The following is a 1,153,433-nucleotide window of genomic DNA, read 5'->3' as shown; positions in this document are numbered from 1 at the left end:
ATGAATTACTGTAGAAGAGCAGAAGATAATTCATGAGTGACATGTAATCTATTCTAATTTAATTGCACAAAAGCTTACTGTGGGTAGTTTCAGTGTCTGTAGTGTATTGTGTGATACGAGTATCACACTTTTAAAAAAAGGATTTTCTGTGGACCTGCAATGAGTTTATTTGTTATAGATGCATAATATATTGTTCTCCATTAGAAATGTTGTTAGAGAAGCCCCACGGAGATAAATGTCATTGTGTCATCTTTATATTTTGTACAGGGAGACAAAGGGTCCTGCTGACCTGTGGGCATAAATCGTAATTTATTATGAAGAGTGCTCTTTTACCACAGATAAATCTGTTGGCTTTTGATGGTTTAAGAGGCTATGTCACAGACAGAGAGAAAAAAATTGTTTATATTTTAATTCCTTTTCACTGAACTACCTTACAGCAAGCCAGATCTTGAAAAAATAAAATGGCAACAGTGTTAGATGGACATGCAGAATGGACAGAATGAATGTCTAGACAGATCTTTTACCTTGTTATAAGCCAAAGTGTGGTTTGGTTTGTGTATGTCTGCTCAGTTAAGTGGGACATAAGGTACTACTTATTGTTGACATGCCAGTTGCTTGACCTAGATAGCAAGTAAGAGCAGGAAAAGAACATTTGTGTCATATGCTTCTTTATTTTTGCCTTCATTCTTGGAAATGGGTAAGCAGTCTTTGACTTTTTCTATTATCTCTGACTCACAGTACCTTAAAAAAGTCAGCGTGTGTTGTGTTGTAGAGGAAAGGAAATAAAATGCAGTGAGCACAGGCACAGTAAGGCTCTGCTCTCTTTTATGTTGCCCCTTGTTCAGCATAAAAATACTTTTTTTTTCCATCTTTGTTCAATCTGCCCCTTTTTGTATTATGGTTAGACATACATTAATCCTGAATGACAAGGAATCTATAATTAATGTCTCAGGTGAATGTCATCACTGAGGTCTCAGTCATTTTCTCCTTTATGAATGAATCCTCATAAACCACTTAAGATGTCTGCCTTAATATCCTTTAAAATGTTATTCAGAATTGTCTTACATCTTCTCCAAATTGTTACATCTAGATGATGTGTTTGTCTCTCTGGATTAGGAGTATGTTTAGCTATGACCGTAACTGCAGACAAAAAATACTGACCTAAATACATGCACAGAAATGAAATGGTTTCCCTCACCTTGCACAAGATCTTGGTGAGATTTCCTTTGATAGAGTTCCTTATATAATTATTTAATGTCACCATTTCCCCTCCTACTGAATATGCTCTCTAAGGTGTGAGGTCATGAATATCTCAGGCAACTCAGAAAATATAAAAGATATAAAGGGAATAAACCCCAAAAATTTTCATTTTATTTTCAATGCAAGTGGAAATTACAAATAGAAATGCTCTCCTTACACTTCATTTGTGAACCGTACAACTAAATCAATAAAGAACAATATTTTTTAAAATCCTATTTTAAAACAGACTGTTCTACAGTGAGAAGACCTCATCCCATAAAAGCTGTTTGGAAACCTGCTGATTTCATCTCTAAATATAATTTGACTTTAACATATAGAAAAATAGCCATGGTCATCCATGCAAAGTTGTTATTTGCAAATTCTATGTGATTTTTTTTTTTTTTTGGATTGAAGGCAGAAATCTGGAAAATAATAATAATACATTTATTATATATAATTAATAATCTATATTAATATATTATATGTATATACAATATACATATAATAATAATACATTTTTCATCATAAGAGGTTGTTAACACTAATATGAATGTTTTAAATACATTTCCCTGAAAGGAACATTGCCTTTGTACTCACACATTCATATGAGTGGATAGACATTGGCTGTATTTCTGTATGTTCTGGTTTATGTTTGTGTTCCACAGGAAAAAAAAAAAATTAAAAAAAAAGGAAAATTATATGCATCAAAAGGGAACTAAAATCTCTTAAATGAAAATGGGATATATACTATAAAATACTTCCTTTTATCAGTTGACCTTTTGGTTCACTGAGCTCTATGAAAGTAAATATGTGCACTAGGACTTTTGGAACAGACTTTTATTATTTAACTGTATGTACATTAGCAGATGCATGATTAGCGAGGAAGTCCACATCATTGATTAGATTGGGCAGCCTGTGATTCAGCTATAATCCAGGTTCAGATTTTTGCTGCGTGATGGGTTTTAAAAGCAATAGCTTCCTAAAAATACAGATAGAAGATGAATGGGAGTTTTGAAAGCACCACAGCATTTAAGTGCCATTGAAATCAATAAATAGTAGTAGTAAGATCCAAAAATGCACTTAGGCATCTGAAGTACAAGATAGTCATCTGAGACCCAGAGGGTGGTTTAAAAGCGTTTAGGTACTAAGAGTCAGAAAGTATTTTAAGTTTACAGCTGTCTCACTGCAGTGAAGGCCCAGGATATAGTGCTGAGTGCCCTCATTCCCCGGGATAAGACTAGACTGAGTCTTACGGGGTGAGACAGGAGGACATGTGACTATGAAATTTAATAATTTGAAAAATTTTGGAAGAAGGGCCAAAGCTCGGCTTCTCATTTTGAAATTATTTCTGCTTTTATCCAATGTTCTACATAAAGTCTGGATAGTGTCCAGGTCACAATGCTGCCTGGCACTCACTGGCACAGTAGTCCAGTAGCTCAAGTATGCTCCTACGGAGTGACAAGGCTGACTTCGAAAGAAGTAAGGCCAGAGTTATTGTGACCATAGAAGAAGTGCATATAAGTGCTCTCCTCTTCTGCTGCCTGTCGTCTTAAAACAAACCAACCAAATCAAACCAGACAGCTATTCAGTTATCTCTAACCAAATAGGTACTTCAAGCTTATGTTGAAGTTGTGCTGGTATATGTGATATATGTGCTGAAATATGTGATGTACGTGCTGGTATGTGTGGTATATGGAAAATTTCCCTGCACTGGATAGGGAAACTGTATTCCTGAGTCACTGCCAGCTTTCAAAATCTTGCCACACATGACCTTTTGCTCTTGTAAACCCATTTGTCCTATTTTACATTTCTGTGTACCTAAACATTTTCAAGAGGTTCACTTTTTCTGCATCTGATCTTTTCTATTTGTTTGATAAAATAGTATTTCCCAGCCTCTCTTAGGTATTTTGAGGATGGAAGCATTAATGATTGCGGGGTGATTACATTTTTTTTCTGTAACAAGAACAATATAAATACCACATATAGACTTCCCAGTATTACATTTCAAGAAAAGACAAACTCATTCCAGATAATTGCAGCGCAGATAATCTGGGTCACCACAAGTAATACTGCTGAAGTGAGCAGTATTTTATCATTTTGTCATGAAACTTTCTGAACCACGTCCACACTTGGGCTTACTATGTCCTTTCCTGAATTATGGGGCAGATGCACAGTTGTTGGACTAGAGACGGTACTTTTCAAAGTGCAGTCAAGGTCAAAATGAGCAAATTGAAACAGAAGTATGTTTCTAACAAATACCTTCTTCCAGAATAAATAAAAAAAGCTTACTCCTTCAGCATGGAATAGCAAACTGGCAAAACTTCAGCCTTTAAAAGGGAAAAAAAAGTTTTTGTGACATGAAAATTGTTTTCCATGGCTATAAGAAAAGACTATTCCAAACCGAAAGATGAATTATTTGAATTGGAGAAATATATCCTACATTAATGCTAAAATTCTGGAAGGAATTCCAGTTTGCTCATATCTTTAGCATTATTTAGAGTCCTAGTCACTACATCTCTATAAATATATAGTAGATATTTTAAAAAAATCCAGGTAGAGGTGACGATGATGAAATTTACAGAATATCTTCCAGTCAAGGATGTAGATTAAAATGGTTTGATATGGAGGAGAGAGACATGAGGAGGAATGGTGTGGGGAAGTTCAATATACAGTTCAACATTGTTCATTATGCAAAAGCTAGTGGTAGCCTAAATTAGCAAGGTTAAAATTAATAAAAGTGAGTAACTTGACACATTGAGATCAAAACAGAAAAAGAAGTACTGTGTTTTCATAGACAGAACTCATAGGCTTTCTGTAAACTCTTTCCACTGTTTTCCTTTTCTTATCTTCCCTTTTCTCTCAGTTCAGTAGCATTGTTAGCTCCATACCTGCATGAATGACAAGAGGGAACTTTAATCCCTGTCTCCCCATTAAAAGCTCCCCTGTACATTTGCCTCTGCAGGCAAAGGGTATCTGCAAGTTATTAACGAGATTAGTTTTCTTCGAAAATAGTGAAATTCTCAACATATTGATTATAGTTCTGTATTTTAGGGTTAAATAAAAAAATAAACAAGAAAATAAACAAACAAAACCCCTTTGATATGTTTTATCTGAGGTAAAAAAAAAAAAAAGAAGGTAGGATAATCTATGTAACAGAAGTCTTATTATGTGAAATGTGTCTAAAAGAACTGTATTTGTTGAGAAACATCTACATTTCCTGGCAAATACTGAATTCTCAAGAAGAAATGTGGGGTTACCCTGACAAGATCACATGAATAAGCAAATCTGCATAACCAATATCACAAATATTTGTTTAGAAACTCTGAAGAAAGACATAACAGCTCACATTTGCTTAGCAAAAGGTCATCATTCTGCATTATGCATAGAGGTGGTCACTTTGAAAAGGAATGAAGAACTGATCTAAAAGCCAACTGTACTATTGATTGTTCAGTGACAAAACCATGTTTCTCTTCCCAGCAAATTTTCTCTTGATGCGGGTTGTGCTAATGATACACAAAACCCAAGCACGTCATGGGCAAGCTAAAGATTCGCTGATTTCTCATAAGCTCACTTAGATTGTAAGCCATAAATTTGAGACAAGAGCTCAAGTCAATAGTATATAGAAAAAATATCGTGGGCATTTGAAACATATCTCTTCCTATTGTATATATGGTATATCCATTAAGAGCGGATTCAGAGGCAGCACATTTCAGCTTCCTCCTTACAGTACAAGCATCCAGCTCACTGGTTCCCAGTTTAAGTTTTAAGCTGAAGAATATTTTCCTCCAGCGTTAATTGACCCAAAAGGTGGTTGTTGTTGTTATACAGTGACTACTAGGTTGGTTGGACCTTTACTACATATTTCTTATGGTTAAACATCACTTATAAGCTTCACTTTATATGCATTTTATTTATAGTCTGGTTGTATATACAGACAAGAAATGTGATACACTGAGTTTGAAGTAAGCAATTTTCACTTCAAAGCCAGCAGTTCTGGTGCAAGTAAAAAACACCATAAAAACTACTAAAGCATTCTCCGAAGAGGAAGGACGACTGACGAGAGATTTTGCAGAGAATGAAATTTCCTTCCTGTAGAATTCTTTCTTTCAGGAACTAGACTTCATAGTATCTAATTTCAGTGCTATTATTGAGCCATTTCAGCTTTGAATTTGCAGTTGTCACTTCCATTTTGTCTGTCAAGGGATGGTGAACAGCAGAAGACTATGGCTTATGAATACTACACACACTTTATCTTTTAGCATCACTTTCTATTTCTTCCTGAATTATAGCACTATTTGCATAAAAGAAATAAAATTCAGCACTGTAATAGAATCAAACTGACTCTACCTCACAGAGCAGATGTATGTTTTCCATGTTTTTGCAAAGTTTTATGACCACAGATTAATAAGATATTGCTTTATCGAGCTACGGTAGTATTCAGTATAGCATTTCTCTGCTGATATATAAGTAAAAGTTAATTTCCCTCCAAATACAAATCTTTTATTCTTATTAGTATATTCGTGGGTTTGTGTTCATGATGCTAAGTTTTCCAGTCCCAGGATGCAACCAGACATGATGCAGCTGACTGATTTCATCACAGAAAAACAAGATGAAGGACAGGGAAGGAAATCAGGAAAATGCAAATGCTTGAGATTTTATTTTTAGTGAGCTTTACTCAAATAACATCATTATAAAGTCTTGAGTAACTTAGGGAAATTTGTGGCTAATATTGAAAAAATCTTCTAGGTAACATAAACAAGGAATTAATTATGCACTGATAGACTCCTTTGGGTAGTGCTCAGCATAGAACTCTGACAGAACATCAGTGGTTGTCGGGGATTACACTAGTTTATCACAGAGGTTTCCGTTACCCTTTCTAGGTGGTTGTTGCCAGAGGTACAAAATATATTTATTTACACCTTCCAGATCCCCTATGAAGTAGCTTCCAATCAAACAATACAGAAAAAAATACTGTGCCTGGGCTTTTTTAACAAAACTTTGTAGATTTTCTTATATGAGCCCAATCGGATTTTCAGAAAGCAAGAAACATCTGTGATGCAACTCTTACTGAACTTCTAGGAGATTGATTTATTTTGCTGTTTTTTCCAAAAGAAAGTACTCTGATGTTATAAATCTCCTGTGTCAAGACAGATGTCTATTCTTGTGAAGATCCTGTCCCTTTCTATGAATTCTGATTGTCCGTAATCATGGGGCTAAAGTGTCGTGGGTTTGGTTTTGTTTTGTTTTGTTTTTTTTTTCCTTTTTTTTAGGAGACCAGATCCTACCACTCAGTAAATCACAGAAATAAGATGATGCTTTGTGACATAGTCAGTACTACAATTTTGTCATTGCTAATAAAAGGCCACAGGCTTTATACTGACCTCACGTTACAGGGTTTCTGGACCAGTTGGGGCTACACTTGGCTCAAGATGATTTTGGCTGGTTTAACTGGGCAGGTGGCCTAGTGACCGGTGCCTCACCTGTTTTGGAAGAAGCTCCGTGACTACCTACTCCCACCAAAGACTTGAGATGCTGATAACTTGCTGTGACCTCCCTGTTTGAGGAAGACCGGTGCTATCAACTTGGGACCCAGAAGGCCAGTGGAGGGGTGAGTACAGTGCCAGAGGAAAAGGGCGAATATTAGCAGGTCTTTTTGTACAGTAGTTTTAAAGATACTGAGGCTTTTCTGTATGAATTTAGACTGTGAGTGTTGATACAGTTTGCTTTATTTTCATGAGACATTCAAGATTTTAATCGGGTTAACAACAGATTTTTTGCTCCATGTCGTTGGTGTATTTCCAAAATGACCTATTTTCTGTAAACACCTTATGTGATTAACAAAGAAAGGAAGCTTTCGCCTCTGCTAAAAGGGTTAAATAGACTCCTGGATACCTGCAGGTGGATTTTCTGGGTGGTCGCTTAACCTAAGGTTGTCTTTCCCTGAGGTGCCCCAGCTGCTGGTGTCCTGTGCAGTCCATGGCTGTTATCCAGCAGCCCTCCTTGCTCATGGTGCATGTCCCTATAACCTAATTTACATAGGTTTTGATTGATTTCCTTTTTTTTTGCTTTGTCCTGATAGTGCTTCCTATCTAGGTTAACCACAATGACTGTGTAGGGAGAATTTAGGAAGACTAAGCCTCTAATTTAGGCAACTAATGAAAATAGCGGCTGTGAATAGCCTCTCTCTCTTCCTATTACGTGCACAGTCATATTAAAGGAAAAACTTGAAAATCTTGGTTTATATATAACAGTTTTCAACTTGCCCTCTAACATGGTTAACATGCTGAATACTAGAACACAAAATTAGATTGAGAAAAATTAGGAACAAGATTACTCTGTCAATGGAAAGTTGTCCAAGGGAAAGGAGAAAATCCTGATATTAGACAGCACTGTTGTTTAACAGAACTCCTGAACCAGCAAAATGATGGAATGAACGTATTCCATTTAGTCTGATAGCAGAATGTGAATGATAAATCACACCATATTAGTCACTTGTTGCTTGATAACCCAATTATATGAGAATAGCATTTACAGCTCACCAGTGTTGCAAAGGTTGAAAATGGTTTTATTCTCTTCAGTGACCATAAAATGGTCAGCATTTATTTACAGCTGATTCAAGGAAGAAGTAAATAGGAGTCTGTCTATTCTAAATGAATGTTGGGGGGTTTTTTTGTTTGTTTTCTGTTTTGGGTTTTTTTTGTAATTTTTTTTTTTTAACTCAACTCAAAATGTGTGTTTTTTCTTTATGCAAAAAATGCATAAATTTTTTGGAGGTATAATTTTCTATTTTTTTCATTAGGGATTTGAATTTCAAAGGACTACTCAAATGGGGGAAACCAGAGTTACAGTCATATATGTTCTTCTGTCTGTTTTCAGATATGAATTGAACTTTCAAAAGGAGATTTATATATCATTACAGATTTGATCCTTTATCTATACACCAAGTATACTGTTTATGTTGTTGCTGGCATCCTAAATGCTGTGATATCATACTGGGGCAGTGAGAAATTTAAAATTACTTAATACAATGATCTAAAATAATTTAATACTATATGGCCATAACAATCCAAGGTAGTTTTTGGTTTTGTTCTTTTTTTTGATGCGGATGAAGCCCCTCAGAACGGCTTTAAAAATATTTTATTTTACCTTGGTCTCTCATATTTGCTCCGGCAAAAGAAGACATTAGTTATTGTCTCCAAAATATAACTACTCATTTATTTTTGATTTCTTTATAAACCTGAGAAAATAATTCAGAAAATACAAGGAAGACAAGTGTGATTAATATTATATCATTTGGAACTGCAAACATAATTTTGGTATTCATGAGGCCAAAACAACAGACTTTCCATGAATCTGTGTTCTTGTGTTGAAAGATACATTTGTTCCTTATAAATATTTCAGTAAAAGCAGTGAGAAAGAAAGATGGAGAAATTAAAAATTAAAAAAAAAAAAAAAAAAAAAAGGTTCTGGAGCTTGTTGTAGGTTTTTATTTTAATTGATCCCTTATTAATTTACAGAAAACAAAACTACTGCTTTGTGATATATTGGCCTTTGGAATGAGTCCTCATACAAATCACTGAAGTATAAAGATAACTCATATTTCTTTCCCCAGTTTTCCGTTGTTTCAAATGTGTATATAATTACAGCTGTTGCAAACAATATAAGTAGCTATGGAGAAGAGGAAACAATAAAAGGAAGAAAGCGCAACTGTAAAACTTGAATTGAAGAAATGAGGCTTCTGCAAATTAGCATTTTCCATGACACAATTCAGTTTACTTACAAGAAAAAATGTAGTGGACATAGAAATTTAGTGGAAATATAGAAGAAATTGGATTAAAAAAATTCATAATAATTTCCTTTTAATCAGGTCTACAGAATATGAAAATTGCTTGGCTTCCTGGACTATTGCTCTGGAAAATCTTTAGTTTGGACTTGTCTTTTTCCTTTGGGCTGGTAGAGAATCACTCTCAGATGCAGATTTTTCCTATGATCAATGTACTATTCTAAAAGGATGAACAAACCGTGAAGTCTAATGAAGCCACTGAGCAGGGATCACATTGCAAATTTACAACATAGATTTTTAACATCCGGAGTTACTTTTTTTTTCCCCTCCCAAAGCCTGTTTTGGAGAAAAAGAAACCAACCACAATTTTTTCATTGATTCTGACTTAGTAGAAAGAATTTTTGAAGAGTTAAAGCCATTCACATGGAGGAAATCCTGTGTTAAGTTTACAACAGTCAATGAGTCTTATAGTTAGTTTAAGTTTGGTTTGCTACACAGGATTCTGTGCAAACAGTTTTTTCTTGTTAGGTCTTTTAGGAATTACAGGTCTATCATATGTGAATTTCCACTTGACTAAAGGGACTCAGAGAATTGATATGGTAGTGTAAACAAACATTTATTTTTTAACATGATTAAGAAGTTTGTAAAATTTATTTTTCAAGTGTATTGCTCAGCCCCATGAATAGAAAGGGTTCTGCGTTAATCAATACTGCACGCAACTGAATGGTAATAAAGACTTACAGCAGGACTATTGGAGTCTTCATTATGTGGAATTGTAGTTAAATGCCTACATTTTTAGGAAGAAAAAAAGATTTTAACAGAACAGTTTTAGCTAAACTACCTCCTGGTAAACAGTTTCTGAAATCCAGAATAAAGAATTACCTGACTGAGCACAGGAAGAGAATATATAAGATGTCATACTCATATTAAGGCCAGTGATGCCTTTCCATCGAGGTGGCAGTTCTTGCATTTTAGTCAATACCTAATTTCCTCTAGACTAATCAGATTGATTTTGGGGACAAAATTATTGCAGAAGAAGGAATGCCACTTTTGTAGATTCACAGAGGGAAAGGGGTATTCATGCAGCTTTGGAAATATGTGGGAATAATTTCATTGAATGTTTTCATCAGTCTTCTTTACACAAAAAAATAAGGGATGCACTAAGAAAATCTGCTAGTGACAGAAAGCTGGGAGGTTTCATACAGAAGGAAATAAAAATGTCATACAAGAAAAATAATATTCTCTTGAAGACTTGAATAATAGAAACAGAATAAAGTATATTAGTACAAAGTGCACTGCTAAGTACTTATGGAGTAATCATAAGCATTAACATTCCCAAATAGTCAGAAACTATGAATCATGCCTTTGAAAAAGTCTTATGGAACTGACTTAAAAAATTTAAATGATACATTTAAGATTAATTTTCCTTGCTATTTATTGAGTCTTTGAGCCTTGATTCTTATCTTGAAGTGTAGTTCTACAATCATAATGTGTGAGAAAATATTCTAAAAGGAAAGAAAAAAGTAAGATTGTCACTATATGGCAGGTTATAGGGTCCCTAGGAAAAAAAAATAATCCCAAAGCAACAAACCCTACAACAAAAAACAAACCAAGAAACCCCCAAATGGCAGTATTAATATGTAACTTGTAGATGAAAAATCATGTCAAGGCAGGAGGTTGTAGAACTTAGATCAGAGTTTCAGATTCCCATTTAATTTTTTATTTGAAAACACAAACTGTTTTTTTCTTGCTTTTTTTGGAATGTATTCTAGTTGTTTCGATAGGAGAAAGGATATTTTCCCCTCCTATTGTTTTGTGGGCAATAGAAGTTTTAAACACTTTCTTTCTCCTTGATCATGATGATTTCAACAGTCATATCTTTTTGGAATCTGGACAAAGACAAATGATAAATCCCAAGTTTGAGGGTTTTTTTTGGGGAAGGTTGGGGATTTTGTGGGGGGAAGGATGGGGGTTCTTTTGTTATTTTGATCCCTTTGATTTTTGGCTTGTTTTCCCTGCAGTATATTTAGGGAAAGTGCCACTTAAATCCTGAGGAACACTAAAAGAGCAAAACTCGAGGGACCCAAATTTACTGAAGAAGTGTTAAAAACTCTAGTAAAAGACTGCTGTGTATGAATTCATAGCACTATATCCCACTCAAATTCCCAGAACCCACAAAAAAAAAAAAAAAAAAAATCATCAGGAACTTTTTTGGTCCAGTCTTTAATTTATCCTGTGTTGATGTTCCATCTGCCCATCTAACTGTGTGCAGATAACGCTTTCTTGTGCTTCCGGATTCACTTATTGCACAGCAGCGTTAGATTCTAGTTTGCTGTGCTTTCCACCCAGCTCACTACCTAAGGGTTTTTTGGTGGAATCATGAGACGCAGAAGAGATTAATGTGGCTTTCCTGACCTTGGTCGGTTAGGTTTTTCTATTGCTGTCAGGACAGAGTCATCTAAATGGAGAGTTAGGGAGTGTTTACAATCCTTTCTATGCGTGTAACCAACGTATATGCACTTACGTCAGCCTCCAAATCCTCCACGTTTTCTGCAGACCTGACTTTTCCAGGAGGGAAATTCAGGAGGAGGATTGTTTCACATTTGACACCTGCAGCTTTTTGCAGTGTGGACACAAAGGACTTGAGACAATGAAATCTCAATTCGAAGGCAGTACTTCTGTAGTGTTTATTCAGCTCCTATAGTAGAGGGGGTATTCCTGCAAACTCCAGTTGTTTACTTATTTATTCTTTAATTTCGGACTCAAGAGTTTTTCTAAGGTAAACCAAATAAACATATTTATTTTGTATTGATGCAGCTTGTAGAATAAGTGATTTGTCCTCATGTAAACAAGGATTCATAGTTATGCCATATGTTTGGGTAAGGCTGTGTTGCCATGACTTCTATACTTATTGGACCATGTTACATCTCTGTCTGCAAATAGAGGAATTTACATTTGCTTGTGATCCTAATTACTTCGGGCTCTCAGAAAATAATATAAAAAAATCAGTCTTTTTATTAACTGGTCAAATTTCAGTCTATAGCAGTGGTGAGCAGTCAGTAGCAAGTTGTAAGAAAAGGTATTAAGTTTTTATTATAATAATATATTTACAAAATTTAATATTTCTGCTCTTCAAAATATTTCTATCAGAGATTTCTCAGACATCTCTAGTTCTTTCCTATTGACCAGTAAATAAAACTGTAAACCAGTGAAGTGATATGGAAGCCCGTTGACAAGAGTTACTATAGCATTACATATGTGGCCTTTCAAAGCTTTTATTACCTTTCATTGGATGATCGTCTCTACATAAATTACATCTGGGCCTCTAGTTGGTTTAATTTCAAAATAACAAAAGCCGCTTCTTTGAGCTTGGATAGTAAAATTATAGAAGAAATATTTTAATTTTATTTATTAGTTCAATAATTCTGAAGATATTTTATAGACAGGAAGATCTTTTTGTTTTTTTTTTTTTTGCATACGCATCTTTAGTCTCATACACTGATATCTTAATATAATTATACCAAACAGATTTTTGCAATAATTATCTTCTTAAGAACATTCCTGACACAAGTCATTTTTTGAAATAATTTTCTAAAATTGAAACAAAAAGACAGTTATAATGGTCTAGTTCACAAATTGCTGTGTTAAGAGTTCCCATTTAAGTAAATTGTCTAAGTGCATATAATTTTATATGTAATTGTCACTGTTATAACACTGAATTGCTTTGGCTCCAACTATATATAAGCTCAACATACCCACCTACTTCATAGCTTTGTTTGCTCTATTTAGTAATTTGCCTGTGTGAAGGCTGGGAGTTGTGAACTGTGGTGAAGCACCGTGACAGAAATAGCAACTCAGTGTTTTATTACTGTGAGTTTCCCAAGAAAAGGAGAGATAAGCAGGTAAACTCAAGTAAAAGTTACTATTGTAGCCATGATTCACAGGTTGAACACTGATACAGAATAAATGATCGGAGTCATGGAATCATAGAATGGTTTGGGTTGGAAGGGACTTTAAAAATCATCGCGTTCCAACCCCCTGCCATGGGCAGGGACACCTCCCACCAGACCAGGTTGCTCAAAGCCCCATCCAGCCTGGCCTTGACCACCTCCAGGGATGGGGCAGCCACAGCTTCTCTGGGCAACCTGTTCCAGTGCCTCACCACCCTCACAGGAAAGAATTTCTTCCTAAGATCTCATCTAAATCTTCCCTCTTTCAGTTTAAAGGCATTACCCCTCATCCTATCACTCCACCTTGTCCATGCAAGCTCACTTGATTGAATGATGAGGTCTACAGTTATTTGGCAATGAATTACCACAAAGCGTCACCCATAAAAGTATTAATTGTTTAAATATGGCAGCTCAAGATCATTTTAAGACTGGCTGATTTTATTTTTTTTTGGTCTGGTTTTGTACATCATTTGAGTTACTAAATCGTTAGTAACTAAATTTAGTTACTAAAAGGCTATTGAGAAGAGATCAAAAGCATTTGTGAATTTTGTCATTTTCCAATTTCCATTTCATCTGAGATGAAACTGAGGAAAAAAATAAAGGTTTCCAAGTGTTGAAATAAAATATTATTTTCATGCACTTAAAAGGGCATTATAAAACCACCTAAACATTAAATTTTTACTATGAATTGTGAAGATGAATTTAGTTTTTCATCCCACCGTCATAAAAAGTGTGAAATTAGGTGGTCCAACCCAAAGGTAATACCAGGTGAGCGATATTCACAGGCCAGAACACCTGTTGACTGAGTAGCACCAGGAGGAATGAGGAACATACAGCTGAAATTCAGGCTGGTCTAAGAAGCCCACAAGGAACCCACAGGAGGTGAAACTACTGCAGCCAATGCCAGAAACTGGAGAGAAAACACAACAGATTCAAGCCCTTTTCACCAGGTTAGTTCAGGTTAAAATTCCTTATTTTAGGAATTTTTTTTTTTTCTTTTTTTTGGTGGTTTATCCGATAGCCAAGTGGTTAGGCTCCTCTGATAGTATCAAATTTTTCTTCCCCAAAGGATTTGCAGCCATATGTTTTACTTCTGACGATTATAATATTAGATATCTTGTGAGTTTCTCATTTTGTACTGTTCATACTATTATCTTATGCATGGCATATTTGAATATGCGTTTAGCATGGAACTGGCATCCAGGGACTTTCCCCCAACACACACTCATGAAAATACTTCAATTACCAAGAGATAGAATTGATTTTTTTTTTTTTTTTTTTTTTTTTTTTCATATCCTGGTTTAATGAAATGGGTTTTTGGATAAAAGCACTTCTAAATTAAATTCTTTCTTTTCCAGACATACTATGTAGTTCTTCATTTCCTTTGGTTCTGTTAATGGACTTGAAAAAGGAATTTTCCATTTGTGTTGAAAAAATAATGTTTTACTTCATCAAAAGTGAATAGTTTTTCTTTTCCAAAAATGTTATTAGAGAAATAAAAGAAATGACTAGGTTATTTTCCTTTCAGAATTTCTGTTCATCAGTTTAATCACAGTAACATTTACTGAGACAATCTTTTGGATGATGTTTGACTCTTTCAAGACTAATATACACAGTCATTGGGGTATATGAAATATGACAGCTCTTGGAGCAAGAAATTATATGTTTTAGCAATGTTTTGTTTAGAGGAATTTGGAAATATTCTATTGATGGAAAAACTAAAAGAATTTTATCTACCAATACCTTAACCTACTCTTAGGAAATTATATTTCCCAAGAAATATTACCAGAATGTAGGAGAAAGTTTAAAAACTCTGCTGCAAGCTCATTATTGTTTTTTTCTTTACTTATTGGAATAATTTATTTTTTAAGCCTTGCTATTTAGAAACATAGCAAAAATTAATATCTATGCTATATTTTATTGAAAGAAGTGTGACTTGCTAGAGGTCTGATGTGTGCACCGGACAGTTTATGGACCCTTTCACTTTTACTGTGACTATGTTCAGGCAAAAGGAACACTGATAAATTCTGATTCTGTTCTGATTCTGACTGATATTGTTCATAGGGTCTCACCCCATGCACTTAGTGATGTGCAGATGAATAGCTGGACTCTTTTGTAAACCTTTTCACTGCTTCTCTGTGTGCTGGTGATGTTTTTTGCGTTCAAAATCTGTCAGCCTTGTGGACAAGCTAAATAATGTTAAGATCATAGGCTTTCCAAGTTAGGAAGTTCATTGCAAGTATATTATTGTTGTATGGAATATTGTATTCTACTACATATTTTCAGGGGTGAGACATAATGCATATACGAGGATCATTGACATTACCAGAGAGACAAGAAAGTGGTTGAGGCACCATCCCTGGAGGTATTTAAAAAGTGGATTGACATAGAGCTTAGAGACATGGTTTAGCGATGGTTTTTTGTCAGGGTTAGGTTGATGGTTGGACTAGATGATCTTAAAGGTCCCTTCCAACCTAGACAATTCTATGATTCTATGTTCTCCTGTGAGAGTATTGCTATTACCAATGTCCATAGTACCAACAGTCTCAGCAGTGTCATATGAAGAAGATGGTAAACAGGGACAAAGACTTTAACTTACATTTGGAGTGAAGTGGGCTGGGAGCTGGTGTGAATAAGGGGTTAAGGGCAGTTCCAAACATAAGAATTAAGTCCCTTGTCCAAACCCAGCTGGTTAAGCTCGCTGTGCTGCAATCCCAGACTTGCTTTGTTTCTAATGATACATGTGGAGAGTGTTTGGCATTTTGGATGCTTTACTGCAGTGCTAAAAAAATAAATAAAAATTAGGATACTGTGTCGGTGTTTTAAGGGACTTGTGAAAACAGCTTATATCCATTACTCACTGGAACTCTGGTTTAATTCAGACTTGGAAATAGCATGATTTAGTTACTAACTATACTCAGTAGAAACATAGATGAATGTAAAATTTGGAATGACATTTATTTAGGTTGCCTCTTTTTTGCAGTTCATTTTAAGAGCACATATTTACTATTTTTATTAAGCTATTGCTGCTAAAGGCATTTATTGCTGCTTTTCAACTTTTGTGAATAAATGGTATCTTAGAGATTGCTGTGGTGGGACTGTCTAGACAGTGATAAGTGTTAAGGCCAGTTTTAAAATTTAAAACTAAACTTCACTGAATTCCTTGTTAGCAGTATGCCTCATGGTCTTTCCAACTTTCCCCTTCATGCTTGATTTTTTTTTTTTTTTTTTCTGTTTCTTCTCCTTTCAAAAGGAGGACCTTAAAATTGGCTTCTGATGCTCTTTCTCTTGGCTTTGTTTTTGCCAGTGTTCCTTCTGATTTATTAGTCGGGACTTCTCTTTGCAGTCCCTTGCATTTCTCTTGTTCTTTGTTTTCCAGCTTTCTGTTCCTTGGATGCCTCCCATGTACAACACCTTTGCCCTTTTCATGGTCAAGTTGCTCACATGCATCTGTAAAATGCTAATTTATGTGTGTCACAGAGCTTTGCTTCTTCTACAAAATAATGAGCTGATAACATATGTGGATATAATTAAATCTTTCATATAAAAGTATCTATCATTTTATGAGTTCAGAAACATTGATGTTCCTGTTTTATTAATGTTTTGCTTTGTTTTGTTTTTTTTCTGCATCTTTGGTTATAAATTGTACTCAAACAGGAGATATTTGTGTGTTAGAAATACCATCACAATAGCTAGGTTATTTATATTTACCAAGTACTAGTTACTGGACAGAGGGCGTGATGGCCAATATTTGGTGGGTCACTGAGTAAACAGAAATAAACAATGATCTTTTTCCGCAATTAAAAAGTATCACTACTTGCTGTAGTGGTAATTCGGCGTCTGACAGCATGGAGAGGGCTGTGTGTAAATATTGTTGTATTGTTTTTCTAAATATTTTATAAAACATATATCCTTGAAGTGTTTTTATCCCCTCATCTTTCATTTGCATTCACAATTTTTTATACAAATATGTTTGAGCAGATTTGTTTATATTTATTTGATGAGGTCCTAACCACTTGAAAAGATTTAGACTCAGAAGAAAGGACGTTTCAGTAAAATATTAAAAACTACTTGTTCATCTTTTCGATGGTTATTATGAAGCCACTAGAACTTCCCTAGTTTGTAGCTCTAAAGGGTGCATTTGCACTCCCTCACTCATGTAATGCATAATGAAAATGGATAAATAAATTAGTGATAAATTCTCCAGCAATATCATACAGTAGCAAGTCAGAAAGAATCTCTATTGTTAGCTTGCGATTAAGACCACCAGTAATTTGAAAAAACAAATCAAACAATATCTGTGTTCTGTTTACTTTGTAGCCATATTGAAAAGGCTGAGAACACACTGGGAAGCTTAATTAATGCCCTGTGTCATGAAGTATGACAAACAAACATTTACAGTAGGTAGAACCTATATGACCTTGAGAGTCTTCACTATAATTAGATATCTTACGCAGTATTTTTTAAAAGTCCTATTGAAAACACAATGAATGCACCTCAGTGGGGTTCACTGGTATTGTCTTAATTCATTGCTAAATAAGATTTCAGAGTAATAGAATATTCTGAACACTTTCCAGATGATGGGGGGTGTGTGTATTCCTCTGTGTGTGTATTTATGAATGTTTAGGTAAAAGTGAATTATTCGGTAAATCTGACTCTGAAAAGTATGGTGTCTCCTTGCATCCCTGATTTGAGTGAGATTGTTTTGATAATGCTCTGAATCGTAATAAAAAAAATGCACACTAGCATAGTAACACAAAATCCTTGCTAAAATATAATGCAAATTACATTTGATTCTTGTAAAACAGTTACTGAACATAGAGAAAATTACTAGGAGGAGAAGCCTAAAAATATAAAAGGAATAGTTATTATTCTCCTACTATTCCAGGTATTAATTTACAGTACTGCTCTACTTGAAGACAATGCTTTTTCTTTCTGTATAGCTTTGTTGTCCCCAGCTGCATTCAAAAGATTCCTTGAGCCTTTGTTGCCTCCCATGATGCTCAATTCTGAGAATCCTTTTTCTTATGAACGGCTTTTTTGATACATAAATATAATTTTTATTTCAAAATTTAGAAAAATATATCTGCATTTATGCACATGCCTGCGTGCACGAACACAAATATAAATGACAGGTGACTATAACTCTTTTGTAACTGTTATCCTCTAAAAGGTAAGCGTTATGTCTGAGCTATCTGTCTGAATTTTTTATTTAACCAATGGAGCAACAAGAGTTCTTCATTCTCAGACCAATATCTGAAAAAACTGGGAAAAACTTCTCTAGAGCCTTCTCTTTCTGACCATTTATTGTTGAGACCTAATCCTGCCATTTAGTAAATGCCTAACATTAGATGATAGCCTAGATTTAGATCAGTTGACCATGCTTTGAATCTACACCTTGAGCTGGAACTAGCAGGCAAAGAGAGGAGATAAATCTTGATTGAAAGGTGCAAGGAGTAATTTTTGTTGTGAAAGTCATAGAATCATAGAATCGTCCAGGTTGGAAAAGACCCTTGGGATCATCAAGTCCAACCATCTACCCTACTCTACAAAGTTCTCCCCTACACCATATCCCCCAACACCACATCTAAGCAACTCTTAAGTCGTTTGCAATGTCATTTGTTCCAAAGGACAAGGTGAATCAAATGGATCTTTCCGTGCAGATCTGACAGCCAAACTGAGAACTGTATAAAATATACTATAATCCCACAGTTTGATTTTGCTGATACATTATAAAAATCAGATCCAAAAGGAAAAAATTGATTCTGAGAGGAAAATGTAATAGAATGTCCTCAGAGGAAGAAATATATTTATTAAGAATTTGAAAATTTCCCACAAATTTGGGCAAAATGTGGACAGACACATATACAAAAATTTACAGGTGTTGTACTGTAATAATTTGACATTTTGGGATACAGGTTTTTTTTAGTGTCACTAGATATCTTTCCTCTTTTTTTACTCTCAGGCATTTTATTTCAGTTCTGCCATTTTGATTTTTCTTTCTAGCACATTTTTTGTACTTTTTCATCCTTCTCTTACTTCCTACTTCCTTTGCCAGTATTACACTTCCTCCTCTAGTTCTGCTGAAGTCTTCTTTCTTCCCTAGCCTTTTTCTTCAATCCAATACTTCCCACTTTCTCATGTATGACTGTCTCTTTCCCATTTAATTTCTTCTTTGAGATAATGACAACTAAAAGACTAGAATTTAACGACAGACTATTAAACCTTCTTTTAATGCAAGACTCTTGAAGCATGAACTCTCAACTGAACTGAATCTCTAAGACTATAGTTTTGCATTCAGTGGAATTATGGCTTCAGCTGTTTTGAACATCACTTATCCTTATTTTCCATTTCAGCTACTTTTTCAATCCCTTATCGTGCTCTGCCATGTCATATTAAATATTAGATCGGCAAATTGTTTGAAAACTAACTCAGGAAAGAAAGGAAAAAATGTTAATTTGTCAGGTGGATCAGTTTACCAATTGACTTTCTTGCTCAGCCATACAGATACATCTCCTTTTGGAACAACAAAAAGAAAAGAGAATAAAGAAACTTTGAAAAATTGCCATTTTCTCCTAATCTAAATTAATACATGCTTAGCTTTTGTTAAGTTTTAAATTTTCACACTGCTTTAACTTTTTGGAAAATTCTTTGAGATGGAAAGAATGAGCAAAGTATTTTCACACTTAAGTGACTTCTCTTGATAATATCAAGACTATCTAATCTACTATTTGACAGTCAGTGTATGATATTTAGTGGAATTCTTTCTTTATTCCTGCTTGACTGAAATTTTTTGATAAATTAGTACTATACCCAAATAAGCTGTCATCAAATCTTTATTGCAATTTACCTCTTAAATCATGCACTGTCACAAACTTCAAAAAGTTCAAGTTTTATAATTAAAAAAATCATATCATAAAAAAATCCTGAATATTTGGAAAGAAAAAAAGAAGTTTCATAATAAAATGTCATTCTGTCATATTAATTTCTGAGATGTGTTTAAAAACCCACAACTTTAAAATAGTCCTATGATGTGTAAAAGAAAATTTTTTAATATCTAAAGGACATTTCAGGTGCCTTAAAAAAATCAGGTTTTAAAGACAAACTTTTTTATTGGAGCTTTCCTCAACAGATCCAAGCATGAAGAGTTGACAACAAAGAAATATCCTTGGCAATTCTCAATCTTTCTGCAGATAAGGAAAATTAATTGAAACTTTTAGTTAGTATTCAGTATCAGATAATGCCATGACTAATCTAATTTACTGCATTTTACAGCATCTCAGATACTGTTTATAGCAAACACTCTCATTCCAGTATTTTGCACACTGGTATGTCCCACAGAATCAAAAAGTGGTTGAGGTTGGAAGTGACCTCTGGAGGTCGCTCAGGAGACAGCATTGAAACATCTTCCTGAAGTCCAGGTAGACAATATCCACTGCTCTCTCCTTGTTTACCAAGCCAGTCATTTTATCATCAAAGTTTATCAGGTTGGTCAAGCAAGACTTCCCCTTCATAAGTGCATGCCTGTTACTTCTGATCACCTTCTTGTCCTTCATGTGCCGGAAATGGTTTCCAAGATGGAAAATCGTTCCATGGCTGCTCCACCACCTTCCCAGGGACTGAGCTGAGGCTGACCGGCCTGTAGTTCCCTGAGTCCTCTTTCTTGCCCTTCTTCAAGACAGGAGTGACTTTGGCTTTCCTTCAGTCCTCAGGCAAATCTCTCAATTGCCATGATCAGTCAAGGACTATGGAGAGTGACTTCACAATGATATCAGCCAGCTTCCCTCAGCTCTCGTGGTTGCATCCCATCAAGGATATCTCTGGGACATAAGATTCCTGAAAAGTGTTCTTACTAGTAAAGACTGAGGCAAAGAAGGGCCCCTGCCCCAGTCAGCAGCGGGCTTACAATTTCCCCATCTACCTTTTACTACTTAGGTGCTTCTAGAAGCCCTTCTTTTTGCCCATCTTGCTGTCCCACTTTAACATTTTCATCATCTGTTGCAAATTTGTGTTCCATGAGAAAAAAATCAGACCGTATGACTATAGTAAAGTTTTTGAACTTTTTAGTGTTTCTGTCAAGAGTATCTTTAAACTAACAAAAAAAAAAAATTACTTTTGCCTTTTACTTGCTGCATAACAACTGATGATCCTAAATAGTTTATCACAATGGTGTGAAGCCACAGAGAAACGGGATTTCATTTCAGAATCCTTCTTCTATTTTTCAGCTGAAAGGACAGGTAAGATAGCTCTAGCAGTCTACTAATGTTTATCGTACCCAAATGGATCAGTTTAGTTTTCAGTCAGTCCTGGAAAACGGTATCTAAGTAATCTGTGAATGACTAGAAGTAATTGTGTCATACACTTTTTATTGGTTCTGGTGCAAGTATTTTGTATCTCTATTTTCAAATTTCCTCACATCAAAGCCTGAAGAGGTTAGTTTTGAGAGGGATAAGCTAATATTCTGAAATATTCTGAGTTCTGAAAAATGGGCATAACATTTATTTTCATGCAACTGGGAAAGTCTATCATGACCTGTCAAAGGTGACAGACAGTAGCCTACTAATTAAATTGATCAGATCCCTTGGTACCCTTAGTATCCAGTCCCATGGACCTGTGCCGATCCCGTTTGCTTAAGTTATCCCTGAATTCATCTTCCTATATCACAAATAGCACTGTAATCCTTCAGACTCTGCCAGTAGGCAACATGAACCTGAAACACTTGAGATCAAACGTTGCCACTAAAGACAGAAGCAAAGAAGGTGCTGATTTCCTCACCCTTTTCTGGGTCCATTGTCATGAGTTCTCCCACCTCTTTTTGCATGAGAATATAATATTCCTTAGGCTTATTTTTGCTTCAGCTGTAAATGTAGAAGCCACCTTTTGGCCCGTTGCATCAGTTCTTCATTTCCAAGTCCAGCTGAGCTTTGGTTTTATTACATTTCTGAATGTCTGGGTAATGTTTCTGTATTCTTCCTGTGCTCATTGAACATTTTCTGTAAATGTACTGATGCCTGCTTTTCCTGTTCACTTAATCATTAATTAACATTGCCAGATCTTTTCTTCGTTGAATGCCATTTCCTTACTTGGGTCCCAAATACAAATGCGGACATTATGCTAATGTGCAAAGTGTCTTAAGCCTATGCAGTATTTGCAGTTCTAAACAATGCAAAAGAACTATCCTTTTCTGTTTCCTATTTTGTGGGGGTTTTTTTTCTGGCCCAAAGGTTGTCTTCCTAAAGGCTTGATATTGTACTGAAATTTAGTCAACAGCAAAACTGTTTAATGTTCCTCTGTGAAAGCTTGTTTGGTTGATTTTTACCTTCTTATTCACTTGACAAGCAAATGAAATAAGGAATATTCCTTAAAATAAGGGATGGGCAATAATTTTCAGGAATGACTCAAAGAAAGTGAGAATTGATGGCTTATAATAAAGAAAAAGGATGCTCCCTGCCACCTAAACTTATTCTAAATTCTTCTAGATAATTTTGTCCATCTTCCTCTAGCTCCACAGGTAGCTGTTTCTCCGAGGCACAGCTGTTCTCTTTCTCACATCCATTAGTTTTGGCTGTTGTCTGTCTGTTCCTTAACTCCTACCATTCTTCTCTTTATTTCAGTTGCAGGTGCAATTCTACAGCCCGAGACATATCTGTAGTATTGTTCCCTATCTCACACCAGATGAATAGACTCTGTAAAAGATGAAGAATCTCCCTTAAACAGAAAGAATCACTGTTGTCTATCATAAAGACAGGAGAGAAGCGAAGAGTTTGGATCAGAAATTGCCACTTGCATCATCTTTCCTTCTCTCGTTGCAGTGACAATAGGAGTAAGAGTATTCAGAAAAATCTATTTTCCCAGGGTGGCAATCAAAGCATTTGACATCACAGAGAGAATGCAGTGATGCTTAGAAAAGTGAAATCATGTTGGTTTCCTATTTGAGAATATCTAGTGTTTGCTATGCCATGATAATTATTTATTTTAAAGTCAGCAATTTAGACAATAGAATCATAGACTGTTTAGAGTTGGAAGGGACCTTAAAGATCACCGAGTTCCAACCCCCCTGCCATGGGCAGGGACACCTCCCATTACACCAGGTTGCTCAAAGCCCCATCCAGCCTGGCCTTGAACACCTCCAGGGATGGGGCATCCACAGCTTCTCTGGGCAACAGGGTCTCACCACCCTCACAGGAAAGAATTTCTTCCTAATATCTCATCTAAATCTCCCCTCTTTCAGTTTGAAACCATTCCCCCTTGTCCTATGGCTCCACTCCCTGATCAAGAGTCCCTCCCCATCTCTTCTGGAGTACCCGTTAAGTACCGGAAGGGCCTCTAAGGTCTCCCTGGAGCCTTCTCTTCTCCAGGCTGAAGAACTGCAACTCTCTCAGGCTGTCCTCACAGCAGAGGTGCTCCAGCCCTCTGATCGTTTTTGTGGCCCTCCTCTGGACCCATTCCAACAAGTCCATGTCGTTCTTACGTTTCGGGCTCCAGAGCTGGACACAGTACTCCAGGTGGGATGTCATGAGAATGGAGTAGAGGGGCAGAATCATTTCCTGCACCCTGCTGGCCACACTTCTTTTGATGCAGCCCAGGATGCAGTTTGCTTTCTTGGCTGCGAGCAGATATTGCCGGCTCGTGTCCAGCTTCTCATCCACCAACACCCCCAAGTCCTTCTCCTCAGGGCTTCTCTCAACCCATTCTCCACCCAACCTGTATTTATGCTTGGGATTGCCATGGCCCAGGTGCAGGATCCTGCATTTGGTTTGGTTGAACTTCACGAGGTTTGCATGGGCATGCCTCTCAAGCCTGTCCAGGTCCCTCTGGATGGCATCCCTTCTCTCCAGTGTGTCGACTGCACCACACAGCTTGGTGTCATCGGCAAATTTGCTGAGGGTACACTCAATCCCACTGTCCGTGTTGCCAACAAAGATGTTAAACAGCACTGGTCCCAGCCGGACCCCTGAGTCACTGGTCACCACTTGGACAATAGGTTTAGAGGACTTTGACTTCCTTTAAAATTGTAATTAAGTTTTATGGGGAGGCACTTAAGTAGATTCCCTCTAAGACAATTTGGAGAAAACACAGCCTTCAGAGATTCTAGAGCATCAAAGAGACAGAGCTGCTTTTTGAAATAATGTTGAAAGAGCTGGTTAGACTAGCACAAATAAAGTGTAATATTCTTGCAATTAAATATGTGCAAGCACAGTTCTAAAGGTCAGCTTCCTTTCATATATGGAATTGAGTTCTAATGCATTTATGTATTCATTTTAAAGCAAACATATTGACCTCAAACCTCAGCCATGTATTTACCTTCGGGATGAAGTGTTTCATAAAATAAACATTATTTATGTGCTTTATATATCAGATATTAATTTAGATGTGTCCTGTGCATCAATTTGCAAGTGTAATCAGTAGTCATTTCAACTCAACTGCTCAGCTCTAGTTATAATAATTTCTCCTCCTAACTGTGGGCACTGATCTTACGCTCATGTCCACACTGAAACTCTTAAGAAATTATAACTGTAATAAAAAGTGTGGCTGATAAAACTCTTTTTTTCAAAAGCAACCTTTGATTAAGAGATATATTTTGACAGTACTATCTATCATCTGCTTCAGGTCGCTCTAAATCACTCATCTGGATTGAACATATTTTTTACCGAAGCACATCAGACTGCAAGTCTACTTTTTAACACTTAAGATTCTTCAAGACAATTTTTTCTATTTAGTCAATTTAAAAATGCATCTGCCTAAATTCAGGTTATTCCTTTGCCCTCTTGATATTTCTTTTCTCCTCCACATAAAAACAATCATAATAGATTAAGGCAAGATCTACTGGTTCAAGATCTACTGGTTCAAGGATTCAGTCTTATATGGAAAGGTAATCCTGAAGCTTTTGTGTAAAAAGAAAAGGGAAATTGAAGTTTCCCCTCTGATATGTAACTAAAATGCATGGGGATGGTAAAGATGCTTTACAGGAGACCAGGAATCTGAGAGGACCTTTAAGCAGCTGCTCTCCATCTTGTCCTTCAAAGCCATTTGGCTAGAGCTTCACTATTAGATATCACAATTGTCTAGAAAGAGGGAAGAGCTGGTTTTCCACTCTTAGACAGTATTTTCCTGTCACCACAATTGGCCATTGACATCAGCGGCAATGAGCCTGTGTGTAATGCTCGCTTTGAAGTGTTTTTAGTTTTTATCCTATTTTTTTTTTCCCTATCAACTGAGCAATCTGAGTCAAAAATATATGTATTAGCTAGTTGATAAAAAGGAATCAGTATATATTTGCTGTCATCTTCATTTGTTTAGTACATACTTGGACAAATGTTGAAAATCATCAGAAAAATAAAAGATCATGAGATTTTTTTTTTTTATGTAGTAGGTATAATGCACATGTGTGTATGTGTGCATGTACATGTGAAGTTTAACATGTATGCCTTTGATTTAGTATGAAGAAATGCTTAGTTAGTCAAATTAGTCACATATAGTGTAAATTAAACTTCATAAATATAAAATTACTTACAAGTAATACCTGGTTGTAAACATTAGAAGCCTGATTTTGATTCCCTAAATCTCAAACCCCCAGAAGTTTTCTTCATTAAGAAAATCAGTCAGAGCTTAAGAACATTAAATCAGCCCCATTCAGGAAGGCCATATCTAAATGTTGTATGAAACTAAACGTTTCTTAAGGCAAATATATAAGAATGATATCTTCCTTTTTTAAAACCATTATTATACATTATGCAAAATAAAGGAGTCATGAAGTGAAAGGTTACTTTTCCATTATCTTTTCTAAAAGTTAAAACTACATTTTTCTCGACAATTTATTTTTTATTTTTTGCTACACAGAATTGATGTTTCTTTGAAAGATTTTGGGTTTGTTTTTGTTTTTTGAAACACACAAGAAATATATATTACGTGATTTTTTTTATTTCAGAAAGATTGAAAATACTGTTGCTATATTTTCATATAAACCTTCATCTGAAAAAAAAAAAACAACCCAAACACAACAGAAACCAACACCACAGAAAACATTATTTTACAAAAAGAACTTCTGAAACTGGAAATTTTACTTAAGAAAGATTTCTTAATTCTTCCCAACATACCAAGGAACAGTTTTCAAAAATCATGGCTGTCTCTACGCAGCTTTGTGGTAAAATTCTCTAGTGTAGCTGAGAGTTAACATACAGATTATAACTATAGGGAAATAATTTCAATCATTTTACCAACTTTGTTGAGGATTTTTAATAAAAGATTTAGGGATGTAAAAAGATCCCTAGCTCAGTAAAATAATTGTACTACCAAGGTTGTAGGAGTCCTGACTAAACAGTTAGCTTATTTAACAAAAATAAGTTAAATAGTAAGAAAATGCATTATGCTTTTATGTACTTTAGGAATTCCAAGATGCTTGATGTCCTTTTCAGAGCTTCGAGGCCTGAATTTTTGTAACGGTAAATGATATTGCCAATAATGAGTCTGCAGGGATCTTTATTAGAAATATCCTGATTCTTTCATTTGCTCTATTTCCAGTGCATGCTGGGATTCCCAACTGTGTGAAATCATATCATAGACATATCTGTTTACTGCCACATTGTCCCAGAAGAAATGAACTTGGAAACAAATAGGTTGGGCACTTCTACTAACTTCTGAACAAAACACGTTTCTATGTAAACCAAGAAATAACAATAAAAATTTTAAATTTGAAAACTTTCCACCAAAAAAATTGTAATGTTTCCCGCTTGTGAAGACCCAATTTAATTGGCAGGGGAGAAGAGATAGTGTGCAAAACAAAACAAAACAAAGCCCCAACATATTTAGGTACAAGATTATGAAATAAATATCTGGTTTGGGTACTTTCATTTAATCTCAAGTTAGTTGTTTTCATACTTCTTTTCATCAGCAGCCATTTTATTCCCTATTTATTAAAGCAAGAACTTCCAGTGAGCTCAAGAAAATGTGTTTGAAGGAGGAGCACAGGACTGGAACTCAAGTGTCTGGACTCCTGTTTTAAAATATAACCATGATATGCCTTTTGGGGACCAACCACATCTAGGAAGTGCACATGTAGAATCAGAAAAAAAAGACCTCAGTGATTTTGTTTAGCCTTCAAACAGTCTCCACGGGAACATGCTGACTTGTTAAATGAGAAGCCATTCTATTGCATATTTTCCTAATCTTTCCATGCCCCTATTGATAGTAAATTGGAAGAGAACTGATCATTATTTTAAGTCTTCACCACCGTACCATTTACTGCTGGTTTTAATGTAAAAATGTGTCCTTTCATTGTATTCTAATGCACAGGGAGTACAGGAGCCAGTAAAGAGATTTATGCCGTATCTGTGATGACATAAGAAATAAGTGTCTATAGATTTATTTCAATGTTGATTAAGAAATTATCCTAAGTATCTTAATATAATTAATTATTAAAAATCCAAGAGAATAAACAGGGAAGGGTATTTTTCTAATTTCATCATGATGAACACGAAATACTTGGTGGTTAAGAGCAGCATTCCTTGTTTAGATATTTCTTCCACCCTTCTGCCACCTAAGTTTCCTTCCACCGGGTACAGTTGAATTTAGGGCTGTAAAATGTGTTTGTATCCAGCCTGTGCTGTTAGGCTGTAAACTTCTTTGCATATGGATGTGTTAATTGCGTGTGTGTTTGTAGAATACTATTCCTGTAGTACACAGGGCTAATCTGAAAAACCAATTTGGTTTAAAATTTAAAAGCATACTTACAGAATGTATTCCACTCACAAACACAAATTAATTCAGATGCCGTTTATGCTATAATCCACGCTGTCATTCAGGATTATAGGGGCCAATACACCAACTATGTCCTGAGGGTGTGAACTGGGACAGATCAATCAATTTACAGAGCTTTGGCAAAGGTTGAACAGCTGGTGCTGAAATTCTTTGTCGGAGAAATGACCAACCCACCAGAGATTATAGATTTAAGACAAGATTGATGGTTAAACCTTGCAAATAAAATCCTCTTCAAATGTGTTCTGACTGATTATAAAGCTAATTTAAAGGCATCACTCCACAGCACTTTCTTAGAACAAGATAGTCATTAAACTTCTAGTGCTAAACAAATTCTCTCTGAGGCCTGTTGTGAGTAGCAAATACATTAGTGTTTTCATTTGCAGATTATTTTTAAAAGGTCTCTGTTGACTGGTTTCTTTTTATTTAAACATTCACTAGGGTGAACTTAGATTATCAACAATTACTTTCACATACAGAGGGTGAGATTTTTTTGCCCTGTGGGCACTCTGCAGAAGCTTTCTGCAACCTCAGCAAGTTTCTGAAGGGTTCAGGAGAAAGGTTTGATTATGTAATAAAGAAAGTTCTTTTATAGAAGAGGATGTGATTTTCAGTTCAGTTGAGCTTGATTTACAGCTGAAACGGGATTCGAAAAGAAATAGAAATATCAGGAGAGCAGGCCTGAGAGAGTGGAGGCAGTAAATGAGCATGGGACAAAAAAACTTCACTGAAATAGAGAAATAAGGGTATCTGAAACAATGGGGTATTGCACAAAACAGGAGTTTTTTTAGGGAATAAAGAAAGGAGACCATTTTGGATTCAAAAGTAGCAAGTAGAGATAAGAATAACAGGAGAAAAAGAGGGATTTCTAAAAAGGAAGATAAATAACGCTGTATGGCAAGCCAGGAAAAGCCAGGAATAGTCCTCCAAAATATGCAGAATTTTAAGAAAATTAAAGAAGGACCCTTTATCCTTCTGGACCAGGAGTTTTGTGAGGTACTAGACGTGCAAGTACCTATACATAGAAGAAAGCACAGGCTCCTACAGTTGGTGCATATGGTTATGTGTTTGTAAGCAAAATTATCTCATAAATTCCATCAATAATAGAGTATTGCATCATCTCCTTGACATAAGCAGGAAGATGCATCTATCAGCTTGTTTATCATCGCTTTCTCTTTTTTTTTCTATTATTTTTTCTTAGTCTGTGAATATAAGTGTGGAAGGAGTACTTGCTCATTTATAGATAGTTGGGTTGGGTGGACATATTCTTCCTCACAGTCAAAAGAAATTTGAGGGAATTAAAAAAGAAACCTAGAAAGAAGATTGAAGATTAGACATGATTGGAAATTTCCCAGTGGAATTGGTAGCTATTTGAAATTGTAAAATCTTAAAACATTGTAAAGCAGGGTTGATGGCAGCAATAGTTTGTTCTGGGTAAAACTTACGAAAGAAATTAAACATTTTTTTCCATGTATTTTCCACAGAATATTTTAAAATTAAATATTTCCATTTCACTCAAATTGAAACTCTGTCAACAACAGATTTTTCTGAAAAAAAACCCCAAAACACAAAGAAGTCTGAGTTGTAATTAAGCCTACAGAAGACTGTGGAAGGTAAGATATGGAACCTAAATGTTTAGATTCCATGACCTTAAGTGAGAGAGTAAGAAAGATAAGTAAGCTAAGTAAGAATAAAACCTACAACCGATCTGAAAGGTGGCAGCCCAGGGAAGGTGAAAAGAGATCCTTGAAATTTTGTGTTTAAGGGATATGGCATCTTTGTGAACAGACCAATAATTCTACTTTATTTTAAGCTTTTGCTTTGTGGTTTTCACATAAATCTCTGGCCTATTGTTTAATCTCAATAATTTTTAAAGTATCTAGATAGGTTTCCTTAATTCATAATTCTCAGTTCTTGTAGCCTGTGTCATATATTGTAGCCTTTCATCATATATTCCTTTATTGATATGAGTGGCTTCTATGAGTCCGTTTCAGAACCTGAAGACCTGAAAAGATTTTTTCCTGCAGTTCTTGTTGAAGTTATTCTCCCTAAACAGAATTAAACCAGTTCCCTTATTCTTGCTTCAGAGTATGTTCCCAGCTTTCAGCATATTTTGCACTCTCCATTCTATATTCTTTAAAGTAGTTATATCTGATAAATGATAATTTGATGGTTATGAACTCTACCCTTAAAAAATAAGCTATTTTTCTAGTCAGTAAAGAAAATTTTGACTTCAAACTCACATTGACTACATTGACATTGAGAATTCCTTCTCTTGGATGGCATCCACTTCACTGCTGTGAGACCAATCTACAGACAAATGGTAATTGTTACCAAAAGTATAACTAAGATCACAGAACCATTTTTCACCAGCAAATTGCTTGCTGCAATCATTAGCTACAAACTTTCACACAAATAGCTTGAGACTTGTCTGGCAAGACAAGAGAGTTGCTCTTGAGCATTAAAGCAGCCTTATTAAGAAACAGTTTTGTTCCTTTTTCTCCAAAAATAATTAGTAGGGATCCATTTATACACTTACTCCTCCTTTGAGATAAATTTCCTGTGGAATCAGATCATATCAAAATGAAAAAATAGAGCACTTCATCTGAGTTACCACCACAAAAAATGTACCTTATGAATGAACCATCGAAACCCATCAATGTTATATGAGATTATCCTCAATCCGACATACTGCATTCAACACACAAAAGGGATTTATAGAAACGAGCTGGGTGAAACCAAGCAGCTAAGCACCTGAACAAATTCTTACAGAGAAAAAGTTTATCCATTTTATTTCAAACTAGGTATGTAATATGTAGTTGTTCTCTGTTTTCTGTGTGATTTCAACAATAAAAATTCAAATTTATCACATCAATAATTTTAGTTTCTTTATATGCATAGTTCTCTTTCCTTTCCTACTCTACGCAGAATAAGAGCTCAAACATAGAGGCCTTTAGAGTTCTGATGCTCAGCATTCTCCAGAGACCAATTTGTGTGAGCATTAGGCAGTGATGAAGGATACTGTAACGATGAGACTATGTTTAGGCATATACTTAAGACAACTCTTCAGTTTGGTGGATAAACTGCAACACCAGACACAACCTTTAAATCTAATCCTTTGTACTGTCCAAGAAAGCCATAGTCCTTATAGCCCCTTCCAGTACCTAAAGGGGCCCTACAGGACAGATGGGGAGGGACTATTTATCAAGGAGTGTAGCGATAGGAGGAGGGGGAACGGTTTTAAAATGAAAGAGGGGAGATTTAGATGAGATATTAGGAAGAAATTCTTTCCTGTGAGGGTGGTGAGACACTGGCACAGGTTGCTCAGAGAAGCTGTGGATGCCCAATCCCTGGAGGTGTTCAAGGCCAGGCTGGATGGCTTTGATTGACCTGGTCTGGTGGGAGGTGTCCCTGCCCATGGCAGGGGGGTTGGAACTTGATGATCTTCAAGGTCCCTTCCAACCCAAGCCATTCTATGATTCTATGATAGTTGCACCTATCACAGCAAGGCAAGTCAGATGTATGGAAAGAGGATGGCTCTGCTTGCCAGTGACCCTCTACGTTTCTGGAATGGGCTTTCCTGAGAATGCTCTAAAACACAAGTCATATTCCCAACTCATTTTCCTTGGGCATAGGAGCCGCTCCACTCTAAACACCAACTTTGGGATTCTTCTGTGAAGCAACAGTGTATGGTCTACAAATATGGAGTCAAACTGAGCTTTTAGACTTTACTTAAAATGCAGAGATAGGCTTAAAATAGCATTTTATGTAGCTACAATAGACTTGGATATATTTACTTTCTCTGAATCCCTTTCATGTCATATACAGTCTAATTAAACATTTTTCATGTAAGCTGTTTATAAATGATTTACAGTTTGACCTGGCAAGCTGTGTTGTGACTTATCTGTAATGTTGAATTACTTTTCAGTCCTCTTGTTGTTAATAAAGTGATGATGATAATAATAATAATAGCAATGTCAAAAATAACATTCAGGAGTATATAGAATTTTTATCTGTACATCTCTGCATTTTGCATGTGTGATAAGAAGCTAATAATTGTGTTGTACCTCAATATCCCCTTTGTAAAGTGGAAAGTATTTAACGTTCATCCTTCACATTCTCTCTGCAGCTTATTATTTCTACTCTGTGGGGTTTTATAGTATGCTAAATTGTGTTGATATAATGAGACACACTCACACTGTGCTCATGATTATATCAATAGGGCACAGTAGCCCTCTATGTGGCAAGAGTCAATCATGCCATTACTTAAGTGCCTTATTTAGTTTCCTATGCCTTGTTATTCTAAACATGATTCACATACAACACTTAATTATCTTTCATATACTAGGACCATAAGTATAACTTGGGTGTTAAAATATAGTAATTTATTCAAGTTACCTGGAAATTCCTTTTATTCATTCATATAAAATCCTGTTTTTAAAAATTCCACTTGTTCTCACTTCAACTACACTCTGTGGGGGTCACAATACAAGGATTAATACAGGATTATATACATTTTTGTCAGAGTGAAAGCTTACATGTAAGAAAAAAACAGTAGTATGTGAATCACCTTTAACTGTTATGGTGTGAAAGAAATTGAAATAAAACATACAACTTCAGACTCCGATATACATTTTAGTAAGCAGATGTGTTTGTGCAATATTTTGCAAAATAACTCTAATTATGACTTTTGGACACTCAAGCTTAACACTCAGTAATACATATTTGTGTATGTGTAAGTGGTTATATATATGTATGTACATGTATATCTTATGTACACATGCATATGTATATGTAGTTGTATTCACTACTTTGTTCATTCTATGACCTATGCGTGTTTCAGTTTCAAATACAAGAAAATGCTTATTCACGTTTAGCTCTACTGCAAGTTAAGACAATGCTTAAATATATTAGCTTTCAAGGAGTTATGGACTTAGTGACTTCAAACACATCTTTTTCTCAATTTATAAAGAAAGATGAAAAAATCTGATGCTCCTCAGAATGAAACTGTTAATTTCATTTGAGGGACAGCACAAAGGTAACCAATTAACCTTACTTTTTTTTTCCTGTGAAAAAAATTGTTCTATTTGTGAATTGTTCCTGTGAAAAAAATACTTGTTCTATTCATAAAAGCATATAACAAGACCTTATTATGCCCTATAGTTATAGCTAGAAAAAATCCCAGGTAGAACTTTTTTCACCCTTCAACCTTAATCCAGATATCTAGTATATGCTATTCCTAGATGCTGAGTGTTATATATTTCTGTATGTATGATGAATTATTGCTACCAGAGTATTTTCTAGATGTCTTATAAATTTCCTTGGAAAGCACTGTACGCAGGCCAAAACCACTCAGTTGATAGGAAAACCTAAATGATTTAAAAATGCTGGCTATAAAAGGGAAATATACTAATATTAGACAAAAGACGGATGGCAGTATTGATATAACAGTATTTATTTGCTTCCTTTACAGACGGGGGAAAAACTTTTAACTGTACTGAACATAAAATATGCTAGATATATAAAATATAAAAATAATTACACGTAGAAAAAGAAATGCTGTATATACTAATACTGACTGCAAATGCAGTGCCAATAGTCATTTCTTTCTCCTTGCAATTCAATGAATGTTGTGTGTACAAAGACAAAAGAATACAAACAGCAGAGCATTTCTTGTGAGCAGTCCTTGGTGAGTCAGAAACTTGTTTTATGACTCCGTTCCCCTTGACATACGGTTTGCAAATCCTCAGGCAATGCTGTGCTTCCAGCTTTTTTGTGTAGGTGCATACAACGGGAGAGAGGATGCTTTTCTAGAAAAGTAAATTACAAAGTTTATCTCAACATTTCATATATAATCACATGCAATACACAGTCCAATGGAAGTCTGCTCATGTTACCAAATAAATACAGGTAAGTATAATAAATAACTAATATACTTGAAATAGTTTCAGTGAAAATACTCATATGCTAAAAATTCTAGGACTTGCAAATCTGCTCATGTTACCAAATAAAGACAAGTAAGTATAGTAAACAATTAATATATTTGAAATAATTTCAGTGAAACTGCTCATATGCTAAATGCTGAAAACTCTAGGAGTTACAAATCTGGGGCGGATACCCTGTCACAGATGCACCAACCCTGTCACGCCTGGTTTGACTCCAGTTACTGGCCCTGAATTCACGCTCTTGGTCTCTCCAGCTGCAAAACCCTCCCTAGTAAGTTTTGCCTCTCAGATAACCATAATGCTTGTGACCATTTTGTTTCCCCCTTCTTGTTAGTTGCAAATTCCAGGCTGGCCCTCTCCAAAGGTGTGCCTGGAGTTTCTTAAGAGCCCATCAATTAGTTGCTGAAGATTATTGGGCTTTGTTATTGTTCTTTTTTCTCACTGTTCTATCAAGTGTGTGTCTTGTGTGTGTTTTGTTTATGATTTTCTCACAGCTCCCTTTGAAGTGAAAAGGTCCTTGATCTGATCACAGAATCACAGAATGATATGGGGTTGGAAGGGACCTCTGGAGATCATCTAGTCCAACCTTAATGAAGCAAGTGTTCTCACAGTCCACTTTCCCTCACAGTTTCCATAGCTGAAAATGAATCCTGGGCACACGTGAGGGGACAAAAGAGTGCAAGGGAGACCGGTACCAAAAGCATTTTTCCTTTACTGATTGAATGTGTTATCACGGTGCAAGACTTACCTGAAAAGAAGGCTGTTCTGAAAAGGTATGTGCTCCATGTTTATGTTTTAACTTTCCCTACAGCAGCTGCTTAAGGGAAGAGTCTAAGAAGTAGGAAAATATAGTGATCTGTCTTTTCTTACTTATTTCCAGATTCCAGCAACCAGAGCCACAGTCAGATTATCATTTTTAGCAGCCTTTTTTTTCATAACATACAAGCTGCAACTTGGGCTTGCCAGTATTTTGTGGACAGTGTATTTGCTAGTCACATCCTTTCCCAAGAAGCTGCTTATGGATTTCTCAGCAGCTTAATAATGAATACCTGCTGATTAATTGTACACTTACCTGCCCATGCAGGGTACCTGAATATTGAATTTTTCCTTTTTGTTCACTTTTATCTATTTTCAGAACAATGTATGCTGTAGCTGCCACAAGAATTTACCAAACTCTAAACCATCGTTTACTCTTTAAATCTTGTTTTAATGCCAGTATCCTCTTTTTCCATTCTACACTTTCATCTACTGATTTACCATGAATAAATCTCAGTTTAACGTGTGTTTATTTACATTCTACTTTCATAAACTTCTTCAATAATTCACTGCATATATTCATCGCTCTTAGTGTGATGTATCTCGATTTCTGATTTTAATGTTAGATCTCCTGGTTTTAGAAACTCTTACCGCATTTCTGTTTAGTAAGTACTGTATTTTGATGACTGATCGAATCAGAAATATATTCCATTACACTTACTCACTTGCATTGCTTTCAGTAGAGCTTCACTGGCATGGTACTGAAGTAACAAATAGAAATGAGAATCATGCCCTGGATTTTTAAAGGAACTTTATTCAATGAACCTTATTCCAGATGTTTTGACAAAGTTGTCAGTTTATTTATTGTATATTTTCTAGTACTTTGGCTCAGTTAAATAATCTTCCTGCACAGCAATCAGAATTATATTTTTTCATACAAAACGAAACTAGCATTATTTAATTTCCTAACAAACTTTTCAAAACTGAAATCTTTGAAATGTTTAATGTAACTGTGAGCTCTCAGCTCACAAATTCCACCTTCAGTGGTTTCCTAGGATACCAACACACAAGCACAACCAGAAAGCAGCAGAGAAAAACAAGGTAGAAAGCCTGCAGCACGTCCACTTTTCTGAATCCTTTCAAACTCTTTGCATTCTCACAAATGTATCAATGTTTATAGCATGATAAACCTTAAACAAAACAGCTGATGATGGACTTAATTATAAATCATATCCGTGTCATTTGTAAAGGTTGACCAAGTTCTTTTGAGAATTCTGAAGAGAACAATTGAAACAAAGAATAAGAGCTTTTACACACATGGCATCATGACTTGGAAAAAACGAAGCAGGAACGGCTTAACAAAATTATTTTCAGGGCACTGATTTAATAACAATTGAAATAAGTGGGGAGATATTAACCTACTCCAGCTGATAAAGAGGTAACCAAGAAGTAAAAGGCAATTGAGAATGCATGATGGATGCTTGATGAGGGACAAAATAAAATGCATTTTCAGCCAAAAGCAAAGTTAACATTAGTTTCTCACCCCACAAGTGTCCCAAGGCATACATGCATGTATACACAAGTGCACACAAATTTAGGTAATAGCTACATAATTTTGAAAGAAGTAGAACTTCAAAAAAATTTATTAAGGAGTAAGAGTGGACAACTCACAATTATAAAGCTGGAGTGCAATAACAGATTGAGAATAAAAGCTTTCAACAAATAAACCTGGCATACTTAGATAAAGATAATGGTGATACCAATGCTGGAATGTTTTCTTCAATTTTGTTATCCTCTTTTGAAAGGAAGATAGATATCCTTCTTTTAAAAGAAGATAGAAGCCTAGAAAGAAACGTAGAAAAGAGATCCTAAAATAATGTAAGAGCGAGAAAAAAATCTGCACACCAAGAAATGAAATGTACTTAGTCTTTGTAGTTAATCCAAAGGAAACCAAGTGAAGAACAAAAGGTGAAGTGACCTGATTACAGTGTATAAAAGCCACCATGGGAAGAAAATACTGTATACTTAAACAGGAAGGTTTAGTAATAACAAAAAGCAGAAAACTGAAGTTTGGCTAATTAAAGTAAGAAATAAGGCAAAAGTTGTTATTAACAGAAAGCGCCATTAATGATTGAAACATGATTATAAAGAAAGTGACGGCTCTTAGCCTCACTACTGCTCAGATCAAGATTTGTGGGATATCATTCTGGTTCATAGTTATCTCTCTGTTTGACCGTAACAGAAGTGAAATTCAGGAACAGTGACATGTAAGATCATTAGATGAGATAAGTCTTTTGTTCTTCCAGAGCTGAATGCTACAAATCTCTGACTTAATGGAGATCTGACTGCACTTAGACTCATGCTACAACATTAGTAATTTTGATGGTAGTTCAATTTAAGAAACTTGAACCATGCTTGTTAAATATGTTTGCAACTACTCTCAGTGTTTCAGTTTTATTTCAAAGCTAGTTATTTGTTACCAGGTTACTGGAGCTTTCATAACACAGGAAATAACTTTGATAAAAGGTAGTGTGGCTTTCCAAAGGTGGGAACTATGAATGAAATGGTGGCATAGGGAAGATAATGGATATTGTAATGTTAATTTAATTAGACCAGCATTTCACCCATCTTTTGGAACTAATTTGGAAAAGTCTGTGTGAGAGAAGAGAATAAAAACTTGCTTAAGAAAGCCTAGGATTTAAACGAGAACAGCATATAAACCAGCAGAAATTGACACAGTGGATTTTTTTTATGAAAAATGATCACAGAATCATAGAATCGTCTAGGTTGGAAGGGACCTTTAAGATCATCTAGTCCAACCATCAACCTAACTCTGATAGGGGAAAAAAAAAAACAAACCACCACACAACAAAACATACAAAACCATACAAAAGAACCCTCCCCATAGAGTGTTTTGAGTTAGAAGGGACCTTTAAAGATCAGCTAGACCAACCCCCCACCACAGGCAAAATCATGTTCTGCTAGATTGCTCAAAGTCCCATCCAACCTGCCCTTGAACACTTCCAGGGATGGCTCCCATCAATCACATCTCTGGGCAACCTGTTCCAGTGTTTCACCACCCGCATCATAGAATTTCTTTCCTTATATCCAACCTAAATCTTTTTTAGTTTAAAAGTTTTAGTTTAACCTTTTTTTAGTTTAAAAGCATTACCCCTTTTCCTGTCACTACAGGCCCTGGTAAAAAGTTTGTCCCCATCTTTCTTATAAGCTAAGTACTGAAAGGCTACAATAAGGTATCCCTAAGATTTTTCTTCTCCAGGCAGAACAACCCCAATTCCCTCAGCCTTTCTTCATGGGTGACATGTTCCAGCCCTCTGATAATTTTCATGGCTCTCCTCTGGACCCAATCTAACAGGTCCATGTCTTTCTTGTGCTGAGGGCTCCAGAGCTGGACATAGTACTTCAGGTGGAGTCTCACCAGAGTGGAGAAGAGGGGCAGAATCACCTCCCTTGACCCGGTGGCCATGCTTCTTTTGATGGAGTCCAGGATACAAGTGGCTTTTTTGGCTACAAGCGCACATTGCTGGTTTATATCCAATATTTTATCTACCACTATCCCCAAGTCCTTCTCCACAAGGCTGCCCTCAGTCTATTCATCCCCCAGTCCATATGGATACTGGGGATTGCAGTCCCAAGTGCAGGACCTTGCACTTGGCCTTGTTGAACTTAGGTTCACATTGGCCCATCTCTCAAACTTGTCAAGATCCCTCCGGATGGCAACCATTCCCTCTAGAGTATCAACAGCACCCCTCATTTTGGTGTCATCTGCAAATTTGCTGAGGGTGTACTCAATCATTAATAAAGCTATTGAAAAGTACTGCCCCCAGTAGAGAGCCCCAAGGGACACCACTTGTTACAGAGCTCCATTTGACATTGAGATATTGACTGTAACATTTTGGATGTGGCCATCGAGACAGTTCCGTATCCATTGAAGAGTTCAGCTGTCAAACCCTCATCTGTCCTATATAGTGACAAGGATGTTGAGTGGGACCGCGTCAAAGGCTTTACAGAAGTCCAGATCGATGACATCAGTTGTTTTTCCCTTAGCCACCAACACAAACACTCTGTCATAGAAGGCCAGCAGATTAGTCAGGCATGATTTGCCTTTTGTGAAGCTATGTTGGTTGTTTTTAATCACCTCCCTGTCCTGCATGTGCCTTAGCATAGCTTCCATAATCTTACCAGGCATAGATGTGAAGTTGAATGGTTAGTAATTTTCCAGTAAAAACTGTCCTTTTTATCCCTTTTAAAAATGAGTGATTTTTCCCTTTTCTCCAGCCACTGGAGACTTTGTCTGACTCCCATGACTTTTCAAATATGATGGAAAGTGGCCTAACAACTACATCTCCCAGTACCCTCAGGACCCTGGAATGCATCTTATCTGAACTTGCATATGTTCAGGTTCCTCATGTGGTTTCAAAGTTGATCTTTTCCTACAATAAGTAGGAACTTTGTCCGCCAGCCTTGAGATTCAGCAACTCAAGAGATGCAGGGAGAGCAATTTCCAGTGAAAACTGAGGCAAGAAATTGTTGAGTATCTCAGCCTTCTGCATGTCAGTTGTCACCAGATCTCCTGTCTCAGTTATCGGCAGGGGTATATTTACTTTATTCTTCCTTTCCCGACTAATGCACCTGTAGAAGTCATTATTCTTCACATCCCTTGCCAAACTGAGCTCCAGCTGTGATTTAGCTTTCCTGATCCCATCCCTACACTCCCAGGCAGTATCTCTATTTTCTTTCCAAGATGTCTGTCCTTGCCTACACTGCCTATGCATTTTTGTCTTGTGTTTGATAAGACAGTAATAGAATAGACTATTTCAGTTGGAAGGGTCCTACAATGATCATCTAGTCCAACTGCTTGACCATTTCAGTGCTGACCAAGTTAAAGCATGTTTCAGTTTGACCAGGAGGTCCTTACTCAGCCACTTACTCAAACTCTTTCTGTGTAGCCCAACCCTTCTCAAAAGCTACCAGTTATTTGGGGAATAAGTGAGAGGTGGGTAGTTTTGAAAACTTGACCTATGAATGGCCATTGGGCACCTCTGATAAGCTGAAAGTAAACATTATTTTCAGAATTATTATAGTATCAGAGAAAACTTCTTATTCCTGAAAGAGATAAGGAGTGAGAATTCTGAACGCTCCTTGCTATGAATAATAAGAATTGGCAACACATGGAGAAAAAATAGCTTATCTTTCCCAAGTCCTATCAACCAATCAGCTGGAAACAACAAGTTTTTGTAAACGAAACAAAAGACTGCACAACCATCTTTAGGGTTCGTAAGTGCCAGTCAAAAGTAGAGTGTCTTGTACCATGGTGGAAAGCTGTCAGCTGTTTTGAAACACAAAAGTGTATCTTTGAAATTACAGTGACAGCATAAGTGTTCATATAAGTCAAGCTTCCAGGCCATTTAACTTGATTCTTACCCATCTGGGTCCAGCCTGCAGTAAGTTTCCTGTTGAAATTCCAGCTGCTACCAAAAGGTATAGATGCCATGCATTTAAAAACCAGTTCAAATAATAAATGATACTGAGATGGCAGCACAATAACAATCAGAAAGGGGACTCTAATTTTTGACTATCTTAATATTATTCAATGATAACACAACGAGCTTTTGTTTTTTGAGTGATATCCAGTTTTGTTTTGCTTTTTTTCCCCCAGTGTCTCTTATTTGTCCAGATTTCTTTAGATTAAAGAGATTCCCCAAAATATTGTATGTAGGAAATCAAATTTTACCCTAATTGAAAATGTCTTACATGTTTGAAATCTGTGTGATTGCAATACATAAAAGTGTGCATGTATATATGTCACTCACTACACTTTTGTATTTAGGATGTCAGCTAGGCTTCAGCTATATAGATATTTCTAGATATTTTCCAATATTGAACTGATGAGCTAGATTTTACCATCTCTAATACAGAGCTACTATTTAGAATACACAAAAAGAATACAGTTGTTGATTACAGTACTATCTAATTACATTTCTGATTTCTGGACTTATGGTATAACACTAGGTAGTGGCTAATGACAAAAAGAAAATTTCCCATTTATATTCATTTCTTCTATTCCTGGATGTTGGAAACAATATTACAATGTCTATATAATATATAGACATCAACAATGATATTGTTGATGTGAATATTTGCCAAAAATATTAGCTCTAGACAGAGAAAAAATAGTCATATAATACTGTAGGTAGTTTTGAACATGTGAGTCTTGGCTTCTGTCTCTTGAGAATTGTATAAAGCAGATAAGTTTTCTATGCATTAGGAAATAGCAAAAACTTTCATAGTATTTATGTTAACTTTTTTTTATTTGTCATGGTTTATATGTCTTGATTTTTATTTCCAGGGAAATTTGGCAGGCTTTTACAATTATTTGTAAATTGAATAAAAATATATGGATTACACTGTGTTGAGAATTATCATGACTACAGTTTTAATAGTAAAAAAAAAAAGAAAGAAAGAAAGAAGATTATAGTTGGTCAGTCTTATCTCTATTGCTGTCCCTTTCTTTTCTGATGCATTATTGTGCAAACGGAATCAGAAGGAAACAACATATTCTGCACACATGAAATTCATAGTATCTGTCCCTGACAAGAGTCAGCAGTAACTTAACTCAGAAGGTATATGGATAAACACATCACATGTGAAGGGAGCTAAGGTAATTCCTGGAAATGATGAAAAAAATCATCTTGGGTGGTTCATATTAAAATCTTGGGGTTTATAATAGTTTTCAATGTTGTTGTATCATACCTTGATTACAGTATGTAAGCCATACATACACCACAACCATAGCAGAATACATCAGAAACTTTGTTGTAAACTGGTGTGTATACATAAGGAATAAGCATAATATAATAAGTAAAAAATATTAATAAGGTATTCTAAATTACAGCTAAGTGTAATAACAAGTTTAAAGTTAATCCTATACTTTAATATTTTGCTAGGACGGAGGTGTAAAAATGAAAGCTTTTTGTAAGCAGAATGTTTTCCATGAGAACTTGTTTCATTTGGCACAATTTTCGCCTTTGGGAGGGAATGATGAAGGGGATTACAGGAAAAGGACACAGAGCCTTGAGGGCTAAAGCATTTGAAATCTGCCTTCTGTTTTTATGTGATGCCAAGGAATGTTTTAACCAAACATTTCATAGTTGGCCACTAATTGCATATTTTTCTGAATTTTGGGCACCCAATTAAATACCTTGGAGCTGGCAGTGAAGGAAAGTAAATTGAATGTTAGGACTGATTACAAAAGCAAAAGAGGCAAATCAGAGAGTGAGAACAGCATTTTATTTGCTAAACCAGTCTAATGTGGATATTCAATTAGAATACTCTTTGCCCCCGTTCATCTCACCCTACTACAAAAGATGTAATAGCACTGGAAGAGATTCAAAGAATGGTAACAATGATGACCAAAGTTATGGAAAAGCTTCTGAGCAGAAACTCTTTGAAGGTTAAAGAAGAGACCCCTTAGAAGGAATATAATGCTGTCTGTCAAATCGTGAAAAAAATAAATAACAAGTAATCATTCATTGCTTTAGAAACAAATAAATAACAAAACTAGCTGAAATCAAGCTGTGGTATTGTACAACCAAACTACCTTGTACAAAATACAGTTTCTACAGAAAATTAAATTGGATTCAAAATGGCTACATACTCAGAATATTTCATCAAAGGGAACTAATGAAAAAGGGTATCACATCCAACTCAAAACATTCCTGAGCCCCAGATCAGGAAGCTGGGTGATATTTCAGGTATGTTTGCACACTTCTTACACACTAACAGAGACACTCAGTGTTGTTCAGAGTCTATGTTTTTGTCTCCTGAATTGATGCTGCAGGTACCTTGTCTCCAGTGCTCTGTCCTAGATGGACCCCTTTGTTGCCTTATTTGATTTTCACCTATGAAGCCTGTCCACTTTTGGCCTCTACATTCACTTACAATGACTTAGTAACTACAGTTCTTAATGCATTTGTTTAAAACCTGAACCTAGATCTCTGTTTTGATTATACTTTCAAGGTTTACACTTTCAATCCAGGCTGAAACTAGTAAGTGAGAAGTCAAAAAAAAAAAAAAAAAAAAAGAAATTGAAAATGAAAAGCCAGTTATGAATTTATAAATCTGAACTCTTAAACACCTTTCTGACAGTTGTTTGTATGAGATCTGGTCTGAGCTGTTGGCGATCTTTCAACAGCAGATCATCAACTATTGAGACTTCAGAAAACATGACTCTATTTTTCAGTTGGTTTTGTTCTTGTTTCAGTTAGTGTCTAAACAAAAGTCAGAGCTAAAAGTGTTAAAAACATCTTTCTTCTATTTATGCTTTGAGAACTAGCCTGTTAAAAACCAGACCATGTAACTGCATTCCAGATGACTTCATAACTGTCCATACAGAAACAGATGGATGCATGAACCTGTCTGTAATTTTAGTCAGCTTCATCAGAAAATTTGATTTTATTCATTTGTTCTTTTGCAAAACCCTTCAGTTAGTTGTCCTAACTTTGTCTGAATTATAAAGAAAAACTCCTCCGATTCTGGTAACAACAACAACAAAAAAAAACAGCATTCATATTTTAAATAATAATAGGGAAAATGGTCATAGGGTTCAGATCTGGGAGACAAAAGTGGTAAACATGGAATAATGATGTTTAAAAATAAATCATTATAGACTGATATTTAAAAAAAACACCACAAGAGATACGTAAAGGTTACATAATGCCAAAATAAAAGTACCTATATTGATCCCCTGCATCTTCTTTAATCATAATTACCGTTATCTATTGTCCTATTCCAGTTTCCTTTTCTCCCATCTTAAAAGCCTTTTATAGATGAACCAAAAAAAAGCTAAACACGGTTTCCTCAAAAGAATTTTATATGGTACTTGTAATTTGCTTGTAATTATGCATCATTTAACGTGTCAGAACAATGCTGAAAGGTGAAATAAAACTCATACTCTCTCTGGTTGACAACAGTTCTATGGAATGACTTTCTGGCTATCGCTTTGCGATTTGGAAAGTTGCCCGTAATTACAATAACAATTTCTGTTCTCATCAGCCTTCAAGGACAGTCTGTATACCTTCCACAGTCATACACCTACAGGAGTCTGTCAAGTGTTCTAAGAATGAGTTCTGTATATTTTTTCACTTACTGTTCAGAGTATATTCCTAGGCTCTTAACGCAAACTTCTTGCTACCAGTTTAGTGCCTTATTTTCTCCTGTCTTTTAACATAACAATATATGAATTATGTCACCAACAGTTTAAGGTATGCAGGTCTGGAAAGAATATTTGTAATTTACTTCCTTTGCTAGGTCTATATTTGAAAGTTAATTAACATTTTATTAATGAACTTAAGACAGGTTCCCTCTAAATATTGACTATGTTTTGGAAATTATTTGCTAACTAATGACAATAGAATTTTACAACGAAAAAGCTTACAGTTAAGAATGCACTTATCTTTTAATAAAATAAAACCCAAGAACAAATATATAGAAATTTAGGTGAGTATTCTCCATTTATTTAAGGTGCAACACTATGAAGCTTTTTCATGTTATAAGTCTTAAGACGTAAGTGTAGTGTTGTCCGCAAATTATTTAATTATACAGGTCTGTATCTTTCAAAGTACTAGCACGAGGTTTCATGCAAAATTCCTCCGAATACAGCAAATGATTTGTTCTGTACCTTTCCATTTGTAGAACCTACTGAAGAATCTGGTTGCTTTACTACTGAATGAAATGGAAATTTTGTCATTTGATTTTCCTGCAAGTTGAAGACTTAAATTTTTTAGTTTGTGAGTGTGATTTTCAGACTTTCAGAGTTCCATATTTAAGTGAATAAGTTTGCTTCTTTGTTTACTAAAGCCTGATTTAATGCTGCTGAATTTTGGGCATCCTTACATTCTGATAAACTTAGGAAACTAATAAAAATCACCATCTGTGTTGCGCCACAAAACCCCTCAGGTCCATCCTGAAGAATTCACAATATAATTTTAAATAAGTTGGAGCGTGCAGGTGAAACAGAAACTTTAAAGGAGAGTAGATGGGAGGAATGACAACAAATTATAATCAGTATGAATAATTTAATTCACCACTGTGGATATTTACAATTAAGTCTTCCATTCTGTATCTGCTCTTCAGCTTAATTTTCAATGGCCAACTGATTTCTTTTATTTATAACAGGAGATGTACATACATATTAAAAAGTGTCAAATCTAAAGGCAGCAACAATGAAAAGAGGGAATTAAATTAATGGTTGTAGTCACAGAATCATAGAATTGCCAAGGCTGGAAGGGACCTTTCAGATCATTGAGTCCAATCATCAACCTAACACTGACAAAAACCATCACTAAGCCATGTCTCTAAGCACTATGTCAACCCATCTTTTGAATACCTCCAGGGATGGTGACTCAACCACTTCCCTGGGCAGCCCATTCCAATGCTTAATAACCCTTTCAGTGTAAAATATTTTCCTAATATCCAATCTAAACCTCCTCTGGTGCACCTTGAGGTCATTTCCTCTTGTCCTATCACTTGCTACTTGGGAGAAAAGACTGACCCCCACCTCTCTACAACCTCCTCTCAGGTAGTTGTAGAAAGCAGTAAGGTCTCTAAAACTTAGGAGTGGTAAGTCAAAAGCTGCATAACATAGTATTTCAAAATCAACCTGAACAATAAGTTCTGTAGGGTGACATACCTTTGTTTATTTTAACACGTAGCTAAAAATTGAGCAAATTTGGCACAAGAGAAAAAGCACAGCCACAACATTATCAACAGATCCACAGCAGGTCTGTTTAAAGTGAGCATTGTTCATTTGTACCATATAACCCTGTAACTATTTAGTAGTTCTTGGAAGGTAACTTCAGGTAATGACACAAATTACAAGTGACACAAATGTTTTGAACTTACTAGACTTGAGATCAGCTGTCTTGCAGGGGTTTAGATGCAATGATATATCATTTTTCAAGACAGAAAAATAGCATGTAATATACCCTATCATTACATAATATTTACCATTTTAAAAGATCTTTGTCATTTCAGGGCTCCCCATTGCAATTCAGAGGTATCACTTTCCCTTCTTGTCAGGTCTGGAATCAGACAATACTTATTTTTTTTGCATTTAAGGTAATCTGATCTTATTGTTCAAATAACTGTAGTAATTAGCACAGTTGTTGCAATCAGATACTGACTGATCTGCTAGTCTAAAGATAGGAACGTGATGCCAAGATTGCAGCCCTTCGACATGCTTACTGCTCCTGGTGAAAAGGAGGTGCTCTGCAGTGTGGCTGCGCTTTCCCTTTTCTTTTCTTTTTTTTTTTTTTTTGGTTTGCCGTTTTTGTTTGGTTTGGTTTTTTTGGTTATAAACCATCTTCCATAGTCTGCCATCTTAACTGCTCCCGGCAGAAGTGTGGTGCTTAATTACAAAGTGTCATAAATTCATATGCCATTTGTAACTTTAATAGTAAATCATCAGCGAGATTTGTTCTGCCAGCACTGGGGCTGCGGAACATTGAAAGCAAAATTTTACAAGTTAATGGCCTGCCCTTTTCTGACAGCACACCAAGCTTTCACACTATTAACTAACACTTTGCTTCACTCAACCACTGAACTGTTGACAAGAGCACTTTAGCAAGTCTGAACAGCAGAAAGAAAAAAAAAAAAAAATCAAGTAAATCAAAAGCCAGTTTGGAATGAGGCAGAAAAATAGAGAAAAAAAGATGAATCAAAGGAAAAAAATTACCAAGTAAAACAAAGCAACTCGATATGCTTTGATAAACCTTATCAGTAATACATCAATACAATGAATAATTCCTTATATTTTTTCAATTTTTGAATAGTTTTTCTTCTCAATACTGAGAAAACAATCCTCAAATAGCCCCATTTCAAATTACTAGATTCTATTACTCCATGATTTTTGGCAGATTCTTGTAGTCAAAATGATTTAACATTTGTCTATAATTGCGGTTCACGATACTTGCTTTGCCATTGCAACAAACAGAACATTCTACTGTCTGAAAACATGATGAAATACTGCACCTGGTTTCAGCGAGACGCCCGTGTTACACCGAGGAAAAACTTAGCTTTTTACCTGTCCTGGTTCGGGGTGGAGCAGAGCCAACTCCCTGTTCGGTGAGTGAGGCTCTTAGTTATCCTTGTTGCTGTGGCAACCGGGGTCAGCTGACTTGGGTGTTTACCCTATGGAGGGGTTACACCTGTGGGGAGGAGTGGACAGGTCAGGTGACCCAAACCGACCAATAGGGTATTCCATCCCATCTGCCGTGCTCGGTTTAAAAGCTGAAGGATCAAAGGGCTGTCTCTTCAATGGCTTGGGTTCTTCAATGGTTCTTTTTCAGTAGTGACTAATTGCCTGAGGAGTACCCCGTCTGTTCATCTGCCTTTGATCCTGATCCATGCTTTCCTGAAGCCAGATCCAGAATCCAGTTCCCATCTATTGCAGAGTCCAGCTTGGGACTTCCCCAGTGCCTGCCGGTGACAACTTCCTGGGAATCTGATACAGTTTTATATATAAATATCATATCTATTTCATTATTTACTTTTTATTTTATTAGTAATATTTCATTACAGTACTTTAGTTCCTTCTAAACTCATAAATGTGTTTATCTCTCTTCTTTCCCTCTGTGGAGTGAGAGGTGGGGAGACCATCTGTTGTCTCATCGTTGGCCAATACCGCCCAAACCGTGACACTGACAAAATAGTTTGTGGTCCTGCTTTCTTTGCTAGCCATTGTAAGTTGCTGTGAATGGAGACCAAAGCACATGTGTTGATGGATTTCATACAGCTCATTCATAGCTTTGTTTGAAGAATTAAAAAGCATTTGAGAGTAAGGAAAATAGTAGCAGCTTTTTCATATATATGATTTTAGAATTTCAGCTTGGCTAAATTTTGACATCTATATAGATGTCTTAGGATCCTTATATATAGTAATGAAGTGGAACAATATAATTTGTGAATTAATTAAAAAATATGATGATTATGACAAAGTATTAACCACTTAATTGCCGAGGAAAGCCAAGGGGTCACAGCTGCTTTTCACAACTGCAGATCTAAGGCCCCATTGTTAATAAAGCTTCAACAACTGCTAATGCTAAAGACCTCATATGCAGTTTGAATACTCAGTATGTATTTTTAAAGTCAAGTCACAGCAAGGCAGATGCCAGAGAAACAGGAAAATGAAATGGGACGTAGGTGGGTAATAAGAGAGAGAAGTGACAGAACAGCCCAAGGATAAAAAAAAAAAAGAAGGCAGTTTAGCTGTCACTCAGTATTTCCTGTGAGATATGAACAAACTTGGAGATGATTGCTTTCTAGTAGTTTGCTCTTTGTCCCATTTGCCTCAATTAAGTGGCTCTGGAAAGAATGTACCCCATTAAAGTTGGTATTTAGCGATAAGAAAAATTCTACTTCTTAAGATCCAATTTGGTTGTCCAGTCATGGACACAAAATATTTCTGCTTTGCTATCCTCTGACCACTTTTTTACTTTTCAGGCAGAATTCTTCATTTATTTCTAAAAATCTTGATGCAAAATCATTAGACAAGAAATGAGAAGATAATTGATGACAGCAAGCAATTTAAAACACTGTTAGATTTAGCTCTTGAGAAAGCGAGTCTTGAGACAAACTTGAGACAATTTTACTGTCATAAAATCAGACAGCAAAGAAAATAAAGGTTGAAATAAAGATAGTAAAGTTAACAAATATCTAGACATTTAACACGAACACATAGGTAACTGCAGAGAAATTAAAGATATTTTCTTAACCAGTTTGATATTGAATGTGGCTAGACCTCAAACAGAACAAAATCCCTTAGCTCTGTTTAAAAACAGTAAGACTTGGAAAGAGCCATTTTGCATAGAGAAATTTATTCATTCTTTAAATAGTGTTGTCTATTTTTAAAGATTTAATCATGTAAAGAGAGAAAAATATTTGAAACACTAAGGGAAGGATTGCATGATACAGGACTGAAAAATTATTTCCTTATTAGAAATTCCCTTGCATTATGTGGAGGCGATGTTCTCAAATTTAATGTTCTTAAATTTATATTCTTTCATGTTCAGTGCATCAAATCAGAGTTAGTAGAGAAGAGTACCTTTGTAACACACTACGGGTTAGAATTAGTGTAAGATAGTAACATTTGCAGCCTCTGATCTGACTAAAATGTGACATTCCCTTGGAAATTCAGCTGTGCTTGAATAACAGTGTAGAGATGAGTGAAGTTGTAAAATTTTCTACTCGCATATGAGTGACTTCAAGCAATTTTTTAAGTGAGTTTGAATATTTTTGATACATTATTGGTTACTCTTAAATATAACAATAGTGCTTGATGTAATGTCATACGTTATTGCACTTTTTTTCGTCCTTTGAAGCAGTGAGGCTATTTTCTTTTCTTCTCATACAAAATGATCCTCCTGCACTCACAATACAAAGGTACTATTTACTTTTCACAGAACAGTTCGACTGTTTCATTACATTCTCTGATTCTCTGTAAAGAGGTTGATCCAAGAACTGTTGGTTCCATGACAGAAAAAGAGAATTCTAACTTCTCCATTTGTATTTGAAATTTTTTGGCTTCCTTGTATGCAATCATGTAGCAAACAAATGAACTTCCATGGCCCGATATTCAATGGCAAGAGTAAAAGACACTTACTGTACAATTTATTTAATTTTTTTTGCAGAAAATTCATTTTGTGATCTACTAATCCAAAATGAAAGTTTAATAAATTCACTGCATCTCCAGAAAACCATTTCTCCAGAGGTCAAATAACCAGTAGGTCATAAGGTCAAGTAGTATGAAAGTTATATTCAATGTTTTAGAAAAAATCAAATATGCAAGAATTTTTTTCTTAGTTTTTGGGAGCTGCCTATGAAACATTTATGCACAACTGAAAAGAACACATTTCTATAATTACGCTGGTTAATGATGTTTGCATTTGCATAATCACCACAATGCTTCCTTTCATTTTTGCATGTTTCACATTTTTCTTTCCATTTAACAATTTCGCACATTGTTTGTGGGGCAGTGTGGTGAATTAATCCTAGAATATTTGCATTTTTCTATAAATAGCTTTATGCATTGCTAAATAAATAAAGGAGATGTTTGGGGCTTTTCTTTTGCCTGTTTTACTAATCATTTGATTATATGCTTTTCTGCTACACTTGTTTTGTTTGTTTGAAGAAATAGCTCCTAGGCCAGAAGCTTTATGAATCCTGTCAGAAACATATATAAGGAGACTTCATTGAAATAATATTTCTCTGTACGACACTTTTTTTTTCTTCAATAACTTAGAAAAGTCATTCCACTTTTCACAATACTTGGACAAACTGATAAAAGAAAGCCTAGAAAAAAAGTAGGAAGAAAAAAGTGTTTACAGCACTCATTTGCATAAACAACTGAATTATAAGAAAATACTAGCGACGTATCTATAAAAAATATCTCAGAAAGAATGGGCAGGAGAAAATCCTTCCTTAAATTTAAGAGGCCTGTGGTGAGGTGTGTGTCACATATTGTATATACCTTGAAAGTGCTGCTAGAACAGAACAATCAGTAGTAGTAGAAATACTGTATACTGCAACACAGGTTACACATTAATGCAAAATTAATATAAAACCCATAATCACCCTAATTCTACAAAGTATCAGATATGGTTGACAGATTTTTTTTTCCCAACAATCTGCAAGAAAAATAAATGACTATGCATATGCTATACATAATATGAGTTTATACAGAATATGTACTTATGACAATAGCAGAGAAGAAAATGATAGCAAAAATAGAAAAATTATCCAAAAAAGTAAATTGAAAAAAAAAAGGCAGAGAGGGGAGAGGAGAGAAGACTGAATGAAGGATACCGCTTGTTTAAAAATATTACTACTTCTACCTGGAGCAATTTCTTATGTGCTTGAAAAAAGAGGTAACCTTATATCTCAAAATTTTTCTTTTTTTTCATCAAAATCATGATCGGTTTAGATATCTAGATAGAGAGTTGTTACCTTTGTTTTGTATATACAGAGAGAATTCATGACATATTTATTGCTCCCTTTTTCCATTTGTGAGCAGGAACTGAGTGGGGAGCAATAGGGAATTGCCATTGTGTGGTTTTTTTAGCAGTGACCAAGTTGTGTTCCCTTGAAACTGAAAGCTCTCGTTCCTGTATTCCTACTGAAGTATTACATGAACTTATCTCCTTTAAATGATATATTGAAACACCATCAGAGAGATTTTTAGGCTTGATAGCTTAATTGAACAGAGGCACCTGCCTTCATCCCAAGACCCATATCTGAGCCCTTGCAGAGAGACAGAAGTTCAAAAGTATCTCATGTTCAGTATTTTGCAGTAGTTATTGTAAATGTTCTATTATTACTTTGTAGGAATTCTGAAAACTTTCAAAAAGACCAAATTCTGCCATATACTGTGCTTAATTTAAGGTTTGGATTCCATTTTCAGGCTAAGCATAATCAGTCACTGAAATGGCCGGCTTATAAATGCTAATTTTCCTGTTTGGATCTATCATCAGTGAATATAGCTTACTTGCACATTCTTCTTTGGCTTTCTTTGGTTTTGTCATTCTTCCAGCTATTTAGACTGCAAGCTCTATACAGGGTGTTCTTACTTGAAGGATCGTAACAGTAGAAAATATTGCTGCTGTTTAACAAAACTACAATTCATTTTTGGTATTTTTCTTCTGCTTTCCATGTGGAAAATTTTCCACTCAGTTTCGCTCTCTGGTTAAACAGGTGATGCCTAAAGCACACCTATCACTTATTAGCATTTTACATGGATGCTACTAAACTACTGGCACCTTATGATTATTTTTTTTTTTCTTTTTCTTATATTGTAGCTATTCACTGCTCTCTCTTAGAGGCACACAGTACCAGGCTCCTGCTTTTTAAACCTTTGCTAGGTACTTGTGCTCAAAGGTAGTGGGAAGAAAAGAGAACTTGTATGTTCTCTAGAGAAAAGCATAAGTATTTTTCTTTGACTGCACTGTAGAAATTTCCAGAGAGCTGAAGTGGGGAACCTTGTGTGTTATGTCAACTTTAGAAAGTAAGGAAATACAATAGAAATGGACTTGTAAATCAAAGCAGTTGTCAATAACTTGACATCCACCATTAGCATGTTTCATGTAGGCTTACTTCAGATTATCTTCAGTCTGTTTTCATGGACCAAATGGCATTAGTGACTGGAGTTCACTGGATGTGCTTTTGGTGTGCATCTTCAGATTAGTTTCTCTTGAAATGAACCTGGTTGTGCCCTGAGACTGTGCTACAAAGAGAATCAGAGCACAGTATATGGGGATGGCTTGATCCAGGCTGAAACATAGACACACCCTCAGCCGCCCTGTCAAACTAAAGGCAATTTCAAAAGACTGTAGAGATCTCAAGGTGCTGTGAACTTCATTAGATATTGAAACTGAAATAAAGAAAGAAGAAATTTTTCCTGTTGCATGGACTGATGTCGAGGCTTTTTTGATGACTTTTATGTTATGGCTGTTAAGAAGCAATCTATGGACCAAGAATGGTAGATGTTCTCATAAAGACTTTGATGTAAAAAACAATTTATTACTACTAAAAAATCTCTCTTTTAAAGCAGATAATGTATTCATTGGTGTTTTTTTGTACCGTGTGTTAAGTAATTTCCATTTTCAATATGACTTCGTAACAGAATTTCATCCGTTGCTCTGATTACAAAGGTGAACTTTTAAGTTCATTTTCTCTGAAAAATAATTACAGTCTTCTCTTATGTTCAGTATTAGATCTATAATGTTTAAAGCCTGGAAGCTAGGAATGTGTTTTGTCTTAGAGCCTTAGTCGACAACATTTAAAACCTGTTCTATCAATAATTAAGGATTTTTATTTTCCAAACCTCTTTCATCTTTTTTAAAAGAAGTTGGATATCTAATTCCTTATAAAGTATACTTCTGAATGATTGTAAATATAGTATTCACATCCTTATGTTTATGTGGTTTTCATTTGGGGTTCAATTCCACAATATAGGGTTTTAATCTTTTGTTTATTTGTTTCATCAAACATGCCTGCAGCTATTTGTTCATTAAGGGGGAAAAAGTCTTTACATATTCATAGTTAATGTTTATATTTTTAATGTAGAGGATGAGGTTTTTTGATAAATATCTGGCATCTTAGTGTAGATTTTATTATTTATATGTCATGGCATTGCATTGCTAGGTGTAAATGCAACTGATTTTATTTGATAATTAGACACCTTTATAACTGTAGGTAAAAAATATAAAGTATTTGTAACTTTTCCCAGTATTTATGTTTATTTGATCTCAGTTTAACTTTTGTAAGGATGACAGTTAGACAATTGGCCAGGTTTCTTGCAAAGCTTTGAATCTTCCATGTAAAAGCACTGCCCTTTTTTCTCCCTAAAGGCAGGCGTGTATAGAGGGATCCAACGTAAGATAAAAACAAAGCGGCAGTTTCTAGTTCTCTGGCAGGTCAGTGCAATGAGAGGAAATCACATCCCAGCCTGCAGAAGCTCTCCCCAGCTGTGCATTTGTGAGTTTTGTCAATGAGGACTCCTGAAAAAGTGTTTCTTAGGATATTCTGCTCCTTCTTCAAATAACAGGCAAGAACATATTGCAGTATTTTCTGGCCAAGCATGAGACCCATTACCTTCTTAAAGCTTGAACTAAGACTTTCTACACATATATGTGTATATGCATATGTATATATACGTGTAGCTTCCCTTGTTTCATATATTCATTGGATTTATAGGGTAGAGTCAGAACTAGGTTTACACTATTTCAGTTCAAGAATGTAGTGCAATTTGTAGTAAAAGAATGAGTCCACTTACATAGGTATCTTCAATTCATATACCTCAGTACCAAAAATTAGACTTTGCATCTGCCTTTAGCGATGAAGCATCCATAAACCTAGTGAAATTAAATAGGTAACTTCAATGTTTAATTCAAAACCTGAATGTATTAAGCAATGAATGATGTACATCATGAAAATGATGTGTCTGAGGATTCTGTCTTTGATTCTTAGCTATCTATGCTTTCCAAGTCTTTCCCGTTTTGGATCTACATTGAAGATTTCTGTCTTGGCATGCAAATTGCTAACTGACTGCATCTTACTGATTTTAAAACTAATGGCATGGTGGGGGTAGTCTCATATCTGCTTTATGAAATAGTGTAATAGCCAAGGAAATGGGATAACTTGCTGTATGTCCTCGGTCCTGTATCTCCAAAGCTTGAGGTAACTGCACAGATCACCTCAATATAGTTGGGTAAAGGGACACCTGCATTTTCCCCCTTCTTTTTCTTTTGATAGTTTAATTTTCCTTTTGAAGCCACATTGCTGTGTCATGTGACTAAAAAGAAAAAAATCACAATTTGTAAACTACAGTACTAAGCTTGGAAATGAGGATAGCTTTGGTTTTATCAAACTATTTAGGGCAAAGTACACGCAAAATTCTAATTTAGGCAGCCAGGTAAATATAGTAGATCTTGCTTATTATTCTATTCTTGACATTCCCAGAGCTGGCATTTCCTAGCAAATACAAATGCAAAGACAGTGATAATTTTTAAATGTAGAAAACTCAAATTCATAAGAATAGTATTTCTAATGATAAATGAGAGTAACTTTAATGTCACATCATTTTTGTACAGAAATTTATTAATTTTTCTATAGAATTTTTTTTTAATTCCTGGTGGAAAATCCTTTTTCTCATGTTGCCATTTGCCTAGACAATTTTGTATAGAAAATAAATAAACAGAAAGCTTAGTAACACTACCTTTTCAGAGAACAGTTGTAATGATGGTATTTTGGGCCTGAAATATTGAATGAAACTTTATGAAGTTGGACATTTTTGACAATTCTCCTTGGAAATCTTGTGAATTCTTTTGTGTTCGTCAAGCTAAAACAATAAAATCAGCACAAATGATATGCACGTGTGTACCTTGTTCAGACATGTGAGAGAGCCATATTTTCATATGTGCGTTGAGAAGGAAAATCAGCCATCTTCCAGTCTGTCTTTGCTCTTTTCATACGACGGAAAGCCACATGTTCTTTTAAGGAAGTGTATAGGATGATAATTACACTTCAAAATATAAAGCACATACTTAAGCAACAGAGCAGCTACCTGACTTCTTATACACCCATCAACTTCCGTATAAGGGCAAACTTTGGTTTCAGAAAACTCCTGGAAAATTTCTTTTTCTCATCCAGAAAACCTTGCATGAAATTATTATACTAAAATTATTTCCTCCAAAATAACGCTGTAAATTTGAATGTGGTTTTCAGAAGCTGGATAAATGCACTATGTGTATTTTATCTTCAACGCAGAAGGAAACTTGCTCTGGAAGGGAAAAGTCTGGATAAGGTAGGGAGTGGTAATGTTTTCATGATAAGTTAGAGAAATGGAGATTTTGACAAAGCTTTTCAATTAAAAATGTTACACTATGGAAACTGAAATGCTTTACCCTACCCTCTCTTTTTTGACAAAAGATAATATGAAAATAGCCTGATGATCATAACAATCACATGTAAATGTGGGATGATGACGTAAAGTGCTTATTCTGGGTCAAGGTAGGAAGGAAATTCAACTTGAATTTCCCAAATAGGCTGCCTTTTGGTTAGTTGAGGTTCCTGCTTTTTCTTATATTTGGGATGGAGAAGGTTAGGTTTCATCTTGAAAGTAATTCAAACAATGTTCTTATCTTTCTTAAATTTTACAATGCAGAAATATTATTTTCTGAGTATCCCTACAACAGGATCTATGTATCATGTTACTTATATCAGTAATTTTGATTGATGGTTGAGTAATTTGCATTAATAGGTAATAGATGTTGAAGGAGTTATTGCAGTCAGCTTGCCAAAACTTGTTCTGCAACGCTGATATGCCTCTAACAAGTGGTGGTACATTTTATGGTATAAATGGAAGATGAAGCTTTGCTAGGAACATTTGGAAGATCAAAATGCAAAATCTAGCAAAGGGGATGTTTTTGCTGAACATTTTTTAAAAATCAGTTGCAGTTTGAATGTGCTCAAATGCCATTTTTTACCATTTTGCGTGAATGTCCCTTATCTCACTAATCTAAAGGAGTTTAATTTAGTTTCTTATACCAGAGCACTAGATTTTAAAATAATTTTTGTTTTAATAATAACGAATATTACAGGAATTTAAGCCTCTGAAATTTCCATACTGTTCATGTTCATGTAATGAAGTCTGTATAGGAAAGGTATATTAAAATTACACACAGAAATTCAAGCATCTCTAAACTTGTCAGTTTCCATGGCAGCAAACAATTTGTATATTACCTGGTATTTTAGGCACTGGGATTTCTTTTTCATGATTTCAAACTATTCAGAGACAATTTAAATCTGTTATATTTTTTAAAAATAACTCTGATCCATCTTCTTTTGTTATATTAGAAGATTTTTAAAAGGTGATTAATCATTTAATCTTTCTTTTCTGATTTTGGACATTTTTGTTGTTTTTACTATTATGAGGAAATGGCATTAACATATTCACAGCCTGCAAATGCAGTATGAAATAAGAGTTATAGAAATACTTAATGATGTAGGAGAAACAGTGCATATATTTATTTTTTCCTTAAATATTTTTGTATACTGCATTATCTCATCATAAAAATATCATAAAACTCCACAATAATTGGAATTGAAGTGGATCCTTCATTTACAAAAGAGTAGAATTTCTACATTGTTGCATTCCTAGTAAATGGCCCTAATATTGCTCAGAGATGATGATAAGCAATTAGTCCAGCTTCATGGGTGAAGCTACTCTGTTCAGAGAGAAAAATAAGTTTATATAATAACTATTATTTTGCCCTTTCCATTGAAGAATGATAAAAAATGTAAACACAGAGGAAAAGACATGGGTTGTCTCCCCCCCCCAACCCCCCCCCAAATACTTTCATGAAAATAAAACTTGCAAAGTGTTCTGGAGACAACAGTCTCGAAATACTACCAGGAGATTCCACCAGAATTTAGACAGATTTATTAGCTATAGTCTGATACCTCTCTGAGATCCTATATTTATGAAAAATCACTCTTAAAATTTATACTGTAAAGTGTTCTATTATGCAGTGTATCATCTTATGAATGGCACCCATAGTTGGATTTTTTGGCCCTGAAGTCCAGCAAGAATAGCATTAGTCACCATAAATGACACGTGTGAGAGCTCTGTTTTGTCATATCATTTCTAAAGTGTCATTAACGTTCAGCTGCAAAGAAGATAGAAAGAACAGTTTTTCTTCTTCAGGCTAAACTGATTAAGAAGTGCTTTGAATGAAAGGAATATTTTGAAGCTGTCTGATTCATGTGAAGAATTTTGTGATCTGTATTATCTATTACTATGATATCTAATATGGAGATTCACTGCATATAGGTTGAAAGTAAAAGAAAATGTATATAAAAACCTAAAAATATTATATATAGTATATAGGTTTAACTTTTCAAAAAAGAATTAATTTACCTATTCCTTTTTTCTTTTTCCTTTATCACACTGTGCTATTAAAAGACGTGCAATCTAATGGAATCCAAATCTACATGAGTCATAGCAACAATATCCATATTGTTATGTTTCTAATAAATGAACAGAGCAGAAGGAAACAGATATGTAGTATTTCTCTGTTGTATTTTCATAGTTTGGTTCTTTCCAAGAAATATAAGATTAAAGAAATGCAGATGACATTTAACAACAGTGGAAAAGTAGTGGGAAAAGAAGTAATCAGAATAAGAAAAACAAAGAGCTCTACTAAAGTAAATCATGTTCCCAAGATTTTTTGGATGTTAGCAGAGGAAAACTGCTTAAGAGAAAAATTAATTATAAAAAAATTAGAAGCTGTTTTTAAGAAATAACCTATTCTTGTATAAAAGTTGCCACTAGAGCTTGGAATTTTGAATATCTGATGTTTGAAATCAACATTAAAAAAAAAAAAAACCCACACAAAAAAATCCCACTGCTATTTGGTAGACACCATATCGTGATTTACTCAATTACTAAATTTGATAGGGATATGTAATTAAATTTGCAAGAAATATTGAAAATAAAACAAGTAAAACAGGTTAGCAATCTTATTTCAGTTGCTTGGTTTTTGGAATTTTCAGTTGAAAATGAAGTCTTCATATATAAATAAAGTTATAAATCTTAAATACTAGCTTTTCTATGGAAAAGATTTTTCACATAATTAATGTTTACTTTTTTCTTGTATTCTGCTTTGATTGTCTCATAATATGGCATCTTGTTCTTCTGTGAAACTATTGTCCTTCACAGGCATGAAGCACTATTCCTGGGGTCACCTGTGAAATGTATGTACTCTGTAATACTATATTCAGTGCATATATTTTCTTCTTTTTTTAGGCACAGAGACTCTTCAGTTTATGAAAGCACCCATCTAATAAATGCACAGTTGCAAAAATGACTAACACTTAGGTCCTGCTCAATTCAACTGCGTTAAGTGCATCAATATTCAAGCATATGGCTGATTTTGCAGAATCGCTGTCTGTAGTCAGACAATGATCACGTTGTGGTGGAATGCCTGGCTTATATCAGCATAATATTAGAAAACATTAAAGTTCCTTATGTAGCCATAGTGGAAAATTTCTGTTGAAAATAATAAGTACGTTATCTGACCGATTTTATGAAGATAACAGATTTCTTCAGTTTCCTTTATGTTTCACAGAATCATAGAATGGTTCCGGTTGGAAGGGACCTTAAAGACCATCGAGTTTCATCAAGTTTTGCCCGAATGGTAAGTGCTCCAGATTTCTCAGAAGAAATCTAGATACTCTCCATTATTTACATGATGCTGCCAATATCCATAGCATGTTATATGTTCTTGTCCGCAGAACAATTGCAGTTGTGTCCCACAGAGAACATTTATTTGTTCTGTCTAAATCTTAATGATCAAACAGGATGGTATATTACTACGCTGAAGGCTCATTGAGGAATAGCATTTATGAGGTCTGTTTCTAGAGAACTTTGGTATTGAATTGTCCCATTTTCAACACATAGTGGAACTAAGGTTGTGTCACACAGGATATGACATTAAACTTCATTGTTCTCACAACAGGCGATGACAATAGCATTGAGTTAGATAATTAATTTAAAGATCATGTCAAACCTTTTGATTCCCTATTTAATTAACACATTTTATAGATCAATTATTTTCATTAATTAGAAAAAATCATTTAGAATGCAGGAGACTTTAGCAGAGGCTATAGACTATAAACTCTCTAGAGCAGAGGTTAGAGGGTAAATCACTATATGAGTATTTTACCGTCTAGCCAATGATTATTCCCTTTCTTTGTCTCTACTACAAAGTGAATTTGTATTAGCAAACCAAAGAGATCTAGATATCTAAGACAAAATTCTGGAAATTGGATGCCTCAGCCAATTTATGTTGTTTGGATTCCTTCACTGTTGTAGAGCTTACCAGAAGATATTTTTTTAGCCTATATAACAAGTCATTATCAGAACAGAAATTTAAATTGATGACAAATCAAAATATTGGGAAGTGATTTGCATATTGTTTGACAAATCATAAGAAATATGAAGGATCTGAAATTTTGAAGCACTATGAAGGTTTCTGACAGGCATGCTATTGCTGTCTTTTTGAGGCTACGATAAGGCAGAGGATCATCAACTTTTGCACTTAAACTGATCAAAATTAGATAGGTGGTCAAGATCCCTGTAGTCTGACTGTCTCATTTTACACATAATCTGATCTGAAAATTAAAATAAAAGATCAAGTTCACACTTATCCCAGCAGATTAAAGCAAACACTCTCTAATAGCTTTCACCTTTTAGTACAACTGAAACTACATGACTTAAGACAGGAAGCTTGAGGGGAAAAGATAATAGCAGATCAATAAGGAGAGCCTTTTCATTAATAGCTACATCTCTTCATCCATCCTAAGCAAATAGCGCTTTTACTGTATAGTGATTATAGTGGCATATACACAGCTGCAGGTTTATGATATTTGAGTTTAGATTTTTTTTTTTACATGCTAAAAAATACTAAGTAATTCGTTTGTTTATGGGTTGGGTTGGTTTGTTTGGTTTTTTTTTTCAGAGAGAATAATCTTAGTAACTAGAAGCTTCTTTGTATCACAGCAGTGAACTCAACAGTCAGGGTTATCACTCACAACTTCAGAACTTCAAGAGTTGACTACACTGCAATTCATTAAAATATCTCGGGGTGCATTAAATGATTAACAGGAAAGTCACTTAACTCTTGTTAGCTAAGACTACAGTGAAAGTTACTTTAGAGATTTAAAACAAAAAAAAAGTGGAATTTGGATAAAAATTGGGAGTTAAGTCTGAAAAAAACCCCAAATCAACCCCAAAACAAAAAAAACAAACCCCTAAAGCAAATAATAATAATAATTAAAGAAATTCTACCCCAAATCCCCAAATATTTTGAGATACTAAAATACAAATTGCTAAGATTATCAGCTCTGGTGCAGGCCCTCTTTGAAGGAGGGGCATTCTCCTGGCTGAGTGGGATACTTGAAGTACACATAAACCAGCAGCCGGGTACCATTCTGTGACCATCTGCACAGGTCAAGGGCACTCATACCACCTCACCCTCAAGGCAGAATGGTGGGAACTCATCTGAAAGCAAAGGCTGCAGCTCTGTCTGGGAGCAGCTGGTGGGGAATGTAAAGCTCAAGGGCATCCTTGGCTGCAGTGACCATGAAATGGTGGATTTCAAGATCCTTAGGGCAGCAAGAAGGGCTCACAGCAAGCTCGCTACCCTGGACTTCACGAGAGCAGGCTTTGGCCTCTTCAGGGATCTGCTTAGTAGAGTACCATGGGATAAAGCCCTGGAGGGAACAGGGGCCCTAGAAAACCAGTTAATATTCAGGGATGACCTCTTCCAAACTCATCCGAACTAAGAGAAAGTCAGGCAAAAAAGCCAGGAGGCCTGCATAGATGAACAAGGAAATCTTGGACAAACTCAAACACAGAAAGGAAGCCTAAAGAGGGTGGAAGAAAGGACAGGTGGCCTGGGAGGGATACAGAGAAATTGTCTGAGCAGCCAGGGATCACGTTAGGAAAGCTAAAGCCCTGATAGAATTAAATTTGGCCAGGGACATCAAGGGCAACAAGAAAAGCTTCTACAGGTACACAAGTGATAAAAGGAAGACTAGGGAAAATGTGGACATAGGCACGTACTTTTTTTCTTCCAAAACTTTATTTCATGCTTTCCTGGTCTTTAGTGTTGTGTGTTATATTATAAACAAGACAGAGAACAAGTTGTCTAGCACTGTAATGGTTTGTGCCTGGAGAATGACATATTCCATGAGACTATATGCCTGGAATATCTCTTTGGCCAGTTGGGGTCCGCTGTCCTATCTCTGTCTTTCCCAAATGCTTGTGCAATCCCAGGCTACTTGCTGGTGGAGCAACACAAGAAACAGAAAAAACCTTGACACCGGTATTTTATCAACACTGCTTTAGTCACAGGACACCTTAGCACCATGTGTGCTGCTATGAGGAAAATTAACTCCATACCAGCCAGAACCAGTACAACGTTATATTAAATAACACAGCTTTCACATCACTAATTTTTTTGGTAATTCACATTGACACATTTGTCATTTGAATCGGGGTCATAAATTTACAGCTAGATTTCCAGAGGAGTTTTTTATGAACACCTAAACAGAAGCTGACCTCCCATTTGTCAGCAAATATCTCCCTAAGTGTTAAAGTTGATTATGAGTATTCATTTCTTCCACTACCTATTTTTGCCCACACTGCCTATAAATTGAATGGGGAATAAGCTATGATATTTATAAGTTATATTTAGAGAAAAATAAGCATATTTAAAAAATACTGTTCTATAAAATTATTGTCTGCATTTTAATTTTATTCACTTTTTTTTTAAAATACTCTTAGTTGCAAATGTAACATTGCAACAGCAAAGTTTGTTTTTTTGCAGCATCAAAGAAGCAGTTTTATTATAGAACAACTTGATTTTTAAACTAATTCTGTTCTTCTTCATTATCTTGATTACATTGTCTTATACAATGACCCAAGAAATTGTTTTCTTTTTTACTGTGTTCACTGAACAAAGTGAACTTCAGGAAACATCTGCTATGTCTAATAATTCCAGTCAAACAAGCAATTCGTTCTAAAACAATTACACTTTTTTTGTGTGTGGAAGGAATAGGAGTTTGTAAAAAGTTTGAGCTTACTTCCCAAACTTATAAGAATTCACACTGTAACCTATGAAATTTGAGTCCTATTTAGTGAATTTTCAGTTCATTTTTTTCTGATCGTGAAATGCTGCTTCAGACATAAAAGTGTGGTCTTTCTGTTTCCATATACCCTTTTTTTTCTTATTTTGAAACCTCCCCACAGTTTTGTGGATGGAATTAAAAAGTTACTTGTTGTTGTATTTCTCTCCCACATCAACCCGTTCACACTTGTTAGTTGTTTTTTTGTTTTTTTCAATTTCTCCCATTTTCTCCACCAGCTTCTCCCTGCTTCTTTTCTCGTTGTTATAACTTGCCAATTCTTTACAAAATTGTTTAGATTTTCTTTGTGATACCTCTGGGATTGGAAAAAAAAAATAATGCTTTCAGCACAGCCGATGGAACAGAAGATGGAACTGATACAGAAGGACTAGCAAAAGCATTTTTAAAAATGAAATTAACGGACTTCTCTTAGCACTCGTAGCACTTTGTTCTATAATTACTGATAGGAGATCCATCTTTGAGGCTCAGAATCACTTCATGGCTCCCAGGCTGGTAGATTCTGCAGCAGCTGCACAAGCAGCATTTTTAGCTTTTGGAGGGAGCAAGAAAGTCTCTTGTACTTTTCAGTCTTTTTGTAGTTTCCAGTTTTTGTAGTTTTTTTTTCTTCCCAGTCAAAACTCTTGATTAACAGAGTCTGAAGGAACAGGTCTTGTACTCCTAGCTGGGATCATAGCTTCAGAAAGAACGAACAATGTGGAACTGTCTGACTCCTGCATGACTCTATGGAGTGAGATTTCCCGATTTGGTTATAACTGGCCACTGTCATCCCCATTCAAATTGGCCTGTGTACCTTCTAAAGCAGTATAACCTCTACCTTTTGAATATTCTCAAGTAATATTAAAAACATTTCTAATTTTTCATACAATGCTACATGAATTATTCTCACTACACACTGAAATCAGGGAATGAAAAGCGAGTTGCAGCTGAATATGGCATGTGTACATGTGTCTGGGAATCTGAGGCTGCTCAGTGTTTAGAAGACTGACAAATAAAGCCAACTTCAAACTTTAAAACATAACTTTGCTCAGTTCATTCACTGCTCATGCTAATGGCTAGTTCTTATACGTTACTAAATACACAAAGCAGTCAGTTCTCAACAGCGGTCACCCGAACAATCATCTGTTCTTTGAGTATACAATACCAGGAGCTGACATTGTATGGTTAGTGCTTATGGCTGTGGTCCTTGATGATCTCAGGCCTGGAAGTGGAGATGATGAGCTCAAGAGCTCTTTGGCAAGAGAAGATGGAAATTATTTTTTGTGTGTGTGGGCCCCTCACATTGTCAGAGATTCTGTCTTTCTGCATACCCTCCGGATCATTTTACATTAATTAGAAAGAATTCTTTCCTAGTGACTGATGGTAGTTATGACAGCAAATTTCTTCCTTGGATTTACTGTAAGAGTTCCATTGATTTTTTACCCCAATTTTATGAAGTTACTTGAGACAGCAAAGTTAACCTCACAAATTGTCACTATTGGGAGAAGGAGGACTCGCCTTCCCTGCCACTGTCCCAGCCTTCCCAATCATTCACCTTCATTCCCATCCATCTGATTCCAGTTCATCTTTTGCCCCGACTTCAATCCTGTAGCAATGTGGTTTTATTCCCTGTTTTCTGTAGAACTGTGGAAAACGTGGGGTTTTTTTAAATTTCATATAAAACCACAAATTTTTTTAGGAGCCACTCACTGTTGTCTTGTGTTTCTTTAGGACTGCAGGGTTAATTTTTTCCAGTTCAGTTCTTTCTTACCTCAATAATGTAGTCCAGCTAATGGGAATATATGATCAGAAACTGCTAGCATATGGGCAGAGCTAACTCAGTTGATGAGAATGTAGAAGGCCAGCGACCAGCCCTTAACTTCTAATGATTACCAACTAGAGGAAGGAGTAAATATAATATATAAATGGTGCAAGCACAGCCCAAAGCAAAAAGCTGAGGTGTCGTGACTATGGACTAAATAGATGGATGCCCTCTACATTGAGATTGGAAAGAAATGCTGCACGCTTATATATGCATGTAAAACTAACTTTCACATTACAAAGATCTTACATACTATGCTCCAGCTGAAATCAGTCATTTTAATAAGTTTTGAAAAGGCATTTTTACATTACTGCAGGATTTCTGTCTGTTGAAATGAGTGGTGAAGGCTAAAGGCATGCAGGGCTATATTACAAAGAGCCAGTGGACTTTAAAAAGTGATTATTCCCCTTTACTTGGTAGTCGTTAGATTGCATGTGGAATACAACATCCAGTGTTTGGCCTTGCAATGCAAGAAAAACATTGACAGACTGCAGGAAGTTCAGCAAAGCGCCAGAAGAATGGTCAGGGGTCAAAGCACTTGCCCTGTGAGGAGAAGCTGAGGAAGTTCAGCCTGTTCAGCCTGGAGAAGAGACACCTTCAGGTGGGCTGAACAGCGGCCCCCTCAATGCCTAAATGAAAGATAGATAAGGGAGCCAGGCTCTTTACAGATGTGGACAGCAGGGAAAAGAGATACTGGTTATAAATTGACAGATAATGGCTGATAAGATACAAAGAGAAAATTCTTCAATCCAAGTACAATTAAGCATTGGAGCAGGTCATCCAGACAGACTTCACAGTGTCCATGCTTGAAGGTTTTCAAACCTCGGTTGGACTAATCCCATCATGTCAGTGTTGACTTGGTTTTGAGCAGGATGCTGGGCTAGATGACCTAGTGAATGACTCTTACAATTCTGTGACTTTTTTATGCTGCATTACATATCTTTGACTAACTGTATTTGATTGTTTTCAGAAAGCAAGTCAGTGTGTATCCAAGAATTTTCTAGATGAGAAATTTGTCTAGATATCAGTTAAAAACATCTACTTGCCTTTAAAATTTCCATGGGCTTTTTAATGAGCATAATATCAAGACTTTAACACACTATTTCCAGCTGCAGAATGACCCCTTGAACCATGATAGAATTCAAGTTCACAGCTTACTGGAGGGGAAAAAATCAGCTGCTGAACTACCAGCGTAAGTACCTGAAGCCGTTTGACTCTTCATCTTTTGTTTTCCTGTACAGATTCAGATTTTGCCTGACACACTACTTTGCCTGCGAGATCTGAAGTCACCACAGCAAGAGGCCACATGAATATATTTTTTCTGTTTCTTGCTGGATCTGCAGTTCCCATTAGCAGAACATCAGTTCTTGTGCACTCAGCAAGTGAAAAATAGGCACTTTTTTTTTCGTGTTCAATCAATAATATTATGGATTGACTTCTCTGTTGAAATATTTATGGAGAAAATCCAGCCGCCTACCTATTAATGAGAGCCATTTTCATTATTTGTATTTGCAGCTTCTGATTAATGTCAGACAAATTGAATTACTGTGGGAAAATGGTTTTGATTAAAGCAAAATTAAAAATCTAAACAGTTTACAACAGTGGATTTTTATTTCATTTCCTAATGTGAATCTTACCTAGATACTACAGCAGACTACTCATTTGATAAAATTTTTCTTTCATCTCTGTGACTACCAATTATGCTGCCTGCCTGGTTTCCTGCAATGCACTTTATGCTTGGTAAAAATTGATATGACTGGAAGTTATATGGAATCACCACTAAGAGAACTAAAAGAAAAAAAAAAAATATTTAACATATCTTCCAGCATCCTGGAAAATTGAAGAGAATTTTAATGTGAAATATTGCAGTGCAACACTTGGCAAAGCATACACTGCCAATGAAAGGTGGATTAAGCATTGGTGAATTTGGGCACAGTTAGACAGATTTGCATCAGACCTGTTTAAAAAGTTTCCCATCTAGTTGTTTCACTTTAGCTCCATACTTTGTTAATTGAGAATTATAGTGTGATATGAAATATGGCAGGGACACCTCCCACTAGACCAGGTTGCTCAAAGGCCCATCCAGATAAATACTTTGTGGTATCTCATTCTTCCCTCTTTACTGTATACACAGAAAGTATTATTCAAAAGAAGGGAAAGTAGTTTTATAAGGATTAACCATGGAAAACATTCATATATGTTGCTACATAAATTTAACAAAACTTTTACAATGTATACAACGGTCAGTCATAAATACAATGAGTAAACAACACAATAGCAAATGCAAAAAGCATGGCATTTTCTAGGAAATCTAAGTACAAAATCTAAATATAATTTTAATAAAATTAAATGCAATCCTTTGAATTATGCATTGTTAGGATGTGTCAGACTGCATCTTGAACAGGCCCTGAAACAACATTTCCAAATTAAAGTCCACAGCAACAAACATAACATGATGCATTCTAAAACTGCAAAACGTCTGGAACAGAAAATTACTTTCTTGGATAGCAAGATTAACATTATCATTTGATTAGCAAATGCCCAATACTATTTTGGATGAGATTAGTTTCCTTTTAATTACCCATGTGTTCACAATTTGAGGTACTTCATTGCTTGCACATTTCCAACCACATCCATCTCTCCCATTATACCTTTTCAGTTACAATGAAAGTGGTATAAAATTACATTATTATATTTAAATTTTAACTTGTAGTATAACTATTAATCTTTTCCTAAGCCTTTAACCAGCTGGATGGATATTATGACATTTTTCTCCACTAAACACTCTTTTTCTCCTGACTAGCAACTTTTTGTTCTTTTTTTGGGATGTGGGTCAAAGACAGTTTAGATTCCATCACACCTGTCCTGAGTGTACACATTGTACACATATACATTTGGATGTTTATAATCAAGGTAAAGGTGTGGTTTTTATTTAACAATTTTCAGTGGATTTTGAATGTCAAGTTGAATTCCTTTTTTTTCTCGTTTTAAATCAGAACTCAGTAAGCATTTCAAATGTGATACATAAAAATTAATGTAATCATTTGGAAAATACAGAGCCAAGGCATTGATTAGTTATCATATTCTATTTAAAAAATGATGGCATAGTTAATTTCAGTAATGGCAAAACATTACGAGTACCATAAAAGTGATGAGCAACCCAGGCCACATTCAGCTCATTGAATTATGTCTGGTCCATAACTTCTCTTTATATCACATTCCTTCCAATAGACATTGTGAAAATTTGACTTGACTTTTGAATAAGACTTTCTATCACCTTCATTTCATGGAAAATTTCTTAAAATCAGTGGGTAACTTTAAAGCCCTTTATTTCAGTGAAACTGAATTTGTGAAACACTTCTTTGTCAAAACAGATTCACCAAGAAAATTAGATGGTCGGTTGCTACTGTAATGAGATCCTAATGCTTAAACTGTTCAGCGGTTTTGATATCCACAAGCAGGTCAAACACAGAAAAATATCTTAGCACCTTTAAAACATGTGAACTTAAATGACAGTTTATGTACCTCAATAGAAATTAGCTGGCTAAATAACCTTCACCTAGCCACAGACGTCCAAACCCTGATCAGTTAATGTCTTACATCTGTGATAATTTTCACAACGTATTTTGGCCACAACTTCTGGGCATGTAGGCAGTCTCACTAGAGCTGATATCAGACAATAAGTAATGGAGCCTTTATCTGTGGTTGGAGGTAATTCTGTTGCACATACTTCAGCGGCACTGAAAATTAACGCTAAGCAATACTGGATTTCATTAACTGCCTTTGCCAGTAATGTTTCTATTCATCTTCTAAATATATAAATAATACTTACTGATTAGAGGATTCCCCCTCTAATGTCATCTAAATAATATGATTTCATCAGTATGAGGGGACAACCTCAGAAAATTTCTGGCTTTCTTTTTCAGAGCAGTTCCACATTATCTAAACAGCAACATATTTACTGAGACCGTGATTGTCTGTACAGCCCACGTGGCATTTATAGCCCTTGAAATCTCAGACCTACATTCCTTGTCCAGTGAATATTTGGGAAAGAGAGCACCAGAAAGGCAAACAGAAAATAAATTGTCTTAGAATAAACAATGGCTTGTGAATAAGTCTGAATATAAAGCTGAACAAGATCTGAGCAAAAACATTAATCTCACCTCTTCATGAATGTTCCACCTACAGGTTAATTGGTTTCAATTCTGTTACAGAACAGTATTTTTTTTTAGATCTTGAGTACTTGTCTGGAATGGGGGAAAAAAACAAAACACAAAAACCCCTCAATAAATGCAAAAACTAGTCAGCCAAACCTGATTTTTTTTTTTTTTTAATCTTGGCTTCTAAAGTCAAGTAGGAAACTAAATGTTTATAAAGTAATAAAAAGATTCTCATGAACAAGAAACAGAAAAATGAGATAGATGTGTATCCAATTCAGCAGTTTTCTAGATTACACTACGCCCAGCCAAAAAGGCTTTCCATTTGTTTGTTTGCTTCACAGCCAGATTAGAAAATAAAATATGAGATGTAGTTATTCTGAGTTAGGAAAGTGAAAATATGCTGGTAATTTTGCTTATTATTAATAGCTCATGCAAAATTCTCTCTCACATGCCTTAACTTACAGAAAAGAAAATCTGTGCTTTAGTTCAGGACCACTAGATATTATTCTGTATAAACCTTGACATTATCTAATTCAGTATTTCATACATACTGTTTCCAGTACAGTCTGGAGGAAAATCAGGTAGCAGAATCAGATCAGAGGTTATTTGTGTTTTTTTCTTTTTTAAGAACTGAAGTGTGCAGAATCATTCTACATATCCAAAAGACACGAAATTATTTGGAAGGTTATAATATCATAGAACAACCACTGGAAGAGTGAGTTAGGGTCGTTATTTCATCACAACAGACTAATATACAAGTAGAAGAGGACATCATAGTGTTACTGGCAGCTTGGATGGAAACTCTTTTTTACAGCTTATCCTTTCACAGATGTGATATGCAGGCAGTGGCTGTGTCATGAACTTGGAGACCATGAATCGTGGCTGCAAAAGAAGGAGAAATATGTCACAGCAGTACTTCTAAAAGTAAGTAGTCAAATATTACAGAACCACAGAATCACACAGTGATATGAGGTTGGAAGGGACCTCTGGAGATCAGCTAGTCCAACCCCCTGCCAGAGCAGGTCCACCTAGGGCAGGTTGCACAGGAATGTGTCCAGGCAGGTTTGGAATGTCTCCAGAGAAGGAGACTCCACCACCTCTCTGGGCAGCCTGTTCCAGGGCTCTGCCACCCTCCAAGTAAAGAAGTTCCTCCCCATGTTTAGCTGGAACTTCCCATGTTCAATATTCTCTCTCCTCCCCTGCACTCTGAAGACTTTGGTTGTCACAGGAAGAGAATAATCAATTATTTTGCATTCAATGCCTTAGACATACCTACAATGCGTTCAGCAGTAACATTATTTGCTTCATATCTTCAAATTACTAATATGATTTACTAATGGAGTTAATCTGGGAAAAAAAATACATATATAATTCTTTTTCACACTTTATGAATTAAATAACACAATAAAATCAGTTCCATCCCCTGATAATCTCTGAGATAGTTTTTGATGCTTGTTTTGGATATCCTCTGTTCCTTTAACATGCCTTTACCTTTTCATTTGAGCAAAAAAAAAATAATTTTATCTCTGCTATTAGACTGAATATAATTTGTGAAACGGATCCAATACATTGCTTAGTTACACTGTTCCTGTTGTCTCCTTGTAGATTAACTATGGGTCTGGTAGATTAATTGTTCTTGACGGAAAGTAAGAACAAACCCATTTTCTATGCCATTCTTCTATAAGGTTAAGCCTCAGTGCTTCTATTTTCCTTTTATTCTGTCACTTTTCTTGTTTTTCTGTCTCACTGTATAACGGAGTTTCTTGCTGTATAAAAGGATTGAAGACTTTGAAGTATGATGGCCAAATTTGGGTCAATAAAATAAAGCTCTCCACTGTGTAGACAGCTAGAATATAAGGATGTGTGTGTGAGATGCCCACTAGGGATCACTGGAAGCAGGACTTTTACTTTTAATGGTGTAGTATTTTCGTTGTTACGGAGCAGACTTAAAAACCTGTTTGCCTACCCCAAAAATCTCCAGCGTAGGTAAGTATAATGCCTGATCATATGTACTTCCAAATACATGTAGATGATTCTTCAGTGATAACATAATAATATCCTGTGAAAACACTTGATGTATCAGAAATTCCACCTTCTTATTGTCATTTCAAGCAAATTATACATCTTAACTTGAAGTTCTGTCAGGAGGTCAAAGTAGTGCAAAAAAGTGAAGTAAAGTAATAATAAGAAGCGAAACTAAATAAAACTAAATAAAAGAAGTCTCAATAGCAAAGTCAGTAAAACTCACTACCAGTAGTGGTATCCCTGTACCTAACCTAAGACTTGTTATTTAGTGATTCTTATTTACATCAAAAGAGCTTCACAAATACTATTTGTCGAAGCATTCAGGATACTCTCTTTTTTGCATGTTGAAGTTCCTGTAGTGTATTTCTATTAAAAAGTTTTTCTTTCACTGATTTATTTTTAAAATCTCAAAAGAAAAAAATAAAGAAGTCATAAGAACTAAGTGCATAAAGTATGCTAAGAATCTACCAGCCTCATCTGGTAAAGCGGATTTAATCTTAGCCAGTTTTCGCTAACTTTATGTACTCTCAGACATTCAAATAACATAATTTTCCTCACAAGAAAAGAAAAAGAGAAAAAAGAAGGTAAAACTCCACAAGCTTTCCAAAACTCAACATCTCTTAGATAAATTTAAATGAGTAATTCCTTTTTAGCTGGACAATTTCTCCCTTAAATGAAGTTGCACTGTTGCTATCTAAACTTTGTAGTATTGACACAATCAGAATTTAAAAAAAAATAATAAATTCAATCAGCTTAAAATCAAAAAAAATAAAGTCTTTCATTATGACATTCAGTTGCAGGTATTTAATTCTGTCTAAAATCTCTTTGATCTTTAGCTGAAAAATTAGCATTTTGAATTCATGCTTCTGAATGAAGGAGACCATTTTGCCTAAAAGAGTTTAGTGACAACTCTGCAATTTGTGCAGTTTTAAATAGTAAGATGAATTTAGGCAAGATGGATTTTTTTTTTACTTTGTTAAAAATATGTAAGAGTATGCAAAAGATTGAAACAGATAAAGATTAAGTCATATTTAGATAAATCAGAAGGACAGATGTTACCAGTTCAGAGAAGATATGTTTATTTCTCCAAATAAAAATAATCTGATTTCATCTACTGCGTATCAAACTACTAATTTAAAATTAATCTTTATTATCGTCTAAGAAATTGAGTTTATTTTATTTGAACTCTTGTTTTGCAGATACCTATGTGAACATAAGACACCTCCGGAGACCAATGGGTTTTCTTTGTAAGGGCATGAGTGTCGTCTTTTTAATCAGTATATCCGACTCGAATCAAACCATAAGAATTCATTTGGAAATGCTTGAAAAGCTACATACAGGTAAATATTAAATACTTGCTGAAAGTTCATTGGAATTGAGATATTAAGTTAATTTTGTCGCCTTTGAAAATGCCAGGCCTAATATTTTTTAGTTACAGCACAGCCACTGACAGAATCTCAGAGAGCCTTTCCTCATTTTCATTAGGTGTTGTATTAGTCCTACAGGCCTCCGTACCAATTGAAAGTCTTATTAATAAATAAATAAATATTCCATAATGGAATCCAATCAACCTCGGCCCTCAGAAACCCAACTAGGACAATATCCAGCAAATGGAGCCAGTGCAAAGTTTTCCAACAATGGATAAAGAACACTCATATCACTCGGGTGAAGCAGACAGAATTTTCTCGGGAGCAAAATCACTCCAACAGGCAACTGGTGTTAAGTGTAGCTTAATAGTATCCTTTTCCAGTTGTACATTCTTGTATTAATTTTATGCAACTTCTCTTCTTGCCACTCAGCTAATGAAATCATTAAATTCATTAAAAAAATAAAACAAGCAACTTTTTCTTAGTATGCACCTTCCAATTCTAGCAATTAAAAAATATTTTTTTATTAGCGGTGATGTATTCTTATGAGAATCTGATAAACAGGAAAGTTGTCTACTGGGCACAGTTCTGTTTTATGCAGGACACATTTATACAAATTTCTCGCTTTTCTTTGTTGTTTAGTTAATTTGATTATAATTTTAATAGCAGAGTTTGCGTTCTTAACTGTTAACCTGGAAGTGGGTGGGAATATTTCAGCATATTTTTCAATAGAAAGAACAGGGTTTTTTTCAAAATAAAAGTTTAGTACAGTCACATGTCCATTTTGATTAGGCATTTTAAACAGCTATAAAAAGGAACTTAAAATATGAAATTGGAACCAATACTATGGGGAAAAAATCACTTTCCAGTTTGAGATTACTTCTACTTTTCCATCAATAGCAGAAAATAAAGCAAATAAAAGTAAAACCAAGGAAGATGATACGCAATAGGAACATTTTTGAAATTTGGTGCATAAAATACACCAACCTACATTATATTTCTTAAGATTTTCTGTTAGAAGTTTTAAAGTTATATTTAGTTTCTGTTTGGGACAGAGCTCATCCTCAGCCACATTTATTTGAGTACTTATGCAAAGCATTGATACTTTAAAAATATTTACCACACATATACAATCTTTCAGAAATTCTGTCAAGTTTTGCTAAAAAACTACCCCCTATGTAGCCTAGCTCCTCTACTGATTTTTCTCATGCATGAGAAAAATATTCTAAATATAATTATCTCCTCTGGAATTCCCTTTAATTTTTCGGTTAATACTATCAGCTGATACAGCACAAATATGTCTGAAACAGTAGCTTTCCTTTATTTTGATCTTTCTCCTCCTGTGACATACCCACTTTTTGGCTGCAGCAAAATGTAGATGTAGCATTTTTCCACCTATTGCCAAGTTTTACTTCTGTGCTCTCTGCTCATAAGGACAGATGAATTTTGGCATATTGCTATGCAAATACAGACACGTAACCTCAATAGCAGAGCTACGTGTGCCTTTGGCCAGTTGGCTCTCCGCTCGTGTGTAGTCATGCCCGCAGGCACCTGGGTGCCTGTGTGGGTCTGAGCTTTCATCTTCAAATGATCTAACTCTTCAGTGGGATTGTCTCTTATTTTAATGTTCCCTTGGAGTCTATATACATTTATGGAATAAAAAATGTAAGTCTATATGTATTACAAAATGCATTGCAAACAGTCTTAACCAGCTCTGTCACTGGATAAATTTATTATGTGTGCTCCTGACTTCGTCTTTTGGAAAGTCCTTTTAGGACCTGCAAATGGGTTATAGACAAGCAATCAAGTTGCCAAGTCTCACAAGTTAATTCATTTCAGCTCTTTTGCCTGCATGCCTAGTCTAAGCCTAAGAAAAATTCAAACTCGGTGAAAGGTAATAGGCTATCTAAAATTTATCATAAAGTAACATGGCCAATTAGCACAGAACAGCTCATGTACGGTAATTTCATGCTCTAGCATGTCCTACAGTAATTTGTATGTCCATCCAGATGCAAAAATATTCTAATGATTGCAAAGCATGTAAGTTTTTGAATATTTTTAAGAATTAAAATATCCAGATCAGCCATGTCCATTATGGTGACTGAGAAGATCAAGTTTATTCCCATGACTCTCCAAAGGTTACAGAATCATAAAACCACAGAATAGCTGAGGTTGGAAGGAACCTCTGGGTGTCACCTGGTCCAACAGACTTGTTCGAGCAGGACCTTCTGGAGCAGGTTCAGAACCATGTTCAGGCGTCTTTTGAATACTCCCAAGGAAGGAAGTTCCGCAACTTCTCTGGGCAACCTGTGCCAGTGCTCAGTCACCCTCACAGGAAAAAAGTGTTTCCTTACATTTAGACAGAACCTCCTGTGTTTCAGTTTGTGCCCACTGCCTCTGGCCCTGTCACTGTCACTGCCGCTGGACTGTTAAACACAGGTGGTGTGGATCCATTTGTAGCTGAAGAAGGTTAAGTCATGTCCTTTAGGATACAATTGGAAGTGTCAAAGTTGTGTCACTTCCTGGTTTTCCTTCCAAACATATATTATAGGGTTCTTTCAAGCCATATTTAAAATGTACGGGAGCTAAGAAGTGATATACATTTCTCTCTTCTATTTCATATGACAAAGACATAAGCTATGGAACTTCAGTCAGAGGGGGAAGTAGGAAAAACTGCATCTTTTTTCTTCTCCTTTCATTTAAACTTCTCCTATTCATTTAAACTTCTTCTCCTATTCATTTAAACTCAAGCTTAGTTCTGCTTGAGAGTTAAAAACAAAATGATGCCTGTTTTCGAAAATGTTCTGTGACACCTGGAAAACTAAGACCACTCTTTCAGTGATCTGCTTTTCCAGTCTCTCTTACAGTCTTCTACTTTTTTTGTCCATTAGCGCTTGTCTGTTTTCTCCCTTGTCAATGAATAGAATCAAATGAAATCATTAGGATGCAAACCAGAATGTAATTGATGATATGTTAATTTCCTGCACTGCAAAAAATGGGTAAAGCATTATGATCGTGCTGTGGTTGTTGCAGTCTCTAAAACTAAGAATACTTGCATGGCGTAAATAAATTTTGCTATTTTGCACTTTTATACTGTGGATTTGGAAGATCTGGATATGCCATAGGTTAATAGGCAGATGCCTATATGTTAAGCAATGTATTTAAAGACAACCCTCCTTCTCACATTTTTTAATTACAGTTGTTTAATTGCACAACGAATGGGCACTTTGAATTCAGGAGACAAGCGAGTGTCAGAAGGTACCTGAGCAAGTTCAGTATAATGTAGTCTGCATGTTATGTTTAAAATATTCAGTCCTAGAGTAAATTAATCACCTCTCACGAAACATAAGTTTTTAAAAATACACTTCAGTCTATGTTAACATTATTTGATACCTTTAATAATCTTTGCTGTTTATATTCTTTGCTATCCTATGTCCACAGATATTTCTTCACTGAGACTATGCAGGACTCTGTTTTAATCCTTATGTGCAAGAATATTTTTTTTTTTTCAAACATATTTTATTAAAAGTCTGCTACCTGCCTCCCCATACTCTCTGTTGATTGTCCTGATCAATCAGTTTTATAATTACCTGAAAAGACACTAGGTAATTTAAATACTGACATAATTATTACTTCTATACTAAATGTTCATAAAAAAGAAATGTAAATAAAGAATACCAAAGGTCACAGTTGTCCATATGAAGTAGGACCAGAGAAGTAATAAAAGCTGGGAAAAATGAAGGCACCCCTGTGACTTCTTTGGAGAATAATTACAGGGTCATCTTATAGCAGTCTTAAGTGATTAAATTTACATAGTTTGATGAGTGTAATTGGATTAATGTATTGCTATAAATAAGGTAATTACTTTGAGCACAATATACATAAGAAGTCTACAAGCAGATACCATTTTTTCTATTTTTTTTTTTTTTTTAATTTATTTTGAATGTCAGTAGAGGGATTACTTGAGAGCTTTTTGCAGCGAGCATGCCATAGTCACAGATTGAAATGTGAGCTCTGTAAGCTTGGTAAGTAGCTGATGATGTTTTCTGTTAACAGAGCAAGCTTTCTGGGAAGTCTTATCCTCTCAAGAAGAGGGAGCCAGCAATGGAAAAAAGCCAAAGTTTATAAAGAAGGTAACTACGATAGGACTGTAGAGACCTGAAAAGGAAAAGACATCATTCTACTTCTACATATGCATTCTAAAATAGCATGCTGCCGGGCTGTTACTGTTGCTTGATTATTGTTTGATTGTGCTTTTATTATTCAGTGCCAGTAAACAGGAGTACAGACAGTTCTCCTTAATGCTAAGTTCCTTTTTACTTATATTTTCATAAGTGTGGAAGCGCCATTAGGATTCCACAATCATTCTAACCCTGCTTGCTACATAAATTCTGCTACCAGACTGGGAATGAAAAGCTAACTGTGCACACTATATTGTACTGCAGGAATTATCTGGATTGTCAAGTATTAGTATTTTGAATTTACCTTGCAGTGGGGGAAGGAAGTAGATATCCCATTGAAGTATCTTATTCTGAATTCTATTATTCTATACTATAATGGCCCCTGGAAGCAGAACAGAAAGGGAACACTCCTGAAACTGTCCTTATTTACTCAGGAAGATTTAGATTCACCACTTAAAGTCTGTGAGCAAGAAGGACAAAAGGAACTGACAGCCAGCTTTCCTGACTTGTTTAGAGAATTAAGTGCCAGGAAGGAAAAACTAATTAGTTGGGTAGAATGTTTATATAGTGAGAATATCATCTTATCTTCCTATAAGAAGGGGGAACACAGCTTTGGTACTCAGACTTTTTGTAATGCTAAGGATGCAGTAAATTTTATATCTGTAAATAAAACCAACCAAAACCAAAACAAAATCCAAACTATAACTCATTTAAAAATATAATTAATTTTTAATGTAAATTCTGATGAATAACATAGTAAATATTTGCATGAAAGCATTTTACATATGGATTCAAAATGGCATCGAATGTCAGCATTATGTCACAGTTCAAATTGATTCTACTGTAGCTTTTAATTATAAAAAACAATAATCAAAATTCTGTAAACAATCATGGTATTTTCCAGTTGATACTTATGCCATCCTTCTCTTCAGGAGAGTAAATAATGATTGTAACATTTTGGCTAACATGAAAACAATGGACACTATATTCAGTAGTTTCAAAATGATTCAGTGAGGGAGTGAACTCATCATTTTGTAAAATCTTCCTTGATTGGTCTGGGATTTTACTGTTTGACACTATGCCTGTTCCTAGCACAACAGGAATCTCATCAGGTTCATCAAAGGACACAAACTTGAACATAGGAAGTTCTATCTAAACATGAGGAGGTACTTCTTTACTTTGAGGGTGGGAGAGCCCTGGAAGAGGCTGCCCAGAGAGGTGGTGGAGTCTCCTTCTCTGGAGACATTCCAAACCTGCCTGGACACATTCCTGTGCAACCTGCCCTAGGTGGACCTGCTCTGGCAGGGGGTTGGACTAGCTGATCTCCAGAGGTCCCTTCCAACCTCATATCACTGTGTGATTCTGTGGTTCTGATGTGAAGTCCTGCACCTGGGTTTTGATAACATCAAGCTCCAGGAGAGGCTGGTGACCAACCAGTTGAAAAGCAGCTTTTCAGAAAAAGACCTGGGACTTCTGATGGACAACAAGCTAAACATGAGCCAGTGATGCATCCTTGCGGCAAAAAAAAAAAAAAAAAGCCACCAGCCTACAGCTGCATCAGGAAAATGGTTGTCCAACAGGTGGAGGGAAATGGTCCTTCTCTAATCAGCACTGGTAAAATATATCTGGAGTGCTGAGTCCAGTACTGGGCTGCTCAATACAAGAGACACATGGATGTACTGGAAGAGGTACGGCAAGGGGCCATAGGCCATGAAGATTGTTAGGAGGCTAAAGCATCTGTCCTATGAAGAGATGCTGAGAGAGCTGGAACTGTTCAGCCTGGAGAAGAGAACTCAGAGACATCTTACAAAAATGTGTAAATATTTGATGGAAAAGAGTAAGGAGGATGTAGCCTTTTCTCAGTGTGGTCCAGTGACAATGAAAGAAACAATGGACACAATTTTTTTTTCAGTTTCTATTGAAATACATGAATTACTATTTAAACATTTATAAAAAAAAACAAACAAACAAACAACAAAAAAACCAAAACAAAACTAAAAACCCCACTCAGACAAAACAAAACAAATCTTTTTTTACTGTGTAGGTCATCAAACATGGAACCAGACTGCCCAGAGAGACTGTTGATGCTCCATCCTTGGGGATACTCAAAACCTGACTGGATATGGTCCTGAGGAACCTGCTCTAGGTTTCCATCTTTAAGCAGGATGGTTGGGCTGGATGATCTCCACAGGTGTCTTCCTACCTCAGCCATTCTGTAATTCTGTAGTACAAGTCTCTCTGAGAACATACAGCCCAAGTTTTATATCAACTAATATTGTTGTGGTCAACAACATTGCGCTGTTGACGCTTGAGTCAGCACGCCTACTGTAACTTGTGATAGTTAACATATATATTAGCTAGTCTTGGCAGATTTTATGACAAGACATATGAATATTTCTATAGATTGAGCTATTCTTTTGTAGTTTAACTATATCTTCGTGCCTTTGTTTCCTTTTCTTGAAGGTGTTGTCTTTTCAGTCCCCAACTTTATATCCTAGGGACTATTTTATTATGTCTGAAAACCAAACATTACAGGCATTCTTCAATTTAGAAACTAAAATTAAGATACTTCAAATCAATAGTCATACAGCACATGTGCAAATGATCTGAGTCTGTAGAACTCATCGTTCATTATATCAAATGTCTATCAGCTCATAAACTCAATGTCAGTGTGAAAAAATAACTATTTCCCACTGAATGTACAGTTTTCAAAATACATTTGACCTTGACATCCCCTTAGTTTAGATGTTCTCCCCACTTTTGTCGATACAATTACAACTTGGCTACATTTAGTGAACTATTCACTACAAATAGTTTGTCCTGCATAGTAATTTTGTAAACAGTTATTGAGATAAATTAGTCTTCTACTAGAGACAATTATGTAGCAAATAGGTTTCACCACCTATGAACAATGAACACGCTGTGCTATCCATATGGTGGAGCTTCTTAACTCTATAAGCTGTAGAATCACTATGCGTCTTGTTCTTTCTGCCAGAACGAAAGGGAAAATAACACATCAACCTTCATAAGAAGTGTCTGACTGAACAAGTTTGTTAATGGAGACCTTGGAAAGGCATGAATCATGTTCTTGATGGGACATTGTTTTTGACAGAATACATATGATAAAACTCGTTGAGAAAAATGTCTTTCCACACCTTGCTGTGGTAAAAGAGCGACATCCAAAGACGTAAACTTAATGTTGGCAACATACAATCATACATATGTTCAGTCATCAAAAAGATCAGAAATTTTGCTGACTTTGATAACTACCCTATCTTCTCACACACCTTCCTCCAGTTCTGAATGTTTCTAGAGAGAAATGGACAAAATCAGACTACTAAACTAAACCAAAAAAAAAAAGAAAATTCTTGCTAGAGACACAGTTCAAGCCCTAAAGCAAATACTTTTGCCTGAAAAAAAATATTTTGATGAAAAGTGCAAATATCTGAGATTACATTGAGAGCTTGCGCTGAAGTCATTACTACCTTCAGCCATCTTTCAGTCCTTCCTGAATCTTAGCTTTTTAGATACCAAATCTTTTGCTATATTCTTAGGATATGTAAATGCATTTTTGCTACGTTTCTGCATTACATTTTCTGAACAGAGCTTGGAACTGCTCTCTGGTAAGCCTTGCTGCTTGACTTTTTGTTTGCTTTTCATCTCAAAGGGAGAATTGGCAGAAAATGGTCAATGTTGCATAAGTTTATATCTTCATCAAGATTAGAGCTTTTTGGTTCAAAGTTCTTTTAGTGTTTTTTGTCCTTAGTTCTGGCATATTACATTTTTGTAAGTTTTCTTCTTTAAAAGAGGTTTTTTAAAATATCAAACTTGATTGGAATGCTATTGTTCGTCTCATTTTACAATACGACTTGCAGAAATGTGCTCACCAATAGAGCTGATAAGTTCCATGTTCTGAAAAATTTTACCACTGTGTTTTTTCCAGGAAAGAACGTTCCCACTCCTTTAAAACATAAAAACATTGTTCTGCTTTTACACAAAGGGTATTATACAGAACAGAGTACACCAAGCTAAGTTCTGTTACTATTTTGCAGCTAGTAAGCATATATTGACTTTTTTAGGTCAGTATTAAGATTATTGACTGGAGGATTTAATATTTACAGTATTTTGCCAGAATCAATATGATGACCTTCAGGGGGGAAAGAAAATGTCTTTGAGTCAACTAAATAACAATGTTTTCTGTTTGTGCCAGAAGCCTGCTGGTATTTAAATATATCTATGGTGAAAAATTTGGAATGTAGTTACAATTACCAGCTCATCATTCTTTGTCTCCTGGAACTCCAATTTTTTCAACACAAAAAAATACTATTTTTGAAAAAATCTGTGTCACTTGCTAACACTATCTGGTGTTCCAAGTCCTTTTTTTTAAAGAGATAACTGTTGTCACATGTGAGTCCACAGACTTTAATTTCAGAGAAATTCTATTTTATTTTATTTTTTTAACATGCAAAGCATTCCTTTCACTTTTTACTAGCCCTTGGTGCAAATTAGAATCACCTCAAAGTAGATGGAATTTATTCATATTAATTTAGTCATAATGGCTTTAAAATGTTTTGGAGCTTCTATCCAGTTGAGATTTTTTCTAATGGGGAGGATTGGAAATGTCATGAGAATCTCATTAATTCTTTGTGTGTGAAATCCCCATTACTTTATTAAATATGATATGATATGATAAATCGAACACAATGTAATATAAAAATTAAAACACTGTACTATATATCATATCATATCATATCACATCAGTTGATGGTTGACTGTTATTTGCCAACTTCTGTCATATTGGCTTCAATGTTCTGCTTTAGGGAATATGATTACTTTTACTCATTTTATTATGAAAAATAATAATAAAATAAGAAGAACCAAATATTTTAAATTTTGCCAAACAGCATATCTTGCACTGAATTAGCAGTGTTCATTGCACATCAAGCTCCAGCCTAAAACAATGTGCCAAGGAGTGTTTTTTTTTAAAAAAAGACACATAGAAAAGTAGCAAAGTGATGATGCCGTACTTTTTAATAATTGTATGCTTATGCAGCAATGTATAAATACTAAGTAATTATTTATTTTATGGTTATTAGTGTATGATATATTTTCTTAACTAAGAAAGTCTATTGATATTTTCAGGCTTTGTTTTTACTGTGTTTGCATTATTCACTTCTTTCATCTTCTCTTTTAGAGATTCGAAACACTAAAAATATCAGTCAGTCAGTCAAAGTCTGTCAAAGAGCCCAAACTGAAGGAACTAAAGTGATTTAATTTTTCTTTTAAAATTTACTTCATAGATCTTTAAGTATTAGAATTGGTAATAGATCAGTTTATTCTGTTTTTTATACTAAGACTTCAACACATTTTTGAGGTGTTGCAGAAAATCTGGAAACAGAAAGAGAGAAAAAGGAGCAATAAATGTCTAAGGCAGTGTATGAATCCTCCCTGCCCCACAAATGGATTTTGAAAAATAAACTTCTAAAGGGAAAAACTATCATTGCTCAGGTGAAAGATAAAGTTTTATTCATTTGGTTTTAGAGATGCCAATATCTAAATATTTTTATAAAAGCACCTGGCTACTTTGCTGTTTGCTATTCAGCTCTTCACAACTTGATATATTCCTGAAGACATTCATAAAGATACAACAACATAATTTGTAAAATAATTGAGGAATCAGTTTGAATGGTTATTTTTAATGGATGTAAATGATTTAGCTGTGGTATCCTCACTGTTGTAAAATAACTGACTTGTTGATGTACTGGATAGAGCATCTTTAGGGAACAAGAGACAAAAAAATATATTTTGTTCAAGTTGAACATACCAATTTTTCTATTAAGGACCTCAAAATCTCTTGGGATGAACATGGAAATAAAAGAGCTACAGAGATGTCAAATGGAGCACTCTATGATGTCCTAAAAGTTTATTTACTCTAAGAGAAAAAAATAAGGGGAGAAGAGAGAAAGCGATTGTAACAATCCACAGTACATGTGCTGTTGCTGAGATACGGTGTATTTTGTAAGGAAAAAACTTTGTCAGTATGTAATACCAACTCTTGCCCTGTCTTACAAGGCAAAAATAGCATTTATAAAAAGAGGAAAAACCACTGGTCTCTTTTAAAACTTCATGTTATTTTGTTTTTATTTTCTCATCTGGATGCAAGTGTACTTGTCCTTGTATTTTAATCTAAATGACAGTAAAAGTAATTGAAGAATATGTTTGATGATCAGAGCGTTGGAGCACCTCTCCTATGAGGCCAGGCTGAGAGAGCTGGGGTTATTCAGCCTTGAGAAGTGAAGGCTCCAGGGAGACCTTGCAGCCCCTTCCAGTACCTAAAGGGGCTACAGAGATGGGGAGGGACTCTTGATCAGGGAGTGGAGTGATAGGATGAGGGGTAATGGTTTTAAACTGCAAGAAGGAAGATTTAGATTAGATATTAGGAACAAATTCTTTACTGTGAGGGTGGTGAGACACTGGAACAGGTTGCTCAGGGAAGTTGTGGATACCACCCCCCCCGGAGGTGTTCGGGACCAGGCTGGATGGGGCTTTGAGAGACCTGGTCTGGTGGAGGTGTCCCTGCCCATGGCAGGGGGGGTTGGAACTCGATGATCTTTAAGGTCCCTTCCAACTCTAACCATTCTATGATTATGATTCTATGGTTTCATCACAGCATGGAATAAAGAGTTAACACAGCATCAGAATTTGTGCCTTATTCTCTGAGGGCATGAGTGTACCAACTTAGCACTTTTCTCTTCTTGCCTTATCACCTTCTTTGCTTGTCTTGAAGCTAAATCCTCTGTTTAAGTACAGGCTCTTATTTTTACTCACCTTTTCAAAAAACATAGCATGAATAATGAGGAAAGTAAAAATAGAAGAAGAGTTGAACAATGTTGGGTGAAAGGTTAATCTAGTGAAAGATTCATTTATGCTGACTCTAGCAATTGCCAATAGCAAAGAGTAACAGAGTGGAACAGCCAGGCAATACTTCCTAATCTCCAACTATTTGGGGTGCAAATGCTTCTTGAGCCAGAGGTATTTTCTTTGTATTTGAAACTCTGGATGGATTTCCACTCTCCCTCCCGTGTTTGTCCAACCTATTTTTTGATCCCATGTAATGGAAATTACTACGCAGCAGATTGTGATTCATATTACTCTCAGGCAAATTCTGTTTCAGATTTTTTGCATCTACAAGATTCTCAACATAATAAACCAAACACTTATTAAGATAAGACATCTTTTTTATTATTATTTTCATTATTAATGTTGCACAGGTGACATTGCACTTGCTGTTCCATGATTGCTATAAAAGAAGTTCCCAAAATAGCATTCTTATACTGCCTTGTCTTAGGCAGTTTCCCTGATATCTTAAACTGTCCTGTTTCCCTTCTAATAGGGAATAAACATTTTCTTTTTTACTGATCTTGTCCCCTGGAAAACTGCAATATACTTGTCAAATGGAAGTATATTCATTTTCACACTTGAAATATTTTCCAGGAAATTTAAAATATTTTCAAACAAATACTAATACTTGGCAACAGAGAAGATCACAATCTATTGTAGAGAAAAATTATACTTTTCAAAGAAAGAAAATTTGCTTCTTGAGCTCTACTTTGGATGTTTTTCACCTATTGCATCTATCTTCTTTTAAGCTAAGTCTTTAAAAAATCATATTAAATGCAAAACATAACCATGTGTTGAATTACAGTGTCTTTGTGGAGAGATTTGTGCAATTACATTAAGACTGACAGCTTCTGTAAATAATAGTCAAGTTCCTTAGCAAATGGACCTTAAATTCAGTTTTAAAACTATACTCTCATGTCATAGATTGTTTTCTGAAACTACATGCAGGAAGGTATAGAAAAAAATATATGTGTATAATTGAAAGGTATATAAGATCCTGGCATAGATTAAAGAAATAGTTCCCGGTTGTCATAAACAGGTATATGAGTCTCTCTTTGCTTGATTTATAGAAGAAAATAGAAAAAAAATCACTCTTTTTGGATATGATTTAAAAATTAGTTCTAAAAAAACCCTAAAGTTTATATTTTAAAGGAAACAAATTAAGTAAGGAAGGTGACTTGTACCTCTGAGCCCAGTCACTCTGACAAATGTTTCTAAGATTCTCTTGGTCAATCAAATCCATATAAAGCAGTATTCTCTACTAGTGGAATTGCACATCATCTATCATGTTGATGCTTTGTAACCAAAGCAAATCTGAAAAGATGTTTTCACTGAATACTGTGATACAACAACATGTTGTATTTACACCAGTAGCCCTGCCTTGTGGTGCAGTATAATCCAAGTATGCATTGAAAAATTATCTTTCAAAATATTTGTTTCGTATTTGGATTTGTTGCATATGCTTGTTTTCTGAAATTTAAAAGCCTTACTGTGCAAATCTAAGCATGACTGATTTAATGAAATCTTTCAAACTCTAAAATTAACATGGATTTGACACAAACAAAAGAGTAGAAAGTATGTTAACATATCTTAAGTCTATGTAGGGGAGGGGGTGGTTTGTTTTTTTTGTTTTTTTCATTTTTGATTGTATTTAGTTTAGGGCAAGATTTGGTGAAAAACAAGATGTGGATATTTATGTACATTATATTCTAGCCTGTGTGATGCTACTTAATGCAAACTATCTACTGTTCCTGATAGAAGTTAAGAGCCACTGAAAGATACTTAGCACCTCTTCTGAACAGTTTGAATTTGACAGAAGCAATACAATTGCTTCTCTGCCTGCGGACAGTTTATTTAAGACTATTACCCAATATGTAGCCATAGGCAGAAGTTTGGTTCAGAACTGATTAATGAGTGCCTGATTTGAAAGAGTGTAAAATATGGTACAGGCACTTGTCCAAGCTATCTGCATTAGACCACTGTTCATCCTTCCCAAATCCCTAATTTTAGCAGTCTGAGTTTTCTTATTTATTTTAGTGATTTTAAAACACGTAAATATCACGTAAAAAGGACTGATTAAGATGAAAAAAAACCCCAACAAACAAACAAAAACCCCTGTGGAAATAGTGGAAGAAGAAAATCAAACCACACAGCCATCACAAACTAAGCAGCTCCATAAGGGGCAGAATGAAGGCAAATATGCAAACAAGATCTGAAAAAAATTCATGAATGGACTTCCAGTATATTTTTTCCATTATATGATGCAGAAAATCACTAAAACTTAACTCAATAAAAATGTTTATTTTGGAAAATAGTAATTTCTAGCCAGAGTTCAGCAAAGAAGTAACAAAAACATGCTAAATATTTATTTCCCTCCAATTACTCTGTATCTTTAAATTAAAAGAAGAACAGCCTTGTCATGTAAACAATGTTTACTAATGATATGTAGGACAACTATAAAAAAAGCAAACTGATGCAGTTAGAAAAACAAAAAGAAGTCTTTTTAATGCAGCATTCAATGCACATTAAAGCTGAACCTTCATTAAAGCAATAAGAACTGCTGCAAAATAACATCTATATAACTTGATTAAGGGAACAGTTGCAGGTGCTTTGTGAATTTCAAATTGCTTTTAGAAGCTATATTTTAACTGGATTATTTAAGATAACTTTTCTAGTTTCTCGGCCTTAAGGCCTGACCTTTATGATATTTTAACTGGGAATATCACTCACCTCTGATCTGAACACTGAGCTACTGGAGATAATGAGATGTTGAGGTTATAGTTGATATTCAGAAAATAACTTAATGCACTGAGTAGGAAGGTATTTACAGAAATAACAAATGAATGAATAAATGAATGGATGGAAGGGAATTAGAATGCGCTGCGATTATTATTTTTTTTTCAGAAGAATACATATATTATGCTGGGTTACGGACATCTTCTGTTCAAGTAAAGCAATAGGCAAACTTCCACTTTTTTGTGATGCTGAAACAATGGCTGGAAAGATGAATTTTACTGTTTCTCAGATGATGGGAGAAATTTACAGATTCTTCTCATGCAAATTACACAGCATTCATGCAATATTTGAAAATCTAGATTAAATAGCAGCTTAATGAAATGATAAATAATTTTTCATACCTCATTCCCAGATGTTCTCAAGAATAATTTCTTTTATTTTATTGTTGTATGCAGAGAGCTGCAGCTGGCTAAACAAAAGGAAAGTGTGTCTGTCTGTTACAAGCACTTCCTTTTGTGTCTATAAAGTCTCTATCAAAAAATTTGATGGAGGCTTGTGCCATTCTGTGAACTCTGTGGAAGTGGCATTGCCCCGTTTATTTTTACCTTTTAGTCCTGCATATTGCAAGACTGCACTCAGCATTATGTCGTATTCATTCTGCAACCTAAGAGACCCTTCATGCTCTTTGAGATTCTATCAAAAAGGTATTGAGCCGCACACTTGCAATTTGCCTGCTCAAGCACAATTTGGTTCATTGGCCTAATGGCACAATGCAAGAAAACAGAAGAAAAAGAGCGTAGGATGGTCATAAAAGCATAGTTTGAAATATAAAGCCAAAAGGGACAGACTACCTCTCCAAAACAGAATTAAATTAGTGTTTCTGCTCATGCAGGTTCATTAAAAGCTGAAGAAAAATACTTCTTTTTTTTTCCCTCTCAGCCTCCTCACCCCACTTCACAAAATACTTTTTTTTTTTTTTTTTTTTCTCCCAGGGTAATGAGCCAAAACAATAGGAAATCAAAACTGGTTCCTAAAATAGATGTCTGCATGGCCAGATTTCATAGACAATTAACGACACTGAAAGATGTATGAGTGGGTGCCAACAAGACAGTAGTGAAAAGGTAATGTCCAGATAGAATATGATTTTGAAAAGCTTTTCATTTTTGGACTGCTAAAACTTCAAATATTCAAAGATTAGTTAGGATATGAATGCCATACTGAACTGCACATACAGAACTATTCCACAAATTCAATTTATTCTATTGTTTTACACTAGCCACATTCTTAAAACTCTAATGAACTTAAAGAACTAAATACAGTAGTTCATTTCAAATCTGACTGAGTCAAGTAGTTTTATTCTGTATTCTCCTGGTAATTGACTATTTGCAGTAGATGTAAATCAAGTAGTCAAGAGAGTGCAGATGATTTCTTTTAACTGGCCGTTCTTTAAAATACTTTCAATAGTCTGATGTTCATTTGGGGCAGGGCCTCTGCATTCTCAAATGCATCAGAAGAAAAGAGAAGAGACCTCCAAACTACAGTTTCCTTGTCTACTTGCTAGAACATGTATCTGCTTCTGAGAATTCTATTTCCAGCATGAGACCTAAAGCCATGAGACGTGGGTATGGTGGAAAAGAAAGCTGTTGCTGTCCTTAAAGTCGCCTGTGTCCGTCCACCCCTGTAACATACCAAGAGCTTTGTGTGAAATCAGTTGAGTACTAAAATTGAAATTTTCTGAGCATTTTTTAATGCTTTTAGAATTTTAAGTAAAAAGCAGAAACACTTTTAATCACAACAGTTGCTGTGCGTCATAATTCCGTCTTGTTAGTACATTTGGGAACGCTGTACATTTTTTTTATTTTTTTCTTAATCTTTCTGTTTTACAGGATAGAAAATTAGAACATTGTACAGGATACTACAAATAAGCCCTGAGATCTTCAGAATACCAAAAGTGTCACAATCTTTTCTGATTAATAGGTGTTTCCACGTTACTTTTTGTACATATTCTTTTACATAATGTAGGTGACGGTCTTGTCTGGAAAAGTTAAAAAATAGTGATATAGCTTATATATTAAAAATTTTTATAAAATCTAAAACATTCATAATCAGTAATCCTGATATTTTTTTTATTAATGCACATTAGACCTCATAAAAAATTTTATAAAAACCATGTTGTTCCTTAAAGAAAAGGAAATCCATTCATTTTTTCTTCCTCTGTATTCAGTTTTCTTATTCTTCATGGGAGTGTAGTAATGTCCTATTTCCTATGTCATGGGGAAAATACATTGAAAAAAATACAGTGAAATATACTGAAGATAGGAAATTCTTCATTGTTGAGTTATATAATAGAAAATAGAATGTATTCTTCCTGACTGCAAAACCTTTAACTGACATTTTTCCAGTGATTCAATACTACACAGTGGCTTCAAATGTGTCATTTTCTTTCCTTCTTTTTTTTTTTTTTTTTTTTTTTTCTGGCACAATCTATTTACATTGGGAATACGTCTAAGTCGTATTTGTACTTAGATTGCATGTCTGGAAAAAGTTACTGTGAAATGTATAAGCAAGGACTTGGTTGCAAATTATTGATGGCCGTTGTCTAGCAACTGTTCTATTTGGGAAATGACCAATGACCAAGGGGCCATTTCAGTTGTGTTTTAACTATTGATAGCTTAACAAGTAATGTCAAAGACAGGTAATCTGTGTCCAAAATATTGTTTAAATTGAAGACGCTGTGCCCTTTCATCATTTAAAGTGTTTGGATGCTTATTACTGCAAACAATACTTTGTGTAGGAGTTGGGCAGATATAACTACTTCCTCTAAAAATATTTACTGACATTTCAGTGAATTAGGTAATCTTCATCCTGGCATGTTTTATGTTTTCTTCACATTAAAAATTTATATAGTCTTTGAAAATAGTAGATTCTAAACAAATATTAAAGAATATGAGCAGAAAATGAGCTTTGAATTTAAAAATGCAAATGTAAATTCAGTTATTAAAACATTTCTCTCATCTTATCAGAGAGCAGAAATGTGCCTTACAGCTTACTTCTCAACACAAGCTACTCGACAAGCTTTGGATTTTGAATTTTAGATTCTTGCAGGAAACCCAGTTTGAAAGCAAATTACAGGCCCATACTTACTGGTAAATATACAAGAAATAAATCTAGCAATGAATATATTTTATTAAAAGAATCTGTTTGTATGAGCAGAAGAAGGAGGTATTAGATAGGTAGAATACATTATTTGTTCAAAACGTATATTTATTAACATCTTTGTATTCTTGATATCATAAATTATTGTAATTTTTCTAGGTTTGGCTAATGTCTTGCAACTTAAGGAAATAGATAACAAAACTATTCCAGAGCTCTAAACTGTTTTAGCAGACTGTTTAGGGCCATGTTACTCTACAGCTGGTTGGGTGAAAGACTCATCGCTCAATTTGTCCATGAATAAACTCAACATGAATGTCTGTAGTGCAGCGTAACTACCCAGAACACACTAGAAGTTATATTTGAACCCTGAAAGTGTACTGCCTGAGACAATAACTACATACAATTTGGCTATTAATGCAAAATAAATCATGGGAACATTGTCAATGATAAATTAATACAGGGAAGCTTTATACTTTTCTGGATCATACCACCGTTTCGAAACTGAAATAATGAAGTACATCTAAATTACCAATAAATACATGAACTCTAAACTTTCTTCTAGCCTCTTTGATCACATCTGGCCATGTCTCCTCCTTGCATTTACAAAGTTGTGATCTTAAATTTCATAATCACAATTACCACAAAAGAAGTTTGCTTGGTTTTGAACACTATAATATTTTCGCTGTTCCACATATTTTTAACTGTATTTTTTTTTTAATGAGAGGAGGAAATATATGTTACTAATTTGAACTGTGTATTGAAGCTAAAAACTAGCTCCCAGTTTCATGGCTTCCTAACATATTTATTAGTTGTTATGTTGAAGATAGGAAATATTCTGACTGAAAGTAAGAGAAAAAGATCATCCAATAACATTTAAAGAAAGGAATTATCCATGGTTAAGACATCCACCAAAGTATGTAAATATGTACCAAGCATACTTGGAAGTAATGAACAAAGTCTCATAAACACCATAATTTTCACTAATTTAAGCCTTTTCTGTAATTTTGCTATATATTTATATTCAGGACTATATGTTAATATAACTACTATAGAGCACAGATCTTAATTTTACTTTTTAAAAATAATCTGTGGGAAGTCCATAGGTCTCCTTGTCTTCTCTTTCAGATATTACCAGATTATAACAGATCAGAAAATACATAATGTAGCTAGGCCATGCGTATTTAAAATTAGCTTTTATGGTTATTTCAAAATATGGTTGTGTCCCTGACAGTCCCTTATCTTCTTCATGCTTTATAAAGAGAAAGAATACAACTACTATCCCATTTTAGAAAAGAGAAAGAAATTCTCAGTGATTTCTTCAAACTCATAATTATTAGAAGCAACCAAAATTAAAAAATATAAAAGCTGTAGCTCTGGCTTATTTCCACAAGAGAAAGTTGCAATTATGTTGTACTGATGAATGAAACAAAACAAAACAAAGTAACAAAAACGTTTAAGATATGTATGTATCTCTGACCCTTGTGTCTGCGTTAGATCAAAGGAGATAATGATCCTCATTCATAAAAAAAAAAGCTGAAAAAGCCATAATGAAAATGTAGAAATACAATAATCAAGATAAATATGATGTGTTTAAATTAAAGTGTAAAATAAGCAATTAGAATAGTAACCGTTGTTACTCTAGTAACATGCTTTTAGTCTGAAAGCATTTATCCAATCTGCTTTTTATTACAGAGTTAATGAAATCTATTGGAAATAAGAATAAACTGAATTATTTTTCGATCAGTAGTTTGTGCTATTTCAGGTAAATACCTAAATGGGAAACTCAAACAAAAAGGGCATTCCACACGAAGATGATCAGGGGGATGGAGCACCTCCCCTATGAAGACAGGCTGAGAGAGCTGGGGCTGTTCAGCCTGGAGAAGAGAAGGCTCCGGGGAGACCTTATAACAGCCTTCCAATATCTGAAGGGAGCCTACAGGAGAGCTGAAGAGGGGCTCTTTGTCAGGAAATGTAGTGACAGGACAAGGGGTAATGGTTTTAAATTGGAAGAGAAGAGATTTAGATTAGATATTAGGAGGAAATTCTTTCCTGTGAGGGTGGTGAGGCACTGGAACAGGTTGCCCAGGGACGTTGTGGCTGCCCCATCCCTGGAGGTGTTCAAGGCCAGGCTGGATGGGGCTTTGAGCAACCTGCTCTAGTGGAGGTGTCCCTGCCCATGGCAGGGGGGGTCGGAACTCGATGATCTTTAAGGTCCCTTCCAACTCTAACCATTCTATGATTCTATGATTCTATGATTTGCTAGAATTATACCATAAATGTCATCCCACAAATCGATTCAGGTAAAGACAATTTTCAGCTCTGTATTTTATCATACCTTCATCTTTCCAAAACTTGCAGGTGAATTCCCAGATCTCTGCAACAAAGCATTAGAACAGAAAATAAATATTGCAAGTCTGGCAAAGGGGTTTTGTTATTTGTAAGAGAAAACAGGGACAAGACATTAGATCTTCACTTGTAACACCCTACTTGTTTCCAGCCGTTGCATTGACTCAGTATATGTGAAATTTAGGCTGGGAATCAGGTGTATAATATGATGGCTAATAAACCCCACTGAATAGAAAATGCAGGTTTATTTGTGTGATGATATAGATGCAGGAAATCTGGGGGTGATCTGAAAGTGGCTCAAGGCTGTTACAGAAATTGGTGAACCTTCTCTAAAAAGAGCCATATTGTATAAAAATGTGCAGAGGTAAATAAACTGATTTTGTTATCTGTATAGGCTTCGTTCTTGTGAATTTGTGCTTGAGAATAGATTGATGTGTGAATTTAGAAAGTAACTGAAATGATGCATGACCCCTTCCCTACATAAATCTAAGGTAATTACTCTTACATCTACCTAGTCCTTGAGAACTTCAGGATTAAGTGCACAGTATTTATTAAAAATTTTACTTTGATTATGATTGGAGTGTCTCTAGTGATAAGAAAGCACAGTAAAGATTTCACAAAAAAAATTTGCATAAAAGTTCAAAACCACAAGAGCATTATTTAGCTTAAAGAAGAGGAGACTGAGAAGGCTCATGACTACAGCCCTTAAGTATGCAGAGGAGTTTTCTAAAAAGAAAAGTAATAATTTTGTCTTATTTGTGTGGGGCAGATAAGGCAAAAGCTGATGGGTTTGTATTTTGGGGTAGAAGAGTCAGGTTAGATACAAGAATAATCTTTTTTATGATAAAATTATTTAAAATGAAATAAATAAAACAGAGGGATACATTCATTGGAAGAGGGTTGATGTGTTCCTCATCTTTAGTCCTGGAACTAAATAAACCAGTCCTTTCCTAATACAAGATGAATGCTCAAGATCTAGCATTCTTTCCCTTTTATTCTCCTTTTAGACAATTCATTTGAAAAAGGAGGAAAAAAAGGGTTCCTGACGCTGTTTAAAATTGTTAATTGGTAGCTTAGCTTTGGCAACAAACAAACAAACAAACAAAAGCAGAAGCACTAGAAAAAAATATAAATATTTTTATTTTTATTTTTTATAGAAAAATTAAATTTTTCAGGGAAGTGATGACTGCACCAAAAAAGTTCTTTGGTTTTTCATTTCATGGTGAAATTGGTGTTGTTTCCAAAGCTGGTTGGGTTTTATTTACACTTTTTTTTTTTCAGAAAAGCAAAATAACCAGTATCATTTGAAGTGCTCTATACTTCTCTGCCTTTAAGATGTCATTGATGTGTGTAGGCATTGAACATGACAAGCCTTTGTATTCTACCACTTTCTGTACCTCATGTGAGTGACTACATGTATTTTACTTAAAGTACAGTTTGGTCTTGATCAAAATCACATTGAATTTAAAGGACAGACTGTTACTGATTTCTACCCTGCTTTGGATCAGACTCTTTGTGATGTATCATATTTCCTTCAGAAAGTTGCATGTATAATAAATATACATAATATATTATAGCACCATTGTTGACTGACTTCAGCGCTGTATGAATGTCATACAGATATAACATATATAAACATCATGCCCCTTGGATATAAAAAATTTCCAAACCTCAAAAATATTAGCTACCTAGGATGGTATAAGAAGTTCTCATTTAGAAGGTTACTCTGTTCTCAGAAAACTCTAGTAGTTAATTTTAATATTTAATAATTCTTATTAATATAATTAGTGCTTGGGGGCAGAAGGACTCTATAGAATAATTGAGCTATTGGCAGAAGATAAAGTTGTCTAGAGCATGTTTTAACGTGTGAATAATTCCTTAGTTGAAATATGCTGTTTGTCACAACAAAAGGATTACAATTAAGAGATGATATGCTTTAAAAAATGCATGCATAAATCATGTCCAAATTTAAGACACTGGAAAGACATATTTTTACCTTAAAGCCTATGACTGATATGCTGTATTATGATTTACAAATTGAAATCTATCCTCTATTCTGCATGTGTGTAGTACTGAATTATTCAGCTCAATAAAGGACATAATAATAATCAAAACAGTCATAATGAGAATACCTTGGGTTTGCCTGAGGCATGAAGTTATAACACTATTTACTATGCAATATTATTATGTTCTTGCTAAAGGTAGGGATTTAAGGACCGAGTTTTCGAGGTACAAAAGCCCTAGTGCAAACCACTTTGTTCTTGCACACTATTGGTCACTTCAAACTCTGTTCCCGATGCCCCCTACAAATGTTTATGCTCACCTACATGTCAAAATTTTACACCAGCAGATGATATTGACAACTGTTAAATGAACAGCAGTTTATGTTTAGTGCTTTCCAACAAGATTGCTTACCCGAGTTTCTAGATTTAGGTGAATTTGACACCTAAATGTGGTCACTTGTTTATTTACTTTTGATCCTCACAAAGTTCAACCACCAGCTCTGCTTCAGGGTAAACAGAGAACAGAGATCAGCAGTTGTTTCTGTAAGATCTGTATTTTCTACTGTCGTTGTTGTTAATAGGTTTAATTTGTAGATTACCAATGGGTTAATATTTTTTAAACAAGTAAAGCTTTTTAAAACTGGTGTTAATCTGTCTCTGGAGACACAAAATTTGTAGAGGCGGTTAAGGCCATGGTGGTCAAAGGCTGAAAGAAGAAAAGGAGTGATCAATTTCTGCTACTTCTATTTAAGGCATGTTACTGGAGAGGCAAAAAGTCAAGATCATTGATTCCAAAGACAAAGCAAAAATATGGATATGTAGTTTACTTGCCAATACTCTCACTGACACTAACTGAAAGACAATTCTTGCATTGGTCCTTGATTTTGGAGTTGTTTCTCTACTTTAGTCCATGATGTTTAATATAAAATGCATACAACCTCTGAAGCAACAGAAGCAGCAATATCTCACCCTCTCAGATGTTTGCCTGATACAACATTCATACTTTCTGTTGTTTTCTGAGTGGTTTTAAATCTGTTCTACAGTGACACAGCTTCCCGAGGGGGTCTTGGGGCTGCCCTTCCCACCAGAGCCAATGCTTTCCTGACTTCCCTCATAGGATAAATCTATGTGCCCCGAACACTCATCCGCTCGGTTTGGCTGCTTGGACTCAGAGCCAAATCTGTTATTGCAAAGGGCTGCTCAGCTGCCAAAGAGCTGCAAGAGCCCCTGGATGGGCTCACTCACCCTTTTCCCTTTTATCTGGATGTGCTTTTCAGCTGGACTCTTGGTTTTGGTCCATCTCTGAGCTACGTTGCAGCTACACCAGTGCAGAGCCACATCCTTTGTTGATCCACATCCTGAATCTCACCCACAAATGTGACTACCTGGTTTGACCTCAGACTAGCCCCATCTTTATGGACCTGCTGATGGTCACAGGACTGTAGCTAACCCTGGTTGCCGCAACCAGGCCTGAGAGTCTCTCTTGTGGAATTCCTGACCTGGCTTCACATCGTAACCTTCACCATCACTATGGACTTGTCTGGTTGTCTCGGTTGTTGGCTGACCTGAGGTGCCACCCCTGGGCCTGTCCTGCTCCATTTGCTGGGGTGCCCACTCCTCCTATTCCCTGATAAAATAATTCTCTTGAGAATCATTAAAACGTCTATAAGTAACAAAGAATATTAATGTTAATTGCTGGGTAAGTTGGAGATAGCATCATTGGACAACTCATCTGTTTTCTGGGTAAGTTGTCCAATGATGCTATCACAAGAAAGGAAAACACCCTCTTCTAAAGGAAAATGCAGCATCTACTGCTAGAACAATAATAATTTTATTTGGGATAGTGCCCACTGCTGCTAGAGTTTTTTACACTTTGTAAAAAACCTAATAGAAGACTTTGTGTGGAATAATACCAGCTTTTTGGATCCCCATTACATCCGTAATGATATAATTTAAATTTATAAAACTGAAACAGCTATTGAAAATGTGCTTCAGTCCCCTATTGACACTTTAAGGCTACAAATTGCCACGAGTCTGAAGCTGAAACAGCAGGTGAGTTTTAGGCTGGGTACCTAAATGCTGTGTGAATTCTACGTTAAAAGACAAAGGTCATGTTTACAATGTACCGTGGAGTATGATATAGAAATCCCACCTCTGGAAACATAGCAGTGTATTTGTGTAATTTTTGGAATATGTCTATTTTAATTAAGCATGTTGAGAGAAAGAGCTGATTAGTCCAGGCACGGTGTCATCCTCCAATGACTGTCCTGCTTTTGGGACCTGAGCTCACAGTCCCTTATGGCGTGTCACAGAACGATGCAAATGTACTGGCTCAGATGCTAGCTAGGGGGTGTCTCATGAAATTATCCTTCAGTTCTGCATTATATAAATCGTGAAATCTATGTAGTTTGACTTGACAAAGATCAAATCTGGAATAAAAAGGATAAGAGTCAAAACATTTTAAACATAGCTGTGATTCTTGTTGTACCTAGGAAATAAATTTTTAGCTCACTCAGTATTATAGTGCTTAACAAACAGGGTAAACAAAAATAGAATATTTTAAATTTCTGACAAGAACCTGAAGAAACAGGAGAGAGTCTGTAGATTGTTCATAGCTCCTTTATTTGAACTATCACCTTTCAGTGCACTAAAAATTATCAATTTGGTTTTGTCTTGGAAGATTCTCTGATTTGTCCATACTTTCCATTCCACTTTTACACAAATCCATTAAAAATGCTTGACAGATGCATTATTATCTAAGGAGAAAAGTGTGAAGGGTCTCTAATGTGAATATTCAGAATTTACACAGACGTTTACCTATAAGCATTAGGTAGATTTGCAAACTGAATAATTTATATGTCACCTACATATTCAATTCCTGTATGGCAAGATGAATGCTCTCTAAAAATCAAATCAAAATATTTTTGTAATCTTTGTTAAGGTTTTCAGCATTTTATTCTTCGAAAACAATCTGCTTTTTAATGCAAACATATTTTTATATATATATATATTTTTTTTTCCTTTTGATACACACACACTGTTATACTTTTATTGTGGTTGTGGAGGCTTTCCTTTCTGAATGACTGGATATCCACAGTGAGAGCATGATTTATTACAAAGCCATTTTTATCATTTTCTCTGAGACTGCACAAACAAAAAAGTGTTTCTAAGGTGTCTAAATGGATCAATCATCAGACTGTACTTTAAGAGCTGAGTTGGAACAACCTTTCACCTCCTTAGATGCAACGAATATACATGAAAGGGAAGAAGAAATGTTTTTCTATGTTACAGAGAAGTATTAGGTCAAGGATGATCATTAAACCTCCTGAGGAAAGCAATTGCTGCTGTGTAGTTTTGGTCTTAAGAGACATTTACAACAGTAGTCAAAAACACAAATAAAATTAAAGAATACAATATAAAATATTTGTTTCATGAGTTTCTTTGGACTTATTCCACAAAACAGATGGCAACAGAACTAATTCTTTCTTATGGCCTGATTGGTTTTGTTTTCATACAGAAAGGTGTAACAGAAAAATTGCCTTGCATGTGTCAAATGCACTTGAGGACATTTTGTCAGGTCCATAATAACACATAAATTTGATTGACTTATTTGAATATATATAGAATTTTTTAAAAATTATAATCAGTCTGAAAGTTGAACTTTTGTAAGTTCAAAAAAGCCCAAAATTTTTACTTCTTGCCAACAGCCTCAAGAGTTCAAAATATTGAATTGTCAAAGGTTTACTGAAGGAATGTCAGTAGAACGACAGCAAACAGAGACATTTTTCAGATGTCCAGTGAGATTTCCTGTCTTCTGGTATGTGTTATGTTATCTTCCGATATAGTTTTACCATACACGGACCGGATCTTAAACTTTGTTTTGTCAAAATAATCTTATTCAGGTCACAAAAGAAATAAATCTCTCTTAAACAAACTCTTACTTGATTTACAAGTAAAAATTCTCAATAAATTTTCTAATTGCAACCCTCCTTTCCTCCAGGTTACTTCATGTTTCTGTTGCGAAGCTTGTACCTATTTTTTCTGTATTATGCACCCAAAGTAAGAACACTTTGATGTCAGCTGTGAAATATGTGCATCCCCATCTGTGGCTCAAGGACAAAAAGTTTGTTTATGTAGCAGCTGGCATAAATACTTCACTGTGGAATCATCACACTCTAACAATGGAAAATCCTTCCACTTAAGCACCTGAGGTGTAATGTTACCCACAATGATATGAGAAACAATTTTCTTTTAATTTGAAAAGGATTGTTCTCTTAAAAAGAGTACCAAAAAAGGGAATTTGGACCAGAATTTATTGAATAAATAAATAGGATGAAAGATTTCATGGTTTTGTGTGCATGGGCCTAGATGTGAAATTATTTTATTCATTTTCTTTCAAAATTAATGTTACCAAAAGAAAATATTTCAACATTAAGTTTACATGTAAGTGCTCTCTGTTCAATCTCTAAGGACATAAAGTCTACCCATAAATTTCTTGAGGTATCTTTTTTTCCAGAAGGTGGCACTTGACAAAACGGGTCCTGATACTGAATTGCCTTATATCCCAACTCACACCAGCAGGCTGATGGAACCATTTTGTAATCACAAAACTCTCCACTGACTTAGCTCCAGTCTTCTGGACTACACCAGCTGGAGATATGAAGAGCCTCACTTTGAGGGAATGGCTTTCTGTCTTAAAATATTCTTAATTTAATCAAAATAAATAGCAATATTGAAATTTTGTCTGAAAAGTTTGAAGCTTCATGTTGTTCAGCTTCCAGACAAGTTATTAGCAATTCTCAAAATCCTAGCATTTAACATTTATTTATTTAACATTTTTTTAACAGCAAAACAATCTGCTATCCTGTTGCAGGGACTGCCCTAAATTCTGTTGGAACAATTGTTGATTTGTTATATGTTGGAACTGCTCAGACAAAAGCTCAGCAGATCATCTTCCTGTCAGACTGTCAATTATGTGCATTTCCAATGGTTTTAGGTATAAGCTAATTTCCTATACCAAATTAAACCAGTTGGATAGCTTTTTGTGGATGACAGTTTTGGAATACGACAGCCAAATCCCATCTAAATTGTCTTTTCCATCAGTAAACTGCATTCAGAATCTGATTAATCCTGTATCTAACCCTTGGAACATAATACAACAAACTAGTCAAACACATTTTAGCAGTGTGTTTTAGCAAAACATCTTTAGCAGTGGAACTGGCTGTTTCCGGACACCCAGCCTCATGAGCTAGGAGACAGGGAGGGGAAGCAGAATGAGAGCATCACGATTAAAGAGGAAGAGATCAGTGACCTGCTATGCCACTTGGATGCACACAAGTCTATGGGACCGGATGCGCTACACCCAAGAGTGCTGAAAGAGTTGGCAGACGTGCTCGCCAAACCGCTTTCCATCATTTACAGGAAGTCATGGCTAACTGGGGAGGTCCCAATGGACTGGAGGGTGGCAAATGTAACACCCATCTACAAGAAAGGCAAAAAGGAGAATCCAGGAAACTATAGACCTGTCAGTCTAACCTCGATACCAGGGAAGGTCATGGAGCAGGCCATCCTGAGTGCCATCAAAACCCACATAATGGGCAACCAGGGGATCAGGCCTAGTCAGCATGGGCTTATAGAAGGCAGGTCCTGCCAGACAAACCTGATCTCCTTCTATGACAAGATAACCAGATTATTGGATGAGGGAAAGGCTGTTGATATTGTATACCTGGACTTTCGAAAAGCATTCGATACTGTCCCCCATACAATTCTTGTGGAAAAACTGGCTTCACACGGCCTGGATGAGCATACGATCCGCTGGGTCAAGCAATGGCTGTCTGGAAGGTCCCAAAGAGTGGTGCTCAATGGATTTAAATCCAGCTGGTGGCCAGTCACAAGTGGTGTGCCTCAGGGCTCAGTGTTAGGACCATTTCTGTTTAACGTCTTTATTGATGATCTCAACAAGGACGTAGGGTGTATCATCAGCAAGTTTGCAGATGACACCAAGTTAAGCAGGAGTGTTGATTCCCAGGAGGATAGGGAAGCTCTACAGAGAGACCTAGATAGATTGGATCATTGGGCCAACATCAGTGGTATGAGTTTCAACAAGGGCAAGTGCCAGGTTCTGCACTTGGGCCACAATAACCCCAAGCAGCGCTACAGGCTTGGGGAAATGTGGCTGGAAAGCTGCCTGGAAGAAAGAGACCTGGGGGTTCTAATTGACAAGCGGCTGAATATGAGCCGGCAGTGTGCCCAGGTGGCCAAGAAAGCCAACGGCATCCTGGCTTGTATTAGAAATAGCGTGACCAGCAGAAGTAGGGAAGTGATTGTGCCCCTGTACTCAGCACTGGTGAGGCCACACCTGGAGTATTGTGTCCAGTTTTGGGCACCTCAATACAAGAGAGATATCAAGGTGCTGGAGCGAGTGCAGAGGAGGGCAAAGAAGCTGGTGAAGGGCCTGGAGAATAAATCATATGAAGAGCGGTTGAAGGAGCTGGGACTGTTTAGTATGAGGAAGAGGAGGCTGAGGGGAGACCTCATCACTCTCTACAACTACTTGGAAGGACACTGTAGAGAGGTTGGTGCTGGTCTCTTTGCACAGGTAATTAATGACAGACCGAGAGGGAATGGCTTCAAGCTCCAACAGGGTAGGTTTAGACTGAACATTAGGAAAGAATTTTCACAGAAAGAGTGGTTGGACATTGGAATAGGCTGCCCAGGGAGGTGGTTGAGTCATCATCCCTGGATGTGTTTAAGAGTCGTTTAGATGTGGTGTTGGGGGATATGGTATAGGGGAGAACTTTGTAGAGTAGGGTAGATGGTTGGACTTGATGATCCCAAGGGTCTCTTCCAGCCTGGACGATTCTATGATTCTACATGTTTAACCAAAGAGCATGCTATGTTGTAAAACCACTTGCACATGTGTAAGGTTAAGTACTTGTTTGTGTGATGGAGAGGTCTCAGCTGCTAACGCACTGATAAGCTATCTGCTACAGTGGTCAGGGCCTCGTAGCAGTCATTCTTCTGAATATTCTGGCTAAGTTTTGTAGACCATTGTTCTAACTTCCCAGAATGAGCATCTTTGTGTGAGAAAATACACTGAATCATCTGTTTTTTTCATATTTCCTTTTTGAGTTAATTGCCGTGTTACAAAGATGAACTTTCTGTCTCCTAGTGCATCAGCATCCAAATTACAACCAAGCCTCAAGGATGAGCGAGTCGATGAAATATCCAGTGCAGTTTCTGAGGGCTAAATTAACACATCTCATGAATGTACATAAAATGTGAAGGGAGGCTGTAAAGAAGATGGATCCAGGCTTTTTTCAGTAGTGCTCAGTGACAGGACAAGAGGCAAGAGACACAAACTGAAACACAGGAGGTTCCATCTGAACATAAGGAAACATTTCATTTACTGTGACGGTGACTGAATGCTGGCACAGATTGCTCAGATGGGTTGTGGAGTTTCCATCTTTGGAGACATTCAAAAGCCATCTGAATATGGTCCTGGAGAACTGGCTCTTGATGATCCTGCTTGAGGAGGGGGGAAAGTGGACTAGACCACCTGGAGAGGTACCTTCTAACCTCAACCATTCTATGGTTCTGTGATCTTTCATGTGGAAACAAGAACTTACTATTAGTCAGTCCAAATAAAGTATTGGTAACCTAATAAAGACTAATAAAATTATGAATCCAGTTAAAATTATACCAACAGTGTAAATCCAAAGCACTGAATTACTGAAAAGAAATAATTCCATTTGAAAATGTGGAAATTAAATGACTTCATTTCAGAATAATCTTTCTGGTTTTCTACCAAAGAAATTCCACTGAAATTAGCAATTTTAAATTGCTTTGTGTGAGCACTTTGTGGCCCTGGTAGTCCCAGATAAGCCAAGAAGCTCTGAAAATGGAAACCAAAGCAGAACTCTGGCAATTGTAAAATGAGACATTTGAGACAAAGTTCTGCAAATCTGCACAGCTGGGGACCCAGCCTACCTAGAATTGTATTCTAAATGTTTGCAGATTTCCTCTCTGTGGGAGTGGAAATCCTGAGATCTCTAATGTAGTCTTCATCATCAGAACAATGGCCCTGAGCTGGGTATTTGGAAACTCATCAAACCAAAAAATTCCTAAAAGCCATTTCTGTTTCAACAAGCAGTATTTTCCATAAGAAATCTGTCACTGTAGAATTCTTGTAAGTTTGAAGGATGCGGGAAGAATGAGGAGTAGCACTTTTACTCTTTTCTTGCTCTATGTTTATGGTCTCATCAACAATAAAAAAGAGGAAAAGTGTTATAAATGCACAGGGAAAGACCCAGTGCTAACTCTTTTTCCTTATCTAGCAAGTCAGCAAACTTACCAAGAAAAAGTTTGCTTTTGTCTGGTAAAAGTTAGCTCTTATCTGTATTTTATAACCTTTTCCATTTACTTCCATGCCTGAACTTCATCTTTTCTTCTTTTTGGTTTTTTTTTTTTTTCTAAAAGTTCTTATACATAGAAGTCAGAAGAATGAACCTCTGTTTGCCTGTATTCTTTCTCCATCTTTTTCTTAAATGCAGATAGTACATTCATCAGTCTCCAGTCACACAATGCAACTTCTGTTTCAGTATAAAATCCTTCCAGGTAGATCATTGATTGCAAATTTATATTGCAAACTATTCAGTTCCTCCAAGTTCAGCACATCACAATAAAGAAATGTTAACATGCACTTAAAACTAGAATAGGGCATGTTCACTGATGACGTGGTGGTTGATCTCCCCTTTTCAATTGATTTTTAAACTGATTTTCTTCGGGCAAATACAGTGTCATCACAAGCACATGGTTTGCTTAGCAGAAATACAATCAGTGAGGACATTCCTCTTGGACTGATTTCAGCTGATATGCCTGAAGCATGAGATATTTTACAGCTTCATAGTAGCCAAAAAGACAGCACCAAAAAAATGGTAATTCTGAACACTTAAAGTTGCTTATCAAAGGTTAAAAAGACATATACACACCAGAAAAAATGTCAGTCCCTAAAATAATGCAGCTTTTACAGTTTGTTCTTCTTCTCTTGAGAATTATTACAATTTCCTCAGACAGTTAAGATAAGGGCAGTTGAAAAAAGAAGACTGAAACACCTGATGCCAACAAAAAGTAGTCTACATTATATTTAGTTAGATACAAATTTCATTCCTTTTGATAGCTGTAATAGTAAAAAAAAACCGCAACATTCCTACTGTTGTAAGGACAAACAAAGAGATATTTTCAATCTTCTAAACAAAACTGAGCAAATTGTGACATTTGAACTAGAATGTCATCTGCTGGAATGGTGGGGAGCGTGAGTTCTTTACCATTGTGTTTTACCCTGCTTGATGCTGGAACGGACTAGCACTAAAGCCGAACTCCAGTATTTCCATTTCTGAAATGGGACAAGCTAACCGATCTAGGAAAACAAACCACTTTATTCAAGAATGTTTTACTACATCCATCTGAGGAAATAAGAAGAAAGGAGAAGAGGGAAAAAAACCCCAACCAATCAACAAGTAATGCCTTTCTTTGGACACGTAAAGAAGATTGGTTCTTTGTGAAATAATGGTGAACCTAATGGAGGATTTAAAACTCATGAAAGCAAACAAATATTTATATTATTAAAATGTGAAGTTTTGTTTTATATCTCTGGAAACTACTGTAATCACTGGTGCTATCTCTTTAAAAAGTTTATCCAACTTCGAGCCACTGTAGCTTTTTTGTGTTCATCATGAAATGTTTGTATTGCAGCTCAGTTTTAGAAAACCATGGCTTAGAAAAAGGACACTATTTGTTCAGTCACTAACTCAAATTAATCTTTCTTTTTTTTTTAGAATTGCACTCCATTTTTAAATTTCAAGTCATTCATATAGTGTAATATGCGATCATTAATGTATTTTTACTTAAAAAATACTTGGGGATTTACAATCTAGGTTAGATTACTACTTTGTTAAAGTCAATTATTATTGTTAATGCATCCAGACGTAGCCTTAAAGGAATGTAAATTTTAATTCCAGAATAAAGAATTAAATAATATAGTTTGATATTCTGTATAGTACAGACAGTTGTGGTTTTTTCCTTGGTTGAACCTAGCAACTTATATTCATCTGAACTCATCTTCTGCAATGGATCTGATATGAAAAGTCTAAGATGGACAGAATTTATTAATCTTTGGCAATAATTCCAGCAATTAACTACCTCACTGCTAAAAATGTGCTTATTTCTGCTTTAAATTTGTCTAATTTAGGTAAAAGGCACTGATCCTTTGTTTATTTTTCTATGCCTGATTGAATCACTTTTTATTACATAGTATTTTCTTCCTTCGAAGACGCTTTAATTCTGTGATAAAATTTGTAAGCAATGAAGAATTCATTAAAAAGCAAAGCTAATTGACTAACAATTAATGTATAGGTATTTAGAAAATGTGTTCAGTCTTCTCCTATGCTGTTTAAAGAATGTCAGACCTTTCCCCTCAGCTTTGAATGCATTTAGCGTTAGCTTAATGTTTTTAATAACCCTACCTGATAGACGTCTTAGATACAGAAAAATTGTCATGATATGCCTGACGTTTACCTATGTTTTTGAAGAAGAAATGCTGTCTATTTTAATCTTTACTCTTCTCTGCCCGTTTTCATTTAGAGATTCTGAAAAACAATACTTTTGTTTATGTGAACCTAACTGTGGTACATTCACTATAGCATAACTTTGTTAATCATCCTTAGAATGGTTGAATTGTTTGGATATTGCTATTCCAAATTTGCATATGTAGGATTTATTCATACTAACAGTTTGGTTTTTTTTATGACCGCTTTTTATTTTATGCATCCAAGTGAGGAACTGGCTTCTATAAATCATTCTTCTTTCATTCTCCCATGAACAGTTACTAAAAACCTTTCAGATTTTTGTATGTGGAGTATAGGCAACAAAGATAACAAAAGCAAAGAAACGGTACTGATAGAAAAAAAAAAAAAGAGGGAAAAAAAAAAAGAAGAAACATTTGTGCTTGTCTTTATTCTGCAAGTTTTATAAAAGATGATTTCACAGATTGCAGTCAGAAGCAGTGATTATTGAACAAAGTCTTCCCCAAAGCACTCTGATTTTCCTTTACATTGACACTTCTATCCGGAGCTGAGCACTCTCATATCTGGAATGTACACTGAACTGTGACAATAGGCATCCTGATATTCAGCTGATGAGAACTATAGAAAATCCTAATACTAATATGGCTTTCCATGGGGATTATTCAAGGGTATAAAAAAAAAGGAAAAAGAAAGAAAAATAATATTCAGAATTATTTTGTCTATATCTAAAGTCTGTGCTTTTAGGGTAACACAAGAATTGAATGGCTGTAGTTCAGAGACTGACTGCCCAGAGGACTATAAGGCAAACAAAATCCAGACATTATCTCTTTGCATGTTCAGCCTGTGTTTTCATTACTTCAGTAGGACTAGGACTACAGGGCACAGAGAGACTCAGTGGATTAGACTTTGTACATGATGCTGTAGATTTGAATCTCTTGTTCGGAATCAATTGTTATTGCTTTTCAAAGTTTTAGATATTTTTATAAAGTTGGGGTTTTTTTTTTTAATTCCATTAGCTTTTGCTATCCTGTTTTCCAGTCAAAAATTTTAAGTTGTTTTACCACTAGAAAACTTTGATTAGTTCATATAAGATTGCTCTGACCCTCTGTTTTTGTTTTTTGGTTGTTTGTTTGTGGTTTTGTGTTGTTTTTTTTTCTGAGAACCAAATGATACAGAGTTAAGGTGTACAGGTTTGCTTATGCAGATGGCTTAGCTAAGAATAACTGTCACAAGTCATGGTCTGAAATATCCCCCTGGAGCCTGCTTGACTGATAATGACCCTTTTGTCCCCCACAGTGATGAACTTTCCTCTAAACCAGTAACCATTTTCCTGAAAGACCATAAAATCTTCAGTTTGAAGCAAATATAAAATTCCTCATGTTATGAATGATTCCCACAATTCTCAGTGAGATCATGTAAGACTCACCACATTACCAACTGCCCTGGGCATTTCCTCTGGCTCATGTTGCAGTAAGGCCATAGAGGCCAAGGGCAAAAAGAGAGTCTGAAAATGCAGGATGTACAGTAATGCAGAATCAGAACTTTCACTAACCTCACTAACAGTTCAAGGTGAAAGTGCTGGTATCTTTGCCCATTGTGACTCTACTGCAGGTGACTCTTCATGCTGTTGAAAACAGCTTTCTCCATTACTACTCTTTCCAGCAGCCTAGGGCCCCAAGAATCATAGAATCATAGAATGGCTTGGGTTGGGAGGGACCTTAAAGATCATCAAGTTCCAACCCCCCCTGCCATGGGCAGGGACACCTCCCACCAGACCAGGTCGCTCAAAACCCCATCCAGCCTGGCCTTGAACCCCTCCAGGGATGGGGCATCCATAAATGCTCTGGGCAACTTGTCTCAGTGTCTCATCACCCTCACAGGAAAGAATTTCTTTCAAATATCTAATCTAAATCTTCCCTTCTTGCAGTTTAAAACCATTACCTCTCGTCCTATCGCTCTACTCCCTGATCAAGGGTCCTTCCCCATCTCTCCTGTAGCCCCTTTAGGGACTGGAAGGCTGCTATAAAGTCTCTCCGGAGCCTTTCCTGTCCTCATAGGAGAGGTGCTCCAGCCCTCTGATCATCTTCGTGGCCCTCCTCTGGATTCATTCCAACACATCCATGTCCTTCCTGTGCTGAGGACTCCAGAACTGGATGCAGGACTAAGAGACACCTGTATTGTATTCCTTTTGACTCAAGGTATGCACTTGGATTTAACCTCTGCCCAATAGTGTTAGTCTTTCAAATGTCAAAAGAGGATAACAAATAGTAAAATAATAAAAATGCATTGAAGAATAACTGAGCCTGTGTCACGACAGAGGATTGTCATGAACTTCTTCCCTGAAAGTTATAAAGTGATGTGTCAGAACAGATTATCAGTCCATATTGGCGAATGAAGGCTCCTATAAAACAAAGGTGGTAGTGGGAAGAAAGATCTTATATTAGACCAAATGATTTATGGCAGTAGTTACATATAGTGTGTATATATATATAGGATAGCAGTACTCTTTTAATTACTATGTCATAAGGAGATAAAGAAGGAAAATAGGTCGTCTACTAAAAAATGTTATTTCATAAACTGGAAGTGAGAATGTTTAAACTCTGGGCATGGAAAGAATCATTATTTTGTTATTTGGTTGTTTGTTTTTAATAATGGAGCTTATTTAGAGAATAATAAGAGAAGTTTACAATGGATGATGCAAAGGTTTGGAGGCGGGATGATAAGGACTTTTATAGCCTCTGAGACAATTTAACACTTGTATTAGTGTTCTTCAGGTTTTGTGAAGTACATTTGTAAATGCTCAAAAAATATTTTTAATATATAGATGTTTTAAGGATACCTGATGTTTATTATTTATTTTTGTCTGCTTTCATCTCAAAGGTAAGGTTTTTAAGCTTTGTGATTTTCTGTTTACATGTATTTACAAAAAAAAAAAAAAAAAAAAAAAAAAAGGATTGTCATTGTATAAGATTATGGCTGCTTCATTTGGTAAAATATTCTTATAACTACTTTTTATCTCCAAACACTTTTCCAAAGGCATATAATTTATAAAACAATCAATAAATGCTAGACCAAGACATACACAGATTTGTTATACAGCTTAATAATTGAATAGGCACTGTATAAACAAATTGTAACTATTAAGAAAAATAGAAAATATGTAAAAAAGATATTTTAGAAAAAACAAACAAATTTTATTAAAATAAACCCACTATAAATGATTTATCTATAAGAAAACACCCAATCTTAAATTAAGGAATAAGTTCAATTTTAAGGAAAAAGTTCAATTACTATATATATATATATACATATACACACACATTCATAAACACAAAGACTTTTAACGCTCCATGTAGGAGTAATAAAAAAAATAAAAAACCCAACCAAATATTTTAAGAGTTCACTGAATAAGAGTTTGTATAAGTGGAACATGTTTGTGTGCTTTTTTTCTGAAACATAACAGTATTTACATATAATGTAATTTTTAGCTATCCAGATAGTCTTCCAAGACATTTTTTTAAATCATGTATAATGTCACAGAACTGTAAATATGTAAGATGTATATGTAAAAAAATGCTAGGAAATTTTAGCATTCCTTTGACTCTTGCATCTTATTATCCAAGTCCTGTTTCTTCTGTGGTATTTAATGTAAACACCTTTTCATGTCAGTATGTCAGGCTGTATCATGTCAGTGTACCAAGATATCTAATTTTCTTGATATCATTAATATTTTTCTCTGAAATTTTTCTAGAAGAGTCAAATCAGGTATTGGTATCAGACATAAATGCACAGCTTACAGTAGGAGGAAAAAGCCAATTAATAATGTATATACTAAAACCCCAGTACTCCAATGAAAAATATATCTTTCTCAATGTAGAGAAACACATTACTATTATATGGTCCCTCTATGTGTTTGCTAGTTTAAAAACAAAATTAAAAAAGAGTGAAGAGCAGAATGTGGAAATACTCAGAGATCCATTAGATCCTGTAGGTTGTTGAGGACAGACACATTTTTCAGCCATAAAACCATGCTGGGAGGAGGGATCAGTATTGTTCCTGTGTGAAGGGGAATTTTTCACAAAGTTGTATAACTTCAGGAAAATAAAAGCAAAATGGAAATGAAATTGAAAATAAATCATCAAGGATGGGTATATTATAAATGTCAGTCTCTAGAGAACTGAAAAAAAGTGAAATACTACACACAATCATGCAAGACACGCTTTTAACAACTACAGTTATCAATGGAAAGAATCTTGCACACATTAGTGGGAGTTATGTTGGGGATTTTTACATCAAATACAGAACAACTTATTAAATATATCAGTGTTCAGCTGGTTCTATTTGTCTTCAAAATATATATGCTTGCGAAACCCCATAGGATTCATTTTCAAAGCCAAATAGACAACTTCTTTAGAATGTCTGTGAAGAAAACATTTGAATGAGAAGGCAAGACAAATCTGAAATTGTATTTGGAAATGAAGAGTAACATCTGCCATTTTAGTCACAGTAATCAGACATGTCTTCTAAGACACTCTAAATAGCATGTACCTGTTAAACTTTCAAAGTAATCCATCTGCCTTGTTATATAAATAGTTCTATAAATATTGCATTCAAAAAAAAAAAATATTTTATTAATGGAGCCAAAACATATTTTTTTGCAAACTTTTACACTTTAATAGACATTTATGGTAATTGAATCCTTAGAATAATTACTCTAAATATTTAATGTTCATTCAGTATTAAAATTATTATTATTACATGAAAATATTTTTTCAATATTAATTAAACTATATCAGAAAAATGCAATATGGTTTTACAAAATTATATCACATTTACAAAAGTGCTGAAATAAACCAAATGGTTTTAGTCAGTGGGATTTTGAGGACTCAGTATCTTAAGAGTGTCATAATGATCCAATTCCTCTCCCGCATCCTATTTCGGGCTTTAAAAGTCTGACACTATTCAAGCACTGTCAGTTTTCACCGTGAATGTCTGAAAACAATGTGATGGGTATTTAAGTCAGCACCACCTCATGCATTTGTTTTATTGAAGTCTCTTCTTTATTTGGAAGATCCTGCTGACTGTATCATAGGAATCTGTGGTAACCTAGGGGTCCTAGACTTACATAAGAAATATTCTGATTGATACAAAGTGTTAGCTTTGCAGTGCTAAATGCTGACAATGTCTAACTTCAGTGCTTTCCTCATAGAAATTAAACCCCTGATAATTATTGTGTAAGTAAATCAGTACAGTAAAATATTTGTGAATCCATAGATTGAGGAAATTGTTGCCCACATTCCTGATGCCCCTCTAAATTGGTGTTTTGATTTGTCTTTTTTTTTGGGGGGTGGAAGCTTTAGGGGATAAGATATAGCTTACCTGGTAGCAAATGCCTTTACTGCGCAGATGGTTCACAGCTTTCTAAAGAAGAGATATCTCATAAACTTTTCCTTTACCAACTCTGGGGTCTTCTATGAAGAACCATGCTGATCTTTTATCTGTCTCAAAGAGGGGGTAACAAATTAATGTCCCCATCTCATCTGAATCTGAGCCTTGTTACTGTTCCTCCTTGTGTTTTTCTGAACTGTTTTCTGATACCTAATGACCAACCCACCTCCCAGCTATGAGTTTGGACAATATGCAATGTGACATAGTGGGAGGATGTTAAAATCATTGCAACAGCAATGATGGAAGGACATTTTAAATTAACTGATGAGAGTGCCCCTTCAGGTTCTTCTCCTTAAGGAAACAGGTATTTGAACAAATCTAAGTTGCTGCTATTGCTCCACATTTGGTTTAAGAGACAGTAGGAAATATCTTCATACCCTCTCACAAATCACTTCACTTATGATGAGCCATCCCTTTTGGATATGTATGGTTACTATGATTGTTCTCTATATACAGTTTTTGCCCTTTTATGTGCATTGACAGGAAACTTTGGCTGATATCTCTTCAGTCCCCAAGAAATACTCTTATTTCTTGAGAGATGGCTGCCCACTGCACAGGCCTTGACTACAGTGGGTTTGGCCAGGAAAATGTTACAGTCAGTGGCTGTAGGTGCAGCTACAGGAGAAGCTTGGCAAAGGCATTGAGAGAAAAAGGTGAAGTTCCACATAAGAAAAACTTTAAAGGAATTAGGGATGTGAGGAACATATGTAGCTCATTAGGCTGTGGTGTCTAGAACACAATCCAAGAAGGATGATCTCTCCTCCTCCCACTATGACTGAGACAAGAGCTTTTATCCTTTTTAGTTCTATGGAATTTTTTATCCTTTGTGCTGTTCATCCTTTATCTTTTTCAGTTCTCTGGAGGCATCACCCATCACTCCTGTTCCTAAGCTTTGGTTGCTCCTTGGCTTTGGCTGAAGCACTCAATTCAAAGAATAAACATAATAGCTCATCAATACCCCATGGGTGATGATCTTGACTCAGAGCTTGACTTTTTCGTTCCCGGGAGCTACCCCCATTCTGCTGCAAGCAAAGCACAGTGGAAAACCTGTTCTCTCTGTCTCTATACTCCTTGCAAAGAGTTATTTAAAGGCACTTTTTGCCTTTTGATGAATTGCCAATACACCTCCCTTCTGCCTTTTCCCTCCTGTTACATCCAAGAACATATATGCAAGAAAGCGCGTAGCTTTAAGTGAGAGTAAAGTATGGGGTGAACTGTAGCTGAACAGAGAACTGTCAGAAAATATTTTCAAACAGTAAAAGACTGATTTCCTAAGAAGTCAATATGACCCATTACTTGGATGTGTGATTTGGCTGTGGATGTCTGAGGAGGAAGAACTAGGAAATCCTTTTTGATCAAAGCAACAGTCAAAATCGATGTTTCTACTCCAAACAAATTGGGTTTGATGAATCAACATTTTGTAAAGAAAAAAAATTGCTAGCATATTCCTGACCAGCCCAATAGCAAGCCCAGTATATATTTTCTACTACCATATCTGGAATAGATCAGTAGTAAGGGGACATCAGTTAAAAATTCCAAAAGTGCAATTCACATACCTACAATAATTTGTATGAATTTAACCAGTTTCTAGAGTTATGTTAGAACTGCATTTTTGTGTAACACTTTAGATAAAATTAATAACAAAGTGGTTCTTAAACCATTAAGCCCATATATACATTTTCTATTTTGATATAAACTAAAAAGTGAGAGTGTTTGCAGAATTCTGAGACAACTTTTTGTTTGTCATTATTATTACTCAGATGGTCTACAAGAGTCTATCCTTTTTTGTAAATTTTATAAGATTGATATATATTAAGCTGATTACATGAAATCTATTGCAAAGTTCATATTTCTAAAAAAGCATAATCCTTGATTTCCTCTTGGAATCCTTACTTAAGCCAAACCTCAACAACAGCTTTTACTAATTGGTATTATTTAATAAAATAGAGCTAATAGACACACCAAAAGCGTGTCTGATCATAACCCTTGTCATTGCCCTTCATGATTATTTATGAAACCTGTGCCTTTTTGATATAATAGCTATACATCACTTGGTGCTATGATGGCCCAGTTATTTTCACTTCATTGCATCTTATGTAGTCAGTTTTTAAATAATTACTACAGTAATCAAATCATTCTGATCTCTCTTTCAAGTGTTTCTGAGCAGTTAATACAATCCACTGCTTAAGTATGATATTAATGCCTTAATTTTCAAATTATATATTTATATTTTACTAATCAACATTCATAGCTTCATATTTCACACGTCTTTTCACATAGTGTGCTGAATAGAAAAAGCTATCAAAAATTTGTGAGCATATTAACTGTACTAGTGAATATTTGTTGATTGTCACATAAACTCTTTCTATAATTCCCACACATGGCCACTGGCTGAACTGATTCTTGTAGATCTGTGCCTGCAATTTTATATCTTAATAACGTAATCCTGATGAAGGAATTGGAAACCATTTTCATCTGCTTGACATATTGCTGTGGGTTGCATACTAATAGCAGGACAATCATTGACCATTTGTCCTCATGTGGTTTTGCGAGAGGATAAGTCGTATGCGCTTGGCATACGTATTCCTTCAAATGATGCCCAGTAAATTATATACTCTTCAATGGATGCAATAGTGTTTTAGTGCAGTATAAGCACTAGACAATATGAAGTTCTGGATAATGAACATTTGTCTGCCTGCACCTTTCCCCTCCATTCCTTCCTTCCTTCCTTCCTTCCTTCCTTCCTTCCTTCCTTCCTTCCTTCCTTCCTTCCTTCCTTCCTTCCTTCCTTCCTTCCTTCCTTCCTTCCTTCCTTCCCTCCTTTCCACAAAGCCTAAATTTGCAAGCTGTTCTTGTTTGTTTCTACTCATGTTTTCAGACAGGAAAATTAATTTAACATCATGATTAACTCCTGTACCTCATTTAATGCCCACATTCATAGGGCAGGACAAGGAGTATACATTTTAATTTGTGAAATATAGACACCCTGAAAACACTTCTGCTGGAACATTCTATGATCATCCCTTTCTAATATTAAGACCAGGGACGGTTGCAATACCTACTTTCCCTTCTTTTTTCTTTTTCTTTTTTTTTTTTTTTTTTTCCCTTTTTTCTTTTTAAATTGTATTCTTGCTCCTCAAGCAGGGCATGTAATGCAGGGGGAATAAGAGACTGCAGGAGCTCAAGTACATGCCCTCTCACATTTGGTTATGTAGAACAAGCTCAACGGCAATTCACAGCAACATCATTTACTGGATGGTGCCAAAAGCAGAAAATAGCTCATATTTTCTTGTTCTAGGATTCAAGTTAGAGCAGAGAAATAGCCCTTTACACTTTCTGACAGTGAAGTGGATTGTTTTTTTGTTGTGTGTTTGTTTTGTTTTTTTTTTTTTTGTAATAAAATACTTTCTGTGGCAACAATTCATCATTTATTCACTATGTGAAATACATAACAATGATGACAATGTAAAAGAGCTAATAAATTGCTAGTCCTTCTACAGCAATAAAGTAACATAAAAATAGTGATGGAACATTTATAGTTCTTGACATGATACAGCATGTGGAGAATATTACCATCAAAGATTAATTTTATTTGGAAGAAGTTACCAAGGGCAAGTACATCATTAAAAACAATTGCATTTTAAGCTAGATATTAAAAAAAAAAAAAAAAGGCAGGCAATTCATTTGTCTTGAATGAATTGACCGTATAACCTTGAATGAAAAAAAAAATAAATTACTATACATCCAAAAGATTAAGGCAGACACTGACAAATTGATGGAAGCCTGTCAATGGATCACACTAAATTATTTTATATGTCATTGAAGAATTCTGGATTGTTTAATAGAATACAGCATTCTAGCACTGTAATTGTTTAGCAGTTTTTACAGATGTAAAATGGAATAGTTTGCATATTTGTGCTATCGGCTCAGCTGGTCTTATAACTTTTTGTCTCTGGGTCACTATACAGACACCTTTGCCAGGTTGCAAAGAGACTTTGCATGAAGGTTATGCATAATTTAAGAACGCAAGTCAATTTTTTTTTTTTTTTTCTGTAAATATATTCAATAGATGGCCAAGATTATTAATCTCCCAGATTAACATTTAATATGCTTGCTATTTGAGATGAGGCATTTAATGTGTCTGCTGGTAGACAGTCACTTGTCAGAGGGGGAAGGATGGCCTCTCTTGATGCTGCTAAATAATCATCTTTCCAAGTTTTTTTTCCTTGGGATTTTATACATTTCTGCATCAGTACTTTTCATGTTTAATACCCGAGTTGCTGACTGTCTAATCTCAATTATCCTACCTCTTCCTGCATTTTAACCCTTGTTATCTTTTATGGTTCTTTCCTATGCACTTTCACACAGCTGTTTGTCACCATTATAAATTTTCTCAAAATTTTGAGCCAAGTTTACACACAGCTGGATTCTATCAAAACTAGACCTTCGATCACAGACAGTGGAAGCACTTGGGAAAGATTTACAGCCTTATTCTATTTCCATATTTACATAGATTTAGCTTCCTCCATAAGCACAAAGTTCAGTATAACTGTGGTCTATATAGAAGGAAGAAACATATCAGAGGAAAATGATAAAATGCATTGTTTTAAGGCACCCTGGAAATCTGAATTGAACTAAAGAAACTATAGTCCAGACCTAAAGGTTAGCACTCATTGCAAATGCATTTATTTGATCCGAGGCCTTTTATTCCAGAAAATCAAAGGCTAGGTATGCCTGTTTACTTTTACTTGTCTGTTATTATCAATTCATGCAGAGCACTTCTGACACTAGAAGGTGATATTTCTCATTTTCCACAAGAGGAAATATAAACATTAATAACATTGTCCCATTTAATAATACTGTTAAAATAATAATTTTCACTTTTCTGGGATTTTTTTTTTCTATTTTTTTTTTTTTTTTTTTTTTTTTTTTAATTGGGGATGTACTATATGTTTCCACACTCTCTTTCCAATTTCCCTTTAAAATTCTGTGCTGGGTTTTTCCCTAATGAAAGATATCTATTAAACTCCTAGACTAAAGATGGAGATACTTTCAAGCTTAATAAAGGTCTTTTTTTCAATCATGCTAATAGGACTCCATCATGATTTTAATCTGATTCTCTAGAAAGTTTTCTGCTCAAGAAACTTCTACCACTTCTAAAAACAAAGGAAAGAATGTAGGTTTTTTCTTTTACCTTGGTCTTTTTGTCAGATAGTAAATTCAGTACTATGCATTGCCTACCCAGAGGAATTAGGGGTTTAATGCATTTCTACATTATACTATACTTTCTCCATGAAAAGCCAGCTGGAAGCTACTGAACACCTGTTCTTTAAATTGACAGAAAAGAGAGAGAAAATATGTAATAGGAAATGAAGAGTGATTCTCTAAATGAACGACCTCCTTACAACCCATCTAAAAACAAGCTTTAAAAACAACTGAATTTGTAAGGGGGAAAATAGCTACTATTTTCTTCTTCTGTTAAAAAATAAATATATTCATTGCCAAAGTTGATTTTTAGGACTTGGTTTGTATTTAGAATTGCCACAGGGTAGCTGTGTGACACATAGGAGATGAATTCTAGCACTTAATTGAAGCTTGATGCTGCTCTGAGGTAGCCAACTGTCAGATACCCTCTCTGAACCCGTACCAGTAGCCTTCCGTGAGGTCTCAAAAGAACCAGTCCTTGCTGTCCTTAACATCCATCTTTAATACATTACTGCCTGTCTTTTGTCATCCCAATTTTATGTGAATAAAGCCAAGAAGCAACAGAGCAGTGTTCCTTTGTATCAAAAAAAAAAAAAAAAAAAAAAAAAGACGATTTTTCAACTCTTTTAATATTTTATTAAAAAAACCCTTTGATTAGTTGAAGGAGTTTAAAAGTTAAAACTTATTTTATAGGAAAGGGACATTTAACTTTTGACTTTTATAAGTTCTGAGGCTTAAAGCAAGAGCAACAAAATATTACAGAGTGAAGGAGACTGAGTTTTTTTAACAAAAGGGTAAGAATTTCTGACTGCAAACTCTAGATCTGGCTGAGTAATCATGATAGGTGGAAGTTTTAGAAGAGTGGCAAGCTTGCTTTCTGTAAATATTTGCAGGGTATGAACATCATGACTGAGATCTTGACACATATCAACTCAAAGGCAAAACCCCAATTGATTTCAGTAAGACTGGAGTTTCAGCTGTAGCAAGAGAGAGGAATTAGATAGTCGAGAAAAGGCATAAAGAAGACATTAAGATGAAAGAGAAAAATTGAGTATAACAACCCTGCCTCTTCAAAAAATGCATATTTATATACTAAAACAAATATATGCAAACATACATATACACATTCATATACTAGTTAAAATACAGGTCTATGGATTCGGAAATTCACAAGGAGCCAATGGAAGCTCATCTTGTTTCTGAGATCCAACAGGCTTCTTTTAGAGTAGGAGACATCAGGCTGTGCTGTGACACAGAGCTGTGTAACCTATTTGTTTTTCATATTATGTTATCATCAATACTGAGCTCTAGGATGTGCTTATTTTTAAGATATGGTATAGATAGATTTCTAACATTATGAAAAGTAGACTTGGTAGAAAACAGAGACTTCATTTTCTTCTTTAAGGCAAATACTTAAAAGTAAAATTTGGCCAAGGTGTTGGAAATGAGACTGCAATAAGTAGCCTAAGATTTTTGGAAAGAGGTTTAGTAACTGGAGTTCCTTGGGAATTCATCATATAGTGCTTTATGTCTGCTATTTGTCAAAGCCTCTGAACAAAGCCTTTTGCTGAAATGTGTAGTTTCATTTAGCAAGATTGTGCCTCTACAGGAAAGAGTTCTGAACTGCTAAAATAGAATATGAAGAAAATAGATTCTGGTTAATCAATGCATTATCCATCTTGAAATACATTATAACTGTAATTAAAATTCACATAAATATTTTCTTGCATCCAGAAAACAACTATTACTTTTACCATAATCAGCCACATCCTTACGTATTTATACTCTTGTCATCTCTCCTATGTGTAATTTTCCTGTGAGTACTCTGAAAAACAAGGAATAATTCTGACCAAGAATATTTATTATGCTTGATTTGCATTTCAGTCATTCTGCAGACAGGAAAAAAATTCTCAGCTGTTTCTATTTGTGAAAATGTGTCTTCTGATTGTTATGTACAAAGGAAGTAACTCTAAGTGTATGTACTCTGCTCCATTGATTTTTTTTTTTGTCTGCTGGGGAACCAATGACAGGCCTCAGAGATCTCACAATGCTTAGAACAGAGGTAATGGTGGTATCATTATCAGGACACTACTGTCAGAAAAAAGGGCAACACTTCCGAACTTAGTGTTAACAGCAAACTCTGTAAAAACCTTTGTAAATCATTAAATAGTAAAGTTAAGCTTTGATACCTTAATACAACATTCTTATATAATTAGGCTAACAGAACATTTTTCTCAGTAGTAATTAAAATCGAAGCAATAATTAACAATACAAAAAAAAAACAAAAACCAACAATTGGGAAATTAGTTTAACAGGACATATTTTAACTTGTTGACAATAGTTTCAATGAAGGCATTTCTTCCTCCTGCAGGAGATAGAGTGTCAGCAAAAAAAATAATCAATAAGACTTCCAGACAATAAATAAACCCTGATTACCTTTTACTGCATGTGGTATCTCATATAAAGATATTAACTCCTTGTATTCCCAAGAAAAGTGTTTTTATTTCTTCGTAAAGATCCAGAGCAGAGTATCTGAGTCAGCCCTGCTAAATATCTTCAAAAAGGGAAAAAGGGAGTACCCAAGCTGGTCAGCCTCACCTCAATGCCTGGAAAGGTGATAGAGCGACTAATCCTGGAAACTCTTTCCAGATACAAGAAGGTGATTAGGAGTAGTCAGCATGAATTCACAACGTGACCTCATAAAAAGTCAACAAAGGGAAGTGCAGTCCTGCACTGAAGAAGGAGTAATCCCATGCACCGTTATGTGCTGGGGGCTGGCCAGCTAGAAAACAGATTTGCAGAAAAGGACATAGGAGTGCCCTTGCAGCAAAGAAGGCTGAAGGTATCCTGGGCTGTCTTAGGCAAAGTATGACCAGCAGGTCAATGGAGGTGATCCTTCCCCTTTACAAAGCACTGTTGAGGCCCCATCTGGAGAACCATGTCACAGTATCATATAATCACAGAATGGTTGAGGTTGGAAGGACCTCTGGAGGTCATCCTGACCAGCTCCCCCTCCTCATCCAGTGTCACCTACAGCAGGTTGCCCAGGACTGTGTCTAGATATTTTTTGAATATCTCTAAGGAAGGGAGGCTCCAGAGCCACTCTGGACAATCTGTGCTGGTGCTCAGTCATCCTCACAGTGTAACAGTGTCTCCTTCCATCCAGACCAAACCTCCAGACCACTTTTTGTCCATTGCCTATGATCCTGTCAACTGGGCACCACTGTAAAGAGCTTGGCTTCATGTTCTTTGCACCTTCCCTTAAGGTATTTATACACATTGATGAGATCCCACCTGAGTCTTCCCTTCTGTAGGCTAAACGGTCCCAGCTATCTCAGTTTTTCCTCATAGGAGAGATGATCCAATCCCTTGATCATCTTTGTGGCCCTTCACTGCACTCTCTCCAGTATGTCTTTGTCTCTCTTGTACTGGGAAGACAGAACTGAACACAGTACTCCGGGTGTGGCCTCAGCAGTGCTCAATAAAGGGGAAGGATCACCTCCCTCGGACCTGGAGAAGAGAAGGTGCAGGGGGATCTTATCAATGTGTATAAAAATCTGAAGAGAGGGTGCAAAGTCGACGGATCCAGGCTTTTCTTAGCGATGTCCACTGACAGGATGAGAGGTAATGGGCACAAAATAAAACACAGAACATTCCATATGAACATAAGAAAACACTTTATTGTGGTCAGGGTGACTGAGCACTGGAGCAGCTTGCCCAGGGACGCTGAGGAATCTCCATCCTTGGAGACATTCAAAGGCTGTCTGGGCATGGTCCTGGGCAACCTGCTCTGGAGTTGGACCAGATGACCTCTGGGGTTGCCTTCCACCCTCAGCCAGTCTGTGATTCTGTGGAAGACCTGCTTAATTTTTCACCTGTCTTTTCATCTGCCAGGGTTTGATGTTCTACAGATGCATATGTCAAAGATACCAGCAGACCACATTGTTACCTGTTAAGAAAATTTTTTTAGAATATAATTGGGAGAGATGCCCAAGTATTTTCTGAAAAGTCTTCTAAAGTGAAATACCATTCCCTATTAATTTTTTTTTTTGCATTTGTAAGTTTACTGTATCTCCAAGTATATATCTCATATAAATGAGTTATGCAGTAGAATAACCAATAGTATCATGTGAGAAATACCACATTGGAAATAAAAATCAACTTTTTAATAGGGTACACAATTCAGAGCAATCACACATCCGGATTGTTACTGTCTAAATTAATCATGGTTAGTTGATAAATCTAGTTTTACAGAACTGTTTTGGAAGTTAAACATCTTTGAACAATTTGAAGCATATTTTGTTTCAGCCAATGTAAAGCCCAGCTACCTGTACAAAGGCTATTGATGTCTAGTTCACAATTTTTGAAGTTTGGGAAGTAAGCGAGTAGACTATGCAGCTCATTAGAGCACCGTATCGGTATAATCGGGATTTATTTCCCCTGCCTGTCAGCACACTGCCTATTATTGTTTGTCAAGTCAGACTTCTGTGAATCGTGGTCTACAATATAATATTTGAAAGCCAGAGCTTTGTAGATGTGGCCCACCATTAATGGTTAGGAAAAGCAGCTTTTTCATCCGCTTAATATATGGGAATATAAGGTTTTCTAAGATTCTGGGGTGTCAAAAATTAGACAAGTCTTCAGTACCAGATAAGTTCCAGTGAACTGCTGTGAGGAAACAAAACAGAAAAGCCATCTTTACAGAGGCAGCACAATGAATACAGAATGAATTCCCTCAGTGAAGTGTTTTAAACTTTCCAATGAGGAATAAAAATCATACAGCAGCAACTCAGGTTCACTATGGTATCTTCTTGGGAAAAGGTAATAATTCCTAGAATAGTGGATAAATAAGTGGGATACAGCTTAACATGTGTAGTATTTAATTTGGCGCTGTGATTTATTTTATTGGACATCAGTAAGTGTTATAATATTTAAATTAACATTTTTATTATTATTTTAAGAGATGACACAGCAAACAGCAAGAAATCTGGCTCTCTGCTTCAGTGTCCCTAAATAATGACAATAACTACAGCAAAATCTAAGCTCCCTTCACCATCTACAGAGGAAGACAGACACATCTAATATCTGCCTATCTTGGGTACCCACTTGTAGAGCAAGATAAATAGCCTTCCAGAGGTTCCTTTAAGATCCCCAAACACCTTTTATTAAATCAAGCCCTCTTGTTGCTTACAGTGAGCATAAAGAACACAGCCTGAGAAGCTATCAGTAATTTAAATGTCAATTAAACATGTCCTAGTTCAATTACTTTAATAGTGTTGCAGAGCATTAATGAGAAGACTTGATTTGCTGCAGATTTATTTTTAAAGTAGAAACAAACCTCCAGCCACCACTGTAACTGCAGTGGGTTGTGTATCATATTTGAGGAAAAAATATTTTTGTCATAAGCTTCGTAAGTAGTTCATAAACCATCCATCTTTACTTTGAATAGGAATGTGTAGTAAAGTGTTTCCTATTATAAAAGTCATCACATGGATTCCAAATATTGTGAGATGGTATAGTGCTGCTATGTGAAGCAAATTCTTAGGCATATTCACTGATTTATTGTGAGTAGTGTGTCAAACTTTTTAAGGGAAAATAACATACTCTTTACAGCTGCTTTCTGCTTCCTACTTTTCTCCTCACTCAATAGCTATAATACTATATAAATTTACCATATAAGTTCTTGAAGAATTTTCATTCTAATTCCAATTTGACAATTGTGAGGATTGTAAAATGTGAAAATTGATTTGTTCTTCTCTGAATATTCAATCATATAATTTTTAAAAATAGTTGTCTCAGCCACCTATGTACTGTACACATAAAACAGAAACTGCACACCCAATTTTCACTTTAGCAATAAAAATAAAGATACAAAACCCTTATGAATACTTAGACAACAATAAATTAATATAAAACATAAAATTTGGATTGTACACATCTTGCTCTGGTATTGGCTCTGGTATGTCTGTATCTTTCTTCCACTGAATAGCCCAGAGCCAATACCAGAGCAACCTGCTCTAGTGGAACATTTCCTTCCCCTCTACAGGGGTGATCAAACTAGATGATCTTTAAAAGTCCCTTCCGACCCAAACTATTCCATGATTTTATGATTTTCTCAAAATAAAATTAGAATAAATATTAGAAAACTTTAAAATCATTTCACCCACCTGTTATTACATATGAAAAATGCAATATAATAATTTAATTTTATGCTTTTGTGGTTTAAATTTAATTTGGGTTAATGAGTAGGCAAACAGGTCACATATGCTCATATTTTCTATTCCATTTCCGTGCATCCCAATTGAGAATAATTCCAATGAAAATGAATTTGTATTTCTAACTAATTGGCCAGTTAATGGCAGCCACTTTGATTGCAAAATGCGGTTTTGCAGACAAAATGTAAGGAGTTGACATCTCAAATAGTTAAGATTTCAGTGGGGGATGATGGCATATATGACCTCTCAAAATTACTTTGAGATGGCTGAAATAATAGGTTATAAAAATTCCCTGGGCTTTGGCCCTTCCTGAGTGAAATACATGCTCTCTGTAATATGTAGAACAGGACTAAAAATTGGATTTTGCAAGTTTGAACTTTTCTCTGTTGTTGTCACCCTGTGCTGTGGCCTTGCCTGAGAACTTAAAAATTAAAGCGTTTCCTAAAATTCCTAAAAATTAGCAATGATACACCCATAACTAGAGCAAGGAACTCTTGTAGGAAAGTTTTTGCAACAATAAAGCAGACATTCAGAGAAATGTCACTATAGAAAACAGGATATATATCCTTTCTGCTCATAGTCTGTCAAATGGCTTATGTTCAGGGCTATCTTTATTGAAGGTGAGCTATCAAGCTCATCTCTACTGGTGTCCCTTGCACATCAGTTATGGACCATTGCCTTACCTTGACCTCTGCTTGATCTAACACTTATTAGCCAAAGGGAGCCAAGGGGATATAAGGAGAATAAGCAAACGGACACGCAAGCAGACAATTTAAAAGTAGAGAAGGAAAGCGAAACTCAAAGAAGTAGAATTACACTTTCCATAGTATTTTTATACCAGTGCTAAAATCAACGATTCAGTGTCTACCATTTGCTAAGGCTGTTTACATTGTATGAAAGAGGTATAATTTAGGTATATGACAGTAACGTAACTATTTTCTTGATGTGTCAGCATGTTGCTTACACTGAAGTTCTTATTGCTGAGACTGATCTAAATAAATGCAGGTATGTTTTCTGAGCTAAGCTCCATTGACAGTGAGGGGAAATAAGTAGGCCCATACCGGAAGACACTCAAACTAGTGAAGGGTCTAGAGACAGGGTCTTATGAGGAGCAACTGGGGGAACTGGGCTTGTTTAGTCTCGAGAAAATGAGGCTCGGGGGAGACGTTATTGCTTTCTACAACTACCTGAAAGGAGGTTGTAGTGAGGTGGGTGTCGGTCTCTTCTCCTATGTAACAAGCGATAGGACAAGAGGAAACTGCCTCAAGTTGTGCCAGGGGAGGTTTTGATTGGATACTAGGAAAAATTTCTTCACAGAAAGGGTTATCAAGCATTGGAACAGACTGCCCAGGGAAGTTGTGGACTGACCGTCCCTGGAGGTATTTAAAAGATGTGTAGATGTGGCTCTTAGGGGCATAGTTTAGTGGTGGATTTGGCAGTGGTAGGTTTATAGTTGGACTCAATGCTCTTAAAGTTCTTTCCCAACCTAAATGACTCTATGAACTGAGTTCCTTTTCCTCTCCATTAACTTCAAAGGAATTTAAGATGACTAGCTCTCTGTTAAAAGTCAATGACAGAGATATAATATTATGTGAGATGAACTCAAATATAGGATTTTACCATTAACTCCGGAGTAATCAGATACTTGATTTTTATTTAGATTTTTTATCTCAGGATTGCTTGTGATAATGTTTGTTCCACATGTTCTCATGTTGAAAACTTGAAAAACAGAAATTTGGTCATAGATGATTATGAAGAGTCTTCTGGGGGTTTTTGCTTTTCTTTTTTTCTGCTCTTTAATAAGACAAAGAATATGGGGGAAAAAAAAAAAAAAAAAGCTTTTTTTAGTCAGCCATCATAGTAAGTATAAGTGCAATGCTACTATGTCCTGTCAACCATTCTTTCTCTGCAATAATGTTGTGTTATCTACAGAAAGAATACAGTTCTGATCCCACTCAAAACAACAATAACTGCTTAACGTAATCAGTATTATAAGTTCAAGATTTATGCTTTTATCTCTGTCTTCAAACAAAAATTCATAGAGACCCAAATCCCATAGTTTCAATGAGAATTTCCTGAGAAATGGAGCCAAGTAGAGAATCAGATTGGATTCCAACAACAAGGGTCCATTCCATTCCAAGGGTCATAATTAACTAATTAATTTCATTTAAGTAATAATAGATTTCTTACACTATTCATTTTTTTCAAATACTCCAGGCTATATTAATAGTGTATTGTTGGGGGCTACTTTTTTCCCATCTAGGAGGTAATATGAACAGAACACAATTTCAAAGGACAGCACTGGTAAAGCTTGTTATTTACACTGTGGACATGAAGGTAAATCTTCAAAGAATTCTTATGTGTACACAATGCATTTTATTGCCACGATCATGACTCTACTAACAGACAGAAAAATTAGAAATTCAGCTTCTGTATAGATCCTGAACATACTTTTTGTATACTTTCTACTGCTATGATTATACAGCATTCTGCATTTCGATGCTATTGTGTTCTGCTGTGCTGGCAAGTTCCTCTGAAAAACAGTCAGTGACAGCGATGAACAAGCGTTGCGCTAAGCAACCGACATCACTAACATGGCAAGAAAAAACTCATTTGTCCATGCTGAAACAGTTCTTGCAACAAAAAGAGTTGCAATCCCAGTAAAAGTCCCTCACCCTTTGTCAAACTGAGAACCCAAACATATTCACCATCCTTGCTACACCTTGCTAAATCAGACTTTTCCTGTCCTTTTTTTCATACGAGATCAAAGATTAGTAGCTTCCAAATTCAGCTGAATTTCGACTTCCTTCTGGACATGTTTATCAAATATATTAAATAATGCCAAGTTTCTTAAATAAATAAACTGATGGTGTTTTCTTATGACTGTAGTCCTTTCTTTTACTAGTATTAAGAACGTAGTGCCTCGATATTCACATGAATGTTGCTTTCAAAAGAGTGAATTAAAGACAGAATGAGGACTCACGTTTGCCATGCCAAGCATGAAGCTCTGCTGTTAGATTTATACAAAAAGTCTGAATAGAAATTGGATATGCCTTGAAAACATCCAGTTCACTGAAAAATACTATTTCTTTTTGTCTGCTTCTAATGAATCCCCTCTTTCTCCAGCAAAACTACAAGTTCATGTGTTTGTCTTTACTACTGGTTTTGTGCACCCAAATGCTGAAGGGATCTTTCCCGCTTCATATAGTTTTGTACTATTTATGAAAAAGACTAATGTCTTTCTATCGTCATATTCATTATTCAAACTATTAGTTAATTACATAAAGACTCATTCCCTTCTCCCACAAGAAGTCAAGCAAAATTTACAGCATAAATCTGTGGCTGTGAAGAATTAGACGGCTCTAGTCTTCATTTACAGTCTCTGCACAGACAAGACAGGGTATGACTGCTTAACTGTGCATAGCTAATAGATATAATAAAAATCCTATACAAAGCTGCATGGTTCTTAGACAATTTAAATAGTTTTAAAGCTATGTATACCATTTTAATATGTTAAGCTATTTCAAAGCCACATTTCTGCCACTATCTTCTGCTCTAATTTCTATTGACATAATTTGGAAGCATGTGATCGTTAAATTGGTTGCCATATGTTCCTAGGTAATCCTTGCATGTTATCTCTTCTTTTTTCTCACATAAACAGGTAGTGGTGGAGTTTATTCTGCTGATGGCCTCAAAGTTCAGGCTTGATTTCAGCAAATCTAACTGAAAAAAATAATTTCTGATTAGTAACTAGCATAAATTAACCAGAGGCCTTTGTCATATTCTTAAAAGAGCTTGTAATCAAAGTACAAAGCCCACATTATTCCCTGTTACACTTCTGGAAGAGAGGACTTAGTAAATTCATAAGTTTGGTTTCATTACCCTGAGTAGCAACTTTGAGCTGTAAGTTATTACTAATACTTTTGACGACTCTTTTTGCCAAAAATTGTATTGGATTTGTTGTAGCTGTAAAAGTTTCTATAATATTTCCTTACCAACTGATCAAAGAAACTCAGTTCTTGGTTTAAACATCTAAATTACATGGAAAGTAAAAGCTACAATGTATGCCAGGGTCCTGATGTCTTAGAATACAAGACTTTTTATTTTATGCACTAAAATTTCTACTTAGAAAACAGAGGAAGACAGAAAGGGGAGTCTAAGGCCAGGTGAGTTTCTCTGGGCTTCCTCACAACAGGGAGCTACTTTCTCTGATATAAGGTGACCTGTGTTAATTTTGTGAACCTTTTTCTAAGTGCTTGATTATGCAGAAGACTGTTTTTTGAGGAATTTCTGTTACTGCCAATGGGAAAATGTCAAATATAGTTTAGATAAAGCATCTTACCGCTGAACATATTTTACACACTCATAATTTTACCACTTCAAATTTTATAAACAATTTGCATATTTCTACTTTTGAGATTTCATAAATCTAATGTTTGACTACTATTATCTGGCTAAAGTCTACTTCAATACAAAATTGCAAACTAAACTGTAAACATATTTTAAACAATATAAATCAGTCGTTCATAAACTAGCTGCACTTGCCCTGTGAGGCACATTCTTAAAAATGGAAAGATAACTCACATGGGAATACTTAAGAGATAATACATTCATATTTTATCTGAAAACATTTGTTACTGGAAAACCGTCAGGATCATGCTGATGTCATTTAGGATAAGACATTATGCACTACATCTTATTTTTGTTTTGGTTTTCTCTTGAGGCATTTTCTAGTAAATTCATTGTGTAAAGGCCCTTTAAGAGTCATTTTAAAAATATTTTTTAAATGCTCTGCTTTTTCAGTCATACTATTTTTAAGATTGATGGTTATACCCAAGATAATTTCACTAGTTAGTGGACCAAGATATTTGCAACTTCATGAACATGACAAATACGACAAATATATCATTTGCACTATTCATTTTCTTCATTTCACATCATCTACCATTTCTCTTTCTCATTCTTTTCTCTCTCTGAACCATCTGATGTCCGTTGTTCCAGTGTTGCTTTAGATCCGACTGTAGAAAAATATCTAACTAATCAGAGGCTGTGATAAAATGATAATTTATTTCTGAAAAATTGATATCTCTAATTATAGTGGGTAATTACATCTGGTAATTCATGACTGTGCTAGCACTACAGATTGAATTTTTTGTTCTGCTCAAAGGGATTAAGCAATAGTAAGCAATTAAATGAGCCTAGTCCTCTGTTATGTGTTTCTGTCCAATATTTTTGCTGTGACTTTTACTTATGGTTATTGTAGAGTAAAAAAAAAAAAGCCAAATAAAATAATTTTCCTGCACTTCATGAGGATCTATATATCCTTCTTTATTGAAAAAAAATGACACCCCCCCAATAGACCAGGTTGCTCAAAGCCCCGTCCAGCCTGGCCTTGAACACCTCCAGGGATGGGGCATCCACAGCTTCTCTGGGCAACCTGTTCCAGTGTCTCACCACCCTCACAGGAAAGAATTTCTTCCAAATATCTAATCTAAATCTCCTCTCTTTCAGGTGAAAAATGTTACCCCTCGTCCCATCACTACACCACTATACTCCCTGATAAAGAGTCCCTCCCCATCTCCCCTGTAGGCCCCCTTTATGTAATGGAAGTCTCCCTGGAGCCTTCTCTTCTCCAGGCTGAACAACCCCAACTGTCTCAGCTTGTCCTCATAGGAGATGTACTCCACACCTCTGAGCATCTTCCTTTCTTGTAATATCACAGTAGTTCTTTTTCTTTTTTTTTTTTTTTCCTTATTGCTAACTTGCTAACTCAGCAAAAAGAAAGAAAAAAATCAAACCAAATATCCACTATGGCTGGCCAGAAACTCAATTAAATTAATACTCAATTAAAAATTAATACAAATACTACACTTGTTTAGTTAAGCATTTTCTTCAATAATGTGAGGCAAAAAGATATATGCAATGCATAGGTAAGCAGTATTAATTAGCAACAGAAAATCCTTTACTGTTAATGCGCTGACAGGTTTGTGCATGTGCAACAAAGAAGAGTAGCAGAACCACTAAAAAGGAGAGTTTTGAATATTCTATCTATAAATAATATGTGAATAAATGTAAGAATAATGTTTAAATGAAGCCAGATAAATCTTTTATATATATATATATATATTATTATTTTTTATATCAGTATAATTCAGATGTGGCTATTGCACGTTCCAAAGGAGTTCTGTTAATGAAAAGTTCATTAAATGATTTCTTTCTAAAAGCAAAGAATTTATTTATCTTGTACTAAACCTGTTATCATTGTCATGGTACAGCTACTTGCTCACTCCCCCACCTCCCCTCTCCCTAGGAGGATGGGGGGAAGAGAACTATAAAGATAGAAGTGCAAAAACTCATGGGTTGACATGACAACAGTTAAATAATTTAAATTAAATAAAAAATAATAAAAATCTAAAAATAATAGAAATAATAATTAAAAAGAAAATAGCAAAGACTGAGAAATAAGCCCCAAAAAAGACAAGTGATGCAAATGAAAACAGTTGCTCACCTCCAACTGACCGATGCCAAGCCAGTCCCTGAGCAGCAGCCCCCAGCCAACATAGCCCCTAGTTTATGGCTGAGCATGGCGACATACGGTATAGAATATCCCTTTGGTCATCTGGGGTCAGGTGTCCCAGCTGTGTCTCCTCCCAACTTTTTGTGCATTCCCAGCCCACTCCCTGGTGAGGGGCTTTTATGATACTGGACTTTCTGAGAATGTTTATAAAATGACATTTATTCCATTTCGTCCAGGAGTCTGTCTAAAGTTGGAGTCTCCCTAATATTCTGCAAAATTAAATATGCAAAAGGATGTAATATATTACAATGTTTTCCTTATGATTGTGTCTTAAGATGAATGTGGATAAAGCAAACACTGCTGACATCTCTATTTCCTCTGTTTAAGTTAAGTATGCATGTTGAAGCTTTAAAAAGGATTTTCCCTTACCGATGTAATTAATGCAGACTCTGTGTAACCTCACTAATCTGGTCTCTTTGCTACAAAACCAAAATAAACCAAAATCCCAATATCCAAACAAAACAACCACTGGAAAAGGTGACATGATAATCTTAAATATCTGTTCCTGCTACTTTTTTGTGCCTTCTGTCTGTTCTTATGCTGCAGCCAGTAATAAAGTTTCTGATATTTTCCTTCTGCCTGACCTAAATCTCATATTATTGATAAGTCTTCTGATCTAATGTTAAACTGGCAAAGTGATCACATTACTTTTTATGCTGTTCTCTGACATGCCACAGAAACATCAAAGAAATATATATCTTTAAATTTGAACTAAAGAAACCTCTTTGATACTTTTTGAAGAACACTTTGTGTAATATTTTTATCTAGTAGTTTTTTTGTTACTACTAAAACTTTGCAGTACAGTATACCTAAAGGTCTTTGATCTGGTATTTCACCTTCCTCTTACCCTTTCACTCCCAAGTCCTTTTCCATTTTCTGAAACTTGCTGCTGATTGTAGCTGGTTGATACTTTTATACTGAATAGGATTAGGCTTTCTTTTGTTGTGTTACTGCCCCTGGACAACTAACAGTTCTAACTGGATATTCATTACAGGAAAGTGAAGACTCCCTGAGCTTTTAAATATAATGCATGTTGTCTAACCATCTGAATTTTGGATAGCCAGCAAAGGATAGTAGTTTAGACTGCTTTTAACTGAACTGATAAATGTCTCTTTTGATAGGATTCATTGTTTCCTAAACTTGAATATAAGATGAGTGAGATGAATCATGATTTGGGAGGTTCTACTCTCTCCTTAGATTACTGATGTAGGTTAATCAACTATTTCTGAAACAACAGTTTTTACTGCACTTGTCTTTTCTGCCTAACTATACAATATTTTTTTCCAGCTAAACTTATCCAGTGTTTTTTCTGTTCCCTCCATACCACAAGAAAAGAATCTTAGAGATACCAAATGCAAACCCCAGCATTCAGGATTAACTGTATCTGAACGTAATGCTTAATATTGGGAATGCAACTCCCTCAGCATATGATGTTTTTTCTTTTTTCTTTTGTCAAATGCAAATATTTTTATTGTATTATTTACAGTAACTATACAAGACTATTCTCCTCTTCATTAGATGAGCTGTATTCATGACTCCTGGAAAGCACTCTGCTTCCTTCTGTCATTACCCTTGGTTTCTGTTCTAGAGCAAGATAAAGACAGAGAGTTATGAGGAACATAACTGGTTTTGTCATAGACTTTGTTTATGGTCTTCTAGGGACCAACATCAGTCTACAGAATTCTGCACTAGATGGGCAATGCCATTCTACAGTCACAGTACTCCAGGTACTATGCAATCTACCCTCCCAGTAAGTGAGGATTAGTATCTTGTCCAGAAAAGGTGTGTGGGCTTTTTGTTTTGGTTTGGTTTTGTCCTTAAGATAGGATTTGTTTTGTTTTCTGTAGCTTTAATTTTGTTTCCCTTTTTAACATATTGCAATAGTTATGGGGTTTTTGTGTTCAGAAATTCTCTCTTACTTCCCCTTTTGCTTCTTTTCAAAATGAAAAAGAATGATTCTTTTCACTTCCATCATGCACAAGTTTTTTTAACTTGTATAAAGTGTGACTTTTTTTTTTCCTAGGATCTTACAGCATAGATCAGCAAACTCAAAAATCACTGTAAATTGCCACATGTTATTGTTGAAAGCTTTGAAAGGTATCTAAAATGGAATCTTACATTATAAGGTTGACAGATATCATCCAAGCCATCTCTTCCTCTGTTTTAGCACATCTAGCAGAATAATGCTGTAGAAGAAATACATAACAAGCCAGTAAGCAATGATGCTCAGAAAGTTTTGGATGGGTTAAGCATTAGTGAGAAAACCATTAAGGAATAGAGAAGCTACCAAGACAGAGATAAAGAATAGAACCCTGTTTCTACCAAAATAAGCTAAAGAGCAGGAGACATATGGATTAATGTTACTGTGCATATGCTAATTAAAATGGGGTATTTTGCCAATTAAAAAGATTCATGACCAAGACTGAGAGTGCCAATTTTGCTGATGATTCACAAGAACAAAATAATTTATCCCTTTCAAGTCTACAGCTTGTTCAAATCTGCAGGACAAACAAGTATTCACATGTTTCTGTCAGAATAAGAAAATCCAAGATGTCAAAGAAGGGAGAATGGTGATTTTCTGTACAAATATACTCTTTAATTTACATAATTAATGAGTATATAACATGGAAATGTTGAATCAATCTGCTTTCTACCATTCTATCTGAAATGAAACAAAGAGAACTGAAAAGTCCCCAGTGAATATTATGGTAAATAGAATTAAAGTCAACTTGGTTTAGAAAAGAATAGATTCACATTCCTTCCTATTGAGAGCCATTGCTCTTCCTATTAATAAATCAAAGGGAATAATAGAGAGTTTATCCCTTAAAACACCAGATAGGTGGTCAAATAAATTAAATCCTGGCATGATTTGAACCCAGTTAAAGAGTTCAGCAGATACTGAAAAATTATTATAAAACAATTTTCCCTGGATTTATGATAGTCCAGGAAACAGTGGAAAGCAGAAAATGAAATCATAACAAGTTATATATTAGCATCAATATTTACAAAACTCTGAAAACGTTAGCTGAATCTCCAAAAGGGGATAGTAAAAATCCAAAGCTATCATGGATAAGGGAGGTCTTGACAGTGCTAAATGTGTAATTAATGCATAGCTATCAAGATTGTGAGAGACTATGATACTTCTTATTGCATTACTCTAATTAAACGGATCACAAAGAGTTCAAACTAACAGAGACAAGATTCCTGTAGCTATTTTAACAACAAAAACAACAACAAAACCAGAAGGGGATGGAAATGATCCAGGAAGCTGCACAGAAAAAAACCAGACTTTGCTGATGAACTAAATAAATTTTTGGTAGGTGAGGGAGTTGATTGAGACCTAATTCACACTTAATTTCTTTATTACTCTCTAGTGTCATAATTCCTCTAGATAATATAAGTAACTAGAACAGAGAATTATCAAGAAGGAACATAATACCATATTATATGATAACACCACAATCTATATACACCTGAAGCTTGAAGTTCTTGGTGTTTAGACAATATCTTTTAGCATAAACTGTGCCAAAAGTACCATGCTTCCATTTTTATTATTCTTGAGAACTGCAGTTACACAAAATATTAGGGAGAAATTGAATCATTGTGATTTCTTCTGTGCTATATTCATGGTTCCCACAAACATCTATTTGGAGAATACTAACATGTCAGAATTTAATGTGCTTGGCAGAGATCTAGTAATGGGATAGTTATATCACTAATTAGTATCTGATAGAAGCCACAAATGTTATTAAAGGAAGTACGTTTTTGTTGACTAAATCAAATGAAGCAGAAATGGTGTCCATTTCTCAGTTATTTTTCTACTTTAAAAATTGAGTGTGATAATTAACTCTGGAGGGGTTAAAGGTTGTATAGACTTGGGAAAAGAGACAACATAGGTATCAAGGTGACAACTACTTGCTCTCCTGCATCTTCATGATCACGAGAGGTACTGCTTCTAGTAATTTAAGTGGTATATTATCCAAAGTGGTACTTAAGAAGATTTGCCTGATATTTAACTCTGGTGGTATCACTCAATGAAAAAAAGATTCCTTGGCAAAAAAAGATAGACTTCTGGATCTCTGTATTCTGCAATAGGGTATTAACAATGCCAAATGTTATGAAATTTTACATAACTCTGTGAGGTTGTTATTGAGCACGTATGGTATTATTGAAATACAGTGTTTCACCATAAAATGTGATTGTCTGGCACAAAAATGAAAGCATATATAGCTATAATTATTTCAAGCTGCTATATACAAGGCAGTCTGGTTGGATTCAGGGTAAAAAATCAAACCAATTTGAACTGAGACAGTTTGAGAGTGACAATATTATCACAAATTACCATTGATTTTTGAAAATTTTTGGACAACACAGCATCTTATTTCTTTATAATATGTATTTCCTGCATTAAATCTTTGGATATTAGAGACACTTGACCTATACAAAAGGATTTGTCTCTATATACCTGATCCTACTTTCATAAAGGTGCAAAAGTATTTCTTTTTTCTCTTGCATAGAAGTTAAATACTTTCTAATAAATATCTGAAAATATCAAGCTTACTATTTTTACATTATGTTCTTTAAAAATGTAATTAAAAGGAAAGCACAATAAGACATATAATTGCATTTGAATTAACATACTAAAAATTTCTATAGACCTGAACAGCGTGTTGACTAAGCAGTTCAGGAATTTCAGAAAGGAATGAAAAAATTTCAAAAAAATTCTATAATCTGTTGGTCAGTGTGTTAGCAGCACTTTGTGAGAATCATTTTATTTCCCTGAGCTGCACGTGTGAGACTTGTAGGTTGTGAATTTCAGCTTGTTACAAAGAAAGCAACCCAAAACCTAACTTTTACTTCCTCAAAGCTGCTGAACAATTAGCAGTCCAAACATTAGTGCTGATACCATATAGATTTTTTGTCAAACATGCATGACACCTTAAATGTCTAAGGGAGGTGGAATAAGGACATATTTTTCACTTAGAAAAAAAAAAAAAAACAACAAAACAAACCCCCAAACAACCCAATACCAACAACAACAACAAAAACCCCAACCCACAAAACCAAAACCTAAAAATTCTTTAAAAATAGTAGTTTGCTTCCATGCAGTACAAGCAAATAGTTACATTGTTTAATGATTTATCAAAATATAGTACCACCTTTTATGCCTTCAGACAGTTGTTTCTTTTATGTAATTACATATAATGCTCTAAATATAATATTTTTGCTGTCTTCTGATAAACAAAGGAAAGGACACCCTCCTTACCTTATGCCTTCACTTCTAAGTAATTTTTTAAAAATAAACCAGCTTTTTTCTCCCCATGAGAAACATTCACTTTTCAGAGACAATACAATTTTGTCAACAAATCCTTTCTGTAATGAAAAATCACTACTAAACTTGGGCTTAAGATTTATGACACAGACATTGTGTCCTTGTGGTAAGTTTAATGAGAAACAGCTGATACTTAAAATCACAAGGTGGATTCTTACATCTTTGTGGGATTCTTTAGATTTCAGTAAGCTTTTTATCAGACACTATAGTCATACACTGCAAGGCTGTAGTCGTACATTGCTGCAAGGCAACAGCATATGTCTTCTTTTTTGCTAGAATTGAATCCAGTAGCAGGTGAACTGGAGGTAACTGCTTTAAGCCTGCATCTGTCATTAAAATAGTATTTTTCCTTTAGCTGTCTGTGTGACCATCCTTCAACATCCCTTCTCCAGAGGTTTATTTTGTCAGTACTTAATACTTGTGTTCAGAGAGATAACTCATTGTTTATACCTTGCAACACTTTTTTTTTTTGCTTTACCTTTGTATTTAAATGTTCCTGCTTATATTTTAACACATTGAAATATTTTCATCTATTTTAAAATAAACATATTGAGACTACATTAAAAAAAAAAAAATAATGCTTTTATCATTCTTGTTGTTTGATAGAAAAAATCAGCATTAACACCTCTAAGGAGCAGACATGAATGGCACTGGCTATTCCCATTTCCCCATATTGGCTTCTACTGAACTTGTGCCTAGGGCTATATTACTTCCATGTATGCAGAGAGGCATTTCTTTGTGTCCTTTATATAAACTAGTGCTCCTTGTAACCATGTAGCCCTGTAGTGTAGGGCTACTGTTATTGCTGGTAACGGGCCATAATTTTGCAGTGGATTTGCAAGTCCTCCGAACTGAGGTTTGTCAGACATGCTCTGGCTCAACTTGACCTGTTCAAGCTTTGAATAAGTTGAGCTTTGTCTCAACTTCATTTGGTAGCAGTTTCTCTAATTGACCAGGTGATTAGGACTAATTTGTTTCACTTTTATCTTTCTGTAGAACAGAGTTTCATATAGTGAGCAGTAGCAAGCACTATGTCAAATGAGATATTTACAACCCTAACACAATGTTGTAGAGAAATGCAGGTCTGGCATGACAGCAGAGGCCCTGAGAAGCAGAGATGTAGGAAGTGATGTATTGTGCAGGCATGGGGTGAGAAGGGATGGGTCACAGGCCTGGAACTGGAGACTCCATGGCTATGAGCAGCAGCACCCATGGTCAGTTAAAGAAATGGAAATAATTAGGTTGATGGTTGAACTCAATGATCTTAAAGGTCCCTTCCAACCTAGACGTTCCTTGATTCTGTCTGGAGCTGGGCAGAACTTGTTTCATGGCTAACAAAGAGAGACAAAGAAATAATATGGTGAGGAGACTACAACGTCTCTCTTATGAGGAAAGGTTGAGGGACTTGGGTCTTTTTAGCCTGCAGAAGAGAAGGCTGAGGGGGGATCTAATCGATGCCTATAAATACTTAAATGGTGGGTGTCAGGAGGATGGGGCCAGTCTTTTCTCAGTGGTGCCCAGTGACAGGACAAGAGGTAATGGGCACAAACTTGAACATAGGAAGTGCCATCTAAACATGAGGAAGAACTTCTTTACCTTGAGGGTGGCAGAGCCCTGGAACAGGCTGCCCAGGGAGGTGGCGGAGTCTCCATCTCTGGAGACATTCAAAACCCGCCTGGACACGTTCCTGTGCAACCTGCTCTGGGTGGACCTGCTCTGGCAGGGAGTTGGACAAGATGATCTCCAGAGGTCCCTTCCAACTCCTATCATTCTGTGATTCTGTAATATCTAGCATATGTAAATGTGACAATATATAATAAATATGGATGTAACCCGGAGCTGTAGGCCAAGCAAGAAAAAGAAAGGTGTAAAAGTATGTTAGCAAACACATAAAAATAACCCCAAGTCAATCCTAGAGGGCTGAGAAAGAAACCATCAACATGAACATCATATTCCTTCTGGTGAAGGACTCCAGATTCTGACAATTCATAACAGTCCCTCCTCCTTGGTGTGAAATCATGGGTCATGTGCCCAGAGGAGCAGGGGAAGGGTAAGCACAACACCAGGAAAAGCGGTAGAAACTAAGAAGTGTGTGTAGAATAATTTTAGTTGCATCATTATTATTTCTGGTTTTTCTTCTAACAGTTAGATCTGGACTAATAACGGTTAGACTCTCAAGATAAATTCTTGATTTTATTTATATATAACATGTGCTTCCTCTTTGCTCATAAACAAGATTTTGAGCGTAACATCCTTCAGGACCTAATTGACTGCATTCAATCTGTTCTAATTAGTACTGTTGACCTAGTGGAAACAAGGTAAGTAGAGCACTGCTAATTAGTATAATATTAACACAAGAAAAATCTTACTTGTGTGGAAGACTTTTTGTTTCAATCTTACAACTCTCTCAGATAAAAGATATAATTTTCTTTCCATGGAAAAGCGACCCAGTTATAAAATCTATGTGCAGATTTCTTTCACAGCTTCTGCTGTCAAGAATAAATCCTATTTGCTAATTTCATAAGCCAAAAAAAGAGTGAAAAATTATATTTGTGTGGTGCAACTGTACTTTTACATGGACAGCTGTAACAAGCAGCTCTTCTATGTACAATACGATATTTTACTCCAGCACAGATTGCACATATTGCAGAGAAATTCAGAGCTGGTGTGATAGTAGAGGCCTTGAGAAGCGGAGGCACAAGCTGCAGCCTGTGGATAACATTCCACAATTTGTTGAAAGCTTCAGCTTCATGCTCTGTGGTCTTCTGGTAGGACAACTGTCACTGGTATTGAACCATGATGTGCTACAATCATCTGCTTTGATGGAGAAATGAAAGGCAATACTGTTCTTGAATTAATGTGAAGAATTACAAGTATCTCAGTATGATCATAGCACAGAACAAGGTATTTAGATGTCTGTGTAATACATTTTTTAATAAACATAATGTTCATAAACATGAAGTTAATAAATACGAATTTCATAAAACACTGGGTGAAAAAAAAAAAAAAATCTCATGTAACGCCTCCATAACTGACAGGGAAATCCCCACAGAATTTACCTTGAGATCTAAGTTATGAAAAGTTCTAAAGTGGAAAGGGAAGCCTGGAAATTTTTCAGCAGCTTTTGTCTGTTTTCTGAATCAGAAAGGAAAGACATGGTAAGGATCTAGTGGCTAATCAAAACCATCTGCTCTGCAGTTTATAATGACCCATATATTCTAAAGAATAAGGTATAAGAGAAGGGCAGATATCAGACAGATGAACAGAATAATCAAAATAATAGTATCAAAAGTAAAAACATGAAATAATAATAAAAAGAAGGCAAATTACATTAGACAGAAAGAAAAAGAAAAAAGGTTGGGATAGGAAAATTCTAATGGGCAATACTGAACTTTATTCTTACTACAACAGACTTTCAAACATTCCAAAATCCCAGGAAGAGCAACAGAGGATCCTTTTAGTCTGAGCTTAAAAAAAAAAAATTTAAAAAATTAAAATTTTCCAAGACTAGGCATACCAGTTACACCTTAATATTTCTTTGGTAAAAGTATGTCTTGGACATTATTTCTATTCTTTCTAGCATGATGGCCATTTGACCAATAGAAGAGAAAATGACCTGGGGAAACTGGTAAAAAAACTCAGTCCTGAGTTCAGAAAAGTCCGTTGTTTCTTGGAGTGAAGCAGCAAATGTACACTAGACTGAGCCTATAAACACAATGATGTCCCAAGGTAAAGCATTTTTTGTTCACTTGCAAAGGAGTATTAACAGAGAGAGATACAAAGAGCTGCTCTACAGAAGCTGCTACCACAATCCTTTTCCGGTTGGCAAATCTTTAGTTTTTCTGTCCTTCAGCTCCGTATCCTTTACAACGTACAATAGTACTTTCCAGTCCCTTGGGTTTATATTAAAGACAAGCTTATGAAAAGGCTGTTAGGTGTTTTGGGCTTTTATTAGTGCAGGCTATATACATATTTTAGGTGTGTGAGCGCATGAAATTTACAAAGCACGTACTAAATATAGCTTTGATAACTGATGCACAAGTTGATAAAGAAAAATTACCCACAAAATACAGAATAGCAGCCAAACATGTTGTTTTTTGCCATAATGAACACTGCATTTTTCTAGTATATGTCTACATGAGATCGTGATTTATGGTGTAAATCTGTGGCTATTCCTGCCAACTATTATCTTATCTCTTTACATCTTTAAATCACTGTTATGCAGCAAAGTAGTTCATTAGATTTTGATCTGTCTCTATCCAAGACCAAGACTGAGTAGGTTCCAAGTTCCAGCAACACTTTCCTTATTGACGTATCTGTTCAGGTTGTATGGGAGGGGGAAAAGGTGGGCAGCGTCTTCTTCATTTGCTAATATTGGTATGAAAAGATATTTGCGATGTGATTTTAAAACAGCACTAGAGTATCCAAATTCTTAATAACTTGGGGAGTGAAACAGCTCAAGCATAAGAGGTTTCCTCAGCTACTACTGGGAATTTTTTCCACTCATTGAAGCATGTTACCAGGCCACTGTTTAAATAACAAAAAACAGAATATCAAGACACGTTAACTTTTTCACAATAATGTTCACATCCTTATACTCACTGTGCTTTCTCCTTGGTAATGACTCACTGCTGAGATGATTGTACTGTACAATGCAATCTCTATTTCCTTTTCTGTGAGAGTATTATTACTTTTCACTTTTTGGTATTTAACATTTTCTCTGTGTAACTGTATAGAGATTTAAATATGTGTGTGTGTGTTCTCCTTAAAAGGCAAATGTTCCTCTGCCCTTTGCAGAAAACTATAATTGAATGCTGCACTGAAAAGTATCATATCATTTAAGTAGTATTGATATGCTTGGTGTTTTAAATGTATTTTAAGATGATAGTAAACTTTGTATCTTTTCAATAAGAGCACGTATAAATGTAAGTTTAAGTATATGTATGTGCGTGTGTGTATGCATATATACACACAGTATATTTCTGATGTCAAATGGACACACTAAAATATAACTTTAGGCCTTAAATTGATTCCCAAATCCTGTAATAAATTTGGTAACATTCTTATTCCCTTTTTCTTTCACCCTCTAACACTTTCTTTTTAGTCTATACTATTCTGAAAAACTCAAATTTGAAAATGAAATAGTCATTAAGATAAAGAGAGAATATCTTTGGATAAAGTGCTATTAAATACTAATTGAAAAATAATTACAGTAAAGTACCAACCTGAAAATGAACTTGCTTCTCCTTGTCTCTTAAAATTACAGTAACCATACAAGTTACTGGTATTTTATTTAATAATATAATTATTATGAGAAAGAAGTATGAGAATTAGAATTATTTATTTCTAACTCACAACCTATTCATAAATGTATTTACCAGATTCTAAGCATTTAGTTTATTCTCCTACTTTGACTTAACCTTGCTTTTCTCCACGTATGATAATACGTCGAGTTACATGTGCAGACACATTGCTTTTTGCATGTAGGACTACCACTTGAATACCCGCTGAGATCTCAATTAATTTTATATAGTCGTCTCAGGTAATTTCCTATGACAAATCTTTCTGGTATAATTTGCAAGAACTGTAGGTTTGTGAGATGTTGAAGAACAGAGACACAATGGAAATCCAGGTAAACTTCATCCTCTCAGTAAGTGTTCATATCACTCTATAAAGGTATACTTTAATTCATTAGAAAACGAAAGAGAGAGAATGATGATAAGTGTTAGCTGTTAAAGCATTAAGCTCTGGTTTGCAGAGGTGCTCACTAATCATGTAAGATTATTGCTTATCAAAGATTCCGCCAAAGCCATGTAAAATATTATTGTTTGAACAGAAGACCTTATAGAATCATAGAATCATAGAATCGTCCAGGTTGGAAGACACCCTTGGGATCATCGAGTCCAACCATCTATCCTACTCTACAAAGTTCTCCCCTATACCATATCCCCCAACACAACATCTAAACGGCTTTTAAACACATCCAGGGATGATGACTCAACCACCTCCCTGGGCAGCCTATTCCAATGTCCAACCACTCTTTCTGTGAAAATTCTTTCCTAATGTTCAGTCTAAACCTACCCTGTTGGAGCTTGAAGCCATTCCCTCTCGTTCTGTCATTAATTATCTGTGCGAAGAGACCAGCACCAACCTCTCTACAGTGTCCTTCCAAGTAGTTGTAGAGAGTGATGAGGTCTCCCCTCAGCCTCCTCTTCCTCATACTAAACAGTCCCAGCTCCTTCAACCGCTCTTCATAAGATTTATTCTCCAGGTCCTTCACCAGCTTCGTTGCCCTCCTCTGCACTCGCTCCAGCACCTCGATATCTCTCTTGTATTGAGGTGCCCAAAACTGGACACAATACTCCAGGTGTGGCCTCACCAGTGCTGAGTACAGGGGCACAATCACCTCCCTACTTCTGCTGGTCACGCTATTTCTAATACAAGCCAGGATGCCGTTGGCTTTCTTGGCCACCTGGGCACACTGCCGGCTCATATTCAGCCGCTTGTCAATTAGAACCCCCGGGTCTCTTTCTTCCAGGCAGCTTTCCAGCCACATTTCCCCAAGCCTGTAGCGCTGCTTGGGGTTATTGTGGCCCAAGTGCAGAACCTGGCACTTGCCCTTGTTGAAACTCATACCACTGATGTTGGCCCAATGATCCAATCTATCTAGGTCTCTCTGTAGAGCTTCCCTATCCTCCTGGGAATCAACACTCCTGCTTAGCTTGGTGTCATCTGCGAACTTGCTGATGATACACCCTATGTCCTTGTCCTTATGTCTCAGACTTCTTGTTGATATATATATATAATGTTGTAATATATGTTACATTTTTCACCACCCAACAATTTAAATTAATATCTGGGTAAGATGTTTGGCCAAACTTTGGTAAATCTAATGAGAGAGATATATGTCAAGAGATATAGTGGTTGTGGTTTTGAATCTTTTCCAGAAGCGCAACAAATTAAAGCTGACCACTCACTCACTAGCTCAAGAAAGTTCTAACTGACAAACTATAGCATAAAATCAGATAAGTGGAATCTCTTGTAGTTATTACTTTCTGGTAAAAGTAATATATGCTATCTATCATCAAGAGAGCTCAAATTTTGACTATTTACTTCTGTACTAGAGATTTGAGTGAAATATGTAATATTTTATTGAATTTACATTGAAAGCGCCTGTTGCTCTCATTGATTTTATTTAAAACTGCTACTAGAAACTTGGAATGAGTCTCATAATATTTAAGACCAATTCTTCTAAGTTAAGTTACAGAGAGCTTTGTTATTCATTTATATGTTAAATCCTGATTCTCTTACTACATTCAATAGTATGTTATGCCACTACTATGGTCACAGAAGCCAAAGGTTTAATGTTTATTTTTGCAAACTAAGAAGCAATTTACCTTCTCAGTTTGGCAACAAAAATATATTTCATTAAAGGACAATGACTGAGCTTTTAGTGTTGTTTGCCCATGTATGCCCATTTGGTGGAACGCTGTTTTCATTATCCCCACTACTAATACTAATACTAATACTAATACTAATGTCCATTTGATAACATATTATTTATTATTAATATTCTCATACTAAACATCAAAGGAAAGCTACTTTGTGCAAAGAACACAGGTAGGAGTTTGATCAATTTGCTGAAATGTGTTATTCAGACCACTCAAGTGCCGAAACACTTGCCTTTCCTTATTCCTTTTTTTTTTTTTTTACTTCTTCCTTGATATGCTGATTTAATGTAATCATTTTGCCAACTCTTAATCTAGTAACTAGAGAGATCATGTAAGAAACAGATTTCATGCATAAGTTATATGACAGGCTTTTCTAGAAAAAGTGTCTTTCTCATTGACTTTCCACTTTTTATAGACACATAGAATGGTTTGGATTGGAAGGGACCTTGAAGATCACCTAGTTCCAACCCCCCTGCCATGGACAGCAACAGATTTACTAGATCAGCTTAAAGCCCTATCCAACCTGGCCTTGACCACTTCCAAGGAGGGAACATCTACAACTTCTCTGGGCAACCTGTTCCAGTGTTTCCCCATACTCATAATAATAAATGAATTCCTTGCATCAAATTTAAATATACCCTCTCTGAGTTTAAAAAAGTTACCCCTTGTTCCATCACTCAAGCCTTGGTAAAAAGTCTCTCTCCATCTTTCTTAAAAGCCCGGTTTAAGAAATGAAAGGCTGCAATAAGGTATCCCCACAGCCTTCCCTTATCCAGACTGAACAACCCCAATTCATTCAGCCTGTCTTCATAGGAGAGGTGCTCCAGCTCTTTGATCATTTTCATGGCCCTGCTCTTGATCCACTCAAACAGGTCCATGTCCCTCTTATGTTAGGAACTCCAAAGCTGGATGCAGGAATCCAGGTGGGATCTCATGAGAGTGGAGATTTTTTCTTTGATTTTTTTTCTGCTCTTGGAGGTGATAAATCACACAAGTTTTGCTTCAGGTTCACCTACAGTGCTCACCTACTTTATTTCTTCTGTTTATCATCCATGAGTACCCTAATGAAACAAAATACGTGTCTTGTTACAGTGTAATCACAAGTTGTTTCCAAATAGAGAACTGTATCCTATGAGAAAGTATTTGTGTAACTGATTTATCCTTCATAAAAATGAAAATCTATAGCTGTGTTTATGTGAATTAATGGTCCAATACTGTTAATGTTGTATTATTCTATGTAGCATATTCTCCTATTCCCTGTTATGATTTACATATGGATTCTCCATTCCTTTGTGGGGTTATGATTTTTTTTGACAATAATATTAAAGCATTCAGCACAATTGTTATTTCCATGGAAAAGTCCAAGTCTGCAAATTTTTCTGTGGGAGCAATTTTGTATCTGATTCTCTGCTTATGCTTCTTTAAGACTAGTGCATCTCTACTCATAGCCATAAAGTGATCATGTTTCAGTTTGTGGAAACTGAGATCAGAAAGTGTCCTTTACTCATACAGTATTTAGCGCAAGTTCCTGACAGGTACTTTGCAGTGTGGCACAATGCACTCTGAACATCCACTTTCTTTTAAAATGCTTTGAAAAATTCTAGAACAAAAATAAGATTACATTTTTTTTTTTTAGCCTGTCATATCAGTATATATCTGTTCTGGAAACACCGTTGATCAATTTAATCATTGTGTCTTAAAGTAAACACCTGAAAACTTACTCGGGATGCACTTACTCACTTAATGCAGTGAGTTGTCAATACAAGCTTTTATATTTTAAAGCTTTCTGTTTATAATTTATATGCAAAAATAAATAATAAAGTGTTTAAATGGTGCTGTTTGGGGGCTGACCAGCATTATTTGCATGAAAATAGTCACAGGACAAAATTAAACTTGTGGTAATCTTTGCAAGATCAGAATCCAAATTGTACCAACTTTTTACAACATACTGTTCTTGAAAAAGGAAGTGAAAAGGAGATGGCAAATTGTATCTCATTCTGTCAGTGAATATGTTATATATCATCAGGTTGCATATAACGTGCATGTTTTAAACAATTAGTACAAGCAGACGTTTTGTCAATGTCAAGCCATTTTCAGCTAATTGGTACTAACAAACTTCGCTGCTGCTGTTGCTTTTATGATTAAAAGGTAGCTAAAGAATATGGTTAAGGTTTACAGCAATATGTGCCAATTCCAGTGAAAATGAAAAAGATTTTTCAAACCCATACAACTACATAGCAGAAGCTAAAATGGTTCTGTTAATAAGAAATTTATCTCAAATATCCATTATGCTGACCAGGCTAATAATGTAAGAAAGAATGTGTAATCCAAACCCCCAAGTTTTATTTAGATGCCATTCAGTTTAATTTAATTATATGGATTTCTTTTTCTTACTAGTTCTTACTGAACAGAATTAATGCTGTAATGTTAAGAACATCAAACACGTAGTATTATTAATCTTAAAAATCTTAAATAATCAGTGTTTGTTTTCCAAGCCATTTTCATTTGATGTGTATTGATATATTTTGTAAATTCTCTATATCATGTGAATGATCTGCACTCATTTTGGACAGCTATGAATTCTGTGTTCTCTCATTAGCCATTCTGTGTTCATCTCTTTCAGGATCACCTTTCATAAGAAAATGATAAGGAATGGGCTATTATGTGCTACATTTGGCTGAATAATTTGGTAGACTTTTCTCTCTCATTAGGAGAAAGATCATTGTACAACTTTAATACTAGATCACCATGGTTTTATAACTGCAAACAACTTGGACAGCTTTATGTTAAAAGCAAAATCTATAGGAAAAACCACCCTTTATTTGAAGCAAATTCTTGTATTGATCACAATGAACGCACTACTGTTATATGTTTAATATCGGAATTAACTTCATCCATGACAGACTAATGCTGTGATAATATACCTGAAGATATTTTAAAATAAGATTGACTATGAAAAGGTGATAAGAAGCTGTTGTAGGGACCAGTTATACCTCTTTTTGGATCTTCACATCACAGGGTTTGCACAGGTATTTTGTTATAAACCTGTGATTTATTGTTTCTCACTCTGTTCTCTTTTACAGTATTAATCCATCATCGTCCCATGATTTTCTAGAAGACTGAATTCAAATGTGTAGAAATTGATTTGATAAATTCATCTAAAAATGTCTTCGGGTGATTATTAAACAGAAAGATGAAGAAGTGATTGGAGTTGGAAATTCTGGTTGGAGACTGCAGAAAGCTGGAAGCATATGGCTGTGTGCTCTTCTTGTTACTCTATGCATCTGTTACTGCCTATATCAGACACAGGTATGAACCAGTGATCATTCTTATTTTCTTTAGGGTATTAAGTAGACTAGATAGAAATGCATGTATTAATTCAATTAAGCTTGACTGCAGTTGCTATCTCAGGATGGGATGAAACTCTCTTTAGGAAGACTTCATTTGCAATTATACAGCCATATTAGGCATGCTAGAACAACATCTCATATGCCCAAGGTCTAAATTATCCTGCAGGTGAGTCCCCTAATTGAGCTTCTGCTAAAAAGCATGGGCAGAATACAGCTGTTATCTTTGTTATGCTAGAGGCAAAAAGCATACATCCTAATACATTTGGTATGAGATTTCTTTCCTGACTATTTTGACCACTTCCTTCACTAGAAGTCCCAATCTTATATCTATACATGAATGTATTTAATGAATATAAAATAAAGTATGCTATTCATATAAAAAACATTTTTTTTCCCCAGTTAATTTATTATTTGCTGAAAAGTGCAGTTCTTCAGTAGCTGAAAATATTTGCAAACTGAGGATAAGGCAGGACTAGTTTTGATTTTAGGGTACTAATACACACCACCCCCCCACACACACCCCCATCACCAACAAGCCAAAACTCTATTTTCAAAATAAAGAAAAAGAAAATGACACTTGCCCTGTGATTAAAGTCACAAATATCTTTCTTATTGAGTTAGCAGTAAACATGAAATTATTTGAGGCATTTCATGAATAGAATCACTCTGAGACATACTTTTGAAAACATCCTTTACATAGCTTTAAGAAAAGGATCATTCCAGAAATCATTCTGAGTCCAGCATCCTCTAATAAATACTTGAGACGACGATTTAATATCATGAAAAGTGTGAATACAATCATGTTGTATTGGCATTTTGAATTGCCATTAATTATGCTTCTGAATTATTATGACATTAAAAATTATGATTTACCACAAGCTTGATCATATTTATGCATGGAAATAAATTTATTGATAAGTGTTACCCAAGTGCCATCAGATGATAAAAAAGAAAAAAAATATTTCTGTAAGAATTTATCTCTTGGGATAAAGCAATGTTTCTATTTCACACAGCTCTCTTGCAAAATCTCAGTCAGACTTATGTTCAGGAGTGTGTATGATAATGCCAATCAATGGTTGGACAGAGAAAAAGAAATGGTTCTGTTTACCTGTTTCTTGTTCTGATTATCATCTTTGGTTGTATTAAAAAAAAAAAAAAAAAATTTGCTAAAAGTCCAGAATGCTTCACACTCAAGAGGAAAAAGACGTTAAATAAACTGGATGAACAGCTGTATTTTTCATCACTTAACTAAATATAGCTGAACTTCTCAGGTTTTAAACTTGCCCATCATTTATGGAAATAAGAAACCTGGCACCTTGATATGATAATATATGGGTGGATGAGTGTCTATAAATCTTACCATATCAGTACAGAGAATATGTTTTTGTTTAAATATATATCTGCAGATTCTGCAGATATGCCAGCAAAGAAGGCAAGAAGATTATTGCCATGTCCTTTTCACCTTTATATGGTGATTTTAACATACTCAGAAAAAATTGTGCTTCAACATCAAGCTGGAGATGAGACCACAGTTAATGATACTTTCTATTGTGACATTTCTCTTTTAATTTTTTTAGTTCAATTCAGTTAAAGGACAACCATTGAGATTGAAATGTTGCATGATAGTATCTTTCAGACAGGTCTTTGAAATTTCTGTTCAGTTAGTTCAAACACCTCTGAGAAAGGAATAACATTCAGCACACACTAATCTTTTAAAATAAGGAAATAAGGCTCCTGAGAATCTATTGCATGACTACTCTGTAACCAAAGTGTAAAATTTGCAAAGAGGTCACTTGTGCATGCTGCAAGGAGTTTTCATCCTCATTTCTCTCAGTTCTGTGTGCTTTCTCAGTCCCACCAAAATTATTTTCAGTAAACAACACCAAAATTGAGTTGATTGTTAGACTTCTAAATATTTTCTGTTTATTTTAGAGATAGGTAGCTAACTTTTCAGAAGACCTCCTTGGCAAAAAATGTGCACCAGCTGTGAGTGTACACGTTTCTCTAATGACGTGCACTTGTTTTCTCTTAAGACACATTGCACACATCATAGTATGACTGCTATGACTGCAAGGGCTAAGCACTGATTCCCCTTTAAGTGCTGCTCTGAAGTAGCAGAAAATGCTATAGCAAGATCACAAGAATTGAGAGCAGAGCAACAGTCTTCCCTATACTTTTTAAAAAGGGAAGAAAAGAGGACTGTGGGAACCACTGACCTGTCAGCCTCACCTCTGTGCCTGGGAAGATCATGGAACAGATCCTCCTAGAAGTTATGTTGAGGCACATGGAGGACAGGGAGGCGATTCGAGACAACCAGCCTCGCTTCACCAAGGGCCGGTCCTGTCTGACCAACCTCGTGGCCTTCTGTGATGGAATGACTACATCAGTGCAGAAAGGAAGAGCTACAATCTATCTGCACTTCCATAAGGCCTTTAACACAGTCTTCTACAACATCCTTCTCTCTAAATTGGAGAGATATGGATTTGATGGATGGACAGTTTGGTAGATGAGGAACTAGTTGGATGATCACATCCAGAGGGTAGTGGTCAACAGCTCAATGTTCAGGTAGAGATCAGTGACAAGTGGTGTCCCTCAAGGGTCTGTACTCAGACCAGTACTGTTTAATATTATCATCAATTACAGAGACAGTGGAATCACAGAATGGTTGAGCTTGGAAGGGATCTCTGGATGTCAACTTGTTCAAACCCCTGCTCAAGGAGGGTCATCTACAGCAGCTTGCTAAGAACCATGTTCAGACTGTTTTTGAGTATCTTCAAGGATGGAGACTCCACAACCTCCCTGGGCAACTTGTGCAAGTGCTCAGTCACCCTCACAGTGAAAAAGTATTTCCTGACAGTCAGAGGGAACCTCCTGTGTTCCAGTTTGTGCATATTGCCTCTGGCCCTGTCACCAGGCTCTGTCCTCTTTTCACCTTCCATTGAAGTATTTATATACATTAATGAGATGCCCCCTGAACCTTCTCTTCTCCAGACCAAACAGTCCCAGCTCTCTCACCTTCTCCTGATATGAGCGATGTTTCAGTCCATTAATCATCTTTATGGCCTTTCAATGGACTCTTTCCAGTATGTCCATGTCTTCCTTGTAATGAGGAGCCCAGAACTGGACACAGTGCTCCAGGTGTGGTCTTAGCAGTGTTGACTACAGAGGAGAGACCATCTCCCTCGACCTGCTGGCAACACTCCTCGTAATGCAGCCCAGGATAATGTTGCTCCTCCCTATTTGGTGTTGTCTGAAAATTTGCTGAGAGTACACTCTACCTTGCCGTACAGATCACTAATGAAGATGTTGAACAGGATTGGACTCAGTATCGATCCCTGGGGTACACCAGTAGTCACTGGTCTTCAGATTTTGTGCCGTTGATCACCGCCCTCTGGGCCTAGCCATTTGGCCAGTGATGACTATGCACAAGACAAGAAGTTTATAATTAAATACTGTATCAGAACATGTGTGCACAAAAGGACTAAAATAGATCACACAGGAAACTTTGGTCTCTATCTTGTAATCATTATGTTCTTTCAGCATAGTTATCTATTTTATGGAACACTGTAATATTGTACATGAAAATAGGAAAATTGCACTCTTGTAAACTAATAATGGGGAATTGAGGTGGACAGAGAGATAAGAATCCACTTATGACATAGAATGACTGAGTGCTGCAGGCATGAAAATAGACAAATTACTCAGCAACTGCTATATTGTGCTCCTAAGGAAGCACTCAGAGAACAAAAAATAAACCAAACAACTTGAAGAGGAGAAATCACCAACATGTTTGTTGAAGTCAGAACTAATAAATTGATCTTGGACTCTATTTGTGTGCTTGTTTAAAGAAACAGAGCAAATGTTTGAAAGGGCATAAGTGTATTTCATCCATGACATCCACAACAACTGGATTAAGTTGTGCTTTGTGTGACATAAAATTCATTTAATTATAATTTACAGGACTTGAAAGGTGATGGAGCTCTTCTCGAAATGTCCACATAGAAAAAAAAATGCTCCTTTCTCAGAAAGGATTTTTTTTTTTTTTTGACTACTTGGTATTGTATCAAGTCATAACATGAAAAGATGTCCAAGATGACACCCAAAGCTTTAGACCTGAGTTCATAAATATGAAGAGAAAGAAAACGCTACTTATAGTAATATTGAGATTGGACAAGCAGACAGTTTTTGTATATTTTTCTATTTTTCTAATAATTCAGAGCTTGATTGCAAAAGTATTGGTGCAGAAAATCTTCACAAGGAGTTTCAATATTTTTCCCTAATTTTTGAAACTAATGAATTAATACTTTTTTTGCCCCTTCTTTTGATGGATACTTCATTCAAAATTACTTAACCAGTGTCCAGTTTTCTATTTGTTACTTTGTTACAATACTCATTTGTCTTTTAAGGTTTTCCTTGAACTTAAAAATTAAAGAAAGAAGGACCCTTACTTCTGGCTGTCTTTCTTGTCTGGATTTTGCAGACATTTATATCTACAATAGAATAAAATATTTCAAACACCTAAGGCAAGCAACATGAAATAAATTTAAGCATTGATTTTTTGACTGGGGTTGATAAAACATTATGAAATGCAGACTAATTCACAAAATTCTGAAACATTTAACAATCTTCCGTATTTTTTTCTGCATGGTTGCAGAGTATACATTCCTCTGGCTGGATGATTGACTGATTCAGGACTATGCCTTGAAAGACATCTAAACACAAGACTATTTTATGGCTAGTAGCTAGAGTTGCTAGTGACCTTTCAAAGCTGTGAACTTTCCCCCTCGCTCTTCAGAAGCATCTGGAATCCACTGAAACATTGTAAAAACATAGTATGTTTCATAGTGTTTGTTTCCCACAGTTTAATAATTTGCCATTTGTATAATATTTTATCAAAGAACATACCGAGTCATGTAACTTAACAGCTTCTGTGATAAACAACAATCTTAAATAAACTTAAGGTCTCAGTGGTTATAAACCACATAGTAATTTTGTGTGATGTCCAGTGATTGTAGTCTTGTTAAATGTTAATGAGTTATCAGCAATACCACCTTGATTTCTCTTCAGGAGCAGAACAGAAGAATTCCCAGTGATTTAAGAGTGAAAATTATGAAATGCATTTTTATATGCCTGCAGATGAGAAACCAGTGCAAACGGGTTTTGTGTGGCAAGAGACAGTTATAGAGGATAAAAATTTCCAACCTATGAATGCTTCCAAGTTCCATAATCCTGCCATTGATATGAGCTGAAAACCTTCTCCCCCTCATTTTTCATATGAAAAGTGCATGATCCAGAACAACCAATCTTTTCCTGGTTTATTCAGTATGATAACATACATATCTCTTCTTCTACTTGAGTCAGATCAAAACAGGAATCGCACTCTTCCACATTTCAAGTGAGAGCTAAGACCAGTGAAATGTCTTCTACTGTACATGACTACAAATGAGTGTTTAACAGTAACAAGTTCAGTATGAGGAATCGAAATCTGATGGATCGGAGACCTTATCCTTAGTCTTTCATTTTCAGCCTGTGTAGGATTAGCAGATGACAGTCAGACAGTTACTGATTCTTCAAAGGATTCATGTTGCTCCTCAGCTTTGACTGGAAACTGCTGTATATGAAGATCATATACCAATGCAAGTAGTCTAAATTTCCCTGGAAAGTCTACTAGAAAAACTTATAACGTCAAGTGGAAGAGATTTCATTCAGGTGTAAAAAATAAGACAAAACCATCCTTCTCCCACCATATACTTCACACTTGTCTCTGGAGACCACTAGCTGTCTTCTTCAGCTGTCTGTGAAATTGTTGTTCATCACTGTTGCTGTGCAAGTAGTTGTATTTTTAAATTCAGTAGCCTTACCGATGACAGCTTGTCATCAGTCAGATGTGCATTTTATTAAAACTTTGTTAAAAAGTGTAAATTTGTCAAAATATTCAACAAAGCAAATCAGACCACTGATAACTCATTTTGAAGCACAGTTAAACTCAGATTTTAAACCTGAGAGGTTCTTTTACCGTAAGAGTTGCCATTATTCAAGCAGACTGCTACATTAAATCCTCAACTATATTTTTTCCATTGAAAATGATAAATGCTTATCCTAAATTCAAACTAGAGCATCCAGAAGCATTCTCCATCAGTAAATGAGCCTATTGGCAGACTTTTACCACTCAATAGACTGAGTATTGTGATACTTTCCTCCTAGTTTCTTATTAAAAGTTTAAAATGTATTTCTGTGACTGAATAATAGACTTAATATCTACCTAACTGTTACACATTTGACATCATGTGATGAATTTATGACTGGCCATCTTCTAGTCCTTGACAGAACTGTTATTTTAATATAATGTCAAGACCCATAAAATAGTGTAACTCAGCATTCAGCAGCATTTGCTTATCACTTGCTTTCTTTTTTCCAGCCTGGAGAAAAGCACATTGAGGGGAGACCTTATTGCTCTCTACAACTCCCTGAAAGAGAAGTGGGGGTCAATCTCTTCTCCCAAGTCACAGGCAATAGAACAAGAGGAAGTGGCCTCAAGTTGCTCCAGTGGAGGTTCAGACTGGATATTGGGAAAAATTTTTACACTGAAAGGGTTATTAAGCATTGGAATGGGCTGCCCAGGGAAGTGGTTGGGGCACCAGCCATGAAGGTATTTAAAAGACGGGTTGACATAGAGCTTGGTGATGTGGTTTAGTGATGGTTTTTATCAGAGTTAGGTTGATGGTTTGACTAGATGATCTGAAAGGTCCCTTCCAACCTAGACAATTCTATGATTCTATAATTCTGGGAGGTGTATACAACAGTAAAATGTCATTCTTATTAAAATACTTAGAAATTTATTTTAAAATATTTAGAAAACATTGTTGTACTCAGTATGGGGGTCAAGATTTCAACGCTAAGGATGCTGCAGTTCACTCACCAACTAACCATTATATTTGTTTGGATTTTACAAACAGCAATGCCATTTGAGATCTGTTTTTGAAAATGTGTTCTACCAGATCTTGCAAAGAATATGACTTTCTTTATAGACAAGTTGTGTTCATTATCTGCTGATTTTGTTAAAAAAAAAAAGTCCCAGTTTTTGCACACCTGTTTCAGAATCTTTTCTGAGGAAACACCTGAGCTTTGGACACTGCAGAGAAAGACTCCTTTTACAATTGAATCTCATAAATAAATGTGTGATGATGCTCTTAGGAGGAAGTCTGCAAGGAGAAAGTATTTAAAATTTGGCCCAATCACCAAAATTACACTTTGCCATTTGTTTTCTTTTACTGAATTATGTTAACGTTCACCTTTCTTTGACAGTTAAGAGCTTGGAGAACATATGTTTTTCTGGCATGTTGTTTTCTGGAAACGGTATTTGGCATTTACACCAGATTTTGGTATGAGGTTCACAGTTTATAATTTTTTTTAAATTAAATTACCATGACTAAGCAGCTTTTGTGTAAGTGATTCCCTTGTTATTAATTCAGTAACACCAATTGTTTTTTACTACTACACATTTAGATAGCATTATTAGCTGTATCCCAGATTGGTCAGGGTTAAAATGTGTGAAGGTATATGCAAAAGTATAGTGAAAAGAAATCCCCATAAGAAAAGACATAATTGGGGAAAAGACAAGCAAGAGCATGAAAACAGAGAAAGGTGACAATTCAGAAAAAAAAAAAAAAGAGAGAGAGAGAAAGAAAAGAATTCAGGAATTGTATAGCTCAGGAGTCAGTGAGAGGTAATAATACACTAACACACGGCATAGGGCCAGGTCATATTCATATGTCAGGTTTTAAGACATATGCTGTAAAACAGTCAGCTATTGCAATGCATTATGTATATATAAGAATGTGTGTTTGTGCCTCTTGAATATTCCAGTTATCCTGGTGATATGAATAGCAAACAATTCAATAGCACCATCATTTAGCTTTCAGATATAATGAAGTGGTAATAGACCTTCCTAGCTATGAGAACATTTGAGTTTCTATGTCTAATTACAATTTTTTGAACTGTAGTCATGAAAAACTAATCATTGTGACAATAATCTTCTGGAAATTATACCGCAGAAGCACAAAATGCAGGCAATTTAATGTTTGCTATGGTTCATCAAATTCAGACTCCTCATGCATAACTTGGTCACATTTATTTGTGCTCCACAGGGGTGTAACTCCAAAAGGAAAAGCCAGACCTGGAATGTGCCTCACAAAAATATGTCGTTGCCTTGGCAACTAATACATTACTAAATGTTCCGACAGGTAGAATATCACACAACATTGAAACACATCGTTCTTGTTGCAGAAAATGTATGCATCCCGAACTCCCATACTAAAAGTGAATGTAGTAGATGTTCCTTCATATTGCAACCCAAAATGCTTGTCTCACCCACAGAAAGTTGCTTCCCATTTATATGTCCCTCTGCCATTTAGTAGATATTTTCCCTATACGTTCTTTATCTCAAGTATCAGTTTCTTCTCTTCCTCCAGCTATTTCTTCCTGTCCCTTAATTTTGTGTTTCCACAGTTCTTATTCCCTCTATTTCTCACTTTTTTCATCCACATGCATCTCAATTTCTCTCTCTTTTCATCTGAGCTGAGGGAATTCTTCGGAAAAATCTTTCCCTTTAAATTTCAATTCTCTTCCATTGCCCTACCAATAATCTTTAATTTAGCTTGAAGAGGAATTTTCAGTGCCAGTGTATGATCTGGGTTCACAGGGTCCAGCTGGGCCTCATTTGTTGTGCCCAGAATCCTACCCTACAATGTTTGCTGACCATTCCGAGCTCAGAACTTGATCGCGGTCAGACACCCTGGCTCAAAGTGATTATTGGAAAACATATGACATAAGAAATATAGTAGATTAAGAAAATTCTGTGGATGAAAAAATGGACAGTCTTAACAGTGGTGAAACCCCTTGGAAATATGAAGGGGGACTGGAGAAGATATATACTTTAGGAGACCTGTATTTTGTATCTACAGTGAGAAAGTGCAAGCAAGACTAAGTAGAGAGACACTAGGTCTCCAATATTAAGTTTTCAGTTTCCTGAGTTATAAAGACCTAAGTCTGACTATATATTTCATGCATTTCACATAGTTTTGTACAAAGGAAGTTGCACTTAAAATACCAGTTTTGTATAATGGGACTATCTATTAGCCATTAAAATACAGATTTTTATACTTTAAAGATTTTTTTGGTTGATTAATTTGCCATCATCAGCATGTTTGTATTTTTTTTCCAGTATTTGTAGGATATGTTTTCTTGTTTGGTTGTAGTTTTTTTTTTTTCTTCCTTCAACCATTTATTTTCCACCTCTTCTTATTTTTCAAAGTATAGGTTCAAAAATGTTGCAGGTTTCATTTTTTTTACATTCAGCATTTTGATTCATCAAACTTTGATAGTTAAGGAAGGATTTTAGATGCAAATTTAGTTTAAATTTTGGTCAGAGTTTGAGATTTTTGTAAAAACATACACACACAAAAGTATCCAAACAGCTTCTTATATTGATTCATTTTAACTTTTGTCTTTGATTTAGGTTGGAGATATTTTTTGAAATACTTAATGCAGAATAACTTTCTGATTCAAAACCCAAGCCAAGGGCAAGATCCTCTTTATCTTTTATAATATTTGGCTTTAGCTCCAACTTAAATATTCTTAAGTACAGATACGATTACATAATTAAGTAAAGATAATGGAAACATTTTGGATAATAAGCAATCAGTGTCACATTTTAGTTTTTTTACAGCTCAGTAAAATTTAGTTAACTTTGTCTATATGCTTAGTCACATACTTAGATTCTATTTCATTACCCCAAACTAGAAGTTAGAGAATTAAAATGTTGTGCAAAACAGAATTTTTATATTTCTAAGTTCATCAGTGTCCTGATATTTCAGTAATCTCACCACTGACTGACTGACTGACTGAATTAATGGAATTTCCAGTCAAAATTAACTATTCCTCCTTGAAAAGCAAATCTACAAAACAGTCCTTTGCAACTTTTTGCACAACAGAAAACAATGGATAGCAGTTTGGAATGTGAAAAAAAAAATAAAAATAAAAAAAAAAAAAAGGAGTTCCTCTCTTTACTCTTTAATTATTTGTTGGAAAGGTAATTTTCTGTTGGAAAATGTGCAGCATTTTTCTTTCACAAGGTATATCTGACACAATTTTCCCAAATTTCCCAAAAGCAAAAGGCTATTATGTTCTTTGTCAAGCTACTTTCATTTTCAAACAAATACAAGCCTCTAAAGGAGGAACAAAAAGAAACTCAAAGCTTGAAGATTTGGGATTATGAAGCAAAAGATCTGCAGCAGAAATTTATGATTTTCAGGAATAGTTTCCCTATAATATGTAAGTAAGTACTAATACACTTTGAGTAACTTTGAGTAACTGAAGCTTGAGAGCACATCACATTAAAAGTCTCATTATTTTAAATTTTTAAGCTTTTTAGAAGATCTGTGCTTTGGTACACAATCCCTAGAGAAGAATAAAGTAAATGAAGGTTGCAATTGACAGTGTCTTAGAACTCATAAGCTTAGTAATATTAAATAAAATCTTTTAATTGGATTTCTTAACCTAGGAATTTTTGTCAATTGGTGTCTCTTTTTAAGTCTGTTTTCATCTCCTCTCAGGACATAGAGACATCCCAGGAGCCTGAAAGACAGAACCGGGAATTTTGCTTTTTGCAAAAGCGATGTATATATGGACATGAAAGTTGCTCAAGTGCCTAAACAATGTAGCAGGTATCCAAAGGAGTTTTTAAAAGCACCTAGAGAGCTAACATTTATTTAAATCTGCTCTTTGAAATACTTAGGTGATGATGGCTAAGCACCGTAATGCCCTTTATAAAGGGCTATGAGTCAAATCATAGCGTAAATCTAAATTTAAGCTCGATACCAAAATATGCAATGAAGTGAAATCATATATATATTTAATGAGATTTAATAATATCTACTGTATGAACTATTAGTTATCTAGAAGGTATTCTGATCTATAGCTTTTAATCTGATATGCGTTTTTAAAAACAAGAACAAAAGGAAGCAGGGAGGAAAGAAGACAGAGCGAGACTTTTCAGTGGTATCCAATAACAGGATAAGAGGCAATGGCCACAAACCAAAATGCAAGGAATTCCACTTAAACAGAAGAAAACACTGTTTTACTGAGAGGTTGGTCAAACACTGGGACGGGTGGAGTTTCAGCCTTAGAGATATTCAAAAGCCATCTGGAAATATCTTGGACAACCTGCTCTAGGAGGCCCTGATTCAGCAGAGGGGATGGAGCAGATGATCTCCCAAAGTCCCTTCCAACCTGAGCAACTCTGTCATTCTGTGAATTAGGGAAAAAATGTTAAATTCTACAAAAGTTTAAAAATTTTTAGGGCTAACGGTAAAATCACAGGTAGTTAAAACAGCACACTAGAAGCTGGGTTTGTCATTTGTTTCCTTTATTTTTTTTTTAATTTTAATTTTTTTAAAGAAAGAAATTAAAAAGACAGTTACCAGTAGCATAAGCAGGTGTTGCTTTCATGGAAGCCTCAGAGTGAAAGTTCATTCAGACTGAAGGTTTTAAGTAAAGTGTCAGAGCTTGTAGGTTTACAAAGCACCATATTAATGCATTATGTTTTAAAGATATAACTGCAATTCCTTTGGAAATGTGTCTACTGGTCATGAAAGCTATAAAGACAGCTGAATCATATTCACTGATACTAACTGACAACTGACATGGTGAATGAAGCAATTTCTATTCTGATTAAATTGAGGGTTTGGAAAATCTTTAAAGAATTCAGAAAGGTCAGAAGCCAGCAGCATAATAAGTTAAGGGACTTCAATTCATATTTGTAACTCTATTCATTGACACCATTATCCTTTGTAAACTAAAACTGGGTGAAATAGCTAAAATATTCATTATTTTTTTTCTGCTCACCTGTGACTAAAAGTAAACTATGGATGCTGTTTTATTTTTTAAATAAAGGATTAAATAGAAACTTATATTCCTTTCATATACAGCAACTGTCATGTGTAGTTGTTACCTTTACAGATGCATGGTTTTTAGCCCTCAGGTATACGTTTATGACAAAATGTAATGCACTGCTGAAGTAAAATATGGGTGAACTGTCTTGTACATCTACTTTAACATGCATTGACACTTCCAAAATGAAGTAGAAGGGCTTTAATATAGTTAATAATAAATCACAGTAGATGCTATATTATAGACGTTTACTGTTAAGTGCCAAGATCTTTAAGAATTCAAATAAAAGCTGACTGATTTTCAGTACTGCTTGGCACCACTTCTTCCAATTATCTTGTGAAATATCTAGGATTCTGTGAGGCTTATAATCCATGAGAATGATGCACTGCCTAAGGACTTTATTGAAGGTTATCCATTTACCTTAAACTCCAGCTCTTCTAGGAAATTAATCTTATAAGTAGTTTTAAGTGTCTGGTCCTGATTGTTTTGCTGAATTGTAAATACACAATTTTATTTTTTACACACCTAACACAAAAAAATAAAGGAACAGTTGAAAACTAGATGGATATTAGTGGTAAGATATGTAAAGAAAGCTGCAGTCTTCCTATTTTGGAGAATATTTATTAATAAATCCCATAAAAAAAAAAAAAAGAGAAAAAATGTCCTGTTGTGAACAATATATTGATAATTTTTTTCATGATTACTGAGTAAGACTAACTTTTTTTCTTTTTGATGCAAATAGAAACAGCTTCTTTGTGTGTGTCTGTGTGTGTTCATGTACATTTAAGGAAAAAAAAAGGTAAAATCAGAAAGGGTGAAATTTATTCCACTGTTTCACTGTTTGTTCCACTGTTATGTTCATACAACTTCTTATAGAAGTCTCAGCATTCAGCATGTTTGAAACTCCAGTTTCTAAAACATGAAAAATATTTCAATCTATGTCTGTTTTCTTTGATTCTTTTTTGTATGTATACTTTACACATTTCAACTGATTTAACTGTGGACCTCAGAATCAAAGATTGTCTTCCAGGTGCCTAAAGTATTTTGAAAGTTGCAGAGTTATGGATTAAAAAAAAAAATAAAAATATGCAGTTAAATATTCCTCCTTGTCAATGTTGTCACAGATATAGTTGGTCGGAACCTCTGGAATATTCTCAAAAGTAACACATTATTAATAAAGTGGGTTGGGATTTACAAATAAAATAATTTTTGTCTTCAGAATGTGTGTTAGAAAGTGAATCAGCTGATATTTTTTTATTTAAAATACCAATTTCAAAGGATTCCATTAAAACACAATGTTCCAGGAGGCTCATTTGTATACTTCTTACTGATTTGAGAAATGTTTATGACTTTGATTTTGATTCCGGTTCACGGTAGATTTTTTATTATAAAGGAGTGTTCATAAGCTGAAGATGGGGGAGTGGGGAAATCTATTCTTCCTGATTGTTAATGTTATACTTATAACTTAACTAATGCTCACAATCAACAAATTTTGAAATTATTTATACCTACACAGAAAATTCTCTGGTTTGCTTAAAATTGGAGGGCAAGGCTCAGCTTCTACTTACCAGAAGCTTTGGATCACAGCTTGAGTCATGACCCTCCCGCTGTGTGGACACAAAAGGAGCCAGTACTCAAGTCCTAGAAGAGGTTGTTGATAACAAATGAATGAAGGTTAGTAAGGAAAGCTGCACTTACATGAAGAAGCTGATCTAGCAATTCCACTCAGAAGGCCCAAGCTGTCATAGAATCATAGAATTGTCTGGGTTTGAAAGGACCTCTAACATCATCAAGTCCAACCATTAACCTAACACTGACAAAACCACCACTAAACCACGTCCCTCAGCACTACCTCTGCCTGTCTCTTAAATACCTCCAGGGATGGTATTTAAAAGACAGGGCTTCCCTGGTCAGCCTGCTTCAATGCTTGACAACACTTTTGGGGAAGAATTTTTTTCCTAATATCCAGAGAGTCCAAACAGTGGACTTGAATGAAATTTTGTATTTCTGTACTTGAGAAAAAAGATTGACTGTGTATTAAACTGAAAAATTAGCATGAACATTTTAAGTTGGATGACCTTGAACTTCATAAAAATGAAGAAAAGAGAAAATGCAAACTTTTGTTTTGCATTTTTTTCACTTTACAACAACTGGGCTTCTTAGTCATCGTTATGCGGAAACATTTTGATAAAACTAACAAAGAAAGGAAAAAATCCATGAAGAAATGACAGAACTATTTTGAAATTGCAAGGTTCATGTACTCATGAATGCCAAAATTAAAAAAGCTATGTGATTAAGTTACATGTATCTAAAGCCATTTAGGCGACTTAATATGCCAATGTAAGTGTAAAGAATGTAATTTCTAGATTAGTTGCCTAAGAAAGTATTTTTTGCCACAAACATTGGAAGAGGTGTTCATAAATGATTTTGTTATGCAATTTACTTAAAGGTTTCCAGCTTTTAACAGCTTGCAGTGTAGCAAATATAGATTCATACTATATCAAAGGTACTTTTAAGTCGACAGATGTAGACTGCACTTGGTACCACACTTGTTTTCATTCTAAGCATATAAAATAGTAAGCCGAAATGACCAAAGCAGTTTTCAGCAGACTGGAACACATTGATTGAGAATACGTTAATTTGGAAAGTCTGTGATGTCTTTTCAGACTAATGAATTAATGCAATAAAAATCATATTAGTAATACCTGCATGTGGGAGAGCATGTTGTATAAAGTCAATGGAGAGGAAAAGATGTGAATGCTAAACTGTAAATTTTGTGAATGGAAATTAGTTTGTCTGAAATGTGAAATCTTTTGATTATAAACATTTTTTATCGATGCTTATATTTGCTGTTGTATTTTTAATTTCTTCATTTTTACATTCTGTTTGATTGCCAACTTATTAAAAACCTTCATGCAAATAGAAGGTTTTTAAAAGCATGCTTTTGCTTATTAATTAGTGTGGGCTAATTAATCAAAGCCCAAAGTATTGAATGGAATTAATTTTTTAATTTACACATCCAAACTGAGATCCTTAGCTTTTTGTTTCTTTGTTTTCTTCCTCTAATTAACAAAGTCATTGCATTCGGACTATAAGGACATTGTTTTATTATTCTGATTTATGAATCTGATGTTATTTGTCTTGATAAGTGCAACTGCCATTTTATTCAGTGTTCCTCAGAAAAGCTCAGCTACTTATTCCCACTACTATTGGCACATCACACTTCTGATTTTCCAGCAATGTCCTTCAGCTTGAATGCCACATTCCCTTTCTGTTATCTTTTTATTATTTCTATTTATTTCTGTTATCTTGCTTATATTTATTTTTCTTTTTTTTTCTGTTTTCTTTTTTTTTTTTTTTTTTTTTTTGACACCATAACTCATGTATGTTGAAAGCTTTAATGTTTAAAGCTTTAATACTCATGGGAGGACTAAAGTTCCTGTAAATTACCCACCACCATTCCAAAAAATGGTTTGCATGCAGTGCTTGGTGAACTCTATAATATTGCCTTTACTCTGGTACCTGTCTTGAAAAAGGATACTTACACTTTCTCCAGTATTTTTTTTTTAAGAGGACGATGTGAGACATTGAGTTAACATTTTAGGAAATGTGCCCAAACTTAGGAAACAGCCACAACAGAAGTCCCTAGTACACAAAGACAAAACCAGTAAAGCAAACCACAACAGTAAGGCAAACCCATAGATCCAAGAGATGGTCCCATATATATCAAAGTCTTACTGAATATTGCTACAAGCTGGTAGATCATCACAGAGATGTGTTTTAAGTAGTACGTTACCAAAATTGCTTAATTTTAAATTACTATGAGGGAAAAATTGACAAATAATCTCTTTATGTTTACCTTTATGGATAGGAAGCTTGTAATTGTTTAACAGGGTGGATGTAAAGATATGAAGAAGAGTGTGTGCAGCGGTTTATTAAAAAGTCCTAAATATATTACAAATATCAGCTAGATGGCATTACTGATTAGAGTGAACAGATTATTTGTCACCAGTACAACCAGTTTTGATCGATACAGTCAGTTCCTATTAACCTCTTTACATTGTTAGAGAAGTTTAGCAACCTGGTCTAGTGGGAGGTGTCACTGCCCAGGGCAGGGGGGTTAGAACTCGGTGATCTTTAAGGTCCCTTCCAACTCTGACCATTCTATGATTCTATGATTCTAAGTTTAGGGGCCATTGTCATGGAAGCATGGCTTGTCATCAGTCACATACTGCTGTATTGCATCAGCTGCTTAACAAGACATAGCAAATTACTGCAATTAGTTTAAGACACACACTCGCATGTGATATAACATTGAGTTAAAGGAAAAAGGTATTTTCTTCTTGTATTCTAAAGCATAGTTGATAACCACAAAACTTTCCAAACCACTGCACTGGAAATATCTGGAATTTTTCATGGTACAAGACACTTTATAAGTTCTGACTAACATTTGTCAATTAGGAAAAAAAAAAAAAAAAGAAGTTAAGGCCTTTGTTAGCATACCTGAAGTATGATTTCTTCTGTTATTCTGAGAGATTCAAATGCACCCTACCTCCCTGCTTATTAATTTACTGAACGTTCAGCTTCAAGAAAGAACCACACAGATAAAGAATAATGGTTGATTACGAGGCACATGCCTGTGCCTACTCTGCAGTCAGCTCTACCTCAAGTGCTCTCTGTTGTCTTTTTTTAGTGCAATACCTAAGACAAAAAGAGATAAAAGCCTCAGAGATGGGTAGAAGAAAAAATTGTAGAAATATTGGCATGCTTTGAAAATAACAGATTTTTTTTTTTAATGCAAAAACCAGCAAAATATTTGAGATTTACAAATATTATGATTCTATTATCAGAATAAGAGGTTGAACCATTGCAATAAAATATTATTTATTATATAAAGTTTTCATTTGTCTGTGAGTAAATATTCAATGAAATAGAAGTCTAGTTCTCATTATTTACACAATAATTTTATGTAAGGTCATTTTATTATACTGAAAGTGGCTATGATTTTGTTGAACTATTGGTTCCTTCTCAATAATAACCTTTTTCAAACACAAAGTTAAACAAATATTAAAACATTGATTTAGCAGAACAGAGCACAGCAGGAGACTTTAAGACTTAATGTCCATGATTAGACAATCGAAAACTGACGAGAAAGCTGTACAAATACTAATAATACAATGTACTAAATATGTAAATATATGTAAATAAATATAATACACTAAAGTGTTGTATTTATCATGTTTTATTTGGAAGGGTGGTGAGCTGGACTGTAAGAAACGAGATTGACTGTCATAGACAGTTTTTATATCTTATGAAATGGAAGAAGAAGAAAAGAGGGAGTGATTCAAAAACATACTGCTGCTGTAAATACTAACAGTTCTTCCTAAGCTTGACCACTCTTTTGGTGAGACTTTCATGCCAGGAAAGATGTTCTTACTGAAGTCCTCTAGCAGGACTGCTTCTGTATCCACTGCAACAACTGTTTTTGTGTACGCCACATCTTTCTCCAGGATAGCTCTTTTTGGAAAAAATCTATCCATCACTCTTAGAAAGAGACCTTCCCCTCTTTCTCTTTTTCCTTTATATGGGGCTGAAACCTGAAGTCTCATTTAATTTCTTCAACTATGACTAGAAATTTGTCAAGAATAGTGAAGCTAAGAGCATTCCAGCTTAGGTAGAGCATGGCTTACCTAGTACAGGAGCTAGGAGTGTTGGAAATCAAATCAGTAGTTTTCATACATTATGGGTGTCCATGGCAACAATGACAAAATGCTGCTTTTTCCTAATGTTTAGAATGCTATTCCCATAAATCTCTTCCCATTACTGGGAAGGCTTAAAGATAGCTGATAGTTTCTACCTTATTTCTCTTTTGTAGAAAAATGCTATCTAAATCCTGTGTTTTTTTAACAGGCTGTAGGCCTGAGAATAAAAATGAAGCATCAGGAGATAAGGAATATATAAGTGCCTGTGTGCATCCATGGGCTCTAATACTTTTGAGAACATCATATTAACACTGAAATCAAGAATTTGAAAAAGGTCATCTTAAACAAGACAAAAGACTTTAAATTCAGTTGTGCTGTTTTGAACAGGCAATAAGGAGTCCTGGGTAAGACTCCATAGGCACGCAGATGTGTCTACTGAACACTCTGTTAATTGTACATGACCCAGGTGACAATTAACTGATATGTTTGGAAGCTGATAAAGCAAAGTGTCACACATGTAGCCACAGAATGAGTACCAGCGTAGTGAAATACTTGAGCTGATCAATATTATTTCTTGGGTAGGTTAATTAGGTTGGGTGTGGAAGTGGGTTTGACAGAGGTATGGGGCTGTGATGCTGGAGTCAGTTCATTTTCTGTCTCCTGCTTCCTGCCATATGCTCTGCTGAATGATATAATCATGCTCTGCTACTTCTTTGGGAAAAGATCCCTCCCTGGTATCCTCTATTTAGTTATACATTAGGTCTGTCCTTTCTGTGAAGAAGTAGCTTTCTAGAGAAATTTCTCTTGGTGCTTACATCTGGTGTTCTTTGAAGATCTTTATTAATGAGGAGTTTTAATCCTTAAGTGGATTCTTTCCCCACTCTGCAATTCTGGAAGAATTTATAAACATTTCTCTACAATTGAGTATGGAAGCTGTTTTGACATTTACTTTGACATCTGTTTAAAAATCTTGCATATTAAAGGCTGTAGGTGAGGCAGGACTAGGCTGTCCTATCTAAAACAAATTAATTCAATTATATGTCAAGATAGATACACAGATTCTACTAAGCTGTGAAGGCTGTATGATCTATCACTAAGGCAAAGAGTCTAGGAACTACCATTTTAACAAGAAAGGAGCTTTTAACTAAATTGGTATGAGCCTAGAATAAAAAAAACAAAAACAAAAACAAAAACAAACAAACAAACAAACAAACAAACAAAGAGACCCGGATAAACAGCTTGATATAGGTACGAAGTGACGTGGCTTGAAATAAAAAAAAAGAGGTTTGCTACATTTGGACAAGTGAATAGGTGTGTCCACAGTGTATGTGGTAAGACAGACCCTTAAGCAACTACAACCTGAGCTGAATACATTGGACACATCAAAGTGTGGGACTGTACATCTACCAAATGGAGTCTGAAAGTATCTCAACAGGGGGGTTTATCTTCAAAAAATCATAAAATAAGACAGGTTTGATGGGATATAGAATAATATAGTTTGGAGTGGAGAACTCTCACTCAGGGCAGGACCAGCTTCAAAGCTGGATCTAACTTTGAAGTTACATCAAGTTCTTCAGAGCTTTGGATGAATTTTACGTAGAGTGGTGTCAACCTCAAGACTTAATCCCTGCAATGGGGATATACGTTCAGTCTCATTGTCTCTGAGCTAGGCATATTAGCAGGCTGTCTTGTTCTCTGCCTCTTTTATAATTGTCTGTTGTCTTTCTTCCCAGACTTTACTCTATCTAGGTGAGAGAGAGGACAGCCCAGCTCCTGTTCCTGTGATTTGGTAAACAATATGGGGGATTTTGTTTGATATATGTGTATTTTCTTATTTTTCTCTCTCATACAACAACTTGCACTAGAAAACTACTTTCTTTACTTTTTATGTCTTCTTCATCCACAAAGTTTCACTGAGAAATTCTGGGTACAGGAGAATTTAAAGCTCTCTTCTGGCCTTAAAGGGCCTCTAAATTATGGTATTCACAGCATAATGTACTTTTGGAGTAAAGTGACTATATTCTTTGATGTATGTTAACAAGGGAAGCTACATAAGTTTAAAAAACTACCATAGCTCTCTGAACTTTCTACCCTTATGGTAGATAGCCAAAAGACAAAACCAGGCTCCTCAGGCCACACTGATGAGTGGGTGGGCAGCTGAGGACCAATTGTGAAGACTGACTCCACAATATACCATTTTCTGAACAATGCAAGGAACCTAACTATGCCAGAAAAAAACAGAGTGACATAACTTCATCTCCTTGGAAATGCAGCTGAACTGTAATGAATCCTTTGTCTGCAAGAAAAAAAAAAAAAAAAAAAAAGAAAGAGAGAAAGAGAAAGATAGAGAAAGAGAAAGAGAAAGAAAAAAAGAAAAACAAGAAAAAGAAAAAGAAAAAGAAAAAGAAAAAGAAAAAGAAAAAGAAAAAGAAAAAGAAAAAGAAAAAGAAAAAGAAAAAGAAAAAGAAAAAAGAAAAAGAGAAAGAGAAAAGGAAAAATTTCAATTAAAATAAAAATAAATGTTTAGCTTTAAACATGAACTATATTTCCTTTTTGTCCATAATAAAATTTTGAGTGTGACATACTCAATAATGGATGTTACACTGGATAGTATACTAAGCTGAAGAAGATGAGAGATGTGTGGCAGGGTAGAGTAAGGAGAGAGACTTTTACAGTGCAGACATCAGTATGGATCTTTAAGAAATAGGGCCCTTACGAAGATGAACTGAAATAAAATAACACTTCCATCATTTTCACCAGTTTTAAATAGATATCTCTCCTTTAAGTGCTAATGCAAGATACCTTTTGGCTCCTATTTGAATTGTTGGCGGAGAAGGTGGTGTCATGTTTTTCCTCCCTACATGTCAGTCTGGTCCTAGCGAAAAAGAACAGAAGGGTCTTTTGGAAAAGGTTCTTAAATAAGCATATTGAAACGTATATGTTTGCCAAGAATGAGAAGTGGTTAGAAGAAATAAATGAGACAAAGGAAGAACTTACTAACTCATTTATAATAGTTGCACTTTACACTTATGTGCTGATTACACAGCAAAGGAACATATTTAGAGACAAATATGGATGTGCTGTTGTGTCTGTGATGATGGAAGCTGTGGGGGTTATACTCCTCTTATAAATGACAACTGAAACAAGCAGATGAGAGAAGGTCAGCCGCTTACATTTTTAAGGGATTTGTCATACTTTCTGTGGCACACTTTGAACAGGGGAAGAAGGATAGATCTTTTTCTTCCCTCTTCAGCCATGGTTTTTCTCTGGGGAGGAAAGGTGTTTTTTTTTCTCTTCCCCCACTATATTTCTGCACAGCAAAGGCATTGCTAGGATTTAATCTCTTTCTCTGGTTAATTAATCCTAGGATCCTGACCGTAGTAAGAAAAAATCGATTAATGGCTACTATGGACTGTTCAGTGCCTCTGAGTTGTTGGCTCTTTCCAAAGAATTTTTTCTTTATTTTCCCACCAGTTTGGGAGGAGGTAGGGACAAATACGGGACATATGTATCTCTTTTTAGTTGAGCTCAATGACATATTTCTTCCAGGCAAGAACTCAACATCCAATTTATGATCTTTAAAGCTGTCCCTAAGTTTATTGACATCTTGTACTTGCAGGAGCTGGAGGAGTTCAAAGTTGCCTACGTGAAGTTCAAAGTGGGTCAGAATCTGATGATCCAGTGTACAGGCAGGTTGTCTTTTTTGTTGTTGTTGTTGTGTTGGTTTGGATTTCTCCATTCTGTGTGGAGGTGGGAAAGTGAAAGCGGCTCTTTGGAGATCAGAAATTTTGTCATTTTCCTTTGTTGCCCACACACAAAATGTACTACAATGGAGTAGAAAAGCAGAAGAAACAAAGCAGCAGATAAACAACAAAAGAGTGGGAAGAAGAGGAAAAATATGGGGAGTAATGTAATGGGGAGCGGGGGAGAGAATTCAGAAGGAGAAAATTATGTGTGGCGGGGCATTTTCATAGCTCAAATAGCCTTTTAGATAAAGTAGTGAGTGAAGCGGTATTTAAAGTAATGAGAAATTGCGTGGAACAAAGGATGAAAGAAGGAGCGCAAAGTTCTGTATATCTGATAGTTTAGCCAGGAATGCTGGGGAAAAGGGAAATGAAAAAGGTAGGAAATATGACTTTGTTTATCAAAGAGTAGCTGTGGATCCTGAAACCCACACTACTGCATAATGAAACCAAATAACTTGCTCCCTCCTTTGCTGTCACACACAGGTGTTGATTTTCCTTTCACTGTGAAAGTTTTTCTGTGACCTGCAACCGCACTTCCATGTGTGCTGGGAACTTGGGCACAGCCTAAGAGTTGCGTTGCTCCTGGTTAAGTTCTCCTGGAGCTCAGGAAAAGGCAGAACAGTACCTCTCCCCTAAAAGACATGTTCTACAGATACAATCAGTGTAGGCTGACCACAGGGTGTCGAGATCAGTTCTCAAACAATATGAAGTTTGAGAATGAAACAATATGAATATGAAGTTCAATCTTAAAACCGTGGTGGTGGGTACATCATCACAGAATAAAAAATGAAAGAATTGAATTTGGAGAATCTGCCTGGAGTCCGAAGTCCGTATCTTTCCTATCTTGCCAGAGCCTGAGGCTACATTTACATTATCAAGTAGTGCAGTAGAATTAAACAGATGGTGTTGATGATGTGCATTCAGGAAATCCATGTTTAGGAGTGGTGCTCTGTGTTATGGTAGCAAGGACTGAATGTGAGCCAGCACCTGGAGTGTGTTAGGTGGGCTCCAGGAGCCTATCTTTAGTTTTATCTAAAAGGAGTCAACTTTTATCTAAAAGGAATTCTGTTTGTGCCCGCTGAGACAATGCGAACCAGGGTGCAGTAGGTAAAAAACCTCACCTTTTCTTCAAAAATGCAAGATCAAAACTAAAAGTCTGATGTAGATACAACTTTATTCTCCAGGCTGCATGTTTCTATTCACCTCCGATGAAAAGAAGTCATGCATCTCATACATACTGGTAAAATAGTGAAAAATAAGAAATGTCTCCCAATTCTGATGGTAAGTGTTTGCAGTAGACAACAATATAACTTCCAGGTATGTTTTCAGTATTTTATTGTATGGAACAGCACAATCATTCCATTGAGCATGGTCATATACACTGAAACAAACATAAAAACTCTCACCAATTTCAGTGTGCCTACTTTCAGAACTGATGTTACTGAATGCTGCTATTTCTACATTGAAAAAAAAATGCCTAGAGATTAAGACTTTGTTCTGGTAAGGGCTTTGTACCTAAGACCCTACAGTCTAAATAGGCAAGACAAAAAGAATAGAAGGCACAGAGAGTTAAGAAAGCTTTGTAAAATAACGTAGCAAGTTAATGGTAAAGCGAGAAATAGAAAACATGGGTTCTGAATCTTAAAGCGTTTATCCTATTCAGTAGAGAAATGACATCAGTGAATAGCTTGCTGCAACAAATGGAGGAGGATGAACAAAGCAGTGTAGATTAAGAGATGACTTCCTAGAGCTGAAGAATGTTCCCTTGAATAGTCTGATTTAATGAAGCACTAGTACCAATGAATTTATGAAATCTGTGATTAGATTAAGATGCTTTGGATTAAGACTATAAACTATGTGGAATAGAGTGACAATCTAAAAGCCATGACAATCCTAACAGTCGTGCTGCAGTATGCCAGTCACATTACTTAGAAAGAGGTGATGGGGAAAAAAAGATGCTTAAGGGAAAAGAATGAATCTCACACAAATTATGATCTTAAAGACTGCTGAAAACACATCCCCCTCCAACACCAAAACCACAGAACATTGGGGCTTGCCACTGAATCACTGTATGCGAAAAGTTATGCTTCAGTTCGGATACTTTGTACAGCTACTTAATCACATTAATCATTCACTGACTTTCAAAGAGATGCAGCTGCCAACCTGTAAAGCATCTCTGACCCCAGACACTCAGATACTCCTATGCAAATACTCCTAACCCTGGAGACATGCAATAAAAATGCAATGTCTTCTCTAATTACAACAGAAAGGTCAAACTCACATCTGTTTACTTTCACACTTTGCCAGACCTGATAAGCAGAATTTGATCTATCAGTTTCTCCACTGAATTGTTTTTCTCGACAATGCTGGCAGCCGAGAGGCGCTGCCTTTGTCTGGTTTTAACTATATTTAGCCAACACAAACTTCCTTCATGCTTCATCTCCTTATTTTCTTAGCATTGGACTTAAACTTCTGACTTGATATCTCTTTGCTTAGCTCTTGCACACGTGTAAGACTGTGGCTTAGTGATTAGCACAGTTAGTCTGTCATGGTTTAACTCCAGTCGGCGACTCAGCGCCGCTCAGCCACTCACTTCACTCCTCCACAGGATGGATGGGGGAGGGGTTCAAAAGAGTAGAAGTGAGAAAACTCGTGGATTGAGATAAAAACAGTTTAATAGGTAAAGCAAAGCAAAAATAAGGAATTAATTCACCCCTTTCCATTGGCAGGTGTTCAGCCATCTCCAGGAAAGCAGGGCTCCATCACGCGAAAGGGTTACTTGGGATTATTATGACATTATTCCAAATGCCCCCCTTCCTCTTTCTTCTTCCCCAAGCTTTATATGTTGAGCATGATGTCATACGGTATGGAAAATCCCTAGCTACTATGAAGAAAATTAACTCTATCCCAGACCAAACCAGCACAGCCATGCCAGTTGCAGCATAGTTTTGAAAGACCTGACAACACAACCGGCAGAAGAAAAACACCCCAAGGATCTAATAACAAGCCACGGGAGGGATGTCTCTACTACATTTCTATTATTGTTCTGGATATTTTTTACCTTGGACACTATCTAAGAAGGAGGGACAGACAGATACATGGATAGGAAACTGTGTTCTGTTTGGGAAAAGAAAAAAGCTCCCTTCCACCCTCCAGATCTTACCATATTTTGTTCACAAAATCTAAATGCTTTGCCATATAAAATTTTATAAACATTTGGAAAAAAATAACTTTCAATGGCTTAATTTCTTTCTAAAAGTAGATTAATGAGACACAGTCTTAAAATATTCTGACGGTTTGTTTATTTGTATTTTCTATGTTTTTCCAGGCGTACCCATAAAGACCACTAGAGTGATCCCTCCTTTCAGTAATTCTAATGGAACTACTGGCATACTGGGAACTTATCTGAGTAGAAAATTGAGTCACCTGCAGATTTGTGACCGTCCCCCAAATAATGAAAATTGAAAATCAGCTTCAAAAGGTCTATTTTTCTGTTTTCCTATAAACCACACTGTGTTTGCATAGTAAAATATAGAAACTATAGGGCATGTTAGAATGCTAATTTGAGGTTGCTGCCAAGCAGTTAAGAAATTACTTGGCCTGGACTGGCACTTTCAGTCAAAATTCCTTGTTTCCATCTCAGGATATTATCTGTTTTGGCTATGCCTCATTTTGGGGTGATGATTTAGAAACAGAAAAACAGAACTATGGAATCCCCACCTGCAGCTGTAGAAAAATTGTCTTGTATGTGAGAATAATGTTGTATCTAACCAAGAACTAAGTGACAGTGATGCTATCAACAGAACTACAAGCCTAAACATTTTAAAATATTCATGGGCACATATTATTTGATTTATCAATCATTTTAATTAAATAAAAAAAATAATTCAAAATGCATTGTGGATCAGAAAAATAGAATATTCAAGATTCGTAATATTTGCTTATAGTCACAGGTCTATGGAGGATGTCTAGGTGTTTTTATAAGTGACTATCTGAAAACATTTTTAGAGAACACTTGATAGTATTTGTGACTAGTTAATCGAGGTCTTCAAAAAGTCATAATGTTGTCATTTTTTGTCATAATTTTCTAAATTAGGTATAATAAACTTGAAAACTGAGTAAGTGGTCACCTGAGCTTCAAAAAGCTCAATTTTGAGCTTTCGCAAAAAGCAAAAATTTAAGAACATATAACATGTTCTACATGCACTGTTTACTTTATTATAGCAAATCAATAAAGTAGTATTACAGAATAAAGCTATCATGAAATATGTTTTATTTTCAGGTAAGGAAGACAGCTGATAGGAGTGAACTCATGTATCACAGTCTTAAGACACTTCACACAGAAAAAACATGTAAATGAACTCAGGAATCATGACAATCCCCTTTTCTCTTTTTTTTTTCCCCACACACACTCTTACAATGGCCTTAGTGAAAGAAAAATAAATTGGAGTGGGCTCAGAGGAGGGCTACAAAGATGCTCAGAGGGCTGGAGCACCTCTCCTATGAGGACAGGCTGAGAGAGTAGGTGTTGTTCAGCCTGGAGAAGAGAAGGCTCTGGAGACACCTCATCGAGGCCATTCAGTACTTAAAGGAGGCCTACAGCAGAGACGGGGACAGACTTTTTAGCAGGGCCTATTGTGATAGAACAAGGGGTAATGGCTTTAAACTAAAAAAGACAGTTTTAGATAAGATATAAGGAAGAAATCTTTTACAATAAGGGTGGTGAAACATTGACACAGATTTGGCAACAGTCTTACTCCTAAAGCTCTGCTTAGTTCTTGCTTTTGTACCTGTTCTTGTTTTGTTCTTTTGTTCTTTTGTTACCAAAGAAACATTTTAATACTGTGAAGAAAGACTACTGGAGTTCAGAAATCATGGGCTACTTGTGAGGGCTAAAGAATCAAAAAAAGAGAAAGTCAGGCTAAATGAACTCGAAATTTCAAAAAGGGACATGATGTAAATCAGAACAACAAATCTTATCGTTCTTCATCCCATCAATTTAAGTGCAATAAGTGCACTATAACACAAAAGGACAGTGTATGTTGGACAGTGTCACAAGCAGCAGAGCAGTAGAATTGCTCACAGTTACCTTGTAGAGCAACTTGAAAGAGCATAGAGCAAAACTTGATATACCCCAAATTTTGGCTAGGTAGACACCTGTTGATTTTCCACATCAAGTATTTAAATATTCATTAGCTTAGTCTGAGAAGTTCTTTCAAACCTCAGATTAGTACCCTAATGACAAATAAAAAAGGAATTATACGTAGACTGTCATCCACTTTATGCTTATTTTCATTGGAATCACTTCAACAAAAAAGACTAAGGGAGAGAGACTCCAAAACACAACAAAAGCTACCTATCAAAGCACTCTTCTGAGAGGTTGTAGTAGAGACAACACAGTTCAGATGAGCAAAATTAAATTTTACACATTTAGAGTGGACAAGTGATTTAACTACTTGGTGATGTCAAAGCAAGACGCTGTTTAGGAAGTAACACCTATGGACTCATGGAGTTCCATGTGCAACTAGGAATGAAGAATAACCACAAAGTCTCCCTGAAGTTCCACAATAGCAGCAACAACAAAATAATTATTTTTCATTGGATTGTACACTTCAGGAGAATTCTAGGTATTGCCAAGCAGTCTGGACAGCAGAATAAATAAGGGTGATAAGGACTGGAAGTAAACATCTTCTCTACAAGCAGACAGTCTGCTTCCCTGATTTGGATACTGACTAGCTAAATTTTTGTTCTGCTTTTTAAAACGATTCAGCAGAGGATCTGGTAGATAACACCAGGTTTTGCATGATGTTTTTTTCTCTGGTCCACACCTCTCGTAAAGTTTTGGGGGATGCATGATTTATGGATATCTGTTGTATCTCACTAGAGAATATTGACAACTACACAGCTGCATTTCGACAGCAAAGAATGCAGAAGCTGTGCTAAAATTAGACCTTTCAGCACAATCGACAAATTGCTTACATTTCAGATTTTAAGGCAGATGAAATAACAATAAATATTTAACAAATGCAGCTAATCTATTTCCAATGCATTTTAATAGATCAAAATAATAATTAAGAGAAAAAAATCAATGCAAGCTTGTTCTCTGTTGTGAACTCTGTTGACTACAATAGGAAAAGTCTGAATATCAGTTGGACATAGAGCAGCTTCTTTCAATGCGATCATTAAAAGCAACCTCTTTGGGTAATCTCTTACCCGTCCTTACTGCACCACTGCTCTGTTCTCTCCTTTTGCCTTAATTTTTGTTTGCTTGATGTCATGAGGTGTATGAACACTGCAGAGTTGGGCTTAACTTCCCATTGCATTTTGTGGCTATTTTATTGTTCTGTGCCTTTTTTCCTTTTTTTTCCCCTAAAAAACAGGATATGTTTCTTAAATAGTGTTAAGAAATAAAATGGAAAAAAAAAATAAAATGACTGCACAACTGGATGAGTGCCTGAAAGAATCATACTTATCACTTAGAAATTTTCCTCAGGCTTCATAGGTGCATCTGCACTAATAACTTAAACAGGGCCAGGGCAAGATTCAAGCTATGGCATATGTTAATTCATACTATTTAACTGTTGGCATAGTCTCAGGCTTGTTTTGCTCTCTGCCTACTAATACCCTCCCCTTAATTGTTGCTCAGGTATAGTTCACAGGATGGAGTGGAGCAGAATCTGTTCCCAGCCAGTAAACTAGATATGGTCGGTCTGCCCTTTTTTGGTTTGTTCATCTGGATTTAGGAGAGGGAGTGAGTTTACCATTGAAATAAGAGTTCTGTTGCAGGACTTTCTCTCAAAGCCAGAAATAAAGAAAAGTCCTAGTGTTTATTTGGCAAAACACAGACCATCAGACCTTGCGTATGCTCTTTCCAGCATGTCAGTTCCACCAGTAAGTAGTAGGAAATGGTGAAACAATATATATTCTTGACGATATTCAAAATCATTCTTTAGATATTACAGTTTTAGATGAAGGCAGGAAGCAGTAGAGACACTGGTCACTAATGAGCTGCCGCAGACTGCCGGTGGTTTGCGTCAGGGCTGCATTCAGCATCTGCCAAGCCTGATGGTGTGGGAACCAGACTGAAAATGTTGAGCGATGTATGTGGGCTAAGAAAGAAACATCTGTCATGTGGAGCCAAGAGTTTACTGAAAAAGGGGTGAAACAGGGTCCTGGTCCCTGGGTAGGGTTGGGGGAGACCCGAGGCAGGGACACTCAGGGCTGGCAGTGCCCTCAGAGCCCTGAGGTTGCCTCAGGAAAAAGGGGTCCAGAGGATGGTGACAGATGACCTTTATCCCTGATTCCAGATCTTCAGAGGCTATGTTGTTGAAGGGAGGTGTTTAATTCTCTTTACCCTTAGGTTTGCTGAGTCTATTTTTGTACGTTTTCTAACACAGTCAATTCGCTTGCTCTTTATTCATTAAATTAGCAACATAGTGATTGAATCTGCCACATCTAAGTTTTACTGTGTATGTAAAATTTTATCAACGTTGAATTGGTTCTTTTTTCTCTTTGTTCACCGTATGATCAGTTTTAGTCACCCACCAGTTTTTGTATCGCTTCAATGACCGGCTACTGACCACTGGTAATTGTTATTGACAGCCCCGGAGCCTCCTGCAGGTACATTTTAAAACCTTGCTCTCATTTTGCGCTTGCACTTGTTAGCAATTATTAAGGTGTTAACAGGTCTCTTTTTCTTCAGCAGCCTTTGAACTGTGGTTTCCTTCGAACCATTACTAACTTTTTATCAGCACAATGTAGTGACACACATATCCTTGTCTTAATGCCATTGATTTGTTCACTCTACAAAAATAATAGTCCATTACAAAATGTGTGTAGATTTAATGTCTTGATAACTACTTTTTATTAACATCTATTAGTTTTAGCAATATCACTGGTGTGTTAATCGGTGCTGTGTTACAAGAGGAGAATAATGATGATTTTCATTTTTTAAAAATCTAAATTAAAATTTCATGTCTGAATTGGAATAAAAGAGCAAAGTTCACTATGAACATTGCTGACAACAATTAATTTGACTAGATCTATGGATGACTTTAACCCGCCCAAGTGATATTCTCTAGAACACCTGAGAAAACATCTGCCATAGAAGAAAAAGTGGTCTTATTTCTAGTATATCCCTCCTTGCCAGGATTTCTCCTATGTACTTCCCAGATATATAATACTTCCCAAACTGATAAAAGCAAACTATCTTAGGGAAAAAAATAGCCATATTCATCAAGGGTCTTCTACAAAATCCACTGATGTCACAAGAAAGACTATTCTCATCCCACTGGGCACTGGATCAGTCACAGACCTCAATATGTATATGCTATAAATATTGACAGAAAGAAAATGAGCCACAATGAATAGATAATGAAAATGCCAAGAATAAGTACAGGTGCATGTATACAACCAGGGTTCAAATTGATATTCTAGCTTACTCTGTTTGGCTCAATAAACTTTTTATTCAAATTGAAACAACTCCAGCAGAAGAGAGTGAGACATAAAAAAACGTTCCCCTGGAGTGCAGTGGTTAGTGCACATAAGTGACTGGAAGATGTGAAAATTTGTCAGCCTGAATATATTTCCTTGCAACCAGACGATGAAAACTACCCTTGTAGTTGCAGAATGAATAGGATCTTACAGCATGTAAGGAAGAATATTATGTGAAGTAACATTATTTTTTAAAAAGTCTCTCTGCTAAAATTATGAACAAAAACGAATGCTAAATTGTGCTGGAATCCCCATGCAATTCCATGCATATCACATAAAAATCAAATAATTCATCATGAATAATGTTAGTGCTGAACAAGGAGCAACAAAATAATTTTAAATAATAATTAGCCTGATGCTGTAGCAAGCTCCTTTAGTGTTTTGTTAAATTGAGTAGTAAGTTTATACTCCATTTGGCAAACGCACATTACAAACTAAGAATATTACTGTGTTTCAGAATCCTGATATTAATGTAGCCTGATTTAGCCTGCACATAGCACAGCGCATATAGTACTAGGCTGTGCCTCTCCTGTTATTACCTTATTTCTTTTGCAACTTTTATGTAAAGGGAAAAGTAAGTTACCTTGCTTATTACCATCATCTGTGCAGGTAAGGAGGAAGAGTTACGTTAGACTAATATAATACAGTCCAAAAATTGAAAGCGGGCATTTCAATGACAGCAGGGCGTCTAACTTCAAAGGTCCTAGTTTGAATGAGTTCATTCCTTCATTGACATATAGATTAATCCAATGTGCCTGCTTACACTGGGCAAAGCCTATTTTGTTGTAGAAGGCATGCACTTTCTGTTGAGAACAGCAGAAATGTCCTCTAAACTAGCTTGTTATTTTTTCTTCCACCTCTCCCCCTGGAAATTCTTCCCTTCTTTTTCTTGTGTGACTGTTCTCTGTTTCTAAGCATTTATTTTTATGATCCAGAACTACCGTGAGTGGATAGTCTTTTATTCTTTATAAAATGCATATTTTGGGGGCTGCACATCTCTGAGGGACACCATGGTTGTTGTAAAATTTACACGTAATAGCTTTGAGGTTTGAAGGCAATAAGAGAGCTAGAGAGTTTCAGGTCAGAGCTCAGAGTAAATTCATTAATTCCTTTTTCAACAGAAAGCACATAAAAAATTAATGAATTGGACCTGCTGAGCTTATTTTGCTATATATTGCAGTGAATTTATTTATTTATTTATTTTTGTCAAGGATTACTTGCAGCTTTACATTTTTAATCTGCAGACAAAGATGTGGAGAGAGGGAGCAAGAAGAATAACATTAAGGGAATAACTTATCCCACATATATTGTGTTGTGTGTTGCAGTTACTGCTGTCCTAGAAAAAAAATCATCTTAATGTCCTAAAACTTCAGTCAGTACAAATGCAGCAATTAACAGATATATATGCAGATATACATGTAGCTAAGGGGATATAGAGGATGTTCATACTCAAATCTACATAAGTGCAGTGGTTTGGTGTAAATTAATGCTGGAATACAGACCATAGAATCATAGAATTGCCAATGTTGGAAGGGACCTTTCAGATCATCAAGTCCAACCATCAACCCAACACTGACAAAAGCCACCACTAACCCATGTCCCTCAGCACCACATCTACACGTCTTTTAAATACCTCCAGGACTGGTGACTCCACCACTTCCCTGGGCAGTCTGTTCCAATGCTTGAGTACCCTTTCAGTGTAAAAATTTCTCCTAATATCCAACCTAAGCCTCCCCTGGTGCAACGTGAGGCCATTTTCTCTTGTTCTATCACCTGTGACTTAGGAGAAGAGACTGGCACCCACCTCTTTACAACCTCCTTTCAGGGAGTTGTAGAGAGCGAGAAGGTCTTCCCTCACCATCCTTTCCTCCAGGCTGAACAACCCCAGCTTCCTCAGCAGCTCCTCACAAGACTTGTTCTCCAGACCCCTCACCAGCTGTGTTGCCCTTCTCTGGACACGGTCCAGCACCTCAATGTCTTTTTTGTAGAGAGAGGCCCAAAACTGGACACAACACTCGAAGTGGGGCCTCACCAGTGCAGAGTACAAGCGGATGATCACTTCCCTAGTCCCGCTGGCCACACTGTACACAGAAAGCATCCCACATTGGCATTTTGGGGTTAGGATGGTACAATGTATTCAGTCTATTACCCATCCTTTCATGTCCCCAAGGCAATGGCATACACAGATATTAGTATCAGCCACCATGGAAAGCACAGCAGCATCTTATTATGAGGTTACACCTGTACTGGGTCTACTGCTGCTTGCAGAATATAGAGCAAAGATACCCAATTTATTTGATAAGCAATCAAGCCATATTCATGAGGTGCTGCAGCCAAGCCTTATTAACTCCAGGGTGGCATTTCGCCATGTTGATTAACCTGCTTAGGTTTGTGCCAGTTTAGTGATTTTTATGCCTCAGTCATCCAAAGAATGTAGACATACCTTTAAGACAGATGGAAAAATATGATAATAGTGATTTTATGTGATAGTGATATGATAATGAAACAAAATGAAAATGATTATTTAAACAATTAATTGGAGATTCTCAAATGCTATATTAGTGTGTTTTAAACCTACAGCTTCTTTTGGTTCTTCAACAATTATGAATACTTTTAGAGTGAATATAAACAGTACTTTGTTATGTGCTTAAGGGTACTATGCAGCGGAAAATTTACTGAAATTAAAAGTTGGCTTCAGACCATTTGACTTACAATGAAAGGAAAAACCTTAGCAGTGCAGATAAAAAGTCCGCAAATTTCAGAAGGCTGTAACATTTCTTAAAAATATATGTATCGTAAAAGTGATCTGAAACATCTAGAACAAAAGACCTGAAAACACAAATAACTTATTAAAATTAGTGGGAGAAATATTTTATGGATGTTATAATAGATTTTCAGATTCTATTTTTCTGTGTGATTGTTTTTACATGAACATACCCTCAAATATAAGGAAATTGCACATGAGTAAAAAAATCTGAAATAAGCTAAAGTTGTTGTGAAAAAATCAAGGAAACAAAACAGACAAAAATGAAAATTGCTAATTAAGTTTAAAGTCAAGGAAGAAGACAAAATATTCAAAATTCCCATTGGAAGAAATATAAACCTACTAAGGTAATTAATATTTTAAAAATGTATGGCAGGTAAATGGTGAGCATTTGATTAACTGTTTAATTAGTGCTTTTAAACATGCTTGCATTATTTTCATCTCTAGTCTTTCAGAACTAGTAGCAAGTGATCTTCCATGACAGGGACCATTACAGACGGCAAGAAGTCCTCCTGGAAAGACATAGCTAATCTTATAAGAGAAAGCTCAAGGTCATAGCTATTTCTGAGGATTGAGCGTGAGCCCAAGGCCATAGTTGGTCCAAACCCATGTAACAGCCATATTACCTGGGAAGAAAAAATCAGATTTTGGAGTGGGCTGAGAGAGCTACAACACAGCCCTGCCTGTTCAGTAGACGACTGAGTCTGGTCTTCCTTAAAAATAAATATTACACTTTTGGGCCCAAAAAAGCAATAATCACTCCGGACAGCTGGCAAATGTAAGGTCACTCATTAATAGCAATAATTGGGATAACCACTGTCTTCTATTAGTGTCTGGATTTGGAAAATGAGGAGACAAAAAAATTCATTCTGAAAGAAATATGTGCATGAGAGCAAAGAAATATGGGAATTTAATCTTGTTTCCTGCAAAAGTGAACAGATTAAATTTATGCACAGTGTTCCAGTTTGTTTAGGATGATCTGGTTTTGTCATTTATTCCCTAAGCCGATCTGAGGAATGTATATCTGACACAAACTTAGTACCAGCTATAGTATCTTTTGGCTTTTAAATATCATCCTAATTTTTGGAGTGTATATTAATAACTTTCATAGAATTCAATTAGGCTGCAGATGTTCAGAATGTCTGAAAATCAGCAAGCGTCTTAATGTGTTTAAACATGGATTTCAGTGCTTTGTATTACCTACTGGTTTCTGAAAACAGTCTTCAGTAAATTAATCCACAGAATCACAGAAACACATGGGGTTGGAAGGGACCTCTGGAGATCAGCTAGTCCAACCCCTCTGCCAGAGCAGGTACACCCAGAGCAGGTAGGAACTTGTCCAGGTGGGTTTTGAATGTCTCCAGAGAAGGAGACTCCACCACCTCTCTGGGCAGCCTCTTCCAGGGCCCTGCCACTCTCAAAGTAAAGAAGTTCCTCCTCATATTTAGGTGGAACTTCTTCTATTCAAGTTTGTGCCCATTTCCTCTTGTCCTATCCCTGGGCACCACTGAAAAAAGACAGGCCCCCTCCTCTTGACTCCCACCCTTTAAGTATTTATAGGCGTTGATCAGATCCCCCCTCAGCGTTCTCTTCTCTAGACTAAAAAGACCCAAGTCCCTCAGACTCTCCTCGTAAGGGACATGTTCCAGGCCCCTAATCATCTTTGTAGCCCTTCTAATCATCTTTGTGGCCTTAAGTCAGAATGGTATAACTTAATGGTATAACTTAATCCTTCTCTGTAGTGTGCATTTTCATGTTCCATTTACACATTACTGCTTAAAAAAATGCTTATAAACTAATGTGATTTTACGTATACTAGAACCAAAGAGAGCACTAAAACACAAAAAGGGAATGTACGGACAAGCCATTCAAGAGCTGAACTCATTCAAGAAATTAAAAAGATGTATTTCTCACATTCTTTTTTTAAAATACATATTCTATAACAATTGCAGCCTTTGTCAGTCAATAATCACAATCAGAAATAATAAACAGAAAATTAACTCCATCCCAGGAAAAACCAGTACACATCTAAATGATAAAGAGTGTCTTCTGTACTCTGGAGAGTTGGAGAGAGGAGGAAGGTGGAATTACATGTCAGAAGCAGAGTTTGCCTGGAAAGTTACGAAAGAGCAGCACGTGCAAGGGGCAGGGCTTTGAGATCTAGGAGAAACCTTTGACTCCTAGATTTCCGTATTCCTAAATTTTAACCATCGGTCTTAATGGATTAAATGAGTTTCCCACTAGGATATGAATAATTTTAAACTTTGATACATAGAAATTTCTGTCTTAAATACCTGATGATGCTGTTTCATTTAACTCGTATGCAGTATGGCATTATCATATTATTTCCTTAATTCATTTAATGGTGATTATTTTAAATTTTAATATTAATAACAACTAGAGATTCCCTCTCATGGTTAATAATTAATGATGAAAGAAACTGTCTAAATGCAAATTGATAATCAGAACTTGAAACAATTAATCTCCTTACCAGCCAAGTAAGAAGAAAAATAATAATGATTAAAAATCTTGATAATTTTCGTCTTCTTTCTTTGTCAGTTTACTTTCAAATGTTGTTTCGTTTGTTCTTACATTGCACTTGGACTTTGTCAGAATGAAACAAGTTTATTCCTCAGCTTAAGAAATGAAGTATATGAAAAATTAAAAATCAATGTCTTGCCATTTCCATTATTGCTAAGATGGACTTTTGAAAATGTCATGCTTATTTCAAAATTCAGCCATTCTATTCCTGTTCATTCTTGATTCTCACTCTAGTTAGCTAATGACTTTCTCCTATTTCTACTGCCAGAAAAGGAAAAATCACTGACTTCCAGTGAAGCAAAATCAGGCCCAGTATCCAATAAAAATATTCAGTGGATGGTAGAAAACAAATCTCTTTAATTCATTTTAATTGGTTTTGTGTCTTTGAAAGATACCAAATAATTCCACTGTGGATTTTCTATATATTGTTCTTTTGCATCTGCAAAGCCAAGATGACATTAGCAGAAATTTTTGCATTAAAAAATTTGGGACGCCACAGACATACAGAATGGAATTTTCAAAAGGATCCTGTAGTGCTAACTCTGATCTTATTGAAGTCAAAGGAACTTCAATATTGATCTCAGTAGGAAAGTACTAAAGACTTTAGAAACTCTTAGGATACCTGTGCAATGATAACATAGACACAACAATACAACCTAGGAAACATTATTAGTTCAGCTTAACTTATCTTAAGCCTCTAGTCTATTTAAAAGCATATTAAGGTTTTCTAAACAAAATTATTTTTATTTTTCTCTACACAGCTCAGAGAATGAATAATTCCCCATGAGCTGTTTTTTGCTATTGAAAAAAATCAACAAGATCTTTTCATAATTAGGAACCTCATCCTGTCAGATTTTCATAACTTCAGCATCTGAAAACACCTATGACAACTAAGAGTTTTAAGTGTCTTGCAAAACTGATTCCCAAAGCATCAGTCAACTTAAACATGAAAAAGTTTCTCAAATAAATTAAGAGGCTCAAAAATGCCCCAAGCAAATTCAGAAATCCTCTCTCATTTTTCCTTGCACTATTCTGCATGCATACCTCTACCTCACCTAATTTTCAGTAGACAGAATTGAACTATAACAATTGCTTAACGTTTTATACAGCCTTTCAATCTTATTATTATTGATTAAGCAACATTGTAAATTATTTTTGTTGTGTTCATTTGCTTAATCTTCCTAAAGCATGTCACCTCATATTCAAATACATACAGCAGCAACAGTTTTTGATAGAAATTCAATTCAATTTTTTTTGAACGTCACTGCAACATAAAACATTCCTAAAAAGCTGAAGTTTATCCAAAGTTTACTAACTGTGTGTGAAGCTGCCTTGGAGGAGTAGGTGGCTGTTAATGGCAGATCTCTATTAATATAGGACAAAAAAATTTCAGTTAAATAATTTATAAGTCTATGTCTTGAAGAACTAATAAAGACAGATGAGAGAGACGGGAAACATGTAATACAAAATTGCTTACAACAGTTGTCTAAGTCTTAAATATCTCCTGGACTCTAGCTGCTTCATCAATGCATTCTGTGATTTTTCATGTTTTTTAAGTCCTATGCTTTGAAAATAGTTCATTGAATGAATATGTATTATTATCAGTGTTTTATCATAGTAATGGTTAGATGTTCCAGCTGAGACTAAAGCCCTGTTGTACTATAGGTCCTATTGTGCCAATACTTAAAAGACCTGCTGCACAGCTTGTACAATGTAAACGGAGGACAAAGGAAAAATAGAAGCTATTTTGTCCCTATTTTAAATGAAGAAGAAAAATAAATTACTTGCTAAAAGTCATATCAGATTTTTGCAAAAATGCAAGTAGATCATACCCTTCTGAGGAGAGCTGATCAGAATACAAGGTTTCCAAATTTCAGCTGTTAAGTACACATTTATGCAGTTTTAGATACGAATATACATTTTAGTATGTGATATTACTTCTATACATACAGTTTTTCTTAGAAGTTCTCCTATATTTCAAATAAAATATTTTTATATATAAAAATATTGTCACAGCTGTCTACCCATCATGGAACTGACAAAAATATCAATTTCACTGAACATCAATTCAGGACCTGTAGTTATAAAATCTTCTCAGGGACATTAATCTTTAAAAAGCCATCTCAAGGCTGCCCATTTTTGTCAGTGCACTTCACAGCAGGGAGGAGCCACGTGGCAGAACCCCAACTATCCCTGGCTGGCTAGGAAGGCTGAATTTTGGGTTCTAAAGCTTACTTCAGTTTACCCAATGGTTTCTCAGAAGATCTGACTGTCTCAGAACTATGGACCCTAGAATTCTGGCAAGTCTCAACTAACATAAAAGTGAGATTGCTCAAATGATTATATTTTTTTTACACTCTAATGGCAAGAAAACATTTCCTTTTTTAAATATAATCTCCCTCACTATGTTTGACAATGCAAAAGACTATTTGGGAATTAAAATAAAAGCTTATGACAATTTTTAACCTTTCTATAGAATGTGTTACTAGCATACAATGAAGATTAGCCTCCAATTACATTTTATGTTAAGTTGCTGAAAAAGTTACAGTCCTGGCTTGTTCAAAATATTAATCAATCAGTTTGTCAAGAGTGAAATATATCAATGCAAGAAAGGGTAGTAAAATGAATTATGTGCTTTAATTTTCTTCTCTTAGCATGTCTCTGTAGAGAGATGAGATCCTTTGAGCATTCTAAGTTAGCTGGATCCACACTAGTTGAAGTCTGAGAGACATATATCTGGGTTATTGTGGTGCTGTGCTCAGCTAATATACATTTAGAAGCAGGACATAAACAGTTCACACAGTATTAAGAGAATCAGCATATTAGCTTGGCTTTACTAGAGCAGCTATGTAATATCCTACCAAAAATGTATTTATATCAAGCAGACTCAGAATATGGGTAGAAAAGAATAAATCTGTTTAAACCCTACCTTGTAATTATGCATTTGTATGTTCTGTCACCCTGCAGAACGTATTTTCTACAGCTTCACAGACAAGATTTATTTTCTTCTTCATAAGGGGGCTACAAGAACGCTACAGAGGGAATTTTTACAAGGACATGTAGTGATAGGACAAGGGGTGATGGTTTCAAACTGGAAGAGGGTAGATTTAGATTAGATCTCCAGAAGAAATTTTTCACTATGAGGGTGGTGAGACACTGGAACAGGTTGCCCAGAGAAGCTGGGGATGCCCCATCCCTGGAGGTGTTCAAGGCCAGGCTGGATGGGGCTTTGAGAGACCTGGTCTAGTGGGAAGTGTCCCTGCCCATGGCAGTGGGGTTGGAACTTGATGATCTTTAAGGTCCCTTCCAAAACAGCCCATTCTATGATTCTATGGTAATATTGTTAGTGAGAAGGTTCTTTTTTCTCCTCCTTGCATGTATTAAAGGTTTGTCCAGTTTCAAGATGCGGGACAACAGAAAGTAATCTCATGCATTTTTTTGCTTCTTGTCTTTCTTGAATGACCCAACCACTAGGGGAGAAAAGAACTTAGATGTCCTGTGCTTCATGTTCAGAACAGTAAAGCTGCAGAAATGATCTAGGAAGGATAGTGGACAGACAAGAAACAGATTTAAATGGAATTTTGGAAAACTGTGCCTCCATCCAAAATATTGATCTTTAAAACTTCCCTCCCCAGGGGCACCTCAGTATCCTTCATGCTCTTAGATACTGTAGAAAGTTGAACTTTCTGTATCAAATTTTCATAGCACCTTAAGCTCCTGTTTTGAATTTGCCTAGAAGTGCTTCAGTCCTGCCCTAGGCTATTCAGCTTGGCATGTAGTAAATACCCAAACCTGATTAGATTCCAGGAATTTCCCAGTGGGATTTGAATAAGGGAAGATGATGTGAGGCTGCTCAACCCTCTAGCTATGGCCATTCCACGTGATGCGAGAGCATAAACTGTAGGAATCCTTTTGAGCGCAATAATCTACCTTGCCTAGGAAAAACGCCTCTTCCTCTTCTCATGCCCCTTATTGGACAGAACTTGCCATAAATAAAGCAGTAGTGCCCTAGGCTCACTTTTAAAAAATAGGCTGAGATAAAAGTCCTGTTGCCTCCTGTTTCCTCCCTACTCAAAGGCCTATTTTTACTTTTATTTATGTGAAATGACCCAGCTGAAACTGTTGCTACTATGAGTAAAAGGCTTTAATTCCAGACGCAATGGGATTACAGTGTATGTCTAACTCAGGGAATTGAGAATTTAACCCCAGCTCATCATGACTGGTTGGATATTTTTGTTTTTGATTTTTTTTCTGTAATGGTACTCTCCTTGTACTTTGTATAAGCCCATTACACGAAGCATGAGAGAAACAAAATAGGCTGTTTCAAAACAGCCACGGAGACCAGCTTCAGGGCAGGTAAGACTGCGCTGGGGAAGGGTTCTGTAGCGGAAAAGGCCGACGAGAAGCTCTTTTTAGGGCTTTTTTTGAAGCCGGGACAAGGCCCCTGCTTGTCCTGGGGGCTGTCAGCTGGGGGGGCGGTGCTGCTGAGCGAGCCTGGGCGGAGCCGCCACCACCCCCGGTTTATCCCACCTCCAGGGGATAAAAGGTGTCAGGGAGGGCAGGGACTAGTCCCTGCCCACAGAGCACGGAGGGAGCAACCGGAGCTGGTGTGTGTGTACCGGCCGGGCCCAGTGCTTCTACTGGTGTACACGGTAAGGTCAGTCGCTCCTGGGGACTCAGCTATGGTTGCTACCAGATCGAAGGCTATGTTTAGGAAAGCTGTGGGTACCCAGAGCGAGGCCCCACGCAAACATATGGGTGTGCAGGCCTCTGGGTGCAGAGAGTGCCGGAGCCTGGCGCTGGCAATGGAGGGTAGCGGAGACAACACCTGTATAAGATGTGAACAGGTGAATGATCTGCTCTACCTGGTGGCCCAGCTGAAGGATGAAGTGGAGAGGCTGAGGAGCATCAGGGAGTGTGAAAGAGAAATTGACTGGTGGGTGCACTCCCTGAGAGTAGGGGAACAGGTTGAGGCCCCGTGTAAATCGGAGGACCCTCTCCCCTCTTCTCATCAAGCGACAGGAGAGGATCTCAGAGAAAAGGAGGAATGGAAACAGGTCACTGCTCGGGGAAACAGGCGAGTCCCCTCCCAACCTCTCCCAGCTTCCCAGTTACCCCTGCAGAACAGGTATGGAGTCCTGCAGGAGGAACTGGCCGATGGAGAGGAGGATGGCACACCAAGACTAGAGAAGACAGAAAGTACACGTCACAGCGGACCCAACTTCACCACTAGCTCCAAAAGGAAAAGGAGAAAGGTCATAGTTGTGGGTGACTCTCTGTTGAGGGGGGCAGAGGGACCAATATGCCGCCCTGACCCGCTACACAGGGAAGTCTGTTGCCTCCCTGGGGCTCGGGTCAGGGATGTGACAAACAAACTCCCAGACCTAGTAAACCCCTCTGATTATTACCCCCTGTTAGTATTTCAGGTGGGTAGTGATGAAATGGGTAGGAGGAGGCTGAAATCAATTAAAAGAGATTTTAGAGCCTTAGGGCAGCAGCTCAAGGGGTCAGGAACACAAGTAGTCTTCTCTTCTATCCCACCAGTGGCAACTGTGAATAAAGAAATTGATAGGAAGAGGCAACAGATCAACTTGTGGCTCCGGGACTGGTGTTACAGGCAGGGCTTTGGGTTTTTCGAACATAGGTGGCTATATGAGACACCTGGCATGCCATTGTCAGGTGAGACACAGCTGTCCCAGAGGGGGAAAAGAATTTTGGGGCAGGAGTTAGCAGGGCTCATTGACCGGTCTTTAAACTAGATATGAGGGGGGAAGGGGAGATAACTGGGCCTGTCAAGATTAAGCCTGAGGAAAGCATGCCACGGTTTGAGGGAGGCCACATTAGTGAGGACTCACACTCTGACATTTCATCAGAGAAAGGTGATAGACGTTTAGAAATTATTGCTAGAGAACAATGGGAAAACCCTTTCCTAGAAGGGGAAAAGGGTACTAGGCTAAGAGTTAACAAAGCTCACGGACAGAGCTTTAAGCCGAAAGTTAAGGGGGATGGGGATAAAACCAGGCCTGCTGGTAATGAACCTGAGTGTCAAGGGCCAAAGATGGAGGTGAAATCAGTAGCCCAGGTCAAGTGCATCTACGCTAATGCACGTAGCATGGGCAACAAACAGGATGAGCTGGAAGCCATGGTGCGGCAGGACAACTATGACATAGTTGCCATCACGGAAACGTGGTGGGACGATGGTCATGACTGGAATGCTGCAATAAGTGGCTATAAGCTCTTCAGAAGGAATAGGCAAGGAAGGGGGGGGGGGTGTGTGGCTCTGTACATTAGGGAGTTGTTTGACTCTATAGAGATAGACTCCAGTGATGAAGAAGTGGAGTGTTTATGGGTAAGGGTGAAAGGGAAGGCTAACAAAGGTGATTTTGTGCTGGGAGTCTGCTATAGACCACCCAACCAGGATGAGCAGGCTGATGAGGTATTCTATAAGCGGCTGGCTGCAGTCTCGCAAACGCCAGCCCTTGTTCTAGTTGGGGACTTCAACTTACCAGACATCTGCTGGAAATATAACACAGCAGAGAGCAGGCAGGCTAGGAGGTTCCTCGAGTGTATGGAGGATAACTTCCTGACACAAATGGTAGGTAAGCCTACCAGGGGAGGTGCCTTGCTAGACCTACTGTTCACAAATAAAGAAGGGCTAGTTGGGGACGTGGAGGTCGGAGACAGTCTTGGGCTTAGTGATCATGAAATGGTTAAGTTTTCCATTCATAGTGAGGTAAGGAAGGGGATTAACAAAACCTCCATCTTGGACTTCCGGTGGGCAGACTTTAACCTGTTCAGAACCCTGGTTGGGAGAGTCCCGTGGGAGGTAGTCCTGAGAGACAAAGGAGCCCAGGAAGGCTGGACGCTCTTCAAGAGGGAAATCCTAAAGGCCCAGGAGCAGGCTGTCCCCATGAAGCGCAAAATTAAAGGGCGGGGAAAATGGCCGGCCTGGATGAACAAAGAGCTCTTGATGGGACTTAAGGAAAAAAGGAAGGTTTACCACCTTTGGAAGAGGGGACAGGCAACTCGGGAGGAGTACAGAGATTGTGTTAGGTCATACAGAGAAAAAATCAGGAAGGCAAAAGCCCAGCTAGAACTCAACCTGGCCATTAATATAAGGGACAACAAAAAAAGTTTCTATAAATACATCAACAAAAAGAGAGTGACAGAGAATGTCCATCCCTTACTGGATGCGGGGGGAAACCTTGCAACCAAGGATGAGGAGAAGGCTGAGATACTTAATGCCTTCTTTACCTCTGTCTTTAATAGTCAGACCAGCTACCCCCAGGGAGTTCAGCTTCTTGGGCTGGAAGATAAGAATGGAGAACAGAACAACTCCCCTGTAATCCAAGAGGAAGTAGTTAATGATTTGCTTATGCACCTGGACACGCATAAGTCTATGGGGCCGGATGGCATTCACCCAAAGGTTCTCAGGGAGCTGGCAAGAGAGCTTACCAAGCCTCTCTCCATTATTTATCAACAATCCTGGTCAACAGGAGAGGTGCCAGATGACTGGAGGGTGGCCAATGTGACGCCCATCTACAAGAAGGGCCGGAAGGAGGATCCTGGAAACTACAGGCCTGTCAGTCTGACCTCGGTACCGGGAAAGATCATGGAGAGGATCATCCTGAGTGAGCTCTCAAGGCATGTGCAGGGCAGCCAAGGGATTAGGGCCAGCCAGCATGGGTTTATGAGAGGGAGGTCCTGCCTGACCAACTTGATCTCTTTCTATGACCATGTGACCCGCTTTCTCGATGAGGGGAAGGCTGTGGACGTTGTCTACCTGGACTTTGGTAAGGCCTTTGACACCGTCCCTCACGGCATTCTCCTGGAGAAACTGGAGAATCATGGCATAGACAAGTGTACCCTCCGCTGGATAAAAAACTGGCTGGATGGCCGTGCTCAGCGAGTTGTGATTAATGGAGCAAAATCTGGTTGGCGGCCGGTCATCAGTGGTGTCCCTCAGGGCTCAGTTTTGGGGCCAGTCTTGTTCAATATCTTCATTGATGATCTAGATAAGGGGATTGAGTGCACCCTCAGTAAGTTTGCGGATGACACCAAACTAGGTGGGAGTGTTGATCTGCTTGAGGGTCGGCAGGCTCTACAGAGGGACCTGGACAGGTTGGACCAATGGGCCAAGGCCAATGGGATGAGGTTTAATAAGGCCAAGTGCCGGGTTCTGCATTTCGGCCACAACAACCCCAAGCAACGCTACAGGCTTGGGGAAGAGTGGCTGGAAAGCTGCCTGGCAGAAAAGGACCTGGGAGTGTTAGTGGACAGCCGGCTTAACATGAGCCAGCAGTGTGCCCAGGTGGCCAAGAAGGCCAACGGCATCCTGGCCTGTATCAGGCATAGCGTGGCCAGCAGGAGCAGGGAAGTCATCGTGCCTCTGTACTCGGCACTGGTGAGGCCTCACCTCGAGTACTGTGTTCAGTTTTGGGCCCCTCACTACAGGAAAGACATTGAAGTGCTGGAGCGTGTCCAGAGGAGAGCCACCAAGCTGGTGAGGGGTCTGGAGAACAAGTCCTATGAGGAGAGGCTGAGGGAACTGGGCATGTTTAGTTTGGAGAAGAGGAGGCTGAGGGGAGACCTCATTGCCCTCTACAACTACCTGAAAGGAAACTGTAGAGAGGCGGGGGTTGGCCTCTTCTCCCAAGGGAATAACGACAGGACCAGAGGAAATGGTCTGAAGTTGCGGCAGGGGAGGTTTAGATTAGATATTAGGAAGAATTACTTTACTGAGAGAGTGGTCAAGCACTGGAACAGCCTGCCCAGGGAGGTGGTGGAGTCACCATCCCTGGAGGTATTTAAGAAACGTGTAGACGTGGCTCTTCAGGGCATGCTCTAGTGCCCGGGATTGTTGGTTTGTGGTGGGGTGTTGTGTGTGGGGTTTAGTTGATGGATGCTGCTTGCTTTTTTTTTTTTTTTTTGGAGGGGGGGTGTTGTTGTTTGTTTGGTTTTGTGTTGTGTTTTTTTGTTTGTTTGTGTGTTTTTGTGTGTTTTTTTTTTTTTTTTTTAATGTGGTTGGACTCGATGATCTCAAAGGTCCCTTCCAACCACTAAGATTCTGTGATTCTGTGATTCTGTGAAAACTGACCTCATACACATTTGGTAAATTTCAATCTCAGGAAGGCTTTTACAAAGCTCTTAGAAAATTAAAGATGCTTAAAATGTTTAAAGCACTTAAGCAGTAAAAGGTGTGAAATCAAGATTAAAAATATTTTCTCCTCATGAGAATGCATGTTTTAATGATGAAGAAGTGATTAGATAATACTGCAATGAGTTCATAAAGCATTTCAGAAAAGCACAAACTGTAATATAAGAAATTTTTGAATTCAATAATGTGATGCAAATATGAATATGTCTATGCTTATACTTATTTTAAGCCCCTGAGGACATTAAATGCAAATTCAAGGTTTCCAGGATAATGTGAAAGGCGCTGAGAGTGAGCAGCGCTTAGGCAGTTCACAGAAGTGCTGACCCTTCTTTCTTAGCTCCTGAGTGCTCACTAAGTGCTAGAACTAAAGATGCATTCCTACTTAATACACATGTATTTTAGATTTTAATTATGTATTATATTTTATGTTGTTCATAATGAAAATCGTAGAAGAAGTTTTCTGCAGTTAAGCAACTTCTACCCATCCACTGGAGTTTAGCTAATGGCAGGTATCTATATCTATATAGCAAAGTAGACGTTAAATTTAATAACTGGTTCCTTCTTTTCAATTTTATAGCTCCTCCCCTACTGTTAGCAGAGGCCTCTGAAATAATGCCACTAGAGAATAATGGGAGCTGCTATAAAAAAAGCATAAAGCTATTAAAAATGCAACAATCCTAAAATAAAGATATTCCTGAGTGCACAAAAGCAGCTGCTGTATTGATGCCTGCAATCAATTACTATAGTATAAGGCATTTGCTCCTCTAGAGGAACCTATTATTTTGAAACATAATGCAAAGTCACAGCAGGTGTCATAGTACTGGGCCATGCATTCTGCATCTCAGCCAGATACTGAGATCCTTAAACAGGCCAGGTTCTGTTTGTATTCTATATAAAAAAAATAAATTAACAATCCCTATATCACTGCTCTCAACTGTTTTACCAGATTTGTTTTTGGAATCATGACATTCATTAATGAGAATAAATCCTTCATTTTGCATGTTTTTGAAATGTTTAAACAATACACCAGCCTAAAGAAAAAGCGGAATTAACTTTCGATGGCTAGCTCCTCAGTTTCAAGGAATTTATATATTCACATGCCTGAATGCGTATAATATGTAAGAAAATTTCACTATTCAGAATTTTGCAAGTCTGTCCTCTTTGTAATACAAAATTTCTCCCAATTTCTCTGAGAAATAATAGCTTCAGTGGATAAAATTAAACTAATTGGCAAAATATACTGTAAATAAATTTTGAAACATTTAAATAAGGTTGTATAAATATTTATGCCCTCACTAAATAAGATTCTACAAGATATTAAATATTTACATAGATTTCAATATTTGAAATTGTAATCGTTCTTATCAGGTCTCATGAATTCCAGTGAACTATTTGTGTGTGCGTGTGTATGTATATATACCATATATATATATGTAAATAAATATTATTGTGTATTTATTAAAATATACTACGGTCATCTAATTGCACAAGTATGGCAAAGGGCATGCAATGATCCCTTTTTAGAGCTAATAACTATGCAAGAAATAAGCTCCACAACTTTTTCCCATGGCATGAAGTACAGCTATTGGAACCTTTGAAGGTTCCCTGGTTGTTACTCCTAAAACTGCAACAATACTAGGAACAGAAATGTTACTACTGATGATTGCAAAGATTCCAAAAAATAACAGTATTATTTTTATTTTCCATTGGTTCTTGTAGGGTTAAACTGTGCTAGCCAGGTCTTAGAAGTAGAGAGGTGAAAGATAAGGTTTTTGAAATTATTGTAATCACACCTGACAGGGTGTTTTGGTTCTTACTTGGTAACTTACTGGTTTGCATTCTGGATGAACTATAACAATTTCTTACCATTTTTTTACTTGCAAGTACTGTACCTTTTTTTTTTTTTTTTTTTTTTTCCGAAGAACTGACAGATTATTTGAACACATGCACCTCTGCTTTACTACATCCCCCTTAGCAATCTTGATCCCAGACAACCTTCAGGGTGAGCTTTTCCACATGTAGAAGGCCTTTCACAAGAAATTCGTGATGCCTATTACAACAAATATGCTAAACGTGACATCAGAAACACATAGCTCTTTGCTTTGTTTTACCATCAATAAGGGCTGCTCACTTCAGCCTTGAATCTTGGAATTAATTCTGTATCTAGGTATAATTAGTGAGAATAAAAAAAGAGGGAAAAATTGTCTTTATTGACGATACAGGAAAGTAGGCATGAATTGCTACTAAAGCATAACCAAATAGGAATATACCTATATTATGCTGAAATCAAGTCATTTGGAGAGCAACAAAAGAATTTGAACTTGCCAACAAAAGAAGGAGACATGATCTGTGAAGCAGAAAATTCCAACATGGAAAACAAGGAGATCAATTAAATGAGAATCAGGAGCCTACAGGATGCAGTTTCAAATAACTGACCTCTTTTTTTGTAACTGCTATCTGATATGCCGAGTACAGGTTCTTACTGTAAATGGTGTATAAAGTAGGTAATTTGCTTGTTTAAAATATTATCTTGAAATAATCTTTTCGTTTATATGAATGCAATAAAGAGTATAAAGGTCTTTCAAATAAATCTCTGTAAACACAATATCCTTAAAAATGTGAACCATGGTGTGTCTTTACTGTAATTTATTTAATAGATACCTACTCATTTTCTAATAGCATCTAAGCGTGTGGTGTGTTTGCAAAAAATCCCTCTCTCCCTTGTGCCCATGCATGTCATGCATGCTTAGACAAATTAACTGTAAGCATTCTATTATAAGCTCATTTTCAGAGTCTAAGGAGGTCAACCCTGCTGAAGAGAGGTAGAACACCATCACCTAAATGCTTAGGAAATTAAATAGGACAGCTTTGTGTACCTTAAAGAAAAGTCATTCTGCAAAAGTGGTGTTTGCGTCCTTGTCAGATCTTTTTTTGGTGGTGTTTCAAGCAACTGTTTTGAAAATTCTTCAGGTTTTCAGCAGCTCTTTTTCTCCAGAGACGTTCCCAGGTGTTTTAAAAGGTCTTTCATGTGCCCCTTCTTGTCTTACACTTTTCAGTTTGGTGAATACATCTAATTTGAAGTTAATATTTTATGTATCTGTCTTTTAGCAGTTATGACATTGGAGAGGCTTTATTTTACAGACATAAAGGAATAATGTAATTATATTTAATTTGACAATTTTTTAGTTTCAGTCACAGTATGCTCTAGAAAGCCATGTATTATTGATTTACTCCTATGATTAAAATATTTTTTCTTAATAAGAATTTTAGGCAGAGTTTCAGTTTACTTAGTTAACTTTGTTTCTAGAGATTTATAACTACGACATACAATTTCCCCTTTTGCTAGTCCTAACCAGATCTCATAGATTAGAATCGTGACTCTGAGTTATTGTAATAAGAAAGTTAATGCAGGCAAAGCTCTGTAAAAACTCTATTTTGTCTTCTCAGGAAACTATTCAGTTCAAAGTCCAGTCTCTCCTTGTTGCTACCCTTTGTCACCTTTCTGTAAAGACAGAGGATTCTGACTTTTTAATGCTGACTTTCCAAGTTATTGCTGCAATACAAAGTCATTCTTTTTATGTTCTTTGTAATTTTGCAAATATTATTTAAAGAATATTCACACACGATACGCTTACTGGTAAAACTTTACTTACACTGTTGCACAAAATCAATTCAGGTGTAGAAACTTATTGGTTAAAACTCATTTTTGTTTCTGTAGTTATCCACATCAGCAAACAAGTGAAACCACCTCATTTCATTCCGATTGAAAGAGATTATTCTCAGAAAAAAAGCATTACTTCACCAAGAGGTTTCACAACATTGACCCTAATTTGTATGTTTAATATGCATATTAACATGGTCATGTGATGGCACATATAATTTAATGTAATATAAAATAGTATAATATAATATAGCAAAATGTAATATAACTTAATATAATGTAACTTCCTAGTAAAGAGAACTGTGAATTTTAAAAATAGAGATACAGAGATTAACTGCTTCACTACAGTGACAGTAAGATGCTGTAGAATATGAATATTCTTTGCTGTTCTGAAGATCGGATCAGGTACTGAGCCCTAGACTATACCACCTAAACTAGTATCTTGGGTTTTATGGTGACAGATACAGATATTTAGGAAATGACTGAAAGAAGGAGGGAATATGTACACATGTACAATAATACAAAGAAAAGATATGACAGTGGTGCTTAGATCCAAAAGGCTATGTGATAAATTGTAAATAAAATAAAAGTCATTATATTTCCCTCTCTGCAAAAATCAAATTTGGAAAATCACTTCCTTTCTAAAAAGAAAAGCCATTAATCATGCTTAATAACAACCTCCTGACTTTCCGGGTCCTGAGGACATCACCAGACCTGACTGTCCCTGCCCATGGGCCCAGGACCCCATTATAGTTGATCCCAATGACACCATAAAAGTGTCTGTGCTCAATCCTGTCTCTAATCCTGCTCCCTGGATGGATCTCAGGTCTCCATAGTAGCCTTGTTTCCAGCCCTGCTTCCTGCTGCTCCTGACTATCCAAGTCTCCTGGATTCACCCTAGGCCTGGTTTCTCACTTTGTCTTGTCCTGGATCTGTTGAGGAACCCTGTTACCATCACCTGGCTCTGCCTACCCTGGTTGGACCCCATGGGGCAGTGCCTCATTGGTAAGGGCACAGCCTCTGCTCTGGGGTCACCCTTGATTCCAGCTATCCTTCCCTTAGGGAGCAACCTTGCCTCTGCTGCTCCTTGGAAATGACTGGGTGATCGTCTAAAGAGGTATTATCACACTACCTTTGCAGTGCCGACTCTATTTAAAAACATAGAAATAAAAATCACAGTGTTATTTATGGTAAAAGTACATGTAGAGTGAAAGGCTGAAGAGGATCTCAAGAGACCTGCTAATTCATCTTTTCACTGAGGCAAGGTCATGATATTTCGGAGTCATATTCTTGAAAACTTCTAATCAGAGATTTGGTATCTTGGACAGAAACTTTATTTCAGCTTTCCACTCTTCTCACAGCTAAAATTGTCCTCCATATTTCATTTCTTGTCGTTTTACATGTTGAAATCAGATGCCTACAACATCTACTAAGATTATTGAAAGAATGCAAGAAATGATTCAGATTATAGAGCAAATCTAGGTCTGCTATGTCAAAAACATCAAATTTAAATGATGTTATCTTAGTCAATGTTACACAGAAAATCAGTACATGAATGCTGTAACAGCCAGGCTCTTCTTTGTGGCTGGAAACTATTGCTGCTATCTTGACTGTTATTGATTCTGTGCATTAAATTTGGGAAACTGGTCTAGATTGCTAAAAAAGATAAACAGCAAAATATAACTGGGATAGTAAAACCTTTTTCAATAGAGTTTGGTAACATTGTAAGATGTTAATGTTCTTTCTTGGGACCTATCTTTAAGGACTGTAAGGCTGGTTAATTAAAAAATCCCCAGTAATTTATCTAATAAGCCATTCATAGATTAATTCTTCTCCCTATTTTGTTTAGGTGCTCCATTATTGGCTAATAGTGCCCAAATAATGAATTAAATAAAAAGGGAAAGAAAATAATAACCAAAAAATCATCACTAGCTGTCAGAGAAAAAGTCAGATCAGGGATCTGAGTGTTGCTGGTTGGGAATACAAGGCTAGCTAGATCAAAACTTTACTTCCAAAATTCACTACTGCTGTAGTCTTTTTCTCTTTCTTTGTGTTTGAGAAGTTTGGAGCTAGAACATACATATGCCAATATTTCTCACAGCTTTGTCTTTCACACTGTGTGTTTGTGATTGTGGAAGAAGGAGGTGAGTGTTTTGATGTGTGTGTAAGAGACAGACTTACAAGTCTATCTTGTAAGCCAAGTATGGGACTTGATTCGACGGATGATAATGCTCAGGGTTGCTAAAAGTAGCAAGAATCCTGATTTTTTAACATTACGTGGATGTATGCAAATATTTCCATTCATAAAATATTCAAGAGGAATTACAGCCCTGCACAAATAAATGCTGACAAGCAAGAACAGAACTTTCTCATTTCCAGCGGAACTCAAATATAAGGGAAAACATGAGTGGTTGTGGATTATATACATAAATTGATTTGGTTTAGCAAGACTTTTTTTTTTTTTTTTTTTTTAATTAGTGAGGTTTGTCTTCTATCTGTTCTGATTTCATATATGTGCATTTCAAACTTTGAGAGAGGCATTTTTTGTTTCCTATGCATTGAGAAAAAAAACCTTTTCTCCACAGGGAACAGTGAAACTGACGTATTCTAACAAATGTTTCCTTAGAAATTGGGAATGAAGCATGTAGTAGAATCACAACTTGAACAGTTTATGTATGTTTGACCATATACAATTATGTACTGAGTTCATGTAATACTGATCTGCTGTTAAAAACTGGGTACTCATCACTTTTTTTTTTCAGCTGGAATAATTCAGTAAAGTACAACTGACCACATAATTCAAAATGGAATGGTGATAGATCTGGGACCTTACTATCTTATTCATGATATCTGAAAACTATACATAGGCCAAAATAGTCAAAGGAAGCGTTTCCTGTTAGGGCTTAAATAGCAACAAAAATCCATAAATTCATTAAAAATCAGAGAAGTACTTAATGCCATATATTTTGATGGTGCTTAGCTTTTGCTTATTATTATTGTAGAGTGCTGTTCTTTTTTTTCCAGGGTCAGAATAAAAAGGATTTTGACAGTAAGTTCGAGTAAAATCTCCTCTTTGCAATTGTCTTATTAACCTTTTGATTATGTGAACAAGATATAAATCAGACTTTATAACACTAGATCTTTGTTTTCCCCAGACCAATTAAAAAATGAATCTATTAGGTTTTGGAACCAATACCTTATATCTCTAAGAACTTGGTGATTTTAAAATTATTTTATTTTAAATTTACTTTATTTATTGATTATCTTTAATTAAAGATACCCACTTAGTTTTGTAGCCAAGGGTTACAGTGTTTCAAGTATACACATACTCTGATAGTCCCTTCCTGGCAACTTTTTCTGCTTGACTTCAGGCACTTTCTAGCCTGAATGTTTTCTTTCAACTGTTCCATCTGGAAACCTGTAGCTTCTCTGTCCTTGCCCTTGTCATAGCTGAATTGTGAATTTGCCCCCCAAATAAGGTAAGGTTCTCTCATTTTCAAGAGCTTGAATATTATGACTTAAATCCACTTAGGCAAGTAATTTAGAAGACACGAAAATGTGTCATTTTGGTACACTGAATGGGATCTTTTAAGCTTATCTTTTAATGCAATTAGCAAATCCCATTAAAAACCAGGTTTAGGTAAAAAACAGATAGATTTGGGTACTTTTTTTTTTTTTTTTTTTTTGTGAATGAAGAAGGTCTTATAAAAACCCACACAGTCAATATACACACTCAAGAAGCTGAGTTGCCGGTGCAGTCTAACCCAATTCAGTCTTACTGGCAGCATCATCATTACATCATTTACCTTAAAAATAACAATGCACTTCACTCAGCTGCAGTTACTGCAGTTACTACCCTCTCTTGGAGCCCAGATTGAAGAGAAAAATTAGTTATGGTAGATGTTATGAAGCTTTGCAATCTGGAAAAGGTTTCTTCTCTTAAGGTTTGTGTTTTCTTTCAGTTTAAAACTCATTTCTGTGAAGAAAATGAAACCTATAGTCAGTATCACAAAAACCATTAGCTATTAAGACTCCAGAACAATATTATTTGCTGAAGAACAAATCTTGCAGAACTCCTCTAATGTCAAATTTTTGATTGAAAGATCTACCTGAGCACATAAAACTGGCCACACAAAAATATATATTTTTTTTTCATTTCAAATTTGGAAATACATATATAATACCAGCTACAAAAGATTTAGGAAAAAAAGCATGATGAAATGGTATTATTTTCTCAGTTCTTCCTGATAAAGAAGCACCTAAACCTTTTAAGAGTTTCTTTTAATGTAGCACACAAGAGAAATAGTTTGATTGTTTCAGAATGTAGGATACATCTGCCTGAAGCAATCTAGGAGGTTGCTCAGAACTACATATCATAACTATCTGAAACTGTCATAAATAGATATAGCCAATATTAGTACAACTGAAGTATGAAATTATTTCAGTTTAAAGGAGGATGAAATGTACTACTTACTTTCATCTAGTTTCATGTGTGGCACAGGGACAGAAAGTATGGACACTCAAGTATTTTGCCTTTTACTAAGTTGCAAATGTCCCCTAACTTGGCACAAGTTGACAGTTGGCAGTGTTCAGTTATTACATATGAATAAATACTCTATGTTATGGAAGTTTGTCTTTTATTTATTATTTTTAAATGAAATTCTTATTTCCTTTAATAACTGCTAGCTAAGCAACAAACAAGTAGCACATCATTTACAGCAAACTAATTTCTGCTCAACCAAGATCACTGGGAAATAAAATAAATGAAACTGAAACCATCAAAAGCACGTGAGATAAATAACAGAAAAGGTAAAAAGATCATAAGATCAATGAATTGTACATCATCAACAGGTTAGTAAAACAGTAGCCATGAATAGCCCTTAATGAAATCAGGCAGATTGTGATTTGATATTTTCTCAGTTTTACACAAATAATAATACACATTTACTCTTAATTTCACAACCAAAGTTACTGAAAAAATATGTTTATACAAAAAAACTTTCTTGCTTATACAAAAAAAAAAAAAAAACAAATTAATGGGGATTTTAAAGGCTTTTACTTCTTTTTTAAATCTTATCTTTTAAAAATTGTCTTGAAAAATGGAACAAAATAAACAATTTTTTAAAGAAATAATCTAATAAATTACCATGCCAACAAATATCCTCTACTTCAAAAGGACGAGGTGTTCGGAGATAAATTGTCCTGATCACTCTATTTTAGTCTTTTATAAAGATGGTTATGGTAGAATGCTTCTTTCTCTCCTTTTTTTTTACTGATTCTTGTAGTTAGAACTGCAAGATAAAGATTGAAAACTTGTAAAGAAACCAAAGAGTGTATACAAACAGATGTAATGATACAGAAAATGATCTACGTAAACCCTCCTAAACCAAATCCTGCAATACTTTTTTGTTACAAAAAGAAGATGACTCAGCCCCTCTTTCAAATCCAGGGTATATTTTGGGGTTTATTTTCAGATGCTAGGAGGGATTTCCCAGATTTCCATCTTATTCTCATTTCCAATAACCTTTTTTTCCCTGTTGACATCTAAGGATTTTTCTAGCTTTTTTTTTTCTTTTTTTTTTTTTTTTTTTAACCTGGCTTCCAGAATGTTGTGATACAAAACAAACAAATATCTCAAAATAGCAGCCCTGCTTTCTATTCTAACCTGGTAGCTATTACCCATAGAAAGTATGGAAAGAAAGTATGTACCAGTAGTTCAAAAAAACTCTCAGAAAGATAATTTCACCAGTTCTAGGACAAGAGAACAGAACATACCTACATCACCAAAGGAATAGAATGAAGCCAAAATTAAACTTTTGATAGACACTTCCAAAATATTTTTACTTCAATAAAATGATTCTCTCAATTTCCAGTCATCAAAATCAATTATATGTCCATTGTTTCAATGCTGCAACCCCTCAAAGGCAAGTGAGAGCTACTGAGAGCTTCCAAGCTGTATTTGTTATCCAACCTACCAAACCAATATTTTGCTTTATCATGCTAAAAAAAAAGGGGGTTTCACTGAAGATGAGTCATTGGTAAGAAAGTCAGTACTTTTCTACCCCCTGAAGCCTGAAGGGCCTACAAGTTGTTTCACGTTCTTTAGAAGACAGCTTTCCAAACACTTGTCTTGCTGTAGCACCATCGTCCGTTCATTTAAATCATTATGTTTTGAGTGTGATAAGAACTGTCTTGGAAAAGATTTTCTTCTCCTTGGGAAAAAATAAGGTAGAGAAAAGGAAAACAAAGTGTGTATCTTGAGGGTTTTTTAAGTATAAAGCAAACCAAACACAAACTTAGATCCAGTCTAGATGAATTTTCCTTGACTGTAAGAGATAAAGGCTATGAAACATTTCAACTTGAAAAATGTATTTATTTACTTACACAATTCAAAGTGATTTCTTTTGAAAACTTTAGAACTTCTCTGATAATTTTGAGAGAAGAAATAAAATCAAACCTTCCTGAAAATTATTTTGCTTTTATTGAACTAACATTTTCTTAAGGAAAAGAAGTAACATCAAAAACTTCCTAACATGCTCCAACCCTGAACTCCCTTACATTATATTTTAATTAGGCTAATAATTTTGAAAAAAAATACTTATTCTCAATGATATGAATGAAGAAACAGAACCATAGCATAGGATTCTAATGTATAGATTTTTGTCTCAAAAAAATGTATGCTATGAAAAGCGTGTTCCTAATGTGCATTTCATCTGTGTGAAGTTCATTCTCACAATTTTTGTTATCTCATGAGATAGTGCATTTATTCCTGTCCATTTCATAATTCACCCAAAGATACAATAGACAATACATTTTGGGATGATAACATAATGCCGTGGGTAAAATTATATGGCAGAATACTGAAGAAAAAGTGACTGTGACTTCTCAAAAAACTTGCGTAATGACATTAAAAAGTGCTGCCTGGAAAGTCTTATTAAAATCATTATAAAAATAATGAAAAGAGCCTTGTACATTTACTTAGTATTATTGGTTTTGCTGTGACATGCCCGACAGTGAATTATAAAGTTGCTATTGTGTCCCCTGTGGAAGTTTAGAACAATTTCATATTTAGTAACATTTTTTTCTTGTTTATGCTTTAGTGCAGGTGTGACAAGCGGCTCCCCTGAAGCAGTCTCTCTATTGTTAGGGACTTTTCTCCAGTTCTTCGTAATAAATTCACATGTGGTTAACAATTCATGCCCTTCCTTGTGTTATATTAACTACACACAAAAAATTACTCTAGAAAGCTTAATATCGAGCTTAATACCTGGTAGAGCTTGATACTATTGGATTTCCAGTCAATTTTGTGAGCTCTCTTTTTTTTGGTGCTGCTTGCTCTGCAGCTTTGGGGTACAAAGCTTGAAGAAGACTTCTCCAGGCTTACATCTAGAACACAGGTAATAAATCTGTAATAACATAAGCCTTCCTTTGACAGAGATCTACTTATCTCTTCATAATTCATTATTAAAAATGAAACAAACCAACATGCACCCTCTCAAAAATGGATGCTTCTCTTCTTCCATTTAGAAGAGATTAAAAAGGTTCCTACAAAAATAACAGTCATAAATAGTGATAGCCATCTGTGAAAAGCTGCATCTTAGCACACTTACTAAGCTTATGGAAGGCTGATAAGGTTAAAAACTCAGGTAAACATTTTTCTTCTTCCACCTTAATTGTGTGTGATATGTTCATGAAATTGTTTTACTAAACTGTCCTCATGCCTTTGGGAAGGAGGAAGCCCAGATGTTTTCTTCACTTTTACTTCTCTTTCAGTCTTCTGGTAAATTTTTGGAGATTTATTTTATTTGCAGCTGTGATTTGTGAGAATGAAAATTGAACATTGTAAAGGCTGATATGGAACGGAAATATATACATCTTTATATATATATATTGATTTGTCACAACATAAAGATGTGTAGGTAACAAATAGAATCACTCTTCCTCTGACACTTTTCTTTCTAACAACAGCAAAGATAAGCAGTGGAGAAATAGCAGGGCATAGTTATTTCCTTTCACATGTTGGTAAGTAGCAATTATTGGCTGCATCCAGTGGTATAGAGATGCAGAACCCAGAACTTCTACTATGCAGCCTGGAGTAAGAATGCGTAGTTTACTCAGAGGAACGAAGGTGCAGACTCAAGCAATGGGAGAGGAATCTGAGGTGAAGAAGTGTCTAGAGAGTGGCAGATATTCACAGAAGACAGAAGATCACATATGGCTACTCATTCACTGGATAAAGAAAACTCCGTAATGGGACCTAAAATTGACATGTATGAGAATTTTTTAATTTTGTTTCCTAAGAAGACAAAGATTAGTTGATTTGGTTGTCTACTTCCCTCCTTACTTCTGATAATTTTGAGGTTTTCTGGCCAATTTCAACCAAGTTAATCAATGAGGAATGCATCACTAACATACTAAACTCCTATACTTTCTGTGAAAATGTAGCTGCCTTGGGTAAGAACACCATTAATATGTTCCATGAGGGAAAGAATATTTTATAAAATTCAAATTTGAACAAGACCTAAGCATTAGAAGTTCTATACTCAAAGAATGAGAAAAGTATCATATTTCTGTATATTTATGTGTCTATAAGGGTTCACATATTTCAAGTAGATGTTGTGGTTCCTTTATCTAAATCAGTCAGACACGCCGATATAATACTGTATATGCAAAAAAAGGTGAGAATATTCTTTTTTATTTTGAAATGTAACATGAATATGGTATTCACAATTTTAATTTTCTTATTACTATAAGTGCAAGATAGCTATAAGCCATGCTGGTGCCCTTTATCACAGTTCTACAGAACAGTGTTGTACATCTTGTTCAGTTTTTCTATGGTTTATTTTGTATTTTATCTACCTACAACCTATCCTTGTTTAAATGAGGCAACACAAAATGTTCTGAACAAGAGGATATAAACAACTCTATTTTAAATACATTTATTAGCTCAGATAGATCAGGGGTGGGGAAGAAAATCTACCATATTTGTGGGAAAAATTCAATGAAGTTGTTTCCACATTCGGTCAGATATATCTGGACGCTCTTTTCATGGAATACATACATAGTTTAAGGGATATAAACAATGTTAATATATAACCATACAAAAAAATCTATAAGGCAAGGGCAGACTTTTGAAAACAGCATCTCAGCTTTGTGCAAACTGTTCTGCAAGTGAAAACTCATCTGCTTCTTATTCCTTTAGCAAACCATTTAAACAAGTGGGCAAGAAGTTTTTTAATGACACCTTAAAAATCTTAACTTACCACTTACCATAGATTCTTATGACAACATCCTTCTGTTGAGGCAAAAGGGCCGTCTTTTTAATTCCAATACTGTAACCAAGATTTAGGCATGTTCTGAACCTTGAGATTATAAAATTATTGTCCCCAAAATATTTGATTTGAAAATAATATTAATTTTTAAATTTTTCTTTTCTGCAAATTTACCCACAGCTTCATTTATTAAATGGCTGGGCTGGATTATTAATTTTAATCTAGTTGTTGACTTGTACAAGTTCAGAATAAATACTCCTTTTGTGAAGTGAAAGAAAATGAGAGTGACTGTCACAAAGACAGGTAAAATATGCATAAAATACTTTTTGAAGTGCATAACATACCAAATCTTTGGGCTTTGAATGACAGTTTGCTGACTAAATTAATCTTTTTAGTAAATTATTTGAAAAAGTGGTTTAGGTTTGTAATGAAAACTGCGGTACTCACCAGCTGAGTGGTCAAGGGCAGCCTTTCAACTGTGGGCCTTTTGAGCTGGCGAGAAAAGTGATGTAAAAAAAAAACCCAACCAACCAAAACGACTACTTTGGAAGAGGTTGTAATGATAATAATTAAAAATACACAAACACATGGAAAGACAGCACAGTTATTCAGTGGCACATGAGTACATGCATACACATACACAGCCTTTCTTTATAGTCATAAAGAAAAATATTATTTTTTTTTTTACAGAATATTAATAAGAATCTTACATCATTTCAGACTGTATTTTCTTTCCTGCACTGCTTCAGGAATATTTTATTTCTGGAGAAGATGCAACATCACTGACATGTGGCTGGTTATTAAAAGTTCAGCTTTTGGTTCATAGCAGTGAAAATCTACCTGGTATTATGTGTGGAAATGGGTAGAATTTTTGTGAATAAACATAGTCTTCTGTTGAGTTGCTGTCACTTGGAGAGAAAGGTGGTGCATTTCTACATTACCATCTAAAATAAATGCTGGTTCTGTCTCATGATTTTGGCTGCTGCATATCAATATTACTGCAGACATCCTTAGCATCACAAGAAAGCAAGAGGTTAAGGAGATGAATTCCATGGAAATAGGAAGTTGTTCCTTCCTGTCACAAGTTATTTGTTCACTTCCATCTTTGGCATATCTGGGAATGTAATAAATGATCAAAGGCTTTCTTTCAGATACTGCAAACTTATTCTCTCCCTATAAACACTTTCCCTTTTTTTCAAGTTGTCCAGGTGTTATATATATCCTTCTCTTCTCCTTAGCATACATAAACTCCTGCTGGTCTTCATTAACACAATGATCCTGATGAAGACTCAGCCAGTTGTTGTCTTAAGGGTTCAGGAAAAGTTCCAAGATTTCTTTCTTATTCCCTCCCTCTTTGTAGCTGCATAGTGGTGTCCATAGTGATCCTGTACAGAGCAGACAGATCAATTTCTCTACTTCCACTTGTTTTTTTAAAACAGAGTACAGATGGCATTGCCAAGATAATACAGTCTTGTATTACCATCTAGATTACTATTCCCTAAAATTTCCCTCAGAACTTTACAGATATAACTGGCTTTCTCAGTTCTCATATACCTTTGTACTGAATTTTTTTTTTTTTTTTTAATTCAATCAATTTAGCTAAGATATTAAGAGTGTGGTAGCAGTATCCTGCCCTCTTATTTATTTACTTCCCCCCAGTCTGTCATCAGCAATTTTTACTATCAAAGATATTTAGATCATCAATCTTGATCATTGGTAAAAGAGCATTAGTGTCATACCTAATATCAATTCTTGAGCTACCCCATTAGATTATGTAATGCACATTGATATCTCATCATTAACAATGACAATTTAAGATGCCATACACATGATATCAGACATGAAATCAGAACTCTAACCAGTGGGAGATAAAGCAGCTGTAAAATGTATCATTTTAGAGAAAAGGAGAGGCTGCTAAATGTTGTAGACTGAGCTATGTTAAGTTACTCTATTAATAGTTTGTACGTGGGTATAGATAAAAAATCAAGTTCCTTGACTGCTGATTTACGTTTGTAGGTTTTATTTACCCCTTCCTGTGTCTGAAACCAAAATAGCCCACTTCTATCTCCAGACTAGAAACTATACTGTACTCTGACCTATGTACAGATAGTTCTAGGCTCTGAATCTCCAAACAAAAGACAGTATCATAATCTTAAAATACACAGAAGCAGAGCATATACAACTCAATAAAATCCCACCCTCAATGACAAGAAGCTGAGTAAGAACATTAAGATAAATGCAAGTCTGTCTGGCAAAAATTCAGAGGGGAAGAAGAAGGAAGACAGCTGTAGCTAATGTATCTGGAGTTTCCTCTCCAGTTCTTTTATTACCTTAATTTAAAATGAGTTTAGTGCTAATAAAGTTTCTAAGCAAAACAAAGTTTCAGATTAGAGACGAGTTTGATTGTCTGGGGAAAAAGGCTGATGACTGCACAGGATCCAGCCCTCTGTTCAAGCACAGAATTAGATTAGTTAGAGAATGTTAGCTTTTTCTGCTGCAGAGAGTAGTAAACAAACATCATTCTTGGCTTCACCTACTCACCTTTGTTATATGCATAGGGAGCTCAGTAATTATATCTGCTGTGTAAGGGAAATAGCAACATCCTCCACTCTGCGGCTTTATCTTTTCAATATGTGGCTGGCTAGGAAATAAATACGTATGCTCAGTGGAATTAAGAGAAAAGCCTGATGTTGACACTAGTGTGTTCAAGAGATTGCAGTTTTGGCCAAATTTAAACAGGTAATTGTGTTAACTTGTAAAGAGACAAGATTCCCAAACTTGATCTTTTTCAAATCAAATTATTATTGTTAATAATTGTAATAATTTTGTCTTTCTGCTAACATGTTTTTGCATGAGGGCATCCCATTTGACCTTTCCCAAATGTCAGCAATAATATTTAATATGAATATGCTTCACAGACACTTTAAACACTCATATAATATTTAATAATAAAGGATAATAATCTTGGTATTTGTACTCAAAATGTCACTGAATATTGCATGAACAGTGATCATGCTGGCTTAATAGCAAGGTGTATATCCAAACCCTGATACTATCAGACAACTTAAGAAATTAGTATAGAAGATAATTGTTGTTGCTTTCATGCTCTTTGTTGTTTAATTACTGAATCTTTATAGAACACTTCCTTTGTAAGGAATTTGGTCATAGGGATCTGTATTGAAGAATTACCTGTAGATATGCAAAACGGAAAAGGAAATCTTAGTTCCTTCTATTAATGAAGATGATGTTAATGCTCTTAGATTCTAAAAATTCCTACGAATGAGTACATTGGAGACTATACCCAGTGAAAGACCGAATTTCAGGGACCTAGTTCCCAAATGAACTAGGTATTAAGGCATTCCAAACAGGCAGAAACCTCAGATGGCTGATTAAAAAAAAACAAAACCAAAAAACAACACCACCACAATTTAATTGACAAGATACTTACAATGAACCGGTGTCACTTACATGCTGTGTGTTAAAAGAAAAAGAGTTCTGAAGTCAAATCCTCTAAAAAGCTCTCCATCCACTTTACTTAAATCCTAGAGTTGTCTTCCAATGGAAGGTTCTTACAATCGCTGGTTTTGGTAGAATTAAGTAAGACTCATTGAGTCTGTCTAAAACTTGAATTCTGAACTAAAAGCCTTCTCTTTTACTTTTCAAAAGAAATGGGAGACCTATCTTTAAAGTTTTCTTCAGATTTAGGACCTTTAGATTCACATATCCAGAGGAATCTTCTATCTGCTGGCTTAAAGGGAAAGAAAAAACCCACAAACTTGTGTGACCAAGAGGAAAAGACATAGGAAATGGGATGAAACATGAGACTACCAATAGCATATTTTCTAAGGAGTGTGGATGTAAAACCCGAGTTTGCAAGGCTTTGCACTTTAATATTGGGATTAGAGGAGGGAAAATAATATTTGGATTAAACAAACAACAACAACAACAAAAAAAACAAAACAACAAAAAAAACACAAAAGAAAAATAGTGCTTAGAGCAAGAATGAGGCTCCACATCGCTCTTCATGAGTGCTCTTGCTGCTACATAATAGTATTATACACTTGTCCATATTGAATTCCATTATTCTGCAAAGAATAACTTAATTCCCGTTGAACTGAGCAACTGCCTGTCCTGTCCTAGAAGTTTCTGTGTATTGTGCATGTGTCATAGGGTGAGCTGAGCAGGTGCAACAAGTTTGAAGGAATGATGACACCTCAGATGTTGTACGTGACAGATCTTCTGCTAAAATACATGCAGAATATTTTAATTATGCTTATGCTAACACAAAATTTGGAATCCCTGAATATCCATCAACCTCAATAAAATTTAGGTGGAAAAAGGACTTTCTATAGGACTCTTTGAGGAAAAAAAATGTTTAAAGGAAGAAGGATCTATGGATCATATAAACAGCCATCACATGGCACTCAGAATATTTATATCATCATAATATACGAGTTAACCTTCATAGACAGCTGCTCGCTCACTCCCCCTCAGTGGGATGGCGAAATGAATTAGAAGTGTAAAGGTAAGGAAATTTGTGAGTTGAAAACAAGGCAGTTTAATAGTTAAAGCATAACCTACACATGCAATCAAAGTGAAATAGGGAATTAATTCACTGCTTCCCATTGGCAGGCAAGTGTTCAGCCATCTCCAGGAGAGCAGGGCTTCATCTCACGTAATGATTATTTGGGAAGACAAACAGCATAATGCTGAACATCCTCCTTACTCCTTCTTCCTCCAGATCTTTTTCTGAGTGTGATGTCATATGCTACGGGATATCCCTTTGGTCAGCTGGCGTCAACTGTCCCAGCTGTGTGCCCTCTAACCTTCTTGTGTGCCCTCACCCTACTGGCTAGCAGGGCAGCATGAGAAGCAGAAAAGACCTTGATACTGTGATAACAGTTCTGGTCACTAATCCAAAACACAGCACTGTACAAGATACTGTGTAGAAATGTCAATCTTGATACAAAATTAATTGAAGGTAATAAATGGAAGCATTCTGTTAGATGTTTTTTTCTGGAGGTAAGTAGAGACTGGTCTATCCCAGAATTCAAGAAGATTGTTGGTTCTGAGGCCCAGGTATTCATAGCCGAACCTGGTTCCAATTATATTTCACTACTTTATGTATCTGGACGTTTTCTGGGAGTTTCCTCAGTTGTCTTACAGATTTCTTAAATAAAGTCTACAACCTACTTGTCTGCTATCAAGAAAGTAATTCTTTACCAGAAAGCAAAGCACATACCTCATTAGCATTTAATTAAGACATCGCATATGAAAAACAAAGCAACAAACAAATAAAATCTCTTGCCCCAGGCAATAATTACACCACCTGGAAAGCAGGAATAGATAACTTCTTAGAGTTGCTGGAAAACTCTTCAAACTTCCCTTCAAAGGAGGTTCTAGTTTTGTGATACATATTTTCCCACACGTCTTAATGTTTTCCATTATTAATTATTCTATTCTAAATTCACAGAGACTGAATTATAATACGGCTGGGTAGATATTTACCAATCATATAAAAGTGATTTATGACATGCTATGATATTTTTATAAAATAAATGGGTTGTTAAACTGTGATATGTATGTTTCGATGTGGGCAAAGGAGACAAAATTGTTGTTAAGTACATTACACTTGTTATCTATTGCGAATATTTGTTGTAACGACCTTCTTACACACCATTTTTTGTAGCTGGAGGAAGGAGCATGGGTGCTTTGCTGTCAATAGACAAAATAGATTTTATTATGTTAAGATCTCTCGTTAGTTTATTACCCTCTCTTGAGCTGCTTCCCTTCAACTTGTGTTGTTGAAATAGCTTTTATGCAGAAGGTGCTCTTTTTCTCCATATTTTGTCTTCTCTTTCTGATGGACAAGAGCTTTTTCAAGATAACATGAGATGGGAGATCCATGTTATTTCTCCTTCTGACTGGGTATTCGCTGTTTAGAAAGGTAACGGACTGTGGTTTACTCTCACAAGAAGCTACTTGTGTTAGTAATTCGCTAAAGCCAGGAATTAGAAGTTGAATATGGTTTGTGACTTAGTGGGGTTTTATTATTATTTTTTTCTCCTAATAAGAGGAGAAGAGACAGGAAAAAAACTTAATTTCACCTCTAAATTAATTTTTCTTTGCTGTGCAGAAAAAAACATTGGAGAATTAGATGTACAAAAAAGCATCTGGAAGTGTTTTGGACCTGAAAAGTCATGTAAGAAAAAGGAGGGATGAGTAAGAAAGAAGAAATACTTGTTTACATGAGAATCTCATTATTTTTTTTTAATTAGAAAATTCTCTTTTGTTTAACCTTTTTCGAGATGCAGAAGAAAAAAATATCTTTTCATAGCCTTTTTTTGGAATTGTAATGTACAAAGGAAATATATATATATATCTCATGTGCATGTGTGTCTGTGTGGATGGGTGAGTGTGGATGAGTACACACATGTGACATTCAGACTTCTGTCACATGGCTGTCATTTGGAGCATCGTATAATAATCACTACTTTTGGGGGGGTGTCCTTATGAAATGAAGCCACACAATTCATATTTTACTAATTAAATCTAAGAATAACATAGATTGGGTTGGTTAGCTGTAGTATCAAATAGAGACTTAGTTCAGTAAGTATAAGACAGGTAATTAACAAAGAAACAGGGAAGACTGGATATTTAGCTGTCTTTGCAGAATTTCTTGAATTTAGCAGCAGAAAGGTTAGAAAAATCTTACAAGTAATGTTAATATTAAGTTAAAACTGCATGAAGAGAAAGAGAACACATCAGAATATATTCTGACAAGCGCTTTCATTCAAATTCATTTGAAGTTAATTTGTTTATGTAACAAACTCCAAAATGAATAAAGGAGTCCGGTATATGGTGTGCAAAAAAAAAAAAAAAAAAAAAAAAAGAATACCATACAAATCAGAATTAAAAAAAAAAAAAACCTTACTCATTTCTGCAAAATAGTTAGTCTTGAAATCTGCTTTTGCTAATTGAGAAATCAAGTTTACAAGAAAGAAAATAAAATAAATTAAGAAAGGGACAAATAAAACCTTATAAGAAGCTCTGAACATTGATCAAGACTCCAGAAGCAGTTATCTCCCAAGAGATGCTAATGGGAATGGGAACAGAAATTAGAGAAGCCAACAGAATACCCTTATTTGAGAAAAAGCCTAGGGACACAGCAGGAAATTAAAGACCAAATAGTTTAACTTCAATTTGCAGGAAAGTATTAGGAACTATTTTAAATCACCAGATCAGAAAATGCTTAGAGAAGCACAACTTGATTAAGTGAATGTTGGAATAGGAAGGTTATGCCTTACTAAGTTGTTAGTTCTATGAGACTATCATTGCCAAAGCAGACAAAGGAATTGCAGTGTAGACATCATACTTAACGGCTGCTCAGGAAGGTTTTTAATACCAGAGGTTGTGTAAGGTGCGGAGTCATTGAACAGGAGAGAGTTTGCCATATTAATTCAAAAGGAAATGGTAGAAGAACTAAAGGACAGAGAACAAGCCACTATAAAGCTGGAACAATATCATTTGGGGAAAGAAAAAAAAAAGACAAAAAAGAAATGTGATCCCATAGAAATAGCTTCTGGTCTAGTGCCTGGAAATTTAATACGCTGGGTTCAGGATGAGATAATACAAAAGCCTTGCACTGTATATAAAATTCTATAAATAAAAGAAAGGTCAAAATTTAATAAACTATCTCAAAATATTTTATAAAACTTTTTTGTATCACGGGCTTTTGCCTCCAACTTCTAACAGCAAAGCAAAACTGTGATGGAAGTACAGTCCATCTTTCTTTGTGATACTCACCTTATCTACAGTATGATATAGAAGTGCTAACAGATGTGCTTTAGGTTTTGGTAAGGGTTATAAATGTCAGTGTAGATCAGGAAAAAATAAAATTCGCTGTTCAAAAGCAAGTTGTATTCTTCTGTCTGTTTCTATCCAGAATGTATTTAAGACTTTGAAGTGGGAAAAAAGACCATCTCATCTTAGAAGAAAGGTAAAACCAAAACAAAACAAGAAAAAAAACCCACCCCAAAACCACTCATGTTAAATGGAAGTGAAAAGACCACTTACATCTTGCTCTTCATCTCTTTGGAAGACTGATGTGGTTTTTACCTGCCAGAAGTTTCTAGTGAAGATGTCAATATCTCACTCATCTCACTCCTGAAAATCGCTGAGATCTGCTTTTTTTCTTTTTCTCTTTGTCTTTAGCCTGATGACAGTTACTTACCATCACAAAACAGAAATTGAAAGAAAAAATTCCTTCTGGGTTTGTGGCCACTGGACTGTCAAAAGATTTGGAAAACTGAATTATATCACAGCATTTTTAGTCCTAGAATAATATTTCACATACATTAAAAAAATCTAAGCAAAATTCCTGCATAGTTTCCAATTTGAAATTTGTTTTTTTAATATATGTATAATATTTTGAGACAGGGAAATTATGATTATTTTACCAGAGTGATATATGCTTTTAAAAGAAAAAAAATAGATTCTTATCTGTCTTTAACACACCGACCTTCTCTCCTCTCCGTGGGCTGCATTGTGGATATCTGGTCTGACTTGGTCTCCTCTACAGACTGGAGGAGTCTCCTATAGTCCTTAAAGAGAAAGCCCATTGCAGCCCAGTACATTTTTTCCATCACTCCTAAAAGATCACTGTTATTTTATTTACTTGGCAGTGCAAAGATCCCAGGACTAGTCTGGGCTTGCCTTGTCCTGAGCTTATTTTTGCTTGTTTCAGTTGTAATTGCAATTGCCTCATGGCTAAATAACCACTACATTATGTTGAGCTTTCACTTATAGGAATGACATAATAGTAGAAACAATTCTGTACAGACCGAATTGTCTACAGCTCTAGAAGAAAAAGTGGTATAGAAGAGTGCAGACACAGGATGATACAGGAGGTCCCAGGAAGGCAACCTTGTGAATCAGGTGAAACTGGTTTAGAGATAAAAAAGAAAGCAGAAAATTGAATGACTGTGAACTGATGAAAAGAAAGGACACAATAACCCCAAATGGACTCCAAGAATGAAGTTTTACCGCTAATATCTTAGGAAAGTTATTTTGACAACTCAGTTTGGAGGCCTCATTTCTCTTGATTTGGAGGCTTGGTTTCGCCAAAGTTCCTCTCAAGTTCTTTTGGAACTTGATTTCTCTCTTGGTTAGGGAGGAAATTATGCTGTGCAATTCTTTTCACTGGGTTAATGGAGAAGTGTAGAAAGTGGCAGCTTCTCCGGCCAATTATCCAACCCCTCCAGACAATTTATTCTTCTTGTGTTGCTTCTGCTCTCTTTAGCCCAGCTGTATATAAGCAGTAGCATCTCTCCTTGTATCAAGAATTTCTGATGGTCAAGTTTATTATATTGACTTGGAAAGTTACTGTGTGAAGGAGTTTAACTTGGATAGTGAGCGTGAAGATTTCATTGACTTAAGCTGTGATGCTAAGGAAAAGATGGGCAATCCTGAGGCTCATCTGGGCATTGGATAACTCAAAATCTGGTGACTCCTGTAAAGACATCATTATATTGATATCAAAGACTGTTATTTGAAACATTTGTCCTAAGTCAAAGACACACTTTTCCTGTGTCCAGAAAAATATTATTAGTGAATTTCTATGAATATAGACTTATGTGTCACCAGTAACATTAAACTGTATGGAGGTGTTGATCTCTTTTTATTACAGAAGTTTAAATGAAATGGCATGAAATCTTGAATTATATTGCCTCTGCATGCTATAGGTTTAGTATCTACTAAAGACTAAACAGGTCATTCTGCCTGATCTTCAATACAGTTAAAATAGTATCACGTTGTGGTTTATGTACTCTGTATGAAACACTGCCATGTTTCAAACACTCCTTAAAGTTGTTTTTTTTTTCCTTCTGTGTAACCCACTTGTCTGGGTTAGGAAAGCACTACTGGAACAAAGTGTAATTAACATCCAATTATTCAGTGTTCCTGGGATAGGATGAAAACAAATTTCTTTTCAAGGGAAAGCTAGTTCTCTTGGAGATTTTCGCAAGAGCGAATGAAGGTTTTCTGAAATAATACATTACCATTACCATTACCAGTACTGGAATGTAGGTTCCTGTATCATATACTCAAAAGACACCCCTCAGCTGACCTGGAAAGTAACTTTTCAACTAGAACTCTTTTCTAAGCAGGACATAGAAAGAAATGGAAGCTATCTTGTTGCACACAAAAGTCCTCTGCCAGTAAGTTATCTTAGTCTAAGCAGAGACCTGTGACACCTGTAAATCATAAATATCCTAACTAGGATATCATTAATATTAGCTTGACTTGCTCATGAGTGTAGCATACTGAAATAGTCCAATTAAAAACAGCATAAAAGCACTTTGTAACGCTGTGATTGTATAGCCAGACATAATTTTACTGTGTGAATAGTGAGCAATGTGACCACCAAAATGTCAAAGAAAGAGGGCTGTAATTGCATACAAAAGGCATCAAAGTAAACAAAAATTTCCAGACAAAGAACACGATAAACACAAGGAACTGCAAATAGGCAGAACGTCCTCATGAATATGCAAGAATAATGACTACTGAGAGAAAAGGAAAACAAGACAAGCAATATTGGGAGCAGATGAGACACCACCTCCCACTCCCCCTTTGGGGATGGAGAGCAATAGCATAAAAGCATCAGGTATAAAGAAGGAAAATTAAAGAAGAAAGAAGACAAGCCCACTTTGGCTTTGATGTCTCTTATCAAACAGCTTTCAAGACCAATCGCCCAGACCTCAATGACTGAGAATCACCAAGGACTGCAGCCATCAGTGCTAACTATAAGATATGAGCTTCGTGGTATTGTATACTGACAGTTACATTGGAAAATTTTTCCTAAAATTTACAACCATAAGTTTTCATGGCACCACAAGATAAAAATGGCAATGTCACATCTTTGGTCTCTTTCCTATCTGTAGTGGAAAAGATTTTGACCCTTTCCCCTCTCCCAGCAGCCAAGAAGATGCAAGACAGTGATTAGAAAAAAATTGTAAAGGAGAAAGGGAGAGGGCTTATTAAATAGAGGTAAAAACACGCAGGGAGGAAAGAAAGCTGAAAGTTTGTTCATACATTGAGGAAAAAGAAGAGGGGAGTTCAAGTCAAGCCATGTGAGTACCAGAGCCCTGGGCTGGGCACGCAGAGAGAGAAGTACCTGCAGTCCTTCTCAATCTTCTGAAAACTTACTGTTTTTCATATCTTGCCTCTTACTATCTGTGGACAGCCCGTCTCCTGGAACCAACAGATCCATAACCACAAAATAAATGTTTGTTCCTTTTATATATTATATAAATAATATGTGCGTGTGTGTGTTACTTGTATATATTGGATTTCCAGAACATTGAGAATGATGGTTAATTTCTTTTGGTTAACTTTTTTTTGTTGTTTTTAAAATGGTAAGGAGAAATTTGGATTAGCCTTAGTCTTAGAAAGTTTAGACTTTAAAAATGGGCCTTTGCAAACAAAAGACTGCTCATATATCAAGTGGATATGACTACCTCATACGCAAGGCCTAGTGTAGCAATCACATCTGGGAATTCCTACTAAAACAAAGAAAAGTGATGGAATGCCCAATTTAACCATCCCCTTATGTTTCAGCAGAATCAAGCAGTTCGTTGTGATCAAAATCTTATCTGCTATGCTCTTGTTTGCCAGTGGGAAGTTATATATGTATAGAAGAATCCTACCCTTAGAAAAAAAAAGCAGTTTCTCTCTAATTTTGTAGGTAACTGATCTTTTTTAAAAATCTGTTCACCACACTTAAGAGTTGAATTGCTGTATTTTTGTGGACACAGTCACCTTTTAAGATCTCACTACATCCTAAGTGGCTTGTCTATGGTCACATTTCAAATTTGGTAGGACTATAAATATGGTCAGGCTTTCCTAACCTCTTATCTTTTACTTTGTCACATACTCATTACCTCATTCTTGACTAGTTCCAGCAAAGTGCAGCTCCATATATCTCCAATATTAATTCTGAGCCCATATGTCACATTGCTGAATTACAAACATAAGAGGATGCAGCTTCTCTGAACACTTCATGAGTTACTTCCTTTTATTTGATCTACTCTGCCTTCTACAGAATTATTCATTGTGGTTCATTCTTTACTAGCTGGACTGAAAGTTATTTTCGGATCTGGACAAATCTTGTTCACTGCTTGGTTGAACTGTCATAGCTATAAATGTCTGGGGTGGGGGGGGGAGGGAGGGAAGAAAAGAAAAAAAGCCTGTGGCAGCTGACATCCCCCAAAAAGGGTGTATTTAAAAGACAGATATTTACCCTAGGGGAGAGGAATGCATATCTGGCTAAGAGGCAACTATTGTATGGTAAGCCTTAGTGATTCATTAAGTCTAGGAATATGCAAGAGGAAAAAATGTCCCAAATGGTTCAAAGGCATATAGATTCCTGGAGGGGTTCTTGGAGATACCTAGCTATGGCACTCTCTTGTTTTGTATAGATGTTTGTGTGATAGTAAGCATAAAAGCTGTAGCTTGATTTAAAGAATTCATATTTTTTTTAACTCTGAATTTATACACGTTATGGCCCTCACCCTGTAAGAACATATGGATTGTGTGATTGCCTAAGAATCAAAGTATTCTGTTGTTTGTATTATAACTACATCTCCTAATGATTTTACTGAAGCAAATATTGTAATCCAAATGAGTGAAAACTGCACACTCTTCTTTGGGTTGAAAGATCCCTTTCAATACTTGCATGTTGAGTACTTTCTGTTTCCTGGCATTGTATGAATTGCTAATTCTGTCTTCCATGACCTGACCATTGTTGGGAGTATTTTCCATTCATACCCTCTTCAGTGCTTCATGGGATTTTTTTCTAAGACCAATGCTTAAAATTTATAAAATAAATGCAAAATATAAACTCATTTTATATATTATGTAACAGATTCTGATTTTCACTGTCTCCCCAAAGTCCTACCTCATTCTTTTGTTGCACTTTTCAGTGGACTTTTTGGTTGCTTCTTCATCTTAATTCTTATAAAAACGATATACAACCTGACAAGTCTCACACACTCTTTGTGAAATTTGCTTATATGATCCCCTCTTCCTGTTCTTTCACCACAGTTCTGGCATCGTGAACTTTTGCAAGATGCTAGGTTTTTCCACAGGTCATGAAACAAGAGGTCCTCTAACTAGTGTTCAAGTATATGGTCCCAGAAGCTGCAGAGACACTGTGAAGTTCTCTTCCTCAACAAAGCAGTCACGTGGAAGATGATTCATTCTGAACTGGAGCCTAAAACCTTATGACTCAAATTGGAGTGTATCCCATGGGCAGCCCAATAAATTGTTCATATAAGAAACATGCAAAAAAGTTTACTCCATTACAGGGGATATCTCATCATCTAGTGCATGTATAAATTTACATAAAACGCATATATGACCTTCTCCATAAGACTGAGTAGCTGATATTAGTTGCAGTAAGCAAAAAGAATTTCCCATAAGGGTAACATATACTTCCATGAGAGGGGAAGAATGTCATTTCAGCAGTTTTAAAATATGTTCTATGTCTTAACTTATAATTTGAACTGATAATCTTGGATTGTGTTAGTTTACTGAATCAAATCAGTAACGGCTCATCCTACATTTAAGCTTCCATCAGAATTATAATTGATAGAGTGCAGTAAAAAGATTACAGATCTAAGTGATTCTCAAGATATAATAATCTTTTTTTTTTTTTTTCCAGTCACAGTTACAGGGAAGCTGTCTCCTACATAAATTAATAAGAATAAAAACAGTAAAAAAAAAATATGGAATACTGGATGGCAGAAGGCACAGAAAAGGGCCAAACAGCAAAATAATAAGCAAGCTAACAAAAGAAGGTTGAAAAATCATAATATTAGGAGATAAGACATGTTGTTAGTTGATCTTCAGTCTCTCTCTAGCTTTTTCTCCAGTAAATTTAAAAAGTATTACTTTAAAAAACTCATTTTAAAAATATTAAAAATTTTGAAAAATAAGGAAGACTATAAAGAAAGAAACACATAGGTTAGCTTGAGGAAAGAACACCAAAGCCAGCATGTCTATAGTGTTTCATTATTTACTATTCACCACCATTATAATGGGGAGAGAAACCAGGAATGATAAAAGGACAGTTTACGCTTCATAAATTGTGATATACCAGCATATTTATCACTAATATTCAGAGACGGTATAAGATGTTATCTTGCTCAAGAAAATATCAACATGATTACAATGTAGAGAGATATTTCTCCTAATAATTCTGATGTATTATAGCACATGAATTCACAAAAGAAGTCAGATTGACTAATTAAAACTTTATTCTATGTAAAACTTGAAAAATGAAATTGCTGCTCAGCTTTTCATGTTGTTTTCTGACAGTCAGCAGACAACTTCAGAGACTAGCTTGAACTGTCAAAATAATTTATACATATTAAATGTCAATGCAACTCAGGAAGAAGATAAAAATTTGCTTTCAATATGACATTTATATGCCAGTGCTTGATTTAGATATGCAGAGGTAGTAAGACATGTTAGCTAAAAGTAGCTATGCAGCATATTTCTAAACATGATGTCCCATTTATGTTCAAAATGATGTGGACTGAATCAATTAGGAGAAACAAGTGAGTTCCAAGAAGTATTTTAAAAAAGCTGCAGAGTTGCTTAGTAACCTGATGTTATACTTCATTTCCCCACAGAACTATAAAGCTGTCAGACCAGTAATGGGGAGCTCCCCAAGATAAATGGCACCTCATGTGCTTTGCCAAAACCATGACTATATTAAATATGTTATACCTAACTGTCGGGGGTTATGCATATGCATATACTAATACATGCAATAGGACAGTTATCAAAGAATATGACTTTTACTTGCACTTTGTCATAAAAATCCCATACTTTCCCTCCTTAAATGCATTATCTTGTCAAACAGGAGAAGGCACTGAATCCAGAATGCCTACGGGGAAAATTTTAATCCGGCTCTTTCTTAGTGCTATATTTACCTGACATCAGCTTTGTTCTTCCCTGACAGTAATCTAGCATAATCTACTGTATGCATCTTAGCCTTGGAAATTTAGCTTTTTCTGACTGAAACTTCTTTGAGAACCCTAAAGAAGTCATCGTGTAGGTACAGTCTTGTATCATAGGAGTCTGCTTTCACATAATGGCAAAATAGACGTGTCTTAAATTTCAGTGAAAATTCAAGCTGCCAGAGTCTGATGTGAATGTCATTTAGTTATCCAAAATACTTTATAAAGAGGGAAGAACATAAAATATCTAATATAGTAGGATCCGCTCATCTGTTGAGGTGACATGGACTGTTGAAGTCAGTCCAGCTATGTTGATTAAATTTACTCCAGAGTTCAGCCAATTTGATTTTTTTTTTTCCAAAAAATATAATAATGACATATTTACAAAGAAAAATAACTAAATGGAACAGAAGGTTCTTGTCCTTTTAAAAAAGTACTTTCTTGAATTCAATCCAAGTAGCTTTCACACCCTCTTCTGTTCTTAAGCAACTTAAGTGCTCCCGAAAATCTCCTTTAAGACCACAGTTTGTTGTTCACTTTTCTAAATGGCAGAACTAGGACAAGACAGTTCACAGTGCTGAAAATGAAAGCAGCCCTAAAATATACATGGAGAAAGATTTAAATTGAATTAATTTAAAAAATAAAAAAAAAGTAGGGATAGGTAGAAATGTCAGATTAAATGACTGCAGCATGGTCAAGGTGCCAGGTATTTTTGGGTTGTTTGAAACTTGCATTTGAATTATAATTAAGCAAAAGTGAGAGGATAGAACACCAGAAGTTAATGCAGGCTACAATAAAAAAGACGATATCTGTTCTGCCTATTGCTTTACTGACTTCAACTATGATTTCTAACATAGCCCTTAAAACAATAATCTTTATGTTGCTTAATTTTTAACCAGCAGAAATGAAAGAATAATTATTTGACTACTTCCATTAAACACAACATTCATAAAAAAATTTTCTTGTTTTCTAATGTTGGGAAAAGGATGGCTGTAAGTGCATGATTTCTCAGCATAATGTTGGTGCCTCAGGAAATTCTTTTTTTTGCATTGCCTTTCCTTGCCTTGTTCTGCTTCACTTAAATGGTGGCTTCTCCTTTTCCAGCAAATATTCTAGAAATTATTAAAGGACTCAATGAAATTTTAACATGAAATATTGTGAGTGTTCAGATCTATATTCTTTCTGAACTAATTTCTTAATTTTGGATTTGAGTCTTAGCTTCATAGATTAAAATTTACAGAGCATTTGCCAATTTACTCTTATCTTGAGATATTAGCAGTAAATTGTAAATTTCAAAATGTATTATTTTGGCTTTTAGTGAGTCAAGTAGTTGATGTCTGTAAGTTTTAATTCTATAGGTAAATTCCTTCCTATATTGTAATAGAATTTTCTCACTTTTTTTTTTTTTTTTTTTTTTTTATCACAGAAAATGCCACAAAGACATTACACCAATGGTTGGACAAAAAAACTTAAGAGCTTCTATTCTGTCATTTTCTACACATGTATGTATCAATGCAGTTGCTTATGACTGGAAACCTAGGACTTAGGCTTTTGCCTTTCGACTTAACACACAAAAATGTTGATGTATTTCTTCCTCCTCCTTGCCTCTGACCTTTCATTTTTGGAATAAAGGTAATAGAAAGTATATTCCAAATGTTAACATTCCAAAAAATACACCCAAGTGTCCTTAGATTTCATATCACCAATCTATGAGACTCCATTATAGGCCGTCAGAGTAACAAAGGTCTTTGTAATGTCACAAATGGAATTTTATATTGTTTATTTGGTAGATTTTTTGCAAAAGTATTTTGGATGATTTCCCTTATTATTTATGATGACTTATTTATCAGACTTTTTCACAAACTGGGAAAAAGAATTTATATTTTACAACTAAGATACAGTCAAGAAGTCATACAATATACTAGAGTAAGTTATTTTTCCACATTTTCTCCCTGTACTGTAAACTTATTTTGTATGTAATTCCAGTATTTTTAGCACACACATGTATGTTAACACACACATATGCACACACATGTGTATTCTTATATGTATACTGTTAAAATCTGTATATAGTGAGAAATTTTTGTAGTTGGAATCACTGTAACTCATGTAACATTTATTGATGGGCACTTCTACAAATCCTACTTTCAAAATCTTAAATGAACAATATTTAATAAGAAATTAAGTAAATTAATTAAAATAATCTTAGAATACAGCTACAGGCACCATTGAACACTGGATTTGGTTTTTTTTGTTTGTTTGTGTCCCGGTTTGAAGTAAAACCAAACCAATTTTGTTCTGTAATTTTACATCCTAGCTAGGCCTCCTCTAACTCTCTGAAATTAACCGCATATTGTGGAGAAAACTGCTCGTTCTCAGAATGATAAGACCAATGTTTGTGCTCCATGCCAAGGATCGGTATGCACACAGGCTCTTGCTTATCCTTATTGCTGTAACAACCAAGGTCAGACCATTTCGTTACTTGCCCCCTTAGAGGGTTGGAAACGGAAAAAACGTAGAGGGGTCACATCAGTGGGAAGGAGTGGACAGGAGAGGTGACCCAAACCTGACCAACTGGGGTATTCCATCCCATCTGCCCCATGCTCAGTATAAAAGCTGAGGGATCAAAGGGTCAGCCCCTTCCTGCGATGGCTGACGTCCAGAGAGGACTCTGTCTGTTCATCTGCCTTTGATCCCGATCCGTGTGTTCCTGACTCCAGAGCTGGAATCCAGTTCCCATCCGTCGCTGAGTCCAGTCTGGGACTTCCCCAGTGCCTGCCAGTGATGTGACTGTCACCCTGGGAGCTTGATAGGGTTTTGTATATATTGTATCTATTTCATTATTTTCTTCTTTATTTTTATTTTAATATTAATTCTTCTTTAAGGTAGTTTAGTTCATTCTAAACTTCTGAATCTCCTTATCTCTTTCTACTCCTCTCTCTCTTTTGGGGGGGGGGGTGGGAAGGGCCATCTGTCGGTCTGGTTTTGGTAAATTAGGCCGAAACCACGACAGTTTGTCTGTTTCAGTATTGTCTTCTGACATAAAAATGTAGACAGACTTAAAAAATAAATAAATGTTTTGCAGAAAGAAGTCCTGGTTTTGGATGTCCTTTCTGAGGAATTGGCAAAGTCTCTAGCACTTCTGTTTGGATTCTTCCCCCAGTTCTAGACAATACAACAGATTTCAAAATTCTCCATGAGATTTATAATTTAAATTAACTCAGCTGAGCTTATAAACTTCTTTGTAAGTTTTTACATTCATGGCATGTCAATAGCAGTTTAGAGATCCTGTAATCTGTAATTTCTATAAATTTATGAGTTTCTCCCATAACAAATATGTCTTAGAATATTCAGGCATTTTCAGTTGTATGCATTTTTAACTTCAATCCCTGTGAATACAGCATATTTAAATTCCTTCCAACATTAAGACATGGAAAGGAAAAGAGTCACATTATTCCAAAAATACTTTTTCTTTCATTTGTCTAAGAATTTTTAGGCATAGGGTCCACTGAAATTGTCCCAGAACAATAATGGCAGCAAATATTAATGGAAAGAAACGAAACACAGCGAAAGCAATTCCTCTCCCTCAAGCAGGAAATTCTTACGATAGATGAGGATTCTCAGTCTGAAGTCACTTTGAACAGGTAGATATCTGTGACATAAACTGAATATTCAAATGTTGCAGCATGGAAAGAAAAGGGGAGCACATAAATAGCAGATCTGGGGATGGAAAGAATCAATTATTATGAAATACCTTATTTACATTCTTAGCTATAGAGTCCTTTCAGTGCCTTCAAGTTGAAATGCACATTCTTTTCCATCAGCTCTTCCATCAAAAAGGTATAAGACATTTTTGTGGGTTTGCTGGAAACTGACCAGGTACAGCAAAAAGGTAATGGAAAGGCGACCTCACAGACATCAGCAAGATGTTTAATGTTGACTTCAAGGAACAAAGGGAATAAGGGTCTGTTCATGCAACTGTCTTTGGATTCAGTTGTTAACAAGGCAGTAATATTATTGAATGTAACGACTATCTGTATAACAATTCCTCAGCTGCATAAACATTTTCCCTCATCCACAGCAAGATAATGACTTTGTCTCCTCTGTTACAATGAGATAGAATCATGGAATCATAGAATTGCCAAGGTTAGAAGGGACCTTTAAGATCATCTAGTCTAACCGTCAACCTAACACTGACAAAAACCACCACTAACCCGTGTCTCTCAGCACTACGTCTACCCGTCTTTTAAATACCTCCGGGGATGGTGACTCCACCATTTCCCTGGGCAGCCTGTTCCAGTGCTTAATAAGCCTTTCAGTGAAGGGATTTTTCCTAATATCCAATCTAAACCTCCCCATGTGCATCTTGAGGCCGTTTCCTCTTGTCCGAGTTTAACCTGCAGCCAAGGACTATGTGCAGCACAACACAGGCTGACGACCATGGTGGATGAGCAACACAGCACAGGACTGGGACTGTCAGGTTAACTGCTGTGTGGTTCACTAACTCCTAAACGTGCAGTGGTCTTATGGTCAGGGTCAATGCATTCCACCCCTTGATCCACATACATTTTATCTTTCCTAAAGACATGTTATGAATTATGGATCATATTAATAACATACAGGCTTCCCAAGCCCTAAGTTCTCAGTTATTGGAAGAGAGGCTCAGAAAGGTTGTGGAGTCTCCATCCTTGGTGATATTTAGACCTTAACTGGGAAAGGCACTGACCATTCTTGTTTAATTGTCCCTGCTCTGAGAAGGGGTTTGGACTAAATGATCTTGACAACTCCTTTCCAACCCAAATTACTCTGTGATTCCAAGATCAGGTATCACTGCTGAGTTTTTTAGCAGAATGCAATTAAAAAACTTAAGCACAAAAATTATTCTTAAACTATTTGTTTCATTTTCAGAGACTACCATGTATTTTTAATTGAATACTATGTGTAAACAGAGAGAGTCAGGTTTTGATAGGAGAAAGCACAATGTTCCTACTTATGTATATTTTTTCAATGGGAACCAAGCTAAATTATGCATGCCAGCAAATGCTTTGCACAGATAACTCAATGTAAGAATTCATTTTGTCTACTGAAGCTGATGGCAGATTTGTATTTATGAAATATTTGAATTAAGTGAAGGAAATGGTGCTTAAAGTGTGGCAACTGTTTAATCAGTGAGTAATTTACTCTTAATGTGTGAAGTATTTTTTATGGGCTCATTTATGATAATAGGCATTCAAGGCTCAATCAATGTAAGCAATAGATTTATGGTATATTTAGTCATAACATAATCCAACATAAGTACTCTTATTTATTATTATTCACAGTTTAATTCTTTTTTTCTTTATACGATTTACAGCATGTAACTAAACTTATATAAAGCACTTCTCAGAATTTGTCAAACAGCACTTATTCACATCTGTCTTAGCATATTTTTGCATTCAGATGTTGGATTTCAAAACACATGACCATTTTCCAATTAGCATAATTACATGAATAGAAGGTTGTCCATCTTTTTCGCACTTTAAAGAAACAATTAGAGAAATCATTAACCAGGAAATTGATCCATTCCTCTGACAGTTCTTCTTTCTTTTTGTCAAAATATTGGGGTCTATTTTTTAGTTTATATATTTCTGATTTCCCCTCATAGGATGTTAATTTCCCTTCTGTTTCTTAAATACCGTGCCAAAGAATTAACACTGGAAATTATGATCCTCTGGCTACTAACAGAGGCAAATAAACTGTAGCTGCTTGGATACATCATAAATATTATTCTAATTTTACATACTCCAGAAGCCCTCCATAATTATAACGTGTAGTCGACAAGAGTGTGTTTTATAGATGCAGAAGGTAAGCTAAGAGAGAAGCGGTTTTCACCTAAAGGGATATACACCCTATGGTTAATTATCCTTAATCGTTACTATGCTTCTTTTAACTGGGATTCTTCCCAGTTAGACAAAAAGCTGATGTGATTTTCATACATCATTCACTTGAATTTTCTGAATTAGCAAGGAAAAGTTATTGATGCAAGAAGTAAGTGCAATTTCTAGAGCAAGACATTTGATAAGATGTCCAAGATACTTTACTGTAATATATAAAGGCTAAAACCTTCTGCTTCTCTAGCACAGACCACCAGTTAGCCAAATATTTTCTGGATGTAAAAGTATTACCTGAGATTCTAGACTGCCAATTAATCCTAGCATCTAGGGGGGGCTCTAAAAGAATGAACATCCTGAAATTTCTCTCAAGTCCTGAAGAGCCCAACTGGACACATTGTGATTATGTTATAAAGATTAGGAAAATATCTGTGGTAGATGATCAGATGTTTTGTGGCTATATGTGTGTGCAGAATTAAAAGGATTAACATTTTAATGAAATTCTTCATTGAGGTAATTAACAAAAGACTAAATGTATAGAACTTCCTAACAACTTGGATCTGAAAGTTAGGAAAATATTTCCAAATCTCTTTTGTGATGTTTTCTGTATGGTACTTAAATGACCATTTAGTAGGAAATTGTAAGGTGTTTTCTATTTGAGACTGCGTAGGAAATGCTTTCTTTCAGATCTACATGAATGGCCAAAAAAAAATATGAATGGTGATAGAGCAGAAACAGTTTTCCCTTCCCCCAAAAATTGCAAAGAAGCTTTCTAAGTGTTTTCATTGCTAGGTAAGTTTTGTTGGGTTTGGCTTTTAAAGTGGAGAAACTGCAATATAGTCAACAGCAGAGGCCAAAGTCCAATCCTTTGCTTTATTTAAGCTAGATAGACATATGCTTCATAACAAATTACCAGTAATTTACTGGAACATCTTCCTGTTTCTTTTGCCCTATTGCATGTTATTGTGGTTGATTTCATTCAAAAAAGCTTCCCCCAGCTAGATCTCCAGCTACATTTCTTTGTCTTTTCTGACCATTTTAGCTTCTGCCTATAGGTCTCTGTTATGTCGAATTTCTCTCTGCTTTCTTAAGTTAAAAAAATACTCCTGTTTATCTTCCTCAAAACCCATAATTTGGGATGGCGTTAGATTAAGCATAACTTGGGCTGTACCCAACTTCTAAACCATGTGGCAATCAATCATGTCAGTTTAGTTGTGAATGTGCCAGTTTCTTCATATTTTAAACTACACAAATAAGATTAGTTTGCTACTGACTGTTCCATTATACACTGTGAAAATGCCACTCTGACGATGTAACTAAATTCAAATTCCTGAAGGTCAATAGGACCAGAACTTTCCTTTTGATTTAAAATACTTTATTCTTTCTCTCTTTAACTCTCTGCTCAAGTCTGCTGTTACTTGAACACATATAGGTTTCAGCAAAAATGGGAGACTCCTAGTTTTCATTAATTTTTATTCTGGAAATGTCTTGAAGAGAGTTATGAAACCACGAACAGCATCTTGAATAAGAGCATTAGTTTTGTATGCAGTAAGACAGTTGAGAAGTGAGTTCCTGCCAGCCAGAAAAATATATGTGAGTGCCTGTCTGAAACTGGAATTCTGTTATACAAATTAGGGCCAAAAATTCCAGAACCAAAGAAAGTTGAGTTTATTTCAGTTTTTGAATAGTTAAAGATATCGTATGAAACTTTATCCTCCTAGGTTAGTGCCAGCAGACATCCTCTAACCAGTGTTTCCTGCTTCCTCTGGAGTTATCATTAATTGTTTCATATATAGATTTAAACTCATTATTACTATCCAGTAACCCATTTTTGGGGGTGGGTGGGGTGCGTAAATGAGTTAGCTGGTGATTCTAGTGAAAGAGATTCCATAATCTTTCAGAACAGTTTCATGAATTCAAGTAGCGTTAGCCTGTATGTATTAAATAGATATCAGAAAACATCCAAAAGAACATTATTGTTAGTGAACATATTTAGAACAACTGAAAAAAAAAATTTAATTTAAGTTAATGATGACAGTGTCTTTATATTTGGATTCCCAGGTAAAGTGGTTACATCAAATGAACTTGTATACTTGCCTACACCAATGAACAATTTTAATGGTCAGGTGAGCTACTTTCACAATAATTTAAATAAAACCTGTGTTTAAAAATATCTCTCTTGCTTACAAGTCATCCAAGATTCTGGGTTCAAACAAATCTCATCAAGTTAGCAAATGTATCAGACCTAACATCAGTAACGACCATGGATTAAGAAAAAAAAGAGTGGAACTATCAGATAACAAAAAACCCCAAAGCTTTAATATGATTAACTGCAGAGTTTTTGCCATTTTCCTTTCCTTATGTTGTACACCAGATTATTTATAGTGTGTACAAAATACTGCTTGTAGATAACAAAGGTATTTGATTGATATAAATAAATGTTCAAAAATATCGAAATATTAATTTAGGCTTTTGAGAGATAATGAACTAGAAGAAAAAATAAAGTCTGAAATATATATATTTTAGAAGCTTTAGATTATGGAATGTAAAGCATGCTAATGTGACTTCCATGAGAATTTAACACCATAAAACTAGACAAAATTTGTGTGTACCGGATTTACTTTTAAGCTTTAATTTGAGAATAATGGCTAGTTGGTCCAGGTTTTTCTCCCTTTTCTTGCTTTTTTTTTTCTTAACATCTGTTCCAGCTGCTTTTCTCCTTCCCTTGTACCCCTTGTTTGTGGGTTGTGATGGTGGTTTGTTTTTAATCGACAATGTATTTGATTTCTTTCTTTAATATTAAAGGATATTATCCTTATTAAAGGATAGATGTTATTTTTGTAACTATTAGTATGTTGTGCTTAAAATGGCTACAGTATTATAAAATTTCTTTTTATTTTTGGATAGGGGAAAAACTAAAAATATTATTGTCATTAGTAAGGCCTTTATTAAAATAGATGGGGAACTGATCTCCATTCATGAAAAAATAAATATTATTGCTTTTCCTTTTAAAATGCAGAAACAAAAGTAAATATATACACACATGTAAATGCCTACATGTACGTATATATGTTTGTGGATCCATCTAGATGTTATTACAGGTGTAACCAGCAATTAAAAAAAATCAAAATCAACTGACCTTGATTTAGCTTTTATTGCTGATGGTGCTTTCCTACAGGATTTGTTATTTTTCTGCAATTTTTAATTAGCTTTCTGTCTTGTATTATCATATTATCACGTAATGGAGCAAATAAAAACAATTTCTTAAAGGAATTTCATATAGGAAGCTTTTACTAGGAAATAAAAAAATTCAAGTATAATAAGAGATAATTACTGAAATTTGAAACTGTTAATCCACTGATTATGTTGTATATCTAACAGAGGTGTTTCTAATTTTCCTATATTTAATCTGTGCTTTATGTTAAAGCAAGAAATGGTGATTACTGTGTTGGGTGACAATCATAATACTGTAATCTTCACTATGAAGTTAGGGATTTACAACTACCACCTCCTGTCAGTCCCCAGAATCTCTTCGTTTTTAAGGAAAACAATATCTGTGACTGATTTTCAAATATCTATGACAGAAGTTGTTATTTGGAATGTATTTCACATTATTGTTGCTTATGTTAATATTTACCATTAGTATACTATTTATTACCCTCATTTTGCTGTAGAAATACAATAAGCAAAGGGTAAAGGAGAGTTCAATCAATAATAAGACATTTTAGTTATTATAAATATAAATTGTTGCAAAACATGTTTTAAAATCCTACACAAAATATATGAAATTAGCAATTTCTTTACTTTGACACACCCCACCCGTGAAATTCTTTTCAGAGCAGAATGAAAAATTTATTTTTACTTAGGGTTGCAGCTGAAGTTGTATCGACAGAGGCAAATGGGAACATTTTTTGGTTTAGGTTTACATATTTGGACTTTATATATACCTTGTGTTGAAGTTCTGATTTTTATTTTTTTAAAAAAGTGGAACTTGTTGATCAGAGTGTGTAGTTCGCACTCTAAAAATATTAAATAATACAAACCATAAGCAATTACTGCTAATTACAGAGAGATTATTTAGGAGAAAAATTAAAATAGAAAAGATTAATTGTATATGCTCTTAGGGGGTTGTGTTAGCTGGGTCGTATATAGGGAAATATAATGAGTATTCACTGTCAACATTGTAAGTCATTATGGAAATTATTATAAATGAAGATATTTATTCAGTCTATGCCAGACCGAGGAAAGAGATCTCCAGAAGGTAGGCCAGATGGTTAAGTGGGTTTTGCTGCAGATCTATGCTGACCCATCCCCAGTGCTCTGAAAGTCGCCGTCACGTCTGTGAGACGCCGCGAAATCAATAGTAACGTCAGCTGAAGTTCGGTGCACTGAAGGATTGTCAGAGTTTGAGAACACACATTTTTTGCTCCTATTTCTCGGGATTCTTTACACATGTGAGGAATTTCCTCAGCTCTCTTGGGAATTCGATGAACTGAGGACAATTAGAAACTGACCGTTTCGTAAAGTTTTTGAATAGCGCAATTATGCATCTTTTAAAGTACTCTGTATCTAGCAGATTTACGCAGCACCCAAGGTCACTTGTTTTGATTGTCTTTTTTGAAGGAGCAACTTTTTTTTGATAGCCTTCAGCTGTGGTATCAGCCAAATGTCTTGTCTTTTTTAAAACATTATAAACTATCCAGAATAATTTCACTTAAAAGGTAAGCGATACCAAATTTCCCAGAAATAATGGATCAGTGTAACATGGTAGAAGTGTAATGTCAGGCTAACCCAATGCCCACCATAACCCCTATCACTTTCTTGAAAACTTTTCATTATGACTGTTACTTTCCCCAGTACAGAACTGTTCTCTTATAAAAAGCTATGCCAGAGTGTCTTTCTAATATTGCACTTAAATATTGCCTTTAAGAGTAAGATATCTGTAACCCCCACTCCAAAAACTTTATCATTGAGCACTTTTTTAGTATCTCTTGTTGATGTTAGTTTATCATAATTCTCTTTACGGGTTGTTTTTTTTTTTTCATCTTGTTCAGAAGGCATTGACCGCTGCTCTCAAAAGTATTAAATAGAAAAAGACTGAGGCAAGAGGCAAGTGAACTAGTCACTTTACTTATGCAGCCAGTTCCCAATAGAAAGGTTACTTTGGAAGGAGACTGACTGGGATTACTCAATTTCCTGCTTCATCGAGGATCATACCATCTTAGTCGGTTCCCTTGGCTCTGTGTATAAGGAGCTTAATGAAGAGGGAAATCAATTCTCAGTGGCAACCACGTGTAGCTACTAACTTATTCACTCATGCTGTCAGTCCTCCCCGGCCCCCCCATCTGACTGTGAGAGCATTTGTCACTCATCTAAATCCCATCTTCTGAGCACTCCAGGATGATACTTGGGTTTCTGTTGTGTGAACGGTGTCTGGTATAGAGAGGCTACAAATATTTATGTAATCTTTTGCATTAGGAATAGAGAATAGTTATTTCACGGCAGTCCCTCTGGCCAGCAAGTCTAGGCACTTTCCGGGCTGTCTGCTTCTGCATGGGACGGCTTTACTCCAGCTATTGCTGGTACTTGGACTCTAGCAGAACTTGAACTAAATAAGATACTGCAGTCCAAAGAGAAGTTCTCAACTGGGAGATGCTTAAACTTAAGCAGAACTTGACTGACTGATTTTAAAACGGTGTAATTGTGTCCAAACATGGACCCACTGCTGGCCAAGGCCACACCAATTGGCAATCGTGGTAGCGCCCGCGGGATAACATATTTAAGAAAGGGTAAAAAAAATACTGTGCAACAACAGCTGGAGAGACAAGTGAGAATATGTGAGAGAATCAGCTCTGCAGACTCCAAGGTCAGTGAAAAAGGAGGGGGAGGAGGTGCTCCATGTGCCAAAACAGTGATTCCCCTGTAGCCTGTGGTGCAGACCATGGTGAAGCGGGCTGTCTGCCTGCAGCCTGTGGAGCTCCACGGTGGAGCAGATATCCACCTGCATCCCACGGAGGACCCCACGTTGGAGCAGGTGGATGCCTGAAAGAGTCTGTGACCGTGGGGGAAGCCCATGTCGCGGCAGGCTCCTGGCAGGACCTGTGGACCCATGGAGGGAGGAGTTCATGCTGGAGCAGATTTGATGGCAGGATTTATGACCCTGTGGAGGACCCACGCTGAAGCAGTCTGCTCCTGAAGGACTGCACCCCATTGAAAGGACCCATGCTGGAGCAGTTCCTGGAGGACTGTCTCTTGTGGGTGGGACCCCCATGCTGGTGCAGGGGAAGAGAGCAAAGACTGGCAGAGACAATGCATGACGAACTGACCGCAACCCCCAGTCCCTTTCCCCCGCACCACTGTTGGGGAAAGTGAAGTTGAGCCCAGGAGAATGGAGGGGTGGGGAAGTGTTTTAAGATTTGGTTTTTATTTTTCATTACCCTACTCTGATTGGTAATAATTAAATTAATTTCCCCAAGCCAAATCTGTTTTACCCGTGACAGTAATTGCTGAATGATCTTTTCCTGTCCTTATCTTGACCCATGAGCCTTTCGTTGTATTTTTTCTCCCGTCCAGCTGAGGAGGGGAGTGACAGAGTGGCTTTGGTGGGCACCTGGCGTCCAGCCAGGGTCAACCCATCACATAGTCACACACAGCTAAAGGCTACATATTAAACATTAGCTGTATCCAGAGAATTAGGTCTCTAGGCACTTTGAAGCAGAACCCAAAATGTACATATGGCTAGTTAATAAGGTAGCTGAGAACACGTTGCTTGAAATAAGAATTTGCATGCTTTTCTCAAAGTAACAGAATCACTAGTATATAGTCTGAAGACAGATGTCTGCAGTCATTGCTGGCCATCATATCTCCCAATTATAGACAACTTAGGTTCCTTTTTGTGACATTAAGAGATGAAAATTCACTTCCCTTTCTAGTCTTAGGGAATTTATCTTATTTGATACATAAGTTTCCAAAGTACAAGAAGGGTCTTTTGGATGAAAACCTTTCTCACTTCCATGTTCAAAATGCTGCCTGGAATATAATTCTGATAACAATGACTAAACTCCAGACTTTTCCCCGTTAACAAACACCTTAATCTACTGTTTTCTACATTTCCCTTTGGGTGTGACTAGTCAAATAGACCACGAATTTATGGAAAGTATGCTGTAGACTAGATAACTAGACACCTAGACCAGTGTTTTAGGAGATAAATTATGAGTTCAATATTTTCAAACACAGAGAAAATAAACCTGTATCTTCTGGCAGTGTACTAACTAATGAAGATTTGGATAAAACAAAGAGCAAAGATTTTTCCATTATGATATATTTCTTTTTTTCTTAATGGAGAAGAGCTTTCATGCTGACCAAGTAGGGTTGTCTTAGCTATGGAATTTCAAATGAATTATGGCATTTTTTGATAGTGCTTTACTAAGTAAGCACATAAAGAAGAGAGTTAGTAAAAACCCACACTCTATTTTCCTGAAGGAGAACATAGACACTACCTTCCTTCAATAAGGAAGGCAGATGATTTTAGCTTAACTATGGACAAATTAGTGCAGCTCTCTCTTTTCTGGAGCAAGGTGTTTTAAGAATTGGTTAAGATTTACAATTAAGATTCTCCTGGTCACCTACCTCAGAGTATCAGGTAAAAGGAGTTTCCTGCATTCATTGATGAATTCACTGAATTTATCTTTCAGTGTTCCTTTAGACACAGAAGGAGAACAAGAACACAAAGACTTCTATTCAGTGGTTGAAATGTCCCCCTGGCTTCAAATGTGTTGCTTCTTGAGGACTTGATTTTTGAGGAAGTGAGCAGATAAGCCCAAAACATCTAATTTTACAGGAAAATTATAACCATGTTAAGGAACACGCATACTTCTTGTGGAAAAGGTGCTCCCTACAGCATCTGTAATCTGCCTTTGAAAGACAGTCAAAAGTGTTAGGTAGCATCTGATGCCGAAACATGTTTTAAGGAGACCAAAACTATCATTTTTGTAAATGTATACAAATGTAAACATGTGCTTATATGCATATTTCAGGCTTTCAAGGTCAATTCAACTCTTCCCTACTGTTTGTAAGTATTTTGTTGGAAAAATATTCCTTCATCTAAGATTTGCATTGTAACCTTGTAAAGATAATTGTATAGAAGAAGATCCTATGGTTGTCAGCTTGCTTTTATACGGAATGTTAAAAATCTCAAAAGCCAAATTAATCTTGTGTTACATTTTGGTTTAGTTTATCCCCATGCTTACTAACAAGCACTGTGATAATACAGTTCTTCTTAGTTGTTATGACAGAGTTAAAAGAAACAATGATCCATCTTACTATTTCCAGAAGCTTCACTGCAAATATCAAGTATTTTTTATAATCTATTTAAAAAAAAAAACAAACACCAAAAACCAAACACTTCTATCTTCAGTATCAATGTCACTACACATTTCAGAATCAACACCTACCTATTTATATATAGCATTAAGTAAGAACAAACATGACATATCTATAGTTTCATGCAAAGAAAACCAGAAAAAATGGAAATGTATGCAGAAACTACCACAGCTTGCAAGACAGTAAAAGAGATTTGATTTTTTTTTAAACATTTTTATGTTATTATTTAAGCTATTCTTTTACAAAGCTTGCAGAAGATTTTTGAGCACAATATTCTTAAAGCAATTCCTCTGTCATCCATTTCCTGTCCAGTTTTTGCAACTCTGTAAATAGCTGATGGACGTCAGAACAGGAAAAAATCCATATATAACAGAGTAATGGTCCTGTCAATGACATTGTTTCAGCTATGGTCAGGATATCCTAATAGGTTCATAAGCAATCACTAAGACAATGAACTATTGTTCATAGTCTGAGAGCTGCTTGGCTCTTGCTGCTTGCTGCTTGCTGGATGTGCACTGGCAAATGAAAGACTGTAATGTATTAAACTAGTCATAGTGCAAGAAGTGACAACTATGCACATACATTTATGACTTAAATTTTGCTTTGTATTTAAAATCTGTATTTTATTGGGACAGATTAATCTTTAACAAGCTTTTAAGAAACATAATTTTTTCTTTTTTTTTTTTTTTAAAATAAAATATCCGTTTTAGTACTGAACTATGTTAATAAATACAGAGTTAGTATTAGAAGAATTATAAAGTGGTGTTTATAAATCCATATTAAAACTTTCAAAAACTATTCTTGTTAATTCAGATTGGAATTAGTTATTTTACTCAATGAAGTGAAGAGGGAGGGAAAATTCCAAGACAGAAGGGTTGGCTCCTGCACTGTAGAGATGGTGACTGAACAGACCAAGTTTATGTGCAGGCACTTCATTATGCTAAATAGAGGAGATTTTCTGGGTATAAATTCTATAGCTGATCTATAATGGATGCATTAGGTCTGATAGATCTCACATACAAAGGCACATGTACAACAAAGTGCTGCTGATCTGAAATGTATAAACTGACCCATTGCTTGGGTTCCTTCTTGGGTACCAGCCAGTCCAAGCCAAACTTTTCACAGTTTTAACAGAAATACTGAGTTAGCAGTAGCAGCTGGATCCTCTTCTTCACTATTTGGAAAACGCTTATAGCTAGAAAAGGAGAACATACCTACAAATGTGTAGTAGAACTCAGATCAGGGTTAAACACAAAAGTTTGACACTATTTTAAACTGAAAACATACAGACCCTAACAGAATAGGAGAAAAAAGTGAAATGCTTTCTTTACAATTACCATGATATCTCCCAATTTGTTAATGTACTTAACAAATAAAATGTTGTCCTAATAATAGACCTGTATTTTCAATAGAATATAAATAATAAACCTAATCTGCTGTCTTAAACTACTAACTCCAAGTCTAAGGAAAGGTGAATGGACAGGGTTTTTTTCATTTTCTATCTGCTTTTGAGGTGCTGTAATTAACTTTTTAACAGGAACAATTTTTTTGCACATGGTTTTTAACAGTGAATGGATGGTGCCAAAGAATGTTCTGTGTAGTAAAATAGAGAATGTGAAGTGATTGAGAAAAACAGATTGTAAAGTATATTCTTCCACACTGTGAAATCCTAATGATGACAGATTGCTGTCATCATTAGAGACTGAGCTCTATTATTTGCCAAAATGATTACACAGTCCTGACAAATAAGCTGGAAATATTTCAGCACAGAATATTTGAGGCAGCAATATACTTCACAACAAAAATATTTGTGTGAATATTAGAATACGTAAAGCATCTCAGGCTGCGTAGCTCCACGTACGTTCTCAGTTATGCCGATCTGCCAGTTTTCTTCAGCTGCACAAGAAATTGTTAAAATCTACCTTCAGCAAACTTCACTTTTTCCCACCGATACCCCTTTTACCAAGAATTGTGCATCCCAGTCTTGCTCAGCATCAGCTCTTCCTTTTCTATTTTCTCACCACCCACTTCCTTTCTGATTTGCAGATATCCCTCTGCTAACTTTCCTACTCTGTATGGATGGCTAGATCATATGGAGAAGTGAGTTATTTTTAACCCGTTGTCTACACAATAGTGCCCTGCTTTCTTGTGGATTTGTGATGGTTTAAAAAAGGCAGTCACCTTTATAAAACAGAAAAGAAAAGAACACATGAGGACCACTGAATGTGTTTCTTATGTTTTTTCAACCTTACCAATCTTTTCATTTTTCTTCCGATTTCCTCCTCTCCTCACACCATCTGTTTCCAATTTTTAAGTAATTTTTCACATATCTTAATTAGCTAGAATTTTATTTATTTTATTTAAGTGTTTCTATCAACCATTGCTTTAATTACCTCAGTAATTCTGGTTCTCATATGACAGAAATATTTTTAATTATTCTTTATTATGAAGAATTACTATGACTACTTCACGGCTATGACTGTTTCCCAGATTACAACAGATCATGAAATAGATTTTACTATTTCCAGAATGTTCCAAATGTCCTATGTTAATAACAATTTTATTTGATATATTGAATTTCATAATCTTACTCATCTATCCTTTATTTTCTCAGCAGCAAAACCAGATGTGTAGTTTTTATTTTCTTTTGCACTCAACCGCCAACACAATGATTGCTGTCAATCCATGAACTTTAACTTTTCAATCTAAAGAGGAATTCTTTGATTTATCATCAGCTAAAAGGATATGGCTTCTATTTCTAGTTATAGTTATTGAAGCTTGTACCTATCTATACGTCTTTATTTAGCTTCCATAGTTTTTAACTTCATCTATCTTCTTTGACTATTAATTATTTTACCGTGAGTCATTTACAGTACCCGTTACAATTAGAACTGCTCTCTCTGTGCTTATCTGCAGTAATACTGAAAGTACAGAAAGGGATCCCCCCGTGTTCTTGGCTCCCATCCCATGCTATAGTAGCTACCAAATACTACTGTATAGTATAAAGTAACACAGCAACGTGGAGCAAGGAAGATTAGGAAACCACTACAAAAATTTCAGATTTTAAAAATGACTGAAAAACAGTATGAGTGTAGATTGATTGCAAAGATCAAATATAAATTTGCTTTTAAAGTAGATATTAAAGAAATATTTGGTATATGTCAAGTAAGAAAATTCAACCATTATTTACAATGAAATTTGATATGAAAATAATTTGTGGAACTTTCCTCACAAAAAGGAAGTTGGATCAGAATATTTCACATTTATTATGACAGTAAATACTCAGAAGTCAAAGGGGATACACAAACTGTCCAGAAGCTTGTAATTAGGAATTGTTGTATTATCAACAGGACAGCTGTAAATATTGACGGCAAAGGACATGTTTGGCTATGAATATGTAATGAATGTTGAAAAAATGATTATCTAGAATTTGAGATTTGCAAGATCTACAATGTTCATATATTACATTTTGGGGAAAAGGGAAAAAAAAGTTAACCTGTTACTTATTTTAAGGACAGAAGAGACACAGAACTGAAACAAAACCAGACTTTTATCACACTCTGACAAGCATTGTACTTGGAGGGGTTGCCCTGAGCATTTTAATTGCATTGAAATTCTAATCCTGGTAAATAAGACCTATGACAGCTGTTCTCATATATGAGGAAAAGAGACACTGAGTTGTTATAAACTCACTGAACAACCATGGTAATACCTAGGTTTCATCAGGACTTTGGCAAAGGTCCATTGCATGGCTTAGAAGGAAATAAAAGGAAAACCTCTTAATCCTAGAAAACAATGAGGAGGCAGCTATGATGTATTGTAATTCTAAAGAGTGATAAAGTCTGTAATACACATGAAATCTGGTAGTATATTCAAGCTTTTCATTTAAAGCTGCTAACATATAAAATTTATTTTCAAAGGAGGGTATTCGTTTTATCTTTATTTTTCAGTGAGAGCTGCTCAGTGTCATTTATGAGAAGAAATGATACAGAAAAAGCATTTAAACAAATGAAATGTAAGCAAATGAATTGTCTTACATAGGGTTAAAGAAGCAGGATAACTATGTGGTGACATTAGTCACATAAGTAGTAACCAGCTGCAAGGAACATAGTCTGAGATGTGCTCCCCAGCAGTAACTTTTTTTATTCTTTATGTGGTCATGAGCTACTTAAAAAAATCTTGAAAAATTCAAGCAAGAGGATGAGCAAGGAGGAAAGCCAACATTGGATCAGAAAAATAATGAAAAAGTAAAAAAAAAAGTACACATTTAATAATTAATTATTATTTATGAACTATTAATTATTAACGGAATTATTTTCATTTTTATGAAGAAGATGCCTACAAGAAATTATCTATTTCTTAATTCTAGTTGGTGGAGTCATTTCTCATCTATAGTGATTCATTGTGAGATCAGCTACCAAGATGATATGAAGTTTTCCATTTTAAAACATTTTTCAAAAATCACTAAGTTCCAAACATAATTATTTGATCTAAAACCAAACAAATACATACATTTATAAGTAGTATTCCTGGTAAAGGAATTCAACCTGTGTCCCGGTTCGAAGTAAAACTGAACCAATTTTGTTCTGTGATTTTACATGTTAGCTAGGCCTCCTCTAACTCTCTGAGCATATTGTGGAGAAAACTGCTCGTTCTCAGAATGATAAGACCAATGTTTGTGCTCCATGCCAAGGAACGGTGTGCAGAGAGGCTCTTGCTTATACTTATTGCTATAACAACCAAGGTCAGACCATTTCATTTCTTGTCCCCTTAGAGGGTTGGAAACAGAAAAAACGTAGAAGGGTCACATCAGTGGGAAGGAGTGGACAGGAGAGGTGACCCAAACCTGACCAACTGGGGTATTCCATCCCATCTGCCCCATGCTCAGTATAAAAGCTGAGGGATCAAAGGGTCAGCCCTTCTTCCTGCGATGGCCGACGTCTGGAGAGGACTTGGTCTGTTCATCTGCCTTTGATCCCGATCCGTGTGTTCCTGACTCCAGAGCTGGAATCCAGTTCCCATCCGTCGCTGAGTCCAGTCTGGGACTTCCCCAGTGCCTGCCGGTGATGTGACTGTCACCCTGGGAGCTTGATAGGGTTTTGTATATATTGTATCTATTTCATTATTTTCTTCCATTAAAGTAGTTTAGTTCATTCTAAACTTCTGAATCTCCTTATCTCTTTCTCCTACTCTCTCTCTCTTTTGGGGGGGTGGGGGGGGGGGGGAAGAAGGTCCATCTGTCGGTCTGGTTTTGGTAAATTTGGCCGAAACCACGAAAACCTGTAAGAAAATCTGCTCTGTTTTGGGTATTTTAGAGGTGCATGAGGTCTTTAATTCCACTAAGGCAATGTTGACATAAGAAAAATGTAAGAAAGGGACAGAGCCAGCAAGACTGGCAAGAATTACTACCCAATGCTATCACAATCATGAGAATATAGTGAGGATTCTACTTTAATGGTAATTAAACACAAACTTACTCAATGATAAGCATTAATATTCTGATAGCCTTGTTTACAAGGCTCAGTGAGTGATCGCCTCTGAAGTTAATGCAATACCTCAAGGAGGAAAGCACTACTCCACATAGTTAAATTGGTCAGAATATGATGGATGAATATTATTTGATGGAATTTTAAGAAATAGGAGTGTTTAGATGAAAGAGAAAGCAATTAGGACTTTGTTTATTTCTATTATTTTGTGGTACGCTTCAGTCACACCTTTTGTAAGATTTTTATCTTTAAGATTCTATATATTTATGCAAAATATATAACAATTTAATAATTATTAATAAAGGCAAAAACGTGATGTTGCAATTATTGATGAATTAATACAGTAACATTTTTTCTGAGAAAATAAAGATGGAGATGATAAACTAGTCAAAATCTATTATCCTACTTTTTTAATATGAGAAGTGTTGCCATGGTGATTTTAACCTTGCTGTAAATCTACAAAAAGCTACATAAAATTTTGTCTTCGCTCTTCAGTTCTGAATCATAAAACTATTCCATCAACTTAATGATAATTTTATTTGTGTTTTTAACTTGAACAAGGTTTACTCTAAGTCATGTTTTCTGTTGGTTAAAATATCCTTATTGCTTATAGTTTGTCAATAATTGTGATTAGACCTATCTTCATAGCTTGTGTTGATTAACAACAATAGTTCAATTTTTCTTTCTTTCTTTCCTCATTTAACACCATTTTTTTCCCTTAACAGTCATCTACTGAGAGGATTTTAAAATTTTTATTTCAGTGCATGCTACTGAGGCCACTGGAAGTGGTATTATCTCGTCTAAATTCAGATGAGGAAAACTTAAATGGATTAACTTCAACCGTTCTCTGCATCACTCGTGGGGAGAAATAGACATTTCTCAAAGAAAAGTCAACCTACTTAATGTTTTTTCCTTGGGTTGAATGGAAAGGTTACATTGAGATCTAATGAACTAGACCTCAGATTGGTGCCTCAGATAGATGAAATTAATTCAAAATTAAATTATTTAGGCAAAAAGTGTAGTTGCAACAAGGATAATAAAAAAACCGAACCACAGTCAGGCATCACAAAGTTTAAAAGAATTCAGAAATTAGATATTAGAATTTCTTTTTGCTGCTGAAATGGTTGTGCCTTTGGTTAGGATTCTTTTGACACTATGAGGTTTAGACACTCAGCAGCACAACTAATAACAACAAAACCAGGAACTTCTGAGGAAATATGGAAAAAGAAGGTATGGGATGTGATATAGGTATGGACTACTGTACAAGTTGGTTGCTCGTGTCAGACTTTGGAATGACCAAAGGCTGAAGCACCAAGAATGGCCGTTCTCAACTGTGGTCTGCAGAGACCTGGCAAGTTGCCTTGTGCTGGTTGCTGCTTCTTTTTCCCTGTAGAAAGAGAAAACCTGCACAAACAACTGAAGAATAAGAAGAGGAATCTGGCCAAAGATCCCAAATCTCTGAAATAAGAAAAAATAAGGCTTCAGGAGTGCAGTTTTCATCTTAAAGCCAAACAGTGTTATATTTCATAATATATTTATCTCAGTATGTTTCTCTGTTATCATGACTCCCACTAGATTCTGGTATGGTAAGTAATTAGACATAGAGGAAAGGACAGTTTAATTTATCTGTCATTCCAAGTACTAATGAAAATGTTTCTATGTCATGCATAGCAGTACATAATGTAACATAACTAAAATCCCCAGTTATGCCAGTGGCTTGAGCAAATATCTAATCTGAAAAAAAAAAAAGAAAAAAGCTGATTGGTTTTCTGCCAAAATCATTCATTCACAGAGGATATCACAAACGCTAAGATGATGAGAAAACACAGTCTCTGAGGAACAATCAGGTTTATTTAGGTGAGAAAAGACTGGGAGAAATGCAATGATAGCTTTGCAATATATCCAATGTCTTCATAAAGACAACAGTGAACACCAGCTCCTCCTGTCTGCTGTGTTTTCTTCATTGAAGTGGTTTCAATTTGAGGGACATTATTTCTCTCTGTTTTCAGAAGTCTGAATCTGGTGAATTATGTAACATTACTAGGCAAACAAAACTGTTTGTTAATTGGAGGCCTAACAAGATTTTAACTCTTTCACTATGCCTGTGTCTATTATTTAGCACAAGAAATGGTGGAAAATGACCATGAGATAAAATAACACCAGTAAAAGTTTATTTTACTGACAATCACCGAAATACACCCCATTCAGCTTTAATCCCTTTCAGAGTAACTAGGATGACCACCAAACATAAGAATTGTAAACAATTCGGAAAGAAATAAATAGGCCAGGTTCCTCTGAGAGATAAACAGTAGAAAACTACTACGTTTGGACATTGGGTAATAAAATTGTTAGCTTATGTATAAATTTGTACTTGCAACACATATATATGTATATAGATGCCTTACACTTATTAAGGTAATCTAATTTTAGTAGTATCAGTCATTTTGTATTTGTGATGAAATAATGTAAAAAAAAAAAAATTAAAATGGGTTGTAGTAAAGAACTTGTGTTCATCTTAGGGTTTCCATAATTTTTGATTTAAATACTGTTTCTCAGCTTAAGTTAGGTAAGGGCAATTTTATTCCTAACTGACTGACTACTTAGTAGTATCCTTTGAAGTAAAATATTAATTCAGACATAGGAGGTTTTTTTCTTCCCTTATTTTCCCCATAATTTTAAATTCCATATTAGCATAACATGATCACCTTCTTTATTAATTTCATTCTCATACTCTTCGCTATTTTATTGGGTGATAACAATTTTAAGTAAAATTTTGTATCTTAAAATTGTGACTGAAATGTATTATTTTGAGATCTAAGTTTCTCTGGATGCTCCTGTTTCCCAGCTGATACCTGAGGAGGAGGGCTGAGAAGCTCATATAATGAAGGGGTTTATCCCTGTGCTATTTTCTCATTACCATTGCTGTTGACATTTCTAGGTAAAAAAAAAATCAAGTTTTTTTTCTCTATTACTATTAATGAAAAACAAAGTCTCATAAAATAAGTTTATCTATTTTCAAAGTTTATGTTTAGTTTTTCAAAGTGAAAATTTGGGAGAAAAAGAACAGAGAACAGAGAAGGGCAGTGTTATAGAAAATGTCAGTTTGAATTGAATAATATGTAGGGTTTGTATGTAAGTTGAAAAGTGGAGAATGAGGAAGCTGACATTGCTCCATTTTGAGTTAACCTCTTTCTTAGCACTTCAGGTATATCTGTAGGGAATGTGTGTAAGCATAATACTGAAAGCGTACAATCTGAAAATGGCTTTGTTTCACTGTGGTAGTTAACTTTTAGGCAGACACACAGTTTGTGAGTTTGTGCTGGGGAGGGAATGTAATTTGCACGCATTTTGGCAATCAATTTTTCTGCCTGAGACTCAGTCAATAGCTACTTTAAATTCACTGATATTTATGATGTCAAATAATAAGATGAGTAGGGTGATTGTCCTTACACAATTACTTTGGAACTTGCACAAGTAACAGCTATATTTTTATTATGAGCTGTGGTTTCATTAGCTATTATTAAGCAATTAAACTAGTAGATTTGAACATATAAGGGCACACGGCATTTACCTTGTTTTGGGCAGTGGTGGCTTCAAGAACAGAACTGAAATGTAACACTTTCATAGAAGGATCAACATTAATAACATTTCTTCCTTACCCCAAGACAGATTAAACAGAGTTCTGTTTATTGGTTGCATGTTCAGTTTCTGAGATAGCTAAGGTATTAAGAAAAAGAAATGAAAGGGGAGAATTATTAAGTTTTCTGAGTTAAAACCACTTCACTTTACAAAATGCCTTCCAACGTTTCTTTCCCCTACCCTTCACCACTATCTGGGTGCCTTTCTCCTATGCCCCTTCATTCATAGATTCCCTTTCTTTGCCTTCCTGGCAAGTGTGTTCTGTATGTCCCTTCCAACTTCCTTTTCTTCCTTTTCTTCTTTATACAAGCAATGTATTAGAAAGAAGGGCGTAGAAGAGAATCATAATGACAAAATAAAAATCCTAAAATCATATTATTATGTCACAATAAAACACCATAATGATGCTATCTCTCTGCAAATAATATTATAACGTCAAATTATGTTAAAGTATTAAGCCCAAAGAATAACTAATAAAACAAGTTCTGAACCTATTTATTGAAGTAAAAGTATAGCCAAGTCCATGAAAATTAACATAAATTTTCTTTATGCTGTCTGCTGGCACCAAAAATGCACAATGTTTGAGAAGGTTTTTTTTTTTTTTTTTTAAACAGGTAGCCGAAGGAAGCATTGAAAAGCATCTATTTCAGTATAAGACACTGGCAAACTATACCAGAAAATAAAAAATATTACAGAAACAGATGGAAAAAAATAAGGTAGCTGAACTAGAGGGAATGGATAAGGTAATAGAAACAGACAGAGAAAAGAAATTTAAATTTAGAGGTCAAATACACCATTAAATCAATATACACCTGGGCAATTGCAAAACAAACTCTCTCACACACACATACAGAAAAATTGTGACTATCCATCATTTAAGTGAAAGAAATTAAAAATAAAATAATTTTAATGGAAGAGGTAGTTCATTCTTGACTGCAACTTGATTCAGAGGAGCTAAAAGAACCCTAGCAGATTACTCCTGAATTAAGGTTTAAAGAATGAATAAAGGACATAGCAAAATATAAAGGTGGCGGAGTAGCATTGCACATATAGGGACCTAATAATGTCAGATATCAGAAACAAAAAGGAAGGCTGGACTGAAACTGATCTGACATATTTTGGTACTTTTTGTAATCTTTTGATAGATGATATTGATAAAATTGAAAGCAATATTTGATAAATTCTTTGTTGTAACAGTATTAGTCTTTCTGAAAAAAAAGACATTTGTGTTCTTCCACTTTGCCCTGGAGGGATGCTGTAACACATTACTAGCATTTTTGCTTAATAGTTTTGATATCACATACATTTATTTAATGATAAAAACCAGGTCTATGTAAGGATCAGGACAATTAGTTTCTAGAATTTATCTGCTATGGCTCAACTATGGGTATAGAAAAGTCTACTCAACTAACTCTTTTCCAGGTCACTGTTGTTATACCTGAATAGAAGAAGAAACCTCTACAATATTCGCAGCATCTAAGCAATTGATTTCTTCTCCTCGGGAAACTGCCCTGTAATGCTCAGAAAGCCGCTATTAAGGAGAAAGGCTTCGTCGTCTAAGGGAGGAACAATGCTTTGAAAATGTCTTCACTGAGTTCACTCCAACCCCTTCTCTCAATTTGTTAGTAAAATATGCAGGACCTCAGAGCAGTTTAATCCATGTGGCTTAACCTTACCATGGGTTTTTAAAAATTCTGATCTTTGTAGTCAATCTGCAGTAAAACCTATCCAACCTACATAACCTTTAGCTCCCCTCCAAAAAAAAAAAAAAAAGAAAAAAAATTATAAACCTCAACCAAATATTTTGATGAGATAATATATGTCCAGGGTGCATCATAGGTTTTTTATGATGTCAGACTTATGCTCAATTAAAAAAAAAACAACACAAAAAAACCCAAAAAAACATAGATACATAATATGAAGAAGGTTTTGTAATATTAACAGTAATGAGTTTCTGTTGAGGCAGCTGTAGCTTTTTCCCCCTATCAAGCAATTTCCAAAGTGTAAGTTCTACTTAAATGAAAACTATAGCAAACTTTCCTGGTTAATGAGATTCCATGTTAATCCCCCATGCTGCAAATCAATTATTTAAAGCCTTTCACAGCTAATGGATCATATAGTACTTTCTGATTAATGCCAACAAGCTAGTTTTAAGGCAGTGAAGCAATCCACACTCTTAACCACTCTGCTTTAGTAATGCTGTTCCGTAGTTAAAGAAGAAATACCACAAAATATTTTAAAACAAAATATTTGTACATGAGGAAAACACAGAACTCAAACTGCAGCAGAGAAAATGTAGTTATGCTTACTAGTAATAGACAAAGAGCCATTATATATCAGTTGCAAATTCCGAATCTCCTATTAAATAGTCAAATATCAATGATAAGCAATTTTTCAGGAGAGCCTTTTCCACTGAAACATGTATTGCATCAGCTATTTCTCAGCAGATGATGATGAAATGAAGTTACTAGTAATATAATATAAATATTGTGTTCTGTATATTCTGCTAATACAAATTTGTGTAAATTTGTATGTTTCTTCTCGAGTCATCTGTGGTGCAATGTGGTGGATGTTCTGCAACAGTGCTGAATGAGATTTCCTCTATGAATGTATGTAAGAATGATATATTATTGAGGAAGAAAGCTTTGGATAATAGGGAAAGAAAAGACACCATGGTAAATCACTGGTCTCCAGGCAACAAAAAATTACATGGTAAAATATGACGTGTATCGAAAGGAAAAATAGTGGTTGGCTACTGTCTTGGTTTCGGCTGGGATAGAGTCAAATTTCTTCACAGTAGCTTGTAGGGGACTATTTTTTGGATTTGAGACCAAAAGAGAGTTGGTAACACACTGGTGTTTTAACTCTTGCTGAACAGTGTTTGCACAGTGTCAAAACCTTCTCTGCTTCTCACACTCACCCACCAGTGAGTAGCCTGGGGGTGCAGAAGACATTGGGAGGGGACAAAACCAGGACAGCTGACCCCAACCGACCAAATGGATATTCCACAGCATGTGATGTCATGCTGCAAAATAAAAACCTGGAGGAAGAAAAAGGAAGGGGGGGACATTCAGAGGCATGGCATTTCTCTTCCCAAGCAACAAATATGCATGATGGAGCCCTGCTTTCCTGGAATGACTAAACACCTGCCTGTTGATAGGAAATAGTGAATTACTTCCTTGTTTTGCTTTGCTTGCAAATGCAGCTTTTGCTTTAACTGTTAAATCGTTTTTATCTCAACTCACAAGATTTCTCACTTTTACCATTTCAATTCTCTTTCTCCATCCCACTGGGGATGCCTGAGCGAGCAGCTGTGTGGTGCTGAGCTGCCCAGCAGGGGTTGAACTTTTTTCAGTGCGCAATGTGGGGCACCAAAAAAAGTCGGAGTATTTATGACTCAATTCTTGTAACTGCAAACCGGAAGTCCCTTAATTAGGGTCAGAAATAAGATCAGTCCTTCTGCTCTCTCTGGAGAACTGTCAAATAGAACCTGGAGCCATAATTTTCCTGGATAGACCACTTTTGGCCACTGAGTGCAGACCACTTGGTGTGGTACCCAGTACACCTAGAATCGACTGTACAAGGGGTGGAAACACAGCCCTACCATTTGCCATGGACTGATACAGACTGCACTGGAACAGGGTGAGGTTCCTTAACACCTGCAATATATTGATGACATCATTGTGCTGGACAACGCAGCAAAGGAAATGTTTGAGAAAGGGAAAAGAATAATCCAGATTCTTCTGAAAGCTGGTTTTGCCATAAAACAACTTAAAGTCAAATGACCTGTACAGGAGATCCAGTTTTTAAAAATAAAATGGCAAGATGGGCATTGTCATAACCCAATGGTTGTGATCAATAAAATAACAACTGTGTCTCCACCAACTAACAAAAAGGAAACACAAGCTTTCTTAGGCTTTATGGATTTTTGGGTACCTTGCCTCAAACCCTCTGCTTGATTTACAGAGCACGTGTTTTAAGTAATACATGTTAGCATAGCATGAGAAATGTGTAGCTCAGTGAAAAATTAGTCTGTGCTATGAAATAGTTGACCAGAAACTAATGCATGCACAGGTTTAGGCAGAGTTGTTTTTAGCAAATTAGAAACAATGTAAGATGGTGAATTTTATACAGGAAACTTTAGTATGAACCGGACAGAACTAAGTTCAGAAAAGTTCACAAAATATAATTGAGTGCCGAATAGTTTTGATTTACGTTCCCTTTTTTATTTCAATTTTAAGTGTTACCTGTTTTTTTTCAGGGAATGAGTACTGTAAACAAAGAAACAATATAATAAACTGAAGCAGTTCTGAAAGTCATGTGGAAAAGAATCTTCATGTACCCCTTCACATCACTGAAAGGTGATATTGCACATAATAGTCTAAGAAAGTAAATAAAATAATTGGAAAAAGAACTCCAAACACCACCAACCAACCAACCGAACAAAATCTCCCACATAATAAAAGGGACACAGAACAAAAATGAAGACTAGAGCTTTATGGAGCATTGGACACTTGGAGTTGCAAGCTGGTGAATTTTGTCCCTCACTTGATTTGGGAGAAACAAAAACCAAATCAAGGTATGAGACATACAGAGATCACAGTATTGCCATCAATAAAGAGGGTGTTTCAGTGATGGACACTGAAACAAGATAAAATAGGAAGACACAAAGTATTAATTATAGGGCATTTTTATTTTTACACAAAATATTTTTGTCTTTTGACACAAACACTTAGACATATGTACAGCAATAGAATATCTTTTAGTGATAAAGACTTCAAATGTGAATAAATGGTCTTGTAATTAATTTAAAAATATTTAAGAGATTTTGGTTGAATTTTGTGCAATCTAATCTGCAGTGAGAGAAGGGGTTAGGAAGGAAGTCTAATAATGACAACTAATTTTCAATGACGACAACTCCTAAAATATGTCTTAAGCAGATGGCTAACAAATAGTTGATGTATTTGCTTAGAAAGGATCCTGCTCCAAGATCTTTAAGCTCAGTCCTAGGTGGATACTGATTCAGGAGTAAGGCAAAAAAATTCTCATATGAGGTCTTTACCCCTTTAGCAAATTTGCAGTCATGCTGTGCATGCGAGTGCATGGGTCTCACTAGCAGTAGTTGAACCTTATTGCTTTTTTTTCCTTAGGAAAGCAAGCCAAATAAAACTAGTAGCAATTCTGTTCTGGTTTTGCAGAATGGCTAATGCTTAGACAAATACCAAAGAAGATCTGGGTACACTTTCCCACCACAGTACAAAGGAATTAGTCTCCCACGTCACTTCTGAAGTTAATGTCCATAGGACTTTCAGGTTGAGGGCACTTCCATCTCTGTAACCAGCAACTCTAGACTGGTGGGATGAGAAGGATGATAAGCAAGGTGGAGGAGCATCAGTCTGGTGTCTAGTACTATTCACATATGGAAGTGAACAGCTTGGCTGCAATCTCTGCACCAAAGGATTATTTTTGTCTTTCAACAAATTTTTCTTGAGGTAAAAAAGAGAAACAGAACAGAAAAATGCAAGAAAGACAGACTGTTAAGGGGTCTAGATCCTGGCTATGTCACTTATTCTTGAGGAAAAAAAAAACAGTGCAACAGATAGCCCAAAGACTGCAACACACAAAGAAAAACCCCAGAAAAAAAATTAATTTGAATAGCATCAAGCATTTCAATTAAAATATGGAAATATTATGCTTTTTTTCCTTACTTAATTTTAGTAGAAGTTTAATAGTTTTCCCTCTGCATTATAAAAGCATTTGAACAATAACTATACCTAATTATTTGTTTTGAAAGATATCTTTCCCTTTTTCATGCACTCACAGAAAAATATTATCATCATACTAATAATAACAACTAGTTTTGTGGATGTTATTCACATAGGGACTTAACATGAACTGAGATATTAAATATGCTAAAATTTTTGTGTTAGTGTAGAAAGGAATTCTTTCCATCATTTTTAAATCACTTATTCTACAGTTAATGTTATGAACAAATTTACTATTATAGAACCATCATTAAAGTGTGAGGATGATGGTTACTATATATATTTTTTTCTCAAAGCAGTTAAAGTAGCCCAGCAAGATATCAAATAATTAAAACTTAAGGAGCGTATAAGATGCAATCAGCTCGATTCATTCTGTAAGCACACAGAAAACAAGGTGTTTTCTGCTCTGCAGCAGTCTGTATTGATATGTAAAACAGTACCACAGATGCATCTTCTTTCGATATGTGATAACTGTTAGAGAAGGTTGCCTTTTTTGCCTTTACAAATCTTTTTTTTTTTTTTTTTTTTTTTTTTTTAATAGCTGCAAAGAACAGATTTTATTTGAAACAAGTTATTGCTATGAAAAGGAATGTTTTAAAGTAGATCGAGATGGTGATGGAGTGGGAGGCTTGACATTTAAGTTTCTACTGACCAGGCAGTAATTTTCACATAACTTGCTAACAGGATTTAAACTGCTAGACTGAAGAACTAAGAAGGAACCTACCAAAGACATTACTGAAATATGAGTTGAAATGGAGTGAACAAAGGAAGTCTTTAAGAGCTGCTTTCCTCTAGGATTTAATATTGACTTGCCATATGGTGTAAAAAATGTGATAGGTCTGCACTTAGAAGGAACAGCTCTCGCGGGGTGACTTCACTAGAACTGTCAAGATCTGTGTTTTGATGAATATAACTGGGACAGCTCCTAAACACCACGTGGTACTATACTACGATTCACGGATGTTTGCTTTACTTACTCCATTTCTTTTATTAAATTTACACGCCTGGTGGTAGAGACAGATTATGGAGCAAGCCAACAAATGATAACAAAGCCATGTTTTGACTACTTGGTGTGAATGATAAATGATTTCCACACAATTCAAAAGCTTTTGCTGCTGTTTCGCTCAACACTCACTTATTATGAGTCTTCAAATGAAGGAGTGAAATAATCTAGGACTGTTTCCCTTATTTATATGGAATCACGTGAGCGTGTGTGAGCCATGAAGGGGCAGGGGGATGTAAACAGTATAATTGTTTACGCACTCTCATGATGTTTTTTAGTAATTAAGTGCTGCACACATACTAACAGATATGCTTATAAAAATTGTCATTAACTCTAGAAGGTATTGTTATCCTTTTTAGAAATATGCAAGTGAAGCCAGTTAGCCTATTTTCACTCTAAAAAGTGTTGAAATGTCAAGTGGAATTTATGGAGGAGTGCCCTGAAATATAAATATTACCTAGCAACTTGTAAGAAAATTGGGGTTTGGTGAAAGTTGCCCAGCAATCAGTTATTACAGATTTAGCTTTGCCCCTGAGGCCTGGGTCTGGCTTTTTTTCATCCCAACAGCAGAGTAGATATTTGTAAGAGAAGCACAGTGTGGTCTCATCGTATATATGTTTTTTTTAGGTGATTTTGGAACTTTCTGTTCGCTTGAAAATTGATCAAATTCTGTAGAAGTGGTGAATCCATTTTGATTTTATTCTGTGAAACTCAAGCTCAAATTAAAAGAGGCAACTGCAATGTGACTAAGCTCAGCATGTCATGCAGCTAAAAGTGGAGTCAGGCAGTATCCATTCACAAAAGTAAAGTACCTTACAGGGTATATGCACAGGTGACTGAGAGATGGGAACACTGCAGACTAACAGAGATGTCTTGAGTTTTGTAGTCAATAAATAAGGCCATAAATAAAGCTCCTGAAGAAATATTTGCTATTAATAAAAGCTAATGTCAATAGCACTGAGGTAGTAGTTAAGAGGGTGTGTTATGCGGCTAATTCTATCCCCGTGTCACTTACCCTGCAATCAAGAGAGCTATTGAACTATAAAATGTATGGTTATAGATTTCTTTTAAGGACACCATTAGTCATTATAGAGCCAGGTAAAGCTACTGTGAATCCATGTACACCTTACTAAAAACAAACAAACAAAAAAGCAATCTTTTAAAATTCACTTCCTCAAAAGGATGCTATTAAAAGTTCAGGATAATTTTGGCACATCTGCACAAGTTTTCATTTGTAAACTCATCTGAAAAAGGTACATTGAACTCTGCACATTGTATTAGGGTAGCAGATTCAGACATCCTGCATCCTCACATAGAAAGGACAAAACTGGTTTCACCAGTTCATTCTAAGATTAGATTGTACAATTTAAAATACCTGCCATCTATATCTAGGAGAAACTTTAGAGGAAACCAAGAAGGAAGCCAGGCTTTGCTATTATAATCAGTGCAGAAATCAAGATCCACTGCATCACATTAGGTGGAATTACTTGCTCGTATGTTAATATAAAGTTTTATCTCTGAAAATTAATTGGATGAAACTATTCAAGTCAGAGTACATCTGACTTGATCAAAACTCCGTTCTCACTAAAATTAGTTGTAGCCTACCTGCTTGTAAAAGAAGCCTTGAATATCTAAACTAATATTAGATCAGATAAATGACTCAATAGGCGTGAAAACCTGTCAGACAAAACATGAAGAATATTTTATATTTCCAACAAGTTGGCTGCTTGCAACAGCTCTGGCTGAGCAAGACACCTCTCGATTACAAAAGGAACAGCCAAATAGAATCACAGAATCAATTAGGTTGGAAAAGACCTTTAAGAACATGGTAGATTTAAGGACAATGAGTATATTGCGAATATTAAGGACTGTGAGAAGAAAAAAGATGCAATAGAGCAAGTTGGTGCCTAATTACTTTACCTCAATAGTTTGTAGGGTGGTAAAAATTTAAGTGTGCATTTTGGTATGATCTAAATTTAATTTTCTTTGGGTGGTAGTAGAGGGGAAAAACATCTAATGTACCTTAATAAAGATGTGATTGTTAACTAAAGCTCAAACCATACATGCCTTAAGCACTCAGATTACATATTATTATTTTTATATTATCTCTTTATTAAAGAACTCTACAGAGCAGTAGAAAAGCTGAAAATTATATCCATGAGACCTTTTAAGTAAATCTGCGAGTAATTTGTTTTGATAATCTGGATGAGGAATTGGATGGAGAGCATGGCTGTAAAGTTCACATGCACGCCAAATTTGTGCTGCTACTTAGATGCATGTTCTTCAAAGACCAAACCCACTTTTTCCAGAGCATCATAAGTACTACTATATATACATTAACACATGTATATTACATACACATAAACACATGTATACTGATGCATTTATTATGAACAGGATTTTTAAAGAAAAGTAGTATAATTTATTGGCTAAAGGCATCTAAAGGCCCATTACTAGCTATGATACTACAAACTTACTAAGGAGTTATATTCTGATAGTCCGCTTCTCTGAGTCCCCCAGAAAAAAAAAAAAAAAAAAAAAAAAAGAAAACAAAAAAGTTTTTTTTTTCATTAAAAAAAATATAAAATAACTTGTGTGTTTACATAAAAGTTTGTTCTGTACTCAAACAAATTAAAAATTAAAGTGTATTTAAATATATATATGTACAGGATATAACCAAAAGCTTTGAGACCAAATTTTTAACAGTGGATTAAATTGTGTATGAAACTCTTGAGGTTTTTTAATAAATTATATATTGTTTAATAAACTGGCAGTTGCATACAGGAAAATGCTCATTATATACAGTAAAACCCAATGTGAATTTCTAAGTGTATATATATATATAGAAAGAGAGAGAGAGAGAGAGAGAGATACGGGTTTCACAAAGATTTCCCAATGTGCAATTTTTTTTTCGCTATAGGTATTTCCAGGCAACAGTAAAATATCATTTCTTATTTTTTTTCTTTAGTGTGCCCTGAGTTTTATCTTTGAAAATCTTGAGTCTGGAGAGTCTCATGTATAATGTCTTAGTTAGATTTGCAGTGTAACTAACCTGTGCCAAATTTGTACACAACAAGAGAATTCTGTGGAAGTCTATAATATAAATGGAAATAGAATTTTAAATCTCCAGGTGAATCTTTATAATTGGTATTGCAGTTAAGACAAAAACATTAGAAAATAATTTACTCTTTTGGGTGAGAAGTGTAACTGTATTTGATTGACTTAGAGAAAATAAACAACAGAAAAAAATCATTAGTTGGGTTTTGCAGGAAAAGTGATTGCAATTTTGTGAAACACATCCTAAGAATTTCCTAGGTGTTATAACTAATATCCTGATCTAATACAAATGAGACTAGCTTAGTGATTTTATTAAAATTATTTAAATTTTCATTAATTTTGAAGCAATCTTTGTCTTTATTGTATTTTATTCCTTATAAAAGGTAAACTGAAATACATTTTTTATGGTTTAGCTGTTTGTATTTTCTTAAAGTAATCATATTCTTACAAATGAAGGAACGTCTGAAAACTAGATTTGTCGTCAATCACTCAAAATCTTGATTATTACCTTGTGATTAATCTTTAGCTCTCTAAAACTAGATTGTTTTGACAAAAAAAAAATACACAAGGGAGGGAGAAAAGTTGGCTGTGTGATAGGAACACTCTCAGTCTGGTCATATTTGTGATTTTATCTTTGCAAAGTTGAATCTGGTGAAACACAAACTTCCATTACTCAGGCTGCTTGACAGATGAACTGTTAAGATCATATAAACCCTCCCTTTGCTAAGACTTTATGTTGGTCTATGCTGGTTGCACAGGTAACCCCAGCATGTCCTCTGGAACACTCTAGACTTGTATTAGGAAGCTTTTCACACTTCTTGTTGCTTAACTACCTACCTCGAACAAAAGAATAATGTGTTAGGGAAATGTCAAATTCTCAGGTAAGTTCTCTATTCTAAATCCTTAGCAAGACCTTTCCATTATCCTTAGTGAGATCTCTCTGAGTAATACGGGCACCGTACTGTCTATGAGGATCTCTCAGATGTGTAGATGGCAAATCATTCAAAACCTACACTAGCAGCAAGATATGGCAATCTAAGGCAAGACCTTATGATTTCTCTGAGGTGTCAGTGAAAGGAGTTTTCATTTACATTTCACATTCCATAGTTCTTACGATTTTATAAGTGCTGTCAACTGACCGTCTCTGCTAACAGGTATTTGTTATGGCTCAGATTTAAGATAGCAGCAAATAAGAACATTAAATTATTTAAGTAGTTAACAGTTCTTGTTTTATTTTGCTTAACTATGGTATTCTTTAGAAAAAAATGTTTTCATATAAATTAACTTCAGCACTTCCCCTTTTTTCACTGTGTTACAAAAATGAAATTTGCTACAGAACCTGTCTAAACCAAATTATGATCTTCATCCTGTAGTTAGGGACGAATGAAGCTCAAAGCTTTGAGTTTTGGATAATCTTCCCAAAGTTAAGATGCTTAGCGCAAGTTTTTATGAATCTATCTAACTGAGATGATGTTTTTGCAAGTAACATTTAGCTTCTATCATTTTTCAGATACTTCATGTACATTGAGTAGTTACTCCTTAGTAATGAAAGCATTCGCTAAAGTAAGCAATTATGAATAGGTACATGAGGGGATATTCAAAAATCCAGAACAGTTCAGAAAGAAATTCAGCAAGCTAATATTTCCAATGTGCTCCTACAATTTCCTTACTCACTATTTGATTTTCTTTTTTCTCCATCTTAAGACTGGAAAAAGAAAAGTACTTCCACTGCCCTTTTGCACAAGGTGAACTTTATTCTTTGCACTTAGATGACAGTTCTCTTTTTCTCTTTAATTGATCTTCAAGAAATTGTAAAGATATGACGATAAGTGGATGTGTATGTTTCATGGTATATACAGACTTGCATCATCACTTAATTTATCCAATCATTTTAATCCTTACAAATCAGACATATTACTGTGTATATGACTTTGAAGCTGTTGCTATTAACTTTAGATGTCATAAGACAGGACTCAGCATTTGCAATTTCATCTCATCTAGAACTCCTTTTGACAGAAGAAAATAACTGAGGCACTTAACAGTCCTTGTAACATACTATATCTATAATTCATCCTACTTCAAAACAAGACTTTGTAACTTAATCTCTTGAGTGTTTTTTTCTTGCTTTTTTTTCTATTTATTTAAAAGTTTATTTCAACTTCTCATGAATTTACATACAATATAAATTTAAAAAAGAATAGTGTCTCTTTGTCCACAGTGTAAAAATATCTAGTTATAATAAAATTCAATCACTTTGAATATATCTGATTTATAGACATAAGTGCTGTAGCATGGGAGCTACATTTATTAGGTACATTTAGGCATCATGGGTATTTCTTGTCTAATAATAGTTCATCAGCTTGTACTGTGGCATGCTGACATTTGAAATTCTTTCCTCAGTCTTAGCAGGAGATTCAGTGTTTTAGATTTTCATTTGCCAGACAGTTACGGAGTAGCAGTGTGAACATATATTTTCTCTCATTTTTGTTTCTAGCAGAAATACTTTTATCAGGACTGTTCACTCTTGATTAAAGAAAAACTAAGTGGGCTTTCTCAAAGCTGAATGAGTGTGATTGTGAAAGTGTGGTGGGTTTTTTTTTTTTTTGGGGGGGGAGGAAGTACGTCAAATAAAAGTTTTGATTTTTTTTTTTTCTTGAAAAATTCTAAGTGGTTTTCTTTCTGACCATGGGTTTAAAGGATAAAAATTAAGACAATGAAAAAGCTTAAAAGTCAGATATTATGGACAGCATTTGTGTGTGTGTTATGGCTTTCTTTTAATATGCTTGGTAGAAGGAAATGTACACAGAAAAATTTGTGTATAATCTCAACTACACATAATTTAAGCTTGTCTCGGATAGCATCCTGTACATAATGTTTTAAAAAAAATCTTCAATTCCACTAAACATTATTTTGTATCAAGTTATGGGATGAAAAGAAACATCTTCCTGCTTCCTGTACAATTTGTCTACCATTCTAAATCACAACCTTCCAGTAGGGTTACAATATTTTTCTACCATGTATGTACAAATATTATTTTTGCCCTGTTATCTTGTAAAGATACTGAATACCTTTAACTTATTGTGTGACTTTATACTTTCATATCGTAAAGTACTTCACAACTGCTGCACTCCTATGTTATGTCCTAGAAATCTTTACAATTCCTCCTGTGCCCAATGTCACTAAAATATCTACTCAGGGTAATAAAACAAAGGAAACAAAAAACCCACAAAATCACTTTCTTTCCTCCTTTGTCCCTTAAAATAAATTCTCAACAGAAAGCTTTACTGATCTTTTATTTGTTTATGAATAGAAATTCATGGAAGTCACTTCTGATCCTAAAGCTACTGGTTGCAACAGCTTATTGGGCAGGATTTTTTTTATTTCTCTGAAGGTCTCTGTGGAGTGGATTGACTTAAGTAAGGAAGCAGTGAATTTTGATTTAAATAATAAATTCTGATGTTTTGCATTGTAATTTAGGAATTTCCCAAAGAAATGCTGTTTCTCACAAGCTGATGTGACCAACTTAATGCTTCATGGTTGTTTTTTTAAGCAATTATGTAACTTAATATGCATTTATGTAAATGCTTCTGAACTTCTATTTTGTTCGCAAGTAAGAAATGAAGATCTCAATTATACATAAAAATTGCTTCACTTCTACTCATTATTTTTGGCATTTTCTCTAAAAAGGAAATTGGAATTCAACTCTAAATAGGTAAAACAGCAGTTTGATAAATAAAATACAATCTTTCAGACATATTAGGAAAAGAAAAGATATATCTAAACTCATTTTTCAGTGAAAACTACCTATTTTATAATAAAGGAAGCACATGTAGGTCAGTAAATTTATTAAAGAATGTAACATTCCTCTGGCTTTTTGGATTTCTTCTTATGACACCTTCTTTCTATTCATATACTGGAAAGAGGTTTCCTGATTTTCAGTGGTCCTTTGTGACCACTGCCTGCTATTAACTGAAAAAAATTGAGATGAAAGAAATGTTTTCTCTCTAAAGACAAAAACTTGTTTAGAACTTCAAGGCCTTTTTACCTGTTTTATTATAACCCTGAATGAGTCCTCTGGAATGTTGCAGGTCTTTAAAAAAATCTAAATAAACAAATAAAAAGTTACATGGAAACACAAAATGTAAGAAGACAAACAGTTTAATATCTCATAGGTAGAACATGCATTAACAGAGTCACATGCAGTTTAAAAATACCAACATAACTAGTAGCCAACCTACAGATACCTCACACTAGATAGGGAATATAAAGTCTTTGATGCTAACAGGTCAAAGAAGGGTAATCTATTTTCCTTACTGAGAATACAAAATGGTGCAAGGGACAGAAGTGAGACAATGTCTGTGACCATGCTCACATGCAATCAGAATGAAAAACAGCCTATCAAATTCTTGAAGTCAGGAGAGACCAGAAAATGAATACCGAATGCAGCAAACCAATCAATCTTTTTTTAATTATACCCATCATAAACAATACTCATAATAATCATCATAGTAAAAATAAAACAGATATAAATGAAAAAAAAATAAAACATTGACAAGATTAATATGATTAAATAGTTAACTTCTCCTATAGAACTTCTTAAGGTAGAGGTCTTCATTTCTTCCAGGTATTTGTATCAATTTGTGATTTCCCATAGAATGTTCCATATTTTCACTCAAGAAAAACATATTTATGAATTGAACTACACCAAAGAATAAAATCCTATAAAGCAGCTGTAGAAAAAATTTAACCAGTGAAAACTTAAACTTTGTAGCACCTTGATGTGAACAAGTCTGACGTAGATCCTCAAAGATGATTTAGCGTTATGACTGAAGATTTTGGGTTTTGAGGAAAAACAAATATGTCATTCAGGTTTATAATTTCCCTCCCTCACTGGATGTTGTGGTGTGTCCATTTGATTATTGCATGTTTTGTCTTCCAGTTCATATTTTTTTAATTTAGGGACAGACAGTATAAAGTGAGTGGAATTGCAGAAGTGGGGTGAAAGATCAAGATAAGAAGGGTAATCTCTTACCTTAAGTACCTACTTAGAAGGTATCTAAGATAAGGAGGATGTGGACGCTAATGTGACTCACAGTTTTGATTTATGTAATAGCTAAACTATATCTATGTAACAGCTAAAATAAAACATTAAAATATTCTGTAATTATTTTTCCTACTTATCTTCACCCTCATTAATTCGTTTAGTATAATGTAATCTGGCCTTGTCTGTATTAAAAATGTTTTCAACCTTCAAATTACACCTTTGTTTTAGAATATTGCCCCCCCTCCCCCCAATTTTTTTGGATCAATGGCACAGCCAGCCAGAGGTGAACATCACCGTATTTAAGAGAGAGGTGAGTAGGAGAAGATCACAGGTCAGCGCATTTTAAGCTGCATTATATGACACAGGATTCAGCATCTGAGCAGTACAGATATAAACAGATAGTCTATGAAGACTCAGTTCTCTATACTTTTCAATATGTAAAAATAATGAATGCATATTATTTATACTCATATTCCTTATAGAAACCTGAACTATTAATCAGCTGCTTTCCCAAGATTCACTTTTACGTCTAAAAATTTCCTTGACGTATCTCAAATAGTAGACATTTGAAAGCCATCATTTAAAAATGCATTATTCATTAATAGCAAAGCATATCTAGCTCATCCATATCTTCTGCTACAGATTAACACCTGTTTTGTAACACGTTACTTTTGTTTGTCTATCAATAAGATAGGTTTATTGTATGTGAAAAACTCAGCAGTCAGACGCTGTCTGGAATTTAAGTAATACCAGGAAATCCTTAAAAGCTGTACCTAATCTTTCATACATATTTAAATACTGGAATATGGTTATGTCTAGGGCTTTAACTTGCATTCACTGCAGTAGATTACATAGCGTCTGGCCATATAAAAGCCTGAAATCTGTTTTAATGTAAAATAAATAATTTTCATTTCAATTAGTAGCTGTAATTCAATTAATTAGTATTAGCAAACAATGTAAAATTATTCTAATTTGTGCATAGATATGTGTAAGCATAAAATATAACTCTCTTACTGATTTCTAACCACCAATTTATTTATTTTTTTTTTCCTCAGCCGACCAATTTTTTTCTTCAACACTTTCTATAGAAAACCCCTTGAGAGACATTAGATGTTTCAGTAGGATATTAGCTGACAACCAACCTGAAAAGTAGAAGACATGATTCCCAATCAGCAAAAAGCCCAATGATTTATTGCTTTTGATTAGTCTGAGATTCTCATTTGTCTTCAAGGACCTGGAAAGCCAGGCAAAGACTTCTGGGAAGTGATAGACTTTTAAAAACTTCAGTAGCTGCTAATCAAGAGCTTACCAATTGATCACTAAACCACAGGTTGATGAGATCATATGAGATATTTTAACTGCTTTACAACTGAAATACTTTGGATTACTACAGTAAAATTATATTTTATAACTGTTAAGGAGTACATAATGTAGTGGGCTCATTGTGAAAGTACAAAATGTTGCCCATTTTTCAGATCACCAGAATACATGTAAATGTAAGGGAGAAGATGGTGGAACAATGACAAGTGGCAAATTCTGTGACAGCAAATGCTTCTTTCTCCCAAGTCAAAGTGTTTGACTGGAAGATTTGGAATTGTTTTGTTTATTTTTGTTTTAAGTAAGGAAAAAAAAAATATAATTGTTTCAGATTTGTCAGTCAAAAGACACTGAGGTGGTCTCATGGTTGGGTCATAGGAAGACCTGAATGAATTTCTAATTCTGCATTTTCAGCTGCTTTTGGTATAGCTGCAGTTTTCCTTTCTAGTAATCCAGAAAACAGATTTATTACCTTTCGTGTTTTAATTGAAAACTATACATGATTATGTATTTAAACACAGACTGAAACATATCAGTGCAACTCTACTTCTTCATCATAAATTTTCCCAGAGAAGAATAAAAAGAGTGTAATACTTGTTCAGGTTAAAATGAATCTAAACTCTCTGCATTCATTCATGGTTTTACAAACGATTTTCCATCCATTCATGATTTTTCCTTTCAGCTAACTTTTCCTCAATCTACTTTGTCTCTCCTCACACAGAAAGTGCTTCATGAAACCCACCATTCTCGTCATCTGGAGTTAGCATCTTCGGAACAAATCTGAAAAATTGAGCAGAAAAAATAAACAGTAACAGCTACTAGGAAAGGATTTAGTCATTCCTCATTATAAATAACCTAGGCCTTAGACCATGGGACCACATTTTTCAACCCAGACCTATGGACTATTTACTCATTTTACTTCACAGTTGTTAATTAAGATGCCCATATAGTCGGAGACATTAAATTGGATATGAAATTTAGCCTAATCTGTAATAAGAAGACATCCCAAATACCCAAAATACTTGGGTCATTTTCAAATAGTACCTTCTGTGTCATAACCCAAAACACTGTGGCAGATGAGTAATAGAATATCCAGATACTGGTTCAGTGGAATATGCAAAATAGTGTCTTCTGATTCAATTGTGAGAGTGTTTCAAGTCAGTTTTGGATACCAGGTTGTATAGGATTATTTTAATGTGCAACTGTAAATGAAAACTCACTAAATGAGAATGTCGTCAGGTCTTTTTCTTTATTAAAGAGGACACAGTGAGTTAAAGGTGACATTTGAGCTTTCAACTTGAGGCTGAAGTGACAAGGATGGTTGAGCCAGTCTCCTATCAAAGAAGAATCTTGATCCTCCCTCTTGCCCTTGTTCTGACACTACATTTTCCTTCTCTTCTTTATACCCTTACTAGGTAACTCTGACTCAGAAGAATGCTATTCATTCTGGGGGTACAGAGAGGAGAAAGCTATTAGTTTAAACTAGTTCATGGAAGAAATCTGTTGTGCTCCTGCTTTATTACAAGATAAATGGCAGTTATAAAGGAACAGGAAAAGTAGAGGGACACAATGAAGAAAAAGGCTCTTTGTTCAGTGATAATATGACATTAGATCAGCATAGCCTACCACATAACCAGTTTTTTTGACCATACTATAATGAAACCATCACTTTTAGTTTGAAATACTCACCGTATGTATATATCACATGGTGTGTTTGCACAATATTGAATGCAGTATACTATGGAAGACCAAGACATACCCTTAGCTGGTCCCAAAATGGCATAACTACATTGAATTCAATCTATATTGGCATAGTTCTGATGGAATGTAATATGATAAATCAGCTTGTTAAATAACTTTTCTCCTAATGGACAGAGGACGTTTCAAGAATACTCTATTGTCATATGTGTATTTTAAAACAGATGGCCACATTAGAGGAGAAAATGTTTATTAAGCTACTTTTATACTGCAGAATAACCCAGAGCAGGGGGATGAGCTTGATCACGGGATCCCTCCACAGGGGAAAACTGTGAATGGACTCACTATTTAGTAGATTTCAAAGGACCAGAGTAAGAGATCAGTTCTGAGGTATCAATCTTGAAGAAGAGAGGTTTCATTACTTCAATTTCTCAATAATCTACTAAGAATTATTGTAATATTATCATTTAATATGTCATTTCATGTCTTGAATTTCTCTCCAAGGTTTGCCAGTTGCACATAATGACAACATGAGAGAACAGGCACAAGCATGAGGGAAATCTCAAATTGCTTTGGAGTCTCAGAAAGAAATTCTAAAACGTTAGATTTTTTTGTTTGTTTTTTATGGCTGTATGTGGACTTTATTCACCCTTGAGTATTAATCAGTAATACCTGTAATCTGTGAAAGTACATGCAGAAAATAAATGGAAATTAGTAAACTACAGCTAAACGGAATGCATTTCTTTCCCCCATGAGAAAGAGAGCATATTTTGTAACAAACTATTCAGATTGCTGTTACATGGTCTCCTACTGATGTCAAATCTCCATAAGTAAGAAAGGACTCTGAGAAAGCATATAGTTTGTCACCAGATGAAAAAGCAGACCATATAAACTGAGGCTTTGGAGAAATATATTACTGGAGACTAGATGCAAGAGAAATACATAAACACTATAAACATAAAAGCTATTTCCTTCTTCCTGTGGTGATACATTTTACAAAGTGCTTTCATTATTTTACTGCATTCCTGTATGACATTTGCTTCTGGAATGTTTTCTACTGTTCTACTGTTGTTAGCAAGAATTAGAATACTGACATAATTCTGAGAGGAAAGAATGATTCCTTTCTTTCAAATTATGGTCAAAGGCAGTAGTGGAACTAAATGTCTCTTTTGATAATACGCAGTCTTTTGCTAGACAGATTCATGTTATATGTTCATTTTTTGGATGTACTGCATGGTGATCCAACTAAACAGCTTCTTCCATAAGAAACAGGATAGTCATTTTTCTTATCAAAACAGATTTGGTGACTTTAGATTGTGGTTGGAACACATGATATAACTTTGTATGTAAACAGATCCTGTGAATAACGTGATTTCATATAATACTCCATTTATCAAAGATGTATTAAAGCACAACTAGTCAATACATTTCCTGCTCATATTTCATGGAAATAATAAAAACACACCCATGCAATAAGATATTAAGCAGGTTATATTGTTCAGTTTATTCCAAAACAGATTATAAATTTGAGCTAATATATATGCAATATGAACAGTTAAGGCATTGGGTCCATGATTTCAAACAGGAGTATACCAGCGTAACAGTTTGCACTCTTCATGGATCGGGCCATTAAATAGACTAATCTGACTATTGTTTAAACACTCGTGTGTTTATTGTGTCCCTTATTGAGGGACAGAGACTTCATGTTAACTGTACCTTTCGTGCAAGGCCCTAGTCGAGGCCTATTACGCTTGTTATCAACTAGTCACGAGAACTTGCTGTGTGAACCAGAGCTTGATGTCTGCTGCCTCTTCTTATGATGTACAATTTTATCATGGGATAACAACAAAGGCCTTGAAAATATGAGCATAAGCAGAGGCCCCAGAATGATAAACAATTCACTCATGGTCCATTACCTTTTAGAAAAGGAGCAACAGCTGAGCAAAGTCAAAAAAGAGCAGAGCAGCAGGAGAAGGCACATGCCGTGGCCTGGGAAAATAATCCTGCCGCAGCGTTGCAGCGTGCATAGTCCAGAAGGAGGGGAGGCTAAGGGCTCGCAATTCTCTAGAAACTCAAAGAAACTCAATTGTCTTACAAAAGGAAGAGATACCAAATTTGAGAAGCCAGAGGGATAGGAAAAAACCCCAGCAACTACTGCATTTCCAGCTCGTTTTATCAAGCTCTGAAGGCTGAAGACCTTGATAGCTAAGATTTATAAAGGGCTGTAACCATTAGCTGTACACACTGTGGCATTCTCACAGCTAATATAGGATGTGATTACTATGAATTGACTCTTTGGAATAAGTACTGATAATGATAAAGAAATTGTCAGAGCTATAAGCATGTAGTGTGTCATCAATTAATGCCAGTCTAGTTAAGTTTTATTTTAAAGATTAAAACTGGTTTAGCAGTCTTCTAAAGACTCCCATCCCAACAAACTCTGATTTCCTACATGATACAGATAATCAGTTGCAACACTCAATGCATGAGGTTCACAGGCCCATCAAAGGCAACAGAATCTTTCTACAGATGAAAAAAAAATACATTTCATAGCTCTGCCTTGAAGTTCCTGAAGAACAGTGGCTACAGTGTCAGTTGGAGAAGTTATCATCTCCTTTTTGTTCAGGCTCCCACATTTTGGTTATCACTGGGCCAGCTCTTAGCCTTATCATTAGTGATCTCTCCTTTAGCTGCACAAAATTATTATTTCATGTTATGCTGCTTCTGTCCCCTTCCTGAAGTACTTTTCTCGAAAGGTACTATTGATTCTAATCAATCAGGTACTTCAAATCACGGTCATTATTTCTGAATTTTAGTTGCTTAATATCTTAATGCATGGGTGTAGTATCATATATGAACTTTGACTACCCTTCACTAAAATTTTATTCCTAAATACAACGATCCTCATAACATTTACCTATCTTTGTATGTGTCACTACAGCAAGGAACTGGTTTTGTTATCAGTGATTAATGAAAACAATGTCAAAACTATTAACCGTTATCTGTGTCCAAACCCTGTACCTGTTATGTCTGTATTATCTGTACAATCTGCACATTGTTTTTTTCTCTAGCAATCATTCCATTCTATGGTAAACTATTGTTATTGACATTTATTTAAGTTCTTTTTTTTTTTTTTTTAACACACCATGTAGTAAGCCTCCACAGAATCTATCATGCAGAATGAAATGCAAAGCAAAGAACACTTTCACAGACATTTCTTTATATAGCACTATCTAGGATGAAGTCACAAGGAAAAATTCTACTGCATGAATTTGCCACCAATTCATAGTTAACATTAAGAAAAATATGTTTATGCTATCTTGCCAACTTCTATTACCATGTATGCTTTATAATGCACTGAAGGAAAGTATAGTCCAGCTAAATGAGCATATATTAAAAGGAATAAGCCTATTAAAGAAGCAAGCCTCCTCTGCATCAATGGTAAGATGCAATAAAAGCTTCTTTTCAAGTACTTTCTTTGTTAAAAAGGATACATTATCCATGTGCCAAAGCTGAATTTATTTACACAGTTCCTGAGTCTTTTTAAATAAATGTCTTTTAAAAGAATTCACTTGGCAAAAATAAACAAATAAATGAAACATCTGGGAAAGAGTACATTGCCAGCTTGTAATGTACTGAAAAACTGTATTAGTTACTGTATGTTAATTAGCTAGCTTTTTAGAAAACTGAAAAACAAAAATTAATTCCTCCCTTTCCTCTACCTAGAAATACTAAAGCATCATACTCAGAAAGCTTTTATCTTTTTTTTTTTTTTTCTGTATTTCCTATTTTCTAAAGTTAACTGCTGTTATTAGTAGGAACTTCATTTTGCGTCATTTGTTAAGTTGAAATATAAGCAGTTAAATTAGTTAAATTGTGTTTCTTTTCAATGTAAGAGTCACCTTAAGAAAGTTATCTAAGTTATTCTGGAAATATATTCTACATTAAGCTCAAAGTTAGTAGTATAAATATACTATTATATAATACACTACATAATATACTTTTCACCAGCCAGGTAGGATATGAGTCAGATTTACATGCCTTATGTTAGACTCCTAGGGAATATACTGAGTGTGGGCAGGTTCCTTGCTGGAGATACAGAAGAGAGAGATATACATCAGGGTGGTGAGGGTGAGGCTGGAGTCCTTGTTCTGTATAGTTTTTTCCAGCATAGGATTATCGGCTCTTTTAAAAAAAACACTTCTGATACAGTTCTGGAATAAGAATGAAAGCTAGACAGAGGTCCTGGTGAACTGATGCTGTTGAACAGAATCAGGAAAAAAGAATCTTTGAGCCTTTGAGCCTTCTTTGAGTCCAAACAAAGCTTCAAGTAGACTCTTCTCTGAGTCTATATATTGTAGACCCAGCTTATGCTGAGGGAAGGTACCTAGTTTGGGCTGTTCATTTCAGTCTTAATCTTATTTTGCTATCTTTTCTCTTTATGTGATACACAAGTATTGACAATGCAAAGAGATTTCTATGGGTGATAGAAACCAAGCGTTTGGAAATCAGTGAGTCAAAATCAATAGAATTGACATGTCCTTGGGCTATCTGACTTGTCTTTTTCCGTGAGCAATTTCATCAGAACAAGGAGTTAGCAAGGACAATCTTTATTCATAACTTATTGTGATAATTCACATAAAATAGGATCAGGCCATCTTTTGTTCATTTATCACAAGATCTACCCACAAAAAAGCTTTCTCAGGTCAGTGATCACATGGTTATACAGACATCTACTAATGCATGTTAGGGAGAGAAAAGCTGAGATTGAAGGGATATGGAAGACATAATGATCAGTGGGCGTGATTCAGGATGCTGTGATTCACTGTCTCCTAATCAGTGCTGTGTAGAGTGTCACATGTTCCACCTCATTTCAGAGGGGAGAAGCAGCACTGTGTCATTTCACACACCTCCCTTCTTCAATATGGCTAGACCCAGTCCTGGGGAAATGATAAATATGATAGTCCTGAGAGATAAAAATAACCAAAATGACTGTATAAGTTAGGGCAGATCAAAAAAGAATGAATATATGGGATATGCTTGTCTAATAGGGTACCTAAATTACTCAGTTCTATAACAGCAATCCTTCCAAAGCACCAGAATAGCAGAGATGAAGAAGGCAGACTACTACTTGCAGGAGCTTTGACAGAATAGAGAACATTAAGTGAAATTATTTAAAAAAAAAGAAAAAACAAAACCAAAAAAACACCCAAAACTGTTCTAAGCTGTTATCTGTGCACTTCTCAAGTGAAAACGCAACTCTAATTACTCTGTTACTTTTCTTGGCAATCTTACCACTCCTGTCTTGATTGTGTGCAATATCATCGTACTTAGTCATAGTAGCCAGCATGATAACAGCTGTACCGAGCAAAGAAAAAGTAATCTGTAATCAATTACTTTCAAGTAATCAGCATTATATACCGGTAACATTACTTTCCAGATCCAGCAATCAGCAACTGGTAATAGATTGGTTTCTCAGGGGAACTTTGACAACCCTGTACACCAGCTTTTGAGCCACTATTAAGCCAGTGTGAAGTGTCTTTCTACAATATTTATTGGATTGTACAATTCATAAAATCAAGGCACATGAGAACCAGATTTATTGTTTGTGTATGCTCAATTATACTACTGCTGTTAATGAATTTTCAAACTCATAACACTATTATATTTAAATATGTAATGATGATTGTAAAATACCTTGAAAACTACTAGGAACAAATTGTCATAACCATTGGGTATAAATATTTCTGATGAACTATTTTTTCTCTCAGAAATTCAGTTTCATCTCAACCAAAATATTTAATGAGAATTTCATCTGTCAAAAGAAAATGTGAAAAATGATGTAAAGTTTAGAATCAGAACAGAATCCATTAAAAATGTAGCAGACCGTCTTATATCAACTCATTTATTTTGTTCACTTTGATACAATTTCATTTCAAATCACTTTATGTATAGGCTTGTCCAGCCATGTTGTCTAAATTTTCTTCATTTAGTGAGTTTGATTATGAGGCTACTTTGGCTGCTTTGATTGTGAGGTCATTGATGTGACAGAAGTGAGTGGTATCTCTTTGCATGACTTATCCGAGTCAGAAGAGTTGAAACTAGGGCTGGGATTGCCCAGCTGTGAACCCACATTATTAACAAAATGGAACAAAAGAACAATGGAAGAAAATTGAGTCACTCTATCCCCTTCTAGCTCTGCTGAATCTGCTCTTTAAACTATGTAAAGTCTGAAGCTGAAGACATTAAAGTAGACCTCAGCAGCTATCTATAATTTCTTTTGTAGTATTCACATAAAATCAACATTGCATCACTGCTCTCACTGCTCCCCCCCTGAAAATAATCCATCTTCCCCTTGTATGATGAAGCGTTGAGCTGTGCATGTGTTCTCTGCAAACATCTGCCCATGATTCTCTAAGACAAGAACAGTAACATCCTCAGCTCTATAAGGCTACTATAGCAGATAATATACGAAAGTTAAATATGTACTAAATGTATTAATGTACTAAGGCAGGTAATGTGCTTATCGGTGTAAGTAAAGGGAAAGGGTGCAATGGGTCCTCAGTGGTTTTTACCTCACCTTCTTTCCTCCTCTCCCATAGGTGAAAAGGGGAGAAGGTGGCAGTGAGTTCATAGAATCATAGAATCAGAATGGTTAGAGTTGGAAGGGACCTTAAAGATCATTGAGTTACATACTACGATACAATTAATCCATACCCTTTTAACACTGGGATGTGTCCACACTCTGGTCTCTTAAGCACTGAAGCATTGCACAAACCTGTGCCGTAATAAGACTGACATGAAGACATGAAGACATTAAGAACTAAAGTATATGTCCACAGAAAGATGTTCATCCAGATGAATGCCTTAATAAAAAAAAAAGAACACAAAAGCTTGCTGGGCAGTAGTAAAATTGCATTTGTTCCATGATATTTGAGCAAACATAGGTATTTCTGGGTTTTTTTTTTGGTTTTGTTTTCTTTGGTTGTTTTTGTTTTTTGTTTTTTACTTAATAAAATAATTCAAGTTCTTTGGTTGTGTTTGCGGCAATGTGGATTATGCCGAACCCTTGCCAATACGTTCATAATAACTGGCTGCTGTGATTCAGAATGGACCTAAGTTGTTCTTGTAACTCTGTCCCCAAAGATCACCCATTTTAATATCTCTCCTTCATCCAGCTTCCTTTTGTCACATTACATGCAGAAACTTCCTTTACTTAAGACCTCTACCCTCTTATATGGTTGAAATTGATTGAAAAAAAACAATGGGAGCTTTTCATAGAAACACTGGGAATGACCATTGTCTCATTTTCCTAGGAAATGTAATTAAAAATAAATATTCTTTTATGATCCCACCTGTGAGTAATAAAAAAAAAAAAACACAACAAACCCAAAACAAACAACTCTGCCCTTAGTGCATGTGTCCACCTGTTTCAAAGTCATGTAACCAAGTCTGGATTCCTTCATAAATACTGGGATATTTCTTCCACTCCTTGCATTGTCTTTCTTTTATCATTTTTTTCTTTTTTCTCTTCCTAGCCTTGTTTTTTGCTCCTCCCATTCCTCTCTTATCCAGCAACAAAGCCCAGCTTTATTGACAGTTTTTCTTGTGCATTCTTTATCCTTTTCCACCTTTAGTGGCCAACATGCCAAAAGCTGAATTCAAAAGTCCTAGTACCTTTATTTGTACATCAATGGGAAATAATATTGAATGATTTACTTTTAGAAATGGCAAAACCTGTCTCCTTTTTGAGATTATTATTTTCTGAATCAAAACTTTCTCATTATTTGGATCGAAAAAGAAGAGTGAAATTTCATTTCCAATGCAAGGGAAGATTTTGCTTTCCAAACGTCTTAAGTTTCAACATCTTTCTTGTAGTCAGTTATGTGCTGAACAACTATTTGGAAGCATAGGAAACACTGAACAACAGGATGATTTTTCTTCAAATATTGTATACACATTTTTATGGGGTAGACCCTGCCATAAATCCACTCTTTTCAGTGCAACATGGAAATTTACAGATTTTGCATTTATTATTTACAAAATAACATGAACTCTACAGTCATTTAATATCCATATTTTATATGGTTCTTCTGTTTTCATTTACATTTTTGTTTATATCCAAATAATTATCTACTGTTTTCCCATTCTAGTACATTTTTTGAAGTGTAGGGGATTTAAAAAATGAAATTTCTTCACATGGTATGTGTTATAAGGTAATTTATATTTTCAAATTAACCAACATAGTACGTGTCTTGGATTACTTGGTTGCAAAGAATGGTATGTTAATATTGCCTGGTGGTTTACAGACCATATACCACTGATTTTAAAAATAGAAGATTTAAAAGAAACCCCATGAAACTGTCACCCTCAATTCTCTTTGCAATATCAGCTTCATTATCTTTAAGACTGCATTTGGTCTGCTACTTTCTCACACATATAATAATTGGTAAATCTCCCACAAATACCTTCAGTTACAGATTTTCAACATTTTGTGCCTTTGGTTGAAAAAGCATGACCGTTAAGCAAACCCAATTGGCAAAAGTAGTCAGCTAGTCTGTGGTGTAAGAACAGGTCCAGGAACAGCAGTAATAACAGTCACTAATAGCACTATTCATATAGAATCCCTGGCATTTCTACTGCTGCTATTTTAAGGGAAATTTGTATGTGCAAACCTAGAAATAGCAGAATCTCCTTGAAAAAAAGGTGAAGCTGAAATAATCATAATGAAACAATTTTCTAATCATCAAATGGACTGGATTTTTTGATTTTTTGATTTTGATTGTAACAGTTATAGAACACTTAAAATGCAACATTTAAATACTGTTTCTTTACACATTTAAATAAAACAATACTTGAAATTTCACAGACACAAAGATAAGTACTTAGAACTACAGTACAAATTTCATTAACAAACAATTTTTAATAGATATGCAAAAAGGTTGCAGTCCTAAATTGATTAGATTCCCTCCTAAACTGATACCAAAAACCCTAAATGCAAGGAAAGCGATGACTAATATTATATGTACAGCTACTCGCTGTATTTCTGGTAGCAGTCTATCAGAAACACTATTACCAGTATTATAAAGATGCAGTGTATGTAATTAGAATCTCAGTCAGTCCTTAGTGATACGATATGCAATGTCCACAATTCCTAGGTCAGTGCTCATAGAAGTATTTCTGCAACAACTATATGCTCTGATGGAGGTCATAATTGTTTTGGAATCCTTGTCCCACTTCATTTCACTAGCAATCTTCTGCTGGGCTTTGTTTAATCCTAAGGATACTCGAGGTATGCTGAATTTATGACTTCTCTGACATAAAAAAACAGCCATTTGTCAGTCTGTAACATTCTTCATCCATCTCCGATTCATTAAAGTTAATTGAGAAAGAAAATTTCTATAGTTAAGTTCTACCTCAATTTTGATGAAATTCTGCAACAGGGAGGATTGCAAAGGAGACTCAGAGCTAAAGGTGTATCAGGTGGTTGCATGCCCTACATGGTAAAGACATCATCTGATTAGCATTGGTCTACTGTGTGGCTTCCAACTGGAGAAGAGATAAAGTGGCACAATTAGAAGAAATGAGTGCCTGAATAATCCTTTAAAACTTTGTAGGGACTTTCTCCTCTGAAGTCACTGGGAAATTCTTATCCGCTAGGAAAAGTGGATGTTTCCAACCTGCACAGGCTGTACCTCTTAACTACATAAAATTCACCCAAATCAGCTGAATGGGCTCTCCTTAGAGTCTGTGGAGATTCTGTGGAGGAAAATTTTATAGATTTGACTGCTAACTGCACAACTGTCCTTGAAGGTCCACATACTCTCCTGGAGCATCTGTATAATGCAGAACGTGATTAGACACAATTTTACATTACTGTTGTCATTTGATGTGTTGTATTTCAGTATCTCATTATTCCTTATCCTCTTCCCTGAATGCATTCCATTTCATCTTTTGGTGAGACATCTGTGCTTAGTTAATTATCTGCAGACCTAATAAAAACAATCTGTAGACAATTTAATATTTTTGTGTTCAATAGATTCAATGTCCACTAAAATAATTTGCTTTGGACAAAGCAAGACTCTCATTGCTTGGACTCTAATTATATATATATTTCAGCATTTTATGTTCTGTTGCGTAATGTTAATGTATACTGAAAATTGGAAGAAATTCAAATAGCAATATTTGGTAGTGAAGATTAATAATAATTGGGTTTCAAGGTTTTTTGTTGATTGGGGTTTTTTTGTGTTTTTTTTCCCCTCTGGTCTGTCAGAGACAGTAGTCTTTTTGATTCATTTGCAATTTATAGCAATGTTAACCTGTTAAATCAGGTTTTATGAAATGGTGTTTCATTAACACTGGTGCACATTTCAGTGATATTCCAAAGAAAATTATAAACAATTTTATTGTTAAATATTTCGTAACAATTTCAGAAGGAACAATGGTTGCCTCCCTTTATCTTACCCAAATTTAAAATGCCAATAAATGGTAGTTTTGTACTTAAATTTTCCTTTTTTATTTTTATATGTCTTTTACCTGTGTCATCCCAAGGTCAGTTTTGCGGTCCTAATAAAAGAGACTTCTCTAGCATCCATGCAGCCAACAACACAACAAAAAAACCCAAACAAACAAAAAAACAAAAACAAAACAAAACAACCAAAAAAAAAGCAAGAAAAACTGCATTATGCTTAGATTATCTGAGCAGCATTCAAGAAGTGAAGTTCTGATTTTCAACTGGTTTTGCTATAGGGCTTGTGTTTGGCCTTAGATTTAAGGACAAGGCAAAAGAGAAAATGAAAACCCAAAAGACAGTGCAAGTATTTTGGGGATCTAATACATATATTAAGCATGGTAATTGGCATCAAATGCCTATGTTAATAAGCCAACTTGGATGTTCTGAGACGACATAAATGGCCTCCAATTGAGAAATCTCACAGTTCCTATGTCATAGCTTTTCTAGATGCCTCAGATAAAAAGGACTTCTTAAATGTCACTAGACACTTACGATTAAGCAACTAAACTTCAGCCCAAATGTTAATCCCAAGACTGTGATCCTAAAAAACTTTGCTGTCATAGAGAATCTGCTTCTGGCTTAAAATTCTTAATATATTAAACACCTTTTTGTTTGTCTCGAGATATATTGTTCTGTACAAAAATACAACGGTTACCCTGACTCTTGTGTAAAATACAGAGGAGGACATGGCACCTTTCATCCATGCTATGCAAGAAAAGGTTAGATTCATTCCTTGGCATTCAACTCTCTTACTAGAACTATTTATATACTTTCTCGATTAGCAGGAATTAAAGCACAGGACTCCGTCCTCCTCTTTAAGTGTCTCTATTATGAGCTAGCTGTTCTTTCTCTCAAAAACAGCCATGTACACACACAGATACTCCTTTCTTTGAGAACTGCCTTATATGTAATATTTTCTTACATACTGGTAACAGATTCTGTGGCTGTGTTTAAAAATAAAAGACTGTTCCTTTTCAGTTTTTGAGTGAAATGAAGTAGTCGCTTGTCGTCAAGGCAAGTTTCCCAGGTGCAGATCCTAAGCAGAGTGAGGAAGCTTCTTTCAAGGCTTACCAAAGTACTTTAATAAAGATCTAGAGCATAGATCACCTTATTTCCCCTTTTCTGCCTATAAAACTTGGAACAAAAAGGCTTTTAAAAATTAATCTCGGTTACTTTGTCTTGCCTGTTTGCTTTTTAAGCTCTTTGGATACAGTCTGCTTCTTGCTGTTTATCCAGAAAGTGCAAAATACAGAAAATTTGTACTCACTTTGGACTGCTATGCACCTCTCTAATATAAATGCAAATAATAATATTGGAACTACGAATCCCAAGGAGTTGTTATGTAATTCAATGCTTTAAAGTCAAGTTGTGCTACTCAAAGTCTTTCCTGAGCAGAATGCTATTTCATTTTAGTTGTGTGACTTGCCTTTATCTAATTTTAAGTTTCATACTAGAATTCTTTGTAGAAAATAAGAAACCTTAGAATGTACAAGACGAGAATTAACAGCTTCCCAAAGGAAAAAAAAAACAAAACCAAAAACAAACAAAAAACACAAACCACAACAAACAAACCCACAAGAACCACCCCAAAAACATAAGCCAAAAAACATGATAAACATTTTGAAAAATATATTATCCTTTGTAAAGGCAAGTATTTTGGAGCTAGCTCAATAAAGCAATTTTATGAAGAGAACAGTTCAGCAAAAGAAACAGCTGGATGCTTAGGTACCCACTCATACAGTGAGAGAAATCCTGTCCTCACCATAGGCCACGGGAACCCAGGAGAACTACTCTTTCAGTACTTGCAAGAAGAGAAAAAACTGTCTAAACTAGCCAGTAGGAAATGATGCAGAGACATTTTTCAACACTGGCAAACATTAATCACCTTTTATTTCTTCAGACAAGTCATCTCTTTGTAAGAAAGATTCAGAGAGCTGGAATCTCTTACCTTAGTGCTTCAGAGGTTTGACCTCTTAATCTGAGAACCTCGACTCACCTCAGCTCAGCAGAGGATCCAAGGACATAAGGGAAGAAAACTGAGAATTGTATCCAGTGTTGGAATAGACTTCTGAGGGTTACATGCATTAGAATTGGCTAGCTATGAAACCTGCTTTCAAAAATGAAGACACTTAAAGAGTTTATACAATGGGCACAAATTAAAAATGTTTTGTTTGTAAACACTCCACCTCCAAAAACCACTGGCATTAACAATACTAGGCTTAGGACCCTATTTATCTTCACCTGTGATGGTTTTAGTATTTGAAATTGCTTAAGGTAAAGGTACAGCAAAATTACAGCAAATATCATAATACAAATACTATCTCATAAAAGAATATTTTCCCTGTTAATCTGTTGATGAAACTCCCATTAATATTCATAACAGTCTCAAGCTAATAATATTCCTAAATGATTTTAACTGGAATTTTTAAAAAAATTCAAAAGTTGATAACCTTGGATATAATTTCAGGACATGACTAATATAACAGGTGAATTACTTAGAAATGTGGTGTTTACAATGGTTATTGCAACAGTTAGCTAAAGTTAGGCTTAAAATTTGTCATTAGAAATACTGTCCTGTATTGTTTAAAACTTGATTAATGGTTCTGCTTTAAATGCTAGGACCTTGTGACATCACAAAACCAGGATTTTTTTTTCTATTTTAAAATGTCTTAAAGGCACTAATGAATTAGCTTTCAGTGTTCCTGTGAGACAGAGATGATAAGGGCTCATTTTAAAGATGAATTTCAGCAAAGTAGTTTCTTCAGGACCACTAAAAAACATATAGGAGAATTAGGAATGAAAATCAGACATTCCTGAATTTTTCCTCTACAGGTCATCTGCACAAAACTTTTTCTTTCTCACATGTTTTAGGGCAACTTAGAATAACAAGGAGACAACACAGTGTGCATAAAGCCCCTAAAAGTAACACTTCAAAAGTGAGAAAAGCAATAATACATACAGTTTTACGATTCAACCATTCAAAGAGTCAGTAAAGAAAGCACACTGATAATAAATAACCCTATTGTGACAATTAGTAGAAATAAAATAGCATAAAAATAAAGAGAGAGCTGTTCTTACTAAACTTACCAACAACAACTCTAACTCATTATTAATGATAATTATACTCTATAGAATTAGTGAAGTTAGTGCTTATGCTGTGTATCTATATAGGTATGTAAAGCAACCATCTACAGTTGATAACAAGGGCTGCACATAACCATGGTGCCTTATATTCCTATGAACTTTTCTATTTGGTCATTTAACCTTCCTGCATAAGAACTCAGTCCTTTAGTACCCTCAGATAAGGTTCTTAACAAGGAAATGGTGATTACTAAAAATAGTTGCAAGATCCTGTCCTCCAGCCAGAGGTTTCTATAGCCTCAGGAAGAATGTAGTCATGGAACCAGAGAATCAGTCTTTCCACACAGCTTAAGTTCCTTGGAAGGGGCATGAAACCCGTGCAAAAGTTTCTGTTTCTAAGCTGTGGATTAAATTTAGGGCTTCTCCACTGCCTCTTCCAGATGTACTCCTTTAGGAGGGTTCTATACTGTCAACTCTAACCATTCTATGATTCCATGATTCTATGGTCTACTGGATGTCAGATCTGTTGGGTTTGTGGCAACTGTGAGGTGGAGAAACTGACAACAGAGTGAACAAACAATTGGCATTGTGGATTTGAATCAGGATTTCTTACAATAACAAGTAAATGTAATCTGTTCCTTTAATATAAAATTAAATATTTTAGCACCCTTTGCTTTTTTTTCTCTTTATTTCTTTCAAATTATTGTTTTATCCTTCCATTTCCTTGTGTAACTGAGTCTGAATAAATAAAATGGATAATTTTTAATACCTTTCTGATAAGAAACATGCCTTAAGTGTTCCTTAACTAAATAGCATGTTTTGACCCAATAAAATCTATCCATATGTAATCCACAAATGCTTCTATGCAGGAATAAATTGTCCTGAATCAGAAAACAATTTGAATAAAAGTGAGAATGCTGATAGATCTTTCATAGTCTGTGTCCAGCATTTATAAACTGTGTATTTTGAAAAACCAGCCTCCGAGGAAATTAATTTGGTTTCCCTACAGCACCCCATTGCATATGCATATGACTAAGAATTTCTGCATATGCTGTTTCCAAGAACATTTTTCAAACTATGTTACTATATTTCAACCAGTAAAGACTGGAAATGACCTGGAAATGTCAAAAATATTTTTATGCCTGGAATAAGTATCAGTTTTCAAGCTGATCAGAAGTCAGGGATAGCAGAAGAACTCAGTTTTACCTCTGTTTCCCCGTTCTCCCCTTACAAGACTGGTTGCGCTAACCTGTAAGACAACGGGATTTAAAATCTTTCTGTCTCGTATGTGGAACCATCAAAACGGAACTGAGTCAAAGGTCAAACACAATATCTATTACATTCAATTTTTAAAGCATAATAGGAGGCATGATATTTAAGGTCAAATAAGAACATCAGAAATCAAAACAGACTGGTAATAATGTTCAAAAACAGACTGGGAATAGAGTTCTACTAAACAGCCTTGCAGACGTTATGACAGACTGAGAATGCATACATGGGCAGTTATTGCCCCTGAACTGATGTGCTGCAACTTGATGGTATTTCTAAATGCTCTGAGACAGTAAATTTTGATAATTTCACATTTAAAAGCCTTATGCCAAAAAGTATTTTCAGTGAAGAGAGTGGGGAGCAAACAGGTTCAATTTTTAAAAGCATTCATGTTCTGAATTTGTACTTATGTGTTGATCACCACCTGATGATTTAATGAAAAGCTGTACTTCACACTCCATGATGTTACATTCCAAAGCAGAATGTAATCTCATTGATTTTATGCTTTTAAATATTGACTGCAGTCAGATTTTTGTTAAGAAAAGGGGTTTTTGTCAAATATTCCTGAAACTAATAAATAATACATAAATAAAATAAATTTTAAAAAATCCCCAAAAACTGAAGAGATTTTATTCAAAACTTGTCTACAAGCAAGCAAAGAATACATCAGCCTGAAAGATGAATATTTAGGGTAGTTATGAGAAAGTAAAAAAAAGTTTATAATAAATATTTTTCAGTATATAGTATACTTCTCAAAACAGCTGCAAGAACATAAATGATATGTAAAAAGACTTAGTTTCCTTAGTTTAAAAGAAGTTTTCCTCCCATAAGGATTATAAATATAGAAGTTAAATTATATAATAAAGTTTTATAGTTCTATAATTCTGGACATGTATGCTCTATAGAGAATTTGTTATTGCATTCCCCAATCAAAATATTTTATTATTGATGCCAAAAAGAGAAAGTCTAATAATGAAAGAGGGTTGGTGCAAAATGAACATCATAATTTTAATTTGCTTCATTCGTGTGGGAGGTGTTCAAATAGTAGGATGGAGAGATCTGCATAACCATCTTAGTACATCAAAATACATGGTATGTTAAAGAACTAGGACAATGATGCAGATTTCAAGACAGGAAAACAAAGATTTATTTTTACCAGATCATTTTCATTTTAAAAAGAACTTGTTATAGCATGTTCTGTATGTTTACTAAATTAAGATGTTTAACGTAAATGAGTTTGAATTCTCGATACTCTTGAGGAACAGAGAGCACAACAAATTCAACAACGATATTAATATCATTATTCTTTCTATTCTTCTGATTTTTTGTTAATTTAGAAGATCAAATGCTTATAAAAGCACATCAATATCTCTCAGATGCAAAGCACACTAATGTCTTATCTTCCTTAATCACTAGGAGATAGGCCATTTCATGCCTCACCAATTTATGACAGCAGTAGACACAACTGGTGAATTAATACACAGGTAACAAAAAATGGCTTGAATATCACATCACACCAAAACCCCTCTTTCTTCTTAATCAGTCTCAAACTTACTGGCATTTTTAAAGATTAACTGGTTAGGTCTAACTGTCTTAGACCTTGACTTTCATCTCATTCCACAGTGCAACATCTATGAGTATTAGGACAAAATGAGTGATAGTACCTATTTCTGAAAAGGACTCCTTCCTCTAAAATATACTGAAATTAATGCTAATATATATTACACTGAAAATTTTAAGGAACAGTGGACCTATTCCGGTCCTGCAGGACTAATGGTCAAATCGGCAAATGGTCCCAGGAAAATAATCAGATTTCTTTCCATCTCAGAACCTTTATTTTCATCAAAATAGAAAGAAGGAAAGGCTTTTACATGTATTCTTCAGGTCATAAATATTCTTCAGATTGCCTGTAAATGATCCATATGAGCTGTGCTATCAAAGGATGGTTCAGCCCGCAGCGTTCTTAATGCATGATTCATATGAAGACTAAATGTTTTAGGGATACACAATTCCTTTAGCATGTTTCACTGCAGCATCACAGTCAGCTTCAGTAAGAAGTGTTACTGAACTCATTGGCTTATGTAGTCTTTTGAATAACCAAAAATTTTTATGACAATTTACTCTAGGTACTACACATCTCACTCATACCTTGAAATGAAATGTTTGAATTTCATCTTGACACCGCAACAGGTAATTTCTTTTCTGACTTCACTTGCAATATGTTCTTCTTGCTCTTACCTTAAAGCTTTTTTAATTAGAAAAGAATATAGAATGGTAGCCATTTAAATAAAACCCGAGGATGTCAAAAATGAACTTCTTGCAGTGTTTGTTAGGTATGTGATTTAAGAGCAAGTGTAAGGACCATTTAAACAAATCTGAACTGAAAGAAAGATCGGCAAGTTATGCAGAATTATGTATACTTATTTTCTAGGACAAAATTAGTCTGTCCTAAAGCAGTCACTAATAAATTCTGCTTCACTAGCAATTTTGAATGCACATTTCTGCTATGGTTTTTACAAAATTAATAAAACTACATCTTGAATTAGTACTGAAGTGAGTTCATTAAATTACAGTGATATTTACGGATCTCTACTAAGATCAGGACTGCATTGTGTTAGGTTTGTACAAATGCATTTTTAAAAGAATTAGCTAGTGCTGAACGGCAAGAGGGTTGAAAAATGCAAAAAGGTTCAATAATTTGTCTAAAAGCACACATATAAAGATTATCATACCTATAGAGCTAATACTGGACCATATAGTTAGATTCTCTAAACTGTTGAGTGCCATAGGCAGAGAAGATGTACTATAGAGGGCATATTCTATACTTGCTCTCTTTCATAACCTTTTTGCAAGCACTTAATACCCTTACTGTTAGAAACAGAGTACCTTAGCTAAGTGGGCCTTTGTTCTGGCCCATTATAGCCATTTTATGATTATTGGTTTATAGTTGCTTTTCTTCAAAAAGTAGACTATGAGTCTGAGCAAGTCCCTGCAGTTTGCTCCAAAATCTGTTCTATTTCTACCCATTTTTTAATCTCCAAACTTGATCTGTGGTGGGTAGGGAAATTCCTTTCCCTACAGACTGCTAAACTCTCTATACAGTATCAGCACTGATTGATTTGATTTAAAGTGTTATACATTTTTACTTGACATCAACACCAACAGCTATGTGTACAAATAATATTTTTATTTGCCTCTCTCACAGTCATAACTGCATAATAATATGAAGAAATAAGTATAAGAAATATATACTGGATGTTTTATCACGCACATAAACATAGCCAGCAGCAAATATTGCCATAAAGTTATTCTAGCAATATTATAACCCGCTAATACAGTTTGGGAGGTATCAAAAACACTGCTTGCTCATATGTTTCATCTGATCTGAAACCTATGGTGCAGAAGGTTTCAAGTTCTAACCTGGACTACAGTACTCCCTAGATAATCATGGGATCAAAACCAACCCCACAGAGCTTAAATATCCAGCGTGGATGGTTGAGAGAGCCTTAGAAATGTCAGTTGAAGCTAGAGCCTGGCCAAGATTTTCTTCCTTACTTCAGAGAGGTATTCACCAATAGTCATATCTGCAAGTTAAATCTAGCAACTGCACTCTCACAGACTGAACAAGGAAGATCATCCAAGTGGTCAGGCTCTCCTCTGACTTGGGAAGTGGTGCACGTAACTACGCTGCTTGTTCCTCCATCAAACCAGCTCTGTGATTGTCTCTCTGTTGTTTTGTTACATACCAGAAGTACCATCTTTTTCACTAGGAGGGTGGTGAGACACTGGAACAGGTTGCCCAGAGAAGCTGTGGATGCCCCATCCCCGGAGGTGTTCAAGGCCAGGCTGGATGGGGCTTTGAGCAACCTGGTCTAGTGGGAGGTGTCCCTGCCTATGGCAGGGAGGTTGGAACTCAATGATATTTAAGGTCCCTTCCAACTCTAACCATTCAATGATTCTTTTCTACCATAGCTTAACCAACTGGTGAAGGATGGGTTCACACAGGAAAGTTTCAGTCTTATTTAAGAGTTTCTGGCACCTTTAAACTTTGCCTCCAAGATGAGACTGGTGCTTACATGAGTGCCCTCTCTACGAGCTCTTTATTTTAAGCTGGTGACAGGCAGTAGAACGGGGTTGTTGGCAACAGCTGTCTCTCAAATGTTGTTCTGACAGTGCAACAGCTTCCTTTAAATTGTCTGTAGATCAAGGCAGAAGAGATCTTACTTCATGCAAGAGAAAAAAACAGACTGATATGAAAAACTAGTTGCTAATATTTTCTGCTTTTCAGTGTCTGAATTCTGCCAGGCTTGACTCTGACACAGCAGTCACAAAGTCAGTAAATTCAAACGTGGGTCAATTATGCAATGGTTTCCCTGCTTCCAATCTCATGGAGAATTAAGTTGCCTAATATAGAGAAGAAATCATTTTCATATTATCTTGCACACTTTAACTTAACGCCTCTTTGGTGTAGAGATATGAATGTGTATCACCTCTTATTTAAAGCTATGAGCAAACTCTACCATCTGTCCCAGATAAAGGAAGATAGCAGTCACTCTCCAAATTCCTTCAGATTATTTAAATGCTAGTATAAAAAACAAGACAGAAAATGTTTTGCAATATTATAATGTTTCCTACAATGAGCACAGGAATGTAAAAGCTCTATCTATCTAAGATTAGATCAGCATTCCTGTGACTTTATGTTAACTGTTTCCTCAACACTAAGAGGCCAATAAACACAATCTTTTTAAATACATGTACAGTTCAGTAGATGTTGGGCTTCTAAACAGTGGGAAGATCAAATACCACTTACTAATATATATAATTGCATATTACATCTTTTGGTGATAGTTCACCAGGCCCTCAGTAGACCTGAGGCATAGTCCTACAAAGCATTTGACAGACACAATGAGAACTTTTGAAGACTGGAAACAGCATCTTTTAGCAAAATACTGAGCTCAGTTATCAGAAGAACACTCCTTTGTGGAAAGAGTTGCCTCAATGGATACACAACAGATGAGACTGCAGAGGGAAAATGTTGCTAAATTGTGTTCAGTTGTCTTTGTGCTCTGACCTTTTATTCAAACAACTGGAGCAAGTGTGCAAAGTTTGGTTAAAATGCCTTATGACTGAATCAATAAGGATCTGGTTTAACCCGAGAATATAGCAAATTTTATTTATAACATTGCAACAACAAAAGTATACGAGTTCTAGCAGATTCCCCAGAACTAAAGTTTCCCTGTATTTCTGAATGATGCTCTATGAGGATATGAAATAGAGTTTTTTATCACATATACATTTTTCAGTCCATCTTTTCTGAAATCCAAAGTGTTATTAGTTTCTGATATTTTTGACAACAGCTTTCATTCTTTCACTCAGTCTACAGTCAATGGCTCAATGTCCAAGTGGCGGCCAGTGGCGAGTGGTGTTCTTCAGAGGTGGGTACTGGGACCAGTGCTGTTCAACATCTTTGTCAGAGACATGGACAGTGGGATAGAGTGCACCCTCAGCAAGTTTGCCGACAACACCAAGCTCAGTGGTGCAGTCGACATGCTGGAGGGAAGGGATGCCATCCAGGGGGACCTGGACAGGCTTGAGAGATGGGCTTGTGCAAATCACATAAAGTTCAACCAAGCCAAGTGCAGGGTCCTACACCTGGGACGTGGCAATCCCAGGCACAAATACAGGTTGGGCAGAGAATGGCTGGAAAGCAGCTGTGAGGAGAAGGACTTGGCAGTGCTCATGGACGAGAAGCTCAACATGAGCTGGCAATGTGCACTGGCAGCCCAGAAAGCCAACCACATCCTGGGCTGCATCAAAAGAAGCGTGACCAGCAGGTCATGGGAGGAGATTCTGCCCCTCTACTCTGTGCTTGTGAGACCCCACCTGAAGTACTGTGTCCAGCCTATGGGTCCTCCTATGTCCAGCCTATGAGTCCTCAACATAGAAAGGACATGGACCTGTTGGAACAAGTCCAGCGGAGGGCCACGAAGATGATCAGAGGGATCGAGCACCTCCCCTATGAAGACAGGCTGAGAGAGCTGGGGTTGTTCAGCCTGGAGAAGAGAAGGCTCCGGGGAGACCTTATAGCAGCCTTCCAATGTCTGAAGGGAGCCTATGGGAGAGCTGGCGAGGGACTCCTTGTCAGGAAGTGTAGTGACAGGACAAGGGGTAATGGTTTTAAACTGGAAGAGGGGAGATTTAGATTGGATATTAGGAAGAAATTCTTTACTGTGGGGGTAGTGAGACACTGGAACAGGTTGCCCAGAGAAGCTGTGGATGCCCCATCCCTGGAAGTGTTTAAGGACAGGCTTTGAGCAACCTGGTCTAGTGGGAGGTGTCCCTGCCCATGGCAGGGGGGTTGGAACTCCATGATCTTTAAGGTCCTTTCCAACTCTACCCATTCTATGTTTCTTTGAGTCTGTAATTCTTCCTGAACACTTATTAATTTCTCTTGCATTACTCTGGTATATGCAGAGCATCCATTTCAGTCATTAACAAAAATTATATCTACCAGGAAAAATTTAGGAGTGTCAGGTCTTTTTAATAGTGTTCCATCATTATTTGTGTTGAGCTGAATATGTAATTTAAAATATCAGAAAAAAGGATACTTCAAATGGGTTCCACAGGTGGAATGACTCTCAGCTATCTCACTTTCACCTAATAACTTCCTATCAGGTGAAGAAAAATCATCTGTCTTTCCTGTAGGTGCAGTTTCACAATTAGTGGTAAATCAATCCTTTCAAAGTGGGGGCCCAGCTTTTTGCATATCCTCTTCTGTGTATAAACTCATAATTACTGAGCCATGTGGTAATCATGGAGTTTGACAATTCTGATAAAAATAACTGGGGTAAGAGGAGAAGCTTTCAGTAAGATTATTAGACTGAACTCATCCCCTGCACATCTTCATGATCACTAATGCTAACATAGAGGAGACATAATTTCCTGGGTTGGAAGGGAACAGAAGGTCAGTATTACCCTTTCTGGTATCGAGGAATCACATTCTGAAAGTTTCCTTGTTGTCACTCCCTGTTTCTGTTGCAGTTCGTGGTTTCTGCTTTTCCATTCTGTGATTTGACTCTCCTGGCTTTAAAACCAAGCAAACAATCAACCTTCCTTCCTCTCTTGAGCTTTTGACCTTTTAGGTACAACATGAACTGAGGATGTCTAAGTGTAAATTTTGAAGTAGTAGTCCCTGGTGCTCAGGAAAATTCAGATAACTACTAGCATAAAGTAGCTTTTAATAAAATACTTGTGCCTGTAGAATCTGTCACATGTGGAAGAGCTTTGAAAAAAGGCTTTATAACAGCACCTATGCTATCATCTTTTGGTTGCTATTATAGAAACAACTGCTGGAGAAAATAATGTGGAACTAGGTGCACATTGGACCTCACTTACACAGTATTGGTTTTTGCCTGAAGGTGAATGCTGCTGTCTGCATAACAAATGTTTTAAACATTACTTTGTATTTTTAAGAAGCTATAGACAGTATGAGAGAGTATAAATTATAATACCCTACCTTGGTGTTTCTATTTGTAATACTTTGCACAACAACAGAATAGATTGTTTGGTTTTTAGATTATTATTCTCATTTATGTAGCAGTTATATTGGTTTGCATTACAACTGTGCAGCTTTAATTTTGATCTTCAATTTTATAATTAAACAATAAAATTCTACAAAAGAACATTTACAATATCCCCTCACACAGCTTCTGCTCCAATCCTTACTGCTGCTGTAACTATGACTTCTATGAGAATTTGCACTGCAGTATTCGCACTGAAGGAGGATCTGGTTACCGTCTGAATCTTTATTGCAGTGTGTATGTACCTGTGCAACCATAACACAATCCTTGTTTCAAAATATTCCCTCTAAGCCACATCAATTATGTGATTTTTCTACATTTGAGACCAGTGCAGTATTCTCTTTTTGACAAATCTGCTTATTTTGTACTTTTTTGAATATATGGGAAAATGACTTGCATTAATAAAAATGTCTACTACACCTAAGTACATGCATTATATATGTGTGCAAATATTTTCATTTGAAAGTGCATTCTGGACTTTCCTGAAGTTTGTCCAAATCACATACAAATTATGTTCTTATTTTAATGAATTTGGATCCGTTGTAAATAATTTAGGGTTTTTTATTCACAGGTTCAAAGAAACAAAGAAGTTACAGGAGATAAAAAGATTAAATATATCTTGTCCAAAACTCCTTTTTCTCCTTTAGATTAAAACACATGGCTTATTCATTTTTTATGTGAGTGCCTTGCTTACTCTTCTAGAAAATATCAACCGTTCTATGCAGCTGCTTGTCTTTTCAGAATTTCATAACAATGTGGGATATCTTGCATCATGATGAGTTTGTGGAAAATCAACCTTTTAATAAAGAAATATTTCTGGTCACACTAATCTGACCATCAGTGAAGCAGAGTACATAACCACTGAAACGAAGGAAGAAAAATAAAACTGTATAATGATTTGTTGTTCCCTCCTACAGAAAGATCAGAGTTAACTCTGTTTCATATTAGCAAACTTTTTATCTTGCCACAATACATCAGATCTTATTAAGGATCTTATTATCATACTAAAGAAGTGTACAAATGCATGAAACAAAAATTCAACAATTAAAAGAATAGCTTTTATTCAATCCAGAATAATTCTTTGTTTGTAAGAACAGCATTTTGACACGCTTGAGTTAGCATGACCAACCTTTCTTCATCAACAGTCCTTACCTTTTGATAATTGGGCTGGTAAACAGTTAAACTGCAAACCCTCGGCTCTGAAAAACAGAACTTATTGAACTATTGGGAGCTCATTCTTCATGAAGGTGAGGATCAGACACTTCTCTTTGATCTCTTTGTTTTCATTTAATTGCGTAATGAAAGTTTCTTTTATTGTCTCCAGGAAATGGAAGGAGATTAATGCAGAAGCACAATTTTTTTCTGAACCATTGTGAAAAAAAGAAAAAAAGTACAAAGGAAAGACTTGATTCAAGTTCTTGAAATCAATCATATACTTACTTGTTATTCTTGGTATTTCAAATGGGGCAATACATAGAGGAATGCAAATCCACATTTAATAATAATAAAACAGTTGTTAAATAATAAATACAAATGTGAGGATATAGTCAAGCTTATCTTTGAATAAACTATTCAACTGACAAAAGAATCAATGAACTTACTCTGCACAGCCTCCATATTATGCTTGTGCTTTTACAGTAATTTTAACGCACTTTAGATCAATAGTGAATAAGATATGTAACTTTATTTTAACTTTCCAAGGTGCAGAATTCTGCAATTAGCAGCCACAAAAAGTATTTTTCAACTTGCCTCAACTTAATTATTCCTTAGCCATAGCCAAAAAATGATTTATTTACAGCCCCATTTTTTTTTTTCCCCAGTGTATGCTGTTTTCTGCTTTGCCAATGTAACACTTCCTTACTGTTTCAAAAGTAATATGGAGTAATTTGGTTGTTGTCATGGTTTAACCTTGGCTGGCAGCACCACACAGCCGCTCGCTGACTGCTCCATGCTTTCACTTAGGGAGAACGGTATCTCATACGGATCTTCCCAGGGCTGTGCGTAACTCTTCTTTTTGCTCCTCTCCTCAAGATACTCCTGGCTAACAAACGTGTTACAGTTTGGTCAGAGCAGGACATCTGCTTGTGTGACTTATATGGTGTTGGAGACACTTCTACATGGCAGGAAATATATATAAGCTCCCTGATCATATAAAGAGCACTAACTTTCTTTCCAGTCACGCGGATTTGTACCAGGTTTCTGCAGCCTCTGCCATTGGCATTAAGAAAGTGATTCTGACATCACTTCCTATTGTTTCTTTATTTCTACCCATAAAAGGCCTTTGAAACCGCTCTTTGTATTTTTTACCATAATTTGGATGTTCTTTAACTTTTTTATGTTTGTGCCCTTCATTTCCACCCACTATTTCCTGGAGGCGATAGAAAAAAATCTTTTCTTGTACCATGAAAGAAAAACAACTCAGAGACTAATCTGCTACTAGTCCTTATGAGCAGTAAGAACTTCACATCTCCTGTCAGTCTGGAAGCTGTTTTACCATTTTATATGTTGGGTTATCAATTTATGATGGGTAGTGAATCTTCCTTTTTTTAATATCCATGTTGTTTCTTGGTGCTAGCTAGGATTAAAAGTTCATTAGAATAATAATGGTGATTCATACACTGAAAAACCTCAATATCTGTTTTAATACACTTTACTAGCAAGATAGATAGTAAAAATGTATTTTCATACATGACTGTTCATGATGTCAGACAGTAGCTGAACTCAGTCATTTTCCATAGTATGCATTGTGCTATTTGTGCCTGGGAAACAGAATGTAATACTTGTCTCTTGATTCTTTGTCATTATCCTTGGTTCACAAAATCAGTATCATCTCAAAAAGCAATTCACATTCACGTACAGGTTTTTAAATCAATATTTTAACCATGAGTAACAGAATTTTCCTTTCTCACGATAAAGGTGTTTTATAGTCTCTAGACTAAATTCAGAGCTGTTTTGTCTTGTACTAAGAGAGAGAGGTCAAAAAGCAAAAAAAATTCCTCTTTCAGTACAAGTTTCATCTGGAAAAGAAGTTATTCTGTTCTTTATGAAAAAAAATTGACTGATTTCATAGGCAAAGACATTTCCTAGTGCACATGGGCTATAGAGTGATATGAACTTTCAAAAGTTTCTGTAAGATAAATGGGCCAACACAGTTTCTATCAGCAGAACAAAAGCTTATTTAGAGTTGTTGTCATTGATTCATATCTAATGCAACAACAAGTGAAGACCTTCAAAAGAGAGCCCTATCATTATCATTGAAGTGTCATAGGGATGGCTTCAGTTTTCTCCTCTGATAGCACCATGCAGATAAATCATACTTTTTTCTCACATGCTCCCAGACCACTTTTAAGCAGCGTATTTAAAAGTTCTTCTGACCTGCATATATTTCTGCTACTCCTAAGTGAAAGGACCAGTATATAGCACTTGTTCCACAGCTTAATTTCAAATAGGGTGTTTCAAATTCTGTTCCAAACAAGATTTGTCTCGGAGTCAGCCGCGCCTAGAAAATGAGATGTAATTTTTTGTTTCTCAGTGGTGTTAATTTGTAGATCAATGTATCCTAGTTCTGTTGTAGAAAGGTATTTCCTGCTTGTTACTGATCCTGGTATGTAACTATTTCACATGTAGTATCAGGTTAATTGTAATAATTATGCACAGACAATCTCTTTTGATATTGTAGGTGTAGGAGCAGCTGGGTGGCTGTCTAGCAGCTTGCCAAAGTCAACCCATCACAATAGTCACATTATTTCTAAGTTTTGGCTACCCACTAATAATATAAAAGTGCTTAATGAAATCTTTTAAATACTGTGGGCCCATTGCATATTTGTTTCCCACTTCTATTGTCACAAGTTTACAATCCAGAAGTTGGAGATGACAGAAAGACTTTATTTTTTTTTTTAATTTCCAAATTTTAAGAATTGTGGCAACAGTTGAGTAACCCAGAAAAAAAAATGCAGAAACACATATAACAACACAAAAGTGAGAGTTCTATGAAATCAATGAGCCGCTTAGGCTAATTCATTCATGCTAATCCAAAATAAAGTAGTACACTGACCCTAAGGGCTCTGGAGAATTTGAGGACCCCTAGGAGTTCAGCAAAGTGATTTTCTGAATCAGGGCTTGAGTTAGAGTGTAAATGGATCCATAGGCATTCCTGGACTCAAGTCTATAGCACAATTAAAGGAAGGTGAACTGGCTCAAAAGATGGATACTTTGCATACGTCCTTACACTTACTGTCTCCAAGCAGATAAATCTGAATTTCCTTGCTGATAGCTTCACAATCAGATAGTTGACCTGCACATTTTCATGCACACACAATTTTATTTTCTGCTGTCTTTGTTCGTGAAATAGGTTATCTTGCTTTGTAAAAAAAAAAAAAAAAAAAAAAAAACAAAAAAAAACCATAAAATATGTGCAATGCAGAGAAATACAATTATATTTAAGCCAGCACAAACTGTGCTAACTCCAGCACCAGGTGCAGCACAGTTCATCTGTGTTGGCATGGCATTGCATCAACTATATTGCTTTTGGGAACAAACATGTGGAAAGTGCTATATTCCAGCATATGAACATGCTTCTCTCTGCCATTGCTTCGCTCTGCCATGTAGCTTAGAGAAATTAATTTTTACTAACGTAATGGAGCAACCGTCTTCTAGCTCTCTTTATCTGTAGCTTTGGTTATTTTATCTACCATGCAGATAATCAAAGACTGTTGTTTTCCCTGCTCCATTCTGGATTTGATTCCTGTTTCCAGTGTATATTTTAGAATTATTATGTTTCTACTGACTGTATTTTGTACTCAGTACAACAACAAAAGGTTTTGATGTATCTTTTCAATTTCCCCTCTCTGCGTTTAGTTATTTCTGATAAATTCAATCAAGTGTTCAGGAAATGGTTTCCTTTAAAAGAGGGGGGCAAAGAGCTATCTAATAACTGCATAAATATAAGAAACTTTACATTCTCCAGTGTTCCAAATGCTTCAGATAATTTTTCCAAAATGAGCAAATATTTTATCTTTTGTTCTAATGAGATGTTAAGCCATGCAACCTTTGTTTAGTTTTAGACTTTTTCTGTTAATTTTGGTGAAATAAATAGGACACAACATCCAGGATTCTAACTTCACCCTAATGTTATAATACTAAACAGCTAGAAATGTTATAAAATGGTATTTTGAGAATAGACAGTGTGGCCACTTAATTCCATAGCAACAGCCACCATTAAAGCTCTTTAAAATATTTCATTAAAGATACAGAGAAAGGATAGACAGAGGAAGGAACAAAAAGGAGGGCTGGAAGGAAGAAAGAGAAGTAGAGGTGAAGGAAGGAAGGGAGGGAGGGAGGGAGGGAGGAAGGAAGGAAGGAAGGAAGGAAGGAAGGAAGGAAGGAAGGAAGGAAGGAAGGAAGGAAGGAAGGAAGGAAGGAAGGAGGGAAGGAAGGAAGGAGGGAGGGAAGGATGGAAGGAAGGAAGGGAGGGAGGAAGGAAGGAAGGGAGGGAGGGAGGGAAGGCCTTCAATGACCAACATCTGAGGAGGACCCTGTGTGTTCCTCTGCCTTTTATACCTGTCTGTGAGTTCCTGACTCCAGAGCTGGAATCCAGTTCCCATTCATCACTGAGTACGTCATCTCAGTGACGTAATCCCGGGAGCTTGATACGGTTCTGTATATATTGTATCTATTTCCTTATTTCCTTTTTATTTTATTATTAATATTTCATTAAAGTAGCTTAGTTCCTGTTAAACTTGTAAATCTCTTTATCCTTCCTCCTCCTCTCCTTGGAGCAAGAGGTAGCGGGAGAGCATCTGTCACTGTCATTTGGCCAATTCAGCCTAAACGACAACAGTTGGTGAGAAACAAAGACAAAGACAAAAACTAAAGCATTTTTCCTCCTCCCTGCCTTCTTCCCAGGCTCAACTTCACTCCGAACTCTTCTACCTCCTTCCCGCCAAATGGTGCAGGGGGATGGGGATTTGGTGTTACAATCAGTTCGTAAAAATTAATCTCTGCTGCTCCCTCCTCCTCACTCTCTTCCCCTGCTGCAGCATGGGGTCCCTCCCATGGGATGCAGTCCTTTATGAATTGCTCCAACACACATCCTTCCCACTGGCTGCAGTTCTTCAAGAACTGCTCCAGCATGGGTTCTTTCCACAGTCCATCAAGAGCAGAGTGCCTCAGCATGGGTTCCTCCACAGGCTTCAGTTCCCTGCAAGGAGCATATGGTCTCTCCATGGGCCGCAGCTTCCTTCAGCGCACATTCACCTGCTCCAGTGTGGGATTCTCCAGAGTGTGAATATCTGCTCCAGTGTAGTCCTCCATGGGCTGCAGTGGCAAAACTTGCTTCACCATGGTCTTCTTCACAGGCTGCAGGGGGAGTACCTACTTGGACACCTGGAGCACCTTCTCCTCCCCCTTCTTGTCTGACTGTTGTGTTCTCTCTGCTGTTTCTCACTCTTTCTGTTTCATCTGCCTCTCTGTCCAGCATTTTTTTCCCTTTCTTAAACATGTTTTCACTGAGGTGCCACCAGCTTCACTAATGGGCTCAGCTGTATCCTGCTGTGGGTTTGTTGGAGCCGGCTGGAACCAGTTGGAACCTGCTGGAACCAGTTGGAACCGGCTGTGGTGGTCTCTGGCCTCTCCTCACAGAAGCTTCCCTGCAGGACATACACTCCCCTTGTACCCCTCTCTTGACCATTAAACCCAATCAATATGGTAAAAAACTCTTGTGGACAACTAAAGATAACACTTTTAAAATAAGCAGAATGCAGAGAGAGATAGAAAAGTGGCAGAGAGAAAAAAAAAAACAACTGTGGAAAAGAAAGGAACACGCTAGGAAACAGGGCTTTGCTTTTCAGTTCCTTCTGAAAACTTGACAAAACTGACAAAGGTAGCAGCTAGAAATGAAATTCAAAATTTAATTGAAAATTAACAATGTGTTTTGTTGAAATGTATTGCAAAAGAAAAGGAAAAGGGTTTTTTTTTCTGCCTTAGGGCTAAGACTACCACATGTGCTTGGCATGCTCTCTCTGGCCACAGAAATGCATCTTCCAAGACAGTCAGCTCATTGGAGATGGGAGAGCTTGGACTTACAGCTTTGGCAAGCAACCTCAGACTTAGGACAAAGTGAAGGTGAAAAATCTCAGATCTGAGGAAGCCATTAAACAAAATGACAGTTGTCACGGTTTAATTCAGCTCTTTAACACTTTTTTTCCTAAATAGACTATCTGGAACCTGTAATGCATCAGTTTAGGCAGAGATGGGAAAAGCAGTTGGAATAACAGAGCTGCTGCTGCTTTGTGTATTTGTTCTTTTCTTCTAGAGGGTGAAATAGACTTTTATTCTGTTGCTGAAGTAGGCCTGCTTTCAATATTATTCTTTTTTATTTCATCGTTCTTGATTAGCATAAGCTATTGTAGATACAAATCGATGAGGGATGCGGGATGGAGAGAATAGATGTGACTACAGTTTCACATTGTTTCAACTTTATGAACATCTACTACTGAATATTTCAGATGAATTTCAGATCCCAAGTTAAATGGAATAAGAACAAAAAATAAGAGAAGCCAAGAAGTTTGTCATACATGCGGTTGGGAGGGCACCCTCCCCTTCTCTGTCTTCAGCCTCAGTGAGGACGTTGGGAGGTTTGCTGGAGGATGAGTTAAAGAAAAAATATTTGTGAACTTATCTTTCCTCTGGGAATGTTTATTAAGACAAGTTTGTCTCACACTGAGTCAATTATGTTTGAAAATATATAATTAAAAAAAGTTAATGAAGTTGCGGTCTAATTAAACAACATTAACATATGATCATCCTTCTTTCTGCTGTGTCCAACTCAATAGGTTTTTGATAATAAAAGTCTTCCCTTTACCTTTCTAGGAAATATAATTCATATTTTAATTAGGTGTCTGTATAGAAAAATTATTAAATTCTCTAAGGAGACATTTATATTTCTTTGCATTTTTTCCATGCTGACTTGTTTTGCTTATGTCAAGCTTGTACCACATCATTAAAAATCCTATTGTAGTTGTATCCTGCTTGGGATTTTTGTCACATTTGCTAACTTTAAGCCTATTCCAGTCTAATAGAATATTCTCTCTTACATGTGCAGTCAGTGACCTGTTACAGTCAATGACATTTGGTTAAAAAAACCAACCTAACAACCTAAACCCCAAGATCTTGTTGTGAAAGTTGTAGATAAGCACAGATAAGTACTAAAAAAGGATGGTGAAACCCTTAGGTTACTCCACTTCTGCCTGAGATATCCTTAGATTTCTGGGATCTCAGAAATGAACTCATGACAAATCACTTGGAGCCAAATTCTGAGATCTATTTTGAGACTTGCTTAAGTAACTCAAGATGTACAATATTTTATCTGAAAATAGAACTGGAGGATGCCAGTGTAAAACCTTTAAGCTGGGTACTGTGTCATGATCCTCTAAATTACAAGTAATAAGGATGGTGTAGTGATACAACATTACTTCTACAGATTAAGAATACACAGATATATTCTAAAATTACCTACTTCAATGGTCACATTCCAACATGTTCACTGTGTGAGGAAGAAGCCCCGCAGAAGTAGCAGAAGGCACACAGTGTAATTAAGATTGTTAAAAAAAAAAAAAAAAAAAGCTTTAAAATTTAAGGTGGTTTGCGAATATTACATATGTAATTTTTAGGCTTATTAACAACTGCAGTGTGTTTTCTGTGGAAGAGCTATTTCATATTTTGTATTTCTACATACCTGATGGTATCAAATGATTTATGTTTGGAACAGTATGATTGGCAGGCAGAGAAATAAGTTTTGCTTTCAATAACTAAACACTAAAAATAATTTTAAGTATTTCATTCGTATAAATGCATTTATGTTTTAAAATAAAGCAGAACTTTTCTTAGTACAATAACATTTGCTGAAAAATAAGAATCCATGAGACAATTTTGAATTTTCAGGTTTGTTGTTTGTTGCTCCTGTTGGTTATAGGCTCCACAGAAAAAGAAACAGCTGATATGTACAGACACTGTGCATTTCTAGCCTTGAGTTTTAGTGAAAATAAAAACTTAACCAGTTTAGTGCATGTGTATTTAGTGTGCACATTTCCAGAATTATTTTATACCTAAGTTTAATCTCTAACATATACTTTTCCCAACACCATTTTGATGATATACTTTGGTATGTAGACCTTTCTTTTAAAAATAAGAAAAGATTGAACCAGAAAAGTTCTTTAAATTTGACTTGTATGTACCTTTTTAATAAATAAAACATTGTCCAAAGGATACAAAGACGGTAGTTCTTGTGCATCTTGTGGGTTTAAAGAGGAATAACAAGATAGAACAGATTTTTTTATTTAAGAAAAATAAATGAACTACCTTTTACCTAAGACATGAGAAAGGTACAGAGGGTCTCGGGACTTTAATTGTTAGTACAGACATATGTATGATGTGACAATTGGTCTTTTTTTAATACAAACCTACAAACTACAATGGCAGATAATACCATGTTTAGCAGCTTTGCCTCTGATTTGTATTTGGAACAATGCTTGACAATTCCACTGGAGACAATAAAATAGTTGTTGGCACATTTTAATTACTATATAAAGGCACAGTCATTTCATGGAACTTCAGGGGGTAAAGAAGCCATCAATTACTGTGCTCAGCTTGAGTTTATTTAAACAAATTATTTTCTATTTCTGGATACATAAACCATACACTTCCAGTCCTTTGTGATATTTACTTCCAGGAGCTTTTCATTTGGGTTATAAAATATCCCAGGCTAACCATATATATTAAAAATCAATGTTACAAAGGACAAGGTGATTATAGGCACCCTACAAGTGCTTTGGAAACAAACATACATTTGTAGAAATCTTTGTGCCACTATTCATTGAGCAGAGCAATATGTTTAACACTGAAGCCCTCAGGCATTTTAAGCCTTTAGTAACAGAACACAAAAACAGTTGCCGCTCATGGGTCTTAAAGCTCCCCCTACTGATTCAGCTCAGTTTCAATAAGATATAGTAATAAATAAATATAAGCTAACTATGGAAACAATACAAATAGAAGATACACATACCAGGAAGTAGATATGACATGGTCTTATTCAAACTGACTGTTTGCAACACTTCATATTCTTTTTAAATGCAGGATACTCAGACATTATGTATTAAGGTAGACAAAAATGTTACACAGAGATGTATCTCTTACTTATATTAAAAATACAGTCTGTCAGTTATGACAGCATAAGGGGAAAACAGTTACCTGGTAGTAAGCAGTATGCTGGTTGATATTTTCTGAGCTACTTTACCATCTCATTCTCCCCAATCCCAGGCACAAATCCAGGCTGGGCAAAGAATGGATTGAGAGCAGCCCTGAGGAGAAGGACATGGGGGTGTTGGTGGATGAGAAGCTCAACATGAGCTGGCAAAGCGTGCTGGTAGCCCAGAAAGCCAACAGCATCCTGGGTTGCATCAAAAGAAGCGTGGCCAGCAAGTCAAGGGAGGTGATTCTGTCCCTCTGTTCCAGTCTAATGAGACCCCACCTGGAGTACTGCATCCAGCTCTGGGGCCCCAACATAAGGAAGACACGGACCTGTTGGACATTTAGATTAGATCTTAGGAAGAAATTCTTTCCTGTGAGGGTGGTGAGGCATTGGACCAGGTTACTCAGAGAAATTGTGGATGCCCTATCCCTGGAGGTGTTCAAGGCCAGGCTGGATGGGGCTTTGAGCAACCTGGTCTAGTGGGATGTGTCCCTGCCCATGGCAGGGGGTTGGAACTGAATGATCTTTAATGTCCCTTCCAACCTGAACCATTCTGTGATTCTATTTCAGATTAATATTAATGAGTTAAAATGAATAGACTGTACTACTAATATGTATATATATAATTATTTATATTCAGTGTTTGTGAAGGATAAATTATTTCATCTTTTTGGGAAAAAAAAAAAAATTTTCTGCATCTTGCAATACTCACCTTACATTGATGAATATGTGTTTCATTGAGAGAATTAACATTATCATGTGTTTTACAGAATGTTGCTTTGATCTTGAGAAGCAATATTCTATTCTTGACAGCTACTCTACTTGTGAATATCAAACATATAGGCCTTGGGAAATACAAGATTTGTGGAGAAATTACCTTTAACTGCTTTGGATAAGTACATTATCCTACAAATAATAATTAATGTCATATTCTAGATATAAAATGCACATAAGAACTTGATGCTAATAAAGTGGATCATGAAATGTCTTAATATGAATTGGAGGAACTTATAGTAAACTTATACCAAAGTAAAGGTGTGTAATGATCACTAGGAGTAAGCTTAAAACCAATTAAACAATCAGCATAGTGACCAGTGCTTAACTGGATATATATTTCTAGCTTTCCTCCCAGCTCCTAGTCCATCCATTAAACAGACATCATATCTTAATGTAAGACAGGTATATTAGATGATTCTTCATAGTAGGTCAAATTTTCTGTTGAGCCAGGAAGGTTTGAACTTTACTTTTCTCTTTAGCAGTTCAGATATCAGAATGATGGACACAGCAATATTATTTCCAGAATATATCGGGTTCCTCTCTGGGACCAAGTCGGTTACAACATGGGACTATGATTGGTCTGTACACATGAAACCTCCTTCATGATGAGTATTTAACCTCTGCTTATACTCACTAGGCTTGTTCTTCACTTATTCTAATTCCCTGATCTGCACAATTTTTTTCCTGGATAATCCCTGCTTCTTTTTCTTTTTTTCTTTCTTCTTTTTTGTTTTTAAGAACTTGTTTAGAACTATTTTTACTTCAATGGTCATGGAAATTTTAGTTCAAAATCCCAATAACATGTTATGTCAGCGTATATCAACAGAGGCATTTCAATTTTGTCCTGACTTGATAAAAGATTTCCCCTTACATACAAATATATCTTTCATTGTAAAGCTATGCAAAAGAAAAGTAAACACTCCCGGTTTATGTGTAGGGCAGATACTATGATATATTGGCTAAATAACTATGTAAATTTGTTATTTGATAAACTCTTGAAGGCTTTCAGATGTCTTTGCTGGCATTTCTGAATTTAGTTACAGTTTTTGGAATAGCCTATGATACTGCTGTTGAAAAGTGCTATGTAAAAGTGTCCACTTTTACAGAATATGGGCTGAGTCCCGTAGATGATGGCCTTGCTCATAATCCCGAAGGAAATTAGTAACAATGACAGGAATTTACAACTTGTACATCCATTTGTAATTTTTATTTCCAAGACTTAGACATGGAACAAATGGTTGGTGGAAGAGAAAGGTGTTAGTAAGAGAAACCTGAATTCTCTCATGGGTCCCTGATCTCTGCTGGCTCTCTTTTCAGCTAATTTACCGGTACCTCCCTTTCTAATGTCAGTCCTACTGTATTTGCTGAATTTTTCAATCTCTTTATGATCCTGGCCTCTCCTTATGTATTTTTTCCTTTACAAAAAAAACCCCACATCTGATTTAGTTTAAATTCTTCGTTTTCTGTCTTTATTTGCAAATAAAATTTGAAACAATTTGTGAATACATCTTCTTCATCCTAGCAAAATTTTGAAGATAAAATCAGTCATTTCTAATCATGCAGACATTTTAACTGTTTGTTTCTGTGCACTTCAAAGTTTTTAGGTCCTTCAGATCTTTTTTTATTCTTCAAATTATATAAAAAAATTATCACAGCTGTTAGAACTAGATTTACCATTATGTTAAAACAAGCAAGATAAAAGCCTTAGAAGAAGTCCCAACACCCCGCACAGTTCAGACCTCACACCCCTGGGAGATGAGTCTATCTTCTCAGAATGATCCAGTAAACAAGACTGATGACTAAATTTCTAACTCGTCTAAAACTAGTCACAACTGGTAGAGGATCAAACTGCCAGTAAGTGTCAGGCCGTGTCCTTGGATGGAAATTCTAGATTACATTTTTGTCTATTCATTCCGCATTAAGATTATAAGCTAACTCAAAAAATCTCTGTAAGGCAAGTGCTTTGTTTTGATCTCTGTCTACAAATAATCTGCTTTGTGCTGTATGCAGTACCCTTAAATGAAAGGTAGTAAATGATCAGTCACAGCAAGCACATTGTCAACATTAAGTGGTGTAAATCTCAATCAACTGAGGCTTCTTAGTAATCAAAATGTATTTTACTCAGCTTTTTTATTAAATATGTTAACAAATGTACAAACTAACATAGAAGGTAAGATTCAGTAGAGGAGGTGCTTCACACTGACAGATGCAGGATGAGGTTGTGCTTTTCACAGCATCTTCAATCAAACATAATCAGAGTTCTCTTGGTCCTTCTTCAACACTTAGTTGTTCCATTCACCAGGAATAATTCTGTCCCTCCCTTGTGCCAGCACTTCTGCACATGTGTAGCAGGTTAGAGAGAACTGAGTTGCTTGAAAACAGTCCTATATAGCCAGAACAGCTAAACAAAACATCTCACCAAAGGATTATGAGAGTGTCACAGCTAGCAAAGGGTTGCAAAAGGTAGGATTACTGCACACCCAAGTTAGATTGGTTGTAGTGTGTGTGTAATTGTGCCTGAGCCAGCAAAGACTTTGTTTTTTCCCCATCTGGAGTCAAATAGTCATAAATTGGCCAGTCAAGTCCAAGAACTGATATCTAGTATAAAAAAAGAGACATTTCAGGCTCCGCAGATATTAAGACATGAATACTTCAGTTAGAAAGAGTGGCCAATCTATATCTTCTAGTAAAAAAGAAAGAATCAAGTTCAGTAGGATTTAAACTGCCTAGGTCCTCTGAAGTACTTCAAAAGCAAAACAGTTACAAAACTTAGAGGCTGAGATACAAGAGTTCTCGCTTAAGATGTAAGCTCAGAAACAAAGAATGCAGAGAGACAGAAACCCTGCTATGACAGTGTCAAATATACAAAGGTGGTCTGACGAACTGAGGAACTGAAAGACTTCTGACAATTGTGGCTTAATGTTCCTTAACTTTTATTTCTTCAACCGCATGCCTTATCAAAACAAAAAAACATAGCTGTTTGTATTGGATGCTGTGAATGAACATGTCTATTTTTACTAGACTCTAAGCTGTCTTGAGCTGAGGATGACTTTGTAAATGCCAACAAGGTTTTCCTAACTGAAGAGTCTGACAAATGCACACAGTGAGAGAACCGCGTACCTCAGCCACTGTCAGCTGTCAAAATAAGGGAATAAAGTGTTTCCCAGAAAGAGACTGTCTGGACCAAGGGGACAGCTGCAGCCACAGAAGTCAGGGAATGAAGAACTCTCTCAGAGTAATCAGAAGTGACCAGGATGAACTTCTGGCATGTAGCAGGAGAAACCCAGAAGTGTACTTAAACTCAGGGGGTACTTCGAGATTCTTTCAACACTTCGCTATTTTATTACATAGATTTTGTTTAAGTACCAAAGTGGTTATAGCAGTGGCTGCATTGCCTAACTTTCCACATAAAATTTCTAGAATGCGTGGGTTTACTCCATGCAATGTATATCTGTCTCTTGATGGATTAGATACTATATGTATTACCTTATGGTTTTTACAGATTTGTTTGAATAATAATGACATAAATCAAACCTGATTTGTCAGCTTTTTAGAACTGCATAGCAGCCATTTTTTAAAATAATGTATCTTCTTTTTATGTGGTGTACAATTTGTTAATAACTACCTCTTTTTAAAGTTAGTAGTAATGGAATAATTACTTACAGTCAATCTTAAATTATAATTTTATTATATTTTTGTGTGCTGAAAATAGTGTATTATAGCTACAAGTATCTTACTCATTTTAGCCCATAATCTGTAAAAATTATTTGATTATAAAACATTAAGTATGCTGAGAGTAAACCATGGTTGTTCATTTAAATGAGAGATGATTTATGAGATTCTGTCAGCCCAGTCTTTTATGCCTTGGTCTAACTTAAAAAAAAAGGAGAGAAGCTCAGGGCTGTTAACATAAAAATATAAACTTGAAGTCCTAATTCTTCCTCCTGGGCAACATTTTTTTCTCTCTTCACTCTGTTTATTCTGGGAAGAAAAACAAACCAACCCTTAACATGCATTAACTACAGAATTATGTAGGGAAATTAATTTATTTTGGTAAACATTTCAAAATTTTTCCATTTTCTTCAGCTAAACCTATTCTAGGAGCACACATAAATAAAGGGATTTTGCTGTCTTCCGTCATTTGCATACAGTTGAACCTAGGATGTCTTAAGTCAGCTTAAGGGTCCATAGTATCCCTACATATTCTTCAACAGGTTTTTGAGATCTGAAATGTCAACAGAAGTTTACACCAGGGGAAGGTAAAGTATCTACTTCTATCTCCAGGAGGAAACAGTAATTAAGAACATATTGCCTCATTCAACAGTGTCCTAGCATTCCCAATCAGAAGAATTAAATAGAGGGAAAGCACTAACAGCTAATTGAGGTTGGTTAAAATAAAGATGTCTCTTTTGATATGGAAGCAAGAAGTCAGTTAGGCTTTACAGGAAGCTTCTACTTAGGATGGTGGATTTAATCAGTTAGTTTTCATAGTACTGAAATCCCCATCCAAACTCTGTGAGTCTGGCCCTGCAGAAGTCCCATCTTATTGATGTCCTTTAGAAGCAGTGATTTCCCATTTTTGAAAAAAACCCCACAAACAAAAAACCTAACAAAAAACCCAAACTTAGACCTAAACACAAAACACCCCCTCCAAAAAAACCCAAACCCAAACCAAAAAAAAACCAAAAAACAAACCAACCAGTGAAATGCAGTTGTTTTGGCTACAAATTAGTAAACTAATTAAACTTCCACATATTTTCCCATTGACTGTAATGGCATTTGAAATATTGAGTTGGAACTTGTGTATTGCTGTCAATGGTATTAAGCAGTAAGGAAATAATTTAGAGCTTTTCCAAGGAGCAGATGCACATCTTGTTTATGACAAAACTGTCTCTGCCTTCAAGAGTTGCAAGAGAAATGCACTGGGGAAGGCAACCTGTGACTGAATGGGAGAAATCCGAGGAGAAAGGTTGGAGGTAGGGGGAGCAGGTATGGAAATGATATCACACCCACAGAAGGAGGTCGGGATTCTCTGCACATCTGAGTATCACATGTCCGAGTGAGATGTCAGTGCTTGTCACAAACAGCTTCTCTGTATTATCCTGAGGGTAAACTCAGCGCAACCCACACAGACAATTGCTGTGTACATCTCCATCGCCACACGTTACTAAGGGGCAAACTGTACTCCTAGGTGATCTTAGCCATCATTCTTTGAAGTCGAAGACAACACTGCCAGCTTATCCCAGCATTAAATTTTACTCTCGCACTTTTTAAACAGCTTTAAACATCATTTTAATTGGGGTAGGAGGGGTAGCAGCCAAGGTAATCTGTGCATTTATACTCTTGTTCTGTGTTTCAGAGGTAGTTGTAATGAACTGCTTGAAGCAAACATTACAGGTTGTTTTTCTGCTGAGAGAAGTCAAATGAAATGACCTTCTTTTCATCTGCTATTCTTTTCAGCTTTTGAAGTTGCTTCTTTTTGAAGAGACAATCCATTTATCAGTCATATCTGCATGAAAGTCATAAATTTATCTAATAAAAATTCCAGTAATTTTCTTTAAGGTGGACTATGCAGACTGCAGTCACAAATTTTGTTAAATAAATTAATGAACACTTTATAAAGCAAAAGGCTTAAAAAAAGTTAGCAGAAGAACTGGAGCCTAAGTGAAAAGTGCTTCCTGTAGCCAAAACTAAACAGGGTCGAGGGGAGAATATGTTAAGTTGTGTATTTTAGCCCTAGCTTTGGGGATTGCTCTTTACTAGAGCGACTTTAATTTATATCAAGTGTTTATGGTGCCAAAAGCCAGTAATAAAGGATCATTAAATGGAATCGTTAGGCTGGTGAAATCCACAGCTAGCAGGCAGAAAAGTTAATGGGAATTGCTAGAGGAACATTATTGCCTAAAGGTTTCTCCAGCAATTGGAGCCATATTTACACGTGAGCACACGTGAGTAAGTACATCATAACAATACAGGAGCTGATAAAGGCCATCTATTTTTAAATATATACATAATCAGAATTAATGCAATACACTAGTATTAATTATATGCTTTTCTTCCTTCAGAAGAACTGTTTTTTAATATCTAATTCAAAATTAATAACGCAGCAGGTAAGGATTCATTATCTTGTGTCAAAATCCTTCTTAACAAGTAAGATAAGGAGACAGAAAAGCATGAATAAAAAAGAAGAGTTTCAATGACCAAATTACTCCTGTCCTCATCAATTTCAGAGAATAAAATTTTTATCCACCCCAAGAACTGATTGGTAAGATAGAAAAGGGAGAATGTGTGGAAAAGTTCCTTAACCTGCACCATCAGTATAAGAATATACTTATAGTGATAGTTATACTACTACTTCAGAGTAGACGAAGAGTGAAGAATCACTCAAGGATAAGCTCAAAGAAAGTAAATTCTAGTATACTTTTTTTTCCCATTGACACTGGAAACCTGGTAGAATTTTTTATTCTTCATTTACTCATATTCAATTGCCTGTTCCTAATCAGTATCTAACCTCCCTTATGAGAAAAAAATTACTCTGAAATTACAAAATTTCCTTTGCAATAGTCATAACAAAGATTGAAATCAGGATGAAGTTGATCTAAAGAAAAATGATTACTCTCTTGTAGATAGCTGATAAAGGCCTCTATTTGACCTTCAAATTATTTCTGAATATACTTGTATTATAGGAGTAAATATATGAAAATTTTACATTTACAGTGATCACTTAATTTGGAAACATGTCTTAAGGCAAGGAAGAATTACCCTGTTTCTGTGCATAAAAATAATAAAATTCATTGTTGTTATTATTATTGCTGTTATTATCATCACTTATTTGTACCACAGTAGCATTTGGAGATTTCATGCAATTATTTTGGCAGAATGTAGCACTAAACCTGCAGGAGATCAATTTTCCTGTTTGACAAATATCTGTAAATGAAAGTGGAAAGATTCTTACTTCACATCTGGATTAAGCCAAGATATTTCAAAGATATTTACGTTCTTTTTAATGAAGACAGAGACACAAGAACAGTCAAATATATAGGGAGATGACTTAAGATGTCACAAATTCAGTTTCGACTGAAAGCTTAGTCTTATTTAGACCACTGTTATGATCATGATCACAACTCCTGGGTTGTGATCCTCTCTGATCTTTAACAAAAAATATGTCCCCACGGAACTAAGATCCCTTTTCTTCTGGACTGGCATAGCTAATTAGTTCCAGAAGCTATGACAAGGGAAAGCATATTAAAAAAACCTCAAACCCCCAAACCAACCTAATTCCTACCAGCTTACATTATATATGAGTTAAAACACATTCCTTACCCTGAAGTTTTTACAGCCAGCGTAGACTAAAGATAAAATGGGAAGAGAGACAAGAAAGCCGGAAGGTGACTTGCTAGAGATCATGGAAATCAGCAGTGCTATCAGGCACAGAAACCATCCATGTTGGCCCAATAATCTATTTCTGACTGCCTGTTGTCTCCCAAATAGCTGAGCCTTTTATATCTTCCCTCAGTTCAGTGTTCAGTGGACAGTTGTTCTCAGTTTTTTAGTTATAGTTCATTAAAGTGTAAGAATCCAGGTGTGCCTCAGACATACAGATGCTATAAAAATTGTAGCAAAGCATGAATTATAGGTTAATGTAGTTTAATATTGTATATATGTATTTCTTTGGTCTTGGAGTGGTTGAAAGCTCAGATTCATGTAAAAAAAGATGCTCAAAGTGACAGTAAATCTTCAATGTAGAGCTGAGCCCTGGCATGACAGGCATGCACGTAAATAATAAGTAACTATCTGACAAATTACACAGAGAACTTCTAAGATAATCTCTTGCTAAATAAGAGAAACTGGAGCAATTTACTACCTTTGAAATGTAAAGCTGAAAAAGAAAAAAAAAACCACAAAACACCACACCAAAACCTGAAAATCTCAGAAAGATGGAAATAGGCAAGATGGCACATTACTTTTTTCTTATTGTTTTGATGCTGATAGATACTGACCAAAGAATATTCATGTGTTTTGGGCTGGTATGAACTGGTTGTAGCATTCTAGATCTCAGGACACCTTTATCTTTTCCTTTTAGTGGCAGTAACCAGCTCCTTTGTTGGCAATCTTGGAAGCAGTAGCAAGTATTTGCAGATTTCACTGACATCCACGAGCTCCAGATCATCCCTGCTCTTCAAAGACACAGATGACTGGATGGATCTTCAGTTTATGAGACTACCAGTCCAGCACATGTTACAGTTTTGGTTTTTTTTGGAAAGAAATCCAAGAAAAAATGAACTACAGCACAAGGGGAGATTAAGTATTTTAAGTATTTTTGGTTTAAGTCTTTAAGCTCTTGGAAATCACCAAAAAAATAATAATAAGTCCCACAAAATAACCATAAAAACCACTCCAATCATACAACAAGCTTCTAGACAATGTGCTTGCTGGTACTCAAAACCCAAGTATAAATTGATGAGGCATAAAAGCCTGAAGAAAATATAATATTTTAATCTGATCACACAGTTACATACATACATACACCTAAAAAATTATTATTCCTACTAGTGACTATTACTATATTATTGCCTGAAAGAACATCCCTCATTCAAAACTCACTCTGTAAAAACTGCAAAACTTTGAACAAATGTTGATGTAGGTACAGCTGGTTAAATTCTGCCCTGTATTTTAACTCTACATATTCTTTTTACCATCATTTTGAGACATTTTCCTCTCCCCTCCTGACTTCTCCCCTGTCCAAAAATGCTAAAAGAAAAGCTCATCATTTAAATAGAACCCTTAAAATAGGCTTTCATTATACACTTACTTACCAAAATGTTGGAAAAATGATCATTACAAAATCTCTCTCTATATATATATAAGGTGTGCAGTTGTTGTTTACCTTATTGCATGTCAGTTGTTAAAGATTGTGTGTGGTTTGGCCACAAGAATGTTTATTTTACATTCTTTGAACATTTGCAGTCCAAAGTAGGTGGGCACAAGTGCACTTAATTAGAACATTTGGAGCAGAAACATGTAAAATAATAATATATCACAGTTTTTCTGCAGTTCTTGGCTGCAATTCTGTGTGCTTTACCAGGAAGTTAAAGCTTAATCCAAAGGAATTTTTTTTTTTTTTTTGAAATTAAACACTGAAATGTGTAACCTCTAGGTACCCCACCTCTGGAGTAGGATGTCAGATACACAAAATGCTAATACTAGCATCCCAGTGTTGATTGATGCATTATGCTGAGACAAAATCCTTGTCTTGAGATTTAAACACCTTTTGCCACTTAGGAATCCCACACAGTAAACTCCCTTAAAAAAAGAAAAAAAAAAGGGAAGGCAATTTACATAATGGTGAATTAAAGAATCATCATATGAAGTACTGTACACATTTTGTCTCATGTTGTCTTATTGACTGCTGCTATGACATCTATTTCAGACGCTACTTTGTCACCAGTAGCTTTATATAAAAATAGCTGGATGCTCCAGGCTCAGGTGTCCAACAAAGGGTAAGAGACCTTTGCCAAAAGTACCATTTATAGTCAGAGCCTGAGTTAGCTTTTCACATTAAAAATCTGATTTCAAATTATTAGAGTTTTGGTTTTGTCTTGATTTGTAATTAAAAGTAAATGTTAAAGACAGAAAACAATGTAAAATTGATTTTTCCATGAAGTTTAAAGAAGAAAAAGGGTTCCTTCAGTTTTGTTCTTAAAATAAAACAAATAAAACAAAGCAAGTAGACTGTGTATTTTGCACTGAAGAAACTGAAAATAAATAGAACTTCTGAGGTATTTAAGAAAATAACAAGACTAGCAGCAGTGTGTTCTCTTGTATGTGTAGAAGCACTATATATGTACCAAACAATTTACTGAATCAGCCATTTGTCTGTGCAGTAACCATTTATGGAAAATGCCAATGCCAACGATTAGAATTCTGAGAAAAATTGATTATTTTTTTTTTCCCCACTGGGGAAAATTGGAGTCAAGTGAGAAGTAGTGAATGTGTCTAGGGAAACCTGAATGTATAGCATCTCAGCATATATCTTAAAATTGTACATGATAAATTTAAAGAGAGAGGAAGGACTGATTGAACAAAGAGTTAGTCTTTATGCTCTGGTTTTATATCATTATTTTATAGAATAGAGCAACATCCTTTCCATCTCTACCCCACCACCCACTGCTTTGAATTCCTCATCAAGTTCAATGGATAATTTTTCTGTGCATAATTTGTAGATTTCAGACTCTTCTGACTTAGAAAATTCTTCAGCTGGTTTATTCCATAAAGAAGACACGTAATATTTCTATAACTGGCTAGCATTTTAAAAACAGAACAAATAACTCTGCAGAACAAAAGAGACTGACAGATGGAACACTATATTTAGAAGTTATTTGTCAGCCTTCAAAGCTTTTATAAGAGGCACTTGAAATTATTATTAAGACATTGTGACTGTGAAATTTAAGATCTCTTATCACAAGATATCTTTTTTTAAACAATTGACACAGCATGACTATCTTCTACATGGTACCTTCTTTCTACAAAATTGGCAATAATGTGTTACACCACTTTGAGAAATTTTGCTTATAATTCTTTTGATGCTGCAAAAGAAACTAGTAAGCATAACAAAAAAAATGGTGGCGACTATCTGTGATGCCAGAAATATTCATACATTTAGTTGAGGTACTACCTTTTTGCACTGTAGAATCAAAAGCTGCTTGGGGTGAGTGAGTGCTTGGAGACCACATTTCATATGACTCAGCTGCTAGTGTCATAAAAAGCAAGTAACACATAAAATGGAGTTTACTCTTAAAAAAACTCAGAAACAAACAGAGTTGTTCTCAAGTTGCTTTTTGCTTGGTTTTTTTTTTACTTTACTAGTGGTTTAGGGAAATCACAATGAATGAGAAAGACTGAAGTATCTTGCCACAATTTGTGCCCTTCAATATTTGTATGACGTGTTTCTCTAAGTCCATGCAGTGGAAGCCATTCTCCTCTTATAGCAATTAAAGATCAGTGTTTTGAATTTTGTTTTTCAGTTCTGGAATGGTAAATATTCTGTAAGATATACTTATCTCTTTTGCTATCTTCCCTGTTTTCACCAGACTTTTGGTAAAACACCTGCAAAGCAGACAAAAATATTTAGCATATTCATATGTAAATATCAATTTTTTTGATCTGTAAACACTCTTTTCCCAAAGAACTCATCTAGTGAAAAGCTTCATAAAGATGAACCACAATTTGAGATAGAAGAATTGTGCACTTTTGATATAAGATACCTTTATCCAGCTATGCCACTCAACCAGAAGTGACTCCTCTTTTTCCTTAAATTAGTAGAAGTCCATTCACCAGCACTTGTACTGGTAAGACAAAACCCAAAACCCAATAGAAATATTGTTTAGTGGCTTTCATATATCTGTCTACCCAGACAAAAGTATATTAACTCCCTGAATCAAAGAATTGATCTGTAAGAGCTGGTTGCAGCTCTTTCCTGCAGTAGCAATTACAAACCATGAAAATAGCTGTGATGATGGTTTCAGGGGGCTGAGCACATGTGAGCATTTGGCTGCTGGGTCTCAGGGACAGGCTGGACACAAGGCAGGGGCTGGCCTGGACAAAAGGCATCAAGACAGCTCAGTGGGGACCCCCCTCTCTTTAGCTCAGGAGTAGGTTTAAGCTGATGCTGTCAGGTGTGGTCTCAGCCTGAGGTAACTGCAGCCATGCCCTGGCCTGGCCACAACCAAGACATCCATTCTGACCTCTCCCAATCTCAGCTCGTCCACGTCCCCACAACTCTTCTAGGCCATCTCAATGCTGTGTCTTACTCTTGTCTCATAGAATCACAGAATTGTAGGGGTTGGAAGGAACCTCTGGAGATCATCTAGTCCAACCCCCCTGCCAGAGCAGGGTCATGCAGAGCAGGCTTGACAGGAACACATCAAGGCAGGTTTGGAATATCTCCAGAGAGGGAAACTCCACCACCTCTCTGGGCAGCCTCTTCCAGTGCTCTGGCACGCTCAAAGTAAAGAATTCTTTCCGCATGTTGAGACGGAACTTCTTGTGTTCCAGTTTGTGTCTGTTGCCCCTTGTCCTGTCACTGGGCCCCACTGAGAAGAGCCTGACCCTGTCCTCTTGACACCAGCCCTTTAGATATTTATAGGCATTGATGAGGTCCCCTCTCAGTCTTCTTTTCTCCAGGCTAAACAGACCCAGGTCTCTCAGCCTTTCCTCATAGGAGAAGTGCTCCAGTCCCTTGATCATCTTTGTAGCCCTCTGCTGGACTCTTTCCAGTTGTTCCCTGTTCTTCTTGAACTGGGTGGCCCAGAACTGGACACAGTATTCCAGTTTCCTCTCATCAGGTCTTGTTCCGACCCCCACCTGTGGGCTGATATCCCAGCCTGACCTTGGCCTGTTCCCGTCCCCATGGAGGTGCCCAGGTCTCGGGGCTGGGGCTTCTTCTGGCTGGGGTTGTGGGACAGGTCCTGCCCTGCCCTGCCCTGTCCTGGGGGAGTCCCCATGCTTGTAAGCCCCCTGTCCCCAGGGAGCCACTGGCCCCTGATACACCCTGCTGCGCTGCATTAGATAAGAAGCGCTCACGGATTTCTGACAGTCAAGAAATATGGCCTCATGCACATGAATCTTTCTTCAGAACCATAGTTCATCGAACTAGCTAGATTTAGATCTCATCTAAACTTAACTCTTCTTTTTTGAATAGGATAAGAGAAATTAGCCTCCTTTTTTAATTTTTTTTTTTTAATTTATTTATTTATTTTTTTTTAAATTCACTCATCAAGAAGTGGGCAAAAACACTAAGCAGGAAATTCCAGGAGAAAATTAAAAAAAAGTTAGTAGATTGATGAGGAGGTACAGAAAGAAGCCTGTGACGTTAGAGAGGATTTACTGGTCTTTTCATTCAAATCATCGAATGTTTGGAGACAGATAATACAGATCATGTATCGAAGACAGTGGAGTAAATTTTAATATGCCTCAGTGGCTCTTTTCCTAGCTACAAAGACTTTTGGCAAATACTTTTTAGGTTTTGGGAAATATTTACAGTTTAAGCCTTTCTATTTTAGCTCTGTAATGTGTTTTGCATTGGTCACATGGTGGCTAGATTTCATGCTGCTTTTCATCACCTTCTTCCATCCCATTTAAGCAATCTTCACTTCACACTTCTATCTAGAGAGGCAGAGCTGGATGTGCATAAAAATGCTATTCTTCATTTTCTTTCCTTTTTTCCACGTTGTTCAGTACTCTTAAAAGAGGATTAGTAAATCCCTGGCTACTTAGAATTTCTCATATGTCACCATGCCTTATACCGTTTCTCTTCAGTGCAGCTATTTGACAAAGTGAAAAGAGCACAGAATTTCCTGAAAAAAAATAATTGGGCTTTTCTGATCATGTCTAGGAGGAGCAATATTTCCATGTTGCATTTTTAAAATCAGATCTTGAGTTAGCTGAATGGGAGTAAGCTGCTTTACAGGAATTTAAAAGCTGACTCATAAAGTTGTTTTTTCACAAGCTCTGTGAAACTATATTTAAATCTTAATTTCCAAAAACTGCCAAGATTATCAACATTCAATACTTTTTTTGCTGTTTTTCCTTTTTTCCTGGAAAAGACCAAACAGAGAATGAGAAAATCCATTTGTAGCAATATGGATTTCAATCAAACTATTCAATTAATTAAAACTGAGGGTATACTGAAAAGGATCTTCAATTCAAATTTGTTTCTAAGCTTAGTAGTTATAGCAATTCATTTTTTGTCTTCCTTGATATTAAATTTTTAAAAATGAGATATTTCAAAATATTTCTATTCTGGTTCTCAGACTAGAATTTCTCATCTTCTCAAAAATAGATATACCGGGAAAGCTGACAGACTCCCCAAAATATGTTAAACATCTCCATTTAATGCCTATGATGCTTTTGATGAGCTGATTGATAGTTCAGAGCACAGACTATAATCATAATATTATATAGTAGGTAGGATTATTCTCACAGCTGGAATATCAATCCTGATTTGTGCATAGTAGGAAAAAAAAAAAAAAAAGGAAAAGAGAGAAAAAAAAAAGTAAGAGTAAACAACAAAAAGCAAATAAATGTCATAGTAATAAAATCTGATCTTGAAGGAAGACAGTAAGAGTGATGCAGTGGAAAGATGGCACGGTTTTGTAGGAACATGTGGTTACTCCATGAAGCTGTAAAACAGCTGATTTAGATTCTCCAAAAAAACACGAGCACAAAAAAGATATGGCTTGATGTTTTTAGGCTGGATTTACTCTGCCTCGCTCTCCTTTATTTATAGTGTTCTGACGGGTTTTGTTGCCATAGAAATTCACTAATTTTTAGTAATATTGACTTATATCTTCATCTGCTCCTGAAGTTTACAACCAATATTAAATGTATTTCCCTTAACAAGGAAACAAAACCACAGAGGTTAAAGGGCCCAGCTTGCCACTGTTAAAGGCTTAAGACACAAACACTAGAAGCAGAAAAAAAAAAAAATCTGTGTCACTACAGTGCACTAAAAACAGAAGGTCAGTATAGACTCAGCACTTGATTATTTGTTTACAAGTAATTGAATTTGGAGAAATACTCATGTCATGGTGTAGATGGCTAAATGCAATGCACCCAGGTTGAATGCAGGGGACTTAGTAACCCATTTGTAACATTGCGTTAAAGGAACTATATTTTCTCTGGAATCAACCCAAGTCCAGAAATAATTTAGCCACTATCAAACAGGTCTTAAGCTCACAAACTCAACCACATCAAGTTGGATTTACACAGCATTAGCCTGGGTGCTTCTGAGCTCTCCTTCCCAGTACGTAGATTGTATGTTTGCATTTGCGTTGCCAAATGTTTCCACTACACAGGGTATTCCAATATCTCTGCAAAAGATTGTTTAGGTAAATAAAACATCATTGTATCTTATTAAAAAGTATTCCATAGACTGCAGCAAAACCTGTTGTGCACTGATGATAGCTTCTTGCACTGAACTTTTTAACAGTATGTTACACAACAAGGGAAAGGACATAAATATTATTATTACTGTTATTAATTTTCATTATTACTAGTATTTTTATTCACAAGGTGTCAGTTTACCACTGTCATGTGAGAGACAAAGCATGGAGATGCTTGCTGGAAAATTCAACTCTCTGTAATAGAGATTCACATGATGGGCATATTGGAAAAAGCACCAAGTGAAAAGGCATGATAGAATAAGCCATGAAGCCGGCTGAAATCAAGTTGTGTTTGGTGCAAGAGAACAAGAAAAGTGGGAAAAGACGATATGGTGAATGCAGAGAGCAAGAAAAAGGATCTTCTGGATAAAAATATCATGAGTATACATCTACCAAAGCAGAAGTGCAGTATGATGTGCTGAAGCATGAGACAGTGGGAATGTGAGCAAGAGCTGTATTTGTACACATGTAGGATAGCAAAAAGATGAGATATGTTCCATTTTTCTCTGAAGGTGCCCTTGCATGCCTGTATAAATAGAAAATAAAAATACAAACCTTTACCATATGGTGCATCGTTATGATTTTGTTGTGTTATGTTCAACACAAACCTAGTCTTCAGCTTGTAAATAGAAATTTTCATCTCAATGTAATGTTTCATATTATGCTTTGCAATGTTTTATTGCTTAGACTAAATATGCGTTTAAGTAATATCTTAATGCTGATGTTATCCAAGTGACATCCAAAATAACTAAAGGATACCCTTTGTTGAGATTAGGAAGAAAGTTAATTTTGATTGTAAACTGTGTGCTAATGGATATAGAATCATAGAATCATAGAATGGTTTGGTTTGGAAGCGACCTTAAAGATCATATCTAAACTTTTTAAACATTCACCTAATCTGGGAGAAGAAGTCTTTAGAGTTGTTGAATATCATGATTTTAAGAAAGGACCTGCTCGGATAAAAGGTGTCATAGAACACATACAGCTTAGAAGGAAATACAATTAGTATAGGAGGAATTTTCTGACATCAGAAATTGCAAAATCTTTTTTTTTAATTTATTTAGAAAATATTACTTGAAGAATTTAATTTCTATAGTATTAGATTCAAAATTCCATCTGAAATTAGAAGGCTCTTTTGAGTCAGAAGCATCATTACAAGATACTTAAGTTAGTAAAGTTAACTTGAACAGTTTGGGTTTGGTCTTAATCATAGCAGATGTATGGTGAAAAAGAGCATGAACTGAAATGTTCCCAGGCTAAAAAAGAACTTTTCATTTTAAGTACGAGGGTGTTGAAGAAACAGAGGCACTTTTGCTCCTTCGTTATCTCCTGCTCCTTACAAATATTCCCCCCACACCCTCCACCCCAGAACACTGTGAATAGATTTGGCACAACCCAAACTATTTTTTTTCCCAAATTATCACCATCTGATGGAAGAAACTGTTCATATAAAAGATGCTGAATATCTAGCAACAAGCTCTTCTTGGGAACAAGCTACTTTGTCCTGAATAGATAAATTTTTGTTTATTTGAAATTACATGTACAAACACCTGGTGAAAGCACAAGGGGCAAAAATCCAGGGGTTTGCATGATACAGAATAGGCACCTCTGCTGTGAAGATAGACTGATGAGCAAATATAAATATTGGTATGCAATCAAAATAACCAAAAGCTGCTTGTCTATATGTGATAGCCAACCAAGTGAGCTGCCAGAAACTAGCAGGTGAGCTGGCAGAAAAGTAATTTTTATTCAAAAATACTATTTTAGTACCTTCTGGAAACTGCATTATGGATATCTCAAGCCACTATACATATCCTCTCATGCATAAAGTCATATTAGCAAAAAAGTGAGATGTGTATCTCTTCAAGAAATTGAATTTATAGTGAGGAATAGGGACATAATGTTCTGATGTGCAGTTCATTGAGCATTTCTGGGCTAACACTTTTTAAAAAAAAACAACTTGTGAAAAGTTATACTTCACCTTTGAGGAATAAGAAGTCTATTAATTCCATGTTTATACCTGTTTTTCTTAGGCATATTAACAGATGATGAATATTAGGCTAGATTATTCAATTTCTAAAATGTAGACCTGAGATCACAACAAAGATTGTACTGAGATTGAAATATATAAAAAAACTATTCATAATATGTAGCTCATATTTTCATGCCTATTTGTATTTATGTTTGTGTGTGTATTTATATATATGTCTTTTTTTATGAATATAATTAAAAATATTTTAAAAATATTAACATAATTATCCTCATTTTAAGGAAGAAGAAAGGAAACGTAGTGGACTGAATTAATTTTTTAACAAAATCAGAACTGGAAACACTATTGAACAAAAGTAATTTTTAAAATTTATTTTTATTTTCTGAGAAATGAATTAGAATAGAACAACTTAGTTGATGCTAACATGGTTATTCGTTAGTGTGTAAGTATATATAATTGGTAATAATTGGCAACAAGGAAAAAGAAAAAACAGAAACAAGATATAGGAGACGGCTTTTATGAAAAAAAGAAAATGTTAGCTTCTGTGCTTTAAATATAGAGGAAAAAAACTACAAATGACATCACTGGGTTCATACAAAGTTCTAAACTTCTGTCTTTGGTGACTATTAAAAATGGTTAGGGATTCAGTGTCGTTTGTAATATTATGAGTGTGACGAAAGACTATAAAGTTATGATGATGCATCACTGCCAGACACAGAATTGCCTGTTTGTTAAATCTTAGAATAGGAGACACTGACTTAACTGATCTATATTTATTATGTTTTCTACAAAATCTTGTTCAATAAGTGAGACAGAGACTATTAATCAAGTAAGCTTTGTAAGATGTCAGAGAACCGAAACACCTTAAAACCAAATTGGAACCCCTATCATTCCCTTTGAAATTTGATCAGAGAGAGCCTGGGAATCTTGTAAAACTGTGCATTTTCTTAAAGCTTTCACATATTGTAAGTGATGACCTAAGGATAAACTTAAACTTTATAGGAATTGTTGATGAAGCACTGCCATCTTTTGGTTGTACAAATAAGGAATATGGAGGAAGGATATATTGTCACAGAAATAAGGACATAGGCTGAAATCATAAAATGATTGTTTTCTTCTAACATTTATACACTTTGCTTTTCTAGATAATTGGCTGCAATAGTCCATTAATAGACTTCTTCATTGCACTCTAATATCTACCTACCTGCCAGTGAAACTAATGCAACAAAATGGATGTAATGCTGATGAAGATGTTATTGGCTTTGATAGAAAATCAACAGCCTAGGTTAATATGATTTTCTGTAATTTTTGAACTGGCTCAAGTCTTTATTTTTAAAAGCAACTGACTACCAATGAAAGTTTTATTAGATTCTAGATAAATTTTGAAGTGACGAAACCTAATAAATAGTAATGCAGATTACAATTATTGTGTAAGAATTATCTAAGAACTGGTTGGTGACTCTAAATCAGCTGTGTATCATACTAATAGCAATACAAATTGTTCTCCATTCCTTAAGTTATGAATCTAGTGTTGATATTCTCAGATTCGGTGCTGTGCTACCAGTAAATTGCTTGAAAATATATTTTGCCAGTTACCTTTTTAAAAGCTTGCAGGGAGACACAGTATTCTAAGTAAACAATGCAGTAATATGACAGAATGTTTTTCTTGTATGTGGAAGTATTTGCCATATTTAGCAAGTTAGTGGAATTGTTAAAAAAAGGCAGTGAATGCTTTGAATGTGGAAGCCCAGTATGAGATTGTTGTATTTAAGATGTGTTGTATTTTTTTTTCAGTCTTCTTGACATATCAGTTTGTTACTTACTTTTAGATGCAGTATTAGTATCATAATCTTATAATAAGCAATTTCTTAGAAAAATAAATATAATTTTCACAGGAAGATTAATATTTTACAAAAAATTAAGTTCATAAACAACTTGTGTCACTCTAAAGCATGGCTAAATTAACAATTAAAGGTCTAAACCGATCAACTAACCTCACCTTGAATGTAAATGGATCAATAATTCTGTTTGTAGGAAACCATATCTTTAAGCAATACTTTCAAGCTTGATTTGAAGAGAGATGGGAATTCTGCCATATGTCTGTGACTTATGATGTGGCATAGTTCCTGTTGACTCCAATATGGGCTAAAGTGTGGAGAGCAAAATGTGTTTGCATTGCTGAGGACTATCAGCACACGTGTTTGAAAAGTCAGTCAGCAGGCAACATTTGGAAGGTCAGAGGCCTGTGATATGGAAATAAAATAATTTTCTGATACTGAATGAACGATTAAAGGCTTTGAAAGATTTTAAAATTAAGATGAGAAGCTTCTGCACATCTGCTACCTGAGATAGCAGATGAGAAAGGAGCCAATATCAACATTTGGCAGGTCAGAAGAATTGTTACTTCATTTCAGTTACACTGGTACCACTGGCAGTGGAAGTTGCAGGTTAGACTAATTACAATAGTAGCAGAAAGCCTGTGATCTGGGCAGACGAGGCATTTATTGGCACATCTTGTTCTCCTACTCTATGCACAGAATCACAGAATTGTAGGGGTTGGAAGGGACCTTTGGAGATCATCTAGTCCAACCCCCCTGCCAGAGCAGGGTCACCCAGAGCAGGCTGGACAGGAACACATCCAGGCGGGATTGTAATATCTACGGAGAAGGAGACTCCACAACCCCTCTGGGCAGCCTGTTTTGTTGTCAAGCATCTTATTAGGCATACCGTACTCCATAACTCCATCCTTTCACCTACTCCAGGTTCTGTCCTTCACTCTTGCTCTATACAGGCTACTCACACTGACGTTATCTGGGTTCCTGCACTAGGCATTGCTTGTGCGTCGGGCCAGGGACCCAGCTGCATTCTTGCTACCACTGGAAACATGCAGACCTTGCACAGAATTTTTCAGAAGTAACTCCCTGGGGCAGATGCCTAAAGGCACAATTCTTAGCACCTCATAACAAGAGACACAGATTTCTCCTGCGAACCAAATTGAAGCAAGACACATGCCCCCACTGGTAAGACTAGCACTATATGGAAATCTTTCAACTAAGAAAAAGATCTTTTCAGGATCCTGGTTAGACACAAACAGGAAAAGATTATATTTATGAAGGGCACAGCCTTTCTGAAACAAGCTAGATAGACTCTCTTCCATTTTTCCTCCAGACAACATGAGAGAATATGAGCGGTGTGAATGTGTTTTCATTTCACAGATAGGTTGGAAAGTTCAGATACTAAAAATGTCATGCAGAAAAAAATCTGAAAGATGGAGACTGCCTTAATTGAGATGGCTGAATGGAGGATGAGCAATATCAAATAATCTGAATAATTGAATGACAAACTAGAGCTACATTTCAGTTTTGAAATCTTATTCTGTCAGAGGAAAGAAATTATATAGTTTATATACATGTAGAGGAAACTTTCCCACAAAGTATTACAGATTATAACACTGAGATCCACCATTTTTGCTTTAGATTGCTCCACATTGTTGCCTTTACTTTTTCTTTTTCTTTTTCTTTTTTTTCTTTTTCTTTTTCTTTTTCTTTTTCTTTTTCTTTTTCTTTTTCTTTTTCTTTTTCTTTTTCTTTTTCTTAAGGAATACAGATTATTTACCAGACAATCAAGTTCTTATAAGTGCTTGTGAGGATTTAGTGTGCTAAAAGTGTTCAGCTGAGAGCTCTAACGGATAGAAATACATGGGGAAATTACAAATGAGCAATTTAATGAGAAAAAAAATTAAAAGTGGGAACACCTGCTCACTTTCAGTACTTTGCAGGCTGATTTATTTCTCTCTCAATATGCACACATAATTCTCACTAACGCAATTGGAGTAACACCCATATATTTAGTGAAAAAATAGCCATAAGTGTTTCTGTCACTTCCCTAGGTATCATCACCATTTCAGTAGGACATGGACATAACAAGACTGCTAGTAAATCTTCTCTTTTTTATGTATATATGAATTTATAACTGAGCAGTCACTTTGAAATGCACATTTAGGGCTTGGTTTCCAATGGGGAATTGGCCCAAGCTTCCACATACATACACCTGCATAAACATTTCCAAACACTAACATCTGCAGATTAGTATTAAAATTGATTAATTGTATGCATCAGGACATCACTGTTTTGTCATGCAAGATGTTTATACAGGAAAAATAATCTTTTTTATACAATGTCTAGTTAATTATATAAATTCATTTTTTGCAAAAGGTTTTAGAAGACAAAATTGACAAAAAAAAAATTAGATACGCTTCTTAAACCACTAGGTCCCAGAACCTGAGAAAACATATTTACTAATTTTGTATATTCTCTCGCTTAGCATTTTTTTGTTGCCCACTTCAGAGACAGGAAGCTGTGCCAGATAAATCTTTAGTTTGACTCAGCATGATCATCTTTTATGTATGAATAGAAAGGTATATGTAGTTACACTTGAAGGGACAGCAGAGAGCCAAGATCTTAAAAAAAACTGCTTCCTAAGTCTTAGGAGTTGGATTTAACTCTAGTGCACTGGTCTTCTTCAGTAAGAACATATTCTTTAATAAAACTGCTTCAAGTTTCCAATTATATGGATGAGCTACTTCTCAGTGCAGGATGACCAGTATACTCTCTTATAAAGGCATTGAAATTCTTATATGAAAGCAAAAACTTTATGAAACTGAAAACTGAAACTGTGATGGGGATATTAAGGTTGCACAAGTAAGCATGCAAATGTCAGTGGTTTCCTCACAACCGTAAGGGAACAATTTTCTTCCCTTATTTTTCTCTCATGCATTTTTACATTTGCAGAGTATCTTTGAGAAACTCTGACTTAGCTGTTATGTACCTGATTTTCCTCTTTCAAAGCCTCATTTTAGGCATATTAAAGTCAAATAAAAGGCTTTCATTGTCCCCAGATGGCTTTCAGTCTAATTTACAATGAAAACCAATGTCATATCTTCTAAATTACTTGCATTCCAGCAGTTTTGCTGTAAAGGAACTGGTCAATCTTCAGTATCACACCAAAATGAAATCAACAGTGCTTTGGGTGATCAGTGTTTCTGTTTCCATACATGCTATAAAAGATAAGAAGCCAGAAGGCCACACTTTCCATCTTATTTTTTTTTTTTTCTATCAGGTTGCTTTATGCCTTAATATATGAACATTATTGCAAAAGTTCTGGCATGTTAAGCTTGCTCATTTAAAATATTGAGGTAATTTGATGATTTTTCTTAATGGTTCTAACTGATGATGGTGAAAAAATTGTCATGCTCTGTCCCCAAAGTGGTGGACTGGCATTTTGGAAAAACCAACAGATCGAGGACCACTGTGTTACATAATAAAAAGAATATTTGACTAAGGTATGAAAGGGGGAAAATGCCAGAAAAACAAGGGTAGAAGCCTCTGCTCTGCAAAATATGAGAGGATAAGTAAGTTCATAAATAAATAGATAAGCTTTTTCACTGAGTTTGTTATATACTATGGAAAAGAAAGCTTTAAAGAAAGATTGACAGGCAGTAAAAATATAATAATATTAGTAACTTAAATGTGATTAGCTAAGTAAAAGAGCTTTAATATGCATATAGAAAAACATCATTTCTCTGTAAGAAAAACTTGGATACTAATTTCTCCAGATAAAATAAAACCAGAACAAAATATGGGTAAGACTAATGTCTATAAACGAAATCTTATTTCATGATTTGTATCAGAAATATAGTCATTGGGAAAGAGTGGTGACTTCACTTTCCCGATGTTATTTGATTCTTCAAAATTATTTTCATTATTCAATTCAATATTTATGAGTTTAGTCAATGTCTCTGCAATTCTACTTTAAAGAAACAAACAAACGAACGAACAAAAAAAAGCCAAACCTTAATTTTAAACAGACAGAATGAGACAACTTGTAAACAAACATCTTTCTCTGAAAAATCTTGTGGCAGCAGTAAAACCCAAAATAATGAACTTTGGTCAGGATGCTCAGGGTAGAGACTAGAAAACACAATTTCCAAGTTATTAGTTATCCAGGTATCTGAGATGTTGTTCTGTTGTAGTCAGCACTAAGAATTATGTTTCCAGATCTGTAAAGACAAGGAAAGAGGATTTAGGTGTCATGAAGTCATGAGCAGAATAGACCAGAGAAAAAATATCATCTTTGTACCTATTTTACGTACATTTTGCAAGTTTTGCAAAGATCATTTTGCAAATTTCTCTGAAGTTACAAAGTAGAAGCAGTTTCTACAGGTTCTGTAGGAGCCTTCTGCAACTATAAATAGGAAGTGTCTAAACGCTTTACCATGTTTGAAATATCTGACCCAATTCAGAAGCAGTTTGTGTTATTTGGAATGGCATATAGTAACACTAGGGTTGGTTTTTTGGTTTTTTTTTTGTTTGTTTGTTTGTTTGTTTAGTTTTTCTTCTCAGTAAAACAAAACATCTGATCGTCATTTAGCACCCTTCCTTTATTGAAAATGTGACAGGTTTGGGAAGCAAGAACTAGATAAAATTGAATGGATGGTGTTGTCTACACCTAATACTTGCACTTGCAGAAGAATGCTTTTGCTGGTTCCTCACAAAATTTCTGTGAAAAGAATATACTGTATAATTACTGGAATTGATTACATATTCACAACTTTGAACACCTTAAGGGAAAACATGTTGAAAGAGGAGCATTCTGAATTTGAAGTGGATATGTAGTTAAAAGTGAAAATAAAAGTGAAGCAGACGTTTGCCTAGTTGGTAACTTCAGAAAAAAAATCCTACTTAGCCTTGTATGAAACAGATGGGATATTTGTCTCTCTCTGAAGTAAGAAAATGCATCTGCTTTATTCATCCCATCTTCTTTTAGGCTTACGAAACATGCCTGTGTGATAGGGAAGCTGTGAAATGGAAGGTGAAATGGTTCAGAAATACAGAGTAAGAAATAGAGAGTCAAATTGGAGTAGCCCTTTTGATTTCAGCAAAGATTTGTACATTAAAAGTTGATGGGTGGCTTAACCTTTCACACTCTGCTCTGTCGTGTACCTTCTGTAATCATACAACTGCCATTACAAGCCAACTCACTTGAGCATCTTGGGAAGAAAGTAAAGTTTTCAAAATATTTTCAAGTTGATTTAAACCTCTGTTTTCAAAAAGCCAGGAAATGACCAACCTCTTCACTGAATAAAGTATTCGTGTTCAAAATGAATGACAGTCTGCTCTTAAAGGTCCCTGTGGGATTTACTGCTGTGCTGCTAGAACAGTGATTCTTTACAGTGAGGTGTCAGGGGTCTCTTGTATATGAATATTCCAGGGTAATACCCATGTTGTGGAGGGTTTGGGCCTCACAGCTTCATGCAGTGACCAAAACAGTTAAACAATAGTGTTTAAATTGGCCTTCTATTTCCCAGGACTTTCAAATGAAGGCTGACATTCTTTCTGGAAGCTGTGCTTTACTGAAACACAAATTACTGAAGTCAGTTTGGGGATTAAACTGATTAAATTTAAAAACCTGCAGTATAAAGATGATATAGTGGCATCCAGGCATCCACTAACCAGAGGATTTCTGACTTCTGCGAACCTTTGAATCTGCTTAAATCCATAAATCTTGGACTGTCGAATAAACACTTGCCAAACATTTTTTAAGAATTCTGTACCACTGAAATATTTTTTATGGTAAGTTTTGATGCTACTGATATATATGTATCTATAAATGTGCTTATTAAAGTAATTGAAGCATTATCTGATTTATAAGATTTTAGAACTGCGAATGGCATTGTGAAGCTATTGTAGTTAAAGCTGGGATCTTCTTTCTGAAGCAAGATGCAACCATCCTCACAATCTAGACTGTGGGCACAAAAAACAAGGTTTTGCAGTTTACAGTCATCTTTGGAGTTACCTCGTCCTAGGAAGACATCTAATCCTTTAGAACCTTTTTGGTATCTTTTGGTATCATTTGGAATGGATTTTATTCTTCAGCTCAGGAGGACTTGTTTATATACAGATAAAATGCTGGTATTTTATAGACTTTGTAAACAGCTACATGTAAATTCATTTAAACTGCATTATGCCACACCTACGAGATTGCTGTGACACAACAGAATTATTAAACGCTCAGCTGCTGATTACAAAAAACTTTAATATTTTAACTGTATTGTACAAATACACTAAAAACAAGCACAATCAAACCAAATCAGAAAGCAGAATTGTTCCCCGAGTTTCTTCTTTTCCTGTACTTTTGGTTCAGTTTGGAAAAAATGAATTAAATCTATTAAAACAAGTGGCTAATTTGAATCCACAGCAATTAGAAGTAAATGATTAATTACTTCATAAGTGTTGTTCTATGACAGCTGTTTTTACCAGTATGGCATACAAATGGTTTTGTAAAATATGCTGTACAACTGTTTACCACTGTAATACACATGTTTAAACACAGTTTAATTTAAGATACTTGTGATAACAAGTGTAAACTCTGAAGGCAGATACTGGAGAATGTATAAAATACTAATCCTAAACAAACCCAGAATACTTTGAAAGGTAATTGTTATTATAAAGGGAGGCTGAAATCTCTACAACTGTAAACTCATAAACAAATATTATGGCAGTGGAATAAGGAACTTCATCTGACAGGTATGGAAAAATTGAATAACAATGCAACAGAAGAAAACAAACTTGTTACAAATTGCCATGCAATTAAACCTGAAAGTCATCTTAATTATTCTGCTTTCCTTGTAGACATTTCATGGCCTGTTACTAACATCAGATGCTCTTTCTTTTAAAACCTTAAAAATGACTGCATTCTGTGAATGTCACAGCTCTGAATTAAACTTTTTAAAGAAACAAACTAAGGGAATAATAAAACTACAGGCCCTCACTTTGTTGACATAACATTAGCTATGCATAATCCCTGTATCCAAATGCATACGTAACAGAGCCATCAGTAACTTTAAGCAGGCTACGCATCAGCGTGAGGTCATTGGTGGCTCCGCTCTGCACTCCTTGCCCACATAAAACCACACTCATTTAACTTGGAACTGCTGAAACAAAGGACAGGAAAATTGCTTATGGGAGACAAGTATTTCTCAAGACATTGAAAGATATTGAATTAAGATATGCAATGCTAACTTGAACTCAGATTTTTATATATATATACATATATACGTATTTATATACACAAATTTCTGCAAATTGAAGTCCAGGGAAAGATATTTTCATACAGTTTATGACGCCTGGGAACTCAATCTAAGATAAAGCTACACTGAAATGTTCTGATTTTTTTTTTTCCTTTTGAAAAATATTGATTCCTCAAAACTTTTTCACGAACATGCATTGTTTTCATTTCAAGTCTTCTCAGATTCTGGGGATTGATTAGCCGAAGTCTGCGTGTCTTCCTACACCAGGTTAGGAATATCGCTGAGCTGCAAGAACATTTTCTTCCTATGTGGCTTATTGAATGCATATTTGAGTAGATGGGAAAATGAAAAGTTGCAAGGATCACTTTCTAACTGAATGTAAGGACACTGACATAAAACATGGATAATTATGCTTCCTTAAACAAAACCCTTTGAATTAGACAAATCAGCAGTATTGAATCTAAATTACTAAAATACTAACTATTGAGCTATTCACTGTATGGGGCTTCCCCTTTTGACTGGAAAAGCCTTGACAGTGAGAAATCACGCTCCCTGATATGGTGTGTAGTTCTACCATAGAATAAACTGCAGAAGGTATTGAATTGGCATGGTAAAGATGGGCCAAGACTTTTTCAGAGAAGCATATTTCAATCTCTGATGTTGTTACCATCAAAGCCAGCTGTGTGAAGAGCATCAGAAAGGCATCTGAACAGAAAGGCAGAGGACAGCCCTGAAAACACCAATGATGTAGCTTTGACAGAGAGCCAAAAGCCTTTTTTTTTGGAGCAGATTACTAAATGAAAGCATGCTTTTGAGAAGGAAAACTGTCTCTGATTGTTTGCCCCTTCCATGTTCAGGAAAAGCATTCTTATATTCTTTGTAAATGGATAGAAATGCAACCAAAATTTTTTGATGCATATGATTAAAATCTATCCTGAAAGAAACAATTATTATTAGTAGTATTGACAGGAAAACTGGTTTCATGCACAAATGATGAAGACAATATAGTTAGAAGGAAAGCATAGTAAACTAACAAGTAGAAAGTGATAAAATACCATGGACTTTTCTATTTCCTAATAAATCAACTGTGAATATAGCATTTTTAGAAATCTAACCTGAAATAATTTACACTTTTCATTACTTTCATCTCTACAATGTTTTTTTCCTTTTTTAGTTACATTTCGAGTGTTTAATGATCTTTCTCTTCCTCTCTGGCACACTTAATTTCTTCTTCCCCTTTACCTTGTACTTTTCTTTTCCTCTTGACTTAAAGGAAGCCTTGTCAATCAACAAAATGACAGTATCAGTTAAAATGGGAGAAGGGGAACCAAAAGAGAAGACAATAGGACTACTGTGGGGAACTAAATATCCTAGAAAGAAAAAAGAAAGACAAAATATCCTTTCCAATTATGTCTTGACCTCGATTACATTATATATCCTTGTACTAAGTCATATTTCATTTGGGTGTTTATAATCTCTTTGGAAAACAACTCCTACTACAGTCATTTTAAATATTCACTGATGAATTACATAAACCCCAGTTTTCTACATTATTTGGAAATGATTTTCTCATGGATGGAATCACATAAAGTATACATCATTTTTTATTTTTTTATTTTTTTTTTTATTTCTAAGGAGGAGAAAACCACTTTGAAAAATAAATATATATTTGAATAAATCTGAATAAAATTCATATAAATCTACATAAAATTAGTAAACTATTTTAAGCGGTAGTAATTCTGAAGGCTCTTTTAGCCTTAATCTCCTACTGATAATTGTCTGGAATAACAAGAAAGTATCAAATTCAACTTTAATTTATCATAGTGTTGTGGGTTTTTTTGTATAAGTCATATAACCACAACTTTTTTCTCAACAGAATGAAGGTAGCAGCTAGGGCATGACTAGCTGACCATGTGAATGTGATCTTTTACATGCCATTTGGAGCACCACTGGAATAATTTAGACATCAAATTATCTAAAATACCTGGCAGGATAAGTACAGTATAAATGCCTAAACAAGTTTGAGATAGTTCAAATCTACATGAAATAAAATGCATTTGCAAACAGCAGCTGGTCCAATATTGTACCTGAAAATATTTTTCAAAAACTGTAGTTTTAAGAAGAAGGCCAGGGTTAGAAAATGTTGTATTTCTTTCCTAAGAAAAGAAAATAATGTAAGAGAAGTGGGAAAAAAAGTCAATTTGAAATGGAAGGGAGGTTCTCATTGGCATCAGAAACAGAAACATCAGACAACAGAAACAGGGAACTCGTGATTGTAAGGAAGCAGTCAAACTACACTTGAATAAAACTAATAAAATGAACAGTCTCTAAGCTCTCAGAGGAGAGGTTATTATGGTAGCACACAGTATATAGGAGTAAAATTTGTTCTCTACATGTACATACAGTTGAATACCAATAAATTGTTGGTACTGCTTGCAACGTCTTTGCTGTTTGATTAATATTTTTCATTCAAGTTTGGTCATCGCAAACTACACTTTGGTTTGCCACCAGAGGAGAGGCACTGGAGGGTGAATGTGAAAAAGTTAAAATGGGAGAACTGCAGAACCCAAACGGCAACAATAAATCAGAGTAAACTGAGATGATTCTAGTTCTGCATGTACATAAAGATATATAAACTAGTTAAAATATAGTGTATGACCTTTTCAACACGCTTTTAAAGCATTCTTCATCATTGGCTGAGAGGTCTCTTTTGGGGATACTTGGTTTAGGGAAATTGTGAAGTCTGGCAGCTGCCATCAGAGGCAAGGCTGCTGCAGCTCCATGTCCTCTAGGTCCAGCCTGATGTGAGGCTGAGCCTGTAGCCCAAATAATACATACTCTGGCAGGAGACAAGTGCCAGCATCTCTGCCAAAAGCAGCCCAGCCCCCATGGGCAAAGGTCTGGCCCCAGCTGTGATGGCCATTGCATCCCTGCAGGTTGCCTGGGAGCCTCTCCCAATGGCCACCAGCAGGACAGGGACACCCTCAGCCATGCTGACACAGAACTGGCCCCCAACCTTGGCAGCCAAACTGCACCGATGGGCTCGGGACCCTTATGAGAAGTTTTTCTCCAGCAGCAGACAGTGCCACAGACTGCAGAACTTCTCCTGGGCATACCTTGTCTTCATAATGTTGAACCAACAAGCTGTTGCTACAGCGACAAAGAGAATTTCCTAAGTAGTGATGAAATACAAGCAAACAAAGAGAAAAAAATCCAAGCAGTGGATTATTTTGTACCAGACTTTGTATTTCTGTGCTGTGAGAATCTCTAAGTGACTTATTATCAGCCTCAGAAGTAGCTTGGCAGAAAAATAGATCAGTCTTACCATAGGAAACAAATTTCTGCACATAAGGGTTATGAGGAGCTGAGCAGAAGTAGAAGATTTAAGTAAGCAAGGGACACACGATGGTCTTAAAGAAAAATTTCAACAAATCTGAACAGAATTAACTGATTTTTCTAATGTTGTTCATGACAGGTCCTGGGAACATGACATGACAAGAGACTGAAGGCTGAATTCAAATTAAAAACGTACTGTATCTGGCTGCCATAAATGCACATAAGCTCACAACGTATGCCAGAGCTTTTACTGATATTTCCCATATGATGGCTGTACCTACTATGTTTTTCTTCATTGGTATTTTATAGACAAGTAGTTCTTCTTTATGAAAGGAAGTTAGTGAACTAAAAGGATGGGGAAATTTTGTAGAACAGAGGAAGAATTGCTGAATGTACTTACTTTCCAAAACTAAAATAAACATTTAAGTGAAAAAAATTCTTCCAGAGAAATGTTATCAGAAGTCACAAGGACTATGAAACTTTAAACTTGTAATGAGCTGACAGCAAACTTAGATGCATAAATGGCCAAAACCAATAAATTGTTGACCTTTTATCCAAATGGGGTAACTAGGGGTAACTGGGAAATAATTTTATTTTGCCTTCGAAGGGAAAATTCTTGAGAATTTTTGCTATCAGGGCTTGAATGCATGCATGGGCCTTAATGGCCCCAACCAGGCTCCTCTAACCCCTCTCAAAGATGCACACACCCCCTGCCCCTGTTCCCGGGGACTCCAGTTAAGCTCAGGTCTGAGCATCAGGTCCCTGCCCGAGCCCTGTTGTAGGTGTCCCCGAGCTCAGCCCTGCTCCTGCCCATCCTAACTTGCTGACTGCGCTCTCCAGATTGATCTTTGACCTCATGACCTTCCATCACCATCACCTCCCATTACCATCACCTCCCATTTGTCAGGTGATGGGTGCACTGCTGGTGGGGTGTGCTGCTGATGCCACCCTGCTCTGCTCTGCTCACCTGCAGGATGGCACCCTGCAGAGAGCACTGCCCTGCCTACCCTGGGGCCGCCCTCCCACCCTCGCTCTCCCTGGCTTTTATAATTTTTCCTAGATGAGTGCAGTCCCTTGATGCTTAATATTATTTCCTACACTGGCTATAGCTGGCTGCAACACTTCTGAACAAAGCTATTTCTTTCCTGAGAGATAGGAAAAATGTCTCCATTAATTGGCAAAAGTAAATAACAACCAAACACTCTCTTACTGCTGTGCAATAACTTTACATACTGTCATGGTTTCGGCCGAATTTACCGAAACCAGACCGACAGATGGTCCTTCCCACTCCCCCCACTCCCCCCCCCAAAAGAGAGAGAGAGGAGAGAAAGAGATAAGGAGATTCAGAAGTTTAGAATGAACTAAACTACTTTAATGAAGAGTTAATATTAAAATAAAAAATAAAGAAGAAAATAATGAAATAGATACAATATATACAAAACCGTATCAAGCTCCCAGGATGACAGTCACGCCACTGGCAGGCACTGGGGAAGTCCCAGACTGGACTCAGTGACAAATGGGAACTGGATTCCAACTCTGGAGTCAGGAACACACGGATCGGGATCAAAGGCAGATGAACAGACAGAGTCCTCTCTGGACATCGGCCGTTGCAGGAAGGGGACTGACCCTTTGATCCCTCAGCTTTTATACTGAGCGTGGGGCAGATGGGATGGAATACCCCAGTTGGCCAGGTTTGGGTGACCTCTCCTGTCCGCTCCTCCCCACCGATGTGACCCCTCTACGTTTTTTCTGTTTCCGACCCTCTAAGGGGCAAATAACGAAATTGGCTGACCTTGGTTGTTATGGCAATAAGGATAAGCAAGGGCCTCTCTGCACACCATCCCTTGGCACGGAGCACAAACATTGGGCTGATCATTCTGAGAACGAGCAGTTTTCTCCACAATATGCTGTTAATTTCAGAGAGTTAGAGGAGGCCTAGCTAACAAGTAAAATTACAGAACAGAAAATTGGTTCGGTTTTACTTCAAACTGGGACACATACATACATGAAAAAAAACATTACCTAGGTTCCTAATTTGGCTATTAGGAAGAACTTAACATATCTAGTTAAAACAGAAGCCCCTCCTGCTCAGATATAGTCTCCGGTATTACAGGGAGTACCAATTTCTCGAGAAAGGATGATGTCATGTGTTTCAACAGTGTGCTGAAATAGAGATAATACCCAGACAAACTGTTTAATGCTGCAGATGATAGCAGTTACTCCAAATTTGAACAAAGTAATCTGGAACTCATTTGTACTTTGAAACTATGTAGCGTCCTGTGACAGAGTTTCACAATTCATGAGCATGTGAAGAATGACTTGCTTTTGCGTATTTTGAAGCTGCTGTTTAATATTTCACTGAGTACACTCTAATTTGAGTACTGCAGGAAATTACAAATGTTCAGAATCTATTCACTTATGCTAGATTACTCATGTTTTTATGCACCTCTGTAATAACCTTCACCTACTACCTTGTTGAGAGTTCTACTGTTTTGGTCTCCTACGTATGTACCATATCTCTCATCGCACTTCCCATCTTTCTCCAGAACCCTTTTCTCAAAATAAAAATTTACTCTATCTTTTCTGAGATATAATGCAGCTAATATTAATGGCGTGAGTATATGAGGATCTTCCAGTGATATAGTGATGTTCTCTGTTTTGATCTACATTTCTTTCATAATAATTCCAAACTTTCAATACTGTAATAGCTTTGTTGTAGAAGTGGTGAATTAGGAATGTGAGGCAAGCTCTGGAGGGAGATGTGTTTTATGAAGCAAATTGCTACAAATATAAAGAACAGATGAGTTTTTTGACTCGCAACCCTTTATTGCTTGCTGCTGCACACCCAGGCTTGTGAGTGTTGCATCTACTACATCAACAGGTAGTGACTGTTCAATTGATGTTTTCAGATACTTGCCTACAGCAATTCCAAGATTTGCCTCCTGAGTGATACTGGCTCATTCAGATCCCCCCATTTCATACATGTGGCTTTCATACATTTTGGCACACGGTTTCCCACCATGCCATTCCTTTACACTCACGATAATTATCTCTCTATATACTTTGCCTATCCTATTGCCAAAGTCAAAATGAGTTTGTAGGATGTACTATGGCCTGGGAAACTGTGCAATTCCTGGAAGAGGTGAGGAGTTGTGGAAGTCAGGCTTGCAGATATATCACGTTTTTTCTGAAGTAATTTAGCCTACTACAGAAGATTCATTTATGTTGTTGACTAGTTTAATCAGAATATTGTTGAAATTTAACCATTAAAATGTAAACCTGGAAAATCTTAAGATTTGACAAAAATCTTGAGATTTTACTTGATCACAGAATCACAGAATCACAGAATCTTAGTGGTTGGAAGGGACCTTTGAGATCATCGAGTCCAACCACATTAAAAAAACAAAAACAAAAACACACAAACAAACACAAAAACACAACACAAAACCAAACAAACAACAACACCACCCCCAAAAAAAAAAAAAAAAAAAAAAAAGCAGCATCCATCAACTAAACCCCACACACAACACCCCACCACAAACCAACAATCCCAGGCACTAGAGCATGCCCTGAAGAGCCACGTCTACACGTTTCTTAAATACCTCCAGGGATGGTGACTCCACCACCTCCCTGGGCAGGCTGTTCCAGTGCTTGACCACTCTCTCAGTAAAGTAATTCTTCCTAATATCTAATCTAAACCTCCCTTGCCGCAGCTTCATACCATTTCCTCTGGTCCTGTCGTTATTCCCTTGGGAGAAGAGGCCAACCCCCGCCTCTCTACAGTTTCCTTTCAGGTAGTTGTAGAGGGCAATGAGGTCCCCCCTCAGCCTCCTCTTCTCCAAACTAAACATGCCCAGTTCCCTCAGCCTCTCCTCATAGGACTTGTTCTCCAGACCCCTCACCAGCTTGGTGGCTCTCCTCTGGACACGCTCCAGCACTTCAATGTCTTTCCTGTAGTGAGGGGCCCAGAACTGAACACAGTACTCGAGGTGAGGCCTCACCAGTGCCGAGTACAGAGGCACGATGACTTCCCTGCTCCTGCTGGCCACGCTATTCCTGATACAGGCCAGGATGCCGTTGGCCTTCTTGGCTGCCTGGGCACACTGCTGGCTCATGTTAAGCCGGCTGTCCACTAAATTTTTGATTTTGGATAGAAAATATTTGACTCACAATAATAACAGCTGTAACAGCATAACTTCCATGATTTAATGGAAAAATTGTATCAACAAAGCAACATGGAGAGAATGGAAAATTTCATGTCAAAAAAGTTGACAAGTGGATTAAAATCCACATGGTGAAGCTGAATTGATTTTTATTGCTTTATCAGAATGGTATGGTGTTCATATTGTTGAAATAAACATGCATTACATTATTTTGGTATGTTTCAGTGAATTTAAGTATCATCGTGACAAGTGCTAGGAATATCATAACCGCCTATTAACATTTGTCCCATCTTTGTAGCATTAAGGTAATCCAGTGATATTTTGGAGGTGCAAAAAGAATTTCTTTAGTCATTCCTAAGGATACATATAACAAATATAATAAACATAACTGCTGAAGAGATTTATTAATTTTCTACAACAACAATAATGTCAGTGACATTATAAGCATGGGTTGATGCAGTAAGTCTAATATCTTTTTTCTTCAGAAGCTAAGGACTAGAATCTAGCTTCCGCAAAGCAAATCAGACTAAAATGGCCTGAGAAAAATCCCATGTTAATACTATGTGCTGTTTATATTAGACCACGAAATAGCTGGTATTAATCCTAAAAAAGCAGCAAGGTCCATTGCAATACCAAAACCAAAACAAACCAAAAAATCCAAACCCAAAAACCAAGCAAACAAACAAAGCTCCAAAAAAGAAGTTAATTTAGATGTAAACATGAATTATTTGGAGAAAGTTAATGGAAAAATACCAATTACCAAAGCAATTGTGGGAACTATGGATTATTTTTATTGTGGTTTTAAGACAATATAAGACAGTGTTGTTACATGTGAATTTCAGTCTCTTTCATCTAATAACATCTTCTGATAAATTCTGCTTTTTTGTTCTCACTCCTTTCTGCTCTCTCAGGACAGTGGTGATGGAAAGAACATTACGTTTTACTATTCAGTCCCTTCTCATTTGTCGTGGAAGCTTGATGTCTGCTCAGTAAAAAACATGCGAAATTTTGGTGAATGATTATCATTCTGAAATTTGTATGCCAAAATCTTCTTTTATGGATGCATTGACAAACACTTGTAGGTTTTCCAGAATAAAAATGGGTCTGCAGGGGATTTACTTTTATGTCTTGACACCTTTCCAAAAAGTCACCTGATACAAAAGTCACAATGCAGCTAGTTATTTTTACTTGCATACATCTTATGGACAGCTATTAATTCAGAGGTTAATTGGGTTATATTGATTGATATTACTTTTAAAATCCTATCTAATTAGTTAACAATACTCCGATAATTCAAGAAAATTCACATATTTTAAAATATGATTACTTTTTTGCTGTTGGAAATTATATCATAGGATATTTATAACCAGCAAAATACTGTAAAATATCTTAGTGGATTTTGCTGGTTCTGCTTAAAAGAGTTATTGTGTATGTAATTGTGCATCTTACCAGATCTTTGAACACAGTGGTAACACTTGCTTTACTGTCAAAGCATTGAAAATCATGACACTAAATATTTCCATCTTGTTATTATCTGTATTTGCAAACTATGTACATCATTTTTGTCTTTCATAATTCTTGTAAACAATAATGTAAATAATTTTTTTTTTCCTGTTTGGAAACATTACCTTTTTTTGGCTGTAATATGTGTGTGTGCAGTGTGTGTGCAGAAAAGAAAAAACATGCAGAGAAATTCCATTACAGAAGCAACCCCTGAAAAGAGAAAACTGATGATACTAACTATTCTTGTCTGATAACAGTAATGTTAAATTGTGGAAGCTTTTGTTTTGAAATGTAATATAGCGGTAAAATTGATCCTGAGCACATTTCTCCTAGAAATTGCTAATTAGTACTCTCATTCTGAGTAATTGAAAGAACTATTGAATTTGTGCAATGCTTTACTAACCTCAAAGAAAATAAGAATATTTCCTAATTTGAGAAAGATTAAGCAAAGAAGTAGTTTTAACTTCATATTCTAATTACACATCATTACCTTCACTATGCATGGTAGATTTGCCGAAATTCCTGATGCGCTTTTCTAAAACGGTGTTACCTCCCGTAGGTCTCAGAATATCAGGTAATCCTGATTATTAAAGTGGAGTGATTTTTAATGAGTGAACAGATAGCAACTTCAGTCCTTTTTCCTGAAATCATCTAATTTACAACTTAGGTGCCAGAAATGATGTGCTTTGCTCTGTAGTTCTCTCAACCTAATATACTCTTATAGTATAAGCTGTATTAATGTATAATTCAAGAAAGCATGTGGTTGGCATGAGTTCTTATCCTGGATTTCTAGTGTCTTCTTTCCAATATTTACACTCTTAGTGACAGTTCGGTACCTACTTGCTTTGAGTTCCAAAGTCAGCAGGTTAAAGTCTTAAGTTGACATTTCAAAAGTCAGATGTTCTAGGATTACAGTTATAACTTTAAAGAAAAAATAGTGCTTTTTTTGCCCCGCTCCAAGACTGAGAACAAAAATTAGGTTTAGAGAAACCCCTGGAAGCTTGTGTAAATAATAAAACTCTCAAGCCTTAGACTACGCAGGAAGAAGTACCAACTTCTTTGTTATGAAAGCATCAATCCCTCTCCTCTTTTTTACCTGTAATTTTTTGCAGGAGCTGGTGGCTTCATAACGATGGTTGTATTGGTTGTATTTCCCTTTTATTCCCTTCAGAAATTGTCCCCTGAATATTTTGTGTAACATAAACAATTTTTTTTTCTGATTATTTGCAGCACAGAAGACAAGAAGAAATTTATGAACTCATATAAGATTGTGTTGTTATTTAAAATCCCACTCTAGTCTCAGTAGCATCTTTACTGTATGAAATTAGCCATGAAGTCCAGTTGTCGTGTTCTAATTTGCTCACCCAAAATTCATTAATGTTTCCACTACTTCTACTACTTACACAGCAAAGAAGGATTTTCATCCATTCTTGGGCCTGAAATCACAGATAGATTTAAAATACAAGTAAGTCTGATTGATAGACATTCTTTTGATTTCTGTTTTCCAATGAATTGATTTAGAATTGACTTCTCAGTAGCATGAACATTACAATAAGAAAATTGCAGCTATGTTTTGTATGGTTTGAATTTTGAAATAAGCAGTTTCTATTTCAGAATTGAAAAGGAAACCCAGCACGTACAATCTACTAATGTCATGCATATTAGTATTACGATTAGGCTGGGTAATCTAGACAGAGTGCTTTTGGAGTCTGCATTTGGGAAAAGGTTAAGAAATTTCAGAGAGTGTAAAGGAAACAAATTAAGTTGAAAATGGGAGAGAGGACAACGATTTGTAGGGGGAACATTATAAAGCTGTGAAATGAAGTCCCAATTATACCAGGGTTAGAAAAACATGCAAAGAAATTATTTATACCTCAAAATTGTGAATTGATTAATGGGAGAAAACACTTGGCAATGTTGACAATGTTTTGGAAGAACCTAAGGAGATTTTTTAATCCTTTCATTAACAGATTTTACCCACCAATCTTCATTGTTTTCTGCCTTCTCATCCATCCACTCATTATCTCGTCTGCTGTTGAGAGTCAGAAAGAAGTCTGTTCTAGGAGCTGTTGCTTTGAGATTTAAAGCTTTTTGGATTTTTATGACTAGGTAACCTTATTCTTTTGTACCGCATTTAAACAGGATCAGAGATGACAGCTACAGGGCTAAGAAGTCCACGGCAACTGAGTATAGATACATCTCACTGTTAGAACTGCACCTACCTTTAAAAAAAAAAACCTAAATATCTGCTTCTGTTTCAAAATGAAAAAAAAGAATTCATGTTTTAAAATTGCTAAACTTCTGTAAACAGAAATATTTTTCTCCACATAACTGAAAAAAGCTTGTTTTTTCTTTTATGATCTGCATCCAGAAGTATCATTTTGCAAATGCAAATGAGAAGAAATTGACAATGTTGAATATGCTCTGAAAGTATAGTAGAATCAAATATCAGGGACTGATCTCAAATCAACAGGCAGTTTTGTTGATGAAACTGAATATCTAGTGACGAACCACATGATTTAAAGCTCAAAATCAATTCATTCAAGGCTTGTTCCCAAAATATTAATGTAATGAAACAGTGTTGTAAGAGAAACCTCATATTATTTTTTTCTGAGAAGGCACTTTAAAATGTCTTCTCAACAACAGGAAATGTTAAATGATCTGAAGTCACTGCCGAATGTATAATATCAAAATCATGTTACTTTAAAAGAAAAAAAAAAATCTGAATCTCTCTTCCAACTTCCTAGCACTACAACATACAGGCAGCTATCCCATTTCCTGCTGCACTAATCTTGATCTTACCTTCTTTAAATTCCCAAAAGATTTTGATATTTTAATTGAAACCAGAGCATTTTAAAAATACTACCTTCCTTTTACTACAATCTGCTTCATCAGAACAGAGCATGGAGTGTTGATGAGGCATGCCAGTCAAAATCTACAGTAAAAATTGAGACATTCAACTTCAAAACTGCAATATTTTAATTTACTTACTGATCTTTCCATCATATTTACATGAAGGTAATAAAAAAGAAAAATCAAATTTATGATAGAAACAGAAATTTAAAAACTATTGAGAATCAGCCTTTCTGGAGTTTAGATAGTTTTCCATCTGCTCCAAATCAATACCTTTTTGCTACAAGGCACAATGTAGATTATTTAAGTGTTCTTTGGAAACACTGGGAAAACTTTAGGATATCATAATAACTCTACATTTACAATATAAGACATTTTATTCCATAGAAATAACACAAATGATGAACTAATGGAACTCAAGCACAAAAATCTTAAGATCAGAAGGCACTGTACAGTTGCTGTAAAAAAAGCCCTCATGAATTCAAGTCATTGTTCTTTCATTGTATTTTGCACCAAGTATAAATTCAACCAATGTCTCTGCTCATTTTCAAAATAATAAGAATTCTTTTCATGCATATATACTAATAAAAATAATTACTTGATTCTGTTAAGGAAAGCTAGGCCTGTGTATTTCATCTGTCATATCGAATATTTTTGGCTGTTTCAAAGCATGTTGACAAACTGTGATTTAACAAAACAGGGCACATCATTCTTTATATAAGATTAAAAAACAATGGCTGCTTAGTTGCCTGTAAAAGTTACAAGAAACATAAGGCTGCTATGAGCACTAGGTCAGTCTTTTGGATGAAAGACATGGAACATCTTTCCATAAGAATAACGTCTATCTATAGAGAATTTGGGTGAGCAGGATTATGATAATAGTCTATAAAATAAAGTTGGGAATAGAGAATGTGACTAAGAGTTAGTTAGTTCTTCTAATACAAGAACTGGGTATAAGTGGTTTTATTAAATTTCTTTGGGGGCTACACATATACCTCTACTAAAAGCAGAATTTCATCTGTACATATTGATCAAAAGTCATTTGATGATTCAGACTAACTTTGGATTAGGCTGAAATTTCATTTGGTGTTTGGTTTGGTTTTGTTTTTTTTTTTTGAAAATAGAGTCCATTTAGGAGTCAATGAGAGGGGATAAATCTTTTCATTAGTTGTCTATCCTACTTACTTTATTAAAAGTTGTTTGTTTTTCTTGCAACATCCTCAAAAATGTCTTCCATTTTTCTATATCTGATGCTCTGTTTTTGTTTTACCTGGCCTGACTTATTTATTGGATTTCTTTTCCTATGTTGAATGGTTTAGTTGTTTTCTTTCTCTAGTTGTTTGCTTTCTTCCTCTAGTTTTGATTCACAAGAGACACTGCTTCAGTTTTACATCACCTCAGCAGAAGTTTGTCCTTTTTATTGATTCTGCATTTTTTATTTTGGAACCGGGTAATAAAAATCTTAAAGTCTAAACTATAAAAAACAGTAATTAATTTCAGTCAAAAAAGGGAAACAAATAGAATCATAGAATTGTAGGGGTTGGAAGGGACTTTTGGAGATCATCTAGTCCAATCCTTGTGCCAAAGCAGGTTCATATTCAAAACACAATTTTTCTAAATGTGGAAAATTAAAAAAAAAATGGAATGGAAAATATCCATAATGATAGAAGATGAGAGAAATAGCACCAGGAAAGGATGATGGTGTGGTCCAAACAGTAAAGGAGTCTGACAATGTGTTATAAATGAAAACATTATTGAGGCAGTAGGAAAGATGAGCAGCAACTCACCCAGTTCCTGATAGCAAATACAGGATCAGAAGCAATGCTGAGGCTTTTGAATGTGGGTAAGAGTCGCGCTGACTCTTGGCTCCACCAATGGTAGTGTGATTTGGAAGAATCATAACTCGTGTGAACAATGTGGGGGCATCCTGTCAGTGTCCGTCAGGGGGCAGGGTGTTGGCAGTCTGTCTACGCTACCAAATTTGGTCCAGAAACAGGATGTCAGGAGGCAGGGTCTCTGATAGCCCAGTGAATGTTAATATCCAGATAATTATGATGATTTCTATTCTCAAATCTAAATGCTTTTTAGTTGGTACATTCGAAGGACTTTGGAAGTATAAATATTTTTAGTTGCAAATAGTAGTTTGAAATGTTCATAAGAAAGAAGTTATTCTGCAAATAAGTTGTATTTTACCTTTCCATAAACCAATAGAAACAAACTTCAATTAGCCCAAATTTGTACATGCTAAGGAATGTTTTGGCCTGTTTCCTAAAAAATTATTTAGATCGATGAAGTAGTTGCAAACTCTTCTATATATTAATGTTTTGTTTCTTTTTCTTTTTCTTTTTCTTTTTTTTTTTTTTGGAATGAAACTTTTATGACCAAGAGAAAGAGAACAGAATAAACAATGACACTGCCAACATCAACTTCCAGCTGACAGTGCATAAGTTCTTGATATGAATCTTAGTTCAAGAGGATATTAGAATAAATACACAAAACATCTCAGTTTACAAGTATCCTTGTGTAGAAAACAAGTAGGTAATTTTATTATATTTTTCCATTGAAAAATAGTAACATCTGTTCACTCAACCAGCTCACGGGAAATGACAAAACGGGTCTGCACAGATTATCTAAGAGATGTTTCATCATGGTTCGTAATGAACACATATAAAAAATTAATGGCACAAGTGTCCAGACAAAGCTACTGAAAAAGTCAACATTATATTTGAGGTGGATTTTGAAAAAAAAGAAATGTATATTGAATAGCTAGAAAACTTCATATATTGATTAAGACATAAACCCCTCTATTCTTTTCTTGTCTTCCCACAGTCTTTCTCCACTTTTGAGAACTCTGAAGGATATAAAACAGTGAGACCATCAAACAAAGGCTGATACATATGTGTTTGGGGAGGTGAAAAAGGTAGATGGAAGACGGATCTTGAAAATTCTTGATAAAATTGATGGGATTGCCCCTATGTATGTCACTCTAAAGTCTTTGAATTCTTTCTCTATCCAGCTGAAGGTGTCACTGTGGTATCTAAGCCTTTTCAGTCAAAATGTGAGAGATTCATCACAGAACCTCTTCAGTAACTCTTTTCTCTTTTTTTTAAGGAACTCTTTATTTGGTGACTGGAGATAAAGAACAAGTAGGTGTTACTGATAATAGAGAACGTTGGGCACTGAGCAAGATACAACCATATACTTCATCTGCTTTATACAGCAGGAACATGCCACTGTATCAAGACCGCTGATATGAAGCTTCATTCAATCAGTCTGTGAAAGCCTGGAAATAATAAATGGTGCAAGCAGGACAAAAGTTGGTTCAAAACAATAGTATCTGGATCAAAAACTCTCCAAGAAAGATCTTTTTGATGTGTTTCTGCGGTATCTAGGTCAGTGGATCTGTGCCTATGGATTACAGCAATAAGAATAAGAGTCACCTGACCATGATCCCTTATGATTTTCAAATTCTATCTTGTTTTACATGCTTCTGTTTTCAACCTCTACTTGATGAATATGAGTAATATTCTTTCTTCAAGTTCATGCCCTAAAGTGGTACTTTTGACTCAACTCAATATTTCTAGTCCATTCCAAATGGAATAATAATATTGCTTTCTATTCATGATGCAAGTTTATAAAAAGTTCAAATAATGCCATTAGTGATACCTACTGATGTTTTCCCTAGAAAATGAAAATGCTGAAAAACAATTGAGATAGGCATATAATTTATTCTTATGATTCTGTGTTTTCTAGAAGGTTTGTGAAATATCCTCGTTTTTAAAAAAAGAGAAAATATTCTGCTAGTCAGTCAGCATCAAGTATCAGCTCTTTCTCTGAGCGATACTGCAGAAAGGTGATTTCCTTGGGGAAAAGCCACATGATGACATTTTCATGTAGGATATTTGGTGTCAAACATAAGTCACATCAGTGTCAACAACTGTGAGATCTCTTTGGGAAGCACTGCAGATCAAAATATTAGCATTCATTATTTTTACACATCAAACAGTTGCTCTCAGAAAGTCAAAGTGGAATAAGGAAGTCAGGAAAGATTCAAAAAAACCTGTAAAAGGATGCATCGCCTGCATGAAAATGTTATCTGAGACCAAAACCTATCATAATGACTACTAATGAGATGATGTACTGAGAAGGAATAAAAAAGAGGCTGAGTTGAGACTCTAATAATAATTATGAAGGGATTCAAATAGGACCTGTTTAAACAATGCAGGGAATGATCAATGAACTAAGTATCGTTCAAGACAAGTAAGAGCAGCAAAGGTGAGTCCCAAATGATAGCTCAGACTATCTAACAAGATCTGATAATTAATAATGACAACTGTGGCAGAAGTTTCTACTGTTAATAAACAAATCTTATCAGAGGTTTAGTTAAGAGGTTGTTTGCAAAGCATTTTCTCTGCCTTCCTGAGTCAAGACTGTTACAAGAAACAGTATTGATCATGAGATAAATACAGCAGATGCATCAAAATATTCAGATATAAATAAATTACTTAGTAGGTCAGCAATTATAAAACAGGTAAATGTAGAATTGTGTTTAATTTTTTTAATACAGTCTTATGTAGTTGAAAGTTCTTGATTGTATTCTCAAGGGAATGAGAGGTCAGCAAAGAAATTTCTTAGACCTGCCTTCTGAGAGAAACACAAAAAATAAAAATGAAATGAAATGAAATGAAGTCAAATCAAATCAAATCAAATCGAAAATCCTGCCATATCTTTATGGTTTGATTCTTGTTAAAGATTTCAGTTTCTTTGAATCATAGTTTTAGTATTTAAAACTATTATAATACCTCCCTCATTACGACTCGCCATTTCACCGATGTCACTGCCAACAGACTTTGCAACCTGTGTATCGGGCAACTGTTATCTGCATTGTTATCTTGAGAAACTTAAATTAAATAAACTTTATTGGCTCTTCATCTTGTGTATTTGAAGACAGGTTTTTTTGGACAAAGATGATAAAGATACTGCTTTCTCTACCTATCCTCCAGACATTAAACTGTTGAGTGCTAAGAGATTCTGAAGCACTTGGGTATAATTCCAGAGGCTAGAAAAGGAGCTAAGCAAGTTAATCTGTACTTTGACATAGACACGAGAGAAGCAGCAGCTTGTCCTCATAATAAGAATATGTATGGAATGAATATTTTCGGTGTACTTTAAATAAACTGCAGATGGCAGATGAACTCTGCACAGAGTGGGGGAAAGATTCCTGGCTTTTTCAAATCAGGACTCTGAGGAGTTTGTTTCAGCAATTTTAGACAAAATTTTAGACAAAATTTTGACAAAATTTTGCCAGAAGCCTCAGACGCATTCAAGACTACTTGCCTACTTGCTATTATCTTTCTTCCAGTTTCCCAGGCTGGATGGGTTATTTCTTCTGGTGGTGAGGTTGTGATGATATCTCACTATCTGTTCTAGTGTTGTTCTTGCACTAGTTGTTCTAGTATTTGTTCTTGCACAAAATTGGTTGTGCATTACTGGGTAGTGTTTTGAACAGGGTTAGTCATGCATAGACATGATTATCTTAGTTTGTATTATCAAAGTGTTACACCTGGCTTGGTAACGTATCTCTACAACCCGTTCATTACTGAGAAAGGAGTTTTTCACTTCTGAGTCCATGTTATTATTATTATTGGTTGTGTTTTTTACAAGCTCACACTTGATTATGTAAGACCAGTGTATGGATGTTTCATTTCCAGTTGGCTTGGGCTGGATTTTGCTTGCTAGTAGATGACAAAAACAGGTAGATCCACTTATTTGTGATTTGTTTTGATGATGTAAATTCTGGTCCTACAGATGAAATCTTGATTTTTGCAGATTTAGAGATTCTACAGTTTTCGGTAAAGATAGAATTTTTCCGTATTTATTTAGTATGGAAGACATTTGACTGTCAGACTCTGCATTAACATCCTTCAGCCTTATCAAATGCCTGTAAATTTAATACTGGCTCTGCTCACCAGCCCCTAGAGAGCTATATCCTGACAGCTGTTGAATGTCTTCAGCTCCCAACTCCACTGAAGCTGAAGGGACTTATGAACACTCAGCATAGGATTATCTCTGCAACGATTAAAAGAGAAAGAGAAAAATAAATCCTTAAAGGCATTGAAAAATTTTGGCAGAAAGTGCAGTGAGCTATTATTGATTTGTACCCACTTCAGGCCTAAATGTGTCATAACTTTCTTAAATATTATTTGAATTTGTGTCATTTTCATTTTTGTATTGCTGAATAACAGTGTAGCAATGCATATGTATCATAGAAAAAAGTACATGTGATATTATTTAATTCACTTAAATTCTACCTCACAGTTAAATAGGCTCCTGAACTACCTTTTCGAAAAATTGACACAGACAAAATGGAAAATGTCCAAAAGACTTTGCAATTCATCAAGTGTAATGGCCAAGAAAAGAAATTTATTTACAGTACTCGCACTTCTTTACAGCCACAGTGGCAGTAGACTGAACTACGGTCCTTTTATAGAGTTAGGAATTAGCTTTCCATTTGAAATCAATAATGTGTTGTATGAGGTCACTGCTTAGTAATCCCTAGAATGCTTTGTGACAGAGCCTTTCTGATAGATGTGAGTACAAGAGAACTTCATAGGCTTTATCTGGTGATAATGATTTGACTGAAAAGTGAAGAACTGATGAGGTATTGTGAACTACAGCTTTTAACAAACTCTGTCTAGTAGATGCTCCTTTACTCTCTAAAGGACCCTTAATCACAGCTGTATGGTTTCCATATGTTGCTTTTGCTTATGTGATTTGCTGCTTTAAAAACAGTGATCTGTTTTTAATAGAATAAATAAGAATAAACAGAATAAATAAAAAAACAAGTTGAAATAGCTACAATTCCTGCTGGCTGCTCATTACACTATCACAAGTCATTTTAATAACCCTTCTTAGTGATAAGATTCAACTTCTATAATTAAACTGTATTTATAAATGGCATTAATATTTTTAATGGGATTGTGTTCTCACATTCATTCTGAGACTTTCCTCCTTTTACTGTGCAACAACCTGAAAAAATGCTAGAACAACCTTTTTTTTCCAGCATCTGAATATACAATATAGTTTAATAATTTTTCTAGGGAGAAAAGTTTTAGAATATAAGACATTAAAAATTATAGTATTAAAGGCTGTAACTGTGACACTCCTTCAGATAATATCTATTCAATTTCTTAGTAATATGAAAAATAAACTTTGTGAGGCCTCAAGATATTACCTGGTTCATCCTCTAAGTCTAAAAAAGGATCAAATATGCCTAAGCAATTCTTGTCGGATGTTTGTATAAACTGAAATGTAGGGAAATGTAGTGATGGAATAAATCCTCAGACAACTTCTGTTAATGTTCAATTATGCTTATAAAGAGAAGTTGATCTTAATCTTCAACCTATATTTTTTTTGCTGATTTTTAGTCACCCTCCTTCCTACGCTCCTGTATCAGATGTGAACAACTATTTCCCTCGTTCCTGCATGCATCTAACCTGACCTAAAAGTTTTGTTTTATCGTCTTCAGTGCTCTTCATTTTACTTAATTTCACTTGTTTACATGTACATGTCTACATCTACTTAGGCTCAGACCAGTTGTCTCAGATCCCACCATCATTAATGAAAATGAAATTAATACAACAATGTAAGCATTAAATAGATAGCTATTTTGTTTTCATTCGTTAGGTATTCTCTGCAATATGTCAACATCATCTTGAATTCGTCTTCTATAAATTTTGGTTTACTTCATTTGACTTAAATTCAGTTTGATATTGTCTGCTGATTTAAAAGAAATACTCATGATGTGGCAGTTTAAGTTCTTGAATAAAATATTGAGTAATATCTGGATGAGAATAATAGAAAACAGTTTTATTGGTCTTGGTCTTAATCTACTGTACTTGTGTAATATTTTCTTTATTTTTTTTTTAATGTTTCTTGCAATCCGTATCTCATCCCAAACTAAGCTTCTTTATTTTACTCCACAAATACGGACCTGTTAGTCTCATTCTCAGCAACATGACCTACTTTATGTTGTCTTTTCCACACTTTGGGTTTTGTGAGCTGAAAAACTTGCAATTTTACCAGGTTAGTTTCGTACTTCATATTTTTCCTCAGGATGCAATATAAATGTAAGGAATACTTAGTGGAATATAGCAATTGCAATACACAGTTCAGTCTCAATCCCAGTATGATTCCTATTACCCGTCTCTATAATATGCTCAGGGTCATGATGCTGGGTGTGCCCAGTAGCTGGAATGGAATACATGGGTTGAAACCAGCTGAAACCCATTGCTCTCTTTGAAATTCTTCTGTTAATTGTTCATTTTTCATCCTCTGTGTTGGACTGAGCCATGTATTCACCCCCTGCCATGATCGTCTGGCTAACACAGGAAGGCATTCATGCATTTTTAATGCACTCAGCTGTTGATAGCTGTTTATTTAAAAGAAAGGTCCACCCTTTCATGTGTTGAGAAACAGTCAGCTTCTTTGCAAAAACTATGGGTAGTCACAGCCTTCATTATTCTCTGAGCTTCATGGGTACATCTCCCTTGCCCGTTTCCTCTGAGCCTTCTTCAGTTGGAGGGGTTTATTGGTAAGTAATACCCTTCTCTCTCTTTTCTTCAATGACCTTTAGAGGTCCTTTCCAATCCAAACCCTTCCATGATTCTATCATCCCTTCTTATTTCCATTTGTATAATTACAATGGGTTATTTCAACATTGTTGCTGGACTAATTTGCTGCAGCAATGGTATAAACTTTGCATGCAGCACAAGGAAAGTACAAAGCTGAGAATCTAGTCATTAAACCAAAAGTATAAAGGAAGGATTTTAGAGGGAATAATTCTGAATCTTTAGTACTGCATCCAATTAGTCAGCTAAATCATTTTACCTTAGAATTATAAAAAAAAAGAATTTATATGCTGGCACTTCTGCTGGGTCAATATGGCCATCACATTCTACATACGTAAAATAGAAATGAGCTTTCCTTTCTGTGAATTTGGAAATAATATTAATTCTTACACTCCTGTTTCTGTACAATGTCAACAGTATTTATGCATGTGTTTAGAAGAGCTGCTGATTAGGTAACTAACATTTTCAAATGCCTGCCAATGCAATATACTATTAAGGGGAATAGTAAAAATTCTTTTTTTTCTTTTAAAACAAATGAAAAACAGACAAAAACCGAACAAACAAACAAAAATCTGAATTGATCCTACTCAGTCTTTTTTTTTCCCTAATAAAGATCAAAACATTAATACTGCCAGATATTAATACTGATATGTGCTTGTGAATCAGTAAAATACCACGGGTTGCCCAATATGACTTTATTTATTTATGTATTTGTGTACAAATGTGTACCTGTCCTAGCTTTTGAGTTGTTAATATCCAGTCTTCTGTTTACGTGATAGAATACTTGATAGGACAGAAATGACAATCAGAATTTCCATTTTCAGAAAGAGGCAAGCTTGCTGGAACTGCAAAGGTAGACATCTTCAAGTCACATTTGCTTACTCAGCACAGTTCAATGTTTTTTTAGTGGTATAAGTCATGAATGGAACTGTAGTTTCAGTACTCTCCCTGTGCTTGGTTTTGAAATGTGCACAATATGCTTAAAATTAATATTTCAATATAATTAAAATTTAAAATTTAATATTTAAATAGTAAATCATATTTGTCATGTAAAATGTATTCAAACAGGTGGGGGCATCACAGTTTAAAGTGGTTAATAAATTTTAATAATTATTAGGGAAGATAGACTTAACTTAGGAAAACAACACACCTACAGTTTGAAACAGAACTGAAGTGTCAAAGCCAGCCAATAACATGCAGATTTCCCAGTTTGCTTTATGAGAAACAAAAATACAGCATGGTTATATTTAAGTTTGTTTTAGCATAACAACACCAAACTACTGCATTTCTCTTACTAATAGCAGTTTATTTGTCAGAATTTTATTTTTTCACTGAAAAAAACCCTGCTATTTTAGAGATAGGTGGAGGAGAAAGGGGAAAGTAGCAAACTGAGCTGTCAGAACAGCTGAGCGTGGAACTCACCTTTGCGGAGTACTGGAGACCTGAAGTCTATCACCATTATTCTCCCAGAGGGGCTGTGCAAAGGTCAGATGCATAATACACTATATAAAACTGTGACAGAGATATAAAAATGTTAACTGCGACTGTAGTCTTTCCCAATAACTTTAATGTATGTTTCCGTAGATTCTTTTCAAGTAAAAATAAATAAATAAATAAAATTACAATTAAAATTGGGACTATAAAAGAAAAAAGCATAGTATTTTTTATATCCCCAGAATATGAATGTGTTTAAATTGTGAATGATTAACTGAAATATGCAGAGTTAATTAACGGTGCTAACAGTATCGCTAGAGAGGAACTATGGAGATACCTAAAGCAAGAACAATAACCTGGGCTAAAAACCTGGTTGCTGAAGAACACAGTATTGGATAGCGTAGTATGACCTCATCTGGGAGAGGTGTATCTTGCTTGGTGTAAGATGTACTCATCAGAAAACACATATTTCACTTTATGTGAGCTTTGAGGAAGGAGTATGGAAAGATGATAGCACAGTGGTTTTGCTCCTGGCCCACATTTCTTCTTTAGTCTCGTGCGTTGCTGAAAACAATTTTTTTCAATTTTACAAGGTCAACAAATAGACTCAAGTGCAGAAGAAAATTTTTTGTTGTTATGAAATATATCTGTAACAAGATGAAAGTTTAGTATTAGATGCATGACATCTTTGGTAGTGAATGTGTTAAGAACTTTCTTAAACTGATACAACATTTTAAAAAAAATGGAATTGTACTTTATTTTACACCTCAACATGCAACAATTCTTGACAATACTGCATGGGACAACCCTTTACAAAGTAATAAATTTTATATCACTCGGGGGTAAAAAATATATTTCTAATTTGCTGCTTTATTAAGTTTTTAAATGTGTAAGCACTCTGACTACATTTTGCCTGCAGGTTCAAAATATTTGCAGAAAGTTTTGTGTGTGCACACACATACATACACAGAGAACATACCAGAATTTATATTTTGACTTTAAAGAATCAGAATTTTTTTATTCAATATTTCTGCTAAAATAGTAACATTATAATGATAATATACAGGTGCCTTGCAGGACAAAGTGCCTTTCAAAAACATTTTTAATACATTTATATGACCATGCACTTCTGTATTTATTAGCTGTGTTGTTTTCATGAAGAAGTAGCTTTCAATTATCTATTTCCTATTCATATGAAGTGGTAAAAAAAAGGTATGTGTCACTATTTATTATGTGTTATTGAACATATCTATAATTAGATATTACAAATGACCTAAATCAATAAGGATTTTTTTATTTGGTACAACTATATAATAAATAAATAAATAAATAAATAAATAAATATAAAATTTCTTGTGATTTTCAAAATGTTCTCTATAATAAACTAGGCATACCCTAGCCTGGAATAAAAACAACTGTGCTGAACTTACTGATAGAACTATTAAGACAATAATTTCTTATATGCAATGCAATTTATTGTACTGGTGTAAAGTATAGGTGATCTACTCTAGAATTAGTACAAGAGAACTAAAACATATCTATTATCTGCAGTCTACCAAAATCCTTGGACTGAAATTAAGATCATAGTGGAGAATCTAATAATGTTCAAGCAATATGATGCTCTATGGTACAATTATAGATTGTATATTAATCATTATTAGTGCTCTTGAAGCATCAGACTCATTTTTCTACGTCATTGGCATCTTTTTTTCATTAACTGAAAAAAACCCCAAAGAAAACCCTTTATTCATTCATAAGGCAATATAATGTAAACTTACCTATTTAAAATCTATTTATATTTTCTACTGTTGCTGAAAAAGAATAACATCTGACTTGACCAACATTTGGATGCTAGGACTTTTAAACTTGAATAACTGTTGCCAGACTGTAAAGCTGAGTTAGACCTTGATCTTTTATGTATTTAAGCACATGCTTAGTCCATTGATTTCATTTGTGCTACCGAAAACCAGCAAAACTTCTGGATGCAGAATCCTCACTCAGAAGCTTGTCAAGGTAATTAGTGATGCTGGCAACAAAATACCTGCCCTGGTTAGTTGGGACTTCCTGTTCTTCATTAACCAAGTGACTTTCAGGTCATATATCATATCTCTGACAATAAAGCCATTTTCATGGCTAATTGCTTGAATAAATGCATAATTAATGCCTGGTAATGGGATTATAAATCTATGTAGAAACAATATTGTAACAACATGAACAAGTTACCTTGTTAGGCGGTATGCAATTAATAGATGCAATACATGTTTGGGTTTTGTTGTTGTTGTTGCTAATAGCATTAAACAAACTATGTTTTGCTTTATATATAAAAGAATGTAGCTGTTGTAAGAACTACAGAAATGTTTTATAACAATCTTAAGAAGGTTTCAGGCAGTTTACATGTCCCTTACCTACATGGACAGAAAAAGTTAAAGAATTACATCCACAAAAAATGAATAATACAAGTATGGAATTGAATTGTTGCAAAGAATTAAAATCTTGTCATAAAATGAATAGTACCCTCTATAGCTTGAGGACTTTGTGGTTTGGGGATTTTGTTTTATTTTTAAGGTTTTTTTGCTTGGTTTTTGGTTTTGTTTTCCAAATGTTGCAACAATGTTCACAGGGCCAAAAAAATGTTTTTTTAGCATTAACATAGTTAAAATATTTTCTTAATTTATTTTCTTTTTTTTGTCTTCTAAATTTAACTTCCTCTCTCTTCCTTTCACTCTCTCTTTTTTAAGGAAGAGATGGCAAAGAAATGGAATGTGGGGTTAAATCATAAGCCTATTGAATTATGGGAGTTTTGCAAGTGGTTTAATGGGATTTTATCCAAGGTAAAAATCTGTGTCATAATTTTACCTGTTATAATTATTTAAGGCCTCTTTGTGTTGCAGCTGGATGAGGACAAGAGAAATATACGTGTTTTCAACTTGTTTTATGTGTCTAATTATCCTTTGCACTAAATGGCTCTTCTTCATTGGTCTGGCACTTTAGCAGCTCTCAGCCAACTTTTTACTTTTAGAAAGAGTTTGAGAAGAAATCCCAATAAATTCCATCTTTCACAAACATATATACCAATCTTTTCCTTTATACTTCTAAACCAAATGTGAAACTTTGCAAAAAAGTGGACAAGCTTATTTGAGAAAATATATTTCCCACATAATTACATTAATTAGTAATAGATTTGTTCTTCGTTGTGTGTCCATCATTGAGCTGCAGTTCAATCACAACATTTTCCACATCAGCCTTTCAATCACCAGCACTTTTATTTCTTTCTGGTGTAATTTTTTTCCAGTCATTTACAGAGTTCCAAATAATGGGTTATTTAATACAATAAGCACAATTTGTATTATTATAATATGCACCATTTGGTATTTGGAAACAGTTTCTAAAACATATTGAGTAAATTCTTGGTTTGTTTCATGTTACCGTTAAACTGTGGCTAAATAATTGTGTTTTCTAATATCATGTAAAGCAGAAGTAAGATTTCCCAAAAGGTGCTGAAAGCCAATGTTTCCTTACAGGTTGTTTTAAAAGTCCAGCATTGCATGGGTGGTAAAATGTCTGTTCATAACTTAATTTCCAATTTATAACAGGTGTGTGGGTTATCAGGATGACTAGGCAGATTATGAAAGACCAAGAACCCAGATGGGCAGGTTGTGAAAGAGCGAAAACCAAGACAAGCAGATTGTGAAAGAGCGAAAACCAAGACAAGCAGATTGTGAAAGAGTGAAAACCAAGACGAACAAAAATACTACAGAAGATGGTGCATGGTCAACTTGTGGTTACCCTGCTGGCTAGAGAAGAATCTGCCTGCCTGGCAACCGAGTTTGGCAAAGAAGATGGTGATTAGGCAAAATGATAACACTGACTGTCTTAGGGGAAAAGTGCTGAGAGATTTGAGGAAATATATAAGTGGTGTGTTTCTTTTAATAAACGATTCTGGTTGCACCCCTGACCTGAGTCCATGCTCTTCACATGCTACACAGGTGTTGTAAGAACTGTTCTGGAATTGCTGAAGGATGGTCATGTGAATACATAAAGCGTGAAATATAGCTGTCTATTATTTTGAATTCTAAGAAATGGAAGAATAGATGCTATGCTTCTAGTAAATGGAATATCTGAAAAATATCAAATACACAGGAACTCCCAAACCAACTTAAATTCCTATACAATTCAAGATATCCAAGATTGAATATATTGAAAGCAAATGACTATGAGAATTAAAATTTACACAAAAGAATAACATGGAGAGGACAGGGCTCGCTCTTCACAGAAAATTTTAATTATTGGAAATGCCAAATACGTTGTCCAAGGTTTAACTTTGTTAAAACAGAGTTAACATCTAGAGAAACAGAAAAATAAAAGTCCTATATATAATAGGTAATTTTATCTAAAATAGAGGCAGTTCTATTTATCATTTTTTTCCAGAAGTATAGGTAATACTGTTCATGATACGGACTGTGGTTCTATGGAAGTCACTGCTTGTGTAAACTTATATGATATCAAAACCAATAAAGCTGCAATGCTGTATACCAATAATTCTTACAAGTAAAATTTATCTTAGCACAGACTGTGGATTACTAAACTTCAATCTTAACATAAATTTGTTTCTAAGTAGAACCCTTGGTGAGAAAATATTACATGGTAAAAATGGCTGTCATATTAAAATACAATACAAATTAAAGAATGATTAATTCATCATGCAAACAGTGGTCCTTAGAGTGCTTACAATAATTCAGACATCAAGATGGGACATTAAAAATGTACAACAGAAAACAAATGGCTGATTTAACATTTATACAGAGGGAAAGTCTGTGAATATAAAAACTTGTTAAATAGACAGACGTGATAAGAATATGGTAGGAAAATTAGCTCCAGATTGAAAATTCAGCAACCTTTGTGTGTTAAACATGTTGATCTAAATATTAATAAAATCCAAGTTGCTATGGACATCTGAAACTTAATACAAGCGAGCACTTGCCTCAACATTACAGGAGGTTGTAGTTATATCACTTCACTTATGTGTTATACAGTGTAAATTTGTTCTTCTTTTGTTTTATCCACGATAAAGTATTTGCAATTATAGCTTTGCACAAGTGTTCCTTGGATGTCAAGTCAGTGGAGTTATGACAAATTTACACCTTGTGATCTTTTATCTTCAGTCTCTACAATATCTGCCACACAAAGGCAGAAGCATATACAAAAATACCAGACAAAGGTACAACAGAGTTGTTGGTACCTCAGAACTCCTGTTCCTGGAACTGATAGTCTTAGACTGATGCTTCATTTAGAATTGTGTTAGTGTGATATTTTACTAATAGTATTTTAAAGAAATCACTATCATATGAATACATTTAATGACTAAAAATTAGCCTTGGAAAAATTACTAAGTATGAGACGCGGCTAAGCTTTGTGATAAACTAGTCAACATTTTGAAGACCTAGCTATTATTTGCTGGAGACAGAGTTTTCTTGTTTAATGACCACTGTGTCTTTTTAAGAGACTCAAACAATAGACGCTTATGATTTATTTTAATAGGAGAAAGAGTCAAATAGTTGTGGTCACATTTATAACACTTAAAAAGAATTTCTGGTCCTTTCATTCAAAAGTGGAATTACATGAAGGAAGGCTCTAGATAACACTGTGAAGAGTTGGGGAACAATAAGTTCTCAGAAATTCAGGTCCCAGATTAGTTTATAAATTTACATATAGAAGCATTTATTCGTGAATCCAAAATTGCCTTCTAGGAGGAGACTTCACAGAATCCCACTAACAAGGCTGTTCTGGTTTTGACAACTTGCTTTCTTGGAGTCAAAAATTATTTAACCAGAGAACTAGTAAGACTAGTAAGAAAATCTTGTCCTTGCTCAGCTACCTGTGATTTACATATATAGAAAAGCAATCTTCTCCTATTTATATGCCATCTACTTTTTGTCCCTTTTCCCTTCAACCTGTAAAAGCAGCCTACATAGTAAATGCTGAAAAAAAGTGAATAGATATACTATTGACTGGAAATGAGTGAAGAAAATTTTCTGTGTAAGAAACCACAACACCTAATACAAAGTAATGACCTGAAAATAGAATAGAATAGAAGTATTTCATTTGGAAGGGATGTGCAATAATTGTCTAGTCCAACTACCTGACCAATTCAGGACTGACCAAGTTAAAGCATTTATTAAAAGCATTGCCCAAATGCTTCTTAAACACTGCAAGACTTGAAGCATTAATCACCTCTCTAGGAAGCCTCTTCCAGTGTTTGACCACCATCTATGTAAAGAAATGCTCCCTAATGTCTAGTCTAAACCTCTTCCGGCACAGCTTTAAACCATTCCCACTAAATGGGAAATGGAGCCTACTTCTGAAGTCTGAAACATATCAATCAGAAGAAGAATTAATTTTGTAGCTGGGTGATGACCCACCCATTTCCATGAAGTGTTCCAATTTAATCTTTGAAAATCTAACACTTCTGGATGACTTCAAGGCAATACAGTCATTCACATTCAGCCAACAGGCTTGCCGTATAGTTTATAAATTTGCTCACAGCATGGAAAATATCCTTGTGCTGTTACCTAACGTGAAAGTGAAAATGTAATATATTAAAATTCATCTTACTATTTATTAGTTATATCTGATAGTACCTTGTGGTTCATAACATAATATAGAGATCAGGTATCTTCACAGTGTGTGTATAGAGCCCAAAAGATGAAGAACACCAGTCACATTTATTTAAAACAATGTATTTGTGTAAATTTAATGGGGAACTGGATTAGGTTCTGTTGAACATTTTTGCATTGATATTTAAAGGCTGTAAAACAAATGATCTACTAGGAAAAGCTGGGGACAATAAAGTACAGATAAATAAAATCAGATATTGTTTTTGTCTTAAAATTTGAGTTGCATTTTTAACGAAATACTCCATTCTGTCATCTTGTATAAGGCATTCCGTCTGTCTATAAGGCACCCTGTACATTTACGAGTCATATACGATGGCTTTGTCTGTCTATACATTTTTTATCCCCCTAGAAGCTTAGAATCCATTCAAACATAGATTTGAAAAAAAGAGCCTGAATTCTCAAAGATAAAAAGGATCCATGAAAGTTAATTATTGTGTAGAGGAGTTGCAGTTTATCAGGAAGAATATGTATATTGGCAAAGCAATCATCATGTACCCAGAGCCAGGCACATGCTTATCTTATGCTGATATCGAAGTATTTATAGTGTGCAAAAGAGTCTGTGCTTATTACAGTCAAGAGAATGCAATAGGCATTAAGCAATAGAAATTACGTGCAATTAATTGCTTAAAAAGAACTTATTTCTGTTTCAAATAGATTCCTCCCTTTACTACTTTTTGTCATATTACAAGTGCTTGAATACTACAAAGTAGTGACTGGCACAGATTGTAATTCTAGTTGATGGCAGGATTGATTTTGTGTGCAGAAGTTTCTTATTTTTAGACACCATTGAGGATTTTATGAGGCAAAAAAAAAACAAAACAAAAACCCTCATACCACCAAACCCGAAATTCACTGCAACAAAATAAAACCTAGTGATTTAAACCTTTTTGCTTTTTGGATCCTTTTACTTTTTCATCAGGATTTCTTATAGAAAAAATTGCATCATAACTGTATATGAATGTCTGTTACTATAACTAAACAATTATGATTAATTAATATCTATTTAAGTAACAAGGGCTGAGTTCTGAAAAAAAAGGTCTAGAAGCTAAAATGGACTAATAATTAAATTTCTATGTGGCAAAAAGGGATATTGCAGTATTGAAGGTTGTGAAAAATAGGTGGAAAAACCCTCTCCTCCCACTAAATATAATTCATAAGACTGAACTGGAATAGTCAGTTTTGTTGTGTGTATCTCTCTATAACTGGTAGCTATAACCTGTACAAAAAAAAATTTTAAAAAGTAAAAAAAAGCCACCAATATGATTGAAGAGCAAAATAAATCCTAGACATATGGGTTGGAAATCAGATGCTGAAACTCAGTGGAAAGATATGGCAACCCGAGATGTTAAGGAGCAGCTGGAAGCAATTCAGGTGTGGACTGATGAAGACCCTGTTCATTTATCATTCCCATGAGAACAGATGTGGATTTGCTTGAAGTGACTGTGAATGATTTTGTGTACATTCCCTGGTCTTTTTCCCTTTTACTCTCACATACAAAGATGTGTAACACACACAGAGTTATGGAAACAACTAAGCTTTGTAAGACAAGTGAATTTTATCAGCACATTTGAGGAAAGTCTCAAAAATCGTATGGGCTAGGGATTATTCATACCATTATGGAATAGTAGCAGGAAGAGTTCTTATAAGGGACTTCCCATGAGAGTGGTAAAAGAGGTACAAGGTTGCTACAAAGTCCAGTTCTGTCTGTAAGCAGAAAGGGGTTTGCCTTTTTGCCTTTAAAACCATATGGAAACTCAGGTTTTCTTTGCTGCTTTTAACTTTAAGGTGAATCTTCATAATTCTTCTTGCAATAAGAGACATACTGTCAAAACTAAAGGAGAGAAAGTAGATCCACAAGTGGTCCAAGAAAATTTTCTATCCTATGTGAATATCTCTTAATTCCAAAAATCTTTTACTTGCGTTTCTATTCATTTTTAAAAACAGTTCTAGTTGGGTAAAATGAAGGAGCTGAAGGGCATATAAGCTGTGTACAAGTGCAGTGTTGACTACCAGTTCAAGAAAAATCAAAGAACTTCATTTTAACCTACAAGAGTTGTGTTTGATAGACATTCAGTAGACAAAGCTCTATCAGTCACAGGGTTACCTTAGCACTGTCAGCAGGAAATTGTTCAATGCTGTTAATGTTACTTAGGTGCAGCAGCCTGATCTGTCTCATTATTATTTTTTTCTTATTATTATACAAAAAAAAATATTCAAATCACAGAACCTCAGGAAAAGTATTAAATTATAGAAAAAACATTTTGAATTATATGTTTTTTAAATACTCTTGGACTAAATTACACGTATTAAAATGAACTTGTTTATTAACCTGAATTCCTATTTATAAATTTTAAAGACTAATGACTTTCACATATTTTTTGTTTCTAATTAAAGCAAATTTTGTCACAGTCTTACAGTAAGCCACCATTTAAATTTCAAAGTTTAGAAGGTATAACTTGACTTAACCACAGACACTGTTTTTGTATCTCCCTAGTAATAAGAATGTGCAGAATTCAGGGTAAACATTAATGATTCATGGAACAATTAGTTTTAATTAGCACCTTTGTAGAATCCCATATGGTTTCAGACATCACCAGTTCACTAATGTAAACTATTTGAAAGAAAATATTGTGAAAGATTGAAAAGCTTTGCAGGTGTCAATAAATGGTATGAGGGAAAAAAAAAACTACATTTCTTTGTACACAAAAAAAAAGTATACAAACACTCTTGTATTTAAATCCTAATTCTGACCTTTACTATCTCAGCAGTGCAGAATAAATTGCATGAGACAACTGTTTTGCTTCAGCAAAAACAACTAGGCTGAAATGTCCTTTGGTGATCACACCGTTCACATAGTTTAGTAAAATTGTTTCTCATTGTGCTACCAGAGTGTTATGGAATACTTACACAATTGTTAGTTATACCATTTTAGTATGCATGTATTCAGGTTCCAGGAAAGCTAGTATTAATTATATTCTGATTAGTGAGCTTTATAGGTGTTAAAAGACTCTGCTGTGGCTTTCTATTCTTCTCTTATTCCTCCTCCCAGCTTTTAGAGACAAGAAAAGAAGCAGAGGAAATAGCCGTTAGAAGTAGAGAGAAAACAAAGTTCCAGCTGTAATAGGTCAGAGAGCTTTAGAGTGAAGGACTTTCAAATTATTTTGAGCAGGGGAGATTGGAGATTATGCTATCAATGGGAAAGGCTAACAGCTAGAAATTGGGAGTATAATAGGATGACTCTAGGTGAGATAAAGTGCTAGAACAAGCGCACTCTGCCTGTAGTTTGATAAGAGACAGTAAAGGGCCTATTGGCTCAAGAACACCAAGGGTACCAGATCAAAACTAGTAGCAATCAGACGTTTCAGATCAATGATCTTGACTAAAATTTCTGTGTTAGTTCATAGTTTGTCAGAGAAGGACTGACTAACTATATTAGTGTTTGTAACAATTGTATTGTGGCCACCCCATGGAATTTCCCTCACGGTTTTCTTCCAGTCCATACTCCTTGCTCTATTAAAGCGCTGTACTGTATCAGGAGTCTTGCAGAAGACCTTTTATTCAAGGAGTTATTGATCTTGGGCAAGCCATGTTCACTCCATTGGACCTTGTACTTACAGCTTGCAAAGCCCATATATTAGCATGAGTGACCGCAGTGTAAGCTTATATATGCAATAGCACTGCAAGGGAAATGTGCTGGAATATCCTGGATATGGGTTGTACCTGGATACAGTTCCTAGATACACATAGCTGGATATGCTCTGTTGGACATTAGGAACAGGATAACATTCCTACCCATTGACGTATAGCTGTCTTTGTTACACCAGATTTAAGAAGCCACTGTATAGGGTGAACCTCTCCATGGATAGAATCAGTACAGCATCCCGTGACTGTCCAAGAGAGGCCCATCAAAACTGCATGACAGCAGGATTCTCAGCATCTGAAGGGATTTACTTGCTGTCTATATCTTTCCCCCTCTTCCTGCCTTATCATTAAAGCAACTTTATTATGCTGTTTGCTGTTAAGCCTTTCTAATTGAGAAAGAACCCTGAATTCCCCCAGTGCAGAACACGTACCTAAATGTCTTCTTCACTTTTGGAATGGATCCTTCACTTTTGGAGTGGATCATAGGCTTTCACTTTTTCTTTGAACAGTTTATGCAGTGAGATCTAGCTACCAGAAAAACAGGATCCTGTCTGCAAAACTAGTCTCAAGTCTGAACCTAAGAGGCATTGACCATATGGCCAACCACATATTCCTCTAACATACAGAAAAGCATAATTGAAAATACTGTTAAAATTATTTTACAAAATCCTTCCAGTGTTCCTCTTGGTCCTCAGGTTGACAATTTCAATCTTCTCAAAATGGAGAGGCGGGTTTATGACAAGGCTTTCTGAGATTCTCAGTAGGAGAAATGTGACATTGATGGCGGAGATTTCTATTTCCTCCGTATTGAGATATGCTTGGAGCTATTTTTATGAATTTTCTGGTTTTTAATTTCCTGAAATTAGTTGCATGTAACCTGATCATTTACCAGAAAAACATTTTGAAGATGCTACGTGTCCTAGGAAATAATATTGTGCTGTTACTGATAAAAGGACTTAGGATTTATACTGATATGACGGAGCAGGGTCTTAGGCTCACCTGAGCCTGTCTTTGCCTGAGCTGATTTTCACTTATTTTCACATCTGGCTGGTGCCACACCTGGTTCAGCTGAAATTCTGTGAAAGGCTCCCATGGTCATGTCTGACCAAGTGAGGGAGCCACCACACAACAAAGAATTGTCCTTTCTGACCATTTAGTTAGGGAGAGCTGTTGCACAACTTCTAAACTATCTGGGAACCAATGAGAAGTTGACAGACTTGCTGTCCACTTGGAGCATACAAATATAGCCCCGAGTGGACTGCGATATTGAGGAGGAAGGAAAAATAAACATCATGGTCTTCCTATCAAACAAAGACCATCCACAACTTCTTTTAATTCCTCCCTTTTCCTGAGAAAGTGATGAACTTTAGCACCCGGAGGCACTGTGGAAGCCATAGCATAATACCATAGCAGGTGGATAGATGCTAGCTTCTTCTACAGGCATTTTAGGTGTACTGTTCACGAGGCCATGAGTTTTAGTATTATAGTAACTAGACAATATATCTGCTGTGTTTTGATTAGATTGTTAAGATTAGGCTAACAGTAAATTTTTGGCTTCATACATATTATATTCCTTTTGCCCATAATAAGATTTTGAGTGTGGTATATTAGAAATGCTCATTTTCTGGCGTGACATAATGAAACATCCCATCAGAGATCTCCAGAAATAACACTTTTTCTAGGCTGAAGTTTTGCAGTTCTGCAACATTTTCAACACGAACCTTTGCTGCTCATTTCTGTTCCTTTCATGAACCAAGTCACTCTGTGGAACACGTGCTCGGTCAATGTGTCTGGCAACGCAGCCATTACCATTAGCAAATTCCATCAAAACAACCGACCTCAGAAACATTATGTCCAAGCTAAAGGCAGACTGTTCACATATAAGCTTAGTGAATTTGAAGGCAAGAAATATAGCTTTTTCCTAGCCCTCTTATGCTAAACTCAGAATATCACCTATAATATTGTGGACTCTTGATGTCACTGCTATGTAAACAGAAGGCTACAAACAAACAGTGACAGGCCAGATACAGCTGCTTCCTGTAACAACTATTGACCTTGAAAGCAGAATGCAGAAGCAGCAGGGATCTTCAACCCAAATTCTAATTTTCCAGGAATTGCAACTGGCTAACCACAGGAAAAGCAAGTAGCTGGCTAAAAGCATACTGGAATAAAGTCTGTCATCTCCAAGGCCCTTGCCTACATAAAGTGTTTGATATATGACCGTGCTAAGCCAGCAGTGATTCTGGTAAGCTGAGCATGTAACTGTACCTTGAATGACTTTCATGAATCAGCATGTGTAGACAGGATCTCCAAGAAGAGACATTGTCATAGTGGTTTCACCAGATGATCTAGATACCCACAGATAAAGCTTAACAACTTGTCAAATTTATGACCTTATTTTGTATGCTGTAGGGTAAAGGGATAAAGGCACTGAGGAATTAGGAAAAGAACTAAGGAAAATTAGGAAAAGAGCAAAGTGTCAAGGGAAAAACAATGGGTCGATAGAAAGAAAACAAATCTCTATCAGGATGTAGAACTGATTTGCACTGAAAGAAAGAAGCAGAGACTGAAGAGCTTTTAACTAGGGTGGAGATAAATGGGAATGTACATACTTGCATTCACAGAAGCAGGAGATGGCAAATGTCTCAGAGAGAAGAAAGCTGTCTCAAGATAACAAAAGGAGTTCTACATCCAGCACAGATACCTTTAGAAGAAAACTTAAGCCCAAGCTGTCAACAATCGATTAACTGTTGGTGAGTGGGAGAAGTTAGCTGGAATGGCATCTCTGAAAGAAAAAGATGTTGGGACATGGGTTTGTTGGGAAAAAAAAGAAATTAAATGACGTAGAAATGACCAAAACCCCCAAGAAAACATGAATGAATGAGATAGATATCGCAAATAGAAATGATCTGAGAAGAAACAAAGAAAATACCTGGCGAACAGAAAAAAAGAGAAAGTGAAAGGATGGAACACATCTTACAGGTCAGTGATGTTCTGAAGGACTTAATTTTAATGAAAATCTGAGTATATTAAGGAGAAGAACATGCTAAAGATAGACAAGAGGAAGAAGACAGGGAGGCAGTATTTTTCCATATATGGAAAGATTATTAAAGATCATTAAAGGTTGAAACACTTGGAAAAAAGTTGTGAATAAGGTTTCCAGGATGCAACGTTGTACAGATAGAACTTAAACTGAGAATATTTTCCTCAGGATACTTCACTTTATAAGAATGGAGAGCACTTCTTATTTAACCACAGAATCAACATTTTACTGAACTGTTATTCCTTGCTATTATGCATGCAGGTATCATTCAAAATAGTCCTCAGTGCAAAAGCTCTGCTCCTATTTCAGATATAAATGTACATATTGATTTATACTTAATGAAATACTAAATATGGAAAATACTATGAGGGGAGTAAATTATTCAGAGTAAATTTGACAAACTTGTATAAAATAAATAATGCATCGTAATTTATGGAAACACAGTTGAACTTAATTTATTCAAAAAATGAATCCTTTATGAATTTTAATATTTTTCCACATTAATATCACACAGAAATTGCAGATTATACCAACCTAACTTTTTTTTAAAAAAAGAAAATAATGGTAATGGTTACTCTTGATCAAGCAATAGTAGCTTGACAGCTCTAATGAAAGGAATGGGATCAGAATTATTCCTAAGAAATACATTTTAAAAGAAACAGTGTTCAAAGTAGACTGACATCGTTCCAAACTACCCAAGGCCATGTGTTGGAATGGTTACCTTTGTTTTTCACTAGAATGGGTGGTGGCAAGAAGAAATTCTCAGACAGGATCAGCAGAATGCTCAGTGAGGTGTGAGGTGTGTGTATGTGAATGGACTAAATAAATGGTTATTCTATGAAAGTGGTCAGACCTCCACAAAGAATTAAAAATCTTATATATAAGCTAGCACTGTCACTAGAGATCTTCATCTTTTCCCCAGTTTTTCTCAGTCCCTTGGCTTTTTTGATACACTTCTTAAGAGAGGTGCAAACATTTTGAATTCCTCTATCCAGACCAAGGAAGAACTAAATCTGATCTGAAAGATCTGTTTGGAAGGTGTCCTACTCTGAACAAAAAGCCTGCTTTAGCATGCTAGAACACTAGCTTTGGGATAGGAACTAAACTGGTGGAGAGCCTAAATAGAGTCATATTTGTACCAGTCTGGCCTATAAACCAGAACAAATCTTATTTTAGACTTTATTTTAGACTTTATTTGCTTATTTAATGCTGGGGATAAAGCAAACAACAGAACCTTTTTTAACAGGTTAATAAAAATAGTAAGTTAAAAATTAGGAAGTAAAAAGGGGATAATATTCATTAAACATAGCTAGTGTTTGTGAAACAAGTATTAGAACTCCACATAGGTTTATAATAAGAGTAAGCAAATGAATGCAAGAAAAAAACATTAATAGTTACTGAAAATATACAAAATACTTCTGTCTCAGGTAGGTCCTGCACTGAATAATTGGTCAACAAGACATTATCAAGTGAAAGCATCATACAAACTTCCACTGTCCTTATGCTGCTGTGGATAATCACTTATGACCATTATTGCATCCTCTATAGGCCTTTGGTTTTACCTACTAGAGCCAGTCCATGATCGTATGATACAATACTTATGCTTGCACATGGGTAAGAATTCACTGCAATATATAAAGCACTGGTAGGCCTATACATTTGATACCATAATGCCTAAATTTTAAGCATGTAGTCTTTGTAATGGAATTTGAAGCTCATAGTACAGTGCAGGAAAGGTTACACGCTTTAGTCCAAAATAATAGCTACCTACATAAAGAATACTCTTTAGTATCTCAATTCAAGCACCATAACTGAGCCTCCACCCCTAAATCAGGACCGCCTCACTAATTCTCTATTCTCAATTGTTTTCAAACCATGACGGGTTTCCAGTGCCTATGTGTTATATGGTGCTCTACTAGGTAGAAGAAGATACTAAAGCCAGAATTGTCTCAAATTGATGTTCCCATAACTAGCAACATGCTCTACAGCTCTCAAATAGGTGGCAGTATGTCAGTTTTAAATATGCACAGCGCAGAATATAGATGCTTACAGGTCTCTAAGCTTAGAAAAAAGTGGAAGTCTAAGATTTTAAATTCTTCCACAGCTTGGTTCTTGACGGGTAAGATTTTGTTTCACTTTACTTCAGATTTGTAACTGTGAATCTGAAGTCATAGAATCATAGATTCATAGAATGGTTCAGGTTGGAAGGGACCTTGAAGATCATCGAGTTTCAACACCCCTGCCATGGGCAGGGACACCTCCCACCAGACCAGGTTGCTCAGAGTCCCATCCAGCCTGGTCTTGAACATCTCCAGGGATGGGGCATCCACAGCTTCTCTGGGCAACCTGTTCCAGTGCCTCACCATCCTCACAGGAAAGAGTTTCTTTCTACTATCTAATCTAAACCTCCCCTCTTTCAATTTAAAATCATTACCTTTTATTCCTATCACTACATTCCCTGATCAAGAATCCCTCCCCATCTCTCCTGTAGCCCCCTTCAAGTACTGGAAGGCCGTTATAAGGTCTCCCTGGAGCCTCCTCTTCTCCAGGCTGAACAATCCCAACTCCCCTAGCCTGTTGTGTCCAACTAGAAACTGTTCTCAACACATAATTAAGTCAATTGAAAAAATTTGGAATTTTCATGTCAACAAATGCAATTTTATTGACTTGAAAGAATCATGAATCTACTGTTTAAACTTCATATAAGTATATATGTTCAGATAAGTGCTGTTTTTTAACTGGGAAAGTTTTGGGCCACCAACTTATTTCTAGTTGGTTTAGAAAAATCAGTGTTTTATTCAACTTTCAGCTCTCAGGCAGTGATGTATTCTCTCCAACTGTTTGTACAAATACTCAGGTAATGTCATATGACAGTACAGCTTTATCTCATTTAATAATTAAAGAATTGTTCTGTTACATGACCATGTCTTATTCAGCTAGCAATATTATTTACATTTTACAGTAATTTTACACAAGGTGGCAAGCATTTTAAACTTATTGTGTCAAGTAGCCCACCTATATGGTTGATGGTAAACAGATGCTAAAGTGCTTTGCTGGTTCTTGGCATAAATGACTACATAAGGTGCAGTCAGGGAAAAAACATTTCTTTGTGATATGTGCTCTTAAAGTTTTCCCTGATACATATTCTATGCGCAACATGATTTGAGTTTGAGAAATTATCAAACTGCAATCCAAGCTTCTAACATGCAATACAAGCTTTTCTTTTAACTCTCAATATGCCACTACATTACTGAAAGAAGGTCCTTGCTGTAGATCCTTGTCTTGATATGTAACGTCTCTGGGTCTCTGGTACTAAATCTGAGTTAGGCTTAAAACCCCTAGTCATTTAATGCAACCTTTCTTATGTCAGTGCTCATTTCCCTGGCTTCTAATGTAAGATATTTTTGGTCAGATTTCTTTTTCACCTTTCACTTAAAATCTTTTGCAGCTCCCCATGGCATTTGCAGGTACTAAGACAATTGACTTAAACCTTAGCATATTTATGAGGGTATAAGAGCACTTTTTACCTCCTCTATCACACGGTGAGATGAGTAATCCAATGTTTTTGGTAATGATATTCACCTCTAAATTCTGGTATTGAATTGTTTAGTCTGGATTTGCTCCTCTGTTAGGATTCCAAGATGTCCTTAATTTCCTAAAACAAAATCGTGGCATAATTAACATGCATTCTCATTATTTTTTCTGACAACCCAATGAGTAAAAATTTGCCACATTGTGGCAAATCAAAGAATCTGGTAGTGTACCAACATTTATACAGTAAATGACATTTGGTCAAACATTCTTGCAGAGGAAGTTAAAAGGAACCTGATCAAGGTATGAAGCTTTAAAACATTACGGTAAAAGGAAACAGACGAGCTTAAAGAAATCTTATTCAGAGTTTACTTATTTTGAATAAAGGTCAATTATTACTGAGGCAAAGTGATGAATATGAATGCAAGTAAAATGAAAAATTATTCAAACCCCACAACTTTTCTTATATGCAGCAAAGTATTTTTTTCCAAAACAGATAAAGTCTGTTAAGCATATGAACAAACAAAAACAAAGGTATCAGTTTTGAACAAACCATAGCTGTTTAGATGTAACTTTAATTCTTCTCAGAGATAACTTGCAAGTATGAAGGAATTTGCTGGTCTAAAACTCATAAAAGTCAGGAAAAGTATTTGCTTTGGCTATATCAGCTATATTCTTTGGCTAAAAGAAACCCATTATTTTAAAATAGACATTGCAGAAAAAACTTCAGGAAACCTTGATTTAGGAACAAAACTTTGTCATAGCGCAAACAATTCACACGGGCATGAATTGTTGCATAAGAGTTCACACTTTGTCATATTTTATTAATTGGACCTTACAAACCATCTGTGCAGTGTTCTTTGCTAACATAAAATAAAGAAAAATAAACAGCATTGCTTATGTGTTGGCTCAGAGTGCATCCAGTCATTTTGTGTGTATTTGTAGCACAAAAGAGGAGGTTGAAGACATTATAGAGGAATAAGGACAATGTAACTATCAGGATCAAATAGTCAAGCTATAATTTTGTTCTGAAAGGATGGATAATCACTGTTGAAAAAAAATGCCCCCAAACTTCTTGTCAATCTTCACTTCAAGTTTAACTCCATCCTCCTGTTTATTTTTGTTACTTTTTTCTGTAATGCCTAAATCTTATGTAATTCAGTTACATGTACTGCAGCTGCATATCCCTCGTGCTATTCAGATTGTCTATCACTAGAAAAAGTAGATTCTGAAAAGAAAGCTTTATTTCAAGTTTGGATCTCAGAAGCCAAAAGAAGCTGTGATACAATCTTCAGGTTCTCCCTAATTTATATACCACACAAATTCTTCAATGTAGACTTTTCTACAGCTACAACTACTTTTTAAAATTTATTTCTCATAAAACTCTCTGATGTGTAGTTATTGGTGGTTTCTTCATGTATGTTTTATCTTTAAAAAAATTAGAACTAGAAAAAATTATTGACCTTTGTCAATATGTGATGTCAATGTGACAATTATTTTGAAGAGAAAAATCAAGAGTACTAGAATTAAAACTTGAGGTAGGCAACTGATGAAAATATGGTAACTATTGGTAAAATATAGCACAAATGATCTGCACAGGCAGAATACATTAATTGTAGTAACTTTCCTTGCCTTGAAATAGTCCTCAGGCTGTAATGAAATATCTCACTCTTTTTGCCTACATTTCAAGTTCATTATTTATGAACAGTTTGGGTGATGATAACAGCTATTAAATTAAAGCTGTGTTAACGGAGTCTCCACCTGGTCTAGCACGTGAGGTTTCAGCTTCAGCGGTTCCGTGAGCACTTGGGCCATCGTAGCTCTTTCCTGGTGCCTTCCTCAGCATCCGTGTGTGATCCCTGCTGGTCACACAGAATGGGCTGTTCCCAGACAGCAGCCAGTCCCACATTTCCAATATTTCCTTCTAACGTTATAGAATCACAGAATCATAGAGTTGCTTACGTTGAAAAGGACCTTTCAGATCATCTAGTCCAACCGTCAACCTAACACTGACAAAAACCGTCACTGAACCATATCTAAATTAAACTAAACTTAACTCTAAAGGGTTAACTAAACGTTAACTCTTCCACATTTCAACCCACACTGTAGTTCCATCAGTTTCAGAACATATCACTCTGGGTAATCTTTTAGCCACAGTTCAAACCAGTATAGCTTAATTTTCAGGAATATTATTCCACCAATGCAGGGCACCGCAACTAAAAATCTTTTCATTCTATCTTACATAGGGATGGACAGAAAAGTAGATGGTACGGAACTGACTAAATGGTAACACGGATGGTCTAGAAGTTGTGCAAGGTTTGCAGCCACAGAGAACAGCAGTAAATGTCAGCTACACAATACATATTTATTTTTGTGCTTGGGGTCAGATGCTGCTCTCATTCCAGACACTGTGAGTTAGCTTTTGCTGTTCTCTGCATTCCTTTGTCCTCGGGTCTAGTCTGAGACAATGGGTTGACAAAGTGGCTGGTTTTTTTTTGGTTTTTTTTTTTTTCTATTGATACTACTCCTGCCTTTTCAGAACTCACTCTTGGCTAAGCATGTTTACCATCGAGAGAGGGATGAACTTTTCTTTTCAAGGTGATTGGCAGTATGAATGAAATAAGGTACGATGAATTCTCAGGTAAATTCGTACTTTAAAAACCTTGCAAAGAGCAGGCCGCAGGTCGCACCAAAGATAACCTTTTATGATAGAAAAAATTGTTACTTATTCAATTAATTAGTGTTCTCCTATTATGCATTCCATTTTTTATGATAACCGTGTGCAAGCAATGCAGACATTTTATAATGATTGCAATTACAAGTTTCAACTTTATTTTTTTCTTTTTTTTCTTTTTTAAATAATTGAGGGTGAAAAAAAAAAAAAAAAGCAAAGAAACTCTAGAGAAAGAGGCTATGGAGGTCCTGCTAATACCATGCAAGAAACATCTAGAGGCATGATAGAGGAAGGTAATGGTACAGAGGCTATTTCAGAATCACCTTTGCTTTATTTTGGCAGTCTGAATATTTAAGCATTCCGCAAAAGTGGGATGAACTCTAATAGTGGGAGATTGAACTGATTCTATTTCAACAGCGATTGAAGGTGCCATGTAAGATTAAGCTTCCATGTTATCCTCAAAATATTGTTATGGTTAAAATAAAATGAAAGGAACGGAAGAAGAAAATAATTTATAATTAATATAATTGACATCTTAATGATCTAATTGTAGAATTGCTATGAGTCAAGATTTAGTTATTGAAGAAAAAAAAAGGAAGAAAAAGAAAATGAATGAAAGATATCACTCTTACAGACAAAATCTCATTAATAATGTAGCTAAAATTGTTATACACACTATATATAATATCTGTCCCTTTAGTTGGTGTTAACAGTCACCCTTCCCCAGCCTCTCTGGGGTTATGTGAAAACAAATCACCAGGCAGTTCAAGGCAAGTTCAGACAGAACAAGGCTGGCAAGTCTTCATCCTGAGGCCTTGCAAACTCAGTACTACACCTGTGGCCTGCTATGAGGAATGGCAATACTCATAAATACGTAACATACAATACATTCAAAATAAATACAATTTACCTGGATTGAGGGCTATCTCAGAGGGAAAAAACCTGCAGATTTCAAACCTGTATGTAGAGGACTAACTGTTCAGCTGTTGCAAATATTTCCACCGCTGCGGCTCTTCTACTCAAATACAGAATGACAACCCTCTCCCCCTTTCTTAAGGAATAAACAGTTTGAAAAAAAACTATTAAAAATAAAAACACTCAGTACTAATGGTACCTAAATAATATTGTGTATCACTGGGGATTATATACCTTTTTGTCTTCTGATTTAATAACAGCTCTCGACAAATTTCCAACAATATTAAAGTGGGTTTTTTCAATTAAAGCACTCAAGTGTGGTCTAAAAAAGTCCTCTCTCAGGACCATCTTTTGGAGTTTGATTTTTTTTTTAATTAATACATCAACATGAAATATGAAATTCAACAGAAGAACATCAAACATATTGTTGCCAAGCAACTAATGACAGTCCATTATGTGTTTTGTATGTTTTAGACAACAAAGCCATCTTTTGAATTCCCTAAAAAATATTTTATTTATATTTGTAATGTTATTTATGAAAAACCCCAAACTTTTCTTGCTGTGCTATTTTTCTATGGTTACTTATGTTTGCATATTATCTCAAATTCAGGTGGGAAATAGCCCCGAACAAGACCTTGAAACTAACTCCAGGGTCACTGAAACCATTGAATTTTGGTTTTCTTTGGTCAGCTTTGGAAAAACTCTGTTTCTTGCCAGAACATTAAGAGATACTTTTGAAGGGGTGGTATAGGCAAATTAAGGCTGAAAGAAAAAAAAAACACCACACAGAAACATTTTCTTAATTTCTCACAAAACACAAGGTCAGAATTCTCTGAGAACTATCAAAGGGATTCCTTATTTTAGAGATCAGTCTTACTTTTTATTCACAGGGCTGGCTGTTTATTCCTTATTCTTAATCTTAATCTGCCACATGTGCTATTGCATCGTTGCTGATTGTTTTTCTTATTTATTTCCACGTGAAAATACATCTTTTGTTTGTCTACCTTTGAAAAAGTAACACAAGGAATAAAAGAAAACAACAGTTCTATTCTTCGCATCTTCTTCAGAATCACTGGATCTGATTTCAATGCTGAACAAATATTTGAAGTAGCTTTGGTAAACTACTGCATACATTTCCATTAGAGCAACTGTTGAATTCTAATTTACTGATTAAAAAATACAGGAGATCACAGAAGAAAATTGTCAGTAATGTTTCCACCTCATGCTTGAATAACATTTTCGTAGAAATCATCTTCAAATGTAAAACAGACCTTAAAAAAGAAACTTATAAAAAGAGCTTCAATTAACATACTAATGAAATAAACGCAGTTGTAAGAGTTTTACCAGAACATTGATGTCTGTTGAAGATTTCTGAAAAAGAGAAATGAAATGCTAGATCTTTCTTTCTATTGTTTTAATTTATTTAACTTCAATATCCTGGATGTTCTGGAAAGTCTGATATTTTATATTCCTTAGCAGTAAAAGGGACTACATTAAGAAAAACAACAATAACACTCCTACTCAAAAAAAAAAAAAAAAAAAAAAAAAAGGTGTACTGAGTATGAAATATAAATTATGACCCTACTAAATATTGAAAATACATTCTAGGAACCTTTACCTGTAAGACCTTCAGAGCTTTAATTTTTCATAGCAGATTATAATGTATATTTTTATTGTATTTTACTATAGAGATTAATATTATTATTATCTCAAATATATTAAAAAAGCAGCAGAACTCTGTTTTGCTTATTGCTTTGCCAGCAAATTTAACCATTTGTAATCAAAGTTAAGATAATGTCCCTGAATCTTTGTTTCAAGAAGGCATACTGCATGTGTGCTATAAATTGCAGAGAATGGTCAAAAAGAGAAGAGTTAAATAAACTCAGCAGTAGTCCTTACAGAGTTCATACCAAAATGCATTGAAGAAATAAGAGTATTTCAGTAGTGGAACCTCAGTTTATCTTATTTTAATTTTGGACTTCTGAATTATAGAAATAAAAACCAATCAAACATACAAAAAAAAGGTGATACTTTGGCAGAATTTATTAATCTAGGGAGACATTCTGTAGTACTGGACAGTCCTAATTTGTGATTAACTAGGAATGGTGACTAATTCAGTAATTTTAATTTCTGTTAAGAGCTTTACTTATTATGAGTAAAGGGCCTTACGCCATTACAGAAAGGTAAAAATTCAAATTATATGGGCAGTATCAGAATTCAGGACAAAGACAAGGTCATGCTGACCTAGCATTAAATAGACATATGTTTTATTTGTCCTTAATCTCCCTTCATTCACTCTTCTACTTAATCACAATTTTTGGAGAAAAACACTCAGTGTTGGACTGTAAATTTTGATACATCTCCACTAATTACATTGAATACAATGTACATTTTATGTACAAATCTAAAAAATACTTCTTAAAAACTGAAGAATTTTCTATGATGCTTCTCTCTCAGTTATGTTTTGAGAAATAATGGTTGCTTAAAAGGAACCGTTAATTAAAGAGAAAAATTAAATAAAAAATTAAAAGTACTTATAAAATAAGGAATAGTTACACTGATATTATAAAGGTAAATTGAAATTTATGGAAGAAAGGTAGGTGATAAGACTGGTCAAAGGCAGATGTGGAAAATTGATGTCCAGGTGGGTTTAGGTACAAAAATGTGTTCATTTTTACTCACATTCCCCGGAGACAGAGAAATTATATCAGTGATACAAATTTGTTACTAGATCTGAAAAACAAAATTATCCATCATTTTGCAGAAAATTAAAGAAAGAAATGCTAAATGTTTCTGAATAACCTATGGAGCATATCAAACTTGTAGTTCAAAGTCCTTTATTTCAAGATTATTTGGGGAGCATTTCAACCATTAAACTAAGGCATCATTCTTATTTTTATTATTATTATTATTTTCAATCCTGAAAGTCATATAGATGATATCCATGCCTTTTAAAAAAGTTGACTAAGAGCTCTCTGATTCTTTAAGCACGTTTTCATTAATCTTAAGATATGACAAAAGTTCCAGAAAATTTGGGAAACAAAATGATAAAATGAATGGCTGATTCCCAAGCATTCCTTCTTTACAATCTAATAGAATTCCGTGATTCCATGATTCCATGATTCCGTGATACTTGTGAAGCAAATACAAAAATGAAAGGAAAGCAAAATAATTAATGATTAATAATTGGTCAATGGATTTATGGAAAACAATCTAGTAAAACACACATGCTACTAGTTGATGTAGTTATGGTTAATAAGGGTGATTGCATCCTCACAATGTCCCAGTATTTATCACCTCTCAACCAATGAAATTGGCAGCATTAACTTCCATAGAAGCATATGCCATTATACCTAAAATTGAACAGAATCACAGAATCAGAGAATGATATGGGGTTGGAAGGCACGTCTGTAGATCATCTAGTCCGACCACCTGCCAAAGCAGCTCCACCTAGAGCAGGTTTAATAGGAACATGTCCTGGTGGGTTTTGAATGTCTCCAGAGAAGGAGACTCCAACACCTCTCCGGGCAGCCTGTTCCAGGGTTCTGCCACCCTCAAAGTAAAGAAGTTCCCCCTCGTGTTTAGAGGAGGCATTATGAAGCAGCTTCATAATTCCAGCATGTCAATTTTTCTTTGCATTGTGGTCATTTATTTGCATAAAATTGTAAATTCACTTCCTAGTTATTTATAAAGAGAAGAAATTTAATTGCTCACTGGACCAGCAAGTGCAAAATTCATGTTCCACAGACTTTGCAGAAGAAATTGTCTACGCGTAGAAAAGTTTTTTATTGTTTATGCAGCACTAGATAGAAGACACACACACACACGCACACGCACAAACCCCTGCCCACCCTGAAATAATTGGTAAGGTAGTTCACCAAAGGCATTTTCATTTTCATGTTGTTACTGCTCTGAATATTATTTTAATTTACCACTGGCTTGATGATGCTGTATAAATCCTGGATGTATTCCATCTTGCTTTGCAAATGCATTGCATTCTCTTAAGAGTGTGTTTATAAAGTAAAATTGCATAAGGGAAGCTTTAAGTCCTTAAAATTTGGGCCAATTAATAGAGCTTTCCCTCTTCTTCCTCTCCTTCTATGTTTGCTTAAGCAAAAAAAGGTTTTTTATAGTTTTTTTTTTCATTTTTTTCACTGATAATATAAGAGAAAAACATTTTTTCAAGGGAGAAATATCACCCTTGTGGGTATTAACCCTACTGTGCAAGTAACCACTATAGAATTCCACTTGGCTATACCCACAGCTTAGATAATTATGCTAACCTAAGTCACAGCAGATTTTGGCTCATAGTTTATGATAGGAATATTTTCAGATCTTTTTAGCGTTACACCTCAGCAGATATTTCAGTAAATGAAAGGAAGTTGTGTATAATCTGCATACCTATTCACAGATATGAGAAATGCATCTTAAAATATAACAACACAATCCAAAGATTTTAAAAAGGCTTAAGTTACATCATAACAATTATAAATATTTATGATAATTTTACTTATATTCCTCATTTCCCATGATAAAGTTGTTTTTTGGCAAATATTAACTGTATAAAGTCCTTTGATTCTGAAAATTCAGTATATTTGGTTATCTGTTGGTCTCCTGGCACATCTTTAATGCCAAATAGCTCCTTGGTCAAAAGATTTTATGACCTGTGACAGTTTAGAAATGTGTTAAATTAACAAAAAATATTCTGAACAGCTGGCAGGCTGTGATGTTTGCTGGTTTACAGACATTGTGGGCCATTCTGTGTTTTCACACTTTCTGTCCACACAATAAAAGCTTATTGGATACTAAATATCTAAATCATCTCACTTTCCAAACCAGTAAAATAAAACTGGCAGAACACATTGTTAGTGCTCTGGGGTTCCAAGTGCTGTTCAGTTACTTCTAGGAGCACTTCTTCCTCATTATCTTTAATTTTACATGGAATCATGAAGTACCAGATTTAGATCCTTAGACATGGGCATCCCTCCCTCATATCTCTTTTGAATAACAACACAAATCTTTATCAGTCAATGGTACTGCTGTTCTTATACCACTTCTAGTTGCTGCCAAACACAATGTTGTCTCCATCCCCGTTCCCTACCCAAAAGCCCACAGTCCCCATCTGGATACTTCCCTAACCCAAGCAGGCCACGTATCAGAGCTGTGCTTGGAGTTTGGCAGGGGTGTCAAGTAATGCTCACAAATTCTTTTTTTGAGCTGTTTTATCTGAATAAGGGAAGATAAGAAAATTCTGCATGTGCTGTCCCACTGGCACATTCTTTTGTCCCAGTTTCACATGGGCTGTTGTCCTAAATCACGTTAGATAATTCTTTCATCCATAATTATTTCCTTTCCAAAAGGGGGATGAAGCTTTGGCACACTGCTGCAAGGACATGCAGACTGAAAGCGGAACATTCTTTATTTTTAAGGGCAAAGGGAACCATTATGAAGATTTATCCTGACCCTTTTTAAAATGCAGAAATTCAAATTTACGCATATATTATGTAGCCCTTCAGGAGCAGATTGCTCCAGTGTAGGTCCCCCATGGGGTCACAAATCCTGCCAGCAAACCTGCTCCACCATGGGCTCCTCCCTCCACAGGTCTACAGGTCCTGCCAGGAGCCTGCTCCAGCTCAGGCTCTCCACAGGGTCACAGCCTCCTTTGGGCATCCACCTACTCCAGTGTGGGGTCCTCCATGGGCTGCAGGTGGATATCTGCTCCACCATTAACCTCCATGGGCTACGGAGGGACAGCCTGCCTCACCATAGTCTTCATCATGGGCTGCAGGAGATTCTCTGTTCTCGTGCCTGGAGCGCTTCCTTCCCTCCTTCTTCACCAACCTTGGTGTCTGCAGAATTGTTGGTCTCACGTATTCTCACTCTTCTCCTCTGGCTGCTGTTGTGCAGGGTTTTTTTCCTCTTCGTAAATATGTTGTCTCAGAGGCACTGCCACTGTTGCTGAAGGGCTCAGCCTTGGCCAGCAGCAGGTCCATCTTGGAGGTGACTGGCATTGGCTCCATTGGACACAACGGAAGCTTCTGGCATCTTCTCACAGAAGCCGCCACTGTAGCTCTCCCACTACCAAAATCCTGCCACGCAAATCCAATACAAACATAAACCAGAAAGTTTACAGCTTCAGACTGGAGAAATGCTATACTGTGACCCACTGAAAGAAATATGGGGAATTAGCAGTAGAAACTGAAGATTGATATCTTCTTCTCACAGGAGTAGTGGCTTAACAGATGGCTTGCATGTGGGAATTTTTTTAGATTCCTGAGAAAAAATAATGCCAGGATTTTGTTTTGATTGAGGGGGTGAGGTAGAGGAGAAAGATCCAAAAAACAACATGAAAGCACCATGTAGGCATTCAGGATCTGCCTATCTTGGCCTTAAAAAAAGGGGATTTATCTACATATACATTAAAAGATGCTGATGTTATTCTGCTAAGGGATGGCTGTTTTCATTCTTGCCTTTGATTGGAGATTTCCTATTCCACTCTGTGTAATCTGCTTAATGTTTTTCACATTGTCACAGTAGTGCAACATGTCAGAAGTTGCAAAATATAGTCTTGTAATTGGCTTCATGTACTTTTGAATTGCAGACCCTTGGAGTCTGTGAATAAAAACTTTCTGGTACCTACTCAATGCAAACAGACTGTCATCCCAACTTTTTTCAGTATGTGTAGAATACATGTTCTAAATTCTGCAGCTTCTATCTGAACATAAATGTTTCTCATCTACTCATAGTGGAAGTATAAACCAGCCTAATTATGGAAATAACTGTATAAACAAAACATTCATAATTATAAATTAGTAGGAAAATATATCTTAGCTGGTATGAACATAACATATATTACACTAGCTTTTTGCTTCACTACCTTGCAAAAATATATGTCTTAAATGTTGTATAAACAGGAAAGCATTGTCCTCTAATTATCCTATTACTATTTCATTAATACATTGTTTCACTACAGTAAAACAGTAGTGTACAATTTTAACCTTACCTTTATTCTTACTATCCTGACACTTAAGTCAAAATGCATGAGAACCAAAAGACTTATTACGGAAGTGATACTATTTTTAAGGAAAAGTTATGACCTACAGTTGATTGTATTGTTTTTAAGAGTATTTGTATTAGTATTAATTCAAGAAGTAATGTATATATTGGAAGAATGGGCCTTTGGCTGATGAGTTTGTTTCTAAATTTCAGTTGATTGAACTTGTAAGGTAAAAGAATGATGAAAAGATGGAACCATGGATCACACTCTAATGAGAATACCTTGCTCCCAGCAATCGTTTAATATTTGAAAATGTATTGTAGACCTTTGCATACAATCTGCTTCCCTTCCCTACAATAAAGAATGAGGATAAGATGTAGGAAGGGCAAAGAGAAGTTTGTCCATGCTCCTCTCAGTATGATAGTTTCATAGTTTATGGTCAATGTATACATATTTTGCAGATCTCTATTCCTTCCTCTGTTGAAACAGAAAAAATAGGATGGGATTCTTAGAGCACCGCCCATGATATTTGTCATCCACTACTGGTGGTGCAGTGAGGTGCTAGCAAATTTCTTTTCCCTGTTGCTGAAGGCTGCTAGTTTGAATCAAAAATTATCAGGAGTTACTTTTTTTTTTAGCAACCTATATGCACTATAAATTTTTATAGCCATTGATATCTTTCTATATTTCTGACATGGAAATTATTAAAAACAAAGAGTACTTCCCCACAGTTAAATGTCTTCTTTAAATGTCAAAAGGGTTAAACATTGGAACAAAAATGTTATCTTGTATTATGTGAGCAGTAGGATGAATTGGCAAGAAAGGTCTTGTCTGGCTACTTTCTTAATAAATTGCATTATATTGCTCTAACACAGAAGCTGAACTTTTAATCTCTAGTGAATTCTGCTGGATATCAGATTGCTTTTTCCAGTATGACCTGTATTTTACATTTTAATGACCACTAATAATTTCTATATTTTTCAGCCCATAATAGTTATATTCTGTATTATGTTTGTCTAATTGTCTAGTCCTGTTGATATTTGTAACTAAACCTTTGATATCACATCACATCACATCACATCACATCACATCACATCACATCACATCACATCACATCACATCATACCACACATTACAAACGCATTTCCTTACAACTTGGACACATAGATGCATTTCCACTGTTCATATTATGTATTTCTTTAGGTATAAAACTAATGTTATTTTTTAGGATTATTAATTGTCCCTTTTACTTGCAAAGCCAAACATTTTTTACAAAAATTTGGATAAATAGTAGCAGGAGATTGTCTAGATCCTTCAGAGGCACACCTTCTGGTAAACCAAGGATGTAGGGACTCCCTGGCAGAAAGGAATTTCTGCCTCAGAGTAGACTTAGCCCATGGCTCGGAGTTCTATCAAAACTTTTTGATACCAGGTAACACCTTGTTCAAATGCTGACTGACAACTCCCTGCACACTGTTTATTGCCAACTGCCTGTGAGATCCCACATCCTTTACGTCCCTCCTGATATATCAATTAAAATATTCATCTGTCCATTGCCTGTCTCACGGCAGTGCTAAACAGTTAATTGATTTTGGTTGTCACACCCAGCAGATCACTAGTGCCAGAAAAAGCTGATATAATTCTCGAGGCCTAGAGGGACTTCCCAAAGTGAAGTTATTCTACTATCCATCCAGCAAAAAGCTGGAATTATTGTCTGCTAGACCTCAAAGACAAGGTTAAATAGGAATCTCTCATGGATCTGCTTCTCATACCTCGACAAAACAAGGTCATTTCCAGACCCTCTGTAACTTTCTGAGAATTCTCTTGCATCTTTCCTTTCTGATAGACCCATGAGTAAAGGCAGTTTAGCTGGTTTGAGTGCTGGGTAATTTTTATTTGTGAAGGTCTTTTCCCACAGCAAGTATTTTCCTCCTGGTATTAAGAGGGAAACTACACTGGTTAGGTTCTAGACCTATTCGCAGCCTCAGGGAATTCTTTCAGGTCTTGATCCTGATTTTTTTTCTCATCATCTGCTTAAACTAAAAAAGCTGTTTCATCCACCAGTATGGTTAAGGTCCCCATGACAGCTGTATTTGTGCTTTTTTTTTGACTCATCAGGAGTAACCATTTCTCCTGTAGTAACATGCTTAGAGTTCATGAGCTTAGTATCTGTCGGGCTACCAGTCTCTCAAAATACTTAGTCAGAAACTGCATATTCCCATGTGGCCTGCTGTTGGTGCCACAAATACATCAAGTATAATATAATAGCATCCTTTTATCTTTTGAGAAATCTCTCTCTTTCATTGAAGAAACATGTGAAGGAGTTAATGAATGTTATGATTTCTTCTATTGCTACTGAAATCAACATGTCTTTCCTTCTCCATAGTTTATAAAAGATATGGTAACATAGTGAAGAGTCTATATTACTTTGTCTACAAAGACTTCAAAGCCTCAGGAAATTAAATTATCTGAAGCCCAAAAAATGTCTGGGATGTGGCTACACTCACTATATCCATTATAGATAAACTGTCCAATTATGCGCTAGTATATGAATAATACATTACAGAAAACCATTTCAGGTCCTTCTACCCTCACAAAGGCTAACTACTACAGAAGGGAGAAAATTAAATTAAACTTCGGAAAAGACTTGTAAACCATAGAAGAACTTTCCTTTTCCTACACTTAAAATCCTTCTTCGGATGGATAGTTCTAATTAGGAGGTGGGACACAATATGGAAAGAACACTTAAGTTTCTGTATGCGAAAAGGAGAATATTAGGAGTAATCACTACCACACCCCTTGTTTTCAAATACTGTGATATTTCCCAGTGGTTGGGAAACACCCAAAGGTGAGAAGCACCTCGTCAGGGAGGCTTACAAAATCATATTTAGGCAGGTGATAAAATAAACTTTATTCTAACAAATTGGAAATGAGGTAAATCATTTAACACTCCAACAACATTAGTTAACCACAGGATAAGAATGTATGAGGAAACTCATACTGCGCAACTTAAAAATTCTTAAGCTTTAGAAATGATTCAAAATGTGCACAATCACTCACCTATAAGATGAGGTCTCTTAACCCGTACAGGACATGATCCATGGAATGCTGCCCCAGCTCATGGGGAGAGTCCCCGACTGCAGACTCACCGCTCTGAGGAGGATCATCTCAAAATACGTCTCTCATGGGGCTTCATATATGGTCATGTAGCCCCCCCATTGGCTGAAGACCCCAACTTCTTCACCTTTTGATCAAAATACGTGCGTGCTGACCACCACCATGTTGGGGGCCAGCTATGAGAATGATAGCCCAGAACACGAGGCATGAAAGGTAGACCTAATTGTTTAACTGGTTGCTATTTCAATTTCTGTACTGAATTTACCCTTGTGTAAAAATAAGGGTAATAGACCTAACTGCTTCTTTAGAATACTCAGAGTACTCTGATATATCAGTGATAAAAGTTTCTTGCAGGTTCTTGAGAAATATTGCTGTACTATTATTTTTGCCAACAAATTGTATTTTGAGACAAAAATAAAGTTTAACAGCTTAAAATTCCTTTATTAACATGACACATACAAAACAAAGTTTTACTGGAATTTCTGTAGTCCATTCATATCTCATCTTCTAATATCAAGGTTTTCTTCGTTAAGTGCATAAAAATTTCATTTTAAATAAGTCCCATCAGAATTCCAATTCTTGTGAGACAGTTATTCCTGTAGTATGCTACAACATGAAAGATTCAGTGAGTTCTTTGTGGTTCAGATAAGCAAAGTTCTCTGTTTTAAATACAAAACTTCACGCAAAGAATTAAGGGAAACTGTTGGTGAAGATTTCCCGTTTAAATAGAACTTATCTACAACTTGCTTCAAGGCAAGGTGAAAACTGGGACTAACAATTAATCCACTTTTTTTTTCCAGTAAAGTTTTAAACTTTAAACTTTTAAACTGTTGAAGCCACTTGTATGTCCTACTACAAAACACTGGAGCATGAGAATGACAAATCAAGCAAACATTCCAAGTGGGTATCTAAGAGATTGGGCCTCAGTGAAATGTAGACTCCCTGCAGCTCCAGGCTTCATAATATTGGTTGAAGAAATGTTGATTTCATATCCGAAGTACAGTACAAGTTGCTGCCTACAGCAGTTCACATAATGTGTGATTTTGAAACAGAACTGGCATTTTCACCTGTAAATCTGGTGAAAGTTTTAAAGTAAAACAAACATGAAGCATGTAAGGTGTTGTTTTATATAAAATTTTAAAGACTCTGGAATTTTTCCTTTTTCTAAGGTGTAAATATCTATTTTTTAATGTGTATACAAGCCCATCACACCTGTGTCTCCCACATCTTTGGTTTACTGCAGTTTATCAGCTTTAGTAGGAGTTTTTCCTTTGTCCTACTGACACCTGGTTTAAAGGAGAAGAATGCATAAGTAACAAATTGATTCACACAAATTCACATTTCCTAAAGACTTTAAATGTTAATTTTGTGCTACATATGAAGTGAGTGGGAAGACTCTACTTGGTGTAGTTACTTTTATGAAAACATTATATTGATATGGCATTTCAGCACTTCCGTGCTTAAAGCATAAACCTACAATTCCCGGAATTTAATAAACTACAGGTCAGTTTCTTACGATAAAGTGAAGTGAGTCATTGCTCCTTTTCTTAATAATGTCTTGCAAGAATGGCATTTACATTGTACTTTTTCTCCTTCACTAAATTTTGGATTTATTGCTCAGAAAATATACTAATGAATGATCCTTTACTGTGGTATTTCATAAACTATAGATTTGTGCTCTCCCTCATGCAGAAATCAATATGGCACATAGAATCCTCCAATATACTATCTTTTAATTACTGGTTTGTTATACCAGCTGTTTAATCCAGATACCTTGCTTTCATATTTGAAATAAATATAAATTTCATAATTTCTGGGAAATTAATGATAGTTTAATAAATTAATACTAGTCATTAGTAAAAAAAAAAAAGGGAAGGTTCATAGGAAAAATATAAAACAAATCAAAAATAACTTTGTTCTGAGTTTCATAACAAACCATCTTAAACCTACAGGTCACAACTTTAAAACAATTTAACAATTCATGAAAAAAGCAATCTTCATATGAATAAATGCAGTTGAATATTACATCTGAACAAAATGGGAAAAAGTCAAATTGGGAAATAAAGACCGGAGCTTTAATTAGGAAGGAAAATCTTATCCAAGCAAGTGGGTTCTTTTTGGAAAGGATATATTGCATCAAAGACATTCTGTGATTTTTAACGTGTAGAAGATAGCCTGGTTGGAAAGCCCAGTCCATAAAGTAGAACGGAGTAATGAAATGTCAAAACATTTGTAATATTTGTGCAGACATATTTAATTTGCATTTTGGTTCGTTTTTTTTTTTTTTTTCCAGAAAGCTGTAAAGCAGGGTTGAACTTTATGACTTTTTGCTTTACTAGTGATACTGTTAAGCAATACCAAAAGGCCTAATCTGGGGGAACTTTTCAATGGGATTTCCATTTTGCTTGCAGGCATTGATTAAAACCAAACTTTCATTAAAATCACAATATCAGTAATTTAAAGGGAACTGGATGAGGTTCATTATGAACTAACATGAAATATTGAAACAATGTGCTATACGAACATGCAGATGCAAACCATCAGTATGTTACACCAACTCTATACATTTTGCTTATGTTTTATCTTAATTGCTGCTTGGAAATTAACTGTTCATTCTAAACTAAGCATTATTTCTCAATTCCCCTTTTTTTTCCAAAATCATCTCTTTTCCCTTTTTTTTCCCCTCTTTCTTTTCCCCCTCTTTTCTCTATGAAATAATAGGAAACGAGGAAGCATAATCTTCTGAGTGTAAGCATTAACCACATGTTGTTATTGACTTCTTTAAATGCTGTGTTTGATAGAAGTAACTGAAAAATCATATTCATTGACACCTAAATAAATACGTCGTCTGTGGTATTTTTTTTAATAAATTTTAAAATATATGAGTCTCTGTCCTCTGTATGGCTTAATATTCTTAGTTTGCTGATTCAGTGATATTGAAGGACCTAAAGTAAGATTTTAATAAGCTACTGTCATATTTGCAATTCAGTTCAGGTCTCTAAGTCAGATCAAAGGTCACAAATCAGTTCAGATTTTATATTCTGCCTTATTTTTATTCCTGATTCCTTTTTAAAGCTTTGCATATTTTTGCCTGAACTGTTTTTTGTCTTATGAATTATCAAATGCATATGAGCAGAAGCTGCTTACAGCAATATATATAGATGATAGAGATGTTTATTCCTATTCCTTTAAAATTTAGTTAATATAGCCACACTGTTATTCCCTTATTCTTTCCTACTTCCGTTCTGAAAGAGCTAATGATGATACTTAAAAGTTTAGAACCAGAGAATGTGAAAGAGCAGGGGAGCAATTTACATCATACAAGATCACTTGGAATATGATGCAAATACCAGTACCATTTCTTCAAACTCAAATTTTAAGAGAGGATAAATTTTTCATATTTATTGACAATGGATGACTACTTTACTTGCGTCCTTTTAAAGGAAGTATTTATTCTTAAGACATAGATATTCTATACAAGTCAAAATTCAAATGCAATACTTTTTTTTTTTTCCTCTGAATATGCAATGTATATTTTTTAGATTTCTCACTATGATAAAATTTTATGTACACTGGCACTGTATATTTTCTATCACCTTCAAAAACACACTGTATGGTTTTAAACCAATGGGAAAAGTGATTCCTGTATAATTGTTTTAATGTTTTAGAGGTGGACAACCATTGTTTCAGAATTTTCATATGTTACTCCTAAATATTTTAACCCTTTATGTTGTTATATCTGAGAATTAAAAAAATTAGAAGTGGCTTCTTTTTAGGTTAACACAGAGATTTGTGAAATTAGAAAGTGATCATTGTTATCTCCCTGAAATCCTATTTTTTCTTCTTAAATTGACTTTTGTATTATGAGTATGGATGGTACAGCCATTCTTCAGTACCTCTTACTGAAATAGAGTTCTGACGCTTACAGGAAGAGGAGCTATGTCTATCTGTTTTGGCCAGCCACAGAAACGTTAAGACTTGATAACAGATAAATTAAGGTCATGTTTTTGTCTTAGCTTCACCTAGGAAGTGAAAAAAGAACTGTTTCACTTGATTATACCTATCTGAAATCAGTTAAACCATACCTGGAAACTGAACAGAGTACATTTTTGGCTTTTAATAGAGAAGACAGTTAATACTGTGAAAGAAGCCGGTCTCAGTTTTATCTGTTCCTTTGTCACTAACCTAGGAAAATGCATTGGTAAGGCACAGATAGAGATAAAAATCCATTTTTGTAGGGAAAGTAAGGATCAACTATGATCTTAAAGAAAAAAAAAAAGCAGAAAACAGAATTTTGACTTATGAAATTATTGGAATAAGTAAACCAAACTATTTTCCAAAGTTCCCAGCTAGAGCAATGACCACTATTTCTTTTTTTCCTATCTGATGTCAGTTCTTACCAGTCCTAAACATAATGAACTGTGATTTAGCATTTGGTATGTTTATCCAGATGATTCTGTTATTTTTGTTTGGTGCTTTGCAGAAGTGTTTTTACTTTAATCTCTGAGGTGTATAGATTGTGTGGTGTTTCAGATGCCAGTAGGGGCTAAATGCCATTCTTGGAAAGATATGCTTTTGAACTGGCAAGGAGAGCATAATTGGCACTGAGAGTAAGTAGTTTTTATGTCAAGGTTGTCAAACCTATTTTGCTGCCAGCTCTTGGCTAGAATTCTGCTTAACACCAGATGGCATTGTTTTTTAGATGTTCTTGAATAGAGCAGATCATTAATTCCCCCTAGATTTGCTCAGACACCTTATACGTTGAATTTTTCTGCCCACATGCCTCTGCACTCTGTAGAAATTTATGTTTTTTCTTCCTTTTTATTGTGCAGAAATCATGATTCACTCTGAAAAAAAAAACAAACGCAACTCTATATAAGATGTGCAACATAACTAGATGATCTTTATTTTTTGAAGTGAATGCTTTGTTTCTCAACATACCATTATTTTCAGGCAGAGTTGGCACTATTTAGACACTTAAAAGTGCCCCTAATTACCTTGATTATTCCTACAAATCAGGTAGAAAAGAGGCTTACTGATATAAAATATCCTTTTGGTTTTATGAATAGAGAGTTATCTTGCATGGTGAAAGAGCTGGCACACATGGCATGCCTGATTTGAAGTCCCTTCAACTCAGGCCACCTGAGACAGATTCCCCAACGCTTCTCACATCGTATATTTGTGTGCTGTGTTCTTGAAACCAGATTGTACTAGCAAATTCCTAGGTTTAGGGTCCATGAAGAGGGGTCTTTGTTAGAAATGGTAGAAATCAGTAGAAATGTTTCCTTTGCCAAGAACGCATGCAGTTCAAATTAATAAGAGGGCCCAGTGAGGTTGCCAAGGTAGGCACTGAATTACTTGTCACTGTTGGAGGAGTTTTAATGATTAAAATCTGTATTTCTCTTTGCAAATTCTTAGTGGAAATGTACTAATGGAAATTACTCTGCCCTTCTGTTTTGGGGGTAGGGGAACCAACCAAAGAAACTGTTTCATTGTATCTATTAAAAATAATGTAATGGTACAAAGATATCTTGATTTTCAGGCCGGTTGTATTAACAGTGTTATGTTTTAAAATGCTTAAGGAAACCAGGTACTCCAGGGATAAAATCAGGATAGTGTATAACACTGAATTTCTATGGACATCACTAACTGGCATTTGAATGATGGTTTCTGTTAAACACCTGATGATTTCCGTTTAGAATCACACAAACTGTTTAAAATCACACAAACTGTTTAGAATCACACAAATCAAGGATATTAGTCAAGAGTTTTAAGAACTCACTTATTTATGAACAGCTGTTAATTTAAAGTTTTTATCCAGTAAGATTTAGTGGAGAGAAAGAATCTGAGCATCTTGTGAAAGATATAAAAGGTCTTGAAGAATTTTTTTCTAGAATTGAAAACAAAATTTAGCAGCACCTGAGAGGGTTCGGCTATCCCAAGCAGGCAGATTCTGTGAACACCTCAGGATACCTCTAAGAGCATGCTCTGGTATAACAATGCCATCATCCTCTCAGTAAAGAGAATATACTTTTTCTTTTTTAAAAAAATAGAAAAAAATCTTCTACTTAATTCATTTTTCGTCTTCAGATTCTTGTGCTAGAATCTTGTGTTAGAACCCTGTGGCTCTTCAGAAGGGCTTTTCCTGAGGTCCTCTTTAGGAATAAAGCTGTGATAGTTTTCCCTAGGTTTCTTCCTGTAAATCTAACCTTTCTGAGGTCTACATTTTAAGATACATTTAAAACATTAAATGTGGTGTCCTGTCTGTGGCAAGGTCAGTGCATATTGCAAAGTAAAATGTTAGAACTTCTTCACTCTGAAGTGTGTGATGCAGAGAATGAAGAAATCGGCCTGCTCTGAAGCATGGGAGGAAGCTGGTACCAGTTCTGGAGTGTTGCCATATTGAGTTCCACTGTGATGGTTCCAGTTTAGGAGACAGATAAGTTCCCCACATATTTTTGATGCCTCAGCATCTGTATTGATTACCTCACATTAAGTTGGCAGCATGGGCAATTTCATTTGTGCTTCTACAGCCTGATTTTAGCTTGGTCATATCATTAAAGTCACTGAAAATCTCCAGGGTTCTTTTCAATGTAGTTTCATAACTGAGGACACTTATATCTTAGTTTCAAATATCATGGTATTTTGACAGGCAACAGTAAGGAAATCCTACCTGTGGGCATTTCCCTACTATCTAGCAAGGTTTACTATTTCAATACTCCCTCGTCTTCATACTATCCCATTTTTGCTTGATATACCAGAGAGAATCCTGTTGTTTGCACTGAATATAAATTCAGTGTCTATTATTCCTGGAGGGATTTGTTTGTTTGTTTGTTTAATAAATTCCTCATGGATGACATTGGGACCCAAACAAAAAAAAAAACAAAACAAAACTAAACTAAAAAAAAAAAAGTATTCTTTTTCTACTACTAAGTTAGGACTGGATTTAGAATCAACCACTTTTTGATTTCTGACTATGTACAATAATCTTGAATTTGAATTCTATTAATTAAAAGCAAGCAAACAAAAACCTGAAGACCCTAAAGGACTTAGAAAAGTTTTCTTTGAGGAAAAAAATCCATTTACTAAAGCAGAAGCTGAATAATCCCGTGCATACATTTAAATTCTAAATGAAAAAATCATATTATAACATTTCTTGTGCACATCCATTTCAATCTCTCAAATTACTTTAGCAGCTGAAATAGCCAGTTGTCATCCCAGTATTACAGCTACTCAGTTATGAGCCCTTTTGCACAGAAATATACAGAATCTCTCACACAAATTTGTCATTTTAGCATTTCCAAAGCTACCAGCCTTATTCATTCTTTCATGAGACTGTGGTTTAGAAAACCGTGCTGTTGACATTATCTTTATCAGACAAAGGCATAATAATCTGAAAAGATTAGATAGTTTTACCATGAAAAAATTCTTTTAATCTCAGTTGGATTGAAAGTCCTTTGAAATATGAAAACAAACAGAGATTTGGAAAATACTGTCACAAGTTTAGAATATTTCTAAGATTTTTTTGGATAATTCAGTATCAGTTTTGTCGAGCCAGACTGCTAGCCAGAAGCATTTGCACTGTTCTAAACATTTCACATTTGGGGTCTTGTTCCATATCCTAGAGATGCAGATGAAGGAACAACAGTGGAAATAGCAGGGTTGTTGCTAAAAAGCCAGCCCTCTTTAACTGTCTGGGAGAATAAAGGACCCAAAATGTGTGTCTTATTATTGACTTCTGCAGAATGTATCCTTATTATATCCTTTTGGGCAGGTGGAGTTGATGTCTTGCCTTTCCCTGTCACTGTCTATCTGCACCATTACTACTTTGTCTTTAGCATTCATCCTTAGATTCATCTTTTAAGATTGCTGATCTAGGAACAGCAGCTCTGCTACTGAACTCTGTAGTAAAATGTAAAGTTAACATAATGCCTACTATATTCTTTAGAAAGAATCTTTCTTGAAATGACTATACTAATTTATCTAACAGAATCAGCTGTTGAGACAATGTGAATGTTAATGCTACTGTAGGAATACAAGAATGCGAAGAAGGAAGGAATAATATCAAGATGAACGAATAACAAAAGTAAACACTGAGACCAAGAGGCCATGAAGACTTGAGATCACCATGGCTTTTAAAAAGTTGCAGTTTCCTTGTCTTGGAATACTTCGGTCCTTACTAACATATTATTTCATACTCCCTTATTAAGTCATTCCCATTTTTATAGACATGAAATATATTTGATTTTTATGAACTCTGCTGGGAAAAAAATATATTCAGACTTGTGCTAGGATGTCGGTCTTTATTTTGTTAACATTGGCTAATCTCATCTAACAGTCTAACTAACAGGCTAAGTTATACTCAGAAGAAACATTATATTTACTCTGTTGTAATGAAATACAATTTTTTTTGTTAAAAAAGTATAATTATTACTTTTATCTTTAATATTTTATGTGAAACGTTAAGGAACAGATTTAATAAAGCAGTCATCCTGAATGAAACTTTCATATTCTTAATGTTGTTGATAAATGATACAGAACATCAAAGAGGTTTGGTAATGCATCAGTTTAATGTATTCTTATAATGGAAGCTCTTATTCACCAGCATTATTTTTGTAGCATGTCTTGTTCCTTCAATAGCTGTCATTTAAACATGAAAGGTTCCTGCAGTGCATTGCCTTAGGATATGATTTTCTAGTTTTATAAATAAATGATATCCAGTCTAAAGTGATGGAGTATTGGGCAAATGGAAGAAAATGCTTATGAAATACTGTCAAATTAAAATGGTAGTAGATAAAATCTGCATTGCTACAAGAATAATTTAAAATACAATACAACTATTCATGATTTAAAAATGAAATTTGAAATTGAGAACTTTGGATATTAAAACTGTTTATTATTTTATCCGGTTAAATGTTTTTTCACTAGTCTTCCTTATCTTTTTTTTTTCCAGCTGCCTTTCATAGTTTCCCAGTAATGGAGAATGAAGTAATTCAGAACTCACTGCTACAAGGTTATGCTGTGTTAGACATTGTGTCTTGGTTACTGCGGCATTTGTGACATGAGACACTAGCACGTTTTTCACATCATTCAGTATTTAGATTAAGGACTCTTATTTTTGGTGTATCTTCATGCAAGCTTCTTAATAAGATGGGTGCCTGGTACCTCACTTCTTACATCCAGACAACTGAGATTAAATTCAAAGTGTATGTGCTCCAGTTTCCAAGAATTTTACTACCAGTTCAAAACAGATTTTAAAGTAACTACAAAGTTGAACTGGGACTGAGAGGACTCAGAGTTTTTCTGTATTAGTGTTTTAGTTTAGATCAGAAATGTGTTTTTGAAACAGTCCTCATAATTGTCTCTACTTACTGTGCTTTGATGATGAGAACCAAACATTCTGAGTGCATGAACTGGATTCCTCCTGAATGAAACTAAACTGGAAAATGTGCTCCCAGAGCACACCTAATGTCGTCCAGCCACAAATGGGCATTCACACCATGGGACCTCAACAGAGATAGTCTAAAGATTTAAGAAAAAACCAAAATGACCCTCCCCCCAAAAACCCCAAGAAAAACATGAAATGTCATCTATCAGATTCTCAACAGCACCACTTTTGCTTTATTGATCTATTCATTTTCATTTACAACCTTTGCTAAAGCAGACACAGAGTAGTGTTTCTTTTCTTTACATCATGCAAGATTGAGGATTATATTGCATTTTATGGAATACTGACCTTTTCTTATACAGCTTCTTCAAGACCTGCCATCATACAAGTTCGCAGAACAGAGGAAGAATGCTGTGGAAGGATTCTGCTTTATTGGATGTCCTGCTCAAAGAGGATGCACCAGTACAGGTTGGGGGCTGACCTGCTGCAGAACAGCTCTGAGGAAAAAGACCTGGGAGTCCTGGTGGACAATAGGATGACCATGAGCCAGCAATGTGCCCTTGTGGCCAAGAAGGCCAATGGCATCCTGGGGTGCATCAAGAAGAGTGTGACCAGCAGGTCGAGGGAGGTCATCCTCCACCTCTACTCTGCCCCGGTGAGGCCACATCTGGAGTACTGTGTCCAGTTCTGGGCTCCCCAGTTCAAGAAGGACAGGGAACTGCTAGAGAGGGTACAGCAGAGGGCTACAAAGGTGATTATGGGCCTGGAGCATCTCTCTTATGAGGAAAAGCTGCGGGACTTGGGTCTTTTTAGTCTGGAGAAGAGAAGACTGAGGGGGGATCTGATCAACGCCTACAAATACTCAAAGGGTGGGTGTCAGGAAGATGGGGCCAGTCTTTTTTCAGTGGTGCCCAGTGACAGGACAAGAGGAAACAGGCACAAACTTGAACATAAGAAGTTCCATACTTTGGCAGGGGTGTTGGACTCGATGATCTCCAGAGGTCCCTTCCAACCCCATATCATTCTGTGATTCTGTGATTAAACTACCACAAACAACAGTTCATACTTAAATATTTGTGCCCTCTTAAGATTGCAGACAAGATAGGTTAGTGGAGAAACGGATCCAGATAATTCATAGGATCGGAATGGTAAGAGTTGGAAGGGACCTTTGAAGATCATCTAGTCCAACGCCCTGCCAAAGCAGGGTCACCCAGAGCAGGATGGACAGGAATGCATCCAGGCGGGTTTTGAATAGCTCCAGAGACAGAGACTCCAACATCTCTCCTGGCAGCCTGTTCCAGGGCTCTGCCACCCTCACAGTAAAGAAGATTTTCCCTTCACGTTCATATGGAACTTCCTGTGTCTTAGTCCATTCAAATAAAGGTGACTGGTTTTGGGTGCATCAAACTCTTCCATACAGCTTGGTCCGTGCTACTTTGAGCAAAAACACCTCCACCTGTACAAATTCACAGGCACCTTCTGCAACTGAGCTCATTATTTGTCAAACTCAAGAAAGTGAGATACAACAGTTTAGACAATCTACAGAGTAAGCGGATAGAAAAAATTGCTCTAAAACACTATTTTCTTTAAATTTCTCATGCTTTGATAAAAATTAAACAGTATCATATATTCCATAATTGTTAAAATATTTGTGTAATGAAATGAGGAATACTAGTTTTCTCACTGCTTGTTATCTTGTGGAGAATCGTGAGAAGATACAAAAGTCAGATCCAGTCAGAGTAAAGGTCCATTTGGATACAAAGATTTGCATCCGTTCTCAGACAAGTTACTGAAAACATATTCCTCAGGAAGAATATAAGAAAGGGCAAGAATATGTACATTACTGATTCTAACAGAAAACAAGAAAAAGTGGTGATAACTGGGCTCATTTAAATGATTAAATAAATCCCAGATAGATTAGTCATTTGAGAACGAATTTCAAAGTAATGGCAATTATTCATGCTATGGACAAACATAAGAAAAAAGCTCAACTGAATATTTCACAGGAACCTACAGAGAAGAATATTTGCAAATGTGAATAGTCTGAAAGCAGAAGCTGACAGCCTTTAAAATACTAATGACTAATATAATTACTTTTTGTATATTTCTTGGAATTTCCTTGATCTACAGGTAAAACTGAGCTTTTGGAAAAACAGGTACACCTGTGGATGGACAAAGAGGAAACGACGGGTTGAAAGTATCTTGATCTTGTTGGTACATACCTCAAGAATCTAATATGAATTATGTTAAAACACTTATGGAAGTACCTCTTGGTGTGATAGCAACATAGAGAACACATGCATTTTTGAACACAATTAATATTAACTGTCCAAAACATGTAAGCAAAAAAAAAAAAAAAAAATCATATTCTACTTATGGTTTTGCCACTGTACTGAATTAGTTCACTTAGGCTAAGGTTTATTCTCATTGCATGTGATTTGTTATTTTCAGTTTGAGTCATGAGACCGAGATATTACTAACATGTAGATTCATTCCATTTTCCATTTGTTTTTGCTTTTGCAGTAATTATGAATGTCTGTTGAATTAGGGAAATAAGATATTTAGAATCTAATAGCACATAAAAATTGTTTGGTTTTTTTTTAATGCACTTCTATTGTTGTTATTTCTGCTTTGTTCTTGTTACCTAGAATATAATTAACTCATTCTAAATATTTTTTTATTTCCCTGATACGTTCCCAAATACATAAGCAACACAATATAAATGCATGCTGTTTACCCACTACTACAACATAATAAACTCATTTATAGTTCTCTCAAAAGCCAGTGATTTTACCATTTGTGACAGTAATTTTGTTAGTCTTTGATCATTAATTTAATCTTAGTATTTCAGTCTGAGACAGTAGAGGAGTAAATTCTGGGTCTGAATTCTTTTTAGAGCTATTATTGAGTTGTCCAGCACTTCAAGTAATATTTATGTGATCAGCTATGAGGCAATTTCCAGTGCTTATTCCCAGATCTGTTTTAATGACAGACTTCAAGCTTGTTTATGAAGCCTACAAGAATTGCTAGGAGAGGACACTATTTTTCCTGACAAAATATGTGCATTTGCACACTAATAGTTCTACAAAGACTCACATAACAAGAATTCAGAAAGTCAGTACAGTGGACTTTGCATATCACTAAGGAACACTATAAAGTACTAGACGAGTTCATCAGCTGGTTTCAGCTAAAATTAGAATGATTAAAATGCCCAGTTAAACATATTAACTATTAACATAAATATTCCTTGGCTATTGACAGTACAAATATTCTTTTTAATCTTCTTGCCATAATGATTTCTTAGCCTCTGTAAGTGAAGTGAACTTCACAAGATATCAGTTTTGTCATTATTTTATTAAGTTTTCTATCCTGTTTTATAAAATGTTTTTAGGACAATACCTTTGACCAACAATAATGTTTGAAATGATTGTATAGTAATATATAACATATAGCAATGTCTAGACTGTAATGATTATAATGATCATAAGGGGTAGATTGTGATGGTATTTATAGACTACAGTATATGCAAGGATTTTTAAACCTTTTGTAATATATTTATTCTAGTTATCCTAGGTTTTGTATCAGACTATAAATTTACTTCATATCTTTTTTCATGGGAACACGTGTTACAAATTAAGAGAAAAATCTGCAAAATTAAATGCACAAGCATAATGTACATTGACAAGGAGTCATAGCTGTTGAATCAAAGTCAGTTTTCAGCAAAATCCTCAAATGTCTTCTCCTTCAAAAACAGATTTGATTTCCTAACCCAAACGGTTTTATTTCTAGGGCTTCTCATAAACTGTTTACAAGATTTTACTTTTTTCCTTTTTTTTTTTTTTTTTTATAATGGAAAAATATGTATTGTTCACTTCAGAGACGGAAGAACTCTGAACCTTTGTTGATGTCTCTTCCCAAAAAATTCCTCTCCAAGCAAAGAAAAATCACAGAAAACTCTAAGTTTAAAATTTCAGCAGTTACAGCAAATGAAAATAGATAATTTTGAACCATAACTGTTATGCAGCCTTAACTGTAGCTATCATTGCTGTGTCTACATATTTGATTTTCTGAATAATAAAACACAAAAAATTATGAAATGAAATTTTCATATCATTTTTCAAATAGTGCACATACAGTGTATTACAGACTTTTGAAAAGTACTTTTTCATACAGAGTATTTCTACTTTTTTATAATACTTGAATGTAGGCGTCTCATTTGAGCTCTTGTCTGACAGAAATAGTCAGAATAGAAAAGGGAGCAGAAATAGCTGGAGGGTAGCCAATAGGGAAAAGGAAAGAAAGTATGCAATTTCATAAAACGTCATATAAAGATAGAGATGGCGAAACTGAAAGAGATAATACAGGCACAAAAGTATCCATTACTAAGAAATATTCCCACTTTCCTGTATTCCTTGTTTTTCCCTCCTACATTTTTCTTTGCCACCCTTCACTCAGCTTCCACATCTATTTCTGTATTCTCTGCTGCTGTGTCATATTCGTACTTTTCCATTACTTTATCCATCTCTCCTTACTTCTCTTACTTTCTCCTGAATTTATCAACTACTTTATCATTTTAGATGAGGTTTCAACAGATATTCTTTTCACTCTTGAGATTACCTCAGAATCTACTGCCACTCTACTCCACACCTTTGCTATCAAAGCTGGTTGGTTTGTGTCTTGCAAAAGGACTGTATTCCATTTACTTTCTGAAATTCTAGATGTTGGATGCTGGAAACAGTGAAATCAAATAGCTTTGAACTCCACCTTTTAACTTGGGCTTCCTATTTCTGTGTTTTCTTAGCTACGTGACACTTTCTTGGTAAAAAATTGAATACTTAGCATATATGATAATCTGAACACAAGAAATTAAACATTTACCTTATATGAAGTATCCTGGTGGACACATGGGGGTCCTCGTGGACACCAAGTTGAATATAAGCCAACAATGTGCCCTTGCAACAAAAAGGCTGTTTTCCTGGGCTGTATTAGGAAGAGTCGAGGGAGGTGATCCTTCCTCTCTGTTCAGCACTGGTGAGACACATCTGAAGTGCTGGGTCTAGTTCTGAGCTCCCCAGTGCAAGAAAGACATGGAGATACTGGAGAGAGTACAGCAAAAGGCCACGAAGATGGTTAAGGGACTGGACCATCTCTTATATAAAGAGCTGGGACTGTTCAACTTGGAGAATACCTGAAGGGAGGGTGCAACGAAGATGCAGCCAGGCTCTTTTCAGTGATGCCCAGTGACAGGGCAAGAGGCAATAGCTACAGAGAGACATGAAGTTCCATCTAAACACCTGGAAATACTTTTTCATTGTGAGGGTGACTGAGCACCCGCCCAAGTTGCCCAGAGAGTTTATGGTGTCTCCCTCCTTGGAGATATTCAAAAGCCATCTGGACACAACCCTGGGCAACCTGCTCTAGGAGTCCCTGCTTGAACAACAGGGTTTGGACAAGATGACCTCTAGGGGTCCCTTCCACCTTCAACCATTCTGTGAATCCGCGATATAGCGGAGGGTGAAAAAAATAGACAAAAGCAACAAAGCATTTTTGATTGCAGATCATATGCAGAGTAGTACACCATTACAAATACAGATTTTCCTGTATTTCCTCTATGTGCATACTATCCAGGTGTGATCATTGCAATCAGTTATACTAGAAACTACGTCACCATTTCAGGATAAGGAAAGAGGCTTAGGTACATAAGGATGAAGGCTAGTGATGCAAAGCAGACAACATTGTGTAGCATGAAGCATCACACTTTATTTGCTTAGCAGCACAGAATCACAGAATTTTAGGGGCTGGAGGGCTTTCCATGGGATCACAGCTTCCTTCAGAGCACATCCACCTCCTCCAGCACGGAATCCTCCACAGGCTGCAGAAGGATATCTGCTCCACCATGGACATCCGTGGGCTGCAGAGGGACAACCTGTGTCCCCATAGACTTCACCATGGGCTGCAGGGGAAATCTGTGCTCTGGCACCTGGAGCACCTCCTCCCCCTCCTTCTACACTGATCTGTTTTCTCTCACTCCTCTCTGCAAGCTTCTACTGTGCAGCAGTTTTTACCCCTTCATAAATATGTTATCACAGAGACCCTACCAACATCAGTGATGGCTCAACTTTGGCCAGAAATGAATGGGTCCATCTGGGAGCTGTCTGAAACTTGTTCTATCTGACCTGGGGGTGGCTCCAGGTGTCTTCTCACAGAAACCTCGTCTCCAGCCCCCTGCTACCAAAACCTTGTCACATAAACCCGGTACATCCCTTACTCAGGCCAGCATCTACCATAATGTTTTGATCTATAGTAAGAACTCATAGGTATTAGAACATTTCAACAGGAATATTTATAAATGTAGTATGGCGCTGATTATTCTAGGTGGAATCAGGCTTGGTAAAACATGTTTGTTGTCTTTGTGATATTATACCATTATATTACCCAGAAAGCTCTGCAAAATTGATGGTGAGAGGTGAATGGATGCAAGCTTTATATTGAATAAATGAACTATATATGTTAGATTCATATACAGAGTTTCCAACTGAATGTAGCTGCCGTTTGCTTGCAGTGCTTACTTCTCTGAATTTTTGACTGCTCACGAAGATGAGCTGTGCTGGTTAACACAGTGTTAAGAACATTCTCAACTGTAGCTTAAATAGTTCTGTGAGGATAAATAGTCCCTGGAAGATGTCCAAATTTAGAGCAGTAGCTGGTAATTTTCTTACTTATAATTGAAGGTGTGTGAATTATAAAAGGGAAAAATGTTTGCAAACATATCTTTGAATTTTATAATGAATTTTGCTCTCTATGCACACTCTATTACTTGCCATATGTGAAAAATACCACTAGAATGGAAAGCTGTTTCTTTTGCCCCATTTATTCCTGAAACGAGATTCTCAGGTTCGGTACCCTCTATATGCAAGACAAATACATTTTATTTTCTGGCTTTGTGTAAAGCACAGGGAAAAGCTATAATGGGAGAAAGGAAAAAAAAAAAAAAATCCTCCTTTACTTGGATTGATTTTCTGAGAAAGTTTTCAAATGCTGTTGCCTTTTATGTGTATAAGACGTAGTGCAACCTGGCTATGGTTTTACCTGCAGCCTCTAATTGATGTGTTAACAGAAGTGAAGGTAATAAATGAAGATAATATATGATTTATGATAAGTCCGTCATCTGGATTCTACAACATTAATAGTTTCTGAATATTCAAATAATAGCTTTCTGTTACCTGAGGTAATATTTTGGTTTGAGTTTTTCTGGGTTATGTTAGTATCTTTTTTTTCTTTCACCTTGTTCTTTCATTCTTTTTTTTTTTTTTTAAATATATTTTATTTAAAAGAACAAAAATGTCATTTGGAAGTAATTCACACACTTTGGCATAATAAATTAGTGACCACATTTAAGCTGGGGATATTTTTTAAGTAAATTTAGTCTTTCTAAAATACACTTATTTTGTGCTTAACTATCTTTTCAGGCATTTAAGTACTCTGATATTTGGCAGATTAATACTTTCTAAATTTATTTTCTTAATGCTAAGACTTTGATCCTACATGAATTTTCTTAAAATTGTTCAATTATATTTATTTTTTGAAAGAGTCAATTATGTGATGTGATGAAAGGCTAGCAAACTGTCTGCAGATTGCAGCCTTTAGAATATTAATAACCTGGTCTTTTGCCAGTTCTTATTAAGTAGTGAAAAATACTGACAGGAAAAGGTGATAATACTTTAGAGGAGTGGTAGGTTCATGGTTTTATCACTTCTTATGAATGGCTTGTTTATAATATATCCTTGTTCATGTTTCAAGCACAGAGAGTAGGTAGACAAGTAATTTTTGGACTCCAGGACAGACAATAAAGGTGTGAATACCAAGCAGCGACTGAATCTACTTGGAAACTAGCTTTACCATTCAACTTAGTGTTCTTCATGCTTCATTGGCATTTAACAAGAACAGACTGTCAAAATATTGTATGTGATGTGGTAACTCAGACTCTTGGTGTGCTGAGTTTTTGGAGTGGTGAATATATTGCTCTCAAAAAATAACGTTACATGCATCAGAGATTCTTTCTTAGCTTGTCCGTAAGAGTAGGAATTTCTATAACAGCCAAGCAATTTTTTTTTGAAATATTAGAAATGTAAGGGGACGAGAGAAGCAGACTTTTACAAAGTAGAAATCCAGCCCATTATTTTATGTGTTTCCAGTGTAGTTCTGCTGATTTTATTTGTGCAACTCTTAAGCATCTAAGCCACTAAGCTGCCACTAAGCATCTCAAGCACCTAAGTTGCTCCTATAAGCACTTTCTCCATCATATATGTACAAATTATTTGTGTAGCCTTAAAACTCAAGGGCAGAACAGTGGAAACAAGCTAGTTGTCTGGATTTATGGCTTCAGTGTGGGTTTTCTTAGTTTTTGGTTTTGTTATGTTTTCTTTTTTAAATAAATATATTTCATATTTTTTAGTCATCTGAAATTCATAATCTCTTTAGTCTTAATATGTGTTCAATATTATCACATAATTTCAAAACATTTCTGTTCTCTAAATGCTGCTTCTATTTATTCAATCACTGGGTGCAGACTTTTGGATTAAGCTTGAGAATACTTCAGGATTAAGCTTGAGGATATTGGCTGTTATATTTGTTTTGTAAATTGTAAATATCCTTTACTCAGTACTAAAACTGCCACATAAACCTTTCTGAATTCTAACGCACTTGATAGTTAAAATTAAGAAGACCAGAGGGGCCACTTTCAAGTTGCTTCAGGAGTGTACTAATATAGATTATCAGTAGAAGAAAAACTCACATAATTCAAAAAAATCTAAGATTTTTTTTTTTCTTTAAGAACGTGCTCAAATTTTCAGTATTTAATTCAATGGAATTATTGGAGATAGGCTTGCTTGTGACATACATTTTATTTTCAAACCACTGTAACATTCACTGTGTTTTGTGCCATTGCCACACTTCTATACTCCTTCTAGCGGATACACTAGGTATATTTCTAAAGCGATAGTAAGTTTTTAACTTGCAAAAGCCCTTCTTGCTTACTTTCTTTCTGTTTGAAGACTTTCCCCTTAACTAATAGTGACAAGACTCTTTGAATGTGTTTCTTTCTCCCTTGGATGTATCATAAACCAGTGAAATAACTAAGACAAAAGTACACAAATGAAGGTGGGTGTAGATGAGGTGATCGTCTAATGTAAACTTTTTTCTTCTGTGGGCAGTTTATAGAACTAGAATTTAAATTATACTTCTACGTGGATATAATAGAAAACTGATTAATTAGATGACTTCCAAGACCATGTGAGAGGTTATGTTTGTTTTAAATGGGAAGATATTTGGGTTTAGTACTACTTATAATTACTCTCTAAATGTAGAATGGTAACATAAAATATCACAAAACATACACTTGCACCACATGAAGTCCAACAGTAAGGATATTGTCGTCGTCTTCTTCTTCAAAAAATTATATTCACTCTAAAATTATCTGCAGCATCTAAACATAATTATTTTAGTAACAACAACGTAGAAAGAAAGAGGAAGTGTTTGTGTGTGTTATTTTTCTGTTTGGGAATAACTCAACAGGTATGCTATATTACTATTTGATGTTGACAAAGGACAGAGAAAAACCATGAAGCACAGTTAGTTCAGATCATAACCCACACCCATACAAGAAAGTTACATTTCTTTAAAGTATTTACTAGGCTTCTCTGCCCCTGGTCTTGTTTTATTTTGACTAAGACCATATTTATTTACTCCATGTCATGCAGTATCTATTTTCATGCAGTTTTGAAAAAACAGTGGTTCTAGCAGAATGAAACTTCATGACAGTTACAGATTTATGCTAATTTCAGGAAATCAAGAAGGTATGCAAGAGAAATTAAGCTAATAAAATACCTTATTCCATTCTACCCCAGAATGAAAACTGACCTGCAAACCTCAAGTTATGGTTGAAACAATCTCAGAGTTTAGTGTTGCCTTTAAGTAAATTATTGCATAATTTAATAAGAAAGCAAGCTCTAAGATGTGCTTTTCACAACATCGAGATTCTGAATTCTTTCACTGGAATAATTCTTGCTATAGCAGATTTCTGTCCTGACTATACTGTCATGGTTATATTATGTTGTCTTCTAAAATGTGTACCTAGTATTGCTTTTATGTTGATTCAATAGCAGTGGCTCAGAGAGAGTTCAGTGGTTGTTTTTGCATTTTTGGGTTTGTGTGTGTGTGTGTGTGTGTGTGAGACAAGATGAAGGAACCTCCACAGCCTTAAAAATTTTAATCATATCTATTTATTTCTATACTCAATAGTATGGGGAGAAAAAATGTATTATCTGCTCATGAGAAGATTCTCTCCTTTCTTTAGATCACCTACTATTAGCAAATACTATCTAATCTCAGGTGAGGTGATAACTATAATTTGGATAAAAGCCATAATTTGAAGGCTAATAGGAAAAAATCCTATAACTTGAGGCCAATTTCTTATTATATTGGTAATTTTAGAGTAGTCTCAAATGAATCGAGAATGATTAAATGTAGTTCCTTGCTGCTCCAAACATTGATGAATGACCTCCATGATGACAGGTTCTTTATTATTTTCTTTCTTTCCTTGCTTAAGGCAGGCAAATGTTCTTCATTCCTTTTTCCATAAAAGTATACCTTTGATGGAGTAGTTGGTGAAATGATATTCGGATCTAAGATTATAATGAGTACTAAGTACCAGATGAGGAAGTTGACAAATATTCCTAGGAAGGAAGGAAGGAAGGAAGGAAGGAAGGAAGGAAGGAAGGAAGGAAAGAAAAGAGATTTAAAATTATTATAATACAGTTTACATAGTGTAGTGATGTTCTTTTATGAATATCTCAGGAAATCATGAAACATGTAAAGAGCAGCTCACAGGGAAGGTAATGTTTTCTAATATTAGACAATGAAATCAGAGGAAGATCCAAAAACTGAAAATAACTGCCTAACAGGTTTAGGAAGTGTTTGTATACTCAAAAGTATCTCTATTAACAACAGTTCTAGTTTAATAGAAGGTACAACTTATCTCAAGTCTTGCTTACTTTAAATAAATAATTTGCCATATAGGAACTTAATCAGGCTTTTATATACCTGAAATAGAACACATTTTTACTTAAGCAGTTATTGCCAGTGAAGCGTTTACACTTACTATAGTAAAGGAGATAAAAATAATGCAACAATTTTGCAACAATTTTGTGACTTTCCAACCTAAGAAGTGCCAGGATAATGATGTGGATATGTGGATATACTATTTCATTCAGAGTGCAGAAATGCAAAAATACACAGGTTTTACTACTATTCACTATAACTTGCAAAGGCATTGTTTTTCTCTGTTTCTGGAGCTGGTTTAATTTTTCGCTCAGAAACACCTGAGACAGTTTTGTTAAGTCTTTCAAATTAAATTTCAGTTTTAGGTTTCATCCAGGATTGAAAGGAGTTATATAAAAGGATGAGTGAGGAAAAAAAAAAAATTATAAATGGACAAAATATGTGACAAGATAAAAAAAAAGTAAATACAAAAAACCAATGCAGTGATGTCAGACTAACTTTATTGAGCACATGTGGTGTGAGAGGGAGAAGAGAGAAAGGACTAAAATGAAAAAGGAGAAGGTTAACATTTTCTAGCTATTTTGGCCATAATTTCTTAGAGCTTCAGGAGAAGGATCTGTGGTGACAAGACGTTCAGGTGATGAGCATAGATATGTCCTTGGGAGAGAATTCTATGACAGTTGCTACATTTCTGTCTGATATGTAATTTCCACTAATGAAGGATTATAACTGATCACTAATGTAAGGAAAGAAAGCCAGAGAGAACCTTAACCTCATCTGTTTCCATCCCCTTTGAGACTGTTTCTATGAGAAATACCAGCATGTGTCAAACTTCACATGGTAATTATAAATTGCAATTCAGGAGGCTGAGTCAGCAAAAGGGGCTTTTAGTGCAGTTTTCATACTTAATGTTTTGTGAAAAGCAAAACACACTCTGCCGTGACTACCTTAATAAAGACAGGTCATGTCTTTCTGAATTGCATTTTCCCTTGACAAATGCAAATGCTGCTTTCATCCCAACACGAAGCTCTTACATCAAGCCAAGAAATTGTTAATATAATTGAAATCTTAAGAGTCTAATCAAAGTGTTATTAGTACAGATTAAATTATTACAGGAAAAAAATGAAAAATAAGAAATAAAGAATACCACTATTACAGTCTCAATAATAAAGTCTCAGTAATGATGCAGTTAAAGTTGTTGTGTACACACATCCAGTTTCTACTTCTTTTTTCATTATTCCCCTGCCCACTGGGATCTTAAAGTTGATGATTTCTGTCTGCTGGGGTGGGGTACGTCAATTCATCAAAATCCTGCATACTACCTAAAGGGAGTTTAATATTGATATCCTCCTCCTTCTTCTAGAAAATTATTTGGGGAAATTTTAGCATTCTTGATAAAATACATCTTTCTCTTTCTTCATTGGTTCATCACCTACAGAGCATTTTATGTATGTTAAATTCTTTTACTTTGTTCTTGGTGATAACCCTAAACCCACTTTTTTACAGCTCCAGGTCTGCATTTGTTTAACTGACCATGGGTGAGCTGTTCATAGATGTGGGACCTCCAGTGACAGGCCTGTGACCTGTCCCTTTTGATCCTCTCTGCCACATCCTGTATCTCCACTTCTCAGCACCTCTGCTGTTGTACCAGGTCTGTGTCTCTGCCCTGTATCGTTATGCTAGTTGTAAGTATCTCGCTCTGCACAGAATAACAAGTTATCTTATCTATCTTAACTATCTATATAAAAACTGCAGTGGAACAGCACGAAACAAAACAAACTAGGCATCGCCTGGCATGATGATAATTAGAAAATTATCTATAGTTAGAAAAATTACTGTTTTAGTCCAAGTAAAGAAAAATTGCTGACAGTTCAAGACAATTTCAAAGACAAACCTTACAAGTCTTCATCCTGAGGTCTTGCAAACTCATCGTAACGCCCATAGCCTCTTAAAAGTAATGGCAATACTGTACCTTGTTTTATAGGTTATTCTTACTTGTTTCAGGTTTTACAAGGTTCTTGTTTGGGTTTTCATAAGTAAAGACGATTATGAATACAATGAGATAGTTTTTTTTGCAATGAGAAACAGTTTGTTTCTTGAATAAAATGCCCTCTTCCCTGTTTCAGAGCAGGTCAGAATGTAAATCTTTCTTGCCTGTCCATCAAAAGTATTGCTGATGAAAGATGCGGTTGCACTAAAAACAATTTCTTCAGGCTTGGTTTGTTGTATAGATTGTGCTTAAATGAAGGGATGTAGTGTGTTTGAAAGGGATTGGTTCAGTGACTTTTAAGTTTTGAGAAAATACAATTTCAGTGTATCTGAGAAAAGAATTTGTTATCCTTTTTACCATGTACATGTTGATGCTTTGCAGATCAGGATACTGGAGTACTAACTTTTTCCTTTAAGTTCTTTAAAATGGTTCAAAAGAAATGTAAAGTTGAGAATTATGTTTAGACTTTTTTGTATCGTGTTTAATAATACATAGTAATAATGTGCTTCCTATGCATAGGCTGCATAAAGCATAAACTTTGCAGAGAGGCAGTGACACTTTATGTTAGTTTTACGTCATAAACAATATATTTCTTCAAGGTCTGATGTATCCGTACTTTCAATTAGAAAAACAGGAGCTTTGTGCACACAGCAGATATGAGGTTATTACAAACAAGCATCTAAACATACTACTGTATATTCAATTTCCTTGTTACCAAAGCCTTTACACATCTAACTGTGCAAATCCAAGAGAACACAGTATATGAACTCCTACACTTCAAAATGAATTCTGCTAAGAAGAGTAATTTGACACATTCCTCCATTTCAGAATTGCACTAAAATCTACCATTTTGTTTTTTCTCCTTCAGGCATATTTAAGAGGTTATTAAACCTTAGGAAAGACCATACTCGGACCACTTGGATTCATTTTGCTACCAAATAAACCACCGTATTTCCAGAATTATATTCATACTAATCCAAATTTACTTGGAGAACAGAAATAGTATTCTCCCTTTTCCATTACTGATGTTTCAGTGGAGAATTGAAAAAAGATAAATTCAGCAAAATTTAACAGAAAATTTGAATGGTAATTAACAATCTCACGCTCTTTCAAATACATAGAAGGGCATATTCAGCAGTAACCTATAATGTTAACAGAAAACAAGGAGTCATTAAAAATATATTTATGAGATATTCTACTTTCAAGACATTTTTAAAACAGAGAAGTACTACATCTGCTGCCATTCCTGGGCTCATTAAGCTGCCAGAAGTTTCTAACTATCATAACTTTAGATAGATTACCTTCATTATGCATCAAACAACATTCGATTCTCAAAGTAACATTTTATGGCACTATACAAGAGTAGTACTGCAGTATATTGAAATTTGGGGAATGGTGTGACAAAAATGGTAGAATCTCAAAAAAAAAGAATCCCATCTAAGGGTGGAAATTAATTCTTAAACTCATAGATTTCTATGCCCAAATTTGAATTATTTCAGATCTCATATTTTTTTCTAATCTGCTCTAAAACCTAGACACTCTTTTGAAATGTACGAGTGCACTCTTTTGAAATTTTTTTCAAAAAATGCTATTTTTTATAAAATTCAGGGATTCATTGGTTTAAGTTTTGGTTTTGAAACTTCTGCTTAAAAGAGAGAAATTAATTGCTAAATTTGCTTGAGGAAAATTTACTTCAACAAAAGGTAGTTAGTTTATAACGTAGTTTATAATGGGGGAAAAATTCTTTGGAAGTGGTCTGTTAAAAAGGAGAGAAAGGCAAGTATATGGTTCTATTGACATATGTTTAATCTGTTTAAGTAGGATTCTACAAACTTACACAGGAATCAGCCTGATTTTTTGGTGAAAAAAACTCATGGAACTCAATCATGACGTTTGCAAATTAAAGGTGCTGGATTTTTCTTCTTGACTACAATAAAAATTGTACCTTTGTATCTTGCACAGCTCTAACTACAACCTCTTCATGAGGCCTGTGACTTTTGACCTTTAGTCTGCAGTACAAATATAATGATTGTTAAGGGGGGAAAAAAGTTTAGCAAAACATAATCACTCCCTACCACCACTCAAGTTCAGCCCGAGTCATTTAAAATAGTGCACATGCCTCATTACTAAATATTTTTTTTATATGCTTTTAGCAAACCTTGACCTCTGTGGAAGAATTGTCATGTATGGGAAAAAATAAAATTCAGCATAAAGTTTCCATTTTATTTGGACTTACTCATTTCAGTGTAATTAACTGAAGTTGGCAGCTTCTTTTTTTTTTTTTTTTTTTTTTTTTTTTTGCATTTGGGGCACATCTGGGAACTTTTAAGACCTTCCTAAGGAGAAACAATAAATTGGGTTGATTGCTATACAGTTTTGTCTACGTCATAATTTTTGCACAAATAAAAAGTTTTGACACTAAATTTAATTCCATTTATTTGTCAAATGTATGGATGACTCTGATGGTTAACGAAATTTAATCCAAGTAGTATGACAGAGCTGGACAATTACTAAATTAATCTTTAAAATCTCACGGAGGGCAAAGTTCCCAGATTTTCATGCTGTCTTTTTCTGCATTCACCGCCTCTTCTTCAAAGTTAGACTGCAAGTGAACTCTGTTTTTTCCTCTGTAATAACGCTTAATTTTATGTGCTTTAGTTTGATTAAATTTTCAAAGCCTATTTCAAGCCAATGCTTGCTATTGCTTTTGTGTTGTACTTATCATTAACTGTTTCATAGATGGTCATTAAACCAAGATTTACCAATGAAATCTAAGAATTTAAGTGACTAATAAGTTCAGAAAAGTAAGCAGATATCTAAGACACAGGCAGAATTTAAATTTCTGTTCTCAAAAATGGTAACCTTGAAAAATACTATTGAGCTGTGTGAATTTGCTTATTATCCAATTCATCTTACATTCAGAGCTCCCCTGACAAATCATAGAATCACAGAATAATAGAATAGTTTGTGTTGGAAAGGACGTTTAAAGGTCATCTAGTCCAACCCCTCTGCAATGAGCAGGAACACTTTCAAATAGATCAGGTTCTTCAGAGGCCCATCCAACCTGACCTTGAATGTTTCCAGGGATGGGGCATCTACTACCTCTCTGGGCAACCTGTTCCACTGTCTCACCACCTTCAGCATAAAAATTTTCTTCCTTATATCTAGCCTGAATCTACCCTCTTTAAATTTAAAACAATTGCCCCTTGTCCTATCACTACAGGTCCTACTAAAAAGTCTGTCCCCATCTCTCTTATAACCTCCCTTTAAGTACTGAAAGCCCACAAAAAGGTGTCCTCAGAGCCTTCTCTTCTCCAGGCTGAACAACCCAAACTCTCTCAGCTGCTTTTTGTAGGGGGACATCCCTCTGATCATTTTTGTGGCCCTCCTCTGGACCCACCCCCAACAAGTCCATGTCTGTCTTGTACTGCTCTAACAAATCCTGTTAGGCTATTTTGTGCAACCTGACTATCATTCCAGTTTGAAGAGTAGTAAGTTGGGTCATCTTCAGCCGATCAGAGCACACAGTCATGAGACAGTGTTCCTCCACAGGTGCTTCCTCCAGGACTTGATCTCCCACATCTTCTAAAAACACATCCGACTTTTGCCAGCCAATTAAGACTTCTTCCAAAATGAAAACACAATATTTTCTTCCTTCTGAAACAGCAGCCAAGAGAAGAGTGCCGTCCTAGCAGTAGTATTTTCATTTTACTCAGTTTCAGATCCTTCCTATTTCTAAGGGAATTCAAATCCACAGCTTCTACCTCCCTGGAGATTATTCCAAACTCAGTGTTGCAAACAGTTCTGAAACAGAGAGATATTCTCTATCCCTGTTAAAATTGTGCTTTGGGGAATAAAAATAAATTGAGAATTGTTGGAAAAAATAGACAGCACACAGGCAGTGGCCAGATAAAGCGATTTTTGTGACACCATATCTAGGTCATAGCCCCAGACCTTTTTGTTCAAAAATGTTTAATACAAATACAGGAACATTATTTGAGGAAATGTAATTGGAAAACTCCCTCTAGGTTCAGCGTCTCAACCAGCACACTGCATTCTTGCTCTGGCTTCATCTTGCTCTCTTTTCCTCTCCTTGGTTAGTAAGTCTTTATTGTTTTCTATGCAATCATGTAGCTTCAATAGTGGAGAAAAAAACTCTGATGAGCTAGGTGAGAAAAGTGTGATCATTAAGGCAGAGAAATAGCCAGGCCAGTAAGAGAAGTGTATTTGAAACACCACAGGCTGAGGACAATGTCAGACTTGTCTTTCTACCTTTTTGCATGTGCATTCTAATGACTGGAAAATCATCTGTTGGAGACTGAAACATCACCTTTACACAGGAATTTTAAAAGAGAAAAGCTAACATGCTCTACCTCTTTAAGAAGTATTAGCCGGTGGGTATTGGTGGAACAATTTCCCACTCCTTGCAGGGCTGTTGGGAGGTTTTAGGACTGATTCTATCTCAAAAACAAGTCTGCCTCTAACTATCTTTCTAGATTGCTCAGAACTACTGTAAGTTACATCCTGTACTGACTGCTTAAGCCTTTCTTCTGAATCACTCATTCTGCTTGCACGCTCACCCAAAAAACTGATCACCCTTCACCTGACTGACTTTCAGCGACACCTAGAATTTATTTACATGGCAGGAGCAGACAGAACTAAGCTTAAGAATTCACTTTGGCCTTGAAAGCTTCACAATCACATGTGTATCATGATAACATTGAAAAGCTTTTTTATTACACTACACTGATGAATTGGTACTTTTCCTAGTACTTTTGTATGTAATACAGACATCGTATGTTCAGAAGCCCTGTGTTCCCCACCATTGCATATGTCTTAAATCATACAGGGAATTTTCCCTTTCTCCCTCGCCCTCTTGAATGTCATTGCCATAACTGCAGAAGCAAGCAGGGCTATTTCAAACTCCCAAATAATTCTTGGTCCCCAATGTTTTTCTTCGACCATTAAACTGTAATAATATTCTGGCTTAATTTTTTCACAATCAGAAGTGAAATGAAGAAGTTAATAAAATCTATTCAAAAATAGGAACTTAATTTGTAATGTAAAACATCTTGAAGGAAGACGTTGCATACAGATCTTACCAATTAGCTTATTACTATAAAAAGATTCCTACAATTAACAGAACACTGTACACTCTACCTACAAGCTCTGTGTAAAACTGTGTTGCCATGAGGAAATTTAATACCCTTTAACATGTCAATGGGACTATAAAATTAGAATCGAAATTCCCAGACTTTGAGCAAAGAAAAATAATAGTAAATATGGGAGAACACAGACAGCATGTGAAAGCGTTAAGCTCAAACCATGCTGAAAACTGATTGTATTTACCTACCTGATTTTCTGGCAGCCTCAGCCTCATTTCAGCATCACACAAGCCATTTCACACAGTCAAAATAAAATATTTTAAGAAGCCATCAATCCATTTGAATTTTCAGTTTATATCCTTTCTATGCAAATATACACCTCGTGATTATGTATAATGTATCCCAATAACCAGGACCTTTGGCCATTACTAGGAAAAGGTCACATCCTTTGTATTAAATGGACAGTGTGGGGTCTCAGGACCGCTTTGGGATTGCCTTGGTCTGAACTGGTCAATTTGGTTAAACAGTTGACTGATGACCAACTGACCACTGCTTCATCTGTTTTAGTGAAAATGCTGTAAATGTCACCCGTGGTAAAGGTGTGACCCACCAATGTAGTCACTGAAGAAATAAAAAATTTCTTTATATTGCTGTGGCTCGGGAGGCTATTGTGCAATTTCCAAACCATAACAGGGAACCAGCACAAAGGAGACAGACTCTGAGAATATATAAAAATAATCACAAATGAATCCCAGTCCTGGAGAGGTAGAAAGCCCCACCATGGACATCGTGCATCTCTGCAGATGGCTCTTGTAGACAGCTTCCTCCCCAGTTGGTGTGAAAACTGGCATCACTGACCTTTGGACCCAAATCTACACCGGTAAAACAGCATAACATCAAGAATAAAGGATAGATACTGGAAAATTGTCTTGCATGACAACTTTAAAGCTGCTATTAATGCAGCTCCTCTGTATTAGTCTGGGTGCTGAGAGGGAAGTATTACCTTAGCTGGACTGGAGATAAATGTGAGGTATTCTGTTTACCTGTCTTAAGGTTATAATTAAGCTGACAATTGTAATTTCCATGTATATATGATGTGTACTCTTTTGCCCACAACAGTATTTTCATAGAATCATAGAATCATAAAACGGTTAGAGTTGGAAGGGACCTTAAAGCTCATCGAGTTCCAACCCCCCTGCCATGGGCAGGGACACCTCCCACTAGAGCAGGTTGCTCAAAGCCCCATCCAGCCTGGCCTTAAACACTTCCAGGGATGGGGCAGCCACAACTTCTGCGGGCAACCTGTACCAGTACTTCACCACCCTCACCATAAAGAATTTCCTCCTAATATCTCATCTAAGTCTCCCCTCTTCCAATTTAAAACCATTACCCCTTGTCCTGTCACTACATTTCCTGACAAAGAGTCCCTCTCCGGCTCTCCTGTAGGCTCCCTTCAGATATTGGAAGGCTGCTATGAGGTCTCCCTGGAGCCTTCTCTTCTCCAGGTTGAACAACCCCAGCTGTCTCAGCCTGTTTTCATAGCAGAGGTGCTCCATCCCTCTGATCATCTTCATGGCCCTCCGCTGGACCCATTCCAACAGGTCCATGTCCTTCCTGTGTTGAGGACTCCAAAGCTGGACACAGTATTCCAGGTGGGGTCTCATGAGCGCAGAGTAGAGGGGTAGAATCACCTCCCGCGACCTGCTGGCCACACTTCTCTTGATGCAGCCCAGGATGCGGTTGGCTTTCTGGGCTGCCAGCGCACATTGCTGGCTCGTGTTGAGCTTCTCATCCACCAACACCCCCGAGTCCTTCTCCTCAGGGCTGCTCTCCAGCCATTCTCCACCCAACCTGTATTTGTGCCTGGGATTGCCACGTCCCAGGTGCAGGACCCTGCACTTGGCCTGGTTGAACTTCATGCGATTTGCACGAGCCCATCTCTCAAGCCTGTCCAGGTCCCTCTGGATGGCATCCCTTCCCTCCAGCATGTCAACCGTGCCAGCGAGCTTGGTGTCATCAGCAAACTTGCTGAGGGTGCACTCTATCCCACTGTCCATGACTCCGACAAAGATGTTGAACAGCACTGGTCCCAGTACTGACCCCTGAGGAACTCCACTCGTCACTGGCCGCCAATTGGACATTGAACCATTGACCACAACTCTTTGAGTGCAGCCATTCAGCCAGTTCCTTATCCACCGAGTGGTCCATCCATCGAACCCATGACTTTCCAATTTTGAGACCAGAATGTCATGTGGGACAGTGTCAAATGCTTTGCATAAGTCCAGGTAGATGTATGTGTATGTGTATGTATATGCATGTTTATAGATATGTATGTGTATATACCAATGAAACATTTGTCTCTCGTCATTCTTTAGGCATTTGCTGAAATCTACTGGTTTACCTTTAAATGCAATGTTAGGAACTCAGGCTTTTTCCTGTTGTTCTGACTCTACCATACCCCTCACCCGTCATCATTTTTAATGTTTTTTATCCACTTTCACAAATCCTTCTGTTGCAGGTGTTCATAAATCTGTTTGCACCCAGGATATATTCTTACCCCCTAAGCTTATTAACTTCTAGTCCCTACTTCCTAAACTTATGAGCTAACAGATTTTCCTTTCCTCCCACAAATCTATTTGCTTCAGCAATCCATATGGTTTTTTTTTCCTCCCGTGCTGAGGTAGAAATTCCCTGTTTCAGACAGATAATCTGCTAAATGTCTCTCAGGGAGCTACAAAGAAGGAAAGCAGACCAGTTTGCTTCCACAGTTGTGGGTAGCAAGAACTGGGGATAATAATGAAGCAGATCTTGCATTGCTTGGAGTTTAAGTTGATTAGCTGGGTTTTGAACATACTAGAAAAATCTCCAACAAGTTTTTTAAAATTATCTAGCCTTATAAATAGCAACACAGCACACTTCCTCTGGCTTATGCAAAAGCTGCCCCCAGCTTTTTAGAAAGGATGTGTTTGTCACGGAAGGAGTGGGGAGTGATCTTAATTTGTGTTCTTTTGTAATCAACTAGCAATTGAAAGGGTGACTCAAGCAACACCTTAGAGAACAACTTCGAGATTTCTGAGGGGAGATTTTTCTAGTGGCAATTTTCATTTTAAAGGTGGGAGTTTTGCAGGATTTTTCAAAGAATGAGAGGAAAATGAGGATGCGAGTTGCCAGTGGAAAAAAAAAAACCACAAAACAACCCAGAACAAGAGTTAGCTTGAGATGGTGTAAGGGTTTATGAATTTGGATTCACATGATACTATATGCTCATGATTACTCCAGTAAATATTGGTTTGGGACGTGAGGGATCAGCAGCTATACCTTTCAATAGAAGGACTGTGTGTTACTGGACACTTGAAAGAATATTTGAATAAAGGGGGAAACATCAGAAAATGCAAATCTGAAACTGAATAATAAGTCTACTCCCCCCATCAAGGTGGGGAGGGGAGATGTTCATCAGAACATCCTTTAACCACATTTATTTCACACTGTCACTGAGAGAGAGATCTTTTTGCAGACATTTTTAATATAAAAAGCAGCGATTCTATAGGAGGGAGAATAGAAGAGAAGAGACAGTGATTTGTGTTGCAATATGCCATCCTTGTGTGCTGTGAAGCAAGTTATTTCAGTTTCTTCCTTGTTTCAGAATGTAGGCCTATTAGATGCTAAAAATGGTAAGATTACCCTTTAAAAATCATTCATTATATGGTATCAAGGCTTGGAAGGGAGTCTAGGAAGAAAGTAGTGTACATTTCAATTTAAATGAGGTCCTATATTGTGATACTTATAAGAGAACCCACAGACAAATCCGGTTTTAATGAGCCCTTATACTATATAAGGAGGGAAAAACAGACAGATATATTTTTCAAATGAACTGTTAAATAGTGCATCTGACCAATGAGAGGAAGCAGAGAAAAGATAGATTCATTTCCTAAAATGAGCTTTGCAAGAGGAGAAAGCATAAGGCATAGGAAAAAAGGATTCATCTCGCCAAACTCTTTACTGTTCTTTCTTCCAAAGGTTCAAATGTTCACTATAGATGCATGACACTGCTGAGGATGATAAATAGTAGTTGTCCTTTATACCCATTATTATTTATTTGTTTTACAAAGGAAACCAGAAGATCTAATGAAGCATTTGGCCTTAAGGGAGCTGAGAGCTGTACTGTATGATGATAGGTAGCAGACAAAAGAAAAGTGTGAGGAAGTAAAGGAAGGCTTGGTAAGAGTAAAGTAATTCTGACTGGAACGCAATTGTACAGACAATATAAATACCATTCAATTAAAAGAATTAAAGATTTAAAAATTTATTTTAAGTCTGATTTATAACAAGTTTCTAAATGACCATCACCTTCCTTGTCCAGCTAAAATATCTTTGGTTCTTTTTACGTTTCAGTTTAATATGATAAAAGTTGTATTATAGTGAATGTATGGATGATTATTTCAAAGCAAGATAATTTAACTCTTTAATTTCAAGCCTACAAGCATTACATGCATTTCACTGTCATTAGCTTTGTTTTCTTCCAAAACTTAAGTAATAACAAGATCGATACAGTTCTGTGAAGCACTTTGATTTTACCAGAGCTTCATTTTCCAGAGGAAAATAGGTCTGACAGCATTTTCCTATCCACTTCTGTGAGAAAGTATTTTCTAGAAGCATTCTTTTGAAAGGTTCAAAGAAATAATTTGACACCTCACCTTACCAATGGAACCATAACTAACCTGCTTTAGAAAAAGCTCACCTTCTAATAGATGACTAAAAGAAAAAAATGGTAATCGGTTAAGCTTTTTCACAGGAGGGTACCAAATTAAGAACAGTCAGCAGTGAAAAAAGTATAAAGGATCTGCAAAGATTAAATGAAACACCAATAACAAGGTCAGGTATAACCCAGAGTTAAATTAAAGAGGTAAACAACTCCCTGGGCTTGTATTAAAACCAGATAGTGCTGTCTCTCTGCATAGCTAGTAGAAGTAATATACAGTTGCAGGTTAAGTGTGAAGTGTTCTAATCACAGACATATCAGTTCCTGACCTTGAAATCAAATGGCTGAATGAGGCAAAAAAATAAAAGTGATGTTAGATGAAAAAAATGTAGACAGGTAGTTAAAATAGACAATTTTAACATAGCTAGTAAGCCTGGTTTTAGCCCATAACAATCATAACTTGCCCAGCCTGGAATTTTCTGCCTATCCTGTAACCAAACTCCTCCTCTGAAGTACTGTTTGACTTCTCGTTCATGTTTGACTTCCTCATTTCAGAAGAGGTAAAATATTTCTTTCCACACACAGCAGTGAATTTTGGAACCTGCTTCCACCAGGGGTTGTGGAGACCAAGATTATCAGCAGGTTCAGAAAGACTAAACAAATTGGTAGACAAGTCCATTGTCTGGTAGTAAAAAGACTAGGTATAGGAAATAACTCACCAAGAGCTCTGGTACAACATCTGGAGGACCCCATGGAGAATGAGCTGCAGAAGATGTCTGGGTTTAATTGCTCTTACTAAATAGCACCACTTGCCACTGTCTGAAATAGATATAGTACCCTACTGTCTGCAAGAGGGAGCGAGGCTGACATAAACTATTGATCTGGCCCAATTAGGGAAGTTAATGTTCAATATTCCTAAGCATTGGTAAAACTGGGATAGCATATGTAAGGAAGTATCAACTCTTATTCTAACAGCACCTCATAGAGGTTTCTCACTACTTGGCATCTGAATTCAAAACACAATTAAAGAAAGTATGTTCAGAATAAAAATCAAATCTATTTTCACAATAATCATAGAATCATAGAATGGTTTGGGGTGGAAAGGACCTTAAAGATCATCCAGTTCCAACCCCCTGCCATGGGCAGGGACACCTCCCACCAGACCAGGTTGCTCAAAGCCCCATCCAGCCTGGCCTTGAACACCTCCAGGGATGGGGCATCCACAACTTCTCTGCGCAACCTGTTCCAGCGCCTCCAAACGGTATTGAAAATCAGGTGTAGACCACAAACATTTAAAGAGAGACGCAAAATTAGTATATTTCATATCTTTTCAACAGCAGTTTTACTAAGATTGCTATTCGATACCATCCTTGTGCAAAGCTAAGACAAATGTTTGGGTTTGAAAAGCTACTACGTACAGCGCTTTTCTCTGTGCCCAAGCTGTGGGCAACTCCTCTTTTGTGGCATTTGCAGAAAAGCCCAATATTCAAAGCACTTTGTAGTTAAAGGAAGAGCTTTTCCCTGTGCTTATAGCCCGTGTCCTGGACTGCCTGGTTCACTCCTGTGGAAATCCTGTGGCACGATTCATTTCTATACAACGTCAGTGTTTGAATCCTGGCAAGCTGAGGAGAGCACAGTCTTTCCACATACTCCAGTGGGAACTGTAAGCTTTTTAATCTGTAGACAACTTCAGTTGTTAAATTTTAAAAATTGTATGTTTTCTCAAAAGTTCAAAAGGTCATAGCCACAGTATGAGGCAAGGAGAGAGTCCTTAAAGTTGAGGGTCTTACTTATAATTTCTTCCCTTCTCATTTGTGCTATTTAAATGCAATTTTATTTACAAGATTAATAACCTTGTTGACTGAGCTTTTTAACACATACCAGGGCATAAAGACAGGCATCTAGGAATTAAGAGTACTTTGTCTTATTCTACCTTTGCATTGTAGTAAATGGCATGTTTTCATTGCACAAATATGGATTTCTGAATGAGTAAAATAATATTTTCCATTAATAAGGCAACATAAAAAAGTAAATCACCCACAAAATAGATATATTTATGACTATATATCCATACATAGCAGACATTGATTATGAGATATACTCATAATATTTATATTTTTAGATTGTATGTATTTCTACATGAATGATATAGAATGTCTTTATGGAGGATATGACTTCTGTTTTTCAGTCACAGAAATGTTGTCATTTGTGTATGAAAATTCCTCCAAAAGAAGTTCATTGGAACTCTTCCCAGTGAACACATTGCAGTGGCGTGTTCCACAATCTTCACTTTTTTAAAAGTAAAATGATGAATGTATTTTCCACATGTTTTTGAAGAAGATTAAGAGATTGCAATTTCATCTAAGTTCCTACGAATCTGTTGATTTTAGGTGGTTTTATACTTCCTACATATAGTATTTGAGACCCTCAGAACATTTACAGTATTTACTCTTGAAGCACTCTTGTGAGAAAAAGTGCTACTAATGTCATTCTAAAAATGAGACGAGTTAAGACACGAAAATGAGTTTGTTGTGTAGAACATGAAAGTTATTTAAGTAGTCTTGAAAATCAATATTTAAGTGACTCAGTCAGGGATGCAGTGAAAGACTGGCAGAAAAAAAATTAGTTCCAGAGTTTGAAAGCTGGGCCTAACACCCTCAATGCTGGAGTACCTTTCTAAATAAAGATATTAGATACATAGGAATAGTACTTTAAAGAGTCATAACTTCTTTTGAACAATTCTCATAAACAGCATCAGAAATATCAGGGGACTTAAAGTCTGCAAAAAGGAACAGGTGTCATGCAGTTAAGTACATAAATAAATTCATTGTGCTGAATGAATACACATGCTTTACACACGCTTCACATGAATAAAGGTCAGTCATGTACAGCATCTTTTAGATAAAGCAACCATCTAAATATTAATCTTTTGTCAAACATAGACCTATAGTTACTTTAATACCTACATTTGTAAAGTAAATCAGTGACTTAAGACATAATTCAGAATTTCTTTTAATGGGTTTACTTTGCTCCCACTGAGTTTTTGGGTTTGGGAAGAACAAGATTAAGCTTTTTAGGAAAATAATAATGAAAAAGTTTCAGGTTATGTCAGTTTTTAATGGGGAAATAATATCCTTCTGTGTAGTATTTAAGATTATATCATTTATCTTATGTTCCAAAGGACTGAACTTCTGTTTATAGTTCAGTAAGCAGAAAGCCATTCCTTACTTACACTTTTCTATATAATCCAATTGACATATACTTGTTAAAATATTAAGTGTGAAGTATTTAGGCCAGAATTAAATGCAGTAATAAGTAAGGGGATTTGCATAATATTGGGCACTGATGCCAGCTTTGAAATGCCAGCATCATTTTTCACAACTGAAAGCATGGTGCCTTTGCAAAGTATCATTTATTAAGACCAAACCACAGTTTCAATAAAGCATTAGCATTTCCTGCATAGAATAGCCCTTGGGCAGCATTCTGAAGTAATAGTGAATTGCTATTCTAATCCACAATGGAACATTTTAATAAGTGTGATAAATGACTCACAAAGGGCTTCAGGTTTCAACGTCAGTAGAATTAGAATCAGGCAAAGTCTGGGTCTGGGTGATAGATGTAGAGGATTTTTGTGGTAAACAGTTTGCAATGTCAGGACAATACCAGCTTATTGAACTTTCAGAGGCTAAATTCCTGTTCATTTGTCACCTTGTTGCCAGCAGACATAGATGGACGTAGAGTAATAGACTTACATTCTTTATCAGCTGATATATTTCTGTAACTCCTGGACCACTTAAAAAAAAAGATCAGAAAAGGAAACATTTAACAAATAAGAGAAAAAAAATCAAAAGACTAAATAAAACCAGAAGTGCTTTAAATTAAAAAAAAAAATACAGATAGTGTTGAATCTTTTATTCCTCGAAACTTTTTGATCTTGTAAGCACAGAGGAAAAACAATTCCTGGTACAGCTAATACTCCCACTAAACCACTCTGCTTTTTACAATAGTTTCAAACTTCTGTGAAATGAGTCTTTTTTGTTTGTTTTCAAGCAAAAAGAAGGAATTAGATGATCACAATATTTGTCGGGTTTTGAACAGTTCTAATATTTCCTGTTGAAGAATCAGGAAGAAACTTTCTGTTTTTCTGATGCTTTCCCTCTTGTGTCATACCAATATTAGAGGCAATAATATTAGGATTTCAAACATAAAAGGCAAGAGAATGAAAAACAAAAAGCTACTTACCTATGAATAGAGCAGCAGTGTGATTGGATTTTACAAGTTTGGATAATACATTGATGGTAGATCCATCTCACCTAACTTTCACTATCTAAAACTTTATTGTTGAGTGTGAATTAGTTGCTCAGGCTCCCGCTGTAATTATGCGAAAGAGCAGGAACAGCAGTTCATCTTCCGTTTTTAACATTTCCTCTAAAAGTGACTTCTTCTCTCCCTGCACCACACAGGAGGCCCCTCTTAGTCTCAGTGCCTAAATTTACGGGGTAAAGATTGGTGAGAAGAATCCTTTTAGGAGAAAAATTTCTGTTACTGTTGTATTCCTTGGTTAGGATATTATCTTTCTGTAGCAGCAAGAAGGATAAACTAATATAGTTTTTTTCTCACTACAATGATGGAACTCATAGTCTTTTAAATGACTGTTAAAATACTCACTGACTCCAGTGGTGGGGATTCAGTACTTGTGGAAAACAGTTTTATTAAACTTATCTTTGGTTGAACTAGTCTTGAAATACTTAGAATCAAATCCTACAATATTTCATATTATTGATCTATTTATTTCTTTATTGCTTTACATCATGTGTGGTAATTTAAATTATGCAGAGGATGTCAAGGACAAGAAGAAGAGCCTCTGCTGCTACGTTGGTAGTGAAAGGTTAAGCAAATAATGTTTTAAACCAGTTTCTGAATTGGATGAGTGATTTAGTAACAATGGATGAAGGTAAGGCTGAGGTAGTTGATGCTTTTTCTGCCTCAGCCTTCACCAAAGTCTCCTGGGCTCTATGGCACCTGTGAGAGCACGTTTAGAGTATTCCATCCAGCTTTGGACCATCCAGTGCAGGAAAGACACTGATAAATTGGGGTGAATTCAGCAGAGAGCTGCAAGCTGGGCAGGAGCTGGAGCACTTATCCTGTAAGGACAGGCCGAGGGACCTGGACTTGTTCAGCCTGGAGAAGAAAAGGCTTTGGGGGGACCTAAAAACAGCCAACCAGCACCTACGGAGAGATGATTTGCACCAGGAGGTCCTGTTACGTTATGATTCTAGTAAGAAACACTCATACTGTGAAAAAAAACACTCATACATTGAAAAGGACTCCAACCCATGCTCACCATGCCATGCAGATCCCATCCATAGTAGAGATTCCCTCCTTTCCATCATTCAGGTTATTACAGGATTTTCTTACAAGGAGAGAACTCTGCTAATCATTTCTACAACCAAAATAGAAACAATGCTCTCATGAGAGCTTCTTGCTGCACTTTCAGATAAAGGCAAGGCTATGTGGGTGCTGTAATCACCGGTACTCAGCACAGGCCTGGACATACTTGGTTTAACTCTACTGCAGTCACTAACCCCTTAATGTACCCTGGTCTTCCAGTCAGCATCACTGCAGGGGTCATCAAGAAGACAAAAACAGGCTCTTCGGTGATGGATGGTGTGAGAATGAGAGACAACAGGCACAAACTGAGATTCAGACTGGATATATATGAAAAACTGGATATATATGAAAATATATATGAAAGACGATATATATGAAAACTGAGGACAGTCAAGCAGTGGAACAGGCTGTGCTGAGATGTTGTGCAGTCTTCAGGCCTCAGGGGTTGAAAACGTGACTGAATCACAGCCTGAATAGTCTGGTCTGACTTCAAAGTTGAACTAGAGACTTCCTGAGGTCCTTCCAATCGGAGTTCTCCAATGATATTATGAACCTGTGCACATGGTTGAATGTGCATGATTCTGTTTAGGCATTTTGCTCGTATTTTCCTTCACATTGAAGACGTAAACACATCTGTGGAAGAAGTAAAAAAAATAACCTGAATAAATTTACACATAAGGAAACCCTCTGAATACATAAAAAACATTGGTGATAATTCTTGTTTTGAGTTTATCTTTCTAAATTGCATATATAGAAATGAATGTAAAGGCCAAAAGAGTATTTAAATTACTGACATTGGAAAAGCAGGAAAAAATGAAATGTAAGCTATTTATAAAATACTTGTAGGTCTTTGGCTTCTTAATCTCAAAAAGTTCTATTGATCTTTACTTGTGAGTTGAAGGATACTTGGTTGGAGTAAGTGGAAGTTTAATTAACATTTAACTTCACTTTAATGTGCACTTGACAGAAATGTGAATGCTAATTTGAACCCATAAAATGATACATATTTTTTTGTGCTAAAATAGACTTTTGGTATGCAATTTGCACATCAAATACACACAAATGTAGATGCCTACTTCTATTTTTATTGTTTCAGGTACAAGCCTATTTGTAAAATACGGTCAGTGAAGTAGTTTATGTCACAAATATAAAAGTCACCGTCATTAAGTGGGATCATTTTAATAAAAGCATAAAGGGAAAATATCACGACTACATTTTACTTGATATATACAATTTGAATATGTTAATATATTTGAATATATATTTGAATGCATACATTTGAATATGTTTTTCATTAATCACTAGAAGAAGAGATGCATATCAAGTTTATTTTCTTTCTGTATATTGTCCCTTTGTTGTAATTCTTCCTTCACATCTTCTGTTTTCTTCCTTCATGCTTTTTTTTCCTCCTCTTCACCTTAACCATGGTGGTGGTGGTGGCTTTGCCTTGCATTGCCTGATTTGAGTCTAGTAATCATAATTTGTGTATTTTCAACCTCTCAGGAATTTTTTTTTCTCCTACGTAATAGACCTGAAAGATTTGCAAGTTTTCAAGGTGCTTGTTTGAGTTGCAGTTAGAACAGGAAGGACAGGGAAGTTGACAAATAAGAGCTGTTTTTTTCAACATGGTATAACCAATGTCTAAGTTCATAAACTGTGACTGACAATTTTATCATTTTTGCTATACTTAAAATATTTTTTAACTCTACCCCCTCGAGATAACTGTGATTCAGACCTTCTTAGCCTACAACACCTGATCCAATATGCACTCTGGAATGAGCAGTTCTGAGACAAACTAAAATTATTCAGAAGTCACATATTTTCATTATCATTTCACACGATATGCCTATTTCTTTGATCCAGCCTCGATTCTTTCTAAAGTAAGCTAAAGTGAGTTAAAGTAAATCTCAGTTATGTCATGCAAATATCATTATGATAAATAAGATTGCATAAACTCTGAAAATTCTGCAATATACAACTTGGTCCTATACCTCTATTAATATAATTTAATTAACACCCACCCTGTGGGTTTTGTTTTTGGTTGACTATTGAAAAGAGAGAACAGAGTAAGTATGTGCAGAGTGAAGATATTGTTATTAAAGGATAAAAATACATGTCCTCCTTGCATCATAGCCTCAAGATTAAGCACAGTACTAAATGAGAATTTCTGAACCTGGAAATAGATAATAGAAATTTCAAAATATCCAAGCAATATATTAAGAATGTTGTTATATTGTCTATGTCATGGATTTCTCAAAACTGGTTGTGCAGAAATAGAGGTTGGGGGATACGTCACACAGAGATAATGCGGCAATTAGCAGTACGTCAGAAGTGCTATAAAAGGAAAGAGCAAACGTAATTCTGAAAGCACATATCTAGGAAAGCAAGGAAAGTACTTTTCCTGCAGTATCCTCATCTTAACTCAGAGTCCCAATGTCACATTTTGGTACATGATATTGGCTGTGCTGGTGCTATTCCACTGGGATTGACACAGATTTCCCTGTACAAGATACACTTAACTAGGTACTTATAAAATGTGTGTTTTGTTCGTCCCAATGATGTCATTAGGATTTTTATATCTGAACTGTTAACTCAGCTGTAATGCCTTGAAATTTGGGTTCCTTAGATGTACTTTCCGCTGAGCAAAAATGCTTCTTAATTTTATTTTTTTTTATTATTTTTAATCCCCACGCACACAGCAATTTCAGCTAAATGTGTTCCACCTAGATCTGCTTATCTTCACCTCAAGTCCTGACATGTATTTATTACTTGACTGAAGAGATCTGATCCTCAGATTTTAAAGCTGTTTTTCTGATATTTAAATGTCTGCACATGAGCGATTTGTTTCAAGGTATAGACTTCTGCTGGCAGTCCTGTGCCCTTGGCAAACCAACAGATTGCTGATAAAACACTTAAATTCTCAGTGGGTTTTTTAATATTCCCTTAGATTTTCCACTATTTACCTAAAATTTGTACTAAACACGATTTTCTTGCATGAGAAATGATAAATAGGATCCTATACCTTGTACAAGTGTGGTAGGTGTTTGTAACAGCCTCTGAGAAGCAACACTTCTCAAATAACTATAATTTAGATTAATATCGCTGGTTATATTAATAAACTCAAAGCCTACAACATTCAGAATATTTTTGAATTTCTGGCCATGTCACTGAGAATCACATTATTGCTGTCAACTATTTTATTTTAGACATGTCAAAAAACTGTCATTTTAATAAAAATCAGTCATTTTTATTAAATTGAGTGATTTTTAAGTACACTACTAGAATATTCATCCTGTGATAAAAACAACAGTTCCTAATATTCATGGGATTGGAGTTCATGGGATGTTCTATAGGACATTAGACCTGGTGGCAACTGGTAGGGCAAGCCTTACCCAAAGGGAAAGAGGAATATTAGGACAAGAATTAGCAGGGCTCATTGAAAGGGCTTTAAACTAGGGTTGAAGGGGGATGGGGATGAAAGCAGGATTACTAAGGAGGAGCCTGGGAGCAGATTACCAGTGCCGATGGGTAAAAGTGCTAGCAAGGTCTTGTGGCCTGTTGCCTCAGCAGAGGTGGAGGATGGTAACCCATGTGGTAATGACATGAGGGACAGTGATAGGCTGGATACCACAGAAGGGTCTGAGCATGGTCAGGGAGGTGTTGGGCCTCACCCCCCCATAAAAATGGCAAGAAAACTAGCCCAGCTAAAGTGCATTTACACAAATGCACGTAGTATGGGCAACAAACAGGAGGAGCTGGAAGCCGTTGTACGGCATGAAAGCTATGATGTAGTTGCCATCACGGAAACGTGGTGGGATGAATCGAATGACTGGAGTGCTGCAATGGATGGCTACAAGCTCTTCAGAAGGGACAGGCAAGGAAGGAGAGGAGGAGGAGTGGCCCTGTATGTTAGGGAGGAATATGAATGTGTGGAGATAAACGAGGGTAATAGTAGAGTTGAGTGCCTGTGGGTACGAATCAAGGGGAGGACCAGCAAGGCTGATATTGTGGTGGGAGTCTATTACAGACCACCCAACCAGGATGCAGAGGTTGATGAAATGTTCTATAAGCAGCTAGCAGGTGTCTCGAGATCACTTGCACTTGTCCTGGTGGGTGACTTCAACCTACCAGATATCAGCTGGGCACTCCATACAGCTGAGAGGGAACAGTCTAGGAGATTCCTGGAGTGTGTTGGGGATAACTTCCTGACACAGCTGGTGAGTGAGCCAACTAGGGAAGGAGCGCTACTTGATCTGCTGTTTGCAAACAGAGAGGAACTTGTGGGGGATGTAACAGTTGGAGGCCGTCTGGGGTACAGTGATCATGAAATGATAGAGTTTCTGATTCTCAGGGAAGCAAGAAGGGGAACCAGCAGGACTGCCATCATGGACTTCCGGAGGGCAGACTTTGGTCTTTTCAAAAGTCTGCTTGACAGAGTCCCTTGGGAGGCAGCCCTGAAGGGCAAAGGAGTCCAGGAAGGCTGGACACTTTTCAAGGAAGAAGTCCTAAAAGCACAGGAGCAGGCTGTCCCTGTGCGCAGGAAAGCGAGCTGTCGAGGGAAGAGACCGGCCTGGCTGAACAAAGAGATAAGGTCACAGCTCAGGGAAAAAAGGAAAGTTTATGTCCTTTGGAAAAAAGGACAGGCGACTCAGGAAGATTACAAAGGTGTAGTAAAGTTATGCAGGGAAAAGATTAGAAAGGCCAAAGCTCAGCTAGAACTGAACCTGGCCCTGGATGTTAAAAACAATAAAAAGAATTTCTATAAATATATTAATAGCAAGAGGAGGACTTGGGAGAACCTCCACTCTCTCCTGGATATGGAAGGTAACATAGTGACAAAGGATGAGGAGAAGGCTGAGGTACTGAATGCCTTCTTTGCCTCGGTCTTTAGCAGTGGAGTAGGGTGTCCCCCGAGTACCCAGACCCCTGAGCTAGCAGTTAGGGGCGGGGAGCAGGACGAAGCCCCCGTAATTCTAAGGGAGATGGTGAGGGACTTGCTCCATAACCTCGACATAAACAAGTCTATGGGCCCGGATGGGATTCACCCGAGGGTTCTGAGGGAGCTGGCAGAAGTGCTTGCAGAGCCACTTTCCATCATCTACCAACAGTCGTGGCAAACTGGGGAGGTCCCAGCTGACTGGCGCCTAGCAAATGTGACGCCCATCCACAAGAAGGGTCGGAAGGATGATCCAGGGAACTACAGGCCTGTCAGTCTGACCTCGGTGCCTGGGAAGGTGATGGAACAGATCATCCTGAGTGCCATTATGCAACACATGAAGGATGCCCAGGTGATCAGGCCCAGCCAGCATGGGTTCACAAGGGGCAGGTCCTGCTTGACAAACCTGATCTCCTTCTATGACAAAGTGACTCGCTTGGTGGATGAAGGAAAGGCTGTGGATGTTATCTACCTAGACTTTAGCAAGGCCTTTGATACAGTGTCCCACAGTATCCTGCTGGAGAAACTGGATGCTCATGGCTTAGATGGGTATACTCTCCACTGGGTTAAAAACTGGCTGGAGGGCCGGGCCCAGAGAGTGGTGGTGAATGGAATGAAGTCCAGTTGGCGACCGGTCACGAGTGGTGTCCCACAGGGCTCGGTACTGGGGCCGGTTCTCTTCAACATCTTTATCAATGATCTGGACGAGGGGATCGAAAGCACCCTCAGCAAATTTGCAGACGACACCAAGCTGGGTGGCAGTGTTGATCTGCTGGAGGGTAGAGAGGCTTTGCAGAGGGATCTAGACAGGCTGGATCGATGGGCTGAGACCAACGGGATGAGGTTCAATAAGGCCAAGTGCCGGGTCCTGCACTTGGGTCACAACAACCCCAGGCAGCGCTACAGGCTTGGGGAAGAATGGCTGGAGAGCTGCCTGGCAGAAAAGGACCTGGGGGTGTTGGTCGACAGCAGGCTGAACATGAGCCAGCAGTGTGCCCAGGTGGCCAAAAAGGCCAACAGCATCCTGGCCTGTATCAAGAACAGTGTAGTGAGTAGGACCCGAGAGGTGATCGTCCCCCTGTACTCGGCACTGGTGAGACCCCACCTCGAGTACTGCGTCCAGTTTTGGGCCCCCTACCACAGGAAAGACATTGAGGTGCTGGAGCAGGTCCAGAGAAGGGCAACGAAGCTGGTGAGGGGTCTGGAGCACAAGTCTTACGAGGAGAGGCTGAGGGAGCTGGGGCTGTTCAGTCTGGGGAAGAGGAGACTGAGGGGAGACCTTATTGCTCTCTACAAGTACCTGAAAGGAGGCTGTAGAGAGGCGGGGGTCGGTCTCTTCTCCCAAGTTACAGATGATAGGACAAGAGGCAATGGCCTCAAGTTGCGCCAGGGGAAGTTCAGGTTAGATATTAGGAAATATTTCTTTACTGAAAGGGTTGTCAGGCATTGGAATGGGCTGCCCAGGGAGGTGGTTGAGGCACCATCCCTGGAGGTATTCAAGAGAGGAGTTGACATAGTGCTTGGGAATATGGATTAGTGTTGGGTGGTGTGGTGGTGTGTGTGTGGGTTGCGTGTGTGGTGGTTTTGTTTTTGGTTTTTTGTGTTGTGTTTTTTTTTGTTTTGTTTTGTTTTGTTTTGTTTTCATTGGTTGGACTAGATGATCTTAAAAGGTCCCTTCCAACCTCTGTGATTCTGTGATTCTGTGATTCTGTAATATAGTGTAGGCAGATGTTTATTTAAAGGGGAAAGAACAAAATGGCACTACATTTTTGGTTTCCTACAACCACAGGCAGGTTATTGGTTAGAAATTATTATTAATAACTTAAGGGAATTAGAGAGTGCACAAAAATATAACCAGAAAGCAATGGATTTCACACCTGCAGTGCATCCATGATTTATTCAGTGCAATTCTGCTTTGGAAAGGTATAATAAAAATAAAACTTACTTCTGCTGTTTAGGTGGTTTATTGGATTTATTTTTCTGTATGTAGAAAATGAGTTTCTTATTACTCCCTTGGCATGTGAGATGAATTGATAGTAATTTAAATCATACTGCAGATGTATAATGGTCAGAATGGAGAGGAAAAAAATGTAATAGAAAACTTAAAATGGACAACATTAGCAATTCCTGGAGTTTTTAATATTGCCTCAATTATGGTATTTGTTTCTGATGTTTCTGCTGTTTGATCTTTTTCTGTCTTGCAATTTATCCAAAAGATAGAACTTTCCATCTTTGCCTGAACCCTTGGAGCTTCAGTCAAAGATGTTGAGTTCATCAGTTATTTGGTTTTTTCTTTCTTTTTTTTTTTTTTTTTTTTTTTAATTACCCCACCAATTGCTACTGTTTTCACAAGATGACAAAACAATACAGTGAAAGATGTTTAAAGGTCAAATTTTATCATCTCGGGTGTGGAATTTGAACATAATAGTTCTGTAATCATAGAATCATAGAATGGTTTGGGATAGAATGGGCTTTTAAAAATCATCTAGTTCCAACCCCACTGTCATGGGCAGGGACATCTTTCGTCAGATTAGGTTGCTCAAAGGCCCATCCAACCTGACTTTGAATAATTCCAAAGATGGGGCATCTGCAATTTCTCTGAGCAGCCTGTTCCAGTGCCTCATCACCTTCACAGTAAAGAATTTCTTATATAAAATCTAAATCTACCCTCTTAGTTTTACTCTTTTACTGGTTTTCATGTCACTACAGGCCCACATTAAAAATTTCTCTCCATCTTTCTTATAACCAATAAGGTCTCCCCAGAGCCTTCTTTTCTCCAGGCTGAACAACCCCAGCTCTCTCAGCCTGTCTTCACAGCAGAGGTGCTCCAGCCCTCTGATCATCTTCGTGGCCCTCCGCTGGACCTGCTCCAACAGGTCCATGTCCTTTCTGTGTTGAGGACTCCAGAGCTGGACACAGTACTCCAGGTGGAGTGGAGAGGCAGATCACCTCCCTAGACCTGCTGGCCACACTTCTTTTGATGCAGCCCAGGATGTGGTTGGCTTTATGGGCCGCAAGTGCAAATTGCCGGCTCGTATCTAAATACTTTATCTAGTTAAAGTGATCATAAAATCTGAAATGATCATATGAGCTTATAGTTAATGCAGTTTCTTTCATTATTTACCTTCATATTTCTTTGATGCAAAATTGATTGCTTAATTATGTTTCTTGGTAAAAGAGCTGGAAGGAAGTTTTGTGAAATCTAAGTTGGTTTGAATTTAGTATTAAACTAAAATGTTCAAGTTCAATCATCAAATTGATATGTTCAATCTATCATATAAATTTAGGTTTTGGGAGAGATCTTTCTGTGTCGTCTTCAAGCTATTTTAAAATTACACAGTTAATAAACAACTAGGTTAAAGGTAATATATCAAAGTAAAATAGAGTAAAATGAAAGACGTCTGAGGAAAATAATGAAAATGTACTTTAAAAATTCTGAGTCTGTTGTATTCTTAGTTACGTTCATGTGAACATAAAGTAGTTCCAACAGTATTAAATTCCCTATTTTATAGTCATTCTCTGGAAAAAAAAAAAAAAAAGAAAAAAATTACTTCTTTGTGAATATGAAGTTTTCTTCTCTACATCTTTCCTCCCCACTGCAAAGCACATTCCTTTTTAAAAAAATTCAGCTTGTCAGTAAATGGATCTGAAAATCATTGGTATTAGCTGCCAGCAGTCTCAACTCACAACTTATTTATGCTTTCCTTGGCTTTCTCCTTGGTGACATGACTCCCTAGAGTATTGTCCTACTACTTCCTGCAACATCCTCCCTCTTTCTCCCAAAAGACGAATTGTGAAGCTGAAGAAAAAAAAAGTCAGGCTGGTTGGAGAAGCATTAGGTCTTTGGGGATTCCTCCCTGAAGTAACGTGTTCCCATAAGATTCACACAGCAGACAACGTCTGGTTCCTACCTCCATCCTGCTCCCTCCTTCACTCTGAAGAAATAATGCTGCAACTACAAGTTCTAACATGGAAGGACAGCATCAGAGTGATGAAAGAAATATAAAGCATTCCAAGCAATGTAGGAACCTGAACTGGTTCCTAAGGCATTGTTTGGGCTTTTTACGAATCGGTTTCACTTCATCCCAGTAACCAAGTTCAGACAAAAGTCATGAAATTAGAGAACTGCACTATCACAATAGCAAACATTTCTAAAGACGTTTTAGTTAGATTTTTTTTCTTCCCCTCTTGCAGACAGTATTCAGCTCTGTAAGAGTATTCAAACACTTTATGAATATTGGTGACAGAATCTTGACCTTTGAGAGGGCTTCAATGGAAGTATTATGTTTATCATTAAAATCTAGATATTCATTTTCTTGCCTGTAATTATCAAAGGGCTGTGCCTTTGTAGGGCTTTGAACCTACAGACACATAACTTTTGTATTTTATATAACATCTAAGTCTGTCTATACAGAGACACATATACACCATTAGGGAGCAAGAGACATTTGAGATAAAAATGGCAGATCACTTGCTATCTCTGTCAGCTCTCATATGTCTTTTTGTAATCAATTTTATGTTTTTTAATTTGTGTATCTATATTATTATTATTATTATCATAAGCATAGACATCTGAAAATAGATGATATTATTAAAAAGGGAAGATTTGCATCAACTAATAATAAGCTTCCCTACATTTCCACTTAATTTGTCCCTTGAAATTATGAAAAGCAGGGATCCCATCTGTTGCCAATGTAAATTTGGAAGTAAGAATCAGCATTTCTCATTTTCAGCAACCACATGATCTGTCCACTCAAAAAGATGTAATAGAAGGAAATAAAAAAGATATAACACACATGCAACTGCCACAGTGCTGAGACCTTAAAACAGCTTTAACTCTCTGAAGGGAATGCAAGTGCACTAGATACCTAAAGGATTATCCTATATAGACAGTCATGCTTTGTAATTGTATTAAAGAAAGGACTACATTACCTGTTTATAGTTCAAATTCAAACTCTAAAATAAAAATTCAATATTCATCTATTTGGACAAAGTTCAAAAAGGACACTGTTTATTAAAAAAATGTCAATTGCCCTTTAATCCACAGGAAAGAAATTCTAGAGTAGAGTGTACAGCAACTGTTAATTCAGCATGTTCTTGCTGCTGATATGATTCTAACCCAGGAGAATATTAAATGAAATCATGAAGTAATGGAAAGGATGAGCATGTTAAAAGGGCTGAGGCAGAGACCAAGAGAGACTGATGATGCAATTACCCTTCTTCTAGGCTGTGCAGTACTAATGTGATAAGGGCCTGCATAGTTCAACAGTAAGGATGAAGAGGCTAACAATAATTCTCAATTTAAAGTAGGATTTCTTTGTGCTGGTAAAATACCCTGCATCTCATTGATTAAAATGCCAAGAAAGTTCCATATTGTGTCATGCTATTTGCAAAAGAAAATGCTAAAAGAGAGGTATTCAAATACTATTTAATGAGAAGTGAGAAAGCTAAAGAATGGAAGAAGAAAGAATTGAGCAAATGTTAAGTTTAACACCACCAATATATTACTAACAACAATAATGTACTGAATATTTATAGAAGCCATAGATTAGTAAAGCTCCCTGAAAATCCCTCCATTGTTCCTCACAGGCAAAATTCACATTTAGAACCTGTTTTGCTCTCTAATAATATTTGACTTTGTGAGTATTTTTCATGTAAGAGGTAATGTTGCTAGATTGACCATTCACTTACTGTGCCTTTTATAATCTGTTATGATTTGTAAAACTGAAGCTTCTTTCTCAGCTGAGCCAGAATGCACAGTGCTGGCTGAGTAGCGAAATTGATGTAGCTTGAATGACGTTTTTCCTGATTTATTTCAATGAAACCGAATGCAGAATTAAATCTGTAGTCCTTGCTACAGAGTAAACTTGGCCATACTTCATATAAGGCTTCTACAGTCATTTAAAAACAGTTAAGGAATCAAAATTAGTCTTATTTTGCATGAAAGGCTATATTACACCACAAGGAGCTGTTATGGTTTAACCCTCGCTGGCAACTAAGTGGCAACTAAGAGTTTTCACACAGCCATTTTCTCACTTCCCCACAGCGGGATGGGGGAGAGAATCAGAAGAATAGAGAAGAGAAGGCTCTGGGGAGACCTTACAGCAGCCTTCCAGTACCTAAAGGGGCTACAGGAGAGATGGGGAGGGACTCTTGATCAGGGAGTGGAGTGATAGGATGAGGTGTAACAGTTTTAAACTGAAAGAGGGGAGATTTAGATGAGATATCAGGAAGAAATTCTTTCCTGTGAGGGTGGTGAGACACTGGAACAGGTTGCTCAGAGAAGCTGGGGATGCCCCATCCCTGGAGGTGTTTAAGGCCAGGCTGGATGGGGCTTTGAGCAACCTGGTCTAGTGGGAGGTGTCCCTGCCCATGGCAGGGGGGTGGAACTCAGTGATCTTTAAGGTCCCTTCCAACCAGAACCATCCTATGATTCAATGAAAGGCAAAAGGGAGAAAAAAGGGGTTGAGAGAAAGGCAGTTTAGGAGGTGAAGCAAAAGCCACATGCACAAGCAAAGCAAAACAAGGAATTAATTCACCACTTCCCATCAACAGGCAGACGTCCAGCCATCTCAGGGAAGCAGGGTTCCACCATGTGTAATGGTTACTTGGGAAAACAAACACCATAAGTCCAAACGTCCTGTCCTTTCTTCTTCTTCCCCCGCTTTATATGTTGAGCCTGATGTCATATGGTATGGAATATCATCCCTTTGGTCAGTTGGGGTCAGCTGTCCTGTCTGTGTCCCCTCCCAACTTCGTGTGCACCCTCTGCCAGCTCACCAGAGGGATGGTGTGAGAAGCAGAAAAGGCCTTGACTCTGCATAAGCCCTGCTCAGCAGAAACTAAAACATCCCTGGGTTATCAACACTGTTTCCAGCACAAATCCAAAACAGAGCCCTGCACTAGCTACTGTGAACAACCCCATGCAGTGCTACAGGCTTGGGGAAGAGTGGCTGGACAGCTGCCCCATGGAAAAGGACCTGAAGGTGTTGGTCACCAACCTGCTGAATATGAGCCAGCAGTGTGCCCAGGTGGCCAAGAAGGCCAACAGCATCCTGGCCTGTATCAGGAACAGCGTGGCCAGCAGGTCTAGGGAAGGGATTGTCCCCCTGTACTGGGCACTGGTGGGTCTGCACCTCAAGAACTGCATTCAGATTTGGGCCCCTCACGAGTAGGACATTGAGGTGCTGGAGCATGTCCAGAGAACAGCGATGAAGCTGGTGAAGGGTCTGGAGAACAAGTCTTATGAGGAGAGGCTGAAGGAGCTGGGATTGTTCAGCCTGGAGAAAAGGAGGCTGAGGGTTGACCTTGCTCTCTACAACTCCCTGAAAGGAAGATGCAGCAAGGGGGGGTCAGTCTCTTCTCCTAAGTAATAGGCAATGGGACAAGAGGAAATGGCCTTAAGTTGCACCTGGTGAGGTTTTGATTGGATATTAGGAAAAAATTCTTCACTGAAAGGGTTGTTAAGCATTGAAATAGGTTGCCCAGGGAATTAGTTGATTTATCATCCCTGGAGGTATTTAAAAGATGTTTAGATCTAATGTTGAGGGACACAGTTTAGTGGTAACTCGGCAGTGCTAGATTAATGATTGGACTTTATGATCTAAAAGGTCTCTTCCAACCATAGGGAATCTATGATGTTATGAAGAAAATTACTCTATCCCAGCCAAAACCAGCACAGGAGTTATACTCTACTTTCTGTAATATTAGTGTAAAGAACTTAATCAGTTCATTATCCATTCTTACAATAAAATTTGGATATATTTTAATTATTTTAAGCAAAATTCAATGAATAGCATGTATGTATCTTTCTAAAGTTGTTACTATGGCTTGATTTATCAATGCATCTGTCTTCAAATTCCCCATGGGTTAAATATTTTATACACTGTTGTCAGCAATCTTCTGGTAAAATAGTTCATGGCCATTTTTGGACAAGATCTTTTGAAGGACCTGCAATTTACCCTAAAGCGAGAAGAGAGTTTGTCTTACAAGAGGATCAAGACTGAGGGCTCTGAATGCTACTGCGATCTTCTGCTTTATGCTCCTGGGTTCAATAATAAGCATTACAGTCTTACTTATCTCTGTATAATGACTTCTGTTTTCTTATATTTGTTGTGTTTTATGGGAAAGAATTTTGTGCACTGAGAAAACACAATATTTAATAATGTGTAATATTGTAATTTAATACTATAATAATGTATAAGAATGCAAGAGGCATCTTAACCTTTCATGTTTATGTAGCTTACTGTAAAGTTGATTTACAGTTTTAATTGGCTGAAGATTATTACCTTCTGATATCTTTTTGGCAGTCTAGAACTGAGTTTGGTCTTATTCCAGTTTTAATATTTATTTACACTTATTTCTTCAAAGCTGGGAATTGTAGCTGTTGATCCAGTGCCTCGGGCAATTTCCCCCATAAATTAAGAAACAAAGTCCAAGACAGAAATAATTGTGTGCCTATAAATATGCTAGACTCTACCCACATCACAAAAATTTGAAGAAAAGAGGGAAATAAAAGGGGAAGGGGGGCTTTAGTGTGTTCGGAATATTAATAAATTCAAGCTTTTGTAGATCAAAGCTATCCAATGCTATTCTTCACCAGTCTCCCTGAAATACAGCCTATGAAAAGCTGTCATGATCAATGACAATCAATTTATTTGCAGCTTCAGTAAATACAAACTGGGAGATGATGAAGACTGTACAGCTTGTCATTCACAAAGATAGGATAATGACACATTAGGCACCTTGGAAATGTGCATACAGTGTTTTCTGTAGTGCACTTCTACATATCTACTGAGATGAATTCAATTTTCAGCACCATCAGCCATTGTTGCAACCACTCTTTCACAGATAGTAAAAATACTTATCCAGGTTGTTGCTTTTTTCTTGATTGTCTTGAGTTGCCCCTGAAAAATGTCTGAATTACCTTGTTCCTACAGAACCAGTTATGACCCAGCTGTTTTGGGGTCATGCTGACATGCTGCTATGACTCTACGGAATACTTTGATTGAAGAAATTGAAGACTTGTTCCTTTTCTCTAAAGTCAAGCAGGAGGGGACAGCTACTCCTGTACCTATACCCTATTCATATAGGAAAAAATAATTTAGAGAAGATGGTTAACTACTAGTCCTTTGGACCAGTGTCCTCAAGTACCAGTTTTTCACCATACTAATTCATCTCTGGACTTCACTCAAGGGCAAACCAAGTATTTTCCTCACTAAGAAACAAGGAACTAGAGTGAGTTTCACCTGTAATTTGAATGAGGACAAAATCGGTGCCAGACCTCTCCTTATAATAAAATAATAGAATGGTTTCATTTGGAAGGGACCTCAAAAGTTATCTAGTTCCAATCCCCCCCTGCACACAGCTTAGTGTTGTCAGCAGACTTGCTGAGGGTGCACTCAATCTCACTGTCCATGTGGCCAACAAATGTGTCCCAGTACCAGTCCCTGAGGAACACTGCTTGTCACAACTTGTACACCAAACTGTTGACTGCAAGTGTTTGAGTGCAAGTATCCAACTAATTCTGTATCCACTGAGTGGTCCATCAGTCAAATCCATGTGTTTCCAATTTAGAGACATGGATGTTGTGCAGGACAGTGTCAAATGCTTTGCACAAGCCCAGGTAGATGATGTTAGTTGCTCTTCCCTTATCCACCGACTCTGTAACACCATAACAGAAAGCCACCAACTTTGTCAGGCACGATTTGCCCTTATTGAAGCCTTGTTGGCTGCAGTTCCCTGGGTCTTCCTTTTTCCCTTTGTAAAAATGGAGTTTATATTTCCCCTTTTCCAGTTGGCGGTAACTTCACCAGATTGCCATGACTTCTCAAATTTGATGGATAGTGGTTTGGCAAATTCATTTGCCATTTCCCTTAGGATATTCAGATGTATCTCATCAGGTCCCATGGATTTATGCACCTTCAGGTTTCTCAGATGGGGAGGAAAAACGTGAATCTCACCCTGTCCTCCAGAAGGCATACCCTGAAGCTTCCTTAACCTTAAATTCTGTTTTTAAAGCCCATATATTTTACTTTAGTCAATACAGAAACCCCCAAAGTTAAACCTTGTGGACTGAGGATCTATGGGCAGAGGAAACCATGGATCTGGTAAACACCTATGTAAAAGGTGTGCTTTGCTGATAAGCTTTGTATTTTTCTAGGAAGCAGCAGGCGAGACAGCAAGTAATGTGGCGGAGGCAGACTTCAAACAAAACAGCAAAGTGTATTGCTTTTAAGCGAAAAAAAATAGTCAGAAGCACATGTTTGGGAGACAGGAGCCAGCTCACAGCTACAGTTAGACATAACTGTGTGTTCTAGGTCAAGCTGCATGAAACCTTTGAGAGGACTTTCTCCCTGTGAGTTCAGGGCTGATGTTGTGTATAAGTATTCTTTGGCTACTCAGGCAAATACTTACAAACACAAATCATCAGACGCTGGAAAGCTCACAGAGAAAAATCCAAAAAGGGCTTAACATCAGAGCCCACCTCCAGCATGGAGTAGGAACACAGCTTATGTGCTTGGAAGAGATCTGGAAAAGAAAAAGAGAAAAGGTTTAAGCATGCAGCAGGTGTTGACTGCTGCAGCAAGCAGTTTCTGGTGATCAAGAGATGAGCATCATTAGGACATACTGAAATGAAAGAATCATGCTTGTACAAACAGACTCTTTCCCTCTCCATGTCCCCCCCACCAAAAAAGGGACATATGGACATTTCCAGAGGAGCATCCTGTGCTTTTTGCACTGCTTAGTGAGGATTTTCCTTGATTTCAGCAGAAATCACCGTGGTTGTGAAGTAACTAAAAGATCGGAGAGTAATATAATCTCTAATTAATGGCCTTGTTTAGTAGTCTCTCCTACTCCATACAGCTGGGAAAGTCATACTAGGCTGCCTAGATGGAATATCATAGGTATAGGTCATGGAGGAGTAGAGGGCTTAGAGGATGATATTGCTCACCTCAAAGATAAACAGACCTGAAAGGTACATGCTTTCCCCTAACATCCTTTCAGATCAAGTGATAGTTTACAAACACCACAAAGCAATGGTGACATCTCCAATGCCACAATGAAGCTTCTGAAGGTCGTTTGCTCACCCAAGAGAGCAAGAAACAGTTCTTCACATAGGTCTTCAAATGCAAGCCTGCTAACACTTAGTTCCCTGAGTTTTCAGATGGTCAGTAGATGCCTACCAATGTTCATTCAATTAGGAATTTCAGTGTTTAGGAAGACTAGTTCAAACCGTGTTTCAGGGTTTATGGTCATTTACAAAATAATAATAATTTACAAAATAAATATGAGATCTAAACAATGATAAAATTATCCAGTTGCTCTAGATATGTGCAGCCACTATGACCAGTAGCTGTCCGTGATCATTCTCTCTGTCCGTGATCATGACCTGAGGTCATAGGATTCCTTTATTAAAAACTCTTTTTACAGAACTTAGATGAAGACAGAGGTTCTACCTTTTGCTTCTTCAATTAAAGTAATTATTGCAAAGCTGAAAATGTGTATTGAACCCACTTTGTAATATAATTTCTTGAGCTGAATTTTGCTAAATAAATTATTAAACTTAAATTGTAGCTATCTAACTACTAAATTCATATTACAGAAAAAAAAAAAGAAAAAATATATTCCACTCTTTATATCACATTTTTCCTCATTTTCATATGTAGAGTTCTTCTGCAAACTTTTTCAAAACCAGGCTGAAACACAAATATTTATGCCAAGTATGCCAGGGTCTGAGCCTACAGGGATGATAAAATCCCACCAGCAGGTGGTCATCTCCTTCTGTCAAATCAGTTCTCCAAAGAGGAGAAAGCTGAAATAGTCCTAACTCTGGACCATCTAACACCTGGGAGAAATGGGATAGGTAGCTGCTACCACATTGGGTGGACCAGTTGGTTGACCTCTCCACTTCCCCTACTGTCTAGGATGAAGAAAGGTTCAATGAATCCAAGCTCTACAGAGCTTTTTGCAGATCTCATTGCTTTACCAGATAAGGTAAATGTCTCTGCAGTTTGATTGTTATCATAATTACCAGCAGTGCCCACTGAATGCAAAGAGATGTTTTCATTGTATGAAGAGCGAAAAGGAGCGGGTGAATTGTGCCAACTCTGGGCACTTACCCAGAGCCTTCCAATGTGGTCACAATTTAAATTTGAAACAGAACAATTGGAGTGAGATGGCTGTGTTGGAGAAGTCTGTTGTTTATTCCTGTTGAATGATAGTCTAGGCAGAAATTTTTGTTTCCAAAATCTTTCCAAAGAGCAGACTTTAGGGATATGAATAAGAGTCAATCCCATATGAGTTGAACCAAGAAAAAAAGGCAGCCCCTGAGGTAACTAGCAAGGACAGTATAGAGCTACAGTACCAGCAGAGACAGCAACATAGGCATACAACCTACGTATACATTCTCTTTTCCTGCTTTTGCAAGGTCTTGCCTTTCATTAAATCATTTTGAGTATAGTTGTACTGTTTTGTTGACTAAATTCTATGTTGCTTTTCTGGGTTAAAACTGTCCCTGCACCTCACTCTGTTCAGGCATACTAATATCAAACTCAAAGAATTGTTTTATTTGGAGATGCAAGCTAGTGAGGAGAACTGTGTTTGTTCTCAAGCAATGGCACTTAATGCATCACTGGGACTCAGACACATCCGAGCCTCAATTAGCTGGAACTGAAGGATACGGTCCTGGAATAAACTGGTTTTTTGATATCTAAGTATTCACATCAGGACAGCAAGTCAGGCATATTGGACAGATACAATAACTTTTTTTTTTCTTTAGATACTACTCACTATTTAAATTGTTCATGTATGTTTATCTAAAAGAGCTGTTACGTAAATTACAGCAGATAATTTACACCATGAATTATTACTTCCTTATAAAGTTCTTCTTAGGTTAACCTAAGCAAAACAAGGGCAGAACTAAATAGTTACTGCAATAGCTTATTTCAGCATAAGTACCCCATAAAAATACTAGAGTAATATGTTAACAAAGAAACTATTTAGAGATCAATCCATCAATATCTAAAGTCACTTATTTTTTACCAATGGTTACACTAGAATAATAAAAGAAGATTTTTTTCCCAATACTTTATTGCTTTGTACTCAAAGGAATAAGATTCTCTTGGAACAGGTCTTGTTCTGTGTCTTATAACCCCACCATATAGAAGTGATTTTACTTTGTTAGTTTCCAAAACTGGAATTTTTAAATTATTATTACTACTATTACTACTATTGTTGTTGTTATTTTCATTATTTTGCAGCTGCACATAAGCGTTAGTGCTAAAGTACAAAACATGGGTGTTTGATCGGTTTTCACATAACTTCCTTTTTTTCACATAATTTAGAACAACCTGTAAATTTATTTTTTATTATAATCCATTTAATAACCCAGTAATTAGTAAATTTAATATCTTTAAGAATTCAGTACTCTGCATGAAAAATCTGCTCAACTGTAATAACTATTCTTTTTTTTTCTTTCAGGAAAGTAAAAATAGCATACATTGATAACAACAGAAATGCCAGCTCCACCAGAAGAAAATCAAATATCACAGGCAGCAGTGACTGCTGTGGGCTGAATCAACTTTCACACGGCCAGGGAACTGTTGCTGGCAACCACTGTTGAGTCTGCCCAGGTAACTCAACCAAACCTTTCCAACCTGATGATCTCAAGGTGACTAACAACTCACATGGATGTGCCGAGAGCTGTATGCTTGTCAGAGACCATGTTTTAACACGCTGAAGGAAAGACAATTTCCCTTTATTACTGGCTATGGTGGAGAAAAATAACTTACAAGGAACATAAGAACTTCTCTGTCATGCTCCCAAATCTAAAAGATAGCTGATATCAGCATCAAAAGTAGCTACTACAACTTCTAAAAGTTGCAATACCTTCACACTTATCTCACTTATCAGTTGTTTTATTTATTTATTTATTGCTAGCTGCACAGGCCCTAGGCAGTACACAGCTCGCATCTTCCCTAACACATAGGAATACACAGTAAGTCTGATATATTATTTTCTCAAAATAGAATCAACAGAGCCAGAAGAAACAATAAAGCAAGAGACAGAGAAGGAGTCACAGGGAAACTGCAGACAGAAAAAATTAAACAAAGTTCCAGAGCTGGAGTGGGAGAATCAAAATGGGTTTGAGAAATGATTGACAAACACTGGGAAAGATTTGATGGAAATGAAATGTAATTACTGCATTTGTGTAAACAATTAGACTAATTCTCCTGTCAAAATAACATATTCAAGTAGTTAATTCCCATAGTGAAAATATCTTATGATGTGATTCTATAATGCTTACCCAAGTCTGAGACATGGGTAACAAAAAACATGCTGGATGATGGATTGCAGAGGCCAGTTTCTGATCTACTTATGTTGATAAACAACTACCCAACATTCTACCAATTTTTGTATAATTACTCTTGGAATAAATTGCCATTCCACATCAGAATCTTAATCTTTATAGCAAAGTCATATATTTATTAGATAAACATGTAGTTACTCAGAAACCTCCAATTGGAGTTCATGGAATATTTGGGTCATTGGTGGAAGTAACATTCATGCCACCTGGTCCTCTGCAATTAACTCACAGACTTGATCCGTAAAACCATTTGTTTCACAAGATGTATTTGTATTGACACTTCCATGTTTTTTTTTTACAGGGACCTGAACCATTGGAAAGAATGTGCTTTTTATTTTTACCCACCAGAGTTCATGGGATAAAAAAAGAAGCTGATTAAATATACTTATGAAACAAGTGATCTATAAAACTGCATATGAACAAGGGGGAAACGGTGTACAATGTTGTACTAGCAATTTGTACACTGACACGCCATAAGACTTCTCTGTTTACCATATTGACTTTTAGAGTATGTATATATACAACAATATTGAGTGTAAGGGTCAAATTCATCCCCTGTATCCTTTCAGCCTTTAGACGCTTGACCTACTGCCACAAGTAGGTCAGTAAGATCATTTGTGTAGTGTTTGCAAGTCTAAGCAAGTCTAGCCAGGTATAGATATCCAAACAAAGCTGAACTGTACCAGAATAACGAATGTGCAGTGTGCACTCTCTACTAATACAATTATCTTTTTAATACGGTCTTTTATTTTTCTGTAGTACAAGGTCCTCACCATTAGATGATAATTAATTCTCCCAAGTGAAGTCAACTTCATGTGCTTGTGTCTGTGTGCACATACATAAAATTTAAGTACCCAGAGGAAGAACAGTTATTCTTTAAGCAAAGTTTCTTCGCTAGAATTTTTTGGACCAGATTTCAAAGAAGTAATTGCTATTATATCCATTTAAGTAAAAGTTCACGTGGAATACAGGAATCTGTTAAACACTGAAAAAAAATAATTCAAATAGCCTTACTTAAATAGCATTGTGAGGCCATCTTCTTCTTTATTGTCTTCCAAAGTACATTTATCACAATCTGATGAACATTTTAAAACTCAACATCTTTCACAGAAATAGCTATAGCTGTGCGGTCTCTCTATTGTCAAGCCTTTTTTGACATTCTGCACCTTGTTAATCCCTCACCATTTACAAAAATGTATTTGGTGTTATTATCCTTGAATTATCTCAAACATTGTTATTGCTTTTCTTCTGGTAAGTGCTAGCAAACAAAATAACATGAGAAAAGCAAATGTAACTGGCTATCTTGAAATCACAGCCAAGTAATTCTTTCCCAAATATTTGGACTGCAAATAACCTAAGAACTGAAACATAAAGGATTGAGTCTAATGTTTATTACTATAAATCTTAAAATAAAATGGTTTTGATAATCTAATTCAATTTTGTTCGTATACGTGTTTTCTACCTGAGAAGTCAGAAGTCAGTTAGCAATTTACCTGCTAAGTTTATATATTTGTAGATATGTTTGAACTTAATTTTCACTGAAAACAAATTACTAACTGCCAGGAAATCAAATCAATGTCTTCTGCAATCTTCTTTTTCCACTGTGGTTCTTCTTCAGATTACTTATACTGTTTAAATGCATTACTGGAATCCTGACAGTATTGCTTAACCAAAAATCATGGAAAATTCGAAGTTCATTCTTAAGTGATTTTCTTATTAACTACCAGTAAATGATGACAGGAAGCAGAATACATGAGACAGAACAGGTGGTTGTGAGGACGGAAAAAGAACCAACTAGTCCTTATTACTGATAATTATTCAGAAACAGGACAAATTAGATTATCTTTACAGGGAATTCACAGCCCCCCAAGATTACTAAAGTATATAATCAGTAGTTAGAGAAAACTTTTCTCTCTCCCGCTTGTTTTTCTATGCTAGAATTTGTGAACCGTATTTTTTTTGTAAAACTTAATTACAATTGTTTTGACTTTGGGTGGGCTGTAGGCTGTTCGTTTGTGCATCACTCAACAAATACAGTTATAAAGTGTGTATTGTTTTTCAGATGCACATTTTAATCATAGAATGGTTTGAGTTGGAAGGGACCTTAAAGATCATTGAGTTCCAACCCATCTGCTGTGGCCAGGGACACCTTCCATTAGAGTTCAAGAAAGAAGTAATTTCTGCAAAATTAAGTTCTGACATTGTTTTCTATTTAATTAATACAATTTTTCTAGATGGAAATACCCTTTTTAAATGTCTTCATAAAAGCAATTTATCAATTAATTTTCCACTAATCATTCCACTACAATTAGCTTTGGCACAATACATGCCAAGAAATATATGGAAACCGAGACTTTGTATATTTAGCAAAAAAAAAACCCAAATGCTTTTCTGTTAATTAAAAAAACTGTTCACAGAAATGTTTCTAATTCATTTAATGATAATTTTTGCTCTGTTTCTCATTGATTATGATGGTAAATATTCTGTCATGACTTTTTGACATTTCTACCTGTTCTTCAGCATATTTTTCTACCTAAATAGTGAATTTCACTGATTAACACTGTGTTCCTGTAAAAGAGATATCTCTTGCCTTCAGGACAAGTTGATTTATATTCCTATAATACTATAAGAGAAAGACTGCTATGCATGAAGTACATTGCATTACTTTGTTGAAATTCAATATAAAAATACAGCATCACAGGTGACTCAGAAAAGCATAAGTGAAATGGAAAAGATACTGCTTCCAACTGGAAGTTGAAGTAATAGAGGTTGGTGTCAAATTTCAAAAAGTAATCATGCGCTACTAGAAATGCTAGATTAATTATGACTTCTTATCATTTTTCTGGTCATCTGGTAATCAATCTTTATTTTCTAGGTGTTTATTTCCCTTTCACGTGAAAGATCAGGAATATATTGACAATTGTTGAAAGTGTGATAGGTGATTTATTTTGTGATTAGGAAAAAGAAAAAAAAAAAAAAAGGAAAAAGAAAAAAGGAAAAGGAAAGAACATGCACCTTAGCTGCTGTAGTAATGATCCACAGCCATGCCTGGAATCATTTAGATGAAATACAGGTGGTTAGTAGGCTACTGCATACACTTATTGACTGCTTCATCTGAAAATAAGGGTTATGAAGCATTACTGTTAATCAAGGTTTTATACAATCAGGTAATTTTGCTCTTCTGACAACTGAACTTTTGATTTATGTTGATAGACTTTAAAAAGTGTTGTGAAACTATGCAGTGAACCCTAATGGAGAAAGTGAGGGGGAAAGAAATGCTTTTACCCATAAGCCAGCTACATTTTTCTTTTTAAAGGTCAATCAATGACAGCATGAACTTTTTCTTTTTCAATACTGAGACACAGCAATAAATTCCTTTCACCATACATGGTGGATCAGGTACACTGCTGGATGAGTTTTAATTCCAAAAATCATAATAAGTGACCTTTTTAAAATCACCATTGTTTATCTTGACAGAAAGATAGCTTATATGACAGTTTTCTTAAATTTCCGCAATACTGATATTTCTTGTCAAACTGTCAATCAAAAAGAATTTATATTAAAATCCTTCATTCTTCAAAATTCTTCTGACGTAGAAGTTCAAATATTTTCCATAGTGAGAGGAGATCTATAAAGTCTAAGCCATGCTATGTACCGTAAGATCAATTTTTAATCAAGATAGGTAAACATTTGAAGAGAAGAAACAAACCAACTTATGATGTCTGCACATTTGGCCAAACCCTAGAGTGCTTACAAACCTGTAGGAGTTTGACTGAGTAAAGGCTGAGTGAAAACTGAGTAAGAACTTAAGGATAGGATTCATATAGATATATTTTATCGTTGTTCTGGAATATTTTGAAGTACAACTGCTGAAATTGCTTCACGTATTGGCAGATGTGGTGGTAGAGTTTACAGTGCTCTTCATCCTGGTGTAGAGGATAATGAAACTCCAGAAGAGAAAGGAGGTTAGCAAAGAGACGACTTTACAGGTACATTGTAGCTATGGAGACTGTTTTAAATCTAAAGCTACTCTAATGCTTTGGGAACAACTACATTCACAGCAATCACTGTCCTAAGGGGTAGATTTCCTTGTCCTTTATTCACATAGGCTAGTTACTCAGGCAAAGCAGTAAGGAATTTTAATTACTGAAGCTAATTAGTTTTAATTTATTTACACCTGTCCTTAAAATTAAATTTAAAATACCTAAATTTATTAATTTTGTTGTCTTGTTCTGATTAATGAAAGCAGTGATAACATGTAATTAGCATAAATGCTAAGCCAGACAGTGTTTTTGCTAAAGCTAGTGTTGAATTCGGATGTTTATGTTAGTTTATTCTTGGTTCTGAAACTCTTTAGTTTTTGAAAAAACAAGGGGAAAATGGGTATATTGGAATCAGGGGGGTCAGGGGGCTGGAGCACCTCTCCTATGAGGACAGACTGAGGGAGCTGGGGTTGTTTAGCTTGGAGAAAAGGAGGCTCCGGGGAGACCTCATAGCGGCCTTCCAGTACCTGAGGGGGGCCTACAGGAAGGCTGGGGAGGGTCTGTTTACAAAGGCCTGCAGTGACAGGACGAGGGGCAATGGCTTTAAGTTGGAGAAGGGGAGATTTAGATTAGATATTAGGAAAAAGTTCTTTACCATGAGGGTGGTGGAACACTGGAACAGGTTGCCCAGGGAGGTGGTTGAGGCCCCTTCCCTTGAGATATTCAAGGTGAAGCTCGACGAGGCCCTGGGCAACCTGGTCTAGTTGGGGGTGTCCCTGCTGACTGCGGGGAGGTCGGACTAGATGACCTTTGGAGGTCCCTTCCGGCCTGGACCAATCTATGAATCTATGAATATATACCATACTGGAACTTGGTAACAAAAATGTTTAAGTGTGGCACAATGAATAACAAAAACCTGTTTTATCTGAGAAACTTGATGAATATGATTTACTGACTAAACTGAATGCAAAAAAACCCCACACCCCAACCCTAACTATGGTTATATATGTATTATACTATGGTATAATACAAGACACTGTTGTGGGGCAATATTCTAGCTAATTATGCTGCCTGTTACAATTAGGAGAATTAACAAGGCAGTTAAAAGTTCATGGCTGGTGCTCTCTCCCTGTTTTACATGATGCCAGCCAGGAAATGGCCTTGTCAATTACAATTAAGGTGTTAACACAACACTTTGGGGTCACAAATGCTTTAGCGAAGTGGAGTAAGGCAGGCATATATGGTAACGATTTTTAGACATTACTTAATCTTTAGATAAAGGTTATTTAAATGTTTAACTGCTCATAAATTGATTTGAGTTAGTGACCAACAAGATGTCTTGATTAAGTGATGTTACTTATGTTCCGATACCTACGTTAGTGAAAAGAGATGCAGAAAGAATGAGAGGTTACTCCCATCTTCCTTTTTCAAGTAACTGGAATTGGCTGATGTTCCAACAGAGGACCCACGCACAGGTACCTTCTATTATGACATACTTTGGGTGAAGGAAAATGGGAACTGAAGCACTCCTGTAACCTCCCTACTTACATAAAACCACCATTTAGATTCCACACAGCTTTCTTCTCTCCCTCATCCCACCCGCTTAGACACATAACATGCACACACATCAACACAGAGAGTGAATGGTAACTATTTGACCCTTTCTGTTGGAAGATTAACTCATTCTCAATTTTGAAGCTTTGTATATAAGACAAGCATCAATTTTTGGTCTTGTTCAGGACAAATAATAACCAAAAATGTGCCTATATTTGAAGTCATGATATATTTGCTAAGAGTAGCAAATACATATCAGAAATGCATACTCCAAATGGTGCCTGAAAAACAATTTATCATTTAATAAGAGTTGAGTCTTGTTTCTGTACTCATTTTGAGGTTTGGAGGTTTGGGGTTTTTTTCAGTGTATTTAAATACTTTATAGAAAAAGCCATAGGTCAACTCCTTGATTATTTAAACTGTTACTAAATAGTGTAAACTACTATTTAAACTAAGACTACTATTTCCTGGGAATTTTTCTCTAGAAAGACTCAAAGGCTCTGAGGACATCCTCACTCCAGGACGTTAGTTGAGGTAAGGTACGGAGTTCAGTTGGCTGAGGTCAGCTCCTTCAGTTGGACTCGATGATCTCAAAGGTCCCTTCCAACCATGAAGATTCTGTGATTCACTAAGAAGAGCTGTTGTGAAGGGAGCTGGAAGCCAGGGCCAGCTCCTCCTTTTTTAGGAGCTGCATTTAAACTTCTCTCCTGCCCTGCTACTGTGCTCAGGTACCAGCTTACCTTCTTCTGTGGAGCAGCCAACCATCACTGCCTGTGGCAATTTTGTCCTGTGCTCTCAGTCCTCTAAATAGGTGCATCCATTTGTCAAACAGCTTTACATTATCAATAGTACTCTGAGAAAATTTGTAGTTAGCACATACCATTGGGAGGTTCATAACATATGTGAATGTCTTTTATTTCTTATTGAGGAGATAAGTGATTTCCCCTCCATTTGTAGGTGTTTATAACACTTTTATGCTGTTTTATAATGCTTTTATGCTGTTCTTGCTTATGCTCATACCCCCTTTCTGTCATCTCTCCTGATCTTTCTGCTCCCTCAGGCTCATGCTCCTCACACTTCTTTGCTCATACAGTTAAATTTCTGATTTATATCTTTTTTTTTTTTTTTTTTACATGATTTTATGTAAGGAATAAAGATTAGACTTTCAGCTTCTGAGTGCCATAAGAGAACATAATTGTTTCTTGTATTTATACAAGTAATCTCCAGCAAGCTGTGTAGACTTAGGAGCTTCTTAATTGAACTTAAAGTAGAGAAAAGAAATTGGAGGTGCCCTTCTTGCTTTTGGAACACTTGTTTGAATTTTATGTGCTTTAATCAAGCAGGGCTGAAATTACTAAAGAAGGGATTTGGGAAAAAATACTGAACAAAAACAAACTCATAATAATTTAGTAAGAGAAAAGAGGGATGTCTCTGCCTAATCACCTGTTCACTTTTTTTTCAAAACTAGTCCAAAAGAGCTCAGAGAACAAGAGCTCAAGGACTGGCGTAAGTAATAATTAATATGTATATATATGTTTCCTTATGCTTTTTTTTCCCCTCCCAGCAGTAGGACGCTTTTATGATGCAGCTATTTAATACCCAGTTTTACCCAGTCGTATCTGAAAGCAGACAACCTTTGCCCTCAGATCACAGAATTTCTACTTATAAAAGAACAAAGTAGAAGACCAAGGCTTGCAAGTGATTGTAATACAGCAGACTCAAGAATACGTGGGTGTTTCTACTAGATGCTTTGAGTACTGTGGTTTTTTTGTTCACTTAAGGACAGTAAAGCTTATTATTGCCCTCTTAAGTTCAATCAAAATGTTTCAAAGATGATAATTCAGTGGGAGTGAGGCAAAAGGATCTTGTTTGAACACCTATTTATTATGCAGAGAGCATCAATGTGGTGTCATGACTGCTTTATCTATCCAGCTGTATCTTCTAATGAACACTTGAAGATAAACCCCAAAAATAGCTTAGGAAAAGGGAATTGTGAATCTTTGCTTTTACAAGTCTGGTTCTTAAAGCAAAGTACTGTGTTAAGATTCCATACCTAATTCATGAAGAGATTTAGACACTTCAGAATTAGGTTCTAAAGAGCCACATCTGAGCCACCTTCAAACAATGTGGCATCGCCCAAAGGTAACCAATAGGGACAAGAATGCTGAAGGAAAATTAATGGAAATTAAAACTTTAATCACTTCAAGACCCATTTTGGTGAGGGGGTTTTTTTCTTCTTTTTTTCTCTTTTTTTTTTTTTTTTTTTTCCGAAGCTAGAATTGATTCTGAATCTGAAGTCTCTACTCAGCCTGAGATGAAATTGAAGCAAATATGTATTTGCAGCTATCACTTCAGATAAGAAATATAACTAAAAATTTGTAAAGTAGTATATTTAATAATGTCAGCCCTAAAAACTCTTACTGGATATAAATGGACACTTCAAGATTCTTTTCAGCTCTCTTGGTACATTGGTTTTCTACTCTTCATAAGAGGAATAATTAATCTCTACTTCTTTGCTTTCAACAACAGTCTGAGAGAGTTGGGATTGTTCAGCCTGGAGAAGAGAAGGAGACCTTATAGCCCCTTCCAGTACCTGAAGGTGGCTACAGAAGAGGTCAGGAGGGACTCTTGATCAGGGAGTGGAGTGATAGGATGAGGCGTAACAGTTTTAAACTGAAAGAGGGGAGATTTAGATGAGATATCAGGAAGAAATTCTTTCCTGGAAGGGTGGTGAGACACTGGAACAGGTTGCCCAGGGAAGTTGTGGATGCCCCATCCCTGGAGGTGTTCAAGGCCAGGCTGGATGGGGCTTTGAGCAAGCTGGTCTAGTGGGAGGTGTCCCTGCCCATGGCAGGGAGGTTGGAACTCAGTGATCTTTAAGGTCCCTTCCAACCAGAACCATCCTATGATTTAATGAAAGGCAAAAGGGAGAAAAAAGGGGTTGAGAGAAAGGCAGTTTAGGAGGTGAAGCAAAAGCCACATACCACTTCCCATCGACAAGCAGATGTCCAGCCATCTCAGGGAAGCAGGGTTCCACCATATGTAATGGTTACTTGGGAAGACAAACACCATAAGTCCAAACGTCCTGTCCTTTCTTCTTCTTCCCCCACTTTATATGTTGAGCCTGATGTCATATGGAATGGAATATCATCCCTTTGGTCAGTTGGGGTCAGCTGTCCTGTCTGTGTCCCCTCCCAAATTCGTGTGCATCCTCTGGGAGGTGTCCCTGCCCAGGGCAGGGGGGTCAGAACTTGATGATCTTTAAGGTCCCTTCCAACCCAAACTATTCTATGGTTCTGTGATTCATTCCTTACTCTTTCAGCTTGTTAGGATTAAGAAGGCAAGAAATTTGGTGAAGAAGGATAAAGCAACTGTGTGAAAGTGCAAAAGATCATAAGATGGGATACCAAGGAATTCAATCCTGGGGCCAGAGGTGAATCATTTCTTCAGATTTTGAAAAGTTTTAAGGTTTTACTTGGTTAATTGCAACTAGAGGGATCAATTTCCCTTCTGTCTTGTCTGATTCCTAACCTGCTTAAAATCTCTGTTTCTTAAAGGTATATAAATCAATTGCTGCTAAAGTATAATTTAACTTTACGCCATTATCTCTATTTTATTTTCTGAAATGTGAAAAAAAAAAATAAATCTGTAGTTTAGATATAAAGTAAATTGAAAACACATTTTTCTTTATTTCTGTGTCACGGTAGGTATGTAACAATTTTTCTAATTTCACCATGTAACCTTCAAGAAGCACTTTTTATGTCAAAAAATTAATTTGCAAAAACTTGTCAGAGGGAAAAACAGGAGATAATGTTATATATTACTGAAAGTCTCTGGAGCAAGAGAGAAATAAAATCTTTATAAAAATATCTTAGTCTTTCCATAGTATCTACTTTAAATGATTCAGTCTATCTACTAGTTCTCGTAATTTGTACTGATATATAAGACTAAAATTACACTCTGATAAGAGAAATGCAAAACACAAAAGCAGAATTTCCTTCTACTTATATAACTGGGGTTTAAGTGAAGAAATAACCAGAGTTATTCAGCTGAGAGGTTGAGAAACCTCATTCAGCAAGAGGCTGTTCAGTTTACTTTGAAGACTGGAGGCTTTTTTTCTTTTTTTATCATCTCTCTACTTTTTTTTTCCACTTAATAAAGTGTTTCTCAGAATCATTTCAGTATCAATTAAAAGGAAGCATATCTTTCTTGTCTAATAATTGGTATTAATTGTGCCATTAGTTAAAATATATTTTGGTTGTTTAATTTTTTCCTTTTCTTTTTTTTTCCTCCAAATAAATGATTGAAAGAGTAAGTCATGACAATTTCCATGTAATTCAGTGTCTATATTCTGAGATCTGTACCTATTCCTACGTTACTGTTACTTTATTTTAAAAGTTGTGAGAAAGTTGTCCCTGGTTAAAAGAATGGTGATTATTTTTTAATTATAGTATAACATAAAATAAGATTCCTTTGTATTATACAACAATAACAATATAATGAAAAATCTAAGAATATGACTGTAAAGCTTGTAGAATTATAACTAATTAAAGAAACTGATTAAACTACTGTGCGGCATGAATAAAAACAATGTAGTTAAAATGACTACAGGAGATTAATTCAAAGAAATAAGAATATAAGGTTTTTGACAAGCTCCTTAAGAATACAGAATGAAATAGAATTCTTGTTAATTATATGTTTTATTATCAATATCTGCCTTTCTAAATTACTGGTATTGTGTGACATGGAAGAATTAAAGAAATAAATTAGGGTTCTGAATATTATATTAAATAATGTAGTAGAGACAGTTTACAAAGTTATTTTGTTTTGTTCTAGTTTTAAAAGCTTTAAAGTCTTTATGCAATTTTAGATGTTTGAATTCTAGTCCTGCAGCTTCCTACATGTGAACAGCTTTACAAATTGTGCGCTTCACCCATAGGCTCCTGAGGTCAATAAGAGACATTTGAAGTTCTAAGGCCGCACTATGCACAGGTGACAGTAGTTAATCTATTTCATGATAGGCACATAAAAGGTAGAAAAGAAGAATAAGCTTTCAGGTGCAGGTAGGTATTAAATTTTAAATTTTAATTCATCATTATTGTAGAGGAGGAAGTGATGGGGTAATTAGAACTTTGATCTTCATATTACTTTAGAAGATAGAAAGCAAACTTTTTATTTGTATTTTGAATACAAACATTACGTACTGAGCAACACCTCTCACGAATGATCTAGTCTGAAGTTATATTTGTTATAGGACAATTATTGATGCAGTAACTACAGGAAGTATAGGTAACTGCCTGAGGTAACTCTAAAAATAATTTTAAAATAAAAATTATTCCAATAAATTACATATATTGAATAATTAAAAAATAAAAGGGCATTTAAAGGAGATCTAAAAATAGATCACTAGCATAAAAATCTTTAAGAACCAAGACAAATGACATTCTTTGGCAGACACAGTTCAGTCACCAGGCATGTTTTATATTAAATGAATTTCTCTAAAATAATTTTTTTTTAAACTAGTGTTGTTGTCAATGTTTATTCTTTACATGTAAGTGTCATTCTGTAAGAGTTTCAGCTTACTATACTCTCTTTACATGTAATTCTAAATCAATATTTTTTCTTAAATGTCTCAGCAACTTGAAAAAATATTAATATTACTGAAATATTTTCTCCAAAAGAAGCTAACCTAAAAGTAACCATTTACCGTATCTTCTGGTTTTCCTCTCTGTTCTAACAGAAGACAAACTACAGGAGTGAGGGTGCGAGCATAAGTATCACATAATCATTCTTCCATAGATTACTGAGATAAAAACAAATATGTGGTGTGATGAGAAAAGACAAGATTATATCGTACAAGAGCAAAAAAGCATGTAGAATTCACCTATACCTCAGTACTCCATAGAAGGTATGTAATGCTGAGAGTAAAGTGTCAGTCTTCAATCTTTCCTACTTCCATTGTAATTCTTTCATTAGCAATATAATAAAGCTGGAGGCTTCTAGAAAAATCAAACTCCATAGAATTTCAACAGTACAGATAATGGTGCCATATTGCCTGAGTCCTGTGAACACATGGTTGCTTGTTAGTTGATCCGAGTTTCTTCTGCTTTACGAATACCAAATTTAGAACTTGACCAGAAAATATGCAAATATACCCATCTCTTTTCCCTATTTCTATCCTCCTTTCTTTTTTAAAGATTCTTACTTTCCATGATCAAAGGCAATGCTGAGGTCAGTCTGGGAGTGTTTGTCATAGCTGCCTGTCTGATAGCTAAACTTAGATAAACAGAAAAATTCAGGTTTTTACTCACAGTTTTTCATAAGTGTTTATTCTCCTGAAAGATGTCTAATAACAGCATATGTCAAATTATCTTTCTGAAAGAAAATGGTCACAAAATAAGCACTGTAAAGAGCATACTGATTTTATACATGTAAAAGGCAAATGTTAACTCAAATTACTTATTAGATGGGAACAATTATACCAGCTTCACATATCTAAAATTCGGGTGTTTAACTTATTTTTTCTGCTTTAACCTAAAGACTTTTCAGCTGAAGAAATGTACTGCAATCAGATAACTGAAGTCTTATTAGTGCCCACTGCTTTCTTTAAATTATGTATGGTCTAGACGATTCTGTTTTAACTCCGTAGTCAGTGTATTTCAGTAGACTCATTGCTTTCGGTACACTTTCACTCATACAAACACTGCCAGCTCATGTAAGAAATTCATGGGCAAATTCAGTGGCATGTGTTCATCTTCTTGGTTTCAAGTCTGAATGGCAAATTAAATACCAAGGGAAAAAATGTGCCGGTACTCTAAATCATGTTTTACTTATTCATTATATAAACTACAGATCATTGTCCTAATTATTCCTGTGAATTTACCCTAAGTAGGAATTATTTTATAGTAAAATGAATAAATTTCACTCTAGACAAATTATTATTTAATAAGAAGGCAATAACTACGGATATTTAGAAGTAAAAATGTTTTGTTCATTGTCACTGTATTCTTTTTGTTTAATTTTTCTTAATGAATAAAATTGCAGGGTTTTTGTTTGTTTGCTTGTTTTCCTACAGAGAATAACAGTAGGTGGAATTCCTTGAAAATTATGGTAATATTGAAGAAATAATGAGCCAGCTGTTCCAGACCAGTATTACAGATACATCACTTGTGAACTTCCTGTGTTGGATTTACAGTATGTACACAGATTAACTCTACCTCATATGTCTAGTAGATTATATTTGAACATTAAACTCAATTCTAGAGTAATTCAACATGCTTAGTCTCCTTGAGTTGTTTTGGAAAGAGCTGCTATTAATTATTAGAATGAGATTTAAATCTCTAGAGATTCATTTGTATTGCCTAGCTTTTTTCTGAACAAGGTATAATTTAGGTGAATGCTCAATGAGGAATTAGTATTGTGAAGCTTAAAGCTGGTGTGTTGGGAGGTAAAGATCTTAATACAAGAAAGGGTTAAGATTGTAGTGTGTAAAATGTATGCTATGTAAAATTTATAGTAATTTTGTTTGACACCGGTGGAAAAAAAGAATGAGAGATGTGAACTGGGAATATCTTGATTTTGGTATAGTTCTCTATGAGTAACTGTATTTCACAGGAGCTTTTTTTTTTTTTTTGTTAATGGAGGGTAAAATTTAAATAAGAATGGATAGTGATAAATATGTAGGAAGGAGAAGAGAAGTTGCTGACAAGAATATGTTTTCTAAATGTAGCTACACATGAAATCTCATGTCGCACTCTGCAAAACTTTCTTTTTTTGGAGGTTTTTAGTTTGGGGTTGTATGGTGACAGAGACTGATGTTGGGGACTTTTAAACAAGATAAGGTGAATGAAAAGTAAAATAGAAAGAGGAAAACACGAGCACAAAAGTTTCACAGTGCTACTGAAATTAAGTTACAGTTTTCTTTCTGTTTTTAGCATACTTAGCCTAGGCATAAAAAGGTTCGGCATAGATAGGCCATAAGTAGATGTAAACAAATAATTTATTGCTGTCACAGCTTCAGATTTGCAGCAATAATGTGACAACAACAACAAGAATAGCAATGGACATTAAAAATACATTGGGAGAAGCTAAACAGAAACTGCAGAAAATTCAACTTGCCAAAACTCCTGATTCTCAGTGAAATTTCACACTAATTTTCTGCACAGATTTGGACAAAGATAGGATTGGAGATTTCATATGAAGCTTCTACTATAACTGTATGACAGTATTTTCAGAAGTCAAACAAGTTTTTTTGAGAACAACCATAGTTAGATTTATTTGAAACTTATACATTATGCTTAGATTCAAACGAGGTTAGACCTCATTTAGAGGTATGAAATCAAGCAGATAAAAATAAGGAGAAGTTGTTTCCCCAAAATACACTTATTTTATTTCATTGAACTTTGCATAAGGTCTCACGATAGCCCTGATCGGTATTTGCAGCGAAGCATTTAACGACACCTAAGAGATGGCTATAGATCACACAAGAAACTAATAGAATCTATCAATGGGAGCTCCATCCAGGTGATATTAGTTTTGAGACATTTTGTGAATCTGAATACTCCTCAGGAAGTATATGGGCCCCAATAGAATCAGTAGGGTAAAGCCAGATACAGCTGAATGACATCAAAATAACAGTGATGAATTAACCTATTCCATTGGAAGATTGAAGCCAATGATAGATGGATGATAGGAATCATTTTTGTGAGCAGGCAATTTCTCATGGAAAGCAGATTTCTAAGACAGATAGACTATAATTTTTAGGTAATTTTAGTCTGTCTTATATATTCACTGAACCCTGAACTGAGAAAGGTTTGCATGAATAAACCTGAAAAAAAGAAAATATTATCTGTACGGTCAAAAATACAGTTGTTAAAAGATTATGAATACATCATTGCCTAGAAAATTCACTGAAAAATTAATAACGTTTACACATTTATAACCCACAATAAAGTATGTGCTATTCCTTCTTGCTGAATAAAACTTACCCCTCTTGGCTAAAGAGGGTGCATATACATAAATCCTATCTTAGACGAGCAGCGACCTATGATAGATATTTATATGAGAGAAAGCTTTCATCTCTTTCTTTTTGACAACATGGCATACTGGTAACTATATTTAAATGCTGTACTGCATATTATCCCAAAGGATTGTTATTAAAACGCTCTGCAAGAGATGGTAAAATGAAAGAAAAAAACCTGCCTCACACATAGCATGAAAGTGTATCTTATTCTAACCATACATGGAATCTGTTTTCTATTAGCATTTTACATACAGTATTACTGAGACAGTTTCAACTTTTAAAAATAACTTATATGCTTACAATATATATATATTTAATATATATTTTATATATTATTCATATGTTATATATAATATGTTCTATTAATATTATTATGTTAATATATTACTATATTAATATAATAATTATTATATTACTATATCAATATATTATATATATTTATCATAAATTAATTTAAACCACTAAAAATGGTTTCTTATGCAAGTACAGATTACTTAAGTGTAATGAGAAGATTTCTGGGTTTTATAGCAATATTTATTAAAGTATATCTAAAGTTACAAAACTAAGATCAGCTTATGCATGCAGTGCATTTAGACAGTGACAAATTGAATTCAACTGTCTATCAATATGTAACAGTGATATATTTAACTATTTGCCCTATTGTAATTACTGTCAACTTTTAATACGTGACTGTGACAACTCTACATGAATACATAATGTAAGGGCATGAAAAAATGTTTTTTTCCAGTGCTCCGTGACATGAAGTAGGACTCAGCTTCTGGGAATGTCATATACAATATCATGCAGTCAACTACACAATATCTCAGCAAGCTGATTTGTGTTTCAGAAGTACTTTAGCCACAATGATGCATGGTATGGTATAGGGTTACATTATATGTTCAACATGGTGAAAAAGATTATGAGTATCTTATAGAATCATAGAATCACAGAATGGTTTGGGTTGGAGGGGCCTTAAAGATCATCCAGTTCCAACACCGTGCCGTGGGCAGGGACACCTCCCACTAGACCAGGTTGTTCAAAGCCCCATCCAGCCTGGCCTTGAACACCTCCAGGGATGGGGCATCTACAGCTTCTCTGGGCAACTTGTACCAGTGTCTCACCACCCTCACCCACTACTTTCCTCCTGAGATTTAATCTAAATCAACCCTCTTCCAGTTTGAAGCCGTTACCCCTCATCCTATCACTACACGCTGACTACATTCTGACTCTGAATTTTTATTTTTTAATACTTGTTTAGTTAGAGACAAGAAGTTAATACATTGTTCTGTTCACCCTATAACAGATATAGTTGGATGACGTACCCATCTGGAAAACACAGGTGATTAACTGATTAAAAAAATTCTTTATAACTAGAAGCTGAAAACTAACAGTCATCATTTTTTTTAGTATATACATCAAACCCCTATACCCTGTGACTTCGCAGTTTGCTGTGAATTTCTGCTAGGAGGTACAGAGAGGATGTAGGATTAATTACACTAAATGACCAAAATAATCAAGAAGTAGATCACGAAAAATATTTCTCTTTAAAGTAGTTTAATAATCTGTTTTCTGCTGTGCAGAGGTTAAAAAAAAAGACAGGTAATATGTTCATTGCCTGGAGGATAAGTCTGTCTCTCGTGCCATTCACGTGGGACCTTTCAGGCTGAGGGATAATAGAAGATCTCCAGAAATGAAGGGCGTCTTTCAGATAAAAAAGGTTGGCTAATCTTCAAGGTTTAAAATGTGTTTTTATTTATCTTTGCTCTTCGCAAATGGCTTGAGTAACAAAGTGGCACAGTGTTAGTGATACTAAAGATATTTCATTCGGGTCAAGGGAGAGAGATGTAGTATTCCTAAATCAAAATCACCTTATTTCAGAAGTGTAGGATTCTCTACATATAGTTTTGTTCTGAGTGTGTATCATTCGGGTAAAATAGATGTATACAATTACAAGCTGATATTTGCATGAACAACTGCTTTTTGCATTGCTTTATTTGGTGAATATATTCCTTTTTCCTCCTATGTAAGTATCATATATATATATATGCTCTCAATCAAATAATGCCTTGACTTAAAGGAGTGTACATTACTTCAAATAAAGCTTAGAATAACTAAGCATGAGAAGGCAGGATAGGAATTATGATTTTCTAAATTATCCTAGCCCTTGAGCAGTGAATCTTTTATAGTGGTATTTTTTGTGTTCACAGTCAAGCCAAAAATGTTGAATATATCAGGCTACAGTTTTAAGTACAAATGGAAATATTTTAAGAAATCAAATGTTATATAGGAAATAGTATACTGAAGAAAAAATTGTCAGATTTAAAAGAAAATAATACATAAAACATCTTTTTTCCTTGAACTGAGTAATTTTTAACTGCATACCATACTATCACCATACTTGTTCTCTCAATGTTTGTATTTGCCTAATTAACTATTCTTTCATCCATCAAGTACAGTTCTGGAAATTATGCAGAATAAAAGAGCTGATACTTATCTTTGTTCAGGCCATTCTGATTTCAGTTAATAATTTAGTAATCAGAAACCAACCAAACAAGCAGGCAAAAATGTCATGTCAATGATCTAATAATCAGCACTTCTTAAGCTATAATAAACAAATTGGTAATATGGGAAAAAAGTACCTTTCAGGTGAATCACCATGAAATCACTAAACTCTTATATTTTTCCATTTTATGTGGTTGAGAGAAAAGATTAAAATTAAAACAACATTATTTTATTATTATTTTATAAAAATAATAATTCACTGCCTTTTAGAACCTGCAATAGTAATCAGACTTTGTTAACTATTATGTATAGCTTTGTTCTTTGAAAGGAGTTCGGTTCTTGACGTAACAGTCACTATTGCAAACACCCACATAGAGACAAGGATAAACAGGCACTCGCACTCTAACCAACACCTTTTTAAGAGAGAGTGGGGATGGGAGGGGGAAAATGGTGTGTCTAAATGGAAATTATATGTCTCCAAAGGTATATGAAAGGCATTTAACATTGTCCATTGAAAACATGGAAATAATGCAGTGAAATGTTTCAATGTGATAGAATGTTGAAAATTCTGGCGTCCTGTTCACAATATTTTCATGACACTTGTGTGAGTTATCAGAAGCTTATGGAAACTGGTCCTCACTTTGTCTCATCTTTTGCAAGGGTCCAATGCAGCAACAGGCTCTTCTAGCACAGTTTCCTATGTGTGAACTGGATGGAAAATCAGGCATGAGATGTTGGTTCTGCAGATTCATTTCCATCTATGATCTAGGACATCCATTCACAACTCAAATGTTACCCCACACCAGTGTCACAGTCACATAGTTAAAGTCTAGGTTGAATCGGTTGAGATATAACCTGAGATGGGCAAAAGCCTCATCTGCATCTTCAGTGTAACTTAGTTTTATCCTGGCCTAAACCAGGAAAACATATAAAATATTGAACAACTTCTGGTCAGATCAGAAGACCGATTACCCAGTAGCAAACCCAAGAATATGTTTCAAATTCAACCAAAAATTTGTGGTGAATCCTAACAAAAACTAACTTGACAAAAACTTTGGGTTTATTTGTTTATTTTTTTGTCAGTGAGAAATTTTCCAGGTTCACTTTATTGATAAAACTTTTTGCGCAGCCTTAGCACCTTTCTACACACCTAATCTGCTGGAACCAATAGCGTATGAGATAATTCATTAGGGACAGATGATGCAAATTCACAAGCTCAGCATATCCCCGGTGAAGATGTTGCACCATTAGATGTATACAATTCTTTTGTTCTTCTTTCTCAGCAGTTATCCTTACTGATACAGTCAGTGTTTCATCTCAGCATGAAATAACATTAGATAACATTGCATTCTGAGGAAGTGGAAAAAACAAGGGCTCCACAAATGAGAATGAATTAGAAATGCTCTTGCAGTAGAGGCCCTGGAGTTATAAACGAGAAACTGATGAATGTACTTAGTAAGGGACTTTACATAAAATCTTTCTCCTGCTGTAAATTCCTTATTCTTTAGCATATTCTGGTTTTGACAAGCATTTTTTGGCAAGTGCTAAAGCAGAATTTCCATACATTATCTGGGCATTCGTAATCTGGTTATTTTTTTATTTTTATTTTATTAGTAAGAAGTGCCTGGCCAGAGGACATTTCAGTACTATTGATATTCTGAAAATGGACGTGATTTTTTTTTGCAGTGTAAGTTTCTCTTGTTGAAATATATACAATGAAAAAGTAAATAATGTGATTAAAACATAAAGCAAAACAAACCTAAGGGACAGGATTAATCTCACCTAACTTTAAACATCTAGTAAAGTAACAGCTAGCTAATCAGGCACCTTATATAATTAATAAAAGGTTTTAGGATATGATTCATTTAACCTATTTTAGACACATTCAGTGCAGCTAAACTGCATCACAGCCATAGCCATAGAGCTCTATTATCTTTAAAAGCAACTTGCATAACCAGATCGTGTCGACCTATACGCTAGGTCAGATGAATTGAACCCATACATTCTGTTAATACATGCTGCAAAACTGTATTCCAGACAGATGTAGTTTCTGACTTCATTTCATTCAGTCTATGGCCACAGATGTCCTGTTTGTTCATTAATAATGTATCAGGAGGGACTATAAATACAGTATATATACACACACTTTGTATTTGTGACTGAGCACCGATAATGGTCTTTAAGGTCCCTTCCAACCCAAACCATTCTGTGATTCTATGATTCTATGTTTCTTTTTCCCCAAACAGTTGAATAAATAAATAAATTTATTTGATCATCCTCAGCTTGCATATCATTAACATAAGTGTGACATAAGCTAAAGTCATTAAAATATGTCTTTACTTTTCAGGAAACACAGTAGTTGAAATCCTTACTCTAGTCAAATTCTTACCGTAGTGAATTTTGGCACTGACTTCAGCAGAGTAAAGGGTCTGTTACCCACTATTTTGTTAATGCAGTTTATTGCCGACAGAATACAGTGCTCTATTCAGCAACAGTTCATCCTTTCCTTTGCTTCTTGATGCTGAGTGGGTTTCAGCAAAAGCAGGGAACAAGACATTTTGCTTTTGCAATAGATCTATGTGATGAAGCAGGGAGCTGCAATCAGACTCACAACTACTTTTCAACTGGCAAATCCCTGCCATTAGGACTCCCAGGGTTGATTTCAGAGACTGCCAAAGGCCTAAATTGCTACTGAATGACCTGAATATTCTTATTTTTTTCTCCCAGAACAAACAAGAATGTGATTTTTTTTATTTTTTTTTTTGTACAGAGTTGGTATGGTCCTACAATTTCAGTGACATTTTGAAAAGGTGTATCTGATGATGCTTTGCCGTTTCAGAATATCTTTTACTAAGTGTCACATACTTCTACAGTCATCGCAGTAATATAAGTTTCAGATTACATTTAAACCTTGTATAATTGGAATCCTTGAACATTGAATAAAGTTTTTATAATGCTAAGTATAATATTATATTATGTAAATTAAATTATTAAAATATCAGGTTCAAAGAGCAGAATTATTAAAATAAGACAGAAGAAACTTCTTGAACTCATTCCTTTGTCTCAATATATGCTCATAACTCAGCAAATCTGTTTTAAGATTTTGATTAATTCCTCGTGTATCACTTTTTGTTGCTTAAGTACTTGTGTGATTCAGAATAGTTTGATATTGTTCCTGGAGGATAATTCAGTGTCCCAAAGTATGCTTCCAGCTGATTATTACCAAGTGTGACAAGACTTTGAAGAGTGTAAGACAGAATATTTACCATTATGAGAAACTTAATAGTAATGCTATATAGAAGTGAGATGATTCATTGAGCTTAAGCCACATCCTTCAATTATGATAAGGGTTTTTTTTTTTTTTTCAGCTAAAGCTTGCAAGAATTCTAGTGTCTGTAATTCAATGGCTTCAAGCTTAGGTGAGGTACACTATGAAAGCAAATAAAGATGCTGTAGCCAGTGGGCTTTGTGAGGCCTTTTCTCCTGTTGTCTTCATGCAAAAGCTATCTCCTCAGCACTGTTTCCATGAGATATTTTACTTCCAACCCTGTTTTATGGTTTTTAAGATCAGACAAGAAAGCTATATAGATTAGAGATACTTACACTGAAAGTTTCTCCTGCATCCTGGCAAAAATCTGCCTGAACTTACTGTAGATCATGCTTGCCTTAGAATAGCATTAAGTTTGAAACAACACTTTTTTTCTGTAGATCTGCTGTGACTTTTCACACACACAGAACATTCCTGGTACAGTATCAATATCTAGGATGTTGCTTTGCAACAGGACAGATGACCCAAACCTGACCAGCAGGGTATTCCATCCCATCTGCCCCATGCTCAGTATAAAAGCTGAGGGATCAAAGGCTCAGTCTCTTTCTTCTATGGTTGATGTCCAAGGAGGCCCCTGTCTGTTTGTCTACCTTTGATTTCGATCAGTGCATTCCTGACTTCAGATCCGGAATCCAGTTCCCATGCATCGCTGAGTCCAGTCTGGGACTTCCTCAGTACTTGCTGGTGACATCATCCTTGGAGCTTGATATGGTTTTGTATATATTGTATCTATTTCATTATTTCCTTTTTATTTTATTATTAATATTTCATTAAAGTAGTTTAGCTCCTGCTGAACTTGTAAATCTCTTTATCTCTCCTCCTCCTCTCCTGAGAGAGAGAGGTAGGGGCACAGCATCTGTTGACAGTCATTGGCTGACTCGGCCTAAACCACGACACCACCTCTCTACATTCTGTCATTGCAATTGTAAACTCAGGAAGTTCTTTATTTTTTTAGTTCTTCTGCTTACTGCAACACACACGGAATCCAGAACTGGAGGCATAATTCCTGATTTCACAATTTCCTGAGAAGTTTGGGCATTTTATCGTGAGATTTGTTAGGATATCAAAGGTTTTTCAGATCTTGGATTAGGATTTAGTAATTGCCTTGGAGACCATTGTGGTTAGTGTTTATTCTCAACTGACCTGCATTTGTCTTCTAAACGTACTTCTACAATATAAACACGTGTTATGAAGACTTTTGTTACAAGGTTTTCTATAAAATAATCTGTCTCTTTGTTGAATAGTTATTATATGCACTAAGTTTTGGAATTTCACTTGTTTAAATAATAAATCTCTATATTAGGAAAATTCTTGACAAAAGAATTTGTCAGAATTCTTAGCAGAAAGGGGAATTTTCATCTTTGTCAGTGGAAGTAAGACCGAAGAAAAAAGTCATGCCAAGGAGTTAAATTCTAGCCGCCGAAGCTGTGTAAGTATTGTGACAACATTTGAGTTGAATGAGAGAGAAAACCTCTTAGGAGTTGAACTTCAGGACCAGTGTTTTTTCAGTGGTGCCCAGTTACAGGACAAGAGGTAATGGGCACAAACTTGAACATAGGAAGTTCCATCTAAACATGAGGAGGAACTTCTTCACTTTGAGGGTGGCAGAGCCCTGGAACAGGCTGCCCAGAGAGGTGGTAGAGTCTCCGTCTCTGGAGACATTCAAAACCCACTTGGACACGTTCCTGTGGGACCCGCTCTGTGTGGACCTGTCTGGCAGGGGGTTTGGACTAGATGATCTCCAGAGGTCCCTTCCAACCCCATAGCATTCTGTTATTCTGTGATTAAGTATCAATAGTAATAAGTGTGTTTTTCATTTATTTCTGTAGAGTTTCTAAACCTCATAATAATTTTTGGATTGTAGCTTATAAATTAATCTTTACTTATTTGTTATCTAATTCTCAGAGTTATTACGGGAAAAAAAAAAAAACAAACCAGACATCAACCAAACCAAATTGCAGGAACACTAGATTCCTCTCATATCATGTAGCAGTGAAAGTCCTTATTTAAGGATGAAAGATACTGAAGTATTCCTCAACAAACTGGGTCAGTAATTTAGTACAGTGATTTGTGAGAAACAGATTCTACTGACAACTCCAGACAGAAGTATACCTGAACCTTGCAGATCTGCAATTTGTAAACTTCTGTGTAATTCTCGTATGATCTGGGTCTTTCCCGAAATAGTTAGACTTTAAAAAATAAAAGGACCTGTTCAGTAAAAGATAAATACATTTTTGCATGTGAGGTTACAATTCCCAATCTAGTCCACTGTGAGAATATGAGTGATTGCTGGAGATCTTCCAAAAGAGTTCCAACAGTGTGGTACTGGTGTTCTGAGCAAATGCCGTTTTTTTTATTCACAAGGCAGAAAGGAACAAGAAGACCTTCAAACAAAAGCTTAACTGTATAGCCAAAAAAAATCTAACTGAAGTGACTGGAGTAGAATTTAGAAATTTAGAAGTCCAATTATGTCTAGCCTGGATTTATCTCTTAGTTACAACATAATAATTGAATTATTTTTTATTATGGTATCTATATATTGTCATTTTAATTTCATTAATAGGATGCCATCAAGAAAACTCTATATATTTATAACTTAGCGAACCAGTTTAAGTGCAAAGATGCTGAAGTTACCAAAAATATCTCTACTAACTTTTATGTTGATTGTTTTATCTTTCTGTTCTAATTTCTGTGGGAGTCAGATAACTAATTAGTTTTCAAGGTTTGGGCCACAGAGCTGCTAGTGTGAGAAAGTACAAATTTTAGCTAAGTGAGATTTTTCTGGAATGAAGGACTGCATGAGATCAATATTGCAGTAGGGTCAGGAGGGTATAGGTTATTGGAAGCAGACTATTTAATGTAGCATACCAAATCAATTGACAAAAAAAAAGTAAATTAGTAAAAGTCAATTTCCTACACTCTGACTTTTGAGTTTTAAAGGAATTGGATTCTGAAAGCACCATAAGTGAAAAGGAAAATAAGAAGTACTTTGATATAATGCAGAGTAAAGCTTATAAAAATCATTTATTGGGAGTTATTTGCAATTTGTTAGGAGTAATTTGCATCAGTTTATTGATCAAACAAGCCGTGGAGAACAGGGGAATTAAACTTCTGTCTAGTGAATAATATTTGAAAAGTTGGTTGAGACAGCTTTAAAATTTTTAAAGTAGGTCAAAGAGTTGAGGAAGAAACATATATTAGCAATAAACTGGCCTCTTTCATACCTGAGATACCAGGTCAGTTTACCGGTTGAGGGACTGATGAAAAACTATGACATTAGATTTTACCTCTAAAAATGACATCTGAAAATTACTCATATTTACTTGCCATATTTTATAGAGTAATTTAACAAAGCAAGACTTTGTGGAACAACATAGCAATGCAGCTGCTTTCCTCCTTTGAAAGCGAGCGTTCAAACATTCTGTCAATTGAAGCAAATTGTGTGGCTTTATTTTTGGTGGACATTTGTCCTTACTCCATAATTAATGACAATCTGGCATGATTAGCAGGCTTTGTTCTTGAAAAACCAGAAGAACAGAGGCGTTGGAAGCCAAGCCTGCAGAACACAGAGTGGGAAGCATGGGGAAGCTTCTGCAGAGCACACGTAAGTCAGCTTTATTAACGCAGGGTGCCTCATTTAGAATCCAGACTGGCATCTAACCAAAACAAGTCTGAAAATATGTGCCATATGCTTTCTGAGGACTGGCTTTAGGCAATGGCTGTAACTCCTAATATTACTAGCACTTGTATCATTCTATCAACAGAAATGAAATCTGATAGCTGTATGGGAAAAAAAAAAAAAAAAAAGTGTTTTTCATGTAGTTTGAAAAATGCTTTTTCAGTATAAAGCCAAAATACATAGGAACTTCTATGGGCATGAAGAATTCTGACACCGTTGTTTTTTAGGCATCAATTAAAAATGAAGATATTGCTCCTGAGTGATAAGATACATGTGTTATGCCAAAGAGATGTCAGTAAAGTTTCAGCAGTGCATCAAACATTACCCTGTTTAGAAACAGTAGCTCCACATTATTCCTGATAAATAATCTTCACAAAGCTTTAGCTTGATTTATGGAGGTGTTAATTAGAATTGGGGTTTGAATTCCTCTGTTGAAAATTCAGATATAAAGGTTTCTTCAGAATAGTTCAACTTCTACAGTAATACTCTAGTGTATTTTAAAAAGTTTAAATGGACCATTTTTAAAAGTTATTTTTTATTGATAAAAATACTTTTATTGTTCTCACAATGGACTCATCACTTGGAAATTAGAAAATAATATCTCTAATAACAAAAGCTCAGTCATTAGGACTTTGCAAAAAACTTTTACCTAAATAAGAAAATCTATGCGAAACCACTGAACATAATGTTTTATGGTCAGTACTTGTCCAGTGAATCTTATACAAAAAATTTGAATGCATTTTTGGATGAAATTTCACTTTAAACTCATCTGGAAAAGACATACAGAGTGATTGTAACAAAGTCTAGTCTAATCTGAAAACTCGAGACCAACGTAAATACACCATTAATTTAATTTTATTAAAGGTGACTGCTAAGTACTACACAGCAGCTCGTTAACCAGATTTTTGGATGTGGTGCTTAATGCTAAGATGAGAACTGCAACTCAAATTTCAAAATCAGCATTTGATGAATAGTTGCTCATCCTGGCACACATTTCTCCAGAAATGTATGAGACATATAGGCAGCCATGGCCAAGTCTACTTACTAAATCAGTAATCCTGAACTTTAAAAGCAAAAATGGAATTTCAAAACCTGTTTTGACACTCAGTTTTACTTTTTATATGTTTTAAAATGTCTTAATGTTTTGCTGAAATATAAAGCAAGGAGATTAAGGAAAATGTTCATGTCCTAAACATATGTCTGTTAACTAAAATACCAATAGTGGCTAGACCTATATTTAACTGGAAGCAGTGGTCTACATCAAAGTAATTTGCTGTGTTACATGGCTCTTTTAGATCTGTCTCCCATGTGCGGAAGAGGAGAATCTGCACTTCTGAAAGGAATATTGTGTGTCAAGGAATCGAATCATAGAATGGTTTGACTTGGATGGGACCTTAAATATCATTGAGTTCCAACTCACTGCCATGGACACCTTCCACTAGACCAGGTTGCTCAAAGCCCCATCCAGCCCGGTCTTGAATACCTTCAGGGACAGGGCTTCTACAACTTCTCTGCTTCATCATTTGTCCATGACATTTCAAACTTGCACTGAGACATTTCTGAAATGACTTCCATGAATAGTTTCAATAAACAGAATAGTTTCAATAAATGGTCACAAAAAAGAGAGGTCTAAAATAAGAGTTTAGAAATTGTTTTAGATGCCTTCCGTATTCAGAACTTTATAAGTCCTTTCTTTGACACAGGTTGGTTGGATAAACAAAGGATAGGTGACAGAAATATCAAAAAGTGCAATACAGTTTCATCTTAAAAATCTACTTTTAAACATGACACATGCAACTGCAGTTGTCAATGTAAATCCAATGAAAAATATCATTGCCTCAGTTTCTCAGACTTGTTACCTTTTCATTATTTGAGCTTTTATGGATGTGGTTTGTATATATGAGCTTAGTGTCACTGTATATTCTCTGAGTAAAATCTTTAAGTATTTCATTTGCAACTTGATTCAGCTTTCCCACCAGCCTGGTACCCAGTGGCAAAAAATGTAAAAAGTAAAAGATACAAAATAGTAACACATCTTTGGCTGCTTCTTTCTTCCTCTTTTTTTTTTTGTTTGTTTATTGTACACTAGGGCATAAGTTCCACTAGTTATAGTTTGATTTTTTTTTCTTCATGATCACAGAAAAACGTTTGCCTATTCTTGTTTACAGTAATTTAAATTTCACTTTATTGTGCTGCCATGAAAATCCACCCTCTTACGCAGCCACAAATATTTCTGCTCTCTCAAGGGAAGAACACCTTGTAGATTGTATGTTCCCATTCTGTCACTTAAAAGGATTAAAAGATTCAGATTACAGCTAAATAAGAATATAAAGCCATTTCATTTTGTATAGTATTTGCTTTGGTATTATAGTCAGAGAACTTTACAAAGGCCACTAAAATGAACTGTCTCTCTCACACATTAGAATGAAATGCTCAGTCTGCAATAGTGGAAGAAGCTACTAAGCAAAATTTATGGCTTTGGAGACTTCCTGGATGTCCAGATTTTAAACCAGGGGTACAAAGGAAATTGTCTGTTTCATTTCCCTTTAACATTTAGTGGGATTTTTTTCACTCACTCTGTGTAGATACCAGTGTAATAAATAAACATTTGAAGTAATTCTTACATACCTGAAAAGTCCATTTCCATGTGTAGCAAATAGTTCCCTTTTTCTTTAGTAAGATTAAAATAGATAAACCACAGATACGTTCAAAAGATTTCTATTAGTATATTTCAAAGTACCATATAGTTTCTGCAGATGCATATAGTCTCTGGATCTTGATCTAACTGGGAAACTGGGAAGACATCAGAAATCATTTTAACTGCTATGGGCTGATGGGATTGGCCACTCCCTCTGCTAAAAGCAGATTGGACCCACTCCCTCTGCTAAAAGCAAAGAGTTAAAGAATAGGGGATCAGCTGGAATTGATAAAGCAAGCATTCACCCTCACACAGATGCCTAGATGCTTTCCTTCAGGTCTAGGTAGGATTTATATGTCTCAGCCTTTGAATTTTCAAATAAAAGTCAAATAGAAGTAATGATTTTATATTTTGAAACAATGACTCTGGTAACTTGATAGGTAAAACACACAGACCTTATTAATCTTGTTTAATTTTTCCTTTATATTTGCTTGGGTTTATCTGATATGTAATAAAGTCAATTTAATGTACCTTTTTCAAAACTGGAGAATAGAAACAGGTGTTATATCGGTCAAAAGAAAGCATCACGATACACAGATTCATTTTCTGACTAAGGTGATATGACATTTTAAATAGTTTAAGTATCTCTTGTTATTAAAATATGTAAGGCAATTAAGACCTAATTAGTATGGTTGGAACAGTTTCCTCTTCAGTGTATCATATGATATTTAAAAAAAAAATAATAACCTCTCTGACTTTAGTATCTCAGTCATTGTCGTGGTTTTCACCAGATTAACCAATCAGAGCGACAGATGGCCCCTCCCCCCCCCTCTAAGGAAAAGAGAGGAGAGGAAGAGATAAAAAAAGATTTATGAGTTTAGAAAAAACTAAACTACTTTAATGAAAATATTAATAAATAATGAAATAATAAATAATAAAATAAAAAAAAGAAAAGAGAAAAAAATATATATACAGTATATACAAAACCGTATCAAGCTCCCAGGGTGATGATCACGTCACCGGCAGGCACAAGGGAAAAGTCCCAGGCTGGACTCGGTGATGGACAGGAGCTGGATTCCGGATCTGGAGTCAGGATTGCTCGGATCGGGATCAAAGGCAGACGAACAGACAGGGTCCTCCTCAGATGTCGGCCATTGAAGGAAGAGAGATGACCCTTTGATCCCTCAGCTTTTATACTGAGCATGATGCAGATGGGATGGAATACCCTGTTGGTCAGTTTTGGGTCACCTGTCCTGTCCGCTCCTCCCTACAGGTGTGACCCCTCTACGCTTTTCCGCTTCCGACCCTCCAACGGGGCAAATAACAAATTTACCTGACCTTGGTTGTTATAGCAATAAGTATAAGCAAGGGCCTCTCTGCATACCATTCCTTGGTATTATCAGGTCTTATCACTATGAGAGCGAGCAGTTTCTGAACAATATGCCGTTAATTTCAGAGTTTAGTTAGTTAGAAGAGGCCCAGCTAACAAGGAAAAAATTACTGAACAGAAAATTAGTTCTGTTTTACCTCAAACCAGGACAGTCATATAACTTAAGTTTGGAAAGGTCCTTAAGTGAGCGTCTAGTTCAGCTCCCTGAACTAATCAGGATCAAATTTTTATAAACTTTCCCTGACAAAAGTTTTATATCCTTTTATATCTCATTTCCTTTTTCTTTTTTTTTTTAAAAAAAAAAAAAAAAGACTACCCATTCATCTGATTGTTAAATAAGAAGAATATAAGAATGGCCAGAATGGGTGAAACTGGAGGCACACCCAGCTGCAAATCCTAATTCAGTCAGAACCAATAAATACACGCTTAAGAAAAAAATAAGAATGTGGAAAGTCCACACGATTCACTTCTTTAATATTTTGCCAGAGTCCTACTAGTTCAGCTCAGAAATTTCCTGATTTGGCCAAGGTCGCTATAGATTTACTAACTGACAATGGGTTTCTCCTCCATGGATTTATATAATACCTCGTCTGCAACATTCTTCAAATACAAATGCTTGTTTTATTCAAAAAAATTGTGGTTGTTTTGTTTGAACCTGACATATATTAATTTCATTTGTTATCCTTTAGCTCTTGTACCTGAAGAAACAGTAAACTGTCTCTCCCTATAGAACTTTGCCAAGCTTTTTATGATTTGTAAATTTTTAACATATTTCCCTTGTTTTACTCTATAGCTTATGGATCCCAGTTTATCGATCATCCCCAGTATGGAAGACATTCCATAACTTTGATCATCGTGTTTTGTAATGTTTGTGAAGCATTCAGTACTGCAGGGATGATCACTATAAAAAAAGCTATGAAGAAATAAATAATTCTGTCTTCAGGGCAGGATTTGAATAATCTTCAGTGAATAAGGCTGGGTACAGACTATTAAACAAGATGAAGGCAAAAAAAAAAAAGGGAAAACTGCTCATTAAGAAGAACTGTCTGCCTCTAAACTGAATGAGGCAGGGATTTGGAGGATAGAAAAAGTATATCCTCATGTCATAAACCTCAAAATTGTAATATGGCATTCACAAAAAGGGATAGAGACAATCTTGATTCTGGTATTTCTACGCTTCTGTGTGTTTGCCATTATGAGCTAAATAATAGTCTTTAAACTTTTGTTCACTATATCTTAAAGACCAAGAGGAAATAGCGTGTTGCAGCTTTGACATAGAGGTAAACAGAAAGAAACACAGAAAAGAAGTGATGGTATTACAGAACAACTGCCCTTTATGGCAGTCCTTGACAGAATGAGATATATATATATATATATCACAGATTATGATATTATTTAAAGGATGGCAAGAAGAGAATGGTGTTTCAAATTGACAGACCTTCTTTCATTCCTGTTTCTCACCTCATTACTTATATATTTCAGTATAACAGTAACAGATAGGAGAGTCCGGAGAAAAGGATAAGGACGTGACTATGCTTTTGGCTGAGGAAGTGCCAGCAGAGGCAAAGAACTGTCAGAAGTATATGTTAAAAGATGTTTTAGGGCCTCAAAGTTAGGTATAAAGGGTATGAGAATGACTGCCAGCAGAGGAGCTTATTCTTAGGGCCATTTTAGAGATGAATCAGAAAATAAAGCAGTAACTGAAGGACAGGTATGTCTGCAATTCTTAAGTTTCATAATACCTGGATTTTCAGCTGGATTTTCAAATTTGTGTGTCATGATGAAGCTCCCATATTCACATAAAAATGCTGTAGACTTTACAGATATGTATTGACATTTTGATGATCAAATAGTAAACAAGTTACGTGCACAGAACATATTTTAAAGGCTTCTAGAAGAGATTAATCACAGTGATTCAATGTACCAGCCAATAATCTCATGAAAAAAAAGGGCAAATCATATACGTCTTTCTTACTGACAACAATAGATTTTTTAAAGTATGCCATTAGGGGTTTTGTAAATAAACAAAAATAGCTTGTCTCCAAATGTAGTTTTGTCTCATTTAATCTGGTTAGGACTGTAACAGGTATTTTTCCATAGTTCTTTTCTGTGCATTCTTCACTGTGGCAGTTTTGTTCCTTTGTGACTCTCTCCTTAAAGGAATGATTTTTTTTTTTTTTTTTCCCAGAAGCTGCATATCTGAATCCACAATATGGAGTTATTCTGTAATTTAAATACACAAGTATCTCTCTGAATTATTTTGAGCACTTTTATATCATATGAACAATGAGGAAGTCCAGAAGAAGTTCACAAAACTAAGTGAACAAAAAGTGGTAGATAAGCTTTAGAATGGATAAAAGTAAAGTAACATATTAAGGAAAATAAAACTTAAACCATGCTTATACGATGTTGAACATGTCACCGGTATTTATATCTCAGGAAAGAGATCCCCAAGACAGTTTTTACATTCCTCTGAAATCATCAATAAAATGTGTAATCATAGAATCATAATCAACCAAAAACCTTCTGGAAATGAAGATTGGGTTCTGGACCACAGTTCTGGCAGGAAAAGACCAACCAGGAATTATCTACAGGGTTCCAACACTGATATAGGGAGAGGATCCTTATGCAGAATATCTGTTTTGCATCTGTGGATTTCTTCATAAGTATGTCAGGAGTCTCTCCAAGGTCTGGTTTATGAATTTGTTTTCACAAGAAATGTTGAGATTTCCATTTCCGCCAGCATATTTTGCAAACCTACCATTTTATGGCCCAAAGGGGACCACTGGGCATTTTCAATGGGAAAAATAAAATACAGAAATATCACACCACTATTCAAACATATCTTTTAGAGTTTCTTTAGACTGATGTGTATGTTTGGGGCATTTTCTCAAATTTTGGTTTTATTTAATAATTTATTTTTTTTTTAAGTCTTTAAAATGTGATTTTTTGAAGAAAAAATATTTGTGCTAAAATATCCTATGTTACTGAGGAATATTCTTTAATACTCAACTTCTTCTCCTTTTATCCCCTATTCATTCAGTTTTGGCTTTCCTCACTCTTTCTGCACAATCTGGTTCTGCTCTTGGCTTCTGAAACAACATACATCTACCTCTCCATTTAATTTGATTTTTAGTCTTAGCTGAAATCTTATATTTCTTCCCATGTTTACGCCTCCAACTTTCACTCCCCTGCTGCTATAGTTTGATTTGCAGTTTTACAACATGCATAGCATAATTGCATACTTTATACTGAAGAAGCTAGAAAGAACAATTTTGTATTTTATTTTTAGAAGAGTTTTCCTTTTTTTGATAGTACTTCCTTTTTACAGGGCACCCCACTTGCCTCATACTGTTGGTTTCCTGCAAGTATATGGCACTAAAAACTCAATTATATTTCTTGCAGTCATATAGTAATTATGCTTGAATTGGGGTAATGGAAAATTAACTTATTCTCATGAAAAAAAAAAAAAAAAGATTGCTTTCATAGTTTTCTTTTTCAACCATAGTTTTCCTAATTTGTGTTGATTTAAATTTCAGCTATGTATGTGAAAAAGCACAGTGGGTAACATGAGGAGGTGTTCTTCATCTGAATTCTTTGCATTTAACTGCAGATTAAAAAGGCTAAAATAATCTCATCCTCATTTTTTCTCATGACATTGACACCCGTGACAACATTGCAGAGAATGGGAGATAACTGCTGCTGTAATAAAGTGATTTTGCTGCTATAACTTTTGGACTTCTCTGTACCTGCCTTCTTTAAGAAAAACAGTTGAATTTCCTGGCTTTTTTGTCTCAGGAAGCTCTTCTTCAGACTCATTTTATTAGAGAAACGAAACCTTTCTACATTCTTTGGTTAAAATATTTGCTTTTAGTTCACATAATTAACTGTGATACTAGGTTTCACTGGTTTTCTGCATTTTTTAATAAATAATCTTTTGCTAAAGAAGAAACCATCCATTGTGTTCTTGAAACACAGACATTTATGCATGGGTTCCAAAGCTCCATTTAAGTGACTGAGGGCTAAATATAATAATTTTTTTTATGGCAGCTTTTAATTGAGTAATGGTGTGTGAAACTCATGTGGCACAGCAGGAAGCATCCAAAAAAAGGATCTGAAAGAGTGTAATGACTGCAAAACATACATGCATTTGAAATCAGGAAGATGTAAGAAAAATCTAAGTCTTGTCAGTCACATAGCATGAAGTAATGGGATTATGCAAAAAATGCTTCACTGGAAATACACCACAACACAGTGTGAAACGTGCTCTAAACTATGATATATTATTTAGAAAAGTGATTTTATTATTTAAAAAATGATTCAACAGTCAAATAGTAATCCACTTACAGAACAAAATCTAAATATACGGAGTATGTGGTTTGTGTTACCAGGGTGTCATCTACATCATTTTTCTGAGTTTGCTTTATTCATTCTGCTGAAAATAGTTATTCGATTTTTTCTATAGTTAGTAACTAAAATTGTTGCTAAACCCCTGAAAAGCGATAACAATAATGCCCAGGTAGGGTGTGTTTGTACATACATGTGGGTGCACATATGAGAAGTTACAAGGATGTCTTCAGTGCTTCACAGACATCCTGGTGTTAAGAGGTAACCAAATCTACATTTTTCCTGTCTCTCCTTAGAGAAGGTAGGGACAAATCAGATGGTTTTCCTGAGACTACATCACTATATGGTCTATCAAGCAAAGCATGTTCTATTTGCTCATCTTGGAATTCTTTTGTGACCATCAGGTTATATTTTTCTACACCGTCAGTTTGATTCAACTCCCTGTTTTCCTTCAGAGTCCTGGTCTGCAAATTGTCCACAACTGCTAATTTGCTCCCAGGTCAGGGTCCAGGAAAGCTGGAGGGGTCGATGTGGATAGTTTTCGCCAGCACACGTAGCCTGCAGATTTTTTGGATATAGGCTTAATCTACTCATTTTTTAATTAAATTCTCTACTTAAAAACTATGAATAATACTCCACAGGTATAATTTTGAGTTTCCCAGATCCTACAGTTTTGAATTATTATATGTATAATAGCAAATGAATGGGGAGAACAATGACTTTCTGTGCAGACCAGCCTATCAAGCCATTATTTTATTGTAGTTGCCTTAAAGAGCTATCGCTTCAGTGTGCTGCCTTCCACGTTTATTTCTAAATAAAGATTATTCATGCACGAATCATTTCAGCAGTTTGTGGTATATGTACTTCTACTGAATATACACTTTATTAGTTACTTGTTTCTTAGTACATTTATTATGTTTACAGCTATTTAAACTGAAAGTAATTTAAAGGCTAATCACCATAAACACAAGAAGAACAGTGTCAGGCCAAGGACCCAAAGGTAACCTAATCAGTGAAAAGGGACCTCACTGAATTGGTTACTCCTCAGCCATGATTCTGAAATCATTCTTAAAAGAATATAATTTTTCTGTTGTCCGTGGTGTGAAACCCTCTAAGCTGAGCCAATCAAAGAAGATCTTCCAGGAGGATCTTGCAGAGGGTTTAATCCCTACAGGGTTATAGCACTCATTATGAGATGCAAGGGGGATATCATTGGGGACCACGTAAAACTTATTATGGGACTTTTAAGGAGATTGTGAGGATGTGAGAAATGTATTATGAGCTGTTTAGGAGAAAGATCAAAGGCAGAGAAAGGCAAGAGAAAGATGGATTAGGAAGAAACTGCATAGGAAAGCAGGAGAAAAAAGCAATGAAAGGCTGGCCAAGAGTAAACAGTTGTCTGGCCAACTCCCACTCCTTATCTCCACAGTCTATCCTGTCTTCATACTAAACTCTCTTCCTAGCTATTTTCCTTCGTAAGGTTGCTCCTATTCTGCAAGTATGTGATGCTAATAAACTTCAAGCCACAGTAGCCAGCAATTAGAATAAGTCTAGAATCCAAGTACCAGAGAAATTGGAGGGCTGGGGGCTGGATCCTGGAAAGAGCAAAAGTCTGAGGATTGGCTGCTGGAGGATCCAATTGTGCGAAACTTCTGCTGAAGAGATGGGGGATCCAGGGAGATCATAGTTCTGGATTAATTACTGGGTTATCTATTTGTACCAACCAGTGGTCTTCAGTCTTGATCAGCTGTAGTGAAGGAACAGGATTAGGCCATCTCTGCCCTTCATATTTGTGTAATTACTATGTATTTTCTGTCTGTATTGACCGGTGTGGCTGGTCATGTGCTGGTAGTGTGTGAACGTGCTCCTATTTGGAATATCTGTTAGACCTGGAGAAATGGAGATGTACCAGCTTCATATCTACTGGGCTATTGGGCTCAGAAGTCCCTATGTTGTAATTTTTTTAATAGAAAGATAATGTTTTGGGAAATGTGGAAACAAAACTGGAGGAAAAACAGGGGAGGATGGCACTGATGCAGTTCTTGAGAAGTGCTTCTAAAAGGAACAGTTTATATGGAGAAATGAAGAGGCTGAGGTTATGTAGTTCACAAAATAAAACAGTATAAGCCACTCAGATTGGGAAAAGGATCAAAGCTGACATGAGAGTAGAATTCTAGTAAAGTAGAAAGGGATGCTGAAACATAGACTGCATTGCAGAAGTCCCTGATTTGACAGTCAGAGACATGATATGGAGAAAAGGGTGATATAACAAATGGGTATATCTTACAGAAAATTAATTTTAACTGAAACATATCATCTATATGCAATCTGGAGAAGCAGTTTTAGTTCTCAGCATGCTCCTGTCTCTATTAGATAATATTGGCATGGCAGCAGAAGAGATTAAACAGGGACAGTTTGGAGATATACTCAACAGAATTCTTGTACGATTTGTAAACCGCTCCGTTGTATTAGAAAACAGGCAGGAAAAGGATTTGTCTCCAACTGTTGATCCTTTCAGCGAGCAAATGTTGGAATATTCCATAATTATAGCGATGCAAGAGAGCAAGACAGTCAGAGGATGATAAGGAGTAATTTAATCCAGCATAAACTGTCTCTGGTAGTGTTAGACATAGGGGACTAAATGAGGAAAAAAAGTTACAGTTTAAACCAAGATAAATGACCTGTACGGCTTATTATCTTACTTGCCTATGAAGATACGTTATGTATGGGGATATACTCAAGTACAAGAGGTGAAAAAATCAAGAGAGTTTGCTAAAAGTTTTAATTGGTTTTGTAAATCTTTTATATGAGCTTGGCCCAGCTTCAAATAAGGTAATTCAGCAATGTGGTCCCCTGTTTACAATGAACTAGAGCAGACTGCAAATTTGGGGCAGTAAGTCTAAGTCTCTAGAAAATACACTTAAAAGTGCAGAAGCATATAATGTACGCAGAAAAAAATCAGGTTTTAATCTATAGATGTGGAATTTAAGATAACGTAACCAGCTACAAAAAACAGTATAAAATCTTTGAAGTTTTTATCCTTGTAATTTAATGAAGAAGCAAAATTGAGTTCTTTTTCCTCACAAGTCTCTTCTAACGTTTCTTGTCTTTGTAATATTTAATTCATATGTTTGTGCTGAAAATTTCAGTGACTTCACCTTCAATTGTCTGTCCTCCTTCTACCCTTCAGATGAATGAAGTACTTGCAGTTATGAGCCTTCTCCTGAGATTTATCATAAAAATTCTCCCAAAATGAAAAAGGCATTTCTTGTTTGGTAATTTTATCTGAAAATCTGTAATTGCAAAACTAAAAGTTTTCAATAGGTCAGGCAAAAAACCGGAAAGCTTTGCATTGAAATGACTCCCACTGAAGTTTAAGTCTACTATTACTTAAAAAATTAGCTGTATACCACCTGAATTTTCTGGAACTAGAGTGAGGTCATAAAGGAACTATTGTTTTTACTATTTTTATTATAAAAATGAAAATTGCAACTGAAACTGAAGTTTCATTGTGACATTACTGTAAATGTAAATACAAGGTTGCAAAAAAAAAGTTCTATTCTGAATAGGCAAAAGAGAGAGGGGAAAAAACCACATTGGTTTGCTCATTTTATCAGTAGGAAATTGAGATACAATTACACTAAGTGCATTATGTGGTCCTACAGGAAGCCTGCTTTAGAACCGGGAATTAAATTAAGCCAGATAACAAACAGTGGGCCTTTGCCTTCCACACAGAAAAAGTAAAATACTATAAAATAAAATCTGTCTTTAAAATTGTGAAAGTTATAGGTAACATCAGAAATACAGACACAAAATATTTCTGTTTCTGTATAAAACCCAAAAGTCTGTAGCACCTCAGAAAGAATAAGCATCTTTCACATTCTTTAGGATTTATGAGAAACTAGATTTTTCTGTATATAGTTTACTTGACTGGCTACCTCTAAAATGCTCAATGATTGCTGAAAAAACAGTTTACACTGTACACCCACGCAGCTGACCAATAGCTTTCCACAATTATTTTTATCTTTTTTGCACTAAGATTACATCTCACGACAAAGCATAATTTCTTTGATATGTATCATTGTCTTTATTTTCCAAGCACGGATATTTCATTTCAAGGCACCATGACAAATGGAGTGTTTCAATTTATCCTTATTTTATAAATATAACAACACAGTACTCTCTTTCTGACTATCATGAATAAAATATCAGCTTCAAACTTTGAAGGTTTCTAAATCCTTCACCCCATTAAGGGACTCTCTGGCAGTGCTAGCATTTTTTGGCAATTTTTTAATATATGAGGGAAATAAAAGAAGGAGTCCTTATCTCATACTGTTCCTGTTTCCTACTAGTTCCATCTCCTCCGGGTCGCTTTAATGAAAAAGCCTTACTGAGTCCACAGTACTGTCCCTCCATCTCCTGTGTGCACTCCCATTCTGAACAGACCGGGGAGAATGGCTATTTGTGAGCAGTGACACACGTGAAAAAGATGACAGAGAGAGAAGAGACTGGCACATGCAATCAGAACAGAGACACAAGGGTACCGAAGGGCACGCTGAGAAGAGTGACAGGGCTGGTTATGGTTAAAATTGTTGAGTGGCAACAACAACTTGTAAAAGCAGACTTATGTCAGACATAACCCCTGAGAAATACACTCTTTATTTCATCCTTCCCACAAGTTTTCTCTTTCATCCTCATAATTCTTTTATGTAGACTACGTTCTGTAATGTAGATGTCTGAGCGGATTAGGGGTTTTTTAGAGAATATTGAACTTAGAAATATTGTGCTACTGCAGAGGGTTCTGTCCCGTGATTTGTGATGGTTGTGATTGACAGTTAGAGGGAGTTTTTTAAAGGCAGTTTTTGAGACTTATTCCAAATGTGTTTATCTTCCCTTTTCATTCTGTTCTTACTGGTATTCTTCAAGGCTTTCCACAAAAGGTACTCTCTGTATCTATATATGGGTGCTGAATTTTAGTTTCAACTTGTTATCAACAGCTTAGTTCTACATAGGAGTGTGAAGTCCAGTGTTTAAGATCCACCTTTATACTTTGCTTCTTCTCAGAACCTCTTCCTTGATGACAGCCTGTAATTTCCATATATTAAGTACAGGAATCACAGACCCAGCTTTCCAACTAACTTAAATAAACCAATGGGCACAGGGAATAGGATAGACCTTAACAGACCCCCAAGGTCCATCAAGGTTCCTAAGGATCTCTTCCTTAGATCCAGAGTGCCTTCCTTTTTGGTTCAAAGAGATGCTATTTCCAGATGGAATATACAAACACAAACTATTTCTCAGTATTAAATATGCGAGTGGGTTTACTCATAAAATATAGACACCGTACTAAAAGCTGGTTTTGCTCAATGCCATAACATTTATCCAGGATGCAGAATACCAAAATGGAATTGTCCTTGCCTGAACAAATCCAAATATTAGACCTTACCCTCTCCAGCCACATGTGGGTTTTTTGGTGTCATGAGAGAAATCTAGCACAGGCTTGTCTTTAATCATTACTTACTGTTCACACTAATTCCATCTGTTTTCTTACTATATATTCTCCAGAAAAGGTATTTTGACTTCTATCTACCAATTCTAGCTGCTACTCTTGATACATATGAAATAAATAAAAAATCCCAAACCCGTTTAAGAATTCCATAAAAAAGCAAGTCACCAAATTGCAGAGCTTCTAATACACTCTTAAAAAGAGAAAAAAAAATTTAAATAAAATGTCAAAGTATTAATTTCCCTCAGTTCCTGTTATTATTACGAATACTGACTCTGAACAAAAGCAGAGCATGTATATGAGTAGTCACATACCAGTTCAAGTTTATTCCTCCAGTGACCTGCAAAATATTTGTTCTTCTGCTTAGTCCTGTGGAATATGTTCCAAATAAGCAGAATGATGTGTAAAAATGATTTTTCAAAAAGAGTAAATGAAAATACATGTACATGAAAACATAAAAAAAAAATAAATCCCTAAAATCTTCCCCCTCGCATTGCATCTGTCTGTCTCTTCCTAGCCCTGCCATAATTCTGGAAGTTCCTGTTGTCATTAGAAACCTTTTTTTGGGGTTGCTGCTCTCTCTCTCTCTACCTGACTCATATAACTCAGTTTAGAAGCTCTTCTCCATATGAGGGTTTTTCCCTGTAAATCCCTGTTTTCATGATATCGTAAGGAACTTTCAAATACTTTGTTTAAAAAGATATTATTTATAATTGTATTCATTTGTCTTTTGCCAGTTATTTTGATTATTCCGTGATTTTTATATGCTACCCATACACAAGCTTTCCCGTAGAGAGAGCACAAGGTAGGTATAGCTTTGCTACTGAGAAGAAACAGCAATATATATATTTAAAACCTATAAATATGTCTCCAAAACAATACTTTTGTACCTTTTTTGTCAGGAAAAGTGAAGTAACTGAGGCTTTGTCACATGAAAGCCTGATTTCCTTAAAAATGATCAATTGGTAACGTGATAGAATCAGTTGAACATGTCAAAAGATGCCTTAAGAAAGAAACATACAGAACTTCACTCCTTGTGAAGACTGAGTCCTTGAAACTTAGAAACATGCCCTGTGAGATTAGGTGGAGCAGACACTGGAAAAATGAGTACAAATCCTATTCACATACATCTGACAATAGGCATTTCCTTTTTAAGCTGACACTGGTCTTGATTTTTTCAAGGAATGAGAAGATATTACTCTTGATTTTAGGTACCTTCCAGTACCCAACGGGGGCTACAGGAGAGATAGGGAGAGACTGTCAGGGGGTGGAGCGATAGGATGAGAGGTAATGGTTTTGAACTGAAAGAGGGGAGATTTAAATTAGATACTAGGAAGAAATTCTTTCCTGTGAGGGTGGTGAGGCACTGGAACAGGTTGCCCAGAGAAGCTGTGGTCGCCCCATCCCTGGAGGTGTTCAAGGCCAGGTTGAATGGAGTTTTGAGCAACCTGGACTAGTTGGCAGGAGTGTTGGTTCTAGATGATATTTAAGGTCCCTTCTGGCCCAAACCATTCTATGATTATATCATTTTTAATAATAAAGGAAGGGAAGCCACAGCTGGGGGTCTTTGGGATCCAGGGAAGTTCTACTTTCTAGCTCCTGGTGCAGACTTTGGAGGGTTCACACCCATGTGATTTTATCCAATCTCCATCACATAGATGTGGCTGCTGCAGTCGCAGCACATACAGTTATACATCCTAGACCAACATGGTCAGGCACAGATCAACACAGACATAGAGCACTGCCTTTATCAGCATCTACATACACAGAAACAGCCACCAGACAGACCTGTTTTGTTCCTTCTGATAAAAAACCCATCCCTAATTACTTTCTTCCTATTGGTTCCAGTTTTGCTCCATCGGTACCCAAATCTACTATTTCTGTTAAAGTTACTCAAATGACATTTCTGATGTGGTTTCCTGGCTGCTGTGCGACTCCAAAATGCTCTCCTCCAATTATCCATGGTATTTGGCCAGCTTTCCCTTAACTATCTCTGAAAGCCAGCCATCCGTCACCCTCATGGTGCTGTTCTTGCACAGAAAACTGTTTTTGTGAACTTCTCACTCTATTTTTTCATATATCGCAAGTTCTTATGTTCTGTTCCATCACCTAACCTTCAGGACATGGGCATAATCTGTCTCCACACCAAAGTCTCCTTGCACAATCTCTCTTCTCTCTTATATGCATAATTCCAGACACAATCTGCCTTGTAATTTACACAGAATACCATGAAATTAATTATGCTCTCTTTTAAAATGTAAAATTTTTGAAGTGCTCTATTTCTAACAGTTTCTAAGAACAAATATAGCTCTATTTCTTACAATTACTGCCTTTTAAAAAAAAAAAAAAAGAGATACTTTGCTTTTAAAAAAAGTTTAAATGAAAAGTTGTCAATCAGCTGTATCTACCACTAAATCACTATCATCATAAATAATTAATAAAATCTTTGTCGGGTTTTTAAGACTGATGGCTGTCACAGCCAAGCTTCAAATAGCAGATAAAATTATACTTAATCCTCTAATACTTTTCTTATTCTGTGCCTCATCATTGTTGCCTCTAACAACAACGTCCTTTTCCTTTGCTGGTCTGTGAAACCGTTTATGAGAATGCAGCCAGGTACCCCGGTTGTTTTCTGCATATGCATGGCACGCATTAGCATTTCCGTTGCCTGAGTTATGCTGTAACTCTCTTACAGTGCTGAAAGGAATCTTGTTGAAATTTGAAAGTGTAGGATTTACAAGTCCAGATTTGGAGTGCATAATCACAGAATCACAGAAGGATACGGGTTTGGAAGGGACCTCTGGAGATCATCTTGTCCAACACCCTGTCAAAGCAGGTCCACCCAGAGCAGGTTGCACAGGAATGTGTCCAGGCAGGTTTTGAATGTCTCCAGAGAAGGAGACTCCACCACCTCTCTGGGCAGCCTCTTCCAGAGCTCTGCCACCCTCAAAGGAAAGAAGTTCCTCCACATGTTGAGATGGAACTTCCTATGTTCAAGTTTGTGCCCGTTTCCTCTTGTCCTGTCACTGGGCACCACTGAAAAAAGGCTGGCCCCATCCTCTTGACACCCACCCTTTAAGTATTTATGGGCATTGATCAGATCCCCCCTCGATTTTCTCTTCTCCAGACTAAAAAGACCCAAGTCCCTCAGCCTTTCCTCATCAGAGAGATGTTCTAGGCCCCTCATCATCTTTGTAACCCTTTGCTGTACCCTCTCCAGCAGTTTCCTGTCCTTCTTGAACCATAATAGGATGGTTTGGGTTGGAAGGGACCTTAATCATCAAATTCCAATAATGCAGGTTATCCTTCTGTCACATTGCAAAGCTGAGAAGTAAGAACCTTTAAAATTATTACTTTAATGAGGTTAAACTAGGAAATGGCTGATGTCAATGAAGACTGATGTTCAGACCATATTTTTAGTATTTTTAAGAAAGATATGCAAAAGGAGGCTGTAGGCAAAAAGAGGCTGTAAGCAAATGGGACCTGTATTGAACATCTGTTCTTGCTTTTTTGTCTGTTACTGAAATGAATTTGTTAAGCTGGTGATTTTAAATGATTTAAGGTTGACAGTGTTAGGTCTAATAATAGCAAACCAAACAACATCTGGTGTGGTAGAAATAAAACAGTTTGGTATAACACTTAAAACACCCCATGTACAAGGATGCATCTTTTTTTGATCCTTCTAAAAGACATATTAAGCTATCATTTTTAATGACTATTATGGCAAGATGGGATGTGGAGTCTTCATGAACTTCTTATTGCATGACTAATAGTATTTTTATTTTTTTTTTAATTTTCATTAGGAAGCTTATAAAGACAGGTATTATTCCTCCTCAAATATTCCCTCTCTTTTGAGGAGATAATTATTTTGTGGGGCTTTAATATTAAGGTTATTTCTGTTTTACTCCCTCTTCTGATGCTTTACTGAATGATCAAAGTTGTGTCCATATTAAAAAAAAAAAAACTAAATTATGAAGATACATCTGGGAGTATCAGAAAAATGGAGTTTTGACTGCAAGTTTCAAATTCCCCTTCAGGAACTGCACAAAGCTCTAACCATGTGTGAGGGTGAAGTGCTCAGATTCATTGGTAACAAAAAGGGTAATGAAATCCCTCACTGGGATTTTTTTCATATTACCTATCGCAGCTACTTGCTCTAAGATCTGTCTATAACCTCAACTCTTCTACCATAAGTGTAGTCTATACATAAAATATTCCTAATCAATTTTTTCTATGTAGAATTTATGATGATAATCTGTCCACATTCTATATATGGTGATGGAATTTCGATAAATCTAGACAAAAGCAGTAGAACAAATATGCATGCATGTATAATATTCCAAGTCTTTTTATACAAAATTCTTACCATGTGCAAACTCTTCTAGACACCCTAGTAGCAGCACAATTAGTGAAATACCATTTTAAAAGTTACTTTTTTATGATCTTTTAACCAGTTCAGAATCAAATTTTAGTAAATTCACCCATACATGAGCATTTTATTCGTTGCTCAGATAGTATCTTAAAACAAAATTCTTTCCCAAAGATAGCTTGGATTCCTTTCTTAAATAACTCCTCCATTTCATCATATTGAGATGATTTCTTTTGTCTGGATGTGTGATTGGCCAAGTTACTCTATATGTGCGTGTGAATGTGTGTCTATATGTATCTATAATTTAATTGAGGATGTAAAGACACTAGAGGTGAATCCAGAATCTGAGCCTGAAATAACATGAGAATACATTATTGTTTTGATTAAATAAAACATTATTGTTCATAATATCTCTGACAGATCTCAAAGATTGCTTGAAATAATTTTTGTATTTTGCACGTATTACTTATTACACTTAGCAAGCATAGCTAATTGGCATAACCGAAGTACATGAATAACAATGTGGGTTAACACTACAAAAGAAAAGGTAATTATGTTTATTTCTTATAAATAAATTATTAGACACTATGTATTATTTATATTACACAAATTTAAACAATGTATAAAACATGAGGATAAATTTACTATATTTGGAACAAAATTAACTGAGCTGTCTCTTGGGACCTTTATTAATATTGCAAGACCAGTATTATACTACTGTATAATTGATTTTTGAAGACTAATTTGCATATATTTTCCTAAAACACATCACTTAAGCTAGAAAATGTTACATATTGTGTTAGTCTCATAATACCATGACAAAGGTGTGTTGTGAAGCATGAGACAAAGTTCCTTAAAATTCTGGGAAACCATGTTAACTTTCCACAAAATATGAAATTGTTATTTCTTGGTGAAAAATTCACCACAAATTACTTAAATCTTAAGACAAAGCATTTTCCCAGCTGTCTAGTTTCAAACAGCAATACGTTTGTATGAGCTACGTATTCTATGCAAATTATATTATTAAAATGTCAGGGAAATTATTCTACAGCTATATGAAGTCCTTATATTGGAAAAGATGACTTCCACGTATATTTCTCTTATAACGGTCAAACTAGAATTAATTAGCTATTTTCCTTAAAACACCTAGTAAAGCTGTTGAGAACGCTCAACTGGCTTTTGTTCAAGATTGGTCTTAACTCCAGAACAAAATAAGAATATTTTCCTCACAGAAGTGAAACTTAAAAAAAAAAAATAAAAAAAAAATTAAATGTTAATCAGGATTTCCTTCCTATTTAAAAGAAATATTTTATTGGAAATATATTTCATGTTTTTATTATCTCAGGATATCTCAGCAGAAGTGTTATTATATATGGAAAATATTAGATGGCTTTTTCTATACTATTTTGTAATAAACAGTCAAATTTATACAACGCTAAAAAAAAATAATCAGTTTTTGTCAAAGCTGTGCTTCCTAAAGGAAAAATATTTTGTTCAAAAAATTCAAAACTGCTCCAGCCCACCTCACCTGCACACCTATAATGTGGGAAACTCAAATTAAAATACCTTAAGGGAATATAAAACGCTGATCTCCAAAAGAACCTGTGAGATAGATAGCTCACATTTGGCACCAACAATAAGGTTCTAAAAGTCACTGTTAACACTTATGTTGGAAATGTTTTAGTAGAAAATTATCATAAAGGAAATTGCCTTGTAGATGGCTCAGTTTGGAAAATCAGTTGTAACTAAACTAAGTTAAACTTGAATTTCAGTTTGTTCTATGAACTATGCACTCTTAAAGTTTTACCATCCTAATAAGATAGAATGGGGTGTGGAAGATACTATCAATGATTTTCATATTTATATTTTTGTTTATTTTCTTCTGGCATTTCTGTTTTTATCTTTACTTCACTGCTGTTGTGGTCAGCATAGTCTGAAATTAAATTTGATGAACTGAAACACGTCTTTAGTACGAAATGAAGCAAAAGGTATAGCACTGTTTATTTGCTGTAAAGGATTACATGTTTATAACAGGGACAGGAAGATTTGTTATCATATTTGGACATAAAGTTTTACTTTGGTGCATTCAGCCACATGGATGTTTTCATAAATTGTTTAAATTGTCCTTTTCAACATGAAGATTTTATTTGCTGTATTATTTTGAAGAAAAAAAAAAAGTGAGTTCAAAAGACAGAAATGGAGAGAGAAGGAATGTTTCTGTTCAAGATTTTCTCTTTTCGGGAATGTTCTGCTTAAACCAATAGGGAGGACAGAAAACACACTACTCATATTGAATGTCTTACAAAGGATCTTACTGTGCTTCTATTAGAAAAAAAACCCTTAAATATACATCTGAATTTCTGAGTTTGGTATCTTAATATGAAATAAAGTCCCCATATGTACTTCACGCATTTTTGAGTTATATTTAGCAGAACTTTTGTATTTGCAGATAAAAAACTGTATAATACTTGATCAAAACTGTATTCCCTTCATAAAAAAAATTCCAACTTTTGATCCATACAGTGAACTAGTAATTTAGGAACTTAAAAAGAAGCTTCCATATGAGTTAGTAAAATAAAAAATTAAATATGGTAGGCCTACCTGAGGAAACACTATGGAGCAGCACAATTGTTGTCACAGTAGCTGCTGCAACATTTAGACACCAGAATGTCTGTTGGTTGTGGAATGCAAGTGTGGTCTCAGAGGTACTTGGCTGACAAAGAGTTAAAGTTCAGCGCCTTTTCTTTAAATTTAAACTATTAGGGCTTTTCGTGTTCAGTATTTTAACCAGCTGAAAATCTTTAGGGAGTGGACATATTAAAACCTCTGTTGCCTACTGGGAAATGATTAAAGTCCTATGATTTCTGCACTTCCTCTAGTTATCTCAAATGTCACTGTGATTGATGGCAAAACATCTTTTCTTCTGTAACGTTTAGGACTTTGTTGCTTGCCTTGAAGCGGATAATGTAGCCCCAGCAAAATGTGAAATGGCAGATAAATAATTTGTCTTGTTTTCTCTCCTAAGCTGCAAGTAAAATAGCCAGGGTACACTTGTTCACCTGCCTTGAGATTGTTATTTGATAACATTGTGGTGGCTGACACCAGACACGTGCAACATATAACAGGAAAATTGTAGGAAAAGGCTGCATTCCTCCTGGAAACACAAGGTATTTTGTTGCCTGCAGTGAGTTTCATACCCAGTTTTCTGTAAACTTCATGAAAAAATAAGTTAAAAAAACCCAAACCAACTAACCAACCAAATAAATAAAACAGAAAAAGGGATGTGTTTTTTTCTTCCAAATCTTCTCATTCAAGAACATTGATTCATCTGAAACATTCTGGCCTACCAATAACGGGGATTGTGTGTGTTATGTTTTATGGTTTGTTTTCTTTTCTCCAGATCTGAGGGAGCTTTGTAACATACACAGGTGCCCAGGTGCCAACTGTTAAACAACTAAGTTTGGGGTAGACAGACAATTAACAACGACTGCCAGATATAATGAACTTCTTTATTTTCGCAGTGTCTTTATCAGCCCAGTTCTGATCCATTCATTTCAGAAGGGAAATAGCAAGAACTAGAGAGGATCATGAGAAGGGCAACAGGGAAGATCAAAGCTTTGATTTGCTTCTGTCCAGGAAATAATTAAATAAACAAGAATCTTTTAGGCTGAAAAAGATATGACTCTGAAGTGATATGTTTAAGTCTATAAAATCATGTGTTGCATGAATAAAGATGAATACAGAACAATTTTTCATTGTTTCTTTAAATTAAAGAATAAAGTAACAAAAATATGCGAGCAGGTGTCACGTTCAAAACATATAAAGAAACGTATAGTTTAACTGTTGAACTTTGTCGTTTGATATAGAGACTATGAATTCAAACAAAATTAGACAAAATAGTGCAAAAAGTCCACCAAGCCCTATTGAACATATCAGTACAAATTCAGACACCTACAATTCAATTAGTCAGAATACCTTCACACTCAGTAAGAAGAAATAGATATTTTCAGGAAATAAATGATATTCTAGAACAGCGTCAGGACTCTCAGTGCGACTACATGCCTCAGTGGCCACAGCCAAACTCAAACCTGACCTATTCCCTTCTATTTTTGTGATGATGACTGAACTGTCAGTAGGACCAACAGCCACCACCATCCCTGCTGTGCTTATCCTGCACGGAGGCTGTAGGACCGTGCTCAGCCAGGGAGGGCACTGTCCTGCCTCTGATGGGTTCACCCGTGACTCCCAGCTCACCCTGCTCTTGCTGCTCCCCAGCAAAAGGCTGAGATATATCAGGAGAATAACTCCTTAAGAGTGTCCATTTTTCTGCATTTAGATGATGATACTGTACATTGGGAAAATACAATTTTTTTTTTTTTTAACCTAGTCAAATACAGTTTTCTGGAAATCCAGTGATGCTCTTTGACAGAATCACAGAATGGTCGGGGTTGGAAGGGACCTTCGGAGATCATCTAGTCCAACACCATGCCAAAGCAGGGTCACCCAGAGAAGGCTGGACAGGAACACTTCCAGGTAGGTTTTGGATATGTCCAGAGAAGGAGACACTACCACTCTCTCTGGGCAGCCTGTTCCAGTGCTCTGGCACCCTCAAAGAAGTTTTTTCGCATGTTCAGAGGGAACTTTCTGTGTTCCAGCTTGTGTCCATTGCCCCTTGTCAGGGAGGGGGGGGAATATCAGGCAAGATATCAGTCTAAACAGACTCTAGGCCTGAACTGGTACATTCTTGCAGTCTGAAGTAACCAGAAACTCCCTGATAAAGCTGTTTGGGATGCCTCCTTCAACAATGTCTACCTGTAGCATCATTTTGGTTTTGCTAATACGAGAACTGACAAAAGAGTGCAAAACCTACTTCTAGAGAGACACAATTCATTGTCTGTGCAGACTGAACAAAATATGCTTTGCACACCTATAAAACCTTTTTGTATCCTGTAATTTCACTGCAAAAAGTACAAGAATACATTGGTCTCAATCACACTTGTTCTGCTTTCTACTATGAGGTAGTAGGTGGTAGGGCTCCGATTTTTTAAAATACCACTGTACACTACCAAATAGTCTGTTCAGTGAAATTTCTCCTCTTTTTCCTGACCTATCCAGTAATTGTACTTTCTGTATCAATCAATGACATGAGGTTAACTAGCAGGAAAAATTTTCCTTGTAAAACAGACACAATTCTATGAAACAAAATACTAAGTGATAAGATGCAGGCAACTTCCAGCTGAGTGGGAGAATAAGAAGTGTGGATAGGGTGTCAGTCTTTGTAAAGAAAAGAATAAAATCTCATGTTTTAGATTGATGGCATAAAAGACCTTCTATAACAGTGAAACAAAGTTCTCTATGTAAAACTGAAAGTTACTTATAGACTGTGTGTCAATCAGACCATTTTTCATAGCTGACAGCTCCTAAAGGAATTAGAGAAAAAAAAAAAAAAGTAGTATCACAGACTGAGGCTCTAAGAGCAAAATGTTTCCCTTTAGATTCTTCTATCTCAATAGACTTCTGATGGGCTTGACTGATCCCTCTGAACACATGAGTCTGACTTGGTCACCGAGTAACACAGAAAAATCCTTTGATTCATATTATGTGACTGTACTTGCAAAATTCATGCTATTGAACAAACACATCTATAGGTTCATTATAAGCAATGGTCTGAAAAAAGGATTAATGGTATGAACAAAAACAAATACATACTGGGTTGAAAAAAAAATCCTTGTACAGCTAAGAGACATTTTTGGATAAACTTCTGCTAGTTAGAGAAAGGATGAAATTACAGTTGAAATATATATTTCTGTGGGTAGAAAGACAGTTTATAGTGTCAGATTTAATGGACATTTTTGTAGGATTTTATTTATAATGTGTTGAGTATGAAAATAAAGTATCAGATTATAAATGGGACCATGAGGTAGCCCAGCAGTTTAGGAAATATCATTATTTCCTGGGTATTGTTAAAACTATAGTCCCTGGATTATCCAAGAATGTGGAAATATTTATATAATACTAACTAGGTATTTCATTATTGTTAGTCTCAGTAGGTTTTAAAAAGGCATTCAGCTACCCTTTCTTTCTAATACTCACAAGGCGTGCTGATATACTGTAACTCTCTACTGAATGGCAATAATCTTGTAATAATAAATTTGCCCCTGTAGCCTAAGGAAGTGGGCTGACATATCGCTGACATATTTCTCAAGTATGTGGGTATTCTCTAGTATAAAAAAATTAGTTAGCTATTAAGATGAGTATCATAATAGAGATGTGCCAATGACACGAAGTTTTGTGGTGTGGTTGACACACTGGAAGGAAGGGATGCCATTCAAAGGGATGTGGACAGGCTTGAGAGGTAGGCCCGTGCAAACCTCATGAAGTTCAACCAGGCCAAGTGCAAGGACCTGCACCTGAGTCATGGCAATCCCAGGCACAAATACAGGTTGGCTGGAGAATGACTGGAAAGCAGCCCTGAGGAGAAAGACTTGTGGGTGTTTGTGGATGAAAAGAGGGACATGAGCCAGCAATGCGCACTGGCAGCCCAGAAAGCCAACCACATCTGGGGATGCATCAAAAGAAGCGCGGCCAGCAGGGCGAGGGAGGTGATTCTACCCTTCTACTCTGCTCTGGTGAAACACCACCTAGAGTACTGTGTCCAGCTCTGGAGTCCTCAGCACAGGAAGGACATGGACCTGTTGGAGTGGGCCCAGAGGAGGGCCATGAAGATGATCAGAGGGCTGGAGCACCTCTGCTATGAAAACAGGCTGAGATAGTTGGGGTTGTTCAGCCTGGAGAAGAGAAGGTTATGAGGAGACTTTATACCATCCTTCCATTACCTAAAGGGGGCTACAGGAAAGATGGAAGGGACTTTTTATCAGGGAGTGGAGTGACAGGACAAGGGGTAATGGTTTTAAATTGAAAAAGGGGAGATTGAGATTAGGTATTAGGAAGAAATTCTTTCCTGTGAGGGTGGTGAGACACTGGAACAGGTTGCCCAGAGAAGCTGTGGCTACCCCATCCCTGGAGCTGTTCAAGGCCAGGCTGGATGGGGCTTTGAGCAACCTGGTCTAGTGGGAGGTGTCCCTGCCGGTGGCAGGGGGGTTGGAACTGGATGGTCTTTATGGTCCCTTCCAACCCACACCATTCTATGATTCTATGTTACAATTAACAACGTGGTCTTTTCCTTTGAAACGCATGACTTCTTGATTGCAATGGGATGTTTGCATATTTCATTTTGACACAGACTTCCACATAACAACTCTTTGGGGTCAGAAATCCTTTGATATGTGCCCTTTGCATGGCAACTTTAAATGGGGGAATGCTCGAAACATCCTATATCTCTCTTCGCATTCCTTAGAGGTCAAAGAGTTTTGCTTTCTTTGGAGAAGCTTTGCAACTTCAGAGCAGCTGAAATTGTTTCTGTTGACCCCAGGCTTATATCACGTCAAAAGAAGAGATTTCGAAAGGACACAAAATTGTAATAAAAACAAGCAAACAAATAAAAAAAAACCAAACACATGGCATACAGAAGATATATCAATCTTTGAAGTATTTTCTGCTTCTTTAGTTTATTCAATCTGTTTTCTAATGTTCTTATGCCATTTTTTCTTGGAATGTTTTTTTAATACTATTAACTTTCCTCTTTTGACATACTAAAATACCTATATGTACAATTTAAATAACACCTCAGCATTTAAGTTTTCACTTAGTTACCATGGAAACCTCTCTTGCTTAGCCCTTCCAGAAAGATAATATTAAGGCAACTGGTCCTTAAAAACATTTGTACTGAAAAATTCTGACTTTTGCTGGTTCAGACTCCATGTTATCAAAGCCAGAGTAAACAGTTTGCTGAAGTCAAACACCAATCCACCTTCTTCCATTCTAAGATCATTCCTCTGCTGCACGAAGATTCCTAAGCTTTGTTTCTGTATATAAAATTATCTCAGAAATAATTAATGAATTTTTTTATTTCTCATTTGTCCTCAGGTGGAGGTAGACTTTTAGAGTCTTGATCATAATTTTTAAAATGGATTCTAATAACCTGAGCTATGCAAACCTGTTGTCCTGAATTTCATAAGGTAAATCATGGACTTTTATACTTAATTTTATTCCACAATTTATATTAGTAGTTGACAGATACCAGCCCCATTGTCATAATATAAACAACTTTTCAATTGAACAATTTTTTTTTTGTCCTTTTCAATGAACAATTGTCAAATTGTTTGTCCTTTTCAATGAACAAATTTTCAGTTTTTCAAAATATTTCCCCCTCTACACCACCTAAAACATTCTTGTAAAATGTATTCAGAAATTTTCCTGCATATCTTCTGTGCTATAAAATAAATAAGAATTTTTCCATTTGTTTCAACTGAGCCCAATTTTCATCCATGTTGCTTTGCTCTGTTTGCCTCTGTACTCGGCGCTGGTGAGGCCTCACCTCGAGTGCTGTGTTCAGTTCTGGGCCCCTCACTACAGGAAGGACATTGAAGTGCTGGAGCGTGTCCAGAGGAGAGCCACCAAGCTGGTGAGGGGTCTAGACAACAAGTCGTATGAGGAGAGGCTGAGGGAACTAGGCATGTTTAGTTTGGAGAAGAGGAGGCTGAGGGGGGACCTCATTGCCCTCTACAACTACCTGAAAGGAGGTTGTAGAGAGGTGGGTGTTGGACTCTTCTCCCAAGTCAATAATGGCAGGACCAGAAGAAATGGTCTGACTGTTTGCTTCTTCTTGCCTGACTGCTTGACATGACATTGGGACTGTTTTGTAGAGTGAGGAAATCTATGCTTTCCAAATGAAAAACAATGACATTTATTATGGAGAAAATGTATTTAACAATAGACCCCATATTTTATTAATAAAACATAATTTTCCTCAGCAGTATTACATAAACTTCTGTCATCCATATAATATAATAAAGACAGGAATAATGACAGATGTGTGGGATGGCAATGAAGCGTGTCTCAAATGAAAGACCAATACTAAGACACATTTGAAGAGAGGAAATCTAAACTCAAACACTGGTTAAAGTGACTACATAACGAATTATTCCTTCATCACTCAAGGTTACAGAGCATACTTGTGTTTGCACAGCAGAAATCTAATGAGCAGTGAAAATGATAACATATTGTGAACCCACAGCACTGAAGCATTGATTTATAAAGGCAATAAAACACACCAAAAGAGCTATTGTTTGCTAATTTTCTTTTTTACGGTTACCAACAAATTCAGAACTTGGTGCAAGCGAACATGATATTTCTTCCATTAGAAGAGTAAAGTTCAGCTGATGTCTCATAGGACTTCCTGACCTGAGGGAAGAAGTTGTTATTTCAGTTAATTGAATTCTTTGGTGGGAATCCAACTAATTAGTCTTCTATTTCCTCAGCAAAAGGAAAACAACTCTTCTATCAGTGGATGAGAAATAGGGGGCAATGGAGGTGAGAGGATGGGACACATTAAAGCAGTAGGACAATATGGAATTCTTCAGCTTTTCCTCAAAAAACCAAACCAAACCAAACCAAACCATAAAAAAACTCCACACTAAAAAAAAACCCCAAACTCTCCTGAATAATTGAGTACTCCGAGCTTATTGAAAATTGCAGATTGGTTTAATGATCAAATACAGGTCTACAAATGATAAAAATACAAAACTAAAACTTTGGTTCAGCTGTCTAATAGAATTGATAACCTTGCAAGGATGTTGCACACAACTGTGAAGTCAGACTCCTGCCTGGATAATTGGGGAGGCTCTTTGTGCTATCATTTGCTTATACATGAAATGTCATCAATAAAACTGCTTCAAATGAAGATTGATCATCTTGGAATAGAGGACGCTGAAAGAAAGAGGATCCTGTGCAGAAGGACCTGACTATCAGTCCACTTAACAGAAGTTTAGCATGCTGAAGAACATCTTGTATTGTTTGGATTCAATCCATCATTAAACATAAATGAGAGGAAGACTGAGATACGCAAATGTGCAAATGCCACATGGATACATATATTAAGGAATCTGTAACCATCTGGACTCAATATGGAACATAAAATATGCCCATTTATCAAATTATAATTCCCATGCAACATATCACATCAGTATTTCAGTGCTGATTAAAAGTAAATTGTTTGGAATTTATCAAACTGAGTTCAGAAACAATCATGTATACTTTTATTTATGTACTATATATTCTTCATAGATTAAGTTATTCTCCTCCACTAGAAATATGCAGCAATGACTTGGTCCTCAAAAGACTTGTAGGTGTGCTTTAATGGCTCAAGGAATTAGTTTTATTAACTTTAATAAGACCATTCAATCGATTAAGTCAAATGTATTCATTTCTCTCTTTTGTCTTTGCAACAAAAGTTTGAAAAAGAAGCATTTTATTACTGAAATCTGCTTGAAATAATAATTCTCAAGGAGCACAGAGGTATCAAAAGGCCAGTCCAAAAGTTGACTGTGACTGTCTCTGAATATTAAGAGATAGGCATTGACTAATTCTGAAATGAGGAGACTGGAACAAGCCATCTACTTTACCTATTTCTCTTGTCTCCACCTCCTCATTCTGGAAGGAGAATTACATAAGCAAAAAGAAAGTTTGAGAAGAAGAGAGTGAAAACCTTTTATTGTTTATAAAGTATTAAAACCTAAACAGATTTCCAGCAGTCTTCAAGTCAGAGCTGTGTGTAGAACAATTCCTATATCACAATTAGATATAGGAGTATAAATGTTAAAGTACAGACTAAATGTACTGGAACAAATGAAAAATATTTAAAAATGTTATTAGGCAATGAGGCTCTCACATAGTAAAAAAAAAAAAAAAGTGAAGGGCTGTAAGAGAAATCTAAACAACTTGGATAGTTGCTTAAAATAAAAGATTAACAACAACAACAAAAAAAGACACTATGTAGAAACTTCCTAGAAGTAAAAGGAGGTATAGTGACAGCAATAATTTCTTTATAAATCATGGTTCATCCAAATTATAGTGATCTAAGAATGAAATCCATTCCAGCAAATGTCTTAATAGCGGGGAGGGGCAGAGAACTGTTATTCTGAAGCAAGCTTTGATTCATATGCAAACATATATATTCCTTTCACTACAGGACTGCAGAGAACGACAGACACGTTAGCTCAATTTTCTTCTGTGGAGTCTTATATTGAAGGAGATTTTCACCACAATTTTGGACAAGGCTAGGATTTTTCTCTAGTAATGAAAATCTTCAGTGTCAGTCAAGTACTGTACTTAAAGAGTATTTTCTATTGACTGACAGCTTTTAAACCAACACTAAATTGCCCAAGGAACTACTGAGACATCAAACCTCATTGGGAGGCATCAAATCTCATCGTTAAGAATGCCATTTAGGAACTCCAGGGGGTTACCTTGTTCTTACTATTTAACAAGAATAAGAAAGCACTGCCATAGCACTATCGCACAAAATAATTTCCTGAGTCCATTTAATCCTCTCTCTTCTTTAGCTTCTCAGCTTCACTGGTCACTTCTCCTTTAGATTGTTTTTTATGCCTTTAATCTCTGTAAGCAGTAGTAATAGCTATCATGACAGACGGAGTAGCTGGGCAAGTGATTTAGACTGATGAATATTTCCTCCGCATAATCAAATAGCTGGCAATAAAATAGACTACATTTTACTCCCAATTACAACAATATAAACCGAAGTTAAGTCCTTGGACTTAAATTACCATTGATCTTCATTAGGGTATGCATCAACATGCCAATGAATTCAGACGAGTACTGTAGTATTTGACCCACTGTTTGGCAAAGGGTTATTACATTTCTCAAATTGCACTGTTGATCTTGACCTTTATTTTGGTGTTTGACATTTTCATTGATTTTTCTACATTTATTTCCATCTGGCTACTTCCATCTCAGTTAAAACTTGACTTCACTTGTTGTCACTAATTGATATACAGCTCATTTTGTCCAATACTGTGGTCTTTTTCCAGTGCAAGCATTTAGAGAACACATACCAAGTTATGCTTCTCCAGCCTTAGTGTGATTTACTTCCATTCTGGTTTTACCATTTTACAGCCAGAGGAAGGTAGGTTCATTTTATTTTCTTTTTTTTTGTCTCTTCCTTATCTTTAGTTTTGACATCCATGACAAAATAGAATCAGTATACTAGTTTGTCAGCTCAAATAACTACTAATTGTATTGATGTCTCTATGAGAACCAGGAAATGAAATAATAAATAACACCCCCACCAATATATATCAGATCAAATTGATTCATCAAGAATTATTTTGACTATACATGCATTTCTGTACATCTTTTTACTATACTTGTTGGTGCTGGTCTCTTCGCACAGGTAACTAATGACAGAACAAGAGGGAATGGCTTCAAGCTCCAACAGGGCAGGTTTAGACTGAACATTAGGAAAGAATTTTTCACAGAAAGAGTGGTGGGGCATTGGAATAGGCTGCCCAGGGAGGTGGTTGAGTCACCATCCCTGGATGTGTTTAAGACACGTTTAGATGTGGTGTTGGGGGATATGATATAGGGGAGAACTTTGTAGTGTAGGGTAGGTGGTTGGACTCGATGATCCCAAGGGTCTCTTCCACCCTGGACGATTCTATGATTCTATGATTCTATACAAACATTACTTCAGACCAGCCTGTGGTATCCAATATCCAGTTCTAATGATCAATATATAGAATCATAGAATCATTAGAGTTGGAAGGGATCTTAAAGATCATTGAGTTCCAACCCCCCTGCCATGGGCAGGGACACCTCCACTAGACCAGGTTGCTCAAAGCCCCATCCAGCCTGGCCTTAAACGCTTCCGGCAATGGGGCATCCACAACTTCCCTGGGCAACCTGTTCCAGTGCCTCACCACCCTCACAGGAAAGAATTTCTTCCTAATATCTAATCTAAATCTCTCCTTTTTCAATTTAAAACCATTACCCCTTGTCTTATTGTTCCAATCCCTGATCAACAGTCCCTCCCCATCTCTCCTGTAGCCCCTTTAGGTACTGGAAGGGGCTATAAGGTCTCCCTGGAGCTTTCTCTTTTTCAGGCTGAACAACCCTAACTGTCTCAGCCTGTCCTAATAGCAGAGGTGCTCCAGCCCTCAGATCATCTTTGTGGCATCCTCTGGACCCATTCCAACAGGTCCATGTCCTTCCTGTGTTGATCTGTGTATCCCCCTCATTCCCTTTATTTCCCAAACACATAGCATTCTGTATTCACTATTCATTTAACTTTATTGCCTTCAGTAAGTTCAATTTGTGAGCTCAACCACAACAATTTCCGAATGTGCGAATAGTATGGCACTGACAACAGCACTACTGAGAGAAGCTGTATCATTCACATCCAGGCCTTACATTCCAACATGTTCAAAAAGATTCAGTCCTGTGCACGTATTTGTGATGAAAATGTTTGTTCCCTGTTTTGGTTTTTTTTCTTTCCTCCACAGTAAATGTTTTGTGATACAAGTCTAATGACCAAATTACCATATCAAAGAAAACCCCTCTGGCAAAAGGCACTGATAGGTATCTTTTTCAACTGTATAAGGAGAAGCCTGGCTTTAGAAAACACCCTCATCCTAGATTATTTTTTTCCCTCAGGGCTCAGAAAATTCACATTAAAGGACAATGTCGAAAACTTGCCACAGTTCTTTTCAGGAAAAAGATTTTAAATTTGATGACCAAACTGTTCTTAAGTAATACTTTTTTGTTGTTGTTGTTGTTCTGTCTAAACCACTTTTCAAATGTTGACTTACTCTAGAAAAGAGATCTCTGCAAAATTAATTTGGCAAGACTATCTCTTGACATGGACAATAACGGAGGTGCTCACAAATCCTTGACAAAGAATGGATAATTATGTGTACTGGGTTTGCATGGCAAGGTTTTGATAGTGGACATCTACAGGGGTGGCTTCTCTGAGAAGCTGCTAGAAGCTTCACCCATGTCCAATAGAGACAATGCCAGCAGCTCCAAGATGGACCTACTGCTGGCCAAGGCTGAACCCATCAATGATGCTGGTAGCACCTCCATGATAACATATTTAAAAACCGGGGCGGGGAGGCAACAAAACTGCGCAACTGCAGCTGGAGACAAGAGTGAGAATAAGTGAGAACAGCTCTGCAGACACCAAGGTCAGTGAAGAAGGATGGAGAGGAGGTGCTTCAAGTGCCAGCACAGCAGTTCCCCTGCAGCCCATGATGAAGACCATGGTGAGGCTGGCATTTGGCAGGACTCGGGACCTCATGGACAGAGGAGCCCACGCTGGAGTGGGTTTGATGGCAGGACTTGTGACTCCATGGGGGAGCCACACTGGGGAGCAGCACAGGCCTTGAGAAGTGGAGACAGAGGATGAAACGTAGAGAACAGCCCTGGGATGACAGGGGATGGGGCACAGATCTGGAACCAGAGACCTCACTGCTACCAACAACTCACCAGGTGTCAGTTAAAGAAACTCAAACTTAAAGCTGGAAAAAACTGGTTTTAGGCTAAACACAAGTAAAAGCCATCATATAAAGTAAAACTGGGCGTAACATGAAGCTGTAGACCAACAAAGATAACACAAGGTGTGAAAGCATGTCAGAAGACGTGTAAAAATGACCCTGAGTGGATTTTAGAGGACGGAGGAAGAAAATATCAGTACCAGCATGACATTATCTCCAGTGAAGGATCCCACAGGCTGACAACTCACCATAACACTCCTACCACCATGGGAACAAAACCACCAACCTTAGGATCCAGAAACAGAGATGAAGAGTGAGCACAACACCAGGCAACCGAGTAGAAACTAAGTGAACATTTAACAATTCTACATCTGTTATTAGTATTGAAACTTTCTCTGCATAGGAATATTTTCTTCTTTTGCAATACTTAGACCTGGACTAATGTTGGTGAGACTGTTAAGATTTCAATTATACCATCAATGAATTCCTGGCTTTAAATACAGGGTGTGTCTTTTCTTTGCCCATAAACAAGATTGTGAGCATTAAATCTTGACAAAGAGATCAGAGTAGTATCTTCAAGAGCACATATTTATGAAAATTACCCTTTGAACTTTGTTCCTTGAAACTACAAATACAGATGTTTTGGCTCTAGACTTAAGGGGTCAGAATTTATGACAGCTTAGAACGTCATACACCTAGAATGGGTTTGACTCCTTTGCACTGGAAGAAGCTTTGCAAGAAGAGGCTGCATTGACTTAGATCTGCAGTGGATTTGTCCCACAGGATATATTTAAATTAATTCTGCTGGAATTTGTTTTAATGAACTATTCATAAAATGTTATGAAGAGCTTCATAATTGCCTAGACTTTCTGCTGAAAAAATGTATATCAGTAGATTCAAAGCACTACCTGGACTTTCCCAGTCTGTCAATATCTGTCAGACTTATTGCCTAGAGGGATACCTAAAAGGAAGAGGAGTTAAAAACCTGTCTGCCAGGTGAGGAAGAATTTATATTATTATTCTCTCTTTCTCTTTGTTTTTTTCCTTTCTATATATGTTTATCTACCTGGGTTTTTTTTTTTTTTACAAAAATTACTGTAGCAATAAAAAACAGACGATGTACACGAGGGTTCATTCTAATGAAACTGTGAAGAGATCGTATTTTTATGCTATCCATTTCTGCTTCTTACTAAAAGAAACAAGGTATTCATGTCAAAATAAATGCTATTCCATTTAATAGAGTAAAAGTCAAAACACATTCCTACATTTCAGCAGCTCAGAATACAGCCAGAATAGAGTAGCTCAGAATACAGCACCATATATTAAGACAAAAGTAATCAGAATAATTATCAAAATCTTCATGGTGTTCCCTGAGGCACTGGTACCCATTAAGATTTATGTTGCTAGAATTCCACCCACCTTCCTTACCTACCTACTCTGTGGAAATGACAGACAAATGAGAGCCTGATCAAGACTGCAGTGAAATCATTATTTTAGGAAAAAGTTTAAATCTTTTCAGCGTCTGTTGAAAACTGTTTGTGTTTATATCTGCAATAAGACATAAATAATAAATATTGATTTTCCTCTCAAACTCCATAGACTGATAAATAGAATTCCATTACGGATACTCGGAGAAAGAAAGTGCTCACTTCTTTCTGCTCTATAAACTGATTTACTGATTTGTGTTCTTTGGTACCTCCTGGATACTGAGGTACAACAAAAGGAAATATTATACTATTTACCAAGCTGATGGACAATCAACTAGGTCTTCTTTCCATTTGTAAATAAAATTTGCTATACTTTTTAAGGACCAAACCTTTGCACCTGAATATTGGCATTCACATTTAAATGTGTGAAGACAAATGTAATTTTACCAGTAGACTAAGAGATCCCTAAATGCTACCCTGTTGCAATGTCAACCTAAAACTGAACACACAGAGCAACAAATTGTGTTGGTTTTGAATAGATATTTAGAAAACAAATCCAAAAGGACTCTTAAACCAAAGAAGTAGAAACTGTATTATCTTTCTTGATTTTGATTCTGTTAAGAAAAAAGTGATTGCAGTGATTCTCATACCTAACATCAGTCATCAATCTCTGGTTCATACAGCCATAAAAGGCACCATGGAATTATATTTTAAGCAGGTGTTAGTAAAAAGCTTAAAAAAATGTGGTTATATGGATTTTTCAGTGCTACCCAAAACTTTTGAGAGATTTTTTTTTTTGTCTAGTTCCTGAGAGAATTGTTAATATTTTCATAAAGGTATATCACTGAATAATATTTGTAGAAAAAGTATGCATATTGTTGGCTAAAAACCCATTTTCACTTAAATCCATGTTTCCAAAATGTGTTTCCAAAAGTATGTTCCCCCATGGGACATGAACTGTAGTACAGAAGATTCCAAAAGGGAACTCTGATGTTCTCCACAGCTTTATCTTTTACCATAAAAATGAAAGCAAACCCAAAGGATGCTGTGCTTGCAAGGGAAGCCTTCAAAATTCAAGTGATAAAGTGTTACCTAGAGAGACATTTGCCTGAGGAAGTAAAGGGCCAGATGCTATAATTCTGAGCTGTGAAATGTCCTGTTTATTTCATATGATGTAGAAACTGTGAAAGAGATTTTACAGTTTAGCATTATTAACTATTTCAGTCTCTCAAAGCATGTGATAAAGGAAAAGTCTCATATTAGGAAGATTATTTCTCATAGTGTTTGCATTGGGAGGGGGAGGTATGAAAAAGTAGAGGAGGGATGTGAGAAAATGTATAAATTAAGATGTATAAGCTTGTAACACAGCATGATGGGGTTGCAGTGGGGGCTTTATTGGCTCCCCAAACTGTAAAGCAGAGATAATGATGCTTCCTTTTTGAAAAAAAATTAAGATATGCAGATGGATTTCAATAAGGGTGAGGTATGAGGTAATAAGAAATAAAAATTGATTAAATATCCTTGTACCCCAAGAATGATGAAAATAATTTTGAAAACAACTTTTGAAACTGTCTAAATTCAAACAGCCCTTTCAATTAAAAATATGAACACATTAATGAGCCATCTAAACTAAAGCTGAGCAATGTCTTTTAGTGCCAGCTGTAGGTCATCCATAGAAAGAACTTTTGCTGCTGGTGCTACTGAAAACAGTTACCAACAACTATCTGTGTTATTCTGTGTCATTGTGTTATAAAAGTGATAGAGATAACAGAGCTGCCATACAAAGAGCCAAGATTTTTTTATCTACCTAGACATTAAATACATGAATACGTGTTTATTTATGTAATTATTTAGTTATATTTAGGAACACTATGTCTTCATCCATTTCTGTCAAATATCCGGAACTTCAAAAGTGGTCATTTTGCCATTTTTGTGGTATTTTATCTACTCAACTGAATTTCCCTCTGATTCCTTCAGTCTCACTATTGTCTGCTTTATGCATGCAGGACAAATACTAGGTCTGCAACACAAAGTATATTGGTTCATAGTTTCAAAGAAAACAGAGAGAAGTATTTCAGAGGAACTTTATCAAACTATAAAGACAGGAAAGGATCATTGCTAAATAGTCATTGAACAGAGAAAGCTTATTTGCATTCAATACGAAAAAGTCTATAACGTACTGAAATAAATACAGGTAGAATTGTTTCACCTAAATTTAGGTATCTGTCATGTAGTTGCCTACATGAAAACACTCTCTCTAAACTCTGATTATAATCTCTGGAGATCTAATCAATAGAGCTGGTGCAAGTTTTGATGCAATATATTTGACTAAATGCAGGTATCTACAATAAAAGTGACATGAATGATTTGTTATTTTCCATCAGTTACACTGACTAGATTTCCATTGACTGTAGGAGAAGAACAGACACTGAGGCTCATGGTATTTGTCTAAAGATACACAAAATTAAACTCTCCCCGTCTATATATGCACTCATAAAAATGATGGATGGTTATACAAAAGAAAGTTCAAGAAGAGTGTGAGCTGGCACAGGCTTCCCAGGCTGGCTTACTCCGAGAAATTGATTTTAAAGACATCATGGGACACACTTCAGTACGGTGTAGTAAGCAGGAAACATTCCCGGGATTACCAGTGAGCTTGTAGTACAGTATACAATTATTAAAGAGTAATTACTTTCTTTGATCAGCAGATGAAAGCCAAGATAAGTACATCTATTCAAAGTACACATCTTCATCCACTGTCCATTCTCATTTTAGCATCCTGTTAGTGAATTTTCTTCATGCTTTGTTAAGGTATGGAAATACCTATAGAAGCAACAGCCTCACAAGTTCAGGGATCTAGATTCTTGTTCGCAATTTTGGGATGGTGTTTAGTTGCTGAAATGATGGCACAAAAACCTATTGAATATCATTAGCTAAATCTTAAGTTGGTTCTTGTGCTGTGCAAAGTCAACACAGTCAAGTATTGTTTTTTTAATATAAATTAAATAACTAATGGGAGAACTAATCATGGTAAACATGACAAAAAATAACTTTAGGTGGTGACACTTTTTATACATTCAGAAAGTAATTAGGTAGATAAGCTTATGACTGGTTTAAATTTTTTTATCATTATTATTTTTATCATTTTCAGAAAATAGGAGATATTGTAGTCTCGGTTTTTTTTTTTTTTTTTCGCTTTCTGGCTTTTCTCCTTAATCATAGGACTAGAAGCTTACTTTTAAAGTGAAACTTCATCTTTTCACACAGTGAAACTATTTCGGAACCTAAGGCTTTAGGAGACACACTCGTTTCTTTGAGATGAAGTAATAATGTGAAGTTGGCAAAACAGGTATGTATTGCAGATCTACAGGATTTCGGTGGTTTAACTCGACTGTTTTCACTTTCTGATATGAGAACTGACACAGGCTCTTAGTCTCAGAGTCAAAGAAACCTGGTTTGCGCCATACTAAGTATTTCAGTGAGTAGAATTTGGTGATCTCTTCTTGGGACTGAGTTCACAATGAGGGACTCCATAGGCATCCTAAAAAAAAAAAAAAATTCAGAAGAAGATTTCAAACAGGATGATTGTTCAGAATATTGCCAGGTTCATTTAGCAAAAAGAGTGCAGGGTTTAATGTTTAATGTGGATGGTTTAATTTTTAATACCAAATCTACTTCTTTCAAGCATTATTTGGCATTACATGGAATTCTGATTTAGCAGTGATATGGCAATGTACTTAAGTCACAATGCAACTAATAATTGCACTTAGCAGAGCAGTTGCAGTAAGAATGCAATTCACAGTACTGATCTCTATAATATGCTCACATAATATGCTCACTGTCATGATGCTGGGTGTCGCCCATCACCAAGAAGGAATACGTTGCTTGAAGCCAGCTCAAGCCTATTGCTCTCTTCAAGTTGTTTGTTGGTTCTTTTTTTCCTGGTTGTTTGATTTTATACTTTATGATAAGTTGTGCCATATTTACCTTCCACCTCCAATCCCATGTTTGCTGAGTCAGGAAGACATTTGCACTCTTTTTGAATAATTTGGGGTCAAATATTTACACAAACAGATGTTCCTGTCAACTGATATAGCTATTTATATATAATCATAGATTCATAGAATGGTTTGAGTTAGAAGGGACCTTAAAGATCATCAAAACCATTAAAGATCATCATAAAGGAGACCCTCTAGTTCCCTTTGTTTTAAATGTCTACCTTTGCAGCAGGAGTGATTGTCCTTGCCCGACACCTCTGAACTTTATTCTGTTGTAGGGTTGTAACTCATCAGTCACAAGTAGCCGTAGAATCCAACAGGGAATGGAAAAAATGGATGAATCGCAGGTCTTCCTCTTTTAGGGATGGTGGCACCAGTCTGGACCCTCTATTATATACTGTTATACTAAGCTAGTAACTCATTATTGTAGTGCTTTGAACACTATGTAATATATTTTGGTGAAAGACATCAAATGAAGAGGTGTTTAAGCAGCTGATTATTTTTTTTTCCAAACCATTCCTTTTGAGTAAAATACCTATGCTCTGCCTAAAGCGTGCTTCTGCACTTCAATCACTTTGTGAATGTCAGTCTTACTGGCTTTTCTGAGAGTGTCACAACTTAACAAGCTTCTAAGTCAGCCAGACACGTGAAATGAAACCTGTGAGTCTGCAAGTCTTCTCCAAATTCTGGAGAGGTTAGCGAGCTCTGACACTAGCCTTTTTTGGAACACAATCTTCAAGAAGGTAGTGTTCGAAATAGAATAAGCTCAGATTTTCTGAGTAAGGCATGTTAATAAAAAAGTGCTTGAAAACACTCTTCCTTTTCCCCACTTTTTTTCTTTCAGGATGAGTCATTTTCTTTGGTCCTTCCATTTTTACTCCAGCAAACTTCAGTGATCAGTAGTGCCTCGGAACACCAGTTTAGTTCAGAAAATTACTGTATCAAGTGCTGTAAGAATAATGGGAGGATACCTGCTCCCAGATGTTTTTACCTGTCTGTGAAGTAAAAGGAAGAGTTATAGTCCATGGATGGAGAATTTTACAGATAATTTGAATGACAAAAATATAAATTATAAACTAATTCAATTTCCATGTATGCATTTATGTGTACTTACTATACTTTCTAAACTTAAGTATATTCTCATAAAAATGTGAGTTTTTAGAACACATCATATGTAACTGTGATATAAAACTCATTTCTGTGAAAGAGGAAGTTTTAACTATTCCACTACAGTTCAAAACAGGTTTATTCATTGACTTTTGAACATATGCATCTACTGTTTTCCACCCCCAGCTTTTCTGAGAAATGTCATAGTTTCTCTCCTTATGTATGTATTTAGGAATCATATAATGATACTACTCTGACTAAAAGCTTTATTTCAAACTGACTGTCTTAAGTAGCTTAATGAATAATAGCCAGTATTGACTTAGTAGTTGCAGAAATGCTACTAGTTCAATATTTTTGAGTAAAAAATAATATTTATTGAAATTAATTAAAAGAAAATATACATGACAGGAAAATAGTAAGTTGCAGTTCTAATACATCTATTTTCTTTTTTAAGCACTGTCATTTGTCAGAAAGTTACAGCAGAAGGAATTGAGGATCTTGTTCCCTCTCTCCTCCCTTAAAAAGGAAAGATGTTTTTCCTAACCAGTCCTAGAATCTTCACCTGTCGTTCCTATGCATTGCACAGAAGATTTGGAATCTTAAAATGGGATTCCCTACTCAAGCAGGAACTTAACCAAGTTGGACAGTGCTGAAATGTAAAGGAAGTGGAACAAATGGCCAGCTGACATGGGGATAGGCACCACTATGTGGCCGGCTGCACCTGTTTATTTATTTGGGAACCCCAGTGCGTTAATTGTCTAATATTTAGCTAAGGATCCAAGAAACTTACTTCAAAATCATCACTCTCTCTGATGCTGTGCATGATTCGACTTCAAACCGAGTGCTCTATTTTTCATGCAGAGGACTAACTCTCCCAATGCATTTTTTCAGCATGCCTTTCTTAACAGAAATATTTATGTACTTACAGAATGAGACAAAATAACTCATCCTCTCACTGGTCAGGCAACCTATAGGAAATGTGAGTTTACGTCTTTCCTCCAGTAAGTTTTGTAACATCACGTATGCAAGCATCTTCTCCCTAATGCCCATAATATCTTTCTGACTAAAGCCAGGCAGTCTTCAGGCATCTTATTTTTAGGACTCATGTCAGTCATATTTTAGGTTTAGGAAGAATTTTACCCTCCTTTTCAGATTAGCCTTATGGAGGAAAGCTATTTCATTTTTTGTTCAGCAGTGAAGGGAGTCCAGGATGTGGGGTTTAAAAAGTTTATTGTACCAATGTAACAATTACCCAATGTAGGTAATCATTCAAAAGTGTTACTTCCTCTGTGGTAAGGACTGTCACAGTTGTAGTGGGATTCCTGATGTTTGGTGTATAGAGGTAATATCTATAGCTTATGACATGTAAGATCTGTCACAGTTCTGGCCATTTGGCCGCTATCGTGGGGGAAGGATGGGGTCAGGAACTGCTGAGCAAACATGCCAGCCACAGCTAATATGGAGGCATCCATATTTCCACAGTACAAGTTCTTTACGGAAAAGAAAACCTGAGGACATAACAGCAGTTTTGGAGTGGGAAAAGGCTTGTGGTTTTTCTGTACTTGATGGACAAAAATGGAGAGCAAGAAGATGGTATACTTCCATCAAATAGCATAATTAAAAGGCACATATTCTGTTCTGGATAAATCACTGCCAGATAAAATATCATTGCCACCTAATAAAGTGAGAGCTTAGTAAATTTATCAGCTATCACTACTATGTTATCTCTCATTTTGTGGCATTCACAACAATGATTATGTTGGTAATGCACAAGAAGAAATGGAATCCGGCCATATCAGCTTTACACCTTCTAACTCTGCAGTTCTGAAAGAAATAAAAGTGTTAGGAGATTATTTTATAGTCAATGAAGTAAGCATATTTTCTTCATGATGTAATTAAGAGAGAGTTCTGTTGAGTAAGGTGCCATTAAGACACACTTACTCTGAAAGAAATGATCCAATTTATTTTTTACTTCCCTTAATACACTTAGAAAATTGTATGGAGACCCTTGAACAACCATCCTGCACTATTTCTTACAATTTGTACAAAAATGATAATGTCAGAAGATGAAAAATAGTAAACTATATAAACATATTTTGCTGCCAAAAAAATGCAGTAAAAAGCCTTATACCAAGGTATTTCCTTACAGGGCAATAAGCCCATACACCTGTGATCTTGATTCCTGAAAGCTCTTCATCCAACCAGCTCTTCATTCTATAACCAAGAACACAGACTCATAGAGTCATACAGGTTGGAAAAGACGTTTAAGATCATCAGGTCCAACCGTAAACCTAACACTGCCACGTCTACCACTAAATCATGTCCCTTAAGTGCTACGTATACATGTCTTTTAGATACCTCCAGGGATGGTGACTCCACCCCTTCCCTGGGCAGCCTGTTCCAATGCTTGCTTTCTGCCAACCCCTTGGGTGAAGAAAATTTTTCTAATATCCAATCAAAACCTCTCCCAGTGCAACCTAAGGTCTTTTCTTCTCATCCTAGATACCTCATGCCTCATTGGATCCAACACTGACATCCATAAGCTACAAAGTGTTATAAGGCACTTTTCCCTATAAATTGTTATCACTAATACTGTAATCTTGATTTTCAGAAAAAAGAAAAAAAAAGAAAAAAAATCAGAAAGACTAAAAAATGGAGAAAAGTAAACTATACAATTGAAATATCACCCCAAAATAATCATCAATGTGATACCCAAGAGAAGAAGCTGACTGATTAGAAGATCTTTTATCTTACAGTTGTGAGACTACAGTTGTTAGCAGACACATCTTCAGAGGCACCTTTTCAAAGGGCAATCCTTGAATAGTATAAATTTTCTGTTCCCATTGATGTGGTCATTAATACACAGATTCAAGTCATTTAACACTAAGACAGTAGGTCATAAAATCTTTAGTAACAAAATCATAACAATTCAGTGAGAGCAAATTTTCAAGACATTACAGTGAAGTAAAGGTTGAGGAAGAAAAATTTAGAGGCAGAACGAGAACAAAAAGAGATATAAAGCAATCTGATATTTGCAATAGCTCTATTTCAAGCATGATGTTCTCAGGAGGACAAAAATGTTGTTCAACAGTGTTGGAAATGAGGAAGCACATAAATGTTGGATGCACTAAAAATCGAAAGTACATTATAAGTTACGTTTCATCTGCCCTGCATGGGCAGTGATGTAGAAGACATGTGATTTGCTGACTAACAATAAGATATGGCAGAGATGAAGATGTCCTTGAAAATGCCCTTCGTATTCCAGCTGACCTTTTCTCTCTAGGAAATAATATGGTTTATGAAACATTTGTCTTCAGGCAAGGCAGACAAAAGGACATGAAACGCTGACCAGCTTTCCTGCCAGATCGTACCAATTGGCATGCACATGGGAGTGTATTGAGCTGGATCCTTCAATCAAAATGTAAATTGAGTGTCACTCCTTATTATCCAGGCTCTGAGCAAGCTCTCTGCGAGCCAGAACTCATGGCTGACAGATTTTTGAACACTGAGTAGTGGTACCGGCAGATATACAGACTCAACACAGGAAAAATTATGTGCAATTTATTAGCATACCAAAGGGAAACAAGACCATATTCCCAGGAAGCCAAGCCTCAAGAAATAGAACGGATTTTGAGATACTTACAGAAGCTGAAACAGATATCCTACTTTGGGAAAGATATTCCTCCTCTACAGCTTTGCTAACAATAGACACAGCGACAAAAAATACTTTATGGAATTCGTCCTGTCTCCAATCAAAATTACAGAGGAGTGTAGAAGAGATACCACGGCGAATTTCAAAAAAATCAAGTAATTTTATCATGGAGGATGGTAGTAAAGGATACAGATTCAGGGGAAACAGTGTGTATTGTGCAAAACTCTCTGAAATGGAAAGACATAAAGGTAGAAAGTAAAAGATAAAAACAAGGAGAAATACTCAAGAAATACCCATGTTATTTGGAATATGATTTTACAAGAGGAAGAATCCACAAAAATAATGGTAAAAATAATAATAATAAAAAAAAAGAACAAAGAAGTGCAGAAGCTGGAATATGTTGCATGAAAGTAGATTTAAGATTTCAGGAAACTGGAGACTGAAAACACACAGGATGCACAGAAGCAAATGGAAGGATTTATAAAAAACAGAACATAAAGGTCTGGCAGATCAGAGTGCAAGAAAGGACGCATTGTCAAAAACAGATCAGAAAATAAAACACATAACATACTGCTGGTAGAAATCTGAATATACACTGATCGTAAAGAGAAGGAGATAAATGGAGCCTAACCTGCTGTTCTGAATGTTCCAAGAAAAGGAAGACAAGAAAGACAGAAAAGAAGACAAGGTGATTTGTAAGGAAGAGGGAAAATAGTAAAATATTGACAGAATTCAGGAAGGTTCAAAAAGAAAAAATAGTTTAACTTGTAATAGTTCACTAGAATTTTAATATCAACGTGCAATCTTATTTCAGAGAACAAGGGAGGCTGGGCAGCCCAGCTGGGCAGATACAGTTTCTTTCTCTGAAGAATGACTCAGTGCAGAATAATAAAGATGTCCACATAATTAGAACAGTAAGGGTGACTAATATAATTTATTTTTTATAAAATTCACAGATTTATGACACAGAACAAGATATGATAACATAATGATGCTGTTTGATGTCAGGCATTCACAACAGCAAAAAAAAATCTTGTATGTCATTTGTGTCACCTTATTTTCCATGCCAGATCCCTGAAGGCACCACCAGACCTTACAGGCTCCGTTCAGCCTCCCTGGAAACTTCCCCCAACTCTACCCAGGGCCCAGGACCCCATTTCAGCCCCCCTGGACTGTGAGCCCTTGCCCCAGTGGTGCTGCAGCAGGATCGGCCTCCAGCTCCCCACAGCCTTCCCTGGCCATGGGCCCTGCTGAGCTGGGCCTACCTGCAGGCCCTCATCCCAGCTCAGCCTTGGCCTACCTGCAGGCCATTCACCCCAGCTCAGTCTCAGCCTACCTGCAGGCCCTCATCCCAGCTCAGTCTCAGCCTACCTGCAGGCCCTTCACCCCAGCTGTCTCGGCCTACCTGCAGGCCCTCATCCCAGCTCAGTCTTGGCCTACATGCAGGCCCTCATCCCAGCTCAGTCTCGGCCTACCTGCAGGCCCTCATCCCAGCTCAGTCTTGGCCTACCTGCAGGCCCTCATCCCAGCTCAGTCTTGGCCTACCTGCGGGCCCTCATCCCAGCTCAGTCTCAGCCTGCCTGCAGGCCCTCATCCCAGCTCAGTCTCAGCCTACCTGCGGGCCTTCATCCCAGCTCAGTCTCAGCCTACCTGCAGGCCCTTCACCCCAGCTCGGTCTCGGCCTCCCCTCAGCCCCATGGAGGTGCCCAGTAGTGGGGCTGGGGTTGCCACAGCTGCTCCCCGCTGGGGCAGGAACAGATGGAGTGATACACAGACACCAGCAGCAACATGTTTATTGATATAAAACAGGGATTTAACAAAGTTTGGTGGTGAATGCGACAGTGTTTTAACAAGATTGGATGGCAAGGCACACGTGCTTACTTACTGCATAGAGGATAGAGTCAGAGAGAACTGTCAGGGCGACCCTCCTGTTGAGTTGAGGTTCAGAAAGGACCCCCTTGCTTTCTAAACTCCTCCTCAGAGAGGAGTCTGGGTGCAGCTGGATCCAATCCTAGTCCCAGACTTGGTCAACGGTTTATGTCTACAGGATTATATATGAGCAATCAATCCTTCATATCAGTTAGGATTTCAAGGTTTAGTATGCTGTTGGTCACTTACCAAGGATCTGTTAAGGCAAAGAATCTCTGAATCTCGAGAAGTACACTTGAGAAGAGTCCCTGCTCAGGGGGAGATCCTGGTGTGCAGCCTGCTGCTGTGCAGAAGAGCTCAAAAGTCTCTTGGGCTGTTCACTATTTATGGGGGTAAGGTGATAAACTTATAGACATATTTGCATATTGACCACAGTACCAGCGTTGCTCAAGTTAGCCCTTGGCTGTTGTGTTGTTATCTTTGTCTCCCAGAAACCATGTTGAACCAGGTGGAGCCATCACGACTAGATGCACCCATTATGACCACGACGGGTGGTTACCGCTTGGGCAGGGTTACGGGAGATAACTGTCAGGTTTGCTGCCCCTTGAGGGTCCCTTCTGGTCATGGTACCTGGCCCCCAGGGAGCTGCCAGCCACCACTGCTGTGACAGTTCTTCAATACAACTTCATCATGGTACAGTCTCTCATTACATAAAACCTTGTTAATTTTTCCCGTGCTACGGACCCTACCCCTGAATCACCAAGTCAACAAAACTGATTATGCTAATTTAAAAAGGAATTATTTGTTTTCTGCTCATGTGGTGCATGTTCCTGTATTTGCTTTCATAAGCTATTTATACTCTGCTGTGAATACAGGTATTTTTTTCTGAATGTCCACCGCTAGAGCAATGACTTCATTTTTACAATACTTTTCCAAAATAAGATAATATAATTATTCCCATTTTACAGCTTAGATATGAGATGCGGCAAAATTATGGTGCAAAGCACACACTAATTTTGTGAGTTCCTTTTCTACACTACTGGCACTAACTGTATGTTTCAAATCTCCCACTGACTCCAATTAGGGACCGGAAAGCTAGAAAGTTTCGATTGTCATATCTCAGTATCTTGAATTTAACAGTCAAAAATTTCAGCATTACTGTGTTATAAAACTGAGTAAAGTTTTAAGTCCTAACATCATATAAGAAAACTGAAGGTAAGAAACCATCAAATAAGAAACCATCAGATCAAATTCAAGTCCTCAGACAGATTTCAGCCACTGTAACCATGACTCAGTCTTTTCTTTATTTATTTAGCTGTCTTATTTAGCATATGACTTCCCACATCTACGAAAAAATGACACACTCTTCCAAGGAACAGTCTCCATCCATAGGCAATACAACCTTATATTTCTTTAGCTTATAAATTTCCACACAGCAAATTTCCATGTCAAACAGATCTTTGTGTGTCTTCATGGAAAAAAAAAAGTCAAAACCAACTTTTTTTGTAAAAAAGCCCTACATAGATGTGTGTATATATTTTAAGATATGTAATTTTATTGGTGAAATACGTTTATGTGAAAAAGCTGAGACATTATTCCAAATGTGAAAAGGTAGTTTGAAAAAATATGAAGGTGTTACTTTTAAAATTTCTAATACCTTTTGCAGGGAAAAAGAAAATATCTTACATCCCTAAGACAAGAAAAATTGTATATCTGCTTTTGAAATATACTTCCTAGGACAACCCCTCCCAAAGTTTATTTCACCTATTTTCCTTTAAAATAATGAGAATTAATACAAAATTCCTTTAGACTTCCTTTGACAGGGAACCGGACATACTGGACAAAAGTGATACTATACTTACAAGCTTGCTACGGGCAGAAGCTGTGCTATATATATATGGAGACAAGAATTTGTTGTTTGTCTAGTATTCATAGAGCTTCAGCAAGTCAGTTAGATTAGGCAATAACTTGACTAGTAGCCAGTAGTTAAAAACACATAAAACAGTTAAGACCTTGCCAAGGAAGTTCTGCAGAAGTCCTGGGACTCTCAGATCAATAACCCCCCATGGCAGGGGGGTTGGAACTCGATGATCTTTAAGGTCCCTTCCAACTCTAACCATTCTATGATTCTATGATTCTAAGAAGCCTATGTCTTGTTGTAGTAATGGCAAAAATCATCCAGCAGTCTATGTAGCAGCCACAACATTACAAAAATTATAGCTCAAACTTCTAAAAAGTGCAGTCTGTGCTATAATTGATAATTATTTTTTTAGAAAAGTGCTTTTCCTGGTCAAATGTTTTACATGGCTGGTCCCTTGACTTTTTGTTTTCTAATCCAACATCCATCTGCTGTGTATCTCCGAGAACAACGTGTAGTAAAACGTGATTTTCTACTAGGCAGGAATTCCCTTAAATTAGTAATGGGAATGTCACTGGATAGGACAGGACAGGACATTTAGAAGAAATATATTAAAGAAACTGAAAAATGTAACACGAGGCATGCAGTCTAGTTTTTAAAATATTTTATCTTTAACAATGTAAACTGTGGGTTTTGATTATATGTTTAACAGTACAGACACTGGGTTTTTGAGATGCTTTGTGACAGGATCTCTTATTTCCTGGAAACAAAGCAAAACTTCTCACGTATTGCTACAGTCTCAAAGATATCCATAACCAGGAAACTAATGGTTTTCCTCACTTTCTAAAATGTCCCTGCAGAGGGGACTCCAAACATCTGCATCAGGTCAACCGAGGTGACACTGTCAGCCAGCCTGGAAGCACTACAAAGAGTTTCGGGTATCTTTAGGTCACTCTTAGCCCACAGAGGTACTTTTGTGCAAAGCCCAAAGACAAGTTTTGTGGCCTTAGACTTGGAGAGGAAGTGATTGCAGCTGGGTGTTCCGTAAGACCAGTTTACTTTGAAGTGAAGGGCAAAGGGCTGTTAGCTATAGCTGCTTAGCTTTTGAGACAAAATATGTGCATTCATGTTATAAAAGATGACCATAGCATTCTTCTATCTTACAGCAAACTGGAAGTAGCTGTGTTGTAAAACCTGAACAGAATCCTTATCGAAAACAGAGACAGAAACTTCCTCTCAAAACGAAGTCAAACCAAGAACAAAGCCTTAAAAAAGATGGAATTAATGGAATGAGTACAGAGAAACGCCTGAGTCAGGAACAAGTTTTTTTCCTTTAATCTTCCTAAAATGCTCTGTTCTTCAACTTTGTCAGCTGTGGAGCTTGATGTTATGGCTGGTTTTATTTAAAAATTAACTTAGTACATGTTCAAAAGACTTGCTCTATTTGCGTAAATAATCAAAATGTCTTTTGCTTTAAAAGGTCATTTGGCTAGACTAAAATCAATAGAAATTAGGCACTTAATTCAATGAATTACTTTGGAAAAACCTCACTTGTGGTTTGTCTGTAGCTTTAGAGACCATCTGCAAAAATACGTCTTCTGTGGTGTTATGCTGTTCATCAGAATTATGTCTCAGTACAGTGTCCTTAAAGCCTAAACTTTCTGAGTTTTAGAAAATGAATGTGATTTTTGGTTTGAAATAAATGTTCAGAGCTGTAGCAAGGATGAATGCCTGTGTGATGTGATGAACAGGAGTAAAACTACCTAACACTGCTCTGGGGAGGACACTGTAATACATCATTGTTCAGTCTGGAGAAGAGAAAGCTCCAGGGAGACCATTACGTGGTCTTTCAGTACTTAAAGGGGGCTTGTAAGAGAGATGGGGATAGACTTTTTTGTAGGACCTGTAGTGATAGGACAAGAGGTAGTGGTTTTAAACTAAGTGAGGGTAGATTTAGTCTAGATTGAAGGAAGAAACTTGTTTCAATGAGGGAACGGGTTGCCCAGAGAGGTGGTAGATGCCCCATTCCTGGAAACGTTCAAAGTCAGACTGCATGGGGCTTTGAAGAATCTGATCTAGTGGAAGATGTCCCTGTTCATTGCAGGGGTGTTGGACTAGATGACCTTTTAAGGTCCCTTCCAACCCAAACTGTTCTATGATTCTATGGTTCTGTGATCTCCTCAGGTTTCTTCCAACCTGCATTATCCTATGATCCTGTGACATAAAATAGGAAGTTGGGGCAGAGATTTATGGTGACAGTGAAATGCTGGAGTTGTAGAGGATGAAGGCAAGCTGTGGCTCAGCCATCAAAATGTCTCACCTGAGCTCTGAATCTCTTAACTCATTTAGCAAAGTAAGAGATATGGGGAACATGCAAAAACTCCTATGCTTCAGCTTATACTTGTGTGCAGCTTGAGGATGCAGCAAACCTTAAGAACAGCATTCATGACTGACAAGTGTCTGTACGGCTGCTTAATATCTTCTTTAGAGTGAGCTGCATGGGATTTATTTTTTTTTCTTTCCTATTTAAAGAGGCAGATTCTGAACAGTGAAAGTTAGTCTCCAGGCAACCATCCAACTCTTTGGTGGCTGGCTAGACACCACTTGAATCATCTCTTTATGCACAGCAGTGAACAATCGACTGTCTGATGCAAGACACAGGTTGAAATTACAGCAATGAAAGAGGCACAGATTTCCTGGTTGAAACTAAATGGTTCCATTTTGACCTGTGTTAACACTATCCAGTGTGATGTGTGCAGGTGAAAAACTGTGGTGGAAGAGTCTTACACAACTTTATATTTACAAATTCATATGCAAAATCTTATTGGTTTCTAAAAATGGAAAGTCTTTAGAATCACACACACGCGTGTATATGTATAGGTATAAGTATAGGAATATCATCTGCGTAGTAGATAAATACACACATACGTGTATACATATAGGCATAACTACAGATATAGTTCTGTAGTTATATATATCAGAAGAGTAGAATATAGCTTATGGCTACAAAATTCCAATGTATAACTTCAGCATTTATTTTTCACGTGCTGCATCATAAAGATTGTGAAACTAGTCCAGCATATAATCAAATCCTGTTGTCCCTCTAAAAAACTACCTATTGTAAACCTTTCAAAACATCTGATATTTAATGCCCATAACTGCTACTTATTTCTCTGGTGTTTTCTATACTCATGTACAGTATAATACTGATTCACAAGTGGAGAAATACTAAGAAACCAGTCCTAAATTTAAGTTAAAATCTGTCCATTCAAGAATGTCTAGGTTTAATTTTGTATATGTCAAAACTTTATTTTTCAGGGGGAGGCTGCTTGCTACCTTTGTTCTATTTTGATCTATTTACTTTTATTAATTTCATCATTTTTATGTGCAAAATGTAGTTGAATCTTTTTTTTTTTAATCTGAAAACAGGACAAGACATGACTAAAAAATCATATTCCCAATATGTTACTTAATTTGCTGATGAAATAACGAAGTCACACAAAAGAGTTGTGTTTGGTTTCTTAAAAATGGTTTGATTTTCTTTTCACTTTGTCTTTTTGTTTCACATGAAGTAATCTAAGAAAAAAAATATTTTCCCTTAGTTTTTTTTTTTTTTATGTATTCAGTAGCCTACCACTAAGATATCTAAGAATCCTTTTAGAATGTTTTCTATAATGAATAGTAAACGTTATTATAGAAACAAATCCCTGCAGAATTAGTTTTAAAACCAATATGTTCTACTTGAGCAAAACACATGTGGGAGAACTGACTGACTTGGTCTTTTTCGGTTTATCCTAAAGTACAGTATAGGGACTTAAACTCTGCCTTCACATCAGAGTTCAGAAAAAATACATGTTAATGTTATTTAACTACAATTTAGCCTCCTTCTTACACAGGAGATAGCCGTGGTTCATCTAAAATATTCTGTTGATGCTCAACAATAAAAACCAAAATATTGTCACCTGACATCCTTTTTTCTGCTGCACTTCATACAGTAATAAGCAACGTGTCACATCAGTTCTGACTCCCTGGCACAATTATATGATTTTCCTATGTCTTTAAGACCTTAAAAATGGCTGAGGATTCAAGGTAAGTTCCAACAGAAAACAACAAGATCACAGTAATTCTACTGTTCAGCCTACCAGTGTAACAAGAAACAGGAACGATCTTACTCAAGTATTAAACAAAGTGCAACTGCTTAAGTCATGGAGAAAAGGTATAATGCTAGATTTTTGAGTGCTGGTTAATTTTTTCCTAGTATCTATTGCGCAGGGAAAATTCTCCGTATAGTTCATTGACACAATATGTCGATCCTGTGAAGACTTTTGCTGCAAGAAAATTGGTCCCAGCCCTATCCCTACGTTCTCTTCTGATCTCTCAGGATTTCATGTCACTAGGAAGTAGTCTTCATCCAAAACTATGACTACATGTGTTCCCCTGCATTAGAGTAACTTAGTGTTAGACTGTAGTTTATGCTGTCAAAACTTGTGTGTGCGAGCAGATGCCAGGTTTCCACAGAGTTGATGCACAAAGGGAAAGTGCTAGAGCTCCAACTGTCAACACCTCTATTTGTGAGCAGATGCCAGGTCTCGGCAGAGTTACAACACAATGGAAAAATGCTTCAACTGTCAACACCCTACATGGGAGCAGATGCTGGGTTTTGGCAGAGTTAAAAGTAAGAGAGAAATATGGTATTAGCACCCAGCTTGCAAGGAAAGTCTGGGCTTTGCCAGAATTTATATCAAGGAATCATATAGCGTAGGATCTCTCCACTGACCATTGCCTCAGCTCATACATTGAGAGTAGACACCAGGACTGAATAAGTATTTGGCACCCTGCTCTAAAAATTTAAATCGATGTAAATTGGGAGAACAACAAAAGCAAAACAAAACAAAGAGCCAAAGAGTTGTCTGTTTTTCCACTGTTGAATCTAATTTGTGGTAGCAAGGGGTTGCTAAACAATCGACATGTCATTGTGGCTTGTGGTGGTGAGAGAGAATACGCTTAAGTAAACAGGCTAAAAGACAAAAACCTCTGCAAGCAGGTATGAGGGTGTCATGAGTGGGTGATACAGACTGCTTAAAGAATCATCCCCAAAGTATCAGCAAAAGTGGTTTTATTGAAATATATTGTTATAAAAGTGTGACTTAACGAAGTTTGATGGCAAGGTTCACTCTATTACTTACTTTGTAAAGAATATAACAACGATTCAAAACGACCAAGACAGAACCAAAGTTACCAAGGAAAAAAATAATCAACATTATCAATGCAGAATCTTAGTGCACTATAATACCAGGCTATGGGTGATATCAGTCACTTACCAAAGATCTGCTGTTTGTAGGAGGTGTCCCCACCTCGACGAGCAACCTTGAGAGGTGTCCCAGCTCAGGGGGAGATCCCCACCATGTAGCCAGCGGCTTAGCAAGGAGAACTCAAAGAAGGCTGTCATATTTATGGAATAAAGTGGTTGGCTTGCGGTCAAGCCACATGCAATGGGAAAGGTACGCATGAGACTCCTTGTACCCACAACTTTCTTCGTTCCTTAAAAGATGAGTCTTGGAAAATAGAAAATGTAATATAGAAAAACCTTCTATTCACATGTCAATTACGTGATCGGTGTTCCAAGCTCACATGCATTGAAGCTCACCATCTCACTCTGTTCCTTTGTAGGTTTTCAGAGAACAGATTGGAATTAGATAAATTCTTGGCCCAGTTACCGCCTTTACCTCCTTTGGAGCTGGTACCAAACCACCACTAGTTTGGTTAAAGAGCCGAGTGCATCCGTCACAGTGGGAAAATGTTTTGTCCTTTAACACTTGCTTCCCCAATAACATCTACATCCTAATGTGTAGCTGCAACTGCATATTTTGAGACTATCAATGCTGCTAAATGCTAAAAGGATTTTTGAGTGCTTTGATTCCAAAGAAATATAAAAGTAGAATTTTGAAGAAGTCCATTCCAAGTGATAAACAGAGCAGAATTTTGCGATGCTGTTTGAGACCTTCATGTAACTACATCTATACAAAGGCTCTTAAGAAATAAAAAATGTTAATATTATTAGTTTTTTACATATATATTTTTACTGCTTACAGATTTAAAAAGATTTTTCTAGTAGAAGGTTATATTTTTTTCTTTTTTTTTTTCATCGGGGAGGTGCAAAGTAGTGCGCAGAGACTCAGACACGATGGCATTTAATATCCGATATGCATTCTTTTCCTGTAGGAGTGAACTCAGTGCTGCATTAGGAATTTTAGCTACTGGTTAGTTCTTCCATTATAATTCATCTTTGTCTGCTTTCAGGGTAGGTAAGAAGTTGAATCAGACTTGACTAAGCAATGAAGAATACCACTTCTAGAGATTAATTCCCAGGACTGACTCCAGAGAACCAGATTCTTCCATTTTTGCGACACAGTAGGTGCTGATAAAACTAAGGGGTAACTCTGGATGGTGTCTTTGGGACAGAGTTTGTTGAATCCCTGCCAGCCACTAACATAATTAAGAGCATACAGCGACTTAGGAAATTGAAGAATAAGTAAACTCTTCTTATTCACTGTGTATAGAAAGTGGGTAAACATAGCATTATCCAAATGAAAAGTGGGTAAACCTGCATTTATTCTCAAGTACACCAGTTATGTCGATATGGTTTATGCCAGAGTCGGGTCAGAGCATAATCAGGAAGCTGTAACTGAATACATACTGTATAATTTCTGCTTATTATTTGCTGACCTTAGGCAACTGGAGTCAGCATAGTCTAATTCTTCAGTCACTCATAACTTTCTGAAAATGTCATCTCTCAGTCTGAAATTGTCAAAATTTATCTCCATTCATGAGTAAACAAGGAGGTATATTTTTCTTTTTACTGAAGAATAATGAAAAATGAAATGTTATATAACTTTCCATGGCTTTCTTTTAAAGTAGCAGCTAATTAATATAATCAAGCCATTCATAATGAGAATACCAAAGGTAACAGATCAGAAAATAGGTACTGTAAGAAAGATAGAAAACTGTGTTAGATCCGTAATAATAGATAAAATTATTTTTTTTTAAAAAAAGATATATCCTGCTTTGTTTCCTATATTGTATAATATCCAACCTAGAAGGGCCAAGGACCACCTAGAAAAATTTTCTTCTGAAGTGTAATCCAAGCCTTAACAGAGTTATAGACTTATTAAAAATAGATTAGACTATAGATAGTTTTCTAAAGCTTGTTCTTTAGCTGATAAAGAGTATTTTTCCATAAAATTATTTGCTAATATTATGCCCTGGACTGGAAAACAGAACCATAAAACAAGACCTATTCAGAAAAATAGGTCCTATTCAGAAAAAGGATTAAAATGCATACCGATAACGATGAGCTTTCCTTTGTTTTCAATCTATATTAGAGGGCCATAGCATGATCTTTCTGTATTTCTAAAAGTACTATACTCCTTAGTTTCTGATATTCAATGGTAGATGGACTCTTCAGTGTTTTTCAGTGTCTTTCAGATACACAAAGCCAATTACAATGAAGGTGTGCTTCCTTTAAAGCATATATTGTACAATACAGCAAATAGGACACAATTACATCTTGCTGTAATGTCCAACTGCTTGAAAAACAAAGATAAACACCAAACAAAAAGTGGTAAATCATTATCTAATCTAAGGCCTAAGGCCTCACTGAAAGCAATGACATTTTGGATGCTTCTGTTGATAATGATGCCTTTAGGTAAAGGCTATCAAAAATTCTTGTTTAATTCATCTCTCCACTGGTGCAAGGTTTCTTGTCAAGAATAATTGTCCATGTTTTTCTGCATACTGAGTTTTTAGTAATGCAAACTTTCAGTGTAATCCCTCCATAAATCACAGAATCACATGGCGTTGGAAGGGACCTCTGGAGATCATCTAGTCCAACCCCCCTGCCAAAGCAGGTCTACCCACAGCAGGTTGCACAGGAACGTGTCCAGGCGGGTTTTGAATGTCTCCAGAGACAGAGACTTTACCACCTCCCTGTTCCAAAATAAGTTACATGTTCTTGTGATTTGAGATTACTTTGAGACCATCATTCTTGTTCAAAAAGTGGGAGCGTAATTTTTGCAGCCAATTAAAAGTTTGCCTTTGTTTTCATATCATATGAAAAAAAAAAAAAAAATGTTGCAGATAAGTCTTATACATACTTTTTTTTTTTAAATTGCATGTATACAAAAGATACAATTTTTAAAATTTTCACAATTTTCTGTTGTCATGTTTATACTAGAGCTAATGAAAATAATCCTATGCAGAGTTCTGTTTTAAAAGAGCATATACTTGAAATTTCATACACATATAGTAGGCGTGACAATTTCTTGAAGACTTGATGCTTTTTCCTGATATTCAACATCCAACTAATCCACTCACATGACCTTAAATAATTCTTTTTATCTCCTTGAAATCGACCTCTTGAAAATACTGTACAGCTAATGATTGGGTAAGGTCCTGCCTGAATACCCAGAGAACAGACCTTGCTTCATTTGTGCAAACTTGAAAACTGGTTTGGTAGGAGAATCAATAAGATTCTTCTCTGCAAAATATATATAATTAAAAAATTGGGGATTCTATGTAGCTCACATGTATCAGCTTGCAATCTGTAGATCTACTTGATGCGACACATTAGGTGACAACATACACATATGACAACATTTCGGTTTGGTGGACCAGATGCTCAGCTGTGATTGGAACTATTTTAACTGTTGAACTATTTCATCTCTTCAACTGATGTAAATAAATGTTGTTGCCACCAAGGGCTAAGTGTTCTCACTTCTGAAAAACGCAGGTCCTAAATGGACTCTCTAGTTAGAGAAAATCAACAAATGAATAAACACTTGCTAAAAATTCTGTAACAGAATTTAGCCATCCTATCACAAAAGCAGGGAAACTTGAGAACTTTCTACGTGCTCAGGACACTGGATCTACTCCAATTAAATGACACACTTTTAGCTGTGCTGTTGAGAAGCTGTCCCTACTTCAATTAGATCTTTGCTAGGTACAGCTTTACTATAAAAAATAAAAATTTAGGATATACCTGAAGTATTCCAGATGCTAAGCCAGACAGATAGCAAAATATTCAGACACTTAACAGCGCTTCCCAGTACAGTAATTTTCCTTCACATACGGCAAAGTGTTTGTCCAAACACTCAGAATAATTTGATAATTAGCCATACTATAAACATTTAAACTTTACCCTACTCATAGAATTTTTTGAATTAACCTGTGTTGAATCACCTACATGAAATTTTTAAATGTTTAACAGATTACATGCAAAGATTATTAAGGTACAACATAGCCACCAGGTCAATATCTAATCTAATTAAAAGTTAATGTAAAGTTATGCAAAAATGCAAGATTAGCATTAGAAATTGCCTTGCTTTACAATATGTGAGGGGAAAAGAAAAAAGGAATTGTAAAAAACCCACATAACCTTATCTACAAAGTTTCAGATCAAATGTTTGCCAAGCACAGTTTTGCAGATAATTAACAGTCTGTGTTAGAGAAAAAAAAAAAAGTATTTCTGTGCTGTATGTAGATGATACTTCACACTTAAGAAGTACTTTCTTTCTGAGGAATCTAATTAATCTTCACAGCATTCCTGTGAAGTAAATCAACATTATTATCACCATATGATAGATAAAGAAAGGGGTAAATGACAGGCCAGGTGTCACCAGATGACAGGTGATTTAGCCAACATCATAGAGGAATTTTACAGTGAACCGGTACCTAAAACTACAAGAGTGACTTCTGGGCTTTTAAATTCTGAACAGTTGTCTGTGGCAAAACCAACTTTCTTTCAAAACTGTGCTGTTGCTCTTCTCAGAATCATACTGTCATCTTTATTCAGTTCTATTTCAAATTACTTCTCTCCTTTCTATGCTTAGGGCTACCACTGAATTATACTGGTAAATTTAGATTTAAAAAAAAAAAAAAAAAAATGTAAAAAAAAAAAAAAAAACACACACACACAAAAAAGAACCCAACATTTTCCACCTTGAAAAAAAAGTCATGATACAGATGGGAAACAGATTAACACAACAAGTGCAGTTTCAGGACAGCTATTTTCATGATCCTGACTGTATGCAGACAAGTCTGCTGTTCATCTTCAGGCTTCTTTGCTATAATTCATTTTTTTAGCATATGTTGATATAATGCTTCTAAAACCATATAAGCCTGAATCCGGTTGATATTAAGTGAATTTGTAAAGCTAAATTGGTGCAGACACTGATGTAGGAAGTCCCACTGGAAGTGTATCTGTATAACCAAATCAGACAGGATATGAATTTTTTAAAACCTATAGAAGTTCACTTGTTAAAGAAAAAGAACAAAATACAACAGACCTTCTCATTTCCATTTGATCAGCTCTGTGGTTTATAACAAAACCTCACTGAAGTGAGAAGCTTCACTTCAGTTGTATCTTATATTACTTCAGAACTTGAGCAGGCTATTAGCAAAGCTACAGTAAGACACCTCCAGTTTTCTCTTTCTTGGCCATAAAGATGTGTAAAAGGTTGTGTAAACCAGCCCTAATAATAAATGGCACTCGCATACAAACCACTGCATGGGGTTTTTGTTAACATTTCTCAATTTCTGTAGTGGGTTTTGGTTAGTTTTCTTCCACTGGGCTTCAGATGGTCCCAGGCAGAAAGCAGCACGCGCACAATAAATTTCCTTGCTTATTTCAGATTTTCTGTTATGACTTTTTATCAGCTAACTAACAAGACCTGACTGTGAAGTTCTATGTTCTTGAAACACACTGCAAGTGTGAGAGAAAAAGTTTTCACCAGATTGTACCCTACTAACTTGTGATAGTTCTTGTGAAGATCATTCTCCATTTTCTTGCAGTGTATTGCAAAAAAGTGAATGAAATTTTCTGGCACTAAATCTGTGGAAAAAAGTCTGAGACCATCATAAAATGTAAATTTTTATGTATCTCATGATACTTTCAGCTGAAAAGTACTTTCGGCTGTTTACCAAAAGCTATTTTTATACCCCAGTCTGTCTTGTGTCACCAAGCCTGGTACCATTCCTTGCCCACCAGGACTGCAGATGATCAGGTTTTAGTCTCAGCTGCGAATAAATATCAATACTTTCTCCATGCTAAAGCTAGACTCAGATTTAAAGAGACCTTTTTCCCCCTCCTATTAGTTTTTAACTGGTATCAAGTATTGATCCCAGTAGCACTTATTACTGGCCTCTATATTCCTGCAACAGAATGAAGGATGGTCCAAGTGATTAGCATTTCTTCAATGAAATGGACTGTCTATTGTTCATGTTGGGCTAATTAAGTGTTTTCCTCTCACAAGGACAAGGGCGGTCCTGATTAAATTGCCATATAGTAAACCAAAAATAAACATAAGGAGGGTGTCTTTTTTGTTGGTGGTGATGTGGGGTTTTTTTCAAAGTATTGAAGTAAGTTGTGGAAACCTTTAGCACAAAGGCATTTCAAAAGCTTTTCAAGAAATTCAGGGAGGATAGATCCATCCCTGGCTGAAACATCAAAGCCTGAATACAATTTATAGATCAAGAAGATCTAAAATTACTGTTTGCCAGGAGGTAGTAGGAGTGACTCAGTGTAGAAGCCTTGTTCTTTTACTTTTCCCTCAATGTCCACTACAAACATCTCTCAGAAAAGGAATAGTTGGTTACATATTCACACTTTGGTGTGATTCAAAAGTTAAGATCTTGCTTCCATTTCACATTCTTAAAGACACTGAAATACTGTTGTGATGTAGCCCACACAGGCCTTTAAAAAGAGAATGAGAGTAAGAGAAGAAGTTGTTGCAGACCTCTTGCTGTATATTAATGTAGACAAGATATGAATAACATAGTAATGAAATGACAAAATGGATTTGTGCTCAGTTATTGAATAAGCTGTAGACAAAATGTGCGTTCATGCGTGTCCCCGTGGGATTGTGGAAACAGAGCAAGTGCAGCATGAAAAAAAAATATATCACTTTAATTTCTAAAGCTCTGTATTCGGCAAAAAAGGCAGGGTTTGGTAACAGGGGCTGCAGGATGCTTGTGTGGAAGTAGGCCACGAACTGCCCTGTGACAGTCACAGCAAGTTCCACATCACTCTGAAAAGGATGGAAACAGCCTGTCGTGCCCCAAAATTTCAACCACTCGGAGGAGGAAGGAGCACACGGTGCCTCTGCTCAGGTGTGCTTGAGGAAGGGTGGCAGCTGCTGGGGTCAGGAGAAGTCAGAAATAGAAACAAGAGGAGACACAAGAGGACACTCAAAAAAAGGACCCTTGAGAAGGTAAGTAAAGAGGTAGGGTTGCAGAAAAAGGAGGAGGAATGTGGAAGGGCATATTGTTGGGGACATCAATGCTTATAAGTATCTGAAGGGTGGGTTGGAGGAGGAGGGAGCCAGACTCTTTTCAGTGGTTGCCAGTGAGAGGACGAGGGGCAACGGGCACAAGCTGGAACATAGGAGGTTCCACTCAAATATGCGAAAAAACTTCTTTCCGGTGAGGGTGCCAGAGCCCTGGAACAGGCTGCCCAGGGAGGTTGTGGAGTCCCCTTCTCTGGAGATTTTCAAGACCCGCCTGGATGCCGTCCTGAGTAACATGCTCTGACATGCTCTGGGCAATCCTGCTTCGGCAGGGGAGCTGGACTAAATGATCTTTATGGTCCCTTCCAACTCTAAAAATTCAGTGAAATTCAGTGAAATTTAAAGATGGCCTCATGGAAGGAGGCACTTCAGATGACAGAGGGATGTTCTGAGGGACTGCAGTCTCTGGAGGACCCATGTGGGAGCAAGGACACCCCCAAAGGGACCTGTGGCGTGTGAAGGACCCACACGGGGGCAGGAGAACAGTAAGAAACAAAGAACAGAAAGAATCTGCTGTGCACTGAGCATTATGTCACCGAGGAGGTTGGAAGGGACTGAGTGAAATGTGTAAATGTGTGGTGAAAAAAAGGGGAGTTAATGTGAGGAAGGGGGAACAGAATTGCTGAAATGAAAGTGAGCCTGGAGAGCAGGTAGAAAAGTCTTTTTCTAAGTGTTTGTTTAATTAACCCTTTTTTATTTTTTTTTTCCCCAACTAATACCTGAATCAGCAATTAAAAGTTCATGTTAATTAACAGTAAATTGAACTGAGTGAAGTTTCTCAAGTCAAGACTGTTCATATGTGGAAATTTTCATTTTCAATGTACCTAATATACGAATAATCTAATACACACTTAACAGCTAATGTACACATAACAAATATCATGTCTTCCCTGTTAATGCATGTTAGTTACCATGTTAGTATTTTCTTCTCTTATCCAGACTCAGAAACAAGTCTCTTAATCCTTCTCTTGCAGAATTTTCCTGATGGGCAGGAGGAACACTCAGTCCCTTGACATTTACAGCTTCACATGTGAGCACTTTTCTGGCTGGATACCTTAGTTGTTCCAAATTTTTTTTAAGTTCATAACATTTTGTTATCTAAATTAAATAGAAATATCACCCCAAAAGGTTTCAATTTTCCAGACTCAAAGGTAGTTGAAAAAAAAAAAAAAAAAAAAAAAAAAAGGAGGAAGAAATAAATCTGAAGAACAGAAGAGTTTCCTACATAAGGCCATCTCATTCCAGTGGGAAGTGGAAGAAAAGGTAAAACAATTATCCCACTCATAGAATTTACTGTCTCCTCTACTTATACATATTACTCTAAAACAATTCTTGAATGTCACAGTGATATTCATTGTTTTGTTGATTTTTATTGATATTTCTTGATTATGTGTTGACTGAATTCTAAATATGAGTTTGGTGATGAGTGTACTTTGATACTTGAAAGTGGCTTTTATTGTGTGCAGAGGATGTGCATTCCAGAAAGTGCTTAGCTAATTACAGTAAGTGTAGTGGAAGTTGAAATCAAAGTGTGGCATGAAGTAAATGACTGGCTTTGCTTGTTTATAAATACAGCTTCTGTTGATGACAAAGCCTCGTGAACCGTGCTTGAGGGCAATGAAACAGCATAATTTCTGATAAAACCACATGTGACAGAACTTCTTAATCTTTGTATAGATAAAAATAATTCTAAAATTCTATTTCTAATAAAAATAATTCTAATACTCTGTTCATCTTATACTTCCTCACTGTTGGTTCTTTTACCCTAAAAAGATAGGGGATGCTTTAAATATAGTGAGATTCATCCTATATAACTTTTAAAGAGCTACAGTTCAGAACTAAAAAGCTGAGCGAGTGGTTTAGGCTTCCTTTTAAGTTGATGGTGATAAATAAGTATTTTGAGGCTTTATGTAACTCAGAGACAGGCATCTAAAACAAATCAGATGATTAAGTTTAAAAGAGTCTGTTTCTCTTTGTGGTTGCAGAGGAAATCTAGACAATTAATATGAAGAAAATATATTGCAGCTTGTTTTGCAATATTTGCTTAATAATAATTTCTTTAGAAGTCTAGAAAAAGTGATTTGCTTTCCAGCTTTGCTACCAGTTTAGATACCTCTAAGCATGGAACATTCAATAGCAAAAAGAAATACTTGCTTGTTCTGGTGACAAATATCATCTAAGGGCATAAAGTTGATGTTTTTTTCTTTTACGTATATAACAGTCCACAGGCTGATGAATATAAAGGACCTTGTGATAATTTTTAATGTCTTCTATGTTTCAAATAAAGCTTAATTAAGGTGGTTTATTACATTTCAGTAGAACAACACTTTATCGCTGTCTTTTTTCTTATTAATCAGATAGCAGAATAGTAATGCAGGAACTGGAAACTGAAACGGCTTCTGAGCTGTTAGTCACGCTGTGTTACAGTTTGCCAGCCTCCTTCAAGCCATAAACAGGTAGAAATCATTGCACATCTGCATTGAGTTTCTTGATAATTAATAAAGTCATTGGTATTTTGAAGTGCATTATCAATATTTAAGGCAGGAATTCCCATCACCAAACATCCCCAAATGGGGCAGTGAATATAGCTCAGAACTGTGTAACAGAATCAGCAAGGAGAACCTCATTTCCGCTGTGGGAAAGTTATCACCTCAACCCCTCTGCCAACTTTCTTTTTCCTCTATTATATCTACTCTCTGGTGGATGTCATATTAGAGACTGCAGCCAAAACACCCTCCATTCTTCACCTACTGGTGCATGAAGGAATCTGTGACAGATGCTGCGGCATCACGCAGTATTCAAAGACCAATGTATTAATTGAATAAATGTTTTTGCAACCTTATGGACGTGCCAATGATTTAATTCCTGGTTAAATGGAAAGACAAAGATTGCCTCCTACAGGAACTAAAGCTGGTGTTCAATATAGCATTGTCAGAATTTCTTTTTCATGGCAAATATCCAATGAAGCAACAATTAAAAAGAAACAATGTAGGTAAGACATTTCTGAGCTTTACGATACTACTGATATTAAAGAAAATCATGACAAAAATTCTACCTAACACACTAACAACAGTGGGAAAAAAGATTTCAGGCTCATAGAATGATCTCTTTTTACCTACAGAGTGAGGTGTCATCTGAAAACTAAAACTTTTGAGTCAATGACCAACTGAAACTTAAGTTAGAGAATTTTAATTTTTTCAGAGTTTGGAATATGTTTCACCTAAAAAATCAGTTATCATTTCATAATGCAGAAATAGATATCTGTTCTTAGTACATTTAAATGCATCTTTTCTGGTTTACCTTTGTTCCAAATAAATAAGTCTGTTATTTGGTGAGACTTGATTTACTGGAATTTAATCCTGTGATTGTCTGGCAGAGATTCAGGTGCAAGACTAACTCAGACTTATTGAGATGATCACTGTGACTGACTAGATAATCATAGCAAAGAAGTAAAGTCCGGAATGGGAGTAGATGTCACTCTTGGATAGAAAGGCAGATAATCACTTGAGATCCTGAGGCAGGTTAATAAAGAGTACTTTTAAAAATTGCAGCAAAGTGCACAAAACCAGAGGAGGATATTTTCTGAACAACTTAAGTGGCTACAACTTAATGGCAGGAGTTGTGTTGCACAAACATAGGCAAGAAAACAAAATTTCACCAAGTATTTAAAACAGCAGTGAAGCTGGATACTTGGGATCCTTTAGTGATGCCCTTTTTAACATGTAGATTTATTTAAATGCAAATACATGCTGTATTCAAGGAAAAAATATTTTTTTTATTAAATGCCTTTTCTGCAAAGTATACAGCAAAATTTTGTAAGTGTATCAAGATTTATGTAGTATTTCATACTTCAAAACATATATAGAGACCACTTTCCCATACAATGATGGATAAAACATGTTAAAAAACCAATCAACAGTATGAAATCCAAACAAAACCAAGATTCTATGCTGGATTTTTAAATTAAATATTCATAGTACTCAATCTTCCACTTCATACTGCTTCACTGTCAAAATACAGTGCTGTCACAACAGAATTAAGGTGCATTATATCCTCTGGATGTAGCTACCTCACTTCATTTAGAAACAGACTGACTCAAATAACATTTAGTTCGGGTTTCATAACCCTGTACAGTCTTTTCTACTCATTCTAGAATTTACAGCTGTAGGTACAGAGGTGCACTAAGTTCTTAAAAAAAAAAAAAAAAAACCAAAAAACACTCTAAGACCCCCACTAAATTAGAGATAAAGTCAAGAACAGAATAAAAACTCTTGAATTCTTTACCATTGGTCTAATCAATAAACAATTTTTTTTTTTCCCTACTTTACAGCTTCTATCAGGTTACATTTTCTGTTTTTTCTTTGAAAGTCTGTATACAGAGACACAAAAGGGAAAAAAAAGGAGACGCTCCAGAGTATTTTTCTTTGGAATCTTTATGTTGACATTAATTCAGAACACATAAATTTTAAAAACTGTGACTTATTGTTAACAGATCCCTGAAAGTAAATACCAGATTCTTCCTTTTCTTAGACATACATATTCCCCACTTGAACATTGAACTCTCCTACAAGTCGTAGCTCTTTTAAAAAGAAACTCTCCAACCAGTTTTATATCAGAATAAATTGTCTGCATTGATATACTTGGTGTCAGTTCAATGACTAATTGTGAATTTAAAAAGCTGCAGAGCTCAGTATCATCTTAAAATTCAAGCATCCTTTCTCTACATCTGATTAGTCCATGCCAAGGGGCAATGAGCAGTCAGTGGGAAAAATACTGCTCCATTAAATAGTATCTCTGGGCTTCCAAAGCCCATTTATTTTTGACAGCCAATCTTTTTCTCAGAATCTGAATAATTTCATTCTTGAGAAAATACATTTTGATTATTGTAAATGATCAGGTGTTCTTCCTCCCCCCCCCCTTCTCACATGAAGGTTCAACGCAGTCCTAAGGCACATTTCAGATACATTGAGTTGGACAATAAAAGGCTGTCTAAAATAAGGACTATTCAGTACTGAGCAACTGTATAAATTGTGTTTCAAATCTGTAAGCCCGATAGTCCTACACTTATGTCTGTTGTTTTCTCTAGCGTCCTAGAAGACAAGATTTTAGAGACTCAAATATTAATCAGAGGCAAAGTCTCTGCAAACTAGTGAGACACAGAGATATTTTAATGATGTTTTTTTCTCTTTTTACTGTATATGCTTGCCTCAAATGCTTTTTTTTTTGAGGCTTTTTTAACTTTACCAAATGGCTAAAACCAAAATTTTGTTCTTAACTGTGAAAAGATAAATGGATCCTGACTAATACAATACGTGACTGTGTCATGTCAGATTGTGTCAATGCCAGAGACAGTTAAAAATCTTTGTCTTCTTCCTTAAATTTAGGTATATTTGACAAATCATCTGAAAACTGTTTCCTTTGACAATACCTCAAGAGAGATATGCAAAAATTTAAGTCAACCAGATCACTATTTCTGAATCAGTACCTTTTCCTGTCTCACTCTATATGTCTGGACGTAGTGTTCTGATTCCTGTGTATATTTCACCACCTTTTAGTTTATTCCAATTTCCCATCACCCACAAGTTTTCATCAGACTTTCATGGTCAGTTACTACTCCAAATTTGTAGATACTAAATCGAGTGTCTTTCAATTTACATCAACTTTCCAACAAGAAAAAAAGAAGTTAACAGTATCAGTCTTACAATACTGTGGTGGTTTGCTCCTGGCTGGGCGTCAGATGCCCACCAAAGTCACTCTGTCACTCCCCTCCTCAGCTGGACAGGGGAGAGAAAATATAATGAAAGGCTCATGAGTCAAGATAAAGACAGGGGGAGATCACGCATCAACTACTGTCACGGGCAAAACAGACTCATGTTGGGAGATTAATTTAATTTATTACCAATGAAATCAGAAGAGGATAATGAGAAATAAAAACTAAATCTTAAAACACCTTCACCCCACCCCTCCCTTCTTCCTGGGCTGACCTCCACTCCCAATTTTCTCTACATCCTCCCTCTGAGCAGTACAGAGGGATGGGGAATGGGGGTTGTGTTTAGTTCATCACATGCTGTCTCTGCTGCTCCTTCCTCCTCAGGGGGAGAGCTCCTCACACTCTTCCCCTACTCCAGCGTGGGGTCCCACCCATGGGAGACAGTTCTTCACGGCCTTCTCCAACATGGGTTTTTCCCATGGGTTGCATTTCTTCACAAACTGCTCCAGCATGGGTCCTTCCCACAGGGTGCAGTCCTTCAGGACCCCTCATGGGGTCACAAGTCCTGCCAGCAAACCTGCTCCAGCGTGGGTTCCTCCCTCCACGGGTCCACAGGTCCTGCCAGGACCCTGCTGCAGTATGGGCTTCCCACAGGGTCACAGCCTCTTTCAGGTGCATCACCTGCTCCAACGTAGGGTCCTCCACGGGCTTTACGTGGATATCTGCCCTACCATTAACTTCCATAGGCTGCAGAGGGACAGCCTGCCTCACCACGGTCTTCACCATGGACTGCGGGGGGAATGCCTGCACCTTCTCCCCCTTTTTCTTCAATGACCTTGGTGTCTTCAGAGTTGTTGCTCTCACATATTCTCACTCCTCTCTTCCGGTTGCAAAATGCTCAGGATTATTACCCCCTTCTTAAATATGTTATCCTGGAGGCACTACCAGCGTCACTGAGGGGCTTGGCCTTGGCCAGCAGCAGGTCCATCTTGTAGCCAGCTGACATTGGCCCTATAGGACATGGGGAAGCTTCCAGCAGCTTCTCACAGAAGCCTCCCCTGTAGCCCCCTGCTGCCAAAACCTTACCACGCAAACCAACACAAATACTTAATCAAATATGTATATTTATGCCTAACATTGTTGGTAAGTGCCATGAAGGAAACTAAATATGTTGTAAAATCTTAGCAGTATTCCAAAGATTTGATCTTTTTTTGATTTGTCTCCATTTTAATTTTTTTAATTAGTCCTTTTATTCTTTCATCTAACTTCTTTCGTTGTTGGGCTTGGTTTTGCGTTGGTTTGGGTTTTTTGTTTTTGTTTTTGTTTTTTTAAGGAGGGTTGCAAATGCTAAATACTGCCACATTCTAATAACCAAAAATGCAAATCATCATTACATCATACATTACATTTTTTGTGCCTCTGTTACTCCAAAGGAACATCAGTCATCCCAGGAATATTTTGCAAGTGACAGAGCACATTATCTTTTATAGGACCTTCTTTAGCACTTGCTTTTCTTCATGCCTCTTCAACATTAAATTTTATTATACTTTCTGACATTCTGTAAAAATGAATAGGTTTTGTGCATTTGGATATGATTTGATTTATATGATATAAGTGGTCAGATACTGAAGGCAGTGGGCAGATAGTGTGATATTATGTGGGCTGTTTAAAAGCTTTTTATCAGATTTTTTTTTAAGATGTCAATCTTTTTCCTTTGATGACTATCAGAAGGCCTCAAAAAAAAAAGTATCTCCTTATCTCATGCAATCTATTCCTTACTTATTACTGGCTTCAGTGCAGTTTTATGTACAACTGCTTTTTCATTGCAATTTCATTGCAATTGGGAAAATCCAGGCCTTAGATCAGATTCTCTAGACAGATCAATTTATTTGTTTATATTTATTTGGCTAGTAAAGGTTTATGAATTTTAAATGTTTTTGTGACAGAGACTTTCTATTCCCATATATATAGGTACACCATTTTGTGTAACAGAATCTTAACTTTTACTCAGCTTTCAGAGAAATACATTTTGTACTGTTCTTTTAATAAATGCCATGTGTAAGTTATATTACCAGTGTGATCTTTTCCTACATAACCTAAGCCAAAATAATTTTAAAGTGGTCAGGTGGAAATGTCAAAGAATGTATGAGTTATTCATAAAGGAAACTATTAGGAGTTTGTTTATATAAGAACATACTCTGCCTGTTTTTATTCTAATAATAACCAAGATAGAAATTAGATACCAAATCATATACTTCAGTTGCTTAGTAGAGACTGGATAAGAGAGAGATACAAGAACTGTTACAAAATTCTTGCTAAGAATTAATATGAGTGCATGCAAGCCTGCAGGTACATAAAAAAAAGCAGGAATTAAGTTGATAAAGGCTTAAAAAATGTTGTAAAGGAACACTGAGATGGAGGTTTGAGGAACCTATAACTATGAGAGTAGACTATTTGAATTCTGATCTTCTTGCAAAGCATCTTCAAATGAAAGAATAAATAATGCTTAGTTATGAAGAAGTCATTTTTATGAGGAAAAAAATGCTTTAAGAAGAAAAAGGACAGGTGCAATCAGGAAGGTGTGACCTTTTTGGTACAGAATCATAGAATTGTCTAGGTTGGAAGGGACCTTTAAGATCATCTAGCCCCACCATCAACCTAACTCTGATAAAAACCGTCACTAAACCTGTCTCTAAGCACTACGTTTACCCATCTTTTAAATACCTCCAGGGATGGTGCCTCAACCACTTCCCTGGGCAGCCCATTCCAATGCTTAATAACCCTTTCAGTGTAAAAATATTTCCTAAGATCCAATCTGAACCTCCCCTGGCAGAGCTTGAGACCATATATATCTGAATGGCCAAAGAGAGGACCAAAGCTTGCGTTGCTGTGTAACTGAAGCATCATAATTGGTATAATAATAGTGGTAATAATATCAATGCTAATATTTACCAGTAAAATACATTTTGTTCATTCCTTAAAGTCCATCAATAATTAGACAAGGCATCAAAAATGTTTATACTTTTGTTACTTATAACTGAGGGACTGTTGCCCCTCTTACCTTGACAAAATACAGAACCGTGAAATAATTTGGAATTATATTCCCTATTTTATATAAGGAGTGTGGACTAAAGAAATAAAATTAGCACTTAGTTAATATTTTCTGTAGATAATTTAGTGCATACTTTCTGTAGATAATTTCTGAATACTTTAAAGTAGGTAAATATATTTGGATTTTGAAATTAAGTTTAAGTAAGCAAAAAACATTAGAACTATCAACTGAATTTAAGATTTTTTTATGATCTTTAAATTCTTTTTTTACAATATGATAGACAGCTGCTGGAAAAAAAGGCAAAGAATAGTTACAGGTGCTGAGATTTGTACTTCTCTAGAGGCCTGTTAAGTGGCAGCATACAGTAAAGGAAAAAATTGTAATTCTATTGCAAAATAATTTTTCAGGTAATAAAAATCTTATAAACCTTCAGAGAAATGTGTGTTGGTGTAATTGTAATGCAGAATTGCAATTTCTTGTCATGTATAAATGAAAGGATTCAGAAGGAAATTTCCATATGAAGCTAAGAGTTTAGCAACTTAACAGTATGTTTAGCGTAATAATCTTATTTTGAAAAATACTGTTTATTTTTCTTTTGTTTCATAATATCTGTACTTCATAATTGTACTCAAAAGGTTAACCTATACCTATCTTCATTATAAAATAATTATTTTTTGTCAGAACTCATGTTTATTTCCCTGCAATAATTGTTGCTTTTGTTTAAAAGATTATGCAAATTAAGAAACATAAATTTGTGTGTATTTAATACGCAAATAAAATATATTGAAATACAGTACTCTTTAACAGTGTTTAAAAACATTTTTGAATAATCTCAACAGTTTTTATCTGGTCAGATCACAGTTTTTCTTTTTTTTTTTTTCCCCACCCCCCCAGTATTCCCACGTGTGTCCTTTCTTCCATTTCTCTCTTTTTCTGTCAGGGAAGAAACTACTAGGGGTATTGACTGTGTCTTTGAAGGTGGTAAACATATAAAAGCAATTAAGTCCTAATAAATAGCTAAAACACAAAAGGTCTGTTCTGAAAAATGCAATTTTCCACTATTCATTTTACTTTAACTACACAAATCCTATACTATACTTCACCTTTTCCTTCTCTTTTTAATTGTAAACCCATAACTTCACAACCACATTTTCTGCTTCTGTTTTCTGGAGTTTTAGTGCAATATTTTGTGTTTAAAAATAGAAGAGGAGAAAAGAGACCAAATAATTCCATTATATGAAGTAGGCACGATTCAGTGGAGAACTATTCAACTATGATTGTTGACCTACTGCAAAGGCAGAACATCGGAAACTTACTGGTGACACAATAAGTCTGACAAAGCAATTGTCCTTGGAAAAGGAAAGAAAATCATAGAATGGTTACAACAGGAAGGGACCTTAAAGATCATTGAGTTCCAACTCCGTGCCATGGGCAGGGACACCTCCCACTACAGCAGGTTGCTCAAAGCCCCATCCAGCCTGGCCTTGAACACCTCCAGGGATGGGGCACCCAAAGCTCCTCTGGGCAACCTGTTCCAGGGTCTCACCCTCATAGGAAACATTTTTTTCCTAATATCTAATCTAAATCTTCCCTCTTTCAATTTAAAACCATTGCCCATTATCCTAACGCTCCACACCCTCATAAAGAGTCCCTCCCCATCTTTCCTGTAGCTGCCTTTAGGTACTGGAAGGGGCTATCAGGTCTCTCTGGAGCCTTCTCTTCTCCAGGCTGAGCAACACAGTCTGTCTTCATAGCAGAGGTGTTCCTGCCCTCTAATCATTTTCGTGGTCCTCCGCTGGACCTGTTCCAACAGTCCTTGGAAAAGGAAAGAAAATGGTAGCAAAAGTATATTTTATTCTTTCAAAACTGAGGTGGTGATTTTTTTCCTTATTTTTCCTTCTCACCTAGGTTAAATGTAAAAAGGTAAGATTTTTCAGTCTAGCAGGCAAAAAGGCTTCTGTCTTTTACAGCTGGATGTGTTTAAATTCCCTATTAGAATAACTGCAAATACTGCTATGGATTGAGAAAGTAGAAATTGTCTTCACTGGATTTACCTCTTTGTGGTTTCATGGATATGTGGAGAAGATGGGAAGAGTGAAAATAGATGGATCGTATAATTGACACATAACTGTTATTTGAAGGTTATATTCCCATCAGGACTCAATTTATACTGTTAGGCAAACCAGCAAATTCCCAGTCCGAGATGTGATGGAGAGCAAAAATACCTGGGGCACCAAAATTAATTATATTTCAATTGTGGCAACAACTTAACTACAATAAAGAGCTTTATATTTCTACTCATAAACTGCATCCTATGTAGATTCCAATAGACTTAGATCTCAAACTCTTCATGGGCTGTTTTATTTCCCAGCCACAACTGTCAAGCATTAGCAGTGCATTTGGCTCTGCACTGGAAAAGTTTTACAACTATTCAAGTTTAGCATTCTAGGCTTCTTCTTCATTAACTTGTTTCTACTTTTTGACCACCTCCCCCAATTTGGTACAATACTCAGTATCCTGTCATAGCAGTTTCAGTGGCGTGTCTTTATGTCTCCTAAAATGCACCAAAATATATTTTGTTTGTAGCAAAGGCATCAGAATAGTTGGATAAAGTTCCACTAAGACTTGTGAAAGTATAATGCCTACATAATTTTTCAGATGTTACATACAGATATACAGTTTTTAATGTCAAAGTGATAAATTATCAGACTGTGAATTTGCTGACAGTTTTTAATTTTAAACACAGAGAAGAAGGAAAGTATCTTCATATAGAATGTTAAAAGAAAACAAAGATTATGCTTAATTAAATGCCATACAAAACAAATTTCGCACTTTCTTCCAGGCAAAAAAAATGGATAAACAGTAGTGAAAAAACTTTACCTCTCTCCCACCTCTTCTTCCCAATAATAAGATATTTGTACTTCAAAATACAAACAGATTGCAAATAGATGTCATAATTAAGAACTTTCTCTCATGTTTCAATAATTGAATAAATAAAAAAGCAGTGAAAGTGAAATTTATGCAAACTCAAAGCAAACTGAACTCCTTTTCAGATGCCTGTGCTTCATTGAATTCTTTACCTTAAACTTCATAAATGCTCAGGCACATGAGGTACATGACCTTGAGCCCACTGATTTCTATGTAGAAATACCCAGATTACTTGTGAATGACCTGATAGGTCTACACAAAAAGAGTCAAATGCTACACAGGGACACCAGCTCTACTCCAGAGGAGCATGAGCTGTGCACCAGCACCATGCTCTGTTTATGCAGCTACAAAGCTTCTAAAGCTCCCTGTAGAAATGATTTTGGGAAGTCTTTGAGTATACTGGCATTGCATTATATACATCAGTGTCGTATGAACTATTTGCAAAGAGCTTAATTGCCATTGGTTCCTCAACCGTTCCCAACTCTGGGTCCGGCTACAGGCTTGGGCTACATGTGAGGGTGAGGAGGAGAAATTCATAGAATCATAGAATAGTTTGGGTTGGAAGGGACCTTTAAAGGTCATCTAGTCCAACACCCCTGCAATAAGCAGGGACATCTTTCTTATAAGCTCCCTTTAATTACTGAAAGGCCATGGTAAGGTCTCCTCATAGCCTTCTCTTCTCCAGGCTGAAAAACCCCAGCTCCCTCAACCTGTCCTCATGGTAAAGGTGTTCTATTCTGATCATTTTTGATCATTTTTGTGGCCTTCCTGCAGACCTGCTCCAACAATAGGTCCATGTCTTTCCTGTGCTGAGGACTTCAGAGCTGGATGCAGTACTCCAGGTGGGGTCTCACCAGAGTGGAATAGAGGGACAGATCACCTCCCTTGACCTGCTGGCCATGCTGCTTTTCCTAGAATCATAGAATGGTTAGAGCTGGAAGGGACATTAAAGATCATCGAGTTCCAACCCCCCTGCCCTGGGCAGGGACACCTCCATTAGAGCAGGTTGATCAAAGCCCCATCCACCCTAGCATTAAACACCTCCAGGGATGGGGCATCCACAACTTCCCTGGGCAACCTGTTCCAGTGTCTCACCACCCTCACAGGAAAAAATTTCTTCCTAATATCTAATCTAAGTCTCCCCTTTTTCAGTTTAAAACCATTACCCCTTGTCCTGTCACCACACTTCCTGACAAAGAGTCCCTCTCCGGCTCTCCTGTAGGTTCCCTTCAGATATTGGAAGGCTGCTATGAGGTCTCCCCGGAGCCTTCTCTTCTCCAGGCTGAACAACCCCAGCTCTCTCAGCCTGTCCTCATAGGAGAGGTGCTCCATCCCTCTGATCATCTTTGTGGCCCTCCGCTGGACTTGTTCCAACAGGCCCATGTCCTTCCTGTGTTGAGGACTCCAAAGCTGGACACAGTATTCCAGGTGGGGTCTCACGAGCGCAGAGTAGAGGGGTAGATGATGCAGACCAGGATACAGTTGGCTTTCTAGGCTGCAAGCACACATTGCTGGCTCATGTCCAGTTTTTCATCCACCAATTCAGCTGAGCCAGGACTATATTTCCTTCTCTCTCCTCCTCTTTTCCTACTCCTGAGTCCCAGTAACAGCCATGTTTATCAGGCTGAAGCTTCACAGCACTTTTGTGTAACCAAAATACAGTAATAATAGGGAAACAGAAAGGGACATCACCTGAGCTTACAGCTGAAATGTCTATTTTCATTTTAAAACCTCATAAAACGACCCTGATGTTAGCAAGGTTTCTAATTTATAAGACTGGATATATTCCTTCTAGACTCGACATCATAATCAGAACAAAAACTTGGTACAGAACAAGAAAGTACAAGGAAACTTTGTCACTAATTCTTCTATGAGTAATAAAAATAGGTTCTCTAGAGATAAAGTGTTGTTTCTTGGTAAGATAATAACTTTAAAAGTTTTGTTTCTGCAGCTTTATTCTCACACCAAGTTGTATGAAGAATCCCTATTTCGGAAACACAGCATTTTCTTCAGGAAAATATGAAAGAAGAGAAACACTGATCAGCTCTAATTTTACCAGAAAAGAGTAAAAATGAAACCCAGGGGGTTTCCATGCTGATAGATAATGAGCGTATTGAATTCTTCTACTCTTGTCAATGTACACCTGACCAGCTGAAATCTGCTTTCTGATCCTGCTAACGCAAGCAGGAGATACATTGAAATGGGCTGAGAATATGTTGGAAAATCAGTTATTTGTGCAGATGGAAAAAGAGTGAAGTAAGTTCAAAATTTCTAAAAGAAAACATAATTTCATTGTCATGATTTAATTTATTTTGCCTTGTTATTTTGTGCTGTCCCACTTAACACTTGGTAATCCCAGAAATTGTATGACTAAGGATTCAGAAATTCTTTTCTCTGTGAAATTTTCACACTGTAACAAATTTTTAAAAATAATTCAAACCAACTGATTTTTATTTTTTTTTTAACTTGGAAATCAAATGCCTGCTGCAGATCTGAAGTCTCAGCTTCCCAACTACCGTTGCAAAGCTGAATGAGTCTATGTCCAAAGAAGTCTTACTCAAGCAGATGCTGCCAGAACATCAGAAATGTGAAGCTTCCTGCCAGCTCAGCTGAAGGATTTGGATGCCCTGAATATCCTGACAAGAAACCCTCCCTCCATGGAGTATCCTGGCTAAAGATAGACCTCCAAGGTGATGAGGTATCCAGTTTTATGGCAGATAGTCCACATTTTCAGGTTGCCAATGAGATAGGCTTGCTGGCAAGAAACCTTATCCTGGGAAATCTGCCTGGTTTCTGTCAGAAGATTCAAGAAAATCAACACCTTCCTACAAAATTTAACAATTTTGTCAAGCTGGCACTTTCTGATACAAAAACAGAGAAAAAAAATGTTCATTTTACTCATAAATATTCAAAATTAAGAGATCTGAAAAAACCTACAAAGATCTGTTCTTTCAGCAAGCTGCCTAAGTATGACTCAGTGTCGAGGCTGCCACTCTGAACCCTGTCCTTGATATTGGCTCATTTATGTAACTTTGATGAGGTTATCTTGCTTCATAGGTATATCCCCAATTTTGCATTACCAATTAAAATATTATTTAACCAACAATGGGGTCTGCGATAATAAGGTATAACCTTGCAATTTCTAGGGGGGTTATCAGTTCAGGGTTTTTTTGTTTTATTATTACTTCTTTGGAAGATTATATAGGACTGTTCAACTCTTCTAAGTATATAATAAAATCATCAACATAATAAAATGTTGTTTTTAAGTAAATACATTTTCACATTGGTTTACTCATACTTTTCAGCTACCATTGATGGCTTTCCTAAGGTATAACTGAGTCTTTGGTGGAGAAATGTATCCAATTTAAATGGATCAGTTTGAGCAATATGTTTTGGGGGAAAGGGACAAAATAACATCAAGAACAATTACACAGTCAATCTGGAATTATAAAATAACTGATTAAAATAGTGTAGGTGTCACGCTTCTCTCAGGCAAAGTAACAGTCATAATAATTCTGGAGCACACTCTAGATTTTTCAGATAAGATCAAAGTCAAAGCCTAAGTGACCCATTAAACCATTTTACCTGTCCCCATGTTGGCAAAAAAATACTTCCCAGTTTTATGGCCAATGTGTTTCTATTATGTAGAAGTGGGTGAACTTTTGACGTTGGAGAAGTCTCAAACCAAGAAAATCTATAGGTAGACTTAAAAAAACCCAACAACTTTGCTGATCCTGGTTATTTCCTCTTCATCTCTGATTTTGTGAGGCTTTAAGACTTGTCCCCTTTCTGAGCTCTAGATGAATTTAATATTATTTTAAGAAGATGTACTGGCCTTGGCGTATTTCAGGTGTTCCTAGACCATCAGATATAATGTACTTCTCATCATTTTATTACCCCACTCCAACCTTTACAAGACTGTAAAAAAAAACCCCTATATAAGCCATATAGCTAGCTCAAAAGAGAAAATAAAATGTGGGTCTGTGTCAGATCAGAGGCACCAGGATTCTAGATGATTTATGTGTTCCTTATATTGCAGAAATTGGTTCAAAGGTATGACTTTAGTCTTCATGCCGCATATATGATAAAAAGGAAATCCCAGTAGAGCGTGGAGTGTCCATAGTGTGGAAAATTTATGAATTTTCTTGGGACCTTTAAGTGTATTTATTCATTTATTTAATCTAAAGCTTCATTTTTGCTTAGCCCTGTGTTGAGTAGGGACTGTACTTTATTAAACTTATAGAGTAATTATTCATCGGATGGTCTGTCTTTGAAAAACTCTATCCAATTCCATTTCCAAAGTAAGTTGCCAAAATATGCTCTGTGATGGCCTATAATGCTACTGCTTTTTCTCCCTACTCTGGCATTCAGCTTCAACAGGCAGTCTTTCAAATACATTTTGAGCTACTACAACAGGCATTTCTGATAGTATCTCTATCAATAATAATGTTGATGTGGCCTGTTATTCATGATTTTCTATACAGGTTTTTAGAAACCTTTTATGAAGATTTTCTACTTTCCCACTAAAGGGTGACTGCATAAGATACTGCTCTCTAGTAAAACCATATTCAATCCTCTGTTGTTTCACCAGCTGAAGGGTATGTTCAGGGTTAGTAAGTGAGCTAAGACTTAGACCTTTGGTTTTTTGATGAAAATTTTGATGGGCAAGAGTCCTTTGGTACGAAATTGTGTTCATTAAAGCTTGAATCTGCTGCATTTTTCTTCCTAAGACTCATAACAAAACAAAAAAACCCAAAGAATAATAACACTTCAGATTCAGACCCCCTACTAACTATAAAAGTGAGACAAGGAAGCTGTCATTTCAAAGTGCTTTCCATTCTTCAAAGCCTCTAGACAGTTCTAATAAGGCTTAGCAAACTTTAAGAAAGTCTTTTTTTTTTTTTTTTAATTTAAAAATGTTTCTTTAGTCTTTTCTAAATTTGGTTTTTTCTTCCTAAGAGACAGTGAATTATATAAAAATTCTTCCTTTGACACCTTTTCTTCCTGAACTCTTTGTTACTATATTTTTCTTTTGAGTGAAATCTAAACTTCATTTAAAGTGACCAGTACAATAAAATGATAACAAAACTTTCCAAAAAAAGATTATAATTCTGTGTTTCCATGCAGTCAAAAATTTCAGTGAAGGTAAACATTGCCTATTTCTGCATGTATAAAACAGGCCCTTTGAATTTTGAGTTGTTGCATTTTGGAAGGTGATCCTTACTAGTTAAAAAACCATAAATATAAAAATCAATGAGTTTGTGTCCGTTCGGTCTAAGAAACTGAATTTCTTTGGTTGTATGAAGTTTTATTATAAACTATATTTGCAATTTTGCACATTTGTCATATAATAACTGGCTGAAATTATAATGATTTAGATTCTGATTTCAGATTTTGAATTCTGAATTTATTCAAAGGTACATTTGGAATCCAAATGACCTCATGCTGGACCAGAGTGAAGGAAACAGACAACAGATTTAACAACATTTACTGTCTTTCCTTCCCCAGTTGAACTGGATATGTATTCTGGTATTTAGCAGAAAAAAATTGTGTTGTGGAAACAAGACTAATTAATGTTATTTTAATAAACTCTGAAAAAAATTAACATTTTGGTATCATAGCAGTACCCCATGGACAAGCCACCGTTTTCCACATAGGAATTTGGCATGAACAAATAATTAAATGTTATCATTTTATTGCATTGTAATTCATTTTAGTAACTAATTATTTTTATAATATACTACTGGTGAGACAGTTAGGAAAAGGTTATTTTATATATTTAAAAATGCAGAGGCCAGTCATTTGTCTGTGAGTGTCTAAGTACAGGCTGATAGGATTATTTAATGCAAAAACAATTTCTTTCAGGACATCTTTGGAGGTGGCTCATCAGAAGATTCATTTTAATTGTTGTTGATTTATCAGTTGATGGCATTATTTTGTTGATCTAAGGTCTAATGAAGCAAATAGAAAGCCTTGACTGCAAAATAGTTACGAGCTTGGTTAATATAAGACTAGCCGATATTAAGTCTGTGTTGTGCTGTTATGTTTCTGCCATCGCGCGCTTGTGTTGTGTGATTTAGCTGTGTGAATGGAAATGTGATTTGAAGTTGTTTCTTAAAAATAATTGACTGACTAAAACTTTATGTCTATATATATGTAAATATTTGGATGGTTAGTGAAACTGTTTTCCTTTAATGTATTATTTCTGAAAGGAGGAGAAAAAAAAAAAAAAAAAGGCTGAATGTATTCTTTCCATCCATATTCTCAAAAAAAGAAAAATTATCTATGTCTCTTTGCATGTGTAGGTTCTTCTGCCAGTACATTTCAGTCCATTGTCTTTTAGCTCCGCAGAGTTTTTATGTTCTCTTTTTGGAATTAAAAAATAAACCCAGCCAGTCTCTAAGCCTTTTTTTTTTTTGTTTGGTTGTACAAGCCAAGCCAGTTAATCTCCTCTCCATTCTCCTGGTAAACTTCATAGCCCTTTTCTGCATTTGTTCCTGTAAGATTTATTATGAATTTAAGTTAATCTTTCAGGAATATGACTATATAGTACATTGTATTATGAACGATGTAATATGGATATGCCTTGATATTAATGCTTTAGAATACCCCTCCTGATAGATTTCAGGGTTTATGTTTGTACATTTTACATTTTGTGCCGTTACAACATTGTAATGGAGGGTCATACAATAAATTGAAACCTCTCCAATTCATCATGCTGGCTTTCCAATCTGCATGAGAAAGGACTTGTTGACATTGGGAAAGTCCTTTTAAAATAACAATTCTGTGACTGTAAAGCTCAGTAAGTCTTTGAAAGTACTAGTAAAATTATGAAACTCTCATAACTTACTTTAGGCAGTATTTTTTAACACTGAAAGAAAATGAAAACTTCTAAATACTTACAGAAAGCCAAAAATACTATTTAAAAAAAAAAAAAAAATTATAGTGAATGATTGCACAGCAAATGAAATATGTAAATTTAGCACCCTGTAGAAAGATGTTTTAGGGTATCTGGCTTGTCAAAAGCTGAGAATTGAGGAGCTGAGAAAGTCAAAACATACAAAAATCAAAGTCAACATATACAAAAAACAAAGAAAGAGAAACAGAGAAAGGGGAATTGGTCACTGGCTTCTTTTATAGCACACTTATTTATGCAGCACAGTACTTTAAGTCTACGTGGGCTTTATAATTGAAGTGAGACCAGTTTTCTTATACAATATCTATTGCAATGAAAATAAGGTTTGAACATACATGTTAATACCTTTTTATTGCATCATAATAGCTGCTAATTATGTGCAGAAGTTTTGAAACTGAAGAAATATCTCAAGAAATTCAGAAAAGTTGAGAAAAGTTTCAAATTTATCAATACTGAAAAGAAAATCAAAAAATCTCATCTAAAATTCCATATTTAAAAAGTCTTACTTTTTAAGTGAGCCTCTTGATTTTTTTAAAGCCTAGTTAATTTATTTTCCAAATTTTAAGTTCAATAATCTTGCCTGGCTATTAGGGTGAATACAAAGTTAAAAAGAGTCCTTCAGTGGATACACATGGATGGTTGCAGGTAGGGAGGAAAGAACATAGAGCATTTTTTGTTTTTCTCTGTTCTTGGAAAATTTACTCTCTTTTAAAAGCATTCAATGAGCTTCATATGTGAAATTATAGCAACCTGTTTGGCAGATCCTCCTTCAAAGTCATCATTCTAAAAAGCACCTCTCAGTTTTCTGACTGCATGAGATGTTATTCTCCCATTTTAAAAACTAAAACCTTTTCATTCTTTAGCATATTATTTTTCTGTGACTTTTTTTTTAAGCAGAAAATGTCTTTATTTTTTCATATCTTTGAGCACTTTCCAATCCTTACGTTATCTTCCATTTATTATAACTCTGTATACTTTAAGAAGCTGTTCTTTGGAGATGTTAAATAGCTGCAGCTCTCAGTGATTTCTGCTGAAGAAAGAATATTGTAGAAATATATCTAATGTGTTCTTCCTATCACTGTTTTGGGAGGGAGAAGTGCTGTGAAGACAGTTAAATTACTCTTCATATGTAAAAGCTTTATTATAAAAGAAGTACCAAATGCTTTTAAGGCATTCTAGTATTCCAGTGAATATGATGATTGTGTTTTATGAACGTTTATGAGAGTTTTAAATTTCCAAGTCACATCCATTTTTGGAGAGATGCTTTTGTGTACCAGAATTTGTAAGATTTGAGGTTTCCTGGTCACTTTTTGGCATGTCTTCTTTGTGGCAAAAACAGGCAAGTAGATGAGCCTTGTTGGTGTGGTCTTAACATGTCACACAGTGACTCCTTTCCAAGATTTAACCTGGAAAAAATGAAATATCTACTCTAAGCTATTCTGATATGCTTCCTCCCTGAAGCTCTCTTCTTCCTAACACTCCTGCTCACATATTGTGTGTTTTTAATCCGTGCAGATTCAGAGATCTCCAGGGCAAACGCTGGCTTGCATGCACATTTTATTGTCAATATGTGTCCCAAGAGTCTCCAAGGACTCCCAAGTTTTACCATCTTATAGATGAACTGTCTAAAATTATTCCTTACTCAAATGTTAGTCTTTTTTGTTTCCAAATTGTGAGTAAAGAAAGAGATATACTGATTGACAAATATAACTATTGTTGTGAATGTGAAAGTGTATTGCTCTCATCAGTATGTAATCATTTTAGGAGTGGAACACACTGAACATGATTTCCTGATTATATGAAAATTGCACGTATAGTTAGTCATTCCGTTTCTAGATTCTGTATCATACTATTTCATTTTGACAATATGTATTGAGGCTACTCATATATGACAATTATGCTGTGTCACAACTAGGTTTCAGGGCTCTTAGGACTAACATATATGAACATTGAATAAGTAGTTCTATAAATCCTAGATCATGAGACCTAATTCTCTGCAGATCTTCTGCCCTCCCGTTGTTGTCTGGTGTTCTCAATACAACTGACCTCATCTATGATTCTGACCATTCTATGATTCTATCATCTCTGAGTTCATATCGAGGGGTAAAGGAGAGGCAGAGAGGAGAAATAGAACAATCTGAGGTTTCTTTTATGTTCATAAAACATGCAATAATGCAGTCTATTAGATATCTCCTAGAGATATCTTGGTGTGAAATGATTGCAGACTATTTAGGAAACTTGATATAAATGCTAATTCTTCCCCAAGGGTTTACCATCTAGGATACAGAACTTTATAAACAGATGAGACAAACAAACAGGTTAGAGTTTTACTTGCTGTTGTCAGATTGCAGTTCATTTATAATTTGCATTGATTTTTCCTTTCTTCAAAAACCCTGGAGAACAGAAGGCTCTGGGGAGATGTTATAGAAGCCTTCCACTACCCAAAGGGGGCTAGAGGAGAGATGGGGAAGGGACTCTTGATCAGGGAGTGGAGTGATAGGATGAGGCGTAACAGTTTTAAACTGAAAAAGGGGAGATTTAGATGAGATATTAGGAAGAAATTCTTTCCTGTGAGGGTGGTGAGGCACTGGAACAGGTTGCCCAGAGAAGCTGTGGCTGCCCCATCCCTGGAGGGGTTCAAGGCCAGGCTGGATGGGGCTTTGAGCAACCTGGTCTAGTGGAGGTGTCCCTGCCCATGGCAGGGGGGTTGGAACTCAGTGATCTTTAAGGTCCCTTCCAACCCAAACCATTCTATGATTCTATGATAAATATTGAATTTCACAGCAATGGACATTTTACAACTTCATAAAACTGGTAGGTGAAGAAACTACATGGAACTTAACATGGAAAAAGTTATTAAGTTCTCTTTAAATATATTTAAATTATCACGTTCACAAGTTACTCATAGTTCCACAGAAAAGGAATGCCTAAAGCAAACTAAGTTCAGAGAAGTTTTTGAAACAGAAGTTTGAATCCCTGCTTAATGTTCTTGGATAGAAGTGTAAAATAGGCTTCAAATTGGGTAATTAATACCGTATAAATAATCATCTCTAAGGGTCACTTTTTTTCCCGAAGTAGTCCTGCACAGCTTAAAATTGCTTCCCTCACCATCTCCACTTCATTTCAAGGAGAAGTTAAGGTACAAACTCTTACTGAGCCCTTAGGGTTCAATTCACCTGAAAAGTAGCTGTGACCTTCTGTACTGAGCAAGTCTGTAATAAAGTGGCAGGTGGTGTCTCCGTGGCAGTTTGACCCGTTCAGCTGCAAGGTTACTTGGCATGCAAAGTACGCTTTTGTTATATTGATGTAATTTGGTCCTGGCAAGGGGAAAGGGAAAACAGGACAGTGTTGTAGGAAATGGGAAAAACAGAGGTTTTACAGATGCTTTTTAAAGAAAACCACATTAAATTATTTAACGGAATAAACAGAACCAAGAGCATCTCTTATGTCCACAGCAAAAATACGTTGTGCTAGTTTTTAAAGAATGATATGTAAATTTACACTGTGCATGGATAACTTAGGAAGAAATTCTTTCCTGTGAGGGTGGTGAGGCACTGGAACAGGTTGCCCAGAGAAGCTGTGGCTGCCCCATCCCTGGAGGTGTTCAAGGCCAGGCTGGATGGGGCTTTGAGCAACCTGGTCTGGTGGGAGGTGTCCCTGCCCATGGCAGGGGGGTTGGAACTCAATGATCTTTAAGGTCCCTTCCAACTCTAACCATTCTATGATTCTATGATAACAGTAAACCACGGAAGGAACGGGGTGCAACATCACTTACAATTGTGACCTCTGATGGGCTTGATTTAAAACATACCAAAATAACTAAGAATCTCTTTGTTCATTTAATGGGCTTTTGCCGTAGTAAAGCTGCCTTTTTGCTAGTGCAGTGGCAGTGCTAGAATACAACATTTTTCTGGAAAATACATGTACTTGTCTTTGTTGAAACCATACATTTATCTTTCTGAGTAAAACGTTTAAGATAGTGGTATGTAGTAAGATAACACTTTCTAATGAAGTGTCAGACTTTCACGTTATTTCATTAGATGTTAAGATATATTTAACTAAGAAATATTTCTTAAGGTCCTTCAAAAAAAAAGTAGCAGTGAGGTTCTTTCCTCCGAGTAATTAGTATCCCAGTGCCAAATGCTTCTCAGAATGGCTATTATACTGGCAAAACTTTGACATAGGTCTATTTATGCTAAAGCAGACCTATGCCTTACTGTGGATGAATACATGGACTTTCCTGTCACTCAGTCTTCTGCAGCATAAAATATTAAACTTTTGTTTTGAGAGCTATTTCTTCTGCTGTTAGATGGGATTTTTAGGGGGCAATCATTAGCTTGTTGAAATTAAACTACTATTGGTATGCAAAACTTAACACAGAGTAACCTGGTATCAGGGTGGCTTAGTTGCCTTGTCAAGGGTGTGTGTTCTGGTAAGGTCTATCACGTTTTGGCCACATGCACATAATAACTAACAAAGATTAACACTTAAGTAACAATGTTAACGTTATAAAATGTAGTCCCCATTTAAGAAGATGGAACTATATCACTTGCATAGTTCTTTAGCCCTACTGGAGTGTAAAATATGCTAAACTGCAAGTGTGTATGTTTGATTAAAAGGGTGGACAGTTAAATAACCTTTCATCAGCAATAAATGATCTTGGAGAGATACTAGCTCCAACAGAGATATCAGTATCTTTTTAGTTTAGTCACCATTTCCTTCAGCTTCATGGGCATGAAACCCAAGTCCTCAATCACTGGAAGTCCCTGACACATAAATCTAGATAAAGAGACCTAGACAGTTTCAGGAGCTTTATAGAGAGTGATCTTGCTTCCGACCAGGTAGTCTGGTAGACATTTTCAAAGACTGTCCAGTAGTTTTGTTCCATGAAAACTGTATGAGTGTTGGTTTGGTTGAGCCATTACCTTCAGAAAGGGAGGGCAAGACGAACCAGACTCTGCCTCCAGTCTAAGGAGGGGAGAGACATTTTCTTCATGTGGGAGGAGAAGGTGGAAAATTTCTAATAGAAGAGTAGGAGGAGGGATTCACAAGAAAGGAGGATTTATTCCATGAGTAAGGAGGGGATTCTTGAAGACGCCTGCAAATAAACTAATGTTTGTCCTCTACAGGCTGTGGCTATTGCCCAAGTGTTGTCAAAGCAGCAACTGACCTCTGGGAATTTGAGTGTGTGTTTTCATGTTGTAGCTGAAGAGATAATAAAGCAATTTTAAAAACCAAATAAGAATACCTTCTGAACCTTGATTAAAGTTAAATTATGTATATCCCCTCTTTTTTTTTTTTTGTTTATAGATGAAATAATAAGGAAATAAAGATCTTTTAAGTCTGTATTTTCTTCTGTTTCCATTAGTGATAATTGCTTTGATGACCATAATACACCTTTCCAATCCTATGATCAGCTGTTGTGTGAAGTATAAGAGGTTATTGATCATAGTCCAAGCCAAAAAAATTCTAAGAACCCATTAATAAACAATATATTTCAATATAATCTATGATTTGCCTCAGTTCAACACAAACCATGCTCTTCTGTATCTTAGTCTGAATGAATTTATTTTTAACAAGATTTTTTTATTCTATGAACTTAAAAAGTTTAATTTAGTTTAGAACAAAATATTTCATATTGTTCAGAAGTTATTTTACCCTTTTTTTTTTTTCTTCCTGGGTTTGTGTTTGTTTTTGTTATTTAGGCTCCTTTATGTAAAGAACAAAGTAAAAATATAAAAAACATTTATTTTCAGGGCGTGAAAATAAAATATACTGGCATTTCCAAATGGAGTCATTTTACTGAGAAAACATTTTGATATTTTCAAAATATTATCCCTAATATTTGCAGGGGGTCATCTGAAACTATTCATCGAGTTTAGTTTATTTCTTAGACAAGTCCAATTATTTTCTGGCTTAGCAGATTTACTTCTTATAAAACAATTAATATAATTTTAAAGCTAAAAAATCAGAAATGTAAGTATTTAATTAATTATTAAAGCATAGCAATATTTTCATGTTCTTATGTTTATCCCTTCAATAGTACTTGCCAACCTAATTCAGAAATAAATCTTCCCACTGTTTTATGCATGCTATATGTATCATATACATTAATATCTGTATACAAAAGATTGACATATTCGTGTCAATGATAAACTAATTAAATATTCAAATACATCATAAGCTTGATTTTAGATCACTTTTATGATATTGTAAATCAGCATTAAAACAGTTGGAGGCTCTTAGAAAATATTTTTTCTCAGGGAAGGAATAGATAGAATTTTTTTAAAAATGCCCAAACTGTAAAATGAATTATTGCTCTCCTTCTCTGCATCTGTCCTGTAGTCGGTACTGTCTGTGAAACCTCATTGGACTGTACAGTAGGTAATGATTTTACATCTTTAATGGCTTATTTAATTCTTTTAGCTATACAAAGAGCATTAGCCAGATTGAAATCTCTCTCTTAACATGTTTCCTCTTTCTCTCTCTAGGCTTAAAGTTCGTTGTCTTTTCAGCTATTTAAACACGAATCATTCTAAGAGCCAGTGCACTAAACGTCCACATAAAGATAAATTCCAGCAAAGCAGTTTCCTCCTTATCATTCGGTTCTCAGGGGTTTTGCTTTCCAAAGGCAATAACAGTTTCTGCCAAAATATTTGCCTCTAGTCCAAGTTATTTATCAAGTGCAGCAAATGTTTTATCCAAAGCTGCAAAATTAAGAAGAGTATTTGAGACAGCAGGTAAATTATAAAATGTCCTTCCTTAACCCAGCCTCCCAAAAGTGCAGCAGAACTAGAAGTGACAAGAATCCCACAGAAAATATCTTGATTAAGTGAAAACTCAATTAAGACAATCACAGGATTATTATCACTCATTCACCTGTTGAATAAGGGAGATCATAACCATTTAGTGGCACTTTCTTTGTTTATACCTTTCTGTGATTCTTCTACTGCTGCATATGATTGGGCCAAAAAGACCCTAAAAGGGTAAGATTCAAAAAAGTAGATTAAAAAATCTTGTCCATACTAAGGACATGTTTATATATATATATATATATAAATTCCTATATAATTAAATCAAGATGAAAGCATGATAACATCTGTTATTAATATATGTATTTGTAATGTGGGTAGGCTGGACTGGATAAGTGACAAAGAATGATATATTAGCAAGCCAAACATCTCACAAAATTATGGATCTGGGAGATCTTTATCTCCCAGAGATGTCATAGAGCTCATTCATGGTGCTCTTCCCTTTAGATGGACAGAAGCTACAAGAAAAGGTCATCTTGAATTGTTGGAAGTTTGATTTTAAGTAAGAGAGAGAGAAAAAAGAGCTTTTCATAAAGGATGCAGAAGATCCCTCAGGGAGCTCGTAGAACAGTGAAAGCAAGTTTTGATATACTTATACCACTAATAGATAGGTACCACAATTCCATTATTAATGTCATGTGACTATAATGTCTCCCCAGTTTAAATTTAAAAGCTGATTTTACCTTGTTTTAAAATTTCAGAATTAGCAAAATGTTTTATCCCCAGGTACTACTAAAGTTTAGCTCAAATAGCAGAGAAAAATTAGTGGGAGTGTTAATAGGATGGCAAACAATATTGTGGGAGGCATATTAAATATATTTTAATATAACATTTAATTTTCCAACAAGACTTTAACAAGACTTATTTAATGTAGCCTGAATTTTACCTTACCTGTAAAATCTAGAGCAGATGCATTATTATGGACCAAAATATAGAGTATTAGGCTCATCATAAAACGGCAGAGTAGTAAACACCGCGCAACACAGGTTGAGTTTGACATATGAAATGTGGGCTCCTTTTGTAACTTGATGATTGTTTCTATTTTTAGTAAATAGGATTTAAGCACCTGCTTTGTTCCCTCATAATTTCAACATCTGTGGAAGGTTTCTTGTGCTTTGTCATTCCGCAAAAGGTGCAAGCAACAGTCTCTGACTGCTTCATTTATTACTGTAGCACTTGGTACCACATTTTGAATTATTGTTTCAAAGATGCAGCCTACTTTGAGTTCAGTAGGTAATTTTATGCATTGTCTGAAATGTCTTGCTTCATGGTAATAATAAAGTCTTTTTCTAAGATATTTATCAAGGTCTAAGTAATAAAACAGTTTGGAGTAGGTTTCAGCTTCTAAATTAAGATACACTACTTTTTTCAACGGAGACTGAAAACCCTCTATTGCGTTCCTCCAAGGACCATCTCAGTTGTTTGAACTGTAGTGGTTAATTTTGCAACAGAAGTCAGGATTTCTAAATTGCAAAGGAGAAACATGTGCGCTACAGCACTGACTGATAATAAAATTCCTAATATGTTCCCTCTTCATAAAAATAAAGGATTTCTTATAACTTAATTGACTTTGTTGTCTTTTTAAGCTTCTCTAGAGGCCTAGAGGCTGCTTTTTAAACCACGAAAGTTTGCCTGCAGGCTGCTGCAGAGGAAACTGTTCTTTGTATATTACATACCACAGAAAAATATGTATTTTTTTGGAAATGTATAATGCAGCATTTCGTACTGAGGTGAACATTTAGAAAGATCATACCAATAATGGTCCAAAGTGGGAGTATTTTACTGCCAGGGAGGTTTTGGATATGGGAGTTTAAATTCATTAACCTTGAAGAAATCTATTTTAAAGTCTGTCATTAGCTTCACAAGACAGTCATTATAATTTTCAATGCTATGAGGAGCCTTTTTCAGTTGGGAATTAGAAGGGTTTTTGTGCCTGAGAAAGAGATGTATCCTCACCCACTGCCTGTCCTTGAGCCGTGGTCTTGTAAAAACTCATATTTATGAAGCTCTGGGTCTTTGCATGGTCTGAAAGTTAGTTTGCCAGTTTGAACAGCAAACACTTAGCAATATATATTAAAGAGGGATGATGTAGGATGAAATTGACTCTTTTTAATGGTCCCATTTTTATTGATATGTAGCACTTAAAGATATGAAGAATATTTCTGTCTTTGACAGCAGTAATTATTTATTTCTTTGGCTTTATGTTAGAGCTCGTAATATTTATTATGGAAGTCTCAAAGTTATGTTGATTTTTTTCTTGAATAAACTTTCTTTCATTAGTAGTTCATTATCAAGCTATTGTAGAGGCAGTCTTTCTGTATGCCATATGATTCTTAAGAAATTAAATATATGATGAAAGTTCCAGTAGCAAGGAACACTAAATTTAGTTTTTAAATCAGGAAGAGTAGAAGATTTGAATATATCTTTCCATGTACTGTCTTTTTTTCTAGTGCCAGGGTGGTTAAGGTATAGATGAAGAACTAGGTAAAGTTAATTCCGGGGTTCACCAGTAGACAAATTTCAGAACCAGCCACAAGTGTTAATGGATGAGAGCAAGTTCAAATGCAAATGACCGAATTTAACATGTAGGAAAGTATTTTACTTCAGAATAAAGGTCAAATTGTAGAAGAACTGTAGTTTTCTTTTATTAATCTTTAATCCCAAGACTTAGTGTTCTGGACTTACTGTTCTGGAATTAAAAAGAAATAGTAAAGTAGCTTTTTTATTGGCTGAATTAGGTGTTAAAGATAAAATACTTAAGTACCTTTTGAGAAGCCTGTAGTGTCCTACAGACATTGAAAAAGGCCAAATAAAAGTTAAAGTACAAAACTGACTTTTTTTTTTTATTGTTTTTGTCCAGAACCTGAGTATGGGAGAAGACATGGTGTAGTACACCCCTTCCTGCAAAAATAATATGTAAAAGTAATTATAAAGGAGTTCTAGTGAAAAATTTCTTTCCAACATTGTTATAGCGAGAATGAGATTAGCTCCAAAGAACAAAAATGTTTCCTGCACTTGCAAAGAACCCCAGTTCTCCATTCTCTGGCTATGAGTGAGTTCAAAACCTGTTGGAGAGGCTAAGATTAGGAAAAAAAAAAAAAAGGAAAAAAAAAAGTCAAGATCAGGTTTCTTTTCCCTTGAAAATCTACATACCTGCACCAAGTTTAATATGTACCCCCCAAAATCTTGTCTCTGCTGAGAAAAGTATGTTTTCCTTCCCAGCAGGGACATAAAAGTTCTCAAGTATAAGCTCTGATTTAAAATGGAAAAACCCACTTAAACCTACACCCTTAATAAATACTTAATATTCAAAAACAAACCTGATATAAAATACAATAATGAAACAAAAAAATCTCCATAATTTTGAAATGGTGTTGCTTGAGTCATATTATAGTATTAACAGAAAACCTCTGAATCTTTTGAATTCTTGTTATACAAAACACATTGATTTTTGTCTTATTCTGCCTCTAGATTTATATTGTATCCACTCTCATACCTTCTATTTCAGAATTATACTTGAAAAGATGTATTCTTTTTTCCTCAGATCTTTTCTCAGCTGGTTTTTTCATTCTTTTTGTGTTCACAGTTTTATTTAGACTACCAAGATACAAGAAAAAGAAAGATAATGGATGTATCTATCTGAAATCTCTGCTGTATACAGGTTATTGTAACACTATACCATCTGATTAGTTTTGTTTATTACAGCACAAGCCTCCTAGAATTCTGACCTTTTTCTGTAAGTTGAGGTACAATATATATGGTTCATATACTTGGGGTTTTTTGTTGTCTCTTGTCTAGAAGTTATGACCAAACCATTTTTCTATCATGGTTTATTTGTTCTAGTAGTTTCCTCTGGTTTTAATGTGGGTTTAACAGAGAGCAAGAGGAAAAGAATGGTTGGAAGCTTAGATGTAAATCACCTTTGAGATTCCCCGATCCTCCTCATATACAAATACATTCACATTCAAGAAGGAAAATTCAAGAACATGCTGGTCCTCTATGGATCTCTATGATTCCATATTTTAACTTGCTCAGTTTAAAGGTAAAACAACCCCAAAAACTACAAGACCTACAAAACCAGTCTTTACACCAAAACATTAGTTCTTTGGCTTTATCTATTTGAAACTACATAAGGCTTGAATGCATATATGTTTTACTCAGCTGAGCTGACAGGTAAACTGGAGGAAGAGCCACCCACAGTCCTATGAGTTGACTAATTTTTCTCTACAGCTGAGATCTGAGGCATATTTTGTAGAATCTTTTTCCTGGATTTTGTTTTTTTTTTCTGGGAGCAAAACAAGCAGAAAGGGGCAAGGAGGGAATGGATTACATTTCTGGCCTTGAGAAAGAGTGGGAGGAGGAAGGCATAGATCTGCAGCTTCAGAACAGCTTCATTGCCCTGGTAGAAGGTGAGGGAAGACACCATCTAGGGTGGCATCACAGCCAGCCACACCTGAAATACAAGTCAACAGCAAGAGAAAGCAGCAGCTAGTAGTAGTTGGAGACCTTCCTATAGGGAACAGAGGCCCCCATCTGCCAGTCCCACTTACCATCTAAGGAGGCATGTTCCTTGCAAGAGGTTCAGCTACCTGATGGTGTAGAGAGGCTGCTGAGACTTGTTCAGCCCTTGGACTAGTATCTGATGCTGTTCACCCACACAGGCACCAGTGGTTATGACAGTGTACTCCCCCACTCCAGGCACCACCCTGACCTTTATCTCCTGTAACCCTGCCCAAGCGATAACGACCTGTGGTGGTCACAACAGGTGCATCTAGTTGTGATGGCTCCATCGAGCTCAACATGGTTTTGGGGAGACACACACCACCACAATAGCCAAGGGCTGACTTTAGCAATACTGGTGCTGTGGTCAATATGCAAATATGACTATAGGTCAGTCATCTTGCCCCCATAAATAGTGAACAGCCCAAGAGCCTTTTGAGGGCTCTTCTGCACAGCAGTGGGCAGCATGCCAGGATCTCCCCTTGAGCAGGGACACCTCTCAAGGTTATTTCTCAAGATTGAGAGATTCCTTGCCACAACAGATCCTCAGTAAGTGACTAACAGCATAATAAACGTTGAAATCCTAGCTAAGTGATATAAAGGACTGATTTCACATATATAATCCTGTAGACATAAACCATTGACCAAGTCTGGGACTAGGATTGGATCCAGCTGCACCCAGACTCCTATCTGAGGAGTTTAGAAAGCAAGGGAGTCCTTTCTGAATCTCGTGACTCAGCCTGAGGGTCTCCCTGACAGCTTGTCTTACCCTGTCCTCTATGCAGTAAATAACCAAGTGTGCCTTTCCATCAAATCTTGTTAAAACACTGTCGCATTTACCACCAAACTTTGTTAAATCCCTGTTTTATATCAATAAATATGTTGCTGCTCCTCTCCACTAGTTAGGTGCATCGCTTCCATCCACAACAGTGGTGCTGTGAGGGCAGATGTCAACCATGTCAAGAGTGGCTTCACAGATCTGTTTGTGAAGGTGAAGGCCATGGGAGTCCACAGTTTCTCCTCGGTCCTGATGGTAAAAGGGAAAGACTTTGTTAGGAGCAATGGGTGCTGCAGGTCAATAACTAGTTGAAGAGCTGGTGTCAGAGAGAGATTTGGCTTTTACATCACATGACCCTTTCTGAGGATTGAGAACTGATGAACAGGTCTAGTTTTTAGGATGCAAAAGTGGAAGGAGGTAACAGTGGAGGAAAAAGGAAAGAAATGAATGCCCCCATTCGTAAACTCTGACATTTTAAAATGAAAATTTATTGATAATTTCCAAACCAGAAAATGCTTTCTTGTCTCATTAAAAGTGTATTTTCCACAACAGTTATGCCTTTTGTATACTATTCAATTTATAACTTTTCCCTTTTCCTCTGCCCCCTTTTTCACATATTTGACACGGAAACCTAGTCTTCCAATAACTCTCTCAATATAGAGTGTGTATTATATATCTGATAAAGATTCAAGGATAGTATCACAATTTACCCTTGATGAACAGTGAGAAAGTCATATGTATTGGTAATTAGTGAAGATTCTTCTTCTTGGGTACATGGTAATCATAACTGCCTGAGGCTGGATGGTATGTTGATAATGACAGGAATGCGCTTTATACAAGAAGAGAAGAAAAGCAGTACAGAGATGAGAAAGAATGCAGATTTAGAGAAGCGCAATGACATGAAGGAAGGTGCATATTTTCATCATCTCACAAGAGGACATATTCTTTTTTCAACCTCCTCTAACTCACTTTCTCTGCTAATTTGCCAGGGGAGGGTGCTTGGGGGCAAAGGAGTTGCACTCCACTCAAGGCTACAATAGTTCAATTTGTAAGTTTTACTCAGGATATCATCATATTGTCCATTTCATACATATTTAACATGGACAGTGCACAAGCCATTTAAAAGGCAATATATATATCTTCCTCTTTGTAGGTATGCTGCCCCCTAAGGAAAAATCTCTCCACCAGACTTCCTGAAAATGAAACCACTTGTGGGCTTTCACTTGGAGATGCACTGGAAGTGGTGTTTTAACAGAATATTGATGCTTAGAAGTGACTGAGGACAAGAAAGCAGTGGGTGTGACAAGTTATTGCAGAATTGATCTGCTGTAACCCGAGGATCTACATAAAGTAAAATATATATTCATAAAATTAGACAAATTCATTTAACTGGTAAAGATAAATGATCACGTAAAAATTGACTGAGCAACCAGAATCAAAGGGTAATGATCAATGGCTTGACATTGTCAGTGACCTGTAACAAATGGAATACCTCAAGGGTCAATGCTGGGACCAATAGCATTCAATATCTTAATCAATGATCTGGATGATAACATGGAATTCACCCTCAGCAATATTGCTATGTAAGGGGAGTGGCTGATATACCAAATGTCAGAGCTACTGTTCAGAGGGACCTGAAGAAAGCTGACAAATGAGCCAATATAAAACTATTAAATTTCAGCAAGTAGAATGTCAAACTTCTGCACTTGGGAAAAAAGAAATACTATGCATTGGTACAGGTTAGAATACTGGATAAATAACCATGTACCATGCATCTGGGTATGATTCCCTTTTATCATCTCCCTGTCTCCAGTTCCTTGAAGTTTAGAGATTACATCAACCAATGGTGTAATCATTCTTCCTGGAAGAAGTTGTAGGGAACTTCCAGGAGCAGAACTAACACTGGACAAAAGAAGTCAATGATTTCCTGAAGCTTTTGATTCTTTTTTAGTTCTGCAGAATTGGAAATATGTATGATATCACAAGTGATGGCTCATATTCACTTCAACTACTTATTAGAGGAGACAGCGGCCTAAGATGGGCTTTGAGGAATTTCACAGAGCTCTTATTAAAATACAAATTCCTACAGTAAATCTCTAACACCAGCAGTATGACTCAAAGATTACTGAAAGAGGCGTTCAAGGAACTGGTGTGAATTATATTCCATTTTAGTGTCAGATCATTGTTTATATGCGTGGAATGGTCAGTAAATCTGTAGCAGTAGCAAGAAGGTGTATATTTGTACATTCATACGCACAAGGAGGAACATGATCAGAAATTTACTGAGGGACTGTGATACAAAACCAAAATAATCAAATTACACCTATATGGCATCTCAGAAGCAGAATAATAAACACAAGACTCATAGTGGAAATATTTTTTGCGAGTTCCTGATCTGGATGACTCTTGGCCTTTTAGTTGAGTGATAGAGGATACTCTTCTGAAGAGATGAAGAGGGCTGGTGACTGATGTACACTGATCTGTATCAGTGGATTGGATGAGGAAAGCAAGCAAATTGTTTTCTAGTCTAACTAAACCTCAGTCATATATCTAGTAATGTGTAAGCTGTAATTCATGATGGGAAACTCCATACATTGTTTCTCAAAAGAACTTGGAAGTCACGGGGAAAAGTCGACTGAGTAGGAAGCTCCCAGTGTGACACTCACCAAAGGGGCCAATACATTGTATAAACAGGGCAATACTGGACGTCAGCACAGTATTGATCACGTAATCTGCATATTTTCCAGCACTGAATGTTATGGATTGTCTGTAGCTGACATACAGGAATGATATGAGAAGCTAAGAGAGGGTTGTAGAAAGAAGCATAGAACTGAAGATTGACTCTTGAAGTTCTGACAAAATCATTGTAACCATTAAGCAAAATGAATTGGCGGAAGAAAACCATGACTGCTTTAACAAGTACCTTGGCACAAAAGGGGTGTATTGGTAGATGATGCTGGGGCTCATTTTATTTCCATCATATGCTGTTTGGAAGACTTCTCTTCAGATCAGTCTTAATTTGGTCTCCTGGGTGTAAAGTCCCCACTATACATGTAGTTCGAAGCTTTCTGAAGAAGTATCATCTCACAAATCTTTGCTTTCTTGAGTGTGGGCTCATTATTATTTTAATAAGTAATAATAAGTAATACTAATTATTATTATTATTACTCTTATTATTCTCATCCAGGCTGAAGTGTAGACATAGCCTTAGACAAATAACTTAATTCTGGAACTCTTAATACTTGTCTTCTATATCCCAAGTCTCTAAACTGCCCTTTTCTTTCTTTCCCAAGCTTTTCTATCGACTGCTGTGAAGGCTATAAATGATGATTGAGTTTGTGGTTTTGGTTGCTTTCTTGTTTATTTTTAAGGTGGTTAGACCTCATGCAGTCAAATTCTAAGATCAGGGAGTTGAGAAATATATAAAAATTGTCATATCAGGCTGCTTTTGTCATGAATAAATAAGTACTGTAGTTGTCTTGGAGAAACATCATATCCTCTGAACTACCTCATATTTCTTGTGCTCTGCGGATTGATGGCTTTATTGATTTGCAATAAATATAATTAAGGAACCTGTAGGTATTTGGTTAAAAATTAAAATGGTTTCTGAAGAAAAAACAAAAAACAACAACAACAAACCCACAGAAAAAGAAAGAATAACATTAAAAGTACCCACTTTTTCAGCTTTAACTGTTTTGGGCATTGCTAATTTGTTTTAATGTTGAGGGTAAATAAGCTTTTCCTGCGGCACAGGTACTGCCAACATATGTACCTGTTCACAATGAAGATGAGGTAAAAGTAAGTAATCAGAAGTAGTCAGAATGTAAGTTAACTCTGCCTCTGGGCAGGCTTAGATATGCAAACTAAGCAGCAGAATATTGCAAGGGCTTTTGTTAAGTGTTTTAGAAAATAGAAACTTGTGGACCATTTTGTAGGGGTCAGTTCTGAATGAGACATTTGAGCACAGAAGTTTAGCACATTTCCAAAACTCAAGAGCCCTTTTTTTTTTTTTAATCACATTTCCTTCCAAAGAACATATTTCATTTTCAAACCATTGAAAGATGACATGCAAATATGTAAAAATATTTGGAAAGATTGCAGATTTATTGAGAAAGCAAACACATTTGAAAGGGTGCAGTTTTAGCTGTATTTAGGTCCTTCATTTATTTTGCATTTTAGAATCATATAGTTCTTTAAAAAAAAGTGAAAATCTCATTTTCTCCCTCTTCCTTACAGATCACTACGTACTTACTCCACACAAAAAAATTCATCATACTTTGAGAGGAAGGGGTAAATATGAAAATAAAACAAGACCATGCTGTATTTAGAACAAATTTGAAGAATCACCTCCATTGAAAAAAACTTTAAAAGCTTTACAGTGACAGACCTCGTAGGCCACACAGCCCGTGTGAAATTGGATTCAGTGTGATTATTTCTGGGCAATAATTCAGAGCAAATAACATCAAGAAAGGCTTGCATAAATCCTGACAGAAAAAGTGGATTTAAATCAAACTAATAGGTTGCAAAACATATGAAATATGCTTTGTACTGTGCCTTGGAGACACATGGCCAAATCCATATTCAAAAAGTAAAAACAAACCAGAGTGATTTGAAGAATAAATTACTTGTCATCGTGATCTTTAAAAATGCCAGAATTTAATGCAAAAATATAATCCTAACATTTATTGCAGCAAAAATAAATGTCAACATATTAGACTTAACTGGCTAAGCCTTGTGGTAGCATTTCTACAAAGTGAAAGGAACATGACAAGTTGTATTTCACATTTATTAGAATGCGATTTGGTCTTCTTTATCATAAGCAGTAGATTTAAACACTTTATTTTAATTTACTTCACAGTATTGAGTAAAACATTGACTCAGATAAGAAGTGGAATACCATATACGCTTTTCTCTGAAGCAATCAATCAATTTTAGAAGCTAAATATGTAATATGACAACACTAGAGCTTTGCAGTAGAATACAAAATGTAACATAAAGCGTTTGTGACATATCACAGACACTACTTAGAAGCGTATCTGCAACATCTAGAACACTGCAAAAGTTATGGTCGACTATTGGTTAGAACAGATATAGCTTCATAAACATTTAAGTACACATTCCTATACAGAAAGACTGTTTCTTTTGACTGCAACTGGGTACATATCCAGAAAGAATCGTTGTTCTAATTCCTTCTTAAACTTTGATATTGTGTAACACTTCCTTGCCTTCCATTGCTTATGACATTATTTATACTTCGCAAAGTATGTTCTTTCACATTATCTTTCCATTACTAACATAATTACACATATGAAACTTAGGCATCATAGGGACTGTAAGTTTTCTAAGCTTTGTCTTCATAGGAAGCAATCCAAATTCCTTGGAAATCAACACAATTCTTCCTGTTTTTAACAGTGGCAACATAGCCTTCAAGGCCTTTAAGTTATCATTTGTTGCCTCACAGGGTTAAAATGTTTAGATCATTTTCTTTCATACAGCAAATAATATTTACATAAGTCTTTTATTTAGAATAATAGAGTGACATAGATATTAAAACATCACTATCATAACTCCATTAAATAACTATATGAGAAAAAATCGTAAAAAAAGGACTTGTAATTAAATTTAAAGAATATATTAAATTAATATATTTAAATTTGCAAAATTAAGCACCTAGAAATTAGGAGATGACAGATTTGTACTTCTTCATGCAATATTACTGCAACCTCTCAGTGTTTTCTACCTGAAAATGACAGACGTAGTTATCTCTCCAAGACAAAAGTATACAAAGAATGGAGTACGAGGTCATGTCATTGAAGAACAGGAGCATACAGACTTGTCAGAATACAGTATAGTTCTCTATATGCGAATTGCTATTTAGTACAAACTGTTCATTTTACAGCCTTAAAGATTGTTTATGCCATGATACATAACACTATGTGTAGATAGTGTCTCCTAGTTTTGCTTTATGTTTTCTTTTAATGTTAAATTTTCTAATTGCTTTTGAAAAGAAAATGACAGAAAAAAATATTACATTTGATAATCTCCCCATGATTCAGGGGAGATTATGTGTATTATGCCAAAGAACCTACTGCAGTTTCCCATCTTTCTGACTAGAGGAGCAGCAGCGAAACAATCCTGCATGTCCCATTGCTGCCAAGAGTCACTGCCATGTCTGACTGGTGGTCTTGTTGGAGATCCCTGTGAAACTAAGCACAGGAACTGAGAAATCTAACTGATTTACCATAATAGATGAAGGAGAAAGGCTAGGGAGAAGAAAGAGAATGCTGGAAATAACATAAAGTGGTGTGTAGCAATGTAGATGAGGCAGTTAGGGGGGGTCCAGAATGATAACTGGTTCTATTTACTAAACCTAATAGTCACAGGTAATAGAAATCAACAAAGGGCCAGTTTTCCGGCAAGTAGGTTAAAAAGATTCTACCTCGGCAAAGAGTAAGATCACATGAGAAGATCAGAAAGGATCCCAGACTGATTTGAAAGACATTCTTTTTTTTTTTTTTTTTTTTTTTTTTCTGTTTATTAATATCAATCATAAACATTCATCTCAATTTTTCATTGAAATAAACTAAACATTTTGAATTTTGACCTAGCTTTCTGGCAGGCATGGACTTGGTTAGTAAGAGGTATGAGCAGGTTAACTCGTTATGAAGTTGTGCAGGGAATTGGATATTTTCATTATCCCATACAGATGCTGGGGCAAACTTCCTCCTTTCTAGTACTTATAGGCAGAAAAGGCTGGTACAAACTGAGTGCTTGCTCTAGTGGAAAACTTTACAATCTCTGAAAGTGTTTATTTCTGAGGAGACTCTTGTATAGAACATCTCCTAACGCTGCCTTGGCATTTGGAATAGGTCAGCTTTGGCTCTCAGGCGTTCTCATGGATTTCACTCCCAACAAACCTTTCCCTTGCAATGCAACTGCTAAAGTGGGTATGATGACTGACACATTACAACTCCTTTTTTTTTTTTCCTTTTGTGGGGGGCTTTAGCATTCCTATATGTAAATGCTTCCCTTCCTCCTACTATAAATGTATATCACCATTCATACTTCTGACAGATGGGACGTGTGTACCACCAGTAAAAGTATGTCTCTTAAAGGCCTTGCATTACAAACCTAAGTAGTTCTGGCACAAATTATTCGCATAAGTGACTATATGACAGAAAAGTGTGTGCTATATACTCAATACATTAGTAAGCTAAGGAGAAGATAATCTTTCCTTTGAATGACAAAATGTAGAATTACACATTTAACTCTGAAATATGTGCTGTGAAAATGAGTTGCAGCATATACGGGTAATTGCATTTAAATCTGAAACTAGTTAGCACTTCTGATAATAAATAAGGCTCCCAAATGTCTAAGTACTACACTGTTTTGTATAAATAATAAGAATCACAAAAAATGCAATTACATACACTAAGCACATGCTGCAATGAAAGGGTGATAAGTTATTACAATGTGCTTTTTTTAGAGGAAACTAAACTCCTGTTTTCAGTGGAATCTTATTTCCATATAGCTTTTATATCATTCAACTTACAGATACATAAGGACGTTTATAGCCCTGAAACTGGTAACCACTTAAAAATGTTTAAAAATTTCTACAGAAAAAAAGTTATTGAGCTTCTGACATATCACAAACTACATATACCTCTGGTCATATAGTTTTGTAGGTTATATGAAAAATTCTCCTTTCTTTTTCTCTCCAAAAAATCTCCATTGTATTTTTATCTGCTCATAAAACATTCACTAAAGCAAACAAAATGTTCAGGTAGTAATATTCTATTTTATGTTTCCTTTGCTTTGTAAAGGAGCTTTTTTATTTTGATTTATGTTTCATTGCCCCCTGCTGTTTGATAAAGTGCTTTTTTTTTTTTTTTTTTTAAGAGTCAAGATCTCATTCTACTTTCTTTATTAGTGAAAAAGGAGTTGGACTTAAAATCATCTTCTCTTGTAACGCTCTCAGATTCAATATGCATTTTTTTCACCCAAAAGACTGAAGTATTCAAATAATGCAGTCGATGCAATTAAACTATTATAGCAACACTACAAAATAAAAAAAAATGCTTTCAAGTGCCATTTCCTGTCTTACAGACAATATTGAGAAAATTTAATAATATTTTCATATGCGCTATCTCTTCTATCTTTAGTTACTGTCTTGGGATACAGAATGTCTCACAAATCCATGTGAAAAGAGAGCTTTCCTTACCTATGCAGCTCTGTTAGCCCTGCTCCTTGAAGAGGATTTTCAGTTGCTTGATGGAACTGCTCACTTAGATCTGCTCATCACCTACCTCTTCTGCATTTGTCAAATATTTACCTAAGAAAGCTGAAGAAGTTAGTGATATTCATTTCTCATTCTGGAAGTTAATTCAAAAATTTTGCCCGAGCTACACTTTTTCATACAGAGAATACCTACAAGATTTTTCCAGTGGTATCATGATGTTACAAACCTGGTTATGGCAAATATTGACTGTGTTCACCCACAGAAAATCTGCGCACCTTATGAATTTTTCCATTTTTTAATGAATTTCTTTCATGCTAAGGAAGGCTCTGCTCTATCAGAATGATATTTTTTTGAACGATTGAGGTAGGTAATAACAGCCAAAATGGTGCAAAAGCTTACAGAAATCACAAAATCACATCATTGTCATCAGAACTGTGGGATTGTATCGAAAATTGTGGGGTTACGTTAAAAACTCATTTTGGAAATGTTAGTTGGTCTTATTTGTCTTGGTTTTTTTTCAGACTTCTGTACTTCAGCTTTTCTCTGTGACAATAATGTCTAGCAGCTTGAAAGAAACAAAGATATTAAAATTATAATTTTTAATCCAAATCTACAGACATTTCATAAGACTATTGGAACCCATGCATTGCCATCACCCTAGCGGGTAGATCTACCTACATGAAGGGCAGCCTGAAGATTCATGCTAATATCTGGTTTATCTTGGCTGATGACCTCACCTGAAAAAATCCTGGTATCTGGCTGAATCAGACTCGACAACATGTCTTAACCTTCTTTCATTAAGATGTCATTTCACTTCATGTTTGTCAGAGGCAAACTAAGAACATAGCCAATTAATTAGCTCGGATGATTTGGATGATTTGATCATTTGTCTGAGCCCTGAGGCTGCTCAGTAAATACCCACCGTTTGTAATGTGGTACCGAGCTGATATACCCGAGCCACACCAAATGCTGTGTAGGTGTGTTACACCAGTATAGAGGCACACTTCTATACTAGATAATTTAGAGTATTCCCTGCTTAAGGAAAGAAGCAGTGACAGACAGAAACCCCAAATGAATTTTTCTGCTTGTCAGCTAACCAGAACCACAAGTGCTTTTTTGGGAACAGAATAACTGCCTCTATCTGCATAGATCACAGAAGAGTGAGGTACTAAGTTGATTGCACAAAGAACTACTTCGAAATTACCAAATGGCAGACAGACAAAGTAGTTTTTGTGGATTTTAGTACGGCTTTTGATACCGTCCCTCACAGCATGCTTCTGGACAAGTTGTCTGCCTGTGGGATGAGCAGGTGCACAGTCTGCTGGGCAAAGAACTGGGTGAACATCAGGACTCAAAGTGTTATAGTAAATGGGGCTGCACCTGGCTGGCATCCTGTCACCAGTGGTGTTCCTCAGGGTGCAATTCTAGGACCAGTTCTGTTCAATATTTTTACCAATGATCTGGAGGCGGGACTTGAATGCATCATTAGCAAGTTTGCTGATGATACTAAACTGGGAGGTGCTGTTGACTCTCTTGAGGGGGATCCCTTGCAGAGGGATCTAGATAGATTGGAGCATTGAGCATTCATTAATGGCATGAAATTTAACAAGTCCAAATGCTTTATCCTGCCCCCGGGACAGACTAATGCCAGGCAAAAGTTACAAATTGGGAGAGGAGTGTCTGGAGAGCAGCCCTGCAGAAAGGGATCTGGGGGTGCTGTTTGACAGCAGATGCAACAGGAATCAGCAGTGTGTCCTGGCAGCCAAGAGGGCAAACGGCATCCTGGGGTGCATCAAACACAGCATGACCAGACAGTCAAAAGAAGTGATTATCCAGCTGTATTTAGTGTTGGTTTAGTGTTGGTGTGGCCTCACCTTGAGTACTGTGTGCAGTTTTGGGACCCACAAGTGAAGGAGGGTGTTCAGGTCCTTGAATGTATCCAGAGAAGGGTTACAAAGCTGGTGGAAGGGCTGAAGGCACGTCCTAGGAGGAGCGGCTGAGGACTTTGGGCTTATCTAATTTGGGGAAAAGGAGGCGGAGGGGTCACCTCATCACTCTCTACAGCTTCCTGAGGAGGAGGTGTGGAGAGGGAGATGCTGATCTCTTCTCCCTGGTATCATGTGCCAGGACGTGTGAGAATGGTTCAAAGTGGCATCAGGGGAGTTTTAGACTGGACATTAGGAAGCATTTCTTTACCAAGAGGAGGGTCAAACAGTGGAACAGGCTTCCTAGAGAGGTGGCTGATGCCCCATACTTGTCACTGTTTAAGAAACATTTGGACAATACCTTTAATAATGCACTTTAACTTTTGGTCAGCCTTAAAATGGTCAGGTATTTGGACTAGATGATGGTTGTAGGTCCCTTCCAACTATTCTGTTCTTTTCTGTTCTGTTCTGTTCTGTTCTATTCTATTCTATTCTATTCTATTCTATTCTATTCTATTCTATTCTATTCCATCCCATTCCATCCCATTCCATCCCATTCCATTCCAATTAGCTATCACTCACAGGGCTAGCATCTATGCCTAGTCTGCAAGAAATGAAAAAGGAGCTCAAGGCAAACAACAGAACACAGAAAGCCTCTTGAAGGAGAATGAGAGGATGAAATAGGTTTGAAGGAGAAAAACGATTATATATGCTGTTGGAAGACTATAGGAACATGCTTTTCATCAAGGAACGTACAAGGAAAATAAACTTTGGAGAAATAGGAAGCAGACGGTGAAAATTTGGGAAGGAAAGGAAAAAGACAAATGTGTACAGAACAAAAACATACCATTTATTTCTTAGGAGTGCAGAAAGAAACTGTAGCCTAAGGTCTAAAGCTGGAACCCTTGATAATAGTGCTATTATAAAGATATGAGTCTGTACCCTGTTCCTCCTGTAACACAACAATCCACACATCCATATCTACATATTTCAGCTTTGTTTGCAAACATGCCCCACTGGATCCAAACCTCAGATCCATAAAATAAGAAAATATGTATTAACTTTCCTGGAAATTCCTCCCACAATTTTTCATCTAGTTTAGTGTTACTTTGATTTTCCTGCAACTGAGTATAATGTGCTATTTTTTCTAGTGTTTGTTTAAAATATCTTGATATTATTACCAACTAAGGGTTTGTTTGCAGTCTTGTCGAAAGCTGGAGATTGTTGCTTGCAAAGCTTGAAAGGACAAATTATCTTTGTTATTTATATAGAAAGCTTTAGCATGTTATTACACATCAATGGTGTTACTGTTTTCCCCTTAACATTCTGGCTGCAGCATTTACTGTTTTGGTATTTCTTGACTCTTGTTTTAGAGTTCTGGAATTAATTTATGCAAGTATTTAGTGGCATAGCTATTGGCATTAGAAACTTAACTCACTTGAATAAAGGCTTCCTTTTAGCTTATTCATAACTTACAAATGAGTTTCATGCTACACAGCCTAAGACAGATCCTAAGTGTGCATTTCCACATTTGAGATGAATTCTTGTTCAGTTCTGTTCCCCAGTAAATCTATAACACATTGCTCTAATTTTCCACCTGATCATTGCCTTTTTTTGAAGCAACCTGTCATGGTTTAACCCCAGCCAGCAGCTAAGCACCCAAAGCCACTCTCTCATTTCCCCACGATAGGAAAGGGGAGAGAATCAGAGAGTGAAAGGGAGAGAACTCATGGGTTGAGATAAAGACAGTTAAATAGGTAAAGCAGAAGCCACACAAGCAAGCAAAGCAAAACAAGGAATTCATTCACTACTTCCCATGGGCAGGCGGGTGTTCAGCCACCTCCAGGACAGCAGGGCTCCATCACACAAAACAGTTACATGGGAAGACACCATAACTCTGAACATCCTGCCCTTGCTTCTTCTTCCTCCGCTTTATGTGCTGAGCATGACGTCATATGGTATGCAATATCCCTTTGGTTGGTTGGGGTCAGCTGTCCCGGCTCTGTCTCCTCCCGACTTTTTGTGCACCCCAGCCTACTTGCTGGTGGGGTGGGGTGAGGAGCAGAAAAGGCCTGAGCTCTGTGTAAGTACAAGCGTCAGAGATCATTCTCTTCAACCATTACACAGAAATTAAATATTAGGTCAAATATGCGTCAAGTCTAAGGCTAAACTGTGTGGAGGCTTGGAGTCAGCTCTGGGTGGCTTACAATACCGTATAGACTACTGGTTAGTTTTGCAGATATAAAGAATTCTAAACCACAGCCTTTCTTTGATGGTAGTTGCAAATTTTCCTGTTCTCTAACAAAGCCAGCTGAATCAAGCAGAAAAGCTTCCTCGTTTCTATAGAAATGGAAGAAGTAATCGGTATAACTGCTTCTGTATAAGTTTCGTTTCTTTCAGCCACATCCTGCTCTTTTGCAATACACATGAGGTCTGGTAATCTTCTCTGACAATGCCAATTGTTCCAGTTTATTGGGTTGCTCATAGAAACAATAACAAAAGCTATTTCTAGAATGTAATTTGGCAGAATATTTAATTATCTAAATAATTGTGCAAGAATGCTCATTATGTACTTATGAGACATAAGGCCATATCTGGAATGTTTCTCATCTTACATAACCTATTCTTCCCAAAGTAGAAAGTGCACACAAACATTTGTATTATAGAAATATGTCCAAAAATCTTGATGGCATATAATAATAACATACCAGTCTAGACATGGTCTATCTTTATTGCAGGTTGCATTTTTCTTAAAATTTTCTCCTATTATTTGTAATAGAAAAGCCACCCTTTTCATTAAGGCAAACAAAAAAGTCATAATGGAACAGCTCACCACAGTGATAGGTTTGACATGCCAGGTTAAGAATACACTTGAGGCAAATCTGAACTGGTCTCTGTTAATATCTGTTAATTTAGAGTTTTATTTGAAAAGCAGATCCTTAATATAATTAGAAATGTGTCAGCGCAAAACAGTTTTCCGACTAAAATTTCACAAGACCAGCTGAATATGCCTGTTAGAATATACCAAGGGATATATCTTGAGAAGTTGCTCTAATTTCTTTAAGTGACAGTTCCTACATATCTGGATATGCTGATAAGACAAACAACAAATTTTATTTGTTATTGCTGTTCTCTAAAAATTCTCATCTATATCCCAACCCTACTGTCTGCAATTCTAAGTAAACTCCAAACAAACACGAAGAAATAGTTTCTGTTTCAACAGGTCAATCAACAATACGGAAAAAAAAAAAAAAAAAAGAAACAGAGAAAAGGCACTGTTACTCGTGAGGTTGTTTCTCTCACATATTCTCACTCCTCTCTCCCAGCTGTTGCTGCACAGCATCTTTAAATCTTTTTTTTTTAAAATACATTATCACTGAGGTGCTACCAACATTGCTGATGGGCTCAGCTTTGGCTAGTTGTTGGTCTGTCTTGGAGCTGGCTGGAACTGGCTCTATCTGACATGGGGAAAGCTTCTGGTGTCTTCTGATGGAAGCCATCCCTGCAGCCTCCCTGCCTGCTACCAAAATCTTGAGCTACATAAACCCTATGTGCAACCAAACACCTATACTTCCTTTCAATCACTGCCCTTTCCCAGGGAATGGGAAGAAATAAGTTGAAGGAAGGCAAAAACACTTGTGCATCAAGATAATGACTGTTCAATAAGAAAAGTAAAACCACTTGCCTGGAAGGCAGAGTTTCAGCACGTGTAACAATTGATTGGGAAGACAGATGTGGTAACCATGAACATCCCTCCTTTCTCTTCCTTTATCAGAGCTTTTACTGCTGAGCATGACATCATATCCTATGGGAAATCCCTTTGGTCAGTTGGGGTCAGATGTCCCAGCTGTGTTCCATCCCAGCTTCCAGCCCACTCGCAGCCTGCTCGCTTGGGGAGGGAGAAAGAGAGAGAAAACCAAGACACTGTTCAAGTCCTGTTCAGCAGTAGCCAAACCACTGGTGTGTTATCAACACTGTATTAGCCACAAATGCAAAGCACAGTGCTGTAGGGGCTGCTGTGAAGACTTTATAACTTCATCCCAGCCAGACCCAGTACAATGAACAATAAGACACATATCTAGAGGTGCTATGGTATTCTGCACACCCAGAGATTTTGTTCCATCCAAATAAAATAATCCTTGGAGTGCTGTGTAAAAATGAAATAAGAGATGAGCCAGTAGAGATACTTGTATTTAGAATGATAGAGACAGTCACTATGAGATATTTTAAATTCTGTTAAAAGCAAACAAGGTTATTCTTCAATAGTTAAGTTTAATAAGAAGACATATTTAATTCTGTGAACCCTTGACAATAACAAAATAAATAAATAAAAGAAAAAGAAAAAAAACAATCCAAAGCCAAAAAGAAAAGGAAACCAACAAAAACTCTTTAGGGGAATTGTTCAGCAAAGGAACATTTTTTTCAAAGAACTACTGATTATTTTATATCTTACAACAGCTGAGCAAGATGGATTTTGTAAAACATTGGTAGCAAATACTAGACAGTATTACTGGGTTTGTGACAACAATGGTAGAGTGATCAATTTTTTTGTAAATGCTAACAAATGTGATGATTCACACTTTTCTTAAATTGAAATTCAGTAGAGATTTCAGAACTTATTCAAAACTTTGTACCCCTAGATTATGTCCTCGTGCTATAAGCCAGAAAGACAGAGATGTCAATAATAAAGAAGATGGCACCAAGCCACACCAAAGAACTGAAGAAGGGAAGAATATAATACTTAAATATATTTAATTTAAATTAAGAAAAGAAGACAACAAAAGAAAAAAAATATCTCTTCCATTTCCATTAGTAGTTTTTTTATAAGTGCTTGGGCTAAAGCAGAGATACAAATAAATATAAAAAACCACTCACATGAAATGTATGTTTGCAGAGATTTTATAGAAAAGAAAGTGATAGAGGAAGTTTCTTACATTTGAATATAAAACTATGGGAAAGCATCAAAGAAACTGAAGAAGGGAGAAATAATATGTTCATGAGAATGTAAGATGGAGTGAGGGAGGCAAAGATGCTTACAATGACCCAAAGAATGAGGCTGAAACAAACTTTGAGGTAAATAACATCTGTAAGTCTATTTCTTGGTGAATATGACTAATGGTCATGACTGGAAAGAAGCTATTAAAAACAGAATAACCTATTAGAGTAACAGAGTAACCTAGCACTGTATGTTTTCAGCCTGAGGGTTCATATCTTTTACAACTTTATAATGTTATGCTAATCAAGATTTACATGGGGCAAATCTTGGGAAAAATTTATGGAATATATATTTATGTTTAAGCAAAAAATAAATAATCAAAGTTAAGCAAGAAAAAAAAATCAAGATTAAATTAAAAGAAATGTTGAACAAACTTCAGATATGAGCTTGTGTTTAAAGATGGGACCTAAATCAAGTGTTTCTGAAGTTTTAGATAGTTTTATCAACTCATGAGCTTTTCCTTCAAGCAGAGAACATACAGTGTATGTTTATGCTTGTGTACATATAATGTATGTATATGTGTTCCTCTTTATCAGAGAGACAGGAGAGACTTATAGCACTGAAGAATCCACATGGAAATACCAAAATTAAAGGAAGCTTACCTTTCCTTGCCTTTTTAAGATTTTCAATTGTAGACTGAGGGTTATTCAGTGTGTTTCATTTGTTTGGTCTGATCTCTAGCTCTTTTTCTGAAGTTTACACTTGCCGTAAGTGCTTCTCTTTGAGTAATTTAGAATATATGGGAGTATTAACATTAAATTTACATATAACTATTAATGGGGAATAAAAATATTAGCATCTTCAGAAGCTTATGTATGAATACCGTGTGAGCAATCCCAAGTACTGAGTCAAACTCTGTTAAATATATATGCGTAAACATTGGCAATCTGGTAGTCTGAAAATGGTAATTCTGTGGATGTTAGGTTTTAATGGACATAAAGCTACAGGAATCTCCTTCAACTTGTTTTGCAGTGTGTCCTGGGTTGAGAGACACAGGACTAACTTTTCTTCTAATGCTGGGGAAAATTGCACTTTTAGAAGACTCTAGTGTCTGAATTTGTGAAAATATTTACTTTATAGCCAGCCAGGCTCTGTGGGATTCAAGGTTAGTGTTTTCGAGCCTTGCCAGGGGCAGGGACAAGGAGGAGCAAGGCCTGGGCATTTGACCCAGGCTGGCCAATAGGATTATTTCATATCATGAACGTCACATTCAATATAAATTAGAAAAGTTTGCTGCGTAGCGGGCTCTCTCCCTGATGGCGGCGGGTCCAGACAACTCCTTGCCCCGGTGCCAGAACCCTGAGCCCTTCCCTTCCTCCTGAAGCCATTGTGCTCCCAGTGTCCCACATTTGCTGTCCCTGCTGGGAGTGCATGGCTTCCTGCTGATTTAGTTGGCTGACTATAATTCCCGTATATCTTATACCAGTATCAGGATTAATACTGGTTCTTTAGTGTTATTGTTAATTATTTAGTCTTAGTCTATTAAATCTATTTATATTTCAACCCTTGTGTTTCTTTGTGTTCCCTGATTCCCTTTCCGGGTGGGGAGGGGTCATCAGGTGATAGAATAATTGTCTAATGACAATAGATTGTTATGGGTTTTCTCAAACTATAACACAATGATAACTCCAAGTCAAGTCTTCAGTAAATTTGCTTGACTGCACCTTTGTTGGTGCAAACAGTAGCAGAAGTAAATTTCCCAAATATGTTTTATAAGGTTAGTAATAAAAATCAAAGACACAATGAGGACAGCATGAACAAAATTCTTAGCTTTTCCCCTTTTTTATGTTTTTTTTTTTTTTATTATTATTATTTTTCAATCATGTGTATACTCATCCTTTTAACATTTCTTCTAGCAAATTTCTTTTAACACATTTTCAGGAGCACAGTTTATTTTGCTGGATTTTATAATCCTTAAGGCTTCTTACTCACTTGCAGTAAGACCTACACTTTTAGTAAAACGACATGTAAAAATTAAATCTGAATGGAATTCTGTCTACCTTTCAAATTAATTATAATTAATAATAATTTAATGAGACCAATATGGGATATGACAGCTTGAGAAACTAAAGAGGTTATAGCTAAAAGAATTACAGCAATGATATGAAGTGAGGGAAACCATGTTTAATAGCAAGAAACTAAGACTTTTACTTTATGTCGAGATGACTTGATCAATGTCTACAAGAACCTACAAGAACCAAATATTTCTGACAGCAGACTGGCCTACAATCTAGAAGAACAGAACACGACAACCCAGCTTCTAGAAGATAAACAGATTTCAGTAACATCAGCTCAATAAGACCAAATATTCTAATCACTGAAACAGCTTATGCGGGAAGCAATAGAATATTTACTATTTGAAGGCTTTAGATCAGGATAGCTGAGACAGATACTATTAGAAGTGCTTGATGAAAAAATTACTAGACATGGGTCAACAATCTGCATTATTCAGAAGGTATTATTCTGCGACCGTAACAGATCTTTTCAGCCTTGGAAATTCTAACTGCATGAAAACGTTGATTATCCATGCACTTTAATGGACTTTGCCTTACAGAATTTCAGTGCATTAAACAAGGATTTTAATTTTCAGCAGTTTTCAAGTTTTGTAGTACCACAATACTTCAGTTTTTCTAGTGTTTTTGAAAAGAAAAAAAAATAATAGATATTAACAAAATCTCACAACCCTATGTTCTTTAATTTTCTGAAGCTTACCATGCCATTACACTTCATATGATACCTAATAAAGATAGGTAGTCTTCTCCTAGGATTTATACATAGCTCTTCTAAATATAATTCCACCTACTAGTCTCATTTTGTGTTTTCCTATTAACTGCAATGTATGCAGTTAATGCTGCTCAATGCTTATTGCGTTCTTTACATACTGACCCAATCAAGTAGAAAAAGCTGTTCCAGGAAGAATATGATTAAAATAGGGAGGAAAAAAAGGAAGATTATTCCAATGTAAAGGTTAAAAGAAACTTTGGGGAAACCTCGTGAGGAGAAACAGAGGATGTAGGGTTAAAAATAAGAATAAAAAGGAGAGAGGAAGTAGGCAGGCTGTATTCAAGTGTAGAGAAACTTAGACTCCGGTTCCCCTCACTGCCGAAGTAAAAAGCTGGAAAATGTAGTTCTATAATGGTGTCAGATCTGGGAGCAGTGGAGGAGTAGACAGCAGGCTCTCTGGAATTAGTGACATGCATTTGAGTTTCCTGCTGTCTGAGGAAGCATGTTTAGGTGGATAGCTTCAAACAACTGTTTTTCTCTCTGGTATGATCTCAGTGGGCTATGCGACCCATTGGAATATACATAAAATGTTTTAAGGAAATATATAGGTGAACACCCTACATCTAGTGTCCAGCCTGGTATTGTTTCATTGGGGTCAGGCTGGCTTTTGGACTGGTGCCGGCTCAGAGCACAGCTGGTTTGGATGTATAACAATCTATATACCTTTGCTCTATTGCTTAACTATGGCGTGCTTAAGATAAAACTGGTACTGATTTCCCTGACGTGATTCTGTGGTGGTCGTTGGTGTGACAACTAGGAAAAATTTGACCTGTTACAGTAAACAACTGTGGAACTTCAGAGTCCAAAGGAATTTGTTGTTGCTAGATCACTCTAAAATCCGCAACCAAGAGGTGCTCTAGAAATGTCAAGTGGTATTTTTATTTTTATATGGAAATGTAATTAACTAATTAACAATACTTAAACCACTTAATATAAATGTCTGTTGTGGTTAAAGAAAACTAATGTTTTCAGTCATTTGCTCAGTTTGCTCAACCATCTTTAAACCTGTGTCTTCAGATATGTTGACCCAGCAATGACCTGCTGTAAAGCATTTAAACTGCTAATTCCACTTAATTAAAAAAAAAAAAATAAATGAGAGTGTCTGACTCCTTAATGTTATATAACAATATGGAGAACCATTATAATATATTCGTGGCTTAAACACACACTATGCTTTCCTATATGCCAAGTATGGAAAAAAAAGAAGAAAAATAGCTGGTGCTGCATAGGCTTGTGTTTATAGTAAATGAAGAATATAAAAACACTTTGTTGCAGACTTTATTTTAGAGGGACTTTAATACTTTTTAAAATGGGTTAATTTGATCCCAGCTTCTTCAGGATGAAGTGTCAAGTGAGTAAGAAGAAATCAACATATATTTCTTCGTTGCACGTTGCCATTGTTGTTAGAGAATCACTATTGTCCTTCTTAAGAAAAACGCTATGCTATTGCTCCTCTCTGGTGCAATGCCTTTGGCAGTATGTTTTTGACTGTCACTACAATTATCTTGGCACATAAGAGACCAAACGGATTTAGAAAGCACTTAAGAACCTCATGTCCGACTTCTTAGCAGAAGTCTTTCTGCTCCTTCAAACAAAAAAAAAAAAGAAAAAGCTTAGCTTAAAGAAATTTATTTTCAGAACTAAATGTTGTTATGCACGTTATAAGTAATATTCTTTTAAGTCTTAAAACATATTAATTTTTTAATTGTCTGTAGACTATGGATTACAAGCCACTCCTTGGGAATAAGGAAACAATGACCTATAAAATGGAGATTTTTTTCCTTAATATGAAATCTAGACTTCTGTTAAATGCAATGTGATAATTTACAGTGGAATGGGGTGGGGGCAGAATGTTACTCCACCTTTGCTATTGAAATGAACAACTATGTGAAATCCAAAGTTTTTCTTAAAATGCTGGACCACATTGGTGTGGTGCTTTTTCTGAACTCAAATCTGACTTTTTTGTTGCATAGTTTTAACACTCTTTTTCCTTCTTGTGGGGAATTTGGAGATTCCTATGATCCCAAGCTACTTCCAGCTCACCCATTAAATCTTTATTCCTTTGAGCATGGACTAAAGTATAGTTTGCACTAAAGTCCAAATCTTTTGCTCATTCACACTGTGTGAATATAGAATAATTTTCAAAAATGTATGTGAGGTTTGTCTCAGAGTGCCACAAGGCACCCCAAAGATTCTGCACCCAAAATCTTTATAAAGAACTAAAAAATTAGGGAAAGATCATCTATCTTGCGCCAATCCACATGTCACCAGGGATCCCATTCAATCTTTGTAGGAAATTCTGTGGGTTGGTGTTAAACAGATGAATTATCTGGGCTTCTTTCTAGAAGTTTCTTATGTGGATGCATATGCCAAGGGCAAGAAGTGAAAGACTGCCCACTTTCTCATTAAGGACTTGACATATGGCATAGTTACTGTCTTAAATTTACAGAGTTTTATGCAATATTACTTCCTTTGTTATTAATTGCTCAGCTTACCATCCAGTCATTTACCATCTATATGCAGAAAACACCTGTGAAACTGATTTTTGGGGTGTGCACAAAAAACCTAGGGATTTCGTTTGTATGTGTAGTTATAGAAAGTAAGAAAACAGAAGTTTAAAGGACTGAAATATTTAACTTTAAACAAAAAAAAAAAAAAAAAAAAAGTGAAAGCCGAAAGTTTGTAAGTGTTGCAGTCTTTCAGGTGCATAGTTATAGAACAGTTGAATTATTACTGGATAGGTTTGGACGACTGATTTAAAACCCTTCTTGAAGCTGTACAAAAAGTGACCATGATATATAGTTGTTTGGGCTTGAGAGAAGAAGGTGATTTGGAATAGGGTACCGATCATAAAATTGCCATCTAGGTCTTAGCTGCATGCCACTTTGATAGTTTAATTATAAATCCATCACTAAAATCTTTCTGGAAGATGGGTTGTTGTTGAAGCAAATTCTGACTTAATCGAGCAATTCAAGATGAAATTCTGTGGTTTCTGAGGGAGAACAGACTGAATTGTTATAACATGCCAAAGATCCTTTACTTTTCCCAAATTTGAAATTTGGATCTTTATCTGATATTCAAGGCTATTTGGAATGCTATCCAGCTTAAGAAAAATAATTGTGTTATAGATCAGACTGCTTTCTAAAGTGCAAGCAATTTTTCTATGATTTTTAAAATCCGCGTTTTCTCAGACTTCCTTGAATATTGCTATGTCTCATGGGGACTTCAAATTGGGGCAGAGGTGTAGACCTAGTGTTCAGGCATCACTTCAGCAAGAATTCTTAAGACTCCATTTTCATAATATCAGTTATTTAGAGTCAAGTATTTTATATTTTTGCACAGCTCGGTCTCAGACTGACTATAACCCTTTCAAAAGGATCTCAACTTCTTAAGGATTTATTTAATCACGTGTAGCTCATACTGTCCTTTAAGGGAATCGCTATTTCCTAAGTTAATGAAGTTAAACTAGAACATTGAACTGGTGCTAATTAATACAGCAAATACAATGCATCATGACCTGGATTTGATTCAAGTCCAATGGGTTTGTAAGTGGTGTGTTATAAGAACTGGGTTACTGGAGAGGACATGCTTAGATGACACCAGCTGTGCAATATATGTGGCCAGTGTTTTCAATACCCTGTCTTAAAAGTTGTTGTAAATCTGGTCAAGGTCACTCAAACATAACAAGTACTAGAGAAGTATTTACTGCAATAAGAATATATTTGTAGTGTTTTACATATCTCTCTTGATAAAACATCGTACATATTTATCTTTATACTTATATAATTATAGACATATATATACACACACTCACACACACATTGAATTTTTATTTCAATTTATTTTCTGAAGGAGGATTTCCACAAAACAATCTGTTAAGGGTCTGCTAATAGGCAGCTCTGATGCTGTCTGTTAGACAGCTAATAGACAGCTTTGCTGCCTGGTCTCCTGTGTACCACGCATGTTTTCTATGTGCTTGGGAAGTGGTGTAATTGCCAGGATTCAGCTGACAGAGAACCTTGACCCAAGCTTTTCATCAAAACCACTCAATTTTCCCAGGTGCTTTCAAGGCTACAGCTCCAAGTTTTCTGGTATGCTTTGCATTTATTGGGTTTAGCAGACAAGAAGATATCTGCACATTTTACATAGTCTTAGATCTGTCCCAGCCTGGGACTTTTTAAGCTATTGTATTTTTTTGAGGAACTGAGAAACCAGTTCTAACCATGTCTGAAATGCTTGTGGCCCAGTACCATGTTCTCAGAAAAAATCAACAGAAGTTGTCTAAGACAAGATCTTAACAGAACAAATTCAGTGATGTTTTCCTATGATCCTTTCCCTGTTTCTAACAATTTCTGGCTCAGGCTTTTGGATCAACTCTAGCATTAACTTTTTGGGGGAGAGGATATACAGTATTTAATATTAGAGGTTAATATTTAATGTTTTGAGTTCAATAGCAAAATGAACTATAAATTTCATCCCAGGAAACCAAGCACTCCCAGGACAAATATTGTTCCTGTCAATGCCCATTCATCTGACCCTTTATCGTGTGAGGTTCTTGTTATGCCTTAAAGCTAGGAGAAAGGATAAAAATGTTCACTGTGTCTGTTTCATCTATGATGAAAAGCAGAAGTAAAAGCTAAATAATGATGCATTAATTTGCAATGCTTTCTGTGTCTCTATGCAGTATTCTTAGTACAGATCTAACCTTTCATCATGGTAATACCTTGGATGACAATGAAATTTTTTATAAAAGCAAAAAACTTAACTGCATGCCTTTAAATAAATTCTGTTAGCATATCATAATTAATGAAAACACCTTACTATTGTCTATTTTTAATACTTTAAAATGGAACAATTACTATTTTTCCCACCAGGAAGTACAAAGGAATGACTGAAGAATGGCTAAACAAAAGAAAGACTAGACGACTTCAATTCTCTCTTTTCTACCCTCCCCCTTCCCTTCACAAAGGAACAACTGTATTGATCATTGACATTCTTCTTTCAAGAGATGCTTGAAATGACTGTTACCTTGATAGCACTTGTCCTAATTTGGCGTCTAATTAAGAGCCATATATCTATTCTTTACTTGCTCTCCTTTACAGTATTTCTGGTGGTCAGGGCTCAGGATATTAAAGTTCTTCATATCTTAGAAATATAATAAAAAAGAACAATGAAGCTTTAAAAAGCCAAAACAAAACAAAACCCCCAACACTTGAGTTCAGAGAAACAACACTGACAAAATAGGAGTAGAAATCTCTGCAAACGGCAAAACTTCAAACTAAATGAAGATGGTTAAATTGATGTATTCCATGATACTGTGTTCGTGAGGTTGCATTAACAAGAACTACAAACAAGCACTTCCATTGGAAAGTTGGCTTTTCAGAGTTTGTTGTTTTCAGAGTATTGACACTCACTGCCACATCCCTTGTATTGGTTTTAAGTGACAGTTTTGGTAGCAGGCAGGGGGGCTGCAGGGGTGGCTTCTGTGAGAAGACGCCGGGAGCTGTCTCCGTATTGCACAGAACTAGTTCTGCCAAATGGACCCACCATGGGCCAAAGCTGAGCCCGTCAGCAATGTTGGTAGCACCTCAGTGATAACGTATTTAAAAACAGATTAAAAAAAAATACTGTGCAGCAGCAGCTGGGAGAGAGGAGTGAGGATGTGTGAGAGAAATAACCCTGCAGAGACCAAGGTCAGTGAAGAAGGAGGGGGAGGAGATTCTCCTGCAACCTGTGGTGAAGACCGTGGTAACACAGGTTGTGCCCCTGCAGCCCATGGAAGTCCAGGGTGGAGCAGACAGGCACACTGAAGCCCACAGGGGACCCCATGCCAGACCAGGTGGATGTACCCCAAAGGCAACTGTGACCCCAAGGAGACCCCTCAATGGAGCAGGCTCCTGGCAGGACCTGTGACGCCGTGGGGGAGCCATGCTGGAGCAGTCTGTTCCTGAATGTCCAAACCCTGCAGAAAGGACCCATGGCGGAACATTTAGAATCATAGAATCATAGAATTGTCTAGGTTGGAAGGGACCTTTTAGACCATCTAGTCCAAACATCAACCTAACTCTGATAAAAAACATTGCTGAACCATGCCTCTAAATTTCTTGCAGAACTTCAGCCCATGGGCAGGACCCACATTTGAGAAGTTCATGAAGGGCTGTCTCCCATGGGAGAGACCCCATGCTGAAGCAGGGGACGAGCATGAGGAGGAAGGAATTTTTTATTGTATAAGTTTTTATAAAACAAACTCAGTGTAAATGCATGTTCTTAACATTCTTTCAGAGTCTCAGAATTTGGTATGAAAAAGAGAAAGTGGTTGGTCTCTGATGTTTTTTTTTTCCCCATCTTTGAATAAAATACAGGCTATGATTGTCTGAGTGGGGAACAATGTGTAAAGAGGTATTTATTATGTATGACTATAAGTTTCTAGATCACTGTACACAACCTGTCACAACGATCAAAAAAATAGAATTCCAGTCAAATTTATTCAAAAAACCTGCTTCAAACTCACACAGTTTTTATCAAATCAGAATCAAAGTGTTTTATTTTTGGTTAACTACATATCATCCATAAATCAATCAGTGAATTTCACTTTGAGAATCAATATGTGATATAACAGAAACCACAATACTAGGCACTTTCAAAATGTTAATAAGCACCTGAACATTTCTAAATACTTTTTCATAACTAATCCCTAAAATTATATCTGCACACATAGTTATGTGTGTGCACATGTGCATACATAACCTCACACACACACACTTCCTTGGGACATGTGGGTTGTAAGCACACATACTGTCTCCTGGGGTTACCAGCACTCTTCTAAAGAAGATGTAAGAGGACTTCAGGTAAGAGAGGACTTCAGGGTTCAAGGTAGGACTCTCTTCTTGGAACAGGTTGGTTATAATGGGTGACTATGCTGTGTCTGAAAGCCCTGTGGGATCCATTTTGTGTCACTAACAATGATGCAGTGGGTTTTCCTGTCTTGCTAACATATATTGATCACACCTTTCAGCACACTAAGAGAAAAATCTGAGTCTGGCACACAGAAAAAGTGTTCACATACTTAAAAATAGAAACAGAATTACTGCCATAGAAATTTTGGGGGCTGTTGGAGCATCTCTTCAAGTAAGGATGGGCCATAATGAACTGCAGGGTAGGGGGTGGTGGTCCTGCAAGCTCCTTGGCTGCTGCTGAGCAAGTTAAGAGAGTTGCATGTGTTTGTGATGGTGGTAGAAACAGTGATTTCTTTTAAGTAGCCTCCTCCTGGAGTGAAATGAGAGTCAAAGAAAGAGAAAGGCCATTAAGACAACTCCAGAAGCTGTTCCCTCATACTGCTCAGTGGGAAGTGGACAGAGCCATAATGTCCCCTTTCCTGTTGAAGATGAGGATTGTCCGTATGACACCGAGCAGGTCTTATGGTCTTTGATTATCACTAGCCAGCCCAGTTATCAACAAGAGTGTTTTGCTGGGTTCATCTCAATTACCTCCGGCAGTAGGAGAGATTCTGTTGCTGCTGAAAGCCAATGTCTGCACTGGGTATAATTCAGAGGATTTCACTTCAGGCTAGTTTGAGTAGCTCAATACCTGTGCTCATTAGATGTGCTTCTGGAGCACATCTATCAGCTTAGTTGCATCTGCAAAGAATCTAGTTTGTTTATTCTAAAACTGAAAGCCAAAGCCAGTAAGCAGGAATGATAAGAAAACTTGCTTAAAAAACATATTTCTGATCTGAATTCAGAAAACTTGTATAGATACACTTTGACTATGAGGGTGAATCTAAGCTTATAGGTTGTTTTCCAATATGTTCTGTATCTCATATTTCTGTGATATGAAGTAAGGTAGTGTTTGCCTTTCTAAGCATTCCATGGATTAGCCCGTGAGATGATATCAAAACTCAACACACCCCGTGAAACATCGCAGGGATTATATGACAGTTCATCTTTCAACTTCATCTGATCAATTTTACAAGTCTTGAGTTTTCTGCTAAAAACTGAGCTCCGTATATGTGGTGTGTAAACCTTACAATGTCATGATATTCTCCTGCCTTCCACATGTTATATTTGCCATATGTTCTGTGGTCAGTCTGATTTCTTTGATTATAAGATTATGTCATCTCTTCTAAGAGATGAATCTTTACAGCTGTAAAATGCCAATTGCAGAAGTAGAAACCCCTGGCATTGTATAATCATATCTCACTTTGGTAGAAGACATTAAAGCTTTCTTTGCTTGATAACACAGAAGTCCATTTTAGACTAGTAATCCAACTTTATCTGCATGAGATTTTTCATGTAGTCGCTTTCTTTGGTTTTGAAGTCATGTACTTTCTTCCTTTTCTCTTCCTAAAAGAAGTTCTTGAACACTCAAACTGAGGTGTTTTTTTTTAATTATTTTGTTTTATTTTCAAACTCCTTCCTTAAAACTTCACTTGAAATTAAAAACACAGAAACTTAAAAGTTAAGCTGATGCACTGAGACAACTATTGATCATTCCACACATAAAAATCTCACTTTTTAACCCTTATCTTCCTTTATTTTAAAAAGTCTTGTATTCTGTAAGCCTTACTGAATAGTTGCGTTAATGCTGAGAAAAATTAATACATTTTTGCACAGCATTGAGCAGTCTGAAGCCCATGACTTCATTCTATTAATGACAGTCAATAAATATAACTAAGTAACATTGCATGCTGATCAGAGTAGAAGACATTGTTTAGTAAAGATCAGGACTTTAAAATGTATATAAATACACAGGAACAATTTCTTAATGATGCCTCCATATAATTGCTTCAGTGTTCTTACCCTAAAGTTCTGTATAGAAAGTTTTTACTCTGCTTCTCCTGTCCCATGAGTACTTTTTTCTTATTTCAATTGCATCTGAATGGAGAGATTTACATATTGTTAATTTGTTCCTTAGCTTTTTTTTTTTTTTTAAGCTTCTTGATTCTCCCTGAACAATACTTCTCAAAGTAAAGAATGGTGAGAGTACAAATTGGCAGAGGTTTGGGAATATTCTTCCAAAAATTGGAGACTTTGCAATAGGAGGACATAATCGAGTATCACCCTCAGGGCACAATGTTCGAAACTTCATTTGCTAGCAATATAAATGAATTCACTCTTTAATTAGCAACTTGGAGTGTGAGAAGAAAATTACATGATTGGTAACATATGATGGAAATGAAGTATGAAAATTTTTTTCTGGACCAATACTGCTGATATATGAAAATCTGGTGTTATAAACTGTTACTCACCCTGGATGCTGCAGCTGCAGGCTGATTAAAACTCAGCAGGAAGAGCTATAATAAACAAATACCACCTGCTGCAAGAACAGGTGTTTGTGTCTTCATTTAGAAACCAAAGTAAAACACAAGATGCCAAGGGGCTGAAGGAGATCAGTATTTGGATTGACATAATATGTTACTACTTGTCCTTGAACTTAAAAGCATATTATTCTGCTTTCAAGACTCCTTGATTCAACGCTTGTTTCTAGTAATTAAGCAGCTCTTTGCCTTCTCTGTGCAGCTGTCCATTCTCCATACTATGTGCATTCACCGAAAATATTTCCCCATTCACTGGTGTGTCTTTGACTGAGAACACTGTAAGCCCAAAAATAAGTAAAACCACCATTTGATATTTTATTTATTTTCACTAATCTCATCAGCGATTCATTTGACATTTGTAGTCCAAACAAATCAATATAGTCATGGGAATCTATCATGTCTTATCTGTTCCTTGGTGGATTGTAGACAAGTTTGCAAAAGTCGATGTATATTTTTAAAAAGAAAGTACAAATTCTGCTTCTGATATTTATCCCAGTGGCGCTTCTGATGGAGATGAAGCAAATGAGTGTCTCTCCCAAGGAAAGTTCACTGCCGGTCTTTTATGTTTGCAACTTCTCGGTGGTGATTTCTAATGGCAGAATTCTTTTGTCATAATTGCAGAACTTAGGCATTAGCAACCAGAGTATCTGAGTGTCTAGATAAAGGCTTAAATTGAAATACTATGTCTTTGTTCATATAAATAAAATAAATAAAATTTAAAAATGCAGTAGAGCACATACCAATGATTGGCATATACTTTTAACTAAACACAGAATCAATTAGTCTAAATGGATTCAGTCTGTCCCAAAGAAACTACCAAGAAGTTACTTTCATGTTATAACAAGTCTCAAGCCTCTTGGCAAAAAGATTTCACTCTTCAGATTGTAGTTTACGGTGGATGACTTTAGGGTAGTTCGTGGTCACAGACAATACTTACAGCCGGCAGGAAGAGAATTCCAAGGTAACAACCAAAGTTTCTGAGAGCTCTATTTTTTTTTTTTTTTCTCTTTTGCAAGAGATGTCACACATAAACAAGTGCTGAAATCCCGTAATACTTAAAGCGCATGTGAAGAGTTATTGCTGGGAATACAAGCAATATCACAAAGTCATTTAAAATCCACATGTTGCCAGAAGTGTGGATTATAAAAAGGAGAAGCTGACAACTGGAAAGCTTCTGGGAAGATTTAGCATATTTAAGATGTAAAAATTACTTTCCTGTTTTATGTAGGAAGCCTGCCTGGGCTGAACAGGAGCTGGAGCAGCACCCTACTGAAGGTAGGATAACCTAGGGCGTTTTTTGTCTGGTTTTTAATTTCTGACAGTCTAGATGCTTGATAATCTTGGAGGTAAATAATGTTTGAATCATTCTTAGATCGATATCCTAAGAGAGACAGTAGAAAGCCTGTTATTTGCTAAAATGGCCATAGAGCATTTTGACAAGGTGACTGCATCTTTTTTATGTTATTGAGCATTAGAGGGAAAACTTCCCTCTCTCTAAAAGAGGAAACAGGCAAATCTTATTACATGGGTAAAATCCACTTGCACTAATATCAAAGATGCCTGCAACTTATTTAGAATTACATTTTCTATATTAAATATAATGAGGTATTAAAATAAAATTTAATATAGGTGAGAACACATTTTATAATAGAACTAAATATCTCTTCTAATTCTGTTCAGAAAACCATACACTTTATTTTCATAGTTTCTTTAGGACAACTATTGTAGTTAAATCTCCAATGTAAACAGGTTTTTTTGAAGAGGTTTTTTTTTATTTATTTTAATATAACAAGATGTAGGCATGAACCAAAGAGCTGGGAAGAAACTTAAATTCATTTTGAAAACTAAGGCTGAAAAAAAAATTAACATTGCTGAAACAGTTCTGAAATAAATTATAGAATGATGTGACTACATTGAGTAAATATTCAAATATATATGGAAATACAAGCTATAAGAATGGGCCTTTTATTATGAAAGTCAGACTACATGTTTACAAACTACATGACTACCCAACATGAAAGTTAAAAGAAAGCTCAATTAATCTGTAGACTTATGAAAATAAATAAAACTGATCTGTCAACTATTCTGTGGGTAAAAACTTGAAATAGATGGGCCATAAATATGATTGAAACTTTTAATTTTAGGTGCAGTTACCCATTGGCCGTTTTAGTTAACTGATTTTTTTTTTTTTTTTTTTTTGTGTAGATAAAACATTCACAATGACATGTACAGTTGTTGCAGAATTTCACTTAGGTCAGCACTTTTTTAACATGCTTTATGGAACTTTGAAACAATTTATTAGAAAATGAAACTTCTTCGAATTTGGAAAATGATATCAATAAGTAGAACAGTGTAATGCATTCGTACCTCTCTATCATGTAACAGAGTACTAAGAAATACCTTGCACCCACTGCCAGAATCTACCTTCAACTTTTGTATATTTTAAAATCAATATTTATGCTCTTGCCAACCTATTTCTCCTGATTAAGCTTGCCCTTTTCCTCTTTTAAAGATATCTCCTTGTTTATTTGAAAAGTGGTTTTCCATGATATCTATCAAAACAAAGTTTGCCCATATTGGTGGTACTTCTGTACCAAAATCTGTTGTTTTGCACTGAGCAATAACGCTGCATTTTCTTTCCTCCCCTCCTTTCAGGCTGAGACTTCCAAAACCGGTCTTGTTTCTTCCTTCAGTGTCGCGTGGAGCACCTATCACACCACATACCTACTGTTTCCTTGCATTGCTATAATATATGTGCTATACAAGGCATAACTGATGTGCCAACTATTTTATTAATTTTTTTTAATGGTCTTAAGCATTAAGGCACCTGCTGGTGGGAAATATGCAAACTTAGGCAGTCTGGAAGTGTATCATTGCATATTTGTCACATTAAGGCAGCGGGACAGAAGAGTCCACAATGAAAGTAGATCACAAAGGGTAAACAGACATAGAATGATGTGGTGAAAGCTCCAAACCCAAAGGAAAGAATTGATCACACACAAACGAAGGCTCCCTTGTCTACCTTGATTTTGTTTACACATGTAATTTCTTATTTTACCTCGTAGCTGACAGTTTTGGGACAAGCCAGGGTGAACCCTTCTGTCTGATTTTTATCTCCAATGATGTAATTGGACTGGGCTATAAAGGCTTCTTATGAAACTACCTGTATTAAAATCTTAAACTACCTGTATATGTAGTGTCCTGACTCTGCAAAATTACCCACATCTTATTTTATTATGCTTCTTTTTAGGGAATATCAGGAAACTTGATCTAATATTTAGCTGGCTTACTTTCAATTAAAAAGGTTGTGGCGAGTTTCATTTTAAACATTATCATGGTATGAAGCCTTCCCTAAATCCCAGCACAAATAAACGAGACCTTGGCTAAGTTTACCAAGTCTGACTCGATTAGCTCAGGATGAGCTGGAAAACAAAGAAGCAATAGACAAACTTTGTCATGTTATGTGACGTTTGCTGTCTTCACACTTCTGTGACATATTCGTGGCTGGTGAAAATGGTGACAACTGCTAATTGTTGTTGAATATAGAACAGTCAGCATGAGTGTCCTGTGCTGCCCGTCTCACCTGGAGCAGAGGAGCAGGGACTGTGGCTGCAGGATGTAGCATGTGGTATGTAGGATTAAGAACACTTGACTAGATATTGCATCACTATACTCAATATGTTTAATTAATAAACTCTAGATTATGTCAGAGTGATTATGTGGTTCTGTTTTTGTAGACACTGCACCCAATTACCCCATCACAAGAGGTAACTGCACTTTAAATACTAAATATTATGGCAAAGGGGTTTTCTTGTCAAACTATTTATACCTCAGGATTCTCCTCTTAAAGAGAAAGTCGAGCATAAGAGTTTGGGTGGGAGGGGGGAAACAAACCCAATCCAAATCCTGCTCCCGTAAGAAAAAAATATAAAACTCACTGATTGAAAGAGAGAGGCGGGCAGATGACATGGAAGCACAGAAGTCGTCTTTTGGAAAGAAATATGTTTCCTTATTCTTACTACGCAGTTTAACTCATCAGCCCACATCTAAAACAAAATCTTACAAATTCTTATTTTCCACAGGACTCTGAAAAAGAGATGTGCATTGATACTCAAGATGTTACAAGTCCAGGATTTTATTCTTTTTTGGTTTATTATTATTATTATACAAAGGATGGAGAGTGGTGCAGGGAATAGTTCTCTGTTTCTTAACCTTGTTTTTTTCATATTTTGTCAGTCCAGAAGCTTTCATGCACTGTATTCTTTCAAAAGACAAAACAATGACCCTACTTCAGTGCTCTTGAACGCACAGGATGATATCTGATTATTCGATAAAGGTTTGCTGAAAGAGTTGTTCAGATTCTTCAAATGCTCTGAAAAGTATTCTTTCCGTTCTTCTTTATCTGAGTTTATTAAATTGCTTTTAGGCACAAATAGTCCCCTATGACTAAGATGTCAGAAGCATTGTTTATTCTGGCAGTGCCTGAGGTGCTGCTGGTGTCTCGGTACTACTATATGGTGTACATCCACCTGCATGGATAAAAAGGTTAATCACAGTATACAGGCTGTTTCCCTCCAACAATTTCTCTTGAGTTATTTGAGACACAGTAAAAAATAGACTATTATGGGAGTGTATATTATTAGAAACAAGCATTCAAGACGGTGAGAGATTATTTATCTGAATCCCGTTTTCCTCTCTTCCTCTGGGAAAAACTGATGTTGCCTGCTGTTGTTTTACTGGACTTCAAAGAAGAAAACCAGTAAAACTGTCCGCAATAACCACGTAGTGAGTACAGGGTTCAAACCTAGAATCTATGTTTGAATTGTTAATTCATATTTTCATATTTTATTATGCTATTTCATATTTTCAGAACTTTTGTTCACATGGGTTTTATTCTGTGGTCCTTCTTGCTAGAAAGTGTTGCATTTGATTTTAAGGGCTTAAAGCAAACAATCTTGGTTTTGCTAATAGAGTGGAAATCTCAGGAAATATTCCCAATTTTCTGGTATTTGGTCAAATATGCTATGGTATCTGGAATTCTGGCAGGATCTCCAAAACCAGAGAACACGGTGGCTTTTAAGCTTTTTTTGTAAAGAGAATTTCTTTGTAAAGAGACATAACTACAAGTTGGCTGATCTGGTGGATAGTATCATAGCAGTATCCCAGTTGGCTTTATTTTACTTTCTTCTAAGAATTTCTATGTGTCTGCATTTTCTCTTCCCATGTTATTCTCTTTATCAAAAAATAGATTTTTTTATTTGCTAATATTAGTGTAGCTTATTTAACTTTTGTCCTTCTTTTCTCTATTTGCCTGAATTATGATGATTTCCCAAGTACTGCAAATTTCTATTTAAACTCAAAGTAATCCAAGTTATAGCACTGCATAAATGTTTATTATTACTGTTAAGAATAACAACAAAAAATAATAAATATTTCACTAGATTTTGGGGGTTTTACGGTACGGAAAGCAGCAGAAATGTGAAAACTTTACCTCAAAGATTTTTTGCACATGATTATATATATGATAACAGTTTCAACATGTACATCAGGTACTATAAATGTCAATAATAAATATATCACAATAAATGTTACAGAGTTAAGTGAAAATATGTTTGGTAAGATTAATGAGGTTATTGCCCTGGGTTTGTGCTTTCCAAATTACACATTGAAGATCTAGTTAAAACTTACAAAAACATGCAATATAATAAAATTGCACATGCAGTGTTTTAATTTTGCCATGGTAATGTAAAGATCATCACTGCATGAGCATTATGACTTTTGAAGAACACATTTTAGAGCTAATGATGCTACATATCTTGTCTTGTGCTGTGATGGGAGCTGTACTGGAATTTATTGCCCTGTTTGTCTTACGAAAATCATAAGGTCCAGAATTCATAGCTCCTTTTCCTGATGTGTGTTTTCCTGTTTTTGTCTTCAGACCCTTCAACCTTAAGCCCTAGTCAATTCATCAGTCCATACAGAGCGTATCTTTAAATTCATACACATTTACTCTAAAGCCAATGAAGGAATTCTAGATGCAGAAGTCTGTACTCATCATTCTGTTTCCAAACTTCAATCAAACACATTTTTACAGTCTACCTCCTATGGATTTTTGAAGCCTTCAACTTATGAGCCTAAGCATTCATTTATTGAGAGAAATGTCCACCAAGGTTTGCTCATGACGGAACGAAGTGAATTGATAAACAAACAGAAACCCTCAAGTCTTTGCTAGGAGATTCTTTGGTCTTGGAATCAGGAATGTCCATCATGTCCTTCTCTACACAGTCTGGCTGGGACCAAGTTAATTTTCATCATACCAGCCTCTATATGTTGTGCTTTGGATTTGTGGTTAAAACAGTGTTGGTAATATTCCAGTATTTTTGACTGTCACTGGATAGTGGTCACAAAGCTTGGGCTCCTTCCTACTCTGCCCTGCCCCCTAATCAAAGTAAAGTAAACTGGAGTTGGACAAGCAGCCAGGAGGGGACATAACTGGGACAGCTGAGAGCCGAATTGACATTACATTCCAGATGACATCATGCTCAGGAATAAATGCTGAGGGAAAGGGAGAGAAAGAGGGGTGAGTGAGTGTCTGGGTGGGCATTTAAAAATGGATTACTTAAATTTTAAATCAGTAAAATGTTTGTTAAATTGAATTTTAAGCAAATTCTGCTTGAACTGTGCATTGTCTTTTAAATATAAGCAATTGCATAATTTTACTGTTTGCTTACAACCCTAAGGGGAGGGGGGGAAATGCATTAAGCAGAGGTGCTCACTGAGCAGTTCCTATTAGCAGTTGCTATTATCTCTGTAACTGAGTTATCATACTTGGAGGAAGCAGTAGCAGGATACAGTTCCTCTAATTACTTAGTTGTTAGTATACTTGGTAGCCTGTAGGATTTCCAGGGTGAGCAAAAATAAGATGATGACAGCTATTTCAGGCATTTCAAAGAGTGTCTCATATACAGATGATCACCATCCCTATCAGAGCCAACAGCAGTAATCCAAAAATATGAGGAAAAGAGAACCTGTAATAATTCTTTAATATTTTGTCAGAGCAGTAGAACAGGTCAGAGCAGCTCTAATTAAGGAAGGAAAGAGATGGGCATGGCTTCATCAAAAGAAGTGAGTCCAGCAGGTCGAGGGAGATGATTCTGCCCCTCTACTCCACCCTGGTGAGACCCCACCTGGAGTACTGTGTCCAGATCTGGAGTCCTCAGCACAGAAAGGGCATGGACCTGTCGGAGCGGGTCCAGAGGAAGGCCACGAAGATGCTCAGAGGGATGGAGCACCTCTGCTATGAGGATGGTCTGAGAGATCTGGGATTGTTCAGCACAGAGAGGAGAAGGCTCCAGAGAGCATTGCAACCTTCCAGTACTTAAAGGGGGCCTACAGGAAAGATAGGGACAAACTTTTTAGCAGGGCCTGTTGTGATAGGACAAGGCATAATGATTTTAATCTAAAGGAGGGTAGATTTAGGATAGATGTATGGAAGAAATTTTTTACAGTGAGGGTGGTGAAACCCTGGAACAGGTTTCCCAGAGAGGTGGTAGATGCCCCATCCCTGGAAATATTCAAGGTCAGGCTGGATGGAACTCTGAGCAACCTGATCTCATCAAAGATGTTCCAGCTCTCGGCACAGGTACTTAAATTGCAAACATAGTTGGTATACACCGACCTTATTTCTTGACTAAAATGCTGTGTGAGGAAAACATGTTAAAATAGTGTCGACAGAATAGTTTTTTACTATGGGCCATTTATGAACTTAAATTCTAGTGATAAAAAATACGAATTATTTTTTAAGGTAATTAAACTATGCTATAATATATTTTAATATCGTTCTGAACAAATGTTTTTAGGAAGTAGGAGATAAGTTACTTTCAAGAAGTAGTTTCTTTTCCAAATGCTTATTAGTTTCTTATTGTCCCTTTTTAGTTCACCTTGATAGAAAGAATTAATTAATTCCTTAGCATGAAATTAGAACCTGTAAAACAGAAGTGCTGGTATTACCCAGTCAGTGTGCACTGGGTAAAATTGCTATTGCTTTTGTTTCCTACATAGCCTTTAGTATGTGTATCAGACATTGACAAATATATTTTGTCATAATTTGAATGATTGCTTGAAGGGAAAAGATTGGTGAGGTTCAATTACTGAATAGGATAGTTAAGCTACAGACAAATACTAACTTACAGGTTGAGAACTTCTAAATAAAACTTCTGGAAATTATTTCCCAAAAGTAGTATAACAAAGGAATAGGATCATCAGAATTAGATCCTAAGACTGTTTTTCCAAAATCTGGATGGGTTGGAAGGAAGTATATACATATATATATATATATATATGTATTATTCCTCTTTTGATTAAGGCTGATGTCCAGCCTATTTTAAAATTCCTTTTCTTTTTAATTGTGAGTTAGAAATTACCTTATCTTCTGATGTTGAATGGGTTATCTATGCAATATTGCATGTTTCGGATGGACAGAACTCACGGAAGCAAAATAAATTTTATTAATAACCTTTGTTCTATGACTGCAATTTTTTGTCATTTTAGTTCGTGCTGGTTTTATAGCACATGTGTTTTTTTTTTTTTTTATTTAATCTCTCCATCCTTATTCTCTCTTTAACTACTGTGACATAATTCCTTGTCTATCATAGGCTAAATAGACACCGATTTGTATTTATCCAAATCACAGCTTGGAAAATTATAAGCATATGAAATTTCAGGTAACCTTGAATTTTCTTAGGTTGTGCATTTCATGGGATTAAAGTAAGAGGATAGACAGGGGAATTCTCAAGCTTTCATTTATTATTTTTATATATTTCTATATTACTAACTTGTAATTATTATACATAATCAAATCACTTTAACATTATTCCAGCAGTGCAATTTGGAGGAGGGGAAATAGTTCCATTACAATAACAATTTATTTTAAATTTATTTTAAATTGTTATTGTTGAGTATAGGGGGGGAAATTAAGACCATGAAATTAACTTTCAGAAATATTTTCATGTTAATTTCCTATTGGAGACTAATGTTTAAGGATTAGATTGTAATAAAATAAGGTTTGGGATGCTGTTTCTGGCCCGGCTGTCTTACTGTACCTGAAAGTAGAAGATTAAGTTGGCTCCACCTTTAATGTCTTTAATTTGTGTGCTGCTGATTGGCATCCTTGGCTCAGCCTATATATCAGGAAAATTCTACCACAGATCTTTAGAGAGTTTTAGGCCTCAGGTGGCAAAGAGTCCACAGGATATCACAGACAGAAGACAGGCCTAGCCTTGTACTCTCCAGTTGTAGTTGATATTTTGAGTAGATTTGAGATTGCGCTGCTGCTGTGTGTGTGCTTCTGAAAGATAATATTTAGACTCTGTGGGAACAAATGAGTTTAATTTTAAGCACTTGTAGCACACACCTCCAGAAGTCAGGGTATTTGATGTGTCGAGAATCAGGACACAAAATTTCCTGCCCCACTGCTCCAGTGAACCGTGTTCTTTTTGCTGTGGTTCACAGGAGTGACTTTTTGCCATCCTCAGAATTGCAATGGCTCTGTATAGTGCAGCGATATTTTGGGGGGAGATTTTGGTTGCTTGTTTATTTTTTAAACCTTCAGAGAATTGGTCCTTTTTCACAAGGGAAACTTAAGAAGTTGTCAGAATTAAAGGGGGCAGGAGACAGAATCAACTCCAAAAAAGGAAACAAATTAAAAATCTAGTCTTTTATTGTCTCATTTCTTGCTATAGAAACCTAGCTTCACTCAATTTTACTCCTGATTTGGTTTCATTTGTTACCAGGACTAGTTAACTAGAGCTTGCAGTGGTGATTTACAATCATGTTAGCAGACCTTTATCAGTGTAAAGAGAAGAGTATGAGTGGGAATGTTGTCTTTCGGATGATAAGATGTCCCCTTGTTCTGTTATTTTAAAGTAGATCTTTTTAAGAAATCAAATTGTTAAACAGGAACTTAGAAATAGTATTTGCAATTCTATGGTTCTTTCAGAATCAGCTTAGTGCTGATCTCTCGCTTGAGATAGAGACCTTAAAAATATTCCACGTCATATTCTATATTCACTCATTTCCTATAGTTTACACAAGAGTTGTGAAAGTACCTGGAGAAGCAATTACTCAAATAGTTGTTGTATGATATGTAATTGTGATGAAACATTACATCGAAAACCTATTTCCACAGTTCTCTGAAGTCTCTGAGACAAAGATGGGATTAAAAGGAAAATATAAGGATCGAAAAGTATAACATGACTGACTAGGTCAGACCATTCACTTGTATTGTCTGTCTTCTATAACATTTTATAAATGTCAGTTATGATGCTATATAAATGGTAATAGCTTTTAAAGGCCTCATACAAAGCTACGGACCACAATTTTGGAGAAATGAATATTCATATATTTTTATTCCAGTTCATTGGGTTTCTGAAGCAAAAAGTCATGATCAATCATCCAGAAATATTGTAAATTACTTATCATGTTTAGAGCTGCACAAACTTTCTCTCAAGTGAAAAAAAAAGTCTTGGATATTACTGGAGTTAGTATTCAAGGTAATGGAGCTGTTTTGTATTCCCTACCTGTAAACACTCTGGTTTTGAAAGAAATGCGAGAGTGTTTTTCAAGGGAAGTTTTTAAGATCAGAAAAACAGAATTGCAAGATTTATAAATTTGTAACAAATGGAAAACTATAAGCAATGTATTAAATCAAAAATATAAACATACTCTTTTCTACTCTGTCTTCTCCCAAATCAATCAAGTTTGTTAAATCTTTGGTACCAAATTTGTTTTAATCTACATATAATCTGAGAACCGAGAAAGTGTAGGACATCCTCTGTACAAAAAGGAATGTGCAAAAAGGAATGATTTAACTCAAGCGTAACATCGGAGGGGAGGGGAAGTTGATTGATTAATCTTCCTTGTCAAACAAACTTAAAACCTAAAGTCTTCAGTGAAAACAGTGGACTAGACAGATATAACACACACATAGACTGTTGAAAAATTACTTGAAGCTTCTGCTGCCAAAAATGGCTTTGGAAACACTGTATCTCAAAAGCCTTTGGCCTCAATACTCCCATAAAGTCAACTGGAAACTCCTAGAGTTTTCTATAAACCTGTCTGTCTGCATACATGTGCGGCACTTCATTCAGCTGGCAGGCACTTTGATCAATACCTGAGTCAGAGAGATTCAGAGATCTGAGCCTTTTCATTGTCCCCTTTCTGCAGCAGCGATGAGCCTGGTATAAATGTGAACAGAAAGATGGATGAGGGGAAGTGTGTCACAGGTAGAGTTATTACTCCCCATTAACCTTTTCCAAGAGAATTTCAGGTCACAGTAAGAGAACTGGCTCCAGTTTAATGCTGACCTAGAATCCCTGTGGTAATAACACTGAGATGAAGCAGTGGATTGAAAACTATTGCCCAGAGCTTGTGGTCCTGTTTTTAAATGTTAAATACCTACCAGCATCTATGTTGTTGCACTAGATACAAAGGGATGGATCAAATTCCCATTGAAATCCTCAGAAAGTCTCCTAAACATTTCAGTGAGAGTTAGTTCAGACAAGTAGCATATACACCAAACTCCACCAAAAGTAGACTTCAATATAGTCATGAAGTACCAAACCTTCAACAAATGGAAAATATTGGAACTTAAAATTAAATGGTTTCTCATTAGCAGGATTAATTCATTAAAAATAGGCATGTACTGTCGTCAGCTTAATCACTGTTCTTATCCTTCTACTATATTAAAAAGCAAATCTTCTGAATGGTATAAAACTTAATAAGTCTCCAGATATGGGAAAGTAGAGACACAATGCACAAATCTTGTCCTGTAAATTGATTCTTGCCCCTTCATAAGACTGCTGTCATCCTATAATGTTCTCATTTTGTCCATCTTGAATGGTATGTCTCACATAGAAACCACAAAAATATGAATGCTTCAAAGAACTCTAATATAACTATCTCAAATAATTCCAACAAATAGAGAACATGTATCTTAACTGGCAACTGAAATTCTTATCTTAATAAATCTTATCTGACCTGGAGAAGATTCACATCATCCTAGTTATTTACAAAATATGTAAATTGGACCTGATGGAGCGGGTCCAGAGGAGGGCCACCAAAATGATCAGGGGGCTGGAGCACCTCTCCTATGAGGACAGACTGAGGGAGCTGGGGTTGTTTAGCTTGGAGAAAAGGAGGCTCCAGGGAGACCTCATAGCGGCCTTCCAGTACCTGAGGGGGGCCTACAGGAAGGCTGGGGAGGGTCTGTTTACAAAGGCCTGCGGTGACAGGACGAGGGGCAATGGTTTTAAGTTGGAGAAGGGGAGATTTAGATTGGATATTAGGAAAAAGTTCTTTACCATGAGGGTGGTGAACACTGGAACAGGTTGCCCAGGGAGGTGGTTGAGGCCCCTTCCCTTGAGATATTCAAGGTGAAGCTCGACGAGGCCCTGGGCAACCTGGTCTAGTTGGGGGTGTCCCTGCTGACTGCGGGGAGGTCGGACTAGATGACCTTTGGAGGTCCCTTCCGGCCTGGACCAATCTATGAATCTATGAATCTATGAAAATAAGCATCTAATTTAAACTAACCCTACTTTAAGTTTTCTCAGTAATTAAACTGCAGAGAGACACTTTCAGGGGTAGTTCCTCCTACTTTCCACAGAAACATAAAAAAGGATTAATGTCTCTAAAGCTGAGTGACTGACCTCTCTCTCTTCTCACCACTACATTGATAGTTGAGGGAATAATTGATAACGTGGAGTTTTAGACACTGATAAGAAAATCCCATATTTCCTGTATCCTGAAAGACCTGGATATGAAAAATTACTTGGCTGTATATCTTTCATGTTGAACAGTCAAACCAAAATCTTTATCCCATCAATAAGTATTATTTTATCTCCTTAATAGATTCTATGATCTAGTTTTCCTGCTGTGAAGAAGAGGATGGAAACGTAATCTGAGGATAAACTTTAAACTCCAAGTATTCAAGCAAAAGTACTGGATTCATAATCTAGCCAAATAAGAAACTAGGTTTGTAAAAATACATATTTTGAAGCAGGAAGTACTAATTATCATCTAGAACATAAAGAGGTATTACTGGGATAGAATTATCAATGAGATGAAGTTAATATTCCAATGGGATGGAACTTAAGACACAAACCACAAGGCCAAAAACTCAGAAATTAGTTTCAAAAAAGTTTGCTCTACATTGAGAATCATCAGCTGGAAACAGAAGAGTCAAAATATCTGGTAAATTACATCAAGAGTATAGGCTAGAAATATGATACAGTTATACTTTAGGATAAATAGTTTTAAATAAATATTCAGTTAGAATATTTCCAGTAGACAAAGAAAGTCCCTCTTCCTACATTATAAATCTATATGAGCTTTCAGGGGTTATTTTCAGGAAAGGTTTGCTAATATTAACTTTTGCTCCAACTATGTCTAGGTTTTATTTAGTTTAAATAGATGGATGAGTTTCACCCAGTGGAACACTGAGCCAGCAACGCGCCCTTGCCGTAAAGAAGGCCAACAGTATCCTGGGATGCATTAGGAGGAGTGTGGCCAGCAGGTCAAGAGAGGGGATCCATCCCCTCTACACAGCACTGGTGAGGCACATCTGGAGTGCTGAGTCTGGGCCTGGGCTCCCCAAGACAAGAAAGACATGCAGAGAGAGTCTAGCACAAGGTTGCTAAGATGACCAAGGGACAGGAGAATCTCTCCTCCGAGGAAACGAGGTTGTGGAGTCTCCATCCTTGGACATATTTAAAACCATCTGGACATGTTCCTGGGCAACCAGCCTTAGGTGACCCTCCTTGAGCAGGCCAGATAATCTCCAGAGGTCCCTTCCAACCTCAACTATTCTGTGATTGTGAGAGTTCTATGATCTTAAGCTTAAATCAGAGATCCTTGGGTAGGAACATTTCCTGCTCTCTTTTGAATCAGTTTCTCTGCCTGGTTTAGTCTAAAGCAGGCCTCTTTATGTCCTCAGCTTCTTAACTGTTCACTCCATAGCTTGAAAGTAAAACTGGCCCTAAAAGTATTTCCTTTGATTCAAACTTTTGGTTTCACTGTAGGTTCTTGTCCTCATAATGCACCAAGCTTTTTATAAATCTAGTTACACATAATTCAGCTGTAGGTTGTTTTCTTAATTCTGTATTTCTTTCCGTAATTTCATTGAATGAAATTCTCAAAATGTTGTACTTGCAACAGGCTTTCAAAGAAGCATCTGTTCAGATGGAAATACCATTTTTTTCCCATCAGCAAGCACTTGCCTTTCTGTTTGTTATTTTTTGCTTTCCTCTTTAGGGCCAATACCTTATTCATGAGACCTACAAACACACTTTAAAGCAACTTAACATTTTGTTTTGAACTCTGGTTTCTTAAACTATTATCTCCACATCTTTCTACCAGTCTTTACTATGTTTTCTGGACGCAACTAAAATTATATAAAATAACTCATCTGTCTGAAATGGACTTGCAGCTTATTTCCTCATGGTCCATTATGAAACAGCAATAGAATGATAACCTGTAATAGTGTATTCTGTAATTTCTAGACCTGTAGAAACTATAAATGCTACTTTACACTTAAAAATTATGCAATCTCTTACATTTTTTACTTATAATGTGTGGCTTGATTTTAGAGGCAAATAAAGTCATTTTAATAACTCATCCACAATACTGAGAAAAATGCACCCTCAGATGGGTAAATGCTTTGAAAGTAAGTATGTAGAGAAGATGCTTGTACTGGGCAGTATTTCGTAAAAGAAAGGATTAGGGGACTTGGGGGAACACTTTCAACTTCTAGTATAATGCCACTGTCAGGGTCTTTTTTTCTTCAGCATATAGAAGAAATGGTTGTTTGATGATACTTTGGAGAATGAAGCAGTGGTAGTATGGGAGGGGATCAAAGTGGTAGTATGGGAGGGGTTTAAAGTAGTGATCTATAAGTAATAAACTTTTTGAGTAGTTTATATGCTTAGTCTTCTTTTCATACAAGGAAGTCAACATTTCTAGTATGTTGATTAATTTATCTTGCAGTTCTTAGAAAATATTATTTTCCATAAGTTGTTCCATCAGTGTAACTTATTGCTTATTTTTGCACTTAGTAACAAGATTAATTTTCTAGAGAGATTCCTGTAAAGCTGTTTACCTACTGTGTCTGTCATTTCACAAGTACTGTACACATTGTTTCACACAAAATTTCCAGTTGTGATGCTTTTTAGCCTAGTTTTCCTTTAGAAAAATGCTGTGTTGAAAAATGAATAAATTTCAACCATTTTATTGCTACTAGTTTCACTTTTATTATAAAATGCCATCTTCACTAAAAGGGTGGGCTTTTTTCTTAGGAAAATAGATAAATTGTTCTCCTGTAAAACTTTCTGCAAGTATGCTCATTGTTTTTACTTGGTTTTTTTTTTTTTTTTTTTTTACTTTATGAGCTATAAAATGTATCACATAATTTGTCATCTAGTAAGAACATTTCAAATACTGGGAAATCACGGAAACTACAATTCTTCTCATTCTCGAAATAACCGCTTTTAGAAAATTCATTCTGGTGTTGGATTATTGGTAGAAAAGGCTACACAGATTAAATTATTTTGTTCTTGAAACTATTTATATACAGAACAAAGTAGCCTTACCATGTTAAAAAAAAAAAAAAAAAAAAAAGACTATCAATACAGTTGGACAGCAATAGCTAAAGTAGAACATTTAGTGAGATACTGGAAAACCTCTTCTTGGTTACTATTTATGCTTATTGTTGCATCTAAACCTAGCAAACAGCTGTCTTAACATCCTGCAATTTCAAAGGTCCTAAAGAAGTTTAGTTTAGTGTGTGTATGTATGCCTCTTAACTCTATGAGTAGTTGGGCACACACTGTTGTAGGCCATTTGGTTCTTTTCACTCCTGCATGGAACTGATTAGTTCAGTAATCATTTTAAAATCACAGTCAAGGTGTTGTTTACAAGTCCCATTACCTGGACTACTTAGAGAACAGACTTCAGAAAGAAATTCAGATTAAAGTTAAACGTAGATGATCTTCCTGTATCTGGAAGAGGAAAAATGGATTCAGAAGAAAAAGAAGTCCCCTCTGCATGCCAATGAAACAGCACCATATGACCTAGTGTTTAAGGATTCTTTTGTGGTGGTGAAAAATTTCATTCTATTTGTGGAAATGATAGTGTCCTATTCATTCCCATTCTATCCTAATACTGTCTGTGCGTTACACAAGACATTATTTTAAATAAGTCCATGTCCTAGCCAGAAGAGTACAGTTACACACACTTATTCTCTCCTTTGCTATATGAATCTGGATTCCCTTCCTGTAAAACTTTGCAATGTTATACAAGGAAGAAAATGGAGAATGTCCTTCTCTTACCCCATCAAAAAAAAAAGTTTTCTATTTTAGGCTGTTATCCAGAAAGGTAGAAGTTGTGTTTTGGAATACTCTTCAGCAGATACAAAAGGTTTAACCTGTATTTTGTATAATGCAGTTATACAAAAGGCTGTCACTATGGAAGCATTTTAGAAGTAATCCTGTGTAGTCGTCTGCTTCCATGAGGAACTTGGTGTGGAAACACACCTCCTTAAGATCTATCTTTGGGTTTCTGTTCTCAGTTTTCTTAGGCTTCTTTCGAACTTTTCACAGAGTCAAGGTGTCTAACATGGTTTGGACTCTACTTTAAGACCAGATACTCAATTCTAGGCTGATTTAGATTTCCTTATTCTCTTTTCTTTTGAAGAATTTAAGACATTATTTCTACTTCCAGCAGTAGCAGCTTTACTATTACAAGTAATATAAAAGCAAAATGATCAGTATTACAATACCAGTCCCTATACACTATGTTAGCGATATTAACTTAGTAACAGTGTTCAAGCAGTGTTAGTCCCACCTACTTGACGTAGTTTTCACACAATTGTAATTGCGATTTGTTCCCGGTTTCAGGTAATATCAGTTAAAGATTGCACAGACAAGAGCCTTTGAACACTTCCAGAAATGATAATTAAAACTAAACATTTTCCTGCATATTTGGGCCTGAATATAGATCCTTGGCTTGCTAGATATGTTTGACTAGAGGTTCTTTTGGGTAGTTATTTTACCATTCTATTTTTCAGGAAAGATACCCATCTACTTCTGTGTAACACCACTGATGATATGGGTGACTGCTAAGTAAGAGGGTAAAGCTAACATAAAACAGAAGTTGAAATTGTGTGATACATGAAAAAGACCAGCAGCTCAGCTGCTGAATTTATGGGATTGTGCCAGAAATGCACAGAGGATTTGAGGGAATTCTTATGATTTGTTTCCTTTAAATTTTATAGAACAGGCATGACCCAGGGAACTTTCCTCCAGTAATTGCTCTTAAAATTGCCTTATGAAATCACTACACTTCTGTTCAATAAGTGTGGGTCAGGACCTAGTTATTTCTGCAAGTCTGACAGGCTTTGAAATACTGTTCGTAGTATGTGAATCCAGCATGAAGTGGGAGTGAATTGCAAACTCCTTCAATATCCAGAAGTACTAGGTAAAATCCCTTTTGTGAACAACACACAAAAATTACTCACCTGTAGCTACTGAAGTTACTTACTCACCTGTAACTATTGAAGTTCTTACTACTGCAGAGCTTGAGCCTGTGAGGAACAGACAAAGGTTCTGAGATACAAGGGCAGAGTCTTCATTTGGACAACTGCTGAGTAGTAAACCTGTCCACAAGCCAACATGGTGGGTTAAACCTGGGAAAGGATGTTCTACAGTCTTGCGAACTAGCAAGAACTCCGTAGGTTGCCTTTGAATAAAATACTGGGCTGGATCCTTGTAGCCTAGTAAATATGAAGTTGCCACTGTTAGCAACCAGTGACAGGCTTTGTACAACTTTTCAAGCCTTTGGGACTTTGATATGTTTAACCATACCATCAGTTTTCTGATAAAGTAATACAGGTTATCATGTGGTAACAGCAGACTTGAAGGTGTAAAAGTGCAGTGTAGAAGGGCACAGGCATATGGTGTGAAAGGGGAGGCACAGGATGATATAGAAGATCCCACAGCTCTAATGAGCTCACCAGTGGTCAGTTAAGAAAACGTGGACTTGATTGCTGATCAAAAGCAGTTTGAAGGTCAATAAAGAAAAACAAGAATAGCTACCCAACGCATGTAAGATATCACATATATTTGGCTGCAAAGTAGAATTTCAATGAAGAAGAGCAAAGTGCAAAGCCTTTAATTTCTTTATTAGTAATTTCTTTATTATCTTCTTGTTCTGTAATAACTGCATCTGGCCTAATAATCATTGATTAGACTCTTAAGGTTTCAATTCTACAGACAAAAATGTTTGGCTTTGCATACAAAAGCATGTTTCCTGTTTTATGTAACAAGGTTTTTGGTGTAACGTCATTGCGCTTAATAGATTTCAGAGGAGCTGTGTTGATTTGTAACAATGAGGAGACTCGTTTATGTTGTTAGAGCTCTTCCAGAGTTTTTAGTGTCAGAAGCTGACTTCTGCTGTTAACAAGTAAAGTTGCCCCTCACTCCAAGAAAGACATTGAGGTGCTGGAGGACGTCCAGAGAAGGGCAACAAAGCTGGTGAGGGGTCTGGAGAACAAGTCTTATGAGCAGCTGAGGGAGCTGGGGTTGTTCAGCCTGGAGAAAAGGAGGCTGAGGGGGGACCTTATTGCTCCCTACCACTACCCAAAAGGAGGGTGTAATGATGTGAGTGTTGGTCTTTTCTCCCAAGTAACAAGCAATAGGACAAGGGGATTTTGGTTATTTATTTCAGATTTCTTTCCTGTAACCAATTCCATATTTGTTTCTGCTGACACTTGTAACCTTTCCATTATTACCCCATTTTCATCATAAATATGTACAACATATTGCTAAGGTAGAATGACAAGTAATTTCTCTGATACTGATATCTCTAGAGACTCTGCTTTTAATTAGCATGGGATATTGGAGATAAAACGCCATACACTATATATATTTTCAACTGTGATAGCTGTTTCAGAAACATAAAAACTTAAACAAATGTTAGAATATAGTATAGTAGTAATTTTAAGTTACTCCAAGGTATTGATGGGGCATGATAAAGCTTTCAACGTGTAATATTCAGAATATGTTCGTCATGTGTTTTTTCCATGGAGACAATTATTTCTGAAGAAAAAAAAAAAAAAGCAGAAATCCATTTCAGGAAGGACAGTTAGCATACAAATATATTGTGACAAATTGCCATCTATCTGCAAGTCTTTATTTTGAAGAGAAAGTGAGAGCTGTGAAAGAAAAAGTGTATCAACTTAGCCAAATGAGTGGTTTCTGAATAATATTCATTCCACAGTAGATTTACATTAAATGCTACACGTCTGCATTATATGTCAAAGTCTTGCCTTTGTTCAGATTTTTAGATATTTTGAAAAGTTTAGAGGCTTTGTCTAAGCTTTGCTTTACTGACAATTGAGATGAAATAGAAGAGATGAACACTGTTCATTTGCAACTGGCAGAACTGCTGAATACTGTTTTCTTTCTCAGCAGAATGGGTTGGCAGCAGAATGAGAGAGGGACTAGAGGGATCTATACAATACAGGCGGAGAAAGGACTCAAAGATAAAGAATATAATAAAAATATAAAACATCTTTGTTAGGCCTTAAAAGACATTGCACATATTAAAGCACTTCATAAGTTACAATATCCATTTTCTAATCTTTATTCAGAATATTGCTTAATAAATGAATTTGCTTACTTAAATGTTATGACATCTACTCTTTGGTAAAATTTGTAGATGTAGCAGCAGCTTCTAGAAGCAGTATATACATATTACTGAATTCTGAGGCTCAAACTAATTACTGGGAGATGCAGTAAATTAATCCAATGAAATGCCTACTCCCTGATTCTGCTGTTATGGTATAAGCTGTTTTCTCAGAACGGTGCTCCATTGCAGAGATGCAGCAGCTCACAAAAGTTTGGAACCACCATTACTGAATGAGTGTTGAAGTCACACCCTTGTGTTTCGCTTGAATTCTGCGTAGTAATTCAGTAATTCAGTAACTCACCAATGTCCGCTGACCATAAATAATGAACTTGAGATAAATATTAACTTATTCTTTTATTACCGGAGCAAAGAGGTGGGTGGGAGGAGAAACGATTTGTTATCCTGCTACTGAAATGTAGGTTTCTGGACAGCTTTATCCTGTCACTTCACAGAATCACGGAATTGTCAGAGTTGGAAGGGACCTCTAGAGATCATCTAGTCCAACTCCCCTCCTAAAGCAGGATTCCCCAGACCACATTACTCAGGACTGCATCAAGGCAGGTCTTGAAAATCTCCAGAGAAGGGGACTCCATGACCTCCCTGGGCAGCCTGTTCCAGGGCTCTGGCACCCTCAGCATAAAGAAGTTTCTCCTCACATTTAAATGGAACTTCCTATGTTCCAGCTTGTGCCTGTTGCCCCTTGTCCTGTCACTGGGAACCACTTCTGTAAATGGTGTTTCATTAGCATTGTTAACTTTTTGGATTTAACAGTTTGGATTTTTGACATACACTTCCTCTAAATATCACCATAAAGCATTGGATTGCACCCTCCCCACAAGTTCAAATGCTGTCAGATATATATATAATGATGTGTAATCAACTGATCTAACAGTCAAACACTGCTGAGAAGGGTGGTCCAGCTCCATCAGCTTCCGTTTCACTGGGCTTGGTGATCATGTAACGTGATGAGCTACTTGAAATCTGGAAGGAAACTAACCCAAATGGAAGGGCATCTTTAGTAATCCAGCCTTATAACTAGTAGCATGGATTGAATACCTACTTTATTAAAGGATATTGTAGGTATAAATGTTGATTTACTGACCTGTGAAAGATAATTCTTATTCTTTTTTTCAGATGCAGCTCAAGTCTTTAGTAGCCTTATCAAGTTTGGTGATTTTTATTCTGCAAAAAGATGCATAAGAACAGTGCTCATAAAATACCTCTGAAATGGGCAGAATGTGTTGCACTGCAGCCTCACACCTGAATGGCTGATTAGCACATCCTAAAAATGTCAAAATCTTACACTGAAGATTGGAATAGCTTCAGGCAACCTGCAGCATTTGGGGAAAAGCCATAGAGAGGTAGATGGAAATATTTGTATATAATTACAAATGACAAAATTAAATAGTTAAATAATAAAATTAAATAATAAATGTACTATTTTGAATCTGGTGAGTATCGCTATTAAAATTTATTTATGTATTTAGGTATTTTATTTATTGTATTTATATAAGATAGCAAAATTTATGGAAAGCCTTTTCTTTAGAGATTTAAAACAAAATATGATCCACAGCACATTAAAAATTACAACTAGTGTTTTTGATTGGTGATAAAGCATGCTTACTGAAATCAGACATTTCAAAGTGTTGTTGTTTTTTTTTTCCTCATGATGTTTTGCTTTCTTGTATCTTGCCTTTTTCATCTTCTAAAAATATTGAAATAAAGGATCTGTATCTGAGGCATTGAATTAAAAATAATTGGGGCCTTATAAACCTGTGATAATGACCAAAGGGGAACAAAAAAGATCAAAAGATGTGAAAATCACTATCAGGCAACAAAAATAACTTTGCACATTTAGTATTTAACATCAACAAGAATGTTAATGAGACAATAAATAATTAAATTATCTACTTGTTGGAGAAAAAAAAAAACCATAACAGATAAAGCCTGGTCTTATCTAAGAATAATAAAAAAATAATAGAAATTAAGTAGTCATAATGATGATGTGAGAGTTCACACAGCAATTCTTTACTTTTTTTTTTAGTACATATAGGATGAATAGATATTAATTGGAGAAGAAAGGGTAAAGTGGACTGGAGTACAAATACTTATTCACATTTAAATATTGTTTCATTCAAAATAGTATATGTTTGATCCAAAACAGAATAGCTCACAAAATTGTATAAGATAATATTCACTACTGTGTTCTCTCTTGATATATAAAGTGCTTTAGTGTTTGATAGCCTGAAAGTCAGCAATTACTAGTGTAAAAGATACAAATCAATAACATGAAGAAGTTCTTGGTGGTGATGATACGTGTTCTCTATATCTGTTTAGTTCTAAGAAAGGTAGAAATTTATAAGTTGGAGATTTGTTGACTACCTATTTAGGATTTAGGTAATTATTAACAAATACACAGCATTATTGTAGAGTTTGAGGGAGGATGAAATAACTTCAGCAAGCTCCATACCTGTGTTGAAGGTGACTGTTCATTTTAGCAGCCACAGTTTTAACTAGTGAGCTTGTGTGTATTGACTGAAGAAAAAGACAAGGCATGGATCTAGACACTGAAACTCACAGAATCACAGAATGATATGGGATTGGAAGGGACCTCTGGAGATCATCTAGTCCAAACCTCCTGCCAAAGTAGGTCCACCTAGAGCAGGTTGCACAGGAACATGTCCAGGCGGGTTTTGAATGTCTCCAGAGAAGGAGACTCCACCACCTCTCCGGGCAGCCTGTTCCAGGGCTCTGCCGCCCTCAAAGGAAAGAAGTTCCTCCTCATGTTTAGATGGAACTTCCCATGTTCAAGTTTGTGCCTGTTACCTCTTGTCCTGTCACTGGGCACCACTGAAAAAAGACTGGCCCCATCCTCCTGACACCCACCCTTTAAGTATTTATAAGCATTGATAAGAATCCCCCTGTCTTCTCCAGACTAAAAAGACCCAAGTCCCAAACTCAAATGTTTTATTTGTAAAAATATTACATCAGTTCTTGGTATGGCTTTGGCACAGAGCTGTCTCTCAAATTAATCCTGGGTAGAATTGAAGGTTTAGCATGGGCAATCTTTCCTATTTACATGTAGCAAGCCTGTTTTGACAGTTAAGTTTCATAACCTCCACCATGTAGAGGCTTCTTTGTTGGTCAAAGGCCTGGGGAACGGGTCTCCAGCGTCCTAGAACAATCCGTAATCAGCAAGGGAATGGGTGTATCCCTCTTGGTTTGTAGTGCTCTTCACTGATTTACTTTGAAGTACATATATACACTATATACACTATATACCCATAGGTCCCATTGTATTAAGTACCATGGCATGAATTCACCTCACCCAATTTTAGATATTACACAGTTCTTCAGTCTGTATACAGTCCAAAGATGACAAACCAGCCAGATTTCAGGTGAACTGAATCACTCCCTAGAAGTGTGTGATGTGGTGGTGTTTTGCCTTGTACAGGTTGCGTTGGCTGTGTATATCTTAAGTTTCGTCAACATTAGCTGTGTAGAAGAAACTATGTGCTGTTATCTAAAATTATAGTTCAGTTTCAGGTGAGGACATAATGTAGATCCTTTCCCACCTGAAGTCAGTCTGAAACAAAAAAATAATTAGTAAACTACAAACTTAGGAAGCCATTTCAAGAGTTCTGAAAATTAACCTGAAACATTTTCTGGATCAAGGAGAGATTCATGCTTGTGAATGACTATACTTATACACAGACAAACGGCTCTTTTATAACAGTAGTTTTTAAATAACAGTTTAGTAAAGGTACGAATCAGTTAAGACCGAGTTTTGCCGACAAAATATGCTTTTGTACTCACTGTGTTTGCAATTTATTTTCAACCACATTACTTCAAAATGAGCTTCCGTCAATCCATTAGGAATTTTCACAAGATCTTTGTGTTTGTGAATATGTTTGTAAACAATCCACTTAATAGGGAAATTGTCAGTAGGATCCTTAACAAACAAACAGAACAAACCCACCTAGCTCTTGCAGCTCTGATGCACTGCCTCTTAGGCTCCCATTTTTACACTGAGCAAGTAAGAAGTATTAGAAAAAAAAAACATCTCATGCTTCTCTCTTTCAAATTTTCTAGGTTTTTCAGCTTTTTCTTTTTCATGCTTTTTCCTTTCCCTTATGTGCCTTGTCTCTTCTTTGTCCCACTGGCTGTGAATAACAAGTTTTGAGGTAAAAAACCCATTAAGGAGACTGATCCAGATGTCAGTGTGCGTCGCTTGTGAATTCAGGTTGATTGTAATGTCAATGGGATACTTCAAAACAGGAAGCCTAGCAACTTAGAAATAAAAGTCTTTTTAATTCCCAGGTCTTCTCTGGCTTGCTTATTAATGTGCATAATCATTAGGGGGAAAAAAAAAAGGGAAAAAAAAAAGTCATTGCTCTTTGTCTATTCACTGTTGAAGTACTCCATAGCTGCACTTTTACATTAGCCTTAAGATTTTGAATTCAGTCTGTGAATGACTGGAATACACAGAGCTCTGGCGTGCAACCAGCCTTCTTTGCAGCAAGGCTCATTGATACAAAGACAGCTGAAACTTTGATTGAGTGTTTGCATGCAGCCAAGCATGGCAGAACAGTTAAAACGTAATGAAAAAGTGATAGAAATTATGATCTCCATTACAAAATGATCACCTGAGAGGAGCAGTCTTCTACTCTTGCAGTGACATTCACTGCAATATCTGTATCTGAAAGTAATAGAATTTCAGAATGAAATTAAGGTTACATCGTGTCTTTGCAACTGTTTGATGTTTTCTGAGGACATGATGCAAAGAGACAGTGGCCCTAACTTCAAAGCTTTAGTAGTTTTGGACATCATCAGGTCTTTCTCTGGTCAAACATGAGGCAACCCTTCTGAGATGCACAAATATTTAACACAAATACAGTAATGAATCCTCATAAAATTGAAGTTACAGTTTAAAAAGTAGTTAATTATTTACAGTGACCAATGCCAAATAACTTTACCTGTTCCCAAGAGTCTGTAATGGTGAGTTATTCAAAACTGGAATTTTTCTATGACCTTATTATGTTATCATAAATTCTGCCAAACAGTATTTTTTTGTTACAACTTCAGGATGCTGGATATATATTCATCAATACAAAATGTTAGAATAGCTGAACACCATATACTCCAGATGGTTCCTCCTACACAGATACTGTGGAAATTCCATCACACGTACTGTAGATGAGTCAAAATAAAGGCCTAATATTGCAGTGAGAGGCTCTTAGTCATTATATTTGCTGGAAAGACAACACAGCCAGGCATGCACAGTCCCAGAGATTTATGCAGAGCATTGATGATGACTTCTTGACACAGGTGGTGGAGGAACCAACGAGGAGAGGTGCTCTGCTGGACCTTGTGCTGACAAACAAAGATGGTCTGGTTGGGGATGTGAAGGTCAGGGTAGCCTTGGCTGCAGTGACTGTCAGATGGTGGAGTTCAGGATCATGCACTAAAGAAGCAGGCCAAAAAGTACAATTACAACCCCGAACTTCAGGAGACCTGACGTTGTCCTCTTCAAAGACCTACTTTGAGGAATTCCCTGGGCTAAGGCTCTAGAAGGAAGTGAGGTGCAAGAGAGTTGGCTAATATTTAAGCTCCAGTTCCACCAATCTCAAGACTGGTGCATCTCTAGGAACAAGAAATCAGGCAAAGGAGGCAGGAAACCTACATGGATGATCAGGGAACTTCTGGAAAAACTCAAATGGAAGCAGGAAGTTTATAGAATGTGGCAAAAGGGACTGGCCACTTGGGAGAAGTATGGGAGCACTGTCAGAGTATGCAGGGATGTAACAAGGAAGGCTAAGACCTACTTGAAATTAAACATGGCAAGGGATGTCAAGGACAATAAGAAGGGCTTCTTAAAGTACCTCAGCAGTAAAAGGAGGTCTAAGAAAAATGTGGGCCTGCTGCTGAACGAGGTGGGCACCCTGGTGATAGAGGATACATAGAAGGTGGAGTTACTGAATGCCTTCTTTGCCTCAGTCTTTACTGCTAAGGCCAGCTCTCAGAAACCCCAGACCCTGGAGGAAGGAGAGAGAGCCTGGAGTAAGGAAGAGTCTCCCTTGATTGAGGAGGATTGGGTTTGAGATCATTTGGGCAAACTTGACACCCACAAATTCATGGGCACCTGCCAGTGCTGAGGGAACTGGCAGATGTCATTGCGAAGCCACTCTCCCTCACCATTGAAAGGTCATGGAGAACTGGACAGGTGCCTGAGGACTGGAGGAAAGCTAGGTCTCTTTAGCCTGGAGAAGAGAAGGAGGGGATCTTATCAATGCTTATAAATATCTAAAGGGTGGGTGTCAAGAGAATGGGGTCAGGCTCTTCTCAGTGGTGCCCAGTGACAGGACAAGGAACAATGGGCACAAGCTGGAACACAGGAAGTTCCACTTCAACATGAGGAAAAACTTCTTTACTGTGAGGGTGCCAGAGCCCTGGAACAGGCTGCCCAGAGAGGTGGTGGAGTCTTCTTCTCCAACCCCTACCATTCTGTAATTCTGTGATATTGAGTTGCAATTAACAGGGTGCCTTTTAAAGTTTTAATATTTTCGCTGCTTGATTATGATCAATTAAATTAAATTCACAACAGAAAGTCTTAGCTTTATTTCAGCAGAAATCAAGAAGCAAAGTTAAGCAAAGTTTACATATTTTACTGTCAGAATCCAATTGCCCTCTTAAAAAGCAGCTTGTGTTTCACATCCTTGATTTGCAAAACAAAATTGCCTTCAAATATTAAAGGTGTCATCTACCTTTAAGAGGCTGTGGAACCACCACATTATATGCTTTTTGGTAGCCTTATCCTGGATAGTTCCACTGTGGTCCCATGGACTGAAGCTCCGTAGCAGGTGCTGTACATTAAATTCATTTCTGGAGCACTCTTTCGAGTTTGGTTTCATCTGAAAGGGAATTAAGTCTGCAGGATGCAAGGTTATTCCACAGTGAAAACCAAAATTAAATAAAAGGGGTGATGAGGAAATCCTGCTCAAAAGCACACTCCTGTTCTGACTAAAACACTAATGTAGGCACAACCAAAGAGAAACAGGTTGTTGAAAGTCCTGAGATGCGTAATCATATAGTGACATTTCTACTGTGCACATACCAATGAGTTATGGATAAGACCATTTTACTTTGTGACTTTTATCCGAGGGGAGACCTTATCTATGTTTACAAGTACCTAAAGGGTGGGTTGAAGGATGATGAAGCTGGACTCTTTTCAGTAGTTCCCAGCAATAGGACGAGGGGCAACGTGCACAAGCTGGAACATAGGAAGTTCCATTTAAATATGAAGAGAAACTTCTTTATGCTGAGGGTGCCAGAGCCCTGGAACAGGCTGCCCAGGGAGGTCATGGAGTCCCCTTCTCTGGAGATTTTCAAGACCTGCCTTGATGCAGTCCTGAGTAATGTGGTCTGGGGAATCCTGCTTTAGGAGGGGAGTTGGACTAGATGATCTCTAGAGGTCCCTTCCAACTCTGACAATTCTGTGATTCCGTGATCTAAAGTAATGTAGGTTTGTATTTAATGAGAATGAAGAAGAAAAATACAGTTTGTTTAAAGATGTGTCATATAGGTCTCAGGCTCTTTTGGCACTGAGATTAATGGTAAGACACCAACGAGGGTGGGATAATAACAAAGAGACTATATCCAGATTAGCAAAGAAGTGGTGGAAGCATAAATAGATAAAGGTTAAGGTGAGACTCTAGAGCATATGTATGGGAGTGAGAAGCTTCATAGGCAGAGTAGATGAACTTAAGATATCTTTTTGGTCTTTTTTGAAGCAGCTTTTCAAAGATGGCTTTTTTCCTTGCACTGAGGATTCTGTGAATGTTTCTGAAAAGTATTTCCTACTATCCTTGCTTATTATTTTTTGCTTGGATTTTAATAATAATGTTAGCTCACATCTGGTATGGTTTCTTTTCAACATAAGTGCAGAATTCCATCAATAATGTTTCCATAATTGTTCACAGGGGGTACCTAATAATAGAATCGTTTCACTTTCAACATGTATCAAGTCTGTATAATTGGTAAGAAAGGACTTCATTCTGCTTTCATTAGGGAAAATCCTATATAATCAAGCCGTAAACATCTCAATAAACAATAGTCAAAGGCTTTAACCTCAGACTTCCTCCTTGAGCAAAATGGATTTGACTTTCCTTTATGCAAGATAATGTGGTTTTGTTTGCATATTATTTTGTTTACATGCAATTCTTTCGTGTCTTCCCAAATACAACACCTGTGTGACAATATATAGAAATACGATGTATTACAGCAGTCTTTTCTAGCCCATAGTCAGGAGAGCTATATTTTAAAAAAGAAACCTTGAGAAATATTTGCTTTCTCAGTGCATTGAAATGGAAATATAGTCAGAAAAAGATCTTTAAAGCAATCTTCAGGAAACTGGCAGAGAACGCATGGTACCTGCACTTGCTTTAGATGTGGGACAAACAGACTTACATAAATAGACTGAACTGGACAAAGGGCACACTCCAGGAGAAGGTCTTGATTCCTGAGCTACTAGTTCATCTTGTTTGCTTTCAGCTTCTATTTTAGGAGGACTTATGTTACATGCTGGGATTGTATGTAAGGAAGTAGGTTACCAGCTTAAACTAAATTCTTAATTTTGACACCTTAAGTCAAATCAGAAAATTGTATCTTTGTCCAAATGTTAGGTGGCTTTAGTAAGTGCAGTACACCCAAACCTCACATTCAAAATGAACACAATGCTTGGGGGTTGTGGTAGGCAAAAACCAGCCTCAAATTGTGAACGCTGATAGGTACCAGATAATTGTGTGTGTAAATGTTCAAAATGGAACTTTTGATCTCAAGTTTGCTTGCTCTTGATTTTGATGTCTCAAATTTGATCTCTCTATTTGCTGGCTCCATCTGGTATGGGCTGGCTGTAAATTTTTGCTGACACCTGGGCTAAACAAAAAGTCCTGAATCCTCAAAATAATAAAAAATGAGACAAAGCTATCTATTAGAAGACTGGTCATAAGTTCTGCACATATACTGTTTAGATGGAGAAAAGCCTGGTCTTAAAGTCCTGGAAAGAAGGTTAAGATCTTGGCCAAGATGATTTTCTATCTGACCAACAGCAATCTCCCTCCTTGGGGAAGGCAAGGGTAGATCTAGGGAATATAGGTCTATATCCCCTCTAGGAAGGGCAACAGCCAAGTAGAGTAAAGGGTCTAATCTTGTAAATTATGAAACTAACCCAGTACCCACACCCCCTACAGGTTGTTTACTTTGTCCCACCTGTGACAGAGCTCTTAGTTTTGTTCTAAAAAGAAAGAAGACGACGTCAACCCACAGATTCTGGATTTTTCTTACCAATAATATCCCAGTTAAACTTTACTTCTTGATATATGAATGGCTTCTGCTTACAAGTTCCTTTCTAAGACAGCCACTGCTGTTGAGTTGCCAGAGAGAAAATGTATTTTTGTGGTGAGTTTTAGGGACTATTCCTAAAAAAGTGACTGTAAGGCTGACTTTCGGCTGGCAGGGATACATCCAATGCTTTATGAAACAGCTCTAAATGTGTCACTTTTCTGTTCTGCAATTAATGTTATTCTCATAGATTTAAGATGATGCCATTCCTTTCTGCAGAGGAATTGATGGGTCTTTTTCCTTCCTACACCCAGTTGTCCAGACGAATGATTAAAATTTTTATGCTTAGGAAATACCATTTTAGTAATTGTGCTCATGAACCTGTTACAGTTAAGCTTTGAACTTAAGATGCTCTTGATGACCTAGTGATACACATCATATCGTTAGACTATTAACTAAGAACAGCAATATAACTTAAAAAATGGAGACACATACACATGTTCCTTGATCTTTGTAAACACTGAATATTCCTGTTTATTTCTTTCTCTCCTTTTATTACTTCTCCTCTAAGTTTATATTTCCAACTGAGGGCTTTTCAAAATTGGCTTCATTTAGTATTTTTGAGAAATTGTGGGTGTAATTTAGTCGGATATCTGACCCAAGAATATATAACAGAGATAGGAAGTACATTGCCTCAACCACAGTACAGTTATTACAAGCAAAAAATGTCTATTAAGATCAAGCATACTAATCTTGCCAAAGAGAACTTCTACAAATTCTTAGGATGGAAAGTATAAAGGAAATACAAGAAGACAAAGAGGGCTGGGAGGAAAGAGGCACTCTCTAAAACTGCTGACTAAAAGCACTTCTTGAGGGAAAGGGCCAGAAATATGTTCCAAAACAAACAAAGAGAAAATACAGCAGAACGGTTCAAAGAAAAATGCTCTGAAAGAATTTACTGCCTTGTGGCTAGAGATGACATTGAAAGTAGCATGAACACAAGTTGATTAAGCTGCTGTCAACATATTTGGCCCCAGGAATCAGTTACTATTGATTTACAGCTTACAGTAAAAGAAAAAAGGCAGAAACTTATGAAAAGAGCTGTATTCAGTAAATTCTATTAGCATATTCACTGCAAAGGATGAAAAAAAAACAAGGTGGAAGTAATCTCAGGAAAAATTCACATCAAAAGACTCTGTTAGAACCAAAAGTGCCCTTTGTGTTGCAAGCCCATGAGAAAAATGAAAGTGTAACTGATAATTTTATCTTTTTAATTTGTTCGTCCTTAACATAGTGGCATATTATAGGTAGACTTTTAAAAAACAGTATTTAGTATATAAAATCAGTGAGTTGGTAAAAATAAAGCATGATTGTTTCATTCATAAGACATTCACATTATGTTTATTTAGACATTCTGAAATAACACAAGTCCTCTTCTCCGAATAAGTGACTGGCTTCTCGAATGTTTAGACCCAAATACAAATAGAAGTCAATCAGCCCTTCAGAACATGTTGTGCCTGTCACATGGGGAGCTACAGCTGCCAAGAACATTGTCAAAGATATCACAAAGCATCTTGCAAAGCAAGACATAGGCAGTGTGACTGTAGAAATACAAGTAGAAATACAGGAACTGTCAGCAGCTATAGGTCAAATAAATAGGTTATCAGCTAAAATAGAATTAAAATATGGACAGCATAATTTATAATACCAAGACTTGGTACATTGAAGCTTTAGTAAAATTTAATTAGGCAAATTCTATACACAATCCTAGAATAATATCATAAAGCCAGATGCTCTTTTCCTACATGTCATTATACAGAAAAACACGTTTTTACACTTTAAGTATCTGTACAAAGGTATCACCTACCAACTTAAGCACATTCTTTCATAGAGATGCAGCCCTACCTGTAGTTCATATTTGTCCTTTTTATTCTTTAAACAGTTGCAGAGGCCTAGGTAGCACTGCATTTTTTTTTTCTCTTATAAATTTTGCTTGTTGGGTGTTTGGTCTGCAAACTGTATGTGGTGAATCACTCCAGAAGACAAGAATTATTATTTTTTTCTTAAACAAAATAGAGGTAATAAATAAAAACTTTTTTAATATTGAATATGTGTTAACTTTCTTAATGGTTTAATACAGTTATGGCTTTTACAGTTCCCCTGTATTTCCTCTCCAGCCCAGCACATGCAGAAGAAAGAAAGAAAACACACAATTGTCAGTTCTTGCTTTGAATCCCAAGAAATACTTGAAGCAGCTGGAGCTGCTCAGATGAGAAGTTATAATGAAGAGGGATTTGGAATGTTGTCCAGAGGTCTACTCCTACATGTTTAAAGCAAGCAAACTCAAATTAGATACAGTGTGCTGTGAAAAGTAATAAGGTGTTCAGGAGAATGGAGAGTCCACCATGCCAAAGAAAAGTCAAAAAATACTCATTTTGTGAATTTAATAAATAATATGTGAAAAAAGGTATGGTAGCAACTCTGGGATAAATGAGGAACAATAAGGTCTTATTAAGCTCCAGGATAGTCCTGTGGCAGCGCTGTTTTATAAGATAAATAGTCCTACCTGAAGTTTATCAGTCTACCCTTCAGCTGGTATGGCACGCCAGATAAGAATAAACCAGTATCTCTGAGGAGAGGGAGTGACTGCAAGAGATAGTAAGGTCGTTCCAAATATCAGAATTATAGTGACACTATCTTAGACCACACCGCTTCTCAGCTGGTAAAGCTGAACAACTCTGATAAATAGAGCCTCAAAAAGGAGTGAAAGTGCTCGATGTCTCAATCACATTATTATGCTTAGACGGATATTTTAGGTAGTGTGAATTGTGTAATCCCATCATCGTATGCAATCCTACTCCACGTAACCCACTGCCTAAAGTAACAAGTTGCTTTAACAGATTTATTAAATAACGTGGCTAGAATTTTTGGAGCCTGCTTGTTCGTTCCTGCAGGCTTGTTTCTATATATTCACTGGGAAGTTTCTACTTCAGAAACTTGTTTCTGCCCCAACACTTTTTTCATTCTGCAAACTTAGTGAATAGTTTCTGCTGAGCTTTGTGATTCTACACAAATTTACCAGACCTCTCATCCACCACACAAGTTTTCTCTTTATGTGCAATCAATATATTTGGGGGAATGTTAGAGTAAGTAGATCTCACTCGTGTTAGCTGAAAACAATTAACTGAACGAAACACAAGCACATAAGAAGAAATTCATCTTAATACGAGGGGTCACAAGGTAGTTTTTATTTTGAAGTGTTCTCTAAACAGGAACTGTAAAAAGGTACTTCAAAGGCAGGCAAATGTTCTCAGTGAAGTACTTCTGGGTCGTAACGTTTCACATGGCATCACCCTATACAAAAACGTGTTTACAGTTCACGTATATTGTCTCTGAAGTCACAATGGCACATGCAACCACAAATATAAATACAAATATAAAGCAGACATTGGCATCTAGATACCTGGAGGTAAAAGCAAAATAATTAACTTGTCTACTGATAATAATCATGTATTTTGTTCCCACAAATGTTAATATATACAATAGATTATTTTTGCATAAGCAAGAAATTGTGTATTTCAAACAAAAATGGAAAACAAACAATTATGGAAAATAAGAAATTGCTTCCTGGGGAGGAAAAAGGAGTTTTTTAAGTTTCCCTTTTACTGTACATTAGAGATGGAGGTGTTCTCCACTGGGGTCTGAAGGGCATATATCTGAATAAGTGGTTTTCTATGATTACAAGGAAAAAGAGAGTTGTCCGGAGTTCTGCTCTTTGTTTCTCCATAAAAAGAAAATTTTGCTACAAACTCACAGAAATTATTGTTTTTACAGATAGAGGTATATTAGGCCAACTCATTTATCTGTGTTCCATTAAGGGTTTTCTATACAGCATGTTCAGGCAGTTGGAGGAGATGATCTTTGTAGGTCCCTTCCAACTGAAATTATTCTATTCTATTCTATTCTATTCTATTCTATTCTATTCTATTCTATTCTATTCTATTTATGAACTGTAGACTGTGGTGCAAGGACTTTCAAATGCTATTAAAATATTGAGAAAAAAATCTGATTCAGAAAAGTATAATGAATTGCGAAATAAAAGCAATCTCTATCATAAGATTTGTAAAAGAGATTTTTGTGTAAAGCAAACAAATTAATGTACTGGAACAAACCCAAGGCTGACTAATTAAAGAGGAGACCTGATGATGATGAATACTATGGATGCTCAGGAAAAAAAGAATAAACACAACGTAAGGTTCTAGCAATAATTCCTCAACAACATATTTTCCCTGTCTCCAGTAAAGTATATTTCAGGAACTTCTGACTCAGAAACAGTGTCTTTGTTAAATGGCAAAAGTAATAATAAATTTAGTGAGAGATATTTGTTTTATCTAAACCAAATTTTCAACTCAATTTTAACAACATCCTATGAGAAGGACTTTTACAGCTTAACTTTACGTTGCATAATTCCCTTTTCTTTTGTAGACTATAGTTAGTGACCTTCTTGTTCTTGTGTTAGAAGAGATGATTAATAGTAATTTCTTATCCTTCTTCTTTGCATAACTCTTGGGTTTATAGGCCTTTTCTTCCTTCTGGATTGTCTTGTCTGATGTTCTTAGACCTATTCTATCTAATCATATCCTGCACAAAAGCTGATCTGTTCCTTTGTTTAGTTGTCATGTTTGTCCCTCTGTATGCCTACTTTAACTCGGCCATATTCTTTCTGTACAAGGGATACCAGTCAATTGCTTGATACAAACAAACATGGCCAAGCTGTGAAACTGGAATGGTATGATATAATTTCTTTGTTTGCCTTTTGTTCAGTCTGATGACCAATTCATCTCTTTCTTTTCTTTTCTCCATATTTTATTGTTAACAGAAATGTTCTGACATCCATTTTATGGAATTAGATTTCATTTACTTATTCTGTAATTATTCCTGTATAATAGTCTATTATAATAAGTTGTCTGATGCTTAGAAATTTATTTTATAGGTTAATCCTGTTTTTCAGATGGATCCATTTGTTGCTGTTTCCTAATTGTTTACCACAAGGTCTTATTAAAATATCCTTATAAAAGGTAAGATTTAATTCCAATTTCCTCTTTTCCCACAGGTTAATCCACAGTAATAGCTCTTCCATAATTAATATTGTGATGCTTTAATTGTGAGGCACATTTGTTCATTTTCCCTCTGAAAAGGTCCCTTAGCTACCCAAAAAAAAATTCTTTTCAAAACTAGTAGTGCCTGGCAAGAATGTCTCTTTTCTTTTTCAGATACCTTGTAGATAGTATTATAATCTAGAATAATGTTGTATGAATAATATTATTGCAAAATCCATATTTTCAATTGCAATGCAATCTGAGGTTCAAATCCCTGTTTCAGGTTATGATTTACACTCACACGTGGTATTTTTTGCACTCCATTCGTACCATAAATAACCTCTGACTATCATAATCCTGCTCTGCAGCTGGTAACAGGATAAGAAAAAGTAACATTTTGTTAATTAAGATGATAATTTGTTTTATTCATGGGTAAGATATGTGGGTGAATATATCATATAAAATGGAAACTTTGCTGCCTTATGGCAAGTGATTTATTAAGCTTTGAAAGCCGTGTGCAGACAGACAAAACGAAGCAAAGCCATTTAAATAGGATTAGAATGGTACCTTCATGTGTTAAAATTATTATGCAGTTTTAAAGGTTTTGGGGATTTCCAAAGATTCATACTATTTTAGGCTTTGGTTATGTTAACTGAAATAGAATTTAATTTTTCTGATCTAAGAGGAATATTTGTGATCACAATAACAAACCCAGCAAATACCTGTTTCAGAAAGCAGAAAGAGACGTTAATTAAATTTTTACCGTTTTATGGAGCTGCTAAGAAAATATTCTGATACTATGCTACTGTGAAGAAATGTACTTGTGATTCCAGCTGTTTTTCAAGTGATCATTGTCAGATGCAAAACAGTCTCAACTTGGGAAATTTCACTCAATTTATTAACAATGACCAAACTTTTAATTACGAATTCTGGTATTGAAAAAAAAAGAAAAAGATTATAAACAATTAAATACCTCAGAAAAAACAACTCTTCCCCATTTCCTAGGCTCAGCTTCCCCTCTTTCTTGCTTCATTTTCTCCTTTTTTTCACCACACAATACACTTGGTCCTTCCCAAATCTTTCGCCGAGGCATTCAGGGATGCAGGAGGTAGGAGTCAGTGTGCAGTAGTTTCTTTCTGCTGTCCTTCTCTTTTTACTGCTTCTCTGCTCCAGCATGGGTTGCCTGTGGGCCACCATGCTTCTGGGAATGTCCTTGCTCCAAAGTGGGTCCTCCATGGCCCACAGACCCTCAGCAGCATCCCTCCTCCATCGGAAGTCATAGAATCATAGAATTGCCAAGGTTGGAAGGAACCTTTAAGATCATCTAGTCCAACCATCAACCTAACTCTGACAAAAACCATCACTAAACCCTATCTCTAAGCACTACATCTTTTAAATACTCATCTTTTAAATACCTCCAGGGATGGTGCCTCAACCACTTCCCTGGGCAGCCTATTCCAATGTTTAATAACCCTTTCAGTGTAAAAGATTTTCCTAATATCCAGTCGAAACTTCCCCTGGCACAACTTGAGGCCATTTTCTCTTGTCCTATCGCCTGTGACTTAGGAGAAGAGACTGACCCCCACCTCTCTATAACCTCCTTTCTGGTAGTTGTAGAGAGCGATAAGGTCTCCCCTCAGCTTTCTTTTCTCCATGCTAAACAAGTCTAGCTCCTTCAGCTGCCCCTCCTAGCACTTGTTCTCCAGGCACCTTACCAGTATCATTGCCCTTCTCTGGACACGCTCCAGCACCTCAATGTCTTTCTGGTTGTGAGGGGCCCAAAACTGGACACTATTCACGGTGGGGCCTCACCAGTGCCAAGTACAGGGGAGTGATCACTTCATTAGTCCTGCTTACCACACTGTTCCTGACACAGGCCAGGATACTGTTGACCTTCTTGGCCACCTGGGCACACTGCTGGCTCTTATTCAGCTGGCAGTTGACCAACACCCCCAAAGTGCCTCCTTCCAAAAGACCATCTACAGCCATGTCCCCAGTGTCATCTTTCACGTTCCTCCATCCTTCTCTCCAAAGATGCCTTTTCACACACACCCTCACAGGTTCCCTTGTGTTCATCCTCCTGTGTCTCCTCTCAAGTATCTCCTTTTTGTGCCTCCTGCCCCCAGGTGCTGCCAGGTTTCCTCAAACATGCCTGGCCAGAGGCATCATGTGTTCTTCTGGCTGGCTGAAGGTTTGAGGCAGGTTTGTATCAGAATTAGTTACATCAAGAAAGACTTTTGTTTTGTTTTGTTTCAATGAGAAGGAAGAAAGGGGGAAGGGAGGCAATTTTTTTTTAATTAAATAAGAAAAGCTAATTCCTGATGTTTCATCTTAAAGTAAAAAAAAAAATAAAAAAATAAATACCCAAACCAACAATAAATAAATAAATAAATAAAAAACAAACAAAAAACCAAAAACCTACCTGAAAAACCCAAACCTGGCAAACTCTTGTTCTCTGAAAGAAATATGATCTGACTTGCTCAAAATAATAAAAAATTGTTGTTGAAGACTGTGTATGTATTATGGCTTATTCAGTCTCATCTTCAAAATCTGCTTATTAGGTTGCAGAAGTGAAAATGAGATTTAATGCATCTTTATCCAAAACTCAAAAAAATGTTGAGGTTTTCATATTTCATTGTCTTACCTGTATCTTTTTAGTTTTTTATAAAAACAGAAGAAAAAAATGTCATTTAAGTTGAAAGGCTATTCTTGCTATGATTTCAGTACAAAGATTAAGATTATAGGACAGAGATTTGTTTACTAAAAACATTTTATTAAATCAGAAATATTCGGCAAAGATTGATTTTTTTTAATGAGTTACGATTATAGGTATATGTAATGCTGTATTTTAGGGTAGAAAATTTTCCATGACAGCATTTAAGTAATATAAAGAATGTAATTTGTGTTTCTTAATTGCATTGCACATTGTTCAGGGAATCAACATGTCAAAATTGCACGTGTTTTCTGCATAGTTAGGAAGAGATTTATAATGAAAGATAATATTATGGAAAGCATCTATAAAGTTGAATCTTTACTGAGACAGGGTTAAAAGAATACAGCAATCATCAAAACACCACGTGGTTACATACTAGGTATGAATTTCATCTAGTTATTTCTGCCTAGATACATATCTCGTTTGTAGTTTATGTACATTTTCAAGAAAAGTGTGCAATTTTAATAAACTGAAACTTTATCACAATATCAAACTATTTGACATTTGATTTTTTGTTTCATCTGGCTTCCACCTCCAGTGGACTCTTATTACACCTAGATTAAAAATCTTTCTACTATTCCCTTCTGACTAAGTACTTAACTCTGTACTTGTACCAACAGACATTTGAAACAAAAGAAAACAGATTGAGATACAATCTTTAAGAAGATTGAAACACAATCTTTAAGTTCCTTAAAATAACTTAATGCTGACTATGCCAATTTAAGTTGGGACTTCTGTGTTCTTCAGCTGTGTGATCCTACTCCTCCCTTACCTCATACCTCCTTCAGGGAGCCAAGGCAGGGAGGTGAGCTGAAAAATAACCCAGCATAAAAGAAGTGATTATTTTGAATCCGAGCAGTATCCTGAGTCAGGTTAGTGCTCACTCATGTGAATGTTGCTGGTAGCAGAAAACGAAGGGCAGTAACAGGGGCAAATGGAAAGACAGAACTGCAGCAGCTCAGTCTTAGATTAGCATGAAGTGCACTAGAACTACACCCTGAATCTTCACTGCATGACATTATTTGGCCTTCAGTTATTTCTCTCATTTTTTCCCTGTTAGTTGCAATTTTTCTCATCTCTTGAAAATGTCAACACTAGAACTCTATTCAGTAGTCTACTCAGTCTCACGGGGACATATACAAAGCTGTATCCCTTTATTGAATTTTCTTCTTTCGTATCTATATATCGAACCACCAAAGCACCTTTTCTTTTCATACACCAGTGCAAAAAAGAAGTTATATATCAGTTTTCCTATTATCATCCCTAGATTGTTTGTATTCATCCATTCTGAAAATATAGCCTGATTTCCCTGCTTTTGGACATATAGCTACATTTGCTTTAACAAACCTAGCTTATGCAAGAAACAGTCTTGTTTCATATGACTGCTGTAGCTACCATTTTCTCATAAATTACCAACACTATTTTCTGTAGATAGATAATCTTTTGGTTATCCAGGCTGCTGATGAACATTTTTGAAATGTTAGGCTTAGTAATTATCCTGGTAAAATGTTACTATCAACACCTCTGTTTCATTGCCATCTTTTATTGACAGGTATTTCCTAAATTATTTAGGTTAATCTGCTGTTAGTATATGTGTTGGTTATCATCATCACCTGATGATTATATTTTTCAAGCACAGTAATTTTAAAAGCAGACTCTAAGCCTTGAGGCTGAGTTTGTTCTAAGAGAGATCACATAAAAGACAATTGGTGGGATTTTTTGGAAAGGCTGAGACTGGACAGAAAGTTTGAAACCAAGGACGTCCCACTGCTTTCGTCACCTTTAGCATAGATTTTTTTTCATAGGGTTGTTCATATTCATTTTGAACTACTTTATGTATGACACTTCAAACAAAATATAATGCCAGTTTACTACCCCAAGCAGTGCAGTGTGTAAGGTAAACTTGAAATGTATTAGAAAGTACATTGAGCATATATAGAAGAGAGATTAGTAAACAATGTAATCAGAATGTATGACATGAAAAACTGCAACTTTTTGTGAGAAGGCATAGATAAAAGTTGTATAACAGACTCATTAGATATGCTACATATATATGTGGGTGTGTTGTGAAATGTTGTTTCAGTAATGATAACAGCAGTACTGACTTTAACGATAGACTTCTTTTATAATATTTTGAATGTAAATTTACATGGTAGCTTGTAAATGTACATAGTAGCCAAGCATTTTGATTTTTTTACTAGATTTTTATTGATATAACAGAGCTAAACCAAAATCCAATCGAAGTCTTTCACACTGCTTTCAGAGACTTTGGGCAACCCCTAAATTTGTTGTCAAAAACAGACAAATGAGGAAAAAGATATTTAATGTAATATCATGATTGTTCTAAGGAATAATGGTAACATAAGACAGGAAGTCATGGTAAAATAGAATGGGAAGGTAAGATTAGGATAAAGAAAATTTTTGGAACAGTGACTGAAATCAAAAACGTAGTTTATAATGTGGTTGAGAAGTAGAGCAATTTTTAACTTGTAGATCCTCCAAAAGTTGTGTTTTCTGGTAAGTTACTCCTTTCACTGGTGGCAAATGAAATTTAGTCTGTTTAGAGCTTCTATTTTTCTGGAAGCTTGTATTAAATATTAACCTAATACAGCCATATTGCAACAGTAAATGATTAAACCTACTACAGTAATTCAAACATCTTATTCTTTCCAGCTGAATAAAATTCTAATTCTAAAGACTGCTGTAATGAAGCATGATATATTTGCATTTCAAAACAACAATAATGACAGCAGTGAAAAGTATTTCATAATTCACTTTTTTTGTAAAACCAGATATGGCTTTAATCTTTATTATAATGTCACCTGCTGCTGCCAATATGCTTAAACATCTTTCATAGTTTTCCTATATGCTCAAAAAAAATGTTATTCTTTTGCATATCACCTGTAAAAATCATTCCCAGCTTCACAGGGATGTGACACCCTGTGCAAAGCTGAAGGCATTTGCTTAGCCTGTTTACTAAAGAAAAGTATTTTATTCAATCTGTCTGGCTGTCTGTTTCTAACATCTTTCTGGACCCATTGGTTAATTTCAACTAGTTCTAAATAAAATTACAAGAAAATTACCACTTACATATAAAGCAGAGACCCAAGTTAGGCATCCTCTGAAAGGGAGAGGGTAGAAACCTATTTGCACACTTCTTTTAGTATCAGGTATCCCTCTAAAAAACTCACGTTTCTCATCATCAGATTAGCTTGTGTTTGGCTGCAGGCTAGCACTGATGTTGCTGTTTCTAGCCTAGTATGTATAGAGCAGAAAGATGGGAAGACTTGGGGAAGAGAAGGAAGAAGATTTGACAGAAGAACTGGCTAGGTGACAAAATACATGAAGTCATACTTTTTATTGCTCTCACCATTCAAAACCAGATTGGTTTTCTTTTCTGCTTTATTTTCGAGGTTTTAAGTTATGGTAGAATGAAGAAAAGATTCACTTTAAAGGATTCCTTTGTTTGAATGCATTTTATTCTGGAAATGCAAAACAAAATCTTGAAAATAATGTGTAGTTTGCAACTACAAAAAAAAAAAAAACAAACCCCAAAAAAAAAACACACATAGAAAGTTCAATGATCAAATGTGAATTTGCTACTTTTGAAAAAGATGCAGGGACCAAGCTCCTCACATTCCCAGGTTCAGTAAAAATGTTGGCAAGTTTGCTAGTATTGTATGATTATTCTTTTGTCCAGAACATGTAGATTTAGTGAGAATTTATTGCCAGTGACCAGCTAAACTACTACTCTGAAACAGCAGCACAGTGTCATGCAGCTCAGACTCCTCTTCTGTGTCTTAGACAGGACAGACCACAATTGTACACACGTACCATGGTCTCAAACAGACATTAATGTGTCTTCTAACTCATCAGGATACACAAATATAGTCTCTGGGTTATGTCAAGCCAGCCACAGGGTTTCTGCCCGAGCTGGCTAACATCTGGCCTACTGAAATGGCAGGTAGGTACAGATGACTTCAGTTGAACATGTAGACCTACTCCGTGTGGAGGCAGTTATAGAGACAATCACTGTGGCTTACAAAAGCTTCTAGTTGTGAAAAATAGCTTTATTAAACAAGCCAATACCAGTAAGATTCTTTTTGGAAGGAAGGCGCTGTTGATATTCTTAGTTTAGCCAGAACATGCTCAGATTGCGTAGTAGTTGGAGCCTTACCTGTGAAGTTGGCATAAAATAAGGGACACTTAACTTGTGAACCCAAATGAAATGCTGAATGCATGAGGTTGTTGCTGAAATGTTCAGTTTAGCCCTGTGAAAACAATGTTGCTTTTGAGAGCGGCCATTTTAATTTGGGGCAATTTTGATGTTTAGTCTTTTAGAAGTCCAAGTAGTTGGGCAGAGATTATGTGAACTGTTGGCTCCTCTCAAGTCCCAATCAAAAAATCTACCTAAATTTTATTGTAGGCATCACAGTCTGCTTTTTAGGGTCCATTTATTTTCCATTTCCCTCATCTTATATTGCAGCTTTACAAATGAACAGACTTGTCCTTGGAACTATTATGAGCTTGAATATGGTCACAATTTGTAAATGGCATTTTCTTACAAATATAACTTTTCTTCTAAAGCTAATAAATATTCTCTAGCTATCATGTAATTTTAACCCATTAGAAAATTCCTTTGAGACAGAGGTATGTACTTAGTGCTTTCAATTCTTACTTAAAGCAAATAACCCTGTAAAGCAACAGAAACATCTTGAACTTTGCCTCCTTTCAGCCGTGAGAAGATTCACGTTAGGACAATTAATTGATCTTATAGAAGCTAAAAATCTGAAAAGTTTTCACCACTCTTTTATGATGCAGTTTTCAAAAAAAGGTTCTCACTTTTTTTTTTTTTTTTTTTTTTTTTTTTCCTGCAGAATAGTGTAAGGTAATTTGTTCTTTACAGAATAATCTATTTCCAATTATTGAAAAAAGACAAAGGCGTATCACCTCCTTAGGAAAATTGTTTCTTACTATTCTGTTAGATAAACTGTAAAAATAGCTCTTAAATTCATAAGATGGGAAATAAGCAAGAGAAGATGGCTCGAGGATGATAAAGAAAAAGACTGAAGATTCAGCTAGCATAGATGTAAATGAGTAGATTTATTTCAGAATCTTTGCATGGCCTCTTGCATGTATTAAGAAATATGGTATGAAGAATTAAATCCTAATATACACTTCAGCAAATTTCTGATAAAATAAATCCCAATTACGACCTATGGAAAAATACCTCATTTCATATTTGTATGTCAATCATTAAGTTAAAAAGGGTAGAAAGTATGATGTTGGGAACTACCGACCTGCCAGCTTCACCTTGTTTCCTGTGAAGATCATGGAACAGATCCTCCTAGAAGCTATGCTAAGGCACATGGAGGACAGGGAGGTGATTTGAGTCAGCCAGCGTGGCTTCACCAAGGGCCAGTCCTGCCTGACCAACCTAGTGGCCTTCTGTGATGGAGTGACTACATCAGTAGACAAGGGAAGAGCTACAGATGTCATCTGCCTGGACTTCTGTAAGACCTTTGACATAATCCTCCACAACATCCTCCTCTCTAGATTGGAGAGATATGGATTTGAGGATGTTTGATGGATGAGGAATTGGTTTGATGGTCACATCCAGAAGATAGCAGTCAACGGTGCAGTGTCCAGATTGATATCGTTGATAGGTGTTGACAAGTGTTGTCCCTCGGGGGTCCATATTGGGACCACTACTGTTCAATATCTTCATCAATGACATAGTGCGATCAAGTGCACCCTCTGCAGGTTTGCAGATGACACCAAGCTGAGTGGTGCAGTCAACATGCCTGAGGGGTGGGATGCTGTCCAGAGGGACCTGGGCAAGCTGAAAAAATTGGCTTGTGCAAAATTTCTGAGGTTCAACAACACCAAGTGCAGGGGTTCGGGGCATTATGTTATTAACAGATTATGTGACGAAAACATGAAGCTGGGCAGCTACTAGTATTTTCACAAGCATAGTCCTATTTGCCAGTGAAATCAACTGCCTAATGGATTATGCAACAAACCTTAATTGTATTTTGGAACACTTAATCATCTTTAATATGTAACTGGAAGTTCCATTTGCTTTTCAATTCTGTCAAATGATGGAAACTCATTGTACCTAATAGCTTGTTTGGATTTATTTATTAAGAAAGAAGAAATTTTTTTTTTCTTAAAATACTCCTAAATTGCAAGCATAACCTTAAGTATTAACTTAAATATGATTCAAGGAAACATAGAATAACAACCCAGGGATGACTTGGACATAGAAATCCAGCATAAAGACACTGTGGAGGTCTACCACATGGGTTTTGTCTGCTCATCAGTTTTTACTGACCTCTTAGTACTCAAATGCAAAGCAGATGGTCATATTTGCTGGTTTTATAAGATATTTGTGAAGTACAACCTTGTATCACTCAAGGAGTTCTGATATTTGCTGAGGCGAGTTTTCAGGGTTTTTTTAAAAAAGTGTCCATCGTAGTACTGTCAGAGTCAGTGAGCCCAGGAGCAGATACAGTGCTTAAAGGAACTAATTAATTAAACAAGGTTGAATAGAACAGCATGGAACAGAAGATATTTAAAGTACCTTTTTTCTCCCTGTTTCCGCACCATGGTGACTAATGTTTATTAAGTCCCCATAGTGAGATATTGAGAGATTTTTCTCAAGACCTCGTGCTGTTTTAAAAGGAAACAATGGCTTGTGGTAAAGTCAACTCATGCTGAGATACATTAACTGCACCACGTTATCAGCTGATAATGGTGCTATTAACGCATTACCCACTGTGTATATTTGTGAATTAGGATGTTTCCTTGTTAATGGAATTGGGCCATTTTCTCTGAAAGGGCAAGTATTGGGCATTTTGACACTATTTTGGAGGGGGAGTGGGGAATATAGCCTCATTTATTGGGCTTTTTTTTCGTGGATATTACCTCTTTAAACTTCAGGAAGTACATTTACTTTTATTCTATTGTCTTGCTTTGAGATTTCATTGAGACTTTTCATAGAGCATAATTCTTTCAAGGAAAGAAAAATATAGAAATATGTTATGTTGGAGAATAGTTGCCTCACTAATTCTGAACATTCCGAAAGGTCAATGATCTAATACAACAGTAAATAATGACTCTTAGATTGCAAAATTGAAAGGCAGTTGATTAAGTACAACAATTTTTTTTCCTAGTTTGGTCACACCGGGCAGACTCTGGAGTGTAGCAGAAAGTCCAGTTTCTTTATTCGTTAGAAGAGAGTTGGAGATAAAAATACTTCCTGTAAATTCAACATAATCAGTAAGTTTATCCAACCACATGTTGGTTACACAAGACCAAATGTGTAACATTGTAACAAAATGTACTCTTTCACGAAGAAATAATTCAAAACAGGTTGCTGAGATTTTCACGCTATATTTGCTTCATTCTGAATCTGAGTCCATGGTATGAATAATGATGTAATCATAGAAAAATATGACAACACAATTATGTGATTAAATATGAATGTTATTTGTGCTTTCCCATGTATGAAATACACATACTTACTGATCAATTTGTAAACATACATTAGCAAAACCAATGCAATGTTTTTCATCTATGATCAATTCATGAACTTACAATGAAAGGAAAATTAAAATGCTTTTTAAAATTTGACAGTAAAACAATCCAAGGAACAGCATTCCAGACTAGTAAACCCTGAAAGAAATCTATTTATTCTAGATTTCATAACATAATGAAATTTTATCTCTCTGTCTACTCACAGCTTCATAAATTTTCTTGAAAATATTTCCAGATGAAAATAAATAAATAAATAAATAAATAGTCATAATGAAACAGAAATAGGCGCATCTTACTGGAAGCTGTAAATTTTGAGGTTAATAATAAGGTTTCTGTCTTTTATTATGCAAAGAGTGTAAAGACACATAAATACATACAATAATACATGTCGCTATAAAGCAGTATTACGTAGTCTATGTCATGTCATAGAAGTTCTTCACATTTCAGTACCATAAAACTATAGCCACGAATTCCAAATATCCAGAACACTTTGCTTATTAATTATCTTATAAAGATTTTGTGAATTAGCAGTACTTGATACCAAGAAAATCCTTCCTGTCCAGTTATGCATGTTCTTCAAGACCTTGGGGTCCTTCTTCATCTTCTCTTTGACTAAGCTCTTCTGTTATATTATGTATGTCATCAATTTTTCATCTGTCAGAATCACTTTTATTTTTAATTGTTTTTTAAAAATCAGGCTCCTTTTTTTCTGTACATTTGGATGGTAACAATTAAAGTGCAATTCATCTCTACACAAGCTTTTTAAATACTTCTACAATGAAAATAAATCATGAGGGAGTGTAATTTTCAGTGCAGGCAGTGATATCTCAAGATCCTAATTTTATGTGGGAGTCCAGAAGTCTCCTTGGATCTCCTGGACAGCTGAATTGGAGATATGAAAACTGTCTTTATACGCTTTAGGAAACTTTAGGTGAAGTCCTTTTGATTCTTTTTGCAACCCAAAGGGGGCTTGACCTATACTGTTCTTTATTTTTCCCAGATTACACAATGTTAAGTGGAAGACAAGACCATCTTTCTTTCATGTGCCCTTTTTTTGGTGGTTTTTCTGTTTGTTTTTTTTTTATTTTTCTTTTTTATCCTGAAGAGCAGTGCTGCAGTCTATACAGTTCAGCCAATGCTTCATGCTACATACAAACATTGTATTACAGAAAATTCACAATTGGGAGTAAAGCCCTGTATAAGTTTATAGCCATTTTTTAACACACAGCCCTTAAACTATCAAGCTCTTTACATTTTTCCATTCTGTGTAGTGAAGTGGTCTCACTCAAATTCCTCATGTTAAGCACAAGGGCATGTTTAGTGAGCAACTCATAATGACTTTTTAATATATAAATACATACATATACATTGCATACTTATATGTATATGTGTAATATATACGGAAAGTAGACCCAGATCTATAAGGGATTTTCAGCTTCTAAAGCTTAAATTTATTTGTTAGACAAGACATAATGTTTCTAGTGCTTTTACTGACATTGCTGTAGTATAAATGTCACCGGGAAAACACCTTACAAGAAAGTGCTTTCAGAGGAAGAATGTCCCCAGGCAATATTGGTGCTAAATCTGACTAAGGGAGAAAAGTTACTTACAAGTTACAAGTGGCAATAATTTCATTAAATAGGTATTATCTCACAACCTGTCTTTGCTTTTTCTTACATTGTGGTGATATGGAAAAAAAATGTCATTTTTCATGCTAACTAATAAATGAAAGCCAAAGTACCATAACTGCTATGCTGGGTTTTTGCTGAGTATCTCTTAACCTGTACAATCTCTTCTTGGTATCCCTCATAAGGAAATCTGTTACCCAGTCAGGAAAAGTAAGCCAGGAGTTACAGAAAGTTTTTAATTGCCACCCCTGATTGTTTTAATGTTTTCCTCTCCCTGTTTTCCCTACTTGTATCTGGCAGTGAAATGGAATAAGACAGTACTTAGTACAAACCTATACAATAATATTTTTAGTAAGTGGACTGAAAATTCCTAAATATAGGATTGTCTAAATTGTCTAAAAATTGTCTAAATATATTTATTTGTAATAAAGCAAAGAGCAGGAAAACACATATTTAGTTTGAAATTGAAAGAATATAATATTATTTTCTAAATGTATGGTGCTTGTTAATTTCACTGCTAAATTTCCTTATTAATTTATGCAGTTTATTAAGTTTAACTTGCATCTACAGATGAATTGATTTTACAGTTTGATTTGCAGCAGGGGGAGATGTGCTCATAATGAATATCTTAGTTGTGCTTTCCCCACATATTTTTAGTTAGGAAAATTACGTTTCCAGAACAATGGCCTCTGAGTAGAAACAAACAAAAAAATTCTCTTTGCATTTCCATTAAAAAAAAAAAAAAGCAGTGAAATGATGAAAAACAACTATATGCTTTAAATCTTAAAGATTTAATAACTTATTTCTAGATACAAGTACTGCAATTTTAAAGCTGTTCTGAAAAGAAGAAAAACTGTAGTGGCTTTTATGATTATAGTGCATGGTCTTGGGAATTAAGTACTGATTGGAAGAAATGGGATCCATCTGACTAAGAAGGGTGGGTGATAAAGTAGGTTGACTATGAGTTCCTTATCTCAACTAAGGAAAAACAACAACCAGTATGCAACTGGTAAACGCAATGTATGTACTTAAAACACAGACTGCCATAGATAAAAATCGTGAATTTTCTTTCTTAAGACAAGATTTTCTTAAAATCACCTGAGAATTTAAAGGTAAGGGGTTAGGTGTGTCTGTCTATATGCTTCAGTATGACTGCTAACAGCAAGACCATGAGGGTGAAGAGCGACATGCAGTCACAAATACGATGATTATTTTAATTATATTATGAATGGTTAGATGTACCTTTGTTTTGCTAAAGCTTTGATCAGTACATAATCAAGGTAACAGCGGTTCAATCAAGCAGTGTATGTGGTAACAGGTAAAATCTGGCAAACATTGTCTTAAGATTTAGAAACCATGGTAATTGTATGAGAGTTTCTTTAGAAGTATTGTAAAAGGCAACACTTATACAACTGAAAAGTATAAGCATTGGCAAAGCTAATATGCAGTCTCTAAATCATGGTGTTCTTTGCAGTTAAAGAGAACAACAAAAAAAAACAATTAATAACTTAGGATATGGCTGTTGTTGTTTTTTTTTAATGCATACTTAAGTTCTTTTCATTAGACATGAAAAATCAGGAATAGGACAGAAGAAGAAAGAATGTGTTTTAGCTGGGTCAGGTGGAACTAGGTTTACTTAAAAGCCTGAGACAACCAAGAATTGTCAGCATAGATAGTTTTAGTCACTATTAAAGACAATTGTTGAGAAGAATTCTCATGCCTACCAGAGAATTACCCTTGAAAACCTCTGAAGAACTGGTGCTTGAGTGAACTAGGAGCCTTGCAGTCTTAGGACAAGCTATGTTTTGCTCAAAATCTAGCTAAAGACAGTAAGAGAAAATGCCCTATAAGTCAAGAAAGAATAAAAATTTTTCAAAAATAGCCAATTTAAGTTCTAACAGTGTGATCAAAATACAAATGGCCATTACTGTTAAATCATTTACAGTGGTACACACACTCATGGTCCAAATTTTCTAATTAGTACAAAATAAACCTCATTAGTACAGCTACAATTAGAAGCTGGTATATGCAAAAAAAACCCCCACCCTTATAAAAGCTAAACCTTTTTCTCACATGAGAGGTTCAGAGACAACGACCAGGGTCAGGCACAGCCCAGTGATCACACCAGGTTGGTGGTGCCAAGGCAGGGCTGATGTCAGGCCAGGAAAACACCCCACAAACAGGTGGATAAACAAGAGGTCTCTGCTAAACTGTTATTTCAAAGACACTATTGCACCATCTCTAAGTTGGCCCTGAGCCCCTGGCCAGCAGCTGAATCTACCAGAGGAGAGGATGTGCTCTGGGCCATTCCCCTTATCCTCAGAGACCCTAAGCCAATGCTTACAGCAGGGATCCCAGGGCTGTCATGAGGAGCTGGCATTCTCTCAGCACCCCAGGAGTGGGATGTTAATTAGGGGGGGTCTTCTTCCTCCTCTTTGCCAGGAAAAACATGGTCTTGAAAGTGTCAGTTTTCCCCCTCGCTCTAGGGTCTACTTGGGATCATTTTTCTGTTTTCAAACAGACTTCATGCTTTGCTCTTTCTTCACTGTTCTGTAATTCTGTGTTAGCTTTGATTTTACCGTAAACGTTGTGCTGTGCATATGTTGGATACTGCTTCCTTGTTCTTTCTGTGACCCCTAAAATCAGTTTTGCCCAGCTTCTAAGTTTGCATGATTATCAGTAGTGTCCACTGAGGAGCTGTTGATGTCCTTGAGATATTCAATGTCCACACCCTCAAGGCCTCTGCCGTCACCCTAGTCCTGTACTCCAGATGCTTCATGACTATTATAAGGCCATGGATCACTCATTCTCCACAGCATAACTAATTGTTGTTCCTATCTATGCAGAAATTGTCAACAATGTTATAACACTGAGTCATGAAAAACCAAACCAAACAAAAACAAGTTAAGTAATAGCCACATGGTCATTAGATAATTGCTCTTTCGGTTTAACAGATTAAAGCAAAGTTCCAAGCAAGTCAAGATTGGGTCCAGAAAAGGCAAGTTTCACAGCCCAGCCTGAGGCATTGTAAAGTAAAAAGTCTGTGGCTCTCATTACCAAGGGCAATAGTATGTTTACAGTACTCCAGCTACTCTTTAACTGAAAAGATTTATTAAAAAAATTAACAGTCTTGCTCATAATTTCCAAGTTTAGACAGAATCATTTAATCTGTCGTTGACCTTCTGGGAAGTAGGTGGTATCATGGTAATGGTTTTCACATTGCTGATTTTCTAGGACATTTCTTAGTACAGTGACATCACCTAAACTCAGAACCTATAAATGTGAATGTAGCAACTTAAACAGTGAAAAGTGCATGTTGACTATGCTCCTTTTTTGAAGAGTTTGTTCTTATAAACTTGATGAAAACAGGACTGGTATGGAAGAAGATAAATGATTTATTAATTTTGTTAAATAAAGGTTAATTATGCAATAATATGTCTATCATATATTGGAAATAGGGAAATGCCACTTTTCTTGAAGTATGTTTGTGCTATATCTAGAACTTTTATGAATGATTAATATTGTTTATCATTGATACCATCCATGAAAGGGATTTTTCTGATCTTTTTTATTTTTCTGCTTTTTCTTTTAATAAGTATCACATGGGCCCATGAAGGCCCCATGGATCCATAAAGCCTTTGTCTACAACTGTGATTCTGTTTGCAAGCTATTGTTTCACTGTCCTGAAAAACAATGGCAAATCTTTTAAAACCAGTGACTGGATCTAAACCTCCCTAAAAACAAGATGGTACTGGTTTCTTTAGGCAACACTGCAAGATTTATTCCATATGGTATTTGAGATCAGTATATTTCTCTTTGTAATTCACATAGGTATGAAAACAAGTAAAAGGCAATAGTTCTTCATGGAACACATTGAATAGTAGAACTTTGTATCGCGTGTGGATTTAAAAGTTTCTATCTTGGTTGGCAGCCGGCTGAATACGAACCAGCAGTGTGCCCAGGTGGTCAAGAAGGCCAACAGCATCCTGGCCTGTATCAGGAACAGTGTGGCCAGCAGGACTAGGGAAGTGATCGTCCCCCTGTACTCAGGACTTGTGAGGCCGCACCTCAAGTGCTGTGTCCAGTTTTGGGCCCCTCACTATGAGAAAGACATTGAGGTGCCGGAGCGTGTCCAGAGAAGGGCAACAGAGCTGGTGAGGGGTCTGGAGCACAAGTCTTGTGAGGAGCGGCTGAAGGAGCTGGGGTTGTTCAGCCTGGAGAAAAGGAGGCTGAGGGGAGACCTTCTTGCTCTCTACAACTCCCTGAAAGGAGGTGGTAGTGGGGGGGGGGGGTGTCGGTCTCTTTTCCCAAGGAATGGGCAATAGTACAAGAGAAACAGCCTCAAGTTGTGCCAGGGGAGGTTCAGATTGGATATTAAGAAAAATTTTTACACTGAAAGGGTTCTTAAGCATTGGAATGGGCTGCCCAGGAAGTGGTTGAGGCACCATCCCTGGAGGTATTCAAAAGACGGGTTGACATAGTGCTTAGAGACATGGTTTAGTGATGTGTTTTCTTGTTTTTGTTAGAGTTAGGTTGATGGTTGTGCTAGATGATTTTAAAGGTCCCTTCCAACCTTGGCAATTCTATGATTCTTTGATTCTATCTTTAGAAGGGGATGGACAAGACAGTTTTATTAAATACAGATAGAGCATTTACAGCGCCAAAGTGTGTCAGACTTCTTCTGAACAAATTCAGAGAGACTAAGAAAATATTCAGGGGAAGTATTACTAGGTATTTTTTCAGTCTTGTGCTTTCTTCTCTATGTCTGCTTTTGGCTGTTATCAGAGACAAGGTAGAATTAGATATACCTTTAAACTAACCTAGTGTAGCCATCATGATTTTCTGCATTACTTGCCAGAAAGGCAGATGTGCCAAATTTATAATCATGTCTAGTTATTTGCCTGAAACCAGGCAACACTGCAATGTTCTTACACAAAAGTTCTTACAAACATCATAAACACTTTCAGGTTCCTTATCAAGCAATGTGGGTAGTATCAAACTACTTGGGTTTTGAAACCAACATGAACACATTTTAAATTTAGATCAAATAACATTTATTTCCTATCATTTTCTAAGTTAGAATCACTCCTGATATCAGTGGAAAACAGAAATATAACAGTTGGAATTTTGCAGTAAACCAAAAAAAAATCCCACTGGTATTTATTTCTTGTACCTTCCTTCTTACAACTGATTTATATAGTTGTTGTACCCTGTTTCCTGTTATGCACTTCCAAACTGAAATTTCATTTTACTTTTGTCTATACAAAATTTTGTGCCATTTTGTGCAAACCATTTCTATGTTTTGCATGTGATGTTTCGTATGTTTAAACTCATATCCTTATCTATTCAAGCATATTTCAAATTCTAGTGCAAGATTGTTTCTAGTAAGTTTAAAAAAAACTAACACTGATTAGTTTAGTGTTGTATCTCCAAGTCCACATAAAATCAGTTCATTTGAATTTCTCCTCTGCGTATGAAGAACTGATGCTCTGATAATTTCCAGCTCTTCTAAATTAGTTTTGTTTTTTAAATGTCTGCTTGGAATCTTACATAAAGCCATCCTCTGAACAGTTGTCATTTTTAATATAGCCCAAAGTATACATTTATTTATATATTTTTCTGTTCATAATGGTTCCCAAGTATACCTGCCGGGGTTTTGTTTTCTAGAACAAGAGTGTTTCTCAGCTGCAGTGTTGCCAATTGTGTGTGATCGATGAACTTCTACCATCTGTATGTAATTTTAGTCGACCACTTTTTGCTGATTCTCCTTGAAGCTTAAAAAATACACCAGTGTAATATACCAGTACAAATAACAAAGATATGTGACATGTTTAGACATATTTTAAAGGCACTTTCTTTCTGATAACATTAATAATTTGACATTTTGTTTTTATTTTTTTATGGATAAACCCCAACTCTTTGTGTGGGGCGATTGGAGTGTGAATCTGAAATAAAATATAAAGTCAATAATGTTCTATCCCAGGAAACCTGGTCCTGATATTAGAGCTCCTGAATAGAACCTTTGACACAAGATTTTGTCTGAGAGTGAAAAACTTACAGGCCTTTCTCATCTTATCCTGTCTTTGGGTGCTATCTGAAATTGCCTTCAGATGGAAGATTCCAGATAGAAGATTCATGGGAATCTACAGATGATGCAATGTGTCCTCAAGAAACAAAATCAATCCCAAGAATTTCACAGGCAGCTGTTCCCCTCATCCATCCAAAATATTTTTTTTGCCTGGGAAAGAACATGATATCAAAGCAGTTGAGATGAGACAGAGATGCTATCATAAGAGAGAACTGAGAACAGCAGGGGGAGGTCACAAATGAAAAAAACAAAACAAAAACAAACAAATAAAAATGAAACAAGCAATACCAAAAAAAAAAAAACAGCCAACAGCGACAAGAAAAAAAAAAATTAAAAAAGTTAGGACAATCGCGAAGACGTTTAAGGTACATTTAAGATCGTGAGTAACATAGACCTAAGACATTAGAATAGTGAACAGTATGAAGAATTAGTGCTAGAGTAGCATGGGTACATAAAAGAGGAAAGGAAAAGACTTTGACTGCAAAACAGGAAGATATTGATGTAATTTGGGCAAAAGAGTTAAGAAATGAAAAAAAAAAAAAAGTCAGGTCATTGGGAACAAGAGTGGAGGGGAGAATTAACAAGGAAAACAAGAATCATCAGGATGGACAGGATGAGGTATTGTGGGGGTGGTCCTGTAGAGGTGCACTGCTGAAAATTATCACTTAATCCAAATTGATTACTAAAATTCAATGAAAAAAAAATCATGTATGATCCAGGTGTTAAATTAAACATTGGAAGATACAGGAAAAATCAAGTTTAAGAACTTCAGAAGTGCTATTTTAGTATAACTGTTGAAAATTACAGAAACTGGATATTTTTATTTTTTTTTTGTGAGGAAATGACAAAGCGAGGAAATTAAGGAAAATTTTAATATCATAACATTCATAGAGATTTCATTACAATGTGGTGGCTCTTGAGATGCATAACTTCTCTGTTGTGCCTCATTGTGTATCACATTAAGGAAGTGATGGCTGGAATTCATTTTATAAATGGATAGGTAGCAATGGTCAATCAATTCCTTGCACTGCTTGATTGTGTATATGCATCTGTGACATCGTTCATATATAATTTTACTAGCAAATGATGGCAAACTCCAGAGGTTGTTCGTTTGGTTTTTTTTGTTTTTTTTTTTTTTCTTTCTTAGCAAAAAAGAACAAGTTTCAAAAGCTAAGTGATAATGTTACACTTTTTGTTGAACATTCAAGATAATAGGAAGAAGAAAATAACCATATAACATCCAAAAGCATCGACTAATTTTCAAGACTGGACCCCTGGCAGTGCCCACTCATCACAGTGTAATATTATTAGCTTAAACATGTACTTTGCAAATAACTTCCTTACTGGAAATGCACTATATTGCTGTAGCTACACTATGTCACTCTTTTATATAGCACCCTGAAAATCTTTTTCCTACTAATTTGAATTATATTAATTCTCTACTCAAAATGTATTTAACCAAATAACATTAAAATAATTTGATTTGAAGATATCATATAGCAAAAATGCCCAAGAATTCCATGAATTATAGAAATATTTTCTGACAATTCACATCACATGCCTGGTAATTTGCTTATCCAAAAAATGGGATGCATGTATAATTTCAAGAAATGGGAATCTAGTTGAGCTACATTCACATTTAAATTCTAGATCTGTCAAGTCCTTTTTACAGTGGTACTACTGTGTAAGTTGTATTTCTGTTTATGTCTGCAATATGGTTTAAACCTGAGTACTTCTACACGCCTATATTAGAACTTCTCTGTTTTAAGGTAAAAACACAATATATTTCTGGAATTGTTTCTTCCACTTGATAGTTTCCCGGTATGGGTTTTTCTCTTATTTGTGCTTCTTCATTTAATTTCATGCAAGAATTTAAAACACAATTATATAAGATATTCACTGAGATCTTAGTCCTGATAATGGAAAAGAATAAAACTGTCCCTTTTTCCTCTGCTCTTGAGACAAGATAACTGGTGCTCATCCCTCATTCTCAGATCCTTCAAGAAATCTTTGCCACCTATTCTCTATGGCCTTGAAAAGCCTTATCCCTAGTAGCAGTACAAACTATTTTTTTTTTTACTTTTTTCTTTTTTTGTTTTCCATTTTATGCCCTTCTTATCCCACTCTTATTACAGCTCTACTAAGGGCCATGTATTTGTTATTGTTTAAGACAGAAAAACAGTGTTCAGAGTTGCCTTGCAGCAGGTTTGTAATATTCCCAATAATTAGGTCATGGGAATTGAGAGACAGAAGAAATGGATCTTTGCAGCCTAGAGGGAAATCTGCTCCAGCCTGATTGATTCCAAAGTTTTGGCATGGAAAACTTGTCATTTGATCATTAGTGTCCAAAACTCTTTCATGCCAAACAGTGTTGTTTGTTCAGAAAACATGCTACAATTGTCTCTCCCGAAGGCTCAGTAGAATAAACTCAGAAAGTTGCTGAGAGTACGAGTTAACGGCAACACAATTTAGAAATGTACCTAATAAAGAAAGAAAAGCATATTTAAGTTTTACTTGGCCTAGGCATGGAGGTGGAGCTGAAGGCCTCTAGCCAATACTTATATGTATATGTATACACACAGTCTATATATATTTATATATTATTTGTAGTGTATTACACTATAAATGGTAATGTTGAGAGATCTACTTGAAATCTATTTTGATCTATTTGAAATACAGAATAGATCTGTAACTTGTACCTATGTACTTTAAAAATGTATATATAAATGTGTATATAATCCTAGTGATGTTACAGGCTGAGGAACTTCAAATATTAATAACTTCAGCCAGGCAGAAATAACTCGAAAAATATTACAAACGATTACTTGGGCACAAATTGATGACTTGAGTAAGTAATCGTTGAATATTTTCTTCCAGTTTGCTGCACACCACTGTATAAAAATAGAATTTTATATAATAAAATAAAAAAATATATATTATTTTCACTGATGTTGTATATTCTAGCCTAGAGCATTTTCAAAATATTCAAAATATCCTTCTTCTTACAAATTTATTCACATAAATTTAGGAACAAAGTTTACAAAATTAACTATGTTGAAAATTCATTTGTATAATTTACTTCTTTTTCAAATTTACACATTAGAAAGTCTTCAACAATTCCTTTTGCACACATAGTTAGGTTTCATACTAATTAGCACTAGTGTCTAGGAAGGCTTCCAGAGAGTACAAGCATAGAATGATAGCAAAGGCTGGGAAAATACAGTGATAGGATGATAACAGATGCCAATATCTGAAGGGAGCCTACAGGAGAGCCGGAGAGGGACTCTTTGTCAGGAAATGTAGTGACAGGACAAGGGATAATGGTTTTAAATTGGAAGAGGGGAGATTTAGATTAGATATTAGGAGGAAATTCTTTACGGTGAGGCACTGGAACAGGTTGCCCAGGGAAGCTGTGGATGCCCCATCCCTGGAAGTGTTTAAGGCCAGGCTGGATGGGGCTTTGATCAACCTGGTCTGGTGGGAGGTGTCCCTGCCCATGGCAGGGGGGTTGGAACTCGATGATCTTTAAAGTCCCTTCCAACTCTAACCATTCTATGATTCTATGCCACAGGAACATAAACACAAATCAGAAATGGTCACTGAAAGAATGCAGCCTTGAGAGCTCTATAGAACTGATTTTATTTTGTAGCAAACAGGAGAAAGAAATCATCCTATATACGGATGAAACCTCAAAGGATAAAATACAGTTACAGCACCATCATGAACAAAGGAAGAAGAGAAAGAAAAGAATTACACCAACAGCCTGTCCCCTGGGCAGGGATGCTGAACTTGATCAAAGCTACCCTTTCTCCTCTTTCTCCTTCAGCGAAGAGAGAGAGAAAAACTTATTACATTTTGCAACTGTAACTCAGCAGCCAACTTTAAAATTACCTTAAATATAACTGAGTTAAGCAAACTAGAATTTAAAAAAGCTGTATGTTCTTGTGTGTGCTCTTTGCTTCAGCTCTCCAGCATAACAAGGCAGTTGACTACCAAGACTGAGTAAACTTGGATACAACAAGTGTGAACATGAAGTTATTACTCCAGTGTAACAGGTTATACACTGGATTTTTATGAGGTAATTCTGATACTAGAATCTGATCTCAGCTTGTTCTGTTCCTCTCACAGCAAGAGATTAAGGTCTGAAATAATATCTTCTTGAATTAAGAATATGAATGATGATGATATAAGATTAAAGAGGTGATATGTATATGTGCCAAAATTAAAAAAAAAAAAAAAAAAGTGTCATTAGGAGATGAAGAACTTGGTTTAAGGGGTTAGGAAACTGAAGAGAGAACAAGGTAGGAACAAACTGTGAGATTAGTACACATTCTATTACAGATCACGCAAAACCAGGGGCAATGTAGATACATGTGGATTTTGTCTATCAGTGTCCCCAGTAACAGAAGCTATACTTGCTGAGAACTTCATTCTGTGTGCTATATGGATCATAAATAATAGTAAAATATGATAGTAATAATAATAGGATGAAGGTTGAAAAGCTTTCTTAAGTGATTAGCAAAGAAAGAGCATGGAAGGCTCATCATACGCATCAGCAGATTTTTTAAGAGCCTTAAGGAAAGGAATAATTCCAGTGACAAGACTATTGTAACAACTAACTCTCTTTGGCCTGCTAAAACAAGAAGGAAATATCTCAACATTTTCAGTTTTAAATTATCATAACTGTTGAAATCATTGAGAGAATATTGGTTTATATCAGCAGAGGGTATGTCACTATTCTGTAATGGTTCAAGACAGTTATTAGCATAACTGACACCACAGAGGATACAGCAATACCAAAAATGTTAGTAGTTTTGATCTGATCTCTTGATACTATCAGACTGAATTGAAGGAAAAGATATCACGGAAAAAAATGCCTTTGTGAAATCTTGTGGATGCTTTCAGGCTGATGAATGACACTGTACTAATCCATTGGATTGTTAGAGAGCTAAACAAGTCTGGGGAACAGCAAACCTCCTCACGCACTTAGAAAAATTCACAGTAGAATTATCGTCATCTAGAATGATGGATCTTCATGTTGTTTAGGATGCCACAGTTTGGATTGTCCGAAAATGAGTGTAAAGCAAGGGATAACAAGAAAGTAGGAAAATAGCTTGAGTAACAGGAAAGTTACTTGAGACACCACATAGAGTATACAGTGAGACTGTTGGTATCTTTTTGTTCTCCTACAGATATGTACCAAAGATTAAAGACATAATACCGCAATGCTTCTAATCAGGGCAGACTTTGTGGATAGAGAATTATTTACAAACCTCCAGTAATTCTAACACCTGAACCATTAATATTAAGTTTTAAACGTTCAACGTGTAATAATAGTTAACATCTAATATGTATCAAAATTGCTCTCAGATTTGCACATGACTTAGGAAAGAGTGGATAAAATAGCAGCTTTTAGAAAATACTGGAAGAATGACTCAATTTTGTCTATAATAGTTTAGGAGGCACTTGAATCCCATTGTGTACCTAAATTTATAGGAAATGGGGTTCAGTCAGGCAGGCAAATGAGTTTTCCTGTTCAGATTATTTTACTTGAATACTGAGCTAAGTTTTTCTGTAGATGTAACATTAAAACCAGTGATGTTTGGTAGGATTAGGAAGCAATTTTTTTATTTATCTGGTGACATTTACCTTGTGCGCCAAGAAAACAGGTTTTTGGATACATAAGATCATTAGGATTGTTGTGTAATAATCACTATTTAAGCATTTTAGCATTCTCAGTACATGCTAAATGTTAAATAATGAGATCATGCTTTTAGCATCATCTGTACCAGGACAAAAAACTTTTACTTTCACATCTTCTAGTGAAATTTCATATAAATAGCTAGTTATATGGCTTACATTTACTTGTTTTTTCTATTCAGTTTTTAAAGTCCCTTCTTCATTACATATCCCACAAAACATTAACCTCTTAATTAAAAACAAATAAACAAACAAGCAAGATAATGTCAGTGTAGTAAGCAGGGCAGGTTCCCATCAGGAGCAGAATATCTCCCACGGCTTGCTTTTACCTCACAGGGAGTTCATTATTATGTATTTTGTTTCCTAACACAGATTTTAATGATTTTGCTATAGTTTCTTATATGCTTCCAAGAACTTTGGACAAGAAAGTTAGAAGGAAAAAATTAATTATAAGAAAGCAAAAAACCAGAAGAGCAATGGATAAAACTTCTCCTGAATACCTTTGAACCGGTGACGTTTGCAATGCTATTATGTTTTGCAGAATCATCCTACAATTTGCATGAGTTATTTTCTCCTGGATTATCATTTCCAGAGTTATAGTCACTTCTAGAATGATTATAGAAGAACAAAAGCTTAATTTTAATTAAGATTTCCCAAAATTGATCTATTTTTTTCCTCTGTTAAAAGCTTGATATTTTTCCCTGCTGGGTGGTAAAAAAGGAATGGTGAGTAGCTATACTGTGCATACCATCTTGTTATTAAACTGATAATCTGCATCTGCTGTATAGGAAGGAAATCAACAGCAGGAGGCTGTATGTAATGGGATTTCACAGATTATAGTGAATGACAGACAAAACGACTCCCAGCACGTGTAGGAATTCATAGGATAGCATCCAAAACCTTGTTTTTTCTAATTCTGCCGATTTGGGTAATTCAGGACTCAGTTGTTCATGCTAATCTGTTGGAAAAGACCTGTCAGAACTAATTCTGTCCCCTGTATAGGTTTTGTCAGGAGAAATACATGGGGCCTGATTCCAATTTACTCTAATTACTTTAAAAGTTAAACGTTTCTACCAATTCAGTGTTCTGAAATTATATTACTGTGCCACAATTATGTATGATAGAATAGGCTTGTGTGTTACTAACTACTGAGGAGCAAGAAAATCATTGTCATTTACAGATTATCCAAAATCCACTGAATATACTTACCTCGTTAATTCTATATCTTTCATACACAAATCAGTGTTCCAGTCACACAGCATCAGGTAATGTTGATACATGGTTGATGACAGAAAACCTGATAATTATTTTATCACTCCCACTTTTAAACTATGAAAAGTTAATACCCAAGCAAACCCACATCTGACAAGAAAATTAAACCGAGACATACTCTAAATGAAAAAAAAAATCTTTTCCCATGTAATTATTTATAATAAAAATGTATTATTTATTTAAACCAAAATATTTTCAAGTTGTAAATGAAATGTTTATTGCCTTTAACTGATAAGAGTTTTATAAATGAAATGTAAATGAGTATGGCTCATAAGAAAACCAATCTGATTTACCCACACCAGTAACAGCAGTTGTCACGAATATCATTTATCATCTGTCAGAACAATACGCTATATATACAAACTGTTACTCAACAACAATACATTTACCCTGACAAAGTTCTTTTTCACATGAAAACTAATCCATTACAAACAGCAAACCCAGGTCACAAAACAAAACGTTTAAGACAAAGAAGTATATAAAACATTTCTCTGCTGAGGTTTTTTTTTTTTGGACGGTACCTTCCTTACACCTGATTCTTTCTTTTAACTTCCTTTGTTTTAAATCCATTTTTGTTTTAAACTATGTAACAGAGAAATTGAATGTTATTTTAGGTTCATTTAAGTCATAGTCAGAATCCCATTTATTCAAAAGAAGAGGGAATATAACCAAAGAAATACATACATTTCTCATAGTCTTATAACACCAATAGAAAAAGAAATCTGAATTAAAGTAAATACTTATTTCTTTATTACTATAATTATCAAAAGGTATTGACAAAATGAGCCAAGCGAATAAACCATGCCTATGTTGCATAGAGAGTGTAATATATGTAATACTTTTGCCACGATTAACAATATTTTTCCTGTGCTACAAGCATAACAGTCGTTATACTCACACCTTTAAAGTAATACAATCTCGGAAACAGAATTTTTTCAAAGTTCAAAACTGCTATGCAGTATCCCATAACATTTCATTTTTTTCCTTGATTATTCTTGGAAGTACTCACCGAGGAAGCATTATTTTCTGTATTCCTTTTACATATAACAATTACTTTTCTTTTTTTTCTAAGAGACACTGAATTGTTTTAACACAATTTCTTTTGGCCTCCATTTCACTGCTGGTTCCATCTGCTGTATGCCCTTTATATCTGAACAAATAACTTTTCAGGTTCCAAAGGATTAATGAAGAAATACTAATATTACGAGTCTAAACTAAAGAGTAATATTATAGTCTATTGACTCATCCCTTCAGAACATCAGCCACCATCTATTTTGAGAGTTACACTTGTTTTTAAGTAGAAAAAGAATACCCAAGAATTGCATTTTTTGTTCTGATGTTCCTTCTCACTTAGTGCAGTATCTATCTCTTTTCTTTTCTCTATTTTTCCTTTCCCCCGAGCATAAGCTTTAACTTCATTACCTCATAGGAAAAGACAACTTTTAACAGATTTGGCCCAGGGATTTCATAAGAGTAGAGGTATAAAGCTAACCATTAGAACATGCTGTTTACCAGTTATGACTTTCTTTTGTTTTGATACTCATGTCAAAACAATGAACTTGTTTTAATAGGTTTCCAATCAGAAACTATTAGTACTATGAGATTTTCACAGAAGGTGCAAGGGATTTTTCCCTACTGGCTACTCTATTAGATGAAATTTATAACACTTCTTCCTCATATTCAAAGCTGTCTTGGCTCTAACAGTTAGTAAACTTCAGACTAAGTCTGACTTTTGCTTATGAATGTCAGAAATGGAAGGAAAGCGCAGAATAATTTGTTCTGTGAAAAAGTATCTGCTTGACAGTAAGAGCTTTGCTGCTTCCTAAGAACTTATTTTCCCAAGTTTGCAATGGTTTCATCTAGAACTCTGCTGTGGGGTCACTTCAAATTAATAAATTCTAAAATTTTTTGAAATGTATTTATGATTAAAATAATAATAACAACTTTAAAAAAATTCCCATAAAATTTCTGACCAGCTTTATTCTTGAACTCCCAGTAGAATAGAGTTGTTTATTTCTCCAGCAAGAGTTTTTAGCCATGCAAAATTTCCTGTTAATAAGATAGGAAAGACACAGGAGATAATGCCCTAATATAATTGTTTCTTCAATGGTTAGTTTCAGCCCAAATATGTAGAACATGAGTGAACAGCTTTATCGATATCCCAGGAGTACCAGCTGCACTCGTGTTACAGGGTGCAGGCATTAAATATGCTTCCAGGTTTCTTTCTGCTCTAGAATGGCAAAAAGTTGTGTGTGACACACGTAGCTCTTAAATCCAGGAATCATATGTTGCTTTGGGGGAAAAAAAAAAAAAAAAAAAAAACAACCAAAAAACAACAACAACAACAAAAAACCCATAATACTAGTTCATCATTAATTTATATTTGTTTGTCTGCTTAGGGATGAAATTCAGGAATGGTGCCAAAATTGCCTATCTACATCCATTTTATTTAGTGGATGCCCCCCAAAAAGAGACCTCAGGTATGAACACCTAATGAAAACTCATGCTGTGGCACTGACTCACCCTTCTACCATGTTGATACTGGTCTGGACAAGCAATTCTCATCTTTCCTAACCAGAGCATAACTTCCAAATTTTGTCTTTAACTGTCCATGTGGTGTGAATTCATCTTCAACTTATTCCATAGTGGTTGATCAGTCTTCCTAAATGAAGCTTTTTTATCATTCCATGATAGCTTAGTGAGACCGTTAGTCATCTTTCCTAGATGTTTTCTCACAATATATTGATACGTTCCAGTTATATTCCAGCATGCTTAGAGAATGAAGAACAGAAGTCCCATGATGATTGTATTGTAGTTATTGAACCTCATTAACTACAGGATAAGAACAGAAAAAAATAGGTGTAGCTTTTGTGCAAATGCAGAGATATGCAATCTGAACAAATATTTTCACTACCTGAATGATTGTGTTAACCTTTTGAACTGATCTATAAAGAGAAGCATGCAAAATATGCTATTTTGACTTTGTACAGCTTAATATTTTCCCTCTGTTGTATTTTCCTGATACAGTAGCATTATTTACTACTGTGGGTTGTTGGGTTTTTTTCCTACATCCGTAGCTATATTATCATGATTTCACGTATCACCCTGGATCCCAAGAGATGTGATAGTTTAGAGTAGTTAATGATCTGTTTCATAATTATCCGGAACTGAATACTGTGTATGTTGGCATATTGCAATAAATTTACATATCCAGAAGCTAGGATGGCCATATGTTTAGGTTTTCTTCTTAGAGGTGCATACTGATGGAATTGCTTACATTTGCTCATTTGTCTCAGAGTTCTGGTTTTATAGGTAGATTAGACACAATGCATTTAGCCTTGTCTCAGTGTACACTCATTTCAGTCTTCAGTCTGGTCTCCACACCTTCATCATTTTCCCTCTCCTGGGTTTGCAACAGGGGTGGCTCCCTGAGTGTGGAAAGAGATGGAGCTCAGCTTTAACACAAGTACAGGTATAAAAACATAAGTGTTGGTGGAGCCTGAGCACATGCACCTGTGAGTTCACAGGAAGGAACTACACATAAATGAAGTGAGAAGCAGAGATTCAAGTTGCATTGCAAACCCGATGTTTAAAAACTCAATGTAGAAAACATTATTGGAGATTGAACTTTATGGTGACTTGGAAAGAGTTTGGATCTTCTGAAACAGGAGCAGCTGGGGAAGATGAATAGGAGCGTAAATTACCCCAGACAGCAGAGTTTGGTTGTCATCATGAAGCTTCCTCTGACTGAGTACTTTCAATACGATCTGTCAGGGGACACACAAACAAAGCATAATGTCCATTTTTAGATCTCTGTCTCCACAAAACCTCTGCCACAAATATTCTTCCCCGGTATTTGCATATTATTTTTTTTTTTAATCTCAGAAGTATACTGGTGCTGGTAAATATACTAGCTGCAATCACTGCATACCAAGGACAAAATTGTGTAGGTGTGCTAATTAGAAATCCAAGACATTCTGACTGCTTCATGTCTGAAGTAAGGCTTCCTCCCCACAGAATGAGCATTATTATTCCGTTAAGTAGAAGAGACATTTGTTTGGACCTCGGTAGATAAAGCAACATTCAACTTTTAATGTCTTCATCACAAATGTACTGAAAGTGGTTTTAATGTAGTGCATGAATTGCATACTCAGTTTAAGGAGATATAGTGAGGTTTTGATGTAAGCTACAAAGTAAAAAAATAAAAGATCAAAGAAATTATTTAAAATTTCAATGAATATCACCTCATATCTATACCTCTACCTTGACTTATATTGTGTTACAGGAAACAAGCAATGCAGATTATGAAATAAGAGTACCTGAATAGTTCATACCATGCAAAATATTAAATCTCATTGATATAAGCATAGATCTCAAAGACAAACATTAAAACAACCTCTTTCCTCTCCCCTTTCCCATACTGAACTTCACTCCTTCACTCCCTGACACTGAGTGTCTCAGGAGTGTTGGGTTGAGGAGATGAGGATCGGTACGAAATGGTTTCTCTCTGCAGCTCCATTCTCCTCACCCCTCTCCTCTGCTCCACCACAGGCTCTCCATGGGCTTCAGGGGGAATACCTGGCCCGGGTCCCTGGAGCACGTCTTCTGTGCACATCTTCTTCCCTGGAGCACCACCCTGGAGCAGCCCCCTCACTGCCGGCACTTCACCACGCATAGACAATAAACCTTCTTACTTTAGATTAGGTAAATATGAATATCATTCCTGAAATTGAATCAGATGCCTCGTGAATAAGAATAACTGAATGTGCAATATTTCTTTAGGAGATCTGTAAACTTTTAACTGAGAAATATCTTAAAAGTGTGTCTAACGTACCTTACAGAATGCTGCTTGAAGTATAGAGGCATTTCAACTGCAAAATAATATTTAAGAGACTTCTTCTACTTTCAAACTTAAAAGTTAATTCTTGAGAAAAAGTCATATTTCAAGATATAAATTATTTGTAAAGTAGTATGAGATTTTAGCCATAGTGACAACAGTGGTTTTATATGCTCATACTCTGAAGCTTCCAGTTAAAAAGAGGTCCAGCTACACTTTTGTTTCTCAGAAATGAAAGCCAGATTGCTGTTATCTTCCCCCTAGTAGCTTGGGACAAAATCAAAACAGGGAGATGCTCAGCATATCCCACTCCAAGTTCCCCACTTCCCCAAAAGGAGTTCACTTTAACGTGTACCTTGTGTCCAAAATAAAACACTGAGATGTCGTATAGAATCATAGAATCATAGAATGGTTAGATGAAAGTATTTTGATGCTGCAGACAAAGTATTTTCAAAGTCCTTTGTGACTGGTTAAGTAGGCAGGAGCTCTTTTCAAGCTAATCAAAAAAAAAGGGACAAAGAAAGCATTTTTTTTTTCCAAAGGTAAGCATCTACCTGTAGCTCCAAATAGGCCCCGTGAGATTATAGCTTCTAGTACAACGCACTCTTTGGGATTTAGTTGCCTAGCTGTTCCACAGAAAATGAAAGGTTGGTTCAGTTCATTTCCTTCAAGTGAAAAAAAAAAAAAAAAAAAAAGAAAGAGAAAAAAAGACTGCGTGAGAAGATTTGAGCTAAGAATTAGTGTGCTACTGTAGAAACGGGGAAATCTGTCTCCTGTGCTTCGCCAGCCTACAGCTCGCTCCATCTGGGACAATCCTACGGCTGCCCACACACATGGACAAGTCCTCTGGGCTTCTCTTTAAAATTTTTGCCACTGCCCTGCCAAGAATGGAGACCCTGTGAGGAACCCTTGTCACAATAGGCCATGGTTATGCAAGCTGAATGTTTCAGGTACTATACTCATGGAAATTTTTAGACTTTTTCAGGTATTTGTACTTTTAATACGGAAGAAGTTATTTACTTTTCTTATCTGTTTCTAATAAGACTATCAAACGTATATAGTTAGATTTTCTTTTCAGAGACAACTTGGGATTTTCTTGTGTAATGTTATTGGATATTATCTGTAAAGAGGCATAAAACCAAACATTATGCATAGTTGCCAAATCATAGCGAAACGGAAAAGTTCCTATACCAGTATTTTATGAAGCTGCTTTTACAAATGACTGTGTCTTTGGTGATAGACAGCAATAGCACAGAGACATTCATTCAGTGCAAATTGTCTTCAACACTCATCAATATTCCTGAAAAATGACAAAAGTTAGCATACCTTTGAAGAAAGTCAATATGATAAAAAAGAAAGATTTGCACACCTGGCTGAGGAATGTGTTGTCTGAAGCAGAATGGCCTATGAAATACAGAAAAAGAACATGGAATTTCTTTTTTTTTCATTAATTAATAATTGAGTAATATTTTAAACTATGAAGAAGAAAAGCGTATTTTCTGTATTTTATTTATATGTTTGCACCCACTCAAATTATGCCATTATGAAAATAAACATTCGTATCTCTAATATTTAAGCAGTAAGTGCTAGAAGGCTAGAATAAGGCTAGAACCCTCTCTTTCTGTTTACCTACAAAGTGTGGTTCCCACTTATGACACTTCATAAATAAATGATGATTTTTATGTTAAATATTGATATTTACAGTTGCTTGTTGAAAACGGTGAGTAGTACATGTGGCAGGAGGTTTTCACTGCCCTGAAAGGGCTGCACTGCTGGGATGCATTACCCTTGACATTCCCTGTCTAATTATTTGCTGGAGATGTACACTAGCAGTCCAAATATTCTGGTTTGGGTTTTTAATCAGTAGACTTTTTTTAATATTTCAACTTAAAATTTACAAGTTTTAATTTCTTAGCTGACATGTTTGATACAGTATGTTACCCCAGATTGCAACAGTGTGATATAGTATGCAAAGTAATAAGGTAAGAGATAGTTGATACAGTATTTCTTTCCATCCCAAACAGTTGTTATGATCTTGGGTGATATCAAAGTTTATACTCGCAAATTTTATGAAATGCCTCTGCAGTTCCTTATGTCAGTGAATTTGAACAGTAAATGTCAAATATATGTACTTTTAAATTGTGCAGAAGATATGTAAAATCTGATTTCTAAATATATCTTTCAAAGGTGAGTAACGAAAAATAATCACATTTCGTGTAACATATTTGTATATTACCCTTTTCAGTCTAAGTATTTCACAGCTGTGTACGTTTAAGACTGGCGAAATGTATGTGTAAAAGCAAAACCGTTAATAAAAAAATAGGCAATGAGAAGACTCATAGAATGCCTACTGATCCAATGAAAGGTAACAAGATCTTTACAGGTAAGACTAATTTTAGTATCTGTCATAGAAATGACATATATTTCCTTTTTCTGTTATCACTAGAAAAATAAATTATAATAATTATGTTAAATACAGTATGCATAATAAAACACACGAAAAGTTAAATTTCTATTAAAAGAAAGGAAAAATCCATGGCAAATCCTAAGAAAAATCCTGTTTAATTTTTTGTTTGTTTTTAGTGACTGCCATTAGTTAGACTGAAGGGCCATCTGCCTTACTTTAAAATACTACTGCAAATCTGCAATTACTGAGTTCTTTTGTTTGTTGCTCTGTATTTGTCAAGTCTTATGTATTTTTCTGTAGGTTTGTATTTTAGGTTCAGGAGCATTCAGGAACGATGTGTGCCCTCTCAAGATGTGTAGTGGCTTAGGCCAAGACTACACTTTGATGCAAAGCCACATCCAATGCAGAAGTTTCCACATGCCCTGAATTTACTGCACATTTATGTTTTCCTGTTTGCTGTGAGACCAATATATGACACTTGCTGTATAACATTCTTCAAGCAAAGAAATTGTGTTTCAGTCCTAGAGAAGTGACTTCAGTGATAGACTTCAGTGGGTGATTAAGCAGGATCCTTTTAAACTGGAAAGATCAATGCAATATATGTATCTTTTTAAAATTGTGCTAAAGTGTGAAAAATCACAGAATCATAGAATGGTTAGAGTTGGAAGGGAGCTTAAAGATCATCCTATTCCAGCCCCCCTGCCATGGGCAGGGACGCCTCCCACTAGAGCAGGTTGCTCAGAGCTCCATCCAGCCTGGCCTTGAACACCTCCAGGGATGGGGCAGCCACAGTTTCTCTGGGCAACCTGTTCCAGTGTCTCACCACCCTCACAGTAAAAAATATTTTACCGAAATTCATTTCGCTTTATGCAAAAAAAACCCCATTTAAAAGTCACCCATTAATACAGATTAGCTACATATTGATTTTAACCGAAGTTGAAAAAACTTGGAGGAGTGTCCTCCTGGCAGTACTATAGTAGACCACATGTGTCACAGTGAGGGAAATATTTATCTACACACAGAAGTTCTCAGAAGAAAAGCTGGTAAGTGACAGTTTTCATTGTTTAACCTTATTTCAACACAGGTCTTCCTTTACTTTCCCCTTTATTTCCCCAGATGTTCGCCAGGGCTCAGTATTGGGTCCAGTTCCGTTTAATATCTTTATCAATGATCTGGATGAGGGCACTGAGTGCACCCTCAGTAAGTCTGCAGTGTTGGGTGGGACACCAGGTTGGGTGGGAGCATTGATCTGCTTGAGGGTAGGAGGGCTCTACAGAGGGATCTGGACAGGCAGAATCAATGGGCCAAATGTATGAGTTTCAACAAAGCCAAGTGCCAGGTCCTGTACTTGGGTAACAACGACCCCATGCAGCGCTACAGGCTTGGTGAAGAGTAGCTGGAAAGGTGCCCAGCAGAAAAGGACCTGGGGGTGTTGGTCAACAGCTGGCTGAATATGAGCCAGCAGTGTGCCCAGGTGGCCATGATGGTCAACAGCATCCTGGCCAGTACCAGAAATAGTGTGGCCAGCAGTATTTTCCTCCTGTACTTGGCACCGGTGGGGCCCCACCTCAAGTACTGTGTCCAGTTTTGGGTGCCTCACTACGAGAAAGACATTGAGGTGCTGGAGGGTGTCCAGAGAAAGGCAACAGAGCTGGTGAGGGGTCCAGAGAACAAGTGTTATGAAGAATAGCTGAGGGAGCTGGGGGTGTTCAGCCTGGAGAAAAGGAGGCTGAGGGGAGACCTTCTCACTCTCTACAACACCCTGAAAGGACGTGGTAGTGTGTGTGTGGGGGGTGTCGGTCTCTTTTCCCAAGGAAAGGGGAATAGGACAAGAGAAACAACCTCAAGTTGTGCCAGGGGAGGTTTAGATTGGATATTAGGAAGAAATTCTTCACTGAAAGGGTTATCAAGCATTGGAACAGGCTGACCCGAGGAGTGATTGAGTTGCCATCCCTGGAGGTATTTAAAAGACGTGCGGTTGTGGTGCTGGGCGACATGGTTTAGTGGCAGACTTAGCAATGTTAGGTTAATGGTGGGCTTGATCTTAAAGGTCTTTTCCAGCCTCAAAGATTCTATAATTCTAGTTCTCCATAAATGGATTTTAACACAAAGCATTCGTTTTTGAAGGTTTTGACAAATAAATATCCTTTCATCTTTCAGTTTTCTTTAGTTATAGCATAATTGCAGTGTTCAGATGGCAAAAAGAAGTAACACCTAGCTAAAAATTGAGTAGCTAATTTGGAGATTGCAAGTTGATCTCTAGAATAGGACAGAAATCTGAATGAATAAGCTTGATAAATTGCCATTGTTCAAAGATGGTTCCACCACAAGTACTGTATTCATTTTCTCTTTATAGTATTAATTTTTGCATTGCCATCTCTTCATGATCATATAAATTTTCAATTCTTTCATTTCAGCAGTATCATGATAATTTATTGTTATAGTTATTTTTCCATGAGTTATGATCCTTATTGGCCAAATAGTATATCTGTAGACCAATTGTGTATTTGTAAGGTTCAAGCTATTACTTATTCTAGTATATAATGATTATTTATTTATCAAATTGCATATAATTATTGTGTAGCTAATATATAATTTTTGTAAGTGATACATGTAGAAAAAATTGTTAAGTCATTTATCATTTATTACGTAGTAAGTCAATAACCTTGGGTAGTGTAAAGCAAAACAACTTGTAAAAGAGTAGGATAAAAACAGTTTTGCTTAGATTAAAGAGCTACACATTTTAAACGGATTTTGATGCTTCATGATATTTTGCAGAGTGTATGCTCTTTAATTCCACTGGTTTCTGTAAAACAGTAACCATTTCTGAATTTCAGTTTCCTGTTCCAACTTTTAAATATCCTGAGATCTTTAGTGTCTCCTTACCTTCAGTTCTGAAATAATCTGGAGTCAGTCTTGCTGCCAAGGCTGTTCATGCATTTTACATTAATAGTCACTGAACAAAGCCAGAAATGACCCTGGGACTCCCCAAACTGATGAATATTTAACTATGTCAAATAAAAAGTGAAACAGCTTCAGCAGGATGGATTTGCTTTTACTTACAGAAAATAAAATTAATAAGGAAAAAATGGAGAAAGGCCAATATTAATGGCAGTTGGAGTAAGACAGCGACAGCCAAAAAACTACACCCAATCAAGCTAAGAGACAGATTGCTGGGAGAAGAACAACTCATAAAAGCATATATTAAATTGCAAGTATGTGGTACATCAGACTGGAGGAAGTTGAAGTAGTCATTGTAGGCCTAACAGAAACATGAACATCACAGCTAACAAAATATATGCCTGAAAAACAATATTAAAATATAAGTTTGTATTGGGTTTGCAGGGTAAGGTTTTGGTAGCAGGGGAGCCTACAGGGGAGGCTTCTGTGAGAAGCTGCCGGAAGCTTCCCTTGTGTCCAATAGAGCCAATGTCAGCCGGCTCCCAGATGGACCCACTGCCGGCCAAGGCCGAGCCCCCTGAAAGGGGAAAGAAATTGCGCAGCAGCAACCAGGAGAGAGGAGTGAGAGAAACAACTACCTAGAAACCAAGATCAGTGAAGAAGGAGGGGAACGAGGTACTCCAGGCACCAGAGTAGAGATTCCCCTGCAGCTCGGGATGAAGACCACGGTGAGGCAGGTTGTCCCCCTGCAGCCCATGGAGGTTAATGGTGGAGCAGATATCCACCTGCAGTCTGTGCGGGACCCCACGCCAGAACAGGTGGATGCCTGAAGGAGTCTGTGACCCCATGGGAAGCCCGCACTGCAGCAGGCTCCTGGAAGGACCTGTGGAGAGAGGAACCTATCCTGGAGCAGGTTTGCTGCTAGGACTTGTGACCCCATGGGGGGATCCACGCTGGAACAGTACATGAAGAACTGCAGCCTGTGGAAAGGACTCACATTGGACATGTTCATGGAGAACTGTCTCTCGTGGGAGGAACCTTCACAATGGAATACGACAAGAGTGTGAGGAGTCCTCCCCATGAGAAGGAAGAAGCAGCAGAGACAATACGTGATGAACTGACCACAAACCCAGAAACCCCATTCCCTGTCCCCCTGTGCCACAGAGGGGAGGATGTAGAGAAAATTGGGAGTGAAGTTGAGCCCAAGAAGAAGGGAGGGGTGAGGGGGAAGATGTTTTAAGATTTAGGTTTTATTTCTCATTATCCTCCTCTGATTTGATTGGTAATAAATTAAGACAGCCTTGATGCTGTTTGAGCGCTGCTCAGCTGTAGCACTGCTACACCTTTCTAGCTACAAATACAAAGAACAGCACCACGGGGGCTGCTATAGGGAAAGTTAACTTCATCCCAGCCAGATCCAATACAGTCAGGTATTCAAAACAGGTTTTTTTGGGGTGTCTCTGATAGCCCTTTGCAGGTTTTCCAGAATGGGTTTGCATGAAAAATAACAAATAAAGCTTATTGGTAAATAAGTTATTTTGGAATAGAAAGTAAATTCTATTAGCAATAATATGGGTCAGATATTTCTGTATTTAATATCTGCCTTGATTCTTCACCATTTTGTGAACAAGCTATTAAGATTGATGTACATTTTGGATGACTGTTTGGCAAGAAAAGAGATTTATAAAATGGTCTTTCAGCTGGGTAATCCTGTGATAAGGAAAACAAATAGATATGTATTTCAAAAGGGCAAATTTTGAGGAACTGAGGGAACTAAATAGTAACTTAGGAGAAATTTACAATTTCTTTAAGTCAGAGTAGTAATAACTATTCCAAATGGGTGGAGAAAACTGTAAAAAGAACTAAAGATCCAGTGCATAAAGAAACTGGTACGTGAAGAAAGCTATGTCTGACAGGTCAATAAATATAGAGAAAATAAGTACCACCAAATGGCAACCTGATTTAGTCCTTGCAAGGTATGTCAAAACAAATAGCAAAAGACTTCAGTTATAAAGAAAAAAAAAAAAGAGAAGAGTGAGGCTGTTTAGACTGAGGACTGAAAATAAGCATAATTTTAATAAAATCAAATCAATGTTTAGCCCTGTTTTGTAAAAGTGAGTGGTGGAAAATTGAATAACACTCATTCTGAAGATGCATCTGTTTCAGCTCATAGTGATGTTCTCCTTTATTACTTAATAAACTTCAGAATCAGGTAGCTCTATTTCTGAGATTAGTGTCAGCCAATATCAATATCTTCATTAATCCATACAGAATTTTCAGGTATTTTAGGAGATTGCTAGTTCATTTGCAACTTCTGAATATTCTGCACTACACAAATTTTATCTAAATAACTGTATAGAAGTGTATTTAATCTGTCATGACAACTTTAAGCATTCCCGTAGAAAAAATAGATATTTGACACAAAATTTCCAAATCAGCTGATCTCCACAAATTCTAAATCCAAACGCATTAAATTCTTGTTGTTACTTTTAACATTTGTGATCTGTATTTTGTAGTCCTTTCTTTTGTGGGTTACAAATTGCTTCTACTGCTGGGTCCAGCACTCTCAGGGGCACTAATTAATTAAAGAATTTACTAGCCACAGTGAGCAAAACATCAGTATAAAATTATTTAAGTTTGCCTTTTCACTTGGCATCAAATTCTGGGTTTTTTTACACCAAAACCAAGTAACTTAATGAGAATAAGGTTGTAATGCAATAAATTATTCTATCATTTATTATCAGGTTATTGGAATGCTTTTAGGTTGTAAGATATTTTTTTTTTCCAGAAACCTTCCTAAATGCATGTAAATAATACTAGTAACTAATTTAAAAAAAAAAAAAAAAAAAAAAAGCACTTGAATTGGAGTTGATTATTAAAGCTTCAATTTCATACTTTCTAGTCCTAAAATAAATACATTAAAATCTATAGGTTAACTGGTATTGCTGATTTCAGTTTATAAATAAAGTATTTAACTGATTTTCTAATATTCTTCAATGCAAACATTTCTGATTAGAGAGATTTTTTTAGGCTGATGCAAGAATTTATTTTTATATTTATTATGTAAATTTTGTAGGGAGAGACCGAATTTTTCATTCCAGCATGAATTCAAAATATCTCTAAATGTGGATTTATATTAACAAATTCCTTTCTGAGATACTTTCACATAACTATTTACTAAAATATAAATTGCAGATTTTCCAGTGTTTTCAAGACAGTCTGTCTCTTTGATCTCCATTTTAATGAGTCCTTGATCAATATATTTATTTACCAAATATGAACCCAATATGGCTTTAATTTTACTTATCTCTGAATCTCCTGCATCATTTTTTTCACAAGCTTATTGATGTCTTCTTTCTGTAGACCTCTGTCATTTGAAAAAGTTGTAAGATTGGAAATAATCATCTGCACCTGACCAATTTCTTACACATTTCCCCCAACCATTCTTTTCTGTCCACTATCAGAGACAGATTAAATGAGTAAATAAGCCTTTAATCTGACTGTGAGGTTTGACTCATTCTAATGCAGAGATATATTGTTTAGGTCTTATGTACATCTTGGTCTGTGCTAGTACTGTATAACACTGCAATGCTGTGACTGTGAAAGAAAGACACACCTTAAAATGGAAAAAGTATTCAAATTTAATTCTTCACTAAAAAGAATAAGTAGTGAGTAGATAGTGTCATAGAATCATAGAATACTTTGGGTTGGAAGGGATTTCAAAGGTCATCGAGTTCCAACCTGCCATGGACAGGGTCACCTCCCACTAGAGCAGGTTGCTCAAAGTCCCATCCAGCCTGGCCTTGAACACCTCCAGGGATGGGGCATCCACAGCTTCTCTGGGCAACCTGTTCCAGTGTCTTACCACCCCCACAGGAAAGAATTTCTTCCTAATATCTAATGTAAATATCTTTCAGTTTAAAACCATTACCCCTCGTCCTATGGCTCCCCACTCTGATAAAGAGTCCCTTCCCATATCTCCTGTAGGCCCCCTTCAGGTACTGGAAGGGGCTATAAGGTCTTCCTGGAGCCTTCTCCAGGCTGAACAACCCCAACTCTCTCAGCCTGTCCTCACAGGAGAGGTGCTCCAGCCCTCTGATCACCTCCGTGGCCTCCTCTGGACCTGTTCCAACAGGTCCATGTCCTTCTTGTGCTGAGGGCTCCAAAGCTGGACAGGTGGGGTCTCACCAGAGTAGAGCAAATAGATAGTTGTGGTCCTGCACCACATACTCAACACTGACTTGGAATCATACTGCATCTATTCTTCGCGAGCAAAACCCCACCTAAAAACCCAATCTCAAGGCCAAATGAGACTTCTTGCCATACCTTGGTATACTCCTTAATTTCAAATGATCGGTTCACTGACTGCTGTGATACTATTATTGTGCTAAAACAAGCCTCATTCTTCTCTGTCATTTTTACATTCTTGGAAAAATATAGATGGGTAAGTACACTCTGTCTTCCTGAGGCAACAAGTCTCCTGGTAGTGTCTCTGAGAAAGCTCTGCCTCTGTTCCTGTTTTAGATAACCCTACAACAAAATTTAGTCCAGGATAAGGAAACCTATTTTTGAGCATTATTTATTATGTCCCTTTGGGAAGCCACTTCATGGTAACACTTTGCTCTTCTCTATATGTAAGATAACAACTGTCTTTTTAAAATGCTCTGAAATCCAGAGCAGAAAGGAGTCTTGTAAAAGCATTTGAATTACACACTTTTACTCGTAATGGCATATACTTTTGTTTTTATTGTGCTACTACTGGTTCCTGGGCTACTTTCATGTCCTTCTACAAAGTTTTTGCTTTAAAAAAAATTATTGAAGTTTGTATCTTTTATATGATATATCCTTAGACAGTTCCAGCTACAGAAACGTTACAACTACCTTTGATACTTAAAAGACTGTTTAGGTTTTTCTTAATGCTCTGTCTTCTATACGTCCATATCCTTCTTTCCTAGCATTTCTTTTCATGTTTATTAGCAGATGATTCTTAAAAAAACATTTTAAAATATTTTTGATATTTTTACTACCAAGACTGGTAGTAAAAAATATGTACAAGGTATTTTGTTGCTACCATTTGTATATCACGTTTATTCAATATCCTTAATTTTTAAACCTCAGAATGTAGCCAAAAAGAAAAATTATCACAGTATTACAGTGTGTTTCTTTCTAGTAAACAAAGCCTGAAATAAGTTAACCTGAAATATTACCATCAAGTGCACCTAAAGCCTATATGATTAAGATTTGTTAGGAGCACAGTTCTTTAGCTGGGTAAAGCAAGAAGGAACACAATTCAGAAGCTTTAAAAAAAAAAACAAAAACAAACCCACAAACAAAACAAACCCAATGTACAAAAAAAACCCCAAACAAAACAAACAGAAAAACTTCACTCAGCATCAGGTTATTACATTCTAAAACATTAGGACTGTCTGACAATCAGCATTAGCAAGTGTTGATTGTTTCCCAGACAAAAATATTACTAGCAAATTCCAGGCTAGAAATGAGAAAATAAGAAGCTGTAATTTTGGATAAAAAGAAATGATAGCAAGGCATTAAGGAACATAATGCTAAGATCTTCAACACCCTTTTCTCCTGATAGACTTTTAATTGGATTTACATCTTTATTGGAAAGCAGCAAAATTAAGTGAACACTAGACATATGACTTCACATTTGACCATATTGGAACATACAATTCTAATTAGAACTTTGTTTCATTCAGTAGTAGTGAAATGTCTTCTTTGTTATTACCTGTTCTTCTAATATTTCTTGTAAATTTCAAAATGTAGATCTTTCCAAGTCACTAAAAATATTTACAAACACTTCAGACTTAATTCTGCTGTCTACTAAAGGGTTTCTGTCGTTTTGTTTCCCTTCAAATAATATTATTCATTATTACAAACCTAATATAATTAACCAGAATATGAAAAGATACAGTAATGAATTTTTCAAGACAAGTTCTCAGTATTGTCTAGCACACCTCAGTAAGAAAACAGTTCATTTGGAGAAAAAAATCCAGAGGTAACAACTGTCTGGCTGAGAGAGAGTTAAGACTGAGAAAGTTAGGCATTAGCTGAACAAGAGGACCAGGACATACACTGAGGAGACTGGTCTTTCGCTGCAGGAGACATTGAGGTTTTAATGTCATCTCCCTGTGTACTGCCCCATGCAGAGGGCTAGAAATCTTGAGGGGTCTCTGTGCCAGCACTTACAAAGCTCACAAACTGCTGAAATAGTGAAGAACATAGCATGCATAAGCAGAATCACAGAATCACAAAATGATATGGGGTTGGCAGGGACCTCTGGAGATCATCTAGTCCAAACTCCCTGCCAGAGCAGGTCCACCCAGACCAGGTTGCACAGGAACATTTCCAGGTGGGTTTGGAATGTCTCCAGAGATGGAGACTCCACCACCTCTCTGGGCAGCCTGTTCCAGGGCTCTGCCACCCTCACAGGAAAGCAGTTCCTCGTCATGTTTAGATGGAACTTCCTATGTTCAAGTTTGTGCCCATTTCCTCTTGTCCTGTCACTGGGCACCATTGAAAAAAGACTGGCCCCATCCTCCTGACACCCACCCTTTAAGTATTTATAAGCATTGATCAGATCCCCCCTCAGTCTTCTCTTCTCCAGACTAAAAAGACCCAAGTCCCTCAGCCTCTCCTCATCAGAGAGATATTCTAGTCGCCTAAAGCAGAAGTACTTCTTACACAAATCTGCATTGTTTGCCAAACATGCAGATAGTTTACCATTCTGCTTAGTTCAATAAGACAATCAATCTTGTTAAAAATTGTAGGAAATTCTCCAAATGCAACACTTAAAATTTTGTATACAGTGGCAAAGGAGAACAAAAAAGAAGGAAAGGAGGAGAAAGACTTGCATGAAGTGGATCTTGCATGAAAGACATGAAGTGGATCTGGATTCTAGCCTGTAAATGGTACAGAGAAAGTGTTGAAATGTCACCAATCCTTCATATAAGGTTTCAATATCTGAAGGGAGCTTACAGGAGAGCCAGAGAGATACTCTTTGTCAGGAAGTGTAGTGACAGGACAAGGGGTAATGGTTTTAAATTGGAAGAGGGGAGATTTAGATTAGATATTAGGAGGAAATTCTTTACAGTGAGGGTGGTGAAGCACTGGAACAGGTTGCCCAGAGAATCTGTGGATGCCCCATCCCTGGAGGTGTTCAAGGCCAGGCTGGATGGGGCTTTGAGCAACCTGCTCTAGTGGAGGTGTCCCTGCCCATGGCAGGGGGGTTGGAACTCGATGATCTTTAAGGTCCCTTCCAACTCTAACCATTCTATGATTCTGTGATTCAACCTCTCAGATCTCATTTGTTCTTCATGAAAATCCATGAAAAAAGATTTCCTTGAAAAACCCTTTGACAATTTCTAGTATCATATTCAGAAAAAAAGCTATTATTTTCTAAGCATATATAATTTACAGCCTGTATTTGTGAACACCAGGCAGTCAGCAAAAATGGGATAACATGCTTTGTCAGTGACTCTTGACCTGGGAACGAAAAGCTAGATACAAAGCTCCAACATGCATAATATTTGCAGTTCATTCTGCAAGATCTGAATCCATTTTTACAAATGGCTGAGACTTTTCTAGAGTTTAAAACCATTACCCCTCGTCCTATATCGCATTTCCTGTTATTGAATGGTCACAGAATGAGTTGGTTGAGGTAGGAAGGGACCTCTGGAAATTGTCTAGTTCCACAGCTTGCTCAAAACAGGGTCAGCTACAGCAGGTTGTTCAGGGATACGACCAGTCATATTTTTAATACCTGAGTTGACAGAGACTCCACAAACTCTCTGGGCAGCACGTTCCAGTGTTTGACCACCTTCACAGTAAAAAAAAAAAAAAACAAAACATTTAGGCATTTACCCTTATGTTTAAAAGGAATTTCCTGTATTTCAATTTGTCCCCATTTGTTCTTTTTCTTTCACTGGGCATCACTGAGAAGGGCCTGGTTCTGTTGTCCTTACTCCATCCCCTCATATCAGAGAATCAAAGAATTGTAGGGGCTGGAAGGGACGTGTTGATTGGATTCTCCTGAGCCTTCTCTTTTCCAAGCTGAGCCGTTCTCACAGCCTTTCCTCATGTGACAGGTGCTCCAGTCCCTTGATCATCTTTATAAAAAAAGTACAGCACTTCAAAACACAAAAAGATGAAATCTGCAAATTGACATTTCAAATACAAGAGTTGTTTAGCACAGTATCATGGATTATTGTCCATCCATGTGGTTCTACCTGGCTGTTTGGACGTTCAAACATTTGGACATTCAAAACTGGCACAACTGTTAAAGGAAGTATGAATTATATATTATACACTTTCATTAGTTATATTCTGAAGAATAACTTTCTGAGAAAAAAATGGAAATTCATATAGCATGTTTAATCTATACTAAATATCACAAAACCATGGTGCTGCAAAGGTTAATAAAATAAAGTTTGTTTAAATCCTGATTTTCAGTGAATCACAGCTTCTCAAAATTTCCTGAAGGGTCATCAGAATGATACATTGTTCATTGTTATGTCAGCATGCTGCATTATGCAAGGAAACACAATGTTCTTTTTTAATGGGGTGTAACAACAGGTCATCCCAAGAAAGACGCGTCAAGTCAAGGAATTTAGAAAATTCATGGTTCACTGAAAGTAATGGTTAAAAATATTCCCATTTCCTTTTATAAGGTGAAAAGTGCTGAAAGAGTTTAACTTAAAAACATTTGTTTTTCCCTTTCTTTCCCCACAGAAATCTTCTGCACTGGATTAGGAAATTCAGTATATGCTCTATGTTTTTTATTCATATTTCAAAGGGGTTTTTTTGTTAATTTTGTCTGCTTTCTATTTCAGGATTTCATGATGATTAAAGAAAGCTTTCTATGAATTTTTTAAACTGTATTATGTCTGATTCTGGCTATGTTTGTAATCATTCACTCAAGAATATATTAATGTCTGGAATATGGATGGCTTAATGGATCTATAAGGATTTTCCATTAAACATAAAAAATGAATCTCAAGCAATTAACAAGGGGCTGTAGATATCAGAGAAACCATTTTGTGTGAGAATTCATTTTTTGTTCAAACATTTAAATTTCAAAAAAAATTTTGAATTGTATTCTATGGTGTGAGCTGTTTGTTTTAAAGTCTAGCTAAAAAGAGAAGGGGAAGATACGGAGGCTTAGTTAATCTAGTATAACCTTCAAGGATTATCTAATATACTATTACAGTGCCACTAGTCATATTTCCTTTAAGGAAACTGTTTGATGCCTTAAGAAGAAGTATGCTCGTTACAAAAAGGGCTTAGTATAGCTAATCATACAACCATGTATTTTCATATGATTTCATTTATATTGAAACAGGGGACCTTCACATTCATAGGACTGACACTCCTGTGGAATCTAAACATCTAACTGCCACTTTTGCCTTTGAAAATTCCACCATAGCATTTAGTTGCAGTGCATTTTTCCTGTCCTTAAACTTCCATCCGAAGTTCAAATTCAAAAAAAAAAAAAAAAAGATTCCTAGATGACAGAGAGGAACACACTGATTTAAAGTTATATGTTATGCAACCAATTTTCACAACTCTAAAACCAACTGACTGTGGCTGATTTTGGCTTCCTGTAACAAGGATTTGAATATGAAATTATAAAACACAAGACTCACAAAAGGAAAGTTTTGTGCCTCAGACAATGCATCTAAATCATCTCGTCATTGAGCAGTCGCACTTCTGCAGCTTCATAAAGTCATAAAAAAGGCAACACATATTTTACAATACCTTCTGCTTTACTCTCGCTTTCCAGTCATCAAAATAAACATTAGAGAGAGAGATTTTTTCTGTATTTTTCTATGTGTATTTATGTATATTGAAAGAATTTGATGAAAGCTTTGTTTCACTATATTTTAAACTATTAATGACATATAATCTTTAATAAGTAATATTCCCAGTCTGGAAGTGAAATATAAAATTATAGATCTTTTGACCGAACTGTGTGATTGGAGTAGCAAAGAAATTAACAATTTCTGGTTTCTGGTTTTCAGAGTTATTTTGAAGTTCAAAGTGTCCTTTGATTGTTTTTCCAGACTTGTTCTCCTGCTAGAAAATAATTTGACAAACATATTCATTAGGGCAACTGAATTGGAAAAACTATAGGCTGAAAACTCACTCACAGTAAATTATTTAAAAGCTTCAATGAATAATTGGATACAGCATTACAATAGCAAACACACGATTTCATTTTATAGCTTCTTCTTTTCTATCTAGATGCAGCATTTTCCAGACTCTCTGGTTTCATGAAACAGAACAACTTCATTGTAAAAAGTACAGTATAGATGCAATGTTAATGTTTGTTGAGACTAACCTCATATTTAATGAAGCCTTTCTTTTCCTATTTCCAAGTGTTTGAATTATTTAAAAATAAATAGCAATTTAATAGCTTTTCTGTTCTTAAAACAATAGGAGAATATCATCAGCAAGTTAAATTGGCCATACATTGTGACTGGCTGAGCATTTGTAGGTGTTACAGCTTTATACTATATGATTACAAAACCAGTATAAGTTAACTTGGAGGGAAGATTAAAGCCATAGTTAAAAAAAAAAAAAAAAAAAAAAAAAAGAAAAAAAATATAAAAACAAAGAAAAAGCAAATAAAAACTACCTGCAGACAACCCACACTGTATAAGCTTAGGGTTTTATTTTTAAAGTTTTGTTGTGGGTTTGTTGCTGTTCTTTTTAACTAAAATGAAAAAAAGTTATGCATTGGGATAAAAGAAGTTAATCTTCCCCATATTTTTTTTCCCAAACTATGATGAGCAAAACTCTGCTGTGAAGGATCTGTTTGTTCTTTCCTCCCTCTTCATTCCTTTTCACAACGAGTTCACCTTTCGCTGAAACTGAAACCTGTGCAAAGCCGTAGAAACTTTGAACATCCAGAGTTGCCTAACGCCTGTGTGTTTGTTTAGTATTGGGGAAGGAAAATACATTTTGTATTGCACACCATCGTTAAATGACTGTGCTCATAACAGTAGCAGAGAGTATCGATGGTTGTAAACAGCGCTATGAGGGAAAGAGAGGCAAGAGTGGTTGATAATTGAAGCCGTTTTCTCAGAGAATACAATGTAGTCAAACCAGTCCAAGTATTTATGTTCTAGCAAAGCTGATTAAGGGAAAAGATATGAAGTGTATTTTCCACTGTATGACTAATGTTGCTGTGTAAAATCAAAACGTTATTTCTGTCTACCTTGTATTTGAAGTCTGCATCCATACATCTGGCTAACCTTGAAAGGAATCATAATTTGTAGCTTTCTTATTGAAAAATACACTTAGCTATAAACTCTCAAAGCTTCAAAATGGTATATGTATTTTTTTTTTTCTTTTCCAGGGCATTACTGAAGAACTATAGCCATAAAGTCACGCAATGTAGAAACTATTAGACAGAATAATGTAGCTCCCTGAAGCCTTAAAATATCCCAGATGGGAGGATTGTTCAGCTACTAAGATGCATTGACTCTTCTTTGAGAAGGACAATGTTCTGAAGTTGTATAGATTGAGATTCACGGGGGACAGAAAATGGCATATGGATATTTCATTATACATTGCAGTATGCACATAGAATATTTCTCCCATATTTGTCTCTCAATAAAACCATAAAATAGATCTAAGCAGATGCAGGCAAATTATAATATAATTAGTTCAGTTTTGTAAAGTTCTAAGATGAACAGGTCTGGCAGTTACTTATTTGCAGGAAAAATTGCAAGCTACCCAATGGGAATGATTAATTTTTAGGCCAGATTTTTTTCATTAGTGAGAACAAACATATTTTTACTGCGTTTCAAGAATTCCCATATGTAAAGCATACATTAAATTGATAAGTGCAATTAGGTGCAAACCCAAACCAAAATATAGTACAGGTTATGCTGCCTGTTTGTCTGATCTTGAATCAAAGCATGTCCTCTACAGAAAACATTAACACTGTCATTAACACTGACCCACTAGAAAAGGTCCAGAAAGGGCCACAGAGATGATTAAAGGACTGGGAGGACTGGCATATGAGGAAAGGCTGAGAGAAATGGGTTTATTCAGCCTTGAGAAAAGGCTTACTGTAGACCTTATCACCTTGTTCCAGTACTTAAAGGGTGGCTACAAAGAAGATGGAGACTCTCTTTTTACAAGGAGTCACATGGAAAAGACGAGGGATAATGGGTACAAATTAGTCTTGGGGAGATTCCGATTGAACACAAGAGGAAAATCTTTCACAATTAGAACAATCAGTCATTTAAATAGTCTCCTCAGGGAAGTCATGGATTCCCAACATATGACACTTTTAAGATTCAGCTGGCCAGGGTGCTGGGCCATCTTGTCTAGACTGGGCTTTTGCCAAGAAAGGTTGGACCAGATGATCCCTGAAGTCCCTTCCAACCTGGTGTTCTATGATTCTATGATTTCAGCAACCTGGTCTAGTGGGAGGTGTTGGGGTTGGGGGGTTGGAACTCAATAATCTTCAAGGTCCCTTCCAACCCGAACCATTCTATGATTCTATGATTTCAATAGCATCTGAGGTTTTGTTTTCAAGCTTAAGATTCTTTATTAAAACTTCATGTATGCAAGAAGGTATTAGTAATTGAAAATGTCTATGAAAATTCATAAGAAAAAGTTGACTTCTTAACTTTTTAAGTGTCTCAATGTCTTTACACACATGTGAGCTCCATGTGTGTTAAACCTGCAAGAACAATGAGCAGAGTTAACAAAGCACTGAGCAGAAACAATATAGCCAACCATAGCACTGTTTGCTAACATAAAGGTTAGTGGTAAGTGCTGTGTTGACAAGGTTTCACTTGTATTTGGAGCACAGGCTGAACAAGACCACGTCTGCCTATGAAATTTAACAAAGGTACCACTGCTACATGTTATTACTCAGGGTGGAGGCTTTCCATCCATCACAGAGATACCTCTTCCTTAAAAGAATGTAGTAGTAGTGCACATTCATCAGTTACATGGAGAAGAAGAAGAGTCAAGTTGTTGATATTTGCTCATAAATTTCGCAGATACTTGCTCACAGCAGAGGAGTAATAAGATTTCAGAATCCTGTTTGCTATTGCAGATGACGGAGATTTTCTTGAATGTGGGTTCTTTTGCAATTATATTTTTTTCTTTCCATTCTCTTTGAGTCTATTCTTTGTTCTCACAGACACATCTTCCATCATCCTACTCGAATGGAAAGTCCAGTTAAATAGTTTGGCTTTCATTACATTTACAATATGTGGCTCTTCATAACTCATTGTTCCTTAGTGGATAGCCTTCATTATGTAATGTACCTCTACAAAAAAGGGATAAAATTAGAAAGACTAAGAGACAAAATGAGTTCTTTGTAATGGAAGGAAAAGATAAAAAGAAAATTTTATGAATGTATTATAGAACAAAGTAAAACATATAGGTTAATTACTTATGGGAAAGAGAACAAATTATGATTTAAACAAAGGAGGCTTAAGTAGAAATTGCTTCCGTCTTTACAAAATTAATTTTGTTCAAACACATAACAACACTAATCTTAGAACAGAAATAGGACCGTAGGCCAGAACATAGAAAGAAGACATCGAGGAATACTTTAGCTCAAGTCTTCAGTGCTTGATGAACTGGGGAACAAAAGAAACCAGTACTACATTAAAAACATTGAAATAATCCAGGCATGTGGTCGTGCCTGAGAACTTCTGAAAGAAAGAAAAGGGCACTTAAAATTGGAGGGAAAGGAAAATAAAAATGAGAGAACATCCAAAAAAAACCCCATAGAGTAGCAATCCAACTGTTTTCCTCACAAAGTCTATGGAGCAGCGTTATTAAATAACTATTGGTCAAGAACATATTATGTCATAAGAACCCACTTTTCTTTCTGTTATGATAATGAATGAGGGGGACGAAAATACTGAGATATTGAGTAAGGTTTTGGGGACTCTCCTATATTATATACTCTCGTGAGCAACCTCAGGAAGTATGGCTCATATTTTATCAGTATAAAATTGGTGTACAGTTGGATGAAAACCTACACTCTGTATTTATTATTGATTCATTGTCTGTTGGAAAGATTTCAAGCGAGGTCCTTCCAGGGTTTGTTCTATGACTGATTCTGTTTAATATTTTCATTCATGAATTAGATGTTGATATACAATAATGTGTACAGATGGCGTCAAGATAGGGGGGGTTATAAGTGCTTTGGAAGATCAGAATTCAGTGTGATCTTGAGAAAATGGAAAACTGATCTGAAATCATCAATAAAAACAAAGTCTGAAATGTCACAATTAAGAGACATAAATAAAATGTCTACAAGTACGAGATGAAATTATCTGTCTAGGCATTAGGCATTAATGCTGCCAAAAAGAACGTACAACTGTGGCAAGGCCACAAATTAAACAAGATTTTATGTGTTGTTGTGGCAAAAAGGCAGTTACATGCCAAGATTCACTTTCCCTGGAGAAGTATTTTGTATCACATGTGAAGGATAACACTTCTGTTTGCATTTGGTCACTGTTTCTGTCTAAATAGGAATTATTATTTATGTTGGTCATACCATGTGTGTTCTGAATAAGCAAATAGGACGTGCACCCTTATGCCTGCGACTGTCTGACATCAAAGAGTGCCAGTGGACATACTGCTGTGATTAAGATCCTCCATGGTATGGAAATCCCAGACAAACTGAGTATAGTACTAATGAGAAAATTCAAAGATGCCTTGGTTTCCCTTTTTTTTAGAAATTTAATCAATGAAGAAAGGGTGAAGGAATTGGATGTTAACATTTTAAAAAAGGGTGATGTGCAGAATGAGAGAAAAGTGAGGGCATAGTAATAACTTTCCAAATTGTAAGTTGTCCTTACAAAGGAGATGTCTTAGCAGAAAAAGAAAGCTTACTAAATGACAACAAATATTTCAATTTGATAGTAAGAAAAAATGGTCTAATTGTAATGCACAGTGGAACAGGCTACATGTTCCTGCAGAGAAATATCCTTAAATAGAAGGGCTTTAAGGGAAAATTCATTGGATGGTCTCAAGGCTGACTCAGAATATAAGTAATCTTACTTTAGTGAAGAGGGATTGACCACACGGTCTTTTGAGGTCTTCCCTAGGGGCCTGTTCTTCTAATTCTATAATAAACTTAAATTTATTATTTGTTATTTTATAACACCCAGGAGACTAACTAATAGAAAAGGATCCCTGTTGTGAGTGATTTAGTTTTTATTAATGAGATTTATAACCTTATCCACCTGCAGAAATATCCTCCTATGTGAAAATATTGCATTTTATTCCCCCAAATATTGTTTTATGCTTTGTAATGGGTAGCTCTAAGGTCCTTTTGTACTTCTACATGTTTTGCAAAATTGTGTTAATGTCAAAAGGTGTTGGTTGACTTAAAGGTAATAGGAGCGAAAATAAATACAATTTTTAACCTGCAATTCAGGTTAACCACTCACCATTTTGAAAAACAAAAGTTTCAGTTTACGTCAATTATTCCCTATCTTAATTTTGAATTGCATTTTTAAATTAATCTCAATAAAATTATTTCATATTCTGTTACACAGAATCTACGCTGTTGAGTGTGACTGGCGAATTGGCAGCAATGGATGAGGAAAAAGCTGACGTATTCAACAACCCTTTTGCCTCAGTCTTCACTGGCAAGCTTTCTCCCCACACCTCTTGAGTGGATGGAACACAAGGCAGGGACTGGAGGAACAAGGTACCTCCCACTGTAAGAGAAGATCAGGTTCGTGACCACCTGAGGAACCTGAACATACAGAAGTCTATGGGTCCTGATGAGATTCACCCCAGCGTCCTGAGGGAACTGGCTGATGTAGTTGCCAAGTCACTCTCCATGATATTTTAAAAATCAGGGTGATCAGGTGAAGTCCCTGGTGACTGGAAAAAGGGAAACATTGTACCCATTTTTATAAAGGGTAGAAAGGAGGATCTTGGGAACTACTGACCTGTCAGCCTCACTTCGTTGCCTGGGAAGATCATGGAACACATCCTCCTAGAAGATATACTAAGGCACACGGAGGACAGGAAGGTGATTCAAGACAGTCAGCATGTCTTCAGTAAGGGCGAGTCCTGCCTGACCAACCTAGTGCCCCTCTGTGATGGAGTGACTACATCAGTGGACAAGGGAAGAGCTATGTATGTCATCTATCTGGACTTCTGTATGGGCTTTGACACAACATCCTGCTCTCTAGATTGGAGAGATGTGAGTTTGATTGGTGGACTGTTCAGTGGATGAGGAATTGGTTGGATGGTGACATCCAGAGTGTAGCAGTCAAAGGCTCAACATCCAGGTGGAGATCAGTGACAAGTGGTGTCACACAGGGATCTGTACAGGGACCAATACTGTTCAATATCTTCATCAATGACATGGTGCAATAGAGTACACCCTCAGCAAGTTTACAAATGACACTAAGCTGTATGGAAGTACTGGTTGAAAAGCTGGACATGAGCTAATATGTGCGCTTGCGCCCAGAAAGCCAACCATATCCTGGGCTGCATCAGAAGAAGCATGGCCAGCACGTAAAGGGAGGTGATTCTGCCCCTCTACTCTGGTCTCATGAGGCCCCCCCTGGAGTACTGCATCCAGCTCTGGAGCACTCACCACAGAAAGACGTGGGCCTGTTGGAGCGGATCCAGAGGAGGGCCAAGAAGAAAATTCCATTTCTAGTAATATTTGTCACATTAATGGGAAGATTTAATATAAAGTCTGTGAACAGAAAAAGTTGAGAAGCCAGAAATGGGAGGTAGAAGACAGCAGTGGATTGCAAAATACCTTGTATTACCTGTGAACTGCAAAATGCCCCTGCAGGAAAAACGCTGCACTGGGGTTTCAGAGCGACAGGTTGATTTGAAAAGAGAAAGACTATAAAATGTGATAGGAAGGGCTGTCTGTAGGCACTTTTGGTTGCCAAGGAATCTTGCAATCTCAGAACGTTCCCAAGGGAACATTTTAGTCACTTGTTTAACATAAGCTGTGGATAGAGTGTGATGGGTAACAGTGACGAAGCTGCATTATCAGAGAGTTTGTTCTCTCACCTATAACAGTGTACCTCCTGCCTCTGCCAATAACCTGCCCTCCACAGCCTAATAAAACACTAAATGGAGCTTACTTAACGTGTTCTTTTATGTTAATTTACAATGGGCAACTTTTTACACTTTAAAGTCAGACCAGTGTTTTCTTCACAATATCCTCCTTGAATAATTTTGTATTTTTTTTAAGAAAATACCTATACATTCTATTCAAGTCTATTAACAATTTCTAATACGGTTTACTAGTAAATTGAAATGGTGTATACTTGTGAGAATATTCTCTTTCAAATAATTTGCCTATCATCAGTGTGTAGTTAATGCATCTAAAATAAAAAAAAATGCATAGGACATAGTAAAACTGTTATGAAAGAAAATATAATTATCTACAATACATGTAACATGTAATTATCATAGAATAGTTTGGGTAGAAAGGGACCTTTAAAGGTCATTGTAGTCCAACCCCCCTGCAATGAGCAGAGACGTCTCCCACTAGATCAGGTTCCTGATCCAACCTGATCTTGAATGTTTCCAGAGATGGGGCATCTACCACCTCTCTGGGCAACCTGGGCCGGTGTTTCACATCCTTATTGTATAAAATTTCTTCCTTTGATCTAGTCTAAATCTTCCTTCTTTTAGTTTAAAACCATTACCCTTTGTTCTATCACAACAGGCTCTACTAAAATGCTTGCCCTCATCTCTCCTGTAGCCCTCTTTAGGTACTAAAAGACCACAGTAAGGTCTACCTGGAGCCTTCTCTTCTCCAGACTGAACAACCCCAACTCTCTCAGCCTCTTCTCATAGCAGAGGTGCTCCAGAACTCTGATTATTTTTGTGGCCTCCTCTGGACCTGCTCCAACAGGTCCATGTCCTTCTTATGTTGGGTGCCCCAGAGCTGGACACAGTATTCCATGTGGGGTCTCGCAAGAGCAGAGTAGAGGGGCAGAATCACCTCCCTTTACCTGCTGGACACACTTCTTTTGATGCAGCCCAGGATGCAGGTCGTGTTCTGGGCTGCGGGTACACATTGCTGGGTCATGCTGAGCTTCAGTGTGGCAAGTAGGGACCGAGAGGTGATCGTCCCCCTGTACTCGGCACTGGTGAGACCCCACCTCGAGTACTGTGTCCAGTTTTGGGCCCCCTACCACAAGAGGGACATTGAGGTGCTGGAGCGGGTCCAGAGAAGGGCAACGAAGCTGGTGAGGGGTCTGGAGCACAAGTCTTACGAGGAGAGGCTGAGGGAGCTGGGGTTGTTCAGTCTGGGGAAGAGGAGACTGAGGGGAGACCTTATTGTTCTGTACAAATACCTAAAAGGAGGCTGTAGAGAGACGGGGGTCGGTCTCTTCTCCCAAGTCACAGATGATAGGACAAGGGGTAATGGCTTCAAGTTGTGCCAGGGGAAGTTCAGGTTGGATACTAGGAAACATTTCTTTACTGAAAGGGTTATCAGGCATTGGAATGGGCTGCCCAGGGAGGTGGTGGAGTCACCATCCCTGGAGGTATTTAAGAAACGTGTAGACATGGTTCTTCAGGGCATGCTCTAGTGTCCAAGATTACTGGTTTGTGGTGGGGTGCTGTGTGGGTGGGTGATGGTTTTTGGTTTGGTTGTTGTTGTTGTGTGTTCAGGTGGTGGGTGGTGGTTTTGTTTGTGGTGTGGGTTGTTTTTTTTTTTTTTGTTTTGTTTTTTTTTTTTTTTTGTTTTGTTTTTTTTACTGTTGGTTGGACTCGATGATCTCTGAGGTCCCTTCCAACCACTACGATTCTGATTCTGATTCTGATTCTGATTCTGATTCTCATCAACCAAATAATTTGTAAGGATTTTCTTTTTTATTGAGGGTAAAGGTATTTGCATTATCATCTGAAAGGATTCCACGAAAGCTTACATACAAATTAATGTGCTTAAAAAAAAGGACTGAGAACATTTAGGGAATTGTATTTTCCTTTTGTTTTATGTATCAGATGTTTGAGCAGCTGTATGTTGTGTTGTGTTCATGCAAAATTGTCTAAGTTACTTCTTGTAACAGCATGTAATATATAAACTGTTTTTTTTTCCTCTGGAAATTTGTTTTCTAAACTTTTGACCTGATTTATAAATATCTAAAAATAAAACCAATATGATACAGGAAAATACCGACAGACCGTCAACTACAAGAACACCAGGGAACATTGCAAAAATTAGGTCTTGATATGTTTTCCTACAAGAATATATTCCTCCTGCTCTCTGTAAAAGAAAAGAATGTTCTTGTTTCTATTTGGTGGTGAAATTGCAACATTAAAATATTTGACCATGTGAATGGCCTCTTGAATACACCCCTTTATGACCGATCTATGTAGCAGATGGTAAAACACCTAGATTTTCTCTGAATAAAATATGTAGGTTCTGTTTCCATTGAAGTCAGTGCTAAAACATTGTTTTTTACCCTTGTGGGACTCTTCTTTTAGTAGGAGGCTGGTATGAGATGTTAATCTATAAAAAAATTGTTCCTTACTAGCAGGATTATGAGTATGATTTGGATAAGCGCATGGACACTATTTTTTCCCAGCGAGACAAGCTCAAAATGAACCAAGATCCTTTGCTACTTTGAAAAGCTTTCCATCAGACTGTTTAAAAGAGCAAAACATGTTGCAAGTACTTATAGTTGCAACTGTATTTGATGTATATGTAGATATATCATTACTTGTGTGTCTGTATATTTACTCTGTGTATGTATATTTATGTATACATCATTTATAGAAGAGGTATAAATACATGATTTAGTACACACGCATAGCTCCTTCATCAATTGCATTTTCCTGCCATACAGGTGCATCACACAAGACCTGCAAAGTGAAACTGTGATCAGATAGTACTCCTGTATCTTCCATTCGTCTGCAGTTTCCAGCAGGTGAGTCATACATTCATAGTAAAAATTCTTGTTATTAATCCCGAAGGAGGTTTCATTTTGTTGAATTTTTATTTAATTTATTTATAATTGAATTTCAGGCCATTTTTATCATTTTAGTTCTCAAAGTCAGTTATTTCTCGATGTTCTTTATTAATAATATCACTTAAGTTTGTCATTATAAGCTTTCACTGTTGTACTCACACTTTCTTATCTCAATATAACTAATAAATTTATTAACTAAGGTCGGTCCCAAGACTAATCTTGAGGAACTTCATCAGTAATCTCATCTAAGCCTGAAAGTTCCTCTTTCCACACTTCTTCTTTCTGCTTCTTTTTTATCTAGTTTCCACATTAAAGATGTTTGGCCAGTCTCTATTACTTTAATTATATTCTCTTGTGTAGTATCATTTCAGGTATTGGATGAAAAAAAATTATATCTACTACATTTCTATGCCTGAAAATCAGTTAAGAAAGAAAGCTAATATGTCAACTGGCATTAATCTGAGAATAATAGTTCTGTCATTGTCACTTAAATAGCAAGTATTTGTTCTGCACTATTACTGGGGAACCAGTGCACATACTATAATTTAATGTGATGAAAAACCAAGCAAAACCCTTCTTTTATATTAAATACAAATTTCAAATTTTTATTTTGAGTCTTCATAATACATCCCCATTTTTACAAAAAAAAAAAAAAAGCCAACAAAAAAAATATGCCCAGACCACCTTACCTACATTGGTCTTTAAAAAATCTCTGTTATGTTTATTTTCTCTGTATGTGTGTTCTGAATGGTGTAGAAGCTAAAGCAGACCACATGTTTGTGCTTTAAAATTTACAGTCCAATTTTTGAAGTTTGCAAATTGGGGTAAGAAGGTAGGTAACAGAAATTCCTTTTCTACAAATATGGTAGAATTTCAGCAGATAAATATCAATATCCATTGCTCATATTTATTTTCTCTAGTCGTGACTTCAGGATATTTTTGCTGGTATGTGATTAGTGGTAGCTTTATAACACTAAAAGCTGAAAAAACATACATGTGTTTTTTTCTCTCCAAGATTTACTGCTCTACTGTCCATCTACCTTCCCTTACAAATGGTAACAGAAATTAATATATGTAACTTTAGTATGTTAAAAGGGTAAGCTTGGGTGTTTTTTCTTTTGTGTAGAATCTTATGCAGATTTTGTGTTGAGTATGTATAGGACTGGAAAAGAAAAAAAGAAGTTTGGCTATATATGTGAGGATATGGTATGAGGTTCAACAAGGCAAAATATGGGGTCCTGCACTTGGGTCACAACAACCCCATGAACTCTCCAGGCTTGGGGAACAGTGGCTGGAGCTGCCAGGAGGAAAAGGACCTAGGAGTCCTTTGTCCTTCCTGTGCAACCTGCCCTAGGTGGACCTGCTTTGGCAGGGGGGTTGGACTAGATGATGTCCAAAGATCCCTTCCAACCCCATATCATTCTGCGATTCTGTGACGGTGGTGGCGGTGGGGACTGCAAGTTTTGTTCCCAATGGTGCTGCGAAATCTAGGCCATTGACAGATGCCAGTGATGAAATATGGATATCGTTAACTTCACAGACAGCAAAGTATTTTCACAACAGCCTGTGAAAATATGTGTGCTTAAATTCTATAATCATTTTTTCTGGTGAATTAATTCAGAAAGATGCAGCAGTAAATTTTCCTGACGGTTGCATGTTAGCTGGGTGGATTTCCGATGTGTCAGAAACAGAACAATGAGACTACATGTATATCAGGTAACTTTCCTCTCCTTCCAATTTGAAAAAAATAAAACTCTTTTATTGAAATTTTGCATGCAAATGGATAATCCCCTGAAGTACTCCACCTTTTTCATTTTAAAGGAACACTATAGAAAGAGTTATATTATATTCACAAGGTTAAATTTAAGGATCATTTTATGTGGACATTTCCAATGATTTTTCTGTGTGTTTTATTTTGTTGACAATCTTTTTTTTTTTTAAGAAAGATTCTCCCCTCTCTCCCCCCTGCCCAACACATCTGATAAAGATTCTACCTTTGTAGTAGTTCACACTGGAATAGGATATGCTTTTAATCACATAGTTATCTGACTTCTATAAAACAAACAACAGTGATCTAGTGACTAGATTGTAAATACCAGGCTACAGACAGACACAAGAAGAGTTGCATGATAATGTCTCCTTAGAATACTTGAACATCTTTTTAACTGTGTAAGATGGGGACCTAGCTTTTCATCTGAGATATTTTTTTAAAAATAGTCCTCAAGAAAAACTGTTTCTTACTCTGGAGAATATGTGGCCTGAACTGCACCAGTGATCCAGTGTTTTTCCATGATGAGGATGACCAAATGACGGGTATATTCAAAGCAGAATACCCATCAGAAGACTCTGCAGCTAACAGGCTTCTCAAGCTGAAGAGGCACAGAATCTTTTCTGGAAGCAAGCTGCTTCCTAGTCATTTTAGGGAGGCATAATACTTTGCTAAGGAGAGAGGACAGAAAGAGGAGACACTGACAATAGTCATTTGTATGCTTTATTTTTCCACTTTCCTCTCTTGATAACAGACAAGAGAGTAAAAGGCTACATTGAAATGTCAGGAACTTGGACACTTGAAAAATTACAATAAACATACAAATCAGAAAGGATCTTAACCACATAGCTCTGATATGTCTTCCTCAAAAGAATTATTAGGAAGAAAGGCATAGGAATTAGCTACACTACCTATCCCCATAGTAGTAATAATGTGCCCGCAAGGTGTCTTGCTGACCATTTATGGCCATTTTCATGTGGGAGTTGCAAAGAAGAGTAAAAAGCATAGAAAATTTCCCATAGAGTACAACAATTCAGTTATCTTGAAAAAATATACTTAGATTTCACCTTACCTACACAAAATCTGGATGAGGATTTCACCAGACTGTTTTTAGATGGGAGGTGAATCATGCACTGAAGAATCCAGAATCTAGAATTTCCATAAATTAGAAATTTTATTACATTAAGTGTGTAGTATATTAAGACCAACAAACTTTTTGTAAATCTTTCAGTGTGAAGATAACGAAGCAAAAACCTCATGAAACTCTTATGGATGAGTCACTACTGGAAAGTAAAGTGACTTCTATTCAAAGAGACTTCCTCAGGCATTTTCTTTTCATGACATTCTAGTCAGTCTTTCTCAGTTCACATATGGTGTAAAATTAAGTTTAGCTGTTTGTATCTGCCTGGTTTGACTTTTTGACTCCTTCCTTTTTCCATCAGATACAGCGTTTTTTGCCCCAAAGTGCTTAGATTTTTCCATAATATGTGCAGTGACAGCTACAGTAGTTTCTTAACATTTTAGTTTAAAAATCACTTCCCCCTTTGACCTGATCGGTTGTACTGAACTTATTAAACTCAGTAAGAAAAATAAAGTGTAAAATAGGAAGTTTTTAATATATTGTTCTTAGATTTAGACTACCAACTTGATTCTTAGTTAACCAGAGAAGGTCTTACCAATTTCAGTTATTGAGGAGTTTGACCATTGTTTGGATAATTGGGCATTAATCACCCATTCATTTATAACTTCCAGCAATCTAGAATTTAATTTATAAAACCCTTTAAGATATATTCTAGGGAATTTGGAAAAAATATTAATAGCACATTTCATTATATTCAAAACATGATTTTATTTTCTCATGAAAATTTGCACCCTTAGATCTGTCATTGTCATTTCTAATAAAAATATTCTTATTAATTTCAGAGACTGAATCACAGTTGCAAAAAGCTGCATGTTTTCAGAAGTCAGTTAGGCTTTAATTTTGTATAAATTATGACACAGTTCATTCTTTAATAAACACAGCTATTGTTTCATTTTGGAATGTCAAGGTTAGTACTGTGCTTCTCAAATATCTTGGCATATTTGTTAACTCTACTGAAAATAATTTTTACAAAACCAGGAGAGATACTGATGTATGGTGAGATAAGACCCTTTTCCACAAGATTTTCACAAGATTTATTGCTAAGTAAGAATGGATAGGGTCACTACACTCATAAGAGCAACTACTTCTGGCAAGAGTATATTGAGAGGACGGTAGCTTCCAAAAGAATGGAAAGATAGAAGTTGATCCAAAACATTTAGGGAATGTTCCCTGGTCACTTTTTATTTGTTGCAAAGAGGATTAAGTTGATGTACCAAAAATTGACGGAGAGGGAGGTTGACTGGTAACAACTTGGATGTTACTTGCTTAGTGTGAGAGAGATTCCCTCATTAGGCAGTATCCCTGACAGGAGATCACTCTGCTTAGACAAAGAAAATACAGTGCTCTTACCAGCAGGATCCTCTCTTAGGATTTAGGAAGTCCTTTCGAAGCAAAGTGATCATTACTTATATGTCTGTCCAGGACTTCAGCAATGATTGCGGGAGTACCCTCTTGCAATGTTAGAAATGTAAGTAAAGTTGATCTAGCTATAAGAGATGAAGGTCTCATTCTTTAAAACCTAAAAAAATAGAGAATTGTACCCTTAGTATATGATCATTTCTGTCTAACTGGGCACTTGGTTCATGGGACAGAATGCGCACTTAGCCTGTTTGCATATGACACCTCATTGAGGGGAGCCATGGGAAGGCAAGGTTGCCATCTAGAAAGATCACAGCAAGGTGGAGAAACGACCCAACAGGATCCTCATGCAGATGTGATAAAGTCTTGCATCTGGGACAGAGCAACTCTATGCATTAAAGCAGGCAGCTGGCTGGCTAGAAAGCAGCAGCATCATGAGTCCTGATGGACAAGAAACTGAAGAAGTCAGCAATGCATGTTTAAGATAATTGCCTACTGGGCTGTGTTAACAGGAGCATAAATAGCAGCTGAAGGGAAATGCTTATTTCCTTCTACTCAGCATTCCTGAGGTCAAATCTGAAACACTGTCCAGATTTGGGGCTCCCAGTAGGAGAAACATAAACAAACTCTAGTCTGGTGGAATGCCACTAAGCCTGTCAGGAGCCTGGATCACATGTAATGTGGGAAGAAGCTGAAGGAGCTGAGTTTATTTATCCTGCAGGGATAACTAATAGATCGCAAACTAATTGCATCAGTCCAAAAAGGAGGCAGACAATTGTATTAAAAAGTTGGAACCAGACACTGAAGTGTGTGGCAAAAGGAGAAGAGGCAATGGTAACAAGCTGCAGTAAGGGAAAGTCTGGTTGGAGGACAAAGCACTTCACAGTGACGGTGATGAAGTGCTGGAGCTATAAAGAGGCTGGGGAATCTTCATCTGCAGAGATTTTCAAAAGTCAACTGAATATGGCCCTGAGCAACCTGATCTAACTTTGAAATTAGTGCTGCTTCAAGCAGAAGGTTGGACTAGAAGATCTCCAGAGAGCCCTTCCAACATTAATACAATTTTGTGATGAACATCAAAAGTGGTAGTTCAATCATCTTCCTTACATGCTGCTCAACAATTTTCACTGAGATACAATCATGGAACTATACGTGAAAAATATACATGCATATGCTTTCTTTTAGACATTGCTCTTGGTTAATTTGGCATTAAACATCAATCACAGTTGGATCCCAAAGAACTTAAAGTACACCCTTACTTTTTTGGGGGGTAAGGAACAAGTCCTTTTAATTCCTTTGAGAAATAAATGGATTAAAAAGGATAATAATGGCTAAAAATAAAACTGCTAAAATCCTCCATTAATGAGAACAATATTTGCAGGCATTTAGATATACCTTAAAAAAGTGGTTGGTAACTCTACTGCCCTGTATAACCCAGAATAACCAAAATGGACATAGAGACAAACTACACCAAGTAATTAGTTCTGATATCAAACAGAACAACAATGTAATTCTGCTTTCTACCTCCTTGATTGGATTTTACCAGTTGTTACACAAACAGATTTCTCACTTAACAAGCAGCAGAGAGATCTTGAAAGTGCTGGACCGTAAGAAAAAAATCATTAAGAACATATGCAGTAATAGAAAGCAGAGGTATGATCTAGAAAATAATTGTGTTTGATGGACTCTTACTGCCCTTACTGCTTAAGGGCAGGGTCTATATGATCGAAGGAGAGGGAGGAAAAAACCCTTCACAAAATTGTATCCAAGTAGGAGCAGACAGCTTTGACTAAGAGTGAGTAAAGAAATATGTATTACAGACGCTGCATCTCATTTGTCTTGAGGAATGTAAAGCGTTTCAGAAATACAGATTCTGATTGAACAGGCACCATTAGGAAACAAACCATATGTAATGAATGACTACAGGTTCGAAGGAATCGGGCAGATTGCCAGGTGCCACATACTGCAAATGAGTTTTCAAACAAATGAAACCGGACAAATTCCAGGTATTAATTTAATTCTTGGTGTGCCTGTGTGACAGATACTATTAGCTCCATGTAGGATATTGGTACTTGAAATATTTCATTTCTCTTAGCTTCAGTATATTAATTTGGATCTATGACCTATAGAAAAGAAACACAATCAAATTCTGTATGCAATTCAATACTGGCATCATAGGAATATTTTTATATACTTTAATCTGTGTGGTCTTTTACTGTGTCATAGAATAGAATCATAGAATCATAGAATCGTCTAGGTTGGAAGAGACCCTTGGGATCATCGAGTCCAACCATCTACCTTACTCTACAAAGTTCTCCCCTATACCATATCCCCCAACACCACATCTAAACGGCTCTTAAACACATCCAGGGATGGTGACTCAATCACCTCCCTGGGCATCCTATTCCAATGCCCGACCACTCTTTCTGTGTCATCAACACAGACCTTAAAATGCCTGTGTCACATATAATTCTCAAAAGATTTAAATGAATTCTAATGAAAGGATTCTTACCTGGAAATGATGGCAATCCTTTGTCCTTAGCAATAGAGAAGTTACCTGGATTAGAAGTAGAAAAAGCCCCCAGAGAGTAGGGTTATCAGTACAAGTGAAGGAAATAAGATACCACCTTTCTCAAAGACTCCATTATTACCAGCTTGAGATATTTTCCTAATATTTTCCTATGTTACATTTCTAAGTATCAGTGTATAGCTTCAGCATCAAGGTACTGTCACAGCCGAGCATCCTAATGTAACTCCTATGAAAGTGGACTTGGTCCTGAAATAACAAATTATTTCATAGTATATTTAAGTATATTTAAAAGAGAAATTAATTTAAAATATATTGAAATCGTTACCATTTTGGATTCCTTTTCTGTAGTTCAAAATGTTAAGTATATTAAAATAGAAAATAATCTTTCCACAAAGTTTAACCCAGATGTTAAAGTACATTAACAGAATACAAATGAGAAATGATAAAAAGAAACAATTATTTCCTGCTATAGTACTGCCACTGCTTTTTTAAATAGTATTATCTGGTTTTTGTAACTGTACAGATATCTTTTATTGTTAAATTGATAAATTGCCTTGTCTATTTGTCTATTATTTGTGCAAAGGCATTTAGCTAGACTCCAGTCACTATTTATATGAGACTGATTGAAAAATTAACAATTACATGAGAATCATCCTTAAATTAACTTAAAGTAGAGTTCTAGGTTTTCTTCCTTCAAACATTTGCTGACTGAATAAAAGATCTGCAAACACTGTGCTCTGCTTTGCTTATGGACACATTTTCTAATCTTTTAATGGAATATTTCTTATGACCTAAGAAATATTACCAGGTTGAGATCCTTGCTCAATGTGAACGATTTGGAAGGACTGGTAAACAGATTTGTTACTTCAGGGGTAGATTATCACACATTTCACATGTTGGCATTTCTGGTCTATAGCTCATCTAAAAGGCAACAGCTTAAATCTTTGTCATAGCCATCTGTTTAACCATAACACTTTCGTTGTAACATATAAAAGTTTGTTTCCAATAATATATTTTTTAATATAAGGCTGATTTATAATTACCTATTACCAGTCCAACACTATTGCATCTTTTTGTATTTCAGGGATATCCAAATTAGGATGACATTAAATATTTTCTGCCTATGCTCTTGTGGAAGTTGTGGAATTGCTTTTTAGAAGCTGTCATAACTTTCTGCCTGATCGTGATTTAAAATTCCATTAAAGAGATCTACGTTTACCACAACTTGTAACTGATGCAAGCATTGCAGAGTTTATTAGTAGCATTTGTTACAAGAACTTCTCTTTTTTTTGGGGGAAGACTGAGACATAAATGTATTTAAAGATATTATTGTTTGGGGATTGTGACATCCCTCCTTTGGAGCTATCAACTGTGAAGGAAGTAGCACATATTCAAGAATACCTTTGAGATGCTGCACAGAAAGGTAATATGATATGAATTCTTCAGACTGGTTATTGTCTTATGTAAGTGTCAAAGCACAGGAAGGGAGTTTGAATTCCTACCAAGATCAGTTGAAGTTGTGGAGCAAGTACATCATACTTTTTAACTGACAGTTTAACAAACACAGAAATAATATTTAAAAATTCATGAACTTCTAATAGTCTTCACTGAATTGTAGCAAAACCATATATGCTCTATGGTATATTAAATTTGCATTATTTAGTATTTACATTCTCTCTATTCCTTTCCAAGAAACGCAATAAAATGCTAATTGAAACCAACATTTGCCACTGAGGAAACTCAAGATTTGTCTACAGTTTCAATGATTAATTAACTTCTGTATGTCCTTAGGTAAGTTGTACCTCTAGACATAGTAATCATCAGTACAGATATGCATTTTCAGTGATGGGTCCCATTAGTGGGAATGTACAGAAGCTACCTCAAAAAAGAAACAACTAACTTTTCTGTCACTGAAGCAAGACTTCTAGAAATAAGGCCTTAATGACATTTCTACAAGCCAACTAGAGGAACGTTTAGGGTTGAATGACTCTTTACATCTGACACTAAACCATAAACAGTGTTCAAATCTGCCTGTGAATGCATTCTGACTTGGACTTCTTCCTCTGGGCACAGGTATGTAGAGTGGGATAACATTATGATATTTAACTGAGTTTTTTACTGATGCTTTACTTCTTTTATTTCTCCTAAGCCTCTTTTTGGTACATGTCCGAGTTTATCATCCATCGCCGTTCATTAGTTTCTGTATTAGGCAAAGAAAATATTGTGCACTAACTAAACAGAAATATAATACAGCTGCAGTGAGAGCAAGCTAAACCCCATATAAAGAATGGCTCTCAGAGGGGATATTAAGGACAGAGTAGAGATTGGTTTATATTTCTTCAGAATCCGTTTTGCTCTGTACTGCTTCATTTTGAGATTTATGTTTTCTCTGGGGAAGTCATAACACTTGCAGTTAAGTACACATGTGCTCTATAAAATAATCTTCAAACTAGATAGCAATCAATCAGTCAATTTGTATTGAAATAAGTTACTTCAGGAAAAAAGAAGGAAAAACATCACTGTACAAAATTGCAAGTATTCTGCAATCTTCATAAGTTGGAAAATTCAGTTCAAATACTTTTAAACTTCTTTCATATCAAACAAACAAAACAATAGTAAGAACAGCTATTGTTTTTTTAACAAGTTGGTACCTAAATGTGTGTATTTTTTATGATAAAATTTATTCAGCATGTTTTTTTTAATTATCTGTAGAGATCAAGAGATTCATATGTTTGTTCATTTACTTTGTGCTGAGGGAATGGTAGGGAAAGTGATTAGTAAGAAGTAAAAGAATTGAAGAAAAATAAAAAACCAAACCAAACCTGTGGACTGAACACTCCTATGTATGCTACTCTCACCTACAGACCCTACCAATGAATACCTTTTGTTCAAATATTAATTCCAGTTCAAGCTGATAAAAAGAAAAATTTAGGGGTTTATATTTTCATTTGAAGATAAGTTACTAATTTTGAACGAAAGTTTTGGTTTTCTCAAAATAACATTTTCTAAGAAAACCAAAACCAATGGTATTTCTCCTGTCAGATTTAGTAGCTACCCAGAAAAATACCATAACTGGAAATAGTTCAAGAAGGAGTCATGACATAGGTTGTACGAACTACTGGTAGTAGATCCCATATGAAGCTGTAAATTTGTGGATTACTTTGACCACATTGCAAGTATTCTGTCTTTTATTACTGATATGTCCAGCATAAAGTTTACATGGTGGATTTATACTGTATGCTAGTCTTCATCCATTCTTTCTCATCTCAGAATATGTTGAATTCCATCATTTCAGATATGTAGTCCAATGCTCTAACTTAATAATATAAAAGAAAGTTCTGACTTGCTGAGAAACAGGGAGAATAGTTTTTTTAAATGTATTTTTTTTCCTTTGTTTACTGAAGAAGTCACAAAAAATTTACTAATATGTGAAGAGTTTGCACACCAGTAACGTGAAATTCAACAAAATTGCTCTTTAATGGTAAGGAACTGAAAAAATATGCTTTAAAATCCATTTTGAAATAACAAAGATTACATTTTTTCAACTCCTTGAAAGTAAGGGAAAGCCTGTTTCCAGGATCTCATTGTCCACTGAATGTCCTTCATGAAGGACATAAATCAACAAAGGTTCAGCATTTCACCAGGAGAGCCAAGATCATAATTTTTCTAGATTTCTGAAATGGAGCAGTAAAATCTTAACTACAGTGGTGGTATGGTTCCTAAAGAACAAATCTGATTCAAAGATGACACTGAGATCAGGAACATAAAATCCTATTGCCAATAAATGGCACCATAAATGAGATGGGAGAAGTCATCAGGTGATGGATGGAAACAGATTAAATTTAATTTTACCTAAACTTTATCCATTAATTGCCGGTCTTTTTTATTTTCACCAGTGCCATCGTCACATTTTTTTTATGACATCCTTGTTAACTTAAAATCAGCATGAACATCAAACAACTAGAGGAATTTAGCTATTTCTTGCGAAGCAATTCTTATTTATGTTGTTGCAACCCTTTGTATAGTCAGTACTGCTGAAATTCAGTCAGGGAAGACCTTATCACTCTCTGCAACTACCTGAAAGGAGATTGTAAAGGTGGGGATTGGTCTCTTCTCCCAAGTAACAATCAATAGGACAGGAGGAAATGGCCTCAAGTTGCGCCAGGGGAGGTTTAGGTTGGATATATAGGAAAAATTTCTTCACAGAAAGGGTTGTCAAGCCTTGGAACAGGCTGCCCAGGGAAGTGGTGGAGTCACCATCCCTAGAGGTATTTAAAAGACGGGCAGACGTGGTGCTGAGGGACGTAGTTTAGTGATGGTTTTGGCAGTGTTAGGTTAATGGTTGGACTCAATGGTCTTAAAGGTCCCTTCCAAACCAGATGATTCTATGATTCTCCATGAGTTTAGAAATGTATCCTGTGATTTTCAGAATATTAAATTTGGGCTTATGACATTGCCTGCAGGAGATTTTTTTTTCTCTTGATATTTCTGAGGACTGTTGAAAAAAAGTAAAAGAGTAAAGAAGATTTTTCTAGATTACATAAGTGTATCAGAAATCTTTTCTGGGAATAGATGACCTATAAAAAGCAAAAGAATGCAAGAATTAGATAGAGTTTAAATTTTTGGGCAAAGTTATCATATACTGAAGAGTTATTTAATTTTCTGTGATTCCAAAAAAAAAAAAAAAGGAAGAGGTTTGTATTTTATTATAAATACCCTGATAATTAATGATTAAACATTTAAATACTGGATTTCTTTCTAAAAGCACACTCAAGTTTCAGTGTAAGATACGGGTTTGATACTGAAGCCACCAGGTTTTAGCAGTCTGATTCCACACTAGTTGGGGAATGGAGAAAAATATCACATGTGAATTCTAACATTTAAGATTGAAATTATTTCTAACCAATATTTAAATTATTCTATTAATAAATTAGTTTTTAAGATTTAAGACAACAGCTAAAGCATTACACATCACTTTTTTCTATAACAGTTAATAAGATATTATTTCATTTCACAAAATGTACAGAGGTGAACATTCTTGTCAGCATTTCCAAACTTCAGTTCTTTAAGTTAGTATAGTATTTTTTCTTCTATACACTTGAGTTTATATATACTTTCCATACAAAGGCTTGTATAAACAACTTAGGAAAGTATAAACTAACTAATTTACTTGTTTATGAAGATGTTAATCCCTTCTGGAGGCTTTTCAGCTGTTAAGTAACACATTTCATTGAGCAGAATGCCAAAAGTTTGGCCTGTTGATGGCAGGCGGTGTTACCAGTGGTCGCTATTACAGTGTTGTATTTATATTGTTACCATAACTCCTTACTTGCACCATGGCAGTGCCTAATATTCCAGAAACTGTGTTCTCCACTCTAGAATCCTCAAAAAGTATCATTTATACTATCAATTTACTGACCTATTTCCACACTGCAAATTTTACTGAAAATTTTTGAAGTGCTCAAATGTTTAGTAATTTTACATCTTACCCTTTAGGATATTACTAAACCAAATGCAATTACTTTATCTAAAAACAGACTAAGAAGTGATGAAGACTGTATTTAGCAAAGAAGATATGATATAATGTCTAAGCCAGAAGCTCTAGGTAAACAGGGATTTTTACTGTTATGATAATTAATGATAAAAATATGAAGTATTTATTTAAGACAAGTTTGAAAATTGTTTTAGAGGAGAATCAAACTTAAACATATAATATAGTCTTGATTCAAGAATCAATGAGCACAGGATATTTCCTTATGCCTCATTCCTGAAGAGCCAGAGCTTTTACAAACTTTCATGAGTGAGGACTACTCTTTGTTTAAGCCATAGCATGATGTGATGGGCAGAATGTGGTGATCAGAAGGATCAGATCAAAAATGAAGGTTTGTCCATAGAGGAGAAACATGCCCCTAGCTATTATTAGTTAACCATAGTCATAGGGAAAAAAAAAAAAAATTGGATCTTTTTGTTTATTTTAGATTCTATAGTGCTTTAGAAAATAATTTATTTTTCAGTGAACAAAATAATTTGTCTCATGTCAAGATCAAAGTCTTTTATGGAGAATTAGGCTCCATTTGAATCAAAGCATAATGTCTTTTGACATAAATAAAGACTGTATTTGTAATCCTGCTCAATTGATTTGAGTAAATCCACCATGGACAAAAGATATTTCTCAGCTTTCAACTAATAACAACACAGCTATTGTGAAAATGATTACCAGCTTCTCTGACCCACTTGTAGAAAACAGGTAATGACTGGATATGAAAAGAGATGCTGTACAACCTTGTACATTCAAAGATACCTTGGCCTTTCAAAAGCCTAGGGTGATTTGTTTCCACCCTAATTATAATGCAAAAAAAAAACCAAACCACAACCCACCCCAGGTAACATTGGCAAAAACAGTAGGCAGAGAAAACCTGATAAAAAATTTATCAGGAAATGGTAGTGAGATGCAGGCTTGTCTGGACCAGCATGAACTATCAAACACTAGGGCTTGTATCTGTAATGAAATAATGATTTCCTTTTAACTCTCAACACTACAGTAAACTAAGTGAAAGGGGTGATGTCAGCTGCAAAATCTTTTTTTTTTTTTTATGGTTTGCCACTAAGGGTAATAATCATCTACTTGAACTTTAAATGCTTATAAGTCTAACCTAACGATGTAGGCTCTTTCAACATTAATGGAGAGAGATAGGTATTTCTGGAAGACAAAAACATACCTACCTCAGATATAGGCACTGAATGAACAATTCCTACACTGATACTGATAATAGGATTCATCTTCCTTAAAGGTGGCCATCAAGGAGTTAGGTAACTAGTGCAGGCTAATTATTAAGATTCCCTCCACAGACAGTGGAGACGGATAAGCACTGAGTATTTAGTTCTCTGTGAAGACAGATGTTTAAGGTACGTTGAACGACTCACCTTCCAGAAAGTGCCACTCTGTCTTCACTGTCTAGAGGGAGATCCCAGATGTGCAGTTGAGACTAGACACAAAGTTATGTGAGAGAAAGTTCTCACTGACCGTTCCTTTAAAGGACACTGTCAGAATTTGACTGCAGCTGACTGCTCTGCATATAAATATGTATAAGCAATATAGACATTTCCATGTAATGATATCTATACATATGTGAGAAATACATTGAATGCAGCTCATCTATAAAATGCTAATAAGTGTTTACCTTTTTATAATTTTCACCTCTTTCTCAGCTGCCTCTCTCTACCCAGACTACACCAACAATAATTCAATGAGTTAAATTAATGACAAGCTCAATGACAAATCTCATTGCCCATCTTCTTCCCAGCAGGAGAGGTCTTCAATCCATTGACTTGCTGACAGCTTTTAGAGAAAGATGTAGACCCTTTTTTCTAACAGAAGTTTTTCCACCCCCTTCAAAGGTCCCACTGAACTTTCTCTTTCTGTAGGTGAGCTTCAAACACTTTTTGAAACTACCTATAAAAGGGATAAATCTACTCTTCTTCCCTACACTACTGTTTCAGGAAACAGAAGAAAGGAATTTTCCTTAATAAGGTTGATTTTGTTTTCATTCTTCTTTATTTTTGACACTGAAGAATTACTGAGTGGCTGAATAGGAATTAGGCTCAATTCTGGGCAAAAGACCATCCTCAGGAGATGTTTTGTCCAAGAAGTTCCAAATTCAATGGCAGTAAGATGGATGAGTGGCTATATCAGATATAGAAGTAAGAAATTAAAAGGTGGTGGGTTTTTTGCATTCATTTGTACTGCAAAAACAGATTCAGCCATGAATCTGGGGTATGTTCAATAATATATAAATAATGAAAAAATATCCACAACTTTTACTTAAAAATTAGTCATTTCCAGTCCTGGAGAATGTACGTTAGACTTGGGATAAAGAAAAGAAAGGGAGAGACTGAAGTGATTGACAGAGAACTCCAATTAGAATAAAAATGCAGTTTTCATTAAACAAGGACACAGTTACTTTGCAACTAATTTAGTTGCAACCAACTGGCAGTCAGTATCAAAGTAGTTCCCTAGAAAGAATTTATGAAAGGACCAAACTATCAGATTTACTGATGTAAATAAAAGAAAAATGTCAACAACACAGGACAAGTTCAACCCTTCTCATAGAAACCATCTCATGATTTCATTACTGGGCTTAAGTGCTCAAGCCCTCTTTAAAGGAAATTTATTTAACTCATTTTGTATTAGCTAAAATGGTACACAAAATTGTCTCTTTTGTGCCTTTGCTTGAAATTCTTTGCCTACATATTTCCAAAAGTTACTAGATGCTACTGCTGAGAGCTATCAGAATGTAAGAGAAGAGCAATGAAAAGACTTGCAAAGTTATTGCTAGTGATTCTCACCACGCTGATATTATACAGTCCCCAGTGGTTCTGTCTTCTATCAAAAGGTGCATGATGAGTCACTTTGTGAGAAAAATCTCATGAAAGACATATTTTTCATTGAGATTTTTACTGTGTTAGCTGATTGGAGAGGTACCAGCAGTAGGTAGGAGTTTATAACGGGAGCAACAGCTGCTTTCAAAGCTGCTGCTTTGATCCATGAAAAATGAAGAGTATGACTGCAGGACTATTACACCCTAGTGATTGTTCAGATGCTCTTTATCACCATTATGAATACTCTGAGGTATCCTGACATTTTCTTGTATGCTTACATGTCCAGAAGAACAGTAACAAGCTTGTGCTCCTATAATGACTGCCTACACTAACTCAAATTGCGGGTCTCAAAGCAGGTGAACAATTCTGACGTAGCTTGACTAAACCTCAAAATTTAAAAAATTTTTTCCACAGATGGAGGTTAGTCAGATTTTTACAGACAGAGAAAAAAAAACACAGAAAAGCTTAAAGACCTATCTAACAATAAAAAGGACAACATCAGACCTCAAGAGTTCTCTTTTCAATGTAAGAGTCGGCGTTATCATTCAAGAATTACTCTGTGAAACCCCACTGTCTCTTTAGAATGGTTACATTGCCTGAAGGTCTCCCAACATGATTTAAAAAATTAGAAATTGAAAATAAGTTGTGCAATATGTCCAAGTAAAATGAGCAATATCAAGATTTTTTGGTCGGGTCAGAAGGTGTTGCTTATGAAGATTTGACCATGGATGTGAAATGCCATTCCTGTAGCCTTTGTAAGACACAGCATAAGAAAGAAACACAGAAACATATGGCAATGTGGGCAACGGAATACTCAGTGTCCTGAGCTAAAAATCAGGAAATCCAAGTTTTGACTCGCTAATCATAGCTCACACCTCCTGACATATAATTTTACTGCTCACATTGAATATTTTAATAAATTGGTTAAAAAAGAATATTTCAATATTTCCCATCCTTCTAAATTCTTCTCCCTAGTTTCCATCTGAATTCATATGTAGATCTCAAACATGCAAACACAGAGCAGCAGTTTTTAATAAGAATAAACAGAATAATAGATAAGCAGTCACAAAAAACTGTGATGTTAGACTGTCACAGGATTTGTTGACATAAATCATTAGCACTTTGTTTTGTAATCTTGGCTTATTTGTTTATTTCTTTAGTATTTTAGATTTCTAAAATCTACATATAACATTCAAATAACTACAAAAATAAAGGCTGGCTTTCCTCTCTCTTTTATCCTTAGGGATTTTCAGCCTCCTGACTTTCTCCTAAGATTCTGTCCCATCGTGCTTTTGAGAAAAATATTCTTTTGTTAAAGATTCTATTATGGTGATGGACTAAGGGACCAAACACTTCTGAAGATAACAGTGAACACTGTACTTTTATTCATATCTCCACACCAAGCCAACTCTTAATTCCCCTTTGTTTCTTCACTTGTACTTTCCATCATCTACTTCATAAATAATTTGGGAAAGAATGTGGCAACTACCTGTTCTAAGCTTTCCCTTCCTCCCTATTTCAGTAGTTGGGGATCCAAGAGTCAAAGAACCAACTCTGATAAAACATGGCTTGCCATCCTTGATTCACACTGCTATGTTAAATTGGAATTCTTTGGTGCAGAAGGATTCAGAAGGGAAAATACCAGCATAGAATGGTATAAAATGCTAAAGCAAGGAAGTGTAGTCAGGTTAGTGAGGAATCCTTGGGTCAAGTCGTCTGTGTCACTGAGATAGTGGATGATGCCACATGAGCAACATTGAAGATTCTTTCTAGAGGGCTGCAAAGGCTGATCCTTCTCCTCTCAATTGGTGTCAGTCAGGGCAGTAAAGACTGTTTGGGTGCCTTAGCAGGGTGTTAAGTGCATTAATGCTAAGGCTCACAGCTCCCTAAAGAGTGAAATACATTTTTGGAATAGGAATGCACATTTGTGTTTTTCCATTCTTTACATTTGCTTTTTTCCCCCAAATTCTTAAAAGTGTTAAACTTGAAAAAGTGCAACTGCCAGTGAGTACAACAGATTACACATAATTATCCAACTATGAGTATTGTGTTGCTGAAATAAAACTTAGAGGATCTAAAAAATATAGAGACCTTATTAGAAACAGTAGACAAGCACTTGCCTCTTTGTTGCTTTCTTCTGCTTCTCCTTTTGTTTTGGGGTTTTTTGTTCCCTTTAGAGTTCTTGTAGCTTGACCAAGCATCCACTTTAAAGTACACATATAATTTGGCAGGGCATCTGCAGGATACATAATGTTATAACAAGATGACTTTAAAGAATGCCTTCAAGATGGAGTTATTGCCTGATTTTTTTTATTTTTTTTTTTTAAGAATTATTTGAATACATAAATCTCTCAACTCTCTCAAGACCTGGGAGCTCTTCAATAGGGGTATTTGATTCCTTTGTGGTGTCTAAAATAGGAACAAACTTAAGCTTTCTGATCCTTAGAACAAATATAAAAACAACTTCCCCCCACCTTCCTTCTCATCTCAACTTCGCTCCAACTTCACTACCTACTCTCCTAGAGCTGTGCAGGGGGATAGGTGATGGGGGTTGTGGTCAGTTCATAACATGTTGTCTTTGCTGTTCCTTCTTCCTCAAGCTTTTCCCCTGCTCCAGCATGGGGTCCCAAACACAGGAGAAAACCCTTCACAACCTTCTCCAAACTGGGTCCTTTCCACAGGCTGCAATTCTTCAAGAACTGCTCCGGCAGGGGTCGTTTCCACAGGGTGTAGTCTTTCAGGAGCAGACTGCCCTACCATAGGACCAGAAAAGTAAACAAAACAATACTTTTTCACCTTCGTGATAGCAATAGGCAATGGTCTTGATATTCTGTAGCTCTCACTAATACTGCAACTGGACAGATGGGATTTTCATTATCTTTCTTTATGCAAGAAATATCTACTTTTAGATTTGTACAGGACATGCCTCATGGTTTCTGAACCACGCTAATAGGTAGATGTTTATATAATTCTGCCAACTTTTAGAAACATGTTAACAGTGGCTAAAGAGGTTGCACAAAGATGCTGTGGTGGAGATATTAAGAACCCAACTTGATGAGGCCCTTTACAGTCTTCTCTAGATGACCCTGCTTGAGCAGGGGACTTGGACTACACGATACCAAGAGCTGCCTTCTTACGTCAACCATTCTATGACTGGGATATAATGACCTAAATTAGTGTTATACAGTAGCTTAACAGAGGGCTTCAGAATTGCTCTCTTGAGCTTAGAACATCTGCATTGTTTATAATTCCCTCTTTCCATTTCAAATCTGATTCTAAATTTCTACTTTCAGCTGGATTTGTCAGCTTTTGGTCTGCATGTATAAGACGCCACAGATCTATTATATGAATTGTCCTAGGTGAGATTTTCAACAATTCTAAATCTGAAGGAAACAGTCTTAATAGGATAAAATAGGACCTTAATAGGACCTTTGTATATAGAGATGGCTGTAATTTACTAAATTTAATCTTACATCATTCAGCTATACCATTGCAGCTTTCGTCTCCACTATTGATTAATGAACTACTGTAAAATATTTCTCCATTGCAAACTTATGCAAATCCACAATTAAAGGTAAGAGGGTTATTTTTGTCAAATCAATCGGATATCGTATCTATTTTAAACTGTAAAAACATAATTTATAATACATAATTTATGATTAACAAAGACTATTAATAATTAAATGATAAGATGACATTATGGAAAGATCAGAAGAGTAATTTGTATTTTAAATACAGAAGTTTCTTTCTGTGTATCTCCAATTAAATAGTCAGGCCATGAAATTAAATTATTTTCATCTTGTTCACTGTGTGTGTCTGTGAAAGAGAGGACATTCTCATCCATATGGTACAACCTTAAAGGGCCTATACTTATCAAGTAAACAGAACTGTTAAATTACATAGTACAATAGCAAAGCACAAGAATAAGTCAATTATACTGAACAGTGTTTTCAAAGCTGATAACTTCTAGTGTACTGTGTTATGTACAAGGTTGTTTCTCTGTTCTGGCAATGCACTTGAAGAGGAGTGTTCCCTTTAAGAAAGACCAAATAATTACTCTCTCAATCTGTTTTCATGCTGAGTGGCCTCAACAGCTGTACCTATGGCTAGAAATTTTACGGGAAATCCAAAGGTGGATATGGAAAAACACACAGCGTTGCCATGGATGCTTCTGCTGAAATATCTGATCAACTCATGTGGTTAGCAGGCAAGTACGGTCAGCCCTATTGGGGAAAATCAGTTCTGAGAAACATATTGCATCTACTCTTAGGAGATATTCAGTTCAGTTAAGAATTAAGAGGAAATATGTAGATACGGTAAAATGAGATTTTAAGAATATTGTCCATGTGATCACTTCTATTGCTTCATTGGTCTTAGTGCTCTCTCCGTGACATGGTTTTAAACTAGGATAACTTTTAGTGAAATAAGCAGAGTTGGGTTGGTGTAAAACTGGGGTGAGATAACAGAATCACTTGCCCAGAGTCTTCATGTTTTGCTGGTTTCTTAAAAGACAGGACAGAAGCAAATAAAGGAAAAAGTTCTGCTATGCTGGAAAAAGTCCTGCTATGTCTAAGCAGTGACCTTGTAGACAGCTTCAGCACGTCTGTAAGAAATTCTGTTTAACAGTTCTATGTATTTTTTATTTCATAATTAAAGCTTTAAAATCCCTAAACCTTGTATGTATGCTAACTCAATCTAGAAAAAGAAAACAAAAATAGGAAATTAGAAAGAGGACCTTTCCACCTATCAGGAACTTGACAAGTGATAAAAGCATATGGATATGAACATATTAAAAAAGAAACACTAATGAATATGCAGATTTCCTATTGGCATATTTTTCTATTCCTTAGATGGCAGCAAAGCAGAGGAGAAGGCAATCTCCTTCTATTGTGGAAGTTCTTTAGTGGAAAAGATAATCTACTGGGTACTGGAGTGCTCATAATATAAAAAAACCTTTTTTTGTGACTTTCTATTGCTGTAGGTTCGTAATGGTCCAAGGCACTTTAATAATTAGTCTACAGGGAGCCTTAATAGACTAGGGCAACTCTTAATTAACTTAATCCCCAGTACATGAGTTGACCATGAGACATCAAACCACATTTTAGCTTGAAGGGTATGTGAACTCAGAGGAAATCTCATTTTTTAACGACAGTGGAGCTGCATTCTTTCCTTCTAGCACAGTGTGGTTGTAGCTAAACACATTGTACCATTCTGTCTGACGGTAACCAGAAGCCTTTATTTTCAGCAGAATTAATAATAACTGAAGAAGACAATAATTCAGCATAATTATTTTAAGATACAAAAATTATCATAGGGTGACATTCATCTCTCAGTTAAAACAGGTAATTAAGAAGTGATTCCACTTAGTTTTTGCTATCTCTCTATTGTACATTACTGATGCTTAAAAAGAACTGGACCTGCTTAAAACGTGAAAACATACTGACAGTACTTTTAACTGCAGTGGTTTTTAATTAGAAATGATCTATACTCCTAGGATTTGGTACTGAGGGAAGGATTCTAGTATATGATTATGCTGCACACATGTTTTATATTTATAAGGATTTGTTTTGTACTTTAAATTATATTCTTGCTTCTTATCAAGATTTGTGATAACTCCTAATAGCAGAAAAAAAGATAAACTTCCTGAAGAGAGCCAGTCAGCAGCCTTTCTGTTTTCATTTCTATGTTACTATTCACATATTCAGTAATATTTTGGATGAAGTGAATGTTGCTTTAGGAGTATTTTCTTCAGGTACCTAAGGCTGTAGGAAAATAGTGATTATCACTGCACTGTAGGGAGTGCCACTGTGGGCAGCCCAAGACTGACGAAAGAAACAATGTCAGTATAATCACAAAGCACACATGTTAAAGACAAAGCTATACTATAAGGTATATATGTTTCTGAATCAACGTTGTTAGCAACAGAATGTTTTAAACACATGGTTTTAATCATTCTTTACAGAGAGTTGCTTTGGCATTGGCATTATTAACATTCGCTGCTGATTTCCAACCAAGCGAATGAGATATGTGTTTAAATGAAATAAGTTAACAGAAAAATCATTGGGCAAAGGATTTCAATCCGTGGTACTAAGCTATTGTTTAGTTCTTGGGGGAAGAAAAAAATCATTTTACTTACCTCTTTATTCCTGCTATAATATGTCTGTCCCAGTTGCTGAATATTTTGGGGAACACACCTTTCCTTAAGGTGCTTTCCATTAGTGTCTCAGCCAATATTTCTAATGTTACAAATAAATTAAAAAAGTAGTCATATTCAGGTAAAACAAGCCTTCAGCTGGACAGTTACATTTCTCACTGTCGCCAAGGAAAGCACACCCATTTTAACAATTGTACAGTATCTGAATCAATGACAGAACTGAGAACATAAATATGTTTGTGATATATAACTGTAAGGTTTATAGGATATTTCCTGACAAGTGATTTTTTAACATTATCAAAAGAATAAACTCTACTTGTGTGTATTCCATAGTGAACCATATTAAGTACTCAACAGTATAATTAGGAAAAAGGTACACACATTTGTTCCTGCTATTACAGTCAAATTTAATTTATCTCATCAAAATGCTTCCCTTTTATTTCAATACTGTTGCACGTATTCAAAAGCACTGCATTTTATATTGAATTCAATTTATATTATTAATCCCCTTATTAAAAGGAAAATTCAATCTCTTCAAAAATCTTGATATAGTCAGTTTAATTTCCATAACTATAAATCTTTTATAACAAATGAGTTTTAATTAGTTGCTGTCCTTGCCATGTACAAGAGGAAAGAATCATCTTTCAATTCATCTATTGTTAGGTTAGACTGAATTAAAAAGTCCCATATGTTTAAGATGTTCAGACTACTATACTTCCAACTTAATAAACATTGACTCATATATTTCTAAGTAGTTTTCAAGTGTTTCTCTTTGTTTCTATTTTAGAAGAAAACCTTTTTTTCTTTTTTTTTAATTTGATGGGCTGAAAGAACAACCCTAGAAAATAATTCCAAAAAATTCCACAGAGCTACACAGCTATAAACTGAATCAAAATCTCCAAACAAATATGGCCAAACTTAGACTACTTGAAACTTTTCAATATTCCAACCTATTTTTACTTGGAATATAAAAACAATGGGTGCTGGCTTGATATATGGTCTGACTGAATTCAGGAGTCAAGGAACAAACTCGATTAATCTCCATCTTTAATTTGTTTTATATTTTACCATTCTCAGTTTACAGTAGTCTCATAGGGTAATGCAGATTGGAAGATCATCCAGTCAAATCTTAGACTCTAAAGAGGGTCAGAGCAGGTTGTTCAGGTCTTTGTGCAGTCACTCCTGAAAACCTCCAAGGATGGAGACTGCACAACCTCTCTGGGCAGCCTGTTCCACTGCCTGATTGTGCTCATGAGGAAGAACTTTCTCCATTGTCACCAGTGTTTATCTGAGGTTTTATGTTTGGTTTTGTTGAGAACACCAAGTAGAAGAGGGACAATAAGGACATTATGTGTAATTTTTTTCATATGACAGTGAAAGAAAAATAAAGTTTATATGGTGAAATTTCAAGAAAGAGGTGTTTCAAGTGACCTAGAAAAAAAATTATTAGATATTGTCAAAAATTCTGTTCACCTAAATTCTCCTTCCACATTTAAGTTCATCTTATTGGAGAAGTCAAAGACCATGCTTGCTTTCTAGTATAATTATATTGATCTAATTAAGCAAAGACACACTAGGGATTAAAATATTTGGGTTGGTGGTTGTTGGGCTTTTGTCTTCATGGAATTTCCAGCAAGCTATTTCAATTAGATAAGCCATCTGTGAGGTAGAAAATGTAACATTATGCACTACAACTACAACTTTTGTTGGGGTGGAACCTGAGACATGGCATAATTAGGAATGCAGCAAAATTGTCACTCTTCCCTTCAAACAAAAGGCAATAACCTTTGTCTGTGTGGTGCCAGTGAGCCCCAAGTAAACACTTTGTTCGCAGTCACATTGTTACCTCAAAGACGTGTTTATAGTGAGATCTGAAAGAAGACAATGTTACAGGATTTCTTCATATGTGATTAAGTGAGAAAGGATAAGTTAAGTAACAGTTATTAATAATTACTCAGAAGCTGAGACTGACTTACCCTAGATTAAAGTTTCTTCATTATTCATTTTACCTCCCGTTATGATCCCAACACACATTCAGCGTCAAGAAACCTAGTACGGCTATGCATTTTGAAACTTAAAGATCCCCAGATGTCTCAAGTAGCCCTCCTCTATTTGGACAGCATAAGTCACTTAAGAAAACAGGGCTCTCACCTATTCCCAGCTAGTATTGAAATGCAGTGCTTGCTTTCAAGAGGTTTCAAGTGAGCAACCTTGAAGTTAGCCACAAGTGCAACCTCGTGGCAATGGAGGCTGACCCCAGATGGGGCTCAATTGGCAAGAGTGCAGTCAGCCCATCAAGGGAAGGGGTCATTCCTCTCTACTGTGATGCTTGGGAGGTCACACCTGGTGCATGGTGTTTGTTTTTTTAGCTTCATAGTAAAAAAAAGATATTGACATCCTGCAGTGAGTTCTTCAGAAGGTCAGCAAGATGGTAAAAGGAGCTGGACTACATAAAGGGTAAGAAGATGCTAGGGGAGCTGGGGTTAAGGAAAGAAGGCTAAGAGGTGATTCTCTTTGGCTACCTAGTGGGAGGTTACAGAGAAGACAGTCAGCTCCTTCTCAGAAATGCACAGAAAAAGGATATGGGGCAATAGACAACAGTTGCAGCAAAGGAAATTCTGATTAGATATTAGGGGGAAAAAAAAAACACAATGAAGGTGATAAAACATTGAACCGAGCTGCTGGATATGTTAAGGAATATCCATCCTTGGAGATGTTCAGAACCCATCTGGCCAAGGCCCTGAGAAACCTGCTCTGACTTTGCAGTAGGCATTGATTTGAGGCCAGAATACTTCCCAGGGTTCCCCTCCAACTTTTTTTTTCTTTTCCTGTGATTATTGTATGATTATTCTAACTCCATGTTTAAAGTATTCTATTGGTAGCTGTGTTTTTAGCCATGACTGACCCTCAGTGGTCCAGGCTAATAGGTTAGCACTGAGGCTGCTGCAAGAGTTAAATGGTTCACACAAGATTTATAAAAGTATTGGTCTCACACAAGCTTATCTGATCCATTGAGTTAGCAGACATTTAGCAAAGACCCTTGGAGAATGCAAAGGGCTTTTTCCGTGGAAGCTCCAGACCAAACTGGCACGGACTAGCTGCCAGAAAATAACAGACCAAGGAGGGGACTCTAGTACTAAGGTAGGAATGAAGCTAGGAATGGTTTGAATAGCTCTATAGGAAACAGGAGAGGAGTTGAGCTTGTTTAATATGGGATGGACTAGAAAGTGCAGAGAGAGCACTGAGCAGCCATTCTACCAGTGCTGAACCAAAAGCACCAGCTGATGGGCTGACAGAGCTGAAGGAAGCCACAGACAGAACTTGAGGAAAGTCTCACAAACAACAGCAGCAACAAACCAGTTTTTGTACCGAGTGACACTGAACTGTGAATAAAACATCAAGGCAATGTACACGTTACCTCCCTGCCACAGGCAGTTTTAGCTACAAGGGACTCCAAAAGTGGCATGGACGTGTAACATGAACTGTGCTAACAAGAACAAATAGTGACTACATGGAGATATTCTGGGTTAAATCATCTGAGCAGTTATATCTAAGGTTTAAAAAATTGTTCAAGTCACAAGGTAACATGACCTAGAGAGATAATAACAGAGAGTAAATCAATCAAAAGCTCATTTATATAGAATTTCATTCATGTAGCAGCTTCTTTCAGTTAGTTAAATGATGTGCAAATGGAAAGGCAATGCAGAAGGATCTTATAATACAGTTTAGAAAGGTGGCAGATGAGTTTCAAGGTAGATAAAGTAATAGTAATAAATAAAGTATGAAGTAATGAACTGAAGTAAAAAATAGAATCATAAAATGATTTGGGTTGGAAGGGATCTTTAAAGATCATCTAGTCCAACCAGTCTGACATGGGCAAGGACATCTTCCATTAGATTAGGTTGCTCAAAGGCCCATTCAACATTTAGGGAGGGACTCTTTATGAGGGAGTGTAGTGACAGGATGAGGCATAATGGTTTTAAACTGAAAGAGGGGAGATTTAGATTAGATCTTAGGAAGAACTTCTTTGGTGTGAGGGTGGTGAGAGCCTGGCCCAGGTTGCCCAGAGAAGCTGTGGCTGCCCCATCCCTGGAGGTGTTCAAGGCCAGGCTGGATGGGGCTTTGAGCAACCTGGTCTAGTGGGAGGTGTCCCTGCCCATGGCAGGGGGTTGGAACTCGATGATCTTTAAGGTCCCTCCCAACCTGAAACATTCTATGATTCTATGAACCTGATCTAGAACACTTCCAGGGATGGAACATCTACAGCTTCTCTGAGCAACTTATTCCAGTGTCTCACCACTTTAATTTTAAAAAATTTCTTCTTCAAGTCAAATCAAAATTTTACAAATATTACAGTGCCAAAAATAGCTATGTCACCCTTCTATCTTCTCTTAGTAGTGTCATTAAAATATCAACTCTGGATTAATGAATACGTTGATAGAAGGAAAAAAAAAATCAAAAAGATGTTATACCACTTGTGTTATCTCTGGACCACCAAAAGTTTTGATTAGCTGACTGCTCACAATTAGTGGTTTAGGTGCTCGGAGACATTGGCAATTAAAGAGTAGTTTTTTTGCCCCATAATTCAAAGCATATATATGAAAATAAGGAAAAAATCAATTTATTCAGTTATAATTGGCATTTATGATATTATTAACACAATTTCAAACAGAACAAGAAAAGCTGCAACTACATCTCAACAGTCTATAAATCCACAAGTAGAATTTCTTTTTTCACTTTTTTCACACCCGTTAGGAAGTGGCAGTTTTCATTACTACTCCAAGAGTAGTTCAGGCATTAAAATATATGAGGTTTGGCAGTGCTGATTCATCAAGTAAGAAATCTGTTTCCTGCATTAAAATAGAGACACAGGAACAAAGGACTGCAATATATGGAGAAAAGTGCAAATGAAAAAATGGAAGAAAATTCAATTTTTCTGACATAACATGCATGAATTTATTTCTATGCTATCATCTTTTGATAGCACTGTCTATTATGAGGTGAAAAAGCATTGAATAGATTGACTTAAAGTATATAAACCACTTTAAAAAAAAAAAAAAGAAAAAAAAAAAAAGATGAAAAGACAATATTTTCTGATTAAACAGGCCTTTTGCCAAAACTAAAATAGTTAAATCATTCTGACTTTAAGCATATGCTTCAACTGGAATCAATAATGATTAACTACATGTGTATTGACAAGAACATACTAATAATTAAGTTATTATCCAAGTTTCACTGTATGAAATAAAAAGACAATGTCCTTATTCATTTTTCTCATTATGAAAAGTAATTACTCTGTTTTACCAATTTCTGTGCTTAGCCGTGCACATATTAGACCAAACACCATCAATAATCACCTGCCATACTCTATTCATTTCTTTAATGTAATCTTTTCTTTGTTCTGTAATTAAAGATTAATGTACTTGTATAGTTAGTACTGGAATTCTGTAATGTCAGTATTTTATTCTTGGAATATGTTATTTGTCTGTACTCTGGAGGAACAATTATAGACAAATATTTATATAACTGAAAACATTATTCTGAATTTTGGGACATTTCAGTAAAATTCATCAGCAGATTTTTAGTTAACAATTCAACAATATTCATCCTGATCTAATTGTGAGGCATATCTCTGCATTTTACTACTAGTAATAAGACTTACATTGGTTTTATTTCTATTCGAACTGTAGAAGTAATGAAGTTGTAAGAAAACGAAGGTAGATTCTCTTCTCTGTCTTACTCAATCAATGAAGTGATTTAACTAAAATGTCTTAAGTCAAAATCCTCTTCTCAGCCTATTCAGAGATGAACAGCTTCACACCTATTACCCACAGGTCAGTTATACTGGTGATGATAATTCAGCTGGTTACAATGGAAGTTGTTTCTCAGATTCAAAGAGATAATAAATATTTTGACTTATGAGAAACATTAGCTTAGATCACAAATTAATCGCGTTTGTTCACTTTTGCTAATGCATGAAGCCTATACAATTTGGATTGAGATAAAGGTTTTAGATGTGAGAGCTGAATTGTGGAATAATGGACTTTTTCCAAAAAATATTGAAGGCAATAAAAAGAAATTATCAACACACTGTTAAACCTACTTTGTAGAGTATATCCTGATTTTAAAATGGAAGTAAAACACCTTCTAGGAATTCAAACGCCTGGTCTGTAATAGAGGATTCCCGTATTCCTAGAGTCCTAGTGGTAATCTACCAATTCAAAGATCTCAGATCTCTGATCCACTCTGAGCCATTAGCATAAAGATATCAGATTAATTTTACTTTTCTTCAGGAGGATTATTCAGTGGGAAATGACATTTCTGTATCTCCTCCATATCTTCTCTACACTTGACAGCCTTTCTTCAGATTATACCATTAATCATATCCATAAAATCGTGATGTCTATTATCAGCTAAGTTATCTGAATAATTGAAGAAAAGCAGACTGAGCTTAATATATATTCTTAAAGGAAAGAAAAAACTACTATTTCTGGAATGAAGTTTATGTTCTCTATACAACTGAGTGCACTGTGAAGAAATATATTTAAATCATTTCTATTGGTAAAAGAAATACTGGAAAGAGGAAACTTATTTATTTTTCTATTTTTTGTATGAAATGTAATTTTAATTTCTTTTATGCACTTTCTATTGCATGACTGTTAGGATTTCAATATTTGTTTGTTTTTTTTTTCCTGTAATTCAGCCATAAAACCTGTGTATTTGTTAATGAAACTACTTGGAATTCATTTGGAATGCAGGGGAACTGACTTACACTTAGTAATGCATTGGTTGGCACAGCTCAGGTGAATGCTGCCCTAAGCCTTGCTCCATCTGACAAAGCACCGCCCTGGTGACAGAGATGGCTAAACAGAATATGTATTCACTTTTGGGCCATCACAGTTTGCAGACTGAATATTAAAGTAGCATTGGTCCTCCTTAGTCCACCAGCAGATTTGTGTCTGCTTCCTAAACTTCTTTAAGCAGCTTATATTAATATTCTAAGCTGTAAACATGTCAGGAGTGAACAAGTATCTCATTGAGGATATAAATTTCCCGTTCAGGATAGATTCAGGATACACAGATGTTTGGAAAAATGAATTTTGTCAGATGGTCAAGGTAAAGAGCTAGGATTCCTCACCTCTTTCGCCATCCCAGATACATCTGACTGTGAATTAGCACCTCTGCAATTCATAGAATCATAGAATGGTTTGGGTTGGGAGGGACCTTAAAGATCATCGAGTTCCAACCCCCCTGCCACGGGCAGGGACACCTCCCACCAGACCAGGTTGCTCAAAGCCCCATCCAGCCTGGCCTTGAACACCTCCAGGGATGGGGCAGCCACAGCTTCTCTGGGCAAAATGTTCCAGTGTCTCACCACCTTCACAGGAAAGAATTTCTTCCTAAGATCTAATATAAATCTCCCCTCTTTCAGTTTAAAACTCTTACCCCTCATCCTATGGCTCCACCCTCTGATAAAGAGCCCCCGCAATTCTCGGTCAGTCTCTTTTCACATAGGACAGGACACTGTAAAATTCTATATTGCATATTCAAAGGGAGGTCACTAACCAGAACTCTCCCTATCTCAAAACCACAGACTATTAGACCTACAAGTTAACTTTTAGGAACCTGAGTATATGTCATACGGTGTAATTCTGCACTTAGACCCAAGCAAACAATAAGTCCCAAGGGAGTGAAAGACTAACGAGTCTTACAAGCAAACTCAAACCTCAAGATGTCAGTGAGGAGGGGAACACTTACGGAGGAGACTGATCGCACTCTCAAACTTGTCTTTTGTCTCTCTGCTTAAAGATTTTTTGTTTGGTTGGTTGTGAAACTTCCCATTTCATTTCTTCATCCTTTCTCTCGTCCTTTTTTTGAAAGTGACACAATAAGAACTTTTTACCTCAAGAACAACATTTATTTGCTCTTTTGTTTGTGGGGGAGCTGGAAGAGGGCAAGAGGCAGAAAGAAGAAAATCTGATGAGAGCACAAATGCCCTCTTATGAATTTGTGTGCACACACAGTAGACAAACCCACAACATTTTCTTTGCTGGGGAAGGGACTCAAGAAGAAGTCCTAGGAGAAAGGAAAAAGCAGGCTAGGTCAAAGTTGCTTGGTTAATGACTTCATTTTCAGAAGTACTGAACCTTTGCTTATCTTCTGAAGTCAATGGAAACTGATTCATTTATTGTAAGTGATCCATAGGTACATATAAAAGAAAATAATTTTTTAGTATGTAAAGACATTGTTTGCACCTGAAGTTTCTATTGAAATTATTGAACAGGTCTATTAGGATTTGTGAGCCTACTACAGGTAGTCGGATAAGAAACATATGGCTTAAACACTGCTAGCTACACTCACATCTTTTTAGCAAAGGATTACCCTCCTAGTTGAAAAAAATATATTAGATTGTTAGCTTAATGTTAGGAATATTTATTTTTGTGGACTATTACTGATGTTCCTGAGAGTTTAGGTATTCAGTCCTTCTGAACGCCATCTGTTTAGATACCTAAAAATACAGAAGAATTTCACCTTTACCTGCTGCTACTTTATTATTTGTTGCTTGATTCTGTTGGCAGAGTTCCTTCTAATACTGTTTGTCCCTAGCTTCTTATTGACTCCCCTTCTGTTTCTAGTCTACCATACGTTAAACATGTCTCTGAAAACTTGTATTAATAGGAAAGACATGTATTTCTACTGGGCTGCTAAAGAATAACACCTGAACCGTGCCTAGTTTCTGAACAGGGTGCTAAGTTAGGCACCTAAAAGTGGATATGCCAATAGTCATTAATCCTTTAGGAAATCATGAAGAATAACATTAACGATACAATTATCTCTTTCTGTTAACATTTTCCCCAGAGGTAAAATATAACAGATTCTATAGCAAAAATAGTGCCAGTGGCATGCAAAGCCATTTTATTCTCTACGGTAATTCAAGGATGTCAAACACGTAAGGGGCAGTGGGACACCAGGGGAAGATCCATGACCAAAGGCCTTCTTTTTCCTCCATAACTTCTCATCTTTGGGTGACATCACAAATCATTGTTACCGTCAGAAGTCTACAGTGAACAGTAGTATGATTTTCCCAGCTACTGTAAAATACCACCTGGTATTTTGCATAAACTACATGGTAAATCATAGTAACACTGCAGTGTTATTTTATAATAACACTGTAAATAACCTGTGTTTTGACCATAAATCTGTATCACCAGCAACAGCCTTAACAACAACAGTAACTCTGATGTTAAAAAAATCTTCCTCTTTACCTTTGTTGGTATTCTGGCTTTGCCTCGTGTCTAGCAGCTATATCCTCACCTGCTCTGTGCAAATGAAGTCTGAATAAGTCAGCCCTAAATTGCACCAGGGAAGGATTTGATTGGATATTAGGAAAAGATTTTAGACCAAAAGGGCTGTTAAGCATTGGAACAGGCTGCCCAGGGAAGTGGTTGAGTCACCATCCCTGGAGGTATTTAAAAGACGGGTAGACATAGTGCTTAGAGATATGGTTTAGTGATGTTTTTTGTCAGTGTTACATTGATGGTTGGATTCGATGATCAGAAAAGGTCCCTTCCAACCCAGGCAATTCTATGATTCTATGGTTTTATAAATACTTGAGAAGGTTAGTTTAAATACTTGATAACATTTATACTCAAGACTCCCAATATTTTCTGATTCAAAAATGAATGCATGCAGGGGCATCTCCCCATATTGCTCTTTCATTATTATTTAGGTGACTTCCAAAAATACAAAAGCACCCAGATATCGAGTTTTGATGCAAAAGCAAAATATATATATATTTCTCAGGTCTGGGCCACAGTTTATTCCTGGAGTTAGAGATTTTGAGGAATAAAAAGAAGAGACAGAAAACAAATGGATGGTCCTGCATAGAGCACTTTTCTACACATTGCATTATGACCTTCTAGGGCACCAGCAGTGGTATTGAGTATCTTTTATTTCTGTCCATATTGCCCATCCTGGAAAAATAATTAACTTTACACCAGATACGGTAACCAGGGTATATGACTTTTTCATGTTTGGTATTCTGCTGTGTTTATTAAACCCAGTATATAAAATAACCATCCATTTTTCAGCAGAAGGAGTTTTAACTGTCTTGTTCAAAATTTAATGTGTTTTTCAATGTGCTCCTCAGAAAGCTGTTAAGGGAGTTATTAGAGCAATACCTGCCACTTTCTTACTGTCATTCTATTCAGTATCCCTTAAATACTATGAAAAGTATCTACTAAAAATTCCAAACTGTCCTAAAATTAGCATATCACCTTCTGCTTTACCCATTCTGCCATTGTGTATTTTATTCACAGTTAGCTTTTGCTTCATTGCTAACCATTCCAGAAAGAGTTAAAAAAAAAAAAAAAAATGTACAGAGCTTTTCAATTATTTCATGTTTCAATTTGCACATAAGGAGATTTTTTTTGGCTTGTACTGACTTTAAAGATTCATGCGTGCTTTTACTGAGTGGTTAGATTTTTTTATTTCTTTTTTTTTTTTTTTTTTTTTTTTGCAGATTTAGCAAAGCCCTGCCAGAAGACATTTAGTGCTGTCATCGATATTCGCTCTACTGTCAGGGATATTAAACTGAGAAGAAAGACCTGGCACGCTGACTTTCTCTTGAAGCTTTGATAGTATGTTGGCTGCAGTTTAGCAGTGTGAAAATAGTGTTGCACAGCAAGCAAAAACAGGGAATTTTCTTCTTGTCAATTTAGAAAAGTTGTGAGGAAAAAAGTCAGCTTTACACCACATAGACTTTACAGATTAAAAAGATTGCAATTTTTGTTTCATTTTTTAAGTAAAAACCTATCTCCGTTCTTTTGTCAAAATTAACTATACTGTTATAGAGCACTGGGCATTAAGAGGCTATTTTAGTTTTCAGAATCACAAGGGCTTTCATGCGATTTCATTCCTTTACCTATTCAGTATCGTTAATCTATTGAAGAGAAAACGTGCAAAACATCTAATTTTAACATATCCAGTAGACAGCACTGAACCTGAAAGAGAGGAACTGGTTTATAAGGTGTGTGAGACATTTAAGTACCTGATCCTGTTTATCTTGAATTCAGCAAGGCTTTCAACACCATGCCCTGTAACATCCTCCTAGACTAACTGGAGAAATATAGACTGAGTGAACAGTCAAGTTGACTGAAAACTGGCTCAACTGCCAGACTCAAAACACTGTGATCAGTGGCACAAAGTCCAGCTGGCAGCTAGTTACTAGTGGTGTACCCCAGGGGTCAACGCCAGGTCCAATACTGTTCAGCCTCTTCATTAATGACCTGGCCAATGGGACAGAAGGCACCCTCAGCTAGTTTGCAGGTGATACAAAACCGTGAGGAAAGGCTGATACATCAACTGATCATGCAGACCCTGATGGGCTGAAGGATTAAGCTGAGAGGAATCTAATGACATTAAGCAAAGGGAAGTGTAAAGTCTTTACCTGTACAGGAATAATCCCAGGTGCCAGTGCATATTGAGTGCTGACCACCTGGAAAGTAGCTTTGCTGGGAAGTATCCACAAGTCCTGGTGGACACCCAGTTGAACATGAGCCAGGGGTACACCCTCATGGCAAAGGCAGCCAACAACATCCTGGGTTGTGTTAGGCAAAGCTTTGACGGCAGATTGAGAGAGGTGATTCTTCCCCTCCATTCATCACTGGTGAGTCCCCATCCAGAATCCTGTGTCCAGTTCTGGACTCCCCAGTGCAAGGGAGACTCGCACTTACTGGAGTGAGTCCAGTGTAGGGCCAGATAGATGATTAAGGGACTGGAGCATGTGTCACATGAGGAAACACTGAGAGAACCTGGACTGTTCAGCCTGGAGAAGGCAAGGCTCGAGGAGGGATCTTATCAGTGTGTATAAATACCTGATGAGAGGGGGCAACAAAGACAGAGCCAGACTCTTCTCAGTCATGTTCAATGAAGGCACAAGAGGCAATGGGCATGAACTGAAATATACAACTTGTGTTTAAACATACAAAAAAAATTAAAAATTACTGTGAGGTTGACTGCCTGTTGGGACTGGTTGCTTAGAGAGTTTGTGGAGTTTCCATCCTCAGAGACATTCAAAACCTGACAGAACATTGCCCTAATCAATCTGCTCTAGCAGACACTCTTTTTGCAGGGAAGATGTAGGTCCCTTTCCACCTCTGCCCTTCCGTGGTTTTTTGATTGTTTGATAGAGGGAGATGCTTTCTGTGTGACAGTTTTAACACATTATTACTGCAAAGTTTCTCTACAGAGGAATGAGTGAGTTTAAATACTGCAAGTCAGCAGAAAAAAGCGTACCTTGATTTAAAGGCTAGAGGGTAGAAATACTTCCTTGAACAATTTGACACGTCCTTGACAATTTGAAAGATAAGATTCTAATAGTCTAGTTAAATTGAGATGAAAAATATGCTGCCTGCATCACCTATCTAACCATTCAAAAATAGTTGAGAGTCACATTTAACCAGAAGCTGAAAGTCATACAGACCATAACAACCAATCAAAGAAGATAAGTAACCTCCAGTAGTCATCTTTCTTTAACCTACGATCAAGATTCAAATACATCTGAGGGTTCACCCACATTACTTTATTTCCCCACTGCCTCTCCTAACTTCAAATCTCTGTTAGACACTGGTAATTTTCTCCCTGACAGTAACTCTTGGGGCACCTGTCAGAACGTTTCCCAACACAATGGCCATGTTTTCTTTCCATGTTTGGAATACATAAGAAGCCTTCAGGAGACACTAGTTGTGCTGACCAGTGATGAGGAAGATGTTTTTTTCTGTGCTGCACTGGGGAGAGGAGGCGGTCTTGATTTACCTCTCTACTCCAGTATGGTGAGGCCTCAACTGGAGTCCTACATCCAGCTCTGGAGTCCTCAGCACAGGAAGGACATGGACCTGTTGGAACAGGTCCAGAGCAGGGCCACAAAGATGATCAGAGGGCTGGAGCACCTCTCCTATGAAGACAGGCTGAGAGAGTTTGGGGTTGTTCAGCCTGGAGAACAAAAGGCTCCAGGGAGAACTTAGAGCACCTTCCAGTATCTAAAGGGGAGTACAGGAGAGATGGGGAGGGACTCTTTTATCAGGGGGTGGAGCCATAGGACGAGTGATAACGTTTTTAAACTGAAAGAGAGGAGATTTACATGACATATTCGGAATAAATTCTTTCCTGTGAGGGTGGTGAGGTACTGGAATAGGTTGCCCAGAGAAGCTGTGGACGCTCCATCCCTGGAGGTAGTACAAGACCAGGCTGGATGGGGCTTTGAGCAACCTGGTCTAGTGGGCAGGGGAGGTTGGAACTAGGTGATCTTTAAGGTCCCTCTAGCTCAAACCATTCTATGATTCTATGAGAAACAGGTGAGAACCTGCTTTATTCCTATCTGTTGACTCACTTGTACCATTTAATGCACTGACATCAAACTAGTTTTTTGGACTTAATATATGATAACATTTTAGCCACTTCTTTGACTCTTTTCATGCTCAGAGGCTAGATTGTTGGCTGATATAAGCTGCCAGGGCTCCACACTGTGTCTTTGTTAGTGCCCATAAAAATTTGGCCCTGAATTTTTTACGGCTTTGAAGCAAAGAAATTTTGCAATCTTTATATTTTGTGTAAATAAGAACTGTGAACTGCATCTGGAAAACTGCACTGGCTTTCTAATGCTGAGTTTTAACTGAAAGCTCAAAGAAACGTGTTTCTGCTTCTAAGGTTTTATGTCATCATGTTCTATGGTGATATCTGTCTTAGCAATAGTATCTTATTGTTAATAATGCCACACGTGAATGAATTCATAAACTGAGAATAACTGTGGGTATTAGTCCACCTTAGTAATAAACTATATAGTTAAAAAGCTATGTAATTAGAATTCATCAAAATTAAATTTATTTGCTAATTGAGTTAATTTATAAATGGAAGCTACTAAAGTACTTAGAAAGATCAATAGGGTTGTAATATCACAATCATGCCAAACTACAGAGGATTCCCACCATTTTTAATTTTACCAGAAATAGATTAATGACGTGACATTTCAGGTTTCATTTTTATTATCCAGGAAGAGACAGCAATATCTACTGCCATTTCTGTGTAATTTAGTTTATTGTTGGTGGTGGTTTTGTTATTATTATTAGGCTTCTCTCAACTGACCATTCCATTTTTGGGCTTTGCAAATAGATGAAACTTTAAAAAATAAAGAACAATCATGGAAATGAGATAGAAAAATAACGGGTTATGTTACAACAATGTATTAGTAGAACTCATAAAGTATATTAAGCACAAACATATTAATATATTATATTGACGACAAAGATAAAGGAGACCAATTTCACAAAACAGATCTTGTCTTTTGACAAATATTAACAATTGAATCTGTATCTCAAGACCTTCTATTTCTGATCTGGGCTTGTTATTATAAACTGCATTTTCTTTATGGTAATCCATAATAAATAATCAAATAAGATATATTAAACAATTTTCATACTTTTGCATTCATTGAACTTTAATAATACTGCTATTTTTGAAATGGCCCTGATACACTGCACTATTTTTACTTTTTTCTGAAATTTCTTGAGGGTGGTGACACACTGGAACAGGTTGCCCAGAGGAGCTGTGGATGCCCCATCCCTGGAGGTGTTCAAGGCCAGGCTGGATGGGGCTTTGGTCAACCTGGTCTAGTGGGAGGTGTCCCTGCCCATGGCAGGGGGGTTGGAACTGGATGATCTTTAAGGTCCCTCCCAATCCAAACCATTCTGTGATTCTATGATATGGCTTTCAGGTTATCAGTGCTAGAGCTGAAGAAACAAGAGCAAGTCCAGTGGAGAATCATTAAGAATGTTGGAGACTAGAGCACACATTGCACAAGAAGAAGCTGAGAGAGCTGGGTTGTTTAGCCTGGAGAACAGAAAAATAAGGGGAGATTTAGCTGAAAATTTCAACTGCAAGAAGAAGGATTACAAAGAGGATGGACCCAGACTCTTCACAGTGACAGGCATGTGATGATAGGCACAACCTGCAGCAAGAGATTTTCAGCAGGAAAAAAAAAATACAACTTCCCAATGAAGGTTATTTAATACCAGAACAGATTTTCCAGAGGGATTTTGAAATACCAGTTGTTGGAAATATTTTGACTGGTCAAAGTCCTAAACAACCTGAGTTACATTTTCGGATTTGACCAGACAATTTCCAGAGGACTTTTCCAACATCGTTGCTGACTGTGATTACTCTATGATTACTCCAGCTCAGGTTAGTACTGAACACAAAGGATGACTGAACAAAGTATTGACAAACGATACAACACGTTCCTTGCAGACAGTCTTTATATAGTTGGTTGTGGGAGTTAATGAGTTAATAGCATTCAAAAATAGAACTTTTTTTTTTTTTTTTTTTTTGCAATATACTCTTCATATCTCTTTCAAATAAGTGACAAAAAAACCCCTCTTACAGGGCAGGACACAGTGGAGCCAGATTCAGTGTGGAAGAATTATTTTGGGAGATATTTGCATTCTAAAGGGACTGTTTACTGGAGAACACTATTAGGAGTTCATGTGTATGCAACAGAAGCTGAAGGCTCAGAAAAGAGATAGAAGAAAAAGTTATTTCCTTCTAGCTAGATAGACTGAACCACTATCTAATCAAGCTATTTTAAGTTGCAGCTGAAAAAGTTATTGGGAGAATGGTAGAATTTACTTTGGTCTTATTCTACTGTACTGAGCTGAAATAGTAGTAATTTGAAAGTATTTTGGCTTTCTATGAGTCTGCATTTTATAGTTAGTATTTGCGGAAGAAAATGTCTACCATTTCTAAAATCTCTTGAAAAATGTATTTTTTTTTGGTCAGACAATAGAGAAATAGTAGGTAGTTTTACCATCAGAAAAATCTTTTTCTCCTGTATATTTATGGAGCTGTTTCAGTAGGATACATACACCACCACGTCTGAAAGATCATTAAACTGACATCTACAGACTGGAAACCAGAGTGAGGATTATGCTGAAAATCTACCTGTCTCAGGTACCACGTACTCAGATATCTACAAGGTCTCAGAAAACAATTACAGAATCACAGAATTGTCTAGGTTGGTAGGGACCTTTAAGATCATGTAGTCCAATCATCAACCTAACTCTGATAAAAACCATCACTAAACCATGTCTCTAAGCACTATGTCTACCCATCTTTTAAATACCTCCAAGAGGTAAATCTGGCCAAACGAGGTTGATTCAGATTCATACTGCAAAGGTTTGAATTCTTCCTCAGTTGATATCCACTCATCAGTTGATGATAACCACTCAGCTGTAGATGCCCAACCATCTTGACACAGGCACCTGTACAAGCTGGTGTTAGGTTGTACTGTGAAAAGGCAGAGTTCCCTTCTAGCTGCTTTGCTCAGGCACAGGGTTTATCTCTGTTGCAGCTGGTCAGAGGGAGAGCAATAGCGAAGGAATGAAGAAGCCAGCATTCCCTGTAAAGGAGGCTGACCTGTGGGAAGGAGATATCAAGAAATGGAAAACGTAGGACAACATCTATCTAGAAAGCATGTGCAGCTTAAGAATCAGTAAGATATAGTCCCCAGCATTCAAACTTTCTGCTGCCAGTTCAGAAAAATGCCAAAGAGTGCACTACAGAAAAAGAGGGAAAGCAAGAGGAATAGAAATTACAATCCAAATTTCCAAAGACAGGGTTACACCAGCTCAAGCCATGTTCAGTTATCAAATTTGTATAGGATCCCCAAAAGCATATGAATAATCTGTAGATAGTACTACAAATTTCCTGAGCGTACAAGATTCATGCCCATGACCGGAGAGTTTGACGTTTGTGCATGGGCAAATATTCCTCCTGGTTTGCAACCTGATAGTCTTTTCAGATAATTAGATGCATAAGGCAGGAGTGCACTGAACGGGAGTGTGAGTCACGTTTATGTCTCCAATAAATCATGAAAATAGCTTCAGTTAAGTTTTGCAATGGTTGTGTAAAAATATAGACAGTTTTCAGCTATGGACAGACCATATGTTGAATGACTTTGTGGATTTCCATAATGCTTTGGGTGACATACATTTTGATCACAGTGAACTCACTGGGCGCTGAACGAGAAGTGTCTCCCTCAGAGATTACAGATTGAGATCTGGAAAAGAGGCCAGCTCTTTACATCTGTACTTGCATTTTCCTTGCATACAGTGAAGCTGAAAGTACTTTGCTTGTCCTCATCTCAAGTCCCACAATGTTTCATCAACGCATACGAACTATTCTCATCCAGAACTAGACCTAGACAGTGAATCTGTCCTAATGGCACGCTATGCTCCACGTTTAATGATCCATGGCTGACAGTGAACGAAGGCGACTGAAAGCAAAATGACTGTAGAGCGTGCGTGCAGAATACTCCAGAAATGGTTGCCATAAGATGTTGCCGGGATTTCAGTACCAGGAGACACATAAACTGTATAATTCCAACACAACCATATTTAAATGCAGTTGCTTGATTTGGTTTTGTTTCTGCAACAACATTGGTCTTTAATAATGGTGAACATTAATTTCTCCAAGCATATCTGCACAGAAATTTTATTAGATGGTGGTAATACCACTTATTTTTAAGGCAGTCTGATTATTTTCTGCTTTCATTTGCTCAGAGTATCGATAAACTTCATCTATTTGTGTATACGTTTTCCATTGCAAATGATTGCTTCAGCTTGATTTTCCTTCTGGTTTTCCTTTCTTTTCTTTTCTTTTCTTTTCTTTTCTTTTCTTTTCTTTTCTTTTCTTTTCTTTTCTTTTCTTTTCTTTTCTTTTCTTTTCTTTTCTTTTCACTTTAATGTCATATAAAGCAGTTCATTTATTTCTGAGAATGAAAACAGAAAAGAATATATTGTTTGCCAATGATAAATAATTGCCTTTTTTTTTTAACATATAATAGCATCAGGCTTTGGAACAGTTATTTAGAAATTGGTTGGAAGTGGCCTTTCAAAGATATTCTTTTAGTTTTCTATATGAAAATCTACTCTGTTAGAAGCTTTTCAAAAACTGAAGTTAATATACTCCATAAAGATGATTAGCAACTCTTGCCTCATACATCTTTGCTTATGCAGAACATTCTCTATTCTAGCATAAAGGAGGACTTTGTTTTCAATTTGTGGCTCTAGGCCGTTGTTAAACACCAATTGTAGATTGTTGATGGGGTGTTTCTAGAAATCCTAATATTGGGCTGTGGCAGAAAGAAACCGTCCACTTCAAGTGAAATCCAATCCAGACCAGAGAAGGCAAAAGGGAGAATAGAATAGAAATAGAAGTGTGGATTTAGCATTGAAACAAGTAAAATGAGAAGAAAACTAAATCTGAACTTTAAGTTTCAACAACTAATTAGTCGTGGAGACTGAGGATAAAGTTGGGAAAATTGTGAGGAGCCAGAGACATTACTTTTTCACAGGTAGCTTTCAATCTCATGTAAAACTCACTGAGCAACAGTAATGTCTAGTGTTCTGCAATAAAGCTATGCTAAATTGTCCATCCCCATTTTATCCCTAGGTCATGAAGCAAAAGTGGTGAAGTCTCTTTTTAAAGTACAAACCGATGCAGACCAAAAGGAGATAAAATCTGCAGCTTTCTATAACGACCTGGATGTTAGAGAGAGAGATAGGGCATGATAGAAAACACAGAGTCTTATTTAGGGTACCTAAGATGCATCTCCGGACCGGGAACGGATGAAAGTACTTTCTACCCTCCAAGATAGCAGACAAGTGCTAAGCTCCACAGTCCCTGTCACAGGTAGACTTTAATCACACAGTTTCTATGTATGGCTGGGGGAAACTGTCGGGGAAAATGTCGTAAGAGATTAGGTTTAAGTAAGAGTCAATTAGAAAGCGAAAAGTTTAATACACTTAGTATTCAATAATTATTTGCATTAGCAGCACATGTTAATAGGATAACTCAGTCTGGAGGGAACCTAATGAAGTTTCTAGTCCAAACTCCTGCTCAAACCAGGATAAACTGATAGATCAGACCAGGTTGCCCAGGTCTGTATCCAGCTGAGTCTGAAAAACTCCAAGGCTGGAGCTTTCACAAACCGTCTGGGAAGCCTGCTCCAAATGCTTGACTCTCCTAATAGTGAAAAAATTGTCACTTATATTGAGTCAGAACCTGACTTCAAATTATGCCTTTTTTTGTCGTATTTTTAGACAGTAAATGATTAAACAACAACAGAAACATTTTACAGAGATAAGCTACAGCTAGAAAACAGGAAAGATTTCTAATGACTCAGAAGAGCATCTTATGTTTAAAAGCAGAAAGCTAAGCCCTTGGTCTCATACTGCCTGTAGATATTATCTATCTAGATGACAGTTATGCTATGTATACTCACTCTTTAGTACATTATTTGCTATAGTAACTAGTGATTTGAAACAAAATGGGACTATTTGGGTGATAAGATACGAGAGGGAAAAAAGCACTGTAGTTTATATAACTCTTTAAAACCAGAAGAACATTTCATTATATATTAATAAACATGATAGAGTACTTGCACAGATTCTGATTCCCTTGTGTGTGAAATAGCACCTTACCCCAAGCGAAAACCATCTTGCATAAGTGAGGGAAACTCGTTTGACCTCAGGGAGATGTGGAGGTGTTATGAGAAGACCTGGGTCATCAGCTTCAGTGGTATAAGACTCAATTCTTCATGGACAAGGACATCTGCATTTAGCCCTGAAGATGCCCTGAACACTTTTTTCAATGAAGAATGTTGTGTTTAGTAGATCTTGGTTATACCAACACTGAACTACAGACTTTTGATTTTCTTTTTCTTCCTATTAGAAATATCTCAAAGAAAGGTGTGCCTTGCCCTCTCCAGTACATACTGGTCAGCTGTAATGAACCCCATGCTTTATCGTAATTAAAAGAAAATAGACAATTCCCTCAGGTTTATGAAAATTACTATAAGTACGATAGGTTTACAGTTCTGATTCAGAAAATTAAAACAGAAATTCATAAAATGGAAATTATTAATGGATTCAATATTGCCATCTCACTGCTAATGGTTTAAATAAATTATTGGTATAGAGATTCCCTTAGATGTTTAAAAATAGCAAGAGTATCTCCAATTATTCATGTTTAATGTTGCTCAGTGAATGAGGGTGAATCTTTGACCCTATTAATGCCTTGTTAGAAATGAGATGGACACCTAGAATTTTGGGGATCACACAGTGCTATTATAGCAGCTATATAAGGGTACGTAGGCAAGAAGAATTATAGAATAAATAGAAACACTTAAGGCTAGGGCGTTTTAGCTGGTGGAGTTCTAAACAGAAAAATTTTGAAGTAGTCTTTGTATGTGTGGGTACGTGCATGCACATGTATATCCACGCAGATGATACCACAGAGGTTTAAAGAACACCACCACACAAAACAAGATCAGTTATTCATTATCAAGACAATACTAAGAGAGACTATTATTTGTTACATGTTGGAAAAAAAATAACAGCCTTCTTGCTGAAAGATCTTGTAACTTGCTCCTGGGTGTCTCCTTTTACCCTGTGCCTGAGTTACCAAACTCCCAGCTCTGTGAGCTTGGGGATAACCAGCAAAATCCCAACTCAAGCCCATGACACAGGCAAGTCTTCTAATATTCTCTGTGCATTTTGGAACCCAGATTGTTGCAAAAGCACCTACATAATAGGCCTCAACAATAGGAAGCAAATCAGAAAAAAAAAAAAAAAAGATTCTTAGTTACTGTATGTTTCTTGTGTTTAATTCTCCTAATCTTTCTGAAAAAGAAGGGTCTGCATTGGAGGGGGTGTATGCAAAACAGATTAATTACCTAAATAAATAGATAATGCATATTTCCTGAGAGAAGAAAAAGAAAGGAATTTTATCAGACTATCTTTCTCTGAGCTATATCTTTTGATTAAAGTGTAGCTCATAAAGTGGCTTGATATGTAGAGTTGTATCAAGCTGTGGAAGAAGTCAGATCTGTTCTGTAGCTGCTGCTGTAGACTTTGAACTATAGTCATACCCTTGGTACTGCTTTGCATTTCAGATTCAGGGTTACAATTGCTCATATCCTCGTGCTTTTATGTCTGTCCTGTCCTGCCAGGGGATCCTTCCATTATTTTACACTTAGATTTGATATATAAATAAATGAATAGTCATATGAAATTGTGTAATGATAAAGATACTTGTCTATGCTAGTGAAAAGAATTACTAAATTCACTGAGAGGAGATAAAAGCAATTAACTTGTGCTGTTATTTTGTCTTTTTTATTTTTTTTAATCTTTTACAATCCCTGGTTATGCTGATTGAATTCAGAGATTAAAATACTCTGTCCCTGTTTGGTATAACCAGCAGCACAGCTGTAGGAAAATCAAAGGAAAAAAGCTTACAAAGTACGCCTGGACCTACCAGGAAAATAGGTATATGCGGCTTGCAGAGCTGCAAAAGTTTTCTATCACTTTCTCCGTGTCTTGTCTCCACTCCAGACCAAGTTCCAAGGATGTGTAGGACCCCCAGAACGCACCGACATCACATACTGGCATAGAAATCCCTCAGCAAGTAGAAACTTTTTCTGCTGTAAAACCAAGTGGAAGGAATCATAGAATTGGAAGGGACCTTAAAGATCATTGAGTTCCAACACCCCTGCCATGGGCAGGGACACCTCCCACCAGACCAGGTTGATCAAAGCCCCATCCAGCCTGGCCTTGAACACCTCCAGGGATGGGGCAGCCACAGCTTCTCTGGGCAACCTGTTCCAGTGCCTCACCACCCTCACAGGAAAGAATTTCCTCCTAATATCTAATATAAATCTCCCCTCTTTCAGTTTAAAACCATTATGCCTCATCCTATCACTACACTCCCTGATCAAGAGTCCCTCTCCATTTCTCCTGTAGCCCCCTTTACGTACAGGAAGGTCACTATAAGATCTGCCCAGAGCCTTCTCTTCTCCTGGTTGCACACCCCCAACTCTCTCAGCCTGTCCTCATAGCAGAGGTGTTCCAGCCTTCCTATCCTGACTCTCAGTTCAGAGGGTCCTTTTTATTTTCTGTGTGGAGTGTGCTGCAAGCTAATGATGATAATAAAAACCAGAAAGCATGAATGAATTATTTTCTTGTTATGTATGGTACAATTTTTTTGTGGAATTACTTACATAACAGAGTAAGAATAGCCCCAAACAAAATGCTAACAAGCTTTGCAACTGTCAACATTTTCAAACCGGGAACAAGTCCTTAGAAGGCATTTAATGGCATTTGTTTGAGCTTCTGTGTGTCTGTCAACATAAAATTACATGTATGATAAATGCTCTTTTACATGGGGTTCATTTCCTCTTTTTTTTTTTTTTTTAATTTACCTGGAATTACATAGCATTCATTTAGCTTTTAGAGAGGTAGAAAAAGTACAAAAGTACAATGAAAAGTTATGGGCAAAGCCTTATAAAGTTTCTGTGCATCTATGTATTTTTCCAGCATTGTAATTCAACAAGTAATTAATACTCTTGGTTAAGTAATTGACTGAAGGGTAAAAAATATAATGGCTTTTGTTACTGAGAGAATATGTGATGTAGTTTTTAAATCATAAATGAAGAAACATATTTTGCTACCCCAAATTGCATTGCCCAATAGTTTTCATACTTTTCATTATGTTTTAGTAATTTCAACCATTATATAGCAATAAGAGGACTTTTTTTTGTAAGATATTAATATTTATGTACTTTCATTATTGCCAGAAAGCCAACATCTTCTCAACGGTCAGATGTGGTTGTCTGCAAATTATAGAGCTACAACATTAGTTCATTTATTATTAATAGAGCTCATAAATACCCACACCATTTAAAATAGCCTTAAACAATTGCACCTGAGTATGATCTGAATTCTTTTCTTCCCCAGGGAGTTCTATTTTCTGGTACATAATTAGGTGTCATCAGCTGTGACGGGAAGAACTATACTCCACCCCATTTCTTACAATAAATGACAGATATTGTAGCCTACAGCTAGTAAAATATTTGACTAACTAGAAAACAAAACCAAGCAATATGGAGAGGTTATTATTTTTGACAAAAATATAATTAGCTTACTAATAAACTTTTTTAAGTCCAATTTCTACAAAATTTGAAAGACTTCTTGAAAGAGGTAGAGTCCAGCAAAACTCCACAGTGAATTTAAAGTCGTTCTAGTGAAGAATGTTGTAAGTGACCTTGAAAAATATTTGTTCTGTGAATTATACTAGGCCTTGTGTATGTGAATGAACAGATTCATAAATAGCTAGAGAAAACGTTATCCACAGCTGTATACTCTGCTCCTAATTTGGATGTTTGCACTCCTTTACACTGAGAGCAAACTACAGGCTCATAGAAAGAAGGAAATTTTCACTGGGGTTATTTTTCCTTAAAATACCAAGGTCTGAAGTGAGGATATTTCAGTTTTTTGTATTGCTCACCTGTTTATGCATAAAGGAGGTAGAGAAAGGCAGGTCACACAGTGAGGTCAAGACTTTCTGCAGCAACTTAAGCCATCATACTTGTGAATCAATGCCCTAAACTATGATCCATTGTAGAAAACTTAAAGTCCAAATACAGACTTATTATTCTTCACATCTAAACACTTTCCTTGTTTCTTGAAAGTGACTCTCTTTCAAATTATGAGCCGTGAATTAATAGTACATTGGATCATCAACATGGAATACTAGCTAAGTAATTCTTAATTTAGAATTTAAAAAGACATACACGGTAGCTAAGACAGGAACAACTGTTTGTCAAACACAGAAAAATTGTTAGACAAGATTAAAGTAAAAATGGCTAAGATTAGAGCTGAGGGGCCAAATCTATCTTGACAAGGTGGTAAAAGGAGTAGGTCGCATACAGTTTTGTTGTTTCAAAATAATATTTATAATCAAAGAGATTCCTGGAAGGAAAAGATGTAACAAGTTGAGCAGTGGAATAAAGACTTGTAACCCTGGCATTGGAATAATAATATGAGCAGTTTTATTCCAAAGCTATCCTGAAGCATTTTTTTTGAGTACTTGAGATGAATGTACTCAGTCCCTTGAAGTGGTAATTAAAATAATACAGCAAAAATAAATGTCCCTTTATAAGGAAATTTGACTTGATTCTGCTCATGTAACAATGAAAATTTATGTTTCTTGAAGCTAAAAGTGGTTGTCAGAAAATTTCTCCAAATTAGAAGAGAAAAACAAAGAGGTGAATGGAAAATGCCTTTAACAACCAAAAGCTGTGTGTTATTTAAGAATTCATCTCTGTGGCCCTGGTCCTACTGGTGTTAATATTTCAATGGGACCCTATGAATAAATTTCGTAAGTGGTTTAGAGACTGAGGGTCAAAACTGAATGTGTTTGTTTTCTGATATTTTAATATAAAATGAATTTTACATTAATAAAAAATCCTTGTGAAGGAATGGCAAACAATCAATAAGGCACCCTCTTGGCATACCACTATTCGGAAAAGTAGACCTAGATTTAGTTTGAGCATATTGTCAAAAATCAAGATGACATGCAGATGGTTTTCTTCATCTGGGTAGGTTCACCCAGGGAACCTACTGGGGGAAAAAATAACTGAAAAACAGATGTATATGACTGATTAGAAATACTGAAGAACCTCTTAAACAAAAATAAATGTATTGCTTCTGTTACCGAGATTATAAAAAGAAGACATTTGAGATAGTGCCTTCACAGTCTGTGGACTCCTTTGTGCACATCTATAATTGTTATTGTATTTTGCTTGTAAAGATGTATTCAGGGGTAGAAACTTTAATTAAGAGAATCAATGACATTGTTATCTGTTTTTCCTTGGAAAGGATAAGATCTTAAAACTAAGATCTTAGAAGAACTTAGATCAGACTTTAATCTAAACAAAGAATTGTATCCATCTATTTTGTCCATATACGATGGGCATTAGTCTAACGTAACTCATTAGAAGTAAAATAATGCAGTATAACCCAAAATGTAGAATCACAGAATCATAGTATCATAGAATAGTTTGGGTTGAAAGGGACCTTTAAAGGTCATCTACTCCAACCTCCCTGCAATAAGCAGGGACAGCTTCAACTAGACCAGATTGCTCAGAGCCCCATCCAACCTGACCTTGAATGTTTCCAGGGATGGGGCATCTACCACCTCTCTGGGCAACCTGGGCCAGTGTTTCACCACCGTCACTGCAAAAAATTTCTCCCTTCAATCTAGTATGTATCTTCCCTCTTTTAGTTTAGAAACATTACCCCTTGTCTTATCACAACAAGCTCTGCTAAAATGTTTTTTCCATCTTTCCTGTGGCCCCCTTTAAGTACTGAAAGGCCCCAATAAGTTCTTCCTGGAGCCTTTTGTTCTCCAGGCTGAACAACCCCAACTCTCTCAGCCTGTCCTTATAGGAGTGGCACCTCATCCCTCTAATAATTTTTGTGGTGTTCCTCTGGACCTGCTACAACAGGTCCATGTCTTTCCTGTGCCAAGGGCTCCAAAGCTGGATGTAGAATCACCTCCCTTGACCTGCTGGCCACGCTGCTTTTGATGCAGCCCAGGACGTGGTTGGCTTTCTGGGCAGCAAGTGCACATTGTTAACTTATGTCCAGCTTTTCATTCACCAACACCCCCAAGTCCTTCTCTGCAGGGCTGCTCTCAATCACTTCATCCCCCAGACTGCATTGATACTGGGAGTTGCCCCAACCCAGGTTGTTGAACCTCATGAGGGTCCCATGGGTCCACTTCTCAAGCCTGTCCAGGTCCCTCTGGGTGGCATCCCATCCCTCAGGCATGTCAACTGCACCACTCAGCTTGTTATCACAGAGAATTAACTTCTGGAAGCTGATGGCACACCCATTAGTAAAAAGAATTTTTCAGCTCACATTTTTCTGTGAGAACGGAGGCTCCTGGTGTATCGATTCTCCAGCATTTTCCTGGGTACATTCTGTTAATGATAAGTTATCAGTGAAGTACTTTTATACTTAAGAAAATCTATACAAGATTTATTAAGTATATTAAGAATCATGTTAAATCATGCTATAGGAATTCAAGAAGTGAAAAGAGAACTAAGCACTCAGAAGATAAAAAAAATAAAAATTAATGAAGCCAGTTTAATAAACAAACATAGAAAAGGCAATTGAATAAAGCCTAGTTTTCTTCAATACAAAGAGTGGTTGGGGTTAAATTAGGATTTCATTTCTTATTTGCTTGGTTTTTGCACTTTAAAAAAATAAAATCTGATTCATTTATTGATAAAAAAAAAAGTATCAGGATTGTCAAAAAAATTAGTATTGTACAACAGAAAAATCAATGCATAGTTGGTTCCAAACAGCCCTTCCCTTTCTCTTCTTCATATTTGCACCCAACAGAAGAAATAATTTCATTTAATGTATGTCTTTGTAGTGTATTTTGAAGAACATTTCTTTCAGCATAGGTGTTGTGTTAAGGAGTTCTCTTCAATCATTGTAGCCTTTATGCCACCCCCCAAGTTAAGCTAGTACAACTGTTTGCAGGTCTGTGCTGCGGGACTGAAAAATTGATCCAGAGTAAAAATAAGCCATTTTTCCTAGTTATTTTTAACCGAGGGAAATGAAGATAAGGAGTGCCAGATATGTAGGGACTGCCTGAGTCAGCACAGGCACTGAAAGAAGTGTTTATCAAACTCTAGCTTTTCATGTCTTATTCTGTCACATGTGTGCAAAGGCTTGCATTTAGAGGTAACGCAATGGTGAACACTCACTGACTGCATTACAGCTAAATCGAGAGCACGAAAAAAGAATTCCTTCACCTTATCCTTTTTCTTACCTCTGGCTATTACCAGATGCAGGAGAAGGGCCTTAAAATAACATCAGGAGGAATCTAATTTTTAAATATATTTAACACAAATTCTATTTGGGTTGCAAAACATTAAGGTACATGAATCATCATGAAAACTTCTCTAAACAGAAGGAAAGACAGTAGGAACCCAATAGGAACTGTAGATACTATGATAAAAACAACTGTACCAGTGTAGTACACAGCAAACAGAGCCATACTATATTTTCAATGTATCTCTCTCAATGTTCCAGAGCTACAAATAGGTCTTGAAATGTTATCTTATACATTATATCCTGGAGATTTTTGCCAAAACATCCTCCTGCTCTCAAGAAGTGTAATTATACTTCACACGGTATGATAATGAGCCTCACAAATCCCTGAAGCAGAACCCTGCATCAGCCTCCCTTGGTGCTAAACACGTTCAAGGCTCTGTTGATCTGACAAAACCAGCTCTAATAGGAGAAACGCAGACTGTAACATGCAGTAATCTTTCAGTGTTAAAAGTGCTTTAAAAAATCATCATGGCATTTATAAAGGACACTTTTATGTGTTTTCTACTGCATGGACAGAAGTCTTACAGTTGCACTGCAATTATAATAATCAGGAAAGCTATTAAGATAAATTTTTGTTATTTCATAAAATGTAAATTTTAGTGATTAGAGGTGAAAAACACCCATTGCTTGAATTCTACTATATCACGATAACACATGCTGTTCTCACTGCATATTTTCAGCATGGGACTCTAAGCAAACAGATTGCTATAGATTGCTTAAAAGTGAAAAGAGGTCTCAAAGACAGCATGAATAACAGATAACCAGTATATAGATATCAATAAATAATGATTAGTAAACACAATCAGAGAATCAAAACTCCAGCAGAAGTACAATTTAAAGTAAATTTAAAAGTCTTATTGTTCAAAATTTTCAGAAATTTGGTTTCATGACACTTTGTGGAGGGTTTAGTGATTATCAGGCTTTGCCATGAACAAAGTCAATAGCAATTTTGACTTTACTGACTGGTGGATATGATTGTTTTTGAAAATCCTGTATGATTGTATTATAATTGCACTTTATCAAGGTAACATCTCAAAGCATTTTTTCTGATGAAAGTGTATATTGAAGTTCAAAAAGAATAAATAATTCTAAGACCATAAAGGATAGGGAAAATGTTATTTCTTATCCAGGTAATATGTATAAAATACTTTCTTCCTATTTCCCCAATGTTTTAAAATTTATTTTTATAATTTTGGTTAAATGTCTGGTCATATATGCCCTGATAGTAGTTTTATTTTGATATTTCTAGTATTTTTTGTCCCTATAAACTGAGTGTTAAAGTTGAAGAGAGATATGAAAACACTAGCCAGTTCTGTAGATTCAAAAGGAGTTCCAGCTGAACAAATACCCTGTGCTCAGGGTACCACCTGACACAAGTGACCACCAAAACCAGGCAGAGAGAATAGCACCAGTACCAAAAGCAGTACAAGTGGCCTGTTGAGGCACCATCTATGTCAATTAACATTGTTAATTCATCTGCACTGATTTTAGTGTCTGAATTAGTATTCCTACACAGCACTTCTCTGTGCCAGGTGGCTTATCCTGAATGACTTGCCATTATCTTGAGAATCTCTGTGCCTTTCTCCACGTCAGGGTATAGATGCACCCGCTGGCCCTAGAACAGTTGCTGGAAACATCTGTGGGATCCCTGTGGAACAGCCCACCCTTACAGCCGCTTCTCCTGTGTCTTCCTGAGGAGCCAGAGCCGCTGCATGGACCACCTGTGTAACTGCTGGGATCGGAGCAACACTCTTATGTTGCACCATGTTACGTATCAGTTTCATTACATCTCTTTTTAAAATCAGTCAGGGCATCGCTCCCAGAGACTGATGCAATTGCTGGTTTGTCAGTGGTTTTATGTTTTTGCTTATTTTTCTATAATGTATACACTCCTATTTTGTCATGTAGAAGAAAGCTGTCATTCATCACTTAAAAATTAAATCATGTCTTATAAATGCAATATTTTTTTTTTTGTAAATTAAAACAATCCTTTAATATACTTCAATACTCCAACTTTTTTTTTGCCTTTATGTTTTGCACTGTAATGTGTATTTCTGTATCGCTTTGTGACATATTTCTTCTCAAATCTCTCCATAATTGTAGTACCATCAAATATCACTGAAAAACGTGACGCACTGTGTGCATGAAACAGAAATCCATACAGGGAAGTCTGATGTGTCATTTCACAGAATCACAGAATGTTATGTGGTTGGAAGGGACCTCTGGAAATCATGAAGTCCAACCCCCTGCCAGAGCAGGTCCACCCAGAGCAGGTTGCCCAGGAACGTGTCCATGTGGGTTTTGAATGTCTCCAGAGACAGAGACTCCACCACCTCTCTGGGCAGCCTGTTCCAGGGTTCTGCCACCCTCAAAGTGAAGAAGTTCCTCCTCATGTTTAGATGGAACTTCCTATGTTCAAGTTTGTGCCCATTACCTCTTGTCCTGTCACTGGGCACCACTGAAAAAAGACTGGCCCCATCCTTGACACCCACCCTTTAAGTTCTGTGCTAAAATATTCTTCAAAGGAAACATGATACTAACCAAAATGCATTACCCACAGTGCCCAAGAGCCAGCTGCAAATAATTCCAAACTTTATGATTCTACTGTGTCTTGCCACTGAGTTTTTGACTAAATTCAATTTAGGATCCTGAATGGAAAGCTCTATGTAATCTTTCAAAAAGTATAATTTTTAAAATTTATTATTTTTCAGCATCTGTAATTATGCAAAGTTCTATCCAAGTCGTTTGAAATGACTTTTTATAGTACAAGGAAGTTGGTCAGGCAATGACTTTTTCTTCATTTTTTCTATTGAATAACTATAAATAGATTTCACAGAATTTACTCATTACCCAACCTATTTAGTGACATTTTCAAGAATTTTTTAAATTATTATTATTTCAATGGATTGAGTGTACAATATAGAATTCAATAACATGTTTTTTTGACAATATTCATTAGTAAAAATTCAAGATATATTGATTAATAATGATTGGTGCAAAAGTATATTGTATTCTAGTCTCTTTTAATAAGACTTTTAAAAAATTAAATTTATAAACTGTAAATAAACAGCAGAATGTGATTTTAAATCTGTTCCATCTTTTAATCTTACAACCCAGAGGCTTTGAGCAGGCTACGGCAAGATACACTGGCCAGGATCAGCACTTCTATTTAATTGCTCTTGTAATGTTTCTATGAAGTAATTAATTTCATTTGGATATATTGTTTTTGGAGTGAACTGTGCAGTCAAATTTCTTATCTGACTAATTTATTGCCTCAGTAAGAGGACAGTTAGAAGGTTTTGAATGTCCTGTTCCTCAGTTGTGCTGTAAAGTAACATTTCATCTCCAAAAAATATATGATTCCTTTTGTGAATATTAATAATACAAAAGAAAGAAACACACAGTTAAGGTGATTTAGGGGATTTTATTTTTTTTTTTCAAATCTGTTAGATTTTTATTTTCTCTTCCAATATCAGCCAAAATTCAAAACTCATAGATGGTACACTAATATAATCAGAGACAAGAAATAGCCTTATGGACTAATAATTATTAACACATTTTTTGGTATTTTTCAGTACAATAAATGGTCAAAGAAGCCTATACTTTCTTCTCATTTTTTATCCTGATTTTGTCCCAGTTAAACAACTTTAAGATAAATTAGAAAATATTTTAAATTATTTTAAGGAATGTGCTTAGAGATAACATAAGCTTGAAAACAGACTTTCCAGGCAGATCTCTTTAATATGTTTCATACATTTTTACATATACTGTCGCCAAAGTATTCTAAGAAAAATATTCACTCTTTCTACAACAATTTCAGTTGTATACTGAAGGAGATAAAACTCTATATCATGGTTAGGCTCAATATTGAATCTGACAAAGAAATGAGCTCAAGTGAAGGTGGCTAAAACAGGGTTGTACAAAAAAAAACCACATTCAGACGGTACCTGATCAGGGATGTTAAAATTCTGTAGACCATGTAAAGTACTTTTAAAAAGACAAATATGAAAGCTGGATACAATAATTGAGGACTCATTTGCTTTGCACAAAATACTTGTCTCCAAATAGGTGGTTGCAACCACAAGTATGGAGGCCTTACTGAAATTATTCTCTCCCTGTTCCTTATTATATATGTGAATAGGGACAAAATAATGTCATTATTTGGATCCTAGTCCATAACCTAAGTCACATTCGGTGAAAGGTAAGCACATCTATCTCATTTCCAACATCAAAAGTGGTAAAATGCAACTTTTATTCCCCTCAGAACCTATTCATAGAAGGAAAAGTGTTTAGAAGTAAACACTGAAAACATCCTTGGGAAAAAAAGTGTTTCAAACATAATTTCTAAATTATCCTTATTTTCACTTCTTTTGTGTTTAATCTTTAGTGTTATTATTACAGGAAAAGAGAGGAGTTCTGTTATGACATGTTTCATTTATTTCAGTGATACTTTTAAAAATTTTTGATAAAAAGTCAGGAGGTGTAAATGAAGGTATTTTATACCCACTGGGTATGTGTTGTCCAGACTGAGTTCAAGTATTAGTCATAAAAAACAAATCCCAAAATAAGCTGCATTGCTACTACTCAGCCACTCTTAAGTGCCTGATTAATGATTGAAACTATTAAGATGACAGGTATTTTCAAGGGACTACCCAAAGAGGGGGGCAGTTTAATGCATTCATTTTTCATTTTGCTTTAACTCAGAAACAAGCTCTGAGTACACTAAAAAGTGTATGGTGTTCTCTGCTCATTGCGTCGTCCTGGTGGAGGTGTCACACTACAGGTCAGTGTGAGATGCCTGCACAGTTTAACAATGAATACTTGTGAGAAGTCAGAATAGTAATGAAATTATGTCTGAGACTAAACATCCCAAGAAAACCAGGGATGGAATGAAAAGCACACCAACTGCAACTTAATGTAAATAACATTCTAGCATCATTAAGAGGAATGAGCTGATATAAGAGCCATTATGATATTTTCTATACAAAGCAGAAAATATATATATTTTTTAAAATGATAACAGATCAAGTGGAACAGTATTTTTGGTTTATTTTTTTTCATTCTGGACAACCCCATGCATCAGAGCTCTTCTCTTCATGATTAAGTCCCCAACACAAAATCCATTTCATTTTACTTTCTCACATTTAAATTAAATTTCATTCCCTTAGCGAAACAGATGCACCTTTAAAGGAATTGATGAATCCATTCAACCAAATCAGGGTTGCGCTGACCTTCAGGGAAGTTTTGCCAACATTTTATCCGTTATGATAATCCTTATTTATTTAGTGACTAAAGGTCTTGATAAAAGATTTTTTTTCCCATTTGCACACAAGTTAGTAAAAGTCAATTCCTGTTTCAGTGACCTTTATTTTGTTAGAAGACCTAAGAGAAGTTATAAATACAGACAAAGTGGAATTTTTCCAAGAATCTTCATGATCCAAGTCACTTGGAAAAAAAGTGTTATGATGAAATACAAATACATACATTAGAGAAGGTTTGCTGAAGTAACAGTTACTTCCACGATTGCTAAGTTGTAAGATTGCTCCTTCCATTCAGCAGAGTGAGGCAGAAAAAGGTTTACTAAACTCTTTCACTGAAACATTTTTTTTTTTTATTTATAGTATATGGAAAATATTAATCCCTCACTTACACACTATGTTGCACTAAATAAACAGGTTCTGTCTTACCTCAAACCAGGACAGTAGAAAAACTCCTAAATCTTCCAATTACAAGGCTGGATTTTATTATTTTTTTAACAAAGAAATCCTTAGCATTTGGTTAAATGCAAAAGGCATTTTGAGAGTAACTGTAATTTAAAAGCTTAAGTTAAAAGGTTTTCAAAGAAATGTGGAATCCTAGAAATGTGAAGCTGCAAAGGAACTCGGAATATCACATCATCTTGCACTGAGGCTGGAACAAGTATATTTAGAACAATCTTAACAGCAATCTATCAAAACTAGTCTTTAAAATCTTTAATGACAGGCACTCCACAAGAGATTTAGGTAACTCATTCTTAACCGTAATAAAAAAGTGTTCTTGATTTATAGCATAAATCTCTCCTAATGCAACCAATTATTTTTGTTTTGCTTTTGGTGGCAATATTGACAAAAATGATTGCTCAAATCCTTGCAACAATTTGTATATTGGAAGTCTGTTATCGTGTCACAACAAGGTTCTCCTTTTCAAGACTGAATAAGAAAGGCTTTTCATTTTTCTTATTCAGCCTTTGCTCAGTGCTCATATTTTCCATATCTATTAACCTTTTGGTGCTTTTATCTCATCCCTTTCTTTCCTTAGTACTTAAAACTGCATTCAGTAATCCTGTCAAGGCTTCACAAATGCTGACTAGAGTGAAATAGTTACTCCGTACGTTTCAGGACTTACATATTTTAAATTGTCCTTTTTCTGCTGGTTTTGCAACATTGACTAATGTTCCATTTGCAACCCATTGTAATCCTGAGACCCCTTTCTGCAGTATATCTGCCTAGTGAGCCATTCTGCATTTTGCATTTTCTTTTCCTTCCTAGGCAGTTTGCATCTGTCTTTCTTATATTCTATTTTATTGCTTTGTATCATTTCTCCAGTTTATTGAAATCATGCTGAATAAATTCTAGCTTCCAGAATGTCTATAGCCTTCCTGGTTAATGTTATCCACCATAATAGTCCTTCAATCGTAAATGCAAATATTGCATAATGCTGCGCTCAAGTATTTCTTTCAGTCTGACAGTGAACAGATGCTGTCTCTGCAAAGCGATTCAACTGATTTTACAGTAATTTCCAGTGAGAACATATTTCCAAACTTCTGACAGTGTCATATGGAATCGTCACATGTCAGCAAAGAAAAAGTATGTAAATACTCTCCTGTTACCCAGTTATTTGTACTGTCATGGAAGGATATCAGACTGGCCTGTTGTGATTTGTGACACTGTTGTAATTTCAGTAACCCTATTGTGTTTTTTTTTAATCCACTTCAGATTTTGTAGGTACTCAGAGAGAAAATCATAGAATCATAGAATGGTCTGGGCTGGAAACGACCTTAAAGATCATTGAGTTCCAACCCCCCTGCCATGGGCAGGGACACCTCCCACTAGACCAAGTAGCTCAAAACCCCATCCAGCCTGGCCTTGAACACTGATTAATTATTTATTGCAGTATCATTGTATGTATAAACTAGGCAGATGATACATAATACTCTTTTCATTTTTAGTTTACTAGTTGTGTTTTTCAATTAGATGTTCCCTCAGCCTTTATCTGTTCTGAAAGGTTCTCAAAGGTGACTGTTAATGGTTCAAAGAGGAATTTAGTTCATAAATACTTAAGGGAAAAATGTTGTTAAGTCATGGTGATTTGAACAGATCTGATTCATTTAAGAACTTTTCTGTCTGTTAACCAATTCTGGCTTATAGTTCTAGCACTAAGTTGCTAATATTAATTATGTTAAGCTTCTGGTCACAATTAACCTTTTTGGTGAAGAATGAAGAAAAAATATAGTGAAGATTTTGCATTTTGTTATATCATCTTTTATGTGGTCCTTTCTGTTAAGTAATAGACATTTGCTTTCTTTCATCTTTTCTTTATTGTAATGAATTTATGGAACTTTTTCACATTTCTTTTTAGGTAAGTTTCTTGTGGTATCTTTTGGTTCCTCAGCCTTTCTAAGTTTGTTCATGCACATTTTCATCTTTATTGCTACAGTACCATAGTGCCTACCCATTTAATGGAGTGGATTCTAAAACAGGTAACAAGACTGAGACTGTTAAAGGCAGAAGGAATCTCACCAATGACTTGAACGGAGAAGCGATTTCATCCTAAAATGCAAAGGTTTTAATGAGCCCTCCAGACAGAGCAGTGCCATGCACAGAGTCCCCAGTCCACCACCAGAATGAAGGGCAGCTGTGGTGGGTTGACTCTGGCTGGATGTCAGGTGCCCACCAAAGCTGCTCTATCACTCCCCTCCTCAGCTGGACAGGGGAAAGAAAATATAATGAAAGCCTCATGGATCGAGATAAGGACAGGGAGAGATCATGCATCAATTACTGTCACAGGCAAAACAGACTTGACTTGGAGAAATTAATTTAGTTTACTGCCAATCAAATCAGAGGAGGATAATGAGCAATAAAAACCAAATCTTAAAACACCCTTCCCCCACCCCTTCCTTCTTCCTGGGCTCAATTTCACTCCTGTTTTTCTCTGCCTCTTTGCCCAGGTGGCAAAGGGCGATGGGGAATGGGGGTTGGGGAATGGGGGCCGTGCTCAGTTCATCGCGTTGTCTCTGCTGCTCCTTTCTCCTTGGGGGAGGACTCCTCACATTCTTCACCTACTCCAGCGTGGGGGGTCCCTCCCATGGAAGACAGTTCTCCATGAACTTCTCCAACATGGGTTCTTCCCATGGGTTGCAGTTCTTTGTGAACTGCTCCAGTGTGGGATGTTTCCACTGGGTGCAGTCCTTCAGGAACAGACTACTCCATTGTGGGTCCCCCACGGGGTCACAAGTCCTGCCTGCAAACCTGCTCTAGTGTGGACTCCTCTCTCCATGGGGTCACAGATCCTTCCAGCAGCCTAATGCAGCATGGGCTTCCCACAGGGTCACAGCTTCCTTTGGGTGCATCCACCTGCTCCATTGTGGGGTCCTCCAGGCTGCAAGTGGATATCTGCCCCACCGTTAACCTCCATGGGCTGCAGGGGGACAGTCTGCCTCACCATTGTCTTCACCAAGGACTTCAGGGGAATCTCTGCTCTGGTGCTTAGAATGTTTCCTCCCCCTCCTTCTTCACTCACCTTGGTGTCTGCAGAGCTGTTTCTTTCACATTTTATTCAATCCTCTCTTCTGGCTGCTGTTCCGCAACTGTTTTTTCCCCTTCTTAGTTATGTTATGACAAAAGTTCTACCACCATCACTGACGGACTTGGCCTTGGCCAGTGGCGGATCTGTCTTGAAGCCAGCTGGCACTGGCTCTATCAGATGTAGGGGAAGCTTCTGGCTTCTTCTGACAGAAGCTACTCCTGTAGCCCCCCCGCTACTAAAATGTTGCCCTGCAAACCCAGTACAGCAGCATAGTCATGTTAGTGCAGCACTCCACCTGGCTCATTAAGCCTGCCTCTCAGTGGGAAACTTTGATTCATAGTTTGTCAATGTCTCTGCGTGAAGCTACTTTATCCCACAAAATTCTTTTTATTTATTCAACACAATTTCTTCAGAGCTAACTAACTTTATTCATAGCTGATATGTGAAAACAGTGCCATTGAGTAACATATTCTCAGTGTATCCTAATCACTCATAACCTTAAAAAATGATACATATAATAAATACCCTCCATTATTAATTACAGTCATGTTTTACTGCACATTATTTTTAGACTATCCTCTTTTTTTCTTACTGGTCAATACAAACATTATGCTCAGCGCTCGTGAACCACAAAGCTGCAAAGTTTTAGAAACATTAGTATTTAATATTTTCTGCCAGCAAGATAGTCTGTTTAAATCATTACATTTTATTTTGTCCTTATGCAATTGGTGTCAGGGGACAGTAGTTACCTGGAGGAGAATGCAAATACTTTATAGAATATTTCCGTAGAAATTTCTGTGCCAGCTTTGTTAATATAATCTCCTGTCTACTGAAAAATGAAATGAAAGCTTTTGCTTTCCAGTGTGTCCATAGTGTGTCCAACAGGACATAAATATTAGAGGCCTGTAAGTCTTTGTTAATTTTTTATGCTTTTTGAAAAAAAATAAGGAAACGTTTGAGATAGATAGAAGCAATTGAAGACCATGCATTCACTGAAATTAAAAAATGTCTAGTCATATCTGCTTTAACTTATCTGTTCAGGCCAGTTTCTTTCCTTGTTTGACTATTTTAATCCTCAGGTTTTCTCTTTTTGTTTGTGGAAAGAATCAGATTGGCACACATTAAAGAAGGCAGAGTTCAGGCCTCCCACCTGCATCCTTCAGAAGGCACATTGTACATGTCCAGCTTTCTGGAAGACTCGCTGAGAAACATCACACCTCTCAGCCTCCATCATTATGTTGAGCAAAAAAATAATTGCAGCCCTACACACAACAAACATGGAATTTACTCCACATGATCAGTTAACTTTCAATAAATCCCCATGAGATGGTAATATTTAAATACTAATCTTTATTTATGCTGATGCTACTGGGAATAAAGTATACGTATAAAGTCCAGCTCCATAACTATTACGAGCTATTGCAAGACCCCAGTGGCTCCAAGAGAGCTAAATGTATATATAACAGTTGCAGAATTGCCCTAATAAGAACAAAAGACAATCAGAATTTGTATTAATTAACCATGTCCTAGAAGGAGACATGGACCGTTAACATTTACTGCTACACTGTTGCACTGCAGTATAAAAGATGGTACCCAAGCATTAGTGTAAATAGGAAATAATAAAGTTTCCCCTCCTAAATTCTAATAACCCCAGGGCTTTGGTGCAACCACCATCTATTTATCTTCTCATTGTATCTTTATCTTTATCAACCTGCAAACAGCGTCAGAAGGCTATACATATATATGATGGATTATTGCTATTATGCTCATGAGAACGTCAGGCATGAAGTATGAGAACAGAGTTCAGGCAGCAAGTATGATATAAATTATGTATAAGTAGCTTTTAGTGTTGAGCACTTTGAAAAGTTCAGTAAGTGCGTGTAACTGAAGTAAATCAGCTAACCCTGTGTCACCACAGGACTATTTCCTTCAAGAGTGTATGTAAGGCATTTTTCAACATGCTTAAAAAGTGTATGAAAGTAACTCATTTTAATTATGTAAGCAAGACACTGCTCTGGACATAGAAGAAGAAAGTTTGCAGGACTGTTGTAAGGCCTGAGGACCTAATTACCACTCAAGTCTGATTTAAGACCTAATCTAAGATTTTATGGCTTGAACTACTGGGGTCTGAGTGTTTGAGAGTCCAACCTCATCTTTTTCTATACTGCTACTGTCAGATTGTAAAAAGATGCTTAGTATGATTCCCTTCAACTTGAATTTTGAGGGTATACAACCTGGGAGGGGGCACAGAACTAGGATTTCTTTTTTTTTCCTCCTTCAATCACTGTATATATGCGCACTCACACTGCATTTTCACATGCTTCACGTTCTGTAGACTACTGGGAAGGAAGGACATGACAGGTTTGGGATTGTGGAAACGATGAGGGCTGCGTGCTCCATTTTTTTTTCAGTTGTACTAACTCCTTTAATGTATGGTAGCCATTATACATTAAATAATAATTATCAAACATTTTTTCCCCAAGATATTTAAAAATATTCAGGTGAGATTTTGCAAAATGACAGGAGTCTGGATAAATTCATTGTTGAAAAATCGTATACTTGGCTTTTCCTTGTTTTATTTTGATATAATGTTTGATAACATTTTGTCGTCCTTCATTCTTGACCATATAAGCCAGTAGGCTGGCTAAAGTAATAGCACATAACTAACTTAACCTTCCTTACAATCTCAGTAGTGTTTGAAAGTGAAAAGACTATCTTTTCCTCTAAAATACACATGGACTTGAGCACACCAGCACATACGCACCTGCACATAGACCCCAGTGGGATTAAAACACTCTATGGGGCTCAACATCTTGTGGAAAATCAGGAAACTAGAGAGGAGAGTATTTTCTTGTTTGAAGATTTGAAAGAACCATACTTAGAGAAAAAGGAGGAGGCTTCTGAAGTTAGTGATCTTGCCCCTTTCATGTTTTAAAAAGACTAAAGGAAAGTTCCTCTTTCATCGGCCTGAGGTAGAAAAGAAGTGGCTTTCCCAACTCTAAATATTTAAAGAAGCCTTCATAAAACTTGAAAAAGGTTTGAGCTTTTTCTTTGTGGGACTAAATTCCTAAGGGTATAGGAAGACACACATTGATATTTACCTCTTATAATATTTTACTTCTTCTATAATAGATGTAATATGGGGGTATTGGTATCATTTTGTAGACTTCACAGTATGTTGCTTTTATATACTTTCAAAGAGTCTATGCAGTGTAGGTTCTAAATAGAAAGCTTTTTAATACTCCTTCCTGTATGAGTGTACATATGTAAAAAATCAAAGGTGAAAGGCTACTGAGACAGATCCAAGGTACATGTTTATTGATAGATTTCACTGTTGACCTGAGACATCCGAGGTAAAGTTCATCGTGTAAGGGAGTTCACACAACGTGCTGATTGACACAAGGGATTCTGCTACTGGCTTACAGAATGCTTACAGAAATGGGGTGGAGATAGCTGAATTTGTGGGCTGTCTCATGTTTGAGCTGAAATCCATCAAAGTGAGCATCCCAGAGCTTAGAGAAATCTTCTTTTTATTGAAATTAAGTCCCTGAAAGAGGAATCAGTTTGCAGTTGTTAAAAAGCAATTTAATACAATATCGTCTAACCATTTCAAAGTTTTCTTCTTATAAAACAATAAATTTTTAGAATATTTTTAAACATTTTCATTTTCTAGATTCTTAAGTATATTGTTAGCTTTTCAGTCTTGAGTTGCATGGGCATTGTCTTCATGTCAATGTTTTCTAATTCTTACAATATTCAATATTTGTAAAATAAGACAGATCATTGGGTGAATACTGAAGCATTTTCTCTCTTGCTCAGATATATATAGCATAGCATTATTTATTTGCAGCACAAGGGCACCAGAAGGCACCAGAAAGCGTCAGACATCCATTGTACAAAGCACTGAGCAAATACATGGAAGGACACAAGTGAATGTGCTGGTTCACAGGCGAGCTGATAGCCTTCAGTCCTTCGGGCAGACGGGGCTATCGGCTCTGTCTGCAGCACCCTTGCACGCCTTTAGCAAGCAGTGAACTTTTAAGGCTGGCTCCTCAGCTGGCACAGCTGAGAAAATGGAAACAAAGCCATATTTTTATTCCCCTGACTTTAGAATCAGCCAGGGGCAATCTAATCCATACTGCAATTTACAGCAGCTCAGCTGCCCAAGGATCTATTCTGGCAGCTGAGAAGCACCAGAGCCTAAGGTCATTCTCCACTTCTCCCAAAAGAGCCTGTATGCAAGGGTTAGAAAGTGAACAATATTAAGCTTTGCTTTTGCAACTGGAACATCTCAGAGTAGCTGGAACAGATCTAATGATTACCCTGTTAATGTTGGGACTTCACTTAGTTTCATTATTGCAAGAGAGCAGCCTTTGAGAAATGAAAGGATGCCTTATTTTAATCATTGATCTATTTTTCATAAATGTGTATATTTCAGTCTCTGGTAATTCCATCTATGGATATTTGGTTATTAGTGAAATGCAAAGAAATTGTTTCACCAGTTGTTAAAAATCATATACTGCAGATGTTTTGCCTCATACTTACAGAATGTTTTTATTGCTTGCTCCTGTGTGACAATTTGGGAAATCTGTCTCAAAACAGCTGATGATTTCTGGTTGGTGGCTGGAAACTCTTTAAGAGCGCTTGCATCAGGCTGCAGTTTCCATTTTGAATGTCGGAATTTCTTTTTCTATGCTTTCAAATTACAATGATATCAATGCCACAGAAATTTAAAGCAGAAATTCTTTCAGCTCCAAAAATATCAATTCTGCACCCTAAAAATGTTCCGAGGTAAAACAGGCTGCCTTCTCAAAAATCTAACTCCTCACAATCCCTCGTAGAGGGAAGAATACATTTTGAATCAAGATGAATCAAGATGAGTAGTGAGTCACATGTTTCAGGGGGACTGGAGAAAACGCCTCCCACCAGATACATTAGAATGAAGGAGCCTGAGGCCAAGCCCAGAGCAGAAGGCAGAGAGTGGAAACAGTGGAGGAGATACATCACTTGCTCAGATGATGAGTATACTCTCCAGACGAGCACTTCGCCGCATGAGAGAATTTAAGCTGAAAAGAGTGGCGAAGCTTGTAAGAAAGAAGTTTAACGATCTCACTTAAATCTTGAGGTTTGATTTGCCAGCAGAAGTTCAGAGCTGGCAGCTCATGAACTTTTATGGCATCAGCTATTGTGAGCCCTAAGGTGGCACACATTACCATAATCATCTACTGGTTTTGGCTGGGATAGAGTTAAATTTCTTCATAGCATCTTTTATGGGGCTATGGTTTGGATTTCCAATGAAAACAGTGTTGGTAACACAGGGATGTTTTAGTTATTGCTGAGCAGTGGTGACACAGTATCGAGGCCTTTTCTGCTCTTCACACCATCCCACCAGCGAGCAGGCTGGGGGTGCACAGGAAAATGGGAGGGGACATGGCTGGGACAGGGACATCAATGGACCAAAGAGATGTTCCACACCATATGACATTGTGCTCAGCAATAAAAGCTGGAGAAGAAGGAGGAAAAGGGAGATGTTCAGAGTGATGGCATTTGTCCTTCCAAGTAACTGTTACCTGTGCTTTACTGGAGGTGGCAGAACACCTCCAGCCGGCAGGAAGGAGTGAATGGGTAATGGGTAATGATTAATGGAGCAGGTTCAAGCTGGAGGCCTGTAACCAGTGGTGTCCCCCAGGGGTCAATACTTGGTCCACACCTGTTCAACGTATTCATCAGCGACCTGGACGAGGGGACCGAGTGTATCCTCAGCAAGTTTGCTGATGATACCAAACTGGGAGGGGTGGCTGACACCCCGGAGGGCCGTGCTGCCATCCAGCGAGACCTGGACAAGCTGGAGAGCTGGGCAAGGAAGAACCTCATGAGGTTCAACAGGGAAAAGTGTAGGGTCCTGCACCTGGGGAAGAAGAATGTCAAGCACCAGTACAGGTTAGGTGTGGACCTGCTGGAGTCAAGTTCTGAAGAGAAAGATCTGGGGGTCCTGGTAGACAGAAAAATGACAATGAGCAAGCAGTGTGCTCTTGTGGCCAGGAAGGCCAATGGAATCCTGGGCTGCATAGGGAAGAGTGTGGCCAGCAGGTCGAGGGAAGTCATTCTCCCCCTCTACTCTGCACTGGTGAGGCCACAACTGGAATACTGCATCCAGTTCTGGTCTCCCCAATTCAAGAGGGATAGGGAACTACTGGAAAGAGTCCAGCGAAGGGCAACGAGGATGATTCAAGGATTGGAGCATCTCCCTTATGAAGAAAGGCTGAGAGAGCTGGGACTCTTTAGCCTGGAGAAGAGAAGGCTGAGGGGAGACCTTATCAATGCTTATAAGTATCTGAAGGGTGGGTTGAAGGAGGAGGGAGTCAGACTCTTTTCAGTGGTTGCCAGTGAGAGGACGAGGGGAAACGGGCACAAGCTGGAACATAGGAGGTTCCACTCAAATATGAGAAGAAACTTCTTTCCAGTGAGGGTGCCAGAGCCCTGGAACAGGCTGCCCAGGGAGGGTGTGGAGTCCCCTTCTTTGGAGATTTTTCAAGACCCGCCTGGATGCCGTCCTGAGTAACATGCTCTGACATGCTCTGGGCAATCCTGCTTCGGCAGGGGAGCTAGACTAGACGATCTTTATGGTCCTTTCCAACTCTAAAAATTCAGTGAAATTCAGTCAATGAATTCTGCTTTGCTTAGAATCATAGAATCATAGAATCATAGAATCATCTAGGTTGGAAGGGACATTCAAGATCATCTTGTCCAACCATCAACCTGACTCTGACAAAAAAAACAATCACTAAACCATGTCCCCCAGCACCATGTCAACCCATCTTTTGAACACCTCTAGGGATGGTGCCTCAACCACTTCCCTGGGCAGCCCATTCCAATGCTTGATAGCACTTTCAGTGTAAAAATTCTTCCTAATATCCAACCTGAAACTCAAAAAAAAAAAAAAACCTCAAACCTCAAACCTGTTTGTATGTGTGAATTTTACTTTACCTATTAAACTTTTTCTCAACCCACAGGTTTTCTCACTTTTACCCTTCTGATTCTCTCCCACATCATAGAGGAGAAGAGTTGAGTAGGGGGCTGTGAGCTGCCTATTGGGGTTAAACAATAACAACCTGCAAATGTGATTTTTTGGAAAAGACCAGGAATGAGCTACTGAAATGTAGCTAAAGTAAATGCCCCCCTGAGCTAGATGGAGACTGAGTAGAGCTCTTGAGGATAAAACTTAAAACTTCAACACCTAAATCGAGAGGCAGGCTTCCAAAGATAGAGTTTTTGGAGGACCTGAGGATCAATTCCATTGAGAGCCAGCTTAAAAGCCTCAGCTGGGCAATGGATAATATCACATACTGAAGTCAGTTGGAAAGCCTAAAGATACAACTGCAGGTACTTGCTTGGAGAGTGGAATACAGTGTAAAAGGCCTTTGACCGCACTTTTTCTTTCTTTACCACCCCTGTGCTTATCTTTTCAACTTAAATATCATGGCAACTCTAATTTGGAGGCAGAGGAATTATTTTCTGCAAAACTCTGTTAAAGAAACTCTCCTGGAATTTCATTAGGGTTTCTTCTGGAAACCGAAGTTGATGTAAATTCTGTGCTTAGAGCGATTCTGCAAAACTGAATCTCTAAAGACTGTAGTAATGAAAAAGATCATGGGAGGAGGAGATGTGAGGAGCAAGTGTAAGTTGTCCTTGCTACTTTACCGAGCAAAAAGTAAGAGGGTTAGAGATGACACTCTGTTATGAGGCAAGGCAGAATGTTGTCAGTGCAAAGTCTGGAAACAAAGATGCCCTGATGTCACCACCACAAATGTCACCACCACTGCAAGTCTGACCTTGTGCCCTGAGAAACAGCAAAAATATGTCAGTGCCAATTTGCCCTTGTTTTTACAATGCAAGAATATGTATCACTGATGCTGGTGTTCAGAGAGTTCAAAGATAATGCAAGTCTGAATAGTGAATCTTTTATGCAAACGATTGAACCAATTGCCGTTACTAAACAGTATGTTGCTTTCATGTGTCAGACTCTGTGTCTCCCTGGTTTACAAGAGTCACAAATGCTAAAGTACCTTTTTATACTCAGAGACAGACTCTATCAGTGCTCTTTCCTGCAATTACCTGGTCATTATAGCTATGTCACTTCAGCATTGTTTTAAAACAAAAAATTGTTTCAAAAAAAGTTTGAAATGGAATGTAGTTGCATATATTTACAAATATTTTAATATAATACTTTCCTCTATAGACTAAACAAAAAATTTTCCTGCCACGAACCCTAAAAAGTAGTAACAGAAAAAACAGATCAGGTGACCCGAAAACTAAGAAGAAAAAAGAAACTGTAAAACTCTCAATGAATAGAGGTCCACCTGCCCTGAATCCCACAAGTATTTGAATGTCTTTCAGTGAATGCCAGAGTATTTGACACAGATTCTGTCAGAGACTCTAATAATGATGGACAATTTGCAATATTGCAAATTAAAAAACTTTCTTTTCTGCACAGAAAATACTACTAAATAACTAAATTAAACAAAAAATGAAACCGCTCTAAAACTTCTCCTTTCATTATACAAGTAAAAGAATCCTAATATTCCCAGACTGCATATACTTCATATCACTGGGGACAAATGTGGTAAGTGATTCTAAATCCATGAAGTATATGTATCTGCCTATGTGGGTATAGAAAGAGAATTGGTACAGACGTGTTCTTGTTATAATGAAGCAAAAATGTGGTTTTTTTCAGTTGCTTTCTTCTCTGAGGAAAATGGTGGAAGTTCTAGAAGACATATCAGAATATCAATGCACTCAGGTTTCTGCTGTTGCCCATACAGACTTACTATCCAAACAGAAAATCTCTATATTCCTACTTTAAAACACACATCTTATTTCTGTTCACTTCTTGGCAGATCTGAGTAGATTCTTGCATAAATTTCCAGCATGAATAAAACTCTGTGTTTACAGTTATGGCTGCTGTCTGTTGTGTTCTAAGATTGCAAAATCTCTGTGCTACACCAAATGACATTCACTAAAATGAAAACCCAAGCAAGCAGCCTCCCCCAGCCGATGACATGGCACCCTGTGCCCTTAGAGAGTTTCTTTCAAACTGATGATGGTAGTGATTTACCTATTGTGAAATTAATCTTCCCTAAAATGATATCTAACACTAATATAATACAGTCTTTTTATCATAGCAAATCAAATGCTTCATTAATATTTCCGCTTGGGTGGCTTGGTTACAGCATCCGTTATTGTACGTTGTGAAACTAGAGATGAGAACAGTTTTGTAGGGAGCAGAATGTGAAGAAAGTCTGGACTGTGTGAAATACTTAGGGGTCTCACAGCAGTGACAGGAGCCTCCAGAACTGTTTGGTGTCTGTCTTTCAAAGGCTTACTCTAAATGTTGTTTCCAATGTGCTCTGCCTTTACTGCTTCTGCATATGGCTTCTCGGGCTACAGCAACACTGGATGGAGCTCAGATACCCTACGGATAGCTGAATGATTGGGAAGGAATACTGTATCAGTTCTTTCAAGCTTGTAACGGCCAGATCTCAGGTCTTCTCAGGATCTTGGTGTCTTGGATCTTGATAGCGTTTCCTGCAGAGGTTTTCATGGACTTGTTCTCACAGCAAAGGTCAGCGACAGTACTTTTAACTATTAACACCTTCATTAGCAGCTTCAAGTGTGCATGACAGGAAGAAGAAAAGCACGCTGAAGGAAAATGTCATGGTACCACAGCTTTCTGGAGTGATACTTCTCCTAAAACTAAGTTTTATCTTATGTTCATGCTTTGCAATAATTAGCTGCAATAATAATTTTGCACATCTTCATTAATATCAACCCCAACTATTGCTAATACAAAACCGAGAGGTTACTAGACCTGTAACAGCCTAGATAGGACTAACAGCTTGATCCTGTAATCGCTATAAGTTCTTTCCAAAGCATAATGGTTCCATCAGGCAGTTGGAGTAAAGTCTTTGCACAGCCCATGAAGTCTGGAGTCTCTGATAATTATCCCCGATTTTCTCACCTGTGACTAGTGATAAGGCTGCATTTGTAGTATTCAGCACACTTCCCTTCTATTTTGTACGCTTTCTCTATACTTGCTATGTCAAGAATCTTTAATTAATTTCTGTACTACCACAAAAGTATTCAAAAGAATCTCTTTGAAAAATTTTCTTACTCCAATAGCTGACCAGTAGCTGGACTTCATTAAAACAAGCTAGTATCTCTTTGAAAAAAAACGCGAGCTGAGGAAGATGTTGGTTGACAAGCCACTTCCAGTGATGCACTAAGTGATGCCCATTTAGAATGTGGTAGAAGTGTCAGTCGTCTTGAGTGCATTGCAGACTAACTCATTGGAAATCAGAACCTTTACTCTATGAAGAAGCCCATGTACAGAAGCCTACCCTACCTTTCTGGATCCACCACCAAGTACAAGCATTGGTGTGCATAAACCAGACGTATTAACCCAGGCTTGGTATGTTCTGGAAAATACCACGTGTATAGGAGTCAGGATGATCTGCCCACCTTAAGGTCTTGCACCGTACACTGAGGTACATAACACCTACCAGAGTAGCTAGACCAAAAGCAACTGGTCAATCCAAATCGAGACGCAAAGGTATTCCTCCTCTTACACAAAAACTGAACTTAACTTTTCTTGTGTTATAACTCCCTAAGACTAAAAAGTTGAAGCTCGCCCTTTGCTTCACAGAACATACACTATGTTTGCTCTGTACAGAGAGGGATCAGTGAGTGAACAGGTTTCCTTCTTTATACCACTCTTTTCTTTGAGCTCCTGTTCTTACTTTATCCTTGGAGAGGTTAATTTAAATGCGTGTTAGTATATGAATGAGAGGAAAGAGAAAAAAGAGACAGACTTATGCTTTCTTTCTGTAGCTCCGTACCTTGCTTTCCCTCATCCCCCATTAATAAAGCAGGTACAGGTTTCAAGATAATTTGCTCAGGCTTTTATATTATATTTGTTTTTCAAAGTCATACCGGCTTATTAAAATTAAAAGAAACAAATATAAAATTACCACATCATTGCTGCAGGTAGGAGATCAGCTTTGCCTGACAATCAGAAGTGACCATCTTAATTAAATTAAGCTTTTCATTAATTCTGTGAGAGCTGGCTTTTTAGTCTCTGTTTTTATTTGTTATCATGTATCTGTCCTTCCCTTTAAATATTGCTTAGCTTCAGGATTATTCTGAGCTTTTTTCTATTAATATATCTTACTTTAAGATTTAATTAGATGTGCAGTTTACATCTTGATGAGAATTATATCTGCACAGTTTGTCCTATGAGCATTTACAAAAAAGTCTATAGATTTTAAACATAAAAATAGTCTTTTAAGTTTTGTAGAAATTGGCAATTTCCTCCTTTTCTGAATTTTATTTGGAGAGTCAACAGTTCAAATAGTAAATATATTTAATAGGTCTCACTTTAACCTAATTAAAATATGCATCTTATTTAAAGTTACAAAGATTTTTAAGTCTTTTATGAACTTTAAATAAGAACCTGTCTTTATTTTATGATCCAAAGCAGCATTTAAAGGATTGCTGAAGGTGAACAGCTATAACTGCATCTTCATTTGAAAGAGAAGTAAAACTTCAGTAAAGATCAAAAGGTAAGGACACTTTGAACCAGAGACTTCACTGCTTATAATACTGCAAGACCTACCAATAAATTAAATGCTAAACATAATGAATCGGTATGGTCAAAGGCCAGTTTTCTCCTAAGATCAAAAAGGGACAAAATGGATTACATGTTCAAGTTCACGTCCTTTCCTTGATATAAAAGAATACGTGCACAAATATTGCAGGCCAACGCAGAAAAGATGACTTAGAAAATAAAACCCTGTAGATTGTCATAAATGTTGCCATGATATCGCAGAACAATAATCACAGAGAGCTAAAATGATTTCTGTATTTGCACCCATTGTTCCCTTGTAATGAATGGGTACATTCCAAGTAAGGAAATCAGATTTTGACACATGGGACATTAATGTCTTTCTTCTTCAAACAAGTGGAAGAGGTCAAACTGATTTTGGCGTGGTCTAAAGAAAATGAGAATTACAGATATGGGTTACTCATACAGTACACGCATGTAGATTCATGTGTATTGTATATACAATATTTTGGACTTTAAAAGGAAACCTTTTAATTACCACTGGTTGTAATCGGGTTCTCCCAGCTCATGGGAATATTCAGAGACAAACAAGAGGCAGTGAAAAATATTTTCAAGACTCTAAAAGAAGTAACTGAGGAAACAAAAGATGTTTCACCTTTATCTTACAAAATAATACCCCTATTCAGAGCTTTTTAACTGAAGAACATAAACTAAAAAATACCATGAATACTGCTCAAATCTCATGGAAAAGTATCTTTTGTCAAACAAAACCTGCAACTGAGTTGATATAGCATCTTTGGACTTCTCTAAGGCTTTTGCAGTTGTGTCACATTGCATTTTTAATTTCCTATAACGCAAGATTTTTAATCAAGAGGGCACACATTAGATAAATTAAAAACGGGCTTATTGGCAGATATCAATGAGCAGGGTTGTTCCAAGCAGGTTCCCCTGAGAGAGATTCCTCGTCCAACAGTATTCAGTACATTCTTATAAACAATCTAGATGATGAAATAAAATCTTAGCTGATTAAATTTGCATATGACACAAAGATTGATGGGACAATAAATAAAAAGGAGGGCAGTTTACTGTTAGGATTTAATCTAAATCACTTGGTCGAATTGTCAGAATCCAACAAAATGAACGTATAGAGCAATGCACTTTACAACAGAGAACCACAGGTTATACCACCAGATATACAGATATTCTCAGATAACAACTGTTATCTGAGAAAGCAGTAACTCATAAAAGATTTGGAGGTCACCTTTTAAGGCTGCTTCGCCATGAGCTCTCGGAGCAATGTTGTGGCATGCTTACTGGAACGAAGTCCCTTGGGCACGATTTAGCAACTTTAACCTTAAACAACACAAAATTTAATCATGATCGTTAATATGGGAATAGCTTGCAAAGGATGGTAAGGGAACAAATGTAAATTTATGGCAAGATGAGGTAACTTCCAAAGTATATAGTTTTAGAATAAATTTACAGTTTCTACAAAGGGCTTGTTTATTCAGCTACCACAGCGATCCCTGGCAGCCTTTAGTCAATGAATCACTCTGGAAAATCCATTGGAATCAATCTTTTTATGCCCTTTTGCTCTTTTAAGGCTAAAGAAGTTTTTTTTTTGCTCACGGCCAGCAAAGCTACCTCTGTGTATTATAAACAAAGTATGTAAGATAGATGATGTGCAAATCTATCCATCTATATGTGGGTGTGCATAAATACTTATATATGTATACAGACATATATATTTATATGCATGTCCACATACCCACACATCCCTGCCTGCTATTACTACAACATATCATTTTTTTGCGACTAGAGTATTTCTATACATTCTTGAGTCAGGAAACACGTATTCTTGAAATACCTTCATTTAGGTATTGTAGTATACAAACTGCAAATAGAAGATCTCTTTTTTCTTTTAGCATAATACAGAGTCAAGAATGAATTTCAGAGAGAACTCCTAGGTAATCCACATGTGGTGAATTAAAACCGTTGTGAAACTTCAAGCCTTGTTTTTCATGCAGTATGCAGAAGATTATAAATAACAAGTCGTGTATTAAACCTCCTCTACTGATTTCACAGTAGTTCTGTAGTTTCACAGTCAATAGTATGAATGATTTTATTTCTTCAAAGTGAAATATCAGCAAAAAGCATACAGTTATAACAAGTACCATGAAAAAGGTCTGTCCTGTTCTGCTCCTTTTAGGACCCTTGGGTGTTGGAAAAAGTGCATTGTGGAATCCATGTCATTCTTCCCAGAAGCTAATCCTACAAAGTGCATATAGGGTCTTAGAGAAGTTATATGTGAAAGAGAGGAGACAGCATTCCACTCAATTCTGCTATGGTTATATCAGTTTATTATCAGAAAACCTGCTGAGGAACTTCCCAGGTCAGAGTCTAACACATGATGCTTTAAGCTGTGTTATAATAAGGCAGCAGAAATAGACAGTAGAAATCTGTGAACCAGGAACTAGGAATTTGTAAGCTGGAACTCCTGTCCAGCTGTGGAAGGTGGCACACTGTATATTTAAAATACATTTTATATGCATTGCAGACTGCTATTATTTTAAAGAATATTTTACATTTTATTTTTTAAGTCTAGTTAACATTGTTAATTTGGCAAAAAAGGAGGGGACCAGGTGTTTGAGTTTTTTGTTTTCTACCAGTGCAGTCTTTGAATAAGTGATTGAGAACAACTAATTAATTCATGGTAATTAATTAATGATTGAATATAATTTTTCCTTTCAAGAACTTGAACAAAAACCAATATTTGAGCCATGTGAGTGAAAAAATGTTTGACATAAAAATTACATATCACTCAAAGAGGTGAAAGCTTGGATGGTTTTTGTTTGGGTCCATTTTGTTTATTTGTTTGTTTGTTTTTGTTTTTGAGGGAGGGGATAGGAAAATCTTGCTTTTTCTGAAAAAAATGAAGTGTTTGTTTCTCTGGACATTGTGAGAATGTGTAAGCAAGCAACTGATGTCTCAGTTTAACCTTAACTTTTGCTTCACGTACCAGAGAAATCTATAATAAATAGCATAAGCTGTCAAGTTTATGTTTAATCCATTTATAAGACTATACTTTTGTTTATTTTTTCTCTGGAAGGGTAGATGAGCAAATCATATTGAAGCCATACCTGACTGTTATCCAGCAAACTCACTTTTCTCGTTATGTAGTTCATTTTTCTCTTACCTCTTTGAATGAGTTTCAATGTGTAATAAAACTTTATTTACTGGGAGTGCCAAAAAATGAGTCAATAAATTTATTGAGCAAGATCTGAAATAGAAATGTCAAAGATGAATAAATTTTAGCACGGTGTTTACTTTATAATTGTATTTTTTCATGGAATTCAATTCCTCTATAGACTTTGAAGTATAACAGCAGCAGAAAATGCAGTCAACATATGAAGATGAAAAAATGTAAAATAGTTAACTTAGTTTTAGACCAATGAATAACTGCAAACATTATGAATGTTGTGAGTATTTAATAAAATGAAGTATTTACTGTATTACAGTCTTAATTCTAGTCTGTTCATTCACACCTTCCTGGAAGAACTTTCTTTTTTTTTTTCTCTTTTCATTTTTATAGCCAAATCATTAGTTCTGAATAGTTTCCTTGCCCCTGTATGGCCTAAGCTTCTATAGTGCATTTCACTTGTATTGCACCATAGGCAGTAAAAGCTAAAGATATATGCACCATAACGCCTTTAGCCCAAACTACAAATAAAAGTATGTTTTATATTCAGTTATGAAAACTTTCATAAAATCATTTTCATTCTTGATGATTTTGAAAAGAACAATGGGATTTGGAATACAAACGGACATGTTTTCACTCCTTATTTTAACTACAAAACCTCCTACTTCATTTGATGTAAGTAAATTATCGCTTCAACCTTCCTCTGCAGAGTTGTGGCTTATTCCTTCATCAGATTTACTACATTATCAACCAGGATTTCTCTGCATCCACACCATGCACTGCACACAGTGAGCATCTGCTTTTCTAGACATCCTGGATACACACAGACAAGTCTCAAAATCTTCCTGGACAGCAGGAAGGATACGTATGAACCTGTGTTACCAGTGTCTGCAATACAGCTGCTGTAATTATAGTAAGACCTGGACACATTTGAGTTAGCAACTAAGAAAACCTGTCAAATATAATGCTTGAGTCAGTCGCCTTCGACTGGACTTTGATGTTTTGAGAACTCGAGTTATCTAGCTGAAAATTAGCGCAGATAGATTTGCATTACACAAATCATGGTGACGACTACAGTGTAGACACACGATTTGTTACTGTTCAGTGCTTTTTACACAGTCTTAGTCTCAGCAATTCCCATTACAGTGCCCACATACTAAGTGCAAGCTAGGATTAATGAATTCTCAGCTGCAAAAAAAATCTCAGCCTCAATATGATAAGTGTTTGACAGCTTGTAGATAAAGAACATTGAAACTGTGTTATCTGACCCTCCAGCTCTTCTTGCTTCTTTGGTCCAAAAAAGATGGAATATTAGAAAATGAAATAGGAGTATTGATGGATCTTTCCTACAGGCACAATGAAATTCTATTCTTGACTGAGCTTTGCAAGGGCAATAATTACAACATTATAGCTCACAAAATATTTAAGCATAGATCTTAAATCAGTCACATGCACAGCAAAAGGAAGTCTTTGACTTCAATCATGAGAAAAATCAGAAATGTGTTCCTGAGCTACCTTTTTGCTTTTGGGTTCAAATACATCTACAGAGGAGGTTGTAGATAGGTACAGTACTGTGTTATCACTGAGCAGCCTTACCAGCTTTTGCTCCCTAGAATGAGGCCCATTTAGATACAACATAAAAATAAACATGATAATAAGGCTAACACAATTTAATTTTCAGTTGCTTTAACAAAGAAAATCATACCTCCTTTAAAGACTGAGGGAAAATGATGGAATTTTTATGCAAGACTTCTTGAAGTAAACGAAATACAGGATTTATTCTCTATGGGAATGTATACTATTACATATATAAAAGTGCAGAAAGAAGATGAATGAAAACAATTAAGTAGTATAAATTTCACAAGGGGTTTCAAAGGGATATCGGGAACTGCCTTCGCCTGCCTGCTATGGGCCTATCAACTGCTAAAGCATTTCAGCTGAAAGCACTGGATAAAACAGATGAGATCCTGATCAAAATGGGGAGGGCTGCCTTTTTGTCAACTATCTGGATTCCTTTCTTGCTCTGACAGATCAAACTGCGAATAAACTGTAATAATTTGCCATAAGCTTACGACCTACTTCTTAAGACAGTTATCCTAGCGTAAAGAATATTTTTATTCTAACGGGTCAATACTCTTTCTTTTCGAAACTGTTTTAACTGTATTGTGATCTTGTCAACAATATAATAGCCTATGATCTGTTGTGAGTTGCTTACAGGCTACTCGCACTTTGCAATTCACTATTTCTGGACTTCTGTTTGAGAGCCAGTTTGTTATGGTTACCTGTAATCTCTGCATCTCAGCAATATTCCGCATGCTCTATTGTATCTGTAATCTTAAATCTCAAGTTCGTTTGCAGTTGCATATTAGAATAATAATTTCAGATAACCCATAATGTTTAAGGCTGAGCCCCATACTGACTTTTTTACAGTCAACATTTAGACCTTTCAAGGATATTTTGTCATTTTTTGTACTAATAAAATATCCCATGACAAAAAAAAAAAAAAAATCAGATACAGAGCTGTAAATTTTGCATTAAAAAAATAAAAATTATTCTTGATCACAGTTAAAACAAACAGTGGATCTATCTTGCTGAAAAATCCACAGCTATGATTTCATCACACTTCAATCTCAAACATTTTTCTTTCTGATGCTCCAAATCGTTATGCTCACAAATCCCTCTCCAGGATATATAGAATTAATAAATCCTAGGTTAACAGCCAGAGAAAATTCTCGTCCACATTTTTTGCTTCTGGTCAGCTCTGGGCAATGGTCACATCCATTATAACCTTTGCTCATGGCTTTCTTCCTCTCTTCACTTATGCTGACAGGCTTAAAAATGAGATAAATACTCATTACTGATTTTACTTCTACTTCCACCTTCCTGTTGCTAGCAAATACAAAAGTCAAATTCCATGTAGGAAACCTTCATCTTCTGCAATGGGACTAGGGGTTATTTTAGGTGGTGGTGGAGATTAAAGTATTAGAGGATTTGATTGCTCTTTTTGTTTAGCATGGCATGCTTTAAAAAGCTCTGTAATTATATTTTTTTAATTCACCCTCTGTATGCAGCCGTTATAACACTTCAGAATTCAAAAGCAGTGAAGATCAGATGGATGATTTAATATAATATAAAGCATTACTATTTTTAAATCCAAAAGTCACTAGCACTCATTACAGAATCATTTTTATGTAATCACCCCCAGTTGTTAATAGCCTGGTTTTATCCCTTAAAAGTTTTATTTTTATTTGCACTTAAGCAAAATGTCTTTGACTTAAGCAAAATGTCTCTCAGATTCAACTTCCCTACTTACCTCTGTGAGATGTTAGAACGAAAAGAATATCGATTATATGGTAGAATTGCAGCTCAGTATTTCATTTTTCTATAGCAATTCTGTATTAGGTCAAAAACAATGTTTGTGAAGGTAGAATTATAATAATATACAAGAAAAATTTACAAGCAATGGGAAGCCCTCTGCCTCTTCCTGTCAGGTCCTGTAATTCATCTCATATCTGATCTGTAGTTCTCCTCCTGATCTCATCCATGTTTCTGTGTTTTCCCATGCAAATCTGTGTTTTTTTAAAGACACTTTGAATCTCCGGTGTGAACAGCTTTGTGCAGTTATCTTTCCCCCATACATATATATGCTCCTTAATCTTCAAATTCCCAACCTTCTTATTTTTAAAGATTCATGAATTCTATTTTATAGTCATAGGAAGCAAAAATAAAAATTGACTTTAAAGTCAAGGCAATTTTTTTCTCTCTCTGACTGCAGTGAATGTCAAATAATTTTAGGTATTGTAGAAATTTTCATAGCTGTTTATGGCTACTATAATTCTTGTCAGAAATCTATGTAATGAAATAAAGATTATTCAGGTCATGTTATCATCCATACCAAACTCAAGATATGTACAGTAACATGAGAAAAAGGCTTTTTCATCTGTCTTCTGCAGAGTGCTTGTTGGTTAAAGTTATTGCTAAATTTCATGGTTTTCCTAGGATAACTTCAAACTGAAAATTGTGCAGCTTCTTTTTTTTGTTACAGAGGATTTCTGACAGCTCTCTCTTTGAATACTTATATGCAGGAGAGCCCTTCTTCAGGGACAACAAGGTCAGTCCCCACCAGATATTTTATTTTTGACCTTTGGTGCAATCTTTCTAAGTGTCGTTCACCCTGGCTTTAGCACACCTACAGTCACTTGTAACCACAAACCCAACATCCCGACACACTGGAACAAAAAGTAGAAATTGGACCTGGAGGTACACATTGGAATTGGATGGATGCTGAAATAGAACAGTAACCATTAGTGGGGGAGACCTCCACCAGCTAAGAAGCATTAGAGCCATCACTACCTTTAGGAGTAAATGTAGCAGTCACTTGAACCTCTTATTCTTTGCATTCTGAATAGCATTTTAATAACTTTCTGACAGTTCAGCCTATAATGGCAATAATAAATAATATCTAAATTAGATATTTGCTTGCTGATGAATAAATGCTGAACTTTTTTGTGTGTGTATGTGACATCCTTATGCATCCATGAAATGAAATGTTTGGAAGCTGGACCAAATAATTAAAACAGTTGCATTTCCAGGCAAAAGTTATTTCACTGAATTTCACTGAATTTTTAGAGTTCGAAGGGACCATAGAGATCATCTAGTCCAGCTCCCCTGCCGAAGCAGGATTGCCCAGAGCATGTCAGAGCATGATACTCAGGACTGCATCCAGGCGGGTCTTGAAAATCTCCAGAGAAGGGGACTCCACACCCTCCCTGGGCAGCCTGTTCCAGGGCACTGGCACCCTCACCGGAAAGAAGTTTCTTCTCATATTTGAGTGGAACCTCCTATGTTCCAGCTTGTGCCCGTTGCCCCTCGTCCTCTCACTGGCAACCACTGAAAAGAGTCTGACTCCCTCCTCCTTCAACCCACCCTTCAGATACTTATAAGCATTGATAAGGTCTCCCCTCAGCCTTCTCTTCTCCAGGCTAAAGAGTCCCAGCTCTCTCAGCCTTTCTTCATAAGGGAGATGCTCCAATCCTTGAATCATCCTCGTTGCCCTTCGCTGGACTCTTTCCAGTAGTTCCCTATCCCTCTTGAATTGGGGAGCCCAGAACTGGATGCAGTATTCCAGTTGTGGCCTCACCAGTGCAGAGTCCAGTATAAATTAATCCTCTGCTATAGCAAATTACCAAAATTGGTCTATGCACTTTAATGAAAGTAGAGTGTTAACAAGCAAATAAAGAATCCTCTAAAAAATCCAGTCCTCAACATGTTGAGCCACTGTTAAGAAAACATTGAGGGGAGAAGAAAAGTCTCATATTCACCCCTCTAAACCTTGAAAGTACCTCTTTCAATGTGGGATGCTCAGCAGTGAATTCTCACCAAAAAACTAGAGCCATTTCTACGATTTTCTTGAGGCTGGTGTCTCCTTTTTATCTGTAGGTGGGTAGCTGGGAAGCCATTTCGAATAAGAAAGGCATTAACTTTCTTGTTTTGATTGCCTTAACCACTGTAAATGTAGGCATCTGAATTCAATTTGATCCTTTCTGGTGCTGCTAGATTGGTGCTGATAGCTCCTGTGTATTGAATATTCTCTGTGAGGTTCTCTCAGGTTGGTCTATTTCAAATTCACTTCCTGAAAGTCCTGAGAACTAGACGGGCAAATAGAGTCATTGGATTCCAATACAAAACACAGTAACTTCAATTCTGTGCATTTGTAAATGTGTAAGAAATATAGCTTTGATTACTAAGGAAACATCCTGACAGGTAGAGCTTCCAATCTGCTCTTAAACTGGACAAATGCTATATTTCAGTGTCCCTTGAAACTCAGGTAAGTGCTCTAGCAGGTAAGTTACTGGAACCAACTTATGAAGAATGGATTTCCTCCTTGCTATGGTTTGTATGGTCCAGTTAAATATGTGTGTTCTGAGAACATATGTATATTGAAGTTTTGAAGGTTTTTTTTTCAGCCTGCTAGAATTAAACAACCATCAGTATTTGTGTGGTGACTACCAGAAATTGAGGGATGCGGGAGTTGCAATAGTTTATTAATGCAGGTTTAGCTGTCCAAGAACCTCTAAGATTCGGGACTTCAGGGGATCCATGTTAATGTTTTATTTCAGATTGGGAATATTGTTTTGAAGAGAATCTCATGATTATACCCTCTTTTCATCCTTTGGTTCACATTCTGACTGCAGAAATTTGTTTACATTGGAGTACACATAGTGGGGAGACTCATTCCAGCAGCTGAAGACTAGCGGTAGTCTGAGGTAACCCCACAAAATGAGTGGTTAGTGGTTATTATGTCCTTGACATCAACCATTTCACAATATAGATCTACTCCTACAGTACCACACTAACTGTAAAGTGATCCTCTTTCGAGGATCTCAGTCTTGGACAAAGAACCAAAAGGATCCCTGGATTTTAGAAGAGTAGACTTCAACCTACTCAGAGATATGCTTGGAGAAGAGGATCCCAGGAGAGCTGGTTGATTTTCACAGATCACCTCCTCAAAACTCAGAAAGTTCCATTCCAACAAGTAAGAAATCAAGCAAAGGCAACAGGTGGCCAGGATGGATAAGCAAGGAGCTTCTAACTGAATTCAGACATTGAAAAAAACGTACACAAGGTAAAACCAGTGTCAGACGATCCAGGAGGAATACAGAGCTACAGTCTGATTGTGCAGGGAGATGGTTAAGTAAGCCAAGGCCCGCCTGGAGTTGAATCTGGCAAGGAAGTCTCCTCGGAGTCTCCTCTGGAGACATTCAAAACCTGGATGCATTCCTGTCTGGCCTGCTCTGGGTGGACCTGCTCTGGCAGGGGGTTTGAACTAGATGATATCCAAAGGTCCCTTCCAACCCCAACCATTCTGTGATTCTGTGATTCTATGATGGGATGTAGGTGGAAACAAGGAAGAATTCTACAAACACATAAACAGTAAAAGAGAAACTAGCATAAATGAGGACTCACTGCTGAATAGGGTCAGGGACCTGGTGACAAAGGGCATGGAAATGGCTGGGGCACTTAATGCCTTCTTTATCTCAGTCTTTATCAGTAAAACCAGCCTTTGGGAATCGCCTGCACTTGAGAGCATGAGGAAAGTCTGGAGCAAGGAAAATATATCCTCAGTGGAGTAGGACCAAGACAGGAAGCACTTAAACTGCACATGCTGAAGTCCACAGGGTCTGACAGGTTGCATCCAGAAGTGATATATAAAGTTGCTAACGTATATACAACAGCATATGAAGAGATAAGGGCTTTGCTTTGAGAGGAAAAAAAATAATGAAAATGTTACTCATGGTAAGCTGGTTTTCCAGTATTTAAAAGTCACCTTTGAATTTTTTAACTCCTGGAGTTCAAATGAAGCAGAAATTAAGATCAACCATAAAGAAGCTAGAACACTAAAACAAACTCTCCAGTCCTTTGTGCTTACTTCCTGGAAGTGGGGGAAAGTAATCCATTTCAATGGTCAGGTCGGCTTGACAAGGAGAGGAAGGTAAAAAGATTTTCTCAATTCTGATCTCCACAGGAATGTGTAACATTCTCAGCTTGAAGACCTGAGGATCTCAGCTATTGCAAATCAGCCAAGCTCTCAGTTTTCAGTTATACTGACATCAGTTATATCAATATCCATATTGGTTATATTTATATTGCTATAGTGATAAAAAAGAAAAAAAAAAAAGACATCAGTTCCATTGATTGAAGCTCAACAAATAATGGCATTTTAGCACAGATTATTTTGAGGGAGATACCGTTGCTCTTAACTACTTTACCTCTAAGAAAAGCAACTTTAGTCCATATTTAACTTAAAGTTCATTCATTTGGATGGAAGAGGACTTTATTCTACATTTGCTGAAGATGGAAGAGTTATTTTTAATTTTTAAAACCAGGCAAGAATATGACTTTTTGTGGGTTTGGTTTTTAAATAATAGTTATTTAAGAAAACTGAAATATTTGAGAGTTTAGTGGGTTCCAGACAACTATGATACAGCTTCTGTCACTTGTCATGTAATTTAACTGTGTTTAAAAATAACAGGGAGAAAATATATGAATAGTTAAATATTAACAAAATATCATGGCTTCTTGTGGGAATTTTATCCATGCAAACATGTCAAAATGTGCCCTGCAGCTCTCTGGAAATCAGACTTCTAGCCACCTGTGACTGCTCCAGTTATTGTCATACTTAGGAATAAATATTTCATTTCACAACAACCCAGTTCCTAGATGCTTAGGGAACCATAGGGTACTGGGGCTCAGGGGGACGACAGCACAATGAGAATGTCCCCAGTTTTATGGACTTGCACAACGTGCAGCTTAGCTGGGTTCTGCTTTTGGCTGTTTACAACTGAGAGGTTAAGGGGAAAATAGCTTCAAGCTTTTTTCGTACTCCAGAATTCACAATAGATTGAAACAGCCAAGGCGTCTTCAAAAATATTTTTCTAAATCTTCCATTACGAGAAGGAGTAAAGCCATAAGTCCTGTCACTTTCAAATGAGCAAGCACACAAGAGGAAAGGCGTTTCTTTTTCCATATGAAACTTATCTTTCCCACCAGCCTCTGTATAAGGAAATTCAGAGACACAGTGGGTCTCACGGTCTCAAATTTCTTTCTTAAACTCACGGTTCATCTCCACCGAAGAGAGGTGGGAAGCAAAAAACCAATGTGTGTATAGTGTAATTAACGGATTTTTTTTAAGTTATCTTTGGAAACTTTTAGCAGAGTCTTCCTTCAGAGAAAGTGATTGTGTGTTCTGACCTGGCAGTTTCCATGAACCAAATAAAAGATTAAAAGGAGGACATACTGTGAAATAGATTACACTAACTGTGCTGTGCAGCTATCACTGTTTTATATTAGGCAGCAAGAGCACTTATTTGATTACAGTTTTCTAAAGGCAAGATTCATGTTTACAAGCAAAATATCTGAAAAGGAAAGCAGCTTATGAAACGGTTTATCAGTAATAACAGCATCTGGAGCCAAAGGCTGAAAGAGAGTTGGCCTCCTGTTTAGCCATTTCCAATGCCTCTCTAACCAGAAAATCAATTAAGGGACTTTAAACTAACACAGGCATATCTGCATAGCAGAGCAGAATTTAGCCCAGAGGTACTGCTTTTCAGTCTCTAAGATGATGATGAGAGTTTGGCTGAGGAAGAGAAGGCAGCAACACAGTGAGACAATCAGATAGTAGGCAGAAAAAATAAAAAAAAAAAAAAGAAAATATAGTGGAAAAAAGGAAAAAAAAAATCTGTTCTAATATGAGAACTGAGTGGGTAAATATGAGTTAGAAATTTTATTCTAGTATTTTTTCATGGAACAGTGACTTTAGAAAAAGAGACTATGAGAACAATAATTTGAACTGTGTCTGAGTTCATCTGTGCCTCAGCCCATTAAACTGGAGTGTCTGCACTGTGAACTGAGGTGTGAACTGAGATAATTATACTAATTGTTCTGACTGGGAACGCTGACTGCAATGGGAGAAGAAGAACCAATTTTAGAGGGTATAGAAGAAGCCAGGCAATACCACTCTTTCCCAGCTAAAAGGGTGCCACATTTTATTATAAGAGTTGAAATATGGGCAGAAGAACTATAAAGAAGAGAAAGAGGAATGTTGCATCTTCCCTTCCTTGCACTGCAAGCACATTGCTTGTCCTGTCCTATAAGCATCAAGGAGGCATTTGAAATCCTCCTAAATATCTCATCCTCTGTATTTATCTCCATCCAGTTCAGCTGGTCACAGTAGCTGCTCAGTTACATTAGTCTACCCTGACAACTTTACTTACTCTGCTTCTGATGCATTTGATTCAGCTACAAACCTGTACATGAGACACAGGACAACAACGCACATCTGTCCAAATGTCCAAATTGTCCGAATGTCCAAATGTCCAAATGCACTGACCACTTCAGGAAGGAGCAAGGGAAGGGTGCAAAAGAGACAGCAGGGATGAAGGAATTTAATGGCATTGCTGTGATTACTGTTGTGGTCGCAGACTGCTGTTCCATGATTTCGTTATCACTTCTAGTTAGCAGTAGTGCTGAAATAAATGGTCCCACAAATACCTGTTTCTGACCGTTTGCTTTTACTTTTGTGCCACTACAAGCATTTGTATGTCCATTAAAGAAATTGGATGGAGGAATAAAACTGTAAGGTTTTTTCTATACTATTTCCTAATTTGCATAACTTCCTTGGTGCTTGGTCATCAGGTTTCATTTTTTCACTGCTTTTGAAAGTAAATTCTCCACTACATTTAAAGAAACATATAAAACAGTGATGCTCCCGTAAGGTGTTATGGAGCTTGAACTCCTCAAAAAGACCTGGATAACTCTTGTTATGGGCAGGAGAGATGTGAAGAACCAGATTTTTTGTTCCTTCTAGTACTAGAAGAAAGGATAAATGATGCCCAGCCACTCAGCAGTGTCTATATACTTTGATCTTTCCTCAGCAGCAGCAAGTTAATGTTTCCAGGCAGTGGAGAAGCTGAGTACTCTGCCCGTATTGAGAGCCGCCTAGGAAATGGCAGAACTTTCCAGTCTTTTTAACCAGGTAGAAATTATGGAATGTAGGGGTTTTCCACTTTCTTAGGACTTGGCAGTGGCCTCCTGTCTGCTGGATGTGAGCACAAGATCTGAAGAGCGGAGACTCAAAAATCCTATTCAAACCACTTTGCATACTTCATTCTCACAAATCTCAGAGTCCAAGTTTTGCCAGTTTAATACCCTTGAAGAATGCATATGGATACCTTTTAATATCAAATATTTGCTTGATGCAATGGTGACTTGAATTAGCTGGAACTTTTTTTCTTTTCCTACAAATCATCTGATTAGTCAGAAAAAATACCACTTGATTTTTGAAGAAGCTAAACCAGAAAAAGAATATAGTGCTCTGGAGCAAGTGGCTGTGGGAATAAATGCACTGGATTATGCAGAAGGATGTAGATGGATGAAACGTGGGAAAGACTGAACAGTTCCCTTCTCCACTCTATGTTCAGAAAGATTTGGTAGCTCTTTGACAACTTTCTTACATAAAAACATTCTTACACTGAACAATCTGTATAGGTCTTTCTTATACTGCAGCCAAGAAAAATGTACTTTTTTATGTGCCTATTGCTGATTTCACGCTTTTGTAACACATTAGGGGCTGGGAACTGTGGATGACAGAAACCCTGGAAGATAACAGTGATAACTGCTAATCAGCCTTAGATATAGAGAAAGACAAAGAGCTTGGCCCCAGGCTATGTAATTAATAAGGCCATTAGCAGCTTGTGATGAAGATCCAGTTTATAATGCAATAAATAGAGAAGACAATTACCCAATGGGACATCAGGGTTGCACACCACGTGAGGACCTCAGACATCACGTCAAAGACTGAGCCCAAGGTGGAACTCTTTCACACAGGGGCCAGGCCACCAGCCAGGACTAGGACACAACCAGCAGTCAGCATGAGTGTCCTGCGCTGCCCGTCTCACCTGAAACAGCGGAGCAGGGGCTATGACTGGTGTGAGTATGGTGGGTAGGACAGAAACACTAGGAATTGCTAGACTAGGAATTTCCATCTACCTGAGCCATCCTGCTTGATAATTAAGTTCTCCGTCCATGGAATGGTGTGGTTCTCCACATGCAATGGAGCGGTGTGGTCTCTGTTTTTGGCCTCCCCACTCAGTTCCTCCCAGGAAATTAGCATTTTCATAACAACCAAGTAAGAGATGGTTAGCTAAATAATTTTCCAAAGGTAAAGCACACACAGGTAGATTATTAGTTTATCTGTTTCAATGGGAGAAAATATATAAGTATGTAGGTAACACCTACATACAAAACAGGAATGAAATCACATATGAAAGGAATAGGCATTTTCTACTCAGCAATGTGATTTGTCTTTTGCAGAGTCTTTGCGGATACAGTATTATCACTGAGAAATATTTTACACCTCATGGAACCCTATTGTTCCTCTGTTGGGATGCCTGCTTGCCTTTGGCCTGCATGTGCAAACCATTATCTCTAATTGTGTACCTGAAATGCTGGCATCTTCTCTGACACAGACTCACTGCCAAAATTTTAAGACTTAAACTTTAAGCAAGGAATTTTGACTGTAAACACATTGTGACATTTTTCTATATTGTTCGTTCAGTCAATTTTGACGTCAGTCAGTAGAGAGCAACGGGAGGTAGGTGAAAAAAAGGGGAAAAGTTATCTTGCATGGTTTATTATGTAATCAGATAAACATAATGTAAAATATTTTTAAGATCACAGTGACAAATTACAGTAGCTTAGAGAATTAGTGTTTATAGAATGATGGATGTACCAGCACAGTCTGTTTGGGAAAGGAGCACTGAGGAAAGGAATAAACACTTCTGAAGATGTGTCCTAGAGAATAAAGGGCAGGATTCACCTAATCTTTCACTGCCCAGAAGTGAAGCATGTAGGCTAAGGCTCTTGACTAAATTCCTTCATGTGTTAGAAAGGAAGGAAATAGACTTCTCTTGAGGACAATTTATCCTACCTTCCTTAAATGTTGGTCTTAAGATAGGATGAATCACCCTCAGGAGTCATCTCTTTCTATTTCTTCCCTTTGAAGAAAAAGTTGGCATGAATGCCATGCTTGGATTCAACATCTAACTTTGAGAACTAAATCAGGTAAATTGCGTCTCACCTTTTATTCAGAGCATAATTCTTATTCCAAGAGATACAGGCACTAACTTAGCGTCCTAAGAGCGTAGTTTTCAAAGGTCTTTATTCAGGTGCAGATAGGCCTCTAGTGAGATTTTAAAAGCGTATAAATGAATAACAACCTCACCTTTGCAATTACTTGGGCCCAGAAGCACAAGAGCTTTTAAACTCTTAACTCACGTGTACATATTTAGTTCCTCCTAGATACTACTGAGATTTAAGTACTTGAATGGGACTTGACCATTTTGCTGCATGTTTAGATTCTTAAATCACTTTGAAAATTTGGCTATACGTGGATACAGGAACACTGGACTGTAAGATGATATCTAATTTTTATGAGTACCTTTAATTATTTTATCTCACACATCAAAAACTAGTTCATTTTGGTGAAATAAATTCACATCAGTTAAACTACTCTGTTTCTTAGCACAAATTAGATAAAAAAGAATCATAAAATAAAGAAACAAATTACCTTTTGGACGGGTTAATTGACCCAGATGGACATTTATGTTCTTTGCACTTTGGAATTTGATCTGAACAGACACACACTGCAAGTATTCTTAAGCCAAAAGGAACTACTTTGAACAGTTGTTTTTCTTGAGTTGCAGATTCATATTATTGCATCAAATTATAGTGCATAATATGTAATTTTCTAGCTTGAAGCACATAGTACAATACCCTTTATGTAGCATTTTGCCATCTTCAAAACCAGAAGTTTTTTTCCCACACATCTTAGAAAAAGCAGGCATACAGAGTTGATAGTCAAATTGTACTTCTTAACAAAAATGTCAAGTTATCCTCTCATTCTTTAATCCATACCAAGGAGAACTTTAATCCACAGGTAGCTGTACTGAAATCAAAGAAATATTTTATGCGATTTTTCAAGTTTAGTATGGATGGACAGTTGTGCTCAGAATTAAAAATGCACATTGCAAAACAATAGAAAGGAGTAAATGAAGAAAAAATGCATATATATATATATATGTATATATATAAAAGGGAAATAAGACAATTCAGTGTCCTCAGTAATTCAGTTATGAAGCAGGTATGTGCAGAAGCAAATAATAACGATTCATAAATTACTACAATACCAAAATGATAGTTTTCTGGAACAGCTTAATTAATTATTCAAGCAGATGTTTCTGAGACTCTTTCCAGGTGCTAATCCAAAAATGCTAAAGCTTACATGTCACATTCTGCTCTGAAATCTGTCAAAAGAAATTACCTTGCCTTTTCAACTTGGACGAGTTAGCACTTTGGGGGGAAAAATTATTGTTATTTTATTGTTGTTGACATTTTCTTTACTGATTGTCCCACAGATACAATATCAAAGAGACTGCAGAAAATTTCTGCTCAAAGCCAAAGTAAAACTTAATGAAATATTTCTTTATTTGAGGAAAACAGTTATCAAGAGGGAAAAAAGTGTATCCAGTTATTTTGCAATTGGAGATGATAATGGCACAATTGAAAAGGAAAAGTGATAAAGCTTACAGTCTTCCTTTAGAAATGCACAGGCTGAGATCCACTCTGCATTACCTAGACATTTAATTTATTTCTACAGACTTTCCAAGTTCTGGTGCAGTCAGTGGATATAAATATGTGTCTTCGAATACTTCCAAAAGGAAAATTTGTTAGCTAAGATTTGGCAACTAAATTAAGAGGAGAAATTTCCTCTTTAGACTTTCAAAGGTACTTTTCTCTCTTCTTTAATTATAAAAGACATTCAGGCACTGTACACTTGATTCAATTGCTTTAGGATGGGTCACTAATGTCTCTTGAGATGGATGTTAGCAACGAGGGCATGTCCTCCAACTGCTGAGCCAGAGGAATATGGGTCCCCTACAAGCCCTGTGTAGTATCTGGTAGCCTCATGGCACTGTATTATGTATTGTGAAGTGTTTCAAATGGCACTTGACGTTCACATCCTTATTTTTGAGCAAGTGAATCAGTATCTTTAGGAATGTTAGGTCATTAGGAATTTAAATGTGAGCATAAATTATATGCCTTGATTAAGTCTATTGGAATCGACCCAACTACTAAATGGAATAAAACTACTCCTGTAAATGAGCATTAAATGAAACAAATACAGGAGACAGGCATATCTTCTAACTTAAATTAGAAATTTGGTGGACCTTAGAGAAACTTACATGTCTCTTCATTTCATCTGATCTTAATTCTGTTGTTGTATGTGAAAATCACCAATACAGAGTTTACAATGCAATTATATAGTACCAATCCACATTTTAACAGGCTTACTTATATTTTATCACCAATGAATTATAACATTCATTATCCTCCCTAACAACTTGCAGGACTGAGTTGTATTTTGGCGTACTGAGGTTCCCTTTCTTTCTCTTAGCTACCATTTGCAGGTTCTACTACATGTGTTTATGCAAGTAAAAGCATGAAAGTTCTGCTTCTATGTTTGTATTTCTGCATGTATGTGCATGTGTACAGTAGGTGAATGCAAATGCTAATTTAATAGTTATACAAATATTTATCTTCTGATTGTCTCGCATACCTTTCTCAATTTTCAGTTTTCACTGGAATGTAACTGGTTAGTTTTATTAATACCTGAGGTAACTTAAGGGAAATTGATACATTTTGACATATGAATCCTAGCTAATGTAGGGTTTTTATTTTTTTTTTTTTCCTGGAAGCATAAATTTAGCTCACAATTTAAGTTATAATAAACTTAGGCTTTAACAGACGTTATTCCAACAGAAAATCCTATACATTATTCTACATAGCTAATTGTATCTTGGGGTTAGGTGATACCACCACTGTGTTAGTGAAAAATAAAGACATTTTCAAAAAACCCTTCTCAGATAGCTATTAAGTGATGCTAGACACTTTATTCCATATAATATAATGGATATTTCACCTCAAGGCTGATTCTGACCAAGCTTTTTGTCTCACTAATAACCTCTGTAATACAGTCAGATCATCTGGACTTAGTCTAATTAGTCCTCAGTTTTTATTTCACAGTGTTAGATTAGTTTCAAGCATTCAGAAGTGTAGGCAGCAATGAACTCTATGGCTGTAAGGGAAGAAGGTAGAGAGTGATATTTAACAAGAGGCTTTGAGAGAAAATCAGTGGGAGACTGAGGGTGTATAAAAGAGCCTGTTGAGTTTCCAGAGGTACTTAGAAGCTATCAGAAATTCTGAAAAGCTAAAGGATTTGCTTGCATTGCTCTCTTTTTAGTATTATTTATTATTCTGTTTTAAGTGTATACTGTTTTATAAGTTTCCAGCACTGATTATCTTTAGGTTCTCCCTTTTAAGGGAGTACAAGTGAATGGCAGAAAAGTTTGGTTTCTTCTCTGGATTTTAGGTGGAGTCAACACCTGCATCAGACACATTGTAGTGTCTATTGATATTAAATTGTTATTGATGGAGAAAGGATTATCTGGTTTTTGTTATATTAGCTTTATTCCAAGAGCATCATGTTTATCATATAGCCAGTTTCCACCCCATTGGATTCTTTCTTATTGTCAAGGAAAATTGCAAGGCTGTAAGTATCATTAAAATTCAATACAAGCATCAAAAGGAGCAGCAGTATAAAATATTTCTTCTGTTTTCTGAAAAGAAAGCAAAAGTAAAAACATAAACCATGAAAAAAGACCCCTCATTTATTTCTTCCTATTCTAACTTGTATTGAAAGATGTTGAAAGTATTTGAGTACTTAATATGGAAATATTTCTTATTTCTGAACATGAAGAATAGTATTTTGAGTTTATATGAAATAATAATGAGTATATTATTGAGAATATTATCATCCATCAGTTGTTATTTTAAAATTGTATTATTTTGTCCCAAATATCTATCCATGCTGTTTGTACAGCATCTAGAAATCAGTATCACATTGACATACTTCAAGAAGTTTGTATATAGAAAAGTATATACACAGTCGACCTTCTTATGGTAAGAAAATGATTATGAAAATATCTGTTTGAAAATCTCTGCTACTATGTTATTTGAGCAAAGACTTAGTCCTATATTTTTAATAAAATATAAAGCAGAAAAAAAATCAAAACTTGAAATAAAATGGACTAATACTGTTCTATGAAATCATTTGATATTTTCAATACACGCAAAGATTTCAGATAAGTACCAGAAATTCAGAGAGCAAACACTTTGAGAAAAATCATTTTGTCAGAAGAAAAAACACCTGTAGAATGCCTAGTCAGTTTAGAGTTCTTGGACCTTCATGCTATAAGAAAGAATTTCTTAACATCACTACGTAATGCAACTTTTGTTTACGCAAGGAGACTGAACTGATCATCTGATTTACAGAGTCCCCACATTTCAAACCATTCCGCCATTCCTTTCTGTGAATGGTTCAGCGGTGATTTATTCTGAATATTCTAAATAATCATTAACTGTGCTCCAAAGAGAAGCAAAATAAAAAAAAAAAGAAGCAGAAGATCGTCGGTGCACTCCCAGCAGAGAGAGCTAAACGTGGAGTGCTGTCGTTTCCCAGTGACACTATACTTTAGCAATCATTTAAATTTTTTGAAAAACCTCTTAGCTTCACCTTGTACTGCTTTTTCTACCCATACATGCTTCCCTCTGATAGTGCCACTGGTCTCTCCCCGACACAATTCTCAACTTGGAAGGCATCCAGTGAAGAGTTGCAGAATTTACTCGTGCCCTTCCAGGGGGGAATCAAGATATGGTGCATATGCAATGTGTCATCCAGTTTTCTCAGAACTTGTAGAAGATCCAGCTGTGCTGTTAATTTGGTCAGGCCTCAGGCCTTCCAAAGCACATCAATTTTACTTGATTTACATTCCAGAGCCCACATTATATTTTTATGTGAGGAATCAGAGAAAAAGATCCTTACTGAGCTCCTCGCATTGCGATAAAAAAAGCAAGAGTCCAAAAAGATGTAATGGATATAGTGCATCCTGTAAATATATTTTCTGCATGCTTGTTTATGAGAGAATTTTTCTAGTGGTATCCCTCTGCAAGAAGAAAGATATGAAAAAAATATTTTGTTTTTCAATATTTTCATTTTTTATTTTAATTTATTTTTAATATTTTTAAAAAACATAAAAGCAAATTAAAATTGCCTATTTAGCTACTTGGAAATTGTTTTCTCAGTCGTATTGAATATATAATATGGTTCATTTTATTATTTTTTATTATGCTGAAATAATTCTGTCAGTTATTTCCACTTTTTTTTTTTCCTATCTTGACAAGAAACACGTCCTTGAAAACAAAACAAATTAAAGCAAGAAAGAACCTGAAAGAACAGAGGCAGAAAATTCAGATGGTCACTGCAGAAAGTTGTTTACACAAATAGAAACATTATTAAAAGTCAGTGTTGTAGTAAAGTGAAATGACAAATCAGATCCATCCATCCATATGCTAAAGGAGAGTATTTTCAAAAGTAAGAATAGGATACAATAATCCAAACTTTCAAAGGAATTAAAAAAAAAAAAAAAAAAACCACTTTGAAAATAAAGAAGTAAAGAACTGCTTACTTTTCTTTAAGGTAGTTTCAGAGGACAACTTTTTTTTCTAAGAAGGACAATATATTCAACCATGGAGAAATACCTACTGAAAATACTATTATCCCTTTTGAATATTTTATTGATAATTGGAATTAATAATCAAATGAAACATCTGGAAATCAAAAGGCTGGCATTTATATTTAGGTATATATCAGTTTGGTAGCTTGCCTTAAGGAATACTGGAGAAAGGGGATGCTGAGAGTTTTTATTAGATTATGTAACGAAAATGCTCTGTGACACATCTTTCCATGTATTCCTTTGATATCAATATTAAATTATATTAAAAATCAAAAATAGTAAAAGGATAATTGACTCCCTGAAACCTCTAGAGTACATTTCAATATATGAGAAAGGATTAATCGTGCGTACATGTACAACCTTATCGCACTCTACAACTACCTGACAGGAGGGTGTAGAGAGGCGGGGATTGGTCTCTTCTTCCAAGTAACAGGCGATAGGACAAGAGGAAATGGCCTCATATTGCGCCAGGGGAACTTCAGATTTGGTATTAGGAAAAATTTCTACACTGAAAGGGTTATTAAGCATTGGAATGGGCTGCCCAGGGAAGTGGTTGAGTTACCATCCCTGGAGGTATTTAAAAGACGGGTTGACATAGTGTTTAGAGATATGGTTTAGTGGTGGTTTCTATCAGAATTAGGCTGATGGTTGGACTATTTGATCTTAAAGGTCCCTTCCAACCTAGACAATTCTATGATTCTATGAATATTTACAGTACCCTAATAACATAAATATGAGAAATTAAATACATGTGTTTGTAAACATATGAGAAGCAACTGGAAGGAACAATAAATTATATAAGCAGATATATTAAAAATATCGATCAAGTCCTTGATTTTGACATTTAAGTACTTCAGCAAGATGATGGCAAATTTACTACAGCTTTTGTAGGCCAAAAAGTTCTGAAAAAAGTGTCCCAAATATTTTTAATTTACTACCAAACTAAGGTTTCTGTTACGGAATTAAAAATTTTTAAAAAGGATTTCTGAAAATGTGTAGATGACATAATTAGGTAAGTTTCTGAAATTTTGAGTAGTTACTAGGAACGACTCATTGCAGTTAACTTTCACTTTCTTTTGCAGCGACTACGTTTGTGGATTTTTTGTGGTTCAATATGACCCTTCCCTGTTGCTTTTTCCTAGGACCAAAATTGGATGTTTCAGTCATCACTTAAGTACCCAGCCATTCATATTGAATCTGCAAAATAGTTTTGATGGAAATCATAAAATAAAATTTCACACTTGTCTCATAGAAATAAGGATAAGGCAACCAACTTCTGTTACTGATGCAGTTTTGAGGAGTGTCTGAAAAGAAATAGGAAGCACAGGTCCAGTCCTTCCTTTATCCAACTGGATTTGAAACCCAGTTTCCCAAAGAACAGTACTGATCCTATTTCTGTTTCTCCAGCTGTTGCTTTTTCACTTGCCTGGGTTAATTAGGGTTTCCATATGCCCAGTTCCTTCTTCACACCATATGTGTTTCCTTTATATCTGTACTTGATAATCTTGGCATTCTGATATTTAAAGAACCTTGAGCTCATTTGACAAAGTATCAAACAGGGGTAATATGATTAAAGAGGAACTTCAGTTTGAGATTTTACAAGTTGTGAAATGAACCTAAGTACTCAGTTCTCATAAAGTTGTTGATAACTGTGCGTGCAAATGAGTAGAAGCTAAAATTCATGGCCCAAGATGAGAATCTTCCCTTCCCTTCCCTTCCCTTCCCTTCCCTTCCCTTCCCTTCCCTTCCCTTCCCTTCCCTTCCCTTCCCTTCCCTTCCCTTCCCTTCCCTTCCCTTCCCTTCCCTTCCCTTCCCTTCCCTTCCCTTCCCTTCCCTTCCCTTCCCTTCCCTTCCCTTCCCTTCCCTTCCCCTGAACTGAAAGTCCTTCTATTTGTTCAACTTCCATATGAAAAACTGTGACTAGCAGAGATTTTAAGGACAAATACTTTTCAAAAAGTTCTAAAGTCATCAAAAAGACATTATTGTGTTAAATTATATTCTTTTTAACTAGAAAAGTACAGAAGAATATATTTATCCGTAAATCAAAGTTCTCAGTATTAATTCATGCTCAGGGAATGACAGACAAAATTGTGAAGAATAACCACTTATTTCCAACAAGCACCAGGGCCATTCATTGTGATTCAAGAATGATATTTCTGAAAATAAGCTTGGAAAAAACAAGCATAAGGACCATTCATTGTGATCCAAGAACAATATTTCTTAAAATAAGCTTGGAGAAATTGCTGATCACAAAACCTCTACCAGTTTGTCTCTATATTTCACATTCTCTTTTTGAAATGACTGTGTGGTTTTATTCACTTTGTTTAACACAATTTCAGTGGAAATATGTGAATAATATCTATGATTTTATGCCCAGGTACTTAAGAATCTGCAGGCACCCTCGCTTTGCATTCACTTCAGAAATCGTCCATTTTGCAGGAGTTGCAAACTACTATCTCAGGATGATTAAAGAAAATTTATGTTTCCCTTCTTTTGTTGTTCCGACAGAAGTCTTTGTATAGAAAATACATCATGTTGGAAGCTGCTTCTGTTGTCTGAATTCAAGTATCAGCCCCAACCCCTCAAATACCACGAAGACAGCAAACTTACAGCGAGTACTTAAACCTCTTGTCGGTTGATGGCATGGACACAAGCATGAAGACACAAAAATAACTTACATTATTATGTAAGTCATTATGACTCAATGAATCTTTCATTTTTAGACAAGGAAGGACATATTGGATTTTTTTTAATATAGTTCAAATAAAAAAAAAAAAATTATACTAGCTTCATATTATCCAAATAAAATTGCCAAAACCCATGTAAAAGACTGCATTCTAAAAATTTCCATATTAAATTAGCCATTTATTTCCTCCCTCCTTAGGTTCATACTGCTATACAGTGTCTTTTAAAAAGTAAGCAGTATTTTTACCCACTGGAAGTACATGCAATTATTAATGTAATCGATTTTATGCAGAAGGTGCTGAGATACTACATGAAGGCATAAAGCCTTAGAGAATTAGGCAGTTGTGACCTGTCCCAATGGATAATGCTGTGTCCTGACATATGAGAAAGGCCAGCACAAAATATTCACATCTCCCCAGAATTTAGGACTCTGTTCTCTCAGTGATGCACAGTATATTAGAGTTAATATGAGTTACAGCACTGATTCACTGCACATTAAGGCAATGTGAAATCCCTGAGGTTCTTTCTCTGTATTTTGCAGAGTTCTGCAAAATGTGAGCTTCTGTTAAACAAAGCAAAGTCTCTAGCTCTTCTGCTTTCAAAAGGGACTTTAATTCTATAAATCAGTGTACTTATATATTGTTAACTCTGTTCCCAGATGGGCAGGAGTAACAACTCCAGTGGGGTTGAAGACTTTACTTATTCATCTTAATGTTGTACTGGCAACAAAGCCAAGTATCAGGCAGTTGAAAGCTAGCATTGCAAGTATATATTTTGAAATAGAGGAAGAAAAAGCAGAGGATGCTATTAACCTATAATATAGTTCAGATTCTGAGAACAACTTTGCCTTAGATGGTATCTTTCAGAAAACTGAATGGATAGTGTTCTTCTGAAAGGAAGAGGGTAATACTGCTCCGTCATTGTTTTCCATTATACCAGCATGTTCAACCTGTTCATTTGTACGTAAAAACTCCTTAATACCATCATTGCAGTAAAGGCAGATAATGTCCTGAATATTCAAAGGAAACTTGGACCTTATTTCTCAACAGGAACTTGATAACTTTAGATTCACTAGAAGTTTTTTTCTGGATTTCAGTAGACGGTAGGTCAAGCCTTTATTCTGCAAGAGGTTGATTTTATTAAAATTGCTGATATGCTGAATGATTGTTCTGATTTTATTGGGTTTTTTTGCAGTTTGCACATGAAAATATAGTATGTGCTTGTTTTTGAAAGCCTCACAAAGGAGAGTTTGGTTTTAGTCCGCATAGCAGATAGGGTCACTACACCAGCACATGAAATGAAACTGCATCCTACTAATGTCATTCAGCAATACTTCATATCTGACTTGAGATTTACTTACAACTATGATGTATTTTAAGCATTTATTTTTATTACTGTACACGGAGTGATGAATATTGAATTTTTTAAAACTGTTCAATAGGATAGAAACAACGATAATTTTAAAATACTGAATACTCTCCAGAAGAAAATATTCTTATTCAAACAGAAAAGTACCTTTTCTTCTCTGTAATGCCATATAACTTTTTATCAGATAGGAATCAAAATGAAAATACAGTGTCTCAATTTCTTTCACTCATTTGACTGTTAGATGAGGATTTGCTTAAAAGGAAAGCTAAACATCTCAGTTATCTGCAGATCATGGGGGAAGAGCTTCTCTGCTTCCATCTACTGGTGAATTGAAAGAAACACAGCACGGGCAAGGAGCTTTCCCTGATGTGTATTCATATCTTCTTTCCCTCCTGCTGTCTCTGGGGCATTTTGCTATTTTTAATTAAAATTCTTTTAAAATCAAGTTGGAGGAGGTATGGTAAAATTCTCTCTTTTTATGATTAAACACCATGATCTGAGTGGAAAAAAACCAAACCATCATAACCTAACCAGTTGCATAATGGAGAAGTGAAACTGGACAGTACTGAGGACACTGGGAACAGGTAAGGCCAAATGTGTTTGACCTTGGGTTTCCTCCTCTTCTTAATGTGTGCAAGGGAGTCCCCGCTAACCAAAAGAACTTGCAACAGCTGAATTAGGGAGACACCCCAGGTCCATCACCATGTCTTGTTTTCAAGTTCTTCAGTGAGACACTAAAAAAATGAATCATTGCAAAGTGCTGCCCCAATGTGATGGGTGTCAGGAGAAACTGAGCTTCTGCATAATGACTGTACCTCTTGTGTGCATATGTAGATACAGGCATACACATACACATACCTATGCATACTGTCATACAACAAACATGTATGACTGTGTATTCACGTTCACAATCGATGTTCATAGAGGGAATAATGTTCATGGAGGAAAAGGGAGATTCTTGTTCACTTTCTCTGTTTCAGAGCAAAGATGTGAAGGTAGAATGATGGCCAATAGCAGTGGGATGCAGAAACACCTCATTTAAACAATGGTTATCTCTACCCAGGAATGCGTTTGTGGGGTTGATTTTCAAAGTATATCAAAGGATGGACACTGAACTATAAGTACAATATACAAGAGGGGGATGTGAAATGCCAATGAGATGTTTGTCAGAAAGATGGGAACACCAAACCAGTGCTGGAGAAGGTGCTTTACTAATTGTTGATATAAAAATACTATTGTTTTACTACTGTTGTTTCCCAAATCAATCATTTTTGACTATTATAACTTCTTTTTTTTTCTTTTTTTTTTTTCTTTCTAGTTTACATCAACATACTATTTTTGTGGAAGTAGTCCAGGACCAGGCTGGATGGGGCTTTGAGCAACCTGGTCTACTGAGAGGTGTCCCTGCCCATGTCAGGGGGGTTGGTACTCGATGATCTTTAAGGTCCCTTCCAACCCAAACCACTCAATGATTCTATGATGATAAGATTGACTGCTGACTACCAGGGAGGGGAGGTTTCGTGGGCTGGGAAGAGACTGGAAAGGAAGAAGGTAAAGGAACAAGGAGGAAAATAGGACATGAGCTCATGATGTTTTGTTCATCGAAAAACAGATTAGGTTTGTTCATCATTGATGATAGTATTAAGCAGAAATATTGGCTATATGAATTTGCAGACTTCACTTATTATTTAATTGATGTAGTTCTCCACACAGGCTTATGGGGTGGAAGAGGTGTCTTTTGTTTCATTTTCACAGGGAGTAGGATGTTGTAAATTAACTCCAATTGAAGGACAAGTAGGGATAATGATTTTATTTGGTTTAACTCTTTGATCAAAATTTAGGTAGAACATCTACCCTTATAATGTGTTTTTGAGGCTGATATGCAATGGTCATTCTACACTGATATGTGAGATAATTAATCTTACATGTATTTCTAGGTCATGCAGAGTAGTTTTAGCTGCTTCTGATGGTCTTACAGTGACTCTGTACTTTAAACTCAAGGTCTAATAACCAAAACAGTTTCTATTTAGAAAATTTAGCTTCTAAAAATGAGTACTCTGTGATTATTCCAGCCTGTGGAGAGATACTAGGGAATCTCCTGCTGCTCTTGGGCTTGTTAAAGTCACTGGTGTTCACACACCCTGAATTTGCAACAGTTTATGCATCCCATTTACAAGAGAACATTCTGATTTCAGCTGGAGTTCATTTGCTCATCAAAGTCGCACGACTACGAGTTTTACTCATTTGAGACTTACCAGAAAGTTTCCTCCCAATCCAGAAAGATTTACTGAAGTTAATAATAGTTTGAGACATCCAAGCCTTTAGAAGATTATGTCAAAATTATCTCAAAAGTGTGAATGCTTACAGACTAGTGAAAAACAACAGGTGTTTTCTGGGTCAAAAAAACAAAACAAAACAAAACAACAAAACCCCAAACAAAGAACTTGATTATCAGTACCTTTGCAATCAGTTCCCCCTCCCTAGAGAGTTGAGGCACACAGAAAATGTGCAGTGAAGAGTGAGAGCACAAGAAAAAGCAATATAAAAAAAAAAAACCAAACCCACATACCTGAATATTAGTGGTTTGATTTGTTTCATGTGCATCTTGTCTGCAGTGTGACAAGGTAGATGTAGCATAGTTAATGTTTCTTTGTGTGAAGAAAGTCTCAAAATATTTGAAAGCCGAAAGATTTAGAGCATATTCAATTAAATACAGAGTAAAGCTGAAACATTTAGTAGTTATGCTAGTGAGAAAACTAAACCCACACCCAAATATACGGATCTCTTCAGTTTCTTCAAACAAGGCTTTGAATTCTGATACCAATTAGTGATTTGCTATGCTGCTCTTCATAGCTTTTTCCAGAACACAAAGCAGAGCCTTTCCAGGTCTGACAATGTTTGGGTTTAAAAAGCTATGAAAAGGTAAAAAAATAGAGAGATATGCACAGGCATAAATACACCCATACTGTTCTCCCAAGTGTATCTATAAGGCAGAGTGAAACTAACAGTGAAGTTTTCGGTCTCTTTTAACATTATACAGTTTGATCAAGGCTGATTTTTAGCATCAAAGCCATGGAACATTGTTGGAGGTACATGCCCTTATAATTTTGCTTTTCTCAAGGGCAAGGAATACAAGCTGATTTAAAAACTGGAAGAGAGAAAGAAATGGAAGCTTTGAATTAATTTGTAAAACATATGTCTTCTACATTAAATTGCTGGCCTGTTCTGTTGTGATTTTTTTTTCTTTTGTTTAAGTGGTACATGCTCAACAATCATGGCTGAAATGAGAATTTTTGACATGCTAAATGTCTTAGGTTTAAAGCATTTGGGTGAGTTAAGTAGAGCCCGCAATCTTGGTAAGAAATAACAGATGGGAATGCACCTGTTTGGGATGGGACACAACTGCCTTATTCCAATACAAATACTTACAATGGAAATTCATATCTCTGAAAGTGCTAAGGTTTTCGTATCATTTTGTCCTTGTCTAAGAACGTAGCACAAAAGATCCATACATTATTATCCTACACCCAAACGATGTTTTACTGGAAATGAATACTGTTTAAAGCAGTGTGCATTCGGTCATCAGTAAGTAATAAAAAAAGTGTTATGTAGTACCTCCTCCCGGAAAGACTTCTATCACCCGCCAGATAGGCCATTCCACATCTATTTAAAAGTATAGAAAGTGCTATCTTAAGAAACCAAGATACATTTTATTATTTTACATGTATAATTTCTGAGTACAGAGTCATTGTTATCAGCAATAAAATAATAAATTAATTGAGTCTTTTGGATGTGAAGTTGAATATCTGAAATCAAATCAAATCAAGGACTGCTTAAAAGTAAGACAGAACTCAAAGGAGGAAATAAATTGAGTCTTTTAATTGTTATAAGCTACAAAGGTATCTTGGGTAAAGCTGAAGAAGGATTCGGAAGAAACAGTAGAAGACGTTGAGGTGGGAGCAGAATCTGCTTTAGCAATCCACTGTGTTTCACTGTGCGTGAATTCAGTGAGAGTACTTCTGACTTTTGATCCTATCCTTTTCATGAAACTCACATGGGTAAACTCAGATGATTTTGAGAGCCGTATTTTGGGAAGAGATCACAGTGTTTGAAATGAAAGACAGTAAATAGTAATATATTAGGGAAAACAGTATAGAGGATCACAGAACACAGACCATGTTCAGCAAACATTACCTACTTCAGTTGCAGTTTCTAAAGAGCAATATTTATTGGTAAGCTTGATTTACCATTATATGTTTATTTTACTTTCAAAATATTGGGAATTACGTAGGCAATTTGAGCTTTATACCCGTGTAATGGGGAGTAACTTCTTGTTCGTGCTTGGATATGTAAGAAGTCAACTGTATGTTGTTGGGTTTTTACTCATCTTTATAAACACTTCTCATCTCCAACCCTAAAGCATTATTACCCAGGACACAATAGCTGCACAACTAATCAACATGCTATTTTAGCCCTGTCTTCAGTCTGTCATACACCCTGATAAGGTAAATATCTGGCATTTCTTCCACTTGTTTGACTGCAAAGGCTCAATATCAAAGCATTTTAAGTGAATTGCAGAAGGGCAAGGAAGGTTGTAGAGCACTGAGGATGACCATCCACAATTCAATGAGGAAACTGCATTTTGGTGAGAAAATTGACCTTGAAGAACCTCAGTATATTGTATACTTGTTGTTGTTTCCAGAGGGAAATTGGAGGCTAAAGAATGACTTGACAAAACATGAGGATGACAGTTACTATTAATTTTTTTTATGAAGGTTTAAAAAAAAATAGACAAAAGTTTAATGAAAATATTCTAACCAGCCTCTAGTCAAACATTTTTCTTTCTCATCCCTAATCATATTTAGTCCATTTACAAATAAGTCAACTCTTCATCTGAAATACAGATGAACACTTTTCACATTGTAAACTGTGCACAGTTATTCTTGGATAGGCTGTTGAAGTTGAAATAGTGAACTCTGAATGAGTTGTATGAAACACTGATACTTTTTTGTTTGCTTTTCTTTATGTGTATATATTCCTTATGTATAGAAAATTTTGTTCTTTAAAGGACCAGAGTAAACATATTTTGAAAAAAAAAACAAACAAAAAAAAAAAAACAAAAAAAAAAAAAACCAAAACATTGCAAAAATCACAGAGACTGTGAGAAAATTGACTGTGGTAAAGGTGAAATCATTGATTTTTACATAAGATCAGCAGATTGCTCTAGCAAGGCTCACCACTCTGCAAGAAGCCCCATCAGGAAGGGGACATGAAAGGTTGTTAGAAAATCTGTACAGAATTTAGATTAGCTACTTTAGTGTACTTATATAAGTTTTAATATCTTCCTTAATAAAAAAATTCATTTATATCCCAGGCGTCAGGTTATTGGTCTCTTGGCCTCTTTGAGGAAGTAATTGAGCACCTGTATGGGGACAATGGGAATTGAGGAGTTCTGATTAGTTTTCTCTAGTTATAAATTATTTATCACCTCATTCCATTTCCCTCTTACACCTATTGGGACATTTTCACAGTCATGTTGCATAATAAGAAAGTGAACATCAGGATTCTATTTGCTATGGTTCACCCTCATGAGCCATTTAGCGTTTTGTAATTCCACAGAAAAAGCTATCTGATCAGCGGAAATGAACTGAGAGTTTTATAGATGCTTTCTGTTCTATGATTTCTTTTTTAAAAAGGTAATGACTGACTCATTTAAAAATGGGCAAATTGGCTAACAAATCCTAACCTGTGCTGTTATACAGGATACCTACTGCTGAAAGCGCAAATAACTTTCCTACTTCCAAAACACATACAACATAAAATACATACAAAATGCTTATATGTATTCATGTTGAAAGCGAACACTACATTTTAACATAGTTCAATACGTTTAAAGTATACTTCTACATATTCCATTTTGGAAAATATCTTTCTTAGGGTGGTACGTTATAAAATGGTGATCTGTAAACTTCTGGCATTTTTCACATCCTCTTCCTTCTGCATACCTGTAAACTAAACCACAGTTTCTTTCCTACCATCTGCAGGTGAGACAAGATGGTGATGGACATTTTAAAAGTTGTGAGTACATAGCAAGTTTCGCCCCATGAATAGAAGATTAACCTTTTGTACTCCTTGACTTCAGTCCATCAGTCTGGATTAGGAGCTGTAGACCCGTGCCTTCTCAGACCTTTTATTTGTCACATAAAATTCAATAACACAAAATACGGTGTCATGTATTTGCAGATGGATGTGAGAGAGACTACAAAGAACAAAACATTGATAAGCAAGGACTTGTTACTTGGAAAAGACTCAATGGAAGAAGGATGTGGCTGTAACACTTTTTCATAGCATGGCTATGACCTGCCACTATGATATCATTATAGAAAAGGGAAATACAATAGCATTTAGTAACAGTCTGCCTGAGCAAAGCTATGAAGAGATCATAAAATGGATACTGTGAATAGTTCTAAGAGTTCATGTTACACAAGGATGAATTTAAATGTGACTAAGATCAAAAAGGTGCTAAAGAAACAGCATCAAATTTAGGATCGACTTTTGAGAAGAGGTTGGCCTGACCGTTCCAGCTCCAGGTTCTTCTGCAGCAGCCTTCCAAGGTGGAAAAGTCACCAAACACCCTGTAACTGCAAGTTACGAGGTGTGGAATGGATGTTTGTAGTAGCAGGCAACAGGATTTAGTGACCCAGGGGGCCCTCTTAGCTCAGTTTTCCTATGTTCCTTTGGCATTATTCTTATAGATTGCCATTGCTGCATGCCCGGAATACCGGATATGCCCAGGTTCCTCACATGGGTTCATGCCTGCTGGCTTCAGTCCCTCTTTTTGTTACCTGAAGAAGATGCCTGGTTTCCCCCCAAACACAGACTTGTTTAAAACCCAGGACAGACAGTCTAGCTGTGTCTTGTGTCATGCTTGTAATAATTTTCAGTCCAGCAGTATTTTAAATAAGACTAATTCTGCAAGCTGTGAAGTCAGTTATAAAGCTTGCAATGACCTTAATAATTAGACCAGGCTATGGCATATATCTTGCATAGTAATTATTGCTATATTTTAAAGGGTGGCAGGAACTCCTCATAGATTAAAATTTAATCTAAAGAGAGTATATGAATGATAGTATATTCCTCACCTCCCCAAGAGACAATGCCTCCCTAAGGCCACACACACACACCTTCTTTATTGGTCTTTATCACAATAATTGTAGGAGGCAGTAGCGCTGAACAGTACACCTTGACATCCATTTGGCTTATTAATACTAATTTGCATGATTTGATGGCTTTGTTTTCTTCCCTACACTATAGAATTAAATGAAACAGAAGTAGACCTCTTTTATAATGTCAATAATATGGTATACATTCAGGGGGTGGGGGAGGAAATATTCAAGTTAAGAAGTTGCCAAATCCAGTTTTATGGACAAGGACTGGGAGAAAAGTGCTGCTGATGAGTGACATATTCAGTAATCTGATCGCTAGAAACAAGGAAACAAATTGGATGATTCTACAGCTAATTTAATTTGCCAGAACTCATTAATCACATAGGGTCAATGCTGCCCTCAGACTAGGAAATTCAGTTTCAACTGGTATTATGGGGATTATGATCAAATATCCAAAGGCAAAATGAAGACCCCAATTTGGATATTCCCTGCACCTGAGTACTTTTTTGACTGTCCTGATCTTTCCAGTGTTCTACAGGAGAATAATTATTTTTGGTAGAACGTATAAGAAACCATCTCACTTGTTTTGCAGAAAGAATAGACACACAGTTTGCAACATCAAAAGATTGCTCTTCAGAAGGAAAACTGTGGGTCAGATCTTCACATAATGCACTGTGATACAGCCAGGTGGATAAAACCTGACAACATTTTTAAGCATTCGCGATTTTCATTACATCAAATTCAAGTTTATGATCTAATAACATTCCAGTAAGGGCACTGTAAATTCTGAAAATAAAGAAGAACCAGATAATTTCCAAAGAACAAGCCAGCAGCTGCTTAGCTTTAAGAAATGATTCAGCACCATGAACATATCCAAAAAACCTCAATGATGTGATTCCTTTTTATAAATTAGGTTCACAAAACCCATCTGAAGAAAAAGAGTGGACTCTGCTGAATAACAGAGGTGTTTAATTAAGAAATATTATATTATCCGTGAAATGAACATACTTGAAGACTGAAGAATCGTAGAATCATAGAATGGTTAGAGTTGGAAGGGTCCTTAAAGATCATTGAGTTCCAATCCCCTGCCATGGGCAGGGACGCCTCCCACTAGACCAGGTTGCTCAAAGCCCCACCCAAGTCCTATCTATATATTGATATTAAAGTTTTACTTACAGTGTTTGCATGATGCTAGTCCTTATTTTGACACTAAAGGTGAACACAGTATTCATAATGAAATTTACTGATAGTTGAGATATGCTGTTGAAAGATATATTCCACAGAAATTTTTTGGTGGGGTTTTTGGTGGTGGTGGTTTGTTTGGAGGGGGTTGTTTTATTCTTTTTTCTTTTTTTTTTTATTCAACTAAAACAGACTGTGGAAATTTTGAGAATAAAAGGCGGGAGACGTATACTGAGTAAAGATCGAAACAAGTTGTGTAAATTCATTAATTCCTAAACAATATAATGAGATTCTGTATTCTCCTCAGATTTATTTTTCTCATGGATGGTAACTGAAGCTCATTAGACCAGAAAAACAAGTTTGGGCGTTGTGTGTTTTGTTTTTAAACAAACCAGTCAACAAATAAAATACATCTACATTCCATTCTTATCCAAACTTGTCTGCTTCTAATACCGAGATAGTTTTGTATTGGAATGTGAGACTATGTCAAATTGTATGGAGCACCTCAAGAAAAAAGTGCTTTTGTTCTGAAAAAAAAATAATTAAAATACTTTTATAAAAAAGAAATATGCATATAATTTCTGTTCTGGAGTGAAATACATTAGCATACATTGTGTTCACAAACATGAACTGAGCCATAACGGTGGTTCACACTGTATGCTACTAAGTTAGATTTATGATTGCCACTTAGATAACTTTCTATTCCTATGCAAATGAGGTCCCTCATATCTGCAGTTAGAACAGGATCCATTTTGACCCCTTTCCTTTCTTTCCATTCAAATGAAACAAAGGTTTACAGAAATATTTTTTAAAATACTTCTAAAACATATTTTCTTATTTCCCAGTTTTCTAAAAAATCTGTTGCTTTTTGATGTAACGCTTCAGTTCAACCATTAAACTGATAAATCAATAATTTTAGTCAGCTCCTTTCAGAAGTTCCCCTCAGCCATCTCCACTGCATACTGAAATGAGGGTAGCGCTGAGTCACTGTCCTTCTTTGAGGTAAAACAGAAACAGTTCTTTGCTGTAATTTCACTTTTCACTTAAGCCTCTTCTAACTAACTGCACTTTCTGAAATTAGCAGTATCTTTTTCAGATGGTGTTCGCTTCTAGTAGATAAGGTCTGATGTTTATAGTGAATACCAAGGAACGGTTTGCAGAGAGGCTCCTGCTTATTCTTATTGATATAACAACCAAGGTCAGGTAATGTTGTTATGTACCAACTTGGAGGGTCTAAGCAGAAAGGCATAGAGGGGTCACATCTGTGGGGAGGAGCAGACAGGACAGGTGCTGCAAAACTGACCAACAGGGTATTCCATCCCATCTGCATCATGCTCAGTATAAAAGCTGACGGATCAAAGGATCAGTCCTTTCTTCAATGGCCAGCATCCAAGGAGAGCTCTTTCTGCTTGCCTTTGATCCTGATCCATGCATTTCTGACTCCAGATCTGGAATCCAGTTCCCATCCATTGCTAAGTGCAGTCTGGGACTTTCCCAGTGCATGCCAGTGATGTGCCTGTCATCCTGGGAGCTCAATACTGGCTTTGTACATATTTGTATATATTTCATTATTTTCTTATTAATATTATTAACTTTTCTCTTTATTATTAATATTTCATTAAAGTAGTTCGGTTTCTTTTCAACCCAAAATCTCTATCTCTCTTATTGTTTCTCTCTTCTCGGAAGGGAGAGGTTAAAGAGAGCAATTGTCATTTGCTTATTGGCCTGCCCAGCCCAAATGATGACAGTCATTCCTTGGCAAGGAGAACATTGATGGAGAACTAATTCAGCTGTCAATTAGTTTCATCTGTTAAGTTCATTCTATAGTATATGAATGTACTGCTACTGTTTAAAACTGTATGTTCATAAAGTATGTTAGTGGATTTGTGGTTCATATACAGTTCCAACTATAGATAAAGAAGACAACAGAATTTAGTTCTAAAACTCAGTTTTTTGGATGAGGGTTGTTTTTTTTTTTTCCTACATATTTTTCTAGTCTGCCATATTTCAGATAAAAGTGTAGACTAAGTTAAGTTTATTTCATTGGTTTTTTTGTTGTACAGATTATAATTCTGTGGACCACTACTACAAATCCTTTTTTTTCCAAAGGACTGGCCCAGAGAATTACTTTCAATGGTATGGGTATTACTCCCAATAACAAACACCCTGTGTAGAAGGAGACTTCATAGACTCAAACTGCTTGTCAGACTGTGCTAAAAAAAAAAATTAAAAAAAAAAAAAAAAGAGAGAGATTTTGTATAAGAGCATTCCACTCTTCATGAAAAAACATATTAAGCAGCAATTAAAAATCTGATATCTCACTATGCCCTCAGAGAACAGATGAATAGGATCACTAGAGAAATATTAGACACTTTACTAGTATCATATTTTAATTAACATTGATTAAAACAACACTTTATATAAACCAAAACATTATTTCCCTCGCAGGATACAGTAAAAACAGTTTTCAAATGAATTGTTGCATTGCAACAGCTATGAAAAAATAGCAATAGTTCATCATCAAATTGGGCAACTGCTAATAAACTTTTAAGGCAAAATACTATTCCCTTTATCTGCTCACTGACAGCTTCTAACTCTGTTCTTCCTGATCCAATTCTTTTTCCTGTGATTCTTTATCCTAGGCAAGGTAAGATTAAGGTTTATGTTCCATCTCGACCAAGGTGACTTCAGCATAAGTCTGGTTTTGTTCCGTCCCCTAGGTCTATGCTATAAATTTATATTAAAGTGGCAGTGAATGAAAAAAAAAGTTCTAATTAGGGAGAGTTTTCAAATGGTATTTTGTGTGAAATTTTTCTTTTTCTCACTAAGTAACATGATTTTGCAGTCAAACAAATATTCACAAGACTTGTTCTGTTTAAATTTAACAGGTGGATTTAAGGAAAAAAAAAAAAGATAATGAAGAGCTGAAGCAAATTAATCCTTTCATTTCATTTTTTCCCAACCAAAAGATTTCAACTTTTGAGTTTGAAATAATGTATCATTTTGATTTTTTCCAAAATTAAATTATCAAAATAATTATTAAAAAAAAGGAAATCTAAACTAGAGACAAAAAATTTTTAGCGCTAATGAAAAATGGGTTGTTCCAGTTAACATTGTGTTTGGAAGACTGTCCCAGAAAATCTAGGGAATGTTTATATTTTTTAGTGTTTTAGTTCACATCAGCAGTGTACTTTCAAAACAAATTTTCTTATCAACCCAGGTTGTTTTGAGCAACCTGGTCTAGTGGGAGGTGTTCTTACCCATGGCAAGGGGGTTGGAACTCGATGATCTTTAAGGTCCCTTCCAACTCCATTCTATGTTTCTGTGATTCAATACCATGCTCTGCTTAACATGATAAGATGTCTCATGACATTCAAACTAGATTTCTTTCTATTGACCCTAAGACAGAAGACTGGCATTAGGAGCGTGCCTGATGTACCACAAAAGCTAATGGGCATTTGAACCACAGACCAAACTACTGTAAATCAAACACCCACAAATAGTGTAAATATTGTACACTCAGCACCAACTCTGTAACAATCCATTCCTCTTGTGACACACCATTTGCTAATGTAGACACAGGCTTTGAAAAGCCCTTATCTTATGAAGATTAAGTAGAAGGGGAGAAATGCAAGTGATATCTAAACAAAGGCTGTAGAGAAACTCTACCCAGAGGCTGACCCTTTCTCCCTCAGGGAAACGAATATAGGGCACTCATGGAAATGGTAGTTTCCAAAAGGAAATAATGGAAGAAAAACAACCCAACATGAGTTTCCAGAATGAATATTCCTCAAAAAGAACAAATAAAAAAGCCTAACATGATCCCTGAGAAGATAAACAGTGCTGTAGGACCGAAGATCCAAATTCATTATGCATGGCATAGGTAACATAAATTTTGGAATATCCTTATTAGAAGTCACTTTCTTTTTTAAACTGAAAATTACAATCTATTTAAGGAAAGGGCCATAAACACTCAAAATCTGTAGAAAATGCTATAGCATGAGCAAATAGAAAAAATAAACCACAACAACTTAATGTGTCTTGCTCTTAAAAAGGCAACAACTGAGAATTGATTTTGTTACACTGTGTAAGTAGCTTCACAGGAAGAAAATTCATACCACTAAAGAGCTGTTTAATCTAGAGGGGAAAAGCATACTAAAAATAATGTCTTGAAGCAAGAATTTAACCATATTCAGAAAAGAAATAAAGCACACAGATTTAACAGTATGTCTAATTAAATACTGGAACAAATTATTAGAGGCATGGAAGATTTTCTGCCTCTTTGTATCTTCAAATAAAGGCTGACCAACTTCTTGAACAGGAAGCGATAGCCAAATACAAATTAAAGAATGCAGTATGTAGTCATTGAGTAAAACTTAAGCGCCTGTGATATACACAGGGTTATAGTGGTTGAATTAACAGTTTATTACGGTCTTTAGTTCTAAGAATTCTTCAGTTTTGGAGAAAAAAAAAAGACCAAAAAAAACCACCTGTCCCAGTACAACTTTCCAGTGCTCCACTTTAAAGTCTACTGAGATGATTCATGCCTCTTTCCCATAGTTTGTCAAAACTCTGAACAATTTTATCCTATTTCAGTATAAATGGGTCCTCCATGATGTGTAAACCCCAGTGAACAAATTCAGTATGTTCTTAGGCACTTTTAGTCAGTTTTTAGTTTGTCTGGTTTTATCCTCATCTAGTTTTATCCTCAGTAGGAGTTTTTCTGTAAGTTATTGAAAAATAAGTACTGCTGTACAGCTTTTTGTGAGCTATATAACTATGGAACTCAGAGAAAGGGAGTAGCACAAACACACTTTAAGCCTTAAGATTTGTTGGCTTGTGCGGACAAAAACTCTTGAGCTTTCTATATTGATGAAGTGGGAAGATTAAACATATGTTTGTACTTGCTACCATATTTATTTGCATATGCTGCCTTCTAGATGATCATATGGTCCTTGTACCTTTTGGCAAGATGACATATTCCAAAGAAATACTACAATGTGATCAAAGTTTGTAAAATGTAGTTATCCCATGTTATGCTTTCTTCAGCTGTTTATTGCATAGAACTGCAAAAACCATACACAGATAGTTAAATGCATTGTAATTAGTTTTTCAATGACTTCAGTTCAAGCATGCTCATATGGATTCTATATGATACGTTAAGCCCCAGTTTTATAAAAGCAATGGAATCCTTTGGAACTGTAACTTTGCTCTGGAATCTAGAATAACCAGTATCTTGAGACCTGTGACTTTGGTAAGATAATCTCTCACCAAGGTTTCTGGCTTTAAATCATCAAAGAGACTGGGAATAGTCAACTAGGACCCAAGACAACTACGACCCTAGACAACCAGGACCCAAGACAACCCTTGGCTGACAGCACAAGCCAACTAACTGGTTGGCTTTGACATGGAACGAGGGGAGCTACCTCTGTCTGTCATGAGCAAATGACGTGTTCACTGGTTATCCGTGTTTTTAAACATAAAAATAGCTCTTTTAATAAATCTCATTATGTTTTCAGCAGTGTTGGATCCACACAAGACACAGAGTGTTACGTTTGGCAAATACAATGAACTATCCATATCTTTGCATTTCAGTTTGATTTACTTCTGTGTAAACGAGAAAATTAAAATAGCCTTTCTGAAAAAACCCTCTGTGTCTCTTTTATATTATTATGTCTACCCTGAAAAATGGCAATTGCACTGGATCATAAAACACAATCCTACATAGAACATAAGGAAAAAAAATACTCTGGCCCTTTTTGAATACAGATTGTCAGTGGATCAAAATCATGATGACTGCAGTGGCTCAGACCAAGGATTCCTTTAGCCCACCATTCTGTCTTGTAGGTGAATATTTTTTTCATCTGGTTTCAGAAGAGACTGTGAACAGCTAGTCCCACTTACTTATTCCTTACCAGTCAGAAAATTACAGAAATCTGTCCCTTCTACTCTCTGTTATCACTAATGAAATATTAAGAGCTTTGGTTGTTTGAGTTGTTTTAACTTATGTGGAAGTTGTCCCATGCTTTGATTTTTATTGCTGTTCTATCAGTCCTTTCAAAGAACTCTATCAGTTCCTTGTTAGCTTTTTTTTTTGAGCTTTGTATAATAATCAGGTTTACACAGAGACATAATGATACTTTCTATTTTATTTTTTATTCTTCTCTTTATAAACTGTAAAATTTTGTTTCCTTTTCTTGACTGCTGTTGAGCACTGAGACAATAATTTCACAGCATTACCTATCGTAACACCAAGATTTCACTTGTGAGAAGTAACGGTCTGTTCAGAGTTCACCAAATTAGGTAAAAACTAGAATATGTTTTGCTATGGTTGCGAGTTTGGGACAAAGTATTCATGCAAACTAAATATAGACAATTCACGAAGGTTCCTGCACTCAGTCAATGGAGAAAGGCTATTTCACAGATTATTTGGACCAGGAGCCTGAATATGTTGCCTGTTTTCCTTAGAATATGATTGCTTAAGACACAAACTGGCTTAATAATGGGGTTTCCTGAGGCAGTCTTATTTTTAAGGAGTGATAATTCAGAAAAAATAGTCCTGTTAAAATGGAATCCTATTGAAGGAGTGAGTAATGGAGCCCCAGCCAAATAATCTACATCCAGATGTAGATTTACTGGTTATAAAGGAAGCTTTCCCACTGGCATGGCTGACTGAGGAACAGGTGTTTCAGATGATGTGATGCAGGAGTTTTGTTCTGCAGAGGGCTCTCAAGCCTACATCACGGTTGGATTAAACTCACTGTGAACTACAGTGTCAATTTGTTACTTTTGTCGTGTAGCTGTCAACCAACTTATTTCATTGCCGAGAAAAAGGATATGAATATGCTGAAATCTATTCTTTGTTACTCCCAGGTTCTGCCATGAAAATAAGCAGTTGTCTTGGCTAAGTGGGAAATAAAATATAAAACAACTCTGGTAATGTTCATTGTAGGAAGGTTTAAAAGCCATCTAGCCTTTACAGTCAATAATAATACGAATCAATATGCTAAAGTAGCTGGGCATGAGGCAGCAGCTTGATGTTGTATCAGACTTGGAAATTCATAAAGCTACATTGTTGTTTATGGAAGATGCAGTTAATGATCTCACTTTTTTATTATTATTCAAATTACCATGCCTTAAAAAATAAGAAATCTAAAATAAAAGTCAACTTCAGAGGAAGATACTGATTTCAAAAAGCAAAGTGGCAATAAACAAGCCAGAACTCTATCATTAGAGTGGTACAACATAATGCAAAATTTGATGTGCTCTGGTTTAGCTATCAGACTAAATATTTAAATGCATTAGACCAGAGCAGACAATGATAAATGGACATACTGGTACCTGTACATACTAATTTCCAAAAGAACAACGCAACAAATAATGCCTTTAGTGATAATATATTATATAGATCTTCCTTAGGGGAAGAAAATCCTAGCTCTGCCTTGCATAACAATTGTTCCAGTTCTATTTAGGTGATCACGATAGCATGCCATCAATACAGTGGTCTCTGACCCTCAGTAAAATAAAAACCTGAAATGGCACCTAAAAACCAGATTCTATGAGAAAATAGTAAATTTTTGATAATAATTAGGACTGTAAATATTCTGCTTTCCTTCATGACTGCCACATATTTGGGTTTTATGTGCCTTTTTGTTTTAAAAACATTTTTATCAATAGCAAATTTGTTACATACCCATGGAAGATAGACAAATGCATAGTCTCCTGAAAAAATATTTTTTCCTAAGATCAACTACAGTTAGAAATGAATGTGCATTCTGTTTCCCATTTTCCTGTCTGTGCAATAATTCAGACTAAATGATAATGTATTATGCTGTAAGTCCATAACCTTCGAAAATAAAAGCCCAGTTGGTGCTTGACTTACAAGAGCAAAACAAGCTTACAGAGCACAGGTCTGTGTTGTTTGGCAAGTAGTCAATAAAACTGTACCTTATGACTTTCTTTCCTAAAGGTTCTAATCAAAACAATTTATTTCAGGCATGTAAACTCTGCTTTTCAGACTGCAGCTATTGTCAGTGCATGGTATCAGCATCCGCAGTAGCTGCAACCCTGTTAAACTGAGTCCCAGAGCTCCCCCATCTGTCTCAGTAATAGACAGATTTCCTGCTAGATCAATGTAGTGTGTCAGCTGCAGTGAAAAAGATGTGGCTTTTCTCCAGATTTTACTACCCTTTACAATAACTATTTGAATAACTGGAATCTTTTCCATTCCAAGTCCTATATTTCAGAGAACTATACAAAGGAAAATAATTAAAAGTATCATTCTGTGTGAGCAAACTATGATGAGAAAGGAATGCAAATTAAAAGCCCAACTATACGTAATGAAATTGGACAGAAAAGTGAAGGCAAATATTTAGTAAATTAGAAATCTTTAAAGTGAACGTACGCAGCCACTGGGAATAGTTTTTTATTGTTAAACTGTTCCTGGTACATCTCTTAACTATGTTTATTACGGCTGAAACTGAGTGCATAAACATGTATAGGCTAGCTATTTTTCTTGAAGCTTATGGCCATTTTATTTTAGTATAGTAACTGAAAACTATTCATGTTAGAGATAAGGCTTAGATAGAATATATTCTAAATCTACAGATCACTGAAATTACATTTTGAGGTAGCTATCTTGGTAAAACCTCCAACCCGATCCCAGTCTAAGCAACCTTTAAAAAAAAAATTAAAAAAAAAATCCTGTTTTTCTGCAGCCCCCCTAAGGGAAACATACTCAAAGAAAATGAAGAGTCTCCTATTTTAGACTCTTGTTGTGCAAACACAGTGGGTGCCCACCTGCCCTGTCACGCTGTCAAGCTTCAGAGGATCATATCACTCTCTAAATGAGTTCAGTTCTGATTTCTCCCAGATGAACAGCAAATATCTTTCAGGCTAGATAACTTTTTTTTGGAGATTAAAGGGAAAAACAAAGTAAGTAAAATATAAAGTACATATGGAGGAGCACCCAGAATACAGCTTTTTATATCACCGTCTGTCTCTGTCTAGTTCCCAGCTCATGGGGACTTCCCTTCCAGCCAGGCTCACTTCGCTCTTAAAGGTGTAGTCAAAAAAGAAAATAACCTCACTGCTCTTTCGTATTGACTGACCTTTTCCGGCTAATCTTCTGCCTATGAATAAACAAGACACTTAATATTGTTGAACGTTCCAGTTTTGGAACTGGAGAAACAATATTGAGTTCTCAAAGGGAACACTGTAGCTTCAAGAAGAGGTTTTTAAATAAAAAGTTACATGGTTGACATAAAAAACCCCATTACTAACCAAATCACAGAATCACAGAATGATATGGGGTTGGAAGGGACCTCTGGAGATCATCTAGTCCAACCCCCTGCCAGAGCAGGTCCACCCAGAGCAGGTTGCACAGGAACGTGTCCAGGGCGGGTTTGGAATATCTCCAGAGATGGAGACTCCACCACCTCTCTGGGCAGTCCCTTCCAGGGCTCTGCCACCCTCCAAGGAAAGGAGTTCCTCCTCACGTTTAGATGGAACTTCCTATGTTCCAGCTTGTGCCTGTTACCTCTTGTCCTGTCACTGGGCACCACTGAAAAAAGACTGGCCCCATCCTCCTGACACCCACCCTTTAAGTATTTATAGGTGTTGATCAGATCCCCCCTCAGCCTTCTCTTCTCCAGACTAAAAAGACCCAAGTCCCTCAGCCTTCCCTCATCAGAGAGATGTTCTAGTCCCCTCATCTTCTTAGCCCTTTATATATATACCATATATAAAAATACCAGAGAAAGTACTTGTGTATCTGGTCTTCTGAGGCAGTCACTAACATCAGATGATCACTAGGTACTTACAAACCTTTTTTTCTGCAGTTAAACACTGATGCTACCTATGGCAGCAGGAACCTTTCAGAAAGAAAACATGTATTTGCCCTCCCACTGTATCTCTTCTAACAGTGTTTTTATCCTCATTTAATGTTTTCCTGGAAGATGTTTCAACAAGATGAGCAGGAAAGCTGTTGTAAAACTCCACCACTCTTAACAGGAATTGCATATGTAGCTCTTAAACAATTTTATTGAAAATGTGCTCCATTAATTTTTGCTATATGAATGAAATCAGACGTTTATTCCAAAAAAATGCACAGCTGACTGTTAAAGTCATAATAGTGTAGCTGTACACTTAGACAGAGATTGAAACTGTTCAAAAATGCTGGTGCAGTCAGCAGGGATCAGTTTAACACATACGTGCTATCCCACGACTAAGCCTTAGAAAGGCTACATTTATTTTATTTCTGACTTATTAAAAAATTTCAGTACACTTTGAATCTCTGTTGAAGAGGCATTTTCCAGTACTGAGTTATTACAACTTCGCTGGTGACACATTTCTGAACAAAGCTACCTACATTTATGTGTTACTTTCTATATTTACAAATGTAAAAACATCTGTCTAAAATTGTTCCAGCAAGTCAAATCGTTACACTTCAGCTTCTTTGCAGAGTCTTCCTTTAGTAGTTGCTCTTTACCTCATATAACATGAGTGATCAGGTCTGACGATGAAATGTCCATTATTTTAATCACATTAAGAAGAAAGCAAACAAGTAAAAAGATATTAGCATATATTTCTGTGCTTGGAAAACTATGCAATAACTATAGTGTCACTCTAAATCTTATATACAACTGAGATAGATGTTTCTATGCCACAAAATCATAGCATCATAGCACAATTTAAGCAAGAAAGAACCTCTGGAGGTCATCTAGTGCAAGCCCCTGCTCAAAACAGGTCCAACTATGTCTATGCAATCCTAGAGATGACTAATTTCAGTTATACAGAGAATATAAAATACCTCACTATATGCAAATAATACAAAGTCTAAATGAATGTATGCTTATGTAGGCCAAAAAAAAAGCAATATTCTTTCCTATTTAGCCTTCAGTCAGGAGCAGGCAAATAAAATTTATGCCCGAGAAGAAAAGACTGAGGGGAGATCTGATCAATGCTTATCAATATTTAAAGGGTGGGTGTCAGGAGGATGGGACCAGTCTTTTTTCAGTGGTGCCCAGTGACAGGACAAGATGTAACAGGCACAAGCTGGAACACAGGAAGTTCCATCTAAACATGAGGAGAAACTTCCTTACTTTGAGGGTGGCAGAGCCCTGGAAGAGGCTGCCCAGAGAGGTGGTGGAGTCTCCATCTCTGGAGACATTTCAAACCCCCCCTGGACACATTTCTGTGCAACCTGCTCTGGGTGGACCTGCTCTGGCAGGGGGTTTGGACTAGATGATCTCCAGAGGTCCCTTCCAACCCCATATCATTCTGTGATTCCATGATTGTGTAATTTAGGAACACATGATATTTGGCAAAATTTGTAGAAAAAATAAAGTAACTATTTATTGTTGTTGCTTACTTTTCTTGAAAAATTAGACTAATCTTTCAGACGTTAAAGGAAAGTTAGTTTTAAAGAAAACAAAAACAAAAACAAAAACCAACCAACCAGCAAAACAAAAAATAACAAACCTAAAAAAAACCAAAAACCAAAACCCAAAACATTTTGGATCCCTCTAAAACAAGTCAGCTAATGGTGAGAAGCACTTGTTTTTGGGAGAGAGAAAGGGAGACAACATAACTTCTTTCAAAGATCTCCATGATCTGTATGTTGATTTTACCACATGGCATTTAGTAAGGTAATGCTGGAAGTATCATGAATGATACGAAGAATCTGATCTGCTGTTTGGAAAGGTTATGTCCACATCAGTAGCTAACGTGCTACAGTAGAAGCAAGTTTCAAGGACAAAACCAATTGGAGCTGAGGACATGACATCTACGCCAAATTTATATCAAAGGGTTTATTTCATATTAGCTCTAGCCAAGTCTTACCTGAACATGTCTTGGCAATTGCAGGCTCACTGCTCACTGTCCTTGGAAATTCAGTTTGGTTTCATCTGACGGGAATTTGGCTTGTGTGCTCCAAGACTGGTCTGCAGTGAAAACAAAGTTGTGGTAAACGAGGAAAACTCCTTTGCTTTAAAAATTCATTCCTCTTCTATCTAAAACACTGCCACAGGAGCACCAGAGGAATCAGCACTACAAATATACCTTCTGAAATGGAGGATTTGGAACCTGAATTTCTCCCAGGTCCTGGAGGGCAGCCTTGGAAAGCTGTTATCTGGTTTAGAGTGTTAACCAGTGCTGTACCTGTCTCAGCAGGGTCCTTGACTCCAGTACCCATCCACCTGCTTGGGTCTAAAATCTCAGTGTGATTTGTTTCGACCACTAATGTGACCTCCACATTATAAACTGACATCATGGCTGCTGCCATTCAAAATGTATTTTTGAATTAAAAGTGGCTTTTAATAAAACAGTCAAGTTGTTAAAACAGTTAGAGAAGATATTTAAACCTGAGGTCCTTTCTTACAGATCCTTTAGGTTGGTGGTTGTTTATCAAATCTTTTACTAAATTTAATCAATTTACTACATCTCTTTTACAAGGAGAGACTATATGCAGCCTTCTTGTGGTGCTTTGGGGTGCTCTTCGCACGAGATTTATATAAAATTGAATTGTATTGAACATATTAAATTAATATATTGTATTGAATACCAGAATATAACTCTCCAGTTCTGCAAGAAAGGTATGTCGGATGGAAAGAGCTGTATTATGATCCCTGTGCCAAAGAACATTTGATGTGAAATGCAGAAACTGGTTTAGGAGTAATGCCTTTCTCTTTGTGGCTGAACATCTAAATCATAAAATGATACAGGCAGGTTGCTATTATTCTTCTGCAAGGTAGGATAACATTAATTTAAGAGATATAAAGGCTCACTCACCCCCTCAAAAAAATCCCTAATAAAATTTAGTGATTCACCCTAAGAGACTAGGGCACATGTAGCCATTTTTTTAAGAGCATGAGCACATAACCATTTTTACTGCCTCATGACTGGCTACTCTCGCTACTTTTCAATTAACTGAGGGAAGTCAAATTAAGACCTGCTTTTCTCCTGTATTTAATAAAGTAAGTTAAACTTGCTCCACAAAAAAAAAAAAAAAAAAAAAAAAAAAAAAGATGGGCACTGAAACAGTGGAAACACCTTTTTTTCCCCCTTTTTCCTTCCATTAGTTTATTGATTCTGTTACCTTTCTTGTTGCTTTGGATTCTGTTCTGAGGTATCTGATTTCCTTTATCCTTATTTAGGAAAACTGGGCAAGAGTATGGATGGTAGACCTGGAAGAAATGTGATAGTGGCTGGCATATTGATGTTCATCATTATAATACCCAAGTCCATTTGTTGAATCAAACTCACCTTTCATTCTTAAGTATAAAAGATTTGCAAGTCAAACGAACAGAGAAACAAACAACACACATCTCCCCCCAATATCTTTTTGGATTCTTCTTCTTTCTATTGTTAAAAATAACACAAATCACCTTTTTTTCTATAATTTTCCCCAGAAATGCCATAGTAAGGGAATGTTATGCAGCTGAGAGTCAGCAGCAAAGACTAGAGAAAAGTAATCCTCTCTGCCTCGCGCTGCAAGATTTCACATTTTAAGTTCATTAGTTCATAAAAAATTGTGTCCGGTAAAATCTAGCTGCAGAATTACAGCAGCTTCAATAAATCAGTCTTTATCATTGCAAAAAGTGGCCTTCTAAACCCTGCAGGATTAAACAGCAGATCTCTGCCAAACATCTTGTCCTTACCGCTGCTGCTGGAATAGTTTAACACTGTGGAGTAACATGGTTATTCAATGTATTAACCAATACACACAGGAACAAGAAAGTCCTTGCTGTCAACTCTGCAGTCTTCTGAGAAACCGAGATGCAGACCTCATGATGTCCAAGTATAATACTCTTTAAACTTATACATTCCCTCTCTCATGCACTATATAGAGAGAGATGCAAGGTCCTGCACCTGGGTCAGGGAAGCCCCCAGCATCAACACGGGCTGGGAGATGAAGGGATGGAGAGCAGCCCTGCCGAGAAGAACTTGGGGGTACTGGTGGATGAAAAGCTGGACATGACCTGACAATGTGCACTCACAGCTGCTCCGAAAGTCAACTGTATCCTGGGCTGCATCAAAAGAAGGGTGGCCAGCAGGTCCAGGGAAGTGATTCTGCCACTCTGCTCTGGTGAGACACCACCTGGAGTACTGTGTCCAGCTCTGGAGCCCTCAACACAAGAAGGATAGTTGGAGTGGGTCCAGAGGAGGGCCACAGAAATGATCAAAGGCTGGAGCACCTCTCCTGTGAAGGAAGACAGGCTGAGAGAGTTGGGGTTGTTCAGTCTGGAGAAGAGAAGGCTCCGGGGAAACCTTATTGGGGCCTTTCAGTACTTAAAGGAGCCTAGAGGGAAGATGGGAAAAAACTTTTTAGCAGGGCCTGTTGTGATAGGAAAAGGGGTAATGGTTTTAAATTAAAAGAGGGTAGATTTAGACTAGAATGTAGGGGAGAATTTTTTTATGCTGAGGGTGGTGAAACACTGGAACAGGTTGCCCAGAGAGGTGGTAGATGCCCCATCCTTGGAAAATTTCCAGGTGAGGTTGGATGGGGCTTTGAGTAACCTGATGTAGTAGAAGATGACCCTGCTCATTGCAGGGGGTTGGACTAGATGACCTTTGAACGTCCCTTCCAACTCCAACTATTTTATGATTCTATACTGAACTGTTCACTGCTATTCATGTTCTTAAATGCGAATTTTTGCAAAACATTCATGACAAGCATGGATTATTTCCCCCCATCCAAGAAAATACATTTTTTGTAGCTGTGTTTTTATCAGTAAAATCGAGCTCTATCTCTTCTTTGGGTTTTGTTTGTTTGTTTGTTTACTTTTTTCTGTTTTGTTTTGTTTTGTTTTTTTCCCATATGTATCTCTCTCTATATATATATATTCTTTGGATACGTTCGCCATTATTCACCATGTGAAAGATCTGTGAGGATCTGTGGTCTTTGCAGGAAACAGCAGTGAAAATTTTCCATTATCATCAGCTTGTCAATAGAGGCTTTTTTGATTTTTGAGAGAGACAGCAGTTGTGTACATAATGAAGCTATAGGTAGGCAAGAAAGGAAAATTATGGGCTTTTTCTTCTTCACAAATAGGTAACAAAGCTGCTCTCCATCTGATTCTTCACTTTGGTTGTACTGTCTTGTAAAGGTTACGGGTGCTGGACCTGTATTCCCTACCTTCAATTGTAGGTCCAGAGACAGGACAGCTTGCAAAAGAGCTTTATTTTGTGTTCCCGCAGTGCTGCTGAATCCTGTGAGAGGTTTCCAAGTAGTCTGTCAAACCCATTATGATTGTACCAGTTCTTATATGCTTCGTAGAAGGAAACAGGATTAGACTATAAGCGGGATATATATATGTGTGTATGTCTACAGAGACAGAAAGCGAGACAGACGGAGAGAAATAAAAATAATTGTCAAAAAATAATACAACCCCATGCAATTGCTGCAACTCTAACCTGATCAGAAAGCCACTGAAGGTAAAAAATTCTAATTATCAGCAGGGGTACAGTAAAAAAAGGAGTCACGCTTTCACCTGTCTTGGGGACTACAGGTCATTCCTTTGTCATTCAATGCTTCTTTAATTGCTCATGTTCTTGAGTGATGGTACCTGTGTTCAGCTGACAGTCTAGTCATGTGAAATTTTTTCTTTATTCTGACTTTAAAGGCAGGAAAGAGAAGGAGTACAGAGATAAAAAATAAAGAAGAAATGTAAAATCAGTCACGAACATCAAAGGATGCCATGCAACAGAGACATTAGCCATTCAGAAATTTGAACCTTTGGAAGTCACTTTGTTGGGAAATTAAAAAAAAAAAACCAAACAAAACACAAAAGAACACAGCTTCTCCTTGACCTTTAATGCAGAGAGACTCTCATAAGTTTTTTCCACCTTGCTTCTTGGAATATCAGATGGTGAAAGTGGTAGTCTTGTTCCTTATGTTGCAAGAAATAAATGACCAGCAGTGAAACAGTGTAAGAATATTTGGGGTTTTACAGGTTAAAATTCCTTTTGGAAGCCAATATGGTCTTTTGTTTGCTTAAGGATAAAAGAGCTGGTTACAATCAGTAAGTTGTTGGACTGAAAAAGCTCATCTTCAGGATGCTAAAAAGTTGGTTCAACACTTTGTTGGCTGCTTTGCTTTTCTAAGCGTTCTCTGACAGATCCAAAGAACATTGTCCTGAACCAAAAAAAAAAAATGGTGATTTTACTCTCAAGTAGCAATTATCTTCCCCAAACCTCAGATGGCTCTGACACAGCTCATTAGCATGTCATGCCTACCAGTTTCACTCTTTCACCCAGTCCTACCTTTTCTCCTCTCCCTGAAGAGCTCTTCTGCTCCGCACAGCTATGCACAATTCTTGCCAGCTCACCATGGGTCCTTCACACCACAGAAGTGCTGCAAGAGCATTTTTGCCGTGTCTTTGTGCACATGTGCCTTTTCTTTCCATGCTAATTGCTTAGATACAGAAGACCTGAAACTCCGTAACAGCAGACTTTGGATTAAGGTTGATTTAGGTCACTGAGCAGCAGTGATGGGATAGATGCTCTTCAGAAGCCCTCCACAGTTTCCCGGTGTGTTGTGTTTAATGAAGGGTAGTAATTAACCATGACCAACCTTGTAATTACTAACACGCCATTGTTAATGACACTGTAACTTCAGCTATTACTTTGTGAACACTGATTTAAACCATACAAACAAAAATAATTATAAATATGACGAAATATGTAGGTATAAAGACTATCACAATCTTTATTACTAAATTGCCAACTTTCAGTAGAAATGAAGTTTGAAGAAAATTGACATTCTTGATGCACCGAATTTTTAATTCAAAGCAATTATTGTTTGAATGAGTTTGCAGATGTAAGTAACATTTTTAAAGCAGATTTCCCCCCTTGTTAAGCCTTTTTCACTTTCATTTTTGAAGTTTATCAGTTTGGATTTTGACCTCGAACACTACCCATTTTTTCATTTTAAGTCAGTTATTTGTCCTAAAAGGAGTAAAATCCCTATGATTTTTAACTGAACTAACTAGATATATATCTAAGAAATAATAGCACGGGAGGCTTTGACTTGGGGTTTGACTTTTTCTTCTCCCCCCCCCCCCCCCCAGTCACCCAAGTCTCCTTTTTTACTTCCTCATCAAATTTTGGCAATGCTAAGCATTGTGTTTCAGAGTAAGAACTTCCCTATAGAGGAAATCTATAGGTGCTGGTTACTTGGTTGGTTGTTTCTCAATATCACAGCTATTTTAACATTGACCTTGATAACCATTCTATCTGAGTTTCCATTAAGGGTCTGCTTTCCTTGGAAGAAAAAGTATCCATCTTTTTTGTATTATTATTTTATTATTTTTGTTTAATCCATTTCAAAAGTAGAATTAAAAAAAAAATATATATTAGTGAGATATTCCAGAAAAGAGAAATAACAAAGAAGCGTAGCTACAGTAGTATTCTGGGCCTTTTTCTTATGTAAAGAGAACCAATGCCTAGTGATGGGGGAATGCAGAGACCTAACGAGTTCTGCTTCTGAAAGAACTAAAGAATATCGGAATTATTTACTGTGACTACTACAACAGTTTTATTTCACCTATAGTATTATCCTCGTGCCCTGCTTTTGGCTGCCTGGTTTTGCTGTTCCTATTCCTAAGCTTTTTCACTTCTGATTGCATGTTTTCCTTGTTTCTAAGAGTGGGTCTGCTTATTTCTATGTATTCTACCTGCTGGAAGTACAATAGGAAAATCAGTTTAGCTATGCCCAATGTATTTCTGATACTGTTTGATTCACTGGATTTTTCTTAAAACCTAGTTTGACATTGTCTGTGTTCCCAAAGAAGAGAAAAATCATTGACATTTAGAAATTGTTCCCTGTTACACAATAATGTTCTTTCTCATCAGAGAAAATAAATAAGACACAGGTTGTCAAACAGATCTTTCAAAATGCCACTCAGAATTTCCATTTCAATTTTACTTATTCTTAACTTGAAACTAAATATTAGCCCCATTGAAGTCAGCCTTGAACTCCCTTTCTGTAAGGTCAGCCACAAAACATTTTGTGGGTGGCTTATGCCTCTTAACGTCTTTTCTAAATATCTGTCTCACCAAGTGCTGTTATCCTGTCACAGACGCTCTCCGAGACTGACCACAGTTAACTATGCACTTCTATTCAGAGGAAAGGTTTTAAATTCCCCTATTGTAATGTCTTCCTCAGAATACACAATCTGGAGGAGAACTGTGCTCAGGAATATAAGCAATCTATTTTTATTTTTTTTTCATTGTAGGAAAAAACCTTGAAATTTTACCTTAAATATAAACCCAGGAAATGAAATCTAATATCTGTAAACTTTCTGTAATAGTACTTGAATAAAAAATAAAATCCAATATCTTCATTTACATAGCTTTTCAAAAGGATGTTATGAGATGACTTCATTTGAGTCTACAAGGATTGACAAAGAGCATCTCTGAGAGTAGTTGGCTATTTTGTTTAGCCAACAAAAGCAATAGCTGAAAACTGAAGCCAATCAAATTCAGACAGGAAGCAAGACATTTTCTTTAAATTAGGGCAGCAACATCATTGCAACAATTTTGCTCGAAATCCTTCTTCTTTGAAGCCTTGATGAAGAGGCAGTAAATCCAGGCCTGACTTTTTTTCAAGCGTATCTGCTTGTTTAATCAAAACTATTGTATCCTCTAACAAGCCCTGCTTCCTTTTTGTCAATATTCAGATGCCTTTCTAACATACAAACTACATTTCACCCAAAAATGACAGCTTCCTTTCACAAACCATTGAGCGAAATGCTATGGACTTGGTGACAGTTATCAAACCATGAACTTAAGAGTTCCTCTGAACTTGATTGTTGTTAATTACATGTGTAAAAAAAAAACTGAACAAACCAGGCCAAAATATCTTGGTAGCAAGAAAACTAAGAGTGGGGAAACTATGTGAGACAGCAATTTCCTGGTCAATTGTGAAAAAGTTATATGGATTTTTATTTTTTTTACTAAAGTAGCTTTCATTATGAGAATTGCAGTATGCCAGATGCAGCTAATGGCCTGTCTCTCCATTCTTTGTGAAACAGGATCTATAAAATCTGAGAAAGTGAGACCAGATTTCCACAAAATACACAAAGTGCTCCTTATATTTTTAAAACTTTTAACTTTGAAAATTAAAATACCAGTATTCGTAACTTGTTTGACCAAATAATTTGGTTTCTTCCGCAGTTTTGACAGGTCTGCATAGAGAGTCTTTCTGTGGACGTGTTAATATTAATATTAGATCCGGATGAATCAGAGAGTAAATATCCAGAGTGAGGTTTGCATTTAAAATTATGATCTGGTCAGCAGATGTGGTCTTCATCCTGCTAAGCCTCTAAAGCCAGGATGGGATGTGCTGACAGCCTCTGACTGCAAATTGTTTAATGCTGTTTCCTGCCTGGGTGTTTATCAGTGGTTGACTGATGGAATGGAAACAGAACTGGTTTTAAGAACAGATGCATACACACACACTCACAAATGCATGAAAATCTCAGTTCATCATTATACAGTAGCCAGATCACAGAACTGGCTTTCACAGGAAGTGGAAGGTAAGGAGTGGTACCATATTTGTTCCTGAACAAGATAGTATAGCTAATATTATGGACACAATTGCACTTAGATAGGCTGAGAGAGTTGGGGTTGTTCAGCCTGGAGAAGAGAAGGCTCCGGGGAGACCTTATAATGGCCTTCCAGTACCTGAAGGGGCTACAGGAGAGATGGGGAGGGACTCTTGATCAGGGAGTGGAGAGATAGGATGAGGGGTAATGGTTTTAAACTGAAAGAGAGGAGATTTAGATTAGATATTAGGAAGAAATTCTTTGCTGTGAGCGTGGTGAGGCACTGAAACAGGTTGCCCAGAGAAGCTGTGGCTGCCCCATCCCTGGAGGTGTTCAAGGCCAGGCTGGATGGGGCTTTGAGCAACCTGGTCTGGTGGGAGGTGTCCCTGCCCATGGCAGGGGGGTTGGAACTCGATGGTCCTTAAGGTCCCTTCCAACCCAAACCATTCTATGATTCTATGATTGAGTATGGGAAGTAAAAGCGAGAGAGTAAATTGATTGTAAAGTTAGCAATGGCTGAATTAAGGTCTGCTGTTGGACATTGTAAAGGCTGTATTATGGGCGACATTTTAGAGTGTAGCTACAACAATGTTACTTTTAAGAGTATGTTAAAGGTTGGAAACTGCATACAGTTTGGGGACAAAGACTTCAATTTATTACAAAGCCTGCAAGACTAGTCTGGATATTCCAGTCCCAAAGAACAGCTCAGTTTTGGGAGGCTATGTATAGGGTCACTATTGGACTAGATTAGGATTAGGTACAGAGATCCAATCATCAGGAGATGGAGGTTTTGCTATATTCTCAAATTCTGTGAGGCCTATGAGGATATCGAAAGATAATTACTCCAAATCAAGAAATTAAAGATTCATGAATCACCACATTGCAACTGAGTATAGAGGTAAAATTAGACCTAGAGCCATTTGCGATTGAAGAGCTCAGATGAATACCCTAACAGGACTCAGGTTATATGAGTGAATACATCCCACCATAATAGGACAGATTACTCTTTCTTATATTTAATTCTGGCACGTATATGATGATATGTTTCTATTAAAACTGTAAACATAGCACGGAAAAGAAGAAAAACCTCACCATTATGCATATATTTGTATAAGTCTATAGTAAATCAACTGCACCAGAGCTGATGGAAAAATCGCCTCTCAGAATGGGGAAAGAAAATTCAGAAAAGATGAATTCAACATATGTTAAATATGTCTCTCAGTTTGATTACTGAGTTCATTTAACACATATTTCTGAGCTTGACTTGGCTTTCTTCATAGCTTTGCTTTTACAAATTTTATGTTTGACACTTCATGTAAGATAAGAATCACACTGCGAGACTTACAGTAATACCCACGTAAACTGGGCAGAGAGGCACTGAGAGAAGCGGAGTTACTCTGGGTACACACCAATGCCCCTGAGATCAGAATATGTCCCACTCTTGGAACAGAATTACGAGAAAGATTGAGCTGAGAATAACCTTGTGTACATATAACTGTCTGCTCCTCTGAAAACATTCTTCCTAAATCTTGCATATTCTGACAGATCTATTAACCAACTGTTTTCCAGTGATGTCACTGGTAATAAAGGGCAGCACAGTTCCAGATATTTTCTCCTTTTTTTTTGGCAATTGTTTGTCTGTTTATTTTCATTTAGAAGCATATTATGGTTTTGAGATAGGAAACGAGATACAGAACACTATGTTGTCTTGTTGATAGTTTTGAATGTTTAAATAGGAGCTATCTGCTTGTCTATCATCTTCCAAATTAAAAACAACCTTTTAGTATGTGCTTGAGACTTAGTGTTGTTTGCATGTGTTCAAAATTGTGATTGTCAAATGAAATTTTAATTAATTTTACCACTGTTGTTTATTCATCTAAAAAGTCACTGAAGGTTCATTATTTTTATTTTCTTGCTTAAAACTACTTTTTCATTTAAACTGATGAACAAAACCAATAATTTAAATGTCTAGCCACACAGCGTAAATGATGTCTAGTCAAGGCAAATAGTTCGAATTTAGCCAATGGGAGAAAACGTAATGGTCAAAGTGGCTTAACAATTCAAATAACTAATATATGCCCAGAAACTGGCTTTGTTGTACAGTATAAACATTAATGCGATGAAGATTTCGATTCACATCAACAGTTTGAAAATAGTTCTCCATAGAATGCTTTAGCAAGTGTAAATAATCACATACAAGAGTAAGAACCAAGTATGTGGCTTTGTACCACAGTGCCTTAGTGCCTCTGCTGCGGCCTCGAAGAAGCACTGATGCCAAGGAGTATAACATTAGCCACAGTTCTGTGTGTACTAGCCAATACAATAGAAGAATATAGCACAGTATATTATTTTTTTCCCTGGAACAAGCTTGTTCTTCCTCAGCATCCATTATAATTTGGGCATTATGGCTGTTTAAGCCATAAATTTGTAAATTTGGATTCATCTGTGCTTATATTCATACAAATTTAAGTGAAGAAGTCCGAGTTTTACATTACTTGTAGCATATCCAGAGATAGACAGTAATTCTTTTCAGAGCCTAGAATGTATATTTGGCTCCGTTTCTTTGTTTGCATTGTCTGAAACACCACAAATTGGTGGTGAATATTTCACTGGCTCTACTGAAATTGCAGTGGTTACTCGTAATTGAGCATATAACTCAATTATATTGTTTTGTTTTATAACTGGATGACTGTATGTCACAAACAGGGACAAATCTTGAAAAAAAACAGTGATGCCATTACTGAATTACTGAAGGTTAGGCTCTGAATAGGAATTCATAAATTAAAAAAAAATTATTAACCCTTTGATTTGCTTATATTTTTCATATAGGATTATTCTTGGGAAGAAAAAAGATCAACTAAGGATTTATCATGAAATTAAAATATTATTTCCTCTTATTATATGAATCCAAACTCATTCTGCATGTAGTGTTTTCCTAATTATTTTGAATGGAGCTAGAACATTTTTTAGACTGAGATTACACAATTCATATGTTCTAAAGGATTCAAAACGGGTTTTTAAGAACCTCAGTCCCTTCCTGCCTCATGCACTCATGAATTCCACTGAAGTACTCTGTCTGCATTATTTTTATTGAGATAAAGTAATTATAGGTGCAGAAGTGGGTGTGCTTTTGAAGATGGACCAGATCTTTCTCTGTCATACCTTCTTACAATGTGAATGAGTAGCAAAGACAAAATGAAAAAGCCAGTGCAAGGAAGACATGTGCCCTAACATAATGAAATTATTACTGAAAATAAAATAATTCTATTTCTATTTTTAAAAAGAAAAAAAGCAAAAAATACTTCACACTCCTCATGGGTAAACCCCAGAGCCTTCTTAGTGATTAAAAAATCTGATAAAAATTTGTACCCCTTTTTATCCTTATGAAGGCAATTTTCTGGTGCATGCAATTAGCATTGGTGGTCACTCTTAGCCTTTGCTACAATGAAAGGTATACTGTGGCCATTTGAGTGTTTGCTTACTTGCTGCTGTGTCCCAAGTCAGTCCTCACATCCCTAAGGTGAAGAACAATAAATGACATGCAGGTTAAGACAAAATGGAAATAAGAACATTTATTCATACCAGCTAGAACAGATGACAGAGTAACAAATTTTAATAAAGACACAGATGAACAAAGAGAAGAAAAGAAAAATCACATTTAATCTGATTATGTCAAGATTACCTCAACAAGAAGTAATTGACTCTTACAAGATGGCAGTCACGATTTCAGTTTTGTGCCTGATGTTGCATTTCTATTTGGAGACTCTGATAGAAGCACCCATCCATGAGAAAGAATGTCCTTTCTCTCACAGAACACATTTCCGGATTTAGCCCTCAGGGACTATCCTCAGATACTCATCTTGGAGAAGCTTGTTAGCTCATTTAACCTGTTCTCCTTTCAGTTCTTCTGGGGAGTTCAGGCAGATTTAATGTCTTATCCCAAAGTTCATTTTATTCACTTTCACCCAGGAGTTCCTCTGGCTGCACTTCTTAATTAAAACGAGTATTGGTCTTCTTCAGATATACAAATGACACTCTCCAGACTTAATATGATCTCCTGTGATTTACTAAACAATTCATTGACTAAACAGAGGTTGAAACTCTTCCTGAAAGAGTCCTGAGAGCATCTCCTGTTCTGTGAGTTTAGTTAAGGTGAATTAAGGACTCCAGCTGGCTGAGGCCAAGGTCAGCTCCTTCACTGACAAGAGCTGTTGGGAAGTGAGCTGGAAGGAAGGGTCTTAATCTCCTATTCCCAAGTAGCCACTTTTAGTCAGAGGCTTTCTGGCTTAGTCCTCACCTGAGATACATCACAGCTGTGACAGCAACAACTGTACCTGGTCCTTTACCTCCCTGACCCAGACCTGGTCATGACTTTCTGGTGTGACTTTGACTTACCACGACAGACCTGCTGGATGATCACTGGCCTGAGACTGGCCCTGACGCCTGCTTCCAGACCTGATTCCGTCCCTGATTTTCCTGGTTCCACATCCTGACACCTTGCAGGTGAGGCCACCGCTCCAGCTGCCTTGCTACCACCCTTGATCCCAGCTCCCCTTGCTTCATGGCACAACCTGCCCTTGGACTCCCTGCCGTGCCCCTCCTTTCGGTGATTCAGTGGCAGGTTTTGCCATGAATTGTGTTTGGATCATTTAAACCAGGTGAATCTGTGAACTATTACATTTGAGAGAATCTACAGAAGCAAATGGTTCAACATTACTTCTTAATTAAGACCAGACACTGTCTTTCTCCCTTTCTGGGTTCAGTGTGTGTGAAATGACTGGTTCTCAATCCTTTTCCCATAACAACAACCATAGCTGCATTCTCCATCACAGCATCTCAACACCAGTTTGGGTTTGGTCCCTAAATGTCTGTGCATCTGGACCTCAGTTACTTTATAGAGGAAGCTTTACTGCCTATAGAATGCAAGTGTCAGACAAATACACATATATAAGTCTATCCTCTACCTTTTGCTATGAGAATATGAACGATTTCTTGTAGTGTAGCAACTGGTAATGCATTAAGTTTGTCCCAGCTTACAGTATCTGAACATTTTAAACAGACATAAGAGAGATGTTACAGCCATGTTCACAAAAAGATGTTAGTCTAGATTTTCATCTAACCTCAGAGATGTACATAATGCTATTCGTGTTAGCCCGAGGACAGCACAGCACAGGAGTAGAGAGAAGTACAATGGCACAGTGGGGAATAGCATAGATTAAAATAGCAAATGAGAGGAGAATTTTCAAAAATTATGGACCTAGAAAAATGCATAAAGATAAGAATGCTTGAAAGCCAAAGGAGAAACAAGTCATTTTCATGAAGGAAAATAACACTAACCCAGAAAAGCTTGATAATCATTACCACCAATACCTGGAAGAGCTGCAAAGGGGCAGTTTAATAATTTATTGTTACAAAGCATAGTTCAGCTGCTTAGTCTCCTCTGCAGTGAGTGTTAATGTGTTTCACAAAGTTCAAAGATGAAGGATATGCTTGTAATTCCCTATTTGATATAAAGTCTTCTATTAAGGTCTCTTTCTAATACGCTGTTTCTAAAATAGAAAAAGAAAACACTTAGAATAACCCTGCTTTTTACTGTGTGGGAACAGTTAAGATACAGTAAAGTTAAATTGTAAAAATACATCTACATAAGAAGGTTAAATCTAAAGATACAATATTATATCCTAGCTTATAACAACTACATCGTAGGTCCTAACAATTGTCACAGAAAAATCTGTATTTTCCCACTTTTTGTTACCTTTATCATTTTAACAATAATTCCCAAGACTGCTTTGCCCTATTCTTTTCCCCCAAAACAACTTTACAGAACCAAATACAAGATTGGTGTTTCTATTCCAGCTCTGTTATGTGTACTTAAATACATGCCTATAAATGAGTGAAGAAATCTACTTTTTCATGGGTCATATCCATGTTGCTAATTCAGATTTTAAATAAAGTCACTGGTGAATCAGATAAGCACTGATTTTCTACCTTGACATGATAAGATAAGCACTTGATTTCTACCTTTGGCTAGCCAAAGACAAGGTTTTCATGCTACAAACCCCTTTATGGATTCTTAGATACATCTCTGAGCACTTCTGAGAGGAATTCTTTTTACTTTCAGTAGTTCTGCTTCTTCAAATTAAATATATGCTAAAGAGATTTGCAGGGCTCAGCTGTACAAGCTGCTAAAAGTTCTACTTACCAGAAAAAGAGCATTTATATTTGGGCAATTCCTACTTTAATGACTTTCTCATGGAAATTCAGCTTCAAGACTCCGAAGGAAGCATGAATTTTAAGGAATCATTGTTCATTTAAGTGGAACAGGAAGGACTTTTTCATGTATATGGTTTTTGGTTTGGGTTTTGTTTTTTTTTTTTAACTTAAAAATCTGATTTTCTAATCTCCCACGCTCGGCAAGGGAAATAAAAGACTAGGAATGGTTTGGGCTAGAGGTCCCCAGAGGATTCTCTTGCCAAAAAGCAGCTCCTCACGGACGTGGCATTAGAACTGCCTACCTGTGTGCAACATATCTGTCACTTATAATGACTGGGGATCCCACAAGGACATATGCCAGTCATATATTTTACGGAAGACACTTAGATGCTGTGTTCATCACCAGGTTTTGTGGCATACATTCAGGACACCACAATTCCTCTCCTGATAGCTGGCAGCTCTTCCTCTGCCGCTGGTGGGGGAGAGCCTTAGCAAGCCTTACCTCAGTATCTACAAATCTTTGCAGACAATTAAACAGGAAACAACCTGGATATTTCTCATCTACACAAGATAGAAAGGAAACTGTAGTTAAATGTAATCCAAACACGCTCTGTTCTCAAATAGAATACAATACCATTCGAAATCTGATTTAGAATGACAGGCTTTTTTTCTCTTCCAAAAGGTGAAGAAAAATGATGAAAAATCTATTGGATGTATACGGTGTGAGTATAATGTCCAGGACATAAGCTATATATGGGTTTTTTTTGCAGATGGTTCTTCAAACCAAGGCTTAAATATGAAAAAATTTGAAATAGTACAAATAGCTCTTTGAAGATTACTTTTGTATATGCCTCAGAAAAACATAGAATGGAAGATAAATAAAAATAACTCACTGCAACACAGTATAAAATCTGACACTTCAAAACAGCAGGTTCTTTTATCCCCAGGGAGATAAACAGAACTGTTGAAAACTACATTAAGAATATTTTATGGTATAGTCTTAACATCTAGGAAAGAAGTTTGGCTGTCTGCCACCAACTTCTGAATTAGGCAAGCAACTTCTTACAGCAAGAAAACTCATGCTTATTTGGCAACACTTTAGGGATGTTCTTTCTTTAATATTTTACCTTGTAATGGCAATTTTCTTCAAGAGGTTAATAAAGTCAGATGTAATTTTGAAACTTTTGAATAGAAAACAAAATTGATGTATGGTTTCTTTTCAGTTTAGTCTAGTTTCTTATCTCCTACATACCTCTTCTTGACTATCAGTTTCTATCTTTTAGGTTTTGAACATGTAGGCAAATTCCAAACACATTTCAGCCTAGATTCCTACAGATTTCATTAAAATTTCTATATGCTGACTGGAGAAGAAATGCACAAAATATCTCATTTGAGGTAAAGGCTTCAGCATGATTGTACTGCATTATTATTATTGCAAATACATAAGCATTTGCAAAAGACAGAGATATTATAAATTGCACACTAATTGAAAATATTAAAGCTTCTTCATTATAGGTGAATGCAAACAGAAAGCATAGAATAATTTAAAAAAAGGTTCACAGTTTACATCACTCATGAAAAGACTTTTATGTGTGTAAATTCACTTGGAATTATATTTTCAGTTTTTTTCCGGATCAGTTTATATGAATGCCTGTGTTGCGTGATGAGATTTGCAAATCAATACAGAAGCAAGCAAGCAAGCAAAGTGGAGATTATGTCTGTGCCTCAGTTACACAACTGGCAGCTCAGTAGAATAGAAAAATTTAAACAAACTTTAAACAGGCTGGCCCAGGTACCACGAGTTGTGTAGGTCACAGAACAATCTGCAGGCTGACTTGCTTCTATTCCCTTTGTATAGCATTGTAAATCAGGAGCAACTCTAGAAACTGAATGAGTAAAAATTTTACGTGTAAACAGGTTGGTCAAACACATATAATGCGACCCATGATTTATTAGGGTCTTTGAAATCACTACTCTCTAAATAAAGTTTGCAAGCAGGAAAACCAAGGCCTTTTTCTCAAGATTCCCCAACATAAAGTTTTATCCAGTTACAACAAAGGACACAAGAACTATCACTAATTTGCTGTTCCATATACAAATTAAATACACGAGATAAGATTAAGCGAATGCTTCCACTGCATTAGTATTCTTGCAGGAGAGAGAGGTTGATTACTGTTGATCCTGTAATTACTCAAGAAGGGGAGAGACTCCACTATATAATACGCCTTTCTTGCACAAATACTGCATACCGCACCATATAGTGTAATACGTGTCTGTAAGGAGGTCCAGTTATTTAACAAATCTTCATGTTTTATCTTTTTGCTTCTGTTTCTTCATTCCTCTCCTTTTTTTTCCTGTGTGTGTGTGCTCGAATGCTATCCATTTTATCCATAAGCACGTGTTCTTTTACCAGGTTTATTGCTACAGCAAGGGTAGAACTGAGTGGCTGAGTGGGCTGCAGCATAATTGCAGATGGGATGCACACTGTGAAAAAGCTGATGTTTTAAATGTCAAGTCAATTTTAAGGGGAAAATGGCCTAGGAAAAAAAATATAGATCTGTGATTTAAGGACACTATTTTTAAACAGCTGATTGCTGGTAACTGAAATAATGTTCAAACTTCAAGCAATTATGAAACAATCCTATGATTTTGAAATTCAAATTGGTACCTTGTAAGGGAGATTCAACTTTTTTTTTTTCTTTTAATATTGCCAGATGGCTGGGTTTATAAACTATGAAAAAATATTTCAGAAAATAATAATTTTAATTGAATAATCCCCTTTTAAAAAAGTATGATTTACTTTCTACATACTTGTGTACTAATTTTAATTACTTGGTCTTACATTGTAAGAATATTAAGGCTGAAGTTGGGCTCTAAGCAGCTTGAAAAAGGGAAAGATCATAACACAACTTTAATTTTTCCCTCCTGTGTGTCAGTTGAGTATAATTCTATTGGTTTTCCCCCCAGAATCACACCTCATAGACTGATATTTGTTACTATCTCTTTCTGTCAGCTTTTTTAAGATCTTTTTTTAACTAGACCATATTTACCAAGTGTTATCCAAACCTACACTTCATACAAAATCAATAATTTGTAATGGCGCTTTTTTAAAACTACTATTATAACATCAAAACACTTCCTAGATATGTATTAACACATTTGCACAGTGACTCTGAGATTAAGTGGCACTAGCTCTCCATTTGGTGTGTTTATAAGTAGAGATGAAAACCAAAATTAAGGAAAAAGTGTGTTAGTTTTGCTTGTCAAGCACGGAGGAGAATGAACTTGATTTTTTAGCACTCAACGTTTTAATACAGCTGTATACATGCAAAGCATAAGTTCAATTAGTTTAAATTGCAGTGAAAGAACCCCAAAATTCTGCAAATATGACTTCAAGTTGCTTTTGTAAGGCAAAGACACAGCATTACAAATATTGTCAGACAGAACTTTGTTTCGAACAGAATCTCAAGGCAGGAAAAGAGTACACATCTCCATAGTTTTTTTTATCTTAATCATAAGAACTTTGTCTCATTTTCTCTTTGCTTTCAATATAAAGACACATAATTTCTGCAACCATAAGCACCGATTGTAGCAGGGATTGTAAATCTGTGTGGTCAGGTCTTAAATGTCATTCTGCGTGTGTGCAAGCAGGTGAATTCAGGTTACAGAAATTATTTCCATTTCTAACAATCCTATATTTCAGCTCTTTCATTTTACAGTTTAATTGCATGGCAAAATTCACATCATAACTATTGAATTGCAAATGTTATATACAGGAATAGAATCATGGAATCATAGAATCGTCCAGGCTGGAAGAGACCCTTGGGATCATCGAGTCCAACCATCTACCCTACTCTATGAAGTTCTTCCCTATATCATATCCCCCAACACCACATCTAAACATCTCTTAAACACATCCGGGGATGGTGACTCCACCACCTCCCTGGGCAGCCTGTTCCAATGACCGACCACTCTTTCTGTGAAAAATTCTTTCCTAATGTTCAGTCTAAACCTACCCTGCTGGAGCTTGAAGCCATTCCCTCTCGTTCTGTCATTAGTTACCTGTGCGAAGAGACCAGCACCAACCTCTCTACAGTGTCCTTTCAAGTAGTTGTAGAGAGTGATGAGGTCTCCCCTCAGCCTCCTCTTCCTCATACTAAACAGTCCCAGCTCCTTCAACCGCTCTTCATATGATTTGTTTTCCAGGCCCTTCACCAGCTTCGTTTCCCTCCTCTGCACTCGCTCCAGCACCTCGATATCTCTCTTGTATTGAGGTGCCCAAAACTGGACACAATACTCGAGGTGTGGCCTCACCAGTGCTGAGTACAGGGGCACAATCACCTCCCTACTTCTGCTGGTCACGCTATTTCTAATACAAGCCAGGATGCCGTTGGCTTTCTTGGCCACCTGGGCACACTGCTGGCTCATATTCAGCAGCTTGTCAATTAGAACCCCCAGGTCTCTTTCTTCCAGGCAGCTTTCCAGCCACATTTCCCCAAGCCTGTAGCGCTGCTTGGGATTATTGTGGCCCAAGTGCAGAACCTGGCACTTGCCCTTGTTGAAAATCATACCATTGGTGTTGGCCCAATGATCCAACCTATCTAGGTCTCTCTGTAGAGCTTCCCTATCCTCCTGGGAATCAACACTCCTGCTTAACTTGGTGTCATCTGCGAACTTGCTGATGATACACCCTATGTCCTTGTCGAGATCATCAATAAAGACGTTAAACAGAAATGGTCCTAACACTGAGCCCTGAGGTACACCACTTGTGACCGGCTGCCAGCTGGATTTAAATCCATTGAGCACCACTCTTTGGGACCTTCCAGTCAGCCAGTGCTTGATCCAGTGGATCATAGATTCCTATGGAAACACATTTAAGGTAATAATATTTGAAGCCATCTGTGGATTCCAGGCTTCATGTGTCTGATTATAGACAAGTTGGATGTACACACAGGCTTAGTTTATGCAAGTTTATGCAATGTCATGCACTGATGGTACAGCAGATTAGGAGTGTCAGAAGAATATGGTGTCCCATCAGCAGCTTCCTTGCTTGGCCTTATTTCCTGACCATGTTCCAGGGCGCCAGGAGCCACGGAGCTGCCCCCTTGGGGTTGTGGTGGATCTGGAAACCTGCATCCTACTGCATCACCAGGGCAGGGACTGGTGACCTCAGGTTGGGGACTGAAATTGGGCTCCCAATCGACTGGAATGAGAGAGTCAGACAGCCTTATTTGTGCCCTCAGGGCCCCAATGTTTAGAAGGGGCAGCAAGGTGAGCACCTCCTTACCCTGCACCATCACACTTCTACCCCTGAAGGATGATCTTGCATGGAGTAATTCCTCTTCTGCCTCCTTTTCTTGTTTAAGGGGATTCTCAATGTGTCTGCATTTATGCTCACTGAAGTTGTTTTCAGCCCAGTGCAGATGTTCCAGGTTCACCTGAACAGAACAGCCTTACAGAGTCCATCTTTTGAACTCACACAGAATCACACAGAATAATTTGGGGTTGGAAGGGACCTCTGGAGATCATCTAGTTCCAAACCCCCTGCCAAAGCAGGGCCACTGAGAGCAGGTCACACAGGAACGTGTCTGGGTGGGTTTTGAATGTCTCGAGAGATGGAAACCCCACCACCTTTCTGGGCAGCCTGTTCCAGGGCTCTGCCACCCTCCAAGGAAAGTTCCTCCTCATGTTTAGATGGAACTTCCTATGTTCCAGCTTGTGCCCGTTACCTCTTGTCCTGTCACTGGGCACCACTGAAAAAAGACTGGCCCCATCCTCTTGACACCCACCCTTTAAGTATTCATAAGCGTTGATCAGATCCCCCCTCAGCCTTCTCTTCTCCAGACTAAAAAGACCCAAGTCCCTCAGCCTTCCCTCATGAGAGAGATGTTCTTGTCCCCTCATCACCTTCGTAGTCCTTTGCTGTCCCCTCTCCAGCAGTTCCCTGTCCTTTTTGAACACAGGGGATTGAGTTTGCAAACTAGTATCAACCACACAAAATATTGGCTGGTCAGAGACAGAAAACAGATTTTGTACACGCTCTCAAAACTACATTTGAAACAATGATAACATGTACACATAAGTTAGAGGAAATTCAGTTTATGTTTGTGTATTCTGGAAAATGTAGGGGAATTTAAACATATACAATTAAAACTAGGAACAATTTAATGACACTTAATTCTTAAGTAGTAATTTCCTTTCCAAGTATCCCAAAACATATTATGTGTTTCTGTCTAGTAATGAAATCCTAGTATTTGTGAGATGAAATGTGACATCTGATCTGCCATAGCTCTATAAACTAGTTTCCACAGAAAGAAATGAAGAAATATTTCTTCCTTTGCAAGGTCAAAAGTTTGCAATTGTAGGATACAAAAGGGAAAATGTAAATTGGGATCTGGATAGAACTAGAGAATAACCATTTCTTTTCTACTGACACATTCCAATTGATTTCTTTCCTGGCTGGGAGTGGTCAGTGTATTACTCTCAGAGCCCATTTGAATGACGAAATTGTAAAGAGAAATGCATAAACTATGCATTGCAATATGTTAAATTTGAACTTTTTTATTATTCAAGTATCAAAAATATTACAAATACACTTCATTTACTTTGATATTGTATCACAATTTTTCTGCATAATGGGAAGGATGTGTCTATAGGTTCCTTTTCTATGTTTCTATAGGTTCCTAGGCTTCACTGATTCCTTTTAAAGTTATGTACGCCTTTAACAAATGCATTCATTTGAGACCCAATGTTTCCTTTGGAAACTGATGTATTTCTAAACAGTCTATGGCCTGAAACGATTTGAAAATGTGCAAAGAAATTCTGCGGGATATAACTTGACAGTCATTGCAAGAAAATGCAATGATTTCTCAGTTTTAAAAGTCCTTTTTTTTTTATATATGCTGTGGCAGGTTTCATTTTAAGTACATTATCTCAGAAATTTTTTCAACAATTTATCCCTTACTAGTTTGAAGAGGCAAAACATTTAGCAAATTAGTTTGGAATGTAAAGAACTAATTCTGGCTTCGCTGGTGATACCATGGCACACTATTCAAAATATATTTTTTTTTATTTCCTCTGTAAGATATTAAGTTCATTTTGTGTGTTTCTTTTTTAAACTTGGCCATTGCAGAAAGTAACAAACACTGCATGTTTTACCACTTGCTTTGGACAATGCATGTCATAACTAGATACACTTCATTGACATAGAATACCATCTATGTGAAATGGTGTTAAATTGGATTTTTGATGTTTTTCAATAAATACCAGAATGTTGGATATTACCAATTCCTATGCAAAATGTGTGAGCAGCTGCTATTTCTGAGTGGAACTCACTAATAAACTAGTAAACGTAGTTCATACAGAGCTATAAAGTTTAGGCATACGTAAGAAGACAAATACATTTTTTTCAAAAATCCTCTTCAAACTCCTCTTTTTGGCCTCATTTGAGTTTAATTTAAAAAAAAAATGCTGCCACTGTCATGGGAGAAAAAAAAACCCAAACAACCTTTTTCTTCATTGACTGTCTTTTCATTCTTAACTTCTTGATTTTACCTAGTTAAGGAAGAATGCCATAATATTTTCTTCAGTCAAATGTTCCTTGAGCCTAAAGGTCTTTCCTTCATGCTCCCCATAGCAGCTGAAGAAAAGGAACAGTTATGAGGCACTGGTACTCATAAATTCCCAGCCAAATTTGTTCCTAAGGAAACTGTACTAAATAAAGTTTGAGACTCTTTCGTCAGGGCTACTGTATCAGTCTGTCCTGGGGAGATGGATTTAGTTTCAGTTTTTTCATTCCATCAGGATGATAATAGCAGCAGTTTAGAGTCATTTTAACTTCCTATCTGTGTCACTTTTCACTGAGTCCTTAAAACTGCTTTGGGGATTATTTTCCCTTTGTCCACTGGTAGTTAATTCCCTTTAATCCCAAATCTTCCAACCTTTGAAACACTTCAGCTGTACAGAATTAGCGTCTCTCTTTCTAAATTACTCTCCTTCACACCTTCATATTCTGTCACTCTGTATATTCCCCAGAAGTAGGTTCTCCTCCAGAGGCATACATTTCCACATTTCACACCATTTATATCTATGAAAGAGCTGAGAGCCCAACCTCTCCATAAGTGTAATTTCATTGAAGAAGGAGATATTGACACAATGGGTTCAATTCATTTGCTCCTTGTTGACAAGAAGTCAACATCCATCTGAATTGCTTTGGGATATCCGGTCTGATGTCCACCTATGAGTGCAGAATGGCACGTATCTCCTGAAGGCTCGTTGTCAGATGTTTCAGCCCCATTTATACATCTCAGGATGTCTCAGGGCATCTCAGATGGCACTAGACACCTTCGTTTACAAGGTAGACTACTTCAGCAAATCATTTTTCTGCGGGACTTAGACTAATGTTTAAAGTTAAACACAGATTCAGGGTACTTCTGAAAATAGAAGGTACCCGTGTACTGCTGGAGCCTGTTCAGTAAAACCCTTGATTGTCCTCATACAACTGATAAAAAGAGCACCAAAAAATATCCGCTTGACACTTTTTCAAAAAAAACAATGCTGTTCTCCTAAATCTACAGTGCAGAACTAAAACATACAAACCACAGAACAGAAAAAGCATCCAAAAGTAGGAAATAAGATTGAATAATCTAATAATCAGGGCTTTTAAAATATTCACAAGTGGTTATTGGTTTCGTTTATTGCAAAATGCCAGTATAAGTAAGTAGATAGGTATTCTATTTTCAGCAGTTCTCTCATTTGCTGTAACTGCTTAGTAAGGTGTTGTCCTCTATTGCTTTCTTTTCTTTTTTTTTTCTTTTTTTTTTTAATACATCAGTTGCATTACTGCCCTGTTTTTAGAGCAGGGTTGCTTTGTTAGCAAAAAAAGACCCGAACCAAACTTCAAAAACCTTCAATATATTTCATTCGCACTTTGTCTTTAAAGAACTACTTATTCTTGTACAGATGTTGATCTCATTTTATAATGGGGAAAATGTCAATAATCTTCAGTAAGAATGGTGGGATGCAGCCTCAGAATTTCTAACTTTGCCAATACAGCCGTGTAAAGGTCTACATTTGAACAGCAAGACTAAATACTCGGTATCTTGCTGACGTAAGTATATTAGATTTACAGCAATGGTAATAACTCCCATTCCTTTGTTCTGCAAAAAAAAAGTTACAAGTAGCACCTGTCGATGTTTTCACTGGACAGTCTTAATGAGTCAGAAACACATCAGAATATGAAAATAAAAATAAAATTTAAAAAAAAAAAAAAAAAGGAAAAAGAAAAAGAGAGAATTTTTTCCTCTGTAGAGAATTTACAAAAAAATGCAAGTTTATACTCCCTGAAAAGTTAACTTTCCTGTGGTACTTAGGTAACAAAAAGATAAGGCCTGGCAGAAATAGCTTCTTGTTAAAGTAAAAAAATAGCATTTTAGATGGGCACTATATTTATGTAGAATTTTAAGTCATACTATGTATTAGGTGGGAAAACTGAAACCTAAAAATAAAAATCAGCATCCAGCATTACCAAGTAAATCAGAAGTAGAACAACATGTATTTTTTAAAACTGTATCGGGCTGTCTGTGTTTCAATAGAGTTTTTCTGATACATGGTCCTATGGTATCCTACGTAATAGGTTTTAGTTATTTCTCCTAATGAAGAAAACAAAGAGGAGACTGTATTTCTGCACTACTATAAGTTTCAGATATTGTAATCAGAATCTGATTCAATGCAGGATCAATAAAATAAGCATTTTCAATTACAGTAGATCAGCCTTCACAGCTGCATCCGTTAAACCTCAGAATTTTAGTGTAGTAGTTTAATTTTCTATCACATCTATTAGGCTTGAACGTATGAAAGTGGAAACCAAGGGTTAACTTTCTATTCATTTGCCCTTTTGGCACAATTTTATGGTATTTCTAATGTTTACAGTAGGTTACATCAGAAAAAAACACTGTGCTTGTCTAATTATCACATTTACGATTTTAATTTTGTTTTCCCCAGCTGGCTTAGGAAAACTGTGTAGCTTATTAAGGAATGCAGTAGGAGCTTCACAGATTTCATGTTAAAAAAAAGCACGTTTGTGATGATGTTATTCTCAAGTCAAAAACAGCCACTGATTTAAAATTATTGTAAATTTTTTCTCAGATCTCTACTGTGTCATATGCCCATGTTACAGTTATTAATTGAACATGTGATTGATATATCGTTTCATTATAATTCTTTGTCTCCATTTTGCTGTTCACTTCCTTTCTCTACATCTCTGTTTCATAAAACATTCTTCTCTTTTTTCTTCTTCACGTGTTTTATTTTGAAATTCTCTTTATTTTTTTCCCATTTTCCCTTTTTGTTTATATGTTTGCCTCCTAGCAGTTAGTTGGAATCTACTTTGCATATGGCCTCTCCCACAGGACCCACACTGGGACAGTGGAAAGGTGCGAGGAAGAAAGAGAGAGAGAGAAACCAGTACATATTGACCATAACCTTCTCTCCCCGCACCGTTCGATTCCCTGCTGAAGGGACTGAGCATGGCCAGTGGTGACAGTAAGGTGGGGAGGAGGAGAGTTAGGAGTGAAGGAGTGATGCTGAGCCTGGGAAAGAGGAGAGGAAAGGTACAGGTTTAATGTTTCTCTTTTTTTCCCCACTACCCAGGTCCATAATTGCATATTTGTTTTAATTGACAATAAATATAGTCAATTTTCCCAAAGTGAAGTCCGCTTTTCCTGCCATGGTAGTTGGTGAGTGATCTCCCCATCTTTGTCTTGACCCTTAAGATTTTTCATTCCTGTTCCTGTTTTCTCCACCGCTCCTGTCTTCCTTGGAGGGCTGGAGGAGCGAGTGAACAGCTGGGTGGGAACCTGACTGCTAGCCAAGGCTAACCAGCCACACAGTGTCAGCTCAAGAGGTGCATACGTTTTTTCTGCACCCCACAGAAGAAATTATGCTAAAACTTTATCTCAGTTACAAGCATCAAAATCAATGATGATCATCACATCACCACTATCTCTGAAAAAACATGGGTGAAAGTACCTCTACTTCTGGAAATGTCTGACCTTAAACTACATAAGAACCTATCCAACATACTAAATTTCACTTATTTTCACTTTTTTTCCTTTTCTCTTTTCCCCCTTCCCATTTCTTTCTGTCATTTTCTCTTAGTTTTTAATTTTTACTCCTACTTTCTTCCTTTCCTCGTGTCTTTAGTATCATGAAGGAAATATTTTAGCCAAGTTTTACCCCTATGTACTATCATGGACAAGATTTTAGTCGTGTGTGCAACAAACCGTACCTTTAAGTAATGTATGTTATTGCAGCTCCACTGGTGTTATTGTAACTATATTATATAGCAACTGAGATCTGGCCCAGAAATCCTCATAATACTTAATAGAGCTTTTCTCTTTCTATGTAATCAACTGAAAAACTAAATCATTGTGTTCAGACTGGGGGCCTCTGAACAATAAACTGCCACTGGTTTTTTGTTTTCGCTCCATGATGTAATTTAATAAATTCAACATGGTTAGTCTTGTCATGTTTAAGTTAACATAGTTTGCTAAGGTATAGCTCTTTAGATAATTTCTAAAGGTCATAAGAGAAAATGAAAACTAACGTTTGCTGGTTAAAAGATAGGAGATTATTTCCTTCCGTTTTTCCCTTGTGATACATGCTGTAACGTGCAAAACTACTTGTTTTTACTATTAGAATAGTAAACACAACAGAATACAACTTATATTTACATAAAACATTAGATGCTTTTGCACAGGTTACTGAAACAGATGACAGATTACAGTCAACGGCGTTACTTTAATTGGTTGTCAGTGTCATAGCATGAACAGTATGGTTTGACTATGCATTGGCATAAAGTACTGGCAATTCTGAGGACAGCAATCTTCATAAACCCCAATTAAAGAATACTATGCCAAATAATCATAAATCTTGACCAAGATTGGTAAACCATGATCTGGGTTTTAGCAGCAATATGACAAAAAATATATTACGAATAATATTCATTGGATTCCATGAAAACGGAGATAGAAATCTTTTGAAAAACAGTAAATCTATGCACAGGTACTGCCTCGAATGGTTTGAAAGAAAGATAGGGACCTACAAAATGAAATTGGATCTGCTAAGGTCCGTGGATCTTAGCATGGATCCAACTGCCATGGATCCATCACAGGAAAATTTTCCTTGCTCATAATTATTCAGGATAGATTTTTGTACTGAAGATACGTTTCAACCATTTTTCCTTTGTTCTTTTACAATTTGCAGTTTTCATGGTGTTATCTTTGTAACATGAATTTGTTCAGTCCTGAGATCTCGCTATAGAAAATGTAAGCAGATACCTCTAAGGAATAATAAACTGAAACACAGTTGGCATAAACACATTTGGTGCTGACACACAAATGAGTGGTGTGTGGGCAGCAAATTAAACACCAGCTTGCAAAGCAAAATGGTAGTATAACAGAGCAGGGAGGTGATCATCTATCTCCATATGGCTCTGCTGAGACCACACGTACAACGCCGAATGCAATATTTTTCTGGGTATTTCAATACCAGGGTGGGTGATAGTGACTAATTGAATCTCTATTCTCAAACATATTCGTTGATATAATTTAAGGTCTTTTGGAAACTTTCATGAGATATGCCCTTCTTTATTTCTGTCAGTGATATTCCATAATATTACCCTTATGCTTGCATTCCACAGTGGCTATTTTTACTATGTGTACATTTCAGTATTCCACTGAAGAATATATAATGAAATTGTGTCAAAACAGTTTAAGCATTGTTCTCTTTTAAAAATGAACTAATTACTTTAGGAAATATACTTTTAATTAAAATAAGTACTAACTTTTTTTAGCAGAATTCATATTAAGCTTTTCACAAAACACAAGCTCCTCTGTCTTTTGTCCAACGTGAAAGCTTAAAGGACACACTTCCATTTATGTGTTTCGTTTTTCCTTTGCTCTAAGTGCTATACTTTCCAAAATGAGATAAAATTGAGGAAAGTGGAAATTCACCTATAGTGATCTTCGCTTCCAGAGTATTTTGAGTTCCAGATTTGGGCCTACTATATACGTCAGTAGTTTTGAAGTTATTTTGACCTATCCACAGATGCTGAAAGTTTTGTTATTAACATGAGGTCACTAAAGTGAACTAGCTCCTGTTCTGTTCTACTTTATTCTAGTCTATTCTGATTTAGTTTATTTTCTTCTCTCAGGCCGTGAGGACGTAAGTCACTACTTTAGAAGCTCATCAGCTCCTTGATGGTGTGTTTGTGTTAGGATGCTTTGCACCGTGAGAACAAAACAAAGGAGCCAGGTTAGTGACTGTGCTATTTCCTTCCACTAAGAAGAGAGTTCTTTGGTTTTTTGGGGTTTTTTTGTGTTTGTTTTTTTTTTTTTTGTTTGTTTGTTTTAACAATACTATGGTTTTCATTATTATCATTGTTTATGGTTAACCAGTGGTGGGTCTACACTGCTCATCCATTGCTGGGACATAAAGTACAACCACTGTAAACTTCACCTACAAAAAAGAAGACATATGCGGTTGAATTAGGGACTACGAACATCAAACTTAAAAATAAATTACTTTTCTTTATAATACAACGTGTCCATTTTCTCACCATAAACCTTAGACATGACCCTCAGGCCAAAGCACAAATTTGTATTTCAGTGAATATCTTGTGTTCTCAAGTGCCCATTCATGATGTAAAGAAAATATTTTAAAAGAATTCCCCTACTTTACAGGCGTATTATGAAGGGAAGTTCAGTGATGTTTCTTGAAGCAAAAGCCATGGTTACAACATTATAGAAATACCAAAGTGATCAAATGTACCTATGCTCTAAGGACAGAAAATAAGTAGATGTTTTTATTGTAAATATTTGAACATTCAGTGGTGGAAATAGTCATGTTTACTTGTTTTATCAAGGAAAAAAAAAAAAAAAAAGTACTATTTCTAGGTCCAGATCCTGCAAAAATCTGAAATCAAAGATGTAAGACGAATTACTAACATCACAGAATTACTGTCACGTATTATGTGAGAGTGCAATTTGCAAGTTTAACATTTTATATGGGTCCTAACACAATCTACTTAGATTCTCATGTCTACATTTCATTTGTTTTTCTGTTCTCTTTGTTTCTCTGAAAGCATTTTTACCTGACTGCTGAGGTTGCACACCTTCGGTGACAGTCATCTGTTGTGATTTCTCTTTGCAGTCTGAGGGCTTCTGGTATAATTATGTGTATGTGAGTACACTGCCACAACACAGTTTTAGCGAGGGTCACAGGTAGTTCGTTATTCATGGAATGTCTGCTTAATTTTAGCATCCATTATTTAACAATAGGTGTCATGCCAGACAATTACATAGAGCTAAAGGAAAAGTGGGCAATGGTTACCTGACCGCTGAACAACAGTCACAGCTGGAACAAACTAATATCAGCTCAGGCTAAAAGTGACCCAAACAAGTCCTGAAACCTGCACTGCCGTGTCAAAGCAGCCTACGGCCTCTTATTAGCAAGTCAAAATCATACTTACTAGGTTAAATGCAGAATAGAATTTTTAACAAGGTAGAGAATAACAACATAGGTTCTTCACTGAGAGGGTGGTCGGTCACTGGAATAAGCTCCCCAGGGAAGTGGTCATGGCACCAAACCTGTCAGAGTTCAAGAAGGGTCTCGACGATGCTCTTAGTCATATGATTTATTTTTAGCTAGTCCTGCGAGGAGCAGGGAGTTGGACTCAATGATTCATATGGGTCCCTTCCAACTCAAGATATTCTATGATTCTATGAAAGTAATAATTTAAATAAGAAAACAAAAAAAATTTACTTCTGTTTATTTAATATTTTATGTTCATTAATTAGCAAGTGAAATAAAATTTGCATCTTTCAGGTATTCAGACTCCAGCTAAAGGAGTCTGAATTTTAAATCTTAAAATTTACAAATAGCAGGGAAAAAAAAAAACGGCATCATTCTTCTCCTTTCCTCTCCTACGAAGTAAAGCTGAGGGCCTCTTCCTTTGTAACCCATCATCCTATTCATCTTCTTTTTGCTTAGGGACAATCTGACCATTTGCTTTTTTTGTCAGAACACAGGTTTTCTTCAGCTAATATTTCACATTAAAAGCTCTTCAGCTTTGCTCAGCATCATTTATCTGTTTTTCACTCATTCAGAAATGGAATCTACTACAGTTGGTTGTAGTGTTTTTACAGGATTTTAGAGAGTGCAGCAGTATCTAGACTATCTACACTTAGATCCAAACTTATCTGATAAGTGGTAACAAAAACAATCTGTTGGTTGATGTCAGCATCTTCGTTTTGGCATATTTTTAAGTATGCTTGCAATATGCTTACCTGAGGATTAGAGGCAGACAAGCAGGGAAGAACTGAATTTGAAATATTACTCATGGTTATGCTTTAGACGGTGATGCAGTGACTACAATATTGGGCAAACAACCAAAACACTGTGTTCCCTTCCCTGATCACGTATTTTATGATAATTAAAGAAATATCTTCCATTTACTTCAATGTAATTTATTTTTTTTTTCTTTAATAAGAATAAGCCCTTTTCTGGGCTTATATGTCAACACTACCAGTAAGTGCAGCAATCTGAAATATCAGAATCAGAATCAGAATCAGAATCGTAGTGGTTGGAAGGGACCTCAGAGATCATCGAGTCCAACCAACAGTAAAAAAAAAAAAAAAAAAAAAAAAAAACCACAAACAAAACCACCACCCACCACCTGAACACACAACAACAACAACCAAACCAAAAACCATCACCCACCCACACAGCACCCCACCACAAACCAGTAATCTTGGACACTAGAGCATGCCCTGAAGAACCATGTCTACACGTTTCTTAAATACCTCCAGGGATGGTGACTCCACCACCTCCCTGGGCAGCCCATTCCAATGCCTGATAACCCTTTCAGTAAAGAAATGTTTCCTAATATCCAACCTGAACTTCCCCTGGCGCAACTTGAAGCCATTACCCCTTGTCCTATCATCTGTGACTTGGGAGAAGAGACCGACCCCCGTCTCTCTACAGCCTCCTTTCAGGTACTTGTACAGAACAATAAGGTCTCCCCTCAGTCTCCTCTTCCCCAGACTGAACAACCCCAGCTCCCTCAGCCTCTCCTCGTAAGACTTGTGCTCCAGACCCCTCACCAGCTTCGTTGCCCTTCTCTGGACCCGCTCCAGCACCTCAATGTCCCTCTTGTGGTAGGGGGCCCAAAACTGGACACAGTACTCGATCCTTAAACTTTAATTTGATAATTAAGCAAAATTTTCTAGAGCTGGTTGGAAGGATCACTACATTACACAGGTTGCAGGAATATAAACAGTTTATTCATCCTCTTTTCTTTCCTACCTGTTCTACGTCATTCTTTTTCAAATAATTAATGATTATTTCATCATGTATATGTGATTTTAGGTAGGACTGATATCTTCTGCAGCAGTAGAAAAAATAAACAATAATAGCATAAGGAAGGATCCAAAAACTGGCTGGTGGTTTTCACCATTTTGGAGGCCAGAACACTAGTTAAACTGTGTGAGACATAAAATTTCAGTTAGTGATTTCTGTGGTCTTTCTGAGACTTAGATTTGACTTCAAACACTTCAAATACTTTCAACATGTTTTTAAAAAGGCATATACTTTGATTTAAAGATTTTGAGTAAGCCCAAGCTCATCATACAAGAGTTGCTCCAACAGCTAATTAGGTGTTCTAAAAAGTTGAACTTTATTTTGTAAATCTGTTGAGTTATAGTTCCAAAAGTGTGCCATTTTTATCTGTTACACTCATGGAGAACCATAATATGAATAGATTTGATTAGATGTGATTAACTTCCTTTTAACAAACTAGATAGATCAAATATCTCAAAAAAAGACAATCTTCTCAGAATTCATGTGTTTGGATAGTTCCATTTTTTTCTACATCCCTCAGTTTTCCATATTCTCTATGAATTCTGGGACACAATATATTATTTCATTAAAAGTTTCACTAGTATTAACAAAACAGAGCTGTTACTACTTGACATCAGCGTAGGTGTTACTAGTTTCCTGCTTTTATTTACTATTTTCCTGTTCAGTCATTAAATTATCTCATAAACCCTTTTCATGACCGTGTTGCAGTGGGAACTCATATCCATGATCCAGTTATTGGTCTCCTTGGGACAGCTTGTCATTCCATGTTGTTGTTCTTTATTCTGTTTTCATTCTTTAATCCTAGCAGCATTTTGTCTTGTTTTCAATTATTTCAGTATTGAATGGTGCTGATTGTTCCCTTAGCCTGTAGTGATTGACCTGTTCAGATTTTGTATGCCTCGTGTTTGCTATTAACTAGGTAACGAGGAAAACAATTCCTTCATCCATAGGTAGGTTTAGTTACTCCTTAAGATAAAGGAACAGGATGCTTTCTCATTTCTGAAGACTTTGGTTTTGAAATATACTGACAGGCAATGGAGGTGTTGTTTACTCTAGAATCAAAGAATATTAGCCCACTGATATTCTCCATATAATATATGCAGGCATAAATGACTGTGAAAGTGGAAGGGAAGCATGGAATTAGACATTTTCAGCATTCAGTATCACTTCTACAGCTACATTTCAAAAATCTTTTGTTTTCATTTTTAAAAGAAACCAGATAGCCAAGCAGACTCTTACGTACAACCAAAAAAAAAAAAAAAAAAAGAAAAAAAATCGTAATGAAATCAAATAAAATGACAAGGATTTTTTTAATAAGAAAACTCTTATTGTATTCACAAGCTTATGTGGAAGTATCTTCCTTATGAAGTATTTATGGACATGTTTTATTTATAGAATGCTGTGGCAGTTATATCATGCAGAGGACTCAAAAGAATGGCAAGGAATTTTTGTATTTTATAAAAATGTAACCCTTAAGACAATATCATTATGCCCTTCTAAAACCGATAACAACCATAATAAACTCCAGCACCTGCTCATTTTCTTAAAGAAAGACCAATTTATCTCTGTATTCTTCAATTCTACAAGTGAGAAATATGCGTGTGGAGGACATGAGACAATCCTAACTGCATTGAACAGATGCTTCATGCTTTAGTGTTTTAAATTATGTATGATGCATGAATGTTTCTTTTCATTAATGTGCAAATTGCAACTGAGATTTTGCACAAATTTTGTGTGTCCTGTATCCCAAGGAAAATGAACAATTAAAATGTGATTGTTTTAGCCATATAAACACAAACATATACACAGGAACTTGCACTGGATGCTGCTCACTAGAATGTCAATGCTTTCAGTAAATCACAATTTTGGACACAATAGATACTTTTAATGTGGCCATTCCTAATTTCTGAATGTCTGAAATGTTGCTGCCTACCCATCCAATTTTGGGGCTACTAGAGCATCAACATAGTTTTCTTCCTTCCCTCCAATTTATAAAATGTGAACGCATTAAAGATCTGTTCTCTTCAGGGGAAAAAACAAACCAAACCAAACAATACAAAACACAAAAAATAAATACCCTCCCACCGTACTTTCCTCAAAAATAATTATTTTCTTGTGAACAACAATCACAAAGGACATTATTATTTCCTCCTGTGGTCTTGAACCCATTTAGAGCAGTGGTAACAGTATTTGTCATCACTCACACCTGTAGTTGCCATCATGGAAGTAATTAAAAAATGACAAGATGTCCAATTATTACAAAATTATCAGGCATATTTTCAGCTAATAGAACATTTCAACATCTAGCTAGGCATTTTAAAAATAATTAAACAATCAGACTGTGAAAGGGAAGACAGTTACCAAAAGCCAGTTCTTATCAACAATAATACCTTTAACCCTACTTTTACACTCTTTAACAAATATTTATCCTTGCAAATCTTTGTAAACTTTAGTAGCAGCTCCATAAATTCCTGAAACATGTTGAAGACAAGCTTTATGGTGACAGTTCTATTCTCACTGAAACAGTAGGTGTGGCATGAGAACTACAAAACAAGTGTTGTTTTGCTCAGCAGGTATTTCTCTCTTTTGTGGTGGAGTTTAGTGCATGCCTGCATCCAGACATGTACTTATTTTTAGGAAATAACTTTGATGTAATGGCCATTCCCTGATATCTAACATAGTATTTGTTCTTAAGTAGATATATAATAATTTTCATATGTACTTATTGTAAGTTGACAATAATTGTTACGACATTTCAATTCACTTTAATCATAAAGCTTTTGCAGCAAACTAATCATTAAAAGCATTTACTCTTAGCATCAGGAGTTCCCAAAACAAAATATATAATACCAATATGATTCAGGGCCAAAATTCTAATTGGATTATTCCTATACAAGTATCATAGTCAATATACATCATTTGGCTTTGAGATCTCAAAAGTTTGCTGTCTAAAAGAACAGAGAACTAAAGGATACTTCCTATTTACTGAAATTCGAAAGGAGAATGTGTTAAACAAAGCCTAATATAAAGCCTATTAAAGTCAATAAAAGAATGTCCAAAAATTCAATTAGCAGTTGATCACGTCTCCACTCTTTTTAAATTTAGGTCTTTTACTCACCTTTCCACCTAGCACATCTCACAGCCCGAGTTACACGTCTAAGAAACACTTCTGCAATACATAGACGTAAGAGACATCTAAAAGAGAGGTTCCCGAAGTTCAGAAAGCACATTATATAAATTAAAAGGCAATTCAGTGAATTGGGGATGGAAGGGGAGGGAAGACAAAAGAAAAGCCTTGGAAGAGCTAGGCTGGTGAATGGCTGAGATATGTTGAATGCTGCTGACTAAGCTGCCAAGTAGGAAATGGAGACCATGAACAGAAGAAACAGATTTATATGTCCTTGTTTAGTGAGAGACATGTATTTCTATGACACCTTCCATTCAGCTTCTGCAGCTGTGAATGGCTACTTGCACACACTGGCTTAGTATTTTCCTTTTCATGCCTTGTATGCGCTCTATTTTGCAGTCGTTAGGAATTAGTTATTTAAGCTACTCATTATAAAGCTGTCACCATGTCCAATGGTCAGAGGCAGAACGTTAAAATAACTCTGCAGCTTGTCAGTTCTCAATTCACCTGAAAGGTATGTGTTCAGATTTCACACTAATTACTAATTTAAGGATTGTATTCAAAACAGTGATTACACCTCTCAATAAACAATAAACCAAGGCTTAGGTAGGTGAAGAAAAGGAGTAAGAGAAATGTTTGCATTTCAAGCCTCAAAAGCTGGGTTCAAGGCCAGGCTGGATGGGGCTTTGAGCAACCTGGTCTAGTGGGAGGTGTCCCTGCCCATGGCAGAGGGTTGGAACTCGATGATCTTTAAGGTCCCTTCCAACCCAAACCATTCTATGATTCTATGATTCTATGATTCTATGATAGTTAAACTCTATCTTCTCTAGGGTCGGTTGGTGTAGAAGTCACAGACACTGATCTCCAATACTGAGGTGACAAGGGTATGCCCTAAGGATGGTCCCTGGTCCCTTTTAAGAAGGTCAGGGCAACTCCCACATTATGAATCCTTCTCATATGTTGAATGTTGGATACTGAAATACCAGGCACAGTCAATTCTTAGAGATTTGTGTGTGCACAACCCACTAGTCATAGGCACTGAAAGTGTTTGGTAGCAACTAGGAATTTTATTTATTTATTTATGTGTTGGTGGTGTTTAAATATTTGCTTAAACATAAAATACACAAACATTTGTTTAAATGCAGAGGAGCATTTAGAAATCCATCTCATCCAAGAATCCCATTCCTCCAGGAATCTAGGCTTTCTCACTATGATTTTGTTTGGCTTGTATATAAATATGGGAGACAACAGAGTGAAGTAACAGTGTTAACCTATGAAATCATGTAGCTGTTAATTTCTTACTGTGTTCGAGATGTCTGTAGATGGAGCAGCTAAGAGAAATGAGAGGATCCCACTCTATGGAATGGAGTTATGGATCTAAGAATTTGGTTCCAGACCAAAGTTATGGATCTGAGCATTTTGACAAAGGGAAGAAGCTGATAAACAGGCTTTGCAGGGAAAATTGCCCTATGGCTTCTAGAGAAGCAGAGTTTCATACACACTATTTTTATGAACTATACCCACCAGGAAAAATTCTGGCCTAGAAAAGTGTTTTTTAAAGGACAATCATTTTGTATAGGAAAACAATTTCCTGTACTGAAATTCAGCAGATTGTTTCAGTTTTCAACACAGAATCACAGAATATTTTTGGTTGGATGGGACCTTTGAGATCATCGAGTCCAACCAAAAAAAAAAAAAAAAAACCACCACCAAAACCAAAACAAAACAAAAAAACCACAAACAAAAAAAAACCCAAACAAACAAAAAAAACCCCACACCAAAATCCCAGAACACCAAACACCAAAACCAAACCAAAACAAACGCCCACAACCACACCCCACCCCACCCACAAACAGACACAAACCAACAGTCTAGGGCACTAGAGCATGCCCTGAAGTGCCATGTCTACACGCTTCTTAAATACCTCCAGGGATGGCGACTCCACCACCTCCCTGGGCAGGCTGTTCCAGTGCCTGACCACTCTCTCAGTAAAGTAATTCTTCCTGATATCTAATCTAAACCTCCCCTGCCACAACTTCAGACCATTTCCTCTGGTCCTGTCATTATTCCCTTGGGAGAAGAGGCCAACACCCACCTCTCTACAACCTCCTTTCAGGTAGTTGTAGGGGGCAATGAGGTCCCCCCTCAGCCTCCTCTTCTCCAAACTAAACATGCCCAGTTCCTTCAGCCTCTCCTCATATGACTTGTTCTCCAGACCCCTCACCAGCTTGGTGGCTCTCCTCTGGACACGCTCCAGCAGCTCAATGTCCTTCCTGTAGTGAGGGGCCCAGAACTGAACACAGCACTCGAGGTGAGGCCTCACCAGTGCCGAGCACAGAGGCACCATCACTGCCCTGCTCCTGCTGGCCACGCTATTCCTGATCCAGGCCAGGATGCCGTTGGCTTTCTTGGCCACCTGGGCACACTGCTGGCTCATGTTCAGCCGGCTGTCCACCAACACCCCCAGGTCCTTTTCTGCTGGGCAGCTTTCCAGCCACTCTTCCCCAAGCCTGTAGCGTTGCCTGGGGTTGTTGTGACTGAAATGCAGGACCCGGCACTTGGCCTTATTAAACCTCATCTCATTGGTCTTGGCCCATTGATCCAACCTGTCCAGGTCCCTCTGTAGAGCCTGCCGACCCTCAAGCAGATCAACACTCCCACCTAGTTTGGTGTCATCTGCAAACTTACTGAGGGTGCACTCAATCCCCTTATCCAGATCATCAATAAAGATATTAAACAAGACCGGCCCCAAAACTGAGCCCTGAGGGACACCACTGGTGACCAGCTGCCAACTGGATTTCACCCCATTAATTACAACTCTCTGGACATGGCCATCTAGCCATTTTTTTACCCAGTGAAGAGTACACTTGTCTATGCCATGATTCGCCAGCTTCTCCAGGAGAATGCTGTGGGGGACAGTGTCAAAGGCCTCACCAAAGTCCAGGCAGACAACATCCACAGCCTTCCCCGCATCGAGAAGGCGGGTCACGTGGTCAAAGAAAGAGATCAAGTTGGTTAAGCAGGACCTCCCTTTCATAAACCCATGCTGGCTGGCCCTGATCCCTCGGCTGCCCTGCACTTGCCGTGAGAGCTCTCTCAAGATGATCCTCTCCATGATCTTTCCCGGTACCGAGGTCAGACTGACAGGCCTATAGTTTCCTGGATCATCCTTCCCGCCCTTCTTGTAGATGGGCATCACATTGGCCACCCTCCAGTCACCTGGTACCTCTCCTGTTGACGAGGATTGTTGATAAATAACGGAGAGAGGCTTGGTGAGCTCTCCCGCCAGCTCATTTTTGGAATGCATTCAAGCCAAGCATTCATGCATGCTAAAAGTGAAGATGACAGGCGGGACAGCAGTCTTATGTGCTGCACAGGACGCATTATCTAAGGGAGTATACAGAACTCGCGCTTACTTCATGGAATCAGTGGTCCCGGATGTCCTGAAAAGGTCATGTAAATGTATGTGGAGGAAAAAAAAGTACTTAAAAAAATACACTTCTGAAAACCTGAAATTAGAAATAAGGCAGCAGACTGACAAGCTGTAATTTGTCATATATAATGGCTACAACCAGCTAACAAAGATTAAGCTGTATCATGCTGGAATTTCCTGTGAAAACAGCACCCACTTTTACTGCAAATTTTTTTCAGTTAATTGATAGAAGTTCCATAGGTAAAAAAGTCTAAATTTATCCAAAAATAACAACACATATTTTGGATGCAGGACTATATCATTAACAAGTTTGATAGTATGGCTTACAAAACGTAATTATTTTACCTTCTATCATTTTTTTATCCTCCTAAATTATTATTTATTATCATCTACTGTCATTCACTGAATTGCCTATTAGTTTAAATAATTGGTGTACTGCACTTAGGGAGAGAGGGAGGAGAGAAGGAGGAGAGAGGGAGGGAGGAAAGAAGTGTGGAGTTCCATGAAAATGTAATTGAAAGTAAAAAATGAACTAGCAGACAGGTCAGAAAGTAAATTTGATACATATTTTTCTTACTCAATATTTAAAAGATCGCAAAATTGTAATAATTTTTTTTTACTACAAAACCAATTCAATGATTTGGCTTACAGGATAGTCAAGATTAAAAATAAGTTTATTTTAAAAGCTAGAATTTGTGTATTTTAATTTCAGTCATTCTAAAATTTGGCAATGCAACTGTTCTCTTGCACAGGTAGGTGTCTAGTAGAATCCTAACAAATTAAAAAATATTCCACAAGCTTATAAGGTCAGTCTTTCTTTCATGAAACTTTGGCAAGCAAGCTGAAGAGACAAACTATTTTATCTTCCGTCTGCTATAAACGTATAATATTCTGACCCATTAACATGGTGGACTATAAAAACTATTTTACATATCTCCAGGAGTAGAAGTATTTTTTGAAAAACCTTTGTTTTTATTCATAGTTCTTCAGAAGCAATGGGGCACTTCTGTATCTTGTATACTTAATTGATTCTGAAGGTGATATTAGAGGCTAGTACAATAGGAAGACTTTAGGAAGACTTCAGTAAGAAAAGATTAAATAAAACTTTCCTCAAAAAATACTCAGAAATGGAGGTTGTAACATTGAATTAGAGTTGAATCTGTGATTCCTGTATCCAATGTGAACATCCTAAACACTGAGAACCTGGACAGATGGGAAGATTGGGGCCCTCTTTCCTGATCCTTCATTTCTGACCTCTGCTAAATAGGCCTGGGGCCAGATGGTCCTTTGAGTTAACCTGCAATGCTTTTTCTGCTGGGATTTTCATTACTTCTATTAAACACAAGCATCTAGATACTTTTGTGTTCTGTAATTATTTACTACTACATCTTATTTTAACTAATATATCAATATTTTAACAGATTTATAATATATAAAAAGTCCAAAATTTGAGCAAATTTATGAGAAATTACCGTAACTCACTTATAGAAATGATTAGAAAAATGTGCAAAGCACATTTGTGCAAGACACTCAACTATTGTTTTGAGCACAGTTCCTCAGAAAGCACAGTTTTCCTAATAATAACAACTCCTTTAATACTTTCATCTATTTACATTGGTATCAGGAGATTGCAGAAGTTGCAAAATATACAGAGAGTTTAGAAAATTTTTGGGGAGGAGCTTCTAACACACAGATTCTCTAAATACTGTAACAAGCTGCTGTAGAAAGATGAAATAAGAAAACCATGCAGTGAAAACATCTGGCCTAGCTGCAAGGGAGAACTCTGGAAAATTCCCCAAAGGACTTCTGTGCTGGTTTACAGCCTTCCAGTGAAAGCACGGACTGTGATGAAATACACACACACACACAAAGGAATTTTACTCAAAACTATATTCAGATAATACAGAACGTTAAATAAAATAGGTAAATTATTAATCTTCTATTTGTTTCAAAGAATATCTCTTGATAGAAAAAAAGTATCTCTCATGTCGGGTGCATCCATCCTACATCTCTCAAGACTCTAACCAAATGTATATATTTGGCAAAGAAGTTAAATTCAAGTATATCATGAATATGCAACCTACTCTTTCCAAGGGAATTTTCTCATAAATTCGTGCTGAGATGGCCTCCAAAGATGACTAGGAACTTAATTTAAATTTGAGGTCATTTTAGTTCAAGGTGATAAATTTGAGATAATTTGCTTTTGTCCCCTTGTAACATGCACTTCTTGTCCAGAACATGTTAATGGTGTTATAATTTTAATTCTGCAAGTGTTGAAATTTAACTCTATGTAAAGGGCTCAGCAAAAGAATAATGCACTTGAATTAAGTTTTGTGAGTCATTTAAAAGGTTTCCATGTTATTTCTCTGCACAGTTAAGATATTCCACCTTTTTCCATATGTTCCAGTTAGTGTGTATATTCACAAGTATTATTGACATTAGCAGTGATTATAATACTCATTAAAATAAAGGCTACTTAGCATTTAACATAAAATAATGTTATTAAGTAATTTCTTTCTTAAAAGTCTTATATCCTTGCAATGTCATTCTTCCTTTTTATCCTCGTATGCGATAGAGCTATGTTCTTGGCAACGTTGTTCTTCCCTCTCTTTCTGGTGTTTCAATTTCTTTAACTTCTAAGTTCTTGACATGAGCCTCTTTACAAAATATTGCAGAGTGGAAGTGCTAGAACGGGGTTTGACACACGGCATCACATGATAAGCACATTCATGAGCATCAGGCACTTGAAAGCTGCATCCTCCTAGGTAATGCTGAGTTATATTACAAGAACATTTAGTCTGCAACATGGCAACTTTAAAGAGGTTGCGTCACCTGAAACTTGTTCTCTTAAAGATTGCTTTGTACCAGCTTTCTTCAAAATCAAGATTTACAAAAAAAGTGATCAGTAGAAACAAAAGCCAAAGTGCACAAGTATGAAATTCATGCATGTGAAGAAAAGGAAAAGGAGCATTTCAGCTACAGCTGTGCTTAGACATGTCAGTGAAGTGAACTGAAAACTGGAAAGGTCAAAAAGCCATTTCTGAATTGCATTTAGGAAGCCAGAAGGTGAAGATTTAATAAAAAATAAAAATAAAAATACCGTCTGCTTCTGCTTTGATTTCATAATTTGGTATGTGAAATTCTTTAACCTAATACCGTTAAAATCTTTTTTTGATTTGAACTTTTACTGAGTTTTCATGTCTTACCTTTGATCACCACAGACTCCAGTCTATCTGCTAGTTAGGTAGAGGTACGGTGTGAGACAGAATAAAACTTACATTATCAGAAAAAAAAGAAGCTTTATTACTACAATCCCAAAGGTGGTGTAATTTACATAAGAAAGGAAAAAATAAAGCAAGTTTTATGTTACTCACTGTTTGTTTTCTTTTTGAATGCCCAGGGAGAGATGATTTTCAGAAGATCTTCACCATTTATGTTGGTTGTCATCTGACTGTGTAAATAGTAAGGTAGCTCAGACAAAGAAGACATAAAACGGTTGTATCACTTAGAGTGGAGAATAGCAATTTTTTAACTGTAACACCAGCCTTCAAGGAAATCTTTGCTTATCTGAAAGACTTAGATATTCACAATGTGTGTAACAATATAGTTTTAACATCCAAGTGGGAGACGTCCTTTGAAGGCCACAGGAAAAAGCATCATGAAGAAAATATTGAGCAGGAAGTGTGCCAGATATGGCCATTTAAATCCGAGAGAACAGAAAGGGAAAGTATAATTTTCTCATAACAATTTGGAGCCCTCTATTCATTCCATCTGCTGAGAGTAAAAGTCAAGATATAGTCAAGAAATTGGCACCCAGCTACACAAATCAAGATATTTTTGGCTTAACTCAAGACCTTGGTTTAACTCAAGAACTATGTGGCCTATCAGGGGATTATGGTGACAGCTGCAGTGGCAGTCTGTGAGTAGCAGTCTTTTACCTCTTAACAAGATTTCCAATTTTACTGTAAAAAACTTTTTATGCTTGTAGACTAAAAGAAAATTCCTCCTCCATTTCGAGAACTGAATCACTTTGTCCACTTACCTTGAAACTTGGCACTTAAGAAAAAGTTGTGAAATCCCAGCAAGGAAGATATGAAGGAGCACATAGGGTGACTATGGAGCATGAAGCCTGCTGTTGTCCATTCCAGTTCTCAAAGGTTGCTTGTTCAAACATATGTGATTCCGTATCCATTTATAAACCACTGTAAAATAAAATCTCGAGATTATACCCCAAACCGTGAACTATTACTTACAGGACTACGCTAAACTGAAGCAAAATGTCACATCAAAACAAAATCTAATTATTAACTCAAATAGGTTACACTCAGTGTTATATTAGTGTTGTATCATCAAAGTATTATTCGAAATATTCAGTGCCTAAATGTATTCCAAGAAGTAAGCTTTCTTCGTGAAAAACAGGTGACAGAGTTACAATATTTTGTGTCCAGTTATATATATATATATGTGAATATATATATACACAAAGTGATTATCCAATGTCAACATTTTTAATAATAACTTATTTAGGGATCTAATATCAGCTTATAAGTAATATACTGAATAAAAAAAACGTTGACAAGCACCATATCCCAGAGTAGTGACTGTGTATGGCCAGGAATAAAGGAGATTATTTACTTTCGGTTCTTCATTAGGTGTGAAAGAGTGGGGTAAAATAATGGAGCTCCGTGGAACTAAATCTTTGAAAATATGAAAGACAAAGCAAAACTTACTTCTGAGAATGGTTGACTCTGCAGCACCATCTTTCTACTTATTTTCAATTAGCTCACAGAGAAAGCAATAGCGGCAAAAGCGTGGGATGGAAGTTAAACTGTAACCCAACCCCAAAATAAGTATAAAACAGAGGCGCGTTTAACCAGTTTAGAAGGAAAGACAATGTATAAAACATTTTGTGGATAACTAGAGAATGATATATAGGTAGATCTTACAAGACTGGAGCTAGTGATGGATTCACTGAGATACGAAGTCACCAAGGGAACTTGGGGCAAAGGCCAAGAGAAGAGAGCGAAGAAGAGGGAGAATATTGGTGAAAATGTGTCCCTGACTCAGCGTGTCCGGAATCATGCCAGGCTGGAGAGTAAACAGGAGCCTGTCAACGTGAAGAAAAAGCTCTCCTGAAACAAAAGACTTTCCGTGTTACAGGTCAGAGCTAAAAAAGAACAGCAAGAAAGCTCGTATTCACAGTGATCGCCAACACAGTGTATCGACAAAAGATGGAAGAAATGCGATGGATTCTACAATCTTGCAAGAGTTTGCAAATCCTCAAAGAGCGTGTGAAGCGGGGATTATGAAAATAGGTTATGCTTTGAGTGCACTCAGCAAGCATAAGCCAAAGGGAATGCGAATGTGCTTATAAATCGTTAGGGATTTCCATAGGAATCCTTACAGAAGGTTAGTAATACAGAGTGCTTAACATCAATCTTGTTGTTTTTACAGCATAAGCTTGCACTATTTTCTTTAACAATCTTAATGTGACTTTTAAGAAGGCTGAATCCAATTAAAAAGCATGTATTTAATGGCCTGTCTTTATCTCTATCTTTCTCTCATATTAAGCAAAAGAAATAGAATTTGAAATGCCCTTTAGAAATTCAAGAAATCAATAAAATGAAGCAAAATAAGGATAAATGCAAAACTATTAGCACGCTTCAGGAGAAGAATCACATACAAAGATAGAAAAGGTGAAATATTTTGCTTGGCAGCTGTACTGTAAAAAGACTGTGGAAAGATGTGGAAAATTGCTATTAGAATCTGAGTCACCTGTATAGTGACTCAGGGCAAAAGTCATTTTAGTGGGATTTGACAGAGGTGTAAAATGTAAGACACAGATGGTAATTATTCTGCTCTACTTGGCACTGGTGAGGTTTCAGTTGGAATGCTGTTTTTTTGGCCACTGAACTATAAGAAAGATGCAGACAAAATTGGAATCCAGAGTATGGTAAAAAAAATATGTTTAGAAGCTTTGAAAATTTCCCCATGAAGCAAAAATAGACCCCCACCCCCCCCAAAAAATGGCTTAATTTGGTCTTGAAAAGGCTGATAAAAAAGAAAGAAACAGCAAAAAAAAAAAAAGATAGCAGCCCTCAGATCCCTCAGATACTTTAAAAAGAGTATGTCCCATGTCCCCAGAGAGTACACAGGGAACACCAAGCCCAAATGGCAACAAGGTTTTTTTCCTATATATGACCGAAAAGGTTTTCCCATGGGTCAAAAAGGTTTAGTTCTATCGATAAAATGTTTGATAGGACAGTAAGAAGCCCGTGGTTCTCCGTGTCTACAGTTACATACACCCGTTCTAATGAGAGGCTTGAAATTCAAAGTGAGCGAAGGTTCAAAAGGATCAATGTCCATTTCCACCAGCATCCCTTCAGGCTATATCAATATTTCACTTCCATTGCTAGTAAGGCTGAAATAGTGAACTCCTATGACAATACAGTGATATTGCTATGAAAGCTGCTCTGGTGTTATCCGCTAATGTATGGCAATAGTGCTTTGCTTTATTTTTATCATAATAAAGCAAGAGATTCCTATAAAAATTCAAGTTCTATTCCCCATTGTAACACCCTTGAACTTCTCCCCTGGCTGCTAAATCATAACGAAAATTCCAAGATGTGGCAAATGGTTTTCATTTCCAGTCATTCTTTCATTCATTACACTAACGAAAGTGACAGTGATATATTTTCAGCTTTTTACATCACTATTGAGTGCAGTTTCAAAGCTGCTTTCTTTTTCAACTGGGGTTTGAGGCTTCTGGATAAAACCTCATTTTTTTTTCAGCTGTATTAGAAACCACTATACTTTTTTCTTGTATTACCAGATCAAGGTCATTAAGTGGGAAGAAAACACCAGAGATGCAAGCAAACCTGTTGAGCAGGGTTTCACTTTCATGCTCATATGATGGTTCAAACGAATGTTCAGGAAAAAGGACTCGCATTTCTGAACACTTTGGAAAGAAAGGCAAGTATTTTTGATAGCTACCTCATATCAGAACGCAAGGCAAACCATCATGTTCACAATCCAAATAGTTACAGAAAGTTGAAAATGCACATAGCTTCATCGGTCAAGCTTTAGTAAGGCCAATTCTTTTCATTGCAGTATTCAAAAGACTTCTTAGACAGCCTGGCATTTTCTTGCTGCCAATGGGTGGGGTTTTTTGAGTTTACTACAAAGCTCTTAGGAAATACTAGTCACCATTTTTTTAATTCAGCAAGACTTGTCACTGAACATGCACCATCTGTGGAATTCTGATGTACTGGCCTCAGTCCATATCATTCTCCAGCAGAAAGCTATTACCCACATTGTATATGTATATAAATGTGTATATATATATATATATCTCTGCCCATGCTCAAGCAGGAAAAGGATGACACAACAAACAGCCTCCAATGCTTCACATTCTAATTATTATGTAAAATAATAAAGAAAATTATTGACGGTAAAACCTCTATAGTCTCAGCTAGCTGCAAAGTAGTGTAGAGATTATTTTAGCAGTAACTGAAAACAGCACATTTTCGGCCATGTCTTGAAAATGTTGTGGATTGGTTTTATCTGCAAGAGCCATTAAATTAGCTTGCTTGAATAGGACTTTTCATTCACCATAGGAATTTCCTCTTTGCTGCTGCAAAGTAGTTACTGGTCTCCTGTGACTTTGTGATCTTGTCTAATATTCATAATTTGGGGGCTCATACAAAGAAATTATTTGAGCACTTCTGTATTCACAGGAGCAGCTGAAAAGAAAATTTTCTTTCCTGTTGTCATTTTTTTTTCCAGTTCATTCAATTTGTGCTTGAAGGAATTCTGCCTATTGTCTTTGAAATGAAGGTGGCTTCTTTCAAGGTGGTGTCAAAGATCAAATAGTTTCATTTTTCCATTAGCAAATACTTTGTAACACAGCTTTGAGATTATTGTTCATCAGTTGACACTGCCTAAGTAAAACCTATTTAAACATAATTTCGTCTATATGAGCCAGTTTTTCTTTTAGGGTTCTCATACCATTTATTCTTTTGCTTTTAATGATAATAGAAGTTGAGAGATTATTTCTGAGGGTGGGGTGTTTTTTTTTTTCTGAACAGCACTTGCAGCTTAGTGTTCATTGCTGAAAGACAGTAAAAGTGAAATTTTTTTCTTCACTGTCCTGTTCTTTAGCCACTGCCCTCTGTTAGTCACCAGATGCACAAGCACAGTTTTTGGTACCGAACTACCGGACATGACTCAAAGTTGACAGCCCTGTTATAACAATAGTAAATATATTATTATATACTGGAAAAAAACATGAATTATGTCTACTGCCATGATGTCATTAGTGCCAGCAAAGTAAAAGAATAAACAGCTGAAGACGTAGAAAACCCTGACTATGGACTCTCTGATTCTCACCAACTCAGTAACTGTACCTCAAAACGGGAAGAAAATAATGGTCTTGATTCAAAGCTGTGGCAACTGTGTGACAAAACAATAAGGAACTGCTTTTCTTATCACTATTGGAATTGAGAATTTCTATTGGATTGCCCCTTCGCCTTACTTGTCCCAGCAATTTTCTGCTTTTTAAACCAAAAATAATTAAGCAACTTTTCAGACAACATGTCTTCTTTAACCCTGGAGGTACATGAAGGGTCATTTTTTTAAATTGAGGAGATATTCATAACAATCTGAGATGTGATTGAAAAGCAGAACTATAGAACAACTTGTACAATTTCAGTGAATTTCAGATAGTTAAATTTTTATTGATCTTTTACAGATTCCTAAGAAATAGCCTATGGATTTTTTCAGAACAGTTAACAACAGTTTGAAAACTGGAGGCTTTAAAGTAGCCTCCAGTTCTACTTTTCTTTATAATTCTATTATTAACATTCCCCTACATTAGCTTTACTTGAAGATGTGACAGCAAAAAAGGTGGTTGCCTGCAAGTCAAACCTGGTTTTGCAGGACATGATAGGTTTAATATAATAATGTCTGAGAATAAGCTGTAGATTACTCAACATGACTTCAAATAATATGCCATGAAGTCTGGGCTTAGACATACAGCCTACATAGTACGGGCTACTGGAAATCAGTGTCAAAGTAATAAACAGAGATTGAAAGCCTGCAGGGTGAAGCAGTAAGGTATTTAGTGTCATTACCTTGCAGGAAGAGCACCAAAGACTCGCTGATTGACACCTGCTGATATTCTATTTAACAGACATTTGAGATCAAGAATATCTGTAATGTGAGAGATTGTATTAGCTCAACTGGAAATTTACAGGTGTTTAAAAACACAGCTGAAGACAAACAGAAGTGTCAGTATAATGTGAGGTGCCAGGAGCCGGCACACACGTGATTTATATTCAGTACGAGGCACAACATCAGTATTACCATATGAAGTTGTCCAACTGCCTTATGAAATGGTCACCAAAAAAAAAAAAAAAAAAAGCACATAATAAGGAGAAATAGTGGAAATGTGCTTCAGTTTCCAAGAGGCAGGAAAAGAAATGTTCCTGGTAACAGAGCAATATATTGCCATACATTCTTACAGCTATCCCTAAATATTACATACTTTGCATTATATAAGTGGCTAATATTACACAAAATAGCAGAAATCCATGAAATAATTCAGTGATCACTATATATTACATAAAGCATAGCTGCAGAGCCAATTGCGTAGTTTCTCCCTTGGAAGAAATTCTTATGTGGGACTATCCCTCCCTTCTGCAGTTCTAACACATACGTAACCAAAACACTGTTAAAAAAAAAAAAAAAAATCACTAATTATTATTTGTAGAATATAAGCTTTAATTTCTCGGGACTTCTCAGTACAGAGTACAAAAATCCATTGAATAATTTTTTCACCAAAACTCTCATTACAAAGATCAACCTTTGTGGAATTCTGGGTACTCGTATCTACGTACACATATATAAGTTTACTTATATGTACATACATACGTATTTACATACCTGACAAACCAATGTATATATATTATCTATATGTACCTCACATATATATATTTTTATACCTAAATTGGTAAATTTTTAGAACTTTATATTTTAATAAGAAATAATAGTAAGGGAATTAAATTATTTCTGAAATTTCTAAGTTATTTCTTTATGCCAGGCAGTGTACAGACAGTGATTCCAGCATGTATATCACATCCAGAATATTTTCCCTTCTGTGCAAAAGTGTCTCCTTCCTGAATTTTAAAATAAATCAGGGTTAAGGCACAACTTGAAATCTATCAAGTTTTAAGATAGTTATAATTAGCATGGTGGCAACTTAGCAAATTCTTATCTGAATTTTTTGAAGCATCATTCATAATAATAAGACTAATAAGTACGTCCCACTTCTAAAATACAAGAAAGGAGACACAGTGAAGAAACTGGCAGGATTTTCACAGGTTAGGAGATCTTGAGGTGTAGTGGAGGACAGGGAAGGCGGGAAGTCCGAGCTTTGTCACGGGGTTAACCAAAACCCCCTGGAATTCTTGCTGTGTGTTTCCTTGAGACTCATCCTTTACCATTCCAGGTCTGTGCTCTTCTATGCCTCACGTTGTGTCTCTGCTTCTCAGGGCCTCTGCTCTCATACCAGGTCTGTATTTCTCTGCACTACGTCATTATTTTAGGGTCATAAATATCTCGTTCTACACAGAATAACTGCTTTATCCATATAAAACTGTTGCTGGACCATAGAGAGAGAAATGTAAAACAAATTAGCTACGGACACCTTGTCAATTAGAGAAATTACTTTCTCAGAAAAATCAAGTTAAAAAAAAAAGCTACTAGCAGGTCAAGAAAAGTTCAAACAGAGCAAGGCTGACAAGCCTCAGTCCTGAGACCTTCAAAAACCAGTAAAAAGTTCGTGGTCTGTTTCTAGCAATGGGCAATATGGTGCTGTATCCTGTAACGCAGAATTTTGTTCTACTCCCTGCTTGTTTATCTCTGTTCCTACCCATTTGCCAAGTCTATTCTATCTGATACTTTCTCTCATGAATCATACATTGAGTAGGGGTAGCAATTTGCAGAAAGAATGTCATAGTGTATAAATATTTGTTTTTATCAACAAAGCCTATGGGTGTAACAATGTCAATCCAACATTCATTATGTTTGGTAGCGCACTTTTAAAGCAAAGTGCCATATGTTCCCTTCCATTAAAGAGACAGGGAAATTCCACTAATCCAATGCAAATCAGGGTACAGTATAATCATAGGAAGCCTGCAAAAGGGAGCGAGTGACACCAGGTGAGAAGTGATTGCCTTGAATATGCCGTACCCTTAACAGCATTCGTCCCGCGGGAACACCACCTGATGGCTGGTCTAAAGAGGAAAATGCAAATAGCTGGAGAAGGAAAAGGACATAAAACACCACCTGAGATGTCAAAGTCTGTTATTCCAGCTTTACTGCCAGTGTTGGAAAGACAGGGAAGGGTAGAAATTCAGAGCTTTTTTTCACAGGGTTAACCAAACACTGTAAATTCTTTTGTTTATTTCCTTGCAACTCATTCCTTGCGTATTTTTGCTGCTATGCGGTCCTTCAGCTGTAGGTCTTCTGCTTTCAGAGCAATAGAACAGTGGAATTCCTAGAAGATTCACTGCAGGAGTTATTGCCTTCCCATTGCATCATCTGTTATTATCCAGCCCATCTTACCAAGAGGGGAGGATGTACAGGCACCCCCACAGTGTGAACGCTGTTTCATATCTGGCTCGTGGTCCTTTTCAGTCCTCTTCTTCTCCAACTTATACTGTTGATTTTATTTCTCTCGAAATATTGTGCTTTTTAGCACTATTCGTGCATTTTGTCTTAATTTCAGACCAGCCTTTTAGTTTGTCACGGTCATTGTTCGTTTTGACCCTGCTTTACTTCTTGCCTTGGTGCACGAGGAGACAGAGCTGGCTTAGTGCCTTCCACAAATTCCATATAGAGCCTCCAAAGTACCCTCCCTGAAATGCCCAATTGACTTCATCAGGAAATGTTGATAAAAAACAATTTTTCAACAAAATGTTCACCATCCTCCAATCAGCTTTACTTCTAGCTCTTATTTCCATAGTTTCAGGCCATTAACAGATAATTTCCTATCCAGTTTCTATATTTGTATCCATGCAGTTTTCCACAGAACTGTTTTATCTAATACATTAATTTGCTTCAATGCTATATTTGCAAACAGTGTATAAAGCAATTTTTGCTGAAATAACCGACTGATTATAAAGCGTGTATTTTATTTGAGCTCTAACTGTATCAGTGTATAAATTAGAACAGTCTTTTTCATTAGCAGAAAATCTCATTGCTGAATTCTCTAATATTTTTCCATAAATCTGTATGTGCAGTAGGTGCCTATAGGAAAGTAGAGACTGTGTCTCATTAAAGCTCATTAAAGCATAAAAAATATGGACAGAGCTTAATTTTTTTCCTTCAGGTTCCCTGACTAATAAAATCTGTCCAGATCATATTCCTATTTAAAATTTCAAACTCTGAGAAGTGAAGCTGCTGTAATTTTCAGTCCTAATTAGTAGCTTGGGCATATTTTAGTGTGTTCCTCTTTCAGATAAATTTTAATTTCTTTTTAGATACAAAATGAAATTGATAATTTTTTTGAATTACATGAACATGGAAAACCATGAAATATGGGAGTAAATATAAAAGGATAAATTAGCATCAGTACTGTGTTATCATTTGTTATTCTGATGTGCAATTTGCGCAATAAGAATGCAGCTGAAGCTTTTATTGATCACCTATTAACTACCTTATGAACTAAAGATAAGTCTTCATAATGCTCTATAAAGTAAGACTTTTCAAAAATGAATAAATAAAAATATGAACAATAATTTATAATATCAATTTCACTTACTGATGTTCAATACAGTAAAGAAAAACACAGCTGAAGGCACAGCCAATCCCCTTAGACCAGAAAAATGATAGTCCAAAACGGAGGTAGCAATTTTCTGGATCAAACTAATTACTGATTTCTATAGTCACACCTTTGTATCTCTAACTGGTATTTCACTTGCTTCAGTGGAAAATGCATGCAACTATTATGCACATAATTCTTAGAATACGTAAGGTTAATGCTATGTATAATTTAAGTAATATTTATCTATATTGCATTCACATTGTGTTAATACCTGTGTGTATATTTATATATTTTATGGTTGTTTCTTTCTACAGTTTTCATTCTGAAATGTCACGTACAGTATTGGGAAGAATAACAGAAGAAGAAACGTAAATCAAGTTTGCATTAGAACTCGTGTGAGAACAAAAGGTGAATAACAAGTTATTATATCCCATGAATTAGTCTGGATGGGCAGTAAATTATTCTAATAAAATTTCCTCTTTGCTGCATTTATTATCTGAGATTATTAGACACAGAATGATGTTTAAAAAATTATGCTTTTTTAGTTTCATTTAATTTCTTATTTATTACAATCTTTTAAGTGCCGTTGCTGTTAACTATTTCACCTCCAAGAAATTTCAACCTATATAATAATTACACTCTGGGTTGTGACTTGCACTGTAACATATAGGCAACATTATATTCACTGCAAGATCAGTTAGTTGAACTATAACTGTGTAAGGGCAAGAGCCAGGAAGAGAGCCGTCGAATGAACTCAAGAGAAACAGAGGTTCATCCACCCAGATACTTCATTTTCCTTCCAGTGTAAGAGAGTTTCTACTCACTATTCAGTATGATACGTTTGCAATCATTTAATCCTGCCTAATTTTATTTCTTTTAAAGTGTTGTGAATAAGAATTTCCACTCAAAGGAACTGTGAAAAAAGTTGGATTGTGATGGTGGCTGGGAGAAAGCAACGAATCTACTTCCTGAAGCACCCAAATACTCTAATCACAGAATCACAGAATGATATGGGGTTGAAAGGGACCTCTGGAGATCACCTAGTCCAACCCCCCTGCCAGAGCAGGTCCACTCAGAGCAGGTTGCACAGGAATGTGTCCATGTGGGTTTTGAATGTCTCCACAGAAGGAGACTCCACCACCTCTCTGGGCAGCCTGTTCCAGGGCTCTGCCACCCTTAAAGTGTTCTGTCAGGCAATAGGAATATTACTAGTGTCTCTCTGAGACCATTTCAGGATTCAGTATAATCCCCCCCCATTTCAGGAGGGGGATTATACTGCCCCCTCGTACTGAACCTTATGGGAAGCGTATTGTATCAGGAAGATGCAGTGATACTTCATGGACACCTATGGCCAGCAAGATGTACAGAACTGAGCTGAAAAACATTCATAAAGGTGCTGAACGGGAAAGTAATAGTTATCATTTATTAAGATACATTTTTTTCCTGTATTTTTCCAGTGGTTTGCTATTCTCTTTTTCCCCTATATTTTCTTTGCTCCTAGTGTTTGTGAGTGCAAAATAACTACTCTTAAAACCACAGACTTTAAATGTCCACTAAGTCAGATATGGACTGAAATGGGATGTAATTTAAAAGCCTCTTTTGGGAACAAAATTTGTAGTTACTATTAGCTATCTGTCAGAAAAAAAAAAAAAAGAAAAAAAAAAGAAAAAAAATAGTTACACTACTCAGACCTAATCACATCTTTCATGTTAAACCTAAATTAGATAAAAACATTATTTAGTACATTACATAAAAACATTATTATTGCTCAGAGTATGGGAGGCAACAGAAGACAATAAAGGTGTGAAGGTAGATGGGTGGGACAGGAAAAGGATGTGGAAGGATATGGGAGCTGAAAAGATATATTTTATGTAGTTTACGTGTATCTGTGATGACTGGTGAATAGAGAAAGTAAAAAGGTACACACTCTGTACCTGATCATGTGATAAGACAGGAGCTAGCAATTTTCCACTGTACATTCCTGTAGCATGGGTGAAATTGCAAGGATGCGGAACAAGAGGCATCAATAGCACTTAACAGGAGAAGTCTGAGGCACTATAACAGCAAATTGAGGTGGACCTTCCATGGTTGGTAACAGCACGATCACCAGAGCATTCAAAACTTCTTATCCACCGGGTCTTAAGAATGTTTTTTCCAGGAAAGAGAATAAATTACAAAATTGCAGAGATCTGGTTTTTGTTTTAATCAAAAGTCCTTCATACTTCTCTCCTTCTCTGTCTCTCACTCTTTGTATCAGCCTCAGCTGACAGCGATCAGCATGAGAAATACATTTCAGCAGTCTTATTTCCACTGTCATGTATTTCTTTCACTGAAATATTTTTGCAATAGAAAAATTTGCATGACTGTTCAAAAAGAATTAATTTGAATCACCAACACACTGACTGAGCTCATTCAAACAACTGATGAAATCAAACTATATATTGTTTTTCACTTATCTGTATTCCAGTAACAATGTTGTTTAGCTTCTAATTTTTGCCAATACATTTAGGGCCATTTCAATTAATCAGTTAAATATCATCTAAAATAATTTTAAAATCTTCCAGATAAGCTGAACAAATTCCTATTTAATCAAGAATGCTGGAAATGCTTTCTCCTTTGTTCCCCAATGGGGACTTACCAGATATGTACTCTGTCGAATCCACCAGTATGTCATGTTACAAATACCAAGATTGTTGCTATTTTAAAATCTAATTTTCTTTAACGTTTTAATGATTTCTTATATTACCTAGATGTCTATCACTACCAGATGTAATATGCCAAACTCTCAGTAATCAGCACTGCTGATTGCATGTATTCTAAGACAATGTGCAGAATACTCAGCGTGTCGTTCATTCTGAAACAAAGCAGAACAATTAGGAACAGATTTTATAGTCATTAAAAGAATATTGGACTGGAATTGTGATAGAGATATTCAGGTAGCAGTCTGATAGCTCCAGCTTTGCAGGAAGCATACGGCCATGCCTATTCTTAAGGTCTCTTGGACTTGGCTAGAGGGATCAGATACACAGCAAAGTGTGAACAGAGACGGCAGCCTCAAACAGAAATCACGTAAACCCATATCAGCATCACACAAAATCACAAAGAGAGTAGATGTTACAACTGGAGTTGTTTTCTTCCAGTTGCCTGTCTCTCTGGGTGAAACATCTGCCAAAACAGAAAACACATTTCAGAAAGAGGGAGGACAGAGAAGCATCAGGAGTGAGAAGCTGCAGTGGAACAGGGCTGATAGGAAGAGGAAAAATTAATATCCCTGTTCTAGAATTGACAGCAGAAAACGGCAAATTCGTGAGGCCTCCATGTTCCTCAAAAGTGGATAACTACAGGTCTGTGACAGACTATATGAACAGATTTAGAGAAATTAATAGTGATGTATGTAATGGTAGTCTAAAGACATAATAGGGAGAGGGGTGAGCAGAGAGGGATTTTTTTTTTAATTTAAGCAATTGATATAGTTGAAAAAATGGACAAATTTCTGCTATAAAAAAAAAAAATATTACCACTCTCCATAAAACTTTTATTTCAGAGACTATATGTGGAGGTTTTGTTCATTATATGGTTTTGACCTGAGAATAGATGATACAGAACATATCAGTCTTGTTTGTAACTGGTGCCATAACATTTTAATTGTGCACACTTGAACAGACAGCTATAATAAAGCCATTTGAAATACTCGTGACACACAAATTACAATTGCAGTAGCTCTCCTGATCAATATACCTTATGATAAAAACATCACTCATGTTGCGTAAGTCTCTATTTAACAATGTGATAGAGTAAAAAGGAGTAAGGAATATATACCTGACTCCTAAATATTTAATCTTTGATTAAAAATGCATGCTAGTACTCTCTCTTATAAGTATACGTCACAGGAGCCTGTGGTGGAAGTGGTTGAGGTTTCAGTCCTGCCTGTTGGTGACATATAGTATAGGTGATAAAACCTTACAACATCATTAGGAAATGCTCATGAGGAAAAACTCTGGAATAGATCATATTATCTTCTTTCATGATTTTCCAATACAGTGCAAAGGAACAGATAACTATCAGCAGTAAAACTGAGTCAAAGGAACGCTTATTTTAAAAGAATTGAATTGGAGAACTTGTTTATAGAAACAAATCAGATCCACAGAAAAATCACATTATCTTGGTCTTTCTGAATTATATGGCGCCTTTTTATTCAGCCTACGCCCAGCTATAACCTTTAGAGATTCTAAGTAAATAGTGTAATGAAAGAATATAGATATGCTATTTGCCTGAAGACTGCTGAAATTATGCACTTAAAGAGATTTTTCACTAACCTGCCTCAACAATTTTTCAAAAATAATATAAAACCAGACCTTCTATTCTTTGTTTTCCCCTAATTTTAGGCTCTTTATTTATCTTTAAATTAGCCATAATTCATATGGTAACTTCCCAAATATTATTTGTACAATCCATTGACAATTTGAGTATTTTTTTCCATGTATTTCAAATGGTTTCAAATTTAAATCCTACATGGGGAAAACCCCAGTTCAGGAGGAAAGGGCTATCTCAAATTTCTTTAAGTGTGAATTGAAATTTATGACCCATTTACTCAGAAACTTTGGGAAAAGTGGCTGCAGATATAAACACAGATACTTCAAATGTACATGTATATGACATTTGCTTACTTCAGAATTTGTATCATTATTTAAAAGGGTATAACAATGTAGATACATCTATATATGACATCTAACTTTATGCAGACTACAATAATATGTGTACTTCTTGTACTAGTTATGATACTTAAGGTATCATAAACAATATAAGTAATAAACTCACTTTGCACATTGCTGTAAAATTTAAAAAATCCACAATAATAGCATTCTACAGGTGGAGACAGCATAGAAAGAAGGGATTGTTTTACAGCGATAACTGACCTATAGTAATAAAAATGAAGATTGTGTTCTGCTACCATAACTCATGTTGAGTGGATTTATTCTTTCAAGAGTGGTGTAGTTCAAAATAGATCAAATATAGATGATAATTTAATGCTTATTCACATAAAAACATGCCAATTTCTATTTTGCTAAGGGCAAAACCCATAATGAAAACCAAATAATTGAAATTTCTATTTGATGGACTTATACAATGACTACCTAACTCACAATGTGTTTTAATGGCATAGGAACTGGGGTTTCATGACGCAGGAATTTTACCAGTTACAGATCTAAATACAAAATAAGATGGTTCATTTTAATTTTATTTAGATAATATAAATTCTCTCTTGTGTGTAAGTGGCCCACCAGAAAACTTCTCCTTTTGATAGAATACAGAGAGAAAAAAAAATAAATAATGATCATGTTTGATATTATTATGGATGAATTTGTATAGCTACAGATTTAAAACTGTCAGTCCCGTGCTAATGAGACAAAAGACAGTTTGCAATGAAGATGCTGTTAAAAGCAAGATGAGTGCTGCAATGGTCTTTTAGCTCTAATTGTATTGTGCTGACATTTGGTGTAATTATCTGCAGTTGAGTATAATTTTATCTTTCATGCCACTCAAAGAAATTCTGGAGTAAATTGAGGTAGCTATCTGTTTTCAGATGAATTTGATCACTTTATTTTATTCCAGTCTCAGAATTTAGTTAGAGAGGTCTGAAACCCAGTATTTATCATAATCTGCTTCGTTTGTTCAGTCCCCACGCGGCAATACCAATTAGAATTTTATCAAAGTCATCCTTACAGCAATAATGATAATCCTTTAGCATCTATCTGGATTAGGTCTCTGTTTTATTCTACTAATGAATACTCTAGAGGGGTCTGGGCAATTTTACAGAACAAATTAACCTTAGAGCATAGCCATTTAAAGTGTTCATTATACTGGACACCTGCAAAGTGTACTGGGTTTAAATGCAATTTAATAGACCCTTCTAGGCCTGTTTTAAAGGATCCTGAAGAGAGTATGAATAAGACGATATTTAAATTATGATAGTTAGAATGGTTTTTTCTAGCATTTTCAATAAATATCAGATGTGTTATATACGAAATATCAGTTTGAAGTACATCAAACATCATCATGCAATTGCTGCTTTAGAGATTTAAAATGAAAAGTTTCAAAACACTAAGATCTGGAATGAATTTGTCTCTTGAATTCCACCTTTGTGTATAGCATGCTCAAAGTGAATGTCCTACATGTGACAGATTTTGTTTCTTATTCAAAGGCTCCTATTATTGCAAAAATATATTAACTGTCATTCTGAAATAGGTCTATAATGGAAAGGGACTGGGGAAGAGAGGGCAGAGGAGCAGAGAGAAATGGAGAAGCTAATTGGTATTCTCTGTTTTCAAGTATTCGAATCCCCAAGACTCTCTAAATTAAAAAAAAAAAAAAAAAAAAAAAGAAAAGAAAAAGAAAAGAAAAAAAGTCAGAGTCTCTTCATTATCTCATTATGATACAATTATAACACACTTCAGTGCCAAGGCCCAAGAGTGATTCATTTACATTGTTCGTCAATCCAAACTTTTGCCTCTAGAACTAAATACAAACCCAATCTGAACACATCAGACACCTCTTGTGTGACTATTAATGTCTTACTAATCCAACAGGCAAATAATTTGGTCTTTATTAACAGTACTATGAGTTGAGTAAATAGACTTTATATTTGAATATTTTAACTCACCTTCTCAAATCAAGAATAGCTATTTTCAGACGTAACCAAACTGTGGTCCCTCCATGTTATAAAGCTTGCTGGCAACACAACGTTGCAGGAAGACTTGCTGCATCCTTGGCTAGAACGAGACAGAAAATGCAATCAAAACCCTAAAGCAAACAGTTTTCCATATCTTCTTAATTTATTTCAGAACACAAAAACCAAAGCAAAAATGTAAGTATATATTTAGATGTGGAAGTATATATGGGAAAGTAAGCCGGCAAGTGTTTTCCTCATTGAAATCCTCAATGACCTACTGTGGTAAAAGGCAGTGACAAAACCAAAAGCACAGAAGAGGCCAAGATTTCTAAACTCAGAAGGCACTGATGGGCAAACAGTGAAATTCCAAGACTGAGAATTTCTGAAAAACCTTATACATTCATTCAAAAAACCCTGTTGGACTTTTTGCTTAGGTCTGAAAAAACCTACTGTGATCTCGCAAAGGTTTTCTTCACTCTGTTAACAAATTCTCAAACTTTGGTTCATATAAACAATATAAATTTTCTCTGTGTTCTCTCCTTTCCTCTTTTTAATGTGTTACACATTTTGAAGTATATCTTGGCTAAGAATTGATATCTGTTAATCTATGTCTGCTCTTTACAGAGATTTTTTTCACTACATTCTAAAAGATTGTTTGCATCCTCTGCTGCTGCTGAAATCATGAAACTGTTCTTACTTTCCTTGCTGCACCCTGGGATGCACCAGACACCTTCTGCAGAGCAAGAATGGACAGAAGTCTGTCGCTAAGAAGATCTGGAGTTTCACTCAACATTATACTTATCTGTAAGCCTTTTTTGTGACTAACGTGATATACATGTAAAGTCCTAATACAGATGCATCTGAGTTCGCTCGAGTACTGTGATGTGCAAAGTAGACTAGCACCAAGACGAGACAGCAGCGAAATGACTGTGGGGGCTGGGTAGATATGTCACGGGGGGCCTTAAAGTGGGGCTACAGCAAGAAAAAAGCCACATCACTCAGTGACATAATCTGAAATTCATTTGCTGAGCAGGACGGGTTTAGTGGGTGGAGAGAAATGTCTATTATAAAGTTTCTAGTGTATGATTTCTATTTTATAGCACTCACACACAAACTTGCCAAGGGAAGACTCACATCTCTTGAGGGAAATAGTGTCTTACTGCTCAACGTGTTTGGTTCCTGGCTAGCATCCTGGCCCCTACACCTTGCCCATACTGGGGCTTGGATGTCCACGCATAGAGCCCTTTTCCTCCCAACCCCAGGGGGCTATTGTCTTAAAAATATATTTCTTTTAAAATTAGATTGTCAGCATAATCCACCAATGGTATTCCTAGTCCTATAGCTCCAGGACAATTTATTTGGCTTTCCCTATATCTAAAGCCAACTACTGGCTGCTTTTCAAGTTATTATCACCTTCTGTTTTTCTATCCCAAATGATAGGGATTTCCATCTCAAAAGATGTTGAGTCCTGTGTTTCTTTGCTTTCTCAGCTCATACCAGAGTAAAATGTGCCTTTACAGTTAGAAATGGGCAGATGTAATCTTAGCCTCAGTTTGCTGCATGATGCTTTCAGAAAGTTTTTAGTCAGTAACAAACCATATAATGAAGATACGATCAAAAGCGGAAAGCAACCAAACATATCTTTACACCACAGTTAATCTATATATTTTCTGTAATAGAGGTGGTCTCATACACAGGCAGAGAGGAATTTGTAAAGTTAACACAGCTATGAATCTCTTCTTCTTTCTAGGAAAATTGTTATGGCTTTGTCCTACTCTAACACGAGGGCTGCTGTTTCAGGGACACATTGTCATACCACAACAACTATCTGGAAATAAAACCGACAATTTTACCTAAGCTTTGACACAAGATTTGAATTTGTCCAGGCTAGGAATGTACTGCTGTTGGCTGTTTTTTATTTCCATGCAATTAAAAATACCATCATTTCCATTTAATTTTGACCAAACCATCTTTCTAATTTTTTCAGTTCAGAAACACTATTAAAAAAAAAACAAACTAAAATCCACATTGCTTTCCCAGCTGCAGATAATACTTTAAAATAAATTTCTTATGAATTACACTCTATGAAAATATTGTATAAATCTGACTAATAACATTCTAAACGTACTAAGTGTACAGGTTCTGAATTTCTGAGGAATAAGTAATTAATGGGAAGTCAGCTACCATCCCTTCCTTTGTTCTGATATTAGTACATAATAGAAATGCATAAGGCCGACTCAGGAAATTAGGATAATACCTACAATAGCAGGGCAAAATTAAGCAGATCTCACTTTTTTTTCACACTTCCTTTTCTTTCTCTTTACACCAGGTGTTCCTCTTTTCTCTTCTGCAAGGGTCATCAGGGCATTACCAATTTTTCCTGAGCTTGAAGATATTCCACTGCCCATGGGATGGTTTCTGGGTGGTACTTTTGTAGAATACAATGGCTTTAGCTGACAGTAGAACTTGCCCAAATCCCACTGTTTCTCTGGGTAGCAAATCAGTTCTATTTCTTTTTCTCGTCATTTCAAACACAGTCTACTCATTGACCCTGGGTTGTGCTTTGACTGTAAATCTTTGTTCCCCAGTGCAACAACAACAACAAAGTCATTTTTGAAGGACTTATACTGATATTCTGTGGCCTGATTTTTGTGGTCTGAATTTGGGACATGGTAAAAGAGACTAGTTTTCAAATGGTGGACATTGAGTGTTCGGGGACCCATTCAGGGTTCGGTCTCTTCTCCCAAGGAATAGGAGATAGGACAAGAGGAAATGACCTCAAGTTGCACCAGGGGAAGTTTAGATTGGATATTAGGAAAAATTTTTACACTGGAAGGGTTATTAAGCATTGGAACAGGCTGCTCAGGGAAGTGATGCAGTCACCATCCCTGGAGGTATGTAAAAGACAGTTAGACGTAGTGCTTAGAGATATGGTTTAGTGATGGGTTTTGTCAGTGTTAGGTTGATGGTTGGACTCGATATTCTGAAAGATCCCTTCCAACCTCAGCAATTCTGTGATTCTATGAATTCAACTGCCTAAATACAGACTATCTGAGATGCTGTAGGGTATCTGAAATGAGGCTAATAAGTACAACACAAGACCTACAAGATAACCACACCTTCCTAAGGTAACAGAGGGAGGTCTGATGGATCTGGAATATCTCAAGTTGCATTAGTTGCCTGTGCTTAGACAGCTGCACACTCTGATGGTCTGAAAGGCTGATGCTTGGCAAGTGTCCTGAGCTGAAACAAAAACGAGTTGTAGGAAATCATGTCTCATAACTTCTGAGTATTCAGACCAGAGGTTTTATTTAGTGTTTATTTTTCTGTAAATAAGAAAAAAAAAGATTAAAGATAAAACCCACAGAAAATGTGCCATTGTTATGAATATGCTGGAATAGTATTTCTTTCAAGTTTCTTCACTTATACCTTGAGTTTTCTTAAACACTGCAGGTACAGTGCTAAGATCCTCCGTTACTGCATTTCATCAGTGACTCATTAAATAATCCCATCTGCCTGAAGCAATAACTACTACAGGAATAAAGCGATTATCCATTGTTGCCTGATTCACACTTCCTCTAAATCTAATGAATTTAAACACACTTTACTTGGTGTAAAATATCACCATAACATTAAGTAGCTGTCATTTAAATATGTTAGTATAGTATCCACAATTCAAACTAACATGTTCTGTGATATAAAATCTGGTCACTTAATACAGCATGGAAAAGCAATTTGAACTAAAATGAGAAAAAAAAAATTAAAATATGTTGATTTTAAACTGACTTGAAGGTACAGAGGATCGGTAATGAATGAGAACATACTTTCTACCGGTCTAAAAGTTGTTTCGCGTTGTGCATACATAGTGGTGGTGAGCCTAAAGTGCAGGCAAAATTACCAGTAAAATCATATTGCAGAAATAGACAATTAGATTGTAACTTTAAGTCTACAACATCGAGAAGTCTAGACTCTCAGAAACAGCATAAGATAAATGTCGTCTCAGTCACCTAACTTGCACCTGCATAAGAGTTAAGTGAGTTTATTCAGACATTAGATTTATGTTCATTCCAGAGGCCAGTTTGAAAATCCAAGCTTTTTTTTTTTTTTTTTTTTTTGGCATGTTACTTCCTAGTAGAGACAGATAATTAATTTTCCTAGAGTACAGAGTACTTGGTTATGCCCATTTAAGTTCTCAGTTTACACATCAGTGAGGCCAGCTCCAGCCATGTCCTCCTAAATGCTTCTACACACCCATTTTGTGATACAGCAAGGATCATTCCAAATCTATCCAAAGATGACTTTTAGGAAGAGTAATTAAGGTAATTGTCCAGATCTCTAAGCTGTGGGGTGGAAAAATGTAATTCCACTGCAGCAGTGCAAATCAAGTGCAATAGGCTGCCCAGGGAGGTGGTTGAGTCACCATCCCTAGATGTGTTTAAGAGACGTTTAGATGTGGTATTGGGGGATATGATATAGGGAAGAACTTTGTAGTGTAGGGTAGATGGTTGGACTCGATGATCCCAAGGGTCTCTTCCAACCTGGATGATTCTATGATTCTATGATTCTAAGTGCAGTAGCAATGCACGTCCAGTAATGTCCAAGGGGAGACATTGAGAGAAACAAGGGACATATTTCTGACCTCTGTAGGACAAGAGTAAGGTGGGGCAGAAAACTGGTCATTGTCTTGCACTACTATTACTGTTGTTCCAATTGAATGAATACTTCAACAAGTTCTGAAAATAATGTAAAATATAATGAATTGCCATTTAATAGTAAAGAGCTCTGCAGTTATTATAGCTGTATTCAATATAACAGCAGCTAAAGTTGGGATAAACTGTTTTCATAAACCCCAGAAAATGAAATATCTGCACAAAGTATTTACAGAGCATAGATGTAAAAGGAATACAAGAGGCTTGTTCATCACCTGGCAGAGCACTATAGACAAACTCAAGAAAAGATTTAGGTATCAGTAAAATGTCTAATTTACACATCCAAACACATCAGAAAAATTGCCAAACACTCCTAGGACAAATTCCTAGAAAACACAGCAGAAGAAAGACCAGAAACTAGGGCACCAGCACAGACTTCACTGATTTTTATTCCAAGGGCAAGGAGCTTGCCTCTGATCTGCCCCCCTCTAGCATACTTATTAAAATACTAATTGTAATAAAACCACACTAAAAGCAAATCAGCCCATTATGTATAGTACTCCAGAAGCTAAGATGAGAAAACAAGCAATCGGTGAATAATATTAGTCATTTGGCTCAGTATTTCCCTGGAAGGGTTACAGATTCTGCCATGATTAAGCGTAGAATAGGCTCCCTAGAAAGCAAATAAAACAAAAAAACTAAATGCAAATTTCATTCTGAAGATGATTCTTCAGGCGACTCATGAAGTCCAAGAGATTCTACATGTCTGTCTGTCTGTGTTTCTACCTGTCTTGATGGAAAACTTTCATCTCTGTCTTAATTTGGGCTGAGAAATCTTGAGTATTTGTTATCAAGCTGGTTCAAGTGCTACATAACTGTACACAGGAGTATGCCACAGAACAGGAAAAAAGAAAATCTTCACAACAAAACCACATTGCTTTTCTGCAAAACTTTTACTAAATAACCTCCCCAATATTATTCCAGAGGATTTATAATTACATTTCAGTCAATGCTTTAAGCAGTGCCTGAAAACAATCATTTACGTTCTCTTATCACTCTTTGGTTTTGGTTAATTCTTATACAGCAGCTGATGTGCTCTTGTAGTCAGAATTACATTTCTGACCAAAACACAAACTCTTCAAAGTCATATTTAATGTACAAGGACTTTGTCAATCCTAGAGAGACACAATAGAACCGTGTTATTTGTGAAGAACTTAAAAATTTAAGGAAAACAGTCTGTCTAGCACATTCCTAGGTAATATTATTTATTTGCTGCACACTCCATTTTCAGCAAGTAAATGGTATTCAAAAGATGGGGGAGATAAATGCTTTATTTATAAGATAACATTTTGGCTTTCAGCAGCTGCCTTCTTTATATTGTACTGTGAAGATGGTGGAAACAGTAATGTTACAGCATAAATAAAATGTTTCTTAAACCTGCAGAGAACTTTGAATAGCATTTTTTTCTGCTAAAGAATGGTACACGTGATAGTGTTACTTGCAGAAAATGAACTTGCCGCAGCTGAATTTCAGACACCAATCTTCTCCACAAAAGGGAGCGAAGGGAAAAAATTTAATATGTATTTTCATTGTATGCATAGAAAAACAGACAAAGAGGAGCCAAGACGACGCTATTAAAATTACACATTGAAAAATATGCATTACCTTCACAATCATATTTTGCAGAAAACCCTGGATTAAACTAGTTTGGCACTGCCAAGAGCAAGTGCTTGGTGCCAGTGTCAGTGGCTGTCTCAGTCCAGCACAACAACTGCTTTTTTCATTTATTTTAAGTCTCATGTGCATTAGTGTGAGGTGCTTTGTAGTTCTTCCTTTCTGCTTTCCTCAAATTATCATCTTTTTGGTCACTGGACTGCACGCATTTTGTGGCTTGACATGGCCAATTGTAGTTGACATTTCCAGTCACCCAGGGTTAGCCCAGTATTAATTAACACATCATACTAGACTATTATAATTTTTCTTCTTCTTTGTAATGGATCTTATGCTATTTTTAAAATTCTGCTTCTTTCAGATAGAAATAAATCCCAATCTTACATTCCTAAGCAGAAGTAGCAGATTGAATTAGCAATCTTAGTGCCACCTAATGAAGTCCTTACATTAATCTTCCCTCTCCAACCCTTATTATTGGATTATCCTTTATCTTTAAACTTCTCAGAATGTGAAAGAAAAAAAACAGAACACCAAATTAATTGTTTGTGATACACACTATGCATCAACATTTGAAACACCTAAAGCTAACATCTATACAGAAATACCTTTTGCAGATCTATGTCTGATTAAAACCCTGGTTGATCGTTGAACACACTCAGAAGACACCTGGAATGGCTGCTATTTCTTACAAGCTCATGGGACTCATTACCGACCAATATATTCTTCTAATAAAATTCACCCGTTACAGAGTAGATTTACTGTGAAAATTCACTACTCAATGATTGTACATTCTGATATATCCCACTAATTCCCTAGCCATATCAGATCAAGGTCATGCTTGCTTATCTTCGTGACAATAATTAGAGTTAATTGCTTATTGCCTCAATTGCTTATCGCCTCAAGCACGGAGAGGTGGTGGGATGGCTCCTACAACTGGACTGGTGAAATGGAAGGATACAGGCTCTTCAGGAGGGACAGGTTGGGGGGACGAGGAGGGCATGTCACCCTCTGTGTCAATGACCAGCTGGAGTGCATGGAGCTCCACCTGGGGATGGATAAGGAGCCAACCGAGAGTTTATGTGTCAGGATTAAAGGAAAGGCAGGGACAGGTGATGTTACAGTGGGAGACTGCTACAGGCCATCTTACCAGGAAGACCGAGTAGATGAGGAACTCTGTAGACAGGTAGGAGCAGCCTCATGTTGACAAGCCCTGGTCATCATGAGGGACTTCAACCACCTTGATAGCTGCTGGAGGGACAAGCAGGGCATAAGCAATCCAGGAGGTTCCTGGAATGTGTCAATTAAAACTTCCTTCTCCAGGAGATAGAGGACCCAACCAGGAGAGATGCCATGCTGGAATTTGTTCTCTCCAACAAGGAAGGCTGGTAGGGAACGTAAAGTTCAAGGGAATCCTTGGCTGCAGTGACTATGAGATGGTGAAGTTCAAGATCCTTAGGGCGGTGAGGAGGGTGCACGGTAGGCTCACTGCCCTGGACTTCAAGAGACCACACTTTAGCCTCTTCAGGGATCTGCTTGGTAGAGTACTGTGGGATAAAGCCCTGGAGGGAAGAGGGGCTCAAGAAAGCTGGTTAATATTCAAGGATCACCTTCTTCAAACTCAGGAGGATCCCAACAAAGAGGACGTCGGGCAAAAACATCAGGTGGCCTACACAGATCAATAAAGAGCTCCTGGACAGTCTCAGACGCAAGACAGAAGCCTAGAGAGGGTGGAAGAAGGGAGAGGTGGCCTGGGAGGAATACACAGAAATTGTCCAAGCAGCCAGAGATCAGGTTAGGAAAACTAAAGTCCAGATAGAGTTAAATCTGGCCAGGGACATCAAGGGCAACAAGAAAAGCTTCCACAGGTATGTCGATAATAAAAGGAAGACTAGGGAAAATGTGGGACCTCTCCAGAAGGAGACAGGAGACCTGGTCACCTGGGATATGGAGAAGGCTGAGGTACTCGATGACTTTGCCTTCGCTGTCAAGGGTTCTAGCCACACCATCCAAGTCGCAGAAGGCAAAGGCAGTGACTGGGAGAATGAGGAACTGACCACTGTAGGAAAAGACCAGGTTCAAGACCATCTAAGGAACCTGAAGATGTACTTGCTTAGTAGAGAACACAAAATTGCTTAAGAATTTTTCAATTCAGGATAAACCAATTTTGTCATTAGCAATTAGTATAACATGAATGGAAGAAAAGATGTCTGACTGCAAACCAGTTTTTCTGCAAGAAAAACATTGTTTCTTTTCTTTATGCAAAATGTTATGAAATTTGCTTTCCTGTGGAATTCCCACTGAAACAGATCTTAGCTTAGCATTTCTCTGCTATACAGCTCAGCTGTCAATGATTACTATTTAGAACTGCAAGTATTACTTCAGAAATCATCTAGTGTGCTAGTGATCTTTACAGATTTTTTGCCTAATCTCATCTGCTCAACAAGCTATGACTTTTCGAGTAGTTCTAATAAATTTTACACCAACACCCCACCCACCCCCTTTGCAAAACAACCCACAAAATTATTATTTTAACGCCGCTTCCTGCAGTACTAGTCCAAGTTCTGGGCATCTGCTTTTAGTGTGATATTTTCTAAACTGGCAAAAATGATAGCTTAGAATACTTTTGTTTAATGAAAAATAAGTTAATTATAATTTCAATTCTTGTTATGAATACAAAGAATTAATATTCACTATTTCTCCTGGTTATAAATTTTTGTATAAATCTAGTAGGTTGTACTTATGTTTGGAAATTTCCAACTTTTCAAGAGATATTAGTAATGTAAAATAATTAGTTTTATAACTGACAGCAATGTTTTCAATTTCTAGTATAAAAATAAGTTTGCGTTCATTCTGGTTGCCACGACAACAATATGGATTAGTTGTCATCCCACAGAATATTCTTGGAACCTTTCATCATTTTGCATTTTGAGTTTACTTGATAGAAAGGGTCAGTATTTTGAATTCCTTAGTTCTTTAATTTGTTTTTGAACAGACTATTTTTATATCCCCTTCGGAAAATGTAGTTTGATGAGAAGAATCTAGTGAAAAATTAAGACAATTTGTGACACACACCGTGTAAGCAGCAATGTTCTGTCCTTAAACAGTTGAGTTCTAGCAATCTGGCATAATTATTGCTGCATCTTTTAAATCAGTGGCAAAAGAGGCATATTCAGTGTCATATTAATTTTAATCTGATTTGTTAGGGAATTTAGACTTCAAACACGGTAATGATCGTCTCCTTAATTGAAGCAGCCAGAAACAGAATATGACATAGGCATCAAGAGAAGTGCTCATTAAAATTTGACACACACACAAAAAAAGTGGCCAAAACTGGCATGAGTCTTTATAACTTAAAGATTTAATGTGATATATAATTTCAGAGGCTTCAATAAATTAATTCAGAAAATAGAAAAGCTGTTACTTTCAGTGTGCTTATTCTGTACTCATGAGGCCAGATTTAGATGTGTTGACTGTATTGGCACTAAGAAATTTTGAATTCCAGAAGTAGATCCACAAAGGTGTTGACATGGTGGTGTAAGAAATCGTGCAGAACATCCTGTGTGCTGAAGGGCCTGATGTATTACATGGAAGTTTTAAACAGCACAGTAGGGATTCACAATAGATTCTATCTTGAACTGGTCAATAGAAAACGGGAAAGCAGAATGGACCTGAAACCCTATACATGGTCTATATTTCATGGTCTATAAACTTAATTCTGAGCTGTAAGAAGAGGGTATTGTCAGACTTGGATTACTAGTCTGAGATCCTTTTCTCAGGTTAGATGTGTAACTTCTTCCTTTTGTAAAATGAGAAGAGACTCTCTTTTTCTTTTAATACTGTTGGTTGTTGTGCCATTGTCTTTTTATGTATCAGCTCAGAGATTAGGCCAGTGAACCAAGAAGTAAGAAACCTGGATTCTGTACAGTCATCAGCTTTAGAGAATTCTTGCCCATTGTTCTCAAATCCTTGAAGAGGATTTAGTCTACTCATGGTGCCTTCTCCCCTGTGCTGCTGAACTGTGCCATCCTGGAATATATTTCAAGACTTAAGGGATCAGGAGGAGAAAAGTGTGGGGATGAAAGAGTCTAGAGATCTGAGACACAGGCCTGGCAGAATGGATCCTCTGGCTCCAGCTCTGTCAAGGCTGTTTTATGTATTTCCTTTAATAACTGCTTAATGTCAATTGCATTATCTGAAACTTCTGTTCTCATGGAGAGTTTCCAAACATAACAGGATTTTCACAGTGCTTGGAAGTCAGATAAAAAATATCAGCCTTATTTTTTAGCAGAAACAATAAGGAATAGAAGTAGTGAACACAAACACACACCAAAAGAAAAAAAAAAAAAAAAAAGAAAAGGAAAAAAATAGAAGAAGGGAAGGAGAGGAGAAGGGAAAGCAGGGGAGAAGAAAGACATATCGTTTGTCAGCAGGATGGAGAGTTGCTGTGGCAGCCAGCAGTTCCACAGTCTCTATCTGCCTGGAAGTAGGTATTTTTCCCCAAAGAAATCATACAGCTCCTTTATTTCAACTGATAAACTACTTTTATACTCTTAAATCTATTCCATATTGGCCATGTTAGTTACATATTGTTTGCACAGTTCGTATACCATGTTTTATAACTTAGTCTGAATGTAAGAAAACCCCTATAATGTATATAAGATGTCTTAATTTTCCACCAAGACCACTTTCTCCACCTCATTACAAGGAGAGGCTGAGGGAGCTGGGGTTGTTCAGTCTGGGGAAGAGGAGACTGAGGGGAGACCTTATCGCTCTCTACAACTACCTGAAAGGAGGCTGTAGAGAGGCGGGGGTCGGTCTCTTCTCCCAAGTTACAGATGATAGGACAAGGGGTAATGGCCTCAAGTTACGCCAGGGGAAGTTCAGGTTAGATATTAGGAAATATTTCTTTACTGAAAGGGTTATCAGGCATTGGAATGGGCTGCCCGGGGAGGTGGTTGAGGCAGCATCCCTGGAGGTATTCAAGAGAGGAGTTGACATGGTGCTCGGGGATATGGATTAGTGTTGGGTGGTGTGGTTGGTGTGTGTGTGGGTTGTGTGTGGTGTGTTGTGTGTGTGTGGGGGGTTGTTTTTTTGTTTTGGTTTGGTTTTTTGGGGTTGTTTTGTTTTGTTTTGGTTTGGTTTGGGTTTTTTTGTTTTTTTTTTGTTTTGTTTGTTTGTTTTTTTCTTTTTTTCTTTTTTTTTTTTTCTTTTCATTGGTTAGACTAGATGATCTTAAAGGGTCCCTTCCAACCTAGGTGATTCTGTGATTACAACTATGCTTATAACTACTGACATAACATTTGATCTTAATCTATGAAACAATCTTGGGGTAATTAATTTGAGGAGAAAAAAGTAGTCTGAGGTGTTGTAGGCCTATATGCAGTACCTGTTGGTAGTGAATATCTCATTTCTAGCATATCCCTATTTAAAGATGGGATTTTAGAAAAGTTGTTACTGCGGTACAATCAATTTTGATGTATAAGACAGTTTAGCTAAATGATTCCCTCACAGAACTGGAGCTGTGGCCATTAGCTGAGCTTGAGCTACAAATGTGGCACTTCACATATTAGTTAAAAGAATTACAACAAAATAGTGTTTTAGGCAATTAATTTTTTACTCTCACTCCACATCACCAAGCTTTCCACAATTTAAAAACCATTTGTTGGCATGGAAACATCAGCTTAATTAAAAATGGATTAAACTAATTAACGTAAAACATATCATACTATAGAGTGTTTGATTTAGAGTACATTAGAGGAAACAGAACATTTTTCATTATAATTTTGTGTCTTTTATCTATTGAAAATATTTTTCTTCCATGAGAATTTACATGCTTGATCTTTGGACTGTCTGCTGAAGGTAAGGACACTGTTGACAAATAAAGTTAAAGGTTCCTCGTTCAGCAAAGGTGGACTCTGTGTGTATATACATTGTCTATCCCTCACGACAGTTTGCTTTTTAATTGTCCATCAGACACCACCATGTGGCATATCATCTTCTTTCCCAGCTGTAAATTTTATTTCAGATTTAATGTGCTGACACTCTAAAATTTGATTAGGTTAAACAGAAAATGAAGATATAAAGTAGCAAAATGATACATACTCTTCTGCCAATTTGTCAAATTACAATATGACAGAAGAAAATAGTAAGTATTTAGCTAAATACCTTCTCTGGAGAAAGGAGTCTTAAAGATTCAGAACTTCTTTCCTGCAGCCGCCTTCTCTGTCTATATAGCATCGTGTTGTATAGTCTTCCACTTATAATAGTGTCAATAAGCAGTTGTTTCACATGTACAGTTTCCTTCTCCTTTGAATAGCTTTGGATAGTAGCCACAGTTTTCAAAGGAAATATTAAAAATTTCATTCAGAGTTTGACATTACATCAGCTATTACATCAGCATTACTTCATGGATCTACATATATTACTTAGTGTAATTCTGGCTAGATTCTGAATTACTCACTATTCCCTTCAATAGGAAGGTCAACTCTAAATGCAGTCTGCAACCTAAGCTTCATGAAAACAGTCTCTCTGCAGGGGCAAAAGAATAATGACCTGATGGTCAGGCTGAGAAATCAGAGGGCAGGGTCAGAGTTGTTTCTTTTTTTCTATTCACAATTTAAAATAAATTAAAATCAAAGGGTGCTTGCAGATATTTTTTTTTCTAGTATGAAGCAACAGCTCTTTGTAATAGAAATCTTGTAATCCAACAAGTAGCTGCTGCTTCATTCAAATGCAGAGCTTAGATAATGTCAAAATGTCGTATCTATGGCATGTAGTATGACTATAAATGTAGAGTAAAAAAACCCCAAATATCTCAATGCTGCTTGAATTCTTGGATTTCACTCCTCAGTTCTCCTTACTCTTCTTATTCCCAGCTGGGGGCTGAAGGAGATAGAAGACTGAAATCCCATTTAAAAAATATAAATATTGCAGTGCTCTCTTGGGTGGTTATAGATGCTTGTCCCGAAACGCTAGGGTTTCATTTCTTGCAGGATGTGAAAGATCTATTTTACCGAGCAACTCAGTGTCAACCTTGCCATTCAGCCCTTAATATGGCACAGAGTGAATGCTGTTATGCCTAGCAGGTGGCCTGAGGGTTCCCTGTCAGCATTTTTGTCATGCACTTGCAGGAACAGTAAAATCATTCATACAATTCTGAGAACTCCAAACCTTTAATGTCGCTCTGAGTTTCCACTTAAAATATAAATATTGGTGACCTCTCAGAAGAGTTTTTATTTTGAAAAGCATGAGGCTTGTTGGCTGGAGCATCATCATAGTACTTCAGGGTCAAAAATAATACACAAGCTCAGTGGCACAGCATAAGCATTTGACAAAGAAACACACAGGAAAATCCAATGTGTCCGAGCCTTGGGGTGGTTCAGATGAGGCTTCCAACAAGCAGAGAAGATATTTCATACTCAATACTATGAAAAGTAAAGAATCAAAAAAAGTTCTAGAAGCTTACCAGGGATTTTATCCTGTGCACTCAGCTGAAATCTTGATTGCGGCCCACTGAGGAAAGGTTGAAAGCTTCTGAGCCTCTGGTTTGAAAGGAAACACCAAACTCTAAAAAAGATTAGATGAGACTTCATTCCAGTTGTTAAGAGTTAGGGCAAAACGTCCATGCCTATGTGAGCTAAAACTATGGCTATGACCTTAACCCGAGAAGAGTATAGGACAAGAAGTGAAAAAAAAAGATTTAAGCATTTAAGGGTATAGACAGTAACTTAGTGGGCTTTCAGCATCTTGAGCACCTGGATACCTATTCCCACATGGAGATGCTACATTCTATACCACACGAGCACATTTTTATAATATAACTTAAACTTTTATATCTCAGAGACACTTTTGATAGTTTATTCCAACCACCTTGATAAAATGCCTGAGGAAAAGATTGTTTATATCCTAAACCCATTCACCAAATACAGTATGAACCCTTCAGGTGACAAAAAATCAAACACTAACTACTAATTGGGGAAGAGAAGCATTACGGATTTGGTAATGCTTTGTTCAGCATCTGTATCCTTAACAACAGACTACATATTTTAAAAATATCACTGCACACATTTATGTCACTCCGTATATTTTTAAGACTTTTTTCCTCAGGGGAAGAAAAGGATTGTTTTCTTTTATGGCCAGAGAAGTATCTGGTAAATAGCTAAATATCTGTTACTTTCACTACAATATACCTCCCCAGGTAATGGGCACCAAAATTTTATGACCAAAATTCATGTCTGTGTAACCAGCTTCTTCTGCAGTTGGTTTGATTCTGAGCTGTATTTTTCTGTGACTTATTACCAAGCAAACTCATTCATGGAGACTCTTTTTTTTTTTCTCACCAACCAGTTTGGAATCAAATTTCACAAAGATGGAGTAGAATTGACATAAATGAAGAGTACATCCAGAAGCAACCTATATTTTCTAAGAAAATAGTTGGTTCTTTTTAACCTATAAATCCTAATTCATTAAGGAATACCAGCATACCTAACCATAATTGTATTTACTTTATGATTCAACAAGATTAGCCATTTTTTAAACATAGACCCATTCTTGCATCCCATGTTGCACAGGTCGTGTTTATGACTTTAGAGAAATAACTTAGATAAGAATGGTAGTATAATACATTCTGTCCAAAATGTGGAGCACATCTTATTTTGATACAGATAGACAGATGGATAGATAGATAGATATTACTGGAGCCAGAGCATTCAATCATTTGTGATGGAATTTGGCACTATAAATACAAGCAAGCTGGAATTTACAACCATATAAAGCATATTGCACTATTCCTTTAAGTTCTTGCAGCTTTTGAGGTCTACATATAAAGTTACTACTTCTTTCAATAACACTTTTGTTTATCAGCTCACTGCAAGAAGTCTTTCCCCAGGCTTTTGCTCAATCCCTGTAAAAAAAGGCCAGAACTGCAGGTCTCATTTGGGTCAAAGTTATTGCTATTGGTAAGATATTTTTCTTAGACGAAACCTACTAACAATCTTGAGGTGAGAAGAAAAAAGGCACAGTCACTGCCAATGCACAATAAAAAAGAAACGTTAGCTAGATATAAGTATTAGTTGTCAAGAGTGGGGGTGTAGTACATTGCAGCCACAGACTTCTCAGCACTAACAGGAAAACTTAAGAAGCATCATGTCTCCTTCAGATTATTGGGTTTTTTTCATTTTTTCTTTCAGTGTTAAGCATTTGGGCACAATATCTTATTAGGGCCAGATGGACATTTCAGTCAGTCATTACTTCAGTTCATAAAAACAGTAGTTTGATAAAGCATTTGTCCTAGACCAGGTTTGACTGTTAGAAACGAAAATATAAAGTGGGGTTAATATTCCCATTCTTTGAAAATTTTAACAATCTTCTGAGAACATCAATTCTAAGATTAAGTAAAACCACTTGCATATGTAGGAACAAACTCTGGTCCCCATGAAGAATCAAACTTCCAGTGCCATCTATGGCAGTATAATTTAATTCTCAGTCACTTAGCTACAGACAGGAAACAGAACACAACAAATTTAAAATTGCATTATTAATCCATAGAATCCGGTCAGAATCTAGATATAATGCACATTGCTCTTTTTGAGGTGAATGATTTGCAAAGACAACCACAAGGAGAAGACACAATTTTGCCAGAAGCTCATTATCTGATGTCAAAGCAAATTTTATGTTTTATATCTGTGGCTGACAATGTTCTGGCTTTTGCTGAAAAGGCTGCATTTTCTACTGCAGTGTGCTTCTAATAAAATGTCACCATGCAGAAGGCAGAGAAACCTGCTTAGAGTTTCTTTTTTTTTTTTTTTTTTAAGGGATCAGGCTCTTTTTTAAATAAGTTTAAAACACAAGGCTGGACACTGATTTGTGTGTTGTCTTGTTTGCTCCTATAATAATCACTTGTGTATTTGTGTTGTGCCCACTCCCGTGGTTGTTGTACGCAGTCATATTTTTGAGAAAGACACTGAGATGGTCAAAAATATCCTAAAGCAAGTGTGAAAGTTCACACCACCCTCATACTGGTTTTGCTATTTGCTGATTTATATCTGACCATTACACTTTGATTCTGACCTCCCCATAATTTTACATTGTTTTGACTTCAGTAGCATTATGCAAAATTCACAAAGATCCGAGAGAAAAAAATTAATTATCTTGACTGCTCAAGGAATATTAAAAGAAACACTTACTACAAAAACGTAAGAATTATATGCTCTAAAAAATGAAATAATGCATACATTTCACAAATAGAACTGAATTTTAATAGAATTTATGTTATTAAAATTGCTGAAGTTTTATGATACAAAGAAGGAGAGGTAGATATTTCTGTTTCTCCTATGATATAATTCCCATCTTACTGAAATCAATAAGCAATAACTTTTAGGAGGAGAAAATGATCCCTACCGTTCGCTATAAAGCTTTAGTAGTCAATGAATAGGTATGATATCTATAGAGTGATTTGGCAATGCACACTATGTAGGCTGGAGTTCAAAGGAACATCTGTTTTTCATGGCTTCTTGAAGATTTACATTCAGCTACTGATTTTTGCTAAGTCGTTTAATAACTGCAAAATCACACTACAGTCACATACTCTTTCTTCCTCTCTATTTGTGCTTTCAAGGGGAAAATTAATCACACACAGGAATAAGTGTTTAGGAAACTGCCACTATATCTATGTTATCAAGTAGTGTTGCACAAAAGAAGCACACCTACAGAGTGAAGCAGCAAAATTTCCTTACATTTCGGAGTATTCTTATTTTCCAGTTGAGCCAGGAGGACAGTTTTCCTCAAGGTACTTAGAAAAACAATTCTTTTGGCAATGACAACTGCTATACAGCCTGGTGATGAAGAACAAAGAAGCACCTTAAAATTGCAGATGCATGAACAAGTGAATAATAGACAAAATCAGGGAGACTATTTTTCTGTAACACTTTTTGGGGGCAATGCAGAATTTCTTACATACTGCACTGTGCAAAACCCTAAGGCAGAGAAAGAGATAACTGCTGATTTCCCCTTTATGGGGTGCAGACAAGCCACCATATCTGAGACTGGATTCAGACACAGGCTTCTTGTTCTGTATATTCCACATCTCCCCACTTCCACCCTGATATTTTCCATATTATCTGAAAGAATAAGGGGGCAGAAAGGAGATTGTCCATACACAATGCTGAATACAGAGGCAGCCTTAACAGTTGTATGGCACTGGGATAGACTAGATATAAACAAAATTTCTACAAGTTTTTTTTCCCCCATGCACTGTGCTTTCAGCGCAGTGGGTCTCATTCTGGCCTGTCTTGATACAATACGTACTCTACAGTTACACATCAAAATTTATGAATAATAATATTCTACATAAGCGATTACTGTACCTTTAAAATCACAAGTAGATGAGATAATTAACTTGACTGCCATGTCTACAACTTTTAAAATCCAGTTTATTCAAGATAGCTCCTTTTTAATTAGTTCTTGGCAGACACTGCAACTTTGATAGCAATTCTAAGTCATATTCCAGTGAAGTGTTTCAGCAAGTTTCTATATCTTAAAGTTGTAATATAAAACTTGCAGCAAAATCCATTGTCCTCGTTCTGTAAAACTATCACTGATAGCTAATCCACCAAGGATGAGGACCATGCATATGTATACGTGCAGTTATGCAGGATCATGCTCGTAATTGTAGGTACTAATTGCAAGTATTGAGATGCTTATTACATTATTACTTTGGTTTTAGCTACAACGTGGTGCTCTAATATGTAGAAAACATACAGAAGTGGATTGCTCAGTGTGCAGAGCTCCTTTTTTGTTGTTTTTCTGTTTGTATACTATAGTATATAGTAATATATACTATATAGTAATATATACTATATTACTATATATAGTAATATAGTATATAGTAATATACTACTAGTGTCTTATCCTGGAAACTGTTGGTTTTCATCACCAAAGAAGATCGAATCAGCTTTAGCATAAATGCTGAATCTGGCCTATCAGAAGTATAGATCTGTATTTCCAAAGGCGTTTCTTTTGTATGTGTGTACCATAATAAAGCAGAAGCCAATTAGTGATGGATTGTCGAGAGGAAGCGTAGGAGATTTCTATACCCTATCCCAGCTGAGAGATACTGACTGTATAGATAGGAATTTACAAGATCTAAAATAGAATTGGAAGCTGCACAGAACGCAATAAAGAATCATTCTGTACGAATTATTGTGTTCTTTAGGTAGTGATGAAATATCATTGTCGCAGCTGGGATTTGATCTGACTTGGCTCAAACCAGTTTCTATACTGAATTTGAGGACCTCAAATTGGCTTCTTATTGTGCAGACAATCTCTATGTTACTGGGGAAAATCCACAAGTATATGAGATACTGAGAAGGTTCATTTGTTTCACTCTTGTTTCAGCATCTACTAGTGGTATCTCCTGCCTCTCCACCCAGAAAAAGATGAACTCAAGAATTCATTATTTCATTAAGTCTATTTCCATTCCATAGGTAGCCAAGAGAATAAGATAGTAAATATGGACTTTCAGCCATGTGGTTATACTTAATCTGAGAAAAGCCTAAGGAACATACTCGAGCAACACCTGGATAAAAATGCTCCTGCCTTTTAGCAGCCTGTACACATGCAGTTTTTGCACTTTTCTGGTATACATAAATGCTGTCCTGTACACTCCAAATCATATGTTAATGAAAGTACACTAATTTGCTGGTAAACATCAATCAAAATATGTATCAGTCTTTTTGTACTTCTACTGCAATCAAAACGGTTTGCTGTCATTCCTATTTCTGCTTATTAGGGTATGGTTGTCTTTTCACAACGGAAACCCAACTATTCAAAGAGTTATTGTCAGATTTAGCATAGATCTTAGCAGAAAATGTTTATATCGATGAAACTTGCCAAGTTTCATCAGTTTTCTTCAGTGTTTTCATTCTATTTGTATGACCCAATTTTAGCTCATTGATGATAACACATTTTGATTTCAACTCACTTTGATGTCAAGTCAGTTTGATTCAAAAATCCTGTTGAATTTAACTCATTTCAGTGTTTCCTGATGTGATGTTTTTGTACATCAGCAAGTATGGAAAGTTTATCTTTACATTTTTCTGAACTAGCAGAGAATGGTCACCCATCAAATTGCCAAACATTATAAAATTTTTATCTAGCTGTTCTCTGCTCACTGATGAATAACCAGCGACATGAGATTCCCAATCAGTTTTAACTTCATTCTTAACTTACTAAACATACTCTTTAGTTCTCACTTTCATTTTAATTCATTCCAATATTATCTCCTGACAAGTTGCCATATTATTTAGACACCAATTTCTTAACAAACAGAAGGAGAATATGCAAACATAATGTGCCAAGAATGTATGTTAGTGCCCTGAAAACTGCCAAGTTTCATAGATGATGATTTGCCTTGTTAATTATTTTGACAAGACTATCCATTGCAATAGCCTTATCACTATTTTTTCTCATTCCTAGATATCCTTAAAACTCACACCTAATATTTTCAGATTAATATCAAGCTCTCTTCTGTCTTCTACTGGCAGAATTATGTGAAGCCTGGGGCTCTAGGATTAGCAATGAACTACTTAGAGAGAGTTTTTGTGCTGCAGGTTTTAGCTGTAACCTTTGCAATTTTAAGTCTGAAAATGACCAAACAATTTCTCAGGAACATAATGTTTTGCATTAAAAATCCTGTTAGACACAGTCAATAATTCTTCTTAATATTTTTTTAATATACATACCATATTCAAGATTCTGATTTAATAGAAAATTTCACTCAAGATAATATGAGGAATATATAACATTTAGAAGATAAAACAGCTTTTATTTAAAAAAAAATCATATATTATAGGAAAATTTATAATGTTTATTCTTCATTTTAGATCAGAATCACTGTTTGTTTTTTTAACATCATAATTTTATTTTCTAAGCAGCTCAGAGTTTCTCATCTAGTTTGGGGCAAGACCGTTTACCTTTTATATCAAATACATGCTATCCATTAGTATGGAGCTAGTTCATTTAACAGATACTTGATTTTTAAGAGGAACTAAAAATATAGGTCTCACGAATCATGATCCTTACTGGACTATTCCATAGATTTCGTATTCAAAAGGGACTACTGTCATATAAACTGACAGTGTCTGTTCTGGATTCATAGAACTGTTTCAAATCCAACTGCTGAGTTTGAACTAAAATCGTATCTTTTACAAAGTCTGCCCTATTAAGATATTTCTTATGAAAAAAATAACCCACAACCCCTTGGCTAGCTCTAAAGGTATCTCAGAACATTCTGTGCCCTGTTCCTATTTTTTCTAGCTATTGAACATCACTGTACAGTTGCAAGTGATTTTGAATAACCTCTTTTTTCAATTTCTTTTCCTATATGGTCACGATTCAGTTGCCTAGATATAGCTGTCTACTTACCTTCAAGAAGCATATGTATTCCCTATGGACTACAATCCATGACAAAGTGTTATTTCAGAGGGCATCATCTACCACAGATCCCGTGACATATCTGTCAGTGCTGTGTGGATCTCTTGGACATCTTCAGATATCTCAACGAAACAGTCGAGACCTTGTATACGGTGATAAATTCATGCCTGAAATGTTATTTTCTTGGCAAACTAAATATTTTCAGGTTTTAAACCTGAATTATATTTATATTATATTAATTTATATATTAATTTATTTATTAATTACATATTAATTTATGTTATAAGGAATATTTTTCAATATTTTAATCATTCTTGTTAACCTTTGATACATCAAGTCCCAGTTGTTACATTTCCTCAAGTCCCAATCTATGCAGTCTGCTTTTCTAGTGTAGACAGTACATGTGTGCCTTTAATCGTATTGTTTGTCCCCTTTAATCAATAAATAAGGTTTCTAACAGTTCAGAGTGTAGAATAAGCGGTAGAGTTCATCTGGGTTTAAAACTTTTATATTTCACATGCATGTTGAAATTGTTTTCATCGTGTATTCCTTGCTTCACATTCACTCAACTTTCATCGAATCATAGAATTGCCAAGGTTGGAAGGGACCTTTCAGATCATCTAGTCCAGCCATCAACCTAATACTGACAAAAACCGTCACTAAACCCTAGCTCTGCTTTTTGATGGTGATTTCTTCAGGGCTAAATAATGACATTAAGGTGCAGATTTGTACTGGTTTCATTTACGAGCCTTGTACTACTATTCCTTGTTTCTTCAGCCTTCCAGTATCTGAAGGGAGCCTACAGGAGAGCTGGAGAGGGACTCTTTGACAGGAAATGTAGTGATAGGACAAGGGGTAATGGTTTTAAATTGTAAGAGGGGAAATTTAGATGAGATATTAGGAAGAAATTCTTTCCTGTGAGGGTGGTGAGGCACTGGAACAGGTTGCCCAGAGAAGCTGTGGCTGCCCCATCCCTGGAGGTGTTCAAGGCCAGGCTGGATGGGGCTTTGAGCAACCTGGTCTAGAGGGAGGTGTCCCTGCCCATGGCAGGGGGGTTGGAACTTGATGATCTTTAAGGTCCCTTCCAACCCAAACCATTCTATGACTCTATGAAATGTAGTTGCAACCTTGATTCTAGGTAAATATGTTACTTGTTCTCCTTCCAAAGCTGAAATGGTTCTTAAGATACAACACTAGTTCTAAGACAAAATCTTTAATCTAACACAGTATCCATGATACTGTTTCCTTCTAAACTTACTTGTGTAATGGGTTAGTTGTGACAGCAGTCTCTCTTTAAAAGTTTCAATGGATGTGTTAACATGAAATGAATTCAGATTGTGGGATTGCTACTTAAATTAAGCTCAAAGTCAGTGTTTGTAGGAAAAAAAAATCAAAGTAGCAGCACTTCGTTTAATATTTTAAGTATGAAATTCTAAAATTAAACTCATCTGCATGAACATTGGTATATTTTTAAGCAGAGATCCAGATTATACCATCTTTTGTTTTAAATATGACATACAATATACTCCATGAAAATATTTTTAGGGTTTTTTTATTCAATGTGTACAAAATCTTTTTTCTTATTAGGTGTTGCTACTAAAGTGTTTTCTGCTAGGATTCAGATTTAGAAGTCACACAGCCTCAAAAAAGTCTTACGACCTGCTTCAAAAGGCTCTGGAACTTCTCACTGAGACGAGTAGTTAAATTCACCTTCTACTTTAGTTAATGATGAAACAGTAATGCAGCAAAGCACTGAGAAATCATTTAACCAACAGAAGGATATTGGTACAGATACTCTAATTCCCCCCTGTCCTCCATCAATATAGCATAATACAGTATATCCAGGATTTTACTGTCCTTAGCATAACTCCATTTAGCATACTCCACTAACAGTGGGGGAGTATTCTGCAGTAAGTGCGCAACTGGGAAATTAGTTACAGCTATCGATCGTTAATTTGTCTGTGGTATTGTTTCAGCTGTTAATCATTAGTTGTATGAGTGGTCAGAATATTGCTTTGTGCTGTTAACTCTGACTCTTTTATTTGACAGTTTGTTTTTGATCAGTAGAACTTAAGATATGGCTGTGTATTACCCAATTACCATCCTTGTAAAAAAACTGTTGTAGTTTTATTTGATATGTCTGTCGAGTGAATTGATTTACTTTATTGCTTTTCTACATAAGTTGCCAGCTTCACTGTGAACACTCCAAGTCAGTTCTTACAGTTCTTCTAAATGATTTTGACAACATGATTTTGCTTTTTCAAGTTTCCCTTGTTCAGTTTAGTGGGTTTCTAGAGTAGGAGCAACTGAATTCCCATAAACCTCACCAGAAGAGGACACAGAGACATGGAGTTAGGAGCAGTCCAAAGAAAACTACAAACCACCACTGAGACTAAAAAGGACTAAAACCCAAGATTATTTGTTGGAATTCTGCTTTTTTTCCTGGAAAAATAAATAATTAAAAATCAGAGATTATCATACAAACCTTCAATAGATGATCAACCAAAGGGAAACATCTGGTTTATGTTGGGTATACTTAGGATATAAACATCCAGATGAAAACAAAGAAAGCCAGGTTTTCAGAATCCTGCAGTCACATTCTCTGACTTCTGTAAAATGAAATGTTAATGATGAAACATTAATATATAAAAGCATTATAAAATCGTTTATCTAATGGTGAAAATTAGAACAGGTACTTTTGCCCCTATCAGTGCAGGGCTACTCCTTAATAGTGTTTCATAACAATTTTGCTGTAATCAGGAAAAATAATGGTTGTCACTTTGACAGAAACCATTGCCACTTAGGTTTAAGACATAAAAATCTATGGCAGAGATTTCAGACATGTAAGATTACTTCCACTTAATGAGAAACCCCCCTTACAATATTAGCAGTAAAAGTCGTTAAAGTCTTACAATTAAATCAGACTCTTTCAGTAAGGGCAACAGTTCACTTGCCTATTAAAAGTTAATCATGTTATTCTTGAGAACTTTTTTGACCTAAAATCTATAACCAGAATGACCGGAATTCTTTAGGTACATGTCTCACTGTCAACAAGTTATGCTCCTGAAAGCAAACAAAGGAAGTAAGATCATTCATTTTAAAGACATTTTTCTAAGTATATGACAAATGAAAACCTAAAATATTGCAGTAAAACTGCAAGAAGAAAGTCTAAAAAACTAAAAGTTCCTAATTCTTCATCTCTAAGCTTGAATCATATTTTACACTTATTTCTTGTCACAAGCCCAGCCTTCAGGGTGCATCACTGCTGCTTCTGTGTCAAATTCAACTGACTGTCACAGCTTGGATGCAGAAGATTTTATAATTTTGCTAACAAACAGGAACATTTTTTCTCTCCAGTTCTTCACAGAAACAGAAAGATAAACACAAGCAGCAGAAATGAGTGAGGCAAGTGAGCTATTAACCTAATGGATAAAGAACGGAGAGCGCATGCTGGAGTTTAAATCTCTAGGGTATGGCTCTTCGCAGCTCTAATTTACCAATTTGTTAAATTTCAAATACAGCTAAGAAACATTATAGCCAATTAGTTCCAGTAGGGCTATAAGGCTGTATATTTAAATACCCTGCTTGTACTACTTTCCTGATAAACTGAAATATGTCTCATCTCTTTCCAGGCTGTTCCACAATAGCAGCTGTTTTTAAAATTCTCATTTGGGACAGAAGCTAAAAGTCCTTGAAAATTAAATTAAATTCATTCAGTTAGGCTAAAGAAACATCTACACTAACTACTAGTTAGAGGAATTTTATTTAGTTTATTTCTGTCAAATTGGACATTTAAAGGGACTTCAAACTACCAAAACTGTGAGACTGTTACCCATAAGACTGTTAATTATATACTCTGTCTCATATTTATAATATTTTCTGCAACTTTGAATGTTAAAAATAAGCAGTCCTGTCCTATTTGGAATTCTGTAAGATTTGTCTATTTCTTTGTCCCTCTAAAATATGTCTTACAGACTTGTACCTGACAAACTTAACATTTCAAATGAAAGCATGACAGAGACATGTTTAACATACAAAATGAAAGCAAGACAGAGAAAGAGACATTACAGAATGTATAGATGTCTTCTCTTACCAAGCACAGAAAAAGGAGATGGTGAAAGCATATTAAAATAAATAAATAAATAAATAAATAAATAAATATTTTTTTTAAAAGCCTGACCCCAAAAATTAATTGCAGTCACATCCTTGAGAACACTTCCTTTTTGTTATTCCAGCCAAAGGTATTATTTTCTGATCCAAGTTGAACACAAATTGTCATCCATATTTCAAATTTTAACTAGCCTGACATCACTTACCATAAAACATAGGTTACATACTATATATACTTATACATATATATGTATATATATGTGTATTTAACAAAAATGTATGTTATATGCATGTATATATATTCACAGATAAAAACACTCCCACACACATGTACATATACACTCATATATATATACGTACATGTATGTATTGGGAAATCAAATGAGCTATCTTTACCTGCTGGTAGGGTTAGAGGATTTAGAGATTATAACCTGTACGTTCAGGAATATTTAGGACACTGGCTACTCTTCAGTTGAAATCATAAAAAAAATACTTTCCCAAACTCCTTGAAGTATTTGAGAGTCTCTGTTTTGTACGAGATAATTATTTTTTTCACTGATTCCCCGGGACCTTCCTTGATATCAAAATCAAGCAGTTTCTAAAAACCCACCCCAACAGTTGCATCCTGCTGGAATTCCTTCGCCTCAGACCATAGGATTTTAAGAAATTCCTGTACCATCCCTTTTCACAACACAAAAAAGCTAGAGGGAAGCAATTGATACGTGTTTTCTATCATCAGAGATTCCTTAATCAACCCATTGTCTCAGGTCCAAATCTACACAGACTGAGGAAGACGATAAAGAAATCTTAGGAGGAAGGAGAATCTGCTGCCACATAATGTAATGTCACTGGACACCCTGAAGAGAGGAAAAAAATGGAAACCCAAGAACAGATCTCAAATTTGCATGTCTGACAAACACGTGAAGTGTAATAACTCCATTTTATATCTAACTCACCAGAATAGAGTTTACTTACACTGTGATAATTAATACCTTCTCCATACATCACGGGGCAGCAGGGGGCAGTGACTTCCAGGCGTTGGGAACTGGCAGCCTCTGGGGATCCCCAGGACCTCTCCAGCCAGCCAGGGCATCCCTGGGATGGGGATGGGCCGAGGCCAGGCTGGTGTGTCAGGAGGGGGTCAGGATCGGGCCCAGTGGGAGAACCAGGGTCGGGCACAACCCAAGATGGCCAGGCAGGGCCATATGGGGACAGGGACGGGCCAAGGACAGGCTGGGCCTGGGCCTCAACCTGAGCCTGAGCCTGGGCCTGGGCCTGGGTCTGGACTGGGGCCTGGGCCTGGGCCTGGGCTGGAGCCTGGGCCGGAGCCTGGGCCCTGGGCTTGGGCCCGGACTGGGGCCTGGGCCTGGGCCTAGATTAGGGACCACAGGCTGCAACACTGAAGGGGCTGTTATTCCAGCGGGGTCCAAGCACTGCTGCCTCAGCCAAAATCGGACTCCACGGGCAGGGGATTGTCAGGCTGGTGCTGAGCTTCAAGGTATGTACACAGATCAGCTGTGCTCGTTTCTTTTCTACAGACAGAAGCTTGATCTGAAGCCTCGCACGGTGCAAGTGATATGCAGGTTGTTATCACGAGCCTCTAAATCCTGAAAACTTAATTACCTTAAATAGAAAAAGACCCTAATTTGTTTTTTGTCATCTCAAGATGGTCTACTTAATATGAGAAGCACCGGCTGACCATCATGACACGAATTTCCAATAATCAATTTTTTTAATCTTGGGAAATTTGGTCTTCTCCTGCTGTGCACAAAGGTGGTTCTTTACTCCAAATCACAGAACAAAATAGGCAGTAGTATCTGCTTCTGTAAGTGCTGGTTCCTCCCTGTGGAAGAGGCGAAAGAGCTTCCTCTGACAGAGCTTTCTCGCGACTCAGCCTCAGAGAGACTGGGGACTGTGCCTGCCTGATGTAATTACATGCCAGTTGACAGTAATTACACGTATATCTTGTAACCGAAAAAGGGAGCGTATGAGAAAAAGTTATTTTTAATTTTTCTCATCTTTTATCCCTCTTTTCTTATATCTTCATTTACATGAGAAATTTTACTTGATGGGCAAAACCACCGTGGGTAAGGTAACCGACGGCTGATTGAAAAAATAATGAATGAAGGTGGGTTATCGTTAAAGAGGAAAGGGCTGTGATGATAAAAAGAAGTGAAAGAAATATTTTCTAAAATTTGCCCCAGTTTTTGTTCTCCATACAATCTTGAGGTTATCAAATTTGGAGAAAAAAAATTAACTGTGAGAAATATTACATGCCTTAGCTGAGAAACCTCACTAAATATTTCAATCATTCAAGCGAAACAGTTGTCATGAATCTTTCTGTAACATTTTTAAGTTAATAAAAGGATAGGGGTTATTTCAGATGTAACTAGTGAAAGAGTGGATCATGGAGAATGAATGATGACATGTTTGAAACAGATCATGAGATGCAATAAACAGCGATACGTAAGGCATGGCATATCTTAAGTACCCCAAACAGTTTGATTTTTTACATTAGAAAATCTGTTCAAATACTATTGAGAAGTTTTTTGAGTTGGTTTTTTTTTTTTTTTTTTTGGTGAGCTTGTATGTTTAGCATAGTTTTGAAAAGATTTCTTTGTAAAACCTCTGCTAATATCCTCAGATTGTTGTTGTTGTTGTTTTTAGTCTTTCAGTCTTCTAACCTGGATATTGTCAGCATGATAAATGGTTAGATTAGCAAAGCGTGCATGAATGAGCAACTGACAAAATGTTACAGTAATTAGATGCTTGGTAATATGTATGGAATTTTTCATCTGAATTTTATTGGCCTTTATTATGGACATTAAATGTGTGCTCAGAGAGGAAATAAATGCTATGAGTTTATGTGCAGGCATAATGTAAAGTAACCATTACAAAAATCCATAGCTACAAACAAAGAATTATAGGAAACCATTAACAAAAACCAGTGTTCTGTAATCAAGTTGTTGCTCACACATAAATTGAGCTTAGTGGTGTCACAGTGTCCTGGTGTTCCTTTACCCCCATGACAGAAGTATTGGAAAGTCTCCTTTTCTGGAGAATTTCCATACAAAGGAAACCCTGTTCTTACCATTTTCATAGCTAGGTCACTTTTATAAAACTTTCATCATTCCTATTGCTCTGTTTTGACTTTTGTCTAGTTCGTCTAGACTAGCGTCCTGTAGTTTCCAGACAGTTTCCTGTAGTGTCCTTGCCAAAACAAAGCACTCTATTCCCGCTGTTATAGTACTACATGGTAGGACTCAGTAATAAATCTCTGTATGTTACATGACAGAGTTGTTAAATGCATACCAGAATTACCTTTTCCTTTCAGAGAATCACAGAATGATATGGGGTTGGAAGGGCCTCTGGAGATCATCTCGTCCAACCCCCTGCCAGAGCAGGTCCACCCAGAGCAGGTTGCCCAGGAACGTGTCCATGTCGGTTTGGAATGTCTCCAGAGACAGAGACTCGACCACCTCTCTGGGCAGCCTGTTCCAGGGTTCTGCCACCCTCAAAGTGAAGTTCCTCCCTCATGTTTAGATGGAACTTCCTATGTAACAAGTTTGTGCCCGTTCCCTCTTGTCCTATCACTGGGCACCACTGAAAAAAGACTGGCCCCATCCTCCTGACACCCACCCTTTAAGTATTTATAGGCGTTGATGAGATCCCCCCTCAGCCTTCTCTTCTCCAGACTAAAAAGACCCAAGTCCCTCAACCTTTCCTCATACACAAGCCTCGCCAGTTTGTGATTTTATTTAAAATCTTTCCATGTAAATGTGAATGACTGACAAATACTTTTTATTTTATAGTTCTATATGTGATGTTTCCAAGCTAAGTGTGATTGTGTGCTTTGTCTTTATTGTGTTCCATAGTCTTTATTTCAGATTGTTTCTCTGATTTATGAAGATTGTTCTGTCTTCTCAAGTGTTTGGAAAACTTCATGGGTTTGTATCACCTGTATAGCTCATACTTGCTTTCTTAATGCCACTATCTCAGTCTTTCATGGATATACCAAAAAATGCTTGATCAAGAAAAGATTTCTGTGATCCATAGCATTTATAATGGAATTTGACAACACAGTATTAATAACAGGTCTTTGTGCAGGTTTGTGGTTTCTTTTTGTCTTGTTTTGGTTTAACTATGGCCAAATAAAGCATAACACTAATTTAAAGAAAGCACAGATTTACTTTTCCTGTGCTATTGGTCTGGAGAAAATTTCTTTCTGTAAAGCAAAATGCTCTACTTTCACACAGCAGAAAATGTCTTATATTAGCCGTATATTAATGCTAGTGTCTCAGAATGATTCCCTTAGCAATAATGGATTATGCAGCAGTAGAAAGAAAGTATTTCCTACATACCATAAGAATTAGATATTCCATATAACGTGCTAAAAAGATTTATCTTGAATTTGTGATTCCAGAACTCATCATAATGCCACAGCTTATAAATTTGCACTGAGAAAAGAGAGTAACTGGTAATGGAATACATTCAGAACATGATAGGTAGAAAATTAACCTTATTCAACTATTAAGTTGGTCATAATCAATAGCTTTCACAAATACCATAAAGTGTCTCTAATTTCAATCTATGTGTCCTAAAAATTAATGTCTAGAATAAATTACTTTTTTATTATTATTATTGTGGGGCACCTTCTCCTTGGAATTACTGTTAAGGTCACATATAATAAAAATATGTCTTTTAAAGTACAGAATGAGTTTGATAAGGAATGCAGAAGCCAGAAGGTAATGGTTCCAGATAAGCCTACATTTCAAATATATTTGACATACCAGCAAATTGTCTGGATAGTTCAGAAACTGCAAGTGCTGGGGAAGTATTTCATACCAAAAATTCATGGCCTTTTTGCTTGTTGAAATATAATTAATGACAATCCTACAGATCAGATACACATTGTTAAATTTCACAAAGAGGCTAATAGTTTCTTCATTTATGAAAATAGGTTGCTTTAAAATGCACAGCCTGAACCTCATTTTACATCCGCGAGTTCTCAGGATCCATTCTCTTTCACACAACTTTAGACATTTTTTCAATGAAAGACACCAGGACCACATCAATTAAAGAGTAATTTAAATATATATGCACACAATAGAGAGACAAAAGGAGAAAAGAATCAACTGTGAGCAGAATGGAGTCTTTTCATCAATACAATACAATACATTATTTCTTACAGGATAAAATTCACTTTACCCTGAAAGCCCAAGTAATCATTGTGTGAGAGAAAACGTGTGAATGGGATGAATAGATAAAAAAAATATCAGACACTCCTCAAAGTAATCTGGGGTAGGGGGCTGCAGCAGAACTTCCCTGTGATGGCTATAGCAGCTAATCCAGCACAGGAATTAGGGCATCATTCATACTACGGCATTTAGAGAGCTTGTTGCACTTTACTAGGATTTATTGCCTCTTTTTTAAGCAGGTCTGCTCGGACCACCTGGGCTGCTTTTCTTTCTGACTTGGACTTGATACATCATCATATAACCCTCCTGCCCTGGGCTTTCTACTACTTCTTTGTGCCACGATTACAAGACCATATTACAATGGCTTTCCATTTTTGCAAGTTATGTTTCTCTCTCTCTCCAGTTATAAAACTAGAGGGTCTGTTTAAACAGGATTTTGAGACTTCCTGAGCTATTCGCAAACAATTGGGACTCTCTTCTTTAATAAAAGTTGATTCTGATTAGAGAGAGAGAGAGATATTTTCTGTATCTTTCATATGAGAAGATGGCATAGGTAAACAGATTTTGCCTTGGAGCTATGAAAGGAAAGTCTAATTTTCTGGTGTCTCATTTTGTCATGGCCTTGTTACAGAGGTGGAAATGTCACTTACATTTATTCAGCTAAATGCAGAGTCTTCATATTTTACCTATTAATTCCCATTAATTAAAGTAAAATGTGAATAATCACAGAATTTGGTCCATTAGGATAAGTCAGACCATGACAACTGTAGAAAATGAATGTAATCACCAAACTAATATTGTACATGATAGATGTTTGTGAAGATTTTGTCTTCTGCAAAATATTGCAAGTTTGTCCACCCACCACTCCTTAGAATAATAGAATCATAGAATGGTTGAACACCTCCAGGGATGGGGCAGCCACAGCTTCTCTGGGCAACCTGTTCCAGTGCCTCACCACCCTCACAGGAAAGAATTTCTTCCTAATATCTCATCTAAATCTCCCCTCTTCCAATTTAAAACCATTACCCCTTGTCCTGTCACTACACTTTCTGACAAAGGGTCCCTCTCCAGCTCTCCTGTAGGCTCCCTTCAGATATTGGAAGGCTGCTATGAGGTCTCCCCAGAGCCTTCTCTTCTCCAGGCTGAACAACTCCAGCTCTCTCAGCCTGTCTTCATAGGAGACGTGCTCCATCCCTCTGATCATCTTCGTGGCCCTCCGCTGGACCCATTCCAACAGGTCCATGTCCTTCCTGTGTTGAGGACTCCAAAGCTGGACATAGTGTTCCAGGTGGGGTCTCACGAGCGCAGAGTAGAGGAGTGGAATCACCTCCTGTGACCTGCTGGCCACACTTCTCTTGATGCAGCCCAGGATGCCTTTGGCTTTCTGGGCTGAAAGCAGTGTTCCTTCACTGCTTTTATTCTCTTTCATTTTCTTTATTCTTCCTTAAATATGCATTTGTGAAGAAATCAATAATACACAGCTACAAGACATCATCTAGAAACTGCAGCTCAATGTTTTCTTGCAAAGTGCTGTTGGTCCTTTTAGTGTTTGATATGCATCTGATACTGAGTATTTGTAACCCTCACGATTACATTTAAAAGTACAGTTGCTTTCTGATAATCTCGGAGAAGACTTTTGAGCACTGTTTGGATGTAGGTTACCTGTGATCAAAACCAATAAAAAAGACAATGGAGTTTTAAGAAGAGTAAATGGCTGTTTTATTTCAGTGACTAGGACATTTTAATTTGGTTTTGGTTCAGAGGACTCTTTCTCCATATGTCCCAAGCCACGCATTCTAAAAACCAGGCTTTTGACCTGTGTGAATTATATTATAAATTGTAGTAGACAAAGACTGGCCAGCGAGTAACTGTATGTTCCATCCCTGCATGCTTACTTGATTTGTTGTTCCAGTATGAATGAGAGCCATTACAGAGTCATAGTAATGGCCTTTCTAAGGAAAGCCGATATTGGAGGAGCAGATAATTTACTCTTGGATTGGGTTTCAATTTTTGTCCTCAAAAGAACACAAACTGCTGTGAATTGACTATAAAATGATTTGACATATAGTTGACAGGAGGTATATGACACGTAGAGGAAGAAGGTAAAGGTAGGAGTAAGACAAAGTTTAACAGGAACTGGAATATGAAGTTGCATGTAATATCTGAGTAGACATTTATTGAACAAGCAAAGAGCATACCTTAGACTGTGTCTCTGCTGTGAGATCTAACATGCCTGTTTCTCACCCAAAAGCATCCTGAGAAACACACTCATTCAACACACTGGTGATGTTGGTAGCCCTCTACCAGTCATTATGTTGAGAAACATGGCTGCAGGAGTGCTGTCTGGGACTTTGAGCAGCGAGGCAGGAGTTGAGTAATTTCTATGCCTGCCAATTTCTAAAATCACTCTGTAGTGGAAGGACATGAGCCTGTAGAAGGTACTTCCTGCAAAATCTACTCCACTTCAAAGGGCATCTGATGTGAAACTGATGGGAACAGCAATACTGCTATTTGCTACTTATGTGCATCCATATTTATTTCAGCTGTTAGCACTTTGACATTCCAGCCCATGATTCCTTGTCCTTTAATGTAACACTCTATGTCTTGCTAGGCATAACATCTAATATTTAAGTTTGTTGATTGGTTTGTTTGCTTATTTGCTTGCTTGATTGTTTGTTGTCGATAGGATTGGGAGGAGGTATAGGATAAGCTGTTTCTACAAAATACTTCCAAACATACAAAAAACAATTTAATCTCAGTGATCTACATTATGAAAATACCAATTACCTTTGATCTCTTGAACTAAAAAGAACAGTTGAAATTCGACCTTAATCATTGAGGACCGTAGCTACTATGGAGAAGAGTAGTTCAGAGGTTTAGGAAAGTTCCCTCTGAGAATTCAACACAGGAAGTTTTCGTATTTGATATCCCTCAATGGACTGTTTTCATTACCTTTGTACAGACAAATATACAACATCCAAAATGCATTTGACAGTCTAATTTGGAGGTATAAATCCTGCTATCATGTGACTAATTTTCTTCACCTACTGATTATGCCTGACACAGCACGCTTCAGAAAGTCACAGTGCATGCAAATAACATGATAGAATAACAGTACTTACAGCAGTGCACTTACGGTGATTGATCATGGTGTACCTTACCGCTAATAAATTATCAGAAAATGCAGCAAAAGGACATTTCTGTTGTATTAGAGAGAATCTAAACTATCTGAATCAGCAAACAAGATTAATTACTATTGTTTTTATTACACAGAAAAGTACTTGCTTTCAGTTGGACTTTATGAAAATGCTTTGGCGTTTGCTTGTATTTGTTTTTATTAGCTTTCATTAGGATTTTATCCTTTCCTTTAATGAAAGATCAACACCAGATGCATACTGAAAGAAAGAAAGAAAAAACGTTAGCTATAATGCTTTCAGTTTGTTTCACTAATTGTAGATAATTGCAGAATATTTTTTGGTCCCTGTGATTTGCATATTTTCTGCATTATTCAGGGACAAACCCCAGGGATCATTGGAAGAAAACAAGAGCAATACTACTGAGCGTTCCCAGCATTATATACAGCAGATCCACTGCTCTAATACATAGAAAAATAAAATGTCAATATTTAATGTATAATTGAATAATCATAACAAGCAATAACATTCAAGAATGTACTAATTCATGCCATTGCTGAATAATTTGTATCATACACATTATGTGTATCATATAGTTTCACCTAATATTATACTTATTACTCAAGTGCCTTCCAACATATACTACAGTTTTTAGCAGTCACTCAAGAGGCACAAGAAAAGGAAGAAATAATGGGAACAAAGAGTGGCATGTGTTTCAGAAAGTATTAGGTAGCTAAATTTCTACCTGGATATTAATTTAATAATATCAGTAAAAGTCAGTGTGATTTCTTTATTTTCAAAATGTCAATTGCTGCTAAAGAAAAACTGTTGAAAATGCTTAATGAATAATGAAAAGCCTAACTAATTAAGAATAAGGACATAAGTTAGTGTGCACACATTTTTGAATCGTCATTAATATCTATATCTATAATAACTATAGGGTGAGGATTTTATTCTAGAACCAGAGGATGAGAGAATGTGCTCTTATTTAAAGAATGGGTTCCTGGGTGTTTCTCTACAATGCAGACAGGAGACCTCTTGTTCTGCTATTAAAGGCTGAGAAGGAACTAGCAGTTTGGAAGCCAAAAAAACCCACTTTACAGTAGTCATAATAGGCCCAGCGTATAACAAGCCCTGATCTTTTCATTGAATATCACTTGACAAGGTAAAAATATTTTGCTACTCCTGGGACAATAGTTCTAAATATTCTATGATTTTAACTACACCTTACATTCAGTTGAAAGTATTCATTGTTCCGTGGTACAGTACGCACACAATCATTTCAATGGTAAACATAATCTTTGTTCCAAAATGGAGAATTTGAAATATATTTAGATACGAGGGAAAAGTTCCAGACGGTAAATTCATACAAAAGAAACTTCAGCACTGTAGCTACAACAAAAAAAAAAAAAAAAAAAAAAAAAAAAAAGTGTGTTTAACTCTTCTCAAATTCCCTAGCTGATTGTATTACCATCTTTTTAAGAAGAAATGATACTTGATGGTGGCTGGAGTGGCAGATTGTTCTGTTTTATGACAGATCTGATGCTTACAGAAATAGTTTTTTCTAAAGTTCCAGAAGTTCATCCCACACTAAAATCCAGCTATTTCAATAGTTGCAACAATACCTTCTTGCAGCTATTCTTGTATTGTTACATAAATTCTCAGATACGATGTCTGTATAAGGAGTCTCAGATTTTCGCAGCAAACAACCATCTCCCGAGAACATTATTGTCTGAAAAAGCATAACATATATTCCTACCTTTTGCTTTAAAGAGTAATAGATAGATATTCCTTACTCAAGAAAGAAAACAATTTTTTCAGACTTCATCTTGCTTCTTCTAGATCCTTTATCTTTCAACCCTTAAATTTCAGTTGAAAAGTCCATCAATTAGATCTGAAAACACAGATTTTCAAACAAAGTTGTCATATTGCTGATGTGAAGAATTTCCAGGCCTTGGTCTTCTGATGTGGACAATTCTGTATGTACTTTTTAAAAAAACAATTTGACAGTTTCACTTGATATAACTATACTGTGGAATATGAAATGGCAAATAATATTCTTTCTACTTAATTTCTAAGATTTGGGGTAAAGTGTAAGTCCTGGAACTGAAAACAAATATAGTCTTCTATAGCCTTTAGTATATATAAATACTTGCTCTGAATTTCTGAATGAAAATTGTAGTTGCCTATTGTTTTATCAGACCCATAATTTTCCTTTTCACAGAAAATAAACACTAGTTGCTTTGGTAATGGACCTAATTTTCACCTGTAGTAGAAACCTGAGTAACCCATCCTTTTTTGGCTTTAAACTGAAAGAGGGTGGATTCAGACTAGATATAAGGAAGAAATTTTTTACAATGAGAGTGGTGAAACACTGGAAGAGGTTGCCCCGAAAGGTGATAGATGCCCCATCCCTGGAAACATTCAAGGTCAGGTTGGACAGAGCTCTGAGCACCCTGATCCAGTTGAAGATGTCCCTGTTCATTGCAGGGGGTTGGACTAGATGACCTTTAAAGGTCCCTTCCAACCCAAACCATTCTATGATTCCATGACTCTAAGATATTCTTTGGAAAGCTGATCAGCTTAAACAGCCTTGTGAGTTCTGAGTAAAATTCTATTTATTATCTGAGGTCGTGAATTCTTATATCTGCCAAAGAAAGAATGTCTATCCATTCTTCCCCCACTATCTCTTCATTCCAGGAAACAGAGTTTCAAATGCAAAGCACACTTCAATTTGAGATTTGACATAAGTTTCTTTTATAGACCAATCAACCAAACACTCCTTACTTCTTCAGAAGCTGAAATGGTTAGAAAGGGAGACAGAGTTAATTTGGCAGGAAATACTCTCTCATTAGTATTGGGGTTTTTTGGCATACCATTCTAATTACTTGGGGTCAAACATTCCCACTTTTTCCGATATTCTGAAACTTCTTTTAACAGTCTGCTCCACATCAAAATCCTGACATTAGATTCTCATACAGATATCTGCATTGCTTCTGGAATTTTGCTGTAAATTATGACACCTTCATTATGTTTTATAACATTTTTAAGATGTTATTGCTCATTAGAAAATGTTTATGACAGTATCATGTGTAAAGAAGGAAGATGGAAGTGTTTGAAAGTCCTTTGTTCTTCCAGTGATGGAAAAGTTATTGTCTTTGAAAACACAAGAGAAGAAACTGTTTTAAGGATGTGACTTCCTTGCTGTACCTACTTTTAATTTTTTCCTTTCTCTTCTTTTCATGCCTTTGGGTTCCTGGGAAGGATTCAAAACTGGCCAGGAAGTGCAGTTTAGGAATTTTTGCCTGGTAAGAATCTTCCAGATCATCCGAGTCCAATTCTTCTCAATCATAGGCCTCACAAGGGATTTTAGTTTTGACTTTTGTCTGTGACATCAAACTCACAGGCCTTCATGTACCGTTCACCACCCCGTGATCTGTAGCAGAAGGCAGCTCCTCAAAATATCCAATATCAACAAAATACAAGTCCCCGACAGAAAGACAAGAGGAAAAATCACTCTTTTAACTCCAAATCTGGAGATCATTTGAACTGTGAACACAATAACACCGTTGCAATACACTACCAGGTTACCTGGCATATTTTAGTACAACTTACAGATCAGCTCACTCCTTTCTGTGCACTATCTTTAGCAGAGGCTTATTGTCAGGACTTCATAGGAAGGTAAATTCTCAATTCCTCCATGCTCTTCACTGCCCTTGCATACACAAAGTTTAGGTTGAACATAATCCGAGACCCTAAAGTATGGATGAACTTTTTTTTTTTAAGTTTTTCTTCCTGGAAATATGTGTAGCAGCTGCTCTTGTTTAGGGTACTGATTGTCTATTGCTAACTAGTCCTGATCCATCTAATAACTTACTCACATGTGATGGTACCCCAGGAGGATCAGACATCTGAATTCAGAATTAACTCTTACCCTTCATGTGCCAGCTGACCTCAGACACACCTAAACACTGCAGTGGCCCTGGCTTCTGACACTGACGGTTCTTAGGCCCCTAAAATTTCCCCCTGTATATACTTTCTAGTGTTTAGGATCCCATTCACCGTGAGGACCATCAGAAGACATAAAAAAGATGTTTTTCTGCCTGTTTTCTGTTAACAGGGTCTGATCTGATAAAAGTGCTCTGAGAATATCTCGACGTAGGGCTTCTAAAAATACAGCAACTTCTTTAAACTGCCCCATTACATATAATGAAAGATGAAGAACAAGAAGGACTATGACAGGGTACCAGAGTGAATATTCAAAAGCAAAGAAAAATCAGCTGAAAAGGAAAGAAAAGCCAGAGAAAAAACAGTTGTGACCTTGAAACTCGACTGAATTCATTATAGTTATTTTACTTGGTGGTCAAGGGGAGGTGTTTTCTGCAAATACAAGGCCATTTTAAAAAAGAAAGATACTACTGTCATCTAGAAAGACATTAATGAGCTTCTCTTTTCCTGGGTTAGTTTTATCAAGTATGGTATTGAAATCTTATATTAATCAAGAGCTTAAGTGAAAGCTTTTTTTAATGCAACTTAGAGGATATTCTCCTAAAATAAGCAGCATAGACTCCTTTTGGATTGATATAAAGTGGACATTGATGCAAATTATGCATAATTTATACTGTTGTCTTTTTCCTCCATGTCAGCTTCTTAAGTTTTATGAATCACATGGTGCATTTTTGTTTTCTCAGAAAACCTTAGATACCCAAGACCCAGAGATTTCATATACAAGACCTCCGTCCCATTAGCTTTAGGTCTTCTAAATAGCTGTTAGATGTTCAAACATTCACACAGAAGAAGCAACACAGTTGTTTCAGATTAGTATCAGCAACTAGGCTTGCATTTTCTATATAATTTTACATGCTTCTGCCTCTATCTTTGATTTTCTTATACTTACGACAAACTTTTCACTCTATTAACAGCAGAGAAAGGGGGAGGGGAGAGAAGAGGCAGAGAAGTATCTATTACTGCCTTGTATAATATCTCAAAATTGCTTGCTGAATTAGTAAGATTGGTTCAAGAACAGTTTTCAGAAACTGAAGCTGTGTCTGAGTTCTCTGACGTGCCCTATTCATATAGCATTTGTGTAACGCTTCCAAGGTTACTACCGCTGCATATATCCCATTTTGTACTGACAGCTTTCTCTTCAACAGATAACAGAAGATGGCAATGTGCCCTCCTGGCCATACAGCGTTGCAAGCTTAATTACTTTCTGCCTGCTCTCATCTTGTACTATCAGGGTTATTCTGAGACTTGATTTGCTTTTCCTTTTGGTTTATTGGTATCTAGACTTTGGCCCATGAAACGAGACCAACTTCCTGTATCCAGCTTCAGAGGTTATGGATGCTTTTTCTCTCTGCATTCCCATTCTAGAGTCTACCAGAAATTCTCACAGAAATCAGAATGATGGGGGTTATTCCACTCCAGATGAGAAGGGAATTGAATTCCTTTTCTAACTTCTTGATCATCTGCACCTCATCTTCTGTAAATTATATGGCCCTCCAATCACATGTAGCTTTGGAAGCATTTTGTGATGGGTCCTGGTCCTGTTGGTATGCACTGGCTTTTTCTTCCAGTGGGCTATTTTTGCAGAAAAAAAAGGTTTTATTCTGCATTTTTATGAAAGTGAGATAATGAGCTAAACAGACTAAAGCAGTTCTGGGTCTGCACAGGAGAAGAGCAATAAAACCAACAGATCTTTACAATCAAAGACTGAGGTTTCTAATGTGTCTACGCAGCAGCTAAGAGGGTAATGGGGGAGACTGAATCATTACTTCAGATTCAGGTTTCTCAGTTATCACTATAGATATATAGAATTCTTTTAGTTACCTAATTATTTCATTGAAGTGCCCTCCTGCAGAGAGGAAGTTTGCTACTATGCAGGGGAATACGAGTCTATATTTTTAATGATTAAAGATAACTTCTGGCTCTAAGTAATACTGTGTTCCACTTCTGTATGGTAAATTAGCCTCTAAAAAAGGCTTGGTCTCTGTTTTGGGGATTAAATATTAATTTTGAATCTGCTGAAACTGAGGCTTAACTCCTTTACCCACACATTTTTTGAGATACTCTCGGGTAAGCAAGGTATCTGCATGGGGGGACAGATATTACAATGCCTGTAGGAAACTTAGACACTTCTAAGGTTGGGTCTGGAGACCAGAGATTTTCCATACTGTCAAATGGCATTAGGCATCTATATATGACCAACTGACTCAAGTCCTAAGTGCTAAATAATAATTTAAAGCTCTCTTATCCTACACAAAATGATTGTTTACAGTTCCTATTATTCCAAAGAACTAATTAGAGTTAGTCTCTCTGTTAAGGAGGAATGTAATTCATGAAGAACAGCTGTTATTTTCCTTCTAAGTTATAACATGAATAAACTATTCCCTGTATAACACATGACACATATTTTCTTCTTACAGTCTTAAATATCATTATTTTGGGTGAATATGTGAAAACTGTTGAGCTTTGCAAGTGCCATTTACTGTTTCTGACTGATAAATTACTTAAAATAAACTGACAATGTTTTAAATAATTACATCATATAGTTGTGTGGAGGAAAGTATGATTAAAGACAAGATGGCACTTCTTTTCTCGCTTCCTTTCTACCCAGGGATGCTTTCATTTTATTTATTTTTTTTATTTTTTACATCTACTTTTTCCTTGACTACAGGGAGAGAAGAGTTCTCCACAAGGCTCTCCAGTGACCTCTGTCCAGCTGGCTCCCACAATGGCACTGACACCAACATGGAGCACTATCTGTTGCAGAAAGTGTTTTAGGACAAGCTTTAGAATATAGGAGCTTCAGAAGGATTTTGTCAGGGACCAGTAATTCAAGTTATTATTAGCCAGAGTTACTGTCTGTCATTCAACAGTTTTGCGCTGAATGTACCAGAGGAAATTCAGAGCTTTGAGGAGCTAGGAATCATATACAGTTTCCAGTGATTATGAAGATGTGCTTTTACCATTATTTGATCAATTGAGGTCCTGTAGATATCTTTCGTGTGGAATATGAAGTACTCTCAGAAAGGAAGCCTCCCCCTGTTTTTAGTGAACCTGCATGGGGAATTCAGCAGACTCGGAAGGAAAAAAAGCAGAGATGTCTCTGCGTAATGTAAGCCTGAGTAAATACCACCTTTCCAAAATGATGACAAGTGCTTAACTGTAATTACATACATTTCTAATGCATTTTTTATCTGCTGCAAACCCTGGTGCAAGGTTGTGGTTTGTGTTTTTTTTTTACTTATTATAAATCTTGGGCTGAACTTTTCTCCTTTCTACAGTGTGATAACTTCAAACTTATCCTCAGTGCCTTGCTGATATCAATTCTGACCCAACAGCATCCTGCTGAATTGCATGAGGCCCTGCAAAGTAGCTTTTATGTTTTAAGGTACAACTACCATAATCTCTTAAACTATCTGATAAAATTTTAATCTCTCTGCCCTTCTTTTTTAGAAGTCTACCTAGGAAAGATGCCTTGACAGCATCTTATTTTATTTACTTTTCCTGAAGCCCTATCTCTGCCATGTTTAATTGTTTATCTTCTCCCTCCACTTTTTTCCCCCCTCCCCTTCACTTCAATCTTTTTTTTTCCATTCGTCTCACTGTGGTTGAAGTCCAGCTTTGCCTTATCCTAATTATTGTGCAGACTGTATTCCGTTATCTAAACACACTCTTTGTCTCCTAAACTGCTCCTGTACTTTATCATTAGATTCTCTCAATGTCATCACTACTTGTGCTTTTTCTGTCTTGATTATTTGATCATTGATGACAGAAAGGATGAGCCACAATTTATTAGATTTTCTCCGTGGGCCATATTGTTGCTAGGTGATACCCCCTAGCCACTGCTATAAATACTTAATAATCTTACGATTAAATTTCCTTTTTACTTTTCATTTATATAGTGTAAGGCACCTGGACTTTGGTGATTTAAAGTGCATTATAAAACTATTTGGATTAAGGGAGAATTCTGATTGGCTGCTCGATTATTGCTAGGGGATGGATTAATTTGAATGAAGCACACGGTTCTGCACTGCTGTTTAGTATTTCAGACTGCTAATCTCGTCTTTTTCCAACAATTCGACATACCTTTTTATTTTTTCAGAATAGAACTATTAGGAGAGAATAAGGCACAACTAAGCAAGCTATTTAGTAATCAAGAGGTAACACTCAAGGCAGATTGAAAGCATGAGACTGTGCTGGGTTGTATGATTGTCCTGTGTTAATCACACTCCTTATCTCACCTCGTTGCTTAAAATTCACCCAACTAAAGTTAACTTCATGATGCTTAACTGGTGCATGATCGTGCAAATGTTCCAGTGTGAAATACAGTACCATGGATGTATGCATGAGTGTACTGTGGTAGTTGTTATGAGAGTGTCTGTATAAAGTTGTAGTCATTTTAGTCTCTGGATTGTTTTGTAATTAGGAAAAGAGCTCTCTCGTTTAAAGATTTTTACCAGAAACTGGAATGAGACTGGAAAAATTGCATGTGCTTATCTAAGGTAAATACAAATTGAGTGAATAATGATTTTTCTATCACTTCAGTATTTGGAGATCTTGACTCTAAACTTCAACCAATCAATAGTGAAGGTTATATACATTTTATAATGTCTATTACACTTAGCTCATTTCATCTTCTGTAATTAACAATTTTATCGGTTGATTCCTTGTGATTGATTTCATTAATAAAACCTGACACTACAGTAACATTCCATGGTTTTTTATCCTTTACATTACCTGTTAGGCTATATAAGTTTTTCATAGGATACCTGTTCAGCGTATTTCTTCTCATTTCTGTAATCATCAGGAACTCCCTGGCTGTTTCTTCCCCGAACTTTTTTGTCATTTGCTCTTTGTTGATTTTTTCCTGCCACTTACCTGCTCCTCAGGGAAGAAAACTTATCTTGTCTATCACATAGAGTATAAATGTGTAATATGATGTAAATAATGCTTTGTACCACTAGAAAAATTGATATTTTATAGTCAAAAAAGAGGTTAGGAGACCAAAATTTGCAGAAACTTGTCTTACACGTTTTCCAGCCTGTTTTCCACTAACAAAGGTTACAGTAACGACTAAAATTGCCAGAACTACCTAATATAATCAATTAAGTCTTCCATTTGCTGACCTAAACATTCATAACTGGAGGGATATTTGTGGAACAACTGTTTCCAAAGCAGTCAGTCATAGTCTGGGACCATTCCTGGGACCATCTTGAAAAAAGTTTTATCTATTTTTGTTTTAATTGGGGAATCTTAACTGATACCACCTTTTTTGTCTCATAGAAATGTCATGACCAAGACGATGAGAGCTGCACTCAGAAACCTCAAACTCAAAATTAGATTCTAAAATAAGCTTTGAAATATTTGAATCCAAGGCATGCAAACTGTCAGTGTAGGTTTTGTGAAGTAGTTAGTCTGAAAAGACTAATACTTCTTTTCTGATTTTTATGACCTTCCTAAATGAAAATCTCCCTCAAAAGTTTCACTGCTGCTACCGGAATGTGATTTGACTGTAGCAGAATTCACTGTCTAATTTACAGTATATCCTATTTAATTCCTAAAATATCTGAAAGGAGTTGGTATTTCACTTTGCTTTCAATTCTGTAATTACAGTTGATTGGAAGAAATGAAGGTAAACAATGCAAAGGTGCAAATTATCTGTGACGATATCACAGACATGTCTGATTCTTTACTCTGATATTCAGCTGCGACTGCAAAAGACATGGGTCTGGGAATAAAGTCTTATTTCAAATATCTTGATCCCAGCACACAAAACAGAAGAAACTTAGCTATGTCATCCATCTTGAATATTTTCAGTTACCTTCCATTTCATAATATTTTGATTCAAAATGTGAATGCTTGTCAGAATGCCGTTTTCAGAAAAAAATTTTAGAAAAATGAAAATAGTCCTAGATATATTTTATTCACAACAATACAATTGTTAGAGGCAGGTGTTCAGTGTCATTTACATCACTGAAAGTAACTTAGAGTATGATTTTCTTCTAAAGAAGAGTATGTAATTAGATTTTTTCCAGTCAGGCTTTTTCTGTGTGTTAATGCGGTAAAGCTGAGACAACTCTCTCTGGGCTCCATTGGGTGGAGATTAAAAAAATATACTCTGTATTTTGACTTTTCAGTTATTTCAGATCCTCTCACTTTTCCCCCAGTAAACTGAGTTTCCATTTTCTTTCCTTTTTTATCTGGCATTTTTTAGTTCCTTTTTCTTTGCTCCCCCTTCTCTTCTTCTTTCACTTGTAGGAATTCAGGTTTGAGCGGTTTGCTGCATAGGTTCAATACAGGGCTATCAAACTATTTGTGCACAAAAAATGAAGTAGCATATTCTGTTACTTGAGAAATACTTTGACAAATTATTATTCTTCTCAAAAACCCATATATGAAGTGTCTCAAAATCATGATGCATTTGTTTATTAACTTCAACAGATTATGTATTCCCAAAGCTTCTAAATAATTAAAAATGAAACATTATTATGTTTCCTAATATAATTAATTTGAAATTTTATTCAGTTTTATTTAAAAAACCAAGCCTTTACTTTTTATTTAAATAGCCTTTCCACAAAACACTTTTAAAATTATTATTATTATTTTTAATTTGTAAAGCATACAAAATACTTTTTTTTTTTTTTTTAAAGAATTATATTTGACTTTTGGGTCAAAATAAAAATACAAGAATTTAAAAGAATATCTTCATATTGTTTCTGTGAACCGTTAATTGCTCTTGATCTTACTTTCAGATGTTTGTCATTGTTTTCAATGAGGAAAAGTTCAAACACATTTTGCTTAGGTCTGTGCTCTCATTTAGGTTAAATCCTTGTTTCATAACCCTGTCAGTACAAAAGAACCATAAACTAAACACATTTTAAAGCCAATTATGTTGGTACAGGAAAATAAAGTAGCCTTTTAGTCTAAATGATGAGAGCCTTATGTCTGTTGTTTCACCCAGACCTCTCACTTCAAAGATATCTATTTTTTTTCCCTCCTACTTTGTCTTCTGTTCTGGCCTACTCCACTTAAGGGCTTTTGAAATATTACTGAAATATCCAGTTTACTGAGTACATTATTAAAAATATTGTGTAAATAATATTCTTTCCTGCTTGGATACGTCCAGAGAAAAGAAGAAATCCCTGAGCAATAAATATTGCAGATATTTAAGGGATTGTAGTGAAGACTGTGGATGAAATCAACATGAAGCCACAGAGAAAAAATCAAATCTGGCTAATTTTAATTGGCTGCACTGGGGCAAGAAGATAGCACATTTAAGACAGAAACAACCTGTATATTAGTATTTTGCAATAACAACGCTGTTCTCAACCTACAATAACAGTCATAAGAAAGACAATGGGGGAAGGAGGGAAGTTTGTAAAAAGAGGATAAAATTGATCAATTAAGTGGAGTTAATGGGAAGTTTTCTCTGAGGTCAATTGGCCCTGAGTTCAGAGACATAAAATGCTAAAGAAAATGTTCAGAAACATAAATGGTCTTCAGAGGCCGAGCCACAAATGAATTAGGCAGACATCCCACCAAATGGGTCATTTAAGTAAGATGTATAGCTTTACTCAAGACATTTCTGAATGCTAAATCCTCACTAAATGTTCAAATGTAGAAAAATAAAATTACAGAAAAAAACTCAGACATAACCTTGAAAAATATGGAAAGAAATTAAACTGGAAATAAATATGTAAATGAATGGAATTCAAACCTTAATATAATGTAGCAATACAGTGCACTAAAATATATGGGAGAAGCATGCAAGATGAAGGAAAAAACCTCTCAAAATGAAGAGATCATGGAAAAAATATAGCATAAGAACAAAATATCTCAATGCTTTTATTTTGGTTTATTAAAGAGAAGACTGAGAATTCATGTCGTTATGGTGCCTAAGCATTTCCATGTGGGAAACAATAGTAACTGTTAAGGGACTCAACCTAAGAGATTAATATACTCAGTATAAAAGCTAAAAACATTCAAATAGGAATCATGGCAGAATTCTTTAACGCTGACAGTATTTTATCTCTGGAAAAATTTACTAAGAGAGGTACTGAATTTTCTGTCACTTGAAGTTTCTGTATATTTGTATATCACGTAGCCTGAAGTTCAACACAATTTATTAGTCTCAGTGCGGTGTAACTCAGTAATATTCAAGGGCCTGTCTTAATTTAAAGGTCAGACAAGACGATCATAGTCATCATAAATACATATATATATAGTCAGGAGAGAGCTTAAAAAAATTAATACATCATGGTAAAGAAAGAAATTAGATAAATACCAACTCCCCAGACCTTTAAATAAATAAATACATCAACAAAAGTAGTAGAAAATAAATAAACCAGATGGAGTAAGGCAGAGACCCAACAAAAATTCTATCCATTGCATATTGCTTGATGTTTTCTGTCAGGGATTAGAATCCCACTGTACTGGATACAGCAAAAAGAAATAACACAAGGATAGAGACTGTCCCAGATGGCTTATATTCTAAACAACTGGCAAAACACAACCACTGAACAAACAGGGTCTGCAGGGGAAGATAAGGTTACTGTCCAGGCAGGCGTGTGTGAACAAATTAGATGTGACAGCGGCTCAACCATCATACATGGTCATCAACATAATCAATGGCAACATAACAATAATTTATAGGAATATTTTGTTACATATTTTGCCTTATGTGCAAAACAGCCAGTTTAATTAATTGCATTTGTCTATATCCCATGGCATGTAAAAAATAAAATTTCATGGTCATATCTATTCATCATTTTCAGACTTCAAAGAATCAAAGAATGACCTTGATTTCCAGCAGTAGATTTTCCCCTGACATTGATTTAATGTTTCAGGTAAAGAAATCTACTGATCACCAATGCTTCCTTAGATTTGCTGATCGTAGGTTAGTACTATAAGCCCTGAACTCTGATGGACCAATTTGACAACCAACTTCTGCATTTATTATTCATATTCTCACTACAGATATGATCGTGTCATCTTCAGAGCCATCTCTTCATTATGTCAAAATATTTCACCTCAAATATGTAATATAATCTAATAGGAATGGGAGCTGCTCATGGTGAGATCAACTTTTCACCAAGGGACATGGAAGAAGAGAGATAAAACTTCTGACCAACAGTATAGCAATAGGACGAGGGGGAATAGTTTTAAACTGAAAGAGGTGAGATTTAGATTAGATATCAGGAAGAAATTAATTATTGTCAGGGTGGTGAGACACTGGAACAGGTTGCCGAGAGAAGAAATGGATGCCCCATCCCTGGAGGTGTTCAAGGCCAGGCTGGATGGGGCTTTGAGCAACCTGGTCTAGTGGGAAGTGTCCCTGCCCACAGCAGGGGGGTTGGAATTCCATGATCTTTAAGGTCCCTTCCAACTCTAACCATTCTATGATTCAGTGATTCTATATCCTCTAAAGGCAATAGCTAATCTGAAAAGATTTCTGGTAGCTCAGCAGAGTGAAGGATAAGAAACTATAAAAGTGCAACAATAAATATAATAATTACTTTAGAATTAATGTTTTTGTCTCTATATTAATTATACCATAAGCTGACAAACCTTCTGAAATTTTGCTCCAAGGTTTACTCAGCAAAAACTATAGTTATTACCCCATAAACAGGTAGTAAACATCCTTAGCCTATTGCCAAACAAATGATATGCCTAAGGGGAAATTTCAGATGGAAACCAGAAATCTAACATTTTCAGCATTTACCAACAGTTACACCCTATTACTGTTTCGATCAAAATTTTTACTAATGAGCAATAAAAAAACTCCTGCCATTCATGGTGTGACGTCAGAGTAAGACTGAAGGTGGTATTTTTTCATTTGAGTAGAAAGTGTGTACGACTGTAGAAAACAGGCGGTATCTTTCTTATCCTCATTTTCCTCATATTTATTGTAACACATCAGGATGGATCCACAGGCTACATACAAAACCAGTGAAACTAGAAGTAATTCACAGGATGTTAGTGAAACCATATACAGAGCCATGGTCTTTGACAGCTCTGAAGGATGCAGCACTGATTTGAATACACATTTTTATTTTAAATAATAATAATCTAAACATGTTGCATTTATTTCATATATCACGTTTTGATGTATTGTTTCTGATAAATGGTATTTTTTAATACATAAAGCTTTAGGTTATAATAAATAAGCTTTTAAGGCACCATAAAAAACTATTTAGACAAGATTAAAATACATTCTTTTAACAGCTATTTACTCATATAACAAAAAAAAAGAAAATACCTTTGATAATTTTTCCCAGATGAATTTTATATACTAATCAAAAAATACTGCAAATTACTGTTATATTCAACAGCATATTTAGTAAAAAATTCATGTTATGTAATTAAAATATTTATCACTTTTTTTAGAGCCAGAGGCATTGGTATCCATATTTTCAGATTAGATTAACATGCTCTGTTTCATCATAGTCTATTTGTAGAAAATAATCACAGTTCTATTAAATTTTTATTCCTCTACATATGAGGCTACCATTAACTTCTTTATATTGGGCAGTTTTAAAGTTTTTTATTGTTTTTATATTAAAAGAATGTTAGGGAATTAGGAGATATTTGGATTCATATTTCTTCTCTATATTAAAAAACCCACAGATGGTAACATAAAGTAGAGAAGTCATTTATATCCTTTTGTATGAATTCTTGAATGAATCTTTGGAAATTAGTTTGATATTTCTAGAATTGCCAGACAAGATAGGTGTTGTTGGGAAGCTTCTTGAATTCTGAGGCAGCATTTCTTACTCTGAAAACTCATGAAAATCTGGGGAGTTAATTTTTCATCCACTGAAATGGCATTTTAAGAAAAATCCGTGTTGCATTATCTCTTTAGAAACCCAGAAAAGTGAGTATATGGTGAATCAAGCTCATTCCCAGTCCTTGTGGTTCAGGTGGAAAGAGCATTCAGCTTGTTTTTTGTTCACTTTTCCTCCTCTCTTTGCAAGGAGGAAGAGTCAGCATGAAATAGGGGATTTACATTTCGTTGTTTACACCTGTATTTTCACATCCACTTGGAGATTAGCCAAAATATCAGAAGTACAAGAAAGCATTGAAGAACTGCTGAAGAAATAATCATAAACATTTGGAAGCCCATAGTCCCTCCCACCCTTCCTTCTCTGAAACCTCATTGGATACTTAAATTCTAGGTCACCTGCACCACATGGAAAAATACTATGAAATCTAGTAATGATCCACAGAAAATAAAGACTGTTACAAAAATTACTGCAGAACAGCAGATTTAAATATGACCCTGTTAAAAAAAAATGTATTTATTTCTCATATTGAAAGTATGTTATGTGTTGTTGACTATAAATTTAATATAAGAAAAACTTGTTTCCCATGTTTTTCATGTTAAGTAGTGCCATTAACATCCGTAGGACAACCTAAACGGGTAAGGTAACCTAGATTTGTCCACAGTTTATTTTCTTCTCTGACTTATTTTAATGAAAATATCTTTGAAGACTTTCTATAACCACTTCAAAAATTTAAACAGAAACTCAAGAGGGGTTGTGTAATTTTCAGTTCACTGAACCAGAGAATAGTCTCTCAAAGCTCTTTCAATGTTGTCATTTCCACCTACAAAAGAAACAGTGACGACTCAAAAGTCGGAAACAAGAATAAATAAGCAAATGCCTGCAGAAAGTGCCGATTCAACATTTTTCTGTGTTCTAGAAAGTCTTACGTATGGTAGATAACTGGAATTTTAATTTAAGTAACTAAAATACACTCGGTGTTTTTCAATATATTTCATCACTTTGATAACAATAATAATCAGACAATCTGATTATCAGTCCTAAACTTTTCTATTCAAGAACCAATCAAAATAAACACTTTGCTGAACGCCATAAATTTAAATCAGGCCCAAACTGCAGTTTCCAAGCCTACATAAATTAACGATGCATCTAAGGAAGCTGTAGGTTTGATGGCTACTCGTGTGTACGCTTTCAAATAGGAAAACAAACAGACATTTTTTCCTTAGTGAATAAGGTCCTTTGAAATCTGTGTTTTACTGACCTGAAGGCTGCACACATCCTGAAGGGTGGTTTCATGAAAATTACATTAAAGAGGAGTTTATGTTTCAAGAAAATTATGCTTTGACCACAAATTACTGACTGGCTGCAGTTATATTTGACTAAATCAAATTTGAAGCATCTTATTTTCTGTAAACGAGAAATCCTTGGCAATGCTGTTTATGCAAGAAAAAAAATTAACCCTTTGAATTATGTATTCTGCAAAAGTTTAAAATATTCTGTTTTTTAGATTTGCTGTGCATATTGGGAATGAGCATGTTTTCGTACACTAATTCAAAGTAACTGATCAGAACTCTATATCCAATGGTGCCATATGTACCTGCGAAAATAAATATATGTGTCTGCATACTTGCATAATAAATGCTGTCCGTATCTCATGTGGAAATTCGTGAAGTACTTTAAAGGCGTTAGGCTCATTCACATTAGCAAATTCAGTGAAAATTCATTACATTAATAAATGCAGCAAAGGATTCATTTAAGAAGGCTTGTGACAGTGCTCATGTTACCTTTAAGGAAGAGTTTCCTAGAAGTTTGCTTCCTTTTGTTAGAAATTTTTATTAATAGTCACGGTCTCTCTGAAATGCTTAATTAGCATTTTTATAAAGCACACAGAATTTTATTCCTAGATAACTCTTAAAACTATGATAATAGTTATCGGATAACCAAACTAACATCTCCGAGGTATTAAAAGATCCATAAAATAAGGGAAAATTTCAACTTGATAAACTTGACCTAGTCCAGCAGGGACCCACCAAGCCACAGAGGGGCTAGACCACTTGCCCCATGAAAGAAGCTGAGGGAGCTAGGTTTGTTCAGCCTGGAGAAGAGACAGCTTTGGGGGAACCTAAAAGTAGCCCCCCAGCACCTATGGGGAGGTCGTTGAGGAAATAAAGACAGGCTTTTCACAGTGGTGCATGACTGGAGGATAAGAAGCAACAGGCATAAGTTAAAATAAGAGTGGTTCAGACCGGATTTAAGAAAAAAAATGCTGTGAGGATATTTAATATTGGAGTTGATTTCCAGCCAATGCCAGCACATCTTTTTTGGAGGTTCCCAAGGCATGGACAAAGCTGTGGGAAACCTGGGCTGGACTCATTTGATGCTGCTTTGAGTGGGGGATTGGATTAGGGACCTCCCAAGGGACCTTTTGAAATCATGTATACTACAACTTTTCTGCTCCACAACTTGATGTCCCTGTGAGTGCAATTCAAAATGTAATTATTTTTTTATCAAACTCATATATACCAGGTAGATCATTCCTTTCTCTTTCAGGCAATTCTTTTAAGCAAATGTAATGTCTTCTCATCCTCTCATTGCATGTTGGTATTTTAGATCACCTTTTTCCAGGTGTGTTAACTCTTATATTATTGAGCTTTAATTTCATTTTATTATGTCATACTAATATTTCAAATATTTATGCACTCCTTTTCATTATTTTACCCGTTGCTGTACAAAAGATGTCTAAATGAAGTTTCTCTTAGTACAAGGAGTTGAGGTAAGAAGTTTCCAACATAGCTTACCAGTGAAGGTACATTTTAGTCTCTTTTGGGAGCTCTGCCACACAAACATATTCATACTGGAGAAGGGAATAAATAGTGAAATGAGAAATTTTGCAAGTGAGTCAAAACAATTGAGATTTTTTTTTAAAAAATAAGCATTGGCTGTAAATAGGTGCACAAAGTTGTTTTATAGGAATGGTTGTTCAGTAAGGCAGCAAGTGAATATTTTCAATAGTTTGAAAACAATGCCCATAGTCAAAAAGTTAACTGCTACACCTACCCTGTGAGGTAAATTATCTGATTCTACTCACTAAAGACATCTCACATTATTATGAGCTGCTATATAAAAATATCAGATTCATGTCAGTAGCAATAAAAGGAGAGGAAGAATGTAAAGTATTGTTAGCAAAAGAATTTAGAACCCCCCCAATATTTAATTACACTGTTGTATAAACCCGTGGTGCATCCACATCTCGAGGGCTTCATGCTGTTCTAGCGCAGAAAGGCACAGCCTGCCAAAGTACAAATAAAGACGACAAGGATGATCAAAGACATGGAACAGTGTTCATAGGTGGAAAGACTTAATAAACTAGGGCTCTTCAGCCTGCAAAACAGACAGTGGGGGATAGATGTGGGAGAGCTGCACAGCACTGTGAAGGGTATGAAGAAATTGATTAGGGAACAATTACTCACTCTCTTTCGGAGTCTAGGAAATAGGAAGATCCACTGAAATCGTCAGGCAAAAAGAAAGTCCATTTCCACACAGAGTAAAATTAAATTGTGGATCTCATCACTATCAAGTGCTGTAAAGACCAAAAGTGTAAGTAGGTTCAATATGTGATTAAGTAATTTAGTGAAAAGTCTATCAAACTCTATCAAATACAAGGAAACAGATACAACCTCTCAGGGGGGAAAAGCAGCAAAAAGACATCACCCTGTTTTTACTTTTGTTCTCAAAACACCTTCTTTTTGCTGCTGTGTTCCATATTGCCTTAGATACCCCTTCAGTGCCTTCATTTTGTTTAGCTGTGTTTCTTTTCAAATACAACACTCAATAACATCAATCCAGCACTGGAAAGCTCATTATTATGACTCTTGTTGTGTGGGCTTTAAATCACTTTGACTATTTAAAGCAGTTTAAATAATTTGAATATTGATTTTAGATATTGATTATAGGTTTCTGCATTCAGCCTTTTCTCATTTCGGTACTCGAGGTTTCAAATTTTACAAAATCATGAAGGCAAAAGATAACCTGAACTGTAAATCCAATAATGCAAAAACTAGGCAACACTTAATGAAACAAGCAGGAGGCTGATTTAAAACAGATACGAGTAAGTGCTTCTCTCTCCCTGGAAATTTCTGCCACAAAAAGTTTTGAAAACAGACAGCACCTGCAGATTCTGAAAGGCATTAGACAAAGTGGTGGACAAGACCATCGTAAGTGACTAGTGGTTTTGAACGTAATCTGTAGCGTCTGCCCACAAGCAAGTCCCAGACACTGAGGGAATCCAAGGGAAATGAGAAGCCAGCAGTGGCCAGTGTGTCCTATTGCTCTGCTGGTAACAGAAGACTAAGCTGAACGTACCAATCAGTTTACTCAGCAGGACATTTCTTACGTTGTTACTCCAAGTGGAACAGTTCATGTTACAATGCCATGTTACAACTTTTTGAGATTGAACAGTATTTTTCAATAAATGACCTGTATAAAACCTTCCAGAGTTAGGGAAACCCAGGAAACCAGTTAAATTATCCCAGAACTGAGAGGAATTTTAGTCTGGAGTCCACGTGGTTTTTCACCAATTGTCCAGAAAACAGCATCTAAAATATTCTGCTATCATTTTTATTCTGCCAGGATGGTTATAACAATATAATTATCATTAAGGAAGTTTATTATAATGTGTGATTTTGTGTTATTTGAGGGGAGGATCTATTTCATTTCTTCTTTTCCTGCTTTTCTCCTCTCTCTGCATTTCCTGCACGACAGATTTTGCGCTGGAGGAGTAGGATCAAACACGGAAGTAATATCCATAGTAAAAATATATTACTTGATACATCCCAAAAAGGCACATGCAATCTCACGTATCTGTTCAAGTATATAGTAGTAGAGTTTAGGGGAGTGTTGGTACGTAGAATAATATAAACACAGGGCTAGAAAATCAGCAAGACCAATTTTAGTTCATCTCCTGTCACCAACAATAACTAAATTGTTTTTGGGAGGTATTTGTCTAACTTGTTCTGAAAGATTTCCCCTGATAAATATTGAACAGTTCCTTAGAAAATCATTATTATGAATTTCTTCTTAGTAGGTAGCAAAAATGAAACAAGTAAGGCATTCAGGTAGACCCTATCTGAAATAAAGGTGACCCCATGATCAAGACAGCTGCTAGCAAGCCTGCTAGAGATATCGTATGTGGCTGCTTGGATGGGAAAGACTTTCCCTGGATGAGTCTGAAAGGGACTGAAGGTGAAAATGGATGTTTGCTTTCTACTGATGCGTCGCTGGAACATCAGGAAGAGAGAAAAGATATTTGAGATGTAAACCACAATATGCATAAAAATAGAGGTTTAAACAGGCTGTTTTTCAATATTGGCTGAAATATAAAATTTATAAAGATGGAAAATGTGAGGATTCTGGACCCTATTAGGCACAGCTGAGCAGAAATCAGTGTTTCCAGTTTTCAGAAAAGGTAAGGTTTTCATCTAGCTTTTTATCTTCTTGTTGGATAATATTTATCAGAAACTATGTTTTTTTCAGGTACCAGAATAGCAGAAGGTGTCAAGACTTTGCAGTTGCCCAGTCTAAATGTTTTCCTTAATGATCCATGGCTAACTCTCAAGAGTAAAATTAAGGTGTTTTTCTGCTGATGCCTTGTCATGGATTTACATACATTAACACCTTGTTGAAATGCTCATGTAAAGGTCTGTCACATTGAACAATAAACATTGACAAGTATTTGACACCAAACTTAACCTGCAGTCATGTTTAATGGAATAAGGTTGGCAGTGGTGTCTCTGAGCATTTATACAACCATGGAGGTCTGTGGGGTTATAATGCTACATTGCAATATATATGTATTAACAACAGCCAGCAGCTAACAGGTATTTAAAAAAAAAAAAAACCAAACCATACGATCACAGGACAATTCAATTTGGAGGGGACCTCAGGATGTCTCTAGTCCAACCCTTGCTCAGAGCAGGACCGGTTCTGAGGTCAGATCAAGTCGTTCAGGGCTTGATCCAGTTGGGTCTTGAGAACCCCCCAGGGATGGAGACTGTACAGACTCTTCCACTGCTGAAATTTCTCCTTGGGGAGAAAATGGATCTCCTTGCATTCAGTCTGAACCTTTCTTTTCTTATTTCTCTTCCAACTTCATATCTCATCTTCTTACCTCATGATTCGTATTAATATAAACTGCAGTTGGCATGTAAACAGTGGAAAAGCAGCTAATAGTTTATTTGAATTTCTAAAAGTATTTATCAAGGTTCCTTGCCAAATACTGCTAGAGACACTGAGAAGGTATAAGACACAGCATTAATACTTAGTTAAACTCTTGATATTCTCAATACAGGATATAAAGTGTGTATGAGACAAAAAGAGACTGGACAAATTTATGGAAATCTATCAAGGGTTATTTTTTTTGTGTCTAAACCACAGACTATTGAATGCTCATGGAGGCAACATGTCATTGTGTGTTTATTGTGGTTTTATACTCTTCCCTAATTTTCCATTACTGGTGACTGTTGGAGACAGGATATTGAGTTGGGGCACAGCAAAACAGTCATATAACTATGAAATCATAAATTTTTCTGTTTCACTATTGGGTAATGATCTTCTGATCATTCGCAATTAATTCAGGAGCTCACTTTCAGAATAAACAAGTTGATTATCCTTCCTGAAAGAGGAATAATAGGTATGAATTTTAGAGTAACTGAGCCTGGAATTGCCTCTAACAGGCAGGATCACACCCTTTTATCCTTCCTACCTTCCCAAGAATTCCTGCTCCTCTTTCAGCTCAGTCTTCACTCTCAAACAATCCACGTTCTCACATGCCACATCCTGTGTCATGCAGCCCATATTTATAGTGTCATGCTACAAGTTAGCTAATTACATTAACTATACATACTATTCCATTATAATTATATAAGAATAATGACATTATTCTGAATATCATGGCCACAGATCCAACACATATGACCCAGAGAAGACCTGGTCCAAGGTGCTCTTCCTGATGCACCTATCCCTAAGCTGCTTGGCCTGCAGGGTAGGCATCACTTTCAGTCATGGACACACTTAACAGTCCAAATGTGACCCATATAGATATTTAGGCTGGCCCAGGAGAGTAATTTTGATCCTCTTTACATGAGTTTAATCTGGAATTACAAAATGCCCAATGTATGCGCAAGCAGGATGGCATCTGGCACCACCTACACATGCCTGTTTTCTTGGTTTTATCTTAATACTTCTGCTAATACCACATTAATCTCCACATCGGGCTTGCTTCCAAGTTCCAGGGTATGTTTTGTGCTCGCGTAAACCATAGAACTCCTATTTATGACGACTATAAAGGAGAAGGAGAAGAATGGATATGGCAAATATCAGACAAAACAAGGAATTTTGTCAGCTACGGAAGGATTTTTTTGTTTGCCTTCACCAAAAGCTTCTTCTACATTTGTGAGAGCCACTTGTCACTTGACTGTTACTGAAGAATCTTCAGGAATGCTTAATAAAAGTGTCTTTAAGCACTCAACCTGAAAATGAATGTTAATTAAAAGCACTTAAAAATTGCTTTGTACAACAAAAGCATTTCCTTTGCCATGTTACAGTCCTTGATACTGAAAAACACACAGGGAAATGACACAGACAATTCAACTAGCTCTGAAAGCTTTCCTAAACTGTTAGAATAAGGGTATTGGTTTACAGATTTGCACCACATACTTAAATGTCAGAAGCATAACTTTGAACTCAAACAAATGACGAGCAATTTTCTGCTAATGTGTAAACTATGCAAGCACACAGGGTTTAAATACTCAGGGTTTTCTTTTCCTTTTTTTCTTTTCTTACCAAGCACTTTTTATTGTGGCTTTCAGCACTATCTGAGCTTAGAAAGTTGTGTTTGGTTTGCTGTTGTGGTCATAAAAGAAATGGCTGCTACAATCTTATTTGTATGTGCAAGCTTTATGTATATTTATATTTACACACTTAAAGTGGAGGATCTCAATCAATACAAGCTCAGAATTAATTTAATTTTACTTCTCTGTCAAATTACTGCCATACTGATAGAAGAAAAGCAACCATGATACAACCCAGCTAAATTAAGATGTCTTTTTTGTGCCTTTTCAGCTACTTTTATAATGGTAAAAGCAACTTTTTTTTCTTTCTTTTTTTTGGGGGGGGGGGGAAGGGGGGGTTAGTCAGGGGAGGAGGGCTGTCACATCTAAGTTTTCTAGTTGGTGTTAACAGATTCAAGATTCATTTTTGGCTCTGCAACCAAGCCCTGCTACCTGAAGTGTCTCTGGGAAATTATCATTCTCGTCTGTACTGTCAGGCTGATGCATATTGAAAGAGTAAACTTTGTCACTTTGAGAGCCGTGAGAAGGAATGATTCTCAGTCAGTGAGACGGACACATTTTTGAGAAAATGAGCTTTGTCACACATAGGATGAGTGTTTAAGGGGTTAACAGTTTCCTGGCATGGTCAAAAACAGTCTTTGAGGCAGCCTTGGATAGGCTGGGGGTGGCATAAGCTCGATTGCTTCTTGTTCCAAGAAGCTGAACCCAACAAACTAGAGAATTTCTCCCAAGATAAATAAAAAAGTTTGGGAAACACAGAGCAGACACCTCCCAGAAACACCATTTCCCTTTTTTTCCTGCCTTACACAGCACCTCTTAACACCAAATCTTCACTCTATGCTAGCATGTTATGTGACTCTGCTCGGATGCAGCAAAGTTATCTGGAAAGAAAATGTGTCTCCCAAAGTAATCCACTTGTTTAAAGGGTAAATAAGGCTTACGCTAACCCTCCCACATGAACTTTTATATAGAGGGCAGCCATACAGTGTCACCAGCATCCTGCTGGTCTTCCCTACAGCTCACCAGTATGCCCAGGGAGTGTGTACACTGGGTCTCCCACTTTTTCATATGCCGCCCAGTCTTCCTTTTGGAATAGCTATATTGGACACAAAAGAAACCAGTAAAACAGAGATTATTTTTCCTTTTTGTCTTGTGGCCGCAGGGAAAACCCAGGAACAAATACGTGAGGCAATTTGAATATGTGACCCACCTAGGCAAGTCCTCTTCAAAATTAAAATCTTATGTAAATATACACATCTTTCATTTTATTGTGGTTTTTTTTTCCTCTGGATAAGCCATTTCCTGGTTTGAACAGGAAATGTGGAAAGCAGGAGTGTAAAAATACATCTGTAGAAAGCAAGCTAAATCTGTCAAGCACTGGCAAAATGGCATCTCGGAAAGAAATTGAGAGCAAGACCTCACTGTAGAACAGAATTGTCCTTCGGGGGGTTCCACAGGAAACATTAGAAATCCTGTTTGAATACAGCCTCACAGTATTTGTTAAGGGACAGGCAGACCAGTTAAGGGGCAGGCAGTTAAGGAGCAGACACCAACTCTTGCAGCTCCAGCCCAGGACCCTCCTGCCTGGCCACTGGAGCCCAGCCCAGTGCCCAGGGTGGCACTCACCAGCTGGTCCAGTTTGGTGCTCACTAGCCACTCTCTCACTAGCTGCTCAACAGCCAACAGACTCACCCCACAGGCACTCACACTCATGGCTTCCCCAGATATCAGCCCAAGCCCTCTCCCTGCCTGTTACCCCCACCTGGACCCTGGGCTTCCTACTTGCCAACTGGTCCAACTTGAGTTTTGGTAGCGAATGATGCACACCCACCAAGTTTAGGAGAGATACACTCCCCCCTCCCCAAGCAAACAGCACCAAACAGCAGTTGGTTTTCAGGGGAGACACCATTCCTGCCCCAGAGGCTGGGACCAAGACCCCTACTTGCTCCAGTGGGTGGCACAGAGACCCCACTGGATCCAGTAGCTAACACCACAGGCCATGTGTGCCCACACCCCAAGTCTAACTCCAGCTGCTGGCCCCAAATTCAAATCAGATAATCTAATTGACATAAGCATTCCCATATTCCACATACCCTTACCCATTAATGTGACTGAACAGGTTTGGTTCTCCTTTCTGCCTTCCTTATTATTTGTTGGTCAGGTTTGTGGCTTTGTTTCTTCTTACTCATGGCTTCCTCCTTTTCCCATTACCCCTTTTGGCATTGAAAAGGTCCTTGACCAGACACCATTTAAGAGCAGGTGGTATCTTCCTCCACATACCCTTGCAGCACTCAGTATTTTTAATGAAAGTTATAGCCACAAGCATAAAGTCATTCCTGCACAAAAACTGATAGAATAAAGGGTGTGTTTTATAACACATAGATGTCTACCATGTCTACATTCATTCATCTGAGTTAGTCATAGATGAGCTGCATTTGCATTCTGTAAAAATAATAGTCATTTCTTGTGTGTGACTTACTTACTTACCTGATTTCGGACAATCGCTCCCTAAAAACACCTAAATCCCTCCGTTGAATACAAGGATGTCTGTGTATAACCAGATGAATCTTCAGGGCATGGTTGGAATTCATGAGGACTAGCTAGATTAGCAAACTGAAATGTATTAAAATAAATGTGTTTTAACACAAATAATACAAAGTTCTTTATCTAGGGCTATAGGATGGAGCCCACAATCACAAAGTGGAAGTCTGGACTGTAAAGAATATTAATATAAAGAAATACCTCCTAATCTCTCATAAGAATGTACTAGCAAAAGAACTAATGAAGACCATGAATGTGAAAAAAGAAATAGTGCTTATTAAGTGCTCCTATCTCTTCAATATCTGTTAGAGAAACTAATATTGGATTAGTCCACTAATTTCTGCTCTGCACATATTTTAAACAGTATGAGGCAGGGGGAGAAAATCAGGTAGAGAAGTGTTACAAAAACTAATAGAGAGATGGAAAGAAAGAATCAACCAAAAGGAAATTCAGAGCTTATTTGATATGAATACTTTACCAAGGAAAAAATATCAACTTGTTAACTTGTTAATCTCTTCATTAAGAAAAGCCTATCAATAACATATAGCTCTAAACTGAAGTCTGATGAATTGCAACTGAAAACAAGGCTTCTATCTTTAAGAGTCAGTGATTTAAGGGATCTTTAAGTGATTCGCTATTGGAGCAGAATATCAAGAGTAGGTATGGACGTTCACAGTCTTTAAATTACAGAAGGACTCCTGCTGGAAAGCGTGTTTCAGAGAAGTACAAGTCACTGGCCTTACTATGGAGCAACTGAGCAGATCAATAACCTGGGGTATCCGGTGGGGTCAAGCTAGACTCTTCTGGCCTTAAGCTCTATGAACCCATGAAAAATCACAGCAAAGGGTAAAAGCTTACTTCAGAGGTGTCTGGCCCATCATTTAGAGAGAAACAGAAAGCTCTGACACCAACAGGTAGCTCGAAGATGGTGATAAAAATTCAGTATAAAAGCAAAAATGTCCTTAAGACATTGGCTATGGCTTTCTGGTCATAAAGGAGGGACTTGCTGTTATAACAGCAAAGCCTTTTCAACACTGTAGAATGACTTAAAATATTCCAAGGTTTAAAGTGGCAATATACTTTGTTAACTGTCATCTACGTAAAGGTGGCAAAATTATATAAGCTCTTTAAGTGTGATATAAAAACATGGAATTCCGTTTCCTAAAGCTTATCTTTCCAGAAGATCTTATGTGCTATAGATAACATTCAATCACTACGACGGCTTTCTTTTCCTGGAACATGAAGACACTAAAAACTATAAACACTGAAGTTTAGCATAAGAAACAAACAAACAAAAAATCTGAAAATTACAGCTTTAATTTCACATGCATGTTTTCCAGAGTATTCCACATTTCAGAATACAGATATCTTTGTCCAGCTAAGTGGAAATTCATGCTTTCTAGGTACTAACACAGTCCACGATATCCTATGCAAAGCACCCTATTTACTAAATTGACTTTCAGTCCAGAAGTATCCAGAAGTCTAAAATATTATGGTTTTTTTCTCCAGAGTGTTGTGTAAGAAAAAGTTCATAAAGCTGGGTACCTCATGTTTGCTTGTTTATAGAAGGTGATTAGACACCTGAGTGAGTCGTCTAAAATTATACCTTAATCTAGATATAACTCCAGGAGGCGTTGGAGAAATGCGACAAAATCCAAATCCTCATTGAGCAGAGTCTGTTTCAGGGCACATACTGATTTCCAGGAAACCTTAAAAAAAAACCCAAACCAATCAAGATTTATCATTCATCCAGCCTAATCTATTTTTCTATTTAATATTCTGTTTCTAACTTATAGTTAAAAATGTGGAAACAGCAAAAGCAAGTAGTTTGCTTCTTCCTTCAAATAGTTCCGAAGTTTCCACCCCTCCTAGTTGGAAACTGATTATCAGAGATCCTCAAAATAGCAGATGCAATAAACAGCGAATAGTTTCAGTTGATCTTTTTTTTTATTTTATTTTTTTTGACTGGCTTATTACCTTACTGGGCCGATTGGCCCAGCAGGTGTTGCTACATGTCGTTCCTGAGGAGGCTTCCTGCTGGCAAATTGGTTTGAAATCAAGAATTGCATTTATAATCTTGACAATAATACCTATGAGAAACATGCTAGTGAAGGCTGGATGAAAGGCAGATCATCTTTTCTTCCAAAGCTTAGGCGTAAGAGTTTTCAAACTGTGTTCCCTCTTATTTTTAGCAAAGAACTTTTGATATATGGTACACCAGCCAGAAAAGTTAGGCCTTAAATACTCTTTTAACTACTGAATTTATACATACATTTGATAAATCTGAGAGTCAGGTTCATATTTTTAAGTCCTGACTAAACTCTATGACCTCTATTATTTACAGGAACAGAGCAGAAAAGGAGTGAAATATGGGTCATTCTATGGATTTTGAAATTAACTTGTTTCTTGTAACTTGTTATTGCTTATATAAATATTACACCTGTAACTATACTTTAACATCTCTGTAGTTCTCTGTGTCTTTAAATACACACTTCTCTAGTCAATCCCTGTCATCAGCACGTACTCAGACAAAATCCCTTCTGAAACAGGTGAGAACTTTGCTTGTGACAGTGTAGTAAATTTGGGTGGTTAATGCCAAATATATGTGAAGGTTTGGGAAAAAAAATAAAACAAGCTTACCCTAGAATAGGAATTTTAGTTCACTTCAGTTCATAGCTCCTGTTTAAAACCTTCAGTCTCTTAGAACACATAATGCCTGTAAACCCCAGACAAGGGACTTACCATCAGTAAGGAGGAAGGAAAAACTGTTTCCCTTGCTCTCTGGTCGTGTCCACATGGTCATAATAATCTTTTAGGTAGGATTCCTTAGGCAGGTCTAACTACCTTAAGCTACTTATAGGATATAGGATGGGATTCCTTTGACTAAACATGCATTTTGCACGCTCAGAGAATTGCATTTAGTGTAAGAATTCCACCGTTAGGGACCGTTTCCAGTTCATGCAGATTATGTTAATCTGGGCCAGTGTAAGGCAGTAACCAGAGTCCTTGATACTTCCTTTCTTTTCCGTTGTACTCTGTGAAGATGGAATGCTGCAAGTAAAATCTCTCGAGGAATGACAGAGGCACTTATCCTTTAGTCTGATACCATTTGATTCAAATAACTTTCCGACTTTATACAGACAGATAGCCCAAAGTGAAGTTTTCATATCAAAAAATCAAAAGATAAACAAACTTTCAAAGACAATATGGCACTTGCTTCCCCTGCTGACTTCAGCAACAGTGTTTCTTAGTTTTTAAAACAGGGTTACCTCTGTATGTATCTATTATTCTTCTATCCTTTTCAACTGGAGCCACCATCATAACAGTTTACTAGGACTCACAATCACTCTTTTGACTGAAATGATGCATAAATGTTTTCATAGAACTGTCAGTCTCACCGGTACTGATGGATATATTAAGCCTTCCTTTATATTGAAAGCAAATGAGATGACAATCTTGCCATGAAGGACAGAAAAATACAAAGAAACAGGTACTGGGAGAAAAACCCAAATTAATTCCTCTGATATGCTGGTGACATCATGATGGGGTTTGAAGAAAACGATCACAATCAAGTTTTCAAGTGAGTTTGAGACACGGGCAATATACAGTGATAGTGAACTGCACTGAGAATGTTGTAGTAAATAAGTAATGCAAGAAAGAAGAGAAAATTTTGAGTAAATTTTGTTTTCATTTCCTTCAAATCTGGTTTACCGACAGTCCTCTAGGTCTCTAGAAGACGAACAATCCTGCAGAAGTATAAGTTTGCAATATGAAAAGTCAGTCCCATTGATTATCCAGATAGTATATTTTACGTGCCTCATTTAATACGCTGCTCTAAAACAGTTCTCAAACTGTCAGACAAGTTAAAGTGCTCAGCAGCACCCGCTGCAAAATGCTAAAATTGCATGCCTGGGTTGGCATGGCTCCATGAACTCAAATAGATCTATTTCAGTTCTTATCAGCTTTCCAGACACTGCATTTATGTAATTGAAATACTAAAACTAGAAGATCAATGTGTTTTAAACTCCTCCGAAACGCACTGCTGAAAACGAAATCCAGAAATGAGGCCAGATCTGGTTATACATTCAGGCACTCCTGGCTGTGACTGGGCAGAACTAGAATGTCTCCACGGATTTGTGAATGAGATTTGCTTAAAAGAGATAAACCTGTGGAAACTAGACTCGAGAGGAGAAGGCTTGCTGTTCACTCTACCTATTGAAGTGACACCATAGGACTGACACATTGATGCAATAATTGCAGAGCTCTCCAGGAGGGAAAGGTTAGGGGCCTGACTGCTCCAATATCACCTCCTCAGTCTCGTTTGGGCCCACCACCACCCCACCCCTCTTCCCTTTGTGCCCACAGCTGCATTTGAGCTCAGGTCCTGACCCATGGCCCTTGTTGGGGTACGCTATAGGCATGCTTTGTCCAACCAAGAGCGTCTTGACCTTGTCTTGATGATTTGGCTTTCTGATTTGGCACTACTGGCTCATCTGGTGATCAGTGGACTCCTGGCTGGCCCAGGTTACTGCCACCAGACCTGCTCTGCTCTGCTCTGCTCTTCATGATTGGGACTCAACTGTCCCAACAGTTGAGGACCCAACTGTCATGGTTGGGACAGCAAGACTGCCCTTGCCTTCCTGTCTCCCTTGGCTCCCATTTTACCTTCCCTTGGGAAGACTCCACTTGCTCCCTGAAATAAACGCCATTACCTCTCGTTCTGAAAGACAAAATATGTTTTATCCAGATTTTAGCTGTATTTTACTGATATGATACCAGAGTGTTTTGAATAAAAACAGACCTAAACCTTCACTTTCAGAGGAATAGATGCAATTCCCTTTTTTCGGTACAGAGGTGTCAGGTGTATCCCTCCCACAAGCCTGAAGATATCCGAAACAGGTCTGCATTCTTCCAGAGGCAAAAAAGAGTTCACCACAAGGGGAAAAAAAAAAGCCTGGGAAGTAACCTCTGCAGTCTTTGGGAGGTTGGGCTCACAGCTGGCCTCCAGGCAGAGTACGTGTTATATACCTATAGAACACATATATACCTACAGAGTACGTATTCACGCTGCGGGCAGGCGGTCAGCCCCAAGGTTTTGCTGGGTTAAGTTTTCAAGCAGCCAGGCTGAGAGTGCCTGGAGAGACCTTTGCTTAAGGCAACTCTAAAGAAACAACTCTTTGCATGCAATAGTCCAGAGATCCTATTCTCTTCTGCTAATGAGAACCAGGGTGCTAAAATTTTAGCATATCGGGATAACTGAGTGTAAGGACGTGCCTAGCGTCACTTGGTCATCAACTTACTTGTTCACTTACAGCCAGGAGGGAAAGACTAAATTAAGTGGGAGAAACACTGAGGTACAATTAGGTTTACGTAATGGTTGAAATTCCAGTTTTTCAAAGTGTTTATGCATCATTCTTCCCCATCACCAATTAAAGTTGGGGTATTTTTGAACTCTGGAGTCAGAATATATGAATAAAACAAGTGTGGTTTTTTTTTTAAACAAGGTTATATTCCTCCCTTCTTTCCAAAACCTTCTTGATATTAGTTCAATAAGACCATTTAAGATTGTGAAATGAACCTCCAAACAATTTAATTTGAGACTTTACATAGCCCGATGAGCCGGCAGAAGAATTGCATTTCATGAGTACTGAATGTTTTCTTTTATTGTTGGTTTAAAGCCTACTATTCACAAATTCTTTTCTTTTTCCTTTGATAAATAACAGACTGAAAGGAACGATAAGTTAATTTTTAACAGCGGAGAGAGTTTTCATACTGGTCTAGCTGTTTTACCCGCGTATTCTGGGAGTACTTTGCTAGACGTTAGCAAACAGAAAGTTTTATTCCGTATGACAAGCTGCCCACCTTGCAGAAATCCTTGTAACGTGCCCTCTGACCCCCAGGCCTACGTGCCAGACTCGCGCACGGCGTCTGAGGTCTTCCTTAAGCGAACTCCTCGTACGCAGGCAGACGGAGTTTCACACAACTCGCCAAGGGAGAAGGTGAAGAACTGGCTTCGGGACCAAAGCCCGCACAGGAAGACCCCTGCAATCAGCTCCCTCACACGCCTGTTTTGACAGATCAGCCCTGGCGTGCGCACTGGCTTTCCGAGCTATAAATTTAGCTCTTAGCCAAACGTAGTGACAGCTAGAAAATAAATATTATAGGAGGTGAACGCACTGGCAAGGTGCTGAGAAGCCTTCGCTGCCCTTTGACCTCCAGCACCTTTGGAAAAAATGACCTCCAAACTGGGGAGAAGGAGAAGAAAAAAAGAAAAAGAAATGATATATGTCTCTGCCTGGTAAATAATGCTAATGGAACACAGATGTGCCATGTGCCGATGCAAACAATAATATGAACTGGAAAAACAATGCTTAAATTTACCTGCTTCTTACTGGAAATGCTTTCTGTTTATTATAAAATATTTAATAATGACATTTAATTTAACTGTAGCAATCAGAACCTTTTTTGGATTTATCTTTATCCTAGGAACAACATGATTTAATTTGCATTAATGTTTTGCTTGTAAACGGTAAATATTTGAACTTCATTTGACTCTGCTTTATACCAAGAAGTTGTCAGTTTTTCTCTGTTCTACATTATGATTACAAACAGGTCACATTAAAATCAGAAAACCACAGTAACTAGATGGACTCAAAATTTCTTTTGAACAGAATCTGAATTCAGATGAGAAACTTTCCTCTGTCAGATACATTAAAATTCTGGATTAGGTAATTAACAGATCTTTTGCAATACTTTTTGACTCATGTTTTTTCCACTTAATCACATTGAATTTGATACTAAACCTACTATGCTTGTACTTAAACATGGGAAATCAATGATTTTCAGCTTTGCTCCTGGCTCATCATTCCTCTGCTATTCTGCAACTTGTTTTCACTTTTAACAAACAGAAATAGAATCACATACTGTTCTGATGAGGTCTTATTGACAACTGCACCTTGTTTCAGCTACTCCTCAAAATCCTCTGAGGACTTCTTCAAATTTAGCACATAGCGAACTACAGCAATAGATTCAATGAGATTTTTTTTTCAGGGCTCAAACACAGCACTGAGTTAATGTGGTTTAATCAGTTGCTGTTCCTTAGCTGATCCATATCATAAACGGTCAATGAAAGAAGCTTAAGTTAGTGTATTTTACCTCCTAATTACAACAGCTTGAAAGAGCGTGCATGGATCTGGTAACGATTTTCAACTAATATGTGGCAATAACTTTACTACTTTGTGATAAACCATGAGTTTTGATTGGAGTTAAATAAATGTTGGAGGCAGCACTGTGGCAACGTCATGGATCCAAAGCACCTCTATTGAGTCTGGGGAGCAAAAGGTCATATTAAAAATATTCTTTAGTTCTTTAGAATATAATAAACATATTTCATGTTAGGAGACATGTTTGGATGAGCTGGTAAGGATATAGAAGCAGCACGTGGTTTCCTTTTCAACAAGATGCCATTCCCCTGCTCAGAAGTTGAAGATGGGGAACAGATATGCAAACCTGTACATGTGACAATTACTTCCAGCACAAAATTCACCCATGTTGGAAATAAGGCTGTTAATCTCAACTGAAAAAAAAACATTCACAAGAGAATCTGACCCTTTGGGTGCTGTGCTGCAATTTTTAAGTAATTGAACCCTAAATACTCCTGTTAGAATAAGGGATTCTTGTCAAGAATCTGAAAAGTGGAACTTTCAAAGTCACAGTATGATGAAATTTATCTCAGATGTCTTAATTCTCTTCTTTTCATCAGTGCATTTTGGTTTTTCCCACTGATTACTCTCTTCTGCACACACATGCCCACCCAGACCCCAGTGAAAATTGTAATCCTCTGAATCTAAAGCAGAGGTGACCAACTGCTGTGCTCTGCACTCATGAGAAAACAACACGAGATAAATCTTTGCATGCATTTCATGTTTACGTGCAGTGATTATGAAGTATGTATTTATTATTAGCATTTAAAAATCTTACTGTTTGACAACTTCTCTGTATTCTACAGATTCGTGTCTTTTCCCCTCGTTTTTTGTGTCATAGCTATTCCAAGCTGATATGCCCATGTGAAGAATTTTTTGTTTGTTTTTTCTAAGCACCAGCCTGTCCACATTTCCCATGGTGAGACAAATAGCCCGGTAGTCACCTATAAATCTGGGTGGTGTTAGGAAGTTGGTTGTGAGCAGCTCCGATGTGATGCAACTATCTGAAACAGATTTGTTCTAACAACCACCGTAAAGTGTTTGTACTGCAGATGCAGCACTGTTGTTTGAAGGTATCCAGTAACTATGTGCGTAAGACTTCTATGGATAAGTCTTTCTCTAGCCAGAAAAAAATAATCCTGACACTGTTAAAATCCTTCAGGTTTTCCCACAGGGACTTCTCCATCTCTGAACTGTTGTTCCTGTTCTGCTCCCATCTCTGAGCTATAGCCCACTGCCTGGTCTTTGCAATGCTGCTGAAGGTACTTGGGCATCGTCTCAGTTGGTGTCTGCTACTACTGGATGTCTGTGTTGGGCTCAGGTGAGAGTAAGGAACCTGCTGGGCTGGCTTTGGTTACCCTTTGTATTTTGAAAATAAAGTCCATGTACCAAGCCACAGCAAAATTTTCTTGCTCGTATACTCCTCCGAGGTGGTGGTTGCCTGTCAGACCTTCTACTTTTTCTTTTATTGGTACAAAATCCATCCTGCATTCCTCTTAGTTTACTGTGCAAAGCTAGGCCTTGGAGAGTCTGCAAGAATGAACTGATGAACGGACACTGATAATTCAGAAGCAGAGGAACAGATACGCTTATTTGTCTTTTTATGAGTACACAAGGCTACAAGATTAAAAACACTTAAAGGCAAAGCACTACATAAGATCTTTCCAGATCACCAACCATTTTCTTGGGGTAACAAACTAATCTTCTCACAAAAATGGGGATTTCTCCATGAAAACATCTTCTTCTCTATTCTCCGTCTACCCCTGCAATTCATACAGTCAACAAGGAGTTGCTGGATAAAGTTAAGTGGCTCTCATTTTGGTATGATGTTCCTCGAGCTGCTTTTGTTTTCAGCTTTCAGGAATGAATTCAAGTATTTATATCTATATTCCAACTATAACTCCCTTCCTTGAGTGCAATACAGGAGAGGAAATAATATTGTTTACAAAATCCTTTCCTCTCTATTTATTACCTGTCACTCTTGATAACCACGTTTTTCACCTGAGGCTCAAAAATCCAAAAGCAAAGTGGAATGACAGAGTCCCTGTGTACAAGGCCCATACAGAAGATTTCAGAAACCAAAGACGTGCAAATGCAATATTTGCTCTGAACATGAAAAATCCATAGGCTGGGATTTGGTCTCACTAAGTGTTAGACACTTTCACTAACAGTTGATTCACAGATATTTGCTTAATTTTTTCAAAGGCAATTTTCAAAAAAGTTGGGTTGGGAGCTACAGATAAATTTTATGACTGTAGTGGAATAATTCCGTGCAAATATTAAGGCTTGTGATTATAGTGTTTGTTTTTGATCCACAGAGTATTTGTGAAGAAACCCCAAATTCATGAGCGTGTTTATCATTCAGTGTGACAGTATTTCGTTTATATTTAGAGTCTTGAGAGACTCAGATTTGTCCAGTTTCAGACTTTGCTGGTCCTTATTCAAGTCTGAAACTAACCACTCGTGTTGCACACACTAGTTTTCCTTTCCTAACCAGGTCCACAAATAGAAAAGAGCTTGAGAAAAGCCTAAATGTAGCTCCAGTGTGAACAGAAGAAATGCCACCACTGGGGAAGAAGAGTAAAGTAGCTCAGTCCTTTGGGTCATATAATGGGCATGTGGCCAAATGCCTGCTTATGTGATGGATGGACACCAATTTACACCTAAAAAGAACAATATAAATGTGAAGTGCCACAACTTCTCTCGTGTTCCTTAATTCTATGGGATCAAAAAGCTAGAGACAAGGTGGAGTTTAGCGCAAGGAATTTGTTGGATGCCGGTGTCTGGTAAAGGACAGGGAAAATAGGTTAACAGAATTTTAGACCCAGTATGACTCAGATCATTGCTTCTTATTCATGATGCCTAATGTTGTTCTGGACATTCTGCATATGATAGTGCTACTTCTCTTGTTAGTTTTGAGATAAGCAGTAGCTTTGCCAGTTTGAGACACTGTACCTTTTCCATGGTACTTGTTAAAAATCAGAGCAGAAAAATACAGAGCTAAAATTACACCTGACTTCAATAAAATTGTGTTTGGTGCAAAGATTAGCACACCCTACTGATTAGTTTTCAGTTAGACTAATAAAATTATCTTTTCTGTCTCCTTTAGTCCATGTGTATAACTGAAACAAAATACTATTTAAAGATAACCAAGAACAGTATTGTGAGATAAAAGGGCAATTCAGAGGTACAAGGATGCCGATCAACAGGCTTGAAAAGTATTAAATGGTTCGTATGGCGACTAATTAATTTCAAACAGTTCATTACTCAAAATAATGTTTCACAATCTAATAAATGCTTAGAAGTAAAGGTCTTCTCTGCTACTAGTAGTTTTACAGCACAAACAGATGGTTTCAAAAGTTTCTGGCACTCGATTTGTTATTTAATTTCTTCCCACCAGTAGTCTTGTCAGATTTCCAGACTATGCTGAAGTAACAGAAAGGCACAAAAGAAATAACCTTGTATTCAAGACCACTGGCCCATCTCATTCAGTATTGTATTTCTAATAGCAGCCTATGGCAGATATTCCAAAAGATGATAAAAAAACAGCACCTCATATTTATGCCTACATTGCCAAAGCCATTTGGAAGTCTAAGTTGCGTTGATACTAACCTTTGTGAATTTAAGCTCTAAGGAATAAATTGCCTTGAGCATCTCAGATGACTTGAGATAACAACAAAATAAAATAGATGTTTATTCCTAACCTATGGCAATGACTAGTTGACTTATTCATTGGAGCATAAGGGATAATGCTTTTTCTGAGTTCATTTGTGAATTATCCTATCTACCATATTCAAGAAAGAATTATATCTTGTGCTCCTCTGCACAAGAAAATATAAATAGGGATACCGGCATACAGAAACCCACTGCCCAGTTGCTGTGCTTTGTGAAGACAGTGCCTTCTGTTAGGATTCTCAGGTGCCTAGTAAAATATGACATTATTGAAACCTTTCCTCTGACAAATTTGGTTGATATCAGCCAACACCTTCAGAAATTACAAGGGGGGGAATATACTTTTTCATAGTTTTCTCCCACATAGGTATTATGTACATGCCATCAAGACTCAAGCCTTAGAAAACTGAAATGAAAATAGATACATTCAGTGCTTCAAACAGTGAGAGAGCATATTTCTGATAGTGGATCATCACTTCATTCCTAGTTGGTAATTTCTTAAGATCCTTTCATACTTTCCATCTGATCCAAGAGAACCATGGCTCCGTAATGTGGTTTTTTGTTCTATCTTGCCTTCCGTCAGCACAGCAAACTCTGGCAATATTTCACAACTCTGAAAGTCAGAGTTCAAGCCCTGTCACTGATGGATGGGAATAGAGTTTGCCATAACATGCTTGACAATTTCTTAAAATTTGCAATAAAAACTTTACGTTACTGCTACTTGGGTTACAAAACTGAGCATTCAAACTGTCTCAGCTCAGAAAGTCTGAAAGCACCAAATTTCTTTGCATCTTCCGTTTGTCACCTTTGTTCATATTCTTTATGGTACAGGACCACATGCAGATTTTAGGCTTCCCCCCACCGCGAATGCCAGTTTTGTTCAGTGCCAAAGATAATGCATGAAGGAGAAAAATTAAGGATGAGTGAGCAAGTCTGGAATTTCCAGGTCTTACACATTGACATTACAACACAGATTCATTTACTTTACAGGTTTGCTCTTTGTTTTTCCTAACTTCTGTATAAAATGAAATAAACGAAATAAAATAAAAAAATAATGACCCAAACTTTAACATTAACACTTTTAGCAGAGATATCGCTATTTCAGAGTATGGATGAGAATTTCTGAGGTACAGTTCAGTGAACCATATGATTCATATTATTAAATATGGATCTTTTTATTTGGGCCAAATAACCTTCTGAATGACAGAAAAAGTCCTCTCCTCAGTTGCAATCAGTTTAGCTTTCATAATTAATTTGCAAAATCAAGACCAAAGGAAAATTTAAAAAAACCCATATTTTCTATATAGGAGAATTATTCTATCTACTTTTCATAGGTGCAGTTTCAGAGAAAGTCAGAGGAAACTAATCTAAGTATCTTTTACTCCTTGAAGTAGAAGTCTCAGATCTGAACATATCGGGCCAGATGTATTATAGTGTTGTTAAGTAAACGGTAATATCGAAGACTACCTCGCAGTTCAATCTCAATGCCTATTACAAATTAGATGCTTGAATGAACAGAGTGTGATGACAGAAATTCTGACCAGAAGTCTCTCTATGAAGTGGCAACTACACTTATGAGCTTATTAAAAATAGAAAAAAAAAAAAAAAAAAAAGGAAAAAAGGAAAGGTATGCTAACGAAAATGTGGGAGTGTTACTGAGAGATGTAGAGAAAGGACTAGACAAGGAAAATGAAAAGGAAGAAATTAATTAAATAATTTAAGAGGTTAAAAAAAAAATTGTCTTTCCCTAAAGAGGCAACAGTATTTGAAACAATTTCCACATTCTCCCAGATCTCCCTTGATATTTTCTGAAGTGGAGCATGTTGGCCTTACAGCTGCTTTAGGTTCATGATCTGAGTACAATGAATTTTCAGGGGTTTGTCAGCTCAACACGCATGTAAAATTCCCATGTAAAACCTTACTCCAAGATTCCTGTTGGAACAGGAACAGAGGAGGGCCCCAAAAATGATCAGAAGGCTGGGGCACCTCTCCTGTGAAGACAGGATGAGAGAGCTGGGGTTGTACAGCCTGGAGAAAAGAAGGGGAGGTCTCTCCAGGGAGAACTTATTGTGATGTTTCAGTACTTAAAGGGGGCCTACAGGAAAGATGAGGGCAAACTTTTTAGTAGGGCCCGCAGCAACAGGCTCTTGTCCTACAACCTGTTGTAGGGCAAGAGGTAATGGTTTGAAACTAAAAGAGGGTAGGTTCAGACTAGATATAAGGAAGAAACTTTTTATTCTGAGGGTGGTGAAACAGTGGAAGAGGTTGCCCAGAGAGGTGGTAGATGCCTCATCCCTGGAAACTTTCTAAGTCAGGTTGGGTGGGGCTCTGAGCAACCTGATCTAGTTGAAGATATCCCTGCTCATTGCAGGGGGAGGGGATGACTAGATGACCTTTAAAGGTCCCTTCCAACCCAAACTATTCTACAATTCTATGATTCTATGAAATTTTATTTGAGCCTCAATAAAATAAAGAAATATAAGTGAAAAGAGGTGTTTAAAAAGGTAACACTTCCTTCAACCATTCTAGAAGGACCAGCAGAGGAGGGCAAACTGATTTTGAATTGCATCCAGCTGCAGAGAAGCTCTCATACTATCAGGTATAGTAAGACAGCGTGTGAAATGAAGGGGCTCCACAAAAGCATGGGACCGAGCTGGTGGAGACCCAGTTACATAATCCAGAGCCCACATGAGCTGCCAAAAAGGCTGATTTCAGGAAACAGCTTTACTAAAAGTGGGTTTTCTTCTTGTACAGTTCTCTCAAGGAAAATTGCAAGGGACACTGCATTTCCTTGTCACTTACATTTCTTCACTGATTCTTTTCAGCACTGAATATACCTGCCTTTATACATTTTTCTCATATTTTTCCCATTTCACTATTTTTAGTTTTGCTGTTTCTTTTTGCTGTCTTTTTCATAATTAGTGGATTGAGGGGTGTGGGGATTTTGACTGTTAATAATTTTGGGTTTCCTTTTGGTTTGGTTTATTCGTCCTTTTCCCCTTCTCCTTTCTATCCTGTCTGTCTCATCTTTTCTTCCTCCTTAACATCATTCCTTCCAAAAATTAGCATTAGGCTCAGCCTCATGGTTATGAATAGCATTTGCAAAAAGAGACTGGGTTGTTAGAATTCTTCCTCCATCCTTTGCATATACATACTGCCTAGAGACCTAGATAATTAGAAGATAGATAAATATTTTCAATATAATTAGTGATAATTAGGGTATGCCCATTAGAATCAGGTAGGAGGAGGCAGTGAATGCCTCTAACAGATCTCCCTACCTGGCTAGATTTTTCTGGTATATTTTCCAATTAGAGGAATGTGGAATATTTTCATTATTGTTGTTACTCCAGCTAGAAAGTATTTTCGTAGTCTCCAAATGCTGTTTACTTTTGTATCGAGAATTTCACAGATCTTTCCAAAAGTGTAGTATATGAGCAGTTTTCCCTGTTAAAGTTATAATAAATTTCTAGGCAAGTCACTGTCTTGTCAGTCAGAAGCAGCATAGCCTTCAGTGATTCACAAAGAGTAGTTAGTTTCATGAAAAGTACTGTCAAAAAATGCTTATAATTTGTAAAATGGCTATAACTTTGGAACAGAATGCTTGCATTAAATTCAACTATTAGTTGTTAGATCAGTAAATAAATTAATTAATTAACCCAGCATGCATCTCGTTACAATTCAACCAAATATGAACTACTTATAACCCTGTCACACACAGAGATATGTATAACTGTTAATGGCAGTGCAGTCGGTAGGGTTTGTTTAAATTAGATCAGAACTATTGATATCATTTTTAGGCAACAGATACAGTAAATTACTCCAGTTCCAATTTCCTTTGATTACAAAAGGATACAAGACAGGGCTGACCGCTGTCTACAATACTAAAAGTATTTGTTGGTAACACAGGATTCATGTCTCCTATTTAGAGAAATGCAAATGCCTGTTTTCCTTGACAAGAAAACAGCGTACATTTTAGGTCCCTTTGGCTGTATTTGCACGATTATTGCTTATCAGATTTTTCGTCTTTTCATTTGAGCATTCATTGATAAATAGAACAGCTGATCAGACGAAAAAAAAGCTAATTTGAACTACTATGGAAAAAATAACTTTAAGCCGATAATACAGGAGAAAAGTCTTGAATTTCTTTGCTATCTGGAAAGATCCTTTTTTGCAAAGCTGGAATTGAAGAGCTTAGACCAAACACCTGAAATACCCAGAACTGGGTCAATATAAATAGGAGGAATGATGAAAAATATTTTACTTAGCAGCATAGCATGTTTCTTTCAGAAAAATGTATGCCAAAATCCTACATCACTTAAAGGATTTTGCATTTATATCCTCATATGTATAGGATGAGGACATAACTGGTGTAAACTGGATTAGCTCCCTGAATTCAAGGATCGTTAAGTCAAACAGTCTTCCTCATGAATTTTTTCTTCATTTCCATCCTGACAAACTAAGGTACATTTGGTTGACAATCAGAAAGGAGATGATGGAAACAAAGTCTAACATTCCCTTCAAAGTATCTCCTCCTTAGAAGAAAAAATATTGCTTGTTTTCTTATTAAGGAGAAATTTTGATTTGCTAGAAGCTGTTTTGCTGTGTGTTCCTGGCATACTTAAAGTCTCCACAGTCAAAGTAATTCACTGTAAGCTTTTGCTAATATTTATATAATTCTAAGAAGAATATTGAAAATTGGGGTGGGTCATTACCCAATTGCTTATACTGACTTCTCAAGGACAAGTGCAATACATTTTGGTTTGGTTGATTTATAATGGTAAATGACTTTTTGCCAGTCCTTACCATGCACCCTTGAAAAGTGAGAATCGAACACGAAGGAAAACATATACATTTTTCATAGTCAAAATACTAGCTTTGAGTGGAGAAAGTGATTGCTGAAGAATAAGGTGAGACGCTGAATGATGTATGAGTGTCTTAAACAACAAAAGATTCCTTAACAGGTTTGCCAGCCTTTGAATCAAGACTTCTGTTTTGCAAGTGGAGCAGGAGTATGCAATATATTTTTTAGCTTTCCTTTTTTCTCCTTTGTGCAGGCATTTAGAGGTGATGAAAGAAAGAAACATGATATCACTGGCTTGACTAAGCCATTGTGTGGGTAGTTAAGAAAAGTTTTTCATTTCATTTCTGTAGAACTTTTTTTCTCTTCTCTATCAAACTCAGGCATTTAGTTTTATTATGTTCAAAGTGGGCAGCTTCAAAATAGCCAGTGTATTGTTATTTCTTTTGCAGAGTATTGTCATCAAAAAGATTAAACTGATATCAGCTAAAACATGGGAGAAAACTAAAACCTTCTAGCAAAAGTGTCCCGTGCATATACATGTGAGGAAAGAGCCCGTAGAAATGCCTGAGAAAGGGGATAACAGAGCACAAGGAAAGCAGATATTGGGTCGAGGGTAAGATCAAAACCATTCATATCAGAGCAGTGTTTTTCAGTGATTCTGAAAATCCCACCACTGACTTTTTTTTTTCTTTTTTCTTTTTTTTTGTGTTTTTTTTTGCTTTTCCTGGAATCTAGAGAGATGCAATCCACTGAGCAGATTTTTAACCACCAAAATGACGAATTGACCATTTGACTGAGGTCCAGACATAAGATGGAGCATCTCTGTTACTTATGGATGCCTGTCTTTCAAAAATTGTAGCCTGAATTGACTTCTGCACTGCCAGCCTCAGGAGAAACGCCCAGGGCTACCTGGTGCATCAGACAGATGGATGCACGGCATAAAGTACCCTTCCAGGCCAGCTCAGAAGCGCATCCCCGGAGCGGTGCATCAGGGACTGCGCTGCCATTTCTGCCTTGTGGCTCCGGACTTGTCAAGGTGTCAGCGACACCAGTGAAAATGAAAAACAGGATTTTCTGATGCTACAAAGACCAAAGCAAAGCAGCCAGAAAGTTGAAGCTTCTCAAACCATGAGGAGAAATGGAAAAACTCTCAGCTTTTAGATACCGGGCTTTTGTGATACAAGCCTGTTGTGCTCTAACTGGTGTGTTGACGCACATGCCAGTCTTGAACTAAATTATACCCCAAATTATATTTTGGTGCTGGGTGATTTTCCAAGCATTGTTCTGCACTCGTTTTTAGTATAAAGGTCCGGTCGAGACTGCAACAGAAGCACAGTCTTTTACCAATCTTACTTTCACTGCAATTTAGGGTATGTCACAAAGGTAATCTATCAGGAAGGAACCCAAGAGGAATATCGTGACCACATTTATGATTCTCCTTGTCACACAGTCATAGTATTTATTGGGACACTTACAAACAGTTTATTCCCAGATGTTACCAATGCCACAGGCAGGTAGATTGTTCTTAATGACACCTTTCCCAAATGTAAGTCCCAATACTGGAAAGGAGTACTGAGATTAGCCAGTAGCACCCTTTTAACGAAGCAGAGCTGCCATTAGACAGTAGGCATATGTCCTGCTCACCAGCACTTTGACTCATCGCTCCCCCAAGCCTTCCAGCCAATTAAGAAAGACATAAAAGGCTAATAAGCTCTAATTTGTGATCTTGTTTAATGTCAGGGGGAAAAAAAAAATTCCCTTTTTTTTTTTTAATTCTTCAACAGCAGAACGTGGACTTTCCAGAAGACTGAAAGACATGACTTGCTAACATACTGGCCCTGTACGACATGTCCAGGAAAACACAGTCTGCGGGTTGAGCTAGAATGATGCTGGCAGTCGGTGCGTACAGTTCAGCAGCAGTCACCATCCAAGAGCAGGCAGGGCTGCTGTGGCCTGGGGTCTCGCAGTTGGCACGCTGCCCCACTCGCTCTTACTCCTTTCCAAAGAGATAAAAGCATACGCTGATGCCTCTACCGTCCTCTCTATCTACACCCAGTACCCCCCACATACTTTTCTTATCGTTTCGTTACACGGACGTGCTGGTATTTTACATGCACAGACTAACACATGCCATTTTATGGGGGAATTCATTAGCCCGTAATTGAAAGCCGTCTAAAAACAGCCAACAGACACTATGTCACGCCTCCATTTCAGCTATGGCACAGCCAAACTGCATGTTTTACTAATCTGTGCTATTTTACACTCTGCAAGCACGTTTGGCAATGCCTTTCGCATGCTTTTCTGAACATGATTTTCTCTCTTGTAACCTTCACCTTTCCCCATTCCTTAGGTTTGCAACCAGGCTGCTGGGCACCTCCCTGGTTTTTGACAGGTTGCAGTAATAGCAAAAAAAAAAATTCAAGCCTCTGACTTGAAAATGAAATGTCAGTCCGCAAAGTTGCTGGCAGGGAGAACTGGTGACAGAAAACCCCAGGGTATGAGGGAAAGCAGCCTTGTACTCTGACAACTGCAGATTCCAGCTTATCAATTACATTGACCTTAACATCAAAGCACCTTCAGGTAAGGGAGGGAGGTAACAGCGGCAATTCTGTAATCTTACCCCGTTTGATGTTATTGTAACATTTTATATAAAAGATCAATTAGAAAAAAAAAAAAATTAAAAAACCCAACACATTAATTTCTTCATCCATTCAAAATAGTTTTGCATTCCTCCTTCCCCTTGGCCTCTGAAGACAGTGGGCACCCTTTGTTAACAAGACGTTTTTAGCGGTTGATTGGAACAGTTGCACTAGATATAAACACCAGCCTTGGGAGAGGAGAACGCCTCCTGAAGGATGCTGTGAGCTTTAGCTGCACCCACCAGAACTGGCGAGAGCCTTCAGCTACTTGCCCTGGCTGCATCCACAGCGCTTGAAAGCTGGACATCTTTGTGGTGGGAGACTGACTCAGGAGAGACACGGTTCACAACCAATTTATTAGAAAACTTATTTATTCATTAAGCTTTTATTATTAACAGCAGATAAGTATTCCCATGGTTCATTTGATTACTTCCTCACAGAAACTCATAGGTACGCAGCTGCAGCAACAATTGACAGGCCAAACTCAGCTCCTTACCAAGAAGGGGAAGGTCATGCTGACTTGCCAATAACTCTCTGGTAGGTGGTGATAAGGTTCCTCAAAGGTTCTTTATTTCAGATGTGCATATAATCCTGTAGGATTGGATGTGGCCTGAGTTATACAACCTGTTGTTGGTGCTAGTGTGTGTTGGTGGCCTTGGACAGACACTTAAGTGTCCTGAGTTTAACATTTCTTGCAGATTCAGCAGAGCCACCAGGCTCCAGAGCTTGTCCATTCTGGTGAGACATTCAAGTAGTAGAATCATGGAATCATAAAATGGTTTGGGTTGGAAGGACTCTTAAAGATCATTGAATTCCAACCCCCCTGTCCTGGGCAGGGACACCTCCCACCAGACCAGGTTGCTCAAAGCCCCATCCAGCCTGGCCTTGAACATCTCCGGGGATGGGGCAGCCACAGCTTCTCTGGGCAGTCTGTTCTCATCAGCAAATACTTTTCCTCTCTTTGGTCTGTTATTTTCTGGTAAGTACTTCTCCATCCACACCCATAGGTACCTGTGGGGCCTGTTCACAGCAGCTCACATGGAACAGGCCTTTGTGACATGTCTAAGTTAACTTACACTTTTGAGAACACACTGTGCTATCCTCCCCCTTAGTGTGCATTCTTAAAAAGCTCTCACAGGTTTTCCAAAGCTTCCTAGGCATATCCATTTTCAGACACTTAAAACCCCCCAAAAAATCAAGGATAACCACCAATAAGAAGCAAGATCTGCAACATAAGGTCACTTCTATTTCCTCCTGAAGAGTCTTTCTCAATGCTCAGTCCTCTGTATAATAACCATGTGTTATTCTGGACAAAGTTTTAATAACAACAATGAACCCCAAGGACCACAAAGATGATCAGGGGGCTGGAGCACCTCTCCTTTGAAGACAAGCTGAGAGAGTTGGGGTTGTTCAGCCTGGAGAAGAGAAGGCTCCGGGGAGACCTTAGAGCCCCTTCCAGTACCTGAATGGGGCTACAGGAGAGATGGAGAGGGACTCTTGATCAGGGAGGGGAGCCATAGGACAAGAGGTAATGGTTTTAAACTGAAAGAGGGGAGATTTAGATTAGATATTAGGAAGAAATTCTTTCCTGTGAGGGTGGTGAGACAGTGGAACAGGTTGCCCAGAGAAGCTGTGGCTGCCCCATCCCTGGAGGTGTTCAAGGCCAGGCTGGATGGGGCTTTGAGCAATCTGGTCTGGTGGGAGGTGTCCCTGCCCATGGCAGGGGGGTTGGAACTCGATGATCTTTACGGTCCCTTACAACTCTAACCGTTCTATGATTCTATGTTTTCTGTTTTGTTGAGTTCCTCAGAAGTGGTGCTATCATTTACATATCTAATCTCAATTCCCACCAAATCTTATTATTAACAAAGACTAGATATTTTCATGTATCTTCTTTACTAATTATGTGCAAAGTGTTGGCAATACATTTCATATCAGAAAATAACTGTACCGTGATAGAAGTCTTGTAGTTTGAGGTTTGCACTGAAGGTCTCTACATTGGTCACTTTATGTCCTGCTGAAGTTTAAGATTGTAGTTTTGAAAAGATGAGGATGATTTCCACATTCTGCAAGTCTACTTGTAGGGATTGTGTGTGATGCAGTTTACTTCTTGACACTAGCTTCTTCATTCTCTGTTCAGTATTCTCACATTGTGCTGTACCTCTTCACAAAAACTGTCAAACAGCACAGCTGGAGTTAATAAACTGAGGAAGGATGCCCATTACCAGTTACAGACATCCCTGTTGTTTGATGCTTTCAGTATTTCATTATCTCTGCATCAGCACTGGTAGTCCTGCAACTGAAAAGCCATCAAAATAACACAGCTTGAAATGATAAATGAAAGTAAGAGAACAACTGCAGCACAGAGCATGCAATTCTGTGGGCTTTTCTCGCTGAACAGAGATTTGTATCTGTGCTGTGGCAGTCTTACACTGCCGCACAAAAGATTTATCCAGATGTGTTTGCTGGCTTAAAGCCATGGGACTCATTTCACAGAGACAGTTTTCTGTAAGTGCTAGGAAACCTAAGAAATTACATTTGATTGTTCTTCCTCAGAAATAGATTTTAAAAAGGTACGAGATTTCACTTTTTCCCTTTCATAAAGGAAAGGGAGGAAAATATAGCAAGGTCCAGGAAAAGTCCGTATCAGCCACAAATAACCTTACTGCAAAATGGTCGTCACTTAATTAGAACTAGTCAAATTAATTGGTACCTCCATTCCTGAACTGAGGTTAGTTATGTGACTCAGGAAGGTACCAAATTCTCAATGAAGAGTTAACATAATGAATCAGAATTCTCTGACCCAGTTTAACAATTAGCTTGAGGTGACGTGATGTGAAATTTAAATGTACACTCCAGAGCAGGGAGTTCTTTCATCCTTTTCACAGAATTTCACAGAAATTCTTTCATCCTTAATAAACATGGCTAAATTTAAAACTGGAATGTATATTTCATTTTATTGTTATAAATATTATCTACTTACTGCCAACAGCATATTTCCAGCAACTAAAAGTATATTGCTCCCACCATTTGTCAGATCTGCAATGTATTCATGTAGCTGCTGTATATAATTAAACATGTAAAGCACAAGACTGAAATTGATAATTAGCCCTCAAATTTTTGAAGTAGTGCCTGGGAATTAAGCCACACAGTTCCCATTATAGTCCAGAGAAATCACACAGCTAAAATTCTTTCACTGCTTGGGAGATCAGGAGCCAAGCTTCTAAACTACTCTTACTCATGGGAGGGTAATTTGCACTTTCCGATTTCAGATGGAACAATGTCTTTTCATTCTGTATTTTTGTGTTTCAATTTGTATATCTTTCTGGTAAATTAAAAGTTATTTATTGTGATTTCAGGTGCTCAGCCTCGAAGAGATGATTCATCACAGCTCTTTACTGATAAACAGGAAAAAAAAAAAAATCAAAATTCACTTTAAAATGAATGCAAAATGAAAAACAGGCAAACGGACAAAACCACCAAACCAAGGATCCCACAGTTCTGATTTTTAAAAAATTGCCCTTTTATTAGTATAAGAAAACATTCTCTTTTGTGGTATTTTGTTAATGTGTATGATATCAAGTACAGCTACTAAGATGGTTTTCTAGTTTTAGACTTGTGTCTACAAAGAGTAGGGAATTTCAGGAATTCTTAGAGCTTCGTGAAGACTCAGCTTGCTTTGACATTTGTTGAGCAGTCTCATACATTTCCACTGCAGAGAACGCAATTATAATTTCAATGTATGGGGAAAAAAAAAAAAAAAAAGAACATTTTTTTCTCCTCACAATTTTGCATTTGGGTACATTCAGTATGTATTCAGGATCTAGCTAAAAATTGACTCCTTTCTCTGTTTTCTAGTTTTCTGTCCCTAACAGGTCTTTGCCCATATACATATAATATACATGGTACATGATAACTCAATAAGTAAGCCTAAATATACAGACCTCATTATGTTTCTACCTGAATTGATCTTTCTCTTTTTTTAAAAAATAGTGGAAAAGGAGACTCGGTAGTTAGATACTGACTAGTTTGATAATGAAATTCTATTCAGAAACTTTAAGAACACTTGGGATGAATGCAGGTTAGAATCAACCCTTCGCCTTCCTGGTCAAATATGTGTGAACAAATTAGTAATATTGTTCCATACACACAAGAAAGAAAGAAAGAAAGAAGGAAGGGAGGAAGGGAGGGAGAAAGCAAGCAAGCAAGCAATAGGTTTTTTTAGCTCTTAGTCAGAGTTCCAGAAACAGAAGAAAACTATGCCCTTACTCACACTGACAAATACTTCCTTGCCATTGACAAATAACTGAATTTTAAACACATCCTTTTATATTATACACACCTCTGGTTTCCCTACCTGGAAGGTCAATGAACTGACTTGTATGAGACTGACTGCAAGCTCTGCACAGACACCTTTTTTTTTTTTTTCCTTTTCACGAAGTTAATTTGAGGTAATTATTTTTCTTGTACCTGAACTGATTGCTGAAATACATTTTCTCTCCCTACTCCACCCCCAGTCACTTTTTTTGTTAATCCCCTGGAGGTATTTAGAATTAGCTTTCATGTTGTGCCTTAGTCCTACTTTCCCCAGGCTTTGCAAATTCTCTTTTCTTAATAAACTTTTTTTTTTTATCATTTTTGTTATCCTTTTTTGGATTCTTTCCAATTCAGCAAAATCTTTTTTGTATTATGGAGCCCAAAACAGTGTAAAGCACTCAAATACGGTCTCACCAATTCTGCACTGAGATAAAAAATTAATTACCTGCCCCCCTTCTCCTGACCTAATTCCTCTTATTATACTGTACATGCTCAATATGGTATTTGGCGTTTTGCAGCATATGACTGTATTCTTCTGCAGAGTTTAGGGTTTGCTCTGAGCCTGGGCTTTTCCTGTAGCCATGGAAATTTTCAAATTAGTCTTTCTCCGTGTTACATATTAGGCTCTTTCACACCCCACATTTAACATGATTATAGGTCAATTTTGTTGTATTTAGACCCTGATCATAGTAGAGCACATTGGAGTCTTCCCTATAGTCTAAGTCTAGAGCAGGCAGAAAAATGATGGTGTAGTTGGATGCAGGAAATTCTTCTGATTCTGTAGTTATACTGAAAATGCAGATATCCCTCTTCCATTGGAGCACACTACCAGGGCTATTTTGGAGAAGAATGACCTGTGCTTTCCTAAGAAGTGAGGCTGTAACTGTTTTTTTTTTATTTCAATGCCTATACTGGGCTATGCTCTCCTAATCTTTATATATCATACCATCAGATCAAGCCTGGTTTTCCTGAGTTCTGGTAATTATTCTTACTTCTTCACTAACACTTTTATTTTATTTCCTTATAGAAACAAGATTTGTTACAGAAATTCCCTTTGATCACATGGGCTATGTCATCTTGGTCACGAAAGTTGAAATAATGGCACTGTACTGAGGGTACATGAGTATCCTTCTTCCTTTACCTGTTAGTCAGACATACCGTAAACAGCAGTGTAAATGCTTTCTGTTCTCATGCTGGTACTCATACAGCCTCCAAGACCTTAACCAATGCCCAGAGATTGTATCACAGCATCGTGCAGCAAATGAATCATAGAATGGTTAGAGTTGGAAGGGACCTTAAAGATCATCAAGTTCCAACCCCCCTGCCATGGGCAGGGACACCTCCCACTAGACCAGGTTGCCCAAAGCCCCATGAAATTAAACCCTGGGTTTGCACACTTAAAGGAAAAATCAAATGTTTGGCTTAATAATAATCATGAATTAACCCAATGATTTGTCTCTTTTATAAAATCAGATACAAGGAAGCAAGATTAAAATATTCTTACACAGATCTGTCCATCACTCTTTTGCTATCTTTAGTTAATATATTCTGTTCACAAGTTTTAGCAGTGTAAAAGTATCTAAATAGATAGACAGATTTGATTTGGGATAGGAAAATAAAGCCAAAGGGTGTCATATTCACTCTTATAGCACAGAACTTGTTGCCTACAAAGCAGTTTATTGTACAACTTCATAGTGATTCCTACGCAAACTGCAAAGTATGCCTGATATATAGCATTGCACCATAAATAATGGGATCCTTAACCTGTAAAAGGTGCACAGCCACATCATTCCCTAAGACCTTACAAATTCCCAATGATGAGCACTGCAGACAGGTACTTGCTAACCCAGGAGTCATCAGAGCCTACAAATTGTATTATTAGTTCAGTTCTATATTGATGCTGTTGCTCTTGACCTTACAGTCATATCTCAAGTAACACAGGCCTCTAAAAGGTTGGGTGAGCAGCCTCAGCTCTAAGTTATCTGGGCTTTCTTGCTCTTTAGTCAACAGAAAGAGAGAAGCATCTCCCAAGGGGCAACTAATTTTTTTCATAGACTCTTACACTATTGTTGATGAATGATTTCTGAGAAGCAACTCTTTCTCTGATGATTCAAGGGGAAGCCTGGATAGACTGATTTGAACCAGATTCCTGACTTTTAGAGGGTGAAGGGGATGTGCAACGAGTGACACCGAAAGTCACTCCAGGGAGCATCATGCACTGTTGCTGTCACATTGACGTTTTTCTAGCTGACAAAAGATGGCTAAAGCCATGCAAACAATTGTATGCCTTCTTTGAGTATTGGCTGAGCTGTGTTAACAATGTGACTGCTACCAATTAAAAAAATGAATCTGAGCAGTTAACGACCCTGGCAGAACTGCAGATGACCTCTGCTGAGTACTGATTAATCAGCAGATGGACACCAACGTGCAAGATCATGGCTGAAGATCATCAGTTCGTTATGCTGGTGTCAGCCTCTCTGGCCACAGCTAATAAGTGCATGACTGATGAAGCCAGAGACATTGAAACTCACCTGCATTAGTCTTCTGATCAATGGAGTGCTCTTATTCACATCAGTTTTCTTCTGCTGTAGTACTCTGAAAGCTTAGCACCAGTGGAGAGTGATGTTGCTTCTTGCCTGTAATGAAGCACTAAGTTGGAATGATGTGTCTGTGAGTGTATCCTCAAGGCAGAATGGAATATTTGCGCAGATATAGCCTGGTAGCTGATGGTCCTTAACCGCTTTGATTTCAAACACACTACTTTCCATTGAAATGCCACAGCTCTTTAGTTATTTTTTACTTTGGACCGCTAGAATTTGATGGCCAAAAGGATTCCTGAAGCAATTTATTGCTTTATAGATTGAAAATTCTGTCCCTTTTTGTTAGGAGGTAGAAGAATATAGAGGTATCTGAAATAATTAAGCTAAGAACACGCATTATTTTTTGACGTTGTTGACTGGCCTTGTGATACCGTTACTGCTGTTTTAGGGTTGTAGCTCATCTCTGATAAAGTTCTCTGATAAGGATACCTGCAAGATAATAAGCATAACCTGTTCTTCATAAGACATCTGGTAAAATGATGAATGAATGGATATATACACACATAAGGTCAATCTCGCGAATTCTCCTATTCAGAAAAATAAATGGTAATACGAAAGAGTTTGACATTTAACTCCTATAATCCCAAAGCTTTTGTAACTGAAACAGAGGCATAGAGCCCAAATCTCCAAAAATTATTTGCCATTTGGCAGTCACAGAAGAAGTTAAAATGCTTCCCAGCTTCCAGGTTGGGAGTATCTTTCTGATTATAAAGATTATAAGCACAAGAAGTGAAATATGCAGGAATAATAATATACATCTGTAAGTGTACATGTGAAATAAACTTTATGACCCAGAATCATTACTAATTACTATTTAGTCTTTTCACTGTGAGAAGTTATACCAATAGCAGTAAGCTTTTCAGAGTCTGAGGAATTCCCAGTACCCCCACTTTAATCTTTCAAGTAGTCTTAGGAGGAAGATATTTAGCCCAATCTCTCTTAGGCTATAAAGGATCACAGAATCATAAAATCTAAAATTGGGAAAGATATACTGTGTCACTAGTCCAAGTCTCTGCCAGCACAGAATACATCTCCATATTACCTTTACAATATTTTCTCCACACTTGGCTTTAGTTTGACAAATATATATGAGGAAATTATTTTATTATTTTATTGATTTGAACAATAATTTTCAATAAGCCTTCTCCCTCTCCGTATTATATGACCCTGCTTGGCATTGTTCCCTCAAATATCCATAGACCTGTCATTATAACCCCTTCTAACTTTTATTTGGCCAAGATGATGTATATTTAACTCTTTTAATATTTTTTTTTCAGGAGTTGGTAATTGAAGTTCTCAAATCAGTGACCATATTGTAAATCTCTCCTTCCTTTTCATCAGACAAGATATTTAGACAGAAACTACCTGGAGTGAAAATGCTGCTTCACATCTTTCCCTGCTCAAAGCTGGTATAACAGAGAGCAGAATCTGTTTCCTGCAGTGTGGCAGAAACAAATAAAAAATGTTCTGTATGATGATATTCAAAGTTATGTTCCTCAAAGTGAAAGATACTCCACCTTACATAATTTACTCAGCTCTACTTTTGTTGTCTTCTTCTGCTGTGGTCACGAAGAGGTTAAATGAGATTTGAAGAGCATTGTTTTTTGTAGATTCTTAGTAACACTATTGTCCAAAGTAAAAAAATCTAATCAGAGATCAATGCTAACCACAGTTAATGACATTATTTATTATTCTTTTTTTTTAATTTTTCATTTGAAGCTCTCATTCCACTCACTGTTAAACATACCACATTTCTTGTGATTTCTTTAAAAATATTTCAAGTTCACCCTTGATTTAATAGGTTAGAACTTTACTGAAGTCAGAGGAATTAAGCAGTGCCTATTATGTCCACTGCATTAACCCTACCTTCTGTAGCAAGTTGTTGAATTTTCTTTGATAGCAGGTTAATTTAATATGATTTCTTGCTTATGAATTTCTGCTGCCTGCAATTTTCCTCAAGGTGCTAAAGGATTTATTGAAGTATTTTTCTAATCTCATGCCTAGTACTTACTTGTGAGACTTGTAAAAACTAATTCTATAAATGACCCATCTACTCACTGAATTCTCAAAGATGACATTTAACAGTTCTGATTCTGATGCTCTCAGTAAGTCTGTTTATACAATTTGGCCATGTTAATTGCTTCATGTATATAACATTTAAAAGATGCATTCTTTGCCATGATTGCATGTTTTACAAATTTTTCTGAGTGCTTAGGATTTACTATCAAACCTTACAGAAAAAAAACCAAACCAAAACAAAAAAAAAAAAAGTATGAAATATATCGAAAAACATACTGAAAACTCCTGCTAGCAACAGTCGATCTGCCTGAAGCACAGTTATAGACCATGGAACAGAGAAGGTAGAAGTCCATTGTCAGAGACTATACATTAAACTTCAATTTACTAGAAACAAAAGAAGAAGAGAGAGAAAAAAAAAAAAATCAATGTTTAATATTGAGACGCTAAGAAAATTCCACTGATCTTCTGAGATCCAGCCAAAGGGAATCACTAGGTAAGCTGATCATCCTCTGTTTCTGTGCCCCACACCGCCCCCCCCCCCCCCCCGCCAAGTTTACAGGCAATAGAGATTTATAAAAAAATTTATTCAATATGTATATACAGGAAAAAAAGTATATAGAAATAAAACAAAAGCAACGTAATATGGATTCAATTTTAAGTGAAGTTCTAATGTAGTTAATATCTGAGGTGACATAATAAAGCAAGAATGTTTCAGAGATGGTATATTTAAGTTCAATTATAGATTTCAAACTTGTTATTTTGTTTCTGAGTTTTTCTTCCTTTCTGTCTGTCAATTTGATCATACAAGAAAACAATTTGATCACAGCTGTAAACATACAAATATCAAAGTTAGACTCTACTGCTTCATAACAGTGTAATAAAATGTTGTAGAATTAAGATGGACATAAGAGATATCGATACAAGGCTTTACAATTCAAAATGTCTATCAGGGCACTGTGCGGCTCTTCTCAGCGTGGTATTTGAACACCTCAGACATCTGGTGCTTTATCAGCTCATATAAAAGATTCCTAAAGAAACCCTCAAGGGAGAGAATGCCTACAGTATGAAAATGTTTTATAGACTCAGGTTCCTGGCCCCCGCCTGTCAGCATCATTAATAGCACCAATTTTCAGCTGAATTGAGAAATGCAAAGTGTAATTAATCCTTTCCTTCACATTAAATGAATAGTTTATGCGTGCACAAATTTCCTTTAAACTTTCAAGCCAGTGATGATGAGCAAATACAATTTTATCTTTAGGATTTGACTCATAGCAAAAAATGTAAAGGAGTTCAAAATCAAACAGAATCAAAATCCTTCATTCCATCCATGTCACCCCATACTATTCCCCAAGTCAGTATTTCAAATGTGAGCCATATCCAGTTTGAAGAGTCATATTGTGTTAAGTTACTGTATGTAACACAATATGAACAATGTAATAGGCATGAAGCATCAAAGAAATGGTATATCTGCCGAAAGTTGATGCAATTTTCATTTGATGATGATAAGTGCAATGAATTTTAACCTGTTACTGTGAGGCTTATTGATACTTTCAGGTTATTAATGCTCTGAAAAATGAATTACATTGTTATGTGCATTTGAGTACAATTATAATGTGCTTCAGCTCCACTGGGAATGATGAAACTTCCTAAAAATAATCATGTAATTTCCTTTTCTTCCTGCACCATCCCTTCCCTGTCAGTGTGCCATTATGTTACAAGAACTTCAGGTACTGGAGCTCAATATAAGCAGAAACAAATTAATGAAACTTTACCACAGTGTGGGATTTGAACCTATTTATTATGGGTCCACTGAATTATTAAGCAACTCATCTGTCTAGTATCTGGGAAAGAACCTTTTAATTAAAAACTATTTAAAGGTGGGTTTAGTAAACTTTAATTCATGAAAACTTACCGAGTTACGTACATTGGTGGTTTACAATTAAAAATCTGTTTTATGTTTGTGTATATGTCACGTCTATATCATCAAAATAAATAATTTAAATAGATTTATGCCTATTATGTGGATATGAATGTATGTAACACATGAATAGTATGTGTGTATAGGTTGTATAACACATGTATAGGTTTGTGTATGTTTTTATAGGAACATTTAATACGCACACATACACACACATATGCAGAAAAGAGAGGAAGAAAGATAAGATGACTATTAAAATGGCCACTGTTTTATTAACGTAATGTGGATGGATATTGCTAAGGCAGGTTGTATGCAACCCTTCAGCAAACTGATAAGTAGGAACGGAAGGTCTTATTTGGAAAATTTTCCATGAGGGTGGACATGTATAGCTGAGAAGAAAATAATGAACTCCTGCATCTCTTTCCAACTACCATTGAGCAACACCAGTGGGAATGAACTCTAAAGAATCTGTGTTGATGCTCATATCACCTTAAGGTAGTCTCGGCTACACTAATCAAGGAGTACACCAAACAATTGATAAAAGCCTAACTCCATTATTGATAGGTGTAGATGTTCAGAAGTGGAGATTTTAAACAATTAACAAATTCTTTTGCAGTTTTCTTCCTTTTCTCCTTCTTTTTGTCGTTTTGTTGGTTGGTTTGGGGTTTTCTTTTGTTTTAGTTTGGGTTTTTTTAACAGTAAAATAAGAATGCAGCAACACTTAAGTTAGTAGTGTCATCAATATTCAAAGTAATTTTGGTGTCTTGGCTGAAGGTGTATAAAAAGAAGAGCCATTTCACTCTAGCAAGACAGGAATGGTTTTTTCCAGAAAATGGACTTCTCTTCAGTACCTATAGGACAGAAATGATACTAATAAGCAAAGACACAGTCTGCACAACTCTGTTGGTGATTTATTTTCTACTGAGTAAATTTAACTGACCTCTGTCAATACATCTCACTGTCACAGAGTTCTGCTAGACATATTTAGACCTCAGAATGGCATATATGCTTTTTTTTCTCTCCTTCTCTCGCTCTCCCTCTCTTATTGCCATGAATAGCTTGAGCATTCTTCTCTGAGGTTGAGCTCAAAGCAGGGACCCACATCCACAAAGCCCAAGCGATACCCAAACAGGTTATCCTACTACATTAGACAAACACCTGGCAAGGGCAACTTAATCTAGTGCTAACTGGAGTAATTAATCTTTGGAGTCAGCTGAGTCATTGTGAGGAACACATTTAATGCTTGCTGTCTGCCCTGCAGCAGTTACATTTTTATTTCTGGGTACAATTCAGTATGTTGTTTATCCTCGATATAGCCTCAAGTCATCTAAGACTCTCATATCAGAAACAGAGCTGGTATTGAACTCTCTAGGACAGAAAGATTTTTTTCAGTACAAGACTATGGTTTCTATATGACCTGTTTCACTGTGTTTCGAAGGATTGTGTGAAATATACTCATTAGACGAACCTGCATTTGGCATTTTTCAATAGCTCCACAGCCAGCTTAAGTCAACCTAAACCAGGAAGCCATTAGAAAGGGTAATTCTATCAATAATTACTTTCACCTGCTCACCAGGGCTTCCTTACTATTCCCTTGCATTTGCTTACTTATTTTGAGCTATGGTATGAACCATATATCAAAAAAAAAAATCTGCTGGACTGTATGACCACTCTAGCTGTCAAAAACTGGAAGAGGAACATGCATATAGGTAAGAGAAGAAAAATTGACCTAAGTGCACATCTTCCATTAAACATAATCCAACTCAAACATGATCTACTCATATTTTTCCCAGTGCCTGCTTAGTACCAGATATAACATGTAAGTATCTGCAGAATAAGCTAAATCAGAAAGGTGAGCCCAACAGACACAAAGAATTTAGAAGGGCAGGATCATATGAGGAGGGATGACAGGAAGGAGCACAAAACCACCTGTGTTAGTAACAGCCCTCAATTAGATTAGATTAAACATAACACAAAACTTTCCCCTTTGATCAGCCTAACACGATTGTGAAGCCTCAGGGCTAAAAGTTTGATTATGTCTTGATTCAAAGCTTCTTTGAATTAAAGTCAGCTGTGAAGATAGTAGTTGTAATAGATTTAATTTATTTCCTATTAACACAATTTGCAGTGAGCATCAACGGAAGATGTCATTCAAGTTATCAGTGACACACATAGTCTCAGGTGATAGCAAGAAACAGATACATTAGAGAAAGGTGAGGTAGAATAAATGTCTTCTGACCATTGTTTCCCAAAAGTCCTGACTTGGTTTCTGTTGTTCAATACAGCCCTAAGTTCGAGGGCATGAGATTTTTTTTCCCCAGGATTTTTCTGGCCATTGAGATGTGGTAACGGTGAGTTTAAAGTCCAATTTGAATTTACTGCCTTCTAATTTAAACAAATGTCGCTTATTTTTGAAAGATAGGGCATGGAGAACACGTGTTCCTTATCACCTGGTTTTACTACTTGGAGTCTTGTTAATGCTTTTACCATATCAACTATTACTTACCTCTTTCCTAACATAGAAGTTCCAGGTTTTTCCCCATTCCACTAAAATGAAAGGTTATCCTGTAGTCCACTTTCATCATCCATTGATGATGAAATACTTTTTTTCAAACGGGATGAACAGTGTTACCCAAAGTATTCAGGATCAAAATACAGCACTGACTTTCTGGAAGGGATCACGTTGTTTCCTTATGTACTGAGTCTTTTCCTTATGAATCATCAGGATTTAAAGTATTTTTAAATGTAAATGCAGATTAAGCAAAGTTTTTTATTGAAGCATCTACAGGATAAACTCATCTATTTCCAGTAAGGCTCTCTCCATAGACTTCATTGCAGTTCAGATTTGGATTTTGGTTGGCAGCCAAACAATTCATAATATCTGGCAAAATTCTGTATCAATGATTGCCAGTGTTGAGAGTTTAACTCTAAAGTTAATTCCATTTTTTATAATAGAAATCACATTCAATATAGACAGCAGAGGCTTCAAACAAGCTATTGAATGTAGCTAGAAAAAAAAAAATGTTTCAAATTATGTAGTATATACACGATGTAATACATGGAAATTATATGCATTCTTCCAGTGCTGGATGTAAAAATCAATCCTTTTGTCAAGTGCTCCTATTGTAGACTGCCATGTTGGAGACCTACATTCAAACAAAGGACTCGGAGGGTTGGGCACTTAGCTTCCAGGGAGAGGAGCCTTCTGCCATTCAATAACTCTCCTCAGCCGCAGATGGCAAATGAGCTACTGCAGGTAAGACACTTCAGACAAGCTTCTGAAAGCCCCTTTTGATAAAGTCTCACATCTGAGGTTAATGACAATACCTAAGGTGTGGGAGTCATGTAATAAGCGTAAATCTGACTTGGAAAATTAAAAACAAAGAGCAGGAAACAAAGAAAAAAGTAACACTAGTTTGAAGAGAGTGGCATTATAGTCAGAAGGAGTAAATAATGAGGAACAATGCGGTAAGATACATGAGGACTTGGATGATTTAAATACTAAAAGATGAAAGCTAGTTCAAAGCAGCTAAATAGAGAGCAGTGACAGGTTCCTAGGGAAAAAAAGGATATCAAACAATTGTGTGTGTCATTAAATATAAGAAATCAAAAGGTAAAAAGAGTCTAAAAGATAATTCTGTGTGCAGCATTAAATATGAATGATAAGTAATAAGATGAGAAAAGAAAAATCTATGTCTAACATTAAAAACAAAGGAACATTACCAACTATGCCTAAGTAGGGCAAAAAGGAGTCGGGTACAATTTATTAATATAAACAAAATCTAGAAGAAACAGACTAACTAAGAAGCGAACAAAGGAAAAAGAATCCACTTTCAGTTTAAAAAATCTAGAAGGTTATTCACTCCTAGGAGATCAGAGTGCAACAAAGACAGATACTTCTCCTTGAAGTACAATTAAAAGCTCTGCAAGGCTGTAGTTTTTGCTCACTCTACCAATGGCTTAGCTAAAGCAAGGGCAAAGGAGGAGGAGGAGATACTTGGAGGAGACATTTGAGGCCCATATGATGATTCTGGAAGAAAAGCCAAAGCGAATGAGACTGGACTTGCAAAAGTACTTGAGGCACCAAAAGCCACAGGTTAGAGGCATCTCAAAATCTCACAGTGAGATCTCACAAATACCTGTGAAAATCTGGACCATAAGCAATGCTAACAGAATTCTTAATACTATGACCTCTAATGGGTGAAGTCCATTAATGGTAAAACCCATCAGAGTTAAATCCCGCTGCTCCTGCTATTCTTAATTATGACACAACAACATTAAGAAAGCGACATTTCATTTTTTCTCTTCAACAAGACAATGACCCCATCACAGCTGGAGTTCCCAGGGTCTTCTTCTTTATGGTTCTGAGCCCATGTGAGTTTGTCCAAGACAAATCTTTCCTGGCATATCATTTATGATATTACCATAAATAATTCACTTGGGACTTGAATTTGGCATAAATGGTGGGTGATTAAGAAAAGCAGTAGGCTGTTGGGGTTTTTTTAATTAAAAGGTTGGAACTTTTCATGCTTTTCACTTCCTAAATTAGAAATACAGAGCATAGATTAAAAATTTAAGCATTCAGAAGTGAGGAAATTCTGGCTGGAGTAACTGAAGTAGGTACTGACTGCAGCAACTCTTAGGAATATAACTGTGTGAAATACTACTGTCTCCCTATCTAGCACCTCCTTTAGCCCATTTGTGTATACCACTTGCTAAAAGCATGGTGCAGCTCAGAAACTGTGATTTGTTCCATTTTCTGGAGGCAGGAGGGTTCACTGCAGCTTTAGTTCGGTACAGGGAGCTCTGTGACCCTGCTGGTGGACATCTTTTAACATCCCCGATCCAGGTTACTACGCAAAGTTAAATTGCAGTGCGCTAATATATTGATAATTCAGCCTAGCTTGGCAAGATTTTCCTGGGTGTAATGCAAGGCACACTGCTCACTGCAGGATTGTATCTTGCCCCAGCCAAGAGTGTGGGAGTTTAATAAATTCTAATTGAACAGAACATATGAATTGCTTATAGCAGGCAAAGCAATATGCTTTTCTTGAGAAGAAAAAAAAAAAAAAGCACACTGTTTTTTTTCCAACTTAAGAATTAAACAAAATTCCCTCCACCTTCCCCTTCCCAACACCAGCCTTTCAGACTTCTTTAACTGCTAAAACTGAAATTTCTCAGGCTAAATAGTTAAGAATCAACATTGTTCAGGTGGGCATGGGGAAGCAGCTTTTGGTTTGTCTTTTTTTTTTAATCTGAAAAGCCTATAAAACAATAAAAACTAATCTGCCATACAAAAATGTTTAATGACCTCACTATAGGCCAGCCCTCACTAGGTAAAAAACCTTGTATGAAGATGAGACAAGTGGGCAAAACACCTTGCGCAGACCCGATTAGTATTTTCTATTGAATGCGTATACTTCATTTATATTATCAAAGCACGTTCACAAACCTGTACTTCCTGCCATGTCCCTACAACCAGATTGACCTCATTATTCGCTATGAGACCGACTATGGTTATTGTGTCTTGTCCATACCGGTCTCGCAAAGCTGAACGTTCTTTGCCTGATCATCTTGGTGTTATAAAACACCGACACAAAGAATGTCTTATATCCCTGGAAAACATTCCACTATTCTTTTTAGTCATAAAAAAGGCATAGCTGACTCACAGCAATCATCTGTAACATTTCAGTTTGGCAAAAATCTTTTTAATGTCCTATTTCCTTTGACATTCATGTCTCAAAAGCATAAAGTAAGATGCTGAGGACCAATACCTGCAGATGCTTCTTTTCCCACTTTATGTTAATACCTTTGCTTTTCGAAATGTGACTGAGCTTCCCTTAAGTGGCAGTTGTAATTCCAGGTCTATATAGGCTCCCTGAGATCTATTTAAAATCCCTTAAAAACATACTACTCCCCTGCTTTAAGGGATCAGTACATTTCAACTCATCTTCCTATTTACATAATAAGAATTTTATCATTTCAGTAGACTTAAGTGCCATCATTCTTTTTCCTATCACTCACCGAAAATGTACTGCTTCCCTCCTACTCCCTCTAAATTTTTTTAGTCCCTCTGAAATTACACAGTTGCTCTACATCATAAGCAATGCTGTGCTGACTGATTGTTTTGCCTCTGAGCATAAGTAATTTCTAATTTTCTACCAATAACTCTTATATTGAGAGATGATTTTTTTTTTTCTTTTTCTCCAGATAATAGGTAAAAGGAGCTGATAATGATATACAGTCCTGCCTAATATCTGTTCTAAAGTTAAATCAATCATTATATTCGCTCTGCATGAACATCAAACCTCTCTCACTTCAAAGGAGATAATTTTTAATCTGCTAAATCTAACAGATTCGGTTGTGATCAGCCAGATGTGATCTAACACTTTAGGAAAATCTAAAGAGCCCTGGACCACCTACATGTTATTGTCAACCTTTTCTCAGAGATATATATGTAATTATTTGTTCCACTGTTTCTATTTTGTATCTAAGTCCAGTTTATTAATTTGACAGAAGCTATTCTACAAAATGGATAACTTCTTCAGAGTGATGTATGACGGCATTTTGAGAACAAGAGGAAATGAGAATGAGCAAAAAGATATCCCTGGATTTTTTTTATGAATAAGAATCATGAGGAACTGTCAGGGTCTCACACACTTTTTTCCAGGTACCAAATAGTGTTGAACAGTTTAATTGCATACTCAGAGAAGTTCATATCTTATATTTAAATTAATTCTGCTTATGAGGTATGCTCTTATAGATTTTTTTTTTTTTTTTTTTTTTTTTTTTTTTTTTTTTTGTTCTTCCCTTTCTCCTCTACGGGAAGATTTTCACCACAGAATCACAAAATCACAGAATGGCCGAGGTGGGAAGGCATCTCTGGAGATTGTCTATTCCAGCTCCCATCTTAGGGCAGGGTCAGCTACAGCAGGTTGATCAGAACTGTGTCCAGCTGGGTTTGGAATATCTCCAAGAATTAAGAGTTCTCAGCCTTTCTGGGCAACCTGTACCAGTGTATGACCACTCCCACAGTAAAAGTTTTTTTTCTGATGTTTACATGAAATTTCCTGTATTTTACTTTGTACCCATTTCTTCTTGTCTTTTCATTGGGCACCACTGAGAGGAGTCTGGTTCATATTTACAGCATCCAAACGGGTATATATACACACTGATTAGATCCCCCTGTGGGCACTCTCTTCTCCAGGTTTAACAGCATCAGCACTCTCAGCTTTTCCTCACGTGACAGAGGAATTCCCATTCCTTAATCATCTCTGTGGCCCTTGGCTGGACTTGCTCCCGTATGTCCATTTCTTTCTTACAAAGGAAAGCCCAGAAATGGAGATGGCATCTCAAATGTGTCTCACCAGCACTTAGCAAAAGGAGAAGGGTGACCTCCCTTGACCAGCTGGTCAGGTCCTACCACTGTAGCCAAGGAAGCTGCTGGCCTTCATTGGTCCAAGGACACATAGGTTAAGATATCTCAAGATACCTCCTCTCTGACTAACCTGTCTTACAGGCAGGAACCTGAGGGTTGTATATTTTAAATGTGTTTAGCTATATATAACTAGCTGCTTTCAATGGGAATTTGGCACTTACATACTTCAGAGAGTGTGGACCAGCAGAAGCTTGTTTATTGTCATGCAGGAAGTTACAGCAAAGAAGAAAAAAGAGTCAGATCACAAAAATCCCTATTCCTAGACTCATCTTCCTCCTTTACTAGATATATTTGACATCAATATAATAGATTGCAAGCTACTGACATTATAATAGGTATCTAAAGTTGACATTAATTTAGATGTACTTTTAATCTTGGTAAAACTGAAAGCAGAGGCATGATTTATTCCAAGTGAAATAAAATACTAGGAAAAACAACACCACTATTTTTCAAGCAAACCGTTTACATACAGAGCAATGCAGCAGCGGGAGCTCTGACCAAGGAAATACACAAAATACAAAAGCTGTCACCTCTTCAAACATTTTTCTTCAGTCTTGATTTCACAGAAGAAACTACATAAGATTAAGGTAATAATTTCTTTATTAACTTATAACATTTTCAGAAGCATTGCTTTTATTAGGAAGCCTGCAATAAAACTGAAAGGTGCCACCACAAAAATATACTGCAGTGAGAAAAAAAATTAGCAAATTTTTGTGCTGTATAATTCAAAGGAAGGGATAAACAACAGGATAGAAAAAAAGGAAGAAATGAAAACCTGTATTGTATTAGCAAGGCCTTCTCTATATTAACAACAATGTTAAGGTATTAATGAAATTTATGTTTAGTAGTAGAAAAGATCATTGCTAGCTAATTCATGAACCTCAGAAGAGTCATTAATATGATAGGGCTACTCTAATGAAGCCTTCATATGTCATTCAGAGCAGAATTGTTTGATACAGAAGCATCAGCATACTGAAGTGAATTTTAACGATTGATTTATTTGTTTCTAAGTACTCACCATCTATATAGGCAACATATATATGTGTAATATATTACAGGCAATTTATACCATGACAACTGTAGGCTTGATCCACTGAGCACTCAGCTCCCGTCAGAGAGAAGCCAGTTTTCCCAGTAGAGAACAGGGTATTGAGACAATGAGAAGCTGCAAGGTTAGGCACAACTCTGGTGTTTGAAAGAGCGATGATTCAGAACCATTTTAGAAGTCACAAGCTAGAGGACTACATAACTAATTCAGATAGTTAATTGCAATGGCTGACTTTAACTAAAGTAAGCAAATTCAAGGCTCAACAGCTTTTCTAAAGCTACCTCCCATTCAGGGGCCTCAGTTCACTTGGGTGTGCTATTGGAAGTACATAAGTATAGAAGAAACATCATGTCCTGTTCTTATGATCATATACGCAATATAATAAAGGGAGGACAGAACCAATAAATTAGAAGGAAAATGTGAGAAGCAATGATCAAGTAATAGTCAGGAGACCAGATGGGTTTTGTAACATGAACAGGAGTGAAAGAACGTAAGTAATGGAGGTCCCATTTACGTTATTTTCTACTTCTTTTATCTTTCCCTCCCTCATAGAGGAAGCAGAATCCACCTCACCTCTGTTGTCTCTGGAGGTGTGTGCTGGTGCAGCAGTTCCACAGGAGACAGCAGGATGACGCTTTCAGCCCACTCTGCTCCTCACCTTTTCCTACTCCATCGTGAATTCACTCAGCAATGAGCACACCAGCTCTTCTGTGACATTGTTTTAGGATCTGGGAGCTAATTAGGTGGAGGAAGAAGCACTAGGAATACATGGGTGACAAGAAGATTTCCAGTACAGGCAGTGGCAAAGCTGAGCTGGAACTGTTCAGGTTCATTTTCAAGTTGAATGTCTTGCATGTCAATGGTGAGCAGCTGTCTCCCTCCGAGAGACCGTATTTTTAAGAGACTACTAAAAACTTTACCACTGAATCCATTCCTCAGCTATTAATTAGCTTGGTCCAGAATACTAGTCTGTCTTAATTAAGCCAGTTCCATATGGACCAAAATAGGTTTGTGAACTGAAGTTTAGTTTAAATGGCAGTATTTATGACTAGGAGTATGGTATTAGTGAAACCCCTTTAATGAAGATGGTGATTTTCTCAAAAGCCAAAGAAAAGGGAAAGAATAGTACCTATAAAGAGAATCCTGTATCTTCTTCATTTTTTGTGATGTAGTTTTAACCATAAAATGTTTTTATTGCATTCTTACCAATATGAGCCACTATCATTTACCTATTGTGCTATGATAGCAAAATGACATTTTTTTAATACCACACTTGTTCAATCTCTCTCAAAATCATCACTGGACAAATCAAGGATGTGGATATATGGGATGCTTTCCAATTGTCTGTATTTCCACCATCAAAACTGGAGACTGTGGTGTATTACTACCACTAAAAAAACGATTTGCACTTTGACAAAAATCAGTACAAAATAACTATTTTCTCTCCAGCAAAAGTGGGGCAGTGAAATGCCACCGAGTTTGCAGGGTGCTGAGTCTCCATCTTTCTGTGCATTTTCTATTGAATAATAGAAAGTTCATGGATATCGTCACAGTACCCATCTAGGGCAGGAGCATAGCCAAAATCCATTTCATTTGGTCGCAAATCTTCTGTATAGGATTTACAGTCCTTTTGACAGACTGAGGAGGCTGTGTTAACTCACAGTCTGAACTGATTCTCTGTCTGCACATTTTCATTACCACTGAGAGAACACAGTTGCACTTACGACTTACCGACTTCTTGTTTTCTTAAGCAAAACTGTTCATTTGAGGAAGAGGGGGAAACATTTGTTACTGCGAAATGAATACCCTATGTTCATTAAAGCTTTGATAATTCAGCTTCGCTTGATTGAAAAACTAATCAAATCACCCTTGAGATATACTGTCAAAATCCAATACATTTGTGCTGTACACCTAATTATTTTTATGAACCTACTGTTTTAATAAGACACTTCCTCTTTTTTTTATATGTTGTGTTTATTTGTGAAAAAAATACACAGATTTATGGTGCCAGCAGGGGTCCTAAGTAAAGACAATCTTATAAGCACTAATTGGAAGCAAGTATATATATATATATATTTATAAAAAAATCTTTTAACAAAAAGCTATGGACTTATTTGCAAAAATATTTCTAAAATTAAACTGAGAAGCAGGTTTTACATATCCTCTAGCTTTAGTCGTTGTAGATTTTAGGAAGAATATGCAATACAAATTGGGACTACCTGACCCAAATCAATTTTATCATTGTTGATCCTGGAGGAAATATTCTGATCCATTGCATTTATTGTAAAAATTGCTCACCTACACTGCAGACAACTCTGTCACAGTGTTGCAACACCACAATTTTGTGTAATGATACTGGTCATGTAAACTCTGTAAAGGATGCCTTTTTTAAATAACTGTATAATTTATTTAATTTTTAAACTCTGCAGAGGATCCCCTGTTTCCTAAAGCAAAGGGAAAGCATGCAACAGATGAAAATAAAAAAAAAATATAAAAACAAAATAAGGTAATCTCAAGTTATTCACCAAATTTGGAATCAAAAATCTTTATATTTTGAAAAATAGATTTTGTGATCCATAGTAAAGGAGAAAGTCACTAGCTCTGATAAATAGAAGATAATTTTCGAAGAATTACTGAAAGGAAAAGGCAATGCAATTCAAATTTCCAGCCAGTATGAATGAAAGTGAGAGAGAAATTGCAGATGATGCTAAGAGAGGGGAAAGAAAATAGATTAACAATGGTGACCGAAAAGATATATCTGAAAAGGGACATCTTTCCAAAGAAAGACATATTACAACCTGTCTTCCTATTAAAGTGAAAGAGAATAAAAAAATTACACAAATAAGCAACTATCATAAAGACAGAGAGTATTACAGTACATTAAGGTGATAAAATATCCTCCTTTTTCCTGATTCTTGAACATGGTTTTGTCTTTTTCAAGATAGATGAAGAGAAAGGCAGACAAACAGATAATTTTGTTTCACTGTGTCTTGCTGCTGACACTCAAGTGAATGTGTTCCAAAAGAACGTAATTTTTTTCAGAGAGAACAAGCCTATAAAAAGAAGCAGTAAAGCAAGGAAGTTTATGTTAAAAGAGGGTTCCTCTCCACTTTCAGAAAATATCAGCTCTTTGTTCCAATTCTGTGTATTCCAGCAGCTAATTGTAGTTTTCTCTGAAGTAATTAGGAAGAGAGAGTTTTATAGAACACAGGAAAATTTTTTTGTCTCTTGAAAAACATGGGTTGCTAGTTATTTGTCTCTAAGCTCTGTGCTTTGTTCAGATTCAGTGATTGAGTTCCTATACAGTTACTGTTTCCACCATACAATTCCCAGACAAGTTTTTGGTTGGTTTTGGTTTATTTTTTTTTAATTATTATTGTTTTCCTTTCCCTTTCTTTGCTTAAGCCTTCAATTAGATCATTTATTTTTTGGATTATAAGTGACTGGTTTGGGGACTGTGATTTCTATATAAAGTTTGTCAGGTACTTAGCACAGTGGGACACTTAGTAAGTTGAGTTTCCAAATACAATAAGAAAATAATTCAAGAAAAACCCATTTCTGAATAAAAAATTATGTAGGCACCCCGCAGTTAGTCAGATCTAAGTTCCCTAGTGCTTTTGGGACATTTTTGAAAATAGGGATTTATCACTTCCTAAAATAAAGTGGATTTGAACTGAGGGTTACAATAAAGTGGATTTGAACTGAGGGTTACAATAAAGTATACCACTGACAGCCATTAAGCAACATTTTCAACAGCTAACATCCAACATATTTAGCCTTTCACACTAATTCTATAACAACAAATTAAATATTGCTAAGGAAAGAAGACATGCATCAGAAAGCACCCAAAAAATCCAGAGTGTGGTGCAAAAACACAGGTTTTTGATGGTTAAGAGATCTTAATGCTGTGGCCACAGGATTTTGACACTGGGTCAAAAAAACCATGCTATTTTGTTCACCAGCGCAGGAGTAGCCTTTTTGGTTATGTCCAACTACTAATTTTGTATGTTACCTCTATATGAATAGATAGGATCATTTTGGTGTGATTTTTTTTTCCTTTCTTTTTTCCTTTTTTAATTTATTTTCTTCTCAATTTCCTGGTTTATTTGCATAGACTTCTCCACAAGTAATATGCAGCCCACGCAAAGGCTACAACATTTGATGTTTGAGTTAGAGCCGTTAATTGTGATTGTGATTGATGCAATAGAGTGCACGGCTTCATTTCAATTCCTTTACTTGATAAATATTTACAAATTTCAGATAAGAATATTCACTGCATGTTTTTAAGACAATAGTTTTTACCTGTACGGAATGAAATGTATTTTCTGATAAAAATTCATGAGGTGGTACGTGACCTTCAGGAAGCCTGTGAAAAACCACCTGCGAGGGTGAATCTTTCTGTCTGAATCCAAGTTCCACCGGTGTGCCCAGGCCATTTCCAGTGACACAAGGACTGTACGGTGATATTTGTACCTTCCCTGAACCTATTACACATTGCACCCCTGCACTGGCTTTTTTTTTTGCTGCTGGAAACAAGGGCTCAGAGCACAGAACAAGCCTGGGTGCTGCACCTTGTCACTTTAAAAACATTCTCTTGTAGTTTGTGTGTGATACCTGAGCTCACGATTTTCTGTGCTTCTTTACGAAATCTGAAATCCCCCAGACGCTGGTTTGTGGCAGAGCCTAGAAAGTCATTTTTTCTTTTATTTTAGGGCACACAGTGCCTCTTAAAAAGGTGGTTAGCTTTTTATTCTAATGGCAGGCGCGTCGATGCTCTCGGTTTCTCATGTTAATGGCAAATAACTAGTGGTGTTGCAGGGGAATAGACGGTAAACCAGCACGGGCACGCCACTTGGCCGGATCTGACAGCGCGAATTCTGGATGTAGAAGTGCTGTGAAGTGCGCTTAGACCTTTCGCTTCTGATGGCCTTTGAATTACATCGTTCGCGTCAGATCATGAAAGGACATGGATCACTGGAACTTGGAATGTTCACTTTTGTTTTTCTGCTTCTTTCATGAAGATAAAAGTACTTCTTTTTCACATAGGCAACAACATTAGGGGCTGTATTTGTTCTCTTTCTCTCTCTTTTATCAAAAAGATATTGATTACCTTATAATGGTATTTCTTTTCAGGTTATAGAAGAACAAAGCTTATTCTGTTATTCCAACTTCCTCGGAACGGCTCTGTTTGTAGTTTACATTTGCCTGCAACATTTCAGTCAAGCAGCTGGCACTGCTCTTGCTCGCTTCAAAGGTAGATGAGCAGTTGCCATTACATCAAGGCTTTATACTCAGCTGCATTTTATCTGGAATAGTCCCATAGTTTATTGTCTTACTATTAGGTCAAAATCAGTTATCTTTATTCATGTTTTCTGAGTAAAATAATGGGCTAAAGAGTTCATAATTTGGCCAGTTGTTACGGTTAAAAAAAGTTTTCTTGTGATAATGTGGGGAAAGCACTCTGGAAAGTCTATCATCCTCAATTGTTTTCATATTCTACTTTATTTTGCTTTCTGAAGACAGCTGCACATGCCTGTTCACACACACACAAACATGCAGGCAGATACATACAACGAAGACAAATATGTTCAAGACAGTCTTGAATAACGAACCGTTCCAACATAGATGAGTCTCCTAGTTGTGCCCTAAAAGAAATATGGTTTTGATTGCCAAGGCTTTTAATTTGAATATATTCAAATATATTTAATATTTTTTGAATATATTTATATATTTAATTGAATATATTTATATATATTCATATATATATTTAATTATATATTTAATTTCAACACGTGGTTGGAAACTGAAAATGGCACGTCATGTTGCAAAACCTACTGTGTTTATCTCCCTGTTTGCGAAGGAAGGATGCAAAGATCGTGTGCAGAGCCTCAGCCTGACTGCTCTGGACATGGCCAGATCCACGGGAAAAAGAAAGGCCTTACCTTTAAATGAGAAATACCACGAGGGAACAGAAACAAAATGGTAGCGGTAACAAAACCGAGCAATAGCACATGCAGTGGCATAACAGGGTGGTTATGAATCTCTGTCATTCTTGTTAACTTCAGGTAAATAAATTGACAATCATTTAGGGTGAGCTGGGAAAACAAAAGCAGACAAAAGGGAGAGCATTAAATCACCAAGAGATCGTAGATTTTCCATTTCAGATTGATGGAGTTTGACAGTCCCATCAGCTCTCCCCTTTAAAGCTGGGTTGCTTGAAGTGGTGGACCCTACCTTTGGAAGAGCCAAAGACCATGGGCTGCAACTCAACTGAACCAACAAGGGGATTAGGTCAGGGTGGGAAAAGGTCTGGAGGGCAGAGGAATCCGAGGAGGGAAAACATATGTATTGGAAAAGATGTGAGCCGATTTCTCTGTATTTCCTCCCATCTTCAACAAGGAATACACGGTGAGTTCTTGGAAATCTTGCCCTTTTATTGCTTTCTTTGTGCTTCTGTTTCCTGAAGTCTAAGTACATAATAAGACCGTGGGGCAGGAAAGAGAAATAGTAATGGTAGTAAGTTTTAAACTTGAAACTTGATTATTTTGTTTATGACAGACACATATTTTCTAATTTTTACAAGTGTTACTTTATCTCGCAGATGAACACAGTAAAAATAATTAGTCTGAATTTTTTTCAGAGGCATTACAGTCCAGTAGTGTACACACACAAACACATGCACTCATTCAAGTGTGTATTTATAAGAATAGGTACATGCAAATATATCTAATTCCATTGATAAGGAAATTAAGATGGGTTTCCTAAATGGAATAACTAATTATGCACCATCTGATAATTATTCTAAGAAACATTCTAAGTCTATGCTGAGAACTGTTCAGAAAAGGCTGTGATTTACCACAGCAAGCACTCAGAAAAAGCAGAAAATAAATCAATTGACACTGTATTGTACTCAGTGACGACAATCTTACTCCACCTGAACACTGCCAGGTTCCTTCCTCCCCCAAGCAAACCCTATGTTTTTATTCAACAAAACAAAAAGCTTAATTCTGCATTTCTGTAACAGAAAACAGGAAACTTCAGTCTTCTTTAAAGCATACAGTAGGAAGATTTCTCAACAGAAAAGGAAAGTCTATCTTGAACATATTCTGCATGTGTGGATTTCAGCATATTTTTATTCATACAGACTCATATGATGGATTCTTTTATTTTATTTGAAACCTTTTCCTTAAAGCAAGCATTTGTATTTTTAACTTTAGGTAAGGTTCTAAACATTAGCATTTGTGTGCATTTCATTCAGCCTACCTCATCATTTTCTTGTTTCATGCCCAGGGCTTAGCAGTTGGAGTTTAAAAACAGCCAGCTTTAATGTCTCTGACTGACATGTAATTTCTGCTTACTTTAAAGCTTTTTTTTGCTAACTTTGCCTTTTTTAATATTCTTTCCTGTCCATAATCACAAACCTACATAAGCTCTTTTGTGGCTTAATAAATATTGTCAATTTTTAAAAGCTCAACATGGTGTGTATTCTTCTTCAAAGATAGCTATTAAGCATATAAAAAGAAGCTTGTTAAATTTGTAGATTCATTTTTGTTATTATTATTCCTACTGCTTATATTTAAATGAGGAAAGATAATCCATTAAAGAGGCTGAACTGTCAAAAATACTGCCATATCTATAATTAAGTATAACCTTCCTGGGCTTAAATAACATCATGGTTATGACACAAACCAACAAAAGCCTCTAAATTTGAAATTAAATGCTCTACCTTCCATTAACACTATTCTTTTGGTTGGAAACTCAAAGCCATGGGAGCGCAAAGGATGTATTTAGCTCATAGATACGGCATTATTATCTCCCATTTTTAAAAGTGAACAATAACAAGTAACATGCCTGTTTGTACTATATATGTTACATCTTAGCGCCTTAGATTATATGTTTATTGACATGCATATATCTTAGTTCTGCAGAAATATTACTGAGAGTAGAACAGTACAAGAACTCTGCAACATAGCGATGCACTCGACTTTGCTTCTTATTATCTGACCAAGTAAACTATTCTGAAAAAATACAGTCAAAGCAGTTTTCCTTTTCACACTGCTGAAGAAGAAACATGTCGTTACAGCTGGAGAGACAGAATTTCCTCACCCCCAAAAGTTTGTTGTTGAGTTGTTTTTTTTTAAGAAAAACATTTTGCAGAGCACTTTAAAATTTTCTGTAGAATAGAAGATGCAAGAGCTGAATTATTTATTACATAGATTTTGCCATCATTCAGCTGGAGCTGCTGGCAGGGCTTATTCATTATTTGCCAAGGTATATGCATTTCAGATTAATAAAAACATGGTTTTAATGAATCTGTTAGAATTTTGCCTGCCATGATCCTTACTACCCCGCTGCATTGCAGAGCATGTGTGAGCAGCTGCCTGCTGAGACATACGCATCCACAGACAAACAAAATGCATAAAGCTGGGATCTGTGAGCGTCACAGCTCATCCCTGCCACGCTGTAGTCAACTAATCTTCAATCTTCAGGTGGTAAATTGCAACCATCTGATTTGAAGACCACACACGTCCTTTCTTTTGTTTCGTACACGAGCCATTTTCTTCATATATGTTTGTAACTTCTTCTTGTCCTAATTGTAAACTATTTCACGTACAGTACAACTCACGAATATTAGTCTGTATTATGACTGATAAGGCATCATTCAATATGACAGTTTGGGGCAAGGCGGTCCAAACAAGCAAGTGACAGAGGAGAAAAAAGAAAGGAGTGGCAAAGTATTCCAAGTGAATGGAAAAAGAATGGAATGGATTTTCTTGAAAAAGAAAATCTTTAGAAAGCACCCACTCTCCATCAAAAATTTCTCCAAAAGCCCATCCTGCCCTCACTGGGTATTTGAATTGTTCAGGGCAACAATGACCTGTTAAATCATTAAACTGCCCCTTCCAAGTTGCACTTCCCTTACTGCATGAGGGGTCCCTTCTCCTTTCTGAGCTACTTCCCGTCTTAAAACAAAGAGTAGAAATAAACCTTCAGCAATTTTTACTTTCATTTTTATGTGTAAGTTTAGGTAAAATGAACGTTGGTTAGTGCATTTCATGTATAGTACCATGCACGAGTCAAACTGGATATCCCACAAAATGACTTCTCTGTGTTAGGCTTTGCTTTTCTTTTAAAGTAGCTGTAGGGTTTACAATGATGTATATTGAGAACATATTGCTCATTTGTTAGAATAGAGTAGAATACAGCAGAATACAGTGCTATAAGTAGTCAGTGCAAAAAACATTTCCAATAAGCCTCTGTACTTATCATTGTGTTTAATATATTATATCCATGTCAAATTGTAGCAAATTTCAAAGTAAAATAGAAATGTTCAGGAGTAGGAAAGTTACCAAACAACATAAAATAACATCAAATATCTTTTTCACATTCTCAAATAAAATACATTTTCAAATCCATGAAAAACTTCCAACTCACACTTCAGAGCAAACCTGAAAGAGTACAGAAAGAGCTGTTTTCCTTACTATCCTGATTCATCACTTCTAAGGCCAGAGAAAATATCAGCGCTACTGTGTTTTCTTATCTAGCTAGAGAATTTAAGCTGCTTCTGTAGCTTGTAATAATCTGTTTAACTGGTATTTTAGCAGCAACATTAAGCCTAGGCACAATGTCCGTCTCTCCATCCCGCAAGGATGAATAGGAAGGCTCATCTTCAAGCGCATGCATAATAATACTGACTCTAGGCTGTTCCTGCACATCAAGATAGGATCAGCTACAATTTTTTTTAGTATTTGCTTCGCTCAGGCATAAAGACAACTTTACTATCTGAAGTTCAATGTTCTGGTTTAGGAAAAAAAAAATAGATTGGGATGCTAGTTCTGTACACAGAAACAACAGCATCTCATAAACACAGGATAGGGTGGGTGCACATGTACGTATCTGTCTTCCAGCTGAAGGTCAGGCCTACCAAAACATCTTGCTCTCAAAGGTCTTCTAAAGTCCATCCAGAAGTCACACTTATCTAGTACATCTAGCTTGACTTTGAAGTAAAGTAAGTTTTGATAATGATCTCTAAAGTCCTGAATAATTTGTCTTGGTCATTTGAGTTACTGTCCCTTTTTCTGTTAAGGCTACAATTAAAATATATTGAGACTCTTTTGTTCCTGTTTTTTAGGTGATTTTCCTGAACTAGTAGGAAGTTAGCTATAGAATTAACTTACTCCTTGACACAAGTTTTGAAACTCTCCTGATGAGGAGTTCGCATGTATTTTGAAACGTCAAGGCAAGCTGGAAAACTGAGAAATAAAAATACAGATGTAGCAATCTTCAAAAAAGGCCACGGAAACAGCTTCTGTTACCAGTCAGTAGCAGAATGGCTGTATTACTAATCCCATAGCATGACCTACAGCATAAGGCAGAAAAATCAGCGCACATCAAAATGAGTAAGACCAAATAAAATAGGCACCTTTGACTTCATACAGTACAATTATTTATGGAGAAATCAAACATATTGTACTGAAGTTTTTTAATCCAATGCATTCATAAGAACCGAGTACTTATGTTTCAAAAAAGAAAAAACATTCTCTGGTTGCTCTTTGATGGACAAAAATATTTGGTGAACGGTGGATGAAGTCATAAAAGTACAAAAGTCTGATGCAACCTTGAGTAAGTGCAGAAGGCTCCATCTTTTTCTCATTTCCCTGTTAGAAAATATACTGTATCTCATCTTAAATCTGCTCTAAAATAACTCCATTAATTCTTTGAAAGAAACAAAGTAAAATACTTATTGCATTACCCTGCTAATTTAGTCCTAGAAAAATGATATGTTTTTTCTTCCAATATAATGCAAGGGTTAAGTACTATTTACTTATGCCATGAGGCTGGAATCAAGTAAATAACTTCTGTTATTGCTACCCCAAAAAATAAAACAGTTTTAATATCTGGTATTAGAGTTCCTGCTGTGTTCCTCTGAGGCTTTTTCATACCAGAAATTGAACTAAACTCTATTATGGAATCAAAGTAAATAACATCTCAGTTGTTATTTGTTGTCACCCCAAAACAAGAAGTTATTGTAGCACAAAAATAATACAATTTATTTTAAATAACAGAAGGTTTAAGTGTAAGAAAAGTAAAATAAAGTTCACTGACCTTTTTCTTTAATTTTAATTATTTTTCTAATTTATGTTAAAGATCAATGGTAAGCCACATGTGACTTAGTTACATCCCCTGGAACAGTTTGAATCTGCAGGGAATAAAGAAAAACTTAACAAGCTCAGAACTGTGAAGTGTTCGCTTTGTCTAAAGAACATTTCCATATTTAATCAGACTATAGGGATGATTTTTAAAATGTCATGGATTTTTCAGACTGACAAGTTCCTCCACATTAGAACGTGCTCCCTATTAGAGTGAAAAGGCTTGTACTTTCCTTTCATGCAGCTTCTCCTCTATAAAGTTGACTTATTATTCAGTAAGAGCTGCCAAAGCAGTGTGAGGCCTTTATTTGGAAGGAAGCTGAGAACTGATGTAACAATTTTGCTTTTCCCATCTGCATTGCCTGAATAAGTCCCAAAAAGTTACAGTTCCTCTCCTTTGCACATTGGTTCTCGAGGCATCAAACCCACACAACCTAGAGATGGGAAGAAAAACCCTTTCATCTGTTGAGACAATACAAATGAAACCCATTTTTAAAAAATAACCAAACTTCCACTGACAAGATGAGCCTTCCAGGTTATTCTAAGTGTGATTTTTTTACTGGTGATCAAAAGTTTCTCTTTCCCTTTTTTTCCCAAGAAGCCGTCATCTGCTTTCAATGGAAAATACCTGTTAGCCAAATGAAATGGTGGATTTCTCAAATTTTGGCTCTCAGAAAGTGAGGAAGATGCTGGTCTATGTATATAAACTTACACATACATTCCTGAGTCCCTGAAAATTGGTCATAATAAAAACATATATATCTTTTGTTCAAATTACACCTTAAGCTGTTTAAATTTGAGCATCAGCATCTTTAAGAATTAATTCCTTACATCCTGTTTTATATCCTTCATAGTTTGCCAACAAGTTTCCAAAAGGACGTATAAAACTGGAAGATGGAAGATGAGAGGAACAAGTCACACAAACAAGTGAACAGAAGTGTGATACTTTTGCCTTCAATAATAATAGTTAGCCAGTTGACTTTTAAAGCAATGATTTGACGGTTGAAATGAAACATTTGAAACATAAGGAAAACTCTGTGCTAATGAATATGCTAATAAAACAATCTAGGAAATTTCATCCTTAGATTCGTGTTTGCCACATTTGCCCTTGTGTTCATGTGTCTTCAAACTGAAATTATCTCAGGGTTTCAGCTTTCAAAATGTTGATTTTCTGTTAAGGGAGAAAACTTTTTTTGAAAAACATCCAAAATTCTATTGTATCTGGAATCTACAAAACTTCCTCCCCCCCCAAAAAAAAAAGTTGTCTACATTAAAACATTTTGATGGAATATTATCAACTGCTTTATACTATAAAACCCAAGTGTTCATTCTTTTATTAGAAAATCATAAATGTTGATACCATTCATCTACAGAACAACATGAAAGCAATAAACTGCAGCTACTGCTTCCCTTTTTTGCTATTTCCAAGAGACCATAAGAAGTAGAAAATCAGCATTAGTGAGTTTTAATACCCTCTTTTATTTTGTATTCAAATCCAATTTATCTTAATAGAGAAATATTTTATTTACCTTTTTTTCCCAGATACTTTCCATAAAGAAACATTTTTTTGGAAGCAGACCTCTCATGAGTTCTCCAGAATTAGTTTATGAAATGTGGAGCTGGATGAAAGTGAGGGTTTCTCCCATTCTCTGTATTTTTAATATGCAGTTCTTCTCAAACTCTCTGAAGAATGATCTATCAAATTGAATAGCTGATGCACTTTGAACACTTAACTCCAAAAGATAGATGACATTTTTTTCATTAGTTTAAAATTTATATGCTGCAGTATCTGTCACAATAATAATAAAATCTGACAGTGCAGATCATATCGGTATTTCGCACAGCAGAGGTAATGTGTTCTTTGGAAGATAAAATGACAATTTGTTCAAATCATAGATTTTTAAATTTTAGACAAACAAGGTAGCTCTCACTCTATGTATCTCATTCTTTCAGAATAATTCCTTTGCTAACGATACTATGGCAGGATCCAGACCACCCACATTCTGTTCTCTGTGGGAACCTGACAGATCGTAGATTGTCCTGGAAAATGATGGGGAAAGCCTGCTCTGCAGCGCTGTTTATCCCAGAGAAGCCGAAGCCTGGCTGGGTGCTCCCTGCGCAGCCTGTGAGTTCCCGTGGTCTCGAAACATCGGCTTTAGCCTGTGCCCAAAATCACCCTCCGTCAGCAAAGGGAGGCCCCTGGTTCCTGCATCCTTATCCAGGGGGTCCAGCGTGGCATGAATACTAAATGCCCTCGCCTCTTTCACAGTGACAGGGTGTTATTCACTGCAAAGCTCAGCAGTCATAATCACTTTTATTTGAAAAAACATGTCGATGGAAGAAGAGCAAGGTGGTTCTCCTTTGAATAACAACTAATAGTAAGGTCAAGCTGCCAGGAACTGGAAGATCTATTATCTCTGCCTGGGGGAACTTAACTATAGCTCCTAATTCCAGTTGTAGCCTCATCAAATAATAATAATAATTATCATCATCATCATCATCATTATTCTTATTATTGTGTAGCCAGGAAAACAAGAATCCTAGAGATAGTACTAAAACAAAAACGAAAGGGTCTCTGACTCCATTATCTGGAACTTAAGACACTTATTTGTCATTAAATTCTGACAGACCGATTAGGTCTACAGCTGTACCTTAATGAAGCATATTCCCTCTACAACCTGAGCTGAAATCTGTATATAGCACTTGCATCCATTTACTAAAGCTGGCTTGTTTGGACCAATTTATTTTCCATTAGAGGGATGCGCTATACAATTTAGACATATGCAAACATCACATTTTCCTCATTCTCTGTATTTCCGAAATTAGTTCCGTTTTCCACCCAACTATGTCTTTAAACACAAAATCAAACAATACACTACACTTATATTTTTCAAATTGTTAAATGAGAAAAGGATAAAGCTCCTTACAGAATAAACTCAAGTCTTTGTTGTTGTTGTTTTCTTTCCTAGGACTTGCACTATTCTTGTCAGTTTACACTGTGCATAATAACACAACTGTTTAAAGACACACCCTCGGGTAAAGAAGCACATTACCTTGGCATGAACAGAATTAATCACAGATAAGTCTAACGCTAACCAATGGTATTTACACCACCATTTAACTCCTATAAAAGAGACACAATACAAGGAACTTTTGCAAAAGAAAATAAAAATGGCTGATTAGTCTTTGCATTAGTTGCCGTTTGCAGCCGAAACCTCTGAGGTTCACCTGGTCTTTAAGTTCAGAGCAGTCACCATATTTTTCTTTTTGTGCAAGAGCTAAGTGGGGACCCATGAGAGTTCTTATTCCTCTTTCAACCTCCATAAAGAAAACCTGTTATAACAAAGTAAATCACAGCTCTCAGTGTAAATATATAAATGCACCTTCTGATTCAATAACAGTTGAAATAATTAAAGAAATCCTTGCATTTCAACTAGCGGATTTTCCTAGTTACCTGGGAGTTTTGAAAAATGTCCCTGTGCTGCATCCCTGTCCCTGGCTGCTATTAATTTTATCTGGACTTGTGCTATTTCATATCTTTGGAAAGGTCCGTTGCTCTACTTAAATCAAGATACCTTCCCCAACTGGTCAGTGCTCCCTGAGGTTTTGCTAAATGTATTCCACACAAATTTGCTATCTCGAGCCAAACGATTGATACCACTCTTGTAAAAAAAAATGTGTGATTGTTAGGCAATAATTTTAACTCTGCAGCAAGATATTTTATGGATATGAAATAAGCCCCTGCTGTGCTCTAAAATTCACAGGGTAAGAATCTCAGCTCTTGTAAGCTCAGATGTACTTTTGAAATTTATGGATCTGTGCTATCTTAAATTACTTACAGATCTATCCCGATATGACAAAGACAGGGGTATCTTCAAGGGAGCTGTACTCACCAGATCTGTTTGAAAGACCTTTCCAAATATTTATAAAAACCTCTTTTCTTTGCTTTTCAGCTAGGATTGGCATGTGACTTTAATCAATTGGACTTCAGTAAACTTCACACCTCTGTTCTGTAGTGGTCTGTTAAGCCGTTAAGACTTGTGAAGCTTTGTAGAGTTTCTGATATATTGTTTTTTGCTGACACCGGCTGTTTTCAGTGTGCAGAAGCTCCATATATAGGATGACTCAGGCCTGAGCGAAATAAGTAGAAGAGCAGGTACTAATATTGCTGTGCAGTCTTAAAGAGAATTGAATTGCTAAAAAATAAACACATCTTTAATATTTAACAAAGGGTCCAAACGTTCCCACGGCTAGTGTTATAGACCAGTCTTCAGGAATGGAAATTTTGGTGATCTAGATGGCCATCTAAATACCTAAATCATTGAATGGGAAGAATCATCCATGTTTAAATAGCCCATCTAAAAAATCATACGGTGATTACGAGGGAGGACACCTAAGCCAGGCCTCAGTACACACAGAAGAAAAGGGAAGGGCTGATATCCTGCCCCTGTCTGGACTTGTGACTACATGATACTTGGATTCAGTGTCCAGCATCGCTCCCATTATTTACCAACCCATCCTGCTGGTGGCTAGAACCCCTTTTTTGTACAATTAATCCCTCTTAGGTGCTCCCCCAGGGTGCAAATCACGTATATTCTAGGCCCTCCTCAGCTTCAGAGGGGTCTCAAAATATCGGCTCTGATATCTCAGAAAGACGTCTTGTCCTGAAAAATTATGGTCTGTTTGAACAGTGGGCAACTCCTGTGGCAGGGAGATCCTTCTCAATCTGTACAGCTGAGACCGGACCACTAGGCAGAAAGGATATATAAGTGGCAGGCTAAACAGTCATCCAACGTACAACAGAAAACTGAATGTTGCCAGACATTAAGCTATTCTCAGACAGCAATGGGGGAACGAGTTTCTGTTGTGCACTTTGGGGATGGCTTATTTATCTTCTGCATTAAGAATGAGACGGTAAAATGCACAACTGGTCCAAAACTCAGGATTCTTTGTCCTCCAGGAATATCAAACACTCAAAGTAGAAGATTTCTAATCTTGAAACCACATTTTATGTCCAAAATATAGGTCCCTGGAGCTTTCTCAGACTACAGCTGCATTAATAAACTGATCAGGACATGGACACAAGCTGTGGGACTGGCTGTCCATATTGGTTGTACAGATAAATAGCAATCTTCCAAAAAATGCCAAGGAATGGCTCAATGGACTGAGAATCGTTCCTAGAAAGGGGGAATTTTCCCAGTATGTGTGATGGTGACCCTGTTTTGGAGAGTGAGGGACAACATTTATTTGAATTATTATCTGAGCCATAGGAGATTTAAGGGTGGGAAAGAGAGCTCTGTTTCATGACTTTCCTTGTCTAAGTGAATAAGTAAGATTGTGGAGGTAGCGGTGACGCATGTAGTCATCTAATTTTCCCATAAATTATCCTTCAATTACGTAAGTGTCTGTGTCTCAAAAATACCTTAGCATTTTGTCTCAAAGGTACATATACTAAAAATTTATAACCCTGTAATTAATAGAACCTCCTCAGTAAGAATGTGAAGACTTTTTAACACTATATTATAGTGTTTGTGGTTTGAAAGTTTTCATGAATTAATACCTCATCTTCAAAATATTTTAAAACGTTATTTCCTATAAGTTTTCCTAGTATGCACATTTTTATACTCCATTTTTATACACATTATTAAAATAATAAGTTGAGTTTGAATTTTCCTGCTAGTTTTTTGAAAATACAAGTAATCATACAGGTGTCATGATCCCTGGGTTTAATTAGGTGACCATACTGAAAAGATTTTATAAAAAGACTTAGATAAATAAAACAAGGTCAAACTGTTAACTCATTTTCCACAGGAGAAATGCCCTCTATGTGTAATTTTTGCTAGCAAGGCACTTGCGTTGCAATAACTTGTACCAAAAGGAGTCACAACAGAACACTGTGAAGTAGAAGAAAGATTTTACAAATCTGATATACAATTTAAAGGAGAAAAATCTAATTTGCCTGTAATTTTGCTATCTGAAAATGTTTGGGTATGATTTATCTTATTGTTGCAGCCAGATTCAGCTGTGAAGGTAAATTGCTGAAGATGCAGTTTACTAACCTAGTTTATTCCCATTAGACAGCACTGACTTATAATGAGTAATGGGAAAACAAGTCTCATTTTTTATGCATGATGTATCCATTTATGTGGCCTTTACAGCCCCAAATACATATATATGCATCCATGCATGCCCGTTCTGTTTTAATTTTTATTAAACTAAGTTTCTATACTTAAACAAAATAAGTGTCGCTGACGGTTTTTATAGTAACGTAAAATGCTTGAAATGTGACCTAAAGTTACTAAACCTCATGTTAAAATATCATCTTTAAAAATTAAGTTTTGTGCTTTCTTTGTAAGACCAAGATAATGACAATTGGATGCAAGTAAATATTTCATCATACAAAAAACTGCAAAATTTTCTATTAATCTATCAAATTAAAAAAGGAAACCTTAGAGTGCACTGTCCCTGGGAATACTGCGGCTTTTGCAATTGTTCAAGGTTTGAGGACTTTCTAAACCAGAAACTGTACCTCTACCATTTTGTTTATTAGCTGCCTGTGTACCCATACTCCCTAAATCTCTGCAATCCTTTTTTTCCTTTTGACATTCACAATACCCTGCGACAGCGAGGTCCACAATTTCAACATTAGGGCTAAAAGTTGTGCAGGAATGTGGGTAACATGTTACATTCAAAGACATTCAAAGACATCCACCAGGACAAGAGGAAATGGGCACAAACTTGAATATAAGAAGTTCCATCTAAACATGAGAAGGAACTTCTTTCCTTTGAGGGTAGCAGAGCCCTGGGACAGGCTGCCCAGAGAGGTGGTGGAGTCTCCATCTCTGGAGACATTCAAACTCCCCCTGGACACGTTCCTGTGCCACCTGCTCTGGGTGGACCTGCTCTGGCAGGGGGGTTGGTCTAGATGATCTCCAGAGATCCCTTCCAACCCCAACTGATTCTGTGATTCTGTGATTTTTTTAACCATAAGAACTGTCTAGAAGGTCAGCTCAAGGCCTGCTGCACGTGTCCGTTTTGAGTGACGAAGGACAGGATGCTCAGGCAAGACCAGGGGAAAAAAGGCAGGGCAGAGCAGTCAGCGTTAATTGTTTAAATATAGAGGGTGATCTGGAGGAAAAGGAAATTGTGTAGGATGGTTCAAAAGCTTTACTTACATTGAAAAAGACTTGTTGAGCCAGTCTGTCAAGCAGGCTGTCTAAATGTCCTTGTCATCGCTCCAGCCTGGAGGCTGGAACATCACCCACAGGGCACATGTTTACACCTCTTACCTCCTCCCCCCGGGCACTTATGCAAGTGAGTTATGTAAAGATTTGAGGGAAAATCTATTTATACTCCCTCTCACGCCATCCCTTTTCACAACCGAGAATATTCCGTTACTCGAGGTAGGGTTACAGAGAGCTGGCTGAGGGCAGGACGAGGAAGGGAACAAGAAAATACAGGCAGTGGGGTATGGTTCAGCTGAGATCCAGAGTAAGTGCGGGCAATGAAGAGGCAGAATGTCAGGAGGCTGCCAAAAAATGGCAGGATCTTACAAGGGAAAGGTCCGTCTCACACAATCTGCCTGGGGGACATGTCAAGCAGCCAAAGGAAAAGTGTAGGAAGAGGCAGCGTGTGTGGTAAGTTCACGTTGCTGCTTCTGATCTCAAAGCAGAATGGTATTCCCTCGGAGATAAATACATTATTCAGAAGCCATTTCAGGCCTTGACCAAGGCTGGACTTAGGATGTATACAGAACGATGCATACAGGAGAAATTTCACTGTTAGTTGCTTACATTTACAGGATGCAGTAATGGAGGGTGGGGAGGATTTTCAGCATCGCTAATATCAATCCCATTTTCAGCCCCATCTCCCAGAGGAGCTGTTGGAGCTATCACTTACCTCAACCTTTTTTTGTGAGGGTGGGGGAAGATGCTGGGAGAAAAGGAAGGGGTTTTTTTCTCCCTTTTGCTTCCCTTCCCGTAGAGGAGGGAAAAGACAACTGAAATTGGAGACTGAATCACAAAATATCAATGCGCTACGCTATCACTTTGGCTTGTTTTTCAGGACAAAAATAAACTGAGCTGTGGGGCCTGAGAAGCAATGGAAATAGAACAATATTGTACCTTACAATGGTAAGCTTAAAGGCAGAGAATATGATATGTAAAATGAAGATACATACATAGCAGATGACGAGTGATGTCCAGCGAGGAGGTCAATTTTTTGGGGATACCAATATTTTAGTATTATTATTTTGTTAATATACAGGTTAAGAAAATAATAGCTGAGTGGTAGAACTTGTTTACAGTATAAGGAGAAATGTTTTGCATGCTGTGTAAAATCCATGATGTTGAAAGTTTAGTTCTGCCTTCTGAGCTCTACAGCTCTTGTTTCTCCTGGATATTTCAGCCCCTTATCTCAAGTTTTCTTCAGCTTGTTTACTGAATTTTCAGTCTGCTTGCTCAGGAGATTCTTAAACCAGAGCAAGCAGACGAAAAATTCTGTAAATAAACTGAAGAAAATGCAAGATAAGGAGTTAGAGTGTTCAGAAAGTAAGAAGAGCTGCAAATACCTTGGCAAAGAATTAACTCTTCACATTACCCGCACACGTACACATATGCTATATGCATGTGTGCTTTCATCACGTGAATTAAGCAGATTTTACAGACAGTAGCAGGTATGGTTTGTCCTACATACCACACATAGCCGTGCATATGAGTGCACTCACTGTTTCCCATTTAATTAAACAGGAAAGCCATAAGTAAACTGCTGACAAAGACACAATATCACAGACAGGCTCAGTGGCTGCCACTGTATTTAATTAATTTAAATATAATACAACTAACTGAGCAGAGAGAAGGGAGAGCAAAATCCAAGTATTTCTGAATCCAATTATTCTCATATGTGTACAAATGTAATAGCTTGCTCCTAAAAACAGATTAAGAAACTATAAATAGAGTTGTGGAGGAATACATCTTAAATGTTCTGTCACTTTTCTTTTAGAAGGTTCATTCCACCCAAATTGGCTTTTGTGAGGTCTTAAGGAATAAAAAGCTCCCTTATGCACCACTTTTAATTCTCTCTTCATCTGTAAAAACAAGCAGAGAAGTGGTTTAATTTACTGTTGATCGCTGAGGGGGGAAAAAAGGGAATGCAGAATTTAAATGGCAGTCGCACACAAAGTTATTAGCTTTTATCACTCTCAGAAGGAAAGTGTAGAGGAAGTATTACTTCATATAATATACAGCTTGCTTTCAGCTTTGTAGTCCTTAATAGTTAAGGTAGTGTTCTGCAAATATGCATGGACTTAAGGCATACAGGTCTTAACAAGGCAGTAGCAGTGGGTCTAATACTGTATTCCATTTTACTATTATCACAGTTTTATTTAGTGCATTTCATGCATAGATTTCAAATTCCTTACGGAGCAACTGAGTGACTGTCAACACTGCAACAGCAAAGGCAAAATGCAGAGAGGTTGGGAGACTTAGAGAACAGAAGACTCCCAGAATGTGAAAGACAGATAGATCTCCAGAGTCCTAGTCCAGTGCACCTCAAAAAAAGCTCAAGTAAGACACTAAGTGGGATGAACTAAAAGCTTGTTCACGTTTTGATCAAAATCTGACTGATGAACTATGTGGAAAAGAGTCAAGGCAAAACCCGGACAATTACTTGTCAGAGTTCATGAAGAGTAGTAGAATAAGCACCTTATCCAAAGTGCAAAAAGTTGCACAGATGGAAGCCCCATCCTAGAGTACACTTTATCTCCATGTTTAGAGCACTCTTTTAATGAGTTAAGAGGGTTTCAAATCCTTCTGATTAATTAGTCAGGGGTTTAGCCTTGATCAGTTATAGATAGGAGTTAAGGAAAAAGTCACTCACAAAATCTGGCTCTTAGCTGTTACTTAAAATGGTTCTTAGTAAGACAAAATATTTAATTTTCTATTTAATATGGAAATTCAGTCTAGCAAATTCAGCTCAGGCACTCAGCTGATTAGTTTCTGCTCTTTGAATTTCCTATTTGGAATAACGTCATGACCTAAAAGAAAAAAATCTATGACAAACATTAATATAATTTGAAACCTGATGTTGTATTTTTCATACTTATGCAGTAACTCCTTATATTCATATATTTTATCTGGGAAGTGAATGACCTAGTATCTGCCAGCATAAATTCTATATGTGTATCCCTAATTACTACTGCATGTGTTACTAATTGATTTCTTTGTGTTGTGTGTTTCAGGAAGCAGTTTCTGCCTTTAGATTGGATGTAGTTTCACTGAGCTGTAAATATAAGTCCCCAGCCAAACGATCTAGATTTCGGGGAGGTTTTTTTTTTTTCCCTCGTCGTCATCTGAGGATAGAAGATGTAATTAATATGATGGGACTATAGCAGATATCCAGTAATGCTATTACCAACTGACTAGCTCAGCAGTTATGTTTTCAGCATTTTTATGGCATAGCAAACATAGGAGAGAGCACTTTCTGTCAGACCAAATCAGCTGCGTACTCCAAAGAACAGCAATAAGCAGACACAGAGCAACAGCAGGGTTAATGCTACTATCAACATGCTTTTCAGTTTTTGCATCAAACCTGCAGCCTGCTTCTTCCATGTGTAAAGGAGTCTTTTCCTGTTTCCACGTGTTACTGTAGGTAATAAGAATCATTTTCCCACTGGCATCTTCCCCTGTGAAAAAAATTATCTCTTAGGGAAGGATGGGTAGTATGACATCCTCATTAATACCAGGTGAATCAGTTAAAATCCAATGAATACCAAATGTCCTAATGATAATGTGTGAATAGTAAATAGAGTTTATTGCTACTTACACCAAATAGTGTCTTATTTATACAAGTTTCCATAAAACAACCTCAGCAGAATATGACCCTAAAGAATGGAGTTATGCCTTCCAGCCCGTCAGCACCATCTACTGCAACCTGGCATAACAACAGTCTTTGCCACAATAAGCACAAATTTCAACTTTTTTTTTTTTTTCCTTATATCTGTCATTCTTGGGATTTTCTTTTTATTCTCACCTATTGCTCCAGTTTGGTCTATCAAAAAAAGGTCTTAATTTGTCATTTCTGAGAAAGTTTCTGGAAATGTGACTTGGTTTTCAAAAGAAAACATGCCACAGACTTCAATTGGTTGAACTCCATAATTGTAGAAGTTTTGAGAATGCTTAAGGTCAAAACATATTTTCTCTTGCTTTTAGCTGTCAGGGTGGAGGGGAAGAAGGGAAAGAAGAAAGGAAAAAAAAAAAAGTTTTAAATTCAGCATAAATTAAGTACCTAAAACCCATGCCTGCAAATGAAACAATAGTCCTCTCTCATGTCTGGTCAGGATTGAATAGGAAAGACTTGGCAGAATCTCACCAAGGTCCTTCCACACAATGCGTTCATAATTTTGCTCCTAAGGCAGAGAGTTCCCTCCATAACCCTAAACACCATTAGGAAAGAGGATTAACCTGTTTGATAATGGCTAGAGATTTGCTATCTGTCATCGTATCTAATTTTAGCTATATAACTTTCTCCTTTGTCTCAATCCTTTCTTCCCTCCATTCAAAGATAAGTTACTTCTTTCAGTCCTTCTCACTAGTATAGTCCTCTCTGCAGATTTTCGTTACACTGTACTGGACTCGTTGCCTTACAATACCATGAGCTAAATCTCCTCAGTTTATTCAGATTTGTTCTGGCACAGCACCAGTGGCTGCAGTGACTGTTCTGACTCCAGAATCACACTTGGACAACCAAAAAAGGAACAAGCTTTTGGATGTGTTTCAACACATCCTTGGTGATACAGTGGATAGCATTTTATGAACCCACACTGAGGAAAGGAGCCACTTTGATGAAATTTAAAATAAGGTCTGAGGAAAAGGTAGATCCCTTCTTCCTCAAACCAATGCAAATCTTAAATTTCTCCCCTTTAGTTCACTTTGCTTTACTCCAGAATGAGAACCCTAACACAGGTTACACTGGTACCTCAGACAAGCCTGTCAAACAATCAGCTAATTTTTGCCACTTAAAAAAAAGGTATGCCTACACATGCTTGCCTTCATGTTTGATATGTTTGATATGCTTCATTTTGCAGATGTTAAATCATTTAAAACTGGTTAGCTTGTAAGAATACCTGGGATGTAAGGCACAGACTGTAAGCAAATGTTGTTAAGCAGTGAGGATATAGAGAGAAATGAGGTCCTCAGCAAGCCACATACAACAGAACAGCAACCTTCCAGGGAGAATACAGTAAAAAATCCCACAATTTTAAATTGAGCCTGTTCGTTCCTTCCTTCTCCTTCTCATTCAGGCACATAATAATTTCTATTATAAGATTATATGACTCGTTATGTGCCATTCTGGATTATTCAATGGCTCCTTCCTTCTTGGGCAGGCAGGCAAATCTAGGATAATTCAGGAAACAGAAATATGTAATTGCATCTTTCAAACATATAAGGAAAACAAACTAATTTATGTGAGCTCTTCATTCTTAAAAGTCAGATATTTATTTTTGTTACAGTCACAAAGCATTGGCAGAGGAACATTTCCTTTTCAATATGTCCTTCACACTCTCCCCTGCAGTCTCTTGATACTTAATATATTCTTTTCTTTTAGCTTCCAACTCCTCTTTTACCTGTCCATCAACCCTCTATTCCATAGATCCAAGCATGGTTTTCAGTCTTTTTTTCTTTTTTTTTCCTAGACGAAAGGAGGTTGTGTTTTTGATTCTTTTCACTGCAGCAAGAGATGGAACTTTAATGGCTTTAATAAAACTTTTCTCCTGTACTCCAACGTTAAGTTATCCTTTCCATATATTATATTTTCCTCTGTTAAAAGTTATTCTCTACAAAAGGTAAACTTTTCCTCGTTCAGTAATTGGTTACATTTTTAATATTCATTAATTCATTCATATTGGATATTTTCAGAGTAGCACATACATTAAATCACTGTTATGAATCGGGAGTTTACATGAGCTAGTCATAATCTTGAGATTAAGGACTTCCCCACAAAAAAACCTCAGAACAAAACCGTGCAACACTTACTCAAGCACTGACTGATTTACATAGCTCCCAATGCCAAATGTAAATATATTAACATTACAACATTTACACTGTATCTTTTAAAATATCAAATTAGTGATATGTATTATGAATACAAGTTCAGATCTTTGTCCAATTTGTAATTGGAGGGTCTAGTACAATATATTTAATTCAATGGAATATATCTAATTTAAGTCATTGTATGATAATGTTTTAAGCGGGACTAGAACTGGGGGAGCGGGAAGGATCTGGAGCAGGTGAAAGCATTTTCCTTTTAAAAACTGATAGAGTGGTGGATTATAATTCAGGTAGAGTCTCTGATGAGCTTAGAGAATAAATTCCCCAAATGATGCCATGTGGTCTCATGAAGAGTCCCTTCAATATTTCAAAGAATCACTATGTCAGCATTGGCTGAGAAAGAAAAAAAATTGTTCTTTGATTAAAGGTTTGTCAGCATTAGTGCATGGATTAAAATGCCTCAGATACGATTGACAAAGGTATTTGAAGTGACTGTAGATATGTAAAAGATTTGGAGAAGAAAGCTCAAAGATATTGTTCAGCTTCTGTAGAAGAAATTACAAAGTGGACCAGGATTCCAGTCTGGAAAAGACGTTAATTATGGTATAGAGTGAACAGAATGTAGACATATAAGCATACAGTATACATTATCTGAATGCCATGAACTGAAGGATAAGTATTCATGAATCTCCATCTTTTACAATGACAGAACTATGAGGAAATGGATAAAGGTAGAAGATAGCAATAATAACAATAACGAAAATAACAATAGTAATTAATAATTCATGGTACAGGAGGCCTGGGAGACTTCTTGTCAAAGGTTGTTACAGGTGCTGAAAATCTATGAGGTCCAGGGAAAAAAACAGTGGCAAAAAAAACCCACCGAGAAATTATAAATATCTCAAAAGTCCCCTGTGTTGAAAACTGAAGACTGAAAAACAGAAGGAAGGTCTTGTTTTCCAGGCATCCCTTTACAGACACTCTTGAAGAAAGGATAAGGATTAAAGAAACCTGTAAGAAGTGAGAAACTTTGAACCGTACTGAAAATTTGGAAGTGCACAAAACTAATTGTAATAAGCAAGGTCTTGCATTAATCTTGGGTGTGATGTATTCCTGAGGTCCTTTCCAAGCTCTGAGTCCTTTATTTCTCCTAGATTCCTTTTGTGGTCTCATTTTATCGCCAGCTTTTATCACCTCTCTGTAGATTCTTTAGGTCCAGCCAAGTTCATTTAAGCTTTCCCTGCAGGCAGAAATTGCCAATGTGAATTAGTCCCGACCAAACACCAACCCTTCTAACCCAGTCAGATTCTACACGAATTGTTACCTATCTTGTAATACGTGCTTTAACTTAAAGTATTAAAGCAATTTAGTATTAAGGAAAAGTGATAGCTTTGCAGTAATTGATCACGGACATGCAGCCACAAGCCACAATACTTCATTTACTACTTTTCGTAAGTCTGAGTTTTGCTGAACTTTACGTTTGGAAACGAGGCCAGTTACAATCAGATAATCCTAATTTCACATTAGATTTCAGATGTCTTTTGTTTTGTTTTGGGGGTGGGTGTTTGTGTTTAATTGAAAGAGAATGGCTTCTTGTAGGGTAAGTCCTGACATACCCACATGACACTGCTGTTGTGATGCCCCTGCAATTATCTCTATTAGCTCATTCAGAGATAAGATATAAACATAGAATCATAGAATGGTTTGGGTTGGAAGGGACCTTAAAGATCATTGAGTTCCACTCCCCTGCCATGGGCAGGGACACCTCCCACCAGACCAGGCTGTACAAAGCCCCATCCAGCCTGGCCTTGAACCCCTCCAGGGATGGGGCAGCCACAGCTTCTCTGGGCAACCTGTTCCAGTGCCTCACCACCCTCACAGGCAAGAATTTCTTCCTAATATCTAATTTAAATCTCGCCTCTTTCAGTTTAAAATGCTTAACCCTCGTCCTATTACTCCACTCCCTGAATAAAGAGTCTCTCCCCATCTCTCTTATAGCTCCCTCCACCTTTAGGTATTGGAAGGGAATATAAGGTCTCCCCAGACCCTTCTCTTCTCCAGGCTGCACAGCCCCAACTCTCTTGGCCTGTCCTCACAGCAGAGGTGCTCCAGCCCTCTGAGCATCTCTGTGACCCTCCTCTGGACCTGCTCCAACAGTTTCATGTCCTTCTTATGCTGAGGACTGCAAAGTTGGACGCAGTACTCCAAGTAGGGTCTCACCAGAGCAGAGGGGCAGAATCACCTCTCGTGACCTGCTGGCCACACTGCTTTTGTGCAGCCCAGGATGCGGTTGGCTTTCTGAGCTGCAGGCACACATTGCCAGCTCATGTTGGGCTTCTCATCCACCAACACCCCCAAGTCCTTCTCCTCAGGGCTGCTCTCAATGCATTCTCCGCCCAACCTGTATTTGTGCCTGGGATTGCCATATCCCAGGTGCAGGACCTTGCACTTGGCCTGGTTGAACTTCATGAGGTTTGCACAGGCCCAGGTCTCAAGCCTGTCCAGGTCCCTCTGTATGGCATCCCTTCCCTCCAGCGTGTCAACCGTGCCACACAGCTTGGTGTCGTCGGCAAACTTGCTGAAGGTGCACTCTACCCCACCGTCCATGTCTCCAACAAAGATGTTGAACAGCGCTGGTCCCCGTACTGAGCTCTGAGGAACACCACTCATCATTGGCCACCACCTGGACATTGAGCCATTGACCGGAACCTTTTAAGTGCAGCCATCCAGCCAGTTCCTTATCTGCCAAATGGTCCATCCATCAAATCCATGTCTTTCCAATTTAGAGACCAGGATGTCATATAGGACAGTGTCAAACGCTTTGCATAAGTCCAGGTAAATGATGTCTGTTGTTCTCCTCTTAGCTACCAACATTGTAACCCTGCCAATGGTTTCCAGGAGGACTCATTCTATTACTTTCTCAGGGACTGAAGTAAGACTAATGGGCCTATAGTTTCCTCAGTCCTCTTCTGGGCCTTTCATGTAAGTGGGTATGACATTTGCCCTCTTCCTGTCATCAAGGATAATCCCTGATCCCCACGACTTTTCAAATATGATTCAAACATCACGCAAGAAGATTTCAAGGAGCCTGCCACATACTAATTACTATCTATAAGGTTTATATTTAGTGGAAACAGCTCATTAATCAGCCCTAGCTTATGGGACCTCAAAGGAAAAAATGTAAATATTGCCTGGCAGGGACACAGCAGGACCTAATTCTGACCAGTTTAAGCGGTGATGGAATTGCAATAGAGAGACACATTGAGAAAGACAAGAACTCTATTAATTCATTTACTTAAAAGAAATGAGAAAATAATAAATACGTAATAACATAATAAAAGAATCTTCCAGACACCAGCTTCCCTGAGGGAAGAGAGGGAATCAGAAACCTTTAGGGAAGGGTGCAGGGGCAGAAAAAAAGTGATGCCCAAAGAGTGGGAAACACAAAGGACCACACAGTATCTCAACATAGAAGGTAAAAGACATTACAGCGACACAGTGAAATACAGGCAACCCTAGAACTCCTACCAATGGTGAACAACATCAGGGAGGGAAGTATACCTGAATAATTCTGGATCCTACTTAGACCATCCCACATTCATTACCAGTTCTCCTAGTCTCTTCTCAGAACTTAAATCCTCTCCCTTTCATACCTTCTTTCAACATTTGTCCTAAACCACAGAAATTCCTTATCATAGCTCTGAATGTCTCTTGCTATATTGCTCCCACTAATCCTCTTCTTTTCTGCAAGCATGTCTATTTGCATTTTCATTCTGAAAACAGGTTAAACATTTTATGCTGTATTCAAGTTACATATTTCCAAACTTAAAAATGAAAAAAATATCTCTGACTTTGGGAGATTATTTTCTCTGCCCTTCCTTATCTTCTGCCAAGAACAGGATTTATTATGCCATTGGCTAAATGTAGGTCATCGTCAATAGCTACTACCTGTCTCCTTGAGCTGTCCTCTTACTTTGGCATACCAGGAAAGTAACATGAAGGTGCAGCATCCAAATTGTTCATCCGACAGGCTCAATTATAAGAACTCATCCCTTACAAGGATGATCCCTTACACCCAGAATGCTCTTAAGTGCCTTGCCCTTCAGTGTCAAATGTTGATCACCAGACACATGCGGAACACAATCAGATTTATGGCGTCAACTCCATGCAGTTGTATAACCATGAACTGTAAGAAAAGCTACCAGGGGTTTTCAGGAAGCTGAACCTTAGCAATACTCGATACACAGTTTGAGGTCAAAGAGCCTCAAATTCAAAAAAACAAAACCACTAAATATCCCTATCGAGTGTTTGAACTTTCAAAGAAGTCTGAATGCTTTTAGACCACATGAACAAGTCAAGCTTTACACTGTGTAATGGAAATGGTCTGTGCTACAACAAAGGAATAACTGTTTGTACAATATAAAATAATATATCACGAAATTTTAGAGTAGGAAGAAATATGGTATCAGTTAGTCTTTATCTGACAAGCCCACTGCACATTAGGCTGCAGAATTTTGCAAGCAATAGACAGTGTGTGTGGTCAAGAGCTTCAAATAACCTGGTAAAATTTCAAACAAATCCCAGAAACCTTCAGACCAGGAAAGCGATCACAGCATAAATCTTGCAAGCCTGATCTACTGATGCTCAGGTGATTCACAGTATTCCACTTTTCCAAAAATGTCAAGGTTTTAGAAGCTGTATTAAATGGATCATTACAAATATCATGTAACCAGAAGAAACTCAGGGTCTTGTGGACATGCCAAGATTCCAGTGGAAGTTGTCAATACTACATTTCTACAAAAAAGTTACTTACACATTTGCAGTATAGATGTAGCTACTTACTGGTACACATAGTTCTAAGTAACTTCTCAAGTTACGGGTCGGTGGCAATTCTCCTGGGTCTTAAGACTCAAATTTTATTACTGCGTTCATGGTCAGTTTGTAATGACAAGAATTAACTTCAGTGACCGTTTGAGCAGATACTTTGGTTTCATTCACTGTGCATTTAGAACTAACTCCTTTGACTTCTAGAGAATGAAATAAAGAGCTGCAGAGAGTAATGTACTTGTAGTGTACATCGTTTTATTAGTTGAAAAGACTAAAACACTGTGATGCACACAGTGGTGCACATCTAATGTAATATCACATATTATATATTACCTCTTTGCATTTTACATTATATTCCACCATCATTCTAGTCAAGCAATAATGGAGAGCGTTTCTTGTATCATAAAACAGAAAGCTATTTGAACAAATAAAACAAGTGTCATAACGTCTGTTTCAGATACTCTTCCACCAGGAAAGATTTTTATTTGGTTTTAAGGAACTAAAAGACAGCATTTGCTGAATCTTATTATGAATCTTACTATGTTTCAACTAGGAAAACTAAATTCCTTCTCATCTTGTACAAAGATCTTCTGAACCACTTTGGTTCAGCAAAATTTTGGCAAAAGAAATGGAAATTCTTACACACAGAATAGATTGTTTCAGCTGGGAGAGACCTACAACAATCATCTAATCCAACTGCCTGACCAATTCAGGGCTGTGAGTCTTATGGATAACTTCAAGCTCTAACAGATATTTGGGAAAAATTACTAATGTCCTGACATAAAAAGTTAAGTGGCAAATATAATTTTACAAAAGTTTTGCATACTTCTGCCTGGAGAAGAAGCAATCACCTAGAAGCAGCCAAGCAACTGTAATTCTTAATTAGATTGTACGTTTTTTTCATGTTGTTCTGCTTAGGCCTATTAGAACTCATTTAGCTGTAGTTTCAACTTTCATTCTTTCACAAATTTAGTTTGTACCCATTAATTACAAGTGTCATGAAAGAAATGCAGCCATTAACAATGCCAAAATCCCAATACATGTATACGCATAAGCTTGGGATGTGACACTAATTGTTATGAAAGCTTGGACACAGTCCTCTCCTGAACCCAGAAAATTATTAGCTCAAAATATTGTTACTGGAAAAAGACTTTATAGCTACTTACACCAAGTGAGCAATAGGAGGCCAAATGCTTTCAAAACAGGTTAACGAGTTACAATAATTACTGAACAACTATTACCTCACAAACTGGAAGAAACTTTCCCCAGGGTAATTTCTTTTTGCACTATGAACTTTGAAATTGGAGTTGGGCCTGAAAAAAAAGGGGACCAAATTAATGTGACTGATACAGGCACCAAAGTTTAGTTCATTACAAACACAAAACAGTTTGCAGTGGCCTACATATTTATTTGTCATTACATAAATGCAAAATAGGTGTAAGCATGACTAAACTAAGATGGTGACAGACAGTATTTGATAGTGCAAATGAAGATGAGAGGGCAAAAAGAAACCCTGTGGCAGACAACGTTATTTTTATTCATTATATATTGGCATAAGAAACAGATATTAAAAGAGATTAATCCAGTATTTATATCAACGTCCAGGAGCAGTAAAACTTGATAGTCACTAAAATGAGAAGTGCCTTAAAATGAACTGAAGCAAGACTACAAATTTTTACGTTAGTCATGACAGCACATCAGATATATAGCACCCGAACACCGAATCAGGCTGCCTACAGGAGGTGTCTAGGCTTCCTGTAAGGTCAGAGAAGAGTGAGAGATACAAAAAGAGAGAGAGGAAGAAGGAGAAGGAGAAGGGGAAGGGGAAGGAGAAGGAGGAGGAGGAGGAGGAGGAGGAGGAGGAGAAGGAGGAGGAGGAGGAGAAGGAGAAGGAGAAGGAGAAGGAGAAGGAGAAGGAGAAGGAGAAGGAGAAGGAGAAGGAGAAGGAGAAGGAGAAGGAGAAGGAGAAGGAGAAGGAGAAGGAGAAGGAGAAGGAGAAGGAGAAGGAGAAGGAGAAGGAGAAGGAGAAGGAGAAGGAGTCCCTCCATGTCCATTGTCAATGTCCATTGTCAGGGTGTAAGCCTCCAGTTCAGGTAAAGAAACTGGAGGCTTTCACTGTCATACACGCATACAAATGCTGTGGCTCTCAGTCTTATTGAATGATGAGTCAAAACCTTTCAGGCTGAAGGAGCGATTAAGAAGCCAGGTTCCACTTCCTAGGTTAGCACCCTAATGAAAAGGAATCAGAGAAATAAATACCTGGTGAACGTAGGTTTCTCAGGGATTAGGAAATGATGAATACTAGGCTCTTTATATAGAATCATAAAATTGAGTAGATTGGAGGAGACCTTTAAGATCATCAACCGTTAACTTAGCACTGCCAAGACCACCACTCATCCATGTCCATAAGCACCACATCTACATGTCTCTTAAATACCTCCAGGGACAGTGACTCAATCACTTTCCTGGGCAGCCTGTTCCAATGCTTGACAACCCTTTCAGTGAAGAAATTTTTCCTAATATTCAATTGAAACCTCCCCTTGCACAGCTTAAGGCCATTTCATCTTGTCCTATCGCCTGCTACTTCGGAAAACAGACCAACCCTAACCTCGCTACACCCTCCTTGCAGGTAGTCCTAGTGACCGTTCAGCCTCCTCTTCTTCAGGCTGAACACCCCCAGCTCCCTCAGCCTCTCCTCATAAGACTTGTTCTCCAGACCCCTCACCAGCTTTGTTGCCCTTCTCTGGACCCGCTCCAGCACCTCAAACTACTACTTTCTTGTAGTGAGGAGCCCAAAACTGAACACAGTATTTGATGACGGGCCTTGACAGCCTTGACTATAGGGGCACGATCACTGCCCTAGTCTTGCTGGCCACACTGTTTCTGATACAAGCCAGGACAAGGCCCTGATTGAGGTTTCATTAAAGTAGATAGAAAGCTGTCCATAGATTTCAGAAGTGCAATGAATCACTGAAGTGTATTGTCTTGCCTAATAAGTATTAGTATTTTGATCTTTATACTCAACATCCATTTATGTATGGTTTTAGATGTAATTGATACCAGTGTGTTTATATTCATATTAGTTTGTCTACTTAATTCTAAATGGAAGGAAAAACCCAATTAAATTGCATGCTTAACTTAAAATATAAATGTTTCATTATGTTACTTAAATCCTATTAGCTGCAATTACTTCAGCATACTAACTTTCAACATACACTAAAAATGATTAAGGATTTTTTTTTTTGAAAAAGACTTTTCAAAGGCAATGCCAGCTACCAGGGAGAATACCAGGTATCAACTCTCAGATTTTGATAAACAATATATGAAGATTGTATGGAAATACTCTAAAACACTTCATTAGCCAGAAGAGTTTTTTCCCCACGTATCACTCTCTAGTTCATACCCCATGATCGTAAGGGCCAGTTTCAAGTCCCTGTGGAAGAAACTAGAGCTGCTAATGAAAGTACTGAATTTACTAGCATTGGAACCAAAATTGAAGTTTCAAATTCATAAATGCATTGAGAGAACTACATTTTTATTGCATGTTTAGACCTACTGACAGATATTAATCAATTTTATTAATTATAAACAGTAGCTTCTTTCCGTCTTATCTATCTTCTGTTCACTTGACCTCATCTGCCACCATTGTGCTACTAAGTTAGCTCTGTGGACCAGCTCATGATGAGATACTCAGAATCAGACCGCAGTTCCGTTCGCCTTTTCTTTGGTGGTGAAGCTGATTTAAGAAGTCCATGATGCAATGCAATCACCCCGCCTCATCAGTTACAGTTTGCCACTAGTTCAGTTCTCCAAGTATTGCCACCTATTACCGTGCTATAAAGAGAGTATTTATATATTATAAATATACTCCTATACGTTATTTATATAATATATATAAGTATCCATGTGTGGGTGTCTATGTGTATATATTTTAAAATATATTGAATACCAAGCCAAAGCCATGATCCTGGTGTAAAAAAAAAAAAAAAAGAAAAAAAAACAGGGAGGGAGGGGAAGGGGGATGTGTGTAGGAATGAATAACCAAAACGGAGAACGTCTCACGCTATCCATCAGAAAGAAAAGGTGTGTGAAACCTTGTATACACATATATTACCTGACTGTTAATAAACATAACTTGACAACTAAGGAGCACGTAGGATGAAATTAAGGGTCCAGGCCCAGGAAAGAATGTTCTATAGCAGCAACAGTCACTCTCTGGCCATTTCTAATCTTTCCCTAGTCTTCAGTCTTTTTCTCTTTCCCAAATTGGTTCTTCATATGGAATTCATTCTTGTGTAACTACTTCCCACATTTCCTCCTTAGATTTAACAACCTCTTTTTAGGGGTTTCAAACCATTATACTGAGGATGTGTTTGCACTGCAGACCTCAATGTAGCAGAAAAATATTTGAGCTATCCATAAAGAACCTGCTGTAACTTTACAAGGCTCATGTAGCCTGTGCTACCGTGGCCAAACTGCGTCAGGGAACTGAGTTAACTCATTGGCAATCTCAGTCAGTCAGTCAAACAGCAAAGTTGTTTCCCGATCTAGCAGTTAGAGTAGCGTATACTGTTATACCACTGAATTTGGGGGTCAGTCTCTTCTCCCAATTAACATGTGACGGGACAAGAGGAAACAGTTGGGCCAGGGGAGGTTCAGATTGGAAAATAGGAAAAATTTTTACACTGAAATGGTTATTAAGCATTGGAAGAGACTGCCCAGGGAAGTGGTGGAGTCACCATCCCTGGAGGTATTTAAAAGACAGGTTGACATAGTGCTTAGAGACATGGCTTAGTGATGGTTTTTGTCAATGGTAGGTTGATGGATGGACTCGATGATCTGAAAGGTCCCTTCCAACCTCAGCAATTCTACGATTCTATTAATCCAGACGTTATGTCTTTGGAATGACTACCTTATGATAATCTAATATTCCTCATGGTCATCTATCCATATGAATAAATCTCACTATGAAAACCTCCTATAGCTAGATCTGAGCACAGTTACACTCTCTGCTTTCAAAGTGAATGAACAGCCTTTGCCTTTGGAAGGGGGAATATTTCTAATGGACGAATCAAGAAAAATTTGACAGAAATTATCTTCTCATGGTGTGCAGCTGTTCCATGTACGTTTCCAGATGAATAAAACTTGGGTAAGTGCGATTTTTGTAGACTCAGTATGATCTGTAAGGTGACAGGAGACAATATGTGTATCTTTAATATGGAACAACAGATGAAATCCCTGCGAGCCTTCAGAAAACATCATTGAAGCTAATGCGTTATTGTTAATGATCCTATGGCTTACCATATGTCCAGGCAGTAAACTTAGCTATTGCGCTATTGTTTTTTTCAACTTAAATTCCTTCATAAAACAAGCTGATAGGAATATAATGGTATTAAGACTCAAGAAATGAAGGAAAACTACAGAGGAGAAGACACCTTCGGTTTTGTTCCAGGGTATCAGTATTCATACTATGCTACATTCATTAGTATTTACAAAATTTACTTCCTGAGAGTAGCTGTTTGTATAAATGCTGACCTCGATTACAAATATGACCTATATGAATATGCAAGAAGGCGGCATTAGAGATTGCTCATTTCCAATAACAACAGGACATGGGATTAACAAATTGATGAATACTGGATAATGTGTTCAATTAAAATTTCACAAGTAGTAAAGAAACTGAAAAAACCCACAAAAACATGCTGAATGCAAGAAAACGCAGAAGACAAACACCAATGAATAATGATGAAGATGCTCAGCAACCACCTCATCTCTGAGGTGCTGAATTTCACACAATTTTAGTTCTAGAAATGAATAACTTCAGAGAATGAGTCCAGAGACAAAATTTGTCTCATTCTCATTAGTATAAAGACAGAAGAGCCCCAGTAACAGTGGAATTACCCTAGAACTACTCTGGGTGTAACTGGGATCAATATCTAGACTTTAGAATACTAAACGCGCACAAAGCTTTTTTCAGAAAATGTCTGGATTACTTATTTTGTTTTGTACTTCTGTGTTCCGTGTTTTCAAAATAGGACTTTTTCTCATTTCTTCTTATTTCATAATTCAGAGTAAGGACATATACGTACACATAAGCATGAACACACACAGCCACACGTATACAAAAGTTAGTTGTGAATTATCCAGAGGAAAAGTGTGAAATTCCTAACAACATTTTCTATCTTAAAAGCGACAATTTGGAATTTTTCTCAGCTTTTTGGAAAACTGTATCAGTTTTAAAATAGTGAATGTTTCTGTTAAACTGCATTTGACACAATTACTAAAAAATTAATTTTTCCTTTTGCCTGAATATTCTATTTTAAAAAAAGAATAATTCTTTCTGGTCTGAGTAAATGATACCCTCTTCTGGGTTACAAAAAAAAAAAAAAAAAAAGAAAAAAAAGCTTAATTGACTATTTGTGTAATTACACCGTTTGGTAAATTTCATAACTAATTATTGCTCTCATGTGGTCTAATTTCCCACTTTGCCTTTCTGCCAATCCAAACCAACAAAATACACCCATAAAAGCATGAAATTAAAATGGTTTTCACTGGGATAGAGCTGGTAAGGAGGTCATGTAAACAGGTACCCGGCTCTCCTGAGAATCTCTAGGTACTTTTCATGCTCTTTTCAGCTTTTGGTCATTATCTTAAAGCTGAGAGTGGTGCTGAGAGTTGCTTCTCTTCTGAATCATTTTACTGTAAACTTGAATAGCTTCATCTAGCCCTTTCATAGCTTTTGCTGGAAGAAAACACTCGCTCTTCAGGCGTCTTTATTACAGAAGGGGGCAATTTAATAGCCAAGCAAGGAAGCCTGCTTAGATAAGACTCTCCACAGCTCCATTGAGAGCAAACAGCTGGAAGCTCAGGCTTCAGTGTTGCGCTGATAAAAAGCCAAGAAGGAGCTCTCTCCCAGTCAGGCATTGCTCAGACAAGGGGAGCATCTCACCGCAGTCTCACAGCTGTTGGTGTCTGCTTTCCAGCTGAGATCACGGCTCATGGTGTGAGCGTTTTTCCTTCTCTTCCCTACCACAGCAGAGCGAAATGGCATACCTCGAACGAGCAAGAGCCTGCACCTAGAGGAAGGGCAAACAGAATAATTACAGCCTGGGGCAACAAAAAGGTTGCTACTGTTTTTCAGTTTTTCAGCACATCAAATGCGGAAGCATTTTGCATGTTAGCAGGCGTGCTATGTCTGAGCTTGGGAGGAGAGTTCAGTTCCTAGCCATCAAGACCTACCCACCCAGTATTTTTCACAAGACAGATTGAGCATGAATACTAGCCTCCTTTGCCAATCTTCGTGTTGCTTTCTCAAGATTTTTCTTTCTATTGTTTTAAACATCTATTTTTATGCAAAGGGGGGAAAAAAGTGAAATGGGAATGAGGTATTATTCATTTCTATGGCATCCATCCATATGAGGGTAATAAGCTCATCTTCAGTCAACCACTTGTCAGTCAAGAATAAAGAGAACATAACTGCTTTTACACGCTGCCTAGCAAGTGCTGCTTCCTATTATAAATACTATGATGGAAAAATTCTTGCTTTTGGAAACTCTCAAAAGTTTAAAGGGATATTACTATATAATTGTTTTAATTAACTGTCATTTGTTAGAAAAGCATCCCCACTTACAAATTTAATTACAATGTTAATACAGCCTTAAAACTGCAAAAATTATCTCTTTTTAGGAGGATCTCATCACACGGGCCCTTTACTGGCGTTATTAGAGCCATCTGCTTTGTCCAATAACATTAATTACAGCCTGGGAATGTTTATGTCTGCTAAATTTATGCAAAATGCCACTATGGCTAATACAGAGTCTTCAAGAGAGGCAGAAAAACATATATACATTAGGTAGCTAAAAAGCCTACATAATCAACAAAAACACCACAAGAAATACGCTACACCACATCTGTCAATAAACAGTTGGGTTTTCCTGTGCTTTCAGATAACTAAAGTAGAAAGATCATTCCTCATCTTGTAATTAGTTATAGATCTTATTTCTTTTATCTGCTCTCCATATGATTAATTTTTCTTCACAAGACTGGAGTCTAGATTTGTCCCTTTCAGGCAGTGTGGCACATTCTGGTGCCCATCTACACTATTTTTAGTTCCCTTCACATTTTAAATGATATATTCTGTTATGACTCAGGCATGATTTATGGCCATATCTTGTTTTTCCACTCCTTATCAGACAATTCAGATAATACAGATAAGTCAGTTTGTTTCAATTTATGCCCAACACTCTTTTCTATCGCTTCTTGTTCTAATACCATTCACCAGTGGAAAAAATAGAACTGACTACACCTAATCCGAATGCACATGGAACAGCTTCTTGTCATCTCAGCAGCTTTTCTCTTTTTCTCCTTCTGCTGTTTGTGCAAATGTCTTCTTACTTTTAGTTCAACACTTTTATTACACATTTCTTCCATCAACCACAGCAAGCCACCTTGCTTAGAATTCAGATATTAAAAAAAAAAAATAAAAGATAAGTGAGCACAACTTGAGGACTGAGCATTCAGGTTTAATACACTTGTATTGCTTATCTGGGACTCAGCTAGATTGCAGAATCTTCAGAATGAAAGGCAGGGTGTAGAAAACGTATTTTTCTCACTCGGTACAGCTCTGGCATAGCCTAATTTACGATAGCTGGAGATAAATTCTGAACATTTAAGCCTTTTCATATATGGCTGTAATGTTAGCTCACAATCTGGTTGCTGCTTTTTCACTCACAGTGGACATAATTTTCATTTATTTTTAATTTTCCTCTTCTCAGCTTTTGCAGAATGCTGATGTGTGCATTTACTTACAAATACCATCTTGAGATTGCCAAACTTTTCTTCAAAACAACTTTATTATAAAGACTTCAAGGAATTCTTTCCGTTTTAAATCTTCATGATCATGAATCATGTGAATATCAGACAATTTTTCATTGGATTTGGAAATGTATTTGTAGTATTGTAGTGCTTGTAAGCTCAATGTTTATGTTGTATACATTTCCATACATTTTAAAAACCCACATATATCACTTCTGAAACAAAATTTAGGATTTGCTGACCAAATATATCCATGACCTGGAAACCTATAATGTATCTTCTACAGTTTCTTAGCAAAGGGTGCAAAAGCAACAAAAACATGTATTTCTCAGTAGACATCATTGATACGTCTAGCACAACCTCATGTCATAATGATGGGACTAGGCTTCTTCCTATGTTTGTAGAATTTCCAATAAAAGAGAAAGTTTTACTATAAAACCAGAAGTTTGATCTTTATGCATTTAAATGGCAGTGGAACATCTGGTTCTACACTTTACTACATTCATCTTAAAAATAAAAAGCCAAAAAAGGAGCAACAAGAAAATTCTGTTCAATACCACAACAAAATGGCTTTTATAAGTTATTTTTTACTATCATAAAAAGAACTACATCAGTGTTTTCTAAAAGTTAACTTCGATATTTTGCCATTTAAGTATTCTGGAATACTTAAATGTGGAAATATCAAAAGATGGGATTTTTTCTGCAAAAATCTTTTTTTCATTAGAATACAGAACCAATGTACACGTTTAAATACCAGAATTTCCCACAGAAGAAAAGCATTATTTTCTATCCAATTCTAGGAAATATTAGAATTATTTAAAGAAAAGTATTTCGGTCATTTCTATCCCTGCATTTGTATGAAGCTCTTGGAGGAATAAAATCAAAGAGTAAAAAGATTATATATTTTATAACTGCAATACTGTAGTGCCTTCCTAGGATATTTATGATTCTACTAAGAGAATATGGGTCTGAAATGGTACAAAATATTATTTGAAAAATCAATTGCCTACTTCTCATGCCCTATTCATTCAGTTACTTTTACAGCTTTGCCTGAGAGAATGCTTTTACTTACTTTCACAATTTGATTGTTTTTTTTACACTAAATACATTGAGTATGATCCACGCTCAGTCCTTGATGGTGTTAAATATTTCATGTTTTTCCTCAAAGCAATTATTAATTTGTCATTAATCAGTGCTTTTAAATATCTGTCTTCATTATAAGACTTAAGAACTTTACAGCATGAGCTGCTTGTTCCTTGAATGTCCTACAAATCTGAACCTCAATTAGCTCATGTTGATAACATTCTCTGTTCCCTTTGACTTCTACAGAAATTAGGAATACTCAGAAGCTCAGAAAAGGTTCAGAGAACACTGCAAGATCAAGTCCAGCTTTTTACTGCTTATGAGATGCTCATGTATTGGACATAGATTTGATGGATGGCCTGCTTGGAGGATAAGGAGTTCGCTGGATGGTCACACTGAAAGAATTGCGATCAATGGCTTGATGTCCAAGTGGTGACCAGTGACGAGTGGCATTCCTCAGGTGTTGGTCTTGGGACCAGTGCTGTTTAACATCTTTGTCAGCAACACAGAGAGACTGCATGGACACTCAGCAAGTTTGCTGAAAACACCAAGCTGTGTGGTACAGCCAACAAGCTGGAGGGAAGGGATGCCATCCAGAGGGACCTGGACAGGCTCAAGAGGTGGGCCCGTGCAAACCTGATGGAGTTCAACAAAGCCAAGTGGAAGGTCCTGCACATGGATTGGAGCAATCCCCCATACCAATACAGCCTGGGAGATAAAGGGATTCAGCATAGCGCTGCCAAGAAGGACTTGGGTGTGCTGGTGGATGACAAGCTCAACATGAACTGGCAATGTGTGCCTGCAGCCCAGAAAGCCAACTGCATCCTGGGCTACAAAAAAGAAGTGTGGCCAGCAGGTGAAGAGAGGTTATTCTGTCCCTCTACTCTGCTCTCGTGAGACCCCACCTGGAGTACTGTGTCCAACTTTGGAGTCCTCAGCACAAGAAGGACATGGACCTGTTGGAGCAGGTCCAGAGGAGGGCCATGGAGATGATCGGAGCGCTGGAGCACCTCTGCTGTGAAGACAGGGTGAGAAAGTTGGGGTTGTTCTCATAGAAGGCTCCAGGGAGACCTTATAGCCCCTTCCAGTACCTGAAGGGGGAGCTATAGGAAAGATAGGGAGGGACTTTTTATCAGGGAGTAGAGCAATGAGGGGTGAAGGTTTTAAACTGAAACAGGGGAGATTTAGATAAGATATTAGGAAGAAATTCTTTCCTGTGAGGGTGGTGAGACACTGGAACAGGTTGCCCAGAGAAGTTGTGGATGCCCCATCCCTGAAGTTGTTCAATATGGACCCTAACACTGGCACAATATGTTGTTATAGGTTTCAGAAATCATGTCTTTAGAGTAATAATATTCTTCTGAATTTATTGACTACTTTACTCTTTGTACTATTTCTGTTTAGTCTCTAGATCAAAGAAAAAGTGTCATTATGACACAAATAATAAAATTATATTCTTTCTGATGTATTTTTGAACTATTAAAATTAGAGGGCTGCCTGTGTTTGAAGAACGGGACACATGCCTACCAATTCAGCATAAATAATTATGCCTTTGCAGTACCATAATACAACAGATATATTTGTATAATATCCTAAGAAACTATCTGCATTTAGATATTTAGGACTCTGAATTACTCCACATCACATATTCTCTTTCTAAAAAGGATGTTGCACAAATGACTTTAGTTTCCTATCAGTTGTGAAACAGAGCACACCGTTGGTTGCATGTGACAAATCACACTTGTAGCTAAATGTCCTTTGGAGATTTAGCTCCAAATTTCACTTCATATGTAATTATTAAGTAGACCCAGCATCTCAGAATGAGTAACCATACAATGAGCAATCCATACAGATCTGAGGTCTAGCTGAGAAGCTGACAGTGAGTTCTGAAACGCGTTATTGTAATGTGTTGACTTTCTTTTCTTTGCTGCAGTTGCACTTTTCCAGCCGCACTCAATGTAAATTGATGAGTTTCATATAAGATATTGTAAAAATACCCATTCCAATGTTTGGACTGCTGGCCAAGCGATTCTTTCCTGTTCAGCATCACTAGTGTAATGTTCCTTCTCTTATGAATTTCTATTTTTTATGAGTTTTTGAAGGAAAGTTGCCTAGAAAAGGCAATGTGGGGCTGCTCAAACAAGTCTAATATCTCCGGGTGTTTTGATTTGATCAAAGGTGCTGGTGTAAATACAAAAGAAGTTGTCATGGTCTCCTCAGCACAATGCCCCATCAGCTACAGGATTTGGTTTTGTTGTGTAGGCAGAAAAACTATGGGGAAAAGAAAACTGAGTTTTCAAGATATTAGATGCTTCTTTCAATCATGAGACAAAAAAAGCTTTGAATGAAAGCATCCCTGTGTGCGGTACACCCTTGCCTGACAACAAAAAAACAAGCGAGTGAAAATATAATAGAAAGGTGTAATCAACAGTTTGTATCCTTCCTATAAATGCATATGATTGCTGCATGATTATCTTCAAATACAGATGGCTTGAAATTATAATTAGGATTGAGAAGTGAAAATAATACAGAAGAGTAAAATCCTGCAAACCTGCAAACTACTTGCCAGCTTTAAGTACCCCTGATCAAAAGAATCGCATACAATACGAACTGATGAAGGGAGGACACAAGAAACACCCTGCAAAGTAGTATTTCATTCTGTTAGGCACTGACTGCAGACATAACCTCTAATCAAACACTTTGGAGAAGTGCCAGCAACAGGATGAGAGAAAGCAGAAAATTCCTCCACAGTAGACTGTACGGCTGAAATCAACACAAGAATTCTGATAGAGTAATGGAAAGTAGGTTCATGCTACATACCTCCCTCATTTTTGTAAAATTCACCGGTGCAGTTTAAAGACAGGTCATGTAAAACACATAAAAATGGCTTAGTGGTGTTACCAAGGGCTATCTAACCCAGTGACCTGGCCCAGTGGTGTCCGGAGCAGAGGCACAGGGCAAGAGCAAGCCCCACAGGGCAAGAAGGGCAAGCACAGAGGTCATTTCCACCAAATATCCTTCCAGTCTTCAGCTAATTTTTGTCTATTCCTTTTGACCTTGCTTTAAAAGCTAACACATGAAATACCTAGGAGTTACTTGCTGCTCTTCAGGGCAGTAAGGACAAAGGCTTTCTGCCACACTGTCCACAGTTTTTGTCCCTAGCATAAAATTTTGAAAGCATAAAAAGAGAAACAATGGTTCAAATAGTAATAAAAAAGAAGAGTAGTCAGGAGGCCATTCAGAGACCAAGTAGGACAACAAAGGTTTTAGAAGCAGGTATAGATAAAAGAACTAGTAACACATCCGGAAAAAGCCCAGGAGGTAGCGTGAAAAGAAATTCTCTCACTAGGGAAGGTGCTGAAGGAATTCAGCGTGCTACATACCTCTTGTAACCTTCATGGAGTGTGTATCAAGGGAGACGAAGAAAAGAAGATCCTTTCCAGTATTCACTGAAGAATGATCACCATCTCAGCTTCTGCACAGTTAGAGCCTTTGAAGAATCCTGTGTCGTGGTTTGGGCTGGGCTGGCTACTAAAATGAACAACAGATGCTCTCTTTAAGTTCTCTCACAAGGGAGAGAAGAATGAGAGAGAGAGAGAAGAGACTTATGGATTGAAAAAGAAACTACACTGATGAAATATTAATAATAAAATAATAAAAAGAAAAGATAATAATAAGAAAATAATGAAATATATAAAATATATACAAAACTGTGTCAAGCTCCCAGGATGACAATCACGTCACTGGCAGGAACTGGGAAAGTCCCAGACTGGAGTCAACAATGGACAGGAACTGGATTCTGGATCTGGATTCAATAACTCACAGATCGGAATCAAAGGCAGACAGACAGGGTCCTCGGACACTGGCCATTGAAGAAAGAGGCTGCCCTTTGGCCCCTCAGCTTTTATACTGAGCATGATGCAGGTGGGATGGAATACCCTGCTGGTCAGTGTTGGGTCACCTCTCCTGTCCCCTCCTCACTGCAAGTGTGACCCCTCTATGCTCTTCTGCTTCCAACCCTCCAACTGATCTAACAAAGTGAGCCGAGTTTGATTGTTTAGCACTAAGAATAAGCAGGAACCTCTCTGCAAACCATTCCTTGATATTCACTATAAACATCAGACCATATCTGCTAGAAGCGAACACTGTCTGAAAAAGATGTCGTTGATTTCAGAGAGTGCTGTTAGTTAGTTAGAAGAGGCTTAACTGAAAAGTAAAATTGCTGAAAAGAAAAATTGGTTCTGTTTTACCTCAAACGAGGACATCGTGACAAATACTGAATGCTTTACCTGTTGCCAAACTGTCATAACGTATTGTACAATGATGTTCGAATCTACTGGTTCACTAATTTCAAATGCAATGTTTGGTTTGTCAGGAAGATTCATTTAAAAGTAATAGATGCAAAAACGTCAGGTGTATGGGGGGGAAGAATGATGTGCTCATTGTCATGAGGGTTGGCAAGAAAACAAAACATTTTATTTATTTATTTATTTAGCAGTCAATAAGAAAGTGGCACTATCCATCTGAACTTGTGATGATTTCAAAGGCAGAACTTATACCTCTGCCATTTTAGACTCTGAAACTCCTGTTAATTTTTTAGTCATTCTTTTATTTTGTTATCTCCAAAATAGCTTCTAAACTAAGAAAATTTTTTACAGGAAAATAAAAAAGAAAAAAATAATCAAGATCTGGTTAGAAGCCCAGATGGCAGACTACAGAAAGTTTCCCTCTTATTTAAATGAGTTTCAGATGAATCATTTGTTGTATGAGTACTTTTCTATCCAAATATTTTAGAACATTTTTAAAATTATTATATACCCATGGCACTCCTAAAATGAAACTACATCTGAGGTAAAAGAGAGTAAAAGCTAAGTGGGAAGCCTGCACACAGAAGCATGTTACCTAAATATGGGGAAAAGAAAATTTATTTCTACTTATACTGAAAAAACTCACAAATTTTATTCCTTCTCTCTGTGCCCCCTCAACAAGGAAATGATAATAGAAAGCAAAGTCTTCATTCTCAATATTTCTCGGTGACAACAATACAAAACCACAAAGAGAAATAAAAGTGTCTACTTCAGAAGAAAAATTTATTGAATCAACAATATGTGAATCTGAGCTTCCAGAAATCTTGAGAGTTTAGATCTGATGATTATATCCCAAGCCATCCCTTTTCTAAGATGGCAAAAGTTATTTTAAAATATTGAGCCATTTCTGCACTTAGGCAGTGTTAGACAGCAACAACGACTCCTTTTAAGTAGGTGAACAACAGAAAAAAGGTAAAAGTACTTTTTCTGTATAGATTCAAAACTATACAGTTGCACAGACTGAGACTTAAAGTATAAACCAGAACACTCCCAGAGGCAGTGTGCAGAGTAGATGCAGAGTTTTCTGACTCTGCTTTAAACAACCAAAATGCTTAATGTGTTTCGAAAAGCTATACCTACTTAATACTTATTCCATATTTCATATTTAAAGCCCATAAATAATGAGTCTTTAATTTAAATAATAAGGCTTTAATTTACCAGTGCCAAGGAAACACATGCACATTGTTTCTACCATTGCAGTATCTTAGTAGACTGCAACAAGCATTTGGAGTGAATTTACCACCACATACACAAAAGATAGATAGTGTAAAGGAAGCAATACACATACACTTTTGGTAAATATTTTGGTAAATTATTCTGTTACAAAGAGCAAAAGACCTAAAAACCAACTAAACCTAGAAAAGGTGAAAATTCTCATTTTTCATAGCTCTTTATTTCCAAATACCCCATGGTATTACACAGTGGGTGAGAATCAGAGGGAATGCCAGCAAGGCAGATGTCACGGTGGGTGTCAGTTATAGACCACCCAACCAGGATGAAGAGGCAGACAAAATATGCTATAAGCAGTTGGGAAAAGTCTCACAATCACTAGCCCTTGTTCTGATGCAGGACTTCAACTTATGAGATGTCTGCTGGAAATACAATGCAGCTGAGAGGAAACAATCTAGGAGGTTCCTGGAGTGTGTAGAAGATAAGTTCCTTACACAGTTGGTGAGGGAGGCAACGAGGAAAGGTGACCCACTGGACCTGTTGTTTGTAAACAGAGAAGGACTTGTGGGGAATGTGATGGTTGGAGGCCTTCTTGGGCATAGGGATCACAAAATGATAAGAGTTTCCGATTCTGTGAGAAGTAAGGAGGGGGATCAACAGAACTGCTACTTTGGACTTCCAGAGGGCAGACTTTAGCCTAAGAGACTAGTTGACAAAGCCCCTTGGGAGGCAGTCCCGAAGGGCAAAGGAGTCCGGGAAGGCTGGTCATTCTTCAAAAAGGAAATCCTAAAGGTGAAGGAGCAAGCCTTTCCCATGTGCCAAAAGATGAGCTATCGGGGAAGAAGACCGATCTGGCTAAACTGAGAGTTTTGACTGCAACTCGGGAAAAAAGAGAGTTCTGTTCTATTATTTTTATTTTTTTTTTTTTATAAAAGGGAAAATTTTGAAATGGTATAAATATTTGAAGTCAATGAAAGATCTGATTACATTTTTTTTTTTTAACTTTTATTACATTTTTTTTCTTTAAGGTAGACCCAAAATGAAATTTATATGGTTATTTTTCTTCTGGCAAACTGAAGAATTTATTTGCATTGCCCAAGATCCCATCTCATAATCTCAGCTAGTTAATTGGCTAAATGGAAGAAGGAATTCTCAAGCAGAACAAAGTTCTTGGCTGCAAAGTTGCCTCATAAAATAGTGAAAAATGCAGTGTTAAAACAGTCAATTTCCTTATTTTTCACACATTCAACCACAGCTGATTTCATAGTTCCTTTGCTTTCAAATATACCTGAAGAAAACCTTGCAAGTCTGTTTGCATGAGCTTGAATTACATTGAGTCACGCTGAGCATTGCATGATGCTGAGTTACACTTGCTGGTGCTCCAGCAGTGGAATATGGTTCCCTGGATGATAAAAGATTTGGGGTCAGAAGGCCAAGACTTTATTCCTTTCATTGCATTCCCTGAACTGAAAGCAGAGAGCTGAAGACAGGGATGTCCTCGCTTTTTCATAGAACTTTTAAAGTAATTTTGATCTAGTGGCTGGTCATACACCAAACCAAAAGCAGAGTGAATTAAAAATAAATAATTTTGGGATTTCCCTTAGTAAATCTAGTTTATTTAATATTTTATTTTCTCTTCAGGAAACTATTAATTTTAATTAAAGTATTTAGGGGTTTTGGCCAAGAAAAATTAGAAAAATAAAGTTTCCAGACAAGATACTTTCCTGCATTTTCAAACTCTCAATGCCCATCTATTTCCAGCAGGCAAACCAGTCAGGACAACTTAAAAACATAGCAGAAACCTCAATAAGGTTTCTACTTTGAATAAAAATGCATTTTTATTTAAATACGATGTTACTATATCTTGAAATTTTATGCAGTAAAATATTAAAACTGTTCAATTTGTGTTTTGTTGCTGTAGTTACTTTGTTATTTTCTATTAATTTTCTAAAATTTTGCTATTCCTTATTGTTTATTGCATAGATTGTCCCTTGAGAAAAAATCAAGTGGCATGTAATTATAATACAGTATAAAAACACCTACGTAATCACGTGTAAAGAAACAAAATAAAGGAGCAGGAGTAATGAGACAGAAAACTGTCTGAAGTTTCTGTGTTTCAGTGTATACCTTCGAAAACACTTACAACCAATGATTGCAAAACTAAATTTGGCATTTAAGCCAGTGTTTAGATTTTTGTGTTCAAAGCAATATAGCTTAATGGTAAAAGGCATGGGTTTTGTAAACACTGCATAGCTAAAAGGCTGTCCTAAGCATTACACCTGAAAGTTCCCAAGTGTGTCTGAGGATGAACTGTTTTCCATTTTGGATCAGTTTAACAAAGTGAAGCCTCAGGAAATAGACGATCGATTAATTCTGTGTCAAAAGGGAGGGTTAGTCATAGAGGTTTGTGTTTTAATTGAAGGTGCCCATTAAAAATAAAGGTTAACAGTTATGTTATTTCATAGAAAACAAGAGTGTTAAACGTAGCAGTTTAACTGTACGCTGTAGTTTGCTCTGTTGTGTTAAAGGTAGACAGCATCTATTTTTAAGCATTTGGAGGTGGGATCTTTGCTTTTTAAAAATGAAATGGGAAAGAATTAAATACTTCTGATACTTATTAAAGATACATGAAAAGCAGTTTTGGAAGGTGCTGTTAATATGTGCTGCTTCCCTTTAGTATGAAAGTTAATCAGAACACCTTCAAAACACATATTTATTTAATAGAATTTTGTATTTCTTGTTTTATCCTCAATAAGCATGTAGGTCTTCACATATGGTTGATTTATGGACACTATTTCACAGAAGGAATCGTCACTCGCTTCTGTTTAAATTGGGGTCTGGAAGGCTATGTGTAACAACATTCCTGATAATTGGTTCTATTATGAAGCACTGTCATGGCAAATTTTCTGAGCACAAAACAGACTGCTTAACACTACCTCCCAGGAAAAAAAACCCAAGCATTATCCTGCTTCAGCAGCACAAATTTAAATTCTAATTGCATAGAGTAACTGCAATTATACCTCACATAATGCAGGTGCCAAACCTGAAATTTGGAGTATGTATTTTGACCAATACAGAGTTGCCACTGAGCTTAAAACAAAGACATGAAACGCTACAGTTTCAATTCTTCTCTAAATATAAAAGAAGAAAAGAATCCATCTGTCTTTTCAAAGTCTACTACACTACTACACTTCTCTTTTTAACTCACTCTCTAGCAGACCTTTGCTACTTCATTAAAACATTTTTCAACATGTCATATATATTTGTGGTGTAGCCATCCATAGTTTATTCATGTTGAGTGGCTAACCTTTCTCAAAGCAATTTAGCAATGTTTCTCCTTCCTTCCTTTTGTAAAATCTCATCTGAATGGCTCTGAAGCAGAACTGGACAGAAATTGACCTAAACATAAATCTTTTTAAAGATTAAAAAAGGAAAACTTGGGAATTTATTTATTTGTCTTAGCTCTGGTACCTCAGCTTGTTTTGAATTTAATTTTCATGCTTTTTTTTCTCTCATCCAGGTCTAGCTAGCACCACAAAAAAATAATGCATTGTAAAATTGTTTTAATAATATTTCAAGTGAGAATGAAACTACAAAGTTTCCCAAAGGCTATTGCATAACATGATCTGACAACATAACCAGCTAAATTTATACTTGCCTTCACACATTTTGAGATTCTCCTCTGAACCATCAACTAAAACATCCATTATTATTTAGGACATGAAATTTCACTTTAAGGAATGCCTGATAGTTTGGACAGATATGACAAGTCAGCTAAAGAAATTCTAAATAAAGTTAAGTTTAAGAAAAAAGCAATTTAAACTTTTTTTAAACATTCAATATTTCAATTTGCATAATTCATTTGGCTAATTATTTATCTCTTTTTGCATTTCATGACTATATTTCCTTACAGCAGATAACACCTTATCGTATTCAGTCACAATTCATAAGGTCTCAGGAGCATCCTTGCTCACAAAACTGTATGCCAAATATCTTTCATTAGCTTCATATATTAGCGGTCATTCAGATAAATAATGAAAAATCCTCACAGATGTTTTTTAACAGTAATTTATAGTTGCAAACATGCAGACAGACTTACTATAAGGTTTTTCAGGGTAAAATTCCTACTTTTTACTTTTACCTTGTAGTTGAAACAGCAGTGATTTAAAGCGTAGATCTGAGAGTAATAAAAGGAGCCCACAGGAGTAGGTAGGCAAAGCATACTGCAGAACAATTTTTTTCCTCTTGGGGATTCCCAGCTACTTTTCTTACCAATCAGCTGTGGAATAAGTTTAACAATAGGGATACTTTGCTTTCTCAGCCCAATAGGAAAAGCTTATCAGCCTGGAACTCATCACATTTACTAGATAAAAACAGAGTACAACAGTGGCTGCATCGCTCACACTGATGTTGAAAATGAAATGCCTAGCTAAAATAAATACATTTACAAAACTTTTAAACTAAGCCTTGAAATCTGAAGACAGTTCAGGTAAGCTTCTCTTTAGGCCAAATAAAACTATGACAAAATAATTTAATACAGGAAGAATCAACTGTACAATCTACTCCATTGAAGCAGTGCTGCAATCAAAGGTAGGATATGCATACGAGCAAGTTCACTTACTTTGTAAAACCAGAAGTGCCATTAAGTGATCATCATTTTCGGTTTTCCTCTGTCATTTGAGAAAAATCTCTCATGTTTTCACATTTTTATTTCTTAAGAATTCTTATTCATGAGCTAAGGGTACAATACATAAGGCTCTCAGAAAACAGGTTAAACCAGTATTTCATTCGCTTTCTGCAGCGGCAGCAACAACTTTTCTTACAGTTGAGCCCAAACAATTTCAACTGTGCCAAATTGGAGGATTCTACCATTTTGCTATACAGTCTGTTTTGAAACCTACCCACTATTCACCGGACTCCATATTTCTACTTGCATTGAAGAATTGTCAAGCACAAACATAAGGGGCTGGCTAGGCTACTTCCCCATCCCTTCCAGGTGGACTGAAACCTTGTAACTAACCCATCTGTTTTTTCCTTAACCATTACCAGTTAAGCCTTAACCACGTAGCAGAGTACATGGCCTTCAGCTATGCTAAACCCTCCGCATTTCTGCACATTTTCTTTCCCACTCATCTACAGTGCCTCTCCCTCGACCTAGAGAATTAACTGCTCTTCTCACTTCAGAGTCCCAAATACCTCCCTTGCAGGATCCCTAACAAAAACACACACCCCTCAGGCCTACTTAGAGGCCTAAATTAATTATGCTAATCAGACTACCCTGCCTAACCCAATTAAGTTTAATTAGCTGATGCCTTTCTTCCTAAAACACCTTGCCTTAGGGACATTTTACCTATGTTTTTAAGCTAGCTGGAGAAGTCAATCTCCTCTTGCAAACTTGCCCCTTGGCTACAGACTTTCAGCAGGGAGAGACTCACAGCAATAAGCCTCTCGAAAGCTTTAACGAGGCTTCTTGTTTCCCAAAGACTTAAAAACTGGACTGTATTCACATTGGAATTTGAGGTGTGATCAAAAGCAGCTTATTTAGCAAGTCCAGTTTCCATATGAAGCTAGGAATGCCATTAACGAGCATCTTTCCTTGGGTTTCTCTGTCTTTTGAGAGACATTGTGGTTCTCTAGCCATATTCAGGAGCACCTCTGTCTTGAGATAGATGGGCCATTGACCATCTACTTCCACCTGACCCTGAAGCTGTGCTTCATTTCACCTACGTCTCCCTTCAGTTTCTCTCCAGGAAACCTCATCTTCTTATGTTTACTAGTCCTGGCTATGCACAAAATGCCGTGATGCAGAAATTCTCCTCCGTGGCAGGTCCTGGTTAAACTTTCTTTTGCATGAGACTGAAATCAATCAATTCTTTCAGTCCTCTGTAGAATCTAGTTGAACAAAAACTTTTGAGTTTCCAGTTCATAGAAAAATTAATTCTTTTCAAAACTTCTATCAGAGCAAAGCCTAAACAAAAAACTTGAAAAATTTCTACCAACTGGAATTCCAAACAGGTGTTCTTTCAGAAATACTAAAAAAAATATATTTTCAAAAAATGCAGGCCTATGGAGTTCTTCAGGTAGTCAATTAAGGTTAACATTCTTTTCCTACAATCTGTAGACTGTTCTCCATATTATTTCCAGTGATAAATTGGAAAAAAATTTATTTCAAATCACAGGAATTTAAAAGGAAGCTAGAAGAGACCCTTCTTGAAGAAGTTTTCTCTCATGAAAATGGAGTTGTGAAGTCAAAGGAGGAAGAGAAATAAAGTGGTGGTGTATGTTAATCAAATGACTTTTTCACCAAATTTGAAATCCCTAAAGAAGAATTCAGCATTGCAAAATATGTTCACTTTTTGAAGATTTGTTTTTTTCAACATTTCAAAAGTTGACATTATTTCATTCTGCCCATCAAAGTTTTTCTATTGTAAAGAAGGTCAATAGTAACTGAAAAATTTCACTGGGTTCAGTGGAAATCATTAGTATAACCCGTAAACTTTTTGCCCACCTAAGTGAACGGTTTTCATTTTCACTCAACAAATATAGGAAAATCCTTTACTTTGACAACAATAATAAAACCTTAGCATTGTATTTATTTGGTATATCTTCAAGGTTAGAAGTAGTTATTGTAATGAACCTACTCCTATTTACAAGCACTAAAAGAAATGTGGTCTTGGACAAATGGACACAAAATAAATACTGAAGTGAGCAGTATCATATGATAAACGGAGATCTAGGAAGACTTAATAAGTGATATAAGAGTTTGGGAACATCATTGATCAAACATTTTATCCCTTTCAAATCTCCATATGCTAAAGAAAATGTTGAAAACCAGGAGAGATTCCTTAAAATATTCTAAAGAATATAATGCTCTGCAATGAATAACAGTATGACTTACCTTCCTACTGAAGTATAACTTCACCTCGCATTACTGTCTGCTTAGCTTTTCACCAATACAATCGAAGTAACGAAAGGGATACATGGACTATTCCTAAATTAAGATGACAGTATCAGGGTTTTAGTTGTTTTTTTGTTCGGGTTTTTTTTTTGTAATACACAAAGGTACAAAATATATCAGTCTCTTAGGAAATACTTCTATTGATTTCAGTAAGACTTTTGACTAAGTGAAGATTGCAAGATTAGCTCCTTGATTTTACATTCCAACAACATCAATATTCTTTGCAAATATGGCCTCTATACAGGCACGGCTCTTAACAGGCTGTAAAATCCAGAATACTTTGTAGTAGTTCACTACTTTGCAGAATGCCAACTATTCATATTTCTCCAATTAAATACATTAGTAGTATGCTCTTAAACAGAAATCGGAATCTCTGACTCAAATAAGGAAGACCCTTATAAAGCTAAATGTTACATTTCCAATTATAACACTGGGAAACAGTGATAGGAGAAAATTCTGGCTGTTACATACCAGAAGAAACAAATCAAAACTGACTTTCTTGGAGGTTTTCTTTTTTCCCTTATCACAGCTCTACACAGTGGCACCTTCTGACCTATCATGTTGAAGATGTTCAGGCTATTCAGCTGTTAGAATAAACTCCAGCAGCAAGTATGAAATGAATTTCCTATTGAAAACATGTTGATAAAATGTTGGCAAGTAGAAGTAGTGGCACACGATGGAGAGAAAATAACTTTGAAAATACCCAATCTAATGTTCACATTTGGAATTAAACAAGTAGTTGCCTGAAGCTTCCCCTGTAATCAAGAAACTGCATATCTTGCAAATTGTATGAGGGGATGGATTCCTCAAGCCAAATAAATAACCTGCAGTGCATATGAAGTACAGATACTGTGTTTCCGAAGCTACTTATTTGGGATACAACCACTATTATAACCAAATTCTGCTGTGGATTAGCTCCCTTAGCTCCACTAATGTCAGGTTGTCTGTAGCTTGTATTTACTTCTTAAAAATTAGTATAGCACTGACAACTAAAAGATTGAAATGATGACATTAACATGGCAAAAGTAAAGTCACAAAATAGTTAGCATATCACTGAGTCAATGATTTACTGTTACTTTAAGCTAGGATTTAGTCCGCTTAGTTCAGTACCCCGTCCACTCAAGAAATCAAATGTATGATGCCAGTACATAAAACCTACGTTATATATTAATGTATAACATGTTCAAGTAGCAGAAGAGTTTCCTATGAAATGTGTATATTTCTAGTTCCAAGAAGACTGGGTGAATCTCTAAAAATCGTTCCTGAAAGTACCATTAACATGAACCTCTTTGAGAGCTTTAGAAGAAGACTGTCCTAAAGATAGTAATATAACTTTCTAGATAATCTCCGAAGTTATTTGTACAGTATGAATCCTCTCTTTCCAACGGTTTTATGTAGACTCCAAAGTGAGGGGATTTGATGAGTCATGCAGTAAATCAAGGTATTATTATAGTAGTGACTCAAAAAAGATCAGATGGTATATATTTCTCTTGAAAGCAGAGGACGCTAGTGGAGAGGAACAGTACAAAACAAAGGAATAAAGTTCAGAGGAGCCAATGCTTTTAAAGTCTTTGCACTCTTCACCTCATAGTTTCTTTTAATCCCTGATGGGTGCTCTATTTTCTGTGATTTCATATCACAGTCAAACAACAGTGAGTTAGAGAATGCAATTTAGAAGGATGGCATGTTATAGCAACAAATGATGTGGCAGGGGAGCTGCAAATGAGAAGTATTGGTCTCTCTTCACTCACTGTTGACTTCTGAAGATTTGTAGGAAGAAAGAGTAACCCTCAAGACCTGGAAAGATCTGCAGGCATATTTTTGGAGAGAGACAAAACCCTCTATCCCTTTGACAAGCTTCCCCAAACTGGATTTATTTTCTGATGTCTAAACTTTGCAAGAAAGAGGCTGAAGTAATTTTTGAATCTCACTGAAAACAACCATTCGTTGTGATGTTCCAGCTTCAAAAGTTGGTATGCTAGTGTTTCTATCAGTCTTTAGCCATCATTGCTAGTCTGTAGCAGGATTTCTGATTTTACTCTATACCTACTCTGATCTCCGATCATCTGCTACAGAGAAGGAATAGGAATTAGTCTTGGTGAATGTTTCTCTGGTGTCATGACTCAGTGAGTTCTTTATCAATCTTTAGAATTTTTATTGAGAAATCCTGCCTTGGTTTGAGATTTTGAACAGTTAAATGTTAATATTTTGCGATGATTTTCATGTATGGGGCAAACTGAACAGGGAACGTGGCTGGATGCGTTGAGTCGTTGGATGTGAGACATAACATGGACTAACAAAATATACCTCAGAATACTTACCAATTGCTGAATAAACTGCTCTACACTGTGTATTGCCAAATATCTCTGCCTTCCCTGCTTTTTTATGATATTCCACTGAAAATTGATTCATATTGTACTTTTTTTTGTATACACTTGGTTTAAATTATTCTCCCATACAGCAGCACTCTCTCTCCAACAGACAGTTCTTAAGACACTACTGCAAAAAGCATCCACATTTTTACTCCTTCAGGGTACTTTTTTAATAAATGACTGAAACATCTTTTCTTTGCACTATCAATACAAATTAAAAGCCAAGCATATTTGGGGATTAGTTGGTTTAGCAGTTATGACAGTTTTATAAAACAGTAAGTTAAAACTGTGGAGCTTTGTAAGTGGAATAATATGATTATCTCAGGCAGTGCTTGCATTATCAAGTAACTCAGTGTGATAGGAAGAGGAAAAAGAAATTGGTGCTGAGGACCCTACATCTACATTATACAGTTTGTTGCTGCACCTGCTTTGCCTTTGTCCAACCAGAGGCTCTAAGCCGAAGAGACAGGCTTGGCCCGGAAAGATACTGCATGAGATTTAGAGTTCTTGCCTGAGCTTTTCAGGTTGCCATGAGCTAGTGTCATGACTTCATCATAATCAGATAAAATTCCGAGAGCCTCACATCTATTCAAGAAAACACTAGCACTGAGGAGAACCTAACAACCCCAACGTACCTCTCCATCGAGAGGAAAAGCCATATTCAGAAAGAAATTCATCCCACTGTAAAACAATGGCCAGAGAGGTACAGACTAGAATGTATGTCTTGCTGTATAAACTATGGAAGTTCAATCAAGTAGCCTAGTTATCTTATATAGAAATTCAAATTTAGGAAGTAAATATCCAAACAGCTCCTTCATCATTACTAGATCACTTTTACATTTTGATTACTGTTAAATCAGTTGTGAAAAAATAGAGATAATGTCCATTCAAACTGGTAAACAGTGGGGGTTTTTTAAAAATAATTTTCTTTAAAAAGAAAAAGTGGAATGCTTAATCTTGTATATAAAAGGGGATAAGGATGAATAAAACTCAAGGGGAAAGGGTAAAATACACTGGCAAAGAAATTTTCAGAAAACTGGAGGAAAATGAAAAAGAAATTGTGTCGATACAAAATGGGTCATTCAAACTCATACACAATTTATTTTCTTAAGCTTGGACAAATTTTTATCTTGCTTCTTTTTAGTCTAGGCAAATAAACATACTTAATTAAATCTAAGTTTTACATTTTTCCATTTTCATTAAGTGTTATTATTTTTTAAATTTCCGTTGCCTAAGATTTCAATATTGTCTAAGTATTTCCCTGGGTTTTTTTCTTGACTACATTACTCACTTTACTTGACTTACTATTCAGATAACTTAATCTTTGTAAAATTTATCTTTATTATTTATCAGAAATTTTTGTCCATTTCTTTAAAAATATCAGTTGCAAAAAAAATGTACATATATGGAAAGAGTTTTTCTAGTTATAATAGTTTTATCTTCAGTCTTTTTTGGTTAAAGTAGCGCTAGAGAGGTGTTCACACTCATTCTAACCTTAGAAAAATCTGTACTTTGGTGAAAAAGAAAATGAATTGTATACCATACACATTTGAGACCTGTTATTTTCAATAATAACATGTGATAGAAGCATTCATTACAGACTAGAAATAACTTATTCCGACAGTTTGCCGTGGTAGAGTTCATGTTGAGTGTTGAGACGCTGACAACAAACAGAAAGAAAGCAAATAGAGCTGGCTCTTTTCCAGGAGATGGCATTCATCAAAATAGTATATTTCCGAGACACATTATTATTTCTTCTCAATCTGCAAGTTCAAGGTAGCATCTTAACACAAGACAGAGTCAAACAGATATTTCTCTTAGTTGGCAGCACTCTTCATTTCCCACCTCTGCAATAAATCTAATCTATTTTAAGAGCACTCCTCCCTCAACTTTCAGGTCAGACTTAATTTTCAGATGTCATCCATGGGTTACCAGAAATATGCAGAGCTACCTGAACTTATGAGTTAAACAGCTTTTCTAAAGAAACATGCTTTTGTCAGCCAGGCAAATGTTCTGTCTCGTATATTTTTGCAGATTACAGCACAGTGTTTTGATAATAAGTATAGGTCAGATCTTCGGCGAGTGTAAATCAGAAGAGCCCTTCCAAGTCCTTGCTAGTTCTAAGTCTCAGCGAAGGAAATGATTTACACCATCTTGGGACTTTTTCAGTCTGTGTATTTTATTGTTCCCTCTCAGGTAATTTTCAAAGTAACACTTCTTGTGTTTGTAATAATACTACTGTAATGAAATCATAGGCTGGAAAATTCTAGTGAATTAGGCAGAAATAATCTGAAAGGTTTAGGAATAATCAGAAGTGTCTGCAAGCATAGCATTTTTTGAAGAAAAAAGGGATTTGAAGAAAAATGGGAATCTCCAAAATTATGGAAATGACAATGTTTTACAGAACACCTACAGAAGCTGTGCTATCCAAAACATTTAACTTCTTGAAAAAGAAGTAACTTGTGCCCACGCTCCCACCAATACAGCATTCCAGCTGATTTTGTGTCGTGGTGGTGGCTCTGCTTCTAAACAGGACTAGTCAAGGACTGATTCTTGCATTAACACCTTCAGTCTGCTGCAAGTGCTGGAACACGTATATACATAGAAGATTTTTGAAAATAACTTTGGATAGTTTAGAAAAAAATCTGATAAATTTTAAAATCTCTTACAAACTCAATTTACTTTTCTCAAGGCTAATCTAACCCAGCATATTTTGATTTTACTGTGGAATGGAGACTAAGACTGTTGCTACTGGCTTCTGCCTACATGCTGCCACTGAGTAGTGCCACGTTTACTCTAAAAACAAGAAAGTCACCTCAGCTGGTGACGTGCTTTGTTCAAGCCAATCAAGACTTGCTGTGAGGCACAGTCTTCCACATATACAGTTTTTATGCTTTTTAACCCTACTTGCTATCAGTGTTATGCCACATGGAACAGTCATTTTTGGTGCATATTTTGTGCAGATCAGCACAAATTCAGACATCTCTGACCTCCAATCTGCTATATGAAAAATATTCCTCTAGGTTTGTCTTGCAAAATTGTTTTCCCTCGTTACTCTTTGTATCTCTTTCAAACCATTTCTATTTCTTTAACCTTAATGTTGAAGATTTTAGATGATATTCCACAAAGAATTTGTACAGGGATATTCACCCTTCCCTTTTATTCCCCAGAAATATTCAGCTTGATGTATCCAAGGCCCATATTTACATTCTCTGAAGTTGCTTTACGTTGATGGCTCCTCATGATATGATGATTGTTAATGGGGTTTTTTTCTCTTTCCAGCTGAAGAGCTACAAGAATACAGCACGCATTCACAATAACCTTGAAGCTGCGATTCATGGGAATCTAGTTTCCCTCCAAGAGCAATTTAGTGAGAAAGGCACCTCTAAAAGCCAGTACAATCTATCTATCTTAGATAACTATTTTAGCATAGGATAAGTGTCCTTGTAGAGGCATTTCTCTAGGATTATTTGAAGGAGCTCAGGTGAACAGCTTAAAGTAGGCCTCTAAATTTTGGACAGGTAATGATAGGTAAGATGAAAAGGCCAAATTCTGTGACCTTTTATTTTGTACTATTAAATCTTATTCCAATTCTATTACTCTGCTCCTCAAGGTCTCTTAACTCTGCACAATGCACAAGTGTTGCTTTGTATTTATAGTTCCTCTCACCTTTATGCCATCAGCAAATTATATTAAAACATTTTTGATTTTTGTGCCAGGGTCATGAATGAATATATTAAATGACATCACTTCTGAACCAAGCTTTGAGAAACTCCACCAGTAGCCTACTTACAGCCAAACATTTCCTTTACAGCCAAACATTTCCCTTTCCGCATCTTTTTCTATTCTCTTTAGCCAAGGTTTTACACAGTGTAAAAAACTTGTGTTACTTTGCATATTTCTAGGCTAGAAAAATCAGAAATTTACAGTCAGTCAGAATTAGATGTTGGAACATCTGCTTTCTGCAAATTAGTGAAAGGATGTTGAACTGATCTGGTCAAGGACTTTGGGATTGCAGTTTAGTTGTCTATGTAGGCATCTAGTGCCCTGACTGTCAGCTGCTGCTTTAGTGGGTCTCCACAGTTCCACCACAGGCCAAAGCTAAGCCTATTAGCCGAGCTGGTGGTGGTGGCTCTGTGAAAACACGTTAAAGTAAGGGCAGAAAATGAGAGAGAGAAGGAGGGAACAAAGGGTGATAAACAACAGAAGGAACACCAAGGTCAAAGGAGGGGGAGGTGTTCCATGATGGAGCATGTACCTTTTCTACAACCATCGATTACACAGGAAACAACTATTTGTTTAGACCTGATGTCTATTTTTTTGAGAGCTAAAATTAACAGGTCACTGGGGACAATGACCATCAAAATTCCACCTGAAATGTATTGGAAATGTGATACGCCTCCCATGCAGAGAATACAGCTAAGTGAATAGATCATTGTACTCAATGTTACTTCACTCTCTGAGGAGAGATACATACTAGGATTGCCCCGACCATTTTGGTGAAAATGAGTTATGATTTGCATCATTAGCTATGATTACTGCTTCAAAAATAGACTTATAACGTTCATATTCCCCACTTTCTACTAGAACAGAAGTCAAAGCTCTCATATGTCCCAAAATAAATTATTTTAAACTTTTCCTAGAATACTGCTAGTTTACAGAATTGAATGGGGAATGGGGTATTTCAGGTTGTTGATCTATATTCAGGCCAGCTGTTGTAGGAATACAAATTAGGCAAGATGTTTCAGAGCATCTGTGTAATAAAACTATACTATGCAAAGGCAGGTATTATTCAAGACAAATATACAAGAGAATCTAAACGACGGTCTCTTCAGCAATCACACAAAAGGGAGATAAGTGCCTCTGTGGGATAATTCATCACTTTCCCATCTTTAGTGAGGGGCTGTCTAGAGAAAGAAAACAAGAAACATAAGGTTCAGATGTCCATATGGGCACTTGGCTCAGGACACACAGTTGATCCATAGAGGATTAAAAAATTTTAGCCCCCTTTTTAAGACACGCATCAAGTAAAAGAGGACAAACAACCTCTATATTTTACCACTGCTAACTCATTAAGGTGCATGCCAGGAAATAGGCTACCTAGGTTTTTCTGAGTGCAGCTCCACTTTCAGAGAAGAGTCTTTTCAGAATTAAGCTGTTCCCCAGCACTGTTCATCACTTGCTGAAGATGAGCCATGGTACAGGAAAGAATGGGAAAGATCTTTGCCGATCCTAAATAGTGACAGGCAATGTATCAGTACCATAGTAGTATCACAGTTTTACAAGTAAATGATACTAACATTCCTCAGTATGAATTCTATTCTGATATCACTGTGTCTGCAGCCCTAGTCTTTTATCTAGGCCACCACTCCTACGCTAGAGGCCCAAACCTCCTGAGACTCTGCCTCCACCCTTCCCACTTCTCCACTGCAGGCCAATAGCAATCTGGAGCTGTTTTGCAGGAGTGTTACGGAGTAGGTATGAAAAGAGGTCCCTTTTCACTGCCCCCTCAGTCAGCAGCTCTCCTTGCTGTCTGCAGCAAAATATCAAAGTTAAAAAGAGCTTGTCCACATGCAGCTTGTGGACATGGGACAGTGGGCTCCAAAAGAGTAGCGGCTGAGGGAGACAGGTTGTTTGGTATAGGATGTTCATGCATGTGAGTTTCAGGGTGGGTGATAAAAAGGCAGTCCCAGAACTTCCAGCAGCCCATTCTACTGAAATCTTCCCCGTGGAGTGAAATCAATCAAAAATTGCCCTTGTGCACTCAGTGAGTCAAGATCAATTGTAAAGTGGAGAAAAAGCATCACTGAAGAGAAAGAGCTTACCTGCTCTCCACAGTCTCCCAGAACTCCATCACCCTTTTCCCAAAAGGTTTAATATCATGAACTGTGCTGATAACATGATTTTGATAATTTTTTTCTTTTTCACTGTAATATCATGCAAAATCCAAACTTTATCATCCATTTCCAATTCTTCATTTTTTCAGAGCCTTTTCTCAATGGTAGTTAATTCCTTTGGGTTCTGGGAATTCCTTGGGTTCTTCTAACATCTAGCAACAACCAAGGGATAGTCTTTTAAGTGTAGAAATTGACAAATTTCTTTAGGGAAAAAAAAAAAAAAAGGCACAACAAAAAACACTAAACCAGAACAAAGGATTTCCATTCTTCTACACTTATTTTTCCAGTGAAGGGAAAATGGAAGAAGTTCTTATATTCATTCTCATTCAAAATGAAAGCTTTCTTGAAATATCAAAATTTCTTCCAGAAGGGAAATTCAGAGTGTCAGTCAGCTCTGCCTGAAAGTACCTTTCTGAATTCATTCAACCTCAGAAGCAAGTCTGTGATTATTTCCAAAGGTTCTAAAAAGCTGTATTGTATTTTCACTTTAAAATGCACATTAAAGCATTACATATGCTCCAATGTGCATTCTCAGCAACAAAAAATGCTTTTAACCCTCAAGTTCTAAAAGCAGCTGCAGGGATTTGCTCCCCAGAGAAGACAGTCTTAAAAAGGCCAACTGAATTTCTAGGTTCCTGTGGGACCGTGCTAGGTTTGTTTGGATTGTCTCTGGGGTCTTTCAAACAGTTCAGCTGAGGGAAGAGCAATTTGTTCAGTTATGTTTGCTGATCATTCCTTTTTAACCAATGCAGCAAGTACAAATAACAAAGAAAGTGGAATAATTAGCCAATATGGGAAACATCTCAGGTGCACGCATTTCCAGTCTACAATTATACCTTCAAGAATTGTATTAATTAGGATATTCCTTACATGTATAAGGAAATCAGGATTATGTAATTTTTTCTTTCCCTTAGAAGTTAAGCATTCACTAGACTGAGTTTGGTTGCTCTATTCATCTCTTATAGGAAACGGCGAGAAGGAATTGTGGGTTACCTGAAGCTATTGGTTGCCCACATCACCAAGGTGCCTCAGTCAACATCAAGCTTTCGGTTATGCTCCGTGTAACTATTAGAAGAGACTAAAAAGTCTACAGGAAAATACTTAAAATTCATCTCTTTTGTGTTTTTTTTTCCCAGGATTTGGAATGATACATTAATTGCTTTAGCACATAATCAAAGTTGGTATGAATGCTACTTTAGTTTTCATCTGTGAAATACAACACAAACTGCTTCATAGAAGTTCTTGTTATTGCTTTGGAGCAGGGGAGAGAAGCCTCCACTAAAACTGGGATCCTATTTCAAATTCATTGAGAAAACACATTATAAACCAGTCCCGGATCCAATTATTTTTCACTTTAAGTAAAAAAAAATAGATAACTGCTGATAATTAAAATGTTTATATGACTTACTAAGCACAATTAGCCGGTCAGAGGCTGGAATAGAACTTAAATTGTCAGGTCTTGGTCCAGTGCCCAGATGTGACTCGTGGAATAATCCTTATTTTTTTTTCTTCAACATTTTCTTCACTGCTCTAAAAAGAGAGTTATAAGACTCTCATCAGAGAGCATTTTCACACTGAATTCTAACAGCTCTAGCGTGGTCAGAGGGCAATGATAACTTTAAAGTTTAGCTTCACTTTTGGATAAGGCTGGTCATAAAGAAATCTTCAGTTTACCCTTTCTTGCCTCTTAGACGGTCTATTCACGACCATGTCATGGCTTTTACCTTCAGTTCCTGGCACAACATTTGCAGTAGTCTAATCTGAAATTGCTAGTCTCATCACAAAACACGGAATACGCTTTTCCTTGAAAAAATAAAGCATTATTAGAAATAAAGCATGGCACATCTTTAAAATATTTTTTCTTATTACTGAAGACAGAGATTTCAAACAAATCTATCTACTTGGAAAGGAATAGTTAAAATTCTGAGCAGTCCAATAGCAATGCATTGTTATGGTAATAAATGTAACTAGGATGGAAATGGTACAGAGCCAGTTCTCATTATCACTTGAAGAATATACTCTGTCCTACTAATAAAACTAAAAACTTAGATGTCTAAATCAATAACAATGATATGTTTTACTTCAGCTTTGTAAATGTTACTGTAGTCATCCTGGAATGCACTGTTTCATAGTCAGTCAATAAAAGATGCATCACAACTTTATTCATCCTTCCCTCTCCCCGCTTATGTATACAATATCTCTAACAGATCTGTGAATATAACAATCTACTCAAACTGCATTATTTAGTTTTATGGTATAGTCACTACATCAGGATAATACTAAATACACTTGTTATGTTCATGCTTACTACCTTGGCGTGGTAAGGCAGTGAGAGGAATGAGAAAAATGAGAAAGAGTGAAATGAGGAGGAAAGCCTGGAAATGAGAAATAGGTCAGCTTCAGATGTGATTTCTACCAAAAAAAAAAAAAAAAAAACAAACCAAAAAAACCAACAAAAAACACCTTTTTGTTGTGAAAGGTGACATAAATCATTAGAGAAAACATGAAATGACAAGCTTAGTACAGTGTTGCTGAATAAAGGTCCTTAGGACCAGAACAATTTTTTTGTCGTATATTTACAATTGCATAATAACAGATTACAGATCCACAAAACCACATTTCTAAGTACTAACTAATTGCCATAATATATAATTAGAATATGATACTGCTGTCAACATATGCAGATAAGCACTGCTAGTTCCTAGAGTTGAGTTGAAGCCACATTTTTGTTTTTAAATTCTGTTGAGAGAAAAGATGAGGATAATGAAGTAATAGGAAAAAGATGCTCTGGTGTTAGCAAGGCTAGAAAAAAGGCTTAAGAAACACATTTCGTCAAGAAATTTCACACAAATCCAGATTTTGTTAACTTGTGCCAGAAAATGGTGAACTACTATGCAAAGTAAAAACATTATGTGGACAGAAGAGCAAGACAGTCTCATCTGATTACTGTGAAAATACCCACCTTATTGTATATACACAGGAGAGCTACAAACTGATACTGCAGAAACGTGTTTCTTTTCTTGAGAAGATAACAGTATTTGAAATTATTGATGGAAACAAAGACTGAAATCTGAGGACCGTAAAATTAGATGTGATCAGACACCACAGAACATGCACGTGTTCTAAATACAGCTGCAGATATAAAACTGTAGTAATGAGGAAAGCTAATTTGGTGACTGTTACGACTTCTTTATCCATGTCTGTGAGCAAAGAGCAGTCAAGCCAGCACACTCACATATGGAAAGGGACATAATGTGTCATAGTATCTCGGTAAGCAACCAATCCCTTGATCAAAGCACCAGGATGTTACACTCCCTCCTTGGTATGAGGACTGAAAATATGATAAGGAGGGATGATGGGTTTTACTGCTAGTACTGCGACACTTGAGAACAAATAACAAACCAGAAGGGTTTTGAAGCATTTTTTTACAGCACAATAAGTTTTCAAATCTGTCACTGTAGTATACATAATGGATTTCTTACAGTCACTTTGGTAGCTCAGAGGGAAGTAAGAAGAAGACTTAAGTTTTGGGAGAAAACATAAGGACACTCTGACTCGAGTTAGATCAGCTGAGATTGGTGGTCTTTGTAAGCTTCATTAACAAATCCACAGCCAACTCAACTGTTGTTATGATTTTATAAACCCCAAATTTAAAATAGTTCTTGTATTCTAAAATATCAGAAGTCTAAAAGACTGGATGGGGCTTTGAGCAACCTGGTCTAGTGGGAGATGTCCCTGCCCATGGCAGGGGGTTGGAACTGGATTATCTTTAAGGTCCTTTTCAACCCAAATCATTCTATGATTCTATGAAAAGAAGATCTGTTCCACAATTAATGGAAATGTAGACCACACCAAACACAGAATTAATTTTAAAAAATATTACCTATGCTTCACTTATCTAAGCAGCATTAGGAGGCACCAACTAGAGTATGAGAAGGTACAAAAGATGGGGAAGAATTATATAGAATAATCAAAGAAGATATCATGAAACTCTATGGAATCAGTTTAAGAAAGTTAAAAAAAAAAGAAGAATATCTAAAGACTTTGTTGGCAGTGAGCTCTGCTAAGCAATAGAGTAGGAAACAATAGGAACTATAAATATTGGCACGTGTGGCATTTAGAAGTCAACTGGAAAAATATTAGCACAGAAAACACCTAACAGGGGAAACATGACTTTCTGAATACAGAGAGAATTTGGCAATCTGGAAAGCTGGATTCTAACCTGAATTTAAGCTGCTGTTATCTTGCATAAGTACAGACGTGATGCTTTAACTATGCTTGCTCTCCTGACTTGTGACTGTCCTGTTGGCTTAGATTATGAACTTTCTAAGGTTCAGACTGCAAGCCCTCTTTCAACATGTGCTTATACCATACACAAAACAACACAGCTTCAATCTTATCTCAACCAGTGCCTCTTTATGGCATGGAAAAATAAATAATAAATACAGTTTCAATTATTTTATAAAGCAGAAGCTTGATCTAGTGAGATTTTGAGAATTTTTAGTCCTTATATAACATGAAGAATCAGTTAAAATATCAGCAGCAGTGGTATAAAAGTTGAACAGTATTTATTAGTTAAATATAGACTTAATAAAACAGAGTAGATGAGACTAGCCTACAAGTATGGCAGGAATAGCTACAGAATATATGCTTCTCCAGGCAGGGGAGATAACGTTTGACAGTTCAGGGATCTGTCTGAAAGAATCCCATGTGCAACAGTTATGGAGAAAAGCGGGGTTCAGGAGAGATCATTGTTTTTTGTGGATCAGCTCTTCCAAGCTCAAGAGCAGTCAATCTCAATGTGCAGGAAATCAAGCAAAGGTGACAGGAGGCCTCCTCAGATTAGAAAGGAACTTCTGACTAAACCCAGACATCAAAAGGAAGCATATGAGTGGTGGAAGAAAGTTCAAGTCACCGAGGGGCGATATAGAGACACCAACTGGCCGCACAGGGACAATGGAGGGATGTGGTCAGGAAAGTCAAAGCCCACCTGTAGCTGAATCTGGCAAGGGATATGAAGAGTAACAACAAAGGCTTCTACAGGTACATCAGCAGCAAAGAGAAGATAAGGGAAAATGTGGATAGCAGACCCATTTCAGACATATGAAGGACAGAAAGGTGACTGGGGGTCAGTCAGCATAGATTTAAAGGGGGCCTGACCACTGTGAAAAGACCAGCTCAGTGGTCAAGGTAGTAGATATTGTTTGTCTTGACTTCAGACTCCTGAGATGTTCTCACAGTCTAACAGATGAAATATGTGCTTGATAAATGAACAGTGAGATGAACTGAAAACTGGGCTGAACTGCTAGGTTCAAAGACTTGTCATCAGAGCATGAAGTCCAGCTGGAGGCCAGCAACTCATGATATACCCAGTCGGTCAACACTAGGGCCAACACTGTTTAAAATCTTGATTAATGACATCGATGACGAGACAGAGTGTACTCTCAGCAAGTTTGTAAATTACACAAGACTGGGAGGAGCAGCTGATACACCGAAAGGTTATGCTGTCATTCAGAGGGACTTCAAGAGGTTAGAAAAATGGGCTGACAGGGATCTTATGAAATTCAACAAAAGGAAAGGCCAAGTCCCACACCTGGGAGGGAAGACCCCTACGGATAAGGACAGGGACCAAGCTGTTGGAGAAGGGGCCTGGTGGACAGCAAGGTCACAGAATCATAGAATGATATGGGGTTGAAAGGGACCTCTGGAGATCATCTAGTCCAACCCCCTGCCAGAGCAGGTCCACTCAGAGCAGGTTGCACAGAAACGTGTCCGGGGGGGTTTGGAATGTCTCCAGAGATGGAGACTCCACCACCTCTCTGGGCAGCCTGTTCCAGGGCTCTGCCACCCTCAAAGGAAAGAAGTTCGTCCTCATGTTTAAATGTTCAAGTTGAACATGAGCCAGCCCATGTATCCTTACCAGCAAAGCAAGATGACAGCTTCCTGCACTGCATTTGCAGGAGTGTTGCCAGCAGGCTGAAGGAGGTGATCCCCTCTATTCAGCACTAGTGAGGACATACCTGGAGGACTGTGTCTAGTTCTGGTCTCCCCAGTACAAGGGAGACATGGAGCTACTGGAGAGAGTCCAACGAGAGGCCACTAAGATAACAGAGGGATTATCCATCTGATGAGGAAAAACTGAGAGAGTACGGGACTGTTTAGCCTGGAGAAGAGAAGGCTCAGGGAGATCTTATCAATGTGCATCAGTATCTGGCAGGAGGCAGTAAAGAAGACAGAGCCAGGCTCTCCTCCTTGCTACACAGGGAATGGACAAGAGTAATTGGCCACTAAGTGAAACACAAGAAACTCTATTTAAGCATAAGAAAAATGTTTTTTACTCTGAGGATGGTTGAACATAGGACAGAGAGGCTGTGCAGTCCCCATCCCTGGAGATGTTCAAAAGCTATCCGGACATGGCCTTGATCAACCAGCTCTAGTTGACCCTGCTTGGAACAGGTAGGTTGGACAAGATGATCTCCAGAGGTCCCTCCCAACCTCAGCAACACCCTGATTCTGCATTTTATGCAGCTATTACAATCTGAAAGGCAAGAAGCGTAGAAAAATGGCTTTTCAGCTCCACTGCTTCCAATGATGTTAAGTAAATTTACATTTGATGAGGATCTGGCTAAGAGAGCTTTCGAGCATTAGAGGCAACACTTCTCATATAAGCAGAACTGGCAAACAGCATAAGAAAATGAGGCTGAGTCAAGGAAATGTGCTGACATTTAAAGGCAGCTTCTCACAGCAAGCATTCAGGTTTAAGGAAGGAGAAGTGAACTAGCAATTACCGTTAATGGGAATGGTGGGAAAACATAAAGGAGTGCTGGGGAAAGTGTGTGCATGTGGAAAGACGTGAGGCAGAAATATCCTGCACTCACTAATTTAGCAGAACTACTAAAGGTTTTAAGACAGATAACAAAGTACATGCAGAGAAGCAGCCAGAATGCTGAAAGCAAGGAGCCAAAAGATAAAATAAGATGACTTTAATGATAAGAAGTATGATAGGAGGGGTCAGAGACATTTCATTTGATAAACTGTTGTTGTTTTTATCCATGGAAATAGCCAAGTTCTTTACTTCTCCCATTGAGGATCCTGGGATATCAGAGAACTGCAGGACAAATTCGGGGAATAATTCTACCTCAGTATAAATTTAGCTGCTCTATATATTCAAAGGACCGAAATTATTCCTCCCTGTATGCTTGCTGGCCTAGGGAAAGGGACTATAAGTCCAAAGTTACTGTTGATACGAGGCATTATGCAGTACAGCAAGCAGGGAGTTAAGAATCAGTTAAATGTTAAAGCAGTTCAATGATAATTCTCACTGTTTGTGTACCTCAAACCATCTATTCTAAAATCCATCATATTCTAAAATCCTTCTCTTGAGATTCATTCCTATTTCTTTGTTAAATGCATTAAATTTTATTTCTAACTCTAAAACATAAAGCAAATAAAAGAAGTAAAATAAAGCAATTTAGAAAGTATTTGAACATATATATTTTTGATCCTTCACCTTTTATTTCTATTGCTCATCTGAGAATTTCAAGAGAAAATAAAAACTTGATAAGGCAAGAGGTCATATCACTGGAGACAGAAGTTTCCTTCCTTCACTTTAGTGAACTGTAAATAAAAAACTATCCTAATAATTTTGGTTTTTCTATTCTTGAGTCCATCTACAGAGAGGAAGAATTCTTTAGACATGGTGAGACAGCTGGAATTAATTCAAATTAAGTTTCCTTCTTGCTTAAAAAAAGTGAAGTTTATGTATGAGAACATTACCAACACAAAAATAAATGCAATGTGCCTTAATTTGACTGACTTTCTGCAAAACACTGCTGCTGACAAAGATGATGTTTGATAGATACTAGTTGATATTTCTCAAAGCATGAGTATCTCACTGACATTTTCATAAATCTTCCTCTTTTTTTATTTATTATAACAATAAATTAAGGGTGGTTGGAGGCTCTGGGAAAGGTTTTGATGCCATCTTCACAGTACAGCTAAAGGGAAAAAAAATGCAAGCTGTGGGGGCTTTTAATATTTTGGTGTGCTCAAACTTTAAAATCACAGTAAGAACTCTAATGCAGCAAAAAGGAAATAGCAGAAGTTTGTGAAACTATAGTCTTTATCAACAGCCTTAGAAGCATCACATTTTTCATTAGAATAATAGCTAAAATTTGACCTTTGAAGTTCTTTTCATCTTACAGGGAAAAGTTAGCTTTCTTTCATGGACTTATCCTTTCTAAAGAAAGCAGACAAAACATCTATTACTAATTATTATTTATTCGTATCACAGTAACACTGAAAGGCCCTAACACAAATCAGAGGTTCTATTGTACTTTACGCTAGAAAATACATTCAAGGAGACAGTCTCTGCTTCAAAGCCTTTACAGACAAGGCAGACACATTCTTTCTTCTGAAGATTAGAGATGAGGTATTGTAGCACAGAACAATTGCATTTCTCCAAGTTGCACAAAAAGTCTGTGATAGAGACAAGAATTAAACTTAGATATTCTACAGATAATATTAATTCTTTTATCACTGGTCATCCCTTCATTTTCAAGCACAAAATGCTGCCTAGATAGTGGGCCTAACCATAGAGGCTATAAGGAACCTTTTTGGACATAAAACTAAATCTTTTGTACCAGTTTAACCCATGACCAAAACAGCAAATCTCTTCCTAAGCTGGAGAGAGATAAAATGCATTTTGGATTTTTGTTCATACATGTGAAAAAATTTTATGTAGTAAGTCATACCATGCACGTTTGGATTTATGCTTCATTAGGATTTAATTTTTGCACTATTTCTTCTGTTTCACAAAGTCTGTGTTATTTGATTCCCTAATAGGCTGGAAAACATTACAAAATATGGATCAATACTGATACAGGCTTTCCTTTCCTGCATATAATATGCCTTCAGTATGCATGAAATACTCAATGAATAAATTGAAAAAAGACTTTCCAAATTGTCTATTGATCCTGGTGCAGTACACAGTAGGGACACAAAACTGATGAAAACTTGAGTGAAAGTAAGAGAGCTAGAATCTTTATAAAACTCCCAAAGTAAAAAGAATGACAGCACATTTTCTTCCACACCTCCCCAAACTGGCTGAATGTATATATCTGAGCTACCATTAGTAATTTTTTTTAGCACGCCTACTGCTTTAGCAGGAACTGGAAAAGAACTCGTGGAGGTAGAGATAATGAATTATTACATTAATCCTACATCAAATGCAGGATACTCTGCTTTTCCACATATGACATATGCTCCAGCCCCTTAACCATCTTAGTGGTCCTTCAGTGGGCTCTCTCCAGTAGTTCTATCTGTCTCTCATACTCCAGGATACCATTAGCCTTCTTTGCTTCAACAGCACGTTGCTGACCCACATTCAGCTTGGTGTCCACTAGGAACCCCAGGTCCTTCTCTGCAAAGATAATTTCCAGCCCCCTTTGTATACTGGTTCCTGGGTTTCTTCCTCCCCTGGTGCAGTGCTTGGCCTTTCCCTTTGCTGAATTTCATGAGACTTCTATCAATCCCATTTCTCCAGCTTGTCAAGGCCACTCTGGATGGCAACACAACCCTTTGGTTGTATCAGCCACTCCTACCAGTTTTGTATCATCAATGAACTTGCTGAGGGTACACTCTACCCCATCATCCAGACCATTAATAAAGACACTGAGCAAGATTAGAGCCAGTTCTGACTCCCAGGGTACACCACCAGCTGCTCCCGCTGGACTAGATACCACTGATCACCACTCTCTGGGCCTGGTTATTCAGCCAGTTATCTACCCACCTATCTCACTGTCTGCTCTTCCAGCCCCTACTTCATCAGCTTTTCTATGAAGATCTTACAGAAGACAGTGCCAAAACCTTGCTGAAGTCAAGGTAAACAATATCCACTGCTATCCACTCATCTACCAAGACAGTAATTTCATCATAGTTCCTTGGACCCTATCCTTGGACTTCTTGCCTATCTTGGCAGTAAGAGTGACATTTGCTTTCCTGCAGTCCTCAGGCACCTCTTCCAGTCACTGTGATGGTTCAAAAATTATTAAGAGCAGCCTCACAATGACATGAGCCAGCTCCCTCAGCATTAATTGGCGTACATCATCAGGGTGCATGGACTTACGTATGTTCATTGTGCTTAACTATTCCCTGACCTGATCCTCTTCCACCAAGGGTATATCTTGCTTGCTCCAGCCTTACCTCCTGGTCTCTGGGCCCTTAGATTTCTGATGTCTGGTCCTGCTTGTAAAGACTGAGGAGAAGGCAGTAGTCAGTACCTCAGCTTTTCCATGTCCTATGTCACCAGGTCCTGTGTCACCTGCCCCATTCAGCAGCATACCCACATTTTCCCTACCCTTCCTTTTGCTGCTTACGTTACTTACAGAAGCATGTGTATGTGGTTCTTCTCATTATATGTTGCTCCCTATTCATTATTTCTCATATATGATGTTTAGTCTGACAATATTCCCTCTGCAGTGACAACAATCAATTCAACTTATGATTTTTTTCCCAATATCGCCACAGCATCTTACAGGCAAAACATGATATGCTACCTTTACAGGAGTCATTTCCAGCATTTTTCTACTTTTAAAATGGTCTAATATTACATTGATATTAAAAAGACTTGTCAAAAATAATCTCTTCAAGGTTGCTTGTTTTAAATCTCTGATTCATTCTGTGGGCCCAAAGATGAAGTCAAGTTAGTAAGTTTGCTGAAACAAAGATGCCATGTTAAATAACACTTCTTCAGCTTTTTTGGCATAGCTGACTGCACTCAAAACTTTGCCTTCTTCATTAAGTTTGCCCAGATAAAATTAAGACATTTTGAAAACAGACTGCAGCTAGGCAGAAAATAATCATAGGCACATGAGATTTTTTGACATAAAAATGGATTTGTTTCATACTGTTATGTCAAAAAAAAAAAAGGAGCTATGATTCCTCCATTTCTCCTATCCAATTGTACTTTTAAGCACCTAAAGTGTGAATTTAAAGTCATTTATTTTGAAGTCTGTAGGAAGAAATTTAGAGACAAATGTTGTATGTATATATATACAGTTTGAATTTAATGCTTTAAAATGTAATAAGTTGTAAGAGAACAGGATTGTCAAAAAAAAAACAAAACAAAATCAACCCAAACTTTAAATGAAAATGAGAAGTGGCAGGAATGAAATCAATTAGAGATCTGAGCTTCATATGGAGATAATTAGGAAAAAAAAAGTAGAAACTTTATAGAGATGACTAAGTTACTGATGTTAAAATAGGAGTGACAGCTGGAGTCATCCTTCCAAATCTGAATCTTTCACTAGGAATTAACTGAAATATATGCATGCAAAAAATAAGTAGAAACACAAGTAAGTTTCATTAAGACTATTTTTCTCCCACTGATTAAGTGTATAAAAAACAAAAATATATTATCAGTTAAACCATTTACTTCAGAATATCTATTTGTAATATGTGGCCTTTAGAGTATGTCAGCTGCAAAGTGTCTCTCTTTAGAACTTAAATTTAGCCTGCTTTCTTTTTTTCTGTTATAAAAATCTCTCAAGTTTTATATAGTTAAAACTATAGTTATAGTTTTATATAGATCAAACTATTCTTCCACTATTATTCTTCATTGATCATTATATCTTTTTTTGGAGCTGCAAGCAAAAGCATTGTATCAAGTAATCCAGTGCATCAATGTTTTTCAGAGCAAAAAAATGTTCGTTCCTGTTTTAGCCTCAATATTTTTCCTGCTGATGCCCAATATTTTCCTTGTTCTCAACCACCAGTTGACACTAAGCTGATGATTTCAGAAAACTTCCAGCGAGGAGCTCAAGATCTCCTTCCTATACTTCCACTTCAAGTTCACCAATGTGTAAGCATGATTTAGGTTGCATTACCTACCATTTATTCACATAATGCATCATCTGGCATTTCTTTGCTCAATACTTCACTTTTGTGATGTTCTCCTGGGGTTTCTCACCATCAGTGTCACATTTAACTGCCTGAAAGACCTCGGTAACATCTGCAAACTTGAATATTTGATTACGCATTCCCCGTTCCAAGATCATCCATGAAAATGGTTTTGTTTTACCTCAAACCAGGACATTGCTGAATAAAAATGAACCCATTGTTGATCCATGTGGATCCATGCTCTTCTCCTCCCTGAAAATGGATCTAAAAGTAAGTTACTGAAGAGTAAATTGTAGCCTAGCCTTTATCTTCCTATCTTTTAAAGTCATCAAAGTACCTTTTCTCCAATCTTTAATGTTCTTCCAGCTCTGTCCTGCACCTTTGTCCCTGAGGGCAGTTTACCAGGGGGTCCTATTGACTAATTCCTTGAACAGCTGGAAGTTTGCTTCCTAAAATTCAGGTTTCTGACTTTACTCTTCCCCTGACTCATATCCCTCAGGACTGTGAAGTCCACCAGTGCATGATCACTGCAGCCCAGGCTGCCTCCAATCTTGACATCACCAGTTAGCTCACTTGTGTTGGTGACCATCAGGTCCAGTATCACCTCTCCTCTGGTGGGGCTGTCTATTACCTGGCTTAAGAAGTTGTCTTTGATGCACTCCAGGAATCTCCTGGATTGGCTACAGCTCGCTGTAATACTTCTCCAGGAGAAGTCAGGGGTCTTGAAGGCCCTCCGCAGCATGAGAGCCTGCCAGCAAGATGCCTCCTGTAGTTGGAGTAAGTCTTCATCAAGAGGCTCCCCTCGATCAGGCGGCTTGTAGTAGACACCAACCACATATGGTCCTACAGCTGTAGTAGACACCAATCTTATATGGACATGTGGTCCTAGTGACTTACCCACATTTGCTTGACATCATGTCATCATTGGATAAAATGTACAAAACTTACCTCCTTATGGAGAGCTGTATGGATTACGAGTCACCTTACTTTTCCTTTTTCTAGCTCCTTTGATTCAGGAATTCATCATAGAAACACAGGTTTAGTGTTTGAGATGGAACGCAATAGAGGTGACAAATTTGAGCACTGAGATTCATGGAGTCTAAATCAAGCTGGTGAGTCTAAAGAATCAGGAAGCACAAGATTTTTTTTAATGGGTTTTTTTTCGGAAAAGGAGGAACTGAGCCTGGGTTCACACTGTCATGTTAAAATAACCAAATCTCTAAGTGTAAAGGGAGATTTATCCTCCAGCTATGCTTTAAAAGAAAGCAGCAGCTATCACTGCACGCTCAGTAATCAGTAAGTCTGAGGAAGCTTAGCAGATCACACCCCTCAAAGGAGGAAGGCAGTAGGTGCCCAGTTCCTGGATCCCTGAGTTAGGGCTGAATTGCTGAACTCCCAGGATTGAGATACTTCTGACAACTGCTGTAACAGCGATTTAAGCATCTGGGCAACTTTAAGGTCAAGAACTGAAGTGCTTACAGATTACAGACCTGTCAAATATAAAAAAGAGCTCTGCAGGAGCTCTGGACCTCACAGGTTTAGACTAAGACTTCAAAATATGCTGCTTTTCCAGTTCAAGTACTTAAACTCTTTCCAAGATCCTGTCTTTGGTGACTGTCAAAGTTTGCTTTGAGTTTGCCCAGCAATCACAACTTCTTACAGTAACCAAATAGTTGTTAAAAAAAAATTATAAATCCCAGAATAATGTATGCATTTTTATCCTGTAAAAAAGGTCTAAAAGCCAATGAGACTTACATTTGATGTTTTATGTTGCTTAACTATGCTTGTAAGTCAATGCTTCATACAAATGTATAGTATTGACCTCTACTGGATGTAATACCTGGTGTGCTGATAAAATATATGACTATATCACATACTGTCTGTGTCAAAGATATTCATACAGTCTAAAGTTTAACTTTTTCCAATGTTAGCCTCTGCCTATAGCCACTAGCAAAGAATATCTTCTAGCCAAAAAGCAAATACCTGTGCATTCGTTGTAGAATGTCTTGATTTTGTTGTTAGCAAACTTGAATACGTCATGACAATTCCAAAAAAGTTTTTCACAGTTTACATAATCTGAATATTTTGTTTTCTATTTCTTACAAGATTAAGGTAAAAGTTTCTGTCTATATACTTCTCCTCTCCCTACATTTCAGTTATTTCACAATACTTTGAATTGTTCAAATCTGTTGACAATTCTCTAAACTGTCCTTTACTAAGAAACCTCCTGGGAGTTGCAGGGCATTTTTTCAATTGTATTCAAAGAAATTTGTGTGGAGTCAATTGTTTTCATTTATTTTGAATGGTTCAGAAACATTTCAATGAAATGTTAAGAAATCTTGCATGCTTCTTTTTTCAAAAAATTTAAGTAGAAAGTTTCCAAATGGTATATTGTACATGTATAACCCATATACATATGGCATATTATATATGTACACACACTGTTTCTATTAGAAGAGTATTTCCTTATATTTTCCCTTCCACACTCTTATTCTGTTGTTCTCCTCCTCTATCTTGTCTAGTTTTAAAATCAGAAATATCCTGTAGCATAAATAGTTCAGAAATATTTTTGTCTTTTCATCACAATAAGAGCCTCACCTAATTAACCCATTTTAACCTGATTAACTTGGGTAGTCCTGCAGAATGAATGCATAAATGATAACACTGTAATATAAACACAGAATAATAGTAATTATTTTACTGCAAAAATTACTTGTTAGCTCCTGGCGTTATAGCAAGACTTCTGGCATTCGTTATAGATGTTGCTCACCCACCTCAGAAAAACACACCAAATAACCAGTGGTAGTTTGTTCACTAATTCAAACTATTATAGAAACCTGATACTCTTATCTATGTCAGAAAAATCCACCAAATATTTGATTACACTTTGTTCATGAATGCAAAGTATTATAGCAACCTGTTATTGTTTATCTCAACTTTCTTAAATCAGAACATTTGCATACAAAAGCAATGTGATTTGAAACTGAGAGCATCTATCGCTTTAAATCCTTGTCTGCTAAGGCACAAAGTGATAAATACTTTTTTTTTCTCCATTTTAGAACACAAGCCTTGATTAAGTACAAGCAGAGAAGCTGATAGCCTTTGAGTGCTAGGAACCATGACAATCATCCAGTGGCCTCATATTCACACACTATAGAAATTTCCCCAGTAATTTCTCCATTATAATCCACATAAGCCCATATCTCCTTTTTTTAGCTTGAACACATCTTTTTCTAAGACACTGGATTTATTTAAAGTTTTCAGGCAGTGAAAATCCACAACTTCCCTAGATAAGATTTTATAAAGATTAATTACTTTCACTTTTAGAAATACGTACTTTCCTTTTCAACCTTGAATTTATCTAGCTTCACCTTGAAATAAGATCCCTGGATCTCATTATACCTTTGCAGCTAAATTAAAGTGCTTGCATTCTGTAGTATCTTCCTCATTCGTGAATGTGCTTATAGATAGTATTCAATAGGTTAACTGTATGCCACATGTACACAGTGATATAACCTCAAACATGTACTCTACCCTACATTTTAATATCCAAGAATAATTTTATGATGATCATTTAAAATGTTGCTAGATCAGCATGACCTTCATGTAACATTGAAACAGAGCATTTCTGTATTCTTAAGGAATAGAAATAAATTAATATTCACTTTTCGGCTTTGTTTGACACTGAATCCTGATGCACTTGACCCTAAAATATCGACACAGTTGTTATCTACCTTCTTGTTGCATATGGCTCCCATTCAATATATCCTGATTGCCATACAAAAGACCTACACGAGAACACTGTTGACAAGACATTGGCACTAATTGTTATCACACAGAGCTGAGAAATGGAGAATTGGATTGACTTTCTATCTCAGTGAGACAGGAACAAATTCATCAAAGATTGCCCATCATCTCTGTAACTGCCAAAGGAGCTACGGATTAGGTCGAGAAAGATCAAACACGTAGCGCTTCGCTTTCAGTATCTTCATCTCTCATGTTCATAGATTGGGAGAAAAATAGCTTTTCACACAGTTTCTGTGTAGAAAAATAACATCTAAAAAAGTAAAATGCTAAAAAACCCACTGCTTTTAAGACAAATGCAATGTTTCTGCATATTCCATTGTATATATCTTAAGCTATTTACTGGCTTAGTTTATACTAGTAAGTAATTTAGTGCAGCAGAGGAAGACCAGTGGATCAAACCTGTTGGAGATGAGACACGGCAGCAACATCCTGCATGGTCTGTGATTTTATTTTCGACTAACTTTAATCTGGTCCCCTGGACCAAACATCATCACCATGTGTATGTTATGAAGGAACAGTGACTATATTGAACTTTTATGGTGATGAAGTGCACAGCTAAAGCAGAGCTCCCAGATTAATTTCCTCTAACAAACAGCTGGGGTTTGTGCACCAAAACTTCCCTTTGAAGCAAAACAATGTGTAGTAAGTGCAATTGGTTGGAAGAATAACTTCAGAACTGGGTTACTGCTCCAAGTCAAAACACGGCGTGAGTACCCACGGAATAGCAGCTGTTTAGATACCTGATCGAGGACCAAGCACCTCTAAAACAGGGAGCAATGCGAATTAGAGAAATAGTTGTATAATTGTTTAATAATTTTCTGTGTTTGCTGGAGTGCCAGCCAGAGTTGTCCATTTTGGGTGAGAGATGGTCAGATGTTTATTATCCACTAAAATGTGTCACAACTCTATGATTCAGGTTTATATAAATAAAAAAGTCTGGTCAAAAATATGAGTCTTATTCTAGCTTCTACAGCTGTCTGCTCAGGCCCTGACAGACCACAGGAAGATAAAATTCCATAGCTTCACAATATATGTTTGAAATTCTATTTCTTCTGGGCTTCACTTCTCAAGCCATTATATCCAGGAAGAATCTATATGAATGTCTCAGCTTTATTTCAGTAGCTCTCATTCAAGGAGCCAGCTCCTAAAGTCAGAAGCTTTAGATTACACCCCTAAATGATGAAACACATAAGAGATGCTCTAGTATCAATCCTCTTGATTAAACCAGCAGTCAAGAGCATTCTACAGTCAATGAAGCACCTAAATGTTTCAGCTACCCTGGATACAGCATATCACGAAGCCTTAAAAAAAAAAAAAAAAGATTATTTGGAAGCGTTTTAAGTTATTGCTATTGCCTTTTAATTAGCTCCTTACAGTCAATGATATAAAAGTATCATAAGCAAATAGTATTCCCTGAAAATCCAGAAGTATACTACTCTTTAAATACATACAAGGTGGCCTAAAAGTCTGGTGACAGGATTGTGGTCACACTCACCACAAGAATCAGAATTCACATCAAATCTTCTATAGTTGCTTCTTGCCAATCACCCTTCTCTTTGCCTCATCCACAACAGTGCTTTGGAATCAAAAGATTTAGTCTTAAAAACACTGGGTATTTCTGCTTCTTTTCATTCCTTTTATGATATGTCATTATGTTTTTATTGCCACTCTTCAGAAAAATACTATCACCAAGTTTAAAGGTCTGAACAGTATTCATTTCTGTTTGTTCTTTCTCATAAATCTTCTAACTGGATTTATACCAAAGCCTGCTTGAAAATTTTTCCAAAGGGACTGCGCAAAAAATGTGCAACAGATACAGCAACATTTTCATCCTCTTAGCTGATAATTTTATAATCCTGAACTTTTTTTTTAATTATGTAGATAGCAATGTTCCAACTTCATTTATTTGTATGTACCAAGGGGTTCCAGGTGTAACGCTGAGCAGATACACAGCATAAAATATGTTTTCTTTTTCTCAAATAGCTACTTCAGTTTCACCACAGATGTTTTTAAGCAAGTACTGTGACTGTAGGAATCTGTTATTTCGAGAAACCTTGTAATGCGTTCATACCTTTGTGCTGCAAATTGACTCTCAGCTCCCCAGAGAAAAGCAGTTTTTAATGGATAAACAAAAGAAGATGATTCCTCCTACTTTTCAAATTATCTTCAGAAAAAGAGATGCTGAATTTGTTATGTAGAAGGGGATGCAACCGGCATTTTCCTGAGCAGGGAATACACACTGCTTAACACAGTGTCACAGCAGTTTATATCCCATGAACGCTCCCTGTGAATTATAGTGGTACCTGCTAGCACCGCTGTGGTCACAGGTCTGCCAGCTGCACCGAGAACATTGCTACTGCCAAGACGGGTGGGGGTGTTAAAGCTCAGCCACTGGCATGCATTATTGCTGGAAAATTTCATGTACAGATCCTACTCTGGCTTTTTCATTTGTCTCTTTGCTGTTCTGCTGTCTGAAATAAGCTGTTGTCACATTCAAAATCCATGTGAGAAGGATGCAAGTTCACCTTTGCGTATCTGTTAGGTTATGTGAAAAAAAAAAAAAGGTTCACAGAGATGTGTCACAGGATCAGGTAGGGGAAATTCAATAACCCCATCAGCTACAGAGGGACTGTGGTGCCAGTAACTGGAGAGACCAGACTGCATGCACACTGCGAGTGTATGGGTGTCACCTTGTCATCGTCAGCAGATGCCAAGCTGAACTAGTCAGGGACCGGTACACGTGGCTTGGGGAGCCAGGTAGAGAAGTGGCCATAAGCCTGGGGTGGATGCATGTGTGAAACTCTGTGAGGGAGATAGCTACTGGAGGGGCCTGGAGGTCCAGGCTGACTGCTGGAGAGACCACAGGGTCCAGAGACCGACTGAGAGAGAGAGCATAGAATCACAGAATGGTTTGGGTTGGAAGGGACCTTAAAGATCATCGAGTTCCCAACCCCCCTGCCATGGGCAGGGACACCTCCCACTAGACCAGGCTGTACAAAGCCCCATCCAGCCTGGCCTTGAACACCTCCAGGGATGGGGCAGCCACAGCTTCTCTGGGCAACCTGTTCCAGTGCCTCACCACCCTCACAGGAAAGAATTTCTTCCTAATATCTAATCTAAATCTCCCCTCTTTCAGTTTAAAACCCTTACCCCTCGTCCTATGGCTCAACTCCCTGATAAGTAGTCCCTCCCTATCTCTCCTGTAGCCCCTCTAGGTACTGGAAGGCTATAAGGTCTCCCTAGATCCTTCTCTTTTCCAGGCTGAACAACCCCAACTCTCTCAGCTTGTCTTCATAGGGGAGGTGCTCCATCCCTCTGATCATTTTTGTGGCCCTCCGCTGGACCCATTCCAACAGGTCCATGTCTTTCCTGAGCTGAGGAATCCAAAGCTGGACACAGTACTCCAGGTGGGGTCTCACCAGGGCAGAGTAGAGGGGCAGAATCACCTCCCTTGACCTGCTGGACACACTTCTTTTGATGCAGCCCAGGGTGCTGTTGGCTTTCTGGGCTGCAAGCACATATTGCCAGCTCATGTTGAGCTTCTCATCCATCAACACCCCCAAGTCCTTCTCCTCAGGGCTGCTGGATGAACAAGCCAGTCAGTGGGTAGCCTGAGTTTCTAAGACTGGTTACTGGAGGGATCCACTGTATGGGTGTCTGCCTGTCTCTGTGTGCACAAGGGGACCTAAGGACCTGTACCAACCTTTGAGGTTGCATGCCCAGGTAACAGCAAGTGGGGAGACTGGGATCCAGTGACAGACACTGGACAGACTGGGCATCTGAGCCCAGTTGCTGGAGGGATCCACCTTGTGCATGTGTACAAATATATTCCCATTAATGGAACTCCCTGGAGGTGTTCAAGGCCAGGCTGGATGGGGCTTTGAGCAACCTGGTCTGGTGGGAGGTGTCCCTGCCCATGGCAGGGGGGTTGGAACATCATGATCTTTAAGGTCCCTTCCAACTCTGACCATTCTATGATCTGATTCTATGATTCTATGATATGTCTAAGGCAAAAATGACTGTCTTGCAAATGAGAAGTCTGCTTATAGAGCTACACCCGTTCAATTTGTTCAACAGTGACACTGCAGCTATTATAGCCAACTGAATCAATTTCACGCATATTTGAAATACAACAAAGACAGATAAATGGATGTATAGCATAGAAAAGCTCCAGTATTTTAAAACCAGAAAGGGCCAAATCCTGTTACTTCCATAAAGTTCTCCAGAACAGCGTAACTCCCATATGGATGTCAAACAGACAGGATTTGGCTTACAGTCAACATTAATATTCAAGGCTGATGAAATCAATAAACCGGCTGCCAGAAGATGTACATCCATTGGAAATGGCAATAAAGGCCTCCTCTATCCTTCTGAAGATTACTGCTGTCACAGCAGAGCTATGGAAGTGATCAGGTAAGCACTAAGTAACTTCATGCAAAGTATGACAGATAGCTCCAGATAGCTAGAGCTAGACTCCTAGAAAAAAAGGAATCCAAGCTCACTTCTTTTTAACTAAAAAGTAAAGCAAATATTTTTTTTAAACTGCATTCAAATGCCCTAAATGCACATCTGGACGTAGCTACTAACAGACAAAAAAAGTTATAGCCTGTCACTCTTTTCAGAACTGAGCACACAAAGGTTACAGCTCTGCCAAAGCTTGAAATCTTTGTAAGCTTCAGTGGAACCAAGGAGCCAGGGAGCTATCGAGAGTGCAGACAGCACCTCCTAGGATGAACCTGTATTGCATAGCACCTGTATGATATTATATAGCATATGATAAACCTTCTTGGACATTTCATACTCTGCAGTAAATTTTACTCCCACAGGTAGTTCTATTACCATCATTAGATTTTTTCACATGAATGCAAGTTCAGTGGATGCAGAAAATTAGTTTCTGCCTCAAGTTTTCTTGTTACCATCAGCATAAATCACACTATGCTAGTCGAATGTAGATTCCTGTCATTTAACTGGACAAAGGTTTTATATTAAAAAAAAAAATGTATTTACCTTTATAATACTCTTTCGTGTCTGCAGACACTTTAATCAATAGCTACAGATTCATTTTCTCTTCTTGATACAACAACCATTTAACATGCCTCCAGTTTTAAAGCTTAGAATAGAAATGGATACACCAGCTTTATCACTGCCACAGGGTTTCCCAAAAACTACATGAAGTCTTTCAGCCCAGACTCATACCTCCGAACCACAGTCACTTAAGGGAGTCTAAGTTAAATCCCTTCTCTATAGGCAAGAGAAAGTGGTTGGATTGAGTCAGCAGGTTGGTTTTGCACTCCTGGTGTTAAAGCTGTGTCACCAAACAGCGAAGAATCCTAGACAGAGGGGAAAACCTTTGGGCCACGATAAGGGCGGACCTGGGTTTCAAGTTTTGCTTCAGATTCGGTTTCTCTAATCTATCTAACGACTAACGAACAAACACTCCAGGGTGGAGAGTGTGTCCCCCACCTGATGCCACCACCGTGGCATCCTCACCACCAGTCTGTTCAGAGCACAGACCACAGCCTGCTGCTTCACACCACGCGTTAGAGGGAAAACACCAATAGTTTCTCGGCACCCAGAAGAACAATTAATGTGCCTAAGTCCGGTTTGAAGCTGTGAACTCCTGCTTCACAGAGACTGCTAAATCCAGGAGAAAATGAGATTTCAGGATATGCTGTTCCTACTCCTAAAGCCCTTTGCAGAACTCGGCCTTAATCCTCACTGAACTCACATTCTATTACAATTCAGCATCTGAAAAACCCCGAGAAAGCTTTTTTCTCACTAATTGAGATCTATTTTAGCTTTAGTAGTCGTAAGAAAACATCTATGGAGCTGAGGACTCCTCTTATCCAGTTGGAGGTTATATTTGATATTCTGGTCAGTTGCCTTTTGCATATGGATTTGCTAGATAACTGAGCTGCCAAATGAGAGTAATCCGAAAATTAAGAATAATCATCCACTTTTAACCATTTCGCTTTTACAAATGAGAGTGTTTTCACAAAAGATTACCTTCTTTTCTATTAAAGCAATTGATAATGAATTCTGCACTGCACATAAGGTATGCCAGGCTCTACTTATTTTTCCAATATTCTAAAATACTGCACATCTTACAAAACCATTTATAGTAAATTGTTATAGGTAAAATGGGACATAGCTTTTGGTCTTTCAGGTTTTGCGTGCCCGCAGGGGCACTACACACTACACAACCATAATTTTCAGAATCTCCGAATTTGATATAGCTTAGTCCGTAGATGTTCAGTTTCAAACAAATCAGTTCATGTTTTTGGAAATAATTACCTGTCTTTCTATTTGCTATTGTTATTTTACACAAAGGATTAACTTTCACTCCAGAAAGGAAGACAAGTTAAGCACTACTGTATCAAAGAAAAGGAAAAAAAAAATGCATCTGCAACTACCAATTAACATGTCTGTAGACACAAAGGATTTCAAAATTAACATTTTTTTTTCAGACTGAAGTTCCTAAGATTAAGCCACAGTAAACAATAAATAGCATGGTATGTGAATTAGGACAAGGCAAAGAAAAGCTAAATACAAAAGGTGGTCTTTCCTTCCCAGAATGCTGTGTTTGAGATATTTAATTATTTGTAAGATCTGAAGATTCCAGTAACTCTAGTTTGCCTGTTGGCACTCCTCAAAGCATGAGTAGTAAGAATTGGGGTTAAAACCCTATTCCCCAGCTAATTATATTGCCAAAATATTGGAGACTAAAAATTATCCTATGTTGCCAAAGTCAGTATCCCACAGGTTTAGGTCTGTCTTGACCTGTGGAAGTAAGTCTCTTCTTTTGAAGCGATTTTGTGCATCAGGCTTACTATGCTGAGTCGGGCAAGATGACTTTGGGTTGGGTTTAATTTATTTGTAAGCCAACGGTTGTGACCAGTTATTGGCAATAAAATTGACTACTCATTATCAAATGCTCTTGTTGCTTGTGCGGTCAGTAAAGTGATAAGCAGTGAAATCTTAATATTATCGCAAACACTATTTTTACTTTCTTGACAAAAGGGGTTAGCCAGAATTTGGGGACTGTACAGTTGTTTCTTCCAAGGCAATGAAAGTCTATCATAGAATCATAGAAAGGTTCAGGTTGGAAGGGACCCTAAAGATCCTCTAGTTCCAACCCCCCTGCCACAGGCAGGGACACCTCCCACTAGACCAGGTTGATCAAAGCCCCATCCAGGCTGGCCTTGTTTTAGTCTTCTTTATGCAAAGTCACTTCTACCGGAAAGTGCTGGAAACCAAGACAGAGTAATCGTTCCTCAAAAAATATGAATCTGACAAACCAGTAAGTTAATTGTGCATGAAGCTCATGCATTACTTTGCTCGACATATAGGTCAAGATGAAAGGCTTAACCAAGTACAGGGACCCTGAGGGTGTGGAGCTGAAATACACCATTTCCTATAATCTTTAGAACTGTGAGAATGATATGGCTGGTACCGCATTTGGCCACTTTGAGTGTGCAGGCTAAAGGACTCAGTATCCATTTACAGTGAGCATCTAGGAGAGTCTTACCTAACTTAATTAACTTAAAGCCTAACTTAAAGCCTAAAAAAGGATATCTGACACCAAAAAGCAGCTATCATCACACCATACTCTGTGAGGACCTCATTTTCACAGTTTCTAGGTCCTCATTGGCCTGTCACCTGAATATCACTTGGACTTGGTGGTAAATAGGTGCCTGCCAAGAGTCTCAGACTGAGAAAGCTGTTGGCATACAAAGAGATCAAAAGCTACGCTCCTGACATGGCCACTGTCACCATAGGACATTTTTTTACTCCCAATGCAAAGGTGCCTCTTTCACAGCCTTGCAAAGGGGGTAAGCTTTGAAATCTATAGCTTGTGTCTTACATGGAAACTAAAATGATTTTTTTTCAGGTCACAGTTTGGATGTGAGGACCTGATACAGGAATTAGGAAGATTTGAGATGCCTACACTGTTTCCTAGATAAAGCATTTTCTTATGTTTTTTTGATATTTTCACATTAAATGTAAGTGGTGAAGATTATAAATATAGAAATAGACTGATCAGCTATTTTATTTCTTTTCACGCTTTTCTTTCTAAAACTGAATTGGAGTGATATTATAACAGGGCTTGTGAAGGTCTGCCATGGTGTGTCACACATAGCCAATATCAGCACTACCACTAATTTTATCAGCAAGCCCTCTCTGGCAACATCCTTTCCTACAGTAGCTTTTGTCATAACCCATCATTTCCAAGAGGGAGCCTGCTTCACAGGTCTACATGTTTACGCTGCTGTATTTCAGGATACCCCCGTTGCAAACCGTTTGAAAGCTTTAAATGGGATGAGGCAACCCCAGCAGAACAGTAGGAGCATTTATTTACACTCTTTATGTATATGTATATATACACATACAAAAATTAAGTAGGAAGAAAATCAGGGAAATACCTGCTCTGAGAGGAGCCAGCTGAGACCTGGTAGCTACAAGCCGAAGTCCCTACTGTTTCTAAATAGCAGGAGGAGGGGAAAAAAAGTATAATGCACATGCAGTATAATAACATCCCTTCTAAATTTCAGTAGCTGTCGTTTGCAGTGAAACTCACTGAAAGCTTTACAGAACTGCATACCATAGTGGAAAAGCACTATTTACTGCTGTGTTCCTCCTGTTGGTATGAGAGCACACAGAAGCACTATTTGGGGCACCACTGACATACAGGGATGTCAAAAAGCAGAATGCTATCACCTCTGATATCCAGGGCAGGCAGGAGGGACCATCACCCTACCAGAGTAACTTGTAGCTACAATTTTAACAATATCCATATTGAAAAGAGCCCAATCATAAAGAAGCAATTCAACCCCACAGTATAGACTGATATGAGAAGTTATGGGAGGAAGACTCCAATAAACAGCTTTAGTGCTTGCCTTGTGAGCAGCACTATCCCAAACTATAAACTTGAATATTTGCAGTCACCCACCTTTGGTATTTAAATGTTCAAATTACATTTTAGGGGAGAATGTTTAGGTATTTATGTACCAGTGGAGAATTTAGTAGCCAGCCATTTGAACGTGGACAGTTTGGCTTTGCTTCCACTGTTGCCAAAACAGTAATAGACATTTTTCTGAAGGTTATTTGAAAAAAAAAAAAAGTCAGCAAATTTCAACAGCAGTCATTTCAAAAATAAACAATAGTAAATAAGGATCCCGTTTCTTAAGAAATTGTTAATTGTTTAATTGTTAAACTTTGGTAATCTGTTATTTCTGTAGAGACACATTTTAAATGAAAAATCTATTTATCAATTCCACACGCATAAAATTCACAGTTATAGCAACACAGACAATCAGAAGTGTTCATGCTTCCTATAAAAGAATGATAAACTTTCTTTGAAAATTACTTTTCCCTCAATAACAACTAATTTAACATTCCACTCGTCAGCTACTGTTTCATCAGAGAAATGAACACTGCAGAAAATATATAACTCTTTTAAAATAATGGTTTACTAACAGCTATGTGTTGCACTGAAAAAGAACTGCATGCTTCTTTTTCATTTTAATATGGACAATTAAATTCACGTATACCTTTAATATCAGATTATTTTATTGAATTCTTATGGATATAATATTGGAGAAGTGACCCCGTAACTGAAGTTGTGCTTATAACACTCAATTTAGAAAGCAGCACTGAGAAACTGTCCTCTCTTTTCCTGCAGTCCTCTGTCTTTCTAATATTATTAGTATAGTCAGTCTCCTGGTATCTGATCTGGGGATCTGATCAACGCCTATAAATACTTAAAGGGTGGGTGTCAAGAGGATGGGGCCAGTCTTTTTTCAATGGTGCCCAGTGACAGGACAAGAGGGAATGGGCACAAACTTGAACATAAGAAGTTCCATCTAAACATGGGGAGGAACTTCTTTCCTTGGAGGGTGGCAGAGCCCTGGAACAGGCTGCCCAGAGAGGTGGTGGAGTCTGGAATATCTCTGGAGACATTCCAAACCCGCCTGGACACGTTCCTGTGCAACCTGCTCTGGGTGGACCTGCTCTGGCAGGGGGTTTGGACTAGATGATCTCCAGAGGTCCCTTCCAACCCCATAGCATTCTGTGATTCTGTGATTCTGTATACATAACACACCAGGCAGGGGGTTCACAGAAAACACAGCTCTGTTTCTCCCCATAAACCCAGTAATGAGTAATGCTAACATGCTGTTAATGGTGATAATAGGAAACGAATTAAGGTGGTCTAGGCTTTAAAACTATAATCACTTTCCTTTAGCTTATGCAGACTCTTTTTAATGCAATGTGCTGTATCAACTAGGAAGCCACCTTTTCTTTTTTTCCTAACTGGCAGCAGATATGCTATTATAGCCCATTTTCTTAGTTAATATGACTTTACATATAGCATCTGTAAGGTACTTTCTTGCCTTTGCCTGTTTGTCTTATAACAAAGAGCATGATTTGAAGCAGTAGAGGGATCCTTTAAACTTCACCTTATTTGAAGTATAGTTTATAATATACAATAGAAATGAAATGAAGTAATTTTTCCATACCTTAAGCTCTGTAAAACTGGAGAGCAAGATATATTAGTATCACAGTAATATGTTTCTGCCTGTGTAACACCAATAATGATGACACAATGGTTTTGTAGAAGATGAAGTTCCCTATGTGTGTTTCGGTCCTGTGATATAACTGCTGGCTTCATGAAACATTAAACTATCCATGAACAATTACAAAGGGTCTGAAGTCAGAAATTAGGTGAACTTCAAAAGAGCAAGAAATGAGAGTTCACCCTGTAATCCCTTAATCAGCATCTTCTAACTTAAAAAGTGACGCTAATTTCAGCTTCTTACCCATTGAAAGTTATTTATGAACACTTTCCTTACTAACATAAAACAACTATAATTAATGACCTCAGGTGACCTTTATTTTCCAAGCGGAAGTCTTCATGTCCAGCATAGATAGCAAACTTGTATAATTTTTTACCAGTGTCAAATATAAAGGTCAAATAAGGGACATTTAAAAAGCCCTAACCCATAATGAATAAACAAATCAAATTTCAGGAGCCGTGCTCCTGAAGAGCATTACAAATTAATGGCGTCAGTCAACAAGTGACCTTTAATAAACTTATAGGCACATGTTTAATCAAAAAGTGCAAGTGGCAATTCAATGGTTAAAGTGGAACATAAACTGACTTTCTACATCCTGCCTAACACCCTATTACTTTCAAGTGGAGCAATGACTTTATCTGCAAACTGTATAGCACTAAATATCGAGCAATATATTGAGGAAGATGTTTTCTGAGAACTAACGGAAAGCAGATGAAGGATGTTTATTTGATGTTTAAATACAAATTACCTGCTTTTAATGTTCCTGTTTTTTTATAGTTTCTCCCACTCCCTGGTGGTAGCTACTTCTGGTACCCATTCCTCCCATCCACTTTCACTCTCCAGAGCTACAGCTCACACTGTGGCTCCATGAAACAGTCAATCTGATATTAAGTAGAAAGGTACCAAAGATGGAAGTAAAATGAGTCAGTTGTACGAGAGAAAGCTTTGAAAAATTCGCTTTGTCAGTTCAAAGGGATTCCAAAATTTTGAAGAACTAACTTTTTCCCATACAGACATTATTCCAGATCACATATCGCCCGTTCCACTGCTTGCAGAAAGCCTTGCAGAAAACTGTTATCGGGTGGTCTTTGTGAACAGAAATGCAACTGTGTTATATCTGATCAACTCGGGACCGTCAGGGAATTGAGTGCACAAATCCAGCGACACTGAACAGAGAGACACGAATTTAATAGCAGACGTTGCTTCTCTGGTGCAGATTAGAGAAAACCTGAAAGAAGCTGAACTCCCCACACTATCCTTCCTATGGTCTGAATGAAAAGCTGGGGATACATTATTATTTCGGTTCCCAAACTGGGTAACTTCTTGCTTAAAAAGGTAGATCAGGCTGGTGAAAGGAAAACCTGAAATGTTCTTTCTTTTAAAAGTTCCACATTTTATTCCTTTAAAAGCAAGTTTCCTGGTAGACTCTGGTAAACAGAAAGACCCAGCAAAGACATGAGGAATGGTGATGAGTGGAGGAACTGTGGTAACATAATCAGTGAAAACCTAATCAGTGAAAATTAGAGCACACTGAATCAGCTGCTCCTACGACTATCAAGAGAAAATGATTGTCCCTGGTGTGAGAACCACTGAGGTGAGTCAACAGCAGAAACTCTCTCTCTCTCCCAGGTCTTCAGACTGAAAAGGGGATTATTGCCCACAAGGGTACGGGATTTATTACGGGATGGAGGGGGGAAAAGGATTTGTGGGCTCTGTAAAAGTTATTATGGGATGTTCCAAGTGAAGGGTGGAAATGTTCAAAATTTTTAATGGGATGCTTAAGCGAAGAACTGGAAATGGGGAAGGAGGGTGACCAAGATGAACTGGGGAGGAACGCACATAGGAAAACAGAGAGGGAATGTGACAAAACCAGTTTCATGTGGTGGTCTGAAGGGCCACAGCCACGTTAGCCTTGTGTTCACATATTGGGAGTGCCCCACTTCTGGGGACAGGGAGCTGCAGCAGCTTCACACCCACTAAACTGGGACAGGAGGGTCCCCCAGGCCACCTAGTTCATCAAATGTGGCTGCCACTAGCAATTCCTGCCAAACAATTTTGAAGACTGGAAAGAACCATATTTCTACTATTATTTTTCAGAGAGGTATTTCACCTCTCCTATGAAGACAGGCTGAGAGAGTTGAGGTTTTTCAGCCTGGAAAAGAGAAGGATCTGGGGAGATCTTATAGCCCCTTCCAGTATCTAAAGGGGGATACAGGAGAGATGGGGAGGGACTCTTTATCAAGGGGTGGAGAGATAGGACAAGGGGGAACAGTTTTAAACTGAAAGAGGGGAGATTTAGATTAGATCTCAGGAAGAAATTCTTTCCTGTGAGGGTGGTGAGACACTGGAACAGGTTGCCCAGAGAAGCTGTGGGTGCCCCATCCCTGAAGGTGTTCAAGGCCAGGCTGGATGGGGCTTTGAGCAACCTGGTCTGGTGGGAGGTGTCCCTGCCCATGGCAGGGGGGGTGGAACTCGATGATCTTTAAGGTCCCTTCCAACTCTAACCATTCTATGATTCAGACAGTCACCAAATATTTTTTTGAGCTTAGAAAATTGAGAATTACGACTCCAAAGATTTTCCACCCCTGGAGATATTCAAAACCTGATTAGACATGGCCCTGAGCAGCTGGCTCTCTCTGATCCTGCTTTAAGCAGGGGCTTGCACCAGGTGGTCCTCTAGAGGTCCCTTCTGACCTCAGCTCTCCTGTGACTCTCTGACAAAAGATTCTGCCTCTCTTTTCCAAATGTCCTAAAAATTATGCGGTAGAAAGGTAAACAGAAAAGCTAAGTGAAAGCTTTTTGGGGACAAAAGCCACTTCTCAAGGAGCTCTATGATCTGTATGGCCTTGGCACAAAGACATAAGTATTCTCCACCTCTGCTGAGAACCACGTGCCTTTGCAGCTGTGTTAGAATCATGGAATCATAGAATCGTCTAGGTTGGAAGGGACCTTTCAGATCATCTAGTCCAACCATCAACCTAACTGATAAAAAAACCCAAAAGAAAACCATACAAAAACTTCCCCGCATCACTAAACCATGTCTCTAAGCACTATGTCAACCGGTCTTTTGAAAACCTCCAGGGATAGTGCCTCAACCACTTCCATGGGCAGCCCATTCCAATGCTTAATAACCCTTTCAGTGTAAAAACTTTTCCTAGGGCATTTCCTCTTGTCCTATTGCCTGTGACTTGGGAGAAGAGACCAATCCCCGCTTTTCTACAACCTCCATTAAAGCAACATGTCCCAGCAGATCACCTTAGACTGGATTCCTTCCATACCACTGCAGGTTTGTGGTTCAGAGCTGCTTCAGATTCAAGTAATTCAAAATGTGAAAAGGTCATGAAAAGTATAATACAGACATCTAAAGCAGGATCATCAGAGATAGATAAAATTTAATCAAACTCCCTGTTTTATTATAGGGCTAGTAGAAGCCAATTTAAAAGGAAAAAACTAAAACCCAAGACCATTGTCAACATAAAGTACAATGTGTTTACAGCAAAACATTGTCTCAGTGGAGAAACTGATACTTTCAAAAATAAAAATATAATGGTTTCCTATAAAACCTCAACTCTTAAAATATTTATATTCCACTTGAACAGACTTGTCTAATAAAATACTTCAAGATCAAGAGGAATCACTGAGTCATTTAGTCTGCCTTTGCACATATCTCAAGCTAAACAATATACCCAGTTACTCCTGTAGTCACATCAGCAATAAATGGGTTTGACTGAATCATATCTTTCAGAAAAAAACATCCAGGACTGATCTGGAAATATCAAGAGGTGGAGAATGCACCATTTCTCTCTTTAAGTAATTCTGATGGTTAATCCTAGGAACAGTGAAGATGTGTGCTTTACGTCTAACTTGAATTTGTTTGATTTTAACATACAGCCATTAGTTCTTGTTATGATTTTCTTAGATAGATGACGGAGCTTTAATACCCAAGATTTTCTCTCCATGAAACTTAATAGTTGTAAATCACTCAAGATGATGGTATAATATGCAGAAAAAATTACTTAACAACTTTAAGGAAAATTTAGGAACCAAGAAGAAAGAAAACCAAACAAAAGCCTCTGGATGTTCTTCCTACCACTGTCTAACACTTGTAACATCATTTGGGATCTTTTTACGAGTTTTATGGGGTTTTTTTACTGTTTGAGGATATCACACTACTACTGAAATAAAAAATGGTCTAAACTGTACAGTTCAGGTAGGTTGGAACCATTATTGAAATCCCAGACATGCTTATTTGGGTATTAATATAACTACTATTTCTAAATTGCCACAATAAAGGATTTCAGATTTAAGATTCAGCACAGTTTCCTATTTTTATCACAAGTTTATCAAAAACAGAAAAAAAAGTTTTGCCATTTTCTAAAAGCTTTGCCTTTTTCTCAGGTATGTGTTCCTAGGAACCTAATTGTGTAGCTCAGTATGTTCAGTTTCAATCTCCTATATTTAGCTTTTAGCATTATTTAAGTTCCAGAGACAAATCTTAAATATTGTGATTTTTGTTTCTGAAGATATTAATACATTTTCTAGTATTATTATACGGGGACACACTACATCAGAGATAAATAGATCAATCCTGAAAAAATAAGAGTATATCTGACTTGTGAAGCCTTCTAAATTATAATATCACCCTGTATGTCAGACTTTTTTTTTAAAATCACCGCTGTCAAAGTACTCCAGGATCTCATGGGCAACAAAAACAAAGAACTCTCACAAAAATATATTGGTTTGGGTTTTCGGAATTCTTTTACTAGGGCATTGGAAGACAGAACAAAAACTAACAGTGTCATAACAGAAAATACTAGTTATTGCACTGCTTCATTATATTTCCTGAATAGCCATTTTGTTTCAAGCTTATTCAGAAAATCATTTTCTGAAAGTATTATAGCAGTGAGAGACATCCCCTAGGTAAGCATATATCATTGATAACCACTAAGGCAAACTTTTAATCATAGCCTTGATTCTTTTAGCTCCTCAAACACCTTCCTTCTGAAGTAATATTTCTGGTCTCACACTAAAGAAAAAGGAAAAGCAAATGTCTCTGCTTGAGTTACTATAGCATAACAAATAAATTCTGATTCAAAACAATTTGTGATAAGACAGACAATGAACTGGTCTGATTTTCTGGAGTTGTCTGAGATCTAGAATTCATTTAACTATTATTGGAATCACTTTACAATGACAGATAAAGGCATTTAAAGGCAGAAACATATGTATTCACTTTTGCGTCTACCTGTAAAGATGTTGTTAAACAGAGAGGTTTAAATCTGTAAGTGTTCTTATTCAAATTTTACATTTGATTGAGTTTTCTCATTCAAAACAAACAGGTAACAATTACTAAACTCCCTAGAACTAGCTGAGCTCCCACTGAGAAAAAAGTATTCTGCATTCAGAAAGTTTGGACAACAATTACACCACAGTAATATTAGCCCAGATGGTTTAATAGAAAGAGTATTTTGGATCTCACAGGCTTAAGTTCCCAGGTAGTCGTGATTTGGGCTGGGCTGGCCACTAAAACCAATGACAGATGCTTTGCAGACGGAGCTATTTGGTCCAGGATTTGACATGGTCTGTGTGTTAACTGCCTCTACCTGTACAGGATTTTGAAACTGGAGGCTCATTTTGTCAAGAGATAACCCACTCCTCATCCCAGAGCAAAACCTAATTTTTTCCATGATGAACTAAAAGTGAAAACCTACCAAGACCAAGATTCACAGATGCAGCGAGGAGCCTAAACCTTACCGAAATCAAAGTGGCTTAGGCTTCTCAATGCTAGCCCCAAAATCAAACAGAAGTAAAGAAATCCTAACACTTTCAGGTGAATTGTACCTTTGCCTTTCCTCTTTTTGGCTGGGCATGAAAACATGTTTATTAAGGACTAGCAAATAAAATTAAATTTCTTGAGGTATGTTAGCGTACAAGTGCCTGAAGTACTTACAGGAAATCACAGGAACTTTTCCACGTCCACCACTGATCTTACTGAATTCTGAAAGCAACCATGTGTCACTCCAGGCCAGCATCAAAGAATAATTGCATGCCCCTACAACACTTTGCTTCCACTGTTAGGACGTTTCTCCTGCCCCTTTAGCTTTTTACAAACAAGAAAGGGGTGAGACAAAGCTGTAGCAGGAGAAGTTCTCCAGACCTCGACTGCAGTCTGATCCGCGAGGACACACTCGGGCTGGTCTACTCCCAAACTTCCCAGGACAGCCCGATTTATCACCTCAGCTGCATCTCTTCTCTCTCTCTCTTTCTCTTCCTATCCATTTTTTGCCTGTTACTGGGGCCCAGCAAGCTGCTATTGACACCCCACTAGATTCAGTGACGTATAATTAACCATTACATCACTAACCAGAATCAATGGTTATAACTTTGAGCATCTTCAACCTTCCAACTGAATAACTTGCATTGGCTTCAAGATCCACCTAACAGGAGGCTGTTTAACCTAAAAGCCCCAGGGCTGTAAGAAAGTATTCTTTTTTTTGGTCACTGCAATGTTTACCAGAATGCAATGTTGTTGCAGTAGCAAAATATATGTATGCTTCTCTCTGATTGGAAAAACATCCCTGTCAAACCTTGGACATACAGCACTACTGCAAAAAAAGAAACAAACAAACAAACAAACAAAAAAAAAAAAGCCAAAAAGCAAACAAACAAAAAAAAACCCAAACCATAAAAGGAAAAGAAAAACCTGATACATTTTCTTTCACTCATATGCAAGGGGAGTTATTCTGGATGACCCTCCCGGCGGTAGCAACCTTGTAATTACACTTGGCTTTTAGAAGCTGGGAAAGCAAAGCATGTGGAGAGAACTATTCTTACCTACCAATACTATGATATCTGATTTTTCCTTAAATCACTATCTATTTTGACTTCTGTGATGACAGAGTGTAGTCACTAAAAAAAAAATTAAAAAAAAAAAAATTAAAAAGTGGAGGTAATAAGAAAAAAGGCCTCAGATCTCCACCTTGTGTGTGGTCGATGGTGAATTACTATAAATGCCCTTGAGGATCTTGGTTTAAGACTCTTTCAATACTGCTGGAGAGTAAAATTTTGGTATGTGATTCCTTACGCTTGCATTTTTTGTCCTGTTGGAGCATTCCAGATTTTCCCTTGATGTTCAGTTTACCTCCGCATCCTGTCTAAAGTTTGCCTCTTAGACCCCTTCAGAAGAGAACATAGATGTAAAGGCAGAAGCATGACAGTCAAGACCTTAAGAAGAAAAGTTATAGTGGCCAAAGATGAGTACTACTGGGTTTTTTCTATGGTACTGTTAAAATTAAACATGGATTGCATCCTAGCAGCACAGTCCAGCCAAATACATAGTTTTCCTGACGTCATTGGCTATACTGCCCTGTCACATCTTATGTATCAGAAGACAGTTGCTTGTTTTCATACACCAAACTACCATTTAAAAGGCTTGCTCTGTTTGTCTCCATTGGACCAAATGTCACTAAGTAGCCAGAGGAAGGCATTTTGGTATTTTAGTTAAGCACATATGAAAACTTAAGAGAGAACATGATTTTGGAAGAAATATTGCAAGACTAAAGTGGTATGGAAATATCATGGCAAGTCTGTGGAATGAAGATCAAGACAATCATACAGTAAAGGAAAACATGAAAAATAGAGACTGAAAAGCCATGGATGATTCAGGAAGTTCAGTCAGGTTTAGTTCATTTATCTCCAATGCACAGAACTCACCAGTTACAGCTTCAAGAACTGAGCCACAGTCCTTTGTTTCTGAGCAGAAGTGGTCTAAGTTTAAAATGGGATGAGAAGGAATCCCAAGGTTTTTGTTAAACCCAAAGAATGAAATTTTAAGGACAAGGGGAGAAAGGAGCATAAAGCCAACTCTCAGTCAAAAAGTGACTGGCACCAGTAGCTAAAATCAGTTTTCCTTGCGCATTCAGGTGCCCTAGACATCCAAAGGTCTGACAGAAGATAAATCCAGATAATCTGGATATATATAATCTAAAAAATAATCCAGATAATCAGCTAGTATCAGATCCCAACTACCAGAGATACTATCAGGAAACCAGAATCCATCCATCTAGTACTTTACCTTAGGGCAAGGGGAAAATAATCTTAAAAACAAAGTGGAAACATTACTCTATCTTATCTCCTAGAACTTCAAACAGATAAATATTACAAAGAATTTTTTTCTGTGAAATAATGTTACAATCAATATTAAAAGCAAATCCTTTTAAAATAAAATTCTTGGCCTAAACCAGAATGAAGATTTCTCCTTTTACTGCATAGATACTGTATGTTTAGCAATACAAGGATTTTTAACTTTTGGTATGAACTCCTCATAAAGTTGTGAATGAAACTTCCAGTAGATAAATGAGCAAATTAAGCTAAAATTATATTTTAAGACTCTGAAAATTTGTAGGGTTTGACTCTGCGAGTTTTGAATTTAGGAACATTGTTTTTCCATTTATTTTTAAACTAAACAGCCATAGCTAGAAGCTCTATCATTTCCTGTTTTTCTCATTTCCCCATGCTGCCAATTCTGTTGATTTCATTTAAGTGAATACAGTTGCTGAAAGACTGTAAAGATGAATGGCATATAAGGGACCCAAAAAAAAGAAAAAAGGAAGGGAAAAAAGAAGCAAGCAAGCAAGCAGTGGTCTATTTTGGATACTACAACTTTCTGAGTAAGTAATCAGTGAACCAAAAATAGAGTAGATGAAAAAGGGAAAGCAAAAGATAAGCAAAAGAGGAGTGAAGAAAGACAAGAGAGACAAAGCAGCAATGCACACCACCTCAAGCAGCCTTGATTTTTCACCAGTACAAGCTATTACAAACGTAATTGGCTTTTTATGTTGGCAGCTGCTGCTCTTTCGACAATAATAGGCAAATAGCGCAATATTACTCTGGTTTATCCATGACATTAATTAAACATTCAGCTCTGCATCACCCATGATGATTCACTACCCCTGCATAGTGTAATAAATATACATTCCTAGTTCATTATGAAGGGTAAAAGTGAAGCAGAGAGTCCATGACATAACAAATCATTTTGCAAGCAATTCCGCTTCATCCTTTACAGCTTTAGAGTAGATGAAAGTCAGCAAAGCATAAAGGTTTTTCATAAGACCATCTCAATCTCCACCACAGGCAAATGGCTTCAGAAAGCATGTCAATGCACCAGAGTTCCTTTTCCTTTCCAAATCAATTCAGCACAAGCTGGTGAAGAAATATGGCTACAGGAGGCGATGGGATCCACACTTTGGTGTAGGGAGTGACTGAAAGTCCAAAGAATGGATCTAATACAAAGTCTACTCATTTCACAAGAAATATTTTTACCATGGTATGGTATATCTACCATCAGCATTCATCAGTCTTCCATGGCTATGGAAGCTCTCCTGCTCAGGGGAAAGTTTAAAGTATAGAATATAGTTTGAATGAGGTTTTACTGTATTGCCAACAGAGTGAAAGGTATATTGTACCTGAATATCCAAGCTTATCATGTTTCTAAAAGTTTATGAATTTACAAATGTCCATACCAGTGGATGGAGGACATATGGTACTTTTGTACATTTAATGTATAAATTGTCACACCTTCACTGAAAAGAATTTTAAAAGGTCTAGTGTATACTAGGTGTTGATTTAGCTAGCTATCCAAATTACTTAACATAAAGTAATTTTAAGACATTTTCTATTTGAACATGTGATTTGCATAACTGTTTTGAACACTTGATCAGCCTAGAAAGTATCATCCTGCAAATTATTATTTGCAAATGTACTCATGTTACAGCAAGAGTTATCATATCTTCAGTTTCCTTACCATTGATCACGGTAGGGCTCATTTTGAAACGCTAGTGCTGATATCTGATAGTAATATGCTGATAGTTCTATGAGGATTTTTTATGACTCAGCAACCATTACAACTCCTTGCCCAAGGAGCACAGGTAATATTGGGAAAACATCCAGTCTCGGTCCTGATTTTCAGCAAAATCAATGTTTTCAAATTATTTTGAAGCACGGAGTCTAGGAAGCCTATGAAATATTTACAAGAAAGCACATCCTGGCTATGGCGGTTCTAGTCTGTGACTGCAACATATGGTTTATAAATTGAAACAGGTGTGGGAGCACAGGTGGTCGCAGCCATTCAATGGCATAGCTGGAATTTACCATGAGGGGGGAAAAAAAAAAAAAAAAAAAAAAGAAGAAAAAGCACATCTTCTAAGGCAACTTGCAGAATTAATGACAGAAATCAGAGCTCTTCACTGGGGCAACTCTGAGACCTTGTGATTTTGTTACATACTAACTTCCTAGAATAAGTTTACAATAGCTGTCTTCTGCCACTGCTCCATTACCTTGTCCTAACTACATCTTTTGTCAGAAATGTATAATAACCTGGGGAAAAAAAATAGTGTTTCCCCATCTTAACTTTCAAAGAAGTTAAACCAATGTATAAAAAACAGACGATACAGAGAGTTGGCCAATTTGATTCAGATGCCAACAAAAGTCCAACTCTCAACTGGTTCTTTTGTTGACCGATTTTTAGACCCTGCAGTAGATGTTGCCTTGCAACAATATTAAACTTGGTGTAATGCTTGATCTACTCTGAATTTATGCTTAAGTTAATGTGCTTCAGCTGTACAAAATCTGCAATACATCTAAAACAAACTCACATGACCAGTGCAGCTCTCACGTCCCACGAGTACTCAAGTACATCTTAAAAGATCATCCATCTTGTACTCCCCCCCTGTGTAAGGATAAGTTTCATCATTCAGTGTATTCCCAATATTAAAAACAGAGCATTTCATGGATCTTTAATAAAAGCGTCAGTGTCCATAAATTATGTGTCTGGATGGTTCAGTTGTTGCCCCTCAGATCACAAAGAAAGATCACTTCTGAAAACAGAAGTTTCATGCACTTTGACACTGAAGTACAGTAAATAAAATAAGATCAACTTCAAATACACCCGGAGTCTGCATTTCTTTTCAAAATTATCAGCAACTGTTGGTCTGACTCTGGGAGCAGCTGAATTCCCACAGCCCCAGAAAGGCAGGAGGTTGAAGTCATAGACGCTTTCTTAAATGTATTGGACTTATGCATTAAGATGTAAGCATTCTACTAAACTTGGACATTCTATTTTTTAATATTCCCAAACCACAAGAATTTAAAATAAAATTAACTTGGTCTAACCTCTGCTTGAGACCAAATTCCCTTTGGCATTTGTGCGCTGAAACGCTATTTGCAGGAACCGACATGACAGATCAAACCAATGGTCCATCTAGATAGTATATTAAGTGCTCTTATCAACTCTCACAGTTTTCCTCTGAAATTTCTGATTCAAAAACTTCCTGCTTATTTTTAATCATGCAGACAACAATCAAACCAGACCGTTAATTCCAGGGAGCAATTGACCATATGTGCTTCAACGTCTTTCCTATGGATCTCAAAAATGGTACATTTAATATGCTTTTACTAAATTGTGCTGTCGCATGCAGTCAGAACAAGTATTCTGCCAACAGTGGACCAAATTCATTCCTAGCAATACTCCACAAAAGCCATTGGAGTTGCACGAAGGATAAAAGTGGCCAGCCATGCTTCATATTTACTGCTTCCTTCCATACATCTGCATTAAAGAAAGAATCAAAGAGATAAACACTCTCTATTTTTGCTACTTTTAAAGCAAGTCAGCTAAAATTACTTTAAAACAGTTCATTTACTAGTCAGACACAGTACTGTAGCTGAAAATTTACAGTTAAAGCTTTTTTCTATAGTATACTCTTTTTTTAAAAAAATCTGATTTATAGGAAATGATCTTATTCTTTGAGGGTGCTTTCATGTATAATTAAGTTCCATTAAAGCTGATGAGATTTAAGCAATGTTTAAAGTTAAGCACATGTTTAAGTACTTCCCTGAATTAGTACTATAACTGTCAAAATGTGTATATCATATCAGCAAGCAACCTAGGTGTTTCACTAATACTCTTTCAGGACTCCAAGCTGACTCACATGGGACAGCATCTTTACAAATATGGTTTTGCTGCAGAAAAAAAATCTAAATTAAACTATTAGATGAATAGTTTATTTTCTTGGGCAGGTCCAGTTTTTTTAGTGTTTTTCAGGATCAATTTTATGGAAAAATAAATGTTGGAGAGTAATTTTTTATGTTCCATTAGTTTCTAGTCACTCAAGAATATTTTTATTCTTTAATCTCTTGCAGGATCTTCACTTGATCCTATGCATGCAATGCACATCAGATCCCAGAAGGCATATCATTTGGTCCTTTGTTTAAACCACTTACTCAGAAGCTCAATACTCAAGGGTTCCCATCTGTTAGAAATACAGCTGCTTAGAGCATCATAACATAAGCTATGATTTAAAACATCTTCAAGCATATTTTACATAAACAAATCATTCTCTGCTTATAATAATATGTCAATAAGTCTATTACCCCATTTCCAGGAAATTCTGTGGTTTGGCCATCAAATTAAAACACTCACATAAACAAAGAAATGCTTAACCCAAAGGAAGAGCACAAAAAATACCAAGAAATGACATGGAAAGAGGAGTTTGCATTGGTGCATTTGTCAGTTGCTCATTTTCCTCACAAAAAAAAAAAAAAAAATAGGTAAAATTAGCCTGGCCTTTAAAATTCTTGAGTGAATAACAGGAATTGAACATGTGAGATCTCTAGGCATGTAGTGTTTCAACCACAAGTTATTCCACCGACTTTGCGCTCTTTCCACCTGAGACATTTTCTGAAACCATTAATGGTGAAACCGGGAGGATTTGCAAGAGCTAAGGGTGGTGATTGATCTGCTGCCCCTGCAAGTGCATTATCGATGCACAACTGCATAGTTTTGGCTGTGTGGTATATAAGCAGGAGTATGTTTTCCATTAATATGACCAATCCATTTTAAAAACATGACATGCATTCACATTGAATGTGAAGCAAAACAAACAGCAAAGCTCAACAGATGTCTAATGTCAGTCTAACACACAGCTGTGAAGTCAGAAAAAAGGCAGCTTTGCCCTACATCATCTTCAGAGATTGTTGTGAGTGAACCCAAAGGGTCTAATCATAATTATGTCCCAACCTGTTTTGGAAGATGAGTCCATTTTCTCTTCTCTTCTCTTTCTGAAGAGAAAAGATAGATCGGGAAGAAATCGATCTATCTATTCCTGTTCTCCTGCAAAAGGCAGAGGACTATACAAGGGGCTCAAATGAGATCAGGCTTTGCTTTGAGCATCTTGGCAAGTTACAGAGACTCTGCAGGAGTCTTTCATTCAGTGGTCATTTCAAGTACCAAATATCACTTTTAGGATTTGTCATCCCCAGGTAGAGGGTAAAATTGAGTTTGTCTGGGTAAAATCTGAAGATTTTAATTCATATCACTTACTTTGCAAGCTACTATGAGAAGCAACCTTCAGGTTAATTATTTAAATGCACAAATATGAAACCCAAAAAAAGCTGTTGCATAACTGCATCCTACAGAAATTAAAATTCCAGGATACCGTTGTTGAGGAAGCTCACAGTAGAGAGTCTAAATGAACCAACTAAAACAAGAGATATTACTAATTAAAATAAAACCATCACAAATCATGAGAGCTGAAGACTGACTTTGTTTTGGAACATTCTAGCTCTATGTATGTGTGCCTATATGTACTTATATGTGTGTGTATGTATATACAACGTATGGGGTGAGCTCTCTGACAGGTTACGTTACAATCTGTTAATACTGCAAGTTTGCATAGTGCCTAGGGTGGGGGTTTTTTAATTGAATTCCTCTATTTGTACATGAACAGTATTAAAAAAAAAATCTCTGAGGACCGCACTGTTTGATACTGGATGATTTTGTTCAACACCACATATTTTTAATTTATATTGAAGGGGAACTTGTTAGAAGTAGGCTGTAGTCGCTTAAGCTTTAAATGTCAAGTAGGGTCGGGGAGGAGGATGATGTTTAGTTAATGTAAAAGGCAGTTTCCTAAGTAGAATTAAAGAGCATAATTTGTCAGATAGACTATTTAAGTAACATGAAGTGTCCTTTTCAGCTCACAGCCTGTTAAGGAAAAAAAAAAAAAAAAAAAAGAAAAACCAAACCTCAATTAACAATTGCTTTTCTGCAGACTACAACAAGCCTCTAAATATATTCTGTGAGAGACTGAAAACCCATGTTCTGACCTGCATTGCACCTCCATAGAGGAAGAAAATGGAAAACGAAGAGAGGAAATTATTTGGAACAATAAAAAGAAAGACGGGTATTACATTTGAAATAAAGAGTTGTACAGTTCTTTAACTGAATTTGATTTTCTAAAGTTGGATACTTGATTGCAGTCTCTGAAAGAAAATAACTTGTAATTTACAGTAAAGTGACAAACCCGAAACCCCACTGAATAAGAATTCTTTGTGAGTCATTCCACTACAGCCTTTTTCTTACCTTTCTTTTAATTAGAACCGTAAAATAGGGCAGAACGTTTAAATATGAACAACAATAATAATAATACAGCTTCATTACAGAACCACTTTTAGCCCTAGAATCTCAAAATGCTTTAGAATGGGAGGTATTTCTATCCAATACATAACATGGCTAAGAATACAATTTGTCTCCCAAGCTGTCTCTGAGAGCTGCCTCTTTCCTCTCCCTCTCGTATTTCTTCCCAGTTGCTGGAGAAAAAGGAATATGACTGGAGTACTTAGTCGAAAGCAAAAAGTAAAATAAATTCAGGATTTCACTTCCATTTCAGTTTACCTGTGCAGAGTGGAAAATCAGGGTTCCCGTATTTCTTTCCAGGATTTCAGAGGTGGAAATCTGCCTAAGATGTGTAGTATATATTGAGTGAGTTTGATTTGTCCAAGGTGCATCTCAGTCACTGCACATAGTCTTTTTCCATTGATCTGTCCATATACCCTCAGGCATAGAGATAAGGTTGCCTGAATGACTTCAGGCTGTTCAGATATCCCAAGACAAGTGCTCACAGTTTTCAAATTCTAGCTGGATAAGACTTCTGATGGGAAAAAGGAACAAATATAGATAAAAATAGATATATGGTTACTATGTGAAATGCATCCATTTTCACTTATGGGAGTTTAACAACCTTCCTATGCATGACTGTAATTACTAAGCCTCAAAATTCACTTGTCAGAACCTGAGGAGAAGTCAGAATGCATAGATTTCAGTTTTTATATTGCCAATCATGTTCACTAGTATCCTTCTGCTGACCTCCTATGTCCACAAAGAAGCAAATACCCTAACTTCAGGATTACAAAGGTGGCTTTAGAAATATCTAACAGTTAGTTTAAATATTAGTTAAAATTAACATTTTAAACAACATTTACATCAAAAAATAGGAGAAAACTCACCTAAATTTTCTTTGGGATAACACCCGTATGTCCAACACTTCCGAGAACTTACTTGGGCCCCTTGTACCCCCTCCACACCCAGTCCCAGGAACTTCATGCATTCCAGCTTCATCAACGTACCTCCTCCTTTAGCCCCTTTATCTGCCACTTGTATTGCCTTTATGGGGGGAGAAAAAAGAAAATTAGGGTGGCCTGGTGAGAATGTTAAACTTTTCTGCTTGGCTGCTTCACAGAGGGTTAGGGCAGCTTCCCTCTTTCATGTCTTTCTGCTGACCTCTGGCTGGATCTTTCCTTCATCCCCAGATGTCTGCAAAGCACTTTCCTCCCTCCTGGACCCCTATAAATTGTATTGTATTATATAAATATATAAAGACATTTTCTAGTTTTCACGGGGTGCAAAGAATCGCTGGATGGAGTGTGTCTCATTATTTCTGGACAAAGTTCCCCAGAATGCAACAAACTGCCTGTGCCCCCTCATCTACAGGAGTTGGGATCCTTTTAACTCATTCAGTTTAATAACAATATAATTTAGGAGAAAAAAAATCACCCACTGGTTTTACTCTAAAATGAACTCTGAAAGAAAATGCAAATTTCTGTAGCTAATTGCTCTGGTAAAAAAACAAACCGAAATGGCTTATTTGGAACATATTTGTTAAAGGCAGTAGACTCAGGCTACCCTCAAAATAAGGAAAGAACCAAGAGACATGGTTTATTTGTGAAATATATCTTTGAAGTTCACTGTGTCCAGTTGCCTGTTAAAATTAGCTGCCTGTTAAGGAAACTTACTAAAACCAATACACACAAGTTTAACAAAAATTTCCCAATAAATGTTTTCTACTTAAAAGTACGGCTTGGAATACTTTAGTTTAGCTGCAACTTTGCAAACTCCGCAGAGCTTAATTTGGCATCACATTTTTTGCACAGCTCTGCTACTAGCGTAGTGCAGTACTCATATTCTCTTTCGAAGCTCAACATACAAAATTCCTTTTTTGATGGCTTTCTAGAAAATGCAGCCCTTACAGCTCTGGTAATAAGGAAAACCTGCCAGCAAAATCCCTGCAATTATCATCACCAGCACATTTTAAGAGACTCTGACTACTTTGGTAATTCTCTCATCAATTTTGGTAAATGCTCGCTTTAGAACATAATGTATTTTGTAATTATGGAGTCAGAAATACGAGCAAACTGATTTGTGGGGGGAACTGAAATGCTGTTCTTCAATTCTCAGCTTCATCATTGCTGAAGCTGCTTCTGATTTTCTTGTATTTCTTACTGTTTACACATATGTCAATTTTAAACCTTCCAGATCTTTTTAAAAATTTTAAAAACACTGAGTTTTTTCAAAAAAATATTATACTAAACTCAGTTTCCATATATATATAAAAGTTAATTTTTTTCTCTCATAGGTCATCAAGCTTCAGCTGAAAAGTTTTATCATTTTAAAGAGAAGGATTCCTCATTTCAGTAAAGCATTTTCTCTTGTATGATGTTTGGATAGTTGATTGGAGCCTCACTTTCTCTCAACTTCTTCCCCCTGGAAAACTAAACTTTGGTGAGGTTAGAGGAATAAACAAAACCCAAAAAGATTACAAGAAAATAATTTACTTCATCTAGAAATCAGAATTCCTCTAAGGGACAGTGTTAAGAAAGCCAAATATAGGATCTATTGCTTATTAAAAAGAAAATATAGGTTAATTTAAGCTGCTTACAGTATTTATCATTCAGCACTATATGCAGCTCTCCCTCTATCCAAAATACCTGCATTTGGAATCCCCACATGGTAAATAAATCAACCACTCTAAATCTCCTTTTAAAATCTTATATACTGCTAGAATTTAGGAGTTAAACATTTTATGCCACTGGTCTTTAATTTTTGCTGCTGCTCAGGAGTCGTCAGGACTGTGAAACTGCAGTTTTTATGTGGAAAAACACGATAATCATAAGAAAATGAAATTGGCAAAGCTCAATCCATATACGCAACTAAAATCTCATACTAGCATCCCAGTTAATTACTGTCTGACTTCCTGATGTCCACAGAAAAGTACCAGGTCACTCAAAACCATGTGCGTGGATCTAAATCCTCTCACTCACAGCCAGTGGGGCTTTTACAGGCTGCTTTCTTCTTTCTGTCTTCTTCTATCCAGATTCATGGGAAGTTTTACAGCGACCTTCAGCTCCTAGTCTAGATCACGCTGTTTCAGTTCTACCTATACCTCAGCCGCTGCACAGCCCCATTTTATGTCTTCTGCTTTTCGGCACCATTAAGCCACTTTAGGGTGATGAGCTTTATGAGTAGGAAACCTACAGAAATACAAGACTCCTGTCCACAGTTTCAGGTGTCCTACGTGGAATATGCCGTCCACCTTGGGTCCATGATTCACAAAAAATCACCTAAATTATCATGCAATCTAAGCCCCTTTCCTTTCATACCAGCAAAGAATTTCTTTTTCCTTTGTAAGCTCTCTTACACACTCTTATTTTCCTTTATATAATCTGGAGTCAAAAGCGACTGGCTTCTTGGCACCGTCTATTATATTTCCTGGTTCTACACTGAAAACACTATTTCCACAAATGCAGCCTCTGTGAGTATTTTCATCATTTCCCTTACTCCGACCTGCTTTCAGGAGCATGAAGTTTAAAACTCAAACAAAACAAAAACCCAACAAAAGTCTGTTCTAGAGAGAGATTAACTCTGAGCAAACTGGAAAAGCTGCTCAGTAGTGAGAAGATCAGGCTGTTTGCAGTTTCCTTCTCTGACTCAGATTTCCTATGGGAATGTAAGCAATATTTTCCTCCCTTATAAGGCCAAAATTCCCAAATCAAAATCAAGTTATGAAGATAAATGGATTCATTGTTTTTAAGATGCAGTTATTATTATGATGGGAGACACATAAAATCAATGTTTCCAGAGAAATAATTTAGAATTGTTACTTATATCCAATAAATGCCAAACCAAACATTTTCTGATGCTCACAAGCATTGCCTTCTTTTCCTTTCACTTTACTTTTAGCCCTCTCTGCCTTTCCAGTGTGAAAATTTACCTGCCTTTTCCTGAGACTCGTAGACTGGCTTTACCGTATTGCTTAATTTCCCCATTTGTTAGTACCCATTGCCCTTCTCTGTTTGCAAATTTCCACCTCCGTTGGATCACTGGGAAATAAAGGCTCTAGGAATAAAAAGACAATATTTTTATCTCGTATCATTTTATTTTACAGACCAGCCTCTCAATGGTCATTGCTCCCCAGTAAAAGGTAATGCAGAAGGAAGACGTGAAGCTGTCTTTACTACCAGAGACTGTGCCCTTGTATTCTCATTATTTTTGGTTCTTTCAGCAGCTATCCTTAGCGTAACATTATGCTTTCTATCATCTGCCTGAACCTATTTTTATTACTTCTTGCTTGCTTCCACTAGTTTAGCAAATTATATATTGTGGTATTTTTATATAATTGTATTTCAGCTATGCCTCTGAGTTTTACATTCACTAACTACTGAAATATGAAACTTCAGTAAATTCCAGTGAATCTTCTCATTTTTCAATTAGAATAAAGTCTAATTTAAACTTTTCTTTGGTATAGATCCTTACAATCTGAGCTTTTTTTTTTTTTTTTTTGCACCATTCCACGTTCTCAAAGTCAGTGGCATACACTATAAAGTTGCATTATACCAGTATTTCACATTATATTCAGGGTGAGGTGTAACCACAATTTTAGACAGAAATAGTATATCCATCATTGATTTTATCCTCCTAACAGTACAAGCTGAGAAACGTGTTTGTCTTCAGCACTACAACTGCGCTACACACAGGATTTGACAGACTTTTCACATAATAACACCCAAAGCTTTTTTGTTTCTTGGCCAGAATTCTATAACATGTTTCCTTTTTGTGCATACAGTATTTTTTCATTTTAATCTGTGATATATTATATCATATATTTGCCAGTAGCCCTCCGCACTTGCAATCCACACACCCATCTAAATCTTTCTGTACTGTTTCTAATTATGTTTCAGGCTTAATAAAGGGATTTTGTTTGCTTGTTATTTTTCTGAAGGTTATATAAAATAATAGATTGTCTTCCTGTTCTAGAACTAAAAGGTCTTGCATCGATTGGGAAAAGAAAGGAGAAAATGGGAAGCAATAAAGAGGTATAATCCAATTCCACATTATGGAAAGAAAAGGGTCTAACGTTACCGTTTATGGTGTCAGAATTAGTGTTTCTGGGAAGTATAAGGATGGGTTATGATTACCATCTAACAGTCTCCTGATAAATAGTTTACAGACTAGCTACCAGGCCAAATTTTTCTAAATTTGCATTGGAAGCCCTTCACATCACATCACCATTTCACTAACTGTGATTATTTCAAATCTTAAGCACTTAGGAAAGTATTTATGATACACCTCATATTTTCCTTCGCTTATTAGGAAATATCAAGAAGGTAATTTATATCAACAGGCCCTGAGTTGACCTTAATAGTTAAGGTGTATTATGTCAAGGATACACATCTGCCAAGCAATTAGTAGTGGGTGCTGAGTAAATTTAATGCTTCCTTTAGCCTTTGATAATAAGGTACTACAAGGGGTGACATGATGCATTTGTGCTTTAGCGCGTCAGGACAAGATCGAACAGCAATTTGCTTTCATTGTGAGGATTCCCTCTCCCATCTTCTTCAGCCTGCGTGTAGAGGGTGGACCGAAAGTAAGCCCTTAGTTAGCAAGCCTAGTTGATGAATGGTGTGTGTTCCCTCAATCAGCAGCCCAGGCTGGTGACTGGTGGCAATGAAAACAGGTTGTAGCACAAGCTAAGTCTTCCCTGTTCCAGATGACAAGAACCTGCCATTCACTGGGCCCTACAAATGGAGACTATTTCACCTACAAAGGCTCTAGCACTCACAAAGAGAAGACAGTGAGTGATTTGCTGCTCATAAACATAAGGCAGGATGTTCCTAACAAGCATAGCCTGTGCTTTCCACTGGCTATTTTAAGGTTAACATCTTTTCCTACCTGTGAAGGTAAATGGTATCTTTCGTAAAGGGTGATCTTGGATGAGCTATTCTTTTTCCCATTTACTCTTTTGTGGCTGAATTACAATGACTGCATCTTAGATATAAAAATTACGGCTCAAAAATATAATGATGCAAAAATTATACATTTTAAAATACCTTTATGTAAGTTCTGATGTCAGTACTTTTCCACAAATACGGTAAGGACCTGATCCAGTTCCTGTTGGACAGTCCACTGAAGCTGTATTAAACCCACGTGAATCCCCCTGCAAACTACGTTTGTATCTCGAAATTAGATTAGGCCACGAGAAAAAAAAAATTATAAACACTAATGCATGAGGAGAGTGTGTTTCTTGATGCAGAGGAAGTATATTGTGCCTTGCAAAGATACTGCAAATGGCACTAGTCCTGCATGAACTATATGGAAATGGATTCTATTTCAGCACATTGCATTATAGATCCTAAGCCCAACCTTGTCATTATAATTTGTCATACACTTATCTGTGGGTCCTATCTCCCTAAAGATTCTATCTTTCTTTTACTGCCTCTGGCTGTCATCTGGAAGAAAGTTCTCCATCATAACGCAAAAGACTTTCCAAAACTTAGAAGTTAATGGCCACAGCGATAACTGTTATTTATGCATTCTACTCCCCAAAACCTCTGAAGCACCAGTGACATCTGCAAATGTGGAAAGGCATATGCCTAAGCATGTGCTAACAGGAGGTTACTGGCAGCAGCATGATGATGGATTTTGGACCTTTTTACCTTCAGGATCAGTCTTTTCCAGGACTCTCAAATATTTATATTTTTGGGGGGGCTGGCTTTACAATAGCTTTCTTCAAAATTAATTTGGTGATCATGTACCTACTCCTAAAACAAGAATCTAAGTTACAGAACACCATGGTAACTTTGTTCACTGTCTCCACAGAAAAATTAAAGGCGGTGTAAATAGAGGGACCGGTAGACACTCATCCTAGGCTGGTTTTAAATAATTAGGGCAGGGCTGTAGTGAAACTAAACTAGATGTGCATATGGATGTTCTGAGTGCTCCATTTTCTGACGTCTCCCTTTCAGCACGATATTCTAAGAGACAAAAAAATCCTATATGATGTGAGATCTTTCCGTGTTGAATGCATAATTTATCTACGCATTTCCTATCTCAGTATCTATTGTTTTGAAGAAGTCTCCTGTTCAAATTTTTAACAACAACAACAAAAAAAAAATCTTTCCCAAATTATCTGCTGCGTCTCAGGGTTAACCCTTGAAGCACTCTGCCATTCATATCCCACACAGCAAATCAGTGACGGCTGCTCATTTGTGATTCCTGCCAAATCGCTACGCTCTGCTCAGGCTGAGACTAGCTCAAGACCCTAATTTGGTGACAGCTGCTGGGAAATGCTATTCCATAAACCAAATAGCCGAAAAATATTCTATCAGCTAACAGCACCCAGCCTTCTGAGATCTTATTTGAATATAGGTGGTGATAGCACATTTCCTTGTAACCCATATGTACTTACCAATATGCTGAGCTTGCACTTACTGCAATCATTATAGATGCTTGCATTTCTTTAAATAAAGTTCATACAAAATCTTGCAGCAATGGGGTCAAAGTTTAAAATTAAGCAGTCAAATGAAGGTACAAATGAAGTTCTATTGGTAACTAGTTCACATCAGCTAAACCAGTAAATGCTTTAGTTCAGACTAAATAATGATAATTTAGGAAACAAGAAGATGCATACACTGATCGGTGTGTTAGAACACTTCCTAACATAGGTAACAAAAGCATGTATATCATAAGAGCCACAAAATCATGCTTTCATAAACTGATCAGTCTTCAGAATGGAACTCATTAAGTTTCTTACCTCCAATACTTTTGTTGGAAGCCTCTTCCACACTTCACTGCCTTACACTACATATCCCTTTGTCCATACAGCATTTTTTTCTTTTTTTCTTTTTTTAAAAGCTAAGCAGCTACTATCATTCTTTGTTGTTAAAAATATGGAGCATTTACAAGGAAAATTCACTGCTCTGTAGTCTAAAGAAACCTATTTCAGTCTCATACTGTTCATTCTGATATCCTTCTCTGCTCTTCTCCAAATCCTTTTAGAAAACATGTGTTCAGACCTCTATATACAATGGTTCTTGTTGTACATACCTAGCACAGAGCGCTTTATAGAACAGCAAAATGGTATTTTGTGTCCAAACCTGCAGTGGTAGCTTAAGCCAACTCCCTTCAGAGAGAGAAATTTGGGTATTTTACAAAAATTGATCAGTGGTATATATGACTGAATACCATCTGATTGCATTGCCAGGTCTGGCCAAAGAGAAACAGGAATAAAGGAAGACCAGTGTCACTGCTGCACTGTGTGTTAAACTTCAGGAAGTTTAGAAAATTTGGGGCATTCTGCCTCCTTTTTTTAAACCGGGTTGCAATTTGTAAGCTTCCCCATCATACTCTCGCATGTGGGCCCAAAACATAAACCAAATTACAGAAATGACCCAGGCAGAAGGAAACCAAAACCAACCGGTCCTTCCCACCCACCAAACCCCAGCACCCAACCCTGCAGGTTACAGGCTATGGGATAGGGGATAGCAACGAGCAGCCAGGAGCTGGAGAGATAGTCATAAATAAATATAATAAGAGACAAAAAGATTACAACCAGCTTTTGTTACTCCTCAGTGCCTTTTGTACTGCTGCAAATATTTTACTATTGATTTTCAGCTAGATTCTTCAGGGTGGGGAAAGAAGTTGGGTTGTGGTTTTTTTTAAACAAGGCAAATTCTGGAAAAGGAGCCGTAAACTCAAAGGTAAGGGAGAAGCTGATAGCAATTGCTCTTCCTCTAATTTAATTAAGTTCATTAGTGAGGGAAGGGGTTAGTGCTTAAGCAGGTTCACGGCAGCCTGTGAAGCAGCAGGTGAGTACTGGTGAGACTGAGAATTAGATATTGTCTTACAAATGTATTTTGTGGGAACAAAAGGAAACTTACTGCAAAAGCATCCTTTAAAGACCTAAGCAGCAGAGCACTTGAAATACATTGGCTTTAGGCAAGTCCTTTCATGTACATTTAAATTATCTATGGACTCGAGTAGAGTCTCCGGGGGGGGGCTGGCAGGTTTCGCAGCCAATGTTCAAGCCCTGTTTTAACATTGTGAACAAGGACTAGAACAGGCCTGAATGTAAGGTTTTCAACCGTGTGTAATAAACAATGTCATTATTCCTTACAGCAGGAAGATGGGCCTCCTGCCGCACCATGACTCCCTCTCTGTAGTGGAAAGAGCGACTCAGAGCAGGGAGATAACCCAGGTGCCATGGGCCAGCCTCTGGAGACGACTTTTTCTCTCTACTGCCTTCACCAACCTCCTGGTTTAGGCACCTATGACTACCCCAGAGAAAATCTCGCCCATGCCTCACAGAAGAGTCACTGGAGAATTTTCCCAGTGTCCAAGTTCAACTTTGTGCTGAGATTATTAATGAAAATTTTACAGGATATCAGTCACAAGACTGATCCTGGAGGGATTTCATTAAAAATATTTCCCCTTTAACAGAATCCATTATCATCTCTGTTTTAGCTGGTTCCTCACTTCCTTGCAATTCTTGTACAAATCTTTGTCTTCAGTAGTTTAACTACTAATTACCTGGATAATACTGTGGTAGATTTACTTCTCTAAAAGCACTTATTATTCAAACGAAGACAACAGTTTAACCAGGCATACTGCACTTTTGGGAAAATATGTATTTCATTTTAACCTTTTTTCTAAGTGGGATCACATCCCTGTCTTCCATTGTCCTCAAGTACCTTCAGTTACACTTTTCTCCAAGAAACTTTACAAAACCTTGTTATAGAGCTCACACCGATAGTTCTGGAGTGATGTGACATGCTTTTTACCTTTCTTCTCATTGAAATTTGGTTGCAATCAGATTTTGAGGTCTTGGTTCAATGTAATACAGTGCAGGAACGAACTGAGATTATCCACCTTTCTGAGCACACAGCTTGCATTTACACCAATATCTAATTAACACCAATAACCAATTAACACCAATAACCAATAACAGTATCTCTCCTGTAGCCTCCTTCAGGTACTAGAAGGCTATTATAAGCTCCCTCTGGAGCCTTCTCTTCTCCAGGCTGAACAAACCCAACTCTCTCAGCCTGTCTTCATAGGAGAGGTTCTCCAGCCCTCTGAGCATCCTCATGGCCCTCCTCTGGACCCTCCTCTGGAATGTTCATATCCCTCCCTCACCCTAACCCTGCTCCTTTCATTGGCACATGTCTCAGCTTTTCAGGGTACAACAAGGCAGCCAGCACCGTTCCCACCACACACAAAAACCTTAAATTCCAGCTCTTTCTCACATCCCCTTCACCACTGCATGAAGCACGGAGCAGCCTGAAAAGATCCTGCATCATAAAAAGGCTTCGCTTTGCATATGGGTAATATAACGTGGACAATACCAACATGCATGATAGGTAGGACACGGGTGAAGAATGAGGCTCAGGGAGCCTAGAGGTGACTATGTCAGTGCAGATAGACCCGTGGTGGTAGATTCCTCAGGAAAAAGAAGACCTGATACGGTTGTAAATGTGATTCCGGAGCATGCTACTGCTTTACAAACAGCCTGGCAGTGCATCCGGAATATTTTTTTACAGAAATAAGGACTTTTTAGCAGTGTGGCTATGTAGTCAAAGGAGGGAAAAAAAAGACAAGTTTAAATATGCCAAATAACATAACAAAAAAATAGAATTTGTACATGTTATCAAAAAATAGCTAATAACATAAACAGCCAGATAGGGACAAAACTAGACACAGATGGGAACCTAAACTGGCATTTCTTATCTTTGGAGTGCTTGACTTTGCAACCTTAATACTGCAGGTTTTGAATGCGTAATTTCCTTGTTTTGTTTTAAGAACACTACAGCCGCAGAAAACACATCACACAGAAGACTCATCAGCAGGGTCAAAAGCTGGGTTATCACTTAATTTTACCTTTTCATAGAGAGTACCTACTTTTTCTTAAAGTGTCTGATTATGTTTGAAAGCTGAAAAACACCTCAAACAAATGAATCCACCAATAGACTCCCCATTTTATTTACAATTTTTCAGGGAGGAATGGTTGTAAAGAGGCATTTTCTGGCTATTTGAAAGCAGCATTTACATAGAGATTAATACACTTGAAACATTCCATGGGACACAAATCTATTTAATTGGTTTCTCTTGACTGTAATCATTCTACCCAAGTTATTTTTTTTTCAGCACTTGAAAAATTACAGACAACAAATTCAGTTTGTAATCATCTTGCTGAAGCGTGCAGCAGTTCTCTGTTAATTTTCTATTGATACATTCTTTGCTCATTGGCTGAAAGTGCAGCCCTCTCTGTGAAGTTGTAATATGAGCAAAAAAGTAAGAATAATCTCCACAAAGCAATGGCTGATATGAAGGGCTTGCAAACCTCCATGCTGGTAACTGCCACCAGCTGACTCAGGAACTGTCAAAAGCTTCTAATCTGCTTCACTTTTGCCTCATTTGCTGCTGCATTTTTGCTTGATGGTGAAATCTTGACAAGGCATTGCTGTGGCTTTGTTTCAATTTAGTTTATACACTGATCTAGCTATACCACAGCTTTGGCAGCTACTAAAATATACTTCATTCCCCCATATCCCCAGTGATTTTACAGTCTTCATAATGTTCAGATCTTATCAGCCACTGAGTTTCATCTTCTCAGATAAGTGAAACTTTCCATTCCTTCCTGTTCTTTACCAGCAAACATTCCTTTTTATCACGATTTTCAAGCCTTCATCTTTGGAGCATTTATACCGAGGTCAGTGAATTTGTCATCTTTCCTTCCACAGAGATGCTCCTGTGCATCCTAAAGAGACTACCCACAGTTCTCAGAGGACACAACACACTAAACCCCAGCCAGGAGGATTCCTTTACAAGACTGTTATTCTATGAAACTTCTCGCATGACATTTATCCAATCAAATTATTACTGACTTCTCTTACCCCATTCCCATCAAAAGTAAACTATTAAATTGGTGCAATAAAGTGAAAAATAAGAGCTGGTGGGTAAGGATTATGCATTTTAAAATGAATTGTCAATCTGTCAATAAAATCAATAGATGTTTCTGGGTTCTCATGTCTATGGAAAAGATAAATATTTCACTGTAAATATAAAGAAGACGGTTGCAAATTTTGCTTGTCACTGCAAAGGCACAGTGTATGGTATATTAACCTCTCAGCCCATAAGCATTTGTCTATGTACTGGCACTCACTGACACCAGCAAACATCACGCTTGTGTCAAGAAAAGAAATAATTTGTTGCTGAATGCATGATGAGGCTAGTCAAAGGGAAATCAAGTTATAACCACTTTCTTCTTAGCATGCCTCTTAATTAGAGTCAATTTTTAAAACTTCCCAACTGAAATATTCATGACAGAAATAATAGTTTAACTAGAAAGCATTCATTGAAGATGCTTTTTAGCATATTGTACAATGTTTGTACAGCTGCTTAATCCTGTAATTGACATCAGGTCTTCTTGCTGATTTTTTTTTAAGAAAATCCAGCTCAGGTAAAACAGATTTTTTTCAGCCTTCTTTCAAGACACAAAACTGAAGAAAAGTGAATTCAAGAGGGATGTTTGAAGAGGCATGCAGAAACCAAATCCTGTTAACAAATAATGAAAAGTGTGTTTAAATCCCATAAACCTCACTCAGTTGCTTTTAATGTTTATAAACTGTTTACTGAAATAATACCGTTTCTGTTAGCGATGAATGCAACAGTGAAATATTTTTTCTTTAAGGGAAAATATAAAAGGTAATGCTTTTTTTCCTAATAAGATTTGTACTTAGTTATGGCATAGCACTGCTGACGTTGGAGGTTTAAAGCTGAGTTACAATAAGATTTTATTAATGTTTAGTGACAGTGTGCCTAGCAGAAGGGATGGAATTGATGGATAGTCACGCTTTTTTACACCGCTTGTTCTGTGACTCCGTTATCCCTGCGGAGCACAGAATAAGGCTGGCTGTTGGGCACACACATAATAAGCCCAAGTTTACCGGCACCAAAAAGGGGTGCTACGGTCATTTCATTCCGTACGCTCAGTCCTCATTCCTCACATCACAGGGTTTTTAGGCGTGGAAGTAACCCGGTTTGTTGTGGGTTTTTTGTTTGGTTTTTTTTTTTTTTTTAAAGTCAGATTAGTTCCCTAATTCCCAATTCACCTCACACGAACAAAGACTTGTGCTGACACAGCGCAAAGAGGGGGAGGCGCTGCCGCTGAGCGAGGGAGAAAAAACCGAAAGTCAACAGGCACCGAGACGTAACGCTTTCTACCGTCAAACTACAGCTTAAATCAGGAGCAGCTTAATTTCTCTGGAGTGGGGAACGAGCAGCAGCTGTAATTACTGCCTGTAAGTGCAAGCACTCGCTCATCCCCCTGCCTGGGAGAGGTTGAGCTGCTGCTGGCCATTTAAGACAATTCACAGGTCCCTTGCCACTGCAAACAGTTACATCCAATAACGCGTCTCTCTTCTCCCCCCTTTTTGAGAGGAGTTTCTATTTTAACCCACATCATCTCAGTGATCCTGTTTACATCAGGGCCCTGCGAAGGCAGAGACAGAACTGAAGGGGCTGCCAATTGCAGAGCAGGCACAGAAAAGCCTCCTGTTAAGCCATAGCCCACGGACTTATGTGGTTACAGGCAGTAATTGAAGATGATGGATGCTGGACCAAGGGTCCCCAACATCCACCACCGAAAAGGGCTCCATGACAACCTTACGTACCTTTCCAGCGGGGTTTTCGCTTGTAGTCAGAAAATCTTCCCTATTAAATATTTCCGTTTTCAGAATTCAGCAGATTTAATGCCCTTGCTCATTGGACATGACTTGGCTTGCAAGACGTGTAAGAGGTCTTTGAATGGCAGACCTGGCTCTACTTTGAGGGGGGAGGACACACCTTCTGATGCGAACGTATCCCAAGCTCTGAACGTATCCCAAGGGCACGCACCTTACCCAACAGGTTTGGTCACAGGCCTCCTGCAACCCGGTTCAGCGCACTCTTCACAAGCGAATTCAGCTCATCTTCTCACCTCTTTCTAGCTGGTCTCATTTTAATGTCCAAGCATCAACACCACCAGTTGAAACATGTAAGTAACATGCGACCCTAAACCATGCAAGACTACATGCGTTTTACTTACTGTCACTTCCGAAGCCCGCCCAAAAAAATCTACTTGCTCTTGACCAAGTGGAAATTTCCACCCCTGTCGTAGTTTGCTAGAGCATATGATAGTTTTTAAGTCTGAACAAATACTTTCCATGCTCCAGGACTAGAATGAGGCAGATTTGCTCCATTTGAATTTGAAAGGCTAATTCATTAGCACATTACGCCTACATCAAAACATTCATCCTCAGAGGTGCTAAAAAGTCATCTGTCAGTTTTCTAGAATTTTTAGTTCCATATCATCATTACCCGTATTACAGGAGAATTTTCTTTCATGCCAAAAATGATCGCTGTGTTTTGCTTTATTTGCATGAACCCAGTATAACTTGCTCTCCCTGTCTTAACTACATCTTTTCGTAATTCCTAAGCAGACGGATCGCACTGCTTCTTCAGCGAGTAATTCCACTGATGCCAGCGTAGTTTCGCTACCTTGGTGCTCTTGTGGAAGTCTCTTTTGACAGACCAGTCAACACAGCGAGGACATGAGGATAATTCACCCGAAAGAGAAGACAGGGGCAGGGCTGCAGGAGGGCACAGAGGCAGCTCCCACCCACAGCTGGTACTTCAGCCACCTCAGACAATTCTGTTTTCTCTCTGGCAAGAAGTCACATTCTTAGCTCTCAGTTACAGTCTCCTTTCCTTTTCCTTCCCTTTATCCTCAGATTCCTCAGGGAACGAGAAATGTTCCCGAGAATAGTTCTCATTTAGCCAATTAAATTCTCTAGTGGATGTGCCATACACACACACTCGCTCGACAGTAAATCAGGAGCAGCATTAAAGCAGTTTTCAATATGAATAGCTGGGGCATACTCAGGTTCCTAATGAAGAGGATTTTCTATATACTCTTATTTTATTTTATTTTATTTTAGCTTGGTTTACTTTATCATCATTATAAGCTGCAGCAGGCTGTGCGAGCCTGAAGGACAGGTGAGCAAGCAGAAAGCAGATGAAAGGCACTTTTTTGAACAAGTCACTTCTGGCAGCGTGGCAGAGGTTGATCTGAGAGGATAGTCGGAGGCGGAGAAGATGAGAGCCGCGTGTGGTCCGAGGACAGGTTCTAGGACAGCCTCGTGCGGCTGCGGTGAGGGAGGGCAAGCAACCAGCAGGAAAGACCAGGAATACTCCCGACGCCTTCGAGACGGCAGCTACGGGAAGGGAGGGCAGAGAAAGGACGGGAGGAAGAGCAAGCTGCAGTTGCGTTGAAAGTTACGTTGAAGTTTGAAAAGGGTAACAAGAGGTTTTATTTAATGCAATAACAGAGAGACAGCCTCCGGGATTCGAAAAGAGGAATTACGTCTCTGTGTCAATAGAAAGGAAGATTACTCTGGTAGCTTCATTTTGTAAGAACTGAAGGGATAAGGGATTGGGGGCCTATTTGCGATAATAGATTCAGAACTCACATCTAACACATTAAGTTTAATAAACAAAACCAAAAATACTGCGCCTCACATTCACCATAATTGTAATATATTTAGCTACTGAAAGTATTTGTTGATCCTTCCTCACCCCCTCGCTTGCCCCTATGTCCAGAGATGACAAAAATCTTTTCTTTCCAATTCTTTTCTTAAGTGAGAGAATGGAATTGCTATTGAAGATGCTGCCACCAGTATTGCTTTTCTTTAATCATAGAGAGACATTCAGCTGAACCCTCACCAATTGAATTTCAGAGTGTTTACATAAAACTTGATGTGGATACAATTCATTTCTCTGTGTTTTAAAGACAATGGTTTTTATTCTGCAAAATGCAGCACATTTCCATATTTATCATTGTAAGCATAGAATTGCCTAAAGGCAGCACATCTTTAATTAATTTTTACTGCAGTGTGAAAAGAATCCTAAATCATTAATCATTTGCCTTTTGCTATATACTGAAAGAAAATTTTCCTGTCCCGTTCTACACACACACACACACACACGTCTTGTTGAACTTGACTTTCCAACAACCCAGTTACAAACTGAACCCCTTTCAGCCCCTTGATCAAGCAGATCTACCCCTCAGAGAGTAGTCCTGCAGTAAGGCTGGGGTTGTTAGAGTTGCCAGTGGATGGCCAGCAACTTCTCCCAGTGCCTGCACCAGTTTCAACAGGCACCGGTGTTGGATTGACTTTAGCATCTAATGTATATTTTCTAGCTGATTGTTTTTAGCTTTCATTCACCTTCCGCAATTGACTGACAATTGTTTCCTCAGCCAAGTCATCCTTCTGTCTTCTATTATTTTCTATTACAAGAGGTGAATAAATAGCTTTCCGTCAGAGAAGGCAGTTTTATTTCTTCCACATATGTATTTGTTCACTACATAAATGTCAGCATATAAGATGTTACACTTCGTAGTCTCCAGTAGGGCAGCTTAAATGAATGTACCTGATCATTCCATCTGCTGCCTAAACAAAGCCTGGCAAACAAATGCATCACACATTCCAAACATTGTATGAATATTAACTAATCTTTCCAATAACCCTCTGCCACTGGCAGTCATTACTGGCCCCATCTGAAGGATGAAATAATGAAAAAACAGAGAGAATAAATTGTGCCTCCAAATTACTTCTGCGACTCAAGATTGTAAAGACTTTCTTACAGAACCAGTAAACCTTACAGGGTTAGGCAAGTAACTATTTGGTGGCCAAACTAAAATGTGGCCCGTGTAAGGAATTCAGGGTCATATGCAGACAGAAATAGATGCATACGCTGAAATTTCACCAAAACCATAGCTGTGATCCTTAAAACCACACCAGCCTCCGTATTAATCAGAAGGACTAACCTTACATTTAATGGTGGGGGTTTTTTCTTTGAAGTTCCCAACGTATCAGGTATCACTGAATATCCTAAAATTCTGCTGTCCTTGATAAGCATGAAACCTTAAGTAACGTTACCATACCCGAGCACGATCAGAAACAGGAAAAAAAGGCATCTCTTTGCCCAGGTTATACCAGTGAGGTGTCATTTAGGGAAGCAAGTTCACGTCAAGCCTTCGTACCGTGTTTTATGCCCAGGGTGAGCAATTTTTACTCAGGAGGACTTACAGGCAATCCAGCTGAGGAGACGAGCCCGCACATTGAGCCACTTGATCCACAAGTCCTGTGAGACAATACAGAGAGACTCAGTTTCACATCAAAGCCAGCTGAATACGTTGTTCTGATGGTTTTTGACAACTGAAAATAAATCTCCTTAATGCTGAAATATAAATAGTCTTCATTTGGATGTTGCAACTAAGTGCATAGCTGTATTTTAACCTTTCCTAATCACATTTTTTCTGAATTCAGCATTTTCCTTACATTTCAACCAAATTCAGGATATAAATTAGCATCAACAGATTTGAATATTACGCTGGATAAGGATTTCTATTTTCAGGTAGCATTAGCGCTCTTGCTTTAAAATCATATTCTGAAGCAGGCAGATTCTGAAAACCATTTTTTGAGTGTGCCCACAAGCTTGTCTAACACACACACACGCGTTACCCTCAAGGTTCACGTTTTAGGGCCAAATATCAGAGGAATCATTTCAGTGACAATACACAAATTGAGACTACACAACTTTTGGCTAGATACAGACTATGGTAGATACTAACTTTTCCTTCACTGCAAACGTTTGCTGTGTGTCATATCAACAGATTCAGGTAGATGGTTTCTGAAAGTTATTGCTAAGATGAAATGCTGCTCTTCTTACTTTCTTAAAAAGACTGTCAATAATGGGTATGCAATAAAGAGATGAACAAAGATGAGAATTCTCTACAAGAGGCGTATATTTATCATCCAGTATTTGTAAGTCCCTCAGTACTACGTCACATTAGCTTCTGCCTATATATAACTTTCTATGAAGGCTACTTTTTAAAAGGTGATGTGCCTTCTATATGATCTTGGCATCTGAAATGGATGAGAAATATATTTAAAGCAGATGATTCTTTCCCCATACATTGTGGGTTTATCATGGCTTTTCCTCAAACAAGCATGCTTCTGGGTTTGTTTGAAAGTTGAAAAATATAATTTTTTTAAGGAACTTTTTTCTTTCGCCATGGTGGTAGTATTCTTGTATATATTCAGAGTATACATTCATATATGTGAATAGATAATGTATTGCATATTCAGAGTACATTTTTTATATATTCAGACTACATAAAGTTCAACAAAATTACTGTAAAATTGCTGCTTCATAACATGAAATAATTCCCTGTCTATGAATAGAATTAGGAAAAAGTCATCTCCATTTAGTAGTTAGGGGCAGATCATTGTTTAATTGACATCAAAATAAGAATAACCACATCATATGGCACCTCGGATCGGATCAGCTCTATGTCATTTAACATAATCCTTTGTGTCCAAACTCCAGATCTTAAAACCTGTACATCACTTAATTAAGTAAAGCATACAAGGTCCTGAAGATGAAAGTTTCTGGAGCTGTCTGAAATTATAGAACACAGCTTTGAAGTGTAATAGAACAAATAAAAGATCATAAACAGGAAAAAAATCCACTTAAATTGTGTCACAGAATGGGTCAGCTCAGCAGGAAGTATCATTCGTCTGGGAGACAGTTTAAAGCCTCCTTGCATTACTTATGTTCAAGCACTGTTGATTTAAAAGATTTTTCTGTGCCTTAGATTACCATAGCACTTCTTACAAAACTGCCTCACCACCAAAGAAAAGTATTTTAAAAAATGCTAAATATACTTTCATGGTGGAGGCTTAAGAATAACCCATTTAGGTCGGTTGTAGCAAGTGCAGCAACCGGCACAGCAATAGCCTGGGTGTTATTCTCAGCTCTGATATTTTGCCAGTTCTTTTGATTTTTACCCAAGAAAAGTTTAAATCATTTTAATGAACTCCTGAAATCCTTAATGTGGCATGTAGTTACATTTTTTGTTATTTAGCAACATTCAGATTTTGAAAGAAATTGGTTTTTAAACATGTACAAGTAAGAAAAAAATAATTTCATTCTTTCTCCCTGCTCTTATTTTGGTTCTTTTTTCTGGAAAAAAAAAAAAAACCTTTCATTATTTATTATTTACATTATAATAGCATGTAAGTATAAAAGACAAGAATGAACTCTCCTTTTTCCAGACAGAAAACAATGCGCATAAACTATGAGACACAGATGGAATTCAATAGAGTAACAAGAATACAAAAGCATCAAACAATTTTTTTGGGGCAATATGATTTTTAAACAGTTTTTAGATAAAGATACAGTTGATGGAACATAATTAAAGACTGAAATCTGCTATTTTGAATATTATAGTGCCTGAAGTTTGCTTGTTACTCAGGAGTGTTATTTTCCCTTAGTACAAAACATAAATTCAAAGGACTGAAAAATAATAACACCTATTACAACTTTGGTTAAAAAAAAAAAAAAAAGAAGAAAACCAATCTGACCAAGGAAAAACACTGAACTTTGAAACAGGCAAAGATATCTTTCTCAACATCTATAATGGAACAGGTAGCAAAGGATAAAAGATAAAAGATAGAAACTCCAACCACGCTGCTGAATTCTTTCAGAAGATTGTCATTATTGGTACCAACTTAGGTAAAAAGGGGTTCTCTTTAGAAGAGTGCTCCTCAAATCTAAAAATCAAATTATGACACAAAGGACTTAATTATTTGCTTTAAGTATGACAGAGGACACCTACTTGTAATCTTGGAGATTTTAGTGGGGCAGTCAGTCTGTCTCAGCACTAACCAAGTTTCTTTCATTACGGCAGCCATTTTATGTATCGCAAATTCATCCTCTCAGCATCAGGTTAGGGTTGTTACCTTGAGGGTTTTCATCCATATTTGATAGATGGGAAATTAAACTGGTGACATCACAGATTTGAAACAGACATAGAAAAGAAAGAATGCATGTTTTTCTTCCCAATTATGACATATAGAATCATAGAACGGTTAAAGTTGGAAGGGACCTTAAAGATCACCAACTTCCAACCCCCTGCCATGGGCAGGGACACCTCCCACCAGACCAGGTTGCTCAAAGCCCCATCCAGCCTGGCCTTGAACCCCTCCAGGGATGGGGCAGCCACAGCTTCTCTGGGCAACCTATTCCAGCGCCTCACCACCCTCACAGTAAAGAAGAGCTAGGTTAAAATTCTAAATAGGAGAAACTTTAATTATTGTTTCATATCCACCTTGAAACTCAGCATCACTTAAAATTGGTTCTCTCTTTTTGTATTTTTCAATAAGCAGCAGCTCAGTACAATACAACATGCACCACTGCAGCACAATTGACTTCAACAACATGCCAACCCAGTCCAGTGACTTCTCTGACAACTCTTTTTTCAATCTAAAACTGAATTATATAAGAGAAGGAAATATAAAATTTAGTGCATCCCTGCCCCCAGTTTCCATAAAACTCATATTTTTTTCTGATAGAGGATTTTTTTCTGAGGAATTAACAGCAAGGATAAGATTTCATCACAATGCCATCTCATCTGTAAGAATAAAATCCTAATACTTAAACCATTCTATATGAAATTCAACATTAATTTCTTACCAAAAAGTCAATATCATTTACTTAATGAGCTATTCAAAATGGCATCTCACTAAACCTAATGGGCTCTTTAAGATCTAATTCAGCTACGCCCTACTTTAAACTGAGCGCTATCAGTCCTAGGCTACAAAATTTATGCTTGGTTACATGTGTGCTCTCTTACCATGTACTTCTCCCTATTCTCTGATCTTGGCACCCTTCTCTCTCGTCTGACGCGTTTATCTCTTTTTTGTCCATTGGTCATCATTTGTATCATTTTTTGCTCAATATCAATACACAGAATTTAAATCTGAAAGCATGCTAATTCTACCTTAGACACATGAAGAATAAGAAATTATTACCTAAGGGAATAAATGGACTTCCTGATGTACACTCACAGGTGTTTTACTTCAACTACAAGTTGTCCGTATCATTGCAGAAGTATCTGAGTCAAGTTGTTAAGAAGTTTGTCAATGTCTATAAGAATCCCCTGGACAAAGTTTTGGGAATATAAAATGACGCCTCCAGGTAATTAAACACGTTTTTTAAATTTCTTGTAGCAGGAAACCCATAGTCTAACTATACACCCTTTTTTTTCATATTGAATCTTTTACTTGCTAATTGGCTGGAGTAGATATATGTTTTTTGTCTAAATTAAGGCAAAATATGGTTGTGTGCCTCCCATTATGAGCCACTATAATTACTTACTCATGGTGACTGGCAGAAAAATAGTGTGATCTTGTTATCTGGAGACATACCTAGATGGAAGGGTACAGATCCAGAAGAGGTAGCCAGTTTACTCCGCTCCGTTATCTGATAAAGCAAATCTGAGCAAGAAAAAATAATAGAAAATTCTTTAAAACATACAATGCTATTTAAGAAATCATTTTATACTAATCTGCCTGTGAGCCAGTGGTTACTGATGGGTGGCACATGAAAAAAGGAGACTCAGGTCCAGGCTTGCTGGGCAGCTAAAGGCAGACTATAGCTCTTTGGGGTCCTCTGGACCTCAGCTTCTCCCTCTAGGAGGTGAAGATAAAGCCAGCTCTTCTGTAAAGTGTTTTGGAAGCTATAAAAGAAAGTACAGCATCATAACTATCTATTATATCTCGGTTTTTATTAAAAGCAGAAATTGTTTGATTCATAGAACTTTTCCTTTTACTGCATTTTATATGCATGATTGGTTCATCCTCCCTTTAATTACAAGATATCTTAAAATTTATTTTATGCACAGAAACTGGTATTTTTCTTGAAATATCACCTCCTGCATAACAAAATGTTTCAATGTTCTTAAAGCAAAGCACAAATGTAGTCCCTTTAAAGTGAACAGAACTAGTCCCATGCAAAGATTATGCATCTGCTCCAGTACATTGAGGCACGTTGATCATACAGTCAGATGAAACAGCTTCTGTTATTCATTTAGATATTCTAAAATAAATGGACATAAAAGAATATTAAATAATCACTGATTTTTTAAAGATAACTTCAGGAGTCTGTGATGGGTGAACCTTTAACTCCCTTGTGATGCTTTGTGAATCCCAATCTTTATTACTAAAGCTCAAAACTGCAGTAAGACTTCATTTTACAAGCCATGTTAAACACGATAAGTAACAGGTTCTGTAAAAGTACCGTAAAAGTACTTCTGGTGAATTCTGCAGAAGGGCATAACTTTATGGGAACATGTGCAATTCCCAAAGTGGTGCAGACCTAATCGTGCCGGACGGTTGGATGGAGCTCTGAAGCTCTTATAACCATATCTACTACTCTTTACGGTTATGTCAGTTACAAGCACAGCAGGATCAGCCCTGGTCTCACGTCAGCTGGGGTGTGGTTGAAGAAAAAGTCATGTTCTGTGTTAACACACAGCTAAATGATTGCCCTGCCCTGCAGCACACCTTGTTGTGGTTGTAGCAGACCATTATTTTACACCCTGTGCCAGGCTGGATCCAGCTGGGCTTCGGAGGGGAGGAGTTAGAGGCCACTGTGCATTTGTTGTGTTAATGGGAGAGGAAAGGTGTTAGTCCAGTTAAGGAGAACGTGGAATTTTATCCTCAATAATCAAGGCCTGAAGCGTATGTCCACAAAGTTGAGTTGCTCAGCCTGGAGAAGGCTCTGGGGAGACCTTATAGCCCCTTCCAATACCTAAAGGGGGCTACAGGAGAGATGAGGAGGGACTCTTCGTCAGGGAGTGGAGTGATAGGACGAGGGGTAACAGTTTTAAACTGAAAGAGGGGAGATTTAGATTAGATCTTGGGAAGAAATTCTTTCCTGTGAGGGAGGTGAGGCACTGGAACAGGTTGCCCAGAGAAGCTGTGGCTGCCCCATCCCTGGAGGTGTTCAAGATGAGGCTGGATGGGGCTTTGAGCAACCTGGTCTGGTGGGAGGTGTCCCTGCCCATGGCAGGGGGGTTGGAACCGGATGATCTTTAAGGTCCCTTCCAACCCAAACCATTCTATGATTCAATGGATACTACTGTGAAAGGAAAACCTTCGTATCTCTTTTCTGGGCAGATCTCAGCATGCCAAAGCAAGGAGCCCTTGAGGGGCTGCTGAACCCACAGGTGATGGCAAGTGCGTGGAGTAAGGAGAAGTGCAGCCAACACACAGAAAAGGTCACCTTCCTTCATTACCTCCCATCTCTCTCACAGCAAGTAAAAACCAGTGACGGCCTGTGTCCACTAAATCCTGTGTGTTGCTGAAGTGTTAAATCTAAGGGCTAGCCTTTACCTACGGTGTAATCTCATTCCACATGATTTGTTGGGGGAATGTCATATAATACATTTAGGTATTGATGTGTCACATTTACAGAGCTAGACTCTCCCAGCCGTTACTCTTGGAAAGCATTGTGTCATCACTGACTCAAAACCATAAAAAACAATTTTGCAAACCACAATAAGTGGAAGGAACAGTCTTGAATAGATGGATATTATTATTTTTAATGAGAATCGGACATCACCACTGTTTCTATCTGTACTGATAGATTGCAGCTTTTAAATAAGAAAAGCAAACTACATATTATTTAAAATCATGCATGAGAAAAAAGTATTGTCCACCTATTAGCCAAGAGCTTTAAATCTAATGTTGAGCAAATTGCAGAGAATGACTAGATGACAAAGTACTTTATCAATGTGTTTTTCTTTTCCATAATGTTACCTTTGTTTGCTGAGCTTGCTGTCTATAAACAACTTATAATGCTCACTTTTGATTTAAACAGTGCAAACATTTCTGCATTTACTGCAATAATACTGTGTGAGCCATAACACCGTAAAATAAGACATAAAAGCAATTTGCTCCCTATATGATATTGATTTTTAAATAAATGAGTAAAGTTTGTGCTTATTCCATGCAGAAAGCAGAAACAAAACTAGTATTAATAAAATTACACATACAGCTCTTTCAAACTTATCTAAAGCAGACCACTAGCTATGGAAAAGGTTTGTGGATACATCTTTAAAGCCCACAAAATGGTGTCACACCTTCACTGAAGTGCTTCAGGAAGGAACATGTCACATTCTTTCTAGAACTTAGGACTCCTGTTCCTCCAAGCATAGGCCAACATGACAATTTCTGGACAAGTTAGAGCTTAATGTTTGAAAAAGGAATATTTTAATGCAAATACATTCCCGATATTTGAAGTTTCATTATGAAATCCTGCTTTCCTTCTCGTATTGTATTTCCAGACCAACTTCACTGAACCTCCTAGAAATCACACCATCTTTACTTTTTCTGTATTTATGGGCCCAAGGTACCAAACATTTTGAGTCAAAGATAATTCGTTTCCTGATTCTCCAAACCCCAGTTAACAGAGAAAGAAGATCAGAGAAAATGTGGTTCAATTTTATTCCAAGTAGCTGTTCCCTGACTCACACATCTGATATTAAGGACAGACAAGAGAACTTTTTATGGAGCTAATCGACTTCTCATATATCACTGATGGAGGTGTAGCTGTAGAATGGATTAAGCAGTTCACTCTGTGTGACATAAGGAACACAAATTTCTGCCAAGAAATTCCTGTTAAAAAAAAAAAGATGACAGGTTTTAAGATTAGAACTAGGTGATAAACAGCTTCCTGGGTTTAGCAGTGAGAAACAAAGAAATCCATATGGATAATCAAATTGGGTTGTTTTGGGTATTTTTCTTGCAAAATTAAAAGACACATTAGATATGGAATTTCCTGTCTGAGATGAAATCTGGTGTTTGATTTTCTTCTAGTTGTAAAAAAGCAAACTAAGTAAAGGACTAGATTCACCAAACTGAAGAAAATCATATTCCGCTTTTGGCCAGGAGCCTGTTGATTAGAAGCTGTGGACGACCTGTGCTCATTCCAGCTTCTGAATAAGCAGAATTAACTATATTTCTGAAGGAGCTTACCAACAGAGTGTACAGAGATCTATGCTGGGTTGCATGCTGTTCAACGTGAATACAAAATAACGGATACGGAAAAGAAAAGGATGAGTAATGAGGTAACAAAGTCTTCAGATGACAGAAAATTACTCATAACAGTTAAATTGGAAACTGCAGAAAATCAGCTCTGAAGATACTGAATGAATGGACAGAATGTGGCAGATAAAATTAGCTGACAATAAGTGAAAAGAATTGTACATGGGGAGAAAATCCTAAGTGCGCCCGTAACATAATGGCCTCTGAATGAGCTACCACTCAAGAAAGAGTTCTTGGAGTCATTGTGGATGTTTTTCTGAAAATATAACCTCTGTAGTTAGCAGTAGTCAAAAAGGGGGAAAAAAGTCAAAAGGGGGGAAAAAGTCAAAAGGGGAAAGCCATGCAGTAAGAGAGAAAAAAAGAACATAAACAATGCCACTATGTAAATACAGAGCACACCCACTCCTTGAATAATATATACAGTTTTGGCCGTGCCTTAGCAGAAAGCATAAGTGGGAAAAGGCTACCATTGATGGTCAGGGGCTTGGAACCCTTCTGTATGAGAAGAGAATAAACAAAGTAAGATTTTTCAGCTTGGAAAAAGAATCCCTGAAGAGAAGATGATTTATGATGTTTTGGAAAACTGTTTTATAAGGAATAAATAGTTACAACATTACATATCACTCCGAACATAGAAGCATGAATAGTAGAAAAAGAGTGAATAGGAAATTACTATGGTGGTTTATAGTTATTAATTAAAACAGCAATAACAATTAACTATATATATGTACATCAATTAATTATATATATAATGATATAATCATAAAATATAACAATTAATTATAGGCAATTATTACAATGATTATTACTACAACAGTATTAAATTGTGGGACAGTGCCACATAATGCTCTAGGAGCTGGAAATAAAAGCAATTTCCCGAAAGTACTAGAGAAATTCACAGGAGACAGGGCCATCACTGGCTGGTAAACGTAATGCTTTTGGTCCAGTATTGGCTCAAAAAATTCTCTCTATTTGTCTGACAGAAGCAAACAGACCCCTGCTGTGGGGTGGGGTGTCCCCCAGCTCGTACCTGTTGGCTGGGTGTGACAAACGGGGTCATTTCTCTTTTTGCCCAGAGTTGTGGATGCCCCATCCCTGGAGGTGTTCAAGGCCAGGCTGGATGGGGCTTTGAGCAACCTGGTCTAGTGGAGGTGTCCCTGCCCACGGCACGAGGGTTGGAACTCGAGGATCTTTAAGGTCCCTTCCAACCTAAACCATTCTATGATTCTGAGCTGGGAGGGAAAATCTGGGAAAGATTTTTTCCTTGTTGGATTTTTAAACTTTTTTTTCTAAGCATCCAGTACCAGACACCATCAGTGACAGAGTGCTGGTCTGGGTGGATCTTCAGTCTGAACCCAGTAGGGCAGAATTATACTCCGTAGGATACAAAATCAGTCTGTATTATTAAATTTAGAGATGCATATGAAGAAAGAAGAGTAACCTGAGAAACTTAAGAAAATCTTAGGTTGACACTCGATCTCAGGTGTTGGAATTAAAAATATTTCAAGTTTATGCTTTGCAAATTCAAAGGATTTATACACAGTAGTAATGCAAAGAATGTATATGCAGCCAATGTTAAAGAGTTCCAACCCCTTGTAACAGACAAAAGATACTTTCTAGTGCTTCTGAAAACATGTAATTTCATTTATGATCTCCTAAAAAGTTGTTCTAATAGAAAGAAAAATGTCTAAATTAGATCATTTATTATCTAGCAGGTTATACAGATGTCATTTGGATTTGAGAAACAATAAATTATATTACTAGATACATTTTGACTTATGTTCCCTCACTTTCTTATTACTGTCAATTTGAGAATATCGCCCTTTCCAAGGGCAGCTCTAAGGTTTAAAGGGCAGCAGATATTCTTACTGATTATTTTACCTACTCAGAAACAACCCTCAGGAAGTCAGGACCTACACCGGACTGTGGTCCAGACAGTGCTCCAATTTCCACAGAGTTCCCCTTACTTGTCAGAGCGCCACAGAAGTAACCAAGTCTCTGCTATACGGGGAATGTTGAAAGTCAAACAGTGCCACTGTTACCGTTGTCAGTACGACATCAATATCAGCCAAAATTCTTGATTTTGGCTTGTAATAATAGAATAAAAGCCGTTTAATCAAATGTCAGTCTTCCATGATTTTAATTCTGAAATCTTGTTTATCAGGAAGACACATACAGTATTTTTCTTCCTTTGAAGCCAAGGAGTATTTTGTCACTGTTGTTGGTGGGAGCAGGTTTTCACCTCTGATATCCAGGAAAGAAAGAATTCTCTTCATTGGAGAGAAAATATTTTGGTACAGACAGGAGATATGATGACTAAGTTTGCAATGTTTACTTACGCATTCTGCTATATGAGAAGTATCTCAGATGTAATCAGTTGGAATTATTACTTTCAAGTCATATTTACTGATGAACTCCTTTCTTAGAGACCTTGACAGTTCCTGTCAATAATATGGAAACCTAATATTTACAGACCCACTAGTTTTAGAGGGTGTAGGAACAGAGACGTAAAATTATATTAACTCAAGTGACAAAAAGTAGATTTTCATTGGTTATATAATATTACTTTTTCTTCCAGAAAAATTTAGACATGGAAATTTCTGAGGAACTTACTCGAAACAATCATCTTTCTGAAACTGATTTTATTTCTGTGATCGTTTTGCAGTGATTTTCTGTTCTTTTGCCTCTGTTCCCCTTTCTTACCTCCCCAGCTCTGTTGTGACCTTCCCCACAGAGAATACCTGCATTTCCCCAACTGGCGAAGCCCTCGTTCCCGTACCTAACTCTGTCTACCCTGAAGTGATTGAAACCCTGGCCTCATTGCTTCCCGCTGCCAGCTGCACAGCAGGCGCTGGTGCAGTCAGGGTTCTCCTTGTATTTTATCCAAACAGCTGCATATTTCCAGAGGCATCTTTCTCTGCTGCTTGGTAATCTCAAACAAAATTGCTGTTTCTGAGCCTAGCACTTCCCCCGAATCGTCAGCTCGCTTTCAAATTATCTAAAAGCTTTATTTTAAAATTTCATATAAAAAGGGGTGGAAGGCTGTGTTTTAACATAGAATGCTAAGAATTAGCTGTCTCTGCTCTCATGGGATGCTGCTGCAGACTTCAGGTATTATTTTTTAAAAGAACAGTATAATTCTGAAAATCAAGTTTGCATATAAAATTGGTAGTTATTACTGTTACAATCTCCTTCTCTCCCCCCAATATTATACCTGAAGAAAACAAACTTACACCACTTTTTTTTTCATGTTATTTCATGTTGGGCTGGGTCTTAGATGACTAGCTTCTGCTGATTTAAATGGAATCTCTGCATTGCACTTCTTTTCCCATTTTCCCTCTGAGTTCTGGGCACCAGCCCAGCCCTAGCCAAATCTTCAAGGCCCCCCGGAAAGGAAACTGCAACAGAAATCAGAAAGAAAGGGAAAACAACTAATTCTGAAGGGGACATTAATGAAACCTGTGAGAGAATATGAGGGTTATAGAACTAGAAATGGGTTTAAAGTATCCAGAGGGGGACCCTTGGCAGAGCAATTCTGACAGCACCCACTGCCTCCAGGGGTGTCCCTGGAGCCGGTGGGCGCCACTGCACAGTACTCGGAGTACTGCACGGGGTACTGCACGGAGGAGTAGGAGGAGAGGATGAGGAGGGTTTTCCAGCTGATGTCCCCAGATCATGAGATTCATGAGATGTCATGAGATTCATGAATAAGCTGTCTCATTAGGATTGCTTACCTTCTCAAAAGGGAAAGATGGCCTCTCGGCTTGTGTTTCATTGCACAGTGTCTAAATACCTTTGCAGTCAGCCTGCTTGTTCCTTAGTGCTTTTGCCATTTTTGGTGAATTTCTCATGCCGTTTAGCTCAACACAAATTCTAAAAAACTATCAAACTTTGTGTGGTACATCTGTAGAGTTAGAAGTCCAGTTGCTTATAGACTTCACAGAAATCATAGAATCGTAGAATGGTTAGAGTTGGAAGGGACCTTAAAGATCATCGAGTTCCAACCCCCCTGCCATGGGCAGGGACACCTCCCACCAGACCAGGTTGCTCAAAGCCCCATCCAGCCTCATCTTGAACACCTCCAGGGATGGGGCAGCCACAGCTTCTCTGGGCAACCTATTCCAGTGCCTCACCACCCTCAAATATTCACTCAAGTTCCTTTTGAAGTACTTGCCTTTGGATAAACAGAAATGCACAGATTTCCACAGGGCTTTCACCCTGTTTCCCATCACCAGATTCCTCCCCAGTGTCTTTGAGAATACCCAGCTCCAGTTCCTTATGGCACCTCTTTCACGTAGCTCAAAACACCACAGTTCTCCTACTTTTAAAATTAAGACATTGGGCGTAATACTCTCTCCATCAAACATGCTAACTCCAGCTGGTTTGTTAAAATTTGTGACTTACAGTTTTCCTTCCTGGAGCATGCTATCAGAGATAAACACTGGCCAGATGGTCTTAAAATTGGGCTATTCTGCTATATTAATTGCCAGATAAAAGGTATAATTCATTAAAACAAAGATTTAAAACTCCAGGAAGGACTACAGCCTGGCTTTCTACCTAAGACTCTAAAGAAGAACTTTCTCAATGCAAAGAGAAAGGAAAATAATCATTAAGCTCAATCACTTGGTTATATACAGTATTTTACCTTGATTTAAAGCAAACTGTGTTTTTTGTCCAGAATTTGTCACTGCCCAATTTGATATTTCACAGGTTACACTAACTTTTTGTGAACAAGTTCTAATTCTGACAACTACACTTACAAAGCTCTGGGTGTTTGCTAAAAAATTGCATCTTAAGATCATTATTATCTTGTTGAAATGTGGTTTTCTATGATATAGTTTCAGAGATCTCTAATTGTGACTTATTTTGTTACATTAACCTCTGATGAACCAATTGCACTTCCTTCCATAAGCACCAAGGTCAGTCATTTCTTGTGACAAGCTCCTACTCAAACCATCCTTCTCAAAGTTATCATTGCACATAGGAAATTTTCATACTACCACAAGCTTTCTATTCTATCTATATTTTGTACTTATATCAGAGAAGAGTCTAATCAGGCTTCTGACTTTCAGTGAATTACTTCAGACTGATTAAATATCTTTGTTACAGTTAGAAATAGTTATCAGAGGACCCTCATTCTGTGCTAACCGTAGACTACAAATAACAGAGGTTATCCTTTAGGTTAACCACACTGTATCTAAACTAGAAACAACACTCAGAATTTAACTCGGGGAAAATGCAGAATCTCATTTTTTTAGTATGTTAGTTTCAATTCGTTAAAATAATAAATGTACACTCCCTGACTTCAAGAATAATTTACCTTTTAAGAGAAAATAAGAAAGAATTGCAATCAAGTGAGTTGGACATTGCAAAGTCTGAGTCACATGCTAATCCATACTTATACTTCCATAACTCAGTTGAACTCCATGGAGTTACAGTGACTCAGAAAAGGAATAACATAATGACAAATTGGGTCCAGCATAGTTTAAAAAAGGTTTCACCTTGTCTTATTTGAAATAACACTACTGAACTTTGATTGAGGTAGGTCCCACAAAAGACTAGAAAGAAGAATCTCAGTGCCACACCCTGAGAACTCCAGGAATAGAGTTTGGGTGAAAATAAGTAATGCAAAAATGCAAGGTTACACATGCAGGAACTTACATTACCTACATTACATGAATTTACATTATGCATGAGAACCTCTGAGATGGAAATGGGAGAGGGGAGATAAATTTGTCATGACTAATGATCAGTAGCACAATGCGTCCATGTGGAAAAGCAAAGTCATCTTAGAAAGGTATTATGTGAACTATTTTTTGTAGGTAAGTATTCATGATATAAAGGCTACTTTCAAAATTTTCTTTTAAATACTCCACCACAACTCTGGTGACTCATGTTGAAGAACAATAACACTCTATCTGGAGCAAGTAGACAGGGAAGCAACCAGTATGACCAGAATTTTGGATAGCCTGTCTTACTGGGAAGAAAAAAAAAAAAGAATGCTTGGCTTCCTGGATCTCTTAGAAGAAAGGCCAAGAGGAGATATATTTGTTTTATATAAACACACCACAAAGTTAAACATTAGAGATAGAAGAGCTGTTTAAGCTAACAGGCAAAAAAAAGGAGTGGCCATGGAATAAACTCAGAACAAGAATTATTAAAAGTTCTTGCCTCTCAGATGAGAGTGTTTGTGGAACAGTTTTCCAATAGCAATAGAGAAACAGAGGGAAAAATAATCTCATGAGGTTTAAAATAACCAAGTTGTATAAGTTACTATGGGTCATGGTTGTTTGCACAGAAGAACATTAGACCCACTAGAGATGGAAGATTCAATCATGTGTTACCACATTCCCTGTGCTGGGAGATGGACAATAACTGTCCCTCCTGAGATATTAACAGCACGTTCCCACCTGCCAGGAGAACTGCACAGGCTTTGTGCGACTGTAGGAAAACAGGGCAAAGGAATGATCATTTGGTCTGTCTTTTCCAAGCTGTTCCACTTGGTTTGAGCCGACTTTGTAGCTGTGGACCCAGGAAAAGTAAATCTTGACTCACCAGGTTTGAGCATCTAGACAATGCTTCTCAGTCATATCGTTTGGTTCTAGGTAGTCCTGCGAATAGCAAGGAGTTGAGTCAATGATCCCCATGGGTCCCTTCCAACTTGAGATATTCTACGATTCTATGATTCTAATGTGAATTATTGGTATGCAAAGCAAGAATCACACAACTGTTTCTTCTGCTCAGTACTTCTAATAAAACCAGAGGCAGGCATTTTGGTGTCCAAGATTTCCTAGTGGATATTTAAATACCTGCAGGACTAGATAGACTGAAGTAGCGCTTTGGGGTATCTACCTTTGAACATAGTTTTTAAAAATGATACTATGCAGAAAAAGGTACCATTGCCCATTTATGAATCTGTCTTTTAGACAGTGTACATTTTAACTAATTAAATCTGATCCTAAAAGACAGAGTGCTGGAATTTAAGCAAATTTAAATAAGATTTGCTTCAGTGATTCTAACAAAACACATGTTTTATACAGAAAGGTTTTCAGCATGATAAATGCAATTTTGCACACATTTTTAGTTATTCAAATTATTGCTTTATAAGTTATCAAGTTACAGCAGTATATTGTGTTATCATATTGTCAAGTTAAATAAGAAATATTTTGGTATTTCTCTTTAACAAATTCATTCCATGTTTATATTTCATTTAGGGAAAAGGGTTAATTGGCTTATATTCACTCAAATGTTTTACAGAAAACAATTTGACTTTATTGCAAAATGAAAACATCTTTTTTGGGAACCTCATTCTAGTGCTTTAAGGATTGTCATTATGTTGAGCATTCAGTGGTAAATGTGTCTCACTGGAAGTGAGAAAGAAAGTCTATAAAGTCAATATACTGTCATGCCAAATATCTTCCCAAAGCAAGATGGGCTGCCAATTCCTCCTAAAGAAATCTCAAAGGGAATTAAATTATATTCTTCACTGCCTAAAAGTCCCCAAACACAGGTTAGAGCAGGTTTTATGAGATGCTGTGCTTGCAACTATATGCGAGTACATCTAAAAGAGCACCTTGCGATGCTTGCAGCTGCCTCACTCTCATCAAATCCACACAGTGAGCAGTGACAACTGACCGAGGTGAAAAAGCTCACGATAAACTATTAAGTAGCCTTATACAACACGCGTTAAAATCCACAGAAAACTTTCCAGTCACTTCAGTAAAAAATGAGTAGGATCCTAGAGGAATAAGGAGAAAGAATAAGGAAATAGGATCTTGTAGGATATTAAGAGGATCTGGGATTTGGGGGTGTGGGCTTTTTGCCCCTCATTAGGACATTGTAATGTCTGTTTATATGGCAATTATAGTGGAGAGCGTGAAAGACAATACAAATTTCAAACATGCAAAAGGCCAATTTAATTCCTGATCAAGCCTGAAGAAATTAAAGGGAAGTTTTTGGTGCATAAAAGCAATAATGCGTTATATTAGATCCCATTATACTCTCACTTAAACTCTTGGCTTTTTCCATTCATTTGTAAGTGAGCGAGAATAGCTCCATGACTGCAAGTGCATAGGGATGGAACCCTGGACCTTCAAGCTCAAGAGGCCAAATTAATTTTGTTATTCACTTCATTGCTTCAGAGCAGGGTAAGCTATGCCTGTGTTATTCCTTTGGCATGAAGTAATATTCTGTCAAAGTACTGGGTGTTACAAGACCTTGGGCCAAAGCAGCCAGGGATCCTTTTTAAATTGAACAAACTACACTGACCTGAACACTCAGTGATAGTGTCTGGAATGACTAAATACCTTCTCTGGTCTTCCTTTAATTGTCTTTTTTTCCCTACTAACAACCACTGAGTCTCTTTGTGAAACAAAAAAAATAATACTTCATCAGAGAAAAGAATGGAAGATAACTTTGTTTTGGGAAAACACAGAAAAAAAATATCTCCACATAAAACAGAGTACCTTTGACTGTAGACCATTGATCCACACACCAGTGCAAATATCCAGTAACCAATTTCCTTTTTTAGAATCACTGCCCCAAGTACTATCGTTAGTCTCAGATCCTTGAAATATTGGCAGTATATTAAGAAAATATTGCTTAATTCTACCTAATGGCTTCATCCCAAGGCAGCAGGAATGTTGGGCATAATTCACCCTCTCCTCAATTCTTTCCGTGGTTGCAACAGGGTAAGCCAAATATAAAGACCATTTTACCAGCTCCATGAATGTTATTTTCATTTGGTGGGTTGTCCAGGAAACCTCCCATTGCTCCTTTTCTTTCTGGAAGACTTTGAACACCATGGCAGTCTATAGTCACCTGGGGAACAGGACAAGAGACCGTTAAAAGGCTGGGCAGAGGCAGAGAGGAAGCACATGGAGCACAAGAAGCCTTTCCTCCTTCTCTGTTCCTTGCTTTGAGAGGGATGGTCTTCTCCATTTAAATGGTATCTGTTTACTCCAGAAGCTGAATGCAACGAGATCACTAACAGCACCCTGGTGGCATATTCAGCCCTATTTTGCCAAGCTTTCATGTTCTGGAATTACATCAGTTGTAATATTTTAGTAAGGTTAAAAAAGGCAAGGGTTAAGATATTATTTAAGGTGATCGGACATTGATCAGAACCAAACAATTAGCAATTGGCTGAACAGCTTATGGTTTTCAGACATCCCTTCCATGTAAGTCTGAGTTTTCAAAAAACTCTCTTTGTTTTTTACTTTGGGTCAAATTTTGCAAGAATAGCATTTTACACTTTGAAGAACTGTATCTAATTAACTAGAAATTATTAAAGAGAAATATCACAAGCTTCTGTACAATACAAAGATGTTAGGATGTAATGCAAAACAATTAATATTTGGATAAAGATCAGTGAAGCCAAAGTGAGTCGAGCTACTTAAAGGCAATCTCTTCAGAGCAATGCTTCTCTACAATATTTTTCAAATTTTACAAGTTACACATACCTTGTAAACGAAATTCTTCAGTATTTTTCATTAAAATTCATTTTTCCTTTGTCTATTCTTAGCGATAGAGTAGATGAGTTGGTGATCCTATTGCTATTTGCAATTAATGCTGCTCAGACAACCACAGTTCTTACACTTCTTGGTCTTCAGTAATAAATTCCTTGCAACATAGATCTTTTGAACAAACAACACAAACATTGCAAGTTCTTCCCTTCTGAGAAACCCGTATTCTAAATCAGACATGCACGTGTTACACAGGAAAGAATTCAGATGTGTAGGAGCTGCATATCACTTATAAAGAGATCAATGATGAAAGACTTTCTGAAATCAAATATATTTCAAGCAGTATAGAAAGGACCCTTTTTCGACCTAAGTGGCTAGCCCAAGGGCTATTTCAGGTAGGAGGTGAGGCTGATAATAGCCATATATTTCTTCAGTGTCAACCTGTTTATTTACAAAGAATGCACAAAGTCTGGCTCCCCTGAACGCAGCAGAAATCAAACAGCAAGAGATACAGCTCCTTTGCCCATGGGGTCAAGACTCTTTCTAGCTAGCACTTAGCCCAAAAGATCTTTCTCTAAGCTTTTCGCAAAGCTACATTCTCAATGTTTGTTCTCACTGTGTCTTCAAATGCTTTTCTCTCCACTTCACTGCTTTTTCTCTTGTTTCTCTCTGAGAGAGAGACATTCATTTTTACCAAGCAGTGTCACCACAGTGTCCCCATCTAAGAAAAGCTCTGAACTTGCTTTTGTGCTAGGAAGTCCTATGTTTTCAGCGGGCACCTTTATTGTTTCAGCTCTCCAATTCCATAGATACTTTGACTACACATACACTTATTTATTAGTAATGACTGTCAGACGGACTAGGTTTCACACAATTCATAAACACACAAGCCTCTTTCTACACAAGAAAAGATAGTTCATTTCAATCACACAATGTACTTGAAAATGTTGAAAAAAAAAAGATGACGGGATTCTATTACCCTTAGGCAAGTTTTCTGGCTTTTAATTACGTAGTCTCATTGGGTGAATCTTAAAAAGGCTCAACATACAGCTGGCAGCCCTGGAGCAGAGATAGACATATTTTTAAATCTTTTCAGTATTAAGTATTTCACAGGAATGATTCCTGACATAATGGAGACAGGCGGAAGGTACTGCCTAAAACTGCAGAGGGGCCTCCCAGAGCCTCTGCAGCTCCTCTGCTGTCCTGCTCTCAGCAGATCTTCCCTCCCAAAGCCCTGTGCCTGTTTAAAGGCAGCTGGTCTTCTGAGGCACAGGAAGTACAGCTGTTTTTCCTGAAAAAAGTTTTCCACTTCCAAAACTACTGCTAAAGTAAACAATTTTTTTTTCTTTAATTCTGTCTTGTCTATTTCATGTGAAACATATTGCTATAGGTCACAGAATCACAGAACGTTTTGGGTTGGAAGGGACCTTAAAGATCATCCAGTTCCAACCCCCCTGCCATGGGCAGGGACACCTCCCACCAGACCAGGTTGCTCAAAGCCCCATCCAGCCTGGCCTTGAACACCTCCAGGGATGGGGCAGCCACAGCTTCTCTGGGCAACCTGTTCCAGTGCCTCACCACCCTCACAGGAAAGAATTTCTTCCCAAGATCTAATCTAAATCTCCCCTCTTTCAGTTTGAAGCCATTACGCCTCGTCCTATTGCTCCACTCCCTGATAGAGAGACCTTCCCCATCTCTCCTGTAGCCCCCTTTAGGTCTATGGGCACTGGGAGAGAACACAATTAATCGCTCCCCTCACTTGTGCGTAATTGTGTAATAGAAAGTAAGTGTATAGGTGCCAATAAAAATGCCTTTTTCTGTTTCTGTATGTATTTGACTTTTTGACTGTCACACAGCATATCTGACACGGACCAACCAGAGACACAATGTGGAGGACAACTACACAGCATGTGATTTTTGTGCTGTTATTCCCAGCTGCCTATTTGCAGTTTTCGCTTGCGCTGATGCTTAGTGCTATACCAGACACTTATGCTTGAAACAGCATTTTTGTGGGCTTTATCTCTGTTGCCCTCTGAAGCAGAAATCGTGTGGAGTTTTTATGCAAAAGATAATTCTTAGCCTATAGCTAGGAATGGTCATACTAAGATGGACGCTCCTAGATATTACTGTTTCTCAGTGGCAAGTGACAAAAACTTTCAATGAACTGGTTTGTCCTAGTTTGGCCAAAATGATTAATTTCTTGTTTGACAGGACATTGTGATTATAGGGCCATATACAGAAGGTATTGATTTATTTTTTTTAATATTTCACTTTCCTTCAAGGCCTGAGTTTTATTTATTAGGCTCATTTACCACAAAGCCTTGTGTTCATGATCACCTGACCAGTGAATGACAACAGGTACCGTTAGATAAACAAAGGTAATTGTCTTTTAGTATGAGCAAAGACTTCAGGATTTACCCAGCAACGTAAAGCCTATTAAAACAGGATGAAGCAAAGCACAGAGGTGAATTTCCGTTCACTTTACCTGTGCAGAATGCTAAAATTATTAGATTCAAATTAATATCACCTTAACATCACCTGCAGAGGTAGTTCTGGGTACAAGGAGCTCAGTAGGAAAGCCAATTTAAAGACTTATTATACTTTTCTTCATGGAACACCAGGACTCGGGGCATGTGGTTTTTCATGTCTGTACCGGAATTACTGCTCTGGAGTTGTACAATAACCTGGATCCGTAACTGATTTGGGACAAAATAAGCCAGGTTTTCCCTAAGGCTAATCCTAACACAGCCAGTTGCGTGATTTTTGAAGCAGTGCAGGGGTGGGAATCGGAGAATCTTTAAGACTGCTCTGAAAATACCTGTATCCAAGACCTACAGCTTAATTCTCCCCTCTGTAGAGCAGCCTTGAGAAATTAAAGGAAACCATTCTGCTGGCAGCCAAGAAGCAGATCTGCAAATAGGATTGGTTTCAGTAAATGGATAAATACAATTTTATTTTTTTTTTTTTCCTGATAGAAGTACTTTTATCAGAGTAGAAATCTAAACATTTGCATTTCCTATGTTATTCTATAGACTATTGTCCTCTACCAACAGTTATAGCTTGGTTTTGCAGGGTTTTTTTTCTGGTTTTCCTAAAGGAAACAAATTGGATACTACAAACATAACAAATGTGATGTATCACACTATCACACTTAAGTCTGTCTAGCTATCCGCCTGTTGTTCCCCTCTCCTTCATGATATTTGAACCCTACTGTCGGCATTCAGCGACGTATGAAAGAGAAGCATCGAAGGTAATTACGTGCCTTCAAGTATTGTGAAAATCAGCAGTTAGAGGGAAGGGTAAGGCATAAACTGCTGTCCCGCTGGGAGAAAGACAAACAGATTTCTGCCCGTACACACTCCATTTGGCAGCAGCTTTCTACCGAGTCAGCAAGTGCATCCTGGCTGGCTGATCAGCGCGCAGATAGTTCCAGACTAGGTATAGCGTTGCTGTCTCCTGCCTGTAAGGGATATCATAGATGACATGAAAGATAACTCAGCTGGAAAAGGTTAGAGACAAAAGGCACAAATTATAAGGGGGGGAAAAATAAAAAAAAAAAAAAAAAAAGACTTCATTAGTTCAGGCCTTCATGGAGTAGCCAATAGTCTTGGACCATATGAATTACATCATGCAAGGATGTCTCATACCAGCATATATTTTCTAGAAGATAAATTATTTGGCACGGTGCAAGTTACGTGGCAGAAAAGAAATGTTAACATCAGGAAGACTGAAACTTTTCAGCCATAGCAAAGTTACATTGTAGAATATGATTAAGTTAGATGCTTTGTCCTGTTTCCCCTGCCTTTTTTTTGCCTTTTTTTCCTGACTTGGAAAGTTCTGCTCTTTGCTCAGCTGCTGCTGCATTTTTATTCTCTCAGACGTTTTGTAGGTCACAAGGGTATCGTTCTGACTGAGATGTGGTCAGAGAGAATAAGAAAAATCGATTTTGGAAAACCTCTGTTAGCACTCTTTCATGAACATTTTGTTATATCCATTGTGAGCTCTTAAAAGACTGAACCTGTGAATTTGCTATTGCCATGTCTTTGTATGATTCTCGTAGGCTTATAAGCTGAGAAAGCGCAGCGCAGCATAGAAAACACCCCAGTCTTCATGTGCACGGGGACAGGTTCCCTTTTGTATTAGCTTGTAATTTAATATTCTGTGCACAGGCATGCAGAATTTCTTGCTGGGCACTGAATTATGCAGAGAACTGTAGATCTGCAAACAGGAAGCTAAGCTTAGAGAGGATAATGTATTGAAAGTGCCAGTGAAAAGCTGCTCTGCTTTCTGTGTTCTTTAACTGCCCCTAAAAGTCCTCTGTCCTTTACCAGATCTACGGGAAGATGTGGCACAGATGTATTGAAAGGTAAAGTTTTTTCAAAGACTTGAAAACTACCAGTCCTATCTATCTGCCAGGCTTTTATATGGTTCCCTTCAGCACAACACCTTGGAATTTCCACTGATCAGGTCTCTGAAAAATCAATGCAGAAGATAAATTAAGTATATCTGAGTGTTTGTGTGAGAGTCAAAAGCCTTTTGATTCACAATCTCAGCACTGTTTTTTAGTTTTGTTCCCCAGCAGCACAGTGGAGGAAAAAAGTAAGGACTTGTGATTAGATAAACTCCTTTTAATTTTTCCATTCCATCTTAGCCAGATGGAAACACATGGACAATTGGTTTACAGAGATCTTTATCCTCTCCCCTTCATTAGCACCACGGGGAAGTTTCTATAGTGGCTAATGCACTTAGTGACATGGTTTCAACAATTTAATCACCCAGAAGCCTCTCTGTAAGGTCAATGTTCTCTACATTTGTTCCAACTCATTTACTGAGTAGAAAGGTGAACTTTTTCATTCCAGGTATGTCATTATGGAAATCATGTTAATGAATCAAGACACTGGAGGGCATATGTATCTCTGTTAGTGCAAGATTAATGGAGACTTTATCAAGGAGGATTCAGTCTTAGATTCTTTTGGTAAATCCAGGTCTGAAGTTTAACTGTACATTAATAGTCTGTACATTAATAGTCTGGACTTTACAGTGGCATATCAGCTTCCATCTCAGAGAAGCCCAAAACATTTTACAAACATCAATATAGTACACATAAGGAACAATTCTTCTATTACTGAAACACAACCACCTGAGGGCACAAAGAAGTCGTAGCACACAGCGCCGCACAGTAAACTGGGATGGGTGTCAGAGCACATATATTAAGAGTCCTATTCCTCACAGAAAATGCTTTTGGTCAATTAATGGCAGGCAAATTTGTTTATATATCATATATATTATATACTCTATTTTTAAGCTTACTGGTATAGAAACTCTGAATTTTTTATGACTGTAGAGTGAACTGAACAAAAAAGTTGGCATGTGTCACAGTGCAAACATCCACATAATATTCCCTAAAAATGTGCTGTATAAACGCTTCTCTGATTCTAGAAAAAGTCATGAGATGTGTTTTGTGATTTAATCAGCTTTCTTGCTCATGAAAGCTTCCATACACCAAACAGAACAGTAAGAACAGGGACTGAAAAGAGTAATAAATAGTAATCTAGAATCAGTGGGAAGTGCTATTGTTAATTCTTCCCATGATACATATCATTGCTTGTTGTTCCTTCATGATTCAAAGGCCTGAAGGAGAGAAAAGGAAGCGCAGGTGCACTGAATATAGAAATTCTTTATAGCTGAAAAGGATGGATAATTTCTTTACTTCCAAGGTAGCTTCAGGTCATAATGTGATTTTGGGCTCTATATCCAGCTCTATTTTAGAGAACAATTTGAATACATTTGCAATTAACAGAAAGCTATGGTCTAAAAAGACACGGTTTCTCTAATACAGCCTAATCTTGCTTTTTATTAATAGAATTCAACACAGTGCTATTTGGAATTAACCTTGCTTCTTCCCTTTGCTTTACCACTATATTATAGGAAATTGGTAAAATCAGACTGACACCCGTTAGAGTTCATGCATTTAGAAAAAAAACACGTACTGCTGACCTTTTCATTTTAAATCTTTTTGCAAGAAAGACATATAATCAGTTTTAAAAGCTTTTTATATCCAGAAATTCTGCTCCTTTCAGTATTTTTTTCCTATTTTTTTTTTTTGTTTGTTTAGAGGCTCTGGAGACAGAAAAGATTCAGAGTTATTTGCTATAGTTTCAAATAATGAAAAATAATCAGGCAGATCAACATAAAAATATAGGTAACATCCAAAGGGCAGCTCAGATTTCACATTCTGCTTACGTGTACTTATGTATGACTGTAACATTGTCTTTGGAGAGAAAGCAAATATTTGGATCTTTTCATGTAGTAGTACAGCATTATTTTATATGCAGTAGATCTGATGAAAGAAATAGGCAGCCTCTCCAAATAATAATTGTTGTGTCAATTTTGTTTCTAGATGTTTAAATATATAACTATTATAGTAGAAGTTTACAATAAAGTGACCCTAATCCTGACAGAAATCTGAATATATGGTAACTATGGCTCTGGAAAACAGAAAAGAAAAAGACAAGGTTCTGCCATATAAACCTACCTCTGTCCTCTGGGATCGGTGACAAACACTGGGAATATACTCTACACGTATTCCAGCCAGGGCTATCCTAAAAAACAAATGCCAAGAGGACCATTTACCATTTTAGGATGTACCATATTTCCCACATAACTGCCTCCTCTCATTCCTCTTTCGAGAATTCCACCTTTTTCTCCATAGTAGCAATAATGTACTGGCTGGGGAAGGATATATATAAAGAATATATATTTTAGCGGGTTGCCAGGAATCAGGATGCACAAGCGCCTCTGCATCTTAGCAATCACAGATCCTTTGTTCCTGTGCTGAGTTATGTGAATCATGCACATACAGAAGCGGAATGATCTATTTTTGCCAGGAGGACTCAGGTAATCTAGTTAGTTGCACATACAGCAGAACAATGAAAAGAAAGAATCCTAGAGTGAATGTCAATGAAAGGTTAAATCTGACAAGTCTGACATGCTTTGCACAGAAGTGAAATAGTTTGCTTGAAGTACAGCCAGCCTGTGTTCAATGCCTTTGTCTTCCTGTATTTATTGCTGTGAAAACACAGTTGGGAGGGACTCCTCCCTCCGATATAGGACATATGTTCCTATATATGATACACAGCAATCAGGTTCCTTTATAGACAATGGAGTTAAATAAGCATTTCTTAACTTTTTTTTTTTTTTTTCTTTCCAGTCTTAATCTTTTCAGGAGCAAGAAGGAATTCCTTAGAGATGGAGCAACCAGACCCAGAGATGGAAACAGCTCTCTGTGTTTGAACCCAGACAGATGTGTCATGTCTTAATTTGATATATGGTAATCTAAACCAATATAGACCAAAGCCTCATTGCCACAAAAACTCTTTCTACACTAACATCTCAGATACCCATGTGCTGGGAACTATGTTAGCAGACTTTTCCCTTCATTAATAGAATTAATTCGTTTCCCTTTGAACAGAGGAGCATTGCTGGTTAGGAGAGTTTCCCCACACACAGCTGTAAGTTCCTGAGAACCATCTCTGTGGGTATAAAGGATTTGTACACCTTGGATAAGAAAAGCAGCCCAAATAACTTCAGAATTTTCCTTCTACACCTTGGTCAGTTTCCTGTCCTTCATGATAAGCAATATACATAACCAGGGGAAAGTAAAAGAACGGAGCCACCATACATGATAATTCTCAAAAATACCATTTCTAACCTTCAACCATTTGGGGCTCATCCTGTGCTAGATATGTTTCCCATGCACTTAGTACCCTCCACCGTGGAGCTCTTTGCCGTGACCTTCCCTAGTCTCCCTTAGTCCCAAGTAAACATTTAGTAGCTGCGATATAATACATCAAAGAGTTCTAAGGCTTAATGAGTTTACTTTTACAAAAAGAGAAATTGCACCTGACAGTTAGGATGGCCTCTTGCCCCCACTCTGTATCGTGTCTTACAGTTACCCATATCCTGAACTCTCTGGAGTTATGATAAGAGGCCACAGTGAAAAAGGCGATTTTATAAGCAAATGCAAAGAAGGAGCACAAACTAGTGGCTGCTGGATCACCTTTAATCTCTTCCTCAATAATTTGGGGGGTGGAGTAAATGGTAGAAAAACATATATCTCTGCGCTACTTAGGAACTCATCTCTTCTGTTTAAATATAAAGTGAGTCAGAAATTGTCATTTTCTATTCTGCTATGCGTTCTGCATTTGTGAGAGTCATGCGTATTCCTTTCTATTGGTCCTCTGTACCCATTTTCCTCACTGCAAGACAAAGTAACTCTCAGCTGTGCATTGCTGCGATAATTGAAGTAGATTGTGAGTGATTTGATAGATATGACAGAGGTAACCTTCAAATCGTTCTCTTTTATGATAGATACAACAAAAAAACCACCGCACACGCTGCCTTAGCTAGGGGTTATAAAAAGGCTACCTCCCCACGTCCCAAGAAGGCGTTCACAGAGCAACATCTTATCAATGCCCACCTCACTCCCTAGGGTTATAGATTATCAAAGAGTCCAAAAGTGCAGTGGCTTATCGAAAGAGCCGTGGCCTCCCAATGATGGAAAGAGACTTCCACGGGCGGTGCCTGCAAATACGAACCGAAAAAGAGGAATCTGGGTCAGCAGAAGACTACTGTACCCATCTCATTCATAAGGCAGCAGGCCCAACCTTTTGGATGCGGGTGTTTAATAAGCTCAGAGAGCGCTGCAGAACAGAAGAGCCTCTGACTGACATCCAGGGATCTCGCGTCTGCCGCCGCACAGAATGGGCTGTGATACTGCAAAGGGCTCCATACAAAAATGCTTTGTTTTGAATGAGGTACTCAGATTCGGCTATAACGTACAAGCAAGAACTCTGGGCATCTTCTAATTTCTGGGTTAGAATTAGAGTTCTGTGTATGAGAGAGAAAATGGGACAAGGAAGAAGAAGACAGAGAGAAGAGGAGGCAGGAGCGATGCCTTATCATCCATGAATAACGAACTAACTTCAATTCACTTTTATTCAGGGAATAAGGAATAGACCATACAAGGGACTGGGAAATTATACAGGGGTCCTTTCCAGGGCTTTGTGGCAGAGTAGAGCCACAAACTGTCAGTATTTGTTCTTTTTTTTTTTTCCTTTACATTAGATGAGTATATTTCTCGCTAAGAATGTTTCCTTTGAAAGAAATACACAGGCTGACTGCAACACTATTTGTTTTACAGCTACTGTTCCACAGATTTACAGCATATGATTGAGTACCACAGCATGAAAAAAGTCAAATTGAGCCTGTGCTACAGAAAGTGAACGCACCCTTTTTATCCCCCCCCCCCCTCTTCTAAAAGGAAGTGTTCCTAATGTCAGCAATTTAATTATCAGTTTGCAATTCTCACCTGCTTGCTTTACTGCATTGGTTCTAGGTCAAAACAGCTGCAGGAAAACTTACATAAGGAGTAATATACTGAAGAGAATTGCTTTGAAAAAATCATCAAGGTTTTTTTTTTTTCTGAACCTAAGTCCTATTGGCTTTATTATGTGTAGTTGAGTATACTGGCGATTAACTCAAGTATTGGGTGAACCTCAGACTCATACAGAAGTGTTAAAATATCATAGGAGTTTTTAAGTAGCAGTTTATAACAGATACCAGACATCATAACCTTATATTTAGATATTTTCAATTTTAGGTATTTTACTATTTTATACATATTTTCATGTTTTTATATGAAGTAGCTACTGTTACAATTCTGAATGGTATAAGACTTGCCACATCTTCAGAGAGCACTTATTTTCCTCTTAACAATGGTAAGAAAAAGCTTTTCACAAGGATTTTTGAAGAAAAATATGGTCAGTAATTTGCTCCGGTAGCTTTCAGAAATCTCCGAGTACCTCAGAATATACGCTAACAGCCTCTTGGAGTCTCAGATCTCCAGAAAAGTCAAATTCCATTTCATACGTTTGTGGAGACATTTTTTCAGTTTCCCCAAGCAATTAGGGTTGATTTGAGACCGGAGGTAAAAACACAAACTGAGACATCAAATTATTGTCTCACACACAAAAAAGCAAGCAGACTATGATTCTATCTCTGAAGAATACCTATCCCTGAAAAATACTGAAGCGGGAAAAAAGAAAAAAAAAAAAAAGAGGGTAAAGTTCCCAGTCAATCTCTTCTTAATAAACCTGTTCTGAATGGATTTCCACCTGCCAACAGTATTTCTCTATTTTCATCTTTAATTCTTTCTTTTCAGAACCACTCGCTGATTTCCTTCATTGTACTCTCTCCTCTGAACACTGATATGTCTCATTAATTTTGAATCATAGAATGGTTTGAGTTGGAATGGACCTTAAAGATCATCCAGTTCCAACCCCCTGCCATGGGCAGGGACACTTCCCACTAGACCAGGTTGCTCAAAGCCCCATCCAGCCTAGTCTTGAACCCCTCCAAGCATGGAATGGTATCTGTTAGCTTGCATCTCTGCTATTCTGCTCCTCTGCATCCTATTCCCCCATTACTTCAATCTGTTGCCATGATGCAGGATGGCACTGAAGCTTTTGGTCTTCACCATCATCCTCTGACTCTCTGGCCTCTCATCTGGAACTCATTATTGCCCCAATACAGAAACCTTCATCCCTAAAACTCCTCACATTTAAGGGAGAGGTCTGGCTATACTTCAGACTTAGCATAACTTTCATGAAGGGCAAATCTCCTTTCCAAAATCCATGCTGTTATCTGGAGAGAAAGTAGGGGACTGGGAGAATGATTTAGTGACCTAAGGTGAACCTGAGCAGCACAAAGACACACGTGCTTATTATGGAAAACTTATCTCCCGCGGTAGCCTTGCTTAGAGCAAGCTCTTTGGCATGGAGATTGTTTCTTCTCTGTTCTGCAAGGATAGTACAGTGGGGAGCCAAACCTCATGGGTGCCATGGGGCACCAACACGACATAGAAAATCAGCATCTGAAGGAAAGAGCAAGTCTCATGACAGCCTGTGGGAGAATGATTGCTCCCAAATTTAGTTTCAGCCATCGGATCAGTCACCTGCTCCTACTTGTTGATATGTATTGGACTGAAAAGGCAGCATTTCTGCTTCCAAATGAAAGTGGATTAAGAAAAGCAGGTGTCGAGACACTGTATCTTTTGGCTGTTCATCTAATTTTCAGTTCTGATAATTAACAGAGCTAACCTCCAGTCAGTACTGTCTTTCCCAGTTTATTGCTGTAACTGGCAGGCTACTCACTGTTCCTGTGCCCATCACAAAAGAATTGCTTTGCTTCTTCTCTGCCTTGTCCCTTCCTCATTTAAATGTTATAGGGTTTTGTATGTTTCCGTTGGCCCAGGCTTCCCTTGCTGCTGGCTGCCACCTCTCTCTGTTTTGTTGCTCTGCCTCCAGAGGTATGGATGGGTTGAGCTCTTTCCAAAGCAACTCAATGAGCTTAGCTGGTGTGAGGCAAAAACAATAGCAATTGGCAGCAAAGGGCAGACAGACCGACAGAGGCTTTTAAATATTATGGTGTTAGAAAGCATACAGGAGTTACAGACAGGAAGAAAATGGAAGAGAGAAAAATATAGGACAGGAGAGTGCAAAACATAAAAGACAATGAAGTGGTCAAGTGACAACTTCAGCAAGCCAGGGACAGTCTATTGTATTAGCCACCAGAAACCTGGTTTACTCCTGGCCAGACAATACTGCCCAGAGAATGACAGGACACTTGTTTCCCTTGTTCTGATTTCATTGTCCTCTCTTTGTTCTCCCTTCTCCTCTTCTCTCATTTCTTTTTTTTTTTTCCTTCCAGTTCTTTGAATTGCTTCTTTACACCATAGATTTTTCAGCTCCTCGGTTTCTCTCTCTTAGCTTTTTGCTCTCGTGTCTGAGGCAGAGATGAGGGAGAGGAGAGGAGTTATACAAGCTTTCAGCGCTGAGGAAAAAAGCTTGGACTTTGAAGCAGCAACGGAGAAGGAATCAGAAGAGAGAGGAAAGCACTTGTTTATTTCTCTAGCTCTGGTGTTACGTTTTGTTCCGCTATCCTATTAAACTTCTATTTAAACACAGCACACATCACTTTTCACGTACTCTGCCCATTTCCAATATCACACAATTATAGGCGTATGACCCTGGCAGCATCAGATCACTACTGTGCATAAGTGTTATTACCAGTTCTCGCAATTTTATCACCATCCCTATGATATTTAATGCTTTTCTTGAAGGCCCATCTCTCATCCTCATATCATTATGTGACAATCTCAAGTTATATTCTTTGAAAAATAAATGAAGGGTTGGATTCATCTCACCTAATTTAATATGTGTAGGTTGTAGACATCTACATCTCAGCTAACCCCCTAGGCTGACTTTATAGTCAATGAAGAGAATTAGGCAATTTTAAGGCATGGCTCATCTGATCTATTTTAGAAGTCTATTTTAGGATGAGATACGCTGCACCCAAGAAGTGCCTATTTCTCCCCACAAATACAGAGGAAGCCCAGGATGAATAGCTGAGCTGCAGATGATGACATTTGGTCAGATGAATCCTTTTCACCTCTGGGCTTTGCAGAAAAAAAAAAATCAGAAAGTAATGTCTAATATGGATGACCTTCTAATTACTATAACATTAATATGCAAATAAGAATAACCCCAAATATTTCATTTAAAAACACACATTCTACAAGAATTTCAGGCTTTCATTTCTTTGACCTATTTGATGACCAGGCTCTTTTTTGTTGTTTTATTATTTTTGAATACCTGAAACTGATATTAAATACTGCTTTATAAATACCATTTCCCTTCTCTTCAGATCTTTCTTTGTCTCTCACTTCACCCACCTTGCAGCTCACTCACTTTTCAGGCCTTTGTTTGTTTTCTGCGATTCACAGTATTGACTTCTGCAAGGGTATGTGGAAGGCAAGAACATCTGCTGCACAAGGTTATCTGATCAAGGATCTCTTCAGTGCAAAAGGAGATAAGTAAAGGGGGAAGTGATAACACAGAAAGACAAACCTGGCAGACACAAAGGATAATAGAGACAATGGCAAAGACCAAAAGTCTCCAGCTACTAATGGCTGGCCTATTAAGAAACTCCAGGCACAGCTTTGGAGAGGCTCAGCCTGTACGTTTTAACTGGCAAGAAGGGGGAAACATTGGCACTCAAGATATTGCTGTGGAACTACTCGAAATTTGTGATGGAAACTTTGGGAAGGGAAGATAAGGCAGGAACAAAGAGGGGACTCTTTCCAGTACCTAAAGGGGTCTACAGGAGAGATGGGGAGGGACTCTTGATCAGGGAGTGGAACAATAGGATGAGGGGTAAGGGTTTTAAACTGAAAGAGGGGAGATTTAGATTGGATATCGGGAAGAAATTCTTACCTTTGAGGGTGGTGAGGCACTGGAACAGGTTGCCCAGAGAAGCTGTGGCTGCCCCATCCCTGGAGGTGTTCAAGGCCAGGCTGGATGGGGCTTTGAGCAACCTGGTCTGGTGGGAGGTGTCCCTGCCCATGGCAGGGGGGTTGGAACTTGATGATCTTTAAGATCCCTTCCAACCCGAACCATTCCATGATTCTATGATTAGACATAAACAGGCATAAAAAGGGGTGGCTACAAGCAAACCAGAGCTGGTCGTCTGACCCATCCCTCTGCCAGATCTTCACAGCCGGTCCTGTCTCCTGACCGGGGAGCTGGTGGACAGACAGACTGACCCTGCGGGTACTCGGGGGAACAGTGAATGCACAAGTGCTTGTGAATCTAGAGAGGTGCGTGTGTTTTTTCGCTAATGACCTTTAGAAAACTTTAGAAAATAATTGAGATCTTTATAACTGGCTTTATATATGTATATGTACACACACATATCCCCCTCTCTCTGTTCTTTTAGCCAGAAATTGAGGTTTTTTCCTCTTGTTTGTGCACTACATCTGGCTGTATTTGACACCCCTTGGGATACGTATCCCAAATAGAGCTGTGTGCAACTTGGCAGCTCCACTTCCCAGGGGCTCATACAATTACAGTCTGTCAAACATATATCACTTAGCTAAGCAACAACTAAGGAGAGCAATAATAACCTACAAATTTTTCATGGGAAAGCATTACAGAAAGAGAGGCACTATTCCAAGTGACAAAAAAAAAAAAAAAAAAAAAAAAAAAAAAAAAGGGTTATAGCTCCGGGAAGAATACTGAGATAAATTAAGGAAGGTGTTTCGTTTGATTATTTTGCTAAATATCCGGGGGGGGGGGGCATCATCCTGACTGGGGAGTTATTCACCTTGTTACTCGTCTAAGAGAAATATTAGAAGCTCTGTCACTTGGAAAATGCATTGGCAACTGGACAAAGAGGAAAATAAAGAGTAGTCCACAGGATAAAAAGACAATGAGTTTTTGGGGGTGTTAGATGCTGTTTCAGTCTTTTAAAAATTGTTTTAGCCTGTGCAGCATATTTTGTGATATTTTAGCTTCTCACAAGCTATTGAATTTGTGATTTTTTAAACAGAATCCTAGGGAGGAAAATATTCATAAACATTGTTCATATGTAATTCTAATATTTTATTTTCTGTTTTACATTGTGAAGGAGAATTTTAGTTTTGCCGTAGTATTAAAATGATTGGGGATGGAAAGGGATAGGACGGGATGTGGGGGTGGGATGTTAATACCATGCTGAATAATAGATATTCATGATGAATCGTTAGTGAAGGCTGGACAACAATATGAGTAGGGGGATGGACTTGCACTGTGAAGGATCCCCAGAGCAAAGCTGTGGGGAAGAACCTGTCCTCACTGTGGACTAAGTCTAAATATCTATCACCATCTTTCAAACTGATGAACAAAAGTGTTGGTATAATTTAAGCAGTGTTGGTCCAATGCCTCGTGGGAAGGGTTGTAAAGCAAAGCCCCCGTGTCTTCTTAGGTGACACCAGGCAAATCCTGGCTTTTTTTTTTTTTGGAAAGAAAATGTCATGAAACTGTGTTCTTCCCTGTCTCTGGGTATTCACTCACTGTCTGCCAAAATCTCAGCAGATTAAACAGTCCTGTATTTCCTTCTGAGTTGGTGTTTGTAGTACAGCTTCACTCTATTTTCTGGCTTCTGAGGAAACAAAACATGTACTTGTTTTTCTTTTTCTTTTCTTCTTATTTTTCAGCATTAGTCTTGCTGTATGCTAAACAAATCACTGTTCAACAGTTTGACTATGAAGAAAAGAGTAAGAAGTTATTGTAGTTTCATCTCAAAATGAAAATAATAAATAGTCTGCAAAGGGCAAAGGTTGACTCTTTCTTGCAAAATCTAATTTGCTAAGCTTTGCAAATTAGACCAAGAAAACTGAATACGTGCGAGGTTTTTACCTCATTCTGTACTCTGCTGTTCCATAAATGGTTGCAGGATAAAACTATTCAATTAAGATAAGGTACTGTATATTGTTCAGAAAATATATTATGCCTTTTTGAAAGTAAGTTTCTGTTTTCTCATCTCTTTTTTGAAGTTTTCTTTCTTATGGAAGAAGTCTCTGCTTTCTCTGTTCTTGTTTAATTCGAAGTACTTTTTCTGATCTGAAATAAAAAAAATCTGCTTTAAAAACATTGTAAGATATTAAAATATTATGTATTTGTTTACTGACCCCTGGCTTCAACAATAAGATGTACGTCATGTTTCTAGTGTCAGTGTTACATCTGTGATATATTATTTGATATCTTATTATACAACAAACATATCTTATTATATATAATTCTATATTATCATATCTTTATAATTATATAAGGTATTATACTGTTATATTATTATATCTTATTATACAAGAATAATATTATGATCAAAGAAAGAAAACAGGACAGTTATTACAACACAGTAATTCATTATATTTTAAAAAACACATGGGTCATAAGTGAAGATGAAACCATGACTCAAACAATTAATGTTTTAAACTTTGTAAAACGCTCTCTCTCAACAATTTGTAAACATACGTCAGAAGACATTTGCAAGATATCTGCCCAGGAACAACTGCTCAGTGAAGAAATAAATGCACAAATCTGATCATTGACATCTACATCTGAGTGGATTAAAAGGGCAATAATCTCATCCTACTAATTTTTATTTCTCCACAAAAATTCCAGAAAATTCATAATCATATTCATGGGATTTCCTTACTCCACCACCATAATATCAGAGCATGCACCTATATATATGAATGTGTTCACACAGTATCTCACAGAAGTATATATGAATTATCAGGTATAACAGATACATAAAACAGTAAGTATTCCAACATTGCACAGAAATTACATGGATTTGTCCCTCTCTACAGTAGCAATTCAGTTTTAAAAATTTTAAAAAACCAACCAAGTCTACATTTAGAAAAGAACATTGTCAACCCATGTTTGATTTTCAGATGCTCAGACCCACAGGTGAAATTTGGAGTCCCAGCCCAGTTATCATAGTGTCTTAGAAACTAAAGTGTTTGGGAATGGCACCCATTCACAAACCCATTATGTCAAGTTAAAAAAATTACAAGGACAGGAATAAGAGAAAAGAGTTGCATGTGAAATCCTACTTCTGCTGCCATCATAAACACCTATGTCAGTGGTTACACACTTCTACCTGGAACTATGGTTTACTGGGTGTAAAGTTTACACTGAAGTCCAAGTGAAATCTCAAGCAAGTCTTAACACCTGGCTAAGAAAAGTTTGTCGTGTTATCAGTGTTTTCCATTAAGCAGAAAAACAACATGTAAGGGAAGTTGTTTTTCTTTCTTTCTTTTTCTTCCTTCCTCCTTCGTTCCTTCCTTTCCTTCCTCCTTCCTTCCTTCCTTCCTTCCCTCCCTCTCTTTCTCTTCCTCCCCCCATCCCCTTCCCGTTGTCTCTCTCTTTTTTAAAAATGCAAACCCTGAGAAGGATTTGTTGCAAACTGTTCCTGGGTTCTGGTTCCTTCTTTCAGGGCTGCCTAAGCATCCCGCATTGTAAAGACACCGAGTACGTATAGGAAAAAGATGTAGAAGCCAAGTGTATGTTTTCCGCCTCCCAGCTGAGAACTGGCAGTGCTGGGCCACGGATTCCCGTACCTTGGACCCTGCATCCCCTTTTGCAGGACTCAATAAAGAGAGTCCATGCCGGAATCTACAAAAGCACGTTTTGGTTTCAAAACCTGTATTTTCTGTGACAGACTACCGATGATTACAGCTGCAGTGCACACCAGGCTGAATTAGGGCTAATGCGCCGAGTGGTAAGACCGGTGCAATAAGAAGCAAAATTATTTTGCTCTTGCTGTTATAACCTTCCATTCCTGGGGAGAGGGGGAAGGCAAAGGTTGCTTTCCTGATCAGGCATCCCAGAAGCAATATATTCTCTGTTACTAGAGGTTAAGATTAACTTGAGAATTGACAGCAGGAAGCCCCAAGCTCTCAGTCACAAAAGAGGTACAGAATTATCTCCCACGAAATAAATCTTTCCTCGGAAAAAAAAACAAACAAACAAACAACACACACCAAAAAAAAGCCCATCCTATGTCTATCATTTGACGCAGAAAACTGATGAACGTTCCCTAGTCCTGGTGATTTTAAGAGGCAGATACAACATGAAGATATTGTACTTAGTTGTACAATCATTAATTACCTTCAGTTACACAGCATAATGTGATCTGTGGTTTTTCAGCTTATCTTCCCCGCCAAAGAGCGGCTTTTTCTACTAGCTGGTGTTGCCGGAAAGCTTGGGGAGGACACCGAGGGGATAAAGTCACCTGCCTAGGTGACTTCAGACCCTCAGTTCTTGAGAAAGACTGATTCTGTGAAATGGCAGTGGATTCCTTCTCACCGCTACCGCAGTAACAAAAGAAAAAAAAAACACATTTAAAGTGTGATATAGTGATGTTATTGGATACCCCCTACTCAGCTAAATAATGGTGAAATATGGGTAATATACTTTATGGTCAAAAAAGTCCCATGCTCACCCTAATTTAGTCCAGTGTGTTTTTTTACAAGGCAGAATTCAGCTTGGCCTGCCAGAAACGGACACGTAATAAGTTTTTATCCTGAGCAAGCAGGAGCAAAACAGAAAAAAGCCTGTGATAAAGAATACACAGGCAGAAACTGAAGTCAGAGGCACGTGGCCTGCGCTCCTTCCCTTTTCCGAAGGCTCCAAGGCACATCGAAGCGCCTGAAGTGCTACGGTGTGTGCAGGCCCCCCAGAGGCAGCGTCTGTGCGCAGGTATAAATAAATTCTATGGCATCACTGCCACAAGAAACAATTGGCATAGGTAATTTGGCTTACCAATTAGTGCGGGCACCCCACAGAAGTACAGTTTATAATAAGTAATTTAAGCCATCTGCATGTAAAAATTAATGAATAGGAACACATGGAATCTGAATAATTTTTAAGCAAGTGAAGTAAGCTATTTTCTGTGTTGCACAAACATAATAAGGTCATTTAAGAAACAATTACAAGGCACCACGGGGTGAATAAAGTATAAAACTAGAATGACTGATGGCCAATATAACCTTTCTTAGTTCCCATAATTGCCTATGTGTTCTACAAAGTTAAGTAAAGGGATACATGCAATTTAGTTCCTCCAGTATGATTAGCTATTACCGAGGAAATAGGATGATTCCAGAGCAGGCATTTGGCGCAAGGAATATAGAATTAAACAATAGTTTCTTCATACTGCTGGTAGGCTTTTTTTTAAATTATATAACTTTTTTAAGTTATACTTTGAGAAAATGCTCTTGCTCACTCTAAAATGTCCATCAGCCTTTCAGAATCCATCACAGAGTGCTAACACAGTAGCTGTCATTCAGAACATAATTCTTGACAGTTTTCTACCAGATAATTCAACCTACCATGTTATCTTCTCCAAGGGAGTGAAATAGCAACACAACAGGGGCTTAAATGGTGGTTTTACCCAGAAGATTATTTAGCTTGTGAAGCAACCCATGTTGAAAGGTTAGAAGTCCTGCAGGTGCTTTACATTCTGCCAACAACACAACGTACTGATAAAAGCAAAGTTAAAGCAGCCTCTCCAATTATCATCGAATAGCACAGGATATACTCGTTTAAGGCTTCCAAACTCCAGTAACTTACACATCCTTTTCTGGCGCTCAGATACTTCCGACTACGCAGTTTTACTTCTTATAAGGAGGGGTAGATTATACCCTATCAGTTGCATGGCAAAAATCTTGATTTCACAGTCAAAGTCTGACATAAGAAAGACTTAAAACATTTCCATGTATCACTATTGATAGAAATATTGATCTTATTTTACACTGGTTAATATAACTCTTAATTAGGGCTTTTACTTAAAGAATGATAGCCATTCCTTTAATCTGTTAGCTACCAGATTTGATGCAATCAAACCACAAAGCTTTATGAAGTAGAAAAAAATAGCACAGAAAATGTAAACAGACTCTTACAGTAGAACTGTTATGTCCTTGAGACTCAAATGCACATATTTAAGTAAAAATCATGATTCCATGCAAAAATACAACAGCTAAAATTGGAATGTAGCTGCCTTTTGATACATTAAACCTGGATGACTTATTTTAAATTAATCAAAAATGGAGAACTCAGCAAGAGAATGCTTATTAAAATCCCCCTTACATGGATATTTCTCATTAATTTTGAAAAGCTACTTATAGCAAACACCTCTCTAAGCTGAGCACCTTTCCATTTTGTTTGAGTACTGCACTTTGTGTATTCTTTTACAGAATCTGCAAAAAACTTTAACCTATTTTTTCTACTCCATTGAATGAACGGACTGTCATAAATAGCATTTCCAACCAAATTCATAATTTATTGTCCAACTAACTGTACAGGCCTCCTGAGCACTGCATCATAAGATCAATACCATTTATCTTTACAATATTCCTGTAAGTAACTATAATTTTTCCCATTGAAGAATTGAGGCAATGGGAAATGAATGCTCAAGGATCAATGATCAAGGATCCCACCAAAAATCAAGGGCAAGATATCCATGCAAATCGCCTCGGTCCCAGCAAAGATAAAATCAATAATCAAAAATATTTGACACAGACCAAGAAAAAAGCTGACAGTTTTTAGACAGCTCATTATTTTCCACTACAAGCCATTCTGGTTTGAGGTATTGTCATGGCTATCTCTAGAATCACATTTACCATATTTGCTTTTTTTCCTGACATAAAGCACGTGCAGTCCCAGAAACAAGGTTCTTCTGTCTCTGCTGATGGAAAAGGAGAGATTTTAGGCAGTTTGGAAGTTTGAGGTTGTGGTCTGTAGCCCAGGCAAGAAGAACCCGCAAAGTGATCGATTTTAGTTCTTGAAACTTCAATCCTAGAAAAATTTTGAAAAGCAAATTAGAATCTAAATAGATAGTTTGGACTGGTTTGGGTGAAATTTACCATGATAATTTTGAAATCCAGTGAACTTGGCTCTTTAAATATCGCCCCAAAATTCTTCCTCTCTGGTCAGACTGAGTCCCCCAGTCTGTCTACCAAACAATTGTGTCCCATAGCAGGCTCAGAATAATTTACCTGCCACCCCTTGAGCTTAGCTTCCACATATGAAGTCATATCTACTCTTTCAGCAAAGGAGATTTGCCTCTTAATAAACCGTCTTTCTTCAAAGGCTTTAGTTGAAATAAGAATGAAATTTTCCCTTCATGTTCAGTTTTACCATTTAAGTTTAGAAAAAAATTAAACTTTTATTCTCCTGAACAACTGTAATCATCTGCTGCCTCTGATCTAATTTTCTCTTTGGGGCAGGGATTGCCTAAGAATTGTCCTCAAAACCAGACATTTGGCCCAAAATGGAAAGCAAACCTTTATGCACAGCCTGCTCGTGGAAGCGTGCCAGGCAGGTTTGTATGCTTCGAGGCACGCTGCTTGCACTCCTCGGTGTTTCAGATATGTGGATGGCAGTCAAGCAGGACACAGAGCACATTGCATTCAAAAACCTCTTCAGGGACATCTCTTTATGAGCAGTACAGACATACCCAGTGGGTCTCATCCCACATAAAGCCTAAGCCACTATGAAAACGTAAAATGATGGAGAGGCGATAAAACATTTCTGAGATAAAGGGAAAAAGTCTGTTCGGTCCCACACCAATACTTGTGTTTCACACAAACTTTATAATGATCACTGAGCTGTGCTGTTCAAGAGAAAGAATACTAAATATTATAATAAATTATAGAGTCTTATTAAATGGTGTTAACTGTTTAGCAGCCAAACATCTTAGCCAAAGGTATAGCCCTCTCACGTTTTGTAAGATAAATCTAGGGTAATATATTTGCACAAAAAATAGTTTTGTTAAGATTCTGTAAGTATATAGGAGAGGAGTTTGACCTTCACTATTGCAGTCTTTAAGCTGCAGGAGGAGAAAACTTCTGTTACATGAAAATACTTACAATGAACACATTCAACATTTTTCTACCTCTTAGAAAGTATTTTCTAGCTCCAGCATAAAAGTCCTTCAGAAAAAATGTCTGTCTTCATTATGTCACAATGCCAAGTACAATGGGGCCGAGACCTCTGTAACTACTGTGAACAATAATAATGCAGATGAGAAATGTCTTTCAAGTCTGCAAATACTTTCTGACTCTAAAGAATGCAATCTATGGTATGTAAGTGTCCAGACTTCTATTACACAGTCTTAAAAGTCATTTATTTCGATGATGCCAAATGTTCTGTGGGATCTTACACTCATCTCTTATTGAGCACTGACAGCGATAGCCTTGGAGTATTTCCCTTTCATTTGGCGTACTGATGTGTAGGCAGTACTCCTGTCTCTGAAAATATAAGATTCTCCATGGGTAATAAGAGCCTTTTATGAAGTAAAACTCAGCATATAGGATTAGGATTGTTCACTGGCACAAACAAATCAAATACTCACCTGGAGATCGGTAGTCTCAAGGGCCCCATGAATGTTCTGCAGTTTACAAATCACCTCTCCTTCTGTTTCTGGCAGAAAGGCCAAACTGTTCACCTTCAAGAAGCCTCTTTCCACTGCAGTAGAGCTACCAATTCTAGCACCGAAACCAGGAAAGGAGAAAATTCATAACCTTACTTTCTGCTTCTCATGCCTTGGGACCCTGTCAGTCCCAAAGGTGTAGCTGAATAATTTTTTTATATTGTCTTATGATTTGAAAGTACCACGGAATAAAACATTTTCTATATATCTATTCACAAAATCAGCATGGGACTCAATCTGAACGAGGAACAAAATCCCATTAAATTAAAGCCTGATAATAGACAAGGCCATTTGAGCTCTGAACAAAAACACATAGCAGCATATTTATTTTCCTCCCTCTAGGAAGAGAAGAGAAATGGCTATATTCAGTAGCTAACTTCCAGTAACACGCAGGTGCCCATCATCATTGTGTGATTGCTAGTCTGTCAGACAATTAACCAATACACTGATTTTTATCACTGGCACAACAGGGTCACATTTTCTCTTCCTGCAGAAGCTCTCTTTAAATAGCATCTTTTGGAGACAGCTGAAGTTCATCAGTTGATGACAGGAACTAGACAGTGCCATCTGCCTTAGCAGCAGTTCAGGTAATAGCAAAGAAAAGCTAATTGCCAAATGTGAAATGTGCAGGAGTGGAATTATTTTTTTATATAACTTCCCATTAAAAGTGGATCTACGTGGCACTATGTGATACTTTGAAGAAGCACTCAAGTCTGCTCCAAAAGAGCTTTGCAACTAGTCTAAAGTATCCTGTGTTGAATATTATGTTATCAGAGTTTGTTGCTTTTGATATCTGAAGTAGCTGGAGATCTTATACCCCCCAGCACTTAGAGGCAAGATTTATACCAGGATAACTGCATTTAAGAGACATGTACATTTTCCTCCTTCCCTGGACTAACAGAGGTATGTCCAGGATGCTGCAGAGCAGAGGAGGAGCATTACTGAAGTCACTAAACAAGTGTCACGTTCCCAGTTCTCAGGGATCCCTGATCTAATCCCAAGTTACATCAAAAGTGCTCAAACCAGTAGAGCAGAAGGGTGTCTAGAAAAGGGGGCCTGTGAAGCTGTCACTTTGAGGAACTCGGTGGCAGCCATGACAAGAGGTGGCTGCTGGCTCGGGCCACCAAGGCTGAGGTGTGTAGCCCAGAGGTGTGGTCATCTAAGTGCAAGGGGATGGCAAGCTCTGGTGATGGAAGGAAGGTCTAGGTGGCCTCGCAGAGAAGGGGGAAAACACCTTCCTTCATCCACAGAGCAAGGCTGACAGCTCAGGACCGCATTTCCCTCAACACCCTCAGCAAGTTTGCCAATGCCACCAAGCTCGGTGGCGCAGTCGACACGCTGGAGGGAAGGGATGCCATCCAGAGGGACCTGGACAGGCTTGAGACATGGGCTCGTGCAAATCGCATGAAGTTCAACCAGGCCAAGTGCAGGGTCCTGCACCTGGGACGTGGCAATCCCAGGCACAAATACAGGTTGGGTGGACAATGGCTGGAGAGCAGCCCTGAGGAGAAGGACTTGGGAGTGCTCATGGATGGGAAGCTCAACATGAGCTGGCAATGGGCACCGGCAGCCCAGAAAGCCAACCGCATCCTGGGCTGCATCAAGAGAAGTGTGGCCAGCAGGTCACAGGAGGTGATTCCACCCCTCTACTCTGCGCTCGTGAGACCCCACCTGGAACACTATGTCCAGCTTTGGAATCCTCAACACAGGAAGGACATGGACCTGTTGGAATGGGTCCAGCGGAGGGCCACGAAGATGATCAGAGGGATGGAGCACCTCTTCTGTGAAGACAGGCTGAGAGAGTTGGGGTTGTTCAGCCTGGAGAAGAGAAGGCTCCGGGGAGACCTCATAGCAGCCTTCCAATATCTGAAGGGAGCCTACAGGGGAGCCGGAGAGGGACTCTTTGTCAGGAAATGTAGTGACAGGACAAGGGGTAATGGTTTTAAACTGGAAGAGGGGAGATTTAGATGAGATATTAGGAAGAAATTCTTTCCTGTGAGGGTGGTGAGGCACTGGAACAGGTTGCCCAGAGGAGCTGTGGATGCCCCATCCCTGGAAGTGTTTAAGGCCAGGCTGGTTGGGGCTTTGAGTGACGTGGTCTGGTGGGAGTTGGAACTCGATGATCTCTAAGGTCCCTTCCAACTCTAACCATTCTATGATACTATGATTCCCCTTCTGAGGCCGTTTTGCAACTATGTCAAAAGGAGAGGAAGGAACCTGCTCAAACTGTGATGAAGACAGCAGTAATACTGCTTCTGTTCTTCATTCAACAACCGTCTAGTTTAAAAAGCACAAACATATCTGCAGTCAGGGCCAATATCTCAAGCCTGCCTCATCCCAGACAGATTTTCTCAGTTTGAGGTGACAGATTTAAGCTTCCCTCCCTCCCTAGTATTTCCTATCATAGAGATATCTTCTATTTTTTTCCCCACACAGTAGACCAGATTCATCAGGGTAAGTTCCTTAGCATCAGATAGTCGGCAGCGAAAGATGGGAAGTACAGGGTTTGCCTACCCACAGTGAGGCCATCCATTGATCTGGACCTGCTCCCCAAGTGACCATGTACTCCACCACAACACCAGTGTATCAAGAAAAGAGGACTACTGTTTCAAGGAAGGGAAAAAACAAGCTCTAGTAACTCTGGGCAACTTACCTGTGCTCAAGAAGAGCCTGGACCCTCTGGAGCCGCTGAAGCCTTGACAACCTTGCAGCTGCGGCTTGGTGGGCCCTGGAGATGTTCCAAAATCGTGAATGTTCCTGCATTTAGATGAATTTTAACCCACAGGACGTAGCATCGTGGGAAAAAGTAGGAGACTGTTGCAGACCTGTGAATACCATCCAGTGATCCAACTGCCTAACTCTGAGGAAGAGTACAGGTAAGAACAGAAGTTTATATGAGAAGATTATCTTCAAGCAAAGAAAGCTTGTTGGAACTACTGCCTGTTTCTTAGAGGTTATCAGTAGTAAAAATCTGTAGTAAAAATTTAGTTTACACCTTTGAACACTATCTTCTAATCAAGTACCAGAAGATATTTATACTACTGAGTAAAACTATTTCATATTTAGACGATCATTTTGCTGGCATGTACACAAAATTTCTTGGACTCCTGCACTGATTAGAATATAATTTCTATATTGGGGATCATTAGAAAAATTAAAACAATGTCTCCTGTAAAATTAAACACAAGCTGCACAGGGAATCTGTACAACCCTGTTCTCACTTTAGAGTTTGGCAATAGCACTCAGTCCTTTGGGCCAATATCTGTGTAATCTAGATGTATTATTATTATTTCTGAAGTGTCTATAACACTGGTATCTATGCACTGAAGTTTGCCAAGAATCTGAACTCCCAAAGCAGTGCCTTTCAAAAGCTATTCAAAGAATTACCTTTTTCTACTACATTCTAAATTGTAGCATACACTTTAAAAGGTCACATTCTGAAAGTTTGCGTGGAATAGACTCCACACAGCAGACATCAAGAGGAGCAAGGCATTACTTCATCTTATTACTGCCTGTACAGAGACATTCAAACTAATTAAAAACATGAGAAGTTTTAAAGAAGAATCATGTCCTGCTCTGCTTCTGAGTCACCAGGGATGAGAACATCCAGTCTTCTGCCCACTAGTTTTAAGTTTAGCATCAGCATAATCTTTACTCCATCATAATCTAAAAATGAAAAACTGTCCTCTTCCAGAATACAGTACCTTCCCTTTTATGGAGCTTTTAAATCTCTTTAAAAGGCTTTTTTTTTTTTTTTTCTCCCCCTCATCCTCTGAACCAGAACTGGAGATCTACGAAAATTCTATCAAACTAAGTTCATCTTTTAGATGATACTTTTAATCAAGATTTTCTCCAGGTCAATGAGAACTACAGCCTTCAGCCTGTGAGAATGCAGACTGTCTCTGACGGGATTACAGGAACCATGTCTAAATTATGCTTCTGTCTGAGGTAGCCTTGGACGGCCACATTCTCTCTGATGCAAATTCCCATGAGCCAAAAATGTTGGATTTGGCAAGTCTGCAGTTACACATGGCCTCCAGCTGTTCTATGATAGGTTAGGAAATAAACTGGCCTCCAGCCAGCCCAAGGGATTCATATCAAAAGCCGGGTAGTAGGTATTATACGTGTGCAAATGTAAACATTCGCATTTTATTCCCTTTTTCTCAGCAGTCCGCAGACAATTTTCATATTCCTGATAGAACAGGAAATAATGGCCAGGACTTGAAAAAGAAAAGTATATATTTAACTCAAGCTGAGAACTATATGAAGTCTCCAGCATTAGGCACAGCCCCCTAATAAGCATATATAAAAATTATAGCTATTCCACAGTTTAAGCAACATATACATAGTCTTCATACAGAAATAGTGGTTCAGAAGAGACTGAGCATTCGTTAACAAAGGTAGAAGCAGTTGTATTTTTGTTCCAAACATTAGCAGTAGTTTAATGGTATTTCTCAATTGTTTAAAGCCACACATGCACATTAAACATTACAGGAATTTGTGTGCATTTTGTCATAGGAAATTAGAGTGAGTCCAGTGATACACTTTGGTGACAGGATATATGGTCAGTAAAAAAAAAAAAAAAAACAAAAAACAAAAAACAAAAAAACCCCCAACCTTTTAAACCTTTAAAAATGAAATAAAAGTGTCCATAATCAGCATAGAAATTAAAATCCATCCATTATCCACTGATCCTTATCACCAAAGGCACTATAAATAGCACCTAATAAAAGGCCAAGAACAGTGGAGCAGCAAAACCAGTCGAGTTAGGTATAGAAACCAGCAGAAGAGGACTCACAAGATTAAATTCAAACCAATCTGGTACTTCAACAGAATATATGGCATCGGTTCTTAAGTGAAATAATAATACAGAGTGATAAATGATATCAGAGAGATGACTAATCAGACTAAAAAGTATAGAAAAGTAAGTCAGTAATTGCATTAGTGCTTTTTGCTACTAAATCACTGTAGGAATCTAAGAAGGTCTTACAGTAGCACCGATTTTGTGAGAATAATGACTGAAATTTGTTAGCTGCTCTGCATGGACTGAGAGAATGATATACAATAAAGGAACTGCACTTCATAAAACTTTTGAAAAAAACAATATTCTGAGACTGCTATGTGCCTTGAATGTAGCTGGCTACATTTCAGTAAAATTAAATTTTTATTAAAAGACTTTTTCCTCCCTTTTTTTCCGCCTTTGTGAAAATTTGCATACGCCACTGTTGTGACACAGTTCTTGTTTCCAGGAAAAAAAAGAAGTATTAAGAAAAAATTACCTAAATAATAATAATAACTTAAATTCCAAAAATAAAAGATGTGATTTGAAAAATATCTGTATCACAGCTGTCTTTACACAGCCCAGCCGAGATTATACTAAACCTTATATTGACAAATGGTGAGATACAGACCCGGCCCTAAGAGTTTGCAGAATAAATGAAAAGCATTAGGGACTACAGTAAGGCTGTGAGTGGCAGCTATTAAGTTTCTACTAGAGATTTCACTGCTGCTGCTACCATCACGTAGAGAGTACTACAGAGGGGTCAAATAGTATGCTGCTGGCTAGGGCAGCGTCTTAAAATGGATTTTGGGATCCTAGGATATCTAGGATGGGATAATTAGGATATATGTAGAAACAAAAAAAAAAAAAAAGAAAAAAGAGGAGGAAATAGAGGGTTACATCTACCCAACTGGGAGATGTGCATACGCACCCCCAGCCCTCTATTCACACCAGAATTTGGGTACCCTGGGCGCTACCATCACTGCGCCCTGCCTGCAAATCGGGGGAGCCGAGACACCAGGACCCTGGTTGATGTCAGAAAAAAAAAAAAGTCAGGGATCGTTCTGGAGGAGAACCAAGGATTCCTCGCTCCTAGCCAAAAGGCTGTACAGATTTATATCGTGAAAGCTGACTGGGAAGAAGATGAATATGCAAGTGTAGGAGTATCACAGAAGTGGGTGGAAGTAAAGGACCTCCTAGCACAATCGGTGTGTTACCAGATGCCCAAGCAGGCTCTGGCTGCACTTCACAAGGAATGTTACGCTCCCTCCCTTAATGGATTTACCTTCTGATCGATAATAAAGAATTTGCTTTCCTCAAAAGGCCAAGCAGACTCGAAATAAAACACCTTTGCGTGGACTCAAAGGTAAAGGAAGCACATGGAGCTTTAGCTGATTAGCGATTACAAGATTAGCCCTTGGAGGAAAAATTCTGTAAGATTTATAACGGGAAAGCACTTTTATAGGCCTTTGCGGACCATCTGGTAGAATTTAACAGAAAATTATGCTTGCATCATACAATTCTTTGCTGGCACTTTCCATTACATCTAGGGCGTTTTTCTGTCAAGGTTTTCTCCACACATCTTGCTGACACTAGGATTCCCTGGGTGAAAGAATGAGCGCTGCACTCATTATAATGGACAACTTCTCTCCACTCTTTCATTCTATCGCTGGAAACAAAGCAGTGACACTGAAAAAAAAAAGGACATTCTGGGCCATTTGCTGGCAAGACATTATGCAATTCTCTTCCTTCCTTAACCTATAGGGCAATATGCCCTGCACATCAACTATGCCCTACAGAGTCTCTGCTCTCCCCTTCACCAGGCTCGTCAAAAAATCCCATAGGTTTGCCATTACTTGTGTCCGTAGGACTGAAGACTATCGCAAGTCAGCCCCTATTTTCAGTACCTGAAACTCTGCTGTTTTTTCCCTCTCCTTCAAACCGAAGTCTTTACTTCCTGCTCCCTGCTTGAGACCAGTTTCTCATAGGAGACCCAGTCTGGCACAGCAGTGCAGTAAAAAAGGCATCATAATAGATTCTCCATGACGTAAATTAGAGTGCTGCAGTCCAATCACATCCCCATCAAGGTCCTCAAATGAAACCTCCCACTGAGATAGAAGCTATTGGATTTCCATCTGTGTGTCTCTTGCTGTCGGTGGCTATTGTTTAAGTAAACATTGGTTTGTGTTACTTTCTTTTTTTTTTTATTCAATACATATTGATGCCTGGTTAAAAGGAAAGAAAATTGCAGTATTAAAAGACTAGTATTTTCAGCGTCTTGTGATGTAAATTGCTAATTTAAAACCCAAAATATTGTTAAAGTGTCTTTATTTAATAGCAGACGATTGCAAGCTGTAATTTGCAAGCTGTAGTTGCAGATGGCAATGTTTTTCTCTCCTTTCAGCAGTACAGTACAGTATTTACTGCAGTGATCTGCAGACAATGACATACCAACTGCAAAAGAAATGCTCAGGGGTAATACAAACTATCAGGATTCCCACGAGGTCCAGCACGTGAGGTACCTGCCACTAAAACATGAAATTTAAGTGCCAATTAAAACATTAAAATCTCTTACCTGGTCTCAAACAACAACTCCTTTGCGATATACATTCTTAGTACTTTCGATTGCCAAGTATGTCTCGAGTACAAAACAACAGCGCTTGTTTTCTTTCCTGATTTTTTAATCCCTTTGGATTGAACACACTTATTTTCCAATTCAGACCTGGAGGCCCAAGTCTGGATTGGATGCTGACAGCTACCATCTGGACCACACTCGCAGAAAGAGTTGTATGTGATCTGGCACACGTCTAGCACACCATTCCACTTTTGGTACGTAAGGACACGCCAAAATACCAAGCATGCAGCTTATCTTGCATGTTTTAAACACAATCTTTGCCTTTTATTTCATTTTGTTAAACAACTCATTAGTGTTTATTTTTCAGAGAAAAAATATTTAACATTGTCTACTTAACAGCATTGTATAAAACATTGAAATACTGTATTCTGTAGTGCCATCTAGGGGATTTAAAACCCGGAATAAACTGTTCATCTGATAAAGAAACAATAAACGCTAAGGAATCAGCTATGACTGCCAGGGCAATTTCTTATGTATATCTAGTGTTTTGGATTACTTTTTCTTGTTACAATAGGAATATTTGAACAAGGTCATGCATAGAGTGTCATATCTGTAGAATCCATAAATAGGAGAAGATGTATTGTGCTGTACTTCTGTTTTATAGCCCAATAATTCACAAAAGCAATCTTAAAAAAAATATCCCAAATAAAATCAGTGTCATGCTCTGAAACAGGATTTAGAAAAAATTTCTAGCCTTATTTCAGTTACCAGGAAATATATGGGATTTGTGTGCACTAAAGATATTTATAAAAAGATTAGACATGATATTGTATAAAATTATAGGAAACTGAAATAAAACAGGAGAGCTTCTGGCACTTTCCTCAACACTAAACCTCATTCTGATTTTATCTTAAGTTTCCTGAACCAGATGCCATTGCATAGTAATTTCCAATGCATCACTGAGTAAATTGTTAGAAATTATTTATTTTGTATCATATTGATAGCTGGAATGATCTATAAACTCTATAATCACATTTGCATTCTTTGTTCTTAAAGAAACCAACTATAAGAAGTTCACACATTAAATAAGTGATGGTTCAAAAGGGAAATGCGGAGACTATAAAAACAAAAAAATATAAGCTTACCTTCACTCACACCACAGAACGTTCATACCAACACATAAAAAGAGATATCTCTGGATCATCAACAGGCATCAGCTGCCAAGACATCACTGAAGTTGGCAGATAATTTGCACAGGTAGAGAACCTGGCTACACACTCACATGATATGGCATTTTTTCATAGTCCCAGTAACAAATCAGTTTCCAAATATCAGGATAAGAGACAGGATCACTGCTTTGCCTTTGAATCTCCAAACCTCATATTTTGACAGTCTATCTAGAAACCATGTGCATTAATCATTTACAATGATGTGCTGAAAACTATTTGTTCGTAAGGGTAAGATTTGAAAAGTACCTAAAAAGTGTCCTAAGAACACACATACAATGGCTATAGATGTGCCTTTTCTTTGGAGCTATTTCAGGCCGTTGTCAGCCTTTGAGTAGTTTCCATATTCAGCTGATTGCCCCCAGCTCCCCCATCCTTTCACACAGACTGTTATCCAGAGGCATTATCCTTTACATCCTCCAGTTACCCACTTTACATCATACAAAAAAAGCATATTTCTCCCTTCTCACCTCCCTAGACCACGTTCGAGTATCTTCTTCTCAACATTTTTCACCACATTGCACCAACCCAGTGCTACAACTCCCTGTGTGCCAAGGCCTCCACCCTGTGCTCCCACTTGGAAGGACAAACCCCAACACTGCCTTGGGCACTTGAGAGCCCATAAGGGAGCAGACAGTGGAACGAGGTTGTTACTACGCATCTTCTGATCAATAATAATTGTAGTTGATTAGGCTCTCACCCAATGCAGATCAACAGGTACACCATAACTTAATGAGGCACAGAAGGCTCCAGACGTGTATTCCTATGGGAGGTCATTCTACTATCTGTACTTAGCCCACAGCACTGTAGAAGGGATTTATAAGGGATGATGCAGTATCTGAAAGTTTGATTCTGTTAACCGATCAGAGAATCACAGAATGCTATGGGGTTGGAAGCAACCTCTGGAGATCTTCTAGTCCAACTCCCCTGCCAAAGCAGGTCCACCTAGAGCAGGTTACACTATCATCTAACATCTAAGTGATGCTAGGTGCTAGTGATAGGAAATGGTTTTAAACTAGAGCAGGGTGGGTTTAGATTAGACATTAGGAAGAAGTTCTTTACACTGAGGGTGGTGAGACACTGGCACAGGTTGCCCAGAGAGGTGGTGGAGGCCCCATCCCTGGAGACATTCACAGTCAGGCTTGAGGAGGCTCTGAGCAGTCTGATCTAGTTGAAGATGTCCCTGCTTACTGCAGGGAGGTTGGACTAGATGACCTTTCAAAGGTCTCTTCCAACCCAACACATTCTATGATTCTATGTGCTGCCGCCTCCCCCAGCAGCTCCAGTCCAGGACCCTCCTGCCCAGCTGCTGGAGCCCAGCCCCATGCCCAGGGACCCAGGGTCTCTCACCACACTGAGGGACATGGCTGCTACTTTCCCAATTGCACATTCCACCAGTAATGAAGCTACAGACATATCCCAGAGGTGCACACAGACACAAGCACACCCACAGAGGACACTGACATGGCTGGTCACACAGGCTGCCACAAACAAGGCACTGCCTTCAACAGCACCTACGTACAGGACCCATACAACACAAGGACAGTCATGTGCTCTCCTCCTCTTCAGCTGGTAGAGACAGGAGGTCACTAGTGCAGACACACACAAGACTCTCTGAATTCACAAGCACACGCACATTCACAGATCCCTTGAGTACCAGCACAGCACCTCTGTCTGTCCAGCATCCCTACGCACATCCCGAGTCCCGTTACCCACCCCACAGGTCCCCTACTCGCCAGCTACTCCAGCTTGATGCCCATTAGCAACCACACATACTCACTCACACACTCATCCCTCATGCTCTCCCCATGCACAAGTCCCCCTGGCCATACCAGCATGGACCCTCTGGCCAGACAACCCATTTTACAAGTGACCACCTCTTTGTTCCTCCCTGCTCTCCCTCTTCGCCTGCCCGTCCCCCACAAGTTTGTACAGCTCCATCCATTTCTGGATTTTTACAATTTTAGCAGTAGCAAAGTCCAAGTTGATCTTCCTGGAAGTAGGACCTGTGATTTCTTGATTGCCCATCAATTAGTGTGAGTGACGAGGTTTGTTTCTGTCATTGTCTCCATGTTTGCTTTGTCAGGTCTGTGTCTTGGTGTATTTCGGTTTCTGGTTTCCCCCTTTTCCCTTGGATTCCCAACTGACAGGGTCCCTGGTCAGGTCCCCAGATAACCTCACTGGAGAAACGTTCTCACACTCTCACAGGCCCTCATCAATTAGTGTGATTGACCAGCTTTTGTTCCCATCACTGCCTCCCTTATCATTCGTCTCAGGTTTGTGTCCCTCTATGTTCTTGTTTACAGTTTCCTCTTTTCTCACTATCCCTTGCTGCCTTGTAAAGATCCTTGACCAGATACCCTTCGATCAGCCGACACTCTCCTGCCACACACCATTGAAGATCCTGCCGCCTTGTGAAAAGACATACCAGAGGCTTTGCTTTCCTCATGCTGGTCAATGGTGTTGACCCACCTGCCTATTTCTCCTCCCTTTTTTTCTGGAACTGCTTTCATACTTTATTCACAGCTTATTGTTTCCTTTACACCATCTCTGACCATAGATGGAGCAGCGCTAATGGGAGAAGGAAATTTCTTTTTTTCTTTTTTTCTTTTTTTTTTTTTTTTCCAATAAGCACAGAACAACTGTGCAGAATGTAGCACAAAACCAGAAAAACAGTCAATATGTTTGAGATTCTCCAGGGTATAGGACCTGGATTGGCTTGAAAACTTTGAATGAAATAAAGTTTGAAGCGGTGTTGATACAGACAAGGATGCAAAATGCAGGCTTTACAACAGCAATTATTTTTGAGGATAACAATCTGTTCACATAAAACACCATCTATATTTAAAATAGGAAGTCACAGGAGATCAGGGGAATTACAAAGCAATGAGACTTACTGTGGTTTCAGGGAAAGTAATTAAGAGCCTAATTAAGGACAAAACCATATAAAAACAAAAGTAAAGCTTGATGGGGAAAAAACAGCAAAGCTTCCAGAAGGGGAAGGCACTTTTTCCTACCCTGATATATTTCTTTGAGGTAGTGAACACTCAAACAAGATTTTGTGGGCCAAACTCAGAGAGAAGCTTGCAAAAAGGCAACTAAGCCATGGAAGGAGCAACTTTTTTCTTCATAGTAGTATATGGAGAGTAATGTACCCAAGGAGTTACCTTATTAGGTCTTACCATAGTCCACCAAATCCAGATTGAGTACCCAAAATCCAATATCCGTAATAAAGTAGGAACTTAAGGTGATTCTAATTGACTTGCTGTACTTTACATGCAAAACTGACAGTTAAGGTATCTATAACAGCATGAAACAGCTATAGCATCCCCATATGGACAGTCATGAATTATATATTACGGTTTTATTTCCCCTATATGGGATAGGAGTAGAGTGGAGTTATGTTATGTATTAGTTATGACTAATGTCATAGTAAATGTCAGTCTGGGTCTCCAGATTACCGGTAATAACTGTATTTTGTACTTTTCTTTACAGCTCTATACCAATAGCTAAAATCTGAAGAGTGAAGCTGGAAAGCAACTGGAGCTTCCAGCTTGTTCCCATAGAAGACTGCAGGAGATCGTACAGGGGTCTATCTAGATCGACTGAAGAGGGAACGCTTTTGAAAGATGCTGGGCAATAAAGGCAGAGTGTGGTTTTGATGGACAATCAAGGGGCCACAATTGTGCAGGCAATTTAGACACATCCACTGAATTCTCTGCTCCTGACTACAGGAGTATCAAGGCAAAAGCTATGCCCAAGAATATATCACAGTTTAATAACATCCATGTAGAATGTCCATTTTGAGTATTTTCATTTGTTTTTTTCAATTAACATTATCCATCCAGAACTTTCTGTCAATAAGATTTCTAGCAGGTTTAATCTGTACTGCTTCAGGGCAATCAAAATTCCAGGAGCTCACGGACAACACAAGGGGAATGCTTTATGGGAAATCTCCAGGAGGCTTGTCAAGGGTAGTCTACTGCCCCTTGCTGCTAATGATATTGGTGCAAAGGAAATGCAGGTGGAAATCAAAGCCACGTTTTCTTCCATCCTTCTCTTCAAGAGGAAAGATTCAGAGAGGAATAGACACACATGGCAGAACAGCTGGATGTGTACCCGAGTCACCAGTAAGGCTTTTTTTTCTTTCTTCAGAGTGCACCAGGAGAGACATGGTGACCTAATGAGAAGAGCTTTGAACCAGGGGGTCTACATCCAGAGCTAAGTTAGAAAGTGGTGGATATGGAGAAAGTCTGCACGGGGGAAGGCTGCAAAGGCACGTTCCTGCCTCATGTGCTTCCACACTAATGCTCACAGCTCAGGCAAGAAGCAAGACATAGAGCCAAAGTTTTCTTGGTAGAACAATAACACAAGATGCAATGGCCAGAAGCTGCAGCTTGGGCAGCTCAGACTGGACTTCTAAAGCACTTTTCACTGGAAAAGCAGTGTAGCATTCTCTCCCTAGAGTGGCTGTGGAGCTTCCATTCCTGGCAGGTTTGGATATTTGGATAAAAAACTCTTGCTGAACCTGCTGACAGTAGACCTTCACTGAGCTGAAGAGTGGAGTAGAGGACTTCTTTCCAAGCAATACTTCTAGGATCCTGTGACATATCTAATGGGCTCCAGCTGCTAAATTGAATTTAGTCTATGGGACAGGACCAGAGCTCATCTGAAGACAAACTCCCCAAAAGTACATAATGTGAATGTTAGCTTCTCAGCATCGCTTTGCTCTAAAAATCTGCTCCTACTGTGTTGCACTACTTACTAAAATAGACATAGCCACAGAAGACAATTTTAATACCTGTACGAACTTAAAGGCTACTGCTACAAACCCAGTATGATTTTCAAGAATTTCAATACCCACCTCTATTTCTTCTAATACAAAGCTGAATGCTTCTGAAAAATCCCCTTTGGCATCTATCTGAATCTTCAGGCACCTTTTAAAAATTTAGCCCTAAATTCTCTAAGCTCCTTTGGAAAATCCCAGCCTTTATCCTTTTAGGAATGAAAAGAATGAACTGCACAATTTGAAGTTAAGAAAAAGTAATAACTCATGCGCATAGTATCAGCAAATTAACTACAAATATATGCTTAACATTCTTCAAGAGAAAAGCCCTGCAAGAGATAGGACACATCAGAAAGCTTATAAAGCAAGATAACAATTATTTTCAATATAATTCTTCTAACCTGATTCTGAAGGCCTCATTTTAATTTATTTAATGGTTTTGATCAGGCCACAGTGGTTTTTTTCATCATTCATTTCGCTGACTAACATAAGAAACATAATTATCCGTCAATTTTATAAAGTTTGCATTTCATCACATTTTTAATATTATAGAATTAATCATGCAGGAAACTCAAGTGCAGAGACTAGAATGGATCATATTAAATGAATGATAAAACTACAAGAAAAACCCTAACTTATTTTTTAAACAAAACAGCAAGCTAGCAAAACTTCATGTAAAAGCTGTTACCAGTAGTGAATGATTTCTTATTTCTACCAAACAGAACAAATAAAACTCTTAAAATAATATTCATAAAGCTGTGAGGAAAAATAAAATAATAATAATACTTTAGAGTTGTACTGCATCTTTCATCAAGGTTCTATGACAGTCTCCCCAACCATTAAATTGCACTAGCTACACAAGTAGGCAATTGCCAAACAGAACTGGATAAACTGAGGCAAGAAGAGTTCTCGTGGCAGAGGCTGAAATAGAAAATAAGTATCCTGCTACCCACAGCTGCACTTTTATTTTAAATATTTTTTTCTAGCTCATTTAAGAAAAGCTAACGCCTAATTTTTTTAGTGGGTTTTTTTTTTTTTCTGAGCTTCACCCAAAGCCTGGCAACACCCCTCAGGGAGAAAACACACCAATTTTACATGACTTTGAATCATCCAGTCTGAGACTTTTTTAGGTCAAAAAGGACCATGACAGATTTGTGTAGCACACTGCACTACCTAATAAACTAGCAGCAGAAGCACGGAGCTGACATGTATAAGGAGCAAGAAGCATTTGTAATTATGTTGTCAGGACACAAAAAAGCAGGTTCCCCGTTCAATCCGTGCTATAGATGGTGATATTCACAGCCCAGACTTCCATCACGCTATTAGCAATCTCTTAGCATCAGAAATAATGCTGGTGACACTTGTCATCTAATCCTTTCATTACAAGTTAGAGCAGGATCAGCAAGAGAGAATTAGTGAAGAAGTTGCATTTCTCTGAAGTTATCTCTTTAGAAATGACTGATTCAATCCTAACCTTCAGTTTATCAGTTCATAACTTTGTCCTTTGCAAAAAAAAGGGAACTACTTACAGGGTATGATACACTATTAACATTTTCATCTTTTGACACGTCGCACCGTCCCGGCTGTAACGAGACAATTAGAAACACAATTGTAAATTTGCTGCAGCAGCCGAAATGTTCTGAATATTCAGGGTCCGGTAAGGAGGAGCCGGCGTGGGACGCATGCCCCTTGGCTTTCATCCCCATGGGGCACGTGGGCCACTTGGCCAGGTGAAGCGATCATTATGGTACCAGGTCGAGAGAGGATGGAAACCATCAGTGAATTAAAGACCTGGAAGCGTGGTTAAGTGAGATATAGAACACCTATTTGCTGAGTTCAGCAGGGCTTAAATGAAACGTTGCTTATGTGACTTTTCATTCACAGGACGCGTAGTGTTTCAATGTCTCTCTCATCGCCTGGCAGTCCTACACGTGTTTAACTCTTTATACCAGCCTGTGTGCCAGTTCTCTGCAGCATCCCATCTGTGTGCCTCTCTTCAAAACACCCCCAGCTCCTCTGTTTCATGCTGCATCATCGTAATACCCAGAACTGGCGTCATCTAATTGGCACGATACCGAGGACAACAGCTCAGTTGTGGGACCCCACCTACCATGGCTGCTACCAAGCTTCATGAGGAGGAGGAAGATGGTGACCCTACGGCTGGGGCCAGTTGCAGGCCAGTGACACTGAACCTTGATGGGGCTGAGATCTCTGATGCACAACTGTGCACCAACGCCAAGTGACTGGGAGTGCCAAGGGAATGGAGTGATAGGAGGAGGGGTAATGATTTTAAACTGAAAGAGGGGAGATTTAGATTGGATACTAGAATGAAATTCTTTGCTGTGAGGGTGGTGAAGCACTGGAACAGGTTGCCCAGAGAAGCTGTGGATGCCCCATCCCTGGAGGTGTTCAAGGCCAGGCTGGATGGGGCTTTGAGCAACCTGGTCTGGTGGGAGGTGTCCCTGCCCATGGCAGGGGGGTTGGAACTATGTGATCTTTAATGTCCCTTCCAACCCAAACCATTCTATGATTCTATGGCTGCTTATGTCAGAGGAGTTCAGCCTCCTTTCCAGCACTCTGTGCGTGTGGTACATGCAGGGCCCATGGCAGTTGTTGTCTCTCACAGTCGCTCACCACCTCCATTTCAACAGGTTCTGCTCACTTAGGAGTCATTACACAGGGAGGGGATAACAATAAACAAAATGGGCCAAATCATTCAAGCCAATACAGAGGACAACAACATATTCTAGGGAACACCAGCCAGCTGAGAAAAAAAAATATCTGCCTTGTTCTCTTTTCATGCTCTTTTCCTTTCCATCTACTTTCTACTATTACAATACCTTTTTTTCCTGTTGAATTTTCAACTCAGAAGCAGTAGCTGTGTTCCTGAAGTGATTTTCTTTTCATTGTCTGTTGTCTCCTTTGTTTCTTCTTTCTCACTTTTTGCCCATCTTTATTTCCCACTCATTCATTCACTCCTTCCTCATTTTAACTATTTGTTTGACTCTTCAATAGTCCTCAATATTGTGTCCCCTTTTTCACCTTCACAGAGCTCTCTGCCTATTGTTGATCACACAGAAAAATCTGTCTTACATGATGTGCAGTAAAAGCTTAGACACTAAACAGAGGCATGTCTGTATAAAACCCTAATTGTGTAGATATGTATGTGATCAGCCAGATCCTTCTATTTAATTTATGTCCCAGGCAACTGAGATGCTGTGACTTCATTTCATGCTTTGTCTAACAAAACCAAGATTACCTTACTAGAAAAAAAAAAAAGGAGCAATAGCACAAAAGAAGTAAGTGCCACAGAAAAATCTACTGCACATGCTGATGCTGTCCTTGATACTTGAAGTTAAAACGTACCATTAGTGCCCCAAAATAAATAAGCTAAGTGATCATATTTCGACAGCCATTTTTCTCAGTCAGGTATGTGCAAGTTAATAAATCTGTTGCCTGACCCTAGTACAGATTACCTACCCAATGCTCTATTTGTATGGGTAAAGCTCAGGGAGGATTTTGCACCACTAAGAAGCTGTGACGTTGGTCCTTTAGGAAGGCAAGGAAATAAAAAAAAGGAATTCTAAAAGCACAATGTATATTCTATGCCAAGAGTTAGTAAGCCATTAATTGTACTTGTCACAAATCTAATAAAAGAAACTGTAATTAAAAGCTATCAACATGCTGAGCGGTTCACAAAATGAAATACTGACTGTCCTCAAAAGCAGCACAGTAGAGGACCTACACATATTCCATGAAACAGTTGAAAGGTCCTGCAAGCTGCACAAAATATCTGCACAGATGCCAATAGTTCTTCAAGATGCTCAATTAATCTGTTTAGGATCAGACACTTCCATGGTTTTTAGGAATGTTACGACTATTTTTGAGATACAGATTAATTAGAAATATTTAATTGATACTGTATTATATTCAGAGTGCTGCTGAGCACTCTGAATGCTCAAAACAGACAGACTAGATCCAGAAGGGATCATAGCTGGATGTTAAAATTAAGCTTGAAGTTCCCTCTCCCAGACTACTGGGCTTCCATTCCCATAGTCCCTTTTCACGTAATCACGGGATTCTCAGAGTTGGAAGGGACCTCTAGAGATCTTCTAGTCCAACTCCCCTCCTAAAGCAGGATTCCCCAGAGCACATTACTCAGGACTGCATCCAGGCGGGTCTTGAAAATCTCCAGAGAAGGGGACTCCACGACCTCCCTGGGCATCCTGTTCCAGTGCTCTGTCACCCTCTTATTCTTCAATAATAAGAGGGTCGTCTTCTCGTCTTTACTGGACCATGGTTCAGTAAGTTTGAACCAGGAAGAGGAACATTTAAATACACACATTCTGGGCTGCTTGCCAGATGGGTCAGTATCCTACTTAGGTTCACTGAGCAGCTGCAAAAGCAGAGGAACCAACACAACCATGTATGGGGGTTCCCTGATGGTCATGGAACCATCCTAGAAGAGAGAGAATGAGAGTTTGTATTCCAACTTCAGAGGGGAAATACTGACTTCTGGGTTGTAACTCCTCCAACTGTATTTTTGAACTGGATACACTTTTACTTGAGTCTAGTATGACACCGATCTAATCGGTGACCCCTGTGGGAATTTAGGTAAAAAATGAGTGCTAAATCCTACTCTACCTCCTACTCTCTAATAAACCTCTTGTTGTCTCTCCCTTCATTCCTCTCAGTACAAATCAGGGAAAACAGTACAGGCAATACCATGTTCAAGATCAACATCGATCCACTTTTTGAAAAATACTTAGAAAAATGGGAAAAATAGAGAGGTTTGTTTCAGAAACTTGCTCAAGGGGTTTGACATTCATGTTTCACCTATAGTAAAATTATTATCTGATATGGAACATGCTCTGTCATCCTAAAAGCAAATTTATATGTTCTTTATTATTGAGATAGAAGGAAATAGCACCGTGCCTACTGCTTCAATGACAATATATTAATTTTCCTCCCCAACCAAAATCCAGCAAATCAAGCCTAACAGACAAAGCCAACAAATGTGGCCTTTTTGGCAAGTACTCTTGTGGTGTTTCTAATAATTCTAATTACACAATCTCTTCTGCAGTGAAGGAAATCCGACTTCACCCTATCTGCAGTGTGTGACTGGTCAACTACCTCACTTTGGTTTTTATTCTTATATTCTCTGACTGATTCAATGAATAGTGAATATCACATCTCTTTCTTCATGCGTAAATCGTCTTGTTCCAGTCCAAATACGAGAAATTCCCATGTGTTTACACAATCAAAATCCATTAGCACTAACCTAGATCAACAGCTACGAAAGGGTGAGAGGACGTGGTTAAACCAAACAGCCGATCGCAGGTCATTCGCTCAGATTTCATGAACACACCGTTGGAGGTATTTTGGGACTCCTGACAAGATGGATGTCAGACAGAATTGGACTATCCATAAAATGAACAAGATGTGACCCTGCACCATTGAAGCTGATGCGTGCATTAGAACTATAGCCTACATTTTCAAACATAACTCAAAGACACCAGTATGGAGACAGGAGTCAAAAGAACTATTGGATCAAGCCTTGATTGGACAGGTCTCTAGACCAAGATTCAGTGGTGATTTCAGGAAGAAAAATGCTTCTACTTTCTGTTATAAAGAATAATTCTATTTCCCTTATAAGGAAAAGAATAATCTCTTATGAGTAGTTAGGGCATCAAATGTTTTCATTGGCCTATAGAAAGGCCGAAATAGAAATTCCTAACATTTCATTCATGGAGAGCTAGTTAATGAGAGAGTCTCCAGCTGCAGGCCTCATGAGAGTATTCAGCACAAAGCACTTCCTTTAAATTTAATGGACTAGGCACAAACAAACAAAACCTTTTTTTCTGGCAGTATATACAGTTTCTCAGAATGCAGTTACTTCTTGCATTCTGCAATATGCATTTATTTCTTCTCTAGAAACCCCTCACCTAAGTTATACAGTTTGCCTAGTACTTGGTCATTGGTTATTTATTCTGGTGTGGACTATTAACCTTGTCCTTGGCTCTAAATGTCAATCTGAGCATTCCCCGCAACACCATTACAGCCAAAAAATCATTACCAGACCTAAATTCGGCAACCTTCTTTAATAACATCACCTCAGTCAACCTTTTCAGCACCCTCAGGGGAATCTAATCCGGTCCAAGGCTTTGAATACATTCTGTTTCTCTAAGCAGTCCCTAACCTGTTATTCCCCCATTGTCCCTCCCCACCCCCAGCTGTGCTGGTAGAGAAAATTTCACTTGTGATGACAGAGGCAAAAAAGAGGCATGGAGTCATTCAGCCTTTTCTGTACCATCTGTTTCTCCTACACTCATCAGTGGACCCACATTTTCCCTGAATATCCCACTGATTCTAGCATATTCTCCCATTACCCCTTATGTTCCTCAGTACTTTTATCTGCAGCTGAGCTTTGGTCTTTCTGACTTGGCTCCAAATGCTCAGGCAATTCTGTTTGTATTCCTCCTTTGTTGCCTAGCTTCCACTTCTTGTGTGTTCTTGTGTTGCAGTTCATCCAGAAGCACCCTGCCTAGCCAAGCGGCTCTTCTGCCAAAATTTCTCATCTTCCTGCACAAATGGAAGAGTTCATTTCTGAACTCTCAGTAAGTTTTCTTTATATAACAACCATTTTGCTTATGTACTGCTTTTCCTCTCATGGTAGCTTCCAGAGGGAATTCTGCCTAACAAATTGAAATTTGGGCAAAGAAATTGCTTAACAGATTTAAATGTGCTTTCCTGAAGGCCAGAGTCCTGACTCTGCTGCATGTCTTTCCAGCTTTCCTTCAGACCCTGACCTCAGTCATCTGCGAACAGCAGGTCGTGTACACCATTATACTGTTCGCCCCCTCCAGTATTTGCACTGGGAAGTAGCCAACATGCAGTGTTGTAGCTTCTTGGATTGCTTACACATTGCTGCCCTTCCAGGAAATGTCTGGATGGTTAAGATCCCACACAAAGATGAGGACGTACAAGCAGCAATCTCCAGCTCGTTGCTTTTAGAAATCCTCATCTCCCCTTGGTCAGGTGGCCTGTAGCACACCCCCAGCACAATAACCCCAGCATCACTTGTGAGAAGGTCTTGACAAACACATTTCAAGTTTCATGGGAGAAGTCTCTATCACAGCAACAGAGACCATCTCTTCATTTCCTCGTTTTCCTAGATAGGCTGTAACCACCCATGACCATGTCCAAATTGTGCATAGTATTGGACCCAATCTGTGGTTGACTGCTTTGTCAACATCTACAGCAATGCATTTCTTCCAGGTCCTCCATTTGGTTTCATCTCATCATAAAGTCAGGTCAAGAGCCAATGGAAACAAAAAGAACAGTAAGGGATACCACACCAGTGATGTAAAAGTGATCGACAGGAAGGAAGCATCAGTAAATCAAAGCTCAGGCCATGTAAGGACCAAACCACACCACTATAGCACAGCTTGTCTCTGCGCATTTTGCCTTGAAGTTGTCTTTAAAATATACTCTAAAAAAATAGCAGCCACCTTGTTGAGTGCAACACCCGCAAAATGCATGGTTTCCCAGTGAAGATGAATGTTTCCTCCATAAAAAAAAGCAAAGGTGATCAAAGCCCTTCCAAAAAAAACCTGCAAACAATGATAAATTTATTTTTATATATAAACATATACCTTTATGATAAGCCATTTCCTTTAAAGCCTACCAACTAGTTAAAGCTAAGCAGCCTATCCCTACAGTCTGTCCCCCTAGGATGCAGTACAGCTAGAAGAAATATTGATTTTTAGATTTGTCCAAAGTAGAGTAGTTCATTTTAGTTTTACTCAATAATAGAAAAAAGCACATACAAAAAAAAAAAAAAAAGGCAATTCTATTTTTTATATTCCCTATGAGGAAATTGAAATATGTCCAGACTGGGTGTGACAGTAAGTCCAGTTCAAAGAGGTATGTCTCAGCTTGATAAGGTCCACTTTATTTGCCAATGAAGAGACTCCTGCAGGATGTGAGAGAAAGAAATGCCATAATTTTCTCTCCAGAAACTGCTAGCATCACTTCTGGTGCATATTAATGCATCTCAGTACTGTCAATGAGGTGATTATTTGCTCCCTAGAGAGCTCATCTTACAGCTAGTCTCTAGGATCCCTAGGAGCTTTCATTTCAGCTGGTGGAAGGTATGAATTTTATTCTACAGCTGGTTCCAGCAATAGTCTCAGAGAGAAGACATCTCCAGTTCTGCTTTTAGCCACTAATGCACAATTAATGGAACCGGATGATCTTTAAGGTCCATTCCAACTCTAACCATTCTATGATTCTATATAAGTACTCTGACACTTCTGTGGGTACCAATAGCTCTAAAGCCACAGTGATACTGACTTCAGTAGAGCCAGATTCCCTAAGTGCAAAGGATTCTGGTGTGCTTGGGTAAGCAAGTTTCATTGCTTTGCTACCCAAATCAGAGCAATTGAAGCCAGCTGGGAGGTGCCTAAACAGGCTTTAATAACATGTAAGCATTTTTTTAATGTTGGGCTGAATAGAGTTACTCTATTAACTGGGGACAACGGGGGCAAAAGATGCACCCACATTAGTGCTTTAATTCAGGGATTACTTACTGCACTTTGGCTCAAATCACAGAGGAATCCTGGAGTCCACAATCTGGATGTCTTTTGGATGAAACTGGAAGAAATAGTCCAGAAGCTCAACTCCCATACCCCAAACACAAATGGACGTTCAGTCCGCTGGGCCAGACTGGTGCTAATCAGAAGCAAGCCCACCTGAAATTTATGTTGCAAAGACACTAGCTCTCAGCACTGAGCAGATCACTCTCAAAACTCACTTCTCTTGAATGTACCCTCCTAATACAAACATAACTGAACTACCGCTCTACTCTGTGCTCATGAGACCCCACCTGGAGTACTGTGTCCAGCTTTGGAGTCCTCAGCACAGGAAGGACATGGACCTGTTGGAATGTGTCCAGCAGAGGGCCACGAAGATGATCAGAGGGATGGAGCACCTTCCCTATGAAGACAGGCTGAGAGAGCTGGGGTTGTTCGGCCTGGAGAAGAGAAGGCTCCAGGGAGACCCCATAGCAGCCTTCCAATATCTGAAGGGAGCCTACAGGAGAGCCGGAGAGGGACCCTTTGTCAGAAAGTGTAGTGACAGGACAAGGGGTAATGGTTTTAAATTGGAAGAGGGGAGATTTAGATTAGATATTAGGAGGAAATTCTTTCCTGTGAGGGTGGTGAGACACTGGAACAGGTTGCCCAGAGAAGCTGTGGCTGCCCCATCCCTGGAGGTGTTCAAGGCCAGGCTGGATGGGGCTTTGAGCAACCTGGTCTGGTGGGAGGTGTCCCTGCCCATGGCAGGGGGGTTGGAACTAGATGATCTTTAAGATCCCTTCCAACCCAAACCATTCTATGATTCTATGATACAGTGCACTTCACCACTTCTTGTGTTATGAAGAAATAATATTTCCGCCATTATTCTAGCCTTTTAAGCCACTGCAAGATATAATATTTTGCTAATAGTTGGAGGCAGTTTACAGAAATTGAAACACTTAAATTTTAATGAAAATATATCTCATTTTTTATATCTACTTCCCATTTAAGTCCTCCAAATTCTTTTTGTAATCATAATTTGTATATAATAGTGCACTCAGGCCAAAATGAAGATCATAGAATCATAGAATGGTTCGAGTTGGAAGGGACCTTAAAGATCATCGAGTTCCCATCTCCCTGCCCAAGATACCTACTACATCTTTAAAGCAATTCATCTGTCACCCAACCAACTGACAGCAGTATTTCTTTCAGTTAACAGGTGCAGCATAAACACACTGACACCTACTGAAAAGCAGCAACCTGTTCAGAGCTCTGTCTGGGGTATATGTGAAAGATCATCCAGTCCTTGCTCGTCAAAGCTGGAAGGAAGCACACCTTGCCATGCTAACAGCTGCTCTAGAAGGTAGCCAAATGGGCATGTGAAGGCAGCCACGCGGGATGTGAGGTCAAGACTCCCCTCCGCAGAACAGACCCTAGAGCTCCCATAACCAGTTCCCACCATAATCCTTATTTTTTCCTTTTAGAAGGGAAGCAAAAGGGAGAGGCACTGGTTATCCAAGCAGCCGATTGTGTGTAATACTTCACTCTAAATAAGACTCAGAATAGGATTTTGAATGTCGGCTACACAAAGTTAAGTAGCTACACCCCATCTATTCCCTCTACATTTTCCTTTCTGCATTTAACAGATTCTTCCTGGGCTACTTTTGATGTTACATCAATTTCACAGCCCCTCTTTCTTGCACAGCAAGAATGGTAGGGCGGCTACCTATGCAACAAGCATTTCGGTAGAAGCACCAGTTCCTTCAGATTTAAACTTAGGTAAACTTGGTTTATATTCTGAGGACTAAGACAGAGCTTAGGCACAGATATATTTCTGTCTCGCTCTTATTAAAATGAAATGGACATTTTGAATATTGTTCTTAAAATAGTCCTGAAGAATTTCCTCTGCACGATGACAAAGAAACACCACAATCTGAGAAACCCTGCATAGTTATGTGTTTCTCTATGTTCTCATGCCATTTACAAAGGGAGTACTTGTGTCCAAAGGTTGGGTTTTCAGCCAGTTATTGGGGTTTTTCATCATCCAAATTACTAAACTGAGAAGGAAATGCTGCACCTTAAGCCCCTTTCCAGAGGCTTCCTTTTCATACCTTACATAAAATATTGCCTTCTTGTCACCGAAACACTTAATAAGCAGCCTCCACTTTGTATTCCACAGCAGTTCCTCTTAGAGGCATAAGATGCTGCAGTAGTTATGGAAATTAGCTCTGTGTCCCCACTAGTACACATTTTAAAACAGCATTATCACCACAGCTTTGTGGCATATCAGTTGCTGCCAGTGTTTGTATATCCTCCTGTAAACAGCCCCTTTTAATCTTCTGAATGCAGATCCTGTAAACTCCCTCAGCAAAAGAAATAGTCAAAATGCCTGGTCACAATGTCACATACACAAATCTACGTATGTCTGCATCTACACATATAGACCCATTAAAAAAAAAATCCTCTATATCTAATTCACAAAAGTGAACTCTGCTTGGTCTCAAAGAACAGAATTTATATTTACTACTCCTATAGATAGACTATAGCTAAGTATCTTCTTTATTTATCTTGTTATTTTTCTAGTCTCACCCATCAGTGTGTGCCATTTTAGGAGTCATTAGATATAAAAAATGCCTCCTGTTCATAACAGCATTTAAATGAAAAGGCGAGCTTGATGCCAGTACACGCTGTATAAATTTAGAACTGCTGCATGTTTGTCTACATCAGCAAGCACAAAAGAGTTACCAAAGAACATTAATCCCAGCTCACAAGCAGACTGAAATCAACAACAAAGCTTTCCTAGCTTTTTGTTGCACAACTTAGATCTCCTATAAATGACTATGAAAAATCCTCCTCCCTCTACCCCAGAAAGGCCTCTTTAAAACTAACCCCTTAAAATAATTATCTTCCCATTGTAGTGCTTATCATAGAATGCAACACTGATGCGTGTGAAAGAAAAGAAAATGCTGTATTTCTTCCACAGAAAATGAAAACAGAGTTCTTCAAGCATTTTATCTTTGCTACCTAAAATCCTTGGACATAAATACTGTGCCCACTACCCTGTTCTATGTTAGTCACAAGGAAAATCTGCTTCAATTTTTTATCGTGCTCTTCACTACAGTGCATTAAGTGATCTGATTAACGTGTCTTCTCTGGCCAGAAGAGACAACGTACACGAGTGCTTCATTTAATGGGATTCTTAAAGTACTTTTAATGTATAAATATAAGCATATCTATTTATTTCAGGGAGGAAAGGCCACCAAAATATATGGTCCACTTAGAGGAAACGGGGAATTAATCAGTGCAGCGAGCACTTTGTGCCATTTGACAGCAGAGAGCCTGCGCAGCTGCACAGCTCTACCACTGCTGTCCAGCTGCATCCCAGCCGGGAGGAGATGGATCGGTTTGTGATCCACACGGGAAAATCATGCCATGGGTACAAGCTTGGGTTCTATTGTGTCGGAGTGAAGTTACCCAATGTCCTCCGTCAAGCTTCAGGCTGGATCTTCAGGTGACTGGGATGGGCTTAAACTGCAGCACCCGGTAACATTTCCTCGCTCCTGGTGCTGGCACAAGCTCTGGTCACATCCAGGCACACAGAAGCCTCAGCTGCTTGATCCCTATATCCTATTAGAAAAAAACATGTCCATATTAGCCAGGAGAAAGCTTCAGTACAATCTAGCCTGGCCCCAAGTTGGACAACCAAGAGAACAGAGCTGCAGGACAGACCCTAGGATATATCTGTCTACGTGCAAGCCTAAAACATCTTTTTGTCAGCGTTCAGTGAGAAGTCCACACAGAGAGAACAGTTATTTAACAAAATAGGTAGGTTTAAGAAGCACTGTAAGCACATGGCTTCCCAAAGCTTTCTGTTCAAGGTGTCATAGTCCATTTGAGACTCAGCAAAGGCAGGGCAACGGAGGAAAGAACTTCTGTCAAGCTGAGATAGAGTCTTCTAGCTAATTAAAGACAGTCAGTATGGGGCAAAACTGAATGTATGAGTGGCCTCAAAACTCACAAGCCAAATTTCTCTATATTGCTACGGAAATCAACTGCTCACAAATTGTGCAGAGTGCCCCGTACTCCTCTTGCCCAGCAAAAAAGAAAAGCCAACTACCTGCAGATGTAGCATACAAATTCTCTGAAATGCAGCTACTCCTCAGAGCTCTGTTAAGACAGTATAATTGGGTCTGATTAAAGACTCTGCCTAAATAACATCCTTGTTATAGAGCTAAATAATATATTACAACGGGCTAAAAAAATAAATCAAGAGAAGGCAAAGCCGTTTTCCCTCAACCAGCGAAGTTCAGGTGTTCCTGTGCAAACACGCTCGCTGTTAAACAGTGTCAGCATATTTGGTTCTGCAAGCTTTTTTGACTTTGGCTTCTTCTAGTTAGCTCATTAGTGAACAGCTCTTATAATCAATAAGTCGCCAACTGGGAGGCTAAGAGTTTCTTATCCGCAGCTTTGCATGTTTCGGTGTTCTCAGAAATATTGATGAAACTGCATCCTGTTTTCCTTAAAACAACATCTCTCTTTTTGGTTCATTTTAGCCTGTGTATCACAGCAATTGGAACATTCTTGATGTCATGAATAGTCTTGCTGCGTCCAGACTATTTTCTCTATATGCTGAAAAAAAGATAAAATAGACACACTATCCTCTGTAGCTTTGGTTTTCAAGAGATATTAATTGTCTGTCCCCAGTGCCCCCAAATTAAATCTATGGACACGTGCAAAAAAGTTATTGAAAAAATTCTGAGCTTCGAAATTGCAGCATGTCAATTATTCCTGTGGAATTATTTGGCTGAGTACACTTTCTGACTCTGTGACAATTCCTGATAAAAACTAAGTGTCCTTTTGCTTATACTGTGGGGCAGATAAATGGACACTTAGTGCACAAGCTTTAATGCGTTCCGATTTCACACCCCAGCTTACCCAGCACCGATTTGTCCATTCTTTCAGCAAGTAGATGTTTAGTGTGAGATTTTTATAGGTTATGTAAGGCAAAAATGAAACAAATTCTATGTTGTGTTTCTGAAGAAACACCTTTACAGCATTTTGCACGGCTCTGTCAGGTTTTACAGCAGCCAAGACTTCCTCGTGCACAGTATTGCATGAGTATTAATGGGGCTCCAAAGCGTCTCACATAAATTTGTCCCACTTCTTTGACATGGGAATTGTTTATAATGGACACTGGTCTGGCCCTATATATTCCTGCATACACTTGTCAAGGTACTTTAACACTAACAACCAAAACAGGGAGCAAAGCTAAAATTGTTTACTTTTTACTGAAATGGATGTTAGTAAAAATTGGTTCTGCCTAAAACATTTTTTTATAGCCAGTCTGACTATCAACGAAACACACTGACTAACACTTTGAGCTCTCCAACCACAGTCTCTCTCCAAGCAACCCAAGTCATGGCCCCATGCATGAGTCGACAGTGCGTCTGGCTAAAATCCCTCACCATCAGGAACACCTGTTTAAAGCAATCTGGCTCTCTGATGATGCAAGCTTAATACTCAGTGCTTCTAACATCTTGCCTCATAATAATTTTGCTTTTCCAGAGTTAGATGCCAACCTGTTTACTAATATAGAAACATAAGAATCAAAATATTAGATCACACTAAGGTCCATCGAGTCTTAATGATCTCTAAGAGCATCCAATGTAATTGTTTCACAGGAAAGTACAAAACCATTACAGACTGGAAATTATCTACAATCTACATCAAGTTTCATCCTGATCTCACATCATTAGAGAGAAGTTTAGGCTCTGAAATGTGAGACATAATACGGTTTTAAAAGTTCTTATAATTAATTGTAATGGCTCCGTATATCATGATTACCATTATAAACATGCAAACTCTTTTTAGTTTTGCTAAATTTTTGGTCTCATCACTTTTTGTTGCACTATAGTTCTACCACTTAATTACATTATGTGTGGTGGAAAAAATATCAGCTTTCAATTTACTATCTTTATTACACACGCTTCTGAGCTGTTTTCTATACAGCATGTAGATGACTGTCTGAGTCCTTGTGGAACACGTTACCCTAATGCTGTTCAGGTTTTATGTAAAGATATTTATTGTGTAATTATGTAAGGAAGCCTAGGGTCTTGGATAGACATGTCTATTGTTCTAAATCTAAGTAAATAAAATAAATGTTTTCATTAATGCCCCTTTTGTTCTTGCATTATAAAACAGAAGGAAAAATTGCTCTTAATCTTTCTACATTATTCAGTATTTTCTATACTTTTATTATGTCCCCACTTACCCATCTCCTTTCCAAGGAAAACCCTCTCAATTTTCTTACATGAGAGCTATTCCAGTTTCTCTATAATTGTTATTGTCCTTCTCTGAACTCCCTTACAGTTCTTTAATATCTTTCTGAAATGGGGTGATCAACCGTGCACACAGTACTGAACAAGAACCCCTATTACTGACTCACAGAAGCATTATAATAATCTCTGTTATTATTCTTCATCCTACTTCATATGCATCCCAATATCATGCTAACTTTCCTGACTGTAGCTGTGCACTGAACTGACTGTAATTATTTCCCTCCCTTTCTTTAAGCAATACTCTTAGCTTAGAACGGTGTAAAAGTGCACATGTAGCCTTAATTTTTAGCTTCAGTATGCATTACTTTCTATTTATTAACATTGAATTTCATTTGCCTCTTTGTTACTTACGTAGCATTTTTAGGTCTCTGAAATTTTCTAGTGTTTTCTCTGGCCAAGCAAATTTTCTTCATCAGGGATTAAAGGGACAATTGGAACAACTACATCTACTTGACAGGCCAGAGTATTACGACTGGGATGATAGATCAGTCAAACTGGTCAAGGAGTGGGCTTAGGTAATAGCTTTTGGGTAAACCTCTCAGTTCTCAGTAAACAAACAAACAAAACAAAAAAAAACCAGTAATTACCAGGAAATGCAGATACATATGAAATCCTTTTTGAGTTATAAACAAGTGGCTTTTGAAAATTTGGCAACAAAACCACTGTACATGGCATTAAGAAGGATACATACCATGTACTGAGCAAACAAGAGATATCTCTATTAGCATTCCAAACCTGGTAGCATGATGGTAGCACAGAATATTATAAATGCATTACTATGTCACCTGGTGTTGTGGATAAGTTGTGGAGTTTGTTAGAGCTGAATGAGAGCAGTAAAAAATTTGAGTCCAGTGCCGAATTGCATTTTTAGTCTTTTTTTTCTTTTCCTAAAAAAAAAAAAAAAAAAAAAAGATCTGTTAGCCATCCACTTATCCACTTATTTTCTTCTTTACATTCTTATAATTCTAGGATCCATAGAAGCATGATTTATCTTCTAAATGTAATCACTTTCTTCAGACGGAGAAAACATTTCTGACTAAATTGTCAGTGCTTCACATCCTGGTAATGTGTAATCATGACTTTCAGAACCATTTGTATAAACTACAAGCTTTCTTATAGACAAAGACCTTAAATTTCCCATAACATTTTAAATTTACATGAAAAGAAGTTTATGGAAAACTGTGTTTTGGAGACCAAGCAGTTTAATATTAATCTTAACATAAGACCTCTGATCTGCATAGGTCTGATTATACCCTGAAATATTTTTAATAAAAAAGCTACATCACCACAATAATAATCAAATTCTGTCATTTGTCCTACACATTCTGAATTAAGAAGGGTTTTTTTCATGTACTTGCCCATATTGATGGACTCTTCTTGCATTATTTCCAGTGTAAACCCAGCAGCATCAATGGCTAGGGAGAAGAAAAAGCATAAATGTCACAAATTACCACATCCCACCTCTGGATATATCTTCAGTTCATTATACAAAATTCATATCTCTTTTCAGCCTGCCTCCCTGTGATGGCATTTGCTTAGCCTAAACATTTTGATCAATTAAAATAGAATGCTTTGTTGTGTTTGTTGGGTTTTTTTAATTGGGAAAGTTTAATCTCAGATTTTCATTTGGGGTAAAGCTGAACAACTCATTTTTCTTATTTTGGGAGAGGGAATGAAATATGTTTGTTTTGTTGAATTTTGTTGTTTGCTTTTATTTCTTCTGAAGCTATTTATCAACTGCATTAAGATAATAAATCAATATGCTTTGTGGTTTTAAAAACCATTCTCCTGAAATGTTTTGGCTGGGTCTAATTATGGCATCATTTAGTTTCTTCTCAAATTATAATGTTCAGACTAATTGCATTTACCCTCAAACATAACTTTCCTTCTTTTAGTTTCCATCATTCTCTCCTCTAATTTTATGACTTGCTTTTCATGAATGCAAGTGAAAATAGCATTAGGCTGTTGGGATCTCTCAATTCAAAACTCTATTTTTTTTGTTTATACATAGTTTCCAGAAGTTTCAATGTAGTAAGAAACCTTGATACTTAATACTTATTCCACTAAAACTAATCAATGGTTAACCATGGCCTTCAATCAGACCAGAACCAGACCAGAATCCACAATTTCTACACAATTCTAAAATGCAGAAGCAAAACCAACTTGAATAAAATCAGCTTGGGCACTGTTATGGAAAAGAGGGTAAAATGCTTGCATTTCCTTTATAAAATAACTCTTGCAGGACCTACTTGAAAAGCTCCAAAACAAAACGAGCTGTAATACTCACCTAAAATTTTCACGAAAAAGAATATTTACATGTGAACTATGTCTCTCGTGAAATTTATTTTGATTTTTTGAGGTTTTATACTTTTATGTGTATAAACAATCTATGCTAAAAGTGTAATGTATTATGAACTAAACAAACCTGTGGTTTACACTCCATGATAGACACACACACCCCCCTCAACACCTTGCATACATGACTCAGTGACTGGCAATAGAGTTATACCAGGGATGATTTGGGTCCAGTGTATGAGTATATCAATTTAAGTGGCTTCAGTAACAGAAACTGGTTACTTTCAAAGATTCCCACTCACTTTGAGGGGGATAAAATTTTGCCATAAGTTTTTGAAGCTGAAGGGGATGGGGATGGGACAAGGAAGGCAAGGGACAGGGAATGAACTTAGAGAGTTATGAAAATGGGGGAAGGGGTATATTTCTACTCAGGAGTCTAGGTGATGTCTACTCAGGAGTCTTGGTGATGTGAATAACTCCCGTCTTCCCTTTCTTCCTGTGAGATTTATTAGGACATCCTAATACTCATCTGATACGTACAGATCGAAAAAATGCTAACAAATGAAAAGAAGCTCTTTAAATGTGATTTTGCATCCAGATGGAGGGATCATGCAGGAGCTTTGAGAAGAGAGGCCTGGCAGATCAATCGGTCTTTAATTCACCGTTTTCATTACTAGGTATTCTCAGTGAAAGATGGAAGGAAAATCACTACTGCACTGGAAAAGGTTGGCACCTCTGCATGTGAAAACCTGCTATTCCTTCTTACTCAAAAAGCATGGTCAGTTGAAGTTATTCCTGTATATTCACATTGATACTTACAAAGACATTAAATGATTACAGGTCAGCAATGCTGTCAGTGAGACAGACCAGCATTTTCAAGTTCCTTCCCCGAGCCTGAGAGGAAGCATTTCGTCTTTTCAACGAGCACAAATGTGAAGAAAAAACTGCCGCCTGAATGATTTTCCAAGTCAGACCTGATTAAAACTCAGTATGAGCTCAGAGGACACGAGCAGCGCGTACTGGCAGACCAGGTGTTCATCTTTGGGTTCAAAAATCCAAGGCAATGAGAAGATACAATGGGGTTGCAGGAGATCACTGTGTGAATCAGGAAAGAGCAGTAGGAGCTTGTAGTCATCACATAGGACACGGGTTACATCCTACACCAAAAAGTAGGAAGGCAATTTCAAAAAGCAATCCTAAACTGTGTCACATACAAAGTCCCCAGGTATCTTTTAAGGCAGCTTGTTCCAAAGTAACATATGCGCTTTGCTATTGCTTCCTAATATCTCTCTAGGCTTTTACTCTGGGTGAATGGCTTTTTAAATTTCACTGAGATCCTTTCTTATTGTTTTTGGCACTCGGTGCTGCATAAGGTTTTCCTCAATCAAGTTGACTACAGATGTTTGCCTTTCCCTAATCCCCTTCCCAGCAGAAATCTCCCTACTTGCCTGCCCTTTCTACTATTTTTTCCTGTACTGTTCGAATAACCCTGCAATAGCTCATTTAAAAATTCACTAATTTTAACACCTAATTTTAAGTGACATCTTATGTACCAGAGGTACCAAGAAACTACAAACTGCAAAGAAAACATCCATTTGTGGCATCTTGCTAGGCACTTGTTGATGGCTGAAGTATATTGCTATAGTTTTCTGTAAATAATTAGCTGAAAGGTGCTTTAGGAGTCCCCTAGACACATACCTACATGCATATCCCAAAGGTACATTTAAGCGTTCATTAAGTTAGTAACTACTGTTTATTACTTCAGAATATTTTTCTTCCCTTTATTCTTCTTCTCTTTCCTTTTCATGTTAAAGTACTTATTATCTTTATTCTTTTTCTTCTTACCTCACATTGTATTTTTGTTTTTATTTCCTTTCTCCTTTTTCCTAAGCTTCACATACCTTGTGCTCATTTTGCTTGCTCCAGGTGATTTTGCAATATTACACTTCAATATCTAGAAGATCAGTGGAAGAAGAGATTGTAATTTGTTGATAAACAGATCAGTAAAGAAGAGAAGAATAAATCATTAGCTAGGAGGAAGTAATTAAAGTAGACATACCTATAAAAGCATTCATAATTTTCCACTGACGTGTTCTGTGCTAAAAATTTCTGTCTAGACTGTGTTAGAAAGTTACTGCTTTTGCGTACCCTTCACATTCATTTCGAACACATCAGGGTGCAGCGTCTTCTCAGTTACATGAACTTCATTCAGAATCAGTCCCCTGATTTACTGAAAACTGGATTTAGGAAGCTGTATAAGTAGATTCTGGAGTCATCATATCATAGGGCATTGCAAATGGTACAGCAGCAGACACCGAAACTGTAGAAAACACAACTATGTTTCTACGCAAGAGGAATCCATCAACCAGGGAAAGATTCTACAACACTGAAAGCAAACTATGTGCGGTGGGTGAACCTTGGTTGGCTGCCAGATGCCCACCAAACCTCTCTCCACTCCAACTCCTCAGCAAGACAGGGAGATAAAACAAGCTCACGCGTTGATAAGGACAGGGAGATCACTCACCAATTACCACCATGGGCAAAAAAGACTCTAGTTGGAGAAGATTAATTTCATTTATGGGCAATTAAAAATAGAGTAGGATGGTGAGAAAAAGACAAAACTAAATACACCTTGCCCTCACACCCTCTTCTTCACTCCTTCATTCCCAACTCTTCTATCTCCTCCCCACTCTAAGCGGCACAGGGGGATGGGGAATAGAGGTTGTGGTCAGTCCATAACACTTTGTCTCTGCTGCTCCTTCCTCCCCATAGTATCCTTCTGCTCCATCTGTGGGGTCCCTCCCGCAGGATACAATCCTTCAAAAACTGCTTCAATGTGGGTCCTTCCTAAGGGCTGAAGTTCTTCAGGAACTGGTCCAGCAGGGATTCTTTCCACAGGGCACAGTCCTTCAGGAATGGACTGCCACCCACCGATCATTTTCCCTGTTCCTGGTACCAAACCCAATATACTATGAAAAATAAAGCAACAGTTGTTTTGCCCTGTTTATACTCCAGACTTTTTCTAAAGTCACTGGGCATCTCTAATTGTTTTCTCAACTTTCAGCTTCTACAGAAGTACCTCAAAGTGAAAAAAAGGCAGCAAACAAAACTTGGAGATAAGTTTAGCAGTAAGAAGGAGCAAAATGAGAGAGCTACAGGATAAACAATGAGCTGAATTTTTACTGTAACTAAGACACTAGGAAAGGAAACTGTTAACTATTTGACAGATCCTGACAAGTGTGAAACTTGCTAATAGTGAATGAAACCTGGGCTATACAGAATTGTAGGAAAGACTGGTAAAATGTTCTCATTTGGTACTGAGACTTTATCATCAATATAAAAGCAGCAAGTAGGCCTTTTTCTGCAAGGATTTTATGCATTAAAAATTAATTTCAAAGTTATCTGGGTATGAGGACTGAGCAAAAAATGAATTTACTGGAAATACGGGTAAAAATACATTTGATGCCCATAATCAAGAAAATTGAGCAGAAATGTTCAGCTCATTGTTTGTAATTCTCTATTGTACCCTTGTATCTACTCAGAAAGTCATGCTCAGAAAAATAAGCTGGATATGGTTTACTCACACATTTTACGGAATCACGGAATTCTCAGAGTTGGAAGGGACCTCTAGAGATCATCTAGTCCAACTCCCCTGCTAAAGCAGGATTCCCCAGAGCACATTACTCAGGACTGCATCAAGGCAGGTCTTGAAAATCTCCAGAGAAGGGGACTCCACGACCTCCCTGGGCAGCCTGTTCCAGGGCTCTGTCACCCTCACCGGAAAGAAGTTTCTCCTCATATTTGAATGGAACTTCCTATGTTCCAGCTTGTGCCCATTGCCCTTCATCCTATTGCTGGAATCCACTGAAAAGAATCCGTCTCCATCATCCTTCAACCCACCCTTTAGATACTTGTAAACATAGATAAGGTCTCCCCTCAGCCTTCTCTTCTCCAGGCTAAAGAGCCCCAGCTCTTTGAGCCTTTCCTCATAAGGGAGATGCTCCAATCCCTTAATCATCTTAGTTGCCCTACACTGGACTCTCTCCAGGAGTTCCCTGTCTCTCTTGAACTGGGGAGCCCAGAACTGGACACAGTATTCCAGTTGTGGCCTCACCAGTGCAGAGTAGAGGGGGAGAATGACCTCCCTCAATCTACTGGCCACACTCTTCCCTACGCAGCCCAGGATTTGGCCCTCTTGGCGACAAGGGCACATTGCTGGCTCATGGATAGTTTACTATCTACCAGGACCCCCAGATCCTTCTCCTCAGAACTGCTTTCCAGCAGGTCCACCCCTAACCTATATTGGTGCCTGGCATTCTTCCTCCCCAGGTGCAGGACCCTACACTTGCCCTTGTTGAACCTCATTAGGTTCTTAATATATATATTCCATTTTAATGGACTATATACAATTATTACTATAGCCAGAAACACATTTTAATATTAACTAAAGGTGAGCAGTTTGAATAGAATAAAATTTTAAAATTTAAAAAAAAAAAAGTAAATAAAGCATACATGGAATACTGAAATAGTTTCAGTAACTTTTTTTCTCCCACAGTGCACTGCAGTTTCATACATGCTTTGCTTTCAGCCAGACCTAGAGTGAGAAGAGTTGAAGATATCCTCCCCTTCTGCCTGGAGGCCATTTTCCTCTTCTCTTATCTTCCCTATTGCTCTGAACAAGAACAGTGTCCCACCTTTGAACCATCAGAGCCTGAGTCCAACCACCCCCAACACAACTCAAGGATGTGTTTTACCAGGGAAGTGGCCACACAGGAGCAAGGCAAATTACATTGTGTGTATTTCAAAGGTTTTAATTTATGAATCTCACAAAGTCGGCTAGAAGAATACATTTCTCGTGCTTGCCATGATGGAAGTTGGTCCTGAGGCAGGATTAACACTGCAAACTGGTATCAAATACTCACAAAAAAATCATGAATATTTATGATAATGTATTTCATAAACACATAGAGCCAATAACTGCAATCCTAGATAACCTGGTGCTGTTAAATCTACAAGCAAGGATGTTACAAAGAAAATGAAGCATCATTTCTATGTAAAATACCAAATGACATATTCAAATAAGCCATAAGAGTTATTATATTGGTTAAAGAAAGCAAATGAAAGAACTGTCACCCATTACAAAAGACTTGCTAATGTTTCATCACCAGACTGCAGTGTCCTTTCAGAAAAACAGAAATTACCTTGAGGGTGGAAGAAGGCACTAATTCAGTCTAAAATTTTAAGTAATCAGCAGAAAAGGGTGTACCACACAGTCGTGTCATCAAATTATCACAAAACAGATAAACCAAAATCAAATCAGTAAGAAGCACTGGCTAAAGAAGATCCAATAAAGACAGAACAACTCAACAAAGTACAGTCTCAGCTGCTGTCAGGGGAAATGTGTAAGAAATTGAACTCTTTCTTTAGAGTTAAATTCAGAAAGGGAAGGGGAGTAGGAGTCCAGTGCTGATAAGCTCATGACACTTGGGAGGTCAGGTGAAACAATCAGACCTTTAGAAGGACTCCACACAGTTGCTTTCTGAAGGGGCCGCCACGTACTCAAGAGTTGGGGAAATCTAACCCAAAGGGAGAAATGAGAAAACACCAAAAGCAGGTAGTGTTTTTCGTGTCACATTAGAAGAAAAGCAACACCAAAGCACCCAAGAGCCCTGACTCTGCAAAGTGCTTTGCGCACTGCCCTGGTGGGACAAGCCCAGAGCAGAGTCAGCAGGAGGAACCAAAAATTGTTCATTAAGCAGTGAGAAGAATCAACAGCAACCACGTCGCTAAAAATTAACTCCCAGGAATAGAGGAAAAAAGTCTAGAATGACAACAACCCAAACACCTAATACAACATACAAATGCACATAATCCCAGGATTTCGGTTTTAAATTCTTCTAGATTTGCCTGTTACAACACCTGCTTTGCCTGTCAAAAGACAAGTCACAGCTTGGGGAGGTCCAAAAGACCTACAATACAAAATTATCTATAGTTTTCTTATCACAACATGAGATGATCTGGCATCTCAGCTGTTCAAAGAGAAGTTTTGTTGTCTACAGCTGTGTCCTATGTTTATTTTGTATTTTTTTTCCGCATGAATACCATCCAAAAAATGTCTGCAGCAGAATCTTCCTGCATCTTAGGTAGTTAAACTTTTCAATACTGAAACACAGCAGTAAGGGATAAATCATCGCTCCTCAGAATCACTGCATTTTAGCACTTATAACATAAAGCATGAAACAGTTTGTGTTCAAATAATGGATGAGTGTTAGGTGACATTACATGCAATCATTGACCAACTGTATGGAGCCCATAGAGTGGAATTTCTACAGAAAACAAAACACATTACTTGCTTTTTGCTACCATAATGATATAATTTGGAAAACAAATCATATGAAGAGCGATTGAAGGAGCTGGGACTGTTTAGTATGAGGAAGAGGAGGCTGAGGGGAGACCTCATCACTCTCTACAACTACTTGAAAGGACACTGTAGAGAGGTTGATGCTGGTCTCTTCGCACAGGTAATTAATGACAGAACAAGAGGGAATGGCTTCAAGCTCCAGCAGGGTAGGTTTAGACTGAACATTAGGAAAGAATTTTTCACAGAAAGAGTGGTCGGGCATTGGAACAGGCTGCCCAGGGAGGTGGTTGAGTCACCATCCCTGGATGTGTTTAAGAGCCGTTTAGATGTGGTGTTGGGGGATATGGTGTAGGGAAGAACTTTGTAGTGTAGGGTAGATGGTTGGACTCAATGATCCCAAGGGTCTCTTCCAACCTGGATGATTCTATGATTCTATGATAATGATCAAATTTTTTTTAATAAAATTTCAGGATGGTCTTCCAACAAACTTCCTAAGGAAAGGAAAGAAAGCCTTGATTTTCTAAACCCCGTGTCTATATCTAATGTTTATAAGAATACAAGGCAGGAAATTTTCTATACTACATTTCATACATTCAGTGTCTACCTTAAGATGTACATATGGTCAGATGGATTGCACCTAAACAGTAAACAGATATGACAAAGTTATTTTGAATTAGTATATGTTACAGAAAATCTAAGCTAAAGTAACAAGCAAGCCAAGATTTCAGTCAGTAGTATGTAAGAATATGCACAGTGACATGCCTTTGATTAAGTAACTTCAGCACAGTTAGCTGCAGTTCTGAGAAGAATCAAATGAAAACTTGCAGTTTTTCAGCAATTTAATCTATTCCAGAGACTGCATGAGTGTAATGTGGCAGTTGCTATAGTAACCACATTTTTCCTTGGAACTCGTAGTAGTGTAAGCGATTTCTCCATCTCTCTGTCTAAGTTACTGCTGTGCTATGATGCTGCAGCAGTAACTCTAACCCAGAAACCTAACCGAGTCAGTAGTTATTTAAAATATATTTAACATCTTCCAAAAGATCTCTTTCTGATGGATTAATTCTACCCTATGCTGTTCTGACTTTGCACCCTTTCATAAATCCATCAGATGACAATTCAGAGAAAGGAAAAAAAGTTGAAGAAACACAAAAAAGTAGTAAATATATCCATTTATAAATTATATTTAAATTATAATTCCCATGTATAATATACATAAAAATGTCAACACTTATTCTTAAATTTTCTCCTTAGGATGTTCTTTGAAGTATACCTCGGTAGCAATGGATCCCAAAGGATTTTACTCTGTTAAGAAAATCATTACTTATTGATGGTGACTGCAAAGTATTTTTATTTTCTGCCACATTTTCACTTAATTCAGTCTTAATCAAAATAGTCCAGAATCAAAGCCGTGTTGGTAATTTACACCTCTGTAAATGCATTAGCAGACTCTGCTGTTTTGATGCCTGTCTTCCTGATATAAAAGGTGCAAATATCATTCTACTTGCATTTAGTTGCGGAAGACTAAAGCTGCTAAACTTGTTGGAGGTGAAAAGGAACAGTAGTACCTGAACAAGAAAATGTATATTTTTATGTTAACCAATACAACAGCATATTAATGAGCCAAAATTTAGGAGACCATGCACTAAAAAATGTGCTGAAATAAAAGAAACAATCTGAATAACTGGTATCAGGGATTTCAGGGGTGCTGAATGTCCATAGCTCCAAGTGAAAGAATAGGAACTGACGTCAGTGGAATTATACTGACTTCCAGCAACTCTGAGTTTGGCCTCAAGGTGATCTAATACGTCTTTTTGATCTTTCATTTCTGTTTGACAGCTCCAGCACAACCCAAAATGTTTGCTCTTCTTTACAATTAAACTAAGCAAATAAGCTGTATAGAATAGACCATTCAATGCATTGAGGCAATTTCCTGTGTAAGAATTGTTTAAAAAATTGTGATTTTCTTGATTATGACTATTCCAATTCCTCCATTAATATTTTTCTATTAAAAAGTCCCATAAAATCATCCCAAGTAAACAAGGAAATGTAAAATTCAGATAGCGTATAATCATTCTGATTTAAGACAGAGTCAGCTGCTTAGGGCTGGAGACCCTCTGCTATGAGGAGAGGCTGAGAGAGTTGGGGTTGTTCAGCCTGGAGAAGAGAAAGCTCTGGGGAGACCTTAGACCCCCTTCCAGTACCTAAAGGGGTTACAGGAGAGATGGGGAGGGACTCTTGATCAGGGGGTGGAGCAATAGGATGAGGGGTAATGGTTTTAAATTGAAAGAGGGGAGATTTAGATGAGATATTAGGAAGAAATTCTTTCCTGTGAGGGTGGTGAGGCACTGGAACAGGTTGCCCAGAGAAGCTGTGGATGCCCCATCCCTGGAGGTGTTCAAGGCCAGGCTGGATGGGGCTTTGAGCAACCTGGTCTGGTGGGAGGTGTCCCTGCCCATGGCAGGGGGGTTGGAACTCAATGATCTTTAAGGTCCCTTCCAAACCAAACCATTCTATGGTTCCATGACTATATCTTATCTCTGAATGAGTTAAGAGAGATCTTCAACTGCAATTTTTGGTCCCTGTATTTCCAATTATAAATTCATCATCTGCCTATTGCAAAGGCTCATTTCATTTTAAGTTTGTGAGGTGGTGCTAGCCTTGCCCACTAGACTTTTAGTAGCAGGGAACAGGAAGCTGAGGCTTAAATCTGAGTACCATGCTCAAGCAGGACTCAACTGGAACTGCTGATGCAGCTTCAGGGAGGTTTAGTAACAAACTCTCACTCTCCCAAGGGGTTTTATGGGCTTCATTTCCAAAAGCTGGCCATGACGTCCATCATAATAACTGTACCTTTCATCTGGGCTGTGACTGCTTGTTACAAAGCACCGTCTCTGCCACAAGCAATGCCCTCTTTTATGTAATAATATCCTGCCCAATAATGTCAGGAGCCATCAAGGAGTGGGAAATAGGGCCTTGGCGTTGTCCTCTGTCTCAGATTCTCCTTGTCACTGGTAGACCTCTTCTAGGAGACAAATGGGCATTATACCACTCCTGTTTAAACCAAACTGGTCCACAGAAAATAATTCAAGATGTGCTGGTAAGCAGAAAGAGCCACAACGTCATTCTTCTGCTCACATTTCGATATCCCATGCCTAATCCAGCTAAACTGGTGATGAAAACGCGTTAATCTGGTGACAGCAGCTTCACCGTGGGCTTTTGTGCAGGGTGACAGATCCAAATAAAGACGTGCACGGGGTGAATGCTATCCATGCCCCATGAGCTGTATTGGTGGGGACACCCCGGAGCCTACTGGTCTCAGTGTGTAGGCACATCTAGGTGCTTTGGTACCCTGACTGTAGCTGCAGAAGGTCAGAAGGTCCAAATGTGTATGCTCCCAGTGACATCTGTGTCACAACACTGAGCAAAAAAATGCTTCAATGCCTTCAAAACTCTCTAATTTTCAGATTTACCCTCTGCAAAAATGATGGTGTTGGCAATGTTGAAATTAATGATCTATTTCACAGATTCCTGGCAAGGCCTAATTAGTTAATGTTTACGCAGTATCACAGAGATAGCAAGTAATGTTGGTGGGATACATGATTAAGTTTGGAGCCAGCATAAAGCCTCAGGAAGTTTTCCTACTTTTGGAAAATGAGGGTGACTGATCTCATGCAATGTGACAAAACAGTGTTAGTCCCCAGTGAGTGATGGATAAAACAGATGTCTTTTCCTGCGAGGAAGGCTGGTTGTGCACCCTCCCCTAGTTACCATTCTGAATTAAATTGCATTTTGCAATCTACTCATATGTGCAGTGCAAAGGGCAGATATTTCTTATGTTTCTCAACCATAGCAAACCACCTGTCATCTTTTTCTATTTGATTTACTACATAACAGCTTCTAACTGCACCAGAACTTGTGATAATTTCCTTAAAGCAAATTTGCTATTTCTTATCTAATCCAAATAGCAGTAATTGTTGACTATACCTCTCCCATCATACTTAAAATGTGAAGCTACTATTGTCAACAACATTCTGATTTCCAGGCAGACAGCACTGTTTCTTGGTAAAAAATTTTCATTCAGCAAGCTGCCTGTTTCCATTACTCAGTTAAACTTCAGATTCCGTTTTGCTACTCTCTCTCTCATTTAGGGTTTTTTTCCCCTGTTCTTCCTCTAGCTTCTTTCTCCTACTCCCAGTATACATCTCTATTCGAGAGTAAGAACGAACATATGAGTAAAAAAACCCACCTTTGTTTCTTGCAAAGAACCATGGGATACTGACAGATGAGTTAAACTGGAGGTGTCAGAACATTTGTTTTCAGCTTGAACCCAGGTCAGTTTTTCCTTTAACTTAAAATAGTATTTCTATAACTCAGGTCATTGTGGCAAATCCTACGGAAATCACCAAGAAAATACAACCAATGTCCTAACACAGCTTAAGTGCTTGTAAATGGATTTCTTCTGTGTTCTTACTAAATTAAATTGAAGAGTAATGATTTATAGTATAACCATGTGACAACAGTCAGTGCATTAGATGTTACATTATCCATTAAGATCAAAGGATTTTATTGATATTTGTTTGTTTTTTAGGAGCGTGTGATGACCTCCACCAATAAATAAGTATTATGTCACCGTAATGGATTCCACATGTAAATCGCAACTCCATCTACACTGCAGCTTTCCCCAGCCTGACCAGTTTTAGTCAAATAAATATTCTTACTAAAGCAAGTAGGTTGTTGTTCCTATTAATCTTGAAGATGGATTACAGATTCGGATTCCTTGAATGTTAATCTTTGTGCCACATTCTGTTAATATTTTCTCAAGTGTTCAGAGCCCACATGCGTTGAAGTATTTAGGTTCCCACAGGAAACCAAGGGGCTTGTATGATGGGAGCATATGGGATTTAGGACTTTATCCCATATCAGAAGTTACCCAGGCACATAGATCAGATTGATAGGGCTTTGGGAGAAAGATTTTTGGTTCTGTCTTTTTTCCAATTCATAGAAATACAAACCATGTCAATTTCTAAATATTTAAAAGCGACTGTGATAGAGATGTAGAGCTCCAACTGGGAAATCAAGTAGTTGTCAAATGGATAATTTCATATTTTAGCAAAAAAAAGAAGAAAGAATAAGAAAAAAATGAAAAGGAAGGCAGGACTGATAATCACATACATAATAATCACATCGGCGCTGATAATATTTTGCTCTGAGAGGACATTTCCATTAAGCTATTTGTTGTTGTGCTTTTAGTCAGCTACGGTATTTTTCTCAGTATGCAAGCAGAGGCAATGTAGACTTAATAAGGATGGATCTGTTCCAGGGTCCAGTGCAAGTCAAAGATTAAATGCCATTTAATTTTTTTCTCTCTTTCATCAGAATGAATACAATGTGCTAGCAACTCAACACAAAATCTACTGTACTCAGCTGTACATGTTATAGGGAGGCCATAAACTGTTACCACCAGCCTGGGAGCGTAACACTGAATTTCCCAAACTTCCTTTGTTTAACCTTTTCAGCTTTTTATGAACATAGTGGGGATTTTTTGAGGTTTTTTGGGTTTTTTTCCTTCTAAATAACAGGATGAGCATCGTGGGGTTTTAGTCTCTGTTTTGCTCTATAAAATCAAGCATGTTACAACATCACAGAATCACAGAATGCTATGGGGTGGGAAGGGACCTCTGGAGATCATCTAGTCCCACCCCACTGCTAAAGCAGGTCCACCCAGAGCAGGTGGCACAGGAATGTGTCCAGGCGGGATTTGAATGTCTTCAGAGAAGGAGACTCCACCACCTCTCGGAAGCCTCTTCCAGGGCTCTGCCACCCTCAAAGTAAAGAAGTTCCTCCTCATGTTAAAATGGAACTTCCTGTGTTCTTCCTATATTCCAAGTAAGTGAAACAAGAGGACTGTATGATGATGCTTTTACAGAAGTTCTACTTCAGTTAGGGTGATATTTTTAGTCAATCCGAACACAAATGTATGAATTGCCTCACAACTGAAATCATGTCCTGTGGGATCAAGCTGACTTATGAGGGACAACCATATGTATAAAACAAGTGTTTTGCTTTGCTCAAGGTTCACAGTGGTTTCAGTTGCCACCATACATACCCTTTGGAATGATCTGTTTGCCGCTTGCTGATCATTAAGAGACTAGTCTGATTTATATGATCTTTACACCATGAATCCAACATCAATGTTAAAGCCATCTTACGGCAAAGAGAAGAGCACTAAGAACAGGATTTATTATGATGTAACTGCATCTCTTTCAAAATAGCTCATGACATTTATTTCAATACTTAGTCCCAGCATGACCTGGCTTAGATGATGATATCAGAATCCACCCTTAAGATAAAAGTGTAAGGATTTGGTTTAATTTTTTCTGACTCTTTTTTTCCAGTACTGCCACAGAATGATAATAAGTATCTGCATAACTGTAGGCAATTAAAATATATATATTATTTTTTAAACTGACATATGATTTACTTTCAGATAGATATTTAGAGGCTGCATTGACCTAAACCTTATCATTGTAATAGTTTGTTAAAGCTCCCTGGCTCATGTTTTTCTCCTTTTCATTACCACAGGTTTTCTGATTTTTCATTCTAAATTCTCATTTGATTTTTTATTCAGCAGACTTCTGATTTCCCTGCACCACCTGTTAATAGCTAAAACAATGTTTCACAAATTAAAAAAAAAAAAAAAAGCAACGTGGAGGGAAAAGAGAGGGAACTGGCTGCTGGCTTCCCTAAATTTGCCTGTGAGACCTTTCAGTTTTGGAGGCATGAAAAAAACACCAAGTGACCTTGCTCAAGATCACCCAACCACCAAGCCCAAGGAAAAGCAATAACAAATCTAAATCATAGAATCATAGAATGGTTAGAGTTGGAAGGGACCTTAAAGATCATGGAGTTCCAACCCCCCTGCCATGGGCAGGGACACCTCCCACCAGACCAGGTTGCTCAAAGCCCCATCCAGCCTGGCCTTAAACACTTCCAGGGATGGGGCAGCCACAGCTTCTCTGGGCAGCCTGTTCCAGTGCCTCACCACCCTCACAGGAAAGAATTTCTTCCTAATATCTAATATAAATCTCTTTGAGTTTAAAACCATTGCCCCTCATCCTACGGCTCCACTCCCTGATAAAGGGAGTGTAGCAATAAAAAAATATAATAACATCACCCAATGGCAGTACAGAGCCATGTTTAACTTAATTAGTAAAACACTTCATGGCACTGGAAGACATCACATCATTTGGTCACCTGGCTGCCAGGGCTGTGACTACCAAACAGTCTGGCTCTATATTTCTAAGACACACCCTGAGACTGGCATTATCTAGTGTTGCACCAGTCGATAATCCCAAAGTCCCTTCTGTATGTGAGAGAAAGACTAGGAAGAGTTTTACCATTTCATCTTGCTAGCTTCTGCTGAGAAATACTTAAATGTGGTCACAAGAATTCACATGCATATCAGTGAAAAGTACCACACAAAAGTCCTGCAAATGATTTGGCAATGTGAACAGAGAAGAAAAAAATTCAAAGAGAAATTCATACCTGGCTGTGGTTTTCAAAACTTCCAAAATCCGGAAGGCAAGAGGCAGATAGGGAGGGTTAAATCCAAGTCCATTTTGAAGAACCATTTGTCATAAAACTGCTGAGGAAAAAAAAAATATTAACAAGGATGAATCAGGGATAAAGAATACAGGAATATTTCTCTTTCAACTTTAATCCCACTAATTGCATACAAACATACAAAGCTTTGTAGTCAGACATGAGAATTAAATTTCCCATATAATTGCATTCCAGACTACTTTTTTTCTTCTTTTTCAGGTATTCATCCCCTAATTAGGCCTAGGAAGATGAAATATGTTTTTATTTCTATTACCACTTATGCAGAACTCAACTACATGTTGTTAACCGCAGACCTGACTTAAAATTCTGACCCACACATTTTTTATATTGTAAGTTATTTCGTTCAACTTAGTGTTTTGGAAAATTTCTGTGTCTATTCACATTGCAAAAAGATAAATCCAGATGCAATGTACCAACTCCCATTGGCTGTGCAATTAGTCTTAAAGTCCTTTTCCTATGTTACAAACTAGAACAGCAAAAAAAAAAAAACCCAATCTGCATGAGCTTCTTAGAAGCTCTGTTAAAAAATACAAAAGCCATAAGATATTACTATGGTTGGAAAATATTTTAAACTTAACTTTTTCATTGTTTCTTTTCCAATGAGTTTCCTTGGGGAAATGCAACTTTTCTTTGTGGACAGACGTGCAATAATGTAGCTCTAACGCTAACTGGGATTTAACTCTTTGAAACAAAAAGATTGTCTTTTTGGTATGCCAATTTCATAATTGTGGCTGTCAAATCTGAGTTGCTGCCTGAGAAAGGAACAGCAGGGAGATGAGGGAAATACAGCATTTTTCAATCAAAAAGTCAGGTTCAATTTCATTTAGCGACATCTCCTTTCTCCTCATGTACTTTACATTACCAATTTACACCCTGAGCAGCAGAGATTCAGACACATTTGTAACCTGTGTAAAAATTCTGGACATTCCTTTTCTCCTGTTCAACTGCACGTACATACAAACACACATAAAAACAGAACAATCAAAACACTCAGAAATCAAGGTTATGTGTAAACAGACTTTTTAAATTCTAAAAATACCTGTCATCAGAATAGGATTCTGGAGTTTTTCATACTGCTGTACTTAAAATGGGTCAGAACACATACAGAATACGTAGTATATTGAATTTCCCATGGAACCATTGAAGTTAGAATATGCTTCTTTGCATTAACTTGAAATATTAGTTGCAAATGCTAAAAATACACTGATTTTTTTATATTTATATGTTGCCAACAAATAGTCACATCATATTTATGGATACTATATATGACCACACACAAGAACAGCCATTCACTGTTGAGGACGCTGCTCGTGTCTTCTAAGGGGCAGATCTGTAAAACTCAGTTGGGGGCCTTGCAAAAATACTTGGCTAACACAGACAGTAAACTCAATACTACAGTGTTTATTACTGCACTCACCTTAATCTTATATTGCTTGCTGAGAAGCACTCATTAACCTTGATTAACACAGCTATATTGCTTTCAGGATCCTTGATGGTACGTGCAAGCCTAACTCTGGCATCTCTGTGCGGGGGCTGTGCTGTGTCATGCAAACACAGCCTGGAAGGACACATCAAGAATTAATGACATTGTTAATTCTGGACAGTTAAATTCATTACGTTGTGAGGCCAAACTTCAGCTGCTTCAGCAGATGCCACTCCTCTATATGACTCTACTTTCCACTGGAATTAAATGATTTTACAAATGATCTCAAATATTTCTCTTGATGGCATGTTGAGGAGCTTTGGCAACTATCACCTTTCTCAGATAACTTACTTAGGCATAAGTTTGAAGTTTATTTGACTGATGTAGAGGAAAGAGGACCCTCTCTGTGTGCAAGATAATCCCCCAAGTATTATAGGTCCTCTCAAACACTTAATTATCACTTTAAAGCCCTCTTGAAAAGTCAGGTGAATTTTGAAGTGTTCTGTTTGCAGAAAATGATTCATTTTAACTATTTTCTGAATTATTTAAGCAATCCTTAATCTACAGCACTGCAATATCTCACTTTTACATATCCAGTTTATCTCATACCTTATCCACCACAATTTCAAACAATACTTAATAATACCTAGCAATGTAGTGCTGTTCAGTGCACGTTTATCAGTCCATTTTGTTTCCTTCGATAATTCTTTAACTATAGGCCAGCTAGAGCAAGCGTGACCAAGGAGGAGAGGCATCAGAGTTTTCTCTTCCGCTTAACTTCTATGAAAATATGCAGCAGGACAGAGGACAGTTTGTATTATTTCCCCCCACTTATGGAAAGGCTGTAATCTGAATTCACATTCATGGACATTTTTGATCATCTAGCAAGTACAGCCCCTCATACCTATTCGTTGGCACTATCATAGGGTGAACTCACCTCCAGCGAAGTACTTACTCTCAAGTCATAGCTCCATAAGAGCCAGGCCTCCTTATTGCCACTGCTCATTGAACTACTTGTTGTTGTTCTTAGACGAAACTGTGTCACACAAATATATGGCAAATGCTGTTTTATGTTGACTGTTCTTTACTACAATTAATATACTACGCTATTCATAATATTGCAAGCAGAAGTATAAACCTAAAATTGCGGCATACTATTGTTACATACTTAGTGAGTGATCACAAAGAGAAATAGGTTAGAGTTTCCCAAACTGAATACATCTGATGAAAGATCTATGGTGAAGTGCCAATACAGACAAATTGCAGGCTGACAAGCAACATATTCACTTCTTCTTCTTGCTTTGTGGCTTCTAGGCAATATACGAATACAACATCACCAGTCAAGAGAGCAAAATCTGCTGATCACAGACTGTGACAACATAAGGCAGTCAAACATTTCTGCATCTGCTCTGTTTCCGTACGGCTGCTGAGGGTGATGTGTTAGGCTACATCTCCCCCTTGCTCACCAAAGTGACTCAACAGGGTGACACCTATGCGGGACAACAGGGAAGTAACTCTGGATGCCACCTCCACTGCCAGCTAAAAAACAGGTCACAAAGTCACAACTGAACCATTGCATTGACTTTCTGTTCGATTTAGTATCTGTTAATCTTCTCAGAGAACTTATAATACCTGCCTCTGTTGAGATATATGGGACAAATAAAAGAAATTCTGATTTAATGGTAACAGCTGTAGACAGTACTGGGACTCCCAGGCACAGCTGGGAATCCTCTCTTGGATTCCCAGTTGCTATTGCTACACCCAAAAAGCTCCTGACTCTCGGCAAGTACTGACAATTTTGAATTTTGCGTGACTTTTGCTGTTCTGCAGATCTGAAAGTTGGGGGGGGAGGGGGGAAAAAATCTCAATCCTGCAGTTTTCACTCATCTGATAAAAGTTGACTTGGACTTTAATGATCACATTAAGCTGTCTCTTGGACTTTGGAGCCTCACAGAAAGAGTCTCAAGGTGCGGGAAACAGCATCCTTGGAAAGAACAACATGCCAGTGGGAAAAGCATGTCAGGTAGAGGATGCACAGTCAATGGGTAGTTCCAGCTTGTTGAGGCTCCCAAGGAACACCATCTCAACACTTCAGTGTAGTAATAACTCAGGGGATAACATTGTTGTAATGATTCTAATGCCCTCTAGATAAAATGGTGTTCTACCTGATTTACAGTATGTAGAGAAAAAAAGCTTGCATTTCTGATTCTCTCTATTGTTTTCCAAAGAGTTTCTGATCTCAAGAGAATCATGAAGAAAGGAAAGTATTTCTAGAAACCACAACTTCCCTTTCAATTCTTAGTTTCTTCCCTAATTTGACAAGAGATCAGATGGGCTTCTGTTGTCACGGGAAGAAATACGGAGTCCAAAAAAAAATTCTTTTAAATCAAAGAACCAGGCCTATAATTTACAGGGAAAAAAAATATTGATTTTAACTGTATCAGTTTCTGTTTACAAGAAGAAATACTTACTTCTCTTTAGTAAATCATATTTGTGCAAGCCAAACATCATTATACAATTTCAAATAACTCAGAAAATTATTGTCATAGCACTGACTGAATTAAGGCAATAATATCATCAAGATTTTAAATATATTTTTCTTCTATTGATACTTTCTTTTTTTTTTTATTCTGTCCTTGCTGAACTTTTTGGTCATTCTTTATTCAGGTCATGTCAAATAAAAGAGCAGAATGGACCGGTGAGTAAAAGCATTCTAACAAGCCAAGATAAGACGCTCCATCACTTTGTGATGAAATATTCAAACACATTGCCCACTGGTATCAACTTATTCGTGATTGATTTAAATGATACACTGAAAAAATGTGTTTTAATCTTCCATATAATAAGTCTTAAAAAATTAAAACTAAAATCACAGTTTAAAGAAAAAAGCTAGCAGACATTTCAGTCATCATTTACTTGACTGTACATTTTTCTGCCATTAAAGTGGCTGGTTTCATTAAAGAACTTAATACAGCTGCAAGTGTAATGCAGTTTATGATCTAGAGTTGATAATTTGTGAGCTATCGAATGTCTTGGTGGGTATTGATGTCATTACCCTTCACATTAAAAAAATAATGTTCTTCCCAATTATTTTTCACCTGTGAAGAACTTGCCAAAGAAACTGAAAAGAATAGATGTCCTTAACCTGTTCTCTGCCTCTTGAAGCATTTTTCTTAAGTTCAAATGAGAATATTTAGCATAGCTACTGATTCAAAATAATATACCTGACTTTGAATACCCTTCTGACACTTATATTTTCTGTAATATATACTTGGCACATAGAATGATTTCTTTACCACAGGTTTAATCAATGCCAATAAAAATATATGAGCGTAAAGGATTAGAGCACGTGGACAACAGAACTACATACAGAACTGATTCTTCAAATAGCCTTTTTTCTCTATGAAGTATTTCCATTTTAATGAGAATTTTGGACTCCTGGTTTTTAATCAATTCTTTTTCTACCGAACTATAGTCAAAACAGAGAGAAGTTAGCTGTAAAATTCACTATGATCCTGGGAGAAACTGGATAGACCTTGCTTGTCAATTTGTCACTGAATATGTTAGTTTTGCCAAACCCTATGTCTCTTTTTATTTAGTTGGATGATCAGAATATTTTTTTTTAAAGCATTAAGTTCTGGGGACAACACAGGCAAACAGTTAACATTTACCTGCCTCCATTAGGTCACTGGTATGTATCTGTTGTTCCTTCCTTGTTGCACTTTAGGAGTTTTCTGCAAGAATTAATCAGATGATAATCATTAAGAATTATTCAAGCATGGAACTGACAGATAGAAATTTGCAAGTTATGACTCCATCCCACGAGCCTCATCTGCTCATTGATTTATTAAAATTTCATGGAAAGGACAGTAAAATCTTGCCATACTAAGACCCACAAAGCTCAACACTGTCTTCCTTAGAAAATTAGTCACAATTTGTATTTAGTAGTAATGTGGTTTTTTTTTTAAATACAAAAAGAATTACAGCACAACTGAAAAACAAAAAAAAAAAAAACCAAAAACAAAACAAAAAAAAACCCCACACTTCAGAAACAGATTAAATGCAAGGACATTAACATCAAAGGAATCCTTGGTTTACAGAGCTTTTCACTTCTACATTTGCCAGCTAGTTCAGGGCAGCATTGACTGAAAGGTGTTTACCTGGAGCAATCACACTTACAATGTGAAATCAATTGGCAGTCTCTTTCAGTTCTCTTTTTAATACTCAGAAATACTGCCTTGTAGTTAGTATCCACGCTAGTAAGGGATATCCAGTAGGTAGTATCCAGTTAATAATGGATGCAAAGAGAGGAATCAAGGTCAGAACAGGTAAGGAGTCAAATCTGACTGATTTCTGAAGATGATCTCTGCAGATCCAAGCTAAAACAGGCCGAGTGAAAAGGTAGCTCTTCCAGTTTTTTCAAGCAGCCTCTTCAGGGTTAAATCACAAAACCTGATGAGAGGCTCTTGTACTAAAGCTTTTGCATTTTTCCAATTATATGAGATGATTTTTAAAAAAGATACTCTTCTCTGCCTATAAATATTGCATTATTTATAGTCCCAAATCGTTACAATAATATTACTACCTACAACAGATAAAAAGGACATTGTCAGAAAGTATATGGAGTTATTTACCTTGGCAATGCCATATTCTGTTGAGTAAAATCTTAAACACTGAAGCTGCTTAAAGCATGACTAGCAAAAAGTAACTCTACAACCTCATATAACTTGTGAATTTTGGTTATATTTTCTTTCTGAAAGACAATGAACATACACATCTCATGAAAAACATAACGGTAACAATAGAAATACTCTAAGTGTGCCTTTCTGAAAAATCCATTACAGATTTGAAACAAAGGGGTTACTTTCTAATTTTATCTGACAGTGTGTTTTCTTTGTGTACCAAATGCTCAACTATACTTAAAACTATGTTTTTCAATTATGTGATTAACTTTATGCATTTGTGTAGCCCCATTGAGCTTCATAGGATTACTCAAGCAGAGAAAAGTTTGCACAATTACAGCTCTGACTTGTCGATAAGGGTTTTTCAACAAAAAAAAAAAAACAGTCTTTGTTTCACAGTTCATTCATTCATTTAGGAATATGTAGCTGCAAGTATTTTAGTTTTTTAATTACAGTACATTATAAATTAGTAAAGATAATATTTCCCTGGAAACTGAGTGTTTATCTCCATTCTGTAATTTTACAATAGAAATGTCACTGCCTCTACTACAAGAATGGCCCTTCTGAATTGGTTTCCATGAAAGTAATCATTGAACATTACTCTGAATCACAATAAATTGAAGTAAATCATCCATTAGAATGAATAAGCCCCAAAGTTTCTCAGAACATACCACAGAAATACACTCTGATTTTACAATCTCTGCAGAAACAGTTTCACTTTCAGGAACCACATTTGCCTTCTCATGGACAAAATATACACTTCCATTGAAAAAAAGTTATCTTGTAAAATCAGTTTAAATTCAATCTTTTTTTTTTTCTTTTAAAATTTGTGCCATTGTTTTTAAACACAGAATTAAATCAAATAATGATCTGACAAGGGACTATATTGTTTATAGTATTTTCTAATTCACTGGTGCAATATCTTCTAATTTACTGATGCATTTACTATGCACAGCAAAGAAAAAGTGGCTATATCATAAATATGAGCAATAACAGTAAACTGAAACAAAAGGAAAATTCCAGACTACCTTCATTGCCTCAAACTAATTTGGGAGGCCAGGTAAACTTTAGCTACATCACTTTCTCCAAATTCTGTTTCAAACTGAGGTCTTATCCTATTCTTTGTTCATGCAACTGGGGAATTTGATCCTGGTAGAGAAGCATCACAATTTCCTTGAGCTGAGCTCTGTCCCAAGATGCTAGTAGGAGTGTTTTCATGTCCCTATGTTTTCTTTTTGATCTGCTACTTGCAGTTTTATATATCCATGTTGTAACATGAACTCCATCTGTATCGACTGTCCTGGTATTGCCAAATCTGTTAGAAATACTTAATTACAGCTGGAAATGCCACTTACACCCATAAAGGGAACATATACTAAAAGCAAGAAGAACTTGTCTTGCAGCTACATACATAAAAAGTGGGAAGAACTTGCCTTGCAGTTAAAACTCTGGACTGAAACTCAGAAGATCTGTGTTCGTTCCTGGCTCTGACAGATATCTTTTCAGTGATTTAATCTTTCTGTGACTGACGTCCCCAAGCGTAATACATCCTTTTATACTTCTTATCTAGAAGACAAAGTTTCTCAGGTCCAGGTTTACTCCTTACTTTCTATATGCACAAAAAATTGTTGGCCAAATTCTTGTTTGATCTTTCTAGATACTTCTGTAAGAAAAAAAAAAAAAAAAAAAGTAGTTTTGTTCTCAGAAACAACATACAACAGTCTTGTTCTCTTCACCTTCCACATGAACTGACATTGTAGGCAATGCATAAAATGATTTCTTCTCTGAAGTCTCTGGTTAAGCTACCCTTGCCTTCAACAGAGAGTATGATTTCACTGAATGTATTTGCAAAAGATCAATTAACTGGAATTTTTCTGTTTTGCTCTTCTCATCTTAATCTGCCTGCAGTAGCTGCAGCATTATTATTTCTACACCAGGAGAGTTTGAGTTTGCTCCTGCTTGCACTGAGCCAAGTCTCTCAAGTGGTCCAATGGGAACAGAACAAATACATTGTCAAATTCAAGCTACGAAATTAATGACGGATTGTTATTAAGAGCTACATGCAGACACATAAGCAGGAAAAAGCCAACTCTATTTTCAGACTGATTTACAGAATTCTGCCTATCGAGGCTACACTAATGATTGACAATTCACTTTATCAATTAAAAAAAAAGTCAGAATCATTATACCTGAGCATCATCATTAAGTGGTGGTGATCTTCAGACCGAGACAATATAATTTTATCTGGATGTACCTCTAAAGCGATTAAGGCCTTATTGGGTTGTATAATCCAGACTTTTTATTTTCAGAAAACAAGTCTGGCAATCGAGCATCGAGTTTACAAATTTCAGGTGTCAATCTATTCACACGAAGTACATTTTAGTGAATGCATAGAGAACTTCAGCTATACAAGAGTCTTCACCTAGCATTTCTGAAGACCATTGTATCCTAAACACCCATGTAGAGGCTTTTAATTGGGAAGGGACACAGCACAGTAGATGCTGTATGGCTTTCTAACTTTAGCAGCTTCCAATACGTAGCTGTAATCTTCCTCTTAGCGTTGGCAATGCACACGATATGAGAACCTGATCATTACATTTCAAAGAAGTAGTTTCCCACAACAACAGAAAAATGAAGTTAATGTTCACTTGACAACTGGGTGTTGAATTCCAGACTGACTTTCAAATTAGAGACTGTAACTATTTCACTTATACGTAATTAAACAAGCCATATATGGGACTTGTTAGTGAATGCTGTTCTCAACAACATCCATTATAAGGAAAGCTAATTATTTTTAACACAGCATGAATGTTAATGGATATCTGTGTAAATCCTACACACGTTAGCGAAAGATTACAGGTAGATCTTAATCTACAGAGAAACAAATTCAATTGCAGAAAGGCACCACAGCAGTGTCTGACATTAAGACAAAACACAACAGTCAGAGAACTTGGACTGTCCCCAAGTCCTCTTTAGCCACACCAGTATGCTGTGATGAAAAATATCCTTAGAGACCTGCTGAAGGGCATGAAACTTCAAGTTTACAGAAAAAGCACCAGTACAGCTTATTTTCCACAATTTCCAACTGATCGGAATCCCCATTAGAAAAGGTCAGGCTTAATTTGACACAGTTGCATTCAGGAAGCCTGTGGTCCATCATAGTTCAGGTAAGATAAAGAAAAATAAATGCTGTTTAACTTACCCAGTAGGAAATCATCCCATTATACTATGCATACAAAATATGTACTCAAGGGCTTGTGGTTTTATTGCATAGATACTGAATGTTAAAAGCATGTAATAAATAAATGCTGTTCCTAGGTTTTGAAAGGAAGAAGCTATTTGAAAAATAAGACAGGCATTTTTGAGCATATATGACAGAGGAAAGTCTAGCAAAACTTAACAATAGGTATTATTACTGCAGCTGTCATATCAGGATTTCGAATTTTTTAATATCCATTTTAAGTAGTTCAGAGCTATTTTGTGAAATCCCTGTTACATAATTAGCTTTAAAAATGACTCAAGTCAGCATTTTGTCTATAAGGCACAAATGGAAGATGGAAGTTTAAAATAATGCTGCCTGTTCTTTACGCAATTGAAAAGCTGTGCCAATATTATCTTTGTTGCTGCAGCAGCTGCTTGCAAATGCCTTTAGAACTGATTTGGGTCTCTCTGTCATGTGCTAATGGAATCAGACACAGTCTTTAATAGTGCGTGCTCAATGTATACAGTTCCTGGGTGATCCTACCAGAGCAGATAATTTCCTAGCAGCACACTGAGTATGCAATTACAGCATCATCATATCTGCATGGATTTTTTTTTGCTTCATCTAGAGCTACTTTTTTTTTAGCATCTATCTTCTCCTTTAGCCACCTATGGTTGTTGCCTGGGTTTAGCCACATAGATTCGATAGGTACGTCAGTTGTTGTCTTGCAGCTAATACAGAAAGAAGAAAAACAAAAAAAAAAAAAAAGAAGCCCCAGAGAAACTGATTCCAAACAAAGGACTAAAAAGCATTTCAAGTAAATCTGTATCTTTCTGCAATTTTAGGAATTATGATAATTGCCTTAAGGACAAAATGATTAAGATTAAGGAAAGACTGTCAACAAACACCTCAAATCATAGAATGGTTAGACTTGGAAGGGATCTTAAAGATCATCGAGTTCCAACCCCCCTGCCATGGGCGGGGACACCTCCCACTAGACCAGGTTGCTCAAAGCCCCATCCAGCCTGGCCTTGAACACCTCCAGGGATGGGGCATCCACAGCTTCTCTGGGCAACCTGGGTCAGTGTCTTACCATCCTTACAGTAAAAAATTTCTTCCTGATATTTAGTCTCCCCTCTTTCAGTTTAAAACCATTACCCTTTGTCCTATTGTTGCATTCCCTGATCAAGAGTCCCTCCCCATCTCTCCTGTAGCCCCTTTAGTGACTGGAAGGGATTATAAAGTCTCCCTGGAGCCTTCTCTTCTCCAGGCTGAACAACCCCAACTCTCCCAGCCTGTCCTCAACCTCTTGAATCAAGTTTCCATATTCTCTTGGGGATATGCCCAAGATTCCTGTTCTTGGGCAGCAACTTCAGCATCACAACGTGCATTTTGCCCTGGCATCAGCATTGCCATCAGGCAGTTCCACAGGTTGCAACTCTCACCGTTGCAAAATCTGTGACGGACACGGGCACAGGAAGCCCACGGCATCGGCACACGGGACCACACGACCATTACAACAGCAGAAGGAAGGGAAGTAGAAACTGAGGTCTGTGCTAAGGAATAGCACACTCCACTTCCAGTGATTTTCTGAAAAAACAATCTAACAATCCTTATTTTTCATATGTATTGCCATTAATTAATTGATGCTGTTCCACTTATTCCTTGCAAGTGGGAAACAATAAGGTAGACAAAACGACACTGAAAAAAGCCAGTAGGAACTGAGGTTTTAAATGTGTAGTAACTCTCAGAGCATAGGTATGTCTATCTAGGACTTGACAGAAATTGTTTCAAATTGTATCAAGTATGTGTGCTATATTCACAGACAATTCTTTAAAAAATTCACCCACTTAAAAATAACATTAAAAAAAAAAAAAAATACATCTATTGTCCAAAGAAAGTTAAGACAAGCAGAAAAATTCTTGTCACTCCAGACTGGCAGAATGAGAGCAAAGTGAAAACTGGGACAGGGGAATAAATCAGGTAGTCATTATTTTAAATAAATGCTGATCTGGTTAAAGAAACTACTGAAGGTAAATTAGGAGTGCGACCGACTGTCTCCTACCTGTGTGGTCATCCCATTAGCACTAGCGGAAGTTTCATTCAGAAAGCGTTCCTGAATGGAGTCGTACTGTCATGGGAATAACAACAAAGAATTAATAGTTTTCCTTCATACCACTGGTATCCATCAAAATGTAGCATTTCGCTGTCCACCATATTTAAAGCATTATGCCCCACTATATGGAAAATTATTCTCCTGATTCAAAGAGCGTGGCTTTTTTCAAAAATATTTTTTTTTTTTCAGTTGCAACAACTGCAAAAAAAGAATCACAGTCTGGTAACTGAAGTATAAAAGTACCAGCAGTTTCTGGAAAAGTGATGACTCCACATAACGGCCCCACAGACCACACTGCAAAACTGATGACCTTGTACAAGAATTTAATGAAAACTCTTGCTTAATCTCCAGATCGAGATTTCACACATTTCACCTGCATACAGTCTGGCACAATAGCTACAAATAGGCTTCATTCCTTGGAAATGAAATCAGGCTTGCGGGCAAGATTATGAATAGTGCTGAAAGGGATTATGAAAAACACCCACATATAGGCTAACAGAAATAGTCACCTACCTCAGACAAATCAACTGAAGTTAGATGTCTAGTCTGCTTTAGTGATCTTGAAAATCCTATTAGGTACCTCTAAGCATCTAAATGTCTTTGAAAATGTATCCCTCTGTGCCTAACATTATTAGGAATCACTGGACTTGAAAGGCTAAAGGGACTCAGCCTCATCTGCAATATACAGCTGTACATTTCAAGCAGAATTCATGCAATTCAACAGTACAGCTGTCCAATCAAAGATCCCTCCACCGTCAAGAGAGGAAGATAGACACCCATCATAAAATCTCCCATAAAGGATAAAGCACTCTCTGGAAACGCCTCTCTCAGACTTGGTATAAATTGGCCTCTGGAAGACACTTAGCGGGAGTTTAAATGACTAGACACATAATTCATACCTGCAGTCTAGGAACAGAATGAAGAATTCTCTGCACTGCTGATTTCAGAAAGTCTTTTGTTGAGCTTCTGCTCTGCCCCAAACAGTAATTAGGTTCATGTTTTAACCTGTGTGATCGTGATGGCTGTCACATTAGTGGAAAAATATTCAACCTACAGATAGGTTCCAGGCACCAATTTTTTCCTACGTCCTCACACGTGAACCCCCAATGAACTGCGACATACCCACACGTTGAGTCACTGAGCGAGCGTTATCAGGTCACGTAAAGGCACCGAGATGCCACCACGCTGCTTTGAGACTCCTTTCAACATAGAGGCAGTAAAGAGCTCTCTCCTCTCTCCTACTCGAGGATTACACACTCAGCAAAGCTGGTCAGTGCAGTCTGTTAGGGGAGAGCACAAGACTTGAGTCACTTAAATTTGACACTATGTTCATGAAATGAAAATAAAAATGAGGCCTCTTCGTCTGACAAAGGGGGAAATTTCAGAGTTCACCGGGTGAAAGAGTTACCCGGGGAATTCTCAGAAATACTGATGGATGGGAGGAACATGGAATTTTGAGGTATGGCAGGTCAGCAGGTGCAGCAGGGTTGTAAGCAGAAGGAAATGAAGGGAATTTGTGAATTGGCTTTGAGAAAATGGCAGCGATAATAAAGACATGACAGCAACAAAAAATACCTTTTTTTTTTCACAATGCTCCCTATGCTGTGAAGTCAGGTGACAATTCATCCTGAAGGCACAAAATGTAGGAGGGAGAGAAAGAGCAGGCATTCTCATTCTTTCCATAAAATCATATTTATTCACTAAGTAACAATTAACAGAAAAACCTTTTGCAGCCATTTGCTCTTGCTGCACTAAGTTTTGCTCCGCTTTTGATCTTGGAAATGTGACCAACCTGCAAGCAGTAAATCAGTGCCTTGAAGTACCCCACTTATTTTGTTATCAATTATTATCATTACAATAACTGTTTTGTATTTTGCTGCAAAAATAATTTTATATGGCACGAGAAACATTTATAATATCAAGATAAACATTTCAATTTTAATGCAAAAATAAGTTAAATAAGCCTGAAATTTGCTGGCATTAGAAAAAAAAAGTCTACAAACACTATTTTCATAGAAGCTTAGAAAGCTGTTTATTACATTTCACTGTAGGTAAAGAAAAATTCATCCAACATTCATTCAGTCATACGTAGCCTGGCTCAACTTCTTTTAAACGCTATAGTGGCCATTAAATTCAAGGGATATCTGAAAAGAACTATATTATTCATCACCTACCTTTCCAATATATTGAGATACTAATGTGAATTTCTTGAGTGTGTGGATTAGGACTTTTCACGTTCACAAAGAAACCCAGAAAACTTTTGATCTGAGAGACTGTGAACGTTAATGATCAGAAAGAATGTCATGGAGGATTTGTTTATATTTTTAAAACTGTACATAAAAATTATTTATAAAGGAAACAAAATGCAGGCAAGAAATGAAAGAAATTCTTTGATAAATTAAAAATGTTTGCTTTCTGCTATAACGTAAGAAAGCTAGATGTAAGAGAAGTATATTGTGTGTATGTTCAAAGGCTTAACAGCATGAGGTATAGAAGTATTTAAAATGGTAACAGCTCAGAAAATAGTATAGGTCTTGAAATTAAATCATCCTAATAAATAAATCATCAAATAAAGGTAAAATAACAAATTGGTATTAGTCTAATACAGACTTAGCTGAAGTATTAATATCCTTTCTTTTCGCCCTCAGAAGCAAACTTGCTATTAACTTGAGTTCAGATAAACATCTTCAGATCCAAGTATTTGTGGTGCAACTCTTCATTGCTTTTGGTCACTAGTAAGGACTCTAGCGATGTCAAGTCATCCTTAAGATGTCAAACTACAGAGCACCCACTATGAGGTATCTTTGAAATCTGCTGTACTCTTTCTGAAGGAAAGTACAGGTTCCAGAGCTCTCCTCTTACACGTTAAGCTTTGCACCAACGTCCTTGGGAAAAGTTCCCTCTACTCCTTGATAGGGACTCACACTCTAAGTGGCAGCTGTATGTTTCCTCTATGTCTGGAGGACCAGGTGCCACCCTACAATTGTGTGTAAGCTCCTGGTACACATGAAGGAAAAGATGGCCCACTTTGTACAGCTGACTGAACACATGATTTCACAGGATTTTTCCTAGGAGACACAGATGAACCTGGGAATATAGGGCACAGTATTCAGGAGAATATCTCCTCATAAAAAGGAAGTCATAAGAATAAATAAAAACCCAGCTGCCCAGTTCCTACTGCTGGTAGGAAATTTCACATCATTTGTATTTTCTGCATACTTCATACCAGCTTTTTCTTTTTCCACATAGTCTGTATTCATAGAAATCCTGTGACCCTTCTTGCTCCCACTGTCAGGCTTCTAATGGTTGGTACTGAAACCATTCTAATTAGATGGTGAGTTCTGTAGGGTGTGGACCTTGTCTAATTGTTTGTTTTATAACACTGTGAATGTATGGTACTTATACTAGTAATAAAACTAAATCTCGCCCTGTGCTTTATTATGCTTCTCACAGAGAAGCAGTTAGACATCTTGTTTTTAGCCTGCTTTCTAAATCAAACAAGGCTTATGTGATCAAGGGTATGTATATCTCCATGCATGTTTGTACTCTCAAAATTTCAAACCCCTCTGTCCAAGTTTAGCTACACCCACACTCCCACAAAATGGGAGTGAGCTCAGAGATAATAAACACCTATCATTCTTCATGAAAATAGGTATGTTGAAGGTATTACTTCCCTGAGAAAAAAAAAACTGCAGTACATGCTCAGTGCTTTTGGGTTATTATGAAACAACAGATAAGCACACTACTTACAGCTCAAATCCATGAGAAGAACATCAATCAGAGCTCACATCTTTCATTTGTCGGCATCAAATGTGTGTCACGCACCTATAGAAAAACAGATTCACTGGTTGTGATGATCGTACAGATACTTAAGTGGATCTAGTGGGTCATGCCGGAGGTCTACTTTGTCAGGCAGCTCGTTACTGGCTGTGATTAACAGTGGGCACTCGGTGCAAAGGAGAGCAGGGGAGAAACAAAGCAGTATTTCCCCACAATACTGCCTCCAGCAAGGTATGGATCAGGGACATCCTGAGCCTGGCGCTATGTCAGTGTGCTCAATAGCCCTGCCCCCCTGACAAGGATTTGTACAATCGCTTTTGGCACTTCTGTAAACATCTGGCATCCATAAGTTCCCATGGTAAAGGCATCCCACAGCTCACCTACACGCTTCACAAAGAAATGTCTTCTCTTGCTGGCCTTCTACTGCCACCTGTTAGTCCTATCTGATACTCCATGGAGCTTAGGAGCTTATTTTTTTAAAGAGAGCAGCTCTTCCTTTTTTATCCACAACTTGCAAACTGCGATTCGAATCACCTTGGCTATATTTTCTCTCGGTTGCCTTCTTCCGAACTGTTCAGCACAAAGATTTAAAACTGGTTCTTTGTCACGAAATGTAGTGACAGGACAAGGGGTAATGGTTTTAAATTGGAAGAGGGGAGATTTAGATGAGATCTCAGGAAGAAATTCTTTCCTGTGAGGGTGGTGAGACACTGGAACAGGTTGCCCAGAGAAGCTGTGGCTGCCCCATCCCTCGAGGTGTTCAAGGCCAGGCTGGATGGGGCTTTGAGCAACCTGGTCCGGTGGGAGGTGTCCCTGCCCATGGCAGGGGGCTTGGAACTCAATGATCTTTAAGGTCCCTTCCAACTCTAACCATTCCATGATTCTATGATTTAAAAGGCATTGGAGCTTCACTGACTTCAGTGAATCATTTGGATCATTTTCAAAAGAGGTATATGGTACACAGTACATTAAGCATAGGATTAATTACCCTCTATGCCTAAACCCAACCACTACCTCTTGAGATATTTTTAATATTCTATAAAATATTTCTGGTTAAAAAAATGGAGATACTTCTGTATTTTTGCGTCTTGAATTGATATCAGTATGTTAGAGATAATTCAGGTCTCAAATTTGAAAAGAATGGTGCAAGCATTGCAATAAAACTCTTTTTACCTGATTAAAATAAGCTTCTGATATTTACTAACCAAAGAACAGAAAGGAAAAGGAAAGAACAAACACCTTTCACCTTTTCATGAGGGCATGAGGTGCAAAGGAAAAGAAAGCAGTATGATAAACAAAACGATGGGGATGAGGTGGCTTAGCACCATTTCCAGGCTAAGTTCCAAGTCATTTCTATAATCCGGTTCCAATCCAAGTACATGTTTGCCTCATTTCCTTTGGATCTGACAAACTTAAGTATGGGAAAGGCAAGGGCTTATTTTTTTCCAGTTTCATTTTGATGAAAGCATTCTTGCTTTTCATGCAGTTTTCAGATCAGATCAATTGTTTTATTTTTCTAAAATGCCAAAACCAGCATAGCTAGGAGGAAACTTATGCAGGAAAAGAATGAGCTGCTGCTTCTATACTTATTGCACAATGTCACTTGCTTTTTTCATGTGTTCTATTAGTTCTAGTAGATCCCACGCTCTCTAAAGCTTTCTTTTAGAAAGGAAAAACTGCAGTAATTATGGCAAAAACATGTCAGGATACAGCACAACTATTCTTTGCACCACAACTTGAGGAGTATGGCATTATGTTGTCACCTACCTCTTAAACATATGTGTTCTGTGGTTTGTCTTACATCAAAAAACACTTCTTAGTGCAATGCAAAAAGACATTTAAAAGATAGCATCAGTAGCTGCGAGTCACTTAGTTTGGAAATAAATCTACAATATTCCATCAGAGTAGCACAAACAAAAAAAAAAAAAAAATCATCTTTTGAACACCAAGACTGAACATACAATACTCTATAGGCACGGTGCTTGCTATGCCCTTTACTGGCAGATTGATTTTCATGTTCTGACTAAACTAGCAGTTAGCAACGTTACACTGCTGGTTGGATAGCAGTGATGGCCCAATTAGAAAACACAGTCAATGAATAGGTCAGGCAGCCGGGGTCCAGATATTCTAAGCAAGACTAGGCCTTTCAGTTTGGGAAACTTTCCGCTGACCTTTTCCTCATCATAAGTGACCCGCGATAAAAACACATCAAAATCTTGTGCAGAAACAAAACAGATAGTAAACTACGACTTACCCAAATAAGCAAACTGCTTAAGAAAACTTGCTGAGGAATTGTTAGCATAGGAAAGAAAAGAAATGGGCTATAGGGGTATTCCTGGTTTCCCCATAAATATGTGCACTGTACTGCTTGTTGGCTTCGGGGAGATGGTTTGGGGTAGCCTGTGCTAAGCAGGCATATAACAATCAGGTTTATTTTGAAGGCTTAGAACCATCAAAACTAGCAAACGGTGTGGCTGTATTATTTAGCCCACTTAGCTTTCCGTATAAACACAGATCATTTTTAATTTTGGCATGATCTCACTTTTTAAAAGTAATATAGCTATATATTTATAATATATAAATAATTCCATATGGATTTGAAGTTATGCAATCTGAAAGCAGACAGCAGAGATTTCTCAACAAATGACATATACATAGCAGATGAATGTACGGCTCAGGAAAGAATTACAAACACCCATGTAGCACACGACATAAATGGCTGTGCTTTTAAACTTAAAGGGGACAGTTTGTTTTTTTTTTTTTTTGCTATCAAATGGGGAGTTCTATTCTGAAGGTACAGCATTAGCACTACAGCTGTGAAATCTAGTATCCACTACACATGTCTTTGGAGACAAATTTCCCACCTCTTCCAAATAAACAACAAGGCCTTCTTGGGCTTTTGAAAGGGATAAGATCTCTCCTGAAGACTACTGATCTTTTTTACTCAAGATAGATCTCTCTGTGATATACCAGTAAGGGCTTTATTGTCATAAATACCGCTTTTCAATATCACTGTTATCTTTATCAAAAACACCTTGGCTGTGCCTTTTTGCAAAGTCCCCTTATGTTCAGAAATGCCTCTCCTTACGCCTTAAAACCTTTCATCACTGGCGTTTCTTCTAGCATTATCTAATTTCCCCTTGGTGTTTAATCCTGAACCTAGCTGGACTGAATGCTGTATGTGAGCAAGAACAGCTCTCAGCTTTTATTCTGTCCTGTGTCCTCGGTTTCCAGCTCCTGTTTGGTTGACTGCTTCGTTGTGGTCTTTGCTATGCTGCAGCTTTCATAAGAGATGGACTTATTTTCCTCTACATTTCCACGCCAACTTAATGGTTTCATGTAAATACAGAATCGTAACAGGAACAGCATTAAAATCATATCGAAGACTCTGGTGTGCGTGAGGCCATTCTCTGAACTGCAGTGTAGGCACATCCAAAATCTGCTTGCTCACACTACAGAAACTACTTATTAGCATCTGTATATAACACATCATCACCACAGGGAAAGCTAGTTTAAAATCATAAATGTCAAGACATAATTAACTTAAAGGTCAGGTTTAATTACAGTTGTTGAAACTGAAATATACTAATTACCATTACTATGTCAGAAAATTTCTTAAAACGATTTGAAATGTTTTGTTGGTGCCCGTGCTTTTCCGTAATTGACATCTTTTGTTCCATGATGGAGATGTTTCAATGGGCATTTTTTTTTTTTTACTAACTTTGAAGCAGAGAGAGAACAAAACAGAAAACTGATGAACAAAGCACCACCACAAAGCTCAACAAAACCTGTTCTCTGCGTTATGATATTATTAATTACTTTCTTGTAATTGGCACTTCAGATAATCATTTGGATAATGGAATTATTTGGAGAGTCTGGTGCACAGATGAAACAGATTTAACTGTGTGGCTTTTAGGTTTAATGACAAAACAAATCAATAAGTGAAACAGACTGGTGAGAAAATAACTCAATAACTGAAAAATTTGCTCTACCTGTAGGCTTTTCCAAGGATTCTACTGGGAATACTTATTGACTCACATAAGTATTTTAGTTCTATCTTTCCCCCAAGGTACAGAAAGTTTGAATGCTGTGATTTCATTTTCTCTTCTGTTACCCAGTGTTTATTCTCCCCGCCTCGCCATAGCCAGGATTTCCAGTTTACCTTCTCCTATACTTTCAGCAGAGCGATAGACACCATTTTTTTCCCTGAAGAAGCCGTTCCCAGCTAGGTAGAATGCAGCACAGAAAAGGTTAACATGTATAAAGCTGAATTCCCCACAACAACATAGATTTAACTACTGTATAGCCTCTATGAAGAAATTCAGAAGTCTAAAAGTGAATATAACGGATGACTCTGGAGGAAAATATCGCTAGCTGATGAAAAGAGGTTATCAAATGTGCTGATAAAAAAGACACACCCGTTTATTAAGTTTTGTTCATCCTGCACCTGAGGTGCTGGGTTGTAACAGCAGCCCTGGTACTGCGAAGGGTGCCGGTGCCCTCCAAAGTGTACAAATCACCTGAAAACAGCAAAGTCTTGTGCCCCTGGAGGAAATATTTCTACTAGGTATGTGGGCAGCTCCCTGTCCTTTTCCCCTCTCCTCCTTCACAAGCCCCAGCACTTGGAGCTTCGCACACAGCAACAGAAAAGAGCTCAAAAGTCTGAATATACTGAATATACACGTCAACTGAAAGACACGGTGAAGGACAGTCTCAGGTACACAACACAAGTAGAGGAGAAGAGCGGCTGGCAGTTCAGAAACCTTCCACAATATACCGAAAAAAAAGGCTCGACTGCGCTACAGTGAAAGGCAAACAAAGTAAGGGAGTTTGTGCCGCCCTGCATCTCAATAAAGGGGAAAGAATGGCATTTAATTAAAGAGTTTCCTGCCTCCCAGGTACTGATGACATTGAAATCAGTGTGGACATAAGGCATTAAAGCTGGCATCATCCAGAAAAGTCTCTTATTTAAGATTTACAGCTGACTGTTAGAGAAAAGTGAAAATTTATTAAAGGCTTCCATCTGGCAGAATGTATCATTAGTATTCAAACTGATAGCAGCAGTGATTTAAATTTAATAATCCGAGTGGAGATATGCATCAAAAAAGAATTCTTCTAAAATATGTCTAATAGCAATAACTGACTTCTTTATTATAGTCTGCCTGTGAAAAATGCCAGATATCAAAGAATAAGACATCAAATGTTAATTTCAGTGTGTTCTTCCAGTTGAAGCTCGCATTAAAATAATATACTCGGTGCGAATCAAGTAGCACAGACTGTACCTGCTGTTTGTATCTTCCTTCAGCAAGCAGTAGAAACACTGGGACCCAGAAAAAGCAAGGAAATTTCCCTTAGATGAAGAGAAGTTGTATTCTGAAGAGAGGGCAGCCTCTGTGAGGAGAGGTCAGGGTGCCCCAGGCCAGACTCGGCCAGTTCCAGCCAGCTCCAACCGACCCACCACAGGGCAGAGTTGAACCTATCAGCCATCTAGGAAAATGTACGTAAGAAAGGGTGAAATGCTGTCCAGGAGAGAGAAGCAAGTTTAACACTCAAAAAAAAAGGGTGAGAAACAGCCCTGTGAACACCAATATCAGAGAAGAAGGAGGGGGAAGAGGTGCTCTAGGTGCTGGACCAGAGATTCTCCTGCAGCCCATGGAAGAAACCAAGGTGAATCAGGTATTTCCCTGTAGCCAGTGGAGAGGAACCCACCAGAGGAGATACCCACACTGCAGCCCAGGAGATACCATCCAAGAGCAGCTCTACTCCTTTACTCCAGGTGAGACCCCACCTGGAGTGCTGCATCCAGCTCTGGAGCACCCAACATAAGAAGGACATGGACCTGTTGGAGCGAGCCCAGAGGAGGCCACGGAGATGATCAGAGGGCTGGAGCACCTCTGCTGTGAGGACAGACTGAGAGAGTTGGGGTTGTTCAGCCCGCAGAAGAGAAGGCTCCATGGAGATCATATAGCAGCCTTCCAGTACCTGTAGGGGGCCTACAAGAAAGATAAAGAGGGACTTTTTACAAGGGCACGTAGTGATAGAACAAGGGATAAAGGCTTCAAACTGGAAGAGGATAGATTTACATTAGATATCAAGAAGACATTTTTCAATATGAGGGTGGTGAGACACTGGAACAGGTTGCCCAGGGAAGCTGTGGATGCCCCATCCCTGGAGGTGTTAAAGACCAGGCTGGATGGGGCTTTGAGCAACCTGGTCTGGTGGGAGGTGTTCCTGCCCATGGCAGGGGGGTGGAACTAGATGATCCTTAACGTCCCTTCCAACCTAAACCATTCTATGAATCCCTGAATAAACTGCAGCCTTTGGAGCACTCATGCTGGAGCAGGTTCTCCTGACAGAAGCAGCAGCCCATGGGAAGGACCCACACTGGAAAAGGTAGAAGCGTAAGGAGGAAGGAACGGCAGAGAAGTGGTGCTATGTACTGGCTGCAACACCCATTCCACATCCTCTGCACAGCTCAGCAGGTTGGGGGGAGGTGGACAAGTCGGGAGTGGGGGAGCGAAGTTGAGCCTGGGAAAAAGGGGTGAAGTCTTGGGAGAAGGTGGTTTAGTTTTTGTTAGTTTTTGGTTTTTTTAGTTTTTTGTTTTTTGTTTTTTTTTAGTTTTTGTCTTTGTTTCTCACTGTCCAACTATATTTTAACTGGCAAAACATTTTTCCCAAGTCAAGTCTGTTTTGCCTCTGACGGTAATTGGTAAGCACTCTCCCTGTCATTATCTCAACTCATGAGCTTTTTTCATCTGAATTGATCGCCATGTCCTGTTGACAAGGGGGAGCAAGAGAGTGGCTGGGTGGGTACTTGGCAGCTGGCCACCCACCACAGTCAACCACCACAGAGATGTTACCTAAGCATATAATTTCATGGGGAACCCGTTCTCTGAAGCAGTACTTGTGTGTCCTATGTGAGAATCATGCCGAGGAGGCTGAAAGTAACACAGAAAGGCAATCCCTAACCTAAAGCACTCTTTTGATTTAATCTTATTACAATACCAAGCTGTACTCTGTCCTTGCTTTAATTAATTGTATGAAGTTACTGCTCTACTTTTGATTTATGCGGCTGAGGTTTCATGTGTTGGCTAACATCTACCTCTCATTCTCATATTGTAGAACCTTTTTCTTTCATATCTCAGCTTTTAGCTTTTAACATGGTATTCAACAACAGCTCACATGAAGCCAAAGTGACAGCACGATGCACCTGCAGAACAGTCTTTCTGTTAATTTTTACTAGTGCTACCAAAGAACACTTCAAAAGTCATGGGCAGAGTCATTGCTATATCATCTGGTAGGTAAACAAATGAACAAACAGTAAAGGACAATTTGTTCAGGGGAAAAATAGACATGAAAATTAAGGTGAAGTGCGAGCATCAGAAATTGAAGAGGTTGGAGGAAAAAGTTATATTCATTATAAGAACAAGCATAAATTAACTACCCAGAGAACAATTTACATCATGAGTGTTGCAAAAACAAAAATACCCACAAATTAGTCACCCTTTTAATGCCTTCTTCTTAATTGCAGAGTAATGGGCAGTTCAACTTTACAGGTTGGTAATTTGCTGCTAGGATCTGCTTTTTAAAAGTTGAGCAAGAAAACATTAGAATCCTCCAAACAGGCTGTTGGTAAGAAGCCAGGTCAGGTTGCCTAAATTAGACCAGGTACTTTAAACCTCCCACAGCCTTCTTGCAGGAAGGGAGGCACCAGCTCCACATTGGCGGCGTTATAAGAAATGATCGATATCAAGACATTTACTTCTTTGTCACTCCTGGCTCAGCAGGGGTGAGCACAGCCAGGGGCTGAAGGAAAAAGGTTTTCACAGTCGTCAGGCGGCTCTAGAAAGCATCCTGAGCACATCTAACAGGGGCTGGGGCTAGGGAGTGGGTGTGTTTTGGTGGCTGAGGTGCCCCCAGTCCCCGATCCTGCTCCCCAGATACCTGCAAATGCTCAGCACCACAAAAAAAAAAAGAGAACATATTTGACTTTTTCTATTATTTTTCCTAAGCTTTTTTTTTTTTCCCCAGCAATGAATATGGATTCACATGAACTACACTGAAAACGGGTTTACCAAAAAACAGGTTTTGAATTTCATTTAAGAACTCTGAAAAGGTATGCTGGAAATTAAAAGGAGCTCGTTCTTACCTTTTTCAAAATGAAATGTATTTTTCAACTTATATGCAATGACTATATCAGAACCTCTTGATGTTATTTTTTAAATTTCAGTTTAAAAAAGCCATTTTGATTGCCTCCCATAATGCTTTCTTCCAACTGGTGCATTCTCAACTCATCAGAAGAAAAGTTCTAATTTTTATTATAAATGAGAATGATCTGTTGTATTCTTCATAAAAACTCAATAAACAAGAAAAAGTTTGGGTTTTTTTTTTTTGCCTAGTGGTATGTCAAATTCAGAGAAAAAATGCTAGTAATTCAGATTCTTCAACGGTATTTATTCTATGATAAAATACTATACAGCAGCGCTGAAGGTGCTCTTACTATTCCACGTATAAGCCTCAGCTTACAAATCACAAAGTTTCCACACAGTCTTTGAACTCAAAAGCTCATCATCTTATACAAACTAGACATTGAAAGCTGAGGCATTGTTAGGGAGATAAAGGCTGATGTTACACTGGGACGAGCAAGCGCTTAAAGGACACAGGACTGCCAAGAATACATGGGGAATGCAGCCATTCTAGCTAATAGCATCAAATTCTCAAAGCTACTGAAAACATTCCTTGCTGCGGCAGTTCTCTGCTTTGCACAATTCAGACCTCCTCGGCCAGATCCCACACCGTGGTGCCAGAAGGCCCAACTTTACAGACGGTGAAGATGCACCCTAATTGGCTCTGTAGGAGCCAGTTATCATCAAAAAACATTGAGCTGTATTTGAATTAGTAAGTTAATTTGTTAAAAAAAAAAAAAAAATTGTCATTGGAAATGTTTTCTTATTCCCCACAAACTTAAAAAAAAAAAAAAATCACAATTATTTTATTAGCTCAAGTGCAAAACCACACGAATGAAACTGTGCTGCTCCAACTAAACTGCATTTCATAGAACTATAACTAATTCAGTACTTTAAACATCATGTTTCATGCACGATTATGTATGTCTGTCTTTACAAAAATTCATTAAAAGAAAAAAACCATGATGATGGAAGTATAGAGCTCATAATAAGCAACCCTATGGAGTTCAGCCCTACTAACTGCCATGACTTTTTCACCAAGCTGTGTCAGCCTTTCATAAAATTTTATTGCATATTCGTACCTTTTCTTAAATCCCCAAAGCTTTTTGAATCAATAAGAATCTTATCTTTTCTTGAAAAAAATATTGTTGATGACTAACCAGTACAGCTGTGGGGGAAAATCATCCTTTAACAGCTCAGAAATTACAAGAGATATAGAATCAAGCATGTATTATGTTAAAATAAAATCTTAAGATTTCCATGAGTGTAATTACTAAATATGTGGCATCAGTGTTACCAAAGCAGAGAATTTTTCTTTTATAAGGTCAGAAATGCTGAAATGCTCAGGCTATTTAAACACAAAAATGCAGAAGTCATGTAAAGAGAGTCATTTCATAGAGCTGGGGCAGGTGAAGATACCCACGATTTTATAGTACCCCCAAGTTAATAATAACAGGATACCCAACATGAGTACAATATGAGCACTTCTGCTGCGTGCACATACAAATCGGATAAATTCTCTGCTGCACAAATTAGGACTGGATATACTCTATTTACCCTTGACACTCAGCAATGCTTGATGCAGTAACATAAGCATAAGCAATGTATGTGCCATCTGAAGTTCATTGAATATGATAAAACTCTATATTATTATTAAAATCCCCAGTCTAAGGAATCATACGTTTCGGCACTGGAAAAGTTTGAAACATATGAAAGACTGTAAACAAACCAATCGAAAAACAACCCAGGAGCAAAAAACAACCTTCTTTGGTCTATTGGTTGCAACTCAGATTTCAAGATAATGTATATAGGAACACAGAGCCAGATTCATCAGAGCTTTATTGACTCATTAATGTAGCTCTGAATAAATGAGATTTTGTGTGTAGATTTAGTTCGAACGATAATTGCTAGGATCAACAGTGTGATACATATTTAAACCTGGGACTACTGCCACTGAATAAATGAAGAAATCATCACTAGTTAATCTTTGTAGGACAATGTGTTCCTGGTTGGACCACAAAGTATCAGCAATAATTTCTGCAATGACTGGAAAAAAAACTCCATCATTTACAATCATTAGAAGATTTTTACCATTTTGCTGAGCCAGAAATACTGTAGAACTTCTGGAAGATTTTCTGAGCACGTTATAGCCAAAAACAACTGCAGATTATATAGAAGGACAGACTGCCCAAGTGCTTTGTAGACAACAAAGTCAGTATTTTTAGAATAATGTGTGTTTTATAAATTCTTTCCATCCATTTTACTGTCAGTCCCTAGAATGATAGAGACTAATTTCAGGGTTCTTCTATAGGAATTGGTTCCTTTGGTCTGAAAACAATAGTCACAATCTAAAAGAATTTTTAAAATCCTCTGCTCTGGAATATTATTTTAAAACATATATTAACTAGATTGTAAAAAACTGTGGGCAATAATGTCATTTAATCTTAATTTTGTTGGAGCTCTGTTGTAGACAGCTCCAATTTGGAGTATCCAAGCCTCAAAATAACAAAAGCAAACTGATTAAATAAAGATTTTTTGAAAAAATAGTTTTTCCTGCAGCTTGAAAAGTATCAAAAATTGGGGGGGGGGAGGAAATGGCAGAGCACTTGCACACCAGTTTTGAATGGTGGAAATTGGGTCCAGGCTAGATTTTCTGACTCGAGGTAGAGGTATCCTCTGCAGAGAAACCATCAGCTGGGAGTGCCCTGCCTGGGTGAGGAACTCGCCCCTGATTCAGGCCGCAGGTGTGAGAGTTTTCTCCTGCCTATCTCTGTCTGAGGTGAGTCACTTTCTCTTGTTGGCCTGACTCCACTCTGCACGAAGAATTTATTGCTTGTGAACTCTGGCTTCCCAGATCCCATGTGACTTTCTGTCCACTAAGCTATAGAAAAAGTCTTTCTTTCCCCTTGTCTCCATAACAAATGAAATAATGTTGTAAAATATAAAGATTTTGGTTTAGATTCAATTCACAGTGAGAAATCATTTATCACCTAGACCCGAGAAAATTACTATAAATCAATTATAAAATGTAAAATGCTTATTATACTTTCATAAAAATTATAAATTAGCTACCTTAAAACAACCTCCAGTAGAATATTTATCTTTAGATGGTTACTACCAACGTTGCCCTGAGAAAAAAGAGGTTCGGCCATTTTTAGATGACTGGTCAACAAGAGGTATTTTCAGAATTGTAAACCTCAAACAAAATTTAAGTTTTTACAGCTTTAAAATAACAACAAAAAAAAAATTGAATGGAGTCACTAGTTGACCTCCAGGACATTGACTGCACAGCACACCTCGGTGTGACCTAGAGGGTTGATCACAAACCTAACGCTGGTAATTTCACCTTTCATAATAACTACTTTAGGTGATAGTAATTTTTAGGTAAACACAGAATGTTAAAGCAAATCAAACCTATGAATGCTTTTACGTTTCAAAGCAAGGAGAAATATTTTAACTTGAACTCTAAAATAAATAGAAATATGCAGAGAAAACAAAGAAAAGAATGTATTTGGCTAAGTTATTCCAGAAAAAAAGACCATTTTCTGATTACGATCAGCCAAAAATTCTGTGAAGAATGAAGAGAGACAAAGAGTCAACCCTGAGCATTGAAATAAAAGCCATAAATAACTGAAAATTTCTTATTCTGAAGGTACTCAGGTTTTCTGAACAAGATAGAGAAGACTTTACTAGGTCAAAACAACAAAATTGAACAACTAAGCATGATTTTTACCTTTGTGAAAGCATCCATCATGTCCAAATTAAAGTCAGTCTGATTTCGCAATTATAATTAAATGTGTCCCACTCTTCATTATTGTTGCACATTTCAGTAACATTTTTAACAGCTTCATTGTTTTCCCCGGATCATCCAGAGACACCCAGGTCAAACTGTTTATAAAAGTATTCCCATTAAACGTGCTGAATGAAATAGCTGGTGATGAAAAATACTGAACACATCAAAATCAGTTTACTGTAGTTAAGATTATGTGTTAAATTTAAAAACTACAGCATTTGCATTTCATGTTAAATCCGGTTGTAGCAAATTGAAAGAAGATACTTTACAGGCACTGCTGGTTTTTTTGGTGCTTTTTTACCAAGTACAAAGTCATAATTTTATATTCCAGTAAATATAACTGATTAACCTAGCTACAAAAACACATTAGCATATATCTAATGCCCAAAATGTTACACAGGAGACATCGCACAGTCACTGATGAATGGTGATTACAATGGTGAGGAGAATGAACAAACAAGCTGTTGAAAAGTGAAATTGTCAAAATGACCTATTCCCTCTTGCTGTCCCTCTTATATTTGGTTTCTGGTTTTATATAATTTAGCTGAAGTTTTAGAATCCCAAAGAACCATATTTTTTTAATGCATTCAGCTTAGCACGTGTGTACATATACATGTATAGATATTCAGAATGCTCAAAAGAATTCAAAATTCAGTGAAACAAGATTTCCTGCTCTGATCAATGAATTTTAGCCTCTAAGTATTACTATTAATAAGTAATTATATTGTATTTCCTTGTAGTAGCACTGGTGAAGTAAGAGATTATCATTGTGATAGGATTTATGTGGGGAAAAAAAAAAGTAGTTCCTTTCCCGGACACCCTAGAAGCAAGAGTCTGTTGGTCTTCTCTGGAAGTCCCTTCAGAGGTCGAACATGGTGCCTGGTAATGTGAAAAGGAAACGTTATGCAGTACCAAAAATTGTCCCTCTACCTTGTTGTTCTTTCCAGTGTTGCACCGGATTCTATAATTTCCTGTAGTATCTTGGAATCCCATTATTCACCATGAATTGTAGAGGTTTAATGCTGCATTTAAAGACATGCGGCAGTACATATTGCACTTTCAAGATTAGATCTGTTTTGTTGCTTTTCTTTTTGCTGGTTTTAACTTTTTGTTATGTAGAACAAATGCATTGACTGCACCCAAACACAATACATTGAACTGGTGTCTTGCCAGGTACTGCATTTAAAAGTGGTGAAGCACAGGAAATGAGTCTGTGGAGCAATTATGCATGAAATGTCTTTTGAATATATTTATTCATTACTACTAATAAAGGAACTTGTCTTTAGATGATTCTTTCATTTGTTCCAGACGCAAATATTTCTAACTGTCCAAACCATAAGCATCTTCTCTTGAAAATTATGTTCTTATGGTTATTTAGAGAAAATGATTTCAGAATGTGAAGTTGTGGCATTCTGTTTAGATAGTTACATGTAATCTCTAACATAATAAACTGCAACATTCATACACCCTTTTTTTCCAGCCTAATGTTTGGCAATCATTGACACTAATGAGGTAGACCTTCCAATCACACAACAAGTATTATTACTATTTCACAGATGAGGGAATTGAGGTAAAGAGAAACAAAGAAAGACAAATAGCTCCAGGCTCTCCTTCCCCAAGAAAAAGATTCCAAGTTGGTGACTCGCAGGCCTGAAATGGAATCACAGCTACGCTATTTTTATGTAGACTCCAATTTGCAGATCTCTGCCATCACAGAGTCAAGCATACTCTAAGGAAAATCTGTCCATTGCACTGGATATTCACAGGTAAATAACACACAATTTAGGTTTCACCTGAGAAGTTCAAAATTTTCAATGGTAAAAACACAATCCCTATTAAGTGTTGAATTTCATCCTCATAACAAATTGGACCCTGATATAACAACATGTGAGAAAGAAGGACAAAAGAAGTCATGAAAGCCAGCAGCTAATAGACTCTACACTGCAGTAGTGCCTCAATGGCTCTGTGGTGGAGTTCATGGATTTAGACTCTTCATACATGTTAACAGATAGCACTGCCCAAAAGCCTGAAGTTCAAAAACATGGTCAATTGGTAACTGAAAAATAGATGTGAACCACTTAAGGATTCTCTTACAGCCTGGTTCAGTGGTTGGAGACACTGCACAGTGAAATGTTTACACGCCTTGCCAACAAAGCCAGACCAGGAGTCCCTGCCCCATAGACCACAAGCTCAGCAAGTTAAAAGAATTCTGGGGAAGTCATGGCAAGGGAAGTACACCTGAACTCCAAGAGTCCCAGGGAGCTGATGGTAATTTTCAAAGATCTGGTGGAGTGTAAATAACTGTGGAAACAAAAAGTACCACTTTTTTAACAGCTTGCCCAGAGAAGCTGTGGCTGCCCCATCCCTGGAGGGGTTCAAGGCCAGGCTGGATGGGGCTTTGAGCAACCTGCTCTAGTGGGAGGTGTCCCTGCCCATGGCAGGGGGCTTGGAACTGGATGGTCTTTAAGGGCCCTTCCAACCCAAACCATTCTATGATTCTATGATTCTACCATGTATAGGTCTACTGGCTGCCAGAGTGCCCCAAAGGTCTTTTTCAGACCTTTCTTAGAACAGCCTCAATGCTCTCCCAGATGAGAACCTGCTGGCACAAGGTCCCGCCATCCTAGATTTTTTTAGGCCAATTTCTGACTGTGAAGTCACTAGTGTTCATTTCCCTTGACTCGTCTGTGAGCTGGAGCCAATATGAACAGGGATTTTTTTGGTTGTTTTTCTTCACATCAGTAAACTAATATTTCAATCACCCTTTCATCAAATAACTGCAAATATTTGTTTTATTTCTCATCTTTATCTGCTTCCAAATTGCCATAATCACCGCATACATCTCTCTTCTCTTTTCATAGCTGAAAGCAAAATAATCATGTCACAAGTTGGCTAACTTCAGAGAAATCACAGGTATCTGATACATATCTAAAGTTGCAACATCGCTCCACATACTACAGAGAAATAAAATTAAGGCTACCATTGCCTTTCAACCCTTTGTGATCCTTTCCCAGTTGCCTCAAGGATTAATGGCACTGAGTTCCCAAAACATCTGAGTTTCTCTCTTTGAAGAGCTATGCAAATTGCTGTTTGTATGCGAACTGGAACATTATTCTTTACTCTCCTAATTTTAATTGGTACACCATCATGC

This window comes from Numenius arquata, chromosome 5 (genome assembly GCF_964106895.1).
Source record: "Numenius arquata chromosome 5, bNumArq3.hap1.1, whole genome shotgun sequence".
NCBI classification, from domain to species: Eukaryota; Metazoa; Chordata; class Aves; order Charadriiformes; family Scolopacidae; genus Numenius; species Numenius arquata.
Note: the sequence above shows the minus strand (reverse complement) of the source record.